The sequence below is a fragment of the Anolis sagrei genome, chromosome 5 (assembly GCF_037176765.1).
Source record: "Anolis sagrei isolate rAnoSag1 chromosome 5, rAnoSag1.mat, whole genome shotgun sequence".
NCBI classification, from domain to species: domain Eukaryota; kingdom Metazoa; phylum Chordata; class Lepidosauria; order Squamata; family Dactyloidae; genus Anolis; species Anolis sagrei.
In genome coordinates, this window is record NC_090025.1 from 151,459,826 (window position 1) to 152,613,258 (window position 1,153,433).

The 1,153,433-nt window shown below is 38.5% G+C and overlaps 8 protein-coding genes, 1 long non-coding RNA gene and 1 other non-coding gene across 26 annotated transcripts; 3 read left to right on the plus strand and 7 right to left on the minus strand.

The window, feature by feature from the left end:
- Positions 1 to 1,266: 1,266 nt before the first annotated feature.
- On the minus strand, positions 1,267 to 40,270 carry RASSF9 (Ras association domain family member 9). Of its 2 annotated transcripts, none has more exons than XM_060777368.2 (2): positions 40,083 to 40,270; positions 1,267 to 4,116 (listed from the first exon to the last, which is right to left on the minus strand). In XM_060777368.2, exons 1-2 carry the CDS (start codon positions 40,127 to 40,129, stop codon positions 2,850 to 2,852), a joined length of 1,314 nt encoding a protein of 437 aa, XP_060633351.2. In that variant the 5' UTR covers positions 40,130 to 40,270; the 3' UTR covers positions 1,267 to 2,849. The 2 variants fall into 2 exon arrangements, with proteins under 2 accessions (XP_060633351.2, XP_060633352.2); XM_060777369.2 differs by lacking the exon at positions 40,083 to 40,270 and adding an exon at positions 37,656 to 38,131.
- Positions 40,271 to 51,261: 10,991 nt separating this feature from the next.
- LOC132776120 (uncharacterized) lies at positions 51,262 to 78,100 on the minus strand. Of its 2 annotated transcripts, none has more exons than XR_009631589.2 (3): positions 78,034 to 78,100; positions 54,433 to 54,549; positions 51,262 to 51,649 (listed from the first exon to the last, which is right to left on the minus strand). It is a non-coding gene; the product is annotated as an uncharacterized lncRNA (long non-coding RNA). The 2 variants fall into 2 exon arrangements; XR_009631590.2 differs by lacking the exon at positions 78,034 to 78,100 and adding an exon at positions 61,612 to 61,672.
- Positions 72,257 to 92,483, plus strand: NTS (neurotensin). The gene is made up of 4 exons (XM_060777367.2): positions 72,257 to 72,586; positions 78,295 to 78,356; positions 91,201 to 91,413; positions 92,112 to 92,483. The coding sequence occupies exons 1-4, from the start codon at positions 72,316 to 72,318 to the stop codon at positions 92,256 to 92,258; spliced, it is 693 nt and encodes a 230-aa protein (XP_060633350.2). The 5' UTR covers positions 72,257 to 72,315; the 3' UTR covers positions 92,259 to 92,483.
- Positions 92,484 to 116,809: 24,326 nt separating this feature from the next.
- Positions 116,810 to 607,977, minus strand: MGAT4C (MGAT4 family member C). Of its 9 annotated transcripts, XM_067469123.1 has the most exons (11): positions 607,582 to 607,977; positions 515,607 to 515,699; positions 423,490 to 423,548; positions 233,775 to 233,909; positions 170,432 to 170,490; positions 148,648 to 148,740; positions 144,061 to 144,181; positions 139,263 to 139,343; positions 129,015 to 129,166; positions 121,505 to 121,652; positions 116,810 to 118,576 (listed from the first exon to the last, which is right to left on the minus strand). In XM_067469123.1, the coding sequence occupies exons 6-11, from the start codon at positions 148,705 to 148,707 to the stop codon at positions 117,420 to 117,422; spliced, it is 1,719 nt and encodes a 572-aa protein (XP_067325224.1). In that variant the 5' UTR covers positions 148,708 to 148,740; positions 170,432 to 170,490; positions 233,775 to 233,909; positions 423,490 to 423,548; positions 515,607 to 515,699; positions 607,582 to 607,977; the 3' UTR covers positions 116,810 to 117,419. The 9 variants fall into 9 exon arrangements, with proteins under 9 accessions (XP_067325224.1, XP_060633343.1, XP_060633345.1 ...); XM_060777360.2 differs by lacking the exons at positions 139,263 to 139,343; positions 144,061 to 144,181 and adding an exon at positions 480,348 to 480,451 and having other exon boundaries at positions 129,015 to 129,170; positions 607,582 to 607,976; XM_060777362.2 differs by lacking the exons at positions 139,263 to 139,343; positions 144,061 to 144,181 and having other exon boundaries at positions 129,015 to 129,170; positions 148,648 to 148,737; positions 607,582 to 607,976.
- A 349,995-nt stretch (positions 607,978 to 957,972) lies between these two features.
- On the minus strand, positions 957,973 to 983,432 carry C5H12orf50 (chromosome 5 C12orf50 homolog). The gene is made up of 12 exons (XM_060776129.2): positions 983,379 to 983,432; positions 978,861 to 978,980; positions 977,153 to 977,276; positions 974,062 to 974,220; positions 973,284 to 973,361; positions 973,074 to 973,187; positions 968,479 to 968,589; positions 965,847 to 965,954; positions 964,189 to 964,296; positions 963,192 to 963,395; positions 958,912 to 959,001; positions 957,973 to 957,998 (listed from the first exon to the last, which is right to left on the minus strand). The coding sequence occupies exons 1-12, from the start codon at positions 983,430 to 983,432 to the stop codon at positions 957,973 to 957,975; spliced, it is 1,296 nt and encodes a 431-aa protein (XP_060632112.2).
- Positions 983,433 to 990,523: 7,091 nt separating this feature from the next.
- On the plus strand, positions 990,524 to 1,004,959 carry RLIG1 (RNA 5'-phosphate and 3'-OH ligase 1). Its single transcript, XM_060777358.2, has 7 exons — positions 990,524 to 990,734; positions 993,663 to 993,780; positions 997,173 to 997,268; positions 998,574 to 998,690; positions 1,000,169 to 1,000,366; positions 1,002,455 to 1,002,624; positions 1,003,930 to 1,004,959. The coding sequence occupies exons 1-7, from the start codon at positions 990,642 to 990,644 to the stop codon at positions 1,004,116 to 1,004,118; spliced, it is 981 nt and encodes a 326-aa protein (XP_060633341.2). The 5' UTR covers positions 990,524 to 990,641; the 3' UTR covers positions 1,004,119 to 1,004,959.
- CEP290 (centrosomal protein 290) lies at positions 1,004,867 to 1,069,607 on the minus strand. 7 transcript variants are annotated; one of them, XM_060777350.2, is made up of 56 exons: positions 1,069,303 to 1,069,604; positions 1,066,800 to 1,066,920; positions 1,065,313 to 1,065,390; positions 1,063,984 to 1,064,053; positions 1,062,210 to 1,062,256; positions 1,061,701 to 1,061,844; positions 1,060,178 to 1,060,231; positions 1,058,481 to 1,058,501; positions 1,058,153 to 1,058,305; positions 1,056,876 to 1,057,058; positions 1,056,455 to 1,056,544; positions 1,056,251 to 1,056,373; positions 1,055,723 to 1,055,743; positions 1,055,491 to 1,055,614; positions 1,053,900 to 1,054,072; positions 1,053,619 to 1,053,781; positions 1,052,299 to 1,052,399; positions 1,052,132 to 1,052,219; positions 1,050,977 to 1,051,089; positions 1,048,944 to 1,049,028; positions 1,045,610 to 1,045,752; positions 1,044,530 to 1,044,694; positions 1,043,966 to 1,044,115; positions 1,043,006 to 1,043,121; positions 1,041,030 to 1,041,132; positions 1,039,804 to 1,040,034; positions 1,038,005 to 1,038,178; positions 1,037,253 to 1,037,364; positions 1,036,606 to 1,036,811; positions 1,034,924 to 1,035,075; positions 1,034,700 to 1,034,811; positions 1,034,136 to 1,034,591; positions 1,033,163 to 1,033,327; positions 1,032,872 to 1,032,979; positions 1,032,635 to 1,032,769; positions 1,031,326 to 1,031,595; positions 1,030,549 to 1,030,656; positions 1,026,095 to 1,026,294; positions 1,024,705 to 1,024,918; positions 1,022,286 to 1,022,423; positions 1,021,031 to 1,021,252; positions 1,020,436 to 1,020,552; positions 1,018,853 to 1,018,998; positions 1,017,689 to 1,017,844; positions 1,017,054 to 1,017,177; positions 1,015,173 to 1,015,778; positions 1,014,268 to 1,014,402; positions 1,013,266 to 1,013,352; positions 1,011,088 to 1,011,252; positions 1,010,767 to 1,010,889; positions 1,010,254 to 1,010,426; positions 1,007,987 to 1,008,119; positions 1,007,518 to 1,007,591; positions 1,007,319 to 1,007,422; positions 1,006,070 to 1,006,152; positions 1,004,867 to 1,005,549 (listed from the first exon to the last, which is right to left on the minus strand). In XM_060777350.2, the coding sequence occupies exons 2-56, from the start codon at positions 1,066,899 to 1,066,901 to the stop codon at positions 1,005,361 to 1,005,363; spliced, it is 8,028 nt and encodes a 2,675-aa protein (XP_060633333.2). In that variant the 5' UTR covers positions 1,066,902 to 1,066,920; positions 1,069,303 to 1,069,604; the 3' UTR covers positions 1,004,867 to 1,005,360. The 7 variants fall into 7 exon arrangements, with proteins under 7 accessions (XP_060633333.2, XP_060633335.2, XP_060633334.2 ...); XM_060777352.2 differs by lacking the exon at positions 1,058,481 to 1,058,501; XM_060777351.2 differs by lacking the exon at positions 1,055,723 to 1,055,743.
- LOC137097054 (uncharacterized) lies at positions 1,050,139 to 1,050,861 on the minus strand (the record flags this gene model as incomplete). Its single annotated transcript, XM_067468356.1, has 1 exon — positions 1,050,139 to 1,050,861. A coding segment is annotated over one exon (723 nt), but the record flags the coding sequence as incomplete, so codon positions are not given.
- Positions 1,069,608 to 1,069,778: 171 nt separating the features above from the next.
- Positions 1,069,779 to 1,115,361, plus strand: TMTC3 (transmembrane O-mannosyltransferase targeting cadherins 3). Its single transcript, XM_060777349.2, has 15 exons — positions 1,069,779 to 1,069,948; positions 1,074,947 to 1,075,065; positions 1,081,187 to 1,081,394; positions 1,082,810 to 1,083,028; positions 1,090,670 to 1,090,769; positions 1,093,426 to 1,093,541; positions 1,094,552 to 1,094,724; positions 1,096,113 to 1,096,365; positions 1,098,621 to 1,098,769; positions 1,105,841 to 1,105,961; positions 1,106,724 to 1,106,835; positions 1,107,597 to 1,107,700; positions 1,109,180 to 1,109,349; positions 1,110,922 to 1,111,148; positions 1,112,843 to 1,115,361. The coding sequence occupies exons 3-15, from the start codon at positions 1,081,206 to 1,081,208 to the stop codon at positions 1,113,661 to 1,113,663; spliced, it is 2,754 nt and encodes a 917-aa protein (XP_060633332.2). The 5' UTR covers positions 1,069,779 to 1,069,948; positions 1,074,947 to 1,075,065; positions 1,081,187 to 1,081,205; the 3' UTR covers positions 1,113,664 to 1,115,361.
- A 1,591-nt stretch (positions 1,115,362 to 1,116,952) lies between these two features.
- Positions 1,116,953 to 1,117,057, minus strand: LOC132777395 (U6 spliceosomal RNA). The gene has a single exon (XR_009631678.2). It is a non-coding gene; the product is annotated as a U6 spliceosomal RNA (small nuclear RNA).
- Between the last annotated feature and the right edge of the window lie 36,376 nt (positions 1,117,058 to 1,153,433).

A 1,153,433-nucleotide genomic window follows, 5' to 3' on the forward strand; every position in this document is an offset into this window, starting at 1 on the left:
TACTACTAAGAATAATACAATTCAGCATGATCAAGTTACATGCCAAGTCTTAAAACCCAAGAAGTGTTTAAAATTCAGTAGAACCCACTTTCTTATTAAAATGAGTGAGAACAGTGCGTGAGCACTTTTATTTGAGTCTGATTTGTTTCAATAGGGCACAAACTGGGGAAATGGCCTGCAGCTTGCATTCTACATCATTGTGATTAAGAAAGCATTAACCTTTACAATTGAAGAGGGGGAAATCAGGCCTAATGTGCACCTGAAATGTATTCAGCCTAAGAAACCCACAAATTTATTCTCTAATTTAATTCTCATTCACATTTCAACGATACTTAAGAGGTACTACCAATTTGCAATTTGTATAGTACTGAACACCTGAAAATGATCTTTTAAAATAATATGTAAACCATGGGGATACTTCAAATAACTAAATAATGATAGCCTATTTTTTTAACATAAGAGATTTGACAATTATACCACATGTCAGACAAAGTATAAAAATATGTTCAAAAGTATTAATAAATTATTACACATCTATGACAGCTTGTTTGCTATTCATCCAGGTTTCCACTAGGAACCAGTAGGTTAGAGAACTCAATAATTAGAAAAGCATTCAATATAATGTCAAATGATGCAACCACATTTTTTAAATGCAGCAGTCAATAGAAAATCTGTATGGAAAAATCTCTTCATAACATATAAAAGTAGTTTTAAAAATTCAGGAAAAAATGTATTTCTGTGTCATATTTAAAGATTTTTCTTTAAAAAACACGGCAGTCAATTTAACACAAGAGAGAGAGAGAGAAACCAAATCAAATGGTAAGGAAGAAGAAATCTCAAAAGCAAAAAAATATACTTCTATTTATGAAGTCTTAAATGCAGCCTTTTATTTGTTTTCTAAAAGCAACCTTTCTCAGTCTTATCCAAAGAGGGCAACCATGTTTCACAACCACATGCCTATGGGTTGAAGAGCTGTGACTTCCAATTTGATAGGCCAATCAAAAAGGAGTTAATTCAACTTTTCTTGTTTTGCTATTATATGTAAATATAGAACCTTTACATAAAAGTGACACTATTAGGTTATCATCCATTCCTATGGCACTGTAAAATAAAGTCCAATTTTCCTTTTACTCAAAAACAGAAAAGTTGTTCTTCTGCCAAATGTGCATCACACTTAGGAGCCTTCTACGATTACTTAAAACCCATAACTCCAGGGTTTACCTTGGGGAGTGCCATCCCTCAGCCCTACTTTCCCCCCCCCCCGCCCCCGCCCCCACCCCCCAGCTTTCCTGAGGGGACCTGCTGGCAGTGCAGGCCCCTTTGTTGAGGCTTTTGTAGAGACACATCAGGAAGTGAGAAGGAGGGAAATCCCTCATTTTCAAGTGTTAGGAGGACTGTGTAGAGGAAACTGCATTGCCTGCAGACCCTCCAGAAAGTTTTTTTTTTGGGGGGGGGACTGGGGAGGAGGTGTGTGCCCTCCCACTCCTTCAGGCTCCAGGAGTCCAAAGAACCAGGATGGCTGTGGAGATTGATCCCTGGGATCGCAAAATGCGGTTCCAGCAGTCAATCCCCACAGAGCCCACACTTAGAAAGATCCTGACATTAGCTTAAGGTCCAGATCTATCCAAGTGTTTAATTAATGTGCAGCAAACAGGGAAACCCCAGTTTTCTCTACCTTCACTAACTTTTACCTGAGGCGTCGTTTGGTTGCCTCAGGTAAAAGTGAGATAGGTCCCAAATTCTGGGCCTGTCTGGAAGGGCCCTTACAAAGAAATAAAATTTAATTTTATAGAAGCATATAATGTAACTAATGTTCTGGCAAAAAGAGTTCAGAAAGTGGCACTGTTTCTCAGAAGTGTTGCAATGCCTCAGAATTGTTTTGTATCTCCTGGTTACATAGGAAGTCATTGATTTTTTTTTTTAAAAAAAGGGGGGGGGGAGAGATTCCTCCATCCTGTTCCTATTACTAGTCATAGTCACGATCCAAGTTTTACAATAATGTGATAGTTAAAATATGTATCACTAAATATTCATAATGAACTGGTTATAAAATGCATAACAAAATGTCCTCAACTTTTTATATCCATATTGTTACTTTTTGTTAGCCACACTTTCAGATTATGGAATAAGAAAGGTTGTCATGTCCTTATCTATTAACATCCACTGCACTGGCAAGGGAATGGTGCACAAAAGAAAGAGGCGAAATACTGCTGACAGAACTGGTACTACTACAAAATACTTTGGGGGATGATTTTTACATAGGGAATTCAATTTCAAGACCACCATGGTCTGCCTAGTGTTTTCTTTATCAAATGCATTTCAAATGCTCCACATCTATACCAGGAATGGCCATGCAATGACCCTCCAGAAACTGTTCAACTTCAATTAATAGCAGTCCTGGCTGGCATAGTCAGTACTGATAAATAGTGAGTTTCACATGAACAGCAGCTGGAGGCCTGCACAGCATCCACCCCTGATCTACATAAGCTATTATTATACCAACATTAACATATTTATCCGAATCTAATGCTCACCTTTTTTTTTTTTTGACTAAATTATCTTCCCCAAATTAGGGTGCATATTAGATTTGTGTAATATGGTAAATACTTTTTTTGGGTTTCAGGGTTTTGAAAATGTAGATGTACATTGGATTAGATGGTGCACTAGACTCGAGCAAATATGGGTATATTATTTGCATCACCTCTATTTCGGATTTTATGATATATGTTTTCTATCTTGGAAGCTCTTACACTCTGACAATATGGCCCATAAAGAGATACCATTTATCTACATACATAACCATGTCTCTCCAGGGAATGGATATGTTTTGAGTAAAAGAAAGTCTATAGCTATGTGGACAGCAACAACATGTCTCCTATTGCCGTTTCTGAATCCTGACTATGAGTAGAACTGATCCCAGTGTCAGAGTCTGTATCGTTTATGTCTAAATTAGTCACTTTGTGAAGAAGGTCTGTTCCTGTAAAACTCTTGGTTGCTATTTCATTGTCCTTCACTTGTTCCTCACTGGGTGAGTACCTGCATTCAGTTTTATCTTTAACGTGAAAAGCATTAAGCTCATCCACAAGTTGTTCATACTCTCTTTCCTTCTTCTGAACCATCAAATCCCTGTACTTTATTTCCTGCTGGATGTAATTCATTTGTGAATGGATCCTTAATGCATCTTTCATACTTTTTTCCAGCTCATTCTTGACACTGCCAACATCATGATTCTCCATTTCATTATTACAGGCTTCCTCTGTCCACGTGTTTCCATTTTTTTCGAATTCTTTAACCTCTTTTTCAATTTCTGCAGAAAGCTTTTCAATCAACAGCTTGTGGTGTTTTAGCCCTTCCTCCACTTGTAAAATATTCTCACCTTTGCATGGGCTTTCCAGCATCTGTGGTTGAGTGATGGACATGTTCCTTTGATGTTCTACATCACCAGGAGTGGCCATTAGGTAAGAGTCTTGAACATAATTTTCCCCATCGCTTTCAAGCCGATTTAAGTGACACTTGGCTTCACACTGTTCAATTTCCAAATCAAGTTCCTTCAAGCGGTTGATTTGTTGGTGAATGGTGTGATCTTGAGAGAGAATCAAATGAATCAGGGTTTCTATGTTGTCCCTTTCTTGCAGAACTCCTTCCTGTTTCAGTTTTGCAAGCTTTCGAAAAGTTTTCCTAACAATTCTCTTTTGCTTGTCCACTGGCAGCATCTTCATGTAATTGGCTGGGCTGAGGTCCAAGTGTCTTTCTAGGTTTGGTACTATCTTAGCTTCAGCTGTCTTCCATAATGGGAATGGGGAGAAAGCATCTGCCTTGACCAAGACAAATTGCAGATTCGGCTGCTCTTCCCCCCAAGCTTTCCAAAGCCTCAGCATTTTGGTGAGAGGTGGAAGGACCCGTTCAGATCCCCTCCATTTTTCAACAATACAGTAATCCTTGGGCTGCCCAAAGAGAAACTTCTTTTCCACAAAGGTAGCCTGATGTTCTTCAAGCAAAGCTTCAATTACCTGAAGGCAAGTTGTGCGCTTGGTCAACCCACTTACAATTTTCTCATCCTGGCAAACCCACACTACTATTTCTCGCTCGCTGGAGCCCATCACTTTTTCAGGTGACCTGCAATTAAAGGGAAACAAATATTACACATACAGCAGAAATGTTCTGTAAAGGTGCTCAAAGAGTCCAAAAAGACAATAGACAAAAGAACTGAGTGGGGGGAATGGAACGGAATATCCAGGTAGAGGACATGGTTAGCTGGTCCTTTGTATTGGGACATTTCACACTACAATGTTTCCTTTCCAATGTTCTATGCTAATATTTGAACTTCTGTCAAAATACCTCAAAAATCATGACATGGTACCTCATGATTTTCACCCAAAGTTTCTATGAAAGGCTGCAAAACATTTGGTGGAAATTAAATGTCTCCCTCTCCAACTACACACAGTTTTTTAGAGTGTAACATGTCATCTTGACACAGAAGTTTAGAAATTAAAAGGGCTACTAAACATTTCTTTGTACTACCCACTCAGCCACCACAATGGGAATTCAAATAATGGGAACTCAAACATACTTCAATATATACTTGCAAGTCTCCTTCTACCCATTCTGTACAGTCACAAATGTCATGTTATTCTATGCTACCTAGGGTAAACTCCTCCTATTCCATTTCACTCCATTCCATTTGCACTTCAATATTAATACTGCCAGGTTCTCTCAAAATCTCAATTGTTCAAGTCTGTACTGATTGCTCCAAATCATTTGTAACAAAGGTTTCATAAGAGAGGAAAACTTTGGGGACTAGGGAGGATGTGTTATGATTGCATCTTTTCAAACATCTAAGAAAAATTCATAGTCAAAAACCTGGGGGGGGGGGGGGAGAGCTAGAAATATTTGCAGAAGAAAATAACAGAGTTGCAAGAGACCACAAGGACCATCAGTCCACCTCCTGCCATGTGAGAAAACACAATCAAGGCACTCCCATCAAATGGCCATGCAGCCTGTTAAAAAAAAAAAAAACCTCCAGAGAAGGAGACCCAGCCATATCATGTGGCAGCAATTTTCACTGTCAAAGAACTCTTACCAGCAGGAAAGTTTACCTAACGTTTAGGTGGAAACTCTTTCCCTGCAATTTGAATCTATTGTTCTATGTCCTTGATAGTACAGAAGCAGAAAGAAAGCTTACCCCCTCCTCAATATGACATTCTTTCAAATTTTAAAGATAGCTATCATGTCACCTCTTTACTTTTTCTGCTCAGGGTAAACATACTCAGCTCTCTAACCTGTTCCTTATAGAATCTATTTTAATATTCCTGAACATGGGATCACATTCAGTTTTCCCCTAAATCAACTGAAATCAGCTTGCTTAGTGTCTAGAACAGGCATCTTCAAACTGCCTCCAACTTCCAGAATTCCTGACCATTGAACAAGCTGGCTAGGACTTCTGGGAGTTAGAGATCCAAATAGCTGGAGGGCTGCAGTTTGAGGATGCCTGGTCTAGAATGTGTATCTTACTACTTTTGGCTTGCCTTTCTGATGTATAACAAACTGGGAGAACCTGCTCACTTCCACCTAAATAGTCTGTCACTATCACCTATTAACTAGGTCATCACTGTTGGTTAGGATCAGATCCACGTGTGTCATTCATAACTTATACAGGAACACAAATGTGTTTCTGTATTTATGTTTCATATGAAAAACTGCAACATTTTCTTTTTGTTTACCTTACATGGACTAAGTCAATAGGTCATCATTTTTCTAATCAGAATTAGCTAATTGTCTGGTGAATCTATATTTGGAAGGCATTTCCAATCAAATTTATCTAAATCGAATCCTTTAGCTAGATGTGTCTACCTAGTGGTCTATGAGATATTCAGCTTCATTATTCTTGATTTCTGGCTTAAAATAATTTAATCCTAGAAAGGATAGTCGTATGAACACTGTTATCCTTATCTCATGTCTGTCTGTTTCACTGCGCTAATCTTATGCCACATTTCAAGGGTTCAGAGTAGATAGAAGCTACACATTTTACTATTATAAAAGATATCAGCACTTTACCTGTGTAAGACTGAAAAGAGGGATTGAAAAAAGTACAGGTCTATGTAAGATTATTAATATAGAATATAAGTTCAAGAGTTCAGATTCATAACATGGAAAAAGGAGCCAGTAGCAGCAATATCAGGTCAAACCACATTTCTTCTGACTACGTCACTGAGTACAAAATAAATATTTGGCCCCTTTTGATATGTTTACAAAGGGAAAGATGCCATAGAAATTTTATCCCTCATGGAAAGATTGAGAGCTAAAAATTAAATGCATATATAAATAGAGGATTGCCAAAGAGGACTGTAATAAATGTCAACAAACTCTGAAAAGTGTGTTTACTTTAAATTTCAGCATTAAAGAGTAGAACCTACATTGCATGAGAATGGAGTAACTGGAGGTGCTTCAACAGTTCTTGGTGAAAATGCAAAACAACCTGTTCTTTATAACCACTGACAACTGTGAACTGTAGGGAATAGGGATTCCTATTGTAATTGTTGTTGTTGTTTTAATAATAATAAAAACAATAGAGAAACAATCTGCAAGGAACTGTCAAGAAACAGCATTGTTGAAGGGTATAGGTACCAAATGGGTTTGATTCGGGGGGGGGGGGGCTGAGTCTGGGTGAAAGAGGGTCTACCCTAGCAAACCTTTTGTATCATTACCCCAATACCCCCATGCATATGGGATATATTGAGAATGGTGATCAGATCATGATATTAATAAACAGTTTAAATAAGGCCTTCTCGCGTACCACCATGAGAATTTTGGGGGGGGGGGCTGAAGCCCCTATAGCCCCCCCCCCCCCCCCCCGCCCCCCGGGCTACATGCCTGGATCTGCATATGATCCTTATATTGTTTTAGCAGTAAGATAATAGCTTGAAATCCACAGGACTAGTATAAGAATTCTATAAAGCTAAAACAAGGAATTGCTGAACACAAAGTTTAAGATGTAAAATAACCCTTAAAATATTGAAAAATATGTTTCTTAGGTGATGAGAAATCTTAACCAAAAGAATTCTGAAACAATGAGAATATTCAATTTGGAAGATATTCTTTGCAAAATGAATGTGGCTTTTTAAATGAAGAAAACAGCATTTAATTTGCAGGAAACAGTTGTGTTTGTGTATGTGTGTGTATGCAGAAGTATGATTTTCAATGCTGTTTCCTGAAGATAAAATGCAATTTTCACTACAAAGCAATCACATGAATAGGTACGAAAAAGCATTGAAAGCAACAGATAACCCATGTAATAACAGAAAACAGTAAAGGAATAAGTATGGCTTTAAAATAACATATAAAGCATCGCAAGGAATAATAATATGGTAAAATCTTGTCTATCTGAAACTGGTCTGATCTACTCTATGTCATAATAACCTACATTTCATACTTTTATATATTTCAATACACATGCTTCGTGCAAACCAATTATTTACAATATGTATTTGTAAATAAAACACATATATAAACCTATCATTTACAATATGTGTTTGTAAATAAAGTATAAATATATATGGATATATTCAGAGATTAATGAGAAAACAAGAAAAAATGGAAGGACTGGTCAGGATAAGAAAAAATTATAAAGTCTTCAAATATGTTGTTTTACAGAAGTAGCAATTCTTATGGGAGGATGGGGGAAGGGTTTGGCAAGAAAAAAATACAAACAGACAAATATAATATAGGAAATTCTAACAGGGTTTCATCCCATGCCCAAAGGCCCCTAACAATAATTAATTTTAAAATGAAAATTTGGAAAGAAGAAGACAATCCACTCATTTGCCTCCAATTCTAATATAAAACTACATGGCTAATTATTTGCACATAATTTCCCAGTTTATTTCACAAACTATAATGGTTTTGAGCACTGGATTACGACTGGAGACCAAGGTTAAGATTCTCAAATTCAGGATTCAAAGAAAACCTCCTCTAAACAAATTTTGTCAAGAAAACCCTGTAATAATTTCATCAAATGTTTATCATACACTGAAACAAGAACAGCAACCTGAAAATTTGCAACCCTGCTATGCTATGAGACCACTACATTAGTGCTACTATCCACCGCCATATAATTGTGATTCTGCACTTCATCAGCATCCATCAAGAGCACAGAAATAGTTTTTGAAACTAGGGTTCAAATCCCTAACACAAGATCATATTTACTATAGGTTGTGAACATTCTCATCCCAAGGTCAAAGAAAAAAAGTATACCAAAAAAGCTACAAGAGAATTTTCACAGGATATAATACTAAGAGCTAGCTGGTACTTTAGTGTTAAATAAGCAAAAAGCAATACAAAAAGAGAGGTGTATATTGGTTTTCCCCAACCAGGAAATTCAAATGTATCCTTCAATAGTCGAAGACTAATAACTGAAGATTGATGGGCCTAATACAAACAATAACTGTTGTTATTTTGTATGCAAAAAGAGTCAACAAAGCATAAAATACATACAACGTTGTAGAGCATAGGCTGGTAGCTACAATTTTGCTTTCAGAATCAATTCTACATAATTTCTTCCCATGCAATAGGCCTCAAAATATCTATTGTAGAATTTCTTTGAACTACTTTTTTTTACTTGAAACAAGGCATGTACTTTGATTTAAAGAAAAAGCGTGTTTCTGAAATTTTAGAAGTATCATTATTTCCAATAAGGCTTGAACTTTCCATGTGCAATGTCAGTTTTTTAAAAAATAAAATAAAATAAAACACAGAACAGTTTAAAAGTGCTTACCCTTACACATTTTGCAATAGGGTTTGCCAAGGCATGGATTAACAGATAAGGACAAACTTCCTTCCCATTCTCACATAGATTTAGCACCTCTTCACATGGCCCTTTCGGGCCATATCATTATACCACCAAAGGGAAGGTGCGTGGAGAGGCTCGGGCAACCCTCATGCCCGCCCTCCTTCCCTCATCACATGGTGAGGACAGGACAGGGTGTGTTAGCACTCTTTCCCTCCCCCCCCCCCCATCAGATAGCAGAAAGGGCAGCAACACGCATTGCCCTGCCACCCTTCCTGCCATCACACAGCAAAAGAGGAAGGAAAGTGGGGGTAGCTCTGTTGGAGCTACCCAAACAACACTTTCCTTCCTGTAGTGGTGTATGGAAAAAGAGTCAACAAAGCCCTTTTCACATTTCCACCCACTTTGGGAAGAATGTGGGCAGGGCCTCCCATGCATTGTGTGATGGCGCATGGCATGTCCTGTCCAATTGGTGCATAAAAGCTTCTGCATGGAGGTATAATTCAGTGAAACAGCATAAACAAGATTTAGTAGTGTTCCTATTTATTTATTTACAGTATTTATATTCCGCCCTTCTCACCCTGAAGGGGACTCAGGGCAGATCACAATACACACATACATTGCAGACATTCAATGCCGTTTTTGACATGCAAGACATACAGACAGATAGAGGCCGTTCATTCAGCAGTTCTTCCACTGGGTCCTGCAGTTTTTTGACATACAAGACATACAGACAGATAGAGGCTGTATGTCTTGATCCAACCCACAATAGTCAGGATACCATTTTTCACTATGTATATCAATTGTCATTTATACTGATTTGGCTTGCTTTACTTTACTAAAGCAAGCAATTGATTTCAAAATTATCAAGCAGTTCCATGCAAATGTAAAATCTAAAGCATCTGTTCTTTGTCATCTCACAGTTCAGAAGATTAAGTCAATAAGGTCTAATATCATATGGTCCTTTCAGGCAAATTACATCATAATTCTTTAATTATAGCTAATCCCCACAATACGCAACAAAGATGCTCTGAGCTTGGCTTCTGCTTGTCAGTAGCAATTTAACTTCATCAACATTTTTGTTCCATTGGCCAAATAATCAAGTTTATATAATAATGATGATGAAGATCAAGGAACTGCTTGGTGATATATATTAAGATACACATTAAGACATAGTTCGCTTCCCATTACGATTAGAGGACAGATTGTGATCTACTTATATGCAAGGTTAGCTTATATCCAAGCTTAATATGCACAACCATATTCTCCTGTTCAAGCCTGTCCAGGCATTGAAATCTTCCTGGGAGGTCTTTCTTTTAGTGGTAATATTTTTTGAATTATATCCAATGAGGATGATGGAAGACTTTTCTTAGTTGCTGCTTCCAGCTCTGTTATTTTCCCAGAAAGAGGCCAAGTTGGTTTTCTTGTTGATTGCTATGGGCGGGCCAAGGAGACTTTTGTTCAGATAGGGTTTGGCAACTCACAAGTCACAAAAGATGGATATTGCATTTTTTCATATATTGTTAGCTAGCTACCTTCTGTCCTGCTGGCAGGGAAAAGACAGAATATAAATTGAATAACTTCCTAAATTGAATGAAGAATATAATGCAGTCCCCAAGTTATGAACAATATTGGTCCTGTAGGCTTCTTTTCAAGTGGAATTTGTTTGTAAGTTGGAACAGGTATACAATACATGGAACAGGTATATTTTAAGTGTACCTACAGCCAAAAAAATGTATTAGCTGTGGGTAGCATAGGGAAGGGTTAACACCCCTATGTTGTTTGTTTTGCTGTCTTTACCTCTGTTCAGAAGATTTCACCTTACTTTCTGTCCCTGTGATAATTGGTTTTGGAAAATCTGGCTTGTTTTGAAAACAAGGATTGGAGCTAAAGCTTCAGTGGAGACCCCTTTCCTCCATAATAATGCTTTCAGGGGTGAATTTCCCTTCCAAGAGGTAGATTGCTCTTACTTCCTGTTTTCTCAGCCCCATTCTTAACTAAGGGTCGTTTGCAAGTCTGATGTTTGCAACTCTTTGACTGCCTGTATACTATGAGTTCAGAATTTTAATATGGTACAGTTCCCCTAGGACTGCATCATTTCTGAATGCATATATGTACATTGAATATTATAGTCATCATCATCATTTTTATTTGTTTTCTGCTTCACATCTTGGGGCAGGATAAAACATAGTTAAAATACATATATAAAACAAAGGACAATAAAATGAATATATTTAAAAAACACAGAACCAAGATTACAACACCAATACTAACAAAAGTAAAATTAAAATTGACTAGCTGAGTCTGCTGGAAGAGATGGGTCTTAAGCTGGATTTTAAATTCTTACAGCAATTTTAGCAGGTCATTCCACAGACTTTGGGAAGCCAATGAAAAGGCACTCTAGGTAGCATATGTCACTTGGGTTCTGTCTGATTGGAATAAATGTCCCCCAGAGGACCTCAGTGTCTGGGGTGGATTGTACAGGAAAATGTGATCTTGTAGGTAATCTGGACCCAAACCATATTGAGAAAGGAAGGCTTTCAACTGATGGCTCCCTTATGTGTCACCTGGCACAATCAAAGCTACATGGGGTACTACATTTTAAATGAAAGAGGAAAGCCCACCAGAATATTCATACTCCGAGTCCAACTGGGACAGTATCCAAAATGCAGTCAGCGGGACGCAGGGAGCACACAATGCCCTTGTTGTCCCAGCTCCACTGGCTGCCGATCTGCTACCGGGCCCAATTCAAGGTGCTGGTGTTGGCCTACAAAGCCCTAAACAGTTCCGGCCCAAAATACCTGTCTGACCGCATCTCGGCCTATGAACCCACGAGGACTTTGAGATCGTCTGGGGAGGCCCTTCTCTTGATCCCGCCTGCCTCACAGGCACGCCTGGCGGGGACGAGGGATAGGGCCTTCTCGGTGGTGGCCCCCCGGCTGTGGAACACCCTCCCTGTAGACATCAGACAGGCGCCCTCCCTTATAACATTCCGCAAGAGACTAAAGACGTGGTTGTATGAGAAGGCGTTTGACTAAGTGCTACAACAATTGGCAATGATGACTCGAAAGGAATATGGATAACGAGATTGGATTGTGATTCTATGATGAGACGTCGCGATTGATTTAGTGTAATTGTATTATTAATAGGGATGTTGTTATTGTTGTTTGTGATATTGCCTTTATTGTAAATTGTTTTTTATATGTTGTACACCGCCGTGAGTCGCCCTAGGGCTGAGAACGGTGGTCTACAAGTGCAGTAATAAATAAAATAAATAAATATTGTGTTCTTAAACATGATTCCCCATTGGGAAGAGATAGCACCTCACATAGATGAGAATGACTGGCCACAGCAAGGAGTCGTTACTTGGAAATAGATTAACCACTTGTTTGCTCAGCTGTACCCTCATTTCATGAAAGAAACAGTGTGGAATGAAGGAAACGTAGTTGGATAAGATTTTAAAATTGCTATATTGGACTATAGGTCCCATCTGTAGAAGGCAAGCAGATAAAATTATAGTTTGGAAAAAGAACTATCACATTCTTTTTCACATCATTCTTTCTGTAACATATAACCAGAAGATAAGCCAGTGCCTGCCAAAGTCAGGGTCATTTGAAACAAGATATGAACTTTCCAGTTAATTCCTGCTTCTGTTGTTTTACTTGTTTAGAAATAGTCACCGAATCAGAAATTATTAGGTAAGCATAGAGTAATTGAATGGACCATGTATTAACACCTATCAAAATGTGCTTTTTGGATTTCTGTAAAACAATAAAAGATGTGCAGCCCCATTTTGTGGGCGCAGCAGTCTTTTCATGCCTTTAGTACAACTGCTGTCATTTGCTTTGGCTGGCAAATAAAGCTATTCTTCAGAGAGATTCAACTTGTTGATGTGCCCTTCCATGCCACCCTTCTGAACCAGAAGGGGACTTCTGAGAACGTGCAAAGCGCATGTTCCTTCAGTACAAATACTTTGCACTTAGCCCAGATACTAACTGGCAACCAGTGGAGTGATTCTACTAGAGGTGTAACATGCTCACTTAGATATACCTGCAAGCAATCCGGCTGCCATATTTTGTACTACCTGGAGTTTCTGAACTTAGTATAGGTAGTGTATAGCACATTGTATAGCACATTGTAGAAGTCCAACTTCGAAGTTACCAGAATAAAGTATTATTTATTTATTTATTTATTTGCTTCATTTTTATACCGCATTTTTCAGCCCTTAACAGGCGACTCAAAGTACACATTCATATCTGGGTAAAGTGTTCTTGCCTAGATTATATTTGAGCAGACAACCACACTATACATGTATTGGTACAGAAAGAGTAATTATTCTGTATCTGAGTGCACATTTGAATATCCTCAGTTCTGGAGCATATGAAATCACAAGAGAGGACAGCAGGATTCAGCATAATTGTTCTTGTTCCATAACTGCTGAGTAAACTCAAGCAACCCAAACAGATCTAGAATTTCAAGAATATAACAGTAAGTACAGAAGAGGAAACTTTCAGAAAGGATTCAGGAATCTTTTTCCTGACAATGCACTACAGGTTCAAGCAAAGTTTCAAACATGATTTCACTCTTACTTGTTGCCTACACAAATCAAAAGCATAATCAAGTCTGCTTTGCTTTTGGAATTTCCCCCCTTTTTGTACACTTCAAAGAGTAAATAAATATGGATTTATTAAAGAACCTAAGGCAGAACAGTTCAAGCTGTGACTGTGTTTCCTTTGAAACACAAAACTCATCAAGCTCCATGCTTACAGAATGGTTAAACCTAGGAATGCTAGTAATTGTTCTTCTATCTTTTAACTCTGTTTTATGCTGGAAATAAAACAGGAAACCTAAGAAATCTAATGGGAGGCAAGCAAACTCGTATTTACTGTACATCTACTGACTTTCTGCTTTCACTCTCCTGCATGGCAGAGGAGGACATGGCAAATTTGCCAGTCTCTCGTTGGATGCCTTAAGGTAAAGATTTCCATGTCCTGAACATCTTCTCCAGCTACCTAGAATGTACAACCAAGTAACACACCCAGCCATTTGTATTGTTTGACTAACCTGTAAAGAATTTCAAATCAGGCATGAAGTACAGCACTCAGAATATTTAAGCCACAATATTTAAATTGGTCTCAAATTGTATGAACATTCATTTATCTTCAGCTTACACTCAAAAATAATTAAATGGTGCTCTAAATGTATGCTAAGCTATTGTCTGACAGGAAATGGCCTTTGCTGTGGTCTGCTGAAACACTATATAGAAGATGCAATGAAGAAAAGAGTACAGTAATACATAACTGAATCAGGCTTCCATCACTTGAGTACACAAGATACAGTCCCAAATGCTTTACAGTAAAATTTGGATTAAAGCTTGAACAAATAGTTCACATAAAAAGAGCAAGTTGGAACAAAGCACTGACCTCTGATGAAATATGTTGTGCTTTAGGTTTGCTATCTGGGCAGCCACTGCAGGAATCTGGCATGTTTGCTCATTGAAATTTCAATATGACTTACCCAGCAAAATGCAGTAGCCCAACAAAACCTATTCTGAAGGCATCACACAAGCACAGCAATTAGTAGTGAAGTGGGTCACATGTATTTTTTCATCCTGATCCAGCATGCATAGAAACAAATCTTACCATTTTGAACACACTTCCAAATGTGTGTCTAGGCACGGATGGTAATGTTTCAGACAAAGAAACATGACTGAAACAGTTTGCTCTCAGTGAATCTTCTTGAAAACAAGGATGCAAATAAGCACTTGCTAAGAAATCACATCTTTAATCATAAGTAGGGTGTTAGGAAACGCGAAGTCATAAAATACATGTGGGTTAGCATTACCACATATCTTGCCATTGTCATTCCACATCCTCCAACATTTCAGAGAGGAAAACTGGGACGCGTGTGGCTAAGCAACATCAGAATGTAGTCAAGAAGCTTGAAAATGCAACTAATGTGGAATTTTCTTATTTTTGCAACAAACAGGCTTATGGTATAATAAGCCTGTTTGATAAAGACCATTGCTAAAAAAGAGAGTATTACATTTGTAATACTAAATGCAGATAAGCGGCAGTCATCAAATATTTTCTCCTGGAACAAAATGCCCAAGAGAAAAGTTGAGAATAGTGTTGGTATTATAACCAAAAAAAGAAAGCTAAATGAACTGTTTACTCTAAATATAGTTAAGATATATTTCACACCAATTCATAGCTTGAATATTGTAATAAGTGAGTAAATAGTAAGGCCTACATCCAAAAACTAGTCCCAACTAGACTAGAGTTATCATGTAAAGTGTTGATGAAGACCTCAGGAAGTGATCATGGTTGTATTCTAGTTATGGCTTGCAAGTGGATAAGGACACCTTAGTTGTTGCTAAAGAAAACTAACAATTAAATGTATGCTTCTGTCTAGGAATATCCTGCCAAGGAAAAAACATATTGTCTTTCATCTAAGACCGTAGTGAAGAAAAAAAGTGGTGGTTCACGCAGTGGTTCGTGAGGGATTGTACAACGAGGGATACTAGATATTCCCAAGATTCAGATAGCAGACAAAGAGCCACCTACATTTGTTTTCTTTATCAGTTGGGACATTTTAAGACATGTGCTTCAAGGATTATGAACAATAACCCTGTGTTTTAGACTTTTGCCATGTACAGTACCAGATTTAAAAACAATAGCCAAAAGGTAGCTAATAGAGTTAATAAAAAAATTAAGGAAGATTTTTAAAAATAGATTTCTAAAATTAGATTTCAGAATATTGTTAAAATAATGAGAAAAGCAATATAGGTCAAAGAATACTGCTGTTAAATATAATTATTTTGTATGAATATTTATAGAGAAAGGGGATAACATACTTAGCCCATGGAGAAATACTAAAACAATGCACAAAAGTGGGAGAGCAAGAAATATATGTTCACTAGATACTTTGAGGTAGAAAGGGAAGGTCTAGCTGCACACAACTATAGACAGTTCACAGCAGCAAAGGCAAAAAGAAAGATGAAAACCAAGAAACAATAGTTTAACCCTTTTGCTTGTATCTCATAAAAAGCAATTTTACCACATAACTTGTGAAACAAATAGAGAAACTTAACATGTATTCAAATCATGAACCAAAAAGAACCCTGGAAAGATGATATTGACAAAATATGGAAGGAACATTCTTTTCAATAAGAAAGAGAAAACAGCCCCATATGTTGTTCACATTTAAAGAGATTTTTGCTTTATTGTTTGTTTTTAAGTGCCTTCACATTGACCCTGAGTTATGACAAACTAGACTTTTCTTGGCAAGATTTATTCCAAGCTCCTCATCATGTTATTGCTGTGTACCTTTAATTCATTGCAATTTACAATTTACAGTGACCCTCCCAATTTTGGCAGGATTTGTCCAGAGGGCAATTGTCATTCCCTTCCTCTAATTCTGAGATAGCGAGACATTCCCAAGATGAGACACTGGCTGAATAAGATTTCACCTGATCTTCCAGAATCCTGGTCCTGTTCTAAAACCACTACACCAAGCTGGTTCTTCTGTTCTATTGTACTTTTTTTTTTCAAAATCAGTAGAATTATCTGATTTGTTAAAAAAAAATCTGGCTTGCTTTCAGTAGGTCAAGTAAATCAGAATCCAAATGAGAAAGTGACTAGGGAGATTGTCTGAAGAATCAAAAGGGAATAACCTGAATGAAAGAGGCATTGGAATGTTGTCCAGCAACAACAATGTCAAAGCAAATTAAGTGCTATGTGTCCTTTCCCAAACAGAGATCAAAAGATTACTTGATACAGTGTTCTCTTTTAGAAGTGGGAAATCTGACATTGTCTAAGGGTGGTGCTTGCAAACAGACTGTAACTGGCAAATGGGGAGGAGGTAGGTGGGCATGGAGAATATATGAGTTTGTTGAGCACTTTGGCACCCTTTTGGTGAGGGATGGGGCTCTGGAACTGCTTCTTTAGGTCCTGGGAGCCAAGGGTGGAGAAGAAGCCAATGCTAGAGGGGGAGGGTTGCTCTCATTTATGGAGTCCTGGGACTTGGGTGGCAGTCCTCTGCGTTTACTTTAATGGAAATAGAAAGCCTGGGTGCAACCCAATTGTTGCTTTTTATAGAGGTCTTATATGAGCCAAGTCCTCTTTTTCTTTTTCTTGTCAATCCCTGAGGAAAAACTCAGTGACCACTGAATGCGTGACTGGTCCCCTTTCCTTAACGTGGATGGATAGTCACAAAAAAGTTTGGACTTTGGAATATTTGTGATTGTTGGATAAGGGAGACTCAGGGCTTGTCCAGGCAAGCCTTTAATTCGAGACCTGTCTCGCTTTTACAGGAAGCGTCCAAACAATGCCTCTGGTAAAAGCGAACTAATGCTGAGTAAACTGGCTTTCCCTCATCTACTCCACATTAATTAAATGCCTCATTAGATGAAGATCTTAATGAAAATCTGGTTCTAATGAGATATTGGGCCTGTGTGGATTGATTCTCGGGATGTGTCACACGTTTCCCGGGAGTCAATCCACATAGCCCAAAGGTGTGAGAGGGTGCCCACCACTTCTGCCCCAAGCACCAAAATTCCCCCCAATTAAACTTACTGAAAAGGCAGCCATGTAGCATCTCAAGTCCTCCTGATAGAGAAAATGATGCATGAGGAGGGTGGGCGGTTAGAGGGATTTTCCTTCTCACCCCGCCTAGCTCCTCAGGTGTTATTTCCTCCATCAGGACGATGCAAGGAACAGATCCATAGCTGCCTGGGACCCCTTTCAGTAAGTTTTAGGGGAAAAATGTGAGGTTTCTGAGTGGCTTCATGCTATTCTGAATTCAATCGAGATGGAATGTAGCCACCCGCATAAGAAAAGTCCAGGTTTTGGGTTGGGGGTAGAAACTAGAGCACAAGTAGATGCAGGTTATTTTAACCAATTTCTGCTAACATTGTACAGGTTGTGGCAGCATAACTTCCTTTTTTAAAATGCACGTCATTCAGTCAGTTGAAGACGTAGCGGAGCGCTAGTGGTCTCGTTCGAGAGGCGGGAGTATAAAGTTTTGTCCTGACACAGTTCAGTCATCATCATGCATTGGAACAGTGAGGAGTGTGCATTTGTCATTGAGGCCTACTTTTTGAGTGGATGTTCTGTGATTGCAACCCAGCACGCCTTTCGGAATCGCTTTAATTTAGCCCCATTGGCCCCTGTCCTGGACCAGAAATCAATTGTGATGTAGGTCACTACATTCAGATAAACTGCAAGTGTGACAAGATGAAGAACTGGAGTCCCTCAGCCCATTAGATCACCTGAGAACATTGAGGCAGTGAGAGCTTCAATGTTGCGATCACCACGGTGTTCTGTGCGCAAACATGTGTCTGCCCTTGGACTATCCAATCGTTCTGTGAGGAGAATTCTTCATGATGATCTTCATTTCCATCCTTACAAGATGGCGATTGTGCAGGAACATTCTGAACATGACTTCAATTCTCAGAGGAACGTGTGTGAGGTTCTTCTTGAAGTCGTTCCTGAGGATGCTATTGTTTTTTTTAGCGATGAAGTCTATTTTCATTTGTGTGGATCCATCAACAAACAAAACATGCGCTACTGGGCTCACAACAATCCTCGAGAATTGCATCAAAGGCCTTTGCATTCACCTAAAATCACAGTATAGTATGCAATTTCCTCAGCTGGAATTATTGGTCCCTGGTTCTTTGAGGAAAATGAAGTCGCAGTGACAGTGAATTCGGAACGGTATGTAAACATGTTACAGGAATCTTTTTTCCCACAGCTAGACGGGTTGGACTTAGGGGACATTTGGTTCCAACAAGACGGTGCAACTGCACACAGTTCAAGAGCATCAATGGCTGTTGTGAGGGAACGGGGGGATTTGGAGTGACGGGACCGCACTCCAGATTTGCCCCCTTGTGATTTTTTTCTATGGCGTTTTTTGAAATCCCGTGTTTATGTGAACCGTCCAAGGACCCTACAAGATTTGAAGACCAACATCCAGGAAGAAATTGCCAACATAATGCCTGATATGCTGGCAAGAGTCATGACAAATGCCAGAAATTGGTTTATTCTGTATATGGAGAATGTGGGGCATCACCTACCTAATTTGATCTTCAAAGCTATGTAAAACAAAACTTTAGATATGTGCCTACATTAAAAAAAAATTCTGATTCATACAATGGGTTTTATTAAGTTTTGAAAAAAAGAAGTTATGCTGCTACACCCTGTAGTACAGTGTTGAAGGCCCCATTCTGCTCTATCTTTCTACTGCTTGAGGTCTTTGAACTATAACTGTAAAAGTATTTCTTTAAAGTAGCTTCCTGAACATTCAGGAAATGCAGGCAGTCCCTGAGTTACAAACATCTGACTTACAAATGACTCAAAGTTAAGAATGGGGGTGAGAAAACAGGAAGTGAGAGAAATCTATCTTTTGGAAGGAAATTCACCCCTTAAAAAATTATCATGGGGGAAAGGTGTCTCCACTGAAGTTTTATCACCAATCCTTGTTTACACACCAAGAAAGTTTTTCAAAATCCAATTACCACATTGGACAGAAAATGAGGTAAAATCTTCTGAACAGGGGGAAAGACAGCAAAAGAGACACCATAGGAGTGTTAACCCTTACCTATGCTAACCACCTCTCTCTCTCTCTCTCTCTCTCTCTCTCTCTCTATATATATATATATATAGATGGGTGGCAGGAGTGTTAAAAATGTACCTGTTTCTACTTAAAAACAAATTTAAGAACAAACCTACAGAACATATCTTGTTCGTATTTTGGGGACTGCCTGTAATGGCTAAGAAAAGGGAAAGCTAGCATTAGCAAGAGGAAAGCAGAAGCAAAGTGAAAGGATAAGATTTGAAAGCAGACAAAGGAACAAGAAACAATAACACAGGTAACAGAGAGCAGAGTCAATTAGTACAATGGAAGAAACATGAGAGCTACTTCTTGGCTACACATTCAACCACATTTCCAAAATGTTATACAATTACACCATTTGGTATCACCTCATTTGGGGAGGACAGAAAATATAATCTGAAAATTCCAGTTTTTGTTCCTGTACAAACTGAATTTATTTTGAATATTAATGGCTTATGTTTCTTTCCTTCTGAAGAATTTCCTGGGAACTCCCAGCATTATCCAGGACTCTTCATCTCTACCTTTCATACCAATTTAAATTAATCTTGTATTTTCTAAATGAAATATATCTCATCTGGAAAGTCTATTTCTATTATTCTGGAATAGCTAGGATGGCTGCCACCTCCAAAACATAGCTATATTTCCATAGCATGGATTCAACAGATATCAAGCAAAGGAAAGAGAATGTCAGCACTAAAGCAAAAAGGTTCTAATGCTTAATTAGTTTAATACTGCTAAAGTATTTTAGCACTTTGACTATGTGATTTGAAATATAATAAATAAGGTTATATAAGAACTGTTGAAAATAAATCCCTGAACCATTGTCTCAGTCTAGAGACAGCAAGTGATCAGAGAGAGGGGGTAGCAGGAAGAGTACAAGGGAAGGAGGGAGGATGGAAACAGGATATTTATTTATTTATTTATTTATTTACTATTCTTGTATACCGCCGTATCTCAAGCCCGAGGGCGACTCACGGCGGTTTCCAGACAGTAAACAACAAGACACTAAAAACAGCAGCAAGCAATATACCATGACAATTAAACTACACAATTCTATTACTAGCAATTTACAACATCAATACATAGTCATCACAGAAAAAACCCACCCCCGATCGCCTCATCATCCAAAACGTGATCCAAATTCGTCGTCCATTGTCCGTTCCTATGTTCAAATTACCTAAATTGCACTACAGTTACTCAAACGCCTGCACGAACATCCAGGTCTTCAACTTTTTACGAAATGTCAAGAGAGATGGGGCCAGCCTAACATCTGCAGGAAGGGCGTTCCACAGCCGAGGAGCCACCACCGAGAAGGCCCTGTCTCTCGTCCCCGCCAGCCGTGCTTGAGAGGCTGGCGGGATCGAGAGCAGGGCCTCCCCGGAAGATCTCAAAGTCCGGGAGGGTTCATAGGCCGAGATGCGGTCCGCTAGGTATCTTGGGCCGGAACCGTTTAGGGCTTTATAGGCCAGTACCAACACCTTGAATTGGGCCTGGTAGCAAATAGGCAGCCAGTGGAGCTGGTGCAACAGGGGAGTTGTGTGCTCCCTGCGCTCCGCTCCTGTTAGAATCATGGCTGCCGCGCGTTGGACTAATTGCAGCTTCTGGGCCGTCTTCAGGGGCAGCCCCATGTAGAGAGCGTTGCAGTAGTCTAGGCGGGATGTGACAAGAGCGTGTACCACCGTGGCCAAGTCAGACTTCCCAAGATACGGGCGCAGCTGGCGCACGAGCCTAAGCTGTGCAAATGCTCCCCTGGTCACCACCGAGACCTGGGGCTCCAGGCTCAGCGACGAATCCAGGGTCACACCCAAGCTGCGAACCTGTGTCTTCAGAGGGAGTGTGACCCCATCCAACACAGGATATTTCAAGATAGTGTTCAGATGCAAATCTGGAAATGTGCTAAAGAAATGGAAAGTTCTGAAAGTGTTTCACCAGTTTCTAGATAAGTCCATCATTATAAGATGATGTGTATTTTTCTTTCCCTATTTTTAAATTATTGAATTATTCTCACTTTCCCCTCAGTGTAGCAAACAAGGTAACAAAGAAAGCAGTATTGATAAATGCACCTGTATGGGCTCCAGCCTCATATCCACCCTAGTAAAATTTGGCTGCCCTCCAGTCACCCTTTAATCAATTAGATTATGTAGGAATGTCTTGTATCAAAAGTGAACAAAGAAAATGGATAGGCTTCTGCATAATTTAGCTTGAAATTGACCCAATGGTCTTTTAAACTGCTACTATGTATACAAATTGAACTAGTCTTTCCAACTAAATTCATTTGCTGGAAAAAAGGAAATGTACTTGATAATGCTTTGACTTATTGGTATATGATAAATTAAGGTTCAGACTAGAAGACATGGAAAAGTTATGTTGTTCACCCTGCCACTGGTTTCTTGTTTACATGGACCCTTCCTTTGCAGGCAGCTTGATATTTCCGAATAGGAGACAAATATTCTAACTGACCCTGTTTTACCATACATAGGTCATACTTTCTGGCCCTTGTCTAAACACCTTCCCTTACATTTCCTCTGTTTGTGAAATTCAGCCACAAGATAACCAGGTATGTAAGAGATAGAGGTATCAGAAGGATTAAGAGAAGAAAAAACAAGCTTTTCAGAAGTACCAAAATGTTAAAGAGGGAAACTGTTAAGGGGACTGAATATATTGTCAGCAGATATTGTCTGGAACAAAGGGCTCATCTACATTGGCCATTTAATGCAACTCCAAGCTGACTCAAAACTACCGCAGCCACAAAATGCATGCTGTCAATGCATGCTGCAGTATGGATTAAACTGCAGTTGTTCCCCCAGATGTTTTAGCCTACAACTCCCAGAAATCCCAGCCAATTTACCAGCTGTTAGTATTTCTGGGAGTTGAAGGCCAAAACACCTGAGGGTCCACAGGTTGAGAATCACTGGATTAAAAGATATAACTCTCGTCAAAGAAAATGGAAGGGAAATCCAAATTAAGATCTCCAATGTCCCATTATCTCCCAAATCCCAGGGCAAAATCAGCTCCACAGAAAGTGGAGAACATTGTAGATACCTGCCCTCGCCAAGTGCTTTGTTGGATTCAGAACGGGGGGTGAGGGGCTGCCAAAAAGGCCCCAAGATCATGGCTGGTTAGCAGAGAGCTAATTGACCCATTCGGAGGGGTAATTGTTTACCACTGCTGCTAAGTGAAATTTTCCTCTTTTTTACTCCTATGCCTTTGGAGCACTGGTATGCATCTTCCCCAGAAATAAGAGGGGATGGGACTGTAGAGTGCTTTGAAGACAAGTTTCATGGTTAACGTAACCCTCCCTGGCATCAAACCATTCCAGATCTGTTAAGCAAATAACCCATGGAGTGAAACCAGTTCCCTCCAAACTGGTTCCAAACTACATTACAGTGTCAGTGTAGATGTGCCCAAAGAAGCACTCATATTACTATCACAATTTTCATCACCATCATCAGCATTTTGTAAATCCGTCTGCTTTGTCCTCTTTTGAAAAACAGAGAAAAAGAGGGAATGATAAAGAGACACCTTTCCCAGAACAAAATTGGTGTTCATTAATGAATGCACATTCAACTTTTGAAATGTTCTCATAACTTTAGGGTGTACCAGTGAAGTCTAAGACATGAAAACTGACATTTCACCAGTCGGAATGATAAAAGTGCAAAACACATATGAATCAATTAGCTTTCCTTCTAACTGAATGATATCATCAAAAAGAGACAGGTTTGTCTGTCAAGCCCCTGGATCACATCAGACCTGTTGCAGATTTACAAATAATACAGTTTGTTGAGCTGCTGCTGGTAGTGGTTGCAGGTAGGGAGGTGGGTGGGTGGGGGGGAGGGTGAGTGGCGGATAGGGATCAACCAATACTCCCAGAACTTGGTCATAAAAGAGTAAAATTGAATTGATGTAATTACTAGAACAGGAGTTTACATCATTTTGTACATTTATTTACAGCCCACCCTTAGCATGAAAAAATCACATTTTACTTATGACATATTCAGCACTAATACTAACAGCTCAGAATGTTAGATTATTAACATAATAACAGCAAAATTGAGTCCTTCTTTTTATAAACATTATAAAAGCTTTTATTTGGTCAATATGCACATTTTAATATTACCTACCAAGTAATTGGAAAATGGAAAAATCCACTGTTTAAGCAATGCATTTCTCATGTTTATGCTGAACAGCATTGTATATTGTAGCTGGAGAATATACAGTAAAGCAATCTGAAACATCTGAGCAAAGAAACGTTCAGATTTTTCAGTGTGGAAGTCTTATGTTTGACAGTTTGATGCCAATAGAGCTAATCTCCTTACATATTTATTCAATAGATTAAAAGAATATCTGAATAAGCCTTTTAGTCCATTGCCTCAGTCAAAAGGCAATGATCTGGGAATAACATACTTCCATCCTTTATTGCCCAGTTATCCATACTACCAATGGTACTACATATCACTGCTTCTTAGAGTGCTTCCAGACAGCACCAAAATCCATGTTTTAAATCTAAGACAAAAAATCCCAGGACCTGACAGCAGGTCCACACAGAGATCAGACCCGGGATATAGACTCCACCATCTTCACAATCTTCATCTGTAGCAGATGGAGGGCAGATGGGGAACATACAGTGGAAGTTTTTTTAAAACAATTATCTCCGGTATACTCTGGACCATATATGTGCACATGTGAATATCTTACTATAAACACAAGCAGATTTGCATGTGTTCAAATGAGGTTCAGTGCATAATGGAGGGAATTTTTAAAAAGCTTCCGTTGGATCTTTTTCTTCTCCCAATTCTTAATTCAACCTCTGTTTAAGATCTTAGTGTTAAAGTTTCAGAGATTTCTAATTACTCTTCATTTGTGCTTCATTTAACAACTTGCATGCCCATTTGCCAGCCCGATCAGCTGTTTGGGGCTTTTTAAAAGCACACATGCACTGGAGCAGTTCACCCAGGGGAAAGGGAAGGAAAGCACATGTCTGCATGACTGCAGGGATATAGTCATGCAAAGGTGTGCTCTTTAAAGGTGGAACTGGGTTTTAAGCGCATCTTTTTAACATACTTTTTAGCTCTTAACCCGATCCCTCCTGCAGTTTAGCTAAATGTGATTTAGTCACACACACACCCTTTTTTTTAACCTGGTTACTTCTGAGTTTTACAGCATATGGAGAAGGGCACTTAAACTGCAGACATTGACCAAATGGTGTCCCCTTAGCGCAATGGTGGGGTACCCCAAAAGCTGACAATGCTAAAGGTTTTTTGAATGTCACCTGGTGGTTGATTTACACAAATCTGTTGTGCAGTGTTTACAGTGAACTCTGCAGAAAAATCTTCAGTGGTTCTTCTTAAAAACAGAAAATTGGCCTATTTAACAAGCCTTTCAAATGCTGATTTCTTATCAGAACATGTTTTATTTTTATAACCCTAACTCTAACCCTAACCCTTGTGCCATATGTAAGCTGCCCCAAGTCCCTTCAGGGAGATGGTGGTGAGATATAAAAATAAAGTAGTAGTAGTAGTAGTTGTTATGTGCTAACGCTTACTGGAAATGAATTTTGAAAGAGAGATCACACTCAACTAAAATTAGGCTTTCAAACACTGTTCTGTATCTTGTAGAGGAAATAAATCACACATGTTTCCCAGCAACATCATTGTGTGGTCAAAATGGCAAAAAGTATTAACGAGGAAGAATACATAGGCTGGAAGAGCATACAGCAGTTTATACTGTATTTGCCTGAGACTACAGAGAAGGATAAGATTATTCCATCTTTTTCTCTAGCTGAGTGCAAATCACTTCTATACTTTTAAAGTCAGTTTCCAGTAAGTAGAGTAGTCTTAGGACAAAAGCGGGATGTGGGAAAAGGCAAGAGAAACTGGAACATTTTAAAATCAGCTGAAAAAGTAGAACCGCATAAAGTTAATTGGTATTGTCCCTGTCAGTGGTCAGAAGTTCACATTTTGCTGACAGTAAGTGAAATAAACAGGAGTAATTTAAAACAAAGTGACAATTAGGTTAACAACTTCATGCAATTATGTGAAAAGTTCTTACAATGCAAGAATGTAGCTACAATGAAACAACATAAAACAAACTCTGCATATAACTGTATTCACTGTTACATTTTCTGAAATTTCGGAACAATACATTCATGCAATAGGAACATTTGGAAAAGTTGTTCTTAAGCATTCGGACACATGGAAAAGGAGCATGTTTCAAAAAAAGGTGAAACAGACCTCCTTATAATGAACAGGTTTTTAAATTGGAGCCTAAGCTTAGAATCTTGCAAACCAAATCATTACCTGAAATCATGTGTAATTTCTTTTGCAGTGTATCATTAAACATAGAGAGACAGCTTATTTCCATCTGTTCATTGCAGCACTTGACAATTTGGCCTAACTAATTATTACTCATAGGTTGCCAGACTAGACCCTGCTTGACTGCAGACAGACGCCCAAATTCTGCCTGATCACCAGGAAGTGTCTTACTGGAAAAGCTCCATCCCTTTAGAGACAGTGTGCTGCTCATTAGCCTGGCATCAAACTTTAGATAAAAATGTTCATACATTTTTTTCTGTTTCTATTTTCAGCAGACATTCCGACTGCTCCAGGTTTTGTTTTGTATATTGTCTTATGTTCACAACAGCCAAGTACTTTTTCTTTTTGGGAACTTGTTGATTGCTGATCTGTAAACTGCCTTTGGATTTTCTATGGATACAATAGGCTTTCCATATTGATGTACTCTGTAGCCATGATTCTGCTATCCACATCTTGAATATGTATTTTAAAAAACAAGTTCCAAAAATCAAACTTAGATTTTGTCAATTTATATAAAGGACGTATTTTACTATATCACTGTATACAATGGAAGTTGAGCATCCACGGATTTTGATTTTCCAGATGAGCGGGGATGGGAAAGTCTTGGAAACTAACCTTGGCAGATACTAAAGGCCAACTGTACTTCAGTACTTCCACAAGGAAGTCTTTCCTCAAACTAGAGGTTTAAATAGAAATAAATCTCACAGAGCTCAACAAGGTTCATTCCCAAGGCTTCTGTTGAAGACTAAGTTTGGGTTCCTGTGAGTTTTCTGGGCTGTATGGCCATGTTCCAGAAGCATTCTCTCCTGAGGTTTGCCCACATCTATGGCAGGCATCCTCAGAGGCAGTGGCTAAGGTTGTTTGCAGTAATATGGATGTTATCTTGGGAATAAACTCAAGATGCATTTTCTTCTGCAAGCCTTTTACCAGTTATTACTGTTCTCTTCTCTGTTGTCTGTTTAAAGAAAGGAAGCTACACTGTGCTTCCTTTCAGCCATAAAACTATATTCCATCCATCCATGTAGGAAACTGTAACTCATAATTATAATAAACACAGTGGAATCCAGATGTGAAGGTCACACCTATATTGCCATCCAGGAACATGAAAGTAAATAACAATTAAAGATCTATTTCTCTCTAGATACATTTCTCTCTAATGTTGCATGCATTGCTTTTATTTGATTTGTGTTAAAAGAAAACCACTATCATGGCTTAGGAGAATTCTCTGAAGTTTGCTTTATCCCTGCCTTACTATACCTGGTGCTTTTTAGATATTTTACATATGATTTCTAATTGTTGATTTATGGTGAATTTTGTCAGGTTTCCTTAGACATGTAGACATATTAATAGTCTAATCTAAGAAGCATGGAGGCCAACAATGCTTTCCCAAGTAACCACCAAGAAATCCCTTTCTGAAGTCACAATGCCACAAACCATGTCTGTGTCATAAACTGGTCATCTTCTGCCAATCTTAAAATATACTCACAATCCAACTGTTAATAAGCTTCTAGAGGAGACTCACTGAATCAATGGTAATTGGGTCAAGTCAATACTCAGACAAGTTCCAATGATGTAATGCAATTGCCCTCAATGGAATTAAAATTTGGTTAAGAACATTACTTGGTCAGTAACCACAGAAGTACTATCTTAAGTACTCAGCTCCTACTAAATGGTTCATCCATAAATACAAGAGCCTTGAAAGATGCCTGGTAGACTACTGATCACATTCAGGCAAAGTTAACACACAGGCCAGTACATCAAGGTTGTCACTATAAATTAGAGATGGGCCACAATTTGACATTCCAACAATTATTGGGCTGGAATTTCCCATAATCCTTACCATTAGCTATGCTGCTAAGACTGCTGGGATGTGTAGTCCAACAACATCTGAAGGGGTTACATCATTTCCATTCCAGCAACCTCCCTCATTGTTCACCAAACTGCATTAGAACATGGAGGTATTGTGCAATGACCTGTATGTGGATACTGGGTTTTCCACAGCTTGACAGTTCAATATAGATTGGAACAGGAGCCCAGCTCTATGGGGGAAAACCTCATAATCCACTAAAGTGAGTGGGATACCTATCAGGTCACAATAGTTGAACGATCTCACATATTCTGAAATCTTAAATTCAAGTCAGTCTGCCAAGCACAATTCACAGTTGCCTGATTTTAAACTCCAAATGATCTCTCTCAACAGCACAGGGGACAAAACTGATCTCTGGGGGATTCACAGGCCCACAGTCAGAGTGACAAACAAAAATGTCCCAACACTGCCTTCTGACTTCATTCCTCTAGAAATGAGGAGAACTACTGCAAAAAGGGGGTGGTTCTTCTCCTCCCTTCTCATTTTGACCTCTTCATCATCTGGGAAAAGACTCCCAAAATTTACAGCTCAATTCAAGAGGTCTCATGGTGGGCATGCCTGAAGTCTTCCATGCAGCAAAGCAGATAGGCAGATGGAAGAACCTTTAGTGCACCAGCCAGTGTGTAAAAGGAGAGAGTTCCTGAAGCAACTTAAAGTCTGGTTCATCTGGAGTTATTTCATTCTTTGCTCCCATAGTCAGATGGCTTAGCTTGATGACTAGGACAAACTCTTGGGGAGTCCTGCTTCCTTCCTTGGCCTACTCAGCAGCAATTTCAAGCCCTTCAGCAAAATATCTTTACATTGGATTTTAAAGTTAGTAACAGCATTGCATATCAAAACAGCCAGCAAATAATGATACTACTCTGATACACACATACAATATGGATAACAAAATTTATGGGATAGAATCAAAAGGAAAAATACATTAAAGGATTCTGTTCAGATTTATCTGTGTTATCAGTCCATAGGATATAATTTTGAATTTTAGTTCTCCCAGCTAAGCACAATCACTCGTTAAGAGATGACTATTTCTACAGTTAATATTTCTATCTTTTCCATTAGCTTTTAGCACAAAACCTTCCATTTTCAATTTCCCTAACAAGCTTTTATCAATCTCTGACTAATAAAAGAGGCGTTTCTTAATTTTAAAAAAAGTCATAGCAGACATTACATTATATTAAAGCTTTGTTAAATTGTTTAAAACTCCGAGTACAGTACAATCTTTTTATTTATTTATTTATTTATTTACTTTGCTTATATACCACTGTTCTCAGCCCGAGGGCGACTCACAGCGGTTTTTATCCATGCATTCACTATTATCCCTGTGGTTTAGAATGAATTCCCTACAGGTTCAAGCACTGGGCTGTGCCGAAATGCATTGATGTGGAGATAGGAGCTTCAATGTGAGTGTCTTTGAACCACAACTGTTAAGTAAAGAAATGTATGTGTTTCAAAATATCATGACAGCAAGAAAGAGGGGTAAAACAATAAAATATCTTAACCAGATATAGGCACTTGAACTCTGGAAACCCACATATCCCCCTCAACGGACCTTGGAAGACCACAGTTCCATAACCTCTCTCCCAGAATTTTTTTATTTTTCTATTTTTTTTAAAAAAAAACACACACACAACTAAAATGCTTCCCTGAATCCTCTAGAGTAGGAGACAACTATCTTGAGTCCAGGACAAAGGCTATCTTAGACCCAGAAGGGCTAGAGTTTACAAGACTGCTTAGAAGGAATCACTGATACTTATTTTTTTATCTCAACCAAACTAATCACATTTTTCAGATCAATTGAAACTGCTTTCAATTTGTTTGCATTTTCATATTGCCCAGTTTCAAGAAGCCAATCAACCTTTCCATAATAAACTGCTGTAAATTTATTATTGTTATTATTATCACCAATAAAAACATTTAATTGTAATTTAATCAAAACATTGGATATTTATGTATTGGGACTGTATGTTGCCGATACATTACTCCAGCTGAGAAAGTGCCATCTGCTCTATTGCAGTGGTATCCCAAAAATACATTATACAAATATATCTTAACCACAAATTTCCTAACTTTCCTTGACTGATTTGCATTTTCTTAACTCTACTGAAAATGGTAACCTTGCATGTAACCGAACTCTTGTTCTTTCTCCGGATTGTGTAGCATCATGTGTGAGTCATCTATCCTGTAATTTACTCTGCTGGAATGAAATTGTTGCCTAACTTCCTAAAGGAGTAAATAATTAACCATTAAAAGAAATGGATACAGGCTGAGTATCCCTTATCCAAAATGCGTGGGACCAGAAGTGGCTTTTTTGCACCCATAATGAAACCCAAATCTAAACATAAAATTTATTTATTCTTATATATACCATATACACTTAGCCCAAAAGTAATTTTATTCAGTATTTTAAATAATTTTGTGCATAAAACAAAGTTTGTTTACATTGAACCTTAAGAAAGAAAACCTGTTAGGACTGTATTGCGTGAAGCCACTATTCCACAACTGTCATGTGATCACCAATAGTGGCAACATACTGGGGTGAGCACCCTCACTATCACATTTCTCTGTATTTATGCAACTGTGCCAAGTTGCCAATCCATGGGCCTATGTTTATACTTACTACATTACGTAAGCCCATCCTCCTGCACTTTTTAAAAGCAAGTTCACAAATCCAGGTAAGTTTTTTTAATAAAATTAAATTAAATTAAAGCAGAAATACTGCTTTGGAAATAGTGAAGGGCATGTGGCAAGAGTGAGACAAGGGGGGAATCTTCTCCTTGACATCACTTTAGTGTCAGCATGCCAACACAGAAGTGGAAGAGGTTCATCCTATCAGGTAAGTGATGGAAAAGTAGCATGATCTGAGCTATTGGAGGATTCCCTCATCAACAACAGTACTAGGTTTATCATGGGAAGGAAGCAGATCAACAACAGGTGCACACAGCATCATGAGATAAGGACTGTTCTCCTTCAATGCTGTTTACCTCCTTCATGTGATAAATTCGAGTATCTCTGCCAACCACATGGATGATTTTAGAGTATCTCGGATTTCTAATTCCGGATAAGGGATGTTAAACCTGTATATTTGTGATCTGCCTCAGAGACTACTCTACCTGAGGATTACTTTAGCAAATATGCAGAGATTGAAAAATGTTTGTCAAAGTGCACCTTGATTGTGTGCATGCTTATTCAAAAGCATGAACATCATACTTAGGAAAGTACAAAACAGATGTGGCAGTACACTGGACTGCTATACTCATTCTTCAAACATGGAATGTACTTTTTGTAATACAGCAAGTCATTCGGGGCATGGTATAAGTGTGTTTCTGTTACACTGCAAATGGATGCTCTTGCTTGTTTCATCTTATCCAAACTGCATTTTCATGTTAACATGTAACCAAGACCATGTAATATGATACATGATCATTTCTTTGCAGATATTAAGAGGTAATTTCCTCTGCATCCAAGAACATTAGCAGAATAGTGTACTAGTGCCTCTTCTGATGAATAGTTAATTTAAACTTTATATTGAATGTGCAGAACCTGTACCAAAACTTTTTTTCCATGTCAGGAGTGACTTGAGAAACCGCAAGTTGCTTCTGGTGTGAGAGAATTGGTCGTCTGCAAGGACGTTGCCCAGGGCACGCCCGGATGTTTTGATGTTTTACCATCCTTGTGGGATGGTAAACTGACAGAGGGAGTTTACCAGAGAACTGACAGAGGGAGCTCATCCTCACTCTCCTCAGATTCGAACCTCTAACCTGTCAGTCTTCAGTCTTGCCAGCACAAGGGTTTAACCCATTGCATCACTGGGGGCTCCAAAATGTTGCAGTGGCCAGTCTATAAAACTCTCTTCTAGGAAACTTCATTATAGCTACTAGTCTTTAGATCCCTCACATTGGGAATTTGTAATTCCATGGCTATGGATTATCTAAGCTTTCAGCGCTGGATGTGTTTAACTTTTGAAAAATGTGGGTGGGGGTCCTGAGAATGTGAGCACTTTTTCCTTGTTTCTCAGTGCCTCCCCCTGCTTTAAAATATGTTTTCCTTCACTCTCAGGATCCTTGCTATTAGAGGGAAAGATGCATAGTGTCATACTGAAATCTCAGGTACATATTTTACCACATTCATTTCCAGCACATTTTACCTATACTGCACAAAGCCAGAATATTCATGTTGGAAAGGATTTAACCTCCTGCAGAGTTTTGACTGTTTGTATAAACAACATGTTAAGATTGGACAGAAAGACACACAATTCTTTAGCAAGACCCCTTTGAATATTGTATCATTCTCACAAACATTCCTAACAGATTAGCCCATATAAGAAGGGCGTGCAGTCTACAAATATCCAGATTTTAATCTGCTGTGTGAAAGCAGTGGTTCTCAACCTGTAGGACCCCAGGTGTCCCCAGAAATCCAAGCCAGTTTACCAGCTGTTAGGATTTCTGGGAGTTAAAGGTCAAAACATCTGGGGACCCACAGGTTGAGAACCACTGATAGAGAGGATAAGAAATAATGTTAGGCTAAGTCAGGGTGACAGGAATAGTCTTGTAGCAATTTTGAAGTGAACCTACTTATTTCAGCAGAACCATCCTAGAGTACAACTCACAGCTTCAGATGTATAGAATACAGCCTCGGTGTTCAGACAACACAGAAACATATTTCTGTGTGTATGTAGATGCACAAAATATGCTAGTTCGAGGAGTCACTTGAAATGTGGCATTGGGGAGAGTTATGGAAATACCAAGCACTGCCAAAATGACAAATAAGTAGATCCAAGAGCAAATCAACTTCAATTCTACCCAGAAGCCAAGATGACTAAACTGAGATAATCGTACTTTGGGCACATCATGAGAAGACAAAACTCACTAGAAAATACAATACAGTCAACCCTCTATATCCATGGATGTTACTCCCATGGATTTTTCCAACAATGGTTTGTAAATATGAAAAAAAAAATCAAAAAGCAAACTTTGATCTTGCCATTTTATATAAGTAACACCAAGTAAGAATGTTGGCATGCCCTCACACTCTCTTTTTGTGTATATTTGTCACTATTTGGCAAGATTTATTCCTAAGGGGTGTGTTTTTGACTTCCTCTGCAGTTGATGTGCTCAAGGTCACCCGGTTTTGGGGGGGGGGGGTGTACATGAATAAGCAGAGAGTTATAGCTCAACACACAAACCCACTGAATAACTCTAAGCAAGCATTCTATACTCAAAATGAAAAACTAGATGATCATTTTAATTCAAAGGACAAGATGGCCAATTTGCTGATCCACGAGACTGCTTTTACAGGTTTTGACCCCTCCAGACATCTTGGATCACCTCACGTCAGGCCAAAATAGGATGAATTGCCTTTGATGAAACCTCCAGCAACAGCAATTCACTTTTCAATTAGATTGCATGGCCTATTTTTTCAAAGCCAAAAGGCCACTTCTATCTATTTCCAGGTGATGGATGTGGTTTTGGTAGTCCATTTGGCTTCCAAAGTGTCCCAGGAACACTAGTTATCCAACCCTGCTTTGACATACAATCATTGCTATCTTAGGCGCCTTTCCGAAATCTTTCTTCAGTTCTAATTCCTGCTTTCATGTGTTTCCATGGTCCCTGTGGTGTAATGTGGATCACTTGCATGTGGTCGCTTACATAAACAAGTTGCCAGTATGCGACCAATTGTACTTCAAATTCTAAACAACTAATGTTCTTATGACTAAGCGTAAGAAGGACCCTCAATTCCATCTCAATGTATGGTCACAAACAACAAACTATTCAACTCATGATAAATACATGGAGCCTTTGGGAACACCAACAGGATCTTTCTGAACACCAGATGACCACAAATAAAGAAAAAAAATCTGATTTTCATATCCTGCTTATATGCTACCCAACAGTATCCAACTGTTTATTGTTGCCATCCAAATCCTTGGCTGAATGCACTTTTGGAGCTAGGTCCCTTCTATTCTGCACAGTTATAGTGCCAATATTCCACTTTAACTCCATGGTAACATCCTATGGAACCTTGGATCTGAAGTTTAGAAAAGGGTTCTTAGAATTCTCAGGCAGAGAGCCATAGACCCTCCCTAAGATACAAAACCCCAAATTCCACAAGATGTAGCCATGGCAATTAGAGTGGGATCCAGTGGTGTAGCTGCATAGCGTGAAAAGGCCTGTTTATGTTATGATTTTTTTTATTTTTAAAAATCCAACAAGTTTACATGAACCAATGCCCTATCAACACCGCCATATAATGCAGTGTGAAGCTGCATTATATGATCAGTGGAGACTCAAATAATGCAGTTTAACTCCATTGAACTGCATTTTATGAGTCTACGCTGGCAGTGTAGATGAGGCCTAAGTCTTACTGACTATACAAACACTTGTGAGTTTCCACTTTTACTTCAATGAAGTAATTCAACTGTTACCATAATAATATAGCAAGATTGTCTGCAACTAAGAGATAAAATACTGATGACATTCTCAATTCCACTTTGTGTATCTCATATATATATATATATATATATATATATATATATATATGGAAAGTGTACGGTATAAAGGTAGCTTTGGGGTATATGAGATGTTTTCATGTTGAGTATATGATTAGTGTAACCTGTTTCTATGTGATTATTTGTATCTTGTTTTTCATTTTGACATCCATTTTAATACAATACGTTCACTGCCATTATCATGTTTATTATATTGCATTATTGTAATTGAATTTTTTACATTTGTCTGGGCATTGAATGTTTGGTTTTTTGTGTTGTAAACCACTCTGAGTCTCCTCAGTGAGAAAGGGTGGTCTATAAATAAAGTTCTATTATTATTATTATTATTTGATACATAACAAGATTAGTACACAACAAACAAGATCACTATGCGGGCTTTTGTATTTGATCACACATCAGTCACTTCCCAAGTGTCTAGGACTGTGTGATGTATTGACAAATAATGCGTGAAGATCCGAGTAAGGTGGCCTTCTGCAGCTGGCAGATAGTAATTTTGTCAGTGCCTATTGTGTTTAAGTGCAGGCCAAGGTCTTTAGGCACTGCACCCAGTGTGCCGATCACCACTGGGACCACCTTGACTGGCTTGTGCCAGAGTCTTTACAGTTCTAACTTTAAATCCTTATATTGTGTAAGCTTTTCCAGTTGTTTCTGGTCAATCCTGCTGTCACATGGAATTGCAGCATCGAGGATCCATACTTATTTTTCCCCGCACGATCCTGAGGTCAGAAGTATTGTGCTTCAAAAAAACTCTGTCAGTCTGAATTCAGAAGTCCCAGAGTAGTCTGACATTTTCATTTTCGTGACTTTTTCAGCTTGTGATCCCCTCAGTTCTTTGTTGCAGGCAGATGGTATATGTGGCACAAGTTCCAATGAATCATCTGAGTAATGATGTTATGCCTCTGTTGTTGTTGTTATGATTATTTATTTCTATGAATTCTTCTTTAGTATTATGAGGCTAACTTAACTTCCCAACAGGCCTCACAACACTTCTGTTGATTTCAAATGAACATGTATGAGATTTTGTACACACCTAGCCATAACAACACACAAGCAGTGTTTATATTTAAGTCCAAAACTGGGAACAGGGAGTCAGAAATGTCTACTTCCTATCCAATAGCTCAAAGATACCAATTAAAAGTTTGACAGGCAGACCCTGCTCAGGGCAAGATTTCAATTAGATTGGCAAAGACAGAAAGTGCAAGACAATAAGCCCTATCTCATTGCATCATTTCAGATGCACAATATCCTCTTGCCGTCTCCATTGGCAGCCCTTGAATGATGAGACACAGATCTCTACCAGGAACAAACTTACACAATTGCCCCTCTGGTTCCAGTACTGTAATGCAATGAAGGGTGTCTTTGTCTGTGTTGCTGCCCTCTGTTATTGTGCCAGTACTTGCTCTCCACTATTCACCACAATGAGACAGCAAAAACAAAACAAACCCATTAGAAAGTTGAGGACTGATACTCCTTTCCCAGAAAAACAGGTGGTACATTTTGCCATCTTGCTTATTTCAAACTACACACATATATACATAACTCCAGAAAAAGTTCTTAAAACTGCTTTTCCAACTTCTCTGTTTTCTTTTCTCTCCAGCATTCGGTTCCAGAAAAGCAATCAGGAGTAAGCCTTTGAAACTTGATGTTTACGCATATTCACCCAGAAATAAATGTCATGGTGTCCCATGAGGCTTCATCCCAGGTAACTGTCATAAGATGATCAGAGCTCACTTTCTGCCTTTTGAATATCCACAGAAAAACATTTGAAATAATTATTTTGTCTTCAGCCACATTTCTGAACACACATTCTTATTGCTACGTGCCTCTACTACTGAAAAGAGTAACCAGCAATTCCATTATTTTACTTTCACCATTGACCTTATTCACTCATTATCACTTATAAATGTAAATGTAGCTCTGAAAGAACTCAAAACAGATTAATGTATTGACAAAGGCTTTCATGGCCAGAATCACTGGGTTGTTGTGAGTTTTCCAGACGATATGGCAATGTTCCAGAAGCATTCTCTCCTGACTTTTCACCCACATCTGTGGCAGGCATCCTCAGAGGTTGTAAAGTCTGATGTATTGTCAAAGGCTTATATATCTATGGAATGCTCAGGGTAGGATATATAAACCCAATTGTCCTAGTTCCAACAGACCTCGCAACCTCTGAGGATGCTTGCCACAGATGCAAGCGAAACGTCAGGAGAGAATGCTTCTACAACATGGCCATATAACCCGAAAAACCTACAACAACCCATTGAGAGGTCTGTTGGAAACGAGGTAAGAAACAATCAGGGACAGCTAATCACCTCCCAACAAAGGATTTCCCCAAGCAGTAATCAGCCAGGCCTTGAAGCTGCAAGGCCATTAAATGCTAATCAAGGTGGTCAGTTGAAATATTCACATCTAGCTCCAACAGAAAAGAGTTCTTTGTCCCACGCTGGTCATTCCAGATATATAAACCCAATTTTCCTAGTTCCAACAGACCTCACAACCTCTGAGGATGATTGCCATAGATGCAGGCGAAATGTCAGGAGAGAATGCTTCTATAACATGGCCATATAGCCCGAAAAACCTACAACAACCCGTTGTGAAGTTTGTTGGAAACTAGATAAGAAACAATCAGGGCCAGCTAATCACCTCCCAGCAAAGGATTCCCCAAGCAGTAATCAGCCAGACCTTGAAGCTGCAAGGCCATTAAATGCTAATCAAGGTGGTCGATTGCAACATTCACACCTGCCTCAAACAGACAAGAATTCTTTTTCCCACCCTGGATATTCCACAGATATATGAACCCCATTTTCTTAGTTTCCAACACACCTCACAATCTGTGTGAATGCCTGCCATAGATGCAGGCGAAACGTCAGGAGAGAATGCTTCTAGAACATGGCCATACAGCCCAGAAAACGCACAACAACCCTTAAAACAGATTTCCAGTACCCAAGTGTAGAGGGAGGGAAATAAGCAGAGCCACAAGAAAACAAACACAGATTCAGATTGGGAAGCGAAAGACTTCATAGTAAAAGTGCAGGAACCAAACACACCTCTAGTCAAAATGGCAACAGAAGAGTTTGTGAGACCACAAACCAAAGTACCCCAACTTTATCTGCCCATCCACTGTTAAGTCACTGCCATTTCCAAGGCAACATCTAAACTATCAGGTTACATCTCAGCTACTTCCACTTCAGACTGTAAAGCCACACCAGCAGTTGAAAATAATCACAGATCCCAAGCATGCATTTCCCTCCCCTGAGAATATTTGGCAAAGGAAGAGTAGGAGCAAGCCTGATTATCTGGGCGATGAGGGCAAAAGACCCCCTGGAAGTGAGTGGGAAGGAAAAGAAAGACCTTGCATTACAATCCTCTATTATCCGAAAGGGAAGTTACACTTTTGTTGTTGTTGTCCTGTCGGATAGGAACTTAGCGACAGAATTCAAAACAACAGAAGACTTCTCTCCCTCCAGGAGAACAGACCAGAATGCAAAGTAGCTTTCAACTTTTGCAGATGAACTCATTAAAATACACACACAAACATCCACGCGCCTTTCCCTCTGAGTTTAGCAAACTTACAGTGAAAAGTTGCCTGGGGAAAAAGCGAAGTTTGATCCTTGACAAGTTTCAGACAAACTTCAGGAAAGTTGAGACGGGAAGGGATTGATCCTGCCAGTGAAGTCCGCTCGGCTTCCCTTTCCCTTCGGAAAACACCCTCTTCCAATCCACTCTTCCAAACTGCCTCGCGCAGGAACTTGGCATGTATTTCCCTTTCGGAAGAGGGGCGCTGCAACACTGGTGGCTAGGGATCTCCCACTCGGGATGGTGTCATGGCATTATGGGATCATGAGAGATGTAGTTTGATGAGGCACCAGGCACTCCTTAGCAGAGAAGGCGGAGGAACTTGTAAAACTGCAACTCCCACGTTTCCACGGCACTTAAAAGTGGAGTCAAACTGCATTCATTCTACAGTGTAGCTGCTTCCCATGAACGCCCGGCTGAATCCAGTCTCCAGAATGTTTTGAAAAGCACAGTAGCATTGGGTTGTTGTGAGTTTTCTGGGCTGTATGGCAAAGTTCCAGAAGCATTCTCTCCTGACGTTTCGCCCACATCTATGGCAGGCATCCTCAGAGGCTGAGAGGTCTGTTGGATCTCAACACAGTAGAGAGAGAAAAATCCACCTAAAATCCGGTTTCTGCTTCCTGCAGAATTCTGGGGTTTGTAGTTTCGGGAGGAGCCTTCAATAGGAGGCAGAAATCGGATTTTAAGTGGACTTTTTTTTAGTGTGGTTTGTCCAGGGTAGGGGAAAAAAACTCTTGTCTGAACAAAATTGGGCTACCAGTATTAAAAAATTCTAAAACCAGAACAGTAAATAAAGAGTAAGACTCAAAAAGGGGGGGAATTCCAGACAAGAATCAATCAGGGCCAGCTAACACCTCTCAACAAAGGATTGCCCCAGGCAGCAACCAGCCAGGCCTTGAAACTGCAGGCCATTCAATGCTAATCAAGGTGGCCAATTCCAACACTCACATATACCTCAAGCAGACAAAGAGGTCTTTCCCGTATCCTGGACATTCCACTTACTTAGTTTCTTACAGACCCCTCAATCTCTGAGGATGCCTGCCAAAGTCCACTTAAAATCTGGTTTCTGCCTCCTGCAGAATTCTGGGGTTTGTAGTTTAGGGAGGAGTCTAAGTTTCCCACTGAAGCGTCAACCTCTGAGAATGCCTGCCATAGATGCTTGTCAATGTTGCAATTGGCTACCTTGATTAGCATTTAATGGCCTTGCAGCTTCAAGGTCTAGCTGCCTACTGCCTGGGGAATCCTTTGTTTTTCTTTTCTTTTCTTTTTCTTTTCTTTGTTTTATTTATTTTCTTTCATTTTTCATTATGTTATTTTGTACTGTTTATTTTACTTGATTGGTTTATTTATTTTTATTGTAATGTTATTTGGTTGTTTCTATTTTATGCTGCTGTAATGTATCGCTGGGCTTGGCCTCATGTAAGCTGGGGAGATGATGGTGGGGTATTAATAATAATAATAATAATAATAATAATAATAATTTGTTGGGAGGTGATTAGTTGGCCCTGATTGTTTCTTGCCTGGGTTTCCCCTGCTGTTTGCATGTTGCTGAGGATGCCTGCCATAGGTGCAAGCGAAACGTCAGGAGAGAATGCTTCTGGAGCATGGCTATAACAGCCTGGAAAACTCACAACAACTCAGTGATTCTAGCCATGAAAATCTGCACAACACAATAGCATTATTTGGCGGAGTGGAGTAGGAAGAAAGAAAAGGAAAGCTTTCTCCCTGGATGCATATTCATTAATGAAGTCTAACCCCACTTGAACTGCCATGGCTCAATGCTATGGAATCCTGGGAGTTGTAGTACTCTTTGGCAAGGAAGGTTAAAAACCTTGTACTACCAGGATCAGACAGCACTGAGCCATGGCAGTTCAAATGCTGCCAAACTGCATTCATTCTATAGTGTAGCTCAGGCATGGGGAAATTTTGGACCTCTAGGTGTTTTGGACTCCAACTCCCACCATTCCTAACAGCCTCAGGCCCTTTCCTTTTCCCCCTCAGCCGCTTAAGCGGCTGAGGGGGAAAAGGAAGGGGCCTGAGGCTGTTAGGAATGGTGGGAGTTGGAGTCCAAAACACCTAGAGGGTCCAAGTTTACCCTTGCCTGGTGCAAATGCACGCTTTCCTGAAGGAGCAGAGCCAGAAGAAAGAGAAGGAAAGTTCTCTCTTTCTGGAACAAGAGAGGGAAACGAGGCACCCCGGCTCTTGATCAGCTCCTAGGCATCTTCTTCAAGTTCAATGTCAATGTTGATCAATAATCTATTCGGCGTCTTGTTGGAACCAGGGAGGGACGGCCTCCTCTCTCCCTCTCCCTCTCTCTCTCTCTCTCTCTGCAGAGAACCGGAGTTCAGTGGATCACGTGAAAATGAAACCTACCCGCAGGTATCTCCCCAGTTCAGACCTCCCACGTCTCAGGCGCACCTTTACCTGTTTTTGTGGCGGGTCTTCAAGAGGTTCCTTCCGAAGGGAGCCATGGCCGGACCCGAAGAGAGGCGGACGGCATCCACCCGCGTCTCCCTGGGGCAGCCTCCTCCGCCCGCCGCACTTTCCGCCTGTTAATAGTCACCCAGCGTCGAAGTTGTGCAACCCGTTGCTAACTTTGAACTCCTGCCTCCTCGCTGGGGCTCTCTGTTTTGTTATTTTGGAGGCCTGCCCAGTTCCAGCCTTGGAGGAAGGAAGCCTTTAGGAACCGAGGGAGGGGGATTCCAAGGCAGTGCAGATACAATCATAGGGGAGAAGAAATGCTAGAACCATTACACTACCTAACAAACTTTGAAAAGTTTCCTGTTTCTAGTTTGAAAGAGTTATTTCCTGTTTAATTGGGCTGTACTCACTTTGAAAGCAGTTGTTATACTCCAGACATTTTGTGGCTGCCACAAACTAGGTTGAATTGATGTATTGTCTAAGGCTTTCATGACTGGAATCACTGGTTTTTTCTTGTAGGTTTTTTGGGCTATATATCCATGTTCTAGAAGCATTTTCTCCTGACATTTCGCCTGCATCTATGGCAAGCACCTCAGAGGTTGTGAGACTGAATTGGTTTAGACCACACATTGACAAACTTTGGCTCTCCTTTTAGGAATTGTGGGAGTTGAAGTCCAAAACACCCAATGCCTGGTTTAGACTCAACGACTGTGTTTCTCAACCTTCCTAATACCACGACCCCTTAATACAGTTCCTCTAGTTGTGGTGACCCCAACCATAAAATTAGTTTTGTTGCTACTTCCTAACTGTAATTTTCGTACTGTTATGATATGCAGGATGTATTTTCATAATGTAAATATCTCATATGCAGGATGCTTTATTTATGCATTGAATGTTTGCCATTGTTATGTTGGAATCCACCCTGAGTCCCCTCAGGAAGATAGGGTGGAATTATTATTATTATTATTATTATTATTATTATTATTATTATTTGAAACACAACAAGATGAGTCCACAGCAGACACTTTGCTGGCTGTTGTATTGGATCACAAGTTGGACACTTCCCAAGTGTCTAGGACTGTGTGATGTATTGGCGAATGATGCGTGCAGATCCAAGTAAGGTGGCCTTCTGCAGCTGGCAGATGGTAATCTTGTCAGCGCCAATTGTGTTTAAGTGCAGGCCAAGGTCTTTAAGCACTGCACCCAGTGTGCCGATCACTACTGGGACCACCTTGACTGGCTTGTGCCAGAGTCTTTGCAGTTCGATCTTTAAATCCTCATATCATGTCAGCTTTTCCAGTTGTTTCTCTTCAATCCGGCTGTCACCTGGGATTGCGACATCGACAATCCACACTTTGTACATGATTGTGAGGTCAGGAGTATTTTGCTCCAAAACTCTATCTGTCTGAATTCGGAAGTCCCAGAGTAGCTTGAGGTGTTCATTCTCTGTAACTTTTTCCGGTTTGTGATCCCACCAGTTCTTTGTTGCAGGCAGATGGTATTTCTGGCACGGGTTCCATTGAATCATCTGAGCAAAGGTGTTATGCCTCTGCTTGTAGTCTGTGCGATCTTCTTGCAGCAGCTGAGGATGTGATCTATTGTTTCATCTGCTTCCTTGCAGAGTCTATATTTGGGATCTGTCATCAACTTTTCAGTTCTGGCTTTGATGGCATTGGTTCTAATGGCTTGTTCTTGGGCTGCCAGAATCAGGCCCTCTGTCTCCTTTTTCAGAGTTCCATTTGTGAGCCACAGCCATGTTTTTTCTTTGTCAATTTGGTTCTCAATTTTTCCCAGGAACTGTCTATGCAGAGCCTTCTTTTGCCATTTTTGTCTTCTGCTCTGGATTGTGTTTTTACGGTATTCACTCTTTGTGTTTTACACTTGAAACAGTTTACTACTATTGACTTTCCTCAATGTTGGTTATTGATTGCCTTTCACATAATCTGCCAGTGCATGTTTCTCCATCATCATCATCATTATCATCATCATTGTTATTATTTTCGTTCACTGGGCCAAATTTGGCAAAAATACCCAATATGGCCAAATTTGAATATTGGTGGGGTTGGGGAAGGGGGGGAATTGATTTTGTCACTTAGGAGATGTAGTTGCTGGGATTTATAGTTAACCTTCAATCAAAGACCATTCTGAACTCCACCAATGATGGAATTGAACCAAAACTTGGCACACAGAACTCCCATGTCCAACAGAAAATACTGGAAGGGTTTGGTGGGCATTAACCTTGAGTTTTAGAGTTGTAGTTCACCTACCTCCAGAGAGCACTGTGGACTCAAACAATAATAGATCTGAACCAAACTTGGCACGAATACTCAATATGCCCAAATGTGAACACTGGTGGAGTTTGGAGAAAATAGACCTTGACATTTGGAGTTGTAGTTGCTGGGATTTATAGTTCACCTACATTCAAAGAGCATTCTGATACCCACCAATGATACAATTGGGCCAAACCTCCCACACACAATCTCCATGACCAACAGAAAATACTGTGTTTTCTGATAGTCTTTGGTGACCCCGTGACACCCCTTCACAACCCCCCAGGCCCAGGGTTTTTTGCCCCCCAGGTTGAGAAACACTGACTTACTTTGAAAGTAGTAGTTATACTCCAGAAACTTTTTTTTTGGTGACAGTCACAAACTACATTATGTTGAATGTATTGTCGAAGGCTTTCATGGCTGGAATCACTGGGTTCCCTCCTGGGCACACAGAAAACTGGGCAACTTGGAAGGCCCTGAACAGACTGCTCTCTGGCACTACAAGATGCAGAGCCATCCTTCAGAAGTGGGGCCACAAAGTGGAATCCATGACATGCGAGTGTGGAGAAGAGCAAACCATAGACCACATACTGCAATGCAATCTGAGCCCTGCCACATGCACCTTCTTATAGCAACACCAGAGGCACTCCAAGTGGTCAGCTACTGCTCAAAGGACATTTAACAGAATGCCAAGTTTGCAAATTTTGTGGGTTTTTTTTTTTTAAAAAATACAATACAACTGTTTGGTTCGCTCCTGACACAATAAATAAAATTCATCAAATTGCCATGGCTCAATGCTGTGCAATCCTGGGACTTGAAGTTTGGTGAGGCACCAGCATTCTTTGGCAAAGAAGACTCACGACCTTGTAAAAACTACAAATCCCATGATTCCATAGTATTGAACCAAGGCAATTGATGTGGATTCGTTCTACAACATAGATGAACCTCAAGGTTTTCCTTTCAATTGTTGGATGACTTGGTGTTCTAACACTTTTGTTTTAAGAAGGAATTCTTAACAATCAGCAAGTGTAGTGCAAATACTTGGGGGGCAGGGTTCAGAGTTTTGGAAATTGAAGTGCACATTAGATTTGTTGGCACATTAGACTCAAGTAAATATGGGTATTTTGGTGGGTAAATGGGATTTTTTTTTCCAGAATTAAAAACTGTAACAGGTGTGTACCTTTTGGAGGAGAACTCCCTGTATCAAACACATGTAAGTAGGTGAGGGAACAAGAATATCATTGTTCTAAACTGTTTCACTCAACTTTCTTACCTGTTCCCCTCCAATAATAGCAAAGTCAGCATGGTGTAGTCATTTGAATGTGGGACTATGGGCCTTTCCTTTATTTATTTATTTATTTATTTATTTATTTATTTATTTATCCATCCTATTTATACTCTGCCTTTCTCTACCCCAAGAGGGACTCAAGGTGGCTTACATATGGCAGTTATCCAATACCTTAAACACATTCAACATTAAGCTTAAAATCCATTGAATTAAAATTACGTAATACATATTAAAATTTAAAAAAATATATTCAATATTAAAATCACACCATCCAAAAATCTTAGTGTGTATCCCAGGATCTGATCCCAGGTTTTCTGCATTAAACTGGATTATATGAGTCCTTACCACCAGGTAATCTAGGATAAACAGAAAACCTGAGAGCAGATCCTGGGATATAGGGTCTGTTTGGAAGGGTCTTATAACTCTGCTGAACAGGTCTTGAATGGCTGCTCAGCCAGGAAAACCACTGGTTGGACCTTGGGCAAATCACACTCTCTCAGCCTGAGAGGAAGACCAAATCTTGTCAAGATAAGAAAACCCATGGTATAAGTTGGAAACAACATGAAGAGACACAACCACAATGAAATGACCAACAGAGAGGATGAACTAGAGAGCATTCATTGTGAGTTTAACAAGCAAGGTCATTCTTAATCTGCTCTTCAAGTTTATGGGTACCACTAGCAATCCTTGTTTTGTTTTCTAAGGCAGAGTTGTAAATATGAATCTATCTTCTTGGTGCAGCAATGTCAGCCAAGCCACAATGTTCATGTAGTATCAAAGTTGTAGGCCATAATGTATGGGTTGATCCAGGAGAAGGAAGGTGAGATAGATGCAAGCAAGTCACTACAGGGAAAAAACTATCCTTGGGGCAAATTGCAACACTACATTGTAGACAGCTAACTTTGGAGTTTAGCTGAGAAATTCACACAATGTGAGAATGTGAGAGGATTAGAATAAATGGTCCAAAGATTGGCAGTGTTCAAGGGACCACCTCCTTGTATCAATTTATTAATTATGACATTGAGTGTTTGGCTTTTTGTGTTGTAAACCACTCTGAGTCCCCTCGGTGAGAGAGGGTGGTCTATAAATAAAGTTCTATTAATATTATTATTATTATTATTATTATTATTATTATTAGATACATAACAAGATTAGTACACAACAAACAAGATTACTATGCTGGCTTTTGTATTTGATCACACATCAGACACTTCCCAAATTTCTAGGACTGTGTGATGTATCGACAAATAATGCGTGCAGATCTGAGTAAGGTGACTTTCTGCAGCTGGCAGATGGTAATTTTGTCAGTGCCGATTGTGTTTAAGTGCAGGCCAAGGTCTTAGGCATGGTACCCAGTGTGCTGATCACCACTGGGACCACCTTGACTGGCTTGTGCCAGAGTCTTTGCAGTTCAATCTTTAAATTTATTTATTTATTTACTGTATTTGTATACCGCCCCTCTCAGACCTCAGGTGATTCAAGGTGGCTTACAAGGCCAAATTCAGTGTGGCAAAGCATAAATACAATTTTAGAAACTAACATACATAAAATCATAACAACAGCAATAAAACATAAGTCATTGATAAATCCTTATTAAAACATTGTCCAGTCCCATCGTATAGTTGTTCCATTGTCCTATGTCCGCTATTTCGCATTTGGAAATGCTTCCTCAAAAAGCCATGTCTTGAGTTTTTTTCTGAAATATTAAAAGGGAAGAAGCTGATCTGATATCCCTAGGGAGGGTGTTCCACAGCCGAGGGGCCACCACCGAGAAGGCCCTGTCTCTTGTCCCCGCCAGACGTACTTGTGACAAAGTATCACAAGTACGTAAATCCTCGTATCGTGTTAGCTTTACCAGTTGTTTCTCTTCAGTACTGCTGTTGTCTTGGATTGCAACATCAACAATCCATACTTGGTTTTTTAACACGATTACTACTACTACTACTACTACTACTACTACTACAGTGAAGACATCTGCCCTTGCACTTTGCTATTCTGCTACTGAGTATGCATGCCCAGTGTGGAACACATCTCACCATGCTAAAACAGTAGATGTAGCTCTTAATGAGAATGCCATGTTATCACAGGATGTCTACCCCCTTCACCACTGGAGAAATTATACTGTTTAGTTGGTATTGCACCACCTGATATCTGCCAGGAAGTAGCAGCCAATAATGAAAGGACCAAAGCAGTGGCATCTACGGCCCATCCCCTGTTCGGATATCAGCCAGCATGCCAACACTTTAAATCAAGAAATAGCTTTCTAAGATCTACAGAGATACTTGCAGGAACACCTAAGCAAGTGGGAATCCAAAAGTGGCAGGCTAAAACTTGGAACTGCAAGCCATGGCTGATTCCAAATGAGAGACTCCCCCTGGGCACACAGAAGATTGGGTGACTTGGAAGGTGCTGAACAGACTGCGCTCTGGCACCACAAGATGCAGAGCCAACCTTAAGAAACGGGGCCACAAAGTGGAGTCCATGGCATGTGAGTGTGAAGAAGAGCAAAGCACAGACTGCTTACTACAATACAGTCTGAGCCCTGCCACATGTACAATGGAGGACCTTCTTTCAGCAACACCAAAGGCACTTCAAGGGGTCAGCTACTGGTCAAAGGACATTTAGCACAATGCCAAGGTTTTAAAGTTTGTGTTTTTTTTAAAACTGTACCCTCGGTTTGCTACTGATAAATATTATCATGATCATCATCATCAAGTACTAATATTAAGATAACAATGGTCTTGAAGTCCTCCAGGAGAAATTGGGGGAGGGGCTGCAAGAAGTCCTACAAACTTACTTGGAAGTAAGCATCACTTTTGTATGGACATTATGGTTGAAAGTCTTCACATTGAAAGTTTTTCAGTGTTAATGAATGAGACAAATAATTTGGTATGCCTTGCATGTTGATTAATGCCAATCAACCTGCCAATGTTAAAACCTCCCTTAAAAGTATTTCCATGGTCCCTACATGTTAATCCACATACTGAATACCTTAAAACAAAGTAATTTTATTTGTGAACTCTAACCCATTTTATCAGACACCCTTGATATGTTTAGACCAAACCAGGCTTCTTAGTACACATTTTAGCAGGCTTATATCTAAGTCCTTCTGAACTGAGTGGATCTGCTCTCTAGTAAGTATGTTAAAGATTGCAGTATAAAAGCTGCATAGAGATAGTAGTATCGGTATGGATAGTTAAATCTTATGTGTTTCTCCCTGGAAGCAATGCAGTGATATCTAGATTTAGGAAATAATACATGAGATTTCAAACTTAATTAAAATGCAGATTGCACCATAGGTTGGTGTGAGAAGACATGATTGAGCATTTTCTCTTTGAAATTATAAAAACCAACTTCAATACCATCTTAACTAGTGATGGCAACATTTCAGACAAAATATAGGGCTGTGGTTCTTAATATAATTACTGTTCTTCTCCTGTATGCTAGGTTGGTCAGACAGGGCTTGCTTAGTAGTGATGCCTGGATGGAGGAATGCCATCCCAAGGGTGGTGGGACTTATTCCATTCCATTAAAGTTTCTGGCAACCAGACAAGGTTGCACTGTTTATATGACCTTTTCATCTTTACAACCAGTGTTGGCTAAAGAGACAATTTGAATTGTGTGTGTGTTTTATGGAACGTTCTTATATGTTTGTCTCTATTTTGCAATGACTTGGGGTTTCTGGAGGGCCGAGAGGTGATAAACTAATATTTTAATAAATTATTGTAGGTGGTCAAGAACTATTTTTAAGGTTGCAGGACTCCATATTGGCAAACCAGTCATTATTAATTTTGATTTCTTGCAGGTGTGTTTTTATAAAACAATGACAACACAATTCATTACATTTTAAAGCAATTACAATTACCATCAGCATTAAAATTAAATGTGGTAACAATCTCAGTATCATTCATTAAAACCATTCCGATTGATAATCCATCTACACAGGAAGGGGGCAATTTGTTTCAGGGCAAAGGCTCAACTTAGGGCCCTTCTCCACAGCACCTAAAATGTGGAAGTTACTGAGTTAAAAGGTGGGGGGGGGGGGGAGGTGGCGGCTAAATGACACTAGTACTAAATTTGTGCTGATTTGCTGTAACAGGCAAAAAAAATGTGTTAAAAAGGGCCAGTCATATCCCGATTCAGGCCAGAAAATGTGCATATTCTTATCATTGTATATCCCTGGACTCACGAAAAACATGTGATTTTCTTCCTTCACCCTGTGGAGATTGCTCCAGCACACTTGTGCTTTTAAAAAAGCCCAAAACTGCTGATGAGCTGATTGGGCTGTGAAATGGACAAACAGCTGGTTTAAAGGAAGCACAAACAGAGAGCAATTAGAACTTTCTGAAACTATTTTAAACTTTATAATATTAAACAGAGCTTGAATTAACAATTGAGAAAGTGAGACAGATCTGGTGGAAGTTTATTTTTTTAAAAAAAGATACAGGGTGAGGCAGCATAACTTCCTTTTTTAAAATGTGCGCCATTCAGTCGGTTGAAGACGTAGCGGAACGCTAGTGGTCTCATTCGAGAGGCGGGAGGATAAAGTTTTGTCCTGACACAGTTCAGTCGCCATCATGCATTGGAACAGTGAGGAGTGTGCGTTTGCCGTTGAGGCCTACTTTTCGAGCAGATTTGGAGTGGCTGGCCCGCTCTCCAGATTTGGCCCCTTGTGATTTTTTAATATGGGGATTTTTGAAATTGCATGTTTATGTGAACCATCCAAGGAACCTACAAGATTTGAAGACCAACATCCAGGAAGAAATTGCCAACATAATGCCTGTTATGTTGGCAAGAGTCATGACAAATGCCAGAAATCAGTTTACTCAGTGAATGGAGAATGGGAGATGTCACCTACATAATTTGATCTTCAAAACTACGTAAAACAAAACTTTAGGTATGTGCCTACATTATAAAAAAAAAATATTCTGATTCATACAATGGGTTTTATTAAGTTTTGAAAAAAAGAAGTTATGCTGCCTCACCCTGTACCTGTTATGCCCTGGACCTCACATGTGCACATACAAATCTGCTTATATTTATATTAAGATATTTACATGTGTGCATATATTATCCAGCGCATAACAGAGTGAATTTTTTAAAACCACCTTCCACTAGATGTCACCCATCTGCCCTCCATCTTGTTCCAATACAGAGGAAGCCTGTGAGGATGGCAGGGAACCCAATCCCGGGACTGACAGTCTGTTTGGGGACCTGCAGTCAGGCCCCAGGATTTTTAACCCCACCCCACCCCCATTTAAAATACAGATTTTGGCACTGTCTGGAAGCACACTCAGCTAACTCTAGTCTTGGATAGAACTACATCTCACCATGTTCTGAGGTCCATGAATTATTACATAAGCTAAATAGGGCAATGTTATTTTATAATTAGGGTCCATTTCCCGTTGGGCGATGTCCACAGAAAATCTATTTTAGTTCTGGAAGAAACAAAGAAGACTCAAACTAGATGATACTACTGCATTTGGTTCAGGAACTGATATGCCATGGGCATGTGTTGGCTGGCATGACCTACTTGGACCTACCTATTTGAAGACATGCCTCTGGCTTTGTCTGGGTTGGCTTCATCTGGATGCTGGTCAGTTTTCTATATTTGCATCCAACTCTCCTACAGAATTCTCAGTCTGTCTCCCCCATAGGATATTGTAAGCAGCTGAATGACAGGAAGAGGGAGTAGTCAAACATTTATTGAGGAAACAGATGTATCTCCTGAAATATGAGACTAAATAAAGGAATGTGAACATAGTGCTCTGGTTAGGATCTCTAAGAGCATTTTCAGACATCAATGCAAATGCAGGAAGTTTGAGCATCAAAATGTTTATGGTTCTTAAGTTGTTAGAGGAGATGTTCGTCCCCCTGGGGAGGGTGTATAAGAAGAGTTTTGACTTTGGAAGTTAATAATATACATGAATACAGGAAGCCTGATTCTTTTGCCCTTCCTGTATTTATTTACACATATAATTAAAGCTCAGAGTTGCTCTTAGGGCTGTTCATGACACTACTAGAATGGTATGGAAGGTCTAGGCTTTGTCTTTCCCAAACTTTTCTGGTAACACAATAGGAACCTTTTTTGGATGGCAAACTGCTCCAGTCCCTCTACTCCTGAGTCTGCGTAGAAATCTGAGGAATTGTAGTCCCAGCATTAATATTTCCAAGAGTTGGAAAGATAAGTTTGTAGAATGATCCCTCCAAATGATCTTGTGCTTCCAAAGCATAAAATTTTCTTGAAGGGAAAGACACTCACTTCTACGGCACTAAAGCATTGTTCAAATGGCCTGAATTCTTTTGAGATTATTAATGTGGAATTCAGGGAATGATGGCATAATGCTGCAAGTGCATATATTTATATCACATAATGCTACCTTTTACAGCAGTTTGCTAGCTCTCCCAGCTCACACTGCATTATAAATCCTGAGTATCCCTGGATAAGGTAGATGCTTTCCTCAGTGACCAAAACAATGCTGTGTAAATAGGCAAATAGCTGTGCCAGTACACACTCTAAGTATGAGAGATGACATCCACTGAAATTACCCATTAGATCCATTATGGAAATTAGATATATTGGGATACAAAGAGCTGTGAAACCATTAAAATGAGAATGGTGTGTGTGACAGTTTAATGATTTCTGTACACTACAGGCATACAAAATTAAAAGGCAGGTGTTTGTTTTTATCCGTTGTTACTACGCTTACAATTTTACAAGGCATACATTGTTGATCGGATTATTTCAGTCACTATAATAGTCTAAAGCAGTGCATGAACTGTGCAAAGTACTTTAAGTAAGAACCCTGAGTCACGTTTCCCATTGTAGCCTCACAAATAGAAAAGAACATCATTAGGTACATTCTGTCTCTTTAGTTCTTAACTTCACATGTCAAGTATCCATGTACAGAAAAATCCAGTATGCATGAAGATAAGTATATTATTGTGGTTAGCTAACCAGAAAGTAGACTTTTTCCTTTTGTGTAGGAGGAAATGTTTCTGAACGATGGGAAAATGTGTACAACTCCAACCTTAAACTTCCCAGATAATGTTTATGGATTCCAAAGAAGTACATCTTGGGCACACTCCCTATTCACAGTCTGACAGTAACTATTTACAAATAAAGAATTGTGTTAAAATTAACTTGTAACCAATTTCCCTGACAATGAAGGTGCAACTGAATTGCATTACAATTGTTAACAAAGAGCAAACTATTTGTGGTTTAACTCTAACATGGTTGTTGATGTTTTCTTTTTCTTTTAATCCTGCCTTTACCTCTGTGACTGAGACACAAACAATTAAAAACAATTACACGCAAAAAAATTAAAAATACAAATTAAAATATCCAGAATATATAAATATAAAAATAGAAATAACTGCACAAATTTGCTAAAGCCACTTAAAACATTACAACAGTTAAAATACTTGAAAATATATTCTGTTGTAGGTGTTGAGCTGACAAGGGGAAGAATAGGGCAAGAATATGATCAGTACCACAGGTCAGCAGCTTTTCGCATTCAGGTGTGTTTTCAAGTAACCTAAAGTAACTATGATGATTTTACTTACATGAGACTATTATTTTCTTTTAAAAGTAATTTTGAAGACTTTGATCTCAGTTGTCAGAATAGTACACAATTTTAGCAACAATGCTACAGGTTTTGATTTTGTTTTTAATAAAGGCAGTCCATAGTCCACGTTGGTGGGATGTGTCTCATCCCAGTGATCATTGGCTAGTTCCATAAATAATAGTGAATCCCACCAGTTATTTACCAAACCAGGCATTCTTACATGTCTTCTTTTGTGCCCTTTTTTGTCCATATTACTGTCTGTTCTTTTCTGTTCTGTTCTGTTTTGTCTCTTTCTCGTTGCTGCTGCTGCTGCTGCTGCTGTTGTTGTTGTTGTGTGCCTTCAAGTTCTTTCTGTCTTATGGTGAATATGATTGGTATTTATTAATATTGTAATCTTGATTTCAGCTGTATTTTTCCCTTTTTAATTGCAAACAGCTTTTGATCCTGCAGGGGAGGAAAGCATGATATACTCTAAATTAATTAAAAATTATACCATACTATTTTTGAAGACATTATTTTTCCTATTAATTAGATTAAATTAAAAGATTACCTTATTCTTTTAATTTACAACATCCACATGATCAGGTGCCAGGGGCCACTTTTCATTAGCATTTACTTGGCATAATGCACACACTTCACTTACTCAAAGTGCTCTGCTGCATTATGAAATGAGTGTTATGTACACAACTGATGGAAGCAAATGGAACTTTTAGAGAAAACCCTGCCACAAACCCAAATGTCACCTCTATCCCTTTATCTATTCAATATTTCAGAGGCCAGTTATACCTGTAAAACATTAAAGGTAAAGGTTTCCCCTTGACATTAAGTCTAATCGTGTCCGACTCTGGGGGGCGATGCTCATCACAACATTACTGTTCATGTACTGCAGTGGTTCTCAACCTTCTTAATGCCGCGACCCCTTAGTACAGGTCCTCATGTTGTGGTGACCCCCAACCATAATGTTATCTTCATTGCTACTTCATTACTGTCATTTTGCTACTGTTATGAATCGTAATGTAAATATTTGATATGCAGGATGTATTTTCAGTCACTGGACCAAATTTGGCACAAATACCCGATACGCCCAAATCTGAATACTTCACTTCACTTCACTTTATTTCTTAATTAGTCGCTCTCCACCAAGGTGCTCTGAGTGACTTACAATTTAAAATAGCATTTCACAATATAAAAACATTCAACATAAAAACATTCAACAGTGACTATGTGGCAAATTAGATCTGATTACTTAAATGCACAACCAAACAGAATACTGGTGGGGTTGGGGGTGATTGATTTTGTCATTTGGAAATGGTGGAGTTGCTGGGATTTATAGTTCACCTACAATCAGAGAGCATTCTGAATTCCACCAATGATGGAATTGAATCAAACTTGGCACACAGAATTCCCATGACCAACAGAAAATACTGGGAAAGTCTGGTGGACATTGACCTTGAGTTTTTGGAGTTGTAGTTCACCTACATCCGGAGAACACTGTGCTCTCAAGAAATGATGGATCTGGATTAAACTTTGCACAAATACTCAATATGACCAAATGTGAACATTGGTAGAGTTTGGAGAAAATAGACTTTGCCATTTGGGAGTTGTAGTTGTTGGGATTTATAGTTCACCCACAATGAAATAGCATTCTGAACCCCACTGATAGAATTGGACAAAACTTTCCACACAGAACCCCATGACCAACAGAAAATACTATGTTTTCTGATGGTCTTTGGTGACCCCTCTGACACCCCCTCATGACCCCCACAGGGGTCCCGACCCCCAGGTTGAGAAACACTGATGTACTGTATTTGTTATTCCTCCAATTGGCAAATGAAACAATTTGCATCTTTCTGCATCCTGTTATATTTTATCCTATTTGCATAACTGGATAAATATTTGTTATATCTCAGACCTTAACTCAGTATTGCATCTGAACAGGCCCGTAGCCAGGATTTCAATTCGGGGGGGGGGGGGGGGGGAGGGCTGAGTCTGAGTGAAAGAGGGTCTATCCTAGCAAACCTTTTTTATCGTTGCCCCAATACCCCCATGCATATGGGATATATTGAGTATGGTGATCAGATCATGATATGAATAAACATAACAATTTAAATATTGCACCAGTAAGGCCTTTTCACGAACCACCATGAGAATTGGGGGGGGGGGGGGACTGAAGGTGGGGTGGAGTACTGCTGGGTGGTATGGACTTCTTCCTCTGCCAAGACAGCATTGTGCTAATAAGAATATGAACATATGAAGCTGATATATGCTTGAAAGGGCGGACTGTCTTTAACCCATCTGACCCCCACCAAAATTTAAAAGTGCATCCAGAACTGTAGTTGTATTTATCTGCACTGAATAAAGTTATTACCCATTCCATGGATTACCTATTAGTAGCAACCTTGGGAATACCCGACATACTTTCAGTTAATCCCATGCAACAAAACTCTCTGAGCTGTGACTACAAAAAAGTAAGGAGAGAGCTGGGTGATTAAAGTATACAAGAAAGAAAGAAAGAAAGAAAGAAAGAAAGAAAGAAAGAAAGAAGCAAATAAATTCTCTTAACCTGGCAATTACTTCAATTGGGCCTATTTCATATCTCCATAGAAAACTTTTTATTGATATCTCGGAACTGGGGCTTAGTTCAACAGAAGGGGAATTTTTTTTCACCATTCAATGGTGACAAATATTTCCCAACTACCTGAAATGCCTGCCAGTCTTTCTTGGCACAGAGACCTCATTCCACAGCTGGGAATTTCTCCAATACACATTAACTCCCCCCACCCCCGCATGCTAGTTCTCTCTTTCTTTATCTGGTTTATATTACAGATTGAGTGTTCAAACAGGCAGTTTTGCATTATGACATTTTATATCTCTTATTACAAAGATAAAATATGATGTTTCACAGTACCTATGTCATGCAATCATTTTTATCATTAGTCAAAAGCTACAGTAATATGCTAGTCAAAGAGGTAACTAAGGCACTGGAAGCTCATAGTTTGAATCTGAAGTACTGTAAAGACTCCCAATAGCATTAACCCTCATATTGTTTTTATACTTTTGCGTGATGCATTTGCACACCAATCAATGATCCAGAGTATTTGCAGAAAAGGACCATTTGTGTTTTTTGGGAACATGAGGACTGTGGCTGCTGTATCTGTTTTCATGCCTTGTAAACACTGAGGCAAGTTCCAACTCCATTAGGTAGCTCTAGAATCACAGTATCATACCTGATAATTCTGCTTGTATGTGTCCCATTCTTTCAAGTGTCTGCCTCTTGCGTTTGGGAGTTGTTTTTCTCTCTAAAGGTACAAACCATGTCTCACCTTTCCAGGACCCTTGAGTGCCTATATTGGAAGAATGATAGAATAAAAATAAAACAATTTTAAAAGATGCATCCTATTTGATAAATTGAAATGCCATATAAGGGCCACAAGCTATTCCAGCAGGTCAACCACCTTATAGTTGGTACAGGTACACCCTCCATCCCCCACAAGTATGTAAACATGAACAGATGTTGCCAATGAATGCGAATGCTGCATCCACACTTGCTGCCCTATATAAACAGTAGAACGGGACTCATGGCCTCCCTCAAAGAATTCCCCCATGAAACACTCCCATAAAGCAGCAGTTTTCATCTTCATGTTTGCCAGCAGGACAACTCAGAATTTTGGGGTTGCATTTATCCATTGAACCTTGAAAGACTGACTGATCACTTAGGCCCCATCCAGACAGGCCTTTGAAGCAAGACTTGTCCTGGTTTTACTGGAGACATTGAATCAGTAAAATCGGATTCATTTGGAACAAAACAGGATTTACTGGGATGGCATCTAGACCCCCGACACCCCCCCCCCCCCGGGAAAGACGGTTTTGGGGTGGGGATGGAAATCTGTGCCAAAATGGGTTTCTTAAACCTGCTTTGGCGCGGATGTTGGAGCTATCTGAAAGCACTCTTGCAGCTTCTAATAACATGGGGATGAAGTAACCCCAAATGCTCAGCTGCCCCCTCCCCATGGCAACTTTATGAATACTAGCATTTATATATTTTTTTAAAAAAATGCAAATCTATAAGCACAGGAACCTGGAGCATGACACAAAATCATCCTTCTGAGACTCTTGCAACCACAGGCAATAAAATGCCAACTCCTGGGGTAGTGCTTCTCCATTTGATTGAGAATCTTCATCAGTCATAACTCCTGATTAGATGAAAGAAATGTGTAATCGGACTTTTGTCTCACTACTCATCAAAGTGTGCCCACCACTGGTTATGCAGATATGGAGAAGCATGGCCTATGAGTGTATTCCCATGATTCCATCTTGTTTGCCTTGAATATATCAAAAGGTTTTTCATGAGTACTCCTTCTGGCAAACTATGATTATACCAAGATGCAATTTTTGTGATTGTGTTTTAATTCAATTATTTTAAAATAATGAGGCATGAATGCAACTTGCGGCACATTGATGTTAGTAAAATATAGTGCTCAAATATTGAACATGTGTGCATCACCCCTTTCTTTTTCTCATGTCAAATCCCATGTTTCATTTTAAGCTGGAATAAAACATTGAGGATGCTTCTTTAGGGCTCATTCTACAAACTCTGAAACACAGACTTCTTTAATTCGTGGTCTCTTTCTCTTGTACATATTTATTGTCAAAAATGGTCAGGAGAATCATAGCTTATTTAGTTTATTCTCTGTCAGGATAATTTTTGATGTCATTTTTTGAGTTACATCCACATGTTCCAGGTGATAGGCCTTGTAAAACACTGTGGTTGAGAAGTTTCTGCTCCTTCTCTTGAATTCATTTTTTGCTTTTTAAAAAATATGATAAGAGAACCATTCTAAACTAGCTCTGTACATTAAAATCTCATATTTTCACAATTTTTGATGTGGGAAGTAAGGGAATGTAGCTCTGCAAATGAATACATTTCCAACTGCTATTCAGAGGAACATTTCAGTTCCAGCCAATTAGAGGAATAATATCCATTTGGTGTAAAGAGGGGCAGAAGCATACTTCCAATTGTGTCTGGACAATTTTTGATTTCTTTAGAATAGATACTAATGAAGCTGGCATTATTGCAGAAGCTTGGAATTTTTCTATTCTGTCTATTCATCAGAGGTTTGATAGCACAAATATATGGGAGTTTAATGGATATGAAATTCATAAAGAATAAGCTCTTTTTATTTCTCAGCTTAAAGTGGAAAATTGTTAATGCTAATAACCATATTATCTTGGTCATGGCTTGATTTTCAGAAGTGGACAAACTCAGCATGACAATAGGGCAGAGATTGTAAGATGGAATCATGTTCCCATGAAACTAGATTGAAGCTGAATCCTCAGGACTGCTATATTCCATCCTAGTACATGTATCATGTCCTGGTTGGACCTTGTTAGCATTATTCTCAATCGTTTTAAGATGGACATAAATACTCATGGAAAGAACAGAGTTGCCCCATCGGACATCACTTTGGTCCAAAAAAACATTCCTACCATGTTCACAGTATCAGGTAATTTTTGGATCAGAAAAGTTTTTTTCTTCCTGGCATACATTTGAAATATACCTAGGTGCCTTTCTCATTCTCCTGCCATCTTTACTGTCCACCTGCATGCCTATTGGTTGGCTTGCATATGGTTCCCTTGCTGGGCTCTTTTGCCCCCATCCTTTTTTTTCTTTGCAGGCCAGGACCTCTCCATCCCAGGTGTATGTATGAATGTGTGTGTGCATGCATGTGTGCGTGCATGCATGCTTGCGCGCACGCACATCTGTTCTGAGACTTCTGAGATTTAAACATCTCCTCATTCAGTTTATGCCATGACATTTAAAGTTCTCCTCATTATATTTCCTCAAAATTAACAGGGTTTTTTTTTTCAAAAAATGAAATACTCTGAAACAGAATTTTACAAACATTTCATGTTGATGACCCACTTTTTAGACATGCATCATTTTGCAACACAGTAATTCAAAGTTACTAGCAAACCGGAAGTTAAACAAACCCCTTATAAGAGATATAGACACAAACATAATAACAAAATACGTGGGGATACACTATACCTCAGGAAAGCCCTATCTATCTATCTATCTATCTATCTATCTATCTATCTTATTCAACAACAACAGTTTTATTGATTAGCCAATTGGCCTTATCAAAAACAGACAGTGCAAACACAGCATATGTTGTATGCTGTGTTTGCACTGTCTGTTTTTGATAAGGCAATTGGCTAATCAATATTTTTTTGTTTTTGAAATAGATAGATAGATAGATAGATAGATAGGGCTTTCCTGAGGTATAGTGTGTCCCCACGTATTTTGTTATTATGTTTGTGTCTATATCTCTTATAAGGGGTTTGTTTAACTTCTGGTTTGAATTACTGTGTTGAATTAACTTTGAATTACTGTGTTGAAAAATGATGCATGTCTAAGAAGTGGGTCTGGTCCTCTTAAAATAGAATAGAAATATATAGGTACTTTATCTATCTTATTCAATAGACTCAGAGGTTTCTCGTATGACACACCTACACACTGCAGCCAACACAGTTTGGAAAGTTCTGTCCTTCAGAATGAAATAGCTAATTTGTAAACCTATTGTCCCCCTTCAAGTAGGAGAAGGGATCAATCTTAGTTTGTTCATGACTCAAAACTGGCAGGTGGGAGATGGGTAAGGCTTACTACAGGAAGGATCTCAAGAGGGTTACCTTGGCATCCACTTCCAGCAAGCATAGTGTACACATTTTTTTCTCTTCTGGTTCAGTCTATGCAGATATCAGCCTATTCAAAGATAAGGGATGCCTCCATTTCAGAAACTCTATATGTCTTAAGATATTTGAGGGCAGTCCATAACTCCCATCTCAGTTTGGGACAAAACTGGCTGAGAAGGGTAACAGAGCAGTGTTTAGCATTGTTGCTGGTCTTCAAAATCTGTTGTTTTGGAAAGTAGGAGAGCAGCCAGGTCACTTTTATAGGGTACCTTTACTGGAAGTTTTGAAGGGAAATATTTGTTCTTTTCTACTGAGCTACAATTATTTTTGAGTAAGCAGGAAAAGTTGTGGATTTTCATTCACATATTCTAAATACTTGTGTGCAATTTTTTTACAAAAAAGACACATTTGATTTGATGATGGTTATTACCTATGCTTATATATTTGCTTGTGGTTATGGAACTTGCTTTTAAAGTACAGTAGAGTCTCGCTTTCCCAACCTTCACTCATCCAGTGTTCTGTATTATCCAAGGCAGTCTGTCTCCTGCCCGGATCCACAGCTGGTTTCAATACATTGCGATATTTTGGTGATAAATTTGTAAATACAGTAATTACTGCATAACGTTATCATGTATTGAACTGCTTTTTCTGTTGATTTGTTTTGGTGCTTAATTTGTAAAACCATAATGGATTTTTGTGCTTAATCTGTAAAACCATAATGGATTTTGATGTTTAATGGGCTTTTTCTCAATCCCTTTTTATTAGCCAACATTTTTGCTTATCCAACGGTCTGCCGGCCCATTTATGTTGGATAAGCGAGACTCTACTGTAGATGCAAAATAGTGATACATCTATTTATCAAATTGTATCTGAAGGGAATCTGTGAAATATCATTAATTACCAGGCAAGGCTATTGAAGCAGGCTGTGGTTGCAGGTGGGAATGCATAATCCATCCAACTCATTGCTGTATTTCAAACATCACCCTATTCCATCTGATATTGTATAATGATTTAATGATTTAGTATGAAAAATGCAAATTTCCTTTTTGGCCTATGAGGATAATGAAAAATAGAGTACAAAGCAATGAGTTTATTAATAGTGCGACTCATTCCAAGGTTGCAATCCTATACATTCTTTCCAAGTAATGAAGCTTATGGCACATCTCTTACGCAGATTCACTTCTGAGAAATCACATATAGTAAGATATTGCACATTGCACTAAGCACAGTTAATGGGTCTAATCAAATAATCTCAAGAAATGGCATGTAGATTCTCTGACTAATCATCCCTCCTAATAAACCAGTAATGAAATAATAAATCACAATTTTGCAAATATGTTGTTTATCAAATAAGACTATGTTTTCAGCATCTCCCATGCAAATATTATCAATTATTCGGTGAGTCATGTAGGATTTACATGATCTGGTCCTGGAAAAAAAACCCCACAGTGAAACTGAGATACTGTTGTTCAAAATTTCCCACCAATGCAAGCCTTCCACGTTTTATCTGTGTCAAGTGTTTTGTGTTCTTAGGCAAAAGAATTTATGAATAATCCAGCCCCTTTCCTTTTCCATCAGGCATTTTCCGTGAATTCCACAATAAAACTTGAACTTCAATTCATAATCAACTTTTTTTTTCATGTCAGGAGTGACTTGGAAAACTGCAAGTCGTTTATGGTGTGAGAGAATTGGCCACCTACAACGACATTGCCCAGAGGACGTCCAGATGTTGCCATTCTGATGTTGCCATTCTGTGGGAGGCTTCTCTCATGTCCTGCATGAGAAGGTGGACCTAATTGTCTCACTGTTGAATATCATTTTATTAATACTCATTTTTACTGTTTGCCTAGATCTTTCCAATGCATTAGCTATTCCACTCCTGGCACCCCGCCCAAGTTTGTATCTTCTACAAACTTGATAAGGATTCCTATCCAAGTGATTACTGTCAACAGTAAAGAATACTGGCCCTAGGGCAGAACCCTCAGGAACTCTACTCAAGATTTCTTTCCAGTCTGAAGTGCAGCCATTTATGACAATACTTAGAGTATCTTTTTTGCAAGCAATTATAGATCTATCTGATGATATTTCTATCTATTCCAGTGTTTCTCAACCTGTGGGTCCCCAGGTGTTTTGGCCTACAACTCCCAGAAATCCCAGTCAGTTTACCAGCTGTTGGGATTTCTGGGAGTTGAAGGCCAAAGCATCTGGGGACCCACAGGTTGAGAACTACTGGTCTATTCTATATTTAATCAGTTTGCTATTCAAAATATTATGAGAAACCTGATCAGTTGCTTTGTTGAAATCCACTTAAATTACATCCATAATATTTCAACCATCGACTAATCTAGTGAACATACATAACATTTGGTATATCATCAATATAATTACAGCCAGACTTCTATATAACTTCTAACCTTTTCCTCTGATACTGAAGTCACATTGACTTGTTCACTATTATCTGTGGAAGTCTGTAAAATGTTCACCGTGGGTATTGGTGTCATACTGTATATATGATTATAGGCCTATGATCCCACGCTAACTGGGAATCTTGGGATTTGCAATTTGATGAAGCTTTTCCCAAAGCTGCCAATATTGTATAGGACAGAACCTTGACAGTTAAGGATGAATCATAGTGCTATACTTTTTTAGTGCAAAACTATCCAAAATATACATATAATTACAATGAATTCTACCATCTATTTATCTGTACATAGTACACATATCATTGATTTTGCGTCTGTAATATAATAATAGGGACTAAATACCCATCTGATTTTGGAAACTAATGAGGATTAGCCCTGGTTAGTATTTGGATGGGAGACCACCCTGAATATCTGGTGTTGTGTACACTTCATAGGAAAGAACTAGCAAAACTGTGTATCTTATATATTCCTTACATAAGAAAAGCATATAAAATTGATGAGGTCTCCATGAATCAGCAATGGTCTTGAGGGGACACACATGAAGGCAATATAATAATGCAGACTGTCAGATGAAAGCCCAGAGCATAACAATGTAAGAAAAGAAAATTTACTAGCAAAAAAACTCATTCCAAGTTCTCTTCAAACTAAAAAGTCAAGTTCGACAATAATCCTATGCAAAATACTTTGTAGTAGAATTCAGCTATATACTCAGAAGTGAATATTCTGTGCTCAAGTCAGTGTGGTTGTGTTCAGTAGGCTTAGTCCCAGAGAATTGTGTATAGCAATAAATGCTCAATATCTTTCTCATAAGTCTAAGTATGACATGGTTCCAGGGATTTTAGCATGATAACTGTTTTCGAGGTTCATTACACAAGGTTCTGGTAGCATGGGAGCCATATCTACAGGATTGCACATCCCAAAGCTGGAGAAACTCGTGTGTCAATAATGCAGCCGTGTCCAACAATTTTTCTCTACATGTAGAGTAAAAAGTGCTATTGAGTTGTATTATCACAAAACAGCAGCAACCTGTTGTCAGGGTGGGTTGTGAGATCAGTGTGGAATATTGTGCTCTCCTGTTCTATGTGCTACTGGTACCATACAGTGTACAGTATGTGTATAGGAACAACAGATAATATCAGAAAGATTTTAAGGAGGAAAGAACAAGACTATTAATGTGACCTTGGAGCCATCTATGGACAACGACAGCTCTTTGGCTTAAAAATGGAGATGAGCACCCCCCACCCCCCATAGCTGGACACGACTAGACTTAATGTTAGGGGAAACCTTTACCTTTACGTATTCTTTCTTACAATTTGTTCTCTGTGTTCCTTTCCATTTTAGAGATCATTCGGATGTATCTGGAAGAAACGGAAATTGTTGGATGGATCAACAGTGGCAAACCTTTTAGCTTTCTGAAAATACATCAAAGATATGCCACAGAGTCTTGAAGATATTGTGAAGGTGTGAAGAACTTTGGATGTATAAATGCCCTTGTCTACTAATGTGTCAAATGTTGGATAAAAATAGAGGGAAAAGTCACAAGGAAAGGAAATGTGTATTACATATTTATTCTGGGAGGCAGACTCAGGGCTGTGAGTGTTACTTTTAGATGTCCATTAGAAATTTCTATTTTTGGTTGGATCAAAACAAGCAAGAAAATAAGAAGGCCACATTATGCTTATTAAAAGTGTTATTGTGTTTGTTATTAAGTGCCATCAGGTTGCTATGACTTATGGTGACCTTATGAATGAGATTCCTCCAAGACATCCTGTTCACAGCCCTGTTAGGTTTTTGCAAACTCAGAGCAATGGCTACCTTGATTAATGTGGTTTTCCTCTTTTCCAGCTCCCTTTCACTTTACAGATCATGATTCTCTTTTCCAATGAATCACATTGTCTAAAGTACGTACAATAACCTCAGTTTAGTCATTTTGGCTTCTAATGGAGGTTCAGACTGAATTTGCTCTTAGCCCCATTTATTTCTCTTTGTGGCAGTCTGTGGTATCCATAGAACTCTCTATCAACCTCAATTTTCAAATGGGTTTATTATCTGCCTGTCAGTTCTTTTCACTGTCCAGCTTTCACAATCATACGTAAAAAACTATATACAGTCAAGTCTTCTAGAGCAGGACTTCTTAAACTTTTCCACTCATAACCTTTTGATCAGATAAATGTTTATGTGCTTAGGTATACAGATATATAAAATAGGCATAAAAATCAAACATTTACTGATAACAAATCAGCATTTGCAAAGCTTGCTAAACAGACTAATTTTTCTTTTTTCGAAGTAAAGCTGAAGCATTGTCTAGAGACTCCACTGCAAATACTACACAACGGATTTGTGTCCGAAACAGCCACTTTATTGTTACCAATGTTTTGCTAATTTGATGTTTATTTTTTAAAGTTACAACTTGCTATATAGGGAATGTCTGTCCTGTGTATGTAGTATATATTGGACACTGCCCTCTGCTCTTGTCTATTAGGTCCGCATCATGAGATGTGCTACTGATTTGTTATAATGATGTTATTTTGAGATGTCATTCCTGATTCATGTTGGCTCCTACTACCTTTTGGCAAATCGGGTTATCTTTTTTATTGCAAATCCACTTAATCCATCTTCATGGTTACAGAATTAATTTTTCTTTTCTCACTTTCAAATGTGATGGCAGCTGTAATGTTTTCACAGCTACATGTGTGTAGAGGCAATATTTGGACACGCAGAGATCAGGAGAGTGCCAGCAGATGTATAGTCAGTTGACCCTCAATATCCAGGAGTTTTATATCCACAGATGCAACCATTCACCACTTTGAACTACTGTGTTTCCCTGAAAATGAGACACTGTTTTATATTTATTTTTCCTCAAGAAGACACACTATGGCTTATTTTCAGGGGACATTTTATTTTATTAAGTGTTGTTTATGCATTCAGTCGCTTATGACTCTTTGTGACCTCATGGACCAGCCCACGCCAGAGCTCCCTGTTGGCTGTCACCATCCCCAGCTCCTTCAGAGTCAAGCCAGTCACTTCAAGGATACCATCCATCCATCTTGCCCTTGGTCGGCCCCTCTTCCTTTTTTCCTTACATTTCCCCCAGCATCATTGTCTTCTCTAAGTCTTCCTTTCTTCTCACGATGTGGCCAAAGTACTTCATCTTTCCTCTAATATCCAGTGAACAGCCGGGCTTCATTTCCTGATGTATGGACTCGTTGGATCTTCTTGAGGTCCAAGGCACTCTCAGAACTTTCCTCCAGCACCACAGTTCAAAAGCATCTATCTTCCTTCGCTCAGCCTTCCGTATGGTCCAGCTCTCACATCCATAGGTTACTACAAGGAATACCATTGCTTTGACTCACAAGAAGTAAAAATCTTCTGATTTCCTGGCTGCATTCTGTGTCTTAGTAATTTTTGCATTTAGAAATATTATGTATGGTACAACAATCTGCATTTATGTGATGATCTCACTGGGCTCAGTAGCAGGCTGCTTACGGAAGCTTTCCCCCTATCCCCTGGTGTTTGTGTGGTGTGAGAGAGATCCACAGACAATTGTTGGTCAGTGCTGGAGAGCATCAGCTTTACTGGTGTTTGTGGGGTGGGGGATGAGAGAAACCCTCAGACTGTTGCTGGTTGGTGCTGGGGAAGAGAGATCAACAGTGCTGAGTAAAATGGCAACCACAGCTTTACTTCTCCCCCCTGAGGAAACACAATACCTGAAGCAGAGCATCCTGCTTCTCACATCACCGAGGAGACTTTTATGTTGACTGTCTATGTCTCCCTCTATGCCTCAGCTTGCTGCACAAACAGAACGACTGGGACCTGATGGGAGTTGACCTTATATTATGTAAATGCTTAGAAATCCTGCTGTGGATTATTTTATGGGTATGTCTTATTTTAGGGAAAACAGAGTATATTTACATCCCCCCCTGCAACCCCCCCCCAAAAGAAACACCCTTGATTTTGCCATTTTACTATGTTATTGTATATAAGGGGACTTGAACATCCACAGATTTCGGCATTCATGGGGTGCCCTGGAGCCAAACCTCAGCAAATAGCAAGGGACCACTATTCGTCATATTCCTTGTTCCATCAGCTTTGAGGAGCAACCCCAAATAATCTTCTAACTGGAAGATTTTTATGGGGACCCCCTTTCACTTCCTTGGCCATTTTGGGGAAATATTCTTTTCAGGAGAAAGCAGAACTGTTATTTCTCTAAGAAAAAAGTGCAATTTTATTCAAAGTATATATTGTGCCAAATGTAAGAATGTTTAGACTCCTTTAAGCAAACTCCTATACATGTCAATCCAAACTCAGTATCCAGTGAGTTCAGTGCAGCTTGCTCCCCAGGCAATTGCTTATAGCATTGCTGCTTCGTAGTCTACTCCTATATTTGTCTAATCAGAATTCAGCTCCATGGAATTGAATCCCTTCCTCTCCCTAAAGGTACACACGATTGTAGCCTTTAGGAAGCTGAACTTTGTAGGAAGGGCAGTGGGAAGGCATATGCAGTCTAACAATTCTGTTCAAGCGTAAATCACTGTCTTGCTTAATCTGTGTCCAAGTTCTTTCTTACCATCAAAATAACGTATGTTTTACTACTTTGTTAAATGATTGTTTTCATCACAAGATGGATTCTAAAACAAGTAATTGGAAGAATACAAAGAAAAGTGAGAAACATAGCAGTGTCGGGTCAAACAGTCAGCAAATAAACCACAAAGTAATCAAACCTTGTTCGAAACAAGAAGCTCCACAGAGCAAGATCCATTATTTTTTCTAGCACAGGGACAATAGTTTTTCTCATACTTCCACTACGCCCCCTAATGGAAGAAAGGTAGATAGCTGGATATACTTTATTTCTACTTTAATATACTACTTTAGTATGCTAATGTACTATTATTTTTACCAAAAATGCATACATTCACCATTTTGGGTTATGTAAAAAAAAAAAAGAATTACTGTGCAATGTTAGTTTACTCATGACTAAACCATTCAGTATGTTGTCGAAAGCTTTCATGGTTGGAATCATTGGGTTGCTGTGAGTTTTCCAGGCTGTATGGCCATGTTCCAGAATTATTACTGAAAACTTTCATCTCATCCTCTTATGAAATGTGTTTATTCTTATCTGTATAAAGGAAATAAAATCAAAATGACTGTATAACACATTTTAAGAACCAAATGCAAGTTTTAATTAAAATATTATCATAGCAGCAACCCAATGCATGCAATTGCCTGAGAACAAATCCAGCTGAACTCTATGGGTCTTCCTTCCAAGCACATATATAATGGTTTACACTGTAAAATCAATGGCGAATAGTAACTTTTGTATTTCTGGATATCAAATAATGTAAAGAACAAGAGTTCCAATAGACTGTCACTTAGAGAAGCAGTTGGTCTGCCTTTGGAGAGCTGCATCCTGTAAGTGCTGTTATGCATTTTCTAGGACAGAGCTATTTGGGGAATGTTATTGCTCGGTACGAACATTTGTTGCTGTGTGCTTTCAAGTTATTTCTGACTTATGGCAACCTTACAGTGAGTTTATCACAGGGTTTTCTTAGCAAAATTTGATCAGAGGGGGGTTGCCTTTGCCTTTATCTGGGGCCAAGAGAGTGTAATATGCCCAAGATCATCCCTTGGCTCCAGGCAGGGCGGTAGCGAGAAAAAAATTTCAGGGAGGGTTGAAAATTTCGGGGGGGAGGGGTTGAAAATTTCAGGGGGGGGGAGTTGAAACCTGCCTCCTAGCTCACACAGAAGCAAAGAGCACAGCAGGGGGCAGAGCAGCCTTCAATAGCCTGCAGCTCCGCCCCTGTCAACCACCTCCACCAAGTCTGGCCTCCTTAATGAGAGCATTCAACACTCCCCCCCCCCCCAACTTGGTTGCTACGCTACATCAGCTATTGCTGCAAGTAATGACAGTGTGAATAAATTGTCAATATTTGCTTGAGATAGTGCTTGCAGTTCTGGAGGGACTCTTAATTTTTTTGCATCTCATAGACTTAGCATGGGGATTTGGTTAACCAGTTAAAAATCATAAGTAAACCAGGTTTATTTTTTTAACCTGAAAAATTTCAGGGGGGGGGGAGTTGAACCCCTACCCCCCCCCCTCGCTACAGGCCTGGTTCCAGGGTCATTGTTGAATACTAGTGTACCTTTATTTTATCTTGGGGAACTGGTGGTGCCCAGGTGATTTGAAAAAGTCATTGTTTGTTTTGGGAAGTATAGTAATATCTCTGGATGAAGGGTGAACTACAACTTCCATTCGGTTGGGCCATTCCCCCTCCCCATACCTCCAGTATGTTATGTTGGTCACCAGGGTTCTGTGTGCCAAATTTGGTCCAGATCAGTTCTCGGCTGTAATCAGTGCTCTCTGGACACCTGGTCATGGGGGTTCTGTGTGCCAAATGTGGTCCAGGGCCATTGTAAGTTGGGGTCACAGTGCTGTGTCTTGATGCAGGGTAAACTACAGCTTCCATCCTGTTGAGCCACTCTCCCATCACCCTCTAGTATGTTCAGTTGCTGATAATTCCTCTGTTTGATGTGTGCCATAGAAAAGGGTAGGAAAGGTTTAAGGGAGAGACAGTGCCGGGGTCATGCAAATTCCACACCAATGGAAAGGAACACTGGGGTGTTTGCCCTCACTATAACCTGCAATGTCATAGCAGGGAGTGCTTTTGGTGGCTCCTCAGCACTGTAGATTATAGGTGTTTGTGGAGGCGGGAGGCTATCTGTGTAAGTGGATACCTCCGCTACATATACACATATACATTTTCATTTTTATTATGTGTAGATAGATAGATAGATTAAAATACTTCTCTGTTTATATGTGCCTTCAAGTTGCCTACCAATATACAGCAACCCCATGAGTTTCACAGGATTTTCTTAGGCAGTTTTGCCAGTTTCTTCCATTGATATATAGCCTACAACATTTGGTATTCATTGACAGTCTCTCATCTAAGTACTAACCAGAGTTGACTCTCCTTAACTTCCAAGATCAGACAAGATCTGTATATTTAGGCCCTAATATCAAATGCCTTTATAGCAGCATGTAAATAAAATCAATGCAAATGAGTTGAACTATTTTGAAACAATAACATAAGTAATCTAAAACATAATAAATAAAATACAATTAATAAGATAACATAATTTCAAATCATGTATGTGCATTAACATTTTGAGGAAATTATTTGAGGCTCAAATGCTTTAATCATGATTCTACTTGGTACCTCAATGAAATCACAAATCAGCATTGATGCCAATCAGTCTTCCAATGGAAGGGTATGTCATAGTTGCAGTGTCACTGCTGAGAAAGCCCTCTCCCACATCCTCATACAATGTATTAAATTCATTGATGAAACACAGAAGAAAGCCCTCTAAATCCTCAGATAGGCACACAGCAAGATAATAGATATGTGAGGACAGTTGAGAAAAGGTAGGAAGATCTGCTTATCCACTAATTAGAACACATATCCACTAATTAGAACACACACATAGGCATTTGAGAACTGGCTTACAAGATATATTTTGTGCCAGCATGAACCTCATGCTTTTTACCTCCTTCCCTTTTCTTAAATACACCCCTCCCCAAAATAAGGTGACTTTCTATAAACGGACTGAAAATAACCTTATCTGAGAATGCACAGACCATGTGCCATTCTTACTGAATTAATGCAATGTTGTGTAGTGATGTGTGTGTCCATTCAAGATCCACAGTTAATTCCTTGCCTAGTCAATTTTTGTACCTGACACTTCTTCATTGTAATTCAATGGAAAGAGTGTTGTAATCTAACCAGTGAGAATGAAGATTTAAACCGAGCAGACCTGGGTTCAAATCATACTCAAAAAGGCGGCTTGGGTCAGTCAATGTAGCTCAGCCTAGCCCACATGATGTGCTGATAAAAAGAGAAGGGAAGGAGGCTGAGCTGAAACACCACAATGTTATTCAAAACCAGAAACAACTTCTCAAAATGCTTACATTATCTGTAAAATTGCCCTGGTGCATATGTAGTAATTTATTCATTTTTTGGGTTGCCCTTGCCATAAATCAGCCAATGAATTGACTCCATACAACAACATCTGATATCAGCCATCAAGCCAATGTCTTAAATCAAGAAATAGCTTCCCAAGATCTACAGAGATACAGGAACACCTCAGCAAGTGAGAGTCCAAAAGTGGCAGGTTAAAACTCGGAACCTCAATCAGTGGCTGATACCAGATGAGAAACTTCCTCCTGGGCACATGGAAGACTGGGCGACTTGGAAGGCACTGAACAGACTGTGCTCTTGTACCAAGAGACACAGAGCCAATCTTAAGGCATGGGACTATAAAGTAGAGTCCAGGACATGCAAGTGCACAGAAGAGCAAACCATGAACCACTTGCTACAGCGCAGTCTTAGCCCTGCCACATACACTATAGATGACCTTCTTATAGCAACACCAAAGGCATTCCAAGTGGTCAGCTACTGGTCAAAGTACATTTAGTATAATGCTATTTTTTTCTATAATGGTGGTTCTCAACCTGTGGGTCCCCAGATGTTTTGGCATTCAACTCTCAGAAATCCCAACAGCTGGTAAACTAACTAGGATTTCTGGGAGTTGTAGGCCAAAACACCTGGGGGACCCACAGGTTGAGAACCCCTGTTCTATACGTTATAACTGTATTCTCAATTCACTTCTGACATGATATATAAATAAACAACAGAAATAAACAGCTTCAAGCCACCTGTTAGGTCAAGGTGACCCCATTCATTTGGTAAAGTTTCCTCAGCTCAGTTCCTTTTTTAGAAATACAATGATGGAGTTTGGTTCCAGGACCCCATGGATGCTCAACTCCCATTATATTCAAGGGGTTAGAAAACAGTGCCCCTTACATAAAATAGTAAAATTTGAATTTGCTTTCTGGAACAATTTCAAGCCATGGATGGTTGAATTCCAGGATGCAGAACCCTTTGATACAGAGGGCCCATTGCATAATGTATGTCACTTGGTACCCAAATACTAACCAGGCTTGAGCATGGGTTGCTGTGAGTTTTCTGGGCTGTATGGCCATGTTCCAGAAGCATTCTCTCCTGATGTTTCACCCACATCTATGGCAGGCATCCACAGAGGTTGAGGCATCTGCTGGAAACAATGGCTATGTCTTTGTGTGATAATGTGATGTTATTTTATGTGATGTGTTTAATAATGTTTAATGTTTTATCAGGGGTGGTCAATTTTGATGTTTTATACTAATTTTTAATCAATGGCATTGAATTGCCCTGAATCCCCTTCAGGGTTGAGAAGGGCAGTATATAAATACCACAAATAATAAATAAATACATAAACTTGCCTAGTTTCCAACAGAACCCTCAACCTCTGAGAATGGCTGCAATAGATGTGGGTGAAATGTCAGGTGAATGCTTCTGGAACTTGGCCATACAACCTGGAAAACTCACAGCAACCTAGTGAATCCGGTCAGGAAAGCCTTTGACAACGCAGGGTTGACCCGGTTTAGGTTTAATATTGAAAGACACATAGAAATACATGCTCTCATATGTTAGCCCTCATGTTTGAACTTAACAACAACAACAACAACAACAATAAACTTTATTTATACTCTGCCATCTCCCCAAAGGAACTCAGGATGGCTAACATGAGGCCAAGCCCAAGGATTACAATACAGCAAAGTAAAATACATCAGCAAATAATAATAACAAAGAAAAATACAATCAATAGCAAATACACAATAAACAACACAAAATAAAATAGTAGAAGAATAAAAACACAGTGGGTGGGCCAAATGCACAAGATAAAATTGATAAAGCCCTGGGTGAGATTTATTTTATTTATTTATCGTGTCAGGAGCAAACCAAACTGCAAAAGCTTGCAAACTTGGCATTCTATTAAATGTCCTTTGAGGCAGGGCTCAGATTGCATTGTAGTAGGTGGTCTGTGGTTTGCTCTTCTCCACACTCGCATGTCGTGGATTCCACTTTGTAGCCCCATTTCTTAAGGTTGGTTCTGCATCTCGTGATGCCAGACAGAAGTCTGTTTAATGCCTTCCAAGTCGCTCAGTTTTCTGTGTGCCCAGAAGGGAGTCTCTCATTTGGTATCAGCTGTTGATTGAGGTTCTGGGTTTTAGCCTGCCACTTCTGGACTCTCGCTTGCTGAGGTGTTCCAGCGAGTGTCTCTGTAGATCTTAGAAAACTATTTCTTGATTCAAGTCGTTGGAATACTGGCTGATATCTAAACAAGTGAGATTAGATAAATGGAGTAATGTGTATCTGGGAGGAGAACTCAGAAGGGTGAACAGTGTGGTTAACCTTCACTAAGGGATGGGAGAAAGTGCATCAAGGGATGGATACACACACACACACACTTCTAATACACACGCAAGCACACCGGAAAACTATGGGCACATCTACACTATAGAATGAATGGGAGCCCCTGGTGGTGCAGTGGGTTAAACCCCTGTGCCGGCAGGACTGGAGACCAACAGGTTAGAGGTTTGAATCCGGGGAGTGCATGGATGAGCTCCCTCTATTAGCTCCAGCTCTCCATGTGGGGACATGAGAGAAGCCTCCCACAAGGATGGTAACACATCAAAAACATCTGGGCATCCAGAGATACATAAGATACCAGAAGAAGAAGCTTGGTTGGAAAAGATACTTGACATAAGAAATATGGACAGACTTTCCTACTTGATGTCTAAAAATAAAGGAAAGCCGATAAAAGAAACAGATTGGACAAAAGTTACAGAATACTTAAAACACAAAACTGTATGATATTAATATAACATAACATAAGAGAGAGAGAGAGAGACCAGACGAAAGGAAGGGAGAAGGATAAACAAGATGGAAAGGAAAGAAAGAAAAAGAAGATACCTCACAGAGGATACTCAGGAAGTTGGGACTGAAATCTATTTGGTTGATGGTTTCTTTTCATTATTTTTTCCCTTGTTTTATTTTATCGTTTCAATCTTCCCCATTCTCTTTCCTTGTTTGTTTCTTTTCTTTTCCCTTTTCTTTTAAATTATGATTGAAGCTTCTATATAATATGGAAGGTCAAGGGTAAAGGTTTTCCCCTGACATGAAGTACAGTTGTGTCCGACTCTGGGGTGTGGTGCTCATCTCCATTTCTAAGCTGAAGAGCTGGCGTTGTCTGTAGACACCTCCAAGGTCACGTGGCCGGCATGACTGCATGGAGTGCCATTACCTTTCCGCCGGAGCAGTACTTATTGATCTACTCACATTTGCATGTTTTCGAACTGCTAGGTTGGCAGAAGCTGGGGCTGACAGTGGACGCTCATACCGCTCCTCGGATTCGAACCTGCGGCCTTTCGGTCAACAAGCTCAGCAGCTCAGTGCTTTAACCCACTGCACTACCGGGGGCTCCATATAATATGTATTTTAATGAAAACTTTCAATAAAGATTATTTTTAAAAAATATCCGGGCGTCCCCTGGGCAACGTCTTTGCAGACAGCCAATCCTCTCACACCAGAAGCGACTTGCAGTTTCTCAGGTCACTCCTGACATGACCAAAAAAAGAATGAATGGGGTTTGACACCAATTCAACTCCTGTGGCTCAATGGTAAGGAATCCTTTGGGCTGCAATCTGTTGAAACACTAGCACTCTGGCAGGAAAGACTAATCATCCCATACCACTGAGCAATGGCAGTTTAAAGTGGTGCCAAACTGCATTCAGTTGGGGAGGGGAGAGGTTGCAGTGCGAACTTTCTGTTCCCTCTTTTCTCCCCCATTTTTTTTCCTGTTTTGTCCTTCTCTTTGTCTCTGACCCCTTTCCCCCCGCTTTCCTTCCTCGGTCTTTGCGTCAAGAAGCGCGAAATCACGCCTCGCAATTAGGGAACCGCGTCAGTTTCCCCCCGAAAGAGGCTCCCGGAGGGGAGGGGAGGGGAGGGGAGGGGAGGGGGGAGGAGGCGTTGCATCCAACGACAGTGGCTGCGGCGCCTCCGTGACATCAGTCGCCCGCTCCCTTATATACTCCGGGACTGGTCCAGGGCTGCCCTTATGGTCCAGACCTTCAGGAAGCAGCTCCAGGCGCTCGGAAAGGGAGAAGGCAAGAGCCCGATCTTGGCGCGCTCCTCCGCCCGCCTCTGCCTCCCTCTCTTCCTCTCTCCAAACTTCCTGGCCGATTGGCCTCCCTCTCTGCCGCTCGCACGCCCCTTCTTGCATGGACTTTGCCTTCTAGAAGGAGAGAGGAGGATGGCGACGAGGATGCTGAGGATGCAGCTGGCGTGCGCGATGCTGCTTGCCTTCGCCTCCTGGAGCGTGTGCGCAGGTAAGCAAGCGGCGCCTCCTCGGTTTAGGCAGCCTGGCTCTCTCAGGCGAAGCCCGTGAGAACCAAACTCCACCTAGGATGAGGCAGCCCTGGTAGTCCTTTCCAAAGGGAGGAGTTGGGACCTGGAGGGTCACTTTCAAAAGTTAGGAGTTCCTGCTTGGCTTTGGAGAAGGCTTCTAAGCAACTCAGATTTGACAGGTTCTAAGTTATATATGTTGTATGGGTATCGTTTGAAAAAACCCCCGCACCCATTGCCTGGCTGACTTTTTAAGATTCACCTTTAAGCTAATAGAAGAGTTCCCTTCACGTCCATCTTTTGGAAGGAGGCTTCTGCTTTGGCTGTGTCACCTTAAATGCCATGTGGGCTCCATTAAGAAAGAGCATTATAGGAATGAGTAAAGCCATGGAGTTGGAAGGGATTCCAGACCTCCTCACACTAGAGAATGAATCCACTTTAAATTCGGTTTCTGCCTCCTGCAGAATTCTGAGTTTGTAGCTCAGGGAGGAGCCTTTAACAGCCTCCCTAAACTACAAACCCCAGAATTCTGCTGCAGGCAGAAACCGGATTTAAAGTGGATTCATTCTCTAGTGTGATGTAGGAACAAGAGTCCAATCCACTGCCCAATGGACCGAACTGTCTGGAAAATTGTGGTATATTTTTCACTGTGCCAAAATATATGTGGGCTGTACTAATTTGGATCAAATTGGGTCATTTTAATGAATGAACAAAAGGCTTTTTTTCCATGTCAGGAGCAACTTGAGGAACTGCAAGTCGCTTCTGGTGTGAGAGAATTGGCTGTTTGCAAGGACATTGCCCAGTGGACACCCAGATGTTTTACCATTCTGTGGAAGGCTAATCTCATGTTCTTGTATGAGAAGCTGGAGCTAACAGAGGGAGCTCACCCCACTCACCAAATTCAAACCACCGACCTTTCGATCATCAGTCCCTGGTGGCACAGGGGTTTAACCCATTGAGCAACCAGGGACTCCAGCAAAATGCTCATGGAGTCATAAACTCAGGACCCAATGAACATGAGCTGCCAAAAGTTCTGGTCAGAGACAACCAATGTATAAGAAAAGCTGAAAAACCTTATAATAACCATGGCAAAATGGATAGCATGAACCATGGGAAAAACTATAGCTTTTTAGAGCTATCATTGCTTTTGTTAACTCATTGAGAACCAGAAAGGCTCCTGCAAATCACCCAATCCTGTACTCCTTTGTGGTCTAGCCCAGTGCTTCTTAAGCCGTCTGATGTGGGAGAGACACTTGTGTGCCAGGGATCAAAAAACCTGACAACAACCATGGCAAAAAGGTCAGCATTAACCATGGCAAAACTATAGCTTTTTAGAGCTATCATTGCTTTTGTTAACTCATTGAGAATAAGAAAGTTTCCTGCAAATCACCCAATACTGTACTCCTTTGTGGTCTAGACTGGCACTTCTTGTCTGGTGTGGGAGAAACACTTGTGTGCCAGGGATTAGTGCCATATTTATCTCCATTAACTATAGCTGTTTCCCCCCTCCTGAACACAGGGCATGGCAGTCACTAGCTTACTGGAGTCAGTTCACAGAACACTTTGAATATCACTGTTCCAGACCACACCTGACATATCATGAGATTAGCAATAGGTGACCGGAGCCCCCAGTGGTCCAATAGGGTTAAGCCAGCAGGACTGAAGACCGACAGGTCGGAAGTTTGAATCTGGGGAGAGGGTGGACAAGCTCCCTCTGTCAGCTCCAGCTCCCCATGCAGGAACATGAGATGAGCCTTCCACAAGAATGGTAAAACATCCGGCCATCCCCTGGGTAATGTCCTTGCAGACGGCCAATTCTCTCACAACAGAAGCGACTTGCAGATTCTCAAGTCACTCCTGGCATAAAAAAAAAGCAATAGGCGCATTTTTGAAACCTGCTTTGTGGCACAGCACTACAAGCTTGTTTTTATGACAGGTTTTTTTTCCCCATCAGTAGACTGGAGTAATGGTAGAGATCTTCTTTAGAGACTGTTTGGAGAAATAATTGTGAGAATATGTTGTTGATTCTTACTACTTCATGACACTAGAGAATGAATCCACTTTAAATCTGGTTTCTGCCTCCTGCAGAATTCTGGGGTTTGTAGTTTAGTGAGGCTGTTAAAGGCTCCTCTCTAAACTACAAACCCCAGAAGTCCACAGGAGACAACAACCAGATTTAAAATGGATTCATTCTCTAGTGTGATGTGGTCCTAAGATGGAGAAAGGTTCAAAATCTAGGAGAATTTCTTATCTCAAACTATATACAATATTTCTTAAAAGAGCAAAATGTTGATCTGTTCAGACTTAACATCCAACAGTGGTCTCTATTTCATATGAAAGTCAATGTTTACAGTTATTCTAAAAGTACATCCAAAATTCAAGGTGTGAATCAATATATAAGCAGATTATCTGAAAAAAGGAAAAAAGAAGTATTTCCTTAAATTTCATTTAATCCCTCCTCCTCAGGCCATGTTTCATAACTGAAACCAGTTTTACTTGTTATTGTTATTGTTATAAGCCTTCGTGTCAATTCTGGTTTACTGTCAATTGTATTCTCTTGGTCAGATTTATGTAGAGAAGTTTGCCATTGCCTTCTTCTAAGGATGAGAGAGTTTTACTTGATCCTGATTCTCCATTATACCTGAGGATTGCAGACTCTGGTCTTAAAATCATAGAATCCTAGAGTTGGAAGAGACCTCATGGGCCATCCAGTCCAACCCCCTGTCAAAAGGCAGGAGAATCACATTCAAATCACCCCTGACAGATGGCCATCCAGCCATCTTCCAGAGTCATTTCATCATGCTATGTTGAATCTCTTGGATTTTAAAGAATAAAAACATAATTATTTCAAAAAAAATCTGAATTTTATCTTATAAAATATTGTTTTATGGCATATTTTCCAACATGGTTTTTCAAAATATTAAAATAAGTGGTATGAGGAATTTACATGAGTTCCAGAGATACTTATTACTATTTCTGAAATAGTTCATGGAAGAATTTAGAGAAGGGGGAAAAAACCTCTATAGTTCTGATTCAGGATCCCTGTATCCAGGTAAAACTGTATAGTACATGATTCAAAATAAAAATGTGTGTGCAATGTAAAATCTAAGTATGTATGTATGTATGTGTTAAATACTAGAGAAAACTGATTCTCTAAAGTCAAAAGCCGTAATCCTGTACAGTTACACGACAAGTCCTTTTTAATCCAGTTGGATTTACAAATCCTGTGTGAACCCATATCTGATGTTTATTTCCAAATTATATTTTGGGTTATATCTAACTGAAAAAAAAGAATGCTCCTATCCAGGGCAAAAAAGGTTCTAAAAAGATATAAACATTTGTATAATTCCAATTATTCTCACATATTTGAATTATTGATCATATTTGATCATAATATTGTAATACAATAAAATAATAACAATATAATATAATATAATAATAATTATATTTTTATATTTCATGTAATATTACTAATAATATTGCAGTGTAGTGGTATAGTACAATATAGTAATATATAATACTAATATTGTGCTATGCCAATAATATAATATATTGTATGTGCATATAACTTGTAAGCTGCTTTCAATCCCCTTTGGGGTGAGAAGAGCAGGATAATTTGTAAATAAATAAATAAATGAACTACCCAATTCATGGGACTACCCAATTTGCGACATTGATGAAAATACTGACTGTTTAATGTTATTTTTTTTATAATTACCTATTACCAAGTGTAATGTTAAAAGTGTGGATGGTTTATACAAAATGGTCTTCAGCTTCAGTTAAAATGACATTTCTTTTCACTGGCATGGCCTTTCTCATTGGAAAAAGGAAAATCAATGATGTAAAATTGACGACGCACTTGTTGAAAGAAGCAAGGACACTGTTATTCCTTTATGCCTCATCATCTTGAATACAACCCAGAAATCATCAGCACTTTTAAACTCTAGTAATTCAAAAGGGAAGATTAAGTACATTTCAGTGGAACTTTAGAAGCGTTTAAATTCAATTCCACCATACCCGTTGCCTTCAATGGAAAGTCCATTCAATATGGAAATCTGCCATTTAATTCATTAAGCAATGAGTATCTATATCTCTGTAGGTGCATCTCTATAGGTAGAACTGAACAATAAGTGACTTGGAATACAAAATGGGAGAGGCAACCATTTTTTTCTGTAAATCCCAGGAAATTATCTACAAGCATGAGATCAAAGACCACAGAGCAACTCTCCTCCACGCACACGCGTGCACACACACCATTTTTATTATTTAGTACAGAATTCTTTGTGTAGCTTTGCTGAAAATAAGTTCCTATTTTCAGCAATCTCTTTTTACAAAAACAATTTCTCTTGCTATTTAGGTTATCACAGGATCAAGAGAATCGAGAATAAAACAATAGACACAATTTTCAGTGTAGAAAATTACACGTTTATGAAATAGACTACAAATAATTTACATTATTCCCAAAAATATTCATTAAGAGACAATATTGTTTCCATTGTGAATGATATAAGCTTCAAATAATTAACATATTGTTCATGTTGTAAATGTTTGTCATCCTAAGCCAACATTTTAGCTTTCAAATTATATATTTTATTTTTATGCATTTTTCTATATGTTTGCACAGTTCGGTCCCAACCCAACTGTAGACAGTTCTAATTTGACCCATTCAAACCAACAGAACAACTTAATTTCACTAAATTAATCCTACTGTTAGGGTCAAGAATGAATTATACTTACATTCATTGAAATTAATGGAGTCATAAACACATGACTCATTTGGCTCCTATTTGTATGAGGGAGTCTAATTTAAATATGCCTACATTCAAACATGGTTTTCAGTCAGACAAAGACATTTCTTCTGTGTATTTTTATTTGGAAGAGACAATAATTCCAGCAGAATTCACTCTCGGTAACACTGGACGGCAAGGATAGCCACAAATAACCTTAGCTCCGTGTGGTCACAGAGGTTCTATGTGGTGGGATGAATACATCAGAAAATTAAATATCTTCTGCAAGGAATAGTTTTATTTTAAAAATGAGGTCTATACTTCTCTTCCTTTGGGAAATAGACTTGAAAACTTGTTAATGTGTTAACAACCTGCGGTTGAAGAAAAACACTGGTCCCAGTGAAACTGTAAATTTCTTTCGATTTTATTCATAATTGGTAAAAAAGCAATTTGAGATACATGTATAAATCCTCTGGGTCTTTATTCAATAATTCCACATTTTTACTATTTAAATAATAAGCATTTTCACAGAGACCCCACTGAAACAATGCTTGAAACCTCAACTAGTAGCTCTTTTTGTGAGTTGGGGGTTGGCAAGACTGTCCTTTCACACTTTGTACCCTGAAAAATAATCCTTACAAGCTTAAAATAATTAAGGCATAAAACCTAATACCATTCCACAAAATCAGAGCTTGACTCCTTACCTTCTGTGTTCATTACTGAGCCTTAAAATGTTGCCTTTGACCAATAATCAGCATCTTTCATGGCCAAACTACCTTTTCCCAGAGAGACTGTATAAATCAAGGAGTATATATTAAAGAACAAAACACTTTCCAAGCATTTATTTTAGCCAGCACTTAACCCTAAAATCCCTTTAAAGGATAATCCTAAATCCAACATGTTGAAACTCAAATGCAAGTGATTTATAATGAAATAGTAAACATATGTTTCTGATTAACTTGCAGATTCAGAAGAGGAAATGAAAGCCTTAGAAGCTGATTTATTGACCAATATGTATACATCAAAGGTAATGCTTTTTCTACTTCTCCATTCCCTTTAGTCATAAAATGCATAAATTATCATTGGAAATATAAATTTTTAGTTTTCAATAAAAATTCATTTAGAAACTCATGCATTCATTACAAGGTGGGAAAGAATTGTCTTCCACTTCAAATAATGATGGGAAAATCCCTAAAATAATGAATTGGATGAGGACAATAATTTTTCTCTTGACATATTTATTTAACAGTAAGTGTAGAATTATGATGTGAACTCTTTACAGAAAGATACAGTTCTAGTCGGAATACACACGGAAACATCTAAATATCCTTATATCACTTAATAATATCAAAAGCTATTCTGAGGTAAAAATTAAAATGACAGCAGGAAAAGTTGGAACTGTTACCTTTAACCAAGATTAGTCTTGTGAGATCTAAACAACAGAAAAATTATTCTTACCAGTACAAATAGTAAAATATCATCACCATCATCATCATCATCATCATCATCATCACTTTATTTCTTAATTAGTCGCTCTCCACCAAGGTGCTCCGAGCGACTTACAATTTAAAACAGTTTATACACAATATAAAACATTCAATATAAAAACATTCAATATAAAAACATTCAACATAAAAACATTCAACATAAAACATTCAACATAAAAACATTCAGCAGTGACTATGGCAAAATTTGATCCGGTTACTTAAATATACAACCAAACAGCCAAGTCTTGACTCCAAAATTATGACTCCAAAATTGGGAAATGAGGTTTCCTAGATATCTGATTCAGATATGCATCGTGGCAATCCTATAAGTAACATATCAAAATGTAAAGCACATGCTTTGACAGGCATATTTATGGAAAAGTAATCTAAATATTTCCATCAGTTGTGACTTTGAAAATGTAAACATCTATTTAATGCTTTGTTGTCAAGCATTAATTTCATGGACAAAAAGTAGGATCATTGCTACACAAGTGACCATATGAAACAGGAAAGAACATAATGAATTTCTTTTAAATTTTGGCACGCTGTGGTGAATATTATTTTTTAGTCAGCATTTGAAATTCATACTGTATTACATTAAGACCAGTGGTATTGCTTACGTATTTATTATGCAGACATTGAGTTCATACTTTCTAGATGCTGTTCTCACTCATTAACTGTTCCCTAATTTCTCTGCACCACAACAATCAACTTGACAGATATTTATATGACAATACAGGGTTACCAAATATTATTCCTGCCTCCAGGAGTTACCACTGAACAGAGTCCCAGGGTTCATGTATACCAGTGGTTCCCAACCTGTGGTCCGTGAACCACCAGTGGTCTGCAAGAATTAAAACATGGTCTGCAGCCTACACCATTGCAATGAGAATGATTGGTCTCACAAAACCCTTCTATAATGCTGTGGCTTATTAAATATGGTTTTCTGTGGATGAGCAGATGGCAACTACTGGGTGGCATATGTTCTGTATCCAGAAACTAGAGCTGATGTGGTCTATCTAATGCAATTTTCTGAGTTAGCTCCCTAAATAACTGTCACATTGCCAGGGCTCTGCCATTATTCCAGCAGAAGTAAACCAAACAATCTCCCAGTTTGTGTTAAACAATTTAATTAAAGCAGCAGCACTGTCTACCTGTTTTAAAAGTCCAAAACATAAAACATAATGATGATAAAAGATAGCACTCAGCCACAGAATATAAAACAAAAACTGACAGCAAACAGTCTTGCATGTTCAAGATAACACTGTAGTCAAAAGGTCCAGTCCAGTGGTCAAATGCTGAGAGCTCAATGAACAAAGTCCAGCGATCAAGAGTCTATACCGTAGTCAAAAGCCAGTCCAAAGATTCAAGGTTCCAGGGTTCCAAGGGTTCAGGAGACAGGTCAGGATACCAAAAATGCACAAACCTGGGGGAAAACCAGCAGCATCTACCACCAAAATAAAACAAATACTTTTCTCCCGAAGATCAGTCCCAAGGCTAGTTCATTATATCCAGAAACACCCAGCTGCAATTTTTCTCTTGGATACCTTCACCCTTAATTGCTTTCACCCATGAACTCTTACTTACAGATTACTTCACCCTTTAGAACTAAAACTAGCATTAACCCTTCCATCACCAACTGCTAGGCCTGCCACCACCAACCATCATTAGCTGCAGGACATGATAGATGACAATAATCCAATCAAATCTAAATTTGACAAAAAACTGATTTGCAACACTTTTGGTACTAATGTTGGAGAATGGTCAAAGTGGTACCTAAAAAAAAGGTTGGAAACCACTAATGTACACTGTAGAACGAATGCCATTCAGTACCACTGTTATGGCCCAATCCTATGGAATCCTGGAAGCTGCAGTCTTACAGGGTCTTTAGCCCTGTCATGTCCCATGAAGATGTTCACTTCTTACCCCTAGTTAAGCCCTTTTTAGTTAGAGGGTTTAATATTTTATGTGCAGTTTCTGGAGGGTCAGTCTAGACATTCTCTTTGCATTTGAAGCCTCCATCGCCCTGCCCCTTTAAGAATTCCCTCAGGGGTAGAGCCTCAGGCAAGGCACTTCTGGTTCTTGGAAGAGTCAGCCTTTTTGTGACTGGATGGTGAGGAGAGAGGAAGGCAAGAAGGTCTACAAATTGCAAGTCCAGTCAGAGCTGTATTCAAGTCCAGTTGGAGTTAAATTTTGGAACCATCTTAGAAACAGCTGAACATTATACAAGAAAGAGACAATAAGAAGAAACAAAGATTTAAGAGCCTCAGTTTCAACCAGAACTGTGTCTATCTCTCAAAGACTTTACCACTCCTCATAAAGACTTTGAAGTGAGAGTTAGTTAAAAAATTCTTATTTGATTCAACTATATAGTCTCCAATATGTTTCCTGCACAGCCAGTTCACATTCCAAGTAGTTAAGATAGTGTGGGGGCAGAACAAGCCTTCTCTGCCAAAGTGTACTGTAGCCTCACCAAATTACAATTCCTAGGGCTCCATAGCATTGAGGCATGACAGTTAAAGTAGTGTCAAACTGCATTTATTCTACAGTATAAATGCACCCTTAGACTTCACGTCTATCCTGTTACAGCTAGTGCCCAATTTGTTTGGTGATTTGGAGGTCAGCTAACATAATACAAGGGTGGAAGTAAAACCTGTGGGACTAACATACAACACTAACAAACTCCTCTTGGCCTACATTTTTTTTTTGCTGTACAAGAAATCCAGTTCATCAAAAATAATGGAGTCTAATTAATTGCCAAAATATGACATAGCCTTGCTGTGACACTCTATGCATTTGGCTTTAAAAAATCTTAATTTTCATTTGAGTTATGCATATTTAAATATATGTAGAGGGGTTTTTTTTTTAAAAAAAGCATTATAATGAAATATAAAATTGCCATCTTAACAGGAACTTGTGAAGCCTGGGTTGTGAATAATGTGGTTCCAGATATAGGAAAACTCATAGCATAACTGAGGGACCATCAGTCTAACATTATGAAGTCTGTTGTTTTCTAGTTCATCTTAGGGTGGGAAAAGGCATAACAACCTGCTAAAATGGTTCTTATACTGAGCCGCTAAAGATGTAGAAACACTGTCTCTTTGTAATTTATTTAGCTAACTACCCCACCTCCCAAATATACATCAATGGATGAATTCATCTGAGCTCTAGTGCTAAGAACATTTATAAAGGAGTAAAATTCAGTGGTTCTGGTAGGGTTACTTCTGAATAACTCTACATTTTCCTACCTATCTCTTTCTGTTCAGGTTGGTCAAATGCAGAAAAGTAGATGATGTGTATGTGTAGAAGAAGAAATTGCAGCAGTTTCAGCTCATCATTAAACTCTTCTTCTGTACGAAATCTTCCATCTTTCACAGTTTTAACCCCTGCTCCCTACACACACACAAACACATGCATTTCCTGTCTGAGTCCCTTTATTAATATTCAGTCTTTACTTCAGTATTCCTAACTTCAAATTCAGTGGAATGTAGGTTTGAGAAGACAATCACAGAACAGTGGATCTCATCTTGTTCCACACCACTTTTGTGCACATACCCATACCCACATGTCCATGCACTCACTCAACTCTCATTACTTCAGCATAATAACAGGAAAGAACCTAAAAAGAAAAAGCAAAGAAGTGAGGGAGAAAGATCCAAAGCAAGAGACAAATAGGGAAGGGAAGAAGTAAGGAGAGTCTCAGAAGATATAAGCAGTAGCAAGAGGAATAACTATAAACGAAAAAGATATGGTATTGAAAACTAGGTAAATCTTAATTAAATTACTTGAATGTTAAACTACACATAAATCTCACTCTTGCATTAGGTTTAGATTAATCTCTTTAATGTATACATTTGCACAAAAACATTTGGAAAAAATGCTTCCTCCCCCAACGATCTAAAAGAGAAGGTCATTTACCTCTGAAATCTCCATCATTCCTTTTCTTCTTCATGAGCATATCGAGTAGAAAATATTTCAAAATACAATAGCGCTGCCATGTGATTAGGACTTTTGACATCAGTTGTAATGATACCAATTCTTGTATATAGAACTACCCTTGTATCTGTAGGGGATACTTTCAAAGACATACAAAACCTCCGATATTAACTGTGGTTAATACTGAACTCTATATTTTGACTCTACTTGAAGTGGAAGCATAACATAGAATAACATTGGAGGACCTGGAGAGGCCAACAAGCACTTACAAAAGGATTTCTTTTTGTGTGGGCAACTGAAACTATAGGTATTGACTCTGTGGATAAGGGGATAGTGTTATACTTTGTCTTGATGCAAAAAATTTCACCTTCCCAGGATGAAAAGAAGCAAGCTTCCCTATGGCACACACCACATCTCAGGGGCATATCTTTTGAGTCCAACTTTCACTCCAGATATTTGTTTAAATTACAAGTGCCATCCTCTCCATATATTGTAAAAGATTGTCTAGTCAATAAGTAGCTCTCCAGGCTATCAGGCAGGGATCTTTCAGTCCCATCCCTCAACCTTTTTGTAAAAAATAAATTGAAGTTTCCCAGAATCCATTTTTTTCTGCTGAAATATCTGGGTATTTTCTTTTTCTAACTATTACAAGAAAATTCAAGGAAATTATTTCTATTTGCACAGAACATTTATTTCAAGGATGAATACTGAGGATTAAACCTGCACAGTGCACACAATTCCATTATTAGGTTGTTTCGTAGAAGATTGATAATTTGGTTGAATATGTATCATGTTAGTTGCTTGGAGTGGATGTATTAGGGGGTATCCTTGAAGCAATACCCTATGGAGAAAATATTGAAAGTGACAGAAAATCAATTCACAGTTTCAGCACTGGCTAGGAAGATGTGTATCATAAGTGAAAAAATGAATTTTTACACCATTGCACCAATATTTTTAGCTGTAAAATGGAAAAAACATGTACAGGAAAGCAAAAAGTGTGACCATGTGCATCTCACAAGTAGAAATGAGAACAGAAGATCGAAAACTCTCATTGTCACTGTAAGTAGCATAATGCTTTAAAAAATAAAGATAACAACAGACAAAAATAGTCTTGTGGGTCCTTTGAAGTGCAACAACTTGATTGTGGCATAACCTTCTGTTGTCTCTGGTCTTTAAGGGGCTACAAAAACTTGTTTTTGTATTTTCTGCAGAAAAAATTAGTGTTCTCTACAGAAATGCTAAGACATGTCTCATAAGAGGTATTATAGTCCTAGGCATGACTACTCTGAAGGAAATAGAACTCTTTTCCAGCAACATGTTTATAGGATTATATGACATTGTGTGTATGTGTGTTGCATGTATATGTACCTTCAATTTGGCTATTGACTTATGGAGATTCTATGAAATTTTCATATGGTTTTATTAGTTAAGGATTTCCCAGAGATGGTTTTGTCAGTTTCTTCCTCTGAAATAGAGCCTATAGCATCTGATACTAATGGCAATTTCCTATCCCATTTAGCTTCCAAGATCAGATGAGATTTGTTGCTTTAGAGTATTTGGGAAATGAAAAACAACAAAACAAATTGAAAGTAGAATTTTCCCATATATTTAAAGAATATATGAAGATATTGTTAGATTGAGCCAAATACATATCTAGCCCAGTATTCTGTTCACTTGGTAGGCGAATTGATAAAGCTGACTTAAATAATAACCATTGCCAATCCCATGAATTTACCCTATTTCCTTTTCAAGATATCCAATTTATTGGTATTGTTTATCAACTAGGGAGAAAAGCAGTATCAAACTCGGTTAGATACCCCCGGATTCCATTTTCCCCTATATGAAACAGCTTCAAATGGTATAATATTTCCACATAGAATACTTGTTCCAGGTCCTGTGTCACCTTTTTTTATGCTTTCTGTACATTTTCCTGATTTATGATATCTGCATTTTGATATAATACGCAGAACTGGGGCATAACCCTAAAGGCACGAGATACTAACTGATCTTGGAAACTTGATATGGTTAATATTTGGATGGGAATGTGTCAATGAATGCAAGTTGTTGTAGGCTATATTTCAGAGGAAGGAACGGACAAAATCACTCTGAGTATTCCTTTTCGAAGAAAACACATTGAAAGTTGTGGGATCCCACATATATAGGTATATAAAATAGGAATGAAAACCAAACATTTACTGAAAAAGTAAGCATCTGCAAGACTTGCTAAATAATCTGATTTTTCTTTTTATGAGGTACAACTGAAGCATATTCTGTAGAGTTCAGTGTAAATATTGCACAGCAAACTTGAATAAATGAAAACAGCCACTAGGTGATGTTCGTGAAACTTTTACTGTTGCCAATTTTTGGGACTCTAGCATTGAGCTAAAGGGAAACCAACTGGTGTCAGTACCCACAGTTTAATAAGCAGTGGTCTGCACAGTATCATTTCTTTTCCAGCATTATTATTTTGTATACAAGCAGTATAATGATTGCAATTTTATTATCAATTGCCATTCTAATTCTTCCCATCTGGAATTTACCAATTTTTATAGCTGCTGTACACTAAAATGACATTTTAAAATGGGATATCCATAGTATCAAGTAATGGTCTGTCCAAAATAATTTGCTACTTGAGGCAGAGCCTTAAACTAGTCCCACTATTTTGGCAGAAAATATTTATTTATTTATGTACAGTATTTATATTCCGCCTTTCTCACCCCACAGGGGACTCAGGGCAGATTACAATGCACACACACACACATATGGCAAACATTCAATGCCATTAGACATACAACATATATAAACAGATGCAGAAGCAATTTAACATCCCAACTTTGTGGCTTCATGAGGGTATGCTCAATTCTGGACACAGGGGGAGCTGCTGCTTTACTGTCCACTTGTGACACCAAGTCCTTGATGGAGTACTTTCTCATTCTTTTGCATGCTTCTGGGAGGTTTTATGGTATCATAAATTAGTTAAATTAGCCTCCCTGCATAAAGTGGTACCTAAATTTCCTACTTGACAGATGCAACTGTCTTTCGGGCTGCATAGGTCATCAGCAAGCTAGACTATTAATGGTAAGGAGCTCACTTTGACCGGGGCTGGCTTTGAACTCATGACCTCATGGTCAGTATTGGTTTAATGCAGCTAGCTATGAACTAGCTGTGCCATAGCCTGGTCATGCACTACAAGCCTTCCTCCCAGTTAAACAACAACTGTCTACTTACTAAACCTAATAAACACAATTTGATGGATTTTCATGGAACTCTGTTTCTCCATCATAGTGAAGAAAGTAGTTTCATCACTATGCTAATATTAGTTCTTGGCCTGCAATCAATGAATGCATGCACTTGCTATTCATGAATCCACCCAACCATTGTTTCCTAGTCAAATAGGTTCTTCATGGTAATATCCTGAAGAGGTTAACTACCAAAACTAATCTTGGGCTGAATATACCTTTGGGCAGAAATTATACTCTGAAATAGCTGTAATGTTTCTTATAATCAAAACACAGTGGCTCACTTCACCATTTTCCAGTGTTCTCCTATTATAAGCTGATCTATTTCTCCATCCATTTCTCCTTTCATTTTCAGATGTGTAGATAGCCCATCATGAAATGTCCAGGAAGATAGTTTCAAAATGAGGCAAACATTGGAGTAAATTATATTCATTTTTCCATTTTTTTCTTCTATCAAACTATTACCATCATATGAGGAAAAATAGGAGAATGACAGAAAATAAGGCAGGGAATCAGAAACAATTCCATAAGGCATTCCAACTTTTTCAAATGGTTCTGATTTAAATCCGTTCCTATAACTTAAGAAAATTTATATTATTGATGGTGGAATATTTCCATCTTCATAAATGTATTATAAAAAGAGATATTTGACAGAAATATCAACTCCTGTACAAAAAATGTTCTTCTCTGGGCAGAAGATGCTATATTCTCTGCAAATCAACAATGATACTCTTCTATAGAATAAATCTCAAATCACAGGTTTTTTTCTACACAAAAAATAACATTTGCTTTAGGGGGATAAATATTTCTGCATTGAAATATTATTTTTCAAGAAGAAAAAGCTGCTTTCTGTGCAAAACAACCACATGTGATTTTTGTGTGCAATATACCCCTAGCTGCAAATATTCTTATCCAGTGAGAGTTCATCTCATCAGAGTTGCTCAACACTTGAAAAACATGTTTTTTCAAACATTATAAATATTTTTAATATTATTGCCATCCTTAGAGGTGTAGAATCAAATATTTTTATCTACATTGTTTACATCATGGGCTTTGAACCTTCCTATCTCTCACCTTGAGGTGATCTGTTTAGTGTTCTTACTTCTAATCATGCTTTAAATTTATTACATCCTTCCTTCATTAAAAATGAAGCTGTGTAATGTTAATTCTGTAGATGGTCTTAGCCAATTTCTGTCAATTTATGTGCCTTATATAAGAGATCAAACCACTAAAAATTAAAGTGAAAAATGTTTTGGCTAGTTAACACAGTCAGATTTTATCTGGAGAACATCTTAGCTGAGAGGAAGGTGTTCTTGCTTCAATCAACTGTCAGATTTTGCAGTTATAGTGTGACCATCTTTCCTACTTATAGCAGGAAACTCACACTTTGATGACTGATCTTCATCCTTTATGTGCCTGTTCAGTTTCACCTTCTCTGCTTACCTCAGCAATACTTGGTATTTTAGGATATGGAGGAGGTGAACTTGTTAACATCAAAGCAAAAAAACAAAACAAAAAACAAAAAACAAAAAAAAACTTCACTACCCAGTGAAGATTTTTGGATAACTAATGAACATTCCTTTGAGTACTGTTTGCCCTATTCCTTTGAAAAAGACTACAGTTTTCAATACATTTTTTAAAAAAAAATCATTTTATCTTGTGATTTTATGTTTTTACTCTTACCTCTATGATATTGGATAGAAACATTTCAAGAGAACCCTAGCTTCCTTTTTTAAAGCAGAAGGCTTAAATCTGCTCTCCAGTTTTAAAGCTGTATAATACAAATGTCTGATAGCGTCTCATATGGAGAGATTCCCCAACTATTTTTTAACAAACAAATGTTAAAAATTGTCTGACTTGGCCTATTTTACCAGAAATGGCCATCAAGCAATCATAACATAAAACCTCCAAATTAGATTTTACAGAGAAATTGAAAACAAATGAAAAATGTAACTTAATTTAATGCTTTTTTAAATAAAAATAATACAACAAATTTGAACTCCCATAGTTCACTGGTTTTATTTTCATCATTGGGAAGTGGTAAAACTGATTTTGGACAATACTAAAATGGTATATTAGAACCTAAGGTAAGTTAAGAACATTTATAAAGAAAGTTTTCTCCCCTCCCTCTTCCTAACACCTGCCTTTGCTTCTCAAACAAAACATGATGGGGTGTTTGGGGCTCCTGAAAGAGTGGTAAATTCCTCAGAATCAGGCTTGGATTCTAAGATAACTTAACAGAAAAAAATACAGAGATTTTCATGTCTCCCATTTAACGTTGTTCTGGTACCCTATCAATGTCTTGGGAGATGTATGTGAAAGGAGGTGTCTAGTGGTTACAAGAGGAGGAAGAAATAAGGAACTGCACAAATGGTAAAGCAACGCTTTTTAGAACCTTTTAAAATATCCCACCCAGCACAAGCAAAACTTTCCCAAGCTGTGGTCCACAGATGAATGTTGTCTGGGGAAAATCAATTTGGTCAATCTGTTCTCCATTTATGGTGGTACCAGTGGTGCAGATATGACAAAAATGTTCTTTTGTAGCATCACGTACCAGCATGACTATTTATCCTTCTATTGCCATTTCCAAAAGTAATGAGCTATGCAATAATCTTCATGGCTTCAATATAACCTTGGTATTTTACTCAGAACAGGGGACAAATGAATGAAGAAACAGGTAGAGTGGAAAAGAAGTTGTGAAGTCTGAAAAAAACCCCAACAACATTTATCTTATTTTTTGATTACTGAGCATTACAGCAGAAAGATGACCCCCCCCCCCCCCCCGTCTATCAACTTCCTAGTAGAGTAGTGACACTGGCTCTTGCAGGGTTGCAATGCCTGATCTTTTTAATTTTTATTAGCAGAAATGATGGTGTCATTTGCCATCCAGCTCGGGTTTGCACCTTCTTTCTGAGTATTGTCATTATCCCCACAGTAGCTGCAGAAGTATGGATTTTCTCAGCAACAGTATATTACGAGACAACTTTGTGGTAATCCAAGTTGTGGTTTTATCTTGAATAGTCAGTTAAGACCAATTAGTTTAACAAACTAGCCACTCCTAAAAAACTGCTGGGAATGATTAGTTGAAACTGAGCAAGACTATGAGGATTAACATGATCTGCAACTGCTCTTCCGAGTTTACCATTAAATAACTATAGTTCAATTTAGAGAGCTGTAGGAGAGTGGGCGGGAACAGTTTAAAAGCTTCTTGTTCCCATACAGAGAAAAATAAAACAACTCATATAAACAAGCAGGAATAAATGTAGGGGTAGGAAAAAAGGGAACAGGAAAAAGGGCTCATTAGACATTAAGGCAGTAATGTTTATTTTATATGCTCATGTATAAGTTTAGAATTTTAGTAAAAAAAAAAAATCTGCCCCAAAAGCCTGGACTGACATCCATCAGCTGCCTTCACTGAGCAGAGTGGTAGAAAGCAAGGAAGAGCCTAAAATAAGTAATGACTCCATCTAATATCTCACCATGGCATCATGTCTGGCCTTTTAACTGCCTAGGCAAGTAAATAGCACTGGTCATCCCTCTGAGTCAGCATTGATGCTTTCCCCTCCCTGTGGATTGACTCTTGACTTATCCACAGGTAATACGAAAATCCATGATTTTGGTCCCAAAATCTGCCCACGACTTATACACCAGGTAACTTATTTTCTCTCCCACAGTGCAATTTTCTGAGTTACAGTCTTTAGCAACTAAAGTTGCAAATTTAAGCTCCTGTTAATGTTCCAACACTTAAGGATTTAAGAATACTTACAAGTGTTCTTTTCTTTTGTGATAAAGCATGTGTCAACACTTCAACACTTCCCTTTCCCAACTGAACAAATAGTTAAGTGCACTACAATTTTTCACACATTATTATTTCTTACTAAACTTTTATTTGCATACATTTCTGCACATTTCCTCAGAGAACAATGCAATTTTTCTGAACTATACTTTTGGGATGCACATGCTCACATCTACATACCTTTCTGTGTGTGTTTGGAGACAATAAGTCATCAGCCAAGTAATAACCAGCAACACATTACTTTTGTGTTAAATTTCCATTCAGCATCTTCCAACCACCATATGGCAATTAGAGAAAGGCTACCCTTTGCTTATGAATTATTTACATTTTTGCTAGAACAATAAACCAAGCTCCAGTAATTGATTTCTATTAGCTACCAAATCTATAGAAAGTGCTGGTAAAAGCTATTCCAAAAACCACCAGTTTGAAATCCAGGATTATAGACTTATTGTTTCTGAATCATAATGTGAATTCTTTTTAGCTTTCACAATTGTCTGAAGAAGGAAAGAGTTGCAGGGACAACCTAATCCCAAATGGTCTTTTCAAGAATTCCCAGAGTTAATGGCAAGAAAGTTCTATAGTTCTTCAATTATCCTGTGACAGAGTAAAGTCTTGGTTAGATGCCTAAATGCTACCTGTCAACTTATGAAGACCCTGTGAACTTCATACAGCTTTCTTAGAAATTTTCAATAAGCAAGAGAAACAATTGAAAACCAGGTTGCTTTGATATTGAATGTGTCACAATCTCATAGATACTATGACAGCTTTTGTGTATTGCTGAATACAAGAAAAGTGTTGTGTCCAAAAAGCAAATCAAAGTCATAATAAAGGTCAACTGTCTGAAGAAAAATGTAGCATTTCGTAATGATCAGCAACAGATATTAGGTAATTCATTTGGTTGGAAGAAAGACCGCATGACTTTTTAATCTATCTATTTTCAACTTGTTGATATTTTTGTTTCCCTCCGATAAGCCATACCCTGTATATTTCAAGGTATTTTCACAAATAAATCCAGATGCAATCTAAATTATTGTAGAAGGCCTTAGTAAAATACAATCATTCTAGAAGTTGGCACCATAAATAATTTTCCTGAGAGAGAAACATTCGAATAGACATCTGAACAGGCACAGTTTAGTTGCATTGCATATAGTAAAATCAGTGTCTATATTGAATTTTTGAACTCATTGTTGCAAAGATACATAATCAAAATCATCTGTTTTTGTAAAATAAATTGTTCAAAATGGTTCAGTTTTATAAAATTTTGAAAATAAATATAGCTGTTAAAATGTGTGGGATAATCAATCACACCAGTTATTTTGTTCTATTATTTCAGTAGAACTATCTACTGAAACAATTTAAGATCTTACTACTGAAACAATTTAAGATACTAACTGTTCATTTTGGGTTTTTCAGGTAAACAAGGCAAAGCTTCCTCCATGGAAAATGACTCTTCTAAATATTTGTGACCTTATAAGTAACCTAAACAATCAAGAAGAGACAGCAGGTGACACAGAAGATGACCTCATGACAAGGAGACCTACACTTGATAGTTTCACTTTGGAAGCCATGTTGACATTGTACCAGCTTCAAAAAGTCTGCCATAGCAGAACTTTTCAACATTGGGAGGTAAAGTCAGCATTTCGGGGGGGGGGGGGGAGGGGGCTTTGATACAATTCAGGGCACTTCCAGATAGGCCCTGTATCCCAGGATCTGATCCTAGGTTTTCTGATTTAAACTGGATTATATGAGTCCCCACTGCCAGATAATCTGGAATAAACAGAAAACCTGGGATCAGATCCTGTGATATAGGACCTGTCTGTAAGGGGCCTCAGCGCTTTAAAATCCCACTTTACTCAATATGGTATTTAGAATTTTCAGACAGAGAATTTTGTACCTCAATGATTTACAAACCCCACGAATTCTTTGCAGTCAATACTGGTGAACCATATTGAAATGAATGCCTTCCACTGGAAGTTATCATAGAGTCTCATTGAAGGACCTAGAAAATTCCTAGAGATATGTCCTCTTTAGGAATTTGCAATGTCCTCCAGCAAAACACGAACTTCTAGTGGAAGCATAGGATTGAATCACCTGGAAGATCTAAAAAATTCCTGGAGAAAATGTATTTTGTTAGATAGATGTGGGTAGGTGAAACTGTGGGTATGGTTCCGCAGATTCAGGGGTTGCATTGCACTGTATATCTTTCGATTTTGTTCTTACTGCATAGTGTTAAAGTATTTCCCAGTCTTCTGTATGTAAGGTACTTACCAAAGTCATTCCGTATGAAAGTAGTGATTCCATATCCCTTTTTTCCTTCTCACCAGTTACTTCAACAAGATGTTTATGACCCAGAAAATTCAAGCCAAGATAAAGATCTGATGAAGAGAAAAACCCCTTACATTCTGAAACGGCAGTTACATGTTAACAAAGCCCGACGACCATACATACTGAAGAGGAGTTCATATTACTGACCCAGCAATTAAAGTAGTGTTAATTTAGTTTTGAGTAACTGTGCTTTATGGTTACTTAATTTCAACCTTAAATCTCATTTGTGTGGAAAATATATTATGGAACGTGATCAAGATGATAGCATAATTGTGTCTTTTTTTGCCACTGTTGTTTCCTGATTGTGATTTTTCCTACTTAAAATTAATTGGACTAATACATTTACAAATAAATCTAGTTTCTAAGCATTATGCATTGTACACCAATGAGAATATTAAAACATTGCAAGAGTACTCACTCTATCCTGCAGAGACATTTCAGGAAATATAAATCCATGGTTACGCAAAACACTCACAAATAATTCAAAGTGTGATGAATTATCTAGAGTTGGTAAGCAAGTAAATGGCAGTGTAAAGCCTTTCGTCATTCATGATGTTAAATTATTCACACCGATTACTATACAACCTGCATTTTAACATCTATATCATCCAAAGTCCTTTTATCTGTGGATTCAGCTCAATTGCTAAACTACATACTACTTTAAAATGTGTAGCATGCAGCTTGGAGTAATGGTAATTTTAATCAAGGTAAGCCGGCAGGACTGCTGACTGAAAGGTCAGCAGTTCAAATCCAGAGAGTGGGGTGAGCTCCTGTCTGTTAGCTCCAGCTTCTCATGATGGAAGACTCCCACAGGTGGTAAAACATCTGGTTGTTCATTAGGCATCATCCTTGTAAACGGCCAATTTTCTCACACCTGAAGTGACTTGCAGTTTCTCAAATTGCTCCTGACATGACAACAATCAAGGTAATATCTTGGGATCTGATCCAGATTTTGGCTCACTGTATATGCACATGTGTAGATCAATATTCCTGCCTGTTTGTTGTACTAAATTACTGGTAGGGCTAAAACAAACAATATCAATGAAGTCCCCCCCCCCCCCCCCTTTAGAGACACTATGCAGGATGGGCAGGTTGCTGGGAAAGTTCAGAGCCCTCCCACAAACACAGAGAATCTATACTTATATAATTCAAAAAGCAATAAATTAAGCTCAATTTTACTGATGCAAATTGAAGGGAAACCCCACATTTAAAAAATCCTAAAAGAGTGAAAAAAATCTCAATCGATTCTGACTTATTGTTTAGTCAGTTCATGGATTTGGAACCTTATTTTTATTGCTCATTATTTGAAGCAGAAGCTAGATTATTATCATTATCTCTGTTCAGACACAAAAAATCCAAAAAAACATTTTGCTACATTATACATTATACATTGTAAACATTTGATTTGACCATTTTCTTGGTCCCTTGGGAAATTGGCTCTGAAAGAAGAGTCCTCCAGAATCCAGCAGGAGATACCGCTCCCCCCCCCCCCCCAAAATACCCCTCCCTATTGCATTCTCTCTTGGTTTTTTTACACTCAAATCCAAACTTCTTGGAACATGTACAGTCTCTCCAAAGGCCAAACAGCATTTTAAAAAGCTTCTCAAAAGTGCTAATTATGTAATTTCTGAGAGCACAAGCACTCTAGAGAGCTATAACAGTAGGCAACTCTACTAAATGCAGAAAGGAAGAGGAGACACTGGAGAGCTTACATTTGTGGATAACTTCAGTTTCAGAATACTCACTGTCACATATCATCCCATGTAATAGGGGTCTTTGATCCTCTTTGTAGCATGGGTACTGGAAAGACTAGTATGAGGAAGGGTGGAAGTTTGTTTCTATTAAGCAAGGTGTATGTGCCTAAAACAGAATCTGACTCCAACTATTTTTCTGAGGCAGAAGCAAAATCAATAAGAAGAACAATATGAAACAATGCAGAATAATAACAGCAGCAAAGTTAAAAATTAATAATGCACTTTAGCATTAGCATTCTTTTTGACAATGCTGAATAATGCTGTTAACAAAGGGGAAATCCAAATGGAATGACATTTACACCAACTGCACTGATAGTAGCCTTGTGCAATTCAACTAAAAGGCATGTCATTTAGGGGTCCATTTTCGACTAACCCCTCATTCTGTTTACCGGGAAGTTACATGAATTGGGAGGAGTGTTGTTGTTGGCTACATTGGGAAACTTTAAAAGCTCAGTCCCCAATCATTTTAAGGCAGTGGTACTCAACCCGTGGGTCCCCAGTTATTTTGGCCTTCAACTCCCAGAAATCCTAACAGCTGCTAAACTGGCTGGGATTTCTGGGAGTAGACCAAAACATCTGGGGACTCACAGGTTGAGAGCCACTGTTTTAAGGCCTATCTTCATGAAACCTACCTCAGTTTTAAACTCCATTTGCAACTGCAGCCTGCCAAGTTTCATAACAATTCACTAATATACTGATTTTTTAAGAATTATTTTAAGTTTTTATCATATCATTTTTTAAAAACAAGACAAACTGCAAGAGAGGGTTCTGGGAATTGTAGCACTGGTTGTGCCATTCTCAGCCAAACAGAGCATGGTCACAACCAGGCTAAGAAACAGAAAGAGAAAAAAACTTCAACTCCCATCATGCTCCGAGATGAACTTAGAGACTTTTCAATGCCTGCCCCATGCAAGTGATGCTAGAAAAGTGAGTTCCCAGCAGGGCCCTCTCTGGAAGAGAAGCCTAGGAAACTTTTCCAAAAGAAATGTACACTTCACTGCCAGAGAGGGAGAAAAGATGCTGCAGGTAATCTCATATTCCCCGGGAGCCCCGTGGCAGACCCCTGCCTCAGGTATATTGCAGACTTAACTCCATCTTGTCCAGTACCTGATAAATCCAGCTCTCTTGATCTGTTTTGCCCGGCTTTTTGGTTCCTTCCTCCCTGTTCAGTTTTTGGGCGATTACACGAAATGGACCACTGAATATTACAAATCACTTTTGATCAAACTGATCTGGGCTCAGCCTACCTGTTAGTATAGCAGTATTCCCACATTAAATTCTCTGTTCACATAATGCACGCAAACATCAGACATTCTTAGTATCCATTTATGATGTCTTGTGCCATCGCAAGCACCTTTCCTTGTTGTGAAAAAATGTAACTTTCCACTAACCTTTTGTCTTGTCTGTTAACTCCAAATAGAAGACACTAGTCTCCTTCCAATTTGTTTTTCTTTCAATTTGAAATGAGACAGCATTAGTGGGCTGAGGAGCAGTTTAGATGCATTATGAGGAATTATTTTGATAATTTGTTCTTGCAAGCCTTGTATTTTTTGCATTCTTCTTTTTATTGTTCTCTTAAAAGTTTATAGAGACAAAAAGGGCCCTTTCTAATACCTGCCATCCAACATTTTTTTAGGTAAACAAACCAGACAATCACATGAAAGTGAAAATACCCACAGCACAGTACTTGTAAAATTCTTTACTTAAGTAATTCAGTGATTCTCTAGTAGAAACACGCTTGAGAGCATTTCTGACTCATCTTCCTTAAAGTTTTATGAAGACAAAAACATAAAACTTCAATCATGTTGTGAGAGAGTTGTTTGAACTTGGCATTATACATTTCTCAGTGGAGCTGCTAAAGGACACTTTAAGGTATAAAGTGAAGGAGGCCTGTATAAAAATCTGGAAAAGTATGGACTGTAAAAACCACATTTGTGACACTTGAGCCACTTTTGTAGTACCATATAATAAACTAGGTCTGAGAAGAAAGAAAAATAAAAAGGAATAAAACCATATATTTTTCTTCTTCATTGCCCACATGCTCTTGAAATTTCTGTTACTACTGTCATTTGTAAATTAAATGAAGACAATTCTGAACACAACAGATTTCACCTGATGTTGGAAGCTGGGTACAATTGGGCCATGATAAAAGATAACCAAGGAATAGCAGATATCTTTTGCAAGAGCTAGGAAAAAACTTTTCTCAAAACCAGGAAAATTATAGCAAATTAGAGTTGATACTAGGGGGATAGATATTAATACGAGGAATAGAGCTAATGGCCTGACTCAATATGATACTGCTTTCTATGGTCCTATGGGTCTGGGGGAGCTAGCACTTGGCTTCAAGGGGACAGACTCAAGCTTATGAATTTTCATTATGTTCAATGTGAGCCAGTGTATCTGGTCCTGGATTAGTTCCTACAGAACAATGTGCACTTAATGAATATCATAATTTACTGATACATTGTTTAAAGAATTTCCGTAGTCTAATTCAGGGGTGTCTAACTCAATTTCACCAAGGGTATAAATGTAACTATGTTGTCCTGGCATTGAAAGCCTTGTGGACCACATAAAATTATGTGCATGGCTGAATTCGGTCCATAGGCCTTGTGTTTGACACATGTGGCCTGACTAATCTTTTATTCATCAATTGTATGGTTCTGAATTCTAACATTACGAGAGAGAAAAGAGAATAATCTACAATCTACAAACAAAGCTGAAGGGATGTAATGTACCAGACTGGGGAAGAGAACTAAAGCAGGACAGAGTTAGTATAAGGCGAAACAAGGCAAAGTGAAAAACATGGTTTGCTGGCCATATAGCATTTTCCCGAAATCTAGATGCCGCTTTCGGGAGGTAGGGGAGAGAAAGAAGGAAAGGTGTAAAGCCCTCACCTTCATTGTCACAATCACCTGTGGGAGGAGGGGCAGCATTCTCTTTTGTGTGTCCTTGAAGCAGTAGAACTTTGAACAGAGACCAGAGGACGAATATTGGTGGTGAACGGAGTTGAGGTAGGATGTAAGCAAATTTAGAATTTACAGGATGCCTCTGTGGTTTTGTAAATAAACATTATCCCATTTTACTGGCAATTTCCAGTCTTAAACTCAGAGGCAGCCCTAGGAAATTTTCAATGGTAAGCAAACAGTATTTTGGCACCCCCCCCCCCCCAACCAATCATTGATATATATTTTCTGTTCGTCGTGGGAGTTTTGTGTGCCATATTTGGTTCAATTCCATCATTGGTGGAGTTCAGAATGCTCTTTGATTGTAGGTGAACTATACATCCCAGTAACTACAACTCGTATATGTCAAGGTCTATTTTCCCCCAAGAACGCCTCAAGAGCTCCCCATGGCAAAATCAACTATACTGCGTATAGGGTTGAGCCACCCCTGCTTAAACTGAAATGAGACTTTGGGAATGATGGTCCTGCTCTTCAACTTTGAAAAAATTCAAGGTTCTCAAGTAAGAAGTTATGGAAGTATCTGGTTTCAAAATGGTTCAGGTTCAAGAAAGTCATAAATCAGAGATAGGGTTCCAGGGAGTTGTGATTGTTGTTGCAAAGTCCAAGGGTCTTAAATCTGTTAAACACAGTTCCCAAGCAAAGCGGTTGAGAGAAAGACTGATGTGCTAAGCAAAGTGGCTAGTGAATGTAAATACCTTATATTGGCAGCATGATTGGCCAATGCCCTGATATTTATTGAAAACATTTTACATCTGAGCTTATCCTAATACTCTGATGACTGCTTTTTGCCCCATCTGTGGGGAATGGTTTAAGTCAGATGCTTGAGACACCATTTTTCTTGATATCAGGAGGGCTTTTCTCCCAGCTCCTCTTCCTGTTCTGAACCTAATCTGACCTTTTGAACCAAAGAAGCACTTTGCTGGCCGTAAGGCATCTGCTGCAGTTTCTCCAAAGGAAGATCTAATTCAAGGGGTGCATTTACACTGCAGAATTAATTCAGTTTGCCACCACTTTAACTGCCATGGTTCAATGGTATGGAATCATTGTATTTGTAGGTTGGCAAGGCACCAGCATTCTTTGGCAGAAAAGTCTAAAAACAGTGTAGAACTGCAACTCAAACGATTCCGCAGCATTGAGCTATGGCATTTAAATTGGTGTCAAACTGCATTCATTCAACAGTGTAGATCAAGTATGGGCAAACCCAGGCCTGGGGACCGAATGTGGCCCTTTGGGCTCTTTTCTCAGGCCCTCCTCTCTCTCACCATCCCTCCCTCTCTCCCTCCCTCCCTTCCTTCACTCTTTCCCTTCTCACTCTATACCCCTTCCTTCCCTTCCACCCTTTTGTTCTTCCCTCTTCCCTCCCTCCTTCTCCCAGTCTCTCTTTCTCCTTCTTACCTTCCTTCCTTCCTTTTTGTCTTCCCTTCCTTCTCTCTTTCCCCCCCTCCATTTCCTTCTACCTTTCCTTCCACCCATCTCTTTTTCCCTTTCTTCCTTCCTTCTCTCTCTCTCTCTCTCCCCCCCCCCCCCCCATTCCTTTCCTTCTGGGGAATGTTTAGCTGGGAGAAGAAAAACTATACAGGAAACATGAGAACCAAATGGTGTGCCACTGAAGAGGAGGAGGGGGAAAGCTGATTTTCTGCTGCTCTAGAGACCAGGGCACAAGGGTGCAATGGGTTCACATGGCAGAGATTTGACTGAAAAGATTAGGCAGAACTTCCTGAGAGTAAGAGCTGTTGGAGAGTGGCATAGGCTGCCTCAGAGTGTGGTCGACTCTTCTTCTCTGAAGGCTTTTCCACAGAGGCTGTCTATCAAAAGTGCTTTGATTGTGCTTTCTTGCATGGCAAGGGGTTGGACTGGATGGCCCTTGGGGGGTCTCTTCCAGGTCTAGGATTCTATATCAGGAGTAGGTAATACAGGGTCTAATGGATACACTTTTTCTCTCCCATCTACCATTTCACCCTGACCAAGGCCAAGTCAATGTTCCCTGTCTTTCCTTCACTTTCTGCCTCCAAAAGAGAACAGGAAAGGGAGGAAAGGGCAGGGAGGGGCTTGGTGAGAACCCCCTCCCTCCCACCTCGCCCACCCTCCTCTGGGCTGCCATGCGGCTCCTAAGTTAAAAAGTTTGCCTATGCCTGATGTATATGCACTCAAGGGGGAACATGACAATGGCCACCAAATGGCCCTCATACCCTCCTTGGACAGATGAGGGGGAGAATGTGGCAACATATCATGCAAGATCCAAATTTGAGGTCCTCACAAATAATCTTGGACATTTCATACAGCCTACACAGCTTGCATTTTCCTAAGTGTTGGCTTTGATCGAATGATATATTGGTAATAATTTGTTGTTTATCTGTTCAGTTGCTTCTGACTCTTCATGATCTCATGGACTAGCCCATGCCAGAGCTCCCTGTCTGCTGTTGCCACCTCCAGCTCCTTCAAGGTCAAGCCAGTCACTTCAAAGATAACAGCCATCCATCTTGCCCTTGGTTGGCTCTTCTTCCTTCCTTTTCCTCCAGCATCATCATCTTCTCCAAGCTTTCCAGTCTTCTCATTATGTGACCAAAGTACTTCATCTTTGCCTCTAATATCCTTCCCTCCAGTGAGCAGTCAGGCTTTATTTCTTGAATATTGGTAGTAATATGGAGACTATATCACATATTCAATTTAGCAACTATATTCAAAGGTGTATCAAGTTCATTCTTCAATATCTGATATCATGTGTCACTTGGTTCATTTTATGTTGAGGCCTGAATTTCTTTCCTGTGTGAGGTTTGAGCCAGTCACTTTACCAATTATATTGAGATAGCTTTGCAAATTTTCCATGACTAATACAGATTTATGCAGGTATCAAGTGCTAAAACCATTCTGAAAATGTAGCACTGACGTTTGTATTGTCGGCATTTCCAACATTATTAGCAACTCACTCACCACTTTAAAAAATGACAGATACCAGGAAATGTAACTCCATTGATCCAAGGGCAACAAATGATTTTGCACATGCAAAAGGATTTAAACAGCATTTAAGAGTACACTCGAAAGAGAAGCAAGATAAAAGATGATATATTAGATAATAAAGTTGATGTGCACTCTTGTTCCTATCAACAACATTAGGAGTTCCCTTTGGGGAAGAAGGGCAGGGTATGTTTTGGGAAGGACCCCCCCCCCCCAATAATTTCCAAGGTTTTGTGCAGAAATAGTGTGGGGCTTTTCATATATGTGTACAGAAATCTGTTTTTTCAATTTTCTTTTGTTTCCAGAAAAAAAATTCCTGCAAAGATAACAAGGTACAGAGTAGCTCCTGTACAATTCTTTGAGGAATTTGAATATGTGGAGAACACGCTGACAGGGTGATAGCCCATATATGTGTATGTCTTTTCTGTTGTGGTGTCACTACTGTCTCGATTCTTTTGCTGTTGACACAAACTGCCAGTACTACCATTGCAAGGCAGAACCATGCATCTGTAGTTCACCAGTGGCATGGACAGCCATGGGGTAGAAGAGTAGAAAACCACACATAGCCAGCACAACTGCCATTCAATTCCAGGAGCAGCAGCAACCATGGATAATCATCAGGTTTCATCAGTGGCCCACTTTTGGAAGATTGCCAGAGGATAGTTCTCTTTTTGATGGTGTCATCTCTTTGAGGAGCTGAGAAGTCACCAAGTCTTATTTAAAGATAAAAAAATAATAGGAAAGAAGACCAGGGGCCTAGAACTTGCCTATCCATAGATACCACTTGGACAGCAATATCAACAAACACACAGATGATCTGTTCACAATCTTTACCCAGGTGGGAAGCAATATAGTGCTACTAAAATATTTTTTGCAAAATAATTGCTCATTTTTGCATTGGCAAATAAAAATTAGCTCATGGAACCTATGCAAACAGGTATCCTCTTTTTCATTGCTATATAAATGAACATCGAGATAGCAAGTCAAGATTAAAATCAAGAGGCCAGACTAATCTGATCTCTTTTTTGGATGGAGTTACAAGCTGGGTAGATGCAGGGAATGCTGTGAATATAGCAAATCTGGATTCCAGTAAGGCCTTCAACAAGGTCCCCCAACGAGGTAAACAAGCTAGTCAAATGTGGGCCAGGCAAAACTATGGTTAGGTGGATCTGTAATTGGTTAAGCGAATGAACTCAGAGGGTGATCACCGTTGCTTCCTCTTCATCCTGGAAAGAAGTGACGAGTGGAGTGCTGCAGGGTTCCGTCCTGGTCCTGGTCCTGTTCACTATCTTTATTAATGACTTAGATGAAGGGTTAGAAGGCATGATCATCAAGTTTGCAGACAACACCAAATTGGAAGGGATAGCCAATACTCCAGAAGACAGGAGCAGAATTAGAGAGATGGGCCAAAACTAACAAAATGAAGTTCAACAGGGACAAATGCAAGATACTCCACTTAGGCAGAAAAAACAAAATGATACAGAATGGGGGATGCATGGCTCGAGAGTAGTATGTGTGAAAAAGATCTTGGAGTCCTCATGGACAACAAGTTAAACATGAGCCAACAATGTGATGTGGTTGCAACAAAAAGCCAATGGGATTTTGGCCTGCATCAATAGGAGTATAGTGTCTAGATCCAGGGAAGCCATGCTACCCCTCTATTCTGCCTTGGTTAGACCCCATCTGGAATACTGTGTCCAATTTTGGGCACCACAATTGAAGGGAGATGTTGACAAGCTGGAATGTGTCCAGAGGAGGGTAACTAAAATGTCTGGAAAACAAGCCCCATGAGAAGCGACTTAAAGAGCTGGGTATGTTTAACCTGCAGAAGAGAAGGCTGAAAGGAGACATGATAGCCATGTATAAATATGTGAGAGGAAGTCATAGGGAGAAGGGAGCAAGCTTGTTTTCTGCTTCTCTGGAGACTAGGATGTGGAACAATGGCTTCAAACTACAGGAAAGGAGATTCCACCTGAACATTAGGAAGAACTTTCTGACTGTGAGAGCTCTTCAGCCCCGGAGTGTGGTGGAGACTCCTTCTTTAGAGGCTTTTAAACAGAGGCTTGATGGCCGTCTGTTGGGGGTGCTTTGAATGTGATTTTCCTGCTTCTCGGCAGGGGGTTGGACTGAATGACCCACGAGGTTTCTTTCAAATCTATGATCCAATGCTGGCTTTGTGGAGCTAAGTGCAGTCCACTATCCTGAGACATTACCCACAGTCAAGAATTTTTGTCATAACAGTGATGAGTGCAGTGAGTGGCCATCTAATGATTAAGCAGCCAGAACAGAGCTTCTCTTTCATTGTTTTCTGATTAATGAAGAAAAACCCATTTGTATTCTAGAGCTGCTTCTGTACCATTAACATACAGGTGGCATCCAAAAAGAAGATGCACAACTTGATACTGTAAGCCCTTTCACACTACTCAATTATAATTCATTTTAACTGCCTTAGTATAACTATGCAATGGTTTCTATTATGCTTATCCTGTAATCTGAAGTTTAGGGAAGGGTATTTTGAGTGACAAGTCTGAAAGCTCTAGTGCATCCTCAAAACTAAAATACTTAGGATTCCATAGAATGCAGTCATGTTTGCTAAAGCGGTGTCATAACTGTATAACTCTGTAGTGTGACAGGGCTGATATAGGTTTGCCAGAATTAAAATCACCTCTTCCTTGGAAATGTCACAGTGATAATATGTAAATTGGGTTCCATTAGACAAAGAAAATCTAAAAAGTTCTAGGAACACTTCTGCATTCCTATCAGTTTTTGCCTATGTATTTTATTCAGAAATGTTGTGGCTGCTATTAAAAGTGTATATGATTGCACATTATACTTCATACTTTGAGAATAATAACAGCACTAAGGAAATGCATAGTTCATGTTAGAAAAGCAAATACTGGTATATTTTTCTCTTTGTTCAATAAATTTAAAAATATTATAATATGGTTTATTTTGCTTTTAGAAAAAGTTTGGTAGCATACAAAATGAATTGATATTTGCCTTTCGGCTCCATGTGAAAAGGTCTAGTGTATCATTTGTGAAGTTACACTACCATCTGGTGGAAACTGTAGGAATGTGTATTTAGAAAAGGAGATCTGGTTATGCATCAGAAAGAGGAGGGTACTCAAGAGTGCACATGACAAACGATCACTTTTATTCAGCAATGTAATCTACATATTGGGAAAACAGAAACCAATTGGGTGCATTAGTTACTAGAAACATTAATTGAAGTCACAATGCCCAAGACCTGACTCACATTCTTATGATATGTCAACCCTGCCAATAGATTAGAAACATATTTCTTGACCACGCAATATAAATGTGTGCTCTCAATGCTATGAAATCATGGGTGTTGTAGTTCTACATGTTCTTTAGCTTTCCCCACCAAAAGAGTGCTGGTGCCTCACCAAACTACAACTCCCAGGATTCCAAAACATTGAGCCATGGCAGTTAAACTGATGTCAAACTGCATTAATTCCACATTCACACTTAGAGAGGTCAGGATAGGTGGATGAGACATGAGGAGATATTTAGGCCACTAAAACATTCATTAATCCTATTACTGCTGCGCTCCCGAAGACAAATTTAGCTCTTTACATAATATATGCTGTTGCATTTACAATAGAATTACGCTAAAAAGAAATCCAATACATTTCCATGTTAATTACTTTTGACTATGGTTGGAAAAAAGAATGGAATTGCCCATTTTAAAAAGTGATATGGATTCTATATGTAGATTAAAATATAGAATCATAGAATCATTGAGTTGTAAGAGACCTCATGGTCCATCCAATCCAACTCCCTGCCAAGAAGCAGGAAAATCGCCTTCAAAGCACCCCCAACAGATGGCCATCCAGCCTCTGTTTAAAAGCCTCCAAGGAAGGAACCTCCACCACACTCCTGGGCAGAGAGTTCCACTGCTGAACAGCTCTCACAGTCAGAAAGTTCTTCCTAATGTTCAGGTGGCATCTCCTTTCCTATAGTCTGAAGCCATTGTTCTGCATCCTAGTCTTCAAGGCAGCAGAAAACAACCCTCCTCCCTCCTCCCTATGACTTCCCCTCATATATTTATACATGGCCATCATGTCTCCTTTCAGCCTTCTCTTCTGCAGGCAAAACATGCCCAGCTCTTTAAGTCACTCCTCATAGGGTTTGTTCTCCAGACCCTTGATCATTTTAGTCACCCTCCTCTGGACACATTCCAGCTTGTCAATATCTCCCTTCAATTGCGGTGTCCAGAGCTGGACACAGTATTTCAGGTGTAGTCTGACCGAGACAGAATAGAGGGGTAGCATGACTTTCCTGGATCTAGACACTACTGCTATTGACGCAGGCCAAAATCCCATTGCCTTTTTTTTTTTTTTTTTGCTGCTGCTGCATGACATTGTTGGCTCATGTTTAACTTGTTGCCCATGGGACTCCAAGATCTTTTTCACATGTACTGCTGTTGAACCAGTCATCCCCCATTCTGTATCTTTCTATTTCATTATTTCTGCTTAAGTGGAGGATGTCTCTGTTGAACTTCATTTTGTTAGATTTGGCCCATCTCTTTAATCTGTTATTATCATTTTGTATTTTCCTCCTATTCTTGACAACACACATGAAGTAATATTGAACATGTCCATTACATGTTCACCACTAACTTTATAAATTGTGTCTTTGAGATCTTAAAGTGTGAAGAGAAGACATTTGTGGTATGTGAATGTAGGGAGCTGAGGGCCTTTGAATATTATGACGAATAGTAATTGAACATTGTATCTGCAATACAAATGTCTGCATCATTTCTGAAGCCAGCAAGAATTCCAGCAACCGCTAGATGTTGCCCCTGTTCCAAATAGCAAACGGGGATATCAAAATGCAAACCACTAAATTTGGATTATTTGTCCTTTTGATAGCATGTTATTTATTCTCTAAGCCTTTTGGCTTCCAAAACGATAGAGGTGATGCTTGATAACCTATCAGACACTGATAGCAAGAAATGTGCTTCAATGAAATTCTCCTATAGCAAATGTCTCCACATAAAAAATAGTGTTTGATCTCTTTCGGGCCTGTTTCCATAATCTCTGGCATTCTATTTTCTTTCTAGGCTTCATGGGTTTGCATTCCTATACACTTGAGGCCCTGCAGCCACTGTGGGATGATTGATGGAGACTGATTCTTCATGCCAGATGCTGTAGTGATGTGATAGCAAGTGCTACTTGTTCTTTTCACCCAGGGGATAAGCCATCATGATGGATGTTCTTTCCAATGGGGCAATGCACATTCATTAGATAGGAACAAAATAATACAAAATGGTTTCATTTGCACTTAATGAAAATTCTACAACTATACATTAAAATTAATTAGAAAAGAATTGTTTCTGAATGGAATGGTCAGTTCCTTTGTCTTTGGTTTTTTTATTTAAGCAAAAAAAGTAATGTTCAAAAATAGCTGTGGGGACAATGGCATTTGTCATACGGAATAAAACTGGTCTTGCTCCTGTAATTTTCTACTTACATCTTTTTTCCCTCAATGCAACCCAAAACAGGGATGGAAAGAATATTTGTAATAGTGCATTTCCAGCTAAAAAGAATAACCCCCAAGAATAATAATAGAATGTTGTGCAGTTTTCTTCTGGTGTTGAAACATCCTAAAGTGTACAGTAGGAATTATTCTACAACTTCCTCTAATTTTCTGTATCATCTTACTGAGTTTTCGGTAGAATTGTTTATGTGAGAAATGGCCAGCAATAAATTTTGAAAATACTTGAGTTGTTTATATTCTGGAGTGTGCATTTTAGTTGTAGTAAACACTTATAACTTAGATATCCAGCATTCATAACTGAACTGGCTCTTAGTGCATCATTTCCAGTGAATGTGGTTTAAACCGTCACCATATATGCTTTTTGGACAGTAAAAGGTATTTTTAAAAAAAGAATTGTGTTCCAGCAACATAAATGGAAGTATGTGGTGGACCTGTCAAAAGGCAAAAGCCTATTGGAAAGAAAATCAGGGAATATTTTTTTAATTTGAAAATACAACTCAAACTAGATTTTTTTTTACTGGGAATGACAGACACAGATATAAACACAAACAAAGATATACTGTTGAACTATATGACAACGGCAGCCAGAATAGTTTATGTGGGAACTTGGAGAGCAAAAGAAATCCCCTCAATAGATCAATAGTTAATAAAAATATTAGGTATTATGAACATAGACAAATTGACCCATTTAGTAATAAAATTTCAAGGAAAATCTAAGAAAACAACAAACTACCTTTTAAAGAATATATGTCAAGGGAAAAATGGAACACTTTAATTTAGTTCCATCAATTTAGAAGAAGAATTGTGCAATGTAAAGCAGATTGAAAAGGAGGAGCATATTATTTGAAAAATGATTAAAAAATATAAACGAAACCAAACCACTATGAAGATGATTGGGAGTGCATAAACTTTTCCCTTTGGTTTTCCCAATCCTATACCCTCCCTCCCCCCCCCCCAACCTTTCCTACCCCTGTTTACCCATCTTTTAATCCTTCTTGATTTTTCTTTTCATTCTACTTTTAAACTTTTGGAAAATGTATATTTTAATAAAATATTTTTTAAAAATGGAGATATGCACAAAGTGATACCTAACGATCTTCAAATTCTATTTAAGCATATGAATTGTTAAGAAGATATGAATGTGTAATATGCAGAGTGTAATACGTTCATCTCTTTGCAGATGAATATAAAGATTTTGCAAATAATTTGATATGGTTGGAGATGGAATTAACTTAGTTAATTTAAGTGCCACAAGGTATAAAATTGGATCCAAATACACTAAAATGACAAAGGATGCAGAGAAGTACTATATGGAAAGCATGGTCTCTATTCACAAAGTGAAGCTCTGGAGATGTTTGTCACCTGTTGTGTCCCCACAACCAATTTTGATGGAAGAGCTTCAAGAAGGACAAAAGTCACATGATCACATTGCCACCACGTTGTATACAACCATGAAAGATCTGGAACTGCTTAAGTAGAGACTTTCAGCTTCTTTCCCCTAGATGTGGAACTGAACTTATCTGAAATCATGACCCATCAGGACCAGATTGAGAATGCTATCAATTAGAATTCTGGCAGCTTTTTATTCTTAAAAGACTTCAGTTTCACCAAGGATTGTTGTTCAAATTCACTGGTGTTCTGAAAGGGGTTATCCCTAGTGTACAATCTCTCTCCAGAAATAAATATTTCCAACTGGGGGGGAAAGGACTACGCTTTAATTCTTCTCCTTCTAAAAAGTAACTTGAAAAAGAAATGTGGTTCTGTTATATTTGCCTAGCTTTTCTTTTTTAATTTCAGAAATGTTTTTGGTCCAAGAGAAACTTCTTTACTGAAAAACAAACAGAACACAGGAATGTTTACAGAAGCAGAAGCAGTGATCTGAAATAACCGCACCTTGGCTCTTGGCTACACTTTTTTATGGGAAAAAAATCCTCTCTTTGAAAATGAACTGAACTTCTGAAGAGAACCATTTTAAAGGGTCTATTCAGAGAAGGAAGAAAAATCACTTCCCGTGCTTAACTTGCCAATGTAAAATTACCAATAGGGACACTTCTGCATGGCTGAGACTAACCATGGTACATTTTTAGGGCTGAGTTAAAATACAATTGCAGCCAACTCCAAATGCTGACAGAGCTGAAAGATAGGTCCTCATTTTAAAATATAAGCTGTATCTAATTTTGGCCCCCTTTTATGTATTTTCAGATAATCAGATCTGAATTTGAATTCTTTGTTCAAATTCACATCCATAGAACAGCGTGGCCTTCTTTCCTTTCACTCTCCTGTTTACCCTTTAAATCTATCCTGGAGGGTTTGGAAACCCTTTGAAGCATGGGCTTTCTTCCTTCTTTCCTTTCTCTCCCTCTCTCTCTTTGTCTCTCCTTTTTGGTGACACGTTAAGGTTGAAGCAGAGGGAAAGGAAAGGTTGAAAATCTGTCATGCTGGTAGCAATTCACAAGCAAAGGGTTGAATTTAAGTCGATATGAGAATTATCAAAGATGGGGAATATTTTCTGTAGCTACTTCACTTTTTGTGTCAGGAGTAACTTGAGAAACTGCAAGTTCCTTCTTTTGTGAGAGAATTGGATGTTGCTCAGGGGACACCTGGATGTTTTGATGTTTTAGCATCCTTGTGGGAGGGTTCTCTCATGTCTGCATGGGGAGCAGGAGCTGATAGAAGGAGCTCATCCATGCTCTCCCCAGATTCGAACCTTCAACCTCTCAGTCTTCAATCCTGACGGCACAAGGGTTTAACCCATTGCGCCAGCGAGGCTCTAGCCACTTGAATAATTCAAAACAAAAGAGATGGAGAAATTGCGTGGAACTCAAAACCTCATTGTGCTTTGGACAGTGACCTTAAGTATGAGCAAACTGTTGCCTAAATGTAATGATGGGATTGAACCTAACTACTCATGCAATATCTATCCCCCCCTTTTAAAAAATCCCTGAAGCTTCCTGTGCACTGACAGATCTTCAGGGGCATCTTTGTTTTCCCAGGGCATGTTTTGAGGGTGCATGAGATACTCCATGAGGAATGTAATTTCTCTTATTGTCTGCTGATGGAAGTAATGATGTGAAATAAAACCCCATTTTGGCTAACACTAGTTCAGATTTCTTAACTTTCCATGAGTGCTTCCATTTCCACCAAGAATCCATAAGATATGACAGCTAAAGTAAAGAAAGAGATTTTTGCATACTTTGGATAACTTGGAACTATGGTAATTGTTTTTCAAAGGAACTATTATATTGTGAAACTATCAACTAATTTTGTTTTGGGGAGAGCAGCCTATGGAGCATGATGCGCTGGGAATGGGAGGCACATTATTGTGCTTTTAGTCAAGGGTTGAAGGTAAAGGGGACTAATGCACTAGCAATAATAGGCTATGAAGCAGATTCACCTGCTAAAATAATGGGAAGAGCAAGTTTAATTTTTGCCGATTCACAAGGATAGATAGAAATCAGTAATTGGATGGTGGAGTTATAATCTTGGGAACTTTGTGTTTCTTTCTTCCTCCCCGTAATACTTACCCAAATGGAGATATGGGGATGCTAACATTATCAGAAGACACCACACAGAAAAGATAGACATCGTTGTGGCCTGCGGGCAAACAGCTATCAGTTGGATCTCATTTTCACAGAGGTACAAACTGTTTTTTCTTGGAAACAGAAAAAATGATGGGGAGAGGAAACCCTTACCTAAAGAAGAGCTTTACATGTATTTCAACTGCATGTTTAATAGACTAGGTTTCTAGTCTTGTCACAAACACACCAGGATTAATTCTGTTCTAGTGGTAAATTATCTTATTTGACCAGATAAATCTCTCAAATTCATTTTTATATCTCCAAAGTTTGGATCAAGTTTATGCTCATTTTGGAAAGCCATTATGAAGAACAAACCAAACAGATTCTCAATCATCAATTTACAAGAAGTTGAGAACCATGGTATACAATAAAGATAGTATCCCTTATATTTGGGCTATTAGATAATATTTGGAAAAAAATGTTTAGTTCCTATTGGTAGCAGGAACGAGTCTTGAGTGGTTTCCTACCATTTGAATAACTTTTTCAGTCTACTATTCTTTCTTAACACAGGATAAAGTGGGCATTTAGATCAATTCTGAGTCCATATGAGGCGTCCACGCTTTTTCACTGCCTCTGCCAACACTTTTTAAATGTAGAGAGCAAACACCTGAAAAGGAGGACCTCACATTTAGACAATCCACAATTTAGATCACATGAATTCATCAATATATTACTCATGAATCTTGTTAATTGGACATAGTACAGCTTGCAATATTGGGCACTTTTTTTGCTTAGATAGGTGCATTTGAACATATGCACTTCTTCACATCAGTTTCTCCTTATATTCAACATAAACTTTAAATATTTCATGCTCTCCCTTGGACTCCTTTCATACTAATGCATAACAGCCAAGAACTGTCTCTGTGTTTATGTTTATGCATTATGTCTAGCCATAAAATTGACCAGTGACCATAGAATTTCATTTTTAAAAATAAACAGTTAATTTTAATGTATATTTACATATTGACTAGTTTAAACATAGTGGGCATTTTTTATTTAAAAAATACAGTGGTGTTGGAAGCTGAGTGTCCAGAAAGTACTTTAAATATCTTATTTTCCCAGCGTTTAGAGACATGGATGGTTGTTAGGAAAGATGTAGGGCAGGGGGCGGGAGTAAAAAATGAATCAACTTTTGAAAAAGTTTAGTGAATTTTGCAGCACTACTCACCAGATCATTGATTTAGTGGAATATTGTACTTTAAATAGGGTTTGCCAAACCACCTTCTAAAGTAAGAAGGATTTATGAGTCAAGAAAGCTATTGAGTTGCTACTGCTTGAAGCCACATGGATAACTTGCCCTTATGAAATAGTCTTGTGGTACATACAGTACAATCGTTGACTTTTCTTCCCCTCTTGGCACATTTGGTCAGTACAGGCATCATTTCAATTTAACTTTCTACAGACTTTATGCAAATGGCACTTATGTTCGTAATTATGAATAACCACCAAATTCCTAAGAGTACCAGTAGAAGAATCTATTGTGCTTTCCTTAATGGGCTAAGCACTGCATAAAACTCCAAGGGAAACCTTTGAGATGAGAAGAACAAACCAACCAGGAAAAAAAAACCATATTTCTAGATCTGTCCATAAATCTTGAGATATGGACAGTTGCTTTTGTACGTAGGGTCTGTTCAGCAGTTATTTATCAAGCTCAAATCTGATCAGTACTCACAGCATCACTTAGGGAAAAACCACAAGTTTGTACATACTGTTTTCTGGCCAGAGGTGATGAGGCTATTCTAACCAATTACAACAATGTTACCGATGTGTTGTGAAGCAGTGGGGCTCTGCGAGTTACAAGGCAGGGATTGGCAAAGTATGTATGTTGGTTCCAGGGCCTCCCAGAGGCCAAAATATACTCCTTATATTTAAAAGATACCCATTTCATTGGGTCAAACATAGCTGGGGGGTAGTGGGGCAGGGGGGATGAGCTAAAATGCCCCCATGATGTTTTGGAGGGGTAATATTTTACAGTTCTTGTTGTTGCAGTTCTTCATCTTCATCTCCTCCTTGTATGAATTACACTAGAGACAACCAAAGGATTCATTGCAGTGGTGGTAGTGAATCCTCTCTTCATTTTATATGTGGTCCTTCCCCATGGCTCTCTTATGCATTAGTTGCTCCAGGATCACACACATAGCTACAGTCTATAACATCATGGAACATAATGGCATAGAACATAATGATAAATCAGATGCTTTACATGACATGCTCAATCCCTGGTAACTCTAAATAGGTCGATGAAAGATGAATGTATCAAATCCTAAAGGACTGCCATCAATAACTTCATCATGCACAATTAAGTAAGCATTTCTATACACTTAAGGAATTGCCACAGATGGTGCCTTTCACATGATGCAAGCTTCAAATGTGGGCAGAGGTATCTTGCCACTTCTAAAGTGTGGGTTTTTCCCACAATCCCTGAGTCAATTGACAAGTGACTTATTCCTCAGTTGCCTAGGTAGACACTTGTAAAAATGCCCAATTTACTATATGATGGGAATCCCCCTTGCCTGTTTGCAAATAAAATGATGTCATCAAGGAAGGAGGAGCCAAAATGGGCAGAATAAATTGTTTTCTGCCACCATTACCATTTTGGGATTGAGGAGATATAGCAAATAAGATATTCAAAGCATTCAAGAGAAAATAACAAGGATGCAAATCCTGTGCTTCATGTCTCTGTAACCTTTTGCAAGCTTTCTGCTTCCTCTTCCTGTGTCGGGTCATAAAAGTCCTTTTGAATTATTTCCGGAATCTCCTGCTGTGCTGCTTTTGTATATCAAAAGAACAGCAGAGAGAGATAAAGCTTCATTTTCCCCCTCCCTCCTGTATGAATGTAAGAATAACTCCTTTATATGTTGTTGTTTTTCGGGCTGTAAGTTGAACTCCAGAGATAGAAAGAAGTAAAAAAAGGAAACGAAAACGGAGGAGGGATGGTGAAGGAAACAAGTCTTTACTATGTGGTGACAAATCAAAATGATAAATCTTAAAGAAAGTGGACAGAATGATTAGGTGTGATGGAGGTAGGAAAATCTTCCATTTAATTTCAAAATGAAACCTACTCTCCCAAACACTTGACCTGTTCTGTGGGATGAAGTCCCAAGTAAATATTAATCTAGATCCATGATTATCAACGTTTGGTCCTCCAGATGTTCTGTACTTTCAATTCAATACAGTCAAAATGGTAAGTGGTGTGTGCTCCTTTAACTATCACGCTGTCTTTATGGGTTACAGAGTGTGATCTCCCACTTCTTGTATTGAAGACAGATGCAGTTGGTGTTTGGATAGGGGATGTCTCAGTTTGTTCTTCACCTTAGACAGAAAAATGTCTTTGGTCAGCCCTACCAGAGTCTCCAGACAAGGTGATAGGAGTCTATAATCCTGGAAGTGTACAGCACATAGGCACCTTGTACACTATCAGAATGTGAATAAGGCAGAGGATGCAATCTGCCACTACCTGGGGATATAAACCTATGCGTGTTTTTCTTTTAAAACAAAAAACAAAAAAACCCAGGGAAGTTCATTATATTCTCAAAAGAGGATTCCCTTTTGTTAAAATTGTCTCAGTCAAGGAAGTATAAATATAGCTCCTTCATAATGTTCAGGTAGAGCCTATGGGCCTTGCCACACAGTTTCACTTGTTGAAATACTGGACAACTTCTATTTTCACTCTAATATAAACAATAAAACCCTAACTTTCAAATAATGAAGACAGTCTTCCATTCTGTCAGTTAAATCAATATTGGAATGGAAGTTATTTATGGTTGTTTCCTTGGAGATTTATCACTGCCACTGTCACAATTGACATCACTTGTCATGATAAAGACCACCTCCAGCAGTAGGCCCCAAAATACCAATTTCACAGTTCATACACAATGACAACTGCTTCTAGTTCAATAAAATGAAATATCACTGCAGTTAGGATGGGAAAATATCTTGGATGGACTTATATACAACATATATTTCATAAACAGTTAAGAGAGAGATTTATGGCCTAATTTCAAAGGTATTTTCTATTCATACTATTCCATCAACATGTTATCTTCAACCAAAATTAGACTTCCATTTTGACACTATTGGGCTTTCCTTTGCAAACAGATCTTCTTTCCAAAATCAGAACTCCATTGTTTGCTTCAATAATGGTTATGCTTTCATTGGTACGAGATATGCAGAGCTGTTTAATATGCCAGGAGGAAAGCCGGGCAATGAGCAGCATAATTAATTCTTGAGAAAAAAACAAAAATGAAAAGCCTGAGGAATCAGGTAAGAAACCGACAAATAGATCAAGATAGAAACAGAAAGTTGGAATGTAAAGGTAACAGAAAACAAAAAAGGGCGTATAATATAACCTGAAAAACTGAAATGAATTTTAGATACAAACTTCCCCAAATTTAGTTTTAGTGAGACTGCTAAGAAATCAGACCAAGACCATATAAAGGAAATCTTGTGTGGCCTTTGGTTAACATTCCAAAAGTATTAAAAGATAATTAGACATAGCAGGCTAAAATTATATATGACTATATTCTGAGATATTTAAATCACAGTAAAACCATTTTTTGTTATTGGAATACATATGTCATTCTGTTGATCTGTTTGTGTGCAGCTTACCTGGGTAAGGGAATAAAGCAATAGCATTTATAAATTATTTGGACTAGTTTTGGAACATATACTTCTTCTAATTCATTTTTCCAATTTCAGCATCTATAGGATAACACTCCTCACATGTAAATTTGTGACTTATTCATCAAATGCATTATCAATCTATGCTATCATGGAATAATTTTATGATGCATGTAACTACTTTGGGAAGCTATCCTAGAATAAGCTATCCTAGAATAACACATTGTTATGGAGACAGAAAAAAACAGAAGCAGATTTTTTTATATAGAAGGGTACTATAGAACACAGTTGTAGAAGCAAGGCTTTTCTGCCATGTCATTCACCAGGCAGAATGATTTCATTTCTCAGTGAGTTCAGCCATAATTGTGGTTTAATCAGCCACAACAATAACAAAAAGCAAAAGAAAACCAGTTGCTGGCAAAACAAAGGACTGATTTCTAAATATATCCCAAAACAAAAGAAACACTAGCATGGATAGCTGAGCAAATGAAGGGAAATACTTGACACAGAAATATTACAAATACACTGTTGTCTGCTCTAAACTCTTTTGCTGATAGATAACTGGTGGAAAGTCAAGGGGCACAGATCAAGGAACAATTTCTTGTGTAAGTCCTACTAAAATAGAATGAGTATGTCCAAATGCACAACATCAGTAATACAAATCTCAGCATGGATCCCCTATAATATATAATTCATATATAATATATAATTCATATAGGGTCTATATGAATGGAAGTAAATGTGAAAAGGTAGGTCAGCTGAGATCATAGGTCTAAGCCATGATGGAATTGGCTCAAGTCTAGGTTCCCATCCGTACTGTTATTACCCCATTGCTCCACTTTTACTGCTATGACTCCATCCTATGGCACTGGTGGCCTGGTAAGGCATTTTCTTTGAGACTCCTAAATCACCTCCTGAACCTGCCAATCTCAGGAACCCACAATTAATATTTTTCTAAGATGTATATATGATTAATTTGGACCACACATGACACACAGAACCCCCACGACCAACAGAACATACTAAAGGTCTTTGTGGGGACTGACCCAGCATGGTGGGAGTTGTAGTTCACCGTGTATCTAGAGAGCAGTCTGAACCCCACCAATGATGGTTCTGGACCAAACCTGGCACACAGAACCCCCATGACTAACAGAAAATAATGGAGGCTTTTTGGAGGGGGGGGGGGTTGACTCTGGATTGTGGCAGTTATAGTTCATCCTGCGTTCAGAGAGCACTGTGGATCCAAATGGCAATTATCTGGACCAAATGGAGCACACATTGCCTCTATGACCAACTGGGGTTTGAGGACAATGACAGAGGATTATGGGAGTTACAGTTCACACTCCTGGCAACAACAGACCTGGACCAAACTTGGTATCGAGACCCCACATGGCCAACAGATAATATTGGAGGGAGTTGGGGAAAATAGTCCTTGATTTCTGTAGTTCATCCATATCCAGAGTCCTCTGAATCCAAATGATGATGGATCTGGACCAAACTTGGCACACATACCCAATTTGAATACTGATGGGGTTTTGAGGAAATGATCTTGAATTTTGGGAGTTGTAGTTCAACCGCATCCCAAGAGCACTGTCAACCCAGCCAAACCTGGCACAGATACCCAACACGTCGAATTCTGAATACTAGTGGGGTTTGGGGTGGTGGTAAAAGTTGTAGTTCACCCACATGCAGAGTGTACTGTGAACCCAGCTGATGACAGATCTGGACCAAACTTGGCACACATACACAATATGCCCAACTTTGAATATTAGTGGGACTAAGTTTTGGGAGATGGACCCTTGACAGTGGGAGTTGCAGTACCTTCATCCACATCCAGAGATCACTGGAAACCCTACCAATCATAAATTTGGCTGAAACTTGGCACGCTGACCCCCCCATGACCCATTTTAAATTCTGGTGGGGTTTGGGGGTGTGTGGACCCTGGACAGTGGGAGCTGCAGTACCTTCACCCACACCCAAAGACTACTGTGAACCCTACAGATGATGGATGTTGAACAAATTTGGCAACAGACCCCCATGGCTACTTTAAATACTTGTGGAGTTTGGGGAAAAATGACAGAGGTAATGGGACTTGCACCCCACTCATGTCCTTATGCATTTTTAATGGGAGCATTCATAAAATCCAAAAAAAAAAATATTGACATTTGTTTATTGTTATCAAATTACTTAACCCAGTCCTTGCCGGGTACCTAAACTAGTATGTAATAAAAGTACTATAATTGTAACTGAGCACCTGGTCATTGGGCAGAAAAACCGACTTGGAAGATCCAGAGTTTAGTAATATTGCTAAACTTATATTGCATGAATTGAACTGCATGATTATGGAAAATGTGAAAGCTTATGACATTATTGAATTCTACTACAGAGAAAATATAATAATTAATAAAATAATGAATGTAATAAATAAGAAAATAAAGTTATGTTGTTCTGTTTGTGAAGACAATGCCACTTAACATAATCATTTGTTAACTGCATTCCTTTCATCCAGATGTGTGGACATTTTCCAGTACTATGGAAAAGACCCCTCTTCTATGGAATTTCCAAGGTGAATTTCACAGGAGTAGATAAAACCATCACTTTCAGTTCTTTGCTTCCCATTATTTTTCTGCTCCGATTTCCATGTTAGTTTGCCACTTCTAAAAGAATCTGTACATGTATGCATGTGTGTGCATTTTTCCCTTATAACTTTTTTTGTTAGCAGTTTTTCTTGATATGATTCGTTTTTGTATTTTTTTTTTGTTTATTTTCTAGCGTTTTAAGCCTTGTTTTCCCCTAAAACACAGTTTTGTGTATATTTGTTGTCTTCAGAGGATAGTATTGCAGGATTCCAAAAAGTCTGAAAAGCAAAAACTATTTAAAATATTCCAGTTTGTGTATTGATCGGGGAGGTTTTATGTGTTCCTACTAAAAGGTATACCAGAGGAAATTATTCTCTTCTCTACCATTACAGTCCCAAAGAGCTGAGAACTGTAGCCCTTAGAATTAGAATTTCACATACAAAACAGTTTTCACCATATACTATGACAGAACTTTTTCATATTTTTGCAGATCACCTCTAAGAGCACTAATAATCTTCTATAAAATACATCAAGGCCACAAAAAATCCCCCGCTGTAATGCAAAACTGAAAGTCAACTGCCCTTGGAGCTAGCAGAAGTTACTTTGGGGAGTGAACCCAAAGATATATGAGATTGACCTTTTGCATCATTTTGAGAGGAATGAACCTCCATACTCCATATAAGATAATATGTTGGCTGAGAAACCAAGAATGGCGGATACACGTATTGAAGTTTACAGAACAATCATTACAGTTTTATAACATGTATTTTCAGCTGCAATGAGTATCAACACAGCTTTCTTACAGGGCTCACAGTAGAGAATACTGGCTGCATTAACAGGACTTCCAGATCAAAACTGCCTTTCAAACAAAACAAGCCATCGACCACTGTACAAACACAAACCACAGTCACATTTTTAATTTATATGTGATATGATGGAGTCAAATTCTTTTGACAATATACTGGCATGGGCCTATAAAAACTTTAAATTATGAAACAGCATTTGCTTTGTTTTGAGCATCTGTTCTTCCCAAAGGGGAAATGGTGAAAACAACAGAGAAGTGGATTTGGAACTTGAGAGATGGATGAGAACTGGTTTGCACGTCCTATAAAATTCAAACATTCCAGCAGACTCATCATTGTATATTGCCTGACTGAACAAGTAAAAACTAGATTGCTTTTGTTTGTTTTGTGATTCCCCAGACTGTCAATATCAGTAGCAAAGGAAAAAAAATCAGAAAATTCAGTCATTTTAGGGAATGGCACCATTTGGGATTCAAGCAACAGTGTTTCTTTCCCTAATAAAGAAAGGCAAACCTACTCCTGTAGATTTACCTTATTGACTTGGTGGCTGTAAAGTCCATATGCTAATGCTCCTAATGATCAACCATTCTTTTTGACTTTTGGTAACTAGTATTCTCATACAGTTGATATCAAAAAGAACTTTGTGCTCCACATCTGTAATTTCCAAGTTGCCATTTTTAAACTCCCCTAGTCGCAAATAAGTAGTACATTGTCTGCCTTTTTTGCCCCCGACAATTTTTTCCCCAACTTCCAGGGCCCCATGGTGAAGGATATCATTTTGTCGGTCTTCTGTCCCAGTGATAACTTTAATTCTATTTATTTTAATAGGCTTTTCAAAGACAATCACATAGAAATCCCCAGTTGAGGGTGCTTTGCCCCAAAAATATTCATCAACACTACTATATGCCTTGCTTGCTTCATAATTTTCAAAGACGTTCATGTTGGTATAAAGAATGGCAGGTGGGTTATCAGGAAGATCAAATGAATCCTCTTCAAAGTCATCATCTTTTAATTTATTCTCAGCTCCTTTGTAAGATGAATAATAACCCATATGCTGGAAAAGAGATGGTTTGAAACGTATCACATCCTTTTGAGCTAACAGCCCACGGAAATGTATAAGCAGCCAATCACAAGGCATTTCCTGGTAGAACATCAGCAAAAAATGGGCCAGTCGAGGAAGATCGTGTGAATGGTATAGCTTCCCAATGTAGCCCAGTTTGGAAAATTCTAATGTTACCCAGTAGGTTCCTTCCCTTGAATTTATTACTTTCTTAACAACAGTCAAGAAGTTTTTGGCACATCGAACATCATCTTCTAACATCATGTAGTAATCAGAGAGGTTAGCACAGAAATTAAGCAAGAATGCATAATCTACATTCTGCTTAGAACGAAATTTCACCCGGTCTTCGGGGTCATTATAATTTCTCTTAAGGCCATCTAGTACTGGATAGTACTCCTCTGGAGTGTGGATTACCATCAATCTCCCAGCAATTACATGATGGGCAAATTTCTGTGAAATGTCTTGAACCATTCCATCACACCAGGCTGAGTCAAACTCGGCCAGGTGTACCACCACAGCAATTTCCTTCAGCTCTTCATAACTTGACTGCTCAAATATGGACTTGATTGTCTCCAGCAAATAATTCCCCTTTTTCCGTTTGACTGAGGACAGTCCAATAGTTAGATATCCTAGAGAAATAAAGAGAATTAGGTCTTTAAAAAAACAGAGACCATAACCATGTGAAATAAAAACAAATTACAATGTAATTTAAAATGAATTATCTCAATGTTAAAAGACAAAACATAAAAATAAGACTTTTCCTCCCCCCTCCCCCTTTGGATGCAATTCCCATCCCAAATTTCACATCACAGATTGCTTTTGATTTTCTGTGTCCACTTGGGTGTTGTTTTTCTTATTGCTGTCTTAAATATCAGATCCCTCCAGAATGCATAGATATCAACCTAACACTTGTCATTCCTTCAATTAAAAAGGGGAGTGGTCTATATTTGCTAAATAAGCAAGCTTTATATCTTTTATTTTCATAAAGATATATTGGGAACATATTGAGGCTCTTGCATCAAACATCAGGTGTTAACTGCATGTAGTGTGGCATGGAGTAAAAACCAAGTGGTATGTGTGCAAAGATGTTGGCAGGAAAATATATTTAAAATATTAACACTCTACAATCTGTCAGAGAAATGGGAATTCAGAATCATTGTACTCAGACTGCTTATAACTTAGTACATTAGTAAAAATGAATGAAGTGATGTGTTGCTCTATTTTTAAAATAAATTTCAGCAAAAGGGAAGGGAAGGGAAAGAAAGAAATCAAGTTTTTTTTTTTAAAAAAAAATAGAGATGTGATTTCTCATTTTCTATTTATCTGCAAAGTGAATAGTTTTCTTGTCTTTCTTTGCCACAGGAGAAAATAACAATTTTGTATTGTTCTCAAGAGCTATTCATGTTACGAAGATTTTAAAGAAATGCTTCAAAGGGAAGGGAAGGAAATTTGTTTATTTATTTTGCACAAAACCCATTTTTTGGCCAGATATATTTTCTGTTTAAGAAACATTGCTTTCTATAAAAAACAAAACAAAACAAAAAACCCGTATCAACCCTCTCTCTGTTTAATGCATTTTCTGCAACAACAACAAAAAACAATGTAGAAAAGCCATGCAATTTTTATTGCTACATAAATAAGTTGCCCTCCAGACAATGCAGTGTGGAAATACTTCTCCACTGCTGCATTGTTCTTGATAGAGTTTCTCCAATCATTAGGAAGTCAATTATTCTTCTGGGAAATGCGTATTAACAGATATTATTTTCTAGGCTTGTGCACAGATTTGTTTTGGACATTTGCCTTCAACTTGTTCGGCTTGTTCAGAAGCCCGTAATGGCATGGGCTTCATCGCCATTTTTTTACCGGCCACAACAGAACAATAGTTGTTGAAAATTGGCTGCTTTCAGTTTCTTTTGGTTACACTTTGAATTTGGGGAGGGAGGCAGTTGCTAGGAGGTAAAGAATACCAGGAAGTGAGGTTTCTTAAGCCCTATAAACCCAGGTCTTTTCTAAAGACAGAAGGGAAAGGATCCCAGGAAGCAAGGTTTCATAAGCACTTTATTAACTCATGTCTCCTTTACAGACAGACAGAAGGCAAGGTTTCTTAAGCCCTTTATTAAACTCAGGTCTCCTCTACCGACAGAAGGGAAAGGATCCCAGGAAGCGAGACTTCTTAAGCCCTTTATTAAACTCAGGTCACATTTACAGACAGAAAGGAAAGGATTACAGAAAGAGTGGTATCTTTGATGCTTTTGATCCAGGTCTTAATGAAAGACATAAGGACAAACAATGCCTAAAATGATGGGAAGGGAACCTGGGATGTCCGTCCCCGTCCCCGTCCCGTTCCCCCCCCCCCAATAATGGGTCGGATAGAAAATGAAACTTTCAGCTTCCCAGATCAAAAACAGATTTCTGTCCTCCTGAATCTGGGAAGCTCCTGAAAAGCAGATTGGGACCCCCACCAAAAACTGGGGTATCAAAACACATCACAGTTTACCAAGATTGCACAAGTCTATTCTTTTTATTCTGAATCTGTTTAACTTTTTTCCATTATTTTTAAACATGAGAAACTTTATCTGGTTAATTTTTTTGCCACCTGGTCCCTGGGGCTTCTTCTTTCCAGGGATCATTGTGGCGGTGCCAGTAGGAGAGTGAGCGAATCAGCACTCCCCCATGGTGGGTGCTAATTGGCCGATTGGTCTGCACAGTTTGCCTAAAAGTAGAAATTCCCAGGTGACTCATCGAATAAAGAGAAGGCATCCCACCCACCCAACATTCAAGGAAACAAACAACAGTGCTATGTACATTTTACTGTTACAGCAGCCAAGGTGGGGGCAAGGGTCCAGGATTCAGGGTGGACATTTCCTGGTGGAAGAAGGACCTTTCTCAAAAGCAATTCTTGGGTTGTGTTTCTTTGAGTTTTGATTTAACTCTGGCTGACTTAAATTCAAATGCATGTAGTGCAGCTCCTAGATTGCTTGCAGTCAGGGTACTAATATTTTCAGATTCATGAACTATGGAAAATTAATGTTTTTAATTAGCCAAGACTCTTACTGTATATGCATAGGGAAAACCCTCTCGTTTATTCCTAATCTATCTGACAAGATTTTTTGAGATGGGGTGTGGTGGAATATCTTATTTCATGAACCTACAAAGCAATAGGTTTTGTCTTAAGACTTCATAAGGTATAGTAGCTTTGGAAATAAAAGTAGTGTATCTAAAACTGCTGTACATGCAACTTGGCTGATGTGCCATAAAAAAATCCCTAAATTGATGAACCAAATGTCATCACACATTGGTATTATGAAAATATTAAAAGAGTTATCCAACTCCTGGAGAGTATGAACATCTTTTTTTTCTATTCTAACTTTTTGTATATGTGACATACCATTTCTGTGACAACTAAAAGTTTATTAATGTAATAATGAATTAAAGCTTATTTCTCGAGCTCCATGAAAGAGCAAAATCCAACTTGGTGTTTTCTTCTATGTTTGCAGCAATTGGATGAGATAAAAATCTTGCTTTAGTTAATGAAATTGGAATGTTCAGATACTTACTTTTCCTTAGCAAAGGTGTGCCAGCCAGATAGCGATAGGAAACATTTATTGATCCTGAGAAATTGGATAGATCCTTAAAGGTGTGAGCATATCGTTCTGAATTTAATTGATGTGTTGCTGATTCTCTGATTAACTGCTTGTCTCCATCCTAGAAGATGAGAAAGAAAGAGGAGAGAGAAAGAGCACAGCTAACACAGTTGAAGGAATTTAGGTGCACAGGAACTGTTTTTCATTGTACATATGTGTTATTTTTAAACTCCAGCTACATATTAATTCCAATTGACCATACATTACAAAAATAAATGCCCCAAATAGAGAAGTTCCTGGAATGTATCATATAAACCAAGTTTTCAAATCATCTTGAGGTGGTGGAGGTGATAGTTTCCTCTCTCAACTATTGCTTAGAACCAGGGCTGTGATAACCATTTTGCTTTATAGAGCATTGCATTATTAATCCCTAGTCTACAATTTGTGAGAGAGACAGACTTTATTTGGAGTAAACTTTTTGTGCTTATTGTGGTTTCAGTTAATATAATAAAGATGTGGCCTGCATTCCATATTGCTGTTTTCAATTGTCATTCTGGTGTGTATGGGTGGGTGGGTAGGGAACTAAAGATATCCCTCCATTCAATATGCTTTTACTGGCAATTTTACATTTCGGCTACATTTAAATTCATATATCTGAATTTAAACAGGTATCACTTGATGAATTAATGCACATGACTCCATCTCTGAACCCTGAATATATACAGCTGCTCCCATCAGTATCTTTTCAAAACCCTATCAGTTATATTCCTGTTTCTTATTGCCACATAACTACTGCCCTATTTTCTGCAAATTACAGTGAGATCCAGAATAAATTATTTGAGTTTAGCTTCCATGTAAACTAAAGAGCTAACAGTCTGTAATTGAATTCCCATAGATTTCAATGAGAACTAAATTTAGTTAATACAGTCTGATTCTAAGTAATTCTCCTTTAGTGCCCTCCATACGGATAAAACCTAAACCTAAACCTAAAAGACGGCTTTACAACCTAAAAGACGGCTTTACAACCTAAAAGACAACCTAAAAGACGGCTTTACACATGGACTTCACCAGATGGTCAGCACCGAAATCAGATTGACTACATCCTTTGCAGCCAAAGGTGGCGGACATCCATCCAGTCGGTGAAAACAAGACCTGGGGCTGACTGTAGCTCAGATCACGAACTTCTTATTGCTCAATTTAAAATAAAACTAAAGAGATCAGGGAAAATACACAGACCAGTTAGATATGATCTCACTAACACTCCTAGCGAATATACAGTGGAAGTGAAGAACAGATTTGAAGGACTAGATTTAGTAAACAGAGTCCCAGAAGAACTATGGACAGAAGTCCGCAACATTGTTCAGGAGACGGCAACAAAGTACGTTCCAAAGAAAAAGAAAACCAAGAAGGCAAAATGGTTGTCTGCTGAGACACTGGAAGTAGCCCAAGAAAGGAGGAAAGCAAAAGGAAACAGTGATAGTAAGGGGAGATATGCCCAGTTAAATGCGCAATTCCAGAGGTTAGCCAGAAGAGATAAGGAACTATTTTTAAATAAGCAATGCATGGAAGTGGAAGAAGACAACAGAATAGGAAGGACAAGAGACCTCTTCCAGAAAATTAGAAACATTGGAGGTAAATTTCAGGCAAAAATTGGTATGATAAGAAACAAAGATGGCAGGGACCTAACAGAAGCTAAAGAGATCAAGAGAAGGTGGCGAGACTATACAGAAGATCTGTATAGGAAGGATAATAATATTGAGGATAGTTATGATGGTGCGGTGAATGAATTAGAACCAGACATCCTGAGGAGTGAGGTTGAATGGGCCTTAAGAAGCATTGCTAACAACAAAGCAGCAGGAGACGACGGGATCCCAGCTGAACTGTTTAAAATCTTAAAAGATGATGCTGTCAAGGTGATGCATGCCATTTGCCAGCAAATATGGAAAACACAAGAATGGCCATCAGACTGGAAAAAATCAACTTATATCCCCATACCAAAAAAGGGAAATGCGAAAGACTGCTCCAACTTCCGTACAGTGGCCCTTATTTCTCATGCCAGTAAGGTAATGCTCAAGATCCTGCAAGGAAGACTCCAGCAATACATGGAGCGAGAGTTACCAGATGTTCAAGCTGGGTTTAGAAAAGGCAGAGGAACGAGAGACCAGATTGCCAATATCCGCTGGATAATGGAGAAAGGCAGGGAGTTTCAGAAAAACATCTACTTCTGCTTCATTGACTATTCTAAAGCCTTTGACTGTGTGGATCATAATAAATTGTGGCAAGTTCTTAGTGGGATGGGCATCCCAAGCCACCTTGTCTCTCTCCTGAGGAATCTGTACAAGGACCAAGTAGCAACAGTCAGAACTGACCACGGAACAACAGACTGGTTCAAGATTGGGAAAGGCGTCCGGCAAGGCTGCATCCTCTCACCCAACCTTTTTAACTTGTATGCAGAACACATCATGCGATGTGCGGGGCTGGATGAATGCAAAGCTGGGGTGAAAATTGCTGGAAGAAACATTAACAACCTCAGATATGCAGATGACACCACTCTGATGGCCGAAAGCGAGGAGGAGCTGAGGAGCCTTCTAATCAAGGTGAAAGAAGAAAGCGCAAAAGCCGGGTTGCAGCTAAACGTCAAAAAAACCAAGATTATGGCAACAAGAATGATTGACAACTGGAAAATAGAGGGAGAAACCGTGGAGGCCGTGACAGACTTTGTATTTCTAGGTGCAAAGATTACTGCAGATGCAGACTGTGGCCAGGAAATCAGAAGACGCTTACTTCTTGGGAGGAGAGCAATGTCCAGTCTCGATAAAATAGTAAAGAGTAGAGACATCAGACTGGCAACAAAGATCCGCCTAGTCAAAGCCATGGTATTCCCTGTAGTAACCTACGGATGTGAGAGCTGGACCTTAGGGAAGGCTGAGCGAAGGAAGATCGATGCTTTTGAGCTATGGTGCTGGAGGAAAGTGCTGAGAGTGCCTTGGACTGCGAGAAGATCCAACCAGTCCATCCTCCAGGAAATAAAGCCCGACTGCTCACTGGAGGGAAAGATACTAGAGACAAAGTTGAAGTACTTTGGCCACATCATGAGGAGACAGGAAAGCCTAGAGAAGACAATTATGCTGGGGAAAGTGGAAGGCAAAAGGAAGAGGGGCCGACCAAGGGCAAGATGGATGGATGGCATCCTTGAAGTGACTGGACTGACCTTGAGGGAGCTGGGGGTGGTAACGGCCGACAGGGAGCTCTGGCGTGGGCTGGTCCATGAGGTCACGAAGAGTCGGAGACGACTGAACGAATGAACAACAACAACATACGGATAAAATTCTGTAGCTTTTTTTGCTGTTCCACATACATTTGATTTTTTTCTCAAAATGTTATCATGGTAGCTGTAACAGTAATATTTTGTAATAGGTGATAGGAAAGGGATAAACTTTAATCAAAATTATACTGAACTAAAACGGACAGATATATTGGTTCTTTCTGGAAATTTATTAAAGTCTGAAGTTGCTTAACCTATCTCTAGAGATTTATAATTTTTCTAGCCTTATTTGAATGTAATAAACTTATACAATCAAGAAATGTTTTCATGAAGTATGTTTCCCTGCTGTATTGCTATTTTTATTAGAGTAACTTTTGCAATAAAGATGAAAAATAGAACCATAGCTTCTTAGTTCTTTGAATCCAGTATATGCCACTATTTCCCTATTATAAACTTTGGCTGGCTAGAAGATGCCACAGTATGTTCCATATGTATCTTCCATGCTAGTGTCTTCTTCAATACATGTCAAAGCAATGTTTCATCTGGATGTATTGCAGTCTATCTCTCAAGGGAGATTAATGCAAAAGCAACTTTGATGTTGTTTTTCAAAAGAGGCTTTGCACTGAAATGATGATTGTAGTTCTTTTTTCCAACTTCAGTGGAGCAAACACCCTGAAGCAACTTTGATGATGTACACAACTAGACACATGGAAGAAATGGTGAATTAATCTTGAAAATCCCAAGAACCCAATGTCTCAACATGTCTTTGAAAAGTTTTCAGAATATTTCAGTAGTATATACTGACAGTCCACATTTTAGAAGTTCTTTTTGTACCAAGATTCTCCTCAACACAGTTATACCAATGACCATTTGTTTACTCCTTCTTCTCAGTCCTTTCCAATTTCCAGAAGAAGAGACCAACACACAAGAACTCTTTGATTCTTCTCTTTGCTATTCTCACTGTTTACCTCCTCAGAGAAGTTAGTAATGGAGCTGAGCATTGAACATAAGGAAATGAGAACCCAAAAGATGGTATCTTTCAACTATTATTTGCTTATTGCACCTCTGAAAGCCCAACATTTAGTGTATGTGCTTAACTATAGGTGGCACATGTATTTACTCAAGTATATCATATTTACTCAGGTATAGTGTGTCATCAATTGTAATGCACACCTCAATTTTGAAGGTGTGCATTGCAAAAAAAGATATGTTGTTGAATATAACACACAGCTTTCCCTTGTCTGTTGGCTGTTCTGCTGCCTACCTTGGATGGACGGGTGGCAGCTTCCCAACGAAGGCTTCATTCGTGAGACCTTCAAAACTGAGAGAGAGTTTGAAGACTTTGCGAATGTGGCCAGTTGGGAAACCATGCCCCTCCATTAAGCTGAAGCTGGTAAGTTTGCCAGACTTGGCCTGATGGAAGGACACAGATGGGTTTATGTGTGAATGTAATTTGTCATTCAATCTAATACATATCTCACTTTTGGCTATATAATTTAGCAAAAAAATATGAGCATTATATTTAAGTAAATATTGTATATCTTAACCTACTACTAGATGAGACATTAAAGTCCTAGGGGATTTGAACAAGAATGCTAAATTTGCTTTGAATAAAACAATGGAAAGCAAGCTCTTTTATTATGAAAAAGACAAAGTAGGCATAAGATATCTTGCCATCTGGGAACTTCACATAAAGATCTAAAAGCAAGAAAAACAGAAACAGCATAAACCTCAATAAATAAAATGCACAGAGATGTGTCTGGGGGATTTGAAGCAATTAGCAAACCAAAGGAAGCATCAGTGAGACTGACAGAAAATATGGTATAAGCCAGGTCAGATTCAATCACAAGCAAAGGCCTATGAATAAATAAAATCCCACACAAAATCTTAATGCAAAGCAGTGCCACCAGAGGAAATTGTATTTCAAAATCATAACAGAATAGAGGGGAAAATTACCAATCACTGAGTTCTCTTATTATAGAAGCCAGAAGAGCTGTAAAACAAATGCAAATCCTATAGTGTTATTGTTTAGATTTTTTTAAAAAAAAATATAATGAAACTATATATTGAACAAATGTCTCTGTTCCATAAATTTGAAATATTTGATACCCCTCATACATTAATTTCAAACCAGAAAGAAACTACCTCAGTTATTTTTGGTGAACAGATATGAACCACAACAACCTGTCAGTGTTGTACACTTTTTATAGCTTCCAAATAGATCTGGGAGGTAGCTGCTACAAAGGGACGCTTGGGCTTCAATTGATCTTGCTCCTAAGCTAGTGAGGTCAGGTAAGGTAAACACTGTCCATCTTTGTGATAATGAAACTGAGAGAAAATACAGCATAGAATTGGTAAAGTGGCAGTATAGGATCATTTGGCTACTCTAAATGAATTAAATTCTCCAAGGCCAGATGAATTACATTCAAGGGTATTAAAAGAACTAGAAGAAATAATTTCAGAATCAATTGCAATCATCTTTGAGAATTCCTGGAGAAGATCTGGCAGACAAGAGGAAGCCAAGCTGTATGAGGAGTTGCTTAGGGAGCTAGGCATGTTTAGCTAAGAGAAGAAAAGGCTGAGAAGGGACTGGATAGCCATGTTTAAATACTTGAAAGGATGCCTGTGACAATGTGTAATTTTGTTCCTATAGTTATGTGTTGTTTAAACAGTAGTTAATAAATGGTAAGTATGTAGAATTATATTTTGTTAGAGATGTTGGCTGGCTTGGCCTGAGTTGCCATAGCAACGGGGGTGGAGCCAACTGTCACCTAACTGCACATCTGTTTGAAATAGGCAGTCCATGACCATTAGAGTTGCAGAAAGGACTGATTTCTCTAGGGGGAGATTCAGGGAACTAGTCTGTGACCAAAGAGTTACAGGAGAAGGTAGTTGATCCTGTGGTGTGTGGAAAACCAGCAGGAATTCTATAGTTAGAGAACTATAGGGAAGACTGGTTCTTTAATATTAAGAATCAGGGTTTGGCTGTGAGTCAGGTGGCTTATTTGTAGTAAAAGAACATTTGTTGAAGAAAGATATATCATCTACTCAAAGAAATCTCTTAAAGTCTGTACCTAAAGTTACTCATGAAACCTTACTATTGTAACCAACTAAGCTTGTGCTTCTAGTGAAGAAACATTGAATCAGTTATATTCTAATAAAACTTGTTACTGTTCTTTTTACAAGCCTTGCCTCTGTTACTTTTACTTCTAAGCCAAACAGCCTACAAAAGAAGAAAGGTCAAATCAAGAACCAAATTAGAGCTACGCTATCAAATGAATAAATACTTCTGCAAATAATAGTCCCTTTATAAACCAGCTCCTAAGCTGATATTGATCATTGCCCGGCTTTCCTAACAAATTTGGTGGCAGTAATTTTACGCTCCTTCACAATGCCATATTCCATTTGTCTTCTATTGCTCTATGGCACAGAACAATGGATTGAAATTGCAGAAAAAGAAATTCCACCAAAACATTAGAATGGTCTTTGTGGTCTCTAATATGATTCTATGATTCTATGTGCATTCTTCCTTTAGTTCCCAATTGTGAACTGAAGAAAGGCCTCTGAATGACTGCAGTTTATGACAAAATTTGCAGTAGCCCGTAGCTGAAAATCTCTTTATTTACACATTGCTAGAGCTTCTGACAGATACCAACTTTTGCTGCACTGTGCACGTATGGTAAGGCTGATATTTCAGTGCTCTATATATGTTCAATAAATCATTCAGGAGGAAGAAAATGTTCCAGCAGGGAAAGTTATATTTGCTCTGTTTTCCACTACTTGGCAAGAAATAAGTGTCTATTTCTCTTCATAAACCATTGAGACTAAAGTGGTATCCACTACTGCCGACTCAAAATTTTGGGCAGGCTGTCAGATTGGAAAAAATCTCAAAACGCACAGGAGCAACTAACATGCCTCTTTGTTACTTTTTAAACAAGGATGTTTTTGTTGTCCTACACTTTTAAAGGACAGTCAGAATGAAGTTGTGTTTTCAATGCTGAAGTAGAATTTTGGAAGACCAGGATTCCTATTCCCATTCTATCAAGAAAACCTCTAAGCAAGACACACTTTTTCGACCTCAGAGGAAGGTAATGGGGAACCTCACATCATTAAATACTGCCTGAGAACCCTATGATAGGGTCACTTTAAGTTGCAGCCAACATGGATGTGACAACATTTCATTTTCATGCAGCACATAATTTCATGTATCTAACTTACCAAGACATAGCTATCTTCAATGTATAAGTTCATGAACAGCAAGCAGATGACAAGGACTCCAAGAAAGGATACGGCAGATCGCTTTCGTAAACACCTCATTTTGTCCAAATGCTTCAGTGTGAATCTCAGTGTAAAGAGAAAGGCATACAGCACTTCCTATGGGACAAAAATTGTTGTGAAATTTGATATGGTTTAGGAGTTATATTATACTTTTGAAACAGCTAATTTTACAGTTTTAGATTACTATTTTGAAAGAACTAGACCCCATCTTTCTCACTGGAATTTCTTACAATAAGTGTTGACATATTTTATCAGATGCTTCATATCAGTATAGAACTACCTCACAGAGATTAAGGATTACAAGATTAGAAACACACACACACACACATAGAGAGAGAGAATGAGGTGGGGTGGGGGGAGTGAGATAGATATTTTCCATCCATCCATCTCTGAATTATAGTTGTTTCGAACTGATATATGGCAAATTTAATGTTTGCTTAAAACCGTCTACTCAATTTATTGTTATTTTGTACATGCTAGACAATATAGTTGTATAGAATTGGATGCAATGCATTGGAAGACATTCTGTGAAAACCTCAATAAATTTAATGGAATTTAGCTGGTGGGTTGTTTTTTAAAAAAATAGTTGAATGTATTTAAGGGCCAAACTCATAGACTTCCATATTACTTTGTTTTGTGTGTTTTTGTTTGTTCCCCAAACAGATTTTACATGTTTGTGGATAGTTTAGATAGGGAAGAAGCAGTTTGACTCTTTCCTCTCTGCATTAAGCCACTCTCGTCAAACTGTTTTTCTCTGAATCAAAGAGGGTGGGGGAGGATGCAAAACCCTGAAATGCCCAATCCTCCCTTCTTCTCCCTGAGATGGGTTGTAGGACCATTGATCCTCATCCAACCCCTGCTTAGTTATGAATTTAGCATACCAATACATTCATTTTTCTGAAAGGTAATTTTCCAGCTTCTACCAGGAGTACAAGTGGCAATGAAAATAAAATGGGTTAATGCCAAGCTGATATGCCTCTTGGTTTCTCCAATCTTGGAGGTGGCATTTGTTTTAAGAAAAGATCAGTCAAAGCTCATTAAAAGTAATTACAATTGATGCTTCAGGCAAAATAGTACTTTTACATCTACCATATATGCTCATATTCAAATCAACATCGTGTATAGTCGAGGGCCTGTTTTGGGGACAAAATTATTGATTTTGATATGATCCGTGAATAACTCAAGGGTCATTCTGCAGAGAGGGGAAAGCACCAACGCTACCTTGGGCAGCCAGCTATGCTGGATGCCACAGCCATTTACTTGCCCAGGCATTAAAAAAGCAATTGAAAAAGCACTATGGCAGAGATAATAGAGGGGTGTGCAACTTCTTTTAGGTTCTCCCAGGACAGACTAATTTCTTGCCCTTTGCTAGTCTACTCAGAGAAAGTGATAGTTCCTTTTTTATATGAGTTACATTGATCCATGGATAAATGAACTCAGTTTTTTGTGGGTTTATTTTTTTTTGACTAAAATTTATAGACTTATACACAGGTATATAGCGCAAAATTGTCCAATGAAATGTTGGCAATTTCCTATAGATGCTTCCCTATGTCATTTGATGGGTGCATGTTCAGTAGTTACCCATTTTGTATGGTGGTGTAATGGATTGGCCTACCTTAAAGAGTTGGTGTAAAAGACAGAAACCAAGCCCAGTTTGCTAAAGCTAAGGAGAGCTGAGGGGAGGAGCAAACAGGCAGCCTCATAGCCAGGAGTGCAGTCTGATTGGCTGATGAAATTGGAGGGAAAAGCTCAGCAACTGGAGATGGGTGGAGCCAGAAGGAGAGAAGAAGCTGACGCAGCCATTTCAGAGCAGTTAGGAGTTTGGTAGGGAAGAATACAGTCAGAAGTTTTGATGGGGGAAGGAAGAGTTTGGGATTTTTTGTAGTTTAAAGATACCGCTTTGAGGATAATAGTTAATAGGCCTCTATAGTGATTAGAGTGCTGTGGGAGATTTTAAAAGTTTGAAAAGATCCTGTTTGGATTTCTGTGTAGGGAACTTTGTTTAAAGAAACTCAAGATATAAGTAACATCCTCTGTAAGAAATAAAGCCTGTCAAGGTATTTGAAACCATTATGCATATTGACTGTTCAAAATAAACAACATTTTTCTGTTTCATCTCAACTGAAGTCTTTGTGTGGCTTTTTAAACATTCTAGTGAAGGAGGTGGCCTATTAAAATAATAAACTGGTGGCAGCAATAGAAACCTTTAATAAATAATAGGAGGTAGCAAAGGCAAAATATAAAAATACAGTGGTAGCTTCCCACTGTCTGGCTTTGTGTGTGAGGGTGTGTGTGCTCTGATTCCCTCACGGCCTTGCCTTGGGGCAAACCTCCATCTTGTTTGTGGTTATTTCAATTGGTGGCAGTGTCTGGCCTGTCATCCATCCTGTTTGTTACAAGTGATATTGTAATCTTGCAGGCTAGGTTTTTGGGAAGATGACAGAGCTTTCTCTGTAGCAGCCCCTGATGGTGGAACTGTCTCTCTTGGGAAGTCAGGTTGGCTCCATCCTATTTATGTTTCTAGTAAGCAGCAAAGACTATTCCCTATCATATGATGTCTCATCTTTGAAATTGGTATGCCTGTCATGGCCATCTGATTTTAAATTATGTTTAAGGACACTTTGTAATCTGCTTTATTTGGGTTTTTTTTTTTTTAAAAAAAATGTTTTTTACTCCTTGCATATTACCTCTACTTCCCTAGTGGACTGAGAAGCAATACATAAATGTGTCATTTAATAAATTAACATACAATTTTGTATTGGAATAATCTTATGCCACTGAAGAAACAAAACCTTCTGAATAACATATCTGCAACATACGAGAATTTAATATATCTTGTGTCAAAAGTATTGCATAAAATAGTTTATCTAAAACTGATAAAATAAAGGTATCACAAGCTGCTAGATAGTTTTAGACCAAAAATGGGCAACAGCAACTGCATATTCTATACCTTTAAACAATTCTTTCTGTGTGCATGAGGCAGGGCATCTTGCGCAAGCATACAGATGCTGAACTGTTTGTTCTGCTCCACAATCACACAAGGTGGAGGATTCTTCTAGGTAGTGCCATTTTGCCAGGCTGACTTTTGATCTGCCAACTCTGCCTCCGAGTCTGTTCAGGGACTTCCAAGTTGCCAATTCTTGGTTTGCCCCTGAAGGAAGACCCGCTTGGGGGACCATCCAACTGGGATTTCCAGGTTTAGCTGTCCAGAGGGATATTCTTGTTGTTGCTGGGGGAAGTAATACGGTGGTTCTTGGGAAGCTTTGCCTTGCTTTGCATCTACTGGGAGGAGGCTGATAGCCATGCAGTGGATGGCTTTCACAGCGTTCAACCTTTTTTCTGTCACACTTGGCAGTAACCTCTCATCGCACCTGGGGGATGGGCAATGCCAGCTAGCTTTATAGAGTCTATCAACAGGTGTGGGTTTAAGACATCCTGTGACTATTCTACATTTAGTGCTATATTCACCTGCTTCAATGGGGCTGAGAAGCAATACATAAATGTGTCACTTAATAAATTAACATACAATTTTGTATTGGAATAATCTTATGCTGCTGAAGAAACAAATCCTTTTGAATAACTTATCTGCAACATATGAGAATTTAATGAATTAGATCCAGTATGCACTTATTCTTTTCAAAAGACACATATCCTAGTATTGGAAAGATAAACATTCACCATCCATTTTTCAATTGTCAGAAGGCCTCACTGCTCTAGCTATTCATAAGCATGTAGAACTTAAAGTTTTCCTTAACATTAAAGGAATGTTCATATTCATACCCTGTATATTCCTCCTTTTCTTCCCCCCTTTTCTTTCTACCACCTCTCTATACTTTTATTATACCATGATTTAAATAATAAAATTATTTTAAAGTTATTTTATTTTTTTTAAAATCAACAATAAAGCTTTGAATGTGGAGATGTACTACAATTGCGTAGCATTTGCCTCTTATAAACATGGGGATTTTGTACAACAAATGTTCAGCATCTGCCTCTTCAATGAAATAGTAGTTTTGTCTTGGAGTGGAAATATAGATGATTATAGTAGCTCACATGCTTTCCAAATCTTTTTAGTTTTAAAAGAAAGCAGCGCTGGGGCTAAATCAGTGCTGGGTATAATATGCATCATTTATACCCCAATTTCTACTTTCCTTTATAAACTATTCACTGTGCTTCCTGAAAACAAGTCATTTTGCCATTCTGACTACCTAGGTGGGCCCTGCAGCAAATTAGAAATGCCTTTCTGGGTTAGAGATCTGAAGCTGTGCGTTGGGTTGTCAATAATTCCAGCTTAATAACCCCAACAAGCCACTGTGACGATCTACATGAAGCAACTTTTACTGCATTGTGACATAAAATTTACTCTGATATTGCAAAACGTTACTGGTATAAAGTAAAAATGAACTACAAATATGCTGAAATGGGAGAAGTAGGACAGTTTTTACAGGGGCCTGGCTGAATATGCTACCTCCAGCTATACTGGAAGGAAGATCTAGGCATTAGATTTATATTGAATGCCATTGCTCAGTGAAAGATAGGTAAAAGTTTTGTTTTCAATGAATATTTACTGGTTGATTTATAATGTCCTGAGGGCAGAGTATCTTAACCATACTGAGATATGGGGAAAGAATTTCTTACGAGATATTGATTTTATTATTGTATAGGCAGGACAGCATGTAACTATTAAAGTTTTAGTTTTTAGCTGTTGCAATTCATGCCAGAAGAAAAGTTTAAATATGAATGCTATTTCCTGCCAAAGCACTTCTGAATTTCAAAAGACAGGTTTGTATAACCTGCAGCATTTTCCTTTAGGTATTGGCAGGTGATATGGGAAATCCGTTGTCTAGAGATTTTGTGCTTTGAAATATAAAATGTATTTCACTGAGTCATATCTGAGAAGGGAATTATCAGAAGGAGTAGAAAAGTTCAGGACTTGTCTTAAACAAGAACAAGATAGCATGCCGACAATATATCTAGACTATATTAAAATGGTAATGTCATTGGTAAAGTATGGCAAGATGCTACTTTATCCCTGGAAATATATATGTACATTTATAGTCACTAGAGGGCAGCATTGACACATAGCATACCTCTCTTAGCGCTATTCTATAGCTTTCCTTTTACCTAATAGTCAAGTCATTTTTTTTTGTCCTTAGCAAACTTATGACAAAAACTGACCCGACATCTTGAATAAATGATATGGAAAAGTTTATATCAAAATTCAAAAACCCTCAAATGAAGAACTGAGACAGAGTGTGTGACCATTTAACTAATATTTATATTCAATGTTCTGATCCATTTTCAAAATTGCAATTATATTCACAACTAGCGACAATGCAGAAAAAAACAGCAGAAAAAAAGAAGACAAATATGAGGCTTACAACACAAGTGATAATTTTTGCTCCACACATCTGAAAATAAAGACTGCAGTGGACATGATTAAGAAAATACTGGGAAATAAGTTCTCTTGTGCTCATGGGGTGGGGATTTCACACAAGGAATTTGTGAATTCTCTATATATGATCAAAACAGATGGAACATATAGAAGCCATGAAGCTAAAAAAAAGCTTGTGTACACTGTCTTCATGTGTGTTTACATTATTCAGATTTTTAAAAGCTGGAACAGACCTTTCGAACATTGGCCGAAATAGGAAAAACATGCAGCTGTGGACAAGCCTACATAGGGACCACCAAACGCAAATCAAGGAACATGAAAGGCACTGCAGACTTCTTCAACCAGAGAAGTCAGCCTTATCAGAGCACCTGATGAACCAACCAGGACACAGCATATTATATATATGAGAACACAGAACACAGAAATGCTGGACCACTCTAACAACAACCATGTCAAAGAACACAGAGAAGTCATTGAAATCCATAAGCATGTGGACAATTTCAACAGAAAGGAGGAAACCATGAAAATGAACAAAATCTGGCTACCAGTATTTTTTTAAAAAACAGTAAAACAACACTCAAATACAGAGGAACTCCAGAGAGGAAACAATCAGGGACAGCTAATAACCTATCAACAAAAGATTCTCCCAGGCACAAACAAGCCACACCTAAAAACTGCCAGGCCATCAAATGCTAATCAAGGTGGCCAACTGAAACATTCACACCTAGCTCCAAAAAACGAGAGTTCCTTCTCCCACCCTTGACATTCCACAGATATATAAACCCAATTTTCCTACTTTCCAACAGACCTCACAACTTCTGAGGATGCCTGCTATACATGCAGGCAAAATATCAGGAGAGAATGCTTCTAGAACATGGCCATATAGCCCGAAAAACCTACAACAACCCAGTGATTCCAGCCATGAAAGCCTTCGACAATACATAGGAAAAACATTTTTTGTTAATTCAGGAGATCATCAGTGGGGTAATTTGTTAACTAACTCTTGTCCTTCATCTTTGCCAGTGGGGTTTCCTGTTACCAAAGGCAAGAGCTACAGAAAATCAGCCAAAATTCTACATTACACTCCAAGAAGTGCTGCTGCTCCTGCTGCTGCTTACCAGTGGGGAAAGGCAGGAAAAGGCAATTCAGACAATGAAATGGCAACTAGAATTAGCCAGAGAAGAGGGAAATGAGGGTGTTCTCATGGATGGAGTGCACCTTACGTGTTTCCTTTCCCTGGGAGCCCAGATCAGCCATTTCTTCATGGATTGAATTGTCTTTCCCCACCTCCCCCTTTCACCAATAAGCCCTCTGGGAGGGGAATATTTTGGGGAAGACTGCAAAGGCAAAATAAAACTCCAAGAATTCCATCCAAAAAGTGACATCACACATATACTGCAATTACATTTGTCATTCTGTCAGTCATCGTATCCTGGAGATTTTCGTATTATACAATGGAGTGACATGAATCTACTGCATCTGCCATGGTTCCGTTTGTTAACCATCCTTTGGTTAACCAAATAGGGAGAGTTATTTAGAATTCTTCACCAGGGCTTGAATGGTGCAAACCCCAGTATTCTATAGGATGTAGCCATTGTAGTGAAAGTGGAATCATAGCACTATAACTAAGTACTATGGAAGAGCCCTGGGGCTTTCACACTGGTGGAATCATTTCCTAAAACCCACTAACCTAAAAAGTGCACCAGAAGTCCTAGCAAGAGCTGTTCTTTTCTGTAGACAATGTCTTCTAAACAAAGAAATCATCAGTGCCAAAGAATATCCATTCTAATTTCTGTGTTACCAAGACAGTTATATATACAGAAAAGGAGCAGAACATATGCAAAGAGGAAGGGCTTTGCTAGATTGGAATACTAGTATTTCTATTCCAGCATTTTCTTCTTACAGCTATTAGCCAGCTGTCACTTAGAAATCTGAAAGCAGGATATCAGCAGTTAAAAACAGCACACTCCCACTCATGTTCTCCAGAAAGTAGTGTCATATAGTCACCAAATAGCAAGAGAATATGATGTATAGTCATTGATAGCCTAATCTTTCCTGGATGTATCTCACTACTTTCCCTTTTCACATGGGCCCATTTTATTTAATCTATTAGATTTTACTCCTTGAGATGCAAAGTGGGCAGACCTAATGGAAGCAGCTGAAGCTGGAGGTATCTCCCAGACTTCCTCCCTATACATTTCAAGCCCAAGAATAAACCAGAATATGCATTGCTCCCCAGCCAACCAGCTACAGGAAGGCCAACCTGAGGCCCCTGCTTCAAGTCACATGACTTTAGATGGGAAATAACCCTCTTACTAGCCCTAAGAACAGTTTCCTTTCCCACCCATATGTTACTTCACATGTAGGGGAAGGTCCAGGGATGGTTTCTAAGGACATGTACCAAACAGTACAAAATTCTGAGGTGAAAACCTCATTAACTGAGTCCCCTTTACAATATGACAAATTGTGAATCAGGCTATATACTATATCACAGGCTATGCCAACATAAAGGCAGATCAGATAGCACACCAACTCTTGAAGAATGGGAAACCCAGCCTTGCCACCAAAGTAGGAAAGAAACCAATAGCCAGACAACAAGAGACTGAGAACAACAACCTTCATGAACCCTTTATATCTACTGAATTATACATGGCTCTCAATAACAAAGCAGCTGGCCTGGATGATCTACGGATGGAACAAATCAAGAACTTTGGCCCAAAAGCAAGGCGCTGGCTGCTGGAGCTGACGAACAACTGAACTGCATCCTGTCAGATCCCCAAAATCTGGAGGAAAGCAAGAGTCATAGCCATCTTGAAGCCAGGCAAAGACCGTAGTTACCCAAAAAGCTACAGACCAATCTCCCTGTTGTGCCACCTCTACAAAGTTCTGGAGAGACTTATTTTGCATAGAATTATGGAAAAAATAGACCCATGTCTGATTCCACAGCAAGCTGGCTTCAGGAAAGGCAAAAGTTGCACATCGCAAGTGCTGAACCTGACTCAGCACATAGAAGATGGCTTTGAAAGGCAGCAGATCACAGGAGCTGTCTTCATAGACCTGTCAGCAGCCTATGATACCGTAAACCACTGCCTCCTCCTGAGAAAAATGTATAATATCACAAAGGACTACCACTTCACCCGCCTCATAGGAAACCTGCTACAAAACAGGAGCTTTTTTGTTGAGTTCCAGGGCCAGAGAAGTAGATGGCGGAAACAGAAGAACGGCCTGCCTCAGGGGAGCGTGCTTGCTCCATCCATGTTCAACATCTACACAAATGACCAGCCACTGCCAGAAGGGACAGATAGTTTCATCTATGCTGATGATCGTGCTATTACTGCTCAAGCAGGGAGCTCTGAGATGGTAGAACAGAAGCTCTCCGAAGCTCTAGGTGCTCTTACTGCCTATTACAGGGAAAACCAGCTGATCCCCAACCCATCTAAAACACAGACATGTGCTTTTCATCTCAAGAACAGACAAGCATCCCAAGCTCTTAGGATTACCTGGGAAGGAATACCACTGGAGCATTGTAATACACCCAAATACATGGGAGTCACTCTGGACCTACAAGAAACACTGCCTGAACATTGAGCAAAAAGTGGGTGCTAGAAACAATATCATACGAAAGCTGACTGGCACAACCTGGGGATCACAACCAGACACAGTGAAGACATCTGCCCTTGCCCTATGCTACTCTGCTGCTGACTATGCATGCCCAATGTGGAACACATCTCACTACACTAAAACAGTTGATATGGCTCTTAATGAGACATGCCGCTTTATCACGGGGTGTCTGTGCCCTACACCACTGGAGAAATTACACTGCTTAGCCGGTATTGCACCACCTGACATCTGCCGGGAAGTAGCAGCCAATAGTGAAAGGACCAAGGCAGAGGCATCTCCAGCTCATCCCTTGTTTGGGTATCAGCCAGCACGTCAACAATTTAAATCTAGAAATAGTCTTCTAAGATCTACAGAGACACTCGCTGGAACACCTCAGCAAGCGAGAGTCCAAAGGTGGCAGGCTCAAACCCAGAACCTCAACCAATGGCTGATACCAAATGAGAGATTCCCCCCTGGGCACACAGAAGACTGGGTGACTTGGAAGGCGCTGAACAGACTGCGCTCTGGCACCATAAGATGCAGAGCCAACCTTAAGAAATGGGGCCACAAAGTGGAATCCATGACATGTGAGTGTGGAGAAGAGCAAGCCACTGACCACCTGCTGCAATGCACCCTGAAACCTGCCACATGCACAATGGAGAACCTTCTTGCAGCAGGTGCACTCCAAGTGGCCAGCTACTGGTCAAAGGACATTTAATCAACTACCAAACTCGCAAATGTTGTATTTCGTCTGTTTGTTTGTTTGTTTTGTTCTGTTAGAAATGTAATACAATTGTCTGGTTGCCCTGACACAACAAATAAATAGGCTATATTCACTGGGGACATTTTTAGAGACAACACATATCAGAGAGACTTTTAAATTAGGAACAGGGGGTAAAGGGTTTGTACCAACTACCCTACTGTCTATGCCCTTTTTATATATTTTATCTCTACAACCAATTCTAGGCCATCAACAGAATCAAATAATAAAAGAATGACTTTACCCTAATGGGTTATGGCCTGATCAGGACATAAAAGCATCCACGTTAGAAGCATATCTAAATTAATTGATTTGGGGCCCTTTTTGTTGTGATGGTGAAGTTATTTCAGCTCATTGATCGCTGTTTCCTGCTATTGCTCCTTTTCTTTTTTGACAGTTCAAACATTAGTGAGGCTTTCCGCATTTGGAACACTTATGTCTGAACTTGCAGGGTTGGTTTGCAGAAACACCATGAAATGTAAACTCCAAGCATAGCATCCTCTACTTGGAAATCCTGTTAATGCACAACCATGTCATTAAACAAGATGGTCACTAACTGATTGTTTCAATTTTCAGGATGTGGGCTTAGCAGGAATCACGACCTGCATCCACTGCTGAGAATGAATGTTTCTATCACATGGCAGGGTATTTGGTGGCCTTCTCTTTGAAAACTTTGTAATACGGTAGCCACGCCAGCCCTGATAAATCAACATATGTAGTAAATAATATCCATGTTGAGATTAACTTCACAATTCAGCAGCAGATCAGTTGCACAACTTCAGCGCTTTCCAGTAGCTTCTTCCTGCACAGTATTTTCAGTCAACTGCTCCCACAGCCTGTAGTCACTCTGGAACCTTTTACAGACACTTGAGCACATGCCCGGCCATTGTCAGTTTTACCATTGTCTTTCCCCCAGTCTAGATGATATTACAAACTTACCACAGCATACAGTTATATCTTGTCTTAGCAGACAGGTTCTTTTAATCAATTACATATAGCCTTCGACGAACAACATCACAGCACAAGGAGAGATATACACTGTACATGACTTCCTTATATACAATTCTATACAATTACACATAGCAATCTCTGATTGGTTCCCAACTCATTGACTTAACTCAGACCCAGGATTACATCATTCACAATCACCTGGACTAGGTCAGAACATATTCCCCAAATGAAGTTCTATATACAGTGAATGCATGACTCAGCATTTCCAATAGAAGCCCATTAGCAGTGCATGACTCAGCTATATTACATTACAATACATTGTAAAACCTGACAATCCATGTACTGAAACATGCACAACAAACTGAAACATGGATTATGTCATATTTTGCTAAATCCTGGTTATGATTCCAGTGTAGATAGAAACCAGATGACCTGGTTCATATCTATCTTAGCCTTTTTCAACTTTTCTTTTACCTTATCATTTAGTTCTTCCTTCTTTTTCTCCAGTTCCCTATTTAACAAGAAGAAAATACCAACATACTCTCCCTCAAGGACCTTTTCCATTGTAAATGAATCCAAAAATTGATTTAACAGGACCATCTCCTGTGCAGTGTCACCATAACTGCTAGGCTTGTGCATAATTTCAGATTAGATCAGAACTCATATCTGACTCATTAAATTTGGGCTTATGAAGATGAGTTCTGAGGCATGCAGGAAAGGTGGGGGGGATTTAGAATTTGAATCACCCATTTTTTCATAAATGTTCTGTAACATTCGGATGTCTCCCAAGGTCAGTTTAATTTTCACTATAACCATTCAGCAATATTGGTAAAGCTGCTTTTAAATCTTTTAAAATCTCATTCCTTTGGCTCCATTTTCATCAGCTCTGCCATAAGGGAGGCGCTGTGAGCGTGGCTAATCACAGTCATCCTAGCTATAGTCCAGGCCCCAATGGTAGCTATTGCAAAAGGCCTTGCCTTAAACTACATAGGATAGCTCAAAAATGAGGGAGAAGAACAAACAGGTTTTCTGCCAAATAGACATATGAAAGAAAATATACGCAACGTGCTAGATCTCTTGGAATACTATGAGATCAATCATCAGAAAGAATTTGCCCTTTTGTCAATAGATGCTGAGAAAGCATTTGACAATCTGAATTGGGACTTCTTTAAGATTTTAATACAAGAGTTGGACATGGGGGAGAATTTTAAAAATGCAATTGAAGCTATTTACGAATTTCAAACGGCTAAAGTGAAAGTGAATGGCCAAGTGACCCAAGAATTTGAAATTTCAAAAGGCACGCGACAAGGATGTCCACTCTCTCCATTGATTTTTGTTATGGCAGTAGAGGTTCTGATGAAGAAAATTAGAGAAGATGAAAAGATTAAAGGAGCAAAAATTGGTAAATTTGAATATAAAATACGAGCGTTTGCGGATGATTTAATAGGTACAATTGAAAACCCAGAGAAAAATCTACAAAGTTGGATAAACAAAATAGAGGATTTTGGAAAGGTGGCAGGTTTTAAAATTAACATGAAGAAAACCAAACTTTTATTTAAGAATGTGAATAAGGAGAAACAAACAAAGATTCAACAAGAGGTGGGAATAGAAGGTGTGAAAAAAATTAGATATCTAGGAGTCTGGATCACAGCCAGAAATGGACAACTTTTGAAGAATAATTATGAATCAGTATGGAAGACGGTCCAAAAGGATCTCCAGAACTGGGACCGGCTGAAACTATCTCTTCTGGGCAGAATAGCTTTGATAAAAATGAACGTCTTACCAAAACTTATATTTTTGTTCCAAAATATACCGGTGATAAGAAATCAAACTCTTTTTAAAAAGTGGAAGAAAGACCTATTGAAATTTGTATGGAAAGGGAAAAGACCGAGAATTAATTATACTAACTTAATAGATAAGAAAACGAGAGGGGGACTGGGATTCCCCGATCTGAATACTTATCATGAGGCCTGTGCACTATCTTGGATCAGGGATTGGATGACTTTGGATAAAGAAAAATGCCTAAATCTAGAAGGACATGACTTAAGAGTGGGATGGCACGCATATGTTTGGTATAATAGAGAGACGAAAGAGAAAAATTTTGGTAATCATTTTGTGCGAGCCTCCCTACTACGGACATGGATGAGATACAAAGATTTGTTTTACAAAGTAACACCACTATGGATTTCAGCAATGGAGGCACACCAAAGAAGATTATTAGGATGGAGGATTTGGCCAAGATATAAGGACATACTTGTGAAAGGGAAAATGGAGATCAAATCATTTGAACAATTAAAGATCCTATATGGTAATATAACTTGGTTAAATTACCTACAAATTAAAGAATATTTTAAACAAGACCAAAAAATCGGTTTTGATTGGAAGGAGAATATATGGGATAAAATATTAAAAACACAAAAGAAAACTGTTACAATATTATATAATAAATTGCTTCAGTGGTTGACAGAAACTGAACAGGTGAAAGCCTGCATGATTAAATGGGCTGAAAATATAAGAAGGCCCATTCACTTTGGGGAATGGGAAACGATATGGAATAAAAAATTAAAATATACATACGCCATGGATCTAAAAGAAAATTGGTATAAAATGTTTTATAGGTGGTACTTGACTCCGAGTAAACTTAGTCACATGTACCAAAATGTATCAGATAAATGTTGGAAATGTAGTGAGCAAGTAGGTACTTTTTACCACATGTGGTGGACATGTAAAGAGACATCTAGGTTCTGGTCTATTATTCATGAGGAGATACAAAAAATACTAAAGAAAAGATTTAAAAAGAAACCCGAATATTACCTCCTTGGATTTACAGACTCCGATCTTAAACTGGAAGAGAATGAAGATAAACTGTTCACTTATTGCACAACGGCGGCCAGGATGGTCTTTGCCAAATATTGGAAGAATGATGATGTTCCGAGTATTGAAGAATGGCGGAAGAAAATTAAAGAAATAAGAGATATGGATGAACTAACTTTTTTGTTGAGAAGGAACAATGGAAAATTTTTAAGGAGGACAGATTGGTCCCCTATTTATGACTATGAAAAGAAAGTAGAAAAAGTATAGGGATGAGAATAGATATTAAGGAGAAGAAATACTTCGAGAAGATCCTGAGGCTGGAGTGGAAGTCATTTTAGAATAGTTTAGGTATGTTTTCTTTTCTTGTTAGTATTAGGTGTTTGTTATGTATTGGATGTTTTTTCTTTCTTTTTTTGTATACCTTTCCCTTTCCTACTGTTCTATCCTCTTGTTTATTGTTCCCCCTCTTTCATTGTGTGGATTTGTGGAAACCTTAATAAAAATCATTTTAAAAAAATGAGGGAGAGAGGAACCTCTGAAGTTTCCCCAATAGTAGTTGCATTACATGGTTTGGGAAGTGGGAACTGTTATCTCGAAACAGTTCATTTTTCTGAAAACTAAAAAAACAACAACCTTAAATCAGTAGATGTATTAGTATTTCTGAAAGTTGAGGGGAATGATCCCCTGTTATTTTATATCATTGGATAAAAAAATTCAATGAGATAAATCTTGTAGTTTTTTTTTAAAAAAACACATTATTTTTAAAAACTTAAAAAAATTGCCATGGCCACCCTTGAGGATGTGAAGACCAAATCCCTCCATTAGTGCATGACATAGTGGGTGTTGCAGACTGCACAGGGACTTAGTGAGCGGGCATACTCCAAGGTCCTCATTGCCAGTTAAACGCTCTCATCTGAATAGTACTATCTAGGGCTGGGCGGTTTCGTTCGTTAATTTCGTAATTCGTTATTAATTCGTTATTTTTTGATAACGAAGAGATATTGAACCATTCAGGAGCAACTAAAAAATGAAACGAATTTTTTCAATTCGTTTCGTAATTGTTTCGTATTTGTTTCGAAATCGATTCATAATTGATTCGAAATCGTTTCATTATTATTTCCGCATGTCTGGTGCAAGTTTTATAGTCGTTGTTTGTTTTCTCAGTGAAAAAAAATTATCACACCAACAGTCAACAACAGAGGGAGAGGAAAGCTTCCTGTCCCATTTGGAGGTTTTTTTAGCGTATTGCACGATCGCGCCCGCCATTAACGAATCGATTCGTAATTGTTTCGAAATTGATTCATAATTGATTCGTAATTTACGAAATTTCGTAAATATCGAAATTTTTAAAGGAAAATTTCGGAATTAATTTAAAAATCGAAACGCAAAACCCCCCTAAAAACGAATCGAGTTTAGAAACAAATTTTTCCATGGTTGCCCAGCCCTAGTACTATCACTTCTCTCACCTGAAACAAGTACAAGAGTGCCAATGCCTTCTATTTGGGAGAGGCCAGTCACTGGTACACGGGATACCTCCAGATCCTCTTCCTGTTCAGCTACACTCGATGCCTCTTCTTTTTTCTTGTCCTGCTCAAGAGCATTGAGACAGGGAACAATTTCATTAACCATACTAGATGTAATAATAATCTTTTCTGAACCCTAAGCTACCTGCTTGCGAAATTTGAACTATCACTTTTTCTCTGGGGTTTAAAGTCTGAACAGAACATCACTGATCAGGTGGACCTCATCATCCATCAGATAAGGAGGATACTGCAGGTGGGGGTCTGTTAGAGGGAGAACTTTCTTGTTTAGCCCTTTCCCTTAGCACTGCCAGTGCCTTTCTTTAGTGCCATGGTATTGAAATTGTTTCTACAACAATGGCCAAAGAGAATTGCAAGCCATTGGGTAGGTTAATCACCTAGGATAAATTAATCCGTGAAGTCTATAAACCAGGGAATCCCCTCAAGCAATAGTAATGCAAGTAAAATATGAATAAAGTACAAAAAAAATAGAGGGCCACACAATCCACCGTAGACTAACCTAAAAATGAGGTCACAAAGGAGACGTACAAACTCCAAGACATTAAGTGGGACCACATGGGAATTAGAGATCTAGTATTCAGGAAACATAAGCAACCAAACAAGGTTAGACAGCTCATAGTGGAATGGGTCTATGACACTGTAAGTTAATCAGACCAATGGAGGCCGAAATAAGTGTGCAGAAAGTGAGCTACAAATTCCAGAGGACCTAGGATCATGAAGGAATTGGGGACCTACATACTAAGCTGTGACAGTGGCCACATGAAATTAGAGCCTTAGCAATAGATACTGGCTCTGAAAATGGGAGCCTATCAGGATCAATAATTAAAGCCAAAACAATCCATTAGTAAAAAAGGCAATAAAAACAAACAAACACCTGCCTCTAGTTAAGGGCCTACAATTTTGCCCTCAGCTTACTGTATATAATTATGGACATATAGACCTAGTAATGTTGGAAGCCACCAGAGAGCTGAAGGTGCAAGATAACACAAGACCGCCAATAAATGAAAAGATTTTCCCAGCACAAAGATACTCCCTAGGCATGATGACAACAATAAGGAAGAAATTAAACTGTAACTAAATCAGTAATGTTGTGTATTAGGCATGGGCAATCCATGGTTCCAAAGTACTTACAAAACTAGAATGCACCTGTGCTTTGCTTCTAAAGTGTTGCTAAAGTTCTTGTGGTGAAAATTTCAGAACTCTAACAAAACTTTGAAAATTTTATTATTATTTCATCATTGGCAATTTTTATGACAGAACCAATTTGGAACTGCCATTTATAACAAAATTTTGAAAGTTTTGTTAGAGTTCTGAAATTTTCACCACCAGAAATTTAGCAACACTCTAGAAGCAAAACACCAGTGCATCCTATTTTTATAAGTACTTTAGAACCATTTAGAACCATGAATTGCCCATGCCTAGGTATCTTTGTCATTTCCCCCTTATCTTTTTCTAAGTGGCAGACATTGTGAACTTCCTTCTAGCTCCTTCATTATTTAGTAGATGTTTTTAATGCTTCACTCTCCAATCACATTCTACTGTTTTGAGCTTTACTTTAACTGCCATGGCTACATTCTTAGGGCCCTGTTACTTCAGGAGGAATATTTAGAATAAATACCAGATGCTATTTGGCTTTGGAAACTAAGCAGGATTAGTGCTTTGATGGGAGAACACCAACAAATACCAGATGCTGTAGGCTATATTTCAGAGGAAAGAGCTGGCAAAATCACATCTGAATATTTCTTGATTAAAAAATGCTACAAAATTCATGGGGTGTCAAAAGTTGACAGACATCCTGAAGGCACTTTCTTCATCAAATTAATACATTTAGAATTCTCAGCCAGAGAAGTCTATGGTTTTACCAAAACTGCACACCCTAGAATTCCACAGGTATGTAAGTAGAATATTCTGCAACTGAATAGTGTGAAAGGCCACCACCAGAATGATACATTGTTTCTCCAATGTGATTTATACAAAGGCATCTTATGGTATTAGTGTTTTTATTGCTTCCTTCTTACTCCTTTCATAATTATCCTGATAATAGATCTCAACTTGCATACTCTGAGCCTCAGTCCTACACTAACTTATCTGTTCATAGCATGTTCCCAGGCGAACATAACTATAATAAATAATAATAATAATAAAACTTTATTTATATACCACTCTATCTCCCCGAGGGGACTCAGAGCGGTTCCCAGGTAAAAATCACAGAACATACAAAGTAAAAACAACATAACCGTAAGATTAAAAAAACAAAATATGCATAAAAATTGTTGCCATAACACATATATATTAAAAAGTAATCCTGCCTGTTCAAGGCAATTAAAAAAATTTAAAAGGCCGGGCCAAGATTCTAGGGGGCCTGGGGCCCCGGGAATTAAATACAATGCTATGGCAGGCAACAATAATATTAGGTACGGGTTTGTGGCTGTTCATTCCAGGGCCAACTATAGGAAATGATCTGGGTAACTGGTAGGCAGAATAAGGCTGTATTCAACAATGTATAGGGCTGAGTTAGAACTGGCCATTTTTAAAGGCTTGTTGAAACCACTAGGTCTTCAAGCTCTTATGAAAGGAGGGGAGGGACGGGGCCTGTCTTATTTCCCTTGGAAGGGCGTTCCAGAGGCGGGGGCCAGCACTGAGAAGGCCCTCTCTCTCTCGTCCCCACCAACCACGCTTGAGACGGTAGTGAGACCGAGAGGAGGGCCTCCCCAGAAGATCTTAGAGTTCATGCCAGTTCATAGAAGGAGATGCGATTGCGGAGATAGGCGGGGCCTGAACCATTTAGGGCTTTATAGGTCATGACCTGCACCTTGAATTTGGCTTGGCAACTTATCGGCAGCCAATGAAGCTGTTTTAATAGGGGTGTTGTATGCTCCCTATAGTTTGCTCCCGTAAGGAGCCAGGCTGCCGCCCGTTGTACCAGTTCAAACTTCTGGGCCGTCTTCAAGGGCAGCCCCATGTAGAGCACATTGCAATAGTCCAGTTTGGATGTAACCAAGGCATGGACCACCCTGGCCAAGTCAGACTTCACAAGGTATGGTCGTAGCTTGTGCACAAATTTGAGTTGTGCAAAGGCCTTCCTGGCCACCGCTGACACCTGAGCATCAAGCGACAGCGTTAATCATCCAAAACCTGCTCCTAATTTTTTTGAGTTTACAGAAAGGGAATCAAAAGATCTACAATGGACAGGCCTTAGACAGATGAAAAATCTGCCACTTTGGTTTTAAAGTGTGAAGTATATCTGAGTGTGTACATGTGTTTTGGGTTTCAAATGTGAAACTGGGGAAGTGTGTAGTTTTAAAACAGGGAATAGGTGATAGGAAAAATGGGGAAGAAACCAGGTACATGAATTGTTTATACTGCAATTAAATGGGAATGCTTATCAGGCAATCGTGATGGTAGTAGAAGACTGGGTTTGTAGAAATATTATTTTGAGCAATAAAATGTAATGAGGTAATAGGAATTGGTCTTGCACTGTAAGTGCCATTGCCTTGGGATTTATACCTGGTTCATGGACCAGTGTAGTGCCCTGTTTTTTTGTGAGTTGAGGCAGATTCATAAGCGAATTGTTGCTGTGTGATAGAGCTACTGTTTCCTGTGCAGAAACTGTTGTGAAAAGTATCGTCAAAGAGCAAAACATGGCTTATGTTTGTTTGGCTTCCCACCCCACCCCACCCCTCCACTTAGACCCCATCTACACTGACTAGCTAACACACTGAAGGAAGTGGTTTCACTTTATAGATGATTTTATAGGAAATCCTGAAACCAATTTGCGACCCAGATGATGATTACACAAACTACAGAGTACAAAAGCACATTAAGAGTTTTCTTCTGTGCACTTTTGTTGGAGTTTATTGTTTGGCTGCAGTAGTTTGAAGCTGCATATTTAGTGCTAATGTCAAACTGCATTAAATGATCAATGTAGATGAGGCCTTAGTGACACATATTTCTGCAGTTGAAATATATTGAGGCACAGGAGAAGGTGAGTTTATCTTAAAATAGATATCAGTGATTGCCTAACATTGGATGATTGGCATGGTTTATTGCTTGCCTAAGTCCCCATGAGCCAGTGTGGTACAGCAGTTTGAATGTTTTACTAGAATTCCAGAACACTAGGTGTTAACTTCTTGCTTATCCATGGAAACCCACAAGGTGACCGTGGGCATGGCACATTCTTTCAGCCTAAGAGGAAGTCAATGACAAAGTTCTTCTGAATCAATGTTGCCAAGAAGACCCTAGGAGAGGGTTACTATAAGTCAGAGTCAGAACTTCCTGACTGTGAGAGCCGTTCAGCAGTGGAACTCTCTGCCCCGGAGTGTGGTGGAGGCTCCTTCTTTGGAAGCTTTTAAGCAGAGGCTGGATGGCCATTTGTCAGGGGTGATTTGAATGCAATATTCCTGCTTCTTGGCAGGGGGTTGGACTGGATGGCCCATGAGGTCTCTTCCAACTCTTTGATTCTATGATTCTATGATTCTATGATGGCACATAATATCAAGAAGAAAAACCCACCATGCAGCCTTGTATTCCACTTGAGTGATGCAAGAAACTGCTAGCCCCAGTTCCCAGCATTCAGCAGTCTTGATATGCTTGTTTTTCAGTCTGCTAAACACAAAAGACAAATTAAGCACAATTCAGATCAGTTGAACAAAACAGTTGCAGAAAGCACAATTCAGATCAGTTGCATTAACAATTCTTCCTTCTGCTCTTGGTTTCACAGTCACATTTTCTTAAAGAAAGTTAATGATTGAAAACATGAATGGTAATGTGTACTGTTTGTCACTTGTTTCCCCTTCAAATTTTTAACAGATAATCATTGTCATAATGTTTCTCACAGATTACTATGGCAGGTCATCCATTTCAGTTCTCATTAGTAACTTTCAATTACAGTCCAGCAAGCAGGTTTTAATTACAATTCCTGGGTGTAATTCTTTCCCAGGCCTCAATATTCAGAATGGTGTTTCCAAAATTATTTGCTCTCATTCATTCATTCCTTTCATTCAATTCATTAATACCTACAAATATCAAATCTGCACGTTATATTTTAATGTGACACCCTGTAGTCCTTTGTCTTTTCTTTTTCTTCTATTTATTGCAGCTTTCTAATTTCTGGATCAGTCGTATAAACCATCTTAGTCAATCAAGGACCACAAAACAAAAGAGATGATGTCACAAATCATTTGTATGATGATAGCCCTACTCAGTGGAAATGAAATTGGATACTATACACAAGTCTCTATCCTCTTTCCACATTCTTGCCACTCTTCCTAGAGATTGACTTTATGAAGAGAAAGCCTTCTCTATGCATGGAGACTGTCCATCAGATTCAAATGCTAGAAAATTGATCTTTTAGGTTCATTGGAAAGCAACCATGAGTATGCACGAGGAAGCATTTGAATTAGTACATTCTTGTCTCTCTTTTTTCAGTGCCAGAGTGCACCTCTTCCTCAGGGGTGACTGAAGTGGGCAAAGGGCAAACCGGCAATATTCACCTGTAGTTCCAGATTTGAAAGAAGAGAGGGTCATTGTCTTGGATTCCCAGTGTACTCACGAATTGGATATTTGTGAAATATCTCTACTGTGGACCATGGAATAACAAGCATACACTGTGCTTCCCAGTCTCTCTTGACAACTAATTTGCTGTGGAGACACAGTTTGGTATTTAAAAGATCATTTGCATTTGCAATTTGAGGATCACTTTATTGAACACATAGTGCCATAATAGTACTGTAAGAATAGCTGTCCTTCAATATTTTAGTTTCATAAGTGATTTCTGCTAATCAAGAGTAATATAGTGAATGGAATGCCATCACAATTCTATACAGCCAATTGTAACTGGGTACATAATGATGTTAAAACCCTCACTTCAACTGAAACAAACAGAAAAAGAAAAGACAATATATAGATATTAAAAACCATTGGTCACCTAGACACAAATTAAAAATAAGCGAAAAGTAAAAGGAATTTTGATGCAGTTGAACAACTTCACAGTAGTTTTCTTAGTGATGTTTAATTACCAGCTGAAGAAACATTTATGGCTGCAATTTTAAGAATAATTATGTTTAAATAATCCTCTTGAACTCAATGAAGGTAAATTTGATGCAAGCATAGTTAGAACAAGGCTGCAAAATAGTATTGGACATTATTTAAATATCAAAACAATTAAAAACACATCAAAACCATATCATAAAATTGGCACTAATTTGTGTCCACCAACATCAATTGCCATCCTTCTTTTAAAATAAATACACCAAGAGAACTTTTAATTCCTTTTGAATTTGAGAATAGTACTCTACATTTTCTTCTTCCAGAAATAGCATTAACTTACTGCATGTTGCAGCTGATATGATTGCTTTTCTTCATGCTTGTCCAATTTATATTTCTTCTTTTGCTCTTAAAGGTCTGCACATTATGCCCTCAGGGTTATGTACTTTTGCCTTCATCAACAAAGAACTTCAGACAGAGGGAAGATGATTTTCGAAAACAGCCAGCAAAACAACAATCTTTTACAAGGATAGTGTTATGTTTTATATGAAGTTTTATAAAATATCCACCCCAATTGCATGTCCATTTACCACACTGGAAAGCAGTGGAAATGTGGGAGATTAATTTACTGGCATCCAGGGATGTTGCCAGAGCATATTTTTCCTTGACAGTTGGTCAGGCAAGGATGTGATGGGGCATGGCTTAGTTGGCCTATATATAAGATAGTGATGGCCCCTATCTGCATCTAGGAATCTTTTTGGCCCTTCATAGAATCATAGAATCATAGAATCAAAGAGTTGGAAGAGACCTCATGGGCCATCCAGTCCAACCCCCTGCCAAGAAGCAGGAATATTGCATTCAAATCACCCCTGACAAATGGCCATCCAGCCTCTGCTTAAAAGCTTCCAAAGAAGGAGCCTCCACCACACTCCGGGGCAGAGAGTTCCACTTCACTTCGTTTTGCAGCATAGTGGTCACTTGGGGTTGGATATGAATTCTCTCCCTCATTTTTATAGCCCCCCCCCCCCCATCTACCCTACACTGTCACAGAAATATGGACAATTTGCTTAGTGTGACGTCAACTTGAATAGGTTTCCCAAGCAGGTGTTGGGGAGCTACAATCAGATTCACCTACTGGAACATTTGGAGTTGGATGGGAATTTTGAACTTTCCTGAGTATCAGGTGATCTAGGGGTTAGGACAAATCTCCTGTCCTTGAGACTGTTGGGAGTCTTTGCTCTCATCAGGGGCCAAAGCGGCTTGAGGGCTTACGCCTTCCAGTTTTTGAGTGAGACCTTTGAGCAACAATATTGATCAAAGATTGCTCTCAGCGGCTTTTGCTGTTTGACCCCAGGGGAGGCTGGGGGCTTGAGTCAGGGGTGAGCAACTGCTTCAGCAACTTCCATATCAAATTTGCTTCCCCAAATTTGACTAAGCACCACAAAAAAATATCAAAGACAAAATTCTTGTTAGACAGACACTTTGGGTGGGGGGGGGGCATTCATTGAAATGTCTCCTGTGTGGGGAGAAGTGTTGCTTATCTTATGAGTGGGGCAATGCTAAGCATTATCTCAGATAATTATTTCTAATTTATTTCTGGCCCTTTTCCGTTTATGCTACAAAATAAAAGTGAAGGAGAGTTACATCCTTCAGGCCATTAAAAATGCTGAGAAACTAAATCAAGATCCAACTGTTTCAAAGGACTAATAGACCTAGCCTGTTCTATAATCCTGAATATTGGCATAAAATAAATTAATTTTATTCCATTTTAAACCATATGATAGAGTGGATAGAAAAGATGGGGCATTTGCATTCTACACAATTACACCAATGTGATTGATTCCACTTTAAATATCATGCATGCATCCCATGGAATCAGTTTGATGAGGTACTAGAGATCCTCTGGCTGACCATTCTAAATACTTCTTAAACTTAAAGATTTCATAAGATGGAACCATGGTAATTAAAAAATAACTGCACAGTATGAAAGGATCCCTGGAATACGTTCTGATATTTACTCTGATACAGAAAATAAGGATATGAAAAACACTGTATGAACACTGTACTGAAGTATTTTGCATGTAATAGAAGTGATTTAACTTTTGCTGTTTGCCTGAACATCTTCAGGTATGGGAAGCACCCACATAATCGAATGAAAGTCTCTGGTGCCTCCTTCAGACTAAAGAAGCCTGTAATCACATTTTTCTTGGTTGGACATTTATTCGTTCAAGGCTGATAAAGTACAGTCTTCCAGGGTGCATTGGATTCTTACTTGTATCCCAAGAACAATAGCCAAAATCCAACTGTTAGTTCCAACTAGGAGGCCCACTGAATCAATAGAACTTACACAAGCATTGCTTTATCAAGTCTCAATTGATTCAGTAGATCTACTCTAGTTCTTAGTTAGAATTGGATTAAGGTCAATGACTCAGATAGTGTTTTGTAAAATGTTACTATCATCTTCTTTTTCATTGACCTTTAATGAATACCCATTTTCTATGACCTCTGTTGGAAGTTTGGCAGAGTAGCATAAAAATATCTGCTCTCTGCCACAACTCAGCAGAGCGAAGCAAAGTGTTTCTGCCCATTTGTAGCAGTTTCTAAATCAGATTTACATAATGTAATCCATGATTTCCCCCTTCTTTAGTTGTACCAACTATGATAGATCAGTTCTATGAGTTCTTTAAACAAAATAGGCAAGGATTCTTTAGTCATTTGCAAACTAGCAAATATTGGAATGGATATTCAGAACAAGGATGCTCTAGGTCAAAGAGTGAATATTAGATGTGAAGCCTGTAACACTAAAAAACCGACTAACAAAGGGATGGAATAAATATCCATAGGATGATAATAATAATAATAATAATAATAATAATAATAATAGAATTTAAAGATTGAACTGCAAATACTTTGGCACAAGCCAATAAAGGTAGTCCCAGTGGTGATCAGCACACTGAGTGCAGTGCCCAAAGACCTTGGCTTGCACTTAAAAACAATTTGTACTGACAAAATTACCATCTATCAGCTACAAAAGACCACCCTACTCTGATTTGCATGTATTATTCTCCAATACACCACACAGTCCTAAACAGTTGGGAAGTGTGATTGAGTGCTGTGTACTATTTTTGTTGTGCATCAAATAATAATAACTTTATTTACATCGCGCCCCCTCGCCCCAAAAGGACTTGGGATGGCTATTTATAATTTAGCCTTTTAGTAATCAAGCATCTTTTTGCATACTACTTATTGAGGGTACAACATACTCAGAACTCAATATTTATAATGGTATAAGTAAAGTTTGAAAGTGTTCAGTATTATAGGCAGAGCAATATTAATAGAAAGTCAGTTGAATTAATTTACATGTGTTCATGCAGAACTTGGAAATGGTTTGTAGGAGAAGATACACTAGTGACTGGTGAAGAGTATGATTTGAAGTGAACACCATTTTTTCAAGCTATTTCCTCAGAAATAAGAAAATAACTCAAATATTCTGCTCAATCATTTAATGCTGTAGGCAATAGAAAGGTCTCTTGGGAAGTTCCCTATTCCTCCTTCTTTTACTAAGTGTTCAGCTGCCTAGGAGAAATGCATTTCCTGGGGACCTTGGTAATTGGGAGCGATATTTCGACATTCAAAATGTCAGGGAGGGAAAGATCTCCTGCATCATGATCACCATCATATTCACCATTTCAATTAGAAGACATTTTCCTCTTATTCTTTTAAAGACTCAATAATGTCTTACACTGTAAAAATACAGAACTTAAAAACAATATATCAATAGATGTTGAAGACAATATATCTGTAAAGTTAGGCCACATCTCCCTTCAAGAATTACACAATGAAAGGCAATAAATTCATATGTGCTATTTAAAAAAAAGAAAGATCAGGTGGTTTTCCCTGTTAAACAAGTGGCATAGTACTTCCAAATCACTCCTACCAGACTACTAAGTAATTGCAAAAGGAGGGGGATATTTTAGCTTTCATATGAGGCCACCAGTTATGTTGACACTCAATATTGGAAGCATAATTCAAGACATGATGCAGATTTACTTGAATTTATGGATGGAAATAATAAAAAGTATTAGGGGAAAATGTATTTCTTGAACATAGAAAAATTCTGACAAGAATAATCCTGAAATAATGGTACTTTTGCAATTTAAGTCTCATTTTGCACCAAATTTGTAGTATTTTTTTTATAGTCAACATGCATGTTTCAGCACAAGGAACATAATTTTTGCACCAAAATAAATTTCTGTGCACAATTATTTTTTGTGTAGAAAGTGGTGCTTCTTCCATAGAAGATGCGTTTTTGAAGAAAAAAATCCTAAATGAATTGTATGCAGAATCAATTTGAGACCGCAGCATTTTCTGTGAAAACCTCTGAGGATGCTTGCCATAGATGCAGGCGAAACATCAAGAGAGAATGCCTCTAGAACATGGCCATATAGCCTGAAAAAACCTACAACAACCCAATATGAGCACCATGTGGGGTTGCCTTTGAAGACTGTTCGGAAGCTTCAAATAGTCCAATGAGAGGCTGCCAGGTTAATAACTGGGGCAGTATACGGGGAGCATACAACTCCCATGTTACATCAGCTCTACTGGCTGCCTGTTTGATATTGATTTGGCAATATTAGATCAGCTCCCTCCCTCCTGTCCTTCAGAAGAACGGTGAAGACCTGGCTTATAAACCTCTAAACGGCCCCAGCACAGTTTACCTGTCTGAACGCATTTCCCTTTATGAACCACTGTGAAAACTAAGATCTTCTGAGGAAGCCCTGCTCTTGGTTTCGCCACCATTACAGGTGCGTGTGGTGGGGAAGAGAGACAGGGCCTTCTCAGTGATTGCCCCCGGTTATGGAACTCCCTTCTTGGCAATATTAGATAAGCTCCCTCCCTCCTGTACTTCAGAAGAATGGTGAAGACCTGGCTGTGAGACCAAGCCTTTGGGGCAGTGCAATGAGGCAAAATGGTGTCCTGAGGTGGTTTTTAAGCAACTTTTAATGTGAATATAAGTGATTTTAATGTTTGTATATATTTATGGTTTCATGTCCTGGCACTGAATGTTTGTCGTACATATGTTGTGCTCCACCCTGAATTCCCTGCGGGGTGAGAAGGGTGGAATATAAATGTTTTAAATAAATAAATAAATAAATTTTGCAGAGAGTAAGTCTAGATCTGTGAATAGTTTTTGGAGATGCATTGCTTTGTAGCAGCAAAGAAAGAAAGAAAATCATTCATTGCATAAGACAAAAATTAGGAAAGAAATACATGCTTTATTTTCAGGAGAAGTGTTGCCATTTTGGTCAAGTGTGAATGGGCTATCTATATTCCTCCTCCATTTTTGGTTTGGACACCATATGGGCATGCATTGTGTTTCTTGTATGATTCTTACTTCATTTTATTTTATGCATTTTAATTTACTGTACAACTTTACATCCAGCTTGCGATGTTTTGCTTTTTTTTCAGCCACAGCACCCCCAGTGTAGAGATAAAAATGTCCCATTGACTTTCCCTGTGTTGCTGATACTTCAAAGTCTATAAGTTTTTTGATTTCAAACCACTTTACACAGCTTGAAACTTTGTTGTTCTTTAGAAAAAAACACTCAACTTTGTATTTTTAAATTGTCTTTGCATACATGTTTTCATCTGACATTTTAATGGTCTTGCCTTTCATTGATCACAGTGTGCATGTGTCAGCTTGTATTCTATCTTTATTTCAGGGGTATGAAACATTTAAAGTATCATGCCTAAGAAATCAGTAATTCCAAGATGGCTCTTCAAACACCTTTTCAAGGTTTTTCAAATATTTACTTCAAAATTGTGCTACAACCTTTTAAAATGATAGCAGTTAGATTCTATGCTGTGTCATCTGGAATATGCCACTTAAATCTGTAGTATGTAATGGCTGCCTTCATTAGCACCAATGCTGAGAAGACAGATTACAATAGGTTCTGCAGAGAATAGTTTCTTTCAGCCTCTTGAGATGTGAACATACCAAATATATCTACCTTAAAATATGTTGCATGCAAAGTTATCATTTATTACAAGCACTACCTGATATCTAGCAGTTTCAGCCTCAGTTGACAATGCAATGAAAATCTATAAATGCATTTATCACCACAGAAAAGGAAGCATTTCTGATAAAGCTATCAAGTCAGCTTGAGATTTTAACTTGCACTCAATGTACCATCAATGGCTTTTGCCAACATTTTTGCTATGAACAGTATAATTATTAGAGCAGTGTAAAATAATCATTAGTCCTTGTGAGTCAAATTCATTACATTCATGTTTATGATGCAATATCTGGCATGTGGGCATGACCTGTGTCAAAAACTTAAGAATCAAAACCCAATACTTTTTCATTTGGATTTTGTAAACCTCAGAAACCTCCGAAAGTCAGTTTCATTTTCAGCAAAGTAAAGTAAAGTCAAAAAGAATGCCCCTCCTCTTTAAATTAATGCCCTCTTGCCATTAGGAGAGGGAAGCAGCAGGGAGAAAGCAGAATTCACTGGGAAAGAGACCAAGAAAGCACATAATTCTGGGAAATTTAGTTTTGGAAAGTGAGGAATCCTGTCCCAAAGAATCCAAAAGTCCCTGCCCTAATCTACATTTCCCAGAATTCTGCTCAGCATCAGAAAATCCCAATCATGAAGGGAGAGATTTGTCCCTCTGTAGCAGCAGCCAGCCAGAGTTCCAATAATTTTTTGAATCTACAAAGAGGAGGACTGGCAAATACTCCTAATAAATAAATCTCTGTGCTGGGCTGAGAAGAAATCCCTAAATGGAAGTTCTATTGGTTAGCAGGAGAGACATTCAATGAGATAGGTGCATTAAAATACTTTTGTCAAAGCTTTAAAAGATTTCCTAAAATCAGCAGATGTATGACTATTTCTGAAAGTGGGGGTAATGATCTCCTGTTATCTTGTGACATTGTACAGAAATTTCAAGGAGATAGCTCTGTTTTGTTTTAAACATGTTGTTTATATATATATATATATATATATATATATATATATATATATATATTCAGTATTTATATACCACCTTTCTCGCCCCTGGGGAGACTCAAAGTGATTTACACAGAAACAGTGCCAAAATTCGATTCCATAAACGTACACCAAATTACAATCAACACCATAACAAAGTATAAAAACAATGAGACAATTCATCATAAAATAAGAAGACATTTAAAACATGAAATATAAGAATTAAAACACCTAATAAAAAGATTAAAATCACGTGATCCAATAACATAGACCGGACCATTCCAAATGTCACCTGCACATATTCCATATTTGCTTTTTGTACTGTATTACTTCACTAGTAAAAACCTTAGTACCATAACCATGTCTTTGTTCTCTTTCTAAAGGCCAGGAGGGAGGCTGCTGATCTAATCTCACTGGGGAGGGAGTTCCAGAGCTGAGGAACTACCACTGAGAAGGTCTTGTCTCTTGCCCCCGCCAACTGAAACTGCAAAACAGGCGGGACCAAGAGCAGGGCCTCCCCAGAAGATCTTAACCTCCTTGATGGTTCATTGAGGGAGATACATTCAGACAGGTAAACTGGGCTGGAATCATTTAGGGCTTTATAGGCTAAAGCCAGCATGTTGGATTGTGCTCGATAGCAGACTGGCAGCCAGTGGAGCTGGCATAACAGAGGAGTTGTGTACTCCCTGTATGTCCGCTCCGGTGAGAAACCTGGCTGCTGCCCGTGGGACTAACTGAAGGTTCCAAACAGTCTTTAAAGGCAAACTCACATAGAGCACACTGCAGTAATCTATTCTTGATGTAACCATGGCCAAGTCTGGCTTCCCAAGGTATGAGTGCAACCAGTGCACAAGCTTTAATTATGCAAAAGCTGCCCTGGCCACTGCTGAAACCTGGGGTTCCAGGCTCAGTGGTGAGTCCAAAATCACTCCCAAGCTGTGAAACTGTGCATTCAGGAGGAGTGTAACCCCTCCCAGCACAGGCTGTTACCCTATACTCTGTTTGGCATTTTGACTGACCAGGAGAACCTCTGTCTTGTCTGGATTCAATTTTGATTTGTTCACCCTCATCCAGTCACACTGCCAAGCACTGGTTCAGAACCTGAACAACCTCCTTAGTAGCAGGTGGAAAGGAGTGATAGAGCTGTACATCATCTGTATACAAATGACAGCAAACTCCAAAACTCCGGACAATATCTCCAAACGGCTTCATGTAAATATTAAACAACTTTGAAAATGTCAAAAATTTGAAAATCCCCCCAAAATCTGTGCATAAATGAAATGTTCTGAAACTTGATGGGCTAACAGTAGTAAATGTGTTCTACCATTGTTGCAAGTCCCCCCCCCCCAATATCTGTAAAATTGAGGAAGAAGGAAGCCCCTAAAGCTTGAACAATTATTATAACAAAAAAGTAATGAAATTTCATTACTCTCGTTATAGTAATGAAATTTTCACTAATGATACTTTAGAAACATTTTAGAAACAAGACCCTGGCCCCTTAATTTTGTAATTAGTTTTGAATCTAATTATATTGGGAAAGAGATGATGGTTCTCTGGTATCTATCTCTTTCTTCAGAATTAACACTTTACTTCCAGTGTACAAGTTAAATACATCGAAAAAATAGAATGAAAATTCAAAATAGTTTGAAAAAAATCTTAAATATTAGGAAACATTAACATGCAAAAATTAGTGTCTTTGGAGAAATATTTTCTTTATAGAAAATGTTGTTTCCTCTGCAGAAAACCCCATGTATAAATTTTGCATAGTTAGACTTATTAAAACTGCAAAGTTCTCAAAGACTTTCTTGCAGTTGGAAGGTAAATGCCCAAACAATATGTACATTTCTTAAAATTATTGGTTACATCCATGTGCATCACAGAGAATTTTGATCTCCTCTTGGATAATTTTGAGTTGCACAAAGGTTTACAGTGGTGACTTTTAAATTATAACCAGAGAGATTGATCCTTTCAGCTACCCTAATCTCCACACTGTATGTAGCAAATAGGTTGTTGAGGGGTGAGAGCTTCTATTGATCACAGTGTAATATCTTTTCTGAGTCTAAATATTATCTAGAGAGAAAATGCTTAAATCTTTCCTCCCTGAACAAGAATGGAAGGAAAAGGGAGGTAAGGAGAGAGCAAGAAGACAAGAAAAAAAAGGAAAGGGAAAAAGAAATCAGAAAAATAAAAGGAAAAAAAATGAGTGACAAGGAGGAAGAGAAAAAATAATATAAGAGAGAAGATAAGACCTTCTCTCTTCAAATGTTTGTGCCATTGATCATTAACCACAGCTCAATTTCTAAGATCCGAGGGTGTGATTTTCAGCACAAACAGTGATTTTCACCCTGAGGAAGAGAGATAGAAAAGATGCCTGGTAGATTTTTTAATGGTTGTGATATATTTAAAACAGATTCACATTTTTGTTTCTCTACAGTAATGACAAATTTACCCAACATTTGGGACAGCTAAATGCATTTTACAATGATATTATTAAAAAACTTAAGAATTAAAAAAACCTTTAAAAACTGAGGCAATTGTATTATGCTCCCATTGATTGCATACTATCACGTGGTTTCTCTTTAATATATTTAATATTTATTCATTTAATAAGTCTAGTATATATAATCTAGCATTGTTAAAGAGATGCCACTGGAATATATTTGACAGATATTACATATACAGAGAATTGAATATATTCTACATTTAACATCTATGGAATATAGGAATCACTTGAAAGTGATTTATATTCTATTATGTGACTTGAAATTCATGAAAACTCATTGCCCAATTGCTTTTTATAGAAGAATAAACTAATTTTCAAGTCTCAATACTAACCTAGAGCCACTTGTCAGTTTTCATAGCCCCTCCCTTTTTTTTGGAGGTGGGGGTTTGGGTTCTTTTATTGATCAGGAAGCTTCTGTCAGGGCATTCAATGAGAGGTCTTAATGAAAAACTTATTTTCAAAAAAAAAATTAATAATATAGCTAGTGGAAACCAATTTTCTCATGCTGAATCTCTTAATCTATTTTACATTATTTCCCAAGAGAGCCCTGGACTTCATAGATATATAGTCCTGTGCAAAGAATCAATTATGCTGGAAGAAGCACATGAACAAAGTTATATTCTCTGGAATTCCGCCAAGTTTCTGTAAAAACATTTTCCCTCTAAAATGCTTCCATAAACTTTACCCAGGGGTTGTCTTCAATGTTCCATAAGTACTATGCTCAACCATATGGGCATTGTTTCTCCGCACCTTCACTGTGAGCTTATCAAGGCAATTATTGCATAACAGAGTCCCTTGCATCACAACGCACCACCTGTCTTAATAGTTTTAAAATTTTAAAGTTGGCCAGATTTATAGTTGGACCATGTATGATAAGAAACCGATGACCAATTGCTATCACACACTTGCATAGTGTCCAAATGAAAGCAATTAACTCTTGGTAGACTTGTAACATGATTCAAGATATGTTACAACACTTGCAGGCTTAATAAGAAAGAAATTTTCTCCCCAGCAGTAGACCATTTGTTCACACATATACACAAAATAATAGCCAGACAAACTCAGAACCCTTTTATCTCCACTGTTTATAAGTTTTCATGTGTTTGCAGGATCTCAGAATTTGGACAACTTCCTGGAACTTTAAAAACAGTCTGGGCACTGAGAGATGCTTGAGTCTAGTGTCCATTTCTGGATGAGTGACTATTAGAGCTGTGCAAAATTTCAGTTGTGAATCATAAGTATTTTAACAAATTCATATTTACAATGCAACTTACAAACCCAGACTCATCCCCCTACCCCTATCCAGCTGAATGCAAATGAATCAAATCATCTCTAAAATTTTCAGAAGAAGTTTGCTTATTTTCATGTTTCCATGAGTCAGCTTGTTTTTGAATATAAGCAAACTCTCCTGGGAGGCACAGCCAAACTGTTCTGTCACATGTTCCCCTCAGCCTATCAGGGCTGAGGGAGAGGGGAAAAGAGGAGGCAGAGCCCTGGCTGTTGTTGTTTCTCCTAAATCACAGCAGGAGCCAGCCAGTAAGCAGCCATGCTGCCTCCTCTCTGAAAGGGAGATCAATCGAGGTATCAGGAGCACATTTTTGTCTGTTCTCCAATGCTTTTGTGTGCCCCTGCCAGCTTTTTAGACTAGCAGTCACAGCCAGCCAGCAGCAAGACCAGCTAGCCATAGCTTAGGATCCCTATAGGATCATTTTGTTAGTCTAGCAGCCAGCCATCCAGCAGCCAGGCCCTGCAGACACAGCTTAAGAGCCCTTTAGAATAATTTTCTTGGCATGTGTGGGGATTTTCCATTTATAGGTTTCATTTTTTGTGGTTTTTCATTTACTAATGATTCATTTAGAGCAGTGCCTCTCAACCTGTGGGTTCCCAAATGTTTTGGCCTTCAACTCCCAGAAATCCTAACAGCTGGTAAACTGACTGGGATTTCTGTGAGTTGTAGGCCAAAGCACCTGGGGACCCACAGGTTGAGAAACACTGATTTAGAGTGTTGAAATTGAAAACAATTCCCTAAAAACCAGTGAATTGCAAATCTTTCTGAAACTTTAGAGGAACTACGATATATACTTGAGTATAAGCAGAGTTATTCAGCCCCTTTTTAAGGCTGAAAAGGCTCACCCTCAGCTTATACACGTGAGGGTTCTGGCTGGAAGGTTGTGGGGCTGAAAGAAGCCCTTCTTTAAGCCCCATGCCTTCCCATCAGGATCTTCACCTCAACATCAACTGGAGTTTAGAAACAACAGAAAATAAAACCAGGGTGTTGAATAGCACTGCTGTTTAACAAATAGAAATGCAACCGAAATCTTTGCCAGATGAACACACAAACCAGTGTATTGAAATCCTAAAAATCAGGAAATGACCCAAACATTATAACACTTGGTGGACTAACAGTGATCAATGTGTCCTTCAAGTGTAATCGTTTTGATCCTAATAGCCCTAAAAATGACGGGGAGAGCCTGGGAAGTCCCCCCATTGCTGCCAATTGGCCAGATCTAGTCGCAGTTTCAGCTGAGGACCCAAAATGGCTATTTGATTACCCACTCATTTTTGTGAGGCATGCAAAAATGGATCTGGGAGTCTCCTGAAATTCAATCAGCAGAAACAGATTATTGTTTAGCTGAAATGCACAAGCCTAGTCAATGGGTGTGTTCCCAGTCAATCAGACCAATTAGCTGGCTAGTCCAGCAGCATGTTACTCCCACCAGGGGAATGCCTTGTAGCCAACAAGATGGTTCTCGGTAGACCTCTCACTACTACCCAGTCCTTCAGCTGGGTCTCTCAGTACCAGCTGGTATAACAGTCCCAGAGTGATCACTATCCTCTCAGTGACCTGGTTTTCTACAAATAAAGTTACTATATGTTGTCACGGACAGATCATTTTCAGGCCAGCCTAGTATTACATCTACAGCCTACCCATGCAGTGGTGAAGGACATATTAAAATGATCTGCCCTTGAAGGCTAATAGATCCTTTGACATTCCAGGAGGCCTTCGAGCAGTGGTTCTCAACCTGTGGGTCCTCAGATGTTTTGGTCCTCAACTCTCAGAAATTCTAACAGCTGGTTAAGTGGCCAAGATTTCTGGGAGTTGTTGGCCTAAACCTAAGGATCCACAGATTGAGAACCACTGCCTATGGCTATTATCCCTGATGATCCCTGTTTAATTCCTAGTCAATAGATGGAATGAAAATCTATCTAGGGCTATTGACTCATTCACTCTCAAACGTTTTCTCTAACCCATTACAAATCAGGCTCCCTTCTATATAGAAATCAAACAGGAAAGATGACAACTAAAGCACAGATTGTGGAAAACTCAACTTTTGTGCCACAAGACATGGTATAGTGGGTACCCCTACTCCTATAAGGTCTGTCGCACACTCCAGAACTCGGTTTATAAAGACAACTGTTTATTAAAGAATAAATGTAGCTTCAGCAAAAAATGATTAAAATATCAAAGTCAGTACAAAATATAATCCATGTAAAACAAGGCACTTGAAGAAGCTTGAAGGCAATAATCTATAAGTCCAGGATACAGGCAAGACCTTTAAACTGGAATCTTTAACAAAACACAGCAACCCAGAAGATAAAATGTACACAGTAGCCATAACAAATCCAAAAATACAGGAGACCAGGAAACTGCTGGATACTTAGAGAAATACAGGAGACCAGGAAAGCATTTGATCTTTGGAACATTAGTCCATGAATAAACACATAGAAAAACCTAAAACTTGAGAACTTGAATCCTATACATATGAGAAAATTTGAGAGAGCAACTTGAAGCATGTAACTTGAATCCAGATGTTGACATCTCTAAGGCATAACCCAAACCAAACCTCCTTTATACCTAAGAAACTATGGCACTTCCCTTGGGAATTCACTGCAGGGCTCCATCTCATTAACAGGTGCTGAGAATGGTGTCTCCCTTCAACCGCTTGTCTTTGTTGACAAATTGCTCTTCTTCTATCCAACTCAGGAGAAACAGGGAGTCAGGAGGAGACCCATCTCCAATTAGTACATTCCAATCAGAAACTGATCCTGGTTTCATTGAAAAATCTAACTCAGGCTGTCAGCCTCTGAATCTGTCTTCAACTGCAAATCCATTGCTGGCCTAACATACCCAGAATTCCCAGCCCCATCAGGTACAGAACGAGACTCCTGTGAGTCCTAAGATGCTGGCACAATCTCCTCTGACATCTCAGACAGTGGTACAATCATAGGCTAAACCTCAACAAGGTGGCACATATTGCGCCTACAGATTCAGATCCAGCTACACAGTTCATAATAGTTAGAGGCTTAATCCAGGTGCCCTCCCTTCTGAATCCATTGCTAGAATTTTCTGTAGCTTGCTGTGATGTTACTGGAAAATTAATTTAACAGGATGACACTGATGATTATATGTTTTTAATGGTTTTTATATGGTTTTTATAATGTTATGCTAAATGTTTTTAATTGTATTTTATGACTGTGGTGGCAGCAAATTGCTGCCAACCTGTAAGCCACCTTGAGTCGCAGGTTGGAAATACCGTAAATAAATAAATAAAAACTAAATTTTAACAACCATTTTGCAGGTAAAATCTTTCACATAAGAGCTGACTTAGTCACTGTCATTGGAGTAGAGCCCAACAATGAGGGGTCCAGCAACTCTATGAGTGGAATTACTCTGGATCAGTTTCAATTGGTGAGCACTTTTGTGAGCCATTCTGAGTACCTTTGGGTAGATGGTGGTGGGGTATAAATAAAGTCTATTATTATTATTATTATTATTATTATTATTATTATTACTGTTGATATGGACAAGCTGCTGGGGCTAGTAAGGAAGACAACCTTCTTTCTTGATCCCTGTCCCTCTAGACTGATTGTCCAGGGAGGAGATGCAATTTATGGAGGTCTGGACACCCAAATATGGATATCCCACCACATACTACCAATTATAAACAAACTAATGATCACCTATTAGGGAGATCCCACCTCTTGGTATCAAAATGCAATGGGATCTGCCCACCAATGATCACACACAATGGATAACTGGGGGAAAAATCTGCCTCAGGCACACCCACAAGATGGAGGACAAAAGGCAAACAACAAAGCTCAGCCCAAGGCGAGGCCATGCAGGAAATCAGAGCACACGTACACCCTCACCTGTTGGGGTTCAGCCTCCGTGTGAACCTGAACCTGATTCTCTGATTGTATTTCCTGATGCAACTGAACATGCCACTGAACATGTATTTTTCCCTGATAGTTTGGAAACTGTTGATTCTGAAGGCAGTGGCTTGGAAAGTGAAACTACACATCCTGATGAGAATGTTTCAGAATCAAGCAGTAATAACTCTCCAGAGGAGCTAACACCTGCCTTTTTAAATGAGGATAGGAGAGGACAGATTTGGAAAAACAGGAGTGAATCACAGAGTCTGTGAAGGTCAAGTAGATTAAAGGAAAAGGAGGCTTCAAAGCCTGGAGGCATGTCCCGAAACAGTTTCTTTAGTTTTAAGTGTCTCCCCCCGGGCTGTCTCGTCAGATCAAGCATTATTTAGACTGAGGCATTACTTGGTAGATTTCCCGGTTCCCATGGCCTGCATTCCCAGAGTCTTCTAGTTTCCAAGTATGGTTAGTGAGATGCTAACAGGTTCCAGGTTTTTATAGTGTTGTTTTTGGAATTTTGATCTAGTTCATAGATATTCCTGACTGCTGAATTTTACTGTGGCTTTTGGACTTTGTATTTTCCTCTATTTTGTAACCATTTTTCATCAATAAGTATGTACTTTCCTTAATATATGACTGTTATGCATATTTATTTATCATATCAGAAGTGAACCAAGGATACAGTTGTAATATATGTTATGCATCTCTCTGACTGAAGGAGTGAAGATAGCCTACAACATGCTTTTGAATCTTGCTGTGTCTATTCTCTGGGCACTTCCAGGCAGTGGGTTTAAGAGGGAGGACCAAAAAACCAGAGACCCAAGAGCAGGTCCCCACACAGACCTGTGAGTCCCAGAATTTCTTCCCCCACTGTCCTTACAGGTCTCCTCTGTCTCGGAACAAGATAGAGGGTGGACAGGGGACATCCGAGAAAAGTTTTTTTTTTAAATCACTCTGTTATGTGCTGAACCATATATGCTCACATGCGAATATCTGAATATAAATATAAGCAGATTTGCATGTGCACATATGAGGTTCAGCACATAATAGTGATTTTTTAAAAACTCCTGCTGGATTTCTCCTTTTCCTTGTTTGTTCAAGCTCTGTTTAATATTATACAGTTTAAAATAAACAGTTTCAGAGAATTCTAATTGTTCTCAATTTCTACTTCCTTTAAATCAGCTGTGTATCCATTTCACAGCCCAATCAGCTGTTTTGGGCTTTTAAAAAGCGGGTATGTGTTGGAGCAGTTCACAGCGTGGAGGGAAGAAAATCACATGTTTTTGGTGAGTGCAGGAATATACAGTAATGTGAATATGCACATTCTTTGGCTGGAATTGGGATAAAAGGGGGCCTTTTATCCCATGTTTTTTGGCTGTTGCAGCAAATCAGCTTGCATTTAATGCTAAGGCCATGTAGCCACCCTCCTTTTTAATATGTGAAATTCAGTGTTTTAGATACTGTGTAGATGGGCCCTCTGTCTTACTCCATGCACTATGATGTGCGTTCTTTTCTGCTAGTGAAGTGGCATTTTGTTTGTATGATTTGAAATACAGCTAACATTTCCTGAATATGGTTGGTGTCTACTTTGGCATATCTTCTCAAACATGCTTTAGTTCCAGAAAATTCAAAACTAATAAAATCTAAAACTTATCCATGAAACTGATTTGTGTTTTAAGCAGATGAATTACACATAGTGAGACTTTGAGTTGCCATTGGAAGGATTTATTTCTATCTTCTCCAATTTTTTTTTAGAATCCAAAATATCATTTCCTAGACACTCTTCACTGCATAGGGCTTTCCATATATCATCAGTTCATAAGCTCTTCAGGGATAAATGGAAACCATGTTCACGATGTTTTAATTTGTACATAGCAGAAGAGATTGTGATTTCATTTGCAACAGTGTAATTGAGATAATGCCCTATTCCACAAGGACTCAATATTAGATTTTCCATATTGCTATCATTTTCAAAAATGATATCCTTCTGAAAGATATTGAAAAGTACCCTTTCTCAGTAACAATCGTTTCTGAGAGAGTTTCCTGTGAATAGAATTTAAACCTAGACCTTAAAAGCCGAAGACAAGGTACACCAATGTTTATGCTAACACACCACAATAAGGACGTTTTAGTAGCATTCTGACAAGTTCAAAAGTAGATATCATACTGTCTGTGGTACTGGTCCCAACTACACTTGTCAGTTTAATTTAGGCTGCGTGAAAATACAGTGTCTAGATTATGCATGCCATTGAAATACAACAGCATGTTTCAGTATAAACCACACTGCAAAATCAGATCCTCAGAAAGTGAATCGCTGTAAGGACACCTGAAGTGCTCCATGTGTGTGTGTTCCAGAGGAGGGAGTTGGGAAAAAAATCCCTAATATTTCAATGGCTATCAAGTCATAGCTACTGTGGATCCTAGAAAGAGTCTGAGGCTTGCTTTTGAGATTGGACTCATTCCAGGATTATTAATTATTAATCTGTACACTAAAACCATTTCCTCTATGCCTAGTTTTAACTGACCTAATTGATCAGTATATATGTGCCTTGAGTTTTAGGAATGACTATGAAATAAGAATGATACAAAAGAGAACTTTCTAGAATGCTGGATATTTTTAAATGGCAGAGAAAACATGTCAGGATGTATGACTGGGATGTTTATACCTGTGCTTCCTAATGGTTCAATATACACAAAGTTTGTTTCATGTACAAAATTATTATAAATAATGTGTATAAATTTATCTTGTGTATAAGGTATATATGAAATAGAAATACATTTTGGGTCCCATCTACAAGGTATTCAAATATTCTACAAGGCATGCAAATATTCCAAAATCCAATAAAATAAAATAAATCTGAAATTCAAAAAACTTCTGGTCCCACACATTGCAGATAAAATATACTTATCCTGTATATAACTCTCTCTCTCTCTCTCTCTCTATATATATATATATATTAGGGCTGGGCGGTTTCGTTTGTTAATTTCATAATTCGTTAATAATTCATTATTTTTCTTGATAACGAAACGATAACAAACCATTCAGGAGCAACTAAAAAACGAAACGAATTTTTAAAGCTATTTCGTAATTGTTTTGTAATTGTTTCGTTATTATTTCCGTATGTCTGGTGCAAGTTTTATAGTTGTTTCCCTCCCCTCTCCCTGGTTGCAAGCGGACGGCATTTCACCCCATTTCCGGGTCCCTGGCCTCTGCTTAAGTGGATCAAATTCTCCTCTCCTCCTGTCGTCACCTCACCTCGTTCCTCACTCTGGCCTGCGTGCATCGGGGAAAGAGACACAGCAATGCAGCACTCAGAGACCTGCCTGTTACCTGCCTAACCTCCTGCCTTCCTGGGCAGGGGTTAAAACTGTTATTATTATTATTATTATTATTATTATTATTAATATTGAGAAGCATTGTCAAACCAGAATAGAGATTTCACCCCTCCTCTCTCTCTCTTTCCCCCCTCTTTCCTTCTCCAGGTTAAAACTATTATATTTATTATATTTATTATTATTATTATTATTATTATTATTAAGAATGGATGGCCATCTTTCAGTAGTGCTTTCACTGTGCCTTACATGCACGAAGGCAGAAAGTGGTTTGTTATTATTATTATTATTATTATTGAGAAGCATTGTCAAACCAGAATAGAGATTTCACCCCTCCTCTCTCTCTCTTTCCCCCCTCTTTCCTTCTCCAGGTTAAAACTATTATATTTATTATATTTATTATTATTATTATTATTATTATTATTATTAAGAATGGATGGCCATCTTTCAGTAGTGCTTTCACTGTGCCTTACATGCACGAAGGCAGAAAGTGGTTTGTTATTATTATTATTATTATTATTATTATTATTATTATTGAGAAGCATTGTCAAACCAGAATAGAGATTTCACCCCTCCTCTCTCTCTCTTTCCCCCCTCTCCTTCTCCGAGGTTAAAACTATTATTTAAAACTATTATTTTCACGTTGCGCAACCGCGTCCGCCATTTTAACGAATTGATTTGTTAATATTAACGAAATTTCGTAAATATCAAACTTTTTAAAAGGAAAATTTCGGAATTCTTTTAAATATCGAAACGCAAAAAACCCCAAAAAACGAATCGATTTTAGAAACAAATTTTTCCGTTGTTACCCAGGCCTAATATATATATATATATATATATATATATATATATATATATACACACACACACGCGCACACGCACACACACACACTAACACATACATACACTGGGTGATCATACTTCAAGATAATTTTTTTAACCATACTAAGAACCAGTATAATTTAGTGTTTTGGGAGACCAAGGTTCGGATCTTTGCTCAGATGTGAAAAATAATTAGGGGATCTTGGGAAAATCACATTCTCTGAGTCCTGAGAGATGTCACTCCACCCACTTTGGGTTTGACCCACCACCTTCTGGTTTTGGGTTCCATGCACCAGCAACATATCAGTCCAAGACTGCTGAAGTCAGATTTATAGTAAATAAGAACCTCCACTAAAAAGGAGGTTTCTCTGTGGCATGTATTTCTCTCTTCTGTTGAAGGAAGGAAGAGGGGGCCAGTAACATGCAGCAAAACAGAATAGAGGAAACCAGATCCTTGTGATATAGTCCCTCTTCTTCTTCCTATGTGCTTCTGCTTTCCTGGTACTTTTTTTCTTTGCCCAGGAAGAACAAAGATTTGCAATACTAGAGAATAGCCCAATCCACTGGATAAATGGAATGGATTGGGATTAATTTCCCCTCTTTCTCATGTGCTGGGAATCTCTGTTTCACCTGGAAAAGGAAGGGAGATCATGGTTGCAAAAGAGACTCAGAAAACGGGTGAATCCAGTTCATCTTCCTATTCCTGTGTAGCATATGTTCCTGGTTTTTTTTTGCCCAGGTGAGCCAAATCTGCCAAGTAAGTGAAGCAGTACAGAATTACCTCTTGCTTTACCTGTGTGTCATGAGTCTCTGTTTTGCCTGGGAAAGGAAAGGAGATACCAAGTTGAACAGAGACTTGTGGCATGCCTCCCAAACAGCCCCCTCACTTCCCAATCTCAGGAGGCAGCAGGTTGAAAACTTACGAATAATCAAAATCACAAGTGTGAAACCTACAAAAGTGGAGGTCCGGCTGTAGAAAATATTATCCTCTCAATGCAGAACAATCCGTCCCAGTGTGTTGCTGAAAATTTACATTGTAGCTTCACATAAAACTTTCAGTAATAAATCATATTCTTCACCATAGACTCCAGTGAGGATGTTATGAATATTTGTTCTCATCCTGTGGATTATAAATCTAACCGTCTGGTGAATTTGCCCTCAAAGTTGAAAATTGTATGCCAATTCCAAAGGAGTAATTAAACCTTTAATCAAATAATAGCTTATGGATAAGAGGTAAATGTACTCTCTTCCAAATAGGTTTTATTCTGAATACCAGTAAACATTAACGTTTAGGAACAAAAAAACTGGCAAATCAGACATTATACCTCCTGCCCCCCCTTCCAAAAAAAACAAACATTGATGCAAATTATCATGCAATGCAATAGTCTACCAAGCACATTAATGATTTGGCACAGGAAGGGGAATGAATATATTGCAGATGGATCATAAAAAATGTTTGTCTTCATATGGTTAGTGTCATTTTGTAACACATTTCATCCAAATAATTACTTACTAATGAATTAAAATGCACCATCTGTCCATTTTGCTACAGGATCCATTTCTGCAGCTAGACTGGAAGGAAAAGACATAAATAGCTACATTAGAACAGTAAATGAGATCACACTCTGTGAAAGAAGGAAAATGCAAATAATCCTCACAAAAAGGTTGCAGATTTGAAGTTTTAGGAAGGACAGGAAATTTCTGTTCACCAATCTAGCTCTTCTCAGATGCTCAGGCAAGAACAGAGTTGGAAACCCACAGCAAAAGGTGTAATAGTATACAAAAAGGAATTTAATTGTATTGAAGATCAACACCCTAACTCCTCCAATGGTCTGACCAACAAACGATTATTTTAATGGAATAGATGGAAGCTTAGAACTTAACTGGATTTCTCTTGATTTATTTCAAAGAGATTCTCTTTCTAGCATCTTTTCTGTGTCCTTTGTCCAATTTGACTTTTGTAAAACACCTCCTGTTTAAGTCTCTTTTCTTCTTTAATCTGTAGACTTGGTTTCTCAATACTTCAAACTTGTTTCTCCAAGTGTGGACTTGGATACTCAATTCAAAGCAGACATTATAGATTATCTGCCTGGATATTCTGAGTTATATGGCTGCAGGGCCATAGCTGGGGGGGAGAGTGGTAATGGTTAAGCACATCCCTCCAAAATGTGTCAGGTAAAAAAAGCAAACCCCGGTTTACTCATGAAATTTAACTGGTTAACCAATTCATGATGAAATCACAGGTTTTTTTAACCTGATACTTTTTTTTGAGGGGGGGGGGGCTTCTAGAACATGGCCATTCAACCTGGAAAACCTACAACAACCCAATGATTCTGGCCATGAAAGCCTTTGACAATACAGTAAACGCTCTATGGGGGCATAACAGGAAATCTGGTGTTTAAATGTATTTTCAGGCATGCTGCAGAGAGAGTAAAAGCCGCACTCAAAACATATTCAGTAACTTGAAAGTGATGAAGCCAAGACTGAAATCCTTACTTTGTCTTTACAACAACTTCTAGACAGTAACAGCAATGAAGATATAACTCCCTTTTTTGTGTCTTCTTGTGAAAACTTTGAACTAGATCTGGTAATATCTGTTTCCTGTTGCTCTGGTGTGTTTTTCTGGTGAGGAGTAAGCATCAGTCTTTCTATTTATTTTTGTCTTCCATTTGTATTTGATTTTCTGCTGTGGAAATTATGGGTGCAAGTCTTTTGACTTTCAGTGTCTAAGTGCAGATCAAAAGGGGAAAAGCACGTACACACTCTGCAGGTGTTGCTTCCTGCTCTGGTTCACCAATTACTTTTACTGACTAGGATGTGCAGAACTGCCAATACGAAAGATAAAAGGCTTTGTTTTGTGAGTAGTATTAACTCCCCAACATATACAGTGTGTAATTATTGATTGCTAAGACTTCTGTATAGCCTTTTATCCTTGAACAAGGCACCTACAGGGGTTTCTGTCCTTTTTATGGAACTGCTCAGTATTTACCAGGGATGTGCCCCAAGCACAAGATTCAGATCAAAATTCCATTTGGAAATTTGTCAAACAATCAGATGTTATTCAAACCAATCTGCCGCTGTCCATTTCGATTTGGATACCCAGTCAAAGCTGAAGGTAAGAATCTGAAGATTACGAATTGAAACCATTTTTAAAGGGGGAGCAGAAGTTACATAGGGGAAAAGGGGTGTTGTGTTAAACATTTTGTCTCCACTGAAGCATTCTGTACAAGAAGAAATAGGAATATTCAAGCAAAACATATTGATGGGTACCAAGGATGAATGCATATGAACAACTGCGATAAAATAGTGGGAATTAAATTTACAATCATGGGAAAGGAAAAATAAACCGGAATAGTACAGTCTTAAGGAGAACAGGTAAACAATCAAAGAAATATGTTAAGAATAAGAATCCTGAGCTAGAGAAACACTGGTGTAAATACAGACCAATTTCATTCTCATATGCAATAACATGTGACATTGCAGGTTTTCTTACTACAGGAGAAGATTATGATGCACTTTCATTTTGTCTGTGTGTGTGTGTGTGTGTGTGTATGTATATGGACTGTCACCTTGTCATGGTGAAGGGGCTTGCATGTTCCAATGAACCTGCGGGCACAACGACTATTCTGCGGGCACAACGACTGATTCTAGTTATGAGATGCTAATGAGTTGTTTACTGATATGTAATTACTTAGTATATTATTGTGTTAATTGTTTTAAATGGTTTGTATGATGCTAGCATTGAATTTTTGCTCTTGCTGTTGTTAACCGCGTTGAGTCGCCTAAGGGCTTAGAAACTGCGATATACAAATAAAGTAAATAAATAAATAAATAAATGACTGGAGTCGTGCACTCCCAGGATTGGCCGCGGGGGAGGTTCCAGACCAACCACAGTCTGACGACCCAAAGATCTCAACGGTGGAGCAGGCGGAGGATAACATGGTACATGTTACAATGGCCGTGAAGGCGGAAGAAGGCTGCAACAGATTGTGAAGCCATGGTAATTGTGTTAAACTACACCACCAGTGGAACCTCACTCTGTGAAGTCTGTGTGTTGATCAGTTGTGCACTGACCTCCACACATTAAAAAAATTCACGCACAGGCATCTTCCAAAGAAAATACAAACAAACCAACAAAAGTCCCATGGCGATCAGCGAGTGGTGACGGGAGCAGGACTGTGAAATCTGGAAGCCCCTAGTCACAGACTGGCACATGGGTGGTGAATACGGACTTAGTCGTTCTACCTCAAGGTCCGAGGCAGTTGAATAGTTCAGCAGCTGTATCCATGACTGAGCAGCCCTTTTTAGGACCCACTCTACTCACCCCACACGAGGGAGGGGCTAGAAAAGTTGCCCTAAACATATTCTGCCTCTCTTATCCCTGACTGAACTGCAGCGTTCAGTGGGGTCACCACCTTGTGGCCAAAAAGAAAAATGAAGTTCAGTACATGGAACGTATGGACACTGATGGACGACACTGAAAGTGAACACCCCAAATGCAGAACTGCCATCATTGCAAGGGAGCTGAGACGCTTTAACATCAACATAGCAGCACTTCAGGAGACCTGGAGAGCAGGAGAGAGACAGCTGAAGGAAGAAAAAGGAGGCTACACCTTCTTCTGGAAGGGACTGCCCGAAGAAAACCAAAGAATGCATGGAGTTGGCTTTGCTATCAGAAATGATCTGGTGAAACATCTGACCAAAGCACCCACTGGCATCAACAAACGACTCTCAACCCTCCAAATTGTACTGGCCAAAAACCAACAGGCAACCATCATAAGTGCCTATGCACCAACACTAGATGCTGATGAAGACGTCAAGGAAAATTTTTACTGTCAGCTGGACATTGTCCTATCGGAGGTACCTAAGGAAGACAAAATCATCCTGCTGGGGGACTTTAATGCAAGAGTCGGGTGAGACTTCATCCTGTGGCCAACGACCATAAGAAAAGACAGGGTTGGAAACAGCAACTCAAATGGCAATCTACTTCTCACCAAATGTGCGGAACACAACCTTGTCATCACCTCTCTTCCACCAGAAAAACAAGCTCAAGACATCATGGAAGCAGCCCCAGTCAAAGCATTGGCACCTCTTAGACTACGTAATCACACGTGCCAGAGACTGCCATGACGTGCTCCTCACAGGAGCCATGACAGGTGCTGATGGCTGCTGGACAGACCACAGGCTAATCCAATCCACGATGGCTATCAAGATCGCTCCCAAGCACAGACTCCAAGGAAGAAAGAAAAGGCGCAAAATGAACACCCAAGCCCTTCAGGAGCCCTGCAGAGGAGCCCTTCTCCAAACAGCACTCAAGGACCATGTACCCACAGAACACCCCGAAAATGTTGAGGAACATTGGAACAAACTGAAGACCTCCATCATCCAAGCCTGCGAAGAAACTATTGGATATCAAACCAAGAAACATCAAGATTAGTTTGATGAAAATGATGAGATCCAACAGCTAATTGACAAAAAAAGGAAAGCCTTCCAAACATGGCAGAGAGACATCAACTGTACTGCTAAGAAAAAGATCTACGCCAGTGCAAAAGCTGGAGTCCAAAGAAGTACAAGAGAACTCAAGAACAACTGGTGGACAAAGAAGGCTGAAGAAATCCAACACCTGGCAGATACCCATGGTATGCCATGGTTTCTTGGTCATCTATGGACCAAGAAACCATGGCATACAGTCTCTCCACTCATCAGATGGAACCAAACTCCTGAAGGACCAAAACTCAATTGCACTATATTGGAAAGAACACTACCAAAGCCTCCAGAACCACAGCTCCAATGTGGCCGAAGAGATTCTCTCACAAATCCCGCAACAACAAACCAGGGATGAACTTGCAGCACTGCCTAGTTTGGAAGAAGTCCGCAATGCCATCAGCCAACAAAAAAATAACAAAGCCAGCAGACCTGATGGGATCCCTGCTGAAATCTTTAAAGAGGAAGGACCTGAGCTGACACAACAACTCCACCGGCTCATAGAAAAAGTGTGGGTGACCGAGAAAATCCCAGCAGATTTCAAGGATGCCACCATCATCACCCTTTTTTAAAAAGGGGAAAGAACAGACTATGGAAACTATCAAGGTATCTCCTTTCTAACCTCAGCTGGGAAAATTCTCACAAGAATCCTTGCAAATCCTTGCAAGAATCCTTCTACCCCTCTCAGAAGACACCCTCCCAGAATCCCAGAATGGCTTCCGCCCCTCCAGAGGAACAGTGGACATGATCTTCACTGCACGACAGCTCCAAGAAAAATGCAGGGAACAAAATCAACCTCTGTACATGGCATTCATTGACCTTGCAGAGGCAGTTGACACAGTGAATCGCAGCGCCCTCTGGACCATCCTCCAAATATCGGGTGCCCTAACAAATTTGTGAACATCCTGCGGCTCCTCCATGATGACATGATGGCAACAGTCTTGGACAGCAATGGCTCCCAAAGTGACCCATTTAAGATGGAATCAGGCGTCAAACAGGGATGTATTATTGCCCCAACTTTATTCTCCATCTTCATCGCTGTGATACTTCACCTTATTGATGGGAAGCTTCCCACCGGAGTGGAAATCATCTATCAGACAAATGGCAAGCTGTTTAACCTCAGCAGACTGAAAGCCAAAACCAAAGCTACAACAACATCTGTTATAGAACTCCAGTATGCTGATGACAATGTCATCTGTGCGCATTCAGAAGAAGATCTACAAGCCACTCTAAACATCTTCGCAGAGCATACGAGAAGCTCGGCCTGTCATTGAACATCGAGAAAACCAAAGTGCTCTTCCAGCAGTCACCAGCCAACCCCTCTCCAATCCCAGAGATACAGCTTAATTGGCAGCCACCTCTCCACCAAAGTCAACATCGACACCGAAATACAACATTGCCTGAGCTCTGCGAGTGCAGCATTTTTCTGAATGAAGCAGAGAGTGTTTGAGGACCGGGACATCTGTAGGGATACCAAGGTGCTTGTCTATAAAGCTATTGTCCTCCCAACCCTGCTATATGCCTGCGAAAAGTGGACTGTCTACAGACATCACATGCAACTCCTGGAACAATTCCATCAGTGCTGCCTCCGGAAAATCCTGCAAATCTCTTGGGAAGACAAGTGGACAAATGTCACTGTGCCGGAAGAAGCAAAGACCACCAGCATTGAAGCGATGGTCCTCCGCCATCAACTCCGCTGGACCGGCCACGTTGTCTGGATGCCCAGCCACCGTCTCCCAAAGCAGTTGCTCTACTCCGAACTCAAGAATGGAAAATGGAATGTTGGTGGGCAGGAAAAGAGATTTAAAGATACGCTCAAAGCCAACCTTAAAATCTCTGGCATAGACACTGAGAACTGTGAAGCCCTGGCCCTTGATCGCTCCAGTTGGAGGTCAGCTGTGACCAGCAGTGCTGCAGAATTTGAAGAGGTAAAAATAGAGGGTGAAAGAGAGAAATATGCCAGGAGGAAGGCGTGTCAAGCCAACCCCGACCGAGACTGCCTTCCACCTGGAAACCAATGCCCTCACTGTGGGAGAAGATGCAGGTCAAGAATAGGGCTCCACAGCCACCCACAGATCCACAAGAATACTGATCATGGAAGACTATCCTACCCGTCCAAAGAGGGATCGCCTAAGCGTGTATGTGAAACATTTGTTTCCACAAAGTCTTGGCTTTTCATATAAATTATGGAAAAGGGGGAATCTGACATTTTGCTACTATGAAAAATAAAAACATTTTCTCCCTTTTAAAATATATCAATTTCTCACAAAAACTTTCTCAACTATGAAAAATTATTTGGTAGACAACCATTTTTTTCAGTTGGGTGACTTGATGTGCCTTTTAAGAAAATCTAAGAAGAGAGCATTATTTACATTTTTAATAGGGAGTCCAAAGAAAGTAGAAGCAAAATAGTGTGAGATTCAAAATTACTTACCCTCAAAGTAATAAACTATATTAACACATATACAATAATATGCCTTAGACCATGCTGTTTAGAAGAGGGGGGCAAAGTACAGATTGGCAGAAATAAAAATAATACTTGCTTAATAGAATGATTAATATAACTCAACCAGTTGAAACCTGACTTGCACAGGAAATGAATTACTGGAAGAAAGTTGGAAGGTACTGCCAAAAATTTTACACAATGTAAACAAATACAATACTGAAATAATTTAAAAAGTTAAGATAAAATGTAATTTCTACTATTCATCATTAACAAAAGAAAAAATGCTACAAGGATAATATTATAATGACTGAATTAATTATTTGGTTGTGGAAAGAAGAAAGAATTTTGAAGCCATGAAAGAAGGGAAACAAACAGAACCTAAAGATCCAGGCAATGCAACAGCATCACTCCAGGCTTGCAGCTTGCTTGCTGCCATTCAGACAACAATTAGAAACTGCCAAAAGAGAACTCAGTGAAGTTAATGAGACACAAAACCTTCTCTCAAGGCACAGTGATAGGAAAGCTCCTGGTAAAATGTGCTCTATGATTAGAAGGTGCAGCTGTCAGAAACCAAACTCAATCCTTTGATTTCTCCTTCTCAACACACACCCTGAATGTTTTCAGAGAAAGGAACACAAAAACAACAAAAGATAATGTACAATCTATCCACATGTACTAATGAGGCAACTCTTTCAGATCTTTTTTAATCATGTCAAGCACTGTGTTACAATCTGCGTAATTTACTGCCTGAAGGCTTTAGCCTATTTTGACATGTTATATTTTGAATATGTCCTGTTTCAATAAGCAAAATATATGCTATTTCAATAAGCAACAAACTTTTCATTTGAATTGTTGAGAGAAATGAGACACAGAGAGAGTTAGAAAGATGTGTTGCCTACAGTGAATATCCCATGAATTTTTTAAGTGATTCAGTCACCATACTCTACTGAATCAAATTCATTACAGTCTTTACTAATTCACGGGGAGACATATAATTTATCTGTAGTCTATTGCATAGCTTCATCTAATTGTTTTGGGAAGGGGGTGAGGAAAAAATCTAGTATTATTTATTCTAAAAACTATGCCCTTTCCATTTGCTAGTGTTAAGCAAAGTTATGGTTATCATGATAAAGAATGGAGAAATTTATGATTGTCATGATGAAGGATGGAAAAATGATGAAGGTTTTAATCATATTTTGAATTGATTTCTGTGGTGTTTCAACTCATCAGTAAATACTTGTAGTACTGTCCTTGTCTGATCCCTTGAAGGGTCAAAATGGTAAGAGGATAATATTTTGTGCCAAACAGAAAAACTGATCATAAAAACCAATTTGTTAATTATTCTGGTTTATCTTTTTTTTCTTTTATAGAACAAAGGAAAATGGGGATATTTCTTAAATTTCCTTCTGGAAGTTGTTAGAGCTTTCAATAAAGTCTGCAAATGTGGCAATGACTGACTATCAATAGGAAAATCCTTGTAGACTTTACTATTGTCTGCTAGCCAATTGTCCAGTAGGGATGCAATTCTTTGTTCATTTTGTTACCAAGGAAAACAATAAATATTTTTAGCAATTTGTGTCCTTTTCTGTTAGATCACACTGCTAGCTCCTATTCATCTTGTGATCAATAGTAATACCAAGGTACTTTTCACATATAGTACTGCTAAGCCATGTATCCCCATCCTATAGCTGTGCATTTGTTTTTCCAGCCTGAATGTAAAATTTTGCATTGCAAAAGCCCTTACACAAGCCTTCAAAAATATATTTGATAGAAGAATGTGAGTTTTTAATGATTTTTTTAAAAGAATAAATGTGTGATAAAGGAAAATTGACAGATTTTGTCTATTTCTAGCAAAACATGACTTCAGACTTGGCCTTTCAGTGGAATGCTGTTCTCCGTTTCCCACAAGAGACAGATGATATAATTCTGTATTCAAAACAAATTAATATTATAATTCAGTTCAGCTATGCAAACTAGTCTTTATCATTTTTAAATGGAAGACACCTGTGCTGCAATAGATAAACACCTGCCCAGCAGAATACACTGAATAACAATGGAGTATTATGCATTTTCCTCCTTTTGCCAAGTTTGAGTTGACAAAATAGTGGCAGTCCAATAATCAAAGTAATATTATCATTCAGGAAAGAATACAAACTGGTGATGTATGAGCTTTTCCCAGTTTGATTTAGAAGGGTGGGGAAGCCAATGAAAATGAAAATTTTCTTTAGCCTGCTTTGAAAATTTAGTCTTTTTCATGATTTTGTAATATTAATGGGATAAAAGGTTTAAATGAATTCCCAATGAACCATCCTATCCTAGCAGCAGCATCTCAGTATATAGAGTCCAGAGACATGTCATCTTCATGATAACTGAGACTGGACTCCAACATCTAGGAAAAAAATGCCTACCTAGATGCACAACCCCTTTCAGAAGTTATAACACATGGACCAATACATTATCAGTTGATAGAGAAATAATGATGATTCTTGCACCTATATTACACAGTTGTTCCGTACTCTGCATGTATTCTCAGAAACACATCTGTGATGGACAAAGCAATGTACATAGAATCCTCCATGTGATCTGCTACACAGGTTTCTTGAATGTGTGAAAGTTTTTGTATGTGACCCTGTATATATTGCTTCCCATGAATAATCTGGAAATTGATCTATCTATCCATCCATCCGAAGAAGCAAGGTAGGTTGGCTTAAACTATCTTTGATGTTTTCCCCACTTTTCTCTCGTGTTTTTTTATGTGCTTCACTTCAACCTGGAAATTGTTGCTACGGTACTCAAGTTCCTATAGAAAGACAGATCTCTTCTAGTTTAGGGGTCATTTGCATTACACAATTCTAGCACTATGATTCCAAAACTACCACAATTCTATCCTATGAAGTCTTGAAACTTGTAGTTTAGAGAGGCATGTTTAGAACTCTCAGCCAAAGGCCTTAAGTACTTCAACAAAGACACTTAAAGTGGAATTATAGTGCTAGAATTACATATGAAAGTAACAATTCCAGCTGAAGAAATAGTTCCAAAGAAAATGTTGCTCGCTTTAAAATATCAGTGAGCAGTTTAAAGAAAAAATATTCATACATCTTTGAAGGCATTATCATTTTTGGCAACATCACTGCTGCAAATACACTATATTCTGCATCCTGCCACTACTTTATTTCATATTCCATTATGGATAGCAGAGCAGTTTCTGCCACATAACATTTACTCACAAAATGTTATACATTAATCACAGGTGTTGAAAGCAGCCAAACAGTGCTGTTTGCGGAAGGGATCACCTCTGTTTAAATGCTTGCAAGCAAGATTGAAGTGAGCACAGCCTCTGATTGCTTCAGTCTTCCCAGCCACTTGAGATGGAAAATAATTTCATTGGAATTGAGATTCTCAATAAAACTATCCATTTCCCACCTGAGACTTGCTGTGACATAAAGTATACCTTGCTTTGGAAACCTGCAAATTTGTGATGCTTGAATTTCCTGAGAAACAAAATTCACCCCCATATATATGCAGTCAATCTTTTGTACGCACAGATTCAACATTCAGCTGTCCATGGCTTGAAAATATTTTTGAAAAAAATCTACAAAGCAAGGCTTGTTTTTTTGCCATTTTATATAAAGTACACCATTTTACCTGACCTTCCTATCCAATGGGATAAGCATCCATAGATTTTGACATCCATGATGGGGTCCTTAAACCAAATCTTAACAGGACCCACTTTGTTTTAAAAAGTGAACAACTAAAATCCCATACAGAAAAGTGCATGAGTTTCAAAGTCACAAAAAGAAGAAAAAACATTTAAGTGTTAGTCCAATAAGGGAAGAATACCAGGGGGATTTAAAAAAGAAATCCAACAGGAATCGGAGCGTTTCACATCTCTACATTTTTGCACAAAAATCATGGCAAAACCCAAACTGCACAAAATTATCACATGTCATGGTGTTCCTAAGTTTTAGGAAACTTTCCCAAACCCTATCCTAGGAAATGAGTTACAGTGAATGATTTTTTTTTTGCATTTCTAGCCTGTCCTAAACCCGTGCCTCATCTTTTCCATCTGAAATATTACATACTGTCTTTCTCTCCCTTATTGAATCTGCAATACACTCATTTCAAAGAAACAACACTTTAGAATAAAAGGTCATATTGTATTGTAAGTTCTCTTCTGATTTCATTTCAATGGCCTTTCATGAAGCAATTGTATGTTTTCAAAAAGTTTAAACTGAAGGAAACTCGAATCTTGATGAAAGGAGCACAAAGCCAGAAATGCACATACTACTCAAAGCTTTCATCATTAATATTTTATGGGCCTCACTGATGTGCCCAAATGTAGAAGGAAAAATTGATCTTCCATTTAAGCTTGCACCTGCAAAGTAATAGGTTTCATCTCTTGATAGAGGAAGGTGAATTGTGAAGTCCACTGAGATGCCAGGAATAAGAAACATACCCATTTTCCTTCATCTTCCACGAGACAAGAAGATATCTTGGAAAAAGCTATTTTTGGGTTGCAAGTCCAAGAATCACATACCTAGCATGCCCAGTGGTCAAATATTTAATCCAAACATAATGACTAAGACCCAGCATTGGGAAAATATGAACATAGTATAGTTTTATTTTTGTAGTTACATTTTGAAGCTATGCTACCAAAGCTTACTTTCTAAGCAGTGCCCTCCATATGCACATTTCAATATTATTGATGAGTTCATGTGTTTGTGTGTGTGTGTGGGGTGGGTGTGTGTGTGTGGAAGGGGGTTAAGCACAGATGCATCCTATCGCTGGAAGCACTGAGACAGGGATCAGTAGAGGCTCCAAGATTCCTGCGAATTCCTCACAAATGTAGTACATTCAGCTACAAGAATAAGCATGCCCACACACACACTTGGGGAGTGGGATAATAGTCACAGAATAACATACATATTGCTCAAGTGACAGCTCCCTGCCATCAGATTTATAACCTAGATAAGACAGTGCACACCACAAAAGGGGGGAAGAGGGTGTAAGCACAGCAGATAGCTGCTCTTCTGTCTCTCAGAGGCCAGAGAAGTGGTTGTTGGAGTATGGAGGGAAGTCTCTAAGCAGCCAATGGATCCAAGGAATGATGGGCCTAGATTTGAATGCTCCTCTCTCCATCAGAGGTCAGAATAATGGAATCTGGAGGGAAAGTTATTGACCAGCAACTGGGGCCAAGGCATTAGGGATCTTTACCTAGTAGCTCTTCTCTCTCTAAAAGGCCAGCTGAATGGGTCCATGTTCATCCTTCAGCTCACTATAAACATAAAATAGATGTGTTGTGGTACTTGTGCTGCTTATGAGTTTATGGGAGATTTTGATCATTATATAGATGGGACAGAAATCTGTCTTACACAAGTACCATAAAAGTTAGTTATGATTGCTTAAATCCAACATATAATACCAAAATTCATTACCAGGATGCAAGCAAATGTTTCTAACCTCTGGACAGTACTCTAAACAACATTATTGGATTTTTTTAAAAAAAATGTTAAAATGGCCAATGGATGGAATCCTCACTAATGTAGTATCGACTGTTTATTAAATAAAAGTTTAACCTCCATTTTTCATTGTTCAAGAACCAAATTTCATCTCTTAGCTCAACAAGAAGAACACAACATATAGATCAAGCAATGTGTGACATGCTAGATTTATCTACATTGAAAAGAATATCAAAGGAACATGATTTTGTTCAAGCATTCACTGAGCTTTCTTAATAATGCATTAAGAACCATTTATATGAACACAGTGAAAGTCCTGCATTAATAAAACAGAGTTAAAATGGTTATCTGATTTCACAATGTCAACAGAAGAAAAACTGCATTGCACTGTTTAATCTGTCTATGCTTTATAAATGTGTTAAATCTGAAGATGATGCATCTGCAGCATGAAGGGAAAAGGAGGACAGCAGTATTGCTTGTGGAAAAAAGAATCCAATGCTATGTCACCATGTTAAGATGCATAGAGAACCAGTTGTGAACTGTTTGAATGATTATGGTACCACATCTCTGGCAGTGAAATATGTTTAGATTCTTTCAAACATCTAACAGGCTATCAATGGAGCAAGAATAGGACCCCAAACAACAGAAACAAATTACAGGAAAGGAAAGTGACTAAACAATTGGGAGATCTTTCCACTGTTAAGAACTGTTCAGTAGATGGGATAAATGCCTTCAAATGCGATGGACTCTCCTTTGTTCAAGTTTTTTTCAGACGTTTTATGGTCATCTGCCAGGGAATTTTTAGTTAGGAATTCCTAAGCTAGCAATGAGATGAAATGCATAGCCTCTGAGCACTCTTACAGTTTTACAGCTTTATGCTATCTCAATCTGCCCTCTACCATCCATAAAATTCACAAATGTTAGCGTTGCATTTCTGAACACACTTCTTCAAACATCTTTGAAGTTTGGTAGAGTGAACACTAACCACTAAGGATAATGTAATTTCCAATACAAGTTATTCTTCCTTCAAATACAGTGTTTCTTACAAAACAGCTGTTTGGAAATGGGAAGGCAAAATGAATACATCGAGGTAATGACCCACTGACCAAATTCCTCACTTTCTCCATTCTCCCTCTGTTTCTTCTTACTACTCATTTGTTCTTAAAAAACAAACAGACAGACATAGCTGACAATTTCAAAAGCGTCTTCATCCTGTATTTTTGCAAAGGAAAATGAAGCCATCCTCAAGGTTGGGTTATTTGCCTCTGAAAGCTTATTAGAAGAAATTAAAAGGAATTGAGAAAGCTTTGGAATTTTTGGATCCAAGGCATGCCTGACACACATTATCACAACATTTTGGTTAAAAGGATGGACAGCTGTCACCTCCCCTGTTATGTATTCATATTGATGTGCAGAGCGAACATTGAATTTTGTGAAAAAAAGGTCAGTGAGTGCATGAATGAAAGGTTATGACACTTCAATTGTGCAACAAAGTTATTATGTATTTTCCAATGCATTTTGGCTGTTGTAATTTGTCCTTGGATATAATTCTGAGTCAGTTCTTTAAAAACTATGCCAATATTTTCTTCTGCTTTCAACACCTGCATTTTCAATGTTTGAAGTAAATGGAATTTTAAAATGAAAAAATAGTATTTACTTGTTTATTCATGCAAGGTTTTAAACAAATTACAAGAGTAATCAAGAAATATTTTTCACACCAGACAACTTCTCAGTGTCATTTCACACTTGTATATTCCTATTTCATAGCGAAAAAAGATCAAATTGATTGAAAAATGCAGTATACCCCTGCACCCATTGGGGATATATTCCTGAACTTACAGTAAAAACAGGAAATCACTGAACCCCATTGAAATAACATATGTTCATCAGAAGCTATCACAGAATCACCATAGAGGGCTTAGAAAATGTGGAGAGAGAATATATTATGTCAGATGAAGATAGGTGAAATCATGGGTACTGCTCCTAATGGTATATTAAAAAATAACTACAAAGATAGATATAAATACAAGCAACGTCCTTTTCATTTTTAAGTATATTAGAAAGAGGAAATTATTTTACAATAAAATATCTTCCAAATTAGGAAGCAAAGGAAATGTATCCACAAATACTGTTATAATACTTAGTCTGAGTACTTAAGCAAAATTAATTTTGTTATTAGTTACATGGTAAGCAGGGCCTATTTTTGCTCCTGTTCTTCACAATTGGACTACAAGCATGCAAACTAGGTGACAGGAAAGGTAGTTATATCATTTCTACCTATTGAGAGGAAGGTCTGAGGTTGAACGCTTCTCTAGTATAATGGTGATAGTCCGTTACTGTATAATCATAGAATCATAAAATAATAGAGTTGGAAAAAACCTTATGGTCATCTAATCCAATCGCTTGTCATGCTGGAAAAGCACAATCAAAGCTAACCCACTGAAACTCCTCTATGAGGAGCAAGGAACTGGCCAAAGATCTCTACATTGATTGGATTGCAGATATTACCCACTCAGTTATGATTACACTTTTTTATATTTGCTATATTATATGTACTAGAGTTATTGGCACATAAAGGTTGTTTAAGTTCTGAAAGAGGCGGTTTTATACCTCTGATGTGAGGTTTTTGCAGTAATCTTTTGAAGTAAATTAGTGATGGAGGAGCTGTCCGGTGTTGGCTATACAATCAAATGTTAGCCAATATTCATATCTATTCTATTTCAAGAGAATAGTTATTGGCTACAGAACAATAATCCCCTCAAAATTAAATCAGACAAGCAGAAGCCTCTCTGTGATTTATCCATAAACACAGACACTATTTGGCTAGGAACAAAACAAATTAAAATAAAATTAGAAGGAACGGATATGGGGAGGGGGAGGCAAGGCTAAGCAGGTTGCATTTTCTCTGGTAGAAGCCATGAAAACTATGGGCACAAACATATGTGCTCAGACCTCAGGGATATTAACAAGGTTATAAAAGGAGAGGCTGCAACTGGCACTTTCAATAATAAATGATGATAATAAAAAGAGAACAGTGCCAAACTGCTGGGAAAGAGTGAGAGGGGCCTCACATCATTGCATACTTTGAAGATGAACTCATGTTTTCCACATGGTTAACATTCTAATGCTGAAAGACAGTGAGGTGAAAAGAGTTTGAACACAGTGAGGTGAAAAGAGTCTGTATTTCTGAGAGTTATACAATCTCTCCTGAGAATATTTTGGAGGTACTGTTTATTGTCCTGTAAGCATCTGATGTTTAGCCTATACATATTTTGTAGGAGTAGCTATCTTTAGAATGATGTAACCTGCTACTTTGTCATGCTTTTTTTTTTTTGGAGGAGAGGACTTGTTCCTTCCCTGATTTTCTACTTTACAAAGAGAGGCCTTTGTTATGTGTTAGTAATGAAACTTTTGTTAATGTCTCTTTCCCCCTTCCTCTGTACTTTTACTTTACTTTGTCTGATTTTCTGTCACTGCTGTTTAATCTGAAGAGAAGAACTTGGAAAGAGCTTATCTGAAGAATTTTTGGGGACGTAGAGTTAAAATTTCCAAAGACACCCAGGCAGCAAGGCCATTAGGAGATCCAAAAAGAAAGTTTTCCAAGCTCTGACCAGATCCATGTGTTTTTATCCCATGATTATTCTATCAATTTGATGAAGCACACAAAAACACAGGCCACATTTTGAAGTGTGGGTATTCATCCTGACAGTTTTCCCAGGTATCTAAAAGATGTTTCCAAAATATAGGCATCTGTGTACATTCATATCAACCATATTTAAGTAAATATCACTGGTTTGGGATTTGTCCATTGTATTTCTGGTAAAATCATAAATATTGTTTCTACATTTGCAGAAATTGGATATAAATGCATACACAAATATCATGGAGTTCTCTGTCCTCCTATGTTTTGGTTATTTTGGGTGATACATTTCCTTTTTTTTTTTTTGGCAATGCATAATTGGATGTCTACCTCATCAGATGAGGCAGCATATGCTAGTTCCTTTCCAGTTTAGCCATGGAGGTCACTGACTGTCATTCCATGATGTACAGCTACTTTCAATGGGGCTTCATGGCCAAATTAAAGCAGAATTTGCATATGCTGTTGTAGTGGCAACACAGGAGGCTTCCTGTGTTGCATTAGCAACAATGAGGGAAGCCGTGCAACAACTCTTTCCCCCATTGAATAAGGTAAGGGTGAAGCCGAGTGATGTGGGGCATGGGGAAATGGGTTCCCCCGCCCCCTGCTAGGCACTGCTGTATTGGTCATGATCCATAGCAATTCTGGTGGCCAATGTGATAAGGTCACTTGATAAACAAACTGCATCATGATGTGACTGAACTGCATTCATATGAGTGAATTATTTTATTATATATAAATTGGAAATTCAAAACACAGTTTTGTTTGAAATAAGGAGACCAATGTCATTCTGTCCACAAATTCAAGTATCAAAGTAAGTACCATGCAAGGTTTCAGGAAAGAGAAAATCTGTGAAATGAGAATATAATTCCACAATCTAACAGCAGTTCTTACACATCTTTTCTCAAATTCCTTAGAAATAAATTGGATTTATTATTAGGTGATAAAACTGTATATGATTTAAATGTAGTGAAAATAATATAGAATCATAGAGATACTTCTGAAATAATGATAATGTTCAAAAGAATTGTTAACCAAATGCTACAATTTTTAAAGAAATATATAGCTTTAAAATTCAGAAATTTTAAGTAAAATGTCTTTAAAAAGAGTGGACTGCAATAACAATATACCATAATTCAATTTGATAACTAAGTATGAATATTATCAGACATCTGAGCACATAATCCAAAATAAGAAGAACACTTACCTGAATGTATACTTTTGAGGTCCAAGAAAGGGCAATTACCAGAAACATCTGCCAGGAGGATAATTGCTAGAAATAATATTGTATTATTTCCCAATCATCCATCTATACAGTTGTTTCAAAACTGAGAAGTACATGATGTTCCATTTGAGGAATTCTACAAATCTTTGGATGCAGAAGAATTGTTTATGTTATTGCACTGAACTCCTGTTCTAAAGCAGGAGCTTAGAACAAAAAAAAATTGTATGTGTATTTTTCCTCATTACCTATTCTGAGGTTGTACTCTGTTCATTTTAACCTAAAAACCGATAGCTAAAAATGACAGGCTATAAAAAACAGATCTTAGTATAAAGTTACAGACTCTGCTGATACTGTTAGGGGATAACTTTTAATGTCAGTGGCAAATCGCTGAATAATGTGGTCCATCATTTTGCGTTAAAACTGGGCTTCAGATCCTATCTGTGTGACTTGCATGGTATGTGTAAAATACTATGTTTTGTGGAATGTATAGGGGTGAAAAAGAAAAATGTGTCTACACTGGATAATAAGACAGTCTGTAGAGAGTAAGCATGTAAAATTTTGTATTCTGGAAGTCTCATGTACTCAGTGGCTACATTCTCAGATATTCTGCACATATTCTTAACATTATTTTCTTATGTTGTAATCATACTTTGGGATCTATGCTATATACTTTGAGGAGAAGGTGAAATAAGATGTTTCAAGTTAATGTCACAATTGAACATTTTATGCACTTCACCAAATTGATTTCTTCAGTCCTGTACCCATAAAGTTTAGAAGTACAGGATGGATCATAGATTAAGGTCTTCCAAGGAGGCCCTGCTCTCAGTCCCACCAGCCTCACAGGTGTGGCTGATGGGGACAAGGGACAGGGCTTTCTTGGTGGTGGCCCCATGTGGAACTCCCTTCTGAGTGAGATCAGATTGGCCCCCTCCCTTCTGACCTTTAGGAAACAGCTAAAGACCTGGCTGTGGAACTAAGCTTTTGGCCCATCATAGGAATATTTAAAGTTAAAATGAAAGTTGAAAGTGCAATGGCCCAGGACTGTTTACAGACAATGGCTATGTCTCTGTGTGATATGTGATGCTATTTTATGTGATGTATTTCATAATGTTTAATGTTTTATTAGGGGAGGGTCAATTTTAATGTTTTATACTGTTTTTATCAAGGGCATTGAATTGTTACCAACACTGTGAACCATCCTGAGTCCTCTACAGGGTTGATAAGAGCAGTATACAAATATCGCAAATAAACTGATATTTTTATCATGTTCAACCATATTTGTAATACTGAATTGCCCCCATTTTTCCTAATAAGACTCTAATCATGCAAGTTCAATATGTTTTATCCAGAGAAGCAGGTATTATAGTGTATTGTCATAGAATTTCTCTATTACCAACAAAGCCAGAAAAAGAAAGGTGAGGTATTTTAAAGGATGGCCTTAAAATGTCGGAAAACTACTCCAGCCAGATTTATTTTGGTCTTGAAATAAAAATATTAACAATGCTTACTCCATTATAGATGTGCTTACATATATTCCATTTATTGCATATACTTTTGCAATCTATTTAATTTCAGCATTATAAATAAAATTACATATTTAATTCATTTTGGCAGAAATCCTGTAATACTAACACCATAAATATTTTGTAGATGTAACTATACTGCAATGTTTCCATGCAACTAGACCCCAGATTGTACTGTTCAGCCACTGCCAGCCACCCTGAGGAACATAGAGGTCTGTCCATGCTATCCAACAGGCTTTCAAGTTACCTATTGATTTATGGTGATCTCAAGAATTTCACATTTTTTTTCAGGCAAACACACACAGCTCTATTTCTTGGATGAGATTTAGGTAAGAGTTTGGTTTGTTTCTTTCCCCAATATGAAAGTTTATTCAGAACTCAGAGAGACAGTACATCCAACAAAACTAAGCTCTTGAAAAAGATGTCATTTCTAGGGGGTATGAAGAAAGAACCAAGGCCTTTGGCTCAAGTAGATAGATGTAGGTTATAACTACAAGCTGACTGGTACCGGAGCAGAGTTTGGGCATAATTTTTAATCCCATCACTCAAATGTTTTAAAGCCTGCCAACTCACTTGTGGCTATCAATAGAATGAGTTTAGGTTAGTTGGTCACAATAGCAAAATAGTAGAGTGAAAGGAACAGATACATATAAATCCATGAGTACCCAGAGACACCAAAAAGATAAAATGAATTTTTTAAACCTGTTTTTCTAGACTGAGGAACTCAGTGATGGTGAAAGGAACATTTGGGGGATTGTCAGAAACATACAAACGGAAGTCGGGAACTAACTGAAAAATGGACAGGGAGGCAGATTTCCAGACCTTTTAGTCTGTAGAGTGAGGCTCAAAATTGTCTCATAGTTTGCCAAATGTGTTCTCACAGATAGTATCTTTTGCAGATCTCTTTAATTAAATATTAATAAAATTGTGACTGTAGTTAACCCAAGAATAAGTACATTATTCTATTGGGATGGACTGTATTTCTTTTCTTGATCTGTGCTAAATAAACGTGTTTCAAGATTGTAGCTACTTTGAAAGTATTTGGGGTGCTGAATTTGAAGAATACAATACAAATGTCATATTACAGACTGTTCTTTCAGAAATTCAGTGTTGTTATCAAATCTGTTCTTATTCAGTTTTAATTAAGCATGGATGCTGATGTTCCAGTGCAATATTTTGAATGGATGTTTGTGTTTCATGTTAGTGAATTAAAGTGTTTTGGAAGTATGTTAGAATATTTAATCAATTTCTTACTGTTTACTCTTTATTCCCAAGGATATGTTATTTAGTCATATATTACAAAATAAAGACATAAGATCATGTTGTGGGAAAAAACTCTAGATGATGGAGAAAATCTAAAGTCATTTCTGGATTTAGAATGCCATATTACTACAAAATCAACATGCATTTTAAAAAAAGCTTTTATGATCCTGTGTCATGCCCTCCATGGGAAGAGCTAAATCAAACACTCCCACTTGCATTACTACTCAAATATACCCAGAGCACCTCATGTAGGGGGGAAAGACTTTATTTAAGTTCAGTAAATCCTTAGCCAAGTAAAAGGACTGTAACCCGGGTCCCAGTATCTGCAGGATACAGGCTTTGACAAGCTTTTGTTCTGTGGTTACCAGAGGAGGAAGCTGGTTCTTTAATAGGGCCTTCTCTCTAGGATTGGGATTGTGCCCACCCCAAGTCTTTCTCCATGTTCCCAACTCTCTCAAAAGACCTTAACAGTTGTTTGTTATTGTTTATTCATTCATTTACTTCTGACTCTTCATAACCTCATGGACCAGCCCACGCCAGAACTCTCTGTCAGCCATGGCCACCCCAAGTTCTTTCAAAGTAAAGCCAGTCACTTCAAAAATACCATCTATCCATCTTGCACTTGGTCTGCCCTCTTCCTTTTTTTCCTTCCATTTCCCCCAGCATCATTGTCTTCTCCAAGCTTTCCTGTCTTCTCATTATGTGGCTAAAGTACATCTTTGCCTCTAATGCCCAATTTAGAATTTGATGGGAATCCCCCATTGCCCATTTGTAAATAAAATGATGACATCATCATGGGGGGAGGAGATGAGATGGGTCATATAGAGTCCTTTCTTCTAGAGGCAAGGAGGCAATTAATATCTTTTATTGACAATGGCTAATGCTCCTTCAGGCAGTGTGGCTCCAACTAAAATATGTTTTAAAAGGGTGCCTTAACTCAGCTTCATTGGAAGGGTGTTGAGGGCAAACAACCCCAGAAAAAGTGATTCCTTAAGAGTGATGGCAAATAAAGAGATAAATCTTAAAGGAAGTGGAGAAAAGGATTAGGTGTAATGGGTGTAGGAAAATCCAGTGTAATTTCAAAATGGAGCATAGTGAAACTTAAGGGAAAATAAAATGTATTTCATTTTACTTATCCCATGGGATAAAGTCCTTGGCACTCACACCTTTCCTTGAGATTATTCACACCTCCAGTGCCTAGATCTGAAGAAGTCACTTGAAGTCCATTCCTTGTCATACAGCTTCTTCCTTTCAACCTCCTTCCAGAGTTTGCTGGGATTTTTTTTGTTTGACTCCTTGGAGATGATTTAATTGAGACCAGGGTGGTTCTCCATTCTTCCTAAGGCCAGGGAGCTGCAAACAACTAGAGCAGCACCATTAGTGTGTCCTCCTCTTCCACGGACTTTCAATTTTACAGCCCAGAGTTATTTACATAATGGCATCAGGCTAAATAATGTTTTCAGAGTAAAAAAAAGAAAACATGTTTCTGTTGAGAGGCGTTCATAATCTTACATTGCACATCAAGAATGAAGAGGAGGAAGATACACCAGAGTAATTGAGAAAGTAGAAGGAAGGAATACATGCTTGTTCAGTTCTACTTGTTGGTTTAGATTTACATTTAGCTTGATACGAGGACTAAAGAACTGTGCAAAGGTATCAAAGAAAGGGTGGTTTTAAGAAGGCATTTGGAGGAGTGAAAAATTACTTTGAGATCATTCTATATTAAGAAGTCCATTAACGCTGACCCAGGTGATGAATTGCAGTGGTAGGAACACTCAGCAGGTACAATGTGTACTCTAGTTTTCAAACTGTCATATAGTATATTTATAAATTTCATGTGTTGTTCTCTCTACAGAATAACACAACAGCATTAGAAAGCACTTCACGTATTTGCAAGTGGAATATGGCAATACATTGAAAACCCTTACAGAACAGAGGAGCTATTCACAAGTAATAGTGGTGCTATATTTAAGTGGTTTTGTGTTTGTGAAATACCATCCACATGCACTGGACATAACTGGTGGAGTTCATAGCAAGGGGAAGACAGATGAAATAACATGCTGGTGTAATTGGACTGCAGTGGAAAAATGTGTCAAAAACACTTCTACCAAGAGTGTAGTTCAGCAGGGACAAATGTTGGATGCTCCACTTGAGGTGAAATGCAGGGATACAGAGTGGGAGATGCCTGGCTTGACAGCAGTATGTTTGAAAAAGATCTTGGAGTTCTTGTGGACAACAAGTTAGACATGAGCCAACAATGTGATGTGGCATCTTAAAAAGCCAATGGGATTTTGGCCTGTATAAATAAGAGTATTGTGTCTAGATCCAGGAAAGTCATGCTACCCCTCTGTTCTGTCTTTGTCAGACCATACCTGGAATATTGTGTCCAATTCTGGGCACTGCAATTTAAGGGAGATGTTGACAAGCTGGAATGTGTCCAGAGGAAGGTGACTGAAATGATCAAGGGTCTAGAGAACAATTCCTTGAGGAGCAGCTTAAAGAGCTGGGCATGTTTATCCTGAAGAAGAGAGGGCTGAGAGGAGACATGATGGCCATGTATAAATATGTGAGAGGAAGTCCTAGGGAGGAGGGAACAGGCTTGTTTTCTGCTGGCCTGGAGACTAGGATGCAGTACAATGGCTTCAAACTACAGGAAAGTAAGGAAAGGAGATTCCATCTGAACATTAGGAAGAACTTCCTAACTGTGAGAGCTGTTCAGCATTGGACCTCTCTGCAGTGGAGCATGGTGGAGGTTCCTTCTTTGGATGATTTTAAGCAGAGGCTGAATGGCCATTTGTCAAGGCTGCTTTGAATGCAATTTTCCTGCTTCTTGGCAGGCAGTAGGACTGGATGGTCGATGAGGTCTCTTCCAACTCTATGATTCTAAGAAATATTGCAGAAGACTCTGTAGCCTGTTTTGTGGGCATTGTGGTTGAGGGAGAGACATCAACTGAGTTAACAACCATTGAAAGATAAGCAGTGAAATAATTCTAGATTGATTTGTAAATAAACCAGGAAAAAGTATTTCAAAAAGATTTCTTAAATTTCCTATAGACATCTAAGGTTATTATGTTTTATTGGTTTTGAAACCTATAACCTGTGTTTATGAATTAGTCTTCTGCAGCAGCAATTCATACGATGTTGGTTAGTAAGGGGGACATTTTTCTTGTATTGCTACACTGATTGAGCTACAGTAGTTGCACCCCCTCAAAGGCCCTGTGTGTTGTATTCCCACTGATCCCACAAATAATGTATGTGACAGATGGGATTAGCTAGATCTCCTTTCACTGGATTCAAAGGAACATGAAAACATAATATAGACAGTGTTGACCAGTGACATTTATTTCACCATCCCATCTCCTAGATAACAGGAAATCTGGCTGCAGCTCCAGAAACTCAAATTCCTGTTCTCATCTATCATGCTGCCTCTTCTCTATCCACATAAATACTTAGATTGAGACGCAATGTTATGGCCTTATTTTGAGTAGTTAAAATTTGTCATTTCTGCTTGTAACATTTTGGTATCCACTTTGCAACTGGAATGCATTAGATGGAACCTTATTCTTTGGAACGTGGTTGTTCCAGTGTGCCTTCCCAGAATAAGGAGAACTCTCAGCAATATGTCCTAACAATGCACTTTAATACTGACTTAGGATGGACTGTGCTCCCTCATTTCTCTCCGAAAAATCCTATCCTAGTTATATTTTACCTTGTTCATGTCAGCATATTTTCAATTTTAATCTATTACATTTGGCCCGACCATTTTTAAAATTGTTTATGTCACTATTGATTGTTTTTTGTTTATGTGATTTATATGATTTGTATTTTATTGATTGTTTATTGATGTTGTGTTTATTGATGTTTTGTTTGATGTACTTTGGGCTTGGCCTCATGTAAGCCACACCGAGTCCATTGTGGAGATGGTAGAGCTGGCACGCTGAATCAAAGGGATCTAACTATTTGTAAATTTACTATAGTATGTGACAATCCCTATGTTGTGACTATGCACCCTCACAGTTCATGGTACTAAAGCATGTCTGTCTGTCTCTGTGAGAATCGAATAGTGGCTGCTGCTAATGGATAGAAATTAGTGCAGTAATATGAAATCATGTCATGAGTGTTCCTAAACTTTGTTGGAGAGAAGGGAGAAGTCACCATGTGTGCTGTTTTACCAGGCATATTATCTGCTTCTGTTCTTAATTATAGCTAAAATGCACCTATTTAGGATTAGGCTTCAATGACATAACTCCTGGCACTTCCAAGGTATAAGCTTTGGTATCTCATAAATTCATACAAAAGATAGTATATATGACCAAAAAAAGAAGTTATCCCTGAAAAAGAGCCATTGTGAATTAATATCATTTCAAATTTCTTATGAAAGTGTAGGAGTGTGTGGTTTCCTTGCATGAAATATGAATCCTTTTGTTAAGTAAGAAATCACATTTCGCAATTTCTTAAGAAAACAGCCATATGTAACTCATTCAAAAATGATTATAAAGGAATAAAGGTTTGCTTTAAAAGCGTATGAACTTGGGATCATTCTAAATTTTGCTATTTTCATTGGTAAAGTTTTATAAGAGAAATACTATAAAAATGAACCTTAAAGAAGGCTCCTGGTGAAAAGCAGTCTTGTGTAACAAGCTACATCAGAAGAATGCAGCAAAAGCCCAGAACACAAAGCCTGAATGCAAATTGTCCAAACTTCTTCTCAAGAATATTGTGATAGGTAGTTAAACATGTTTTATTCACCATCCTTTTAAGTATTAGCATTACTGTGGGAATCCTCAGGACATTTCCCCTATCTTCTCTGCATTAACAGGATTAAAATAAAATTACTTCAGTTAGGGAAGAAAAGAGAAATGGTAGGAAACTGCCAGTTTGGCAGAGACAATTTACATTATTAGCTAGTCATAAGTTTCTCTTGTTGCAATGGACTGAACGGTCCAAATACAGAATGACCCCTGTTCCCAGACTTTGCATGGATACGATAAACTATAGTTAATAGTGAACCCTATTGACATCAAGAACTTCTACCCCAAGAATTCCATAGAGTCATATTGGAAGACCTAGAATATGCCTAGATATGACATATTTTCTCAGGTATTCTAATTCTAGTGGTGGAAGGTGCTCTGGGAACAATTCCATAAATAGAATCTTGGCTTTTAAAAATTACAAAAAATAATAAAACACTTCTAATGTCTTGAACCATGGCACATTAAACTCACGATAACCAACTGATTCAAAATTATTGACTAGAATCTGAATCATTGATAGTTAAAAACTCCAGTCAGCCATATCAGATAGACTTGCATCTGTTAATGGTCCTTTTTTGGTTATGACAGAGGTTTGTATTTTTACGCTGTCTTGTACCAATCAAAATATATTGAACTTATTGTATTGTTCCATGTTTCCTACCCCCATACCCCTTGTCTATTAATTTAGAAATGAAAAGCCTGATGACTTCAATAATCTAGACCAGAAGTTCTGAAACTGAGACCCATGGGCCAGATACATCCCTCCAAGGTCGGTTGCCCAGTCCCACCCTAAACTTTTGATTTGCGGTCATCCTAAGCCTGAAATAACTTGAAGGCACACAACAACAACAACAGCAACAATCCTAATTAACTTGACTAACTCATCAGCCAAAAGCAGGCCCACACTTTCCATTGAAATAGTAGTAAATTTATGTTGGTTAAAATTGTTCTTTATTTTAAATATTATAGTGTTCTTTCATGGTTTTTTTGCACTACAAATAAAATACATGCACAGTATGCATAGGACAGCAACAATACCCAAAATGACCCATTTAAGATGGAATCAGGTGTTAAACAGGGCTGTGTTATTGCCCCAACTTTATTCTCCATCTTCATTGCTATGATTCTACACCTTGTTGATGGGAAGCTCCCCACCAGTGTGGAAATCTCAAATCGGACAGATGGTAATTTTTTTAACCTCAGTGGGTTGAAAGCCAAAAGTAAGGTAACAACAACTTCTATTACAGAACTGCGATACAGTGATGATAACATAGTCTATGTTCATTCAGAGGAAGGCCTACAAGCCACCTTAAACACCTTTTGCAGAAGCATACAAAAAGCTTGGACTCCCACTGAATGTTGAGAAAACCAAAGTGTTTTGCCAATAGGCACAAACCAATCCCTTTACAATGCCATTAGAAAATGTAAACCATTTCCACTACCTAGGCAGTCACCTCTCCACAAAAAGTTGACATCAATGCCAAAATACATGGCCACCTGAGCTCTGAAAACATAGCATTTTTTCCGAATGAAGCAGTGTTTGAAAGTGTTTGAAAATTGAGACATTCATAAAGATACCAGGATGCTTCTTTATAAAGTTATTATCCTTGCAATTCTTTTGTATGCCCAAGAAACATGAATAGTCTACAAATGTCACTTTCAACTTCTGGAAACTTCTATCATTGTGGTCTTTGAATAAACTTGCAAATCTCTTGGGAAGACAAGTGGACAAACATCAGCATTCTGAAAAAAGCAAATATCATCAGCACTGAAGCAATGATTCTCCTGCATCAACTTTGCTGAACTGGCCACATTGTCCAAATGCCCATTACTGTCTCCCAAAGCAGTTACTTTATTCTTAGTTCAAGAAAGGAAACTGGAATGTCAGTGGACAGAAGAAAAGATTTAAAGATGGATTTAAAGCTAACTTTAAAAAATGTGGAGTAAACACCAACTGGGAAGCTCTGAACCCTGAGCATTCTAATTAGAGGTCAGTGGTTACCAGTAGTGTTATGGATTTTGAAGAGGCACAAATAGAGGGCAAAAGAAAGAAATGTGTCAAGAGGAAAGCATATCTAGCAATCCCTTAATTGGGATTGCCTTTCATCTGAAAATCAATGTCTTCTTTGTGAAAGACCATGCAAATCTAGAATGGATGTCTACAGTCACTTAAAACCCATTGCTAAGACTCTACTGGAAAACAATCATACTCAGTCATAGGTGGTAATAACCTATGATGATGAAAGTGATAAAAAGAGAAAAAATGTTGAAATGATTTCTATTTCATTTTCTTAAGATTAAGAGTGCCATCTCAGTGTAAAGAAAACAATTCAGTAGGAAATCCTAAAGAGCTCCTGAATACCTAAAAAGACAGAAAATCAATGCAGGCCATAACCATTGGCATAGACATGTAATGGAGTGTAAAACTTTGGTGTAACAACAAATTAAATCACCATTAATGTCCTGGCTAATGAAGGAATATACAATGAATTTTAAAAGTATGTTTTGCCTTTATCTTCTCTGTCTTTCTTTTTAAAAAATAAGTATGGGAAGGAAAAGAGAATATTCTTTCAGGAGCTTTAATGAGAAGGGTAAGACTTATCAGGATTCAGTGAAATCCGACCCTCCTTAATATTGTCAATACAGGGCCATATTTTAAATTAATAACAAGCTCTGCAGAAAGAATTTAAGAATTAATATGAAGAATGCCTAAAGTAGGTTAATTGGGTTCACATGTTGAAATGTGTCTTCCAAATTGGTTGCCCACCCATTTTTCCTTGTGGATAATACAGCAGGAGGTTTGAGGAAGTGGTAGAAAGCCTTTTCCATGCTGACTGACAGTAATGGGGCTGAGCTAAGTACTTCTGAAAACTAGAGTCAGGAGTTTATAAAGAGAAGAAAGAATGAGTGCTCCTTTTTAAATAGTAGTTTTCCATCATTGAAGAAAATTAGCCTGACATTTTCTCCCACTTTGCCTGTGAACTTAATATGCCTTATTCCATTTAGTATGCACATTTATGGGAGTACTTTTTTCATGTATTACTGTCATTTTTGGTTCACATGTAAATTGAGTCTGACTGTGCTCAAATTATTTGTTCTAGCAATGCTTCATAGCTATTTCCCTCATTCTTGACAGGGGAAAAAAACATTAGTTGTTTTGATGGATGTTGCCCAACTATATTACCAAAACGAATGATCCCACAAGTGGGGAATTCATGCTTACTCTGTGCATCTTATCCAAAGGCTCAAAAATGAGATAGGATGAAATGTACAGAAGATAAAGGCACATAGAATTGTGTCCTTCCTTTCATTTTAGACAGTGACTGACACTGAGGTACCTATCATGGGAAGATATTTTCCAGCCATATGAAAGATGACAATGAAAAAAATAGTTAGACTGTCTGGGTATTTACTCTTCTACAATGACATAGAACAAGAAAACCCAGAATTTATTGAGCATTCATCATGTTGCACTTCCGATTACATGCTTCTGACATATTTTGACATCAGAAGACTCTCTGCAGGGTCCTTGTTAGTCCAAACCTTTTAAGAAGAGAACCAGAAAAACAGAAGAATGGCTTAAAATGGCTCAAGAACCACATTTTTTCCTGAACATCATAACAGAGCCACAATAAACAGATCATATTTTAACACTGACCCTTTGCTAAAGTTTTAGCGAGGATATCTCACATCTTCCACACAAAAAAGCATAATGAATAATGTGGACCTAAAAATATTTGCTTTTCTTCTTTAGGATGATTTCAATTTGAGAGATATTTCATGCACTTTCATTCTGTTTAATTTTTTTTCTGGGGCAAAATATAATAAGTATACACTGCTAATATCCATTTGTTCAAGGTAAAACTCTCCTATAACTCTCTCTTCTGATCTCATCAGATGGGCTGATTTGCCCATTATAAGCTGCTTCACCTCCCATTTCAGTACGGAGCCCTTCACATGACATAAAGGGACTTCTGGCAGGGCTCCATGCTGAAAAGCCAGGTGAAGCCGTGCATGCTGCTGTCCCAGCACCATGAGAGCTTTTACCTGTTGCCTTCCCTTCAATGGGGGAAGCCAACTGGTGATGCAGGGCATGGAGTGGTGACTTATTCACATCATATGCCAGAAGCTCATGGATTCATATTGATGCAGGGCAAACCCATGGGCCTGTATGATAAGGTCCTGTCTCATGATCCCTGTTGTGGTGATAAACTCTTCTTGACTATAGAATTTGAAGAGGCATGAATGCAGGGCAAAAGAGGGGAAGGCGCATCAAGCCAATCCCAACTGGGACCGCCTTCCACCTCGAAACCAATGCCCTCACTGCGCGAGAAGATGCAGATCAAGAATAGGGCTCCACAGTCACCTACGAACCCACCACTAGTACATTGATCCTGGAAGACTATTCTACTCAAACAACAAGGGATCGCCTAAGCAAGCAAGCAAGCAAGCAAGCACTAACTGCTGAAATTAGGTAATACATTATGTTTCTGCTAAAAATATACAGTATACATTAATAAAGCTTTAGTCTTGCTTAATTTCAGATACTGCTGCATGGCTTAATTGTAATGTGTATATGAACAGCTTGTATCTATGCATTTAAAATCCATGGTTTTTGAGTGGTCTGCTAAGAACATTCCGTCTACAAACCTCTTCTAAATGAATAGTAGTTGTTTGGTTTATGTCCAGCATCACTAAAAAAATCCAATCACTTATACCTGCTCTTGCTCTTGTTTGATGCTTATTCTTCTATCATAAGCAGTAATATTTTATAACAGATTCAAGGAGACAAATGTATAGAGACTATTTTTGCATCCCACCCATTTATTGCATTTCAGATAGATACTGTATTTCAGTCAAAATTTAAATCATGGGCTGGATCTACATTGCCATATAATACAGTTTTAATTGCATTACATGGCCAGTGTAGACCCATAGAATATAGTTTAAACTGCACTGAACTGCATCATATGGGTCCACACTGACAATACCATGCAGTTCAAATTGCAGGATTTGACAGGATAGATCCAGTCCTGGAGAACAAATCTGTTTCTGTGGTAGCATTGTCATACAGAAATTTATATGCATATTTGATTTATGTGGGTATGAATGGAGTTGAATGGAAGAAATGCATGGATGGAGTTAATGATTTTGGAAACACCAGTAAAATATTAAAGTCTGCAATGACTAACTATCTGCTTGCTGAACTGTAATTAAAAGTTGCTAATGAGAACTGGAATAGTAAACTGCGATAAGAACTATGACAATGATAAGGAAATGTTTACCACATTCCTTATGTTAAGAAGGAAGTCAACACAAGGTTAACACCAATCAAGAAGAATCAACATCTATGCCACGAGGTGAAAATTCAAGATAATTTCAACAGGACAATTATTTACTCATCAGAAGAAATATTCCCATAAAAGATTCAATCTAATAATTCTCAAATTGTGACAGACAGAGACGTTGTTCCACCTGCTATGGTCTGCTCCATGGAAGGAGATATATAGTGTACATATGGATAGTGGCAGATTTGCACGGGAGCAGTCTGGTCACTTTGACCTTCTTTCTCAAGGGAAGAGGAAGGAATGCATTTTGGAGTCATAGATTTTGTGCAAGGAGTCCGTTTCTGCTGTATGGAAAACAGGGAGCTGGTCCCTGGCATTGTTCTTAGGGAAAGAACTTTTGGTGTTTTGGAGTTTTGGCATTATGGAAGTTTTGGAACTGTGCATTGGCAGACTGCAGGAAAACAGGGTCTGGCTTAACAGGTGTTCTTCTCCAGAAGACAGCAGGAGAAATGGTGATGTATGCATGAGGATGAATGCATGTACATGTGTGTGAATGCTGTGTAAAAATGTAACCCCTTTCTTTGTTGGTTTGTTAGCCATGTAATTGTGAATCCAATGTAGTTTCATAGAATCTGTATGTCCAATGTCATTTTTGCGAAAAAGTATAAAAGTTCTGATACACTCTCTCACACTGGAAATTGCAATAAAAAGAGCCTATGCTTTAAAGTTATTGAAAAGTTATTCATGACAGCATCCAAAAATGTAGCACTTATTTGTTGCTTACATTCTATATGTTTTCATCAGTGAGCTAACATATTTGAAAGTAAGACCTTCTGAAATTGATGAAACTTCATCCCAAGTACAAGCAATTATGGTGATGTATCTATTTTTTTTTCCTATCAAGATGCCTATCTGTATCTTTTCCCTCCATTACCACCACAATATTTCTTTCTGAAAATTGTTTGTTTTCTTGTTATTCTTTATCTAACACAGAATTGAACGTACTACTTATGTGTGTACGCTACAAGTAGCTTAAGAAAGATGTGCTCTTGTCAAATTAGCAATGGATGCTATTCAGCTCCTTTAAAATCAATTGGAGCTTTATACATGTATTTCCCCATGCACTCATGCACAAACATACCCCTATCAAAGCTTATTTTTGGTAAAACCATTTAATTTGAAGGCAGCAAGGAAACATGAGGTGTACAGGAGAAGAATCACAGAAAATATTTTGATGAAATGAAATGAAATACAGTTTTACTAAAAGACAACAAAGTAACCAGAATCTAAAGTACACTGAAATCAATAAATGTCTTCCAATTTAATTCACTGAACCTAGATCAGGCTAATTTCATACTAATTTCCTTCTGGGAGGCAGCAAAAGTACAGATAAGTAGTACACTTTGCTGTATTGTAGATCAATGGAGAAATTGTCTATAGGCCCCTTGGCTATAAGAGTAATCTACAAAAACTGAAACTCTGTCAGAACAAATGCAAGCTGGTACAATAGCTCAAAATATGAGAGTGTGTTTAAATGTAGACGTTATTGTTATATTTATTTTTATCCCCTCTTTCTCCCAAAGCTGGTTTTCAGATCACCTTACAATTTCAAAATGATAAATAAAGCTGAAAGCATACTAAAAGTGAAGATGAAAATGTAATTATGCACAGTATTAAAATCATTCAAACTGACACTTAAAAGATATTTATTTATTTATTTATTTAAAACTTTTATATCCTGATCTTCTCTACCTCCGCAGAGGGACTCAGACCGGCTAAAAGAATTCAATGCTAACAATAAAAACCTTTTAAAACATTATACATAAACAATCAATTTAAAATACATATACAATAAAATGCTATTTTAAAAAGTTCAGTTTTACAACCATTCAACACACTTAGCCCATTTTTTTTTAAAAAAAACCCTACTTTAAAAGCCTATTAAAATTTAAAAGGAAGAAGGAAGCCTTGTATCTTCAGAAGAATCACATCCAGTACAAACCAGATATTTAAGTTCTTATTCCCTTATGAGCTTTATATTTTAAACCAACTCTAATTTTAATTACTCAGAAGAGTAACCCATGTGGTAGCCTACTTTATTGTCAACATTTTTAAGAACGAATAACAAATGGAATGAAGTTTCAGACCAATCATCTTGGTCATACACACAAATCATACAATGGCATTTAATTTATAAACTAAATTATTCCAGTGAGTCTTTGGAAAAATGTTGCCTGCGGAGTCTAGTGAGAGGCATTTCATATTCCACAAACACTTTGCACCCATTTTTACATGCCTCCAAATATATGACTTGTCATTTGTCAGGCTGAAAGTACTGTCATACCATACCTGTGAACGTCCAAATCCCTAGAAAACTCCTATGGAAATTTTGACCTATAGCTCAGAATATCCACAAAGTTCCTTTCAATTAAATATATCCCCCTTTTCTTGTATTTCCTGAGAAAGTGTACCTTTAGTAACATTAGAACTGCCATGTCAATGATTGGCTTAGAAAATGGTGTCAGGAGGAACGCTTTGGCTTCCTCGACCATGGCCTGCTTTTCCAGGAGGATGGCCTACTGGCAAGGGATGGGGTGCATCTCACACAAGTAGGAAAACACCTTTTTACTCACAGACTCACAAACCTTATTAGACGCACTTTAAACTAGGTCCACCGGGGGAGGGGGTCCACCGGGGGAGGGGGACAAGCCTTGCGAACACTACTTTACCCATAATGTCTGGGAATCGCCAGAAGGCTAAACGGAGGGCTGCACAAACACAACAAGGACCAAGTTCCAAAAGCACAATAATCCCAATTAAACAGCTCAAGGGAAGATCTCAGGGGCTCACATGTCTTTACACTAATGAACAGAGCATGGGAAATAAACAAGACGAACTCCAACTTTTAGCACAACACCACAAATATGATATCATAGGGATCACTGAAACCTGGTGGGATGACTCCTATCGCTGGAATGTAGATATCGAGGGGTATAACCTCTTTCACAGAAACCGAACAAAGGGGAGAGGAGGCGGAGTAGCCTTATATGTCAAAAACTCTTATGCTGCAGAAGAGATTCAAGACAGCAATCTGGGAAACCAGCTTGAAATCATCTGGATAAGAATCAAGGGAACTGGGACTCAAAAAGATGTCATTGTAGGCATCTACTACAGACCCCCAAGCCAGGAGGAAGAACTTGATGAAGTCTTCTGCCAACAGTTGACCAAACAGGCACAGAGAAGAGATGTAGTAGTCATGGGCGATTTCAACTATCCCGATATTTGCTGGAAAACAAACTCGGCCAAGAGTACAAGGTCCAACAAATTCCTCGCTTGCCTTGCAGACAATTTCATGGTCCAGAAGGTAGAAGAGGCAACAAGGGGATTGGCTACTCTTGATCTCATCCTAACAAATGTGGAGGACCTGATCGATGCGGTCGAAGTGGTAGGATCCTTAGGGGCAAGTGACCATGTGCTCCTGCAATTTGAGGTACAAAGGAAGGCCGAAACTAAGACAAGTCAAACCCGCATTTTGGACTTTAGGAGAGCTGATTTCCAAAAAATGAAGGAAACGCTGAGCAGCATTCCGTGGACACAGATACTAAAAGACAAGGGAGTTACGGATGGATGGGAATTTCTCAAGAGTGAAATACTCAAGGCGCAATTGCAAACCGTGCCAACAAAGAGAAAAAATAGGACAAGTGCAAAGAAGCCAGAATGGATGTCCAAAGAACTTCTAACTGTGCTAAGACACAAAAGAGACATGCACAAGAAGTGGAAAAAGGGAGAAATCACCAAAGAAGAATTCAAACAAATGGCCAACACCTGTAAGGAAAAGGTCCGCAAGGCTAAAGCAAAAAATGAGCTCAGACTTGCCAGGGACATTAAAAACAATAAAAAGGGCTTCTATTCTTATGTCAGTAGAAAAAGGAAAAACAAGGAGGCGATAGGACCTCTTCGAGGAGAAGATGGGGCAATGCTGACAGGGGATAGGGAAAAGGCAGAACTACTTAATGCCTTCTTTGCCTCGGTCTTCTCACAAAAAGAGAGTCTTCAACCTCAGCAAGATGGAGTGGATGAGGGATTGGAGGACATCCAACCCCAAATTGGGAAAGAAGTCGTCCAGGAATACCTGGCCGCTCTTAATGAGTTCAAGTCCCCAGGGCCAGATCAACTACACCCCAGAGTATTGAAGGAACTAGCGGAAGTCATTTCATTGGCAACCATCTTTGAGAGTTCTTGGAGAACGGGAGAAGTTCCAGCAGATTGGAGGAGGGCCAATGTGGTCCCAATCTTCAAGAAGAGAAAAAAGGATGACCCAAACAACTACCGTCCGGTCAGCCTCACGTCGATACCGGGCAAGATTTTGGAAAAGATTGTTAAGGAAGCAGTCTGCAAACACTTAGAAACAAATGCAGTCATCGCTAATAGTCAACATGGATTTATCAAAAACAAGTCATGCCAGACTAATCTGATCTCTTTCTTCGATAGAGCTACAAGCTGGGTAGATGCGGGGAATGCCGTGGATGTAGCGTACCTGGATTTCAGTAAGGCTTTCGACAAGGTCCCCCATGACCTACTGGCAAGGAAACTAGTCCAATGTGGGCTAGGCAAAACTACGGTGAGGTGGATCTGTAATTGGTTAAGTGGACGAACACAGAGAGTGCTCACTAATGCTTCCTCTTCATCTTGGAAAGAAGTGACGAGTGGAGTGCCGCAGGGTTCCGTCCTGGGCCTGGTCCTGTTCAACATCTTTATTAATGACTTAGATGAAGGGCTAGAAGGCATGATCATCAAGTTTGCAGACGACACCAAATTGGGAGGGATAGCCAATAGTCCAGAGGACAGGAGCAGAATTCAAAACGATCTTGACAGATTAGAGAGATGGGCCAAAACTAAAAAAATGAAGTTCAACAGGGACAAATGCAAGATACTCCACTTAGGCAGAAAAAACAAAATGCAAAGATACAGAATGGGTGACGCCTGGCTCGAGAGTAGTATGTGTGAAAAAGATCTTGGAGTCCTCATGGACAACAAGTTAAACATGAGCCAACAATGTGATGTGGCGGCAAAAAAAGCCAATGGGATTTTGGCCTGCATCAATAGGAGCATAGTGTCTAGATCTAAGGAAGTAATGCTACCCCTCTATTCTGCTTTGGTTAGACCACATCTGGAATATTGTGTCCAATTCTGGGCACCACAATTCAAGAGAGATATTGACAAGCTTGAATGTGTCCAGAGGAGGGCGACTAAAATGATCAAGGGTCTGGAGAACAAGCCCTATGAGGAGTGGCTTAGGGAACTGGGCATGTTTAGCCTGAAGAAGAGAAGGCTGAGAGGAGATATGATAGCCATGTATAAATATGTGAGAGGAAGCCACAGGGAGGAGGGAGCAATCTTGTTTTCTGCTTCCTTGGAGACTAGGACGTGGAACAATGGCTTCAAACTACAAGAGAGGAGATTCCATCTGAACATTAGGAAGAACTTCCTGACTGTGAGAGCCGTTCAGCAGTGGAACCCTCTGCCCCGGAGTGTGGTGGAGGCTCCTTCTTTGGAAGCTTTTAAGCAGAGGCTGGATGGCCATTTGTCAGGGGTGATTTGAATGCAATATTCCTGCTTCTTGGCAGGGGGTTGGACTGGATGGCCCATGAGGTCTCTTCCAACTCTTTGATTCTATGATTCTATGATTCTATGTCAGTGAATTGCCTTTTAACTCAGCTTAAAATAATTCCTCCAACTGCCCATTGTCCCTAGAGGACAGAGTTCTTATTATTTTCAAGTGATATTGTATGAAGATCACTGATCCTTGTAATTTCACATTTCACAATTCATAATGGCAAACTGGAGTTTAAAAAACCAGATATTATTCTACTTACTCAGAAGTCTGTAACAATGCAGCATTTTTAATCCCTATACATACATATAGTTTGCATACATAGTGCCTTAGATTTAAAAGATGTCTCATGAAAAAGGGAAAAGAACAATCCCATCATTAAAATGGCTAGTGGGGGGTATCTTAGAATCGGGTGGACAATATCAGTGGGCATGTGAACCTATTTCAGGTCCCCAATGAGTAAAATTGCTTATATCATTAAATACTATGACTGGCCACTACTAAATTTAGGCACTAAATTTGGAGAGCATATGCCTGCTTTTAATACAGACCCACTTCTCCTCAGAGTTTCAAGAATGATTCTACACTAAAAGAAAGTACATGTTCAATATGCATATTAAAACAATAACTGCATCTGGTTTTGTTGTTGCTCCACTGCTCATTACATGATCATGAGTAATGGGGGCCACAATATGATCATGGAGTTGCATGTGGCCCGTGGTTATTATGAGTGTTATAGCTATGTTATGATTATGTGTTGATTACCCCCCTCTTAGATCATCCCTTGTCTACTGCTGCATTTTCATGTGGATTATGCAGAAGAGATAAATCCCAAATTCTATGAATGTTTACGGCTACTGATTATGACCAGGGCTTTCTCCCACTGAAATTCAGACAGTTTTTCTGCCTGAGACAGAGCAACAAAGAGTATACCGCTTCCTTGAAAGCTATTTATGATATTTTGTCTCTTGAAGCTGTGCACCATTCTGTTCTTTGCCACAATAATTAATTAAGCATTAATTTGTTGCCTTGCATGATGCCCAAACCGGGCTGCTTAGGCCCCAGAGTGGCTCTGCAGAATGGTAAGACCAACACTGGGTAACTAGGAAGCATTTATTTTCAGATGGATACTTTAGAGTGCCAGTAACAGGACACATATCATAAATCATGACCTTCCAACTCTAGAGACAGATTTGTGCAGAACTTTGGTGGGGGACTTTACTAATCTTATCTCTACCCTTCAGTCAAAAAAATTGCTGTGAAGGGAACTCACAATTGCACATGTAGATAAACTATTGGAAATCGTCTGTAAAAGAAGTAGAGAAGCCAGATCCATCTGTTTCCATTTCAAATGACAATAATTCATTTTATATTGACATCAAATCTATGGACTAAAAATGACTTTGCTTCCTTTTGACAACACTCAGATATTTTGCCTGAGGAGGCACCACGAACTTTACTTTGAAATTTCCCTGTAGGTGAAATAATTACTATTTCCAAGCTATCTTTCCTTCTAAACCTGATGTGATGGTAAGGGATTGAACACAGCTAATTTTGGCCACAACATATTCAGTTTTTAGCCAAGTCAATTCATGTCCCATCACCTGTTCCGTTTCCAGATATTTGGTTTTCAGAATTGCTGGAATTCCCAGATCCCATTTTTTAAAAAATGGTACAGTTCACACCTCTTTGAAAAAAAAATCAAATTTTAAAATATTTGAAATTTCAGTTATTCAAATGCTGAAATACTGCCAAAATTGAAATGTATACCTGTGTGTGAAAAAGAGGTTTAGGGTTTTTTTTTCTATAGTCACTTTTTGAAGTGCTGTTTTCCTTATAGTTGACAACAGGGTTTCCCTGTTCAGAATAGAGAACATTTGAATAGAGCCAAAATTCAAAGAAATTTATATTTCATAAAACATTTTTAGAGCATCATGGAATGGCTGAAACTGCATGAAAACATACTTGATTGGATCCAGACTTAATCATTCATACAAGAAATTAGTGGGATACATTAGTTACCATTCAGATTCATCTGATTCCAGTGGGACTTTTTCCCATCAACACTGCCATATCATGCAGTTTGAAACGGCATTATATGGTCAGTATAGATTCAAAAAAATGCAAATCAATGGAGTTAGACTGAATTATATGATTTTATATTGATCATATGCTGCAGTTTCAAATTGCATTTTATGGCAGTGTAGATGAAGTTTTATTTTTATAATGTTAAGGTGTGGATCCAACCCATTGATTTCAGTAGTTCATTTCATAAAGCAATTGGGTTGTCATTGTGTTAACAGTAAAGTCAAAAGTGACTTTACTGTTAACACAAAACTGGAGCCCTATTTCTATTAAAGAAATCTACTCAAGAGTTAAAGTATAGCAACAAAAACTTTCAGAACACTCTCTGTACCATTCAAAATTATTTAAGAATTCTGGAATAGGGCATTATTCTAGTAGAATAATACATAATTTCTTCTTGATAGCATGTAATAATAATTCAGATTGTTTGGTAAAGCCATGTATGTGGTTTTGGCAACTAAATAAGCAACCTTTGCTATGTACACAAACCTTGATTTCTTTTTTAAAAAATACCACTTTCTATATTGTTTATGTTTCTTGCTTCTGCAGTAGAATAGGCATGCATAAACACAGCAAATCTATTATAACTAATTCAATATTTTGTGGTATATTTGTATTCATAAATGTTCAATTAGGAAATTATATAAATAATGCATTGAAAGGCATGCAAAGAATCCAGCACAAATAGCAAATGATTTTGTTCAAAACCTTTATGAACTATTGTATTGGATCTGCATATTGAATATCTGAAAACAGAACAGAAAGAGCAATAATATTACATCTAGAGATGCTGTTATAATTATACATAGTGAAATACAAAATTATTTGGAACAGTTAAAAGAAAACAGTTAGCTAATTATACAAGGATTCTTTTCTTCATTAAAAAGGTTATATTGCTTCCTTTTAAAGTAACAAATTAAAAAAATGTGACGTTATTTGATATATTAAATATGGGACTTTATAAGGTTGACATTTCTGAGGGGACAAAAGTGTTGATTTATCCATGGGTCAATGTAAAATTAGTACTGTGGCTTAACTCTTATTTTTTTAAAAGAAGTAATCTCCGAGTAGTCTACCTTAGGGGAGCCTAAAGGAAACACTGAACCATCTTGTCCCTCCCCCATGTTACAGCTTTCAGTCTGTGAGGCAAAATTGTGGTGATGGCAGCCAAAGACTCCTGCTCTAATGAAGAAGCATTAGTACTTTCTTCATAATAATCCTGATTTATCCATGAGTCATATCAAAATCCATAATATAATCTAGGACTTTAAGATCGTCTGGGAGGGCCCTGCTCTCGATCCTGCCTTCGTCGCAGATGTGCCTGGCGGGGACGAGAGACAGGACCTTCTCAGTGGTGGCCCCTAAGCTGAACACCCCCCCCTAGGGATATCAGATTAGCCCCCTCCCTTTTAACTTTTTGTTAAAAGTCAAAACTTGGCTTTTTGAGCAAGCGTTTGCAAATGCAGTGTAACAGGCAAATATAGGACAATGGAATGACTGGACAATGTGAATGGACAATGTTTGTAACAAGGAGACACTGATGATATATGCTTTTATTGATCTTGTTATGGTTTTATATTATATGCTAATGTTTTTAATTGTATTTTATGGTATTGGGGCATTGAATTGTTGCCAACTGTAAACCGCCTTGAGCCACCTTCGGGCTGAGAAAGGTGGTATACAAATATGGTAAATAAATATTGGCCCCCAAACTGTCCTCAGTTTTATGATGACTCCAAAGAGCACAGAAGTAAAAAAAAAAAAACCACTCTGAAAACCATCCTGTTAAGAGACAATTGATTGTTAATATTTAATTGCTATTTTTATTATTACATGTGTTGACAGTTGAATGCAATGGTTTTGCTCATGTCTTTGTTAATTTGATTTATGCATCAATCATGGACATGATTCACAGAAAAATTGGATATAAATATTTAGAATAAATGTATAATAATTGCCAAATGTACTCCCTAAAGTATATTTGAAGCAGTGATCAAAAAAATGTAATATGTTTGTGAGTCACTTGTCTCTGTCACCTATCCTTGATCTAGAACAAAATATCAAATGCCTAATGAAAGCAACAGTGGCAGGCATATCATTAATTGTCAAACTCATACGGTGCTACAATTAACTGTGAATAATATTATTCATATATATCCATTTTAAATGATCAAGGAAATATTCAGTGTCATTTCCCTGCACAACCATTTATAACAGAATAGAACTCGGGAAGAGAAAATCTACTGCTTGGATAAGATGCTGTAAATTACACATTTAGTTACTGTATGCTTTATTTCAGGTGAGTAAAATTAAATGTCAAGGTTCAGCTTCCTGAAAGGTTTTAATTATAGCTGGTCAAATAATTCAGGGAAATTTATCTTGCTAATTCATTTTAGCCTTTTTTTGCCAAGTGTTTTGTGCAAACCAACACTTCTTTAATGGTTAGTCAACCTTTCATATTATTAATATGTAATTGTAACACTCTGTTTTTTTATTGATAATGTGTGTTCTGCTAAAAGAGTGAAACTATCTTCACTCAGTCACCAGACCAGTATTTACTACTTGGAGACAGAGCAAGTTAGTCCTCACATACAACTATACATACATATTAAAATAATTATGTGTATTTTATTTAAGAGTAATTAATATATTGTTGAAGGCTTTCATGGCCGGAATCATGGCCGGTTGTTGTAGTTTTTTTCGGGCTATATGGCCATGTTCTAGAGGCATTCTCTCCTGACATTTTGCCTGCATCTATGGCAAGCATCTTCAGAGGTAGTGAGGTCTGTTGGAACTAGGAAAATTGGGTTTATATATCTGTGGAATGACCAGGATGGGACAAAGAACTCTTGTCTGTTGGAGCTAGGTGTGAATGTTTCAACTGACCACCTTGATTAGCATTTGATGGCCTGGCAGTTTTTTGGTGTGGCTTGTTTGTGCCTGGGGGAATCTTTTGTTGAGAGGTGATTGGCTGTCCCTGATTGTTTCCTCTCTGTTGTTTTGCTGTTGTAATTTTAGAGGTTTTTTTTTAATGCTGGTAGCCAGATTTTGTTCATTTTCATGGTTTCCTCCTTTCTGCTGAAATTTTCCACATGCTTATGGATTTCAGTGGCTTCTCTGTGTAGTCTGACATGGTGGTTGTTCGAGTGGTCCAGCATTTCTGTGTTCTCAAATAATATGCTGTGTCCAGGTTGGTTCGCCAAAGGCTTTCATGGCTGGAATCAACCTGGACACAGTGAGGACAGCAACTTGATAAGAGATAGCTAAATGTGTGATGTGTGGAAGAGAACTATTATATGATTCAAGACATGGCTTGTGCATGTGCCTCTGCTATGCTGTATTTGCTGATGTGATGACAAAGTAAACAGGAGGATATGCAAACCATGTATCAATTTTACACAGGACAAATTCCCAAATACATCTTTTTTCCTGCAGAAAAACTCCCCAGTTTCTGTGTAGGAATGCATATCTCTACATTGAAATACTTTTTTCCATGCAAAAAAATGATAATTTTTTGGAAAAATAGCAACATTTGAATTTTTTGCAGAAAGAAATCCTAAACTGTGAAGATTCTCCAGGTTTCTTCTCACCAGTTTTTATCAACACTATAAAACATGTTTTGTTTTGGAGTTTTTTAACCATTTTCCTCAATATTTTTCAATATTATTTCAGGTCTATCACTATTGAAGATGTGCAAAGCAGAAACAGCTGAAATCAGATTAGTAATTTGTTTAGGAGATTAAGATAGCACCCACTAAGTTTTGTAAAGATTTGGAGGGGTCCCATTTAGTTCCATAATCCGAATATCCGAAGCTTCATAATTGTTTCATTAAAATTTGATCCATTAGCGGTAATGGGGAAATTTCAAGGCATGTTTCTCTATCATTTTTATGGCTATCTGTCATGACCTCTTTTCCTGGTGTGGGGAACCAAGAAAGTAGGTCATGTCTTGGCTGTTAGTCTACCTGAAGCAAGTGAAGGGAGAACTGGCCTGGGCTGACTGTATGCAGGCATGGTGATGAGGAGGGCCAGGGTGAGGAATATGAGAAGGTGTGAGGGGGAAAACTTTCAGATGAAACTTTGCAATGGCACTGTATGCTTTGAGAAATAAAAAGAAATTTAGCTTCCAAGCTTGTCTATGAGCTGATTTCATCTCTAGAAGACTGCAGGTCAGGACACTATCAGAATGAAACTTGGCACACTTGTAGGCAACATTTATGACTTTAAGCCAAGTTTCAGAACATTTTGATAATCCACTAATTTTTAATTTTGTAAAGAAAAGATTTACAAATATAACATTTTTTAAAAAAACTGCAAGAGATATTGCCTTGAATTTCTGTACAGTGAGACAACATGGAGGGCTCCCACTCTGTTAGTAATTCAGAGATTTGTATTAATGAATCATATAAATCTCCAAATTATGAAATGGACCTCCAAAGCTTTGCACAGCTCTAATCAGTATTACTTGGTTTCAATAAAAAATTATTTAATGAGAATACCAAGTCCCCTTGGGGACAGAAAAAGCTGTGTATAAATGATGATGATGGTGATGATGATGATGATGATGCCATTGAAAATAATAAACAAATTAATTTCTTCCAGCAAAGAAGATCTACAAAAAAATCAGTGAATGCCTGTTTCCAAACTACTATTTTCCAGTGCAATGATTAAAGCACCCACATTAACTTGGTACATGTTCTACCGGAAGTCTGCAAGAAAAGGAAACAGTACTCCTTTCTTTAGGTCTGCATGGGAGGTTTCTTTTTTTCTTTGTGCAATGTAGAGAATGCTTGCCTTCAAAACTTGTAAACTGCCTAATCAACAAATGTCATCCTGCTATCTTGTTGCCTTACCATTCATCTACCAAGGGATTAATTTTCCTGACATAAAGTTTAGCTCTAGTGGGTAAATATTGGAGTTTTGATCTACTGAAAAAAGAAACAGACAAACTGAGGCTGCAGTGAACAAAGAAATCGATGAATAGTGCTTTAGGAAGACTTCCATAATGAAACAGCTGTTTACTATGGCCTATCACACGAGGAAGACTTATTCTGTCCCCAGAACATAAAACTCAGCTCAATGAACCAAATTGTATCCATTTGGAATAGGGATTAGTTTGTAATTCCTCACAGAATTTCCTTTTCCTTCCTTCCTTTCTTTCTTTTCATTCTTTCTTTTTTAAAAAAATCATTAATGAAAAATGATTTGGAGGATATGATGAGCCAATACATATTGGATCCCTAACCAGGATAAAAATATATCTCTTAAGCTGAATGGCATTATCCAAAAGGATTGATGCTGGCAGGATGTGTACTTATAGGGGGATGACAACAACTAGAACAAAATGAAATTCTCCCTGGACCAGTTGTGGTTAAATCCACTTCCATAAACATTCTGCTCTAGGAAGATATTTTTGTGCTGTCTAAAGCTGAGCACACACAGCTTCCGATTAAATCCTGAAGCAATATAAATCACACCATCTTAACTCAGCAGCATAAATCAGGCCGACCAGACTTTCAAAATCTGCTCTCAAGGCTTTCAGGTTCCCTGCCTCCTTCCCCTTAACCTGTATCTGTTGTGTAGGTTATCATTGCTGTTGCCATATTGTCATCAATGCTGCTCTTGAATATACAGTTTGCAGACACAGGGATAACACTAGGGTCCCAATGTAAATATAGCGGAGAGTGATGTCTAGCTGCAGATGCTGAGTGATTTAAATCTAAAGACAAACACAACTTTTTTTGCCATTCTACAGAACAAGCAGCTTGCTATCATCAATACCTCCTACTTTAGAATAAATGCAGATATTTTCAACTTTCTATATGTAGAAGTCAAAGTATGTATGTATGCATGCTTGTTTGTCTGTTGGGTTGTACCACATAGGTTCCTACATGAGTTGATGGATCTTGACCAAACTTGAAAGAAAATTAAATAAAATTACTCAGGCCCTTCAGGAGAGAAACTATGCTGTGTACTCAGGCTCTTCAGGAGAGAAACTATACTGTTGATTGATTTTACTCAATTTTACTTGTTTTACGATGAGACAACATAAGCAGGGCAGCAGTACTGCCAAGTTTCAGAATGTTTCAGTCATCCACTGATTATTTTTTTTAGAAACATTTTCCATTTAAGCACATGTGATTAACCACTCTGAGTCCCTTTAGGTATATAAATAAAGTTTTTCTATATTATTAACCTAAATCTTTTTCATATCAATGAGACTTATAAACAATAAGCACAATGGTAAAGTGAAATGCTGGTATGGCCAGAGGAAGCAAGCAGGGAGGATCTTGCCGTTCTGACTTTCTGGCAAAAAGAATATAGTCACTGACTGGCATTTGCACTGGCAGACTGGCTGGCTTGTGGCTAGAGAGGTTGGCTGGAGAGGACGGAGTAAAGAGTCACCAGACACGTCTATGCTATAAGCTGACACCTTACCCATGGCCAAAGGGTACATATACACAGCCCAGCTGTCCCATTGTAGGAAGCTGGCTAGAGACTGGGTGGAGGTTGACTGGAGGCTGACTGGAGAAGCTGAAGCAGAGTCACCAGACACAAACATTTTATAAACTGGCACCTTACCCATGGCCAAAGAGTACAAGTACAAGTACACTGCCTGGTTGGCCCATCAGGAGACTAGTGGAGGAGGCTGGCTGGAGGCTGGCAGTGGCTAGAGGTTGGCTGGACAGGCTGGAGCAAAGAGTCACCAAACACAACCATGCTATAAGCTGACACCTCACCCATGGTCAAGTACAGTGATTTGTAGTTTGGTAAATTACCAGCATTTGATGGCAAAGAAGTCTAAAGATCTTGAAAAACGGCAGTTGTTGTGATGTCATATCATTGAGTCATGGCACTTAAAGTTTTGTCACACTGCATTAATCCTAGTACAGAATACACCCAAGGTGATTTCTCTATGGGTACAAACTTCACCTTAAGATCTCTCATCAGGCATGTAGCGGGGGGGGGGGGGCTTGAGGGGCTTCAGCCCCCCCCCCCCCCCGAAATTCTCATGGTGGTTCGCGAAAAGGCCTTACTGGTGCTTTATTTAAACTGTTATGTTTATTCATATCATGATCTGATCACCATACTCAATATATCCCATATGCATGGGGGTATTGGGGTAATGATCAAAAGGTTTGCTAGGGTAGACCCTCTTTCTCTCAGACTTTTTAGAACAACAACAGCAATACACATAACTCATTGCTGGATCAGTTTATCACACTATTTTGGAAAAAGCTCTATTTCACTGCATGTGATTTTCTAGACACAAAAAAGCCATAGAATACTTCACAAACAGTCTCCATGATCATTGTAGAATACATTTACCCAAAATGCATTATCTTATGTCCTATTTTCTCATTACATTCAGAATTCATATCTCATCTTGACTCACCTTGGCAACCCTGACATTAATCTAGATCCAAATCAGAACCATTTCACTTCCAGCTCTCCCATATTTACAGGCTGCATTTGAAATAAACACACACAATAAAATGCCGACGGCTCTAAAATAGCCATGGGGAAAGAACAGGGAAGGTTTTCCATATTTGGTTCCCCAATAAGAACACTACACAAATATGATTGCAATGTAAATCCCATTAGTTTTCAGTGCCTAAAGATGGATTCAGGCTGTGTACCTCTGAACCCCACTATGCTTAATAACTAACCCGATCCCTATTCTAAAATACCAATATTTTGCCTGCAGCAATTTAGTGTTTATAACTCTGCAGCTAAAGTAGCAAGTAGCATTTTACGTTGTGGGGTCAAGTTCTCTGAGTGGTTCAGAATAGGTTGAAAGGTGTCAGCAATATAATTCACCAAGGATTATATTTTAATCCCTTGCTTTCCACAAATTCAATGCTGAGGGCATCTGGCAACCAGAAAAATGATTAAATTCTTTGCTATCAACTGTTTGCATGAATTGAAATGTATATAGTTCTTGAAAAAACAGTATTGTTATGTAGATCCAAACTTAAAAACGAAAACACAGTGTCATATTCTTTTTTTGAAAAAAATCTCTTTTGTTTAAGTAAGGACCTCATCATATGTGCCACTGGAATTGCCATGGATCATATGCATATTTATTAGAGCTGGGCGGTTTCGTTTCGTTAATTCGTAATTCGTTAAAAATTCGTTATTTTTTTTATAACGAAGCGATAACGAACCATTCTGGAGCAACTTAAAAACGAAACGAATTTTTAAATTCATTTCGTAAATGCTTCGGATTCGTTATGTATTTGTTTTGTTATCGGTTTGAGGTCGTTTCGTTATTATTTCCGCATGTCTGGGGCAAGTTTTATAGTTGTTTTTTGTTTAATTAGTGAAAAAAAATATAATATCACACCAACAGTCAACAACAGAGGGAGAGGGAAGCTCCAGAAGTTCCCCCTGTCCCATTTGGAGGTTTTTTAGCGTATTGCGCGGTCTCGTCCACCATTAACGAATCGATTCGTTATTGTTTCGTATTTGTTTCGTTAATGTTTCGTAATTTTTTTTACATTTACGAAATTTCATAAATATCGAACTTTTTAAAAGAAAAATTTCGGAATTCTTTTAAATATCGAAACGCAAAACCCCCCAAAAAAGAATCGATTTAAGAAACAAATTTTTCCGTTGTTATCCAGGCCTAATATTTATGGTGAATCTGGAAGTGCCCAGCTGGGGGAACCCATCACCCCACGCTCTGCATAATTCAATTTACCCTAGACCCAATCCTACGAGCGGGGGAGGGGAAGCATCCTCCACCTGGCTTCCCCCTGTTGATCCCCATACAACACGAGAAGTCTCCTGTGTTTCTACCATGGTGGCATATGCCAGTTCCTCTTCGGTTATACATCGGATCCCCCCCCCTTCCAAAAAAAGTAGCTCAGTTGAGGCAGCAGCCCTGGTTCTTTAACCCCAGTCAAGATTTCTAATTTGTGGGTACTAATCATGTATTTGTGATTAGGAAGCTTATAATTACTTACTGTAATAGATGGGCATTCAGTTCATGAGGGACACATGTCCCCATAGGGCAGCCTTTGCATCATATTGATGTCCTCCCCAAATATTTATAAAAGGTAGCATAGGGCAAAACTGACGCTTTACTTGCTTATTTATATCCCTCCCTTTCCCTCAGAATAAACACATAGCAGTTTAGAAAAAATTAAAATAATGTACAGATTAAAAAATGTACTGGTTAAAAGATATTGTAAAACGTAGAAAGCTATCTACAGAATTAAAATAATTTAAAATATACAGAAAGTCCTTAAGTTATGAACAAGATAGATTCTTTAGGTTAGTTCTTAAGTACTTGTGTAAGTCAGTTACATTTTAACTGTAACTGCAGCCATATATATGTGTGTGTTTGTTTGAGTGTGCGTGTGTGTGTAAGCTTTGGATAGCATAGGGAAGGGTTTACACCCCTGTGATATTTGTTTTGCTGTCTGTGCCCCTGTTCAGAAGATTTCACCTCACTTTCCATCACTGTAATAATTGGATTTTGAAAAATTTGTCTTGTTGTGGAAACAAGGATTGGGAATAAAGCTTCAGCTAAGACATCTTTCCCCATGCTAACTCTTTCAGGAGTAAATTTCTTTTCCTAGAGGTAGATATTTCTCATTTCCTGTTTTCTCACCCCCATTCTAAACGATGAGTCATTTCTAACTTGTAACTCAGAGACTGCCTATATTCATCAAAAAGACAAAATATAAAAGACTACAGTGAACTATTAAAAATCATTGCTTTAGAAACAGTTCCCCAAAATGTATCATAATAAAAAAAAGGACAATGGAATGACAACAAAGACGGAGCCTTTAAGAAAATCCTGTCTTCTGTTCTCACCAGATAATGCATGCAAAGATGATGGAACGTATAGAAGGACCTTCTGTGAAGATACATTACATTAGATCACCTAAAATAAATGTGTACAGTGGGATTATTAGTCATAATTTGGGCTGAATTATGCCCAAAGCACACCAGTACCCAGCGTAGCTTTCTTATATGCCAGTCCTGGTCACTGTCTAGAAACTCTTTGGATCAAATGAAGTTTCAGAGCACCTTTCAAAGGCAGTGCCATGGAAAGCTCTTTGCAGTAATCCAAGTAGAATGTACATGAAAATTAATCACACGTGTGCTACTCTAGGCAAATCAGGTAACTCCAAGAACTGCAAATGCACTCCTGCCTAGTGGGCTTTTCAACTTTGTCTTGTCTCTATTAAGTTTCTAGTAAACCAGGCTAGTAAAATTTCTAGTAAAATTGGTATGATAAGATAAAATTGGTATGATAAAGTTTCTAGTAAAATTGGTATGATAAGAAACAAAGATGGCAGGGACCTAACAGAAGCTGAAGAGATCAAGAGAAGGTGGCGAGACTATACAGAAGATCTGTATAGGAAGGATAATAATATTGAGGATAGTTTTGACGGTGTGGTGAATGAATTAGAACCAGACATCCTGAGGAGTGAGGTGGAATGGGCCTTAAGAAGCATTGCTAACAACAAGGCAGCAGGAGACGACGGGATTCCAGCTGAACTGTTTAAAATCTTAAAAGATGATGCTGTCAAGGTGATGCATGCCATATGCCAGCAAATATGGAAAACACAAGAATGGCCATCAGACTGGAAAAAATCAACTTATATCCCCATACCAAAAAAGGGAAATGCAAAAGACTGCTCCAACTTCCGTACAGTGGCCCTTATTTCTCATGCCAGTAAGGTAATGCTCAAGATCCTGCAAGGAAGGCTCCAGCAATACATGGAGCGAGAGTTGCCAGATGTTCAGGCTGGGTTTAGAAAAGGTAGAGGAACGAGAGACCAAATTGCCAATATCCGCTGGATAATGGAGAAAAGCAGGGAGTTTCAGAAAAACATCTACTTCTGCTTCATTGACTATTCTAAAGCCTTTGACTGTGTGGATCATAATAAATTGTGGCAAGTTCTTGGTGGGATGGGCATCCCAAGCCACCTTGTCTCTCTCCTGAGGAATCTGTACAAGGACCAAGTAGCAACAGTCAGAACTGACCACGGAACAACAGACTGGTTCAAGATTGGGAAAGGCATACAGCAAGGCTGCATACTCTCACCCAACCTTTTTAACTTGTATGCAGAACACATCATGCAATGTGTGGGGCTGGATGAATGCAAAGCTGGGGTGAAAATTGCTGGAAGAAACATTAACTACCTCAGATATGCAGATGACACCACTCTGATGGCCGAAAGCGAGGAGGAGCTGAGGAGCCTTCTAATCAAGGTGAAAGAAGAAAGCGCAAAAGCCGGGTTGCAGCTAAACGTCAAAAAAACCAAGATTATGGCAACAAGAATGATTGACAACTGGAAAATAGAGGGAGAAACCGTGGAGGCCGTGACAGACTTTGTATTTCTAGGTGCAAAGATTACTGCAGATGCAGACTGTGGCCAGGAAATCAGAAGACGCTTACTTCTTGGGAGGAGAGCAATGTCCAATCTCGATAAAATAGTAAAGAGTAGAGACATCAGACTGGCAACAAAGATCCGCCTAGTCAAAGTCATGGTATTCCCTGTAGTCACCTACGGATGTGAGAGCTGGACCTTAGGGAAGGCTGAGCGAAGGAAGATCGATGCTTTTGAGCTGTGGTGATGGAGGAAAGTTCTGAGAGTGCCTTGGACTGCGAGAAGATCCAACCAGTCCATCCTCCAGGAAATAAAGCCCGACTGCTCACTGGAGGGAAAGATACTAGAGACAAAGTTGAAGTACTTTGGCCACATCATGAGGAGACAGGAAAGCCTAGAGAAGACAATTATGCTGGGGAAAGTGGAAGGTAAAAGGAAGAGGGGCCGACCAAGGGCAAGATGGATGGATGGCATCCTTGAAGTGACTGGACTGACCTTGAGGGAGCTGGGGGTGGTAACGGCCGACAGGGAGCTCTGGCGTGGGCTGGTCCATGAGGTCACGAAGAGTCGGAGACGACTGAATGAATGAACAACAACAAAACCAGGCTATTCAATCTGACAGTATTGTCTGATAAAAGATAATATAAATAAATATTTCTGGGCTTTTGATAATTTTAAAAGTGCTTTTAGAAAAGTGGTCTCAGTATCTTTTGTTATTGAAGTGTCTTCTAAATGCTTCTAAAATGTCATTTGAAGATTTTTTTCAAAATCTGGAGCTAATTTCTAATGTGTTCTTTCAAATTTCATTGAATTTTTTCAGCATAAAAATAATCATGATAACATTAAAATGTAATGCAACCACATATACATGTTTATGTGATAGAATCATAAAATCAGATATCGGATTTACAAAGGTAATCTGTGCATGCCATCTTCATTAACGGAATCAGTTTTAAAATGAATATAATTTCTCTCTCTCTCTCTCTCTCTCTCTATATATATATATATATATATATCCCTTGCTCTTGGGTATTTTTGGAACATTATGGTTTTTGAAGATCCGGGGAAAGGGTTTTTTAAAGCAGACATGCTAACCCTGCTGCAGCCTACCAAAAGCTCAGACATCCTATAAAGAGAGTATAGACTAAAAGTCTTGTCGGAATTTTCACTGGGCTTTAAGGCAGAAAAGAGGACAAATGCTCTAATTATGTAGCAACTGCCAGTGGGACTATCTATATGTTATATTAAATATTAAATTCAAAATTAATTAATCACATATTTTCCAACTGTATAACAGCAGGTAAATGCTGTGCCATATGTTTCAACTACCTTCTTGTATTCTGCTTTACACTCCCCTTATTTTTTTAGGAGAAGGTTACAAAATAAGAGTAAAATCAAGTCAATGCATCAACTGATCTGGTTACTCAGGCAATATCAGATATATGATAGAGTCACTGTGGTATTAACTCTTGCAGAAAATATTTCTATTTGACTTTGTGTGACTCCCCCCTGTGACTATGCTCAATCCACTCTCTTTAAATTGCATTTCATTTTTCAATGAACAATGTCTGTCAGGGTCTAAAATGTGTGCTACTCATTCCTGTGGGAAAAATGATACATAGAATAAAGTGAAATAAAGGAACTCATATAGCCAAACACAAAAACATGAGATCAAAAAAGCCAATTTACTTTTTCTTCTTTTTCATTACTTGGACCAATGCCACCTAACAAAGTGCTGTCTCCCTTTTGGGACCATTTGTGATGCTAACAGGTCCTTCTGATGGATTTACCAGTAGAAGCACAACCACTGTGACTATTTGGAATTATGGATGTGGTAGCTTTCCACCGTTAAAGAACACATACCAGTCCTTTCTCTTTTTTTTCAGCTCCTTTCTTCCTCACCTTGAGAAACACAGAAGGTAATCATATCCCCCTTTCCTCCTCCCCTACATCGTTCTCTAGGTTACCAGAAAATCCCATGCCCTTTCCCTACTGTAAAATGAACAAACACTCTATTCCATATTCTTCTATACAGATTTAAAAATTAGACTCTCACCCACTCCATGCTTCAATTTCTGATTCAGAATTTATAAAATATATTTAGAGCATAAGAGAAACCCATCTGGCTTGAAATATATTCCATTCTATACCTGTGCAAAGTGATAACTCTGTGGTTAGCTCTATTGTGCAAGTGTAATTACAACTGGTTTCAGGGAAGAGCAAAGCAAAAGAACCTCCTTTCTAACCTCCAGTGGGGATGACTGAAGCTTCTACTTTGCAAACTATAAGCATAATCATGCAAACATTGCCATACCAGATCCTCAGTTCCTTTGTGATATTCTAATTATGTTTTTCCACCCAGAACTTAATTTGAATTTAGGGCCTCAGCATGGACAAGTCTCACTTTGATATGCATTGTCTTCTTTTGTCCAAGTTTAGAACTTGGACAGGGGAAGAAAATGATATGGCAGTCATCATCGACTTTTCTACTTTAATTAGTGTTTATAAATTCAGCTGAAAGCCGATAACTGATTACAGGACAAAGCAGCAGCTTCCTCTATCTAGCATGAATGAAAGCTATTGTTCATTTCCTCCCATTTCACCTATGTTAATGAAACTGGTAATAGTTTTGGACCCCATGCCATTTTGTCATGTAGTTACAGCTTGTCCTTTCACAAAAGAAAATTAGAAAACTGCTGAGTATTATAGATATTAACGGTTGCTAGAAGAGTATAATAAAAGGCACCCTTTTTAAAGCATTGCCAAGCTTTCATGTCATTATTCATGAATGAGTAATGCATTCAAAAGGAGAAGAGTGCTGATCTCCAAGGATGTGGAGCAGCAAGAAGGAAGGGAGGAGAAAGAGAAAGAGCTTCATGTAAAACACAAACTCTGGGCTGATGCATATTGAATGGTTTTAGAATGAAGTGAAAATGAAGCCTATTTACATGAAATGAAGGTACCTTGCCAATCAGGGGATAAGATGCCTGACATCCACAAAATTGTGGAGGTAACTAGACAGTGACTGAAAATAAAATACTGAATCCTAGAGCATTTCCACAGAAATCAAAAAAGATTTCTATATAAATTGAAGCAAAATAATAATAATTACAAGATGGGGTTTGGACTGAAATAGGAATGTGTTTTATGTGACCCCTCAAATACAGTTGTTTTGTAGCTCCCAAGAAGACTAATAGAGAGGGATGTTGGGTACTACAAACCAAGAAATATCAAGGGAGCCACAAAGTATCCACACTTGATCTTGTATGCAAAGGTATCTTGCAGCACCTCAGGTGCTGGGAGAATACTCAATATTACAACTTTTCATAGATTAAGGATATGTCATTACAAGTCAGAAAGTTGGTACTGATCTGGAGTATGGGACTCTGAAACAGTATTACCAGAAGCTACACCGCATACACCCAGGCTGGCTTAGGTGAATGCTACACTCCATGCCCACAAGCCTCTCAATTGACTGTATGGCAGCTGCATGGCCAAGCAGAACTGGAACTGGTTCAGTGCTGCTCACCCACAACCCTTACCCTTGCCCACCTCAGTATGCTATTTCTGCTGCCTGCTGGGCAAGAAATTGGAGTTAGGATACTCAATGCATGGAGTAATAATATTCAGAGCAATGAGGCAACATGGGAGAGGGAAGCGGAGGAGGAAGAATGGCTCTCCCCTCTCCCCCCCTCACTTTTCCAATCAGCTTGGCACTCTGGATGTCAGCAGTCCAGGCACCTAGCAATGCACAGTGCCATATACATGTCCCAGAGACAGCTGATCAAACGGGCAAGGTAGATGCCATTCCTTGTCTTTGCTGCCTGAGCCCAGGAAAGCAGGAGGGTGTAACCAACCACTGCCACTTTCCAAATAGGAAGTAGTACATTATAGTCACATATGCCTGAAGTTACAATTTACACTGAAGTTTTGGGAAAGCTCCAGAATATCACAAGATTTCTATTAATGTGGTTCAAGGCAACATTAAGCAGCCTTGGCTCATCTATATATATAAATTTGTTAGGGGCATCCAACGAGGAAACAAAACTCAAAAACCCCCCAACGAAACTTAACCAAAATTCCCATGCCCATAACACAACCCACAAGGTACAAACATATCTACTCAAAATGAAAAACAACACAACAACACACTCACAAAACGGCAAAACAACAAAACTAAAAAAAACCCCAACGAAACTTAACCAAAATCCCCGTGCCCATAACACAACCCACAAGGTACAAACATATCTACTCAAAATGAAAAACAACACAACAACACACTCACAAAACGGCAAAACAACAAAACTCAAAAATCCCCCAACGAAACTTAACCAAAATCCCCGTGCCCATAACACAACCCACAAGGTACAAACATACCTACTCAAAATGAAAAACAACACAACAACACACTCACAAAACGGCAAAACAACAAAACTCAAAAATCCCCCAACGAAACTTAACTAAAATCCCCGTGCCCATAACACAACCCACAAGGTACAAACATATCTACTCAAAATGAAAAACAACACAACAACACACTCGCAAAACAACAAAACTCAAAAATCCCCCAACGAAACTTAACTAAAATCCCCGTGCCCATAACACAACCCACAAGGTACAAACATATCTACTCAAAATGAAAAACAACATAGCAACACACTCACAAAACGGCAAAACAACAAAACTCAAAAAAAACCAACGAAACTTAACCAAAATTCCCATACCCATAACACAACCCACAAGGTACAAACATATCTACTCAAAATGAAAAACAACACAACAACACACAAAACGGCAAAACAACTGAGCATGCGCATTGGCGCCCAGCCGCAAGTTCCCTGGCGTGCGCACATGGCCTTCTGGCCAACGTTCCGTCTGCGGAAACCATGCCCACTCCAAGCCCCGCCACGCCGCTTCCCGCACACACACACCCCCTGCCGCACACACACATGCAACCCCACGCTCCATCACTCCCCCCGCCGCCGCATACACACACGCAACCCCACTCCCCCCGCCGCCGCACACACACACGCAACCCCACTCCCCCCGCCGCCGCACACACACACGCAACCCCAGGCTCCATCACTCCCCCCGCCGCCGCACACACGCACGCAATCCCACGCTCCATCACTTCCCTGCCCCAATCTTACCTCCTTTTACTTCAGGCCACCTCCAAACCCCACCCCGCCCCTTCCCGCCCTGTCAAAATCTAGGAAAGACAGGAAGGAAGGAAAGAAGGAAGAAAGAGAAAGGGAGGTAAAGAAAAAGGGGGAAGGAAGGAAAGTTAGAGGAAGAAGAAAAGGAAGGAAAAGGAAAGATGGAAGGAAAGAAAAGAGAGACAGCAGAAGAGAAAGAAAAAGGGGGAAGGAAGGAAAGAGAGAAAGAAGAGGAGAAGGAAAGATGGGAAGGAAGGAAGGAAGGAAGGAAGGAAGGAAGGAAGGAAGGAAGGAAGGAGGGAGGGAGGGAGGGAGGGAAAGAAGGAGAGAAAGAGGGAAGATTGGCCACAGCAACACGTGGCGGGTAAAGGTTGTTATTTCTATTATTATTATTATGCTATTGTTCCTATGAGACCCTTTTAGGGGGAATGGGAGAGGTGTCAGGTCCCGGAGGCAATGCATTGCATTATTGTTATTGTTATGATGGTGGTGAAATAAAAGGAAATAAAAAGTGAAAGAAGGAAGCAAACAGGGAGGGAAGAAAGGCAAAGGAAGGAAGGGGGAGGGAATGAAGGAAAGAGAGAAGGATGAAACCAAGTAGTGAAAGAAGGAAAGAAAGAAAGAGGTAGAGAAGGAAGAAAGGAGAGAAAGGGGGAGGAAAAGGGGGAAGGAATAGGTAGGGACCTCTCTTTCATAATAGTCCAGATATCTACCTCAACTTTGATAAGTTTTACTATAGGCCACAGCAACGCGTGGCAGGGCACAGCTAGTGTTACACTAAATCAGCACTTGCAACATGCAACTGCTACAGCGCTCATTCTCCCCTCCCACTTCAGCCCAGGGTACATGTAATTGACCAGGGTGACTCTACACCAGGCATGGGCAAACTTCGGTTCGGTATTTTTGACTCACAATTTCTAACTTCAACTGTCATGGCTCAATTGCTATGAAATCCTGGAATTTGTAGCTTAGTGAAGCATCAACACACTTTGGCAGAGTTGGCTATAGACCTTGTAGAATGAAATATCCCATTATTCCATAGCATTGAGACATGGCAGTTGGTGTGTTAAGCTGCATGAATTCTGTAGTGTAGATGCAGCCCAAGTTTGCTTCCTCAGACGCACAGAATGAAATTTAATCTTGAAAGGTGATAGACAACAGAACTTGCTCTCCAGCCACTGACTCTGGAATAAGCTTTAACTTCTCCAGTTATCTTGTTTTCTTTGTGTTTCTTCTTCGAAAATGGGAATTAGAAGTCCTGATGCTTTTGTGAAAGAAATAAAGGGGGAAGGAGGCATTTGAGAAGGGATGGGAGGTTCTGAGTAGGGTTTGGAGGGAAGGGGTGATATTTTTTTTATTTGCATCCACATGAGAAGGCCTTGTGTTGTAGTAGAGTCTGTTGGCAACACTGCAACTGGTAGTAAGGGTGCTAGAAGAGGGAAAAGGAGTGCTCAGGAATTAGATGAAGAGCAACAGAGGAAGAGGATCCAGGAGATACTTATGTCACCCACAGATGAAGATTCCTTCGAAGGGTTTTCTGAGAGTGAAATGAGTGAGGAGGAGGAAGGAGATACAGTCGATAGGGGAACTAAGAGGGTTACAGGAATCAGATGAGGAGTGATAGAGAAAGAAGATTCGGGATATACTTACTGCTCCCACAGAAGAGGGGGATTTCATGGGTTTCTCTGGGAATGATGGGTCTGGGAATGATGGGGATGAGGATGAATCACTGGATTCGACTAAGGTGCAAGAGGTTCAGGATGTGTGTACTCAACCACGTCTAGTGACATGTTCGCAGGGTTTTCTGGTGGTGGGGATTGGCGATCGGGAGATACTGGGGATTCTTGGAGAGAACTAAGTCTTGACAAGAGGTGGAAGAGTTGGAGGGGTGGGCGTTGGCGTTCAGGTGAAGAAGCTAAGCCATCTGTAAATAATGATGATGGGGTGGAGGGCAGCTCATCATTGGATGATGAGTTGTAAGATAAAAGTAGGCACAGAAATGGAAGAACTTTGCAGTAGGCAAAGTGTTGGTTTCATGCCTTGGGTCTTGTCACTGCCACTTTCGTATTGGGCTTGGGTCCTGGATCTACAGGTTGCTGTTTACCTTCGTGTTACAACTCAGCTTGGATTCTCGTGAGTGCGGAATTACCCTTTACTTGACTTCAGACTGCTTTTGACGACGACGCTGCCTCCTGGACTTTGGAACCTCGCAACTTTGGACTCGGCTTCCTTCGACTTCGTACTTCATTTGACCATGGTTCTTTCTTCATGGCTCTTTGTTCAATTATCCTTCATTTGCTGTGTGATTTTGCGGGATTTTGGAAGTACTTCAGTTTAATCCGGATCTTTTTCCTGGATAATTCAGATTATTGCTTTACTTTGCTTTTAAGATAGAAACTGCTGCTACTTTTGAGTCTTGACCAGAAACACTGAAGCAAGTGTCTCTGAGTCCCTTTTGTTTTGTATTAATAAACGGTTCTTTTGGACATACTCCTGAGTCTGGCTCTTTAAGGCGTCTGGGTTCCAACACCTTGGCTGCAATTTTTACCTGTTTTTTGTCTGGAAAACATGGAGATAATTTCTTGAAATTGTTTTAAAATTAAATTTGGGAGGAGTCTTCAGCTTTGGGAAATGGTTAGGAGGATTCGGGGTCTCTCAAAGTAAAGTTCAGGGTCACACAAAGACCAGAAGTCACACTCTTGATCTAGAGAAAGGCAGGAGTAATTATTGAAAGTGTCACATTGCAATATCTAACAGTAACCATTGTCTCATTATTCTTTGTCCTAAAATTTGTCCTATGCTTTTATATGCAGCAGAAGTATGGGGTTTAAGTTCCATCTTAGTAATAGAACAAGCACAATCCCAGCACTTGAGAAGCATACTGGGTGTAGATAAAAGGACCTCTGCTGCTGCAGTGAGAGCAGAACTGGAAATCTACACAATCAATGCACAGTCTAAACTTAGAGCGTACAATTACTGGTGTAAAATCAATGTAATGGAGCCTGATAGACTCCCAAAATTGTGCCTACTAGAACAGATAAAATCCCAACTACCGACCTCCTGGATTACACAACTGACAAATTATATAAGAAGTTGTGGGCTTCCTGTCGCCTGCGCCTCAAATGACCAAGTAAGAAAGGCTGCTATACAAAGAATTTTGGATATAGAAGCACAAAAGGATATAGCCACCCTCAGTAAGACTGCTAACCTAAAATAGCTGAGTCAATATAAACGTACCTTTCAAACTGCTAACTACCTAAAAATGCAAATAACAAAACATCTCAGGGAAGTATTCACTCAAGCCAGATTTGATCAGCTCGAGACAATGGTTAGATATGGGAGATTTAACAGTATCCCTTATAATGAACGGAGTTGTATCTGCAGGGCACCTGAAATTGAGGATATAGCACACATATTGTTTGATTGCAAATTGTACCAAAAGGTGAGAGACTTCCACTTGGTCCATATATCAAATGGACAATGTATTGGGATTCTCACATCAGAACAACATATTTTATGTGTGTCCAAGACCCAAAAATAACATATAAAACAGCTCTGTACTTAAGCAAAACAATACGTCTGAGAACCACATATGTAGGGCTGATTGGGGTAAATTGTAGGGGTGATAATGAAATATGATGTATATACTCAGCTTGATCGGTTTATCAGTTTAATTGTGTCTTATCATATGTATTTACTGTATTATTATAAGTGTCTTATTTTAACTTTCTATGTGGAGTGTGATCAGGTCTTGTCAGGCCTTGTTGTTCTGTTTCTTATTGTGATATGGCCTAAGGGCTAATCAATAAAATTACTACTACCTAGTAAGAGTCTTACTCCATGAGTTAATCCATGGTATCATAAAAAAATTATATTTATGTCTGCAGATGCTTAATTCTCAATATTGAGATTAGGATTGTGGTTTAAAATCATCCAGTTAGCTCTGATTCACTTAAATAGGGATTTTGCAGACTGTTACTATGTTTGATTCTTCATAGCTCTCACTGAGTTCAATAGGGTTTACCCCCAGGTAAGTGATACACCTGTTAAATATTCTAAATAGACTTCACCTTCATTGGATTATGTCCTAAAGTTTTGTGGCACCATTATTACACTTAAGTATTGAGTGGGCCACCTTTTCCCTGATGTTTCCAATACAACCACATCATTCCCAGCTTTGGTAGGAAATATTCAAGTTATAAGAGGAAACAGGAACCAACATTATGCAAGAATCTTGATAGAAGTATGCTTTCTAGGGCTGGGCGGTTTCGTTTCGTTAATTCGTAATTCGTTAAAAATTCGTTATTTTTTTGTTAACAAAGCGATAACGAACCATTCTGGAGCAGCTTAAAAACGAAACGAATTTTTCAATTCGTTTCGTAAATGCTTCGTATTTCGTTATGTATTCGTTTTGTTATTGGTTTGAGGTCATTTCGTTATTATTTCCGCATGTCTGGGGCAAGTTTTATAGTTGTTTTTTGTTTAATTAGTGAAAAAAAATTATAATATCACACCAACAGTCAACAACAGAGGGAGAGGGAAGCTTCAGAAGTTCCCCCTGTCCCATTTGGAGGTTTTTTAGCGTATTGCGCGGTCGTGTCCGCCATTAACGAATCGATTCGTTATTGTTTCGTTATTGTTTTGTAATTTTTTAACCATTTACAAAATTTCGTAAATATCGAACTTTTTTTTAAAAAAAAATCGGAATTCTTTTAAATATCGAAACGCAAAAACCCCCCAAAAATGAATCGATTTTAGAAACAAATTTTTCCATTGTTACCTAGGCCTAATGCTTTCACTAAAATGCCGGAAACACATTATTGCTGGGTTTTAAAAGTTTTTAAAGGTTTGATTTTATTCAACAGCTTTTGGACATTTCAAAGAATGTCATCATTTATGTAATTTTTTGGTTACAAAGTCTTTCACATCTCTGCAATAATAACTACCCACTTTGTCCCCTACTTAAAAACTGTATATTCACAGTTCAGCTTTCACATACCTACATCTACCAGAATTTGTTTCCTTCTTCTCAGACTTTATATGGAAAAACATTGTAAACTTAGAAGAACTCTGGATTACCTATCTGCCACCATGATGCTCCCTATGATATATTTTTATAGGAATGTGGCAAACAGAAAAACACCCTAGAGCACTTTATTCAAAGAGTACTTTCAATATTGTATCCCAAGGGATAGATTTTCAAAATGTACTGAGAGTTATGATGAGCATAAATAACAGGCTTCCATTAGGAAAGTAGAGTGGGTGGATTATATATTATGTTTTCAAAAATGCAAGATATCAAAAGAAAGTTTTAGGCAGAAAAATCGCTATAAAATAACATGTATAGTATGCTCCACATATTGGATCACTAAACACAACTTGAATTTTCAATATTCTGGTTCTTTTGAAATGAAAAGAAACATTTTGTCTTTCAGACATTATAGCTATGGGTGCATCAGGTTTGTCTGTCTTATTGCATTTTTTCCATGTAAGGCAGAGGAAGAAAGTGCCAAAACCAGTGCTGAGTACTCTCTGCCTAAGAAAACCCTATGAAATGCAGGAGGTTTCCACTAATTGAGAGGTGATTGGAAGGCACACATGTGCATAAGGGATGAGCTATGCTTCTACTCTGCCCCATCAGGCAAATAGCATCAAGGAATATTTCTGATAATATTAGAATATCTGAAAGCAGCACCTTTGCTACTTCTTATTTCATGATATCTGCCATTTTAAGAAACAGAGACCTGCTTGAATTAATTTATTGTTATTTGGAGTTATTGCACACAGTACCAAATAATATTGCTTATCCAAATGCAGCAGACCCACTAATTCAATGGACTCCATGTAAGCATGTAAGATCTCATTGATGCAATGGTCTTCTCTGGGTAGGACTAATACTTGAATTTAGGTCACAGGACAGAAGTGTGGAGATATGTTGATCAGAAGGACAATTGTCATTATTTCCAATCTAGTCCTTCCCTGGCTTAGTTGTCTTTGAATTTAACTGACTCTCCAATTCAAGTGTTGAATTTTCCCAGAAAGAATGATCATGTGCATGTTACAATTTACCACTAAACTATACCTTATGGGGAGTATGTGGAGCCTTTCACATTATTTCTGTGATTCCTTTCTGCCTTGCATTGAACATAAAATATTATCTATACCTATTTAAAAGTAAGTAAGGGTTTATAGGAGTGCAATCTAAAATGTTATGGTACAGATTTGCAATTATCGATGTACACTGGAATTTCTTCCATGTGAAAGTGTATTTATGCATTATTTGTTTTTATGATGTACATTTTCTTATTTAAAAATGTAACAAAAATGGGGAGGGAGATTTTTTGGGGGTGGAACAGATTAATAGTATTTCAAGGAAAATTTGCTTTGAGATAAGAGCATTTTGAGTTCAGAGTTTGGCCATGGAACAAATTACTCCTTTAAGTCAAGGTATCACTTTACTGTTTCTCTGGGGGTAGACTATTCCATGTCTGCTCACAATATGCCTCACTGATTTTAGTGGCATTTATTTCCATTAGTCATAAACTCAACATTTATCAATTTACATGAAGGATGGTAACTCAAGTGGTCAAAAATCTGGAAAGCGTGCCCTATGAGGAGCAGCCTACAGAGCTGGCCATGTTTGGCCTGCAGAAGAAAAGGTTGAGAGGGGACATAATTTGAAAGAATGTCATAAGGAAGAGGGAACAGGCTTGTTTTCAGCTGCTCTGAAGACTAGGGCTCAGAGCAATGGGTTCAAATTACAAGAAGAAGATTCCACCTCAACATTAACAAGAACTTCCTGATCATAAGAGCTATTCAACAGTGGAACTTTCTGTCTTGGAGTGTGGTGAAAGCTCCCTCTTTGGAGGCTCTTAAACAGAGACTCAATGGCCATCTGCTGGGGGTGCTTTGATTGTAGTATTCTTATTTATTATTTATTTATTTATTTACCTTAATATACCGCTGTTCTCAGCCCGAAGGCAACTCACAGTGGTTCACAACAAATACGAACAGCAAAAATTCAGTGCTACAGTATAGAAACAGTTAACAACCTAACACATTACACAATTAATAAACAGTTACTACAATACCCATTCACTGTCGTCTCATCATCATGTTCCAGATTCGTCATCCATTGTTCCATTCCAGTGTTCATTAACCAATCATTGCACTAATTATTGGAATGCCTGCTCAAACAGCCAGGTCTTCACTTTTTTGCGGAATACCATTAGAGATGGTGCTAGTCTAATGTCCGTAGGAAGGGCGTTCCACAGACGAGGAGCCACCACCGAGAAGGCCCTATCTCTCGTCCCCGCCAGCCAAGCTTGAGAAGCAGGCGGGATCGAGAGCAGGGTCTCCCTGGAAGATCTCAAAGTCCTGGTGGGTTCATAGGCAGAGATGCGGTCGGATAGGTAGCTTGGGCCAGAACAGTTTAGGGCTTTAAAGGCCAACGCCAGCACTTTGAATTCAGCCCGGTAGCAGATCGGTGGCCAGTGGAGTTGGCGCAACAGGGGGGTTGTATGCTCCCTGCGCTCCGCTCCTGTTAAAATCATGGCTGCCGAGCGTTGGACTAGTTGGAGCTTCCGAGCTGTCTTCAAAGGCAACCCCACGTAGAGAGCGTTGCAGTAGTCTAAACGGGATGTAACCAGAGCATGGACTACCGTGGCCAAGTCAGACTTCCCAAGGTACGGGCGCAGCTGGCGCACAAGCTTTATTCTTGTTCATTTCTTCTTTCCATGCTGTCAAGCTCCAGTATTCTCCCCCTCCTCAATGTACTTCCTTACTAGGTTGTTATTTTGAAGGTCTCCACTTGAAACTAAGGTCTCTTATTTCCAACATCTTTGCTTTGGGAGTCATCAGAAGAATAAATCACTACAGTGGATCTGGCAGATGACATTGAACAATTTGTTATCTGGTAGTGTCCAAGATTATTTGATACTAGGCAAAGAAGCTAGGGATGTCATCATGCTGTAGACAGCTCCAAATACAGTAAATAACTGTTTCCTTTCTTCCAATCTTCGAATAAGGCATCTCATGCTAGAGAAAACTGGATGACAGCTGTAATCAATGGCAGGGAACGTGGCATGCAATATTCCTTTGGGCAGCAATAAATGGCATGCTACCTTAATCGTAAAGAAGTTTCAAACTCCTATAACAAGGGATACATAAAAATGAGATGTGAAACTGCGGAGATTTAAGGCCTTCCTAAAGGTTTTATTTGTCACCTAACTTCTGTCACATACTCTGGAAGAGATAATGATAACATGTATATTTAGAATATAGCATGTGAATTATTTTCATGATTCAAGAAATCCCAGGCAGAAATTCTAGCAGATGCTATTTACTCTGCTGTATACTAAACTATAGATGTGCTGTTACACCAAGAAGCATTACATTATTATTAATATCTGTAAGCACCACACATTTAAGACCAAAATGAAATTAGGGTGGTTATGTATTGCAGATGACTGGAAGGCTGTCATTTGGATGATGTATAGTGCGGTACTAAGAGCTGCTGTTCCAATGAAGTATTATACCGAATGCCATCACTCCAGTGATATATTTCATTGTAGTATAAGAACCAATGTGAAAATAGATCGTCAAAACAATTCCTAGGGGCAATATATCCCCTCAGCAAGGGCAATCCACTTAATGTTGGCTGATAGCTTACACAATGTGTTTGCGTGTAAATAAGAGGAATATATTTCTATATACCTGGCATAAACATTTTTGTGTGCTGTTTCTTATTGTTATTGCATGTGCTGATTGTGCAATGAATTGGAATGAATTACAGTGCAATGAAGATTTTATCCATAGCTAATTATAAGTCACTTTTTGGTTTCTTTCCATATTTATGAGAAAGGGGGGTATGTTATGAATACAGTATCTGTTGCACCCTTGTAACACCTAAAGATGGTCAAGTAGTTTTTAATGCACTCCTGATACAAGGAAAGTTACTCTAGTGATGGCCTCCATAGTCAGAGACCAAGGACCTCTTCACACACCGTTCTGTTTCACTGGCAGGTGTGCAGGGTGCCTCATGGTGTCCCATGTGCCTCCCTCCTTCCCCATCATATGGTGGGGACAGGAGAAGGTGTGTTGGCACCCTGTTCCCATCACATGGGCAAAAGAGTGGCAATGCACATTGCTCCATTGCCCTTTTCCCCATCATATCAGGAAAAGGAGAGGAAAATGCGGGTAGTTCCAATATTTGCCCCCTACTTCAGGAGGAATGTAGGCAGGGCAAGCCAGCATCATCTGATGACACTTGGCAGGCCCCATCCAAAAGAAGAAAAAGCACACAAAAATCCTGTGTAGAGGCCCCAGGAATGTTTTCATTTGCATTGTTGCCATGTGACCCACTAGATGTTGATGATTTGTGTTTCAGGTTCTGATCCCATCAGTCCTAAGAAGTATAGTCAATGGTGAGGAATCCACGAGGAATATTGTGAAAAGACATAAAATAGTCTACCATTAAAAACCCACTGTCATGTGCTTAACTCCGCCTGCCTTTAAATCAACAAGTTTGGATCCAGATCTAAATGAGCTGGGGAATTAGAAGTGGACTTACCTGATTTTCCTTCCAAGCCTCTGAAAATGTGATACACAGGGGATCAGAAGAGCTTGCTAAGTGCCATTTGATTAGTCATTTAATGATCATTGAAGGATGTACCATGGATGAATTTTCCAATCTTAAATTCAGTCTCTGTAAAATAAGGAGAATATGCAAGAATAAAATTCTTTTCCACATATTCTTTCATTTTTATTCCACAAATATAATCAGTGCACAGATCAGCTTGACTTTCGAGTATATATCTGCTGTGAAGCTCTCATTTCAGTTATAGTCTCCATACTTCAGCTCCAAATCAGAATTATTTTAGATGGCTTGTGTCATTTTGAGAGTTGAATAAAATGGTGTTTGACTCAAATTGTTAACTGTGCATTTCTAAAAAGCAATGAGATGCCAGAACCTCATATTTTGATGAAAAATGCATTAACAACTTTAATTATATTTTTAATCCAACAGTCCATTTAATGAAAAGGTTGTCCCATATGAGCAGTATTCTGCATATTTTTACACTTAGGAAAAAATGCATATGATAAAAGTGTCTCTGAAATGAGCCAATATGCAGACATTTGTTTTTTAAAGCTTTGCATAGCTTATCATATATATGGCAAGCAGCCATATATTATAGCTCATGATGAGCTTAGTATAATGCATAGCTGGTATCCTGTTCAGCCGTTACAAATTCATAAGATGGAAAATGAACTTTATCACATGAGGCAAAAGCTCTGGCACTGCAGCTGAACCATCACATTTGGTGATGGTCCCTATCCCATTATGCTGCCAGTTTGCCTCCTCATCCCATGGTTCTCCTCTCCCTAGCCACTGAAGGGTAAAACCCTTAAATAGCTTCTAATCTCACTAAATTCTCATTATTTACCTTGTTGAGATATATCCTTTCCATTTTGTTGCTGAGTGCCAACACTAAGGTGATGCCAAAGGTGGGATCCCCCCCCCCCGCCCATTCTCAAGTTGGCTGTTTCCTTTGATTTTATATATTTTACATTGTCTTTTTTGTTTTTAATGTTTACATTTTGCAGAAAATAAAATTAAAATAAAGGTAGGTGGAGTTACGATGAACCATGGGATGAATCAATACAATTTGGCTAATGAAAAGAGATGTGATATCAATGTGATCAACCCAGTATATATTCATTATCTATGGTAATGCAACTGTAGATGAATAGTCAATTGGTGTGATGAAGTATGTAGAATCTTGTAACTGTTAAGGATTTATGTTTATGAATGTTTATGTTTATGACCAAATGGGAGTCAAAATGCTGCTTTTCCATGCAATGCCCTGACCAAAGTGTTTCCAGGCTGCTTCATATTGGAGTGCTGGGGAGAGATGCCTGCAGCACTTTTGTGATCATGGGACACCATGAGAAAAGCAGCTGTGGCAGGACCCCTAAGATGTCTTTCCTGCAGCTTATTCTTAATGCACACTATGATTGTGGGCAGACAGCATTTCCCTGCACCTTGATCTCCAACACATTAGAATTGCTTTAGTCAGGATACTTCCTGCGAAGCTGAAATTGTAGTTTTTTTCAGTGCTAATATCATCAGACCATGACGACCAAGTTCCATTGTTAAAATAAAGACACTGGATCTCATGTTTTTACATCCTGTGTTATACTTCAAAAACACAATGGTTCCAAAGTGTTTGGTAAAGATAGTGTCCAGCTGGATACTAGAATTCTGTGACAACTATATTTAAATATCTGAAAGTATTTCATGAAGTACACTTGTTTTCTGCTCCATGAGAGACTAGAGTAAAAAGAAACAATCAAGAGTAAAAAACAACAACACAATTTTGACTGTAAGAGCTGTTTTAGAGTAGAACTGCCTGCCTTGAAAAGTGCTGGACTTTCCTTTATAGGAGGCTTTTAAACAGATGGATAGTCATCTCTCAGGAATACTTTAGTTGCATATTCCAGAAGTGTATTGAACTCAAAAAACTCCCATCTTCAAATTGTATTGTTTATTTTACCATGTTAGTCCAGAATTAGTATACAGTTTCATATGTCATCCCCTGTGTGAAAGCCAGCATGTTATAGTGGTTTGAGTTCTGGATAAATCTCAGGAAATTAGAGTTTGAATCCCCACTTCATCATGAAAACCCATTGGATGATATTAGTCAAGACACTCTCACTCAGCCTCAGAGGAAGGCAAAGGCAAAGCCCCTCTGAACAAATATTGCAAAGAAAACCTTATGATATGTCCACCTTAAGAAATTAATTAAAGGAAGCAATGTCAGATCAGGCACATAACAATAATTTTCCTTATAGCTATATAGCAAGAAAACATACCACAACTGTACTGAATGCATTTGCCCAGTGCAGATGGCTCTGAATTCAGCATGGTTTTTAAAATGAAGATTCTTTGAAATTTGAAATTGCTTGATAGTTTGAACTTTTAAAAAATTGAGTACTGAAAACAACACTGATGATTTCATATATCTCTATGAATAATTTTTTCCCTTATCCTTCTTTTTTGCTTCTAAAATTCAAAGATCTTTCTTCTACCTGAAACTTTAGGATATATCTGTATCTCTACTTTTATCATTAGCTATAGATATGGATGTATGCTGAATTAAATTGAAAGAAAAGAAAGAAAAGGAATCACCCATAAGGGAGTGATGCAGGGTAAACCAGGTCTCTTGAAAAGACTATGGACCTCATCACACAAGGAAATTTTAGCATCCTGGGACACTTAATAATAATAATAATAATAATAATAATAATAATTATTATTATTATTATTATTTATATCCCACACCATCTCCCCAAGGAGACTTGGAACGGCTCTAGTTGAGGGATGCATGGGCACACTGTCCATCACATGATGTCCCTCAACTTCCAGCATAGGCCTTGCCCCCAACTGGCATGGAAGTGTCCTAGGATGCTTCCTGGTTAACATGGAAAAGGTGCTGTGTTCTGTCCCAGTTGGGCGACATTTCCCCCTTGTGATGGGGGAAGTGTTACTATGCTGGAGCAGGATGCGGGGCAACAGAGTCACATGGTGCACCTGCCTTTTCACCACTCTTGCTGGCAAAATGGCATGGGGTGATAAGGCTGTATGTTCCATTTTTCCCTTATGCATATATCTGTTAGAATTTTTTCTCTACTATTACCCTGCTGTTATTACCCTTACCAGGAGAAAAACAGGCAAACTACAGGTATCAGGACTTCTTGCCAGAAAAAAAAAAACTAATTGCAATCTAGTGTTTGTGTATTTACTTTGAGAAACAATCAGAGGAAATAATTAAACACCACCAACCATCCTTGCACTGCTGTCTCCATCCAACACATGCAGCCATGTGGCTGTTTTTAATTAAACAAATTACTGGAAAAACTAATGACAAGTCTCCAGCATCACAGCTGGAGCATCATATCGGACATATAAATAAAACTAAATATTCATTATGTGTGTGTGTGTGTGTGTGAAGACTGATAGACAGGGTTCAAGCCAAAGCTCTCACACAACTCCCTTGTTGATTTTGTAAGCCAGATGGAGAAATACTGTGACTTTTAGTAAATTTTGAAACTCATTTTCTTAATACAAAATTTATCCATTTCACTTCCAAATCTGGAGAGGAAATGTCAAAATTTCTATATCTCAACATTTTGTTTAAAAGTGATCTCAATGTATATACAATATTGCAATTTAAATAAACCAAAATACATTGTTAAAAATTGTGATTTTATACATTCTATTAAATGCATGCTTATTACATTAAGATCAGCCAAAAGAAGCTAAAGGAAGAATAAGGAAAATGATGAATTATGTATTGGTTGGTTTAGAAAGCTTTAGAAAGCTTTCAACTAATGTTTCAAAGTACATAAATCAGTACACCACTATATAGCAATAACGAATCAGAATAAATAATGTGTCAAGAAAATGCAGAAAGGATGTGTTGATTTAGCTGTCTTAACTTTGCTGAGAGATCACTTTTACTGATCTCATGAGAGAGCTAGAGAACAGAGGACAGAAATTGCATACATTAACTAGGGATATGCATAGAAATGAAGATACCTGGGTTGTCAGCAGAAAATAACGTGTAAGGCAAATGCCAAATAAATAAATAAAAAGGTTACATGGTGGTGTTTCAAAATATTAGTTATTGATAGCAGAATGCTTTCATTCAATTCAAGAATTGCACATAATAGCCATGGATGTTGTTTACTTTTATAAGAATTATCACTAGAGTTCATAGCAAGGCCTTAACTCAGAGGAACAGTGTGGTCTAGAAGGAAAAATGTGCTTTGTTTTAAGTTGCTTTTTTTGCTGTTTTTTTTTTAATGGTGTGCTGCTGGTCTCTGCTGCTCTAGACCAGGTTTTGGCTAAATGTGGTCCATGCTTCATGCATGGCTCTTTGGCCCCTTCGACATAGCTGAATAAAATCCCACATTATGTTCTTTGAACTGGAATATATGGCAGTGTGGACTGAGATAACCCAGTTCATAGCAGATATTGTGGGATTTTCCGCCTTGATATTTTGGGTTATATGGCTATGTGGAAGAGCCCTAAGACTCTCACTCTCCAGGTATCATTTTTGGTTCTAAAATCTTTCTTTCCACAGTTTTGGTTAGGCACATGATTCCTTTCTCTTCTAATCTTTCATTTCCTTCCCTCATTGTTTCTTTCCCCCTTTTGATCCCATCATAACTAAACTTCTTTCCATTTATACCTTTTACCTTATTTTTCTTTTTTCATGCAACTTCTGCCTAAACCTCTCCCATGTTACTGAGGACCTTTCCACACAGCTGAATAAAATCCCACATTATCGGCTTTGAACTAGAACATATGACAGTGTGGACTCAGAATGGCCCCAAGTCTTTCTATTCTTGCTATCCCTTTCCATCTCTACAGTTTCCAGCTCTTTCTACCCCTTCCCATGTGTTTTAGTTGCATTGATGTTTTTCCTCTTTTCTTCCCCATTTCTTTTACGTTCCCTCCCAAACTATTCTGGTGGGATTAGCCTTCCCTTCCCTTCCCTATCTCTTTCTATTTCTCTCTCATCTCATTTCTTCTTCCACTCCCAAATCTTCTAGCTATACTCATAATTTTTCTTCTCTGCCTGTCTCACGTAGTATTTACCCACCCCCAAAACTAGAAACCGTGAGTACATATTTTAGATTCTAAGTTTTTGATATTGTAAGGATTGAGGGCCTATGGTCCCCCAGAATGTGCTGGATGATTCTTCCATCATTTTGGCAATTGACATTAATGGTTCAAATTGCTGGAATAGCACAGTTCCCCAAGACCACTGTATAAGATTGAAATAATGCTGTATAAATTAATCCCTGTTCATCCCATAACAATTTGAAATGTTACCCCCCCCCCCCCCCCCCATGTTGAAATTATGACTGGAGTGTGCTATATTTTCAGCATTTTGCAGGCACAATGTTCCCTCAAATATAATGGGTCTTGCAGAAATCATATTGCATAGAGTGGCTCAAAAAAGGTTGAGGGGAGTTTTATGGAGTATTTGATGTCACTTGGTGGGTATGTGTTGATTCAAAGTTTAACAATACACTGAACAGTAGCTACTTCTAAGCTTCATGATACATATTGCAATCCATATTGAGATAAGGCATCATTGAGAGTATGTTTCAGATCCTTCTCCATAATATTTTAACTGTTAGCTGTTTCACAGAATTCTATATGAACATTAAAATATATTGAAATAAATTGTATCCTGGCATGAACCATAGTACAGTATTAATTTGGCTCTCTCCCACTTCACATTTGATGCAATTGTTCTAAAAGTGTAATTACATTACACACGAAACTCAATTAAATAAACTTGTCTGTGTACACATCTATCACCACCAAATTGTTTGCAACGATCATCCAAATTTGAAAGGAATGGATCCAAATTATTAAATCCCAAATGAGTTTTCAGTTACTGAAAACATGTACGACAAAGTATAATGGTAAGTATAATGGTACTTGAGAGCCAGTGTGTTGCAGTAGTTTGAGTGTTTGGCTGCAATGCTGAGAGACAGGGTTTGCATCAATAAATAGATATCATTCATGGAAATCTATGTGTTGGCTTTTGGGGAGTTGCAGTGTTTTGGTCTCAAAGGAAGGCAATGACAAATCCTCTCATAACAAAACTTGCCAAAGATACCCTATGATAGTGGTTCTCAACCTGGGGTCCCCAGATGTTTTTGGCCTACAACTCCCAGAAATCCCATCCAGTTTACCAGCTGTTAGGATTTCTGGGAGTTGAAGGCCAAAAACATCTTGGGACCCCAGGTTGAGAACCACTGCCCTATGAGATTGTTGGTATAAATTGGAATTGACTTGAAGGCATGCTACTGCTTGTTCTTCTCAAGTGAAATTGATTAAAATTCTTCTTCCTTGAAGAAACCAGACTTTCCCCATTGCCTTTCTAATGAATTCCTTTCTCTGATTTTTGGAAATCTTGTCAGATGTTGATATGAAGTGATATAGCCTTCAGCATGAAGCATGCTTATTCATATACCTTTATTGTGTGATGAATAGTCATCTTTGCCCATTAGGGGAACTTGAGAATTGGTAAAGAATTCAACACCACCAACCAATATGTATTTAATTTATCGACTCTGCTTTTAATATTTGTACAAAATGCTTATTTGATTGTGTTTTATTGATGTGTTATTGTTTACCTGTTTACCTGTGTTATATTAATTATTTGGCTTATTTATTGTGTACTTTTGAATCAAATGGCTGCCATTTTTTGTTGTGAGCTGTCCCGAGTCCCCAGAGGGGAGATGCGACCAGATACAAATTATTATTATTATTATTATTATTATTATTATTATTATTATTCATAGAGATTCCAAACAGACAAATGCAATCAGCCTTCAGCCTATAAATATCTGGGCATACTACAGTTGGACAATATCAAGCATGCACATGTGAAAAATGTGATCAGCAAAGAATATATCCAAAGAGTCAGAAAGGTTTTGAAGAGCAAATTAAATGGTGGAAACACGTTCAAGGCTATCAACACCTGGGCCATCCCTGTCATTAGATACACTGCTGGAATTGTGAACTGTACACAAGCAGAGCTGGATTATCTGGACAGAAAAACAAGAAAACCGATGACAAAACACTACGCATTACACCCACGTAGTGATGTCGACAGACTTTACCTGCACAGAAAATCAGGAGGCAGGGGGCTTCTGCAAGTGAAACAAACAGTAGAAGAAGAGAAGCATGCACTGGCAGATTATGTGAAAAGCAGTCAAGAACCAACATTGAGGGAAGTTAATAGTAGTAAACTGCTTAAAATGCAAAGGACAAAGAGTAAATACTGTAAAAACACAATGCAGATCGGAAGAGAAAACTGGCAAAAGAAGACTCTCCATGGACAGTTCCTGGGGAAAACTGAAACCCAAATTGACAAAGAAAAAACATGGCTGTGGCTCACAAATGGAACTTTGAAAAAGGAGACGGAGGACCTGTTTCTGGCAGCCCAAGAACAAGCCATTAGAACAAATGCCATCAAAGCCAGAATTGAAAAGTCGACGACAGATCCCAAATGTAGACTCTGCAAGGAAGCAGATGAAACAACAGATCACATCCTCAGCTGCTGCAAGAAGATTGCGCGGACAGACTACAAGCAGAGGCATAACACCTCTCAGATGCTCAGATGATTCATTGGAACTTGTGCCACAAATACCATCTGCCTGTGACAAAGAACTGGTAGGATTGAAAGCCTGAAAAAGTTACAGAAAATGAACACATCAAACTACTGGGATTTCTGAATTCAGATAGACAGATTTTCAGAACACAATACTCCTGACCTCACAATCGTGTTAAAAAACAAAGTATGGATTGTCGATGTTGCAATCCCAGGTGACAGCAGGATTGAAGAGAAACAACTGCAAAAGCTGACACAATATGAGGATTTAAAGATTGAACTGCAAAGACTCTGGTACAAGCCGGTAAAGGTAGTCCCAGTGGTGATCAGCACACTGGGTACAGTGCCTAAAGACCTTGGCTTGCACTTAAACACAATTGGCAAAACCCAGTTCAGCTCTCTTGGATGGCTACTCTTACTTTGGTTATAGTGTCACTATTGTAGTTTGGTTACAGAGCTCCAAAGGACCTTTGGTTGCCTCCAGGCACTATTGCTGATGTTTGCAAGAGACTGTCTGCATGACTTGGAGAGGGGAAGAGGGAAAGGAGGAAAGAGATCCCCCTCTCCTCTCCAAGTCACACATTACTAAGTCACAGATCTTTAGAACATGGCCACATCGCCCGAAAAAAACCTACAACAACCCACTCATAGATCTTTGTTCGGCAGAATCCAGAGGAAATGGGATGGGTGTGTAAACAGCAGAATCAGTACTAATTGACAATTGGCCCAAATATTTACACTACCACAAAGTGTAGGGAACCTCTAGAGTATTCCCCAGTCTTGTCTTTCTTTGGACGTGAGGGCAAATGCATAATGCAGATTGAACTGGAAGTGTAAATATGCCCTAGATTGGCTTCAAAATCCAGTGCTAAACCCAGCATTATAAAAGAAAACCATTACAATATTGCTATTTAGAATGTTGTTGCGGAGCTGTAAAGTTATCTCAAGAAAGAATTTGCCTTTGCTATGACATTCAGAAAGAAAAAGAAGTTCACATATAATCTCCTCATCTTACAGTTCTTGGATAAATCTCAGTAATAAAATGAAGTAAACTAGGACATTGATTGAGAAAATAGGCAATATGTAACCATTTAAAAACTCATTGTATTCTGGAGGGAGAAATGTGGAAGAAATTGCACCTGATATTCAAAATTTTCAAAGGAAAAGGTCATTGTTTGTGCACGTATGTGCCTACCTATCTAAAAAGAAAATTTAACAAATTAAAACATGTGAAAAAGGGGGGGGGGGCAATATGTGCTGAACATCTTTTTAGCTTTAACTTTCTAAATATTTATAAACACTATATTCCAACACACAAAGAAGCCAGCTTGTGTTGTGGGAATCATTTGGCTTTTGATAACAATGTAACACATGCATTATGGACCCTGCTATATTGCTCTTAATGTAATAAAATATTCAGTCCTTATTCAGCTACTGTGGGAGGTGTAAAGTAAACATATATTTTTAAAGTAGCCCCTTTGTTGTTGGAAAATTGCATGTTACCAGCATTCAGATCACATATTTCATTTCTTGAAAAATTTTGTTTCTTCCCTCATTTAGGACTTTTATGGAAATTGTGAGTGCTGTGTAAATTTCACTTGTATGAGTTGGATTGTATAACATCAGGGGGGTGAAGGGATTCCAAGTTGTATTAACAAACTTGTTATCTCATATGAGAGAATATTAATGTGATGGTGAGACATGTAAAGAGCAAAAGCCACGAGCAGGAGGAGAGTACACTTGCATATTTTTGTGTGTCCATCCCATATATCTTCTATAGATAGGAACTGGTCCACGGCAAGGCCATTTTTGCACCATACCTTTTCAATGGGCCACAGCAATACTTTTCAGGGAACCAGAAATGTACTTCATATTTTGCTAGTTTTGGCTATTTTCCAGAGTTTGTGGGGAAGTTAGGGTTAGGAAGGATTATATTTTTAAAACTAACATATTTAAGCAAAATAGAATAATTCCATCCTGAGAATATTTTAGAGGATGGGTTCTGGCTTTTAGCCCTCTTTGGGAACCCACACGCATAGATTTAATCTATTTACATTCTAAGATCACCACCACCACCACCATCATCAATATGTACCTTACTCAATATTGAAATAAATTAAAGCTCACTAGAGGAGCATATGTAAGAAGGAAAAGCATAAAGAAAAGAGTTAACAGACAGAAATCATTGAATCAAGATGGCATTTATCCAATCATTCTAAATGAACAGATGCATGAAATTTTAAAAGAAAATACAATGTTAGTCTTATAGCATAAAAAAAAAAAGAAATAGGGAGGGGGAAGCATGGAAGCAACTTCATGTCTAATATGTTTTTATATTAGCATGCTTTCATACGTCCACTTCTTTAATACTGCATCTGAAGAAGTGGGTTGATATCCAGGAAACTAAATGCTAAACTAGCTAGTCTACAGGTCTAATATTTTAACAAATATTCCAAATACATGAGTAGAGAGTAAAACTTAAGATGAAATTATTCAAATATAAGAGAAGTTTCACAGAAGAAAATCAGCATGATTTCAAGTATCTTGAAAGATATGTTTTATATAACTAAAGTTTGGAAGATTAATACTGGAAAGAATATTTGCAAAGGCCCGTGTTTTTGTTCTATTGCGAAACTTTGATTAGCAGAATCCTTGATGGGCAAGATTCTTCACAGTTTAGGACTTATTCTCTGTAAAATTAAAAGTATATAAGATTTTAAGAGAAAATTGTATTTTCTGTCCAGAAAGCAAGTTTACAGTTTATCTTTTCTGCACAATCTTATTTGAAGAAATATTTCTGCATTGAATATGTATGTGCATAAAACATTTCTGCACTGAAACAAGATTTTTCACGTAAAATTCTATTCTATTCTAGTCCTGTTTTCTAATTTTACAATTAAAAATAAGCCCCAATGTGAAAAACTTTTGTAAATATTTGTATCACAGACTGTTTTTGAAAACTTTCTCATTTCAGGGGAAAAAATAGCTAAATTATTTTTTCTTGCCCACAAGAATAACATTTAAGAAAATGTAACTCTGTGTGTGTGTGTGTGTTTATTTGGATTTTAAAAAAGTTTTTCTTACCAAATTTCCAAGAAATTACAACTGGGCAATCATGGGATAGTAGCTATAGGCCCAGAGATGGACTCTTAGTGATCAACAATAACTTAAATAACAGAAAGTAGAAATAAATTTTCCGTTCTCACAACTCAGTGATGCGTACAGTGGCTCTCCATGGATCATTTTGGAGCTGGTGCTATGAATGACCTGTTCTCAATAATGAGTGGGGAGGTGATCAAATTTGCTGATAGCACCAAATGATAAAAAATAGGATTTTACAATTCCACTGGCAACGTTTAATTGGCTTCCCATAAGCATCTTCCTTGGCTAGTGCTGAAACAGAATAATTGATTAATTGATCTTTCATTTGATCTATTATTGCTGTTTTTGTTGAGTTAACCTTTACTTCGTGCTGGATATACCTTAATACATTTTATGTTATTTCAAATGGTTCCAGAATGAGTACAGTGGGCAGTTGTTTTAGCATTTAAATGACAGTTCCCACTCTTCAGATGTCAAAAAGAACAAGACTTCTTCCCTGCAACATTATACTCACTTTTCTATATTGTAGTGCACAATCCTTTGAGGTATTAAATATATAATTAATCACACACCCTTTGTCTCTTTATCAATTAACACCTATATATTGGAAACAAAATACAAAGTTCTCAGTAACAATACATTATTCTACCAAGGCTTCACATAGTTTGATGTATCTGCAATGTAGTAAAAAAATGACACAGATATAAATACCTTACATTTGCTAGTCCACATATCCAATGTTCATTTTCAACTGCTCCTTAGACTTTTTTTTTTTACAATTCTCTTATAGCATATTTGCTGCCAACCCAAGGAATAAAGAGACCAGACACAAAGGATTGGATAAAATAAGGACAACTTTATTAACTGTAAGCCTATTTAATTATTTTTTGTAATAAGCAAATCAAAATGGGGGGAGTTATTTGGTGTGGAGGTTTTGGGACTGCCAGCCTCCTTGAAACAGACTCTCTGTTGGGGGGAGATATGGACCAGTGATATACCTTCTGGCTCATTTGTGTAGGATGGGAACTTAAAGCTACCATTGGGTATCCTGAAATATGGAGCATTGGGAGAAACTCTTCTGTTTCTGAGCTGGTCTCTGTGTCTTTGGTCTCACCTGAGGCTGGAGACTTATTTAGGACACCATTCTCCATTTCTCCATGACAATGTAGGGAGGGGGGGGGGAATCAATAAAAACCACCACACTGTGTAAAGTTGTGGGAGAGTGGGTCAAAGAAATCCAAGAGGAAAGATGGAGGGCAAGGCTGCCTCTTAAGAGCAGGTTAGGTCCAGCTCCTCTTCCCATCTCCTGGCAAATGATGCCAGGATACATCTACAACTGGTTTCCATCCCCATGAAGACAGCAAAATGATTCCCCCTCTCTGTTGCTCTATGGTGTGGGGAATCTTGTTAATATTATATTCAGAGTTCTAATAATCAAGCTTCCTTATCCACCCAGTAACTTCACCATATTTGGTGTGCCTAAGAATATAACCACTGATTAATTGATTATATCATTAAGATAAATAAAGTAAATACTCAATTCAATTTGTAATGAAATCTTTATCCCCCCCCCCCCACATAAAGTTAAAATATATCATATCACAGGTAGACAAAACCCCAAGATTGCAATTTCTAGTTCAATATCTAGTCTAAAAACCTTTACACTCATAGCCATTCAAATCCTAAAGTCCAGTACCAATACAATCCATTGTCTTAATGACATTGGACACAATTGCCTGGTGCATTTTTGCAGTATATACAATGAACTGAAAATGCAGAAACCACACAGAAAAGTAAAACTCCAATCTTCTGGGATACAGAGAAAAACACATTTCTGCTGGGGTTTTTTTCCTGTGACCCTGGGTATATAGGTATATAAAATAGGTATGAAAACCAAACATTTACTGATGATAAATCAGCATTTACAAGGCTTGTTAAATAGGCAGATTTCCTTTTTGTGGAGTACAACTAAAGCATTTTTGCAGAGTCCACTGTAAACACTGCACATTGTTGCTAACAGATTTGTGTAAATGGGCGGTGTTCAGAAACCTTTTACTGTTGACAAACATTTTATGACCCCACAGTGGGCTAAGGGGAACCCATCTGGGGCCAAGACCTCTAACCCAAGGTTGGCTTTCCTTCTAAAGAAAATATTTGATGATGTTAGCTCTTTGCTATAATAGCACCAATTCTTTCCTTATAGCCTTACACACATAATCAGTTCAGTTATGCACAATGAAAGATGCTAATATGATCGCCTTTATGTGAATGCTCCTAGATATGAAGATCATTGTTAAAGTTTGACTGCAAAGGGAATACATTTCAAAATGGCCTTTATTATGGCTATATATTCTTAATTTGAGCAATTTAACACACTGATAGCATTTCAAACCTGTCTTTACTATAATCGTAGTTGCTAACATTTTTCCTTTAAGGCAGTGTTACATACAATTGATAAGAAACAAAAAGAAAAAGAGAAAAACTTTTGTCCCATTTGAATCCTTGCATTATTTTGATACAACTAGTTAACAAACCAAAACTTCTTTGGAGTATGAATCTGATAATCAGATGTTGTATGATTTCTTCAGATAATTGTTTGAGATGAAAGTCATCTTACGCTTACTGCTAGCTAGAGGTTGAATCTCCACTGTAAAATGAATACAGTTTGTCACCCATTTAACTGTCATGGCTCAATGCTATGGAATTACAAGAGTTGTGATATTACAAGGTCTTTCACCTCCTCTGTCAAAGAGTGCAGGTGTCTAACCAAACTACAACTCTCATGATTTCATATAATTGAGCCACGTCAGTTAAAGTGGTATCAAACTGCAATAATGTAGAATGTAGATGCACTCTAACCACTTCACCACACTGGGGCAAATTGTCCCTTTGCAACTCTTTGGGGATGGGGCCTGCAGAGCGCAATCACATAACACTCAGCAAGCCCTACCCCATTGATCCTTGAAATGCCAAGGAACCATTGGCCACGATGAAAGGTAAGGTGCTTTTTGGGCAGGTCCAATGGAGCTACCAGCATTTTTCTATCCTTTTCTCCATCTGACGGGGGGAAAGGCAATACCACAATGAGCACTGCCACCCTTTTCCCTGTCTGATGGGAACAGGACAGGGTGCCAATGTGCCTTGTCCCATTTCCCCAATGTGATGGGGGAAGGAGAGGGGTGCCTGCCATTTTGAACTGGCATAGTGGGAAAGGGACATGTGAAGAGGTCCTAAGTGAAGTTATACATGATAAATGAGATGAGAAGGAAACCAATCCATCAATTAATCCTATTCTAAAATTCCAAAGTCCATGACAACAGCAGAAACAGAATATATAGTGATTACATATTTCTAGTCATCCATTGATCTTTTTAGAAATTTATATAATGGAATCATGAAGGTGCAGGGAGATTTTTAGGCCATGGAACCAAACTTACTGCTTCATGTAGAGAGATCAAAGCTGGAGTATCCCCAACAAATGCCTGTTGTAATTTCTACTTGATGATCTCTCAGGTTTTTTTTTTTTTTGGCTGATTGCTCCCATTGTTCAATTGCCTTTGCTATGAAGATGTTTCTCAAAATGTTTAAACCATATCTACACTCCCTTAACTCCATAGTTTGAATCATGTCCTTTGAGACAATAGAAAATGTGTCTGATTTATGTGTAGGTTCTTGAAAGGTAATGGACTGCCCCCCTTCTGACCATATATACCCAGTTGTTTTAACAGAAATGTAAGATAAGATAAGCAGAGATTCAGAAATTCCAGATACCTGTATATTGCCTTGCTGATACAAATGGCAATACCAGGGAAACTCCCATATAACAAGAAATAGCAGCAGTTCCATATAATACCAGAAATTGCTTTGATTTTAACTTCTATTTATTAAGGTTAATTATTTCTTCCATTCTTCTATTAAGAAGCAACTGAGAAATAAGTAACACTGCATTTTCTATGTGTTGAATCTTGGTGAGTGCTTTTGACATTTTAAATCTTTTTAGATGTCAAGCGCCTGTTTGCCAATCCCTTCATGATGATGATGTTCCTTTGCAATGAAAGTTACTTTTCTAAAGCATTACTTTGTAAAGTGAGCAAAATGACATCTGTATAACAGATAGTCAGACTTACAACACTCTTCATATTTACCTCAGATATAAATAAAATAACTTTTTTGACTAAATATCCTTCTAACCTTTTAGAAAAGCACAAAGCGGAACATAAAGCTCAAGCAAAGTTATAAGAAGATAGCATCTTAGCAGAAAATTCCCACACTAGACACTTTTCTACTTCTTTATTTTCAAATAATGTGTAAAAGTAACACAATAAATGTTAGTAACACTGCACAGAATGTACATTAGTTTTGATGGGAAGATGCTGTTGACAGTTTATTTAGGAGTGGCTTTTGCATGAACCAACACATCAGCAACATAAAGATATTCAGGTCATTAAAATCTTTGTTTATGGAAAAGCAGATGCTATCCCCTGTAGATCACTGAACTCTGCAATGAAATATTCATGAAAGGAAAGGTGTTGTTTATTATTAATAATCCTGCTGCTTACTATGGAAATAAGAAATGCATTTCATTATAGCGCTGTAGAAGGCTTAGCAACTTTAGGGTGTGTTTTGCTTCCAACTTTGCTTCAGTTGAACATCAAACTGATAAGTCGTATTTGAGGTTCTGAATCTCAGTGTCTAAAAAGCATATTGGGTAATGTGATGCAGCACATTTTTTGCAGCAAAATAGACATTTCCTGCTGTAAACAAACAGCATAGCAATGTTAATATTTTAACATTAAAAAGGAAATTGCCAGAGGTATAAAAATGTAAAATATGAGACATCCTGGATACATGTAGCTATAACTGCTGCATCAAGATGCCTTTACCTGATTGCCATTTAAGTAAAATATTTGTCTTGAAAAGGAACTCAGTATTGCTATAGTTTGTGCTAATAGTGTTCCTTATACCATAGTTAAATAACTTGTCCACTCAGTAGCACCTGAAAATGCAGTCACATAATTTATTTAATCATATTTCAACACCACTAGGGATCTCATTGCATGGATGAAGTCCAGCATTGCCATTCGTCAGCCTTTGTGGTGAATTGGGGCAGCAGCGGCACAATCCTGGCATCCCAGTCAGCCGCTGATGCTTCCCCATCACACGTGGGGAAACATCACCATGCAGCTTAATCCTGCTGTAACCCTGATGTTCCTAATAGAACACAGAGAGTCTACCATGTTGGCAGCACAGCATCCTACCATGCTGACACCCCAGTTCACCCACAGAGCCACACCGGAAGTCAGTCTACATTGCCTGATTGATGGCATAGGGCTCTGTAAGTGAACTAGGCAGAAGCATCCTAGGACACTTATTTTCTCACATGTGATGAGGTTGTATATCTGTGGTCTGTGGTCTTCATCCATAATGCATTACTTTATCAGATCACATAAATGCATATACCACAAATACTGTGATAAAAATGTTGTTGGACTCAACAGCCTTGATGAAAGTAACATTTTACTGCTCCTGTAACTTGCAAGAAAATACAAGTCTTACTTTGAGGAAGTATTTCTGAGACATAAAGTTTGCATGAAGCAATGTCCATATTTAAACATGCAAATTGATAAAATGTGCATATTTGTGAAGGAACAGTGAACACACACACTTTAATCAACAGGGAAAAGTTGGCTGTATCATGCAAATCAATGTGGACATTAGAAGCAATGCAATAGTATGAACTTCAGTTGAGGAACAAAAGACACAGATGGAAAACAAGAATAAGAGGAAAATACACTTTCTACAGACATTCTAAGGTTCATAAAGTTAACAATGCAAAATAAAAATAATTTCTAAAGTGGGTAGGAAAAATTCTACAGCAATAATGAATGTGTAGTGACTGATCACAATTGCTTCGCTGATTCCTGTAAACTCTCCAGACCTAGCAGCGAATGGTTCAGGGACTCACACCAGTCAAGAGACCACTAATTTGAATAGAACTATTCTACACATTACTCCTTCAAATATTTAAAGATGGTTATCATGTATATCTCTGTCATCTCTACTCCAAGATAAAGTTACCATCCCCATAAACATTTTCTCATAAAGTTTTCAGACTTTTTTTTGCAGTCATGGTTATCTTCTTCTAGACATGTTGAAGCCTGACAATTAGGTCATTACGTCACATTGTTGACTAATGTTTCACATGTGGTGAAACATTATATTCTTATATTCTTATATTCTTATATTCTTCCTGTGTAAGCTGTTGCTTATATATGATATAAATATTAGGGCTGGGTAACCACGGAAAAATTTGTTTCTAAACTCGATTCGTTTCCAGGGCGCGCTTGCGTTTCTAAATTCTAAATACTTCCGAAATTTGAGATTTCAAAGTTTCGTTATTTACGAAATTTCGTTATTAATTACGAATCGATTCGTTAATGGCGGACGTGATTGCGCAATATGCTAAAAAAACCTCCAAATGGGACAGGGGGAACTTCTGAAGCTTCACTCTCCCTCTGTTGTTGACTGTTGGTGTGATAAAACAAACAACAACTATATTATATTATATTATATGTTATTATATAATATTATTATATTACATTATTGTATATTATATTAAATTATTATATATTATATTATATTATATTATATATTGTTATATAATATTATTATATTATATTATTGTATATTATATTATAATATTATTATATTATATTATTATTGTATATTATATTATATATTATAATATATTATACATATTATATTATATTATATATTATTATATTATTATTATAACAACAAAAGTAGCTAGAAGCACTTAATTCAGTGTATCTACTTCTAGTATCAGGAACTAAAGTCTGTAGCAAATTGCTGTGCCAAAAACATAATTTAGCAAATAATCCAGATTATCCTGGTATATAATCTGGGATAAGAGCAGTTCAAGCAAACTGCTTCAGAATCACAGGGTTAGAAAACATTGGGTGGAAGCAAGTAAAGTATTCTCAAAAAACTGTCCCAAGACCAAAAGCAGAAGATTAAGTCAGAATGAAATGTCCATCCAAACACAATCCGATGTAAGAATCCAGTCTTTAAACCGCTTTGAAATGGCTTGTCTCAACCCAGCTAAAACTCTTCCTTGGCCAGCAGCTTAAAACTATTCTAATATAATATAATATAATATAATATAATATAATATAATATAATATAATGTAATTATTAAGAATGGATGGACACCTGTCAGGGGTGCTTTAATATACAATTATATTAATATAATACAATATACAATAATAATATAATATAGTAATATAATATATAATAACATAACATAATATAATATACAATAATAATATATTATAATAATATAATATAATATTATTATAGTATATTATTATTGTATATAATATTATATTACATTATTATTATAATACATTATATTACATTAAACCGTTTCAAAGCGGTTTAAAGACTGGATTCTTACTTCGGATTGTTTTTGGATGTTTAAAGCACGTATTGGGAGATTTTCTGCTTTGATATTAGTTATATGGCTGTGTGGAAAGTTGGATTATGTGAGACCACACTGCCATATAATCCAGTTTAAAGCACGTATTGGGGGATTTTCTGCTTTGATATTAGTTATATGGCTGTGTGGAAAGTTGGGTTATGTGAGACCACACTGCCATATAATCCAGTTTAAAGCACGTATTGGGGGATTTTCTGCTTTGATATTAGTTATATGGCTGTGTGGAAAGTTGGGTTATGTGAGACCACATTCCTGATAGTTTGGCTGATCGGTTGATCAGTAAACATATTCATGAATTTCCTGCTGTTATATTAAGACTCTTACCCATGCTGTGACAGTAATCTCCCCCTCCCCCCCCCCCTTTTAAAAAGTTTGAGGACCCCTGATATATAATAATAATAGTTTGAAGCTGCTGGCCAGGAAGACAGCATGAGGAAAGAGGAGGGAAGCAGCAGAGCAAAGATGGCTGGCAGGAGGGGAGAGACTGGAAGTGGGGCAAATGCACCGCTTGCTAGCTTGCTACCGGGGAGGGAAGAGAAACGGAGAGATTGTAAAACTTGCACCAGACATACGAAATAATTACAAAATAATTACAAAAATTGGAAAAATTGTTTCAAATCTAAAAAACTCCTCACAATATTCCAGTATGGCTCAATATCGGATCGTAAGCTAATTTAAATACAAATTAATAACGAATTACAAAATTAACGAACGAAACCGCCCAGCCCTAATAAATATGAAAGCTCCCACTACTACTGCAGCTCTCCTTCAATTTGTGGCCATTTTATAAAGGAAGACATCATGTAAAGCTATCGTCTAGTAGTAATATCACAATTGTTTTCTTTCCCTTTAATTTTAATCTAAATACTCTTGGTTTGTTTTTCATACTTTAAGATGTATGCAAGGATGCATAAATCTTCTGGCAGTTCTATGCATACTTATTTATCTATTATTTATTTACAGTTTTTATATTCCGCCCTTCTCACCCCGCAGGGGACTCAGGGCGGATTACAGTGTACACATATATGGCAAACATTCAATGCCAATTTTGACGTACAACATATACAGACATACACAGAGGCTATTAACTTTTTCTGGCCGCCAGGGGAGCTGTCGCTTTCATCATCCATCTGCAATGCTGATGAAGTACCTCCGTATTCCTCACATGCTTCCCCGCTGGAGTGCTTCTTTATGGACTCATAAATTAGTTAATTTTAGCCTCCCCACACTTTTTAAGGTGGTACCTTATTTTCCTACTTGACAGATGCAACTGTCTTTCGGGTTGCAAAGGTCAACAACAGGCTACACAATGGTTGGAAACCCACTCCAACCCGGGCTGGCTTCGAACTCATGACCTTTTGGTCAGAGTGATCTTAATGCAGCGGACACTCAGCCAGCTGTGCCACAATCCTGTGGCTTGACATATAATAGTCTTCCTCCTTCCTTCCTGTTTGGTCTATATCTTTATAAGATTATATCCCTATACGACTACATTCTAGTTATGAAACTTATCCCATCAGGTTTCACTGATTCCTATTAAATCACATTTGCCTTTCTATATTTAAAATTAATTTATTTCCCATGCTTTGTGCATTAGTGTAGAGACATCTAAAACCATAGGTCATCTCTCTAGCTGCTGCCTCATTTTTCCACCGATGATTTGAGCTGCAACCCCTCTCTTGGCAAAAGCTATTTTTCAAGAAAGTGCAGACCATGGACCAAAGAGCTAAATCTTTCTTTTAAGCACCATCTGTGGACCCAACTGTTCAAATTCAGTATTCACTTCTTTCTTCCTGGGACATGCTCTTCAACAGGAAGGCATGATGAAATAACAACTTGTGCCCTAAAGTCCTTCAGCTTCCTACCCAGTTGCTCACAGTCCCTTAAAATAGGTAAGACTTTATCTTACAGTTCCCAACTGGATGAAAAAGAGTTTAACAGTTGGTGGCCTTGACAATGTCTTATTCTTTTCACTTTTACAACACACCTCTCCTTCTCTTCCTCTCAGCAGGGAATCACAAATTGTCACCACCATATGTCTCTTCTTCCTCTAGAAATTTGGAGGGACATTTTCATCCCAGGTCACCTGTATACTCTGAGACTATCATTTATGTTTCAATCTCTCATAATTTATGACAAAGGGGAAAGATTTGTATAGTTTGTTGCTTCAAACTCATAACATAAAAACACCATTTTACTATGTCATTGTATATCATGGAACTTGAATAGCCATGGGTTGCAGCAGCAGATATTTCATATTCTATTATATATGCAGATCTTCAGCTGATGCATAGTCTTTTCCAGCAAAGCAACAGCTTGTACAGCTCTTCTATACATATAGTTGCTAGTCCTACTCATAAGAAACTCACTGATTCACCTCCTGAGTACTCACTTCCTCTTAGTAGAAGGAACACAAGCACACCATGGGGTTAAAGAGGTTCAGTAGGACTAATGGGGTATGTTATCAAATGCAGGCAATAAGCAAAGACAAAAGGCAGATTGTTTGAACCCCAAGAAAAAACCCAGCAAACTTCTACAAACTTCTTTCTACAAACTTCTTTCTCCTTCTTTCTCCAACTTTTCTTCCTTCTCCCCCTTCTCCTCATCTCCAAACCTCCTGTGGTTGGGCTGCGATGTCTATTGCCTCCTCTTCCACCCAACCAGCAGCAGCAAAAACATCTAACCACCCTTGTCCCTTCATTGTCCTGCAATGAGCCAGACACTGATAACCTCTCCCCTTTTCAAAATGTAAGCCCTGATTGGTTGTGAAGCAAACACTTTAGGATGGACCTCCCAGCAGGCTTACTTTCATCAAAAAGGCTTTCTCATAGCTTCAAATCAACTTCTGGGTCATTGAAATCAATGGCCCGGGTCGCTTCAGAACTATAGGGGACTTCCGACTTGCAATTGTGCATCAAAACTCAGTTCAGAAGTGGGAAACTTCCGACTTTACTTCTGACTTCTGCAACTTCTGAATGGAGTCGCCTATGACTAGCACTCACATTTAGACCTCATGTACAGGGAGACAAAATGGTATCATTATCTTGACACCACTATAACATCTCGTCACATCTTTTCAAATAGAAGATACACAATGCTGGACTTAGCTAGTAATTGGATAGATGACCTCTAGAACTCTTCAAAGAAGGGAATATACCTTAAAGAAGGGAATACACCTATTTGTTCCTATGCATCCTATGTTGTTGCAGGTGTGAAGATCCTTATTTAAACTGTGATCACAGTCAAGGAAAAAGTGATTAACATCTCCTATATGTATGCGTGGATGTGCCTTAAAAGCGCTTATTGACTTATGGTAACCCCATTAACTTCTTAATGTTTTCTTAGGGAAGGGTTAGCCAGTTCTTTCCTCTACAATATTGCCTACAGCACCATTCAATGGCGGTCTCCTATCTAAGTATGAATACCAGGGCTCACCCTGCTTAGCTTCTATAGATCTGGCACCTTTTAGACTTTCAGGTATTTGTTCCTGATCCAGACTGGGTACACCACTTTTTCCTTTGAGCAAGGCAAATGTAAATGTTAATAAAGATGAGGTGAGCAGCCTCCAGGGTTCAAGGTCAATGGGCCAAACACATCAACACCTGCTATAGTTCCATGCTCATCTGACACCTCATTATTCTTTTATTCAAAAGAGACCTAGTGTTCTGCGATGTTTGTGTTTGGGGCAGTGTACTAAATCAATTTAGGAGCAACTCTTTCATTCAAAGTTCAGAGTGGCTGAAAGTCCCGATTTTGACAAAAAAAAAGGACCCCTGAATAATAATAATAATAATAATAATAATAATAATAAACAATACTCAGCTTTTAACTCTACATCACATGAACTCACAATAATTAAAAAAACAACAGTTTAGAGCAGTGTTTCTCAACCTGGGGGTCGGGACCACTGGGGGGTCACAAGAGGGTGTCAGAGGAGTTGCCAAAGGCCATCAGAAAACACAGTTTTTTCTGTTGTTCATGGGAGTTCTCTGTGGGAAGTTTGGCCAATTATATCATTGGTGAGGTTCAGAATGCTCTTTGATTGTAGGTGAACTATAAATTGCAGCAACTACAATTCCCAAATGTCAAGGTATATTTTCCCCAAACTCCACCAGTGTTCACATTTGGACATTTTGAGTATTCATGCTAAGTTTGGTCCAGATCCATCATTGTTTGAGTTCACAGTGCTCTCTGGATGTAGGTGAACTACAACTCCAAAACTCAAGGTCAAAACCCACCAAACCTTTCCAGTATTTTCTGTTGGTCATGGGAGTTCCCTGTGCTAAGATTGGTGCAATGCCATCATTGGTAGAGTTCAGCATGCTCTTTGATTGTATGTGAACTGTAAATCCCAACAACTACAACTCCCAAATGACAAAATCACACACACACACCCCAACCCCACCAGTATTCCAATTTGGTCGTATTGGATATTTGTGTCAAATTTGACCCATTGAATGATTCGTTATGATTCATAACAGTAGCAAAATTACAGTTATGAAGTATGATAGCAACGAAAATAATTTTATGGCTGGGGGTCACCACAACATGAAGAACTGTATTAAGTGGTCATGGCATTAGGAAGGTTGAGAACCACTGGTTTAGAGAGACATGTCTCCCTTTGTTCTTATGATGCATCATAGTCCCACTGGGAAACATTTTTCTGAGTTTCTGTATGCCTTGCTCACTTTGTTTTAAGTTACAGTATAATTTGATATTCAATGTACAATGTATCTGGGGACAAGTGAGAACTCTTGGTGAATGCCATTTTTTCACTGAAATTTCAGCATGTTCTGCCATTGGTATCAGGATATTTCTATAGCTTTGCTACTGAGTTTCTATCCAAACACAATGTGACTATTAAACTTGAAATCAGTATTCCTTACATGCAAGACCGGCTTAGAATTGGAGCAACTATTTATTTAATAATCAAATATAATAGCATAGCTGCTGCATAAGAAGTAGTTCTGAAGCAGAACTCCAGTATAAAAAAAATCAGCTGCCTCTATTGCTTTTCATGACTTGAAAATTAACAACTTGGGAAGCAATTTGAAGGAACGATCAGGTAAATTCAGTCTTAAGTGAAGTTAGCGCTTGATTTGTTCCAGCCCCAGAGGATATTAATTGTTTTGCAAAACCTTGTAAAGACATCATTAAAAGTTTGTTTGGGTCAAACCAAAAAAAAAGAAAAGAAAAAGATTGCATGACCTCACCTTTTGAAAATAGGTTTGTTGCTGAATACAAAAAAATTATAATCAGTGAATTTATGTGGTGAGTTTCTCTGCTTATATTTAAAGTTAGAGTAAAGAAAGAATCCTGTCTGGAAAGCTTTTGAATTGATTGCAGGACTTTCCAAAATATTACTCAAAACCATATGCCCAAGCAGACAGAAACCTGAAGTAACCCCAAAGGGCTACATAAAATTACTGTAATGTACAGGTTGAACATACTTTATAAAATGTTTGGGACCAAAAGTATTTTGGATTTTGATTTTTTTAAAATGAAATACTTATATTTGTATGTATGCACATAATGAGGTATCTTGGTGATGGGACCCAAGTCTAAACATAAAATTAATTGATGTTTCATGTATCCCTTATATACATAACCTGAAAGTAATTTTATATACAATGTTTGCAGTGATTTTGTTCATGAAACAATGCTTAAAGATCAGAGGGTATATTCAGGGTATATTATCCCAGCAATCAAAAACTTTTTTCTTCTGATATGTTTTGTGCAACTAATAGATAACTGAGGCTCTGGCTATACTGCCAGATAAAAAATGGATTGTCTGCTTTGAACTAGATTATAGGGCAGAGTAGACTAATATGACCCAGTTCAAAGTAAATAATCTGGATTTTATCTAGTAGTGTAGATGTGGCCTGAGAAAGGAGTTTTTAAGACCTCAGTGCCTTTACACTTTTACTCATACATTTCTAAACAGCTCTTAAAATCCATATCACTGTAACATTACCGTTTGTTTGACATTGTTTTTAACATAGTTGTCCAAATCCATAACTATCAAAGAATATTCAGGGGTGGCAAGGGGAAAAGATATTAGGAAAGGAAAGGAAAAGAAAGGAAAGGAAAGGAAAGGAAAGGAAAGGAAAGGAAAGGAAAAGATTACATGAAAGGGGAAAAAAGCATTGGAGAAAAAATGCTTCTAAGAATTATCAGTTTTTGTCTGCTTTTCCCTGTCATCACTGCATGACCCTGGATAACATGTAACAATAAGTATGCATAGTGCAAAAACACAGTTGTGCCCTGTAATTTTAATAAGATTTTATGTGGGTCTCTATTTAAATCTATCTTGTTTTAAATTTTGCTGTGAACCATCTTGAGTCCCAAAGAAGTGTGGGGTACAAGTCAAATAAAAAAGCAAATTAAGGTGTTTTACAACTGTAATTCATACAACGCATTAAAACTAGTAAATGTGGATAGCCCTCATGTGTAAAGATAACTTTTAATAAGAATATGTACCATCCTTTCAAGTGCATATCTTCTTGGATAGTGCTAATGTCAAACCTCTAAGGCAGTGGTTCCCAACCTGTGGTCCGTGGACCACCAGGAATGGAAATATGGTCCTGACTAAGCTTTACGCTTCTTTCAATATTGAATTTGATTTTTTCATGTTTAGTGAAAATAGATACATTGTTTTTAAAAGTAACTTCAATTATAGCATTATCACTTTTCCTAATAATCCATTCAGTGCTGAATTCCACCCCAATTATGAGAAATTCTTTCATTAAATATGGTTTTCTGTGGGCAAGCAGATGGCAACTACTGGATGGCATATGTTCTGTATCAGAAGCTAGAGCTGACGTGGTCTATCCAATGCCATTTTCCGAATCAGCACCACAAATAACCAAACCAAATCTAAAGTTGACCGAAAATTGATTCATAACCCTTTTGGTACTAATGTTGGAAAGTGGTTCCTGGTCAAATAAAAGATTGGGAACCACTGCCTTAGCAGGATAAGGGCTAACACTCTTATGTACTCTGCAAATCAAATCAAATCATACAGGTGTACTACTAACTGTGGTTTGACAAGAAGCCTGGCTGCCGCTCTTTGATCATACTGTAATTTCTGGACACTTTTCAAGGACAGACCTACATAGAGCGTGTTGCAATAGCCCAATATGGATGCAACCAGATACATAATTTACAATATATTTAAGTTAACGGTGCAAGAAAACATCAATGTAGCATTCCACAAACATGTACAACTGCGAGGTACAGTTAAAGCAGATCCCAGGCATATTAATGCTGGAAATGAAAAATATTTGAAATAACACATCAGGGATTTTCTTACTCATAAGTAAATCACATCTTTCCACCTTAGAGCTGAGGGAACACACTGCCATTCTTATAATGATTTAGTTTCCAAAGGAGGCTGTGAGGCATCCAGACAATGTCTGGTTGCAGTTCCACAGCAGGGAGAAGAGTACAGCCATCATTCTCCCAGATCTCCAGTGGATATGTGAGTATATATTTGACAACCAAAAGGCACAATCTGTTATCTTCCCCTGACTACAGAATTGCAGCCAGATGTTACCTAGGATCTCGCTGCTCTCTCAGAGCCACCAAATTGTTGTGGGGATGGGCTCCAGAAGTGGTAAGCTGCCTAGAAAAGCAAATCTCTGCATGGATAGTCAGTGAATAACTCCTTCCACAACAATTCCAAAATATAGTGCATATACTGCATCTCCAGGTTGTGCCAACATAGATCACCAACAGGATTTCACTAGAGTAACACTATAAAAAAATAAATTTGAATCCACGAAAGGGGGGGTCTTGTCCCTGCCATGTCATGGCCCCATCATACTGTTCACATGATGGGAGTTTGTTTGTTAAATTCAAATTAATGGGTATGTGGAGGTTCCCCTTATGAATTGGAGTTCTGCACATGGAAAAGATAGGAAGCAAGGAATGAAATCATGGGGGGGGGGGGGGGCTTTCCACACATACTCACTTTCTGTGGACTTTATCATTTATAGTGGCTATAAATTATGGTACATTACGTACCCTCGAAATCATGCCTCTCTTTATTACTTTTTTAACGTATCAGAAGCTACTTGAGAAACTGCAAGTTGCTTCTTGTGTGAGAGAATTGGCCAACTGCAGGGATGTTGCCCAGGGGACACCCAGATGTTTTTTCATCCTGTGGGAGGCATCTCTCATGTCCCTGCATGGAAAACTGGAGCTGACAGATGGGAGCTCACCCCCATCTTGCAGATTTGAAACACCAACCTTCAGGCCAGCAGTTCAGCCGGCACAAGGACTTAACCCATTGCGCCACCGCGGCTCATCCTTATTACTGAAACTCTTCTTTATTATTGAAACTATTACAATCACAGGACCACAGATTGACAAATCAGTGCCATTTCTTTATTACTGAAACTGCACTGATTTGCCAATCCATGGTCCTGCGATTATACCCCCACATACCATCATAACCCTGCTTTCTTGCATTTTGCTCTTTCTTTTTTGTTATTTTTAGCACAATTGTGTGACTCTAGCATTTGAAATAAAAAGGTAAAAATTAAAAATATCAAATACAAAATAAAAGAAAAACAGACATCTTGGGAATAGACTTATTGAAAACTGTAAGGAGGTAATAGCACCAATGTAAAATTATAAGGAATTAACACCTAAAGAGGGCTATAGTTGTCTAGCAATTAAAAATATTGGCCATGGGCAACCCTCAAGTGAGATTTTGATTCAGCAGTAGTATAACTATGGTCACATTAATTTCTACTTCAGAGAAGAAAAATGAAAGTGTCACAACTGAAAAGCTTTTTATGGATTACTGGAACAATCTCACTGACCCCAAAGTATAAAATCATATTTTGTCATAAACTCAATAGTTGCTTTAATGGTTATTTATACTGTAAAAAAGGCAATATGTGAGTCTATAAATTACCAGATAAACAACAAAAACAAAATTGTTTTACGTAAAGATTTTCTGTTTTATGGGTACATTGAAATGCCATACCATAGTTCAGATAGAATGAAATATTATGGCAATAAAGTAATCAGAAAATAGCTTATAAATTTAGAAATTGCGTTAAAACTGGTAGGTAGACTAAACAAAATTAGATGATGTCTGCTTCCTAAAGGAAAGTTCTCATTCACTCAAGGTTGGACTCAAATTTGAAGTATTCTCAAGCAAAGTATCCTGTGATATGGCTCCATCTATATTCTATGGGCTTACCAGGTGAGTGAGAAATTGCATCCTTATGAGCCAAGCGAAAGCATCTCCGGTTGACCAGAGGTGCATCTACACTGACCATTTTGGTTAGTGTGTGATGTAATCAACACCACACAGGGCTAATCCCAGTTAATCAAGAAGAAAGCTGTTTAACACTAGTTAGGTTAGCTAATGTGGAGAAAAAAATCAAATCCTGAAGCAGGAATTGGATTGTCCCTTGGATTAGGGACAGTTCTGACAGCTAGGCCTACTTCTAAGCAAAACTAGCTACAACCATCTTGATATCCATTCCATGCTCCGTGGTCTCAGGCAACCCAGGGAAGTTACACAATGGGGAATGTGTAGGTAGGACCTCTGCCCAGTGGTGTCTAACCACCCAGTGTTGTAGATTTACAATGTGTTTATGCTGAATAGTACTGGTGTCTCACCAAACTACAGCTCCCATGATTCCATGCCACTGAACCATGGAAGTTAAAATTGTGTTAAACTGCATTAGTTCTACAGTGTAGATGTACCCTGTGTGTCTATAAGAGACTGTTTGCATGTCTTCAGTTTTGTATATGTGTTTGTGTTTTAATTGTTTTCCACATATGTCATAAATAAATTCCAGAGTATCTATTGGAAACCCATAATTCCTGAACACCTAGTGAAAACCAATAATGGTTCTGAGATCCCTACCTAGGACAATGTAATAGGAGGTCATAGATTTACAGAACACCCTCCTCCCCAATGTATGCCTTCATGCCTATCCCCAGAATTTCAAGAGCAAAGCTGGCAACACATTTGACTCTCAGTTCCATAGTCATTTCAACAGTACTAATTTCAACAAAAGAAACTAATATCCCTCTGAGCCTTCAAAAGGACCCTGTGGCTTCTTTATCAGATTTCTAATGACAAAACAAGAAGGGATAGGCTAGCAACTCCAACTATAAAGTCAACTAATGTTGAAACAAAGTGTGTCTTTTAGTGTCTGTTGTGTTTGTTATTACATTTTGTAAAATACAAAATGTAATAAAAAAACATGTCTGCTTAAGTCTATTTCTCTGAAATTCTGAGCTGATATGTTAACCTTTTAACTGGGCTGCATACCACTCTCTTGAATGGCAAAATATGCAAGTGGCCAAATTTTCTTTCTTTCTTTCTTTCTTTCTTTCTTTCTTTCTTTCTTTAACAACATTTTTATTATTTCTAAGAAATTTGATGAATAGGCATATTCCCGAAGCTTTGGGTAAAATGTACATTCTTCTCTTCTAAACACCAAGTTTTGCTCATGGAAGTCTGCCTTGGATTAAGAAACTCAATACAGAGAACAATACTTTCAAATGAAGAGATGAGAGACTTAAAAAAGCAAGTGGCAATCACAAATCAGACATAATGAAATTGGACAGATGGAGCTAGTACGGACTGCAATTTGTAAATTATTAAGTGGGACTGGGAGGCTAATGGATAAGAAAGATGCTAGAAGCAATTTACATTAACTATTGTATTAAGCTGTTGCTTTTTGTAACACTTACCAAAATCTACTGGGTAGCATACCTTCAGTTACATTTTAATCAATAGAAGTGCTGCTATTCACTTTCCTGAAACTCATGATCCTGTTTTATACATTACTGGTGTGAAGGAGAGAGTGTATTCAGAAGATCAGTAGATCTTTTTCAAAAGAATCTACTCTTTGGACAACATGCAGACCTGCCCTGGAGCTATGGGAATTTCTCTCCCTAGCAACGATAGGGAGAGAGAGCAATTTGCCTTACCTCCCCCGAAGGAGAGAATGGATGGCCGCCACACCCGGCCATTATCATTGGTTGCCTTTTGGGACCGGGTAGGAATTTTTTCCCCTCTCATGTTCTGGGAGGGTTTTTTGCCTACCCTATACTGTTTAGGGGCTAGATAGTATGTTGGGTTTTTTCTATAAATAGGCCTTAGTGGAAAATAGCCAGGGAAACACAAAAGTTTCTGTTCACACAAGGCACCCCCTTTTAGGGGTGTGGGCCATTTGCTAAAACACTCAACTGAAAGTTAAGTTATTCGGTGAGATTAAATCAGACGGCCCAGAAATTGGAGAGTCTGGTCTCAACAAGTTTGAGAAAGACCCCTTTCACGTTTCCCTTAGAGGTTGCCCCGGGTATGGTTACCAGGGAACCTAGGTTTTTCGCCTCAGTTAGCTGAGGGGTATACCCGGTTGGGATACCTCTTCGGCTTTGTACCCAAGTTCATGACATCTGTTAGTTTAGGTTAAGGCAAAAATTAAATAGGTAACATTAAATAAAGTTGCCCATAATTTAACCCAAAAATTATTGTATGTTGTCTCATTATTTCGGGGATGGACAGGCAAATGCATGTTCATCTGAGGTACAGAAATCTTTGGTTCCAAATTCCTATAACCTTTTACAATAAACCCATTGATTCAATTGGATTTTTGTGAGTGTAGGCTTAGGATAGAACAATTGATCAATGATAAAATTGGTATTTTATTTATTTATCATGTCAGAAGTCAGAAGAAGAGGGTAGACTTGAAATGAATTTAAAACACAAACAAAGTTTAAAAGCTTGGCATTGTGCTAAATGCCCTTTGATCAGTAGCTGGCCACTTGGAGTGCCTCTGGTGTCGCTGTAAGAAGGTCCTCCATTGTGCATGTGACAGGGCTCAGGTTGCATTGTACTTTGTGGTCTGTGGTTTGCACTCCACCACACTCGCATGTTGTGGACTCCACTTTGTAGCCACATTTCTAAAGGTTGGCTTTGCATCTCATGGTGCTAGAGTGCAGTCTGTTCAGGACCTTCCAAGTTGCTTAGTCTTCTGTGTGCCCAGCAGGGAGCCTCTCATTCAGTATCAGCCATGGATTGAAGTTCTGGATTTTAGCCTGCCACTTTTGAACTCTCACTTACTGAGGTGTTCCTGCGAGTATCTCTGTAGATCGTAGGAAGTTTCTGATATCTGAACCAAGGATGGGCTAGAGATATCACTGCCTTGGTACTTTCATTATTCACTGCCAATTCCCCGCAGATGTCAGGTGGCACAGTACCATCTGAACAGTACAATTTTTCCAGTCGTGTGGACAGTACAATTTTTCCATGACTTGAGTTGTGTCTATCAGTTTGTGATTCTGGAAAAGTCAAAGGGGGAGAGAGATAGTTCAGTGGACAAACGCTCTGAATGTAGATCTAAGGTTCAATCCTTTAGATTTCTAAAAACCTGGAGAGCAACTGTCCATCAATGTTGATAAACTAGATTACAGTTTAATACAATGTATCCTGTGGTCACAGGTATTCCCAGAGGGCAATTTTGTGGTTCCTGGTGCTTTAAAGTGTAACAATTTTAGTGATTACTTTGTCTGAAAACTTATCAAAGAAGCTTAAAATTGACAGTGGCTGTTTAATTTACCCATACCAAACCTTTCCAACCCCTATAATTCACCCACACACCCTATCCAATTTTGAAAATTAGCCAAAATGATGGGCACAAGTGATGCAACATAACTTCCAGTACACTGAAAGAAAATAAATGCAGCCTACCCAAGAAAGGTGCAGAAGGAATTTGCTCTAGCCCTTTTGAAGCTGCCCACTTCTAGGCTAGATTGACAATATTCAAAATCAGTGTAAAGCAGTTTCATATTTTGTATGAAATTATTGCTCAGTCATTTCTGAAGATCATGTTTGCAATTCTAATATTCTTTTTTCTACATTATTTTCCAATACCCCAAATAATGTAAGCACTACAAAATATTTTTACACTGTCCCTGGTATAAAGATAAATTGTTAAAAGTCTAAAGGTTAGGTTTGCTGTCTAGGAGAATTACAGATTCAATGCTCCATGCATTAACTATTTATCTCAATACTACAGGTGTCATAACCTATATTATAATTTCACGTGTTTGTCTGTCTATCTGTTGTGCAAGACCAATCCCATGTTTGATTTAAGAATCACCTGCCTTGTGTGTAATGCAATGAAACCAAACCAAAAAGAGTCATAAGGTCATCTAGTTTGTCAGCTGCTCCTGGAGCATCTTCAAAATCAATCAACCAATCAATCAAGCCTACAAAAAGCCTGTGTCTAGGTATTTTCTTTTCCAGCACACTTATTTAAGAATTGATTCTGATCAAATTTGACATTTAGACTTATGTTGACAAGCGAAATATTTTTGTGCAAGTTGAGACTAATAGACAAATGTTATGTTTCTGATTCAAAAAACTGCTGTCTGGAAGTTTGTTTCATTTGAAATATGGTGTAAAATAATTTCTAATGCACGTAGATGCCATCATCCGAACTTTTGTTTTGTTCAAATCCAACAGCTTCCTGAACAATATTGCCTTGTTTACAATTTTTATTTATTTATCGTGTCAGGAGCAGACCAAACAGTTGCACTGAATGTTTTTTAACAAACAAACAAACAGACAAAATACAAAGTTTGCAAGCTTGGTAGTTGATTAAATGTCCTTTGACCAGTAGCTGGCCACTTGGAGTGCCTCTGGTGTTGCTGCAAGAAGGTACTCCATTGTGCATATGGCAGGGCTCAGGTTGCATTGCAGCAGGTGGGCTGTGGTTTGCTCTTCTCCACACTCGCATGTCGTGGATTCCACTTTGTAGCCCCATTTCTTAAGGTTGCCTCTGCATCTCGTGGCCAGAGCGCAGAGCGCAGTCTGTTCAGAGTGCAGTCTGTTCAGCGCCTTCCGAGTCGCTCAGTTTTCTGTGTGCCCAGGGAGGAGTCTCTGATTTGGTATCAGCCATTGATTGAGGTTCTGGGTTTGAGCCTGCCACTTTTGGACTCTCGCTTGCTGAGGTGTTCCAGCAAGTGTCTCTGTAGATCTTAGAAAACTATTTCTTGATTTAAGTCATTGACATGCAGACTGATATCCAAACAGGGGATGAGCTGGAGATGTCACTGCCTTGGTCCTTTCACTATTGGCTGCTACTTCCCGGCGGATATCAGGTGGTGCAATACCGGCTAAGCAGTGCAATTTCTCCAGTGGTGTAGGGCACAGACACCCCGTGAGAATGCGGCATGACTCATTAAGAGCCACATCCACTATTTTATCGTGGTGAGATGTGTTCCACACTGGGCATGCATACTCAGCAGCAGAGTAGCATAGCGCAAGGGAAGATGTCTTCACTGTGTCTGGTTGTGATCCCCAGGTTGTGCCAGTCAGCTTTCATATGATATTATTTCTAGTGCCCACTTTTTGCTTGATATTCAGGCAGTGCTTCTTGTAGGTCAGAGCACGGTCCAGAGTGACTCCCAGGTATTTGTGTGTGCTGCAATGCTCCAGTGAGATTCCTTCCCAGGTAATCCTCAGAGCTCGGGATGCTTGTCTCTTCTTAAGGTGAAAAGCACATGTCTGTGTTTTAGATGGATTAGAGATCAGCTGGTTTCCCCTGTAATAGGCAGTAAGAGCACCTAGAACTTCAGAGAGCTTCTGTTCTCTTCTCAAAGCTCCCTGCTTGGGCGGTGATGGCACGATCATCTGCATAGGTGAAACTCTCTGTCCCTTCTGGCAGTGGCTTGTCATTTGTGTAAATGTTGAACATTGATGGAGCAAGCACACTTCCCTGAGGCAGGCCATTCTTCTGTTTCCGCCATCTGCTTCTCTGGCCCTGGAACTCAACAAAAAAGCTCCTGTTTTGTAGCAGGTTTCCTATGAGGCAGGTGAGGTGGTAGTCCTTTCAAAATCTTCTATGTGCTGAGTCAGGTTCAGCACTTGTGATGTGCAGCTTTTGCCCTTCCGGAAGCCAGCTTGGTGTGGAATCAAACATGGGTCTATTTTTTCCATAATTCTATGCAAAATAAGTCTCTTCAGGACTTTGTAGAGGTGGCACAACAGGAAGATTGGTCTATAGCTTTTTGGATCATTATGGTCTTTGCCTGGTTTGAAGATGCCTATTACTCTTGCTTTCCTCCAGATTTTGGGGTTCTGACAGGATGCAGTACAGTTGTTCATCAGCTCCAACAGCCAGCGCCTTGCTTTTGGACCAAAGTTTTGGACCATCCATAGATCATCCAGGCCAGCTGCTTTGCAATTTTTGCATTTATTGAGAGCCATGTCCAATTCAGTAGATGTAAAAGGTTCATGAAGGTTGTTGTTCTCAATATCTGGTTGTCTGGTTATTGGTTTCTTTCCTACTTTGGTAGCAAGGTTGAGTTTCCCATTCTTCAAGAGTTGGTGTGTTATCTGATCTGCCTTTATGTTGGCATGGGTATTAGTTTGTGAGGGGTCATTGCTCAACTCTCTTAGCAGCCTCCATGCCTTCTGGCTGCTCCTGTCGACTTCTGTTATCAGCTTTATCCACTGTTCTGTCTTGGCTTCAGAGATGGAGGACACAATGCTCTGCGCTGCCTGTGTCAGGAGTCAATTTCTCATGGCATGAAGACATCACAAATTCCCTCCCTGACATACTGACTGAATCATGCTGGCTGCCTCAGTTTTCTCTCTTTGACATTTTGAAGCCAGCAGAGGGCTCTGGAAACCTTGTATTGGAACATGTGAAGCCACAAGCTCTAATAAGGAAACTGAGAAGAGGTGGGAGGTGGGCAGGAAAGGTGTATAAAAGGAAGTGGTGGTGGAAAAAAGTCAGTAGTGTCTTTCTTTGCTGCAGAGAAACAAGCAATATATTCATTTCTAAGCAAAACCGGCTTGTGAGTGATCATTTAATATTGAGTGAGGGTTTGCTCACTACATGAGTCTTCGTTGTGGAGCCTGTAAGTTTTCCAACAAGGCAGCTGTTTCGGGAGTAATGTCCTGAAGGTAGTTGGTTCTGCAGCCTCTCAGTATAGAGGCCCGTGAGCAGGTTTTCACTATTTCGATGAAGTGCATATTCCTCAGGGATTGGCGTGACCAATATGATCATGTTGTCTAACAAGTCTGAGAATTTAGTCCAATCTGCCTTTCTGAAGTTGAATCTTCACTTAAATTGAACTTCCTGGGGCCTTATAGTTGGAAACAGTTGGCATACTATTGGTCGGTGCTGTGTGTTTGGAATTGGTGGTCCCACTGATTTAGTGCAATGCTGTACAATGCTGTCGCTCACAAATAAGAGGTCTGGGTTATATTCTCGGTGCCATTTCCTGCTGTTGTAGGATGGTGGGAGCTTACTATCATGAATGAGTGATAGTTTGTACAGTTCAGACCAGGAGAGGACAGCCTCTCCATTTTTATCCTCTTGAGCATATCCCCATACACTATGGCTGTTAAAGTCACCAATTACTACCGCCCTTACAATTAGCAGGATAATATTAATGTGCTTTTGTGGGAAGGGGAGAGAAGTCCCCCTCCCCCCCCCCAAAAAGAAAGAAAGAAAAAGAAATGTGTCCATTTATAAGGTGACTTTAAATGTGGCTAGCATTACAATAAAAATGTCCTGAACCTATTTCTATATGATTTGACATGATTAATTGCCTCTCAAGGGAATACTATGTTCTCATAGCTCATACATTTTGTAGAAAACACAAAGAATGTAGTTATAGTCATTTTAAAATGGAATTAGAAAGACAGCTGACAAGAAATCTGCTAGACTGTGATTTTTCCTGATTCACTCCCCTACATGTTATGAAATTAGCTCTCTCTAAGGGGTCTACCACTTTTCTAAATGCCAAAAAAGTCATAACTTTGTTTTAATCTGTAACCCAATATGCTACCCAGATATTGAATTTCAGAATTTTCATACACATTTAGGTCTGAAATTGATTTTGACTAAGACCCAAATTGCTGAATTGTGCCCTGAACTGAATTAGGGAGCACTTGAAGTATATTTCTGGTTGTTGCTTATAATGCTTATCTTACTGTTGTTATAATATTGTTTTGATGTTGTTTTCATATTTTATATGCTATGTTTTTAACTATATGTGATTGGTCTTGGCCCCATGTAAGCCGTCCTGAGTCCCTTCAGGGAGATGAAGGCAGGGTATAAAAATAAAGTTGTTGTTGTTCAGCTATAGCTATGACTATACATACACCTTGGAAGACTGTGGAGCAGAGGGCTTAGAAAGTAACTATTAGGAATGTGTCAGCCATTTAAAATGATTCAAAAGTCATTACAAAACTGGGGGGCACTGGCATTTTATTACTAAGGTGTTTCTAAAGTATAGTTAGTGGAAAAAAGTTACTATAATGAGAGTAATGAAATTTAATTACTATTTCGTTACAATAATTGCACATAAATTACCATAATTGGTGAAACTTCAGGTGCTGCTTTTGCCCTCACTTTGAAAACTATTGGGGTGAAGCTTGCTACAATGGTAGCACACATTTATCACTGTTAGCCCACCAAATTTCAGAACATTTCACTTATCCACGGATTTTTGGGGAATTTTCAAATTTTTCATAAACAACATATTTGAAACAAAACTACAAAGGCTATCTCCTTGAATTTTGTATACAATGACAGGAGCTAACAGGGGATCATTCCCCCAGCTTTCAGAAATATTCATACATATACTGATGTTTTAAAAAGTTTTGACAAAAATGTTTTTTTAAAGTCACAACTATCTCATTGAATGTTTCTCCTAGTAACCAATAGAAACCAATATTAACCAATTCTACATTTTCATAGAATCCTAGAGTTGGAGGGGACCCCCAAGAGCCATCTAGTCCAGGCAGAAGGACACCAGCGAACTCCACTGACAGATGGCCGACCAACCACTAAACTAATTAATATGTCTCCCCTATAGTATAGGGACCATCCATTTAGGGATTTCTTCTGAGTCCAGCACAGAGATTTACTTACTGGAAGTATCTGTCAGTCCTCCTCTTTGCAGATTCAACCATTCATTGGAACTCTCACTGGCTGCTGTTAAGAAGGGACAAATCTCTCTCTCCACTACCTTAATTTGTGCTTTTTGATGCTGATGCATTCTGGGAGATGTAATTTAGGGCAGAGCCTTTTGAATTCTCTGGCATAGAGCTCCTCCCTTTGCAAACAGTGCTCTCTCTTTTTCCTGCTCCTAAAGCTGAGACTCAATTAATTTAGAGAAAAGTCAAGGCAAGGCACTAAGGCAGCCTTTTTGGCTTGGCTTTGCTTTGTTTCCTTGCACTGAAAAGGACACTGACTTTGGGAGCCTTTCAAGCTTAACAAAACTAAAATGAAAAGGTATGGGGTAAGTTTCATTTCTTAAAATTTTGGCACAAGCCATGCCCACATATTGGATATTGCCTCATAAGTACAAAATTTAACAAATTTGATATAAATTATGAGACAAATGGGAAAAATGCTCCTCTCTAATGCATGCCATTCTATTTATATAAGTTTTAGGCACCAAATATTCTATAAGTTATGCAGAAATAATGCAACTGTGGACATGGTGGGGCCAATTTTCAGCACTATCCCCAATGAATTGCACTGGTGGTCCCAAGCTCCCAAGCTCTCTATTTTAAAAAAGAGCAATATTGTCTCCCCCACAATTCAAAATTCCTTTAAAATGTAGTTATTTTGCACCCCACCCCTCAGGACTTCTGGGTGCATTTAGTGTGTTGGTTCTCCAACAAGAGAATGAAAGGAGTGTCAAGAAACTTCTCCCTGGCAGCAGTATTTTCTTCTAAATCTAAGTACCTTTTCTTTAAAATACATATCAAAAATAAGCTGTTTATGCCCATCCTTTTACTCTCAATTTCATGTGCTGAAAACTGGCAAAAGCTAAACTGGAACTGACCACTTTAAATTCCCTAGGTTGCATTGCTGTTATTTTGCTCCAACACGTTCACCAAAAATGCTGACCTATATTTCATTTTCTTTCCTCCACTAGCTTAGAGTAGACATCAACAAGCAGCCAATATATTTTCCCAATTAATATCCAGGTTTAGCATCAGGGATGAAATGGCATCTCTTGAATGCAAATAAGCAACTGTAAATTGTCAAAAATCCAAGAGCTGGATAAAGGCTTGAGTCTAGAGGGACTATCATATTTAAAGGGTTTTTAAAAAATAGATTCTCTGGGAACTGTGAAATAACAGGCTATCACCTAGCACATGTACAATTAAAATCCCTAAACATTTATTTCTTTGTTTCCAGGGCTTAAAAACATTCATTTCTATTTAACCAGATTCATGGTTGCAGTTCTGTCACATATCAAGGAATGGGAAAGAGGATTGCCCAAGAAGAAAAGCACATGTGATACATGTTGAAATCATTTACCAGAGTGATGATGTGAAGTGATTGCAAATTCCAGCTATTTAGGAGGAATAGAGTTTATTCAGCTCACTAAAGCATGGAGAACACTTTTGGAAGGGAGAAAAGCAGACATGAAAATAGAATATGCCATGTTGCTTTGGTGCCAGAATACATAAATAAATTGCTAACTAATGTGTTTAAAAATTCTCTTAGGAAAAAAATTAATTTATCATAGCCCTGCCTCCATTAAAGGGATAATTTTTACAATGGATACAAATACTATAGCTTCATCTTATAGATGTCACCTCAATCTTGCAAACACATGTCAAATAATGAATATAGCTTACACCCAGAGAGTTGTAAGAGCCTTCAAACCAGAAGATGATCTTCTATCCTAACTGTGTACCATTATTCTTAAAAATTGCACGTTGTCTAAGAAAATCAAGGGCAACAGAAGTGTGTATGTGCAGTTCATTTTCTTACCTTATCATAGCTCCATCACAAGAAATTTGGGAGTATCTTTAATGCAGACACTCAGGCACTGAAGTCTGAACTATGAGTCATGACTGGGTGCATTTTAGTCAATTATTTTCTCTTGGGATCTCATCATATTGGCCACAGGAATCACCACAGATCATGGTCAATCTGGCGGTGCCCGTCAGGGGGCATGGGGAACCCATTGCCCCACACCCAGCATTGCCCAACTTACCCAAAACCCCATCACATGGGGGAAACGTCCACCGTCCAATTTTCCCCATTGTTACTTGTGTGACATGGATAGCTTCCCGTGTTGCTGCCGTGGTGGCATATGCCGTTTCCACTGTAATTTAGCCACGAAGCCCCACTGGAAGTAGCTGTTCATTGTGTGATGAGAGCCAGTGGGCTCCATTGCTAAACTACAGTGGAACCAATGTATGCTTCTGACAGCAGCCCCATCTGATAAGGTCATTAGTCTGATGTACCTCATGGGGCTGCATGACAAAGAAGAGAGCTAGATAGGGCATTATCACATTTGTCTCTTAAAATGAGCCCTTCTGTGCTAAACTGATATCTGAGACAGGAGCATGTCTGCCTAGCCCCTCTTACCATATAAATCCTTTTTGAAGGCATGTTGAGCACGATGACTTTACCACACATGCATTGAAGTGACTCCTCCCTCTCCGTGGTGTCTCCATCTTTATATATGTTGAATTTTAATTTGTTTATAAAAGAAGATTGTCACACCTTTATTTAAACTGCATTGGCGGCTCCCTAGATGCAAATAAAAGCACAAGCTATGTCATGAAGTCATTCTAATATTTTCTCAAACCAAGCCACAAAACATCCCAAACCTGTTTTAAATGGAAATGCTTAGAAATCTTCATCCAGCTTTACTAAGCACATTTTACTGTTTGCTGAGCAAATCCTGTTCGGTTGAGGTGGTGAGATAGGGAGAGGACTGTGATGTTCTTATTGCCCATTTTAGGAGTCGTGTGTAATAATGTTCTAAGCATATTCATTAAATACAACTTTGAGATGACTTGGAACTTTGTTTGGGGTGAGATTAGAACAGCGTTGTGAGGTAGATAGTGCTTTTGTTCACATCTAGACAGCCCTCAACAGAACATAAAGAAAGCCATGATGATCTCTATGGAATACTTTCACCTCTTTGATGGAAAGGCAGGACACATATTTTTTAAAATAATGATGCATCACCTATGATTTATGTGCAGTATGACCCCTTTATTCATTAGTTCAATATCCACTATTTCACTTATCAATGTGTGCCCCCCCCCCAAAAAAATCCCCCTAGTATTTATGGGCCTCTTTAAGTCATCCAGTGTGATTCTATGACATGTTTCCAGCCCAAGTATAGCCAAAATATAAGGTTCATTATTATCCATGATTTTGGATATCCAAAAGGGGTCTTTGAACGTTTACCCACAAGACATGTGGGTTGTATTGTAATTTCTTTATGGCCATATTGATTTAATCTAGGCCATTTTATAGCTTTATATATATATAATGAACATGTCAACATAAACTGCAGGAAAATCAGTTCCTTCGCTGAATCTCATTTGTGATGCTATACATGGATTTTTCACAGAGATAAATGGACCTACATAATGCTCAGTCCTCCATTCTTGGCAGAAGTTTGCATTAATCCTATATAGGGTTGTTTTCTTTGTTTGAGTCAAGCTATATAGAGTACCTAGGATAATTATGCCAGTTTAAAAATTATGATAGAATTATCAAAAATGATGTAATTAAACTATCTTATTGGCACCCTTTTAACAACAACAGCAACAACAAATATTTAATGACTGATAATGAATGCATTGGAAGGATTTCTCCTTCTGTTATCAATAAAGATTAAATTATACAATCTCATGAGTCAATGGAGGTTACATGAGCCTTTCCTACATTTTCTATCTGTCTCATATGATTCTATTAAATGAATGTTACTAGTGGAAAATGGATCCTCTTTTAGAGGAGTTACCTATATCACACCTGTAATCTGTTATGCTACACAAAGCTTGAGAAAGTTGTTTTTCTTGCATTATAGTCATACCACCAAATTCTATGTGTTAAATAGTAACTAGGGACATTGTGAGTGTGAAGTGAAGGTTGGGAAAGGTTTACTTGATGATATCACCAGGAGCACCACATCTGAAACACTTCTGACCTAGCAACCTGCAGCAACAGACAGGTTGCTCAGTCATCTAGTCTCAAACTGGTCTGAATTTTAAAGGTCATAATCAAGTCAAATATTCATTCTCTAGTTTTCCATTTAACAGGCCTAGTGTGTATTGACAGAAACTTAGGATGCCCTGGATATTCCATTATATCTCACTATAGTAAGCAAGTGTAGCTTTCAAACTGAGAGACAAAAAGATACAAAATATGGTGGTGGGATATGCATTGCCAACTGCTTGCTGAGCTGGGAACTGAGTGAGATTCCGGTAGCATCAGAGAAAAATGAGCTATTCCCTTGAGCAGTTCTAACTCTGTAGTCACTCTTATGGATTCTGGATACAGTGAATAAACCTCTGTTATAATTTCACATTTTTACAAGCACCCGATAGTGATTTCCCCCTTCTCCCCACCCCCCTATAATAAATGCTAGTGTTTGTCACTGAAATGTTGTAAATGGTTCAAAAAGAAAGAGCCAGGCTTGTTTGTAATGGGAAAAGGACACATACACATGTATACAATAGATTAATGTATTCATTCCAAACCCACAAGACATTACCTCCCAACTGTAGTAAAACCAAGTGTTCACTGGCATTTGTAAACAAGTGTTAGAATAAGATCATATGAATGAGGGGAGAGGCAACAATACCATAAGGGCTTGCTGTAGAGAGAAAGAGAAGCATAAAAAGTCAAGATTTGAGATCTGTTAACATTTTTCACATTTTTTCTTGTTTCACATACTGAATATTAAACAATGGAGTCATAGATTGCAAAATCATTTCCCTTGGTAGTACTATTATATATATATATATATATATATATATATATATATACTCAAATTGTTGGACAGAGAGTAGATAAAATTGTATCTTTGGGGACCTATCATTGGTTTAAAGATGTTTGAAGTTATCTCTTATTAATCAAGAATTCGTATTTAGTGCAAACCATATTAAATTGGAATTTGTTATAGACATAGGTTTTCCTGCTCTGTGACTGAGCCAGTGGATCTTAGAACAAAGGACGTGATAATGTTAATTGGATTAAAGATAATTATACTTTGACCAGAGAAATGGCTGACATCTTAGATTACTTTGATACTTTTAGTGGGAAGCTAGCCAATAATAGTGTGTAGTAGGCTTGGTTGATCTAAAAACAATGGTTCAAAACCCATTTCGGATGTAGGGGGCGCTGGTGGTTCAGATCTAAAGTCAATTCCGATTTTCAATTTAAAAAAAGTTCAAAACTTTTCAAAACTTCTGAATCCTTCGTTAATGGTTTAACAGTATCATTTCCTGTTTCACTAGGTGGTCTTTACTTTGAAAGTAGTTGTTTTACTCCAGAAAGGGGGGGGGGGAGCAAAGGGAGGAAATTCATCCACTTTGGTTTAAAATGGTTTAAAATGGCTTCTCTGGCATAACCCAGCTATCCCAGGCAGAAGAAGGGGGAAGAGAGAGAGAGAGAGAGGAAATTCCCCACTCCATTTTAAAATGCTTGCCACTGATCCCAGGGAGAAGGAGGGGGAAAAGAGAGAGAGAGAGAGAGAGAGAGAGGAAATTCCCCACTCCATTTTATAATGCTTGCCCGGACTCCAGATGGTCACCCAACCTCAATAATAATAATAACAACAACAACAAACCCCCTTCTGCCATCATGCAGGGAACGCACAATCAAAGCACCCCTGACAAATGGTCATCCATTCTTACTACTACTACTACTAATAATAATAATAATAATAATAATAATAATATTTTTAACCTCCTGGCCCAGGAAGTTTAGGCAGGCAGGAAGGCAAGCAGATCTCTTTGAGTGCTGCACCCACTGTGTCCTCCTTGCCCAGTGCAGGCCAAAGTGAGGAACGAGGCCAAAGGCAACCTTCAAGAGCAGCGAGCCCCAGATGGGCCCAGAAAGGACAGAAGAAGCATGAGGAAGGAGGTGGGAAGCAGCAGAGGGCACACTCGCCAACCGCTTCACTCAGCCAGAGGCTTCCCAACGCTGGGAGAGAGGTTCCCGCAGGGGAAAGAGGGCTGAAAGCACACACCCAGGGGCCGGTGAGCGGCAGGAGGAGAGAGAGAGGAAATTCATCTGCTTGAGCTGAGGCCAGGGACCAGAAGTGGGTAAACGCCGACTCACTTACTGATTCGAAAAAGAAATGGCAGAAAAAGCTTCGGAAGGGCAAAGGGACTTCCGATTTGCTTTAAAACGTTGAAATCGCTTCAGAAAGCAAATCTTTCTGAAGATTCTGAAGATTCTGAGGATTCCAACGGAACCTAAGCATGTATTCTGTGTATGTGTAGTGTAAATCAAGATATAACTATTAGAAAAGGCATTTTTCCATCTCTAGTCCCATGTAGGACTTAATGGAACTTTGCAAAGTAAGTATTTCAAAAAAATCACAAAAATGTTGTTTTTGTTAGTGATGCTAGAGATTTATTTGGAAATTCGGAGGGTGCACAATGGAGAGCACGTGTCATTCAAAATGCTGACACTCTTAGAAAATGCTTCATTTGTAGCAAATTCTTTGTTTAAAAACTCAGATGCACTGTATTTATTGAAATGCATGTGTAAGCTGTAGTTTACTTTTAAGTGAAGAAAAACATGTAATTATTTTACTTCCTAGGGAATGCTTAATTGGCTCTTGTTGATGTGTGCGTCTGTATTTTTTAAAACCAGGCAAACAGAACACAGTGACAAAATTTGCACAAATTAGCATTTCTTTTCCATCAGAATTACACTTCATGTTAAACAAGAAATATCCCCTAAATCAAATGGGTACATGCTGTTTGAAACTAGCAAAACAGATGAACCAAGGACCAAAATGTCAAAGCTCCATTATGCTCATGCTTATCTTTTTGCTTCCTGAGTTCTCATGTATAACTTCTTTAATGGTCTATTAATTCCACTCCATAGATTTTTGAAGAACTATCTATCTACTTCCTTTGCTGGGAGTTGGAGACTTCATTATCAACAGGAGAACATGTACCACTAAAATGTCTTTTTAAACCCTTATGATCATCACAAGTGAGGATGAAATTTACAACTCTGAAAAGTGAGCCCTCTGCACTCTCAGATTCAACACTTAGTAAGGTAGGAACATCAAGACTCCCACATGTCAAAGAAGCAATTTCAAGACGGAATCAGAGAACAAAAATGTTCTAGAGATTAGCTAGGTACAGCCCTTACTATTTTTAAGACAACCACTAAACATAAGCCCCAATCAAATTGTTAGTCCTAAATAGAGAAAATCTATTAAATCTCTGGAATTTATACATATGCTGGCTTGCCAAGTTTCTATTGATTCAATAGCATACACTAATTGGTAATAACAATTAAATATAAAACATACAAGACATAGTTATTCACTAAATTATTTGTTACATTTTAAACTACTAAATTTAGGACTTTGTTATATGAAGCTGAATCAGTTTTGTCAATAACATCAGGACTTTCATCCTAGTAGTGTGTGAAGCCTCCTTAAGTGTGGTCTAGGATACCAGAGTGCATACATATATCCAATATACCAAGTACACAACACAAACATATGATCAACCTTTAACAATATCTATGTATTGCAAGGAACCTTTGGAAAACAAATGACTTTTTTTTGGAGGGCGGAGGTTTGCAGAATTGGGGAGGAGGGATTTCTAGGGACACTTTCCTATTCCTTGGGCTGCTATTTTCCTTCTAAAAAGCCTTCATTAGAATAAACTGGAATAGCCTATTTGGGAGAACTTTCAACAGATTATTCCAGGGTACAGTAGGTTGAGCCATTCCCTTCACAAAATGTTTCCCATTTGATCATATATTGTATTTTTTTCCTAGTATTCCCTAGATACAACATTTGCATTAATCCACACATTCATTAATTTCATGATTTCAGTAAGTGTCTCTTTGCACTAGATAGATAGCTTCTCATAGATTACATTGGCCTACACACATTTTGGTGCCCCAAATGTTAGCTCTGTTTCTGGCTTTATTTGACCTGCTGATTCCAAAAATGGCTCCGGTCATCAACTGCTCATCCATAGAAAATCGTGATAACCAACCATATCCAAGAAACTAGAGCAGATGTGGTCTATCCAATGCAATTTTCCAAATCATTGTTCCAAATAACCCCAAGGACAGGCCTAAAAACCAAGACATTAAAATTTTCTTTTTCTTTTTTTGGTTGGGCTGTGCTATAGGCCATAAGAATAAACTTTTACTTTTGTAATTCTATATCAGGAGACACACACCACTTCTCCTGTTGCTCTGGGGATCCAGAAAATCTGCTCAGGAGATTTTGAGAATAACTGGCCAGCTGGGAGGAATAATCATCAATCTCTTTGTTCCACTGATAGCAGTTATTTTATCCACAGGAAGGTCATTTATATCACTTATAGATTATATGATGCAATTATCCACAATCACAAGCAAATGGCTAATCTAACAGAAATCAAAGTAAACTCTGAGCAGGGAAAGATTCTTTGCTATATATATTTTTTTCTTGAAACAGATGGCACCTGGTTAGAAGGGTTAACAGCTGAGTCTGATGGACTCCAAATATTAGTTCACCTTGTAGTGAGACCCGCAAGCATTCATCTGTAGCACTGCTCAAACACTGCCTGACAGTATTGTAGATGTAGCTGCTGATTTGGATTTTTGTTACTTTGAGTGAGATGAGCAGAAGGAAATGAAGGGTGGATTTTTTTTTTTTTGAAATATAATCTGAGCCAGCTCTACAATCTACAGTACGCAGCAGGGGAGTTTAAACCTGTCAGCTGGAGTGGAGAATTTACCCTGAGTAAAAAATGCAGAAGGTCTGCATAAAATCAAGTAAATAATATGGTCTGAAACAAAAGGACAGGTATTTTTAATTGACTGACAAGAAGTGTCTAAGGATACGGAAATGAAAGGCAAACACCCTAGAAATGGACAGCTGTGTAATTGAAAATCAAAAAAGGTCACTGTATATGCCTCAATCTAATTTGTCTGAATTGAACCCTTATTTTACAGAATCTTTATTTGGAATCCAAGCGTATTTATGACAGAGTGGAATGAAATCAGGCTCACAGCTTGATTATTACTTCCAGCACAAATTGGCACAGCAAACTTAGCAAACTATTGCTTCTAAACTTAAGTATCAGAGCAATTGAATAGGGCTTTCTAAATGTAGCTGTCCAGCACACAAAGACATGGAAATCCACTCACACTCCCAGTTGGGGCTGCTCTTTGAGGTCAGCATGGTTGAGTGACTGCTGAGGACTACACACTAGCTAAGATCCCAGCATTAAGAGCTATCTGCACACGACAAGTTACTTCAAAAGCATTTCTCTGAGCTTGAGCAACTGAAAAAGTGACAGTGAAAAGGGGGAAAGGAAAGACTCACTCCTCCTTGGGCTGACTATTCATCTGGCAAAAAAGCAAGTGATAACAATGAAATGGAGGACAATTTGCTAGTGACAATGGTTGGTGAAGAAAAAGGAATCCCAAAAGTGATACCTTGGGGTGGCACCGAGAATTAAGGCCTCCCAAAACCTGGACGTTGAATTGATTGCAGCACACTTCCCATTCATCCTTGTTGCACCTCAGAGTAGAATCACCTTGCTGAAGAACACCAAACTGTACACAGCCAAAAGTCTTTATGGTTTATTAAAAATAAAAGGTAAAAAGTTCTTCAAAGCAAAGGTAATGTTTCAAAAGATCATAGCACTTGAAGCATAATCCAATAGGCATCAGCAAAGCAAGACCCAAGAGAACATGACAAGTCCTGGAACTAGGGTTGGTTAGGTTCAGTTGGAATCTTCGTTACTCGGAATGAATTCTGATAAAATTTCTTTTTGAAGTGATTTTGAAGCACTTTGGGAAACCTGGAAGTATCCTTGCTATTTTGAAGTCTTTTCTGCCATTTCTCTTATGATTCAGTAAGTGAGTCAGAAGGTTTCCTTTCCCTCCCTTTGCTTTTTCTCCCTCCGTTTTTATAAACTGCTTTGGAGGGCTCCCCCTCCGTTTCTCTCTTTCTCTGTCTTTCTCCTGCAGCTTTGAAACTGCTTTGGAAGGCCTCCTCTCCGTTTCTTTGGGGATAAATGTGGTTCAAAACTCCTTGTGTTGTTTTGCTTTGTTTTAGGATATCTCCAGAGTTTGGTTAAAAAAAAAAGAATTATTTGATTCTTGTCTCTAACAGATTTTGATAGAGTGAAATAGATAAACTTACTTATCCCTCTTTCTGTGTACATGTTTGGTAGGAAAAGAGTACATACAAGATATAAAATAGATATACCGCATAGTAATGACAGAATTTCAAAATATATGCAGTCCCCAAGTTACAAACAAGATAGATTCTGTAGGTTTGTTCTTAAGTTGAATTTGTTTGTAAGTTGGAACAGGTATATTTTAAGTGGAACTCCAGCTCTCTCTCTCTCTCTCTCTCTCTCTCTATATATATATATATATATATATATATATATCACAAAGAGAAAAATAATCATTATGCTAAAGTAATCTATACTTTAGCAACCTCTGCTCTAAAATGAATATCAAGCACTAGAGAATAAAACAAATTATCTAAAACCAAGAGCACCATGGGCAACATTCAGAAAGAGAGAAATATTATTGAAAACTCAAAGCCTCTTATTTTTCCTTGCAAACTGAGACTGGAATAGAAAGGAGAAAACTAATAAGGAAGATTGACATAAATGCATAAATATTTCAAGACTGTGAAATCCCTAACGTGGTAAAATTAATAGAACCAATAGCTTACTTGAATCTAAATGTAAAGGTGCAATGTTTTACTATAACCATAACAAGGACTGAAGTATAAAATCTGTTAATTTTCCATCTGCATCAGTTCCTATAGTACTATTGAGTAATAAGATATATTTAACACTGTGATAGACATATAAAGTGTTTTTCAGTACATAACTTTGTTAGATTTTAGCTATTCTTGTAAGCCGCTCCGAGCCCCAGGGGAGTGGCGGCATATAAGTTTAAATAAATAAATAAATAAATAATAAAAATAACATATAAAGGACAAACTTGATGTGCTTTTCTGCATAGTCTTATGTAGTATGTAACTCACTGGTTTCAATCAATACACAAAGAGAGGAACACCCATTTCCCTTTACCTTATTGGAAACATGACAACTATAAAAAGTAAAATATCTTGGCTTTAGAGAGAGTAAACAAGGCTTCTAGAATATCCGACATTCTCCTCATATAGAAACTTTCCACATTAATTGGCACTTCTCTCTTTAGAACTTCTTGCTCTCTATGTGAAAAAAAGTGGGGGCATAGGGCTGAACACCCCTCTTCACTTGTTTATTGAAATCACATAAATAACTCCTGAACAAGTCTCAGGGGAGCGTTGGTTAGGGGCCTCTTTGTTTCTTGAGTGTTGAGAAACTGGCAAGGAGAAACTTGAACTGACAAGCATCAAGACTTTTTCTTTGGAAAAAAATGCACTTTGTGGTGGATAAATAGCATTTTTTCTACATAAATACTGTTGAGCTTTTGTTGGATAAACTACACTTTCTGCACATGAAACAAGTTTCTACACAGAAATCAATATTTCTACCTTTGCATAAAATATCATTTTCATATTTTAAAAAGGTGAATTATGAGTAGAATACATTTTGGTACAGGAAACATCATTTTATATATAGAAAACAATTACATGCAGATTTTGTATAGGAAGTACTTTTTCTCTTAAAAAATACCACATGATTTTTTTTCACAGAATAATCCTCAAATGTGAGTAGTCTTTAAAAACTGATGGTTGCAAAGACTTTCTTGCTGCAGGAAGAATTGTTTTTGTTTGAGAAGGATATTTTAGGTAGAAGGAGGTGATTTAATCCCTTGCTTCACCATGGCTCATAATTGGCTCAGGCTCTGCAGAACATTTGATTGGACCAATGACAGCTTTCTTCAGGAGGCAAATAGTACTGCAGAGTGGGAGAACTAACCCATATTGGAACTTGGGGAAACAATAAACATTGACAAAATCATGATCAGTCAAGTGCAAAAAGCCACCTTACTTGGATCTGCAGACATCATTCAAAAATACATTACACAGACCTAAATGCTTGGGAAGTGTTCGACTTGTGTTTCTTTGATACAAAATCCAGGAGATATATCTTGTTTGCTGTGTCATACTGTGTTTTTTGTCAGTAAAATAATAATAATAATAATAATAATAATAATAATAATAATAATAATAATAAAAACTTTACTTGTACCCCAACATCTCCCTGAAGGGACTCAGGGCGGCTAACAAAGCACTCAAGGTGCCACACATAAAATGGAGTAACATATCATCAGAACAATATACAATTTGACCGAATACAAAGAATGGAAAACATCAATCGATAACAAAAATTTAAAAAATAAATTCTAAAACACAGTCATTCCTGTGGGTCACTGGGTTTTTTCAATCATGGACTAAAGTGCTGAACAACAATGGTCAACATCATCACATGACCATAGTAAATTACTCCAAGTAAAAGGCCCATATAAATAGCCATGTTTTTAGGTTTGAATTGAAGGTTTGGAGATTTGGGGCTAATCTAATCTCTCTAGGAAGGGCATTCCAGAGCCAGAAAGCTACCACCAAGAAGGCCCTTTCTCTCATCCCAACCAACTGTACTTGGGAAGGTGGTGAAACCAAGAGGAGGGCCTTGCCAACAGATCTCAGAGCCTGCACTGGTTCATAGAAGGAGATGCAATCTCTAAGATAGGTTGGACTCGAAGTGTATAGGGCTTTATAGGTGATAACCTGCACTTTGATTCGAGCCCAGAAACTTGTTGGAAGCCAGTGCAGCTGCTTTAACAGGGGCATAGTATGCTCTGTATAGCTAGCCCAAGTTAGTAATCTGCCAACCTTTGCACTAACTGCAGTTCTCAAGCCGTCTTCAAAGGCAGCCCCATGTAGAGTGCATTACAGTAGTCCATTCTGAATGTAACTAAAGCATGGACCACTGTGGCCACAGCTTGCACACAAGTTTTAACTGTGCAAAGGCCCTCCTGGCCACTGCCAACACCTGAGCTTCAAGTGTCAGCAATGAATCCAGAAGAACCCCCAGACTGCAAACCTTTGTCCTTAGGGGGACACAGGACAATGGCCAGGGATCTGAACAGGTGTCCCTCAGCACAACCATATGAGTCTGATCCTCAGGATTCCTCCTGAGATCTTGGATGGAGAAGTTCCCTCTACAGCCACTGTAATGGTCTCAGCGGTGGCCGGGAGAGCTTTTGCACAATTAAAACTTGTGCGCCAGCTGCGCCCGTACCTTGGTAAGTCGGATCTGGCCACGGTGGTCCACGCTCTTGTCACATCCCGGTTGGATTACTGCAACGCACTCTACGTGGGGTTGCCTTTGAAGACTGCTCGGAAACTTCAACTAGTCCAGCGAGAAGCAGCCAGATTGCTCACCGGAGCGGCGTACAGGGAGCACACCACCCCCCTGTTGCGTCAGCTCCACTGGCTGCCGATCCAATTCTGAGCACAATTCAAAGTGCTGGTTTTGACCTACAAAACCCTATACGGTTCTGACCCAGTGTATTTGTCCGAACGGATCTCCCTCTACATCCCACCTCAAAGTTTAAGATCTTCTGGGGAGGCCCTGCTCTCGACCCCGCCAGTGGCACAAGTGAGGCTGGCGGGGACGAGGAGCAGGGCCTTCTCAGTGGTGGCCCCCCACCTGTGGAACTCACTCCCCGGGGAGATCAGATCGGCGACTTCCCTTCTAGCGTTTAGGAAAAAACTAAAGACCTGGATGTGGGACCAAGCTTTTGGTCATGCTGACAACTAACTAAAGGACCTGTCGATACACAAGGACAATGGAATGGAATGGATATATGGACTCTGATATATGGACTCTGACATGAGATTGTTTTTATGATTTTATTAGGTATTGATGTTTTATTTTAATTGTTGAATTGTTATATTTTGTATTGTTTGTTGTGTGATTTGGGCATCTAATTGTGCCTTCCCTGTAAGCCGCCCTGAGTCCCCCCCGGGGTGAGAAGGGTGGGGTATAAGTAGATGAAATAAATAAATAAATAAATAATGCAATGCCCCCAAAACCCATTCCAGAGAGCTGACCCAGAAGAATACCATGGTTAATGGTTATCAAAACCTGCTGAGATATCCAAGAGAACCAGCAGGGATACACTCCCCCCATCTAGTTCTCTGTGGAGGTCAACCACCAAGGCAACCAAAGCTGTCTCTGTTCTGTGACCAGGCCTAAAACCAGACTTAGAGGGATCAAGATTATTGCTAAGAAGCCACCACACATTCCAGAATTTTGCCCCAAAAAGAGAGATCTGAAATGGACAGGTAGTCCAGGGAGACTTTCTTTAGAATTGGTCTTACAATTGCTTTTTTCAGGCTAGGTAGAATTTGTCCCTGCTCCAATGAGGCATTGATGATCCTCATAAACCACTCAGTCAGTCCCCCAGTGGCAAGTTTGATAAGCCAGGAGGGGCAATAATCTAAAGCACAGGTGGTTGCTCTCACTGCTCTAAGGATCTTGTCAATGTCATCAGGCCAAACAAGCTGAAATGAATCCAACAAACTAGGACAGACAGATGTCTCAGGTACTTACACAGTAACTATCCTAAAGCTGACATCCATTTGGGCAGACTTGCCACATCGAGTCGTCAAGTGGTAATGAGATTCCTCCTGAGATCTTGGATGGAGAAGTTCCCTGACCGCTCAGAACAACTCTACTGGTCTATTGTTGTAAATGTGGGCAACCGATAATGACTTCCTGGATGCCTTCATTGCTGCAGAGTAGGCCCTAAATGATGCTGTAGCCCATGTACGGTCAGATGCATCCTGAGACTTCCACCAGATGCACTCTAGTCTCCACCTTGCTTGCTTCATCAGCGCCAGCGATCGTGTCCACTGCCCTGGATGCTTCCAAGATCCAGAGATCGACCAGGGTTTCAACAGGAATAGCTGCCACCATGACAGGAAACTTCCCAAGGGATGTCAGGAATCTGTCTGGATCAATATGTCTCCTGGGGCGGACCAATGTAATGGGTCCTCCACCCCTGCAGAGGTTGGAAACCACGTTAAGTCTAAAACTGATCAGAGGATAGTCAGTCCATAAAAATGGAACAATTGACGGTTCCTCCATATGGATATTCTTATCCCCATCCTCAATAAGTATTAGATCAAGAGTGTGTCCAGCTACATGAGTGGGCCCAGATATCATTTGGGACAGCCCCATGATTTTCATGGAGGCCATGTAGTCCTGAGCCACCCCAGACAAGGAGAACTCAGCATGGATGTTGAATCCCCCAGCATGATGAGCCGCTGGGACTCCAGTGACAGGCTAGAGACCACCCATGCTAGCTCATGTGCAGGGAGGTGGGTGGTACACAAATAGAATTCCCAGCCTGTCCCAGTTACCCACTTTCAGGTAGACACACTCAAAGTTACGTGATTGCAGTATGGGGCACCTGTCCAGAGAGATGGACTCACCATAGACCACCATGACCACTCCTCTCCGCCCCCTGGGCCTAGCCTGCTAGTGCACCCCAAAATCCAGTGGACAAAGCTGGGTAAGCTTTCCCCCCTCTCCCTCAGCTTGTCTAATCAAGTCTCGGTGACACAGGCCAGATCCACTGTGTCTGAATGCTTCAATAACTCATCTCAACAATAAATAATCTTCTTTCTCTATCTTTTTAAAATAATGGATTGAGTAACTCAACAACTCACTCATAGAAACATTCTGGTGGATTGCTTAAGATGCGCCAGCACTTTATGAATCTGAATCTACAATCCATGAATGGAAAAGCAACTTTGGTTTGCTGTCATTCGCCTGTGGCAGCCTTACTCAGCCAGCTGTCTTGAGATGTGTTGTTTATCTATGGCTCCCATTATCCTCAAATCATAACAAAATAATGCCCAGTGCTGCCTGGGGTCATGAAGGTTCAATATATCTGGTGGTTGCTTTGTATTGGAAAGATGACCATGGGTGACAGAATATCTAAGGTGCAAAGCTTTATGATAAAAAAATAAGCTTCAGGAATGTTGGGTTTTTTTAAAGCCATTGGACCTCTCCACTAATACAGTAGTTAACTTCTGCATTACATCTAATTTAACTGTCAACTAATACATTTTCTTTCCCTTAAAAGATAAAGAAAAATCAATACTGTCTGTTCTCTCTAATAAAAAGAACGAAAGTTCCTAGAATGGTATGGTCATAGAAACACACAAGGAAAGAAAAGATAAAATACAATATCGATAGCCAGATAAATCTCTAGAGTTAGGTATCAGTTCAGGTTTTATTTAAACTGATGTCATACCTGTGCATTTAGCTTTCTTATTGCTAAAAAGCATCGTATTTCAAAGCATATTGGCCATAAACAATAGAGCAGTATAACATTAGTGACTCTGTTGCACTTCTACTGACACATTCATGGCCAAAATGTATGCAGTGCAATGCATGTATATATGTATGTATGTGTGTATGTATTTAATACATCATCTTTCTTTTGTAGTGGGACCCATTTTTTTTAAAAAAAAAACATTATCAATAAAATTTAAGAACATTTAAAATCAGAAAATGTCAAGAAGTGAAATCTAGAACACCATTGTAAATGAAATCTAAAAAAAAGTGGAAAAGATCCAATCAGACTAAATCCCAGTGGGCATGAATATTTAAAACAGTGTGATATTATATATAAACGTTAATCAAAAACTTATTAACTTGTCCTGATTTTACAGCTAGAAATGAACCAGCAAAAATGAGCCATTAAAGATATCCAGGAACTAGTCCACAAAATAAAAATTGATGTCTACACTATTTAAACATCATGCTTCCAGTTGCAGGATGTAAGGACATCTGTCTCTCCACCAGTGGATGAGAACTGCAGACAGCCAGACTGCAAAGTGAAGTTACTAGACTACCTTGGATCTTTTCACCTTCTCGCATTGAAAGGATATGGATAAATTTTGACACTATTTTCACAATCATAACTCCCACTGTCTCCTCTATCATGATATCAGTTGTGAGGGAGAAAGGTGAAGGAGAAAATGGTTAGCTGGATGTAGAGGAAAGTCTACAGTCGCTGTCCCAAAGCAAAGCTACATCTGTAGCTGGGAGAGCATACAGTAAAAATAAATTTTCTCAAGGCAATGCTTATGTTCTGAGATCTGTTACCTTACTCTGAAATATTAGTAATCATATTAGTAATCATTCATGGCCAAGAGTGACTGTCTTCCATGGTGGTGGGTCTGTAAGTGACTGTATAGATTTATACTGGACCTGCATGGTATTTTGCAGAGAGGACATATATTTCCCAATGGAGGGCAGTCGCAACAAGGGTTTGCTTGGCACACCTTCCTCTTGGCAAATTTCTCTCTTTTCATATCACTGTTAGTAACAATGGTAGAGTTAAAGCACTCAAGAGCCAGGGCTTCAGCAGAAAAAAATGAAATGCACCAATACAGAATGGGTGATGTCTGCCTGAAAAACAATACTTGTGGAAAAAAATATTAGAAGCTTAGTAGACAACAAGTTGAACATGAGCCTACAATGTGATGCAGTAGCTAAAAAAGCCAATGGGACTTGGGGCTGCATCAAAAGTAGTATAGTGTCTAGAGCAAAAGAAGTAATGGTGCTCCTCTATTCTGCTTTGGTCAAACCTCACCTGGATGCCCAATCCTGGGCATCACAATTTAAGAGAGATATTGTCAAACTAAAACGTGTCCAGAGGAGGTCAGCTAAAATGATAAAAAGTCTGGAAACCACTACTTCCAGTAGTGGCAAGATAGCAGATGCAGCAGGTTTCTGAGGCTCCTCAACACTGCTCAGACTCCTGCCTTTGCCGAAACATCTGGGTAGAGCTAAGGCTCCCCCCACCTGGGTGGACAGATGCTGAGTGGTGCAAACCTCTGGGCCAGGGTCACACATTCAGAAGAAATAGAACTTTAACAGACCTGAAAGGTACAGGACGGGTAAAGGGACACCTGGCTGAGACCAGGAGAGAATGCCAGCCACTATTTTAAATAAAAACAAGAAAGGATATAAAAAAGAGAAAGCCATTTAAGAAGAAAGGGAGCCTCAGACTGTGAAAGAATGCCGGCTGAAGTGTGCTGAAGAAAAATGGAAGCAGCCTGAGAGCGAAGAATGCGAGAGAAAGCCAAAGGCGAGAAGGAAGGAGGAGGTGAGATGGAGGAGGAAAGGGGAGGCAAACGGGCAAATGGGAGAAGAAAGTGGAGAGGGAGAGGAAAATTACAATACTACAACGACTATTTAACCTCCTAGCACCCTTAATCTCCAACCCTCCCACCTCAAATCCACCCCAACTTTCCACCCCCACAACTACAACCCTTTTACTGACCTCAGCTTACCTGTTGTAAATCCTCCAATTCCTCGTCCCCACTCTACCCTCACCGCCTGAACAGCTAGTAAGAAAATAGAAGGGCGAGGGCTTTGGCAGCCACCTCACTGCCCAAAAGAATGAAAAGAAGCTCCAAGAGCAGGAGGTAGGCACAAAGGGAGGGAGAAAGGAGATAGAAAGGAGAAGAAAGGCAGAGAGTGATGAGAAGGAGGAGGAATAAGCGGGCAAAAGTGAAAGCGAAAATAGGCACACAAGGCGCAGAAGACCAGGGAGGACAAGGAATGAAAGTAGTACAAGAAAGAAGTGTAAGAATAGAGGGGAATAAGAAGCAATAAGAGAACAACGCAGAAGAAGAAACATAGAAAGAAGAAAACGGGGCAGATAAAGTGAACAAGTAAGAAATAAGAAGGAAGGAGGAGGGAAGTGATGGGGAAATAGATGCCAAAAAAAGCAGCAAAAAATGAAAAGAAGAGAGAGGAAGAAAAGAAGAGATAGGAAGATACAGGAATATACAGGAATACAAATACACACACACACAAAGAACAAGGCAAGTAGGAACCAGGGAAAAAGACAGTAAAATAAGATAGTAAAAACAATAAATTACAACAAAACTAATAAAGTTAACAATCAATTATCAATAAGAAAGTACATCAATTATTCAACAAAAAGGGGTAGATGTATTTGAAGTTGTGTATATATAGAGAGAGACAAATATTGATAAATCCTGATTCATCCACTCTATACTAAACTACTGATAAATAAAATAAAATCAGGTTGAACTACCATAAACATTAGAATGACAACAATAAAAAACAAAGCAGAAAAAGAAAAGGCGAAAGACAGAAAAGGCCCTGGAAAGAATGACTCATTACCAGAGGAACTAAATATTAGAGATGTAATGAGATAAATACTAAAATTACAAACCAAGGAACAAAAGATACAAGACAACCAAGATAAACAAAATAATATAATAGAAGAGGAGATGAATGAAATGAAAAAGGAAATAAAGGCAGAATTACAAATGACACTGAAGAAAGAACTAGGAGTAATTAGAGAAGATATATAAAATCATTAAAACAAGAATATAAAAAAATAATAAAAGAAAATAACAAATCCAAAACACAGCAAGAAGGAATGAAGAAAAAGATAGAAAACCTGGAAGAACAAATCAACTCAGTGAAAATAAACCAAAAAATACTTGAAATTAGAGAAAAAGAAACCCAACTAAGATTTAGAAATATAATAGAAGAAGAGAATGAGAATATTAGGGAGGTGATAGTAGACATGGTGGCACATATAACTAATAAGATTAAAGAAGAGACAGATATAAATACAGACCGGGTCTTCAGGACCCAAACGAATTATGTGAAAAGACATAACACACCAAGAGACGTGGTTGCATGCCTAGGGAGAAAGTTGATAAGAGACAAAATATTAAGAGAAAATTCAAGAACATCTACTCACTACAAAGGAAATAGAATTGCAATTTTAAAAGAATTTCCAACAGCCACAATAGAAAGAAGACGCAAATACAATTTCTTGACTGAAGAACTAAAAAAAGGAATACAAGATTTAAATTGATATTAAGGGGAGAGTTGATGGTAACCTGGAAGGGTCTGAATCACTGGTTAACAACAGAAGCCAAAGCAAAATTTTACTGGGAAAAATATCTTAAATAATGAGATAAAGAGACTAAAGAAAAAGGGCAACAAGATAGAAAAAACAAGAAACCACACCACAGAGAGAAAATAGAGAAAAAGAAACAAGAAAAAAGACTTTATTAGAAAGCTTAGAGAAGCAAAAAGAAGAAGAAGAAGAAGAAGAAAGAAAGAAACAAAGAAGAAAGACACCAAGAAAGAAGTCCCCAGAAGATTACACATTTCACTCTGATACGGCAATAGATCAATCAGAAGCAGATAATGAAATGAAAATGCCTATGACTCAGAAAATTAAAATCTACTCAACCAATGTAAATGGAATAAAAGAAAAAATGGCACCATATTAAAAAAATGTCATTATGATATCATTTCATTACAAGAAACCCACATCACAGATAAACTTACAGCACACATAGTTCAAAAAACACTCGGGAAAACAGACTGTGCTTCTGGTCCAGAGGGGAAAAAAAGGTGGATAGTAACTTATATAAATGAGAAATTAACATCAACCTTTTAAAGATCAGGAGGGAAGACTACTAGGAATCAATATAGACATAAGAGGACATAAAGTCCTGCTGTGTAATATCTATGCCCCAAATAGCACAAAAAGTAAATTCATTGAGACATTAAGAAATAAAATTAGTGAGCAAGAATATGATGATCTTCTGCTAATGGGAGGCTTTAATGGCGTATTAAATTAAAAAACTCGATAAATCAATAAAAAGTGGAGTCAAAAACCACAAAACATCAGGAGAATTACCGATAAATTTCCTACAATTAAAAGAAAAATTAGCTTTACAAGATATCTGGCGACATTTACATGGGAATGAAAAGGACTATACTTTCTTTTCTAACCACCACCAGACATGGTCCCAAATCAACATAGTGTGGGGAACAAAAACAATAATAACACAAGTGTCTGAAGCTAAAATAATTTCCATTTTAAATTCCAATCATGTCCCTATGGAAATAGTACTTGAAGACATAGAGGGAAAAGACAAAATAAGAAAATGGAAACTCAACTACTCTTTAATTAAAGGACTGGAAAAAACAAGGGATAAACATGGGAATACATGAACACACTCTAACTAACTGAGATAGAGAGAAAACTTAAATATGTAAAACAACAACACTTTGAAAACAGAAATAAAATAGGTAAAGGGCTAGCGAGAAAAATTGCAATAAAAAACAGGAAAGACATATAACTAAGATAATAGAGGAAGGGAAAAGTTGCCATCATACTAAAGAAATTATGGAACAATTTGCTAACTTTTACCAAAAACTATATGCAAATGATAACATACCATGAGAGAAGGTATTGCAATTTATAGAGAAACAAGGTATCAAGAAGCTGTCAGAAGAACAAAGGGCAATATTAAATGGGAAGATCTCGGTGACTGAAATAAGAAAGGCAATCAAAAATTTAAAAACAAATAAAGCACCACGACCAGATGGATTTAACACAAGCTGTTATACAACATTTCAAGATATACTTTTAACACCACTTCAAAAAGTTATGAACAAGGCATTGGAAGTGAGAAAAATACCAGATTCCTGGAAAATGGCGACAATAACCTTAATCCCATAGGCAAATACAGATAACACACAAGTCAGAAATTACAGGCCCATTTCTCTACTTAATGTAGACTATAAAATCTTTTCTAGCATAATAGCAGAAAAGCTGAAAGAAATTCTAAAAGACAAGATAGAAGAGGATCAGACTGGCTTCTTGCCAAAGAGACATATAAGAAATAACATCAGAATTATATTAAATGTCATAGAATATTATGAAAAGAAACAACATAAAGAGGCAGCGTTACTATTCTTAGATGCCGAAAAGGCATTTAATAATGTCAATTGGAATTTCATAACTTCAGTCTTAAAAGAAATGGATGCTGGATATTATTTTATAAATGCAATAAAATCTATATATACATAACAATTAGCCAAAATAACAATAAATGGACAACAATCAATTAATATCCTGATACAGATGATATAGTATACATAATTGAAGTCCCGCTTGAACAAATAAACAAATGGTGGCAAGAGTTTGAGAACTTTGGTGAAGTGGCGGGTTTTAAAATACATAAAGACAAAACACAACTATTAACAAAAATATACCCAGAAAAAGACAAGATGAATTACAGCTGAGAACAGGCATCAGGATAACAAAAAAATCAAATACCTGGGAATAATAATCACTAATATTAATGCCCAATTATTGAAAAACAATTATGACAGATAGTGGTCGGAAACAAAAATGAAGTTAAAAAGATAGGAATCACTAAATCTGTCGCTATTAGGGCAATAAAAATGAATATTCTCCCAGAAGTACTTTACCTTTTCCAAACGCTACCCATAATAAGAACAAAAGAGACAATTAAAAAAATGGCATAAGGATATTAAGAATTTTTTATGGCTGGGAAAGAAACACAGAATAAACTTTAAAAATCTAACGGATGATAAAAAAAGAGGTGGTCTAGCCTTACCAGACCTCCAATTATACTATGAAGCCTCTGCACTAAGTTGGGTAAGGGACTGGGGTACACTAGAAAAAAAAGACTCTTGCCCTGGAGGACCATGATCTAATGCAGGGGTGGCACAGCTACCTATGGAGGGGAAAATCGGATAAGGAAAAGAATTTTAAGAACCATTTTATAAGATCTGCCTTAATTCAAACCTGGAATAAATACAAAGAAAGAATTCACAGGAAAACGCAACTTTGGTTCTCGCCAAACGAGGCAACACACTTGAGAGAGTTACCAAGAGAAAAGTGGTTGACCTATAGCCAGCTACTCAAAACAGACAGGCAAGAGGAATTAAAAATGATTGACCCGACACTATCCTGGTTTCAATATAGGCAGATAAAGGAAAATTTTATGATGGACAGGAAAGTAGATTTTGAAATCAAGGAGATGTTCTGGGACGCTACCCATAATATTAAAAATAGTTACAAAACTAACTAAAAAGATTTACCAACAATTACTTACTTGGTCAACGAAGAAGAACAAGTAAAAGAGGTAATGACAAACTGGGCAAGAAACTTAGGTAGAACAATAAGCATATCAGAATGGGAAGACATTTGGACTAAAAAATTAATACTAATATACTCCACAGAATTTAAAGAAAACTGGTATAAACTTTTCTACAGATGGTACTGAACACTGGAAAAACTAGCAAAGATTAATAAAGGTAGAATAAGTGCAAAATGTTGGAAATGCGGGGAAAAAGTAGGCACCCTTATACATTTATGGTGGAAGTGCACGAAAATCAAATCCTTCTGGCGGTTGATACACAAAATGACAGAATCAATTTTGCAAGTTAGCTTTGAGTTCAAACCAGAATATTTTTTATTAGGGCTAACGGATTTTGAAATGGACAACAACACAAACAGAATTTTAATTTATTTAATAATGGCAGCAAGAATCAAACTAGCTCAACTATGGAAAACAGAAGAAATACCGACAACTGAAAACTGGATATTGAAAGTTTGGGACATAATGAATATGGACTTACTTAAGCAAAAATTAACAGATAATAATATACAAACAGAATATACAGACAGAAAATGAACTGGAAAAAAATCATCGAATTTATTAGAAAAGACAGTGTAGAAATTCATATTCAGGAGATATAACAGTATCAAAGGCTAATGTCTAGAGACAAACCAGATGGCAATCCAGCAGAATATACAACAAAAGAAGAGTTGTTAACATAATCTGAAGTAACCTGGCAGTAACCTACAACTTCTAAACACTTGATTTTTTTTATCCTCACCCCTTCCCCCTTCCTACTTTTCTTTCACATATTGTTCCCACACTTTTGCTGTAAATCTATCGTCATTTTATTAGTTTTCTCACTCTCCAATCTTCTGGAGACAAATTACTTTCAATAAAAATAATGATTAAAAAATTTCTGGAAATTATACCTTATGAGGAGCTGTTTCAAGAGCTTTATTACATGAAAAGGAGCTTCCATCTGAACATTAGGAAGAACTTTCTGACCTTGAGTGCTGTTCCACAGTGGAATTTTCTGCCTCAGAGTGTGGTAGAAGCTCCTTTCTTGAAGGCTTTTAAACAGAGGCTGGATGACCATCTGTCAGGAGTGCTTTGATTGTGCTTTTCCTGCATGGCAGGGAGTTAGTCTAGATGGCCCATGTGGTTTCTTCCAACTATTATATTCTATTATTCTGTTATTCCCAGTTCTTTGTGTTTGTTACACATTTCTAAAGTTAGCTTTAAACCCATCTTTAAATCTTTTTTGCTCTCCACTGACATTCCATTTTCCATTCCCAAGCTGAGAGTAAAGTAACTGCTTTGGGAGACAGTGACTGAGCATTCAGACATGGTGGCTGGTTCAGCAAAGTTGATGGCTGAGGATCATCACTTCAGTGCAGGTGGTTTTTGCTTCTTTCAGAACACTGGCTTTTGTCTGTCTGTCTTGCCAAGAAATTTGTAGTTTTTGGAGGCAACACCGATGGAATCATTCCAGAAGTCAAGAGTAATGTTTGTAGATAGTCCATGTTTTACAGGCATACAATACAGTTGAAAGGACAATAGCTTTATAAACAAGCATCTTGAGATCTAGGGAAATTGTTAAAACTAGAAACTTTAGAGAGAATTCTTTTCAGTTCATACAATGCATTTTTTTTCAATCCAGTACTCAGATACATTGAGAGAAAGATACAGTTTCTCTCTGGGAACAAACCCTTACAAGGACTGGATGACATAATCTATTATTGTTAAAATGAAAAAAATGACAACAGCAATAAACTGGACTCATGTGTTTTGTTTTTTCTGAATGATAAATAAATAATGAGGCATATAGAAGTGCAAATTACTGCTGTTCAATTTCATTGAAAACTTCTTTATGTTTAGGAAGGGGGTTTGGTTCCTGAAGTATATTCCTGAATGAGCAAGAGGAAAGTAATTTAGGACCTCATTACAAAGGCCAGGTGAGGCATCATGGCAAAAAGAGGGGGACAGCAGGGCGAATCTGTTACCCTGCACACAGCTCCCTCACAGTGATGCTTTCCCCATCAGAAGTGGGAAATGTTGTCATTCTGCAGAGGACCTTTGCTGGCTCCATTGGAGCCAAAACAACATGGGCTGGTTCCCGTGTTGAGGGGGAAGCCTCCAATGATGCTTCCACACTGGTTGATGACAAGGCCTCTGCCAGAATTCACATGATATTGTGTGATGTTTGCCATGAGGCTCCATCCCCAAGACAAAGTGAAAGCATCTTAAGACTCTAAATTTACCCATCTGATGAGGCCCTTTATAACAGGTGGCTGTCTGTCCAATAAAAGTATACACTTAACATTTACATTGGTGAAGTTTGTCAGACAGTTGGGAAAGTTGTGTCTGCTCTGTTTTCAAAGAAGTCTTCTAGAAAATAAAAAGACATTCAATTTTATGTATTAGTAAACATGATTCTGCCCAGACAGAGATGTCTCTAGGGGCCATGTGCCATCTCTTTTTCCTACCTTGATAATAGCCGAGCTAGAGCTAGCTATTTGTGCCAAATACCAAGATAAATTGGTGGCTGGAGGTTATCTATCTAATTTACTAGAGATTTCCTGATAGCCTTGCCCTTCTAGTCTCTGGCATTACTGATCTAAATTGACAGATCAATCAGACTACAGCAACCTGCTCTACTACCTATTTGACCAGAAATGCAACTGAGCCTTTGGATGGCACCATGCTGCTAATTCTGTTCTTCCTGTTTAATGTCACCCACGCAAGGAATGTATTGAGCAAGCCTGGTCAATTCTTGCATGTTGAGTAAAGAGATTGCTTCATAGGAATCCATTATGCAGACATTCAGAACCAGATGGGCAAGTGAACTAATACATTTCTTCTATCCTTTTGTCAAATCCAATTAAATTAGAAGTGACATAGTAAACAGAAGAGAAATACTATCACACTGTGTTGTAATGGTTTTGTGTGTGTGTAATAGACATATCCTTGAGGACAGAGAAAAAAAGTAACACGAAACTCGACACAAACATCACTTTGACACTCCAGGTAGTGTAGTCAATGGCAAGCTGTCAAGAGGGCTTTGTACCTGCCAGAGTGATGTGGGTCTTTAAAAGAGATTTTTAAAAATGTATAATGTTACAATGATCATACACAGTTGAATAGCGTAAGTGGTAATCAAATGTATACCAGATCTATCTTGCTAAGGAGTATATCAGTTAGAAATTCCATTCTAATGATAAATGTTTTGTTGTTGTTCATTCGTTCAGTCGTCTCCGACTCCTCGTGACCTCATGGACCAGCCCACGCCAGAGTTCCCTGTCGGCCGTCACCACCCCCAGCTCCTTCAAGGTCAGTCCAGTCACTTCAAGGATGCCATCTATCCATCTTGCCCTTGGTTGGCCCCTCTTCCTTTTACCTTCCACTTTCCCCAGCATAATTGTCTTCTCTAGGCTTTGCTATCTCCTCATGATGTGGCCAAAATACTTCAACTTTGTCTCTAGTATCCTTCCCTCCAATGAGCAGTCGGGCTTTATTTCCTGGAGGATGGACTGGTTGGATCTTCTCGTAGTCCAAGGCACTCTCAGAACTTTCCTCCAACACCACAGTTCAAAAGCATCTATCTTCCTTTGCTCAGCCTTCCCTAAGGTCCAGCTCTCACATCCGTAGGTTACTACAGGGAATACCATGGCTTTGACTATGCGGATCTTTGTTGCCAGTGTGATGTCTCTGCTCTTTACTATTTTATCGAGATTGGACATTGCTCTCCTCCCAAGAAGTAAGCGTCTTCTGATTTCCTGGCCACAGTCTGCATCTGCAGTAATCTTTGCACCTAGAAATACAAAGTCTGTCACGACCTCCACATTTTCTCCCTCTATTTTCCAGTTGTCATTCATTCTTGTTGCCATAATCTTGGTTTTTTTATGTTTAGCTGCAACCCAGCTTTTGCGCTGTCTTCTTTCACCTTGATTGGAAGGCTCCTCAGCTCCTCTTCGCTTTCGGCCATGAGTGGTGTCATCTGCATATCTGCATATCAGAGTGGTGTTATCTGCATATCTGAGGTTGTTAATGTTTCTTCCAGCAATTTTCACCCCAGCTTTGCATGATAAATGTTAGGGGTGTGCAATTTGGTTAAACCCTGTTTAGTTTTTGATATCCAGATTTTGGTGGACCTCCAGATACATTTTTTGGGAGCTTCCCAAATGTGTTCAGAAAAAAAATCCAGTTTTCAATCCGGCAACTGAAAGATTTGGGAAGCTCCAGCCCATTGGCAGCAATGGGGAACTTACGAGGCTCCCCTTTCCATCATTTTTAGAGCATCAGACTTAAGAAACCACCCTTTCTGGAATTGTTCCTTTTTATATCCTTCTATAAAACCTGGATTAAAGGCATCAGACTTAAGAAACCATGGTTTCTGGGATCCTTTCTCTTTATATCCTTCCATAAAACCTGGATTAAAGGCATCAGACATAAGAAACTACCCTTTCTGGGATCACTTCTCCTTATAACTAAGCACAGAAGAATTCCTGTAATGTGTCTCGACTGGAATACCACATAGCTTGAAACCAATCACTGTTAAGAGTAGATCCAAGCATTAACTTCTCAAGTCATAGCTCCTTGCTACTCATTATCACCTCCTGCCCACAGCCAGCTGGCTAGCCGTAGCTCTGCACGTGGCTGTAGCTTCCCTTTCTTTCCCCCCCAAAGACTCCACTGGCTCTCCTCATGCTCCGAGTAGCTGAGGCTCCTTCTTTTACCTCAGAAAGCTCCTCACACCTGGTCCCCCAATGGCAGTGGCCTCTTTCTCCTCATATCCTTCATGGGCTAAAGGCATCAGGTTTAAGAAACCACTCTTTCTGGGATCCTTTCTCTTCATATCCTTCAATAAGACCTGGGTTAAAGGTATCAGGCTTAAGAAACCACAATTTCTGGGATCGTTTTGCCTTATATCCTTCAATAAAACCTGGATGAAAGATATCAGACTTAAGAAACCACCTTTTCTGAGTTCCTTTGTCCTTTTTTTAAAAAAGATTTTTTATTGTAATTGCAAAATAATGCCTTGTTACTATATACTAAAATTGGGGAATGAGGGGAAAAAAAGAAAAAGAAAAGTTGGATATAGTAATAAAAAAAGAAACACAGGTTAACTTCCAATCTTCTCTTTGTTGTATTTTCTAATGTTGTTTAAACGCTGTCCCCTCTTCATGTCACTTCCTTTAAGGAGCTGATTTTGCTTCAATACTTTTCTTCATCTAACCACGTCATTTTTCCAGTTTCATGAATTATATCATTGCTGACCAATCTGTTGTTATTCTTTTTTGTACATCTTGGGTAATTGCCTGTGTTAGTAGATCCATTTTCATTGTCTCTATCACTTTTAATAACCATTGTCCCATTGTTTGATTTCCATTTTTGGACATACATTATTCTCGCCATTGTGGTTAAATAATAAAATAATTTGTTTCTTTTTTTCTATTTCAAAGTCAATAATTCCAAGTAGAAAGTACTCAGGTTTAAATTGGATATTTATACCTAACATCGTTTGTATTTTTCTCATGTATTTTCTTCCTTCCTTCCTTCCTTCCTTTTTTTTTTTTTTTTTTACTTTTTTACATCTCCAACACACATAGTAGAAGGTCCCGGTATGCTCTTCATACTTTGTACTATTTTGGTAATATTTTGAAAGTTTTGGGGGTATTAAATACCATTGATATCATCTTGTACCAGTTTTCCTTCAAATCATATGAATATGGGTTTGGCTGGAGGAGGCTATGAGAGCTAGGAGTGATGGCTTAAGGTCGGGCCTAAGGAAGCTGGAGGCAAAAGGAGGAGGAGGTGGTGGCCTAGCGTACACACAGGTTGAGTGCTCCAGTTGGGCCTAAGGAAGCAGAGGAGGAGGAGGCAGCCTTGCTGGGCCCTACAGGGCCTGGGAAAAGTGAATGAGGCTCAAGAGCGAGGATGGTGGATGCCTGGGAAGGAGAGAACCGCATGCCCCAAGGTGCCCCAGGAGGCCTTGCTGTGAACCTTATACTTCAAAACTTTAAAAAGGAATTTAGAACCTCCAAAGGAAGTGAGTAGGGGTCCTTAAAGAAAAAAAGGGGGAGGGCACCCCAGTAGGAGGCTTCTATGAAGTTGCATGCTTTGAAGCCTTGGTTGGGAATTCCAAATTTGAATTTAAAGAAGGGCTGCCTGTCTACTTTACCGCTCCGTGACAGTATGCTGCATAGCCATGCCTATTATTTAGTATTATTTTGGGGGTATGGCTTATATCGTGCAAATGCTTAGAAACCCTGCTATGGCTTATTTTATGGCTATGTCTTATTTTCAGGGAAATACGGCATATTTCTAGTCTTTGTACAGTGTCGTAGATGGTTTTGTGTCTCTTTTCCACAGCATTAATGACAAGGGACTATCGGAAACTTGCAGCAATCAAGCAAGATTGTCAAGTCAGTATGTTTGTTTCAGGTTCATAATGTCAAAACACATGATAATCAGAATTGTAGGCAGTCCATTTAGGAAAGCATGTGACTTTTGTTGAATTATTACTTGTCTTAGCCTCCTTTTTTGCACACGTTTTGGTAAACGTTCACATTCTATGCTGTGCTTGGGGATGTTGCAAACAACATATTAAATAGGCTCATAATTTAAGTCCAACACTATAAACCATGACTTTCTAAAAACCATATGCTGTTTACCCAATTCAACCCAGTTATTGACCAGAGCAGATGTCAATGGATTTAGAGTGAAATGAAGAGAAGTTTATTGAATACACATGTAGAAGCAATATAGTAAAATCATGTTCCCCTTCTTCCATTATTTGCAGCTCTAAGCAATAAACAAACATTTAAATATACAAACCTCTTTTTTTAAAAATCAGCTTAAATGAAAACAAAACTCTTAATATTTTCAGAGATATCCAACTATTGACAGCTATTGAAAGCAATTCCTTTTATACATAAGCTAACCCGCATAAAATAAGGTTATTAAACATGTGAGTTATTCCAAAAAGCTTGATTTCTTTTAGAGTTAAATGAATGTGTATAACATGAAAACAGGGCCACTGCTTTTTGTCTTTAAGTAGAACTGCCATCATATTAGGAAACACATGGCTGGGGGAAAAATGCCTACAAAAATATTCTTGCCTTTCAGTATAAGCAAAAGGGATAGACCACAATGTACTATTATTCTTCCCAAGCCCCTCCAGATACCTGAATAAAATCCCACATTATCTTCTTTAAAATGGAGTATATGGCAGTATGGACTCAGATAACCCAATTCAAAACAGATATTGTGGGATTTTCCGCTTTGATATTCTAGGATATAGTGGTGTGTAGAAGGGACCCCAGTGGAGTTTCTGAAGTATCAGGAAACCCATTTTGCCTTGGTAATGAATAACTATGAATATTTTTTCCATCCCTAGTAGAACTACCATTCTGTAGGAAGAATGGACTATAACACAGTTAAAAGTTAAAAGTGTATTCTTATTTGAAGGAAAGGCTTAATTTAAACTTAATGAATGTGCATTTTGGAAGTAGCATAGAATCAAACCCAGTATAAATCCTTTTACATACCCAAACAATTAAGCCACAGATTTTATCAGATCCATTAGTAAAATGTCCTAATTATTATACAAATATTTTTCTTACTCACTAAGAACTAAGATCCCATAAGTACAATCTGCAAGTGAGATTAGGAAACAAAAGAACTACATCTGATGTATTCATGTACTTTGGAAAACAGAGCTTTGACATTATTTGTATTCATTTTTTTTTTCTATGACACACACATACACAAATATTTCTATGGTTGTGGCTATAACTATAGATATGTCCAGAAATCTTACATTTGAGGAATTATTCCTTGGTAACATATATGCATTAGCATATCAAATATTATGAAAGACATTGTCAAGAAACCATTAATTTGTGGTCTTTGCCTGGAGCAATCATGACCTGCCTATTGTACAATTAAGTGATAATTTCCTTTGTGCTGCTTCCAATGAACAAAGATTGCCATGCATTTATGTCATGGAGATTTCAATAAATTGCATTATAATAAGGAATGCCACTATCATATTAGTTATATATCATTATGTATTTAAAATTTAATTACAGGAAAAACTACATGTCTGCAGGTTATTCTTCTGCCACTTAATCAAGAAAACCTTCCATCTCTGAAACAGAATGCATTGTCTGTAGAAGGCTTTTTCACAAAACCCTCGAAAGAGCTACAGGAAAGCCAGAGAACACATCCATAAGAGTCAAGAAATAACTCCTTCTATGAGCATGCATTCTTCACCCAATGTAGTGGAGCCCCCGGTGGCGCAGTGGGTTAAAGCCCTGTGCCGGCAGGACTGAAGACCAACAGGTCACAAGTTCGAATCTGGGGAGAGGCGGATGAGCTCCCTCTATCAGCTCCAGCTCCTCATGCGGGGACATGAGAGAAGCCTCCCACAAGGATGATAAAACATCAAAATCATCCGGGCGTCCCCTGGGCAACGTCCTTGCAGACGGCCAATTCTCTCACAACAGGATGCTCCTGACACAACAAAAAAAAAACCCAATGTAGTTTTCAGTTGTATGAAATGCTTGGCAACTTTCAGAAGTGTCACAGAGGTTTCAGACAGAAAACACTGTTACTTGATGAAGGGCTTCTGAACCAGTGGAGATATGTACTAACAGAAGGTGTGAACACTGCTTTTCTTGAAATACCCTGTTTTCCTCTGAAGTCAAATCCACATCCAACTCCAAAAGGTACTTTAACTACCAGAGGATCCTTCAGAACAGCAAAGCAGTGACTCCTATTTACCAGAATCCTCTCTGCTAGAACAAAGACCATGCCATGAACATAATGAGTTACAACTGCCTGTGTATATGCATGTCCATGTTTTCAAGAAAGAATAATGAAGGGAAAGATGGAAGGAAGGATAGATGGATGGAGAGAAGGAAGGGAATAAAGTAATTGGCAATCCCAAAGCAATATTAAAAATTCATGTTCCATGGGTCACTCTTGCTAGTGCAACATTTTATTGCTTGTTACCACTTGTTAAATTATCATACTGGACAGCATGTGAAGAAAAAGTGGACAGCATGTGAAGAAAAAGACTATTGAAGGTGATCTGTATAGGATATGAGAGAACACACAATATAATGTATATACTAGTATATAACATCTGTGACTTGGGGAGGAAAGGGAGGCTGGGTTATTATATTATTATTATTATTATTATTATTATTATTATTATTATTATTATTTTATCCCACTTTTCTCCCATGGATGGGACTCAAAATGGATAGCAAAATAGAAAAAAGAAAACTACATAATACATAATACAGATAACCATCACCCCCCCCCCCAACCCAACATATAAAACAATACATCAACACATTGCATAGAACACAAATTACAGAAATATAAATAAGCATAAAATAAGCACATATATCATTATCATTAACCTTAACATTAAAATCCCTATACTTCAGGCCACTGAGGTTGTCCTAAATCATTAAAACATTAAACTAAACATCTCAGAGCTCTAAGTCTTTGGTCATGTAAGCCTTGTCTGATCGAGATAACCTGCTATTGTGTGTTGTCAGGGAAAGCCTGCTTCCATAAAAAGGTTTTCACCTGGGAGCAAAAGGCCAATAGCAAGGGGACCAAATGTGCCACCACTGAAAAGGCCCCCTCTCTCATTCCCACTTACAGTACTTGTGATGGTGGTGGGACTGAGAGGAGAGCCTCTCCTGACAAACTCAGGGCTCGTGTGAGCTGATAGGAGGAGATGTGGTCCCTCAAGTAGGCGGAGCCCAAATCATTTTGTACTTTATAGGCTAAAGCTAGCATCTTGAATTGTGCCCAGAAAAAAACTGGAAGCCAGTGTAGCAGCTTCAGGAGTGGGGTAGTTCTTTCCCTGTATCCCTCTCCTGTAAGCAGTCTTGCTGCTGACCTTTGTACCAGTTCCAGTTTCCAAATGCTCTTCTGGGGCAGCCCCATGTAGAGCACACTACAGTAGTCTAGTCTGAATGTGACTAAGGCATGGATGAGATAACACATAATTGTAAATAGGATTTGTAATTGTATTACGATATTGTATATATTCAATAGATAAAAAATAAAGAGAAAATGCACAATATCCATAAGATATTATTTCTTTAATTTTTGCAGGATATCATTATGTCTGTTACTCACAAGATGTGCTCAATGCCTTAAAGAGTGGTCCATGCTTTCTTTGTTATTCTCAATGTGCTGTCACCCTTTAACTTGCACAGGAGATGGATTGGTCTAGCAAAGAAAGTCAAACTATCCATCACTCTAGTATTTAAAATAAAAAGGTACATGGTAATTGCCTGCACCGGTTCTGTTGTAAAAAAATGTTTCTGAAAGTTTGACCTTTATCAGAGTCTTACTTGCTAGTGACACCTTTCCTTTTAGTTTCCACTTAATTTATGTGTGAAATGGAGCAAAGGCATAGCCACTGGATTATGAATAGGTCATCTCCTCTCTCCAGTGTTAACGGGTATATTTTTTCAGGGTCAAAACAATCAGTGTTGGTAAATGGATAACTGAACCACAGCTGAAGTGCTAGTCTGACTCACTAAAAATAATCATCTATCTCTCAAGATGGCCTGAAGTTGCTAGAGATCTTATGGATCCTTTAAAATGGATAACTTGCAGGGTAACTTAAAAAAAATTAAAGATTTTTTTTTTGTGACTTGAGAACCAGATGTGTAAGAGATGTTGAGCAGTTACCTCAATCCAGATCAGTCACAACAAGATTAATCTAGAAGCAAGAGAGTTGTCTTCAGCTGGTCTAGATGTTCAGCAAATCAATGGTCCAAATAAACAAACTGAGCAAGAAGTAAATTAGAGTAGTAAATTGTAGCCAATCCAAGGTCATAAAAACATGAATGCCTGAAAAGTATTGTTAGTTGCTGGGACCAGTTCTTCCAGGATCACCCATCTCAGCATATTCAAATTTCTGAGCCAGATTCAGGTGCTTTGAATGCCATGCAGGTTAGATAGGTAAAGGAGGGGCATCTATCTTTGGACAGCAAGATTATGACAATATTTATGTCAGGAGTTAGGAATTAAGTAAATTTAATTTATTCCATTTTATATTCTTTAACCTGAGCATTTAGAAAGTCCAGTCACAATTACGTTACATTTTTTAGGGCACTTTCAGACAGCACAAAAATGTGTGTTTTAAAGGGAGAACAAAAAATTCCAAGATCTGAAGATATGTCCACATACAGACCTGTCAGTCCTGGGATTTCTTCCCCCACTGTCTTCACAAGTTTTCTCTGTATCAGAACAAGATGGAGGGCAGACAAGGGACATCCAGTGGAAGGTTTATGCACTGGACCGTGTATGCGCACATGCAACTATCTTAATATAAATACAAGCAGATTTGCATGTGTGCATATGAGGTTCAGCACATAACAGAGGGAATTTTTTTAAAAAAACTTCTGCCAAATTTCTCTCTTCCCCAATTGTTTATTCAAGTATGTTTGTTAATATAAAGTTTAAAATAAAGAGTTTCAGAGATTTCTAATTGCTCTCCACCGTGCTTCCTTTAAATTAGCTGGATGTTTGTTTCTCAGCCCAATCAGCTGGTCAGCCATTTTGGGCTTTTAAAAAGCAGACGTGTGCTGGAACAGTGTCCAAAAGGGAGGAGGGAAGAAAATCATGTGTTTTTCACAAGTTCAGGGATATATAGTGAATTGACATTTTCTGGCCGAAATCGGGATAAAAGGGGACCTTTTTATCCCGTATTTTTCATTTGTCACAGAGAATCAGTTCAAATTTAGCACTAGTATTATGTAGCCACCCCCCTTTTAACTCTCATGTTTTAGTTGCTGTGTAAATGGGCCCTAAATTTTCAGGCTGTGGGCATTTACACAAGAATCACCTCCCTGTTTCCTTTCATTTTAAAAAAGGCCATACACAGAGATTTTTGAGAGATGAGGTGAAATTAATTGTGTAATTGATCAATTGAGTTACACGAGAACAATAAAAAATAAGTAATTGGACAGCACATCTTGTAATCTGTGCCTAGCTAGAATCTATCATGAAACATAAAGCCTATCCCTAAGTTTTTTGAAACAGCATTATTTTATGCCCTGGGGATTATGGACACAATATAAAAGCAGATTATGTAATGAAGGCAGTTGAAGTCAATAGTATAGTAATGTAAGGTACAGTTTAGATAGGCAATTATTTTTTGTCTAGTTTTGTCTGTGAAAATATATTTCTTATCAATAGAATAGCTGCAGTTATCATAATAAGCAAAGTTATTTTCAGTACCTTTCTAGGATAACTATGGCATTATCATGTGTTAATGTAAGATAACACTTTATCATTATCGTTGTCAGTCATGAGGATAGACAAGCCTATCTGAATGCAACATCCAACATTATTTTGTATTGGCTTGGGGGAAAATCAGATTCTCCATGCTTCATGATTAAGGGATAGAGTTTTCTTCTAATCATATCTAAGTTAATGCTTGGAATGAAAGATTGTATTGTAGAAGACAGTATAGAAGTGAAGAACATAAAGGAAAAAGAAACATTTTATACTACAATTTTCATGAAATAATAAGTCTCTGTATGAGTATTTGTAATATCTGACACAAAGATTAGTATATGAGGATTCAAATGTGTAAACAGGTTATCCAATAACATTTTGTCACGCTGGCATTATTTTAAAGGTCTGGGTGTGTAAGGAAGATTTGCAATATTTCTTATTCTTGATGAGACACCCTACTGAGAAATTAACAGCTCCTACAAGATTTCTTACTTTCTAGGTGAGTGGGGAAAGACCAATCCTTTTATTTTCATGAAGGTAAATTAATCCACTTTCAGTTTCATAATTTAATCTTCCATCATTTCTCCGGGTTGTATGGGAGCATTTGAAGTGCTAGGATCTGTTCCCACCAGGAAAGCTAAATGGGGAGTGATTAAGAAACCAAGACCGAGTTCACCATGCTTATGCAATGAGTCTAGTGATCATCCTTGAGTCTCCACAAAAATCATGAAGGACTTTATAGCATAATGCCATGTGCTTCCTGCTACCAGTCTGCCTCCCTGTCCCTCCCCTCCCCTGCTCCATGATCTTCCAATCCTAACTATTAACAGGTAAAACTAATCAATACCTCCCTATTCTGCAATGTTCCCATCTCTTTCTATTTCTGTGCCCACATGATGGCAGAAAAGTAGAAGGTGGAATTCTCCTCGTTTCTCCTCTCTTGTTCTATCACTATATCAAAGCCAGCTTTTATTTTATATTTTATAGTTATATTTGCCATTTTTGTTTTAAAATGTCAGAATTGCACAACTATAATAAAAATATATTAAGGAATACTAGTAGTAAGACAACATTATGGGGATGTGCAGAAATATTATCTTTGGATTACAAACTGAGAAATTGGCACAACTGTCATCATGAGAAGAGCTGTGATACTGAGGATGATCAATACCTTATGTGACCATTATCAAAAATGACACAGCTAATAGAACAGCAGGTTTGTGTGATGAAGTCCTATCTTTAAGAAGATTTGTACTATTATTTTTTTCTATTCTGTTAATAGTGTTAAGTAGCAACACACACAAAATCATGTGCTCATACTATCTAATAGGACTTTTGCCCCAAAATAAATGTATGTAGCTATTCAGGAAACAGTCAATTCTATTTCAGCATGCATTATATAAAATGAAAGGGATCTAATTTTTAGTACTCTTGAGGTGAAAAAGAAAAGAAAAAACCCACTTTGGGTCATGTTAAAGGCAGTGTGCTCAAATACAAAGTTTTATAGAAGCCCTCCTTTGGGCTGTATTTGAGCCCTGCCTTCAAATTCATATTTCATTTGCCTCTAAGACAGCTGGTTAAAGAGAATGTAGAATAGAGTTTTGTTGAAAAGTGCAGTTACTACAACCTCATCCACTAGTAATTCAAAAAGACTACAGTGCGTTTGAAAGAACTCAGTCCCCTAGCCTCTAAGAGAAGTACTCTTACTCTTATCATTGATTGAACTTTAGCTAACCTTGAAGAAAGGCTCACAAAGAGAGATTATGCTCACTTTATCCTATCCTTCAGTTGACATCTCCCCTGACAATTCAATCACAGAGAGGTAGAAGATGACAGTACAGCATTTCCGATCACCCTTGTAAATAAGAACACTCACATTCTCATTCTTCCTTTATATTGTGAACTATAAATTTAAAATAAATGCACCGTCTGAAAAGCAATAAGACATTGGGAACAACCCAGTATAAATTAACTACTTTGCTTTTCTGGGTACTTTCTGGTGGTTTCTGATTTAAGATATCCCTCAGGTGAACCTATCATGGCGTTTCCTGTGGCTGAGTGTGTGAGTCACCCAAGGCCACCTAGTGAAGAATTGAACCCTAGTCTACAGAGTCATAATCTAATGTTCAAAACACTACACCACTCTGGCTGTCAAATTAGCCACTAGTGAGGTCCAATGACTTTAATGGAAGAGTTACACACCTGGTTACTATTGTAACCATAAAGTAAGATAAATATCTATCACAGTTAATGGGGCATTCATTTGAGATATGTAGAGAATTGTACTCCATTGATACCAGTGACATTTGTCTACTTTCCAGCATACAACACGTTTATTTCCTATTAAAATAAATATTTTTGTGGGCATATTCAAGGATTTCTTTCCTTTCAAAATAAAATATTTTTGTGGGCATATTCAACAAAAAATCCTTTAACTATGGACAATTCATAGTAGGTTGAGAGTTTCCCCATAGAGCTGCTCACTATCACCACCATAAAATGCACCCCAGTCCCATCTGTCATCTCCACATGCTAAGTACTGTAGTTATTTTTAATTTTAGTGAAGATTTTGACATTAGAGAAAAGTAACGACAAAGCCTCCCAAAGGAACTGTCAAACTTCCATCCATCTTGTAGGACATTGTAGGTAAAATGAGTGCAGGGAATGCCTATATACTGTGAGAATACAGCAGTAGTTTACCAACATGTAAGGAATACTCTCCATGATAACAACCAACCTTTAGAAGGACAAGCAGAGTTAGGAATCCTACAAATAGTGATCTGCAAGTCACAGAATACTCCACCATTGTCAATGGGCTAACGGGAGCTGCAGTTCAGCAACAGCTAGAGGACTGCATGGTTCTTACCTATGATCCAAATTTATTTTATTGTGGCAGCCTAAGGAAACTCATGAAAGAGGTTTTATGACAATTCTCTTGATTGACTGAGTTTATTCAAACCGAATTCAGCCCAGGAAAGGGAATGACATGTGTCTTGCCCCCTTGACATCCCCATCCCTCTGTTGGCCTAGCACAGTCCCGATGCTAAATAGTGTCCACTACCATTTTTGTGTATGGTGGGAACAGTTAAGGTAAGATTGAGAGTGGCAAGATAAGGGTGGCGGGTGAGTGATGCCAAACTAGTTTCAGCACTGCTTGTCCATGCAGCTGCCAGACTGTTTCTAGGGTGTGGAGCAGGCATGGGCAAACTTCAGCTCTCCAGCTGTTTTGGACTTCAACTCCTACAGTTCCTAACAGCCAGTAGTCTTTTAGGAATTGTGGGAGTTAAAGTTCAAAACACCTGGAGGGCCGAAGTTTGCTCATGATTGGTGTGGAGTGTAGCCTTCATATAGCTGCTCAGCTGACTCAGAGATGGACAGTGTAGCCTCCAGTGATTATCTAAAATAGCCTTCTCTGGATCAACATTGACATATCTGTCCTGTTAAGATGCACCCTGTGTCTATAAAAGTTTATGCTACAGACTTCTTTCTCTCAGTTGACTCTCAAAGGTGCTACAAGATCCTTTTGTGTAGTCCTGTGTTTAATTTCTATAAATCAACAGCATGATTATCCATATTATCAAAATAATTCTGTTCAATTGTGTATGAATAAATCTTCATACACAAAAGATAACTGAATATTAAGGCACACTGCATTAATGTTTCTTATAAAGGCAAATTTTTAACTGCTATCACACCCAGATCTAGCATTTACATACTGTCCCATTTATCTTGCAAGTTGTTAAAATGCACTTAAGATTCAATTACGTTTCTGTGTTCAGTTGTATTATCAAACACAATTTTCAAAGCTTGAATCAATCCTTTTCCATTCAGGCTTCTGATTCAGCATTAATATTAATTGATTGCCTCTAGTTTTCAGAACCTCAAGCATAAATGATGAATTTTTTATTGTATCCCAAGTCATTAATCTATCTTTCATTTGCAATAACCAGCATCATGTGTAATCAAAAGACCAAAACTAGCATCTGAAATATTAATGTTCTGGCCCCTTTCACTGAAGTTATGGGATAAATTCCCTTTTTTGCTGATTATAGCAGAATGTTTTCAGGGCACCTTTCAATGGCCATGCTATCCCTTATGTCTTCACAATACTCTAAAATATTTCTCTCTAGGCATCTTTACTACTTCGATGTTATTCTATTCACAAGAGACAGTAGAAAACAGTGTGTTGGAAAAAAGAGTTATATGTGAAATTATTGTCATTCTGTGTTTTCATTTCTTTTTCTTTTTGTTTTGGAGACCCTAAAGCATTTTTTTCATGGGGTTTCCTGAGAGTATATGACTTGCCCAAGTTCACCTAGTAATTTTTCATGACTGAGTGGGCAATCAAACCCTGGTCTTCATAGTTATAATCCAGTGCTCAAACCATTATATTAAACTGGCTCCCAAGTTAATTTACAGCACCACATTGAGGACTTGGGACTGCTATGAAGAGGTGATACGTTTCTCCATTTCTTACTAACCCAGTGGCGTAGTAGGCTAACCCACTGAGCTGCTGAACTTACTGACCAAAAGGTTGGTGGTTCAGATCCAAGGAGTGGGATGAGTTCTTGCTGGTAGCCCCAGTTTCTGCCAATCTAGCAGTTCAAAAACTTGCAAATGTGAGTAGATCAGTAGGTACTGCTTTGGTGGAAAAGTAATTGCATTCTATGCAGTCATGCCAGCTACATGACCTTGGAGGTGTCTACGGACAATGCTGGCTCTTTGGCTTAGAAATGGAGATGAGTACCACCCCCCCAGAGTCAGACACAATTAGACTTAATTTCAGGAGAAAACATTTACCTTTATTTTAATTTCACCACCAGGACTAAATCCATTTTAAAGCACGCTATCAGTTTGAGTTCATGATGACAATCTTCTTATTCTTTTATTTATTTGCTGGATTCAGAGTGATAATCAATATTTACTCATTCAGATCTTCAATTTCTGTCATTAATGAACGTTTTGTGACTACTGTACATTTGCTAGCATTTTAGTGAAATGATCAGGAACTAATGTGAGTTAAACTGAGATTTTTTAAAAGCAACAAAATTATATTCTCCCAAATACTGTTGATTACTTAATGTGGGAGCTTATTTTCCCTGGTGGGATTGCTGGGTGTTTAGGATCTCTTAGTAACTACAGAAAACAATCAGCTCTGCCTCATGGTGCATTAGTGGTATTTGAGGACAGAATTATGGATATCTGATTTAAATGGGTTATCTGAGTCCATACTGCCATATAACCCAGTTCAAAGTAAACAATGTGGGATTTTCTACAGCTGTGTGGAAGGGGCATCAGTTCCAGCACAAACCTATGGATAACTGCACAAAGATAGGACTCACCGATAGGTATGTGCAAGATAAGATTAAAGTTTATATGTGTGTTGCAGCTCAACTCTGATTTGTGTTTTACTATACTAGTAAAGGTTAAACTATATCAAGCCAACAGACAGCCTAATAATTACATCTTTGTTCCCATGTAGAAAACACAGGAATAAAGTGTGAGTAGAGTTATTCAGCAGAAATAACATCTGAGATTAATTGACCAGAGTCTACCAGAAAATGAGAATCATTGGGGTTTGCTCCCATCAGTAGTCAATATGGCTTAGGGTCATGTGCAGCCCCAAAGCTAATTTCAAATGCTCTTCTCAGGCAATCTCTCCAGTGATCTGGAGAAAACAGTGTTTCTTCCAGTATCCAATGAAAAAAAGGGGGGGTTGAAAGAAAGATGTGGCAGAAAGAGGGCCAATATAGCTCAGATTCATTTTTAGATCTGATTTTTACCATGTCTGGCTTTACCTTATCCTTGGCATAGGATGATATAAAACAGGCAATAATTCTTCGAGAGATTATCTTCTTGGAACTGGTCTTCATAACTAAAAGGAGTTCCTTCCTTTAACCTATAAATAAACCCCAATATTGGGAAATAGTAGCTAGTTTAAAAAGTAGCTAATAGGGGTGTTCATTTTTTGTCATTAGTCCTCTTTGGTGGTTTCTACATTATGGTTTTTGTTCCTGGGTTATAAATGTCATTTCCTAATTGGTTCTATCATAAAACATGGTGAAAGTTTATTAAACTGCAAAAACTTTGTATTTGCACAAGGGACATCATATTACAGCACATTTTTCTATCGAGGACACCACTTTAATGTTGTCATCCACCAATTTAACAAAGTTTTTGATACAAAAGCAAAGTTGCTGGTGTTGTCCACTACTTTAAAAGTAAAGACTACACAATGAAACAGGAAATAATACTTTCAAACTAGGAACATATTTCCTTTATTATTAATAAAACATTGTTTATAAAAACTGAAATTTCCCCAAACATCCATGGATAAATGAAACATTCTGAAATTTGGTGGGATAACAATGATAAATGTGTACTACCACTGTAGTGAGTTTCACCCAAATAGCTGAGAGAGAAAGGAGCCCCTGAAGTTTCCCCAAATATAGTAATTATGTGCAACTACTGTAATGAAATAGTAATGACATTTCATTACTTTTGTTATAGTAATGAATTTTTCACTAACTATACTTTAGAAACACTTTAGAAATGAAACACCAGAACAAATGTTTTATAATGATTTTTGAACCATTTTTAATGGATCGCAAATCCCTAGTAGCTAGCTAGTTGTGTATATTTCTGTATAGCAGAACAATTTATATAAGGATTCCATTTTCACATGATGGCCAGAATTCTATCAGTGATATATGCAATTATAACTTACTACTATTGCAGTGTATCGACCACTATATAAACTGTGGAAAGAGGAAGTAATTATCTCTTTGTTCTACATCCTCTGCCCCAGGCACACTACGTACCCTTCTACAGATGCATTAAAATCTAAAAGGAAGTGTGTTAAAAGGGGGAGTGGCTAAACAATGTTTAGCCAAAGTGCAGGAGGAATAAGGAGGAATATGGTTAAGGGCTGGAAAACACGTGTTTAAAAGGTGTCCTTTAAACTCAATTCTTCTAGAGAAACACACACCTTTCCATGTCCATATATTCCACCAGTCATGGAAAAACATGCTTTCCTTCCCTTTGCTTTCCTCTTTGTGAACTCCTCTAGAGCACATGCATTTCTAAAAAGCTTGAAACAGCTGATCAGCTGTCAAAGAGACTCAAAGAAGCATTTGTGGAAAGCAAATACAACTCCCTCAAGTTCTGTCTTTTACTCTTTGTAATGTTAAACAGAGCTTGAATTAACAATTGTGGGAAGACAGAGATCCGAGGGAAGCTTTTTTTTTTTTTTAAATTACTCCATTATGCAATGGACCTTATATGTGCATATGTGCATTTCTGGAGTGAATTTTTTAAAGATTTCCACCAGATGTCCCCCAATTGCCCTCCATCTTAATCCACTTCAAAGAACAGCTTTGAGGACAGTGAGAGACTATGAGGTCCTGCAGCTTTAAAACCCACTTCTTTGTCTCACATTTTGGAGCTATCTGGAAGTGCTCTACATTAACCAGACACCACTCTATTCCCTCAGCCACAAGAAGGGTATGGCTGATTGCATTCTGGCTGTACTTATGAATATGAAGAAAAGTAATAAACTTATGCTGGGGACAGAGTCTATGCCTCCATCTCTGCATGGAGAGGTGTGCCTAAGAGCTGAAAAATATTCATAAAATTGTCAATTGAAGTTTTTCAAGTGTTAAGAAACCATGATGGAGAAGAATCACAGATTGCAATTTGAGACTTGTTCTGCACAAAATTAACATATGGTTGATTGGCATAGAAACCATTTTTTCTGCTCATAAAACAAACCTTTATGTGCAGGAATTAACATTTCTGTATTAAAACATGAAGAAAATGCTGTATTTGTGCAAAAAAACCATGTAATTTTTTTTGGGGGGGGGGAGGTGGTGAATTACAACTAGGCCTTTGAAAATGTAACTTTCAAGAACTTTCTCAGAGTGGTACAAAAATTGCTGAAAGGATTCAGAAGAAAGGATCAGCCTCTGAATCAATGGCTACCACAAATATGCTGGTAGAGATTTTTCTTTTTGGTCGTGGCCACTAATAGACTTCTGTAATATTTAAATCTAAAGGTCAAGGTCTTGGCTGTGTTAACTAAAATCAGTTCTGTGCATTGTGCAGCCACCACAGAGCTGACTCCCACCTCCTAATTCAAGATGAACATTCAGTGTAAATGTGTCCTGTTTCTCTAAAAGTCCTAGTCAAATACTCAAACTGCTACACCATGATGGCTCTATTGCGGAACTCCAATGGAACCACTAAGCCTAACAGATTGGTTCTCATATGAAGACCTTAATTGTAAATTAGGAGCAGTAAGGAAAGATTTTTACTCATAACTGAAGAAGAGGTTATTCTCTTCCTCTCCTGTATTCTAACCCAACAAGAGGTCTCAAGTGAAAAGGATCCAACTCTCTAGTATATGAAAAAGAGAGGCAGAGAAGGAAAATGATAACAACACAGAAAAAAAAAGGTTTTAAATCATTACTAGGTAGTAGGTACTTAAAATTTAAGGTAGTGGTAGCCTTTTGAGCATTTGAACAAGAAACTAAATCAGTCATAAAATGTATTTTTAATATGATATTGCAAGCTATAGATGGAAAATAATGGGCATTTCACAAGCAGGAATGAGATTCTATGGTGTGGATCCAATAAAAGTTATCAACCTCAGTCTAGTGATCCTAAAGAGCTATAACCATAATATAAACATTTAATTATTATATTCACTTTTTTCAGTTTAAATAAATTCCCTTCTGTTAGATTTAAGTTTTTATCTTTATATTTTTAAACAAAGGAATATGCTTTATGTTTTACAGTTTATGAATGACTTCTACTGTGAAAATGTATATCAGCAAACTCAAATGTTCCTAATAATTTCAAAAAGTAGGGCACAACAAAGTACAGGATGTCATTACTCTTCTGTCTTCTAAACACATTTATGGGTAATATAAAATATTTTGAAATGATAGTTGTGGAAACACCTGGTACAATACGATGTGATTCCAATATACTTGCTAAGATTTGTAGCAAACGAGAGGTACATATGTGTAAGAGTTTAATTTTCTACAGAATTATATGAAAGCATGTCAGGAAATAAATAATTTACAGATTTATCCATCTCCAGTTCTACCACTGTAGAACTGGAGATGGATAAATCTGTAAATTATTTGTTGTTGATTTTTTATTCATTTATACATATCTTTTCCCCAATAGGGTAGCTTTACAAATTATTAAAACCAATCTATCTATCTATCTAAAGATAAAAGTATGTATGCATGTATGGGTGGATGTTTATAACAAAGAGCTCCTACACAGCTTGATGGATCTGGACTAAATATGCCACACATGCCCTTCATTATCCAACTTAAAGTAATTTTAACTGTTGAGGAGGGAGCCCCCAAAATTAAAAATGGCAGTATATAGATAGAAAGAATTAGCTACTTGCCTATGCAGTTCTCAGATGCATCCACAAGAGGGAAGCATATAGATAGAAAGGATTAGCTACTGATAGCCAAAATGACCACAGCAGAAGGCCTACAGCACAATTCTAAAGGCCACATTTGGAACATCCACCTCATAAGGAAGGAAGAAATTGAATTAAGATTTATATTTTGGAAGGGATCTGTGCACGCACGCTTTGCTCTGAGACTGAGAGACTGTGACTTCCAAAAAAAAAAAAAAAAAAGCCCTGATGCCCAGGGTGGGCAGGGCGGGGGGAGCTGGGTGAAAAGTTATCAGGGAAGGGTGGAAAAGAAAAAGAAGGGGGAAATGACCAACAAAGGGGAAAGAAAGACAAAAAATGGAAGAGAAAAAAGCAGGGCAAAGCAAGGAAAGAAGAAAGAAGGAAGGAAGGAAGGAAGGAAGGAAGGAAGGAAGGAAGGAAGGGGAAAGAAATGCAAAAGAGAGAGTGGTACAAGGTGTATGAAGGAAAGGGAAGAAGAAAATAAAGACTCATAGAGAAAATGCAAACATGGGCAATGCCCATACATATTCAAATCAGAGAGCAAACAGAACTACAAGCAATGTAGTTTTCTTCAGACTGATGTACTGGGATCTAAACTAGCTAACCCAATTAACATTTTAACAGCTGCAATCTTCGCTCAAATGATTTTCACTTCATTATTTTTAACAGAAACAATAGGGAAACAAAGTTATTTGACGGTCTGGTAAGAGCTTCAAAGTCCATTTGGATGCAGTCAGGGTAATTCTGGCATGATTTTTAGACAGAATGTTCTTGCAAAACATGCTGGGGGAAAAGCAAAAACTTTTTAGAGGCTTCAGGATTCGTTTTGCAGCTTGCAGACTACTTGTGACCAGAGGCCACACCTTTCCACTTCTGGACCATATGGATTTTCTTATTCCTTCCAGCACTTTGATATTAAGATTCTGAGGTCCAAATTTAATTCTTCATCCCCATGTTGCTATTTGCATTAGAAAGGACAAGGTCTCCTATTGACATCAGAGGGAATGGGGTAATGCTATTTCCTGCAGAGAAAAAATTGTACATGAAAATTTTGCACAGATTAAGCCCTGAATTACAAATAGGCTTTGAAATTGCAAGATTTTTGAAGACGTGTTGCTTCCTTTGAGAAGAAATCTAGTAAAAATAATTAAAACAGGAGGACATTGACAACAATGACATTTTGGAATGGACTGAACTACAATTTTGGACAATGTAATTTTAATAAGTGTTTTTAAAGTTTGATATTTTTAATGATTATTTTAATATATTTATTTTTTTATGAATGTATGTTAACATGGCATTGAATCATTACCTATGTAAGTAAGCTGCCTTGAGTCCCCTATGAGGTTAAGAAAGGTGGGGTATTAATAGGATAAATAAATACACAACATGCACAACAAAAGAAAACACATTATCCCTTATTATAACTATGACATCACACACCTGTGGTTTAATTATTGCTCCAGGAAAGGTGTTCATTACACATAGTTTATTACCTGTTACAAATTTTCAAACACTACAAATGCACACCAGATAGCTGAACTTTAGGAACATCTTCCTAACTGTGAGAGCTGTTCAGCAGTGGAACTCTCTGCCCCATTGTGTGGTGGAGCCTCCTTCTTTGGAGGCTTTTAAACAAAGTCTGGATAACTATCGGTTGGGGGTGCTTGGAATGCGATTTTCCTGCTTCTTGGCAGGGGGTTGGACTAGATGGCCCATCAGATATCTTCCAACTCTATGATTCTATGATTCTATGTTGCATTACATTGCATTGCATTGCATTGCATTTTTTTAAAAAAATGACAAACAATCATGCATATCAGGGAAATAATTTATGCACTCTTCCTAATGTGTTGTGGTCAATGGTAAGGAATGTCAGCACTTTATAGAAGACCATATAGTTTCTAATGTAGGTAAAATAAAACTATTTTCCTTTATTTCAATATGGCACTAATTTGACACAAACATCTCTATTATGTCTTTCACAGAACTTAAGATTCTGGATATAAAATCCGTATTTGTGGAGATTTTTTGGATGATGACATACATGATAGCAAAGGTGATTAGGGAAGGCTGAAAGGCACAAATTATATTTCCTTTGCAAATAATTGTAACCAGCAGGTGGAATTTTCAATAGAGACCTGGAAGAAGAATCACAGTAGCAAATCCCTGAAAAGCTCAAACAGAAGGGCAGGAATAGGTAGCCATGTTTTTCTCCCCCATTTCCGTTTCTCCTCCTATTTCATAGAATCATAGAATCATAGAATCATAGAGTTGGAAGAGACCTCATGGGCCATCCAGTCCAACCCCCTGCCAAGAAGCAGGAATATTGCATTCAAATCACCCCTGACAAATGGCCATCCAGCCTCTGCTTAAAAGCTTCCAAAGAAGGAGCCTCCACCACACTCCGGGGCAGAGAGTTCCACTGCTGAACGGCTCTCACAGTCAGGAAGTTCTTCCTAATGTTCAGATGGAATCTCCTCTCTTGTAGTTTGAAGCCATTGTTCCGCGTCCTAGTCTCCAAGGAAGCAGAAAACAAGCTTGCTCCCTCCTCCCTGTGGCTTCCTCTCACATATTTATACATGGCTATCATATCTCCTCTCAGCCTTCTCTTCTTCAGGCTAAACATGCCCAGTTCCCTAAGCCGCTCCTCATAGGGCTTGTTCTCCAGACCCTTGATCATTTTAGTCGCCCTCCTCTGGACACTTTCCAGCTTGTCAACATCTCTCTTGAATTGTGGTGCCCAGAATTGGACACAATATTCCAGATGTGGTCTAACCAAAGCAGAATAGAGGGGCAGCATTACTTCCTTAGATCTAGACACTATGCTTCTATTGATGCAGGCCAAAATCCCATTGGCTTTTTTTGCCGCCACATCACATTGTTGGCTCATGTTTAACTTGTTGTCCACGAGGACTCCAAGATCTTTTTCACACGTACTGCTCTCGAGCCAGGCGTCCCCCATTCTGTATCTTTGCATTTCATTTTTTCTGCCAAAGTGGAGTATCTTGCATTTGTCACTGTTGAACTTCATTTTGTTAGTTTTGGCCCATCTCTCTAATCTGTCAAGATCGTTTTGAATTCTGCTCCTGTCCTCTGGAGTATTGGCTATCCCTCCCAATTTGGTGTCGTCTGCAAACTTGATGATCATGCCTTCTAGCCCTTCATCTAAGTCATTAATAAAGATGTTGAACAGGACCGGGCCCAGGACGGAACCCTGCGGCACTCCGCTTGTCACTTCTTTCCAAGATGAAGAGGAAGCATTAGTGAGCACTCTCTGTGTTCGTCCACTTAACCAATTACAGATCCACCTCACCGTAGTTTTGCCTAGCCCACATTGGACTAGTTTCCTTGCCAGAAGGTCATGGGGGACCTTGTCGAAGGCCTTACTGAAATCCAGGTACGCTACATCCACGGCATTCCCCGCATCTACCCAGCTTGTAGCTCTATCGAAGAAAGAGATCAGATTAGTCTGGCATGACTTGTTTTTGATAAATCCATGTTGACTATTAGCGATGACTGCATTTGTTTCTAAATGTTTGCAGACCGCTTCCTTAACAATCTTTTCCAGAATCTTGCCCGGTATCGACGTGAGGCTGACCGGACGGTAGTTGTTTGGGTCATCCTTTTTTCCCTTCTTGAAGATTGGGACCACATTGGCCCTCCTCCAATCTGCTGGAACTTCTCCCGTTCTCCAAGAACTCTCAAAGATGGTTGCCAGTGGTTCCGAAATGACTTCCGCTAGTTCCTTCAATACTCTGGGGTGTAGTTGATCTGGCCCTGGGGACTTGAACTCATTAAGAGCGGCCAGGTATTCCTGGACGACTTCTTTCCCAATTTGGGGTTGGATGTCCTCCAATCCCTCATCCACTCCATCTTGCTGAGGTTGAAGACTCTCTTTTTGTGAGAAGACCGAGGCAAAGAAGGCATTAAGTAGTTCTGCCTTTTCCCTATCGCCTGTCAGCATTGCCCCATCTTCTCCGCGAAGAGGTCCTATCGCCTCCTTGTTTTTCCTTTTTCTACTGACATAAGAATAGAAGCCCTTTTTATTGTTTTTAATGTCCCTGGCAAGCCTGAGCTCATTTTGTGCTTTAGCCTTGCGGACCTTTTCCCTACAGGTGTTGGCTAATTGTTTGAATTCTTCTTTGGTGATTTCTCCCTTTTTCCACTTCTTGTGCATGTCTCTTTTGTGTCTTAGCACAGTTAGAAGTTCTTTGGACATCCATTCTGGCTTCTTTGCACTTGTCCTATTTTTTCTCTTTGTTGGCACGGTTTGCAATTGCGCCTTGAGTATTTCACTCTTGAGAAATTCCCATCCATCCGTAGCTCCCTTGTCTTTTAGTATCTGTGTCCACGGAATGCTGCTCAGCGTTTCCTTCATTTTTTGGAAATCAGCTCTCCTAAAGTCCAAAATGCGGGTTTGACTTGTCTTAGTTTCGGCCTTCCTTTGTACCTCAAATTGCAGGAGCACATGGTCACTTGCCCCTAAGGATCCTACCACTTCGACCGCATCGATCAGGTCCTCCGCATTTGTTAGGATGAGATCAAGAGTAGCAAATCCCCTTGTTGCCTCTTCTACCTTCTGGACCATGAAATTGTCTGCAAGGCAAGCGAGGAATTTGTTGGACCTTGTACTCTTGGCCGAGTTTGTTTTCCAGCAAATATCGGGATAGTTGAAATCGCCCATGACTACTACATCTCTTTTCTGTGCCTGTTTGGTCAACTGTTGGCAGAAGACTTCATCACGATCTTCCTCCTGGCTTGGGGGTCTGTAGTAGACGCCTACAACAACATCTTTTTGAGTCCCAGTTCCCTTGATTCTTATCCAGATGATTTCAAGCTGGTTTCCCAGATTGCTGTCTTGAATTTCTTGTGCAGCATAAGAGTTTTTGACATATAAGGCTACTCCGCCTCCTCTCCCCTTTGTTCGGTTTCTGTGAAAGAGGTTATACCCCTCGATATCTACATTCCAGCGATAGGAGTCATCCCACCAGGTTTCAGTGATGGCTATGATATCATATTTGTGGTGTTGTGCTAGAAGTTGGAGTTCGTCTTGTTTATTTCCCATGCTCTGTGCATTAGTGTAAAGACATGTGAGCCCCTGGGATCTTCCCTTGAGCTGTTTAATTGGTATTATTGTGCTTTTGGTACGTGGTCCTTGTTGTGTTTGTGCAGCCCTCCGTTTAGCCTTCTGGCGATTCCCAGACATTATGGGTAAAGTAGTGTTCGCAAGGCTGTTGTCCCCCTCCCCCGGTGGACCTAGTTTAAAGTGCGTCTAATGAGGTTTGCGAGTCTGTGAGCAAAAAAGTGTTTTCCTACTTGTGTGAGATGCACCCCATCCCTTGCCAGTAGGCCATCCTCCTGGAATAGCAGGCCATGGTCGAGGAAGCCAAAGCGTTCCTCCTGACACCATTTTCTAAGCCAGTCATTGACCTGTACTATTTTTCTGGCTCTTGTGGGTCCGTGTCTTACAACAGGGAGGAGGGATGAAAAGACCACCTGTACATTACATTCTTTTAGCATTGCTCCTAGAGCTCGAAAATCATTTGTGATCTTTTGAAATGTATGCCTTGCAGTATCATTGGTTCCTACATGAATCAACATGAGGGGAGGACAGTGATAGGGCTTGAGGAGCCTGGTGAGCCTCTGAGTGATATGGTGTATTTTTGCCCCCGGTAGGCAGCATATTTCTCGAGCCATCCCATCTGGTCTGGAAATGACAGCTTCCGTTCCTCTAAGGAGGGAGTCGCCTACTACCAAGACCTGTTTACTTTCAGGAATGACAGCGCCCCTTTTGTGCAATGTAGTGTGTAGGTCTCCAGAAAAGTGATCCTGTTGGTGTGAATTGTGTAGGTGAAAAGTGTTGTCCTCCTCCTCGACATCCCCCGTGCATTTGTAGGAATGAAAGATAAATGTATCCTATATGTAAGTGCTCATTCCACAGTATAGGCCTCAAAGTGCTAATATCCTGTGTAACTGTTTATTTGTTGTATATATAAGATGGTGTAATCATTTTAGTTATACATTTAGATTTGCTTGCAGAATTAGTTATGATGGAACATAGAAAGATGGAATCATGGCAAAGGCTTGATTCACAAATTGAAAGTTTGGGTAGTAATTCAACTAATGTAACGTGGTATGACAGAATTGTTGTTTTAAGTAAAATGTTTATTTTTCATAAATTTTTGAGACTAGGCAGCATTTTAATATTGATGATCAGCAGTTTTTAGTCATTTGTATCATTTAACCGCAACCAGACACAGTGAAGACATCTGCCCTTGCGCTATGCTACTCTGCTGCTGAGTATGCATGCCCAGTGTGGAACACATCTCATCACACTAAAACAGTAGATGTGGCTCTTAATGAGACATGCCGCATTATCACAGGGTGTCTACGCCCCACACCACTGGAGAAATTACACTGCTTAGCCGGTATTGCACCACCTGACATCCGCCGGGAAGTAGCAGCCAATAGTGAAAGGACCAAGGCAGAGACATCTCCAGCCCATCCCCTGTTTGGGTATCAGCCAGCACGTCAACGACTTAAATCAAGACATAGTTTTCTTAGATCTACAGAGACACTCGCTGGAACACCCCAGCAAGCGAGAGTCCAAAAGTGGCAGGCCCAAACCCAGCACCTCAATTCATGGGTGATACCAGATGAGAGACTCCTCCCTGGGCACTCAGAAGACTGGGCGACTTGGAAGGCGCTGAACAGACTGCGCTCTGGCACCACGAGATGCAGAGCCAATCTTAAGAAATGGGGCTACAGGGTGGAATCCTCGGCATGCGAGTGTGGAGAAGAGCAAACCACTGACCACCTGCTGCAATGCACCCTGAGCCCTGCCACATGCACAATGGAGGACCTTCTTGCGGCAACACCAGGCACTCCAAGTGGCCAATTACTGGTCAAAAAACATTTAACCAAATACCAAATTTGCAAAATCTGTGGTTTTTTTTCCTTTTTCTTTTTAATCTCTGTGTTTGTTTTGCTCTGTTAGAATTGTAATTCAATGGTTGCTGATGACACAATAAATAAATAAAACCACAACCTATTCTGAAACTCTTTTGGAGTTGAATAGTGGTTTACACACGCACACATATCTATGCACACGCACACACACATATCTATGCAAGAAAATATTTGTGGTGGACAAAATCAGTTAATTTCAATGATTAAAACAATGTGGTTTAGTCACTGAGTGAAAGGTGAGCATTTAGTATGCTATGTTTGGATCTTCAATGACTCCTCTTAGAAGTGAAGTGGCTCTTGTCATCTTCCCATTGCTATATGTAGCCAACTGAGATTTCACACCTCCTTACTATCTCCAAGTGCTTGTTCAAATCAAATCAAAACATTTATTTCGGTCATTGACCAGCACAGGAAATAGTGTCATGTTTCCATACAAACCTGGCATGTTTGGTACATTAAAAATATAAATATAACTACTAAAAACACAATATGGGTGAGGGAGCAGAAGGGGAAACAGGGTAAAAACATACAATGCCCAGATCCATCCAAGTGCTTGTTGTTGATGGATGATGATGCTGTTAGGGAGGGTGGAGGTATCCATTCATACTAAAGCTAGGTATCTGGGAATGTAAGAAAACAATAATGTGCTTTCCTCTCCCCATACCTGAATTCAATCTACACATTTACCTTTCTGCCCATTTCATGGTTGTATGAATCTCCCTTGGTTAAATCATCTCTGGCAAGTCTCTTTGTTTGTTATTACTTTTTGTACTGGCACTTACTTGTTGCACTGGGATCATTACTCTGATTATTGCTGCTAAAAAGATAAAACTATCTAAAACTATCTGCAATAGTATACACCTACTGCTTCATTCACACATTGCACCGTTTGGACATGCAATGCACTAGAACAACAACATCATGCATGGTAAGTCGTACAACTTGCTTTTTTCTAAGATAGAAAAAGAAAACAGTATGACAGAACATGATTACTAACAAACTATATTTTTAGTAATGCCATTGAAGTAAAAACCCTAAGCAATCTTAGGCAGCTAGTCCAATGGCAGTGCAGTTGTTGAATGGCATGCGCTCATAAACTAACACATGTTTGGAAAAAAACTTTTTATTTTGCTATCACAGATTACTGGGGTTTGGACCAACTAGATACTAATTGCTGAATATTCAGTGGATTCCAGTCATTTTCATATACATAATTGTCAACATGCTTTTATACTGCTTACAGCTTGTTATTTAGTTTTCTTCATTATGAGCACTGCTTGACTACTTAAACAAGTTATTGGATTGTTCATATAGTAGCCTTTCAGCTACTGCAGTCAATTAAACCCTTTATTGTATCTGATTTGTCAGAGTCAGTGTCATTGTTAATCTCATAAATCCATAACAATTCAAGAGCTTTACATATGTTTACTCTCTTGCAAAAAAAGGATATCTAAGCCAGATCCCACAGAGAAAAACCACAGATGAATAATAGCTCTACTCTGCCCATGATAAATATGCTTAGGTGTTTTTCTACCAAGTAAAGTATTTATCCTCTTGAAAATACACACACATAGCACATCAACAATTTATTTCTAATATCAGGTTATACATGCTATATTTTACTTTGCTCTGTATTCCTTTACAAAAGAGCAACATGGATCCAACTTCTTCCAGTATTGTAACAATCAAAGCTTTAGTTTGTAATCACTAATTCAGCAGTAGATGATGATTCAAAACTACTCCAGAGCATTTTAAAAGTTTGATCTAATGCAAAATCCTCACTCTCGTCTCACAAGCACATAGTGGCTCAAACCATTTCATCCTGTTTTCCTTTCTTAAATGTTTAAAGTCTAGACAAAGAAGAAAGGGGAAAGTGCAGTAAATTATTGAACAGAGTTGCAGCTTTGTCACTATATTGTTAAATCTTCAGTGAAACATCCGTTAGGGTACAGATGCAAAGTAGAATTTTACCCAAGCAGACACACACAGAGACAGACACATGTGTGATTTTTTTCCTCTTTCTCATTTAAAATCAACCTTCTTTCTATTAAAAAAGACTACATCTTAAAATGCAAGATGCCCCTGGATTCTAAATACAGCTCCCTTCCCTATACAGTTTAGATATTTTTCACCTTCGGAGGGGAAAAGGAGATAAAGCAGACATTTCTCTTACCATGGGAGGAGAAAAAGCAATTCGTTCAGCTACATCCAACAGGCTTTGTGCATGCCGGCAGCGTGAGTAATATTTGGGCCTCACACAAAAGGAAAATAATTGGCTTTCAATGGAGAGATGTAAACATCCATCATAATGGCACTGGTACTGAACCTGAAAGCTACCTCAGCTGTTCTATGTACTCCGACTATAGGATGATGTCACAAACATCAACTCGGTGTACTCTCATTGGCTTCTGTTACCTGGAATTATATCTTAACCCTAAACTGTCAGCTACAAATTTGAATGTGGATTGCTGCTCATTTAGGGAAGGGGAAGAATTCTCAACAACGGAAAGCAGCAGGTGCATATTAATGAAAAGGGAGGGCAACAGGCACATGTGCGTGCACACAGAAGCTAACAAAAACACCCCACTAATTTGTTTACATTAAAAAATTAGAGCCTTGGGGAAATGCATTTTCATAATACGTTTACCAAATGATAGCAGTAATTAAAATAGTGTACTGAATGGATATTTTTAAAAGGTTAATGCATACAGCATCTGGAGGATCCAACTTTAATGCCTGCATATAGTCTCTAATTTTGCTACATGCTTTCTGAAAGATAAAGGCTCAAAATAAGGGGAGGAATTTGCTGATGCATGATGTAGTATTAAAGTAATTTTAAAGTTTAAAAACATCATGGACCCAAATAATTGGTATGTACTGAGCTCGGAATGTGAAGCAAAAAATGCAAACAGCTTGTAGTTAATGAATACTAGTGCAAAGCATATTGTAACAGGCATAGGGCATCTAAATATGTCACAACACTGACAACAGTGCCAACCAAAGCAAACTGCAAATGTTCATACCTTTTCAAGTTATTACAATAAATATTTCAAGGGAAGATGAAGATTATATGTTTAACAATTAAACATCCAATCTTCATCTTTCCTTAAAATGTCTATTGTAATAATTTGAAAAGTTATGAACAATACAATACTGTGCATCAAGAGTGATTCCCATTAAACTCACTGGGACTTGTTCTCCGAAGGCTGAATACAGTTTTGAAGAAGCAGTGGAGCACAGAATGAGATAGGGCTTCTAATGAAGCAATAAATGTATTAACTCATGTCAGTTAAGTTGTATGGTTGGGATGGACTTTCTCTTCTTTCCCCCTTGTGGAATCTGTTTGCTTATTCTTATTACATTAGCCTCCCATTGGTCAAAAAGGGAAAGAAGTTCCCTAAGACAGTAGGCTAGTTCAGCCTATCTTTGTGATCACATCTTCCCCAATGAACCTGCATGAGCTTTAAGATGTGCTGGGGAGGCCATCCTCTTGCTTCCACCTCCGTCACAAGTGTGGTTGGTGGGGATGAGGGAGAAGGCCTTCTTGGTGGTGGCCCCTCAGCTCTGGAACTCTCTCCCCAGGCTGATTAGATTAGTGCCCACCTTGTTCACTTTCCGGAAAGACCTAAAAACTTGGAAGTTCCAATGTGCCTTTGATTAATCTGTTCATTTTAGCCATAATTTAAAAATATGGCCCTTTTAGCCATAATTTAATATCTGACTCTTGCACTTTACTATTAGCCCTGCCCTTGCAGTTGTATTGTATGAACTGACTTGGCCCTTTTAGCCCTAACTTATCATCTGGCTCTTGCACTTTACTATTCAGCCTCGTCCTTATAGTTCTGTTGCATAAGCCCTTGCCTCCGACTTAAGTTCTGAACGTGTCCACTGTGCTCGGCAACTGGTTGTTGGTTGATAGTTCATGTTTTATGATATTTTGCATATGTATTTTATTGTGTTATATTTTAACTGTTTGACTGGGTTTGGTCCCCATGTAAGCCACCCTGAGTCCCTTTGGGGAGATGGTGGTGGGATACAAAAATAGAGTTGTTGTTGTTATTGGACCTATATGGAGGAACAGAATAACTTTGATCCAACAGGTTCAAATAAACAGCTCCTGCCCACAACACACCTAGTTTCTGGTTTTTCACCCCTGCTGCAGCAGTCTATCTTTATAAAGTAGATTTGTCCAATATCTAGTAGTTGCTCATCTTTCTACCAGCAGAGGGACACCAAAATGCCACCCTAAACTCCTCTTTCCATCAGCAGTTGGGTTGGGAAGTATGCCATTTGTTAGTTACTAAACAACAACAAGAAGAAAAAACAAAAAGATAAATAAATAAATAAACAAACAAACAAACAAGTTATCTTTATTTCTTTTTCTTTTACAATAATACTGTTCTATTCAATATGGATTGAATGGTGCTTGTGCTGAATAAAATACAGAGTTGACAACCTCCCTTTCTTTTCTTTTTTTTCAGAAGAACTGCCCTTATTCTCTGGGTAGAATAGTCTTGAATTTTACAAAACTGAGGTTGGAAAATATTATAGGAGTTTGGGAATAAACTTGATAAACAACTCTGCCTTGTGGTCCTTTCACAAAGTTGTACAGACTTGGGAGATTAAATTCTGGGGACTTAATAAACAGCAGCTCTGTGTGGAGATTTAGACATGAGCCTATTAGTCAAAATGTACTTTAGGCCAAAGTGAAAACCTCTCCTCATTTATTTCAGCCTCAAAACATGGGAGTTCAGATGGAAATGTATATAGAAAAAAAGATTCATTGCCATGCAAAGTGACATAAAACTGAATTACAGATCAGAAAGATGAATTTAGACAATGGGGATGCCAACTTTGGTTTTTTTTATGATTAATGGAAAAAGTAAGGCCCAGTAATTGCTAAGGAGATATGAGTCATGAGTAAAAGAATTATTTATGAAGTAAAATCTGCTTAGGCATATCACATGTATAAATTATATTGCTCTGAAAATTTAATGCTATAAATAGCCAAGATCAAGCAGAGAGGCACTCGTGATAGAAATCTTACTGTGTGGTTTGGTTCACTCAGCAACAGCTTCTGGTTTCCATAATTTAAGGACCTTTAAGTGTTTATGCCTTGTGTGTTGGCAATACTTCTACATGCTTCCGTTTGTACCTGTAATAGCAAAGAGAGAGTCTAGCTGTGGGTGAAACAGGCAATACTTTTTATTAACTGCAACTTATGTGATTTTGTTTTGGCATATGGCAATGATCCAGCCATTGGCCGGTTATCTCTTTGGCTGTGAGGCCAATAGGTCTTATTCTGAGTCTGGATGCCATTAGCTTGCCTACAATCATATGGGCCTTTTGAAAGGATGTCATAAGGAAGCAGAAGGATTGTTTTCTGCTGCCCTGGAGACTAAGGACCTCATCACATGGAGTTCCAGAAGCCTGTGGTCAGTGGGGAAAACTATAGGGTAGCACCCAGCCTTGACCCCATAACATTGTGGGTCATGGGCTGCCATACCATGATGTTTCGGTGCTATCCCTGGCTTCTTTGTGTGCTGTCCCTGGTTTCTACAATAAGGAGATGGGCAGTTACCAGACTCCTCAAGGCTACCTCTTAGCATGATGCTGGAATACTGCTGGCATGGAGCACAACAGAGTCCTGCCAGAAGTAGCCCTGTGTCATTTGATGGGCTCTGGCAGACTCCGTCTCAGCAGTATGCCAGCAGTGCACTAAGATGGGGAAAACCACCCATCTGATGAAGTAGTAGGATTCATAGCAATCAGTTCAAATTACAGCAAAGGAGATTCCACCCGAACATTACAAAAAACTTCCTAACTGTTCAACAGTGGAATTTTCTGTGTCAGAATGTGGTGGAAGCTACTTATTTGGAGGCTTTTAAATAGAGGGTGGCTGGCCATCTCTTGCAGTTATTTAATTGTGCTTTTCCTAAAAGGCATGGCAGGAGGTCAGCCCATGTGTTTTCTTCAAACTCTATGATGCTATGGAAATTTCCCCTGGCCCAGCGAAGCATTTATTATTGCAACAAATCATTCCAACAACCCCTCTCTGGCCAGTTTAACTAACCAGGAAGGGCAAGAGTCCAGAGCGCAAGTGGTCATCCCCACAGCCCCAAGGACCCCCTCCATGTCATCAGGATGAACAAGGTGGAAAGAATCCCATAAGGTCAAACAGACAGGTTCCTCGGTTACCTCATCAGGCACTGTATTTAAACTGGAGTCCAGCTCAAGGTGTATCTGAGCAACTTTGTCTGCAAAATGGCACGCAAAATCACTGCACCAAGCTGCCGAGTCATCAGGAAGCTCCTCAACCTCGGGAGGTCGAAGAAGCTCCCCAACAACCCAGAACAACTCCAATGGTCTATTTGCTCAGACACTAAGCGAGCAGTCGAGAATGTTTTCCTAGCTGCTCGCAAAGCTGTGGACTAAGCCCCAATAGCGGCTTTAGCCAGTGTTTGGTCAAACACACCCTGAGATTTCCTCCAGATGCCCTCTAGACCCCTCCTCCAGCGCTTCATCACAGCCAGCTCCTTGGTGAACCAGAGAGTTGGTGTGGTTTTGCACAATGAGAGGGGACGTTCGGGAGCGATCATGTCAATTGCCCTAGACATCTTGCTAGGGCGTCGACAGGATCACCACTCTCCAGGACAGGAAGATCCCCAAGAGACCTCAGGAATCCTTCTGGAATCCTTCAGCCTCCTGGGGCGGACCATAATAATGGGTCCACCAACCCTGCGGAGGTTAAAGGGTATGGTTAAGCTTAAACTGATCAGATGATGGCAGACCATGACAATGGAAGAATGTTTTGCTCTTCCATTCTGACTGTCTCACCATCCACAAGAAAAACAGCGTCCAACGTGTGTCCCGCTTGATGCATGGGACCAGATATTACTTGAGTCAGCCCCATGGTCGTCATGGCAACCATGAAATCCTGAGCTGCCCCTGACAATGTGGTCTCAGCATCAGTTAAAGTCTCCCAAAACTTGGGAGGTTAAGGCCAAATTTGAGACCAAGGCCAAATTTGCTAGCTCAGACAGGGAAACCGCCGGGTCACCAGGCTGTCTCGGGTTCCCACTTTCAAGTAGACAAATTCAAACCTTGATGATTGCGGAATGGTGCATCTGATCAGGGCGATGGACTGCTGGAAGACAACCTCTACCCCACCTCCCTGCCCCCGGACCTAGCCTACTGATGCACACCGAAACCTGGTGGGCTCAGCTGGGTAAGGTTAACCCTCCCCCCAACTCATCCAGCCATGTCTCGGTGATGCATGCCAGATCCGCTGCCTCATCCAGAATCAAGTCCTGAATGACAGAGGTCTTACCATTGACAGATCTGGCAGTCAAGAGCAGAATTTTAAGTCCAGGAGGTCTGTCAAGGAGAATACCACACCTAACCTTCTCCAAGGTCACAAGTACTCTGCTGCACTTCTCCCTGGGTAGAGAGTGACCGCTCTTCCTCCTTCCCCACACCACCTCAATGGTGTCCGACCCATTTGGAACCCCACCCCCCTGATGGATAGACTGGCTGGAGCTATACTCTGGGGGGATTACTCAGCTCTTCAAGACTGGAGAGCCACCTAACACATTTATTTTATCAGAGGAGGAGGAGGAGATCTCCAAAGGGGATAGGGAGAAAGAAACATATGAAATGGAGAAGGGGCTAAAGAGAGGGAGGGTGTGTGGGCGGGATTGAAAATTTGATGAGGCAGGGATGGGCACTAGGGAGGGAGTCTCAAAACAGAACTCTCATGAAGTAGGGGTCAAAGTGGGTGGATTTTCTACCCTAATACTGGGGCTGTGACCTCAGCCCAGTGGCCAAAGGGCAGATTGCTGGATCTACATACACTTTTCTAAAAGTGATGCCCCAGTGTTTTACTTGAGGCCCAAGAGATAACAGTTCCTCCGCTAGCAGCCTGTCTTACAATGAGATGAGGAGACACATAGAGCGGTCCCAGGATTGAAATTCTCTATAGAGCCAGTCAATGGATCTGATCTTCACTTCTGGCCGGCGTACTAATAAAATCTGGCATAGAGAATTCTGGACTGCTTTCTTTGATGTCCATTTGCCTCTATTCCATAATGAGTCTGAGACTTCCACAGCCAGGTTGTTAGTCCTCAGGAGATGTTGATAGTGAGGAATGGCCAAAGTCTGTTCAGCGGACTCAGTTTATTTATTATTATTTATTATCCATATTATGCAAGGCAAAATTTGCCATTTCTTGGCCCAACCTTCCCCCTTCCCCAAAAGCCTCGATTCCTGACCTATAATCTACCTTCTGCTCCTCAAACCTATTTCTCTCCTGGTGTTCCGTTGCAACTACATCCTCAACTAGATTCGTCAACACAGCAGATTCAGTTTTTAAAATGTCACCAGGAGTGAGATTTTTCACAATTAAAGAAATTCCTTTAAAAAGGTGGTCAATTTTCCTATTCAGGGTTTCAATCTGTTGCAGCATGAGGCTGAACAATTTCCCTAAGAGATCACATAGGTGAGAAAGATTGTTGTTCTCATGAGTTTCCGACATACTTATTTCTTATCACAACCAAAAAAACCTTCCTATAATACCATTCTAAACCTTCAAATTCCTACACAACACAACAATGTTCCTGTTTCCTATTTCCATCAAAACTTCCTGCTATACCTTCTACAATTCACCATACACAGCCAATAATCACATTCCAATACCCTACTCAATCCATCAAACACATTCCATATCCATCAAACCCCAAAACAATTAAACCCAATGATCTCTCAGGGGAGAAGGTGAAATTCATCCCCCACTTCAGATTCCTATGTGATCGCTGCCTATGACCTCAAAACCTCACATAACACCCCCTATCCTACCAACTCCAACGAGTCTCCATCATTCCTATAGAACTTAATCCCCAATTTAAAACAAAGTTAAAATTATCTCACACCCACAGTAAAATAAATAAATAAAAAACACACAGTTAAAACACAAATAACCAAATTAGATAACAGGGGGAAAAAAGATGGGCTAAAATAAAATAAAGTAACATAAAATAAAAATAAAAATAAAATAAAAATAAGTTCAGATGATGAGCTGCAACAGAAACTAAGATGGTGGTCGCCGTCTTCCGAGCAGTCGGGAAAATAAAATGACAAGGGGCTGATCCAGGACAAGCTAATCACAAGCAACACATATTCCAAAGGCCTGCTGGCAAGGCCTGCTGGTAAGGGCCCACTGGAGCTCTTCAGCTCACAGCCGAAGCTGCAGAGGGGGGGGGGGCAGATGAAAATCACCCCGAGGTCAGGAGGCCTACAGGAAGAGTCCACTGGAACTCTTTGGCCCCCACCTGGAGCGGCAGGGGGCAGATGGAAGGGGCCCCATGGGCCAGAGGCCTGTTGGTGAGGCTCTATGACCCACCACCCAATGTGGGGGGGGGCTGGTAGAAAAGACACCTCATGGGCGGGGGACCTGCCCCCCAGAGCTGCGGTGAAGTTCTGCTGACTCCTCGCCATCCAAGTCAAACTCTGTGCCTTGCAGAGAACATGGAATCCCCTCCCAGTGTGTCCTTTCGCTCACTGGGTGTCACGGCCCTTCCTCTCACATTAATGCTTTGATCTAGACTAGGGATATGAAATTTGTTGCCAACACCTCATTTATGTTTGAAATAGGCTGTCTCAAGGCAGTATGACAGTCTGCTGAGAACTCTGAAGTCCTGTAAGATATCTTACTTCCAATGTAAGCATATGTATTACAGACTGCTTTCTCCTCGTTGAGCTTTAGAACAGTTTGAGCAGCTTTTCCCCTTTGTGAAAGTAAACACAAATACAGAAAGAAAAGAACTGAACAGTCTGATGTTTCAGAACAATAGAAAGAACATAACAAATACCCTTCATAGTGCATGGTGGCCATTACTATATATGTAAATATGGAAAGTCTTGCAAGTACTGTATATAATTTTTTATTGAAATGAACAAAAAACAGCAATCACCATTTGGCCACAAGAAGAAACTTTTTTGTACATTACTGTTTAAAATACCTAACTCGTATTGCCTAAATTCATATCCAGATCTGAAGTATAGTGCAAAAGCCTCTTAAGCAACTCAGGGCTCTTCTATGTTGTGCTAATAACCGTAAGAAACTGGCTTATTTTAACCAGTTCCTCCTGGATTTCTACCCTCAAACCCAATTCCAGCCCCGAGCTTTCCCTTGGAGGATGGCTAGATGCATAAATATAACAATATAACAAATTTTCCATTACTTTTTTGTTAAGTAATTGCACAAGGGGGAAGATTTCGAGGCTCCTTTCGCCTTCATTTTTAAGGCTATCAAAATGAAACTTGCTACAGTGGTAGGACACATTTAACATTACCACTGTGTGACTGCCTCTCACATTGCTAAATATCATTTTGTATGTACAAATCTTAGAAAATAGATATGACAAATGAATTACAAAGTTTTGCACAGCCCTAGTAATCAATTAAGATGGTATTGAAGAATTTCAATGAGGACAGAGGCCACTCCTCTTATTGATCATGTGCAAACTAGAGACAAAGAACAATAAAATACAAATTATAATATTTCAACTTTATTAGCAATAGAATAGTAACTTTTTTAGTAACCGCTGTTGAAAAAACCATCACTGGACCCCACTCAATTCGTCAACTTCTGGCCAGTTTCCAATCTCCCCTATTTGGGCAAAGTCCTGGAACATGTGGTGGCCTCACAACTCCAGGAGTTCCTGGTAGACACGGATTATCTAGATCTGGCGCAGTCTGGCTTTAGGCCGGGGCATGGTACGGAGACAGCCTTGGTCACCTTAGTGGATGATCTTTGCCGGGAACTGGACAGGGGGAGTGTGTCCCTGTTGGTTCTGCTGGACCTCTCATCGGCCTTCGATATCATCAATCACGGTATCCTTCTGGGATGCCTTGCGGGAATGGGCCTTGGGGGTACTGCTTTGCAGTGGCTCCGGTCCTTCCTCGAGGGTCGATCCAGAAGGTGTTGCTAGGGGACTCCTGCTTGACCCCACGGCCATTGTACTGTGGAGTCCCGCAGGGTTCAATACTGTCCCCCATGTTGTTTAACATTTATTTATTTATTTATTATTTGAACTTATATGCCACCACTCCCCTGGGGCTCGGAGTGGCTTACAAGAATGACTAAAATCTAACAAAATTTAAAAGCAATTTAAAACAATTTAAAAACAACAATATCAAACATTAAAAGCCTGTCGAAACAGATATGTCTTACATGCTCTGCGGAAAGCTGGTAAGTCTCGCAAGGCACGGACTTCAGGTGGCAGAGTATTCCAGAGTGATGGTGCCACTGCTGTGAAGGCTCTGCGTCTGGTTGCTGTTAGACACAAGGTCTTGACACTGGAGACTTCCAATAGATCTTGGTCCTAAGAATGGAGGGATCTCTGGGGTTGGTAGGGGGTGAGGCGGTCCCTCAGATACATCGGCCCCAGACCATGCAAGGCCTTAAAGGTGAGTACAATCACTTTGAAAGTGATCCGGTGCTCAATTGGTAACCAATGCAGCTGTAGTAAGATTGGTGTTATGTGGCATCTCATTGGAATTCCCGCAAGAAACTGAGCAGCTGCATTTTGTACCAACTTGAGCTTCCGGATCACCGACAGAGGAAGGCCAATGTAGAGGACTTTACAGTAGTCCAGTCTTGAGATGACCGTGGCCTGGATCACCGTAGCTAGGTCGTCCCTGGACAGGTAGGGGGCCAGCCGTTGAGCCTGCCGCAGATGAAAGAAGGTGGTTCTGCTAATGGCGGAGACCTGGGCCTCCATTATCAGCAGAGGGTGCAAAAAGACTCCCAGACTCTTTACCAATGATGATGGGCGTAGCGCCTTGCCATCCAGGGTAGGCAACTGGATGTTCCCACTGCCCGGTTGACCCAGCCATAGGATCTCCGTCTTTGCTGGATTCACCTTCAACGTGCTGGCACGCAGCCATCCATTAATGGCCTCGAGGCACTGATGGAAACAATCGGGTACAGAGTCCGGTCGGCCTTCCATCTTCAGCACCAGCTGAGTGTCATTGGCATACTGATAACACTCAAGCCCAAAACCTCGAACCAGCTGAACCTCGAACCGTTGGGAGAGATCATCCAGAGTTTCGGGGTGCTGTGTCATCTGAACGCAGATGATGTCCAACTCTGTCACTCCTTTCCACCTGCTACTAAGGAGGCCGTTCAAGTCCTGAACCGGTGCTTGACCGCTGTAACAGACTGGATGAGGGACAACAGATTGAAACTTAATCCAGACAAGACAGAGGTACTCCTGGTCAGTCAAAAGGCCGAGCAGGGTTACAGCCTGTGCTGGACGGGGTTACACTCCCCCTGAAGGCGCAGGTTTGCAGTTTGGGAGTGATCCTGGACTCATCGCTGAGCCTGGAGCCCCAGGTTTCAGCGGTGGTCAGGGGAGCTTTTGCACAATTAAAAATTGTGTGCCAGCTGCGCCCGTACCTTGGGAAGTCTGACTTGGCCACGGTGGTCCACGCTTTGGTTACATCCCGTTTAGATTACTGCAATGCTCTCTACGTGGGGTTGCCTATGAAGACTGCCCAGAAGCTCCAACTAGTCCAACGTGTAGCCAGAATGCTAACACGAGCAGGGTACAGGGAGCATACTACTCCTCTGTTGCGCCAGCTCCATTGGCTGCCTATTAGCTTCCAAGCACAATTCAAAGTGCTGGTGTTAACCTATAAAGCCCTAAACGACTCCGGCCCAGTTTACCTGTCCGAACGTATTCTCCCCTATGAACCACCTAGGTTGTTAAGATCGTCTGGAGGGGCCCTGCTTTCGGTCCCACCGGCCTCTCAAGCGCGTCTGGTGGGGACGAGGGACAGGGCCTTCTCGGTGGTGGCCCCTCGACTCTGGAGCTCTCTCCCACTGGAGATCAGAACTGCTCCCTCCATTCTGTCATTCAGAAAACAGGTGAAAACCTGGCTATGGGGTTTGGCTTTGATGAGTGAATAAATATTTCTGTGATCGGATGGATGACGATGAATGACGGACAACGAATTCACTATGACGACTGACCATTGTTATTATGTGATTGCATTTTGCTGTTTTAATGTTTTAATTGAATACGTTATATGACGTTTTTAATGATTGTTTGTGATATTATTGTTGGAAACCGGCCCGAGTCCCTCGATTGAGGGGAGAAGATCAGTATACAAAATTGCTAAAAAAATAAAAAAATAAATCCAGATGATCCTGTCCTGTGTGACACTAACTGCTCCTTTCATCGGTAAAAAACATTTAATTTCTCAAGGAGTCTGTGGACTGTTATGTTTTTAAAAACTTTTATGTGTTGTATAGGTAAACTTGACCAACTGTAGCCCCAAATTATTTTCCGCTGAAAGATTTTTACCTTCGCTGGTAGTGGAAAATATCAAAATGTAAGTCACAGTTCTTTCCCTCCCTACAAAGTGGTATGCAGCCTTGCAAATGCAGCCTTCTCATATGCAGTCTTCTCAAAGGCGGCTGAGTTGTTATTATCAGTTCAAAGGGAAATTGGACCATTTATTTAGTGTTTTTCTTCCTAATTTCATTATGACCCATAAATGATATGGCCTCCTTAAACATCGCCATAAATAAATGACTCACAGAGAAAGGCCATTTGTGACCCTAAGACCACCACACTCCTTCCCCTGAGCATTCTTCACCAATTTTGCTTGAAGAAAAAGGTAATGTGGTTTGAAAGCTGGCATATTTTTTGATTAGTTGAGTAAAAGTATCATCACAATGTGTAATTAGGATTTTATGGTGTTCCACAGGATGGTCAACACTGCTATTGCAGTACTCCTAATCTAGTCACCAATTTAATTTCCCAGAATTCTGTCAATACATTGACACTCTGGAGTATTATTGTTGGAGGATAGAGGGTTTGTTTTTTTGTTTGTTTTATTAAAGAAAGATCAAGATAAGTTTTAGAAACCATTGCCGTTGACTTTGCCTTGACTTTCTACCAAAACTGTTAGGTTCCATGACCCAGAAAAATCTGATTGGCTCAATTCCCAGTTTGAACTTACTTTGTGGTCAAGAAATTTTTTTTCATTTTTAAATTGGTGATTCGCTTTCTGAACTCCTTGGACTATTTATAGAAATTTAAAGACCTGAGGACAGACCAGTGAAGGTGAAGTTACATTTAGCTATGAAAAAAAAAAATACTGAGCAAACAACCCAAACCTTCCATGCCATTCTCTTTGCTTACTAAACTAGAGAAGAGATTTTAACTGGCAAACAAACAACTAAAAAATCTCAGATAAACCTAATGCAAATCACAGTCGAAGAAAGCAACTTTTCCCTATTGCTAGTATCTTTTTAACTGTTGATCTAATATGTTCAAGTAAGGTCAATTCACTTAAAAATGTTAACTAAATGAAATCCTCCTGTCTCCCTAGCCTCATTTTAAAAACAGTGCATAGTGCCAAGGAAACCTAAAAAATGAAAAACAAATACTGCTCATTGCCTAAAACTGTTATGATACTGAATCACAAAACGATACAGCTCTTTGGCATTTAAACTGATGACAGTCTGTGTTCAACATGATGGAGATATTGATAGCTATAGAAAGAATTGGATAGCAGAAAACTAAATAAAGCAATCATCTCATGATTCTAATCAATGTACTGAGTAATCAACACTGAAACATTTCATAGCATACAGGGACCTGGCAACATTTCAGTTACCTGAACTGAGAGAAAAGAATAAAAATAATAATGGGCTGCTGAAGGTATCTGTCTTTCAGGTACCATAAATGCACAGTAAATTGCAGAAATAGCTGCCAGCTATTTTCTTCAATTGACCGCTTGAGTGAAAAGCAAATGCAGAAACACTTAAAATGACTGAGAAATGTTTTAGTCCTATTATACCAGTTTTTAATATGTTATAAAAGTGAACACACACTATTTGGGTTCCTTGTTTTAGAGTTTCTCAGTCAGCAGCATCTATGGGTTTGATATCCTAGCCTCATGAGATGAAACCTAGAGACAGTCCCTGATGATCCCACTCTTCCAAATGCTTTTTCCCGCTTTCTCCCACTTCTCTACCACCCGTGGGTTAACATCCTAAGTAGGATACCCTAAATGTAGTTGCTCAGACCAAGTAATTAAAAATGAAAAATCTAACAAAAATGTCAATATTTCTCTGAGACCCCATCAACACTAATCACTTAAGTCAGTGTGAAGTTGGTCTAAAAAAATGCATGACACTGATCTGGTTTAACTTGGGGAAAGCTGCTTAATGCTGCTTTTATCCCAGGTTAAGCTTTCCCTCCTCCCTCTACCCACTTTGCTCCATGAGTCACATAACAGGGAAAAGGGATGACCCCTGACCACACAGGTGGCAGTGTTGCTGCTGTAGTAAGCAGCAAAACAGGGGAGCGGCAGTTTGGTCCCTGACCTGTGCACCAAACCAAGTTTGGCATAACTGGGCAGTGGTAATTTCCTGCTGCTCAGAAAGTCTCTATTGGGCCACAGGGTAACTGGGCCTATCCAGACAATACCTTTATTCCGGGAGCTTCCACAGAAAACAGGAAGGTGGCCAGATGCTGTTTCCTGTAAGTACGGAAGCAATCTCTACAAAGGGCAAAAAACGTGAGATTTTAAGGTGCAGGAATATCTCATTCTGAGCTGAATTTCTACATCTTTGAATGTATGTATGTCCCTGCACTCGGAAATCATGGGGTTTTTAATCCAGATTTGTTCCAGGGTTTAGATGTTTGTTCCTGATTGTTTGGTTACTAGAAAAAAGGTGACAGTTGAGTAGAATGCAAAAACTTTGTTATTGTGCCAGAAAATTTATGAAATATGTGGAGGGCACATTTTCTCTGGCCAGGACAAAGTTGTGGTCCCCTAGTCAATGTTGTACATCTTTTCACAATAAGAGCAATCGGGAACAGACATGTATAACCCAGGAACAACACCCTATCTGCACAGATGACCCTTCATTCATTCATTAGGCGATCCCTCGTTTTCCGAGGAGGATTGTCTTCCAATATTCTTGTGGGTCCATATGTGGCTGTGGAGCCCTATTCTTGCTCTGCATCTTCTTCCGCAGTGAGGGTATTGGTTTCCAGGTGGAAGGTAGTCTCGGTCGGGGTTGGCTTGACACGCCTTCCTCTTGGCACGCTTCTCCCTTTTGCCCTCCATTCGTGCCTCTTCAAATTCTGCAGCACTGCTGGTCACAGCTGACCTCCAGCTGGAGCGGTCAAGGGCCAGGGCTTCCCAGTTCTCAGTGTCTATGCCAGAGTTTTCAAGGTTGGCTTTGAGCCCATCTTTAAATCTCTTTTCCTGTCCACCAACATTCTGTTTTCCGTTCTTGAGTTCGGGGGAGAGCAACTGCTTTGGGAGACGGTGGTCGGGCATCCGGACAATGTGGCCAGTCCAGTGGAGTTGATGGCGGAGGACCATCGCTTCAATGCTGGTGGTCTTTGCTTCTTCCAGCACACTGACGTTTGTCTGCCTGTCTTCCCAAGAGATTTGCAGGATTTTCCAGAGGCAGCGCTGATGGAATCGTTCCAGGAGTTGCATGTGACGTCTGTAGACAGTCCACGTCTCACAGGCATATAGCAGGGTTGGGAGGACAATAGCTCTATAAACAAGCACCTTGGTATCCCTATCGATGTCCCTGTCCTCAAACACTCTCTGCTTCATTCGGAAAAATGCTGCGCTCGCAGAGCTCAGGCGGTGTTGTATTTCGGTGTCGATGTTGACTTTGGTGGAGAGGTGGCTGCCAAGATAGCAGAAATGATCAACATTTTCTGATGTCACACAATTAAGCTGTATCACTGGCATTGGAAAGGGGTTGGCTAGTGTCTGCTGGAACAGCATCTTGGTTTTTTCAATGTTCAATGACAGGCCGAGCTTCTCGTACACTTCTGCAAAGGTGTTTAGAGTGGCTTGTAGATCTTCTGAATGCGCACAGACGACATTGTCATCAGCATACTGGAGTTCTATAACAGATGTTGTAACCTTGGTTTTGGCTTTCAGTCTTCTGAGGTTGAATAGCTTGCCATCTGTCTGATAGATGATTTCCACTCCGGGGGGAAGCTTCCCCTCAACAAGGTGAAGTATCATAGCGATGAAGACGGAGAATAAAGTTGGGGTAATAACACATCCCTGTTTGACACCGGATTCCACCTTAAATGGGTCACTTTGGGAGCCACTGCTGTCCAGGACTGTTGCCATCATGTTATCATGGAGGAGCCGCAGGATGTTCACAAATTTGTTAGGGCACCCGATTTTTTGGAGGATGGTCCAGAGAGCGCTGCGATTCACTGTGTCGAATGCCTTTGCAAGGTTGATGAATGCCATGTACAGAGGTTGATTTTGTTCTCTGCATTTTTCTTGGAGCTGTCATGCTCCAAGATGACCCTACAACTTAAATAAACAAGTAACAGAACTTATACAATTATTTGCATTTTCATATGTTTGCATCTTAAGTCTTTTTTTAAAAAAAAATCCCGTGGAAGTCCTGCAGTGGCCATTGTGGGAACCTCTAAATCTCAGAATGAAACAGCAAGCATGGATAAAAGAGGCAAAAATCTTGGAACTAACAGATCTGTATGTGGACTCTTCTAAAGTCTTGGGATTTTTTTTGTCCCCGATTAAAACCCACAATTTGCTGCTGTCTGGAAGTGCCCTCAGACACTGGTCTCATTTTACTTCATTTCTCTATGTAGAGCAGCCCTGAGTAAAGAACATGTTTTTGAGGCTTTGCATGTGGCAGGAAAAACCAAATAACAGAACTTTGTTATTTAACACCTTTGTAAGTCCTAATTTCAAGAACACAGAGAAGTTGTAGTCCAACCAAAGCAAGTTTTCTGGGTCTGAGAGGAGGTCTCTTTCTAACACCTTTTCAAGCACTTATAAACATGAATACTATTAGCCATTTAAATAAAAAACGTTTCACATAATAATCAAATTATTACTCCCAATATTAAAAATTAGTTAGGGTAGTAAGTGGTGATGATGACATATCAATAGGATAATATTACCTATTCAAGCCTATATAGCACAATGGCTTTCAACGTGTGGGGCCCCAGATGTTTTTGCCTACAACTACCAGAGATCCCAGCCAGTTTACCAGCTGTTAGGATTTCTGGGAGTTGAAGGCCAAAATATCTGGGAACCCACAGGTTGAGAACCACTGATATAGCAAGAAGGGAAGGCCTGTTGAGTTTAATGGGGAATTCAGCTGCAAGACATTAAAAATCTAATGAATGAGAGATAGGGAGCAATGGGGAAGAAAGAAGACATTAGTTAGAACAACATTGGACAAGAGTGTGGGTGGGAGACTAGGGGTGCAGGAATGATGTGAATGCAACTACTACATAGTAGGAGGAGAAGAAATAGACCATGAGACAAAAGAAGAAAACAATCAAAAATTTCGGGGAAGGAGGCAGGAACAGAAAAAAGGAATGAAGGAGAAGATAAGTACAAGTAATATGCAGCAGGATGTGCAAAAGAAGAGAATGGGTGAGATAGAGCAAACATGAAGAAAAGAAGGCATTTAGCCAGGAATTGTGGGGAAGAGAAAGAGGAAAAGACAGATAAAAAAAGACAAATTAAATCAAGAAGGAAAATAGAAAGGTCTAAGAAATAAGACATTTGCACCAGAGTGTACTAACCATGGTGCAATCCATATACACCTGAAAGCAAAAAAAAAAAAATGAAATTGCATGGCAGTGTCCATTATTTATTGTAGAATTGGAAATGTGAAAAACAAATAGGGAAATGTAATAACAAAATAGGAAAAGCTACAAAGCAGCAGCTGTATGGTCAGAAATCCCTTAATATTTGCTTTTTAGCTACTGTTTCTTTCTGAAAAAAAGATGTCTCACATTAAACAACTCATGCTCCACTTACTTTTCTTATATTATGCCTGTAAAATGGTAATCATTTTTCTTTCACACTTAGTCAGGAAAACCAAAAGGCTGGTTTGGTTCTGCTCCATGAGAGGGGATGTTCAGAAGTGATTGTGTAATAATAGTAGTGTTTTATAAATGTGTTTCTCATGTGCTGGAAAATGAAGTTGAAGAGAAATGTGGTTAGATTAGAATGGTTACAGCTTAGTTATCCTGAGCATAACACATGAAGTTTTTCTGCACAAAAAAATGCAGAAAATTTCTTTGCAGGATTTTTTATGCAGAAAAGGCTTTTTTTTGTGTATAAAAATATAACGTGTAAATTTTCTGTAGAATAGGTTCTGACAGCACAGCTTTTGAAGGATTTCTCATAGTAGGAAATAAATGACTAAAATTACTGATTTTTCCATTCTACAAAAAATTACATCACGCTTCCTCTTCCCTCTCTCATACATATTTGAATAATTAGTGTCTGCTCCCAGCTCCCAAGGAACATTATTATTTTAGAGCCTAGTTATCTAAAGTGTGTGTGTGTGAGAGAGAGAGAGAGAGAGAGAGAGAGCAAGAAAGATGATGAGACCTTAAAGTCTACTTTAACTCAAATACAAATGTAAGAAAGCCTCTTGTTTTTATGCTGACATGTTCAATATATACTGTGTATGACATATTTTGAAGAAAGTATCTTATTTTCTAAAGTAATATTCTTTTATTTCTCTTTCTTTCTTTCTTTCTTTCTTCTTTCTTGTTTTTACTTTAATGTTAAGAGCACACATTTGAAGGTCCACCTTGAACTATTGCCATAGTTACCTGCAACAGTTTTGTAAACCTTATCTACATATAGTGAGTCTTAACTCCCTTTTACAACTAAACCATTACAAAACAATTTCCACTACTAAAAATTTTCCTGGGAAAGTATATCCAACTTACTCCCCACTTCTGAATCCATCTCTGAATAGGGAATCAAACCCTTGCCTTCAAAGATCTAGGTCAAGCCACTATATCATATTGCCTATATTTATTGTTATTCTTGAAGGTATTTATTTATCACCCACCACAACTGATAGACACATTAAAAACTAAGAAAAAGGGGGAAATTATCCAAGCTCGTGTATAAAAACCAGAAAAAGGTTTAAAGACCACCCAAAAGAAATATCCCAAATTTTAAGAGCCAAATACCATGTGCAACATCAATGCCTTCCAGAAACTGAGAAACTTTTGAGCGAGACTAGTCACCCTCAGAAGGCCATTCCAGTCAGAGCACTGCTACAGAGGAAGTTCTGACAAGTGTACCCATTAGCCCAGTGGTTCTCTACCTGTGAGTCCCCAGGTGTTTTGGCCTACAATTCCCAGAAATCCCAATCAGTTTACCAACTGTAAGAATTTCTGGGAGTTGAAGGCCAAAACATCTGTGGACCCACAGGTTGAGAACCACTATATTAGACTATCTTCCAAGGTTAGTAGGATAGATAACAGGTTCTCTGTTGATATTAGATCATGTTGGAGAATAAGGTCTTTCCTGGCTCAAGCTTCCCCTTTTCACTGTGCAGTTAAAATGTTAGGCATTTGCAGCTGGCTCCTTTTTTAGTCCATTTCTTGAATCTATAATTTTGCGTATTCTTTTTGTTAATAACCGTGAATGAGATGACCAGAGAATTCAACTGGGCAGAGTCTTTTCTATTCAGGTCAGTTCATCTGGTTGTCTGGGCACACAGAAAACTGGGCGACTTAGAAGGTGCTGAACAGACTGCGCTCTGGCACCACGAGATGCAGAGCAAACCTTCAGAAATGGGGCTACAAAGTGGAATCCACAACATGCGAGTGTAGAGAAGAGCAAACTACAGACCACCTGCTGCAATGCACCCTGAGCCCTGCTACATGCACAATGGAGGACCTTCTTGCTGCAACACCAGAAGTACTCCAAGTGGTCAGATACTGGTCAAAGGACATTTAATCAACTACCAAGCTTGCAAACTCTGTGTCTTTTGTATGTTTGTTTGTTTGTTCTGTCAAAAATGTAATACAACTGTTCGGTTGCCTGACACAATAAATAAATAAATAAAAATCTGGTTGTCTCATGTAGACATATTAAAAATGTTGCCATCCTCACCCAAAACTAAAATGCTGTCTTATACCCAGGTTTCTATATTTTTGAGGAACAGCTGTATTTCCAAACGAGAACCCACTATTATTGCTTTTTGGAACTGAAGTTAAAAGTTTGCAGCAAGATAAAGCATATGTGTCAACATTATGATTTGGGGTCGATGAGTGCATGGCTTCAATGCATTATGACTTGGGAGAGCAAGCTTGTGAAACAGATTAATTTTTCCTCATCGCTAGCTGAGAAAACTCAAAATTACTGAGCCAATTCTGAATCCTGGCCAGTAGAACTTACCCATCTTAACTTGACATCAATTCTGAAATTCGTTGAAATGAAACTCTCCCTTAATTCTCCTGATCACTGAATTAGATCGAAAAAATACACAAGGTTGACCTAACATCACCTCACAGGTACTTATTTTAGATAAGAAACCATTGTGAATAGCATCATCAGCATAATCTCTCTCTCTCTCTCTCTCTCTCTCACACACACACACACACACACGGTTTATGTAATTTAAACTGGGAATATAAACAATTCAGTGACTTCCATTATTAGTATAGCACAGTCATCTCTTTTGGGGAGCTGCTTTGGACAGAAAGATAGTGAGGGCAAGTTGCCCTGTATGAGTGTGAATAGGAAAGAGTCCCCTTTAACAGGTCTTTAAAAAAACCTTGCCCTGCTGGGAGCAGAAAAACATCAACATAAAGTATTCAGAGAACATGGGCAGGGAACAATCACTGCAACATTAATAAGTAAAGGATATATGGAGTCAGGAGACAGCAATAACAGCAAGGGGAGAGGGAGTCAATGTTGGTTGCCCCTAAATTGTTCAGAGGCAAAAGGAGAAACAAGTCTATATGTGCGGCTTATTGATGGTTTTCAATCTTTAAATAGTTTTTAAAATCTTGTTTTATAAAAAAAGGTAAATGTATTTTGGTCCTTATATTTTTGCCTTCTTCAAGGCCATTCAATCTAATGACAGAGGGAAAATCTGAGATTGCTGAAAATCTTTTCCCATATACTGGACTGTTACACAATAAAATACCCTTTCATTAAAATTTCTGTAATGTGTTAGAGTGCTACATTCTACAGATCTACATCACTATGACCAACCATCATATCACACAGGGGCATTTTGGCCCCTTGCAACGTTTTGGGGATGGGGCCTGCCAAGTGCAATCACATGATGCTTGGCATGTCCTACCCCATTTATCCTCGAAGTGCTGAGGAAGAATCACAATACTTCCTCGGCCATGACGCCTTGGTAAGTGCTTTTTTGGGTAGCTCCAATCTCATTCCCCCTTCTGATGAGGAAAGGAGGGAGAGTGCGCAGGGAATCGCGAGGCAACTGCCAGTGAAATGGTACAGGGGGATTTTCCCTTGACGTTTTACCTGCATCTATGGCAGGCATCCTCAGAGATTGTGAGGTCTGTTGGAAATTAGGAAAATGGAGTTTATATATCTGTGGAATGTCCAGGGTCTGTTTGAAAAACTCTTGTCTGTTTGAGGTAGGTGTGAATGTTTCAATTGGCCACCTTGATTAGCATTTAATGGCCTAGCAGTTTTCAGGGTCTGGCTTCTTACTGCCTGGGGGATTCATTTGTTGGGAGGTGATTAGTTGGCCCTGATTGTTTTTTGTCTGGAATTCCCCTGTTTTTTGAGTGTTGTTCTTTACTTACTGTTATGATTTTATCTGTAAATAAAAAACAACACTCAAAAACAGGGGGATTCCAGACAAGAAACAATCAGGGCCAACTAATCACTTCCCAACAAAGTTTGTATCCTTATTAATCATTGGGAAGCACAAACCAACTGTTCTATTTAAAGAATTCTTATTCTAATGATCGAACTAGCAACAGTTAAGTATACCTAAATTCCTCCATATTTACCTGCTATGGAAAGGGGATGGAAAAGAAATGACAGCAACTACTATGTTGATAACTGCATAAAGCAAAGTACACGAAAAACAACTTCATTAAGGTTCAGTGTGCTTCACAAGGGGCACTGGAAGGAAAAATAATTATGAAATGCTTACAATACAAAATATGAAGTCAAGGGTTGATGCATTAGATTGTCAGATGGATTAATTCTAATTTCTATGCCACTAGCAGAGCATCTATTACAGAAAAAGATGTTACTAATGCAAAGTGCATACAACAAAAAAGGCAAAGTCTCCATGATTATATGCTGCACTGATTCTTTTCAAATCAATAGATTCTTTAAGCCATCATCTAATACTACTACTAATTATTTTTATAATAAAACTTTATTTATTTTCCGCCCTATCTCTCCTGGGAGACTCAGGGCGGATTCCAACAAATAAAAACACAAACATTTAATGCCTCAATAACAGTAAATACAAATATAATAACCCAAAATAATGCCACGTAAAGCATAACAACTATAATTTAAATAAAACATAATTAAAAATTATAACTAACATAGAACTTGAATATAAAAATATCCAAATTAATATATCCAAACAACACAAAGGTTCACAGATGTGTGCATAGATTGTATGGCCAATGTTGTTAAATGGGCTCATGTGATCTAACAAGGCCCGAGTGCATTTATACTATCCAATCAGCAATCAGCTAGTAGTTTCTCTTCATCTAATCCTTCTCCTCTCCAAATGCTTGTGAGCAAAGATAGGTTTTCAGATGTTTTTGAAGGAGAAAAGGGAGGGAACCAGCTTTATTTCTTTAGGGAGTGAGTGCCAGAGGAGGAGGGTGATCATCAGGCATGTAGCCAGGGGGGGGGGCTCGGGGGGCTTCAGCCCCCCCCGAAATTCTCATGGTGGTTCGCGAAAAGGCCTTACTGGTGCATTATTTAAACTGTTATGTTTATTCATATCATGATCTGATCACCATACTCAATATATCCCATATGCATGGGGGTATTCGGGTAATGATACAAAAGGTTTGCTAGGCTAGACCCTCTTTCACTCAGACTCAGCCCCCCCCCGAAACTCAGCCCCCCCCCCCGAACCCCTCCCTGAAAATTTTTTAGCCCCCCCCGAAACGAAATCCTGGCTACGGGCCTGGTGATCATGGAGAAGGCCCTCTCTCTTGTTCCCACTAGTCATGCTTGAGATGAGGGTGAGACCGAGAGCAGAGCTTCCTCCAATGACTGCAGTGCCTGTGTTTGTTTGTTGGTGAAGATGCACTTAGTCAAATAGCCTGGACTAGAGTTGTTAAGGACTTTAAAGGTAATAACCAGCACTTTGTATTTAGCCCAGAAGCAGACTAGCAGCCAGTGGAGCTGCCTTAGCATGGGAGTGGATCTCTCCCTGTACAGGGCTCCAGTTAGTAATCTGGCTGCCACTCTCTGAAGCAGTTGAAGCTTCCAAACTGTCTTCAAAGGCAGCCCCATGTGGAGAGCATTGCAGTAGTCTAGGTAGGATGTGACTAAAGCGTGGACTACCATGGCCAAGTCTGGTGTCTCAAGGTATGGGCACAACTGGCATGCCAGTTTTAGTTGTCAGATACATAATGCTGGGGTCTATTGGGGACCTCTGTCTAAATTTTCAAGGGGGTGGGCACTGTACCTTCAGTATTCTCCTTCTGCTTTTTGTATGGCAAAGACTAGAGAAAGATTCTGTGCAATCCACCTATATCTAGTTTTGAATGGAAGATTGACAGAATGTGCAGTTTCAGGTATCATAGGTTGTAAGTTAAAAGCAATATGGAGACTGGGTGAATTCTATTTATTTATTGTAATTATATACCACTTTTCTCACCCCTGGGGGGACTCAAAGCGGTTCACAACATAATGTGACAAAATTCAATGCGTTACACATATAAAACATCACATATCAAATTAACCACATATAGCAATGGATTAAAACCATTAAATCTATAAAACTATAAACAACAAACACATAATAAAACATGTAGGTCTTACATCGATCCCGAGGTTATCTTTATCTGCTTCATATTTTCATGCTCCTTTCATTCTATATAGATTATACGTCGCAAAAGTTGAACCTTGGTGTGTGCAGTTTTATACTCATTCATTTGAGTGTGGGGAGCGTGGAGAAGGCATTCTATAGTGCCTTCTCCAGTATGTGATACTACTAGGAACTAGTGGTATGTGTACTTAATTACTACACCCATCTAGTCTGAATAATTTAGGTGCAATGTGCTTTGCATGCTGTGTCTGCTCTAATTGGTCACAGACATTGCTTATAATCCCTGATGCTCTCATGCAGTCCTTTCCAGACCCCTGATGATTTTCTTCTGCATGCATAATTCAACATCTGGTGGCAATAGTTCAAAGTGGCTCATTACAAAAATAAAAACCTGAAAACATACTCAAAATTTAGAAGAATTATTCCAAAACATCTTCACCCTTTCTGTTCAAAATAATAAAATGACCCCTTAAATGGGTAAACTAGAAATAACAATCCCGATTCTCACTGACACCCACACACCAAAAACACACTTGGCTTCATTTGCTAAGAGAGCATAAATATTGCACTAACAGCAAACTTCTTTGCAGATTGTCATCTTTCATGTAGGCAAAACAGCACTATTCAGAAAAAAGAGGAAGGTATATCAACAGATTCTGAAGAACTCCCAGTGAATAGCCAGCATGGACAAGGACTTTTTCATTCCCTCTAAGGGTCAGTTTAAATTAAGCCAGTATTTCCCAAAGTGAAATATACCTCTCCATGGCACTGTGTTTCTGTTATTCTGGGGCTAGCTAAGATGTCTGTCACCAAGAAATACAGCAGCCATTCCCAAAGCAGTAGATTCAACAGAGATCAAGCAAGGAAAAGAAAAATGCTAGCAATAAATGAAAATTATCCATGTGCTTTATTTATACAATATTGCTAAAGCATGTTAACACTTTGGATATAATGCCTGAATGATTAAAAAGATAGCAGTAGAAATGGGTAAAAGACCATTTCTGAAACGTTGCCTGAGTCTATGTATGATATGAAATCAGTGGGAGCAAGAGGATAAATAACACAAGTAAGGTGGCTTATTTTGAGAATAGTTTGGATGCAAAACCATGAATATGCAGTCAAAATGAAAAGAACTGGAAGGTTTTTATGTATCCATAGTTATAACAGTTTGTTGCCATTTTCATTTTCATGGTATTGTTGTCAGAGATACGAGTATGTGTTTGGCCACTTCTAGAGAAAGCAGAGAACATTAGAGCCATCTAAAATAAAATTTTGAATATCTCATCAAATTACACTTCTCAAGACTGCAGAAGATGGAACCATAATGATTGAAGTGGTATCAAACTGCTATGTTTGGTGGAGATACATGTTCAGTCTTCATGAAGAACTAGCTGAGGGTTAGAGAAACATGAGAGTAGGATACATGAAGGATATCTGCTGAAAGAAGGCCTAGCTAGCTGGGTATAAGAGGGGCAGGGGAACTATCTGCTATTAATGTGTTGTCGAAGGCTTTCATGGCTGGAATCACTGGATTGTTGTAGGTTTTTCTGGCTGTATAGCCATGTTCTAGAAGCATTCTCTCCTGATGTTTCACCTGCATCTGTGGCATGCATCCTCAAAGGTTGTGAGGATGTTTGCCACAGATGCAGGTGAAACGTCAGGGGAGAATGCTTCCAGAACATGGCTCTACAGCCTGAAAAATCTATCTGCTATTATTTAGGAATAGTGAGATCATAGAATCATAGATCCGAGCCTTCTATTACTGAATATGATGGCCATATGATCTTCCCTTGTATCACCAATTCAAATCTTCATGCAGGTAAGACCTGGCTGCCTAAATCATGCTGGTGGAGCACAGACCTCTGTCAACATCCTTATATGCTAATAAATAATCTATATAAATAAAAATGGAATGTTAGTTCATGCTATCATCAGAACTCAAAAACCATTGGGGGAATTGACACCAAATTTGGACACAAGACACCTAACAGTCCAATTTATGTCCTCCACTCAAAAAAATTGATTTTGTCATTTGGGAATTGTCGTTGCTGGGATTTATAGTTTACCTACAATCAAAGAGCATTCTGAACTCCACCAATGATGGAATTGGGCCAAACTTTGCACACAGGGCTCCCATGACCAACAGAAAAAACTGGAAGGGTTTGGTGGACATTGACCTTGAGTTTGGGAATTATAGTTCACCCACATCCAGAGAGCACTGTGGACTCAAACAATGATGGATCTGGACCAAACTTGGCACGAATATTCCATATACCCAAATATGATCACAGATGGAGTTTAAGGGAAATAGACCTTGACATTTGGGAGTTGTAGTTGCTGGGATTTATAGTTCACCTACAATCAAAGAGCATTCTGAACTCCACCAATGATGGAATTGAACCAAACATGGCATACAGGACTTCCATGACCAACAGAACACACGGGAAGGGTTTGGTGGGCATTGACCTTGAGTTTGGGAGTTGTAGTTCACCTACATCTGGAGAGCACTGTGGACTCAAACAATGATGGATCTGGACCAAACTTGACACAAAAATTCCATATGCCTAAATATGAACACAGATGGAGTTTGGAGGAAATAGACCTTGACATTTGGGATTTGTAGTTACTGGGATTTATAGTTCACTACAATTAAAGAGCATTCTGAAACCCACAAATGACAGAAATGGGGCACACTTCCCACACAGAACCCCCATGACCAACAGAAAATACTTAAGGCCATCCAGTCCAACTCTCTTCACCAGGGCAAGAAAATGTAATGAGAGCCCTCCTGACAAAGAGCCATCCAGTCATAAATATAGATAGATAGATATGATTCTCTCTCACACAGAGAGATACAGTATCATAGATTTGAAAGAGACCCTTAAAGAAGGACTATGATATGCTGCATATTCCAGAGTAGGCAAACCAGACACTCTCCACATCAACACTTACAAAGAAACAACAAGAAATACTGTTTACTCACAAGCTTAAAGGAATTACATATATTAAAAACCAACACTTTCTCGTTACTTTATTTTCCAGATCACCAGACTGGGCCACAGCAATGTGTGGCAGGGGACAGCTAGTCAAAAATAAAGTGGAGAGGGAGTCATCGTAATCTAGTCCAGAAAAAAGAAAACCTCTTTGAATTCTACATCCTTACACATAAGAATGAAGTAGATGGAAATACATCCCTAAGATTCACACATAATTCCATCTTCTGGTTTTCATTTTACACTGTTTAAAGCAGCTTTTTGGTTGGTAGTGCACTCAGTCTTTTCCATTTTAATGGGGAAGACTGAGTGCAAAATGAGGGCTGTCATCCAAATCACGGCAGGAGTGACAATGCATAGGGCAGGACTGGGCAACTGCTGGGGGCAGGGGGCAAAGGCTATGGCCCTTCTCAACCTTTCCCTATCACCCACACTTATATGTTTTAGTGCATCAAAATATGTTGTGTAACTTTGGCTGCCATTTTTTGCCTTTTGATTTACTTGGTTTTGAGGAGGCTCTGGAGGGGGAACAAACTGCCAATTTGTCACTAGTATGGGACTAATTTGGCTGATGTGGAGGCAAAAGTGAAATTATCACAAAAAATAGTGTATGTGCTTTGAAGAGCTTTAGGGATGTCATATATATGTCAGTACAGTTAAGAGACACACCACAGTCAAGAGAGAAGAAAAACAGAACTTCCTGTTGTTTCTAGGAATAAAAGCCATACCATAGAAACCATAGTTCATCTTAGCTCTGCTGTTTTATTAGTTACCGGCCACATAGCTCAGAGAAAGTTTCCATAAGGACTGTTGTTTTAGAAAAGTGTGTACAACTTCACACTTGGCAAGGGTTAATTTTTCCTGGTAAATATAGGCCACCTGCCTCATGCTATTCAAAATGCATTGATGTGGATCAGAGCTGTTTTTGTTCTCTGCTGCAAATGAACAACAAAATGTTTCATTATTTCTGACTCTGGAAGTATATTCTGGACATAATTAATAATAATGCCTGTAGAAGCTGTCATATGTACATGCAATACCTTTGGATCCATTGTGGTTTTCATTGTCTATGTTCTTTTCCTCCCTTTGACAAAGGCTGCTGTTTCATTCTATTTGACCTTAATTAGTATAATTGATAATAGCTTCAGAACTGCATGCCATTTTAATCATGTAGTTACATCTTTTGTGACAGAAGAAAAATGAAGGAGCAGCTGGGAGTTATCTATTAATAGTTAGGCGACAGGAGCTTGGATCTTCTACAGGGAGCAATGAACGACAAAGGTATTTTTAAAAGGACTGCAGCAATCTCTCCAAGGATGTGAAGGACAACAGTAGTGGATATCAATTTACAGTGGGAATACAGTATCATTAGAGAGGTGTGTCATTAGAAGTGGCATACCTATAGTTGAAAATATATTAAAAGAACACTCAGTTCATAGTTTTTCTTACATTGATTAGGTTTTAGTGGTTTCTGCATACAATTATGAATACTAGGTCCCATAAAGCCACTAAGATCAACTAACATGTAATCTTCAGAGTCATATGATTTCTACTGTGATTTTATTTACACTTATGTTATAATTTATGCATATCAAAGGAATGTATTTAATCAAAGCTCTGCAATATATCAAAAGAGCTACCAACACATTTCAATATTTATTTGGAGGAAAGTTCTTTTTGTCTGAAATTCAGAAAAATCGTGGTGGGGAAAAGAAATTAGGGAGAGCAAATCATGTGTTGCATTTAAGTGTTCAGCATTTTCTTTAAACACACTCTTCTTGAAGGTTTCCTTATTTGCTGTAGATGTTGTTCTCTCTGGATTTCCAGAGCTGTAGATATTTTGTAAGAAAGGGAAACTCTTGCTCACCAGGTGGAGTTTATCCATTTCTTACTGATCTTGCAAAAAGAAAAGACTGCTCATGGCAGTTTCCCAATGCCTTACTAGAAGAAATAAAGATCCCTGTGTTCAATTCAGTTAATCTGCATTCTGAAACTAGATTACATGGCAGTATAGAAAGAGGTCTGAGAGATGTGAAAAAATCCTCTCAGTTTCTCAGAGTCTTTCTCTGAATGTTTTAAGCAGAAGCTGCATGCCCATCCTTTGGGAATGCTTTGATTGAATGTTTTTGCATGGCAACCAGTTGGACTGGATGACCCTTGTGGTCTCTTCCAACTCCTTGATTCTATGACTCCATTTCATTTTTTGTTTTCTCCAAGCTTGCCTTAATTTTCTTGCTGTATATCAGGTTGCATGGTGTTATTTTTATTCATGCAATGCATTTGCATGCATTTTAACACATGTATCCTAATCTGCATATTTATTTATTTATGCATTTTATCAAATGTATGCTGTTTCCTTATTGAAAGTATACATTTGTGCACATTTTATCTGGTTATATATATTTAAGCCATTCACGTCTGCATTGTTTTATCTGTGATTTATGTTTCTCTAAAATACAATGGCTCTTTCATATTGATGGATTCTGTTTCCATGGATTCAGTCATCCATGACTTGAAAACAGTAAAAAAAAAATCTAAAAGGCAAACATTTTGCCATTTCATATATGGGACCACCCCACTGTATATAATGGGACTTGAGCAGCTGAAGATTTTGGTATCTATGGGGTTCTCAAACAGATGCCAAAGGCCCACTATACCTCATAAATCATGCAAATCTACACCTTCTTTTGGTACACTCTTTTTCCTTTTACTAAGGAGGTTACTTTTCTCTTGGAATATAGAGATAATTCTGGCAGTTCACAGTAATGGTCCCAATCATGGTCTTCTTCCCTGCAGAACCTCTTCAGCTCCTCATATACTGAATCCCTGATGATAATAATAAAAAAGGGAGGAGGAAAGGAACAAAGGTGGTGTGAATATTGCTGCATGTGAGGGAATGGTAATAGGAACTCAATATGGAGGTTAATCTTGGGGCTAAGAGAACAGCCAGAGTAGAATTCTTCTCTGCTTCCATTACAGCCCACAAGTGAGCTATCTCATTTGTGATCTGGGAGTCCTGTCACTCTAAAAAATTATTGCACTATTGTTCCACTTAGGCTGCATTCTATGGACTCCTGGCGTCTAATGAGACACTACAGCTCTCTGCATTGGTATTCTAAATTGTTCCCACCAAAACCCCAGGATACCACAGAATGGAACCATGGCAGTTAAAGTGTGATCATTGAGCTATACCCACATAGTATGAAAGTACCTCAGTTGCGTCTTGAAATTAAGGATGTGAAAAACTCTCAGACACCACTTCATTGTGTTTTCCCCAGACCCAACTGCATGCCTTTTTTTACTTGTTTTGCATTAAGTTGAGTTAATTTATTTTTCTTCATGCAGTGAAATGTGAATTTATTGGAATACATTTTCTATAGTACGCATATTTATTTATCAATTTACTGACTGTACGTATTTTCCCTATTGACTTGCAGACATGGTTTGGGATCTATTTCAATCCAGCCCATCTGGAGATGTGAGGGAACTGCTGAAAGCATACAGTAATATGTTTATATTACAGGTCCATATCCTCTGTGACTAGATTACTGTTGATGGAAAGAAGTGAGATAAAACAGAACAGAGAATATTACCTCATCCCTCACAAGTTAAACTGCATAATATTGAATCCCAACATTCTACCCTTTAGGCAGAAAATTTTCAAAAATATCTCTCCCAGATGCTCATAGTAAAAATACAAGAATAAATTATTAGCTAACAATTTCCTTGTCTTTCCATGACAGCACACATCTGCTTCCTTCATCATCTGTTTTTTCCTAGATGCTGTTTTTAACATACCTAATATTTTAATGGCTTCAAATGTTGCATTTTAGATTATCTGGTGTATCCTATTGCTTATGCCTGGTGAATGACAGCATGACATACTGACTGAAAACCTGATCAAAACCAGTGGAAGATAAAGCTCTGTCAGTGTACACAGGTGACAGTGCCTTTACAGGAAACATTCCAATGGCTATTCCAGCCCTTCTGGAAGATATAAAAGGGAAAGTCATAGCAGACTTCCAGTAGATAATTTTTTTTTAAAAAGAAAATCCATTCTTATTATTACTCATTACAATCTTTGCAAAGTAACCTATTTCTCACTTTTTGATTCTTGTACCACTTGTTAATTTTCTACCATTTTTCGTTTCATTTCTTAGAAAAGATACTTTGGTGAGAGAAGGGCATAAAAGTTAATCAACTCATGTTAATATGTCTCCTTCAAATGCCCCTTTAAAAGGAATTTTTGAAAGTAACCAAAACCTGTTTCTCATTTATACCAATTCCTTACCGGTGGCGCAATGGGTTAAAGCCTTGTGCCGGCAGGACTGAAGACCAACAGGCCACAGATTCGAATCCAGAGAGAGTGCAGATGAGCTCCCTCTATCAGCTCCAGCTCCCCATGTGGGGACATGAGAGAAGCCTCCTACAAGGATGGTAAAACATTAAAAAAATGTCTGGGCATCCCCTGGGCAACATCCTTGTGGATGGCAAATTCTCTCACACCAGAAGCAACTTGCAGTTTCTCAAGTTGCCCCTGACACCAAAAAAAACCCTCTCATTTGTGACACATGGGTTCCTTGCATGCTCTAAGTCGTGACTTCATCAGATAGGCAGGGGGAAAGAAAAGGGAACTGCCTCATTTTGTTCCCTACTGTTTTTCCCTGTCTTCTTGGATGGCCAGCCATCTCACATCATTTCTTGTGGTTTCCCTGCTTCCTCCCTGTTTTCTGCAGTTAGCAGTAGGGTAGCACCTTACTCCTGGTAACAGAGTCTTCTCACACAGGCAAAACAGATTCCACTGGCAGCCACTGGAAGAGGCTGTGCATCATGGAGTGGCCTCTGTGGGACTCCATTTTGCCAGCACCTGAAAATACAGAGAAGATTGTGTTTGATGAGATCATCAGATGGTAACTGCTCACAGATAAAGATGTTACATGTAACAAATTACTTCCAAAAGCTGGTGTCTCGTGTAAGTCAAGACACACTGTTTTGTTTTAGAGCTTTGCTCTGAACATGCTGACACAAGGAGCTTACACTGAGAGTGACAAAGATCTTGCTGTTGGCATTAGGAACATTCAATCAGGGGCTGAGTTGGATGAAGAAGAGCCTTTTGAACTCTGTGAGAAGCTGTGTGCTCAGAAAGGCTGGATCATATATGTTCACAAACATGCAGCATTATTGTGTCCTATCCGTTTGCCTTCATTGAGCAGACTGGAGAGCAGGTGTGGTATTTATCAAGCATTAATATTGTTTGATATTATTTTAATATGACTGAAGGAACCAATCCTTCTAGTCTTCTTCTACAATTCCATTGCTTCCTTCATCTGTCACAGAAACTAGTAATGCCCTTTCATTAATTTTAATGAAATCAAAAGTTCTCAGAAGATACTTTTCTGAGAAATTTTCAAAATATTTTCTTTTTCATCCCACAATTATTGATCCCTAAGGCATCTTTTCAAAAAAACAAATAGACCCCATTAAATTTGACTAGCTCCTAATAGAGAATTTGGGGGGAGTGGGTCTTTTTCAGTTCCAACCAAATGCTTAGAAACAAACCAAACTTAAACCTTCCACAAAATCAATGGCACGTCCTATTTTTTACTTCTTCACTAGAACAATTCTACCTTCAATGGTTTTTCATATATTTATACAGTGTTAAATAAATTGTAGGAATGAAAAATGGTATCCAGAAAGGGTTGAGGAAATGAGTTGTATGTTTTATATCAGCTTAATGATTAAGGATATACAAATGTTCACCCTTTTAACAACGTTTCCTTGTGTATGTCACATTGGCTATATTTTAAGTCAACTCATCTCAAACATACACTTCAAATTTGGTGCAATTTTTCCAGCCACTTTTCTGGAAATCAATATTGTCTTACATGTACTCCACATAGCCAATCTGGCCATCCCAAGCATACCTGTCAAATTTGATTAATGTTTGTCAAGCTATTGTCATGTGATAAGAAATATATAAACAGACAAGCAATTATTTCATCTCCCATCTTTCTAACATGAATGGAATTCAAAAAATCAATCAACACAAATATAAAATTACATAATTCTGTGGTAAAGTCTATTTCTAAGGTAGCATAATTCCAAACCATTTTTAGAGGGAAAGTTAAATCTGAATCCACTTAATCTATCTTTAGAAAAACAACCTGTTTCTATTTTTTCAGTGGTAAGCACAATTACATTTCGATGTGTGAGCTTGAGCTTTTGACTTCTTCCAGTCACTCAGCACACGAACCTGCAATATTCTTCATGCTCCAGATCTCTCTCTGTCTCAATATATTAGGAATGAGTGGATGCTTTTAAACTTTTCCTTTCAATTTAACCAATTTGTGCCTTCTGGGTTTGGAAACATTCAACATTTGCAAACTACCCTTTTCCTTGCACTCTGCAAAGTGATGATAGAAAACAAATTAAGCAGAGTGCATTGGTAACCATACCATGAGCATTTTACATTGAGTTTGAGTACCACAGATTAGTTCAAAGATAAAGGTTTCATTGTACCAAGAAAGCAAAGAGGGTAGCAAAAATAATTGTGTCTTCTTACAAAAACTGTAATTTTTAACTCACAGGGGAAAAATGGGTACATGAAAAGGTTCATTTTGTCAATCTATCTATAGCATTTATTCTTAGCTCTCCCTTGAATTGACTCACTTTAGGGGAAATGGAACAGCTATCAACTGGTATTCTTGTGCCCAATGAAAACCCTCACTGTTTACACCTAGTTAAGCCCCTTTCACTTAGAGGGATTAATATTTTATCTAATATTTTATATAATATTTACAGTTTCTGGGGGGGGGGGGGTCAGTCTAGACAGCCTCTTTGCATTTGAAGCCTCCGTCACCCTGCTCCTTTAAGAATCCCCTCAGGGGTGGAGCCTCTGGCAAGGCACTTCTGGTTCTTGGAAAAATCAGCCTTTTCCTGACTGGAAGGTGAAGAAAGAAGGCCAGAAGGTCTACAAATAGTACATCCAGTAAAAGCTGTATTCAAGTCCACTCCGAATTAAATATTGTGACCATCTTAGAGACAATTGAACACCATACAAGAAAGAAACAATAAGAAATATAGATTCAAGAGCTTCATTTCTGCCAGAACTATTTCTATCCCTCAAGACTTTACCTCTCCTCATAAAGACTTTGTAGCGAGACTCAGGAGAAAGTCTAAAATTCTTGTCAGTTAATAAATTTTTGTTTTAACTATATAGTCTTCGATTTGTTCCCTGTGCAGCCAGTTCACCTTCCAAGTAGTTAAGATAGTATGAGGGCAGAACAGGTATTCAAGATCTGATTGGTTCAGAATGTTTAGGATCTTAAAGGAAAATGTTTAGTAAATTCTTTTAAATTAATATTTAGCCCACTTCTCTCTGACTTGTCTCCAGTTTTGTTGTCCATGGGCAATGCATGGCACTTGGAGAAAGTGCAGTCCTATTATGATTGTGCCTGCCTATTCCTTTAGTACATATCTTCCGTTGGCCCTTGATTCATTTGTTATATTGGGACTTTCATCCCAGTACTCCTGTTTCACCTACTAAAGATTATAATAGTGCAATTTTTCATGTTATGCAAAGTAATTAAAATGGCTCATTTGGAACAGACAAACAAGCAACTGGACTTGTTGCTTTTCAGACAGCACACCAATGAAAAGAATAACTTGTATATAGCACAGAGGAACTGTTGGTGCTAAAATATGTCTTTTAGAAAACTCTGAAAAGAGGAAGTATATGGATAGGAGGAGAAAATTCTGAGGCAGGTAATAAAGTGCAATATACACGAAAATGTAAAATGTTTCTTTGGAAGAGCAAGGACTCATCAGTCAGAATTTGTTTTGCATGACATCGACTTTCTTCCAGAACTACTAATACATCTTCCACCTAACAATGATTATAATTAGCAGCACTCATCTGGTGTTTGGTGTCTGGAACATATCCCAGAAAATAGGCCAAGTATGATAAAACTGCTTGACATCATGCACCATTACAGTCTAATTAATAACACCCTCCCAGATTTCAAATGACCATGTTGTAATGTATACAGAAGATCACTTTAGGAAATCGCATTTTTTGAGTTTTCTATTTTGTGATGCACTAGAGACTAGCTGACAATACTTAATTGTTGCCATGAGCTTGATCATAATTAATCTCAGTCAAATCTTAAGAAGTGATAATATTAGCATGATTTTCGAGTTTTTCTCCCACTGAATGGAAGCCTTAAGAACAGGCAATTCCATTTGGAAGAGAAAATAAGAATATGTTTAACATTCCAGGTACTTCCCTGGGCCCCGCCATTCAGATATGCTCTCCCAAGTTGTTTGTCTTCCATTATAGATATAGATATCTGGATAAGGATATATTTTCATAAATATGCATTATTTTGTAACCTTTATGGGAAAGATGCATTTGAAAGAGTAATAGGAAAAGGCTTAGTAGAAAGTTTGACATTCCACATTATCAATGGCCAGCTTACATAATTAAGTTGGTTTGCGCCTTTAATATATATATATATATATATATATATATATATATATATATAATTTATTTATTTCGAGGTTTTATATACCGACCCTCTTACCTTCAAAGAGGGATTTGGACCAGTTCACAACATGTGTTAACATACAAAGAATATACAATAACAACACATATGTTAAATTTTATGAGTTCATAAGAACATGGCTGGTTTCTTAGTGATCTTGCACAGCTATTTTACAGGTATATATACAGTATCATGTCCTGCTCTCAGAACTCAAGCAGTGAAGGAGAAGAGCAGGTAGAAGTGCCAGCTGCTGAGTCTGAGAGTTGCAGTTCTCAGCAGCCACTACACATAGGACTGGGAGTTCCAGGTGATAAACCTGAGAGTTGCATCTTCCATCAAACACCAGACAAAGGAACAAAGGTATCTACTAGGCATGGTTCGGTTCGGTCTGAATTGTCATAATTCAGAATAAATTCGGAAAGATTTCCTTTTTGAAATGATGTCGAAGTTTTTAAGGAAAACGGAAGTCCCTTTGCCCTTTCCAAAGCTTTTTCTGCCATTTCTCTTATGAATCAGTAAGTGAGTCTGAAATTATTCAACTCTTCATACCAGTGTGGATGGATTCCCTTCAGTTTCCTTTCCCTCTCGATCAGCCTTGGGTGAGATATGTAGTTTAACACAGTTTGCATGGATTCCCTTTGATTGCCTTTCCCTCCTGCTCAGCCTTGGATGAGAGATACAGTTTAACGCAGTTTGCATGAAATCCCTTCGGTTGCCTTTCCCTCCCAATCAGCTTTGGGTGAGAGATGTAGCCCTCCCCCCCCCCTTTCTGGAATAAAACAACTACTTTCAAAGTAAAGACTACCGAATGAAACAGGAAATAACACTTTGAAACCATTAACGAAGGATTCTGAAGACTCAGAAGTTTTGAAAAGTTTTGAACTGTGAAAATCAGAATTGACTTTAGATCTGAACCACCAGTTCCCCCTACATCCGAAACAAGTTTTGAACCATTTTTTTTATCAAACAAGCCTAGTATCTACATTGATGAAACACAGAAGAACCCCACACATTTATTTTTTTAAAAAATGCTTGGCAATTAGAAACAGTTGTGGGATAATACTGGGTTCTACATCTAGCAGCTGCAGCTCCAGGAGTTTGTTGCTGATAGCTGTCTTTCATGAAGGCCACAACTATGCTTTGTATCACTGGATTTTGTTCTCTGTGTGACCTGACCTTGGCTTCATCATAGTTTATTCTCTTGCAGTGCCCCAGAGGGACTTCTTGATTTATCATTCTAGTGTGGACCTTGGACTGCCTGACTTAACGAAAGCTCCGTTTCTCCTTGCCTTGACAGAACCTTTGCGGTTGAATTTTCCAGGAAAGGGGAATCAGGTTACTGAATCCCTTAGCTTGATTTTTTAAATAAAAAACCTTACTTTGACTTCCAGAACAGGATAAATGTGTATGTATTATTTCAAGTTTCTCTGCATTTGAAATATTAAATCTCACATTCTGAAAGACATTATAGTGATAATGGTGTTGTCTTGAGACCTTTGCTATTATTATCTAGCTTTCTTCACATGTTGTTAAAATTAATAAAATATACTCCATACATCCATCTATGTAGGATTCACACATAATCACAGTGAAACCCTTCAAGTGAATGGGCAATAGAACCCAATTAGGTGGCCACACCCTCATTTGAACCATATGCCTGATAATTTCATATATAACAAAAGCATTCATGGCTAAGGAATTTTATTGATATACTTGGACACATGAAAGTCTCTTCAAAATTTAGAATCCTTGTCAAAATTCTGGCCCCAAGAAGAATTGCAGTAAAAATTCAAATGTATTAAGTGCACTCTGTATTATGGCTGAAGCTACACTTATTTTCTGAACCTTGTAAGAATTACAGTGTTTCCCACCAAATGGGAAGACAAGAGTATGTAATCTGGGATTTTCTTCCCCAAACACATATCTCACTGTGCTAAAAGGTTTATATATATATATATATATATATATATATATATATATGACAAATCTTGACAAGTATATTATCAAGAAGGTCTATGTCACCTCTCTTAGCAGGTACAGCAGATGTCTTTTCATCTGTTTCCACTTAAATCATTTATTCACACATATAAATGCATGCATACCAGATGCTAGACATGCTTATATTCCCAATGAGTTTCCTTCCCTAAAGAATTTCTAAGGGTTTATCCTTTTGCCACATAGTCTACAACCAAGGTACTTCAGAACATTTTCTCCACCAGTCACAGCAGGAGAAGAGCTCTTGAATCTTTGCTAGTTAAACTGTAAGAGGAAAAAAGGGAAATGGTGTAGGGGCAACCTGAGTGACATCCTGCTATGCACCCAGAATGAGATTTAGCCTGGCTGACAACCAGAGACAAATATAGGAAGATGGTCTAAGAAGAAAGGTCAGGAATACAGAACAAAGAAAGAAAAGAGAGAGAATACAACTGCCTGGAATGACCGCATAAAATGGCACAGAAGCAAGCAGACTGTGAAATCGAAGGTATTACCCAGATTATTTCTTTTTTTATGAATAGCAACTCAAAAAATATACCACTTTTACTGTACAAAATGCTAGAAAGACATGGGAGAATCTGTGAATTCTGCTCACTGAAATATCACAAAATATAACATGGCTCGAAAACTAGGGGGGGGGGGAGTTTGTGCATAGTGTGTTCTTCCTTTTTTTTATAACTGTCTCTATGATAACCAGGTTGAATTCCTTTGTCCATTGTTTTTTAATTGGAAACAATACCTCCTCAACTGACCATAGACTCAGGGACAATTTGAAATGGAAAATACACTAACCTCTCTGTTCCCAATGCATTTCAAGAAATAAAGAAAACAATGCATTTTAGCAGTCTGAGTTTGATCAAAAAGTGCAAAATATACAGAAAAAAGACATACATTTCTACAATAGAAACATTAATGAGCCTACTTAAGATTTGTAGAGGGTGGGTTTTTTTTCTATCTCATCACCGTCCTAGGTACTCCTTGAAAGGACATAAGAGAAAGCCTTATTTTTTTTTGTTGCTCTGTAACTTGAGAGGTGCCATGGAGAAGGTTCTCACTTCAGTCCTCACCGCCTCTAGAAGGGCCAGTTAGTCCCCTCTGTGCTGTTTCTCCATCAACAGATTTTTTTTATTGAAAGAAGCATCTGTTTTCATTGTGTGGCAACAGGCAAAGCTTTCAATGAGGTGAGTGTGTTGAGTCTTTTTATTTTATTATATTTGAAACCTTATATGAAACAAACAAATACATGTATGGAGCATGCCTCCATTAAAAAGAACAAGCATGAGCACTCAAAATATGGGATGGAATACTCCTGGGTGTGGACAAAAAAAGGAAGTTGGTGGTGGAAGCAGATTTGACAGATCTCTAATGTTAAATATTATTTTACTTTAGAATCTCATTGCCTCTGCTTCTCTCTTAATTCTTTTACTCTACTTTGCACTGGGGAAATCTGAGATCTCCAGCCCCGCCTTGTTCATCCACTTTTTCTTTGAGCATTGCTTACCTTTGATTTAATAAATGGTAGGGTTATCAAATCATGCTTAAATTTGTTTTAAAGTTGTTTAGCTTTTTTTGTACTTGCCTGTAGCTCTGCCCTGACATCTTTGGTACAAGCCAAACAAAAATATTTCAATCATATATATATATATATATATATATATATATATACACACACACACACGCACACACACACACATACACATATACACACACACACACATATACACACATATACACACACACATATACACATACACACACCACACACACATATATATATATACACACACACACACACACACACATACACACACACACTACAATGCATTGATATGTCTTTTAACAAAGAGCATAGCCCTACTGGCTCCCACCTCCTCTTAACCAGAACACAGCATGAGAAAGTTACTTCTCCTTTAAAGAGCAACAAGCCATTATTCGGGTATCACATGCAATCATATAATTAACAGTAAATTGGGTAATTTGCATAAATGACTGTACCAGCTCAATAAATGAGCTCACAGTACTGAACAGTGGCACCAGCAGGTAATGTACCTAATAATTTCAAAGTTAGTATTTTACATAAAGCAAACAAAAAGGAACAGTTAATCAATGTTCTCAATTCTGATCTTATTATATGTAATCATGCCAAATATTAATTTAACACTGATAACAAATTATGCAATTTCTCTCTCTCAGGAGACCACCAAATATTTGCATTCATAATCATTTACCTATAGAAGAGAAATGTTTTAGTTCCTATTCCCTTGAACATATTCCTGTGAATCTGAAGTGTCTGAATGCATGTAATTTTAGTCCACAGAATGAGAGCCTGCTAACATTTCTTATACATGTGATAGGGATTCTTAAGCCTCTCAATCTTGATTATATTGTATTTCTTTTAGTCCTATATGAATTTTCTTCTTATCCCTTTTTTCACATTGGGTTGTAAGACTTCATGTTTTGTTTTCATCCTGAAATTTGTACAGTTTTTAAACTTATTTCTCTTAACTAGCATCTATTCATTTTCCCATTGGTGAAAACATGCTTCTCTGTACCATTGCAGTTAAATATCTTTTAGTCAGTAATATTTTAAAATATGTGCTAAAAATGCAAAAAAAAAAAAAGGGGGGGGGAGGGGCTGCATTTTTACAGTGGAGATGTCTATGGAACCAACCAGTTTAGAAGTTAACAGAAATTAATAACATGGGTTCTTTTACCCCCAGTAACTATGCACAAAATTATAGATTAACAAAAACTTTTGGTACATTCTGCACCGGGAACAATGCATTTTCTGATACAGATGTGAAAATCTGTGAATTTCATTTTTGTTGTATTTCTCAGAATTCCACATGCATTCTTGTCCTGCATTTTGGAGCAAAGGAAGTTATTTTATGAAGAACAAATTAGATATGTTGAAGTTAATAATATTCTCTGATGAGCATGATCCTGCAAGTTCCAAAGCATAATTCTACCAAGGAATCTTTGTCTGTTATAGATACTTTCAGCAAATCTTTAATTCCTTTTAAAAATACATGTACAAATTCTGCAAGGTATAGAACAGCATACACTAAGGAAAGAAAATATTCACCTTTATATCTTTTCTGACTTAAAGATGGAAAAATAATACACGAAGATCAATATACTGGCAAGAAGTTTAAGTATTGACACATCATGAAGTGTTTCAGGAAATAAGTCTGCATGGTACATTTTGGAAAACCAAACCAACAATGCACTTTTTTGCACAAGGTTACACTTTTCCATGCAAAAATTGTCAACTTGACCAACAAAAATTGCATATAAAAATTCTTGCACAAAAATTCAACAATCTTGTACACAAAAAAACCTGGTTGCGTTTACAAGATAGCTCTTTTTTGCACAATGTTTTTTTCTTGTGAAATTTTTTTTGTTCAAGTTATTTATTTATTTTCATTAAAAGCATGGCAATAATTGCAGAATAATTGCAGAATGATTTCTCAAAGCATTTTGGGATGTTTGTTTACATACCAAGCAAAAACTGTGCAGAAATATTCATAGTCTCCAAAGTGAAGAAAACAATGGAAATGGCTCATCCTCACTTAGAGGACAAGACAATCATATATTAGCACCCCTAACATCCCATCATGCATTTCTTTTCTTCAATAAACCATATTGCAAACACCAGAAAGGTTTGTACCATTGTCCACCTTGAGCAGTGTGAAATACTTTCATAAAGAAACCCTTTTCCAACCCTACTTCTGAATGTCTCTTTATAAACATAAGCAAGCTAGAAAGTGAGAGAAGCATGATTTACCTGCCTCCTCTCAAATGGGTGCAGTTATACAGCTAGTAAATAACCACACTTTTCTGCTGGAGCTTCTGGTTTGTAAAGCTGTCACCATACACACTTGGTTGATAACACTGGGGAAATGACCGCTCACAGCACAACAAGAATGCAGATGGAATTGCTTTGACTATAGGCACCTGGGGAGCTTGCTAAACATTTTATACAGCAGTCACATCCTGTCACTTTTCTCTACAGCCTGAAAAAGCATATACATCTCATACCACCCATTTTTCAAACTACTAATACTGGGTGTACTCACGCAAGATGATTCTTAAGGACAGACGGCTGCCTCCAAATCTTCTTTTATAGGTTTATATATATGTCACACACACACACACACACTTCTCTATATTGTGGATGGGCAGATGTTGAGCTGGCAGGATCTACTTTATTTCTTACTAGAACTCAAAATCCACCAAACAGAGACAATGGCAAAATAGTGGCTATGGAAGATAAACATTTAAGGTCAGCGGCTGAGATCCTAGACTGTCTACTTAGTTGAGAATACTAAGCAACCTTCACTAAACCAGACTGTTGCCAAATCAGGGCATAATTTCCACCAGAATCATTGTCAGATTTCATCCTTTCACCAGAGATGGCTGGTGAGAGAGGTTGAAAATGTCAGTCTGCTGTGCATTGATCAACAGGAGAAAAGACTTCTGTTGGATGCAGCAGCTGGTGGCTGTTAAAGCAAGACTGGGGGACATTTATTAGTATGGTAATATTGCCATGATCCTGAATATGTAGTCTTCATTAATACAAATCAGTTACAGATCTTTAACTCTAGGCCATGAATCTGTAACTGCAATAATCAATTCTAGCCAGAGTGCCTTTCAGTGTAAGCTCAGCTAAAGCAAAAATTCTTCCCTGGTTTCCCTGGGCTTGCTGTGTTAAAGGAGCATGATTGTTTTAGGGGAAGGTGCTTCAGATTGTTTTTAATTCTGACTAAAATTCAGCATCCCTCTCCCTGTTAAATATTGTTTAGGTAGAACAATGCTATGCAAAGCAATATACCAACAACAACAACAACAACAACAACAACAACAATAATAATAGTATAATAATAATAATAACAATAAAACTTTTTATTTATAATCCCCCCTATCTCCCCAGGGGGACTCAGGGTGGTTTCCAACAAAAGATGGCAAACATTCAATTCTAAAGAATAGAAACAAAACAAATCAAAACAGTAAACAAACACATCAATACAAACTTACAATAACCAACCCCCATCTTCCTGGAAAGCCCCTGAATCTGCCATGCATTGTCATTCTGGTTAGAAGGTAAAAGATATCTCCCATAGCAAATTAAGTAATAATACTAGCAACACTGAGCCCTCTGAAGGACCCTAAAGGATACCAGAACTGATAGCATTACTTTACATCTGGCTATGGAGACATTTCTGCAATCCTGCTTGCTAGTCCTAAAGTAGGGAATGTCCATGTCAGCTTATTTCAGAAGCTTTTCATTGGGTCATGGCAAGAATATTCAACTGTTGAGAAACTTCACAATTAAAAATGTACTCTGCTCAAAATATAACACATGGCTATTTTGCACAGAAAACACAATTGCCTGCCCACCCCCCGAAATAAGGAGACTGACAGCAATAACTTGGTTTCAAATTGGGCATTTTTTTTATTAAAATTGCCTATTTAACATTTACAATTCTAACTAGGGTGTGTCTTGAACTTGGTGAGGGGCAAAGCCAAGGTAGCATCCATACCTGGACTACTCCCCGGTGACTTGGCTGAAACACGTGGGTCCCCTGTAAATTTATAACCGGGCAACTTCTAAGGAAACCTGAAGAAGCCTCCCTCAAAGTTATTGAGGCCAGATTCTCACCAATTTAAGGCCAGTTGATTTCACCTCATCCCTTCCAAGTGAACAGCAGATGACTGTTTAAGCTACAGGCCTTCACCCCTGAAGGGGATGCCTTGGGGGTATGCCGAATATCCGATCTTCCCCTCTATTTACACTAACCTATTTGAATGCAACACCATCCCAGCTAGCCCCTAAAAACAGTATAGGGTAGGTGAAAAACCTTCCTAGAACATAGGAGAGGTAAAAATTCCTACCCAGTCCCAGAAGGCAACCGTGGATATACTGTGGGCAAGCATGGTGGGTCACCAAACAGGCTCAGAATGAGCCAAGGAGGCTGAGTTAAGGTCATAAGCCCAGCTCTGCCCCCTTTCTGGAAGGTCCCTAAGCACTAACCATTCTCCTGCGGCAGGAGAGGCAAATTTCTTTCCATCCCCACTGTGTGGGGATGAAAAGCTCCTTATCCATGCAGGAAATATTTTCTCTTAAATGAATAACTATTCGTCCTTTCCCTGAATTTTATTTTTACTGAACAGAAAATGCTATAATAGATTTATTTTGCAGAAACTGTGCACAAGTTTGATCTGTATAGAAAACAACACATTATACACAAAGCCAGCATTTCATGCACAAGAATTTACATTTCATCATAAAAATGTAAATATCATATAGAAAATGCTTACTTCTCTCCAAAATAAAAAGAAGCACAAATTTTTAGTCTGAACTGCATGATTTTCAAAGATTTCTTGCAGTAAGTAGAAATTATTGAAATTTTTTACTATTGCATTTGAGAAGAAACTTAGTGAAGAATTGCATCCTTTACTGTTTTTTTTTTAATATAATGTTTTATTGAGTTTAGCATATAAAAAGTTGAGACATAAAAGACACTACACTACTCAGACAATACATATAAATATAACGTACAAACACAGAGTGTGGATAACGATAGACCGGACAGACATGTTGTGTTTACACCTACATATAACGACCTCCACCGAACCCCCTTCTCCTCCCTCCCACCCTCTCCCCTCCCCCCCCCTAACATTAAAACCGACTTCCCCTCAATTCCATTCATTGTTATATCACTTCATAATACAGTATTTCGATTGCGTCTATATCATCCTCCTTTTTTCAGTCACTGATCATTTCCTATTGCTGTATTTCCTTTTCTATATAAGTCTTAAACAAGCTCCAATTAGTCATCTCAGATCCTCGTCCGTTGTTCTGTCTTAACCAGAACGTCAATTCGTCCATTTCCTGGATATCCAGGACTTTATCTCGCCATTGTCTAATGGTGGGTATCTTGTCCTGTTTCCACAGGCTGGCGAATGTCATCCTGGCTGCGGTTGCTAAAAAAGTAAACAACTTTTCTGAATTAGTGTCAGGAAAAACAGAATTTTTGTACATTCCTAATAAATACATTTCTGGACACATAGGATAATTTATCTTAAGGATTTTTCTACATTCATAGTGTATGGTTTTCCAGAACTCCCTCGTCCTCGGACATTTCCACCAAAGGTGGTAAAAAGACCCTTCATTAGCTTTACACTTCCAACACCTGTTGTCAGCCTTTTCATACATTTTCGCTATCTTTTGTGGGGTCAAATACCAACGGTGCAGCATTTTCAGCCAGTTCTCTTTAAGGTCTGAGGCGTAGGTATATCTAAGTCTTTTCCTCCAGATGGTCTCCCACTCCCTCAAGTGGATGGTTCTCCCTATATTTCTTGCCCAAAGGACCATTGAGTTTTTAATGATCTCCGTTTCTGTTGCCCACCCCAACAGAGTTTGGTATAAGAATGTTATAACTTTTTTGCCCTTTTTGTGGAGTTTGTCCCAGATATCTGTTTCCTCCCCGAAGCCTAGCTTCCTGTCCTCCTTATAGCTTTCCTTAATTTGGGCGTATTGTAGCCATGAGATGTTCTTGAAGTTTTGAGCTATTTCTTTTTGGGTTTTAAGCTCCCAGGAGCCATTCTTTTTACATAGGATATCTTTGTAAGTGGGCCAGGAGATCCAGCCCAGGAGTCTGCGATGTTTCGCCTCAAGAGGTGAGATCCACAGAGGGGTTTTCTGAAAAAAGTATTTTTTATGTCTTTCCCAAACCTTAATCAGGGCAGAGCCGTTTTGATCTTCTCCTATCCAGTTTGCTAAGAAGGTCTTAAATCTATTGGCCATGATGGTTGAAAAGATTTTATAATCGTTATTTAGCAAGGAAATAGGGCGGTAGTTTCTGATGTCTTCTTTATCTAAGCCCTCTTTGTGGATTAGAGTAATTTCGGCAGATCTCCATGACTCTGGAATATCTCCTTCTTGCAGTATTTTGTTCATCACCACCTTGAGCGTGTTCACAATTTCTTCCTCGAGTGTCTTATAAAAACCTGCGGAGAAGCCGTCAGGACCGGGAGCTTTGTTGTTCCGGAGGCCTCTAATTGCATTCTTGATTTCTTCTATCGATATTTCTTGGTTTAGTTCCCCTCTTTGTTCATCTGTTATTTTAGCTATCTTTTGTTTGTTTAGATATTCAACTATTTTTTCTAAGTTTATTTCTTCCTGATTATATAAATCCCGAAAAAAATTGTGAAATTCTTTTACTATTTCATCATCTTTTGTTAACGTTCTGTCTCCCACTTTTATTCTAGTTATTCGTTGTAGTTGGGTTTTCTTTCTTATTTTCCACGCCAACGCTCTTCCTATTTTGTTAGCATTTTCGAATTCTCTCTGGCGAATGAATTTTATTTGGTTTGCCATCTTTTCTAATTCGATTCTGTGCTTTTCTTTTTTTAATAATTCCAGTTTTTCGTTCAGTCCTGGTTTTTCCGGATTATCTTTCAGTTCTTTTTCTGTCATCTCAATCTTTTTTTCCATAAATATCTTTTGGTTGTTTTTAAGTCTGTTTTTAATTGAGGCATGCTGGATTAGATGTCCCCTTAATACTGCTTTGTAAGCGTCCCAAACAGTTTGGATCTTGGTTTCTTCCTTGGTGTTTAGTTCGAAATAGTCCCGTGTTTTCTCTTTGTATTTCTTGATGTCCCCTTCTGTTTTAAGTAGGTTCTCGTCCAGCCTCCATTTTCTTCTTCCTTGTCTGTGATTAATTGTCATGATGATTGGGTTGTGGTCTGAGTGTTCCCTCGGTAATATTTTAATTTCTGTTACTTTGGATGTAATTGTTCTCGTAGTCCAGACCATGTCGATCCTGGTCCAGACACGGTGTCTATTGGAGTAGTGTGTGTAGTCCTTTATTCCTATGTTGTGGGCCCTCCAGGTGTCGTCTAAATCATAGTCTTCCAAACAGCTCAGGAGATTTAATGGTAGGATATTGGTTTTTACCCCTTTTTTCTTTTGCTGAGTTGTGGTTCTGTCTAGTTTTGGGTTTATTATTCCGTTGAAGTCCCCTAATATAACCAAATGTGTATAACTTTCTGCCAGAATTTTTTCCCTCAGAGCCTTTACAAATTTTCCTTTGGGACCATTAGGGGCATATACATTACATATAAGAATGTTCTCTGTTCCGACCGCTATTCTAACTGCTAGAATTCTGCCCTCCGTATCCTTGAAAATGAGGTCCGATGGGATATTCTCATCTATATACAATGCTACCCCTCTTTTTTTTTCGGGGGCTGAGGAGTGATACATTTTGCCTAATTTTTTATGGGCTAAATGTGCTGAATAGCGTTGGTATATATGAGTTTCCTGCAGAGCGATTATATTGTATTTACCTCGCTTTAGGTGGTTAAATATCATACTCCTTTTACTAGGTGAGTTAAGCCCGTTTACGTTGTTAGAGTAAAACTTTACCTGCTGTGTGATGTCGTCCATTTTACTCCTTTGTATCGTCCTGGTCCATTTCATCGGGGTCCTCTTCATCGTCCTGTTCCTCGTTGTCTAATCTTGGGTCTAGGGTCGTTTTGCCGGTGTCAGGGGATTTACTTCTTTTCCTTTTGGATTTCTTCCTTTTTTCCTCTGTTCTTTGGGGGGATCTAATTTTAAACTCTTTCTCTAGTCTTTTAAGGAAATCTTTTGCTTTATCTTCCGAGGTAAGCCATATTCTTTCCCCTTTGTATGTGGTCATAATTCCCTCTTGTTTTTCCCAACGGAATCTGATGTTAAGTCTTTTGAGCTCGTCTGTTAGGAAAAAATACTTTTTCCTTTTACTTAGGGTGTCTGGTGGAAATTCTTTTAGTACTAGTACTTTAGTTTCCATGTAATAGATTGGTTTTAGATGGCTTGCTCTCAGGACTTCATCCCTAGTTTTTTTCCTTACAAATTTTGCCACTGTGTCTTTAGGGGTCTTATTTCTTTTTGCATAGTTAGTGTGTATCCTGTGCACCCTATCCAGCTTATTATCGATTTCTTGTATTGGCAGATCTAATAATTTGGCCAAGAGGCTGATCGTAATTTCCCTGATATTTTCTTTTTCTGTTTCTACTATATTTCTAAAGCGAAGTTGGTATTCTGTATCATTTTGTACTAGCTTCTCTTGCGCTTTGTCTATTTTGAGGTTTTGTTTTTCTATCCTCTCCAATCTTTTTTCCATGTCCATTTGGGTTTTTTCCATTTTAATATTGCTTAGTTTAGCTTCTTTAATCTCTTGTAATGCTTTGGTTAATTCTCCTTTCATTTGTTTCATGTCCTCTTTAAGTTCCTTTTGTATTTGTGAAACCTCAGTTTGAATAGCTTTCTGTTGAGCTTCCTGTTTCTCTGCCCTAGTTTGGAAGTCTGCTTGCAGTTTATCTTGTTTTCCCGACAGTCCTTGTATCTCTTTTTGTATTCCCATTAATAATTCTTTTAGCCCCGGCTCCTCAGTTGTTGGGGGGTCTGCCACTATTGGCGGCCCTGCCATCGAGTGCCTTCTAGATGAGCCTTTTAGTTCTTTTATCTCTTTCAAATCCTTGTCCAGTCTATTTTTGGTATTTGCCATTTCTATTTATCAGGTGTTTGGAAAGAGGAGCAAAAAAAAAAAGGAAGGGGGGGTGTGGATTGGATATATTATATAATATTATTTCACGTTTTTCGGCTCCTGGGAGGTTTTCCCCTTGAGCTTGTTTTATCAGTTGGGATCTGTATAGGGCGGTATATTAAGTCCCTATGCCCTCTATGATCTCCGTTCCCTTATTGGGTTGGGTTAATATCTGTTCGTAGTAGTTTATTTTTCTAAATGATTGCAGTCTTTTTATCGTGGCCCTTTATTTCCTTTCCTCACCTTTTGTGATTTTCCTTTTGAGCCCTCTATCTCCCTCTCTTTTTTTTCTTTCTTTCCTTCCTTTTTCCTTCCTTCCTTCTTCCCTCTTCTTCTTCTTCCTTCCTCGCATCCTTTACTGTTATGGAATGATTTCTGTCCCCCTATTGCCTTAATTACATATGGCAAGCAGGGACGTTTAAAGACAAAGTATGCATCTACACTGTATTATTATTATTATTATTATTATTATTATTATTATTATTACTATTATTATTATTACCCTGTTTTATATCTCCAAAGGGGACTCTAAGTGGCTTGACATAAAAGATTTAGCACAGAATTTAAAATACCCAAATATCCAAAAATTAAAACAGAATTAAACACAAATAGCACTAAAAAAAGTTAAAAATCATCAAAACATATTCAAAGTTTAAACAACAGCAGCCCCTGAGTATCTTAAATACCTTCTTCTTTACAAGTCTGCTTGAATATAAAGTTTTTAGCCTGATGCCGAAAGGAAAGCAAGGAGGGGGCCATTCTGGAGTTGAGAAGCAGCCACTGAAAAGACCCACTCTCTTGTTCCCACCAACTGTGCTTGAGATGGAGGTGGGACTAAGAGAAGGGGCTCTACTGAAGATCTCAGGGCCTGGGCAGGTTTGTACAAATAGCCTGGATCTGAACCCTCTAGGGATTTAAAGGTCATAACCAGCACTTTGAATTGTACCTGTTAACAGACTGGCACCCAATGGAATTGCTTCAACAGGGAGGTTGTCTGCTCCCTGTAGCCAGTCCCAGTTAGTACAGACTGGATGTTATAACAGACATCCAGTCTGGGTCAGGGCAGCTTCCTTGGCATCAGATAGACAGGAGTAGTAGAATTGGGTGTCATCTGTATATAGGTGGTACTGTACTCCAAAACTCCAGATGACTTCTCCCAACAATTTCATGTATATGTTGAAAAGCATGGGGGGGGGGGAATGGAACCCTGAGGAACCTCCTAGGACAACAGCCAGGGGTTTGAACAGGAGTCTCCCTGCACCACCTTCTGGGTACGACCTTCCAGGAAGGACAGTGCCTCCCAGTCCCATCCCAGTAAGATGGCCAAGAAGGATACCATGGTTAATGGTATCGAAACCACATAGAGGTCCAGGAGAACCAACAGGAACACACTCCCCCTGTCCAGCTCTCTGCACCACAAAGGTGACCCAAGCTGTCTCTGTTCCATAGCCTGGCCTGACACCCGATTGAAATGGATCTAGATAATCTGTTTCATCAGTATTCCCTGGACTTAGGAAGCCACCACATGCTCCAAGACCTTGCTCAGAAAGGAAAGATTGGAGATTGGCTGATTGCTGCCCATTCTAGAGGGTTTCAGGGATGGCTTTTTAACTATAGGTCTCACAACTGCTTCCTTTAAGCAAGTTGGAACTTTGCCTTCTTCCAAGGAGGCATTGACCATCACCTTCACCCACTCTGCCAGTCCCCCTCTGGCCTGTTTGATCAGCCAGAAAGGGCAAGGATCTAGAATACATATAGTTCTCACCTCTCCAAGGATCCTGTCCATGTCCTCAGGCTGCACAAATTGAAAGATATCCATCAACATTGGACAAGAAGCCGCCAGCATTACATCAATTGAAACTATATCAATAACAGCATCCAAGTTGGAACATATCTGAGCGACTTTATCTGCAAACTGCTGTGAAAATTATTCACAGAGGGTTGCCAAATGGTCAGGGATGTCTCCTTGAGGAGAAGTATGTAGTAGTCCTCTGACCACTCGAAACAGCTCTGCTGGATGGTTTCTTGCCGATTCAATGCTGGCAGCAAGGAACAATTTATCTGCTGACTCAATTGCTGTGGAATGGACTTTCATCCCTCGATTCTTGATCTCATCACCACCAACTCCTTTTAAAACTAAGGGCTGGTTTGGTTCTGCTCTGTGAGAGGAGATGATCAGAAGCGATTGTGTCCACCACCCTGGCCATTTCCACATTCCAGAGATCAGCCAGAGATTTCACAGAATTGCCTGCCAGGGTGACAGAAAAGTCCCCAAGAGTCATTAGGAATCCATCCGGATCCATAACCCTCCTGGGATGGACCATTTTAATGCAGAGATTTGGAGTCCCATCAACTCTAAACCTCACCAGGTAGTGATTGGTCCATGACAATGGAACTGTGACAAGTTCATCCACACCACAATCACCATCATCTCATCCTGCATAGAAAACAAAGTCCAAAGTGTGTTCGGAAGCATGGGTAGGGAATACACCACTTGGGACATACCCATGGTTATCATGGGGGCCATAAAGTTCTGAGCCACTCTCGACAGGGTAGTCTCAGTATAGATGTTGAAGTCTCCTAGCACTTTTATCCACTGAGACTCCAATGCCAACTCTGAGATGACCCCAGCTAGTTCAGGAAGAGAGACTGTTGAGCAGCGGGGTGGGTGGCATAACAAAAGAATCTCTATTCTATTCCCGTTACCTTCCTTTAGGTAAATGCACTTGAATGCTGTTGACTGTGGGATGGAGAACCTGGTCAGGAGATGGAATCATGATAGACCACTGGAAATCCACCTCCTTACCCCCCAGGCCTTGCCTGCTGCTGCACAGGAAATCCTGGTGGGCAAAATGGAGAAAGATTACGCCCCCTCCTGAGTCTCATCCCATCAGGTCTCTGTGACACAGAACAGGTAAGAACGCTCATCTAGAATCAACTCCTGGATGGCAGTTGTTTTTCCATTTACTGACCTGGCATTCAAGAGCAGCATTTTCAACCTGGGGGGGGGGGAGTTCTATGTGGGGAGGAACCAGAAGTCTAAGGCAGTCTCTCTTTGTATTAATACTTTCTTCCTTATACATAATATTCATCAGACTAAATGATACATATTGAGAAAGGGAATTTCCCTAAATGATGTTTGTCATTACATATGACTTCCTTTACCTTCTTATCTTCTATTTACCATACTTTTTATTATTAGACATTGGAAGGTTATCACAGGTTTAATTCACAAGTCTAATGAGGCAGTATAGCTGAAGATATCCTTTTGTGGAGATATTATATTAGGGAATATGTCTTCTTCATGTCAATTTGACTTTACATTTCCTATACTGATATGGTTGGGGTAGCCTGATTTGCCCTACATCAGCAGCTCCAAAAGAGAATCAAAGGGGTAGCAACTCCAACTACTCCTGTTTGAGTAGTGATAGCTCCCCTACTCCAACAAATAAGTCATTCCAATTTAGTCTATTACTGCATTTATGAGTTTCTTTAAAACCTTTTGTACATAAAATGTGCTTTGATTGTTCCCATTAGGATTATCAGTACTCCCCCTGACCTTTCTCTGTCATTGTTCAGGCTTGTATCCCATACTCGTGAAAGACTATGATGAGAGAGAGAACTTTGAAACTGGAAGTTTGTTGGAATTGAAGATCTGCTCCTTCTCTAAACACCAACCAAGAAACTGCCCTGAATTGATACACAATGAAATAACACATTCAGCAGGTGAACAGAAAAAAGAACTCAAATATCTTATGAAGTTTCAGATCTATGGCATTTTTGTCGCACGTCTATTTTGACAGAAAGGGAAAAGCATTCTGGGGGATTCTCCATATCTAAAGCTTAAATCAGTTGATCAATGTAGCATATTCTGAAGTCAGCAAAATGTATTGGGTCAGTTTTGCACTGACAATCTCATATCCAGTATCTTTAGGGCCTACTCCCAAGCAAGCATAAATAAGGACTACAGCCTTAACTGCAGAATAAATCCTATGCCATTATGCTCAGTGAAGCCTATTCCTTGCTTAAACGCATGGAACTGCAGTTTAAGAGATTACTGTGCTACAATACACAGCTGAAAAACAAATGGCATAATAGCCACATGAAGGCTCTGTTGGAGTCTTTGGTCAACCCCACATTCCATTTAGCCTTTTGTCAATCCCCTCCAGAATAAAGGTCTTACGGCAAATCATTTGTGTTACAGTAAAGATGGGAGTGCATCTATGTATGTGCGTGCATGCCTGAATTTTCTATCAAACTCCTGTTGTTGGTACAAACAAATATATTATTAGAACAGTACTAGGAAAAAACACATAAAACTCACCGGAGAAACAAAATTGGGAATGAAAAGAACTCTACATTTTACCATCTCATGCCTCTTGAGATACTGTTTTCTATTGCTTTCTTTTCCATTCTTGATGTGCTAGCTGCAAACTTTGGTTGAGATGAGATTTTTGGGATGTTTTAATGTTGGGTCCTTTAATTTCGTAACATCTTAGTAAGGTGGCATGGGGTTAGCTGCTCCGAGCCCCTCAATGAGGGAGAGAGGGCAGAATATAAACAAAATAAGTAAGTAAACAATATTTCAGATATCCTGGATTTTTTTGGTCAAAAACAATACTGTGAATAGTGTCTTGAAAGAGAATTGCAGCTAATGGAGCTGCTGCAGCAAGGGAGTTTTGTGCTCCCTGTAAAAGGAATCCATTAGCAACCTGAGTGCAACTCCAGCCTCCCAAGATAAACTTGGCCCCTTTTTTCTACATTGCCAAGGTCCCTCAAGGGGAGTCCTCAGTGATGAAATAAAAAGGATCTTAGGGCAACTGGCCCCCAAAATGAAGTGACTCTATCTATTTATATCTTCTTATATGGGTTTGTCCAAGTTTTTTTTTGTATACATTTTATTGTGATATATGAGGGGAAAAGAGACATACAATTGTTGAGATTCGACAATCAAAACACAAGTATTATTTCTCCTTTACTACCACCACCCCATTCCCACCTGTGAACCCATGACTTCGGGCACCACAACATATGGAACTAGTATCTAACAAAAATCAATCCTTATCATTACACTGATAAATCCCCATTTGGCTATTTCAATATCTATTTTTGTCTTCTCTTTTAAACAGGAAATAACACTTTCAAACTAAGAATATGTTTTCTTTATTATGTGAAACACAACAAGATTGGTACACAGCAAACAAGATCAGTATGCTGGTTGTTTTATTAGATCACACGTTGGACACTTCCCGTCGGACTATGCGATGCATTGGCAAATAATGAGTGCAGATCCCAATAGGGTGGGCTTTTGCAGCTGACAGATGGAAATTTTCTCAGTGCCGATTGTGTTTAAGCCAGGCCAAGGTCTTTAGACACTGCACCCACTGTGCCGATCACCACTGGGACCACCTTGACTGGATTGTGCCAGGGTCTCTGCAGTTCAATCTTTAAATCCTCGTATCGTGTCAGCTTTTCCAGTGGTTTCTCTGCAATCCTGCTGTCACCTAGGATTGCAACATTGACAACCACTACTTTATTTTCTGTTAACTTTTTCAGGTTTGTGATCCCTTTGTCACAGGCAGATGGTATTTGTGGCACAAGTTCCAGTGAATCATCTGAGCAATGGTGTTATGTCTCTGCTGGTAATTCTTCTTCTTCTTCTTCTTCTTCTTCTTCTTCTTCTTCTTCATAATAATAATAATAATAATAATAATAATAATAATATAATCAGAGGCTGGATGACCATCTTTCACCTCAGGCCTGGAACCACAAGAGTCCACAGTATAAGCAGTTTATTGTAAAAGTACATAAAAATATATGAAAAAGCAAGAATAAAGAAAGGAGAGAGATAATCCAAAAAGGTTTAACAATAGGTGATAGTCACACAGGAATTCATATGTCTCATAAGAATCCAAAGGTAACACAATTCAGTAATAGCCAAACTCACAAGTATGGAATAAATCCATAAACAAAAGATATACTTTAAAAACTTGAGCAAGAATCATAAAACCAGAATATAAAAACTTCTTGGATACTTGAATTCAAAACCCAGAACTTGACTTCACACAAGAACTCAAGCCTGACTTCTCACTCAAAAGCCAATGTCGCTTGAACTAACTATAACGTAAACAACTGCCTGTTAATAAGCAATCATAAAAACATGTCATTTCCTATTAATTTTCTCTCTCTCCTTCCCACACAGTCTCTTGGACCTATGGAGAAGATATTTGCTTATTTCCACAACACCAGGTGCTTTCCTTTGAGAGTTTTCTTTTTCATCCTCACTTGACCCCTTATCTAATGATGTTGTTTCTGGCTCCTGTGACTGACCTTGGAGCTTGGCATTGTCAGAGCCAGTTTCATTTCTGGTCTGAATCTTCAACACTTTGAACCTGTACTGAATCTGCATCACTTTGAACCCCAGGAAATTCCATAATCCTTTCTGAGTCATCAATGAACCCATCATCAGGCCCTGGCTGCTGAGCAACAATAGTGGCTTTGATGGTTTCTACACTGTAGTTTTTGTTCCTGGGTAATAAATGTCATTTCCTAACTGGTTCTATTATAAATACATGGTGAAAGCTTATCTTTGTCTTTGCATCAGTGACATTGTATTATAGTACATTTTGTTATCAAGTCCACCAATTTAACAGTATAATCCACCCATTTAATAAAGTTTTTGGCACAAAAAACATTCCCAGTGTAGAACCACTACCTTCAAAGTAAGGTCTACACCATTAAACAGAAAATAATACTTTCAAACTAGGAACATTTTTTTCATCTGCAGCAGGCTAGATGGCTGGCCCCCTACCTGTCCAGGGACGACCTAGCTACGGTGATCCAGGCTACGGTCATCTCAAGACTGGACTACTGTAATGTCCTCTACATTGGCCTTCTTCTGTCAGTGATCCGGAAGCTCAAGTTGGTACAAAATGCAGCTGCTCAGCTTCCGATGAGATGCCACATAACACCAATCTTACTACAGCTGCATTGGTTAGCAATTGAGCACCGGATCACTTTCAAAGTGATGGTACTCACCTTTAAGGCCTTGCATGGTCTGGGGCCGATGTACCTGAGGGACCGTCTCACCCCCTACCAACCCCAGAGATCCCTCCATTCTGAGGACCAAGATCTATTGGAAATTCCCAGTGTCAAGACCTTGCGTCTAACAGCAACCAGACGCAGAGCCTTTACAGCAGTGGCACCATCACTCTGGAATACTCTGCCACCTGAAGTCCATGCCTTGCGGGACTTATCAGCTTTCTGCAGGGCATGTAAGACATACCTGTTTTGACAGGCCTTTGATTTTTGATATTGCTGTTTTTAAATTGTTTTAAATTGTTTTTAAATTGTGTTAGATTTTAGTCATTCTTGTAAGCCGCTCCGAGCCCCAGGGGAGTGGCGGCATATAAGTTCGAATAATAAATAAATAAATAAATAAATAAATAAACATTTTTATTATTATTAAAAATACCTTGTTTGTAAAAAAAAATTGAAAATTCCCCAAAATTCTGTTGTTAAGAGAAGGATTCTGAAATTTGGTGGGCTATGACTGGTAAATATGTTCTACAATTGTAGTGAGTTTCACCCCAATAGCTGTAAAAATGAGAGAGAAATGAGCCCCTTAAGTTTCCCCAATTATAGTAATTATGCATAATTACTATAACGAAATAGTAATGAAATTTCATTACTCTTATAGTAACAATTTTTCACTAATTATACTGTAGAAACATTTTATGGATCCCTGTCATTTATCCATGGCTCACAATGGCAGTGACATAATCTCTAGCAGCCACATCCATAACCAATGTCCCTTTGTTGAAGAGAAAGAAAAGGTAGGATTGTTCCATGCTGCTGGGAATTTTCTGTAGAATAGATGTGATTAAAAGAAAGATGACTCCCTTGGTAAAAATAGCAAAAAAAAAAAAAAACTTGGCAGAGAATTTGCACAGGAACAAATATGCTTACGGTATGGTATCCTCTTATATTTCCCCTCTAATAAAGCAGAAGGTAGAACATTTAATAGTGCTAATGTAAATGCTTTCTATAGTTAGGAATTGTTAAGGTAGAAAAAAAACCTGGAAAGCCAAGAGGTTTACTATTACTTCCAAGAACAGGGCATTTGATGACTAAACCTAAGTGACGTTATAACTGCATATCTATTATTCATTGTTTGATGGCATTTCTAGCAATATTGTAGCCAAGTGCTATTAAAGCACTGGGTATAAGATCATACAATGAAAGTTTTTATTTATTAACTGTTTCCTTGTAGATTGAAATCCAACAGCTAGCATTAATTGATAAGAATATGAATTTCCCAATTTTATTCCTTTTTTGTTCCCATTCAAAATGACAAAATCAAATACGTTTAGCATATGTAGGAGGCACAGCTCCTTGTTACATCCATTGTTCTTACTTTACCAATTAGGAAAAGGGCAAGCCTCATTAATTAGTGGTGAATTTCATGGAAATTAGAAAACAATGCCCCACCATTTTGACCAGTCCATGTATTAGGGTAACAGTGACAAGGGCTTCTGGATGCAGCGTAGTTAATATATTCCTCTGTTCTTGTTCAATCCATCAACAAATAGTTAATATTTGTTGTTAATAAACAAATAGTTAATAATAACAACAACAACAACAACAACAACAACAATAAACAAGTAGATCTAAATGTAACAGCGAATGTTGTAGATAAATGGAGTAAGAGTATTGAATCTGGTGATAGCAGTCTGAAGTTCTGTGGAATTGTGTGTACTTAAACCTCCTCTAGCCCTTCCATGTGTTGTATTAGACAAAGGTTTTAGCGTATACATTAGGCCTGGGCGGTTTCGTTTCGTTAATTCGAAATTCGTTAATAATTCGTTAATTTTTCCAATTACAAAACAATAACGAACCATTCTGGAGCAATCATTAAAAAAACCCGAATTTTTAAACACGTTTTGTAAATGCTTCGTATTTCGTTATTGTATTCGTTTTGTTATTGTTCTGAGGTCGTTTCGTTATTATTTCCGCATGTCTGGGCCAGTTTTATGGTTTAATTAGTGAAAAAAAATTATAATATCACACCAACAGTCAAGAACAGAGGGAGAGGGAAGCTTCAGAAGTTTTTGGAGGTTTTTTAGCGTATTTCGCGGTCGCGTCCGCCATTAACGAATTGATTCGTTATTGTTTCGGAAATCGATTCATTAATTTTTTACCATTTACGAAATTTCATAAATATCGAACTTTTTAAAAGGAAAATTTTGTAATTATTTTAAATATCGAAACAAAAAAAAACCCCAAATACAAATCGATTTTAGAAACAAATTTTTGCGTTGTTACCCAGGCCTAGTATACATGGCAAAATAATTTAACTCTAATTTCCCACAGGCCCATATCTCTTGAACCAGTAATATATGAAATTTGGCAACATAATTGATGAAAGCAAGATCTGAATATTTGGTCCATCAACCATCAAATATTTCAACAAAGAAGAGTAAGCTGGTAGTTTTATCTCAGCAGAAAATGTTAACCAGACATTTGGGAAACATATGTAAATGTGGGATTTCCAGATTATATGTTTGCATCAGTTCAAATCATCGCCCCCAATCTACTCAGTTTACAGTGTTGTGTAGCAGGTTCAGGTTCCATGCATGCAGAAGTCATGGACTTATCTTCACACTGCATTTTGTTTGAAACAGTTTCTATTGGATCTGATGTGAGTAATATCCAGGGAGATTGATTGCCATTTAGTTATGGGAAGAAAAGGATCCTGGAGAGACTATTATTATCCTTGTAAAGCACTCATCTCCACAGCTACTTCAAATTTCACTTTGAAATCATCCAGCACCGAGTGTAAATCCTGACATTTGGGGAATTCTAATATGTTACATAGTTGCAGCTATAGGATCCATGCTAGATAATGATAGACTTATCAACTGATTACATGACCCAACAACAACAACAAAATATTGGTGTCTTGGTTTTTAGGCCTATTCTTGGAGTTATTTCGGGCAATGATTCAGAAAATTGCATTGAATAGATGACATGAAGTTTAGTTTCTTAGATATGGTTATCATGATTTTCTATGGGTGAGCAGATAGTGAGTGATATATGACCAGTCAACAACAACAACAAAACGTTATTTATATACCGCTGTATATCTCCGAGGAGACTCAGAGCAGTTTCCAAATAACATAATCCATATATGTAAGGAAAACAGCATAAACATAAAATTAACAAAGCAATATAAGCATTAAAAACCACAATAGCACATATATATTTAAAATAATCCTGCCTGTTCAAGGCAATTTAAAAGGCCGGGCTAGGGCTAGTGCAATTTTGGAGGGCCTGTGAAATTAGGTAGAGTCTATGGCTGTACATTTCCAGGGCCTAATAGAAGAAAGTAACTGGGGTAATTGGTAGAAAAAGATGTGGCCAATTTCAACTGTATCTGGGGTTCAGCTAGAACTAGTCATTCTCAAAGGTTTGTTTAATCCACCAGGTCTTAGGCTCTTACGAAAGGAGGGGAGGGATGGGGTCTGTCTTATTTCTCTAGGAAGAGCATTCCAGAAGCGGGGGAGGGGCACTATTGGCAAGGCCCTCTCTCTCATCCCCATCAGGCATGTAGCCGGGGGGGGGGGGGCTTGGGGAGCTTCAGCCCCCCCCCCAAATTCTCATGGTGATCTGTGAGAAGGCCTTACTAGTACATTATTTAAACTGTTATGCTTATTCATATCATGATCTGATCAACATGCTCAATATATCCCATATGCATGGGGGTATTGGGGTAACAATACAAAAGGTTTGCTAGGGTAGACCCTCTTTCACTCAGACTCAGCCCCCCCCCCCCCCCGAATCAAATGCAGCTCCGCCCGAAACAAAATCCTGGCTACGGTCCTGGTCCCCACCAACCGTGCTTACGATGGTGGTAGGAGCGAAAGAAGGCCCTCTCCAGTAGATCTCAAAGTCCGCGCCGGTTCATAGAGGGAGATGTGATCACAAAGATAGGCAGGGCCCAAACCATTTAGGGCTTTATAGGTCATAACCTGCACCTTGAATTTGGCTTGGCAACTTATCAGCAGCCAGTGAAGCTGTTTTAAAAGGGGTGACACTATAACTAGAGCTGATAAAGGACAACTGGTGCCATTTTTGGAATCAGCAGGCCAAATATACCCAGAAATTGGGCTAATGTTTCAGGCAACAAAAGGTGTGTTGGCCAACATATATGTTTTTTGAGTTTAGTAAGAATACTCCTTTCCTCTAATGCCAATTTAATTGAGGGATTTCTTTTTAGCATTCTTCAATATTAATCATGTTCTGAACTGGAGAGTTAATGTTCAAGTGCACAAAGTCATTTCTCTGTCATGTGGTATCAGGAAACCTCTTCCTTTCCTCTGTCAACATCAGGGAAACTGTGTACAGTGCTCTCTTCTGCAGCTTTCTCCTGGGAATTTATTGTTAGGATATATCAAGGTGAGTGGTGTAGTACAACCAATAGCTAACAACATTTCTATTGACTCATCCTATTTAGCAGCAAACCCGGTTTATTCTTTCTTAGAGAAGAAAGCAAGAGAGTCAAACATTTCTTTCTCCATTAGCTCTTCAGTAATATCACTTGCAAATTTCAGAAGGTATTTACAAGATGTTTATTTAAGAGAGAGTGATGAAAGGTTCTCTATCTGTCAAGATATGTGGTTAACATTTGCTATCCCAAGTGTTTTTTTTTAATGTGTTGGAAGCTCACAGAAAGCTCTTGCAGGGAATATTTGAAAAGCAGAAAGGAAATCCTGCATTTTAAAAAACATAAAACATAATGTGGATTTTTAAAATTTTATTAGAATTCTTTTTTAAACAAGTGGAGCCAATCATTTCTGTATACTCTCAAGAGCCTATTGAGAGAAGATTGTGCCTCTTTTTGTGAGTTCCAATTTGTTGTTGTTGTTTATTCGTTCAGTTGCTTCCGACGCTTCATGACCTCATGGACCAGCCCACACAAGAGCTCCCTGTCGGCCGTCACCACCCCCAGCTCCTTCAAGATCAAGCCAGTCATTTCAAGGATGCCATCCATCGATCTTGCCCTTGGTCAGCCCCTCTTCCTTTTTCCTTCCATTTTCTCTAAGCTTTCCTGTCTTCTCATTATGTGACCAAAATACTTCATCTTGGTCTCTAATATCCTTCCCTCCAATGAGCAGTTGGGCTTTATTTCCCGAAGTATGGACTGGTTGGATCTTCTCACAGTCCAAGGCACACTCGGAACTTTCCTCCAACACCACAATTCAAAAGCATCTATTTTCCTTCACTCAGCCTTCCCTATGGTCCAGCTCCCACATCCATAGGTGACTACGGGGAATACCATTTGTAAAGGCTTCCTTTTCATTGTCTGATATTCTATTCAATCTAGTATGCTGCCACCATCTGTGAGGTACTAGGCTATGCTGCCACCAATTATTAAGGGTTTCCTATTTAGTTTATTAATGGATTCCCCTATTTTCAAATAGATTCACTGCTACCACTCTGTAGTGCTTCTTTTGGTGTGCAGCGAGTATTTTTCTTGAAATAGTACACTGAGATTTGAGTTACTAAAACAAGAACAAGTTTATTTGGAGTGTGGAAGTGTCTTAATGGTTTCAGAGTTCTCTTCTCCTGAACTATAAAGCTTCGTGAGTTACAGTTTCAACAAATCTTAATATAACTTTAGGATGTCTTTTACTTCACCAACTAGTTCTTTAGTTGTTACACTTCTAAATATGTTTCCTCATTTAACAGATTAACTAAGGTCAGCTAATGCCCTTGTCTCCCTTCAGCTTTCTGCTGAAGTAAAGATTCCCAGTGGGATTTCTTCTCCTATTAGCACACAGCTAAACTACAAATCTAAATAAGTCCCCTTGACTTATTTAAATCATTCAGGCTAAAAGCTTTCCCTTAGTTTGGTTCACCAGATGTTTGAACCACCTTCCCCTTAGCTCGATGACCAAAGTACTGAAGCCTCAAAATGTCTGTTTCTGGTAAATGCAGTTGGCTCCACCACTTTCTCCATGGCAACCTAACTCAGAGTGCTGAGCTTGGTCCCATCCCCCTAGTTCTGCCATTTCTAAATGGTCAACCCTTTATGTACATCCATAACTGTCTTTTACCACCTGAACACATATATATAATAATCTTCAACCATCTAAGCATATATATACATACATACAATCATATTTAACTGTAGAGACACATATACATAACTACGCTCAACTTACAGTTAAAAATCAATGCTTCATCACACCATTGCTTTGACTATGGAGATCTTGGTTGCCAGTGTGATGTTCTTTACTCTTCACTATTTTATCGAGATTGGTCATTGCTCTCCTCCCAAGAAGTAAGTGTCTTCTGATTTCCTGGCTGAGGTCTGCATCTGCAGTAATCTTTGCACCTAGAATTACAAAGTCTGTCACAGCCTCCAGGTTTTCCCCCTGTATTTGCCAGTTATCAATCAGTTTGGTTGCCATAATCTTGTTTTTTTTTTTAATGTTTAGCTGCAACCCAGCTTTTGCGCTTTCTTCTTTCACCTTGATTAGAAGGCTCCTCAGTTCCTCCTCACTTTTGGCCATACAATTTGTTAGAAACAATATAACCTGATGTGTTTGTAATGTCTGAGTAGAGTTTTCATCACCTGCTCTTTGTAAATACTGGCCTTGACTCAGTCAGTTCCAACACCTGTGTGTCAGCCCACTCCCACACCACTCTATATCATTAAACTACATTTCCCTCTGCTGAATTTTTCCTCTGCTCTAAAGGAATTTGTTAAGCTTTGGAATTTTTCCAGGTGCTTCAGTGTAAAAGTTTGAAAAGATGGTTTAATGTAAGTAACTTGTTTATTTCTTTTAATTAACTGTTCAAAATAAATTTCACCTTTGAACAGTCTGAAGGCACTGGCTTATAACAAAGTCCAATGCAAGCTCTTCTTCTTGTTGTTGGATTGTTCAACAATAAAATCTCATTTGATCCCAGAGATAAAGTATTACTATGAACATCTGTGCAGGTTGGGTAGTAAGGACTCACACTGGCAGTGCCTCAGAATCTAACAGTAAAAATCTGCTTGAAGTATGAATGCAGTTCAATTTACTTACATGTTTAGTGGTATTTATCTATTTGAGCTGTTTTAGGAATCTGCTATGAAGCACTTGGGTTTATTCTGATGCATTTTCCCTATTTGAGATATTTAAGATTTGCTTTAACTTTTATTAAGTTTCTTTTCTTACATTTATTTACTATCTTTCCTTTTAAAGGTATTGTTTTTTGTGAGCAGAAAGAAAGCCACTTTTTCCCTGGAAAGGGTGAAATTCCAGTCCCCTCACTCAAATATATCAACAAACTCACTTAAAATTCTCCCAAAAGGAGCTAAGTTAAAAGAAAAGAAAAGGAGACAAGAACAGGAAAACCTAGGCAAAATAAAAACTTTAAAAAAATAGAAAAAACCCTTTTAGAAAGTAAAGTGGAATTCTTTAGATTACACATCAGTTTGAAGGAAAGGGTAACCATTGAAATAGCTATAACTCTTGTATCTTTCATATAGTAGTGGGTCAAATTTGTAGTTATAGCATCTGCTTCTGAGGGTCTTATTTCAAAGAAAAAAGGGTCATTGACTTTTGTGGAAGGAACATTTTAAACTGAGCAATAACTTTGATGTAAACATAAAAAGCACAGGGGGAAAAAGTCCGCAACCTTTCATGATCACCAGATCTCTCAATCTGCCTAGGTTGTTAAAAAATGCCATGAAGAGGGACACAAAAGACCCAAAATTTGACCGCATCACCTGGCTGAATTTTTGTACTTACTCTAAAGTGTTTGAATAGACTTGCTTTGTCCTGCCAAGTTTATCAAAAGCTTTTAATTTCTTTTTGAGAACTGTGTATAGAACACAGATATCATCTCAGGCCAGTGCAAATTCTAAAAAATGAGGTTAAGTGTCCACATGTATGAAAGATAAATTTAACAATTAGGTAAAACTTTCTGATGGCAAGAACTGTTCAACAGTGGAATATATTGTCAGACTCTGGTGGTGCCACCTTTTCAGGAGGTTTTAAAAGAGAAGATAGATGGCCATCTGTAAGAAGTGTTTTGATTGTGCATTCTGGCATGGTGGGTGTTGGAATGGATAGTCCTTGCAGTCTCTTCCAACTGCATGAACCTAGATTGTGGTCTATTTAACATACAGCGTTTATTTCTCTTCCTTTTGGCTTTATTCTGAAAAATGTATAGTAGCTTTAAAATGCATGTTTTTAAAGCATGAATTCTATGACTACAGAGAACCTCAGCTAAGTAACTATTTGTATGTTATTGTAAACAACATTGTGAGATTGATTTACAAATGCTTGAGGTTTTTATACCAATCACAACATGGAATTATGTTCCACTCTCTCTATGGATCAGTGCATAAGAAAACTCAAAAATCAATTTTAAATGACTCATGAATTTTCTCCTCTACTAAAGCTCACTTGAACAGTAAATTGAAACTGTAAATATACTGCAAGAGTCTCATTAACACCTCTGTCATTTGTTTTTAATCTGTTGAGGGCTAAAATTGGTTGACTCTTAAGTATTCCTAATTGATCTCATTTTCATTAGTAGTCTGTATAAATAAATCCAGTGCAGTGATCAATGACTAGATTCACTTTGACCAAGTATGATGATGTCTCAAACTTCTATAATCTCAGATGAGATAGAGAAACATTCTATATTGATTATAAACCATTATGTTATTTAATGTTTCAAACTAAATTTGGAAGGGATTAAAAATGTAATTATATTGTCTTACAGGTGAGGAAAATCTCCTTACCTGTTGTATTTCGCTTCTCAGGCTTAAAATAGATTTGGGAATGCGTGAAGAAGAATGTCTCTATTTTATACTTTCCCACCCTCTGATCAATGAATTAATTCAACAATATGTTTTATATACCGGGCTGCCATACTGCTATCAGATTCTTTTAGCTCCATAGCTGTTTTCAAAAACATTCCCTAAAGCTCTTTCTAAAATAGTGGTATCTTGAAACAGGGAGGGATAATTCTATCAGCTCTCTTTTTGAATGTGGTTATTGTGCATATCTCACCTTCTATCTTTTTCCTTTGCTGACTGGCTGCTCATCTTAAACAGTGACAGAGCAAGTGTGTAAATAATAGACATTTTCTTGCCTGGAATAGCTATACTTATCTACTGAACTTGGCCAGTGTATAATTTTTGTTCTTGTTTATATAATAATAATAATAATAATAATAATAATAATTTGCAAATTTCTTCATTAATAGGATAGAAAAGACTCTGTAAAACAAAGATATGCAACATGTTACTGTGAGTTTTGTGGGCTCTATGACCATGTTCCAGAAGCATTTTCTTCTGGAACATGGAAAACTTAAAGCAACCCAGTGATTTCAGCCATTAAAGCCTTCAACAAAGAGATGCAACATTGTTTTATTTGCATAATTTACAGCATTTATTTTTCTACTGCATCTGCAATGAATTTAATGGAACTAGGGTACCCCGCTAACCACTATAACCAGATCTCTTGATTAGTCCAGTGCTGGAATAAGAGATGTAAAGGTTTCTTTCTAGTCTAACATGTGCCTGCCTAACAAGTACATTGCATTGATGAGCAGCTGTCTGAAAGATGTAAGTGCTTGGTTCATCCATAAGTTCCAGTTGGTCCAGACAAGCAGATCTTCATTTGCCCAAAAACAGAACAAAAAATAATGGCTATGTGTTACAAGCCATTTTCCTTGTCTTTTATATATCCATCCTTTTCTTCCTGTGATAGGCTGTAAGAAATCAACTCCCGTTGATTGACTGTACCTGATAGGTTATTTTGTCTTTCACATAGCAATTCCTCTTGTTTTGTTAAACTCTAGTTTCGCTGTTGCACCCTATTGCTATGCTATGGCTTGGTTGTCTTAACTTACAATTATAAATTGACATTAGACAGGGCTGATTTGGGATGAATCAGATGTGGGTTACCCTACTGCTCGGTGGGGAGATCCCATGAAGAATTCTGCCATCTTCCCATCCAAAATATGGGTCAGTCCCTAATGAACTGTAGACACCTTAGTGGTCCAGTATGTATGGTCTGCCCCACAGTTGATAATTAGTCCTGTGTGATCAATGAAAAGAATGTTTCAATACTCATTACTAAATTAATTTTTTCTAAAGTATTTCTAAAATATTGTAAGGGGTACCTATAGGGTTATAGTGATATAATGAAGTTTTTGTTGCTTTTTTGTTATGTAATTGTGCAATGGAAGGAGCTTCCAGGGCTCCTATCTTCCCTCATTTTTAGAACAATTGGACTGGAACTTGCTATATTTACCACTGTTATCCCTCCCCCCCCCCCCCACTGATTTTGGGGAATTTAAGAGAGTTTTTATGAACAATTAAAAAACTAAAAGAGCTATCTTCTTTAATTTCTGTATTCAATGATACAACATAGCCAGGGCAACATTCCCATCAAGTTTCAGAAAGATTTGCACATCCACTGATTTTTAGAGAATTTTAACCAACACAAACTTTACACTACTATTTCACAGGAAGACCCCAGGGGCCATCCAATCCAACCCCCTTCTGCTAGGCAGGAAAAGCACAGTCAAATCTGCCCATTCACCCTTTGAAATCATAATAATACTACTAATAATAGGAAACCTACTAGGTAAGCTTTGGAGTTACTGCCTCTCAACTTTGCCGACCTCACAGGGTTGATTCAACTGCCAACAATCCCCTTTTTTCTTGAAATCCCTTTAGAGAATGAACATAGGTTTCCCCCCACCAAAATGTTCAGAGAGGAGGAGGCAGCAGCACAAAGTAGTAAGAAAATTCTGGGAAATGTAGCTTGGAAAGGCAAGGAGCTCTGTGGCAGAGAATTCAAAAGGCCCCACTCTTAACTACATTTAAGTACATTTCCCAGAATTCTGCTTGCTTCCCGTGTTAAATCCTCAATGTGAGTGTGGTCTCTGCCTGTTTCTCACTGTGCTGGCCATGTGCTGGAGGGGCTTCTTCCTTGCTCGTTCATCCAGCCAAGAATCCCTCCTTCCCACCCACCAAGCCCCCCCCCCACCAGCCCCTTTGGGGAAAGAGTTGGGCTCAGTCCTCCACTCCTGCCTCACCATTCTCCTCAGGGGTCTTTGGGGGAACCAAACCAAGCCATTTTTGGAGGACAAGCAGCCACTGTGACTGAGACCTGGATCCATTTACTTTAATTACACAACTCTTCTGAAAGTCATAGATCAGTGTCAGGACTCGGTTTCCTGGCCTTGGATGTTGGCGCAAAAAACCGGATTCCTGACATGGAGGACTGATAAGGATTTGCAGCTGGTGGCCTTGGGAGGGGCAGTTAGTGGTTTGGCGGGGAAAATTGAGCGGGATCTTTGGTCGGCGGGAAGAGGGGATTCGAATGTGGGGGAGGGTATATAAGGGCTGGCTTGCGTCTGTATGCCAATCCTGGCTTTCGTTGTGTATGCATTTTCCAGTAGTAAAAGTTCCTGATTGATTACGGATTGGCGTCCTGTGTCTTTTCTGGGAGCGGCTGCTGTGAGCTTACATTAAACCAGGATTCTCGGTGCCATCCCACGGCCGTGGTGAGGTACCCCTATGCAACAGGAGGAAGATCCAACGGGGGGGGGGGGGGGAGAACCAGCCTCCCCTTTTGAGAATGCAGAAGAGGAGCTGGAGAGAGTGAATGCCTTAGCTTCATCGACTGCATACGCCCAGCCCAACGGGGTCACACAGAGGCGAGTGAAGGGGGCAGAGGCAGCAGCGAGAGAAAGCAGCGGGCTAGATTTTCCCTCCCCGCAGAGGTTGGATTTCCTGGAGGAAAAGATGGCATCCATGGAGACCACCCTCGCGATGATGTCAAAGGTGATGGAGCGGCTAGCCTCCCTGTTAGAAGAACCACCACCCCGAGGGGAATCGATGTGGAGCGCGGAGGAGAGGAGTGACCGGGGACCCGGGGCACGTCCTAAAGCGCAGATGAGTTGGAGGGCCGCTGCGGAGAGCGATGAGGAGGAGGAACGACCCCGGGGACTGGCATCCCAGCAGACGTTCCTGGTGCCCCCGGCCGGAGCCGGGCGCGGCACAGGGCGTCAGGAATTGCCCCCGGAGCAGCAAGGGCTCCAGGGAGGGCCACCGCGAGCAGAGAACCGGGAGAGGCAGCCCCTTCTCTACCAACCTAGAAGGGAGGAGCTGAGGATCGAGTTCGGAGGAGAAGCCGGGAACCTCGCATACTTCCTGACTATGGTGAGGGGATATCTAGAAGATAACGCCCTTACCTTCGGATCGGAAGCAAGCAGGGTGCGGGCAGTGGGCGCCGCACTGAGAGGGGGAGCAGCGGAGTGGTACGTCCAGCTCCACGCCAGGCACGACCCATGTTTGGGATCTACGAGGCGATTCCTGGCTGCGATGGAGGCACGCTTCAGGGATCCGCTCGAGAGGATCCGGGCGAGGGAAAAGCTGCAGACGATAACCCAAGGCCATCGCTCCGTGTCCGAGTACGTGGAGGAATTCCGGTTGAGGGCGGAGAAAGTGCCAGAGTGGTCCAATACCACCAAGGTCCAGATATTCAAGGAGGGCATGCGGAAAGAAATTTTGACCTGGGCACTTCATCGTGACGATCCGGAGGAGATAGGCGGATGGATTGAGCTGGCCGGTCGCATCGAGACAACCTTGGCACAGGTCAAGAGACATCAAGGGGCAGCGCCGCAGCAGACGAGAGCAAAGGAGGAGAGTCGGAGGACGGAAAGAGGCACGGTCGGAAAAGTCCCAACCGGAGGACCCAAGGAGCAGAGGGGCGGATGTTTTGTATGCGGTCGCCTTGGCCATCGGGCTGCCGAATGTCGACAAAGGAAAGGGGGAGATTCCCACTTCCCAAAGTTCAAACCGGCTGCAGGGAAGAGAGCGGAGGAGAGCCCCCCTTCTAGGGCCCCAGTGGGAGATCTGGTGAGTCACAGCCCAGGAATGCTGGTGTTCCCGATCAGGCTAGAAGGGGAGGGGAAGTGGGCCAGCTGCAAAGCCCTCATGGATTGCGGCTGCTCAAGAAACATTATGACCCCAGAGTTAGCAGACGAACTGAAATGTGAGAAAACCCCCTTGCAGAGCCCCATAGCATTCTCACAGCTAGATGGATCAGTGGCGGCTGGAGCCCCGGCGCGATTTGAAGTGGGAGAAGTAAGATGCAAAGTGGGGAACTGGGAAGGCAGCGTAACCTTTGTAGTATCCCCTATGGCCACTTATAATGTAATACTGGGGATGCCATGGTTAAAGGAAGCTAACCCACAGATCAATTGGAGGGAAGGTAGCATAGCCTTCCCGAGCGAAGAAGGGGAGGAGTGTTGCAAGGGGGAAGAAGGTACGGCAGGCAGAGTGCAGGAAATTCCCCCTGAATACAGAGACTTCAAGGATGTATTTGACGAAAAGGAAGCAGATCAACTTCCCCCTCCTAGGAGGGTCGAAGTAAAAATTGAACTCAATGAGGATGCTAAGTTGCCCAGGAGTAAATTATACCCCATGTCGGTCAAGGAGATGGAGGAACTGAGGAAATATATTGAAAAAAACTTGGCCCGAGGGTTTATAAGGCCATCCGAATCACCCTTGGGAGCCCCAGTGCTGTTTAGGCACAAAAAGGACGGCTCATTAAGACTGTGCGTGGACTATAGGGGGCTGAATGCAGTGAGCACCACCAACAACTACCCTATGCCACTAACCAAGGACTTGCTATCAAGACTGTCAGAAGCAAGGGTGTTCACGAAAATTGACTTGATCGAGGCTTATCATAAATTACGCATAAGGCCTGAGGACAGGTGGAAAACGGCGTTTGCCTGCGCGCTCGGCCATTTTGAATATTTAATTTGTCCCTTCGGACTCAAAGGCTCTGGATCAGCATTTATGCAAATGATTAATGAGGTGTTACACCCATTATTGTATCGCGGGGTGTTCTGCTTTGTGGATGATGTAATTGTGTTTACCCGGGACAGACGATCCCATGTCAAATTGGTGAGAGAGGTGCTCCAGAAATTGAGGGAGGCAAAATTGTTTGCAAAGCTGTCAAAATGTGAGTTCAATAAGGAACAGATAGATTTCCTGGGATACCGAATCTCCAAGGGAGGGATAGCAATGGATCCGACAAAGGTGGAGGATGTCAGGGGGTGGAGCCCTCCCCAGACGCGCAAACAGTTACAATCATTCCTCGGATTTGCGAATTTCTACCGGGGTTTCATAGAGGACTTTGCTCAGATAACAGTGCCCCTAACTGAACTGCTAAAAACAAAGGGGAAGGGGGAAACGGTGAAGGTGCGATCCCCGGGAGCAAAGCTAAATTGGTCAACAGAGTGCCAAAGAGCTTTTGAAGAACTAAAACGCAGATTCACTGAGGAACCAGTATTAATCCACCCCGATTTGACCAAACCGTTCGTGATCCATTGTGATGCATCGGATTGGGCTTACGGGGCGGCTCTGATGCAAAGGGACCCAGAAGGGAGGTTGAAGCCCTGCGGGTTCATCTCAAAAAAGTTCAGCGAAACCGAACGGAACTGGCCAGTGTGGGAGAAGGAGGCTCTGTCAGTGGTGAGGGCTCTAGAAACGTGGAGGCACCTATTAGAGGGAAGCGGCATCCCCTTTGAAGTGTGGACCGACCATAAAAACTTACAATACCTCACCTCACCCAGGCAATTGTCAGCAAAACAGATAAGATGGGGACAATATTTCAGCAGATTTGATTTTAAGCTGCGGTTCCAAAAGGGAAAACAAAATGTAATCGCAGACACGTTGTCAAGAATGCCGGAGGATGGAGGGAGGGGGCGAAGCCCAAAGGGGAGCATATTTTCAGAACGGCAGTGGGGCATGGCAGTGCAAACCCGAGCACAAACGGAGCGCAGCCAAAGGCTGGTGGGGGTTGAGAGCAAGGACGGGGGATGGGAGGAGGAGATAAGGCAAGCATGCAGGGAGGATAAGTGGCTGGAAAGAAATAAGGAAAAGGTGGAATGGAAGGATGGATTGGGATTTGTGCACAGGAAGTTATAAATCCCAAGCAACCTGAGGGAAAAAATGATGATCAGATGCCATGGCAACAAGGGAGCGGGACACTGGGGAGTAACGAAAACCCTGAAAATGTTGGCACGTCAGTGTTGGTGGCCCGGGATGAGGGGTGACACCAAAATGTATGTATCCCGATGCAATGCGTGTGCACAAAATAAGGCAACCACACAAAAGCCAACTGGGTTATTGCAAAAGGTGGCAGAACCCTCAAAACCGTGGAGGGTGATTGCTATGGACTTTGTGGGCGAACTCCCAATTAGCCGAGGCCAACGTTACATATGGACGGTGATGGATCTGTTCTCAAAGCAAGCGCATTTCATAGCGCTGCCTAAGTTGCCATCTGCCGAGAAATTGGCCGAGTTGTTTATCAAACATATATACCGGTTGCACAGTTACCCAGACCAGGTGATTAGTGATCGAGGGGTGCAATTTACGGCCCGGTTTTGGGAAGGATTCATGCAGTTGATGGGGGTGGAAAGGACCCTGAGTTCAGCGTTCCATCCCATGACCAATGGGGGGGTCGAGCGCACACAACAGACCTTGGGACTGTTCCTAAGGACATACACAAATCAATGCCAAACCGATTGGGCCGATTTACTTCCGTTTGCAGAAATTGCATACAATGGAGCCTGTCACTCATCCACAGGGAAGTCCCCCTTTGAAGTAGTATACGGCATGGAAGTAACCCCTTTACCCAAACTGCCGAGTTGGGGGGAAGAACTGGGGGGAAAGGAAGGATGGCCGGACAAAATGAAAGCGAACTGGGAGGAGGTGGCAAAATCACTACGAGAGGCCCAACGAAAATATAAACTGTTTGCAGATCGGAAAAGGAGGGAAGGTGATAGGTTAGAAGAAGGGGATTTAGTGTGGCTGAGCACGAAAAACCTCAAGCTAAATACCCCCTCTCGGAAATTGTCTCCCAAATACATTGGTCCCTTCAGGATTTCTGACAAAATAAATGAAGTGACATATACTTTGAAACTGCCTAAGGTGTTGGGGAAAGTACATCCAACGTTCCATTGTAGTTTGTTGAAGAAATACCGAGGTCCGCTAGACAAAGAAGGGACATGACGGTGATGTATGTTTCCCTTCCAGGAAGAAGAGGAGGTGGAGGGGGACGTTATGTCAGGACTCGGTTTCCTGGCCTTGGATGTTGGCGCAAAAAACCGGATTCCTGACATGGAGGACTGATAAGGATTTGCAGCTGGTGGCCTTGGGAGGGGCAGTTAGTGGTTTGGCGGGGAAAATTGAGCGGGATCTTTGGTCGGCGGGAAGAGGGGATTCGAATGTGGGGGAGGGTATATAAGGGCTGGCTTGCGTCTGTATGCCAATCCTGGCTTTCGTTGTGTATGCATTTTCCAGTAGTAAAAGTTCCTGATTGATTACGGATTGGCGTCCTGTGTCTTTTCTGGGAGCGGCTGCTGTGAGCTTACAGATCAGTGTTTTGAATCTTACATTTTTTGTGTGGGTGCCGCCTATGTTATATTGAGTCATGTGTACGAATCTTATGAAATAGATACAACAAACAAAGCACAAACAAAATTTTGCACAGCCTTATTGATTATACAATCCAGTGGCTCAGAATGGATCAGAAACTATAACTGAATGGCAAAGTACATGCCTCATATCCAGATTCTTAATGCCTCTGGTTATAAAGAACAAACAGCAAATGATGTCTGAGTGAACTATGAAACTCCATTGACAAATAATTTGAACAGGTATGAGATAATATGCCATGGAACAATGTTATTTTGTATATTTATAGAATTTAATTTATTTTTAAATGCAGTCTTGTAAAAAAAAGGTGGTGAAGAGACATTGTTCTGGAAGGGTAGGAAGAATAAAACCTGTAACTGACTAATCTTGTCCCAGATATGCACCCACTGAAATTTAGACTAAGCAGATTTGCCAAGTCTTTTTAATGGTACTCCATCTTTTTCCTACTCCCACGTTCATTCTGTCCCAGTTACATGCAAATATTCTTTTCACCTCACCCCCACAGTTTTTAAACAGAGAATCTATGTATTTGCTTTGAAACATATTTTATGCATTTGTCTTCACATTAATAGATGCATGGATGGAAATTTGATGAAAATATACCTATGTAGAATTTAGAAATATTTTCTAGATGTACTTCAAAGACATCTTTTGGATGCTTTGCAAGCCTGGAAATGTGCAATTTATATCAGTAAATTATGTCAGGTTTTTTTGTTTTCTCTGGGAGGTGTTGACTGGCTAAATCCATTAAAAAGTTACTTGATGGAACCAATTTTTCACACCTGCATAATTAAGATCATACTTGATTAAGTGTTTTAGTCTGTCATGAACATTTGTCTCAAGCACACAAGAATTTGTGGGCTACAGATCATTACCATTCTTCTCAGTACTTATGGATCTGTAAGAAAAATAGTCTTGTCCATTCCTACATGATTGGTAATAAACTAGGTTAAGAAGCCAAAATCCATAAACACAGCTGTGGACACAACCAACACATCTATATCCAGCTATTCAACTGAAATCTCTACACAAGGATGGTGAATCCTGCTATAAATTGGAGATTTTATGCAATTCCAATCCATCTGTGCATGTTGAATTTGTCTGTTACCATGTGATAAGATTGTTTATCCAAGAATTTGTAAAGGACTGGCCTGAAAAAGACAGACAGCCATACACATTACAGGCCAAAGAGAAGCGAGGGAAGCCTCATAGGACTAAACAGTCAACACAATAAACTTCAATCTAGCAAACACAAATATACCCCTGCTAATGAGATTTGGCTTCAGTGCCCATTGCACTGAATTATACTCAGTATTACAGAACAAATCTCTTCTGCTATAACTCCATTTGTTTCACTATTTATACATAAAGATTTCATAAGCTTCTATTCAATGAATCTTCAGCCATCTGAATAAAAACTGTCTTCCAGCTGGATGAAAATCAGCAGATCTGTCTAGTGAAAAAGCTCTTATTTCAATGAATTTCTAACATGAAAGAGGATGACTAAATATGTATCCTATTTGATGAAGAGGATGTGGCATAGTGGATTTTAGGTACATTGCAAGAGTGACTGCCATGCATAATGGAACTTTGAGATCACACATGATCATATTTTCTGACAAATCGTCTGATAGGTTTGAAGTACCTTTCTTAAAACAGGAGAAAAGGAGGGTACTCAGTTTATCAATATGACTAATTGAAGTACTTTAAGCTGCCAGGGGTCAAACCATTGCATCTTTCAAGCACAGCTGTTACCTTTGTATGAAAACATCCATACTTTATTACTGGTTAATGGGAAGGCTAAACCTATGTTGGTCTCAGGTGAGCAATTTCAAGAACATCTAACAATGATCTTACAAGAATGGCACTGCTTTTCTATTTACTTCTCAGCAGAATTCAAGGTGATGGGTTTTTTCCCCAAAAAGGCCTGAGTGGGTTATATGCTGCATGTTTGAAAGACCATCTCCTCCCACATGAGTCCGTCCCCATATTCAGATCTTCAGTGAAGGCCCTGTTGAATGTGCCAGCACTTCATAACTGATGAGCACAAGCAATAAGACTTTCTAAGTAGTAGCAGTATTGCAACTGTGGAACTTTCTGCCAAAAGACAATAGGTTTGGTTTACCTGTTTGAGCTTCTGGTGGGCAACTAAATTTCCATTGGCTTTTGGTATTTGAAACAACTCTGCTTGTCTTAAATGATTATTTCAACATATTTTAAGAACTATTTAGGCTGTTTTTAAAAGTTCTTAAAGACTATTTTTTTAAAGAAATATATCTGCATTGTTATACAGTAGATGTTTTATCTGTTGTGTATTGCTTTCAAGATGCTAGTGTGTTGGGAGGCAATATATAAATAAAATAAATGAATCAATCAGTGATTTTACTAAAATGGTTTCTGCAGTTGACACCTTTCACATGAAACAATAGTAGATAATTATAATGGGACTGGGGGCCAAAACTTCCCACTTTCTGGTCTAGACATATATGGAGATCTGAAAATACATATGCAACACACACATAGTCTGAAAATCACATTTTGGCCATCTCTGCTATTTAAAAAAACATAAAATATTTCAATCTAGGAGTCCTGATCCAGTCAGGAATCTGTCCTGACTGAAATCTGGGGGAAAATAAAACTTCATTTGTTAAGAAAGACCACCACATTTATAGTACAGAAAATTGATGTAGTTTATATACAATAAGAGCAGACAAAAGCTTACAAATAACTTCAAAATTGTGTTCGTCTTTTTTTGTTACTCCTAAATGCTAATCCATGGGTGTCTCAAGGGCAGAAGTGAGCAACTACCATGGTCCCTGAAGGTGAAGAATACTGAAGAAGAATGTCTGGCGGCTAGAGCTTGCCACATCCAGTACTACTGTATGTCATTTTGTTAATAGTGATTCCATTATCTGTTTCTTTGTTTGCTTGGGTTTTTTGCTATTTGCATACCAAATCAACAAGGATACTGAGGGTCCATTATAATGGCCAGAAATTTATTTATTTATTTATTTATTTATTTATTTATTTTATTTATTTCTATCCTGCCTTTCTCGAACCTGAAGGTGACTCAAGGCAGCTTACAACCAGACAACAATTTGATGCCTATCAATATACAATTAAGAAAATTAAAAATACATTCAATAAAACATATATAAAAAATTACCGCCCAATATCGCTACTAAATACTGATTATAAAATATTTGCACTAATTATGGCGGAGAGATTTAAGAAATTCCTGAAGGACTGGGCAGCTGGAGAACAGGTAGGTTTTCTACCACAAAGGCAAATTAAGGACAACACGAGGATTATAATAAACACGATAGAGTATTACGAAAAACACAACGAGAAACAGGCAGCCTTACTATTTATCGACGCAGAAAAAGTGTTTGATAAAGTAAATTGGACATATCTCAAATTATTATTACAAGAAATTGATATTGGATACAAATTTCAAAATGCAGTAAACGCTATATATAACACGCAAAGTGCAAAGTTAATAATTAACGGCCAGGAGACAGACCCCCAAATAAACATCACACAAGGAACAAGACAGGGGTGTCCACTCTCCCCCCTTCTTTTCATTTTGGTATTAGATACATTAATTAGAGATATAAATTCGGACCCCAAATTAAAAGGGATACAAATAGCAAAGCAACATTACAAAATAAGAGCATATGTGGACGATGTGGTCTGCATAGTGGAGGATCCGTTAAAGAGTATTAAGGATTGGCTACAAAAAATTGAAATTTATGGAAAATTGGCAGGGTTTAAATTAAATATTCAAAAAACAAAATTATTAGTCAAAAACATAGATAAAAAATCAAAAGAAATTCTTCAAGAAATATCAGGAATAAAGGTTGAAAACAAAATAAAATATTTAGGGATATACATATCACAAAGTAATATTAACCTAATAAAACACAATTATATTCCAGTATGGAAAAAAATCCAATATGATTTAGATAGGTGGACATATCAAAATTTTTCCCTATTAGGAAGAATAAACATAATTAAAATGTCAATTTTACCCCGCCTATTATTCCTTTTTCAGACACTTCCAATCTTAAGGAATGACCACCTATTTAAAAAATGGAATACAGAAATTTCGAAATTCATATGGAAAAATAAAAAACCCAGGATCAGTTTCAAAATATTAACGGACGAAAAGAGGAGGGGAGGTCTAGGGCTCCCAAACCTAAAGCTATATTATGAGGCTTGTAACCTCGCCGCGATTAAAGAGTGGGCAACCCTAAAAAATGAGAGTTTATTGACAATTGAAGGCCACGACCTAAGGACAGGGTGGCACGGTTACCTTTGGTATAATAAAAGAAGAATAGAAAAGAACTTTAATAGCCATTTTATTAGGGCCGCGCTCATTAAGACTTGGGAGAAATATAAAGTCAGATGGTACACCAAAACACCAAAGTGGATATCACCAATTGAGGCGAGACACAAGAGAGATATGGGCAATAATTATTGGCTAACCTACTACCAGATACTAAGTTGCACAGGAGGACAGAAACCTAAGTTAAAATCACTAGAAGAACTTAGAATAGTAAATAAAAATATTACATGGTTCCAGTACTTTCAAATAAAACAAGGGTTTAAAGAAGATGAGAAAATTGGTTTTAATCAAGAGAAGGGAACATGGGATCTGATATTAGAAAAGGAGAAAAAATTAATAAAAATACTTTACCAACAATTACTAAAATGGTCAACAGAAGACGAACAAGTGAAAAATTGCCAAATTCAATGGGCACAATATACTAATAAGCCAATGGGAAAATATTTGGAATAATAAGATAAAATCCATGGTAGCAAGTGACATAAAGGAAAATTGGTATAAGATGTATTACAGATGGTATTTTACGCCGGATAAATTATCAAAATTCAATAAAGGAATCTCAAATACCTGCTGGAAATGCGGGAAGGAAAAAGGAACATTCATCCACGTATGGTGGGAATGTAAAAAAGTTAGAAAATATTGGAAAGAGATCCACAGCATCGTGAAAAAAATACTAAAGAAAAAATTCCCCAAATCCCCCGACACCTACTTATTAGGGTTAACAAACTCAGGTTTTAAAAAAAATCAGGAGAGAGTATTATTTTTATTAAGTACAGCCGCAAGAATGGTGCTGGCAAAAGAATGGAAATCAGAAATAATCCCTACCACAGATATATGGTTGACTAAAGTGCTAGAGATAGTAAAAATGGACTCTTTATCACAAAGATTAGAGAATACCAAAAAGAAGACGAATTGGTCAGGACTCCAGGACTACTGTAAAGGAGAAAATATACCACTGGTGATAGACCTGTCCGACGTGTAAATAAAGATCAATCGAGAAGAGACCTCGGAGAATCAGAACATATCGAAGAAGTGAAAAACTAAAAGATCAGATGAAGCTTGGGAAGTCAACTGTTTTTTAAAATCCCCCACCCTTCCCCGTTACCAAACCCCCCCCTTCCCTCCCCCTTCCCTGACTTACCCATGGCCCCCCCTCCTCACTCCCCATTCCTATCCCCTCTCCCCGTAAGGAACCCCTACCCTCTCTCCCATCCCCTACCCCCTATCCCCAATTTTTTACTTGCATTGTAAAATCTTTTGATAAATAAATAAATAAATAAAAATAAAAAATATAAAACCAATGCCTTGTTAGTCTCATTGTCCATAAATTGTTGTCTGAGTTGTTCCAGTGTTCACTTTCATCTAATATTGTGTTTGACTGTTCCATTAGATTCCAAAGGCTTGTTCAAATAGCCATGTTTTCACTTTTTTTCCAGAAGGTCAAGAGGGAGGTGGCTGATCTAATATCCCTGGGGATGGTGTTCCACAACCGAGGGGCCATCACTGAGAAGGCCCTGTCGTTCTTCCCCACTAGTCGCACCTATAAAAAAGGCAGGACTGAGAGCAGGGCATCCCTGGACGATCTTAAACTCTTAGATGGTTTGTAGAGAGATTTCCATAACTTTAGACAGTGAAGTCATTGAAATAGTTCAAGATTTTCAAGATATAGTTTGGCTCAGTCGTTAAACAGAATCAAGATTGCAGTCAAGAAATCAGGATTTGGAAAAACAGCTATTAAGGAAATAGACAGGGTTCTAAAGTATAAAAATATATTGTTGTATACAAAAGTTAATGCTATTTTATTTCCAGTTTCTATGTATGGTTGTGAAAGTTGGGTGTTGCACAAAGCTGACAGGAAGAAAAGGAACTCATTTGAAATGTTGTACTGGGAAAGAATTCTATAGATACTAAAAAGACAAATATATGGGTCCCTAGAACAAAGAATGTCTGAACTTTGCCTAGAATCCAAGATGACTAAACAGATACTGTCGTACTTTGGCCATATCTTGAGAAGACATGTTTCATTAGAAAATATAGCAAGATTGGAGGAGGGTGGGAGAGAACCATTTAAATGGCATCTTCCATTAGGTCAGTGGTTCCTAACTTTTGATCCTCCAGGTGTTTTGATCTTCAGATCCTGCAATTCCTAACAGTTATTAAGCTGGCTGGAATTTCTGGGAGCTGAAGTCGAAAACAGCTGGATGACCAATGGTTGGGAACCACTGCATTACGTAATAGGAAAAATGTGTTTGAGGGACAGTATCAGTAAAAGAAGACTCTGAAACAAAGCCAATGATAGAACCATAATCAAAGAGTAAGCATTGTGCTATATGAACTATTACATTTGTCCATATTTCAAACTGGAGATACAAGATAAACTAAGAACAGTTGTCAATATTCCTTTCTATGTCACTGCCTACCCAGTTATCTACTTCTTCAGAGATAAGGCATCTAAATTATGGGAAGATTTGTTTTACCATGGAGCCTCATACTCATCAGAACATCTGAAATGGCTTAGCAGAAGAGTCTGATCAAGCAAACAGCTATGTTTCCCACCATATATTCAGAACACTGTTGCTGTAAATTGATTTTGTGAATTGGTTTCAATTTAGCAGAACAAACAGCACATTCACCCATTATTGGGAAAGAGTGCTTTTTAAATTCCATTACAAATGGCTCCTTCATTACCCAAACAATTAATGTAGGGATTAAAATGTATTAGAAGTTCATATTATCCACACATTAGTGTAATGAGGGCTGTCTTCATTGTTTAGATTATTCCTTGTAGCATTTTGCATTGCTAAACAGTTTGTCTCATGTCAGCAACCTACTCACTAATTTTAGTAATCCAGATAGATAGTTACAGTACAAGGCTTGTAGTGTAAATGATTCCCTGGAGAAGAACACTGTGGAACATGCTATAATAACATAGGGGATACGCCTATACATTTTGATTGTAACATTATACCCAAAACAGGGCTTGCACAAAAATGAAGCAGATGGATTCACCAAAATATGTTTTAGTTATGCTGGTTTTGATTGTTGTTTTATTTTGCAAAACTTTTTTTTTTGCATTGGAATTGCTTCTTTGACTTTATCTGTTGATGCTTCTTTTCTTTATAAGACATGTGGATTGTGCAGAAAAATATTATATTCATAAGGAAATGTGTGGATAATTGAATGTAACTCATATGATATTAATAGTAATATTATTTGTTATTGATGTTAAACCAAAAGGAACTAATAATATTTACTATGATATGGACTATTCAATTGACCATAGTATCATTGATTCTGAATTAATTTTGAAGCTGAACATCACAAAAATGGTGGAATAGTGTTGGATTTAGGGAGCATGGCAACCAATATTTTCTGCCAATCTTTCCAAGCTGTAGGGTGCTCTCATGGAATTGACTGGTGATAAAGGTCAGAAAAATAATCTCTTTTTAATGGATGCAGAAAGATTTTCTCTCAGTTTTGTCACTGCCTTTTAGCGATTTGTATGGAAAACTCAATGCCTGTTTTCAGATCAGCTAACATTCCTATCTAAAATCCCAAGTGTCCAAAATGGAAGGCTGTGTAGTAATATTTCATATTGGCAATATCTAGCAACTACTGTTTGTTTATGGAAGCTAATTAGAAGAGCAGAACCAAGACCTGAGTGTTCAATATGAGATGAATAAGTAGCTTTTTCACCAATCCATGTCAGTTTCCAAGTTTTTGGAGTTATATATAAATAATAACATTCTCAAGCTCTGGGTATATTCTGTATATATTTTAATGAATGGATTGACAGGGGAACGGATGTGGACAAGAACATCCATGCAAAGTAGTTGAGAACAGCAGTTCTGAAAATGGATCCTTAACATTTGAACTGGATCTAAAGCAGAATAATGAAAGACATTCCATACAGTTTTCTTCACTTTAACCCAAGATGTTGCCGCAGTGAACAAATAGGAACATATACCCTCTGCAATCAGTCCCTTCTCGTGTGCTTGTGTTGTTGCCATAATATTACTAATTCTTGATAAGAAACTGATTATCACTTCTAAGAATATCCAAAGTTCATTTGCCCCAGAACAGAACTGGTGTCATTACAAACAATAACACAAAATAACACCAAAAAACCCAAGTGGCAATGAAGGAGATGGTGCAAGAGGTAGCAAAATGGTATTTGATGTTTTACAGCTGTGGCATGAAACTTACTCCACTGTGAATACTGCAGGTAAAACAGTATTCAAAAATGTCCATGGTGCACATATTTTATGCACAACAAGCTGTGTCTCTTTTGCATATGGAACTATATAATATGCTTGTAAAAGGCTTCAAAAGTTAGCATAAGTTTGGTGTGACTGCATGACAGGAACAGCTGGAATTTTTTGAACTTAGGCAGAAGAATCTGTTCACTTGTTTCAATAACAGAGTTCTAAAATGTCCTTCACTGTGTGACTGTCATTGCCTGCAGTGTACACAGTGGTTTGTGTTCAACACAGTATCTCGTTAGTTTAGCAGAAAGAAATTAGCATAATACAAAATTAACAAGGAACGTTAGCTGAAGATTAAAAACACAAAATGGAGGAGAAATTGACTTCATTAGAAGGGATATAATAGCAGAGCCAAAGTTTTTGTTTCTTCAAACAAACAACTTGCCTTTTGATAAAGCATAGAAGTGAAGACGGCTTAAGTTTCTTTGGCATTCTACCTTAGACTTCCAAAAAATAGTGTGTGAACAAAAAAAATTACAAACGGAAGTGAGAAAGAGATATGACTGAATTAATACATTGGCAGTGGGCTGAACATAGACCATGGTTTCTTGGCACACTTTTTTTGTTCCTGTGAACCTTCAAGTTGTTTCTTTTTTTTTTTAAATGATTTTTATTAAGTATTTTATAAAACAAGACAACAAAAGAGGGGGAACAATAAGAAGAAGATAGAAAAGTAGGAAAAAGGAAAAAAAAGAACAAAAAAAACTAAACTAAAAAAAAAGACTAAACTAACCTAAACTAATCTAAAATGACTTCCACTCCAACATCAGGATCTTTTCCGTCAACTTCTTCTACTCTTGTCTATTCTTATCCTCTATATTTATCTAAATTTCTTTTCATAATCATAAAAAGAAGTCCAATCTGTTCTCTTTAGCAGTTTCCCGGTATTTCTTCTCATTAAAAATGTCAATTCGTCCATGTCTCTAATTTCTTTGACTTTCTCCAACCATTCTTCAACAGTTGGTATCTGTTCATTTTTCCAAAATTTGGCAAAAATAATTCTTGCCGCAGTAGTAAAATACGTGAATAGTTTATCTTCATTGTCCTCTACTTTAAGATCAGAGTCCGTAAATCCTAGTAAATAATATTCAGGTTTCTTTTTAAACCTTCTCTTCAATATCTTTTGTATTTCTTCATGTATAGATGCCCAGAACTTAGTTGTTTCTTTGCACGTCCACCACATGTGGAAGAATGTGCCCGTTTGTTCTCCACATTTCCAACACTTATCTGAGACATTTGGGTACATATGGCTTAGTTTGTTCGGAGTCAAATACCATCTATAAAACATTTTGTACCAGTTTTCCTTCAAGTCCATGGCATAAGTATATTTCAACTTTTTATTCCACATTTGTTCCCATTCTCTAAATTGAATGGGCCGTCTTAAATTTTCGGCCCATTTAATCATACAGTTTTTAACCTGTTCCTTTTCCGTTTGCCATTGGATCAATTTATTGTAGAGAGTTGTGACTACTTTCTTCTCAGTTTTTAAAACTTTATCCCATGTGTTTTCTTCCCAGTCAAATCCAATTTTTTGATCTTGTTTGAAGTGCTCTTTAATTTGAAGATAATGTAACCAGGTTATATTTCCAAACGTATTCTTAAGTTGTTCAAACGATTTGATCTTCATTTCCCCTTTCAACAGAATATCCTTGTATCTTGGCCAAATCCTCCATCCTAAAAGTCTTCTTTGATGGGCCTCCATCGCCGAGACCCAAAGAGGTGTAGCTTTATAAAAGAGGGCTTTATATCTTAACCATGTCCTCAATAGGGAGGCTCGCACGAAATGATTTCCAATTTTTTTTTCCTTAGTTTCTCTATTATACCACACATAAGCGTGCCAGCCTACCCTCAGGTCATGGCCCTCTAAATTTAAGCACTTTTCCTTGTTCAAATTCATCCAATCTCTTATCCATGATAGAGCACATGCCTCATGATAAGTTTTCAAGTCTGGGAATCCCAGACCTCCTCTCGTTTTTTTATCAATTAAGTTTATGTAATTAATTCTTGGCCTTTTCCCTTTCCAAATGAATTTAAGTAGATCTTTCTTCCATTTTTTAAATAAGGTTTGATTTCTTATTACCGGTATATTTTGGAATAGGAATATGAGTCTTGGAAGAACATTCATCTTTATTAATGATATTCTGCCCAGGAGTGATAGATTTAAGTAGCTCCATTTTTGTAAGTCCTTTTGAATTTTGTTCCAAACTATTTCGTAGTTATTCTTCAGAAGTTGGCAATTTCTCGCGGTAATCCAGACTCCTAAGTATTTAATTTTCTTTACACTCTCTATCCCCAATTGTTGTTGAATCTTTATTTGTCTCTCCTTTTTCACATTTTTAAATAACAGTTTTGTCTTCTTCATATTCATTTTGAATCCAGCCACTTTTCCAAATTGCTCTAATTTCATTATCCAATGTTGTAGGTTTTTATCTGGATCTTCAATTGTTCCTAATAAATCATCTGCAAACGCCCGTATTTTATATTCGAATTTGCCGATTTTCGTTCCTTTTATATTTTCATCTTCTCTAATTTTCTTCATTAGGATTTCCATGGCCATTATAAAAATCAGTGGGGATAATGGGCATCCTTGTCTAGTGCCCTTCGCGATTTCAAATTCTTGTGTCAATTGTCCATTTATTTTCACTTTAGCTTTTTGATAGTTATAAATAGCATTAATTGCATTGTTAAATTTTTCTCCCATATCCAATTCTTGTATTAATATCTTGAAAAAATCCCAATTTAAATTGTCAAAAGCTTTCTCGGCATCTATTGCTAAAATGGCGAATTCTTTTTGGTGATTTGTCTCATAATATTCCAAAATATCAAGGACGTTGCGAATATTTTCTTTCATATGTCTATTTGGGAGAAAGCCCGTTTGTTCTTCTCCAATCCATTTATTAAGAAACACTTTTAGCCTTGTGGCCATAATATTTGCAAATATTTTGTAATCCGTATTTAAGAGAGAGATCGGCCTGTAATTTTTAATATCATTTTCCGGTAAACCTTCCTTATGAATCACTGTAATTTCCGCTTCTTTCCATGAGTCTGGAACTTTCCGATATTTCATCGCTTCATTTACGATAGTTTTGAATGTTGGGAGTAACTGTTGTTTAAAGGACTTATAAAATCCAGCCGTAAATCCATCCGGCCCTGGGGCTTTATCTCCATTCATTTTATTGATTGCTTTTTCTATTTCCTCCTCCGATATCTCTTTATTCAATTCTTCTCTATCCTCATCCGTTATTTTGTCTAATTTCATTTGGCCAATGTACTCCATAACTTCCTCTTTCTTTATTTTATCTTTTGTATATAATTGGATGTAAAATCTCCTGAATTCCTCTATAATTTCTTTATCAGTCCTCAAATCCTTATCCAATGTAGTTATTTTAGATATATGATTTATTTGTCTTTTTTTCCGGATTTGGTTCGCCAACCATTTACCAGGTTTATTTGCATTTTCAAAAGTCTGTTGTTTTAGGAAATTCAGTTGTATTGACTGAGATTCTAACTCTGCATGGGTTTTCTCTTGTTTTAACACCAAAAGTTGCCTCTCTATTTTTTTCTTTGGTCTCTTTTTTAATTCTGCTTCCTTAATTGCTATTTCGGCCACCAACTCATTTAACCTTTTATTTCTTTCCCTGTTTTTCCTTGCTCCTTGTTGTATAAAATGTCCTCTCAGAACTGCTTTGAAAGCATCCCACACCACACGTGGGTCCGTTTCCTCCACTTTATTTATTTGCAAATAGTCTTGAATTATTTTGTTATAATATTCTTTATCCTGTTCTGTTTTTATTAGATTCTCATTCAGTCTCCATCTCCTAGAATAGTTTTTATGGTTAATACAAATTTCTAAAGGGCAGTGATCTGACAGGTCTCGTGGTAAGATGTTAATTTCCTTTACTTTGGCGGAGAGTTTTCTAGTTATCCAGGCCATATCAATCCTGGACCAGGATTGGTGTCTATTCGAGAAGAATGTATAGTCTTTTTTATCTTTATTTCTAATTCTCCATATATCTTCTAAATCAAATTCTTTTTGCAGCTCTATAAATTTTTGAGGGAGTTTCCCTTCCTTTATTTTCTTTTTCTTCGCATTTTTGTCTATTTGAGGGTCCATCACTCCATTGAAATCTCCTAACAAAATCAAATCATCAAATTCTGCTTCTTTTAATTTAGAGTTCAAAAATTCAACAAATTTTGTTTTTGGACCATTTGGTGCATAAATATTACATATCAATATTTTTGAGTCTCCAATTGTTATCTTTACTGCAATGCATCTTCCTTCCAAGTCTCTGAAAGCTAATTCTGATTCTATTGCTTCTTTTACGTAGGTTACTACTCCTCTTTTCTTCTTCTCATATGAGGAATGATATTCTTTTCCTAATTTTTTGTTTGGGAGGTGTGCAATATATTTATCACTGATATGCGTTTCCTGTAACGCTATTATGTCATAATCCAATTTCTTCAAGCTATTCCATACTTTCTTACGTTTCTGGGGGGAGTTCAAACCATTAATGTTATTTGAGAAACATTTTATTTGTCGTTCCATCATCTATTCGTTCCCATCCAGTCCCAATCCTATATCGCCAAAAGCCATTTCCGCTGTTCCAGTTGCCTGTTGTTCCACACTCTGATCTTCTTTTTCTTTTTCTTCTTTCCGTGGTGTCATTCTTGGTGTCGTTCTCTGTGGTTTGGGATCTTTCAATAAGTAGCTATAATCCTTTGGTGACTTATATCTTGCCTTTTTCTCTTTGATACCCTTTCTTGGGGTAGATAGTCTTCTTTCTTCATCTCCTTCCGCTTCGTCTCCTTCTTCTTCTTCCTCCTCTCCCATTTCTTCTTCTTCTCCCTGTTCTTTCATTAATTTATCATAGAACACTTTAGCCTTATGCTCAGATGTTAGCCAATGTCTTTCTTCATTATATGTCACCATTATTCCTTCTTTTCTCTCCCACCTGAATCTTATCTCTCTCTTTTTCAACTCTTCTGTAAGGAAAAAGTATTTTCTTCTTCTCACTAGGGTCATCTGGGGAAATTCTTTCAAAACTACGATTTTCTTTTCTTTGTAAAAGATTGGGTTTCTGTTACTTTTGTACAAAATGTCATCCCTCACCTTCTTCCTTGTAAATTTTACAATCACATCCCGTGCGGTTTTATTCCTCCTTGCATAGAATGAAGAAATCCTATAAACTTGATCCACCTCTTGTTCAAATTCATCCTCCTCGCATTCCATACAACTTGCCAGCATTTTAATAACCAATGATCTTATGTCTTCTTTATCCTCCTCCACTATATTTCTGAATCTTAATTGGAAGTCCATTTGCATTTGCAGTAATCTCTCTTGTTCCCATTCCATTTTTTCCCTATGTTTATCCAGTCCTTTTATCTTCTGTGCCATTTCTAATTGTGTTCCCTCAATTTTCTCTTTAGAAACTTTTAATTCTTTCACCTCCCCATGTAGTTGCGATATGTCTTCTTTTATCTGGCCAAATTCTTGCTTTATTTCAGACTTCAAAACCTTGAATTCTTCTGTCATCTTTGTAATAATTCCCTCTTGTTTCTTATAATATTCTTCATGTTTAGCCTTAACCTCCTCTTTCAATTCCACTTTCAAAGCATCTTGTTTTTCCGAGATCTTTTTTATTTCTTTTAATAGATTGTCCATTTTTGGGTTTATATCCAGAGACCCCCTCCGGGATTCTGGTTTGCCTGGGGTTGCCATTTCTTTCAACTCGTCTGCTTCTCGTCCTCGAATTATCTGTTTTCGTCTGCTTCTCGTCCTGGTCCTTGGGGCCCTTCGTCTACTTCTCTTCCTCGCCTCGTCCGCGTCTCCTCACCTCAAGCGTCTGCTTCTCGTCCTCGGATCATCTACTTCTCGTCCTCGATCTGTCTCCTCCTGCCCTCTACTTCTCTATCGGATTTTCGGGCTTTTCCCAATTTAATTCCAATTTATTTCCAATTTATTTCCAATTTTTCTCTAGCCGCTCTGTATCGGACTTTCTCTATGGTTTTCAAAATGGCGTCTTCCCTCCTTCCGCCCCGTCACTTCCGCCCCTCTGTCCCTTCTATGCTTCTTCCGACCTTCTCGTCCGTCACTCTAATCTGCCTTCCGTTTCCGTTTCCGTCACTTCCGTCACTTCCTTCCCGCCAACTCGGCCTGCTTGTTTATAAAGAAGGCTGAAGATAGACACAACAATTATGGCGTCAAGGTCGGAGATATTATCAGTTTTCCACTTTCTTTTTAGATTTTCGGGGGGGGGGGATGCGAAAGGGGGCTATCACTCCATCTTCGTCTTCATTTTCATCTACTTTAGCAGAGCGGCTTTTCCTCTAATTTTGCCTCTAATTTTGTTGATTTAAATTCATCAATTTAGATTGCCAATTTAAATTAAATTTTATTATAATATATATATATGTTTTAATCAATCAGTCAGATATTACTACCGAGAGACCGGAGACCGAAAATGCGATCTCTTCCTCTTTAAATCCTGCGGCTTCTTTTCTTCTTATCTCCTTCTCTCTCTTTACTCCCCCAAGCCCTTACAGCTTGGCTACTTCTCCTTCTTTAAAAGTGTGGGACTAGTCCCGTTACCTGTTGCTGGGGTCTTTCTTGCTTCTCCACCCAATCTGGGCTTTCTTTGTTTCAACTTCTTCTAATTTGTGAATGGATCAGCGGCGGTTGAACGGACCTTGCGGTTCGATCCTCGTGGGGCGGCTCGCTTTCCCCTGTGTTGCTCGGACCCACTCGACCTCTCCTCCTTGAGGGGGGGAGATCTTTGGGGTCTCAAGCCCACACTGGGATTCGCGGCACCTTTGCAAACTCAATCCGGCAAAGGGGGGAGCATTCAGCTCAACCCAGCCGCCACAACACAGGTCCTCGCTGGGAGCTCACTCTCAGCGAGGCAGTCCCGTCGCCATGTCCACCGGAAGTCCAACCTTCAAGTTGTTTCTGAATTTGAATGATCGTTTTGATGAAGCTATCATGATATCATAATTCCCTCAGTAACTTTTGTTGAGTGGAGGTTGGCCTTTGTCTTCCTCTGAGGGTGAGATAATGTTACATGTCATAGGCTACCCAGTGGGTTTGTATAACCAAACAGGATTACAAACCCTGGTCTTTACAGTTATAGTTCAATTCTCAAACTATTTCAACACACTGGCTCTCTGTGTTTGCAGTTACAGCTAATAAGTAGATTTTCATGCCTCTTTACTGCAATATTTCACTGGTTTCGTATCTCTATTAATGCACCACACCAAGAAGATCCTCAACTATTCACATACGCACCTTGGTTTGTTTGAAACAACCCTCTCTTTTATTTGGTGTATATGTCTCCCCGCAGAGGCTTTGATCCATCATGAAGTGGACTGGAAATTTCTTTTTCTCAGTTTCAAAAGTGAAACTGAGTTGGGTTGTTGTAAGTTTTTTTGGGCTATATGGCCATGTTCTAGAGGCATTCTTTCCTGACGTTTTGCCTGCATTTATGGCAAGCATCCTCAGAAGTAGTGAGGTCTGTTGGAACTAGAAAAAAGGGTTTATATATCTGTAGAATGACTAGGGTGGGACAAAGGACTCTTGTCTGTTGGAGCTAGGTGTGAATGTTTCAACTGACCACCTTGATTAGCATTTGATGGCCTGGCTGTGTCTGGGGCAATCTTTTGTTGAGAGGTTCTGGAACATGGCCATACAACCCATACAACCCAGAAAACACACAACAACCCAGTGATTCCAGCCATGAAAGCCTTCAATAACAAATAAAACACTTGTTAAACCAAAAAAGTAACATTGGTCTCCGTTGTTATGGTGTTTTAGCAATATCAGGATTTCCCTTTGATTGGCACATTCAGGGCATGCCTTGGGGTCCCAGAGGAAAATGTTGCATCTGGACAATGGGACCAGTTTTCATGGGAATTATATAGGAATTTCTCTCCAGACCAGATCTATTTCTTTTCACTTACTTTATTTTTTTAAAAAAACTGTTAATAAAGGGATTACATTTTGTCCTATTTTAACTCAAGCTTTAATGTCTAACTTTATGTTTTCTTCATTTTATAGCTATATTCTGCAAGAGAGTAGAGAAGTCTCTTTCTTAGTACCTCTTGTGCTTCCTTCGCACATTCCAGAACAGTTCTTAGATCCCTTGGTATACATGAATAAGCCCACTTTTCAGATGGCAATTGCTAAAGGAAGCTTTTGAATGATTCACGTAACTTTGACCTCTTACCCTTTCCTGGAGTGAATATAAATTTCCTTGTTATATTTGAAGGGACACTTCGACATTTTCTAGGACAGGCTGATTGCAGTGTTGAAACTAGGGTGTCTTTTTTTTTTTTTACAACAGTCTCATACAAGATGGGCTAACTCTGATAAATAAAAAATAGCCTGAAACTGCTACAAATGACAACAATGAAAACATCCCATATCATTTGGTGTTTGAGAAAAAAAGAACATGTGTGATACTTCCATTACACTAAATCTACACCCACTCACACACTTTGATTTACTTGATTGGTTGAACCCATCCGCGGGCAGACTTAGGAAAATGTAAGACTTACCACCTTATCACACCGAGAAATTCCCCAATCACAGAACAATTTAGCCTCTATTCAAACATGTAGAGGCACTGAGCTCATCACATAATGAAACTACTTCTGGCAGTCATGCATAGCCCTCCATGGTGGAAAAGAGGGAAAGGAGGGAACTCTGGAAATCAACATCAGAACACTGAGAAATTCCCCCATCATCACATTGAGAAATTCCCCCTTTGTTGGACACTTCAACCTCATTTCTATAATGGAGAGGCACGGAGCTCATCACATGTTCCAGAGTTGAAAAGAGGCAGAAATGTCTTGAAAGGAGGGACTTCTGAACATCAGCCAGCAATCACGTTCAGAGCTCCTACCTCCTATTGCACTTTACTCACATCTTTACAATTGAAAAAGGATGTGATGGGAACCATCAAAGTTTCCCATCCTGCTTCATTGCTTCATCAGCAGTCTTTTGTGTCCTATGGGGTTTGATGCAGAACAATAGGATCCCATGGAAGCAATTGTTTCAACCTGGATCTCTGCCTCTTGTGTCTTCTGAGGTTTGATGCAGATCAAAAGGATCCCATAGAAAGCAATGGTTTTAACCTGGCTTACTGTCTGTTGTATCCTTTTTGAGCTAGAACAATTTTTCCCATGGGAAGATGAGGTTTTATATTGGTGTCAGTCTTCTTTAATGTAAGGGAGTTTGGGCAGGCAAGGGATTTCTTGGTTTTTGGATATTGTTGTTTTTCCTTTTAAAAACAAAAAAGTGATGAATGTAGGATGAATGTATTGCCAGCTCTTAGGTTTCCAAGTTTGAGTATGAGTGTGATGAGGAGGCAGAACAGGAAACAGGACTGCTGACGATGTAAGAGGGGTGATTCTCTACTCTTAAAGGGATAATAATAATAATAATAATAATAATAATAATAATCTTTATCTATACCCCACCACCATCTCCCCAAAGGGGACTTGAGGCAGCTTACATGAGGGCAAGCCCAGTAATCCATTACAGCAAAATAAATACAGAATGACAGAAATAACATCACAATAAAATAAGTAAAACAGAAAAGTACAGCAAAACAGTGCAAAGTAAGAAAATGAAAAATCAAATGCATTGGGCAGACCAAATGTATTACATAAAATGATAAAACACCGAATGAGATAAAAATAAAAAGGTATATTTCTAAGGAAGGAGCTCATCGGGGACACAACAGTGGAAACAGGCCTTCAGAAAGGTGGAGGGAAGTGCAATGTGAGGACAACATTATGGGAGCAACAACAAGAAAGAAGTATATGGTCACTTTCCAAAGGCACATTGGAAGACCCAAGTTTTTAGATCCTTCTTTCCCTCTCAATGTGATGAAGTTGCTACTTCAAAATAAGCATGCTTAGGCCTTTGTTACAGAATAGTGGTTAGGACCCAACACTGCATTACTTCTTGTAGAACTCCATAATCAAGTAGAAATTGAAAAGGACATCCATTCACCCTCCCCCCCCCCAAAAAAAACTGCTCAAGAAGACACAATGACTGGAAAACTCTGTCTTGCAATGGTTTTTAGGCAGCTTTGCAAAATGGAAGCAGGAGGAAGGAAATCATTATCTCCTGCTCAAATTAAACGTTTAGTAACACTTTCCAAACAAAAGATAACCATATTCATTAACTGAGATAATGAAGTTTGTAGCATAAGCTTTCATAGACTGATGCTGGCTCTACAGTGTACAATTAATGTAGTATGACACCACTTTAATTAACTGTCATGTCTCAATGTTATGAAATCCTGGGATTTGTAGTTTGGTGAGGCACCACCAGCATTCTTTAGCACAGAAGGTTAAAAACCTTGGAAAATTACAATAACCATGATTCCATAGCAATAGTCAAATTCTTTCACTCTGAGAATCCAATGGGAGCAGGTACATGTACATCAAAATTATGACAAGATAATACCACTTAAATCCAATCATCCAGATAACTCAGAAGAATAACTATAAATTATCTATATCTATATAATGAGATTGAAGAAAAATGTGTCCAACAATCCAAGGTTTTCAAACTTTCCTTCTTAACTTTCAAATATAATTAGAAATGCTCATGCTATGTATAACCAGGAGGGATGGGCAGCAAAAATGAAGAAACCCTAATACCAGCTGTGCTGGTTTAAATAACCCAATACAGTCTCACTCCTCACAGAAGTGTTAAGATGCAACCTAGTATCACCTCAGCCAAAGATGTGGGGTGGGCGATATCACTGTTGTCACATGGCTCGAAGAGTACACTTCCTATAATCCAAACAGATCTGTTGTTCCTTCAAACCATTAGTAGAATCTTGTGTCTATCCATTCATAATTAACTCACTTAATTGAGAGTCCCTGTCCCCCCAGGAAAATACTGATATATAGCTTTAACTATGATAGATATTTTCACTATGTTTTATTTAGGAATATACAAAAACACAAAAATAATACTGAAACTAGCTTTATGAACTGTGCCACATATCTCTACATTTAGCCCTGAAAAACAGAGAAAAATTAAAAAGTAAAAGACTACATTTTTTCATACCACTGACTCTCTTCAATGATGTATTTCTTTTAATCTATTCCTTGAAACTGCAGTTAACTAAACCAGTCATTGCTTGTAAATGAGTGCCATCAATTCCTTCAGTCCGGATACCATTATGTGTTCTGAGAAACATGACTATCAAAAATTAGAAGAGGAATGAGTTGAATCCAAGCACAGTAGACCCAATGAAATAAATGGGACAAATTAGCCGGGACTATTATAAGTAAGTATCACTAAATCTGGGTGCAATCTATATGTTTTGAGGAAAAGTTTTGCTATTTAGTAATGACCCCTTCTGCACAATCATTGCTTCTGATCACTTAAGGCCATATATCATCAATAAATGTCAGGATGACACTGGTAAGAGAACATAAAAACACATACTCTATGATGTATTAGGAATGGAATGAAAAGGCTCTTTCAGATATCTTTCACACAGTTATAAAATCTACATTTTTTAAAAACAAGCCTTTGAAGGAGAAGCAAAAGCAAAAGAAAAAGAAAAAGAAAAAGAAAAGAAACATAACAGTCAAGAGGTGTTGTCCATTACATTTAGACAATGAGAACCCTGTCATGGTTTCAAAAGAAATTGTATTACAATTTTCATGGTTTTATACAGAACATAAATCTAAACTATTCTGTGAAAACTTGGCGATAGTGTATGGGTTAGCTATTAATAATGAAAATGAGTAAAATACAAGCCTTGTGTTTAAGGTTTTCCTTCATTCTAGATTTTTTTCTGATACTACTAGAAAATGTCAAGATCCCTGATTTCTCAAAAGAGAGTTGTTGGTTATACAAGAAAGAAAGAAAGACAGACAGACAGGATTTCATATATGATTTAAGCTTAATATTGCTTCTGAATTTAATTTACATGCATTGCCATTGACAATGAACTCTAGAAATAATAGATCTCAGCTTTTGAAAGAAATAAAAACACCATACTATGTTCCTGATTTAGATCATAGTATCCATAGCTAAGAAATATCTATTACATGCCTCTAGAACATGACCATATAGCCCCCCCCCCAAAAAAACCCTACAACAACCCAATATCTATTACAATTGGAGAACTTTTAAGGCTTTGACCGTTTTCAGCTGACATGTTCATTTTTCCTTGATCTCCTGTATCATTTTCTTAAATCCAATTCCTCCAGTCCTAGCATGTGTATTCACATATAATTGCCACTTCGAAACATCTTAAAACTGTTTTCCCTCTCAGAATTGGCAGGTATTGGGTTCCATTTGATAATCACACGTTTCACATGCAGTAAATTTCAGATCATGTTGCTTCACTTGTCTCAGCACTCACATTGGAGCTTTGGCAAAAAAAGAGTAGCAGCTTGCTTTCTACAAATGAGCTCAATTTAAGTGGTTGCATGAATATGTATGACTAAGTACATCATCAGCATGGGCTATTTAAATAAGAATTAACACAAGTAGTGTTCTCTTATGAGGTCATGGTATCCAATTATATGGCAATCTCTGCATTACTGCATTTGCTATTCATTCACATCTACATTCTGTTAAAATGCTGTATGGTTAGCACATAGATTAAGCTCCCCTCCCCTGTCAGATTATTAGTTACCTAGATGAAATAATAACTACTTGAGGATTTTACTTACTGAGGACAGCTTAGAACATTAGCACTAGTTGCAGGAAATCTGCTGACTTGAGGGTTAGCAATTTAAAACTACAAGTCGGGTTGAGGTCCCAGCTGTCAGCCCTAATGTCTGCCTACCTAGCAGTTCATAAGCATGGAATACAAATAAATCAACAGGTACCACCTCGGCAGGGAGGTAAAAGGGCACCCCATGAAGAAATGCAGACTCGCCAGCAACAAGAATGGGGAAGTTTAGGGACAACAGGCACCTCGGCATTATTTATGTATTTATTTATTTATTTATTATTGGTTCTGGCCCAAGTTACCTATCCGAACGTATCTCCGCCTATGAACCCACCAGGACTTTAAGATCTTCTGGGGAGGCCCTGCTCTCGATCCTGCCTGCATCACAGGCACGTTTGGCGGGGACGAGGGACAGGGCCTTCTCAGTGGTGGCCCCTTGGCTATGGAATGTCCTTCCCATGGACATTAGATCAGCCCCCTCGTTAATGGGGTTTCGAAGAAAACTGAAAACCTGGTTATTTGAACAGGCGTTCGGATAAGCAGTGCGATGAATATAATGAATGTGTATGTTGTTAGCATTGAATTTTTGCTCTTGTTAACCGCGTTGAGTCGCCTACGGGCTGAGAAACTGCGGTATACAAATAAAGTAAATAAAGTAAATAAATAAATAAATAAAGACAATATAACATCTGAAATGACTTCCTGAAGAAGAAAATTACATCAAATGACAGAAGGACACTCTATCTTTCCTTCTGTTTTTTCCCCCCTGCAAAACTTCCAGCTGACTATATGAATGCAAAGTAAGTGGTGGGTAACATAGGTGGAGCTCTTATATTCTATAAAACAAATTTGAAAAAAAGTGCAAAGAAACTACCAACTCTGGTTGCCAGCCAGTTCACACCTGAAACTTATTACAAGACCATTTCCATCACCTTCCTATTATGGATTCATTTGAATTATTCCTGCCCATTAAAGATCCTCCTAACTGGGAGAAGGAAAGAAAAACTCACAATCCTACTAAACCTCCTTAATAGCTTGCAGATACGCATTCTAAATATTATAAAATATGCCACTTAGCTTCTAGGTCATATATATGCATAAAAATGTTAAATTCCATATATGGTATGGAATTATCATAAAATGCTTTACATTGGGAAATGACAACTTCAAAATATTTTTGATTCAATGTGAAGCAAGGGGGAACCTATTGCAGTTTTTTTTTTTTGCAAGATTGCCTACTTCTGTACCTTGCGATTGCCTTCTTTTAAGTCTGAAAGACTTCCACTTGACTAAGGTCAACTAGTTGATTTCCATAGCCAAGCAAGGATTTGGTACCCTGGTCTCCTAGCTCCTAGTGTACATGTCAAACTCTCAAATCTATAAACCACACTGGCTGTAAATTTCAGAGATCAATTATCAGGCTGTATTAACAACTCCCAAATTTAGAGAAGTATTCATGTTTAATCTTACCTTCCACACTTTTGAAGGGCAGAAACAAAGATCAGTGCGAGGAACACATGTGACTATGAAGTAAACTCAATACGGAAACTCCTGAGCACATGTTATACTTTTCTTTGTATAATTTTATGTGCAGTTCTTGAATTATTTCTGGATAAGCTGTATCTCATTTTTTCTTCCTTCTGAACAAATTTCCTAGATTATCTGTAAGTGACTAAATTCTGTATAGTCACTAGTGTTTGCAGTAGATCCTTGATAATTAGTTTAACAAACAAAAATATAACAAAAATTATTGTCAACAATAAATCTTATTATGGTCCAAAGACCCTTATTGCACCGTAGGTGTACAAGGTACACAGGTAATGAGATTAAGAACATCTGGTTCATTATGCACACACATTGATAAAATTTACAAAACTTGGCTAAAAACATAGGTAGAAGTTTACAAGAAACGCCAGCATGTTTCAGCCTGTGTCTAGAATTGAGAATTGTCTAATCCTGGCTGCCTCAGAAAAAAACTTGGCAACTGTCAAGGTCACGCAGGGAAGGCTGTCACTAAGTAGAAATTTCACATAAAGTTTCACTGAACTTGTTGGTAAGTTTCTCAGTAGGGGGTTGATTATGTGTGCTCAGGCCTGTTCATAGAAACTGCATAACAGTAGAATGTGGTAGATGCATTCTGCTTCCTGTTTGTAACATGGACAGAGTATTTCATTATATGGGATACCTGCAAATCTCCCACACAGCAATTCTCAGCCTTTTGGCTAAGATCAAGTGTGTGATAATTAGTTATTAATTGACATATGTTATTACAGTATCATGATTCACAAGAGTATATTTATTCTTAGTGTCAATGTAACCTATTGCAGGTTTATATGTTGATCATTGATTATAATACCATTGTTCTGACTTGCCTACTAATACTTTTTACAATTATTTTCCCCACATAGATAATTACAAAACAGTAATGGATGCATTTTAATAGCACAAAACAAAGTAAAGATCTCTGAGATATAGAAGTTTCTGAAAACATCCAATTAAGCTTTTTAAAAAGTCAGCTTTGATAGTGTTATCCTTGCAGCTTATTCCTTAAAAGGATTTTTTTCACACTATGTTGTGAGAAAGCGACACATATGAGCCACAGTGATGTTCTGTTGAAGTCAATGGCATATTGCTTGCAGGTTGAAATGCATATGGGTTACACCCACATACCATTTAGGTTGATATTCTAGAACCAGAAATTTACAGCCTATTTAAAATTGTTCTTTATGCTGGAATGCAGAGCTTCCATCACAAGTGAGTCGTACCATTTATTTCGATTGAGGGGACAGATAGGAATGCCCAGATGAAAGCATATTCACGTATCCTCTGCTTTCATGAAGTAAATAGAACAGCTGTTAAAATCAGTATGGAGTGTCCATGTCCATTATACAGAGTTAGATCAGAGTTACAACAGAGATTTGGAATAGTGTTTGATCATGTTTGCTATTAGTTTGGTTTAATTATATGGATACGATTTTTTTAAAAAAATCTTGCAATCCAACAAATCTAAAGGTATAAAGAAACCACTGAAACCTCCAGTTAATTTCATACTCTTGCATTTTCATGAAGTTCTATTTAAAGAAACATCTCTATGTGTCTTTCTCTCTGTCTCTCTCCACACGTGTTACCATTTCCAATTAAACACTGTGAAATCTACTTTCTGAACATGGTGTCATTGTTCATTAGATAGCTTCACAAGGTTTTAAGGTTGCTGTCTAATTTACTGATTAGAAACGACGAAGCATCTTTTATTTTAAATGCTGCAAATTCTGATCTAATCTTTCACCCCATTTTGTATTATTCACATGCTGGGGGAAATGGCATTTTGCTTTAGACATTGAGGATGCTTCTTACTGGCAATTTTCTATGAATGGCTCAGATCATCTATGATTTCCTCTCTTCTACTTTAACCTAGATTCTATCATCATATTTTCTTGTAGCATAGCTCATAGTTTTACTGTGAGAAGAAATGCTTTCTTTTATCTCCCACCACATTCTATACCAAGTCCAGACATATGAGACATTAGATCATCTCGCTTGCTTCATTAAACTCATCCCTTACTCAACAGAAATCTCGGCGTTGGGACACAATGGTAGAGACCACATGTATTTTCTGCTTACTGCCTGAAATATATGTGCATCAATTTGGTTGCTAGGTCCAACTGAAGTCTATTCCTTAAGTCAATGAGAGTTACATAAATATTGTCTTAGGTTTTGGTGATTTAGTTAATGGATCTATTCTAGGAGGAACTAGCAATAGGATTTAGGCCAGGGGCCAGCAAAGTTTTCATGAGCCCTTGCCAGTATCCCACCCATGTGGATTGCTGGCAATTCTGGACCAACAACATTGGAAGGGTGTAATATGTCCACCTCTGTTTCAGACCATGAGCTGGAAGATTAAGAGAATCGTATAGCTGAGAAAGACCACAAGGACCCTCCAATCTAACTCCCTATGATCCAGGAAAACAGAACTAGATCACTCCAGACAGATGGCCATCCAGCTTCTGCTTAAAAACCTCCAGAGTGGGAATCATTTGGGTCATCCTTTTCCCCTTTTAGATGATGGGGATGACACCTCCCTTTTTCCAGTCTTCTGGAACTTCTCTTCTCCAGGAATTGCCCATGGTTCCTAAATTATTTCTGTCAGATCTTTTAATACCCTCGGATTTAATTCATCTGGCCCTTCAGACTTGAATTCATTTAGATTAGTCAGATATTCATATACTGCCTCTTTACATATTCTGTACTGTGTTTCCCCTTACTGCATCATCTGCTCCATTATCCCCATGTTGATCACTGTTAACTTCTGGGAGAAGACTGAGACAAAAAGGTTTCTCTGAGTAGTTTCTCTGTTCCATGTTTTGCCATTCCTGCACACAGTGGCCCAATCATTTACTTACTCTTCCTTTTCTTATGGACATAACCATCATCACCCTCCCCCCACTTTAAATTATTTTAGTCTCTCTAACAAACCTGAACTTTTTCCATTTCTTGTACAGTACATATCCCTTATAAATCTTAGTTCAGTTCAAAATTCCTTAGACACTTATTCTTGTTTTTTTAGACACTCCTATTTTTCCCCATCATTGGAACTGTTTGAAATTGTGCTTTCAATATCTCACTTTTTAGAAACCCCCATCATCATGAACTCCTTTGTGTCTTAGTGGTCTTGACCATAGGGTCATATTTGGTTTTTCCCAAAGTTTACTGAAGTCATCTTTCTTAAAGTCTAGAATGCACGACTGACTATGCTTGACTTCCACTTTCTACTGTATAACAAACTGTAGAGGAACATGGTCATTCCTCCCTCAGGAACATGTTACTTCCATCTCATTTGCCACATCATTGCCCTTAATTAGGATCAGATTATTCCCTTGTTGCCTCTTCCATCTTCTAAACAATGAAATTGTCTGTGAGGCTATTGAGGAATGTATTGGACCTGATATTCTTGGCAGAGTCTGTCTTCCAAAAATATCAGGATACTTCAAATCTCCCATTATTACTACTTCTTTCTTTTTTTAAAATATGTGGTCATATGTTCTAGGAAGTTTGGCTTGGAGATCTGTAGTAGACCCCCCCAAAAAAATTCAAAGAATTTTTGTGGTGTGCTGCCACTTTTTAAAAGGCATTTTATTTGTAGAATCTTCCTTAAAATCAGTGGATGACACAAACATTCTGAAATGTAAGGAGCTTGCAGTCATGAAGTGCCCTCCAAGTGTGGCCATTTTTGTCCCCATTGCTATACAAATGAAGGAAAAGGGAAACTCGCCAGTTCCCCCTTTGTCGCCAATGTGCCGGATCTTCCCAGAGTGAAAATTGAGCTTTTGGTTGACAGATTACAAAGTGGTATTTTCCCCATCCCAATTTTAAGAATTTCCCAGTAAATAGATTGGGGGGCCAGCCAACATCAGGACTGAAAACAGGATGGGTTTTTGACGATTCACACAAATATATACTATTTCCTTTGTTGTAGTAAGAGTTCAAGTTCATCTTTCTTATTTCCTATGCTTTGTGCATTAATGCAGGGATAAGAAAGACCATGGGTCATCCCCCAGCTATTTATTTAAGTTTTGTTCTTCTAACTGTCTAGTTCTTTTACCTTTTGCCCATTTCTCTTTATAACAGTAGAGGTGTTCTCTCCTGATAAACTCCTGCCTATTCCAATACTGTCTCCCTGTTCCAGATAACAGTAAGAAAATGTTTACTTTTCCAGGTCATGTGTCTACAGTATGTATTATTAATTTTAAAAAAAATCTAGAATGTGTTTATCATTCAGCAGGAAACCATTGCAATTGGTTTTCACCTAGTTTTCATTTTACTATTTTAAAAGCTGCTATGGAATTTAAATTTTTACATCCTACCAGCCAGTGTCAGCTACAACTGTGGGAGGCAGACAGACCATTAATCATATTTTGGGAAATGCAAAGAGAAATCTTATTATCATTTGACAAAGGGTATAATCTGTTTTTAAATGCCACCACAAAAAGTGCACATAAAGGAGACTGAATCTAATTATTATTATTATTATTTGCCTTGCAAAAGAAAATGTCCTGACACATTCATATTCCCCAACCACACATTCTGTTTTGCTAGACATCACATAAATGCTGCATAGTATAAAAAGTGGTCTTAATGCTTATCTACACTATATTAAAAAGTTCCCCTCTTTTCCAGGAAAAGGGTGAGAGAAAAATCTCTTAATTAGACTGGGAATCAAGATGCTAACATTTCAACCAGAAACAGTTATTCTAAATCAGATATGCACCATCCAAGAGTATGGCTAGGCTGACCCCCAACTGTGACCTGTTCCCAGTGAAAAACAATTAATACTTTACTACTCAAAAAATGTGGCCACAACAGAATGCAAATGCAATCCCCATATAAATTAGTGATAGTACTGCTTATAGGCTGCTTATCTGTCCTCAGCCTAGCTGACTCCACCTCCATTTCCAAACATAATGCCAAATCACAGATTGCCTGGACAAGTTCTCATCAAGCTGACAGTCTCCATTGTCCATTAGCAGATAGTCTCCCGATTATTTAAGAAAATGTGACAGCAATAAAGGCATAGTGAAAGCTATCTGCCGGTAGGAAATTCATCAGTGCATTATGAATCTTTGTGCCCTCTGGACTTTTTGCAAGCTCTTTCTGTCTTCCACTCCTCCTGCCTGACAGTTCAGATACCCTAGGGTTGTAGTCATGGCAAAGTTCAAGAATGTAACAGCAGGGCTTTACAACAAGGCACATTTGAAAGGGGGAAAACTGTCAAACATTAGCAAATATACCAAGAGGCAAATAATGAAAGCCAGTGATTTCTTCAATCTTATCTCACTGGCACAGGGACTGCTGCTGTTTCCTGGATAGCACAGTAAAATGTTCCAAGTAGTTTGAATGTTGTTAGGTAAGTTGCCATCAGCATGCTTTGCTAAATAGTCAGGCAGTATTCTACACTTTTAAACTAAAAATAGGAATGGGAATTTGCCAGAATATACTGGAAATAAATATATCACCCCTTTTCTCCTTCTCAGTCCTCTCCACCCACCCACCGAGAGAGAGAGAGAGAGAGAGAGAGAGAGAGTTGACCCTTTTATTTTGCATTCATAGATTCAACTATTCATGGCTTAAAAACATTTTCCTCCCTCCCCACTAAAAAAAATCCAAGTATCAAGCCATAATTTTATCATTTTTATAAGGGACACCATGTTGCTATACCACTGTGTATAATAGAACTTTCACTTCCATATATTTTGGTATATATAGGGGGCCCTGGTACCACAGAGGGTACCAAGAACCGACTGTACACACATACACCACATACCCATATGACACTGGATATAAATGGGTGGCCCTGGTTGGAAAAATGGGCCTAACAACTACGGTTGAGTGATTTTTCAAATACTATTATGAGATATTCCTCTTTCTTGACAGATTACTCCAAACTATTGAAGATCCAGGATCTCTTCTAAATTATAGTAATTTGTACCAGATCATCCCCATTCACCAGCCCTGGATATTATCTATATGTAAAATCAACATATTAGATCAGAAAGAATTGTAATTGTAGTAGTATTCAAGTAGTTCCTTCAATGAATGACAGAAAGCTATGGAGTTTCCACAACCATTGAGACCATTAAATTTTCTTAATCATTTCATCCTAATATATAATGAGAAATTATGCTGAACATCATGTCACTTTCATAACCATATCTTTAGCACAGCAGTGTCAAGAGGTTCCAAGTGACCAAATTGCTTAACCGATCCACCATGCACACAGACAATACTAAAAACCAGTCACCAAGACCCTGTACCATTCCATTTACACAAAGATATGTCAATAAGTTTAATTTAAGTAGACATTGGAAGAGGGCTAAAGTCTAGTAAACAAAGTAGAATAATGTTGAACAATCCAGATACCATCAAAAGTAATGAGGATTATATTACCTTTCATACTCGCAGTGGTAACCCATCAAGTTAGAGCAATGTTGCAAATCTCTGTCAAACTAAAAATAAACAAACAAAAATAAAGATTAATAAATCAAATGAGGTCTCAAAATACTGGAAATCTGGTATCTTTCCACATATACTGAGCATTAAAAATATCTGAAAATAATTTCCTACAGTAGCATATCAATGGAAGAAAAAATTACTTTTTTCCTCTGTTTTTTCTTCCCCAGCATATTTTGCCCTTGTCCTTTCCTTTGCATCTCTGACTCCTTTCTCCTGGGCCTCGTGGAAATGATTTTCCCTCGACCTATGTAATTTTTCTGATTGCAGCGTTCCTTGACCCCAATATGCTACTACTTGAAGTGTGAAATTAACACAAATGGTGAATATTCTTCAAATATTTCTAGCACACTTTTGAGGTCCAAGAGCCTTGCAATGTCAACCGAGTACCTTGCAGTATTGCAGAATACACAGCATGTACAGGATTCATCAATTCACTTGACATGGAAGTCACCAGTTGTCACTGGCTCATATTCTAATTGTACACCTAGGGCAGTGGCGGATAGAGTTTTAAATTTAACAGCCTTACATCACTTTCCTGTTTAAATTACGATGTGTAGTTATTGGTAATTACTCTAGGGCAATGTCAATAAGCACTGCAACCTAGTTCATTTTTGTCTCCTTCCATGTTTTTAAAGATATTTATCTGGAAAAAAAAACAAGAACCTGCCAAAAATGAAGGTGGAGAGCAACTGGATGAACTTATTCTTTAACATATAGAATTGAAAATACAGAACAAGAAGAACAAAAGGAAGGGAGAGAAGGGAGGGAGGATTAATTTACATCCTAAGCAGGCCTACTGAGAAGGAAAAGCAATTGATTCAAATGCTGCCTAATTTGTAGTTAAGTGTTTCTAGAACTATAAAATGTCAATGGACAGCTGTCTAAGGACCTAATCACTGCCCATGGATTTGCTATGCATTGTGACAAATCCATGGGGTCCAGCTGTGGGTGTGGAGAACCTGTTGCTCCATGCCCTGCCTCACTTGACTTATCTTGACCCCTATCCCATGGGGGGGAAGCATTGCTGCCTGGCTTCTCCTCATTGTCCTGAAGGCTACACAGGAAGCCTCTTGTGTTGCCATGGTGGTGGCATATGCCACTTGCCCTCCCCTTTCACAATGGAGTCCGGTGCAGGCTCCATCCTGAAAGGGGAGAGCAAGTGACATATGATGGGGAAAGCAGCCTGCCTGATGAGGTGGTAGAAATGTATGTCATCTTCTATGTCATGTATTTTCTTTAGACAGACAGTCAGTCATACAGTATCATTTCAGGAAAATTTCAAACTCATGAAACATCAAAGAAAACGAGAATCAATTTTATTTCACAGATAAAGACAACATCTGCAGTTATCTGAAACTACACCAAGGATAAACTAGGAAGAAAATGTCAATGGTAATTTACCCTTAGATCAACATGTCATAGGTTTTCAACCTTCCTCTTTCTTTTCAACCATTTTAATGCAAAAGCAGTATTAAATGAAATTTCTTGCACATGAATATTTTCTTCTTGTTTTATCAAACTAGGTGCAATTATCATAATGCCAAAATAAATATTTTGCAGACATATAGCACACATTTGGAAATAAAATTGTGACTATATATTTAAACATCTACTTCTTGATACAGTAGTTGAAGAGTCAATATACAATCGACTTATTAAAACTATATGTTTTGCTTCATAATACACTCAAGGAAGTATAAACAATGGACTAGATTTTGTGTCATATAATCCTGCTAAGATTTTAGAATGTAATTTTCTGAATCTATAGAAATGGGTCATGTGAATCAATTGCTGAGATATAATCAGCACTTACTTATGTAAGTACCCTCATCAAATACATTTTGAGAACAGATACACATTTTATGTTTATACAAGTAGAGCCAAAAGTTACGAAGGAGTCCTATATATGATGCTGTGGTACTGGACACCATTTTAAAAATTTGATTTTTTACACTTAATGTCAACATATTTCCTATTGTATTGCAAATTAAAAACAAACAAAAAAAAGATTTATTAAATATTCAAACTTCTTTGTGAATTTAGACCCATCCTGTATTTTTGTAATTGGCTATGTCTGTATGGAAAAAGGTCTCAATTAAGCCAAATTTTGTTTAAGAAAATAGAAGAAGGTAGGTGCATATAGATTTATAATTTCATTGCATTTCTCATTCCTTTCATGTTTCCTTATAATTACTGGATAGTGCCCAGTTTATTCACTGGCAAGTTAAAAGGCTAAATTTATTATATATATATATTACCATATTTAAAATATATTTGAATCTATCACTTCATCGCAAAATTAATTTTAACATTGTATCTTATATCTGGCTATATTACACTGCACATGGTGATTTAATAATCTTCTGTTTGGTCTTCATTGTATGTTGGCAGAACAAATGCCCCAGGCTTGTTTGAAAACGGCCTCATTGTTAGCAATTGGACCTTGGCTATTTTCCGTTAACCCTAATGTTTTGAATGGGACATGGAGTTCTGTCCTAATGATACCTACTTGAAATAATTTTTATTACATTTAATAAAACCGGATCACGTGGAAATGTTAAGATTATATGCTTCTATGTTTATGTTTTTCAGCTGTGCTTTACTGAAATCATGGGACTTGTTTCTCAATAAACATGTTTAGGATTGCACAGTCAGCCACCACTAACTTTGCAAAAATAAGAACTATCTTGTTTTTTGGGATATTACACTTGTGAACTCTAAATATATTTGTTAGCAATAAATTTCTACTGAGTTCAAAAGGCATTGGCATAGAAATTCTTCGGATATTGATGATAATGGGATTAAAAAGTACTTTAATTTGGCTGGAGAATGCCTAATGCAATTGAAGAGTCCACATAATGAGTACACTATGGAATATTTCACTAAGGTGTGATTTGCCAGAAAGTGCCAGTGTATTTCCTAGATTGTTATACTTGCTAACTGTTTGGCTCTAGATGCACATTAATTTGTAACCTAAATCACTTTTTCTCATGTAGTCTATCATGAGTCATGGGAAGACATAAGACCTCTGAAGGCTACATGCCACATAAAGAATGAGGCAGACAGAGGAAAAAGAATGGGATAACACAAAAAGATTACAACCTTGTGCATCACACTATAGAATCCATCAGATTGTTCATAATTATTTTAGTAAATCAATCAATAGCTTGTTATCATCTCTGGCTATATTCCAGTGTCATAGATATATCACTTTATTGTTAGTCTTGCTTTCCCAAGGCAATGTGCCAAAAGCATGAGCATTCTGACCTCTCTCTAATTTTAGTGGATTAGCTTCAATATTTCAAGCTGCAACTATACATTTATTGAAAAGTATCATGAATAAGATCATGATATAAATTGTCCTTGTTACTCCAGCTCCACTGGCTGCCAGTCTGCTACCAAAGCACAATTCAAAGTGCTGGGTTTTGCCTATAAAGCCCTAAATGGTTCTGGCCCAGCTTACCTGTCCAAATGTATCTCCTTCTATCATCTACCTTCTAGATTAAGACCTTCTGGGGAGGCCCTGCTCTCGATCCCACCTTCCTCGTAAGCACGACTGGTGGGGATGAGAGACATGGCCTTCTCAGTGGTGGCCTCCAAGCTATGGAACTCCCTGCCTAGTGAAATTAGAGCAGCCCCCTCCCTCCTGACATTCAGGAAGAAAGTATAAACATTGTTATGTGATAATTCCCTTTAAAACATTAATTTAAAATAGTTAAAACACATTAAATGCTCTTAAATATTAAAACCTAGCACACTTGTTGAACTATTTCAACAAAGGGTGGAAATGCACTCTTGGCTATCACCAAACTTGGTCCTCCAGGTTCAAGGGCAAATTTAAGAGTACATCCAAGCTACAAACCTAAGATTTCAGGGTATGTTTATTTAACTCTGTCCAGAACAGATCTAATTCCTATTCCTTGATTGTCTTCCAGCTGACGTTGGACACTTCTGTCTTATCTGGATTTAGCAAGGTATTCATTTTGTTGCAAAACTCTTACCCAATTCAACCACTTTTCCTCTGGGTGCTTTAATGAGCCAGGAAGTGCAAGGTTACAATAAATAGATGACTCTCCTGGGATCTTTTCCATATTCTCAGATACAAACTGAACTGTATTCAATAATTCAGAATAAACAGGAACAAAGATTATATCCATTGGACCTGTATCAACTACATCATTCAAATCAGAGTAGATACAAACAATATCAATTACAAAGAATATTGCTAATTCATTGCAGCAAGCTGTTCAGTGATCTGGATTTTGTTCTTGTGGTGAAGCTTCACTGATTAAGTATTTGCAGATCTAATGGTGACAGAGAAATACAATTTCTTCATTGCCATGGAGTTGGCTTTCCAATTGTCTCTAGCCTGTGTTCAGTCAGACCTATCATGAGTTTTCAGCCATCAACAATGTAGCCTCTGTCCCATTCACATTGCTGCCAGTTCCCTAATAAATCAAGGAGCTTACTTAGCTCCACTATGGCAGGTCACGCCTCCCAGTACAGTCATGAGAGAACTTTCTCAGTGGCTGTCCCTTGATTTTGCACTTTCTTCCCAGAGAGGCTAACCTTCCTTGTTGTCTGTCATTAGGCTATGCACTAAAGAGATGATGATGATGATGATGATGATAGCAACAACAACAAAAACATAAGATGGAGGGGACACTCAAGGACATTCCATTTCCCCTTCCAGATATAAACCAAGGTTTTGACAGGATCAGTTATTAATGCCCAGTCCTCTCTAAACCACACAGCTTAGAATGGGGGAGGGAGGGATCTTTTTCACCACCAAGAGCTTAACTATCCTTAATATTATGACGCAGGCTAACCATAAGAGCCATCCATGTACAGCAAAAGGCCTTTTGAATGGTTCAAAGAAAACAGCTCACCAAAAAGCTTCTGAATTACCCATCTGTATGCATCCCTGACAAATGTGACCAAACAAGCATATCCAACCTTACTTTGCCAACAATTAAACCAAACTACAGATTAACCTGTACAGAGCAGGTGAAAAAAGCTCATTCATTAAACACAAATGAATCAAAATTCTTACTCATCTCCACAACTGTCACTTTGTGTATGGTCATAGAAGGTAGAAGGGAGATATTGGGAAGAAAAAGTGCCAGAGTGAAACAGAGCTGGCCTAAATATCTTTTTGATGCTGTGACTAACATAAAAAAGACACTCCCCATAACACATAGGAATAATTTCACTCTACTTGAGCAGATCATATAAGTTTGTGGATCTAATTAAATGGTAGAGTACTGTATTGTAAAGTGCTCATGTAAAAGAGAATAATTGGGTTTTTTTTATATTAACAATAATACATGGCAATTTGTATTAACAAATTAAGCCTTCAATGCAGTATTATTAATCATCATGATTTAGTTTGGTAGTCATACAAATGAAATATTGCATCCATGCCCCTTATTTTCAGTTATTGGATAAGGAGATTAATTTCAGTTTACCACAGCCAGGGAAATGATTTATATCTGTGTATAAACTCCAATGAAAGCATTGATGATGCTATGTGGGATATTTGGTGAGAACGTGTTTTTTAAAAACAGTTTGCCTTGGGGAATGCAGTTCTTTTTAAAATACCAATCAATGTATGTCTCTGTTTCATACCCCTTGTAATGTGTTGGACATGTGATCATGTGGCAGCAGAAGAACAGAATGCATGAAATACATGAACCTTGTCCCCACTGGAGGGACAACCACCCACCCCGGCAATATATCTGTATAAGCCATCAGAAGCCAGTTTTGGTGTGCCATGGGGTTGTGCCATGGAGGAGAAGAGGGAAAATGTTCAGGTTTTCCATTCATGTCTATCACAGGCATGAGCAAACTTCAGCCCTCCAGAAATCCAAGCCAGCTTACCGTCTGTTAGGCATTGTGGAAATTGAAGTCCAAGGGCCCATCCAGACAGCCCCTTTATTGCAGAAACTTCCACAACTTCTAGATGACGTTCTGGCCAACCTGCAATTAATTCACCACAAACCAGGAAAACCCTGGTGTGTGGTGAATTAATTAGATAGTGGATTTATTCCATGCCTTCTTGGAAGCTGCAGGATAAACCCACTACTTTCAGTGTCTGGACTGCAGCCCAGACACCATATCCAGTTTTCTGGAGTAAATTACCTGACCTCCATTACAGTCTTGCTGGAGCTCTCCTGATGCATACAAATGATTCGGCATGAGAGTGGGTGGGGGAGAGATTTTCCTCTCCCCCCCCCCCCCAACACCCCACTGTCCTGGCGCACGTCATTTCTATGTGCTGGGAGAGCTCTGACAAGACTGCAACGGAGGCCAAGTAAGTTTTCCTTCCTTTTAAAAGGGGCTTGGGGGCTTTGGGTGAGGAGGATAGGTTCTCCAGATGTTCTCTCAGGCCAGTCCCAGAAGAATATCTGGATACCCACCCTAGAAAGTGTGCGCTTTCTGGGGTGGGTGTGGATTGGGGCCCAGGAATATCTACATTTTTAAAACATGGTTGCTCCTGTGATAAAGGGCTGTCTGAAAGTGCCCCAAAACACCTTGAGGGTAAAAGTTTCCCCATGCCTAGTCTATCATATGTGTGTAGGATGTTGAGAGAAGTTATATACAAAAGATAGACAACAGAAAGATGATGGATAGATAAGTAGATGATAGACAGACAGACAGACAGATTGATTCCTAGGGGAAAAATAACCCCTAATCTTGCTTTTGCTATAAGAGAAAATTAGAACAACTCCAGGAGTGAGGAATATAACGGGCATAAAGAAGTACAAAATTGCAAATACTACAGAAGTTAACAATTTCCAAAGAATCATACATTTCCAATACCATCTTTTAGTCCGTGCTGCCCTCTCTTTCTCCTTAGAGTCACATATAATCAAGGAAGATTTTCCTCTACAAAAGCGTTCATTCTTTCTCCTGCATTCTTGATGGAAGGCTATGACCTTTAAAGAACCCTCTATCTTTTTGTGTATGTGCCTATGCCACTAATGAGGAGAAGAATGCAACTCTGGAATCTTTCAAGTGCTAACCTATTGAGGTTAGTAATCCACAATGTTTAAACTGATGAAAGGGAGACAAAGACATGCGTTTGTTAGCTTTATCTTTTGTTTTGTAAGCTTTTAAACCTGATCTTTACTGTTGCTGGGCAAAATGATTCAGTTGTGGGTTATTATAGAAGCTAAGGAGTCCCCTGAAACAGCAAGCAAACTTTATTTTGTGAAAGGTTTCTCCTTTCCATTTAGGTTAAGGTAGATCAGCTCTTTTAACTTTAAATACGTTTAATATTACCTTTATCCAATTTTTACTTCTTTCATTTCCTTTATTTTTCTCCTAACCAGTTTGTCAATCTGCAAAGATCCTGTATAATTTGTACACATTTCACTTCAAATATACATTTTACTATATATTTTGATAGTATGTTAATTCTTTTGCAACTTGCATGTTTCTCAAGATTGACTAAAAATGTAGTCATCTCATACAGTTTCCAATTCTGACACATGACACGTGATTTTCAATACTTTTTGGGCTTCAATCAATTTTTTAAAATCTCACTTTTTATCCCAAATTTATAGAAAATTATTATTTTAGGCATGTGCTTTGTTGTATACTTGATTGAAGGAGTTAGTAGTGAGCAGAACTGGCTGGTGGGAAGAGAACATTTCTGCCAAGAAATGGCTTTTTTTCCTGCATTTTGTGTGTACTGATATTTGTGTTTCAGTATGTAAGCATTACCACATTTCTGCTTAACATAAAGTATGTTTATAAGCATACATGATAGAAAAAAATGGTGTGTCCATGACCCTGTGTTCAAAAATAATGCGAACAATTAGAAATGCTAAAAATGCTAGAGGTGTGCAAAATGTATCAATTTGATTATTTCTATATATATAGAAATCCTTTCTATACTATGTACTGTGCTAATTCCTTATATGAAATGTATAAACTGTTTCTAACACATGTATCAAAATGCAACTTGAAGACCCCTCCAGCTACTTCTCAGGTCAGATAACTATCAGGACCATTGTGTGTATGTATAGATAGATTATCCTCTTTATCAACAAAATAAACCTCAGGATGTTGGTCCATTTAACCTGAGGCTGAGAGTCTTCCACCCCCGTGGAAGAGGGGGTTTAGTAGATGTGCATTCATTAACCAAGCTGGCAGTCAAGTCCTTGACTGTCTAAACTCAACATTTTTGAGCTTTACACCTTTGTCTCACACAGAACCAGACACTTGAGTTAATCAGAGGTTCATTAGCATATCCATGCCATGGAATGGATGTTTGGTTGAGTCCTGGAACTCTTGGTGGATAACCAGCATATGCTCTTGGACACTGGATTTAAAAAATACTATCAAGATATTGGTGCTTTATACTATAAACACAATAGATATGTAATTGTTAAACAGTATATATTTTGTGAAACAGTTGAGTGTTTTTCTTGTTTCTCCGAGACAAACTTAGGCAGGACACATTCCTCCCTGTGTTAGGAAGAGGTTGTGAATTATCCAGTGCAAACCAAAAGCTTGGCACAAAAAAAAAAAAAACACCTCTTAATTCAGCTACAAAGAGACACAGGGTTACCCAGCCACACAATTAAAAAATCAGACCTTAATTCCTTCTTTATACAAGAAGGAAATGGTAGAGATAATATTCTAGACCCCATTTAGTTGCTAGGCAATGCCATTCCATACACATATACAGGGCTAATAATTAGCTGTCTATCCTGGATAGCCTATGCTAATATATGAACTGACTTTTCTGATTTTTAAAGGAAAAATATAACCCCCTAAATTCACCTTTTCCATCACTATCATTATTCCAGCACCTCTTCTCAGTGGCATTTGCAAAGTTCACTCTTTTCATGATTGCTTGCTAAACAGTGGTTTGTTCACCATTTCTACATATAATTCCTTTAACACTAGTGCTTGATAATCATACAACGCTTTTAACAGACCATGCTTCACATCAATGTACTCTACTCAGTGTAAAGATTTATGCCTTCATTGGGTCACAAATTTTTGCAGAAGTTATTGTCCCACAGGAAAGGTTCATGGAAGGATAGATCTGGGTCTGGGCCTGCTAAAAAGGATCTTATAAGCTTAGCAGACCATGCATTTACATAAGTTAGTAGTATGAAGCAGTGATCAATGCAATTCTACTTTGTACAAAAGTATAATATCCAGATTGAAGAAAGCAATAGCCCCATTCTATTCTGTTTTGTTGAGACCTCATCTGGAATATTGTCCTGTTCTGGATAGCACAGTTCAGGAAGTGTAACTGAGTCACAATTCTTTGTATGAAGTCACATCATGGAACATTCCAATGTAGAAAATTGTGTGCATCCCACTGTCAGTCTGCCACCTCCCCATGATTTTCCCATCTCTTGCTATTAATGGGCAAAACATGTCAACACGTCAACACGTCCCAATCCCACAAATTTCTCAACACTTACTTTGGTGCAAAGGGTGTCTTCTGCTTCCTTGCCAACATACTGGCAGTAAAATGACATTAGGGGTTGGGATTCTCCTTCTTCCTTTACCCCCCACTAATTCCAAGATGGCCACGTTGCTTTTATTTTATATTATATAATAATTATATTTCCCTTTGCTATTGAAAAGAGGTGTGATATTGAAGGTGCCCAACCCAGTATGTATCACCAGCAGTGATAATACAACTCTAATTCAGTGGTACCATTCTTATGCCATTCTCTATTTGTTGATCAGTTTTCTCATTTTAAAAACTAGGGAACCAAACTCCCACATCATTTAACTAATTTATTTCTAGGTATAAATAAAATTAATGTATACGACAAGCTCAGAGGCATAAATAAATCAACGGGGGGGGGGGGGGTTAATCTTCACAAACCCTTTATCCTGGGGCCAATACAGAGTGGCAAATGCCATATTGGCTCCAGGAATGTTGAGATGCCAGTCTCTGGTCATTGTGGAGGCAGAAAGTCTGAGAAAAATGAAGATAATTTATAGTTTTCATTAAGGAAAGTCTGTCAGTTAAAATGAATTTCAGCTAAAATACACAAACATTTTAAAAATGATGTATCGGTTGTTTAGTGTATTAATTGCTTTTAATCTCATTTAGATTTTTAACTAAATGTTATTTAGTTGTTGAATTGTTTAAGGCATTGAATTTTGCCTCTACTGTAAGCTGCCTTGAGTCCCCTTCGGGGTCGAGAAGGGCGGGATATAAATATAGTAAATAAATAAATATAGTATTCCATTGAAACACCCTATATGTACAAGAAAATGTCTCACAAATGTTGGATACATTGTAATGCTTAAGTACATGGTTTCACATGTAGTGGTCTTTTTCCAAAAGTCCAAAAAATGTGGGATTGCAGGATTTTGATGAAATGGGAGAAATAAGAAATCAAAAAATTACACTTTCACCAGCATGGGATTTACATAATTTGCTTATAAAAGAAAACAAAAATATCATCTGTTAAAAAAAATCAGTATAATTTTTGCTCTAGTAAGTCCCGTGATAATTGCTCAAAAATGGAAAGATCCACATAATTTCTCTTTGGACTGTTAGTAAGAGAAGTATCTTGTTCTCATAGAAAAACTGACACAATATGTTTGCAACTCAAGGGATTCAAGACGTAGACCCCATTATGACTCCTGTATTACAGATTGCTTTTGTTTATTTCTTTTATTAACAGAAATAAAGGAAATCTAGATCCATCTGCTATCATGTCAGTCTTTGGGACCTCTTAACTTGAAAGTTATGAAAGGTGTGTGTGTGTGTGCACGCGTGTGTGGTGAACAATTTCAGACTTTGGAGTGTTTTAGATTTCAGATTTCCAGATTAGGGATAATCAACTTGTATCACGTTTGTCTGATAAAATGATACCTTTTTTTTCTTCAATAACGTAAGATAACTAAACTTCAGGGAAATTTGAAGAACAGGAGCTTTCATTCTCCATTTAATAGGGGTGTCTGTCCAGGTTAATGAATATATACCTTGAGAAAAAGGTGGAGATGCTTGCCAATGTTAATGATTCCACAAGTGCAAGGTTGACAAGTATTTTGTGGGGCATTTTTTTTCAGAACAGTGTAGTCAAGCATCAAATATATGGTAAGCAGATACCCAGTGGTCACAGGAGAGTTGACAGCTTGAATTACTTAGTTATAATGAAGATAAATAGTGTTCTAGACATGGACATTTATTGCACCCTGAAGAAAAATTGACAATGAGCTTGTTGCCAGGCAACCCCTATTCACCATATAAGACATAAACTTCCTGTGACTTGATTGCTATCAATACTTTGAATGGAAGGCGAGGGCATGTTATGTTATTTTTTATTTGCTTATGTTGCTGAATATAATCATTTGTATGCATCACTAACATAAGAGTAAGCTAGATTGTTTGCTTCAAGATCATACAGTAAATATAATATAAATCAAAATCCCTATAACTGTGTCTATATGGTATTGTCAAAGGCTTACGTGGCCGAAATCACTGGGTTGTTGTGAGTTTTCCGGGCTGTATGGCCATGTTCCAGAAGCATTCTTTCCTGATGTTTCACCTGCATCTATGGCAGGCATCCTCAAAGGTTGTGAGATCTGTTGGAAACTAGGGAAATGACGTAACTCTAAAATCATAACAGTAGATAAAGAACAACACTGAAAAACAGGGGAATTCCAGACAAGAAACAATCAGGGCCAGCTAATCACCTCTCAACAAAGAATTCCCCCAGGCAGTAAGAATCTGCTAGGCTATTAAATGTTAATCAAGGTGGCCAATTGAAACATTCACACTTACCTCAAACATACAAGAGTTCTTTCTCCCACCCTGGACATTCCGCAGATATATAAACCCCATTTTCCTCATTTCTAACAGACCTCACAACCTCTGAGAATGTTTGCCATAGATGCAGGTGAAACGTCAGGAGAGAATGCTTCTAGAACATGGTCATACAGCATGGAAAACTCACAACAATCCAGTGTATCTATATTTTTTCTATGTGCATTTGCAACAGGCTTGTTTCTCAGAAAAGTATTGAGCACAAAAATAGTTATACATTATACTCTATAAACTAACTACTGTAAGGACTAGAGGGATCTGGACTAGACGTTGATCCAAATGGATCCTTACAGACATGTCTAAAGTCTCACAACCTCTGCCATAGATGCAGGCAAAACATCAGGAGAGAATGCTTCTAGAACATGGCCATACAGCCTGAAAAACCTACAACAACCCAGTTTAAATCTGGCTTAACTGGGAGTTCAGCAACATTTATCATCATGCCACCTGTCCTGCCCTTCCTGTGAATAACAAGACCAGACACAAAGATTGGGTTGAAGCAAGATCCACTATATTTATCATATGCCGTATTTATTTATTTGGTACTGAAAGGAGCAAGGGGGTGCGAGTCCTGGATGCATGAGATTAGTTTGAGAAGTATTCAAAAATTTCATTTGATCCCAAATTAATGATTGAGCAGAGCCTGTTATAAGGAGCACATGATTCATTTCTTGTAATGTCTTCCCTGTTTGCTACTAAGCAAAAATCATTATGTTTTCTCTGAACTGCAAAGCCTCATACAACCCGCAACCTTTTCATTTGAAACACCATAATATTTTGGTTCTTTCTGGCCTCTGGAATCTCAACTAGACGAGTTGAAAGAGCTTATTGTTCCTGTTTTATTAAAGTGTTGGTTTTTTTAAAAAAACAATAGCCTGTTTGTATGCTTTTATTCTATTTATTTTAGTAGAATGCTCCTATTAGACAATGTGAGTTCAATTTTTCCAGCCAAAAAAATTCAGGAAATAATTAAACAAATAAATAGCTGTTCTATAAACCCAGGGGATGGCAAACAATTAAAAGCAAATGATTAAGTATGGCTCTGTGTGGGGAAAATCCATTCTATAGAAATTAATGACCTCAGAAAACTTGGCTTGTTTGTCAAAAGCTCTTTTGTCTCATTCTTCAGGTGTAAAAACCTGTCAGAGTGGTTTACGAAGATCAGTAATAAGACAGTCTCTGTCCTAAGGCTTATCATCTAAAAGGTTTGACACAAAAGCCAAAGAGACTGGGACATAAGAGGAAATTTAAAGTGAATTTTAAACCTGAAGTGGCGAAAGATGCATGAGTTCTTTCTCTCTAACATTTTTCCCTTTAAAATAAGCAATCCTTTCATGATATATTCTGTTTCTGTTTCCTGCACAACACTACACAACAAAATATTTATTTTTTCATATTTCTGTTCAACACCAAAAAACTTATATTAAAGTAATAGCCAAGTATCTCCCCCAAAGCAAAGTGGATCTTGTGCAAAACAAGCCAAAACAGTGGCCTTCTATTGTGACTTCTGATGATATCACATTAGTGTTACAAAGTGGAGATGCTCTTTTCCCTATCACCCAGTCTGATCCTGCAGAATTCTAGGAAATATAGTTTTGGGCAGGGCTTTTGAAATTTTCAGCTAGATAGGTTTTTGGCTTCCCTAAATTAGATTTCCCATAATACTGCAGGAGCAAACTGAGAGACAGGGAAACAAGCGCCTCCACTTTATAATGCTACTGTGATACCATCCATAAGTAATGTCTTTTTGTGTTCCTATATTTCACAAATAAAATACGGTCAGTGTAGACCCATATTATACAGTTCAAACTGAAATATTTTGCCTTTGCCTTCCTCTGAAACTGAAATAATGGTGACTTAACCGTGGTCACCCAGTGGGTATCCATGACTGAGCAAGGATTTGAACCCTGGCTGAGAAGAACTGAGCAAGTATTTGAATCCAGAGCTATAGTCTAACACTTCAACCATTACATGATGCTGGCTCCCAAGTAAATAAGAATGAGTATTTTAATAATTATTTCAAATTTTAAAATTTTCCCTACCTACTAAAAAGTATTTTTGGAGATAGCTATAAAAATGCATTAATTTTTAAAATGGCAGGGAAAAAATGCACCATGACATGAGAAAATGCTCAAACTATTAAAAGAAATGTGCTTATGTTATGTTATGACTAGTGGGGTGCCAAAGGGTTCTGTCCTAACCCTGGTGCTCTACAACATGAAGCTTTAGAGGCTGTGCTTATTAAGTTTGCAGATGACAGCAAATTGGGAGGGATAGCTAGTACTCCAGGAGACAGGATCAGAATTCAAAATGACCACAATAGATCAGAGAATTGGGCCAAAACTAACATAATGGATTTCAAAAAGGTGAAATGTAGGATACTTCACTTAGGCAGAAAAATGAAATGTACAGATACAGGATGGGTGACTGCTGGCGCAACAATAGTACATGTGAAAAAGATTTTGGAGTCTTAATAGACAACAAGCTGAACATGGGCCAACGGTGTGATGTAGCAGCTAAAAAAGCCAATGGGGTTTTAAGCTGCATCAAAGGACTGCATTTATTTACTTACTGTATTTTACTCTGCTCTATCTCAATACCAAAGGGGACTCAGAGAGGCTTCTAAAATGGCAATAATTTGATGCCACAATAAACATAAACATACAAATACAATATGCATTATACATTAAAATCAATCAAAAATAATAAAAACCATGACATATCAATACATTAAATAAACTGTTAAAAACATTGCACAAAGACCAGAAATCATAATCCAGTATAGTGTCTAGATCAAGGGAAGTAATGGTGCCTCTCTATTCTGCTTTGATTAGACCTCACCTGGAATAGCACAACGTGTCCAGAGATATTAACAAGCTGGGACGTGTCCAGAGGAGGGTTGGATTAGATGGCATATGTGGTCCCTTCCAACTCTATTATTCTATGTAACTAACTAAAATTCTGGAGTCCTCTTTGGTGCTGGTGCTTCACCAGACTGTACATTCCAGGATTAGAATAGTATTGAGCCAGAACAGTTAAAGTGGTGTCAAATAGCATTGTTTTTGCAGTGTAGATGCATCCAAAGATATTGGGAACAGGGCTAGTTTAAAAGGGCTATTATTAGGTTCGCACCCTCATAATGTGGTGGCTGTATGAAGAAAAATAATGATTATAATTTTGAAAATAATGAGAAGTGAGGGGTTACCTGTCTGAGAAGGAAAGCAGAGTCTTTGGTAGAAGGGAAACTTTACAGATGACTCAGAAACCTTTCAGGCTGGTTTTATCTTATCTGGAGCTAAATGTGTTACTAGGGTTAGTGCCAAGTACAAAGTTGATAATTATTAATCCAGGGAGAAGGAACATTTGAAGATATGGTATAACAGCGCCACCTCCTGTCTGGTTGATGTAAATAGCAGGCAATTAAATACACCTTTTAATTGACCAATTGAAAGAACTAATGTATTATGAATATATTGTGAATGTATTGTGGGGGAAATTAAGGAGAATTAATAAGGAAAATGCTTGTTTTGAATAAATTGAAGAGATATATATGAAGACATATGTATGAAGAGAAATATATGAAATGATGATTCATTCTAAAGATTATGTAAGTCCTCTGGGAATGTAGTCAGCTGATGGAAGGGAAAACAGTGGAAATAATAGTATCTTGCCAACAAATGTTCTTGGCTGCGATTCCTCGAGGACAAACGGATGTTGATTAGATTGTGTAAAGGTTAGGGCTTTTCTGCGCATGTGTAACCCTGAGAATTATGCTATAAATGCTGGAGCAAATCTGACTTCCAGTGTGCGTCAGATATTGTATTCTGAGCACCCGATCAAGCTTGATTGAATAAAGAGCCTGGAATCTGCTGCCGTCTCCTTTCTCTTCCTTCCTGATTGCACTCATCTGACCTCGGGTAACAGACATGCTGCGACAAATGGGGGCTCGTCCGGGATCTGAGTCAACAGTGAAGGAACAGAAACGAAGTCTTTTGAGGACTTGATTGCCACCACTCAGTGGGTCAGGTAAGACGACGATCAGAAGGGGCAATACGGGTACCCATTGAAAGAAATGACCCGGCTGATCCTCGCCTTCCCTGCCCTTCAGACTGGGGTATATTGAGACTGAGGGTATATTGATTCCACGGCACAGGTAAAGGAAAAAGGCTAGCCTTAAAGGAACAGGAAAAGGAGGTACATGGGAAGTACCTGGGGAATATTTCACTGTGTGATTACTGCAGAAATCAAGTGAAAACCCCTCGAGTGACGTTTTCGCACAGAAATCGCACTCACAGGTTAAAGGAACACACTTTCAAGGGAAAGTGATAAGGTTGTTTTGTGTGTGTATTTTGGTTTATGAAATATTGTGTTGTTGCTTCTTTGCTTCTGTATTTTCCATTCTTTATGCTTTCTGTGCTTAATACTTTGTTTTAAAAAGAAAAAAAAAAGAAGAGAAAAATATAGAAAATGGGTGGTACACCAAGTAAAAAGTCTTTAACTGCTCTTGAATGCATGGTGGAAAATTTCTCAAAATTTAAGGAATTAACTCAAACACCAGGATGTAATAGCCCCCAGAAATTGAGATCTCTTTGTGAACTAGACTGGGTGCAATTTAATACCGGGTGGCCAGGTGAAGGAAGTTATGATTTAAAAGATATCAGAACAGTTGTGAGAATAACAGCAGAGGTTCATCCGGATCAATTTCCATATGCAGAGGCATGGGAAAATGCTATCATTACACAGCCCGCATGGTTAAAGAAATGTCAAAATAAAGAATGTGCTGTTTTTGTAGCTTTAACTAATTTGAAAAAGCCTCAGGCAGATAAGAAGAAAAGAAGATTTGGAATTTTTCCTTGTCCTGAGGAAGAAGTGAGTAACCCTCCTCCTTATGTTCCTATGTACCCACAGTTAAAAGCCATTGACAATGAAAGGTCAACCTCTTCTGATACCTCTCCTGGGGAATCTAAAAAGTCACCTTTAATAGATCTAGCATCTGCAAGCAGATGGCTTCAGAATATAACAGAAGAATTTTTGCGAGATAGTCCCATAGCTGGAAGAACTAGAAGCCATAGTAATCCAAACCCAAAGATTACTTTTCAATTGCCTTTAAGATCAATGGTCCAATATGTACAAGAGATGGATGACAAAGGAGACTTAACTTTAACTCCAAAAACTACTTACCAACATGTGCCTTTTACCACTTCAGATTTGTTAAATTGGAAGTCTAATAACCCTCCTTATACTGAAAACCCTCAGCCACTTATAAATTTGTGTGAAACAATAATGGCTAGCCACCAGCCAGATTGGTCAGATTGCCAACAGCTATTACAGGCTCTCTTCACATCTGAAGAGCGAAGAAGAATCCTTAATCAAGGAACCCAACTAGCACAGACATATGCTGCTGAGAAGACAAGTTATAATCCCATTGAATGGGCTGCAGGGGCATTTCCTTTGACAAATCCAAACTGGGATCCTAATATAAGCCGAGACATGGACTATATAGTCAGATACAGGGAATTTTTAATGGAAGCTTTGAAGAAGGGACCCCAGAAGGTGATCAACCTCAAGAAGATACAGGAAGTAATGCAAGGGAAAGATGAAAGTCCAGGTGCTTATTTAGAGAGATTATTGGAAGCTTACCGAAAGTATAGTCCCTATGATCCTGAATCAAAAGATGGATCTGCATTATTAAATACTTCATTTGTTACTCAATCAGCCCCAGACATTCGTAGAAAATTGCAGAAGCAAGATGGGTTTGCAGGGATGAATCTGTCCCAGTTAATTGAAATAGCTACCAAGGTATTCATCCATAGGGATGAAGCAGAAAAAAGAGAAAGAAAGAAAATAAGAGAGGAAGATCATAAGATTTTTTTGAATCTTTTAGATGAAAGAGATAAATTGAAAGAATCTGAAAGTGGAAACAGAAGGAAAAGAGGAATGTGGCAGAAGGAAAGAAGAGGAGGACGAGGGATGCCCCTGGGAAGACACCAGTGTGCCATTTGTCGTCAAGAAGGTCATTGGAAGAATGAGTGCCCATCTGCTCAAGGAACGGTAGGAATACAAAGGGGAATGCCATCCCAGAGAGGACATTGGAGAGGAAGAGGCCGGGGAGGAGGCCACCAAGGGGGATATGCTAACCTGGTTCCTGGGGCTAGATATGGAGAAAAAAGAGAAGAAGAATTTGTTGGGATGGTTGGATTAGGAGAGGACTGGACGGAATAGGACAGACCGGCCCCCTTATGCCTAGGCCCGGGGGAGCCACTGGTCAAAATGAATGTTGAGGGCCAGGAAATGACTTTTCTAGTAGATACGGGAGCTGACCACTCTGTGGTAACAAAGCCAGTGGCCCCTGAAAATGGACTAGAACTTAACGTGGTTGGAGCCACTGGTCAAAGACAAAGTTATCCTATGTTACAAAGCAGAAAATGTGATTTAGCAAACCAACAAGTGATGCATGAATTCTTATATATACCTGAATGCCCAATCTCTTTATTAGGAAGAGATTTGCTTTGCAAAATGAGAGCAATATTAGCATTTGAAGACAATGGGACAATGGAAATGACTGTTAGAAAGGGACTTTATACTTTGATTTGTCCTATGTCAGAGGAATGGAGGATATTTACTGTTTGTGAGGAAAGTACTGAAGAATGGAAGAGATATGGAGTTCCAGGTGTATGGGCAGAAGACAATCCACCTGGCTTGGCCCGGTGTGTTCCACCTGTACAGATAGAAGTAAAACCAGGGATGGGACCTGTGGCTATTCGACAATATCCAATACCTCGAAAAGCTGTAGAAGGGATCAATTTGCATCTGAGCAAGTTACTTGAATATGGGATCCTAAGAGAATGTAGGTCTCCTTGGAACACCCCTCTTTTACCATTACAAAAGCCAGGAACACAAGACTTTCGTCCGGTGCAGGATTTAAGAGCTATAAATCAAGTTACAGTAACCATACATCCTGTAGTGCCCAATCCATATGTACTTTTAAGTTTAATACCAGCAGCTGCTACCCATTTTACAGTCCTGGATTTGAAAGATGCATTTTTTTGTATACGCCTTGAAATCAATAGTCAGCCCATTTTTGCTTTTCAATGGGAAAACCCTACAACCGGAGCAAAAGTCCAATATACTTGGACTCGTTTGCCTCAAGGTTTTAAGAACAGCCCGACGATATTTGGAACTGCATTGGCTCAGGATTTACAAGGGTTCCCATCTGACCCTAAAAATAGGGTGCTTTTACAATATGTGGATGATCTTCTTTTGGCAGCCACGTCACAAGAAGAGTGTTACAGGGCGACTAAGGAACTATTACATCTACTTTATGAAAAAGGATATAAGGTTTCTAAAAAGAAGGCCCAGCTGTGTAAAACTGATGTCAAATATTTGGGTTTTCGTGTGTCACAAGGAAAGAGACAATTAGAAATTGAAAGAAAACAAGCAGTTTGTGCCATCCCCACCCCCACCAGTAGGCGTCAAGTGCGAGAATTCTTGGGGAGTGCGGGGTTTTGCAGAATTTGGATACCGAACTTTGCTATCATGGCAAGACCTCTTTATGAAGCTACAAAGGGGGGTGAGAAGGAACCATTTAATTGGACCCCCGAATGTGCCCGAGCATTTGCCCAGTTAAAACAAGCTCTGGTGCAAGCACCTGCATTGGGCCTGCCAGATTTGGAGAAGCCATTTACCCTTTATGTTGGTGAACGAGATGGAATAGCAGTGGGGGTGCTTACCCAGCTACTAGGAACCTGGCCGAGACCAGTGGCCTACTTGTCCAAACAAATAGACAAGGTAGCAAAGGGTTGGCCATCTTGCCTACGTGCTGTAGCTGCTACGGCCTTGCTGACTCAAGAAGCTGATAAGTTGACTTTAGGACAAGAATTGGTAGTTATGGTTCCTCACTCAGTAACAGCTATTATGGAATATAGAGGACATTATTGGTTCACAAATAGCCGTATGTTGAAATATCAGACCTTGTTATGTGAGAACCCTCGAATCAAGTTACAGGTTTGCAGTACCTTAAATCCTGCTTCACTCCTGCCTATTGAAGGAGAATTACTTCAACATAATTGTTTGGAAACTATGGATGAGATATATTCCAGTAGGCCTGACCTAAAAGATCAACCTTGGCCTAAGGCGGATGCCACTCTTTTTACAGATGGAAGCAGTTTTGTTGAAAATGGACAAAGGTATGCTGGATATGCTGTAGTAACTGCAACCACTGTGTGGGAAGCAGAACCACTTCCTCTAGACACATCAGCTCAAAAGGCAGAACTGATAGCCCTAATTAGAGCTCTTGAATTGTCAGAAGGAAAAACAGTCAACATTTATACAGATTCAAAATATGCATTTACTACTCTGCATGCACATGGAGCTTTATATAAAGAAAAGGGACTATTAAATTCTGCTGGGAAAGAAATACGACATAGTGAGACCATTCTGAGATTGCTAGATGCTGTTTGGATTCCTGCTAAAGTAGCAGTGATGCATTGTAAAGGACATCAATATGGCGAGGATCCTGTGACCTTTGGAAACCGATATGCTGACACTACCGCAAAGGCCGCGGCCCGGAAGGGACGAGGACAAGAGCCGGTTATGGCCCCTTTGCAGGTAAGAGACTGGTTAAGGAAAGATGACTTGCTATATACTCCAGAGGAAGAACAATGGGCCCAGCGTGAGAAAGCTGTAAGGAAAAATGGATGGTTGGTGTTGCCTGACCAGAGGCTGTTTGTACCCAGACAGATAGCTTGGGAAATGATTAAGGAGGCACACCAAGAAACCCATTTGGGAAAAACAGCTTTGGCCTCACTAATGGGACGACAACTTTACATAAATGGGCTCACTGCCCTAACAGGAATAGCCTCAGCCAGATGTCATATTTGTGCTAAAAATAACCCCAGAACAGGACCAATGCCACCTCCAGGGGTTCAATATCAAGGAAATACACCTTTTGAATCTTTAGTAGTAGACTTCACTGAAATGCCAAAGTGTGGGCCTCATAAGTATTTGCTTGTGTTTGTATGTACTCATTCTGGATGGCCTGAAGCATATCCAACTAGAACTGAAAAGGCGGCTGAAGTGTCAAGGGCACTTCTTAGAGACATTATCCCAAGATATGGGATTCCTTTGCACATTGGTTCAGATAATGGACCGGCTTTTGTATCAGAAGTCTTACAGTCCTTGGTCCGACTATTGGGAACGAAATGGAAGTTGCATTGTGCATATCGACCTCAGAGCTCAGGAAAAGTAGAAAGGATGAATCAAACTCTAAAAGGAAAATTATCAAAAATGTGTCAAGAGACTCGCTTGCCATGGACTAGGTTACTGCCTATAGCCTTGCTCCATGTTAGATGTACTCCTACTAAGTTTTTGGGCCTGTCCCCGTTTGAACTTATGTATGGAAGACCTCCCCTTGGATTGAGGCATCTTCAAGGAGATATTAATCAATTGGGACAGCAAGCATTAAAAAGGGATGTTCAAGCATTAGGGCTGGCCATAGCCCAACTTCAACAATACACTGAAGAACTAAGACCACCTTGGCCAGCTACTCCTTTACACTCCTTCCGCCCGGGGGACTCAGTGCTGATTAAAGACTGGAGACTAGAACCGTTAAGACCAAAATGGAAAGGGCCTTTTACTGTCTTGCTTTCAACTCCCACAGCTGTCAAAGTGGAAGGAATCAAAGCCTGGATCCATTACACCAGAATAAAAAAGGCACCACCTGAATGGACTGCGACTCCTGAACAGAAAGATTTCCTGAGACTTCATACCGTCAAACCAACAGCGCCATGAGACCCAGAAAGAGGACTACGGCTCTGGTTTTGACCACATACCTGGAAGCTGGTCAAATAAATCAGACAGAAGATTGAGGAGCACTGTGGAAGTGCCAACGTGTATGGGACATTCTTCAATAATTGTGATAAATAATTTTGTTTGATTATGTTAAAATTGTTGTTGTTCTTTTCTTGCTTTAAAATAAGGATCTGACATCCTGAGTTTGCGATGCTACTGTGGAACATTCGCTCGCAAAAAGGGGGGAATGTGGTGGCTGTATGAAGAAAAATAATGATTATAATTTTGAAAATAATGAGAAGTGAGGGGTTACCTGTCTGAGAAGGAAAGCAGAGTCTTTGGTAGAAGGGAAACTTTACAGATGACTCAGAAACCTTTCAGGCTGGTTTTATCTTATGTCAATATTTGAATAAGCCAAGGCTGGAGCTAAATGTGTTACTAGGGTTAGTGCCAAGTACAAAGTTGATAATTATTAATCCAGGGAGAAGGAACATTTGAAGATATGGTATAACAGCGCCACCTCCTGTCTGGTTGATGTAAATAGCAGGCAATTAAATACACCTTTTAATTGACCAATTGAAAGAACTAATGTATTATGAATATATTGTGAATGTATTGTGGGGGAAATTAAGGAGAATTAATAAGGAAAATGCTTGTTTTGAATAAATTGAAGAGATATATATGAAGACATATGTATGAAGAGAAATATATGAAATGATGATTCATTCTAAAGATTATGTAAGTCCTCTGGGAATGTAGTCAGCTGATGGAAGGGAAAACAGTGGAAATAATAGTATCTTGCCAACAAATGTTCTTGGCTGCGATTCCTCGAGGACAAACGGATGTTGATTAGATTGTGTAAAGGTTAGGGCTTTTCTGCGCATGTGTAACCCTGAGAATTATGCTATAAATGCTGGAGCAAATCTGACTTCCAGTGTGCGTCAGATATTGTATTCTGAGCACCCGATCAAGCTTGATTGAATAAAGAGCCTGGAATCTGCTGCCGTCTCCTTTCTCTTCCTTCCTGATTGCACTCATCTGACCTCGGGTAACAGACATGCTGCGACAATTCCACCAATGGAATTGTGAAGAACAGTAATTAGGCATATCTGTCACTATATCTATAGCTATGTCCAACTACTAGTTTATAATAACTCCTTTTGGGTGCCTTGTAGTTAAGCTACAAGTTAAGACAGAAAAAATGAAGAATTCTTCGCAAAACTCTAATCAAGCCATTTTTCAATTCTAGCCCTTCCTAAATTCTCATCAGTTTTTATACAGCAACACACCATTTGGTGAAGTCAGCACAGGATGATCTCCACTAAAGTGAATCTTACAAAAAGTCTATTGGAGTGCAGAACCCTCCAACAGAGCTCTTTAAATATGAAGTACTAATTGCCTGGTAATGAAAAATTCAATCACAGGGCTATTAAAAGCTTAAGTGCTAAGCAAATGGATGGAATCCAAGCTATTCTAGCAGAGACAGATAATAACTTTAGCTGGAAAAACACATAAGGAACAATGAGAAACAAACTTTCCCATTTTACATCCAGGTTTTGACCAAAGGGAGAATTCTTTATTAATTCTGATTTAAAATTACAAGTAGCTAAAAATGCCTCTTTTAAGAGGGTAAACCGATCGTCTCAAAAGATGTTTCTCTTTCCTATCAGAGTTGCTTTACATCATTCCAAGAATTAAAGGGATGCCACGGGAAATGTTACACTCAGTTGTTCAGTTCAAAAACAGTTTTTATGGTAGTAGTCTATGTGAATAATATATGGTCACTGAGAACACCATGTTTTCCAAACTGAAAGCGGGTTGGAGAATCTCAGCAATAGGTTTTGCACTGCACAAGATGATACATTATGTAAATATTTAATCATCTTGTTGACTTCCTCCCAGAAACTGAATTACTTGCAATACAGTTCCATATTGCAGAAAATGTACAAGTTTCAAGAGAAAACCAGCATGGAATAGTGGTTTGGTTATTGGGATAGGGCTCTGGAGTCCAGGGTTTGAATACAACCATTGAGACCCATCTGATTCTGTTGACCAACTATGTTATCACAAGAGGGTTTTAAAGCAGGCAGCCTCACATTTCTGCCACCTGCAGAATTCTGGGAAATGTAGTTTAGGGTGGGGACTTTTTAATTATCAGCTACAGAGTTCCTAGCCTTCTCAAACTACATTTCCCAGAATTCTGCAGGCAGCAAGAATGTGGGGGTGCCTGCTTTAAAACCCTGTTGTGATAATGTGGCAAGTCATACTTTCTCAGTCTCAGAGGAATAACATGCTAGCAAAAACCTTTGGAACCAATCTTGTCAAAAATTTATCTTAGAATTGCCTTAAGTCAAAAATGACTTGAGGACAGTCAACAACAACATCAGAACTGTCAACCACAACATCAGAACTAATAGCCATTTTAAAAATTCACATTAATAAAAGTCTTTTTCCTATAATCAGCCAAATCCCACAGTCTAACCAAAACAAAATGTCTTCATCTTTTGTTCTATGTTATGTTGTTTATATTTTACGTTTGATGTTTTATAGTTTAGTGGTTTTATTCTATTATTATATGTATTTATATGCATTTTATACTCTCCGAGGCATTGAATTTTACTTCATAGGGAACCACTTTGAATGTCCCTAGGGGTTGAGAAAAGTGGTAAATCTATCTATCTATCTATCTATCTATCTATCTATCTATCTATCTATCTATAGAACAGGGGTGTCAAACTCATTTTCACCAAGGGCTGCATCAGTCATATGGTTACCTTTTGTTTATAGATGTATCTATGCTGCAGTGACATTGAAACCTTGTGGACCACAGAAAATGACATGGCAAAGTTGTGTTTGACATGCATGCTATAGCAGGAGCTAATCTAGCCTCTCTAGGGATCGAGTTCCAGAGCTTGGGAGCAGCTAATGAGAAAATTCTCTCCCATATTCCCATCAGATGTCCAAAAAGTGTAGTAGGATGGAGGGAGAAGCCTCATTTGAAGACCTCACAAGCCAGGCAGATTCATATTAGACATGTGCATGGATTCGTTTTGGCTGTTTTCCTTCGACTTGTTCGGCTTGTTGGATGCTTGTAATGGCAAGGGCTATGCCGCCATGTCTTTTTTGACAGAGCCAGGCCACTGTTGCTGCCAGTCATAGCTTCTTCCACTCTATTCAAAACCCCATTTGCCACATGCTCAAATGGGGTTTCCCTGTGAGACACTCACCATAGCACATCATGTCCTGCCACCTGCTGCTACCTTTCTCTTGTTTGGAGAGCTGTGGTTAAATTAAGGAGTGGATTTGGGCAACCAGCTAGCCACATCCAGCCACAGCTAGTAGCTCCAGTCCCCATCTTTTCTGGTTCTTGGCCACCTTCCTGCTTGCCTGACCTGAAGTCATCCATCTCTAATTGTCCATGAGCCACTCCATTGCCCTTTGTTTAAGGCTAACACTGCCTTGCCTTTCTGAATTAGTAAAACTGATGATGAACCACTAAGACTTAATATGCTCCCTCAAACATGGCTAGATTTCCCAGGATTGGGTTTTTTTTTCTAATAAGCGGACAATGTTTGCTGCACTTGTTGCTGGCCTCTTCCAGTAAATTTTGTGAGAACAAGAAATGCAGAAGCTTTTTTTATTAGTGAAAAAGAAAGTGTAATAGTGGGGCACTGGACTGTGTGATGTGGAAGTGCCCTGCTGCTGCTCCTGGAGAACTTACAGGATGGGGCCAGCAGGGGATAACTTTCTGGGAATTTTTTAAAAGGAGGTTTTATTTCTAGAAAGAAAAAAAAATTCCTAAAAATCAGGGATGACCCAGGTGTTATGAAACTTGATGGGCCAGCTAGATGTGTCCTCCAAATATTGCCTTTTTCATTCTGATAGCCCTAAAATTGTTGGGAAGGGGAGCCCATGAAGCCCCCATCCATTGCTGCCACTTGGCCAGATCTAGCTGCATTTTCCAGCTGTGGGTTGGAAATGCCCATATGGGCACACATCCATTTTCAGGACACATAAAGAATTTATACAAAATGGGTAAGGAAATGAAACTGTTTGGTGGTGGAATATGCTGTCTTGAAGCATGATGGAGGTTTTAAAGCACAGGCTGGATGGCCATCTGTTGGGGGGCAGGATGTGTTTCAGTTCTGTGATCCTATATCAAAGAAGGGTGTTGAACAGGATGACTCTTGTGGCCTCTTACAATTCTATGATTCTAAATTACGTTCAAGGTAAGGACAGACTTCCCTTCTAGAAGGAGTTGTAACTTTACATTACTTGGGTTCTGTGAAGGAGAAAGACAATATATAAATTAAAATAAATTAAAACGCAAAATATGCTACATATGTAGTCTTCAGTATTAACTGGGGGCAGATTGTGCTTCTTGCTGCTATTGAGATCACAGGGGAACCAGTTGATCACTGCAGTTGTTTCCTTTGCAGCAGATAGTAGCTTTTGCCAGTGGCCAGACTAACCTTTCCATTTATTCTGTTCCTACTTGAAGGAAGGGGAATAATTCCCCAGAAATCTATAGCCCATCTTTTCTTTTTTTAGCCAATAACCAGTCTTTTCATTCTTTCCATGTTCATAGGACATTGGATGTTGAGAACATTTTTATATTTCCTTCTTTTTCAGTACTGCATGGAGCACTGAGACCAATGGTGAGTTTCATGTTCACAACAATCTATTTTTTCACCTGTTTTGATAACAGAAAGTACATCAGTTCTGACTTCCAATATTCATGCTGGTAACTTAAATAGATTTCAATGTATCTTAGAATAAATAATTTGCATTCAGCTGGTCCAAGATTCAATCTCTAGCATTTCCAGTTTAAAAGATCAGATGATTCACATTATGACATGGGAGACTTTTGCTTGAGACCTCAGGAAATTGCTGCTAGTCAAAATAATTGAAATGTACTTGGCTGGCTAGACCTGGCATATGAGAACTTCCTATGTTCCTATCACTAAGCCATTCATCAATCATAAATGCATGCCTAATGTATTGTTTGGATTCCATCCAAGTACCAGGGTGTCCTAAAAATTTCCCTTTTTTCCAATTTGGATCTACATGAAATAGACTAGAGCAGGCATGGGCAAACTTCAGCGCATTGGGTTTTTTGGACCTCTGCTCCCACAATTCCTAACAGCCTACTGGAGTTGAAGTCCAAAACACACAGAGGGCCAAAGTTTGCCCACTCCTCAACTAGAACATACAGTTACTATTGTCATTTTACTACTAACACAGATTATGTTGGAAAGATATAATGTATGTGAAAAAGATGAATAGATTATGTTAATGAGGGTTGCTGCTTGAAAATTCCTGTATAGTTTGACATTTGAAAAGCTTGGACTACACATTGGTATCACAATGGGGTTCCGTGTGCTTTTCAAAATTATAATAGTTATTTATCTGAATTAACTCTGCTGAACCTTTTAAAACATTATGGCCGTCTATCTTAGCAGTGTGACAATTTAACAGAAAAGACATTAATTTGCTTTTCAGATTGGTGCCTCATGACAAAGTTTACTTTTTTTTCTTTTAAAATCCCACAACTGTTTAATTTGAACTGTAATTGTCAGCTTCAGTTTCTATTGCAACATGGGATTTATTCTGCACAAAATTAACACTAAGGAAAATTCTGTTTTCCATGCAAAACTACAGATTTAGGAAATTTTACTAATTGTTTCCTTTAAGAATGAAGTTAGTGAAAAATTATATCCCTATCTTGCATCACAAAAATCCATTCATTTTCCCACAGCTTTCCCAGACTTAAAAAAATGCCAGCACATTGTGCCAAAAGTTGCCAATTCTTAAGAATTGTACCTTATTGCTTCAAACAGGTTCTATAATACTATTATATCAAATATTAAGAAGAAAGGGCATTTCAAATGTGAACCATTCATCTCCCATTAAGTTCATACAGTCCTATATACAACTTTTTTGTGAGGTGACAAAGCAGTCCTGTGGGTGTCCTTGATGTGAAAAAAACACCTTCCCCACAAGAGTTCTCTTTGTGTTTATGTATGTGCTATCAAGTTGCTTCTAGTAAATTATTAATCACATAAAGTTGTGATTTAATTACAGCCATTTTCCCTGCTACAAGATTGCAGGATCAAATAATAGCTCCAGTTCCTAAGTCATTATTACAACTCAACTGGAAAAAACTTAACTCTCACATCACAATATAGCAATGAGGAGTCAGTGAGAAAAAACAAATAGATTTCAGACAGAGAAAAAGACAACAGATAACATTAACGAATACCTGCACACAAGAGAACCAAATTTTTATTGCTATAGTTTCCTGCACAATGGGATTATTACCCCCATGAAATGAAAAGACTGAATAAGGTATTTTGCAAATTTCAAATGTTAAAATACTCATATATTTCTGCTCTTTGTGGCCTTTTTTTTTCCTGGAATGCTCTTGAAAACAATAGCAGATTACTTTTCTCCAACTGCACATCTTCTTCTCTGCAGTGCTCCATGGAATGAATAGATGATAGCTTTCAAAGTTTGACACTGGCCAGAAAGATTAGCAGTAGTGTTGACATTGACGAATTAGATATATTAAACCTTTGCCACAGGGAGCCCACAACAGTGGATGAATCATCTTAAGGCAAGGGACCATTTATAAGTCTACTGGCGAGAAAAATACTGGCATCATATATATTACATTACTAGCCTCATCCTATAGATGTCTCTGTGTAGTGGTGGCAGGATGTGGAATGATTGGTCCTGGTATATCTTTAAAAACATTCTCCACTTGGTACATATAGGGAAGCCTTATTATATTCCCTAGTAGTTTTCTTAAATCAGAATAGAAATTCCTTATTTTATTATATCATCTTCACATAATCCAGTTTACAATATGTTGTATTCATACAAACTTTAAAAATGCTATATCCATAGAACATAGGTTGTAATAGGCTATAGCCATGTGATTGTATCTTGTTAAGCACTAACTCACCCCATGACAATATTAATTTGTTTGAATACTGGTGGATTTATTACTGTACTCCACCAGTGCACCTAGAGTAATGGGTTTAATCCAAAGAGGTTCTGTGGCATTACTTCTTTCCTCCTTCTTACTTTTCTTTCAAAAATTATGAATAAAATTCATATGTCATTTTCAAGAAGATGACAGTTAATAGATTTCCCAAAACTACTTGATTGTGACTTTTAACTGAATCTACAAGAGAAGAAGCACAAGTGATTTAAACATCTTCTGCCCTTGGATTTAGGGACCTGATCACACCAAGGTATCTTGTACTATTAGTGAGTTTCCCCCATTAATTAAAAGAGATTATCAAAGGACAAGTTGGGAACAATGCAACAAAGGGTAAGACATGATGTCAAGCCATAACCATCATCCAAATATACTACTAAAGTACTGTAAATGGATTGAAGAGATCATGAGATAAAACTCAAAGTCTCTTCTGAATGAGAAAAAAAGAGATGTGCTTTAAAATCATGTCCATTCATCTGCTATGGGATGGTAGCATGATAAAATGGATAAGGCAAGAAGAATCAGGGTGACACAGCACACATCCTGTCAAAGCGAAAGTTATAACAGATCCAGTCATCCAAAATACTAGGATTAATTCCACAACTGAAGGACTTGGTCTTTTTTAATTGGTCATGGAGGACTTTGTTTACCTGTCCTGTCTTATCTCCTTGTTTGCCTTCTATGAGTAGTTTCTAAACCAGGATTAATCACTGCACTGTCATTTGTAAGACTGCAATGATGTGCTTCTATATTAATCTGTATGCTTTTCATTAAAAAAAATTGGGCCCCAAATTTGCATTTAAATAAGTATTTTCAAATGTTATTCTCTCTCAAAGCATGCATTTCTAAACACATTTTCCTCTCAAAACATAATGTACACATTTTTTTCAAATACATGTTTTCATTGATCTTTTGTGAAACTTTCAAAAAGTGTGGAAGCTGGCATAAAATTAAATAACAATCTGTAAATGAATTTTAAGAATGCCTAATATCATATCACTTTGTACTGGGATTTGGAAAAAAACAAGTGAAATGCAAAAGTACACCAAATTTCTCCTTTGAAAGTTATAACTAACAAGTTTATTTGTTTATTTATTTTATACCGTCCTTTCTCACCCTGAAGGGGACTTGGAAATACCTTGCAAACTACAGCAAAAAAATTGATGCTGCATTGTGCACATAACAATAACATACATATAAAATTATAAAACAATTAAACATGTAAAACAGTAAAAGCAGGTTAAAAACAGTAAACCAGATTAAAAATCATTCATTTTCTCATAGTCTCAGCTCTCTACGTGGGGCTGCCCTTGAAGACGGCCCGGAAGCTTCAGCTAGTCCAGCGCGCGGCAGCCATGTTACTAACTGGAGCAGGACGCAGGGAGCATACAACGCCCTTGTTGTTCCAGCTCCACTGGCTGCCAATCTGCTACCGGGCCCAATTTAAGGTGCTGGTGTTATCCTACAAAGCCCTAAACGGTTCCGGCCCAAAATACCTTTCGGACCGCATCTCGGCCTATGAGCCCACGAGGACCTTGAGATCGTCTGGGGAGGCCCTTCTCTCGATCCCGCCTGCTTCACAGGCACGTCTGGCGGGGACGAGAGAGAGGGCCTTCTCGGTGGTGGCCCCCCGGCTGTGGAACACCCTCCCTGCTGACATCAGACAGGCGCCCTCCCTTATGTCCTTCCGTAAGAGCCTGAAAACATGGCTATTCGAGAAGGCATTTAACTGAGTGCTACAGTAACTGGAAATGACAACTGGAACGGTATATGGATTACAAGCTTGGTTATGATTCTACGATAAGACGGAGCGGATTATTTTTAGTATAATTAGATGATTGTGTATTAGTGATATGTTGGTTTTTTGTTGTCTTGGCTTTATTGTCTTTTATATGTTGTACACCGCCGTGAGTCGCCCTAGGGCTGAGAACGGCGGTTAACAAATGCAGCAAATAAATAAATAAAATAAATAGAATCAATTGGGGTAAACTGTGGAGGTGACACAGATCTTTGACCTGAACGGGATCTGCCAACAGTTTGTTTATTTCAACCTCTTTTATACCGAGTGTTGTATGTTGTATGACTATGTGTTAAATGTGTTATGTGCTAAATGTGTTATGTGTTAAATGTTTTGATACGGCCAATAGGCCAATCAATAAAACGTATCTGATCTGATCATAGTCATTATCTGCTAGGATTCTGTGTTCAATGCAGATAACACAGAATAACACAGTGTGACTTGAAAAGAGCAGTAAAATATGACTTTCTGCCCTTAGCCAGAAAAGCAAGCTTGCCAGTTCTCTCCTGCAATATTTTGGCAATGCAGCCACACCTCTAGATCAAGAACTCCTTCACAGTTCTTTCCAAAAACAAGTACATTCAATGAGTTAACCATTAGAGAACGATTATAGATTTTAAATTAGGAAGCTGCTGTCCCATGGGATTCCTATGGCCATGGAGAGCACCAACTTTCTGGTTTAGTTATCCTTTTTATCACACTGCTGCTGGTGTCATGCAGCTGCAATGTTTTGGCAGTGTGAGGGCCTGTAGACACATCTCTAGATCAATAGTATAACTCCACCCTCTATTGTGGTGCTTCGCCATTTTTATTTTATTTTTTAAAAGACTTCACAATTATGTGGGGTATAAATAAAAAGGGGCTTTTCCCCAGAAAAGTGAGAAAATATCAATATCAACAGAACGCTGCTAAAGAAGCGCCTGGAATTATTGCACCAGATATATTGCAGCACCGTAACATAATCCAGGGCATCGCACAACATCAAGCAATAGGGACAATAATTAAAGTTGGCAGCCCTGCTTTTATACCGGTTTGCCACGTCTTTGCAATAAAGTCCTAAGTCTCCATTTCCAATAATTGTCTCTTCCCTTGGGTATACCCCTCTAAAATGACAGCATAGGATTTCTACTTCCCAGATTTGATACTAAATTTGAATTTTGGTGGCTCACTGAAAAGGGGACTATTGTAAGTGTCGATGATATGCTGTGCTCGTGTGTTCACCTACCAGTTGCTGGGTGTACTAATTAGAGACAGGCTGCTATCAGCTTTGACAGAGTGATAGTGAAATAAACATTTTGGGTGTCCCATTCTGATTGCTTTTAGACAAAGGCCAACTTGTTCATTGTCCAGTTTTACCATCACACTAAGTAAAGTTGCACCCTCTCTGAACCTTTTTTGCAGGTTGAAGACAAAGGATGACCCAAGAATCATATTGCTTATCATCTAAGAGTCACTCCACCAGTCTTTACTGTTTATCGATCTCAAGGCTCACTAGGTCATGAAGTGACAACATAACAGAAAAGGTTGTCCTGGCAATTTTACAGCGTGTAGACACTAAAGAACAAATCCCATTCTTGCCATTTAGCTTGAAAACATAAAACAGGCAAAAGATTATTCTGTGGGCTCTTTTACACAACAGAAATATCATGACATGATTCTGCTTCAACTGTCACAGCTGCATCTTAAGGTTTGTCGTTTGGTGAGACACCAGGGCTCTCCAGGTTAGAATTTAAAATACGCCTCCTGAAACTGCAAATCTCACAATTGTACTGAATCGAATCATGACGGTTAAGATGGAATTATAGTATGATAGTAGAATTCTGTAGTGAGAAAAAGCCCTGGATGTTACCAACTACCATTTATCTCATGAAGGGAAGAGTAACCTCTGGGGTAAATTTCCAAGGCACATGATGGAGGGTTCATATGACATGTCTTCATTCAAGGTTGTGAGGAGCTATAAGGTAAGGACTGGTCCCTCTGCTATCAATGAGAGGGATAATATCTAAAAACCACATTTGCTGTGAAAATATACACATTCCATAGGAAACCAGATGGAGTATGTTTTTGACACACCAAAATATCAAAAGGGGAATGGTTTATAATGTAGTCTACAATGTTAATAACACAGTTATCCATACGACAATGGAAAATAAATATAAAAATGCACATTTCAAATGGTTACTGCTATGCCATGCTCTCAATTCTCTTCTTGACTTCACATCAAATTCATATTAAAAAAATTTCATTACAAAATTCACCACTCTATAATAAAAATATAATTTCATATAGAGTGGAACTGAGGGCTTTAAAATTAAGTTAAATGAGGCCGATCTGAGACCTCTTTGACTCATTTATCATACAACACAAAATGTGACCTTAAAAGCAACGAAGAAACATTGGGAGTGGTATGGAAAACAATGCCACAGCTTTAAAGTAAGTTCATACCTGTCAAGGTAAAAGAAACCTTGACCAGGGAAAATCTGCCACACCTTTTTGAATATGGGGAAAAGAAATAATTTAGGTCCTTCATTGTCCTTTTCTTCTGGCACTTAAACACTTGCAAATTTATTATAGCATATTATTTCATGGAGTCCGCTTCATAAGATGCTTCAAGGATTATCCTTAGGTACAAAGGTATCCAAACAATTTGGGATGGAATTATTGCCAGAGAGATTACCGAGAAATGAAATGTTTCAAAAAGGGTATGCCGTGTCCATTGAATTAATGCTTAAATTAGAGTTGTGTGGGAAATGTAACCCATGTAGGTTTAGATGGCCTTGTTTTAATCCATACTTACATGAATATTTACACAGCAGAAGCAGCATACTCTCTTAACTTTCCTGTAGACACTTGGCTATGGTTCTAAGCTGAAATTCCCTCCAGTTCCAGGACTCCCCCAAAACTTCATTTGGTATGGAACACTGACACATATCACCTCTCTAAGATAAGATTTATTGGAGGGAGTACCTTGGAAGAACTGGGAACATGTGATATGACATTGAACAAAGCCATACGAGTGTTTTGCTGACCACCATTGACTTGTGTTATTTTCTGAATGGACTGAAAGAAATGGGAGAACTTCTGGTCCACACCACCTCCACAATCCAATCTACCAGGGGCTACATTGTTTGTTGTTGACACATCACCCCAACTTCCTTAAAAGAAACATTTCCACAGTCAAGCAAATCTCTTGTTTTGTTCCTGTGCACATGCCTTTTTTAAAGGTAGAAATCCTTGTTTTAGTAGGAGGCAGTGCCATATTTCCACCAAAGCTTGCTGATGTGGTTTAAAATGTATAAAAAGCAGACAACAGAACAATTGATTATTTACATCACTATAGAATGCCACACAATCACTACAGGTCACCCAATCATGAACTAGAACAAACCTTGGCTAGTTTGACAGTGCTTTGAATCCAGAGGACAAAGCTTAAAGACTACTAGTACCCAGCTATGCTAATGGAAAATGACACATCTGTCAAGCAAACATAAATAATAGAGAGGTGCCATTTAGAAATACAAATGACCTGTCCCCCGTTACACCTCTTTCTTTTCAGCTCCAGTTACTATGTGACAGAGATGATGGCTGAAACCTAGGAAAGGAGGATATGTGTGCACACTTTGCAGATTCTGCTTATCATCTCAAGACCCAACTGAATACCTCAAGAAAGTTTATATTCTCAGTTGCACATCTAGTTTGTAGCAAGAGAACCCTAGAAATTAAAATTTAATGAAAAGGCAATGATAATATTAGCATAAACTAGACTATGACAAAGCATGGCAGATAAAAAGCAAACATCTCTTCTCAAGAGATATTATGCATTTTCACAGTATCTGATCAAAAATGACTAATTTATAAGCAATGTCATATGCTTTTCATCTTTTCATGGTTTATGTCCATTCTGCTTTAATAGCAGAAACATAGTTAGGATTAAGCTATTCTGTACACTATAGGATTGACTTTTGAAATAAACATGATATGATTGCATTCTTTTTACATATATCTTCTTTTTGAGTCTTTCATTATCTCAATAATAGCAGCCATTTTCCTTCTACTCAAGAATGCCGTTTCCTTTTTAACTGCCATGACTCTGTAGAATGGAATTTGGTGGGACTGTGCCATTTTTGTGATATACATGTTCTATTGTACTAGAGCACTCTGTCAGAAAATTCTTCAGTAAACCATAAACTGCAGGGTTATTTAGGAAGGATCCATGACTGAAAACATGGTACCAAAATGTAACAACTGTATTATAATGTTAACGATTTGTGTGTAAGTTGACACACCAGCATCATCCATCACAATTATATCTTGGATGGTTGTGCATTTCAGGAGAATCTTGATGTGTTTCTCCTGGCCAGATACCGGAAGCCCCCCATAACTGTTTTCAAGTGCCTCCTGTAAGCATACACAATGCTGAATGGGCATTTTCATTCTGCATCTCAAAAAACAGATATATTTTAGCCCATTGATGGCAAGGGGGTACTTATGAGACTCTCCTTTCCCCTGGGAGCCTTTCTTCTTTTCCCTTCAAGGGAGCCTGGGTATCCGCAACAGAGTTAAGAAAGCACCCTATCCAGCCCATTATGGGATAGGGGTGGGACTTCCCACAGGCTCCCCTTCTATATCTTTCATTAAGACCTGGATTTTAAAAATAATCAGAGTTAATAAGCTACTCTATCTGGACCCTTTACCTTCTGTTTATAGAGGAGACAGGGTTTAATGCTTCTTAAAGCTGTTTCTACTCTAGAGGAGAAGCAGGTGCACACACTTTCTCTCAACACCAAGACATTTTAGAGATGCCCAGGGAAGAAAGAGCAATGACCTGTAGCTCAGTGTAGCTATCTGCCCTGGACTGCTTTTAAAATCCCCTGTTTTCTCTACTGCCTGCCTGCAATCTCCTTTCTGCTTGCTGGTTTTGCTTCCTTAAAGCTGTTTTTTCTTTCTACTCTAGAGGAGAGGTAGGCTTCTCTTTTTGTTTGCTGGGATTACTATTAATAATTATTATTATCTTTTTAAAAGTATTTTCTGAAGGAGAGGAAGGAAAGGAGAAAAAGAAGCTAAAAGGGTGACTTTCCAAGCCCCCAAACACATGTGCACACTCCACCCACTGTCCCTCAGATTCCCAACTCCCAGTCAGCCTCACTAACTAATAAAAGAATCAGGTAAATAAATGAAAATCAAAACGATTAAACTGTGATAGCAAATAGGGGAGGAGGAGACGAGATCAGCTCCTGCTTGCTTTCGTGTCGGGTGGGGTTTTGTATCAGGAGGTCCCTCACCATTTTGAGCAACTGTAACAAAACAAATAAGCTGAATGGCTGAAGGACTGGCTAAAAACAGATCTGTGTATACTATCTTGTAAATCAAAGCACATGTGGTATTTTCTGCCATTACATATAAGTAGTATTTTAGACTAGCAGAGTGGTGTTGCGGTTTACCCTAGGTTGAAAACATCTTGCAGCAACAAAAAATATTTTAGGCTCCCTTTGTGTATACTGTGTATGCAACACTAAAACTGGCCCTAATAAATTAAGTTTGTCTTTCTCCACAATGTGACAATAAAACATCATTCATTACCTGTATTGCAACTATACATCTTTGTTGCAATTTCTATATATTTGTCAGTCATTATTTTATCTCACAACAATTTTATTTACACTACTGATCTAGGAACAAAGCAACCTTGACAATAAGATGGACATTCATTTTCTTTAAACTTAAATTGTATTGCTCCAATAGCAGCAGTGACAACAACCATGGGCCTTTGGTATGAGGAAACAATTATTTCCGCCTAATTGCTGTCCAAAAATTTTGGAATCATGTTTAGGAGTATATATCTGTCTACATATTTTGAACACTCCATTCCTTTCATAGTTAGCAAGACTTTTGCGTAGGCTTCAAAGGAAAAGAAAATAGTATGCTAATATATTCTATAACAGAGACTTCTGGACAGAGTTTTTGGGCTCCAGAGGCTATAACTGGCGATGAAGCTGTCAGAAATTTCTACACTTTCTGCATTCCCTCAAGGATATATGATGTCTCCAGTAAAATCAAAAACACATTGCTGCTATTAAACCTTGTTAAGAGTACAAAGAATTCACAGGTATACTTTCCCCTGTAGCAGTTAGTATGAAATTATATATATTTAAAATATTTATTAAGTTTAATAAGTCCCACTGCCAATGTAGCTTCAGAAACTCTGCATTTATTTCTTTAAATGTTATAAAACCCATCTCCTGTCTTTGATTAAAATCTCTAAAACTGTTTACAAAATTTATGGAAAGTAATGCTTTTTTAAAAAGGAAAACAAAAACAAAGATTAAAGTTGAAAAATATGCATGGATATTTAAAGATATAGCACTAATTTATTAAAAATAACAGTACTTGCATGTCAAAGCTTTCCAAAACAGAAAGTTTTTGACCTAAAAACTAGTACAAAGTACAGGAACTGAGGGGAGGGAGTCCCATATCATTACTACCATCACAGATAAAACCCTGTAATCTTAAAGAAGAAAATCAAATACATGACAGGTTGAAATTAGCTCAAAGAATACTTGTATATTGTTGCAGAGATTTACAACAATGCATAATTCTGGAGCTGTCTCCCATGCAAGCTATGAAGTTGAGCATCCCTTATTTGGAATTCCCAAATTTGAAATGCACCAAAACCCAAAATTCTCCACATCAGTGGTTGCAATAGTGACACCCTTGCTTTCTGATGGTACGCAAGCAATTTTATGTGTAACAGTATCAGAAATATTTTATAAAATTACCTTCAGAATATGTGTATAAGATGTATGTGAAATATAAATGAATTTTGTATTTACTTGGGTTGTATCTGTATATCTCATTGTGTATGCCCATGTAAATATATGGTAGCCCAAAATCCAAATGAATGAATGAATGAATGAATGAATGAATGAATGAAAATCTAAAACAGTTCTCATTCAAAGCATTTCAGATAAGAAATACTCGACCTCATACACTTCCAGTCTGTATATATTCACAAGTGAACGTTTGGTCTTCTAGTACTAGTTGTACTCTTAACTCCTAGCATCCCCAGCCAACATGAATAAAATTTATACATTACTAAATGTAATGCCATATATGCAGATAGGGACTATACAGATAGTCTGATGTAGGGTGTGAGAAAAGATGTTGCTGCCATATCATGTCTTTCCATAATTTCTTTGTATGCATGATATTAGTTGATATAAAGACTTAGAAGACTGCATTTTTAAGATCCCTGATGTGAACAATTCACTCCTGCTCCCAAGATTTTGTGCAATCAGTTGAATGCCAATACATTAATTGTTGAAACATATATCACAAGCAAATTAGTGAAAACTCTGAGATACCTTAGAAGAGGTATGTTATGTGAAGCCTAGGAGAGATGAAAATGTTCCCCGGGATTCAGTGTTGGCACATACCACTCTTTTTGGCAGAGGGATGGATGAATGTAAATCAAGAAATGAATGTCAGGAAATAGAATAAAGACACTTTGAGTCACTGAATGCAGAAATGACTACAGGAACCAAAAATATCTTTTTGGAATAAATAGATAATAAATTATATACATGTGGTAAGTAAGTATGCATAGTGAGTAAGGGCAGAAAGAATATAGGTTACATAGTCCTTATTTGAAATGCTTAGTAACAGAAGTGTTTTGGATTTTGGATCTTTTTTTGGGGGGGGGGGGAAGGCAAATTTTGGAATATGTGTGCAGTGGAACCTCTGCCTACAAGTGTCCCTACTAACAAGCTTTTCAACTTACAAGCCTTCGCTCATCCTGGGTTTCATTTTTACATACGATCAGGGTTTTAATGTACAAGCTAGTGCCAGGCATGCTTGCGGCAGAGGGAGTGCTTGTGCACAGTACAGGACTTGAAGGGAGCAGCCTCTGTGCCTCCTGCCTGCTTGCCTCTTGCCTTGTGGTTTTGTTTGCTTTGGGAGATCTCTGCCTGCTCTCCTCTTGTCTGCCTTGGGAGACTGCTGGGCAGATTGCTATCTCCTTTGAGGAACTTTGAGTTACAGGTACTGTACTGTAGTTGAATTTGTGTGGTTTTTATTCCAGCTTCATAAAGAGAGAGAGGGAGAGCAAGGGAAGGAGGGAGGGAGGCTAGAATGAGTACAGTATGATGAAAATGATGCCCCTGCCTCTTCACTTTGTGCCACAAATGTTGTTCCTTGCCACAACTTTGTGCTTCAACCATTTTAAAGTTGTATTTCTTTGTTTACTGTTGCGTGTCCATGTTCTGGTTTTACATTGGCCAGCACATATTTTGTTGCCTCAAATGTGCTTCTTTGCCATAGTGGTTGGATGAAACAAAGCAAGTTTATTTTTTGCATTCTCTTTTATTATGTGTCATTATTTTTATACATTATTTGTTATTTCAATGCATTTCAATTTATTATCTTGCTTTGCATTATCTCTCTTTGAGATAGTGTTTTGATTTAAGATCTTGGTAATAGAACAAATTAAACTCTTAAGTCAATGCATCGCTGTATTTGCATATATGTACATAATAAGATGTCTTAGAGATGGGACCCAAGTCTAAAAACAAAGCCCATTTACAAATATTTTAAAATAATTTTATGCATAAAATAAAATCTGTGTACATTGAACCAACAGAAAATTTGTTTCATTTTTCACATCTAGGAGTCTTTTGTGAATATTTAGGCTAAATCTACACTATAGAATGAATTCCGTTTGACTTATTTCTATGGATTCATAGGAACTGAGATTTGGTTAGGCAAAAATACTGGTAGAGAAGGCTAAAGATTACATAAAAATACAGCTCTTGTGCTTCTATATCATGGCAGTAAAAGTCATGTCAAACTGCATTCACTTTGTAGACTTACTCTTAGTTTGGAAAAAAATGCATTCTGTCTGAAACACAACAGTTTATGTGGGGGGAGGAATGTTGTACCTGTAAAAAGCTGTTTAAAAATAAATTATATTTGCAAAAGTTACATGATTTTTGTCCTGAAAAACTCACTACAAAATTCTGGTAATCTCACCAAGAAAAACCCAACTCTCTGGAAATTTGCTGTTTTGATGTGTACAAATGAAATATGTGAAGATTTATATCTTTAACATAAAAGGATTGTGTTAGCTGATTCTACCCCTTTATACCCATTTGGCATAATGTTTAAAAATATAATCTCCAAAAGCCCTACAAATGGTGTGACGTCAAAGATCCTGTGTGTGTAAGATTCTTAGTGCTGCTGATACAGATACAAATTACATCTACCAGAGTAATTGTGATTTCTAACTGATCCAAATTTCCTAAATGAATTTTGCACTTTTCCAGATGTTGTTGGTTCTTAGTTCAAAATATATTATAAAACTTGTTAAAAATGCAAACTTTGAATGAAGATTCACTTCTGCTGTGCATTTTAAGTGAAAGCAAATTTAGAAATGTCAAGCCAAGAGAAGTTTGCATAAAATAAATATTTAATATTACTCATATACAAATGTTTATGTGTTTTTTTAAATAAAATGCAGATTTCAAACAGAAATGTAATAGAGTTAATCTATGGTACAAAAATAGCCTCAGAAGAGCTTTTTTATTTTTCTTTCTTTCTTTCTTTCTTTCTTTCTTTTTTTTTTTTTTTTTTTGCAACACAATTCTCTAAATTTCTCAGTGGCCATGCTGACTTGCTGGCTGCAAATGTGGGTTGAGAAGCTAAACTCCAAAATAGGATTTTTTTTCCAACCAGATATAATGTTATAATAGATCAAAGTATTAATTGTGCAAGTAAATATCAGGTAGTGGGACAGAGAAAGCAAATATTCCAGTTAAGTGGTTGACCAAAAACCTTTCAGAGCCCTAGGCTTTTGAAAGATGGGTCCTTGAAGGTAGAAAGTTTGATAATCTCAGTCTGTATAAAACACATAAAGGCAGTCCCCAAGTTATGGAAAGATAGGTTCTGTAGGTTTTTGTCAGAGTTTTTTAAACATTCCATCATTTCTAAAGTGACAAGTAATTATAAGGATCAGGACCACCCTAGCAGCAAACATTAAGGATTTAATCACCTGGCTAGCATTGAGTAATTTACAGCTAGTGTGGGGTAGCTGAAAGAGCAATAAAAAAGTACAAGCTTCTCTATTACACTTGTTGTTGTCAGAGTGTTGAGTTGTTGGAGATGGAGATTCAAAGTTTGAAGGGTTAATGAAGAAGACCAGAGAAAGGCTAATATTATGGAGAAAGTATGAGTGTAAAGTGTTGGAAAGAAGGGCTAGAGAAGAGTCAAGAACATCTGCTAGATATATGTAAATAATGCTGCTGTATAAAGAAAGATTCACATTGTGCTTGTCTGCTCCTTAACTGGAGAGGAAGTGCTTCTGCTAAAGAAGGAGGTTGGTTTGCAGCTGAACAAAGAACCCCAACAACTTGCCACAACAGTTTGTTTTAAAGTTTAATTTGTATGTAAGTCAAATCAGGTACATTTTAAAATGTAACCCAAGAGAAGAGAGAGTACTTTGGATAGTGTAGGAAGGATGAACATCCCTGTAGTCAGGCATGTAGCCCGGGGGGGGGGGGGGCTTGAGGGGCTTCAGCCCCCCCCCCCCCCCCCGAATTTTTCATGGTGGTTCGCGAAAAGGCCTTCCTGGTGCATTATTTAAACTGTTATGTTTATTCATATCATGATCTGATCACCATACTCAATATATCCCATATGCATGGGGGTATTGGGGTAACGATACAAAAGGTTTGCTAGGCTAGACCCTCTTTCACTCAGACTCAGCCCCCCCCCCAAAACTCAGCCCCCCCTGAAACCCCCCCCCTGAAAAAAATTCCCCCCCCCCCCCTGAAACAAAATCCTGGCTACGGGCCTGCCTGTAGTGTGTGTTTTGCTGTCTGTGCTGCTGTTCAGAAGATTTCATCTCCTTTTCTGTTCCCGAAATAATAGGATTTTGAAATTTTGGCTGGTTATGGAAACGAGGATTGGTGATAAAGCTTCAGTGGAAACACCATTTTCCCATTTTAAGTCTTAGAAGAATGAATTTCCCTTCCGAAGGGTAGATTTATCTAACTTTCTATTATCTCACCCCCATTCTTAACTATGAGTAATTTGTAAGTCATATGTTTGTAACCCAGGGACTATCTGTATATCAGTGTTGAAGGCAGTTTTGCACCCTCACATATAGCTGTATTTAAATCATATATATCTTTCTTTTATGGCAGTAATAGAGAAATCTGTTCTATTGCATTCAGAATTAGAGATCAGAACAGATGGCAAAAAACTTCATTTGAACAAATCTGGGCTTTAAAATATAACAATATTGTCTGCATTATCCCATGGAACAGACGTTTATTCCAGTATAAAAGCAGTTTATGTTTTAAAGAAGCACATTAGCATATGCATGTTTGCGACATCACAAAATTTCTCTACTTTTCTCTCAAACCTATTCACGCACATCAAATGGTTGAATCCCAAGGACAGTGGTTATGAGCATTTAGAATGTCTTGTCAATACTTTAAGATATAAAACATCTGCAAACTGGAGGAAACTATTTAAGACTTTGCCTGTGCACACTGAAAGCTCCAATAACAAGCCATTCATTTTCACTAATTGTTGATAATGTAATGAAGAACTGAAAGAAAGTGTAGATGCTGCAGATTTAAGGCAATGTGTGCATCAAAGAGAATTTAAAAAATGACAACCAGCACCTTACAGCTAGGCCAATGCAGTTCCACTGCTTCTTCTTTACAAAGAAGGAAATGTATGCAGAGCAGTAGATGCAAACTACTAAATGAATTCCCATGTAACCTCAACATCATTGACACCTATGAGTTCTTTAGATATATAAGGAATAATAACTGAGAAAGAATTAGAATACTATAGTTTGGTGACAATGTTCACTTTTTTCTTTATGTTGACATACTTTTATAAACACTAATTGCTGCATACACGGGGGCATTTGATGGGTGCATTTGACTCTAATGGCTGGTGCAAAATGAATTGAAGCAGGGATGTCTATTCTTGAAACTACCTGTGACCGATTGAAAGCGCAAAGTCAGAATATGTGATCCAGTATACATGGGGCCTATCAATAGTAAAATTAAGAGGGTATGATCAGCAAGGGCTAACAGGATGATTTTAATAGGACAATGGGGGGTTATTCCCCCTAATACTGTAGCTTCTAGTATAAATAATGAAATTGTCTCAGGTAGTTGTTATCTGTCGTGACCCACAGAACACAGAATGTCTTAAACAGCAGTTGAGGTGCAAAATAGTAGTATTTTAATGCAAAACAAACTAAATGAGGCACTTTAAGAATCAGTGCAAACAGTTCAAATGATGTTTTCAAACAGGAACACAAAATGCTAGATAAGCAGGCTTGAATTGCAGCCAAGAAATAACAAGAGATACAATGGACTAGGAGTAGAATACAAAACAAAACAGTCTTTAAGGGTTTCAAGGCATGGAGCAAAATCCAGTAGGCAAACGCGTAGTCAGTCAGTTCCAAGGGTCAAGAAGCCAGATGTACACTCACGAGCAAAGGTTCCAAGGTCCGGAGCACGGCAGGGAAAACAGGATACTGGGAATCCAAAACAAGATTAGGCATGAAACAACACTTTGTCGTCTGCAAAGGAATAGGTCCCAGAGTGCTCATTTTATTCACTATCAGAAGAATGAGATTCATTGCTTGCATCTGATTCTGCTCCCACAGCTGAAGCATCTACACCACGCCAAGCCTGCCACCTTTGCTCTAGTGCCTGATCCTGCCAATCAGTACTCTCATTCCCATTATCCCTAAAACCTTCAAAATCATCACTTGATGTTGCTTGATTGCAAATGTCTCTAATGTTCTGAACCAGAGTCCAGTCTACAGCCTCCTACAACTCATCCTCACTATCACTGGAGTTATCTGCTGTGTCTCTAAGCCTCTTAGACATAGTGTCACTCTCACTGCCAGAATCACTAGCCACTCTCTTCACTTCCCTGTAATCTGCTTCCATAGCCTCCTCTGGCCTGAATCCTGCAAAGTCTTCTTCATCACTGGGAGTCAGAAAGATGTCACGAATATGTTTCAGCTGGCGCTGATTCTCCTCTGTTTCTGCATCACTCCTTCTTCTCCTACTACTACTAGTAGTAGGTATGGTGTCAGAATGCTGACTCACAACATTATCTGACTAGTTCTTCTCTAATATGAACTGATACATGATACTTCTTTCCTTATATTGATCTACTTTTCAAGAATAACTACAACATAAAATCACAAAGAAAGGTGTAATCATATATACACCCAAACCTGCAGTATTGTGGAGCTAGTGGGCTCAATTTGATTGTGTGGATTGTAAGTTGTGAAGTCCTGTTATAGGAAAACCCTCTTTAGAACAGCATAACATGTAACACAAGTATTACATCTTTAACTCATTAAATCTTTTTAGCCCAAGCTATCATGTTTTCCCTTCTTATTCTCTTTTCATATTCTAGCATAAATCTTATACTCTCACATTCCCTCCCCTTCCCACCCATCCAATTATTTCCCAATTCACTGGTGAGTAGATGGCAATAATTAAATCTGTTTCTTTGGTAAATGAAAATAGGGTAGGGAAAAGGAGCCATCTCCCTATTGGCTAGAATTAATTAAGTACCTAAGTTTACAGAGATACACACATTTATCCAGGGAGATTAAATTGATTTCCTACTTGCATAAAAGACAAAGGATGGCCCGGAGAATGAATCTACTGATTGCATAGATTAGCTCATGTTGAAAGATTTATTGTTATATATTTATGAGCGTTTCGGGGGGGTCACAGATGTTAAGAAAAGGGCAGACTGAAGTAAGTCCTTGGGATTTGCATACTTGTGAGTATTATACTCTAGATGACAAAAATAAACTTTCTGGGTAACTGGTACCAATAGCATGCATAGCTACATTCTTTCAAATACTAATTAATAGTTTTGTGTATTTCCAATTGCAAGGCTGAGACCAGAATATGCAACCTGCAGATCAAATATGTTGCTTGGCATTCAACTGCATACAGAATTGTAAGGCATTTTGTAGCTACAATACTTCAATCTCTAAAGTAATAAAAACAAAATTCTACAAAGCTAAATAGCAGTTCAGATCATTTTGTCATTATCTTTGCTATTTTGTGTTGGTTGTATAAAGGTATAAATAAAGGAAAATTTCATCTAACTGGAAAAGAAATCGGGGTGAGGAAGGAAGCTTGTTGAATGCAAATTTGCAAAAGGGAAAAGATTTCGTAGCCTTGCTGCAGAGAAGAAATGGAAGACAGCAAGATGAAAAACTCAGAACAGGTATATGAAACCTGAAGGTGTTTCGATTCAGAATCAGTGACTGAGCCAACCCAAAACAATGTGTTCCTTGAGATGAAAGACAAGATGGTGCCCCATTGTCCTTCCCACTTAAAGAAAATGACTACTTTGCCCACTGAACACTGACAGTAAATATCATTCTCCATGACACCTGAGGGAAGTAAGCTATTTTTGGTTGAATAAGTGAAACAGCAGCTTTGTTCTTCAGCAGAGGAGAATGACCCCTTCTCAGCAATTGTGCAACAAGGAGCGGCTCACCAAATCAGACTATCCATGAATGGATTATTTATTGTGAGCTCCACCTTTGTTTTCCTAAGCTAAGTCACAGTCATGACTCTTTATTATTTTTATTGGTGAGGGGAGGGGAGGTTTATGACTTGATCATAATAACCTACTTTCAATCTGTGTAATTGTTGTCAACATAACAGCCAAAACAGCACATGAATAATTGTTGAGGCTGTCTTCTTGGGGAAAAGGTGCAACAGTTGTACTTGCCCTAGCTCATAACCTCTGGAATCAATCCTGACAAAAAATACATAATACAATGTCCAAGATAGATGTGACCTATTTCCATTTGGTAAGTGCCAGACATGTTATCAGATAGCCTCCATTGGACCAGGAGTTCTGCAGAAGGAGAGGAAAACAGAACTGGGTGTATCCAAGCCAAGGCTCACACTGAGTCAACAAATAAAGTAGTTCAGAATACAAGAAAGAGAAGATAATCTACAACCTCATCATAAAGCCCTGTTAAATCGTCCCACCTTGCTGGGCTTCTGGGGAGGAAACAGCAGCAGGATGAATCTGTCACCCTGCGTGCAGCTCCCTCTCAGTGAAGCTTTCCCCATCACATACCTCTCATGTTGCCATGAAGCTCCTGGTGACACTTTCACCCTGGTTGGGGGCGGGGCTTCCACAGGAAGTTCCCTTGCATCATCTGGTGGGCAGCAAACACATCAGTCCTCCAAATGGGGTGGAATCATTCTAGGATCCTAAAATCACCCCATCTTATGAGGTGGCTAGTTGATCAGGTCCTACCAGATAGTAAATCAAGCATAGATAACCCAGAGATTATGTTTGTCATCAAGCCAATGTAAAATAGCTAAAAGCTCCAGGAATCGGTATGTTACCTTCAGCAATCTTTACCACAGAAGTCAGTGTTCTTATACACATGTTCTAGATCAAGTGGTTTTGGTCAGGTGTCTGTCACACAAGAAGATCTTATGTCCAGTAGAAGGCATCTGCTATAATGTCTTAGTTCTTCAAGATAGCTGGTCCTTTTAAATGCTGCTATTACCTGGGTCTTGGAGAGGATTGCTCTACATTAGATTCTGCAGCAGAATGGCATCTCTCTGGTGTGACTTATCTGAAGTCAACCATCCTGAGAACATAGGATCTGCTTCAATCTCCTGTGATTTAAGAAGAGGTCTGCCAGCTGCAGGCTCTTGTTTTTCACTTAGTGAGGAATTCATCAATTGGCATTGCTTGCATTCCAATAAATAGTACCTCTCCAAATGGGCATGGAGGTGAGCTTTTCTCAATATTGCTGTTGAAACTCATAGAGCTTACTTACTTAGGTGATCCTTCATAGTCCAAGGATGATGGTCCTCCAAGGTCAGTGTTCTGTTGGTGAGTCCGTAGGTAACTGTGGAGCCCAATTCTTGATCTGCATCTTATCCCGCAGTGAGGGCATTAATTTCCAGGGGGAAGGTGGTCCTGGTCGGGGTTGGCTTGACGCGCCTTCCTCTTGGCACGTTTCTCTCTTTCACCCTCCATTCGTGCCTCTTCAAACTCCACAGCACTGCTGGTCACAGCTGACCTCCAGCTGGAGCACTCAAGGGCCAGGGCTTCCCAGTTCTCTGTGTCTATGCCACAGTTTTTAAGGTTGGCTTTGAGCCCATCTTTAAATCTCTTTTCCTGTCCATTAACATTCCATTTTCCATTCTTGAGTTTGGAGTAGAGCAACTGCTTTGGGAGACGGTGGTCGGGCATCCGGACAACATGGCCAGTCCAGCAGAGTTGATGGTGGAGGATCTTCGCTCCAATACTGGTGGTCTTTGCTTCTTCTAGCATGCTGATATTTGTCCACTTGTCTTCCCAAGAGATTTGCAGGATTTTCTGGAGGCAGCGCTGATGGAATAGTTCCAGGAGTTGCATGTGACGTCTGTAGACTGTCCATGTCTCGCAAGCGTATAACAGGGGTGGGAGGACAATAGCTTTATAAACAAGTACCTTAGTATCCCTATGGATGTCCCAGTCCTCAAACACTCTCTGCATCATTTGGAAAAAGGCTGCACTCATAGCCTTTTTGAATTTCCATGTCACAGAGCAACTTGGGTGTGAACAAGGCCTTGGAGATGTACTTCAGATGATTTAGTGCATGCAGAAGGGAGTAGATTGGTCACATTTTCATCCTTCTCCTCATCCTATATTACTGATGGAGCAGTCCACTCAGTCGGGGAGTGCTGCTAGTGAAATCAGCAAGAACAAGTAAAAGGCATGGTGGACATAGAGATAAGTGATGGTTGATAGGGTTGGTCTGAGCCAAGAAAGGGAAAGGATCCAGAAACTAGGCATCAAGCCAGATATATGCTCTGTAAAATGATTTGCATTGAGCATAGAGCTGCAGTCCTATTTATTTTGTTTTTCACAACACCCACAAATTTACTCAAAAATTATCTTTGGATGAAATACTTTCTTTCAGATCCTACTCCCTCCAGTCAGATATTCTCCATTTCTGAGCCTCTATTTTTGTCTTGAAAAATCATTTCAATAGACAACAGTCAACTTGGTGAGCCAAATAAAACATCAAACACTGATTCTGTAATACTGATTCCCTAGAGAAAAGGAGAACAGAAGAAGAATACTTTCCTGAGTTTTATCAAAAAAAAATTAAAAAATCTTAGTAGTGAAAGAGAGAATTCCAGCAAAGTAGCTGAAGAGATACTGACATCTGTACAATAAATATTAATTGGAAGGGTTAGACATGGTGGCAAGATAATGTCATTTGTAAAATGCTGCAGTCTGTCAGTCTTATTTCACAAACTTATAGCAAGCAGTGACACTGTTTAATTGATGGCATAATTCATTGGTCATATAAATCAGTCTTTTTGATTAGGTCACAAATGTGCTCCTCTCTTTGTTTTAAATTTTGTTATGCAACAGTGTTTGGATCACAATGTAAGCTTGTTTTAGTAATATTCTTGTATTTGTTGATAAAGTTATTGCCAATCTGTGAATTATGTAATGTTTTTCTGCTAGTTATTTTGGGGTTTATTAGTATTTTAATGGGAAGTATGGGCCTGCTTTTGGCTGATGAGATAGGATTGTTGTTGTTGTTGTTGTTGTTGTTGTTGTGTGCTTTCAAGTTGTTTCAGACTTAGGTTGACCCTGAGCGGGGCTGGGTAAATGACCTTGGAGGGCCGTATCTGGCCCCCGAGCCTTAGTTTGAGGACCCCTGGTCTAGAGTGATGATTTTTTCACTCCTCTGCTGAAAAAATCCACATGCTACCAAATGTCAATTTATTTGTTGAATATATAAATATCTGATTGCTATCAGCTTTCAGAGATCTCCAATTAACCCGGTTGGTCACTCAAGTAAAATTCAAGTAAAAACATTCATCCGTTCCCTGCTTGAACTGTATATAGAAAAAGTAAGAATAATGCAGTCTTCGTGATCTCATTGGATAGCACATCTGAGCAGTTCCCACCATTGAGTCTTCTGACCTGGTCTCATGGGACTTGCAGTCAAATGATATCTGGAGGACCACATTATTTTCACCCATATGGCATAACTCGCCTGGCTGGAAATCTTAATTGTCTTTACAAATTGTGCTCCAAAGATATATTCATGTTTACACAATTTACTGGCAGAATGTAACCAATGGAGACTTCCTCATGCCTGCACTATCAGTATCATCACTGTCATCATAACAACAACAAAAGAGAGGAGAGTACTGTATAAATAGATTAAAGGGAAAACCTTCCTTGGATATATAAAAATAGTGTCTGTATTTAAATAAACATTATATAACATTGATGTGGAACAGTCCAGCATAAAACAATGTCATTGGTTAGTTGCATTTAAAGTAGGCCAGTGCATGTAAGGTATTGCAGTATTTAAAGATTTTCCTGAAAGGTGTGAATCTTAGTGACAATGAGTAGGAGAGACAGGTCTTCATTCTTAAATGACAGCTGTTAATTACAGATATTTCATGCCTACAGCAATTGTAGAATGATAAAACTTTCAAAGACTTGGAAGACAGTAGTCTAAAAGCAGCAGATCCCATCTGAAGTTGGACAATAAGCAAGGTCAACCCAGGTTAGTATTTGAATGGGAGACTTCCAATGAAAAACAGGCATTGTAGGCTATGTTTTAGAGAAAGGAACTGGTAAAACCATATCTGAGTTCCTTTCCCAGGAAGTCAATAGGTGACAGCATATTCATTCACACACACAAAACCCTGCAGCTCTTTACGCTAGCTGTGTGCTTGCTTCTAAATGAAGTAGCAAATGAACTGTATCCATTTAAACTTCAGGTGAAGAATATCATGCTTGAATGTTCACTCAGATACTTTCTCTCAAACATGTGCACACACATCCACATATAGGAAAATTCACTGTTACAAAAACCCAGGTGCAACAATGTATTTCTTTTTCCCTTGCAGTGATATTTTTCAATAGAGAAATATTTTCTTAACATGATCTTTCTAGAGCTTGAAGAAAATTGCTTTTTTTGGAATTACAGCTCTAATCAATGTTATTCCAAAAAGTAACTTTTCAAGATTCAGATCTTTTGTCTGAAATAATTAAGTTTGTTTTAATTTACCCCAGATACTCATGTCTTATTTGCAGGGCATCCATTAATACTATTTATGTAAACTGCCTCCCACATATCAGATTTGTATCTTCTGGAAAATTCATAAGGATGGATAATACCAGAGTTCCAAATCTAGCTATTACAAGAATTGAATAAATTTGCTGCGAAGAGTCACTTTAAATATCTCTCTGATGTAAATTTTCATTTCAGGTCACTCCGAGGAGGATTGGGCTTTAAGCCTGTCAAGCAATTTCATACCATTAGTGCTCTTTACATGTTTGCAAGAGCATCATAAATGGGAAATTATTAATATTCTGGGGATATGCCATTTAAAATACCATGCCTTCAAATTATAAGGACTAAAACAGTTTGGTGGCAATTAGGCATTCTTTTCTTCAAAGTAGAAATTATGAACTAGAGATCTAAACTGCAGCACTCCACAATGTGATTATATAATTTAATACTCACTTACTGAATCTGCAATGATTTCTTTAGTCTGTTAATGGCTAGGAAGCAATAATCAGCTCCTTCATTTCAATGGAAATGCAGCAGTAAAGGAACTAGATTTTTTAAAAAATCATATAATTAGAATTCCTAATAATAATAATAATAATAATAATAATAATAATGTCGCAATCCCAGGTGACAGCAGGATTGCAGAGAAACAACTGGAAAAGATAACATGATATGAGGATTTAAAGATTGAACTGCAAAGACTCTGGCACAAGCCAGTAAAAGTGGTCCCAGTGGTGAGCGGCACACCTTGTGCAGTGCCTAAAGTCCTTGTCCTGCACTTAAACACAATTGGCGCTGACAAAATTACAATCTGCCAGCTGCAGAAGGCCACCTTATTGGGATCTGCACGCATTATTCGCTGATACATCACACAATCCTAGACACTTGGGAACAACCAGCAGAGTGTCTGCTGTGGACTCATCTTGTTATGTTTCAAATAATAATTTTATTTTTTTACCCGCCTTTCCTCATGGTTCACGTTGAGTTACAACATTGCTAAAAGCACATAATCATCTAAAACATTTTATAAAGTGCACAAATTAAAACATATTTCTACAAAATAGTTATTAAAACACAAGGTGAAAGTTTAAAATTAGTAATTAAAACTGACTGGGAAAAGGGTCTTTGAATGTGTTTTAAATTCCAACAGCTTATGTTATTTTCTACTGTGGGTGATTGGTGAGGTAGATTCACAAATTGATAACAATGTTCTAATTTTCTTCTGATCCATTATTGGAAGTAATGCATGGAGAAAGATTTCAAAAACTTTATTATCAACAGTTTAGAGAGCCAGTGACAAGGGATGATCCATCCATTAGGCATGGAGAAATATTCAGGTCATGCAGTTTTTAATTGACATTCCTTTTCATACTACTCATACACCAACTCTCTGTTTTGTTCTGTAATGGAGGCAGACTTTGGGTAGTAATGAAGATGGCAGTGTAGCATCGACAATGGCTTGGACAACATTTGTCCTTGGCTAACAATAATACATCTATATATATTGATTATGACCTTTTAATTTTTGGAATAATCCAAAAATCCTTTATTCATACCATGCGCTACCACATATAGTAATAATTACCATACACAAGTTGTTTATATATCATTGTCCATATTCAGTTACACATTGGGATTTGACAGCAGAGTGGACCCTATGCACACATGTGCTTTTGCATGTATGCAAAGATACTCATTCCTTTTCTCTGAAATACAGAGAACAGCTCCTGGTATTTTTGGTGGTCCCTCATACAATTAGTAAACAAGCCTCATCCTGATTTGCTCCTAAGATCACAGTTATACTTATTTTTATAGAAAAAAAAGTAGAAAAGGAGGAGGAAAATGAACAGCTGATATAGTTAGAGAGTAGACATATACATTAATTTAATGTAATCTGGTCAATGTTTAAACCTGTAAGAGTCATATTCCTGTATGTGTAAAGCAATGAACCTTCAAGCATTAAATAATAGATGGCTGAAATGTGGTAAGGTCAACAGAGTCATTTCAATTGAAATGTAGCAGTAAAGGAACTAAATTTGCATACATATGCATACATCATTGTAATACAATTGTCTGGTTGCTACTGACACGATAAATAAAATAAATCATTGTAAGAAAGTTTTTGCTGTAATGTACTTCTGCTTTTAATCTTTCCCATTTTGTCCTGAATGCCTGTGCCGGTGACTTCAAGGCTCTGTAGGACTTTTTGACCTATTTGATTAGCCTGTGATACAGAGATTTTGCTATCTCTGAACTGACCTGACTTGATGAGATATGTGTTTATTACAAAGAGGCCTCTATACATTAGGAAGTCCCAACGCTTAGACAAAACATCTTAGATATTAAAATACAGTATTGCGAAATATGTTTAAACTGATATTTAAAGAAAAAATTTTGTTCAACTCTTACAAAATTCCAAAAACTCATGGTGAATGAATAATCAATGTACATTGTGAAACAGTAACATTTTGATACTATGTTTTAAACAGCAGGAAAAAAAACCCTAATTAACAAGTGTTATTCTCAGAAGTATAGTTGTACCATTAATGTTGATGCACAAAGTACTAAATGATACAGAAAGCTATTGATTGGTGGTATGTAAGTCAATGTAAGAAATCTTTATATTTACTAGAGCTATTTGTATTGCTCAGCAGCTACCTTACTTCATTAAGTGTTTGATTAGAATGTTGCATGGCAACATTGTTCTTTTCCAGAAAGAAAGGTGACTTGATTAATTTATTTGAAACAGAGGAGAGAAGATTGTAAAGAAATTACAACCCTTCTCAGAGTTGTAGTAATATTTATTTATTTACCATATTTATATCCTGCCCTTCTCATCCCAAGGGGGTCTCGGGGTAGCTTAATATTTGGTATCTATAGCAGAATAGAATGCAGCATAGCTAGTGCTCTATTTGAGCTTATGGTAGAAAACAGGACAGAAAATATGCAGGATGCTTTGGTAAAGTTTTTTAAAAGGTAAAAACATATTGCTGCCCAACCCAAGGAATAAAGGGATCCAACACAAAAGATTGGATAAAATCAGTGCAACTTCATTCACTGTTACTTATTTAGTTGCTTTTGTGATAAACAAATCAAATGGGGAGCAAATTGGTGTGGAAGCAGCTGGGACTATCAGTTTCCCCAAACCAGTCCCCTCCCCCCCCCCCCCCGCCTCTGCTGGGTGAAAACACCATAGCTAGCCCCATCCCAGGCCAACTAATTAACAGGAAGGCTAGCCAGAGTGTGTATGTGCCAGACTGCTTTGGCCCAGAAGGTGTATCATTGGTTCATATTTCCCCCTGCCATGGAGACATATTTAGGAAACCATCCTAAGCCACTTGTCCAATTAAGGGGGGGGGTCAATTAAGGGGGGGAAACAATCCTACCCAGCCCCATAATGACCACAATTATTTTACTGTCTAAGGCGGTGGGTTGAAGAATTCCAAAAGGAAAAGATGGAGGGTGAATCTGCCTCTTAAGAGCAGGCTAGACACCCCTATCCCCACCTCCTGGCAAATCATGCCAGAATACATTTAAAGCAGGTCTTCATCCTCATGAGGACAGCAAAATGATCTCCCAACCTCTGTTGTTCTATGGCAGGGGTCCTCAAACTATGGCCCGGGGGCCAGATACGGCCCTCCAAGGTCATTTACCTGGCCCTCGCTCAGGGTCAACATAAGTCTGAAATTACTTGAAAGCACACAACAACAACAACAACAACAACAACAACAACAACAACAATCCTATCATCAGCCAAAAGCAGGCCCATACATCCTATTGAAATACTAATAAGTTTATATTGGTTAAAATTGTTCTTCATTTTAGTTATTGTATTGTTTTTAAGTGTTTTTTGCACTACAGATAAGATATGTGCAGTGTGCATAGGAATTCATTCATGCTTTTTTCAAATGATAATCCAGCCCTCCAACAGTTTGAGGGACTGTGACCTGGCCTTCTGTGTAAAAAGTTTGTGGATCCCTGTTTTACGGTGTGGGAAATCCTGTTACTGTTGCATGTGAAACATCTCATATAAAAGACATCGACTAAAGAAAGTTGCATAACTTTGGTAGAAAAGTCCCTCATGTGTTTGTAAAGCATCTTGAGGAAGAGGAAAGCCTCATGGTGCTCCCTCCTTCAACATAGGGATAGGGATAAGAAAGTGAAGAAAAGGAAAGTCACTTCTACATGCAGGCAGGATGCAAAACACTTTGAGTTACACAGATTTACATAGAGCCCCTGGTGACACAGTGGGTTAAACAACTGAGCTGCTGAACTTGCTGACTGAAAGATTGTCAGTTCAAATCTGGGGAGCAGGGTGAGCTCCCATGGTTAGCCCCTGCTTCTGCCAACCTCGCAGTTAGAAAACATGCAAATGTGAGTAGATCAATAGGTACCGCTCTGAAAGGAAGGCAATAGTGCTCCTTGCAGTCATGCCGGCCAAATGATCTTGGGGGAATCTACGGACAACGCCAGCTCTTCTGCTAAAAAATGGAGATGAGCACCAACCCCCAGAATTGGACACAACTGAACATAATGTCAGGGGAATACCTTTACCTTTTACATAGATCTAGAAAACAGGTGAAAACAAGAAAGTGGGCATGGACCACGGAGTTTCCTCTTTCCTTATTTGCTCTCTATACAAGTGTTGATGCTTCTTCACTTCCAACAGGATTAGAGTTGCAAATGGTGAGAGCTTAGTTCAAGCCAGGAGAACCTCAAAGAGACATATCACTACTATGCTACAGTAGAATGGGGAGCAAACATCTGCTTATAATTTATGTGATCCAGTAGTCTTGAAGTCATGTCCTGTGGAGATTTGAAGATTTATTATTTCTATTTTATTCTATCAAACTGTGCCAACAAAGAGAAAAAACAGGACAAGTGCAAAGAAGCCAGAATGGATGTCCAAAGAACTTCTAACTGTGCTAAGACACAAAAGAGACATGCACAAGAAGTGGAAAAAGGGAGAAATAACCAAAGAAGATTCAAACAAATAGCCAACACCTGTAGGGAAAAGGTCCGCAAGGCTAAAGCACAAAACGAGCTCAGGCTTACCAGGGACATTAAAAACAATAAAAAGGGCTTCTTTTCTTATGTCAGTAGAAAAAGGAAAAACAAGGAGGCAAAGGGCCTCTTCGAGGAGAAGATGGGGCAATGCTGACATGGGGTAGGGAAAAGGCAGAACTACTTAATGCCTTCTTCGCCTCAGTCTTCTCACAAAAAGGAGGTCATCTTCAACCTCAGCAAGATGGAGTGGATGAGGGATTAGAGGACATCCAACCCCAAATTGGGAAACAAGTTGTCCAGGAATACCTGGCTGCTCTAAATGAGTTCAAGTCCCCAGGGCCACATCAACTACACCCAAGAGTATTGAAGGAACTAGCGGAAGTCATTTCGGAACCATTGGCCATCATCTTTGAGAGTTCTTGGAGAACGGGAGACGTTCCAGCAGATTGGAGGAGAGCCAATGTGGTCCCAATCTTCAAGAAGGGAAAAAAGGATGACCCAAACAATTACCGTCCGGTCAGCTTCACATCGATACCAAGCAAGATTCTGGAAAAGATTGTTAAGGAAGTGGTCTGCAAACACTTAGAAACAAATGCAGTCATCGCTAATAGTCAACATGGATTTATCAAAAACAAGTCATGCCAGACTAATCTGATCTCTTTTTTCGATAGAGTTACAAGCTGGATAGATGCAGGGAATGCCGTGGATGTGGCGTACCTGGATTTCAGTAAGGCCTTCGACAAGGTCCTCCATGAACTTCTAGCAAACAAACTAGTCCAATGTGGGCTAGGCAAAACTACTGTGAGGTGGATCTGTAATTGGTTAAATGGATGAACCCAGAGGGTGCTCACCAATGCTTCCTCTTCATCTTGGAAAGAAGTGACAAGTGGAGTGCCGCAGGGTTCTGTCCTGGGCCCGGTCCTGTTCAACATCTTTATTAATGACTTAGATGAAGGGCTAGAAGGCATGATCATCAAGTTTGCAGACAACACCAAATTGGGAGGGATAGCCAATACTCCAGAGGACAGGAGCAGGATTCAAAACGATCTTGACAGATTAGAGAGATGGGCCGAAACTAACAAAATGAAGTTCAACAGTGACAAATGCAAGATACTCCACTTTGGCAGAAAAAACGAAATGCAAAGAAACAAAATGGGGGACGCCTGGCTCGAGAGCAGTACGTGTGAAAAAGATTTTGGAGTCTTTGTGAACAACAAGTTAAACATGAGCCAACAATGTGATGTGGCGGCAAAAAAAGCCAATGGGATTTTGGCCTGCATCAAAAGGAGCATAGTGTCTAGATCGAGGGAAGTAATGCTACCCCTCTATTCTGCTTTGGTTAGACCACACCTGGAATATTGTGTCCAATTCTGTGCACCACGATTCAAGAGAGATATTGACAAGCTGGAATGTGTAAAGAGGAGGGCGACTAAAATGATCAAGGGTCTGAAGAACAAGCCCTATGAGGAGCGGCTTAAGGAGCTGGGCATGTTTAGCCTGAAGAAGAGAAGGCTGAGAGGAGATATGATAGCCATGTATAAATATGTGAGAGGAAGCCACAGGGAGGAGGGAGCAAGCTTGTTTTCTGCTTCCTTGGAGACTAGGACACGGAACAATGGCTTCAAATTACAGGAGAGGAGATTCCATCTGAACACGAGGAAGAACTTCCTGACTGTGAGAGCCATTCAGCAGTGGAACTCCCTGCCCTGGAGTGTGGTGGAGGCTCCTTCTTTGGAAGTTTTTAAACAGAGGCTGGATGGCCATCTGTCAGGGGTGATTTGAATGCAACATTCCTGCTTCTTGGCAGGGGGTTGGACTGGATGGCCCATGAGGTCTCTTCCAACTCTTTGATTCTATGATTCTATGATTCCTTGTACCACCACATAAAATTGTTATTTTGTTTTTTTATGAATGCTCTTGATGAACTCAATTATAGTAAATACTTGATTCTCACTCAGCCACAAAATGATGATTCTGCAATCAGTTCTGTGTAAAGCAGCTTAAGAAGAAAGCTACTTGATTATCTTACCAAGATGTTATTTGTTATGTGCCTTGGATTTGTGTTGGTTTTATATACCAGTATAAAACTTGAATGAACTAATGCTAAGAAAAAGATCAAACCACTAAATTATTTTGATTCTAAGGAAGTTTAAACACACATCTGTACACGATACTTCAGGTCATAAGGAGGGGGAGTATATAAGCTCTAGTGTAAGTAATGAAGTAGATTTAAACATCTCACTGTTTTGAAATGGCAGCCAGATCACACGAACACCTTTGCAGGAAGATACTGTTTGAGAGATAAAGCCCCGAGGGAGACATCACTATTGGCAGCTCCAAAAATATCTGGAACAAAGTAAAAAAAATAATTTGAGAGAAAATAACATGTTGGTCGCTAAGGAGGGCATCCTGTTGTGAGCAATGAAATATGAGGCTGTGTAGAGGAATTGCACTGCAGAAAGCGCACAGCTGGTCTTTGTGTGCAGCCAAAAAGAAAGAAATGGGGGAAGGGGACATTTACAACTTTTTTTCATTCTTTGCTCTGAGTTCTGACTTAAAAGAACTCCCAGAATTATTACCAATCTTATGAGTGAATGCAGTAGCACTGTCCTCTCCACGTATGTGAGTGTAATATAAGACCACCATTGGACAAAATAAGGGTCTTTTCAAGCAGACAAAGAAAGCAACTCATGAGTGTACTTTGAAACCTCACCCCAAATGCCAAAATAAATTAAGGCATTGACAACCTCTGCCTGCCAAAATTGTTATGTACCCATGAAGTCAATACTTTCAGTATCCAATAAAAACTTGGAAAGGTGTGAAATCAAGGAAAGATTCAGTTGTAGAGTTCTAGATGAAGGTTGTGATAATGTTTTAAAATAAAAGAAATTCTGATACATGTCAGGGAATAAAAGTTACAGAAGTAGGTATTGTGAAGGCTTTGTACTATGATACTAGAGACCAGGGTTTGAATCCTGAAAACAAAGGCAAATTTTGCCAGGAATATCTTGTGAAGGCACACTAAAATACAACAACAGTGAGATTAAAACACAACTGAACCTTTTTAGATATAGGTATTCCATTGTCAAACATTCAACAGAAAGTAAATTGGATGACTTGGAATCATAGAAATCAGATATAAGCTTGGGAGCATGAACATACTTTCAGACTGACAACAACATCTAGCACACCTCTCTAGAGACAACATTCTAAAATTGGAAGGCACACACTTAGACAGCTTACTGCCACTATCTCAGGTTTCAGATCAGGTCAGCATACTAACTGGCCAAAATGCAAGTGGAATGAGCATTTAAAATGTCAATTCCACTCACATTTCTCAGTGACACAAGGGACTAAAACTCCACCTTTTTGCTGGGGGAGGGCCAGATACCCACCTGTGTCAATTTGTGATCAGGTCAGATGGACATGGGGATAGTCCCACTCCACTCCCTGCCGCCTGTTTATCCCTTAAAAAGAGAGGGAAAGCCTCTGTACAGAAGTACAAGGTTTGTCTTATTTCCTGATGCTTGAAAATGAAACTATAGAGATTAGCAGTGGGGATTTCCCTTCCCCTCTCTAAGGATATTAGAGGCAAAGATGAAGTACTTTGGACACATAATGAGAAGACAAGAAAGCTTAGAGAAGACAATGATACTGGGAAGATGGAAAGAAAAAGGAAGAGGAGCCGACCATGGGCAAGATGGATGCATAGAATCATAGAATCATAGAATCATAGAATCAAAGAGTTGGAAGAGACCTCATGGGCCATCCAGTCCAACCCCCTGCCAAGAAGCAGGAATATTGCATGGGATCCTTGAAGTGACTGGCTTGACCTTAAAGGAGCTGGGAGTGGTGATGGCCGATAGGGAGCTCTGGCGTGGGCTGGCCCATGAGGTCATGAAGAGTGGGAAGAGACTGAACGAATATACAACAAACTCTAAGGCTCCATAGTAGTTACATTTTCAAGCCTCAGAAAGCTAAGGCAAGCCTCATACTTCTGTATAGAGGCTTTTTCTATTTGCAAAGGTCTGGATCTTCCAGTAAGATCCAAACTTTTGCAAGTATTTTTTAAAAAAAATCTGGAATAAATCTGGATGATCAGATTTATTCTAGTTTGAAAGAGATTAACCTACAGCATCAATTGGACATCCCATGCTAATTAGTTTCCTATGCCATGGCTGTGTACATGGGGCCTGAGGAAGCCTTCTTTGATCATATTAAAGCAAGAGCAGGAAATTGCATGCATGGGGAGTCAGGAACACTTTGTCTGCAATGGAAACATTCTTTTGCATTTTCAGACAGATTTAGGCATTCACGGTAATATTGTGGTTAAATCACGTGCATGTGCATGCACACACACACACACACAGTCTAAACACATGAGGTTTTCTTTAGGAGTGTGTACAATGAAGTCTCTGTGAGCTTTGGAAATATTCTTGGGATCTTATGGATACAAAAATGGGGTTAGGAATCAGATGTGGCTCAAAGACTACACTTTATCCACCCCTTCTTTACAAGATAGGTACATTTCGATGATGTACCTTACATCACAAACTATCAGATGCTTACATCACAAACTATGCAGTGCTTTGCAAGACAAAACCATAATTTGTACTCATCTCTGGAAATAAGGATGAATCCATGAAGATTAACTATGCCTAGAATCTACATTTTAGTAAATGCTATGCATAAATCAGAGTTCTTTCTGTACTGGAAAAAAAACTAATGCAAAACCTAAAACATGATACATGGACAACTTTGAAGAATTTTGATTCCCTTTTATTAGCTATGTTACTATGTTAATCCCCATGGGACACATGGAAGCGAAGTAAATTTTTAGATAAACGAAATGAAATACCTTCTACTATCTATATCTTTGTTGTATGTGTGATTCTAACTTCTTATTTGTTGTTTATGTTTTGTCTTTGTAGTTCTTGCTTGTTTATTCTTTTCAAGAATATGTGTAATATGTTGCTGTCCCACTCCCATATTCTACAGAGACAGTGCCATGTGTGACATAATATAGCCTCCAAAAAGAAGTTTACAAGAGTATGGATAAGCACAGACTGTTTGTTTAAAGGATTTTCCCTTATACTTCAACTGGAAAACCTCCCAGAGTGACTCCCATATGATCAATAAAAACAAAAAAGACTTTGCTTAAAGGCTCAAAATAAGGAAGACGGGGGTGGGGGCAGTGCCACCATATCCTTTAAGCACTTTAGGCACAGTGCCTAGTACCTACAAAAAGATAGAACTTTCTAAAATACTACAGTAGAGTCTTGCTTATCTAACCTTCACTCATCCAACGTTCTGTATTATCCAACACAATCTGTCTCCCACCTGGATCCACAGCTGTTTCAATACATTGCAATGTTTTTGTGCTTAATTCATAAATTCAGTAATTCTTACATAAAGTTGTCGTGTATTGATCTGCTTTTTTTGTCAATTTTTCATAAAACGTGATGTTTCGGTACTTAATTTGTAAAATCATGACATAATTTGGGGTTTAATGGGCTTTTCCTTAACCCCCCTTATTATCCAACATTTCACTTATCCAACATTCTGCTGGCCCGTTTGTGTTGGACTCTACTACATTAAGAAAAGATGTATAAACATTTGCAGAAAATAAAAATAAAAATACTGATATTTTCGACTTCCATTTTTTAATGAATATGCATGCTTTGAGGTTGATAGAACAGTTTTTGGAATAATGTTTCTCTGTTCTCAGTAGTATATCAAGGCAAGGTGGTGAACTGAATACAAGAGTGCTTAGAGTTTATGAAAACCTTAATGCAGCCCTTGGTAGGGGAATGTTATATACCTTCAGAAAACAAGGTAATATGAATGCCAGTCTAAGCCAATGTAAAGAACTTCATGCCACAGTAGCCACTAACATCTACAATAACATTGACATATCCCAGACTCACCTTGTAATTCAGTTGGAGTGCAACTCTCCTTCAGAACAAGTGAAATCCAAATCCCTTAAATGGGAAACCATTACTAACAGCCACTGCATTCGTTGAGAGACTACTAATTGATCTTAGTTTTTGTTGTTCAAACACACTGGACATGGAAACTGGTCTAATGTTCTGTGATGCAAATTAAACATCGTTACTACATCAAGGTCTTTCTCCTTAGCCATCTTCAAAAATTCATATTTCCCATTTAGCACAATAGTTTGGTGAAGTCCCCAGTCTGGGGGAACAAACTTAGGCATATCTAAAAGTGTATGGGCACCATTTTTATGAAACAAGGACAGAACTAACTGTTCTGAAACACTCGAAGCAATTAATTACTAACATTCAGGACTGTAAATGCATGCTACTTTGTAATTGCCTTTAAATTATTTAATTCATGTCATACATTATTTATGAGGCATTACTAACTAGGAAGAAAAGCTTCAAGGGAAAAAAATCAAATGTCTAAAGAGCCTATGAAATCAATTTTATAAATACACAGTATGTTTGTAGGCATAGACAACACAAGCTTTGTTCACATTACATATTAAAACATCCAACAAAACAACAGCAATAAAAAGCGGCATCAATTTCTAAATGTATTAAAATTATAGTTTTGCATAATCAGTGCTTTTAATCTGCATTTAACATTGAGACTTTGGGGAGGAAAAACTCACCATGAACTAGAAAGGGTCAGAGAAAGACTGGATAGAGAAAACATGAATTTTGATAAAATTCTTTATACAATGTTCGTATTTTAAACCTGTTTGAGGGGATGGTCAGTGAAACTCTTTTTGCACTTTTTTTCTTTTGACTTTTTGTACAGTAACTTCAACGTGCCACGTCTGGTTTTGGAATCTTTAAAATCACTCTTTGCTTTCCTTTCTTTTATCTGGGATTTATTCCATTGCTATGACAAAATTTGACTTCAGCTAACTCATTCAGTGTATGTGTTGACTCTTGTCTTACATTTCTAGCTGACAGACAACTTATCAAAACACATATAAACATTGCACCTACACAAATCTGTATTTAATTGACTCTTTTGCTAGCATCACCGGAAGCAAATGGATAGAAAATAATTCATAATCCTTAACAGTATCTTTGTAACTGGATAGGAAATTCATTTCACTTCTATTTTATATTAAACGTTATTTTAAAAAAACAGATTTGTTTTCATATTTTTTTTTAAAAAAAGAAAACTTTACACTAAGAAAAAATGGGGCGAAACAGGAACAGATTTTTTTTTCACTCAGGAAGAGAGCTTTGAGTGCTTTAAGTATTGATTAAAATTCACGTGTATTAAGCTATGTTATGACTGAATTGGTTTGAGAATTTGTGTTGTTGTTTTTTGTGATAGGGTTCTCATTTTATGTGTGGCAGGTGGGTACATCAGTTAGTCTTCCTGCTGAGCACAGCTGTGCCTATTGAATTTGGTGGAGGTCCATTAAAGATGTTTTTCCAATTTACTTTGAAAAGTTTAACTAAATCCACAAGTTTCTTTATAAGCTGTTCTTCTGGACACAAAAAAATGATTTTAAAAAACTTTTATACATGGGAGAAAGGACCTCTGAAGTGTTTATCATTTATAATTTCAATAGAGGCCCCTTTCACACAGCTGTATAAAATCCATATTGAACTGGATTATATGGCAATGTGGATTCAGATAATCCAGTTCAAAGCGGATATTGTGGATTATCTGCCTTCATATTCTAGGTTATATGGCTATATGGAAGGGTTTTAAGGTCACTTCTATACTGCCATATACAATCCAGATTATCTGCTTTGAACTGGATTATATGGCATTGTAGAATCATATAAACCAGTTACAAACAATTTATCTGGATTCAGAAACTGGGTTATATGGCAGTGTAGATCCAGTCCAAGAGGGATATGGAAAGGAGTAATGTCAGTCTTGCTGAAAAAGTAAGTTTTATACAATAGAATAGTAAATATGAATTGAAGTTATCAAACATATTAGATCATTACATTCTGATATGAAATAAAAGGGTTTTCAAGTGTGGAAGGGGTTAAACATTCCTGCAAATGGCTACAAAGCACCAGGATGGTCCAAAGTGTTCTGCAAACTCATCAGTATCCCCCAAAATTGCTTAGTATAGAGCAAATTTGATTTAAGATTGACTGCTCTTCCTGGAACAGTTCGGAGGATGGGGACAGTGTGAGATATCAAGGAGGCTGCTACATACACAGTCTAGCCTCCTCCTTCCCAGCTGAGATGCACCAAGGAGTAGTAGTCAACCAGTTCAAAGAGCTTGCTTTGAACTGATTGGTTGACCAGAGAATGACCTAGTGTCTCTGGGCATCCCTTGGTGATGGGAAAGAGATGGTCCATGGGAGTATAACGTCCACCAAGACAGCTATCCCTCTTGTTTTTCCATAAATATGCAGCCATGGACTGGATTGGCTGACTCCTCAGTTGGGTCGGTTGATTCCTGGATTTGTGCCAACCGCCTCTGCAGCTGTAATCAACCAGATGTGGGCATATATTTCCCACAATCGTAATTCAATTTATATGGCATCAAATTCAAACTCATTCAGTATTTTGCTTTATTGTGTAATTATCCATTTGTCTTCTATGTCTACTGTCATTTTGTATCAATATAGTCATTACTTTACAAGTGTCTTGTAGTCTTTTGTCTATGTGCATTCTGTCTGCCCATACGATGAAAAGTTTATAGAACTCCATGAAAAAAATGTGTGGTATTTTCTATCATTACACTGGTATTACTGATGCTGATCTTTTTTGGATTGTCTGCTAAAAATGCTCAAATTTCCCTCAAACCTTTTCTTTACCAACAATTCAACACCAATTATGCTTTGCAACACTTTTAGCTTAGACAGAATGCTTAAAATCTGTCCATTTCATGTAAAAATGATAGTATGCAGCAAACCTATGTTTCAAGCTATTTCATCCTTCATGGAGAACTGTTAGAAAAAAACGTAAAGACCTGATCTACAATAGATTGTCTTTGTGTCCTTCTGTGTCTTGAGACTAACAAATTGGAAACGATTGCTAGAATCAAGGCATGTAATTAGACAACATAACATCTAATATACTCCTTTTGTCAGACTGCCAGAACAAAAATTTCTGTAAATGACACATTAAACCATAAAAACAACCACTTGCAGCAGGCCTGTTAATGATGATAAAGAACTTGTGGAAAATCAAGTAATTAATCCACTGGAAGCTTTCCACAGAAGGCACAGGAAATGCAAATACACATATAATCAAACATTTTGTGAATGTACGGCTTTGAGTTGCTGCATGTTTTGGGAATAAGGATCCCTAACCTATTTACTAGGCATGGGTAATCAAAAAATAAATGGTTATAAACTGTGTTCAAAAGTAGGGGCACTGGTAATTCTATTCTAAAGTCATTTCTGAATTTTTCCAATTTTTTTTTATCTTTCAGAAATTTCTGAAAGTTCCTAATCAATTCACTAATGGCAGACGTGCACGCGCAATAGGGGAAAACAGTACTGTCACTGGGGAAACTTCAGAGGCTTTTCTCTCCCTTCAAACAGAAGGGAGGCAGTTTAACCACCCCAAAAATAAGTTTGGTGCCTTTCCTCTGACTTAGGGAAGACACCTGGGTGTTGGTGTCCAGGAGATTTAGGAAGTATTATAGAGCAATAGTGTTATAATGTTGAGAACACAACCCAAAACAGAAGGGAGGCAGTTGAACCCCAAGAAAAAAAAGATAACTGTGCTGCCTTTCCCCTGACTTAGAAAAGGCAGCTGGGCACTGAGGTTCGGGACTGCCATTTTTGGAGAAAATACATAAAAGTGACAAAACAACCCAGCACTGAAAGCTAAAGGCTTTCTCTCGGGTTTATTAATTTCTCTCTCTTTCCCTCGCAAACTTTTCTTTCTTCTTTCTCTCTCTTTCTCTTCTCTCTATCTCCCTCCCTCTCCAAAAATATTTTCTTCTTTCTCCCTTCCTCCCTTCTCCAAACCTCCTTTGGCTCCAGTGCCTTTGCTTGCCTACCCTTCCACCCACTCAGCAGCAGTAAAAAAAAAGATCCCAACCCCCTTCCTTAGCTGGAATGAGCTTTCCAGCCATGTGCTTGGGTTTATATGCAGCAATGGCTGCCGAATGCTGGATAACCCCTCTCCTTTACAAAATGTATGCCCTGATTGGCTAGGAGGCAAGCACTTTAGGCTGCGCCTCCCAGCAGCCTTACCTTAATCAAAAAGGCTTTCTCCTACTTCTGAATTGACTTCCAAGCCATTGAAATCAATGGCCCGGGGCGATCTGCAACTACAGGCAACTTCCTACTCACAAGTATGCTTCAGAACCCAGTTTGGAAATGTGAAACTTCTGACTTTAGTTCTGACATCTACAACTTCTGAAAGAACTTGCCCATGCCTACTATTTGCAGTCTTTTATAAGAAAGCATGTTTTTAAAAAATGTATTAGACATACAGAAAATTGTTGTTTCATTTTGGAAAAATCCGAAAAAATACATATGTTTTGTGTTCATGTCTGTGCCTTCAAGTCATCTAACAACTTTTGACAACCATGTACTTTTCATATGTTTATTTTTAGGTAATAAATACTCAAACATAGTTTAGCCAGTTTCTTTTTTGAAACACCTTGTGTTTGTCTCCTGTTCATCACTAACTAGGACTGACCCTGCTTAGCTTGCAATATCAGATGGGACCTGTTGCCTTTAAGATATTATTATTCCGGCTACGAGATAATTGGTTGTTCAAACCATAATATATTACATTGGAGTTTTCCAATGCAAAGCTAGTAATACATGTTGAAATTTAGAATGTAATATTAAATTACTGAGTAATTTAAACTGAGGCTATATTAAGAAGGACACTGTGAAATAAAGAACAGAAGGTCCTGGCATGGTAACAGGCATAATATTGGATCCATTAACAGTGTAAATGTCCTTTGGAGGCTTGGCAGTCTATCTTTTGGCAAATATAATCATTGCTTAACATATCTCTTACATTACCCAGATATCTGTATTGTGCTTTCACCCACTTTTTACAAAGCAGTCTTAGTAAAATGGAAAGTACTACCAAAATATAGGATTCTATCCTAATGCTGATATTGCTTTGCTTGTAGTTATTATTACTATCAGCCCTCTATGGATTCGGCATCCATGGATTTAACCATGCACAACCTGAAATATCCCAATAATAAGAAAAAATCCAAAAAACAAACTGTGATTTTGCAATTTTATGTAAGAGAACCCATTTTACAATTCCATTGTATATAATGGGATTTAAACATCCACAGATTTGTGTATTTACTGGGGATACTCATCCTTGAACCAAATTATTTTGGATGAATGCTAATGTGACTACTATGAATTAATAGCCACTCTTCTAGGATATATGGGGCTAAGCTTGTTGAAGATGATTGAAGATGAGCCAGAAACAAGGGTAGGCATGAACTACTGAGAGAGATGGATATATACCTTTGATATATAAAAATGTATAATAAATAATAATTATAAATGTAAAATGTATCTCACATATATAGTGTCATTTTGTTTCCTAATTAAAGATAAATAGTTTAACTATGGTAAAATGAAAGTAGATGGTTTCACAAACTATTTTTTACACCAGAAGACAAAAAAAGTCAAGAGCACACAAACAGAAAAAAATAATGTCACAGTTGCCTATTTCATGTTTTAAGACTTTTGTGAAGGGGGGTTATTAGAGGCAAAATACCTTAGAAATGAAGCATTTTCAAAAGAGCCTACATCAATTTTGGGTAGATATGTGAGTGACAAAGATAAAGACAAATAGGGTAAGATTGTAATACTGCTTTAGTCATTTAAAAGAGTACACCAGTGAAAAAGTACAGCCATTGAAATCAATGGGACTCAAATCACTCATGACTAATTCATGTCATATTGATTTTACCAACTCTATATATGATTAAGTGTGAATCTATTTTTTATTTAATTCATGTCTTAGCCACCTTTCAAAGTAAGAGTTTCCCCAAGGCAGACTACAACATTAAGCTGATGGAAATGTATTAGTCAAATAATATTTAATCAAGCAACCAAAACTGTAACAATTTAAAATGGAAAGTATAAATATGCTTGAGTTAAAATCAATTTAAAATATAATTTTAGATAATTTACAATGAAAATAAAAATGTTCAGGTAAAAAGTAGTGATGATGAAAGGAATGCATTCTAAAAAAAATTGAAAATGACCTTAGATATGGGTCTTACTATGTATCTTTTCTGAAGAAATTGAATAGTATAGGGCCCTCAACTGAGAAAACTCTACTTCTAGTGCTTGTTAGTGCCAGTCAATGAATCTGAAGATGATTCACAGGTTTTAAAATACATTTCTTTCTTTCAAAAAAGAGAAAGAAATCCATAGCCTCAAACTATTTCGTGATTTCAAGATCAAAAATAAAAGTCTGATTGGAATCAACTGGCATCAACTACAAGTTCTACAGCCATGGTAGAATGTAGTAACTATCCAGCCATAAGAATTTCAGTAGACACATTCTGAACCAGCTGAACTTTCTGAATTGTATTCAAAGCCATCCCATGTAATCCAGTCTGGAGACAACTAAGCTATTAATAATGGATTTCAGGGCTATTTTTCTTAGATTGAATGGCATCTGATGCACCAAATAAAAGTGATATGGGAAATATATGGCTGTTGTTCCCTCTTATATTTCTATGCATAACAAAGGGTTCCAAAAATTGACAAGTGATAAACTTGGCTATTCAGAGGAAGTAGATTTCTATCCAACACCAATATTTTGATAGATTTCTTCACCCAAAGAACTTCCATCTTATTTGGATTAAACTGCAGTTTTTGCTGTCTTTCATCCTCAAATTTCAGAAGTGTTTCTAACATATTTGTAAAACTCACCAATGCTGAATAGTCATTTCCCTTTTATACTACCTAGTAAAAGGGATGAAAGCTGTAATTCTATGCCCATTTATGGAGCAAGATATGTTTAGTTCAACTGGATTTTCATCTGAGTAGATATGTAAAGAATTGCATTGTAAATGTCTAACCTGTCTTGTTATAAAGTCAAGAGCATTAACTGTTCCAGTTAGCAAGCTTTGCATGCCTATTCGAATGGCTAGTTAAGGGATTTCCTGACTATTTGCTTTACAGTGCTGATTCTCTTCCAGCTTCACTCTAATAGACAGGCATTATCTTTTCTTTTGTCAATTAAGCAATATTATTTGATTATGCCCAAGAAATGTAAATAAAATTATGTGCATATATTTTGCGAAGGAGTCTAAGCTTATTTCATTTATCTGCAAGAGAAATGTGGGGGTGACCATGGATTTGGTTGTTTAGCTTCTGCTTTGGCAAAGTGATTACTCTGTCAAAGCATTGCTATCTCTTATCCTTCAAAACATTAAAATGATCCTTTGTTATAGTTATTATATAAGTTATAGTTATTATATAAGTTTCATATGTTTTAATTTAATAAAGTAAAATACTTCCATTACTTTTCAATGTACCATAGTATATTTATTTTAGAATCTGGTTTAATGGAATGAACAGTTTTCAAACTGGACTCTTGTCTCTTGATTTATATGCAAAAAGATTTCTAGAAGGAAAGGTGAGATCGCTTTGACATTTTTAGGTACTGGATCTAAAAGTGAAAGGAAGTATTCTTGCATTCTGCAGCTAAAGCTGATTGGTCTGCTGAATCAGAATCAATACTTTAGTTAGATGTATCATGTAATACTGAAGTCAATGAAATTGACCTCCATGTAGAAAGTGTTACCATTTTCAAAAGGCCACACCTATTTCCCTCTCAAATTTCTGTCAATATTCCATCTGAAAATTCAAGACATATTTCACAAAGACATCCTCCACACGGGCATATATTACTTTCTGAATTGAAGTAGGGTTTTTCTGAACATTTTAAGTAGACAGAAAGAAATATTTCTAGAAAATGAATAAGTGAACTGACAGGAAACCCAGAAAATAATGAATTATCAAAAGTATAGATTTGTCACTGCAGTAAAGAGTAATGTGTGCTGCACACAAAATTATAAGAATGTATAATAGGGTAAAAACAGCTAGCCTCTTATTAATCTCAAATTTGCAGATTTATTAGAGTTGTATAAATTTATTAAACTAAATCCTTTTCATGACAGAAGACACTAGGCATAAAAATACACTTGAGAGATGAGGCACGAGAGTTGCAAAGAAAAACATAGAAGCTTTGTGAAATGGGACAAAACAGAAAGAAAAAACATATATCATGCATTACTCATGGAGAAATTCACAAATGGCATGCCTTTAGGAAGATTCAATTTACATGTTGAAAAATAAATTTGTCCCTGAATTATTATAGTTCAGTAAAAAGGAAGAATACTTTGAAATATAATTCATTCCATTTCACATGCAAGTTTCTTCACATGCTGTAGTGGCAGTATGGAGCAAACCTGAATAGATGAAATGCTGGACATAATTCTCCACCAAGTTCATTCTTTTTTCAGCAAGGATAATGGAAGTCCCTACACAACTTTTGTGATTCAGGGACAACCCAAATGGGTTCAAATGATTAGTTCTGCTTTATTCCAATCTCTATTTTTTATTCCTACAGCTTCATTCCATTTCATGAGCTTCTATCATATTTTCCTTCCAGACTACCTTCTCTGTACACTCTTCTTCTGTCATGTATCTCTATGAACCATCTATGACCTCCATTCATTAATGGCTTTTAATGTTGTTTAGCTGCCCCTTACAACCTTTTCGTAATCTTTTCAGACAAGTCCACACTCTCATCATCACCTCACATCTCTGGAAACAATTTTCATGTCCTGGTCATTGTTGAGGGGGGAAATAAAAAAAATCTATACATGAGAAAACATCAGTAGGTGTTCCTGTACAGAGCAACAAAAATGCTGCAGGAAAGACACTAATTTGACACCAAGGCATAGAGACCAGGAGGTTGTGTGATCCTGGTGGTTTGCACCAAAAATGTTGTGCATAAGAATGGCAAGCTGTGCATGCTATTTAAGATCTGACTACATCTCACGTGCCTCTTCAGAACTAAATGAAATTCTACCCGAATGATGGAAAAGAAACAAGTAAAATATATGTGTATTTTAAGTGAAGTCCTGATCCAAGAGACCTTATGAAGGACTGTGATATGAAAAAAAGTCTAGGTTGGAATACAGGGATAGAAATATTTATTTATATCTTGCCAAATGGAGGAGCCAGAAGGCAACCACTGATGGCTCTGCAAGCTCCTTGTTCCTTTATTTGTTTTCCTTCTGCTGCTTTTAACCTGACCTGCTGCAGAGAGGCAGGTCTTGTGACTTTCTAGCAGAAAATTGCCTTAAGCAAGCCTCAAGGAAGTTACTCTATATATTCACAGAAGTATAAAGTGACTGGGGGATAAAGCTACCATTCTGTATGCTGTCACAGCAAGAAAAGAAAGAAAAAAAGGAAATGTATTGCCGCACCTTTTCACAGTGTTTCATGCTAGTTTGGAGTAATATTTTTACAAACCCAATGTGAATAATTATCATAATACTTTAGAAAATACATTGTGTCTACTCAATGATGGTGCCAGTCAGATATCTTTCTAGTAAAAACCAAGGAAGTTGGAGACAAAGAGGAAGGATGAGAGGTTTTCATTTATATCACAATACCAGATTTTTCAGATTTAGATTTCCAAGATGAAGTGCCATCTTCTGTCTCAGGAGAATATAGGGAAATACCTCAAGCCTTGTGTAAATAAGATGCAGGAGGTATGGGTTCTACTGCAGGTCTGAAAAATGTAGCAATGTGGATCTCCAAGAATGTGGCAGCAATAGAGGTACTAGCTCTAATCCCTTCAGTCAATTTGAATAAAAGACTGCTTAATATTCTCATTCCAGCCTCATTGAAACAGCTAACAAAGAAGGAAAAGCAGTAGTATTCAGACTGGGAATGTGTCTATCACAGTTATATAAACTGTCTATGGCAGTGGCTCTCAACTTGTGAGTCCTCAGATGATTTGGCCTTCAACTCCCAGAAATCATAACAGCTGGTAAACCTGCTGGGATTTCTGGAAGTTGTAGGCCAAAACACCTGGGGACCTACAGGTTGAGAACCACTGGTTTATGGTATAGTGAAGAGCTTATTGAAAATACAAGCACTGATGTTAGCTATTAGCAAATGTTAGAAGCTCTTCCAAATGACTGAACCAGAGAAAAATAGTTTGAGATTGTTCTGGTAAAAGGATAAGATGTCTTAGGCTTCTATCCCTTTGGGGAGGACCCATAGATTAGAGATGAAGAAGAAATAGAGGAGACTAGAACTCAAAGAATTGAAAATCAAGGTTGTATTAAGTGACCTATTCCAGATCATAGGGTACAAAAAGCCCCACTAAATTTAGTGAGGTCTCTATAAAAGTGAAAATATTCAGTTGTTTGCAACTGAAATCTATATAGGATGCATTGCTGCTGAAGTCTTGGAGAAAAGAAGTAAAAGGATAGTTACATACTGAGAGCAGCAGCAACAAGCTTACACTGTTAGTTCTGTATCAAAAAGTTTGTCAAAAAATATGTAGGGAAGACTAAGTTTCTAAGCCAAATATTATTTATCTTTTAAAAATGAGGTTTTAAGTAAAGTGAAAACCTTCTGTTTTTGAAAAAGGGTCTCTGGCAAAAGATGGCATGCCTCCTGCTACCTCTGCTACCTCTGGTGACATGGCAGAGGGAGAATACAAAAGAGTTATATTGTACTGAAACAAGCCGTTAGTACTCAGTAGACACACAAATGAGACTACATTAAATGGTCAGTGTAGATGTCCCCCATCCAAACAGTAAGATTTCTCAAAGTTGGCACCCATAACCTCTCAACAATCACACCTGTTGATTTTATTGAATATATGACTTTACCATATTTTTACCTTTTTATCTATATTTTAATGTTTGGATTGTGGTTTACATGTTGTAAGCCACCTTGGGTCCACTGGCAGAGAAAGGAGGATACAAATATCTTAAATAAATAAATATTGATTACCAAAAAATAAAATTCCATTTCCCTACAGTCCTATGGAATTAGAGACTTTCAAAATTCTTTAATCAAAAGAATAATTTCTATCAGGGGTGCACAGCTTGTAACATTCAAGTTGTTGTTGAACTATAACTCAATCATTTTCCAGCACTAGATCTGCAAGTATGGCCTATAGGGAGTTTATCTGGAAGGCTACAACTTTTTTCATTCTACTCTATATTTGTGTCAAGTTGTCAACTCTTGACTCCAGTTACAGAATGAGGTATATAAAGAAAATGTGCATGGAATAAAGTGTATGATTCACTTTGCATTACTATCCAAAGCAAACAGAATGATTACAATGACAAATATCTCTCGAACAAATACCATAATGTTATGAGTAGCCATGTGATGATAATGGAAAACATGATTGTGAATGACTTTTTGGAAAAAGAGGTTTTCCTATGTTGGAGGATATTAATCATTTATTGTGGGTGAACCTTGAGCTTAAGAAAAGCTCCCCTGCATGTTGAAAGAAAAGAGGGCATTATTCTCCTTTCATCTAGATGTGTACAATTCACCTGACAGCAATAGATTTACTATAGATATAGACCTTGGAATGCATCATTTTAATTTGACCTTAAAATAGTTATTGTACTTCAAACACAAAAGAGGGCTTAGTATTCTGAAAGTCAAAATGTATACATAGCAGATCTTTTTATTCTCATAACTGCTTCTGTTGTCATATCTACTTCCTACAGTCTCCCATTTCTCAGGAAAATGTATTCAATTTACTCCTAAATACAAATTACTTCTATTCCATACAATGTTATGCTTTTGAATTGCTAAACAATATTCTAGATGCTGGGAAAGTGTTAGGAAACTGTAAGGATCTGGAAACACAAACACTGCCATGGCATTTCTTCCAGCTGCTTGCATTCATCTATCAAACTGGGAACTGGGTATAATTATGGTTCCTTGTCTCACTGAAATATTAACTGCTCTCAGCCAGATGTAGTTACAGCCTCATATTTTTCTGTAAATTCATTACAGAAAATTAAGAATGGAAACAATAAACACCATTCTTAATACTCAATTATGCTATGACAGTCCAACAGATCCGAGGGTTTCTACTTAATCCTTCTAATTAAATTACTGAATGGGCTTCAAAAGTCACCATGTTCAACCCACAGCCCAGCAAATATCTGTGACTATCTATGGAAAATGGCTATTCAACCTTGTAACGATGGCCACCAATTTGTGAAGAAGCCACCAGTTTATAACGATTTTGTAAAGATGCCACTACTTTGTAAGTTTATGAAATTGATAGCATAGCGAATAGCTAGTGATAGTGATTTGGTCCTTCTTCAATGTATAGCGTGACTGAACTTGGAAAGGATTTGTAACAGAGACTGGGCTTTAGAAGAAACTGTAACAGGTTTATTGAAATGTAGCAGAAGCTTGATGGTTTCAATGTTTCTTGACTCTTAGAGGCACATATCTTCAGAGGTTACATTTATGACATTCTTTAAAACAACTCTGGAAAGGACTCTTCCTTCCACAAACAGGTTTCAAACTTTTTTTTTCAAACTATGTTTCTTTCCTTAGTAGATTACTTCAGATACAAGCTTGTTCCTTCTTTGTGGTATTTCTGTTGCAATAAAGATTCTCACTGGCTTTCACTCACCCTTTCTACTCATACACTAACTACTAATATAAATAAGTCAACTCGACTTATCTAAACTACCTAGGCTAAAAGCCGAAACCTTCCTGATTCTCACCACAGTAGAATCAGCCTTTCCCTGTAGTTTTTAAACTACAGATTACCTTCCTGGTTCTCACTACCACAGAACCAGCCACTCCTGTAGTTCATAGACTACAGACTGCCTTACTGGTTCTCAATACACAACAGAACCAGCCCTCCTGCAGTTCACTGACTACAGACTGACCGTTTTAAAATGGCTGCCCTGCCAAATGGCAGTTGGCTCTGCCCCTATTTCCATAGCAACCCAGCTCGAAGTGGGTTGTTATGCAACTTTAAATACTTACCCTTTCAAATGCCTATCTATAACTATACATAACAGTAGATTAAAATTTACACTTCACCACAAACCTCCATAAAACCCACCAATGAGAAAGAAACCAAAGCATGCCCAGGTGGTCTCCCATTCAAAGGATTATCATGAGTCAAAGCTAACTGGATGGCAATTAGCACAACAATATTCCACAATCTAACAGACTTTGTCATCCAGAAGTTCTCCCTAATGTTTAGTCAGAATCTTCTTTCATATAATTTAAATTCTTTGATTTAGGAACTACTTTTTGAAAAAGCAGAACATAAGTTTTTTCCATGTTCCATGTGGCAGCCCTTCGAATATATAAAGATAAAGCATATCATTACATAGAATAATCCCTCGTGTGGTGTCTCTTAGAATGAAAAAGATTAATAGAAGGTTTATTTTTCTTTAATAAAATTATTTCATAACCAAATCAAACAATGTTTGGAACACCACAAGAAGCAATTTACTATCATAATTTTGCACTCTGATTTTTGACATCTATTTCTATGACCTCTATTTTCTCTGTTAACAATTATAAATTATTTCTTACTTACCTTTTTTTTTTCAGGTAAAAAGATTGACTTAACCTTGTTACTGTGGGACTGCCATGTCTGGTGAGTGACACCATCATTCTCTAGGGGAAAAGTATATTTTGCCTAGGAAGTATCAAATGATATTGAATGCTTTATTTCATATAAACTTTTAAAAATCACAAGATGGAGACCTGAATCAATCAAAGATATAAACTCCTAATAAAACATGCAAAAGTAGGATGCAAATTCCTCTAGGTATTTATCAAATCCATCCAAAGTTTAAGTATTTTTGAATGCCATGAATACTAGTGAGAGAAACTGAAGTCTGTATTTAACTATTTTATCAAAAGTATATGAATAGTCCGACCGAATTTCAGCATTTGAAATTTGAAATTCCAGTCTTACACAACTTTAACTTCTCAGATGTATTTGTTGTTTTGCTCAGGTTGGCAAACATGAATGAGATATTACAAACACAGAGGCTAAAGCTTATGATTTCAAATATATTCTAACCATTCAAATATGAATGTTGACCTTTAATTCAGAAAATCCAATGTTCAGATTCTCAGGATGTCCTAAGCTGGGATACTGAGAAGATGATCACATTAAAAGATATTGCGTTTCTGCACTTGATTGCATACACATCTCGATGGGTCCTATCAACTGACATTTGTCCCCTGTCATTGTCAACCCATTAAAAAGAGTGTGCAAAAGGTGGCAGAAATGGAGTATTTTGGACACAAGATTAATATTATGGTTTTAAATATAAATTGCATGAAATTCACTGCTTATATCTGTGATCGGCGATGTCTCCTTTGAGGGTGTGTCTGCAGACCCTGGAATTTGTCATGAAGGGAGCCATCACCATTTATCTCTAGTTACATGAAGAGATAAGACCTCCATGACAGCTACTTCCTTGTCCCCCTCCCTCCTGTCTGTCCTGACTTTCTGAAGAGGTAAAAACTTGGCTCTTTGAGCAAGCTTTTGAGAATGCAGTGGAATAGGTAACATGAAACTATGATGTTACTGGAAAACTATTTTAACAAGATGACATCAATGACTACATGTTTTAATGGTTTTTAATATATGTTTTTATATTGTTATGTTGACTGTTTTTAATCGCAATTTAATGAATGCATGGCATCGAATCGTGCCAATCTGTAACCCGCTTTGAGTCATCATATGGTTGAGAAAGGCGGGCTATAAATGTCATAAATAAATACATAAATACATAAATAAATACTTTGAAATTTTCAGTACTTTCTTAAAATGTGTTTTCAAAAGACTTTGACAGGAAAATACATCAGAATAACTTTGTACAGCACAATAGCAATTGCTATTTGCCAGTCTGCACCAAATGATAGCTATAGCAGCTCTCTACTGTGCATGTGTGAGAATTGCAAATCTTGTGATGCCACATCTCTGAGACTTCTCCCTAGCAGCATCAGGACAAATTGGGAGGAGCAAAACTTTTGGGTCTGATGAGTTAAACTGAATTACTTTAAACAGCAAGAAATCTATGTGATAGTAGAGTATGCATCCTGTCAGGTTCCTGTATGCAACCTGTAGTGAAAAAATGTAGAATGCATACTGATTTAGCATTTTAAACTTGAAATGAGACAAGTTCCTTACAAAATTTGCTCAGTCCAAATTCAAAAGGGAACTCTTATGATCTACACTTCCTGGATTACTGTAAATGTAATTATTAGCCATGTGCAAAAAAGTGTAGGAAATCATAAGAAAATTTGAACTTTTGTAAGTTAGAAGCCATATCGAAAGCATTTGCATGGCCCACACCAAATATTTTAGAATTGAAACTTACCCCATACTTTTTTGTTTTAGTTTTATAAATCTCAGAAATCTCTCAAAGTCAGTTTCATATTCAGTGTAAGGAAGCAAAGCCATTAAGCCAAAAAGGCTGGCTGCCTGGAATTAATGCGTGATTTTAAATAATTGATTTTAAAGTTTTTCTTATTGTTTTAATGCTTATTTTTCTACTCCATTTTTACCAGAGCTAGGTTTTGTGTTCACTTGAAGTATCCAAATTCTATTAATGTAAAATATTGAAAGATACCCTCAAGACTACCCTCAGTACATATGTATGTGTGTGTGTGTGTATACACACTTTTACTTACTTATTTTACTTAGGTGATCCCTCGTTGGATGAGTAGGATAGTCTTTCATGATCAGTATTCTTGGGGATCCGTAGGTGGCTGTGGAGCCCTATTCTTGACCTGCATCTTCTCCCACAGTGAGGGCATTGGTTTCCAGGTGGAAGGGGGTCTCAGTCGGGGTTGGCTTGATGCACCTTCCTCCTGGCGTGTTTCTCTCTTTCACCCTCCATTTGTGCCTCTTCAAATTCTGCAGCACTGCTGGTCACAGCTGACCTCCACCTGGAGTGCTCAAGGGCCAGGGCTTCCCAGTTCTCAGTGTCTATGCCAGAGTTTTTAAGGTTGGCTTTGAGCCCATCTTTAAATCTCTTTTCCTCTCTAACAACATTTCGTTTTCCATTCTTGAGTTCGGAGTAGAGCAACTGCTTTGGGAGATGGTTGTCGGAATTTAGGGTAAGTACAGTGTGCAGACAATCTTAAAACTGATAAAGTGCTTCTGGGACATATTGCTGGAGTTCCTATTCTGGAAAGGCACATCGGAACAGCCAGGTCTTCAAGCTCTTTCTAAAGACTGCATAAAGGGGGCTTGTCTGATGTCTTTGGGGAGGGTGTTCCAAAGTGGGGGGGGGGGGGCTACTTGGTCTTTGCTTCTTCCAGCACTCTGACATTTGTCCGCTTGTTTTCCCAGGAGATTTGCAGAATTTTCCGGAGGCAGCGCTGATGGAATTGTTCCAGGAGTTGCATGTGATGTCTGTAGATAGTTCACGTTTTGCAGTCATATAGCATGGTTGGGAGGACAATAGCTTTATAGACAAGCACATTGGTATCCCTACGGATGTCCCGGCCCTCAAACACTCTCTGCTTCATTTGGAAAAATGCTGCACTCGCAGAGCTCAGGTGGTGTTGTATTTTGGTGTCGATGTTGACTTTGGTGGAGAGGTGGCTGCCAAGGTAGCTGAAATGATCAACATTTTCTAATGTTACGCCATTAAGCTGTAGAGGGGCATTGGAGAGGGGTTGGTTGGTGAATGCTGGAACAGCACTTTAGTTTTCTCAATGTTCAGTGACAGGCCGAGCTTCTCGTATGCTTCTGCGAAGGTGTTTAGAGTGGCTTATAGATCTTTTTCTGAATGCTCACAGATGGCATTGTCATCAGCATACTGGAGTTCTATAACAGATGTTGTTGTAACCTTGGTTTTGGCTGAGGTTAAACAGCTTGCCATCTGTCCGATAGAGGATTTCCACTCCGGTGGGAAGCTTCCCATCAACAAGGTGAAGTATAGCGATGAAGATGGAGAATAAAGTTGGGGCAATAACACATCTCTGTTTGACACCTGATTCCACCTTAAATGGGTCACTTTGGGGGCCATTGCTGTCCAAGACTGTTGCCATCATGTCATCATGGAGGAGCCGCAGGATGTTCACAAATTTGTCAGGGCACCCGATTTTTTGGAGGATGGTCCAGAGAGCGCTGCGATTCACTGTGTCGAATGCCTTTGCAAGGTTGATGAATGCCATGTACAGAGGTTGATTTTGTTCTCTGCATTTTTCTTGGAGCTGTCGTGCTCCAAGATGACCCTACAACTTAAATAACCAAGTAACAGAACTTATACAATTATTTGCATTTTCATATGTTTGCATCTTAAGTCCTTGCAAAAGCATTCACTGTGTCGAATGCTTTTGCAAGGTCGATGAATGCCATATACAGAGGTTGATTTTGTTCTCTGCATTTTTCTTGGAGTAGTCGTGCAGTGAAGATCATGTCCACGGTTCCTCTGGAGTGGCGGAAGCCATTCTAGGATTCTGGGAGGGTGTCTTCTGAGAGGGGTAGAAGGCGGTTTGCAAGAATTCTTGCGAGGATTTTCCCAGATGAGGTTAGAACGGAGATACATCGATAGTTTCCACAGTCTGTTCTTTCCCCTTTTTTGAAGAGGGTGATGATGGTGGCATCCTTGAAATCTGCTGGAATTTTCTCGGTCACCCACACTTTTTCTATGAGCTGGTGGAGTTGTTGTGTCAGCTCAGGTACTCCCTCTTTAAAGATTTCAGCAGAGATCCCATCTGGTCCGCTGGCTTTGTTGTTTTTTTGTTGGCTGATGGCATTGCTGACTTCTTCCAAACTAGGCAGTACTGCAAGCTCATCCCTGGTTTGTTGTTGTGGGATTTGTGAGAGAACTTCTTTGACCACATTGGAGCTGTTGTTCAGGAGGCTTTGGTAGTGTTCTTTCCAACGTAGTTCAATTGAGTTTTGGTCCTTCAGGAGTTTGGTTTCATCTGATGAGCATAGATGCTGTATGCCATGGTTTCTTGGTCCATAGATGACCTTTGTGGCTTTGAAAAATCCCTGAGCATCATGGGTATCTGCCAGGTGTTGGATTTCTTCAGCCTTCTTTGTTCACCAGTTCTTCTTGAGTTCTCTTGTCCTTCTTTGGACCTCAGCTTTTGCACTGGCGTAGATCTCTTTCTTAGCAGCACAGTTGATGTCTCTCTGCCATGTTTGAAGGCTTTCCTTTTCTTGTCAATTAGCTGTTGGATCTCGTTGTCATTTTCGTCAAACCAATCTTGATGTTTCTTGGTTTGATATCCAATAGTTTCTTTGCAGGCTGTGATGATGGAGGTCTTTAGTTTGTTCCAATGTTCCTCAATATTTTCAGGGTGTTCTGTGGGTAGATGGTCCTTGAGTGCTATTTGGAGAAGGGCTCATCTGGAGGGCTCCTGAAGGGCTTGGGTGTTCATTTTGCGCCTTGTCTTTCTTCCTTGGAGTCTGCACTTGGGGGCAATCTTGATAGCCATCATGGATCGGATTAGCCTGTGGTCTGTCCAGTAGTCATCAGCACCTGTCATGGCTCTTGTGAGGAGCACGTCACAGCAGTCTCTGCCATGTGTGATTACGTAGTCTAAGAGTTGCCAATGCTTTGACTGGGGGTGCTTCCATGATGTCTTGAGCTTGTTTTTCTTGCAGAAGAGCATGTTGGTGATGACAAGGTTGTGTTCCGCACATTTGGTAAGAAGCAGGATGCCATTCGAGTTGCTGTTTCCAACCTCGTCTTTTCCTATGGTCCCTGACCACAGGTCAAAGTGTCGCCCGACTCTTGCATTAAAGTCCCCCAGGAGGAGGATGTCCTCCTTGGGTAGATCCAATAGGACGGTGTCCAGCTGACAGTAAACATTTTTCCTTGATGTGTTCATCAGCATCTAATGTTGGTGCATAGGCACTTATGATGGTTGTCTGTTGATTTTTGGCAAGATCATTTCGGAGGGTTGAGAGTCGTTAGTTGATGCCAGTGAGTGCTTTGGTCAGATGTTTCACCAGATCATTTCTGATAGCAAAACCAACTCCGTATATTCTTTGGTTTTCTTTGGGCAGTCCCTTCCAGAAGAAGGTGTAGCCTCCTTTTTCTTCCTTCAGCTGTCCCTCTCCTGTTCTCCGGGTCTCCTGAAGGGCTGCTATGTCAATGTTAAAGCCTCCCAGCTCCCTTGCAATGATGGCAGTTCTGTGTTCGGGGCATTCACTGTAAGAGTTGTCCATCAGTATCCGTACATTCCATGTACTGAAGTTCATTTTTCTTTTTTGGCCGCAGGGTGGTGACCCCACTGGACACGGCAGTCCAGTCAGGGATAAGAGAGGCAGACTATGTTTAGGGCACCTTTTCTAGCACCCTCTCCATGTGGGGTGAGCAGAGTGGATCCTCAAAAGGGTTGCTCAGTCATGCATACAGCTGCCGCACTACTCAACTGCCTCGGACCTTGAGGTAGAACGACTGAGTCCGTATCCACCACCCATGTGCCAGTCTGTGACTAGGGGCTTCCAGATTTCACAGTCCTGCCCCGTCACCACTCGCTGATCGCCAGGGGTTTTTTGTTGGTTTGTTTTTATTTTCTTTGGAAGATGCCTGTGTGTGAGATTTTTTAATGTGTGGAGGTCAGTGCACAACTGATTAACACACAGTCTTCACAGAGTGAGGTTCCACTGATGGTGTAGTTTAACACAATGACCGTGGCTTCTCGGTCTGTTGCAGCCTTCTTTCGCCTTCACAGCCATTGTAACATGTACCATGTTATCCTCCGCCTGCTCCACCATTGAAGTCTTTGGGTCTTCGGACTGTGCTTGGTCTGGAACCTCCCCCGTGGCCACTCCTGGGAGTGCACAACTCCAGTCGTTGTGCCCGCAGGTTCATTGGAACACGCACATCCCCTCCCCACGACAAGGTGACAGTCAAGGGGGATACACACATACATGCATACATACATATATAAATATATAGAAAGAAACAAAAACAAAGATTTTTCAGATACATTTTTTTTAAAAAAAAAATTACATAGCTAAAGAAAGAAAGGAAAAAGAAAGAAAGGAAAAGAGAAATTGAACATAATTATAAATATAAACAAAAAGACAATTAGAGACATGATTTACGACTTTTCTTTCACTGGTTTTATATATTTATTGAGCAGCAATACTTCTCTGAAACAAAAAATAAATAAAACATGTCTTCCAATAACCAAACCTCTTTAATTGTCAAAACCAAAAGTTATCAGATAATTATCTCTTTTCACAGAAAGACCAATGTTTTAAAAATGTCACTAATTTTTTTTCTAATCAAACCAGATTGTTTATCCACTTCAATCAGATGCAACATCCATTCCTCCATAGTAGGTAGGTAATATTGGAATCTTTCATTTTGTGCATGCAGCAGTCTTGCTCTCATGCTCCTATGTTGAAATAGTCTTCCATGACTATTTTCCAGTTGTTCTGTCATAAATCCCAAATATAAAAGTTCTGCATTTGATCTTTAGGGTCCTCTGTTTAAAAGTGTTTATTTGAATCCAGAACTTTTCGCATGTCCACCACATTTGATAAAATATCCCTTCATATTGACCACATGTACATATTGATCCTGTGCATATTTTAATTTAAAATAAAATCCAGATAGTTAATGTGGGATTATAAACACAAGCAAAAGTAAACACATATTTACTGATACATCCATCCTTAGTCCCACATTTTGTATTTGTGAACTGCATTTTATCACCCTGCCTGACATATTGTAAGAAACTTTCCTATTTTTTCTACATATAAACAAAAGAAATATGGGTAGTGTTGTTCAATTAAAACAATATCTTTACTTGCTGACATTGTTTTTTGTTCTTTTACATTTAAATTTACTGCACAATAAATTTAATCCTTCCTATATCACTTTGTTTAAAGGTCTACATGTCAACAAGATTTATTTCGCAATGCACATTTAGACCACAGGAATTCTTTTGATTAATCATGCTGTTAATTACACTGAATGTACAGCTGCAAATTCCCTGCAATTATTTTCTCAAGGATAATAACTAAATATACAATGCTTACAGATAACATTTATTAAATAATGTCTTGGTTTAAGATTTTGAATAATTTTTGCTATGCTAATGGAGTTGGGAATCTACAGTATTGACACACAGTTATTCTCACTGAGAAGAGAACCCTGTGGCTGTGGTTGTTCGTGGTGTTCTCCTAACTTTCTGGTTGTGTCAAAATGTGGCATCAAAGATATGGGGCAGAAAACCTCTTTGATCTCTAGAGGAAGCAGAGGGGGCTTTTCCAATTTAAAATAGGAACTTGATGTGCGGTAATCTTGGAATGGCAATAAGCTGGATATGGGATACATCTCTTTGAGCTACTTAGGACAAAAGAGTAAAGTTGAGATGTCATTGAAAAGAACTGAAAAGAACTTCTAAATGGCACTGATAAATGCAGGTAAACATTAATATATACTCACGTATAAGTCAATAACTTTAATCCAAAAATTAGCCCAGAAAACCTAGGTCAAGAACAATTTAAGTACTTTACCTTAACTCTTATAAAAAAGGAACTTAATCTGTCCAGGAAAAAAACTAAAAGAAGCACATGTGTCATTTACCCTCTGTGTTGTGGTGTTGCTATTTGAATGCCTGGATGGAGAAATGGCAGTAGTGACCAGAGGTTACTGATCCCTGGGGCAACATAGAAGCTTTCTTCCTTATGTGGAATGACCCTCAACTTATCCACCGGTCAAAATCCACAATTTTGGGCCCAAAATCTGTCCTTGGACTACATGTGAGGATGACTTATAAATAAGTATATATAGTAAAACCGCTTTCATATTAGAAGGAAATTTGCAAAATGTTGGAAGATAGATTTCAAGCATAGCACTATTTTTAAAAATACATATAAACTTCACTCCTAAAATTAGCTAATTTGAGGAAATTCATCAAAGTAAGTTTTTCATTCGACTCCCTTCTTTATGTCTGGGTGAGGAATTCCTCCAGAAGAATATGATAGGGTATGGGTAGAGATGTGCAGAGATGGAAAACTTCCCCTTTCTTGGTATTTTTTTTATGGATATCAAACCAGATGCGTGGAATTTCTTTCACCCCACATAGCAGCCTCTGAATCCCATTTCACAGGGTTGAAATCAGCTCATTAACTGTTCACAAAGGGAAAAGGAGTAGAGAGAATGAAGGTAAATATTTGCATAAACTTCTTTAAGAATCCATTCATATAGATGTCATTTAATCTCTTGCTTAATGCTTATCCATTTTCATGTTCATCAGGCAAGGCAACAAGAGTTGTTTTGTGAGTTTCACAAACTATTGTAACATGATTCCCTTTAAACAAATGACATTAACAGTTTTAGATAAAATTGCCATAGTTATTGACAATTGAAACATACAACTTGTATAGGATATTTAGATTCTTGAATCCATAAGCCTTCTTGTATTCTTTCTCTCTCTACATGCATATGTATATGTATGCAGGGAAGAAAGGAGAGAGAAAGTGAAAAAATGTTTTAATCAACAAAGGAGGAGGATTTTGTGTGTTCAGACATTTCATTCACAAATTGAGAGGAAATTGATGGGTGAGGAAGTGATGGATGGAATGCAGGAGATGAAAAACCTTTTAGTCATTGCCATTTTTAAATTTTTGAGTAAAAATTCCATACTGAATAAAGAAACTGTTTTTATACCGTTTGAGTCAATGTATCTGAAGGACTTAAAGCTCTAAGATAGTCTGGAAAGGCCCTTCCACTTGTTCCATCCTCTTCCCAGGGTTGTTTGATAGGAACAACAGATATTGCTCTCTCAGTTCTGCTCCCAGACTTTGGAACTCTCTCCTTAGTTTGGCTAGGATGACCTTGATCTCTTTCTATCTGCAAGTTATACCTTTCTATTTCATCAGGCTTATTTACGTATTTATCTATTTATATATGCAGTGCTGTGTGATGCTGTTATTTATTTATTTAGTATTGTATTATGCTGTTTTAAGGTTTGTATGTTTTTAATAAATTTCAATGTTTTCAATTTTTTATCTTTTAAACATGTTTATATTTATATTTATATGGAAGATAAATATGTTATTAACCACTTTGAATTGCACAATTGTGGGGAAAAGAGGGTATAAATCAAATTATTATTGTTGTTGTTGTATTTATTCATTAATTTATTTAAAGCATTTATATTCCACCCTTCTCATCCCAGAGGGGACTCAGGGTGGAGCACAACATACAAATGGCAAACATTCAATGCCAGGACCTAAATAAATTATATGCATGCATAAAACGCTAAAAACATTTGTCTCAACATTAAAATCCACTGCTTAACATTTATTATTATTATTATTATTATTATTATTATTATCATTATTTACTAATAAATATATTATTATTTATTATTATACGGCAAAATATTGTTTTATACCTTTACCTAAGTAAAAGTCTCACTGAACTCAGTTGGACTTCATTTTGTGGGGAGGGGGGCCTTTGTATTTCATGAATTAATTTATCTGAAAATCCAAACAACTCCTATGAAGAAATACAAGAAGAGACAGCATACAAAGGGAATTTGCTCTTTAATACAATATTCAGTATTACCTGAAATGTTAGGCTTTATTATTTTGCTATTAGAGGGAATAAGATTTCTATTATATAAAAGAATATACATTGCTGTTCTGTTAAGGATCGAAGATTACTATATTCCTGTTTTATTTTCACTTTAATTATGTCACAGAACATGTATTATGTTGGAAGTTTTATTATGTTTTTGGAAGGTAATAAACATTTATTATTACTTGAACTATTGTGGCAGAAAAAGCCATCAGTTTACTTATTAATATAATATCAGTCCCTTCATGTTCACTTTATTTCTACCCTTCCCTCCATGAATTGGTCATTCTATTCTCTGTTACCTTCACTTTAACAAAACAAACAAAAAAGGAAAATGCCAGCAACAAAACTCTTATACAGTCCTAAGTGGTATATGTGTAAGAAAAAGCTACTTATCATAAATCCTGCTGTATTCTTGAGCTCAAGTGATAACCTTAAACAAAGCAATAAGAAATTCTATGGAGAAACAAATGAAGAGCCCAGTGGATTATGTACCTATCAGACCTTTGTTACAAATATACATTTCCAGGAATTGAGTTCACCATATGGCGGCATTCAGGCTATCAAAACATCAACAGAAAAGAGAGTGAATGAAATATTCAATGACTTTTCTCAATAAGAAAGGTAATAAAGAAAACTATTGCTGGCAGCCAACCATTTGAAAAAGGTAATAATGGCTGTTTGCAAGCTGAGCAATGTATTTTTTTATCCCATCATTGAGCAAAGTTTCCTGCCATTGAGTTACTGAACTTAATTACTCAATGTCAATATGTCTGCTAATCCCCCCCCCCCACACACACACACACCGTTTACTTTTAAATGGAGTGAGCTTCATGTTTTACCTTTAAAACAATAAGAGAAATGGGAAGATTTTTCTTACACTTTTCTGCCATTTCATTACTTATTTCAGCGATTAGTTTTTTACACACATACACCTTATAGAACACAGCAGCAATATAAAGAAAGACATGATGATCTGTCCCCTGCCATTATGATTTAGAAACAATTGTTGCAAGAAATATCTTGGTTTTCTTCCCCTTCTGTCTTTTAAAGGAATTTATTTTCAGTCCCATTGTTTTCACATAAACTAGATTGTGGAGCTATCATGATACACATCCAAATCTACTTAGTAGCTCTCATTTAAAATACATATCATAACTTCAGTAATTGTATAATCTCTATTATACATGAATATGAAATCTTGAATGTAGGCTCTCACACCTCCACATCATGTCTGTGCCCTTTTGGAATTTTCTGTAGCAATTCTTTGGTCTATTCTCATACTTTTACTGACTTTTCAACTCTGAACACTCAGCACATTTCCTGAATTTCTGATTTATCTGCTTAACCCTTTTTTCAGTAGAAATCAATCAAATTACTTCATTTCAAATGCTCCTCTGTGATACACTTATTTTGTGTGTCACCCTTCCATGTCTCTAATTCATGAAAATATTGTCAGATAAATTAAAAAGAATGTTAAAAAAAACAAGTGAAATGGTAGTGGTGGGTACTGGCTTATGTGTGTGGTGTGTGGAGCATCTTTGACATTTGGAAGGAAGAATTGGTGCCTCCCTGCCATACCTCCCTTCTGCTGCTGCTCCTGGAGAAGTTAGAGGGTGGGGCCAGCAGGGGAAAGAGGGAATGTTTTTAAGGAGGTTTTATTTACAGAAAGAAAAAAATCCCTAAAAACCAGGGGATGACCCAAACATTATAAAACTTGGTGGGCTAAGAGTGGTAGATGTGCCCTCCATGTGTGGTGATTTTCACCCCTAAAACTCAGGGAAAGGGGAGTCTGGGAAGCCTGCCCATGTTGACCAATGGTCCAAAATTGTTGTTCTTTCAGACCCAAAACAACAAAGCTCATTCAGAAAGGAGCCTGTTTTTGGGAGATGCAATGAAAAATGAAAATGGGGCCTTATGAATGAAACAAACAGAAATGGATAGCAATTCTATACAAATGCACAAGACTACTCACTACTGTATATACTTGTTAGCATTACTGAAAGTCATGGTGTAACAACAAAGAAGAAATACCATTGCACTACCTTTTGCTGCAAATCAAGTCTGTATTGTTTTATCCCACACTGAAACTGGGATTAATGGGAGGTGGCTTACCTCAGGCTACTTAATTAGCTAATGTGGAAGTGAGATTCAAACTGGGAACTTTTTGGTATATAGCTGAGACACTTGGCCCCCATGCTATATCAGCTTAAGATTTTTAAAAATGCATGTGATTAGGCCAGCAATAGGAAGAATATTCACAAATATTTTAAAAGTGATCAAAATGGTTCCTCAAGCATCATGAAGCTTTGATGAGGATTTCTAGAGTCACTGCAATACAGAATATATTCTGTGCAAAAATCCTTTTTGGGCAGAAAAGATTTTTAATGGGTTTTCGACTTAGATACATTCCATTCTGTTCATAAAATTCTGTGTTCTGTGAAAATGAATTCTCATATCCATGTTTTTCACACAATCCCATGAATAGTTTTGAATAATGCACAATTGTGATGCTGTTGGGAGGGGGCATTATTAATTAATTAATTAATTAATTTTTCATTCTTGCTTATGATTTAAGATATATAATGATTTGCCTGCCCACCCCTGAAATAAGGAGACTGACAACAATAACTTGGGTTCAAATTGGGCAGTTAAAATTACCTATGTAATGTTTGCTATCCTACCTAGGGTGTGTCATGAACTTGGTGAGGGGCAAAGCCGAGGTAGCATCCATACCTGGACTACTCCTCAGCGACTTGGGCAAAACACCTGGATCCCCTGTAAAGTTACAACCGGGCAACCTCTAGGGAAACCTGGAGAAGCTTCCCTTGAAGTTATTGAGGCCAGATTCTCACCGATTTAAGGCCAGCCGATTCCACCTCACCCCATTCAAGTGATCAGCAGGTGAGTGTTTTAGCTACAGACCTTCACCCCTGAAGGGGGTTCCTTGGGTGTATCTGAGCTTCCTGTCTATTTATGCTAACCTATTTAAATGCCACACCATCCCAGATAGCCCCTAAAAAACAGTATAGGGCAGGCAAAAATCCTTCCTAGAACATAGGAGAGGTAAGAATTCCTACCTGGTCCCAGAAGGCAGCCATGGATATACTGTCAAATGGGTGGGCATGGTGGGTTGCCAAACAGGCTAAGCTGAGCTAAGGGGGCTGAGCTAAGGCCATATCTCAACTCCGCCCCCTATTCTAGTTGGTTCCTCAGAACCAACCATTCTCCCTCGGGAGGGGGGGAGGCAAATTCCTCTCCATCCCCACTATGCGGGGAAAGCTCTTTAAATCCCTACCCCAGACCCAAATTGAATATCATGCAGACAATAAAGATTGCCTCTTCAAACATTTCCTTTCACCCTGGAGATATAAAGTCTTGAGTTGCAAATAAATTGAGTTTGAAGCTTGGGTTATATTCATTTCTTGTCTACATAGCAACAGCTTGAATTTGTTGAAGACAGTGTTTCTCAGACTGACATGAGGGTCTGACAACTATTTTCTTAAGGTACCAAGGAATAGCAGTGTATATATGTCTCTTGGGTACAATTGTTCATTTTCTTTCCTGGAAACTTGCGACCAACAGCATTTCAAGATGCAACACTTAACCAGCTCTGTACTCTGTACTATTCACTAACCTTATGCTATACATGTTCCAATGACAAATACATTAATATATTATGCAAATCCACACCACTTCCCTGCTCCCTCAATCTTATAAGTTCTTATTAGATCAAATTAAATATGAAATACCTTCCATGATGGAGATTCATTCTGTTACAAACACACCCAAAATTTAACTGGACACTTAATTGAAGCAGACGTGAAATTAGATATAGAATCTTAAGTTTAGTGTATTATTTAGTGCAAAATGTTCCTCATAAAAATGTGAATTCTGAACCCAAATTAAATTTACTTTTATCATAACGAAATACTTTCCAGCTTCACACCTGAAGCAGATGGAAGAAGACTGCATCAGTAAATCAGCCCTTTCAAATTACAGCGGTTTATGAAGCTCATCTGCATTTTAATCAGACATAAAGAGTTTATTCCTAGAAAACCTCAAGAATGCCAATTTTTGCCACCTGGAAATACATGGGAGAGTTCAGAGTAAATCAAATAAAATATGTTACACATTTTCGTTTTTCATATATTTCTCTCTTGAGTATACAGTATTGCACAGTTACAGGTATGAGTAGTTTTTACTAGCAATGATATATAATTCTAAGAAAACTAGAATAAGAAGCTGATTTTACACTCCAAGGCCATTTAATTGGGAGTTAATGCTTTTTCAAGAGGGAAACAAGTATGCTGTTACCTTCATATAGTACCATTAAAAATTGAAACACCTTCACATAACCTCTATTATTGTAGAAAGCAGATCAAGTGATTTACACCAAAAGAGAAAAATAATCAGTTTACCATTACTGTGGCATTCTTCATTTTGAGAAATTTGATTTGTTAAAACTGAATAGAAATGTAATTATTTTATGTTCACAACAGTCTGGTAAATAGGATTACTATTTTAACAAGCTCAAACAAATGGAACTAACAACTCAGCATTCGTGGATGTGATTCAAAACCTATTGGAAGTATTTAGGGTTCTCCTTGACTTGTTGCTTTTTTTTTTTTGAATGCTGAAAATCAGATTATTCTGTGAAACCTATAGTTTGGAAATATTACTTTTTAAAATAACAGAGATCCTGGGTTAGATAGATAGATGATAGATAGCCCTTTCCCAATGCATGATAGAAAAAAATCCTATCAATGAACTAAATCTAACAAAGAAAAAAAATAAGAATCATTTTATAAGATGGTACCGAGACGGTCTTGGTCGCTTTAGTGGATGATCTGCGCCGGGAGCTAGACAGGGGGAGTGTGTCCCTGTTGGTGCTCCTGGACCTCTCAGCGGCCTTCGATACCGTCGACCACGGTATCCTTCTGGGGCGCCTTGCAGAAATGGGCCTTGGGGGCATTGCTTTGCAATGGCTCCAGTCATTCTTGGAGGGCCGCACCCAGAAGGTGTTATTGGGGGACTCCTGTTCTACACCACAACCTTTGACTTGTGGGGTTCCACAGGGTTCCATACTGTCCCCCATGCTGTTTAATATCTACATGAAGCCGCTGGGTGAGATCATCCGGAGTTTTGGGGTGCGGTGTCATCTGTACGCAGATGATGTCCAACTCTGTCACTCCTTCCCACCTGCTACTAAGGAGGCTGTCGAGGTCCTGAACCGGTGCCTGGCCGCTGTGACGGTCTGGATGAGGGCGAACAAACTGAAATTAAATCCAGACAAGACAGAGGTACTCCTGGTCAGTCGCAAGGCCGAACGGGGTATAGGGTTACAGCCTGTGCTGGATGGGGTCGCACTCCCCTTGAAGGCGCAGGTTCGCAGCTTGGGTGTGACCCTGGACTCATCGTTGAGCCTGGATCCCCAGGTATCAGCGGTGACCAGGGGAGCATTTGCACAGCTCAGGCTCGTGCGCCAGCTGCGCCCGTATCTCGGGAAGTCTGACTTGGCCACGGTGGTACACGCTCTGATCACATCCCGCCTTGACTACTGCAACGCTCTCTACGTGGGGCTGCCCTTGAAGACGGCCCGGAAGCTTCAGCTGGTTCAGCGCGCGGCAGCCATGTTACTAACTGGAGTGGGGGGCAGGGAGCACACAACGCCCTTGTTGTCCCAGCTCCATTGGCTGCCGATTTGCTACCGGACCCAATTTAAGGTGCTGGTTTTGGCCTACAAAGCCCTAAACGGTTCCGGCCCAAAATACCTTTCGGACCGCATCTTGGCCTACGAGCCCACGAGGACCTTGAGATCGTCTGGGGAGGCCCTTCTCTCGATCCCACCTGCCTCACAGGCACGTCTGGAGGGGACGAGGGAGAGGGCCTTCTCAGTGGTGGCCCCCCGGCTGTGGAACACTCTCCCTGCAGACATCAGACAGGCGCCCTCCCTCATGTCCTTCCGAAAAAGCCTCAAGACATGGCTGTTCGAGAAGGCATTTAATTAAGTGCTATAACAATGTGGTAAAGATGACTGGAATGGAACAAGGAATATGAGATTGGTTATGATTCCACTATGAGACGAAGCGGATTTTTAGTATAGTTTTGTAATTGTTTGTGTAGTTTATATGTGTTGTAATTGCCATTTTGTAAATTGTCTTTTATATGTGTGTACACCGCCATGAGTCGCCCTAAAGGGCTGAGAATGGCGGTTAATAAATGCATCAAATAAATAAATAAATAAATAAATAAGATCAGCTTTGATACTAACATGGAATAAATATAACTAAAGACTATACAAAAACCCTGTTATGGTTCTCTCCAAATGAGGCAACTCACCTGAGATATTTACCCAGAGAAAAATGGTTGACCTATAAACAGTTACTCAAAATAGACAGACAAGAATCCCCATCGAAGTCACAAGTGGAACAAAAGATGATCGACCCGACACTATCCTGGTTCCAATATTGACAGATAAAAGAAAACTTTGGAATAGACAATAAAGTAGGTTTTGAAACAAAGGAGAGGTTCTGGGATAAAATACTAAAAACATATACAAAATTAACTAAAAAGATTTACCAACAATTATTAATGTGGTCAACAGAAGAAGAACAGGTAAAAGGTTATGACAAATTGGGCAAGAGACATAGGTAGAACGATAAGCATGACAGAGTGGGAGGAGATGTGGATGAAGAAACTAAATTAACATACTCCACGGAATGTAAAGAAAACTGGTATAAACTATTTTACAGATGGTACATATCATCAGAAAAATTAGCAAAAATCAATAGAGGTAGAATTAGCAACAAATTTTGGAAATGCGGGGAAAAGGTAGGTACCTTCATATATCTATGGTGGAAGTGTAAAAAAATCAAACCCTTCTGGCAGTCGATACACAAGAAGATAGAGTCAATTTTGCAAATAAGTTTCGAGTTCAAACCAGAATATTTTTTACTAGGTTTAACGGACTTTGAAATGGAAAAGAACACAAACAGAATCTTCATTTATCTAATAACGACAGCCAGGATTAAGTTGGCACAGCTATGGAAAACTAAAGAAATACTGGCAATTGAAAACTGGCTATTGAAGGTTTGGGATATAATGAATATGGACCTGCTAACACAAAAATTAACAGACAATAATATACAAAGACAAAAAAAATTGGGAGAAATTTGTTGAATTTATCAGAAAACACAACGTAGAGATTCATATTCAAGAAATAAAAAAAAGTATTAAAGGCTAAAGTACAAAGAGAAATTAGATGGCAGTCATATGGGAAATTTAACAATAAGAGTTATCACAACCTAAAGCAACCTGGAAGTTATATGTAACTTTTTTCCCCTTCCCCCCCCCCTTCCCATTCCCTTGGGTATTACCCCCTTTATTCAACTTCCCACTCCCCAACCCCCATCTCTCTACTTTCCTACTTTTCTTTCTCATATTGTTCCCACAATTTTTATGTAAACCTATCATGATTTTATAAGCTTTTCTCATGCTCCAGTCTCTCAGAGTCAATTTATTCTCAATAAAAATAGGTTTTAAAAAATGAACTATCTTAATTTTATTGATTGCTTCAAGGATTTTCTTATAGCCATTTGTCATGTGCAGAGTAGACAATATGCACTTCAATTCTATATTTTAAGTCAGTACCCATTGTGCCCTTCTTATCCCCCTCTTCCTGATCTACTCATCTTTTTTGTACTCTTATTTTGGGCTCAGGCGTCATTCTCCTTTCCACTTTTCTGACAAAATTACTCACAACTGGGATTTTTTTTGCTCTTTCCTGTTCTTTTTATAGCTGCCACATGCTTTATTTACACACATTTCAAGTGAAGAAAATTTTCATTTTACTTAACAGGATACTTGCACCTGCAATTATTTTAGCATGCTTACTAGGTTTTAGCATGCTTACTAAAATGTAGGTGTCATTCATGTGACTGGTATTTAGCTTCTTACTTTGTTGCTTTTGCTGTTTTCAGTTCATGGTGGAAGAGTTGACATGTCATCCCCATGCTGCACTGACAAGTCCCAACCACAAGTAGTCATAACCTGGGGGAGAAAAAGAAATCACATCTCAATCTTATAGAATTTTAGAAATGAGTACAGGTAGAGTACAAAGATGTCCTTCAAATTTAAGGAATCTCAGTTTAGTAAAGGCTTCCCTGCAGGCTCGTAGCCAGGATTTTGATTCGGGGGGGGGGGGGGGGGCTGAGGATCTCCTAGCAAACCTTTTGTATCATTATCCCAATACCCCCGTGCATATGGGATATATTGAGCAGGGTGATCAGATCATGATATGAATAAACATGACAGTTTATATAATGTACCAGTAACGCCTTCTCGCGGACCACACTGAGAATTTCAGGGGGGCCTGAAGCACGTCACCCCCCCCCCCCCCGGCTACATGCCTGCTTCACTGAAGGTAAAGTGGCCATTTTCCATTTCAAATCCTTCTACACTGTTTCGAGAACCTTCTGTGTTCAATGTGAAGAAATCACCTCACTAAGCTTCCTATGGACTAATGGAAGAAGCTCTCTTTAGAACAATCTAGCACCATTATAAAACTTTTGGAAATAAGATGTGCAAAGCCTAAAATGGGATACAATAATAACCAACTATTGAATAGTAGTTAGAACCGCTATCTTCTCCACCTGTGCAATAAAAAAATAAACATCAGTTTCAGGTAAAACATGCAGGAATGAAAGTTGCAAGGAACTTTCCTTGCTCAATAACGGTTGTTTGTCCTAATACTACATTATGGAACCTTTTAGAGCTCACTTATTCAGGTACTTAGTTGAGAATGCATCTAATCTAAATAATCATAGAAAATTAGAGCTCTTTCAGGAAGTAGGAACAAAGCCTACTTTTACAGTTGCATAAAATAGCAATAATTTCATTGTGAACTTTATAGCTTTTAGCCTCATAGAATTTGATGTTTATATAATGCCAAATGCATTCAGGCTAGGGATGTGGGAATCCCTCCACCTATATTTTATTGTTTTTCTCCAAGCCTACCTGTAGATTCTTCTGTTCCTTGTTTCATATCATGTTATAAGACTTTGATTTTTCACCACATGAAAGATTGTGTGTATTTTAATGTATTTTATATATGTATTTGTTTCAACATTTACCCTAATTGGCATAGTTCTTTCATTAGCTAAAATGTGCTTTTTAGCAATTGTATTATAAACTGCGTATTCTACTTTGTGTAAACTCAATGCAACAAAAATACCCTATAAGCTTGTGGCAAGTTGTTTTGGTGAGGTACTTTTCTTCTCAAATTGATAAGTTATTAGAATAATTAAGACTGTCAAACCAAACAAAATTAGTTTTTATTCTTACATGTCACAGACTTTAGGCATATCATCAACAATACCCTATTGTTAATTCCATAGACAGTAATATCTAGATGTAGTGTTAAGTGATCAGTAATCTAAATCCTGTGGGTTAATTCCACTGAATAAATTTTTGTATAGTGAATTTACAACTAGGGATCTAAAACTTCATTAATATTATTTTTGCCTGAAAATAATTTAATACATTTGGTTGTAAGAAAGCCATTAAAATGCAGCTTTCAATACTACTTGTTTGTATCTTTTTATATTTTGATTGCTATGAACATCAGAGTGTTGCTGAATGGCCATTTCTCCCTGCATCATTTTACTGGGGCAACAAAAAGGGCATGTAATTTTCCTCTTTTGAACATCTGAAGGATCTTGACTGTCAAGACTGTCCATCTACTTGTGCAGATTTTAGGTCACACCTGGATTATTATGATAGATTGCTGATGGATTTGCCTTTTTGCTTTCTTCTTTCTTTGGTTTTATTTCAGTAAAATGTCTGGATTATTTTCAATCACATTTAATAGTCACATGTTTATTTCCTGGTAGATCCTTCCAACAGCAAGGATCCATTTCAGGGTTTAGGGTTTTGTACTCTAATCTTCCCAGTACGTAGCAGCTTGGCAAGCATGGTACGCACCAAGGACTTTAATATCCACAAGGGAAGGATTTATTTTTATTATGAAAATTTGGTTAATTTACAAAACATTTTGTATTTATTAAGTCTTCAAAAAAACCCAGACAAACCGACAACCAAATTTTAATTTACAAAATGCATACATTCTAGCTGTACTGCATTTTTAATTTGCATGGGGAAGAAAGGCCAATACTTTTCCCTCCCATTTCACTCATATTGGTTGCACAAGAAAATTACTAAATTTCATGTTCATTGTTTCTCTTCATTATTTAAACTTATATATGATTTATAGTTATTATTATTAACATTACATCTGATTAGTTAACTTACACCTATAGTTTCTCCATAGCAATAATATTATTAAGATCAACTTTAAAATGGTACTAACACAAAGTAGTGGCACAATAGTAGAAGCACAAAGTTGCCGCAAGAAAACATAAAGCGCAAAGTGAGGAGACAGAAGCATACCCTATATTGTACTCATTTCAGCCTCTCTTGCTCCCTCTCTCACTCTCTTCACAAAGCCAAACATACCAGAAATAAAAACCACACAAAATCAACTAACCCAAAGTTCCTCAAAGTGGACAAGAACATAGTGGATATCAATCTCCTAAAGTGGACAAGAGCACAAGGTACGAGGCATGGAGGCTGCTCCCTTGAGGTCCTAAAGCACTGTAATCTGGTGCTAGCAGTCCCTCTGGCACTGACATTCTCTCTGGTGGTAGCTCTTAACTAAAAATGCTGCTCTTACATCAAAGCAAATCCCAGGCTCTTAATTCAAAATGCCCCTAAGTTGGGACACATAGGTTCCATTGTACTTGCATCCTTGTTGGCCAAACTGAATAAACCTCTGTAGCTTTGTCTTCAACCCGTGTGCTTGTTCTCTGTCCTGGCTGATCTAGTTTAGTGAAAGCTCATTAGGCACAGACCTTTTCCGTGGCCCTAGCTGAAATACAACAATACAAACACATATTGTGTTTCTAGCACCAGAATGAGGCATGATTCCCTTAAAATGGTGTGTATGTATTTGTATACATCTACCAACACAGATGGAAGTTTTGGTTGGACTAGACTATTTCCTTGGCGCTCTGCTCTCCTTGTTAACCTGCCAACTTGCTGACCTCTTCCAGCCATTGCAGCCACTGTGTTTGAAAACTGTCAACTAAACTGCTTTTTGTGAATGTTTCAACTTCTGTCATCATCTGTGTACTTAACAGCACTTTAACTTGAGCCTTTGAGATATTCTATGGAATTTTAGGCTGACATATAAACAACAAAAATGATTTAAAAAAAAAAAGCTTATTGATTTTCTGCCTCATAGCTTGCCAACCCCTTCTGATTGTCCTCCCAAATTTATTTATTTTGCCAAATTGGAATCCACAATGAGGAAATCCTTCTTCAATATACTTGACATTATAGTGGGTGCAGTATCTTGCCACCAACATATTTTTTTAAACAAAAAGTTTAACTTTTTTTTACATGTATGATCAGTAAGAAAAAAATATATTCATCTTCAAGGTACCTACTCATGAGAGCTTCATATAATCTGAGATGTTTTATAAAATAGTAAAATGTCTTTATAAAATAGTAAAATACCCAACTCTGTCATGAATATCTTCTTCAGAGCTAGAAGAAAACAGTCTTGCTGGTAATAAACTATAGAGATCCTGCCTTACTTGGAGAACTGATTTTATTTTAAAACCTAAAGAAGGTCATCACAGAAACACCTTGGGCATTTTACTATTTTATGAAATTTATATCTTTTTTAGTACCCCTTGGAGGTTTTGCTTCTTAGCACATGTCTGTAAAGATATCTATTTAACTGAATTGGGAGAAACAGTGATATTTTTTTTTTAAAAAAAATGTAGGCGCAATGATGATTATATGCTACTTGGATGTGTTGGAACAATCGCTGTACATACATTTTTACAGAATAATTTCCTGAAGTCTGAAGCATTTTGTACCTCAGCCACCCTCACCATGAATTTATCTATCGATGCACATTGTCTTTAGCTCATAGGACCAAGAACTCTCTTGTTCAACGTATTACATGAGGACCTTTCTCAAAATGTCATCCTTTGTCCCTTGACAGTGGTTGTGGGTCATTCAGTAGCTCCTCTTCCTGCCTATTTTTTCACAGAAAGTGAAAGGGGGAAATGAACTTGAGTGTTTTTCTGTACACTATATGTATGTGTGGAAGATGGTGGAAGAGGGGATTATGGATGAATCTGTGTGTGCTTCTAAACAGTATAAAAAGGAGGTGCTCACCAATGCTTCCTCTTCATCCTGGAAATAAGTGACGAGTGGAGTGCCACAGGGTTCTGTCCTGGGCCCGGTCCTGTTCAACATCTTTATTAATGACTTAGATGAAGGGCTAGAAGGCATGATCATCAAGTTTGCAGACAACACCAAATTGGGAGGGATAGCCAATACTCCAGAGGACAGGAGCAGGATTCAAAACGATCTTGACAGATTACAGAGATGGGCCAAGACTAACAAAATGAAGTTCAATGGGGACAAATGCAAGATACTCCACTTAGGCAGGAAAAACAAAATGCAAAGATACCGAATGGGGGTCAATGCCTGGCTCGAGAGCAGTATGTGTGAAAAAGATTTTGGAGTCCCTGTGGACAACAAGTTAACCATGAGCCAACAATGGGATGTGGTGGCAAAAAAAGCCAATGGGATTTTGGCCTGCATCAATAGGAGCATAGTGTCTAGATCTAGGGAAGTAATGCTACCCCTTTATTCTGCTTTGGTTAGACCACACCTGGAATATTGTGTCCAATTCTGTGCACCACAATTGAAGAGAGATATTGACAAGCTGGAATGTGTCCAGAGGAGGGCGACTAAAATGATCAAGGGTCTGGAGAACAAGCCCTATGAGGAGCAGCTAAAGGAGCTGGGCATGTTTAGCCTGAGGAAGAGAAGGCTGAGGGGAGATATGATAGCCATGTATAAATATGTGAGAGGAAGCCACAGGGAGGAGGGAGCAAGCTTGCTTTCTGCTTCCCTGGAGACTAGGATGCGGAACAATGGCTTTAAACTACAAGAAAGGAGATTCCATCTGAGCATGAGGAAGAACTTCCTGACTGTGAGAACCGTTCAGCAGTGGAACTCTCTGCCCCGGAGTGTGGTGGAGGCTTCTTCTTTGGAAGCTTTTAAACAGAGGCTGGATGGCCATCTGTCAGGGTGATTTAAATGCAATATTCCCAGCTGGAGGGATAGTCTCAATAGCAATGGTGTTGAGGTGGGGAGTCATAATGGCCATACAGTCCTGGGCTCTGGCCACAAGATGACCAAGACTCCTGAACTGGTGAGCTGCTCCTCGACCTGGAATGTCAACTGCTTCTAGATGCTGAAGAATGCCAGGAGGGCGACCTGGGGGACCGATACAAGTTGCGTTGCAAAGGTGCAGCCAGGAGGAGCAGCAGCTGTTCAATGCTCGGCCCCGTGACAGAGAGGCTAAACACCAGCTCTTCTGCCCGAGTAGGCATAGCTAACAAGGCTGAAGCCTGCCATGTGGGCTGCAGTGTCAACTCCAGGGGAGAGAGGGAAGCCCTGCCTCCCCTTCCAGGCGATGCCAGAAGTCCTCATTGCACCTGTGCCAACTGCTCTCATAGAGGAGTTTGGGGTGGTGCTGAGGAAGGTGGTGGCAATTGTAAAGCCTGCTCCAAGAGAGGAGGCTGTAGTGAATGCCGTGAAGCCGACTGCCGAGGTGGCAAAGAATGAGGCCAATGCCAGACACCCAAGATGCTTTGTGTCTTTTCCTCTGACAGCATACCTTCTGGGGAAGGAGGGCGAGGCCGTAGCCATAAGCCTTTACAGCTTTCCAGAGGTTTCCACTAATTGCTGCAAGGTGCATCAACTATCATATGTGCTTTTTTCACCAGACACCACAAAGGAGAAAATACATTTTTGTTATTCACAGTTCTTCAGTTTTGTGAGGATCCTTTGTCCCTAACTTGAGTAAATGTGAAGGGTGGACTATAGATTTGTTGCCATACATTTATGGTTACTTCTCTTCCACAACAAAGCAGAAGCTAGAACATATTTGGTAATAATATTGCCCATCAGATGTTGCCAGATCACAAATCCCAGGATTCTTCATAATTGGCTATGCTGACTGGGCTAATGAGAATGAAATGTTGATATCATGAAGAATGCTGCATCATTCTCACCCTTGGATAGAGGAAGTATATATAGCAGACATATAGATAATCTGTCAAAATTGCAACTCTGTCTGGGTTTAAATACCTATTCTATGCATTTCTGGACACATATTTTATATCCTTTGTAAAGGATGTTAAATGTATACAAAGTAAGTTTGCTACATGCTTTGAGGTTTTCATATTGCTAACATATATCTCTGAGGAGAATTGATAATAAGATATGCTGATCGACCACACAGGGGTCATACAATTTAATGTATGTCTCTGGATGCAGTATCTTGCTACAGTTTTACTCATTTAGGATGGGGAGAGGAGCCTGGGTATTTATTCCCCTATGTGCCAAAATATATTGACTGGGTTTGTTTTCTATTCATGTTAGGATTTTCAGGGTGTTAGTAGTGTGATGGTAAATTTATTGCTTTGCCTCAGGTAGAAAAATGTGTTGGGATGGTCTTGCAAAGCAAGCTGGAACAGATCACATTCATAAATCTTGCAGGGAACAGATGATAAATCTGTCCTCTAAATTACTGACCATTTGGAGACCAATTGCCAACCACCTGCTTAGAAATACTTTGGACATATTGCCCAATTATCAACACAGCCACTTCAATATTTTCACAATTTAAGAAAAAGCTATCGTAAAAGATATGTAATTATATATTCAACAAATAAATACATTCAACTCGGGTTTTTTTAAAAAAATCACTAATTAAAGATGTACATCTGTGCCAGAGGAAAAAACAACACTTCAGACAGCCCTCAAATTCTTTATGAATTTGGGTTTCTCCATAGACTTGCCCTGTTAAAGTTAATTTCTTCTTCTTTCAAAGAGAAGAATAACCAGAAAATTGATCTTAATATAAAGTATTGCTGTGCTATATAATAGGGCTGGGCGGTTTCGTTTCGTAATTTCGTAATTCGTTAAAAATTCGTTATTTTTTTTTATAACGAAGCGATATTGAACCATTCAGGAGCATCTTAAAAACGAAACGAATTTTTCAATTCGTTTCGTAATTGCTTTGTATTCGTTTCGTATTCGTTTTGTATTCATTTCGAAATCGTTTCGAAATCGTTTCGTTATTATTTCCGCATGTCTGGGGCAAGTTTTATAGCTGTTGTTTGTTTAATCAGTGAAAAAAATTTATAAATATCACACCAACAGTCAACAACAGAGGGAGAGGGAAGCTTCAAAAGTTCCCCCTGTCCCATATGGAGGTTTTTTAGTGTATTGCGCAGTCGCGTCCGCCATTAACGAATCGATTCGTATTCGTTTCGTATTCGTTTCGTATTGTTTCGTAATTTAACGAAATTTTGTAAATATCGAAATTTTTTAAAGAAAAATTTCGGAATTCTTTTAAATATCGAAACGCAAAAAACCCCAAAAAACGAATCGAGTTTAGAAACAAATTTTTCCGTGGTTGCCCAGCCCTACTATATAACTCTTTGCTGTACAACTAATTATATTAAACATTTAACATTTATATATTTTTGTGATTTTTTTGCCATTGCTTTTTCTCCCATCTATTTTGATGACAACAACTGATTCTTTAAACTTTAAATTTAAAAACCCCGTAAATCAGTGCACCCAAATATGCCAGTCTTCATATCTTCTCCATGAAGTAAAATTTTCAAGTTGTGCAATTTCTGAATTTCATCATTTGCTGGGAATTATGTTGGCAACTCAAGATATACAACTGTCTGAAGTGGGCAAGCAATCTCTGTGATTCCCACCCATGAATAGTTAGGTAAAGCATCAGAAATTGTTGAGAATTCAAAATTTCCCTTCATCTGAAAATCTCAGAATTTCAGGGAGGGAACTATGGCAGATAAAGTGGCTAAATAACTATGATAAATGTCTTATCATAACACTATAATTGTGTAGTATGAAAGAACCTCTGGTTCAGGCAGTGAGGGCCTTAATAGCAGAATATTTTAAAATGTGTGAAGTGAGTTGTGCAAGATATAGTTAACGCCTCCTCCTCTGAGAATTATATGTACAATTCTTGTATTTTCCAGCTCTCATTAAAATCTGTTGACTTCCTCACAACACACACAAAATGGAGCCAGTCAACCAACAATCAGAACAGATGTAGTCAAATAACTAAAAGGCTATAGAGAGCAATGCCTAGTTTACTTCTCTGCTGTCCAAGAGGGTAGAATAAGGTTTTAAGCCATACAGAGGGTATATTTTGATTTCACATTAGAATAAATAAATACTTTTTTTTATCTGGAGCGGTGGAGGGATCTTCTTTTTCTCATTTTTAAAATGAGGCTGGGTATCCTTACTATGAGAACCTGGCCAATTTTTCCAATGTACAGAATTCTGTTTTATTCTATACTGGGCTATTATAATCTATCCTAATAGTTGAAAATAGTCTATTTTATTACCTTATATACATTGAGTCTACATTTATTCTTATGTGTGTCTGTGAGATATCTCCACAGGAATAGGAAAAGTCCCATTCTGCATGGTCAATGGCTATGGTAGTTGGAAAATTTTAAAAGGATAACATCAATCTGAGTTTTAACACCATCCTTTTAACAGCAAAAATGTGTTTTTTTTAAACTAAAGTTATATTGTTGGTGAAGGACTCAGTAAATTTGACACAGGGGTGTTATACTAAAAATTAGGTACTCATTGGCAGATAAAGGAGGGAGAATTGGAATTGGTGTGCAACTTGGCATCCCCTCTGAGGAGGATTATTTTGTCCTCCTTAGATATCTCCAATAGAGCAGTGTCCAGCTGACAGTAAAATGTTTCTTTGATGTCTTCATCAGCTTCCAGTGCATAGGCACTTATGATGGTTGCCTGTTGGTTTTTGGCAAGGTTAATTTGGAGGATTGAGAGTCATTCATTAATGCCAATGTGTACTTCGGTCAGGTGCTTCACCAGGTTATTTCTGATAGCAAAGCCAACACCGTGCATCCATTATTCTTCTTCAGGCAGTCCCTTCCAGAAGAAGGTGTGAAGGGTGGGTTTCTTTAATTACCTATTTGGGCTTGGGGACTTGAGGGTTAGTGAAGGGGGATATTCCTGGGGACTAGACTGGGAGGATTGTGTAGTTCTGAGGCTTGGGAGAAAGGAAATAAATAAATAAAATAGATGAATAAATCACCATGTTTATTCAAGCTATTGTACTGGCCTCTTTATTTTATGGTTGTGGTTCAATTGTGCCAGAAGATTAGTTTTTTCCTGTTCAAGTAAGGTTTTTTATTTGTTCAAGTAAGTGAATAGTTAATACAAGTTAATAACATAATTACATGTAATTTTTTTCTGAATGAAACCTTGTTTGAAGAATTTTGTGAAGTTCAAAAACATCTCAATCCAATTAAAAAGGTATAATTTTACTTGTTATGTGCCTGCATTCTGAGGGAACTGACACAACAACAAAGACTTTGACCTATTTTTTCCTTGCAGCAGTATGTAAATTTTATAATTCATATGGATGAGCTTGGGGAAAATAAAGTCAATATTAATAACTTGAGAGGGAGACACACAGATGGGCCCATGGACATGTTTATACTTTGAATATGTGATTTTCACTTTAGACTAATACTGCCCTTCATTGCCTTCAGATGGGTTAGGTACAATGATTTTTTAAAAAAAGGATACAGCCATGTGAATTCAATTCTTTCTCTCATTCCTTCACTATCATTTGTTAATTATTTTAAATTTAAATTTAATTGGGAAATTCTAATCTGATTAAAACTTACTTACTAAAAGTGTCTTCTCCAACATCTGATTCCAGGAACCTAATTGAATTAAAGAAGTATGTACCAATGAAATTTTTAGGGAAGACTCCAATGTTACCCCTTTCTTTGGATGGAGGAGCGGGGGAAGAAATATGCTTTGGGCCAAAGAGATCAATTGAGATTTTAATTAAGACAAAATGTAATTTAGCACATTACTTACCAGTAGTGTGTCTGTGTTATTGTGCTTCAAATCACCTGCCAACTTATGACTATCTGATTAATTTCTTAGGGTTTTCTTAAGCAAGGTAGTTTTGCCAGAAGTAGTTTTGTCCATTTCTTCCTCTGAAATTAGCCAACAGCACCAGGTATTCATTGGCAGCTTCCCATCCAAGTACTAACTACAAGCAGTATATATAAAAAGTTCATTCATGATATATCACTCTGTTCCAGTCATTTTGGAAAACCCCTCTACATTCTAAATGTTGCAAGTAGATTTATGATTGATGTTATTTGTGTTGTGTTCACAATATTCCTGCTTTGCTCTTTTTTCTTTTTCTTGGGATATCTTAGTGATCTGCAGTATAACCTTCTCAAGTTGATATCAAAATAGAAAATATTATAGAAAAATGGTATGCTATCTCCCAAATTTCTCTTTTGCATCCAAAATACTAATTCCAACAATAAATATGTTTCTAGGACCCATGTAATGTTAACCTGAAAAGCTGCAACAATAGTGAACTACTTGAATATATAACTATGGCCCCTTCTACACTGCCATATAAAATTCAGATCTCTACTTTGAACTGGATTATATGGCAGTGTAGACTCATATAATCCAGTTCAAACCAGATAATGTGGATTATATGCTTTGATAATCTGGATTATATGGTAGTGTGGAAGGGGCCTAAGACATCCCAAACAGTAGTGTTTGGGCCCAGTCTACTTAGCTGACCACATCTCCTCCTATGAACCCACATGAGCCCTGAGGTCCTCAGGAGAGGACCTACTCTCAGTCCCACCATTGACTCAAGTGCGATTGGCAGGAATGAGTGAAAGGGCCTTTTCAGTGGTGGCTCTGTGGCTCTGGAAGTCCCTTCCTAAAGAAGTTAGAAACCAAGTTAAAACCTTCTTATAAAAGCAGGCCTTCCCTTAAGAAGACCATTAGCATGAAAAACACCAGATCTTTGTATGCAATGTGCTAAGTATATAGTCGACCTTTGGCAATGGACTTGATAATGAATCCAGCCAGAAACAGCATGATTTCAAAAACTCACCAAAATTATCAATTTATGCCATACAATCCACTGCATTCCTCCTGTGTATAAACAAAACACAGGAAAGAGCTGAATACACAATACAAATGTAAACGCGGGGTTGAAATTAAAGAATAAAAACCAGCTGTACTGCCCAGTGTCATGAGCTTAGCCATGATATCAGGAGCTTAGTTTGATCAAACAACAGTCAGCCAAAGTCAAGAATCTGATATCAGAAAAGCCAAATTCAGGCGTCCCTGGGAGTCAAGCTGGAATAACTAGAAGGACAAACCATAAACAGAGATATATGATGCAGTGTTGAGATCCAAAGCCTGAGTAACTGAAGTCAAGATTCCTTGAAGTCAAGCCAATGAAGCAACAGGAACAAACAAATCCAGTAACCATGAGGAAGTCAAGGTCCAGTGTCAGTAATACCATTTGTTAGAGTCCTGAAGTCTGAAAGCTAGAAGTCATTGAAGTCAAACCTATTGTAGCAGATCAGGTTGTGAAACAAGAATACAATGACAATAGCCAAGATGACAGCCCAGAGTCAGAAACGCCACTTATCAGAAGAGCAAAAGAGTCAGGTTTCAAGATAAGGGTAACAACAATCCAATGTCAGAGTTCAGAAGTTAAAAGCCTGCCTTGTTATGAAGCTTGCACTGTTTACCAGAAGGTAACTTAAAAGGCAATTATTCTGGATCAGAATGAGGATTATAGTGAACTGGTGGCTCTGTATAGGATCCTTTGCAGCTTGTAGCCTGTTTGTGTGGTGCCTGTATAGGCAAGCTGCAGTGAACTGAATATCTAAAACCCATAGTCTGATCTGGAGTACTTGCTTGTGCAGGAGCCGCCTTCCTTTAAAAATATTTCACTTTGTGACAGAATTTTTCAGTTCAAACATTAGAGGTTTTAACTGGACAGTAAACATGCAGTCTACTTGACATATCTCATTAAGCGGCTTGAGAAAGTTCATGCCATGATAAATGTCTCACTTCTAAAGACCTTGGCCTGCACTTAAACACAATCGGCATTGACAAAATTACCATCTGTCAGCTTCAAAAGGCCACGCTACTGGGATATGCACATATTATTCGCCAATACATTACACAGTCCTAGACACTTGGGAAGTGTCTGACTTGTGATCCAATACAACAGCCAGCATGAGTACTAATCTTGTTGTGTTTCAAATACAACAGCCAGCATGAGTACTAATCTTGTTGTGTTTCAAATACAACAGCCAGCATGAGTACTAATCTTGTTGTGTTTCAATAATTTTTGTACCCATCTCCCAGAAGGGAATCGGGGAAGCTTACATATGGCACAATGTGCCTAAACAATGCATAAAACAAACACACAATACAATACAAGATAAAACCAAAAGCAAATAAAAAAAAGTTTAAGCTCAAAACAGCATCCCATGACCTATTATGAGAACTGTCATAAAACATAGCCAACTGTAAACAGGAGCATGGACTACGATAGTGCAAATTTTATCTAATGCATGAGGGCATGGTGTGGAAGTGCAGTGCTGTGGCATTAAATTGCAGACCATTGGGAGACCGTTTTGGAGATCACATGGGGGAGGGAAACTCTTCTTGACCTCAAGTAGAATTTTAGTGGTGTCTATGTGGGACCTAAGATAAGCATTTCATATTTAAATTGAGACTTGGGGAGTTATGTGTGAAAGATTCCTCAAAATGGATCTCAGCTCATCTATTTTTAATAGTTGTTGACACTTGTTTTTGCAATTTCAGCTGTGACACTTTGTTTTCCAACAGCTATTGGATCTATCCCTTGTCCTCGTGTGATTCTTGCTTAGAATGAGGGCAGGAAACACTGACTTAAAATGAACAAAACATAAAAATAGTACATCATGCAATAGTTTTCTGAAACTAAGAGGAACAATTACTATCATTAGTCATGGGCAGGACTGAAGAACATGTGGTTTTCCAGATGCAGTTATTTCTCAATTCCCATCATTCCTTTCCACCATGTATTCTGGCCAGTGATTATTGAAGTTGCAATCCTGATATTTTCTGCAGGCAGCAAAATACCTTATTCCAGCTCTGATTGTCCCAGCAAGAACAGACTGCTTCGTTTCAGACTGGAAGTGTAAGAGTGAATTGTCATGTCCTTGCTTCCCAGTGGTTAGACACCTTGTATAGGATTTTAATAATATTAATCCCAGCTGTTTGTATTTCTCCCTTTTGTAAAAGCTGTCAAGAAGTTCCCATAAGAGTTCATCTGAAGAAAAGTTCAAATGCCAGAAAGCCTTCAGACTTTAATGACACTTAGAGAAGAGAGCCTGATTTAATACCACTGTAGTGTCTAGTATGCACTAGGGAACTCTCAGAAGTCTTTCATGTGGATTGCCAATGTGATTCCAGAGGATTTAGAGACAGCCTACAGGCCTCAGAGGATTGTACAATGCACAAATCTTTTTTTTACTATTCATTAAAAGATTCTAAAAGAAAAGCCCATTCGTTTAGAGCTTGCACACCAAGCCAAAACATAGAGGACAAGATAAAGGAGGTATGGCAAATTCAGATAGCATTTTGTCATTGCAGCAGTGATTCCCAATGGAATAAAAAGAGGCTGGGGCATGCAGGAATATGCTGTGGTTAGATGGGACCTTGAAAGTTCCTAGTTTTGCCTATATCTACATTAATTTATTGATCTCCAACTGCTTTCTAAAATGACAAGAACTACACAACCCTTGCTTTTTACCTTTATTTAAGTCTAATTCTTCATCTACTATTTTTAATTTCTCTTTAGTCATATACTAAGTAATTCACCATGCCCTCCCCCATCGGCCCTGAGCTTTTCCTGAGCACTTTTCCTATAATATATCTAAAGTAAATAATGGGAGTTGTATTAATAGAGTGGTGTTCCTTCTAATATATGTTCATTCAGTAGGCTATGTGGTACACATATTTTGTTAATACTATATGTAACTTTTTCCATCACGTAGCGATTCATGCACATAACTTGTTGAATCAATGCAGGTTAGGGGAGAGGTTACTGCAATTTTTCTATCTTCCCATATAAACATCTACAGGCCTAGTTGTTAATGGAAGTAATTAGCTCTTTTCTCTAACTTCGTCCATTTTTTTAAAATGCTTAAACTCACACATTATTTTGCAATACTATTTTTTCCAAATGGCTTAAATTATCTTCTTTCCATTCTGCAGCTAATTTTTTTAAGACCTATGGGATACAATTCAGTAATACTGAGAAGGTCATTTTCAGGATTATCTCCATAATCTTAGGAAAAAAAATGTTTGGGGACGAGAGAGAGAGAGAGAAAGATCTCATATATGGTGATGCTTCATTTTTGGAATTCTCTAAGGTGAAAGTGTTGTTCTTCAGCTAATGGAGCTTAAAAATTGTGACTTTTGTGGATGTCCTTACTGGATGTTTAATGCATTTTTATCTCTCTCTTTACATGTTGTCATACATGTTTATTTCATTGTGTCTTGTAAATCACTCTGCATGTTTTTTGTATTTGCTTTGTTTTAAATTAATCAAATTGAGTGACTGTTAGCTCCCTGGAGTCCCCACGGGAAGGAAGGTGGGTACAAACAAAGTAAATATAAACAATAAATAAATATATCTTTTAAATAAAACGAAATGATGATTTTTATATTAAAACATAAGTGGAAACCTGTAAAAGCTTGTATAGTTAGCAGTAGAGATGTGCATTTTTTCATTTACCTCGTAATTCAGATCAAATTTGTTAAATTTTGTTCTTACAAGGCAGTATCTGATAAATAGGAGTAGCCCATGCCAAAATTTTACTGTAAAAATCTAAACTTATCTCATACTTTTTCATTTTAGTTTTGTTAATCTTGGAAGGCCCCGAAAGTCAGTTTCCTTTTTAGCAAAAGGAAGCAAAGCAAAGCCAAAAGACTGCCTTGGTGCCTCGCCTTTTCTCTCATTTTTTATATTTTATTATCATACACCTACAATACACATATACAAACATGTACAGATACACATACACACATACATAGCCCACCACCCACAATGTAGTTACCCCTAGTCTCACCTCCAGTGTGTAATCCCACATTTTGTCCCTCCAGTTTTTAATGCTTAGCATTTTTTCACCTTTCCAGTCTTTGGCAATCATTATACCTGCAGCTGCAAAGCTGTAATGACAAATATTTCTTTTCGACTGCTCTAGATTGTCTCTGAATAGGCCTAATAGGCACATCCCTAGATTTTTTTCTTTGTTATTGATCATTTTATTTGTTTCCTTAATACTTTTTTCCAATAAACCTGCACCAATTCGCAAGACCACGGCACATGGAAGCAGGTCCTTTTCTTTATTTTACACTTCCAACAGAATCCTGATTGCGAATTGTGTATTTTAACTAGGCGAACTGGGATTTTATAGCACTTATAGAACATTTTATAAATTGTTTCTAATTGAAACCACCACTGTAAATTTGAAACCTTTGTTCCACAGGTATTCCCGTTTATCAAGATCTATATTTCTCCCTAGATCTTTTGTCCATGAAATAAAGGAGGTTTTTACTCAGTTGTCTTCTAGGTTATAGCATAAGATATATTTGTACAACCTGGCTATTAAACCTCCCCCCCCCCCACTTTTTTTCTAATATAGTTTCAAGTTTAGATTTTTAAAGGCAAATCTAAACTGGTATCTACCAGTCTCAGCCACTGGGGTGTTTTCAGTTCCATGTCTAACTTGTATCTGTTCCAGATATCTATGAGGCTTCCTCTAATTATGTGTCTGTTAAAATCCTTAGTCTTTCACCTTCATACCATAGGTATGTGTGCCACCCAAATCTTAGTCTGTATCCTTCCAGATTAAGTAAATTTACATTATTGAGTTTTATCCAATCTCTAAGCCAGCACATGCATGCAGCTTCATAATAAGTTTTTAAGTCTGGGAAATTTAGCGCCCTCCCCTCTTTGGCATCAAATAAGTTCTTGTAAACAATTCTAGTTTTGTTTTCCCCTGTCCAAATGAATTCCATGATGTCCCTTTTCCATAGATTAAAGACTATGGTCTCTTTAATGATGGGTATATTCTGAAATAAAAAATCATTTTAGGGAGTATCAATATTTTAATTATAGCTATCCTGCCCAGCCATGTTAATGATAGCTTCTGCCTGTTATCCAAGCTTCTTTTGATTCCAACCCATGTCTTTTCATAGTTATCTTGAAATAAGTTGATGTTTTTGCTCATAATCACTATCCCTAGATATTTTATCTTTGGGACTACCTTACCTTACATTCAGTAGCATCTTCTAGTTTCCCAGTCCTTTTGGTGTCTATATTTTTTGTAATCAAATTGGATTTGTCTTTATTTTAAATTCCGATACCTCACCATATGATCTGATTACCTTTAATAATTTTGGAATGCTCTGTGTTGGGTTAGAGAGAATACAAACCATGTCATACACATATTTCCTGGCCCCTTACTTTGAACCCTTCGATTTGCTTGTACTCTCTGATTCTTATGCTTAGAATTTCCAATCCCAAAATAAACAGCAATGGTGAAAGTGGGCAACCTTATCTGGTCCCTTTCTATAACTTCGGATTCAGTGTTTGTGAACAGGCCTCCTTCTTGTAGAAATTCGTCATGCATTCATCAAGTACAGCCCATTCAGTTGTATCCAAGAACCTCTCATCCTTTCCAAAATGTTCTAATTCCTCATCATCTGTGGCTGGGCAGAGAACTTCAAATTGATTCTGTAACTCCCGATTCCTAGAAAAATGTTTGGTCTTCTCCTTCTATTTGTTCCATTTCTCCAAGCATCAATTTCCTCCACATTTGAAGTGGCCTCCTCATACCCATTCTCTATAGGTTTATCTCATGTGGATGGTCTGCTGTGCTGTATCCAAGTAAAACTCAGGCACCCTGATGTCATTAAGCATAGCAATTTGGGCTTCCAGTTGCTGGATCTTCTCTTCCAGCAAAGCAACCCATTTGCATTTGCACCAAATAGTTTGCTGGGTGCTCTGGCAAAAAGACAAACATTCCACAGGTCCTACAGGTGATCACAGTGCCTGCTTCCTGTTCCATAATCAGGTGAATTAGGTGAAAAGCAGGATCTTTTCCCAGAACATCTGTTCTTTTCCTCAAAACACCTCACTTTTCTTATTCTTTACTTTAGTAAGAGTTGAATGTTATTTAAACGGCATGCTGCATGGTGCTTGCCCCTCACACTCTGATACTAGTTCTGTCCCCAGAAAGGTCTGGTGATCTATCTGAAGCTCCACCCCTCAAGAACATGGCCAAAATTCCACCCCTTCAAGCATACAACCTCAAGCTTGCAATAATCACAGCAGTATGCAGAGCTTATCTTTTTGCATAAGTGGAATTTGAGCTGACTCTATATGACAAACTATCTCAAACTGAATGTTTGCCTTTATTAACTGTCATTACATTGGAACACTATAATGCATGTTTTATTATGGTAATTCAAGTCCTACTTTTCTTTGATCATTTAAATGCTTATTATTGACTTCAGTATCACTCTCTTCAAATTCCATTAGAAATCTGAAAGGCCTTTTTTAATTTTTGAAACTTCAAAGCATATTAGTTGCAGGTGCAACTTTAAATTATATACAATACAAAATGATTTGTAGTATCTTCATCATGTTCCGTGATGGTTTGATCTATGTCCTGTCTTTTGGTATACTATCAGTATTTAATATTGTTATGAAGGACAGGCTCTGTCCTTTAAGGCTTCCTTGTTTGCCTCTTTCCTTCCATGACAGCAAAGTCAGGAAAATACCCAGGATAGAATCCCATAGTGTCAGGGAAATTTATCTTGTGGGCTACAGGGAGTTCTAACCCCTTTTTTATTACCCCAACCCCCATACCAAAAGCCCCCATACCATAGCATTTTTAAATGTATTTTTGTAAAAAAAAATCCAAAAAAGTATTTCTAAAATGTTTCTCATCTTATCCATAGCACTCGCTCCATTGAAACCCACAGCATCAAAAACTGACCTCAAAGCAAACAAGTTTATTTATTTAAAACATTTATATTCCACCCTTCTCAACCCTAAGGGGACTCAGGGCAGAGCACAGCATATATATGGCAAACATTCAATGCTGGGTCATGATATCATTAGCTGCACACATAAACATTAAAAACATTTGTCTCAATATTAAAATACACAGTTCAAAAACTGTCTTGATCATCTGCGTCTAATCTAATTGGCCTGGTAAGGTATCACTGCTTTATTGCACTGTCCCGAAAGCAAGTGCCAATGCCATAGTAAATTTAGTATATTCACTGATGCTGCAGGCCTCCAAAGTGGGCATAAGACAAAAATTGGTTCTTGGCCCTAGCATGGTTCATGCTCACACAATGATCTATTAAATTAATGGCACTGTTCTTGGTATCTCTGTCTCTAAACTGTGTAAAGTCAGTGACAGTGAGAGAAGAAAGCTACAGCACCAACTGTATTTCTGAAATTCCTACTTTCTGTATATGTATGGAAGAGAGAGTGTATTACAAAGAACTGCAGCACAATGGGAGAAGTGGCTTAGCTGGTCACTAGGGCTGGGCGGTTTCGTTTCGTTAATTCGTAATTCGTTAAAAATTTGTTATTTTTTTTAATAACGAAGCGATAACGAACCATTCTGGAGCAACTTAAAAACGAAACGAATTTTTAAATTCGTTTCGTAAATGCTTCGGATTCGTTATGTATTCGTTTCGTTATCGGTTTGAGGTCATTTCGTTATTATTTCCGCATGTCTGGGGCAAGTTTTATAGTTGTTTTTTGTTTAATTAGTGAAAAAAAATTATAATATCACACCAACAGTCAACAACAGAGGGAGAGGGAAGCTTCAGAAGTTCCCCCTGTCCCATTTGGAGGTTTTTTAGCGTATTGCGCGGTCGCGTCCGCCATTAACGAATCGATTCGTTATTGTTTCGTATTTGTTTCGTTAATGTTTCGTAATTTTTTTTACATTTACGAAATTTCGTAAATATCGAACTTTTTAAAAGAAAAATTTCAGAATTCTTTTAAATATCGAAATGCAAAAACCCCCAAAAAACGAATCGATTTTAGAAACAAATTTTTCCATTGTTACCCAGGCCTACTGGTCACCTATGCCATGGAATAGGAGATTGTGCAATCAACTACTACTGTAATCCTTTAGATCCATGGACATCCATTTCATTTATGGAAGTCAGGCATGTGAGAAATAAACAACAGAGGCAACAGCTTACTCCCATTTCATCACCTCCCATTTCTTCTTCCTTTTGTTCAGGATGACAGTTGTGGTGGTGAGTATTTGTCATGGAAAATGAAAAGTATTTTCATTGGTTATCTTTTCTGATAGCCATGTTATGTATGGACTTAATAACTACCCCCCACCTGAGTTAGGGGGTTTCAAGTTCATAGGATTTTCCATGGTAGTTAAAAAAGAATTTAGAAAGTGAGGTGTGATACAAAGTTTAAATGTTTACTTCACATGTACTGAAATAGCCACTGAAAATAATCAAATAGCCTTTGTAAATTCTGTGGAAAAATTATCAGTTTTGGAAATGAAAATATACCAGAATTGCCCTCTTATTGACAGAAATAATTCAAAGCATGGGCATTTATGTTAAAATAACTATGTGAGAATGAAGAGATGATGCACTCAACGAGGCTTCACTAATTAATTTTAGAGCCTATACTCTGAAAATCTAAAGGTTCTAATGAGCTCCTTCAATTAAGCACTTTAATTACATGGGTTAATTAATATTGCTCCAGTGCTCTAAAATACAGAACACTTCACGAGGTTTAAGAAACTCAGCTAATTAGCCACAGAAATCATTCAATTCTGAAACACAGAACAAAAGTTGTTTATATTTAAGGTTCCCTTTATCTTTGACAGAACACAAGATATTTTCATCAGCAGAATATTTAATCTAAGTCACCAATAGAAAATATAGTTTATTTCTGGGCAATATGACAACAGCTATTTAATTGTGTTCACTTGTATGTGGGGAAAACAAAATTTTTCATATGTAAGAATAACTGTTGCTTTATATTTTGTTCCATGCCTGGCTGCCATGCTTTTCTGGATAGAAGTAATGGCTTAACTTGTCTTGCAGTAATTTATCAGAGATAGCAAATGGATGCCAATTGATTATGTGCATTTCAACCCATACTCCATATTTCCCTAATGTTTTGTATTTTAAAAAAATCTGGGAAAGCCCTCTGCATTTTCCAAGATATATAGGAAGCATTTCATCACATTTTGCCCCTCTGAGCAGTTTCAGACCAAGAAAAGGGCTTTTCCCAAATCTGTATAATGAGTGCTGGTACCTCCTCATTGGGAAAGCTATCACTTTTAATACCCAAAATCCAGAAATCATAGCAAAACTGTTTCCATTCACAAAATGTTTTAAAAAGAATATATCACCCAGACACAAACACAAAATTGTGTAAAAACTAGCATAAGACACACACCTTCAATTTCCAAAAGGATCTGTATGGCTCTTGAGTCCAATGTATTTGATCTGCTTTTGCATTGCTTATTCATGATAATTTCTTCTTTACATTCTTTCTAGAGTTACAAAAGTATGGTTATATCCGGTGCCATTTTGAAGGTGGGATATTCATTCTTAAAAAAAATGAGGCTAATAGCTAATTCAATGACTTGCCTCCCCTGCATGAGGTCAAGGAAATTCTGTGTTCTCATTATATTCAGTAGAGATAAGCCACATTCACATTTTATACAGAATACTGTTATTTCAAAAACTTCCAAGAAAGTAGCTGTCACCTCTGTGTTATAATATAAAACAAGATGGCAACTTGGACTGTACACTAAAATTTCTAATGGGTGCATAGTCCTCTCAATGCCTCCTGTTGTCAAGTCCATTTATATCAACAACTCTAGGAGAAAAGTTTGCATAATGTGAAGACCAAGGTTTTCTGTTTGGCTCTATATTCTACATAATCTCAACAGATTTTTTTTGAGGAGGAACCAATGAAGACAGTATTTTAAATCATCTTTTTAATTCAAACAGAGAATAAGGGGGTGTTACTAAAATGTACCCATATTTTAATTGAAAAGAGAAGAAACAATGCTTTGCAGAAGAAAGAGTGGGAGCTGCTAAGCAGTCATCAATCACAAGCAACCCCTCTTGGAATACTAGTAACACTTCAAGGACAAAAATGGTGCATTACAAAATGCACCTACTAAAACTGGCTCCCTGAACCATAACTGCTATACAATAAATATTTCATGCACCAAAAACACATTATCCTCTAGGAAGAAATTAGGGTGAGCATCTTCATTCTGCTCCATGAAGTAAATGGTTCTCTGAAGACAATAAATACTGTCCTAACTCTGGGTTGCAGTCGACAACAAAGATGTGTTTGTAAAGGGGGACTTGTCATTATAGTCACAAAACGGTAAAGTACAAAAGAATCAAAAACTAATTGAGCCCAATTCCCTTTCCGACGCACAAGTTCATTCATCCATCATTGATCTGCCCATGCCTTTCAGATCATGATATGCCATCAAGCAGAGAGAAAGACTGAGAGGAGGAAATAATTCTCACCAAAATGAAGCAATCAATCCAAAATAAAGTGAACCATTTGATGGATAGAGTTTTTGACTTTGAAGGCCAGAATTCAAGCCTAATGATTTCTTTGGACTCAGAGTGACTGTGAGCTTTAGTGAAACCACACTATAATGCTTCTTTGCTATCTCTATTATATAGAAATATTTGATGTCTATATTAAAAAGAGTGAAATGGACTAGTGCAATATGCTTGTAGTAGAAACAGTAGAAATAATTCTGGATGCTTTTATAAGGCACAGAAGAACAGTTATGTTTATTGTCTTAGGAAATCCATCTTAGTGTAAGAAAGGTGATAAGCAAAAGAAATTTATCTGAGCTTGGTTTGTAGAATCCTTAAAAGCTCGCTGTCAGAAGCGAGTGTATGTTAGCATCTATTATTGGGGCTGGAGCCACATGGATGTGCCTTCCCAAACAAAAGGAGTGAAGAGGCTAACCAACTTCTTAAGAAAAGGAGAACATGATGTCTGCAGGAAAAAAGGAAGCAAATAGCTTGATGACATAGCCCAACAAAAGATACAGAGAGGTAAAAACAAAAGGGTTGACATTATCTAGACTCACTAATATCTTTCTAGAAGTGTTAATCCCTCTTTTCTCCCAACATATTGTTAGTTTAATGTGTGGTCTTTGCACTTTAAAATAAAATAAAAGATAAAATAACACAAGACAATAATCATTAATTCTCACAACATATTTATGGGGATTGAGAAGAGTCTTGGCTCACCTTATGAAGAATGTACATTGCATTTAAAAAAAGAGAAAAGGTACAGATGCAGTTTCAGGCTTCTGCACAACTCTGTTCAGAAATAATAATAAAAAGGGTTTTGATCTGAATGCATCATCTGTCCACTGTCAAAGTTTTTAGGCATGCCATATCAGAAGATAGGCAGGATATAAATTAAATATTTAAATATAATGAGTGATATTCTGAAGAGGAAAATCCCTGCTGTGCAGAGTTTTTCATTTAACAAAATTAAAAAAACAGGGTTCCTGATCATATGAAGGGGGTTCATACAAAGAGAGGACTATCCATTTCAAATTGCTACTCTTTTTATGTGCAGTGGGGGGGGGGGGGTTAGGGCTCTCCGTCAACCCCTACTCCCCCCCTACTTTTCTTTTTTCTTTTTTGAAAAAAATTGTATTTAGAAAAAGTTACTTATTAAAGATTACATTTTTATTCTTGAATCCAACTATTTCCCCCTTAGTAGTACAAAATGTCCAGTATTCACTGCTGCATGATACTACGGGACAACCATTTTTATGACCACCGATTGTGGAAGACAACCATACCATGGTCTGGATGTATAAATTTCTTTTGAATATGAAATATTTTCAATTTAAAACAATCAAATGTGAAACCAAAAGACAGGATAATCTCTAAACAAGGCATCAATAATTTCCATTTTATTCAACTTCTTCGGGGACTTTTGCACATGTGTCAAGAGTAATTCGATGCTCCAAATACTCCTCTCCCCTAAAAAAGGATTTACAGCTCACCCAAAGGGTAAGAAAACAAAATAAAAAGCCATTTTGTTATTCTTAAGTGCAGGGCACCCTAAGGTTAAGAAAACTTTTGAGAGAGACTGACCCTGATTTTGTAAGAGATGATTCTCTGCCCTGAAAAGATAGAAAGATGGCGTGTAACCTCCGAGAACTGAGTAAGGAGATTAATGATTCTTTGGCCTCAGAGAGGAATATCAGAAGTGATATCCGATCACTTCAGAAAGAAATTAAAGAGATAAAAGAAGAAACTCAGGTGGTAAAAAAAACCTGCCATTGAAGCTCAAATGAAATCAGAAGAAAATGAAAGTAAAATCAATCAACTTACTCATTGGCTAAGTCAACAAGAGGACAGACTGAGAAGACGTAATCTGAAGCTGTTAGGAATTCCTGAGAATGTGGATGCAAAGGACATTGAAATAAAATCTGGTGAGCTGGTTTCCAAGCTTAAATATATCAATTTAAGAGTCAGACATTGAGCGTGCTCACAGGATTTATAGACCGGGGGCGAGTGCTGGATATCCAAAAGAAATAATTGTTGCATTTTCTACAGAAAAGATGAAAGAACAGATTTATAGGGAGCTTAAAAAGATAATGGACTTGAAATATAAAGACAATGTGGTTATAGTGAAACAAGACTTTTCTGCAGAGACTGTCCAAGAAAGGAAAAAAATGGCTCTCTTTACCAAGAGACTGTTTGAAAAAGGTATTTGATTCTCCTGGGGCTACCATGCAACAATTATAATCTTCAAGGACAGGAGGAGATACAAAGCAAGGAAGCCAGAAGAAGGCAAAAGACTGATGGCACATATGGGAATTGCCGAAAGATCAGCCCCTGAAGAGCAAAGAAGTGTGGAGGTGGAGGAGGATCCAGAAGAAGGCTCTTCTCAGAGTCTCAAAGGACTTGCTTTGCAAAAAAAAAAAAAAAGGAAAAGGAAGCCGGCCATATGAAACATGGGAGTTACTCTATGAGTAAAAAAAAAAGTTAATTGTGATATAAATATCATAATCTATGTTAATTGGTATAGTTTCACAGAAGTTTTGTTGGATGAGCTGAAAATGTATGGATTATTATATAATGTTTAAGAATGTAGGGGAGAGGAGGGGAATTTTGGAAACCCAAATGTACAAGGAGAAAACACAAAGGTCTCTACCTTATGGAGGAGGGAGGAACCGCAAAAACTTAAATAAAATTAATTTCCACGTACACAAAATGAAACTTACTTTGAATGATTAGGGGAACTTTTAGAATTATTTGTGTAAATGTAAATGGGCTGGCAGGAAAGGCAGGGAAGGTAAAAATTTAGACTACAAAGTTTGGCTAGGTCAGAAGGAGCTCACTTTCTTTGTTTACAAGAAGTTCATTGAGATAACAATAAACAACTACTTCTGAGTTCCAATTTGTGGGAAACAGCTGCTATAGCTAAAGGGACTAAAAGATCGAGGGAAACAGCGATTCTAATGAGAAAAAAAAATACAAATCTTCAGATTCTGGACCAATTAGGAGATAGACAAGGGAGGTACATATCTTTAAAAGCCAAAATAGAGGATAAAAAAATCACAATAGTAAATATATATTGCCCAAACCAGGGTCAAAGACAATTTTTTGGAAAAACTATGAAGAACTCCAAAATGTTTATGAAGGAGAAACTATTTTAACAGGGGACTTAGATATAACTCAACATAACAATTAAATTAAGTAAATGGGGATTAAGAGATACCTTCAAGATAGCTAACAAAAAGGCTCAAGCTACGTATTACTCTCACAGACATAAAAAAATACACACATATAGAGTTTATTTTGATGAGGGAATCTAACGAATTAAAGATAAAAAACATACAAACACATGAGATTTGGAACCAAGAAATAAAGCTTGGAAATACAATAGCTCAATGCTATGGAGGAAAGAGGATAAGGAATACATAACAAAACGAATTCAAATTTATTTTAATGAAAACAGGGGTTCAGCTCCAGAAAGTATAATATGGGATGCAGGTAAAGCTGTAATAAGATGCCACCTCATCTTGTTAGAAAGATTAAGAAAAGGGGAATATCTTAGGAAGAGAAAAGAAAAGATTGAAGAATTGGAAGTCCTTCAGAGACAACAACAGGTTAAATACAAGGTGCAAACCCAAGATCAAATAAGGAAGTTGAAGGAAGATCAAGATGAATTAGATCTCTTTACAGTGTGGAAAAGAGAGAAATTAGTAAAAAATGAATTCCAAAGACCTAACATAAATTTATTGAAAAGGTTAGCAAAATATCTGAGAGACAGAAAAGAAAAACAGAGGATTAAGGCCATAAAGATGCAAAATAATAAACTAACACACAATTCAGTTCAAATAAGAGAAGGTTTTGCTACATTTTACCAAGAGCTGTATAGTGAAACTAATAAGGGCCAACTAGAGGAAGCAATAAATTTAAAATTAGATGAAGAAGAGAAACAATTATTAAATTCGAAGATTTCAATTGAGGGAATAAAAGGAGTAATAAAAATTAAAGAAAGCTAAATCCCTGGGAATAGATGGATATACAGCTGAGTTTTACAAGGAATTCATAGAAATTTTGAGCCCTGAATTGTATATATTATTCAATAGTATTCTGAAAGGAGGGAAAGCACCTGATACCTGGAGGAAAGCTGAAATTATAGTTATTCTGAAACCACTATAACGAGTCATGGAAAAAGGTTCTTAAGACCATGAAAAGATGGAAGGAAAAAAATTGAATATCTTTAGTAAAATAAAAGCAGCAAAAATGTTCTTAATTCCAACATTAATGTATTTATTTCAGGTTCTCCCACTAGAAATTAATCCAAGGAAATAAAAACTTGGGACAGGACTATTAGAAAATGGATTTTGAGCGAAAAGAAACCTAGAATCTCAAACAAAGTATACCAGGAAGAATTAGGGTGGGGGTTACCAAACTTGGAATTATACTACAGAGCATTTCAACTAAAGTCACTGATAGAAAACAGTGTAGGGAGAGAAGAAAAATGGTGCAGAATAGAAGATGCAGTAAACAATGGAGAGGGAAAATTTGGGATTTTTACAGAAAACCTAGAGGCTTCCATTAAAAAAACAAAAGGTCCTAGAAGATTAGCATTAAAAAATTATTCAACTTCTTCATGCATTTTTGTTTTGCTTTCAAAAATGTTGAATAACCAATTAATTTTCCTGTTTCAATGAAGAAGTCATGTGTTTCTAAGGCCTGGATTCTTGGAAGGTAAGTTGAGCTAATGTCTACTCTCAACATTTTCCCTTTTAGCTTATGATGAAGCCCTATCCTTAGAAAGAAAAGTGTTGTGAGTCAGGTTAGTCCACAAATGGCTGTTCTCAATAGTGCCAAAATTGCATCTTCTATGGATTAAAAAAAGGCTGCTTATTAGTCTCTGTTTTTTTCCTGGATTCGAAAAATATTTTGGATTGCCTTAGTCACTCCATTGATGTCATTGTATTCCACAATGCAAAGCTTAATAATTTCATGCTTTTGTGTTTTAAACATTGAGCCACTGGGTGCCTGCCAAGCAAATGTTAAGTCTGTGCTGTGTAATAATTATTTTTAATCTAAGCTTTCATTTGTGCAGCTGTCATTAATCAGCATTGTCTTGTTGCCTATTTGCTTTGGCATTTGAGCCCTGGTAACCATATTCGTTCAACTAGCTTAAATGCTGTAGAAACCCTGGGGTAGGTTGTATTGTTTATCTGTTAACTGTGCTCAATATAGATTTAAATTCTGAGCTTCAAAGAAATGCCTTATACTTCCCCATAAAATAATTCCTTCATGCTCTTTGTGTCTGCCATTTACATTAAGATTAGGATGGAAAAGCTCAGAGAAAGGTTGGTTGTTAAAGCTCAGTAAGAGTATACAAAAGGGATTTGTTGAGAAAGCGAGCTCATTATTTCATCTCAAAATGAACGTAGCCAGTTTAAAGTGAAACCGAGAAAAAGCAATTCAGCTAACATGCTAATCAATAAAAAGCATTAGTTTCACAACAGAAGTTTTTAATTTATTTCCAAGCAAACAAATGAATGTGATCTAGTACTCCCATAAATGCTAGAATCTTGCGGAAAAAGGAGAGGGAGGCTGGTCTTTGAAAACTCATCTATTTAATTTTGAAACATTTGTATTTCTGAAGCATATACTTAATAAGAATACTATTCTATAGATATATTGTTAGCGATTTGAAAAATGAAAAATTTAACAGAAATTCATGCAGCCATAGAGTAATTTCTGGCCAGCAATGGCTGCAAATGTGACTTATGACCTTATCCCGCCCTAAATTTCCCACTGAGATCTTCCCACAATACACAGTCACTTCTGGTGGCTGTGCGTTGAATTCCATCTCACCAGAAGAGTCTGTTTTCAGTGTGTTCCCCTGACTTCTGATTGAAGATAGTGGCAGGAAGCAGAGGAAAGCCAGAAGAGGATGAGAGAACATCTTGGGATGGCTAACCATTCCCGAAGATGGATCTTGCTGAGGCAGGTCGCATCCCCAGATTGCAACTCATTTTATATAATAATAAGAGAACACTTATTAAGATAGCCATAGTGGAAATGATGGTGATGAATAATAATAATAATAATAATAATAATAATAATAATAATAATTTTATTAAAGGTTTTTTTACATTGTAAAGATCTCACTCTAGGTGAGTTGTGGCAAGTGAGGAGGTGGCTAGGGGGAGGGGTATGAAAATGGTCGGGGGGGGGGAAGAATGGGGGTTGTACTTCCATTCTCTATAATGTTTTAAATTGTCTTTTAATGTCCTTTTTATTTTCTTCTTTTCTCTCCTTTTTCTGCGATGGTGCTATTATCTTCTATGTTTCTTACTTCAGATTAATATTTTTATTTTATCTTATCCATTCTTTAAGTGATGTCCAGTCTCTCATCTTGATGTGTTCATTCTGTCACTTTGATATCAGAAAAGTCAGTCTGTCTATATTCATAATATCTATGATTTTCTTTATCCATTCCTCTTTAAGTGGTATTAACTTTTGTCCCCAAACTCTGGTGAACACAATTCTTGCTACTGTTGTTAAGTAAATAGTTTGTCTTTATTGTCTTTATTGATATTGATCCCCACTCTAAAGTGTCTCTAAAGGACACTTTCCCATGTTTTTCTCTGCCCCTCCAGTAGAGATCAGAAACTCCAAAAAGATTCATACCTGGCAAAAACTTCAGATTGCAATTCTTTTTTTCTTAATAAAAACATAGAGCATGGATAGGCAACTTGTGTTTTCAAATGATGTTAGACTTCACCTCCCATCATTCCCTAGCATGAAATGAACACACACGACAGGAATTGAGGTTCAGCAACATTTGGAAAGTTCTTTTATCCCTATCTGTCCCTTTTAAAAATGCACACAAAACTATTGGAATGGCATTCATGCCATCAAAGAAATGATGTTTTGGATCATATATGATCTTATATTTATATTTTATATTGAATCTTAAATGAACAAAGGAAGTTTATAATGTTTAATGTCTTAAATTGTTAATTTCTTATTTGTTGGGGTTCATATTCATATTTTTGTTTGTAATTGTCTTTATTTTACATGCTGTATGCTGCTTTGAGTCCCACTGTGGGAGAAAAGTGGGAAATAAATAAATAAATAAATAAATGTATTTCAAACACTGTATCCTGCACAGATGCCACTAGAATAATATCTTAGATGAAGTATTTGGCACTGACCTATTTTTAAAAAAGGGTCAGAGAAGGATATGTATGTGCCTTTCTGGAGAGATGCCATGTAAATTAGATATACACTTACTTTTCTAAGAAATGATGTTGTTGTGTGTCTTCAAGTCATTTCCAATTTATGATAAGCCTATCATGGTGTTTTCTGTGGTTGAAATTGTGGGTTTCCATGACCAAGCAGGAAACTGAATCCTCCTTGGTCATGGAAACCCACAATCACCAGAGTCACAGTGAAATAGTCAAAGCACAACCTCAGGCTTAGTTTTTCTCTAAGAAATTGTTTCCCCTATATTTCTGTTCCTGATATAACTGTACCTAATAGACATCTGGAAAATGTGGTTTAGGGCAGGGCCATTTGAAATCTCTGGCATATGGCTCCTCGCCTTCTCAAACTACATTTCCCAGATTTCTGTGCTTTCTTTCCCACTAAACCCTGCTTTCGCCCTGCTGCATCCCTCTCCTAATGGCAGGTGGCCATTAATCTAAAGAGGGAGGTTAGCCTTTTTGGTTAGCCTTTTTGGCTTGCTTTGTTTCTCCTTGCTGAAAATGAAACTGACTTTGGGAGGCTTCTGAGACTTACAAAATGCAAATGAAAAAGTATTCGGTAAGTTTTGCTTCTTAAATGTTTGGCAAGGGCCATGACCGTGCGTCAAATATCATGTCATAAGTATGAATTTTATGAATTTTATACAACTTATGAAGACTAACAAAAAAATTGCACACCCCAAGTACCTACCAGCCTTGTATACTCCTTTAGAATAACATCAAAGGGAAATGGAATTGATGTCTGAAGTGAGAAGCTGAGCAAGCCTGTGTAAAAGTAGCCAATCACTGATCATGGAATTTTGCAAAGTGCAGTCTATGGAGAAAAGATAAACCCCAAAGGTTTGTCTATAAAAGAGAAATATGTGACAGGATGAAATAGCATTAGACAGAAATAGAGTGTAAAGGTGATGGAAAAGATCTGAACTGGGTCTTTGGAAGTTGAGAATGTGGAGACATTTCAAGGAAAAGTGTTATTTGGTTTGAAACAGAAAAATTGTCATGCAATTGGTTTGAAACAAAAGAATTGCCATGTGTAAGGAATCAGCACAAAACTGCATGTTTATTTTATTGATTTCCTTTTTATTTATTTTTTCAACAAATGTGAGTGATTGTTTTTATTTAAGAAGTGAAAAGGTGACGTGGTCACAATGAATACCGAATCCATTCCTCTTCTCCAACGTCGGCTTCATTGTGCAAGATGGCTTGAGCTACTGAGTTTCATCAAAATAAAATCAATATTGCTTGAATTATGAAATATATTCTAACAGTGAATTGATTTAAAGACCTAAATGTAAAGTGAATTATTTCCCATGTGCAGGCATGATGTCCAACAAGTCTCAACATTATATTCCCTAAAATATATATTGCATGTTTTAATAAGATATGAATATTCTCATTTCTTTTTCTAATTTAATTAATAACAGGTATTTCTAAAATTAAATTAGATGATACATTTGAAAATTTTATATTTGGCTTTGACTGGAATAACTAGTTTCCTGCTACCCACATAGTTCCCCACAACCGAAAAATCTATTAATGCAGAGACTTAGAGTTTAATGAATGAGCTTAGAAGCCCATTAGAGAAAATCATTACCCAGGATGTCTGTTTAAATATTCATTCAAAACACATTACTTATTGCATCTTTTCTTCATATTTAACAATTACTTTTTAAGCAGCAGAAAAGTTATTTAAAAGAATTTTAAATGTCCAGAATAGGTCCAGTATGATGAATGTATACATAAATTTAACAAGATAATTTTCAGGCATTTCAGAAGCTCTTAACTTACCATTAAACATTTGGAAGGGCAAACCAATATTTTTAGTCATTTGAATGAATGATTGTGGCCTGCTGGATTGATGGAGATATGTTTATGAATTCAAATTAAAATCATTTTCTTTTTCTTGTCTGATATGAAGTTCACTATAGCAAATGCAATTGATGGAGAGTACTGGGTATGGCAGGCAACCTCTTTCTTCCTGATCTCCTAATTCACCAAAAGAAAAGGCCTGATGGACAGAGGCAAGAGGATGAGACCAAAAAATCAGCAAAGTCTTAGGAGAAGCAACTTTCTAGAAAGTGCAGGTGGGGTGAAAAGCCTCTACAAAATTTGCAAAACAACCAGATGGTGTCATTATGGCAAAGAGAGCATCACCAGTTGGGAAGCCTGGCTTGATAGAATCTATGGGAACTAAATTTGATCCCATCCCTAAACAGACTTCCATTTCAATTTGTATCATATCTCTTTGCCAGTAGACAGAACTATTAGTTTAAGATATGCAGATGATAACTCCTGCATGTGGACAGAAGAAAAGCTGACTCAGAAGTCTGAAATCAAATGGAGTTTCATTCTCTCATCTAAATTTCCTGGTTCCTCAGCTTGAGCAAAACATCTCTACAGCACCCGAACCCTTGCATGTCTCCTTATGACTCTGAAATACCTACTTTACAACCAGCTTCTGCCAGCCTTCCAGATCATGTCTTGACTGCACATTCAGATTGACATCCATGACAGCTACCCATGCTTTTTGCATCTTTTTAAATATATTTCATTCTGTATTCAAAGCATAGTACTGGAACATTTATTACTGAAAGAAATGGGGCTTTACACAAGCACAGCAGTTGAAAATAAGGAAGTGTATGATTAAAAGATTTTCAGTTCCATCCAGCATGGAGTTATACCCAGACAATCCCCAGCAGTATCCAGCTCAGTAAAAATAGGTAATGTTTTATGACACTTTAAAAGCATCAACTTCATATCACACTACATGAACATCTCACTGGTTAAAAAAAATCAAGCTATTGAATCAATGAGTAAGTACTGCCTCTATATTTTATAAATAATCCAATACAGGGCTTTCTGACATTTATAGACATTTACAAATTAAGCATGTACTTTACTTCGAAGATTGAAAATCTAATCCTCAGAGTGCTTAGCCAAGACTGAGCTGCTTATTTTGCATGCTCAAGAAGGTTTCATTTACTTGGATACTTCATATTTTCATGCATTTTTATTTAAAAAATCTAACCTATCCTATTTTGGCATATCTTAGCATGAAGCAATCTAAACTAACACACACACACACACACAAATGCTCTGGTTGCATCCCGTATAGATTACTGCAATGTGCTCTACATGTGGTTGCCTTTGAAGACTGTTCAGAAGCTTCAACTGGTCCAACGGGCAGCAGCCTGGTTGCTCACTGGAGTGGCGTACAGGGAGCATACTACCCCCCTGTTGCATCAGCTCCACTGGCTGCCAGTCTGCTACCGAGCACAAATCAAAGTTCTGGCTTTAGCCTATAAAGCCCTAAATATATCTCCCCTTATGAACCATCTTGAAGATTAATATTGTCTAGGGAGGTCCTTCTCTCAGTCCCACTTTTTTTGCAAGCGAGACTGGTGGGGACAAGAGTCAGGGCCTCCTCAGTGGTGGCACCACAGTTGTGGAATTCCCTCCCTAGCAATATCAGGGCAGCCCCTTCCCTCCTAGGGCTCAAAAGGAGAGTCAAAACCTGGCTCTGGGAGCAGGCTTTTGAAAAATAGAGCAGTGCAGAAATGTTAATATGGAAAAAGGTGTAATATGACTATGGGATGGCCTTGGACTCTGTCTCTGGATGACATGATTCATTGAAATGTATCTTAGTTATGATGATTATGTTTAAAATTTTAACCATGTTTTTACTTAGCTATTGTATGTTGTAAGCCACTTTGAGTCTCCCTCAAGGTAGAGAAAGGTGAGAAATAAATAAGGTAAATAAATAAATACACATACATACACAGTTCAGTAATTTAAATACAATAGCCACTATGGTAAGTGGTTTGAGCACTATGACTCTGGAGACTGGGGTTTGAATCCCTGGTTGGCCATGGAAATCACTGTGTGACCCTGGGCCAATCACAATCTCTGAGCTTCAGAAAATCTTGTGATTGGGTCACCTTAGGGTCACCATAAATGAGAAATAGTATGAAGATATGCAGTGCAAAAAAAAAACAATTCAAATGCATGAAGTATATGGAAGTACTACTGACTTCTAAATGCTTCTGCAATCTCAGAAAATGAGAAACTGCAATCATTTCATTGCACTGGTGCATGTATGTACGTGTGTGTGTAATAATAATAACTTTATTTTTATACCCTGTCTCTATCTCCCCAAAGGGACTCAGGGCGGCTTACAAAGGTTCAAAACCAAGAAGTACAGGTTAAAATAAGCACAGAAAATATAATCATCAACAACAAAACATACACAAACACATATCTTGTGACAGAGATGCATGCTTGATATCTTCTTGAGATGTCATTGGTGCGCAAACAGAATACACAAATCATCCTCTACTTTACATGCAAAACATCACAGTTACAGGAAACAGCCAAAATGTGAGGAACTATTCATTATAGTTCAAGACAGAGGAAAATGAAGATTGGCCAGTGTTCTCTATTGATAAAGACACCTTCGTTGATTGTGAATTCAAATGTGAAAGGTTATGGTACTCTTGCAGCTTTCCACTTATAATTAACCTGTAATTTCACCTATCATTCAGAATGTTTCTGTATCGGGACAGTAGGGAGATGATGTTTCTGTCATAAAGAAAGTAAGACTTCTGAGATATAGTTAGTGAAGAAGCTCATTTTGTTCTGTTTTACATTTCTTCTCGCCAATAACATGTAGTGTTGTGACTTCAAAAGGCATTGTTACCTCTTTACACCCATCATCACATAGACATAAACTTTAGTTCAGTCAAGGTTTATTATCACAACTATTGATGACTCTCTAGCAACCTCTCATTTGAGACTTCTTATATAGTCAAATATGTCTAATCTATTACATTATATAAAGCAGATTGCTGTATCCACAGCTATTGGAGGGAGATAGACTGCTAGGTCAAAATCCTTCATTTTTATCTGTCCTTCAAGTTTTCTTCCTCAGAAAACTTGTGTTTTTTGTCTTAGGCTCAGGAAGCTTTTGATATATATTTTTTCAGTGTTTCTGAATTTAGTACACTGCTGTGAGCTGGTATTTTTTCTATCATATCCTGTCATTTTTCTGTAGTCACCTTGGCAGTCTGTGCCTGCCAATTTGGAAAAAAAATCCTCCCCCCTGGGCATTAATTGCACTACTAACACAATGGACCTTTGCCTAGCCCAATAGCATATTTGGCTATGGGTCTTGGAATAGTCAGGACTGACTTAAGTTCTATAGAGGTCAATGACTTTATCCCAAGTATGACACAGGACCCATCTACATGGGTCAGACTGGAGCCAGTCTGAATTGGAGTACTCTGGATCAACACTGTGGGAATCCACTGGATGTGATGAGCAATGACCAACAGCAATTTTGTGCCCAGTGGTCACTTCTTAGCCACAGACCACAGGGAAATGACAAGTACCATTCCCTATCTCAGCTGAAGCTGGGGGAAAATAAGGTAGCTATGTGAATGCTGAACTGGCCAAATTGTTTACAATGCCACAAAGTGTAGATGAGTTCTGGAGCTTCGGGAAAGCTTCAGAGCATCCCATGATTTTTTTAAATGAAGGACAAGGCAGCATTAATCAGCCTTGATGGGCATTAGAGTGAATGGGCCCCATTTTTCATGTGTATACCATGGAGTCAATTCTCTCCTATCCATTTCATTTGGCTCATGCAGATGGACCTGCATCTGAATCCCACCCTAGTTTTCCTTCCATTAATTCCCTGTGGACAATATACAATGAATAAGCTCACAGGCTCAACTAATATTCAACTTAAATTTATTTTTCCTTTTTTTTAAATCATAGATCCTAAAATGCAGAGGTGACAAATACATAAATTAACAGGAAAAAGGCCTCTCATAAATCTTTCTAGCTTGTTCTTTAGCCAATGAATACTCTAGCACATCCAATCTTTGCCAGCTTCTAAACTTATATCTGATTACTGATAAGCTAGCAATATGTTCAGCTGAATGAACACATTTTGGAGGAGGAAAAAAAGTGTTCTTACTTCATTTGAAGAACTCCAACTTTTTGTAAATGGGGTATTCATTGTATGTGCCAGCGTATATGAGGAGGGAAAGAAGTCTACTGATTTATTTATGAGTGGCACCTAAGTTCATTTCAATCACATTTAGTTTATTCACTGAGTTCCATTCTGAAGGAATGAATTCATTCTGATCATTTCGTCTGTGGCTGAGAAAATTGAACTCTAACAGATTGCAGTCCCAGAAGAAATTGCTTGGCGTTAAAGAGTTTCAAGTAATTGTTAAACCCCCATATGCCTCAGGGGAAATGTATGTCCCTGATTAAAAAAGCAAGCTGGAAAAAGTCAACAGCAGACTTGTAGTTAAAGGACAGGAAACCATCCTAGCATTGAGCGAATTGGTCCAATAAGGTATGCCCATTCTGAAAAACTAGCCTTTTAATTAACATTAATGCTGTTGATAACAATCACTGAACATCTAGATATGGGATATAAACTTACTGAATTCCAGATAAGTAAAGACTTTTTGTATATATTTCAGATTTCAATATTAATGTCAAAAATACAAAGTATGATTTTGCATAGGAGTTGTGTTACATTAGAACAGTAAAGACAAATATCACTTAAGTAAAATAAACATTAAATATTAAATAACAAAAATAAAATAAGGTGTAAACCCTAAACTAATCTGGGAATCTGCTTTTGCAACACATTCAATGCAGAGGGAACTTATTCATCATTTCTCTCTGAATTATGCACTTCAGACAAGTCAACAGCAAATTAAATAGGATGGTTCACTGACAGATCCTATAGAAGAAAATTAATATGCGACAACTAACAGGACATTTTGATGGCTTTGGTTCAGCAGGGAGATTTATGACAGAATCAAAGGAGAGCAAATAAACTTCTCAGTTATGGATATATTTTGACTGTGTACTAGGCACTCATAAAACCCACTATAAATTTAAAAAGAAACTATAGATGTTACTCTTACAAGACAAGATTTACAATTAAAGAAGAACAGATTAGTCGGTTTCGAGTTCATCTTCATTTTGCATATTCTTTGTTTATATGTCAGGTATATCCTAGTTCCACATCAATGATATTTTTAAAATCATGCAAACTTGTATTCTTTTTGCAAAAATGCATTTTAACTGAAAACATGTTACTTTTCACACTTTTGAGTACATTTTTGAGCCAAGAAATGTATTGATCTGATTCAGCGATGAGCAAAAACCAAAGGATGACTGGACTACAACTCATTAATCTCATAAATATGAATCAAGTTGCTAGGCTTAAAATGCAGAACAAACAAAAATGGCTGTATCAATCTATGCTTTCATAGCAGGAAGAGATTTTTAACACCCATTCTTCCACAGCATTGAGACCGTAACCATAATATGTACAACATATTGAACTTTTCTTTAATTAGTTGGCAAAGTTATGAATAAAGATTGATGAATTTGTTTAGTGTTCTTTCATTTTCTCAAGTATTCGATCCACAAAGGAGTTGAAATCATCAGAAGATGCTAGACATTGTCATTAGTACAGATTCAGTGAATGTGTCTATTCTGACCATATAGTTCTGTATCAATGCTAGTAACTAGAGCAGTGGTTCTCAACCTGTGTCTTCCCAGTTGTTTTGACCTACAACTCCCAGTAATCCCAGCCAGTTTACCAGCTGTTAGATTTATGGGAGTTGAAGACCAAAACATCTGGTTGAGAACCCACAGGTTGAGAACCACTGAACTAGATGAAGTCCTCCTTATTCTTGTTCTTTTTGTTTTGATTTTGTCTGTTTATATAGAATCATTTTTCTTCTCCTCGTTACACCCTACACATTCTTTACTATCACACATAAATAAACAAAGAAATAATAAAACTGGGTTGTTGTAGGTTATTTCGGGCTATATGGCCATGGTCTAGAGCAGGGGTCCTCAAACTAAGGCCCGGGGCCCGGATGCGGCCCTCCAACGTCATTTACCCAGCCCTCGCTCAGGGTCAACCTAAGTCTGAAACGACTTGAAAGCACACAACAACAACAACAACAACAACAACAATCCTATCTCATCAGCCAAAAGCAGGCCCACACTTCCCATTGAAATACTAATAAGATTATATTTGTTAAAATTGTTCTTCATTTTAATTATTGTATTGTTTTTAAGTGTTTTTTGCACTACAAATAAGGTATGTGCAGTGTGCATAGGAATTCATTCATGCTTTTTTCAAATTATAATCCGGCCCTCCAACAGTTTGAGGGACTGTGAACTAGCCCTCTCTTTAAAAAGTTTGTGGAACCCTGGTCTAGAGGCATTTTCTCCTGACGTTTCGCCTGCATCTATGGCAAGCATCCTCAGAGGTAGTGAGATCTGTTGGAACTAGGAAAAAGGGTTTATATATCTGTGGAATGACCAGGGTGAGACAAAGGACTCTTGTCTGCTGGAGCTAGGTGTGAATGTTTCAACTGACCACCTTGATTAGCATATAATGGCCTGACAGTACCTAGAGCGAACTTTTGTTGAGAGGTGATTAGTAGGGCTGGGCGGTTTCGTTCGTTAATTTCATAATTCGTTATTGATTCGTATTTAAATTAGCTTACGATCCGATATTGAGCCATGCAGGAGCAACTAAAAATCGAAACGAATTTTTCAATTTATTTCGTAATTGTTTCGTAATTGGTTCGAAATCGTTTCAAAATCGTTTCGAAATTGTTTCGAAATCATTTCGAAATCGTTTTGTTATTATTTCCGTATGTCTGGTGCAAGTTTTATAGTTGTTGTTTGTTTTATCAGTGATAAAAAAATAAATTATCACACCAACAGTCAACAACAGAGGGAGAGGGAAGCTTCAGAAGTTCCCCCTGTCCCATTTAGAGGGTTTTTTAGCGTATTGCGCAATCGCGTCCGCCATTAACGAATCAATTCAAAATTTACAAAATTTCATAAATAACGAAAAAAATTTAAAGAAAAAATTGGAATTCTTTTAAAAAATGAAACGCAATGGACCCCCTAAAAACGAAACGAGTTTAGAAACAATTTTTTCCTTTGTTACCCAGCCCTAGTGATTAGATGTCCTTGTTTGTTTCCTCTCTGTTGTTGTGCTGTTGTAATTTTAGAGTTTTTTAATACTGGTAGGGTAAATAATAAAACTTTATTATCTGAAGGGACTCAGGGAAGTTTCCAACATATAAGGCAAAACATTCAATTGCCAAGAAGAAAATCATACATTGGTGAGATACGGGTGGAATTACTTATCATTAGTAAGATTTTAAAGAAATTAAATGTATTCTGGTTTCTTAATGATATCATTCTCTTGATTTCTTTACCTTGTTTTATTTTGTGCCCCCTTTATCTTTTCTTTCATTGCTATAAGCAAGTGAGGTTATTTCATTCCCCTTGAACTAGAAATCCAATTTCTGTAATGGTGTGGCCATGCATCATGGCTTCTGAATTTGTAATCCTGTAACCCAAAGTTTGAAGAAAATCGCCTACCTAGGATGCTGCTCATTTAGAGGTGCTTTCATGCCACAGATACAGTTTATAAGTATTCCACTGTGACATGGTTCCACCCATTGGAATGCTAGGGTATTCAGCTTTTTGATGAATATTTAATTTGTTTTTAATATTTTTCTGTTTGAATTATATTTTCTTTCTTTGAATGTTATTACATTTGGCTAACTTGAACTGTATTTTGAGCAGAAAATGAAATACATAAAATTAATGAAGATTAGCATAATTCCCGCTTACATGACCAGGTATTAACAGGCACCTTTAGTTTTCTGATAATAATTTCAATTAAAAGGGACATGATTCTTGGAAGTTAATTTTATTGAATATAAGAGGTCTTTTTCCAGTGTAAACATTTATGGGATCACCAGGAAGAAATATGACTCATCTTTAGCAAACCAAACCATGAATTGATTTATTCAGTGCTTAACCTTTGCTTTGTAAAATTCCAGTAACACTTCTATTATAATCCTCACAAAACCCTCGTTACACAGGACTACTAACAATACAGAATGCCTTTCTACCTGCCAGTCATCCTTTTCATACACAATCAGAGATCAGCACTGGAAAGGTTATAATCTTGAAACTATTTTCCTCTGCCATTTAAGCTAATACAGGTATATTGGCTTCAACATATCTTTGGAGACTTCAATTAAAATAGCCTTATAGAATTTTGGCATTCCACTTCTGGCCCCATCATTGCTGAGTGCTATATTCAACTAGCCTTAAAGGGATGTGCAAGTTATTTAAATTGATAGGACATATTGATATTGCGATCTCTGGGGAAAAGATAACAATTGTCAAAGCTGTTCTTGTACCAAGACAAAATGTCAAAAACTATTGAATGCTGACATGTAAATGCCACAATGAGTATACATACAATTCAAATTGGTTGCATAAACAAAAGATGATAGGAAGAATACATGGAAACTGTTATGCAAGAAAGGGTTTTTTTTTTTTTTTTTTTGCTATTTATGGAAATCACTCATAAATACTGATGTTTTCTATGGAGTCAGTGTGTGTCTTTCTTTAGAGTATACCACAAAGATATAGAAGGCAATGATAACAACTTGGTGTTACTGATGGTTTAGACCATCGGTCATTCAGGTTCTCTCCAAAAGTCAAGAAATTGGTGTGGTAACATGAGACAATGTGCCACATTCCATGCAGTGTTACATTTTGTAATTGCAATCCTTTATATGCTGATTTCATTCAGGTGCTTTGTCAGTCTATTTGGAATTGCTCACAGAGCACCTATCACTATGGGAACCACTGTCATTTTCTTTTCCCAGAGGTGCTGAATCTCAATTTGTAGGTCTCTATAGTTCATCATCTTTTCCGTCTCGTTGCCATCAATCCTGCTTCCCCCTGGGATTGCCAGCTTTCTTTTCCTCAACTGCAGTTATATCTGGCATATTGTGTTCTCATTGTTTGCCAGTTTGAATCTAAAAACCCTGTGGGATTTTTATGTCACCATTTTCAACAACTTTTTCAGGCTCATTCTCTGCTGATGGTAACTCATACTTTTGACATAGATACTAATGTATTATTGCAGGTGTTTTAGCATGGTGTTGCAATCTATACAATCCTAGTGTATGAAGTTATAAGATAGCCATAGTGGAAATGATGGTGAATAATAATAATAATAATAATAATAATAATAATAATAATAATTTAAAAACTGAACCAGCACTGGGCAGTTTTAAAAGCCCTTTATTTAAAAACTTTCATTTTTCAAAAATCCTGTGAGAATAAGGAAGTTTTTGCCTAGCAATGGAAATATAGCAAGAACGAGGCCTTCCTAGAAAGGGCGTTATAGTGTAGGTTGTTTGTTAACTGGATTGTCCAGATTGTTAACTGGAGCAAGTTATAGGGAGCAGTCAACCCCCTGTTTAAACAGCTCCACTGGCTGCCGATAAGTTTCCAGTTCCAATTCAAGGTGCAGTTTATCACCTATAAAGCTCTAAACAGTTCAGGACCTGCCTATCTGCTCGACTGCCTCCTCCCCTACAAGCCCACATGGTCCTTAAGATCTTCCGGGGATGCCCTTCTCTTGCTCCTGCCCCTGTCTCAGGCATGGTTGGTGGGGACGAGGGAGAGGGCATTCTCGGTGGTGGCCCCCAATCTCTGGAACTCCCTCCCTAGGGTGATTAGCAGGCACCCTCCCTAGCCGCATTCCGAAAGGAACTAAAGATGTGAATGTTTCGTTGTGCCTTCGGCTGATGACCCCTATGACAAACGATTGTACCATGATCTGTTTTTACCATTTAATCTGAATTCCTATATTACATCATTATTCATATATGTAAGTTAAACTGGGATGGTCCTGATCCTGTATAATTGCTCTGTTCTCATGATATCTCCTGTGCCATTTATGTTCCTATCCACCTTATAGAACTATTTACCCCTTTAATCAATTTGTATGTTGGCCTCCCCCCCCCCTCCAAAATTGGTTTGCTGTTGCTTAATACTTGTTTATTACTGTTATGCTGTTTGTGCTATTTTAATTTGTAATTTGCTGTTGTCTTTGCTTTTAATCTGTATGTTGCTTGGGCTTGGCCCCGAGTCCCCTCGGGAGATGGAGTCAAGGTAGAAAAATAAAGTTCTTCTTCTTCTTCTAGGTGCAGCTATTGAAAAAATCTCTATCACACACACACACACACACACACACACACACACACACGGCTGTAGCCAAGGGGGGGGGGAGGGGGTTAGAAGTTTAACCCCCACCCCCAGAATTTTTTCAGGTTAAAAAAACTGATTTACTCATGAATTTTAACTGGTTTACCAAATCCCCATGCTAAGTCTATGAGAAGCAAAAATTAAATGAGTCCCTCCAGAACTGCAAGCACTATCTCAACCAAATTTTAACAATTTATTCACACTGTCATTACTTGCAGCAATAGCCAATATAGTGGAAGCAACCAAGTTGGCCCACCCATAACTGGATGTTAAATTCCCATTATATTCAATGTAATAGTAAAATGGTGCCCCTTATATAAAATGGCCAAATTAAAGTGTGTGTTTTGAGACACACACACAAACATATATATATATATATATATATATATATATATTTATATATACACGCATACCATTGGATGATTGAATCTGTAGGTGTAGAATCCATACATATAGATGGTCAACTGCAATGCACCATTTAAATGACTCCAAACTAGTTCAAAGGCTTTTAAAGGGGATAAGATACATTTAAGAGAGGCCAATTAATGGAAAATAATTATTCGGTGAAACTTCTATGTTCAGAAGCAACATATCTCTGAACAGCACCTGGTAAGGAACAAAGAACAATAATAGATTTTCTCCTAAGAAAAGTTAAGATTGTCATCAGTTTGGCTTCGACCCCTTCTACATTGTCCTATATTCCAGGATCTGATCCCAGATTATCTGTTGTAAACTGCATTATATGTATCTCCACTGCGAGATAATCTGGGATAAAAAGATAATCTGGGATCCGTTCCTGGGATATAAGAGGTGTGTGTGTGAAAGGGGCCTTAGAAACCAAGATCATTTCAAATCCATTCTAGTCCAGAGTCTCCCCGCCTAACACATTGTTTTCCTACTTTCTCCAGTTCTGGGCAGGCCTGTGAGAACAGTCATGTCCTTCACAACTCTTTTAATTTCTAATTCATTTCATTGTACAGAGGAAAAGAATGAACATTCCCAAGCTAATACTAGTAACAGAGAATGCTTGGCCATTTTATTTATTTAAAAAAAAACATTTACAGAATCTATGGTGGTCATACTGAGGACAGAAGGTAGAGGCTGGGAAAGAAGGGTGTATGAACTTATAGCATTAGACCATAAACTCGAAGCCGTGTGCCTCTACTCCCTCTTCTGAAAACAGCTCTCTTCTGTTCTGTCTGCCTCCCTATTCTAAGGTAAAGGGAAAGTAGCATATAACAGTTGCATAGTGAAAGTTGTATATAAAAATAAAAGTGATTTGATGGTGTATATTTTGAAAGAAAAATTGAACAAAATATTGCACTGTTGACTGTTCTTAATCAGAATTTTAGCCAGCCATGTTTTCTTCTATACTTCATTCCTGATTCCAATCTGTTTTTCTGTCTCTGATTTTCTGTCTATCAGCCATCCTCTTATAATTGTGTGTGTGCAAACTTTGAGGTTTACCTGAATCTGCTGAATACCTTATAATGCACCATTCTGTTCAATCAAAATGAAGATTTTATTCTTATGCCTAACTACTTGGGAGTCTGAATGCTTCCATATCTGGGTTTTACTCTTTCAAAGAGATATCTAAGGTGTTGCTCTTATTGGAGGGGAGGGGGGAGACTATGAATTCTTTAAAGTTGAAAAGTCACTGACTATTGTGTGGCTTATTTTTATGACCCATGTGTAGCTTTAGAGTGTTAACTCTTTTTTAAATAGGGACTTTACAGAAGTAGAACTGCTAACCAGGCATGCTTTTATTCTCTTGTTTAGCTGCAGTAGAAAGGATACAAATTTTGTCTTTGGGGGCTCATCCACAGTTTTTCTTATTCATTTTATGTTATCATAACATGGAAGCTAGGGGAGCATAGTGGCTTGAACATCGGGCAACTCTGGAAAACCAAAGTTCAAATCCCTGCTCAGTCATGAAAAGCCAATCACACATTCTCAACCTCAGAAAACTCTGTGATGTTAAGGTTGTCAAAAGTCAGAAAGGTACACAAGAACATAGCATACACATGCATCACACAACAGTGAATGATGTTCTTGTAATATAGTTTTGTGATGTGTGTTTAACCTCCATATAAAACGACCCTTCTTAGCATGATAGTGACAGATCTCCTTCCTCTAGAAGGCTTCTCCCAAGGTATATTGAACTTGTAGACACTGTACAAATATATCAACTAATTCAGAGGAAAGTATGAGCCTATTCTCTTCAGTCAATTGACATGTATAAACTTTTTTTTTCTTTCTGAACAGACAACAGCAATTTAGCTCTAATTTATTCTTTATGTTAGTACTGGGGAAAAAATAGATTATTATTCACAAGATACTACACAAAATTTATTAGTGCAGCTGTTGCTATTTCCACAGAGAATTGCAAATGAACAAGATGGGTGATAAATGTCAACCAAAAATTATTGGTAATGCAAAATTTCATGTCTGCCAATACAGGACTGTATAAAGTCATGAGATTGTTTCTAGGTGCTTACTTTGAGGTGGTACTGATATTGCTTCTTGCATGAAGTCAGCTTTGACCATTTTCATCAAAAGTCATGGTGAGGTCTTGCAAACTAAGAGTTGTAACTTCCTCATTTGAATCATGTGGTCTCCCCTTGTTCCTACTGCTTTACACCACACCAAAGTTTATCATCTTTTTGGAGGTCTCACCCATCTGAAGTAATATCATTTTATCCCTCAATCCCACATTCTCTGACTTCTCACATCCCAGGTCTTAGAGGGAAAGAACAACCATCGGTATCTGATGGACTTAATCCCATCCCAGAGTATCTTAATTAGTGGTATATTGTAAACCTGTCATCGGGTAACTGTTTTGTTGGTTTGTTTACTTGCAAAGCACTATGTACAGTGATGGTGCTGCATAAATAAATGATAGTAACAACAAAATACCAACAACAACAATTTTCCACTTATTGGCAAGTGATAGTGATCCCCTCCAAATGCACGGTTACCTAAATTGGTTGGTATGCTTCCTTTCTTTCCTAATATTTTTAATGTAAGTCTTTTCTGAGATGAATCTAATAATTGTCTTGAACTTTCCTTCCCCTATAAAAAAGAGAGAGGATTTAAACATTGTAAAATTAGCTGGAATGGGGTGGAGTGGAAATTGTATAATTGTCAGTCTAGCTAGAAGATTGACCTTGCACACATGGCAATTTGTCTCCTTAAAGCTTTTAAGGAGGTATTAGAGCAGTGGTCCCCAAACTAAGGCCCACGAGCCAGATATATCCTCCTAGGTCAATTACCTGGACCTCGCCCTAAACTTTAGGCTTGCCCTAAGGCTGAAACAATTTGAAGGCACGCAACAACAACCCTAATTAAATTGACTATCTCATCAGCCAAAAACAGGCCAACACTTCCCACTGAAATACTGGTAAGTTTATGTTGGTTAAAATTCTTCAGTCTTAATATTGTATTGTTCTTTCAATTTTTTTTGCAGTACAAATAAAATATGTGCAGTGTACATAGAAATTCATTCATATTGTTTTCAAACAATAATTCAGTCCTCCAACAGTCTGAGGGACCATAAAATGACCCTCTGCTTTAAGAAATTGAGGACCTCTGTGTTAGAGAAAAGATATGGGTTGAGTCTTTGTCTAGGCAGATCAAAATTAAGGCACATCCTTCACCCAGGTCAAATCCCCTAGACACAGCTGCTTGAAAGGAAAGGAAAATAAATGAGATATCAGTGTCTTGTTGCTGTTGTTGTTAATGAAAGCTCTGCTCAGGTCTTGTAATCTCCCTGATCAAATGTGGTCTTCCTCTTTTTCTACTGCTCTCTACTTTACCAAGCATTATCATCTTTTCTAGTAAGTCCTCTTATGACATGGCCAAAAGACAATAGCCTCATTTTAGTCATTTTGGCTTCTAGGGGGAATTCAGGCCTAGGATCCATTTATTTGTCTTTTTTTAGCAATCCACAGAATCTGCAAAATTCTTATCTAGCACCACATCTCAAATGACTTTATTTTTTTTTTTCACTACCCAGCTTTCACAACAATACATAGCAAAAGGGTATATGTGGCATGGAGAATTCTAACTTTTATAATCAGTTATATTTCTTTGCACTATAGGATCTTGTCTGGCTCCTTCATAGCTACTCTTCCAAGTCCTAGTCTTGTCTGCAGTCTCCATTCCAATTACTGGTGGAACTAAGGCATGAAAAATCTTAAACTATTTCAAAATCTTCATCATCTGTTTTATAGTTAAGTAAATTGACTGTGTCTGCAGTCATGAAAATGTATACTCCTTTTTCATATTCCTACATAGCACCTGCTTCTGATAATGAAACACAAGGGAGCTAACATCACAAAATACTAACAATCATCACAGCTGTGCCTTCCATGACAGTGCGACTTGAATTTTCTTTGAGTTTTATGCTGACTATACAGTTTGAAACCACTCTGTTATGGCTCAATGCTATGGAATTCTGGGATTTTTAGTTGTGAAGCAATATAACTCTGACAGAAAAGACTACAATGTCTGGGACTTGATTTCAGTGGGCCATGGTACTTAAAATTGTATCAATCTGCATTAATGCTACAGTGTAAATGCATTCTAAATCTCACTCTCTAAAGAGCTATCCAATGTTTTGAATCTCTTTTGGTGGTTTCTACTTAAAAATCTGAACTAATAGATTCACTCCTTCACTGACACAGAAGCCATGACTGCCCAAAAGCATAAAAGTGTGTATTTGTGTAAAGCAGAAAGTGAAAACCCTTAAAATGATGAAGAAAAAAAGAACACTTGTAGCATCTTTAATACTAGACTATTTATTTCAGTATAATTTCCAGTAGACTACAGCCTACTTCTTCACATCCTTAAATGAGAGTGCTTAAAAAGCAATAAAACAGCAGTAATAAAATTACCCGGGATGGCACCAAGTCCCAAGTCTGAATAAATACAAACTTCTTAATAGCATAACGTGTGCCTCCTAGTCTGCTTTTCCTTGAAAGAAAGGTGGGAGTGTGTGCCTATTTATTACAATATCTCTTCTCTCACCTTCTAAAAAGGCAAATCTATGGTATGTAGGATTCCTGGGATAATTCAGATGGGCTAGATGGAAGAAGCATGCTAGAAAGGGCAGGGGAAAAGTAAGGAATTGAGACAGGCTGAATTTTGGCTGTTTCTGACCTATCCAGTATCTCCCCCTACAAATGCTATATTATCTCATCTCCATTGCTTTCTGAATTTCTCTCTGAGGTGAAGTGCTAGATGCTATCTTAAAAATGTAGATGCATGTAATTTCAGAGAGAAGTAACTATGTCAGAAGTGTTTAAAAGTCCTCAAAAGCTACCAAGCCTCTCTGAAATAGACCAAGAATGATTGAATGGATCAATTACAATACAATAAATTGATGAGGCTATTAGGAATTTAAAAATATCTTTTTTATCTTCAGGCCCAGATAGCTGCATGGCGACATACAACAAGATGATGAAAGACAAAAAAAAATTCATGAATTCCATAATGGAAACAAATCAAATGCTGGATATGGAAAGAGGCCAGCATGATCTTAATCCCCAAAGAATAAGACAAATAATTGTTTCAAAATAACAGACCTATGTCATTGTTAAATATAGATTATAAAATATTTACATCAGTATTGGCAAAGAGATTAAAAACAACATTGAACCATTGAATTAAATCTGATCAAGCAGGCTTCCTACCTAGAAGGCAAATTAAAGAGAATACAAAGATCAAATGTAAAACTATACCGAGAAACAGCTATACTAAATTGATTAAAAATGGATCCATTTTGATAATCAAAGCCTCATAATTCTTAAAGGAGCAGATTTAAGAATTGGCTTGCATGCATATCCAATTTATAGGAAACTGGCAGAAGATCCAAACTTTCACTAACAACCAATTAGGAAAATTCTGATGAGAACTTGGAACAAGCACAAAATAAAATTTTATTCCAAAATACCACAATAGATTTAGATTCCTGAAACCTTTTTGTAAGGTGGAAATCCCAAGGGTAACAGAAGATGGTTAACCTACGTGTAATTACTCAAGAAGACACAGGGCAACCTCTAACTAAAAACAAGGACAGAAATAAACCAACAAGGCTACAACCTGAACTGGTTTGAATTTACACAAATACACCATCAATATCAAAAGGATTTTGAAGAAGAAAAGACAATTTTCAACAAACTATTACAAGCAGAAATAAATAAATAACTATCTAAAATGCCCTGCTGCCATAACAAGACATGGAAGATGAATATATCAAAGAATTTATAGAAAAATGGGACAAAAATATTGGTCTAAATTAGTTTAAATGAGTGGGAATGCCTCTGAAAAGTAAAAATAAAGATATTCAGAAATTACTCACTGTTGGATATTACTTGACACCTGTAAAAGTAGACAAAATGCAGCCACCATTGAAAACACCTGTTAGAAATGTAAACAAGCAACAGGATCATTTTTTTTTCATATGTAGTGATCCTGTAATAAGGCAAAAATTAGATTGAGATAAATGAAACTATAGAAAAAGTATTAAAACTAAAAAAATACCCATGGATTCAGAGGCATTCTTACTAGGCATAACAGATGGGTCACCTATGAAGACATATGATGGACCTTTCATTATGATTACAGTGGCAGAAAGAATTGTATATGCACAGATGTGAAAACTAGAAGAAATACCAAAAATAAAGAATGGATACTAAAATTAGCTGAAATAGTGAAAATGGACATTTTGACAAAATAGCTTCAGATTTTTTTTTTCTGTGTCAGAAGCAACTTGATAAACTGCAAGTCGCTTCTGGTATGAGAGAATTGGCCATCTGCAAGGGCGTTGCCCAGTGGACGCCCAGATGATAGATGTGTTACCATCTTGTGGGAAGTTTCTCTCATGTCCCTGCATGACAAGCTAGAGCTCAACAGTTGGGAGTTTACCCCGCTCCTTGGATTCGAACCGCCAACCTTTCAGTTGATCCGTCCTGCTGGCACAAAGGTTTAAGCCATTGTGCTACCGGGGGCTCCTTATATTTTATCTTCAGATAAAAGTCTCGTCAATATTCAAGAAAGAATGGGAATCCTTCAGAAATTTCCTGGAAGAAAATAAAATTCAGTACTGTTCCAATATTTAGGTGGAGGCCAAAAGGGGACACTAGACAGAGAAGGATAGTCCATTTTACGGAGACGGAGGGGGGGGGGGTGAAGAAGTAAAACAATTTCCCTCAGTGTTCCTGTTATTTCCCCACCACCACCACCAATGTCGCCATCATGTAAACAATCCTCATTTATGAACTGGGAAATGGGGAGGTGGCATAACCAGTGAAAAGGGAAGAAATGGCTTTCCTCCATCAATTCCCCCACCCCATGAAATGGACTATCCTTTTCCATCTAGCACCCCCTTTTGGCCTCCACCTGGATAATGGAACATTACCAAAAAATCTAACATGGGGATTTCATGTCTCTCCTTCTACCATCATCGGAGGTCGCCATGACATCCCAACACAATTTGCTCTATATGCCGGGTCCTAGGGAAGTGCACTTGGAAAGCACCAGACGCAGGGCCTTCTCTATTTCTGCCCCTGCCTTATGGAATTCCTTGCCACCCTATTTGAGAGCCATGCGTGACTCAGGGCATTTTATCCTAGCACATAAGACCTGGCTTTTTACTAGAGCATTTAACCCATGTTAATTTTTAATATTTGTATGTATGTGTTTTATCCTGTATAATTTCTGCTATGTAAATCGCCTGGAGCATCTCGGATGGAGGGCAATTAATAAGTAATTAAAGATGATGATGATGATGTTTGAAATGTTAATCTATTACATTTTTACATAATGAACTAAATAATATGAAAACAACAAAAATTCTTATGTATATGAAATGATACATGAAAATTGGTGATATATTTCAATTAAAAATAATGATTTTCAAAAAAGACATAGAAAATGAAAGCAAAGAGAATAGAGATACACAAATTCTCTAACCAAAATGGTTGATTCGAAGTCACTCTTTTGCACCCATCTTTAAGTGTGAACTATGTAATATTGTATATTTATTCAGAGAAATTGGAAGAAAAATAATTGTTTTAGTTGGTATGGAAGTAAAGAAAGGAAGGGTTGCTCATAACAAACACCACATAGACCAATCTAATCATGAAAAAGCAGAGTAAACATTGCCACATTTTTGTATGTAAAAACACATTTGTTTTCTTGTATTTGGCAGTGGGGTGATTGCTTTTTTATCCTCTGGGAAAAAACTTTGATATAGCCAGTTTCACCTTGTTTGTGGGGACTTGTAAAACACTGGGCTTTTCATGAGACTGCCATTTACATGTAACCAGAACATGAGGAGAATATAGTCAAGTCTCTGTATTAAATGAAAAGCCTTTGATCAACTGCTTCCTAATTTTTGTTTTTCACCTGGCAATATGTTCCACCAGCTGTCTGACATTTCTTCTTAAAAGAGCTCAGCCAAATTCATTATCATAAAGAAGCCTTTAAGAATTTGCACCCCCCATCCTGCCAGCACCTCCCTCTGAATTACAATTTGGTGTCAGGGATTTCACAGAGTTGCTTTTCTGCCCTAAGGTGTTTATTTCTATTACTGCTTGACTAATATAATGAAAAAAATGGATTTTTTTTGGGGGGGGGGAGTGGACATACTGCAATGAGATGACATACTATTCCATATCAAATAGAACTCATAAAAGCTGCCTTTTGGATTACAACTTCTCACTAGGGTGTGCTGGGAGTTGTAGTCCAACTTTTTCCAGTATCTCAAACGGGGTAGAAGCACTCAACCACTATTTTGGGATTGCAATCTTTCTTTTTTTTTAAAAAAAATATATTCTTTATTAAGATTTTCTTAAAATACACAAATATAATAAAATCATCATAGATGATGATAAAAAGTGGGGAAAGAATGAGGAAAAATAAGAAAAAGAAAAAAATACAGAGAAAGGAAAAGAGAGAGAAAAAAGAGACAATTTGACTTCCTGGTATTAGGGCTGTCCAACAACGGAAAATTTGTTTCTAAACTCGATTCGTTTTTAGGGGTTTTTTGCGTTTCGTTCTTTAAAAGAATTCCGAAATTTTTCTTTTAAAAAGTTTGATATTTACGAAATTTCGGAAATTACAAAACAATTTCGAAACAATAACGAATCGATTAGTTAATGGAGGACGCGATTGCGCAATACGCTAAAAAACCCTCCAAATGGGACAGGGGGAATTTCTGAAGCTTCCCTCTCCCTCTGTTGTTGACTGTTGGTGTGATAATTTATTTTTTTATCACTGATAAAACAAACGACTATAAAACTTGCACCAGACATACGGAAATAATAACGAAATAATAACGAAACAATTTCAAAACAATTACGAAACAATTTTGAAACAACTGCAAAATGAATTGGAAAAATTCGTTTCGTTTTTTAGTTGCTCCTGAATGGTTCAATATCGCTTCGTTATAAAAAAAATAACGAATTAATAACGAATTACGAAATTAACGAACGAAACCGCCCAGCCCTACCTGGTATCTTCCGAAAGTTTTCTGTATATTCTTATTTTTGCATTTCCTCATTTCTTTGGTTCATTTCCTTCTTTCCCTCTTTTTATTGCATTGCAGTCTTTATTTGTCATTTTCAAATCACAATTTCTATTTTCTTCTCTCTTAAATATTCAGTGACCTCTCTCTAGTCCGTTTCTTTTCTTTTAATTTCTTTATTTTTCAACAGTAGGAAGGTAAGCTTGTCTAAGTTTCTAATATCTAACATTTTTATTATCCAGTCGTCTTCTTTTGGTGTCTCTTCTTGCCTCCATTTTCTGGCATAACACATTCTCGTAGCCGTTAGTGCTAAAAATAAGATTTTATCTTTATCTTTTTCCAAATTCTTATCATAAATTCCTAACAGGAACAGATCTGGTTTCAGTGGTAAGTGTATTTTTAACATGGTTTGGATTTCTTTATGTATTTTTCTCCAGGGATTGCAATCCTTCTTTACAGTTTGGATCATGCAAGGACAAGTGTACCAAATCATCTGCTTCCATTGGTTGAATCCACCATATTCTTAGCATTACACAACTGAGAATGCACTTACCCTGTTTCCACACTTCATCTTCTGTTACAGTCTTTGTCAGTCTTTACCCATATTGAGGGAGTTTGGAAAGATCTTTTATAATAGCTATTTTATGCAGCCTTCCTTCATGGCTCAGAAAGGCTGGATTTTTCATTCCAAAATCTACACATTGCTTGATGGCTGAGATATTTCTGCTATAAGATATGAAGAGCTGAAAACTATGATTGGGGAAATCTACACAATTTGGGCAGGAACACAGCACTGAAATGCTTTACTTAGTGGAGAAGAAGGATTGCAGATAATATGCATATGATACATACCTGAGCCACTTGGTGAAGATGCTGCTGGGAGGCTATTTCTTTGATGACCTCTGTGGGAAGAGATAAGAAGGCTTGCAGGAGGGAGTAGGTGTCAGAATACTGCATGTGTTGAGAGCGAAGTATACAGGCTATTTTATGCCCCATCATATAACTCTTAAAATCATACAATGTGAAGAGCAACCTGATCGTCGATCCATCTATTTTTATTGTGTTTCCCTGCCTCTATTTTGATTTTTTTTCTGCGTCTTTCATGTTGATCTTGTGCTTTGAATGCTGGCGTTTTTGCATTAATTGATAACACTTTATTTGTTTTTCATCCTACATCCTTGAGGATATAGGGTGAATTCTAGCATATACAGACACAAGGCAAACATTCAATACCTAGAAACATTGTAAGTTTTATTTCATTGATTTTGCAGGTGGTACTGGGCCAGGCTGCATTGCCATTTTTTGTGAAGTCATTGTGGTATGCTCTGGTTTGTCCCATCACTTCCTGGCAGGTGAGCAATTCAAATATTGTGTCTTGGGGTAGACAACTATCTTTAGCTGGACCAGTATTAAGCTGCTATCCTTGAGCCCTTGAACTACGGAAAAGGTGAGGGGGAAGGAGAAATGTTGTGTTGTGAAGACATGTTGGCACATTGATTCTAAGCATATGAATTCCCAAAACGCAGGGAATTAAAAACTGACTACCATATTTCTTCTATTCTAAGATGCCATTAATTCTATGACACACACACATTTCAGTACGACTGACAGAAAAAAAGCTTTAGTTATACTTACAAAAAGCACACCTGATTTTAAGATGTACCCCATTTTTAGAGATGTTTATATAGGGCGGGGGAGTGGATCTTAGAACTGAAGAAATACAGCATATCTATTCTAAACATGCATGGCATTTTGTTATAAATTTATTTCTATTGTTCTGTCTGATGGAGTTTTTGGACTGTAATTTGGTGAGATCCTTAGATGTCTCTATTAGGGACTCTATGAATGCATTATAGTTCTCTGGCAGTGATTTATACTGCATAGGGTTAAAACCTGATGACGTACAAACCTCATTGACCCATTCCCACTGTCCTTGAACATTGCAAAGCAAATTTTACTATAAACTTTGAGTACCTAGTACAGTATATATAGTTGGAGATGGAATATTGACAGGGATGTCAGTGTAAATGTAGATGCAAAAAATGACAAATACATTGTAAATTAGCGGAGTTATTGATTATTAATAAAACAGGTCCCGAGCAATAGGAAAGCTCAGCAGGAGGTTGATTGTGCCATTTTGGCCCGTTAAAGCCTGGTACTTTGAGAATAGCAATCTCAATTCTCCAAGATAATTTTAAAGATACACAATTAGTTTTCAGGGGCAGTGCTAGGATGTCAAAGTATAATTTAGATATCATTTTCTTTATCATTTTCCATGCTAAGATTACTATAAAGAAGATTACAGGACTTTGATGTGCTTTTGATAATGCTGAATAACATTCAAGTGGTTCATAACTTAATAAAAACTGCAAGACGTTTGGGGTCGGTTTCTGTCCTGAAAACCATCGTATTGTTGAAATGAGTATTATGAAGAAACAAAAAGAAAAGTCTTTGCCAATCATGTATGCCAGCTGTAATTTATAGTGATATATGTGAGCATTAAGGAAGTAAATTTTGGGGAGTAAGGAAGCATAACTTTTACTCAGCAGAAGACAATTTGAACAATTTGGGCCTATCAAATATTACAACTACTGAAAAGTACTGTTGGGTGGTTAACTTTTAAGCAGATTTTCCTAAGATTGCATTTTATGACATTTAGCTGCATATGAAGTTGAACAGAAAATCTGAGGTCACTGAATTTTCAAATGTAAGGTCAGATTTTTTAGCCGTCTTGAGATCAAGATTGTTATTAAAACTCAAGGTTTTTTTCCTCTGCTCAACCTCAAAACTGATGCACAGTCTATAGTTGCAATATGTCCCTATGCCACCACCAAAGGAAGTATTGAAATACATTTGTAAGCAGTGAGCACCAATAAATAATTGTACGTCTACTAACAGGAGCATCATTCATCTAAGACATTTCTTAACAGATCATAAATGTATAAATATGTGAGAGGAAGCCACAGGGAGGAGGGAGCAAGCTTGATTTCTGCTTCCCTGGAGACTAGGACGCGGAACAATGGCTTCAAACTACAAGAAAGGAGATTCCTGACTGTGAGAGCCGTTCAGCAGTGGAACTCTCTGTGTGGTGGAGGCTCCTTCTTTGGAAGCTTTTAAACAGAGGCTGGATGGCCATATGTCAGGGGTGATTTGAATGCAATATTCCTGCTTCTTGGCAGGGGGTTGGACTGGATGGCCCATGAGGTCTCTTCCAACTCTTTGATTCTATGATTCTATGATTCTATATCAACCATTATTCAAGCCACAAGGAGGGGTAGGTAAGAAATAAAATTATTGTTATTGTTGTTGTTATTCTATATTAAGAACTAGAATACAACTACAAAAACATTTTATTATGGTCCAAAGATCCTTTTACAGAAAACAGATATGAATAGTTGATTTCAGTCTTACACTTACAGTTCTGATATACCAATATAAGCACCAATTTAGAAACACTGGGTTTTCACTAACAAACAAAATTTTATAAAATTGTATGGAACCTTTGGACCTACAGATATTTTGACCTGCAACTTTCATCAGGCTCATGCAGGATGGCTCATAGCAGGCATGTAGCTGGGGGGGGGGGGGGCTTGAGGGGCTTCAGCCCCCCCGAAATTCTCATGGTGGTGCATTATTTAAACTGTTATGTTTATTGATATCATGATCTGATAACCATACTCAATATATCCCATATGCATGGGAGTATTGGGGTAATGATACAAAAGGTTTGCTAGGGTAGACCCTCTTTCACTCAGACTCAGCCCCCCCCCCCAAAACTCAGCCCCCCCAAACCTCCCCTGAAAAAAATCCCCCCCCCCCCGAAACGAAATCCTGGCTACGGGCCTGGCTCATAGGATAGTATTCCCATGAGGGATTATGAGGAAATGGTGGCTGGTTGAACTGCTGTCACAAGACTAATAGATTCATTCTGTTCTAGGGTGAATGGGAGGCATTCGGATATTGGGCCCAATTTCCAAAAGTGGTGCTAGGAAAGATCCTGCATAACCTGGAACATCCATAGGAGGAGTAGCCATAAAACTGCTGCCCAAGAGTGATGGATGTACTATGGACAGCTGGAATAACTGAAAGAATGGCCTCTAGTCCAGTGGTTCTCAACCTGGGGTCCCCAGATGTTTTTAGCTTACAACTCCCAGAAATCCCAGCCAGTTTACCAGCTCTTAGGATTTCTGGGAGTTGAAGGCCAAAAACATCTGGGGACCCCGGGTTGAGAACCACTGCTCTAGTCATAATATCAGATAGTGGGATTTCCCCCTTTTCACTCAATACAAGCTTCAGGCATTCTGCTTTTTAGTTTTCAACCAATCAAAAGGAAATTATTGCAATACAGGACATGGTCCTTTTCATTCCCTTTCAGAATCACTTACCTAGGACATAACATGAACAGACAGTTCTACACATAGAATTTCTCAGCACAAAACTGGAATAATGTAGCAAGGCTGACTCCTGAACCAAGCCTTCCATCTTTCCATGGGACAACAGTCAGTATCTTTGTTTCTAATTTTGGTCCTCACCTTTCAAAATGCATGACACATAATTGATATTACAGTGAAATGCCTACATTGAAACTTATAAATACAATTGTGAAAGATGTCAAGCTGACTTGCAATCCATCTCTTAGCTGCATGATAGAGGCAATTGCCCTATGTTGTGTTTTCCTGGAATTATAGAAAACCCGTGAGACATAAATACTTTTCAGATTGCTAGTACTAACAGGAAAATGGCAACATACCATTGATTTTTCATTTTCAAAGGTTAGTACAACCTCAGATTCTTCCTGAAGCCAAGAGCGAAATGAAGCTATTCAAGCATCCAGTGTAAAACAAAATACTTATTTACTGGCACAGTGACTTAACAAGCTGAGGGAACTGTTTTCTGTTCAGATTTCAAATGAGATTAATTCATTGTGCGACAGTGTAGATTGAAAAATGCAACAATAATTAACACCAATTTTGTTCTTGACTAACACTCAGAGAACAGAGAAAGTTACTTTATGAACCAATTATTCTTGGAGAAGAGAGAGAGAAAATCTATTGACTGTGGGATATGGATTTTTTTTCATATTGTTCATTTATGTGTTTGTTTTTCTGTAGACAGCAGAACAAAGTGAATTCATAGTATACAATTATTTAATTCTACAATAAATTTTATAAAATTGTTTATATAATAAACTTATAAGGAAGATCTTATATGCCCAGAAATGCAATAAGAATCATACCTACTGCTCCCATTTCAGACTGGCATGGGCTCAGTGAAAATGTTTGATTAGATCCTAACTACATAGATTATCTCTATACCATTGTAAATTCTTTTGAAAAAGGGTCCTTAATTAACAGTCAGTCTACATTCTATATTAGAGTAGATACACCTATATATTCACTCACCAGTAATTGATTCAACAAATCTTCTAAATGGTATCAGCCAACAGGGTATCAACCAACACGGTGCTAGCAATTGAGTCTCCATAACTCCTATAATTGTACAAGGCAGGGAAGTGCACTAGTCCCATTCCCTGTGTTGTTATTCCCATTGACTTCCAGTATTTTGGATACAGTTGCATTTGCTTCAGCAAAGTTAACTCCGCAATAAAAAATCTCTGTCATGCACAAAAGTATTCTCTATTCTAATAAATTGATATGCACTTCCTTATGCATGAAGGATGGAGAGAAGCAGATAATACAACACAATAAATTATCATAACAAAGAGTGAGGCAAGAACTGCAGGGAGAAAAATCTACTGACTAGAAATCTTACTGAGAAAAATAATACATGACTGAAAATTATAATATTAGACTCAAATGTAACATTTCATCAGATGATTTTTATTCACTCATTCCTTTTCATATGCTGAACGATCAGCCAAAGCAGAAATTATATGCTAGTCACCTACAAATACTTCTATGCATTTTCCTACCTCTATCATCACTAAAATGCAATAAAGAAAATGCACTTCTCTGTTCTGCATATGATAACGTCATAAAATCATAGAGTAGGAAGAGACCTCAAGGCCCATCTAGTATGACCCCCTGTCATTCAGAAAATGGAGTTCTATAGGAGCTTAACATAAGTGTTTTACCGTTAAACCTCAGTAGCCTGAGGTTTACTGATTTTTTTAAAAAAATGTTTTACATTTTAATTCATTAATTTGTTTAAATTTGGTTTATATGGAATGTTATTTGTTCATCTGGTTTATGTGTTTTTGTAGAATTTCATGTTCATTTTTGCTGTTTTTAACTTTGTATGCCACTTTGAATCTCACCCATGGGAAAAAATGGGATATAAATAAATAAATATAATAATAATAATAATAATAATAATAATAATAATAATAATAATAATTTAGAAACACCCAATGCTCTCCTCAGATACAGGAGATTCCACTGTAAAATATTTGGTGTCTAGCAGAGTAGAATGCAGAATAGGGAAAGGAGAGAAGAGGAAGAAAGGAAGAGAGGGGCGTAAGAGAGAGAAAGGGGGAGAGGAAGAAGAGAAGGAATAAAATAAGAAAAGGAAGGGAGAAGGGCACAAGAGAGAGAGAGAGAAGGGAAGGAGAGGAAGAAAGATAAAAAGCAAGAGGGGAGAGGGGAGAGGGAGAGAGAAAAAGAAAACAAAAGAAAGAGATGGAAAGGAGGAGAGAGAGAGAGAAAGGGGCACAAGAAAGAAAAAAAGGAGGGGAGGGAGGGAGAGAGAAAGAAAATGAGGAATGGATAGAAAAAAAAGGAAAAACAGAATTAAAGGAGGAAAGGGAAGGTGAGAAGGAAAGGGGAGAAAGAGAGGGTGGCATCTCCTCACCTTCTCCTGCCGTATGTACCTCTATCTCCAAGTGCCTCCCAGTGACTCCTCTCTGCCCTTTGCCACTGGAGGAGGAGGAGGAGGAGGAGGAGGAGGAGGAGGAGGAGGAGGAGGAGGAGGAGGAACCCGTTTTCAGACCCGAAGCTGTGACCTCCTGTGAATTGTCATTCAACCCTCATAGGGGTCGTGAGTGTGACCCACAGTTTGAGAACCGCTGGTCTGAGCTTCAAGTGAATCCAAGCTGCAGCAACTAGAAAATGCAAATTGCCAGAATATGCAACAGCATGAATTAAAGGGTTTAAAGCACATTAGACAAAGTTAGGGCAAAGTCTAAGTTAAGCCCCTTAACTCACATTAGTAAGCCCAAAATGTAAACCACACAATTGGCTCAATAGATTGTGAAGCACATTGTAGACACCTGCCCATGTTGGAGTGCATTTAAAATTTTGAAATAAGGGGTAGGAAGCTGCAACCCCCCCCCCCCCCGAGGCATAGTTGGGCAGAAGAGGTCTAATTGACTCCTTGGAAAAGGTAATAGATTACCATCATTTTAAACTATTTTTTTTCTTTTTTCCCCACCCTGTATGATTATGGTGGACTGATTGAACAGTGTAAAACTGTACAATACAATTAATACCACCACTGGAAAATCCCTTACAGTTTAGGACAATGTTTTAGACTTCGATCATTGTAACAGTAGCTTTCAATTTTTCACTACAATTCCACCATATATAAACCCAATTTTCCTAGTTTCCAACAAACCTCACAACCTCTGAGGATGCTTGCCACAGATGCAGATGAAATGTCAGGAGAGAATGTTTCTAGAACATGGCCATACAGCCCGAAAAACCTACAACTCAGTGATTCCAGCCATGAAAGCCTTTGACAATATACTGTGTTATTCTTCCCATCTGTGTTTAATTTTGGAAACACATATTTGGGGGCAGGAAATGATTAGTGGTGAATATTATTTCCATTCCTACTTAATATAAGCATACATTTCATGCATAAATCACCCTAAAGCACATGTCATCTCAAGGCATCAGATCAATACATACACATGCCAACTGGTTACATAGTTACACCTCTGTACTGTAGAGGTGACACCATCATGACAAAGAAGTAATACATGATTGCTAACACTGTATTAAAAGTAATAATGAATCGCAGGGGTGGTTCCTGCTAGTTTGGTGCAGCAAAAAATAAAACCCAAAGAGTCCTATGCTATTTTAAAGGCTAATGAGTAATTTGGCTTAAGATTTCATGAACTGCTGTTCACTTCAGAATAGAACTGACTCAAAATTTTAAGGATCCCGAGATAATCCTTACTTAATTTTTAAAGAAGGGATGAGGTGCCAGAAGCCCATCTGGCAGAGCAGATCCATATGAAATATAGTCTGAAAGTGAGCTCAAGATTAATATTGCAGGTCAGCAAAGATATTAATGGCCAACATTAATGTAAACCATGGCTGACATGTAAGATAGGAAGCAGCTCTCAACTGATGGGTGGATGCAGAATTTGTATTCATAAGATAATTGCAGGTAATTTATGACATCTTATTTTTTTTATCATAAATTTAGTTTTAGTAGTTCACTTCAGTCTATCTAGAGCAATAACAATTATGCAAGCTAGAAATAGGAGCAGAATACAAACCCAAAATCTCTGTAGAAAGCTAGTTCTGCTTTTCAAGTCTATTTTAGGATAGATACTCTTTCTGTATAATAAGATGAAGCAGAGAATGTGATTCAAGATTTGGTTTTAGAATTTTAGAAATGTTTAAGTCATCTCAGATTTGTTTTCTTATGGGTTGTTGTAGGTGTTTCGGTCTGTATGTTCATGTTTCTAGAACATGGCCATACAGCCCAAAAAACCTACAACACCCCAGTGATTCCAGCCATTAAAGCCTTCGACAATACATTGTTTTCTTATCTTATCGATTTTGATTACATTCCCAAAATAGGCTTGTTCAAATAAAACCCTTTCTCCACTAACACATACAATTTTGATTTTTTTTAAAAAAAGAAACACAAAATTACTGCTCATGCTCATATTGTTATATTATTATGCAACATGTAATTTAACTAACAGTTTTTAAATGAATGCATTTAGACTGTCCTTAAGTATCCTTTGAAGGTAATTAAATACCTAGATGAAACACATTTATTTATTATGTATTGCAATATAAGAACAAACAAAAATCAAGTGCTAATATAGCAATAGGAGTGTTAGATTCAAAAACCCAGTAGCATTTTGACACTGGGTAAAGATGAAATTTCAATAAAGGTGAATAGGAATTGGAACAATTTTTCAGACAGGGTTCAGCACATTTGGATAGCTCCATTAGTCTCAAACAAAGCACAGAAAGATTTACTGAACCCCTGACATGAAAATTAATTGTCATTTCTGGTAGGATCTTTTCATGTTAAGCAAATAAATACTATAAGTACCCAAAGAAGTCTCTGGAAATTCTTTTTCCTGGATTTGTAGCAGGACTCCCCAAATCCAGCATTTTTCTGGATTTGTACCAGGACTCCCCAGATACAACTAAGAAGTGAAAATAATGGTTATTTTTTCTGTCCAATTTGAAATCCTTTTCAGATGCAATTGATTGTAATAATGTCCTCATGAGCAAATTTCTTCTTCTAGTCTCCTGCCAATCTGTAGCCTCTTCTCTCTCATGGTAGCAATCCTGTGATTAGAAATAGAGGCCTTGGGTATGCTTTAATACTATTGAGGGACTTAAAATCATTTCCAATATGGTAATTCTGTGATAGTTTTTCAATTATCAACTGTGGAATGATGTAACCTAATACAAAAACAATGAGTTATATTGACCTATATACTATTTGAATAAGGTGTGCAAGGGAATGAACAACAAAAGGGGAACACAACTTGTGCTGGTCCAGCTGAGGTGAGATGCCAACCTCTAACAAGCTCTTCAGCTTTCCCTTGGGTGAAACATGTGATCCTGAGAACAATCCAATGTTACAGGTTACTCACTCTGGCTGGCCATTTGATGGAAGCCACTCGCTCCCAACTCACAGGACATTAGAAGAGACAGAGAGAGAAAACACAGATCACCCCCAAGGAGAGGCTCCTTCACCACCACACTGGTTCCAGGACCTCAAGAGAGCATTCCAGAGCTCCACCTTTATCCAAAAGGGTGCCAAGGTATACATAAAATTCATATTTTCCTAGTGCTATTTGCCAGTAACTTCCTGAATAAAGACACTAGCCTAGCCAATAATAAAAGTCCTCCAGATTACAGTAGTGTGTAGGCAAAAAACTTCAGAAAAGGGGGGAAATTCCTACCCAGTGTCTTAGTGTACAGCTAGCTCACACTGCACTGAGGGCAAGAGGATAAGTTGCAAAGTAAAGCTCCATGAGTCTTCATGAGATAGTTGAAACCTGTAAAAAATATGGAAGACAACCAAAAAGCAACCATATTAGAACAGAAAGCAAAAAGATGCATAAGCTGGTTGAAAAGGGAATAATATGACCAACTCTTGACATGATGGGTTGATTAAACTTGCTTTATTACTTCATCACTCTTACAGCCATTTTGTTCTTCTCTCTTTTTCCTTCATTAGGCCATGTATCTGATCATGAGCCAGCTTTTCTATGTAAGGATAATTTTATATATTTCGCAAAGAAGACAAATGTGTTTATTTACTTATCCTACGGAGTAGGGTGGAGGGTAGGAGTGGTTGTTCAACATTCACCTTCTCAATGTTGTTACTCTGCTTAAAAGATCCAACATTATCCCTCTGATTTCCCAGTAAACATTGTTGTGTTGTGTTCTTATATATAGGTGGCCCCCAAGTTATGAACAAGATAGGTTATATGGGTTTGCTCTTAAGTTGTATTTGTTTGTAAGTTGGAAAAAGTACATTTTAAGTGTAGCTCCATATGTGTGTGTGTGTGCATGCATATGTATGTATTAGGGGTGTGCAAAATTCAGAATTTGGCCAAATTCAGCTATTTGTAGATACAAACCATCAAAATAGAATGCTATAAGGCTATCTTAAAACTCAATCAGAACAAAACAGCCCCTCCCCCCACAGAATTTGTTATATCCTGTTATTTTTCAAGTTGAAACAAGAATTAAATCTCTGTCAGGGCTATAGGGCAGAGCACAGCCATATTTGCTGCATCACATTGCCTTTCTCAGCCAGTCACAAGCTAGTTTTCCTCTCCATTGTCCTGGACTTCAAGTCCCAGAATTCCTGTTTTTTCCTGCAAGTTTTCTCCTCCTCTCAGTAGGATAGAGAGAAAATTTTTAAAATTACAAAAAAAAATCACGTTTTTTCCTGATAGTTAAAAAAGTCAATAAACTAAGGCTGAGAGAGTGTGAATTTCCCAAGGTGCTTAAATTTTAAAAATTAGTGGATGACTGGATCTTTCTGAATCTTTGCAAGAATGAGGCCCTTCTCATGTTCATTTGCTTTGGGGAAATTTAAAAAAACCTCATTTGGGTTTTTTTTAAGTTATTTGAAAAAAAACAATTAAAATTCCAGAAAATCAGTGAATGAGCAAAATGTTCTGAAACTTGACAGGCTTATGGTTGAAGTAGTGTGCCAAGTTTCATCCTGGTATCCATAAAAAATAACAGAGAAACAAGCCTCTAAATTTTCCCCACTGCCACCAAGAGAAACAAGCTAAACAAAAATTCTGAAATTCAAAACACACCCCCCCAACCTGTATTTTCTGAAATATTTTTGAAATTTGAAATGGTTATCTGCCGTTTTACACACTATATGTGTGTGTGTGTGTGCACGTGCTTTGGTTCACATTGGGAAGAGTTAACACCCCCGTGATGTATGTCTTGTTGTCTATGCCTCTGTTCAGAAGATTTCACCTCACTTTCTGTCCCTGTGATAATTGGATTTTGAAAAAAAAATGGCTTGTTGTGGAAAAGGGGATTGGAGATAAAGCTTCAGTGGAGACACCTTTTCCCCATTACAACCATTTCTGGAGTCAATTTCCCTTCCTAGGGGTAGATTTCTCTCACTTCCTGTTATCTCAGCCCCATTCTTAACTATGAGTAATTTTTAAGTTGGATTTTTGTAACTTGGGGACTGCTGTTGGGAAACCCAAACTTTACTTCCAATCTGTTAGACTCCCACATTTTGTAACCAATGCTACATTCACAATGCCAGCAAAAATCCAGAATGCATATGTTAACATTCAGTTTATATTGCATGCTAATATAATTTTCACTGCACGTTGGCTTTTTGACAATCCATGTCATGCAAGGAAAAAGTGGCAATGCTAAGACTGGGTACATACAGGTCATGTAGATTTGCCACTAGACCTACAAATATGGCTTTGAAAGTCTCCAATTAACATTCGTTCTTTTAATCAGTTATGACTTGTGGACAGATTAGTCAGTGTATTAATTTAAAGGATAAAACTGCCTGGCATTTGGATAATTCAACCACTTAATGAGGCTAATACTTTTTACGGAAAACTGCTTCTTAACTTCCGAACTGGAAAGGTTGATGAGTCTATGATTCAAATTGTTGCTACGTTTTACACTCATTAGAGAAGTAGATATTAATTATATAAAAACATAAGGAGGAATAAGAAGCCAAACCAGTAAGGAACAGTGGTTCATAGACAACTCGGCATTAATAAAGATTTAGAAGAGTATTCTCTTCTGTGTAAATCTATTGCTTTTTTCTATTAATTAACATAAATGATAACAATTATAAAGATATCTGGCATTTTAATCATGCAGATATCTCTTCTACTGTCAGAGTAGAAAATTAAAAACAGCCAGGAGTCTTTTATTTTCAGTGCAAGCTGGAGAGGAAATTAAAATAGCATGGGTAACAAATGAGTGATATATTCCAATTTAAAAGAAATCACAAATATAGATCATAATGCTAAGGACAGGACAACAGGAATCTTTGTAATGAACATGAAACATTGCTTATCCTCCTGCACTAACAATACTAGAAGGAATGGGAGCGAAGGGTGATTGAAGAGTTCTTTCACACTGTTTGGATGTTCTAAGTACATATATACTATTCATCATGTTATCATTCATTGCTGAGGATAGGAAGAAGATAACTTTGAGACATTTAAAGCTAATACAGTTTAAAAAGCCTTTAAACTTATATATATATATATATATATATATATATATATATATATATATATATATTTGTGGATGTATATTTTCCTATATTTGTGGATGTATATTTTTCTTAAAATTTCTCACCAAATTTGAAAAGTGGATTCCTATGTATGCTGTGCATGTTCAAACCCATTGAGTTCAATTGTTATTCCTGGCCATTCTCTCAGAGTTCAAGGTAACTAGGTTATGCTTTCAAAGCTGACCTTGAGGCTTCCAACTGATGCTAATTTAAATATTAATCAATAAATTTAGTGAATTGGGCCATGTGAAGAGAAAATTCTTAAAAGCTGATATTAACCAGGCATTTCTGAATTCTTCCAAATTCTTCTCTGAAAGTTTCTTCAACACAGTTTTGGGGCCCATTCTTTTCCTCAAGAGTCATCCAGATTGCTATATATAGGACAAAAGGAAGGAATTCCTTAAGGACAACAAGATAATTCAACATTTTTCTTGGCTTCATATTTTCCTTTTGAAAATATAGTCAACCAGATGATTGGGATTGGGGACCTTCCCCCTCTTCCTCTCTCAGTGGTAAGTTTTTTTAAAAAGACTAAAATGCCACAAATCTAAGACACCATCAATCTTCAATTGCACCCCATTTTTGCAGCCCATAAAATTGGGAAAAAGTGTACCTTAGAATCAATGAAATATGGTATTTCAATTACTGTTAGTGGCAGTGAGCTAAGCCTTCCATGTCCAATGCAAAACCTTTTACAATTGATTTTCAAGCCTAATGTTTCAAGTTCTGCTGTGAGATAAGCAATGTGAAGTCCAGAGCCTGGATACAATCAATCCAAGAGATGAGAAAGATGATGTTAATAGTTCCAACAATATATCAAATTCGTACAAGTATGGACTGAAACCATTCAGTCACTGAGCATGAGAACAGAGCAAGTAAAAGCTGTTTTCAAAAAGAAGTAGCAAACAGATATTTGGAGAAGAGTTATTTTAGTGAGTTAGTGGAAGCGGGATGAGAGCAGATGCAGCAATAAAATAAATGATAAAGTTCTTAAGGAAAATGTTTGATCAAAGAAAGCACCTAAGTTGTAAGCTACACTGTGGATGAGGTGCTCAAAAATACACTCAGGTGGTTATAGGCACAGTAAAATGTGACCGTGTTGCATTATTATGCAACCACATGAATAGGAAACAACACTCTTGGGATGAACTAAAGGACCAAATAATCTAGAATCTCTTCTATGACCTCATCACAAAGATGTTTCCCCATTTTATCTCCATTTTCACACTTTGACAAAGCAAGTTCCACAGAGGCTGTCCCATGACGCATGTCCACTTCTGCTGGCCACCTGTGGAATCCATCTTGCCAGTATGCTACAACAGAAAGAAGACTCCATTCTCAGGAGTCCAGTGTTACCCAACTTCCAATTCCAGAAAGCAGGAGGAAGTGAAGGAAAGTGGAATTAAGATGGAAAAAGGTTATGAGATGGTCAGCCATCCCTAAAGATAGACCTTGCTGAGAGAGAATCGGTAAGACAATTTCTCTACTTTCCCCAAAGCTTTCCCCCACTTCCTGCCTGATTGATGAAGTCTTAAATATTCCCAAAACCTTTGAGAATTTTTAAAGGATACTTCAATGTGATAAAGCTTTCTTAATGATCTTCATTATCTCTCGTTTACTGCACTATTAGGATTTTTGAAAAAATATCTATGAGATTAGTCACAAACTATATACTTTGTTCTGATTTTTCTCATGGTTACCTTCAGAAAGGAATTATATATCTAAAGTGAAAAATTTCAACTCTAGTCATTAAAATAGAAATTACAAGTTAAATGGTAGGTTGCTGTGTGGCCCAAGATGTCTTGCTACTCAAAAAGTACAGTTTTATTCCAGGAACATGGAACCCCTAAACACACACTAAGATGGTTTTATTTCAGACTGGAAAGTAGAACAAGCACAATGCCATGTTGAGCTGTCCTCCCCATCCTGCCAATTACTGAGGTAGAGCCAAGCATACAGTCCATGGATGCTGTCTATGTTATAGAAAGGTCTAGGGATATAATTATGGATTCGTTCGTTTCTTAACCTTGCCCAAACAAATGGGGGTGGGTGGGTTGGTGGAATTGGGTAGACTACAATGTTTGGAGTTGTGGGATGGGTTGGACTATACCTTTTGTGGAAAGATGGGAACTGCTGTCCAAAAATACATTGCAAATTATACCCTATTCTTACATTCAAAATTTTATCTCAACAATTTTCAAAGAAATGAGGTAGCTCTTGCCTGCTGGCCATACAGAGGTAGCCAGACAGATTGCAATGATAACTAGTACTGGGCCAACTAAAAAGTAGCAAAGAGTTTCATATGCTAGCCTTTGAAAGTTTCCTCATCAGACAAATGTGTTTTTAAAAGCATTCAGAGGAAGACTATATGTTGGATTGTGGGTGACAATATTGAAGTCACAGAGTCTGTATGTTCTGAAGAATCTATTCATGTGAGAAAGGGACTGCAGTCATGGCTAGTAGCCATGCTGCATGATGAATTTTGAAGTGGTAATCCAAAATCTAATGTTTCCAACTACTGTTGAGTAACACATTGTCATTGAGTTATCTGTGTTTCTCTCAACCTACCCTCCAACACAACTGTCAGCTGTGCTCCTTGTACACCCCAAGCACATATAAATGTATCTTTTCAGGGCACAACTGTGAGGTGAATGCAACTGGAGAGGGAATAATTCCACCGAAGTCGGCAAAATTTTGTTTTGAATAAACATGACTAGGATAAGGCCAAGTTCTACATTTAAGGAGCAAAAAGTTTAAATATACAAACCTGCAACATTAGCACATGTCATATTTCATCTTGCCCTGAACATTGTGATTTAAGGAGAGAGAGAAATCATGAACACATTGCCAGAGAGCAAATTGAGCTTTCCCCTTAGGCGGCAATAAATTATGCATCACACCCTTTTGGATAAATTTGCGGGACATTATTTATTGAACTAAACTATTTGTATGTATTTTAAAGTTATGCATGAAGTATTTCAGTACAAATCTTTGGGGTACTTCGAATATTCCAACTGTAGGTTCTCCAGTAAGAAGAGGTAATGGATCCATTCTAGAAGGAAATGAAAATATTCCTTCAGAACTTTGCTCAAACTCTTTAGTGAGCAATCCTATGTATGCATATTGAGAAGCAAGTGCCACAGCAATTTAAATTGTGCATACTATTGAAGCATTCCTTGGATTATACAAATGAATGGTCCTAAACCTTGAAGGTTCATAACTCTTTCATCTATATAAATAAAAATGTAATGTTCATTTGTGGGATTAACAGAACTCAAAAACAACTGGGTGAATTGACACCAAATTTGGGCACAAGACACGAACCAAAGCAATCTATGTCCTTCACTCAACCCCTCACCCCAAACAAACAGCAGAAAGGACTACAAACCCCAAAAAATCACACAAGGGAAGATCGGCCGTTATAGCATTTAGAGCAAAGGTGGGTCTGTCCCTGTCACGGAGGGAGGACAGTTGGGCAGGTAGTGGAGGATATCTATATTCCCACAATTTGTCCACACTCTTTGTGTGTTTGTTTGTGTGTATGTGTGGGTTATGCATGCGTATAGGTTAAAGGTAAAGGTTTTCCCCTGACATTAAATCCAGTCATGTCTGACTCTGGGACTCTGGTTCTCATCTCCATTTCTTAGCTGAAGAGCTGATGTCCGTAGACACCTCTAAGGTCATGTGGCCCCTGGCAAGACTGCATGGAGTGCCCTTACCTTCCCACCAGAGTGGTACCTATTGCTCTACTCACATTTGCATGCTTTTGAACTGCTATATGAATTGAAAATCATATACTATTATCTTTTACAACTTACCAACATACACATATTGACAGAGCAACAGTGAGTGCGTATGGGTGTGTAGAGTTGTGAAAATATAGTGGAATCAATGCACATGCAATATCATCCCCACAATAACCCCTCAAGACATGCACTCCAGCAGAGCCACTTATTTCCCACATGACTGTGTGTATTTGAGGGGAGAGTTGAGGAAATATGTAAAATTAACACACATGTAGGTGCTCTCCACAACTTCCTTTCAACACACACCCATGTGTGTGTGTGTGCATACACTACATCTCCCCCCCAAAGAAAGAAGGAGATAGGGAGGGAAGCCTGGCCACAGCAATGCTTGGCAGGTACAGCTAGTCATATTACTAAAATATATTCTGCAGCCTAAGTATTTCAGTATCAAACTTCATCTGAGCTTTTATGTATCACCAAAAATAGATAGATAGATAGATAGATAGATAGATAGATAGATAGATAGATAGGAGAGGAAGCAGACTTGGATTAAATATGCATTTAATAGTTTAGAAAGACACTAAGATAGAATTATTACTATCATTGAACAAAACATATCATGGCGGTTGGACTAAATGACCCATGTGGTGTCTTCCAACTATATTATTATTCTATGATTGTAATCCTCTTGATCAGTCCTAACTAGACTAGACCCATTGAATCAATTCTGACTGGGGAGTCAATCTTTATATATAAATCTCAGACTGCGTATGTTTGTGCTCACAAAACTCAAAAAGTAGTCGGTTGATTGACTTGATATTTTGACACAACGTTGCATTCCAATACTTGAGTGTTTCAATAATAAAAGGAAAAAGAAACAACATTACATTTGAATACACTCGTGTTTTTAGAGTAAAACTAGCAGTCTGGGAACAGACAAAGTGGAATCTGTGATACCCAAAGCAACCACTCACAGTCTACCTTTCATTTTACTTCAGCAGTATAAGAAATGAAAACTGAGCGCTGAAATTTGGACACAACACTGCATTCAAATACATGCATGTGTTTAGAGTAAAACTAGCACAATACTTTCATTTACTATCTCTTTCATTTCATATCAGACTGAGAAATATCAACCAATCACAGCGCAGCTTTTCTTTTACCTCAGCCGTATTAGAAATACCAATGAATCACAGAGCAGCTAACATTACACCTCAGCAGTATAAGAAAGGAAATTTGAGTTATGAATGGTTGCTATTGGCATACCACTCATTCCAACCAATATGGCTTTCGAGTACTAAGAACTTCAATTTCCCATATGCCTTGCATTCACAAGGACTGTCAATAAAGCACCCGGTTAATCTTTGCAAGCATATGGTTTGAATTTAGAAAATAATTGCTTCTTTCATAGGCATTTATACGTTGCATGCTCAGGAGTCGGTAAACCGTCGAATCTTTGAGTTTATGCAGAAACCGGACAAACCAAAAATGTAGTCAATCCACTAGCTTTACAATAAAAAATGATTTCTGTAGAAAACCTCTTTTTTTTCCCTATCATTTCATTATACATAGACACATCAATGCAAGGCAAGGTATTGGATTGAATGATGTGTTTTCATGGAGAATCTATTATTCTCCAAGAAAACTGAGCCACAGCGAAACGTGGTTGGGTTTAGCTAGTAAACACATAAATGTCATTGATTCAGTGGCTCTATTGTAGTTGAGGGGAAAAACTAGACTTATGAGTTGAAATAAGTTTTGCCTACAGGACTAAGAGATCGCAAAATCTGATAGCAAATACTAGGCCTGTGCGGTTTCGTTCGTTAATTTCGTAATTCGTAAAACATTCGTTAATTTTTGCATTTACGGTACGATAACAAAACATATTTTCAAACCCGGAAGGGTTTTTAAATATCGAAACGGCAACTCCCACAGTATTTACGAGCTTTCGCCCGTTTTGTAAATGGGGCGGGCGGGGCGAAGGGGCGGCGCGAGCGCACACCCAGTGAGCCAAGCACTGCCCCTGCCTGTTGGGCGCCCGGCCCGCGCGCGCTCACCCTTACAACCGGCCTCCGCGCGCCATCCAATCGGCTCCGGCTCCTGCGCCCTCCTCCTCCTCCTCCTGGCACTTCCTGCAACACAGCTGGGAGGAGGAGGAGGAGGAGGAGGGCGCAGGAGCCGGAGCCGATTGGATGGCGCGCGCGCGCTCACCCTTACAACCGGCCTCCGCGCGCCATCCAATCGGCTCCGGCTCCTGCGCCCTCCTCCTCCTCCTCCTCCTCCTGGCACTTCCTGCAACACAGCTGGGAGGAGGAGGAGGAGGAGGAGGAGGGCGCAGGAGCCGGAGCCGATTGGATGGCGTGCGCGCGCTCACCCTTACAACCGGCCTCCGCGCGCCATCCAATCGGCTCCGGCTCCTGCGCCCTCCTCCTCCTCCTCCTCCTCCTCCTCCTGGCACTTCCTGCAACACAGCTGGGAGGAGGAGGAGGAGGAGGAGGAGGGCGCAGGAGCCGGAGCCGGAGCGCACATCTATGGCAGGCATCCTCAGAGGTCTGTTGGAAACTAGGCAAATGGAGTTTATCTATGGAATGTCCAGGGTGGGAGAAATGAAAGCCATTCAATGCTAATCAAGGTGACCATTACTGCAACATTCACACTTACAAAATGTTTTGTAAATATTTACGAAATTTCGTAAATAACAAAACATTTTTTTGGAAAGTTTTGTAAATATTTTAAATATCGAAACAAAAAAACACCCCAATTACAAATCGATTTTAGAAACAAATTTTTTCTTGATCAAACAGGCCTAGCAAATACTGTTATTAACTAGATAACTAATAGTTCTCTACTGTTTTTAAAAACAGTAAAAATATGGGTTTCCCAATTATCAGGAACACACAATGAGAAGAATTTTATTAGGCAAGTGAGAATCTTCACAACTTCAGACTTTTTCTGTGCAAAAATAAATGCATTTTTTGTGAAAAGAACAGCATTGTCTACAAACAAAATAACATATCTGCCCAGTAAATAGGATTCATGTGAAGACAATAATTTTTGTGCAGAAAGCTTGTTTTATCACAGGAAATGCTTTGTGTGTGTGTGTGTGTGTGTGTGAAAAACAAGGGTTAAAACGTTCTTTCACAAAATACTTTCCAAACAGCAAATAGTAGTCATTTTAGCTTGTAGGGAGAGTTCTGTGATAACTTCCAGTAGAATTCATACATCTCAATAAGCTTCACTATTATCTCTGATTTCCTGTTTCTATGGTAAGTTCAGGGAGCTATTCTAGCGGATATGGGGCAATATTGTACTTGGGTCCTGGTTAACAAGCCACAGAAAACAAATTGGATAAGTCTTTACCTGCTTAGCAATAGCCTTGTCAAACTTGACTAGGTGTGAAGAGAAATAAATTGGGTTTTAAAAAAATCTTGCTGCAACACCTTCAATGGTCTTGCTATTTTAAACTTGCATGCTACAACATTTATGAAGTACAATTATTTCTGATCAGAACCTGTAATTAAGGGAGGGAAAAAGTGTCAGTTTCTGAATTCAATTTTTTTATATACCTCAGTTTTTTCCCTCCCACATACAATTTCAATCTTAGGACATTTTTGTTGTAAAAATCAATACACTCATAAGGTAACAGTGGACAGTCTGGTGATTTGACTCTGAAAGGGCTGAATTTCATTGTGGGTATTTTTGTGGGGAGGGGTCATCCCCAAGTCAAATAATTTCCAGAGATGAGTACAAATCATGCTTAGATTTTGCTTATTTGTTATGTACATGTTATATCTGTCTATCAATTCATCTATCTGTATCTCTTTCTGTCTCTTTATGGTCTAGCTACCATAAATATAAGAAACTACTCCCTAAATCTATATTAGCCAGAGGCCTAAAATTCTGTTTTGAAATGAACCAAAACTGGAGATTAGCAGACTCCAAATACAATTGCATATTTTTAGAGATTTCCTATTGTTAATTGGAATGGTATGATGTAACACACATAGTCTGTCATATATAGACTTATTCCAAACTGCAACATTGCTAAAACCATGCTAATGAGACAATTTTTCATTTCCAGTTTATAGGGCTGTTTTTCAGGTAAAGTGCCAGGATGTCCATTTAGTAAAATGGAGATTACAGAAACTGTTGTAAACATTTAATGAGATACTAAAGGTAGCTTAAGAAAGACGTTATTGGCTACAAATAATAGTCTTAATGTCTTAGTATCTATTAAAAACTTAATGACGGATTTAAAATGATAAACAGGCAATTAATGGCATGAAATGTGATTATACGTACTATTGTATTAAAGATGACACTGTTTATAAAAAATATATTACCATTAAAGAATGGTAATGTATTTCCATTCTTCAATGATCATTAATAAAAGAGAGAGTTGCATATACTTTACAGAATGACAAGTTTTTGGCAAGATTCTGGTGTGATTTTAAATGGTGTGGTGGAAACATGGCCAAAAATAAACCTATCTATTTAAAAGGATGTTGGAAATATAGTGGTATGCATAGGAATATTGATTATTCATCATTATTACATATCCGCACTATCAACTAGCACCATGTAACACTTTCCACAGTATGGTTAATGTGCTCCCAAGTTGAAAAATTGCCATTTTAGCCAATCATTAAAGTAGGCTGAAAGTTTTAAATGAGCCTAGATTTTTTTTCCTGGAGTAGACACCCCTGAGGCTCTTTTGACTTTTGCTAGACAGCAATTATCCACCTGGCTATGAAAGGAATAGATTGCAATCTATAACAAATGGTTTTGCATCAGTGTTCATGATTTTAATTGGATCACTTTGGAGCAAATGGGTAATGTGCTGTAGGCTAAACATTCTTTCTTTTAGCCAGCACCTGATGAGTAAAACTGATCTTCTTAATTCATAGATTATAAATTCCTAACCCTCCAGAGTCCAAATAGAATTTCAGAATTCTTCAGTCACTTAAATGTTTAGGTTTGGGGAAGACAGAACACAGCATGTTCACCTCCATTCAATTCAGTGCAAAGTTATGGGCCCCCAGCTATCTTTAAACAGATAGAATTTAATCAATATGTTTCTTTATACGTTTATGTACTTTCCTTCTGGTTGTGATGCTTACTGGGAAACTCAACCATAGTGTGTTGTACTCCCTGCTTCCTGAAATGGTGGGAAGCTTCAGAAGAGTATTAGAGGATCAATTTCCTTTGTAGCAGAGGGAACACTGGAGATGTACAGCATTTTTGGAAAACAGGGGGTTGGCTTTTTTTTAAAGAAAAGATACATAACATAAGGAGTGACATGATAGCAATTCTTAAATATTTGAAAGGATGTTATACTGAGGCAGGAGCAAGCTTGTTTCCTGTTCTAGAGACTGGAGCCACATCTACACTTAATGCAACTTAAAGGGCATACAGTGCATTCAAGAGAGTTGCAGGAAAGGCTGAGTTAAGCCCTTTTATGTGCTTCCCAAATATATCCCAGATCCCAGAGTGAAACTGATCCTTCATAACCCAGAGCATATTGTAGACACCTGTCCTTACTGATGCACTTTGTAGAATCCAAAACATAAGGCAAGGTAGTGCCAAAATGCCTCAGGGGCATGGCTGGCTAGCAGAGGGCTAACTGGCCTTTAGAAGGGGTAATTAATTACCTCTACCCATATCAATTTCCCTTTTCTTTGTTTCATTCTTCTATGCCTCTGGAGCACAGGTATACATATTTGCCAAAAATGGGGAGGTGGGAGGAGGAGGAACATTTTGAGGCCAGGTTCCTGGTTAATATAATCACCATCCTGACCTCAAACTAGTTTCAGATAGGTCAATCCAATCAGCCATGCAGCAAAACCAGTTCCTCCCAAACCAGTTCCAAGTTGCATTATAGTATCAGTGTAGAGGCACCTAAAGATACAGAACAGTGGATTTAAATTACAGGAAAGGAGATTCCAACTAAACATTAGGAAGAACCTCCTGGCAGTAAGATCTGTTAGGCAATGCAATATGTTGCCTCGGAGCATGGTGGAGTCTCCTTATCTGGAGAGTTTTAAACAGAGACTGGATGGTCATCTCTTGGAAGTACTTTGGTCGTGGCCCCATGTTTCTATTATTATATAAATCCAATAATTCATTGTTGTCCTATTTCAGCAGAAGTCCCAAAAATTACAGAAGTGATTAAAAACAACATCTCAACATCATGAAAATAATTACATAGCACATTTAAGAGTTTCATAGCAGCACAAACTATAGGTAAGTTGACAATAAGACAACCAAGAACTTGCAGAGGAATCATGAAGCAAAGAGAGTTGCTAAACAAATTGTGGCAATAACGAAAGCTGCTTACTATGATGAGATGAACAGAAAGCTTGACACTTGAGATGGCAAATGCCTTATCCGCTGACTTACAAAATCCTGTAAACATCAAGCTGAAGACTTGAAGAAATTCCATGGCATTAACTACGAGAGTGATCAGCTTCTGATGGATTGAAAGAGAGTGATGAACCAGTAGCACAATTACTTTGAGAAAATATCCACTAAGGAATCTGACCATCCACTTATGCCTCAAGCTGAACCAACCCACGGTCCCCTACAGTTGATCACTGTGGTAGAAGTTGAGGCAGTACTGAAGTTCATGAAGCCAAATAAAGTGACCAGACCTGATGATTTAGTGGCCAAGCTGTGGAAATCGAGACACTGGAATCCTGCTGGCTGTCTGACACAATTGTTTAATCAGATTGCTGCCAAGAAAAAAAACACCCATGGATTGGCAACAAAGCACTACTATACCAATTTGGAAGAATTTGGAAGAAGAAAGGCAGCCCTGCAGATTGTACAAATTACCGGCCAATCTATCTGCTATCCCATAAGATCTTTGAACATGTCACTGACCACAACATTCGTGAAATTATCCATCTTACTACCAACCAATGCGGTTTCATCTCCAGCTGCAGCACCATCGATGCAATTCATGCCACTCAATTCTTGGTCGAGCAATACTGTGAGAAACAAAAACCACTTCATGTTGCATTTCTTAATTGGGAGAAAACATTTGCTTGTATCCCTCATGAAGTCATTTGGTATGCACTATGACAACATACTCTTCCCAAACAACTGGTCAACTGGGTCCAGATTTTGTACAGTGATCCAAAAATCAGGATGCAGGCTGCTGCCAGCACATCATTGTAGTTCCCCATCCCCATTGGTGTGCATCAGGGCTCAGTCCTCTCACCCTTCCTTTTTGTTGATGTAATGGATGCAGTTACTAGAGATCTGCAGAAACCAGCACATTGGACTTTGCTGTATGATGATGACGACGTAATCCTTGCTTCTGATGACAAGGAAGAACTTGAATGCCAAGTGTAAGCATGGTGTGATCAGCTGGAGCTAAGACGGAGTACCTGATGACCAATGAGGAGGGGACTGGTACCATCCAGGTGGATGGGGTGTATATATCAAAAACCAACACCTTCAGGTATCTCTGATTAATGATAACTTCAGATGGGAACCCCTTTTTGACAAAGTTACTGCATGGACTAATGCGGCTTGGATGAAATGGCACTTGGTAGCCATTAGTACTTTGTGACAAGAAGATGCCCGATCACCAACAATTAAAATAATATATTGGACTGGCATAAGGCCTGCTACAATATAAGGAGCTGAATGTTGGTCGGTAACAAAGGAAGCAGAATGCTGCCTCAGTGTTATGGAGTTCAGGATGCTGCAATTTATAGCTGATGTCACATCTGCAATGTTGACATTCAGCAACACTTTGACATTGCTCCAGTTGCTGACAAACTACAAGAATCATACCTCAGATGGTGAAGACACTTCTATCCGCAAGATTGCTCTTGATTTAGAAATGCCTGACAAGAGACCAAAGGGACAACTGAAGCAATGCAGGCTATACTTTGCACAATATCCTGAAGACTGCTTGCATACACCATGACCAGGCACATAACCAGGTGAAATGGCGCCAACAAACCAGTAAAGTGGATCCTACCATCAAATGAGAAAAATGCTGAAGAAAAAGAAGAAGAAGAGGAGGAGGAGGAGGAGGAAGACAAACTATATGCAATTCTAAGACCTCTTTTACACTGTTACATAATCTAGATTATCAAAGCAGATAATCCACTTTAACTGCCTTGAACTGGATTACTTGAGTCTACATGGCCATATAATCCAGTTCAAAGCAGATAATCTGGATTTTATATGGCAGTGTAGATGGGGTCTAACTGTGAATACGTTTGAGCTTTACTTAGACATATTATGAATGGCACCCCTTCCATTTCATGGTCTTTTAAAACTTTAGATTTTTCTACTCTTGGACATGTTGCTGTTTATGGACACGATGGATTGAGGCTGGATCTACACTGCCCTATAGGGCAGGATCTGTTCCAAGGTGAACTGCATTGAACTTGATTATATAAGTCAACACTGCCAGATAATCTGGGGTAAGCAGATAATCTGGGATCAGCTCCTGGGATATAGGGCATTGTAGAGTCAGGATCCTACAATTCAATGACATAGTCCATGAGCTGCTAATAGCAAGGGATATGAAAATATCAATTTCATTTCATTTCACATCAGAATCACATAGTCTTGTCCTGTATAAGAGCCCTTTAAGTAAAAAGTGACAAAAATAGAAATTACCTAAATACAGAAGGGTCCCCCTACATTATGCAATTGCAATGTTATGAATCTACTTTGACTACCATGGCCACATCGTATGGAATCTTGGGATTTACAGTTCAGGAAAAAGGTATTTCAAATTCTTAGCTAGAGAGTTGTAGTGCCTTGCTAAACTGCAAACCTCAGGATTTCATGAGGTGTAGCCAGGGCAGTTATTGGGATAATGATGCATATTGCATAATCATACTGTGGGACTATTGTGATTTTGAAAGACTCCCTGGTTTTGTTATTGGGTTGGAAGATGTTTTTCTTCCTTCTTGCTCAGAAATTTATGTTGGTACAGTCTTCCAGAAATACTTATATATAGATTTTATTATCATTGAATAAGACTTGCTTGCACACGTTTTTGAATACTCACATTTTAAATCATGCACATTTACTTGTGTAGAATTCCAAAACAGGGAAAATTGTCACTCACAGGAAACTGCAAAATAGAATGCTTCTAAACCCATTTCTTCACTTTATCTGGTTTATCTACAAATGCATGAAAGTATAAGATCTCAAAACCAGTAGATTTCCCATCTTTAAGCAAGAGAACATAATAAACAAACTGTTATCACACTCTCTTTTCACCAAAAGTCAGTGTTTCAAATGTAGATCTCAGCTCCAGACAGTAGAACTGAGGCCCCTTCCACACAGCTGAATAAAATCCCACATTATTTGCTTTGAACTGGAATATATGGCAGTGTGGACTCAGATAACCTAGTTCAAAGCAGATACTGTGGAATTTTCTGCCCTGATATTCTGGGTTATATGACTGTGTGGAAGGGTCCTGTATTGTAATGATTGGGCTACAAATGAGAACATATGTTTATGTTGGTGAAGAAGTAGCTTTCAATAACATAGCTTTCCAACAGTACTATTTCCTAGGGATGCAGAATTTGATTGTACGTTGTTTAGGTCTTGGGGCTACAAATATTACTGTAGCAAAAAGCTCAGTGTGATGCTTTGTATTATTCCATATAACAGTGGCTCAGTAAAGTGATTTTTGTAGGTGATTTTTGCTTGAAATAACATGGAACACAATTTTCTATGACTGGGTGATATTTTCTCAGTCTATATAGACCACATACAAATGCAGTAAAGTTCTCATATTGTCTTTCATGCTTTGACTCACTTCTCAGTACACTATGCAAAACTTCTCTATTTCTTTTTCAAGCATCATACATAGAATCATAGAATCAAAGAGTTGGAAGAGACCTCATGGGCCATCCAGTCCAACCCCCTGCCAAGAAGCAGGAATATTGCATTCAAATCACCCCTGACAAATGGCCATCCAGCCTCTGCTTAAAAGCTTCCAAAGAAGGAGCCTCCACCACACTCCGGGGCAGAGAGTTCCACTGCTGAACGGCTCTCACAGTCAGGAAGTTCTTCCTAACGTTCAGATGGAATCTCCTCTCTTGTAGTTTGAAGCCATTGTTCCGCGTCCTAGTCTCCAAGGAAGCAGAAAACAAGCTTGCTCCCTCCTCCCTGTGGCTTCCTCTCACATATTTATACATGGCTATCATATCTCCTCTCAGCCTTCTCTTCTTCAGGCTAAACATGCCCAGTTCCCCAAGCCGCTCCTCATAGGGCTTGTTCTCCAGACCCTTGATCATTTTAGTTGCCCTCCTCTGGACACATTCCAGCTTGTCAATATCTCTCTTGAATTGTGGTGCCCAGAATTGGACACAGTATTCCAGATGTGGTCTAACCAAAGCAGAATAGAGGGGTAGCATTACTTCCTTAAATCTAGACACTATGCTCCTATTGATGCAAGCCAAAATCCCATTGGCTTTTTTTGCTGCCACATCACATTGTTGGCTCATGTTTTGGCCCATCTCTCTAATCTGACAAGATCGTTTTGAATTCTGCTCCTGTCCTCTGGACTATTGGCTATCCCTCCCAATTTGGTGTCATCTGCAAACTTGATGTTCATGCCTTCTAGCCCTTCATCTAAGTCATTAATAAAGATGTTGAACAGGACCGGGCCCAGGATGGAACCCTGCGGCACTCCGCTCGTCACTTCTTTCCAAGATGAAGAGGAAGCATTAGTGAGCACTCCCTGTGTTCGTCCACTTAACCAATTACAGATCCACCTCACCGTAGTTTTGCCTAGCCCACATTGGACTAGTTTCCTTGCCAGAAGATCATGGGGGACCTTGTCGAAGGCCTTACTGAAATCCAGGTACGCTACATCCACGGCATTCCCCGCATCTACCCAGCTTGTAGCTCTATCGAAGAAAGAGATCAGATTAGTCTGGCATGACTTGTTTTTGATAAATCCATGTTGACTATTAGCGATGACTGCATTTGTTTCTAAATGTTTGCAGACCGCTTCCTTAACAATCTTTTCCAGAATCTTGCCCGGTATCGACGTGAGGCTGACCGGACGGTAGTTGTTTGGGTCATCCTTTTTTCCCTTCTTGAAGATTGGGACCACATTGGCCCTCCTCCAATCTGCTGGAACTTCTCCCGTTCTCCAAGAACTCTCAAAGATGGTTGCCAGTGGTTCCGAAATGACTTCCGCTAGTTCCTTCAATACTCTGGGGTGTAGTTGATCTGGCCCTGGGGACTTGAACTCATTAAGAGCGGCCAGGTATTCCTGGACGACTTCTTTCCCAATTTGGGGTTGGATGTCCTCCAATCCCTCATCCACTCCATCTTGCTGAGGTTGAAGACTCTCTTTTTGTGAGAAGACCGAGGCAAAGAAGGCATTAAGTAGTTCTGCCTTTTCCCTATCGCCTGTCAGCATTGCCCCATCTTCTCCGCGAAGAGGTCCTATCGCCTCCTTGTTTTTCCTTTTTCTACTGACATAAGAATAGAAGCCCTTTTTATTGTTTTTAATGTCCCTGGCAAGCCTGAGCTCATTTTGTGCTTTAGCCTTGCGGACCTTTTCCCTACAGGTGTTGGCTAATTGTTTGAATTCTTCTTTGGTGATTTCTCCCTTTTTCCACTTCTTGTGCATGTCTCTTTTGTGTCTTAGCACAGTTAGAAGTTCTTTGGACATCCATTCTGGCTTCTTTGCACTTGTCCTATTTTTTCTCTTTGTTGGCACGGTTTGCAATTGCGCCTTGAGTATTTCACTCTTGAGAAATTCCCATCCATCCGTAGCTCCCTTGTCTTTTAGTATCTGTGTCCACGGAATGCTGCTCAGCGTTTCCTTCATTTTTTGGAAATCAGCTCTCCTAAAGTCCAAAATGCGGGTTTGACTTGTCTTAGTTTCGGCCTTCCTTTGTACCTCAAATTGCAGGAGCACATGGTCACTTGCCCCTAAGGATCCTACCACTTCGACCGCATCGATCAGGTCCTCCGCATTTGTTAGGATGAGATCAAGAGTAGCAAATCCCCTTGTTGCCTCTTCTACCTTCTGGACCATGAAATTGTCTGCAAGGCAAGCGAGGAATTTGTTGGACCTTGTACTCTTGGCCGAGTTTGTTTTCCAGCAAATATCGGGATAGTTGAAATCGCCCATGACTACTACATCTCTTTTCTGTGCCTGTTTGGTCAACTGTTGGCAGAAGACTTCATCAAGATCCTCCTCCTGGCTTGGGGGTCTGTAGTAGATGCCTACAACGACATCTTTTTGAGTCCCAGTTCCCAAAGTATATTTCTTTGTAAATGTGCATCTGCTTATGTATGTGTACAAGAGTACATGCATGTGCTTGTGTGTCACAGAACCTCCTGTCAAAGTTTATTTGCCAAAATCTATGGCTAGCATTAATTTGTAAACTTGTGTTGTTATTTATTTATTTACAGTATTTATATCCTGCCCTTCTCACCCCGAAGGGGATTCAGAGTGGCTTTACAGAACATACATACAGCAAACTTTCAATGCCGATTATACAATTAACAAGGACAGACAAACACAAGCAGAGGTAATGGCAGATTTTTCCCATTTTATTTCTGGCATCTTTGGAGGCTGTGCTTGACTCAGGCCATGAGAGGATGCTATCACTCCATCTTCCATGCCAAGAAGCTTTTTTCCTCTGATCAAGTTCCTTTTAATGGCACACCTATTATTACCTCCTTGCTTAAAAGAAGTATTTATTTTATCTACTTGCATTTCTGCTTATGATCTGCTAAGTTGACAGCTGAGTTGGGGCTAACAGCGAGTGCTCACTCCATCCAGGCTTTAAACCACTGACCTTCCAATCAGCAGGATTTTTTTTTTTGCAGCCTGCTGTGCTGTGTTATTGTTGTTGTTTACTTTTCCTAGGTGCCCAAAATGTATGATCTATAAATGGGATGCGAGATGCTATTACATCTTAACATTACTACTTGATTCTGTGTCAAATCAATGTAGAATATAGCTATATCAGTTTTCTTCCTGTTTTGACCATTAATGCATATCACTCTATGGGTTCACAAACTCATTCAACAATTTCAGTTGAAACTTTTCCTATAGATTTCTCTGGATTATGTTGAGCAATGAGGCTGATACTCTCACGGGAACCCTAATCAAGAACAATATTCAGTGGTAGCCATGTTGGCCATGTCTCAAATACAACAAAATTCAAAATCCAAAAACAGTGTTGACTTTCTTTGGGGGGGGGGGCATCCCATAGCATAAAATCCATTATGTAATGAAGAAGCCAGAGAAAATTTGAAGGTTTGTATAATACTACTGCTTCTCAACAGGTTTTGTTTTTATTTTGTACATATAAGTGTTACTGCACCTGCTCATAAATCCCACTGTGTCCTACAATGAAATGTAATTCTAACTTTTTCATTGTTGTACAATACATCTTCCAAAACTACAGAGGATACATTACTAAACACTTTCTGGATACCCGAAATTGTGGCTAATAGTAAACCCATAGTGTGACTATACTTTGGCCAAAAGAATGCCAAACACTTCAAGAAAAAAAAATGGTTAGTCAGCCTGTGAATATTGAATCTTTGGATAAGGGCATTATATTGTATCTCTTGAATTCTTCTTTACATGGGCCCCTTCTACGCTGGCATATAATCCAGATTATCAAATCGGATAAACCACATTTTCTGCTTTCAACTGGGTTATATGAGTCTTAAAAAAGGTAAAGGTTGTCCCCTGACATTAAATCCAGTCATGTCTGACTCTGGGGTGTGGTGCTCATCTCCATTTCTAAGCCAAAGAGCCGGCATTGTCCATAGACACCTTCAAGGTCATGTGGCCAGCATGACTACATGGAGTGCCGTTACCTTCCCACCGGAGTGGTACCTATTGATCTACTCACATTTTGTATGTTTTCAAACTGCTAGGTTGGAAGAAGCTAGGGCTGACAGCGGAAGCTCACACCGCTCCCTGGAATCGAACCTGCGACCTTTCAGTCAACAAGCTCAGCAGCTCAGCGCTTTAACCCACTGGGCCACCAGGGGCTCTGAGTCTACTCTGTCATATATTCCAGATAATCTAGATTTTATTTGGCAGTGTAGAGGGTCCTCAGTTTACATTAAAATAGGATATCTATTGGGTTGCACAGTATGGCCCTTGTGATCTCTTCCAACTCTATGATTTTATGGTCTTCTGATTTTTTCCATTACTAAGCAAATCACCATGTTTTTCTGCTTTCCTTCAGGCTCTTTTTAACTTTGAAGCTATCTGGAACCTCTCAAATATGTTCTTTCTGTCACCGAGGATTGAAAACAGAAAGGAGTCTGTTAAACCTGTGGGTGTGGGATCAAGCATTCAGTTAGTAACCCACTAGATAATTATGGAATAGTGCAATGACAATTTTGGAATGGCCATGGACTATGATTTTGGATTTTTACAAGTGTTTTTAAGGTTTGATATGTTTTTAATGATTGTATTAATATATACGTTTATTTTATTATCTATGTATGATTTACATAGCATCGAATGTATATGCGCCTTGAGTCCCCTATGGGGTTGAGAAAGGTGGAGTATAAATAGGTAAAATAAGGTAAATAAATAAATAATTTTTCACCATGAAGATCTTCTATTAATCCACATTGTATTTGGAAACTAGTGTATCCCTTTGTGTTCCTTTTCTTCTCCCCCTTTTCTCATTGTGTTTGAAGAGTGTGTCAGTTTGTGAATCTGTGTACTGCAACACTATTTTTTTTACTTAAACCCTTGCTCCTGCTTAAAGGCTGTCTTTGTGAGTGTTTAAATTGTCATTGTTTGTTGTCAATGAAACCTTTCCAATCTTTCACTAAGAACTCAGCTGCTAAGGTGAAAAATGTATTTGTTAACTGCCTCCATGAAGCAACTATCAAGTGTTTTCTGTAATCTTCTCCCATTTGACCTTTCCCCAGAAATATATTTTTTTCTTATTCTACTCCAACAAAAATATATCTGCATAATTAAAAGATACCAACACCTCCCCTCTGTAACTATGTTTCAACAATGTTCTCCAGAGAAACATTAACATGCTGATGTCTTATTGGTATTTTTCTTGTTTTATTAATGCAGATAACCTTTCTTCACCTCTAAATTTTAATTAAAAAGTCATACTATTTAGCAGATTGCAAACATCAAAGTGCTTTCAATATATCAGAATAGTTGCCTCTAATTGTTCTCTTATCAGATACTTGTGAATGTTTTCTTGCATAGGACAGATAGAATCCTTATTCCACAATAAGCATTTTATCTAAGGGCACTTCCAGACAGTGCCAAAATGCACGTTTTAAATCAAGGGGGAAAAGATGCTTGGACTTGACAAAAGGTACACACACAAACTTGCCAGTTCAAGGAAATGCTCCTCTGCTGCCCTCGCATCTTCCTTTGAGGTGGAACAAGATGGAGGGTGGACAGGGGACATCTGACAGAAGGTTTCTTGGGGGGAATCATTCCGTTATGCACTGGACAGCATATGTGCACATGTGAATATCTTAATGCAAACACAAGCAGATTATTTCTCTCTTCACCCAACTGTTAAGTCATGCTCTCTTTAATATTATAAATTTCAAAAGAAAGAGTTTCAGAGACTTCTAATAGCTTTCCACTTGTGCTTCCCTTAAGCTACCTGTATGTTCCTGGTTCCATGTTTTGCCAGGCTGATCAGCTGTTTGGGGCTTTTAAGAAGTACACGTGCACTGGTGTAGCCCATACAGGGGAAGGAAAGGAAAGCACATGTTTTTCATGACTACAGAGATATACAATAATGCAATGGTGCACAATTTTCAGGTAGAATTGGGTTTTAAGCACACCTTTTTAACATGTGCTTTTCAGCTGTTAACTCGATTCCACCTTCACTTTGGCTACATGTTGTTCAGCCATCACTCTTTTTAACAGTGTCAGTGTAAACTCATATAACCCAGTTGGAAGTAGATAATGTGGATTATCTGTTCTGATAATCTGGATTATATGGCAGTGCAGAAGGGGCCTGAATAAACAAAGCTACCCTGCACATTTACAGTCTATTTTCAGATCACATCTTTTGACAGCATTTCATTGAAATATGATTTTGCTTTGATTTCCTTTCATAAAGATTTTTTTAAAAAATCAGATTGAATGACAGTAGAGCATTATGCGGTTTCCTGATCCCCTCTAAACATTTTTCTATCAGCTTGTTCTGTTCTTCAAACATTCATTTAATGAAATCTGGACCTGTCAAGTTCTCAGTCCTTTAACTGATATTTTTCCAGAAACCATTAGAAAAATATTGAGCTCACCATCTACACAATAAATTAAACTCGCCACTATAAGACATTCATCTACTTGCTTACCTCCCATTTCCCTTGGCCAGCTCAGTAGTCTGGTTATGGTATGCTCCATGGTCCATGTGAAGAATTCTGATGAACTGCAAGAGCTGCATTATTGCACTATACCCATGCTAAGCACATACTGTTTGCATACATTCTAAAATGATATTTGCAGGTTTGCTTACTATTAATGTATTCGGAGCATTATTGTCTTCATCTCTAGAGTATACAGTAAGCTTTGTTATGATATTTGGAGGGCTGTAACGGTTGTGTCATTTCCTTGTAATTTTTGATTATTCAATTATATATACACCATAAAGCCACCATCATACCCTCAACCCTTATATGTGCAGCAGCCTTTGTGGTTCTAGTTCTGATGGATTTAACAAATTGTATTCTTACCATGTGAGTACTGAAGAAGCAGAAGAGATTATGTTCAGAGTGAAAATGGAGCTTGAAAAAGATACATTTTTGGATGGCAATGCCCAGAATCTACCTGCCACCACAATCAATGGCCTGCTGACTAATGGATTCTAGCAGATATGCAACACCCCCCCCCCCCCTCAAAATAAGAATTTTTGGAAGTGGTAGCTCTGAGAATTACTGATGAATGTCCCAGCTATGGCCACTACACTCTGTACATTTGAAAACCTCCATAAATCACCAGTACGAAAATCAGTACTTTCCTTAAAAGGGAAATAACGTTATACAATAACTTCTCTGATTTTTCTTCTATTCAAGGAAACAGGAAGTGTGAAATATAAAAAAAAAACCATCAACACTGCTTCTCCAAATTGCAGGACAGTCTCAGAAACATCAAATCACTCAAACCTGATTGAATAGTTTCCCCTTCTTTTTGAACTCTTTCATTGAAAACCTTTCTTTCACAGCTCTTCTTGACATGTGCCATATCACAAAATGAACAGCAGTTACTGGACATCAAAGAAAATGGGAGTTTCATTTATTCCTGCAAAGGATTGTTTTGGCTCATAAAATACCAGACCATCTGGCTGTTTCACTGATTCCTGCAGTGATGCAATTTGATATGTTACAAGTTGTATTTTGAAAGTCTGATTTACAAAAAAAAAAATTATACCCTTGTAATTATTTAATGTATTTAATATTTTATGTATATTATAACATTTTGAACGGAGGAGGCTCACTCACAGTATTGCCTGAGCCAATTTTGGTCATCTAGGTGTGAGTGTATGGTGTGAATGTTGACTGCTTGATAGTCATTCCTTAAGTGCTTGAATAATTCCTTAAGGTTGATTGATGGTTATCGAAACACAGCCTGGATATCTATCTGAAATTATACTCAGTTTGACAGTTTTGAAAAAATTATGTAATTGTTAGTGAGTGGTGGAAAAAAGTAAAAACACACACTACAACACTGCTTGGTAGGTATGTAAATTCAATATTATTATAGCCTCCCCTTGCTGCTCAGTGGGACACACTGTCTCATAGACAAGCAGTTAATTCCAATCCCAAAAACACTGGAGAGCCCAGGCCATAGTGTAACAACCTCTGGCCTTGTATAGTAGCTCACCAGTTTGAATAAACACTCTTAAGTTCTGACTTTTATCCAAGTGCATTCTTAACTTAGTTGCTACTTACAACTATTTACAGGTCTTCCTTTAGTATACAAAAATACAACCACAATAAGACCTTCACACAACAAGGATGGTGATAGATTACACAAGCAGACAATCATGGCAAGGCCTCTAAAAATGGCAAAAAGAAAGGCACATGGCAAAGAAGGAAGTGCACATACAGACAACTTCCATTCTTCTCTCCAGATGACAGGAAATGAGCCAGTTTTTCCTCTGTGATCACATCTCTACTCTCCTAACCCTTTCAATGGACTGTACTGTGAACACATGTCTAATAAGTACTGTTTTTCCCCCACATACTGGAAGTACATACAATGCATTCCTTTCTAATACAGCTTTTTTATTCTTGGCGGTAACTGGCTTCCATACTAGGGATGTTAATGTTTATCTATTTGCTTCTCACATTTGAAAAAAAGAAAAAAAAACAGTTTTCTCCCTTCTGTGTTAAAATAATGTGCAATTCATATTTTTTTACATTTTTAAAAATTAAAAGTCAGTGTGTAAAAGCTACTGAAAATAGGACCCATAGGAACAAAATCAGTTGAAGACCCTCTTTTCCATGGAGATAAAACTTTATGAGGATTCAAATGTTGTGGCTCAGATTTTTTTTGTCATTGTTGGTGTTCAGACTCTGGTTTTGTGAAAGAGCAAATGTTTTCATGTAGAAGAACCAAAGGGCAAAACACACCTGACCATGTAGTACTGGGATGCTGAAGGAAGGAATAAACAGTTTTATGAACTTAATGAATTTGTGATATGTGGAACAACTAATTATGTGGATTCTCTCTTCCTGTAGAGTTTATTTACTACTGTGAATCCTGATTTGCTGTTTCTGAGATTATATTAGTTACAATTAGACCCAATTACAGAGGAAGACTTGCCTCACCAGATGAAAAGCATACAGTGATCAGGTTGGTCTAGCAGTTCGGACAGAAAGAAGACAATTCAGATGGAGAAAAAGGGGGAAAAGACAAGAAGGAGTGAAAAAAATGAATCAAGTAAATTTAGACATTTGCAACAAAAAAAATGAAGAAGGGAGAATTAAATAAGTTAGGCAAGAGGAAAGAAGACAAATGTCAATATTCCCTCTCTGTTCCCAATAGGTTTTGACCATCTGCCATGAATAATTTACAGGAAATTAAAAGAATGTGTTGAATACTTAGGCCTTCTTCTTCTTTTTCTTTCTAAGCTATTTTCCCGATGGAGGGGTTAGCATTGTGACTTGTTTCTACAGGACTTTTTTTTTTGGACATCCTCTGGTCTCAGGTTCGCTGCATGCATGTCTTTGTTGATAGTGTCCATCCATCTTTTCTTTGGCCGTCCACATGGTCATCATCCTGCAATCTCCCAATGTAGTGCTGTTTGTGCTACTGATGTTGGCTATCTTCTCATGACATGGCCATACCACTGTAGTCTTGATTCCTGCATTTTCTTGCTGATTGCTTTTATTCCTGGTCTTTGATGCATGTTATCATTTGGCACATGGTGTCACGCCAAGTGTCCATCTCAGCATTTTCATTTCTATTGTGTTAAGAGCTTGTACATGTTTCTTTGTTGCTGGCCAACATTCCACCCCGTAAAGGGCTACTGGTGAATAACTGTAGTGCAGATCTTAACCTTGAGTTGTTCAGGCATTTTTGAGTCACACAGAATGTCAGTAGTTTGCCACCATTTCAACCAGGCTGCAAGTATTTGTGACAGTACATCTGGCATTGTTTGCAATCTATGGAGACCAGTGACCCTAGGTATTTAAATTTTCTTGGCAAGGAGAGAAGGCAAAATAATGTCATAGTAAGAGGACCTGTACTATGGGCTGGAGAAGTTGGAGTCCATATTAATTCATCACTCTGCAACCCCTCTGGAATTAGAAGGATACCATGGTGGATGGTATCTAAAACTACTAAGAGTTTCAGCATAATCAACAGAGATGCATTACCCTTTCCAGTTCATTTTGCCAAGACAACTAAAAAGTGTCTGTATTATAGTCATGCCTGAAACGTGATTGAAATGGAGCTAGATAATCTGTCCCAACCAGGAGCACCTAGAGTTAGGAACCCCACCAATAGAATGTTGGAAACTAAATGATATTTTTCCAATAGCATGAATTACAGGAAGGTCGTTTTCAACAATCTGCCTTATTCAGCCATGACATAACTCTGCTTCATTATAGTAAGGAAGTTATAACTCCCTCTTTATTCAAACAAATAAAGGATAAGAACTAAACACACATATGCTGCCAAAAATCCTGCAGACATATTTAGAATATAAAACTGAAAAGTATCCATTATGACTGGACAAGTAAGGACCAGAGTGACATACAGTAGGTATGTATTAAGTATAAAATATAAGTCAGAGAAGATCCGACTGATTTTATCTGCAAAGTGCAAAGCAAGCTGTTCACAGTAGGATGTCAAGTAGGCTACATTATATGCATTAGCAATTCTATGCAAGTAGAGAATTCATAACCATATGAATTACAGAAATAGACTGGAATTTAACATGAAATCTAGAAGACAGAAACAGATCTATCCCTGAAATTCTCCAGATGTGTTCGGTTATGGTTACAACAGCAATTCATCAAACCAATATGATTGATACTGATGAAGAACTCAGACAGACTACACTGAACTAAGTAGACTAATAGCGTGATACAGTATGTGGCAGCTTTATATATTACAAAATAACAAGGATGTTGCTTTTTAAAAAAAAATCTCTAACATGTGTGTCTACAAAATGAAGTGGTTGAGTCCTGTCCCAAGTTTGGAACCTGTTTAAAGATAACATTGGGACCTTCAAGAAAGATTAAGCTCCTTGTAATATTTTTCCACTATTTTCCTAATTACATTTAGCCAAAATAAAAAAACTTTCTATTTTGTTTAGATAAAGAAAACATTATTTATGAAGAGTTCTATTCAATACTTCACATGGTCAGGGAGAAACTGCACTTCTTATTCTACAATTTAAATGGAATCACAACCATTGCTCAGTTTATGTTTACTTTAATCTTCATTGCAAGCAACATTTGTCACTTGAGCTATAAACATTTAATATTAAAGAGATGAAATGTTAAATGTGATGTATTTTTTGCTACAGAAAATAAATAATTAAAAAACCCAAAATTAGCAGGCTGTGTATTTAAAACAATTACACTGTGTCTTTATATCTTTTATTTATCCTTATTTATCTTTATATCTTTTATTTATCCTATGGCTTATGGTTTAAAAGGCAAAATAATAGAGTAGCATCCCACTACAACAGTTAATTGACAACAACAGAAGATCAATACACAATGAGCATTTTCACTCAGATTGTCTGAAGCAATGAATCTAAAGTCTTGATATTCAAAGGCATTAATCTTTTGAGAATCTTGGCTAGTTCATATTGCAAAAAATAATGATTCCCCTGTTTCTTAAGAAGTTAACAGAAGAGAGACTTTTTATGCAAAATCCTCAAACAGGGACTTATTTGCTTAAAAGTTGACATTTTACAACCATTAATGAAGCCAGAGGTCAAGGTGACAGAAGCGAAAATGCTTGCTCTGTGAGAACTTTCATTGACCTGTTACCTTTTACTGGAGAATGGTTGTCACTAGGCAAAATGGCTCATAAGACCATAAAACAGATGACAACATTTTTATATTGACTGCCAGTGGCTTGCCAAGGGTTCACAGAGGGGTCTTTCTTGTCTGCACATTTCAGGAAATAAAACTTGGACTAATAAGCAGTAGTCTTTTCCAAAGTGTAACTCAGTCCATAGTGTAAAATAAATCATAGTATGGTCGAAGGAGCAAGAATGATCTGAAAAGCAACATAAACATTATTTTCCAAATAAACTAGACGTCTAAGAGGCTAACTTGTGTTAACAGCAGTGCTTAGATTTCATGCAGTTGAAATCACCAAACATGAATAAGCATGTATATCTTTCATCCTAAAACCATAAGCAGAAATAAGACATGAATCAAACACTTGGTAGGGCATATGCTACATTCTTCTCACAATTGTATCACCTCAAGATGCATGTGGTGGTTCTTGTCTGACAGTAGAAACAGTTTAAACATTTCATTAGAGCTGAAAAACATACTCCTCAAATAAAAATATCTGCAATGTACATATGGGCATAGGAATCTGTTTATACTATGTCAGATTATTTGTCTATGTAGTCCAGCACTTTCAATTCTAACTGATAGCAGAATCACCTGCTACTTTTAACTGAGAATGCCAATGAGTCATTCACATAGCAGAACAGATAAAGTAGCCATAGAGAACATTTGAAAAACCAATTTGCTATTAAAATGTTTAGTGCATCTGAGTCATATGTGTGTATGAGGCAGAGCTTGAAATTGTCCTTTTAAGAAAAATGAACAGAATGACATGCTGAAACCATTTCAAGACAAACAGTTGAAGGATCATGTATAGTCTAGAACAGGCATCCTCAAACTGCCACCTCCAACTCCCAGAAGCCCTAACAAGCTTGTTCAATTGTCAGGAATTCTGGGAGTTGAAGGCCCAAACAGCTGGAAGGCCACAGTTTGAGGATGCCTGGTCTAGAACTTACCATCCCAGTTATGGATGAATTCCAGATGACATTATTTCTTGCCAAAAGTAATAGTCCATGGCACTGTTTTTGCTACAATAAACAATAAATATATATTTTGTGTATTGGTTGAGCATGTCTGTTTTCCTTTTAAGAGATGAGACTAACAGCATTATCAGCAACCATAGATTTTCCTTAGCCTTGATGTGGTATATTGAAGGTATTTACTGTCTGATGTTATAAAGAGAATTTAATTTATATGTATTATACACTTCATTATTTTCCCTCTCAACTCTTTCATTTCCACACAAAAAAGTAATACTCTTTTTCTAGTATGTGATATGTGGCAAGAAGCTATGGTTGCCACAGGTTGGTTTTTTTTTTTTTGAAAAATAAAAGAAATAGTTTAGCCTAGCATACTTAGGATGCAAATAGACAGAGATCTTCCTTGTCTAGCCTGCAACTCCAACTGAGAATATATAAGTTTACAGTCAGATAAATCTAATGCAACTAATGGGATTTTGTGGAATATCCCAAATACAAAAGCTTAAGATCAATCTTTTATCAATCAACATGTACTTTACCATTTTCTAAAAGTAGAACTAGAGAAGGAGAAAGAAGAGAAAAAGAAATGAAAAAGATACAAAAAAAGTGGAAGACTAGAACATCTCAAACAACTTTGGTCAAAATTAGGTACTTCATTACTAGTTCCCCAAATCTCAATGGAAAATAGAGATGCCTTATAAGAAATCATTGAGGAACATCAGCCCCCTTCCACACAACTAAATAAAATCCCACATTATCTGCCTTGAACTGGAATATACTGCAGTGTGGACTCAGATAACCCAATTCAAAGCAGATATTGTAGGATTTTCTGCCTTGATATTCTGGGTTATATAGCTGTGTGGAAGAGCCCCATGTCTATATTATTCTTTCAGTTTGCTTCTCTTCTTTACAAGCTCTAGTAATAAAATAAATGTAAGAGTTCTATATATAGGGGTCCAGTATATTACTTCCTCTTTTTTCCTAATTACTTTCAAATGTCAGGAGGAGTCGCTTAATTAGTCAAGTTTTTCATTCTTTAGTCTTAAACCTACCAGGCACAATTTTCCATGATCCTTCCATTCACCCACAGTTGCAATGCAAGAAGCAAATGGAACAACAACACAGCATCTTCAACTTGCAGGTAGTTGACTGCTCCCAACACAGTGTCAAAAACTCTAGAAAGGGCATATTTAGCCTTGCATTTAAGAAGGATGGCAGAAGTATAGTGTATAAATAGGAATGTCAGTATGATCTAAACAATAAAATACAGTATTGTAAACTGAAAAGAACATAAATGGATCATTCTAATTGTATGGTTTTCCTCTCCTGTTCTGGGTCCATGTAGCTCCTTGGAAATCACAGTATAGATACAGACATCAACAATGATTGTAGGATACACTGATTTCAACATGTCTATCATCTCAACTCTCATAATCATTAGGTTATTTGAATACAGACTTCTTAGTCACACAATAGCATTTAGATGATTAGTATCCTCCTAAAAGGAATCGGCCATAAGCTTATGAGCCATCTTCCAGTAGTACTTTTAGTACTTTAAATGGTTTTCATTAGTTCCATGGGTGCTCAATCTGCTCATTTCCTTGATGTAGATAACACTTTTATTTTGTCAGGACACTTCCAAAATCAAGTCAACATTACATTACATGACTAATAATTGGGCACAAAATAGCCACCAGTGAAAGTTTGGCAGCTGCTGAGCATGATTTTTGAAATCATTTTGAGAGTAGTATCAACTATCATGGATATATGACTATTTTCAGTTTCCACAAATATCAGTTATTATTCCATGCAGTCTCAGAAGAAAAATAACCAGAGCAGCCAATGTGAACTTATATTAATGCATTCCCTAGACATCTCTCTCTCTCTGTGTGTGTATGTATGAGACAGAAAGAGTGATTGCTGACAGAGCACTTTGCAACAGTGTAAGAGCTACAGACCAGTAGTAAGCTCAGACTATTTTTACCTGCAACCATGCTGCAATAAAGTAGCATCTTCATTCAATCGATAAAAGGTTACTTACTTAACATTTTCTCTAGCATATTTGGATGGCTAGCAATTAGATCATTTTCTGAAAAATAGCATGGTTAATGAATGGAGAGAACAGTTACATACCTTCAGGGAGAATCTGCCCAATAACAATAATCCATTAGGAAATGACAATATCCTCTGATCTATTGTCGGAAAAGCAGGGACTTGATGGGGAGTTTTATTCCTTCTCTTCAGTACTCCAGAAGAAAATGAGCACCATTTGGATATTTCTCAAGCTGTGACACCTCTCGAGATCCCTGGTTGCATTCTGTTTTCCAGAGGACAGCAATCTGATGTTCCAGTGAGCATACACAGTGAAGGCAAATTGAAAAAGCTTGAGATAAATTAGGGATGTCTAAGTTAAAATTGTCTCTGCTCCTGACTCTCTCTCTTTCTCTCTCTCTCTCTCATCTGCAGTCTGAAAGTCTGTTTTGCTGTGGAAAAGCTAGATGGCAGGCTGCCTCAGTGAGTTTTTCTTAAGGCACAGACAGCATTTTCGATGAAGAATTTCTCCCATTATCTATGCTAAAGTAACTGAAGTCTTGTTTTGAAAGTCTCTGGTCGAATGTTATTCATTTAATTGTTGCTTTTTTTCAAAACTGCAGGTCAAAAAATACACTAGTTGGCTAGACATTTCTATCTGAATGAAGTAATCCATGTTTTTGAGGTAACAAATGATAGCTAGAATCTTGAAACATCCTTATACAAGAATTTTCACTCTTATACCCAATGGCACAGCCAGCCCTATGGATTTTGCATTCATGGATTCAATAATTAAGCCTTGATTTTGTCATTTTGTATGAAGGACATCATTTTACTATGTCAATGTATGTAATGGGACTTGAGCATCCACAGATTTGGCTATTCATGGGGAGACCTGGTGGAAACCTAGTGGAAAACAAGATCCATGGTATATTTCATGCTTTTTGATCTCTGCTTCTAAAGTTTATATACACACAACTTGCTCATATTTCCAACTCATTTTTCCCAGAGATTTTAGGAATTTTACAAAGCAGAACTCAGATATTCATTAGTTATATCAAAACTGCTGAAGTGTCCCTCACCATGCTTTGTGATAAAGTGATTATAGCAATCTAACTTATTGAAGTATAGAGCCATCAGTGTGAGCTACATAGAGAACACACATACAGTTTCTGAGTTGTACACTGTTATTTTATTTAAAGTGAAATGCATGTTGTGTTAGGGCAAATATACAATTCCCTGTTGATCAACTGATTTCTGCTCTGGGACTTGGAGAAACTATAAAATGTGAGAAATGAAGCAGTGATATTGCAGAGTAGGATGGAAATTCAAGGAAGAAGATGGAGGAAATGATCCATGGTTTAAGAAGTCTCATTCTTTATAGCTAATAAATAAGATGAACTTGAACTCTTACAAAAATGGCAAATAAGATTTACCATGCTCTACTGAAAGCTGATGGAATGGGACCCATGGCTAGAATATAATAGTTGAGAGATATAACATCTTTACAAAGGAATGTAGAGTAGTGTAGTAAATAAGAGACAATTAATTATGAGGCTGGACAGTAGCATTTTAAGTAAGGAGTAATAAGTCAGTGAACTGGAAAACTGGAAATAAAGATAAGAAAAAAACTGGTAGATACTATAAAAGAGGAAAACAGCAATGAAGCAATCACTGTAAGAATCTGGTATAGACTTCAAGATTAGATTGAAGAATTGTATAATGCCTTCAGTTGAAGCTTCTCCAATTCTAGGCACCAAATTTAATTTTACAGTTCTACAGTAATTATGCATTTGCAAGAAAAAGATCTTTCCCTGGAAATTGAACAGAACAATTAAAAGGAACAATAAAAAACTGAGTTGTAAAGCAATTTATACTATTGTACTTAAGCAGTGCAAGTTCACATTTTACAGAGCTCAAAAGAGGTTTCATATCATTCAGAATTCTGGATTCATAACGGGGACATGGATTCTTGGCATTTTACAATCTTAATAAAGACAGAGAAGCTAACTTCAGAATAGGATTCAAGCTCTGATTCTTTATCTAGTGAGCCAGAGTATCATGTTTAGCACAAACATTTCACTACCTAGTTCATGTGTCACTGTTAATGTATCAGGATGTGAATTACAATTACGGATGGAGGTGAGTGTTGGGATCAATAACCCTGATACAAAAATGCACTTTGGTATGCACTGAAGCAGTAAGCCACTTCTATTAAAACTTCTTACTAGTTACAATCTAGTAATATGTTGAAACATGATTTGGGTCCAAAAAGAAGAAACGAAATGGCTAAAATTGGTCATGGTTTTTTCCTATGTCTCACTGGAAACTCATAATTAATACACAGTTTGCAATCTTGCATATCGCAAGCTCTTGCACAGTGTGGGCACACCTGGGAAAGGTTACTCATGTAGACCATGAAAGGCATATAAATAATGGGTTGTTGTAGGTTTTTTGGGCTGTATGGCCATGTTCTAGAAGCATTCTCTCCTGACGTTTTGCCTGCATCTGTGGCAGGTATCCTCAGAGGTTGTGAGGTCTGTTGGAAACTAGTAAAAGTTGAAAACACCTGGAGAGAGGGTTGAAGTTGGCCCATGCCTGTTGTAAAGTATATTGATTGTTCATGAGGGGAGGCACCCTGTGTCCCAAGCCCTTTCCTCACATCTGTTCTGGTTGGCAAAGGATGTGACCTCCCAACTGGCCCTTCTGCTCCACTTGCTGTGGGCCTTTGGCTAGAATATAAAGCTTGACACATGTAGGGAACAGAACCTAGGTTATTTAAGATCAATTCATCACCTTACAATCCCTCCTTGCCTCCAACCCACCCTTCCATCCTCAGTATAGTGTGAGCTGCGCTGGTTGCTTCATAGCTGAGCAGAAATTTTCTCCCTTTTACATTGGTTTTTTTTGGGGGGTGGGGATCTTTCCCATAAGTATCTCTGTGATTTGGAAATTTGGTGATGTTGTTAAATAAGGAGAAACAAAGAAACATTGGTGGGGCGGGGGGAGAGAGAGAGATCAACATTCGGTGTTTACCTTGGCACCCCTTTGTGGTGAACAGTAGGACTCTGGGACAACTTCTTTTTTTATTTTGACATTGCTCTTTCTTAATATGACTGACATAGACACCAGCTTTGCAGGAGGGACTGTGAAACAGGGCACTCATAGCAGGATGCAGTGGCGTTTCTTCTTTGGCTCCGGAGGCTCCAGGGCGGCCAGAATTGCCTCGTCAAATACATTCTTGAGGCCTTTCTGCGTGAGGGCGGAGCATTCCACGTAATCTGGGACAACTTCTTGAAGTCTTGGAATCAGTGAGGTTATGTAAAAGTTCTTAGGACTAACCTGGGGGGCTTGCTCCCCCCCCCTTCTTGTAAAGTCCAATACCCCAACAATAACATATACTGATTTGAAATTAGCACAATAATGATAAATTGTGAGTTAATGATTTCTAAATATAGCCTTATTTTACACTATATTTGACTTAATTAGATCAACAGATGAATATGACTAACTCTCAAAAGACCATATTATAGTCATTTTCACCTCTTTATCATATTTATTTTGATGCTATCTTGTTTTTAGTTCTGTTTTCAAAGATATAGGATGGAAGTTATCCTTGCTTTACTGTTGTTTTACTGTGGCTGCTTTGCATTTTTAGATTTTCACTTTTTTTTTTCATTAGACAAAAAAGACAATAAAAGAAAAAGAAATAAATATTCCACGTTCCATCAAAAGGCTTGCCAATAGATACAAAGACAAATACTTCAAAACACATTGCAGGAAAAAAATGATATTAAAGATTCCTTGAAATATTTTATAAGTCTACATTAGAGATTGAGAGAAAATGTCATGGATTAACTGAAGAGCTCAGTTTTTGCTGTTGTTATTACAAATAGCTCTTTAATTTGTTATACTGAGCAAAACTTGTGAACCAAAAAGTTTTGCTTCATTATTTTTTATTATACAGTCATAAATATTGAGAGACATTCACCAACCTTTGTTACAAAGTAAAATAGGGCTGAGATTCATGGTAGAATCATACAAACAGGTTTTGACTCAAGCAGTTTTATATTATATCTCATCTATGGGCCCTTTTACACAAGCCTAAAAACCCGGATCATGTAACCACCATTTGTCCCTGCAGCAATACAGTTTGGGTAGCAGAAAGTGCTGATTTCCATGTATGGTGCTACTGTCCCATAAGCTAAGGCTACTGCTAATGCTGCCTCGGAGTCCATACAGACTCATTCTCTGGGGGGGGGGGGTGGTTAAGCAGAGGTTGGATGGCTATCTGTTAGGGCTGGGCGGTTTCATTTCATTAATTCGTAATTCGTTAAAAATTCGTTATTTTTTTATAACGAAGCGATAACGAACCATTCTGGAGCAACTTAAAAACGAAACGAATTTTTAAATTCATTTCGTAAATGCTTTGGATTCGTTATGTATTTGTTTCGTTATCGGTTTGAGGTCATTTAGTTATTATTTCCGCATGTCTGGGGCAAGTTTTATAGTTGTTTTTTGTTTAATTAGTGAAAAAAAATTATAATATCACACCAACAGTCAACAACAGAGGGAGAGGGAAGCTTCAGAAGTTCCCCCTGTCCCATTTGGAGTTTTTTTAGCATATTGCGCGGTCGCGTCCGCCATTAACGAATCGATTTGTTATTGTTTCGTAATTGTTTTGTTAATGTTTCGTAATTTTTTTTACATTTACGAAATTTCGTAAATATCGAACTTTTTAAAAGAAAAATTTCGGAATTCTTTTAAATATCGAAACGCAAAACCCCCCCAAAAAAGAATCGATTTTAGAAACAAATTTTTCCGTTGTTACCCAGGCCTACTATCTGTCAGGGTGTTTTCTGTGTTACTGAATGACAGGGGGTTGGACTGGATGGCCCTTAAGATCTCTTCCAAATCTATAATTCTATGATAACTGGCCCATTGCAGTAAGGTGGACATTCCTAGTTGACTATGTGTATAGCAGATAGCAGAATAGACCAGTGTCACAGCTTTAATTGAAATCCTTCCTTTTTCACTCCAGCATAACTGTATTATTTGGACTTGCACTCTGCTGTTGTTATAATAGATCTTGACTAATATTTTTACATTATACAGAATTAGATACACATATCTCAGGATTTGAAAAAAATGATAACATGGGAATTATTCTGTGGCTATTTCATTTGAAAAATGGGAAAAAGGGATGGCATCAGTTAATTCTATGGTCTTGATACAAATAGCACATCACTGCTGTTGAAAGTATGCTCATGTTTTAAAAAAGTATGCCAAAAAAAGTCCTCATGATGATCCAGTGCACAAAATGTTGTGCAGTGAAGCCAACAGTGTTGCAGTGATTCATAATGGCTTCAGGTTACTGCTTGTGAATGAAGAACAATAGCCTGGAAAGATGGAACAATGCATTATCAAGCATTCACTGCAGAACAATTATGTTCACTGGTTATTAAGGAAGAAAAATCATTTCGGTGTGGCAATCACATACCCATATTTAGGGGATAACTGGAAGCCACTGTAGTGTAGTGTTTTCAGCAATGAACGGTGCCTCTAGAATCTAGGGTTTGAATCTTCACCTGACTGACTATGAAACCCATTGGTTGACCTTCGAAATATAACAGCCTCACAAAATGTCAATGACAAACATTTTCTGAACAAATCTTGTGATAAAAACTATAGAATCACTTGACTTGAAAGCAAACAACAACAGCAAAAGAATATATAGTGACAATGCATATGAAGGTACAAGTGTTTGTAAAAGAAAATATTTTTGCTTAACATTCAGCAAATAAATTCAAATATAATGAGGAGAAACAAGAAATAAGACTGGAATAAATGGGAACATATTTGAGAAAAGAAACACCTGAACTGAATGCATAAATGTGCAGAATAAACTCTGACCCTCCAATATAACACTAAAATTGAAATACAACTTAGAACAAGTCATTTCCCCGTTACAGCACAGGCTGCTATAGGAAGATGCTAGCATTAGCTAGAAAGTAGGCTAAAGGGAAATATTATTCCTCCAACAGTCACAGGATTGCTGCTAGCTATATCCTCTTGAATGTGAAATTAAATGCAGTCAGATAAATTATGTTCAAAAGTGAATAAACGGCAACACATGACAAGGTGTTTCCTATTATTTCCCACAGGAAAGAATTAGAGAGCATAAAAGAAGATAAGGACACTAATGCTGGGAAGCTGCCTATTTTAGCATGGCCTTCTTCAAAAAATAAAAAGTGAATAATCGGAAGCTTCTCTCTCTGTGATCAAAGAAGTAATGTAGAAAAGAGTCACCACCAAGACACATAGGGGACAAAAAGAAAGTGTGGTGAAAATGACATATACCCACATGGGTATCCAAGCTCTAGCATACCAAAGCCACATCATAAACCAGATGCCAGGTGTTCAAGGCATATATCATAAAAATCTGAACACTTTGTAAGTCAATCAATATCAGATGCATAGTCAAACAAAAGCCATCTGCCAGGTGGGTTCTGCTATATGAACACCGAATCATACTAGTCACTGCATATGTTCCTAACCCCACTATCTAAAACCAAGCCCACAGAACAAAACACAATTAGAAATCCTTTGCCCCAAAGACACACCTTCCCACTGATTGATCCCTAGAAGCAGGAGCGATAGCTCACCTCTGTAATGCTATGAGATGGGGTGCATTGCACTTTGGCCACACAAACACAAATAATGGTACATATCAGAGTCACCTGAATCACACTCAGGCTACACACATATGCCATAATCATCATCATCATCATCATCATCATCATCGGAATCTCTCATGACCAAGTATGATTGTCTTCCAAAGGTAATGTCTTGGTAGTGAGTCCATAAGGGACTGTGAAGACCTATTTTGGATCCACATGATCTTGGAGGGGGCTATCCCCCCCCCCAAGAGGAATTCAGGCTAGAAGGTAAAAGAAAGTAGTTCATGCCAGGACTAGCTGCTGGGGTGGAGAGCAGTAATCAAGGCTGCTTCCACCTTTAGCTCTAGGATTGGAGCCCAGAACATTGGCCCAACCTTCCCACCCTAAAACAGTGTACCAAGGGGTCACCTCGGAGCCCTTTAAGAGGGTTTTTTTCACAAACCCTAGACTGTTGGGGTTCTGGGTAATTGGCATCTAGTGAAGCCATAAATAGGTTGCCATTAGGGAAACAAGGATGCAATTTAACATCTTGCTGTTCACCCAAGGCACCCATTTTGGTGAACACCTGGAATGAAAACCTCCACCTGTGTGTTCAGTCAACGAGGGTGGGAGAGAACCAAAATGGCCTTAGAGCTGTGGGGGAATTCTAATTCCACTGAAGTTTCAAGACTTGGAATACTCTATGCAACTTCCCTGTGCAGTTGACCTGAATATGACTCAGGGAACTCAGGTGTCTCACTCAATTTAGCACAGGAGTGTCTAGGGTGGCCACTGCCTCCATTTATTCAACATTAAGTTCAATTCCCACTTAGAGTTTGTTGTAATTCATGAAGAAAGTTAAATATGTGACAATTAATAAAAGTTGCCTATAGTGGGTGGGCAATGAGAACATCGATTTCCAAGGTGGAAGGTGGTCACAACAAGAGTTTTCACTTACACTGAACAGTGTGAAAAGAGAAATACTTAGGTTCGTCATAACTGGGGGTGTTAAGATGCACTGAGTCTTCTCCCTCCCCAATATTAAAAAAGAACATCTTGCATTACACTCAGTCCCCACGTTATGAACAAGATTGGTTCTGTAGATTTGTTCTTAAGCTGAATTTGTATGTAAATCAGAACAGGTACATTTTCTAGTGTAACTCCAGCCAAAAAAAAAAACTTACTAGCTTTGCGTAGCATAGGGATGGGTTAACACTATTGTGGTATTTTGCTGTCTGTGTCCCTGTTCAGAAGATTTCACCTTGCTTTCTGTCCCTGTGACAATTCAAATTTGAAAAGATTGGCTTGTTGTGGAAACAAGAATTGGTGATAGAGCTTCAGTGGTGACAATCGTTCCCCCATGATCTCTTTCGGGTGTGAATTTCCCTTCCTAGGGATTGATGTTTTTCACTTTCTGTTGTCTCGTTCCTATTCTTAACTGTGAGTCATTTGTAAGTTGGATGTTTGTAACTCTGATACTGCCTATATTCAGCTTTACTTCTCTGAAACTTTGCAACTCATTGGGAGTTCTGCTATATTTCCTCAACAGTGCATCATAACGTAATCAGAAAAGGTAAATGAATGGCAATCTTTACCAAAGAAACAACACCCCTATTTTGAGATAATCATTCTTCAGAGAACCATCCATAGGCCATGAAAATAAAATATTTCAGTGTACATTTAGCCATTCAAATAAATGCACAGTCCTAGATATTCCAAATAGAAAAAAGTCAATCTTAATGGTCTTTACACTTGAAATATTGTCATTCAAATGTACTAGGCAACTCCATCTATCATCTTCATGAATAGATAAGCCACTCTAGTTCTTTGCATTGTGTTACTGAATTATTGAGTGAAAACCAAGGTCAGCTGGGAAAGTATCACACTATTAACATTTCTGAATATTTCTTTCTTATGCCTGAGGGACTCTTCCATTTCCAGCAGTCAACAAAGACAGATTGCACAATCCATGAGGAACTGTTATTGTTGTTGTTACACAACTCTTTAGTTCAGCCAGCCCACATACAGGACAGGTTAATGACGCTTTCCTATGAAATTGCTTGTTTATTGCCTTCATAATGTTGTAGTATCTGTTCACTTACAGCCTCGAAAATACCAGGTTTGGGGCAGTATCATGCTAGTAATATACAAAAACCACCATCCCAGAGGCAAGTATTCTCTCCACAATGTAATTAGGATTAATTTTGTTGCTGAAACAGCCTTCCTCAATGACCATTGTAGTACTGGTGCAGACCAGAGGGATAAGTGTCACTAGTTAGGTACAGACTGTTGATATCATCTGCTGAGCTTTCAAGAAGATTCTAGTGGATCATAGAATCATAGAGTAGAAAGAGACTATCCAGCCTCCTCTTGAACATTAGGGAGAACTTCCAGACTGTAAAAGCTGTTCAGCAGTAGAACTCTCTGCCTCAGAATGGAAGTTTCTTCCTTGGAAACCTTAAAACAGAGGCTGGATGACCATCTGTCATGAGTAATTTGATTGTGCTTTTCCTGTGTGGCAAGGGGTTGGACTAGATCAGTGGTTCTCAACCTGAAGCCCCCAGATGTTTTTGGCCTTCAACACCCAGAAATCCTAAAAGCTGGTAAACTGGCTGAGATTTCTGGGAGTTGTAGACCAAAAACATCTGGGGACCCCAGGTTGAGAACCACCGGACTAGAGGGTCCATGTAGTCTCTTCCAACTCTATTATTCTTTGATTTTATTCTATGATTCTAAGTTTAAAAGGTGCAATACAAAAGTAAAAAAAAAACAATTAAATAGTAACAGTGCACTGAAACACAATAAATACACTTAAAATAGCATTTAGAACTCACTGCCCCATCCTAGTTTAACACTACTTTAACTGCCATGGCTCAGTACCATGGAATCATGGGTGTTGTAGTTTGGTGAGGTGCCAGGACTATTTGGCTAAAAACTACAACTGTCATGATTCAATAGCATTAAGACATGTGAGTTAATGTGGTATCAAACTGCATTGATTTTATAGTATATGTATCCCAAGTTTTTGAAGAAGCAGAAAGCAAGCTTGTTCCCTCCTCAATATGTCATCTTATTAAATATTTAAACATGGCTATCATGGCACCTTCTAACATTCTCTTCTCTGGGCTGAATATAACCAGTAGGCCTGGGTAACAACGCAAAAATTTGTTTCTAAAATCGATTTGTTTTTGGGGTTTTTTTGTGTTTTGTTATTTAAAAGAATTACAAAATTTCCCTTTAAAAAAGTTCGGTATTTACGAAATTTCGTTATTATTAACGAATCGATTCTTAAGATGGCGGACGCGATTTGTGCATGCGCAAAAACGACTTCCAAAACTTCGTTATTAAATACTACACAAATAATGAGCGAGCACTGTATTATAGCACTTTGTGTTGGCCAAAGGACCGCACTGGAACTACACAAATAATGAGCGAGCACTGTATTATAGCACTTTTGTGTTGGCAAAAGGACCGCACTGGAACTACACAAATGAAATGCTTGCCCTGTTGCACAGGACAGGGACAAACACACACACAGGCACACAAGGTTTTTTTTTCTTTTTTTAGAATATTTTTTGAATTTTTTTAAGAATAAAAGAAATATATTTATCAGAAATATTTAAAAATGGAAAATTAACAAAATGCTTGCCCTGTTGTGGCGCGAACACAGCCACAGGACAGGGACAAACACACACACAGGCACACAAGGTTTTTTTTCTTTTTTAGAATATTTTTGAATTTTTTTAAGAATAAAAGAAATATATTTATCAGAAATATTTAAAAATGGAAAATTAACAAAATGCTTGCCCTGCCCTGTTGTGGGGTGAAAACAGGGCAAAGCCTCCCCGCTGCTCCCAGCAATGAATGAATGAATGAATGCAAGCAAGCAATGAATGAATGAATGAATGAATGAATGCAAGCAAGCAGCCAAGAGCCAACCAAGCCTCCCTCCCGCACCTCCCGTCTCCTTCGCAATGAGCAATGCGGCCACGCGGAGCCGCTTTTAAAGGGCAGCCTGCCCAATCACAATGAGCCACGGTGCTTGGGCACGCCGAATTGGCTCCCGGCGCACCCAGCATCCTCCATCCCTAAAACGTCATTTCCAAAACGGGCGGAAGCTCGTAAAAAAGATGGAGGATGCCATTTCGATATTTAAAAACACTTCCGGGTTTGAAAATAAGTTTTGTAATCGTTTTGTAATTGTTAAAAATAACAAATATTTAACGAATTACAAAATTAACGAATGAAACCGCCCAGGCCTAATAACCAGCTATAACCAGCTTAGGGAGCTGGTTATATTCAGCCCAGAGAAGAGAATGTTAGAAGGTGCCATGATATAACATGGTTTGCAGATCCTTTACCAGTTTTGTCACCCTTGCCTGGACGTGTTTTAGCTTGGTAATATCCTCCTGCATTTGATGTCCAGAACTGGACATGGTATTTTAGGTGAGTTCTGATTAAAGTGGAATCTTAAGGGAAGATGTTTCTGATGTGTATCCAGAACATAGTAAAAAACTTATCTGATCTGTCTCTGCTCCTCTGCTGTCCATCAGTCACAGAATGATCTTTAGGTATTGCTATCACAAGTAGATGAAAGGAAAGCCATAGCACTGGTAAGCATGTAGGTTTTTTATGCTACATGTGACTATGTAGAAATTTAGCCTTCATGTGTCAGATTACAATTCTGGAAGAAAGGAAGAGTATAATAAATAAATAAATAAATAAATAAAAATGGGAATTCAAGGACCTTATCACATTGGGGCTTTTTGCCCCTTTGAAGAACTTTGGGGATGGGACCTGCTGAGCGCTATCACATGAAGCTTGGCAGGCCTTGCCCCATTTACCCTCTAAGTGCTGAGGAAGTGTTGCTAGACACTTGCTTGGTAACTACGGAAAGGTAAGTGTGTTTTGCGTACTGGCCTTGAGAGAGCTACCTGCAATTTTTTTGCCCTTTCCTCCATCTGATGGAGGAAAGGACAATGTGTGCCCTTTCTCCCATTTGATGGGGCCAGGGTCAGGGCACCAATGCATCTTGTTCTATCCCTTCCATGTGACGGGGAAGGAAAGAGGACACATGGGGCACCACAAGGTGCCCAGCGCACCTGCAATTTCACCAACAACTGCTGGTGAAACAGAGCAGGGCCAGGGACTATGTGAAAAAGTCTCAATTCAGACTGGATTGAATATATAAGGAACACAATTTTTCTATGCCATTGTATATAGTGGAATAAGAGCATCCATGGACTTTGGTAGCCACATGGGGTATTGGAACCAAACTCTAGCAGGTATCAAAGGCCCACTGTAACCCATCAAAATCTGAATAAATTAGTAGAAAAATCATCCAGAGAAAGCTAATCTTTTTCTCTTTTTTGTAAAACAAACTAGAGAGAGAATGCAAGCAAGAATAGGCGGGCAGTTTTATTGATTGAGAATAACAAATACCCCATTCATTATTTCTATCATTCAACAAGGCAGAAGCAATCATGTTTTATCTAAACATTATTTGTACAAATAGGAATCATGTGAAAATGTAGTTTGGGTAAGCACTAGAGCTCTCTTGCAGAGAATTCTAAAGACTTCATGAAACCACAATTCCCAGAATTCCATAGATGAAATCATGACAGTTGAAGTGAAATCAAATTGCTATAATCGAGTAGGGCCCAATGAATTAAATGTCAGTTTCATCAATCAGTTTCCATTCCCTTTTCCCTTTGGCAATGAAAGCACATTATGTTGAATGAGCCAGTGGAGTGTTAAGCTTAATCTGCTCTCTTATGGGTCATGCCTTATCCCAATGGAGCAATCAGCTGAAATGTGAAATCTCCAAAATGCATGTTAGCATGATTTTCTGAGGCAGCATATTCACACGTGCATTTCTTTCTGCACAGAGATAATCTATTTTCATTGACACAACCATTCATACACATAGACAACAACACACACAAACTTTGTATATGCAAAATGTACAGAGAGCTCTGTGTTAGGATGACAAAGTGATCAAACAAGAAGCAGAATTGTTCCCCTCTGTTCTCTTACCTGTTTGTGTTACTAAATGAGCACTTCTTTCTCTCAGACTTAGAGGTTTTACATCCAGTACTATCATTTTATCTAAACGACTAATGGGAACCTTCACTAGACATCAGCAATTTTTCTCAATAGTAAATACCAACTTTGCTTGGATATTTCCATAATATAAAATAACAATCACATAAAACTTACATCATAGCCTTTTATATTTGTCTTGAACTCTTCTCACAATGCACCTGGAAATGTTCCAACAATATATCTGTATATTTAGAGAACAGGCATAATGGGGCTATAGATGTACCACACTCAGTACAGATAAAGTAGCCACAGTATAGCAAGAAACTATTTTAGTGGGAGAATTAAATGATGGTATTTTGAGATACCAAAATAAAAGGCTTTTTCCCCTTTATACTAAATTTTCAATCTCATTCTATCCCCCCTCCCCATTTCTCTCTCTCTCTCACACACACACACACAATCTCTGAGCACATCTACACCGTAGAATTAAGGCAGTTTGACACCACTTTCACATTATCAATGCTATGGAATCCTGGGAGTTGAAATTTTACAAGTTTTTAAGCCTTCGCTGCCCAAGTGTTTCACCAAACCACAACTCCCAGGATTCCACAGCATTGAACCATGGCTCTTAGTGGTTTCAAACTGTATCAATTCTGCATGTAGATGCACCCTTATATAACAGCCTTAAGTAGATATTATAGTTTGAGAAATGCCTATCATAAATCCAAGAGTTTTGAGATTTTATAGGCAATAGATAAATAGTGAGTTCTTGGTGGAAAATTGAGCCATCTATGTATGTAGTTGGAAGACTTTGTGGAAAAGAAGTTTCATTCTTAGAAGCTTTGGAAACTGAAACATACTCCTTGTCCTGGTTGATGTGGGGCATTGACAACGTCTGACTCGAGACCTAGTTCATAATCTGTGCTGTATTGCAACTGTACATTTGAGTAGCAGCTCTTACATATTGCTGTCCTTCTTACTGTTTCTCAAAAATAATGTCCTGAACATATTGTCATGTTTTTCCAATGAAAATCACACACTTTCAACTTCGGAAAACTGCATGAGTTGTCATAGGGTATCTATAGGTTGGAAATAACTTGAAGGTCAACAACAACAACAACAACAACAACAACTATATTACATGATACAACTGTATGCTGTTTATGGACATCCTATATATAAATTGGATTAATTGAGTACTAGTATATCACATTTATCATTGTCTTCAAAGTTGCTAATTTTCTATAAGGCAAGTTACAGAATTCTTCTCACTCATAATCAATTTCTGTTATGATTTCAGACAATATTCTGAGAATGTTCCATGACTTTTTAAAAATGCAAGGAGATTAAAAGATTTCCATTTAAATAATTAATAGTTAGAACTACATAATATATTTGTACTAAGAAAAAAAGTACTTACTAAAATCTTACTTATTTATATTTCTTGGTAACATAAAATCATTGCAATTGAAGGTTCAAAATGCAAATGCTTTATGCTGATACAAGCTTAGGATAGTCAGTTCTTGAATCCTGGGATATTAGACATGTTTTCAGTTAGAAGAAACTGGCTTTAACACAGCATGAATTACATTCCGTGCAACAAAAATGAGAAATGGCAGTTAAAGAAATTCATGTTTTAATTTCATTTCTTGCAATTTGGAATGCAATTAAATGCAAACCTGTTGTGCATTTTACATTATCAATTCTTCAGCCACATCTGCATGATGATCACGCATCTTGAAGTATATAAATGGAGCTATGTAACCACATGATACTTTCCTTTCTCACATATTTTTGCAGTTCCAGATTGCAAATAGATCAGTCTGCATTTGGGTTGAGATTTTTAATGTGTGAAGGAGGAAACATTATTTATTTATAATCCCACTTTTTAACTGTTGTCTTACTTTTTATTCTCACAGGTACAGGATAAGGAACCCTGTGAGATAGGCTGGATTGAGGAAGGTAGATAGCCCAACATCAGACAGCAATTTTTATATCTGACTGGGGTGAGACAAGTTTATAAGAGTTTATAGCAAGAGGGGATGCATTAAAACTAAGTATATTTTTATCTGCTTTTTTATATAAACATTGTTATTTGCATTTCCCTATCAACTAAAATGAATAAGTATTTTTATAACTGTGTATATTTTGGCCATTCACATTTTAAAAGTATATGGGTGGTTTATTTCTTTATTTCTCCAAAACACTCTGTGAGTCTTGCAAATGTTGTGCATTTTGGAAGCATGGAGGTGTGCTTTGTTTTTCAATGAATCTTGAAATGTATGAACTGGATATATCGTTGAAGGCTTTCATGGCTGGAATTGCTGGGTTATTGTAGGTTTTTTTCGGGCTATATGGTCATGTTCTCTAGAACATGGCCATAAAGCCCCCCAAAAAAACCTACAACAACTCTATGAACTGGATATGTTTTCTCTTGAATTTTACATCTAGTAAACAATGTTATAATGAATGTTAACATTATTATTATTTTATTATCAGAGTACAGAAGGATTTTTAAAAGAACTTTCAGAGCCTGACATATAAGGTCTTATTTGGCCAAGTAGGGAAAATTCAGTGTATAATGTTAACTGGCATTTAGTAATTTTTGTCTCCCAAAAAACACACTTATCCAGCTTCCATTGTTTTCAGAGGAAAGGGAGGCAGATCCACTATATGACTGGTTACCACTTTTTGTCCCCAAAAAAATCAGAGGTATGATAAGGAAGCCAGTTCACACATACGACTAAATCTAAATCTAACTTTGTAAACACAATTCTTTGAAAACCTAAGCACAATGAATGACTCTAACATTTTCTTACCTTTCTCCTCTGTCATCATGGTTGGGAGAAGGATTGAACAAGGATTGGCTTAGTAACAAGTGTTGGTTTAGTATTAGAGGTGAGCTGACCCAGGATAGGGGGGAAATACATAAAGGAGAAGCGGAAGGAGAAAAAGCTATTGTTGCAAGTGAGTATTTTTATCAAAGTGGGAAGGTCCTGCAATCAGTGTTTTCACTAGCACAACTGTTGTGCCTTCACCAACAGTTGTAAATTGAGATAAGCATGTTTTTAGCATAAATATGTTGACAATTCATACAACATATTTATTTATTTATTTATTTCATATTCTTCTATCCCGCTCTTCTCCCCACAAGGCGGACTCAGGGCAGCCTCACATAGGCATCAACGATGCTTGCAATGAATACATCATAAAAATACTATTATAACAGTAAAACAGTAAAAACATCTTAAAAACATCATGCAAATCAGCCAATAAATTCATTTAACAATAACAGAGTGCCAGTAAAACCAAAAACCTAGCCGGGAAATCCAATGTCACAAACCCACATTCCTTTCCTGTCACTTCATATAATAAAATGCCTGGCCACAGAGCCAGGTCTTCAGTTTTCTTCTAAAGGACAGGAGGGAGGTAGCCAGCCTGATGTCCTTAGGGTGGGAGTTCCACAGATGGGGGTGCCACTGCCGAGAAGGCTCTGTCTCTTGTCCCCACCAATCGCGTTTGCGAGAGTGGTGGGATGGAGAGCAGAGCCTCTTCTGACAATCTTAAGCTTCATGATGTTTCATAGTAGGAGATATGTTCGCACAAGTAATCTGGTCCAGAACCATTTAGGGCTTTAAAGTTTAAAACCAGCACTTTGAATTACAACATAGTCAGTCTAGTGAGCTCTTCTCTGCACATTCCATATATATCCTAAAGTCAGATGTTGATATTGAGTAATCTCTTCTTCTTTAAGTGAAACCAGAGTTTGAGAAAGTTACCGTGGTATAAAACTCTACAATCCTTCAGCTATTTGGGGAGGTTTCTCAGATAGTGGCAGTGCTGAAGGGTAATTTTCCAGGTGAAACTATTGTTAGTTAAAAATGAAATAATTAATAGAGAGTAAAAAATATACCCATATACTTAGGAATGAGAATTAATTAAATTGGCTTTTGTTTTCAGTAGAAATGTGAGTAGGATTGTATCATAGGAGAGGACTGGACCACACATTCCCACTTACAGGCCTTGTGCTCTCTTTAAAATTCCTAGTCACCTTTCTTATATCTAGTGAACTTAAATTACAATGTTTCAACAGAAATAATATTGATTGGGCTGTCAGGTGTTGCAAGAATGGCTCCACCTGCTGACCTTTCAAGAAGCTTTCTATTTACTACTGTACAGAGATTTGAAGACTACCCATAAGATATAAATTTCCCAGATTGCTTATCTTGGTAAGGGAAAACACATGCAAATAACTTTTTAATAATTTTATTCACTCTCAGAGTAGCAACAGCAGCATAATATGCAAGCTCTATATAATGAATTTGCAAATATTTCTCCTTATTTTAAAAATGAAAAATGAAAATAATGGTTGAATTTAGTGGGACAGGAAAAATAGTAGTCAAATTAGTGACCAAAATTGTGAACCCACTCTTGCTGCTTTCTACCGTTCTTTTTTTAAAGGAAACCTTCACGCTGAGTAAATTCTACAGCAATCTGTCAATATAAAACAAACAGGAGGATTTTGAAGTCCCCTATTCGAAGAATATGTATTCTTGTCTGTGAGCTTCCAAATGCTCTGCATGGGGTTTTCTGCTTATTTACCTGGCTCAGTGCCCTTGGGTTACTGTGGTTAATTAGAATGTAAGAATTCACACAGCAAACTATTGCCAGATTCCACACACTCCATGACTGAGCATAAACTCCTAATGAGTCTGCACAGTAATACATGCTTTGGAGAGAGAGAAAAAACAGAAAGGAAAACAGTAATGCTGCCTAGCAATGGGCATATCAGAAATGAGACAAGCAGCAAAGGAGAACCCACTAAAATGGAATACCGCAGCACAAGGGAGCATTTTTATACCAGAGCAGATAATGAGCAAGGCAGCACAAAGCAGCATTTTATCACCAAATGCAGACAGTATGGCAGCCCAAGATAGGGCTTCAATGCCAGATAGTGACTTTAGCAGCACATGAAGCATTTTTTGTAACAATGCAAACAAGTAATGTGGCTGTCCACAAGTTACTATTGGGAACTGATTAAATAGCTCTGGCCTTTATTATTCCTTTACTTTTTTAAAAAAAGTAAAATATGAGTGCATAGAAAGGTTAACCATTGTTTCACTTGCACTTTACAAATTTCATCTCTGTGTGACTAATCAGCAATACAGTCAAAGCAGAAATCACCTGCATTTATTAAAACAGATACATGGAAATTTAGCATGTTTGGAGAAATGACAAATTTTCCAAATATAAGCTAAGAATAATAATAGGAATATTTTATGTATACTAACTGGAAGTAGGGAACTTCCATTTTAGAAGCAAGATACCATTTTATTAAGGAAAAGTACAAGCTCTGCAACATTTCTGCTCTTAGCTTGATTTGTGTGTATATGTGACTGTATGTGTTGATTTCATGAGGTTGAAAATGCAAGCAAATCAAGCAAGTGTATACATCCTCTATTACAAGGTCCAGTTTAATTTTCTGCAACCATAGTGTTCCATAATTGTCCATTTGATTATCTTGCACTTTCTTCACAAAAAGGCAGAGGGGGAAGATGATTATTTACAAATGTTGGGGAAAATATATTGTTTTACTGCTAGCCTAGTTTAGAGTATTATTTTATGACTCCCATCAGTAACCATTTTAGCAGAGGCATACACTGATTTTGTTCTTCTTTCATTCTTATTCTCATTTTCACCTTTTCAGTCTCAAAAATGGAAAGAAATAAGCACCTGATTTGTCTTTCACATTTTTATATGTTTTTAAGCAATGATTAAAACAAGGGTTGGCATCCTGCTCAGCAGTTATAAGATTGTAGGCAGAAATTTACAATCTTGTAATTACTGAGGATTACCATTTATAGTCATGAAGGATGAAACATTTACTCTCCTCCAGGATTACCAATACCTACATTTGCAGCCTGCTTCTCACCTGACCAAAGTTGTTCATAGAATCATAGAGTTGGAATAGACCTCATGAGTTGTCCAGTCCAACTCCCTGTCAAGAAACAGGAAAATAGCATTCAAAGCACCCCTGAACATATGACCATCCAGCCTCTGCTTTAAAGCCTCCAAAGAAAAAGCCTCTACCACACTCTGGGGCAGAAAGTTCAACTGCTGAATGGCTCTCACAGTCAGGAACTTCTTTCTAATGTTCAGGTGGAATCGTCATTCCTGTGGTTTCAAGCCATTGTTCCACATCCTAGTTTCCAGGGTAGCAGAAAACAAGCCTCCTCCCCCCTCCCTATAATTTCCCCTCACATATTTATACATGGTCTTCATCATGTCTCCTTTCAACCTTCTCTTCTGCAGGCTAAACTTGCCCAGCTCTTTAAGCAACTCCTCATAGGGCTTGTTCTCCAGACCCTTGATCATTTTAATCGCCCTCCTCTGAACATATTCCAGCTTGTCAACATCTCCTTTCAATTGCAGTGCCCAGAATTGGACACAGTATTCCAGGTGTGGTCTGACCAAGGCAGAATGGAGGGATAACATGATTTCCCTGGATCTAGACACTGTACTCCTATTTATACAGGCCAAAATCTCATTGGCTTTTTAAAGCTGCCACATCACATTGTTGGCTCATGTTTAACTTGCTATCCATGAGGACTCCAAGATCTTTTTCACACATACTGCTATCAAGCCAGGCATTCCCCATTCTGTATCATTGCATTTTATTTTTTCTGCCTAAGTGAAGTATCTTGTATTTGTCACTGTTAAACTTCGTTTTGCTAGTTTTGGCCCATCTCTCTAATCTGTTAAGATAGTTTTGAATTCTGCTCCTGTCTTCTGGAATATTAGGTATCTCTCCCAATTTGGTGTCTGCAAACTTGATGACAATGCCTTCTAACCCTTCATCTAAGTCATTAGGCCTGGGTAACAACGGAAAAAATTGTTTCTAAAATCGATTCGTTTTTTGGAGGGTTTTGTGTTTCGTTATTTAAAATAATTACAAAATTTTCCTTTTAAAAAGTTCGATATTTACGAAATTTCGTAAATGTGAAAAAAATTACAAAACATTAACGAATCAATTTCCGAAACAATAACGAATCGATTTGTTAATGGCGGACGCGACCGCGAAATACGCTAAAAAACCTCCAAAAACTTCTGAAGCTTCCCTCTCCCTCTGTTGTTGACTGTTGGTGTGATATTATAATTTTTTTTCACTAATTAAACAAAAAACAAGCATAAAACTTGCCCCAGACATGCGGAAATAATAACGAAACGACCTCAAAACAATAACGAAACGAATACAATAACGAAATACGAAGCATTTACAAAACTATTTAAAAATTCGGTTTTTTAAAAAAATGCTCCAGAATGGTTCGTTATCGTTTTGTAATTAAAAAAATTAACGAATTATTAATGAATTACGAATTAACGAAACGAAACCGCCCAGCCCTATAAGTCATTAATAAAGATGTTGAACAGGCCCAGGCGGGAATCCTGCTTATGGCACACCACTCATCACTTCTTTCCAGGATGAAGAAGCATTGGTGAGCAACCTTTTGGTTTGTTCACTTAACCAATTACAGATCCACCTAATCATAGTTTTGCCTAGCGCACATTTGACTAGTTTGTTTGCCAGAAGATCAGGGGGGACCTTGTCAAAGGCCTTACAGAAATCCAGATGTGCTACATTCATGGCATTCCCTGCATCTATCCAGCTTGTAACTCATTGCCCCTGTTCTTAATTATGAGTCATTGGTAGGTTGGCTGTTTGTAACTCAGGGACTGCCTGTAGATAGAATGAAAGTTTACAAGTGATTGTTAGAGAAGTTGTAGATAAATAAAATATCAAAATATTATAACTTGGTTTTTCTCCATTTAGCCTAGTTGCTTCACTGCAATTAAGACATATTCTCTTACACATGCCCCATTACAAATGATACATGCAACAGTCCTCATGTAAATAAAGAGTTATGGTTTGTAAAAGCATCATTCTAACCTGGAGAGAGCATGGAGTTGTTGCTATGATGACACATCTACATTGACACTATAATGCAACTTGGAACTGGTTTGGGAGGATCTGGTTACACTGTGAGGGAGATTACATTGCCTTGCCTGGAACTGGTCTGAAGCCAGGACAGTGATTACATTGAACATGGAACGTAACCTCAAACATGCAGGTTTCTCCCCCCCCCCCCCCCCCCATTTCTTGTAGAGATGTGCAACATTGCACTGGAAGCATTCAGAATATTTTAAAACTGAAAAGTGACAATTAGAGTAGATGTACTTGGTAACTGTTACCATGGGGCCAGTTAGCTCTCTGCTGCCTCACCATGGCCTTGGGGCATTTCCTTATAGCCACAATTCTGGATCAATTACTGCTCTTCAGCGGGAGTGGGTGTTTGCAATGCACTTCATATTTTGTGGAGTCGATTTCACCCTGGATCAGGGATCTACTGCAGCACATTTCATGGCCTAAATCAGACTTTTATGCCACTGTTTAATGTGCTGTATTCCCTTTTCTGTACACTTCAGCAAGGATTGAAAGCATGCATTTTGTGACCATGGCAGTTTCAAGTCATCTTGAAGTCACATTATAGTGTCAGTGGATTGTTGCCATTAGAGATTCTTAATATCATCCATGCTTTATGTTAAAATAAACCAGTTTAAGTTAGCTCGCAAGAAGGTGTGTCTGGTCTTAGGGGCACATGAGGGAACTTTAGTGAATCTCTGTTGCAAAAGATAGTTTTCAACTTTTCATGAATAAGTACAGAACACAGAAGCCTTTTACAAACAAATAATCCTAGTGGATACAGTACTTTAGTCCAGACATTAAAATGGGAACATTAGCTGACAACGGGGTTCCTATCCAATTTGTGCACTAGACATTTTGTTAGTCAATGTAATATTAATGTGAGAACACTAACCAATAAGATGGTCAATACCAGTAAAGACACAGCTGCTGTAGCACATTAAGCTAATTTAATTGTATTTCAATGTAGTCTAGCTGCAGAATCTTTTCTCTTGATTGTCTTCATATGAAGAAAGAAATAGTTCAGGGGTCCCCAAACCTTTTGAACAGAGGGCCGGATCACAGTCCTGCAAACTGTTGGGGGGCCGGTTATAATTTGAAAAAAAATGAATGAATTCCTATGCACTCTGCACATATATTATTTGCAGTGCAAACCCACCCACCCCCCAAATCAAAAAACAAAGACCCACACTTCTATATAAATAAAAATGTAATGTTTGTTTGTGAGATTAACAGAACTCAAAAACCACTGGACGAATTGACACCAATTTTAGACACAAGACACCTAACAACCCAATGTATATCCTTCACTCAAAAAAAATGATTTTGTCATTTGGGAGTTGTAGTTGCTGGGCTTTATAATTCACCTACAATCAAAGAGCATTCTGAACCCCATCAATGGTGGAATTGAACCAAACTTGGCACACAGTTCTCCCATGACCAGCAGAAAACACTGGAAGGGTTTGGTGGGCAGTGTCCTTTGGTTTTGGAGTTGTAATTCACCTGCCTCCATCAATCACTGTGGACTCAATGATAGATCTGGACCAAACTTGGCACTGATATTCCATATGCCCCAATGTGAACACTTGTGGAGTATGGGGGAAATAGAATCTTGACGTTTGAGAATTGTAGTTGCTGGGATTTATAGTTCACCTACAATCAAAGAGCATTCTGAACCCCATCAACGGTGGAATTGAACCAAACTTGGCACACAGTTCTCCCATGAACAACGGAAAATACTGGAAGGGTTTGGTGGGCAGTGTCCTTTGGTTTTGAAGTTGTAGTTTACCTGCCTCCTTGGAGACCAGAGCGGCTGTAGCAGCGGGTTCCAGCGATGGTTGGAGCGGCGCCGGGTGGGTGTGGCCAGAGAACGCCAGCGTTCCCTGGCCACGCCCACCCGGCACCGCTGGCCATGTCCACCCGGCGCCGCTGGCCACGTCCACCCGGCGCTGCTGGCCACGCCCACCCGGTGCTGCTCCGGCCTTCGCAGGAACCCTCTGCTCCGGCCGCTCTGGTTTCCAAGGAGGCAGGTAAACTACAAAAGGCTTTGGAGTTGTAGTTTACCTGCCTCCTTGAAGACCAGAGCGGCCGGAACGGAGGGTTCCCGCGATGGGCGGAGCGGCACCTCTGGCCACGCCCACCCGGCGCCGCTCCGGCCTTCGCAGGAACCCTCTGCTCCGGCCGCTCTGGTCTCCAAGGAGGCAGGTAAACTACAAAAGGCTTCTCCCTCCCACACGAGCATAAGGGCCGGAGCAGAGGGTTCCTGCAATGGGCAGAGCGGCGCCGGGTGGGCGTGGCCAGGCCAGGCCGCGCGGGCCGGAGAAATGCTTTCGGCGGGCCGTAGTTTGGGGACCCCATCTCCAACTTGATAAGATTTGTGGAAATTTACAAATGTATATATTAAATGGTAGCTATTTAAAAACTTAACAGTAATTGAGATTTCATTCCTGAAAGGCCCACTACGTGAATAACAGTGAGTGAATTGGGGAGTAACCTTGTGTCACAATGCATACAACAAAAAGGGATGAGTACACTTCCAATGTGCCCAACTCATTGTTAGGCCTGTGACCTATAAAACATGATCTTCCCTTTTACTATCTTTCATCTCCACATTGCTAATACTATCAAATCACCCAAGAAGAAGAGAACAACCTAATGGGAAATTTTGTTTCATCCTATACTCACTTGTCCAAGTTAGCATAATCAAAGTATTGGACAAATATCAATAGCAAAGATAGGGAACAGTGTGGGAATTAATATTAGGGTTCTGAGGTGTTCCATAGCATAGGTGATAACTTCACAGTTTTGACTATCACTCATTTGACAACTCAGCATCTAAAAGCAGAATTCAAACTCTAAAAGCTGTTGGCCTGAGCTAGTCACCAAATCTTAGAATCAAGATCATGTTTATAAACCCTACATTCCTATGGATATATCTGTAGTTACATTTATTTATAAAATATGAATGGTTGTTACATATACACAATTTCAATTAGTGTCAATTATACTTGCATAACAAGTTTAGTATTCCTTGATTGAAATACTTTGGTAGTGTTTTTGTCGGAACATGTCCAAAAGTAGAGTTTATTAACACAAAGCAAAATGGACTCAGAGACACTTACTTCAGTGTCCCTGGTCAAAACTTAAAGTAGCAGCAAGTTCCAGTTCAAAAAGCAAAGTAAGGCAATAATCTAGATTATCCGGAGAAAAGATCCGGATTAAACTAAACTGCTTCAAAAGTCATGCAAAGTAACACAGCAAGTAAAGGATGAACAAACAAAGAGCCGCAAAACAGGAAATGTAGTCAAATGAAGTCCGAGGTCGAAGTAAGCCAAGTCCAAAGTTGCGAGGTTCCAAAGTCCAAAGTCCACGTAGGCAGCGTTGTAGTCAAAAACCAGTCCAAAGTCAAAGAAGGGAAAATCCGCACTCACGAGAATCCAAGCCAAGTTGTAACACGAATGGAAGCAGCAACCTGCAGATCCAGGACCCAATCCCAACACGAAAGCGGCAGCGACAAAACCCAAGGCACAAAACCAACACTTTCCCTTCTGCAAAGATACTCCAATTCAGTGCCTACTTTTATCTTACACTTCATCATCCGATGATGAGCTGACCTCCACCCTGCCATCATCCCTGTTCTTGCCTCCACACCTGAACGCCAACGCCCATCCCTCCAACTCTTCCACCTTTTGTCAAGACTTAGATCTCCCCAAGACTCAGCAGTATCTCCCAATTGCCAATCCCCACCAGCAGAAAACCCCACAAATGTATCACTAGAAGTTGGCTGAGTACATACATCTCGAACCTCTTGAACCTTCATCCAATCCAGTGTGTCATCCCCACCCCCATCACTCCCAGACCCATCACTCCCAGATAAACCCATGAAAGACTCTTCATCTGTGGAGCAGTAAGTATAACCCGGATCTTCTTCATTTGTTGCTCGTCATCTGATTCCTGCTCCAGAGTAACCCTCTTAGTTACCCTATTCACATCCACTGTATCTCCTTCCTCCTCCTCACTCATTGACCCTTCGCTCTCAGAAAACCCTTCGAAGGAGTCCTCGTCAGTAGGTGATATAAGTATATCCCAGATCCTTTTCCTTTGCTGTTCTTAATCTAGCTCTTGCTCACCAGCACTTCTTTTCCCCCTTCTGACACCCATACTACCACTTGCAGTGTTAGCAACAGGCTCTACTACAAAAATTTAGGATTACAGATCCCTCCCCTGTCCACACACACTCATTTTAGAATCTGTATTTGTATATATATATATTATGTGATACCTTGAAGATGGGACCAAGAAGAGATATATATATTTATGTTTCATATACAGTTTATACTCATAGCCTAAATGTAATTTTACAGAACTTATTACATAATTTTGTGCATGAAACAAAGCTTGTGACATTGGACCATCAGAAAGCAAAGGCATCACTATATCAGTCACCCGTGGGGAGTATTTCAGATTCGGGAATTCCAGGTAAGGGAGATTAACTGTATTGACATTTTTCGTTATGCTCATTACTGATGAGGTAATATAATGTAAGTAATTACAGAATTACTGTCACAAGTTCTCCTCTTTCTTCCCCTGCCATTCTTGCAAAAAGCAAAATTTAGCTGGAAGAACATTTCTTCAATCCCTTGCAAATAAATTAGCAGGATTAATGTGCAACATAATGCCACTGGACATATCTACTATCACACCACATGACCTTGTAGTTTCTAAGTAATTACCAGCTGAATGCTAATGCAATGATTATTGTATTGGTGGAATGATGACACAGGGTGAAGTGAAAGGCAGCACATTCAGATTTCAATTAATTTTGAAGCTCCTAAGAAAAATACTGTTTTATATCATCACAACATCTTTATACTTGGGCTTAACAGAACGTCAGATAATGCTTTTTAATATTCCCACAAGTGAACAAAGGAGAAAGGTGTTCTATTAAGAAGACAAAGCAAGGATGTCAAAGAAGGTAGAAAATAGCCATGGATACATGCACAGTCCTATCATGTGAAAATAGCATCACTTTTACTAAGCTGAACTATATTCAGCATCCTTTCCTCAAAGTCAATGTATTAGTCTAAATAGAGAAGATATCCTGGCACAGAACTTATCAATTGTGATTTATAATAATTGATCGACTGAGACTAAACAATCCAACACTGGGTTGGACTGGATGAAAAGCTGTTGATGCATCTTCTTGTTAAAACTGGTAGTCTTCAAAAGAAAACTGATGAACAGATATTGCTAGCTAATGAATATAATGTTAACACCTCTGCTTACATATAAACTAGGATATAACAATATATTCCTGTTCACAGTCACTTTGAAAAAATCCTACTGAATTAAGAGGACACTGCTTCTCAGCAGGCAGGTATAGGATTGTTTGAACTTATTCAGCTTTATTCCCCAATACATATTCTCATTAAACTAGATTGAAATAGGGCTTGTGGGATGCACGTTGGTCAACAATACAATGAATATACTCTGTTTTATTCTGGCCTCCAAAGGAGCTATATAAAGTGCTGAAACATTACATGAGACAGAGTATAGCATCATGGATAACCCTTTTTAAAGCTCAGACTAAGGCTCCTTCTACACTGCCATATCATCCAAATTATCTGCATTGAAACTGGATTATATAAGTTTACAATGCCATATAATCCAGTCCAAAGCAGATAATTTGCATTTTATATAGCAGTGTAGAAGGGGGCTAAAACACAGGGAGGAGTCACTGTCCCCCTGACATGGAGGTTTCAAGCAGCTGCTAATTTACATCCTTCCCTAAGGAGTTCAGAATAGCTTTACTCTTTTCACTAATTTATACTGATGGATGATATCATCTGGGCTGAACAGGGATGAAGACATTTGTCAAGATTGGTTTCCCCAAATTTCTTAGTCTTCCTGTCTTAAGGTTTCTTTAGTTCCATTTCCACGTGTTGGCAAACTATGTGGTTCTTTTCATATTTTTGACATAATTTCATATATTTTAATGTATCTTTCTGTAATTTTCACTAATATTACATGTCTACAATTTTTAGTGGAGCTCTGTATCACAAGATTTCGAGAATACTAGAGTTGTGTAATAGATTAAGATGAAGAAACCTCAGCTGGAAACTAAGCCAGATCTTTCAGACCATTTCTGTTGATTCTGAAGAGGTAATAAACTTTTCAGTGGAGACTCGGGGCTTTTTTTCCATTTCATAGTTATAGCACAATGATTCCATTTGAACATCCATAATCCCACCCTATTGCAGTATTTTCAGTTAAGAATTTTCAGCCAATAGCACTTCATCAAAATACAAACTAAAACGCATCCGTGGCAGTTCATGAGGAAACATTATGCTTGAATTGTTCAGTTTGAAAGAGTGCCAGTAATGCAGTCTCAGAAATGCACCATGTCTTTTGATAGGTAGAAATTTAATTTCCAAAAATAGGATGATTTTAAATAATAAATAATAAACTTTATTTATATCCCACCATCATCTCCCCAAAGGGAGTTGGGTCAGCTTACAAGGCACTCCAGGGTGTACATATAACATACAACAGGTAAAAACAGTACAAAAGTATAAAACAAGTCACATAAAATTATAACAACAATCCCTGTCAACACATATAAAATCAAATCAAAATAATACAATTTTAAAATAACAATAGACAAAACTAACTGTCGTCAATTCACAAGATGAATTTTAAGTTTTATTTTTGTGAAAACTCTGAAAGCAAAGGATTTGGAGGGAGGGAGAATGGATCTAAATAAATGAGAGCTCTACCTTTTAATCATTCATATTTTTCCAGATGGTCTCTAACTATTGTACTTTGAAGGAGTTAATGCGGGAATGTTTCTACCTTTGTTTGCTCAATTGTTCAGCTACTCTGTCTCAATGTCAATACAGTATTGTAATATAGGACAATCCATTTTTCTTAGTCAAATAATTTTAAGCAATCTTCCATAGATTTTTCTTGCTGTGAAACATTTCTTAAATTCATAATGATTAAGTTTAGTATATTATTATTATTATTATTATTATTATTATTATTATTTCTTTTACTTGTGCTGTTGTCTTGTTGCTTTGTACATGCATTCATGTTATTTGGTGTTTGCCCTTGTTATTTATAACTTGCTTTTTCTGAGACACTTTATACAGTTTTCCTCCTTATTTACAATCCATGGTGGTTCTGTGGTCCAGAAGAGTTCTAGTAAAGAATAGTTATTTCTCTCTCCATTTGTTTGTAAAGGGGAGGCATGAAACATTAGATTTCTTAATCAAGTTTCAGATGTAATTCTGTTTGAAATATAGAATAACCAAAATCCCTTTCAAACCAATCTTGTTAGCAAAGCATTCCTCCCCCACTCCTGTTGCCCATTTCTTTGTTGCCAGATAATGAGAGGATCCTGTAGTTGAAGATAGTGCATATTGATCATCTGATGGAACAAAGGATGTTTAGAGGTCATTGACAATACCTGTTAAGACGTATCAACACACAGGAATATAGTGGGACACATTCCTGTTGATCCTCTCAATCCCTAGCTACACAGGAATAGCAATTCATTTCTGTGGAGGGGGGAACCAGGTTATGGATCAGAAGGTTATGGAAATGTAGCTTTGAGATATGTACATACATCCTTATGCAGAATTTCAGTCAATATTTTTCAACCTTACACCTTTGTTTGAGTCGAAAATTTTACATAAGTAGAAAACTGGAAAAGTATCAGTACTTCCATAAGCACTTCAGGTGAGAATAAAAACGTTGCTAGGGGAAGGGGAGGCTTTGTAATTCAATAGAATATTTAATACCTGGGATTTCAAAATCATTATTGGACCATGGTGCGTAAACAGCTTTTCTTTAGAAAATCACATCTGAATGTCATTTTCATGTTGTACACTTTAATATGTGCCAGTTTTGAGCAGAATTGCTCATTTCACTTTAATGCATAGCCCTTTTCATAAAACCCTGAGCAATGTTAGCCTGTCATATTTGAATATGTCACTAATCAGTGATGCTACATCTAACTGTACATACCAATTTTCTTCACTGAATGCCTACAGTTCAATTTTGATCCAGCCTAATAGCATAAATCTTAGTCATAAGACTTCAGAATGTTTTTTTTGGCAGTGAGTGTATTGTTTTCTGAGCATGCTGAAAGATTTGAGATAATCAAATTCTATACAGATTAGGGCAAAACAGAACAATGCAAAGAAAAATCACACTGTTAAATGTGTTTGTGTAAAAAGAGAAAGATTTTCTATGAAATAATATTTTAATATTATTTTGATGTGTGTCTCCTTCATTATGTCCAAAGCAATACTAACATGCGTGATTCCTCTATGCCCAAATTTCATGCACAAAAAATTGTGTGCATTTTGCACAGAATAAGCACACATTGTGCAGTCTACGTATTTAGTAGGGCTGGGCGGTTTCGTTTCGTTAATTCGTAATTCGTTAATAATTCGTAATTTTTTTCAATTACAAAACGATAACGAACCATTCTGGAGCAATTATTTAAAAAAAACGAATTTTCAAAAACGTTTTGTAAATGCTTCATATTTTGATATTGTATTCGTTTTGTTATTGGTTTGAGGTCGTTTCGTTATTATTTCCGCATGTCTGGGCCAGTTTTATGGTTTAATTAGTGGAAAAAAATTATAATATCACACCAACAGTCAACAACAGAGGGAGAGGGAAGCTTCAGAAGGTTTTGGAGGTTTTTTAGCGTATTTTGCGGTCGCGTCCGCCATTAACGAATCGATTCGTTATTGTTTCGGAAATCGATTCGTTAATTTTTTACCATTTACGAAATTTCGTAAATATCGAACTTTTTAAAAGGAAAATTTTGTAATTATTTTAAATATCGAAACAAAAAAAAACCCAAATACAAATCGATTTTAGAAACAAATTTTTCCTTTGTTACCCAGGCCTAGTATTTAGTACTAACCTTTTTTTATACTGGTTTTTAACCACTTTATCGGATGTGTTGCAATAGCAGATTCCCAGATTAATTTATTGTTTACACCTTATTTTATTTTTCTGGTTATTTAATATTTAATGTTTATTTTACTTAAATTATATCTGTCTTGCCTGTTCTAATGTAGCACAAATCCTATGTAAAATCATACTACGTATTTTTGACAATAATATTGAAATCTGAAATATATTCAGAAAGTTTTTGAAGAATGCCTTGCAATGAGAACATAGATGAAATGACTCATCATTAACTTCAAGAATCCCCAATTCTCACTTACCTGGCAGCAGAAACTGTTCTCCGATCACTTGGGAAGCAGATAACTGAGAGTTCCATCTCCTCCTGTGAGTTCAACATGCAGAAACAAGGTTTCTGATGCAATCCCTTCTGCACACCCTAGAGATCACTTTCACAAGGGGATGGGAGAATCACCAAGATGGTAAGACAAAGGAATAGATTCTATTATATTGCAATAGCTTCTGCCCTTATGTAGGGATTGGAATACTTTCACAGATATATTTACAATGTTTTTTTGTTATTGTTATCCTGATGTTACCACCTTGAGTCCCCTTGGGGAAATAGGGCAGGATATAAATAAAGTTTTATTGTTATGTTCTTATAAGTTATGCCTACATTGAGGTGGGAAAAGTGTTGCCTGTGGGTTGAAAATGGTTGATTCCTTCATTCAGACCACATTTGCTCTGAACTGCCTCCTTACCAGGAGGCTTCATGTCTTTAACAATGATGACAGGTAGGCACAACATGGCATAACTGAAGATAGTATTCTTATGTGTATTGATTTTGACTAATGCAAATGGAGAAGCATTTCATTTCAATTTATTTTTAAATAATATAGCAAAACTTGCAAACTTCTCCAAGCCCACAATATGGGAAACCTGAAACTTAAAATGATAAATGTGAAAGAAAGTAAAACTGACAGATTTTCATTTCAAAAATTAAATAGCCACTCCCCCCCCCCCCCCCACACACACACACACAAAACTCATCTGCAGGAGTAGTCATTGAACATCTGAGATTTGCTTATATGTTTTTTTACAATAGTGTAGATGAGGCAAACAAGTAAAATTCAGGCCAAAATAATGAGAGAAAATACATCAATGTTATCTCTACATATTTCTGACCTATGGATCTGGTGTTTGTTTGATATAAAAATGCCTAAACCAGCCAAGAATCCACAAAATGGTAATTCAAAATACTCTAAATAGGAAAAAAAACCCTATTCATAGTTATAGAAGTCAACTCAAAAGTAAGTTGCACTGACCTCAGTAAAACATGCACATGGGTAAGTTGGTGTAAGATGGCAACCTTAATGGAAGTGCTTCCTGTTACAAAAGTTGCTTTCGTTTTACATTATATGTTCCAGATTTATGGATTGGGAAGTATTTTGTGTTCATAGTTAGAAAAAATGGTAAACGTGTATGTATTATCTAGAAGTATTGGCTGAGATCCTACATCATCAGGCTAACTACAACAATGGAATAATTACATCTGATACCTCTTCTTCCTCCCTCCCCCCTCTCCCAAATTGCAACCTGGCAGAAATATTTGCGAGGGACTGTAGGCTGACATGCATGGAAATGATTTCTGCAGCACTCCCTCAGTCATGAGGTGCATCAATAAGACGATGCTAAAGAGAACTTTTGATGTTCTATCATAACAACCGGGACAGTTGTTCCACAACTGGGACAGCACCATCAACATCACCCAGACAACAGGAAGTGAGATAAATCTACTCCTCGAAAGAGAAATTCACTCCTGAATCAGTTATCATGGGGGGAAAGGAGTCTCCACTGAAACTTTCTCGCCAATCATTGTTTCCACAACAAGCCATTTTTTTCAACATCTAATTATGACAAGGACAAAAACTGTGGTGAAATATTCTGAAACAGGAACACAGACAGTAAAACAAACACCACACTTTTAACCCTTCCCTATGCTATCCAAAGCTTGTGTGTGTTTGTGTGTGGCTGAAGTTACACTGAAAAAAATGTACCTGTTCCAACTTACAAAACAAATTCAACTTAAGAACAAATCTACATAATCTATCTTGTTCATAACATAGGCATTGCCTCTATAAAGCCATTATAAAGCAAAAGATAGCTTTCTTTGTGTTTCAATCAAATTACATGAGGATTTCCAATGTGGGTGGACTAGTGATGAGTATTGCCATTTTTCAATTTTTAAAAGTTATTTCTGTAGTTGTACCACTCAATAAGGCCAAATATGTTGAATTTAAATTATGCATGGGTCCAAGTGCTTGGTTGCATATAATTAGTTTTGAATTATTTCTGACATGTTATAACTGAGTTTTTTTCTTTGTGCCTATATATATTTATGCATATATCAAGCAAAATGTATAAGTAATGCCTTCTGTTTAAAAAAATAGAGAATATTTAAAAGAAATAATATCAGCATGTGAAATACATTCAATATTCAACGTTAAATTTGCAAGTTAAAGGCTAGAATAATAACAATTGTTTTTTAATAAAGTAAAATAAAATAAAATGATCTCAGCACATAACATTTGGGATTCTATGCCTCCCATGTTATTCTATAGAAGCTTGGAAAGTATTCAATGTACTTCCATACTGACATGCTCCTGTTACATTTATCTGCAGAAACTGACATTTGACAGTACTTTATGTTAAATAACAATCAAACTGATTCTAATAGCAATTTTATTTTATTTAAAATGCAGAGCAGTAAACTGAATATATAAAGTCTACCAGCAATAGTACAGGGTGAGGCAGCATAACTTCCTTTTTTCAAAACTTAATAAAACCCATTGTATGAATCAGAAATTTTTATTTTTTTTATAATGTAGGCACACACATAAACATGGGATTTCAAAGACCCCCTTGGTAAAAAATCACAAGGGGCCATATCTGGAGAGCGGGCCGGCCACTCCAAATCTGCTCGAAAAGTAGGCCTCAATGGCAAAAGCATGCTCCTCACTGTTCCAATGCATGATGGCGACTGAACTGTGTCAGGACAAAAAATTATACTCCCGCCTCTCGAACGAGACCACTAGCGCTCTGCTACGTCTTCAACCGACTGAATGGCGAGCATTTAAAAAATGTCAAAGTGAATCCTGGTACAGATTATACTGTATTATATGCACTGTATAGACTGTCTATTTGCATTTTAAAGCAACTTGTATAACAGCTGGCTATTGTATTTGGCCAGAGCAAATGGCAGAGATTTCCATTTGGTTCATTTTCAACAAGAACCTTCCCAAATTCCCAAATATCTTCATAAATTCTGTGGGGGAAAAACCCTCCAAAAACCCCTGAAGTAGTAAGGTTGATTTAACCACCCTTCTTTTTCCTTTTAAAGACTCTGAATGACTACACAGATGCTTAGACTATTTATATTTATGATTGCTACAGGACTGGCAAAAGCATAGTTAAGCAAGAGATGTATTTCTTATATAACCTGCTGCAGCATTATGGTTGGCATCTAGTAATTTATTCATATCTGACTGTGAGGAGCCTGCTGGCTTCCTGTTTATATGTGCATATAAATTCTTAATAGTGGGCCTTGTAAAAATAAATATTTTAATATAACTAGCTCTCCCCCCTTAAATGTGAGTATTTTGGATACATTTTAGTGTTAAAATACCAGAGTGATTTAAGCAACATAAGAACAGAACAAGATACACATTGATGTATATTCTATACATCCTGTCCTCTGAAAACCATCCTTCTTGCCTAACATATCAAATTTTATTTTCCCGCTTGTCTGCAGATAAAGGACTTTTGTGGGATCTATCAGTCTAAGGCTCATTCCATTTCAATGTAGTATAAAACGTAGCCTTCTTTATTTCTGAGCAAAGGCTGTTTTGGCATTTTGTAATCATGAATATGCCCAAGCATAATGGAATATCGAAATGAGGAAAAATGTATTCATACCTCCTGATATGTACGCCTTCCTGACATTATGCACGAAGAATTGCTCTATCCATTTTGTTGAGAATACCTCACTAGTTCCTTGGCCTAATTAAGTGAGATGAATCATTTATCATCATTGATTGTATCAACAGGACCTGAGAAATGATGGAATACTAGGACAAAAACAGCTTGGGGATCATGCATCATCATCACACTATTTTGATTGAACATTTTAAGAAAATAAATTGAAGAACAGGAGCAATTAACTATCCTATTGCTATATTTTGCTTTGTTTTTATTCAAGGTCAACCATTTTTTAAAAAATCTAAAATGTCCTTAAAATGTATGTGCTTTTTTAAATCACTTTTATGAATCAATGGCTTGAAGAAATTGAAAGGGGACATCAAGTCTAGTGTCTAAGCACTCTACAAGAAGAACAAACATTTTGAAAATGACTGAAGTAGTTCAAAGAAATTAGTTGAGGTGACATAGTACATGATTCAGGGCTAGCTTCCAATGACAGAATTTGAGAGTTTCTCATGAGATGCCTTGTGTGTCAACAACCATAGATAATAAAAACATTACTAATAGAACCATTTTACAAGCTTATTTTTGTAGAGTATCAACAATATTATTTTACTCTTGGTTGTTAAGTGATCATTTATTTACTTGTTATTAATTTATTTGAATATTTTTCTCTCTTTTCCAATCAGCTTACAAATAGGGATGTGCATACTTGTCCACTGTCTTGCTCAAAGTCCTATTATGATTATGTGTTTTAGCTATGTTGTAGCTGCCATCCTGTCCAAGTTCTGGTTCAGTTGCAGGATCTTTTCTCCTCCTGCATAGTGATTCCTGCTCATTCTCATATATATATATATTACTAATATAAAGACTAGCAGTTGCATATTTTCCTTCATACAAACATTTTAGATTGACCAAAGTATGTGTGTGTGTGCATACACATACACACAAATATACATGGCTGGCATCCTGTTCAATAGTTATGATATTGGAAGCCACACTTGTAAAAATTCAAATAAACATTTATAGTTGTTTCATAATTGCAATGGTCAAAAGTGCCACTAAAATCATAGGTGTGGGTTTCCAACACATACATTTATATGGTGCTTACGAGTGGGGCAGTAAGTAATGGCATGTCAAGCCTCTCCTGATTGTTAAGAAAAAATGTACATACATCTCCATAACTATATATGAATTTACAATGACCTGTTATCTTGGGACCAATGTGGCATGGTATATTGGATTGGCTCCAGGAGGGGTTTCACAGTCATTCCCTTAGCCATTGCAAAGGCAGAAGCGAGTCCTGATCACCCAGCAGTGATAAAACCAGTTGGCACTATCAGACAGCAACCCTTGCTGTCTCCTATAGAATCATAGAATCAAAGAGTTGGAAGAGACCTCATGGGCCATCCAGTCCAACCCCCTGCCAAGAAGCAGAAATATTGCATTCAAATCACCCCTGACAGATGGCCATCCAGCCTCTGCTTAAAAGCCTCCAAAGAAGGAGCCTCCACCACACTCTGGGGCAGAGAGTTCCACTGCTGAACGGCTCTCACAGTCAGGAAGTTCTTCCTCATGTTCAGATGGAATCTCCTCTCTTGTAGTTTGAAACCATTGTTCCGCGTCCTAGTCTCCAGGGAAGCAGAAAACAAGCTTGCTCCCTCCTCCCTGTGGCTTCCTCTCACATATTTATACATGGCTTTCATATCCCCTCTCAGCCTTCTCTTCTTCAGGCTAAACATGCCCAGCTCCTTAAGCCACTCCTCATAGGGCTTGTTCCCCAGACCTTCTATCATTTTAGTCGCTCTCCTCTGGACATACTCCAGCTTGTCAATATCTCTCTTGAATTGTGGTGCCCAGAACTGGACACAATATTCCAGATGTGGTCTAACCAAAACAGAATAGAGGGGTAGCATTACTTCCCTAGATCTAGACACTATGCTCCTATTGATGCAGGCCAAAATCCCATTGGCTTTTTTTGCCGCCACATCACATTGTTGGCTCATGTTTAACTTGTTGTCCACGAGGACTCCAAAATCTTTTTCACACGTACTGCTCTCGAGCCAGGCATCCCCCATTCTGTATCTTTGCATTTCGTTTTTCCTGCCAAAGTGGAGTATCTTGCATTTGTCACTGTTGAACTTCATTTTGTTAGTTTTGGCCCATCTCTCTAATCTGTCAAAGATCGTTTTGAATCCTGCTCCTGTCCTCTGGACTATTGGCTATCCCTCCCAATTTGGTGTCGTCTGCAAACTTGATGATCCTGCCTTCTAACACTTCATCTAAGTCATTAATAAAGATGTTGAACAGGACCGGGCCCAGGACAGAACCCTGCGGCACTCCGCTCGTCACTTCTTTCCAGGATGAAGAGGAAGCATTGGTGAGCACCCTCTGGGTTCGTCCATTTAACCAATTACAGATCCACCTCACCATAGTTTTGCCTAGACCACATTGGACTAGTTTCCTTGCCAGAAGGTCATGGGGGACCTTGTCGAAGGCCTTACTGAAATCCAGGTACGCTATATCCACGGCATTTCCCGCATCTACCCAGCTTGTAACTCTATCGAAAAAAGAGATCAGATTAGTCTGGCATGACTTGTTTTTGATAAATCCATGTTGACTATTAGCAATGACCGCATTTGTTTCTAAGTGTTTGCAGACCACTTCCTTAACAATCTTTTCCAGAATCTTGCCTGGTATTGACGTGAGGCTGACCGGACGGTAGTTGTTTGGGTCGTCCTTTTTTCCCTTCTTGAAGATTGGGACCACATTGGCCCTCCTCCAATCTGCTGGAACTTCTCCTGTTCTTCAAGAACTCTCAAAGATGGTTGCCAATGGTTCCGAAATGACTTCCGCTAGTTCCTTCAATACTCTTGGGTGTAGTTGATCTGGCCCTGGGGACTTGAACTCATTTAGAGCGGCCAGGTATTCCTGTACGACTTGTTTCCCAATTTGGAGTTGGATGTCCTCAAATCCCTCATCCACTCCGTCTTGCTGAGGTTGAAGATGACTTTCTTTTTGTGAGAAGACCGAGGCAAAGAAGGTATTTAGTAGTTCTGCTTTTTCCCTATCCCCTGTCAGCATTGCCCCATCTTCTCCTCGAAGAGGCCCTATCGCCTCCTTGTTTTTCCTTTTTCTACTGACATAAGAAAAGAATCCCTTTTTATTGTTTTCAATGTCCCTGGCAAGCCTGAGCTCGTTTTGTGCTTTAGCCTTGCGGACCTTTTCCCTACAGCTGTTGGCTATTTGTTTGAATTCTTCTTTGGTGATTTCTCCCTTTTTCCAGTTCTTGTGCATGTCTCTTTTGTGTCTCAGCACAGTTAGAAGTTCTTTGGACATCCATTCTGGCTTCTTTGCACTTGTCCTATTTTTTCTTTTTGTTGGCACGGTTTGCAACTGCGCCTTGAGTATTTCACTCTTGAGAAACTCCCATCCATCCGTAACTCCCTTGTCTTTTAGTATCTGTGTCCACGGAATGCTGCTCAGCGTTTCCTTCATTTTTTGGAAATCAGCTCTCCTAAAGTCCAAAATGCGGGTTTGACTTGTCTTAGTTTTGGCCTTTCTTTGTACCTCAAATTGCAGGAGCACATGGTCACTTGCCCCTAAGGATCCTACCACTTCAACCAAATTGATCAGGTCTTCCACATTTGTTAGGATGAGATCAAGAGTAGCCAATCCCCTTGTTGCCTCTTCTACCTTCTGGACCATGAAATTGTCTGCAAGGCAAGCGAGGAATTTGTTGGACTTTGTCCTCTTGGCCGAGTTTGTTTCCCAGCAAATATCGGGATAGTTGAAATTGCCCATGACTACTACATTTCTTCTCTGTGCCTGTTTGGTCAACTGTTGGCAGAAGACTTCATTAAGTTCTTCCTCTTGGCTTGGAGGTCTGTAGTAGACTCCTACAACAAGATCTTTTTGAGTCCCAGTTCCCTTGATTCTTATCCAGATGCTTTCAAGCTGGTTTCCCGGATTGCTGTCATGCATTTCTTCTGCAGCATAAGGGTTTTTGACATATACGGCTACTCCGCCTCCTCTCCCCTTTGTTCGGTTTCTGTGAAAGAGGTTATAGCCCTCGATGTCTACATTCCAGCGATAGGAGTCATCCCACCAGGTTTCAGTGATGCCTATGATATCATATTTGTGGTGTTGTGCTAAAAGTTGGAGTTCGTCATGTTTATTTCCCATGCTCTGTGAATTAGTGTAAAGACATGTGAGCCCCTGAGATCTTCCCCTGAGCTGTTTAATTGGGATTATTGTGCTTTCGGTACTTGGTCCTTTTTGTGTTTGTGCAGCCCTCCGTTTAGCCTTCTGGCGGTTCCCTGACATTGTGGGTAAAGTAGTGTTCGCAAGGCTGTTGTCTCCCTCCCCCAGTGGGCCTAGTTTAAAGTGCGTCTAATGAGGTTTGTGAGTCTGTGAGCAAAAAGGTGTTTTCCTACTTGTGTGAGATGCACCCCATCCCTTGCCAGTAGGCCATCCTCCTGGAAAAGCAGGCCATGGTCAAGGAAGCCAAAGCGTTCCTCCTGACACCATTTTCTAAGCCAGTCATTGACCTGTACTATTTTTCTGGCCCTTGTAGGACCGTGTTTTATGACTGGGAGGAGGGATGAAAAGACCACCTGTACATTACATTGCTTTAGCTTTGTTCCTAGATCTCAAAAATCATTTGTGATCTTTTGAACAGTATGCCTAGCAGTATCATTGGTTCCTACATGAATCAACATGAGGGGAGGAAGGTGATGGGGCTTGAGGAGCCTGGTGAGCCTCTGAGTGATATGGTGTATTTTTGCCCCCGGTAGGCAGCATATTTCTCGAGCCATCCCATTCTCTCATTCTTCTTTTGTCATGTATTCTGGCATGACATCAATCCTGCTAGTTAACCATTCCCTGCAGTGACATTGGCTAGGGCAACAGGATGATAAGATATGGAGGAGAAGAAGAATCATCCCCCTTTTTTCCTTTCCTGATTGTCTCATCACAACCAGCAGGAAAATCCAAAGTTGACTTAGTAGCAACAAACAACAAATGGAGTATGTGTACTAGAAACTAAACCTTTCTCACATTTCATAAATACAAAGACATTCTTGACTGCACAAAATCCAAGTGCCATGGTACTTTATCTGGATACACCAGGCTTTCATATCACAGTATGTTTCCCTCTGAAGAGATCTCCCCGTAATGGCAGTTCTTGAAAGGTTAATGGCATTTATTGCTCTTCTAATCTATCCTTTGAACCACTGATTAGCATTAAAATTGACTTGGAGGGACTTGTGGTTGAAATGACATTAATCTGGTCTTTGCAGTTTAAAAAACATGTTACCAGGTGATGACATGTTGTTAATGTTTTCTTTCTATTATTGTCTTTTGTGACAAAATATCAGAAACCTCATTTGCACCTTTAAAGTTTATCAATTTGTCAATTACTTCATCAGAAAAGTGGAAACAGGGTTATATACGAAGGGTCAATGAATAAACCTCTCTTTTTTAATGATGGTGAACAGTTAAATGATTATAAGCTTATGTTTACCAAAGACTGGTGATCTCCTGAGACATCTCCAGCTCATCCCCTGTTTGGGTATAAGCCAGAACGTCAATGACTTAAATCTAGAAATAGTTTTCTAAGGTCTACAGAGACATTCGCTGGAACACCTCAGCAAGCAAGAGTCCAAAAGTGGCAGGCTCAAAACCAGAACCTCAACCAATGGCTGATACCAAATGAGAGACTCCCCCCTGGGCACACAGAGGATTGGGTGACTTGGAAGGTGCTGAACAGACTGCGCTCTGGCACCACAAGATGCAGAGCCAACCTTCAGAAATGGGGCTACAAAGTGGAATCCTCAACATGCGAGTGTGGAGAGGAGCAAACACCTGCTGCAATGCAACCTGAGCCCTGCCACATGCACAATGGAGGACCTTCTTGCAGCAATATCAGAAGCACTCCAAGTGGCCAGATACTGGTCAAAGGACATTTAATCAACTACCAAACTCACAAATTTTGTATTTTGTCTGTTTGTTTGCTTTGTTCTGTTAGAAATGTAATATAATTGACTGTTTGCCCTGACACGACAAATAAATAAATAAAACCAAAGACTGGCAATGCTTTTAATTACAGCTCACCATGCTTATTCCAGTCAACATCATAGAGAAGAATATCCTAAATAGCAAGTAATATTAGATTATTATAGCAAGCAAAATATTGTCAAATCCATCTAAGAACAAGTACTAGAAGTAAGATTTACCCACTAGGAATGGATCCAGTAGGGGTCTCTAAAATGATCTTTGGATAAACATCTTTAGAAAGTTATTTATTTATTTATTTATAAATTATTTATTTATAAATTTATTTATAAAGCCCGAGGACTTTTCTCAGCCCTCGGGCGACTCAAAGCAGTTAATTTTGTTCTGATAAAATTAGTTCAACAATTAATAACAATGAAATTCCTTTCACTTCATAGTTTTTGATCCTTATTGATTTTGATCCCTGTTTAAAAAGCCTCCTTTGGAGGCTTTTAAATAGAGGTTGGATGGCCATCTTTTGGATGTGATTTGAATGCAATTTTCCTGCTTCTTGGCAGGTTGGACTGGATGACCCACAGGTATCTTCCAACTCTATGATTCTATGATTCCATGATTCTACTTCAATAATAGTACTATTGTGGTTAGAGATAATGTTTATATTGCTCCAGAAAAATAAAGTTGCGTGTAGGTAATCCACCTCCATTCCAAATGGTATCTACTGAAGTCTCACTACTGTCTTATCTGAAACAAAATTGTATCTTGAAGAAAAACAAAACTTTATAGCCAAAATCCTGCATCACTTACTTGGTTAAGAATATTATTGAGTATGCTTAACTTAGTAATTTCTACTGGCCTGATCCACACCCCACCACCAGCACCAATCTGATAAAAATGCAATTCACTTGTGCTCTAATTATTAGTTTATAAAAATCTTTAATTTTGGTCCCAATACCTCCCCTTAATTTTTTACAGGGAGTTGACTCATGCATGAATATATACTTATTGGGAACCTCCTCTCCTCTCAACAAATCTTTGGAAAGAGGGATATTGATTATTATTTTTTTAGAAAATCTAAGTTTTTGTAGAACAAAGTTTGAAACATAATATACTACAGTAACAACATTTCATTAATCAGAAAATCTAGAGAGTGATCATAGGCTGATATGGAAAGAATGTTCATTAAATTGATAGTGAAGAAAGCAGTATCTTAATACATAGAAAACTTACAAAAAGAAAGTATTATTCTTGCCTTAAGCCGTCGTGAAGCTTCACAAAGTAATTCCAAGAAATAATGGAAAGACAAAACATTGCAGGCATTTTATACAAGTAAAATGAAAATAAGAAAGTTCAATCAAGTTTGCAAGCAGATGTTCATCATAGAAAAATACATTAAAATTTTTAAAACTTCACTATAGAAAATAGAAAACACAAAATTTTGCAACCTAGAACATAATAAAGATAGCAAGAAAGTTTAAGATATTCAACAAAAAACAAGACTACAGGATTTTATATAACTAATAAAAGACAGGCAAAGCATAAAAATATTTTCAGCCAATTCCATAGAAGGAATGTAAGTTCAACTTAAAATACGAAATCATTAGATTAGTATTAGATTATTTGAGTGCTTTCCACACTTTAATGAATACAAAAGGTTGAAGTAGTGATGTCTTCTTTTTACTAAAATCTTTAAGTAAATGCAAGTCTTAGATATAGTAAACAATCCCACACTTATTCACATTCTATAAAACAAAGAGTTACTAAAACAAAGTTACTAAAACAAAGAGTTACTAAAAAGAGTTGAGCATTGAGGGAATCTACTCAAAGAGTCAAGCATATGTATTCTGGGCATGATTTCTGTAAAATACAAATTTGAATATAAGTCCAAAAAACCACTGTGCATATGGAAAGGAACAAAAATGACAGGAATTAAAAGCAATATGCTATGAAATGAGGGTGGGGATGGATTTTTGTATAATGTGGCAAGGGTAGGGAAAGAAAAATACGCAATCTACTGCACGATACCTACGTGTGAATGTAGCAAAATGGATAATAATCTTAAAAGAACAAACCAAATGGATAATGTAAAAGTCTGTGCAGCAGAGTGCTACACTTTAAAACTCACTCCAAAATCACTTCAGTGCCCATTTTACCAGCAGAGTTGAGCTCCCTCACTTTCTCCCTCCCTCACTTTCCTTCTTATATCTCTCCCTTCATTTTTCCTTCTGTGTTGATTCATCATGAAATGAAAACACTTGGGGGTTATTCCAGCACAGCAGAAGTTTAAGAAGTTCTGAAAAGTTCTACACAGTGACAGTCACAAAAGGAGACTACAATATTAATCCAGTTGCTAGCCCCAATGAAAGTACACCTAATGAATCAGGCCCAATCTACACTGCCATAAAATGCAATTTGTTCAATTGCTGAACAATAACTCCTTACTAATGCAAATCCCATTAACTCACTGGATCTACTTTAACAGGAGCTAGCAATTGGATTTATGCCTGTGTGACAATGAACCAACCCAACTAAATGCAGGTGCTTCCAGACAGGCATTTATCCCGGGGATTCATCCACACACACTCTAACCTCCTTCCAAAAAGCCCTCATAAGCCCTTTAAAGAAGTTATCCCACCTCCATTAGAGGGGTGCCAGAGCTCTCCTGGTGAATAGAAATGATGAGGAGCGATTTTCTACATGCCAGGAGAGCTCCAGCATCACTCTAATGGAGGCCGGTAAGTTCTTTTTTTTTTTTTAAAAAAAAAGGGCTTTTGGAGGCTTTTATGGAGGAGGTTTGTGTTCTCACAGTTTTATTATTTATTTATTTACATCATTTTTATCCCACCCTTTTCAGCCCAAAGGCGACTCAGGGCAGCATGCAGACCAAAAATCATAGAAACTATAAAAACTATAAAAATCTATACTGGGACTACTGTCTGAACTGCCTCCTGAAAAGTTCAGAACTTTTGAGGGAGCAGTCCAGACAGTGGAAGTAGTGGGTTTATCCCACACCTTCCAAAAAAGGTACAGAATAGCCCCACCAACAAATTAATTTGCCACAAACCAGGGTTTGTGGTGAACCCCCGTGTTAAAGGGGCTGATTGGGCCTGTCAAAAGGGGCTGGATGGGCCAACACGTGACATATTAGCCATCTTTTGGGAGTGCTTTGATTGAGCATGGCAGAAGGTTGGACTGCAAGGTTCTTGGGGTCTTTTCCAATTCTATGATTCTTTCTTGAACACAATGATTGTATACAATAGTTTGAAACTATCAGTGACAGGACTATGTGAATGAAATAAAGACTCTTCAGTTAACTTAATGGGAGGGAATTAATCTATAATTTGGGATAAGAATACCTCTGGAACCAGTGTGGGTTAGTTTGTTGGGCTATGACTCTGGAGACCAGGGTTTGAATCCCCATTCAGCTATTGAAACGCACTGGGTGATCTTGACCTTGTCATATACACTCCACTCCAGAAAATACCACAATTGAGTCACCTTATGGACACTGTAAGTCGGAAATGACTTTAAGGCATGCAACAACAAGACAAAATTTTGCTCTTGCTTATGTTTTTAGGGAGGGCATCCAGGAACTAGAAATGTTATCGATTTTACATGTAGATTCTTAACACTTCTTTTCTGTCCTTTCTATCTCAAGCAATCAGAACTTTAACAAAGAAGACACATTGACCGTGAAAGTGTCTTTGAAATCTGGGGGTAGGAGTAGAAAAATATTTCACATTAACCAAGTTTTTTTTTCTTTTAAAATATCTATCTAATTCAAGCCCCAGCAAGGCTCTTCATAAAAGCACAAACAGATTTATTGATTTTGCACAACTGAGAGAAACTGTGAGGGGAAAATTCTATTTATCCATCCCTAAATCATACACAAGTAATTGTGTTTGCCACAATGTAGCAAAATTAAAGTGTATATCTATGAAAACACATAAACAATGAATAATGCATTAGAAATGTGTGCATTATGAAAAGGGATTATCAAAATACATAAGAATGTCCTTGCAATCTTGCAATCTAATATAGAACAAGAATGGAATGAGAATAGTGGTAGGATTTGAAAAAGCAAAATGCCAAGGAACCAATAGATTTCCACGTCCTAAACTGAGAGGTTTTTTTTAATGTTAGCTATATCATTATTAATATAGACCTCAAACGAGAAGAGGGAGTAAGACCATAGGATCACAACCTTCATGTTTCTATAAAAAAATTCTACTACTGAAGGTTCTTCCCATTCACAAACCATATCATTATTAACTGAATTTAAATCAAAACATTTTTGTTGAACTTCAGCAGTCTGAAACCCCAGTAAGTATGGTCTTTTGGATTCCAACATGTGGAGATTCAAAAGTCAGTCCACATAACACAATTATAACACTGCATTCCACTTTAACTGCCATCCCTGCAACCAATGGAATTCTGGGATTTGTACTTTAGGAAGGAGGCTTTAGAATTCTCTCTCACTTAATGTTTTTGCTTTACCAGCCTCAAATCCCAGGACTCCTTATGCTATTTTCATGGTATTTAAAATGGAATATAGCACTACAAATGTGCAAAACAAAAGGGCCTAAAACTAGAGAACCCCTGATGTAAATGTATTCCCTTATACCAGTGTTTCTCAAACTGTGCTCCTCCAGGTGTTTTGGACTTCAGTTCCCAGAAATCCCAGTCAGCTTACCAGCTGTTAGGAATTGTGGAAACTGAAGTCCAAAACATCTGGAGGAGCACAGTTTGAGAAACTCTACCTTGCACAATAGGATTACATATCACCTGCTGTTATTATTCTCCATAGTTGTGATGGACAACTGAGGTGGACAGAGTGCATTGTCTAAAGAAACTTATTCATTATTCAAGTAGTTGGAAAGTATATGCACTCCAGACATAAGAAGTAGTTTTCACCATCACTTTGCTCTCACAAAAATGACATGTCTAAGAGGAGAGCTTTTTATATGTACGAAAGTTTTTCATGTGATCATTTTTTTCTTCCTTTTGTCTCATGAGAATGTTTGTTTGTTTTTTAGATACAATGAGTTTTTTTTCTCCAGGAACACAATTCGTGTGTGAGGACAGCTATGATGGGAGGACATAGTTGCAATGCACACAACTTATAGAATGTTTCAATAAGGTTCTAGTGAAGTCAGATCCCAGGTAAGATCCAAATTAGGAACTCTCTGGTACATTGTCCAGTCTCTGTCATGAAACACAGAAAGTGCTCACATACCACATCTGTATTATTTCAGCTGTCTCTAGTTTTGAAACACAAAAAATGCCCTGATATGCCTTTTTTCTCTAGCTACAGGGCTGAACCACTATGTTTTGCTACTAGAGAATGAACAAGATGGTGACCTCACTCTGATTACTTCAGTTTGCTTATGAAGCTGGTTGGTTCAATGACAACTGAAGGTGACTGATGGTCTCATCCTGAGGTAAAAATTAGGCGAGAGAACAATTATACCCAATGTCTTGTCATGTCAGCTAATAGAACACCTGTTTTCTGAAATGTGAAGAAAAAACTATCATCCTTGAGGTGAAAAGACAGAAAAGATCACAGCATGAAAATGTTTTCTGCAGTTCCAACAACACATTTTAATTGCCTTTAGTTCTTGTTAAGTTGTAGTGTTTCAGATGCTTTACAATTAAGCATCAAGTACATTACCACAAACTATATTTTGACATTACTGTGCCCCTATTGTTGGGTTTTCAGATATCTCAAAAGGGCTTTGTTGCTGCTATTTCCTTCTCCTTCAAAATATATATTTCTTTTCAGCAGATGTCACATCAAAATTTGATACCAAAATAATGATCTGGTTCAAAATGCTAAGAGGTGATATCCTGGGATGTTATAGCAAAGGGAACGAAAATTAGACAGATGTTTTCCATTATCACCCACAGTTGAGGTGCAGCAAGAGAATTACTTTATCACCAGTCAATAGTTGAAGCAGTAATTAGGCACTGCTTGCTTCTGATTATAAAGAAGATGAAATCCGCCTTTGTTGGCAATATTAATTTTAGCTATTACAGCCACCAAGTAGTCACTGAAAAACAGTATTGATGTGTGTGAGAGCATCTTAGGCTGGATCTGCATTGCCCTATATCCCAGGATCTGATCCTAGATCATCTGCATTGAACAAATATGAGTCTACACTGCCATATAATCTGGGATAACAAGATAATCTGGAATCAGATCCTGGGATATAGGGCAGTGTAGATCCAGCTATAGTAACACACACAATGTAAGCACTGAGTTAAGTGCCTTATAGATATGAGAACCAGCGTTTATAATCTCTTGGCTCCATGTACATGAGTACAATAGGCTCAATGACTACGGATAACAAAGATGGTGGTGGCAACCACTTTCTCTGGTCTGTAGTGAACCATGAGTCCTTCCTTTAAAAAAGTGGGGAGATGATGGCTTGAGCCCCACAGCCTATTGATCTGGGTGTGTGGTCTACCATTCCATCTGATGACACTGGGGTTGCTGCAGGGGTACAAATATAATGGGAGAAAGATAGTGCAGCTATTTGAAACAAATTGGGCGTCTTCCAGGGAATGAAAGTAGCAACAAAGTAGCAGCTGTAGGACTAAATGTTCCCCACCCATGGCTAGAATGTCTGGCTGACTAGAATGTCTACTAAAGACAAGAAAACCTTGGTTCAAATCATCAGTTATCTATGAGACTCACTCCTTGACCAAGCATTGTGTTTCTAAATCTTACTTATTTTACACTTTAATCATGAATATGTAAAATGGTAGTGGGTGTAATCATGTAATGCCCTGAAGAAAGAACAAATTAAAATGTAGCAATAAATATGTAGCAGGCGGGAATGAGAGTGAAAGAAGGGGAACATAGGGGAGGGTTTTTTAAATGTATGTGTTTGCAAAATAACAACTTTCAATACTTGTTATTAATATGTTGAATTAAATAAAAGGGCATATTACTGTAAGCATCTTCAGTAATGCAAACCAAATTGTTTAACTATCTTATTGATCAACTGCATTGTATTTCTAAAATGTAAGATATGTAACTGCACTTCCTTTCTTCGATAAAATAAATAAGCCTTTTGTGTAGTGGGCTGTGTCAGAGGTCTGGCTGGTGAGAAAGTTTGGCTGGTGAGAAAGAAATAAAATAGATTTTCCCCGCTTAGGGCTGTTTCATTATTCTAGACAACACTCCGTATTGATCCACCTCTATTTATTTCTAATTTTGTTGCCTCTGATTGAGTTGAGCTTTAAATCTTCTGATGGCTGACATGCTGTAAGGATGCAGCATTGCTTTAAGAAGTGCAAGGTAGCAATGTTCTCATTTTAAGCCCTAATTTAGTCTGATTTGCAACAATTGTGGATGTCTGGAGGAGCATTTTAGAAAAGAGGCCATAGCTTTATTATATGACTTCGATTACCTGAATAGCAAATTTCATACTAATTACTCTATGTGTGTTTGTAATAATCACATCTAGATGTCCTAGAAATGGACCAGAGAAGGCTAGGCTAAATCTTTTTTTTTTTCAGGAGGGAGAGATTATAGTAATTAGTTGGGGTTATCCCATGCCTGAATTCTTTTTACATTTACATTTTTAGAAATCATCTCTTTGCCTTCCTGTTTCTCAGTAGAACTGGCTACTTTTGGATTGCTTTAAAAATCTGAATGTTTTCAGGTCTGTAGTACCAGCCATAGTATGATCCAACATATGAACCATGTGATGTTCCTCCTCCCAAATGTAGTGAGAGTTATATCCTATAACTACAAATGTACCTAAAAGTTACAACTGCACAATGCAGGGAATTATATGACCCCTTGTTAAGTTATAAGCAAAATGCAATGAAAATATATGTATGTGGAAATGAGTAATTGTTCAATATTGGAAAGATAATAAGAGCAATCTGAGGTTTGACATTTCTACAATGGGGGCAACCATCTTCCTGTTAATCACACACATATCATATTTCTTCTTGCATCACTTTAATCTGTGACTACTTTCTTTTCTCTTTCCTCCATAATGACTAAAACTTCATGATTTTTATAATTGCCTGAATGCTCCAACACTGAAAAGGGGTGGACAGAGGAAAATAACCCCTGACTGCTAAGATCTAAGTTGCACAGATTAACTCAACTGGTTAATTTGCACATCTAGCACTTTGGACTCTATGGGCAGAATTTGCAGTCCTCTTCTTTCTTGACTTGCCCATCTATTCCAATTTTCCATATTTTTATTCTTATCCCTTTTCCCCAAGTGGTCATGAACACCAAATTTCAATCACATTTTAGAAATTGTTAAGTGCTCATCCCACCTCAAAAAAGTATACACGTCTATATTTATTCAGTGTAGAATTGTACCACTTTCACAGTGCCATTCTTAGACTGGCTAACAAGTGAGAATTTGGGTGCAATTCTCTAGAATCAGGAGAAATCCTTTAAATCTTCAGCCTGCAAAAAGGACTTGTCTTAACAAACTAAGAAGTAGTTTTTGTGCTTGTTCTTTTTGTAGCTAATTGGTTCACTGCAGTGACAAGACTCAAAGTTGTCACATTGATAGGCTGACATGTCCTCTCACAAGGCCTCAGTAATTGTGCTTTGTCAAAATATTGCATAATTTCATTGGCAAAAATACAATAGAACTACAAATCAAAAGATGCCTTGGTTTTAAATTAGATATTTGCTATGAAAAGCTTCCTAGATTTGAAGGACCTTAAGATGGTAGTGCATGCACTGGTAAGCTCAAGGTTGAACTTCTGCAACATGCTTTACATTGGACTGCCTTTGTACCAAGTTCGGAAACTCCAGTTGTTTCAAAATATGGCAGCCAGATTGGTTACAGGAATAAATATAAATATATAAAACTTTATTTTTAATCCACCCTCTCTCTCCAAGGGGACTCAGGGCACCTCCCAAAGTAAAAAAATGCAAACATTCAATGCTAGTACACATCACAACAGACAATTTACATACAATTAAATGTAGATAAATCAAAATATCATATAAAACATAGAATATAAAACATATCATAAAAGTCAAAATTACACAGATTAAAATACATATCACAATATAGGTCACCATAATTTAAAATTAATTGTTGTCAGTCTCAAAGTAAAATCAGTAGTAGTCTATGTTCCTTCTTCTCCATAAGCTAGTTCACACAAATGGGTTTTCACATGATTTTTAAAAGAAAGTTGTGATGTAGCTGTTCTAATTTCTTTAGAGAGGGAGGTCCAGAGGGATGGGGTGACCACGGAGAAGACCCCTTCTCTTATTCGCCTTCTTTAGAACCTTGCCCAGGAAGGGGAAGTTCTAAAGAACTCTACCTCAGGTTTCTTTTTCTAAAAAAATCTTTTTCCAAAAAAAAATGTGTCTCCTCGTGGACCAAAGTCCAATATTTCAAGGTTTCCTTACAGGTCCACCACATATGAAAAAAATGTGCCTACCTTTTCACAACCTTTCCAACATTTATCGGAAATATTTTTGTACATGCGGCTTAATTTTTTGTGGTGGTATACCACCTGTGGAACATTTTAATCCAGTTTTCTTTTACGTCCGTTGCATAGGTATATTTTAGTTTTCTGTTCCACATTTGTTCCCACTCCCGAAATTGAATTGGCCTTCTTAACTTTTCTGCCCATTTAATCATGCAAGGTTTAACCTGTTCTTTTTCAGTTAGCCATGTTAACAAATTATTATAAATCCTTGTTATTGTTTTCTTTTCCATCTTTAATATCTTATCCAAAATGAAACTGTTGAAATACCTACAACAAGCCATACAGTGCACGGATATGAAGTTCCTAGCACAAGCACAGGATTAAAAAGAGAACACCCTAGTAGTAGCAGTAGTGATGAAGAGAAGAAAACCGTAGAATTAATTCAAATCCCAAGGTGGTTATAAAGAGCAAACATGGGAGTACCTCCAGAAAGGTTTATGTTACCAAGTAGATTAAAAAAATTAATAATGTAATGTTTCTGAGATGTAAAGAAAAATGTAACTGTATCTTTGTATTCTCAACTTTATCTTTGTGTTCAAATGATTGTATGTAAATCTGTATGCTGGTGTTATGTTTTGCTGTATCATTGTTTGTTTGGGGCTTGTTACTTAAGAAATGAAAGGGATGTTAGAGGTCATTTCTGACGTAACAAATACTAAGTGATGAAAGGATCAATGCTGCAGGGAATGAACCAAGCCACCTGGCCAACATTGTGTAGTTACAGCCAGGGTGGGGCAGCTGCAGGGGGAATAAAGGAACCAAGGTACAACTCCTTTGCTGTGGGTCGTTGGAGGTAGTTGCTAGAGCAGGATTGTTGGAGAGGTGAATTTGGAGGAGTTTGCTGGAAGGAGTTTGGAGTTCTATAAGACTTGTGTCTCAAACAGAACATTTGGATTCTGTATGTATATATGTTCTTTTATGAACTCTGCAAAAGACAATAACTGAGTTTGTTCCTTGGTCAAAGGCAAAAGGCTTCCACGTTTGTGAGTGTCTACATTCATCTTCATCACAACATTAATTTGCCAGAATGGCCAAGGGTCCAGAGAACAGGTGGACACTTTCATGTCTCCCAAGATGTAACATTCTCTCACGATCCCTGGGTCACCTCCTCCTATCATTCCTATCCTAATGTCACTCCAATTAATTTCCAGGCAATGTATAAGGTGTTGGTATTAACCTTTAAAGCCCTACATGGTTTGGGTCCAGGTTACCTACAGAATTCTCTTATCCCATATAAACCACCCTGAACACTGGAGTCCTTTGGGAGGCATCTGCTCCAACCTGCCAGTCCCCGATTGGCAACCACCACCTAGAAGACCTTTTCATCAGCTGCCCCATGACTGTGGAATGATCTGCGGATAGAGCTCTGCCAGCCCACATAGTTTTAATGACGAATTTTAAACTTCAATTCTATGTCTAACTTTTGTATATTTCAACATGTATTTTATGGGAATAAGTTTTGTATGTGTATTCTACAGAGTGCTTTTAAATGATTATGTGTTTTGATTATGTGTTTTAGCAATGTTGTAACTCACCTCAAGCCATGAGAAGGGGGGGGGGAGAAATAATAATAATAATAATAATAATAATAATAATAATAATAATAACAACAACAACAACACAATATTCAAGTTATTATATTTGTATTAGTACTTTCATTTTTTTATCAGATGACACACAAATTTCATAGGGGGCCTTAATAGCTGCTCAGAGGCTCTGGAACTTAACTATGTTGTGATCCTCCTCAAACTACAAGGAGAGGAGGGTAAGAATTATAATTATTATTATTATTATTATTATTATTATTATTATTATCATCATCATCTTTAAGGAAAGTCTAACAAACACCTCCTTGGAGAATCTTCCACCATGTCAGGTGTCTTGACATGGTAGAAAAACACGAAATACGGAACATGAAGATGCTCTGTTTCTCAGACTGCAATTCCCTGAATCTCTGCTTGGTGAAAAACATAGTGTGAAAAAGTTAACTTGGGGAAACTATAAAATTCCCCACCCAGTATGACCAATTGCTCATAATGATCATAATAACTAGACAATTCTGGAAGTTGTAATCCTAAAAGTAACTTTTCCAAGCTCTGTTGAAAAGGTAAAATATGAATTTAACAAGGAAATGAACCACACAATATATTCTTGTTATCCATTGTAATTTAAAGAAACAGAGTTAGCATTAAGACTAGAAAAAGCTGCAGTGTTTTCCATTTGTTTACTGTGTATTTTCTATGTTTCCAAAGTAAGGCAAAATACTTTGGGACAGAAATACTATAAATTTTAGAGTCTAAAACATGCCCATTATTCAGTATGACAAACACTAAGGAACAGTCCAGCACAGAGTTACATATGCCTAGGCCCCACTGAAATCAATTATTTTAATGTATAGCCATAGTAGTTTGTTTTGTTTTTTACCTTGTTCCCACCTAACAATGTGCTTAGCTAAGAGTATTTTAAACTGCTGCTAAGTGTTTATGCTTATTCCCTGAAACAATTCCTGCATTTTGCAGAAACAGATGGGATTTGCTTTTCCTGCCACTATTTTTTACCTGAAAACAATATTTAAAAAGACTCTCGGGAGCTAGAAATACTAAAAGGCTGTACAAACATTCTAACAGGGTGAACCCAAAACAGTTCACATCCAGCCTCAAGTGCTGAAAAATCACAGCTGTGAGGCTTTTCCTTCATAACACGATGGTTTCTCTTCAGTCAATCAAAAGAGTAGTCAGCTACCTTTGGTACTCTAATAATAATAATAATAGTCAGCCCATTGTATGCTAATCAAGGTGGTCAGTTGAAAGATTCACACCTAGCCCAACTTACAAAAGCCCTTTGTCTCACCCTGGTCATTCCAAAGATATATAAACCCCTTTTTTCCCAGTTCCAGCAGACCTCACCTCTGAGGATGCTTGCCATAGATGCAGGCAAAACGTCAGGAGAAATGCCTCTAGAACACGGCCATATAGCCCGAAAAAACCCACAAGAACTGAGAAAAGAAATTTCTGTTCCCAAATACAGTATGTACCATACACTGTGATTATATTGTGTGGACCATCCCTTGATTGTGTGGACCATCCCTTGTTTATTGCTAATTGCTAATTAATTTAACTCCATGACCAGCTGGTTACCTTGTGCACTTTACTAATTGTTGATCTTGCACTTTATGCCATTAGCACTTTAAACGACTTTTTCGTGCATTTAGCCAACTACAGCACTTTAACCTTGACTGTATAGCTAGTACTGATGCAGGCCTCCATGACGCATTTTAGTTAACACCTTGGGTTATTAAGCCATCGCATTCATATTGTTGTTCTATTGTATTGTGTTAAAACACCATCCGTAATTTAACAGCGTAATCCCTGCTCTAACTGTGTGTAACTTCTACCACCCATGCTTCCATCTGCTCCTTGGCAGCTGTTGACTTGGCTGCTAATTGTATATGTGGGTAAGGATAAATGGAATAGTGCGAGGGATCTTGAATATAGCTTAACGGGACTGAAGAACACTTGGAAGGATAAGCTATGGCAAAATGCAATTATAACATGGTATGCAAACCATAACGATCCCTGGCTTATTAATATAAGCACCAAAAGCGTCATGGAGGAGGGAGAGGCTTCCGTTAACCGAGGAGCCCCCATAGAAGTCGTGGTGGGGAAGGGGAGATACGGGAAAAGGAGACCTTTAATTCGGCCTAGGGAACGCGGAACAACTTTAGTAATCCCAAATCGGTCTCCTGATACGGTAAGTAGGTGTAACCAGGATGGCGGTCCCTCGGGATTGAAAGTGGTGCTGTTGAACGCCAGATCTGTCAACGGCAAAACAGCTGTCATCCAGGATTTAATCTTGGATGAGCGGGCAGATCTGGCGTGCATCACGGAGACCTGGCTGGACGAAGCTGGAGGTGTAAATCTGACCCAGCTTTGTCCACCCGGGTTCTCTGTGCAGCATCAACCGAGATCCGGAGGGCGGGGAGGCGGGGTTGCAGTAGTCTATAGAGATTCTATTCCTCTGACCAGGACCCCCATCCCGCAGTCAACAAATTTTGAATGCGTCCACCTGAGGGTGGGTGACCGGGACAGATTAGGGATTCTGTTAGTGTACCGTCCACCTCGCTGCACTACAGTCTCCCTACCTGAGCTAGCGGGGGTAGTCTCGGACCTGGCATTGGAGTCCCAGCGGCTGCTTGTGCTGGGGGACTTCAATGTCCATGCTGAGGCTGCCCTAACGGGAGCGGCTCAGGACTTCATGTCTACCATGGCGACCATGGGTCTGTCCCAACAAGTATCTGGCCCCACCCACAGTGCTGGACATACATTGGACTTGGTTTTCTGTCAGGGATGGGAGGAAGGTGGCGGTGTTGAGGAGTTATCCATCTCTCCGTTGCCATGGACCGACCACTTCCTGGTCAGCTTTAGACTTACTGCACCCCCTAACCTCCGCAGAGGTGGAGGACCTATTAAATTGGTCCGCCCCAGGAGGCTTATGGATCCGGAAGGATTCCTGACGGCTCTTGGGGATTTTCCCGCCACCGCGGTTGGTGATCCTGTTGATGCCCTGGTCGCTCTCTGGAATGGGGAGATGACTAGGGCAATAGACACGATCGCTCCAGAACGTCCCCTCTCAAGTAGCCGATCTAAACCGGCCCCTTGGTTTACTGAGGAGCTGGCGGTGTTGAAGCGAAAGAAGAGGGAACTAGAGAGCGTGTGGCGTTCGGATCCGAGCGAGTCAAACCGAACACGGTTTGTGGCCTTTTTAAGGTCATATGCCGCGGCAATAAGAGCCGCTAAGAAAACTTTCTTCGCGGCCACTATTGCGTCTGCAAAGAACCGTCCGGCTGAACTGTTCCGAGTTGTCAGAGGCCTTTTAAAACCCACCACTCAGGATGGGTGCCCTGATGACTCGGCTGCTCGCTGTGAAGCTTTTGCTCGGTTCTTTGCAGACAAAGTCGCCTTGATCCGCTCTGGACTGGACGCCGCATTAACGGCAGTCTCTGAGGATGTAACACGAGCATCTGCTTGTCCGATTTTGATGGATTCATTTCAATTGGTTCAATCCGAGGATGTGGACAAGGTGCTTGGAGGAATGAGAGCTACCACATGCATCCTAGACCCCTGCCCATCCTGGCTTCTAAAGGAGGCCAGAGGGGGATTGGCCGAGTGGGTTAAGGTGGTGGTTAATGCCTCCCTTCGGGAAGGCATTTTTCCAGCCAGCTTAAAGCAAGCTGTAATAAAACCGCTGTTGAAGAAGCCATCACTGGACCCCACTCAATTGGTAAACTATCGGCCTGTTTCCAATCTTCCCTTTTTGGGCAAAGTCATGGAACGTGTGGTGGCCTCACAACTCCAGGCATTCTTGGTAGACACGGATTATCTAGATCCGGCACAGTCTGGCTTTAGGCCGGGACATGGTACCGAGACAGCCTTGGTCGCCTTAGTGGATGATCTCCGTCGGGAGCTCGACAGGGGGAGTGTGTCCCTGTTGGTGCTACTCGACCTCTCAGCGGCCTTCGATACCGTCGACCACGGTATCCTTCTGGGACGCCTCGCGGGAATGGGTCTCGGAGGTACTGCTCTGCAGTGGCTCCGGTCATTCCTCGAGGGTCGGTCTCAGAAGGTGTCACTGGGGGACTCCTGCTCTACCCCACAACCTTTGTTTTGTGGGGTTCCTCAGGGTTCAATACTGTCCCCCATGTTGTTCAACATCTACATGAAGCCGCTGGGCGAGATCATCCGGAGTTTCGGGGTGCGGTGTCATCTGTACGCAGATGATGTCCAGCTCTGTCACTCCTTCCCACCCGCTACTAAGGAGGCTGTCGAGGTCCTGAACCGGTGCTTGGCCGCTGTGACGGTCTGGATGGGGGCGAACAAATTGAAATTGAATCCAGACAAGACAGAGGTGCTCCTGGTCAGTCGCAAGGCCGAACAGGGTATAGGGTTACAGCCTGTGTTAGACGGGGTCGCACTCCCCCTGAAGACACAGGTTCGCAGTTTGGGTGTGATCCTGGACTCATCGCTGAGCCTGGAGCCCCAGGTTTCGGCGGTGACCAGGGGAGCATTCGCACAGTTAAGACTCGTGCGCCAACTGCGACCGTACCTTGGGAAGTCTGACTTGGCCACGGTAGTCCACGCTCTGGTTACATCCCGTCTTGATTACTGCAACGCTCTCTACGTGGGGTTGCCTTTGAAGACGGCCCGGAAGCTCCAACTAGTCCAACGGGCGGCAGCCATGGTATTAACAGGGGCTGGGCGCAGGGAGCACACAACTCCTCTGCTATACCAGCTTCACTGGCTACCGATTAGCTACCGAGCCCAATTCAAAGTGCTGGTTTTGACCTTTAAAGCCCTAAACGGTTCTGGCCCTACATACCTATCCGAACGTATCTCGGCCTATCAGCCCACCAGGACCCTTAGATCTTCAGGAGAAGCCCTTCTCTCTATCCCACCTGCTTCACAGGTGCGGCTCGTGGGAACGAGAGATAGGGCCTTTTCTGCGGTGGCCCCCCGGCTTTGGAATGCCCTCCCTACTGAATTAAGATCAGCGACCTCGCTAATGGCATTTAGGAAAAAACTAAAAACCTGGATGTTTGAGCAAGTCTTCAATTGACCTTCGTCGTGATGTTCTATCTGACCATGGATTAGCAATCAAGACAACGAATTGGATGACGATTTTAACTATGAGATGTCCCGATCTGTATTGGTGGCCCAATACTGCGTATGTTTTTTGTATGTATTCTTAATTTTAATTTTTATATGCTCAAGTGAATTGTATTTTTTAACATTGTATATTTTAACATGTTGTAAACCGCAATGAGTCGCCGCACAGGCTGAGATATTAGCGGTATACAAGCATACCAAATAAATAAATAAAAATAAATAAATAAATTATATTAGTCCTAGCATAAGTGACAATCACAACAGATGAAATGAAATAGATGTTGCAGTAAGTTTGACTGTGATAAATGTTGAGCATCTGCTTTAGGGTATGCAGATTTCTGTGTTAAACCTGGGAATACTAACCAAACCATGTACACTATTGCATAAATAAACATTCTGTATTAGAAGTTTCAATAGAAAGGAAAATTCCTTTTAAAGTGTATATAGGCTGATAACTAACAGGATTTTCCATTTCTGACCTGAGATATATATTTTGCTGCTGGACTTCATGTTTTTTCCCCAGTCAATTCAAGTTTTCACACTTGTTTGGTGAAGCACAGGACTGCTCATGAGAATTAAGCTTTCTAGCTTCAGGCTCTGTTTACCAGAGCAATCATTCATTTGTACAGCGAAAAAGCAGTTCCTGATACAGTGGAGTGACAGCTGAAAATTCTGGCTGATTGCTCTTTGCCCTCTGTCTAAGTACAGAAGAGTACATCAGTGGAATGTAACTAGCATTAAGCTCCATTCCCATCACAAATTCTCAGCAGACATATCCTATTACTCTATGCATTGGTCTTAATGAAAGAAGCAGTTCCTATTTTATAGAAATGAGATAAGATAACAGTATCATAGATGAAAAACAATTCTACCAAGAGGCTTTTCATTCTAATATTTCACAAGAGCAAAAATTTAGAAAACGCCGGTACTATTAGAATTTAGCTCCCCCATCAGCCATATTAAAATTAATATCATAACACACACAACAGTTAACACATTCCTGTCCTTTCCCTTCTTTTCTGGTTGTGGATGGGAAATAATGTAGGAACTGTGCCCTAGCCTCCTTTAAGCTGTAAAATTTGGGAAATCAGGCTGCAAAACCAATGCATATTTTAAACAGGTTAAGTTATTGTCATTATTTAAAATTATTTTCAAATACATCTTAACCCGTTTTACTTGTACACTACCCTTATTTATTTATTTATTTATTTATTTATTTATTTATTTATTTATTTTTATCATGTCAGGAGTGAACCAAAACAGTTGTATTGTATTAAAAAAACAAATAAACAAATAAAACACAAAGTTTGCAGACTTGGTATTCTATTAAATGTCCTTTGACCAGTAGCTGGCCACTTGGAGTGACTCTGGTGTTGCTGCAAGAAGGCCCTCCAGTGTGCCTGTCACAGGGTTCAGGTTGCATTGCAGTAGGTGGTCTGTGGTTTGCTCTTCTCTACACTCGCATGACATGGATTCCACTTTATAGCCCCATTTCTTAAGGTTGGCTCTGCATCTCGTGGTGCCAGAGCGCAATCTGTTCAGCGCCTTCCAAATCACCCAGTTTTCTGTGTGCCCAGGAGGGAGTCTCTCATTTGGTATCAACCATTGATCAAGGTTCTGGGTTTGAGTCTGCCACTTTTAGACTCTTGCTTGCTGAGGTGTTCCAGCGAGTGTCTCTGTAGATCTTAGAAAACGATTTCTTGATTTAAGTTGTGGGCATGCTGGCTGATACCCAAACAGGATGGGCCGGAGATGTCACTGCCTTGGTCCTTTCACTATTGTTTGCTACTCCCGGCAGATGTCAGGTGGTGTAATACCAGCTAAACAGTGAAATCTTTCCAGTAGTGTATGGTGCAGACACTCCGTAATAATGCGGCATGTCTCATTAAGAGCCACGTCCACTGTTTTAGGGTGGTGAGATGTGTTCCACACCAGGCATGCATACTCAGCAGAGTAGCATAGCGCAAGGGCAGATGTTTTCACTGTATCTGGTTGTGATCCCCAGGTTGTGCCAGTCAGCTTTCGTATGATATTGTTTCTAGTACCCACTTTTTGCTTGATATTCAGGCAATGCTTCTTGTAGGTCAGAGCACGGTCCAGAATAACTCCCAGGTATTTGGTATGCTGCAATTCTCCAGTGGGATTCATTCCCAGGTAATCCTCAGAGCTCGGGATGCTTGTCTCTTCTACCTAAGAGATCTCATGATAAAGAGTGGGATATAAATATATTAATAAATGCATAATAAAAGAATATGTTCTACTGCCAGATGCACAATACAAGATAAAACTTAAAGTACATTCAGTAAGCGCCATAACAACCTTTTGTGGGTGAAGAGTGGGCTTTTAGAATGGCCTCTCTGAATTTTGTGGCTTGGGTGGCTGGGAATGGGACTCATCTCAGAGCTAATATTGAAGTTTTTTGCTCTTGTAAATCCTGGTGGTTTGTGAGAGAGTGCCCTCAAGAAACCCTCCCAATTAACAATGGCCAGGGTGAGCAACCAAGATATTTTGGATTCCCCTTTGGGTTCTTGTGCTGGTTCAAAGGTGGTTTATGAAGGTGACCAGAAAATTGAAACCTTTCCCATGAGTAGACCCATTAAGTGGATTGACCCCCTTTTATCCCTGCAGGTTTGTAGAAGTTAAATAACTAAATCATTAGTATGTGGCCCTTTATTATCATATCTGTTGTCTGGCCTCTTTATTCAATAATATGTTCTGCCTAGAAGCAACATTTGCTGCCCAGAAATATCATCTTCTGCAAGTAAAAAGCTGTTTCCAGCACAGAAAATGCTGCTTCATGTTCCCCCTCCCCAAATTAAATTAAAATTCCATGTTCAAATATTGTGCAGAATAAGTCTAGGCCTGTAAATAATCTTTGAAAACTGAAGACTTTGAAGATAGCAGAAGAAAATTGCCAAAATTATAATTTGCCATCACTTTGAATAAAATGAGCAAAACATGGCATACCTAGTACTAAGATGGTTCAGCCAGATGGGAAAGACAAACCATAAACATGATATGCAAAGAGCATGTATTTAGTTAAATATTGATCATGACACTAGTCTCAAAACTAGTAGCAATCCTGAATACAAAACAGTTACAGATAAGTAAGTACATATAGAAAACTGTACCTTATTCCCATCTAGAAACGCGTTCCCAATTGCCTAAGATGAGGTTCCCAGTGAAGTATACCAAGGCCAGCTCAGTTTAAACCGAAGAAGAACACCACTTTAACTGCCATGGCTCAATAGCATGGACTCATGTGAATTGCAATTTAGTGAATTATTATTATTATTATTATTATTATTATTATTATTATTATTTGAAACACAACAAGATGAGTCCACAGCAGACACTCTGCTGGCTGTTGAATTGGATCACACGTCGGACACTTCCCAAGTGTCTAGGACTGTGTGATGTATCAGCGAATAATGTGTGCAGATCCCAGTAAGGTGGCCTTCAGCAGCTGGCAGATGGTAATTTTGTCACCGCCGATTGTGTTTAAGTGCAGGCCAAGGTCTTTAGGCACTGCCCCCAGTGTGCCGATCACAACTCGGACCATCTTTACTGGTTTGTGCCAGAGTCTTTGCAATTCGATTTTTAAATCCTCATATTGTGTCAGCTTTTCCAGTTGTTCCTCTGCAATCCTGCTGTCACCTGAGATTGCTACATCAATGATCCATACTTTGTTTTTTAACATGATTGTGAGGTCAGGAGTATTATGCTCCAAAACTCTCTCTGTCTGAATCCGGAAGTCCCAGAGGAGTTTGGCGTGTTCATTCTCTGTAACTTTTTCCGGCTTGTGATCCCACCAGTTCTTTGTCGCAGGCACAAGTTCTAATGAATCATATGAGCAACGGTGTTGTGCCTCTGCTTGTAGTCTGTCTGTGTGATCTTCTTGCAGCAGCTCAGGATGTGATAAATTATTTTATCTGCTTCCTTGAAGAGTCTACATTTGGGATCTGTTGTCGACTTTTCAATTCTGGCTTTGATGGCATTGGTTCTAAAGGCTTGTTCTTGGGCTGCCAGAATCAGGCAATCCATCTCCTTTTTCAGAGTTCCATTTGTGAGCCACATCCATTTTTTTCTTTGTCAATTTGGCTCTCAATTTTTCCCAAGAACTGTCCATGGAGAGCCTTCTTTTGCTAGTTTTCTCTTCTGCTCTGGATTTTTTTTATGGTATTCCCTCTTTGTGTTTTGCACTTTAAGCAGTTTACTACTATTGACAGTTTTTGACTGCCTTTCACATAATCTGCCAGTGCATGTTTCTCTTCTTCTACCGTTTGATTCACTTGCAGAAGCCCTCTGCCTCCTGATTTTTTGGGCAGGTAAAGTCTGTTGACATCACTACGCGGGTGTAATGCATAGTGGATTGTCATCAGTTTTCTTGTTTTTCTGTCCAGATCATCCAGCTCTGCTTGTGTCCAGTTCACAAATGACGGGGATGGCCCAGGTATTGAGAGCCTTGATCGTATTTCCACCATTTAATTTGCTCTTCAAAACCTTTCTGACTCTTTGGATATATTCTTTGCTGACCACATTTTTCACTTGACCATGCTTGATATTGCCCAATTGTAGTATGCCCAGATATTTATAGGCTTCAGGCTGATTGCACTTTATGGTTTGTCCGTTTGGCATCTCTATGCCCTCACTTTGTGTAATTTTCCCTTTCTTTAATGCCACTGTGGCACATTTGTCTAGGCCAAACTCCATACTGAGGTCAATGCTGAAAATTCTAACTGTGTTGGTCAGTGACTCAATTTCAGTTTCTGATTTTCCATAAAGCTTTAAATCATCCATGTACAGCAAGTGAGGGATTTTTGGTGAATTTCTTGCTGTTTGGAAGTCTAGGTTTGTTTTTTGTAGAATTAATGACAGTGGGATCAGTGCAATAATGAACAGTTGTGGTGACAGTGAGTCACCCTGGAAAATTCCTCTCTTGATGTTAACAGTTCCATAGCTTTTGTTGCCCACAAACAACTTAATTTTCTATTGTTTCATCGCATTTTCGGTGAACTTTCTAATAGTTTCACAAACTCCAATGACATCTAGACATTTGATAATCCAACAATGTGGCAGTGAGTCAAATGCTTTTTTGTAATCAATCCAAGTTATTATTAATAATAATAATAATAATAATAATATCCTGCCTTTCTCCTCATGTGGACCCAAGGTGGCTAACATCCACACTAAACAGTTTAAAAAGAGCAATACAAAAGTGAAGCACCAGCAGAGTGAAGCAGAGAAGGCTAAAAGTCCTGTAAAACAACAATTCCTCTGAATTGTTGTTTTACAAGAGCAATGGCCAATTAAATGATGTTAAACTTTATTAACTCTACAGTGTAGATTCACCCTTGTAAAACAGAATTCTGGCCAATATTTTACTATAAAATTATGAATGAAACAAATAATTGTTTAGTTTTATAAAATCAGAGGATACAGAATTCACACTGTGTGAACTGTCTACAGATAACTCTCCAATGACCTGAGAAACTGTTTGCTTCAGGTGGTTTTTGCAGATTTTTAACTCAAATTGCACTTCCTAGAACTGCCAAAAAAAAAGGAACTATGTTCCTTCCAGTGATCCTATGTTCCTTCCAGTGATCCTCAAATATCACATCAACAAAAACAGTTCAGTCCAGAAACATAGAAGAGTTTCCCAAGCTGGGAAACCCTTGCTTTTTATCATAATTTTACTTTGATCAGATTATAAAAGAAATTAGCGAACTAATTCAAGAATATAATGTGTCCTTTGAAACTCCCTTTTGCTATTAAAAGAGAAGATGCTATTGAAAATTTCATTGGAAAAAAATTGTCTCTGAGGTCTTCTTCATTTTAAAATTAATTAGTTAGTGTACTTTGAAAGACATTTTCAATCCTTTATGTGTCTCACTGGCTTGTAGATTAAACCTTAATTCTGCAATGCGAGTCATGTGCAAATATACTGTTGCTTTCGGGCCAAGTAGGGATTTTTCTCCTTTTTAATTTTTTTTAATCTGGCCTGCACTGTCACAGGGGACAAGGACAATTGGCTAAGTGTGGTGTCTTAAATAAGTCTTCATTGGCATGTTTTTGAAGGATAAGAATTGATTTTGATAAGCACCCCTGGCACCCTTTGGTGAAGGATAGGAATCTGGGGCTGCTTTGGCTGGGGGTGGGGAAAGTTACTGTCCTTCCAGCTGGTCTCCGGGTTTTCACCTTCTCTAAGGGGCCACACAGTTTCTGCTCAGTCTTCCAGTTGAATAGCTTACTTGGGAGCAACCCCTTTTTCAAAGCTGGGTTCCTTTCAGAGACTTTGGTGATCTCGTCCAGGGCAGTTGAAGAAAAGGACTAGGGGAGATCACTGCCCCAACTGCTTGTGCAACATGTTGCCCCTCTCCTGCAAATCTGATTTTTCATATTACTGAGAAACAATTAAATAGGTTAAAATTAATAAAGTTGCCCTTATTTCCATCCATATTTTTGTGTGGTATCATTATTCAAGTCAGCAAATTCTCTTAGATTACAGTGGGCCCTTGGCACCTGCAGGACCAATTCCAGGATGCACACACATACACACCAATACCAAAAAAATGTAAATGCTTAATTACATATTAAAATGAAGTAAGGAAGCAGTAAGGCCAGGGAGCCCACCAGAAGCCACACTTCTGCCTTTGAACAGCTTTTGTGTTGCCACTGCTCACAATATCCCTGAAGAAGCTGCTCACTGTCCTGTAATTAGTGGTAGTGTTCTTGTTCATTCATTCATGAATCACAGTGAAGTGAACAGCTCCCACATGGACATGGAGAATGACAGTGATAGCTATGTTCCATTGTGAGTTGAAATTGTGAATCATGAACCCAAGGATATGGCACAGCCACTGTTTTGTTCATCTCATCTTGTCAATTAGAGCTCTCTGGGCAAATAGAAGTACTTCACATAAGTTTTAAAAAGACAGGGGATGCAGAATGAAGAAACACGTTAACATTAGGGCTGGGCGGTTTCGTTTCGTAATTTCGTAATTCGTTAAAAATTCGTTATTTTTTTTTATAACGAAGCGATATTGAACCATTCAGGAGCAACTAAAAAACGAAATGAATTTTTCCAATTCATTTCGTAATTGTTTCGGAATTGATTCGTTATTGATTCGTTATTATTTCCGCATGTCTGGTGCAAGTTTTAGGGTTGCTGTTTGTTTTCTCAGTGAAAAAAAATATAATTATCACACCAACAGTCAACAACAGAGGGAGAGGGAAGCTTCAGAAGTTTTTTTAGCGTATTGCGTGATCGCAGCCGCCATTAACGAATCGATTCGTAATCAATTCGTAATTGTTTCGAAATTGTTTCGTAATTTCCGAAATTTCATAAATATCGAACTTTTTTAAAGGAAAATTTCGGAATTCTTTTAAATAACGAAACGCAAAAACCTCCTAAAAACGAATCGAGTTTAGAAACAATTTTTTCCGTTGTTGCCCAGCCCTAGATAACATGTTTTTCAAGTTCTGTTGCATGGCATACTCCCAACGATTTCATCATGTGCATGAATATTTCTATTACCAAACCTCAAGACTGTATTGATTCTTGTATAAATATATCTCTTTACTTAAAAATTCATAACCAGAAAAAAGCTCTTATAAATGTGTACAGTTAAGCAGTGTTTTCTTCCTGAGTGTTGCGCACACATTAACGGTAAATCAAACCATTAAATTCTACACACAATCTTGAAACTTTAGTATAGGAATATGGTGGAAATTTGTAGATTTCCTGAATCACATCAAAATTGGAGTTTCTGAAACCTTTAGAAAGCACTGACCACTTTATGAGTAGGTTGAATATGATTTATCAGGGCACTTGAAACATCTGCTAATAGAGTATCCTTCTTGTCTCGATTGTGTCTTAATTTATTAGCCTACATCAAAGCCTAGGCATTGACAGAAGAGCCATTGCTGGCATAATTTAGATCTGATGAAAACAAAATATAGTGGCATCTCTAGCAAGCATTAAGACATCCAAGAATAAGCAGCAGAGAGTGATGACTTAATCAGGTGACAATTCAAGGGTCAACATTAGCATTTGATTATGAACTGCATTGTAATCAATTTGAATTAAAGGTTGCAGTTCCTACTAGTTCATATTCTTTTCATCCCTGTACGCAGGGATGAAAGCTCTATACCAAGCAGAATCTGAGAATAAGCCCTCCAAACTAATGAGATCTTGAAGCTTACATATTGCTAACAACAATAAAGAAGCAGAAATAGTTCTAGATTGATGCAATAAACTATTTGTTTTTTACATTGCAACGGGTTTTCATCATCTATCATCTGTGACACTTTGTAGAGAAAAGGAGCTGTTAAAATAATGATATTTTAAAAGGTATACTATGCAAGGCCCTTGTTTATTTTTTCAAAGACACATCAGCATACAAGAGCCTCTGTATTATTCACATGCACACACAAACATGAATCCTTGAGTGCAGGGTTTTACTGGCCAAATTTCATTTCTTTCCCTGTGAAGTCTCTTTTCTGTCCTCAAACATTTATTCATTTTATATCCTGCTTTTCTCAGGAGTGGGATTCAAAGCAGCCTCCTCTTTACAGTTTAAGTAAGATGTGCATCCAAAGTTGCCAGTGAAGCAAACCTCAAACATATCTTCACACATGTTTACAAACCTTAAACATTTAAACTGCTGCTGTAAAAGGGCCTTGTTGTTATTATTTGGCCTTTGAACAGAAATGTCAGAGTCTTCTTTCTTTCTTTTTTTTTTTTGCACAACAAATGTTATGTATACAACAAATGTATACAACATTTTAGACTTTATTGCAGGAAGAAGGCAAACTGATACTGAAGCATGCTATTCCATGACTGTTGACATTTGATTTGCCTCCACCCCACAATTAACTCTTTTCCCACTATTAATGGGGGGATGTGGCTCGATAGAGTTACAAGCTGGGTAGATGCGGGGAATGCCGTGGATGTAGCATACCTGGATTTCAGTTAGGCCTTTGACAAGGTCCCCCATGACCTTCAGGCAAACAAACTAATCTAATGTGGGCTAGGCAAATCTACAGTGAGGTGGATCTGTAATTGATTAAATGGACAAACCCAGAGGGTGCTCACCATTGCTTCCTCTTCATCCTGGAAAGAAGTGCTGAGCGGAGAGCTGCAGGGTTCCGTCCTGGGCCCGGTCCTGTTCAACATCTTTATTAATGACTTAGATGAAGGGTTAGAAGGCATGATCATCAAGTTTGCAGATGACACCAAATTGGGAGGAATAGCCAATACTCCAGAGGACAGGAGCAGAATTCAAAATGATCGTGACAGTTTACAGAGATGGGCCAAAACTAACAAAATGAAGTTCAACAGTGACAAATCAAGATACTCCACTTTGGCAGGAAAAATGAAATGCAAAGATAAAGAATGGGGGACAATGCCTGGCTCAAGAGCAGTACGTGTGAAAAAGATATTGGAGTTCTCATGGACAGCAAGTTAAACATGAGCCAACAATGTCATGTGGTGGCAAAAAAGCCAATGGGATTTTGGCCTGCATCAATAGGAGCATAGTGTCTAGATCTAGGGAAGTAATGCTACCCCTCTATTTCGCTTTGGTTAGACCACACCTGGAATATTGTGTCCAATTTTGGGCACCACAATTGAAGAGAGATATTGACAAACTGGAATGTATCCAGAGGAGGGCGACTAAAATGATCAAGGGTCTGGAGAACAAGCCCTATGAAGAGCGGCTTAAAGAGCTGGGCATGTTTAGTCTGAAGAAGAGAAGGCTGAGAGGAGACATGACAGCAATGTATAAATATGTGAGAGGAAGTCACAGGGATGAGGGAGCAAGCTTGTTTTCTGCTTCCCTGGAGACTAGGAAATGGAACAATGGCTTCAAACTACAAGAAAGGAGATTCCGTCTGAACATTAGGAAGAACTTCCTGACTGTGAGAGCCATTCAGCAGTGGAACTCTCTGCCCCGGAGTGTGGTGGAAGCTCCTTCTTTGGAGGCTTTTAAACAGAGGCTGGATGGCCATCTGTCAGGGGTGCTTTGAATGCAATATTCCTGCTTCTTGGCAGGGGGTTGGACTGGATGGCCCATGAGGTCTCTTCTAACTCTATGATTCTATGAAATGTCAATAGCTTTCAGTCCTACAATATTTCCATCTCCCACCTTGTGTGATGGAACCATTCTGCAGAACTGATATCAAGGGGCAGGAATCTCCTCTGCTTCCACTTTCCCTCTCAGTATTTCTGAACTGTTTATTTTTAAATTTACTAAAATAGCTTCCTTTTAAAAAACCCCTAACAATTCCAAGAACTGTGATATTGCTTTAAAAGTAACAATAACAAAATTATAAAGCAGCACAACTCCAGGAAGACAGGATTACAGAGGCATATAGGAAAGTGTGGGAGTATGGATTGGCGGATTGGTGTAGTTGCGCGAATAGAGAAAGGTACAAGAATAAGTGTCTTCATGCGGGTGGATTTTCACTATCAGTGACTGTACAACTACTGTGTAATAGTGGCTTCACACATTTTGTGAATTTGACAAAGTAGATTCTACACTAAGCGTCCTCTATTAAAAGTCATGAGGACTACAGAATGAAAACAAGTCCTCAACACATACCTTTCAGAATATAAAAAAAAATTGCATATACAAAGGGATACTTTCAAATACAAAATTTCTCATGTAGAATTCACCTTTAGTGCACTGCTACTTTGTTCTGGTTTATATCTATTGAAAAATGCTAAGTTTCTTAAACAAAGCATGGGGTCATCTATGATACTTTTTGCACATAAGTTTTGAAATATATGTATATTTTATTTTAGTAAAACCTAATTTGCTGTGCAAATATACACTGCCCAAAGAGTTTTAAATCAGTCAGTGAACACAAAGTAATCCAAAGCTTTCCAGAAATTGTAGATTTTTTTTTCAAATTTAGCCTTAGGACTGTAATTGATTTAAAACTACCTAATGTGGGGAAAGTCCTGAGTAAGCAGGACAAAATATACGGGTTTTAATCTCCGAGACACTTTTAAGGCTATGAAAAAGGATCAAGGATTTTAACGGTTCTTTTAATATCACATATTAATAATGATCATTTTATAAAATTAAATAAGATTCTTCAGCCAGCAACTAGGGTGGGATTGCCATTGCAATTTCATAGTATGCCTGATTTTTCTTTCTTTGCCTTAACAATATAACAATAGTAAATGGAAAAGCATACTTCGTTGTTGTCACCCTCTCCCCCCCCCCCCCCACCCCGCTAAGTGCAGAGTTTTTCAGCCTGCAAGCCATAGGCACAAAGAAATACAGCTTATATTTCTGAGTGTGGACTAAAGACCACGAATGATAATAAAACACTCTCTTTATGTTTTCCCACAATGTATCTATAAGTGTTTAAAAGATAAAGGTAGAAAAGAACATATTTCTATTTTGGATTTGTGAAATTATGCCATACAGGATGAGAGAATTTAATATCAAAATTGCATTTTATTTCTAAGCAGATATACCTATCTCTTTATGTTTTCCCACAATGTATCTATAAGTGTTTAAAAGATAAAGGTAGAAAAGAACATATTTCTATTTTGGATTTGTGAAATTATGCCATACAGGATGAGAGAATTTAATATCAAAATTGCATTTTATTTCTAAGCAGATATACCTATTAAGCAAATATATAGAAAATCACCTTCAGTTTCATGACATCAAATACTCACTGCAATCATTTAAAAATATAGAAAAGGGTCCATTGTACCACATAGGGATTATAGAGGGCAATTTTGTCATATTTTTGAGAGGGGAGAGCACACAGCAATGCCTTTGGGAAACACTGATATTGCAACTACTCAAAGCAATCAAGAATTAATGGTGAGATAAAATGCATGTTTCACAACCCACAAGAGATGTTCATTATTATATTTACATCCCATTGAAAAGGGTGTGTGAAATCAGAAGAGCAATCATAAGATTATAGTGTTGTAAGAAACCATAAGGACAATCCAGGCTGGATCTACACTGCCCTAAATCCCAGGATCTGATCCCAGTTTATCTGCTTTGAACTGGATTATATGAATCTACACTGCCAGATAATCTGAGATAAGAACATAATCTGGTATCATATCCTGGGATATAGGGTAATGTAAAACCAGCCCCAGTCTTAGTTTAAAATCCTTCTGACTTCACCACACTCCAAAGCAGTGCATTGCACTCTCACAGGGTCCTATCTACACTGCCATATAAAATCCAGATTATTTTATTTGAACTTGATTATATGGCAATGTAGCCTCATATAATCCAGTTCAAATCAGATAATCTGGACTATCTACTTGATAAACTGGAATCATATGGCAGTGTATATTCAGCTGGAGCAGAAGAAAACAAGGTTGCTCCACCTTCAATATGACACCTTTAGAAATATTTGAAAATGGTTGTCATGACCCCTCTTAATCTTTCATCTCTAAACTAAAATATACACAGCTCCCTAAGCCACTTCTCACAGTGCATAGTTTACAGACCATTCTCAGGACCATCTACACTGCCATGTAATATCCAGATTATCTGCTTTGAACTGGATTATCTGACAGTGTAGATTCAAATAATAATAATAATAATAATAATAATAATAATAATAATAATCTTTATTTATACTCCACCACCATCTCACCAATGGGGACTCAGAGCAGCTTACATAAGGCCAAGCCCAAATAACAATTACAATAAAGAAAATCCAAAACACAAATTGAAAACGCGAACAATAAACAATAACATCATAGTTACATAAAACATATGAATGCATAACAATATAAAAATTACAGTAAACACAGGCACAATAACAATGGGTGGGTTACATGTCATGATTGAAAGACAAACTAATTAAAACTAATTAAAAACTCGGGTGAGATAAAAGAGAGAAGCAGGTAATTTGCAGAGGAGGGCTAATTATAGCGGGAGTTGTGGAATCAAGCTTTCCCACAAGGGCGGAGGACACGTATACTCCAATGACAGAACTTTGATGCTGAGCGATTATGTGTGAAATTATATACCTACTCATCAAAGGTGCAATGGAAGAGCCAGGTTTTGAGGTTCTTTTTAAACATTTCTAGGGAAGGGGCTTTCCTAATTTCTCCAGGCAGTGAATTCCAGAGTCAGGGGGCCACAGCGGAAAAGGCTCTCTCCCTTGTACTCACCAGACGAGCTTGTGAAACTGGCAGGGGCGAGAGAAGGGCCTCCCTGGAAGATCGGAGGGCCCGAGATGGTTCATGGAGGGAGATACGGTCACAAAGGTAGGCGGGTCCCGAACCATTTAGAGCTTTATAGGTGATAACCTGCACCTTGAATTGGGACCGGAAAATAAATGGCAGCCAGTTGAGCTCCTTAAACAAGGGGGCTGACCGCTCCCTGTAGGTCGCCTCAGTTATTAATCTGGCTGCCGAATGTTGGACAAGTTGTAGTTTCCGGGCCGTCTTCAAGGGTAGCCCCATGTAGAGAGCATTGCAGTAATCCAGTCTAGAGATAACTAAGGCCTGGATCACCATGGTCAGACTTCACAAGGTAAGGTTGCAGTTGGCGCACAAGTTTTAATTGCGCGAAGGCCCTCCTAGCCACTGCCGACACCTGTGCATCAAGCATCAGAGCTGAGTCCAGGATAATCCAGTTGAAAGTAGATAATCTGGATTTTATGCCAGTGTAGATGGGGCATCAATGACTGCAAACAGCTTGTTTAATGATCTGCTCTAGAATCTTTCCAGGCATAGATGTCAGGACAACTGGAAAATAATTATTTGAATCCTCTCACCTCCCCCATTTTTGAAGATGGGGGCAACATTTGCTCTCCTCCTGTCTGTTGGGACTTCTGTCCTTCAGAAATTATCAAAGATAATTGCAAGTGGTTCTGAGATCACTTCTGCCTTGCTTTTTTAATATCCTTGGTTATAATTCATCTGGCCCTGGAGACTTAAATTCATTTAGAGTAGCCACGTATTCCCAAATTACCTATTTAATTATTTTCCCTACTGCACCATTTGTGCTGTTTCCCCCAAGTTAAATAATGTTTTCCTTTTGGGGGAAAACTGAGACAAAGAGGGCATTGAGTCTTTTCTCTGTCCCCTATTAGTATTTCACCATCTTTTCCACACAGTGGCCCTACCATTTTCTTGTCATTTCTTTTCTGGTGGGTACGATCAACAAGCTGTTTTATTGATTTTTAGCAAGCCTAGGCTTAATAATTTGTACTTTAGCTTTTTTGACTTTTTCCTTACACATGTTGACTATTTGTTTGCCTTCGTCTTTGGTGATTTCTCCCTTTTTCCATTTCTTGTTCAAGTCCTTTTAAAATCTTAACTCAGTTCAGTTTCTTAAGCCAATCATCCTGATTTCTTTAAACACCTCCCTTTTTTTCTTCTCAGTGGAACTGAAGCAAATGTGCATTAATATCCCATTTTTAAGAAACTCAAATTCATTGTGCTTTTTCTGAACACTTTTTCACACATAGGTGGAAAAAAGAAGTTTGGGAGAATGCATTTTAGAGACCCTCTATAGGAGCTTATAGTGCCCCTTTCTAAATTATTTGAATCAAGTGTGTTTGGAGTCCTACATATCACATATTCACCAGGATAGAAATATGTCAGATGCTCTAGTAAAGTGGTTCCCAACCTCTGGTCCTCTGAGTGTTTTGGAGTTCAACTCCCAGAAATCCCATCCAGCTTAAGTGCTGAAGTCTAAAACACCTGGAGGATCAAAGGTTGAGAATCAGTGCACTAGTAGGTTAAAAAGCATACTTTTTCTTGTTTCAGGTAATTCATATTGGATACACCTTGTCCCTAAAGCATGTGTGAGTGAAAGCCACCCTCAAGCTGAGAGCCTCATTGATATTTTGCTCTCAGACAACGGTCATAAAAGGGATAAATGATGTATGTGGGTAGACATGAAGCAGAAAGAATTTTGAGCACATAGATCAACAAAGAAGTGAAAACAAAAGGACAGGCATTTCTCGGTCCTTAAGTACTATATCCAAATACTGATGCTCCTTCACTTCCAACAGTGGTACCCTATGGAGTTCTTTTCCCCTTGGAAAAATGACTGACCCTAAATGTGTTTTAATCAACAATTTTAAAAATCCTCTATCCTTTTCCCCTGCTTTTCAACTGAAACTTTTTATATCCTTTCCTATTGATTGATATTTTGACAGAATATTTTATTAAAACTTCCTGTATTTAACATTGATTATGTTGAATTTTATTTTTATGGAAGTATTTGTGTAGTTTTTATGCCCTAAGTTACCTTAGATAAAGCATAGGCTTGAAAAGGCAATTAAGGAATTGATCAAATAATTATATAAAATCACCCGAGGAGCTGCTGAATTGGGAGAATCTTGTTGCTTTAGCTAGCAAAAGATGCCTCTGCAGCATCTACCAATACGGACTCTTCTCTAAGGTCTATTGATATACTTATTAATTAAGACATTTTACAATAGGAATATTTTTACAAAATGCTCGCAGCAACACCTTAACAAGTAAGTGTCCAAAAGTGGCAGATAAAAACCTGGAAACTCATACCAGATGAGAAACTCCCTCCTGCACACACAGAAGACTAGGTTACTTGGTTCCACGAGATGCAGAGCCAATCTTAAGAAATGGGACTATAAAGTGGAGTCCACAACATGCGAGTGAGGAGAGGAGCAAACCACAGACCACTTACTACAATGCAGTTTGAGCCCTGCCACAGGCACAATGGAGGACCTTCTTACAGTGACACCAGAGGTACTTGAAGTGGCCAGCTTCTGGTCAAAAGAAATTTAGTATAATGCCTACTTTTAAACTTTCTTTGAGGTTTTTAAAATATATTTTAACTGTATTCTCAAGTTGCTTCTGACACTATAAATAAATCTTACATTTGCAGAAGTGATTAAAATATTATTTTTTCTCAGCCTCCCACTTTCCTACTTGGTCCAAAGCTTACCTCACTTGCTACAAACTGAACTCAAAGTAGAAATATAGTTTGCATTCAATTAACTCCTCAGTGGAAAGCATGAAATAGAGCAAAATTTCACCCATCCCAGTAGGCTTAGTGAACTGGTACAGCCTCTCCTAGCTTGTGTGTTCTTTTTCAAAAGGCGCATCTACAGAAATGCCACATAATCCAGGGCTGATTCAGAGTGTGGTACTACTGATCAGTCCTGGGGGCTCAGAGATAGGATGGGGAAAAGGAATGATTGTCCCTTCTTTCTCCCTTCCCCTTTCCAATTGCTCTCGTACTTCGGCCAGTGTCAACACTTGCAACAAGTGATGGCCACCAGCAATTTTGTGTCCCATGATCACTGCAGTGACCAGGACAGGATTATTATGGCAGGTGTCATCCCTTGTCCCTGGGACATCTAAGCCTACATGGGCATCCTTGTGTAAACTGACCCAAAATGTGGGGATACCACAGAGCTTTGGGAAAGCTCCAGGGCATCCCCTGACTTTTGTTAACATGGGGCAAAGCTGTGATGTGGCCTTGCCAGGTAGATAGGGTAATTGGTGCCCTACAATCCCCCCCCCCCCCCCGCTACCTCCCTGCCACAGTCAACTCATGTAGATTACATTTACCACCTTGATCATATTCTGATGTTACTTTGTCATATATGTCCTGATTTTCATTTGAGAAATATTTCATAAAATACAGTTAGAAATCATTACATATTACATATTTTGATTGTCTGTCCTCTGGTGTGCTGCAAATTAATGTGTCAAGAGAACAGACAGAAGATAAGAAGGAACAATACTAGTGATTCAGATAAGAAAAGAGAAATATGTTTTTGGAATAGAGGCTAGCATTGGATTCATAGTTCAGACTGTTGGAGAAAGGATCTAGAGAGTTATGGTGGTGGAATATGTTGCTAAAATAGAAAATACTTCTGTTAAAATACAATTTCTGTTGAAAGACTTGCACAGTGGAATAAATAATAGTTTTGCAAGTATCCTTGAGCTTCCCTGAGTGGCAAACTGCATCAGAAAGTATTATGATAATTCAAATAGAAATTGATATTTCTAATAACAGTGTTTTACACATACACACACGCGCGCTCATACACAAGAGGAACTAGTAACACAATATAAAATGGTTACATTTTTCAGTTTCACTAGATTGTCAGTAACCTCATAAACTATTAATTGATTGTGCTATATTGTATTTTTTTAGTCATCCTACAATACAAATTCTCTGCTCGCTTCATAAAGCAAGTGTAATATTAATATATAATATAAACACAATTAAAGCAGAGATTTGAAGTATCTGTTTTTAGTTCAAAGTAGTGTAATATGGTACAACCCAGCCTCTTCGTACTACTGCTAAATAGTGGGTTGTTAGTTTCATCTCTTGGGACCTCATTACATTAAGCAACTCAAGCTGGGGGAAAGTGGGGGCATCTGTGGAGCAGCAGGGAAAAACCAGCAGACAGTGGGGAAAACCATCACTCACACCCCACATCACCTGCATTGACCCCTTCCCCATTCCATGGGGAGGAAACATGTCATTTCATAGTCATGGGATAGCCGATGAAAAGGTTCTCTGGGTAGTGATTGTCAATTGAGTTCTGGCAAGCTGGAGCAGAAGCCCTCCTGGGGTCTTCAGTGTTCAGGGAGGATGATATGTGAGAAGGCGATCCTTAAGGTAACATGTACCCAAACCATGTAGGGCTTTAAAGGTCAATACCAACATCTTATATTCTGCCCAGAAACTAACTGGTAGACAGGGGAGTGATTTTAGGATAGCTGCAATCTGCTCATTCCTAGATGTTTCTGTAACCAATCTGACTGCCATATTTTGAACCAGCTGGAATTTCCAAACTTTGTACAAAGGTAGCCTAATGTAAAGTGCATTGCAGAAGTCCAACCTTGAGATTAAAAACCCATGCACTATCATCTTTGGGTCTTCCAAATCTAGGAAGGGGTGCAGTTGGCATATCAGCTGAAGCTGATAGTAAGCACTCCTGACCGTTGCATCTACTGAGCTGACATTTGGAGAGACTCCCAAGCTGAGAATACAGTCTTTTAGGGGGAGTGTAACCTTATCCAGAACCGGTTGACACACCGCCATGCCCAGATTAGGACCCTTGATGGCAAGCCCCTCTGTTTTATCTGGATTCATTTTCAATTTATTTTTCCTCATTCAACTCATTACCTCCTGGCTCAAAAGATATTGTTGGTAGGGAAGAAAGTGACATCACTTATAAATATTACAGTCTCTGCTAACTAATCTTTTAGGGATGCAGCTTCTTTAAAAAATAGTGTCTATTGTTGGAATATATGAGAAATGATTTGGAGCTCCATGGCAATCAATACAACCAAAAAATGATTGAACCAGTACGAACCAGGAATGGCTCTACTGAATTGGTGGGACTTTGTTCTGCCACCACAGCAGAATGGAGGCAGGCACTGTAGCTGCCTCCAAGGCCAATTCAAAGTACTCCCCAGGCCAGTAAGTTGCCTGGGCAATTGGGTCATGTAGTAAGTGAGCAGGCAGGAATTTTTTTACATTCTGTGTTGTGTAAATCTCTGTCCTCGTTTTGGTGAGTTTATCTGAATACTACCAATAGTTTCCTACATTAGCCATGTACATCATTTTGTGTGTTCGACCTTTCTCAAAAATGCTCTGCAAATGTGAAAATACTTAAGGGAAAGTGCACAATTTCCACATGGGGCCTTGGGAGATTCAGAGATGCTATTTTTGTTAAGACTGATTCTAACAAAAATTCTTTCTGTCCCTCTCTATATAAAAGTTATATAAGGAAAGTTATAAAAGTTGTATAAATACTGGACAAGCTCTGCTGCCAATATAATTCAAACACTTCCCATTTTGTACAAAATGTTCTTTTGTGTCCAGTCTACTATTTCTTCACCCAAGGTCAAATGATACCTTCTCTGATCCAACCTTGAAAAATATAAACTGCAGATGAAGCAATTTTCCTGGCTTATCTCTGCTAATATTGGAGGGAATGTAGGAGTTTCTTTATACACAGCAGTGCTACTGAGCTTTTATTGGCACTGACCTGTGTTGCTTTGTTCAGACACATAAAGTTTCTACTCAAAAAGGAGGTTAAAGGTAAGCTATGAATATAGGATGGTCCAGTTCAATGTGAATCCTAGAGAGATTTTGTTTTGAACCAACAGAAGATTTAGCCATGTGCTTGCTGCAGTTATTACCAGCAAATCCAGGTCTTCTACGGACAGTGAACCAGAATCCTTTCATCACAGCCTTGAAATTATATTAAAAAGGCCTAATGCAGAAATATTTATATTTGTTTTCTTGAGAAAGTAGGTAGTTGCTAATCAATAGCAAAAAGTGTGGCATTACTTTATTCATTAGTAATGCACTTTATAATTTGAAAAGCAATTTTCAAATTATTACTAATGAATAATGAACATGTTGCTAATGAATCCATTTGAAAAGCAATAAATTAACAGTGCATTATGAATAAATAAGCACACAGAAATGCAAATGGCTGCAAATTCTACAAAATGACCACCCCTTGAAGTTTGATAACAAATAAACAAGTAGAGAATGTTGCTGCATTCTTACTTTCAACATATTAGAATTAAATATTCCCACATGCTGATTTTAACTATTAAAATATTTCAATAGAATATCAGTGAAATGTCTATGGATGTCCAAGCAAGAGAAAATAAATGAACATTATCTGCAGGTGGTATTATATATGAACATCACTGAATAAAATGATTTCAGGATAACATGCAATGTGTTGGTTCTATAGAAGTGTGACTGGTTCTTTTATACATGGTGGAAATGTGGAATCATAGGGTATTTCTGGGGAAAATACAAACCATAATAGTCTTTAAAACTTTGTGATATAAGTTAAATTGCTAAACTTTCTTGTTGCATTCATTAGATATTTATGTTCTCCCAAAATACTAAATAGCAGTACTTAATTGATATTGGAGGGGAAAAGATGGCAAAATATTGGGCAACTAAAACAATTGCCTCCTATGGATTTCTGGTTAAATAGCTGTTGGTTTTTTTTAAAAACGTATAAACTAACTTGTGTAATACATACCTGGACCTGTGTGATTAATGCTTTTGCAGTGAAGGATACCCTTTTAATGGCCTCATTAGTCAGGGCCTTTTGGAGGTATAGAAGGACTCACTAGACCCTTCATATCAGAATAATCATTTGATCCACTCTCTCACCTCTCTTCCAGGCAATACTGAAAGGAATGTGATTCATGTTTCAATTTGAGGCATACACGTGGGGGGGGAGATAGACTTAAAAGCCACTGACTCTGGGCCCTTCCAGACAGGCCCAAAACGCCGGGCCTGTTTCACTTTTACCTGAGGGATCCAAATGACAACTCAGGTAAAAGCTAATTATTGCAGACAAAACTGGGTTTTCCCAGTTTACTCTGCATTAATTAAACACCTGTGATGATACGGACCTTAAGCTAAGGTGTGGATCCTGTGGGGATTGACTCTTTGGAATGCTTTTGATGGAGAGTGGGACTATCAAATGACTTCTTCAGGTCCTAAGAACCAGAAGTAATTCTCTGAAGCTGAGCTAAGGGTTTTGCTTTCACTTATAAGGTTCTAAGACTTGAGTGGGAATGCTGTAGGTTTACCTCTAGAAAGTGGCTGTCTGAGGAGTAATCCATCTTTTGGATTGCCATCAGGGAATCAGCTGTTTTGCCCAAGGGAAGTTTAGAACTGCATTATAAAGTCAGTATAGACAAGGTCTGCGCAATCTTCAGCCCTCCAGGTTTTCATCTTCAGTTCCCAGAATTTCTAGCCATTGGACAAGCTGGCTAGGGCTTTTGGAGTAGAAGATCCAAATATCTAAAGGGCCGCAGATTGTGGAAGCCTGGTGTAGACTCATATACAGGCAGTCCACAAGTTACAAACATCTGACTTACAAATGACTCATAGTTAAGAATGGGGTGAAACAACAGGAAGTGAGAGAAATCTACCCCTTGGAAGGAAAATTCATTCCTGAAAGAGTTATCATGGGGGAAAACTGTCTCAATTGCCTCACCAACCCTTGTTTCCACAACAAGAAAAGCTTTTCAAAATTCAATTAACACAGAGACAGAAAATGAGGTGAAACCTTCTGAACCAGGGCATAGGCAACAAAACAAATAGCACAGGGTATATTAACAATTTCCTATGCCATCCAAAGCTTGTGTGTGTGTGTGTGTATGGCTGGAGTTAGACTTTTAGAAGTACCTGTTCTAACCTACATACAAATTCAACTTAAGAAAAAACCTATAGAACCTATCTTGTTCATAACTGCATGTTATGTGATTCAATGCAGTTTAACTGCATTATATGCATGTAAATGGGGCCATAGACATCTTGTCTCAGCTGAACCCACATCAGGTTGACACACACACAATTCATATAACAAATGAGATACAATACAACAATAATTTATTTGCTCTGAGGCTGGATCTACACTGCCCTTTATCCCAGGATCTGATTACAGATTATATGCATTGAACTGGATTTTATGAGTTCACACTGCCAGATTATCTAAGATAAGCAGACAATTTGGGTTCAGATTCTGGGATATAGGACAGTGTAGCTCCAATATGAGTTCAGGAATGTGATTATACAATAGTGTTTTTGCTTTACTTCCTAATAGAAAGATAAAACATGGATTAGTAGTAGTACTTCTTTTCAATAAAGTTTTCTGGCTTTAAAGGATTGTACTAAATGGATGTGTATAAATAATTGCACAAATATGGGTATGATAAATAGATTTTTAAAATGCAATAATGAGCAATTGTTACTAATTATACAAGGAACCAAATGTTTCCTCGTTGTTCTAATGCCTGAATAGGATATCATTGTTCATTGTTACTGTTTTAAAAACATGAATAATGAACAACAATTTTACTTTGAACATCTTTACTTCCAATCTCTTTTCTAAATCAGTGCCATCTGTCATTCTGCTTAGATTTTTTTCCTCCTTTCCCACAGTGGAATGTTGCGTATATGTGTTTCTGTGTGTTATATGCATGTTTGTTGGAATTGATTTACTATTTGGGGTTTATTTCTTTATTTCTGTTGCTAAGAAAATGCTCTCCTTGAAAATCTTAAGCTACTGCATGTGTGTGTGTGTGTGTGTGTGTGAGAGAGAGAGAGAGAGAGAGAGAGAGAGAGAGAGAGAGACTGAGATGATTAAAAACCATAATCACACCAGATTTTGGAAGCAGGGTCAGGCCTGGTTTATTACTTGGATGAAAGACCACCAGGGGATAGCAGTTACTGTAGGATATATGTGGAGGAAGGCAATAAAAAGCCATCTTTCAGCATTTGTTGTCTTAAGAAAATCCTATGAAATTCATGACGTCGCCTCAAGTTGACAGAGGACTTGAAATCATCTACATTACATTCCAATACTTGAGAGAAAGAGAGGCACAGTTATGACTCAACACATCTGTTTACATTTAGAGACTCTCTTTAGGACATGGCTATGGAGATTGCACTATTAGTTATCATTGCACTACATGGCACAAGAGAGGGACTGGGAACAAAAAAAATTGCACATAAAAATAATGTCTGAGAGAAGATTTCACAAAGCATCTAATACTATGGTAGTCTTTTGGATTTTGGATTAGGAAGCATGACTGCTAGAAGTCTTAAGAGAGATCTATCAGTATTCACACACACACAGAGAGAGAGAGAGAGAGAGAGAGAGAATATAACCTTGGCCACCTCACAATTTTAAAAAGTCACTAAAGGAAATATAAAGAGAATGAGAGAGAATTTTTGTTAAAAATTCAATACATGCATACTTGGAATCACAGTTATAATGCTCATTTTGTAAAAGAGTATGAGACACCAGTATGCTAAATACTTTAAAGAGCAAAATGTGAGTGAGGGGAAAGAGCAGTTTTCATATCCCATTAAATCCACTAAATGTTATTTTCCTTATGTAGGGCTCAGTGTGGGAGTAGAATGCTGTGTTTAATGAGCTCCATCTCATTTGCACTTGACAATTCAGTTCCTAGATGACTAAGTCCCTTAGTCGCTGCACAGAAATGACCATCCTGTAGTATATCTTTTTTATTTATTTAAACATTGCATCCTTATCTCTGTTAATTTCTGTCCAAATATTTTATTGTATGTGGAGAGTTGGCAACACTCTTACTCATCAACTAACTTAATTGCAGTCTATGGAACTGACGTTTGAATTTCCTTAAGAATTCCAACTGGCATTGCAATGATTTGAGCAAGAAGATCCCCATTCCTGATAAAAACAATTATATTTGTGCATTAAGACAGTGTGGTCCCTTTCAGACAGCTCCCAAAATGCTGTAAACCCTGCTTTTTATAAAATCCAGATTATTTGCTCTGAACTGAATTATATGGTAGTGTAGATTCAGATAATCCATTTCAGAGCAGATAATGTGGGTTATTTGATTTGATAATATGGATTATATGGCAGTGTAGAAGGGGCCTGCTCATATCATGAAACGCTTCATAGAAAAGACCTTGTTAAGACAGAAGGCAAAAGAGAAAAACCACATTCCAGGTGGACAGATTCAATTGAAAAGCCACAGCCTTGAATCTTCAATACCTGAGCAGGACTGAGCATGACTTGAAGGTCTGTCATGGTGGCACCATAAATTGATGTTGACTGGATAGAAGTGAACAATTGATTTAGGGATTCTGGGAGCTTTTGTGTAAGGTTGTGAGGGGTTTTTTATGGGCGAAAACATTTCAGGAATAATGCATGACATCACATTGAAAATATGCGAAAATTACAAAATGGTACAATGTGGGGTTAGGAAAGTTCAGTGATCACAAAGGTGAAGTTCAGTAGTACATTTAGTTCATAAGCCATATTTTGTCCAGTCTTGGTGTGGGTAGCAGAAAGAAAAAGACCAGTTATGAAGAAGTCATATGTGAAATAACACTGGTCTGCTTTCCTGCACTCTGGAAAAACTGCAACCACAAGGAGTTTGCAGTCTTATGGCCAATAAATAAAACAGCAGAGATTGGAAAGAAACCACAGCAAATTTTCTGACTCTTTAAGGTGTCCTATATCAGGAAGACATTTCCAGGGTTTGGATTTTTATTCTTGTGAAATTATTTGTAAGTCATTAAAACAACAAGCATACTTACTCACTTAGCTACATAGACAGTCACACTAGTTACTTGGTAGCTAGCTACACTGCCCAAATTAATAACTACAAGGCCAAAATGGCTATGGGTTGTAAAAACAGCATGCAACATGTAACTTTGCTTTATATTCAGCTGGGCTCTGTTTTGATTTGACTTTGAGCAGATGAGGAAATGAATGTAAACACATTCATTCTGCTTTCTTAATGCTGAAATTACATACAAGCTGTCCATTAGTATTTCACCAATCCTCTTGCAGCTCTTTGTAATGTCACCCAATGGGTTTATTTAACATTAAGCAATAATAAATAGAAAGGTGCATTTATTTCAGTTAACAAATGCAAAATACAATTAAGTCAAACATAAAATAATTGTCCTTTCCAAATGCTCCAGCTCATAATTGATTTTCAAAGCCCACTCCCATTATTGTTTTAATGTACAACACCAGAGAAGCATTTTAGATTTCATTATTCAAGTTAGAAAACTCAAAATACAATTTAGTTGCCAGTATGCTTGCATGCATTTTAGTGGAAATGGAATGGCTTCGTTACTGAACAAATGGACGTCTACTTAACCAGCTATTAGAGCTCTGCAAAGAGATCCACTCATCTGAGAGTAGAAGTAGAAAAGACATCTGGAAACATATCTTACTTATGGTCTACAAAGAACATAAGCATGATTTTTTTTAAAAAAAATTATCATTGGGAAGACACTGTGATGCGCCTGAAATTCTTTTTTCTTAAAAAAAAACATTACACACATGCAAATGTGAATGAACAAAAATGTCTACACTTGAAAAATATGCACAAACAGGATTAAATCAAAAGGAGAAATACATAGACAAACATACATTAGAAAAATCAATATAATGTTTCAGTAAGGTGTACCAAAGTGGCATGAATTTCCGTAAGAAAAAAGTGGAAGGGAAATCTCACCACACAATGAAGATTCTGAACAGAAGTTTACAGGTGAGTGCAATTTTTACAGCCTTTGTTGAACATTACAAGCAGTCCTAAGTTACAAACAAGATAGGTTATGTAGGTTTGTTCTTAAGTTGAATTTGTTTGTAAGTTGGAATAGGTATATTCCAGAAATGTAACTCTGGAAATAGAAATAGAAATAGAAATGTGTGTGTGTGTATGCTTTGGATAACACAGGAGACGATTAAAAGCCTGTGGGTTTTTTTTGTTTTTTTGTTTTTTTTTGTTTTTTTTTTTTTTTGCAGTCTGTGCTCCTGTTCAGAAGATTTCACCTCACTTTTCGTCCCTGCAATAATTGGATTTTGAAAGATTTGGCTTGTTGTAGAAACAAGATTGTGGGATAAACCTTTGGTTGAGACACTTTCCCCTATGATCACTCTTTCAGGATTGAATTTCCCTTCCTGGGGGTAGATTTCTCTCACTTCCTGTTGTCTTGCCCTCATATTTAACTATGAGTTGCTTATAAGTTGGATGTTTGTAACCTGGAATTCTGCATTATCATGAGGAGTTGTTTAGATGCCTTATAATAATGTGCCCTCTACAGCACAGCAGTGTAGATGGGACTTCCGTGAAATAATAGCTCTGTCACAAGGCTCCCACAAAGGAGTCTGGCAATGCAATCAACTGAGCTGAGAAAAACAGTATTGGGCTGGACCATGGGGTGACTGTTGGACTTATCTGGACAGGGAAAGGGACAATTGACTATTGCATTCATCCACAGAATAGCAGGCCTGCAAACAGGTAAGTCTTGGGACCTCTTCACTTGGACTATTCTTTAGTGGTGGTCGGTTTTCTTTAGTGTTTTTGTCACAGAGCCCACCACCTCTCATCACACCTGGAGAAGTATTTCCAGAGCTGCTCTGTGGTGAAGCTGCCAAAAAAACCCCCTCTACTCCTGCTGAAAAATAGCTGATGGCTATGATGTTTCCCCCATGTGATGAGGTAGAGGGGAATCCAGGTCAGTGTGGAGGATGGGGCAACAGGTCCCCACATCCCCAGGGTGGGTGCCGCTGCAGTTGTCACAATTCACAGTGATCCTTGGAGGTTCTGGTGGCATGTGTGAGGAGGTCCTTGCTCAGCAAGTGCCTTTTAATAGCTCTATAGGATATGAAAGAAAAATTGGGAGAAGGGAGGCTTAATAATTAGAAAGGGAAAATCCTAGGATAGAGTGGGTGGAGCAGATACAAGCCAAGACCTGGCTTCCAGGTTTTCTTATTTAGTATGTGGTCATAGTTATAGTGCATAGTTGGCATGCTTTAGCACTAAGTTAGCATGATGATATCTTTTCCCATCCAATGTAGATTTCATGTGATTTGCATGAGATTTTACGATGGATCATTTAGTATTATGACCTCATCACATTGGGCTAAAATCAGCGACATGCACCGATTTTAGCCCAGGTCACCCACGGAGCCAGTCAGCTCCCATCACATGATGCTGTGCCAGCTCTGTGGGTGAAGGAGAGTGGAGTTGGTGCATGCTGCCAGCAGGGCAACATGGGAGAGCTCCCATGTCGCCATACAGTCCATGGATGGAAGCCATGTACACCACACATGTTGACACATCCCCCCATGGGATTGCTCTCCCTTGGATCTGGGTGATGAGGGTTGTGGGACACCGGATTCCTCACACCCCATGGCGAAGCGGACCACTGCCACCCCCAGCTGTCTGAGCTATGAAAAGGTCAAAAGACTGTAATCAATCCATCCCTTTACTAGAATCTGTTGCAATAATAATAATAACAATAACAACAACAATAACAACAATAATAATAATAATAATAATAATAATAATAATAATAAATGTATATCCCACTCTATCTCTCTGAGGAGACTCAGGGCGGTTCAATCCCAAATCCAGTTATGTATGCAAAATATTACCCAGCCAGGTGCATGTAAAATGATGCATTTCACAGCAGTCATATAGTTAAAAGGATTCCAACAGCAAGAGGCCATACTGGGAAGCCTATGCAGAGTTCTCATTCTGTGTTGGCAATTTAGTTCACATCACCAACATACATTAGAGCACAGATGCTCTAATCCTCTTGGAACTGCCAGCAAAAAAAAAAAAGACACAGTGAACTAACTGTGTCAAAATACATAAGAGTATTTTGGGTGCAAGGGACAGAACTTGATACCCATTTGCTAAAGTAGTCCCATCAATTTGCTTCAACATGCTAGACTTCACCAGGGAAGAAGTTACCAAATATTGTGGTTTAGGTATGGAACTTCCAAAAGATGACACCAAGGTGGCATATTGTTTTCTTCTACTTCATACCAACTATTTAAAACTATTGGGCTTCTCACTGGATGGCTGCTTCTACATGGACAGAAAGCCCTAGGGGAGCATATGGCCTCATGTTCTGCTTCTGGAAAGTTCAGTACACAATCTAAGTTCATCTATCTTACGTCTTTAGATAAACAAACTGTAAGAATGAAGGATAGTCATTCTACGGGAGTTGTAGGACTTAGCTGGTCATCTTGTATACCCTTGATAGTGCCTTTCTGCACTGTTTTTGTGATGTAAGGCTGGGGTTGAACAAATCTTTCCATAAAGTTAGAGTTACAGTTGAGGCAAGAGCCATCATGAAGGTTTCGAGTGAGTTCCTACTTCAGATGACTTTACATGTCAAGATTTCTTTGTTTTGATGTCAGGTACATAAGATAAATATAATGACTTTTCATCAAGCTAAATTCTGGTTTCAAATTAACATGTGTAGGATCATGGTTTTTAATACAGAAAACAAATACTTCATCAGCTTTACTAGTAGAAAGGAAATGGCCTGTTCACGCATTCAGTGTGTGACAGTTTCATATGTGACTAAGGAGGAGTAATTATTCAAAAGAGGCCACATTTCAATATTGTTAGGGGGATGCTTCTGATTCTAGAAAAGAGACTATCAACCTCATCAGTTGGCTGGCGATAGCCAGAGGTAACTGGCGGTGCAGCTGCTCTTAAGGGTGAGGCATGGGCAATTATCAGTCTATTAGTTTATCAGGAATGATTCAACCTGTCTGATTGCCTTCCCCATTAGAATGTGGCAAAAGTCATCTAGTTTAGGGGCTTTGTTTTCACTCTTCTATTCTCTCCTTTATTCAGCTGCTCAGTTATCCAGTCAAATGATAACTGAGCCCATCCTGTAACGCTGGCCAGCCAGCAATCACATGGATGGAAAGGGGGTGTGTGCACAGTTCCCTCCACCTCCCAGGCTTGGAGCTGGCAACACGGGAAGCCTCCCCTGTTGCCCGATCCATAGGGGAAAACCGCATGCAATATGCATGTTCCTCTCTTTCCCTCATCACTGGCTGGCTGGCAATGTGACACGAGGTGATATGAAGCAAGGTGAGGGCCTCCAGACCTCACCCATAAGAGCAGCAGCATCAGTGGCTGCCATTGGCAGCTGCTGGCCATCTGATGAGGTCCATACCATAGGTTCCAGCCATCCCTCACTTCAGATCTCCCAGGCAGGTGTGGACAATAAGCGTTCGACAAACTTGTATGAAGAGGTTTAAATTTGAAGAAAAACAATATTTTAATGAAATAGTGCAAGGAAGTGAAATAATTACTACACATCTCCTAAATCTCTGGCCTCTAATTATAACATTTCTAGTCTCTTTTCATGGCTCTTTGTTTTGTTAGGATACTCAAGGCAGCTGAAAAACAAGCCAGGCATTCTCTTCTGTTAAAAGATAGTTTATTGTTAATAAGCACTCATTTTCCTGTCATTTTACTAGGCAAGACTTGGCAATTAAAACAGCTGTTATTTATGAATATTTTTATGAATATTTTCTCTACAAGTCATTTGGGAGTTCATTATGGACCTTTTTATAAGCTCTAGTGACATGCTTGATGTTGTCTGTAGCAGTAAGGAATTGGAAAACAGCTCATAATTAAAAACTTATGCTATGACCCTAGGATTGGTTAATCTCAAGAATGACTACTAACAGCATTAACTCTTTTAATCTGAGCTGTGACCTTTATCTTGTATGAGAGCTTATGGTATTTTGATACTCCTCCTTCATATTTTGTAAAGAGTAGCAGTCCAAGCATTTCTTATCTGAAAGAGAATAGAAAACAGTCGATTTTTACTTACTATACATAAGTAATCTTGGAATAAAGATGAGGACTTTTTAAAGTTCTGTGTTGCTCACATTGTAAGCAAAACTAGAAAGCCAGACAAGTTTAGCCAATAGAATAAGAAATTGGAAGCAGCATAAGATGTTGCAGAAAAAAAATAGCATTTACAGTAAGTCAAGACATATAGTCCTTAACACCTCAAACAAGTAAAGAATGCATGTATCCACAGGTAAACGTGGCCTATATTTTATTTTTTTAAGACTTTATGATTATCCTATTTTGTAAAAAGCCCAACAAATTTTGGGCTTTCTTTTACACTTAACGGACCTCCTCAGGGATTACTGTATACTAGAAGCAAACATAATATGAATAATACATTAAAATTTAGAAAACCCATATTTTGAGGTACATAACATACCCTAATTGTTCACCTTAATCATATATATATATATAAAAAGATTAAGGTATAAAAAACTTATTAAAATTCCAATTGTGAGCTGAATGCTACTAATGTGCACTCCTTGCCAGGTTTTTTTTTTCACCACAGTTATTATTGCTTCTAATGTTAGAAACCTTTGCATACCTATATTCACCCAAGTCATTTGCACACTTACTCTTGTTCTCCCACACCATCTCTCTATCACAGTGGTTCCCAAACCACTGTGACCAGGGACTCAACCAGGGACTACTTTGACCAGGGATCACTCTCCAAAATTAGTACCAAAAGGGTTACAACTCAGTTTTTGGTCAACTTTAGATTCAGTTTGGGGTGCTGATTCAGAAAATTGCATTTGAAAGACCACATCAACTCTAGTTTCTGATACAGAACATGGTCAGCGACAGGGAAGAATTGTCAGGCGGTGTGAAAAGAGCAGAAATAAAATAAATAAATAAAAAGTAAGGAGGCTTGCAGACCAGATTTTCATCCTTGTGGCCCTCTGGTGGTCTACGACCCACAGGTTAAGAACCACTGCTCATCTGAAGCACTCTAACCTGAACCATTCCCTCTCTCCTCCATAATGCTGTGCATTAGATCATGCACAAGTGTTTGCAAGTAAAGCTACCCTTATATATTCTAAAGAAAACTTGGCTTTATTGTTCTGCTAGACCCTTTGGGAAGCCATGGGACTGACTGTTCTTCTATGTATGTGAAAGTAGAGGAAAGCGAGCACAAGCAGAGGAAAGTGGGGGGAACTATCTTCTTTTATTCTGTATCATTGAGGTCCAGTGCCTTTCCATCTTCAGGGATGGTAGCCATCTCTTCTTGTTTTCTCTGCCTTTCCCTATTTTACTGTCTTCTGTCAGTTGGAGTCAGGTAGCACTGACTCCTTGAAATGGAGTTCTCCCTCTGTTTCCCTGTACTGCTGAAATGGAGTCTCACGGGCAACCACCAGAAGTAGCCTTGCACCATGAGATGGCCTCCATGGGACTCTATTTCAGCAGCATAGAGGAATGGAGAGAAGACAGAGAAAGAACTTAATGGGATAAAGTCCTACTTCTACAGTACCAGCTTTTTATTCTGTTTCAGAGATCTTTCATATTCCCTAATGCCTAAATCTTTAACAACTGCTTTACCTACAGAACCTAATGGGTGCTTCATGAAATATAAAGTTTAACATACTCATTTCTGTATAAAATTGCTGTTTGAAGTTACATAAACAGAGTGGCCTTTTTTTAAGAAAAGGAAAACTGACACCAATAGGAGTGCATAGCAGGAGAGTATTTTTTGACAAAAGAATGTCATTTGGTAGTTCTAGGGGCCCTTCCACACAGCTATGTAACCCAGAATACCAAAGAAGAAAATCCCACAATATCTACTTTGAACTGGGTTATCTGAGTCCACACTGCCATATATTCCAGTTCAAAGCAGAAAATGTGGGTTTTTATTCAGCTGTGTGAAAGGGCCATAGGAAACCCCCTATTTCCCATGTTATGTGTCCAGTTAGCATAACTAGCCTGATATAATGAACAAGGCTGGTCTTTGCAGACATATTACACCACATGCTATTACAGTTGCCCCCTCCATTTGGACTAATCTGAAAGAAATACTCAGTGTGCTTCGATTATGATTAATTTGAAGTAATATAGCCTTCCACAAAGAAAAAATGAGCCAAGGTATTTAGATAGCCTATTTGCTTAAATGTAAGGATTACAGTGAAAGCAGAGAGGCAGGGAGAGAAATCCAGTCTTAAGAGTCATTAAATACACTGTGAGTCTAATCTTAACTTCAATGAGCTTTCAATAGATCCATCAATAGGTCCATTGTGTTAGATATTAAGTGGCCAAGATTATAGTCTTGGATAAATTGACTTTTCTCGTGCCTAAAGTAAGCAAATGTTTGGCAACTACTGTGCAGAGTTTGTGTCACAGTTGGGACCAAACTTAACCATATGAAGGCACAAATGTTTCATTTGCAAAGACCTGCAGCTCTCCTCCTTATGATACATAAACCTCTGATTCAGAAAAGTGGCTCATTTTTAGCTGCAGTTGTTTATTAATTGTTTTATGGTTGTAACTAATAGTAAAATTATTGCTGCTATAAAAGCCATTATTTTAAAATACTGACAAATAGGCCACAGAATTATTACTCCATTAAAATATTAATTTCATAATCCAGAGCTTTGAATTCAAACAAGAATGTGGAGTTTCCTTATACATACAATGGAACACAATCAGTAAATGAAAATCATCTAGCTTTCCTCAAAACACAACATGCTGGATCTAGTACTGAACATACACCTAAAAAAAGAGTAGAATTAGGACTTCATCCATTGTCTTCAGGCTCTGTTTCCAGGCGCTTGGATAACGGCGCTCGACAGAAATCCCCCAGAGGCCTTCAGATGACGCAAGGTCACTTCCAATAGGACTTTATGGTGCTCTGTTTCCCAAGAGCATGGAAACAGAGCCCGAATACCTTTATCAGGAGATAAGTGTCAAGTGACTTCTTATAGAGAAAGAAAGAGTACAGTGGAGCAAAGATGGAATAAGGCACGATAAGTATGTGGAATGGTTGGCCATCCTTGAAGACTGGGAAAGATGGAAGGTGATTTATTTTGCTTCCCCCTGCTTTCCCATGCCTGTTTGATGAGGTTCTTGTATAAATGATGGAGGAACCAATTCCTCTCTGTTGAAGCTTCTGAACAACCTTTAAAAAGCCTGTTTGGAATGCTCGTAAACTTCACCTTCCAGTTTTGAGAAAAGGGAGCAATTTTGTTTCTTTTGCTTTTTTTAAGGAAGTGATCTGTACAAGTACAAATGAGGGTGGGTTTAAAATCCTGATATTTCTATAAGTATCCTGTTGAATTTAGGCCAGAATATATATAATCCAGCGATCTAATATAGGGTGGTGAAGTCATAGTGTCAAAATATTCTAAAAATAAAATTGTGAAATGCTTTGACTTTGCTCTGACAGCCATATGAATATTCATTCAAAAAGCTAAATCAGTTCAGGTATGTGTGTGTGTGACCCAGTTGGCTCATGGTATATGAACATTTTTCATAGAGTAGCTACAAAATAAATAAATCAAAATAAGAAATCTAGGCTTTAGGCATTCCTAGCCACTGAGAGGCCATCCAGACAGACCCTAAAATGTGCTATCTCCTGCTTCTTCAAATGGGGCATCCAGATGATGCCCCACGAAAACATGAATGCTTTTGACACAAAGCAGGAAAACTCTGCTTTGTGCCAAGGTAGTTTGACTGCTGGAAAGGCACTGGTCTTTTAGAAGGTCCATGTCTTCCCAGCTGCAGGGGCTGTGTAAATGGGATGGGGGATCATGCAGCGTGACTTCTGATGCCCATTTACACAATTTGTCTCAGGTTTCTTGGGCTTCTGGAGACCAAGAAACCCGAGACAGCCCCCACCCCCTCACAAAACCCCTTTAAAACAGACTTAACAAAAAAGAAAATTACTCAGCATCCATTTTCCCTTTTCTGCAGTTCTCCTGGGTCATTCCAACGATATGACAGGAAAAGGGGGGGGGGGAATTGCTCCTGCCCCTCCTTCTCTTGGCGTCTCATTGGTGTGACCCAGGAGAACTGTGGAAAAGGGAAAATGGCTGCCAAGTAAGTTATTATCCTTTTTAAAAGGCTTTTCTAGGGGGGTTTCTAGGGAGGATGGATTAGAATTTCCTACCTAAGTGTATGTAGCTTATGGAAAGTGTGATATAAATGACTGTTTGAAAAAAAACATTTCTTCTGTCATTGCTTTCTAATAATAGCTGCTGGGTTTAGTTTAGTAAACAAATAACAAATAAAACAAAAGTAGGGCATAACAGAGGCAATAAATAACATCAACAGATAGCAGAGAAAACTCATGCTATCCCTACTAGACACAGGAATTCGCAGAGGCACAAGTAGCAAGAGATTATGTTCTGATACCAGCAAGGAAATACTGGTGCTGAATGCCATGAGACACTATAGCTTCCATTACTTCCATTTAATAATATTTAGCATGTGAAAGCAATGTTATCTAGAGAGTAATGGAATGCAGAAGTCAGTCATTCTATCCCATTTACTTTGAAACATTTATACTTTTTTTAAAAAAACAACTGAGAACATTTTATTTGAAAAATAATAAAATCTGTTGTAATGTTTTCATTTTTTTGTTTTTTTGGATAGTATCTACAGTTTCAAAAATCTAAAGAAAAACTCAAATAACCCAGCTTTACCAATTGCTTTTAATAACTTTGTGCCCTTCCTTTTGGCTATACTTTTCTTCTAAGCACCTTTGAAAACCCATTTGATATCTTCCCTGGGCCCTACAGCCTCTATTTTAACTGGCTTCTTTCTACCAAAAGCTCTCACATTCTCCATCTGGTTCCATTGCTTCCTCCCAAATCCTTTCTCACAGACTTTTATCAGCAGCAAAACTGATAAGGCTTAAATGGAATTTAGTCGCTGGATTCAAATGAGGGTCAATCTATGAAAAAAAGATTCTGCTAGAGCTTGAAAAGACTATAACTGGACTATAACTCCCAGAATTCCCACTCTTTTGAGTGATATTTTCTTGCTGGGAAGGTTTTAAGAGTAGTAGTCCAACAAATAAATATAAGCTTGGTAATGACTAATGTGATTATGTGCCTGTGATTAGATCATCTTGGAAAAATGTATTCAGAGAACATTTGTCATTATCTTTCTCAAAGGCCAAGAAAGCATGACTTTCCCAAGGTCAGAAGGTAAAATACCATTGCTGATCAGATATTTGATGGTTCTGGTGTCCCAGAACTATTGGGCAGGGACAGAATTCTTATTGGTGGGGGATTATCTCATTTGCCCTCCATCCAATAACTACACCACTGCCTTTCCTCCAGGCAGCAAAATGTTTTGGGTTGCCCCTGATCTTTATTCTTCACCGTCCTCAATCCAACTAAACTGAGAGATTAATATTACTGCAATACTGGAAATTGGATAGCATGCTGAATCTCATAGTTCTGGAAAAAAAAGGCTGTGAATAGGTGACATTACCCTGTCCTAACCATCCAGCATCTACTACCTGAAGTGATCAGATGTCTTTGCCTAACCTTGCACTTTGCAAAGAATCTTTTCTACTCAAAGCATGTTTAAAAGCAGCTACACATCAAAAAAGACACATTACTTGGCTGAGACGGGCTTCTTGCTCATGTAAGGACGGCTGAGCAAGAAAGCAAGATTTGTGACCTTTTTGCCACTTTCACACCATGGATAATTTCTGCTGAATAGGATGGAAAGTAAATTAGGATCTGAAAGTCTACAGCAGAGGCATCTGATCTCATTTTATCATTACAGCACAAGGAGTGAATCATACAAAGATGATTCTTTGATTTTAATTTAAATGGATTTTAGTGGTAAATTGGATTTTGTTATGCTTCATAAAAATATATTTCATGAAGCAGGCTGAATTGCCCACCTTTACAAATAGATATGGATCAGAGGAGAAACTTCATTTCATGCAACCTTTGAAATATCCATACAAAAAAGGAAAAATTCGCTCTTGCAATTCATCTGTGGTTTAAATGCCTTAAAAGTTATTAATAATCTAAGGAAAATGTAAGATTTTCCTATTTAGTATTCCATTTTTCAAGATGCCCACTGTGCCAAACATCAAGCAATATACAATCAATATACAATGTATATAATCTCATATTCATCAGAGACATTAAAAAGTTATTTTAAACCTTCATCACCTTACTCAAACAGAATTAGTTATACTGTATTTCCATTTAGTTATTGTATTTCATGCTGTTTATATCACACACTCTTTCAACATGTCACTTTCAAAAGTAGAAAATATAAGAGATAACAATTGGATCCATTAAATAACACATTGTGTTCTATAGGTACAGAATTGTATAGTTGGAATAAACATCAGAGATCATCTATTTCTGATCAACCATGGAAATAAAGAGTCCAAAGAGAAAGCTTGAGTTGAATAAGGGCCACTTTATTTAACTATTAACCTATTTAACTTTAAAGAATGGGGGAGCAATTTAGTGGAGGAGTATCTGTTTCAAATTGTTTCCCCTAAACCTTTTCCCCAGCTTTGCTTGGGGAAAATTCTTCAACCCCAGCAGAAATGCAAAATCTTTGTTGCTTCTCAACCAACCCAGTATTGGAAAGATGGAGGATTTGAGGTCAGCCACAAGGGATTTCTCCTTCCCAACCCATGAAGTTTATGCTTCAATGAGGCAGAGGCAGAGACCATCTCTTCACCTTCACCTAATGGGTGCCAGATGTGCTCATCAAAGTTTGTTTTTTTTTCCTCTCATTATCTGCCACAACCAATCTCCCCAAAGGGCCCTCGCTTCCTGTTGCAGATCTCCCAAAAAATACCTTCGTCTGATAGAAGAAGGTAATCTGCTCTTTAGAGCTCAAGCCTCTGAAAAACTGAGTGTGTGTTAAAATATGGCCTAACCTTATACACAGAAGAAGAATTAATACCATTAGTATTTATATATTTACATATGTATTACTAATGCCGAGATGATAGACAACAATATGGAAACCTGTGATGAATGGTTTGGATAAGTAGGGTCCCGCCCTTCAATAAACCTAGATCACAAAGTAAATGACCCAAATGTGCAGTGGATTCCCCTTTCACTCCTCAAACAATATGGGCTGAATGGCATGTCACCAAAGCCCCCTCTTCCTTGGTCATCAACTTTGGCAACATTTATCAATCCCAGGTAAGATCTGAAATGGAAGCTGTACATCTGGTAGACAACACAATGTGATGGGTACCCATGCCCATCTCTGAAAGCAGGTCCAGCTTCAGATGGGTGGGGATCAAATTTGATTCCTTCCAAACCCAATAGAGATGGAACCCTGGAGTTGATGATACTTAGAAAAGGGGGAGAAATCAGCATGACAAAACAATGGGCCAGGCTCATGGACCCACACATATTCCTGGAAAGTACCAGTTCACTTAGGACATTATCACACAGAGCTCATAGCACAGGTTTGAAGATCCCCAGTCATAAACCAAAGGATTTATCAACACACAACATCATTGTGGAGTTATTTCAAAGGAGTCTTCAACTCATGTCAAAGCAATACTTGTTCAACCCCCCCCCCCCCCGAACTCAATTTTTCAAGGTTCAAAGTATTTTCAGGTAATGTGGGAGTCCAAAAGCACTTATGCAGTGCTGAGTCATTATGGGCATGCTGGGAGAGTCATTTTGAATGGCTTCAATTCCCCATGTTAATCCTGCTAGCCATTTAATTTCTTATGAGCAGACATAGGGCCTTTCCAGACAAGCCCCGTGTCCCAGGATCTGATCCCAGGCTTTTTGCTTAAAACCGGATTATATGAGTCTGCATTGCAGATAATCTGGATAAACAGAAAACCTGGTATCAGACCCTGGGATATAGGGCCTGTATGGGAGGGCCCTGAGAAGACCTCTGACTACAATGCCATAACTTTTCTCTTTTGCCTTATGTGTTTTCTTTTTTTTAAAAAAATGTATGGAATTGTATAGTTTTGCTGCTAATTCCAGGCACTGGTCGTGATTTCGCTTCTTGATTAAGTCTTTCCATACTGTTTGCTATTTTTCCTTTGTTCTTTTGTAAATTCCAGCCTGAGCAGGTGTCGCAATGAGAAAAAGACTTGCAGAATACATAAAACAAGGAAAGGCTAATAATTGCAAAACAAAATTCCTTTTTTATTCATATTTAAAGTGTTTAAAGGGGCAGTGCTTGTGAACTTGCAAAAGTAAATGTGAAGCCCCAGTCTCATGAGATTTTTAACTCATGGAGCTACACAATTCTTCTACAACAGCAACTCTCAAAGTGGGCTCCGTGGAACCCTTGGGGTTTTAAAAGATATTTTAACATATGATGTGAACATTTTTGATTTTCCTAGCTCAAGAATATGACCACACCCATATAACTTTTTCTATTAAACTTAGTATCACTTCTATTTATCATCTGGCTCCTGCACTTTTTCCAACTGCCCTGCTCCTTACAAATTTATTGTGCAAGCCTCTACCCTCCTATGTTTTAGTATTTGATTATTTTCTCAAGCTATCGGCTGTTTTTGATGTTATTTTATGTTATTTATGATGCTGCTTTTATTAATTTTATTTGTGTTATGTTTTTATGTTTTAATCTATGTTTCACTGGGCTAGTCCCCATGTAAGCGGGATACAAAAATAAAGATGTTGTTGTTGTTGTTATTGTTATTATTATTATTATTATTATTATTATTATTATTTCAAACCAGGTCTCTGGGTAATATTCAGGATTATATTCAGGATCAAGTCACATGAAAACACAGGTTTAGCTTGTTCTTTCATTGTGATCAGGAAAACACATATCCACAGCTAAAATCACAATTTATTGCAGCTCTTCTCCTAGGCCCTTAGGCTGTCTCTCTTGATTCCTTTCTCCATCTTAAAATTGCCCTTTGCATTCTGGTACATCTCACAATATGGTCACAGCTATTATGCTGGTAATTTTTGTGTCTGAAGTGACACTTTATCAAGTTGCTTTGATTGTAAAAAATAACTGCTGGGAACCTACAAGGACATATAAAATCACAAGTTGCATTTTTAAGCAACTGCATTCTGGGGATCATTGACTTTGATTATTCAGGAAAATATTTGGCCTCTCTGTATGTGTGATGTGTATGTGGGGGTGGGGTATTGCAGTCAGTCTTATGTTCACAAAAAGAGTAAGTCCTGGAACTTGATGAGACTTGTTTCTGAGTAGACAAAATATAATATTGTGTCACAAATTACCAGAATAACCAAACTGTCCAGAATTTACAAGGGAATAAGAAGAACCTATCTCTTTCTCCATGCCACACAATATTGTAGCTGAGGAGGCAACATTCTTGGCCTCTGTAGAAAAAAGGACAGTATTGGGGTTGTGTAGATTTTTCAGAACCTGCATGTCTCCTTTATGATGAGACATTCGCCTTTGGAACTCCCTCCCACTAGAAGTCAGATCTGCCCCCTCCCTCCTGACGTTCAGGAAATCACTAAAAACCTGGCTCTGGAATGTGGCATTCAAGGACTGAACCCAGAACCTTTCCCTGTGATGAATTATGATGAACTGTGACGACAAGCATGACTATGACTATGACTGGATTGACGATTTGGCTTAGGAAACTGTTATGATGATGTTTTTACTGTACTGTATTGTACTATTTTAATATGTAATGATTTGCACTTGTTGTTCCTTTATAAGATTGTACTTTATATATGCTGTAAACCAACCTGAGTCCCTCGTCGAGGTTGAGAAGGCCGGTATAGAAAACCTCTAAATAAATAAATAATAAATATGAGGGCGGCAATCAACCTTTTCCTAAGATGAATCTAATGCAACTTAAGATATCTGCCTTATGGTGGACCTAAATTATTTTGGAATTTTTATTGATTCTGTTCACTGTCCAGATATGAATTCATAAGTTAACTAACTATTCCTTTCTTTTCTGGTGTGACAACATGGCCACAGTAGAAATCAATAATTTCTTGTTAAGAAGAAGAAGAAGAAGTTGTTATTAATCAAAAAGGGTATTTAAAAGAAGAAACAATGCATTCTATCCAAAATGGGTATTTGTTGTTGACAGATGTCAAGTTGACTTAAGCTTAGTTGACCCTATGAATAAGAGATCTCCAAGACACTTTATCTTCAACATCCAATACTACATAATATATACCACATAGTAGGTGAGAGTTCAAAATATTTTAAATGGGTGCCAATATGGCTAATAACCAATATGGCTAATAGTCAAGGTAGCTATGAAAGGCAAAAGGATCATGGAAAATGTGCTTGAATAAGGAATAAAAACACACAAAACACTCTTGTCAAAACAAATACAAGTCACCATGAAATTAAGCAACAATTATGTTACCATAGAAATATCTTGTTAGAAATCATTATGGCCTAATTCCAACTTCTAGTTCTAGCTAGAACAGACACTAACTATTCTAGTTAGAGATACGTTGTCTGGCTTTTTCCTGTATATTGTTAATGTCTGAAATCTTCAGCACTGGAAGCATTTCAGTCTATGTTTTTCTGCACCAGAACTGAATCAGAAACTAAACTAATTTGAAGCTCACATCAAATTGGTAAAAATCAACCCAGTTCAGGTTATTATTCAGGATTTGGTTGAATCAGTTGCACTACCCTAATTGTATTTCTTTTTTTGCATCCTGGATATAAAAGGTGTTACTGTAATTTCAAATATTTTTGATAATACATGAGTAGCAAATAGCATCTCTTTATACTGTATTTTTAATATATACATCCTGGTCTCCTCCCTAGACTCCAGGGGTAATGGTGTCCCCTACAAGTTTGTATGCCTTCTGCAATGTCTGAGTAAAGCTAACTAAGTTATCCGCTTGCTTAGCGTGCATAGTTATATATAGTATACTCTCTAAGGTTAGGTCTATGCTGCCATATAATCCAATTTCAGAATGAAAATTACCTGCATTGAACTGAATTATATGGCAGTGTGGAATAATCCAATTAAATGCAGTTAGTCTGCATTCTGGAACTGAATTTCATGGCAGTGTAGAACCAGCCTATGAGTGCATCTCAACTGTAGAATTAATGCACTTTGACATGATGTCAACATCATGTCAAATTGAACCTCATTACATTGAGGTCCAATTTGCAGGCAAAAGTGGAGGGATTTGTCAAGCAGTGTGGCAAATCTGGTGGGCAGCAGGGAAAACCATCATTCAGCACCCCACATCACCCACATCAGCGCTTTCCCCATCCTATGGGGGAAAGCGTCACCACCTGGCTTACCTCTATTCTACTCAGTGAGAACATGGGAAGACTCCCTTGTTCTCTGGGCAGCATCCTAGTATGCTTGGAGGATGCTGGGAAGACAAAACCTCACTGGAAGTAGCTATCCATCATGTGATGAGATCTGGCAGGCTGCATTCTCCCAGCATTCTCCAAGCATCCTAGAATGCTAAAATTCTGTAATGTGATGAGGTCCTTATTCTCAAATAAGTACTAACAGTCCTAGTACTAGTACTCAAATAAGTACTAGCAGTATGAACAAGATTCATATTCATTAATATGGAGAACATCTTTCTTTTTCCAGTAAGCATATTCATTCTCACTATTGTCATTTTTATAGAAAGACCAGTAAATGAAGAGGCTGACAAGCTTCTTCTCACCCCACATTATTATTTCTATTTGAGAGAAAGATTGGATCCAAATAAATATTTGTGTACTGTCAATACGGAGAATGCATTTTCTTTTTCCTCTTTTTTCCTGCGACCACATAGATGTATATTTGTGGTCAACACAAAGTGTTTTGAACTCTTGTTTCCTAGCAACTGCAAGAGAGGAAAATTATATTCCTGCAATACGGTTAGCCGAATATCAGTTTCCCAAATGTCTCTAAAATGAAGAAACCTAACTACAGTATTATTTACACTGACTCCCCTGAATTCAAACTGACAAAAAAGAATAGCTTTATGACTAATTAATTAGAGATGTAAGTTGGAATTTAATTTTTTGCATGAAGGTTCAGGAGATAAAGTAAATCCTTCAAATGCAAACAGCCATGTCATTAAACCTTAAGGGAAATAATCTGAAATCATTATTTCTCATAGATGGTGGTTCATCCTCCTTGCCTCAGCTGTAATTAATAAATAAATTTTGTTGTCTTTCAGAAACGCCTTTTCCTAAGTTCAATGAGTGAAATCTTTATTCACTTAAAAACAATCTTCATGATCCAACAGCTTTTGCATAGTATAGTTTTCTAATATACTTGCTGAGTTCCTGGGACAGACATGAATCAATACACCCAGTGGGACAAGTTAACTTAAGTTCCCTGGCTTTCAACAGAACTAAGCTGTCACTCATTCTAGCACAAAGCTGGAGAACTAGTTTGAGGGATGGGCAAGACATGTTTTTAATTTAAATATAAATTAGTTCATATTGGTGTCCTACTATTAAGGTAGGAGATTCACCCCATACACCTGATTCATTCCTTTTGAAACAGACTAATGAATTCTTTGGCATTATAAATTACAAACCAATCTGAGATAGGAAGACAGCAAGGAACAAAGGATCAAAATCCAAAAAGTAAAGCAGATGTAGCTCTAAGCTACAGTATATCATTAAATATGTAGTTTATTGCACAATTTCTCATGAGGCATGCTTGTATCTATATTGTACAAAGAATAGATGCAAGCATTCCATTGGCATAAATCTAGATTAACAAAGATTATAGTAAATATTGCTACATATTTTCCTGCCTTGTAAAATCACTCTAATTTATTATATGTGATCATTTAGTCAAGTTGTATAAACATTGACTGGAACCCTATTGGAGTCTTTTATGATGATAATAATAATAATAATAATAATAATAATAATAATAATAATAATAACAACAACTTTATTTATACCCCGTCACCTTCTCCCCAAGGGGACTCGGGGCAGCTTACATAAGGACAAGCTCAACAGTACAGCAATGCAAATAAAACATACAATGACAATAAAATATAAAATAAAAATAAAATACAAGAAACAATATAAATAAGGATATCAAACAATGTAAAATCGCAATAATTAAACATTGAAAATAAATCACAGTGGACAGGACCAGTAGCAAGGATTAAAAGTTTAAAACACTGGGTGAGAAGGCAATGTAATGTATCTGGACAGGTGATCAGAGGGATGAAAGTAGAGTTTAATTGCACGAGTAGGTAGAAAATATAGTGCTTCCAAGGGCATTTTATGTAGGATTTGGTCAGGTCAGGGGTTATAGTTCAGTTAAACATTCCTTGAAGGCACGTTGGAACAGCCAAGTTTTAAAGCTCTTCTTAAAGACTGCCAGGGTGGGGGCTTGTCTAATTTCTCTGGGGAGCGAATTCCAGAGCCAAGGGGCCACCACAGAGAAGGCCCTGTCCCTCGTCCCCACAAGTTACATTTGCAATGGAGGCGGGAGCGCGAGAAGGGCCTCTCAGGAAGATCGAAGGGATTGTATATGTTCATAAAAGGAAATGCAGTCATGAAGGTATGTGGGTCCCAAACTGTTCAGGGCTTTATAGGTAAGTACCTGCACCTTGAAAGGGACCAGAAAATAAACAGCAGCCTATGGAGCTCCTTAAACAGGGAGGTAGACTGCTTTTGTCTTTACAAGTGGACTTACATCTGCAGGAATTAGAATTGGGCAGTTCTATAATGTCTATATCCAGTAAAGGGCTGATATTATGTTACCAACAAAAGTCCCATGGCAATCAGTGAGTGACAACGGGGACAGGATGGAAGCCCCTAGTCACAGACTGGCACATGGGCGGTGGATATGGATTCAGTCAAGGCAGTTGAGTAGTCCCGCAGCTATATCCCCCCATATGGGGAGGGGGCTAGCAAATGTGCCCTAAACATAGTCTGCGTCTCTTATCCCTGACTGCCGCATCCAAAGGGGTAACCACCATGCGGTCAAAAAAGAAAACAAACTTTGGAACATACGGACATTGTATGACAACACAGACAGCGAAAGCCCTGAATGCAGAACTGCTATTATTGCAAGAAAGCGGAGATGCTTTAACAGTGATATAGCAGCACTTCAAAAGACTCAGAGAACAGGGGGAGAGAGCTGAAGGAAGGAAAAGGAGGTTATACCACCTTCTGGAAGGGTCTGCCTGAAGAAAAACAAAAATATATGAAGTCAACTTTGTTATCAGAAATGACCTGGTGAAGTATCTGTTTGAAGCACCGAAGCACTCATTGGGATTAACGAATGACTCTCCAGCATGCAAATTGTGTTGTTCATTCATTCAGTCATTTCCGACTGTTTGTAACCTCATGGAACAGCCCACGCCAGAGCTCCCTGTCGGCCGTCACCACCCCCAGCTCCTTCAAGGTCAATCCAGTCACTTCAAGGATGCCATCTTTAATATACTCAATCAGGAAGATTAAATACCTCCTAATAAATCAATCCCGCTGCTGCCACCACTTTAACAAATCCTATTATATCTTGACACCACTCTAAAGGATCTTAATTACTAATCCCCCAGCTGGACACTATTATCATGGGATATGATTCTTGGCACGGAGCGTTTATATGTGCATGAGGTAACGTGTCTGTACTTGGGTAGATTCGCTGCAACCACCTAAATTACTTTAGGATATGAAAGATGATTTCCCTGAGGTAAACTTCTTCCTGCCCACCAGCTCTCTCTTGACTCCCAGCATTGAGTGTGATGTTAAGATGTTAAAACAGATGGAAATATTCTCACAGGAATGAATCACTACTGAGGCTTCTTTAAAGTTGAACTAGAGAAAATGTTTATTGATAATATTGAACAAACAACTGTCTTCTTTAATGAGGCACACAAGCTTGAATGGTTACTGAGGTACAATAATCTTGATGGTTACTTGAACAGGTTATTTGACTTAGATATGAGTAAATCTCCTCACTCCACAGTAACTCAGTAGCAGTGAGATCCCCAGACTAACCTAACCAGGTTGTCCTTAGAGCAATTCGCTACACTGTAAGCAGATTCCTCTAAAAGCTAATCTACTCTAACCCCAGAGAGCAAACCACTTGTGTAAAAACCCACACAAGCACCCTGGTGACTACTTTGACCTCCCTGGCCAATAATGCAGCCTTGCCTATCACAAATGCTCTCTGACAGAAAAATCTAAGCTCAAAAATCTACCTCTCTCCTCTTCTGTTCCCAAAATCAATCCTTCTTCTTCAAACCCAAAAATCAATCTCCCTGCTCTCTCTCAAGCTGACACTTTTCCCTCTCAGGGCTAAACTCCTCCCATTTGTCCTAACCAATCAAAAGAGAGCTTCAGCTCCTCCCCTCTTCTCCTTTTACACTCCCAAGATGTCTGCTTCCTTTGCTTCCACTCCCAAAATGGAGTCCTGCCTACTGATATTCCAGGCTTCTCTTTCAGCCTACAAGGTAAGAATCATTACACCATCCATCCATCTTGCCCTTGGTTGGCCCCTCATCCTTTTTCCTTCCATTTTTCCCAGCATAATTGTCTTCTCTAAGCTTTCCTTTCTTTTTTTCCTTTCCTTTCTTCATCTTTGCCTCTACTATCATTCCTTCAGCATGCAAATTAATCTTATAAAAAACCAACAGGCTTATGCACCAACACTAGATGCTGACGAAGACATCAAGGAAAACCCACTGCCAAGACTCTGCACTTGGAAGGTAATCATATACGAGGGATCGCCAATGATATTATTTGCTATATAGCAGAGCCAGCAAATTAACTTATGCAAAGTGGGACCACTAAAGAGTTTTCTTAGCACATCTTATATGTAACTAGGTATATGAAAACTTATGTAACATAGTGGGTCATATAATATTCTAGCAATCAATAATGTATTTTTAAACTTTATAATTTCCACATATTTTATTATCATGAATTAAATAATTGGACTACAAATGTATTTCCCCTTTGACATTGTACTTCTTAAACATGTGATGCTCTGTGCGTTCAAATTTTAACCATCCCATCATGAGGTTTATTTAGCAAAAAATTGTTGGAGGGGGTTTGTCATTGTTTTCTTCTGAGGCTGAGAGAATGGCTCTTGACTAGAATTAAAAGGAAATCAGCTCATGGAAAAGATGATGTTGGTGCAACTATTCTAATTTTTTCTTCAAAAAAGCAATACAGTGAAGTGCTGAATGCCTCAATTCGGTTAATCAACATTTCTGATGGGGAAGAATAAAGAGCATTCTCTACAATGGGAAAATTTTATTAGAAGTTTTTTGTTCTCAACCAGATTAAGATGGGATGAAAAGCAAAATGACCATTTTCACTTCACTTCCACTGTGATTTTTAAAATACATTAGTACAGATCAATCAGCTCTTTGATTCACATGTAGACTCAGCGAGCATGTTCTGTCCCATTTTCAAAGCTGTGATCTTAAATCAGAAATCCTTTCAAATCCTTTATAAATGCACTGCAATTGCTTTTAATTATAGTACCTGATCTCCTTCTTCCAACTGAATTGTACACTAATTAAAAGACATTTGACCAGATTTTGCAAAGACCTGAGCTTTTTACAAAGCATTCTGAATGGACGCTCAGCTTTTACTATTAATATCATTGTCAACAGCCCTGTTGAAGCAACAAAAGCTAAGAGGTCAAAAAAATCCTGATCCAGAGCCTGCTTGACCATGTTAAAGATAATTGTCTTAATTCCATTTATTTGGATTCTTTTTGTATATTCAACTGGAATGAGAGGATGTTGTGCATAATAATGTCAATCTAGTGCCCCACAAAGTGGAGTTATCAAATCTAAATATATGAAACATAGTCTCCACATCAGGACTATCCCAAACCGAAATTTTGGGTGACCCCCTGAGATATCACAATGATTGGGCCTTGTTGAGGTTACACAAGTGATACTACATACATAGGGTAGCCCCCATGGTATTATTAAGCATGGCACATTAGGCATTGATCACAGTTACACACACTCGCACCCCATTCCAATCTGAGGACTGTAGTAAAGAAACTAGGACCTGATATCTGAGAGCCCCAAATAACCAACATCTTTTTTTAAAAAAAATCTGTAAACAAAATGGTCACATGTGAAAAATGTAACATATTATACTACACTGAATGTACTGATGTTTGATTTTGATGGTTAAGAAGGATTAGATCTGCTTAATATTGGGCGCAGGGTCATCAGGTAGTTCTAGAGATATCTGGGGACAGTAAGGAAAAATATCATAATTGAAACTCTACGCAGCTGTTGCTAGTTGCTACCCATCAGAATAAAAAATAAAGAGCTAGGTCAGTGATGGGCAACCTTTTGAGCTTGGTGTATCAAAATTCCCCAAAAACCTGAGCATAACTTGGGTGGGGTGTCACTTCAAGAGAAAAAACACACACCATAATTTTGCAATATTTATAGTTTAAATGAGAAAAATGTATAATCCATGCTGAGTTATGGAGTGAACAATGCTTAAATGTGCAGATGTTAAATTTGTAGAGCCTTTTACAAATTTAAGGATGGAATTAGATTGGCTCTTACAAGGTGTACTTCTCTGTATGCGGCTGCATGTGTCTGCGTGTCATCAAAAATAGCCATGTGTGGCAGTGCTGACACGCATGTCATAGGTTCACCATCACGGAGCTAGGTGAACCTCTTATAGACTCAGCATAAGCCAATTTCTTCTGTTGCTAACTGAAATGTGGTTTATTAATTCCTTCTGAATAGCTTGTTACAAGGAAATTGGTATTTGACTCATAAAAACCATAACAGAAAATGAAGTAAGCAAATATATTTACTACTGTCTACGTTTTGATACAAGATTCACATATTGAAAAAAAAACACTATCCATTCTTCTGTGCATAGCAGAAGTAGCTTTCCGAATCTTTTCATATGCTCAATATTATTCATACTGAATGCAAATAAACCTTTGCTCCTAGCATTTGTTCTGCACCGTAAATATTTTCAGAAGACAGAGCCCTTATTGCATTCATAGTGCAAACTCAAATGTAAGAGGTTCATTGTGGACAGTGCATTTCGGTAGATGTTGAGTCTTACATGTTGGGAATAAAGTTCAAACCAACTTCTATGAAATTGAGGCAGCTGCCCTTTGAAAGTATTATCTGCTGAAATTGGTGGCCCTTTCACACCTGTGACAGTACAGATGCATTACCACTTTCACCGCAATCTTGCTTTTCCTCTAATAGCCTGTTTTTGTGGGTTTATAGCCCAGGAAAGCTTTGCTGGAGGACTTAAAAAGAAAAGTTGAGGAAAATATACTTGAAATGTGATTTTACAAGCTTTTCAACACCTAGGCCTAAATCAACGAAACATGGATAAGTGTTGATATGTCAAGTTCCAATAAATTCAATGTAACTACTTGAGTTGAATGGATTTAGGCCCTATAACACACAAATGAGTATCTATGTGTCATGTTCTTGAAATCATGTGCTGCAATACTCTTAAGCAATTTGGTTCTGGTATTTCTATGAATAATAGACAAAATTGCCTTCAGATATTAATTAGTATTCATGAACTTCTTATACACAGTATGAGCCTCTTCTGCATTGTTTCGCTGCTCAGATAAGCAGGCAAACATTTCACCAGCTTGGTCTGTCAAAAAAGATTTATTTGGTGAATTGTACACAAAATGGCTCAACTGAGTTCCACACATAAATGTACCTTTGTCGATTTCCCACCATCTTTGCATAGGAATTGGAGAGATATTTTGCTTTAATGAAAAGAAGTTATAATTCAGTTCATGAAAATACAACAGCAGGACATCAATTGAGATTCAAGAGGATTTTCCCCATACAAATCAAAAAATGTTGAACTTATACGACATTCTGTCAAGTTATCATTAAGAGTTCTATTCATCTCAGATTCCTAGCTCCCTGGGTGTCTATTCTTGAAGTTTCTCAATTTAGCACACCAGTACTGTATCAAATCTAAACTTTGAGAGGTCTCTGTGGTCACAGAGAGCTGCTCTTAGGCATTGTGAATAATGGATAAAGGTACCGGTTTATAGACAATACTGTATTGCTTTTATGTTGATGTTAAAGCTCATTGCTCAGACTGGACATTCATGAACCCATGATGGATGCCCTATCATTTTGTAAATGGATCGTATATTAACAGTATCATTCCTTGTCAGGACTGAGCCATTAACAGCATTCTGACCTGAATTGAGGCCCCTTCTCTCCTGCCATATAAAATCCAGATTAATTGCTTTGAACTGGATTATATGGCAGTGTAGATTCATATAATCCAATTCAAGGCAGATAATGTGGATTTTATATAGCAGTATAGAAGGAGCCTGAGACCCAGGAATTAGGAGCCATAGGTCCAAACCAGAAATTGAGATTAAAAGAGTCAGAAGCCAGAACCAAAGCGCAACAATGTGGGTCCATCTAGTTGTCCCATTGCTACAGCACAATAAGTGAAGACACCAAATTGTCCCACCAAAGCCAATGTGGGTCCCACCATATGGCAACTTGTACATGCTCCATGACTAGGCACTAAACTAGCCATCATATTTGAACAACTGTTTCCACCACAACCACAATACGTCTCAATTGAACCACTCATATAGTGCTATTGTAAGCATTCTTAGAGGCACATTTGTATAAGACAAAAGTAATTTGTTTAGAAGAAGTTCAGAATATAGTTAAAGATTGGTTATTTAATTTATCTAAATCCTAACTGACTCTAACATGTATCACTAACTCTTTCCCCCATAATCTTAGCTAAATCTAACCAACTGCCCTGAGTCTAACTAATCTTTATGTCTCACCTGTCATTCACGCTATCCTTTTTTTAAAAAAAAATCTTCAATTATTTATCCAATCATGAATCACTCCCAACATTCTATATTCTTATCTACTCTCAGAAAACCTACCTTATTACATATATTGTAAACCATATACATGATAATAGTTTCCTTTAATTTTCCTAATAAACACAGCAACTTTTTTCCTTAAAAAAAAATCCATAACATGGGAATGGGCAACTCAGGATGACACCACTGGGTTATCAAGACATTTCACAATCCTTTCTGTTCAGAAGGATCTAACACCAGACTAAAGTCTGAAAATACTAGGGGCCTCACCATATAGAAGTTTTCCTTTTTGTTTCTACTCATTTCTACACCTGTCAAAGTTGGATTCCCAGAGACCCCAACAAATGATGCAGGATTGCTTCTGGTGGTTGCTTATCGGACTCCATCTCCACAGCAAGTAGAAATGGGAGGATTTCAAAGACAGGCAGAAATCAACTCCCCAATAACAGGCTTCAGACAAACTATCCCATGGGCAATTTAGACCAGGCATGGGCAAATGTCAGCCATCCAGGTGTTTTTTCTTCAACTCCCACAATTCCTAACAGCCAGTAAGCTGGATGGGATTTCTGGGAGTTGACATCCAAAACACCTGGAGGGCCGAAGTTTGCTTATGCTTGATCTCAACCCATGTTGACAGCCCTCCCATCTTGCCTGAAGTTTCCCAGAGTGCACTAGATATATAGTTCTTTTAATAGATGTAGATGTGAGGACAATCTGGCTGCGACATTCATCACCTCATTGATTGCCAGGGTTCATTTGGCTGACTTGGCTGGCTAGTTGGATGTCCCCTTCCTCCCTCACCACTCCACATGCGTCCTTCCTAAATCTCTGTGTTCAGTGGAATAGGATGACATCCCAGGTATAAAGGAGTGTACTGAGGCTTTTAAATAAGGTGTTCTATAAATGTTTAAAGATGGACTCTTGACTTGTATTTCTGAAGCTCATTTACTCTACTGCTACACTATAAACTTCTGCTCAACTACTACTGCTGCTTTACTATTTTAAATGCTTTTTCCTCTTTTTTTGGAAATGAATCGCAATACATCCTATACTTTTTTTTTACCTTCCTGGCCTTCTCTGCTATATGAAGTGATAAACCAGTCCAATGAAGGGGCTCAAAATGTCTGAATCATGAATTCTCCCACAGGGAAAAAAGAAGCTTTGCCACAGATCTCTTTGGGAACCTGCCACTGGGTTACTATGGCTGGGATGACACCACAGAAGTTACAGTCTCAAACAGTAACTTTTCACAGCATCCCTAGTTCTCTCAAAGCAGGATTCTAAAAGCAAAATGTTTCAATTCACTAACAAATTACTTCAATTAATGTGATAAAAATGAAGCTAAACTGTAGTAAGGGACATCAAGAAAGAAAATGTACTGCATTTCCCACTGATGTGGTTCCCACAAACTCATTCTGTGGTAGATCCAGGGAACTATGTTCATTCATTCTTCTGTACAGTAAAGAAATGAATCTCACAGAAAAATAAGTAATTTATGCTTAATATAGCAGTGGAAACATCTATCAACATGGCAGTCTTTAGTATGCACGGCAAAATTGCATAACTTGTGTGCTTCGTTTTTCAAACCTAGAGGCCATCACCACAAAATTGAATTAACTTCTAATTTCCACTTGTCAATAAGACTAGCGAAGCATAAGCATAATTAAAATACAGACTTCCCATTATCACAAGCAAGTCAACTTCCTTTCAAACAAATAAAAATGTCAGGATTTCTTTCTTAAATTATATGAGGGGGGTTGTCTCTGAGGGAAATTGTGAGGGAGGGGATCTACCTAACAGATAGTAATATTCATTGTTTCACTCCTGAGGAATAACATGACATTTGAAATTTAATTTCTTTCTGTGGTGTCCAAAACTCCTTGTTGCAAAATATTTGCCAAAATATTGGTGTTTAGAATTTGTAATCTTCTTTTTATGTCCCCTGATTCTTTGATGGCCAAAGTGAAGTGTAAAATAGCACTCCTCGCCATTAGAAATGCAAATAATTTTTTAAAAATAATCAGAATGAATGGTTAAAAAACACATTTCTCAAAATTTGAGAAATTCAAATTAGAAGAATTCTGGACTAATGAGAATCTTTGTGATTCAGGACTCATTCTTTGTAACAAAATGTGCATGGCTGTTTTGCACAGGAAATGCTGAGTTTTTCATATATACATTTTGTGCAAAATAAGTTCCAAGCTGTGAATAGTTGTTGAAAACACCAGTTTTCCCAGAATAAGAACGTTGCTAAATATAGGCATTGCTTCCTTTGCAAAGCTAATTAGAAAACATTTATATCTCTCCTAACCATTCCATGCAGAGAAGCTGACAGGATTGACAGCTGAATATTAGTTCCACACAGAATCCTTCACTGTGCCTGAAATCAGTAACATAGGCATGAGCCAGGCAGGTTATGTGGCATACACAATTTTGTCATTTAAAAAACTTGCAATTACTTCACAATGCTTGATTGAGGCAAACACTTCATGCCACACAATGATAAGTCCAGACCTACTTAGTTCTTTTTTTCAGGTTTTCTCGTACACCCTTTCTGAAGAGCAGGGCTTCTGAAACTTTTCCCACTCACTGGCCCCTTCTCTCCGAGAAACGTTTACATATATAAGTACTCGAAATAGGTAGAAAAATCAAACATTTACTGTTGATAAATCAGTATTTGCAAAGCTTGCTAAATAGGCCGATTTTCCTTTGTGTGGAGTACAGCTAAAGCATTTTTTGCAGAGTCAATTGCAAACACTGCATGTTGTTGCTAATGGATTGGTATAAATGGGTGGCATTCAGAAGTTATTACTCTTGCTAAATTTTTCATGATCCCAACATTGAGCTAAGAGGACCCACAGTTTAAGAAGCAGTGCTGAAGAGAATTTATTACAGTACCACGACTCAAAGTTATGCATCATCAAGGGCCCAGAATTATTTAATTTATTAATTACCAATTCCAAAAATATGCATTCTGTGATGTTAAATTGCACAAAATGCCAATCACAAGCAAAGGACTCTATTGTGAGCCCAATAGTAACAAAATATGTGCATGCTTAAGAAGAATGCAACATAGAGCAAAATATTTCAAAGTATTTCCAAATTTTTAAAAGTAATTGATTGGATTCTGCAGATTGGGCTCTTCTGACACATAAATGGTGGCAGTCATATAAGTGCATTTAAAGGAGACATATACTAGAAGCAGCTATAGGTTTCCATTACAGTGGTGTGGTGAAAACTCCAACCTTTAATTCCTACTAGGGATGTGCAAGTTGGCTAAACCTCATGCCATTTTCTGTGGCCAGATTTCAGTGGCGCCTCAATCCATTTTTCGGGAGCCTCCCAAATAGTGGGCAAAATTCCATTTTTGATGCAGCAACCAAAAGATCTGTTTTTGCTCTGGGAAAATCTGCTACATTGATGGCAATGGGAACTTCCCAGTCTCCCCTTTTTGTCATTTTAGGGCATCAGTCTTAAGAAATAACTTTTTCTGCGATATTTTCTCCTCATATCCTTCAACTAGACCTGGGCTAAGCCATCAGAGTTAAGAAAGCTTGCCTCGTGTGAAGGGCACCAACTGTGGCAATTTCTTAAGTATGTATAAAGTAAGTGCTTATTTATTGCTATTTGAGTAAAAAATCAAGACAAGCAATATGGACTGCGATCAACACTGAGAATTTAGATAACCAGCAAACTGGAGCATGATCTGTCTCTCTCAGAAGCCTACTCACAACGGAAAAATGGAAGCCCAGTTTGACTAAAAGACATATTATGACTTTCTTCTGTTCTGATAGGCTCAACAGGCAGGGCTCACACTGAAATCCCTGTGCAGGCATGTAGCTGCCTCTCTCTGCTCCACGTGTAGTCAAATGACACCAAAAGTAGCTGTGGTCAGCAGCCACATGGTCTGTAGCAGCCAAGAAAAAAAATGGTGTTAGCACTTGAGCCTTTACGGCTGGTCAAAAGAGCCAAACCAGCCAGAGCCCATTTTGAAAAACAGATCTGCGCACTGCACAGCCCTAGTCCCTACTATTTAAATATCACAGTTTTGCCCTCGGATTTGCCAGTTTAAAAACCTAAGTCCTTCTCTGTGACATTCCAGGACCTCTCTGAGAAAATTAGATGGGAGGACTAAATATTCTGACTCTTCCAAATTGGTGACCTTAGTGAAGTTCTAGAGAACATGTGCACATTAGCCGTACATGAACAAAGAATCCTCGTATAAAAGAAATTATTACACAATCTTTCCAAAGACTTTCATCTAAGCATTTCAAATACTCTGCAGGTTTCTATGGCTGAGAATAATGAGCTGCTTCCCTTTGTTATTTTTGATCTCTTCACATCCAGTTCTGAATAATTTGCTTTCATACAGTAAAACATATTATGCACTGATTGTGCTATATGTTTTACTTCAAACTGCACTGAAAACATCCATACAGTTAAACCGCACAAAAAATATACATAGTTTTCTTCAGTTAAAGAAGTAGATGGTTCCTGGGTATTACTTCTTTAACAAAAATAAAATTGATACCAGAGACAGGTATACATTCCAGATAATATGAAGAAAATATGGATAGATTCCTATGGCACAAAAGGAAAAGCAATTCAACATGCTTTTCAGACTTTTTAAAATCAAAACTAACAATATGCAAACAACTAGGTCAAGAAAAATGTGCATAAGTTAACAAAGAAAGATCTTTCCAGAGAGCACTTTAAAGTTTCTTCCAAAATATATGCAGCAATTACTTTTTCTTTCACAAGCCCAACCTTTCTTATAATTTACAATTTTGTGGCCACATTTACAGATGCCCCATCTACACTGCAGTATTTCAAACTGCATTGTATGGCAGTGTAAATGGAGTAAATGATCTGATCCTCCTTTTTTCTATGTTTTACTGTTCATGCATGTTTTTTAAGGGATTCCTTTGTCATTCCTAATGTAGTAAGGTGCATATTATTGGACAAATATCAATATGGTTTTTCCAACCTTACTTTGCCATCTTCTTAATGCTAATGATGCTAAAAACTTTTCACAGAATGACAGGTAATAGCTGGACAGTAAAACATACATGTGAAAAGGAACTGCACTTTCAGAGACTTTGTTAATTGAGATATGCCATTGGATAAGGGATATTTAACCTGTATATATTCAGGCTAAATATCCCTTATCCAAAATGCTTTGGATCAGAAGGGTTTGGGTTTTTTGTTTGTTTTAAGATTTTGGATTACCTGTATTTATATAATGGGATATCTTACAAATAGGACCGAAGACTAAAAGCAAAATTATAGATAGATAGATAGATAGATAGATAGATAGATAGATAGATCGATAGATGGGGGGGGGGGGGGGGCATGAAGGTAATTTTATGCAATATTTTTATTCTTCTTCTAGTATACACTGTACCAGAAGAAAGCAAAAGTGGAACTATTTCAGCCATCCATAGAAACAATTTCAGATTTTAGAGGATTTCACATTTTGAAATTTCAGAGAAGAGATTCTCATCCTGTACAACATATTAACTGGTTTTACACTAAATGGAATTTTATGATACCCCCTAAACTCAACAGTACTTAAAAGGCTATAAAATACAGAGGAAAAAGTTCATGACAGGTCTATCATTATAATTCTAGATTGACACATTGCATAAATAAGAGTCAATCTTTTTGTAGACAAATTATTGAAGACAAATTATTGCCTGCATAAACCCATTTCCTAGATTAAGTCTGTGTATATATATTTAATAATAACAGATGATTTGCTCATTCTCCCATAAAGAACCTGTGATTCCAAAACTTAAGAATGAAGTGTTTATACCAACACTGAAATCCATTGTTGACTATATATATATATATATATATATATATATATATATATATATATATATATATATAAAAAGCCATGGGACCTAGTGATTAGTTACATAAAATGTTTTTAATAACAACTCAAGACAAAGAGATGAGCAAAATGGTCTGAAGTAAGGAAATGCCTCAATTTTGGATGAAACCCATCTTCAGAGCCTAATCAACTAATTCAAATGATTTAACAGAGACTAGATTGAATTAGAACTTTTCTGAAGGAGAGAAAATCAGAATATGAACACTGACATGATATAATTTAAATATGTTTAGAGCATTTAATCCTTGTCATAATCAATCTACTCTTTTGAAATCCATTGTTGACTATCTCAATAAAAAGAATAAAGTCACCAAAAAAAAAAAGACATCTAAAATTACAAAATTCCATCCCTGCTCCCAATCTATTATGATGAGAAACAATTGTTTCTAACCAACCATGATAAATAGATCATGGAAAATATTAAAGGAAGAACTTTCAATTTCCTTTGGAAATAATCAGTGAAGATATATTACAAGAATGAGTAGTCTTTACTTAAGCAACTTTCTGGTTGGGGAGAAAGTGGAAGGATATGGAGAGAGAGAAAAGAGAAATGGTAACAAGAGAAAAAAAGACTAAATATGCAGTAAATAACAGATGATTTGCTCATTCTCCCATAAAGAACCTGTGATTCCAAAACTTAAGAATGAAGTGTTTATACCAACACTGACCTTTTTTTCTTATTATCGTATATGAGTTGGAAGCTAAAATAACTGGAAACATATACAGATTACTTAACTATTAGCAAAGAAATTTCAATCTCATTGTATAAAATTGGGAAGGAATCCTGTTTTATCAACAAATTACACTTGGAGAATGAGAAAGAAAGAGAGAAATAGAAGAAAATGCCCTATTCTTTATTTGGAGAATCCACCACTCCAGCCCTTTATGGTGAATATTTATTTGTCTAGTGCAAGCAATTGCTGAAATCCAAAAGAGCTCAACAATTGCATTTTCTTACTTTGCATTTTGAAAAATAGCTCTATGTGATGGAGTATTCATATTACTCCATTCTGTTATTTACTATCTTGTAGCCTACATAAATAAGGCATATTGCAAAAGATATATCAGAGTGATCCGAATAACAGAAGATAAAAATGTGATATAATATAGCTTATCACCTGACACATTATTATAAGAACACTCTAACAAATATTGCTGATATGGATAATTCCATCTGTTAGAACCAGTTTTAATTTTCTGTTGTGGAATTGATTTAAGGCTAGAAATATTTGATTTCAGAAGACAAGCTATCTTTTTGATATAATTATTTGTCTTTTTCTAAAAGTCTGTGGGTGTTTTGCTTGGCACCACTAGAGCCTTGAATTATATTTTATTCTCAATAAAGGTACTCTACAGCCATGCTAACAAGCATAAAAGGTCAAGGATAAAACATAGGTAATTGCGGCATTTACAGGTAAGAGTAAGTGAAAGTACAGTTATACTTCCTCATCATCATGCACAGCTAACAGTCTATTCCGTATATTTAGAATGAAGATTCACAGAATAATTTACATTATAAGGTCTTGCACTACTGGCAAAGTTATTAAAGAACCTCATAAACCACCCTGCTGAAAGATATATGGAGCAGTCTATCTTTGATAAAGCATTGCTGGGATTGAATTATCCTCATGCATTCTAGATCCTTGATCTTTGGACAACTGTGAGTTGTAATGTGCAGCTAATATTTCTTCTAACTCATTCCACAATGCCAGTCATTAAAAAGGAGACATATTGCCTACTGACAGGTTTTGAATAGCTTGTAAAAATTATACAAATCTTTAAGAAATTATGCCACCGGAAAGCCAAAAGTATTGACTATGCCAGTCCACTAGGTTCATATTATCGTTGATTTGATTTTTAGATTCTTAATCAAAGCATGGGGAGGTGTCCTTTAATCATTTAGTTTTACATTTCAAATGTAGCCCTTTACACTTTTAAAAGGAGAAGGAAAGGCTTCTGGTTGTGGCATATTAATTGCTTCTTTGCAGATTTTCAGCTCTCTAAATCATTTGTATAATAAAATGCATAATAATTTTGAATTTTCTCTGGGATGGATTACAAAAATGTAAATTAAGCACAGTACAGAAAGGGAAGAAAAACGGCAGCTCTAGACTTATACATTTAAAATTGATGATAATTTTTATGTTTATGTTAAATACATAATCATATACATTTGGCAAGTTGTGAAAGTATGCATCATTGCAAAGAGAAATGTAAAACATGACAAATGTGTAGCATATTGTGCTGGTTTGTTTATGGAAGAAACCAGGGAAAATACTAATTGAAATCTGGCATTTAAAATATGATGTTGCACATTAGCTTCAATTATTTTTAAAGATCTGGGGGGAGGGGGTTGGATTTGAAATAAACTGAAGTCTTAACAGAGTTGGTTGTGTTGTTTCAGATCATACAGTATTAGGATTAGCTGTTGCTAATGGTGGGTAATATTCATAAAGTTTTTTTTTAAAAAAGTCATAAATAAGTAGCCTAGAAATTCAGAAATATAGAAATGGTAATAATCCATTATCATACATTGTACCGAATCAAGGCAAATTGGGGCAATATAGATTAGTGGACTCCAGCATATCCCAAGTCTTGCCAGCGAAATACCTATCAAAAGACTTGGGGTGGTCTTTATATAGTTCTGATTCATATTAACAAGCCAGTCGTTAATTGGTCTTCAATTGAACATACCCAAAACAGAGCATCTGTAATGTGACCTTCAAACTGGAAAAACAATTCAAATTCATGAACAAACACTAAAGAAGGCCATCCAATTTAAATACACAGGATCACTCCAGCAAAGGATTGTTGCCTTGTCACAGTGCTGGAGCTTCAGCACCTCAACTACACCACGAGTAAAATCATGAAGGGACACCCAAGACAGGAAGGCCATGGCAGAGAGGTCAGAGCAAATACAATCCCTGGGGAGGGTAATGGCAACCCAACCCAGTATTTTTGCCATAAAAACTAAATTGATCAGTACAACCAGAGATATGTTGGTATACCGTCAGAAGATGGGACTCCCAGGTCAGAAGACAGTCAAAATTCGAAAGAGGAGGAGCAGAGGATAATTTCAACTAACTCCAGATGTGATGATGCTGCTAGCTCAAAGCCGAAAGGAAGGCTAGTGGTCGACGGTGCTGGAGGTGAGCGATGAATCTGATGTTCTAAAGATCAACACAGTATACGAACCTGGAATGTAAGCTTTATGGGCCATGGCAAACTGGATGTTGTTATTTGTGAGATGTCAAGACTGGCTTGACTTTGAAGGAACGGAGGGTGGCCATGAGATCATGCAGAGTCGGAAGTGACTAAACGAATAAACAACAACAGAGTCACTGGTCTCCATAGATGGCAACACAATGCCAGATGTATAGTCACAAATAAATGCACCTGGTTGAAATGGTGGCAAGCTACTGGCATTCTGTGTGAGTCAAAAATGTCTGAACAACTCAAGGTTAAGATCTACACTACAGTTATTTGCCCAGTAACCCTCTATGAGGTAGAGTACTAGCCAGCAACAAAGTAACATGAACAAGCCCTTAACACAATGGAAATGAAAATGCTGAGATGGACACTTGGTTTGACACTTCTTGACCATGTGCCAAGGAATAAAAGGACTATGAATAAAGGCAATCGGCAAGAAAGTGCAGGAAGCAAGACTACAATGGTACGGCCATGTCATGAGAAGAGAACAAGCATCAGTAGTACAAACAACACTACATTTGGGGATTACAGGATGATGATCATGTAGACAGCCAAAGAAAACTTGAAGAGACACCATCAACAAAGACATGCGTGCTGACAGCCTTAGACCTGAGGATGCCCAAAACTAAGCCCCGTGGAAATGATAGTCACAATGCTAACCCCTGCATTGGAAAAAATGGCTTAGAAAGAAATTTTAACTAACCTAACAACATAGAGAGCTGTTATGTCCTGTTTGTAAATTCTGAGCCCTCCCCTCCCTCGCCCATTTTTTAAAAGATGATAAAATATACTCTAGGAGTTCCTGATTAAAATACATTATTCTTTCCTGAATTGACACACAAATCAGTAGTAAAATATTAAATCTATAATCTCCTTTCCCTTTTTCTCTTATGCACTCCTTTCATTGTTCTATATCTGATTGGCTCCTATTGAATAATCCTTTCCCACTATATGAAACCTTAGCGATAGAAGGCAATGGCAATCCACCCATGAGTATTTGACGCCTAAGAAAACCCTATGACTTTCATGAGGTCATTATAAGCAAACAGGCAATGTGATGGTACAAACTCATAAAGAGAAGGGATAGGAATGGAAGAAGTACAAAGAGCATATACCTTTTACCCCATAACTAACACATATGATTTGGAGAACGTGAAAGTAGCACATGTCAAAGCTCTCATCTGGGGAAAAAGGTAAGCTATAAATACAAGGAATAAATATAAAAGGAACAAATTCCTAACACTTTCAGTAATATTGTTAACACTTTCAGCAAATGGCTGACTATTCTGTTACTGGGCAGATTGCTGGTTAATAGCCCAGAATGGTTTGCCTAATGGAAACTAATGGTTAGAATAAGATAGCTGAGATACTCTCTGTGTTCAAATGAGATACTTATCGGAGCTATGTGTATAATGTGTAACCAAAGAGATGGCAGTTTTGCAGTTTAGAAGATAAAAACAATGCAAAAGCTGTGGTTCAACTAAACGTACCTTGAGGGCACAGGATTTCTCATTTTGCATCTTTTGAAAAATATAGGCCTTGTAGTAGTGGCTATTCCTACTAATAGTCTCTATTTACTTAAAAGAACAAGCAAGCATATCAAGGGGTACTCAATTATGCAATGTACTTTCATGCAATGGAAATAGAACTCAATATCAACTCATATTGATACCATTTGTTGGGAGGATATTTATGAGGGATCCATCATTAACATCTTCTGGGGGCTCCAAAGGGATACTTTAACACTACATACATAATTTGTACTTAGGTTGACTGTGTACAGAAGAGATAAATTTGCTTATAGAAATAGGGTAGAGTGGGAATCATTTTAACTCCCTACTCAGATGAAAATAAGACCTGTGCTGGAACTGTATAAGTCCAGTTCCTTTTGTCATGCTACCTTATCCTCAGTTTTACAGTAGTCACTTTTATGTTAGTTTTATGAGAGTGGAGTTTAAGAAAACCCTTCCTGGTTTATACCAGTAAGTTTGCCCAGCCATTTGCCTGAAGAAACAGAGTCATTTTAGATCAGAGTTATTACCACCAGGGAATCTTGGGTGCAAGATGTGCCTGCGGTTGGTCCCAGCAAGATCTAGGCTTGGACAAGCAATTTCAAGTCAATTTCAACCAATAATTAGTTAACCAATAATGAATTAACACCTGGGGCATTGGGCGCCCAAGAGGCCCCTATACCAGAGACAGCAAGCAAGGAAAATGTTCATCAATTCTTCTCAGAAATCATCAACTACTGGCAGCTTTAGGAACAATCAGTTACCCTTCAAATTTTAAGTGTGGACTTCATTGTGGGGAAATCAAGTTAGTGCCTGGGTGGAGATAGGCCCAAGACCAGTTAATAAATTATTACCATTTCATGAAAGCATTGACTTTGATTCTGTGGGGTTCCTTGCTCACACAGGAAGGCAATCCAGCACCCCAAGCTGATAGAAAGTCAAGACACGTTAGTTCTAAAGACATTTGGAGCAGCTTGGGTGCAACTGCACAAACCCTTGGTTCTGTTGACTGAAGAGCACCAATCTCTATGTGAATTCTGTTTCTGTTTGGTTTTGATAAGAATCTATCAAAAATTTCTATTTGTATACAGATGCAGATGCATTCAATCATCTTTTTGGCTCATGGAAGAAAAAGTAGATTCAAAAGAGGCATTCCATTTGGTTTAAGCCACTGGACCCTATTGACAAGCTGGAGAAATAGATCATGTGTTGGAAATAACTTCTTACCTTATTAAAACGGCATTACAATAATGATAGTTTTCTTCGCAATCTTATTAATTTGACTGAGATTGACTTTGGGAAGATTATGGTCCTGTCTTTATTCCACCGGGCCTGTTGGGGCTTGAAAGCCTTTGTTCTTGTGCCCCAGGTTTGGCCAAACTTTGTTCTGAGAGGAAACACCAGATAATGTGGCAATGCATTATTTTGACCAACGAAATAGGATGAGGCATGCTGGCGCAGTAATTACAAAGATAAAAAAAAATGGTTTCCATTGAGATTGATGCTGTTTGTAGTGCATACCTCATTTGGAGGAGTAGTTGTGTTGTCTGTGCCCCCCCCCCCCAAATAAAATCCAAAATCATAAGCAGAGATGTATTTTCATACAGGAGAGAAGTTGTGATAGTGTTAGAGTCATAGACTTAGATTCTGACAGAGATGCTGTCAGTTAAGATGGTGTCCTGATGACATTGCTTAATTAATTTAAGTAACATTTTAAGCTCATTCACATTTTGTCCTACTTTCCATCTGAGAGTGTATATGGGCCCATTGAATCAATGGAACTGAGCCAAGTGTTGACTAAACAACTTTCCGTATATTTAATTTTTCTACACTAGTTGGGACTAGAAAACTGTATTTTGACAATGGTTATTACTGATCAGAATTGTTCACTTACAACAAAGCCAAAGGTGGAGTTTGAGTCAGGAGGACCTCCTTGTCATTTTTTAAAAAAGATGAATGGTATTAGGTTAGGTGAGTGGACCTTAACTTCAGCAAATTCTGTCCTAGAGGGGAAAAACTTGCAGGAGAAGTAAGATTAGTAGAATCCTAAACATACTGAAAGCAAAATATCATGTTTGATTTTGTCTAAGCAGGATCAAGCCTTTCTAGTACTTGGAAGACAAACTACCAAGGGATAGCAGGTGCTATAGGTTATATCCAGAGGAAAGTAATAGCCCCCCACCCACACAAATAAATCCTGTGAAGAAAATCCTATGATAAAGTAGACTGAATAACAACTTTTCATCTATCCTCTTTGAGTGACAGTGATGTTGATCTAAGTCTTTAACATTTTAGGCGGGCCATATGACTGGCCTCATGCCAGCCATATGGGCCACATATATTCCTTGCTTCACCCTTTCAGTGGGCATTTGCCTGGAGTCCTGGTCAAACAAGCCTGCTACATCACATGGGCACATAGATCTCCTCAAATGCTCCAACACTGAACAGATGGACACTAGGACACTATAGTTTCTGCTAAGTTTAACAGCAAAAGTGGAAAGGAGGTGCCAGAGTCCTCCTGACTTTACTAACCTCAATATATAAATTCCAGGATCTTATGCTTATTAGTTTTTTGTTCTTGTTCACTGATGACATTTGCCCTCCTTTTGTTTGGGCTCACTCTTTTGACTACACTCTGATGTGGTTTGGACACAAACTATTTTTGTGCTTTGAACTCAGTTTGCACCAACTGAAGTAAGATAAGGGCAGAAGAAGAAAGTGAAAGGAAGGACTGATACATTCTAAAAGAAGTTGAAAATGTGATACAACCAAGGATTAACCACAGAGGGCTATCTGTCCCTGGAACAGTTGGAAGTTATATTAATACGATTAACACACAAAGGAGATATTTTTATTTTATTTCTATTTTATTTTGTCTCTAGAGGAAGCATAGAAGGAAAAGTACAGAAAAGTAAAGAGAAGGCAATGGCATTACTCATTTCTTTCCAGAATTGTTTTTGCACATTATGATTCATAGTCTCCACTACATCTTATCTGAATGAAGTATATTAATTTGCAGAGGTTGGAGATTGAATTTAGATAATTGAATCACACAGTAATTAAATCAGTTTAATAACATTAATTATGGAACAAGCATATCATTTTTTACAGTTTGTTTTTAAAAAAATCTGGAAAGTTTAATTGGGAAAAACGATGCAATTATTGCAATACTGGATGTTTTACTTGTATTCCCAGTAATAATTATAACATATTAGCAGTGAGTTTGGAAGTGGGGAACAATAAGTTCTCTATGAAACTGTGAGTCAAATGTTTTGTTTCTCTCTGTTACATATTATTTAAGAAGTCCAACAGAGAAACATTATGGATTTCTCCTAAACTCCCAACTCAGGATAAGCTCCCCTAAATCTTGAAAGTCATTACATAAATTTATAAATCTCCCTGCTTAAGATAATCATCACAAATGTCATTTCAGTACTTACACTGCTCTTTTTAAAACATCCCTTTTATCCCCGTTCCCCTGGTATTGTTAATTACACACTATAATTGCCAAGTATAATCACAACTGAAACATTTAATCCATGTTAATTAAATTTAATTAATTTTGTAACTTTTAGAAAAAAGACAAACTGTCAAATAAGTTATAAAGCCATTGTCTAATCTATTTTGACCCATCCAAAACTGTATTTAAAATAAAACAAAAACATTATTTAGGCGAATATGGAAGTAAAAGGATTGTAGAAATGCATGAATAAGTTTGCAGATATAATTAACAATTAAAAGATTTAAAAAGTTCTGAAATTCTACAGTGAATTTCTGGAGATTATTCTGGAAAGCCATACACTGGACTATGACTTGCACCAATAGAGTAAATCAGCAGTTCAATGGGCACATACTATCCAAGGTTTCACCATGTGGACAAGCTTCAACAGAGTGTGGTCAAAGATGGCAAATGGTGCTAATGAGAGAGAACACACAAACTAGAAAAGGCTGCATAATATATATTTTTTCTGAGCCTACTGGGATGTCCAAGATTCCACCACCTTCATCACTACTTTTCCACTTTGAACTCAGCTTGCAGTAATTGAATTAAACTTGGAAAATTTTAACCCATGGAGGAAAGTGGGAGAAGAGAGGAACCTGGGCATTTTACAAACTAAGGAAAAAGGTGGGATGACAAAGATAAATTGGAACCATCCCTGCCAATTTAGGGCAGTTGGTTAAGAAAGAAATGCCTAAGAAATTTGAACTCTGTAGAGTGTATTTGTCATGCCCCATGAAGACCCTCACTGTTTACCCCTAGTTAAGCCCTTTTCAGTCAGAGGGATTAATATTTTATGTACAGTTTATAGGGATAAGTCTAGACGGCCTCTTTGCATTCGAAGCCTCCATCAACTTGCTACTTTAAGAATCCTGTCAGGGATGGATCCTCAGGCAAGGCACTTCTGGTTCTTGGAAGAGTCAGCCTTTTTGTGACTGGAAAGTGAAGAGAGAGAAAGACCGCAAGGTCTACAAAATAGCACATCCAGTCGGAGCTATATTCAAGTCCAATCAGAGTTAAATATTGAGACCATTTTAGAAACAGTTGAACACCATACAAGAAAGAGACAATAAGAAAAAACAAAGATTCAGGAGCCTCCGTTCTGCCAGACTTTACCTCTCCTAATAAAGACTTTGAAGTGAGACTCAGGAGTAAAGAAAGTCTAAAATTCTTGTCAGTTAATAAATTCTTGTTTGATTCAAGTATATAGTCTTCAGTATGTTCTCTGTGCAGCCAATTCATCTTCCAAGTAGTTAAGATAGCACGGAGGCAGAACAGTATTTGTGTGGTAGTGGTAGGGACTCAACCAAGATTCAACCAAGAGCAGATAATACAACAAATTTCTTCTACCTGGCAAGCACCAGGTGTGTTGGACTGCATGTATTACAACTCCCATTACTCCATGCCTCATATCCTACCCCTTCCTCTTAACAGCTGATTTGAACAAAAGAAAAATACTTGTTGGGGTTCAAGCATGGATCACCAATGTCATATCTGATTTGACCCCCAAAGTATTTTGTTATTTGATTCGCAGACATTAATGAGGAATTGTGCTTATTATTAGGTTATGGCAAGAGTTAAATACTGATCTTATAAAGTGATTTCCAAAATTTCTTTCTATTTTTACTTTCCCATAAAAAGGTATGCAAGCCAGCCTAGTCTTAAATCAAATCTTCCAATGTTAGCATGATCAGGCAGGGCCATTCTTTTGCCCATGATAACGCACTTGTTTCATAATAAAGTTGGAGATAGAGGAGGCCACAGCCTCCTCTACTGTTCACATCTGTCATATTAACAAACTTTATTCTGGGTGTCTTTGCTTACCACACACATTTTTGTATATCTTTGTTCCATTCTTTAAAGAATTTAAATTTCTAATTATAGGAAGATTTTGAAATAGATGCAACATTTTTGTTAATATATTCATTTTGATGGCAGCAATTCTGCCCATTAATGATAGATTCAGGTTTTTCCATTTTGTTAAGTCTTTCTTTATTTCTTTCTATTTTGTTAAGTCTTTATTTCTTTCCATTTTCTTTCATAGTTATTTTTTAGCAGTTGTTAATTTTTTGCAGTTATTGTCAAGCCCAAATATTTTATTTTCAATAAAGACATGGGGAAAAAATATTCAAAAACTCCAATGCGGGTATCCCCATTAGAAGCAAATCAAAGAAGACTAATAGGTTGGACGAAGTGGCCTACATACAAAGAAGTACTGTGCAAAAAGAAAGATACCTTCCAGCTGAAAACACAAGAAGAGATAACCCAAAAAATTCAAAACTTCTCCTGGTTCCAATATATGCAATTGAAAGAATATTATAATTCCAATAAGAAGATAGGGTTCAGCGACACAGTACATTTTTGGGACAAATTCATTCTAACAGAAAAAAGAATATAACGAAGATATATAACAGACTACTGGAATGGTCTACAGGAACAGAATTTATGCCGTCGCACCTGGGGGCTATAGATCTTAGTGAAAGAAACATGGACGTGACATCTTTTCCCCAGGAGATTGCTTCTTGCCTTCCTTTAGAGAACTGGAACTCTCAAGGATCAAGACACTATAGATAACTCGAAATAGACTTTATTGTTCACAAAGATTTATCTTCCTTAGGCATAAACTTGAAGTTCCAAAAGGGGTAAAGAAAATATACATTACAGTCTCTATAGTCTTGGGTCCAAGGAGTTATCCAGCTGAGAAGCTTTCCCAGTTCCCTCTTTCTCAATGGCTGTGAGGTTGAAACATTCACAACCCCAGTCCAATGACCTATATTGAAGGCACAAAGTCTTCCTCTTGGTGCCAAAGGACTGGTTTGAAGGCACTTAAGATTCCTCAACATTGTCCAGGGGAGCTGGGCATGAAGTATGAATCTTAAGAGTACAAACTTAAAAACTGGTGATAAGAGATGACTTGACTAAGGGATTAGAGTCAAGCCTTTCTCACGTCCATCTGTTGAGTTGTTTGGTGGAAGAATGAAAAAGAAATATTTTCCCTCCTCCCTGGGAAGGGGCAGAGTCAAGCAATTGAGCTGGGGGAGCAATTCAACCGATGCAAAACAACATTGATAGAAAGCTGTAGATAACCAAACAATTCAACTATATGTATACATACAACTGGGGCCAGACGCGCCGTCAGAGAATTGATTAAAATTGTATGATAAAATGGGCAATGAACTTTAGCAGATCTATAAAATTGTGTGAATGGGAACATATATGGAATAAAAAAATGAAATGCACATATGCAATGGACCTAAAGGAGAACTGGTACAAAATTATGTGACGATTGTACGTGACTCCACAAAAATTAGGTAGTATGCACAAAAATACTCAAAATAAGTGCTGGAAACGTGGTTTACAAGAAGGCACATATTATCATATGTGGTGGACTTGTAAAAAAGCTACTAACTATTGAGAAAAAAAATACAGGATGCCTGTCAAAAGATACTAAAGACAAAAATACAAATGAAGCCAGAATATTTCTTACTGAGCATGACCGATACAGAAATACAATTGGACAAAATTAAAGATATTTGTTTCGTATACCTGACTACAGCAGCAAGAATAGTCTATGTAAGACTTTGGAAAACAGATGAAATTCCAACAATAGAACAATGGTTAGATAAAGTGATGGAAATTATTGACATGGACAGATTAACATTCTTAATGGAAAGACATTTGGAGAGACCAATAATACCCACCGACTGGCGACTCTTCAAGGAATACATGGAAAGAAATGAAGAAAGAGACAATTTACCCAAACAGAATTAAAAACTCAACAAAAGATTGGTCCTGAAAACAGAAAGATGAAGATGAAGAGGACATGATATGAAAGACTGGTTGAAAGAAGAAGAACAATACACAATGCAAAAATGAAGAATGGAAGCCGAATTTTCCCCCTTTCCTCCATCTCCCTCTTCCTTACTTTTTATTTTATTTTATTTCTATTTCTCCCTTTTTCCCCACACCACCCTATTCTATACAACTTTTTTCCCTTATTTAACTATTTATTTTATTCATTTATGAAAAAAATCAATTTTTTTTAATACTCATTGTGTGGGAAACGTTGACCATACTCAGTCTCACACAAGATGTTGGGATAACTAAAGACCATAACTTGTTTATTGGTTACAACTGAAAACAGGGTTGGCAGCCATACATGGGTCTTGGATCAAGATATCAGATAGCCCACTGTGAATGGTACACCACAGAAGATGATAGGGGATGCAGTGCAAGTTCCCATTTGGTCTGGCCCGGAACACCCTCAGCACATACCTCCTAGCAGCCACACAGAAGACATCCCCCTCTCCCTAGGAAATGGGGGGGGGGAGAGAGACCAGTGTACCAGATCCAGGGCCCATGCCAACCACCCCCAAGTTGTGATGAAAATACAACCAATAAGCAACTCCACAATAACATAACAAAGCAACAAAATAGAGGGTAGGATGTGAGGAGAGCCAGAAATGCTTGAATATTCAACAGGCAGATCAAAGGGATCAAAGGGAAAAGGTCTTCCTTCTGGTCTGCCTGCTGCAGCCAATCAGAACATAGGATGGGGCCTGCCCCTGATTGGCTGGAAGGTGAAATGCATGCCAGGATCACACAGAGCTCCTCGGGAAGAAGGATTCCTGCCTAAGATGGGGCCAGGGGAATGCCCACCATCACAACTTCTCTGCCTGGTAAGTAAGGCAGGGTAGCTTCTTCAAATAAAGGGGCAGCTAAAAGACATAGGGGGGAAAAAAGAGACTGTTTGGGATTATTGGGGTTTTGCCCTTCTCCTGCTTCTTATGAGTAGGCACCCAAACTAGATTGAGAAGTCCTATCCTGGGCTAGGCAGTTCTTTATAAGTTTTGATAATCTGCATTTCAGGTTTTCTTTAGTGTGTTTGGCATTGTCCTAATATCCAGAGATTCTTTTTATATAATCCATTTTGTTGTTAACTTATCCGACAAAATAGAATTATAAATAAAATAAATGTTTCCCAATCATTTTTCAGGCAATTGCTTAGCCTGTAGTTCAGTACTAAGTCTAGAAGGGTATATCAAATTTCCACAAGGCACTTTAAATGAATTTTGATTAAATACAAGAACAAAACAAAGTCTAATTACAGGCAGTTTTAAAAAAAATAAAAAAGGGGGGGGTAATGGTGGTATCATCCAAGAATCCAAAGCTTGCTACATTTAATTGCCTTTAAATTATTTGTGCTACTCTATTGCTATAGGGATTTATATGCCTGGTTCTAAATTAAAAAGTAATTAAAACAGTTATCTAGTAGCAGCATGTCACATTGTGTTGCAAAGAATGCAAAATAAAAGAGATAGGGCATTCTTCCAAACCAGGAGAATGAGCAGGCAAAAGCATCAGTGTTTATCTTGAACAAATTAGAATGGAATTAGACAGATTCAAGAACTGCCTCCAAGGATGGAAGATTCCTAAAAACTCATTTCTTTTTCACATATTGCTTTCTGTATATGAAGAATAACATGGTTATCTTTAACACTGTACACATCATCAAATCTTGAGTGGGTGGTCTGTAAAGTGCAAGCTCATATAGGTTTGCATGAACAGCTGTTGTCAAAAATCAGGCCGCTTACACAAGGAGATTAGGTCAGGCAAAATATTTGGTTTCTGCATTCAAATATTTTAACCAGCAATATCTTTTTGTTTCAAATATGAATGTCAAATCTTCAAAAACCAAGGGAAACACAAATCTGCATTCACAGAAGCCTAATTTAATAATTGCGACCATTCTCTGTCTGGAGAAGAATAAGTGGGATTGTCCTTCTCTATATATGTGTTGAAAAATGAAAAGCTTCTCAGGGTGGAAAAAGGAGGAAGAAACCTAAGTTTCTACCCAGAAGTAATATAATAATGACGATAACTTTATCCCGCCACCTTACTTCCTTTGCCGATCCCTCGTAGCCCAAGGATGATGGTCCTCCAAGTGTAGTGTCTTGGTGGTGGGTCTGCAGGTGGCTGTGCAGCCCTATCCTTGATCTGCATGTTCTCCCACAGTGAGGACATCAGTTTCCAGGTGGTCAGGGTTGGTTTGATGTGCCTGCCTTTTGCCACGTTTCTCCTTTTTGCCCTCCATTCGTGCCTCTTCGAATTCTGCAGCACTGCAGAATCCAAAGCTGATCTCTAGTTAGAGCACTCAAGGGCCAGGGCTTCCCAGTTCTTGGTGTCTATTTGACAGTTTTTAAGGTTAGCTTTAAACCCATTTCCTGTTCTTGAGTTCCGCATGAGGAGCTGGAGCTGATAGAGGGAGCTCATCCACGTCTCCCCGGATTCGAACCTGCGACCTGTCGGTCTTCAGTCCTGCCGGCACAGGGATTTAACCCACTGCGCCACCGGGGGCTCCAGGGAGACAGTGATTGGGCATTCTGACAATGTGATCCGTTCAGTGGAGCTGATGGTGTAAGAGTATCACTTCAATGCTGGTGGTCTTTGCATCTTCCAGCACTCTGACATTTGTCTGCCTGTCTTCCCAAGAGATTTTCAAGACTTTTCAGAGGCAACGCTGATGGAATCATTCCAAGAGTTGAATGTGACATCTACAGACAGTCCACGTTTCACAGAAGTATAGCAGCGTTGGGAGGACAACAGCTTTATAAACAAGCACCTTAGTCTTCCTACAGATATCCCATTCCTCAAACACTCTCTGCTTCATTTGGAAAAATGTTGCACTCACAGAGCTCAGGCAGTGTTGTATTTCCGTGTCATTGTTGACTTTTGTGGAGAGATGGCTGCCAAAGTAGTAGAAATGGTCAACATTTTCTAATGTTACACCATTAAGCTGTATTTCTGGCATTGGAGATGGATTGGCTGGTGACTGCTGGAAGAGCACTTTAGTTTTTTCTTGATGTTCAATGAGAGGCCAAGCTTCTTCTGCAAAGGTGTTTAGAGTGGCTTGTAGGTCTTCTTCTGAATGTGCACAGACTGCATTGTCACAAGCATATTGGAGTTCTGTAACAGATGTTCTTGTGATCTTGGTTTTGTCTTTCAGTCTGTAGAGGTTAAATAGCTTCCCACCTGTCTGATTTCCACTCCAATGGGAAGTTTCCCATCAATAAGATTAAGTACCATAGCGATGAAGATAAAAAAATAAGGTTGGGGCAATAAGACAGCTAATTCCACCTTAAATGGGTCCCTTTGGGAGCCAGTGCTGTCCAAGACTGTTACTATCATGTCATCTTGGAGGAGCCACAGGATGTTTATGAATTTGTCAGGGCACCCGATTATTTGGAGGGTGGCCCAGAGAGTACTTTTATTCACTGTGTTGAATGCCTTTGCAAGGTCAATGAATGCCATGTACAGAGGTTGATTTTGTCCCTGCATCCCACCACCATCTCCCCAAAGGAATTCGGGGTGGTTTACATGGAGACCAATCCCAGCATAGACAGAGGTTACAAGGTAACACAATAAAACTTATAACAATAAGCTTATAATTAAAACAAATAAAACCAGAACAATAAAAATAATTTAAAAATACATCAACCAACATCAACAACCAGTAGCTAGGACAGGCGGGGATTTATCCATTTTGAACAAGTTGGCTTAGAGCTTTGAATTCTTAATACCGAATTGTGTTCATAAGAAGATATGACCAGGGTCAGGAAGTACAATCCCATTAATTCTCACCATGCATTTGTTGAACCAGAATTTGGACTCTTGCTCATCCATTTAAAGCAGAGATGGCTGACTTACTTCATGGAGAGAATGGGGCCTTTTCCCTTTGCCTACCCAACAGATGGACTGGAAGTGACGTGATTTGGCTAATTTAGAGTCTTTATTGGGCCGGGGGGGGGGGGGGTGTTATGGAGCTCTAGGAATTAGAGATGTTTACAGGGATGTTGATAGATGTTTACAGGGAAATCAACTGCACTTTTGGAAGCATGGTTTGGATTTAAAATAAGTGTTGTTCACCCTATGTGTTTTGTATTACTGTGGACATATAGATGTATTATCTATGCAGCAGGAATCTCGGACAAAGTGTAAAGCTATGGAAAGTCCATAGCAGCACATGAGCAAAAGAGCATCTCCCCCAGGCATATTTGTTTTTGATAATGTATACACTGTGTTTTAAACCAATGGTATAGGTTGTATTTATCCTGTTGTAAGGCTGTTTTGCCTCAGAAACAGCCTTACAACAAGGATTAAAGCAACTCAAAAAGCCTTACTTCAGCAAAATGATAATAATGTCACACACAGTAACAAAGGAACAGAAGGAAAATCCCAAAAGCAAAGCAAAAGTCTGACATCAGACATGAAACAAGAGTCTTTGGTAAAAAGTCTTTGCAAGGCACTTCACAGAAGCTGGAGCTGCAAGCAAGGAATCCAGAGCAAAGAAGCACTAATTATAATGGTTGCTACCAGCATTGACCACTTGCTTTACTGCTTATTTATAGTCCACAAGTCCCAGCACAGGTGTTCCTAGGGCAAGGTCAGATTGCTCAGTGTCCTTGCAGCAATTCTAGCTGACCTGCTTTTTTCTTCTTTCACCCTTTAGGGTTCCTAAAACGTAGCAACTGCCAGTATGTTTTCCTCTCCCTTTTCTTTCTCCTCCACACTTGGCCCCAAATCCCCAACTCCTAGAACTTCGGCCTCCTATCTCCACCTCAGAAGAAGACGACTACACAACAGTATTCTAATGTATTATAATTCCCCAGCTCTATCAATGCAAAAAAAAAAAAAGGATGGGCAATTATTGGACTTAGTATGAGGATGCTTCCTTCATCTGGCCTAAGTTCATCCAATTATTCGACTGGACTTTAAATGACACATTTTCTTTTATAATAATACACACAAACAAAAAAATGGGTCATGCATTTTTTTTCAAGGCTCTCTTTTGTTTACTAAATTTCCTGGTGAATAACTCGAGCTCTTCTCTGATTAGGATTCAGTGGATCTGATACCGCATGATTACCCTTGAACAATGTCTACAGTGTGGCAATAAAAGCAAAAAAAAATATCTCTGTAGTTCTTACAGTATAATTCCAATGAAATGAAAAAAGAACACATTTTCTAATATGACCTTGCCTTTTGTTAGCTGTAAAACAATTATATCAAAGCAGCCCAGTTTTGTGAGAATAATAAAATAAAATAATTGCACTTAAAGGCAATTCGTTTTCTTAATATTCCAAATTTTACTCTTTATTAGAGAAAAGGTCACTGGTACATCACATTCCAATCACGGCTAAACTCACTTTTGTTAGCAGATTCCACTAAATGGAAAACAGGAAGCTACATTTGGGCTTTGGATGAAGCCTCTTAGCATTCCACTCAAAATATGGAGTGTTTTTCTATGTATGTTGAAGTGATTGGAAGAAGCCCTTACTTAGATTTCTACCTGGCATACAATTTATAAAGTCCTCTTCAGTCATACACAGCATAGCCAGTGACAAGGAATGATGGAGTCATCTTACTGAAATCCATAAATATTGAAATTTTGAGGGCCACACATTACCTCATCCAGTTAGAGAAGTATAGGGAATCAATCAAAAATCAGGGATGTAAAACCTTGTCTTGTTATTCTCCCCATGTCGGCAGAGATGTCTGCATTTTTCTTTTGTTTTTCTGAATAAAAACTGCCAAACTTCTGGCAGAAGAAACTGTTTAAGAGAGTTGAAAAAGTTACACTGCTCATGCTGCTTAGAGCACTTGCATAGAAATATTTCAGTAATGTCAGGGTGTACATTTTTACTTTTCGAAGGGAGTCCCTCCTGAATTCTCCTTGGATCTGTCCAGACATTACCTTTATCCCAGGAGCTTCCACAGCATTCAGGAGGGTGGCCAAACCCCATTCCCTGTAAATGCAGAAGCAATAGCTACAAACAGCAAAAGAACTCAAGGTTTTCAGGTGGGGGGGATATCCTGGTTCTGAGCCGAAAATCCACATCTTTGAATGTCTGTATGTCCCTGCACTCATAAATCATGGGATTTTTAATCTGGGTTTCTTCCTGGGTTTTAGATGTCTGCTCCTGATTGGTCAGTTCCTAAAAAGAAAGTGATTATTGAGTAGAATGCAAAAACTTCATTTATGTGACAGAAACTTCATGAAACGCGTGGAAGCAAATTTGCTCTGGCCAGGACAAAGTTGTGGCCCCCTAGTCAATGCTGTATATCTTTTCACAATAAGATCAATCAGGTACAGACATGTATAACTCAGGAACAACAACCTGTCTGCACAGATTGTATATATACATACACACACACACACACACCGCTTTTCTCAGCCCTTGGGTGACTCAAAGCGGTTAACAATAGCAAAATTCTATGCTCAACATCATAAAAAAGAGTTAGTTGTGCAGGTACAACTGCACTAGGAGCTCCAATTTTGTTTGCTTTGCATTTAATGTTTGTTATAGTCCCAAGTTTCAGGGACTCTGCAGATAGGTGGCTTCTTTTGGCTGCAATCATAGGGCAAGCCACCTGTCAATTATAGTTAGGTTCCCTGGTCCCGCCTCTTTTTGGGTTTTTGGAGGGAATAGGAGCCTTTTTGAGTTCAGTCCACACAGAGAAGCTTTCATGCAGGACATAATACCAAGAGCTCCTGTAGAAAGCTTCGTCTTCTACAGCTTGGCCGGGGTTATACAGCTCACAGCTTGGTCGAGGATCATATAGCCTTACAGCTCCTTTGCTGAGGGACTTCAACCAGCCATCACAGAAACCTGAACTCCTTTTCCCCTGGAAGTCTACAAAGCTCTGCTTGGTAAGGGTCTCTCGCGGAAGCCAGAAGCAGTTGGTACCAGGTGTAGGGGCTCCATGGCAACAGAGGCAAAGACAGACTGCCCAGATTAGAAGTTAAGGATTGCCCCATTAGTTACAGTTAAAAAGATAGTGCCTGTTCCCTGTGGACAAGATTGAAAGAGCCAATAGACTGTTAAGAAAGCCTTAAAGTACCTGTTTGTTTTCATTAATAAAGAACTTTGTTGAACCTTTAAGTATTCTAGAGACTGTGTTTTAAGGAAATCCAAAGGCCTTAAAACTGAGGCAGCCCCGGCATCCCGTTGGGCACACAGAATTTATGTCCTGTCTACAGTCTGATGCACAGGCCCAGCGTGCGACAGCACAACAGTTAAAAACAATGATATAATAAACAATCAGTTAAACATAACTATAACATCTCATTAGCGTCTCATAGGTAGAATCAAGATCCAATCTCATAATCCGTTGTTCCATGTTCCTATATTCAATGCACTAGTATTGTCATTCTAGTCCATGTCCTTTAAACTCTACAAAGATCTACTGTCCGAAGGTCTGGTCCCAAAGCCATGATTTTAATTTCTTTCTGACCCAGGAATGGAACTTATACAACGATTCGGATCTTTGCATGTTCGCATCTTAAGATTTTTTTTAAAAAAAACACTGAAATTTCTGGTGGAAGTCCTACAATGGCTATCTTGGGGGCTACAAAATCCTGCAACAAAACAGCAAGTGTGGACACTGGAGGCAGAAATCCTAGAACCAATAGGTCTGTATCTAGACATTTTCTCAGGTCCTGACTAAAGCACGCAATATAGTGCTGTCTGGAACTGCCCCTAGATACATTAATCTTCTCCCGCTTTCCTCCTACCCTTCCTCTTTCTTATATGTTTAAATCCCTTATATGTTTAAATCTGATTAAGCACAACTGAGCTTGTTTGTCTTTTTTCCTTTTGCTCCTTTCTCCCCCTCTAGAAAATTGTGAAAGGATTCATGGGAAGAAAATAATTTAGTGAGTTGATCTGAATGTTTTGCTATGTTAGGAGAATGGTAGAAGGTCAGAAAGACCTGGGATGCTGCCCTTCTAAAAGCATCACTTGCTTGGCATGCACAATATACGTAACACACATATATACACACATGTCATATACACATATGAGAATTTAAACATGGAAAGAGTATTCTTTCTCTGCAGTAGAAGTCCATATTCCATCTCTGCTAGTGTTAACGTCCAGTCCCAAGGCACAATCAATTGGCTTTGGGTTGGTGCAGAGGTTAAGTGCTCTATTCAAAGACTTGAATATATTTGGGGGACAAAGTTGGGCACCTTAGAAACCTTTGGTTGTGTGGAAGGACCCATAGAGATATGGGAAGATCTAGGGCAACAGGAATGCCCTCTTATGTATTTTATGATATATGAAATTATTGCTTCAGCATAAGAATAGTTGTGAGAGGAGATTTAAAAAAAACCAAAACCCTGATACAGTTGTATTGGAAAATGGACTTTGCTGTATAGAGAGGAAGTTGACAAAGAGGCTTCTTATGTGCTCCATTATGGGTACTGACATTAGAAAGGTGGAAAATGAAGAAGGAATAGCCTTGTCCCTATCCTTGGAACATTATTTCCTAGAAAGTTTTGTTTTGGTTTTTTTTGCATTAGGATAAATATTGTATACTTTCGTGAGGCCTTTTAAGACCTCATCTAGCCAACTTCCATTCTAATTCTTTGTGATATTCTCATTTTATTTCATCTTTTAATTTGTACAGAGTTGTTTTTTTTACTGTAGTATATTTAAATTATTATTATTATTACAACCCCTGGTAGTATACTATAGACAGGTACAAGATTTTTCATTCAACTGTTTTAAAAATTGTAATGTAGAATACTCTTGTATTCCAAATCTTTTTTAATACATTCCTTGTTGGAAATGGGGATTTCTTTTGCTCTGCTATGACTGTTCCTTAATTTGTGTTTGGGCACTGCAGAGCACTTGATGAACCAACCTGGGTACTGCATGTTATTTGAGAACACAGAAATGCTGAACCACTCTAACAACCACAATGTTAGACTACACAAAGAAGCAATTGAAATCCATAGCATGTGGACAATTTCAACAGAAAGGAGTAAATCATGAAAATAAACAAAATCTGGCTACTAGTATAAAAAAAACCCCTCTAAAATCAGTACAGTAAATAAAGAGCAACACTCAAAAAATTGGGGAATTCCAGACAGGAAACAATCAGGGCCAGACAACACCTCCCAACAAAGAATTTCCCTAGGCAGGAAGCAGCCAGGCTTTGAGGCTGCAGGGCCATTTGATGCTAATCAAGGTGGCCAATTGCAACATTCACACTTGCCTCAAACAAACAAGAGTTCTTTCTCTCATCCTGGACATTCCACAGCTATATAAACCTCAACTGCCTAGTTTCCAACAGACCTCACAACCTCTGAGGATGCCTGTCATAGCTGTGGGCGAAACGTCAGGAGAGAATGCTTCTAGAACATGGACCATACAGCCCAGAAAACTTACAGCAACCCAAAAGAATGTATTGCCGAAGAATATTGGTCTGTAGATTATTGACACTAAGTTTTCCTGTCAGAATTGTTACTTTTGGATTTTTGCATTCTTTATGTGTATTGAGATTATCCAATATCTCATTGTGAACAGATTAAATTAACAATCTTCCAAATGCAGTTTTAACGGAGTAGCCCATAGGCAGCACACCCATATACTTGCCTAAAGTTTTAAGTTACTATTTTACATTTATATTAAATTTAAGTTGATTATATTTCTCAAACATATGAAATTTTCTAGTTTGCAATTTCCTCCCTTAAAATATTGAAGAAAAGAAGGGAATGTCTGATAAAGTAGTTTAATCCACTAAAGCTTACTTAATATGAAATTCTGACTTTCCAATTATCCATGTGCACTAATTAAATCTACCTTTATAAAAATGTAATAATGCCTAAAGCACAGCCAGAATTTTCAGTGTTTAGCTTTGCCATCACCCAGGTGGCATGGTAGCAAAATAAGAATTACTAAAATGAAGGAACAAAATATGATGTAATTAACTTTGCTTTATTAAGATGCTTTAATTGCTGGTATAGCTATGATATACAGTATGGCATATTATCAATGTTCCAGCTGTGAGAAATTTGGTAATCCTAACAGAAGGAAAAGTAACTTTCGAGTAGTTGCATATTGTTAAGAAGAGTACAAGAGTCTAGAAAAGAAAATATGGTGGTAAACCATTTCCCCATATGCATAAGGTGAACAACACATGCCTTATATAGATAGTGTGGTGTAGTGTTTTGAATGCTGGACTATGACTCGAGACCAAGCTTTGAATTCCTTGGCCAGTCATGAAAACCCACTGAGCTATCCTGGACAAGTTGCAAGCTCTCAACCTCATAAAATCCTGTGATAGGTTGGCCGTAAGGTCGACATAAGTCAGAAATGGCTTGAAGGCCAACAACAAAAATAACTAGTAGTAATGGGTACAATTGGAATGAATGATCTCTGGTGGAAAAGTGGTTGTTATAAGATCTCTTCAGAGAAATATGACAAATGTGCTACAGAAGGACTCATTATTTTATGCACCATCTCTTGTGCAAAACCTTGTGGTAGAAGAAAATATATTTGTTTTCACTAGAAAACAATATAAGGTGTGAAATATTCGTAAACTCAGCTGTGCACGAGAATATCTTCAATTTCATTCTTGTTTGCAAGAACAAAGTGAAGATTTACATGCCTACTCCATACTGTTCCATAAAGAGGTATTTCAGTAATGGGAAGAGAGTGGTACCTGGAAAGTTCAGAAATGATTTCAGCAGCAGATATAAAAGAGTTCAAAAGTAGATAATATATTCAGGGATCATACTCTTTTCCAATTTCATTGTGAGTTCTGCCAACCTGTTTCTTTTCAATGTTTTCTTTCTATTTAACAGGTACTGATCCATAGGAGCCCCTATCCTCTTATTCCATTACTGTTGTGTTTCCTTTCTCCAAAACCTTAGAAATCCAAGGAAACAACCTCTAGCAGATCACTTCTATCAATAAGACTTGTTTTGCTCTCTCAGAAAAAAGAAAAGATTAGTGACACAGTCTTTTGAAGAAGAGATGTTTCTTTTCCAGCACTATACACATCATGCTTAATTATTTTATCTTCAATCAAGTTTTCTCCCAATTCATACTGAACAGATATTAACCTAACCGGCCTCCCAAAGCACATTCTGGCTTTCAGCCTTCATCACTTTGTTTTTGCCTGGAAATCTAAGTTGTCAGTTGGTGGGTTGTCAATTATTCTGGTCCCTGTTGCTAAACCCATATGGATGCTGAGCTCCCACCATGACCACTTGATTTTTGGGGACCCAGCAAGATTAGGGGATTGTCTTTAACCTAAAACAAAACACACACATAGAGTCAATTGCTATGTGTGTTGCTCTTTGTCCTCTTTTCTGACAGCACTTTTATATGGCAGTCATTAACAATGTGATCCGTGCATTTGCTTACTGTCACTACGACTTTTGAAAGTATTAAAAGCTATTAATAAAGTGACAGTAATACTACATTTTGGCTGAAAATAACAGTTCAGTCCGCTGAGCTGAAAAAAAATCAATTTAAGCTATCATATAGTCTTCTTTCTTCTCTAATTATAATTCTCTGTAGGTATAAAATTTAATAGATTCAAGCATTCAAATTGTTCTCTATTCAGCTACAGGCAATGGACAACAGCAGCAAGAATGATTTTTCCCTCAAAAATATACTCTACAGAGAAACTTGATATAGCAGACTACATAATTGGGATTGATTTTTGGAAGCTATTTTAGACTCCAAGGTACCCATATAATTGTTCCATCTGTTGAAAGGTGGTGGGATGGAAATCCTAAATACTAAAGTAGTCACATGAGGAGTGAGTCTGATATGAAATCAAATAGTGTACTATGTTATTAGTACCATAAATTCTCCTTCAGCGCACAGGTAATACAAAAGCTTCATTTTCAATACTACAATACTAGAAAAGAATAAAAGTTGTTTGCTAGCTGAGTAATATTACTTCTGCTTAATAAAGCCAAAGCACAATATTATATGGTTCTGAAATATCCTGGAAAAAATTCTATCAATTTTAAATATAATTTATGTTTCAAACTTACTCATTTATTAATAAATATAAGAGGATAATGGTAATGTCTCAAAACATCGGCCAGAAGATTTGAATGTGAAGCCAGTGTGCTGTAATGGTTTGAGTGTTGGATTCTGGAGACTATTGTTGTGAATCCTCACTTGACCATTACCCAATTACTTTGGGCAGTATTACCCTCTCTCAGGCCTCATCTACACTGGCTGACTAATCCAGGGTCAGTCTGGAGGGTCAGTCCAGAGGGTCAGTCCAGAGCAGCAGACTTTGCTGGAAATGCCCTGAGATGGCTTAGACAGCCATCCCCCGCCACCCACTCTGGAGGTGGAAGGGAGTCCTGATCATCCAGTAGTGTTGAATCTGGTTTAATACTATCAGACAACTACCTTTACCATACAGTTGTCTTTGTTGCAACAGCCATAGGCATGGTATGGTCCATGCCATCGGCTCTCACCCGGAGTGATGTTGGCTGGGAACCAGAGTGACAATGGAGGGAGGAGCAGGAGAGGACGAATTGACGCATGCTGTGCCCGCAAGTTGCCGTAATGATAAGAGGAGGAGATGGTGAATGCCATCCTTTGTTTCTGGGTCACTCAAGGCTGTGGGATATGGAATGTTCATGTAAATAGTTGTGGCCAGTTCCATCTTGGACATGGCTCTGAAGTCATGGTTTGCTATAGTTCTGGGAGAGAATTCAGAGGAATCCACTACTTTGGTTAACACTGTTCAAAGCTGTGTTAAGCAGCTTTGACCTGGAACAGCTCTATGTGCAATTTAGCCACCACAGAGCTGATTCACTAGACCTTCATACTAGATATCCCAGAGACATTTTAAAAGCACACAAAACAAATGAATTATAAAGTATTGTCTCTGGCCCCATCTACAGTTCTATATAATCCAATATCTGAATGCAGATAATCTTCTTTGAAGTGGATTGTATGGCAGTGTAGACTCATATAATCCAGTTCAAAGCAGATAATCTGGATTCAAAAACTGGATTATATGTCATTGTCGACCCAGCTTCTACCAGATCAGAATAGGTAGAAGATATGTTACTAAGGGCACATACAAGATTTTATTTCAAGAGGAAATTTAGAGTACATTACATCTATTTCTTTCTTAATTAGATTGCATTCTTAATTTGAATTGTAGAGTCCAAAACCCTGGAGACCATGCATGATTCAGCTAATAGGTAATTGATAACACAGACTTTCTGGTTGTCATTGTACATTTTACTGTTGGATTTTTACATTTTCCAACATTGGCTCAGAGGCCATATTACAATTCCTTGTCCATCCCAAGGTAAGATTAGAGGTGTACATCTGCTAATAATAATAATAATAATAATAATAATAATAATAATAATAATAATAATAATAATTGACAAGTCCATAGTTTTCATTTCCAACAAAAAAAACTATGGACTTGTCAATTATTATTATTATTATTATTATTATTATTGTCATAAGATATACTGCTGGCATCATAAACTGGACACAGGCAGAACTGGACAATTTGGACAAAAAACCCAAGAAAACTCATGACCATTCATAATTCATTACATTCTCGCAGTGATGTTGATCGGTTCTATCTGCCTAGAAAGTCTGGGGGCAGAGGACTTTTACAAGTCAAACAAGCAGTTGAAGAAGAAAAACATGCCCTGGCAGAATATGTCAAGGAAAGCCAAGAACCTGCTTTAATTGAAGTCAATAATCGGAAACTTCTCAAAGCACAGCAGACAAAGAGTCAGTACAAGAAAACTGCACTCCAAACCAGAGCTGACAGCTGGCACAACAAAGCTTTACATGGGCAGTTCCTTGAGAAGATTGGAGGAAAAGTTGACAAGGAGAAGACCTGGTTATGGCTCATGAATGGAACCCTGAAGAAGAAGACAGAAGGCCTGATTCTTGCAGCCTAGGAGCAAACCATCAGAACCAAAGTAATTTAAGACAAGGATTGAAAAATCAGCGGATGACCCAAAATGCAGACTGTGCAAGGAAGCTGATGAAACCATGGATCATATCCCCAGCTGTTGCAAGAAAATTGCACAGACGGACTACAAACAAAGACACAACTCTGTGGCCCAGATGATTCACTGGAACTTATGTCACAAGTACCACCTGCCAGCAGTAAAGAATTGGTGGGATCATAAACCCACAAAAGTCGTGAAAAATGAACATGCAAAAATACTGTGGGACTTTCGAATCCAGACTGACAAAGTTTTGGAACACAATACACCAGACATCACGATTGTGGAAAAGAAAAAAGTCTGGATTATTGATGTCGCCATACCGGGTGACAGTCACATTGAGGAAAAACAACAGGAAAAACTCAGCCGCTATCAAGACCTCAAAATCGAACTGAAAAGGCTCTGGCATAAACCAGTACAAGTGGTCCCAGTGGTCATTGGTGCCAAAAGATCTCAGCTGGCATTTGGAAACAATAAATATCGACAAAATCACGATCTGTCAACTGCAAAAGGCTACCTTATTTGGATCTGCACGCATCATTCAAAAATACATCACACAGTCCTAGACACTTGGGGAGTGTTCGACTTGTGATTTTGTGATACGAAATCCAGCATATACATCTCGTTTGCTGTGACATACTGTGTTTTTGTGTCAACAACAACAACAGCAACAACAATAATAATAATAAACATTTTAGCCTCACTTGTAAGAATAGCTAATTTGTCTCTTAGCTGGGAAAAATCCTTGAAAACTGCTGAGTTTTTGAAGACCTTTTGCAGTTTGAGGCTTATTGCACATTTTTGATCCAAAGGGACTTTTTTTTTTTGCACACAAAACATTGTATATGTGCAAGTAGTTTCCTGTGCAGGAAATATCTTTTCTGTAATAGAAAAGATATTCTCAGTGGGGAAAATACTTTTTTGAATGATGAATGCAAGTATTACTATGAGAATTTCCCAGTACCATTTTTCTGCCATATTATAAAAAAATATTGTTCTGTCGCCACTGGGTCCGAACAAAATGTCTTTATTCTACAGGACGCACACTTTAAACCCAGTGGGAAGTCGGGGTGCCCGAAGAGAAATTGTTAGAGACTTCCAGAAGTAATGGGCTTTAGAGTCTTTAAAAGTACAACAAAGTCTTTATTAAGGAACAAAACTTCAACAATACTTCAAGGCTTTACTATTCTAATCTTTAAGAGACTGGCACTAACTTGGTTTAACTGTACTATCTCAGCATAAGGAAGAACTCTTTATAATCCCTCCCAGGCCGCTTTCACCTAGGCCTCGCTGGTCTGGGTAATACTGCCGATCCCCAAATGCGTCTGGAAACCGAGTAACCTACCAGACGAAGCTAGAAGATGTTTAGCAGCTGGAGTTCTGTGGTTCTATGATGCTGTCTAGTGGGAACTTCAGGTCTGTTTTCCCCTCTGGTGCTGTGAGGCTGAGAGGCTATGAGCTCTCAGCCAGAGCCTTTGGGACCTTTTCCTTCCGTATCCCTGGAACTGGATGGTTACTGGATGACCCCTGGATGGTCGCTGGATGGACCCCGGATGGCTGTTTCTGTTTCCCCGGAAGGTTTTGAGGAATGAAGCCTTTCCTACTTGACTAGCTGATCTGCGTCCTATAGACTGGCTTCCTTGTGTGACTGACTGAAAAATGGCCCCTTCCCTCCAAAAACTCAAGAAGGGGCGGGACAGGGAACCTAACTATAATTGGCAGGTGGCTTACCCTATGATTGCAGCCTATAATAGGAAGCCACCCTGCCGCAAAATCCCAACCCTGGGATTGCAAACAAACATTAAACACAGCAAATAAATCTGGAGCTCCTGGAACAGCTGTTCCAGAACACTCCTGGCCTAGATTTCTCAATGATGAGAAATCTACACTATAATAAACGGCAAATCTAATTTGGAATAAACAATTACCCATTCGATAACATCACAATATCACAAATTGGTCTGTGTAACACAGAAACATTGCCATTTTGGCACACTCTTAGCTTTTACTTCCTTACCAATCTGTCCGGACTTGGCAAGGTCTCTGTAACTTTGGCCAAAGGCCACATGAAACGAGGTAGGGAGTCTTTGAGCAAAACAATGTCCCCAACTTGGAGGTTGGGCTTGGAGTCTTTCCACTTCCTGCAACTCTGGAGTTGAGCCAGGTACTCTGCCTTCCAGCGTCTCCAAAACTGGTTGGCAAGAGTTTGAGTTTGTTTTCAGAGTACCTTGTAAGACCCTTCAGGAACAGGGTACATAATTTCCTGCCATTCAGAAGGCTTTGAGTCAAAATGGACGCAGGAGTGACAAGCTGCGGAATGACTGAGTCTGTGGTGATGGACACCAATGGGCGGCTATTTACAATGGCTGTCACTTCCGCCATCAAGGTAACCAAAACATCATGAGTCAAATTTTTACACTCTAAAAACATAGCATTTAAAATCTTTCTACACAAACCAATCATACGTTCCCACACCCCCCCCCCCCCATGTGAGACGCATGCGGTACATTAAACAACCATGAAACCTTTTCTGTACTCAAATACCTATTGACACTGGGGTCCTATCTGGGGGCACTTTTAACTTAGGGATGGTGGCATCAGATGGAGCAATCTCGGCCCTGGCCATAACAAAACCTAAAGTGCAAGAACTAGAGCCCTTTTGTCTGGCATAAGCTACAGCTGCAATAGCTTTCTCCGAGGCGTCGCAAAAGACATGGAGTTCGGTGTGTGAGCCTTGCAAAGGGCTCCTGGCCGTGAATTGGCGTGGGATGCTCAGCTGGTGTAAATCTTGAGCCTGAACGATTTGCTGTCTGGTCTTGGGATCACGCTGCATCTTGCGTCTCAAAGACTGCAGTCTTTTATCTGCTACCTGTCTGTTGGGAGGCAGGGTAGGCCAGTCTGCTTTGAAGGGCAAAGGGGCGATCCAATTCCCTTCCTCACTGAGGGTGACCTCGGAGTTCATGATGTTCAGGAACGCTTGCTCATCTTGGGAGAGCGCTGTGTTCTCGTCGTCCCGGGACACGTTGAAGATGGAAGAGAACTCAGATGAAACTCCTTGGCAGCAAACAGAAATGTGGCTAAGGCAACTTTGCATGAGGATGACTCTGCCACAGCTGAGGGTGTTGGGCTGATCTGGACACAGAGAAGACGGAGGATGCATTCTGTCGACACATACAGGTCCCTGTATGGTCCATCCTAAAGGAGTCTTCTGTGCCAAAGGTGCACCAGGAGGACCTCTCTTCTCAGCTCGGATGCTCATCAAGCTGGGGCAGTTGGATCCAATGAGCAGGACTATGTCAATGCCCGGCTTAAAGGGTGGAATGAGGTCCTGTAGTCCTTTCAGGTGAGGATGCGCTTGCATCTTCTCTCTGGTAGCAATCTGGTCCTTATTGCGTGGGATGGACGCACACTCAATAAGGTCAGGCAACTCAAAACGAATGTCTTTGCCGCATGGCGAAATGATAAATCCAGATGCAACGCGGCCCTGTCTTTGTTGTTTGCCTGTACAAGTGGAAATACAATAGTCAATAGTCTTTGCCTGCCCCTTAAAGATTTTGAAGAAGTCAGGGGTGGCTAGGGAACCGTCGCTTTGGTTGTCAAGGGCCACGTACATTTTCTTCTTCATCCAAGGCTTGCTGGCAGGAAAAACCTCTGCCAAACAAATGGGGTGGCAAATCCTAGTTTTCTTTGGGCTGCTGCACAGCTGCATGCAGGCCACAGAGGGTGCCTCAGTGCCCGATGAAGGTCCAGCTGAATCTTCTGGGGAGCGTTGACTGGTGGCCCCGCTCTTGACCTTGGAGGGCACGAAATCCTTGTCATGCATGGCTGAGCAATGCTTTTCGGATTGGCACACCATGCACTTCACCGTTTCTTTGCATGACTTTGACTGGAGGGGGGTAAAAATGAAGTTCTTCTGAAATGTAGAAGGTCCATTCCAAGGAACACCTGTGGCCTCAGGAATGGGCGAAACTCTGATTTCTGGGCTAGGCTTTGGTGCCTGAGTTGGCGGCTGTGGGCTCCTGGCCCTGAATTGCTCGACCAGCCTTGGCGTGATGTCGCTGTCCGCATGCACCAGGTTGCCGTCTTGGAAACCAACGTGGGCTGGCAGAAGAGGTGTGGTTGGAGGCGTTGGCAAACGGTTGACATTTTCTTGAGACAGTTCTCCTTGCAGTGCCTTTGCCAAGATGTTGGCACGGACCCTCTTCTGTGCTGCCTCCTGCTGGATGCGCGACAACTTAAGCTTCGCCTCTAACTCGGCTTGTGCCTGCTTCTGCTTTGTCTCTAACTCTAGTTGAGCCCGCTCAAAGTTCAGGCCTAGATCTGCCGCTGCTGCCTCAGCTTCCGCCTCAAGAATTTTTTCTTGCAGTTTGAGACGCCTTGTTTCCCTCTTGTAAAGGGCCACCATAGATGAGGAGCTGCTTCTGGAGACAGACGATCCTGACGCGGAGCCATGTCTGCTGCTATGCCTCCTGCTGGTGTGGCTGTGCTTGCTTTGGCCAGAAGCACCTCCCTGACTGCTCTGCACACTTAAAGCCTTTGGGGAACCTGAGATGTGAGCCATCACAGCAAATTGCCCAAACAGTATAGCAATACAATCACAATAACAAATAATATCAGTATATCAATAACCAACAGTCAGTGGAACACACAATATGGAAATGCAGTCATAAGCACAAAGAGCAGGCGATAGAGCATGCAGTAATAAAGCAGTCAGTGTAATAATGCAGGTATTACAGATAGGGCAAGCAATATAACAATGCAATTTCAATAGGATGCAGCAAACAGCATAAACATGCAATTGCAACAACAAATAGAGCAGACAAATATCAAGACAGCTATTAGCACACTCAAACTTATCATTTTAAGGCAGAGAATAAACATAGCAGACACAATAATTCAAATGAACATCAAACTCTTGCTGAAAGGCTGTAAGAAGCCAAAGGAGACTGCAAAAAAACCCTTTCCAGAAATCTGAAAGGCAAAGCAGAAACAAGGCTTATTTCAAAAGAGCGGGAAAGCTTGCTTCTGCTGGAAACTGTAGCAGGACCTAGCAGACCTTGCTATGTAGATACTTTAGAAAGGACTGGAAGAATGTTGCAATTCCATGCAGACCTGCTGTGCAAAAGCTGGAGGAGAAATGTAGCAACTTGCAAACTGAGTAGATCTTCAAAATGGTGGGAAGAGAGCTGAAGCAAAGAAGGAGGCTGCCAGCCCCTCCCCTCTGGTCTTCCAAAATGGCCGAAAATGAAGAAGCACGAACAGATGGGCTCCTCTTCAAGATGGCCGAAACTCCTCAGACACACAGATGGATGGATCCAGGTAATGAAGACTTAAAATGGCTCTGTGCAGGCTCCCTGTTCTATACTGTACTGTAGCATTTTAAAGTCCTTTTTCTTTTAATCCCGGGTGACAAAGGTCACCAGCAGCATTCCTCAATGTTCTGTTGCCACTGGGTCCGAACAAAATGTCTTTATTCTACAGGACGCACACTTTAAACCCAATGGGAAGCCGGGGTGCCCGAAGAGAGATTGTTAGAGACTTCCAGAAGTAATGGGCTTTAGAGTCTTTAAAAGTACAACAAAGTCTTTATTAAGGAACAAAACTTCAACAATACTTCAAGGCTTTACTATTCTAATCTTTAAGAGACTGGCACTAACTTGGTTTAACTGTACTATCTCAGCATAAGGAAGAACTCTTTATAATCCCTCCCAGGCCGCTTTCACCTAGGCCTCGCTGGTCTGGGTAATACTGCCGATCCCCAAATGCGTCTGGAAACCGAGTAACCTACCAGACGAAGCTAGAAGATGTTTAGCAGCTGGAGTTCTGTGGTTCTATGATGCTGTCTAGTGGGAACTTCAGGTCTGTTTTCCCCTCTGGTGCTGTGAGGCTGAGAGGCTATGAGCTCTCAGCCAGAGCCTTTGGGACCTTTTCCTTCCGTATCCCTGGAACTGGATGGTCACTGGATGACCCCTGGATGGTCGCTGGATGGACCCCGGATGGCTGTTTCTGTTTCCCCGGAAGGTTTTGAGGAATGAAGCCTTTCCTACGGGACTAGCTGATCTGCGTCCTATAGACTGGCTTCCTTGTGTGACTGACTGAAAAATGGCCCCTTCCCTCCAAAAACTCAAGAAGGGGCGGGACCAGGGAACCTAACTATAATTGGCAGGTGGCTTACCCTATGATTGCAGCCTATAACAGGAAGCCACCCTGCCGCAAAATCCCAACCCTGGGATTGCAAACAAACATTAAACACAGCAAATAAATCTGGAGCTCCTGGAACAGCTGTTCCAGAACAAATATAATATTCTTTTTATCTCTTGGCAGGAGAAGGCAAAAGGTATGCAAGGACAGAAATGGGAGCAAAATAATGAATTGTAAACATTCTCAAAGCATTATCTTTTTTCTAGCTGCTGCTAACATTCAAGAGTATACCCATGTACAGTCACTACAAATATATCCACCTAGTTGGGAGCTCAGTGTGAAAGATGGCATGTGTCAAGAGCTAACCCCAGATCTAAGTCAATTCTATAAGTGACAGTACTACCTGAAACATTAGATACACTAGAAAGGTAAACTGCTATCATCTATCCATCGCACCATGGACCTGGAGAATTCCATATCTTACTGGATATCTCTAGACTCTAAGGCAACAAAGAGCAAATTTGTTTTCAGAATCTCAGGCCAGAAACTAAACAAACAATAACAATCAGCAAAGTAGTTAGGGAGCCAGTTCAATAGAGATGCTCTTGGGAAAAAACACATCTGAAATTATATTGAGGGGGAAAAAGAACATAAGGATATTAAGAAATATAAACCAATAATATTAGCAATTAGAAATACAGTGAGTGCATCCTCCACAGCTACAGGATTGGTATTATGTATCCATATCTCAAAAAATATGTCCTCTTTAAGTTTTTTCTGTGTCCTCCACAGTGAATTTTTGGTCTTCTTGGGCCAAAAGTTTTTCTTTTCAATAGGAGTAGCTATTACCCACAGTTTTGTATATCCACACGAAGTCCGGGAACGTATTGACTATGGATATGGGAGGATCTCACAGAATGTTGTAATTTAGGGCCACAGCAAGTAAAATAAAACTATGACATGAAGTGTAGGACATAGAGCCCAACCTCTGTGTAGGTTTTAACTAGAATGTTACAGTTAATCAATCACAAACTCAACAAGCCAGAAGAGCCTGACGTTCTGACTTGTCTGTTATATGTAGTAACCTGAAGCAACCAGAATTAGCTACTCTACTTAATTCATTGCTTTTGAATTTCCTAAGTTAAAAAAATTACATGAAATGATCTTATAAGGAAAATAAGCTGTAAGAAAGGCCTAGAATGAAAAAGGCAGAAGGAAAAGAAATCTGAAATTCTTCACACCCAGAATTTTTCCACCTAGATGTGCTGCTGTTGATATAAATAGATTTGTCATAACTATGGACAAATGAAAGTGAATTGTTGGTGAGCACATAGAGGCATACTTATCAGGAAGTGAATTGTTGGTGAACACATAGAGGCATACTTATAATGAAAGTTGATGCCTTAAATTAGGACTTTTGGGGCCAAGGACAGACAAGGAATGCCTTTGAGATTTACCTGGAATACCCAGTCTTAAATTCTGGGGTTTTTTTAAAAAAGCAAGTTCAAGGAGAGGTTCTCTCAACTTAAAGGTGGTGTGCTGTCACACCCAGACCCTATAAAATTAAAACTAAGATGTGCTTCTCTCTTTGTATGGGTGGACCGTGGGGGTCTTTCTTTAGACGCTCAAAATTTCTCAGCAACTGAGGCCACTTCAGGTTTGGAATATCAAACAGAATATTTATTTTCAAAGTCCTTGGTAGATTTGGCACAGCTTGAAGAATTTACAACACAAACAGTCAATTTGGTAAACCATAGAGGTGATCTTTCTTTCTTTTTCCTTCAGTTACTGAGGTAGAATCATAGAATCAAAGAGTTGGAAGAGACCTCATGGGCCATTCAGTCCAACCCCCTGCCAAGAAGCAGGAATATTGCATTCAAATTACCCCTGACAGATGGCCATCAAGCCTCTGTTTAAAAGCTTCCAAAGAAGGAGCCTCCACCACACTCCGGGGCAGAGAGTTCCACTGCGGAACGGCTCTCACAGTCAGGAAGTTCTTCCTCATGTTCAGATGGAATCTCCTCTCTTGTAGTTTGAAGCCATTGTTTCGCGTCCTAGTCTCCAGGGAAGCAGAAAACAAGCTTGCTCCCTCCTCCCTGTGGCTTCCTCTCACATATTTATACATAGCTATCATATCCCCTCTCAGCCTTCTCAGCTAAACATGCCCAGCTCATTAAGCTGCTCCTCATAGGACTTGTTCTCCAGACCCTTTATCATTTTAGTCGCTCTCCTCTGGACACATTCCAACTTGTCAATATCTCTCTTGAATTGTGGTGCCCAGAATTGGACACAATATTCCAGGTGTAGTCTAACCAAAGCAAAATAGAGGGGTAGCATTACTTCCCCAGATCTAGACACTATGCTCCTATTGATGTAGGCCAAAATCCCATTGGCTTTTTTTGCCGCCACATCATATTGTTGGCTCATGTTTAACTTGTTGTCCACGAGGACTCCAAGATCTTTTTCACACGTACTGCTCTCAAGCCAGGCACCCCCCATTCTGTATCTTTGCATTTTGTTTTTCCTGCCAAAGTGGAGTATCTTGCATTTTCACTGTTGAACTTCATTTTGTTAGCTTTGGCCCATCTCTCTAATCTGTCAAGATCGTTTTGAATCCTGCTCCTGTCCTCTGGAGTATTGGCTATCCCTCCCAATTCGGTGTCGTCCCCAAATGGTAGAAAATATCCTGGGATCCTTTCACCCTAACCCTGAGCTGCTATGGTTAGAAAAAACAGGCTTTTCCCTATCTATAGCTCAAGGTTAGCTTTGGAGATGAAGTAATGCTCAATAATATTCAATAACTTTTCTATATCTCAATTGCTATCTATAACTCAATTGCTCAATTACTCAATTGCTAATCTATCTATCTATCTATCTATCTATCTATCTATCTATCTATCTATCTCAATTAGCTTCTTTATCTATATAACTCAATCATACTTACAATGATTTTTTCAGAGCTATCTGCCGGATCAACAGCACATCTGAAGCTTTCTTTCTCTACTGAAGGAGGCAGGGGAGATTCCAAAATGGAGATCTCAACCCGGGGGGAAAGGCAGTCCCTAGACCCAAAGAGATACTTTTCTAAACCAATAACTGCAGAGGGCCTGCAGTCTGGCTTTGCAGTCTTTGATACTGTTTAACTTCCAAGGTGCTGCTGGTTCTGTAGCAACCCTGGGGAAATGCAAAATAATGCTATCCCATGCAGCTAAAAGGTAATGCAAACTATGCTCCTGGAAGATGGAACAGGTGGACAGCCAGACATAAGCAGTTCAGAGATTGCTTTTACTTGAGGGAAAATAAATTATCATATTGCTGGGATAATCAGGATATTGCAGAATATCTTCCACCTTGTTTGCTCATTGGTGTAAAAAGTTAATAACTGTGTAATTCTTGTTTATCTAGTATGCCTCTATCGTCTGGCTTTGGGTGCAATGTTTCATAATTTCTCCTTAAAATCTGCATTAAAGCTTCCTATGCATTTTTTCCTTAACAGTATTCTTTATAATTTATTTATTTCCAGTTCACATTTAATTATTTTTTTATTCTTAAAAGCATTGTTTATTTAACCTAGATCCTGGTAAATCCCTTTCATTTCATTCAAAAACATTGCTACTCACTTGGTCCTAACTTTCATGTAGTTTAAAGTCCCTGCTCCTTTTCCAGTGGAGTATTTCAATTTAAACAATGGATTATGTTTTATTAAAATCGCCAGAAATGAATACACTGCATACAGCCTCATGGCACTAAAATATTTTTGTTATACTCACTGTGGTCTGAAATATGTCAACTTGTACTGTAAACTACTGTATAAAATCACATTATGGCAAGAGTTTCTATTTCAATAAAATCGATGGGTTTGGAAACCCTGGTTATCTGTAGTCTGCTTATAATTTTGCAACCTCTCTACCCTTTGACATTTGATTTTATTGGAAAAAAGCGATGTACATTCATAGTCGGATTTCAGATGGAATAATTTACTAGGCAGCATTAGGAATAATTTACTAGTCTCCTAATTAAGAGGACATCCAAGTACCCTACAAACCTGCGGGATAAATTTCTACTCCAACCAATTGGTTTATTTGTCTACTAAAACTAATTAGAAAATGATAAATAACACCAATTATGCTGATAATAAATGCCTTACACTGGTCAATAGAAAGAGCATTGAAACCTTAAATATGATACTGCTATTGACATACCTATATTAGCCTGTTTTGGAACAAGTAACAAGATGACTGTTTTTAGCAGCAAAATTCTATAGCAGGGACTGAAATTTGTGGATTTCCACATATAACTTAACTGCAGTTATCAGTATAAGTCATTATAATGAATGGTGAGGGTTGATGGACGATACCCCAGTGAAGAAAATGTAACTGTCTCCTTCTTCTCCTTCTTTCTTGGTTTATTTAGACTTTCACCTCACCTTTCCACATCCTTTGTCTTTTGGGTTCACTTTTCCTAATACTGTCAGACTTCTATATTTGCAAATTTAATTTTCACAAATTTGATTTTTTCTAGGATGAATATGGTTTCTCTACGAATCTCAAGATCCTCCAGCACAGCTCTTTGGTCTTCCTACACCAGAGGTTGAGTATACAGTTCTGCTGGAGGACCTAGAGATTCCTAGAGAGATGTCCTCTCAGGTACAAGGGTTGGGTGTGTGTGTGTGTTAATTCATGCATTTTTCATTTTCACTGCACCCCTAACCTCAGTGAATGTGATGGGCTTATTGTATATCCATCTGATTCTATATTTTTTGGCCATAGACTAAAGCATTGCATATTTTTGCCAGTGAGTATATTTTTTAAATGCACATTGGTAGTCATGTAAAACTGCTAAAGAAGAAAAATAATAGTATCTTGCCCATGGTTTTCTTCCAACATTAGAAAATGAATATATATTTGTCAATAATATCATGGGTCAGAAATCAGAAAAATTGATTGAGGGAAAAAAACATTTCTTTTCCATTCCAGTTCCAGCAACATACAGAGGGCCACACATTCCCAATCTTCAGGGTGACTCCAAGTTATGGTGACCTATCATAGAATTTTCTTAGCATGATGTATTAAGAAGAACTTTGAAATGGAATATCTTTTCTCTTAGGCTGAGAGAAAGAGAATGGCTCATGATCCATGGCTGAGTAAGAGTTTGAATACTGGTCCCCCAAAGACCTTGTGCAACATTTAAACCACTATATCATCTGGGTCTTCCTGTGGTAGTGTTCTGTCTTTTCAGTGCTGTTTAAAATGCATATCACACTATTTCACCACTGCTGCATAGCTTCAAATGACACATTTTCATCTTTTCCCTGGTGAGTTTATTTGTAGTATGTGTTTTTTTAAAAAATTGCAAGAAATAAGACCTTATAAATAATGAAGTCCAGTGAGTTGAAATATCCACCTGGCTGGCAGCCTTATCAGGGAAAGGAGTCATGGCCTTAGTTCAAGACTGGAAAGAATATTCTCCTCTCCATAATTAGCTGAAGGACCAGGGAGCTCCTCTCCATGACTTTCAGTTCCAGCTTTACAACAAGCTGCCTTACCTACTCTATCTCAACCTGTACATTAATTAACTTAAAGCCACTCTGACAACCTTGTCATTTTAGATTTTCAGGATTTCTTTTTCAGGGAGACATATTTTTCAGAACATTATATCTAATCACCCCATAGCTATAAAGCAATTCCCTGCAACAAATCGGAATGCCATCTGTAATGAAGGAAAAAATATGTTGGAAAAGGGATGGCAGAGTTTAGAGATAGCTCCCAGCCTTTGGATTTTTCCAACATAAAGAATCCATTGTGAATGAGGATTCAGTTGTGTCCCACAAGCCCCCCCCCTTTTCTTTTTCTTTACATTTTTACTGATCATATAAAAAGACTACCATAACCTACATCTACCTGTTAAATGAACCATTTGAGCAATGGTAATGCCAGGTGAACATGAATGTTATCATTTCAAGAAGAACCTCTATTTCAAAGTTCCAACAGTTGAGATACTAATTTTTGGTCTGTTTTTGTTGTTCCTTTAAAAAATGGTCACAAGTTAAGTTCCACCAAAAAAATCATATGGGAGATTATACTGGTCTTTTTGCCAGATTCTAGGAATTGTGAGTCCTTGGGTTATCTCCTCAAGAGGTAAGCAAATAAGGTCTTGGGGTTGGGGGGTGATAAAGCATGTTTGAGGCAGGTATATAAATGAAGTAAATAAATAATATTGAAGGGAACGGTTTGAGGCTATATCACCTCTTTAGTGGCAAGAATAATCCTGAGCCTTTGTTTTTAAATAAAAGATACCAAAAACACTAATGTGTGCTAGATTTGCCAAAAACCTGAAATTAAGGAATTAGTTCTTGTGATATCATAAGAGGTGGGCCCTAGTGATGTTATTATTGTGATATGAAATAAAATGTCCCCAGCTAATGTTATTAAGCATGGTAGCATTAAATATCAACTAACTTCATGGGGTTCTCTTTCAAATAAAATTATAAAAAGTGAAATCTACATAATTTTCAAGACAGTGCTCTCTCCCTGAGATTCTTCTTCACCTGAGAACCAGATAAGGTTCAGGTCTTGAGACTCAGGATGAGACTCTGAGATATAAGGACATTAATGTAAGTGTAGTATTGTTCTTGCACTAAAACTTCTTTTTTTTTTTTTGAGCCTGTGCAGTGATGCAGTGGGTCTTCCAACATGGCTTTGGTAGAGAGGCAAAGATAATTTCCTGGAGTTGTCTAGCACAGAGTTTTGATTTCCACAGCAAAAATCCTTATAAAACCATTTTCCTGTTATATATACTCCATTTGCCTCATTGCCGAAAGAACTTCTCAAGATGCCACCCACAGATGCAGGCAAAATTGTAGGAGAGAATGCTACAGGAATATGATCATACAGGCCAAAAAACTCACAGCAACCCAGTGGTTCCGGCTATGAAAGCCTTCGACAATCCTTGTAAAAGTTTATTCTAGGCTAGGTGTTGACAGTACACATTTGTTTTAAACATTTGAAATGATGCACATATCATAATTTTATCTTTGCATGACCATTTAATATACTGAATCTAAACCCAGGAAAAAACACAGGCTAGACATTTAAAGAAATACATGAGCAGAATTATGAATAAGAGCACAATGGGGGGATAGGGCGAGGAGAAAAATACTCCCTTCTCTTGGCTGTTTTTCCTGTTAAGCAGCTACTTCTAACCCAGGTTCTCAAAAACTGGCTTCTTGCTGTGCTAGCTATACATAATAAACCCAGGGCTGAAATCTGTAATAACCACAAAATGTGCTCAAGCATGCCAAGAAAGAAATATTCCAGTGACTGCAGCCACCAGCAGCAATATTTATATTTAATAAGCAAATAATAAACATGACATTAAATTGCAAAGATTACAAAGAACAGAAGCCATCCATGAAATTGTCAATTAACTAGATAGCCCCTTGGAGCTGATGAGATAAAGGGGGGAGGGATGAAATGACACTTCATGCGGTAATCGTCTGATTCATCCAGTGCTTTCGATTAAGATTTCTTGCTGTAACCTTCATCTTCTGGAGCATTTTAACAAAATGGCCCATTCACTTTCTACAATACTCTAAAATTGGAACTAGAACCCTCACAATGTATTCTGACTGCATTTTTAATGGCTAATATTCATTTGGAGAAAAAAAATCCTCTAGTCCAAATCAAATGCAAATTCACCTAGTTATTCTATGCTTTCAGATCTCCAAGGAGGTGTCTTCTAGGATATTTTCCGCCTGTCATCGTCTTTAGATATTAACAAAACTCTATTTAAAGTTATTAATGGATTGCTTTTTATTACATTTTTATTGTAATCGTATTTCACTTAACCCCTATGTACCAGGATAAAACAACAGAGCTCATCACTTCTATTTTGTTGCATCACAGTTCACCAACAACATAATGGGATTTTTTTGTCCCATTATCTTACATTGTGTGGGACAAGAAGAAATCCAATGGCATACCTCCACAATTTTCACAGCTGTAAACCAAGTTATGTGCAACCAAGATTAATCAGAGTCAAAGTGGAAAGGTTATGAATGGGCAAAAACACACAAACTAGAAGAGACTGAAGCAATTTGCTTTTGCCTTACCAATTGAGAAGGGGAAAATGCTGCCCCCTCCTCTGGTTCTTATTTCTCTTCCATTACACTGACCAACACACATTTTGATGCCTCAAACCAAGATCCTAATATTTTATTGTTGTTGTTCCTCTTGTTATCATCGTTGGCTGTGTTATCATTGACTGATGCCTGTACAGGCAGTCGCTAAGTTACAAACGAGGCAGGTTCTGTAGATTTGTTCTTAAGATGAATTTGTATGTAAGTCAGAGCGTGTACATTTTTAAGTGTAACTCCAACTATATATATATATATATCTTTGGGCAGCATGAGGAAGGGTTAAGACCCCAGTGATGTTTGTTTTGTTGTCTATGCCCCTGTTCAGAAGATTTCACCTCACTTTCTGTCCCTGTGACAATTGTGTCCAATTCTGGCCACCACAATTGAAGAGAGATATTGACAAGCTAGAATGTATCCAGAGGACACATGTTTAGCCTGAAGAAGAGAAGGCTGAGAGGAGATATGATAGCCATGTATAAATATGTGAGAGGAAGTCACAGTGAGGAGGGAGCAAGCTTGTTTTCTGCTTCCCTGGAGACTAGAACACGCAGAATGGCTTCAAACTACAAGAAAGGAGATTCCATCTGAACATGAGGAAGAACTTCCTGACTGTGAGAGCCATTCAGCAGTGGAACTCTCTGCCCCAGAGTGTGGTGGAGGCTCCTTCTTTGGAAGCTTTTAAACAGAGACTGCAGACTGGAGGAGAGCCAATGTGGTCCCAATCTTCAAGAAGGGAAAAAAGGATGACACAAACAATTACCGTCCGGTCACGTCAATACCAGGCAAGATTCTAGAAAAGATTGTTAAGGAAGTGGTCTGCAAACACTTAGAAACAAATGCAGTCATCACTAATAGTCAACATGGATTTATCAGAAACAAGTCATGCCAGACTAATCTGATCTCTTTTTTCGATAGAGTTACAAGCTGGGTAGATGCGGGGAATGCCGTGGATGTAGCATACCTGGATTTCAGGAAGGCCTTCAACAAGGTCCCCCATGACCTTCTGGCAAGGAAACTAGTCCAATGTGGGCTAGGCAAAACTACGATGAGGTGGATCTGTAATTGGTTAAATAGACGAACCCAGAGGGTGCTCACCAATGCTTCCTCTTAATCCTGGAAATAAGTGACAAGCGGAGTGCTGCAAGGTTCCATCCTGGGCCCGGTCCTGTTCAACATCTTTATTAATGGCTTAGATGAAGGGCCAGAAGGCATGATCATCAAGTTTGCAGATGACACCAAATTGGGAGGGATAGCCAATACTCCAGAGGACAGGAGCAGAATTCAAAACGATCTTGACAGATTAGAGAGATGGGCCAAAACTAACAAAATGAAGTTCAACAGTGACAAATGCAAGATACTCCACTTTGGCAGGAAAAATGAAATGCAAAGATACAGAATGGGGGATGCCTGGCTCAAGAGCAGTACATGTGAAAAAGATCTTGGAGTCCTCGTGGACAACAAGTTAAACATGAGCCAACAATGTGATGTGGCGGCAAAAAAAGCCAATGGGATTTTGGCCTACATCAATAGGAGCATAGTGTCTAGATCTAGGGAAGTAATGCTACCCCTCTATTCTGCTTTGGTTAGACCACACCTGGAATATTGTGTCCAATTCTGGGCACCACAATTCAAGAGAGATATTGACAAACTGGAATGTGTCCAGAGGAGGGTGACTAAAATGATCAAGGGTCTGGAGAACAAGCCCTATGAGGAGCGGCTTAAGGAGCTTGGCAAGCTTAGCCTGAAGAAGAGAAGGCTGAGAGGAGATATGATAGCCATGTATAAATATGTGAGAGGAAGCCACAGGGAGGAGGGAGCAAGCTTGTTTTCTGCTTCCCTGGAGACTAGGACATGAAACAATGGCTTCAAACTACAAGAAAGGAGATTCCATCTGAACATGAGGAAGAACTTCCTGACTGTGAGAGCCATTCAGCAGTGGAACTCTCTGCCCTGGAGTGTGGTGGAGGCTCCTTCTTTGGAAGCTTTTAAACAGAGGCTTGATGGCCATCTGTCAGGGGTGTTTTGAATGCAGTATTCCTTCTTCTAGGCAGGGGGTTGGACTGGATGAGGTCTCTTCCAACTCTATGATTCTATGATTCTAGATTATGAAAAAATTGATTTGTTGTGGAAGCAAGGATGAGTGAGAAAGCTACTCTTTTCTGCATGATAACTCTTTCAGGTGTGAATTTCCCTTATAAGGGGTAGATTTCTCTCACTTCCTATTGTCTCATCCCTGTTCTTAACAATGAATCAATTGTAAATCAGATGTTTGTAACTTGGGGACTAACTGTACTTATTCTAATTCATGGCAATTCTTGGCTGTTAGGAAGCATTGGATTTGAAGTTCCAAACACCTGGAGGGCCAAAGATTGCCCATGTATGCCGTAAAGTGAAAACAACGTCACTTATTCACATCTGTGTTGTTGTTGCTTGAAATATGCAAGAAATCAATGGTTCTTCCTTTGCATAGCTAAAGATAGTTTCTGAACAATCACAGAAACCAAACCCAAAAGGACTAAACACTACTCATGTAAGAAACTCATTTAGGGGTTAGAGGTAGTCATTTGATGCTGATAATGTGTTGCTTATACATGGTAATGCTTGTTCCACAGCTTGCTCATCAGTCAAAACTGACAACAAGATCCTATCAGTGCCATTATGCGAGACACCTAAATGCATAATATATCATGGAAGACTTGTAGTGATAGAACACATTTTTCAATACACTTTTCTCAGTCCCATCTTTATTTGACATAAACAATCTTGTTGAAGCTTTTCAACAACTATACATATGAATGCAGTATGAAGTGATGGGATGCTATATTTAGACAGTTTGTTATTTCTCGTGCCATTCTGTTATCAACTTTTGTAATGAGATCTGAATGAATATCAGGTTTGGATGGGTCTAACATTCGATCCTACACAACAAACCTGTCTTTGTCTCAATAAATCCCATTCCAGATGAGAAGTTCACATTATACATTCATGGGTTTAATCACAACTACCTAACTTACATATCTCAAAGAGAATTTTCTTCCATCGGATCCATCTGTCTTTGTTTTATTCACAACTACTTCACAAATATTCTACTCCTAAGGAATGTATCCCAAGAATAGCCTCCTATACTACCTTATATAATGTAGTATGAGACATTTCCTGGTGATGATAATGATTTGTTTTAACTTTAACATATTGTGTTTAATTGTGCATTAATTTGGTAAGTAAATGGATTTCAGCGACCTTGAAATAAATTTTAGATTTCTATATAAAAACTGTCTGAATAGCAATAAACCTTTTAAAAAAGCCAGAGTCATTTTTTAAAAAATAAATATCATGCTTCAGTTAATTTTAATAACTGTAATTCATAATAGATGCAATTCAGTATGAGATTCTTTAATAATGTAGATTCATGCTTTCCTGCCTGGGAATATTAATAATATGCAACAGAGGCATGCGATCACATATTTTAAAGGCATTGCTTTTCACCCAGAAATACACATAATTTCTAATGAAGGTTCATTAGAAAACAATAATCTAAGCATTAACATTGTATCAGAGTTACAGAAGAGGGATGTAAATACTAAATCCATCTGAGTTCTTAATTTAGTTTTATGAAGATAAGTTGTTGAATTACATTGTTGTTGATTAAAATTGCAAATGCATCTTTCCTGTATTATTGCTAATCACACTTTAGTGACATGTTCGCTAAAATGTGTTCTAGAACATAAAAACCATTACTTATGGGGAAAATATCCATCACTTCAAATTCTGTGCAGATCTATGAAGATCTCCATATTTTGAGTCCATATTATTTGAAAGTCTGTGCCCCCTCATATAACCCACTGTATCCAAGGAAAGGCTTTCTCTAAGTGTTACCACCTTTACCTAAGAAAAGGCCTTTTCTGTAGCCACCCTAGGCTATGGAACCATTTTTCAATGGGAGGTTCAATTCACCCTCCTCTTGTTCCATATCCACTAGTCAGTGAAAGTATTTTTATATAAGTAGGCAGTGGGGATGACAGCATTTTTTTAAAATGGCAAAGGCATAGAGAGTTTGGACGGTGGTTGTCTAAATAACTTTTACGGCTGTTTAACTTGTGTCTTTACTCAAACTTGGTCTAAGTTTATTTTAATCAGTTGATTCACATACATATTTCATCACATAATACTGGCCATCACATAATAGTTGCACCCCCCTGGTTTTTTATAAGATTCCTTGTATTACAATAGTTCACTTAGTTCACGGATATGACTATTATGTGAAGGGGGCGGGCTTGGCCCCTTGGACCATAGTGTGCCTTGGTTTCCAGTCAAGGAAAACCTCATAGCTGCAAAAGAGAGAGGCTGTTTGGAAGGTGACTTCACCCACCTGATCTCCTCTCAGTCCTGAGCCACAGAGGGTTACCTTGGCCAAGACAACCCTACTTAGCTCAAAGGTGAGAGGGAAGTGGGCAGGCAAGGTCACCTGCCCAATCACCTCTCCCCTCTGAGCTATGGAGGCTTGCCTTGGCCAAGGTAACCCTCTGTGGCTCAGAAGGGAGATTTTTTTTCCTTGCATATTAGTTCTTAGTTCATGGGTGTGACTATTATGCAAATGGGGCAGGTGCTGGTGGGTGAAATAGTGGAATAGAGAGGCAGCATGATTTCCCTTGATCTAGACACTATGCTCCTTTTGATGCAGCCCAAAATCCCATTGGCTTTTTAATGCTGCTGCATCACACTGTTGGCTCTCAACTTCTTGTCCACCAAATCTGCAAGATCTTTTTCATATGTATTGTTGCTAGGCCAGATGTCACCCATCCTGTATCTGTGCATTTCATTTTTCTGCCTAAGTGACGTATCCTACACTTCTCCTTGTTGAAATTCCTTTTTTTTAAATTTTGGCCAAGGTCTTTATTCTGTTGAGATCCTTTTGAATTCTCAGCCTGTCTTCTGGAGTACTATCTATTCCTCTCAATTTTGTGTCACTTGCAAACTTGATAAGCACATCCTCTAAACCTTCACCCGAGTCATTAGTAAAGATGTTGAACAGCACAGGGACTAGGACAGAGCCACTTCTACTAGTCACTTCTTTTCAGGAAGAAGATGAACCATTGGTGAGGACCCTTTGGGTTCAGTCACTTAACCAAGTAAAATTCAAACTCCCTGATGTCCTTAAGTGTAGAGATTCAGGCCTCCAGTTGCTGGATCTTCTTTTCCAACAAAGCAACCCATTTGCATTTGTTGCAGATGTAGTTTGCCAGCTGTTCTGGCAATAATAATAAAAATGAAACTTTATTTATATACCGCTCTATCTCCCCGAGGGGACTGAGCGGTTCCCAGGTAAAAATCACAAAAACATACAAAGTAAAAACAACATAACCATAAGATTAACACAACAAAACATGCATAAAAATTGTCGCCATAACACACATATATTAAAAGTAATCCTGCCTGTTCAAGGCAATTAAAAAATTTAAAAGGCCGGGCCAAGATTTGTGCAAGCCCAAAAATTCTAGGGGGCCCGGGAATTAATGCTATGGCAGGCAACAATAATATTAGGTATGGGTCTGTGGCTGTTCATTCCAGAGCCTAGAGGAAATGATCTGGGTAATTGGTAGGAAGAATAAGGCCGTATTTGACCATGTATAGGACTGAGGTAGAACTGCTCATTTTCAAAGGCTTATTGAAACCACCTGGTCTTCGAGCTCTTACGAAAGGAGGGAGGATGGGGCCTGTCTTATTTCCCTTGGAAGGGTGTTCCAGAGGTGGGGGGGGGGCATCACTGAGAAGGCCCTCTCTCTTCTCCCCACCAACCGCGCTTGAGACGGTAGTGGGACCGAGAGGAGGGCCTCCCCAGAAGATCTTAGAGCTTGCGCCGGTTCATAAAAGGAGATGCGATAGCGCAGATAGGCGGGGCCCAAACCGTTTAGGGCTTTATAGGTCATGACCTGCACCTTAAATTTGGCTTGGCAACTTATCGGCAGCCAACGAAGCTGTTTTAATAGGGGTATTGTATGCTCCCTATAGTTTGCTCCAGTAAGGAGCCTGGCTGCTGCCCGTTGTACCAGTTCAAACTTCTGGGGTGTCTTCAAGGGCAGCCCCACATAGAGCACATTGCAATAGTCCAGCTTGGATGTAACCAAGGCATGGACCACCCTGGCCAAATCAGACTTCATGAGGTATGGTCATAGCTGGCGCACAAGTTTGAGTTGTGCAAAGCCCCTCCCGGCCACCACTGACACCTGAGCATCAAGCGACAGCATTGAATCCAGGAGGACCCCCAAGCTACGGACCTGCGCCTTTAGGGGGAGTGTAACCCCGTCGAGCACAGGTTGCCACCCAATACCCCGGTCAGCCCCATGACTGACCAGGAGGACCTCTGTCTTGTCTGGATTAAGCTTCAACCTGTTAGCCCTCATCCAGTCCACCACAGCTGTCAGACACTGGTTCAAGGTCTGGGAGGCTTCCTTGGAATTCGGTGGAAATGAGTGCAGATGGCACCCAACTCCAAAACTCTGGATAACCTCACCCAGTGGTTTAATGTAGATATTGAAAAGCATGGGGGATAGAATGGAACCTTGCGGGACCCCACAGGTCAAAGGCCATGAGTCCGAGCAGGTATTCCCCAACTTCATCAACTGGGAGTGACCCTCCAGGAAGGAGCGGAGCCACTGCAGTGCAATGCCCCTGAGACCCATTCCGGAGAGCCGCCCCAGAAGCATACCATGGTCGATGGTATCAAACGCCGCTGAGATATCTAGGCGAACCAACAGGGACACACTCCCCCGTCAAGCTCTCTTTGGAGGTCATCCACCAAGGCGACCAAAGCTGTCTCAGTACCATGGCCAGGTCTAAAACCAGACTGCGATTGGTCTAGATAGTCGGTGTCATCCAGGAGTCCCTGGAGTTGGGAGGCAACCACCCGCTCTAGAACCTTTTCCAAGAAAGGGAGATTAGAAATTGGCCAGTAGTTATTTAGGACCAAGGAATCTAGGGATGCCTTTTTGAGTACTGGTCTCACAATTGCACTTTTCAGGCTAGATGGAATATGTACCTGTTCCAATGAGGCATTTATAATCTTTGAGATCCACTCGGTCAACCCCCCACTGGCAAGCTTGATTAGCCAGGAAGGGCAAGGGTCCAGGGCACATGTGGTTGCTCTCACTGCTCCAAGAATCCTGTCCATGTCATCAGGCTGAACAGGTTGACACAAATCCATCAAAACCGGACAGACAGGTACCTCGGTTACATCCGTGAACACTACATCAAAACCGGTGTCTAATTCGGAACGCAGTTGAGCAATTTTATCTGCATAATCAAGTTGCCAGGTGGTCAAGGTTCTCCCCACCCTGGTGGGGTGAAGGAGCTCCCTAACCACCCGAAACAACTCCGCAGATCTATTAGATGCAGATGCAATACGAGCAGTCGAGAAGGTTTTTCTGACTGCCTCTATTGCCACGGAGTAGGCCTTAAGAGAGGCTCTAGCCCATGTTCAGTCAGCTGCCTTTCGAGTTTTCCGCCAGTGGTGCTCTAGCCTCCGTTTCTCCTGCTTCATCGCTGCCAGCTCCCCAGTAAACCAGGGGGCTGGATTGACTCTGCGTAGTGAGAGATGATGTTCGGGGGTGATTATGTCCACCGCCCTGTCCACCTTCTGGTTATAGAGGTCAACCAGGGCTTCGACAGAACCATCAGCCACCATGGCAGGAAAATCCCCAAGAGACATCAGGAATCCTTCTGGATCCATAAGCCTCCTGGGGCAGGCCATCTTAATGGGACCACCACCCCTGCAGAGGTTCGAGATTGCAGTAAGCCTAAGGCTGATCAGGTAATGGTCGGTCCATGACAATGGAAGAATTTTTAGCTCTTCCACACCAACGTTACCCCCATCCGCAATAAAGACCAGATCCAGAGTGTGACCACCTACATGAGTGCGACCTGATACCACTTGGGACAGCCCCATGGTTGTCATGGCAACCATGAAGTCCTGAGCTGCACCGGACAGGGTGGACTCCATGTGGACATTGATGTCCCCCAGCACTATTAGCCTCTGGGACTCCAATACCAAGTCAGAGACCACCCCCGTGAGCTCAGGTAGGGAGACTGCTGTGCAGCGGGGTGGACAGTACACCAGCAAAATCCCCAAGCTTTCCTGGTTATCCACTTTCAGGTGAACATTCTCAAACCCAGAACATTGTGTCAAGGCAAAAAGACAAACATTCCATAAGTCCTGCAGGTGATCGCAGTTCCTTCTTCATGTCCCATAATCAGATGATTTAGGTTTAAAACAGGAACTTTTCCCAGTGGTCCTATCCCTTTCTTCAAAACACCTCACTGCTTTCCTCCTTTACTGCAGTCAGATTATCTGCCCCTCAATCCTCTGTAGCTGAAATATTAGTCCTCAAGCAGAAGTATCAGCACATAGCGACCAAAACAACTGCAAAGCCTTAAAAACAAACACACCACTTTGCAAACAAAGACCCAACCTTTAAACAAACAAGAAACAAACAGCTCTCTAGCACACTCCAAAATATATGTTTTTCCTCAAGCACAGCACTTCCCGCTTCCTCTTCAGCCTTTGCTACTGGCTCTGCCTGCAGAAAGGTTGGATGACCTATCTACTGGCTCGCCCCCCCCCCCCAGAAAGATCAGATGGCCTAGCTGAAGTTTTGCCCCTCAAGCTCATGGTCATGGCTCCACCCCATAATCACATGGCCTCAATCACTAGTAGCAGTGAAGACCAAAGAAGAACAGCCAAGACCAAAATTGAGATTAGTGACACTATTCAGAGAAAACTTTCTTCTTTTTCCAATAAGGCAGCTATATCTTTTTCCTTGTCCAGTTTCTCTCTTTTTTTTCTCTCCCTCTCTCTTTGTCTAGCTCTCTGAGTCAGTAAGCAGTTATTCTCAGGAAACAGGCAAGTTTCCAATAGCACAAAGGATTTTATTTGTTTGTATGAAATCCATGTTGCTGTTTTTAATTTGCACCTGTTGTTTTGTGACATTTTGAATAGCATTTGAAAAGGACTATTTGAGAATGTAGCTCTTTGAGTTTTATGACAGACAGGGAAAATACTAGAGGGAAAATGTTTGTTAAAGTTAAAGAATTTTCAGAGTACCACCGAGTCACAATTGACTTGCTTGAATAAATATCCCTAATGAGTGCTGTATGAAAAACGTGAAAAAATATTGCATTTGCTACAATAAATACATGTTCCAATGAGCATAGCTAGCTACAGATGGCTTTAGTGCTTAGCAAAATAGAGTTAAGATCAATAGAAATGTAAAACATTGAAAGAAGCACACAAGTGTTTTAGAGAACAAGCTAAAATGAAAAGTGCACCATTTAAACCTGATTGACAGGTAATGAACTATAAAATCAATATTGAAATGGGAATGCCAGGAAAAGACCAGCACATCATTGTAGCAGTACAGTGGAAAGATGGGGAATTTTCTAAGACAACAGTTCACAGAAATTAAGTAAATTAAAGACTGATGAAAAATCCATGTGCACTGATTGCATTAGAGAGCTGCTGAGAGACCGAATACCATGGCAGTTTAATGTGATTATTAAGCAGATGCTTTTGACTCTGTCTGCCTGCACAGATATGAGGCATCAGTAAGGCAAAATGAGCAGTAAGACAAAACACACTTGTGCTTAATTATAATAACTCATGTTACTATCTCAGCTTAATGCACAAGTTTTTAATTAGTTCAAAAACATCCAAGTTCATGAAAATTAATATGGAGCATTTTGACTTCAAAAACAGATCTCAGGAGGTGTGATCAAAGTGTAGGAAATGGCAGATAGAATCATGTATTTTGCAGAGAAAGTAGACAGACTAAAAGGTATGGGAATATCCATACCAGATGGGAGGGAAAACATCCAGGGCATATACAAAATGACTTATTGATTGATTGGATTTGGACCCAGTCTTCTTTTCAGACTGGAATTCAGGGTATCTACAATGATAGCTGACCTTATCCATGACTATATATTGCAGAACAGATCATGCGAACTGTGAATCCAAGGCTGGAGTTAAAATTGCTGGAAGAAATTGTTAAGAAACATTAACAATATTAGATATGCAGATGATACAAGTTTAGTGGCTGAAAGTGAGGAGGAGCTGAGGAGCCTTATAACCAAGGTGAAAGAAGAAAGTGCAAAAGCTGGATTTCAGTTAAACATTACCAAAAAACCCCAAGATTATGGCAACTGGACTGATTTATAACTGGGAAATAGAGGGATAAAACATGGAGACATTGACAGACTTTGTATTTCCAGGCGATAAAATTACTGCAGACTCAGAAATCAACCAGGAAATCAGAAGACGTTTACTTCTTGGGAGGAAAGCAATGACCAATCTTGATAAAATAACTAAGAGTAGAAACATCACACTGGCAATAGTATTCCCTGTAGTAACTTATGGATGTGAGAGTTGGACCATAAGGAAGATTGAGTGAAGGAAAATATATGCTTTTGAACTGTGGTGTTGAAGGAAAATTCTGAGAGTGCCTTGGACCACAAGAAAATCAAACCAGTCTATACTCCAGGAAATAAAGCTTGACTGCTCACTGGAGGGAAGGATATTAGAGGTAAAGATGAAGTACATTGACCACATAATGAGAAGACAGGAAGGTTTGGAGAAGATAATGATGCTGGGGAAAATTGAAGGAAAAAGGAAGAGGGGCTGACCAAGGGCAAGATGGATGGATGTTATCCTTGAAGTGACTGGCTTGACCTTGAAGGAGCAGGGGGTGGTGACGGCTGAAAGGGAGCTCTGGTCACAAAGAGTTGGAAGCGACAGAACAAATAAACAACAAATATATTGCCTAGCAGAAGGCCCCTTTACACTACACTATTATGGCATTATACTTCCACTTTAAGATTATTATTATTATTATTCCACTTTAAGTGTCCAGGCAATATCCTTTTGCATCTAGAATTTGCAATTTAGGGAGTTATTTATAATTCTCAATTAGAGAACTCTAGTTTCTCATCAACTAAGAAATCCATGGTATCCAAAAGATGAACCTACCATAGATAAAGTAGAATCATCATGCTAAGTATGTACTGTGAAAGGCTCTTGGTAGACTACAGGTGAAAGAATGCTGCAGAGAAGCAGCCAGTGATGGCTTTTTTTTTTTAAGGTGGGTAAATCCACTTCAGTCTTGGTGTCTGTTGATATTGGATCCACCCAGATGCCAGGTCCTATTACTTAAGTTTTGCATCAGGGTGGTTCCTCTAAGGCCTGGAGCAGCTGTGGGATGAGTGGCTATAAAACCAAGAGTGGATTTGCAGGTTACACACACACACACACACACACACACAATTACATATGATTATCACAATATGGATTTGGATTTTAACTTACAGTAAACATGGATTCTCTTTCTTTGTATATATTTAGGGCTCTTTATGAAAGCTGTAAGCCTGTACTGTTGAATGTGTGGGGACTGGGAGAGTAGAAATTATATGTAAGTCAGCATTTTCTATTATATAATGAATAGATTCAATTACACTTAGTAAATAGTCAATGCTGAGCCAAATTTTCTATTTGAAATAAAAGACAGTGATCTAATTGGAAGATGCCCTGATCTAGACTCACTGAAATGATTTACTATATAAGTTGTACAAGTTGTATACAACCCAAGACTACAAACTGTTACAAACTGTATAAACACCTTTAGCAGCTTTTTGTTGAAGTGAAATATACTTTTTAATATATATAAAAAGATGTTGGCATGCATCAGTTCCTTTGAACTGTTCTGTTATACTTACAAATGTATTTATTTTTTGTATTTCTTTAAACTTCCTGCTGCTTAACTGTGACTATAATGCCCTGTGGTGTCACCATTTCCAAACAAAATCAACATCTGAGTGAACTTACCTTGCTTTCCATTCTGAGCCTGAGGAAAAAGCAGAGCAAATCTTAATCTGTATATTGCAGGCCTGCTGTTCTTAAGGAAGTAGAGCTCAATAGACTTTTTCAAGGGTTCCCCCCCCCCCCCCCCCCCTGCGTGACAGGATAAGGAGACACCATCTGACCCTAGAAAATTACAGGTTAACAACTCAGGCTTACACAAATACTTCAGGCTGGGGGCATAGCAGCAGTAGTTTTACGAACAGGAGGAAGCAACTCACTTTTTAAAAGGCTAGGTTCTGAACCCAAGGCACTGAATTTGAAAAGCTAAATTAGGGGACATGGGGGTTACCTTCCCTGATGTTTTTCCTGTCCCTTGTTCTTTTACATGGTGAAGGCTATTTTTTCCAGGCGACTCAGCTGAAAGAATGGAAGGTTGTGCCTCTTTACAGGTTACTTACACTATTTTTAAAGCTAAAGCTGACTTCAATCGGATTTAAGTAGCCAAACTGTGACCAACACTGCAGCCTGAGTGAAAATATTGCATTTCCAAACAAAAAAAGCCTTAAGAAATAAAACTAAAATAAAACCATACTGGCAGCATGCTGAGAAGCTCAACTTTATTCAGTAACAGAAGAGAAAGCCACTACATCTGTATTCTGACAAATTTATCATGTGTCATAATACAGTGAAACATTTGGATAATAAAGAAAAGTCCTTGCTGAAAAAGGACATGTGATTTTATGTATTTCCATTTTCAGATAATGAATGTTACACCTTAACCATACTTTCCTGGAAATGAGTTTGAATCAGTAGACATTACTCAAAAGAATTTTTATGCCAACATCCTAGATGAAGCTGAGAGAGAATAACATTCCACCAATGAATTTATGTGAAGATAGCTGGCTTAGAAGTACCACAAGGAAAAATTAATGGTGTGCCTTTTTGGCCAGTCAGAATCATTTAGGTTGGGCAAGCCAAGTTCTCCCAAGCACTATACCGGACATGTTGGTCTACAGAATAGTATAGAATATTATTGAGGATTTTCCAACACAGGCCTGTACAACCTGTGGCCCTCGAGGTGTTTTGGATTTCAGCTCATAAAATTCCTTACCAACCCGATAATTGGACAAGCTGGGAGTTGGAGTTTCAAACACCTAGGAAAACACAGGTTATGCAGGATTGTCCTAACATTTATACCTCACCTTTCTCAACCCCCGTAAGGGACTCAAGTTGGCTTATATATATAGCCATCACTTCAGTGCCATATAAACATACATACATACATACATACATAGTAAAATAAACATGTACATTAAAACAGTCATTAAAAACATATCAAACATAAATTTGTAGATTGTGCTATATAACCAAGAGTAGCTAATAGGGGTGTGGAATTAGGAGAAAAGCCCATACCATCTTCTGTTCCAAGTGGAGTATAAATAAAAAGAAGAAGAAGAAGAAGAAGAAGAAGAAGAAGAAGAAGAAGAAGAAGAAATTCAATTTTCATTCCAGGAAGATCTGGCCCATTGGTGGCAATGGAGGAAACTTCTGAGGCTCCTCTTTCCATCATTTTTAGTATTATCAGGATGAAAATGATCAGACTTGGAGGACATATTTACACTGCAAACCACCAAGTTTCAGAACATTTGGGTCATTCACTGAGTTTTAGAAAATTCTTAACGTTTCTCAAAATAAAATTTCCTTAAAAATAAAAATATCCCCTGGAATTTTTCCAGTTATAGTATAGGAGCAGTAGCAGGGTACCATTCCTACCAACTTTCATAAAATCCACACACCCCACAATTTGTAGGAGTTTTAAAACATTTTTACTAATAAAAACAAATACTGTTCCTAAGTTTTTGCATTTCTACATGGTTCTCAAGCCAGGTGAACTGGTGAAGGAGAACCGTAGGGCAGGGGAATAAATAGTCAGTGAAAGAAGTGAATGAGAAGAAGAAAGGGTTTTTTGTAAAAGAAAATGAAAATAAAAAGAGGGGAGAAGGAAGGTGCAGAGCACAGTAGAGAAGAAAGAGGTTGGGGAGGGATTGAAATTGAAATACATATTACTAGTATTTTCTCCATGTGGACTCAATGGTGTCAGACTATACCCTTCCTTCCCTAACACGCCCCCCCCCCAAACCAAGGGTAAAAAGTATTTAAACAAACACCCCTCAAAATGCCCTTTCACAGCCTGCCCAAACGTACACCCACCCTCACCACCCTAGCAAAATAGTAAAGCAAAGGACTGAAAGATATTAAACTAAGAAAATTTAATAAAATTGCCATAGAAAAAGATTGGAATTGAGTCAAACACGTCATCCACTTTTTTGCTCTGATTGGCTCAGGCAAGGCTAAGAGTGAGAAAAAGCCAGTGCAGTGCAGTTGCTGCCATGGCAGTCAATTTTGGCTACCACATGGTCCAGTTTAGCCAAATCAATTCAAACCCCTTAGCCTGTTCCATTTTCAGAGGTTCAGTTTCGGACACCCCTGGAATTCCCAGAGCCCATTTTGAAGACACTGTGCACACCCCTAGTAACAAATACTCCAGGGGACAGAATCAGGTATTCAGTTAGGCTCCTTCCACACTACCCTATATCCCAGGATCTGATCCCAGATTGTCTACTTTAAACTGGATTATATGAGTCTCCACTGCCAGATAATCTGGGATAAGCAGATAATCTGGTATCAGATCCTGGGATATAGGGCAATGCGGAAGGGGCCTATAAGATGTGATTCTTCACTTAAAGTTATTCTTAAAAACCTTTCACATGTCAAGACCTATTCTGTAAAAAAAAAAACAGGTGTAGGTTTTTTGCACAGAAAAAACAGTATTTTCTGTGTGAAAAACAATATTTCAATGTAGAAATATTGATTCCTGCACATAAATTATCTGTTTTCATGAATCTGTAGTTACAGTATTTTCTGTGCAAACAACAGTATTTTTGCATGTGAAATCATATTTCAATACAGTAATATTAAATCCTGTACAGAAAATGCTGTTTCCTGTCCCAAAAATACTGTTTTTATACAAATAGACATATATGGACATAATAACATGTTACAAACACATCATGAAATGTAATAACCAATATACACCTTCATCTGCTGCTGACATGAGCTATTTTCTAAAACAAATGCCTGAAAGTTTGAACAATCTACTCACTTTAGCACAAAACGCCACATTTAACTTTGCTTTTGAAAAATACAAAACTATGTGTTCTCAAAAGCAACATGCAACAAACAAATTAGCAAAATGAACTGAAATGCCATTCTTACTTTTTCTCCTAGGTTAAAGTAATCAAGATATGAAATATCTGGCTCTTGACTGAACTATTTAAATGAAGATATTATCAACATGTGAAGGAATATATCCTGAAACTTATATTTTCTGGGGCACTGTGTGGGTTCTGGGCTTATATTTTCTGTCAATTTAACATTTAAAAGAATGTTATATCTGTCCCCATGATTGTGAACCTTTCTCAGAAGAAACGAGGGAAACAAGAGAGGCTTTTACAAATTCTTAATTTCTACAGATCAACTTTCCATCCTTATAAAATTTTAAATTTAAGATATAATACCTAGTTTCTTATCAGGAAAGAAGGAAGGAAAAGATTGCATGCAATGTTACATTCCAAAATGTGATTAAAGCTTGAAACTGAGATACAATTAAATTTGGTTTCCTTGGTTGCAGCAAGTAGAGAAGAAATATCAAAAACAACAAACTGAATTGCTGGGTAGTGGGGAAACAAAGACAGTATAAAAACAGTATGTTACACCACATGGATTTCAATAAATCCTTAAATTTTTAGTGGGAATCGACATTTCCCTCTTTTTAAAATATTTACCAATCTACTTTCACATTTGTTCCTCAGAAAAAAAGAGTTTGGATTATGTAAACGTGTCCCTATATCCACCCATACTAGTCATCACAGGTACTTCGGAATCAAATAGAGATTTTAAAATACAGAAATACTCTCCCTTTCAATTCCCCTATACCACACTAAGAATGAAAATTGTAATGTACCCTTTCTTCATGTGTCTATACCAAATGGCTCAGTACAAAGAAATGAAAAGACTACTCCTATTGTCCTTCACTGTTGTGTCCTTCTGAGCAATACAGAAATTCAGAGCGAGAGTATATTTTCTTAGCTGGGTTCAGGACAAGAAGAAAGCATTATGGCTTGCTACTTCTACTTTAAAAAGTATTTACAAAATTGACTGTGATCTACTGTGTACACATAGCCATGATTGCTTCCTGAAACAGAAACAAAATCAGTGTGTGCACAATAAATAAGCTGTCTGACTGGCAGTCCAGCATTCAATTACCCAGTCTTGAAAAAAAACTTTTGGAAGAAGGGAAATGATGCTCTCTAGCTTGAAGCTCTCCAGCTTTAAAGGGACACACTTGAATGCATACATATTTTTAAATGCAAAAGGAGAAATGGTAAGATTACAAATGCATTGCTTTAGTTAAAAGAAAGAATAGAAGGCAAATGCCATGTAATCAAATATATTGCTTTCCTGTGGATTATAACATTTTTATTGGTTTCATGTATATCTTCATTACTCTATAGAGCTCAACGTGATATACATTAGGTATGTGTGATCAAATAAAAAAAGGTTCAAAAGTCATTACAAAATTAGGGAGCACATGTTTAGTTTCTAAGGTGTTCCTAAAATATAGGTAGTAAAACTTTTGTTACTATAATGAGAGTAATGAAATTACTTTTTCATTATAGTAATTGCACAAGTGGGGAATCTCCTTGCTCCCTTATTTTGACAGCTATTGGGGTGAAACTAGTTACAACAGTAGAACCCATTTATAACTTTTAGTCCCTCAAGTTTCAGAATATTTCACTTATCCCCATTTTTTGAGAAATTTTCAAAGTTTTTATAAACATTTTTTAAAAACTACATGAGCTGTCTACTTGAATTTTCTATTTTTATTGACACAAGATAACAGGGGATCATTACCCCAACTTTCAGAAATATGAATACATCTACAGATTTTATGGATTTTTTTTTAAGTTTTGGCAAAAATGTATTTTAAAGAAAACCCCATATCTCATTGAATGTCTCTCATATTAACCAATAGAATGTCCATTTAGGGATTTCTTTTCAGTCCAGCACAGAGATTTGTTTACTAGCAGTATCAATCAGTCCTCCTCATTGCGGATTAAACAATTTATTGGAACTCCTGCTGGCTGCTACTACACAGAGAGAAAAAGCTCTCCCTTATCCTTATTGGGGCTTTCTGATGCTCCAGTCTGATGCCATTGGAGAGGGAAGCAGCAGGATGAAAGTACAGTTCACTGGTAGTAAACAAATCTCAGAAGCATCCCAAAGTCATTTTCAACAAAAAGAAGCAAAACAAAGCCAAAAAGGCTGTCTTTCCTCTTAAATTAATTGCCTCTTTCCATTAGGAGAAGGAAGCAGCAGGGTGAAAGCAGAGTTTGCTGGGAAAGAAAGCACAGAATTCTGGGAAAGGCAGTTTAGCGCAGGGCCTTTTGAATTCTCTGGCATAGAACTCTTCACCTTCCCAAACTACATTTCCCAGAATTCTGTGCTTTCTTTCCCAGCAAACTCTGCTTTCACCCTGCTGCTTCCTTCTCCTAATGGAAAGAGGCAATTAATTTAAGAGGAAAGACAGCCTTTTTGGCTTTGTTTTGCTTCTTTTTGTTGAAAATGACTTTGGGATGCTTCTGAGATTTACAAAATGCAAAGAAAAAAGTATTGGATAAGTTTTGACTCTTAAGTTTTTGGTGAATTTAATGAATTCGACACAACTTATGACGAATAATGAAAAATTGCACACCCTTATAACATATGGGTCTTCTTCCCATCACACACACAATATTTATCTGTGAGGTTGGTCATACCTCTATTTTTATTTCAATTTCTTCTATCACTCTTTCTATACTATTATAAGCTTCATGTTATAAGCTTCATGCATATCTCTCCATATTAAGCTGCTAATCAGGCTTCTAAAATCCAGTCATCATAATAGGGAACACCAGGTGTAGTCATTCAAGCGGTAACTGCTGATGAGCACCTTCATGTCCTCTGTATTAATTTTTTGTGGTCCTTTTTCCTTAAATCAGACTTGGACTGTACCATTCTTCAAATAAGAGAGCACCTTCAAACAGAATAGGGTCATTAGTATATAAGAGACCAAAAGTAGATCTTCGCTTATTTCATTTTTATGACAGAGCTTGAAAAAGTTTCTTTTTAAGGACTACAGAACCCAGAATCTGGTAGCCAGAATAAATTGCATGAATTAATGTCATTATCTGTTACATATTGCATTTGGGGCTCATGTCAGAAATCTATTAGTTTCTTGCTAACTAGTTTGTTCTTCCTGCATATTCTATTACATTAATAGACTGTAATACATTCAGACTTGTATATCTATTACTTTCATTCTAAATGGTATAGGTAATGAACACTTTGGGGCCGATACTCAATACATACATTAATCTGTAGGTGTTTGATATGGCAAGGGGGGAAAGCATAACTGTCAAATAAGCTGTATGTGATGGCTATGACATTAGGAGCATTATTTTTCCATTTCATGTAGCCAATCTCTTTTAAAAAATAAATAAGCATCTTCACTAAGATGTTTGAGATGAAGCATGCAAGTACATAAGTTGCATCTTTATCATTTTATTTAGATCACCTTTTAATAGTGGTTACCTTATTTTTGCACCTAGCTTTTTGTTGCTTGTAATTACTGAATGTTTTTTAAAACAAATATAACAATGCTGCTAGAAATTTGATTAAAGTTTGGAAGAGTTCTTAGAAGCACAGGGAAGAAATGTATAATTATTTGGAATTCATTATTATCTGTACAAATCCCCATGGTCAATTGGAAGTTCTGTTGCAAGTAAAACCACATTTCACCCTCATGTAGACAAATAAAGATGACCTTCCTAACTTCCCATTAGAGATTTCAAAGCAATCCTTGCTACTAATAAGGTTTTTATCTGAGGGTAAATACGTCCCTTGGGAAGTCTGGAGAAATAGTTCTGAATATACTTTCTCTGCCAAAATGGAAAAACAACACCACAGATACTGGCTGTAAACATGTAAAAGCTTACCTGGCATAGGTCTTTCTTTTGAGAAGGCATGGATAGGTTTTCACCATAAATGCTAGAACAGCACATTTGAAAGCATAGATGCTGGAACAGAGAAATAGGAAAGGTTCAAATCCCTCCAAGATGAAGCTGGGGGTTCACTGAGAGGGGTATGCTGTTGAGCCACAGAACTCGCCTCTCAAAGATTTATGAACTCCAATAAGCCTTCAAAGAAGACTAATAATTTTTCTTTATTCTTTAAATATTTTCCATTCTCTAAAAGCTTTTCAACTGTACCCTGAGCTAAATCAAAGCTAAACCCTTTAATAAACCTATTGAAATGATATTTCTTGTGCAACTTGTATTGCTTGTTGTTATTGTTCATTCGTTCAGTTGTTTCTGATTCTTCGTGACCTCATGGACCATCCCATGCCAGAGCTTCCTGTTGGCCGTCACCATCCCCAGTTCCTTCAAGGTCAATCCAGTCACTTCAAGGATGCCATCCATCCATCTTGCCCTTGGTCAGCCCCTCTTCCTTTTTCCTTCCTTTTCCCTCAGCATAATTGTCTTTTCTAAGCTTTTCTTTCTTCTCATGATATAGCCAATGTACTTCCTCTTTGCATTGCTCATATACTATATTAATTTCTAAATGTATAAACTTGTATCAAATGTATCCTGAAGGCAGTTGCTTCCCAGTGCCCCTTGTTTGCATAAGCCCCTGAGAATAGAAATCACTGTACAATTAAAGAAAGGTCCCTTCAGTGATCTCCCAAGCTTTTGTTTATGCATGTGAGACAGAGGATACTTTTGTCACCAACATGAACATCTTTGACTAAGACTGGAGGCTTGCTATTCCCATGGAAGAGAATGCTAAACAAATACATTACTTTTCTGAATAGGCATCCAAGACCCTGGTTATTTGGGAGTGCTACCTGTTGTCTTTTGAGTATTGTGTTGTGGTTCAGCCAGACAAAGATGAGGGGTTTGGGGGTTCAGGGCCTGATGGTTCTCTAGGTGAGCAAAGAGAGCAGGATGGTTCTCCAGCTGAGGCAATGGAGGGGGTTTTGGAACAAGATGCTGTTGAGAATGTGACAGTGAAACTGTTTTGGAAGCCAACAGGCAGGGAGGGGAGGATAGCATTAGGTCATCCAAGGAAGCAGCTGGCTTAGACAGAGATACCAGATTGCTTCTGAGAAGACAGAGATTCAGGTGCAAGAAAACCCATGAGAAAGAGAGGCTTCTCGAGGTCAAAGCAATGCGTCTGTGTTTTTGGTGTCCTTAAATTAGGGAGAGAGCTGTTAGAATTTTAGATCAAGCAGCATTGCTACTGGAGTGTGAAATTCCTGTCTTGTTCTTGATTCATGCCTTAGTTCAAGACCCAAGATTCATGGTCAAGTTTTGCTCCTTGTTTTATGGATTTACCTTTGGATTCGTGGTCATTTATTGCTCTTTGTTTCCTGGACTAATGTTCATGTTTTAACCATTGTTTTCTGGATTTACCTATTGCTTTGGGGGAATTGCTTCCTTTATTAACTCTTGAATTTTTACTCCTCTAATTGCTTAAGGTGCCTTTGGCCCTTTTTATATATGTTTCATCAATAAAATGTTCATTATCACGTTACGTTTGTTGTGAGTGCAGTGAGCAAGGTGAACTCCTGATGAGGTGCAACATCTTGTACCTTTGTCTTTAAGGAACTCAATCAAGTGTTTGTAAGCATCTTCATTTTAAAGATGCCGGAATGATAATGGATGGGAAAGTAATTTGCCTCCCTACTGCAAGAAACTGCAGTTACACAGCAACCTGCCTGCCAATGTTCTCTACCATCATCTATATATGTTGAGATCATAAGCCCTACATTGCACCTAGTTTATCTTACACAGGTTCCATGAAGTTTCTCCAATCTGCAGTTATTGGGAAACAGCCAGTGCAACCAGTGGGGGTTTGTGACTCTTTCAGTTGGAAAGCAACTGGCTGTCACCCGCTCCCTCATGCAAACAATCTCCACCATGAGGAGGAATTGCAACAGGGTCCTGTTGTTTCCTGTTGCACCAGATATTGCCGAGAGGAAGGGGTGGAACCATTAGCCAGCTTCCTGATCAATAGGTGAACAAACCAACATGGAGTCTAAATATGCCTCTATCTTTTTTCTGTCTTTTCGTTGTACAATCAGCATTTAATGTTTGTCGTAAATGTATATCTGTGATCCATCCTGAGTTCACTTTGGGGTGAGAAGGGTGGAATATAAGTACTGTAAATAAATAATAAGTAAATGGATTGGAAGCAGTTGCTTCCCGGTAAACGTAGATTGGAGGTATTTAGGATGGAATTCATTCCTTAGCACTTTAGCTATGGTTTTTATGTATATGCAAATCCCCAGTGGGACTCCAAATCATAGCATCGGACTTATGGCTTCCTTTTTGTGAGCTAAAGTCTATATGGCAGACATACATGAAAGCAGACATTAGATAGTTCACAGCAATTTTACTAAACTAAAATGTAATTCAATTGCATATGCATTACAATGTGAAAAATTTATTGTATTTATATTTAAATTTATACTTAAATTTATTTTAAATTATTCTACTAAATGCCTTATCAGAAAAAAGCAATCAGATTTAGCCCAAGAAGGGAAAGAAGAAAAATGTAACAAATTGTGTTTTTTGAGAATTTGTAGTGTGTTGTTAGTCTTTACTTCATGTGGATTTCAAGCATTTCTACAACTTGATGAATTCCACCAGGTTGCATAGATATACTATAAAAGAAATGTCTGCTATTAACAATACATATTCTTTATTACTTTACTCTTGTTGTTTTTAGATGGAGTAGGGATGAGGGAATCATGAACTGAGAAAAGAAACATAAAAAGCCCTTAACACAGTTAATCCCACTGGAATTACTATTGAGAAAATAATTTGGTTCCAAGCATTGTAACTCTCCAATCTTGAGAAATAAATCCAAAACTAGGCTTTGGATAAGAAATTAAATCCATGTTTAGAAAGACATATAATTAAGTTACTATGTCCCATTGGAAGGAAAATCCAATAATCCAACTTAATGGGTAATATATATATATATATATATATATATATATATATATATATCTCAAAGAAAAACAGAGTGAAGCAACGCTCCCCATCCCAGGAGACAGGACTGACTACAGATCTAAATTAGAAGTGCTGCTGCTTCCAAGCTGAATAGTATGCAATTAGGAACAGACAATAATGATGTTTTTATTGGTGTACCACTTTGAAAACCTTTCTAATGGAAAGGAGATGAATAAAATGAGTGCATTAAATTAGAGGCAACAGATGTGGGGCTAAAGTTTACGGTTAAGGAATGTGCTTTTAGGTAAGAATTATTTTGGCAATTAACAACAAAATAATGAAGATAGGCATAAGTGGTTAATTTAACGCCATGCTATAACATGTGGAACCCCATTTCATATCTGCTCCCAGGTGGTTGCAGAAAAGCAATATTACAGCACCACTGAATGGGCCTAGTGTGGATACTGTCCCCATTGACGTACTGCTTTTTTCTTCTGGAGACATATATTGGATAAACAGAGACCAGAATCCTGTGTTAGCTGCTTAGCTATGTATCCAGTAGTTTGAATGATATTTTTACATGATCTTTAGACTTCTCTACCAAATATCCACAGTATTTATATTTACTGTAGTTTTGTTTTGTAGTTTTGTTCAAACTGTAATGACCTTCAGTGACAATGTCTTCCAATTAGCTAGTTGACAATATAGATAGCTGGCCATGAGCTGAACAACATTTTTCTCCTGTGGACATATAAATGTTTGCACATTCTCTCTTTTCCTCTCCCTCTCCCTCCCCCCCCCTCTCTGTGTGTGTACACACACACACATATCATATATAATTTTTATTGCAAATATATGAGGAATGGGAGGTACAAGAATGGATATAAAAAGGGAGCATTTTAATATCTTACATTTTCATATTCTTCCATTGCTGTCTAATACTAATAAGGTTTCAATGATGTTAAAAAAGAAAATAAATACATAAAATAAAAATGTTTTTTTAAAATCTAAAACAGCAGGATAGAAACATGGGTATAGAATGTTGCAACATTTTGCAATGCTGCAACATGCTCTATGTGAGGTTGCCTTTGAATATTGTTCTGAAGCTTCAAATGGTACAACAGGAGGCAGCCAGACTGCTCATCGGAGCAACATACAGGGAATATAAAACCTCCCATTATATTAGCTCCACTGGCTGCCAGTCTGCTACTGAGCACAATTCAAAGTACTAGTTTTAAGTCCCAAATGGTTCTAGCCCATCTTTCCTATCCAAACATATCTACCTCTGTGATCCACCTCAGAGTTTAAGGATGTCGTGGGAGGCCCTGCTCTCGGTCCCACCTCCTTCACAGGTACAGTTGGTGGGGATGAGCGGCAGGGTCTTCTCAGTGGTGGCCCCTCATCTATGGAACTCCCTCCCCAGTGAAATTAGATCAGCCCCCTTCCTTCTGACCTTCAGGAAAAAATGAAAAACATAGCTATAGAACCAAGCTTTGGGTCAGTAACTTTGAGCAGTGCGATAAGTGATTACAAAATAATGCAATGACAATTGGAAGGGCCCTGGATTGTGATTTAGATTGTGTGAATTTAATGTTGTTTTAATGTTTGATGTTTTTTTAATTGCTTGAATTTTAATGTATTTGTTTATTTTATTGAAATATATTTCTGAGGCATTGAATTGTTGTCTTTTGTAAGGCTGCTCTGAGTCCTCTTCAGGGTGAGAAGGGCAGGATACAAATGTGGTAAATAAATAAATGTGTAAATATAGAATTTGAAAAAGTGAATCGGAGCTATTTTTGTCTGTGTCTGCTTGCATGACAATGTTGCTGAAGTGTGAGATGTCTCTCCCTCCTCTCTTCCCTTCTCTTGTTTCAATGGGGAAGGTGAGATCCTTTGAGTCTTGAAGGGTTTGTGTCTGTCCTTTTTCTTTCTGAAAAAGTATTTCTCAAAAATATTTGGCATGAAACACGCAAAGGAATAGTGCTCAGACTTTAGTGATGCATCTACACTGTAGAATTAATGCCCTTGACACCACATTAACTGACCTAGTTGAATGCTATGAAATCCTGGGAGTTCTAGTTTGGTTAGGCCCTAGCAGTCTTTGGCAGGGAAGGCTAAAAACCTTGTAGAACTACAGCTTCCATGATTCCATAACTTCAAACCATGGCATTTAACATCCTGTCCACCTGTGTTTATTCTACAGTGTATGTGCCTCCTAGGTGACAGGGGAAATCTCTCTACACTAAAATCCCCATATGCTATTAAATTTTTAAAAATCATCCAGTGACAAGCTATCCTGTAAATGGTCCAAAAGTGTTTGAGTCTATAATTATAGCATATAAAGACTATTTTACAGTCATAGGCAAGACTAAAAAAGTTTTAAAGTCATGAGCATAACACCCATAGTCCAAGCGGGAGTAGGGACTCACCATGTCATAATGGAATGAAGCCTTTGTCCCTTGCATGAACCTGGAAGCACTGGTATTTATATCATAATAGTCATTAATAGACTATTCCTATTCAATACATTTTGCTCTATCCACATGACATTTGGTATACATAATTTCTGTGAGGAGATCTGCAAATTGTCCAAAATTTCAAAGGCATGCACAGCAGTATAATTGAAGGAGTGATCGTTACTATTGCTTACACACCACCATCACCCTACTCCCAAAAGCAAATCCAAGGTTGAAAGTCCTCTATTAACAAGCACAAGACTGATGCAATGTGCTATTCTGACCAATTCTAGGTTTTTTAAGGGACTAGGTTTTTTCATCATTAGGCAGATCTTTTCCTGTTGTATATCTGCCCATATTGATGACTCAGATGTATCCATTCCATTTACTTATGAAGAAAATGGAAATCTCACTGACACCACCAAAATCCAGTTTTGGAATATGAACACCCAGATCAACATTTATTAAGTGATGCAATACAGTTTTGTCTTAGTCCTCCTTCTTATTAAGATGCTTACATGCTCTTCCACTTTCACAAGTATTTAAGATTTAGCAAGAACTAATCACTTCCCACAAATGAATAAATATGTCTTCAGACATATTCGTCTCCCTGATTTCTGTCCCCAGCATAGCACATTCTGCCAATTTTTCTTCTTAATTGTTACCAGTTATTATAGAAAACCTATCTGTGCGCCTATTATGTTTATTTAAATGAGTAGAATGGACCTTGCTAATTTAATTATGTGGTCATTATTCTTTAAACAGTACCTTAGACTGTATCACTACCATTATCACTGAATGCTAAACCAAATGCATTACAATATTAAATAGTTTTCATATGAAAAGTCCATAAACATTGGCACCGATCCAAGATATGAGATCAAATCTTAAGTAAGTTCTATCTCAACAATTCCAGTAAGCACTATCTCAACAATTAATGAGGTTTGGATAATCAACTTTGCATCTATATACCCCTTTTAAAAATGGATTTCTTTGGGTGAAACACAGAGAAAACAGTAATAAATATTTTAAGGCCAATTCAAACTGCCTCAAACAGATTTTAATAAATTACTTTATATGCAGCAGCTCAAACATTAAGCTGCCACATTTATGATTAATAGAGGTGGAATGTAATTAAAAGAACACATCTCTGAGAAAAGAGAGTTGTGTTCTGACAGTGGAATAATGGCGGCACTATAAATGGTACAAGGGTTTCACACAAAAAGATAAGGGAAATGGTTTTATGAAAACACAATTCCTTTTGCATTCTTCAATATTTGGGCAATCATATCTGTAAAACTGAATTCCAATAACCATGAGAGGACTAGGTGAACATTATTACTACTAGATAAGGATAATAGATAGCTTGTATGAGAATGAGAATGATTTTGTATTGCAAGACAGGAGATTGCCAAAGGATGAATGTGTGGAAATGAGGAAATTGATAGAATTTGATAATTTGATTTCTTTTAAAACCCATTATAGTATATAATTATTTTGGGACCAAGCCAAAGAGTTACTGTACCACCAAACATTTTTGGATATATTTATTTATTAAATATATAATCCCCTCCACCCTATCACAAAAGTACTTTTTTAAAATCCTCTGTCTCAAAACCTCTTTGGCATGTAATGCAATTCTATATATGTTTAAGTAAAAGAACCTCACATTGAGATCGATTAGTCTTATCTTCAGGTATATTTCTATAGGATTGTATCTTTTTTTTTTTCAGTGAAGATACTAGTGCAAGCAAAACAGTAACAGACATTTGTATACCTTTCTTTAGAATGTGTTATGTTAAACATAACAAAATGCCCAATAAAAATCTAAATTCAGATTACACTTTGTGTCCAGTAGCCAGCTAAACACTCAATTTATGGAGAAAAAGTGAAATTATATAAAGTATAAAATAGCATGAGTTGTTAAGTTTTAATATTGAGTGGAGAAAATTTGATTGCTTATTCCACTTCAGTTATCACATTTTTCTTCATAATACTGAATTAACAATCCATATCCTAAACATTTCTATGTTCTTCTCTCAGCAACAAAACAATCTTATTTGTTTTATGAATCGTTATATTTCATGACACAGTAGTAATCAGTATCAATATATATTTTGTAGACTTATTGGCCAAGTCACAGGACTGAGTCTCTACATGTGCCACTCAAATTTTAAATTGTGTACAGTTTAATCATATTTTCATCACCCCAAAAAGATACTAGAAAGTAAAGATTAAGAATGTTATTGATTCACTAGGAGCACTTGATTTGTGGCAAAATTGGGGATGGATAGGTGTCTGTGTGGCTGAATTTCCCACTTATTCCCAGAACCCTATCTGGTTCTGTGGATTCTGACAATGATCAAGAAGTCCAGGCAATGAAGCATAGCCTAGTTGTAAATCAATCTTTCACTCCAATACACCCTTTCTGTTCGTTTAAAGATCTCCCTTTCATACTTTCAGTCATCTTACGTTATGAGCTCCCCCAGTTATGGTATTGTAGAACTGGATGATGTTTCCATACATTACATTGCTTATTATTGGGACACAACGTTTTGGTAGTGTTATCATGACCACTACATCAAATTGGAGAGAAAAGATGGGTCTAACATAGTACCCATCATACTTGGTATCTAGGCAACAAGAGTCACAACCAGCTTGCACTATCACATGAGTTTGCCTCATTTACGATTGGTCAAGTGACATCCTGCAGCCATCATTGCAGATCTACTCAGCAGATGAGTGGGGTTTTTTTTCATGTTAGGAGCAACTTCAGAAACTGCAAGTTGCTTCTGGTGTGAGATAATTGGCTGTCTGCAAGAACATTGCCCAGGGGATGCCCGGATGTTTTTTTGATGTTTTTACTATCCCTGTAGGAGGTTTCTCTTATGTCTCCACATGGAGCTGGAGCTGATAGAGGGAGCTCATCCACACTCTCCCTGAGTTGGATTTGAAATGGAAACCTTCAGGTCAACAACCCAACCTTCAAGTCGTCAGTACTGCCGGCACAAGGGTTTAATTCACTGCATCAACGGGAGCTCCAATTAGATTTTATTTTTATGTGTTTATTTATTAATTTGGATAAAGATTGAGCTGTCACAACTGGGAGTAGAAGTTTTTTAGATCAAGAGTTTTCATTCCAAATTTCAGACAAATAGGTGCAAAGATTTTTGGCAAAAGCATTATTTCCATTTAGAATACCCCCCCCCCCCCCCAAAAAAAAAAGGAATGACTTAATTTATTGACTAATGCTATGTAGCATTGGGACAAACCTGTATAACAAACATACACCTTTCAGAAGAATACACACAATAGTTCAATTTGAAGAGATTTATTTTTTCAGAAGGTCAACCTATCAAACCTATCAGTCCATTCATTCCCTCCCCCTCCCACTTGCTACTTTGCCATAGTCTAAACTAAAAAAAAGTCTATAGTATTTTTGATCCCAAATATGAGGCCTGAACAAATTCTGTACTTGTCCCAGGTTCATTTCTGCTAGAGTACTTGACTCATTCAATTCAGGATGAAGAGACTCATTTCTATTCAGTTGAATGTAGTACATATTTCCACCATCTGCAGGCTAACTTTCATTTTAGTATTTCATGCTGAATTGTTCAAAAATGCATAAAATCTTGCATATAGAAAGTTTCTACCCTAGAATTTTCCTTGACACACACATTTTCTGTGATCAGCAAGTTTTTGAAAAGAGGAATGATTCAATCTTAGTTCCTAACTATAGCTTGTCAATGTGATCAATGACAAATAGTGGTGGGGATTTCGCAGGGAGGGAAGGAAGGGTAAAAAAACCAAAATCTATTTATTAAGATGCAAACCCTTGAATAAAAATAGCTTGATTTTAATGAAGTAAGGGATATTGCAATCCTTAAAATAATTCTGTTTGACACAGAATATATTATAAGAGATGTCTATTTTGCTTTTTTAAAGAAAAAGATCACGCGTAAATTCATCCACATATTCAAGTAAAATGATCTGATAGTGTTTTCCTGACATTGCAGAGAAAGGGAATAAGCATGCATAGTGGGTCACCAATTGCAATTTAGATCGGTAGAAAATCTGAGCTTTTCCTCTGGGTTGCTGTTCAAGTACTGAAGCATGTTAATTATGACACAACCTCAAAGAAATTCAGATAGTAATGAATATAATTCTGTCTTTTAAAACTCTGCTCATCTGAGTTGCATAGAGTATAAGATAATGCATCAGACACCACTTTGAATTCCCTGGAGTAAAGACCAGGCACAACTGATTTTTTATTTTAAAAATGCATAATCTAGCTGATTAAAATGCACTGTTCTACATGTCAAAAAAGAAGGATATACTTCTGAATTCAGTGCTATGTATTTCTTGGTGAATCTATACCACATGAGTGATGTTCTTGCTTGATTTCTCTGTTGAGAATTGAGTGAGGGAAAACATTGGCTAGATATAATCATAGTCTAAAGAAGTCTACTAATAGAACCAAAAGGACATGAAATATTAAAGCCATCATGACAATTTCAGCTTTTCTGTAAAACCATTTTTGCTTAAATTTTAAAAAGCAATTGATTGTGAAAATAATTTTGTACTTTTTCATAATTACAATACTTTGCTAAGTTAAAATAATTCTTTTTCTCTCTCTCTCCTTTGTTTTAAAGGATACATTTTCTGTATATTCTGCAAACAGTGGTACTTTAAGACTGACAGAGAATTGATGTATTAGACATAGTCCTCCCCTGACAGAATTTCATAGTACTAAAAAATGTAAAGAGCTACAGTTGTTGGCTTTCAAATAGCCATTCTAACAACAATTAGTTTTAGTATGCAATACTAATTAATTAAAAAGTTTGCATATAAAAACTACATTTTATTGATGCCTACTGTGCTGAACAATTCCATGTATAGCTCAAAGAAAGAGCAAGAGGTTATACTTTATCCAAAGGATATCATTTTCTTTCATTTTATGATTATCTAAATGTCAGTAATTAGTTTTTAAAAACTTGAAGCAGTCAAAACAATGGGCAGTTCTTACTGTGCAAGGATGTAAATAGTGCTATGTTCTAAGAACATATGTCAGGACATCTCTTTTTTATTTACTGTATATACTCTAGTCAAAAAATGGAGGTAAATTTATCCACAAGTCAACGTAAGTACTACGTCTTAGCTTTTATTTTAAAAAGGAACCATCATCTTCTCTGAGTAGAATGGCAAAAAGTCAGAGCTTAGTCCTTCCCAGGAGAATATGCACTGATATCCTCTCCTTTCTTGGTTGTGGCACTGCTTCTGGCCTTTTAAAATGCCTGGGTAGGAAAACTGTGTGGTGCAGCCAGGAGGAGTTGGCTCCCTATAGATATGCTAGTGCTTTTCATTCTCCACAGAATGACCTTCAACTTATCAATGCATCATATCATAATGCATAATTTTTGCCCCAAACCTGCCCATGATTTATACATGAGGTTGACTTATGCATGTGTATATGTGGTAGCTCCTAAAGCAAAGTGGCCAAACTTTCAGTCGCAACCATGTTAACCAGGGTAATAAAGCTAAATGAAGATGTGACATGCTTCAAAATAGTTTTTTCCATAATGGACAAATAACTTAGGAAATGGCAAAAATGATTCAAGGTAAAAAAAAATGTATAAAGTTGAGTTTACTGAGAAACTACTACTCCTACTACTACTATTACTATTACTACTAATAATAATAGTAGTAGTAATTATAATAAATATTAATAAATATTAACCATTTACAGATTAAACATTACTATAGATCTGAGTTGCTAGTGGTTAGCTGAAGAGGATCTCTGGATTGTTGTACATAGCTTAATGAGAATTCTGGCTATTTGTGCTAATTTAGGTGAAAATATAAAAAAGAAAAGCAATAAGAAAGTGAATGAAAATGAAAATGAAGATGCCAATATAAATAAATAAATAAATAAATAAATAAATTGTTGTTATTGTGGTGTACCTTCAAGTTATTTGTTCAGAAGAGGGTTGCCTTTACCTTTCTCAGAAGTTGAGAGATTTTGAATTGCCCAAGATCACCTGTTAACTGCGAGAGAAATAAGGTTGAACACCATGAAAGCCATCCACTGCATGGCTATCAGCCTCCTCCCAGTAGACTTAAATCAAGGGAAAGCTTCATGAGAACAACAGCTCCTCTTAATGTTCCCCCAGCAAGAGAAAGTGTATCCCTCTGGGCAGCTGAACCAGGAAAACCAACTGGGTGGCCTCCCATGAGGGTCTTCCTCCAGGGGCAAACCAAGAATAGGCAACTTGGAAGCCCCTGAACAGAATCAGAAGTGGAGTGGGCCACTAAGAAGACAACCGGGCAAAATGGCACTACATAAATGAATCCTCCACCTTGTGTGACTGTGGAGCAGAACAAACAACTCAGCATCTGTATGCTTGCCCACAATGCCCTGCCTCATGCACAGAGGAAGAATTATTCAAGGCTACAGACAATATGGTCGCTGCTGCCCATTTTTGGTCTAAAATGATTTAGCCACTTGTGCTCCCTGTATTTTATCAGCTTTATACTTATTTATGCAATGCTTTTGACACAAAATAAATAAATAAATAAAGCTTTCATTAAATTATATGTTTTAACAACACCTGGAATATTGAACATGGTAGATTACATGGCACAGACTATGGAGGATAAAATCAGACATGTGTGATTGCTGTCATGCATATTCAACTTTTCCTGTCTCTATCTAGCTTTGTCTTGCTCTGTTTAGTTTATGTATGTGAGAAGTTGTTATTAAGTAAGAAAAAAACCTATCCACTATGCAGTTATATGATATGGGATCACTGTTTGATGAAATATGCAGATGTGTTCAGACGAAGGTTAGTACCTTCTCTGCTAAATATACTGTTTGACTGTATGAAGAAAAATTGGGGTATAAAACCCTTGCATTCTTTCCCTGTGATCAGTGTTGTCAGAGCTGATCATGCAGACCATCTGTTCAGTGAGTGGTCACACATATATTCTTGTATGTAGCACCGTGAGAGCGGCTATTGTTGCATGCTGGCATCTTGAGAGTGGTGCTCATATTGTCTAATTTATTCACTGAGTAGAAAACGTCAATGCTAAGTGCTATTTATATTAACAGGGAGTTATTCAAGGGTACACAACAAGTCTGTATCACAAAGAATTCCAAGCGAAATCTCATTTGTCTTGGTTTCTTCTTCACGAGGCCTGTTAAATGTGCATCATTTTGGTCTTCCAATGCTAAGACCAGATTGCTAAATGGAGACAAGTATCTGTTAAGAAAGAAAATACATGTTACAGAAGCCAATTGAGTTAACAATATGTTTTAGAATTTCTTCCCTACTTCATAGATATAGATTATTCTTCTTGATGGTGGCCCCTCGACTTTGGAACTCCCTGCCATTAGAGATCAGAACTGCCCCCTCCCTCATGACGTTCAGGAAACTAACAAAGACCTGGTTGTGGAACGCGGCATTTGACAACTGATTTAATTCTTTGCCCACATGAAAGGAGGATGATGAATGGGATTGTGATGGTGTCGGACAATTTGGCTCTTTTAACTGGGATGATAATGTTTTAATGTGTATGGTGCTGATATTTTAATCGTGTAATGAAGTGGCATTGTGTTGTTATTGTATATTCTTTGTATGTTAACACATGTTGTGAACCGGTCCGAATCCCTCTTTGAAGGTGAGAGGGTCGGTATATAAAACCTCGAAATAAATAAATAAATAAATAAATATTCATTAAGATCCTATAGGAAAGTGGTGTATTCTGAACATAGCACTGTGCAGAAGACTTTACTGTAGGGTGAATTTCAGCTGTCAGATATACAACAAGCTAACACAATCAGAGAGAAGCAATACTTATGTGGAAGATATTTAATTTGTAGCTAAGTTACAATGACCCGGAGAGTCATTTCAGACTTTGTTTGAGCCATGCATAAAGAAAGAGATGTCTTCAAACAAGAATTACCATCTGTTGTATTTAAAATTTCTTATTTGTCCCCAAACAATTTCATGGAAAGCTGTTCTCAAACATCTCTCCACCTAATTCACATCCATTCACAGTAAGTGAAGGATTTCTGCCAAAAGATTACCATATACCAATTAACAGGTTTCTCTTCAATTATTTATGATTTAGAATAATCATAAAAGCATCCCTTATGGTACTTGACAGTAGAAAAATATGGTAACAAATAAAAATTCAAATGGAAGGAGAGGATAGGAGAGAGTGATATACAGAGCAGGAGAGCATACATAGCCATTTAAAATACTACTACCTAGCTCGTGGAAGTCACTTTTTATTGTTAAGGTAAAAAGATGGCCCTAAAAAATCACTACAACAAGGCTAAATAGAAATTGCCACACTATACTATAGTCTATGATCCTTGCAGATGTAATCAATCTAAGTCTATAAAATTATCTCTATGAATTCCAATCAAAGAAAGACAAAAATAGAGCAAGGGAGATTTATTAATATAGGATATAGGTTTTTGAGATATTAATTTTACACTGGGCTGTGTTGGAAGTTATGGGCTGTGGTTCATGGGTGGGGAAAAGGTGGGGATTTGAGGCTATGGAATACCTGTATTATGCATATTTGATTATCCCTAGATGTTTTCTTTTTTATATTCTGTATGCCATTAATACACTCAATAAAACTTTTTTAAAATAAAAAAATGATTTAGTTAGGTGCATATGCATGAAGAAAGCTACACCTCCCTAACAGTTTGTGTCTAGTGAACTGAACACTAGGTTGGGCAATTACACTTGGAATTATGGTCATTTCAAGGAATTTCTTCATTAATACAGAATAATTTCCATTTTTAGGTAACATTCCGGTGGCCAGTAGACAAAAGATATCAAAACAGACAAAAATCCAAAGCAACATCTCTTGATTCAGCAACAAATGGTGCCAATACTTTCAAGTGCTGATTCTTTCCATGCAGAATTACAAAGACATTGATAGCCTAAATAAATAAAGGTTTTCTCTTATTTATCTGCCATGGTTCATCCAATGATATAAGAGAATGAAATACAATTATAACCTTTTCCTAATCTAGTTTCCTTAAAGATATATTGAATAAAGTGGTGTATGGAGTTGAAGTCCTGCGCACATGGAAATAATCACATTGTAGAAAGCTGATCTACATCCTTGGTTGTTACAGCTTCTTACAGCCAGCTACCTTCATAAATCTCCGTCAGCCTGTCCAAAATATCAGAGAAAATGTACTCATTTGTTTTCTAAAGCAGAATATTCATGCAAATTTACTTTTTGTACAAAATGTTAAAGGCACATAGGCAAGGATATGTTCTTGGGGATTTCTGAACACACATATGTCCTTCAAATAAAACTAACACTGTAATGAGTAATGGGGATAGAAATAATATTTTAAAATATACCAAATTGGCCAATAGTATTTTTTAAAATGTTGGAAAACTCTGAAGAAGAGAATGTGCAACTGATGAAAATTTTTCTAGTTCTAGATTTAATCAGTCAACAAGTACTGCACAATTTTCAAAAATTATGCAGTGTGTGTTAGGGGGCTGGGACTTATTTGTTGCTTTGAGAGTGAAGTTAGCAAACTTGTATATCCCTACTAGGGGAATAGTAGCACCAATGCTATTGTGGATACTCTTTGATCTCATAGAGACTTTCATAGATGGACCTGGATTTCAGCCAGTTACTAAACTTTAATAGATTTAAGATGGAAGGATCAGTGATATCAGTTCTTGAATCTCTTAACTGAAAAGGATAAAATGTAGGACCATCATTTCCAGAGAAAGGAGCTGGACATTTCTAGAATTTATCTTAGAACGCAAAATGGATTGTGCCACTAACATGTAGTTCATTGTCACATTTGTATCATAAACATGGCAATGCACTACTTCTAAATGTTCAGGTGCAATATTGACTAGTCCTGATAAAATAGTGGCATTTAAAGCATTCAGCTGACACCAGATTTGTATGTCCTAAGAAAGAAAAAAAATGGTAAGTGTCAGCATATGAATTTGGAAAGGTGGGCTCCTGGTCTTTAATCATCAGACTGCCTCAATTGGCATAATCCAGTTTGAGGGAAGTGAATCTGCCCAAGCACTAAGTGCCTTGAGCATAGAGAGGGAAAAATTAATATAGCAGTCATCGCCAAAAGGAAGGAGGCAGTAAATCAAACGAATTTAAAAGCAGGAGTGTTTTACCACCTTTCCATTAAGATAAAAAGAGAACTCTGCATCATAGAATTCCAAGAACTAATCTGCATAATTCAAAGCCTCCCCTTGAAGTTCAGGGACTTTCAACCAATTAGGGTAGTTCATAAAGTTTGTTTACCATCTTCCTCCCCTGCTATCAAAAAAAAATCTTCTGATACCCTCTTCCAGTAGCTATATGTGCAAATTCCCAATTCTCATTAGTTATCAAGTTCATTCTCTGTACTCAGAAGTAATTTGTTCTGCTTTAATTAAGGTGGTAAACATGCCCTTAAAGCTCAAGGAGGAATTCTTCAGGTCATTTCTTTTCCTCATTTCTTTATAGAATATGGTGAAGTTCCCCATCAATTCCCTTCTCTGCCCCCAATTCTCAGAATAACACACTGCACCCATTGCTAACTTTGGCTTTGCAACTTCTAGCTTGTACAGAAAAATTCATCCCCTTAGGCATAAAATATCATTTTGAACACAAAATGCAGCTGAAGAGGCTGCTTGGGTTTCCTTTTTTTCTTTTTAGAAAAAAAGTTTCTATCAATTGCATCCTGTGTGACCTCTGAGCAGGGGAGATGAGAACATACTGCGACAACTTGAAGCTACTGGGAAATACATTGTAGCTTAACACCTCTAATAATTTGCCCACGACTCTACAACACTATTAGTAATACTTCTCCTACAATCTGGAGGTAACTTTTTTCAAGATGGTCAACAAAGGCACCATGAATTAAAGCATGACCTATAATGTTTCCAACCTCTAATGTAGAACTACTAGTAACCAAATAAGAGGAAGAAAAGGTGAAGGTGACCATTGTCTTCATAGTCCAGCATTGCATTGTTCTAGAATGGTGAACAATGAAGGTTTTTTAAAAAACGGTTGCAAATCAAGACTACATTGTGTAAAGCAGACCTGAGGGTGAGAACAGTATCATACACTCCTGCACGTTCCCTATGATGGTTGATGGATTCTATGTTAGGAAAATAGCCCACGCCAGACCTCCCTGTCGGCCATCATCTCCCCAGCTCCTTCAGTGTCAAACCAGTCACTTCAAGGATACCCTCCATCCATCTTGCCCTAATACTAATTTTATTAGTTTTAATCCTAACTTTAAAGACATTATTTGAGAGTCTGAACCTATTTAGGGGACTGCAAACTGGAACATGCAATAGTCACTGTTCCATCATATCATTCTCCAGACTTTTGACTACCTTTTACCTATCAACCTTCTGGATTGCCTGTCTGGACTGCACATTGGGTACACTGTTATTCCGATTCTTCATACCAGGCTGCATCCAGAAAGTAGCACTATTTGACATATGGCTTCTCACTGGGCACTGTTCTATGTTCCATTTTGTTTAAAATCTATACTGAAAATCATATGATAATCTCAATGTTATTGAATTACAAATCCCACCAGTTGTAGTTAGTATAGCCAATGCTGGGAACTGCAGTTTTATGAAGATGAGATCATTAAGAGAGGACAGTCAAAGTATTTCCTGTGCAGTGTCGCCAGTATGTTGAAGAACACTCTGCCAAGTCTATTTCTCCCTCTCATCTAACATCAAAGAAGCAATCAATACCATTTAATCATGCCTAAATGCAATAATGGGTTGATGAAGATGAACAAGCTGAATTTAAACCCTGACAAGAAAGAGGTACTACTGGTCAGTTCCAGGCTGCTTTAGAAATTAGTATTTAAATTGTTTTGGAAGTGGAAGAACTCACCCCTGAAAGGTCAGATTTATAGTTTTGGAGCACTCCATGCCTACTGTGATGACATATGCTTTTTCATGACTCCATTTAATGTGCCAGTTTAACATTTCTTCAGTTAACCTGATTTAACTACAATAATCTGTGTTTCAGTTAGATCACACCTTTGCTACTCCAATGCTCTCTATGTTCTTGAAAAGTGTACAGGAGGGAGTTCATTTGGTATGTTGTTGTTTATTCAGTGATTTGCTTCTGACTCTTCGTAAACTCATGGACCAGCCCACGCCAGACCTCCCTGTCGGCCATCATCTCCCCAGCTCCTTCAGTGTCAAACCAGTCATTTCAAGGATACCCTCCATCCATCTTGCCCTTAGTCAGCCCCTTTTCTTTTTCCCTTCCATTTTCCCCAGCATCGTTGTCTTCTCTAAGCTTTTGGACACAAGATACCTATCAGGCCAGTGGGTGACTGTCACTCATAAAAACACTGAAAAACACAACAGAAGGGACTTTAAAAGCCAAAAAAGCAAAAAGACATTACAGCACATGTGCAAAAACAACTCCCCTGGCAAACAACACACACAATAGAATATCCACACTCTCTTCTGGACTAAAGCTCCCAGCATCCTCTAGACCAGGCCCTTTAGGAGAGGAGAATGATCCAAATGCACTGCTTCTTCTCCTTGAGCTCTCTTCTCTTTGAGAGCATCCCAATCCCTTCATATTTCCAATTTCTTATTCTTGGACTGCAACTCCAAGCAATCCTCCAGATAGATTAGGTAGGGAGGCAGATTGGTCAGGAGGACTGCTGGGAGTTGCAGTCCAAGAACAAGTAGAGAGGGAAGAATGGTGAGAAAGAGGAAGGGAAAGAAAAGGGGGGGAAGGAAGGGAAGAGGAAGAGAAGGAAGGAAGGAGAGAGGGGGGAAAGGAAGGAAGGAAAGAGGAAAGGAAGAAAGGAGAGAAAGAAAGGAGGAGAGAAAGAGAGAGGGAAGGTTGGCCACAGCAACACATGGTGGATATAGCTAGTATGCTATAATATCTTGACCTTTAGTGAGTCCACTGAAAGGAGTTCTTCTCTTCAGATTACAAAGCGCTAATTGCATTTTTCCCCTTTTCATGATTTAGCAAAAGTTAGCAATACAATAATTTAAATGAAAGTATTAGAACCAGCAAAATCCTGCCTATAGACTATGCCCAAAATTTCAGACATCTTAGTTTCTATATACACAATTAAATGTTCAAGGAAATAACTGGAGCATTATAATTAAAGAAAAGACATTCAAGTATCGGCATTATATTTGGGCCAGCAGGCGTTTCAGACAAGAACTACAACCATGACCATTTTTGATGTGCATAAAGCTATAAGTCTGAAAGCGTCCTACTGTTTCAATCATTTACTTTTAAATTCATTCAACATGTTTGAAATACCATTCATGCATAAAAATGAATAAAAGATATTTTCTCAAAGTTTATGATAGACAACAGATAATCACTCAACATAAAGCCTTTCAACAACCTGGTGAGATATATGCTTGACACAAGATGCCAGTAATTCATCCTTCCATTGGCATCTTGAGAACATCTTGAGGGACATGAGAGAAGCCTGATGGTAATACATCCAGGCATCTACTGGGCAATGTCTTTGTAGACAGCTGATTCTGTCACACCAAAAGCAACTTGCAATATCCAACCAGCCATACAAACAAACAAACCTTTTCAGGAACAACTATGACAATAATCTCCTTTGTTTGTGGTTTTTTTTAATACATTATAAATGTATTCTCAATTCACTTCTGACATGATAAATAAAAATGAAATCCTTCCATTTATCATGATAAAGATTACCCCTGCTGCCTCTGAACTTCTTTCTGTTTTAGCAGGTATGAGAAACTTCTCTATAATGTTTCATGGAAGCATTCATAATTGAAATATGAATCTATTTCGTGTATCTAGAAACATGTTTGCACTGGCCCCAAAACCCGTCCTTAATACAAATGGTCAGATGTCTGTCTTCACAACACTTATCCCAGAGATTTTTAGGGTTGTTTTACTTTAAAGTTGCTTAGCATCACTTTTGGCAAAGTTGTGAGATATTCCAGAGTTCGCATTAAACTCCAAAGTATTCCAGAACTTCAGGGAAGTTTGGACAGTTAGATCATGTCTGGTTCAGACATGTTTTGTTCAGATTAATGCTGCCAGCATTACCCTTTCCCTGGGCTCATTAGTGCAAGGGAAGGAAATGGATCATGCCCATCTTGCTGCTACTACTGTTCCCAGTCAGCCAAAGAACTCCGTCTAAATGACTGGCCACCTCATTCACCTCTGCTGATGTTGGAGCATGGCACTTACATGACCAGCTAGGAGGTGGGGAGATTGACCAGTTCTCCTTGTTGGTTGCACTGACACTCCATTCTAACATCAGCAGAGATGATTGCAGCAATCAAGTGCTCTGATGAAGCTCCATGGACATCTTGGCATGTTTAAGACCATAACACAGAGAAGGTGAGAGCTCAGTGGAGTGAATGTGCTAATGTAAATGATGAATGTGAGGCTGCTCTGAAGTAGATTTACATTGGGCTAACCTTCTCAGTGTAGACATACTCCAAGTTACCCATGTGTACCAAACATTTTCCTTTGGATGCCTCTGTCAACATTCTTCCCAAGGCTACCATCACAGGCACATTTGGTAAGAACACAATAGGTGTTCCCAAGTTGTGGAACTCCATCCCATGGAGACCTGGTTGGTCTTCTTATTGGCATCCTTTCACTAATAAACAAAAATCATTTCCTTTGGATATGCATTTGGTTTTTAATATATTGTGGCAGGTGGAGCTTTTAGTAGGGTGCAGATTATTTCTAAGTTGTTATGTTTTAAATTGGATTTTAACTATTTTAATCATAATCACCTAGGGAGATTCATCTCAAGCTGGACACCACTAGGTTTTGCAGGTTTTCCCAATGAAGCATTTTAAAAGCTGATTTTGGATGGTATGAGCAAGAAGTCTGGTTCTGTTCTTTTTCAAATGGAATTCTCCCCTGTTGTACAGACCCATTTATTTTCAAAATATCCTTCAGTGCCTAACAAATAAAATCCCTTAACCTGTACATTATAAAATTAGCCTTGTATTGAGATATCTCAAGCTTTGCTTGGCTAGCTGGATATGCAAAGCTGCATAAACAAGGTACTAGTTTATAAAAAAGTTATCTAGATAATCTTGGCTTTTACATCTATATTCCAGGTACACATATATTTTCCTCATGTCACTGCTGTCAACATTTTCCTCACATCACTGTTGGCAGCATACATTGTGAGTGTATCTCCATCTCAAGCTATGTAGATGGTGTGAAAATTCCACAGTATATGTAAAATGAAAGCATCACCATGGGCCTCATCACAAAGGCCACGTGAAGTGTCTAGCTTCACTTGGCTTTACTAAGAAAGGAGAGGGGCTGTGAGGTGAATCCGTTGTGCCATACGCAGCTCCCTCTCAGCGATCTTTTCCATATCACATGGGGGAAGTACCAGCTTTTTTGTGGGAAGCCTCTCATTTTGTGGGGAAAGCATCTGGCAACGCTTTCACCCTAGTTGGGAGCAGGGCCTCCACTGGAAGTCACACGATGTGCGATGGCCGGAATGGGACTCAATCCATTAAACAAGCTGAAAGCATTCTAGGATGCTAAATTTCCCCATCTGATGAGGTCATACATGTCCCACAAACTTCTCAGCTATCAACAGTCTTCTCTATTGGCATCAGAAATAAGCAAAAATCATACTTATTCACATATTGTGTTTTCTGGACTCCCATCCTCCACATTGGAAATGTTCTTTACTCCTCATATTTCAAATTTTGTGATGGAGCATCAGGTTCAACCATGTGGACAATCTCCTAATATGAAAAGAAACTGAAATGAAATGAAAATAGTTCAGCAATGCTTCATAAATCTGTTCCACAAAATCCGCATTTTGGGAAATTTAAATATAAATGGCTCCTCAGTCAGTCATCCCCAAACTGAAGAAATGCTACACCAGTAAATTCAACTTAAAATTATGGCCATGGGTTTTTAATCTTTGGCATCAATTTCACAAAGCAGAGTTAAACTACAATGGATTAATCCAGCCTATCATATGGTATTATGCTCAGAGAGAAACCAATTACTCTTTCCTTGATAGAATATGAATTCCTGTGATAGAACAGCAGTTCAAGTTCAATTTGCAGTTAGTGCTTTCCTATTCCTGAGTAGTACTAGAAAATTCAGAAGCACTTTAAAGTCTTATGAAAGTCACAGAATCAGCAAAGAATATCTCTTGAGTTCAAGGACCCAACATTCTTTTTCAGATTGTTGTTTTTAAAATCTTCATCACTATCATCATATTTAACTGATGCAATTGTATTTTCTCATAAATCTTTTAAAACATAATGTCAAGGGCCTAAACTCACCTGTTAGTCAGCAACGAAATTAATCCCATTGAATCAATACTTATGTATCAATTTAGCAAAGCTTATTTGTGTTTGCCAATTGGATCTGGATAATAGGCCCATTTGAACAGATTTTTCCTTCCATAGTAACCTTGATGAGTTTCCCACCCACTCATACCTTTCCAACGAATGCTTACAGATAGAGAGATACACACCACATACTACACAAACCTGGTTTTAATCACTTTACAATATATATTTCAACAGAAATATATAGTATCCTTCTTTGATTTAGATTCTACTTGAAAATAGTACAAGTTGACCCACTATGTAAGTTTTCAGCCCTTAGTTTATTTTAGAAAAACATAAGGTGCTTGAGTTTATGACCAACAGCATCAAACCAGATGAGTGCTGCATTCATTCTGCTAGTGACAGAAGTTTGTAAAGATGCTCAAATCCTTTCCATATGCTTTATGAACTAGGAGAATTCTTATTTTAAAAATTGAACAAAATTGTCAATCATCTGCAATGATCACATTCAAAGGAACAAGTATTACCACTAAGTTAAAAAGGATAAAGCAGCATTATAAGTGAGCATATGTGAAACTGAAATAGTTCCGCTGAATCTTACACATCTGATGTATTGTCATCTTGAGATAAAGCTGTCTCTGCCAATGTGGCACTGATTCTTTTGCAGCGAAAATCAAATCACCCTACAATGCGGCAAACAGATCAAGAGGATGGAGGTGCCCAAAACATATTAAATATAGATCAGTAACAAAACTGGGCATCAAATATTAACCCAATATACAAAAATCACTCTCATAAATCACTCTCATATTCCAGTTTCTTGGATGACTGGCTTTACTTTATAAGAACATCACCCTTTAAATGTTTGCACAACTATGCCTCTGATGTTGTGATCTCTAACCCAAGAAAACATCTGCCATAACATGTGTTGATAGTTAAGAACTATCCTATTTTTGCTGTCAAAAAAAGTTTGGTGTCACATACCTGCATCACATTTATTTATTTATTTATTGCATTTTTATCCTGCCTTTCACTATATAACCCACTTATTCTGGATTCGGATTAAGCACATGTTAGGATTAAGCACAGGTCTCTTCTCCCAACAGAAATGTTATTGTGTAAGAAGAAAACTCTTTTACCAGCTTGTATCAGAATCACCTGACAGAGCCTGTTAGCAGAACTGCTTTGATGACAACATCTGGAAGAAGAAGGTCTACAAAAGGGAAAGAAAAATGTAAGGGGAGGAAAAAAGTGAAATATACACTTTCAGCCCATGGACAAAACCAAAATGCCAAAACAAGTCAAGCCGGGTTGAGAGTTGTTCATTCCAGGACTGATCAGTTTTGGACTTCAGGTGATTTAGCAACAGCTCAGCTGGCATTCAGCCATCTTGCTCAGTTAGGATTGTTCAAGAAAGCTAACAAATTACTAAAACAATTTAGCAATAAAAACTATAAAAATCATGGCTGAATTCAGCATTACAGTTATGGACTCATAACCCAGAGTTACAGACTCATAGCAGAAACCTTCTGTTTCATGGCAGTCATGCAATCAGTAATAGCAGCTACATATTATCCTCATTGCACTAATTCATCGATCCATCATTCCACACCTACAATTCTATGTGATGTAGTAACCCCATTCTCCCACATTTTTTCTGCTCCATAATTTAAAAAAATAAAAAAGGAATTTTGTAATTGCAGATATGGTTAATTAAAAAATCAAATACAAGTAAAATAAAAGAATGCTGTCTCAGGAACAGTGGGAGAGGGAAAACAGGAGAAAAGTAAAATCCAACCTCCTGATGCACTTCAGTGCTGGCATGCCAGCACAGAAGGAGAACAGCCCCATCACATCAGATTGATGGGGTTTGCTCATCAATAGTGGAGGGTGGATTAGTCAGGTGGAAGGGGCAAACATTTCCATGAGATAAAATTCTACATAGGCTAACCATATATCCAAATGAATGCTAGCTCTGACCACCTTAAGAGCTAGCCACTGGACCAAGCCAGTCACGGGACCATTTCCAATCATGGTACAAGGAAAAGGATGTTTCTAGCCCATCCCATCAGCAAGCAAGGCTGCAACAGACCCATCTTGCAACTCTTTATCACAGTCTCTCATCTTGACTGGGAAGATAGGGCAGATTACAAGTAAAGTACAGGGTTAGTCAAAATGAATAGGCCAATAAGAAAATTAATTGTACCCGAATGTATGTTTACTGTCACCAAACCACAGCTACGTAGCGACAGATAAACTATCAAAGTTTTTTTTGAGCAACACACATGTACGTTAATGCCGCTAGGCATCGCTAGGAGTCGCTGTTTTCAAAATGGCGGAATCAGGCAAAGAGAAGGCGTTTTGTGTGATGACATTTGCTAAAACAATGTCAGTAATTACGGTCCAGCGAGAATTTCGAGCCAAGTATGGCAAGGAACCACCTCATCGACATTCCATTGCGAGGTGGGTAAAGCAATTTGAGGAGACGGGCTGCTTATGCAAGGGTAAAACCACAGGACGACTGCGTGTCTCCGAAGACACAGTGGAATCCATTCGTGCATCCTTTCAACGAAGTCCCCAGAAGTCGACAAATCGTGTTTCCATGGAATTGAACGTTCCGCAAAAACCTGTGTGGCGCGTGTTATGCAAACGTTTGCAGTTCAAGCCGTATAAATTGCAAATGGTGCAGGCTTTGAAAAAAGGTGACTATTCGAAACGACACGATTTTTGTGAATCAATGCAGCGAAGACTAGAGGAGGAAGGCTTTGCCAACAGACTGGTCTTCAGTGACGAGGCAACGTTTCACCTGTGCGGGAAGGTCAATAGGCATAATCTCCGCTTTTGGGGATCTGAAAATCCTCATGCCGTATTGGAACATGTAAGGGATTCGCCGAAGGTAAACGTTTTCTATGCAATAACCAACCGTCACGTGTTTGGCCCATTCTTTTTCGCGGAGAAAACCGTAACAGGCATAGTGTACGCTGACATGTTGTCTGAATGGTTGATGCCACAGTTAGAAGAGAAAGTGCCCGATTTCGTATTCCAACAGGACGGTGCCCCTCCGCATTGGCACAACAGTGTACGCGAGTACCTCAACGAACACCTTCCCAGACGTTGGATTGGCCGTGCTGGAGTGACTGATCTTCCATTCCTCCTGTGGCCCCCCAGGTCCCCCGACCTCACACCATGCGACTTTTCTCTCTGGGGGTATGTGAAAGACACTGTGTTCCGACCTCCATTACCGCTGACCTTGGACGACTTAAAACAGCGCATATGTGCTGCATTCGATGCCATTACGTCGGATGTGCTGCAACGGATGTGGAATGAACTGGACTATCGCTTGGACGTCTGCCGTGTCACACGGGGCGCCCATATCGAACATCTCTGAAGGTGAGACAAAACTTTGATAATTTATCTGTCGATACGTAGCTGTAGTTTGGTTACAATAAACATACATTCATCTAAAATTAATTTTCTTATTGGCCTATTCATTTTGACTAACCCTGATAATGATTTGAAGTATTCCTCCTTCACCCAATCTTATGGGTTGGGTTGGGCTGGAGTGGGGGTGATAGTCAGGAGACATTACATACAGACAAAATTAACTACCCAATAAGATACTAACATTTATTATTAATTAAAATAGTTTAAAATGCCAAATTTGCAAGACACGTTGTCCTGCTCTTTGTAAAACCAGTGATGATGGAAATATTTCACAGCCCCAAGAGCATCACAATTACATTCTGGAATTACAGCTGTTTAATCTAGCTATGCAACTTAGAACGTGTGCTTTCTATTGATACTGGATATTTTGTATATTCCATTTTCAGAAACTAGATTTTGCTCATATGTAAATTGATTTTTGTTTATAAAACATGTTTAGTTTTAATAATCATCTTCTGGAAAGTTTACAATATCTATTGAGATTATGCTATGATTTGTTAAGGAAGAAAAGTTTGACTGATAAAAAATATCTTGAAAAGAGTTTACATTTCTTTAAATTATAGTTAAATATATTTGGTGGCAAAGGCAAAGCAAGAACTTCAAATATAAATAAAGGCAGTCCCTGAATTACAAACATCCAATTTACAAATATCTCAGTTACAAATGAGGAGGAGACAAATGAGACAAATGAGGAGGAGTGAAATAAATCTACCCCTAGGAAGGGAAATTCACTCCTGAAAGAGTTATCATGGGGAAAAGTGTCTCCACTGAAGCTTTCTCACCAATGACTGTTTCCACAACAAACCATTTTTAAAAAAAATCTAATTATCACAGGGACAGAAAGTGAGGTGAGCACAGGCAGCAAAACAAACACCACAGCGGTGCTATCCAAATGTTAAAAGGTCTATTTTTGGCTGGAGTTACATGGAAAAATGTACCTGTCTGACTTACAAACAAATTCAACTTAAAAACAAACCTACGGAGCCTATCTTGTTCATAACTTGGGGGCTGCCTATAGATCTTTCAAATCACTATTGCTTTCATCGTGTGGCCAGACTGGACAGTAGTATATATTACTGATAACATCAGGATTAACTTGTCTAATTCTGGTTGGTTTTTGCCAACAGCTATCACTTTTACATTGTGTTGCCTAATGGGGAAAAAGTCTGGTCACTAATCTGTTGGGGATCAGAAAGTCGAGGAAGGAAATTGAATTCAACATAAAAATAGATCTTCTGTGAAATTTAATTTTCCCCTCTAGGGGTTCCTTTGAAGCTTTGAGATTCTTTCTCCTCCTCCTTATTTCTAAGTCTCACACTGGGATGATGGCTTTTGGATGTGGAAAGCTGGTTGTCTCAGATGAAGTATATTTCCAGCTCTGAAAGAAAAATGACCCCTTTCTGCTCAGCTACATAAATACTACTGAAGACTGAAAAATTCAAAGCTTCCTGAATTTGGAGCTTTTGTTTCTCAGTTAATATACCTGATGCATCAAGAACATAAACCTGAACAAAAATGGTATTTTTTTTATTTTAAAAAATCCCCAATTGTCTCAGACAAATAATCAATTACAGGGTTTTTTCTCTTCCTAAGAATAAACATACACTCCATAGTTAACAGCAGTTTGATACAATAGCCATGGATACATCCTATGATGTCCTGGGATTTGTTTTTGGTAAATGTAGAATCAGTTTAAAATTTTCTGCTCATGATTTCCAACTCAGGGGCGTGAACTAGATTCTTCTAGCAGACAATTCAAAGTAGCTTACCAAGCTACAAATCCCAAGATTCCATAGGATGGTGCCAGATCAGCAAACGTGATCTCAAAATGAAATAACAATGTGGTGTGCACACACACACAAAGATGGTACCCAGTTCTGATCCATCTTTTTTCTATTAGTTGACAAGAACAGATTTTAAAAGAACAGTAAAAAATACTATGACACTTATAAGCTGCTGCCCATTACTAGTTGTTCAGATTTAGAGAGCTGAGATATAAGAATCATATATATCTAGAATTGCTTAGAATCCGCCCCGCCCCCCCCCCCCCCGAAACAATCACTGCCTTCTCCCACTTCCTGTCATCCATTTCCCCAACAGTTTCACAATGTGTCATTTCAATGTATATTCTCTTAGATTTTTAAAATCTTTTTTCCTCTTTCCTAGTTTTTTAGGAAATAAGAAGTGTACTAGATGACAGAGCTCAAGCATGCCTGACAACTTCTGTTAAAAGAAAAAAAATCCAGGGAGCGAAAACTGAAGCCCACTTTATTTTTCCTTCTGCTGCCTATTTATAGAGGGAGATAGAAGAAGGTTTGTTTATTTATCATATCAGAAGTGAACAGAGGGTACAGTCGTAATGTATTTAAAAACACAAACAAAGTTTATTAAATGCCCTTTGACCAGTAGCTGGCCACTTTGAGTGCCTCTGCTGTTGCTATAAGAAGGTCCTCCATTGTGCATGTGGTAGGGCTCAGACTGCATTGTAATAGGTGGTCTGTGGTTTGCTCTTCTCCACTCATATGTCATAGACTCCACTTTGTGGCCCCACTTCTTAAGGTTGACTCTGCATCTCATGGTGCCACAGCGCAGTCTGATCAGTGTCTTCCAAATTGCCCAGTCTTCTGTGTGCCTGGGGGGGGGGGGGGGGCGGTTCTCATCTGGAATCAGCCATGGGTTGTGGTTCCAGGTTTTAGCCTGCCACTTTTGGATTCTCGCGTGCTGAGGTGTTCTTGCAAGTATCTCTGTAGATCTTAGAAAACTATTTCTTGATTTAAGGCATTGGCATGCTGGTGGATAGCCAAACAGAAGCTGAATGATAGGGATGTAATTGATCAGTAATTTTCTCTTCAAAAGAAGCAATAAGTAATTTTAGCCAGTTCTTCTCACTGTGAGAAATAATTCTAAAACCATTCCGTTTTTTTAAACTACTTGCAATTTGGGACTTTGCATAAAATTTGCACATAGTTCTTTTCTACAGAGAGCAGCATTTGTAAAAAAATTTCACAGAATAAACCCAAGGCTGTGAATATTATTTTCACTGCATGGAATTTCCACATTGCAACTGTTTCCTGCACAAATAATGCTATTTCGTGCATATAAAATGCTGTTTTCTGTGCAATGCAATCACGTGTAATATTTGTGCAGTAAACATCCTGGACAGTAAAGGTTTTCGTCAATCCAGGATTCTTCTTCATATTCTCAATACTTGAAAACATGTTTTTAATCATTAAAAAAATCAAGCAGTCTTTCTATTTCTAGTGTGTGAACAGAAAAGTACTGTGAAAAGGGGAGAAAAATCTATAGCAATGTCAGGAGAAGGACAATATAAGGAGCCCTCTGTTTTAGTCGGGCCTCACCTGGAATACTGTGTCCAGTTCTGAACACCACAATTCATCAAGAATATTGAGAAACTCAAACATGTCCAGAGGAGAATGGCAAAAAATTTAAAAGGTTTACAAAGAATACCTAGATAGGAGCTAGATATGTTCATCCTGGAGAAAAGAAAGGGGAGTGGGGAAGGTGAGCCAAACAAACAAAGCTTCAGAGAGGCAGCTCTTCCCATCTCCTCTCCCACCTGGCACAACACACCAGGAAATTGCTCTTTGTCCTATCTTTGAAGCAGCAGAAGGCAAATTGACTCTATTTTTAATGTCATCCTATCAAATATTTAAGCATGACTATCATGTTACCTCTCAACCTTCTTTTCCCCAGGGTAAACATATCTGGATTCCTAAGCATGTTGGTCACCTCAGCTTCAAGAATGAATCTTTTCCTTTTCATTATTTTGTTTGTTTTCTTTTTTTTCTTCCTTCCTTTCTTCCTTCCTTCATGCTACCTCATCAAATGGGCAAAATTTCCCATTGTAAAATATTCCCTCTTCACTTGTGGCACAGAGCCCGCCAGCTCCCTTCCCAGAATGTAGATTATTTTAATGGTTTATTTTATATTGTATGTTTTAACTGTTGTTGTAAATTGCTTTGAGTCCTCAAGAAAGGTATTAATGTGATGAGGTCCTTTGCCTGCCCTGCACTGTCACAGGGGACTTGACAATTGACTAAAAATGATGTCTAAATTAAGGCCTTACCAGAAGGTCTGAGGGAAGATATGATTTCATTGAGCACCTTTGGCTCTTCCTTTTAGTGATGGATGGAAATCTGGAGCTTCCCTTGAGTATTAAACAGCCAGGAGATTGGGAAAGTTGTTGTACTTTGGGCTGGTCTCTCGGTTTTTGCCTTCTCCAAGAGGCCATGCAACTTGAGGATTGACAGCCTCTAGTCCAATGGTTCTCAACCTGGGGTCCCCAGATGTTTTTGGCCTTCAACTCCCAGAAATCCTAACATCTGGTAAACTGGCTGGGATTTCTGGGAGTTGCAGGCCAAAAACATCTGGGGACCCCAGGTTGAGAACCACTGCTCTAGTCAGTCTTCCATTTGGTTACTCCTTTGTGAGTAACCTGATTTTAAAGTGGGTTCCTCTCAGGCTCTATGGGTGTTCTCACCCAGGGAAACTGGGGAGGAGGTCTAACTGGGAACTACTATCCCAGTTACTCCAATGCCAGATTGCTGCCTCTACTTATGTTTTTGCATATCACTTAGAAGCAATTAAATAACATTAATAAAGTGTCTTATTTCATCCCATATGATTGGGATGGTTTCATTATTCCATCTATTATTCAGCTAAGCAAAAGATATTCCACCTGAACATTAGGAACAACTTCCTGACAGAGCTGTTAAACAGTAGAATACACTGTCGTGGAACCTTCTTCTTTGGAGGTTATTGAACAAAGGCTGGATGACCATCTGTCAGGAATGTTTTGATTGATAGCAGAGGGTTTGACTGGATGACTCTTGTGGTCTGTATTGGCTCTATGAGCATCTCACACAATGTTTCTCATATGTAGAAAGAACACTGACAGTATTGGGAGTAAACGGGTTAATTCAACATCCCTTGTTCTGCATAGAGTTTATTTTCAATTTGAGCTATAATAACATTTTTATTTACATTTCAGATAGTGAGAGAGGGATTCATGTATCCAGAAAATTTTCACAAGGTAAATTGTAACTACTGAGAAAGCCATGCAACATTTATCTAAACTTTTTGTTCTGAAAGTGAGCATGCAACAAGCATTTTAAACAGCATAGCCGGAGGCATAGCATATAATCGGCTGAGCTAGCAGCTTCAAGGAACAACTGGAACTGCCTCAGTATCTAATCTAATTGTATTCAAAAGATAATATTCAAGGGGCAGAGCAAGTAAAGATTCAATAAAAGCTCTGTCCTTTTTTTGTACATCAAAAATCCTTGTGCATGTCTGAAATTGATTATTCAATCGAGCAGTATCTGCAAGACTGAATAGTCTTTCTATAGTGTCAGCCAACCTTGAATCCTTTCTCTTTTTCAATTTGACTATTAAGCAACTCCTGCAAGTTATATTTTAAAATGCCGCATTTCATTTCAGAAAGTATGCCCAAATAATTGAGTTAGGTAAGTGTGAGCCATACAATTCTCTGATGAGCAGGAATGGCTCTGCCAGTAGGAAGGTTGAGGTGGACAATTTAGATGGTGGATGTTGACAAGTAGAGGCACATTGTTGAGACTCTTAAGTCCCATCTACACTGCCATATGATCCAATTTGAACAGCATTATAATGGTCAGTGTAGACTCATATAATGCAAACTGAACTGCATTGAACTGGATTATATGAGTTTATGTTGCCATATAATCCAGTACAATGCAATTAATCTGTATTCCAAAATTGGATTATATAGCAATGTAGATCCAGCCACAGAGAAAGAAAGAGAACTGTTGTTATTAGTCTCCTGAGTTACCTTCAAGTGTGGTGAAGGATGCTTTTCTATGGCCAAAAGAAATAATCAGTTGCCACTCCCATAGCTTTCAATATGGATAAGATTTTCTATTAAGTTCTTGATCTTAGGCAGCCAATATCTAGCTTTACATTGCATCATTGTCCACTTCCATTACTTACTGAACATGCTACCTGAAATTCTTATTTTTGGCTCCTCTTGATGAATATTATAGAATCATAGAATCATAGAGTTGGAAGAGACCTCGTGGGCCATCCAGTCCAACCCCCTGCCAAAAAACAAAACAAAACAGGAACATAGCATTCAAAGCACCCCAAACAGATGGCTATCCAGCAACCACTTTTATCCAACCAGTAGTTCACAATTAGTTCACAATTGCTGCATGGATCTGCTCAATATTTAGGTCAAACAGCTTACACAGGTAGGGCTACTGCCATCCTATAAGCCTTCTCCTTCAGTACATAGCTATGGGAGAGCTTGAGGCTACTATGTTTTGAGTAGCATCTGTTATTGGTTACTTTTTGTTAACGAGGATGCAACAAAGTCATGTTTGAAAAATAATATAACACAGGCACATTTTATTCATTGGTGTAATGGGTCATAATTTTTACAGGATGAGTATTTCTTATCTGGAATCCTTAGGACCAACAGCATTTCATATTTTAGATTCCCCCCCCCCCCCCGAAGCTTTTAGAGCATTTGCTAAGAAAATGGGAGCAACATGGGGGTGTGATGATAGCCCAGAAGGGCCAAAATGGACTCGGCTTGGCTGGATCTTTTGGATGCCAACCCAGTGCTGCAGCGGGTTTGGTTGGGTGTGTTTGACCCTGGTTTATCAGCCAACGTAGGCTCACCCTGACCAAACCTCTCTTTCAGCAGCATGAAGTGATCTGATTCAGCCAGCACTAAGAGGAAGGGATAACTGAGACAGGAAGTGGTGGCAAAATCATAAAGCAAATTTTAAAATATTATCCATTAGAGTGATGTTTCAGACAGCATAACAGGTTAACTGTTTTCTGAACTGCATATTATTTCAGAAAATATGTAGGCATGTTTGCTTAAAATGCAGAACAAACCAAACCCTCAAGAATGTGTCCTGAGCTCCTTTCACACTACACAGTTGTGATGTGTGATTTTTTTTCATGTCAGGAGCAAGTTGAGAAACTGCAAGTCGCTTCTGGTGTGAGAGAATTGGTCATCTGCAAGGACATTGCCCAGGGGACACCCAGATGTTTGATGTTTTACCATCCTTATGGGAGGCTTCTCTCATGTTCCCACATGTAAAGCTGGAGCTGACAGAGAGAGCTCAACCCGCTCTCCCCGGATTTGAATTGCTGACCTGTCAGTTAGCAGTCCTGTCAGCTCAAAGGTTTAACCCATTGCACCACTGCAATGCAACAGAGCTTTCCTTCTGTAGCTCTTTGTGTAATCACCATCATTGAGGTTCCAGGGATGGAAGCAATTATGGCATTGGCCACTGGATGTAGGTATAGTGGCAGATAAAGAATGAGGGTGTTGTCCTCCAATAAGAATTTTGACATGTAAATTAAATTTTCCTTCTGTCATCTATTTTCTAATATTGAACAGAGTGAAGCACTGACAGTAATGCACACCCAGAACATTTTCCATGCCTACAGTCCCTTGGTAATTTCATTGATGGCAGAATTTCTTGTTATGGGAAGGTAATGTCCCCATTTTGCACACACTTGCATAGCCGTAGCCTAGCCTGTTCCATGTAAAAGCATGACTGAACAAGCACAGAGACTCATGCACCATTAAAGTATTCTTTAGGAGAGTGATTATTATTTCAAAGCGGTTTTGTTTGAGTAAGAGCAAAAGCAAATACACAATTAGTCTTTATAAAACTTGGTGCCTTTTGCTATTTATTTACATTCCAAAAAAGAAAGAAAGAAAATTAAAACCACAAAAAAGAGCTTAGCCACAGAAAACAGAGAAATGCACAAACTGCCTTAGGACCTTATCCCAACCCTCACCCCCGCTTTAAAATAGTTCTAAGCCACGGAGGCAATGAAAAGTGACAGTGTCCATCCCATGATGCAGGGGGACCGTCTGTCTGCGCCCATCACAATTCAGGAGTCAAACATTATAAACAGTAAAAAAAAAAAGTCTGAGATCATCTTCTGGACTCAGGAACCAGGATATTTCATTTCAAAAGCACCAAAACAAATAGGATAACAGCTGTCAGAATTGCCTGTATTAAACTGACTCTATGACCTGGGCAAATGAACTGTCCTGTGGACAATCTCCTAACCAGCAGCCATTCCCTGGTACTCTATCATAATACAGCCACACAATCCTATTCAGTATTTTTTTACATTAGACTACTTTAGTTAATTGCTATTCTTCTTTGCCTTTTAAAATGCAAAATCTGAATAACACAGGACTTCAATTCCTTGTGATGTTAAAGTAAGGCCCTTTTTTCAAAAGTTGGGTGGGTGGCAAATCCACTTGCCTGTGGGATAAGAATGAAAATGGTTAGTAATGGAGAAACAAGAAAATTCAGACAACATGTGATAAGTAACGAGTAACAGAATATAGGGATTTGTAATGCTACAAGACTAAACAGCATGATTACATGATGCTAGTGCCCCATCCCCCTTACCACACACACACACACACAAGATAAGGACCAGCTCATGCCAGAGATCCTTGTTGGCCATGGCCACCCCCAGCTCCTGGAGCCCCCGGTGGCACAGTGGGTTAAACCCCTGTGCCGGCAGGACTGAAGGTTGCAGGTTCAAATCCGGGGAGAGGCGGATAAGCCTCTATCTGCTCCAGCTCCTCATGCAGGGACATGAAGCCTCCCACAAAGATAATAAAACATCAAATCATCCGGGCATCCCCTGGGCAATGTCCTTGCAGACGGCCAATTCTCTCACAGCAGAAGTGACTTGCAATTTCTCAGGTCACTCCTGACACGACAAAAAAAAAACCAACCCAGCTCCTTCAAGGTCAAGCCAGTCACTTCAAGGATACCATCCATCCATCATGTCCTTGGTTGCCCCTGTTCCTTTTTTTCTTCCATTTTCCCCAGCATCATTATCTTCTCCAAGCTTTCCTGACTTCTTATTATGTGGCCAGGTCCTTAGTAGATCTTACTAAATATTTGGATGATACAGTTTAATAAATCAGTTAGAATAATGTCAGCTCTAACTGAACATACATAATACAAAGTTGCATTGTACAAAGAAAAAGAATCCAGATGTATTTCTGCCATACTGAATAAGCACTGAAACTCAGAAATGAGCATAATATCTGCTTTGTTGCTTCTATGTGAGGCTGATTATTACATGGCAATAGTTTAGCCCAGGATTAAACATGAAATCAAAATGATTACATATAATTAGAGACAAACAAGCAGTCTTATATAAAACTTTAACCTCATGCTAGCATTGTCTGTTCAGATAAGTGGAGCTCAAACAGAGTCTTCCATTTATAAACATAAATTGAATTTGGAAAGCTAAAAATTGTTCCATCTCTTGTCTCTTGGTGATGCAATTCAACATAGTTTCTGTCCTTGTGTGTTGACATTTGGGGTACTGAAAGCCAATATATGTTATGACAAGGCTATTTTTGCCATAGTCTTCCAGTCCAAGGTATACTCAGTCTGTTGAAATTTACATTAATAGTTGAAGTTAAAAACTCTCATATATACTTACAATAAGGAAAAGCCTCATGGCTTAAAAGTGTGACCTTTTTCTTCTTCTAATTCTAAGAATGTCACTGGGCAATAGGATACCTCAGTGGGCAAAGAAAATACAAAATTTCAGGCAATCGACAGCTGGTATTCACTCAGTTTTACAGATCGATCAATCCTCACAATAAAATTAACATTGAACTTTTAAACCCCTCTCCTCCAGTTTTTAGAATTTAGGGGCAAAACTGCCCAATTCTGGCTTTGAATACCTCCCCCCCCCCCCCCATATATTGCCTATTGGAAAGAGTTTTCTCCTGTCATGAAAAGTGGGACAGTTTGATCCTCACTTCCTGCTGTGCTACTAAGTTAAAATAATCCAACACTGATTAAAATTGTTTTCATTCCTCCCGCTTGACAACAGGATTATTTCATTTTAAGAAAGCATAACGACAGAGCACAGTTTTAGACCATATAACCCAGGGGATCAAAGTAACTACCTATAAATAGCTAGAATGTATGAAAAAAGGTCTGCCTTCAAGTTGCTTGTCAATATATGCTGATTTCATGAAGATCATCAGGAAAAGAATATAATGGTGCTTTCACCTTCCTCTGAAATATAGCCTTCAACACTGGTGGTCCCCCATTCAGGTTCCCAAGAGTTGACAGGATCTCATACTTTCAGGTATTTAAACCATGTTAAATAGCTACTTACATTTAATTAATGTTTGTAAATGAAGGTATAGCTAAATTATTTTTCCAATAGTAAAGGATGAAAAATCTTGTGAGTTACTGCACAGTTCAGATACAAAGTCATATTAGTCTGGAATATCAACATGCAAAGGGATCTTGTAGTATTTTAGAGATTAACTGAAAGAATGAAGTTGGTAACATACATTTTTATAGAAGCTGGGTGCATCTACACTGTAGAATCAATGCAGTTTGATGCCAGTTTAACTGTCATATCTCAATGCTATGAAATCCTGGGATTTGTAGTTTGCACTCTTTGGCAGAGAAGGCAAAAGTCTTTGTAAAATGAGAATTCCCATGATTCCAGATATTGAGTGATGGGGGTTAAAGTGGTGTCAAGTTGCATTAATTCAGCAGTGTAGATACACCCTAGTTCTATAAAAATTATGCTAAACAACTTCATCCTTTTAGTGTAAATATAGGGCTCATTCCACAGGTGCATAAAGTGCTTACGAACAGATCTGTCCATGTGTGAAGAGCCATAGAAATGCAAAACTTATGAGTATGATGATGAGGTGACAAGTTCAGTTTTAACAACAGACATTGGGAAACAAAGGGTAATAGGAATCAGCGAGGAGATGTGATAAATTGGTCAAAAAGGCCCTCATGGGACTGAGGTGTTAACTGGTGTTATAAGATGTGTAATGTGCCAGGAAATCATTGTCTCAATGGATTCCTGGCACACTACACTTAATATGAATTATGTGTAGAGGTGGTGATAATAAAGTATGTGTTTCTTGGACCCAGGCAAAAATGCAGAGCCTTTGGCTGTGTTTAGTAGACATCCAAAACCAACTAGCTTATTTTCTTTTGATAATTGGGAAAGTAAAAAAGTTACTTCTTTAAACACTCTAATTATGTTCAGGACCCCTTGAATTGCAACTGCAACTAATTTTATACCTTTTTATGTTTATTATCGTTTTTTAAAGTAGTGGTAGTTTAATATGATAGGTTAATAGGTGGTTTTAATCATCAATTCATTAGCTCTGCCTTGTTTCAATTTTATTGAAAGCCATTTTGTCAGAGAAAGAAAGGTAGGATAAAAATTAAACAAATATAAACAAAGTGACAACTACATATCAATAACTTGTAAAGCTCTGATCATGTATTCACTCTATATTGCGCTAATTCCTGACAATACTGAACATAAGTGGCATTGGTCATTCTGCTCTTCAGCAACATAGGGGGCATAAGTAAATTATAGCTGCCCTGTTTAGGAGAAAGTACTGTGAAAATGACTGACTATGAAGCTTCATAATGGACTAAGGATTCCTGGTTTCATCATCACTTGCCATGGATGAGAGGAAGTAGAAAGTCTAATAGAAAAAGAAGCACAGTAAACTCCTACTGTGCAACAATGGATTACTGCTCTTAATGTTTTTAATTCATTGGCAAAGAAAGTTCTTAATGCACAAGCAAGTCATCTAGATGGGGGTGTTTAAAAGGAATTAATTTCTGATGCACAAGTAAGCTATCTATACTGAATAGTTTAAAGGGAATTCATTTCCGGCGCATTTCTGGAACATAGCAGCGCACCCAAATACCTGGGAGTAACTCTGGACCGTGCTCTTACCTGCAAGAAGCACTGCCTGAACATCAAGCAAAAAGTGGGTGCTAGAAACAATATCATACGAAAGCTGACTGGCACAACCTGGGGATCACAACCAGATACAGTGAAGACATCTGCCCTTGCGCTGTGCTACTCTGCTGCTGAGTATGCATGCCCAGTGTGGAACACATCTCACCACACTAAAACAGTGGATGTGGCTCTTAATGAGACATGCCGCATTATCACGGGGTGCCTGCGCCCTACACCACTGGAGAAATTACACTGCTTAGCCAGTATTGCACCACCTGACATCCGCCGGGAAGTAGCAGCCAATAGTGAAAGGACCAAGGCAGAGACATCTCCAGCTCATCCCTTGTTTGGGTATCAGCCAGCACGCCAATGACTTAAATCTAGACATAGTTTTCTAAGATCTACAGAGACACTCGCTGGAACACCTCAGCAAGCGAGAGTCCAAAAGTGACAGGCCCAAACCCAGCACCTCAACCAATGGCTGATATCCAATGAGAGACTCCCTCCTGGGCACACAGAAGACTGGGCGACTTGGAAGGCACTGAACAGACTGCGCTCTGACACCATGAGATGCAGAGCCAACCTTCAGAAATGGGGCTACAAAGTGGAATCCTCGGCATGCGAGTGTGGAGAAAAGCAAACCACTGACCACCTGCTGCAATGCAACCTGAGCCCTGCCACATGCACCATGGAGGACCTTCTTGCAGCAACACCGGAAGCACTCCAAGTGGCCAGATACTGGTCAAAGGACATTTAACCAACTACCAAACTCACAAGATGTGTATTTTTCTGTCTGTTTGCTTTGTTCTGTTAGAAATGTAATATATAATGAACTGGTTGCTCTGACACAACAAATAAATTTACGGCGCACAAGAAGGCTACCTAGAGCAGAGAGTCTAAGAAGAATTCATTTCCTACATGTTTGTAGGAATTTTGTTGTGCATAAAAGAGAATAATCACATTTAATTAACACTTCCTCAAAATGAGAAATACAACTTAAGAAATGGACAACAGGAAATGTTGAATGAGTTCCATTTTTTTTTTAAAAAATGAAGAGATATACAGTATATATGTAGAGAGAGAGAGAGAGAGAGAGAGAGAGAGAGAGAGAGAGACTCAGTCAAATTCATTTTTTATGTAATGTACATACTTCTTTAAAGTAACTGAGTGGGTTATATTAATATTGCAATTCTATTCAGGAAAGGCCCTTAATCTAAAGGAATTTCAGATAGTTGTTTAATATGATAATAGAAAACTTTGCATGAAAGTATAGTGCAGTGGGTCGGAGCTAATTTCTCCTAATCCACCCATGGTATAAATGTTGCCCCATCATGCCTGAACAATTCTCCTCCATTAGCTGAATCCTGGCCAAAATGACTAGGCATTGTTCTAAATGGTTCTAAAATACTTACAAAACTAGAGGGCACTGGTGCTTTGCTACTATGATGTTGTTAAAGTTCTGGTGGTGAAAATTTCAGAACTCTAACAAAACTTTCAAAATTTCATTATTATTTTGTTATTGGTGATTTTTATGACAGAACCAATTAGGAACTGCCATTTATGATGAAATTTTGAAAGTTTTGTTAGAGTTCTGAAATTTTCACCACCAGACTATAGAAGCACAGCACCAGTGCCCTCTAGCTTTGTATGTACTTTAGAACCATTTAGAACCATGGATTGCCCATATTCTGACCAGTCGCTTTGGTCAGCATATTTCCAAATAAGTGTTGGTATGGAGAATCATGACAGGCACATGTTTTGGGGACAATTTTCAGGTGAAAACTTTCTGGGAGATTAGGGGACTGCCCATGGGTCATTCTTGTCCCTTCCCTCATTTAAATACTACATCAGCACCTGCTTTTGTTCACCTGCCGTGCTCTAGTGGCATCACTTTTTCAAGTATTTCATTAAACACAGAAAATAATCTCCTGAGTAACACATTTCTCCAGTAGCATGGTTTCTTCACCCATAGCCTTTTCCCTCTTGCCACCGCTGTTTGTACCAATGTAAGTCCTGTAGAATAATACACAAAAAGTGAGTCCATGTGGTGTTTCATGTGTTGGACTAAGGTGTTTCCACACTGCATAACTAAAGCAGTTTGGCACCATTTTAACTGCTAAGACTTAATTCTATAGAATTCTGAAATGTGTACTTTTTTTGAGATAGTTAGCTTTCCCTATCAGACTGCTCTGGTGTCACAATAAACTACAAATCTCAGAATTACATACCATTGAGCCATGGCAGTTAAAAAAATTCTTTAGTGAAGTTGTACCCAGTTCGGCAGTGTTCTGTTCCCCACTCAGCTTTGGAAATCTAATAGGGCGACATTAGGAAATCCAAACTGTCTCAGCCTTAGAGGGAAACAGCGGTTAACATTAATAAGTGTTGCAAGGAAATCCCAGTGGCATGTTAATCATGAGTCATGGGCATATAGAATAGAACAGAATGCTTTATTGTCATTGTGCTATATGCATATGAAATTAAATGTCTTCCCCAGCACACACCACAAAACAACGCACCCATCCCTCCACACCCCAACCACCACCACAAAGCCCCCATATAGCAATGATAGGGCATTAAAAGGAATTTCACTTTAATTTAAAAACACAAAACCTTATTTTAAAAAGACAATTATGTTGCTAATGATGTCCATGTGAGTTTTGCAGATAATAACAACAGGAGATACCAACTCTAGTGAAAACAGGGTAATAAGAATTCATTATTGCAGCTATACTGTGGGTGAGATTTCTGGCTCTTATTTTCCCCACTTCAATGAAAGAAGTAACAGAATATTAACTTTAACATGTTTTACTATTAACATTTTGATTTACATCAATGAAGACAAACATAATCTACAAACATATTGTACAGATACACACTCTAATACAACTTTGTTTATATTTTTTTTAAACTACACAATCACTTTGGCAATTCAATATGCAACAATACAGATCACATTGCATGAGGAGGGAGCTCACCCGTTGCTATGGCTGGATTTACACTACCAAATAATGTCATTTGAACTGCACTATATGGCCATTATAGACCAATATAATGCAGCCTGAACTGCATTGAACTGTATTATATGGGTCTACACTGGCCATGAAATGCAATTCAGACTGTATTATTTGGCAGAGTAGATTTAGCCCATATCGTCTAAAGAAGTCATGAGTTTTACCTAACTTACCATCACATATGAAATTTTCACAATATAAGAAACTTACATTACAAAAGATACAATATCCTAATCATTTCTTTACTCTCTCACACATCCCATTATAACATGTATCAATAGTATGCTGATCTTTTCCCACTTTTCCACTGAATCTTTCAAGATAATTTTCCATCAGAAAGTTTCATAGCAGGACAAATAGACTAGAATATCCTGTTTCTGAGAAGGGAAAACTTTAAATGCCATAACATTGACCCAAAATGGGAGTGACGTCTCCCCTCAAGTCATTTGTTGCATTATACCCAACTGAGATATAAGACCGCCTTTCTTAAAGCCAGGATACCAGATATCGCTCAGCATATATCATCACATATTTCATAGAATCAATTTTCAAGGAGTGCTGACTTGCACCTTGTAATGACTTAAATGGTCATGATGAAAAGGAAGCCCAAGATAACTGTCATTTTCTAAAATGATGCTAAAGTCAAACCATTTATCACCAGACACACAGCAGACTTTATGCTGAAACCAGCTGCGATGTCAGCAAAACTTGCCACTTATCTAGTCACTCATAATTGCTTCTATTCTTTTTTGAAATAAAACTAACAGATTCTTGTTTTTAATAAAACTCATTTTTTTATTTACAAGTGGCTAAATATTAATAGAATCTTCTTCTGGTTCCTTCTCTAAAAAATTAAATACATTATGGAACATCTAGGTACTGGTTTCTTCATTCACATCACCTACTTCATGCATAAAAATAAGACATGCATGAACATTAGGAAGCAGCCAGATTCAATGGTTGAATCACCTCACTGGTGCAAACTGAATGCCTCAAGGTAGAATCATTCAGAATTCAGAAACTATATTCAGAAAAGCCTAGTGTACCAGTTAGTTCTTTGTTTCTAAAACAGCATAAGGCATTTTTAACAAATTTGACTTAATATCATTATTTTTTAGCAAAACACTTAAACACATTGAGCCCCCAGTAGCACAATGGGTTAGACCCTTGGGCTGGCAGGACTGAAAACCAACAGGTCAGAGGTTCAAATCCAGGGAGAGCATGGATGAGTTCCCTCTGTCAGCTCCAGCTTCCCACGTGGAGACATGAGAGAAGTTTCCCACAAGGATGGTAAAACATCAAAAACATCCGGGCATCCTCTGGTCAATGTCCTCGCAGATGGCCAATTCTCTCACACCAGAAGCAACTTGCAGTTTCTCAAATTGTTCCTGGCACACACGCACAAAAAGATTGATCCTTAAATTGGGAAGGAATGCACACATATTTGTCCATTTTATACCTATTATTGATGAGACAGTTTACTAATACGTTAAATATATTAGAGAATATTAATATGAATTGTTTATTCATTATAATTGCAAATCACATCTCTGTGCATCAGGCTGCCAACATAATGGTATACTATGAACCTTAAAATCATTTAAAATATTTAAAGTATTTATAAAAGCCAATTTAAAAGCTGGTTTTAAAAATCAAATGCCATTCAAACCAATTGTACAAAAAACTAATATTAACAATGGAGTATAAAATATATTTGCAATTGTTGGGAGTGGCGACAGAGGGCTTTTTCTTAGTCGTGGTCTAAATATTTATGCCCATTGTTTTGCACACAGATAGAAGAGGCCAATATAGCCAGGAAAATAACGATTGAATTTAACAGCTCCACATTGTAAAATTTAGCTTACCTACATTTAATTTCAAAGGCAGCCATTAGTTTAAATGTGATGCAGCAAATTCAACAAATGGAAATGCACCAAATGTTCATTGATGGTGTTGGCAGTGCTTCTCTTGCCTCTAGCAATCTTTGTGGCAACAAGGAAATTGAAGGCTAGTTGCAGAACATATTTCACATCTTCATGTAATTTTGCTGGTCTGCTTTAATCAAGATTATGTATTAGTCAAATACCTTTATGAAAATGGGAAGCCTATATTCATTTTTCACTATTACGAATATTTCCTTTGCATTCTCTGTTATGAAGATATTTTTAACATGGAAAAAAGTAAGAAAATTTCATTCTGTGAAGTTAGGGTAGAGAACTACATAGTTATTTTTGAAGTTTTCCAACTTAAGATTCTTTACGCTATTAAAGCACTACTTCAGACATTCAATGTGATTGTGAACATACACTTAGCCTTCTCGACTTGTGTGTTCTAGATCCATAATTCCCACTGATTGAATTGTTATGCCCCATATTATTAAGTGGTAGTGATGTAGATGTACTGAAGTGTGTGCATTCACATCTCTGTCATGAAACAATATAGGACATGATCATCCTCATTTTTATGTCCTTGTAGGATCCTGGAAATGAATCCCCATGTATAGTGAGCTCACTTGATTTCTAAATTGTTGGGATTGTAATTTTTACTGTGTCCTGCCTACATTGTGACAAAGTGAAAAATAGTGTCTGAAAATTATTACAGAATAGGTAAATATTTATTTAGACTTATACACTGGACTGATGCAATGCAGTAGCTATTGGAAAGCTGAATTGCATATCATGTCATCCTTGGTTTGAAATTCACTTCATGCATGAAATTGCTAGGTAGCGATGGTATGCAATGTCTTCCCTTTGGGCACATTTGCACTGTAGAATTAATGCCATTTGACATCGCTTAAACTGTGATGGCTCAATGGTATGCACCATAGGAATAGTAGTTTCACAACATCTTTACCCTTTTCTACCCAAACAGCGCTAATGCTGTTTTGGTAGAAACTACAATTCCTCTGAGTCAAAAGCATTGAGACATGGCAGTTAAAGTGGTGCTAAACTGCATTATTTCTACAGTGTCTATGCCCCCTTACACAGTTGATTTAGGGATTATAATTAGACAGTTTATGTGGAACACTTTCAACTAGTGAAAACACTATGTAGACATTAAGTATTATTATTACTTTAAAGAACATTCCTCCTTTAAAATCCTCCATGCATCAATGCATTTGTTTTCCCCTGTTCTTTTGAATAAGGATGAATAAATCTAATAGTTTTATAACCAGGGTGAAGGAGGGGGAGTCTCTAATTTGGCTTTAAGAAGAAGTTTGCTGATGTTTATAAAATTCTGACCAAAATCAAGCCAAACTCTCAAAATTCTATCACATGTAATAAGTACATCTATTTCAAAAATAGGAAGAGGCATTTTCTACCTCCTTATGAGAGCAGAAACCATCAAAGAAACAACAACAAAAAGAAGAAAAGACTGGTACATTTATTTTATGTATTTACAGTATTTATATTCTTCCCTTCTCGCCTTGCAGGGGACTCAGGGCAGATCACAATGCACATATACATGGCAAACATTCAATGCCATAGACACACAATATAGACAGACACATAGAGGCTATTTAACTTTCCAGTTTCATGAGGATATGTTCGAATTCTGGCTACCTAGGGAGCTGTCGCTTCACCGTCCACTTGTGACGCTGATAGAGTACTTCCTCATTCTTTTGCTTGCTGCTGGAGATTTTTACGGCATTGTAAATTAGTTAAATTAGCTTCCCGCATAAGTGGTACCTAAATTTCCTACTTGACAGATGAAACTGTCTTTCTGGCTACAAAGGCCGACAGCAAGCTAGACAAATGGTCGGGAGCTTACCCCGACCCGGGCTGGTTTCAAACTCATGACCTTTTGGTCAGTAGTGATTTAATGCAGCTGACTCCCAAACAGCTGTGCCACAACCTATAGCACAATGATGCTGATCCTTTTAAGATATGGAGGCAATAAAACGTGTTCATGGGTGAAAATTTAAGAAGTTGATAAAATGACAAACCAAGATTACAGATGATAAAATCTCTTAACCAAAGCAAGCACCCAAAACAACTCGCATCTACAATCAACTTTAGGGAGCCTATAAAAGCAACAGTACAGATCCCATATCTTGATGATGTGCTCAGTGATCTGGTGAAAATTCTGTTCATTAAATTCAGAACTTTTCTACAGTTTTATAAGAACTCAGTCCTAACTGATAAAGATGACCAAGGGCCAGCTGAAACTACAGAAGCCAAATAACTCCCATAGAGGCATTGGAAATTAATTTGGATTATTTAACCCTACAATCCCATTCTTCAGGATGATTTTTTTTCTCATCCAGCAACTTCCAAAAAGTCTCTATTACTGGCATTAAAAGAACCCGTGTGTCACCAATTGCTTGTTCTTGGCACAAATATTTTAAAAGGCATTAAGCTATTAGGGGAAAAATGGGACCTGGGTGAAACTTCATTGCTAATAAAATAAAAATAGAAAATGGGAAATGGGAAAGTCAGAAGAATCCTAGCCTCATTACCTCTTTACTGTGTGGACCTGTTGTTACCTGGCACTCTTGGCTGCCAAGCTAAAGGCTGACCAGCCGCTTCACAGACTTTCTGCTCATCTAACAGATGGCATGAATGTAGTCCATCTATTGGCAATGTATGCAATCAACTTTGCTTAGGAGAAGACAAGACTCCCCAGACACCAAATTTTAAGTGGTCACACATGCTGAAAATACACAACTGTGAAATCAACATTTTTATGAGCTGCTCTACCTTTTTTATGGAAAGGAGACAAACAAACAAAAGGCCTACACCTCAGCAAAATGTGTTCAGGATCCTCCATGGAAGTCTTATTATATACAGGGAAATAGTAAAATTGCATCCCTTGTGCCAGAGAATACTTGGAGTACTGTAAATTTTATGTTATGCTAAACATTACTGTAGTGCTTAAATGGGGCAGCATCAAGGTTAGGTTTTTGGATAGTTTGTTGTATTTTATTGAATATGTGGGTGCAAAACCTGTTAATATGGAGGGCCAACTGTATATTAATACATACTTACGTCTAACAAGAATTCTATAAATGTAAATCTACAGGAAACAGATATGTGCAACTCTATGTTACGCACTTATTCGAAAACATCTCCCAAAGTATGTTATGGCAGTGGGTGCACTTTTGACAGAAATTGGAATTGAAAGGACAAACATACTTGAATTCATATGTGTGGAAGATTAATTATCCAGAATAGATTGAAAGGACTGTAGGTTAACGAAGTCACTCATGAGCTGAATGGCTGGGTGATGGCCAATGTTTAAATATCCAAAAGGACTTAATTTAAATGATACCACACTGAATATAATGTTAGTTTTCAGTGCAAGAGAGAAAGAGGAAGATTGTGCACACAATACAGAACTGTAAGCCAATGTAGAGAAAGAAAGGGTATTTGGTAGATATTTTTGTCTTATACATACTAAGGGACCAGACATGAAGTGTAAAGCTGAAATGTACTACAGCCCAGAGATAACAGTCCAGTCCAAAATAAATCACACACAATACTAGAAGATATTTATGAAATTTTATTTATTTGCATCTATGCACCTATTTATCAAAATAGTTCTTCTGCAGCCAGTCAGAAACAACCTTAGAGTGAAATGTACATTTATATTGGGTAATTGGTCCAGTTGCTATTGAAGAACAAAGTATGTGTTTGTTTGTTTGTTCAGTTACACTAGAACTTGTAAATTGAAAAATATCTGTCATTTTCCATCTGCTATACTTTTTTCCAGAACCAACAGTCCCAGAGTTCCTTGTAGAGAGGCGGGATAAAGGAACATCTTGTGGACAGGCAAAATCATATTAAATGAATATGACCACAAGGACACTGAATATCAGTCCTGCTAATGTGTTTTGATCATCTCCTCCCTCACATCAAATCTGAAGTTGCAAACTCTTATGGTAGGGACTTGTTTTCATATGAATGTTAGTGATAATGGTTGTGAGGTTGGAGAATTATAACATCAAAAATGTGAAGGGAAGAGAAGTTCTAGCAATAAAAGTGAACAGATCCAAATACAGATAAGAGATCTTTTCCAAAGAAGCTTGTACCATTAGGTTATAAAGTTGGGAAAACACTTTTCTCCCTGCCCTTTTGAGGCCCTTTGTAGGTTTCCTGGGGTGACTGTTGCCAGAAAACAAGGACCCAATGGTTGTACTTTCTGTATTCTAGGTGTTGATAAACATGGTCTAGGATTTAAAGATATGGCTGTGTTTGCAGAAGATTTCAACATGTAATACCATGTGTTTAAGTGGGGGCTCTTCCAGACAGGCCATTATCCCATGAGTTTCTATGTTTTAAAAACATGGATGTTTCCTGGGGCCCATCTACACACACTTTCTGTGGTGAGTGTCCAGATGTTCTTCGATGACTTCCTGGGAGAACACTAGGACACTGTAACCCCCTCCCCAAAAGCCCCCCAAAACAGCGTAAAAAACAAAACAAAAGCACTTACCCAGCCTCCATGAGATGGCTGCCACAGCTCTCCTGGCATGTACAAATGATGCCCCAGGAGAAGGGGGAGGGCAGGAACAATTTTTCTCCTCCCCCTCCCCCTTTTTCTTGGCATGTCATTTCTATGTGCCAGGAGAACTCCAGCAACCATCTCATGGAGGCCGGGTAAGTACTTTTATTTTTTTAAAGGATATTTTGTGGAGGGGGTTGGGAATACTGTCTGGACTTCAGCCAAGACACCAGAAGTAGTAGGTTTATCCCTCACCTTCCAAGAAGGTGCAGAATAAACCCACTATCAAATTAATTCACCACAAACCAGGGTTTTCCTGGTTTGTGGCAGTTTAATTCAGGTTTGTCCAGGATGTTATCTAGACAGCCCCCTTTTTATTGCAGAAGTTTCCACAATAAAGTGGCTGTCTGGATGCATACCCTTAGAGTTGTTGGGTGAAATACGGGACAGGTCTCCCAGTTCTTCAATGGTTGTGAGGTTGGAGAATTGTACCTGATAAAATCCTCTCTTCTGCACAATCATTAAAGGAAGGGGAATCTTGTTCCTTATTTTGCCTGGCAGCATTAGTTCAAGCACACATTGAGAAAACAAAACACAACACAACACTTTGGAACTAGGAAACTTTCATAAGCCATTTGTGAAGTAACATATTCTACTGGGTGAATAGAAGCCTTTGGTCATGCCTGCAGTAATACATTGGCTTCCAGCCAACATCATTGTGTAAAGGAACAATTTAAATTGGCAAAGCTTTGGAAAACAGTAGATGTGACATTAAGTGCATCTTTATATTCACATAAAAGGGAATTTTAAAAATTCAAACAGCATCAACTCTGGTGAGGACAAGGGTTCTTGACTCTATTGAGAGATTTCCTTCAAATGGAAATTCTGTTTTCAGATAAATAATGGACCTTCCTCAGGACTACTTGAGTAGATAAAAGATGCCATGCCTGCTCTGACCTTGATAATTATCCCCTAAGTAGCCGATGCTATTTCCATTTTTTTAAAGGAAGATTTTCTCAGCTAATATCACATCTATTTAAAGTCACTTTGAAAAAGCTTTTTAGGAGCACAAAATATTTTGGGAGAATTAGTCAAATGTTCCATTCCCTTTTAGCTAACTCTACTGGAATGGAACACATACTTCTTCTAGCAATTACCTGTGCCTTCTCAGGGGAACCAGAATCCCTTTTGGAGAATTTTAAAAGGTAGGTAAAAAGCTAATTCATTTTCAAGAGCAGGTTCTGAGGTATTTTTTTTTAAAGAAAAAATCATTCCATCTTTAAGTGCTGAGTCAAGGCATGTCTATAAAATTTAATGTGCAAGCAATAACACAGACTTACATTTTTAATGCATAAGCAAGTACATTCATAATTGAGCATCCCCTGATCTTGGTGGCAGTCTCAAGTGCCTCAACATTTTGCTTCTATCTTTGTGTATCCCAGCATTTGGCAATGTCCCATTCATGAGATCTCTTTCTAACAACGATACTTGTGTCACAGAAAACATGAATTAGCATTCTTCCAACACAGAAAATTTCCATGGCATTTTGTATATTTATTTGTTTGTTCTTCAGTTAGAAATAACTGAAACACACAATAATTTGAAAGTTATTTTAGACTGTGTTTTTAAACATAGAAACATGGAGCAAAATGATAAGGATCTAACCCATTTATGTTTTATACTTTGAAGAATTAAATGGGGCATAGTCCATCTCCACAATCTACTCAGTATTGGCATCATATCAGTGCCCAACGTAAGGCATTGAATCTTGCCATTATTTATGTGAAAACCACTTTGAGTCCCCCCAGGGGTGAGAAAGGAGATATATAAATACTGTAAATAAATAATAAATAATATTCAGTTATAATGCGGTTTCAGAATCTTCAAAACCTTGAAGAAAGTATGAAGTTGAAGAGCAGGGTGAGCACAAGAAACTTTTTTTCCTGAGATGAAGGACAAGATGGCATCCAGTCTATTCTATATATAGCAGAGGATTGGAATGGCAGTTGGATCTTTATTCAACCTTGGTAACATGATAGTGGGTTAAACCCCTGTGCCGGCAGAACAGGTCGCAGGTTCAAATCCGGGGAGAGTGCGGATGAGCTCCCTCTGTCAGCTCCAGCTCCTCATGCGGGGACACAAGAGAAGCCACCCAAAAGAATGATAAAACATCAAAACATCTGGGCGTCTCCTGGGCAACGTCCTTGCAGACAGCCAATTCTCTCACACCAGAAGTGACTTGCAGTTTCTCAAGTCGCTCCTGACACAACCAATCAATCAAAACAACATGATAGCACCACCCAACATGCACAAGAAAAGCAAAATAATGTAGAGGGTTCAAGGTACAAAAAACAATGTTCACTGAAAACAAGAAATGCGTAGAGGTCTTTGGCTGTGCAGCTGCTGGCTGCCACGGCTTGCCTAATGGGAAGAACAAATCCTACTGCAAAGTATACTTGCTGTTGCATTACGGATGTATTCATCTTTTTACATTTTAAGCCACTAAATCCTGGTACATGTATAATCCACAATATTTAAATTCATTTTACCTAGATAATTAAGTTCAGTCAAGAACATACTCCCCTTCCCAAGCAAGCACTTTTCTAGAGTTCCCGCGCACCAATATTATTCAGCATATTCTTCTTATACTATCCAAGAAAAATATATGCCTGTCAAATCTATATTCTAACCTTGGGGTGACTTTGATACTGTTAGATCATCATAGAATACAATCATATTGTCTTCTTCTCAGCAATAAGAAGAGTAAAGCTTCTATTAGAACAGCAGGCATCATGGTGCTAAATTAAAGGGAAGGGTGTTTGTGTTGGAAACACTCAAAATGGAATAGGAGATTTAGCCATCTGTACATTGAAATTGTCTCAGAAATCTCTGATGATTAGTTCAAGCTAGTCCAAACCATAGTCCAAGTGTAAAAATTGTGTTTAAAAACCATTTATTTGAATTTTCTTGTACACAACTGGCGATTTTTAAACTTTTCCAAACTAAAACCATCATTAAGCACTACACAACAAATTGGTTTGCTACAAAAAGTATCAATACATCACAACAAAGGACAAGGAAGAAATGTGTTGAGTTTGAATTGACGTATAGTGGATCCCATTTTACACCTCTCAAAACAGACAATGGAATAAAATTTTCCTTAGACTTGAAAATCAATGCATTTCCAAGGCTTCAAAAATATATTGATTTAAGAAAAAATGTGTACAGACTCATAAACACATTACAAATATGTGTGCATACCAGAAAATGGATTTATTTGAAAAACCGCACACAAAACATAATAATAATAATCATCATCATCATCTTTATTTATACCCTGCCACCATCTCCTCGAAGGGGACTCGGGGTGGCTAACATGAGGCCAAGCCCAGAATTACAGTACAACAAAATAGAATAAAATACAAATAGCAGCTAATAACATCAAAATAAAATACATAAAATAACAGAAAATGAAATAAACAGATGCAAAATAACATCATGAAGAAATAAAATAAAAGCACGGTGGGTGGGCCAAATGCACAGAATAAGATTGATAAAACCCTGGGTGAGATAAGTAAATGAAGTATGTGTCTGTGCGGGAGCTCAGAAGGGATGAACAATGGGATTGAGCCATCATTAAAAGACAAGGAAAAGTGTCATTTGGGGGTAACAAAGTTTTCAAATTATGTGGATTGTAAAAATGTGAAACACATAAAATTTCTATGTTCTAAGAAAAAGAAAATTTTCAAAACTAGGAGGGGACAAGAACAATATTGCGATTCTAAGACACATTACATAAATTAAAATAAAATTATCATGATTTCTACTGTCACATTTGCATTCCTTCTTTCACTTTCCTGTTATAGGAGTGTTTCATAACATAAATCTGTTAAAGCTTTATTCTCAAGTTCTTTGTTTTCCCACAAAATTTGAATGTGTTCTATAGCAACAATATCAATTGACCTAAGTGATTACATAAAGCATCTGCTAAAATAGAACCCACAAGAGAGGTGAAATCCAGCTAGAAATCTGAGTTGCCTCCTGTTTTCTTTAGGCTTGTCTACATTGATAAGAAAAATGTGCTCACCTTGTAGCCACTATGAACTAGATACCCCAGATTATTGACACTTCCTTTGAAATGTGGTTCCTTTTTATGCCTAAGGTCTTAAATCCAATGCAAAGAAACTTGCCCTTTACCCTGCAAGTTCTCTGGAAAATCTGGGGTGTTGGCAATTCACTGGATACGTAGGCTGTCCTCTTACATTAAAGTGAGCATCAGGGTGAAATATGTGACCAGATATGCTGAACTTACTAGAAAGTATTTGGCATTAACAAGGTCACCGCAGAGTGTACACAAGCCCCGCATCGCCTAAATACAGCCTGACAAACTAGATATAAGATTTCTCATGCATTTTGTCTGATTTAAAAAAATAAACAGCCTGCACTAGGTTAACATGGCATTGTGGTTTTGTGAAAAAGAAAGCTAACTATTTTCTCCCACCCACAGTCAAAACTGGTATTCTCCATGTACCCTAAAGATGATATCCATGTTGGGAGGGAAATTTTTTATTATTATTATTATTATATTTTTATTTAATGCAACAAAATAATTGTATGAATCAATCAATCAATGAAGGAGACTTCATTTCTATCCCACCCTATCTCCCCAGTGGGGACTGAGGGCAACTTACAACATATAGAGAGGCAAACATTCAATGTGGTATAAAAGTACAAAATAATGTAATTCAAAAGATAAAACTCAATTTACATTCACACAAGCAACAAAGACAATCAGACAATTAAATAAAGACCAAGAAATTCACATTATATCCATTTCATATTTAACAGATGTTTAAAATTTAGAGTTTAAAAAATTTAATTAAAAACATTTAAAAGCCTAATCCATATTCCGTCTTTCTTTACAGTTATGATTATTTTCCTCCCTCTGTCCTCCCATTCCACCATCCCCTTCCCAATTCATAAAGACACAGATCCTATCATTGGGTGAGAATGAAGGGAGAGTCACTCACTATATCAGTAATTCCCAAACTGCGGGTTTCAGGTTCAAATCTGGGGAGTAGCATGAGCTCCTGCTGTTAGCCCCAGCTTCTGCCAACCTAGCAATTCAAAAACATACAAATATGAGTAGATCAATAGGTACAGCTCTGACGGGAAGGTAACGGCACGCCATACAGTCATGCCAGCCACATGACCTTGGAGGTGCCTACGGATAATGCTGGCGCTTCAGCTTAGAAATAGAGATGAGCACCTACCTCCAGAGTCGGACATGACTGGACTTAATGTAAGGGGAAAGCCTTTACCTTTACCTTTACCTAGAAGGTTAAGAAACACTGTAGTATAGGAACCTGTTGCATTCATGTCCTTTATATGGACTTCCTATATGCATCTGAGGGGCAGAAAGGTGAAGCGATAGGACCTTTGGTCTGACCCAGCATGGCTCTTATGCTCTTAAAGAGAACAGCATGCTTAATTAAGCCTAGAAGAATTTAACACAATATGTCCTAGCTGTGCACATCCAGCAGAACTTTGAAAGGCCAGAATGTTCCTAAAGCATTCTTAAAATGTCTCATATTGCCAGAGAACTACAAGAATGAGGAAGAGCTCACAAACGCTGTCTCATGGATCAGGAGATAGAATCTCCCTGTGATTCCATGCAAAGCCTACTCATGTAGGATTGCAGTTGCTACTACAGAAGCACAGTGAGGTCTGCTGTCTACACAGATCCAGGCTCACTTATAATCAAGGACAGCAAATAATTAACATCAACTAAATTATAGGAACATTGCTAATAAAATCCAACACAGAGGGACTGAAAAAAAACATTGATTTAAACTGGAATGTCAGCATACATGCTGCTACAGAATGTAGCTATTACATTATTAATTAAATGAACCACTGTGATAAATAGGCAGCATACATTACATTTTCTGATATTCCTTTTCTGCAAAATCACTTCTAACTTTTTTAGTCCTATGTTAAAAACATGGTGAGGTTTTCTCTGTGTTCAGATTGCCTTTTCATTTTCTATTTGAGACATCTCAAAGTTCAGTTTCATCGTCTGTCCCAAGAAATTTGACTTATTTCTGTAAAACTTCAGTTATGACTTTCTTTAACAGTGATTTAGACAAAGGGCTGTTGATCCCGATGTTTTAGATCAGACTTAGAAAAAGAGGGAGCAAATCTTGTTTGCCCTCTAATAGTTCCAAAGAAACTCTGTATCCAGAACAAAGACATGTCTACTATTAAAATCAATTTATCATTTTCCCAATGTCAGCTAATGAAGAAAAATGAAGAAGGAACACTAAATCCACAAAATGGCTATCATCCACTTACAAACTCATCACACGTGGTCTGGGCTCCATCACAGGACATTTTCTACACAGAGCCCATCACATGGAAATATCCTATGATGGAGCCCTGAGAACACTGGAGGCTTCCCACGTTCTCATGAGGTAGAATGAGGAAAGTTCAAGGGGAAACCAGATAGCAACGCTTCCCCTGTGGGATGGAGAAGGGAGTGATGTGGAGCAAAGAGTGACGGGTTCCTACACTGCCTGTCAGATTTGCCCCACTGCTCATCAAATGCCCCCACTGTTCCCCAACTTCAGGACCTCAGTGTGATAACGACCTTAATGATATATGCATGCAGACATCAGGCTCCATGTTATTTGCAATAGATATATTCTGCTGACAGCAATGAATGTAGAGAGCAAGACTGTTTGCATTGCACATTTGGAATGGCATTCAGTCCTTGGCATGTGATATGTAATAATATTCTGAATGGAAGTGCAATAGTGGTGGTATAGCATATTTTCCACCTGGACGTTTACACTCAATTTGATTATTTACAGGAGATCTTTGATTGCAACCAGTATCTTTTACCCTTCTTTTCTCATTCCATCCCTGCCACTTGTCAAGGTAAATATTAAATGTATGTTCATGGATAAATCTTGAGGTAATAGTCATTATGTAGCTATACTCACCTTAGGAAAGTTTAAATGGGATTCCAAGTTATTTATCAAGTTATTCTTTCAAGCTGGACACTTGCTATTGATTTTTTAAAAAGGTGATTTTGCTCAAAAGACACTGAACTCTACTGTAGAGAATGGACAAAAGACTATGTGCTGTAATGTGAAATTACATATCATTGCATTGAACAATAAGACTGAGGCTGCATTACACTGCAGAATTGATGTGGTTTTGACACTTTAATTGCTACAGCTGTAGTTTTATAAGATCTTCTCTGCCTTCTCTGCCAAAGAGTGCTTGTGCCTCACCAAACCACAGCTCTCACAATTCTATAGCATTTATCTGTGGCGTCTAACTGAACTAATTCTGCACCATAAGATAAGTCCTTTATGAGTTTCATACAAAGAAGTTCAATGTGAAATGTAAACTCCTGCTACACAAACATTCTGATGAACAAAACAACACTGTCTTTTCTTTAGCTTGGTTTCCTGAAGCAACATAGCTGAAGTTTTCTTGAGGCTGATGACTTTTTCCAATGCAATCTAAACCAATTGCTTGAAGCAATAAAAGCTTTAAAACAATTCAAAGCTTTGAAGGCTTTAATACTAATGCATATTTTGCGGGACAAATCTACCATGAACAAATTCCAGAATAGAATCGGGACTCTATGCTCATGCTTTACCTAGCTCACATGCTTATGAACAGTGTAATAATAAGAAGGAAGCATCAGTCATTTTTGACGGCTCTGCTTGCAGTGTAGAACAAATAATAGGATAATTCTGTAAGCAGAACTGCAAAACACTGAACAGTCTTTTTCTTTTTTGGCTGAGCAAATTTTCCGTAGAAACAAAAAAGATGGCAGTAGCAGTAAGAAAACACAAGAGGATTACAAATTGAGGGTTGGAATGACTGGATTTTTAAAGTCTCAAGTTCTTTTTAGACTATTTCCTCATTCATCTTTTCTCTCCTTCTGCTCACAGAAAAATAAACTGCATCAAATACAAGGCTAAAGTAATTCCCCTCCACAGCAATTTTAAATGCAAGTCGGGAAAACTGGAGGAATCTAAATCTTCCCCTCAGATGCTTTCACAGTCCCAACAGAACACTGCATTGAATTGACCACCAAGAGCAGATTTCCCTTGCTGTTTACTGGTCTCCATCCTTGAAGAATTATATCAACAAAATCTATGACCCTTTGGATGCTCTACCAGGAATTAAATGATTGTGGCCTACATAAATGACTGTTTCAGACATATGGATTTGGGACATCACAGTAAGTTGATACTGGGATTCTCAAGTATGAAATGAAACTTCCAGAAGTTTTATTAAAACAGCCTCAGGGAACACCTGCACAAATTGCTTCAGTGTAGCAGCCATAAAGTATGAATGCCATCGTAGTAGTTTCAGGTTCCCTTGTTCTATGCTTGGACAGGAAGAAAAGCTGACATCTACAGCCAGCCTACAGCTGTTAACTGACACATCAGCTAAGTGCAGGTCTGCTGTGTAACAAACTATCCATCAAACCATATTAGACTGTACATCAGATTATAAAATAGTATGCCTTTTCTTGTTTATGTCAGGACACATGTGTACACATTTTTTTAACAAAAAAGGAATCATAAAATACATTCTTTTGCAGAAAAGAGAAAGAAATCCCCACGAGAACGACTAATAAAAAACAATCTTTTAAAGGTTTTAGAAATGTTTGTATGTCCATCCCACCAACTGCCACAGGATTAAAGGATAGATTTGATTTATTGCCTGGCTTGACTGACATCCCAACTCTGTTTCCATTTCTCGGAGAATTTTCAGGCAAGAAGTAACTAACAAGATACCAAGCAGAGCCTCATTAATGAAATACGTTCTGTCACCAACGTCAGTTACTGCCTATTATAATCTTTGAGATGTCTGATCATTTTGACTGTCTTTAATTTAATAACATGCTGTTTGTCAGTTTGATGGGACCCTCAATTACCAAACAGGTCCACTCAATTCCACTGGCTTAAAAAATGATGATTTCTTAATTAGAAAGTAACTTTGTCATTTATTAATGTCAAAGAAATTTAAAAGGCTTGGCACTATCTGGCTCCAAGGACTCAAATTAACCAGCAAATAGATAATTAAAGTGAAACATCCCTTCCCCCGATCGCTCCTTCAAGCTGTCTTAGATTATAAAACTATTTTTTTCCTTGTCAACGGATGTCAAAGTGCTGTAGAATACGGTTTGCAAATTAAAATAAAATGCATCACACTTGTGAACTTAGATAGTCTGGCTCATCAATAGCATTGCCTTTGGCAGTGACTCAACTAGGATCCAGTAGGGTACTTCCATGGCAGAACTGTTTCTATCGATAAAAACAAAATAGTGACAGTGAAGCCTTAAAATCCTACATACTTCCCTAGACTTCCATTTTTATGTCCCTGAATATTTCATTTTATTTCTCTCTCATCATTCTCCTGGTATGGGACTCATTGGTTCCAATAAGTAGAAATAATGTATTGATTAAGACTATTTGATACATTTAAAATTGTTGAGTAAGCACTATAAAACATTGTACTGTTTCATTATCCAGGCAGAGGCCACAAGGGTGCACTAGACAGATAAGGATAGTCCATTTTATTGGGGGGGGGGGGTTAAACCCTTTCCCCAGTTTTCCTGTTCCCATGTTGCCACTGTTAAAACAACAATCATTTAGCATGGGCGGGGGGTGGGGGGATAAGCAGCAAAATTGTTTTTCTCGTTCAACTCTCCCCTCATAAAATGAACTATCCTTCTCTGTCTAGGTCCCCTTTTGGAGTCCACCCGGATAATGTAACAGGACCTAAAACACTAAGTTAAACTAGTTTAAGAACACATTAGAACATAGTAAAAAGTATAAAGGCATAAAAATCTATTAGAAGACCCTTCTGCCAAATAGGTTAATAACCAAGGTCCTGCCTAAATAAAAGGATCTCCACCTGCCAGCAGAAGAGGGTAGTTGGGGGAATCAACCAACTACGTTATCACACCAGGACTTTAACGTGGGCAGCCCCACATTTCTACCACCTGCAGACTTCTGGAAAATGTAGTTTAGGAAGGTGAGAACCTCTGTAGCTGAGAATCCAAAGGTCCCACTCTAAACTATATTTCCCAGAATTCAGCAGGTGACAGAAATGTGCTGCTGCCCACTTTAAAGCCCTGGTGTGATAATGTGTTAAGTCTCCTGTGAAATAGAAATCTGAGCAGTCTCTCTAGTTACATCTTTCAAGAGAAAAAATTGTTTTTAAAGTTGAAGACAAGATCATAGTAACGGTGAAAATGTTGGAAATGTGGCATCATCACCTATCAGACCAAAACTAGGAGACATTTCCAAACCTCACAACTTTTCTTGGTTCCATCAACAAAGAGTTGTCTGAGGAAAACAGCATTTATCGCACATTTTTAAAATTTGCAGGATAGTTTCCAAGAATCCTTTTTTTTTTTTACTTATGAAAGCAAAACCTGATATAGAGAACCATTTTCAATTGATGTTTAGGAATTAGTGGGCTCATAGCAGTTGAGGAAGACAAGCTTGTAGAAATATCCACAGATCATGCTCTGAAGCAACAGTTCAAGTAACTAAATACCTCTTCCAAATGTCTGGGCTCATTTTTGGACTATGACAGTAGTGGTGCCTTTCATATTGTCATACTTCTTTGTAAATCATTATCTGCTTTTGCGTATTTTAAAAATAAGTGTCGAAACTGTTTGATATCAGAATTCAGAATGAAGGTTTCATCAATTAAGCCTGATATAACAAGCCTCATAAGTGAACTGTACCATGTCCACTAGCATTTTAATTAATTAATTAATTAATTAGATTGATAATAATATTTAATAATAATGTTAGCCTATAGTTTGGTATTCAGGTATTTCTGCTATTGATCTTATTGTTATTATTGAAAGGTTTTATGAGATCATGCCAATAAAAATATTAATAATAGTAGCATGTGCATTTATTTATTTCTCCATTCTCTCCAGCATTGAGTACCAGTGATAAGCAACTTTAAATAAATATTTGATGTAGCTACTTGCCTTATACTAGGGAGAAGTAGAATCATTTTTTGGCCTCACTGGAGGAAGGTGGGTTATAAATCTAGCCAATATTTTTTTCACTGTGAGCCACTTTGAGTCCTATTATTGTGAGAGAAGTGAGATATAAATCCAATAAATAAATCATTTTCCAAACAAATAAATAATCCCCATGAGATAAAAGAGCTTGTCGAATATCCTCCAGCATCAGGGCCATTGTAAAATCACTGGTGGTTTTTCAACAGTCAGAAACAGAACACTAGAGCTCCACTGATCTCAGTTGTAAATTTTTCCACTGAGAAAATACTGATGACATACATTGCAAGCAGGGCTATATACTTTGGAGAGGAGGAGGAATCCCCAGCAGAGACATCAGTCTTGTCCAATGGCACTCAAATCGCACACAGGAGAACAGCTATACCTCCATACCATATAATGAATAGCTTTACTTTCACATTGCAATGCACAGATTTGTGTAATAACTCTAACACTGGGAGGTTGTTGCTGCCTGTGCAAAGAGAAGATAAATAATGGTTACGTGCACTTCCAGCTCTCAGACAGACATTGCAAACGGAGACTAAATTCAACAAATCTGACACATTTTCTCACACTTTATATCCTCTACCATCTGATAAAGAAAAATAGACATTTTAGTAATCTGGAGCAATGACTGCTGTGCCTCTGTAATACCATCAGTCATATAAACCAGCAACACAATTGCATCCCATCAGAGTTTCAGGCAGACGGATCTGTACAAGTGTTTAGCATCAGGGTGCAGATAAAATTAAAATGAGAAAGAGCACAAACTCACAGCCAACCAGTTGGAATGCTGAAAAGATGCCAGCATGACGAAAAAGCAATTTTTTTGTCTTGGTGCAGAACTGCAACTGACAGTTAGTGTACAGAATGGAAATACTTAGAGAACATTTTCGATTAAAGCAACAGTTACAGAACAATTCTGGGTGTTCTTTATTTTTTCCCTCTATGCCTCTTTAGGCCACCTTACATCCCACACAATTTTCTTGTTCCATCATAACTTATTTCAATGGAAGATATTTGCCTCTACTTTTCCCTGAACTTCCAGTCTCCATTCATTTCTTTAATATGGATCTCAATGTAACTAAAACCTTATATTATGGGGGGTTTACTTTGAAGCTCACGGTAGCTGCTCCCAAATGAAGACACAGGACCACGCTCTGGTATCACTGGAAACTTTACTACAGGAAACATAGACATGCAATAAGCCGAGAGTGGCGCCGGTTGGCACTCCCTTATATACCCTCCCCCACATTCAAAGATGTAATTCCCACCAAGACAAAAACCCACGGAATTCACCCGCCCAAACTGCTAGCCGTTTCCTCTCAGGGTCAACCATCGCAGGTGCATTATCAGTGTTCTACGTCAGGGGCCCTGATTTCTGGCGCCAGAATCCAGGCCCTGAAAACTGTGTCTTGACACTATAGTATGCTTCTGACCCAATTATGGTGACAATATAAGGATCACTACTATCCACAGTTTTATAGACCCACAGGAGGTCTAGGAATGGATGCCCTGAGTACATGGGAGTTGTACTCTTCCATCAAAACCATCCTGGTTAAAGAAAAGGGGGGGGGGGTTATTACCTAAAAAAGATTGTGCGAAAGTAATACTGGAACCAGACAGGAAGCTAACTCGTTTGAGGGATCCCAATGAACTAAAACAACACTGACTGACAATAACAAGTCCATGGCAGATGCAGAAAGATATAATTAAACTTGCTCTTTTTTATTTTCCCATGTCCATTATAGTTTGCATCAGAATCATTTTCTTGAAGCAGTCAATAATTTTCCCCCAGGCCACTGTCATAAAGACAGAGCAGCAGCTGAACTGACAATGTTATTAAGGGTGATGTTGTTTTGGTACCTTTAAGTAAAATATTGTGACAAGATATAGCCATTAGTGTGTCTAGTAGGCATGCCTCCTAAAGCATTAGTCTATATTTTAAATCAACAAGGAATATACCCATGATTATCTCAGCCACTGCAAACAGAAGTAAATTGGTTCTATTTTGTCTCAGTTACAGTTCAGTCTACTCAAAAGTAATCCTTATCATTTCAGTGGGGATAAATGACAGGTAAGCAGGACTGGGATTTCAAACATGGTCCCAAATTGCTGCCTATTACTAGTAAACAGACAAATTACTAGCTATTATTAGGAAATTGTAAATTGTGTCCAGTTTGCCATAGGTTTTCATGTGTGAAGCAATTCTGGTATACATATTATCCTTTCTTGGTGCCCAGGCATGTAGCTGGAGGGGGGGGGAGTTTAGGGGCTTCAGCCCCCCTCCCCCCCCCCCCGAAATTCTCAGGGTGGTCTGTGAGAAGGCCTTACTGGTACATTATTTCAACTATTATGTTTCTTCATATCATGATCTGTTCACCGTGCTCAATATATCCCATATGCATGGGGATATTGGGATAACGATACAAAAAGTTTGCTAGGGTAGATCCTCAGCCCCCCCCCCCCCCCGAATCAAAATCCTGGCTACAGGCCTTTTGGTGCCCATTCATCTCTGTAGCTAATTTCAAGTATAGTTTCACTGTTACAGAATAGCAGTACATGCAACTGAAACAGATTATACTATCCATAATACGGGATAAAATCGTTGATTATTGAGCAACCCCCTTTCTCCAAAACAACATAGCATTTCAAAATGGGGCTTGCTTTCTTGGTTATGCCAATATGCAAAACTGCACGCTAAGGCTTGCTTCCTCCTGGTACATTTTACTGTGATTAAGGGTAAATCATTAGCCTGCTTGGGGAAAAATGAAGTTTGTTTCTTATACTCTACCTGTCTAATCTGCAATCTTGTTTTTACTCTTCCATATTTTATATGTTCTCTTTCATATGCTTATGTTGTGGGCACTAGAAACTTGGAAGCACTTTGTTGTCTCCCTAGAAGTTTATATAACCATTAGGCATTTCAAGTATACACAATGTTTCTAGATCTCAGCTCCAGAGAAGAACAAACAAGGCTAAGAATAAAAAGGGAGAAGAATTCAAGCCTGGATAAAAACATATAAGTGCATCAGCATCAGTGATTCTTCATGTATTGTCGAAGGCTTTCATGGCCGGAATCACTGGGTTGTTGTAGGTTTTTCCGGGCTATATGGCCATGTTGTGGAGGCAATTTTTCTCCTGACGTTTCGCCTGCATCTATGGCAAGCATCCTCAGAGGTAGTGAGATCTGTTGGAAGTAGGATATATAAACCCATTTTCCTACTTCCAACAGACCTCACTACCTCTGAGGATGCTTGCCATAGAGGCAGGCAAAACGTCAGGAGAAAAATTGCCTTCAGAACATGGCCATATAGCCCGGAAAAACCTACAACAACCCAGTGATTCTTCATGTTTAAACATTAGGCCTACATCAAGACAAGAGCCCTATTCACGTATGCAAGAAAGATTTAGAACATTTCTCAAACTTTGATCCTCCAGCTGTTTGGATTTCATTTCCCAGAAGATACAGTCAGTTTTGCAAACAGTCAGACATTCTAGAAGCTAAAGCCCAAAACATCTTGAAGACCAACGACTCCGAAGCAGTAGCATAGAATGACATGCAAGGAAAGACATGCTCTAGCCTCAGCCTCCTCAATAACTCCCTTGAATATATATTAAAAATGGAAGTTCCAAAGAGGAGGATCTTCTATGCATGAAAAACCACAGCAGTAGCAGCACTTTTAAATTTGGATGTGAACAAAGGGCAAGATACTCAACATCAACTGTAATGTTCAAAAACCACTAAGAACCTCATCACACTAGAGAAAGCAGAACCTTTTTTTTAACCAGGAACCACTTTGATTATTTGTTGTTAGCAGGGACCACAAGGTTCAAGAATAATAAACTGCATTAATCTAAAAATATACTTTAATCAAAACTTTAACATATTTGTTAAACTAAATAGTAACATGAATTAAGAGTACTGTTATAATATAAAAAGAACATTTTAATAAAAATTAAATTTGGTATGCATCAATGTGATTTTTGAGCATGCATCTTCTTTACAAGTTGGGTAATCCTGGGGCTAATATTATTGCTCAAAGCTACACACATATCATCACTTAATTTCAATCGATTCCTGGACTTGTTTTTAATAACCAGCAAAGTAGAAAACCCCCATTCGCATAAATAAGTTGTGGAGAGGATCATAAGATAGTGAAAAGAAATTCCTTGAATTTTAGTATAAAAATGCCTTTTTACACCAAAACTCCTCAAGAGAATCATATTCAACTGCATGCTTGCAGTTTCTATAATTTTGAAATTCAGTGAGCTCTTCCTGGATGCAATTGGATGCAGTATAAGTGTAACAAACAAAAGCTATATTGTCTTTTTGAATAATCATTAAATGAGACAAAAATTCATATGAATATTGAGGACTCGCGGTCAGTAAAACTATTGGAGACATCAAATCGCTAAACAGCAACACAGAATCACTGACACAGCCAAGCAAGACAAAAGAATGTGTGCAGCTGACACGCTGGGTGGCGTGAGTACGGGACACGTGACATCAAGTGCTTGCCCTCTCCCTGGCTTCCCGTGCTCATTCAATAACTTTATTAAAATGAATAAAGGTTTAAAATTTTAAATGTTTTGCAAACCATATTTTAGTTCTTACGGACCACCACTGCACTAGAGTATGGATATACTTTATATCCAATTTCTGCCTCCTGCAGAATTCTGGAGCTTGTATTTTAGAGATTGGCTTTTAAACTGCTGCACCAAATAGGACCTGAGCCTCACTAAACTACAAGCCCCAGAACTGTGCAGGAGGCAGAAACCAGATTTAAAGTGGATCCGAGTGTGATGAGGCTGTAGGTCAAATCTGAGAGTCAGGATCTCTCAACCAAAATGTGCTAGCTCATATTGCAACTGATGTAGCTGAAGCAAAACATCACTGACACAGGGAGCCTTCTTATAGTTCTTTTGATTCCAGAAAGTAAAATGGCCTAGCTGGGTTGGCAGGACCAATCTAAGAAATGGGAATTCTTAAGGTGTCTCGGTCAGTGCAGTAACATGCAGTTTCATTTGTGCTCACAAGCTGCCAAAGCTTGTGAGCTACAGATACTACCCACGTTAATGAGAGGTTGTTTTGCACTTTATTTTATTAAATGCCTCCAAAGAGATCCCAGCTATATAACTCTTATGCTCCACTGTGCATAATTGTATGTTGGACTGTAGCCTTTTATCCAGTGTGTCTTTTAGATTATTTCTTTAACAGTTGTTTTAGACTATAATTTGAATGGATAGTACTTATTATTTATATTCACATAAGCTAATTACAGGATATTATTTCTGATGTAAAAAATCAGCATTCTAAACTTATTTATTTAGATGGCAGAATCTCCTATCAGCATTCTTCTTTACCCTATTTAATGTCAACTTGCCTTTCTGTGTTTTCCAAGCAAGATTTTTTTTTTGATATGCTGATGATTTAAGCTCTGTGATTATTCTCCATTAAACTGCTACAGAAATGCCAGCCAGGCATTATGATTTTTTTTCACTCCAGCTGTGCTGAAACACAAGTAGATATGAAGTAATTGACCTTGTTGTTCATTGAATTGTATAATGCTTTGCTACCTACTGTTTTGTGCCACTCACGTCTCTTCACGCTTCTTCTAAAGCCGTGACCTCTATGGTGGATATTACTCTCCAACACAATCCAGAACAAGAGAAAATGGAGAGGAGGAGCTTTTATGAAAAGCAAAATATTCAATGCAAGAAGTCCATGATGTTTGAAACACCATGTCCAAGTCAACATTGCAAATTGAAAGGCTAAAATGAGATATTATCATCTGAACAGGAAATAAACATTGATCATCATAGGCTGAGTATGATTGCCTTCCAAGTATAGAGGTTTGACAGTGGGTCAATAGGTGACTGCAGAGAGCTATTCTGGATATACATGTTCTTTCACAGTGAGGTCATCGATTTCCAGATGGAAGGTGGTCTCAAGAAGGGTTGTCTTTGTATGGGAGAACTGTGTTAGAAAAGAACTTTGGAAACCATTGTATTAGGTCATCTTTAATAAGGGTCTGGGAAAGATCTAAAAGAAATTATATACTAAGACCCTGTGGCAGCAGCTAAATAGAAAAATAATTATAACTTAATGAAATTAATGAAGTCTTACCTTAGAAGAGATTCCTAATAGTGTGGAGAAGGAATTCTGGCAGTGATTCTGGTGGAAGGGAAGAATGGCAGATGGTATGGAGGCCAGGAAGGCAAGAAACCTATCTTATGTCAATATTTGAATAAGCCGAGGTCGGAGCGGAGCTAAATGTGGAAGGTTACAAGAGTTGGTGCCAAGAACAAATTTGATAATTATTAATCTAAGGAGAAGCAAACATCTGAAGATATGGTATAACAGCGCCACCTCCTGTCTGGTTGAAGTAAATAGCAGACAAAATGTAATACACCTTTTTAATGGATCAATTGAAAGAACTAATGTATTGTGAATGTATTGGGAAGGTAATTAAGGAGGATTAATAAGGGAAATGCTTGCTTTTAATAAGTTAAAGATACAGATATGAAGATGTGTGGAATCATATAATATGATGTGTGAAGAAATATATGAAGTTATGATTCATTTTAATGATTCATTTTAATGTAAATCATCTAGGAGCGTGGTCAGATGATGTAAGGGGAAGTTGTGGAAAACATAGTATTTTGCCAACAAGTGTTCTTGCCAACAAATGTTCTTGGCCACGATTCGAGGACAAACTGATTAGATTGTGTAAATGTCAAGCGAATGTACGCATGTGCGAACTGGATAATTTTGCCTATAAATACTGGGTGTTTTGGGTTAGTGCTTTGTACCTCATCAGCCAGATTGAAGCTGAGGTGCCCTTACCCGGGTAAGCATTAAATTCTGTGAACTTGCAAAGCTGTCTCTGTCTCTTCCTTCTTCCTCGATCTCCTGGATTATTTGGAATTTGGGGACCACCCTCCCCGCTACAACCCCAATGTGGGTGTCGCCTTTGGAAGCAAACCAAATACGATTATTAGGATGGATCAAATGCCTGATTTACAAAGATATATTAATCATGAAAAATGATACATTCCAAATAACAATACAAGAGGAAATTAGCCAACAATTTAAAAATGTCTCATTGTTTAAATACATGCAAATTAAGGAATATTTTAATTTGGATTAAAAATAGATTTTAAAGAGAGGAACATCAAAAACTCTATGATTAAATTGGCAAGAAACGTTGGCAGAACAATTAGCTTAAAGGAATGGGAACTAGCCTGGACAAAACATCTAAAATATACTTATGCCTCTGATTTAATAGAAAATTGTTTACAAATGTTACATCGTTGGTACGTAACACCAAAACAATTAGGGATAATATATAAATATTCAGACAATAAATGTTGGAAATGTAAAACACAAGAGGGATCGTACTATCACATGTGGTAGGCATGTGAAAAAAAATCAGAATATTGGAAAATGGTACACAATGTATGTAGAATGATATTGAATATTGACTTTCCAATGAGACCCGAATATTACCTTTTAGGAATATATGATTCGGAGTTATTTAAAGATCTAGATGTTGATAAATTGTTCACTTTTTTGTGACTTTTTTTGCTAAATTTTGCTAAATTTGAGAAAATGGAGTTAATTCCCTCTAAGACCCAATGGCTGGATAAAATAATGGAAATTAAGGACATCGATAAATTGACATTTCTATTTTTAACTTCTTATAATACATTGGCCCTTATTTCTCATGCCAGTAAGGTAATGCTCAAGATCCTGCAAGGAAGACTCCAGCAATACATGGAGAGAGAGTTGCCAGATGTACAAGATGGATTTAGAAAAGGAAGAGGAACGAGAGACCAAATTGCCAATATCCACTGGATAATGGAGAAAGGCAGGGAGTTTCAGAAAAACATCTATTTCTGTTTTATTGACTATTCTAAAGCCTTTGACTGTGTGGATCATAATAAATTGTGGCAAGTTCTTGGTGGTATGGGCATACCAAAACACCTTGTCTCTCTCCTGAGGAATCTGTATAAGGACCAAGTAGCAACAGTAAGAACTGACCATGGAACAACAGACTCGTTCAAGATTGGGAAAGGCATATGGCAGGGTTGTATATTCTCACCCAACCTTTTCAACTTGTATGCAGAACACATCATGCGATGTGTGGGGCTTGATGAATGCAAGGCTGGGGTAAAAATTGCTGTAAGAAAGATTAACAACTTTAGATATGCAGATGATACCACTTTGATGGCCGAAAGCGAGGAGGAGCTGAGAAGCCTTCTTTGCCTCGGTCTTCTCACAAAAAGAGATGCCTTCTTTGCCTCGGTCTTCTCACAAAAAGAGAGTCTTCAACCTCAGCAAGATGGAGTGGATGAGGGATTGGAGGACATTTAACCCCAAATTGGGAAAGAAGTCGTCCAAGAATACCTGGCCGCTCTTAATGAGTTCAAGTCCCCAGGGCCAGCTCAACTACACCCCAGACTATTGAAGGAACTAGCGGAAGTCATTTCGGAACCATTGGCAACCATCTTTGAGAGTTCTTGGAGAACGGGAGAAGTTCCAGCAGATTGGAGGAGGGCCAATGTGGTCCCAATCTTCAAGAAGGGAAAAAAGGATGACCCAAACAACTACCGTCCGGTCAGCCTCACGTCGATACCGGGCAAGATTTTGGAAAAGATTGTTAAGGAAGCGGTCTGCAAACACTTAGAAACAAATGCAGTCATCGCTAATAGTCAACATGGATTTATCAAAAACAAGTCATGCCAGACTAATCTGATCTCTTTCTTCGATAGAGTTACAAGCTGGGTAGATGCGGGGAATGCTGTGGATGTAGCGTACCTGGATTTCAGTAAGGCCTTCGACAAGGTCCCCCATGACCTTCTGGCAAGGAAACTAGTCCAATGTGGGCTAGGCAAAACTACGGTGAGGTGGATCTGTAATTGGTTAAGTGGACGAACACAGAGAGTGCTCACTAATGCTTCCTCTTCATCTTGGAAAGAAGTGACAAGTGGAGTGCCGCAGGGTTCCGTCCTGGGCCCGGTCCTGTTCAACATCTTTATTAATGACTTAGATGAAGGGCTAGAAGGCATGATCATCAAGTTTGCAGATGACACCAAATTGGGAGGGATAGCCAATAGTCCAGAGGACAGGAGCAGAATTCAAAACGATCTTGACAGATTAGAGAGATGGGCCAAAACTAACAAAATGAAGTTCAACAGTGACAAATGCAAGATACTCCAGTTTGGCAGAAAAAATGAAATGCAAAGATACAGAATGGGGGACGCCTGGCTCGAGAGCAGTACGTGTGAAAAAGATCTTGGAGTCCTCGTGGACAACAAGTTAAACATGAGCCAACAATGTGATGTGGCGGCAAAAAAAGCCAATGGGATTTTGGCCTGCATCAAGAGGAGCATAGTGTCTAGATCTAAGGAAGTAATGCTACCCCTCTATTCTGCTTTAGTTAGACCACATCTGGAATATTGTGTCCAATTCTGGGCACCACAGTTCAAGAGAGATATTGACAAGCTGGAATGTGTCCAGAGGAGGGTGACTAAAATGATCAAGGGTCTGGAGAACAAGCCCTATGAGGAGCGGCTTGGGGAACTGGGCATGTTTAGCCTGAAGAAGAGAAGGCTGAGAGGATATATGATAGCCATGTATCAATATGTGAGAGGAAGCCACAGGGAGGAGGGAGCAAGCTTGTTTTCTGCTTCCTTGGAGACTAGGACACGGAACAATGGCTTCAAACTACAAGAGAGGAGATTCCATCTGAACATTAGGAAGAACTTCCTGACTGTGAGAGCCGTTCAGCAGTGGAACTCTCTGCCCCGGAGTGTGGTGGAGGCTCCCTCTTTGGAAGCTTTTAAGCAGAGGCTGGATGGCCATCTGTCAGGGGTGATTTGAATGCAATATTCCTGCTTCTTGGCAGGGGGTTGGACTGGATGGCCCATGAGGTCTCTTCCAACTCTTTGATTCTATGATTCTATGATTCTATGATTCTATAATCAAGGTGAAAGAAAGAAGTGCAAAATCTGGGTTGCAGTTTAACACCAAAAAACCCAAGATTATGGCAACAAGAATGATTGACAACTGGGAAATAGAGGAAGAAAACATGGAGGCAGTGGCAGACTTTGTATTTCTAGGTGCAAAGATTACTGTAGATGCAGACTGCAGCCAGGAAATCAGGAGACGCTTACTTCTTGGGAGGAGAGCAATGACCAATCTTGATAAAATAGTGAAGAGTAGAGACATCACACTGGCAATGAAGATCCGCATAGTTCAAGCAATGGTATTCCCGATAGTCACCTATGGATGTGAGAGCTGGACCATAGGGAAAGCTGAGCGAAGGAAGCTAGATGCTTTTGAACTGTGGTGTTGGAGGAAAGTTCTGAGAGTGCCTTGGACCACCAGAAGATCCAACCAGTTCATACTTCAGGAAATAAAGCTCAACTGCTCATTGGAGGGAAGGATAGTAGAGGCAAAGATGAAGTACTTTGGCCACATCATGAGAAGAAAGGAAAGCTTAGAGAAGACAATTATGCTGGGGAAAATGGAAGGAAAAAGGAAGAGGGGAAGACCAAGGGCAGGATGGATGGATGGCATCCTTGAAGTGACTGGATTGACCTTGAAGGAGCTGGGGGCAGTGACAGTCAACAGGGAGCTCTGGCATGGACTGGTCCATGAGGTCACGAAGAGTCAGAAACGACTGAACGAATGAACAACAACAGAATACATTATTAGCTTCATCTGTGTTTCCACTTGCTCTCAAATATCAGCAGTTTATCCCAGCAGGCATTTCAGCCATAAAGTGCAACTCAGGCTGGATCTACACTTTCCTATATCCCAGGATCTGATCCCAGATTATCTGCTTTGAGTTGTATTATATGAGTCTACACTGCCAGATAATCTGGGATAAGATGATAATCTGGGATCAGATTCTAGATATAGTTCAGTGTACAGGCCCAAAACACGGGACCTGTTTTGGTTTGATTTGATCCAGAGAAATCTGAGATTCCCAGTTTGCTCTGGATTAAATATCTGGAAAAATCCAGAACTTAAACTAAGATCGAGATCTTTCCAGGTGAGGGCCCTGTGGGGCTTGACTCCGGGGATAGCTTTCATAATCCCGGGGGTGGGGATGGACTCCTGGAATAGCTTTCATAATCCCGGGGGTCAATCCCTACAGTGATCCCAGTTCTTCAGGATCTAGGACCTAGAGGAGTTTGATGGTGTCCCTTCTCCCATGATCATGTAGCTCTCAGCAAAGCAAGGCAAAGAAACACATCTTCCAGAGTCTCTTCAATCTAACAGCTAATTTATTAAACACAATATTTATATTAGAAGCTAAGCACATAAAACAAGCTTCCATCTCAAGCGGTGGCTACATTGTTCCACTCAAACACGTTGTAATCTACAATTAGTCCACACCTCCTTATATTCCACAGTGACGTATGATGCACGACGCAGCGTACACTGCTCTCCTCAATAAGCTCCAGTTAACTCTTTTCACACAGGAAATTCACATCGGCACATTGCATTACAAAGCATTACATTCTAAAAACACAAACACTAACTTTGAAAACTACAGTACACTATTTCAAAACACATGTTAACATCCCGGTCCCCCATTCCTCCCAAAAATCTTACATGAGGGGCCCGGCTGCAGCCTCAGGCTCCTCCAGGGAGAACTTCTGTTGTTTAAAAATGATGTCAGGAGGTGAGGGGGAGGAGGGAAATTCCACCCCCATCTCCTGGTGCATCATTTTTGCACATTAGGAGCTCTCTTCAAATGGGTCTGCAGCTGCAGCCAGACCCCTCAAGTTGGGGAGATGAGGGGCTGGGGGGTGGCTGAATGCACTCCTGATTCAACCTCTGGTTGGACCAGGAGGGCATGCAACCATCCCCCAAGAGAAAGCCCAGGGTTGGGAGGTGGGTGGCTTTAATTCCAGTTCCTCCCAGAATTAATGCCTGTCTGAAAGGGCTCCAAGTGGCATGTTTCATAGCTTTTTTCACTGAATCCTGGTTTTTGTGTGTACTTTTTTATACAGCAAGAAAGATTATCTCAAGAGGACATGAAAAGCATATATTATTTACACTAGAGGATACACCAGAAATCTCTACTGATAAAGGTTAAAGGCAAAGCTGCAGTAAATATTGGTCCCCTTCTTGATGAACTGATGCACACCTATCTAGAACAGAAACAATTCATTAATGTAGGGTTCCATATGGGAATAGAGCCCTGCAGAATTTCGAACCATGTATACATTATTTTTTAATTTATTTTCTCTTGTCATAGGAAATAATGCAAATATTATGTTGAGTTCACATTTTTTCACAATTTGCATATTCCATTTGCACTTCAAAAGACAAGGAAGGAAGCCAGACAGTTAGGTCTAATCAGTTACATAGTCTAAATGTAAGCAAAATATGCAAGGATTTCTAATTTACACATTGCAGCAGTATGATAGCGATTTTGCTAACTTCTTAAGAGTAAAACCGTAAGTGCCATTTAAAAGATGGCTAACTATATTTTAAAATAATTATTACCCACCCAGCAATTTGAACTAGCAAAGATAAGTTGATGACTGAAGGAAGAGGGAGAAGGGGTGTAGAGTTTATTGAGAGAGACATGAAAGATAGATAGATAGATAGATAGATAGATAGATAGATAGATAGATAGATAGATAGATGATAGATAGATAGATAGATAGATAGATAGATAGATAGATAGATAGATAGATAGATAGATAGAGATGATAGAGATAAAGGTAGGTAGGTGGCTTTTGGATGGGTTTGCATGTCAGCTCATATGCTCAATATGCATCTAACTATACATTCTGGCATCCATTTAGGAGAATTCATAAACTGGACCATGTGTTCATTCAATCCAACATTAATAACATTTTGAAGCATCCTTTTGGGGAAAAATATCCTGAGCAAGACCAATATAGAATTTCCTTTTCTCAAAAATTGTGATTAATATTAGATACCACAGAAGAAAACAGGTAAAAAACTAAAACTGCAAAGAGAATTAATGAAAGTTATAACACTTATTCCCAGATTTAGGTAGTAAACAGTTTAAGGACAAACCATCAGCTCAGCCGGCTTTATTGGGGATCTCAGGATTTCATTTGAATGCCAAAAGCAGTGGCTCATTTGTAGCCTTTTCTCATTTACATTTAAGGGTATTATGAGAATACTTTGTCTTGTACTGTGTGTTATAAAAAGAGATTTTGAAATATGTCATTTCCCAGAAGGCTGCCTAGAGACAAAAGGCATAGAAAGACTAGCTCAGCTTTATCTTGCAGTTCCTCAAGGATGATTCAAGAACAACTCTGTTAAAGGGGAGAATGCCAATGTTGTTGTGTTGGTAATAAATTGAGAAGTTTTGAGCTCAGCAAATAATATGTGTTCAGCTAATCCCATGTGACTATGAAGGTTAAAATGAAGACTCGGAGTAGGATATAATGACGCAAAATAATAATTAGAGTCTTATTTATCATAAATCCTTGATTTTCATTTCCTTTAAAGAGAATAAGTAATAAATCACAAGGCATGAAGAACCTAATGCATGTTGATCCTGCTCATTTAATGCTGCAGAAGGAATTGACTAGTAAGGATAAAATGAATTGAGAAGCAGCTATATTATTATTTACTTGTCTCTGAGAGCCACTCATTTCATACATGTTGCCTTCCATGCACATGTTTAGAGAAAACCAACTGCATGAATCATGAGTAAGGCTCATAGGGGCAAACAGCAGAGAGTATCTTCATGGCATCAAGAGCTTTTTATACCACATCACTATGATTCCATTTTCACTGCCATGTCTACATCTTATGAAATGTTTGGGTTTGTAATTTAGTGAAGCACTGAAGTTCTCTGGTTGGGTAGTCTATATCTCTCTCTGTAAAGTGCAAATTCCAGGATTCTAATAGATGGAACCAAGACAGTTATAGTGGAATCATAGTGGTATAATTGCATAGTGTGAAAATACTCCTTGTTTCCATCATCTACAACAAATACATTGTTGTTTAGCATATTTTTTTCTAATTTAAACTTTGTTTATTCCTTCTGAGTTAGTGTTCTGAAAAGATAGACATGAGTTTGAAAGCAATCAAGTCCAGGTTTTAGTCTTTATACTGAAATATATTTAGATTCAAAGGGGAATTTTAGCCTCTCCTATACATGAAAATAAACAAATAAACAAACAATAACATGTTACACATTTATGGCACATAGTTTGGGCCTCTTTCCCCATGATGGACTTGATTTACATTCTGTTGTGCTTTTCTTATACAGACACATGAATGGCTTCATTCTTTGTGTGTTCATTTGTGTATTGAATGGTTCGCAGTTTGGGTGTGATCCTGGACTCATCGCTGAGCCTGGAACCCCAGGTTTCGGTGGTGACCAGGGGAGCATTCACACAGTTAAAACTCGTGCGCCAACTGCGCCCGTACCTTGGGAAGTCTGACTTGGCCACGGTAGTCCACGCTCTGGTTACATCCCGTTTAGACTACTGCAACACTCTCTACGTGGGGTTGCCTTTGAAGACGGCTTGGAAGCTCCAATTAGTCCAACGGTCGGCAGCCATGATACTAACTGGAGCGGAGCGCAGGGAGCACACAACTCCTCTGCTGCACCAGCTCCACTGGCTGCCGATTTGCTACCGGGCTCAATTCAAAGTGCTGGAGTTGGCCTTTAAAGCCCTAAACGGTTCTGGCCCAACCTACCTATCCGAACGTATCTCGGCCTATCAGCCCACCAGGACCCTAAGATCTTCTGGGGAGGCCTTGCTCTCTATCCCGCCTGCTTCACAGGTGCGGCTGGCGGGGACGAGAGACAGGGCCTTTTCTGTGGTGGCCCCTCGGCTATGGAACGCCCTTCCCATGGAGGTAAGATCAGCCTCCTCGCTGATGGTATTCCGAAGAAGACTAAAAACATGGATGTTCAAGCAGGCATTTGGTTAATTCTGTGCAATGAATGTGTCGACTACGGATTGGTAATATGGATGATGCAATTGGACCACGATTTTAGTTAAGAGATGTATTGGATTGTGATTTACGTGTAATATTGTGTATTATGTTTTTATGGTTTTAATTGTATACTGTGTACTGCATATCCTGTTGTAAACCTCGTTGAGTCGCCAGTTAGGCTAAGAAACGGCGGTATACAAGGACAGTAAATAAATAAATAAATAAATATCGAATGATATTGTTTTGTTTTCCTGCACTAAGGCAGGTCCCAGGGCACCTTCAATATACTAAAAACTAATGTAAAAAAAGTAACAAAAGACAAATAAACATCAAAAATAGCACTGATCTCTGTCTAGGAAAAAGGGAAGTTCTATTTTTTTTTTCATATGAGTTTTGTCTCAACCTACTCTGAAAAATCATTTGGATGATTATATACTTCTAACATAATTATATCATCTGCAAGAACCTTCTTTAAAAAAAACAGTGTGGCTGGTCAAATCTGCCCATCTAGGCTGACTAACTTGAGCAACCCTTCCGACCCACCACTTTTTATCTCATGCAATCCCCCAGGCTGATGGCACTATTACTGTATGCTTTTTACACTCCTTAATAGTGGATTCAAGGGGCAATACAAGTTATGTTTATCTTCCTTTAGAAGAAAGGGCAACTTGTAATATATTCTGTAGCATATGATTTAGAAATATTAAAGTAAAGATTAAAGAAGATGAGTTCAAGTGTGGACATGGCTTCACTTTTGTTGTTCTTGTTAGATTCATTATCTCCCATAAGACTCTGCACTCTTGCTTAAACATTTCATTTCTGCTATCCTATACTTCCTTGACTCTTATAAGTTCTCTGCTGTCTAAACAGCTTATCTAACAAGCTTTATCTTATCGCTAAATATATTTTCTTGTCTATATCTCTTTGTAATATGAGAAGACAGGACACATTTATTCTCACTGTAACTGATTGAATCTTTCGGCTCTTAGTCTCTGCACTTTTTCTCTGTCAAATCAATATTTTAAACTCACAAACCAAATGAGACCTTTGCCTAGACACAGATATATCCCATTGATAAATGTAGGATAAAAATAACATATGGTTTGGATAAGGGGTTCAGGGGTTAGATAATGCTGTTAGCATTTCCCATTTATGAAACACAAAAAAATCACATGAAATGTTTGGGGAAATGAATAGAAGGGTAGAGGGAAGGAAGGAGGGAGGGGTTCTCTTGTATAACTCAGTTCTGCTGGTGAAGGTTTGAGAGCAAACCCTGGATTCTTCATAGTGGTCAACAAGATGGGTCCATACTCTGCCCAGTTCACACTATTCATTAAAACAATCATTGAAGAGTTGCAAATCATAATGGGGGTAATGGTAGTCCACCAGAACTTTCAGCTTCTTAATTGTCGGCTGCTGAGACTTGCAAACCCATGACACCTGTAGGTTGTAGATTACAACGTGTTTGAGTGGAACAATGTAGCCACCGCTTGAGATGGAAGCTTGTTTTATGTGTTCATAACTCATGTTCACCAAATCACTTCAATCTTATGAAGTTCAAACCTGGTATACACAAGATATTGGAATGCAAGAGATATATTAGGATGGTAACATTTCTGTTCAAATCTTAAATTTATTCTCCACTAACCTTGTCACAATGGGCACAGCATACATATAATAAATGGGTTCTGATGTGTATTTTAATTATGTTTAAAACATGATTTATTAATTGTGGCATGTTTAGTTGGGCTGTGCAATCAATAAAAATGTTTCAAAAGTCATTACAAAATTAGGGGTGTTTTGTTTTTAAAGTGTTTCTAAAGTATTGTTAGAAAAAAATTCAGAACATTTTATTCATCAATTGATTTTGGGGGATTTTTTAATTTAAAAAAAAAAACTATGAAAGCTATGTCCTGGATTTTTTCTACAATTGCACAACATAACCAGACCATAATTCCCACCAAGTTCCAGAAAGATTAGCATATTTCCTGATTTGGGGGGAATTTTGTCAAGAAAAATCTTTTTTAGGTGCTATGGCTGGCTGGAGTAGGGTATGGTAGGGTGGTGTAACAGAGATCACAAAAACTCTAGAAAAAAAAGCTAAGAAAACTTGTGCCTGAGTTAATCAAGTTGTTGTGTTTTTTGTTTGTTTTTCCTGGATTATACACACAGAGACCACACTAGCTGTAGAAAAAGCAGCTAAGGCAACTTGTGCCATAGTTAAACAACAGGTTTTGTGCTTTTTGCTGGATTATGAACACAGAGATCACACTAGTGATACAAAATGCTGCCAAGGCAAGTTGTGGCTAGGTGAAAAAATGGTTGTGTGCCTTTTGGCTCTATGTACACACAGCACACAAAGAGCAATGTAACCCAGGCAGTAACCCTCAAAGATAGAAAACACTCATAAGTCAAAAGCTGCCCACCCACCCTAAAAAAGAGAAAGAAAGAAAGCCCCTGTCTGCTAGTGCCTGTCTCAGTGTCTCTATAGCATGTAAAGCTTTTCTCTCCTTCTCTTTCCTCAGTGCAAAGAGTCAGCCTCAGCTACAGTAAGCTATAAATTAAGCAGCAGCTAACGGAGTCTCTTTCTTCCTCTTCTCCAGTGCAACTGTGTTCCCTATGCCTGCTGCATGCTTGGAGCTCCTCTCTCTTTCCCTTCCCAAGTGCATGATGGGTGCAGCAAGGCACTTGGAAATTTAAAGAGCAATGGCTGTGACTTTGCCTCCACCTTCTCTTCCTAACCCTTCCTCAGCTTTGATTGGCTGAGAGGCATGGCAACACGTTTGCCCTTGCCTCCCTGTAGTGCTTGGTTGCTCTGTGAATTAAAACTGTGTCACAGAGAGTTACGACATTTACGCAACGTATGAAAAAATATTAAGCTAAAGTTTTGATTGTTAGACAATGCCCGCATGTCAGATATTGGATCTTAAGTATGAATCTAACAAATTTGATCCGACCTATCAGTTATGAATTTTTTGCACAGCCCTTTTTAGTTCTATTTTAATATTTACCTTTTATATGTTTTCAATTTATAAGGTTTTTAAAAGTTTTGAGCCGCTTTGTATCTCTCTCCAGAGAAAAAAGTGGGATACAAATAAAAAGAAGAAGGAAGTGAAAAGTAGGAATAAGAGGAGAAAAGAGGAGGAAGAGGAAGGAAGAAAAGTGGGAGAGAAGACTTTCTGGTGTTATTTCTTGTATTAACAAACTTGCGCCTAATTATTAGTCAAAACAAAAGCAGATCTACTCAGATAATGACATTTGCTTTAGTGTTGATTGACCATTCATCAGTTGGTTCAATGAGTCTATTCTATGTGATTGTCATTAGACCATAATTATCACTTTGGGGGTGATGAAAGTTATATTCTTTTTTGAAAACACCGTCTTTCTTGAAAGCATCCCTAAAACTTCTCAAGGAACAAACCAAAATGGGTCTTAGGGTCCTTCCAAATAGCCATATAACCCAGAATATAAAGGCAGAAAATCCTACAATATCTGAGTTCAACTGGATTATCTGAGTCCACACTGCCATACATTCCAGTTCAAAGCAGATAATGTGGTATTTTATTCAGCTGTGTGGAAGGGGCCCTAATCAGCTTCTATTATGTGTTCCATGCAGAGTGCCAACACAATAGATGCTTATCTAGGGCCCATTAACATTATGTACTGTAAGTCCATTTTATCTGCAATGCCAAAATCCTATGGAATGCAATAATTTAGAATTTAGTTAGGTACTACACATTTTCAGCAGACTTCTCTATAAATGTCAAATGGCCAATGCAATCAAAATAAGAGATCAGGTTCATCTTCCATCTGTTTTGATATATTATATAATGCTCAAGACTCAAGATATTCTTAAATTGTATTCTATATCCCTTGTTGTCAGGACACAGCTTTTTAACAGAAAGATTAGAGAAACAGGGTCATATTATATTATGTTGTCTCTGTAATCTCTTTCTGTAAACACAGTCTCCTTATCCCAGCACTAATCTCATTCTGGTTCCCAGAAAAAAAATATCAAAGTTTAGAGTTGACTAAATTTTTAGCACCAGAAGAATAAAGAAGCTGCTTCATCCATATACAACTTCTCCCCCTTGGGAATTGAAGAAAAGCCTTAGAACTTCATTTCAAATCTGGTATTGGTGCATGAAATCATTGGAAGTGGGAGAGAGGAAAGCAATAAAGAATGTTTGCCTGCTCAGAATGTCTGGCTGATGGACAAAATGTGTCTGTAGGGGGAAAGTAAGAAGACACATATTTCTTTAAAGTGGTGATGTGTCGAGCAGGAGAATATATTTGTATATTTGTCTCACCCTCCCCTTTTAATCATGTGTATCCATATATCCTCAATTTCTTCAGTGTAGTTTTTGCTTCAGGGCTAGATAGGAATTAGCCTTCCTCAAATATTGTGCAAGAGGCCTCATCTATACTAGCAAAAACAATCCATGCCTACTTCTATTCCATTGCTGTAGGAATACACAATATATGACAATTTTATTGGAAAATTACTTCTTTTAGGCATTGATGGGATTTTAAAAAACTCACTTCTTTTCCCACAGTTCACAAGAAAACTATTTTTCTCTACATGTGTCCTGTCTGAATCATGGTGATATTGGGGACTGGGTATGTCGGGGGAATGGGACAGATTGGTGAGTATTGTGCCACATCCGAAAAATAGCTCATTTTTTTAAAAAAAAATGTTCAGTGTATATCTGGAATTCTCTGTTTGCTGAGAATAAAGAGCTCAATTACTTTCATTTATTATTTAATTAACAAAGAACTGTTGATATCACACCTGGGCTCAGCTGGAGAAAGGATAATAAACCCAAGGAGACAAAGAAAAAAAGATATTAAGTATTTTCTTCTCAAGGTTCGGGATTTCTTTCTCCTCGGGTTGCCACTTTTTTTTCTCCTTGTCCTTGGATCTACTGCCAACCCCCACTGGTGAAGTATGTGTGCTCTAAAGTCAAGCAAGCAAAGACTTTAGCCAGAATGAGGTTCCCAAACATGGCATCAACAATGAGGTGGCAGATGGGAAGGTAACCAAATCTTCCAGTCTCCAAAGTTCTTCTTCTGTTCAGACAAAACAAAACAGAAAAACAAGGATGGAAGGAGGTGGTAGCCTCAACTGAGCTTCTCGCCATTAATCTCATGGCTAGATTTGCTGATTGAAGGAGCAACAGTCCCAAGAAGGAGAAGGAAAAAGAGGAAAAGAGATGCTGACTTGAATTTTGTCAAGGAATATGGGGGGGGGGGGGGGGGGCTATCAATATAATTTGAGTCCAGTATATTTCAAGCCAATTTGGCACTAACAAGGTGAATCTTGGTCATGTTCAGGAGCAGAATACTACACATTGGCATGGATAATTTTGCTGGTTTGCATTCAACCTTATATTATTATTGATTGCTAATACTAGATGCAGTGGAATTTAGATTATATTCTTACATTACTGCTAATTGTTAATATTGTTAATTGTGGCCAGAGTAGAGGCATTTGAGACCTTATCCATTTGGAGATAGGAGGGAATGCATGCAGCCTGAAATTATGGGGAACCCTTTACATCCCCATAATTTTACATACTTAATCTATGGAATCCTCCTTTTTGTATTAATAACTTCCCATACATTCAAAATCGGGCTTCAAGGCAGATTCAGTGGTTTAAAATAAGCACATTAGTACTATGATGGAATTATCTCTTTATTTTTTTTTCCTTTTACTATAAACCCATTATCTACAGATATGTTTTTGGTCAATTTTTTGAAATTCTAGTGAAGGTACAAATTAAAATGATTCAAAGGTTGCCATATAAAAGCATATTTTACTCTGAATATTTTACCATGCAATACATAAATCATTAGACTAAAGCCCATATTGCAAGTCAACTCAGAGACTGGTAGAAAGGTTAATGCTTTGATAAGTAATGAATGAGAGGAAGAAATTCCAATTTGCTTTGAGGAGAGATACTGCATCAAGGCAGAGATTTGTCACATAACAGATTTATTAGTGCCTTTGAGCTATTTTTTTCTAAGAATCTAAGTCACTAAGTGAGAAAAACAGTCCTGGTGTTGGTTCAATTTATTCTTCAATATGAATCACCATGCATGCACCCAATTGGTCAAGCCCAAATTTCATATTCCTCTTTGATAATGATAAAATTACACAAAAGGGCTAGATTTAGTTGTTATTCATGCCTAAATGAAACCCATTCCATCAAAAGGAATTCAGTAAATCCACACCTAGCTGAGTTATCCTGATTCAATGGCTCTACTCAAGTTGATGCCAATAATTGGCTTTAGGCCTAAGTTATTTTTAGCACCTGGTTTCCATTATTTCCTTGTAGTAGGCATTTCTTCTGAATTTGTTTGTCCCACATCAATTCCATAATGGAGAAATGTAGTCCTGAACATTATTGGTTAGTGCCAACTAAAAGACACTAAAAGACATCAAGCATTCAAAGGCAAAGAAAGCTAAAGCAAAGAGGAATAAAAATTGGCTCAGCACCGCTTCTCGTGTTTCTCTATTAGTGCTTTCCATGGTAAATATCCACATGTCTACTGCATATTCAATCATTCATATGCCTCCACAAATACGTTATTTTTCATTTGTGAAGAAAAATATTATGGATTACTGTGGGGTCCAAGAAGCTCAGCAAATGACTAAGGAGCTCATAGAAGAAAAAGTCATATACCTAGAATCCTAGAAACGTTTTTACCACATTGCTAACTTTTTGAAATAGTGTCCATGATTCTATTATTAATCTAGGAGATTCCAAGCTGGGTGGATAACTGCTTAATATTTCCTTACAGAGGTCTGCATTTGTTTTTGGGTGGATGGTAAAAACAGTGGTCTAAACCGAGAATGCACAGGACCTACAATTTTATCATTGTAGAAATGTGAAATTTTCCCATCTCATAACCAGCAGAAAGTCCTGGATGGCCTCAAATATTCTTCCTTTTTTTGGATGAGGGGGCTTTTTCCATCCTTTTGATGATGCAAATCTGCCAACAGATGTACATTGCACAGCAACATGAGAACTAGGCGCATTCATTTTGAATGAAATCTTTCAGTGTATAGCAGAATACAAAGTCCTGTTGAGAACATTTCTGTGCTGGCAGACATTTACACAGAGAAGTGGATTGCACTGCCTAATTTGACAGAACTGGCTCTGCTATTAGGCAGAATGAAGTAACCAACTCAGGCACCAGATACTGAAACAGGGAAGCAAAGTATTGGAAGATGGAGCTGGATAATGCAGCCCCTCAGGTCAGCCTAGTCCTTTCAATTTCTAAGTTTCATTTAAAGGATACTGCAGCAAATGCAGCAATAAGCAGAGACTTAGTGAATCAAGGGTGAATAATTATTTGAGAGCCTCAGTATGCAGTAAATTTTTCAGCACAGCTCAATTAATGCATCTTTTCTATGTCTCTGATTTGCAAAGATCAGTGGTAAAACACATGTTTTACATGCAAGAGCCAGGGATTCCAAATTCAATCTGATTTATTTATTTATCTCTTTATTTATATCCTTTATTTCTCCCAGCACAGCTTCCAAGCATATAATGTTTAAAAAACTCGGTACAATTATTAAATTAAAAACCCTTGATACAAAAGTTAAAATGCAATGAAAAGTAAAAAATTAAAAACAACATTTAAAAAGATGCCTAAAATATCATAAAATGAATAACACTACACTCCTCATTAAACATGCTAATTGCCAAAACATACTAAAAACAAGGGCCTAATGAAATAAAAAAGGTATTTACCTGCCAGCAGAAATGAAGCAAGAAGGCTAACATGACCTTTCATGGTGGGATCAAGATAGTCTGTTCCAAGATATGTATGGCTTTAAAGGTCATAGTCCATACTTTGAATTCTTCCTGGAAAAGACTGGCAGTTGTTTCAGCAATGGGGTTATAAATGCTCTATAGTCAGCTTCACTCAACATTTTGGCTGCAGCAATTTGGACCCACCGAAGTTCTGAACAGTTTTCAAAGGCAATCTGGGTTAGACTGCATTACAGTAAACCAGAAGGGATGTCATCAAGGCATGTGTCACCATAACCATAGATTCTGTATGAGCACAGCTGAAGCAGCAGTTTTATTTGTGCAATTGCACTCCTGGCAACCATTGAAACCTAGCCATTTAGGCTCAGATCTGGGTTCAGGGTGCCGCCTAAGTTGTGGGCCTGAGATTTGAGGAAGAGTATAAACTCATCCAACACAGGATGAATCCCTACTCCCTTTCTGAAGTGAGGTCTTCACTACTTTCTTTACCCACTCAGCCAGATCCCCTCTGGCTGCTTTTATAGGATTCCAGCACCAATGCCAAAAGTAGCTCAACCATTTCAGGAGGGCAGACTGTTGAGCAGCAGACTCTCTCCTCTGTTACATAATGGGAGCATCAGTATCTAGTTGTTGCAATGCTAAAAACATTCCAGGAGATGCCAGAGACTACTCTTTTTTTTTTATAAGACACCACTCTATATCCTAATAGCATTTCCAGTTTTCATATGTTTCTTTTTAGAAAAAATATGTCTGAAGATTGTAATGTTTGCTTTGTAGAAAGTGAATATAAATGAGGTAGTCAAAGATGGATGAAAAACCCTTAAAAGTAGAATTCAAATTGATCCCTGAGTAATAAATAAATAAATAAATCATTTCTAAAGAAGCATCCTGATGAACAGCTAACAGTCGTTATACTTTATGTCTCCTTAATAGTCTGCTTGATGAAGAAAAAGGCTTAATTAAAACTCATCCATATATGCATATGCAATGCCAATTCAGCTTTTTCATTGAATGCTTTTGGAATGCAGATACATTGTAGCCCTTTCCAAGGATTCAGTAAGCATGTGTACTTCACATGGGAGGAGGGGATTGTGTTAGCAGTATCCTCAGTTTCTTGCACATTACAATGTCTCTGTAGAGGAGAGAGTAGTCCATATTTGGAAGTTCCCTGGACAGACATAACACTGATCTGGGTTTTTATGTTCTTGGAGTAACTTTTAGATTTAAGCCAGAATGAGTAAATACATTTTGTCAGATTCAATCTTTGACATCTCTAGTTAAAAAATATGTAACAAATGAAGAAAATATGTTAAATATAAAAAGCCTGAAATCTGTCTGTCGCAGAACTGGCCTTATCACTATATAGAATCAACGATCTCAGGTAGCCAATGCTAGAAGTCAACAGCTGCCAAGTATAATATTCTGACTAATAATATAACTTGTGCTCCATATAATCCATCTGCACTAGAAATGTAAGCCTTTGGGGGGGGGGGGGGAATTCAGGAAAGAGCAAATAATTTCAGAATGTTTCTCTTCAGTGACAGAAGGTTTAAAAACTACATTTTTTTTGTATTTTGTTCAGTTTCCTAGACTATTTCTTAGTACTTTTCTGTGAAAAAAAAAGGATTTCTCTGAAGGGAACTTATTTTTTCCAAAAAAATATATCCCATTTTCTGTACAAACCCAAATTAACTCACATGCATGTTTTGCTCAGAGTAACCCATGAACAATGAAGATTCTCAACTGTCTGTGATACCGTTTTTCAACAGTTTGCTGAAACTTGACGAACTGGTTTTGGCCATTTTATATATATATATATATATATATATATATATATATATATATATATCTATTCACATTTCTATCTGTAGTTTACATCCCATTGAAACACATTCTGCTTTACTGTTGATTGGTGTAGTATCATTAGTCAACTGCCAGTCCAGTTTGTTGGAGGAGGCATCTTGCTTCAGGCAGCCATACATTTCTAGCAATTCTAAGCTGCAGGACAAAGAAACAAATACAAAAATAGACACCCCTCCCCCCCCAAAAAAAAGCCAAAACCTATATGGGACCCTAGCTATGGACATCATTTCTACTGTGCCAGTTGTGGATTAACTGATTTAAGACAGAAAGATAAACAAAGAGTGGAAAGAGTGAACAGTACTTCTGGAGAAGAGTCCTCAGAATACATTGAAATGGCTCTGTTTATATTTTCCCAAGCTACATGGTTCCAGATTCTATACACTAGGCTCAGTAGATAGCTAATGGCTTCCACATTAGTGGGAAGATGAATTTGAATTCCATCCCTATGATAGTTCCAGCATCTTGGATAGTTTCCCAATAATATGGATTCACCATCCCACTGACATGGAAACCATTGGTCATTAATAGCAAGTTCTCTGCATGTAAAGGGTAAGCTCAATGAGCACTGATCAAGGAGAATTTAGCAACTACGATTTTATTTCTTTTTCATTTGGGACATAGACTGATAGATTGATGTATAGTTGTAGGGTTAGAATAAAAAAATCTTTCTATGGAATGATTCCTTCTGTTACTGAAATACTCCATGCACAGAATGGAGAAAAGCCTAGGTTACCCAATCTCTATTATGCAGAGTACAATAGCAACCTCAAGTTGCTAAAAGCATTGGGATGCAGTTTTGTATTCAAGATCCACCACCATCTCAACCACATAAAATCAGAATTGCACTGTGGGGGAATGTAGAGAATCAGCTACATCTGAAACAACCACTTTTATGTCAAGGTACTATAGAAAAAGGAGTACATTTTCACAAGAAGTGCAATTATCCTGAAAGTTAGAATCATTTTACTCTTTGTCTTTTCTGATGAACACCTTTACATTTCATCAAAGCAGTTTTATGACCAAAAATGGGGATGTCTTCTAGATGAAAAGATCAAGCATAAAAGTAAAGAACGAGGATGCTGACATTTTTCATGCATTAAAATTTAGAGTGTTTATACATCTCTTCAGCATTAATATAGATTTTGCCAGCTTCAACTCTGAGATCCAGTAGCATATTCATTAATAGTGGCAAGATGCTGGCAAGCTAGCAAGTGCAAAATAAATGGATGAGGCTGGCATAAAATAAATTAGCAACAAAAGATAGGTAAAGCTTGGTTCTTCCCCTGAAGTCTTATTTCCTGCTACATAAAAATTGTACACATCAAATTTAGAGCATCCTCAAAGAGAGGAATATATAAGCTAGGAACTAATAGCAATGAATGTGAACTGCTTCTTTGAGCAAATACGTCCAGTAAATGCTGCAGTGTTGTTTTTGTTTTAAAAGCAAAGTAAACTAAGTTTTTCAAGATAAAATGTAGTACATTACTCTCTTAATAAATAGTAAATAAGCAAATGTTTACTGTGAGTGCCTCCCTATGGTATAGTTGGGGCAGGACATCAGGGCCAAGGTCGCAGGGAGTCCCCCTAAATCCAACCAGGGCAGGGCAAATGAGGAAGACAAAAGCAAACATATCTAGTCAAGCTTTATTCTTATACCTGTAGTCATAATGGTGCAAGTCAAATGTTAACTATGCCCCACATGTGGGATGAAGGCATGATCCAGTTTTTCCCCTATTTGGGCAATTAGATTCTCAAGGCCCTTCTGAAACAAACAACAATCTTTATTTGCCTGCTGAAAGGAGGGTGCCCTCTAGGAAGAGAGTTCCAGGGCCTAGTAGCAGCCACCAAGAAGCCCTTCTTCTGTTTTCCCATCAGATGTACCTGGGAGGGTGGTGGAATGGACAGAAGGGCCTCTATAGAAGATCTGACAATGTGATCTTAGAACCCTTCAACAGATCATAAAGAAAGATACAGTTTTTAAACAATCTGGACACAAACCAAATATAGCTTTATAGGTCATCACCAGTACTTTGAAGTATGTCTAGAAATGGTCCAGCAGTCAGTTGAGCAGTTGCAACAAGGGAATTGTATGCTCCCTGTAGCCAGCCCCAGTCAGAGGTCTGGCTGCAACTCTTTATGTCTAGCTGATGTTTCCCGGTAGTCTCCAGTGTACAACCCTGTGTACAGCACATTATAGGAATCCAAATGGAATGTAATTAAGGCACATGTCACAATAGTCAGATCTGGTTACAAAATCCAGATCAAGTAAGGTGTATTATATGTGTGTTTTATTATGAACTGAGGACTAGAAAATATTTGGTGATCCACTCTCACACACACTCATTTGTCCTCAGTATGTTAGTATGTCACTGCTGATCATTATAAGCTGAAAACAGAGTAAAAATGGCTTCAAGCCTTATCTACATCAGTGGCAGCCGATAGCTGCCATATCATTGGGACAGTGAATCCACTCTGGGATTCAGTCTGAAAACTAGTTTAAATCCCACAGTTGATTTGCTGCCTCACGATACAAGAGGCATTTAAAGGAACTCTCCAAGGTGATGAACCCTACTCCTTTGAAGATAGCAAAAACTTGCAAAGTATTCACTGTCTCACTATTCACACAAGTTATATTAATTCTCTAGTTGAAGAAGGTTAATGTGAAAGTGGAAGGCTTGAGTTCAATAAGAGACACATGCTGGCTCAACTACTCTTCAGATTAATGCCATGCCTGAACTGTGCAACTGTTAAAAGTACAGAAGCTTCTTTGATATGCAAGATCCAATGGGGGCATTGAGGAAACACAGCTGAAATGGTTCTGATTGTAAGTTATGTTCTGTACAGGTGTGAAATACAATCTAATGGCTTCCCAGCTGAATTTCATTAATATTGCAATGAAACTGCTTGTGACATTTAGTGTAACATGTATAATGCAGGATTTGAAAAGATACTTGTCTCTCTTAGGAATGCAACTTTCTAATGTAATCTTGAAACCTAGTGGGAGGGAGCTGAAATAATTATAGCTCATTTCCATAACAAATGCTGCCTCAAAGATAATTAAAAGCAAAAACATTTAGACCACAGCCTACCAAATTAATTGCTGTGACTCAAACAGACATAAGAAAGAAATGGTCAATAATATCTCACTTTCCTTTCACCTCATTAACACAGCTTTACAGAGAAAAGAACGAGCAGATAAATACTGAATAGTATATAATCGTGTTACTCACAATTATATGGAGTTACATGAATGGAAACAGCTGAAATTATTTCTCATTTATGATTACTCTAAGGCAAACCAATCACAAGGTTTTATTTGCAGCGGGGGCGGAGAGTCATTGCCTTCCTCTGAGGATATTAAGGTGTGGTTTGCCCAAGTCTGGAGTGTTGTGTGGTTTCTGGGCTGTATGGCTGTGCTCTAGTGGCATTTTCTCCTGACATTTCACCTGCATCTGAGGCTAGCATCTCTCGCTTCCTCCCTGGCTTCTTCTATGAGGAGTCAGGTGTACACCCGTCTCTTCTGAGTACTGTTTCTCTGTGCTGCCTGCATACTGCCAACACAGAGCCTGATGAAAGTAGCCCGGCATCATTTTATGAGCTCCAGGAGACTCCATGCCAGCAGCATGCCAGCAGCACACAGAAGCACAGAGAAGGTGCTTCTCAACTTCAATGTCATAAGGTCCATAATCCAAGCTATTCCATTATAACATTGTGCGAACACTGTGCGAACACCAAGCACAAAGTAGCTGCACGCAATAACATGCTGTGGAAACTTAGTGATTGCCCATGGGGTGCAGACCCAAAATTAATATCACCTCTAGCCTTGTCTTACTCAATGGCTGAATATGCTGTCTCATCTGGCATAAATCTGCCCATGCAAAGCAGGTGAATATAGCACTGAATGAAACATGTTAAATAATCACAGGATGTCTTAAATGTACACCTGCTGATAAACTTTATAAACTAGCTGGCATCCCCCCTCCCTCAATGTGTGATGGGAAGTTGCTGCCAATTGCAAGAGAAATAAAGCCACCCACTGTATGGCTATCAGCCTCCTCCCAGTAGGCTTGAATCAAAGAAAAGTTTCATGAGAACCACCCTCCTCCTAATGTTCCTTCAGCAACAGCAAGAATATCCCTGTGGGCAGAAAAATCAGGCAATCACAACTGGATGGCTCCCCACAAGGGTCTTCCTCCAGGGGCAAACCATATATATATTTGAGCCCAGACTCTTCAAACTAGGTCCCTTCATGGAACTACAAGTGTGTTAGAGACAGTTCTGCTTTCCTAACAAGATAATCTAACTGTGGATGATTTTGTTCAAACAATGAGCTTGATACTGTCCATTGCTCCATAATAACACATTCAGTTATAGCTGGATATTTGTCACCCTGAAAGTTAACCATAGTCCAGGTAGTAATTCAAACAAAAGTACTTGGGTGTCTTGCTGTGTGGAGGTTAAATAAAGGATAGACATCCACAACTAAAATGGATAGTAGCAGCGGCGGCGGGTGGGGGGCAGGGACTACTACATGTCTTTTGTGCATACAAAAACTTGTCTATTAATAGGTAAGGTCTCAAATGCACCAAGGACAGTAAAAGAATTTGGGATTGTTGTTAATTTCCATTTCAAAAAAATAAAGGGTGTGCTGGAGGAGTAGTAAAAGTTGCTTCTGCTCAGAGCCAACATAAAACATTTTGTTAGATGTGGAAAAGGACAAAAATATGTCTCACTACCTTCTGCATTCTGGTAACTGAATCTCACTTCAGAAGAGAAGATTCAATAGACCTAAAGCATGTGGCTAACTTAGGAAGTGTGAAACAGGCTGCATGATGAACATAGCATTTTCTTTCATCATCATGTACTCATTTTTCATTTGATTGCTGTTCCCAAGAACTGCATCTATACCAGGTGAAATAACCAGGAATAGTCTGTTCTAGAGCTCCATCTGATATACCACAGACATTCCAGATGTACTGGCATGGAAGCTCCCCAAAGCCACTTTGCAGTTCAGAGAGTTGGCCAGGCAGATAACACATCAGCACCAATGCCATCTCCTGCCATCACTTATGTTTCACCAGCCAGAAGTAGCTCCCCAACAGAACTTTGCTGGTGACCTCAGAGCAGGGCACTCATCCTGTGATCACAGAAGTAACATCATCAGCAAGGATTTGCTGGGAAGCTGCATTAGAATGGCAAAACAGCCATGGGTATTTTGGACGTATGCACACTTGCTTGTCCCAGATACAGCTATCCACCATTCAAAAAAATTTGGAGTAATTGCAGAGTTTCCTGGAAACTTGGGCGTAATATCTGGTTCTTCTTGTAATTAATAAAAGGCTTATTTATTTCGTATCATTAAAGGCTGGAAGCATTGCTTCTGCTGCAGAGCTAGTAGCTATACATCATGTGGACTGCTCACAGCAGATTCAAGGTGAGTACATTTTATTTGTCCCACATGCAAACAGGTAGAGGTAGTGGTTTCACCCTGTATATGGGTAAGGCTGTCCCTGTTACAGATTATTTACTTTGTATCCTAATTAAGAGAGGACTCAATTAGTTCTCAATATTTCATGATGACAATAGAATAGGTAAAGGTAAAGGTTTTCCCTCCCCAAGGGCAAGATGGATGGATCCTTGAAGTGACTGGATTGACTCCGAAGGAGCTGCGGGAGGTGACGGCCAACAGGGAGCTCTGGCGTGGGCTGGTCCATGAGGTCACAAAGAGTCGGAAATGATGGAATGAATGAACAACAACAAAGGTTTTCCTCTGACATTAAGTCCAGTCATGTCTGACTCTGGGGGTTGGTGCTCATCTCCATTTCTAAATCAAAGAGCCGGTGTTGTCCGTAGACATCTCCAAGGTCATGTGGCTGGCATTACTGCATGGAGTGCTGTTACCTTCTCACTGGAGTGGTACCTATTGATCTACTCACATTTGCATGTTTTTGAACTGCTAGGTTGTCAGAAGCTGGGGCTGATAGCGGGAGCTCACACCACTCCCCGATTCGAACCTGTAACCTTTTGGTCAACGGGTTCAGCTGCTCAGTGCTTTAACCCACTGTGCCACCGGGGCATCTTACAATAGAATACAGTGGCATATTTTTCACATTTCAGAAAGCTGGTGGGAGTACCCACGACAGAAGCAGGTGCAATTGAAGCTAGACCTTCTTGCCTTTAAAAAGTCCCAAAGTTTCAACTTAAGGCTACTAATGGATGTAAGATGAGATATCATTCCTCTTATCTTCAGTTGAGATCAGATATACCAGAAGGTAACATCTGGCTTATGTGTGAATTTTCTATTAATAGAAATTTTATAAAAAGCAGCAAAGCCTCAGGTTGCTCATACATACTCTAGAAGCAGAAAACATGGTAACAAGAAGGATATGCTATGATACAGTAAACATAGATCAATATCTAAATTTAATATAACAATTAAAAGCTTCAAACTACTCTATATTTTTAAAGTTTAAATAAAAAATAACCAATCTGAAACAAATAAGTTGTTAAGACACTCTAACGAATAAGTAAAACAAGAAAGAACTTGTTAGGAGATCTTCATTACTTTTTGCTACTTTTCTGTCATGCTATAGAACATCTATAGGAGAATTGCCCTAATCCATACCAATGAGGGCATAGTTATTCTGCAGCAGCTCCAACACCATTAAAAACTACTGGAGCTGCACTAGGTTTAACAAGGTCAATGGAAAAGTTCATCCTAACTCCAAAGTACTTTGGAACCAAGCTAGAATTGTATCTAATTTGAATTCATTCATTTCAGGACTCAATACTTGTGAACATATAATGGCAGAAGTGCCCTGAAGTTCAGATCTTAACCAGTAGTTTGATCTTAACTGTCTAATAATTGATATAAATTAAATTCATAGTTTGTTCTGCATGATTTTTTTCTTTCTTTTCTGTCACCTGTTTTTCTTTTCTTGAATTAAGTTCTGCTTTGACGCTGAATACATTTAATCTTGAAAAAAATAAAGATACTCTGGCTAAAAACAGATTAGTATAAGCTCTGCACACTGCTTCAGTGCTTCTGCAAATGAGCTACAAGGGTGGTGATTAATCTGGCGCACTTTAACTTTCAAATTTCTTTTTAAAATTCAGCACCTCTAACAGAAAGTTTTTTTCTCTGACACTTTAGGCACTTGAGAAAAGTTTTTTAAAAACAAATTAATTAAACAGAGATTACCTGTTCCTCAGAATTGTTAAGATAGCAGCATCTCTGTTTCTTTATTCATAGCTTTTATGCCTTGGCACTGCCAGACTGATGCATCTATTAGGTATGACCTAGAAATCAGAATAGCTCAATTATAATGGTCTAATTCTGGACTTACCTCAGTCACATTTATCCCAGCAAACTGCCAGACAGCATTTTTTCTCATTTGGCTGCAGAAGAATCAGTATTGTTATATTGCTTTGTAAGTGACCCAGAACCCCAACAAGCCACTAACAAGCTCTCTTTCCACACATACACACACATGCTGCAATAAAGAGGGACATGAGATATCGCTATGACTGATTTATCTAACATGTCTTAACTTTTTTTCCCCCTCAGCCATATGAGGTTAAACAGGAACAGATAGTTCTGCACAAACAATTTGACCTCTAGGGTCAAACTCTAAAGAGGGACCATTCTTTCAGTTTCTCTTTCCTTTGAATTCTTAAAAATATTACAATCCTCCTATCTTGAAATGTCACAAAAGGAAAATTCTCATTGAAGCAGAACTAAAATGAATTTTCTTTCCCATGTTTACTCATCAAATTAATTAGGTAAAGGTATTCCCACCATAAAAGGCTCAATTTTGTTCCTGTCTTCCATCTAGCCAATAAAGATGGTAAAGCTCAGGCCAAAAAGAAAAAGAGAGAGAAAAGGTAATAACCCTCATTAAAAACATTACCATTTGAAGCCAGACTGATAAGCTAAGCACTCCAAGCCCTGCACCAGTTGGACAGTATTGTTTTCTTTTACAATTTACAAATGCACATGCTTTTTATACTAAATACCTAAATCCTAAGCATTATTACAGACCCAGGTAGCTCTTGTTCTTGAGGGCCCTCTTTCAGTTCCCTTGGTGTCTTGCTGTTAGAATCTAGTGGCTGGGAACTGCAGAGCATTTTCTAGAGAGGGGCAGAGGCCATAATGGTGAATATTCTGTAATTAGTGTTCTGTTCCAAGGTTGTGGGGTGGAGAAGAACAAGGTAAGTCCAATATTTAGGAGAGAGAAAAACCAGCAATTCCATTGGAGTCTGAGTCAAAAACTATTAGGAAAAGAAGCAACAAAGCAAAAAGTAGCAAAATGCAAAGCAAGGTACAGACAGACGTGAGGTTCCTAGCTGAAGCCAGTGGCAGAAAAAAGGAACTGAGTCTCATCCCCAGTGGATGGAGCTACCACCAAAATGTTTCATTGTAGAGATCTGGAAGTTTCCAAATTTCACTGCACATACACGGACAACCTATATGTGCAATTTCCCCAGCACCACAAAGAAGAATCTGGAGAAATCCCCCTGCCTACAAAAACTTGGTGGTTGGCTCTTAAATACTAGCTCAAGGTCAGTGTTTTTAGTTTGGGTCTATGTCTCATTTACCAACTATCCCAGGTCAAGTACACAGGTAACTGGTCAAGACTTGATGTGTTGTCAAAGGCTTTCATGGCCATAATCACTGATGCCACAGATGCAGGTAAAGCATCAGGAGAGAATGCTACTGGAACATGGTCATACAGTCTGAAAAACTCACAGCAACCTTAATCTAGGATTTTTTAAAAGTCTCCTCTATTGGCCTTTCTGCATCTCTTTTAACTCACATGTATTTGACTTGTCACTTAAATCTATCAAACAAAGACTGGGATGTTGCCTCCTGTGAGATGCACTACTGCTCATAGGTTTCTTGTTCCCCTAGCACATTCTGTATACACTACACTTGGCTGCTCCATGGAGCCAATTAGCTAAAGAATGTGACAATTGTCAAATACCGCTGCCTGTTTTCCAAGGCAAGATGTGATGTTTTCCCCTCAGAAATGCTTTGAGGCAGGTTTGTGGGTGTGCGATATAATGCAAGACTTTGCCCATGCAGTAACCTGGACATGAACTGAATAAAACACATTTTCTTGTCCTGCAACTTTTAAAAGTGGTCATATTATTAACCCACTACTAAACAACTACCTGGTAGATCATCTAAATTTTATGTCACATTTTTACTGGAAGATAATCTTCCCCAATTGACTTTGGCCATTGCCAAGTTTAACTCAGAGGTAGTCAGGATAAGAAACCTTCATGCTCTAGACTCAGGCTGAAACTAGTCTTTTATCAATCTGTATGTACTTATCCTAGTGCAATTTCTTGTGTTATACTAAATACATTTTGAAAAACTCTGATCAAAACTGATCTCTACTGAAATTCTTACCCATCCTAAATTCTATTGCCTTGATAGAATAATGGGCATAACCATGAGTGAATCTACTCTTCTATGTAGATTTTTTTTTCCTTGCAGAAAAAAGAATTGTGCATAGAAAATGCTCCAGTTGGGAATATTCCATGAAAAAATGCATGTGTGATCTGTATTGATAATTGGTTTTACTGCAAGGAAAATCATATTTCTGGAGAGTAATATTATTTCCTGCATGAAAAAATGCATTTTTCTGTTCAGAAAATATTGTTTTCTTGAAAAAATACCATGTGCAAATTTTGTACAGAGTAAGTTTGAATTGTGGATAAACTTTGAAAATTATGTTTTGTAGTCTTTCATACAATAGGAAATAGGAAGGAGCCCCCGGTGGCACAAATGGTTAAACTCTTGTGCTGGCAGGACTGCTATTCAATAGGTCTGTGGTTTGAATCCAGGAAGAGCAGATTGAGCTCCCTCTATCAGCCCCAGCTCCTCATGTGGGGACATGAAAGAAGCCTCCCACAAAGATGGTAAAACATCAAACATCCAGGGATACCCTGTGCAACATACTTGCAGATGGCCAATTCTCTCACACCAGAAGTGACTTGCAGTTTCTCAAGTCTTCCTTGACGCACAAAAAATGCAATAGGAAGAAAACTGCTAAAATTACTTGTTGCTTCCTTTAAGAATAAAGTTAGTAAATTGTACATCTCTAAATAAAACAGATTCCCTGTCATTTGGAAAACCCTGTTGAGAAGAACTTTGTACAATCTTCTTCTGTTACTAGGATGTTGTGAAATGATGCAGAGGAATTATATTAGGCAGGCAAAAGACTTCTGCAAATGTACTATGTTCTGCACAGAAAACACTATTTCTTTTCCATAAAAAACCACCTTTGTCCATAAAAACACCAACAGAATAATTATGCTAAAATACTTCAGGACATTGACATAGAAGAATAGTTGTTTCCTCCTCCCATGGGACAAATTGCTGCCATTATTCATCTTTGCAAACAAAGTTGAAATAGTCAAGTATTTACATCCTTAACATAGAGGCACATGATTGACTGTTTTGCTTATTTAAATAGGTTTGCATTAACGGTCACACAATGTAATTACAGCACTCTGGTAGCACTGTAGCTTGTGTTGACTCACTACTACTGAAGTATTGGATAGAAAGTCTCAATAGTGCTGTAGTTCAGGGGAATGTTACTGACCTGTCTTGCAGAATATTATGAATACCTTACCAAATTACAAATCCCAAATTACAAAAGATATAAAATAAATATTTTCACCAAGAAATGCAAACCAGTAATTCCCTTGAATGTACTTTAGTAATACAAATTTGTAACTCTAGTAGTTTGTCAGTACATTCACCATTTCGTAGAATAGAACCTGTTTTCCCATATGGGTCAATATGATGAGGATTTCATTGCAGTTAGAAAGGTATTCCATTGGTCTGGGTTTTCTATTATTTTTTTATGCCTGGGTCAAGGTGAAATTTTCTGTATAGGTTTGATTTAATGCAGAGGGAGAATTCAAATTTGAGCTTAGGCTAAGAAAATAAATCAAGTAAAGATTTCTTTGTTCTTTTTATAAAGCGAAAATAAACCTACAGAGAAACAAAGTATTTTCTTTAAAGGTGAATTACAGTGGCAGAAATGGATTTTACATTAAATTGTGCCTACATATACTATGCAATATCTCATTTGTGATCACTGCAAAACCTATTATACCAGCCATTACACAGCACCAATTTATTTTATAGGATCTATTTCTGAATATAAGAGAATTTTTCTTGCTCATAAAGAACAAACACTCCAGTGTGGAGAACAGTGCCCTGAAATAAATGTCTGTAACACAGAAAAACTACAGCGTCATTCTCAGATCTCCTTTTCAAGTCTCTATAGCACACAATGAATTATGGTAATCCCTCATTATCATTTATTGCTGTCAACAGGAAAGCAAAACCTTAAAAGTCCACACTGGTATTACCATTTCCACTAGATACTCCATTTGTTTTTGTTTTTTTCTTTTTTAAGAACACCACTTAACAGGCCATTGTGCTATGCTATCTGCCACAAGAAATGTGAAATTAAAACATGCCTGCACATGGGGAAGTTTCTCAGGCAAGTAAAAAAGCCCAGATCCATGAACATGCTCACTGAACATGTAAGGGAGGCCACACCCACAAAGAGGACATGTGTGATGACCACTTCTCAATGCTGACCAGTATTCCAATATCTAGAATGGGGCTTTGAGGTAGTTCCAATCAGATATTTTGAATGCTTTTAAGTTTCAAGGCAGATTGTGAATATCGGTGGCCTTCCCATTGACACTCAAGGCAGATACAGACCAGAATCCACATTCTGGGGCAGTACATCCAGTGTGACTTAGCTGACCACCCATCTTTCATCTGTCATAGAATCATAGAGTTGGAAGAGATCTCATGGGCCATCCAGTCCAACCCCCTGCCAAGAAGCAGGAATATTGCATTCAAAGCATCCCTGACAGGTGGCCATCTAGCCTCTGTTTAAAAACCTCCAAAGAAGGCGCCTCCACCACACTCTGGGACAGAGAGTTCCATTACTGAACATCTCTCACAGTCAGGAAGTTCTTCTTCATGTTCAGATGGAATCTCTTTTCTTGTATTTTGAAGCCATTGTTCCACATCCTAGTCTCCAGGGAAGCAGAAAACAAGCTTGCTCCCTCCTCCTTGGGACTTCTTCTCACATATTTATACATGGTTATCATATATCCACTCAGCCTTCTCTTCTTCAGGCTCATAGAGCTTGTTCTCCAGACCCTTGATCATTTTAGTCGCCCTCCTCTGGACAGCTTGTTAACATCTCTCTTGAACTGTGGTGCCCAGAATTGGACACAATATTCCAGGTGTGGTCTAACCAAGGCAGAATAGAGGGGTAGCATTACTTCCCTGGATCTAGACACTATGCTCCTATTGATGCAGGCCAAAATCCCATTGGCTTTTTTTGCCATCCCATCACATTGTTGACTCATGTTTAACTTGTTGTCCATGAGGACTCCAAGATCTTTTTCACACATGCTGCTCTCGATCCAGGTGTTCCCCATTCTGTATCTTTGCATTTCATTTTTCCTGCCAAAGTGGAGTATCTTGCATTTGTCACTGTTGAACTTCATTTTGTTAGTTTTGGCCCATCTCTCGAATCTGTCAAGATCGTTTTGAATCCTGCTCCTGTCCTCTGGAGTATTGGCTATCCCTCCCAATTTGGTATTGTCTGCAAACTTGATGATCATGCCTTCTAACCCTTCATCTAACTCATTAATAAAGATGTTGAACAGGACCAGGACCAGGACAGAACCCTGTGGCACTCCGCTCATCACTTCTTTCCAGGATGAAGATGAAGCATTGGTGAGCACCCTCTGGGTTCGTCTATTTAACCAATTGCAGATCCATCTAACCATAGTTTTGCCTAGCCCACATTGGACTAGTTTGTTAGCCAGAAGGTCAGGGGGACCTTGTCGAAGGTATGCTACATCTGTGGCATTCCCCACATCTACCCAGCTTGTAACTCTATCGAAAAAAGAGATCAGTCTGGTATGACTTGTTTTTGATAAATCCATGTTGACTATTAGCGATGACTGCATTTGTTTCTAAGTGTTTGCAGACCACTTCCTTAATAATTTTTTCCAGAATCTTGCCTGGTATCGACGTGAGGCTGACCGGGCAGTAATTGTTTGGGTCATCCTTTTTTCCCTTCTTGAAGATTGGGACCACATTGTCCCTCCTCCAATCTGCTGGAACTTCTCCCGTTCTCCAAGAACTCTCAAAGATTATTGCCAATGGTTCCGAAATGACAAGAGAAGATTTCAAATCCATTCAACATGCATTTTGGATATATCACCAGTTTCAATGGAATTGAATGCATAAATAAGTAGAATCTTTTAATTTCACCCCTCATCTGCCTCTATAGTTGGAACATAAACTTAGATTATAATTGTGTGTGTGTGTGTGTGTGTGTGTGTGTCTGTGTTATCAGTAGAGACAGTGTTATTCATACTTGCCCTGTGCTTTTCCCTAGTAACTGGGGAAAAATAGTGAAAGAGACTTTTCCCATCTCTGTTATGAAATAATATTAATCCTAATACTGATACTAACACTAACACTAACATTAATACACTGCTACATCTGTCCACAACCCTGCAGCTTTGGAAGATGAGGTGACTAAGGGCATAGCAGTATCTATATCCAGATTTTTTAAAAAGCAAACCCATGAATCAGCACTTGATGTTTAGGCAATTATTTTACAACTCCTTTGGTTGTCTCATTCTGTAGCTTGTGCACTATTCCAGGACCCCTGGAGATCACTGAAATAGAAGCTATAATGAAATTTTGGTTTCCTTAAAAGAAATTTTTCATTCCTTCATCTCATTTGAAGATATGAAATCCTTCACTTATTTTTTTCATAAAGAACTGGAAGCATTGTGCTAGCAAATCAATACTTTCCTTTGAGCATCTTGCGAATAGTGCATGCCACCTTTTATGAAACAAGTGAACGAATATGAACCTGCAACTGATACAAAATTCAAGAAGCCATCATGAAGATTTCTTTCAGGTATTAAGTTCAGTCGTTTAATAGTCAACACTGCCAGTTGCAGTACTTTTTTAAATCAAAGAATTCTAAGAAGCCATGGTGAGACTACTTTAATTTGCTATTCTCTTCCAACACTTTTAGATAATGGATAATGACAATTAAAATGATGAAGGATTAAGAAAATTGAGGATGTGCTTTGTAAAACTTTAATGGATTAAAACACAATGGATTAAATAAATGTATGCTTTTCACCATCACAAAGAGCTTACACAATATATTGTTCTTGACTGTTGACAGGTAGACTTTATTTCTAAAATGACTGATATTTTAATTATGGCACATAACAACAAATAGGTAGTCTTTAAATATGTTTTATTAATATGCTTTCGCTTGTTAAAATGCTGTGGCATGCTACTTTAGGACATTACATATATTTTTTTTCAAAGTTTAGAAAGCTTTTTTGGATTTTTTGAATAGCTGACTCCAGCTACTGATGTTGTTATCTTTATTTTATTCCCCATCTTTTCCACAAGATTGAGACTTAACATGACTTACAAATTAAAATTATTACAGTTTAGTTAAAATGTACAAAATTCAACCTTTATTTATTTATTTGAAACGTTTATATTCTACCCTTCTCACCCCGAAGGGGACTCAGAGCGGAGCACAACATACAAACAGCAAACATTCCATGCCGGGACATAAAATAACTATAAATATACACAAACATTAAAATCAGTCATATCTACTTTAAAATCAGATGTTTAAAACCATCTCAATACACCATGCTGGCTCCAGTCAGCAGAGTAAGTTCCCTGTTATTGCATTATTACACTGCCTCAATGGCTTGGTCCCACAGCCAGGCCTTTACCATTTTTCTGAAGGACAGAAGGGAGGGGTTTGATCTAATCTCACCAGGAAGGGAATTCCATAGCCAGAGGGCAATCACTGAGAAGGCCCTCTCTCTTGTCCCCACCAAACATGCCTGTGCCAGTGGCGGGACTGAGAGCAGGACCTCTCCAGAAGATCTTAGTCTTCATGGTAGTTTGTAAAGGCAGATGCGTTCAGACAGGTAAACATTAAAATAAAATGAAACTATGAACAATATTTAATTTAAAACATGAACTAGAAAAATGATAAAACATTTTTAAAATGCTACAATTTAAACAGTACAGTGCTTACCTACAAGCCTTCAGTTCTGAAATAGTGTTTGCCTGATAGAAACACAGCAAGGAATAGTCAAATCTTTCTAGCAGTGAGCTCCAATGTCCAGCAACAGACATCATAAAGGTGATATGTCATGTTCCTACGCACTGTGCAGGATATTTCAAAAATATGGATCCAGTTTGAAATCTGCAGCCATGAAACACCCATGAATGAACCTCTTAGCACTTGAAAGGGTGGGCCAGTGCACAAACAGCCCCTTGCCTAAGTCATTTGCTAGGTGGCGACCCCACAGCATAAGGTGCTCTGTGTTCAACTATCATTGTGAAGCTGTCTGGACAGCAGGTGGAGGGCAGATAGATCATTTATAAAATAGTTTGTAAAAACTTGATAACTTGATAACTCATTAACTGATTTGTAAACTTTTTATGTAATTGCAACATGTTTCCATCATGAAATATACTGCTTTGAAATTGAGTCCGTCATTTTGAAATACTCTGCAGTTTGGAAAATGGTGAGACTGAAAGAAGGCCATCTTCTGCAGATCTCAGGACTTGACCAGACTCATAACAATATATGGTCTATCAGATGACCAGGATCTAAGCCGAGTTCCACTTTAATTTTCCAAGCTCTGTCTCCAACACAGAAGATCTCAGAATTAAATGAATTAATTGGGATGTTGAGGTATTTCAGTGCAATGTTTCAGAGTAGATTCCTTCCCTCTGTATTTCTAAAGCATTCATAAGACTACGTATTATTGAAGGCTTTCATGGTCCGAATCACTGGGTTGTTGTGAGTTTTTGTTTTTTGTTCATTTTCATGGTTTCTTCCTTTCTGCTATGACTGACTTCTCTGGTTGAAGTAGACTGCAGTGCCTTTCATGTTTCTTTATTTGTGTTTGGGCACCAAACCAGAGCACTTAATAAACCAACCTGGACATCATATTATTTGAAAACATAGAAATGCTGGATCACTCCAACAACTACCATGTTGGACTACACAAAGAAGCCACTGAACTTCACAAGCATGTGGACAATTTCAACAGAAAGGAAAAAATCATGAAAATAAACAAAATCTGGCTGCCAGTATTTAAAAAAAATGGCAGCCAGAAAACAGGGAAATTCCAGACAAGAAACAATCAGGGCCAGCTAATCACATCCCAACAAAACATTTCTCCAGGCAGTAAGAAGTCATACCTTGAAACTGCTTGGCCATGAAATGCTAATCAAGGTGGCCAATTGAAACATTCACACCCACCTCCAACAGACAAGACTTATTTCTCCCATCCTGGATATTCCATAGATATATAAATCCCATTTTCCTGGTTTCCAACAGACCTCACAACCTCTGAGGATGCCTGCCATAGATGCAGGTGAAACATCAGGAGATAATACTTCTGAAACATGGTCATACAGCCCAGAAAGCTCACAACAGCCCATTCAAAAGACTGTCCATAAAAACTGCCAGATCATATGGATTTTCTGCACAAAATAACCACATAAGAATTTTGCCCAGAATAAGTCCATTAATTGAGAATAAGCTTTAAAAATGCTTTTAAAAGGCTTTCTCACAGTGGGAAGAAAATTGCTAAAATTGCTTGTTAGTTTCCTCAAGAAGAAAATTAGTGAAGAATTACATCCCCACTCTGTTACAATCGCACCACCAACATCACCCCAACATGATAAGGAAGTGTTTAAAAAATGGGCTGAGAGTGCTGTATTGTTTTAAATTGGACTGTTTTTAAAAGCTTTTTGTCTTTTTTTAAATTGCATGTTCTTTTAACTGGAGGTTTGAGTTTTGTATTACTGTGGCTAGTTTAATTCTATTTTAATGTTCTCTTTTCTATGTTTTTGTAGCATTTTTTAAAAAATTGTAAGGCTCTCTGAGTCTCAATTTTGATAGAAAAGCAGGATACCAATAACAACAACAACAACAACAACAACAACCACTACAATATCAACATGATCCCAATGCAAGGGAAAACATATGTTGACGAAAGAAGGTTATGTAGGTATTACAGTTCCTTGTTTCTTTCTTTCTTGAGGAGAGGTAGCTAGGCTGCCTCACTAGTTTCAAACATATTTTTATGAAGATAAATAATTACATTTCCCAAATTTGCTACTGCCAACCATGAAAATTCTAGGGAAACATGGAATGCACCTTCCTTGAGTCATGTCAGACATGTTCATAGACACCCTTCATTGAAAAATCTGTATGTTTATAGTTTGTTGCACCCTTCCTAACTGGAAACAGACTCATGTCAACAATCCCTTTTTTAAATTATTGTAGCATGGGAGTTGTAAGTTAAAAGCTGTCTACAAGCCCCAGAGTTCAGTTGCAAAATGGGTCAGATCCCCTGGAATGGAACTAAGTGCCTATAATCCTTAGGTTCAGTTCAATCCATTGAGATAAACCTCATTAGTACTAATCCCTTTTACTAATTACAAAAGTTCCTTTAAGCTGTAAGATTGCATTACAGATAGGAGGACATATTAATTATACTCGTGTGTCTCAGCTTGCCCACATGAGAACCACAAAATTACTATTTGGACTAAAGCAAAAGAAAAAAATGGGCAAAATTTAATATGTGTCAAAAGCCAATTAATCCAGCTAATCTTAAATTAATTTTCCAGTTGTGCTGGCATTGTCTTCAGTACAAATAGAGAGTGAGATTGTTCTTGGAATTTCACAACCTTCTGAATTTAGTAGATCCAAATGTAATTAAGCTTAAATACAAGTTTGTTATGTTTAACATTTTGTCAGTGAGTCATATTTCTCAAATGTAACTGATTTTAGAGTTTAGCTTTTACTGATGCCTTAAGGGTCATCTAAATTAGGCTTAAAATCTGCCCAAGAGGAGCCCTGGATGTAGGCCATTCTGCTATCAACAGAGGTGCCTGTGGTGTCCAGGCACTCAGACAGAGCTCTGTAGTCAGCTAGCAGTGGTGAAAGATATGCCATGGGCCTGGTTCCTGCCCCTTTTCTGCTCTGATAAGCATAGATAAAGGGTGGTACTGACTGCGTCAAGTCTAGATAATAGATTTGTCCAAACCAGACCCAATCCCATTGTCCAGACTTCCTCAAAGCCCCGGAATGCTCCAGTGTTTTCAACAAACTATGTAGTATCTGACTTGGCCAAAATAGTACAAGGTTGTTCTAAACAACAACACAATGGCATTCACCAGAAGCCTTTGTAATTCATATGGACAGCCAGTGGTCCATTTGCAGTGACTATGGTGTTTGGGCTCATATAGGCAAGACCTTAGACTGGATGTAATAGTAAATTTACCGGAGGTGAAGTAATAAGTTTTGGAAGCAAGGCCAGTCCTAGGGAAAGAGGTGAGTTTGAGTGTTACCTTCCATTTTAGGATGAAGATGTTGCTTAATAATCTTTGTTAATTATATTATTTACAGTAAACCAGATGAATACAAATGTCAAGTGTTGTTACTATTTCAATCCCCAGTTCTACAGGTTATTTGAGAACTGACTACAAAACAATATCTTTGGCCTTTCATTCCTCAGCATGGCAGCAATCTCTCAGGAGCCTACTAGCGGATGCTCTTACATGGCCTTTTCAGCTTCCCAAAGATAAGCCAGCTAGGTTAGGGGTGGACTTTGTGGGTTTATTCTCTCTAATATGTGGTCATATAAAAATTGCATGCAGCTTTGCCATATACTGTCCCATTGCTCTTTGAAATGAATAAGGAAGATCATATAGCATGGAAATGGGCAGAAGTTAGATATGGAATTACTGACAGATCTCTGGTCAATTTAAAGTAGTTTTGCAAGAGATTGTGGTTTCAATATTTTAAACAATGCAGACAACAAAATAATTCACTCCAATATAACATGTTGGGTTGTTATTATACTAGAGTAGCTTAGATCCCTGATGATTCCCTGGTTAGGTCTTTTTGTATTGATAAACATTATAAAAAGTCCTCATTTGTTTTTGGATTTAAATGATGGTTTTATTTAAAAATACATAATTATGTGGGTAAACTACAACTCCCAACATCAACTGCCATTGCCCCCTCCTGCAAGCCCTGGCAGTATGCAAAATTGGTCCTGATGACTACGTGTGTCAAGTTTGGTCCACATCCTTCATTGGTGAAGTTCACAGTGGTCTTGGATTATGAGTAATTTTCCCCCAAGCTCACCAATATTCACAGTTGGTTATCTTGGCTATCTCTGCCATGTTTGGTCCAGACACATCATCGGTTGGGTTCACAGTGATCTCTGGATGCAGGTGAACTATAACTTCCAACATTCTGAGTCAATTTCCGCCAAACTCTACCATTTCTTAAAGTTTGTCATGATGGGTCTGTGTGTCACATTTGGTCCATCATTGGTAGGGTTTACTGTACTCTCTGGATGTGGGGTGAACTATAACTCCCATAATTTAGTGTCAATCCCCCATTCACCCCTCCAGTATTTTCCATTGGTCATTGGGGGGTGGGGTGTCTATGTGCCAAATTTGATCCAGAGCAGGTATTGGTGGGAATCACAGTGCTCTCTGGAAGTAGGAGCTGTCTTGCAAATTGCCCACATGCATACATACATATTTTCACTTTTATTATATACTAGCTTAGGTACCTGGTGATGCCCATGTTAGGGCTTTGTAGGGATAAGAATAATAATTATTCATTGTTAGGTTTTGGATTTTAAGAATGGACCCATTATGTATTAGGATGAGGGTAAACTACTACTTCCAATGTTCTGGGTCAATCCCCGTACCCAACCCTTCCAGTCTTTAAAGTTGGTCATGTTGGGTTTTGTGCCAAGTGTGATCCAGATCCTGGGGTTCACAGGATTCTTTGGATGTTGCCAACTGCAATTCTCTTCATTCTCTGTCATTGCTCTCCCAAATGCCACCAGTATTTAAAGCTGGCCATAGTGGGTCTACATGCCAAATTTGTTCCATATCTGTCATTGGTGGGGTTCACAGGGTACTCTTGATGTGGGTGTACTACAACTCCCCTCATCTTGGGTCCATCCCTTTGAAAACCTACCAGTATTTTCTGCTGCTCATGGCAGGTTTGTGTCCTCAGGTTGTTCAGATCTATAATCGGTGGGCGTATTTGGATGTGGGTGGCCTACAACTCCCATCATCTGATGGATTCATTTCAATTAGTTCAAACCGAGGATGTGGACAAGGTGCTTGGAGGAATGAGAGCTACCACATGCATCCTAGACCCCTGCCCATCCTGGCTTCTAAAGGAGGCCAGAGGGGGATTGGCCGAGTGGGTTAAGGTGGTGGTTAATGCCTCCCTTCGGGAAGGCATATTTCCAGCCAGCTTAAAGCAAGCTGTGATAAAACCGCTGTTGAAGAAACCATCACTGGACCCCACTCAATTCGTCAACTATCGGCCTGTTTCCAATCTCCCCTTTTTGGGCAAAGTCATGGAACGTGTGGTGGCCTCACAACTCCAGGCATTCTTGGTAGACACGGATTATCTGGATCCGGCACAGTCTGGCTTTAGGCCGGGGCATGGTACCGAGACAGCCTTGGTCGCCTTAGTGGATGATCTCCGTCGGGAGCTCGACAGGGGGAGTGTGTCCCTGTTGGTGCTACTCGACCTCTCAGCGGCCTTCGATACCGTCGACCACGGTATCCTTCTGGGACGCCTCACGGGAATGGGTCTCGGAGGTACTGCTTTGCAGTGGTTCCGGTCATTCCTCGAGGGTCGGTCTCAGAAGGTGTTACTGGGGGACTCCTGTTCTACCCCACAACCTTTGTTTTGTGGGGTTCCTCAGGGTTCAATACTGTCCCCCATGTTGTTTAACATCTACATGAAGCCGCTGGGCGAGATCAACCGGAGTTTCGGGGTGCAGTGTCATCTGTACGCAGATGATGTCCAACTCTGTCACTCCTTCCCACCTGCTACTAAGGAGGCTGTCGAGGTCCTGAACCGGTGCTTGGCCGCTGTGACGGTCTGGATGGGGGAGAACAAATTGAAATTGAATCCAGACAAGACAGAGGTACTCCTGGTCAGTCGCAGGGCCGAACAGGGTATAGGGTTACAGCCTGTGTTAGACGGGGTCGCACTCCCCCTGAAGACACAGGTTCGCAGTTTGGGTGTGATCCTGGACTCATCGCTGAGCCTGGATCCCCAGGTTTCGGCGGTGACCAGGGGAGCATTCGCACAGTTAAGACTCGTGCGCCAACTGCGACCGTACCTTGGGAAGTCTGACTTGGCCACGGTAGTCCACACTCTGGTTACATCCCGCCTTGATTACTGCAACGCTCTCTACGTGGGGTTGCCTTTGAAGACGGCTCGGAAGCTCCAACTAGTCCAACGGGCGGCAGCCATGGTACTAACAGGAGCAGGGCGCAGGGAGCATACAACTCCTCTGCTGTACCAGCTCCACTGGCTGCCAATTAGCTACCGGGCCCAATTCAAAGTGCTGGCATTGGCCTTTAAAGCCCTAAACGGTTCTGGCCCAACATATCTATCCGAACGTATCTCGGCCTATCAGCCCACCAGGACCCTAAGATCTTCGGGAGAGGCCCTTCTCTCCATCCCGCCTGCTTCACAGGTGCGGCTGGCGGGAACGAGAGACAGGGCCTTTTCTGTGGCGGCCCCGCGGCTTTGGAATGCCCTCCCTATAGAGATAAGATCAGCCTCCTCGCTGATAGTATTTCGGAAAAAACTCAAGACATGGATGTTTGAGCAAGCATTCGGCTAATCCGATGCGATGAAATCTCTGATCAAGGACTGGCAATCACAGACAACGAAATTGGATTATGATTTTAATTTAAGAGATGCATTGGTCTGTATTGGTGGCCCAATACTGTGTATTGTATATGTATGTGTTTTATATTTTTAATTGGAATATTGTTGTTTTTAAATGTTGTAAACCGCAATGAGTCGCCGTTTTAGGCTGAGATATTAGCGGTATACAAGTGTACTAAATAAATCATCTCAGGTTTATCTTCCCAAACCTCACCAGTATTTTCTGCTGGCAATGGAGTGTCTGTGTATCAAGTTTAATCCAGATCTGTCATTAGTGAGGTTCACAGTGATCTCTAGATATGGGACTGCAGTTCCTACCATGCTGAGTCAATCACCCCAAATCCCTCCACTATTTTCTACTGGTCATGATGGGTCTGTGTGCCAGATTTGATTCATATCTGTTGTCGGTGGGGGTCACACAGTGATCTATGGAATTGGGAGCCATCACGGAAATTGCCCACAAACATAGAAACCCACAAATATACATACATACAAACATTATATAGATATAGAAAATATACAGAAGTGGGTTCTTGACTAGGGAACTCTAACTTTAAATTTATTTCTGCTGCTCAAAACAAATGTGAGCTTTTTTAATTATAAGATTTCACTTTTGCACCAGACTTTTTTTTATAGATCTTTAGTTTTTCATTAAAACAAAAACATAAATACAGTACTATTAACTTGAAATCTGTCTAGCCCTGCTATAGAGGTTATTCTCATAATTAGCTAGAATGAGAGACAGGGAGAACAAAGTGAGATTTTGTAAGAAATTATGTTACCAAAAGTAAGTTGCAGATTGTGTGGTTGATCAACAACGAAATGCCTTATGGTTCATTCATGTCTCGAGGAAAACTACATCACATATTTCTAATTTAGGTTCTATTTATTGTTCAGTCATTACAGTTATTTCATATCATAAATGTTAGAGTGCCTCTTCAGGGGGAAGAAGAAGCACAACTCTGTCCTGCAAAAAATAAAGAATGATTTGTGTTCATTTATCTTCATAATTTATGATGGCAATTGGGGGAGTTGTTCTTTATTCTGTTTTTTCACAGTATGAGAACAAATGCTTCATTAATTTTAAGCTCATCCATCTAAAAGTGCTATCCATGTCAAATAGAATAATGACTGACATTATATGGAACACAAAGGACTGAATACACAAATATAATCATCATGAATTCATCCATGTTTGCACCAGGAAAACTTTTATGATGAATCAACTGATGGGAGCCATATAACTTACATTAAATACACAGCCAACAGCTGTACAATATTTTTCCTTACAGAAAAAAATGAGCATAAGGAATGCTATTTAGATTAGGGTCCTAGAATGGAGTTGTAAAAGCCTTAGGATCAAGCCTTCATGCCTGAAATTTCCACTGGAAAAATTGAGATTTATTAAGCAAGACATGGAGTTTCAGGTATTCAGTCAAAAGGTGTGATATTTATAAGACAATTCTGTGGCCTTAGCTTCTGATTATCTGTTTTTCTGATGCTTAAGCCAGCACGAGAAAGCATTAATTAATTGCTGCAAACTACTAGGGCTTTTTAATCTTTGAAATTCCAGGTTACTTTGTAGATATTGTGCATATTTGTGTCCTCTGAGTATTCAAAAATAATTTTGCTAATTCTTTCCAGCAACAACGTTTAGTTCTAGACTTTGTTTACACTGGCTTAATAGTCCATACCAAGAGTTTGTTTCTGGATGTCTACTAGATGTTCAAGGACTTTTTATCCTTATTGCAGGGTAAACTAGGTTAAATCAGGTTACCCCCAAACTAAGTAAGGTCAGGGAATGCTACAGAGTTTTGGTTAAACTCTGGAGCAGTCCCACAGTTTTGGCACAGTGTGGACAGCACAACTGGACCCAATGGAGACCACTCCAACGTTTATATGGGCCACCAATGCCATCACTATTTTCCTGCAATAATCAGTGCAAAGAAAAGGGAATGGATTGGGCCCATGTCATGGTCACTGTTGCAGACTGCCACAAAGCTCCAAGACAGCTTCTGGCCATCCTAGGCAACCCACACTCACATTAACAGAAGCTTCCATGTCATTCCCCCTTCTCCTTGGGCACACAGGCACCTCTAGTGATGTTAGCATGAACAACCCATGTTGACCAGGAGCTCTATCAGAGCTCTACAGCCATCTAGTAGCAGGGACAGTGACAAATATGCTAAGGTGACAGATGGACCAAAGCAGTCTTGTCCTGGCGGACCCATGTAAACTCCACCCTGCTTCATTTGCTCCAGTTCTGGACAGTACAGATAACCCCTAGACCAGAGTTTTCCAAACATTTCATGTTTTTGTGTTTGTGTGTGTGTGTGAAATTGCAAGTCCCTTCTGGTGTGAGAGAATTGGCCGTCTGCAAGGAAGTTGCCCATGGGTCACCCGGATGTTTTGATGTTTTACCATCCTTCTGGGAGGCTTCTCTCATGTTCTCATGTTCATGTTGGTGACACACATTGTTAGACAAGCGTCATTTCAGCAGACAGTCATTCAGTTTTATTCACAAGTCAGAGGATTCACTTCTAAGAGATACGAATCCATGTATAAATGGTAATAATGAAATGTATGGAAACACAGTGTATATCATGAAATCCTCAACCTACAGAGGGCTTTTGTTATGTTTGCATGACACACCTACACACTGCAGGTGAAACACTAATGTGTTGTGACACAGTTTGGAAAGCTTTTCCCTAGACTAAGCACAAGGAAAAATCGAAATATAATTATTGCATAAAAGCATATGGCTAACAAATAATAAATGCACAATACAAACAAACTATTTCAATTGAACATAACTCTTCTGACATAATCCATCCCTGTTATCATATATAGTGTAATGGTTTCAGTTTCAGACTAGGACTCTATGCAGCCAGGTTCAGATCCTTGCTCAACCATGGAAATCTATTAGGTGATCTTCAGCAGTCACCTCTATCAGCCTAAGAGGAAAAGAATGACAAATCTCCTCTGAACAAATCTTGCCAAGAAACCTCTTATGATAAGGTCATTGTAAGTCATAGTCAACTTGAAAGCACACAATATCAAGAACCAATGCTTCATTTTTACCAAATGTGCTTAGCAACTATTATTGGACAAATACCTCCTGCTATTGCTTAATTGAAAATTATATGCTTTTGAAAAGTTTCACCCAATGGTGTCAAGATATATTGATAGAGTGTGGAGATGTGGATGTGGCAGAATGATCTTGTGTTTCATCAGGGATGAAATTGAAACTCACTACATGAGAGAAAATCTTTAAAAACAATGAGACAAGATAAAAAGTATTATGAACTCAGTGGTCTTTTCATGAACTTTGCAGAACATTTTCATTGCAAATTGGTTATGCAGGAGACACATTCATCATCATTTAACTATTTTATAGAATAATGAGGTTTGTATTATTTGTAAGGTGCATAATGCTAAATTGACCCAGAGGGAATAATTCTGTCATACAGGATGAATGGATATTAAATGTTATGTTTCATATAAATGAGATATTTTAATATTGTTTGATCATCCATATTTTCTGCCCAACTGAAGAATGAAACAGAAGGAAGTATATAAGACAGAAAGTAAATAAGAACATTGCATGCATGCAGACCAGTATTATCCATGATAGCTTTGCTTCGTTAGCAAAACTATGTCAGCTTCCTGCATAAAAATGGCATTCAAAAGCAATAAAGGCAGATGTTTGTAGGAAACTGCATCTTTATAGTCCCAGACTGGAGATACTCTTGCATATCCCAGCATTAATCATCCTTTTTTAAAAAAAAAACAAAACAATTTGGCACAAGCAACAACATAATGTAGTGTGACTAATGCATCCTGACAGTAAAATATCACCCCCCCTCCAAAAACTCCATTACCTGGAAAATGTGAAAATCAAAGCAGTTTTTTGAAAAAACAAAGGTTAAACCACAAGGAATCACGGAAACACCAGGACAGATTTTGATTTAAAAACATTTAACTTCCAGACTGTCCTTCTGTTGCATCATTGTTGTCATTGGCTAATCAGACAGAGATTCTAAAATAATAGCATCTCAAAAGGACTATATTTTGGATTTAAAGCATGCTTTCTTGTACAAAGTTCTTTCCCAATTGTTATTGCCTTACATTACCCAAGGACTTCCTGAGATGGTGTAAAAGACCAGTTTTGGGCTGGATAAGTCATGACAATCTTGGCTACTATAGGCCTGCCACACAAAACAGCCAGCTGTTTCCCTTCTTTATTTTCAACATGAGTATAATGCTAACCAGTCTTCAAAAAGTTGATTTATTCGACTAAAACTTTCACAATCACCGATTGTCATGACAAGTTGGTTGAGATTTATGACCTCATCAGATGGCCAGCGGCAGAAGGAGATGGCAGTCCGTTTTACCGCGAGACATGGGGAATCTGGCGCCCCACGCATCACATCAATTGTATTGCCTGCCTCACCAGGAGGGTGATCACATGAGGGGAAGCATGGAGCACCTGTGGTTACAGTCTAACAAGTAGCTTTTCCAAACCTGAGACCACTAAATTCTATGAATAGCCATTGATCTGCATCTAGATAGCAATGTTTTCACTTAAAAAGTTAACATCATGAAAACATTTAAATTAATAAAATGGAAAATATAGTCTTTATTAAAAAGAAGAGCAAGAAATATGAACTATGCATCTAATTGGGAAAGGTCCCTTCCCTTTCAAGTCCTTCAGAAACAAAAAAGGTTTTCATCTGCTGACAGAAGGATAGAAGAAAGGAAGGCTGTCTACTTCTCTAGATTTTGAACTGGAGGTAATATTTTGGAAAAATGAAACCCGATTCTTTACCTATACTAATCTAAACGATGCACAACACATTCGTCTACATTAGGAAATCTTTCTAATGTGGCTCTGTGTAACAGCAAACATCTAGGTTTTTAGCAATGCATCCTCCAAGGCAGTATAACACATAGTGTGATGCTCCAGGGAGTACAGCATAACTCTAAAACATTTTGTACATATAATCATATAAATATAGATTATAGTGCATTTTCCCATGCAACATTAAGAAAGAGAGGCAACAGTATATGTTTTAGTAGGTTTTCTTTCATTTCTCGATATGGTAAAATAAAGTGATTCTTTTAAGAAATCTTCATTTCCCAAAACAAAATTCAATATATATTCCCAGTGAGGGGAAAACATGCTTATTATATTAAGTTATTGACTTATTTAAGACTTACGGTGAAATATTCATTGTACATTGTGAAATATTGCTTAAAGAGTCAATCATATATCAGAATGACTAAAATATTAGTAATGCTAATACTAATGCAAATGCCCTTTTAGATTTATTATGACTGATACTAGAAACTAGGAATGAAAATAGTCAAATGTTTTATCCTGTCATGCAAAGATGAGTATTTTCTAGTTTTCTGCCTCGATTTCATCAAGATGTGCATTTTTTCAGCAAAATTGGCAGGTATTTTTTAAAAAAATGCACAAAAAATCCTGTATGTTTCTAGAAAGAGGAGAAGTGTATGGAAAACACCATTTTCAAAAACCTACATTTCTTCTGGAAAGTTGTTAGGGTTAGCATAACTGTATTAAATATTTTATTTACTTCTCTAGGGACTAGGAAAACCTCACCTCATTTGCTTGTTTGTAATTTTCCAGTGCACAACCAGATAAACAAAAAGTCAGCTTTTTTTATTATTACAATATCTGACTAGAGATGTAGAAATCTGGCCCTCTTCACAGTGACTCTCTCAGTATCTGATTATTTCTCTCATTCCTTATCGTTTTCCATCTGATTGCAAACGATTTCTCCACAAAGCATATTGTATAGGTCTTGGTGTGCATTTTATCAAAATATATGCATTCTTGCAAACATTTTTTTTTTATAAAATAAGCATTCTAAGAATCCTGTACACATCACAAAACTTGTAAATATATAACCTTCCCATTCCACTATCATGTTCAAGAGACATGGCATGGCAAAATCAACACATTTCTTTTCCATCACTATTTCTGCCTTTCCAGATTTTTGTTAGCTGGATAACTGATTAATAGCCTACTATGTGATTGACTGTTGGGAGTTACTAATTCTAAAACAGTTAAACAATTTCACTGTGTATTTATATCACAACATAAGAAATGAAAGGAGTAAGATTCCACTGTGACAGCTCTTGTAGCATAGATTAAGATGGACAAGTTGGAAAAAAGCAAACTCTTATGTTAATATGAAGATACACATGTGGAGGCATCAGGACAGCAACAAGCAGGGTTTTATATTTAAGTTCGGGGCATCCTATCTCTCTCCTCCTTTCTGCCCACCAAGGTCTAAATCTGATTCTGATTGCTTGGAGAAGTTAGAAATTGTGTCATGTTGGAGAAGCAAAATCTCAGTAGCTGACTGAAACCTTTCTGCTATCTTGAAATAATTTTGCTAAAGGGCCCTAAATAAGCAGGACAATGGTCTTTTGTTTGAAACATGTTTATGATGAACACGACCTGTAACCATGTCCCCAGATTTTCTCAGTGTGGCCTCGCTGCAGTTTTCTGAACTGTGTGGGCCCAAAGTAGAGTTGGAAGAGATCACAAGGGCCATCTAGTCCAACCCTCTGCCATGCAGGAAATACAATCAAAGCACTTCCAACAGATAGACATTCAACCTCTTCTTAAAAACTTCCAGAGAAGGAGAGTCCACAACACTCCAAGGCAGCATATTCTACTACCAAACAGATCGTACTGTCAGGAAATAATTCCTAATGTTCAGGTGGAATCTATTTTCCTGCCATTTGAATTCATTGCTCTGTGTCCTAGTCTTCAGAGCATCAGAAAATAAACTTCTCCTCCTCAGTGTGACATCATTTCAAATATTTAAACATTGCTCTCATGTCCCCTCTCAGCCTTCTTTTTTCCAAGCTCAACATATCCAGCTCCCCAACCACTAATCATAGAGCTAGGATTCTAAACCTGTGGTCATTTTGGCCATTTTTCACTGGACACATTCCAGCTTGTCAATATACTTCTTGAATCATGGTGCCCAGAGTTGGACACAGTGTTCCCTACTTGGGAATACAGTTGCTAAAGTTCTTGCAACATTTCAGAATCTTCCATGGTATTAAAATCTTCATATTGCTCTCCTGTCCCTTTAACCTACAATACAGTAGGCATACATATTACATGAGGGATCCATTCCAGGACCTTTAGTGTAATGCAATTTTCATGTAATCTGGAATCTTATTTTTCTTACCTGAAATAGTTTCTTGGATTTCCAGCCAAGGCATACCTTAAAATCACTGTGGAGGACTTATCTCTCTCTAAGTCTCCAAGACAATTAAATGGCCAATTTCGGGTGGAACTTCTGGTATAAGTTGACCAAAAAAAGAACACAAACCTAGGCATTGTTAGGTATCCAGAGTGATTTGATGGTATTCAAAGCTCTTCGTGCATAAATGAAACCATGTTCATTGAGTTCATATAACAAGCCGGCCCTCTAGATAATTTCTTTGGCCATGTGATGACATCAAGACATCTCCTATGGTCTGGAATGATGGACAAGGTTTTCATTTGTATCAGGGGGAACAACTGCACATTCTGTAAACAACTTTTCCAGACCTTTGGAAAAGTCCTGGATACAATCAGTGGTTGCATCCTTCTAGCAATCATGTAATTTAGATTAGCTAGTTGTACAGGACAAGTGATGCTTATTACATTGCTATACTTAGTATTATTAGTCCTCCTTCCCACTCAAAAGTGTTTCAGATGCTCCTCTCTTACAATGTAAAATCCTCAATCAATGGACCTTCCTTGTTCACCTTCAAAGATCAAACTGCAGAGAAAACAAGCCACTTGCAGCTAGTCTTTACACTTTGTCTTTCACTGTGTTTTTTATCCAGGTTTATAATCCTCAGATAATCATAGACTCACAGAATAAAAAGGAAGCACTTACATTCACATACATGGCATTCTGAAAATAATTCCATGTTTTCCTCCTTAAGCCATTCCCCTAAAGGTCAAAGGGGAATGATTGCCTCAGTGCAGTATTGCCGGTTCCCTAAACTTAAGCCAATAATTTCAATAGCTTCCAAAGCAAATCAAACCAGATAGTACATCTCGAGAACTCCTTACCACTTAGGGAAATGGGAAGTGTGCCACAATACTGTTTAGAAAATAGGTAAGTGAAGCCAGAATGTGACCTTGCCATTGAGGCAATTAAAATTTTACATCCTCAGCATCTAAATATATTTCAGGTATAGTGCAATACATACTGAAACTATAAAAATTCCACAGGGGGTCATCATAAAATTGCAAAGTGTCCCTTGGGTCATTAAGCTGAAAATCCTGCCAAAGTGCTTTCTAAAAGGTTATTTATATCTAAAGAGGATGTGCTGCCTGGGTTGTTGTTTTTAAAAAAAAACAAAAACATCACAATTTATTTAATAATTTCACAAACTAAGTTTGCAAAGGCATACATAATCCTAACATACAAGAAAGGGAAATATCCACAATAAGAATATAAGTAGAAGTATATTTGCATGCAAATATATGCATATAAGTATATACATGTACAGTATGATCCCCATACCTGTAGGATGCCTACCTGCAGTTATATCTAACCACACCTGGTGAAATATGTCCTCTCTAGGAATTTTCTTAATCCTCCATGTTGTTATATGCTAGGTCCTCCAGTGTAACCGTAGAGTCAGACTGGAGGACCTAGCAAATTGCCTGGCAGAATATATCTCTCTAGGAATTTTCTAAATTTTCCAAGGAGATTTCTGACAGAAGTCATTTATTTCAACAGGTTCACTACTATCTTTGGTTTCCTGTTTCCATTGTAAGTTCAGGAATGTATCCACTAAGGATACAGGGTTATATTGTATATATGTAGCAAACAGTTTTTGTTAGTTGTATATACACACAGAGAGAAAACACCTCATACTGCTTGCTAATAAACCTAATGAGAATTCACTACCCACTCTAATTTATATTTCTTAATATTGTTTCATATTTTTCTTAATTTTTAATTAATTAAATTAATTAATAACATATACAGTGTTCCATCACTTATCGCAGAGGTTCCATTCCAGGACCACCCACAAGAAGTGAAAATCCACGAAGTAGGGATGCCATATTAATTTTAATATTTATACATATATTTTCTACATTATTTTCTTACCCGTACTTCCTTACCCGCCTCCTGGCCCATCCCAAGGGTGCCTGCCTCCCTCCCTGGCCTCTGCAGAAACTCCAGAGCCATACAGGCGGCAGCAGGCCAGGGAGACAGGCCTTCTCCGCAGCGCCTCAGGCCGCTACACTTCTAGGGTCCCTGGCCTCTCTGGCCTCCACTAAACATAAATATTTAATATTTTATATTTTTATTAATATTTTCAAAAACGCACGAAAGAGCGAGTCCACTAAAAGCGACCCATGAAGTAGCGAGGAAAGACTGTACATTGATACATTTACATATTAAAATATTATTCTATATTTGGACACAATCTATATATACACATATGTAAATTCAATAAAAAGAATTACAGTAAAAATCATTCCAAGCCTTTCTCTTTTCTTTCATATTCATATAATGAGTTAATTCACTTGTGGGAACACATTTTGTCCACTCATTTTCCAAAAAGTATGTTGGAAACTCCCATTTTCTTGAAGAAAATGATGGAAATGTAGATGGGAATTTTACAGAGCCTGTGGAAAAAAACAGTCATAGTAAACAGCATAAGGAAAGTAAATCCTGCCTTGTACACAGTAGTTCCAAAGCAGATTTTTTCTTCTTCTCAATTTAAGGGGAGACGGAGATGAACCACAAGCAAAGAATGAAGTGATATGAAGTAGCACCCTCAGTGTGCTCTGCTTTGTCTGTTGCTAAAACGTGTTAATCTTATGCTTCCTAAAAATATGGAAATGAGTTTTCTAAATGACATTGTTGCCTCTGCCAGAACTAGAGTGGGTAATTACTCTTTGGAGCATTCAGGTATTGTGCAAGAAATGCTAACACCTCTCTTGTGTAATATGATAAATCCATACACTTCAGACTCTCTCCCTTAAGTCAAGTACCTGACACATGGCCTCTGATATTGCAAACCTCAGCCAGGTCATTATTCCCATTAAACACCTTTAATGCCACCTGTCTTACCCAGGAGAAAAACAAGTGAGAGGAAATTATTGAGAGTTATGTTTGTTCCGTGCAAATATATGCCATGGCAAGCTATGAAAAAAAGAGATAATCTTTTACAAGATGCTTGAGCATGAGTTCTTATTTATTTGATGCTATCTTAGATCTTCACTGTAAAGTATCCTAAGCACCAGAAGATCCAATAAAGATAGAGAACTGCTACACTGAGTTCTTGAGACACATAAAACACCTTGAGGTGATAAATTTCATTGACTTAGCTGGTGTATGCCTTGGCTTAGTGCTAGCTGGTGACAAAGAGAGAAGAGTTAGTAGAAAAAGCTTAATGGGTTTAGTTAATCGTTAATAAGCTTAAAATGTTAATGCAATGGCTTCTCTCTTAGAATGGGGAAGTTAATGCTTACATTTTTGTTAAGTTGCACTTTATATTTAAATTAAATACCTACACTAAATACCTTACAAGAATAAAACTGGAAAATGCCATCCATGATTTTAGTCTTGCCTCCTTCCATTCCCCATTCTGATATTTGGAGAGGAGCAAATAGTTGCAAAATGTTTTGAAAACTCAGTTTCCACCACCCTACATTTTCATTTCTTCTATCCTTTATCGCATCATCTCCTTATTTCCTTCTCCTACAATTTACTGGTTTTCATATTCATCTCATTAACAATGTCAGGGTTCAAAGTTTCAGAATTGAGTTTCTTGGCCTGATGATGAGACTTTAAATTGTATCTGGTGCAGAATTAGAAAGATCATTTCACAAGTTCCCTGAATACTTGGTTTAAAATAATTTAACCTTGTTGTTAAATAAACTATAACACTTTAATCATAATAATCATTTAAATTTTTAAAGAAATCTAATTAAATCGTATCTTTCTTTCAACAGGTTTTTCTATTATTCTCCTTTTTTGCTAACTACAGTAAGTTTGGGAACGTATATCCCTATGGATATGGAGCTCATACTATAAACACTTTGAGTATATACTACAGAGATCTATGAAAGTGGTCTCTCATAAGGTGTTTGTATCTGATAGAATGAGATATAATTCACAAAATTTGTACCATAATATCAGAGGGTCATATACAGTTGGTAATACCCATGATGTAAGACAGAGCCTTTGAAGCACTATTTCCCATAAGATGCTTTCCTGGCATCTTCTTGATTTTTGCTTTGTATATAATAACATAAGAAGAGGAATACTGGGTCCAATCCAACATATGATCTAGTTCAGCAAGTATGGAGATATTTCTCTATGGGAAACCCATAACGAGAGCAAGCAATAACCATTTGAATTTAGGGCAGAATAGTTAGAGGGTTAAGTTTGCTAATGGCATACAAAATTGCAATGATCAGAGAATTTTAAATAGATCTGCAAATAGAGGGAAATGACAAAAAAGATTTGGTATATCCAAGTGGAAAGGGATGCATACTTAGGGAGAAAACCCAGTTTCACCCATATACTGACAGGCTCTGAACTGGAAGGAACCAGTCAAGGCAGAGATCATGGCAATTTGGTGGGCAGCTCAATTTGAAATGTCAACTAGTTGTTTTACAAAATGTAAATTCTATTCTGGGCATAATCAGAAAAGGAATGAAAAACAAAAGTGCCAATATCATACTGCTCTTATACAACTCAGCTGCATCTTCTTGGCATCATAGAAACATACCTTTAGGTTCTTGTAGGGGTTTTTTGGGCTATAGGGCCATGTTCCAGAGGCATTTCTCCTGATGTTTCGCCTGCATCTATGGCAAACATCCTCAGAGGTATTATTATTATTGCTTGTATTGAGGATGCTTGCCATAGATGCAGGCAAAACGTCAGGAGAAATGCCTCTAGAACATGGCCCTATAGCCCGAAAAAAACCACAAGAACCTAGTGATTCCAGCCATGAAAGTCTTTGACAATACAAACATACCTTTCCTTTTCCTTGGCTGAAAAAAAAGGTAAAGTACTCTCCATTATGGTAAGCTTGAACAGGCAGAATAAATTCAAATGCACTTGCATAGTAATCCTCTATTTATCATCTTAGAAGTAGGTCCCAAAGGGTGTTTCTCAAGAATTAGATGGGACTTACAGAAAAGAATTGCAGCCTTAAGCACGGTGGGGAAGCGGGGAGCATATGAAGCTGGCATTCTTGAGAGTACTGAAAGTCTCTTAAATTCTCCATAAAGGTCAAGGTGACAAATGATGGGCAATTGACATTATAACTATTTCATATCAAATAAATAAGAACTTTCTTCAAAGTCTTAATTTCTAGCAATAATACCTTTGAAATAAATTTTTCACAGTCTTTTGCATTGCCCTCACCCATGATTGGAATGTGAGCTCCAAGAAGTTCTCTAAAACTGAATTTGGTCTTCAAATCAAAACAGCTTCAGAATGAACGTAGTCCTTCAGATGTTATTGGATTGCAACTTCAAGACAATCAATATTGAGGAATTTTAGGAGTTGCAGTCCAACAAGTTCTGAGGACTGCATGATTCTTGCTGCTTTTCTAGAATAATATCACATTACCTAGCAAGAATGACTCTTTAAAATGTATATGTATACTACTGAACTTTGTATCAACAACATTACACTAAAATCTCAGTTCACTGGAACTCTCAAACAACTGGCAGAAAAACCTGAAGAAATAATACTTTTGTCAGAGTGTATTTTAATTTGCTTTTACTCTATTTTTATCCCACTGTTTTTAATTATGTGTTGTTTTATTGATAATGTTGTGTATCTTATTGTCTATGTGTTTTTAATTGCTTGTATTGTTGTTATTATTGCTTATATTGTTGTTATTATTGCTTGTATTGTTGTGTTTGGGCTCGGCCTCATGTAAGCCGCACCAAGTCTCTTGGGGAGATGGTAGCGGGGTACAAATAAAGTGTTATTATTATTATTATTATTTCAATATTAATATCAAGTCAATACAGAGTTTGTGATATGGTATGGTATGGTATGGTATATAGTATTGTATATAGTTGGCCTGTTGTAAGGTCCTCTTGAGTCCCCTCTGGGGTAAGAAAGGCGGGATATAAATATGGTAAATAAATAAAAAAATAAATAAATATAGTATTCATTAGACCTATTTTTAAATAAATAGTAACTCACAAGCAATCAGAAACTACATTTATCCGGAATCCACCAATCCCCATGGTGCCAATTAACTGAAAGTCTAATATAGTTCTGATTTTATTTAGTAACAATAATTTGAATTAGTTACATTTGTGTACTGATAAATCCAGAGGTTTGCCTAGCTGGCTGTAACCTCCAGTGATACTTGACAAATGATCACATATATTTGGGGCCAAAGGGAGTTGTACTTTAACAACACCTGGAGGGCCATAGGTTCCCCTCCACACACCTCAAGCAATGCCAAGAAAATTGATCTTCCTCTTATGGATAGAGTGAAAGAAAAAAAACCCTGAGCAAACAAAGATGCAAAAATATTGTTATGTCAGTTCCATTGCCATAACAACTGATTTTGGAGAAGTTGTTAATTACCAAGTATCAGCAGGGAAATGCTGACCCCAGCTCACAGTTGGAGTAGAATACAACATTAACATGATTTAAGATGTTGCCATAGAAATGTGTCACAAACCCCAACTGATAAATAAAGAAGATGCAGATGTCAGCAATCATCAGAATGCCTATCAACCAACACAATTTAACAAGTAGCATCTTCCCTACAAATGTTGTTTTAATCAAGTGGGGATTTGCAGAAGGGTACTATCCTGGGAGAAAATGTCTCAGGTTTTACTATCCATCTCTGTCTAACATTCTCCGCTACTCAACTTCATCTGTGCTGATCTAATGATGATCTGCATAAATCCCTGAGGTCTATAAGCAATTAAAAGAGAATTTAGTAGTTTTAGAGTTTTGGCTTTAGAAAACACTTGTCACATCCAAACCTTTCAAATGCTTTAGAGAATGAGGGAGCAATACTGACCTAGGGAAGATCTTGATGGAGCTGGATCAGCAAGATCCAGGCATTGTGCAGCTAGGTTGTTGTTGTTGTTAACAGCTATAGGTACAACCTGAACATGAAAACTCTACATGGCCCCAACAGGAAGGTCTGATACTATTCCTCTCTGAACTTAGATCCAAGATATCTCCAACCATCAAAGGACTAGAACCCAAGGCAGACTCATGGCTCCACTGACAACAGAGTTACTAACAACATCACTGGTTGATTGGGATGAAAAGTTTGCACTAGAAATTGTCCTAAAGTCCTATCTGCCTGACCCAGTTTCTTTGCTTGGAGTCTAACCCCTGCTTTCTTAATTTCTGCTCAGGACTTAAATCATAGGCCAATCTTCTCAGCAGTCCCGTAGAAGCTTTTCAGAACAAGATTATCAAGATACCATATAAAATGACAAAGCAAACCACAATGGGGCAAACAAAAGACAATAAAGGGCACAGAAAGAATGTGATGTCATTTCAGTCCCACAATAAAGTAGAGGCAAAAATAGAAGCACATCACATTCTGGAGACAGGGATGTATGGCACATGGTTGAATTCATTCCTAAGGTTGTCAGAATGTTTATCAATAGAATATGTCTGAATTTGGAGAAAATAATGTCATACTATTTTTGCTAGATGGGGAGCTTTATCCTATTTTTTCTAGCTACACTGGTGTTTACTCCTGGAAGGATGAAAAAGAATGCAAAGACTGTAATTGGCCCAGAAGCAAACCCATCTGGCAAAGTCATGAATGGCTGAATTGAACAGCAGGGATACCTACTGTTAATTAGTTTTGCAGCCAATTGAAAATCTGGAGAGAATTCATTAATGGGATAAAGACCTAAGCTTTTTGCAGAATGTTGGGGCATTTAAAATAAGTATCAAGCATGTTTCATCTTATGGAATTACAGGGCCACAGTTAAAGCCTTGTATTAAGGCTGAGTTGGCAAAGTCTCATTATACTATCATAACCAGTAATTGAGGCGTGGGGAAAAGTAGGTTTTATGCCTTATTTCCAGAGAATACCTCAACAGATTATCTGAAATTTGGCAGAGTAGGAGAGTTTTGTTGCTGGTTAAGGAAGAAACAGGAAGGAATGTCTTATCTATAAAAGTGTAAAGTTTGATAACTGATCTATCTATGGCAATGGTTCTCAACTTGTGGGTCCCAAGTGTTTTGGCCTAGAACTCCCAGAAATCCCAGCCAGTTTACCAGCTGTTAGGATTTCTGGAAGTTGGAGGCCAAAACATCTGGGGACCCACAGGTTGAGAACCACTGATCTATGGTATGTTTGTGTGTTTTTGCATGGCAAGGAATTGGACTAGATAGCTCTTGTGGTTTCTTTGAACTCTATGATTCAATGATTCTATGAACATGAGTTAAATTCAAATCACTATCACCAGATAAGCAAACACTAGGGCTGGAGAATTAATTTTTGATTCATTTCCAATTATTTCACCTAAAATAGAGAAGTCATGAAAAGGTTACTGTTTCATCTGCAATCAAGCTAAAAGAAAAGATAATGCTGAATATTCTTTATATGCCTGAAAATACTTGTGATAGTTATGTTTACTAGCCATTGCAGATATCCCAGAATCATCTGTCTTGTATCCATTATAGGAACCTTGTGTTCATTGCAAACTTTTCAGCTATTCATGGAAGGGTTATAGAAGCATAAAGGGAGTCTACAGTTTTGGATCTTGAAATTTTGTGCCACACCCGACTATTCAACAGACTTCTGCAGTCAGATAGGAACTATACCAAGTGGAAATCCTTCATGTAAAGTCGAATTAATACATCAAATACTGCATTTGGCATCTCATGAATATAGAAACCTAAAGATGCTGGTGTTCTAATGCATTCCTAGCAAGTAAGAGATGAAAGACATGCTGATGATGTTGTTAGGCATTTTATTCTAAGGTATATTTACATTCTTGCGCTGAAATGAATTCGTTTCCAAAAAACTGAAAATATTTTAACTAACAAAATACTACCAACCAGGAAACCTAAGAATCATTTTAGCATTAAGAAGATTAACCTATTTTAGAAACTAGATGCCTGATGAAAAGTTTAATGGGGATTTAAACTAGTATTAAATAAGGAAAGACCCCCACTGTTCCATACTCTATAGTTCATGTACCACCAATTGTGGTAGCAGTAGGAATCATCACAGCAATAACAGCTGTCTGAATTACATGGATGAAGAGAAACACTCAGTGTAATGATGAAACATAAAAGGAAACTGTAAAGGAAGGTACTCAGCAATGTCTACTGTAGCCACTGCTCTAACTGGATGCAACTTTCTACCTATCTTGATGACATCTATCAAATGTTTCATAAAGTACATCCTGAGGACATGTGTCTCTTCTGTAAATGCCACTGAAGCTGTACCCCATTGTTCAAGAATTGTTCTGATTATCTCTCAGATCATAAGAGTAATGATCTCAAATGTTTCAGTGCTTGCAAATGAATATGATCTCTATCTCACTTACCTTGGGACAAACTGGCCCAGAATTTAACACAGGACTGGGCATTTTTTAAATGAAGCATAGTAGTCAGTGAGGGCCACACAAGGGGGAAGAATGTGCCCCGGCCTTTATTCACTAAAGATTTGAATATGGACATGGACTCCTACATGACTATGAATAGTCTTGAAGGTGTAGGAAACCTTTTTTCCATGCTTATCCCTTCAGTTATTTTGAGGGCTAAAAGAGAGTTTTTTACAATACGAAGTGAAGTGGAAGTCAATACCATTGCTGCTGTTATGTATCCAAGTCACTTCCCATTTATGGCAGCCCAAGATGAACATATCACATGGGTTTCTTTGTAAGATTAATTATACAGAGGAGATTTGCCATTTCCTTTTTCCGAAGTGTGACTTGCCCAAGGTCACCCAGTGAATTTCCATGGGGTCAGGATTTACTCTGGACATGTGTGTAGGGGGTGGGGACAAGACAAGATTTTTCATCTTTGAGTGAGACTGTAAAGACCAAACCTTCTTGTGTTTACCCCATTTTTTCTATTTTTGGTGGATTTTGTTCAGTAAGTTGTTTTTCCATTAAAAATGCTGACAGAAAACCTTGTGCTTACTGTGCAAAATTGCAGTTTTATGTACACAAATAGAAATTTTCCCTTAAAAAGACGCCTAACATGAAAGAAATCATGGAGAAAACACACACAAAATCTCACCTAGCAAAAATGCTTTTGACATTTTCTGTTCTAGCTTGGAAATTTGAAATAGCTGAAGATTTACTTCTCTGGGGACATGAGTAGATATTACATAGTTTTGTCTTATGGGTCTTGTCTTATTCACCATTGCCAACTAAAAGAATGTGATTTTTCAAAAAAAAGGGGGGGGGGAATCTTTGTTCTTCCATATCTCTCAACAACTGTTGGTACGTTACAGCAGTTATTCATGCTGTTATAGCAGCTTTCCAATTGCTTATGGTGATAATTGCAATGGAATAGGCTCAGCTTTCAAATTTATATATCCCTCATGCACAGCTATGTGAGATCAGCCAGCCTCCTGTGACGTGGGTCCCATTAAGCTCTCCATATATAATTAGAGGTAGCAGAATGTCGTCATGGCTGAGTGACAGGAAAAAGCTCTCAAGCTCTCAACACGTCCGTGCTAACAATGAACATTGTGTGCATCATGTTAAATGTAATGTGATCTGATGGACTCTTTTGTAGCTGAACAGCCCATTATATTGTTCCATTTACATGGTATTGATTGAGGCTGCCAGATTGCTTCTAAAATGGCATGGTTTGGGTTCCCCTGGTAGGCTTTGGTGTTATTGAAAATAAGAGTTGGAAAAATAGAATTAAGTTGGACAAATGTTGTAAGATCAATGTCCTTCAAGTTAAATTACACTTTTGACCTACATTTCTTTAAAATCAACACATGAGAATGTCAGTCCAAAGAAAAAAAAAGGAATATAATCAGCTCTCCACATTTGCTGGGCTTAGAGATGCAAGATTTCTAGTGAAATGAAAAAACTTCAAATAAATACTTTTTTTTACCTGTAGAGAACACTTATCTAGAAATCTCAGGGTCCGCACAATTGTATGATAAATATCTACCAGAATTTGACCATAGTATCATGTTGGATGACCTACAAATATCTAGGGAAGTATTATCTCCAGGAATCTATGAATTTTCCAGTTTACCTCTTATGGCAGAAATTCACCTTAGACTCAATAGTAATCAAATCTATAAATAAAATCTGCAAAAGTTAAACCTGCTAATATAGAGGGTCAAATGTATTAGGAAAAAAGTTAAAATCGTACAAAATGTACATACAATGGAAAATAAAGAAAAATTACCTGAATATACTATTTATTTAGAGTTATTTTATTCTCCCAAAGGCTATATATTGTTACTTTAAGTTAAATTGTGTACAAGTAGTAAAGTTCTGCTACCAAACATATATATTAAGGTTAAAGTTACACTTATAGCTTTTCCTGGAATGTTTAATCTGTAGACAATCTCACCCGATACTCCACCAATAGTCAGCCATCATATGTACATCTGATGTGCTTTGATACCATGCCTCCATGACCTTCTATTTTTGTTGGAATCATGCACCTTGCTCATCACTGACTGCACCAACGTTTTCTAGGAAGTCATGCAGAAAGTGCACCTTGATGCTAATTTTGTAACCAAGCATTTTGAAGCTCTCCAAGAGTTTCTGGACAATTTTGGTGTAATTCTTTTTATTTCCAAGAAAGTTCTTGGTGGGGTTTTTTGAATGACAACCAAGCATTCTTTTGGAGTTCTGACATTGTCCCAATGAAATTTTCATCTTTAATGAGTTGCCGAATCTGTGGGCCATCAAGCACACTGGCCTTTATGTTTTCAAATGACAGGTTAGGAAATGCCAAAATGAGATACCTGAAACAATCTCCTTCAGTTGGCAAAGCTTTAACAAATTGCTTCATGAGACCCAGTTTTATGTGCAAAAGTGGGAATATAATGTTCCTCCTTTCAGCTAGTAGCTCATGTAGCATATTTGGATCACCAGGTTTGAGGTTGGATCTTGGAGGCCAATTCAACTCCACCTCTCACATGAAATAGGGATACTTGGTGTATCTGCATTGCTTACCAAGAATGAAGCAGACTATTTTAAAGTTAACAAAGATGATCCAATTGTGTTGTGACCTTGTAACAGATGAATTACTCTTTATGTCTTCATATTCTTCACAAAAAAAACCTGAAAATCCCCTTTCACTGGTTTTCAAGGTCATCCCCCTCCCTTCCCACTTGGGGGAGGTTTGTTGTCAGCTAATAAGAGAGCACTAGTATTTCTCTCGATCCAGCCTAGAGTGGCCACATTAAGATAACCTGTAGAGAAAAAACTTGATATGATAGAAGAAAATTTACTGCAGTTTTGAAATCAGCATGTCTATTTAATAGAGATGGATAGAGCCGTGTCGGATTACTCGTTACTCGTAATAATTTCATTAAGGTTACCTTTTTGAAGTGATTTCAAAGCATTTTAAAAACCCAGAAGTCCCTTTACCCTTCCGAAGTTTTCTCCACCATTTCTGTTATGACTCAGGAAGTGAATCGGAAATTATTCAGTGTATTTTCAGCCCTCTAGCCTGCTGGGAGGCTGAGGGCTCCTTGCCTCCCCTCCCAGCCAATCAGGGCAGAAGTTTTGGTGAGGGGAGGGGTTTCGACACTGGCCACCATTGCTGTATATAAAGGGGAGCACATGGCTCAGAGGCTCATTCGGAGCCGGGAAGGGAAGGGAAGGAAGAAGGGCTGGGAGAAGGGTTGTTGCCAGCCGTGCTTGGCTGTCTGCCTGTTTCTTTTTTTTCTTTGTTTGTTTGCTGTGAGTTGCCTAAGAAGACACTAGCAATCCCATAGTTTCTTTCCTGCCTATACTTCCCTAGCTGGTGAAATCTGTTCAAAAGGTCCATAAAGTACTTGGGGCTGATTGTTTTTTTCTTTGTTTGCTCTGCGTTGCCTAAAAAGACACTGTCGCGCAATCGCATCCGCCATTAACAAAGCAATTTGGAAATTTCAGAAAGTTCTGAAAAAAGTTTTGGAAAAATTCAGAATTCAATTGCGAATTGAATCACCAGCACCCCCTACATCCAAAATGGGTTTTGAACCATTTTTTTAATCAACCAAGCCTACTATTTAAGTCTAAAACAACTGAAAAATTGAACTCAACAGGAATTAGGTTAAAAATTGTTCTCTAGTTTAATGACTGAAATATTGCGTAGGATAAGAATTTACATACAGAAATCTGCTGCTGCTCCCCTGTTACCAGTCCCAGGATACACTGATTCACTATGATAATTCTCCATTTCTGGTGGAGAACTAAGGGATTGAAGAATCACCATAGCTAGACATAACCGAAGACATCTCCTTCCCAGATGGACTAATGTTCTCTAAAGATCTTTGCAGATCACTCATCTGATTCTACCTATGGAAACATACTAAGAACTTTCTTGATCCCTTCCTCTCTCCATCAGCAATATTTACTTACTTTACTTAGGTGATCCCTCGTCATCTGAATAAGATTGTCCTCCAAGTGTGGTGTCCTGGCAGTGGGTACATAGGTAACTGTGGAGACCTATTCTTGACCTGCATGTTCTCCTGCAGTGAGAGCATCAGTTTCCAGGTGGAAGGCAGTCCCGGTCAGGGTTGGCATGATGCACCCTCGTCTTGGCACGTTTCTCCCTTTCACCCTCCATTTGTACCTCTTCAAATTCCACAGCACTACTGGTTACAGCTGACCTCCAGCTAGAGTGCTCAAGGACCAAGGCTTCCCAGTTCTCGGTGTCTGTTGGCTTTAAGCCCATCTTTAAATCTCTTTTCCTGTCCCTTAACATTCCATTTTCTGTTCTTGAGTTGGGAGTAGAGTAACTGCTTCGGGAGACATTGATCGGGCATTCAGACATCTTGGCCAGTCCAGCGGAGTTGATGGCATAGGAGCATCGCTTCAGTGCTAGTGGTCTTTGCTTCCTCCAGTATGCTGACATTTGTCTGCCTATCTTCCCAAGAGATTTGCAGGATTTTTCAGAGGCAATGCTGATGGAATCATTCCAGGAGTTGAATGTGACATCTGTAGACAGTCCACATTTCACAGGCATATAACAGGTTTGGGAGAACAATAGCTTTATAAACAAGTACCTTGGTATCCCTACAGATGACCTAATCCTCAAACAATCTCTGCTTCATTCAGAAAAATGCTGCACTCACAGAGCTCAGGCGGTGTTGTATTTCAATGTCAATGTTGACTTTTGTGGAGAGGTGACTGCCAATGTAGCAGAAATGGTCAACATTTTCTAATGTTGCACCATTAAGATATATATTCATGGCATTGCAGAAGGATTGGCTGGTGACTGCTGGAAGAGCACTTTGGTTTTCTCAATGTTCAAGGAGAGGCCAAGCTTCTTGTATGCTTCTGCAAAGATGTTTAGAGTAGATCGTCTTCTGAATGTGCACAGACTACATTATCATCAGCATATTGGAGTTCTACAACAGATGTTGTTGTGACCTTGGTTTTGGCTTTCAGTCTGCTGAAGTTAAATAGCTTACCATCTGTCCGATAGATGATTTCCACTCTGGTGGGAAGCTTCCCATCAACAAGATGAAGTATTACAGCAATGAAGATGGAAAATAAGGTTGGGGCAATAACACATCCCTGTTTAACACATCAGGAATAGAACAAACATAGTGATGTTAGGGATACTGCAGCACAGTGATCTCTACAGCCTGAGAACCTCATATCCACAAAGAGTTCTGATCTGAAGTAGCTTTCACATGCAGTGTTTAGTCTCTCATACTCTCTGACATGATAAGAATTCACAGTGAAACTAAACATAGTTCTTCTTAGTGGCATGTTTTGAAACTTCAATCAGATCCCTAGAAAGTTGTTCTCCACCTCTCCATCAGTCCCTCCAAGCAATTTGTCAAATGATTCTGTTCTCTATAGAGTGCTTTCCTGCAGCGTTCCTGCAGGGCTTAAAAAAACATTTTGGGAAATAGTTTCCTACATTGCAAAGAAGTGGTACTAGAAAAAAGACCTGTTCATTAGTGTTGTGGCCACACGCTATTTTTCTTCCTCTCAAAGAAAAAATAGCAAATAATGGTTGTGCATCCACAATAATTTTACTTTAATAACAAGGTAGATCACACTTTCATATAAAGAAATTTCCCTAACTCCCTTAACTTATATTTTTGAGGTAGCCAGACAATGTAAGATAGAATTATATCCCGAGATGAAATACAAACCATTTGGCCTTGGTTGGTCCTTCTCTTCTTCCTACATGATTTGCAATCTTTAAACATGGAAGTCTCCAGTAAACTGCAGTTTTTCATTTTAGCAGAGGCCATATGGCATCATGTTGAAATACACACATCTACCTCTCCTTCAGAGCCCCCCGTGGGGTAGTGTGTTAAACCGCTGAGCTGCTGACCTTGCTCACCAAAAGGTCAGTGGTTCCAATCAAGGGAGCTTCTGCCAACCTAGCAGTTTGAAAACTTGCAAATGTGAGCAGACCAATAGGTACTGCTTCGGCAGGAAGATAATGGCGCTCCATGCAGTCATGCTGGCCACATAACCTTGGAGGCGTGTACGAACAATGCTGGCTCTTCGGCTTAGAAATGGAGATAAACATCACCCCCCAGAGTCGGACACGAGTAGACTTAATATCAAGAGGAAACCTTTACCTTACCTCTCCTTCAGGTTCGAGTGCCTATTTTAATTAGGTTATTCCATTGTTATTTCATAAGGTGTCCTGAGAACAAAATAAAATGAGATAAATGTGTTGTAATTGTTGCTATTGTTATGGTTATATCTAGAAATTATTTTTACAACTTCCACAGACACATTACATTTCAGTTTGAAAATTAAAGTAGTGTACTTGGTAGCATAGCTTCAGATTCTTTTAAAAAATGGAAATGTGCAGTTCTGAAAGGGAAAAATGCTGTTTTCTTGTCTTCTAGTAAGCTCCCTGATTTCAAGGTGGATTGAGTCCAATGTCTTATCATTGATTTGGCACATTTATGTTGGGCTGCTTCTGTTTTACCTAAGCTGTCAGCTATAAGGAATACTTTGTAGTATTGATTACCCATTTTTTAAAACAAAAACAAAAACACAACACTAATCTAAAATATTCTGCAATTGCTAATAAATGAAAAGACTGTTCAATTAATCTTAGACCAGGGGTCTTCTAAACTTGCAACATCACACATCCATAAAACATATAACAAAAATGTTCATAGTTCTCAAACAGGCATAACACAAAGCTAGCAGTGTGAATTATAAGCCTTGGGGCAGGAAAGAAATGACAGTTAGTGTTGCAAAGATTTGCTGGGATATGCAAGTTCCTGTCTAAATCTACCACATTTCCCTGACATTTTTTGCTTCGATTGCAGCCCATATGTCTAAGAATTGTGGACTTAAATATACCAAGCAGACGGCTCACATATGACTGTTTCTTTTCATAAACAACTTAGAAGTCTAAAAATACTCAATCAAGTTTCCAAATAAAAGCATTAAAATGCTTTTCTTAACTGTTATCAACTGGTACATGGCTCTTGCCAGAAAAGTTGGCAAGATGAATAGCAGGGCACAGAATGTGGAGATCAGTTGGAATTGAAAGGCACCATGGTGCTAGTGTCACCAGTTACAGAATCCTAAATGCAATTGTTAATTAGAGTAGATTTATTAACTCATTCATTGAACAATAAGTATGTGTACTTTAATTGGAACTTTGCTGTATTATGCGTTTGATTCATTTTTGATTTATGGAGACCTTAGACAAACCTATCATGGGATTTTCTTGACAGAATTTGTTCAGTGCCTTCCTCTGTGGCCGAGAGTTTGTGACTTGTCCGGTGGGTTTCCATGCCCAAACCTGACATTGTGCTAGTTCAACACTTAAAAACACTATACCACTTTGACTCTTTCAACTGGAACTACCAATTAGATTTAGACCATGGTCTTTACTCAGTATATTACAACGTTCTAACTGCATCTACAACCATTAATTTACTAATCTTTGGGTTCTCCTGTTCTTCAGTTTATTATATTCAATATATACCAAAGTAATAACTGCTTCATTACATATATATCTTCAGAATAAAAAGAACTATGAAAATTGCTGAGATAGATCTAAATCCAGTGTCACACTGCAATTTAATTGGGAACAATATGTGTAAAAATACAGAAAACAAACTAACTGTAACTGTAGGTAGGTAAATGGGGGAGGAGAAGAAGGAAAGCAGTTTAGCTAAATTTTGTTAATGTTTTACATTCTTTGTTCCTTTTAATTCTGAATTTTGTCATTGTTGTTTTTAATTCTAGTCTATCTGTTTCAGAGCTGTTTTTTATGTACACTAGGGTAGGGAAAAATAACCATTTTATTGCCTATGAATTCTATTGGATTTCACTCGATTGCCTACAGAAGTTTAGTATCAGAAAGGAGTTTTACAGATAGATAAATGAGAGAGAGAGAGAGAGAGATCTTGTGGCACTTGGAAGGCTGTAAAATGCTAGAAATAAGTCCAAGTTGGTATAGAATTTGTACAAGGAACTGCTATGTACCAGGTTGTCTCAGCCATATCCCCATTCCCTGGCAGTGGCTTTCCAGGATTTCTAGACTTTATTTTTCAAACCTACCTCAAGATGCCAGGGATTGAACATGGAACTTCATGCATACAAAGTATGTGCTCTATCACTGAGTTACGATCCTTCTCCCAAAGTATCACAGGATATCAGGTGCTCTCTCCAGTTCGGTACAAGATGTGTAAAAATACAGAAAACGGTAATGTGTAGGTAGGTAAATAGGGGTGAGGGGAGGAAAACAGTTTAGCTAAATTCAAAATGCCTGATATTTTAGCCGTTTGAAATCTTATGATTGATGGGGTGACTTTGAGATTCTAGCACAGTATCCTGGGACATTGAATTGTTCTTCTGCACATTTAAATGACAAATTTATAGCCATTTATAGAGTTGGTTCTCTGTAGACATAAGGTCATTAGTCTCAGGTGAGGACATATATCATGTTATTTCTGGAATGTATGAATTTGTAAGATTTGCTTTCTCCTACAATTAATTCCTTTAAAAAGAATATCCAAGTTTTTAAAATCTCAGTTATAAGGGGTAAATGCAAATGTTGATAAATTCCTATCAATGATTATCAAACCAACTGCACTACAAATACTATTGCCAAAATTGAAAGATCATTTTGTACTGTGCCCCCATCATCTGTTAAATATGAGACCCCATTGAGAAAAGGAAAATGAAAGGAAAAAACATGTAACCACCATAAACTTGTCTGAATGCAAGGGGATTTAACATGGTTGAATACACAGAAATGAAAGGCCAAACTTTTAAAGTGCTGGTTGCTCAGATATTTTAATTTCACTTTCTTGTACAATGGAACGTTTTAATCTCAAGTTTTTCAACATTTTTTTTTTTTGCATTTTAGGAAGTTCTTGTCCAAAAACAAACTGAACAGAAATTTCACTCTTTCCTTGTTCTACACAAATATAGAGAAAACATTTGGGTTTTCTGCATGTAATGCCTAGAGTAGTTTTATGTATATGCCTGTATTTGAAATGTGTCCAAGTTGATTATTTTGCTTACAATATGAATGAAATCAATTTTGGACTAATAATGACAGCAATCCTTTATCTATTTTTTCCACAGCATGTCCTATTTATAACTGACAAAACACACCCAACATTTGTCAGCTGGTTCTAAATTTTAACTAAAATCAACCTAATGTCAGGTTTGGTAAAATCAATTCATAAATGTGAACTGCAAAATTTTTAAAAGCATAAATACGACATACCCAGAATAGTTGATGGATCAGGTCCGAAACCTTATGATAATCTATTCTTAGCCCACCAGCTGAGAAATATTTTTGGTGACACTGACCAAGTAAGTAGATTTATGTAGCACCATCATACAGAGATACACGTTATAGTATAAATCTAGCAGCACACCAATGATATCAAGTTGTTTTTGAAAAAATTCCAACCTATAATTAAATATCAGTGAAATAACTGGTCTGTTGATCATGATGATATACTGAAGATTTTTTAATCTAGGTTGCAAATAACAAATGAGATCCTGTTATTTTCTCTCGTGGGCCATTTCTGTAGAAGGCTCAGCTGTATTGCTCTGCCATCCAATTACAATCTAAAATATGACTTGGCACATCCCGTCTTAAACAAAAAAGTACAATTATTGGTATAATCAGATTATACATTTCTCTTATTTAAAAAATCGGGTTGTGATAATCCTATACACAGTGAACCTGCCTGAATACCTTTGACAGTAATAAGATTTAGAGTCTAATCTTATATGGGATTTTAGCTTTGATCAGTGAAAATGAATGATTTGCAAGTTAACAAAGCAAAATGCATAGTCTTGGGCAAATCACCAGGAGTGTGCCTCCATATGACCCTGTTGTTCAGTTTTGGTTTAACAGGTGCTTTGGGTTTTATCTAGTAGGCAGGGCCAAATGATGGGAGATTTTGCTAGTAAACATCTGTGCGTTGTAAATGTAATAGAGAGAAAAGTTAAGATTAAACCCTTAAGCAGCACCATTCTCTCTTTCACAATAATTTATTAAATAACCAGATTCAAAATCACAGGAATATGAACCAATAACCAACATTCAAAAAAATTCTGAATTATCACAAATCTATATTGCTGGAGTAGCATTATTAAAACATTACTTGAAGGGCCACATTACCCTTGCTTTAGTGTTGTGAACATAGGTGCCTTTTACATGTATGGAGCTTAAGGCAGTATAGGCATTCTAGCTCCATGCTTTCTGTCATTTTTCCCATTGTTCTATATGTATGGACTACATCTATGTGAAACAGAAGGCTTGCCCTTTCTTTTTGGTGGTTCCCTCTAGAATCTATATTGAACCTGAAGCACAGATTGCTGTGAGCAGTTTTAGAAACAACATACAGAGTATACTAGAAAGTAGGCTTTTGTATTTCAGCAGAACCTCAATTCATTTCCACTGGCCAGTAGATGCCAGTATCCATTTTCATGTGCCTCCCAAAAAAGGACAGGTGGCTGGTAGGTCCATAGCCGATACATGCAACTAGATCTGGTCCATTGGTGGCAATGGGGAACTTACAAGGCTCCCCTTTTCATACCTGCATTTTCTTTTTTCCCTTCAAGGAAGACTGGGTTTCAGCAATGGGGTTAAAAATAATAATAGTTTATTTTTAACCCATCCTGTCTCCCTGAAGGGACTCAGGGCAGCTTCCAGACATCAAATTTAAAACTGACAAACATTCAATTCCACCAGAAACATTAATACATTTATACATATAATTAAAACCAAATAAAAGACATTGCCTAATACCATAAGTCAAACAGTCAAGCATCAAGGAACATACAGACAGACAGTTAAAACTGTATAAGATGTAAAAATATAGTTCTTCAATAAATTACAATAAAATCGTCATTGTCAGCTTCATCCATTAAAAAAGTCAATGATGTTAAGCTGGATTAAAATCATAAGAGATAAATTAAGATACCACTCTGTCTGCGATTCTTTCCATTCTGCAGCAGGTGTGTGCACCACACAGCTTTCCAAGGCATTTTAAGTAGGTCCAGAGGAGGAAGAGTGATGACCTGGAGCTCAGTGGAGCTATGTTCCCTGGACTAACTTTAAAATCCCTTCCCTTTTCTCTACTGCCTGCAATCTCCTTTCTGCTTTGGGTTCCTTAAAGCTGTTTCTACTTTCTACTGTAGAGGAGAGGTAGGCTTCTTTTTTGTTTGTTGGGATTACTATTATTAATAATAATTTTAGAAGTATTTTTTGAAGAAGAGGAAGGGAAGGAGAAAAAAGAAGCTAAAAGGGTAATTCTCCATTGAGCCCCCAAATGTGTTCACGCACATCCCCAATACCCAGTTAGTCCTACTAAATAAAAATAATCAAGAAAATAAAGGAGAAACAGATTCAACTGTGATGGCGAATAGGGGAGGAAAAGCCATGATCAATTGCCATGTGGTCCCGTTTCAGATTGGAATCTCTGATGGCTGGGCCCTTGCCGTTATAGGCACCCAAACAAACTGAAGAACCTGGATCGGCCAAAGGGAATGGCTAAAAACAGATCTAGTAGGCTCAAGCCTACTAGAAAGCTAGAGTGCTCTTGTAATCAGAGCTTTAAATAGTACCTTGCAGAAGAATGAATTTAATCTTTATTCCGAATAAGAATCCCTCCCCCATGAAATTTTCCTTTGGTCCTGAAATGTCTCGCATTGTGCAACTTAACAATTCAGTTAAGAATTTAGAAATATAGTTAAGGCATCCAAAAAAAAAAGAAAGGTAATGTTATCAAGAAAATGAGAACACAGCAGGGTTAAGAATTGTAGGTCTAAATTAAGTGCAGGGTTAGAAATTGGGGAAGGGGGCACTGAAAGAAAATTTCATTGGAGGAAAAGAAATTATTTGGGAGAGCAATGACCTAATTTGTCTTCTTCCCCCACAGCTGCACCTTTGGCTTCAGCAGGTCATTATATTCATTCTTCTTTACAGCGATTTTTCAAATTTTGTTTATGAATGGATGAGTACTCTTGTCAGCACTGGGTGAAGTTTCAATACTCCAGTGTTGTTGTTACATGATTAAATTATGACTATGATATGAGAAACCTACTTTTTATTCTCCCACATAGATTTAGACACTGAACATGGTTCAATGTTCTTTCTTGTATAAGTTCTGAGAGCAGAGCCATTGTAATATGCTACATCCCACTGAATCAAAAGCTATAACAGTAAGTCTTTTGTAATATGAAAACCTATGAGGTATAGCAGCTTAAGTGTTGGACTAAGTCTGTGGGAGCAATGGATTTCCCATGTTTAGTCAAGGAAACCCTTTGTTTGATCTTGTGCACATCACTCCCACTCATCTTAAGAGGAAGGCAATGGCACATCTCCCCTTACCAAGAAACGGGGTCAATAAACGTTGGCCTGAAGACACATAAAAATAATAAATAGTATAATGTAATGCTATCATCAATGCCATCTCAAGACATGAGCATGGTGGGCAGTTGCCTCTGGGATCAACAAGCATAGGGGCCCCATGCCAATCTATGCACAGACAAGAATTTAACACCAATTATCCGATCACCTGCCTCATTCTTCAAATCGTCAGCTAACTCAGTAGAAGGGAAAAAATGCAACTTGTAGCAGAGAGTTGGCATGTCTGCATTCATGAGTGTTGTTTTTATTATTTGCAATGTTATGGAAGCAGAATGTTGTAATGGATTCGTGGGAGGTAATTAATGCCTGGGAATGACAATCCATGGCAGTGTGAATTTCTGTTATCAGAAGCAGAGTCTCCACTGTTTGTGTTCCAAGAATTCTATTTGTATGGTCAAGGGTTAGAGGAAGTGTAAGGACTAAAGTTAGAGTTATTACATGGTACCAACATAAGTTCTGATAATTTACATTTTTATTCTTGTGATTGATTGTTTCGGCAGGGCATTGCATTGCCTGGAGGCTTATAATGTTGTGAAGATGGCCCTGGCTAGCATTTTCCTTAGACAGAGTAAGGGCTCATCTACAGTGTAAAATTGATTTAGTTTGCCATCACTTTAATTGCTATGGCTCAATACTATGGAATCACAAGGGTTGTAGTTTGGTGAGGCACCAGCACTCTTTAGCAGAGAAAGCTAAAGACATTGCAGTAATACTTGTACAACTCCTATGACTGCATATCACTGAGCCATGCAGTTGAAGTGGTGTCAAATGGCTTTAATTCTACACTATAGATGAACCCTAGGTTCACTCTGCTACTAGATGCTGTGAGGTGATGGCAAAGCATTGGAACAGAAAGCTAAGTATCAATGCAGTTTGTCTTAAAGGAGCTTGCTGCATTTTGGTGCAATGCAAGATACTGCCTCCTTGCCAGTGCAAGGGAAATTCAGCTGCCAACCTAAGGACATTTGCACTCACCAGGAAGGAAAAGGAGCAACATCTTGTCCCTTGCCTTGGGCTATAGAATGGTTCCACACAGTCATTTAATCTGAGTGCAATCATGTTTTTAAAATGTGATTCTACCAGGGTTCTAGTATACACACACCACACAAAATTACATGCTTTCTGGGGCAGGTGTCCAGATGCCCTCCTGGAAGTGCCCTCCTGGAGGGCATGTACTTTAGTTGCTGTCTGGGTGTGCCCTCCAGTGGCTCAAGAAGCCCATGGTCTTATCTACTGCATGTGAGCTGGTCAATAATGTTTTTTACTCACTGGAAACTCTTTTCAATCTTTTGAAAAATAATATCATGCAAAATTTGAAAAGTGTTACTCTCCAACTATGAGGAAAGATAGGAGAAGCAGTGATGCTGAAACCTATTATTTGAATTAAGAGAGATAGAGCCAATATCTACGTTAAGACTGAAGCTTTGGCCTTGGCTGAGATCACTGTCATCTATGAAACTACAATAGAATCAGTATTTTCATTGACTGTTCTGAGAAGCCAACTCACTTCCACTATTCTCTACTTGTAAATCTGTAAGTAAAGCACATACTGTAAAGCTTATGAGTTTACTGATAGTGGGAGGTAGAGGAGGTATGAGAATGAGAATTGTGCATACAAGTGAAATGTGCCTTTATACCAGTGGTTCCCAACCTTTTTTTTAACCAGGGACCACTTGACCAGAGACCACTTTGACCAAGGACCACTTTGACCAGGGACCACTCTCCAAGATTAGTACCAAAAGGTTATGAATCAGTTTTTGGTCAACTTTAGATTTAGTTTGGTTATTTGGGGTGCTTATTCAGAAAATTGTATTGGGTAGACCACATCAACTCTATTTCTGATATAGAACATATACCATTCACTAGTCGCCATCTCCTTGCCCACAGAAAACCATATTTAATCATCTAGCACTGATGTGGCCTATACAATTCGCTTTTCTAAATCAGCTCCCAAAATAACCTCAGCAACAGGCCTAAAAACAAAGACACCAAGCCCCCCCCCCCCTCGCTTTCAGGCACCATGTGGAATGGCTGCATTCAGGGGGAGGGAGGAGGAAAAGCAGCAGTCAGGAGGCTTGTTGCTGCACCTTTTGTGGGTAGTCAGCCTCTCCCCTCCTGATATCCCCATTGTCTCAGCACTATAAGAGGATTTTGTGAGACCAGTCACTCTCATTGTAACAGTGTAGTGAGGCCACAGACTATATTTTAGTTCTTGGAGACCACTGGTAGTCCATGGACCAACAGTTAGAAACCACTGCTTTTAGACCCCAAATGTCCAGCATTGCAATAGCATAAAACTTTGGCAAAAGGAGTGTGAATACAATAAACATAAAGGTTCTAGTTCTGAACAATATTTAGTGTTGCACTCTCTACGGTACTATAAATGTGAGAGGGCAATGTCCCCTTACTTACATGCCAGTCCTATAAGGAATTGCTCAGATGGACCTACTATTCCACTACAGTGTTGATTCTGGATCTATACTTTCTACATTGCACCTATCTTCAGTAGCACAACTGGGACAATTTATTTACCTGCAGTTCTGCCATCGTACTTCAGTATGTCCATCTTTCTTCATTACTGCTGTTCCTTTATTATTTATTATTGTTGTTTGCAAAATTACAGAATTAAAAAACAAAGAAGGCAAATGTAAGATAAACAATAAAAGGAAAACAACCAGCTTGGTAATAGAAAGAGGAGGGGGGAGAGGAGAAGAAAAGAATAATTCCCCCCATGGCAACACACCAAAGAAAGTGAGGGGAATGTTGCAGGATTGGAAGCTATTGAAGGGTTTTACCCATTAATAGTTAGGAATATGGGCATCACAGGGAGGAGACAAACTGGCAGCGGGATGCACACAGCCGCAGTGCTAGTTTGCCTACTCATGTGATAAAGCCCTATATCTCTAGTATTTTGCTATCCAAAGAAAACTAAGCTCTATCTCTAGTCTTTTCACCAACATAGGTATGGAATTGATTATTCTGTTCTTTAAGTTTCCTTCCACCCAGGCCCGTAGCCAGGATTTCGATTGGGGGGGGGGGGGGCTGAGTCTGAGTGAAAGAGGGTCTACCCTAGCAAACCTTTTGTATTATTACCCCAATACCCCCATGCATATGGGATATATTGAGTATGGTGATCAGATCATGATATGAATAATCATAACAGTTTAAATAATGCACCAGTAAGGCCTTTTCGCGAACCACCATGAGAATTTCGGGGGGGGGGGCTGAAGCCCCTCAAGCCCCCCTCCCCCCCCCCCCCCCCCGGATACATGCCTGCATCCAAGACAGTATAAAAATGTCACTTGATTTTGTCTATAACAAGCTTTCCAGTTTGCTGCTTTATTATCATTTCACTTGTTCAGGCTGCATCCTTTTCATTATTCATACAGATTGCAGGAAAAAAATCAATTCAGGGATGGAAGGCAATTCCCTCACAATAGTGTTTAATCACAGCCTATCTCTGACACTGTGCTGTGAAATTTGTCTGTTCCTCCATCCATGGGGATGGGGAGAAAATGTAATCCCCACTCCTCAGTCCTATTTTGAGCCTAAAAGTTGAGATCTGAACAGAGATGACCAGTAGGCACTGCAATTCTGACATCTTTAATAATTTAGTTCATGTTTGCCATGCATACACAGAAGGAACATTGCCACAGGGCAGATTTTTTTAAGAGGGTCGGGGGACTGTTGTATTTTAGAGTAACAGGTATGAATAGGAGATCCTTGCTGAAACAGAAAATGGAAGTCAGCCTTAATTATTGAGTCACAACTGGCACTCTAAAACTCTTTGGAGATACAAATAAACCCTGCAGAGGCCTTGCCTTGTGGAGTTTGTGAAAGAAGATTAATGATCTCCTGTGTTCTACAGTTTGGGAGCAAGTCTGTCCATAGAAAATGTCAATAATTTTACTTGTTTTATCATGCGCTATACAGTTCAGTGATTTAAAAAACTAAACAACAAAACTAGGTGAGATTTCTGGAAAATAAATTACAAACTGTAGAAGGAAGAGTATTTTTCCAAGGTTATATAAACAACAATAATAACCTGGAAAATGTACCAGTTACTTCAGATGTTTTTTCTTGCCTTCATACCACAAATATAAGGTTTTCTTTGCTCAGTTTCTGCATCCAGCAAACAAAGTCTCACACACACATCCACTATTTTTTGTCTATAGAATCATAGAGTTGGAAGGAACCATATGGAATGTTCAGCCCCCACACAAGCTGCTTATATGGAAAGTGTCTGGCTTCGTAGAGAACAGATCATAAAATATACAGACAAACAGTAAACAAGGATTTAATAACTAACAAGAGGTTCAAACCCTCTCTCCTCCCGGGTCTCACTAACAGTCCTTTAGAAGAGAGTAAAGTCCTGACCAAACCGGGACTTTTAATTACTTAACTTCTCTTGTTTGTCTTTTTTCTTGTAGATGTCAATCTGACTCTGAAATAACTCTGCTGCTTGACTTGAAATGACTCCAACTTAGACATGCTATTTGTGATCCTGTCCAGTCTTCCTCTCTTTTCACCTTCAACTGTAAAATGGCCAATTACAAAAGGAACAAAAGGGGTCTAGTATAAGGTTCTGCCCTTGGAAGGACTCTGAGGGGCAAGGAAGGGGTGGGAAAGAGGCTATCTATATTGTGCCCCCCCCCCTCCACAATAACTGTATATAAAATATTAATCCCTCCTAACTAACAAGGGAACTCAAATAGGGGAAAGCAGTGAGGGTATTTGTGGAGGTCCGATATGAACCATCTAGTCCAACCCACTGCCATGTAAGAAAAGCACAATCAAAGTACCCCTGCAAGATGGCCATCAAGCTTCTGTTTCTACCACACTCTAGGGCAGAGGGTCCCACAGTTTAACATCTCGTATGGTCAGGAAATCCTTCCTAATGTTCAGGTGGAATCTCTTTTCCTGGTCCTAATGTCCAGAGTAGCAGAAAACAAGCCTACTCCCTCTCCCTTATGATAGCCTTTCAGATCTTTAAACATGGTGATCATGTTTCCTTTCAACCTTCTCTTCTGCAGGCTAAATATATCCAGTTCAAAATATAGGGCATGATCTCTAGACCTTAGATCATTTTAGTCGCCCTTCTCTGGACACATTCCAGCTTGTCAATTTCCCTCTTCAATTGTGGTGCTCAGAATTGGACACAGTATTACAGGTGAAGTCTAATCAAAGCAGAATACAAGGGCACCATGATTTCCCTCATAGACACTATACTCCCTTTGATGCAGCCCAAAATCCCATTGACCTTTGTAGCTTCTGCATCTGACTGTTGGCTCATGTTCAGCTTGTCCACTAAGACTCAGAGATGTTTTTCACAGGGACTCTTGTTGAGCAAGGAGTCACCCATCTTGCATCTGTGTATTTCATTTTTTTCTGCCTAAGTGTAATATCTCACATTTCTCCTTGTTGAAATTCATTTTCTCAGTTCTGGCCCAGCTCTCTAATCTGTTAAGGCCATTTTGAATTCTGATCCTGTCTTCTGGAGTATTAGCTATCCCTCCTAATTTGGTGTCATCTGAAAACTTGATAAGCATACCCTGTAAACCTTCATCCAAGTCATTAATAAAGATATTAAACAGCACAGGACCTAGGACAGAACCCTGTCGCACCCCACTAGTCGCTTCTTTCCAGGATGAAGAGGAATCATTGGTGAGAACCATCTGGATTTGATCACTTAACCAATTACAAATCCACTTAATAGTAATATTATCTAATCCACATTTTACTAGGCTTTTTGCAAGAAGAATAGTTTGTACACAGTTCAGATAAAACATCTGAAGTTATAAATAGCAATGCTGTGGCTATTCTCAAATCAAAATGATTGTCCATTTATTGCCTCTAGATGTGAGCAGAACCCTACATAAATCCTGAGGTCTGAGACTGTTCATTTTTGTCCTCTCTTCCATTTAACTAATAGCTACTGTAATAGCATCTACCTCCAAATGTGAAGTAGCAATTAAATCTTATTGCCACGAAACTACACACATTTAAAGAAATTGTAAAAATAACCAGTGGCCATTATAATATATCCTTCCATTGCATGGTGCAGGTTAGTACCTCTTTGCTGTCTACAAAGAAGTCACAGTACAAATTATGGCTATTCAAAAGCAAATCCCATTGAATACCATAGGACCTGCTTCCAGGTAAATGGATCTATTATTAAAGTTCAGTTCATGCATTCTTCTACCATCAATATGCCAATGCTTGTGGTGACATCTAGTGGCAAGTACTGAAATATTTAAATAATGTTTTATGGTATGCCTGAGAATTACGGTTATCTGTTTATGAGATTCAAGAACCAGTGAGCTGTAGTGGTTTAAGCATTGGACTATGGAGACAAGGGTTAATATTCCTGCTCAGCCATGGAAAACCCTTCGTATATCCACCTTCTCAGAGGAAGGCAAAGAAAGGAAACCCTCTGATAGGTTAAACACAGGACCACCATAGGTCAGAAATGATGTGAAAGAACACAAAAATCATTTATACACTCCATCCCAATGTATAGGTTTAAAACACTCTCCATTGTAGTGTTTCTATAAGCCGCTCCGAGTTCCTTTGGGGAGATGGTGGCAGGGTACAAATAAACAACTTCTTCTTCTTCTTCTTCTTCTTCTTCTTCTTCTTCTTCTTCCTCTCCTCCTCCTCCTCCTTCTTCTTGACATATGTGCAGTAGACCTGGATCCATAGAAGGTGAAACGCTAAAACAATAGCAACTTTTACCCAAAAGTTTCTTGTATTTCTGCTTTCTTGTATAGTCATTGAATTGCTCCAGTGTACAGACTAAGCTTGTCAATATAGCCAGACCTTCACCATCCTACCACTATCCCACTATTGAAAGCTTTTCTTAATCTGAGTTTGAGGCTAGTGTTGTCAATGTTTTTGTTAAATCATGTTTCAGTATAATTATTCTTGTTTACTCCAATCCCTACCAAAATTATTCCACTGTCTCCAGTCCTTACCAAAATAATTCCATCTAGGAAAATAAAAACTACAATGATTTCCACTCCCTTATTCTGTGGAACCAACACAGTAGTGATTTATTTATATATTTTCTGATTTTAATTTACCCAAGAACTATCTCTGCTACTAAATTGAACTCTGGAATTGTGGCCACAGTTGAAATTCAATAGTGGTCCCACATGGGTATTTGTATGCAGAGCTGGAAGCAAGAGCTTAAACTGAAAAATACAAATCCTTTCTTTCTTTTCTTTCTTTAAGCATCCCTAAAGTCAAAGCAAGAAATAATTAATTCCTGACTGTAGTAATTGTCACTTAAAACATTTTAGCACTGCCATTTTGCAAGTAACGCTAATGTTGATTTGCAGTTAGCAAGGCAATAATTAAGGCAAAACATTGCCAATGCCAACCAAGCTCAGATATTTTAAAATCACTTGTAAGATACACTGGCTGTGCTCATTCAGTCAGGAGGAAAAAAAATCTATTCCTGGGGAAAACTATTAGGTGCAGATAAACATTCTGCACTCAGATATGCTCTGGCCTTTTTAAGATAAAGATTCTCTTCTTTGGAGACATGCACCACAGGAGCCTTCCCTGTTTCTTTTTAACCTTGTCCTCCTTTCAGTGATTCCTTACTGCTGAGGGTCTGCTTTCATTTTGTCCATAACAGTTCAGTCTGGTGTGCCCTTTGCTTTTCTGATTCTGCCTGACCACAGGCAAGGTGATGAGATTTCTCCATCATAGTGAAAAGGAAATAAAAGTAAACTGGATCATTCAAATGTCTGTCACCAGGGCATACTTGTATCTTACATGGTATGTCAGACCCAACGAAAGCAAAGGCAAGCAATCAGTTGGGCGGAGGAAGTGAGAGAGGAGAAAACATCTTGAAATGCGAATTGCAATTTTCTTGAGTTATTTGTGGAAGAAAGCAGTAAGGTTAGAGAGGATCTCCAGATAGGTCAATACTTGACAGTGAGAAGAAAGATTGCACCTGCGGAAAGCAAAGAGAGAGAAGAAAGGGGTGAATGAAGGTGCTTCAGAAAGCGACAAGCAGTTACAGTGAATGTGAGGGAGATGAGGAGTCGAAAGTCAAAGCAAGAATGTGTGTAGCTGAGTGAGTATGAAAGGCTTCTCTTAAAAACCAGACAGCAGCATTGTAGAGAAAAAGCATGTTTAAACATGGAGAAATTGAAGGGAGTGAACAAGAACCTGTCAGAATTCACCAAGCTCTTTGTGTTCAGAGAAATTGTGAGAACCCTTTTGCTTAATGTTTCCAAAAAGACTGTTTTGTCAGGCAAACCTCAGCATTAACAGTGACAGTAACACAGCACCTTTGCCTGAAGTACCTCTGTCTTTTCTTTGAAAAAGCAGGTGGGTGTGATGTCTCTCATTTCTGTTTATTAGTTAAGGGATTAAAGTTCATTATCTTCTGCTTGCCAACCCGGATTGAGCTAGATTTCTCTACAGTTTACAATATGAATCACCTGAGCTATCAAGGTTGAAAACAACAATATTGTCTGATGGATAGGTCAACATCAACACTCACCTTAAGTATCTCATAAACTTTTGAATTCCAAGAAATGTATATGCTAGATGAATAAATGCACACCTGTATGTTTATGTTTATTTATACCCCACATTTTCTCCCCACAAGGAGTCTCGAAGAGGCTCCTTTATGTATTGTCAGGAGAGAATGCTTCTAGAATATGGCCATACAGCCCAAAAAACCTACAACAACCCAGGCTCCTTTATATTTGTATTAAACTAAAAAATTAGTCTACGCATACATTTGTTAGGGAGCTTCATCATGTCACATACTGTCTAGTATAGATATATTTGCTGGCATGAACCTTGCTAAATCTAAGCTTGGAACTCTTACTGTTGACATTACTTACAATCTTGTCACACAGCCACAGAAAATGTCCCACATCGCTCCGCTTTGCCAGGGGCACGGGGAAGCTGCAATTGCATGCCCCACATTGCCTGGCTCCTCCGGCAGCTGATCCCATGAGGGGAAAAAAGGCTCGAGTTGTTTCCCCCCATTAGTCAATGTTGCCATGGTAGTAACACAGGCCAGTCAATGTTGCCATGGTAGTAACATAGGCCAGCTCTGCTCTTTTTCACCCATGGAGCTGGCGTGGCATTGTCTGATGGGAGCCAGCCGGCTCCATGAGTAAGTGGGACTAAATTGGTGCATGCAACCAATTTTAGTCCCATGTGATGAAGTCCTGAGTCTAGGTGCATTGCTTTTTATAGACATGAGATAATACAGGCATCATATGTACATTAATTTTTATAATTAATTTCAGAATTGAAAGGAAAATTGTTCTGGTAGTGGTAGTAGTAGTAGTAGTAGTAGTAGTAGAAGTAACTTTATACCCCACCACTATCTTCCATAGGGACTCAGGATAGCTTACACAAAGCACACAACTAGTGCTATACAACATATAACGTGCAATACATCAACATTAAATCGATAACATGTTCACATAAGACCAAACATACACAATTAATATAAGCAATACAATCAGTAAAATAGGGTAGTACATTGAGCATGCTACTTGGGAGTTCATTGCAGTGTTAAGGAAAATGATCACATGTAACACTGAGGCATCATAACTCATATTTCATTGGGTGGAGGCATTGATAAGCAATGACAAATCTCATACAGGCATTTGCCTACCTTTGCAGTATTTGGTAGCACTACCACACTTGAGTTTATAACATCAATTTAGTATCCTAGAACATTGTCACATACAAGGTGTTAATTCAGCAATCAGAGAGTGAATTATATCTGTGAGAAAAAATAGATAACTCTTATTTGTTATACTGGAATTTTGTGGTTCTCACCTGCAGTGGATTGCAATCAGTCACAAAATTTTTGTTGACTGACTGCAAACAGTAGCAATGAGTCTATTTAGGTGGAACTTGCAAACTACTGCTTACAATATATCACCCAGATAGTTGACTGGGTGATATAACAGCCACATTCAAGAAACTAAAACTGCTGGGGTTTCCTGCCACTTATTTCTGAATCTTGAAGCTACTTAATTCTGAGCCATCTTTCAATGATCTTGAATTTCCACTCTTCAGGATAGTTTTCACATGGACAGGATCTCCCATCTCTGCTTTAGATTTATGCAACTCCTTCAGAGTTACCAGAAACCTCTTGTTTGCTTCTCAGAGTAACATCATGAGAGCTTTGGTCAATGGCTTTCTCTAGGCAGAGTTGTGGTTGAGCCATAATTCATTTCCAGTTTGCAGTAACAGATTTAATAGTTCTCTAGGCGAAATTCATAATCTGTGGGAGGAGGGAGTTAATAATCTAACCTTTATGGTGCTTCTGCATAACATTAGCCCAGACTTGTTTGCATAGCTTTTTGATTTTCTGTTTGTTTAGATATGCTCAATGAACTCCAGAGCCTTTCAGAAATAGGTGACTTTAATATGACATCATGTGGCACTTGAGTTGATTGCAGGTGGACTCCATTCATCCATTTAGGTTACTTCTGGAGGCAGTGAGTTGCACCCAAGTTTATTGAGGCACACCACAGTGAATACTTATGCAACTAACAAGGGCCAGATTGTTTTTGTTTACTTGAATTTCATGCTTCAATACAAATAGTTTGCACCTTGTCAAACTGTTACAATACTAATTAGAGTCATTTGAATACAAGGCTGTTAACACAAAAAATGTGAAAAAGTTAGATGGAAGTGAATATTCTCTCTCTCTCTCTCTCTTTTCACAAACACACATACACTGGTCTTAAAATTAAATTGAAAAGCTAGAATAACAAAAAAGTCTAAAACTTGTTAAATAATTTTAACAATTTAAAGGAAACTAAAGAAAGGTAAAATGATGTGCTTATATAAAGCCATCAGCTTCAAAGAGCTTTCATAAACTGGCGTGTTTTAATTTAGTATTAGAATGAAGCCAATGCCAATACCAAATGGTTCTCCAAGTGAGAGGACAAAAGCTACATCAACACAGGATACATTGCTTCCACTGGGGGCCCCTTCACACATCTCAGTTCTCAGATAGGCACATAAAGGAAGAGATGTTCCTTCCATATTGGTGTCCCAGGCCATTTAGAACATTAAATGTTATTCTCAGCTCCTTAAATCAGACCAGAAGGATATTGGCTAGTGAAATTCTTTGTTATATTATTCTCATGAGATGTTCTTGTCAACAGTCTGGCTGTTGTATGTTTCACTAGCTGTAAATTCTGAGTCATTTTCAAGGGCTGTCCATGTAGAGTGCATATCAGTAATCAAATTCCCAATAACATCCCTCTAGCTTCTAGAAAAGAGATAATACTCCAGATTATGAGAATTAGGAATGCACAAAGAACTGTGAGCAAGTTATCTTTGACCAGGAACGGCTATAGGGAGACTTAGAGCCCATCTACACTTATCTAAAGCCTGAGAGGAACAGGTTAAAAAACCCACTTCCTCCTGGGTTTCAGTCCCCACCTCCTCCCACAACTCTTGCCTTGCATTCAGGGGGTGCCTAGATGCCATCCTGGTTAACCAAAGGTTGACCTGGGATTTTATCCACCCCACCCCCCATTCCCCATCACCACAACCACCACCAAACTTACCCTAGGGGACTGGCCGAAGCACAGGCCCCTCTACACAGTCCTTCTGACATGAGAAAATGATGCATTAGGGGGATTTGTTGCCCGCTAGCTGGCCTCTCAGGTAAGTTTTGGGGGAAATGGCAGCTAGGGGGTGGAGGCAGCCTCCTGCCCCCTCAGGTTCCAGATCTGTCAACGGAAAAACAACTTTCATCCAGGAATTAATTCTGGATGAGCAGGCAGATCTGGCGTGCATAATGGAAACCTGGTTGGACGAGGCTGGAGGTGTCAATCTAACCCAGCTTTGCCCACCAGGTTTCTACATGCAGCACCAGCTGAGATCCACAGGGGAGGGAGGAGGGGTTGCAGTGGTCTATAGGGATTCCATCTCCCTGAACAGGTGCCCCATCCTGCAGTCAACCAATTTTGAATGTGTTCACCTGCAAGTAGGTGACCGGGACAGAATAGGGATTCTGTTAGTGTACCGTACACCTCGCTGCACTTCAGTCTCCCTACCTGAGCTAGTTGGGGTGGTCTCGAGCCTGGTGTTGGAGTCCCAAAAGTTCATTGTGCTGGGGGACTTCAACATCCACATCTAGGCCGCCTTATCAGGAGCGGCTCAGGACTTCATGTCTTCCATGGCGACTATGGGGCTGTCCCGATTAGTAACTGGCCCTACTCACAGTGCTGGACACACATTAGATTTGGTTTTCTGCCAGGGATGGGGGATGGTGGCTGTATAGAGGACCTGACTATCACTCCGTTGCCATGGACTGACCACTACCTTATCAGGTTTAGGCTCACTGCACCCACTAACCTCTGCAGGGGTGGAGGACCCATTAAGATGGTCCACCCCAAGAGGCTTATGCATCCAGAGGGTTTCCTGACGGCTCTTGGGGAGTTTCCCACAACCTCGGTAGGTGATTCTGTTGATGTTCTGGTCACTCTCTGGAATGGGGAGATGGCCAGGGCAATAGATATGATCGCTCCAGAACGTCCCCTCTCAAGTAGCCGAGCTAAACCATCTCCTAGGTTCAACGAGGAGTTGGCAGCGATGAAGCGAAGGAAGAGGGAACTAGAGTGTGTGTGGTGTTCGGATCCGAGCGAGCCAAATTGAACACGGTTTTTAGCCTTTCTAAGGGCATATGCCGCTGCAATAAAGGCCACAAAGAAATCTTTCTTTGCAGCCAATATTGTGTCCGCTAAGAACCATCCTGCGGAGCTGTTTCGAGTTGTCAGAGGCGTATTAAATCCCACCACTCAGGATGGGAGCACTGACAACTCAGCAGCCCGCTGTGAAGCATTTGCTTGGTTCTTCACGGACAAAGTGCTCTCTACATGGGGTTGCCTTTGAAGATGGTCCGGAAGCTTCAACTAGTCCAACGAACAGCAGCCAGGTTGTTAACAGGAACGTCGCTCAGGAAGCATACAACCCCCTTGTTGCGCCAGCTCCACTCGCTGCCAATTTGCTACCGGGCCCAATACAAAGTGCTGGCTTTGGCCTATAAAGCCCTAAACAGCCTTGGCCCAACTTACCTGTCCGGATGTATCTCCCCTTACGAACCACTGAGGACTTTAGGATCATCTGGGGAGGCCCTGCTCTCGGTCCCGCCTTCGTCACAAGCACGTTTGGTGGGGACGAGAGACAGGGCCTTCTCAGTGGTTGCCCCTCGGCTATGGAACATGCTCCCTAGGGAGATCAGATCTTCTCCCTCCCTCTTGACGTTTTGGAGGCAAGTTAAAATGTGGCTATTTGAGCAAGCATTTACAAATACAGAGTAGCTAATATAGGAAATTGAATGACCTGACAATGGAACTATACAATGCTTGAGAATAATGAGACACTGATGATGTTGTTTTTACTGCTTTTGTGATGTCTTATACTGTTTAATGTTTTTTATCTATATTATGTTTTATGTATACTGATTTGTTGAAAACTGCCTTGAGTCACCGATTGGCTGAGAAAGGCGGTATACAAATACAGTAAATAAATAAATAAATAAAATAACTGGGATGGCTGTGGATATTGACTCCCGAGACTGCAGATGCATTCCTGGGCATCATTCCCCACAGGACCAGAAACATAGATTTAATGTTATATAACCAGATTTAGAAGATAAAAATGTCTCTATTATTTACCTATAAAGCCACAAATGGCAAAGCAACATATGGGTTTTGGGATTACCATTCCAGGTCTGGCACTGAAGGTGTGTTCTTTATTCTGCTTCCGGTAAGATGGCAGGGAGCTAACAGCTGACTTCAGAGCGGTCCGGTGAGAAATACCTAATCGAAGCCTAATCTCCCTCATCCAACCCTCCCTCTAACACCAATCGTCACCTTGGCACCCGGGGGTTTGAAGGAACCCTCTGGAGGCCGTAGTTGGCGGATATATAACGAGGAAAGGAGTTAGAAGGAAGAGGCGGAGAGGTAGAACGCCGAGGGCTCCACCATCTAGGCCCAAACGGAGCATTCCCTCTCAACCAGGCCAAGCTGTGGCTGCCAGACTGCCTGAAAACCCCCTCCCCAAACAGACTCACATTTGAAATCGAAGTGTGCTGGCTTTTGGCCGTCGCCCGTCCCCCTCGCGCCTCCCGGGAAGAGAGTTTTGATCTGCCCGGGCCGACATCGTGGGCGCCATTGCCGCTTTGGCGGCCTGATCCGGCGGGTGGCGCGGCGCTCTGCGGTGGCGCCCAACTGTTTGGCTGCCTCGCTGCTCCTCCACGGCGCTTGCTGCCTGGCGCTGGGGCTGGCGTCCTGTGGCTGGTTGGCGTCCCGCGACGCTGGCTGCCCGTGGTTTCGGCGTTCCTGCTGCCGCGCTGCGTTCCTGCTGCCGCGCTGCCGCGCTGCGTTCCTGCTGCCGCGCTGCCGCGCCTGGGCCCTCAAGAGGAAGTGGGCCGCGATCTTTCCACTCATTGCCGTCGCAGCCTGGGCCTGGTGCGCTGCTCAGCCTGCCCCGCGGCCTGTCTCTGGCAGGCACCCGCCGCCCATGGCTCCGGTATGTTCTGGGGTCCTTCGGCGTCTTCTAGGGTCCAGTGGCGTTGCGTAGCTCGGAAGAGGGGCTGGCCCTCCATCGTGCCGGCCTCCTGCTGTTCGGTTCGGCCCTCATCGGCTTCCAGCTCGAGTCGGCTTGCCGGTGGTCGTCGGCGTGCCTTGTGGCCGTCAGGACGTCCCTTTGGCGTCCTTTGCTACTCTTGGACGTTTCCCCACCGGAGCCTTGGTGCTGACCAAGTGCGTTACACTGTGTTGACCGAGTTGTGTTGGTACCATCTGACTGACTGACTGTGTTGACCGAGTTGTGTTGTTATCATCTGGCTGACTGACTGTGTTGACCGAGTTGTGTTATTACCATCTGGCCGACTGACTGCATTTTCCAGCTTCCTGTGCCGGCAGGTTGCCATTGGAGGATTACTTACAGCATATCTTGTACAGACTGATTATTGAGACTCTTATATCCTTGTGTCGAGTATTAAGACTCTCCATTTGAACTAGGCCGAGCATTGTCATTCCTTTGAGGGGGGAGGGGTGGGCTGTCTGCTATCGCGCATGAGCCACCCGCCATCGCGGCCATCAAATTCGAGCCCGGAGGATTAACATCAACCACCCATTGACGCACATCCAACGTCCATTGTTCCTTATCGTCTCATATAGTACGTGTTAACAATGCCATTAATTAACAATTGTGTTATTTTTGCACTACTCGCTGCACTTTAACAGTCTATAAGTTTGCTTAGAGTAGCACTTTGTCAACCTCCCTATCCCTTTTGCTGCTAATCCATAGACCTGTATGCTGCTATTGATCCTTCTTAGCACTTTACCTCCATGCTGCACTTTAACAAGTACTGGTTGGATACCAACAGCACATTGCACATCGCACTTTAAGATCTTATAAAGAGTACCCGCTTCACACTGAGACCGTGAAGCGCTAATAAGTGTGCTGACAATTGTTACTCATGTGTTCTACCATCCCCTGGTATTTACTATCTGTACTGTTGATTATCTGTGGAGGGGACAGGGGACGTAGCGGGCTGGAGATCGTGGGAAACAATGGGGCGGGGGGGGGGAAACAAACAGAGTGGAAATGCAAACCAACTTAAGACCCTAACAAATCAAACAACTAACAATGAAACACAAACGGAGATTACAGGGGTGGAATGTGGCATGGAGGGGGGAGGGTGTTCCATCAGCCGAGGGGCCCCCATAGAAGTGGTGGTGGGGAAGGGGAGATGCGGAACAAGGAGACCAACAATTCGGCCTAGGGATCGTGCACCAACATTAGTAATTCCAAACCGGTCTCCTTATACGGTAAATTGGTGTAATCAGGTTGGCGGTCCCTCTGGATTGAAGGTGGTGTTGTTGAACGCCAGATCTGTCAACGGAAAAACCACCTTCATCCAAGACCTAATTTTGGATGAGCGGGCAGATCTGGCGTGCATCATGGAGACCTGGTTGGACGAGTCTGGGGGGGTGAATCTCACCCAGCTCTGCCCGCCAGGCTTCTCCGTGCAGCACCAACCAAGATCCGGAGGGCGGGGAGGCGGGGTTGCAGTGGTCTATAGAGATTCCATCCCTCTGACCAGGGGCCCCATCCCGCAGTCTACAAATTTTGAAGGCGTCTACCTGAGAGTGGGTGACCGGGACAGAATAGGGATTCTGGTAGTGTACCGTCCACCTCGCTGCACTACAGTCTCCCTACCTGAGCTAGCGGGGGTGGTCTCGAGCCTGGCGTTGGAGTCCCGGCAGCTCCTTGTGCTGGGGGACTTCAATGTCCACGCCGAGACGGCCCTTTGTGGAGCAGCTCAGGACTTCATGTCTGCCATGGCAACCATGGGGCTGTCCCAACAAGTAACTGGCCCCACTCACAGTATAGGACATACATTGGACTTAGTTTTCTGCCAGGGATGGGAGGAAGGTGGCGGTGTTGAGGAGCTGACCATCTCTCCGTTGCCATGGACCGACCACTACCTGGTCAGATTTAGGCTCACTGCACCCCCTAACCTCTGCAGAGGTGGAGGACCTATTAGGATGGTCCACCCCAGGCTTATGGATCCGGATGGATTCCTGACGGCTCTTGGGGAATTTCCCGCTGCCTCGGTAGGTGACCATGTCGATACCCTGGTTGCTCTCTGGAATGGGGAGATGACTAGGGCGATTGACACGATCGCTCCGGAACGTCCCCTCTCAAGTAGCCGAGCTAAACCAGCGCCTTGGTTCACTGAGGAGCTGGCAGTGATGAAGCGAAGGAAGAGGGAACTAGAGAGTGTGTGGCGTTCGGACCCGTGCGAGCCAAATCAAACACGGTTTGTGTCCTTTCTGAGGACATACGCCACGGCAATAAAAGCCGCAAAGAAGGCGTTCTTTGCGGCCACTATTGCGTCTGCAAAGAATTGTCCGGCTGAGTTGTTTCGAATTGTCAGAGGCCTTTTGAATCCCACCACCCAAGGTGGGATCCCTGACAACTCGACCTCTCGCTGTGAAGCTTTTGCTCGGTTCTTCGCAGACAAAGTCGCTTTGATCCGTTCTGGTCTGGATACCATGTTAAATGCAGTCTCTGTGGATGTAACAAAAGCACCTGCTTGTCCTATTTTGATGGATTCATTTCAATTGGTGAAGCCCGAGGATGTGGACAAGATACTTGGAGGAATGAGGCCGACCACGTCCATCCTAGACCCCTGCCCATCCTGGCTTCTAAAAGAGGCCAGAGGGGGATTGGCTAAGTGGGTGGAGGTGGTGGTTAATGCCTCCCTTCGGGAAGGCAAAATTCCAGCGAGCTTAAAACAAGCTATAATAAAACCGCTGTTGAAGAAACCATCACTGGACCCCACTAAATTTGACAACTTTCGGCCAGTTTCCAATCTCCCCTTTTTGGGCAAAGTCCTGGAAAGCGTGGTGGCCTCACAACTCCAGGTATTCTTGAGAGACACGGATTATCTAGACTCGGCACAGTCTGGTTTCAGACCGGGACATGGAACCGAGACAGTCTTGGTCGCCTTAGTGGATGATCTGCGCCGGGAGCTCGACAGGGGGAGTGTGTCCCTGTTGGTGCTTCTGGACCTCTCAGCGGCCTTCGATACCATCAACCACGGTATCCTTCTGGGGCGCCTTGCGGAAATGGGTCTCGGAGGCACTGTTCTGCAGTGGCTCCGGTCATTTCTGGAGGGTCGCTCCCAGAAGGTGTTATTGGGGGACACCTGTTCATCCCCACAACCATTGTCTTGTGGGGTTCCTCAGGGTTCTATTCTGTCTCCCATGCTGTTTAACATCTACATGAAGCCGCTGGGTGAGATCATCCGGAGTTTCGGGGTACGGTGTCATCTGTACGCAGATGATGTCCAACTCTGTCACTCCTTTCCACCTGCTACTAAGGAGGCTGTCGAAGTCCTGAACCGGTGCCTGGCTGCTGTGACGGTCTGGATGAGGGCGAACAAATTGAAGTTGAATCCAGACAAGACAGAGGTACTCCTGGTCAGTCGCAAGGCCGAACAGGGTATAGGGTTACAGCCTGTGTTGGATGGGGTTGCACTCCCTCTGAAGACACAGGTTCGCAGCTTGGGTGTGACCCTGGACTCGTCGCTGAGCCTGGAGCCCCAGGTCTCGGCGGTGGCCACGGTGGTACACGCTCTTGTCACATCCCGCCTAGACTACTGCAACACTCTCTACGTGGGGCTGCCCCTGAAGACGGCCCGGAAGCTGCAACTAGTCCAACGCGCGGCAGCCATGATTCTAACAGGAGCGGAGCGCAGGGAGCACACAACCCCCCTGTTGCACCAGCTCCACTGGCTGCCGATCTTCTACCGGGCCCAATTCAAGGTGTTGGTACTGGCCTATAAAGCCCTAAACGGTTCCGGCCCAAGATACCTAGCTGACCGCATCTCGGCCTATGAACCCACCCGAACTTTGAGATCTTCCGGGGAGGCCCTGCTCTCAATCCCGCCAGCCTCTCAAGCACGGTTGGCGGGGACGAGAGATAGGGCCTTCTCGGTGGTGGCTCCTCGGCTGTGGAACGCCCTTCCTGTAGATGTTAGGCTGGCACCATCTCTCATGACATTCCGTAGAAAGTTGAAGACCTGGATGTTTGTGCAGGTGTTTGAGTAATTCAGTGCAATTCTGGTAATTTGAACATAGGAACGGAACAATGACGTCGAATCTGGATCACGCTTGGATGATGAGGCGATCGGGGGTGGGTTTTGTGATTATGGTATATTGATGTTTGTCGATTAGCTAGTAATGGAAATGTGTAATTTAACTGTTGTGGTATATTAATTATTGCTGTTTTAATTGTCTTTGTTGTTTGCTGTCTGGAAACCGCTGTGAGTCGCCCTTGGGCTTGAGATACAGCGGTATACAAGAATAGTAAATAAATAAATAAATAAATAAATAAATTTTAGATTCTTGTTAGCCCCAGTTATTAAGATCCATTTAATCAGTCAGAACAGGAAATAAGAGCTAAGCATTCAATCCATTAGCATTCCTCTAGCTTCTAGAAAAGAGATGATATTCCAGAAATATCATATCTATCACTCTTTAATGCACTTTTGGCAAAGTTCCTCAACTTTTCAAAAATTACACTTAGTATGAAGTACTCCAGCCAAACTTGTCACTCGTACTAAAAATTACAGACACATTAGAGCAGTTCACCCACTATTATTCCAACTTATCCATTAGTGGCATGATTAATAACCTAGATATTTTAAATGTCACATAAAGTCTTTTGCTGTAACATTTTCATACAGTTTGGACTTATAGATAGGTAGCTGCTGAGTTCTTTCTATAGGTTTACATTTTAGCTTAAAACATGGAACTGTTTCTGAATGTCTTGATGTTTCAAGTTTGATAAATATAAAATAACTTGTACTTCATTAGCTGACTGTACTTCATGTATTTGACCATTTTCCACCTCTCGTTTTTTATATATTGCTACATTTATGTTTCATATGTCCTTCAAGAAATTCAAGGTATTGTCTATACTCTCCCCAATTTTATCTCCACAAGATCCCTATGAAGTGGTGAGGCTGAGAGGTAGTGACTATGTCAAGGTCACCAAGGGAGTTGAATAGAGGAGTGGAGGAAAGTAGGAACAGAACACTTCAGTTCACATTCTAACCATACTATACAAACTATCTAACAAACATACTTCCTTCTGAGGATCAAACAGCATATTTGGATCAATTTGCTTTTTGTGCAGCATCTTCACTCTTGCAGTTTGAAGGAAAAATAGCACCTAGGGTCAATATTGGGAGAAAGGTGGGAGAAAAATAAAGTAAATAAATACAAATAAAATAAATGTAGCATATGTTCCCATTCTAGAACTCTGCCCACAGTGCATCATGCTGCGTGCTGCTGTTTACTCTCAAAACTACTATATGCAGTGAGTGACATGGGGAAATAGTAGGTGAAACAGCATTAGATAGAGGGTTTCTACCATAAAAGTCAGTTTAAGCAGTTTTAAAATATCTGTTTACAGAAATGTATGATTTAGCTGATCTGGTGCATTCACAGCATTAGGAAGAACTATTTCAGATACCCAAAGGTTCCTAGATGAGACAGATTGTCTAGAACTAATTCATACTGGCTTCCAGACAGGTTGTGGATGGAGACCTTTGGTTACTTAGATAGATGGCCTACACTGGGAATTGGACAAGTGTGTCTCTGTTGGTTCTGCTGAACCTCTTGGTGACTTTTGATACCACTGACTAGGTTGTCAGTGGTATCTGGACCATCTCACTGAGGTAGAACTTGCAGTCCACAGTTTACAGTGGGTTTGTCCTTCTTGGAGGAACACACTCAGATGGTGTCGCTTGAGAGAGATTTGTCTGAGATCCTGAACACTGATTTGTTAACTGCCTCAATATTGTTCTCCATGTTATCTTATATATATGAATGACAGAAACCAGTGGTAGAGATTATGCAGAGTCATAACACCAATATGTTAATGACATTCAATCTTATCTGTCCTTTCCACCTAATTCCAAGGATGTCAGTGTATTCCAAATCTAGGGCAAAATTGGCTCCACAAAATGTAGAGTGCATTGTAGACACCCATCTCTTCTGAAACACAGTAAAGGACTCTGAATGAGGATTGCTGAAACACCTCGAGGATATTACTGTTGACCTCTGCTTTTAACTATTACTTTCCCTTTTTTCTCACCTCGTATGTCTCTAGTGCACTATGTGCATCTCTGCAGGAAATGGGGGAAAAAACTTGCACAGCATTTTGAGGCCAGGTTCCATTGTAAGGATAATCACATTACTGGTCTCAAACTGGTTCCAGGCATAGCAATCTGATCACCCATGAAAGGAAACTGCTTCCTCCCAAAAATGGTTCCAAATTTGATTATAATGCTAGTGTATAAACACCCCTACTTAGATTTTTGTAACACACATTGTGTGAGGTTGCCTTTGGAAACTATTCAGAAGCTTCATTGGGTTCAAAATATTGTGGCCACTGTACTGACTTGGGCTGATTATAGGAAATATGTATATAAGTCCCATGTTGCAATTTTGGAGGGAACATTAAAAGATCTGGTTATGACTTATAAAATCATATTAAACTTATGTCTAGGCTATCTGAAAGATCGTATCTCTTTATACAATGTATGAGCCTGCCCAAGTTCATCGTCCTCTCAGGACAGCTTTTTCCCAGTCCCATTTCTGTCATACGGTCATTTAATGAGGACACATGATAAATCCTTTCTTGTAGCAGTGCCCAGGTTTGTGAAATTCTCTTCCATAGGAAGCTTGATTATTCCCCTATCTTTGGTCAACTTTATTTACACAGGCCTTTGGCTGTTAACTCGTTGTGGCAGAAGATTATTTTAATAGTGTGTGCTCTACTTTTTTATGCTCCACTATGCTATAAACATTTTTAAATTAGTATTTCTGCTGTTACGTTTTAGCTTTACTTGGTTTTTATGAATTTTGCAAGCCAGCTTGGATCACAAGTTGGAGAATAGACAGGATATAAATGAAATATCTTAATTTAATTTACAGACCGCAGCCACCCCAGAATAGCCAATAAACATGTGCTTAAGCCATCCAACCATGTAACAGTCCTATAGCATGATTGGCTTATGATATAATACTCAGAATAATGACTCCTTTACAAAGAACATGATTATGCCCTAGAATTCATAAAAGAAACCTTTCTGAACAGATGGGCAACTCACTGAAGTAGTAGACTGAGATCTACAAATGGTTTTTCTTAATTTTGATCGCATTTCTATGAATTGGGTAAGGTTGGTAATGACGAAGATTCACCTGTTTGCAGCAAAAGAGAAATTAAAGCAGTTTGAATTAAAGCAGTTTGATACCACTTTAACTGCCATAACTCAATGCTATGGAATCCTGAAATTTGTAGAGTTTGGTGAGGCACCACCTTCCAAAATTCCATTGAGTCATGTCAGTTAAAACTGTGTCAAACTGCATTAATTCTGCAGTATCTGCAGTCAGATAGGCCAACCTCTACATAACAGTGATTTGGGAATGAATCAGATATGTTGTTGCTTGATTTTTGAACTGTCTTTTATTTTTGTATTGATCGGAGACTTTCATCTGATAACAATAGAAACATCAGATATAATTTTTTTTATTCTAACTTCTTTGTATTTCTTAGCCTTTAATGCAGTGTCTTACATTGCTTTTGCTGCAAGGATAACCTGATCATATCAGTGCAGTGCAGAACATGACATCAAGAATTTTAGGGTTTTTATACTTCCTTGTCTCATTTAATAATGGTACATCAATGGCACAACAAAATATTTGGGGAATAGGCCAAGGAAGTGGCTATCCTTGTGGGTTTGGTTATGTGGTACTTCTGAACACTGACATCTTTTCCTTAGCTAGGCAAAACTATCAGAACCCTTTGTTTCTCTCAACCAACCTTCTTCACAAAAGAAATCCTGTTAATAGCATTGTTATTTCATGTGGGAAATGGACTTTGGTTAGGATGAATATAATGCCAACCATGACAAAGCTTATTCTAGTTGCTTTACATTTGTCTGGTTTTCTGTTTCAGTTTTACAGACTGCATTTTTTTGAAATAATTAAGTTTTTGAAAGAAGCTAAAAATTAAGTCATGAGAAATGTCCACATCATAGGCTGACAAATTACCTCATCAGATGAGGTTCACTTCCTCCTTTGCAATGTGCTGGTTTGCCTCCTCTTCTACAAGGGAACGCTGACTCCCATCCCAAGTTGCACTGTAACGTCCGGTGGGGCTCCATTGTAAAGGCGAACTGATGCATGCTGTTGCAGAGGCAACACGAGGCTTCCCGTGTTGCCTTGGATCGACAGGAGAAGCCATGTGGCAGATGCTTCTCCCTGTGGAATGGGGGCATGGGTGAGTTTGGCAATGTGCAGAAGGGGTTCCCTATGACCCTGGACAGACATTGTCAGAATCTCCATGATCTGTGCAGATTTTGGTGGCATGTGTGAGGAGGTCAATAGACAAAAGTTTGAAAGTGATGCACTGGTCTTTGTTTGTGTGTATTCACACACACACAAAAACACCCTGAGGAAAGTGATGTGATTCACATTTTCTAGCCAAGAATTACACCGCTTGTATATCTTTTCAGAGAAAAGCCATGATCTTTCCAAGAAAATTCCCATTTAGAATCAGCATAAACTTGAAATGACTTGAAGGCACAATTGTTATTGCAAATCTTTTTATTTCAATTGCAATAAACTGTTATCTTAATAAAATTCAAAATATGTGTCCAATTCTTGGGAACTATTAGCCAGAAATGTGCAAATACCTTCCTTACCAAATTATTACTAGAAGATGGCAATAATAAGCAACTGTTCTAAAAGTTACCTTGTTCATATGGTAAACTATCAGATTCCATCTGAACATTAGGAAGAACTTCCTGACTGTGAGAGCCGTTCAGCAGTGGAACTCTCTGCCCCGGAGTGTGGTGGAGGCTCCTTCTTTGGAAGCTTTTAAGCAGAGGCTGGATGGCCATCTGTCAGGGGTGATTTGAATGCAATATTCCTGCTTCTTGGCAGGGGGTTGGACTGGATGGCCCATGAGGTCTCTTCCAACTCTTTGATTCTATGATTCTATGATTCTATGATTCTAATTACAAAATAAAGGCCATATTATTACAATGAAATTCAAGATAAGATAGCAAACAACTGGAAGAATCTTCAAAGTTTATCCATTCACCAATGGTGTGACAGAATTTAGACCCTTATGATATTGGAGAAAGTGACATTTTAAATTTGCTTTGCTAGAGGCAAAACGGTTGAAGATACTTCTGAGACCACATGACATCAATTTCCAACACATATGTCTACAATATATGTGCTATGTGTAAATTCTGAATATGGCACACCATTGAAATGAACAATGTTCTGGAAACTTTTGTAGTGAGTATTTTGTATATAGGCTTTTACAGAAGATGCTCTTAATTTGGGGGGTGGGGAAGACTAGTCTAAACTGACAAGACTATTTTTCATCAGCTTCAACTGAAGAGACAAAATGAACAACATTGGAAATTCAGAGCCTTTGGGATCTATATGAATACTCTCACCACCTCAATTTTCTGGGCTTGTGCTATCATGAGATATTGATCACCCTGCCCTATGAAAGCACAGAGCTCTTTGCATGTGTGCAAATGGAGCTTCTTTCCAGTTCACTGAGAAAATTAAATCCAATCTTTTTTCTTTCTGACTCCAATTCCAGGAATGACAGGAAACTTGTGCCTTTTTTAGGAACACATTTTTGTTTGTATGTTAAGCTGTTCTCTCATATTTCCTTGATGTGTGGCTGTATGATGATGGACACGTAAGTCAGAAAATAGATATGGTGAGTCATGCTTGTCTTCAATGTGCATAATAGGAGCCCCTGGTGACGCAATGTGTTATACCCTTGTGCCGGCAGGGAGAGCAAGTTGAGCTTCCTCTGACAGCTTCAGCTCCCCATTTGGGGACATGAGAGAAGCCTCCCACAACCTGGGCATCCCCTGGGCAACGTCCTTGCAGATGGCCAATTCTCTCACATCAGAAGTGGCTTGCAGTTTCTCAAGTCATTCCTGGCATGAAAAAGTGGTGTTCTTCCATGAAACTTGTACCTATCTACCTTTAAATCAAGCTTCATCATGCTTCATCTTTCTTCCTATCTCTTTGCACTATGTCCCTATCCACAAAGCTTTCTTTCTCTGCAAAACTCTGGTGCTGACCTGTCATTTACAAACTGCTTTTTGATGACCTATTGGTGATTCCTCTTGCTTTCTAACCTATCCTGCTTCATTTTTGTGTACAGTCTCCTTCTGATACTACCTGAAAATGCCTCCCATGGGGACTGCAAAGCCCCCAAGCACTCAAAGAATCCAGAAGTTCAAAGTGGCCTTGTGGGATGTTCACTAGAAAAGAAGAAATCATGCCAGACACAAACAACCCTCCATTTGTATCAATATGGTCTGATGTTGATTATCAAAAATTCCTTCTAAAGCCATTTGCCTTTGAGAAACATCATCAAGCTTTTCTGATTTTCTTTTTGAAAGTCGGCCAGGTGTAAAGGTGGTCAGTATGATGTGCTTTTCTTTAGAATAACTTCCCAACAATTAGGGCAGTTTTCTTTGCTAGTTTACTGACCGTGTCAAGAGAGCTTGCCAACAACTTAATTTGTAATTTTTAAAAATGTAGGGTTTGAAGTTTTAACATGAGCAATTTTTGTAGAGTTCCTGCTTTGATTTCATTTTGTTTAGAGTTTGGCAGCAAAAGTATATGGAAGGGGAGGGGAAAACCCCTATTCTTGACGTGCTCTCTGTCTATCCTGGCCACAGTGGAGACTAATTATGTTTGAAGACAATACCTGCATGACTAGGTTATTGTATATTTTATTACAGAATTTTCTGATTGCATGTTTTCCTACCTTTGTTTCTACACGGTTTCAGAAAAATAAACTTTTATTTATAAGCAGTAATATTTTAAAAATAAACCACAGAAGCATTCTTGGATAACAGTGTTCTTTTTAGCTATAGCCCGGAATCCAGTAGAGTGATACTTCAAAAAGAAGTTCTTCCATCTCTGTTCACCTGCAGACCCCAGGCTCTAATATGTTTCCCAGATTGGCTCTAAGGGATTTATGAAAATCTTAATGCCTGCAGGCAGGTGGTTAATTGATGTGGGCTACATGGAGTAAACAACTCCCTTGTTACAACTATTTATTGTTTACTATTCCGTTCCTGAGCAGTTTGAAGTGCTGACAAGGTAAAGGTTTTCCCTGACATTAAGTCTAGTCATGTCTGACTTTGGGGGGTGGTGTTCAGCTCCATTTCTAAGCCAAAGAGTCGGCATTGCCCATAGACACCTCCAAGGTCATGTGGCCAGCATGACTGCATGGAGCACCGTTACCTTCCCACAGAAGCGGTACCTATTGATCTACTCACATTTGCATGTTTCGAACTGCTAGGTTGGCAAAAGCTGGGACTAACAGCGGGAGCTCACTTCACTCTCCAGATTCCAACCAACAACCTTTCAGTCAGCAAGTTCAGCAGCTCAGTGGCTTAAGCCGCTGCACCGCCAGAGGACCCTGAAGGACTGATAGTGACCTATACAACCCTATGTGGCTCATGTTCAAATTGGTTTAGGGACCTTGTGAATGTGTCCATCATTCTCTAAGGTCTTTGAGAGATGTCCTTATCTTTGTTGCACTACCTTCCCAGACTCCTGTAGTGCGAACAAGGGAAAGGGCATTCCTGGTGGGATTTCTAGTTTTTGGAACTCCATCCCAAGGGAGGCTCCCTCTTAGCTTTCCTTTAGCAGGCAAATGGTAACTTACAGATCCTGTCAGTCTTTTGTGAACTGACTGTAATGGGCTTCTCATGGAGAAATATTGATTTTTTTAAAAAAAGAATCTGCTTAAATGGTTTTAACTCTATGGATTCTTCATTGTTTTTTATAAACATATATTTTAATCTCTACTGCCGTGTTTCTCAACCTGGGGGTCGGGACCCCTGGGGGGGTTGCGAGGGGGTGTCAGAGGGGTCGCCAAAGACCATCAGAAAACACTGCATTTCCTGTTGGTGAAGGGGATTCTTTGTGGGAAATGTGGCCCAATTCTATCATTGGTGGGGTTCAGAATGCGCTACACTACACACACACACACACACACACACACACACACACACCAGTATTTAAATTTGGGCGTATCAGGTATTTGTGCCAAATTTGGTCCAGGGAATGAAAATACATTCTGGATATCAGATATTTACATTACGATTCATAACAGTAGCAAAATTACAGTTATGAAGTAGCAACAGAAATAATGTTATGGTTGGGGGTCACCACAACATGAGGAACTGTATTAAGGGGTCGCAGCATCAGGAAGGTTGAGAACCACTGCTCTACTGGTTTGAATAATTTGCAAGCTACCTTGAATCAGTCACAATGGTAAAGGACCTTGGGCACTTGACTATGATTAAAAGGGCTCAAATCCTTGCTCAGACATTGAAAACCATTGAGTAATTTGGACAAGTCATGCTCTCTTAGGACTTCATCAAATGAAAGTGTCCCCTGCCTGCCTGCCCCATTTCCACATACTTCTTAAAAGTACCGCTGAGCCCCTCAAATGATGCAGAGACTTCCAGTTGCTATCCGTGGTGTTTCACCTGTGAAGTGTTTCCTAAGTATGGCGAAATGGGGGAAACTGAAACTGGGAATACATATTTTGAGCTCCTAACAGATCTGGAAATAAGAGAAAGCACTTAAAAACATATGAGATGGAAAAGTTAGATTTGCCCATGTTTAGTCGTTTTAGTGATTTGGAAGAATGGGTGTTCCTATGGGTTTCAGGCTCCAGTCTCATGCAGAAGGATTTTATAATAGAAATGAAGCATAGGAGACCTCCTATGCTCCACTCCTATTGCAAAATCCTTCTGCATGAGCCTGGAACCGTAATATAATAATAATAATAATAATAATAATAATAATAATAATGATGATGATGATGATGATGATGATGATGATGATGTAATCCTAAGGAATAGCGCAATTGTAAGATATCACCACTTCGCATTTTCTCCTTCACAATAATACAGGCTTTCAAAATTACACTATAACTAGGTTTTTACTTTTTTTGTTCCTTTTTTAAACAAATATAGGAAGTTTGAACAGGATTGAGAGGAAAACTTAAGTATTCCAGAAGTCGTGTCTTTTTTAAGAATAGTGCCTTGGGGCTTCTCTAGAGTAATGGGATTGAGAGGGAAAGTAAAGAAGCTCATAGAAGTGGTGTCTCTCTTGAGAACAGTGCTTTGGGTCTCCTCTAAATGGATAGTTGAAGCAGGAAGAGGCGGTCCTGTGTGATGGGGGTAAGTAAATTCTTAGTCTTCTTTCAAGATGGAATCCCACACAAGGAATATGATTCTACATGCAAGAAGACACTTTCCCCAGATCTGTCTGATTAAGTCTTTAGCCTCAGAAGAAAGCAAACCCCTCTGAATATATCTTGCAAATACGTTCTAGTTGTTAGCTTAGCCTTAGCATGACCATAAATCAGACATGACTTGAAGACAAAGAGTATCTGCAAGTCACTTGAGGTCTCATTATTGCAGGGGAAGAACTGTACAAATCAGTGGTTCTCAACCTGTGGGTTCCCAGATGTTTTGGCTTTCAACTTCCAGAAATCCTAACAGCTGGTAAACTAGCTGAGATTTCTGGGAGTTGTAGGCCAAAACACCTGGGGACCCACAGGTTGAGAACCAATGATATAAATGAATTTAGTAGTACTAAAAAAAATCCTGCTATCAGATAGGTGAATTGAGATCCAAGTATTCACTGGAAGTCCCCAAGTTACAAAAATTATATCCAACTCCTTGTTGCAAATGGGGGTGAGACAACAGGAAGTGAGAGGAAATCTACCCCTGGGAAAAGAAATTCATTCATCTAAGACAGTGGTTCTCAACCTGGGGTCCCCAGATGTTTTTGGCCTACAATTCCCAGAAATCCTAACAGCTGGTAAACTGGCTGGGATTTCTGGGAGTTGTAGGCCAAAAACATCTGGGGACCCAAGGTTGAGAAGCACTGCTCTAAGAGTTATCACAGAAAAAGGATGTCTCCACTGAAGCTTCCACAACAACCTTAAATTTTCAAAATCCAATTATCACAGGGACAGAAAGGGAAGTGAAATATTCAGAATAGGGGCATAAACAGCAAAAAAAAAACAAAACCCCAAACCACAAACAAACATTACAACACACGCACGTGCACACGCATATGGCTGTTCTGACTTATATGCAAATTCAACTTAAGAACAAATATACAGAACCTGGTGTTCATAATCAGGGGCAGACTGCCTGTATTGTAAATAATTTGCATTTCTATATCTACAACTTTAGTCTCAGTTGCCGTCGTAAAGCATACTTACTTGAGAACAAAAATCTCTGCCTTATGATTTATGAATTGATACATTATTGATAAGTGACACGTTTAATGGAGATATAAGAGAACCCTGAACTAGAGTAACATATTGTCTATTTAGTTTCTGTTTTTATAGAGATTCTGTCATCATATAAAACAACTAGACCTGTCATCAAATGATGGAGAAACTCTTGCAATTCATGCCAAGGGTCCACAGTCTAGGTAGCTGCATTTTATTTTATTCTTGCTTTGAAGAATCCATGTGGTAATTTGAGCACCATTTCTTTTGGCAAAGATTTGCAGTGGCAAGACCTGTTGTATTCATTGATGTTTACTCGTAAGTATGGATAGAATTGCAAGCTCAGCCGCAGAAGACTAGAGTAGAACATCTTAGATGCTCCATGCAATATTGTTCTCAGTTCATTCCCCAAAAAGCCCTATATCACCCTCCTTACACAGGATGTCAATTTGTTACACAATGCAAGCTTTGTCATCTCAATATGTTCTATACAGAAGCATATTTCTTTTGTACTCTGAAGCCATGAGGTGTAATATTGTGGGCAGAAGCTAAAACAGAACCATTAGCTTCATTAGTTTCAGTGAGAATCAAATTTCATAGATACTTGTTCACAGAGTGCACTTCTGGGGAATCCACATCTACTGCTGATATCAGTGCTATTATTGATACTGCCAAACCAACCATTGGTGACGGAATATATTTTAACGCATTTGGACAAAAAGGACAAAGGAAATATGGTGCCAGTTCAAGTTCTGATAACATGAATCTTACTAAGAACAAATACAGTGTAATAATAAGTTAAAAGAAATGCTTTTATTTGCATGCAGAAAATATTAAATATTTATTGCCAACTATTGGGGCTGGCTCATTTGGGAAAATCAATAATTAATTGCTAGGAAAGCTATGGCTCATTTATAAATATCAAAGACTTGTAATAATTACTTTACAAATCCAAATTAGCACACACCACACAGCACTGTTTTTGGTACAGGCACAAATTAAGAAATTGTATTAGTCCATGTTCATGGGAACTGTCCTGTTTATAATTATAATTATTAAAACTGGTTCACCATGCAAAGTGCTACAGATTATATGTATCTTAAATATCTGCAAGTCCACTTTTTGAAATTCTATATGAAACATTTAAATATATTTAATCTACCATATATATTCAAATATAAGCCAACCCAATTATAAGCCGACACACTGAAGTTTACCACAAAAAACTGGGAAAACTTATTGACTTGAGTATAAGTCGAGGGTGGGAAATGCAGCAGCTACTGGTAAATTTCAAAAATAAATATTGATACCAATAAAATTACATTAATTGGGGAATCAGTAGGTTAAATGTTTTTGAATATTTACATAAAACTGTAATTTAAGATAAGACTAGCCAATTCTGATTAAATCATTGTTCAAACCTCTTCAGTGTCAATGTGCTTACGTATCCTTCCAATAATCAACATAGTTTATTTTAACTATACATTTTGGGGAAAATGCTGTGTGTATATGAATAAGAAAAAGTGGGAAAGACTGGTGCTGAGACAGTAGGAGAGGAAAGCATGTGCTACACAAAGGAGGAGAGGAAGGTGCACACTGCAGGAGAGAGGAGGACAGGAAGGAGATCTGGAGTGCTGTGCGGAGAGGTGAGGGTCCTGGCAGGGCAGCATAGGGCTGAAAGAAGCCCTCCTTTCAGCCCCATGCCTTCCTGCCAGGTTCCTCACCCAAGTATAAGCCGAGGAGGGCTTTTTCAGCCTAAAAAAGGGGCTGAAAAACTAGGCTTATACTTGAGCATGTACAGTAATACAAAATGCTAAAATTGTTTTCTTAAATGCAACTCTGGAATGGACTACAAAAAATATTCAAATTTCTTAGTACCAATCTCATATTTTTTTCAGGGGCCAAGGCTAGGAAATGTGGGGGGAGGGGTTTACTAAAGTTGCATATTTCTTAACATTTTACAGTCAAAAAGGGGGACATGTAAGGCTAAGCAAATTGGTCAAGATGACAGAAGTTATTCGTGAAGAAGAACTGGCAAGCTAGGAAATGCTTGAATTTACTGGGAAGAGCAACATTCCAATTCTCCCTCCCTGCTGAATTGAGTACAAACTAGTTTTGCACTTTGAACTCGGTCTATAGCAACCTGAGGACAAAGTGTGAAAGTGGGGGGGGGGGGGGGGGAGAGAGAGATTTTTGAGGTGACTGAAAAATGGATTGACGAGATTAATTGGGAATGTGCCTGCCAAGTCAGGACAATCAGGGGGTATGGAACAAGGATTCTCAAAATCTCCCAATTAGCATAGTCCTAAAAACAATAATGTTTTTCCAGTTTTTATCATGGTGGCTAAGTGAAGTTGCATCACATTGTAGCTTTTTAGTGAAATCTATTCATACCCAGAGACAAAATACACAAATTCTGCATGCAGCCTATTGCATTCTGCTGGTTAAGAAAGAACATAAAAGACGTTTTCATTGCTGAGCTTTAGCCTGAGCTTAGTACTTTCCTATATCTGTTTATTTTTGGCCCTAATTTTTGAATTATACATTGTTGCTTCCTGCTGGTTTATCCTTCTGTCCTGACTTATACCTTTATAACATTGTTTCTTGTTCAACTCACACTGCTGGCCATGACCTAGCTTTAACATACATTTAAGTTTCTGAACAACTTGGATTTTCTTTCCTTATTTTAGACAAAATTTGATGAAATGAGAACTGGATATCAATTGAGGGTAATAATTGTGATTATGGTGATGATGCTTCAAAATATGGATTTTATCAAATGTGGGATCCCAAATCATAAGCATGTTTACTTGGAATGTAATGGAGTCTCCTTCACTGGTGCTTTTTAAGCAGAACAACATTAGGAAACTTGACCAATATTCTTGACAGTTAAAGCTGTGGAATATGCTGCCTTGGATTGTGGTGGAGTCTTCTTCTCTTGGGTTTTTTAAACAGAAGCTGGATGGCCATCTTTCAGAAGTGCCTTGTGTGTTCCTGTTTGGCAAGAGTCAGACTTCATGGCTACTGTGGTCTCTTCCAGCTCTATGATTCTATCAGTATTCATGATATCTATTCTGAATCATTTTCAAATTCAGAAATACATTATAAATGGCTAAGTAGTGTTTACCCTTGAAGCTACTGAATATTTTAGAGGGGTTATTATAAAAGTTATCTTGAGTTTGTGAATCAAAACACTTTCATGACATTACTTTAGCCTAATTTTACAGTATCTTTTCAGATGAAAGTTAATTTAATATTCATTTTTCATATCATTAGTCCAGCAAAACAGTCCAGCAATCAATGTGCGTGTGTGTGTGTGGAGGGACGGGGGACGGGACTTATGTCAAATCACAGGATTTCCATGGTGTGATACTGAGACATCACAGCAACTTTCTCCAACTGCCTGTTCTTCATCTTGTGCTTCATGATATGCAACTTTCTGTGTGCCAATTCCCATGTGTTCTTTCTATGTTGTTTACACTTTTCTCTCTGCTTTTCATCTCTCAGCGGTGTATCTCAGAGGGAATTAATGTCACTAATACGGCAGCGGGGAGTTCTCACTTGCAAGATGTTGTTGACAAGATGCTTAGAACTTTGGAACTTCAAAGTACATCTTTCCCTCCCACCCTGCCCTCGAAAATATGTTCAAGATATACCAGAAAAATAAGTTTTCTTTACCCCTGTGAGCAATTTCACAATTATGCAAGGCAAGGAGGATGCAGCTCATAATTAGGTTGAGGCATACTGCAGATGGAAGATTCACCTTTGGTTTTTCATCTGTCTAATCTACTAAGGAGATTTTGGCGAGGGAGAGTTATTTAGCTATTGCCACAACCCTTCACCCTTTTGATTATATATCCCTGTACCAGATCTTTGATTAAAGATCATGGTTGTGTCATTTCTGTCACTCTTGCTCTCATGCTCCTTCTAATTCAGACCACACGGATGTTATTTGAAGCACCAGGTGATAGTTGCAGCAGAGGTAAGAGCTCATTTGTTCCATTTTCTGGATTTATCTTAGATTAATTATCTTGATTCATCTTTTGTGGTTTCTTGAATGCTCCCAATAGGCAATTAAATAAATGCATCATAAAATAACATTACTTAATCATAGATCTGAGGATCTCATCTTCTGTTGTGAAGCAGTGTCCACCTCATCCAAGTCATTCTAAATGGGCTAGCAGCCCAATCTTTCCTAACACATGTTGACTTCAAAGTAACTTCTACTTAGTCAACAAGGATTAGTTCCAGGAGATTGTGCATAGGGCTCCTGACTTATTTGTGGAATAGAAGTATATCAAAGGTGTTTAAGGGATGAATAACTGCCAGAATACTCCTACCAGTGTGTTAGTGTGTATAGTGGAAATGCTTGTGGTGGCAAGGTAAAAAGGAAAGGAATGCAGATAATATTCTTTTTCTCCCTGACCTCTACCCCTATCTACTTCTAATCATTTTCCTTGTTTTTGTTTTGATTATTTTATTTGCATTAGTTCCAATTGGTTATAAATGCTAGCTCCAGGCATTCTCTCAATGTTGGACCATGGCCATACATTTCCCTTCATTTATGGGTGTAGCTACAATCTAGGGTGCATCTACATGATAGAATTAATGCAGTTTGGCACCATTTTAAGTGTCATGGCTCAATGCTATGGAATCATGGGAGTTGTTATTTTACAAGGTCTTTAGCTTTCTTTGTTAAACAGTGCTAGCGCCTCACCAAACTACAGGTCAAGGAGACCTAAGGCACTTAGACATCAATGCCTTAGCTTTCAATGCTATCAAACAGAATAATCTAGTCTGTGCACTCAAGGCACTTAACATAACCTATCTTCAAGCAAAACCTAGCAACTGCAGCTGCATACATTCCCTGAAAAAGAACAGCTATCCTTCTTCATCTATCCTGTAAATCAAGATACAAACACCTCTCTTTCCATAATGATGCTCACTACAGACCTGATCAGATGGCCCTTATAAAGCTGGGGGCCACTGGGGGAAATTGTGGGGCAGTGTCACACTGTGTTCCCTACTATCGGGGGACATGGTATCCTTTCCCACAACATTTCTCTGCTGTCCCCTTCTTCCTCTTTGCCTCCTCTATCTTTCTTGTATGGAGCCTTGCCAAAAGTAACCCTGCATATGATGGGCTCCGGGGGAATCCATGACAGAAGGATGCCAGCAGCACAGAGAAGCATGGAGAATACGCTTCTGTGCCTCAATGCGATGAGGTCCTTGCTGATAAGCTGCAATTGGTAGGAACAATTTTAATGCAGCCCAGAAAACCGGATCATGGTAAAAGTTTCATTAAGAACTTCCATTCACCAGTTCCTGAGCCAATAGCTTTAGTGCTTAATAGGTCTATCCATCATTGGTTATTTTTAAAATTTAAAAATAACTGGAAATTGTCCATTTTGTGAAAAAAAAGCAAATAAGCTAGAAAGAAAAACAACTATGAGCAAGAAATGCTCATTCCCTAAGATGAAGTAACTCTTTGTTTCTAAAGAAAATTCAGATACTTTAATACTGTTGTGCAAATAAATAGAAGTTGTATTTTTACCTCCTTCTGGGATAGACAATGATGTTGACTGCTCTAAAAAATTGTGAATTGTGAGATGTATTAGTAGGAGGGAATTGCAATGAGAGGGAAAGGCAGAAGCAGTGCTTGCAGGAAAACAGATATGTAACTGCCAGTTCCTGGAATTTCAGGCTATTAGCATTAATTCTCAAGATCATTTTCTGAATAGAATATAAGGAAATAATTCATATCCAACTACAAAATAAAACTACTCGCACTTACCAAGTTCTATGTAAGTCTTACCGATCTCAAGAGACATAACTTTAATCCCTTTTTGGTGCTGAAATGCATCATACCTAAAAAGCAAGTACAATGCAGAATGGAATTAATATTAGTCCTCTATGTCTCCTAAGTATTTCTCTTTATCCAGGAGGAGGTGGTGGTGGTCATGGTAAGGGACTTTGAAGATACATTTTGGTCATTCTGAATTGTCACAGCATTTTGTGTAGGATGGTGATGCCAAGTGGCTAATTAATAGAAATATAAAGAGCCACCCTATGCTTCTGTTTTACTTCTATTACAAAGGATGAGGATCATCATGTACATTAGCCAAAAACTACTTAAACTGAAATTATAAATTTCATTCATGCACATTTTTGTTTGCATTTTCTCCAAAAACATACATTTGTCTACATATTTAATTGAAGTGCTCAATAACAAAATTCACAGAAATACAGAGTTTGGATTACTGGTTGAAATTAAGAAACTTAAGTAAATTTTATTTAAAATGTGAACGAAGCAATGTTTTATGTTATTAATGCCAATATTAAATAGCTTTGGCTAATATACATGGTGATCCTCATTCTTTGTATTGAATTTATTTTGTGCAATTTTTTCATGTGTAGAGCATATTTCTGCATCAAAATATTATTAATGCTGTTTTCTGTGCAAAATAACCATACGAAAATTCTGCACTGAATAAATCCAGAACTAAAAATAGGATTTGAAAATGGTGAGTCTCTCTTCTTGTGGCATGAAGAATATTGCTAAAATGACTCTTTCTTTCTTTCTTTCAAGAAGAAAAATGAAGTATTATATCCCTTAAACATAAAGGGAAAAATTCACTGCTTACCTGTACTTGGTTCCTGGAAGTTTCAAAACAGCATGGCACTGTGTAATAGGCTTGTGCATTTTGGCTGAACCTCAATCCATTTTTGCTGGTCAGATTCCAGTAGACCTCCGTATTCATTTTTTAGTGCCTCCTGAAAATGGGCAGGTAGCCGGATAGCCTTTTTTGGTCCGCAGCCGAAAAATATGACTAGACCCAGAACATTGCCAGCAATGGGGAATTTACAAGGTTCCTCTTTCCATTCCTGGGACCTCCTTTTTTTTTTCAAGGGAGCCTGGGTTTCAGCAACAGGGTTAAAAAAACACCCTTCCTGGGATCTCTTCCTTTTTTTTCCCCTTCAAGGGAGCCTGGGTTTCAGCACTCTAGAGGAGACAGGTGCTGCGGGTGTGAGCATTCTCTCCCTGTACACAGCTTTTCAAAGGATTTTAAGGAAGCTTCCCACTTCTCAGGGAAGACAGAGTGACTGACCTGGAACTATTCTACCCTGGCCTTCCTTTAAGAAGTCCTCTTTTTTCTCTTGATTTGCACTCCAGGCCCTGCGTGAAGTGATGCCTTTTCCCCCTCTTGCCTTTATGGTTTGGTTTTAATTCTTCCTTAAAACTGTTTCTACTCTAGAGGAGAGGCAACTAGGTGGTAGTAGTTTTCAGAGAATAAGGCTTTTCTTTTTGTCTGCTGGGATTACTATTATCAATAATAATAATTCTATTTTAGAAGTACTTTTCAAAGAGGGGGGGGGGGAGAAAAAGAAGCTAAAGGGGTGAGTCTCCAAGCCCCTAAACATTCATGCACCCCACCCACCCATCCCACACATTCCCAACTCCCAGTCAGTCCCACTAAATAAAAAGAATCAAGAAAATAAAGGAAAATCAAAAATATTCCAGAGAGAGACCAAGTTAGAAGCCAAGCAAAAATTACACTGAAGCCAGGATGTAATTGTGATGCTGAATAGGGGAAGAGCTGTGATTGGCTGCCACATGGCCCTGTTACGGATGGAAAAACCTGATGGCTGGGCCCTTGCCATTATGACCATCTGGCCAAGCCATACAAGCCAGATTGGCCGAAGTGAACTGACCACTCTGAATCCATGCACAAGCCTACTGTGTAATGGAATAGGATGTAAAAGAAAAATTGGAGAACAACTTCCTATCATACAAAGATCCCATATTCAAGTTCCAGCATCTCCAGGTAGGGTTGGGAAAAATCCCAAGTTTGAAGTCCTGAAGAACTGCTGCCAATCAGCATGGAGAATGGTGAAACAAATGGACTATAGCTCTGATTTGAATGTTCCATGGTCATTGAGTTTTATTGCTTGACAGCATCCTCTATTTGATGTGGAAAAATCACACAATGAAACCATCTTTAAATGAGATTTTATAATATGGAAAACCTGAACAACAATAGCTGTAGATCTGCCTTGAGGAAACAGGTTTTTAATTTCAAACATTTTCCACCCACCTTTCTGAATTCTTAGATCAGGTTCAATTCTTAATGCCTTTGGCAATCTTAAAAAATTTATGGTTTTGTTGATAACAGTTTCTGGAGTCTAGTTGAAAAGAAGGTCACTGGAAAGGTTAAGAATGTTTTGTAAAACCTGCCTGCTGTTAGGCAAGGTGACTTATCTCTGAGAAATAAGTCTATAGGCCTAAACTACAAACCCATCACCAATAAATCACTTTGTCCTCCATTTCTATTTGTACGTGGATATGTTTGTAAAAAATCCTCTTTGTATACATAAGTGTATGTTGTCATCACTGCACATACTTAAAGCAAACTGTTACAGAGTTATATCTGTCCCTGATAAAGAGAACATTTAGTGCTCCAGGCTTACCACATAGCTATACAGTGGAGAGTGAGAAAGATAATATTTTCCTCTTTTAAAACATTCATATACAAAGATGAAGCATCTCAACTTCATCACACAGTCTCCTGGTATGTTAGGGCATGAGCACTGCTTCCAGATTTGACCTGCCAAGTTTGACATCAGAGAACGTAATTGTTTCTCAGATTGTCTACAAAGAGTTAAAACATATTGATATGCAACTCTGTACTGGAAATTCTGAACTAATTCTGAATCTATCTTTTTGTTTCAATTACTACCTCTTTGTATATGACTGCCACAAAATTAGAAAGAACTACATGAATGGCATCTGAGTTAATATTCTAACCCATCATGAAGGTCCTAAGTAAATTAATAACCCAAATGATTTTTATGTGTAAAAAATACCTGTTTTCCAATATGTCCCAGATGTCAAAAGTTTTTACCTAAAAAAGTAAGTCTTTATTTTTTCATTGTGTATCAAAAGCATTGCACCAATTAGTATAAAACTGATACAAATAGAAAGAGCACAAGCGGCTAAATATCTTTTGACTAAAAATGGGCAACAGCAACCGCATTGTCTGTAGCCTCTAAAAATTCTTCCTCTGTACATGAGGCAGGACATTACAGATAAGCATAAAGATGCAGAGTTTTCTGTTCTGCCCCACAGTCACACAAGGTGGAGGATTCTTTTAGGTACTGCCATTTTGCCAGGTTGTCTTTTGATCTGCCCACTCCTCTTCTTAGTCTGTTCAGGGACTTCCAAGTTGCTCATTCTTGGTTTGCCCCTGGAGGTAGACCCTCGGGGGGCGGGGGGGGGGGGATCCAATTGGGATTTTCTGAATTAGCTGCCCAGAGGGATATTCTTGCTGTTGCTAGGGGAACATTAAGAGGAGTGGTGGTTCTCATTAAGCTTTTCCTTGATTTGAGTCTACTTGGGGGAGGCTGATAGCCATGCAATGGGTGGCTTTCACAGTATCCAACCTTATTTCTCTCACAGCAACTTACCATCGCACCTAAGGGGGGGGGGGGCAATGCCAGCTAGTTTGTAGAGTTTATCAACAGGTGTAGGTTAAGTCTTAAGACAAGTCTGACTAGTAGTCTGCTGGAATTTCTCTGAAGTGTGGATAAATCCAATGACATGTTATGTTTTCAATAACTGTCAGTCTCTGGGATTTGATAGGATAATTTAAATACCTCAAGAAAAATGAATCTTCTATTTAAATAACCTATACTATACCCCAGGCTGAAATCACAGCTATCCATAATAAGGCTCATTTAGCACAGTGAGGCCTTTTTTCACATGGCTTTTACAATGGAATTGGGGTGGGTTAACATCAGAATCATACATTGAATGGTGGCCCTATGCATAAGAAGTCACAAGCATCCAGAACAGGGTTGGAAAACCTGTGGTCCTTAGGATGTTGGGGAAATAGTACTCTATTTTTCCCCGGAACTAGAATCAGTTTAAGTGGGACTAGTAAGAATGGAAGGCCATTCTTATCTAAAGGGTAATAAAGTACCCAGCCATAATCTAGTTTCTGTCCACATTAGATTTTGTCCACATTTTAGATTTTGTTCACAAAAATAACAAGAAGCTAGTCTTTTCAGAAAGTGAGCATAAACTCTCTTTGGTATTAAGTATTCAGAACTTGTTACTGCTTCATAATCAGGTCATTTTCAAGGATTTAAATTATATTTTCAAAACCTATTAAACACATCACTTTATGCATTTGGGGAAATACTTTTTATTAGCATCGCGCTGAAAGGTGGATACAAGTCAATATACAAAGTGGTGGCAATATTAATAAAGAATAATGTCAGTTTTCAGGATTGATTTCAAAAATGGGAAACTAGCCTTGTAGTAGGAACAGAGACTACCAACATAAAATAATCCCAATTAAGAAATATATATGCAGTCTCATATATAGAAAGAGCTTTGCAATGGGAAAAACATTCTTTATTTTATCAGGATACCTAGATATGCTAATTATTTCTCTCATCAGTGTATTTATATTTATCCAGGATGGTAGTTCTTAAAGCCAGTTCTAGAGTAGATACATCTTAGATATAATGTATCCACCCATCCATCTATCCAAGAATGCTGGACTCTTCATCGTGTTCATATATTTTTTTATAAATCTGAAATGTTATACCTGCTTTTTTTTTCTCCACTCAAAATCTAGCCCAAAATTTATTTATTTATTTATTTGCTATACTTGTATACCGCCGTTTCTCAGCCTAGCCGGCGACTCAACACGGTTTACAACAACTTATAACAAACAACAGTATACAGTTTAAAAGCATAAAAACATGATCCACAATACATATATCAATAAACAATCCAATTCATCTCTTGACTAAAATCGCGATCCAGTTTCGTCGTCCAAATTGCCAGTCCTTCAATCATTACACTTATTGCACTGAGTTAGCACTGAGTATTGCACTGAGACAGCACTTCTGGGATGGAAAATGATGGACTTCTCCCAAGTGTTTGATAATGAGGAGAGCTTTGATAATGAGGAGTAATAGTAATAATTTTATTTCTTATACGCCTCTCCTCATGGCTTGAGGCAGGTTAAACCATGATTAACACACATAAACATTGTAAAAATGCTATATACATATTTGTATAATAAACGTATACATATTTATATATATCCAATATACATATACTTATTTCACAGTAAAAATACCAGCCAGAGGGACTTCTGACTGGTTAAACTCTCCCAGAATTAAAGAGGAAGTGAGGGGATCATGCATTAGGATTCAGAATTCTTGTTACTCGTGTTTTTACTCATGAGTACATGTGGAATAAATAAGAAAGTAATAAGGGAGCTTTGTTTTTGCCCAGTCCATGAAATGCTGCTGTTCTGAATGGCGTTACATTGGCATCTGCTTTCCTAAAATCCTTACATAAAATTTTACAATTACATAACTGAAAAATTCTTTGATTAAAATGGTTGAATTGAAACCTCATCAAGTCAGCTCTTTTTGCAATTAAGAACTGAAAGTGCGTTTGCTCTATAAGATCAAGAGTTAAACAAAAGGTTGATATGTCTAAAGGGATTTAATAAAAGATTTAAGTGCACGTACTTCATCTATATCATGTGTGTGTGTGTGTATACACACACACACACACACATACACCAATATATATCTGAATTTTCCAAATATGATTAAGGGACTGCAAGAAAATATAATAGAAGACCTGCCACAGGAGACTGCTGCATTCAAGCTAGAACTGTTGGGAGATGCAATGCAAGGGAAAGGGAGAAACATCATGTTAATCTAGGAATGAGGGATAGAGAGAATTGTATGGATAAATATATTCAAGTCAATACAATGCAGGGATTAGTCTTTAAAACTGAGAAGAGGGTCTAAGAAGCACTGAATTGTAAAATGTGAATAGAGCAAGCCGAAGAAGAAGGGAAGGTGAATCTGGAGTTGATGGGTAAGGAACCTACACATAGTGAAAACTAATTCAAGAACAGTTAATGAAAGAGTTAGCTTGTAAAATGGGGTAAGCGAAAAATGAAAAAGGACTCTAATTCAGTGGTTCCCAGCCTTTTTTTGACCAGGGACCACTTGACTTGGGACCACTTTGACCAGGGACCACTCTCCAGCATTAGTACCAAAAGGGTTATGAATCAGTTTTTGGTCAACTTTAGATTCGGTTTGGGGTTCTGATTCAGAAAATTGCATTTGATAGACCACATCAGCTCTAGTTTCTGATACAGAACATATGCCATGCTCAACAATTGGGAAAGAGTGGCAGGTAGTGTGAAAGGAGCAAAAATAAAATAAAGAGGAAGGAGGCTCACGAACCAGATTTTTGTCCTTGCAGCTCACTGGTGGTCCGCGGCCCACTGGTGGTCCGCCACCCACAGGTTAAGAACCACTGCTCTAATTACTTTAAGGAGATGGAAATAATAAAATGATGTAAAAAGGGAATCTGAAAAGATGTATAGACATCATTGTTAGAACAGAAGAAATGGAAAGCAAGTTAAATTTAAAATGAGATAGAAGACACAATGTCTGGTTAAAATAAGGCAAAGAGATTTCATTAAAGACACCAGACAATAAGAATTGGATACAGGTATGATTTTGAAAAGGATTTTATAAAATGAAATTTGATTGAAATACTGGAGTTCAAACACAAAGGACACTTAAGAACAATATAATAGATTTAGTAATGTTATATAATATGTAAGGTATTTGCAATTTTACTTAGCAAAGATTAGAACGATGTAATTATGTTAGTAAACTGCTGTTAGTAGTAAAGTAAAGGTAAAAAATTAAATATTTCTTATTATAATGTAACATGATGTAATGGCTTATATATCCCACAGGAATATAGAAAGATGATTAAGATTTCAACACTATCTACGCCAAACTTGGGAAGAATGAAAATATTTTGGGTTGCTGAGAAACAATGTAATGGGATGGAAATAAGAGAACTGTTGGATTTTTATTCAAACAAGTTTGAAATTATTTGAGTGTTATATACAACTGAAAGAAAGAATGGGAGCAATCTTTATCTATTGTGCTTTATCTTTTCATGTATTTTCCCTTTCCTTTCTTCTTCTCTTTTCTTTCCTTTTCATATTTGAAAACTTTCAATAAAAATAATTGTAAAAACCCTACCCGATAAGATACACCTAGGACACTCTATCCTTGAATCATCCACCTAATGTATGGGATTGCGGAAATTTCATATCCCATGTTATATTATTTGTCTGAAACTCAGAATGAATTTCCATTTGCTGTTAAATGCTTTCTGGGTAATAAATATCTAATCTGCACCTTGTTATTTCAGCTCTGGTTCCCTCTGCAACAGGTTATAATACTCTTGCTGTTTGTCCTGCAAACCTCTGTGCTGTCATCTGCTGTCTCATTTGTTGCAAACAGAGTGGCCCAGGCTTCTACCAGAAAGAGTGAATTGTCAAATGAGTGGCTGACAGAAGGCAGTGACCTTGTGCTGTATTGGTATTGGGCCCAGCTCCAGATCAGAATGCTGAATAGTTGTCATGTGACTGAAGAAACCACACATTTTTTATCAGTGTTAGAAAATGCTTCTACATTATGGAAATTTAGGGAAGCAATATCACACAACTCTTTGCTCCTAGGTAGATTGGATCAATCCCTTATGTCCCATAATTCTCTTGTGTAGTAAAGGTGAAAAATATCTACTTGATCTTGAAAAAACTAATTTTTCAGTTGTTGCTGCATAAATAGAATTAGATAACTCACTGCCCTGACTCTGTGACTTCACTAAGATTACAGAATTGATAATACTGATATCTTACACTAAGTCGGGTATTGTTAGAAGAGGAGCACTCGAGTTTTCGAGAGCCAAAGCATGCTATATCAGATAGAATAAGGACACTAATTGAAATGTTACTTTAGCACCCAGACAAAATGTGAAATGGGTGATTGCATTTCACATATCTACATGTGTTTAACTTTTAACTCTAGCCATGGTGGGTTAAGAGAAACAAGACTGTAGCCCACAGAAGTGATTTTAATGCTTTCCTTCTGCCATGGTCTGACTCCCCCCAAAATGCCCTGCTGTGAGATGCTATTTACCCCAGATGTCATACTTTTATTAAACAAAGGATGATGCAGATGTTTAATAATGAGTGGTTGTAAAATTATAGGATGTTTCCTAGCTTTTATTTTTCTCTCAGCCACAAACAGTGATAAAAGAAAGACAGGAGAAACTACTGAGATGCATTGGGAAGCATAGCTTCTAATAAATGCAACACAACCAAGGGCAAAGGAGGCACAAGAACAAAGATGAATTCCACTTTTGAGGATGCATGCTCTGCCACAGCTTCAGCACAGGCCATGCTGAGAGCTTTTCTAACATGCTAAATCAAAACAGCAGGGTATCTGTGGTCTCAAGGTAAGAAATATTAAACATCTGCTAGCTTTTGGTCTTGAAACATTGCCATAACCTTATCGGAGGGGGGTTTCTAACTCCTCCTCCATGGAATGTGTTCTTGCTGCAATGTCGAGATAAAGGTGTTGGCATTTGACACAAGCAGTCACTGCCCAATAGTTAATGATCACATCACTTGGAAATCAATTCCAGCAACTGTGACTGATTCTGTTTCAATGCATTTCTCAAAATCCCACCTGTATTCTCATCCAAAATTTAAAACTGGGTTGTGACATATTTTTCTTCTTTCCACACTGGGATTTGTGCATATTTTAGTAAGTGTTTTTCCTTAATGTATTCCTTGTTATACAGTGTCCCACTAGCTAAAACATGGTGCATCCCTATTTCAAATATATGCATGTTTGACATGGGAATTCGCTTGTGTTGTACTCAAAAGAGAAAGAAAACCATATTATAGTTTTGTCATGCTTTCATTAATAGCTTTGCAGTCATTACAAAAACACAGTTAATGTTGTTATCTGCTCTCTCTCTAGTTCAGATTCATAGTTACTACCAATTGTTTGTTTTTCATAAAATAAAGAGTTCATATTACATGATCTAGTCCAAACCTGCACAACCTCTGACCTTCCAGGTATTTTGGAGTTTACCTCTCAGAATTTCTGACCATTGGACAAGCTGGCTAGGGCTTCTGGGAATTGGAGGCACACACATCTGAAGGGCCACAGGATGTGCAAAGCTGCTCTAATCAATACAGTAGAGGATTGTGTCTAGTAGCTTACACAGATGTTCTAATCTCCCTGACTTTGCAAGCACATTGTGACAGAACAAGAGAGCTTCTGCACAATGAAAATACTTGGAGGGAGCTGCTCTCATTGAGTGCATCCTGCTTATTAATGACAAATTGCTTTGTCCAAAGTTGTGAATAAAAATGTTCCAAAATTCCTAGTGAAAATATAGGTAACATTAACAGCCTTTGTTTAAAATTATTTTGGTAGTGTTCCATTAGCCGGGCAGAGGCCACAAGGGAGCTCTAGAGAACAGATAGTCCATTTTATGGGGGCGGAGGGTGGGTTGAAGGAGTAAAACTATTTCTCCATTTTCCTGTTTTCCTGTTATCCCTCCACCCATATCCCCACTGTGGAAACAACCCTCGTTCATGATATGGGAAAGGTGAGTGGGGAATAATCAGTGAAAACAGGGGAAATGGTTTTCCTCCTTCAACTTCCCCCCATAAAATGGACTACCCTTCTCTCTCTAGCACTCCCTAGTGGCATCCACCCAGATAATGAAACTGTATCATTATTTTAAACTGCAGGCCTCTAATACTAGTCAGACTGGGGAAAAACACAACACTTTTGCTCAGCTAGAGCTTATAAACAGCAAAACAGAACTAGAGATTCAATGATATGAAACCACCATAAAGATCACAATGCATTAATTTTTGAACAAGCATATAGAATGTAGTTTACAATCTCTCATAAAACAGGATACTGAACAAGCCTACAAAGTAATGATCGTTTGCACTCTATAGAAATCCAAAATTTACTTGTGCTATTCTAATTTTAGTACAGCAAGTTAATGCCATCTCTCTCAAATCAGCTTTAAATTACATTTTAAAAGATTAACACCCCAGTCTGTCAAAGGAGGTCTGTATGCAAGTTCATTGGTGAACTCATTTGGTACTCAGTGTTGTCAAGATATCACCATTAGGAAGATTTCAGCATCCAAGTTCCATATATGTGCTCATATTGCCCTCTAGTGGTTGTTCTTCTGCTATAAAAATATTTGTTTTGTTTTTTTTGTCTTTGAGCAATGAAACTGTTCTTAGCATTGCCATTTGAATTTAACTAACCATTGTCTGCCACATATCATCCCTTTAAAAAGTCAAATAATTCTGAAACTGACAGGTAACATATTCCTTAAACAGAAATGGTTGTGCCATGTGTGACATACAGATACTTTACCATGTAACTTGAAGGGCAGCCTTGATCATCAGTTCCTCTTTCCAAAATGAAATGTCATTAAAATGCACAATAAGCAATAAAACAGATATCACAATAAGGTTAATCACTTGGATCCATTTGCAAAATTTCATAATTATAAGTCAGTACAGCAGGAACATTTCAATTGTTTAATGATTAGTACTGGAAGTCACTTGTCAAAACCAGAACTAACTTCCCAGGGTTTCATATGTGACAGAAATTCTCATTACAACCAGGGTGCACATTACTTAGTGGCATATTCACATTTGAAGGGATAGAAGGAGGGAGGGAACATATATCATCCATACGATTCTGATCCTGCTAGAAACAGAGTTTTCTCTGTAGATCTGAGTAGAATTTTAAATCTGTTCATTTCTGCAAATTGAGCTACAATTGGAACTCAGAGCAGGCTAGGTTGGTTTCTCTTGTCATTTGACAGTCCTAGACACATGCTCTTATTTAGCAAAAGCCAAATATTTCCCCGTTTCTCTCCCAAAAGCTGGCTTGATAAATTCCTGGTTTAGTTTGGAAATAAGACTTAAAAGCAAAGGTTTTCCCCTGACATTAAGTCCAGTCATGTCTGACTCTGGGAGTTGGTGCTCTTCTCCATTTCTAAGCTGAAGAGCCGGCATTGTCCGTAGACACCTCCAAGGTCATGTGGCTGGCAGGACTGCATGGAGTGCCGTTACCTTTCTGCTAGAGCTGTATCTATTGATCTACTCGCATTTGCATGTTTTCGAACTGCTAGGTTGGCAGAAGCTGGGGCTAACAGCGGGAGCTCACCCCGCTCCCCGGATTTGAACCTGCAATCCTTTGGTAAGCAAGTTTAGCAGCTTAGTGCTTTAACCCACTGCACCACCAGGGGCACCCAGTCTGGAAATACTTACAGAAAAGTAGACAACTTGGGACAGCCCTAAAGATTGATTTCTTTCTCCTTTTCATCACTCCATTGATTATAGTTCTTTGGCTTCAAGAAACTAACTCCTGTCTGCTATTAACAGTACTTAACCTTCACAGTGATTAATAGGTCCCAGCTAACAAGTCAACATTTTTATACATGAAGTTGTACTGTTCGTGTTATCATCATAATATTTCTTACACTAAACTACAAAGATGCTGAGCAGTCGGTAATTGGAGAACTCCACATTTCTCCCTGAAAAGGCCCTAACAGTAGTTTCCCCTTTAACAAAAATTACACATGAAGCCTTTTTGAATTAAAAATTTAAATTGCTTCAGGCTGTCAAGATGTGAAATATGGCTATAGAGTTATATGGCCTAGAAATTCAAATTGCATAGCATCCAATTAGAGAAGGAGGGAAAACTGCTTCAACAATCTATTGCAACATTTGAATGTTAAAATATGCCCCTTTCCATTTTTCATTTTTTCTTGGGTTTTTTTCTCAACAAGTTCAGAGCAAGTTAGAATTTTTTTAAAAATCAAGATCTCCAAAATACTGTAGAAGGTGGCAGAAGGCCTCTACAAACAAGCACTTTTAACTTCAAGTAAGGGAATGCATGTACATTTCCAATCAGTTACATTTCCAATGTTTAGAAAAGCCCAAAGTAAGCACTGTGAGAATTTGACATGCTGAATCAGACACTGGTGTCCTAAACATAGAGAAGCAGCAAACTGTGATTTGTTCTTGTATTATAGTGTTGCCAGTACATTATCGGGGATGTATCTGGTGGTCATTATGTTAAGGTGCCCGGCTGAAGCATTTTCTGCAGAACCTACTGTAAACACTGCACCTCGTTGCTTACACATTTGTGTAAATTGATGGAGTTCGGAAACATTCTACTGTTGCCAAATGTTTCTTGACCCCAACATTAAATTAAGGGACCCAATTTGGGGTCAAGACCTATACGTTAAAAATAAGTGTTCTAGAGGGTATGAGAAAGAGTATTTTAAATTCTTGTCTTTAACAATTCTCCTTTAAAGGCATTTAGACCATCACAATATAGTACCCACTAAGTATCTGAAATTTTCAAACTATATTAAATATCAACAATAAAAGAACTCATTCAGAACTGCATGCCTCATTTACATAGTTTAATGCATATGTTTTACCAGCTCTGTACTTCTGCACTTAGGAGTGTTAATATTTGTCACCTTGCATCTCCAGTTTAATTTCTTGATGAGCATGTCATTTGAATTTGCAGCTTGTTTTACGCTTTTGAGGGTAAACCATAAGAGCAGCAGTATATAACTTCCGTATATCAATTCCTTTTCCCCCCTCGTCTGTCAAATTTGCTTCCATTTTATCTGCTTCCATTTCTTCGAGGTTCTGAAATGATGACAGGAGCAAGACTGAAAACACTGATACATGGCATGTGAGATATAAAGCATCAAAGTGTTCCATAACCAATGGCCTAAATAATATCTTGATATGGAACATGAATTACGGGTAAACCACACATCTGATATGTGGCTCTTAGTCTCAAAGGAAAGCAAAAGCAATCTCTTTCTGAACAAATCTTGCCAAGAAAACTCTGAGATAGGTTCACCATAGAGTTTTCATGAATCAGAAATGTTTTGAAGACACATTACAACAATATTAGCTAAAAACAACAGGAACACTAGACAGAAAGAATCAGTGTGTACTTTCACAGCAATAAAATCATTATCTCGTATTGCTGTTTTCTGAGTTTCATATTATTTCACTAAGGAGAAAACCAAAAGAGAAAGCTTCTAATGCAAACAGGTTAGTCAGAAGAAAAATGATATGTCTGCCCCCCAAGCTCATCATGATGACCTAAAATGGCAATTGATCCCTTGACTTCTAAACAGTTTGTTCAAGAAAGAAAAAGCTGTGATCTACTTGCTATTTGGCCTTGGATCTTGATATTTGTTTTCCTTATCCAGGACAATTTGGGCAAATGCACAGGTTCTAAATTTAACATAGTTTGGGAGTTCTGCCTTCTTAACCAGAAGCTATAAAAATTAAATAAACAATCTGTGCAATTAAAAAAACCTTCTAAAATCTTTTTAAACAATCATATAATGCTTTCACTTTTAACAAGTTAGGAAACATTTGAAGGGTGAATTCAATGAAAGGAGCTATGATTGATGTGAATTTGCCAGACCTGAACAGAGGAGTTGATGACTAGAGCTCTTGGAAATCCCTCATTCATAATACTGTCATAAACTGAAGTCAACCTGATGGCAAGTAACAACAGAAATGCCAGCACTAAAAATACCTGAATGGGTTTTTTCAACTTTGGTATATACTTTAATATGTGGGCTTCTTTTTCTCCAAGATGGTAAATTACACGCTGAAGTGCATCTTTCTGTAAAGGAAAATACAGCTTGTTAAACAACTTTGTTTACAGTCTTTATTCTGCCAATCTAGTTGAATGCATATACACTAAGTTGGCATGCTGTCAGCACCCCATACAGGATAACATGCATCTAATATCTCCATGTTGCTTTTTTGGTTGTCGAAGTAGGGATTCTCTTCTCTCTTCTACAGCAACCAAAAATCAAAATGGCCTTTAACCTATAAAAGAAGTCATGGTATAACCACTGTTCTACATTAACCAGATTAAAAGAAGCTTTTTGCCTGCTAAAAAAAGAGAAGTGGGCCAACCAAGCTTCCTTCAGATAAGCCTGTGATCAATAGAATTTGCCTGATATGCAGTACCCTGAAACCATAATGCCATTATTTATTTATTTATTTATTTATTTATTTGCCATATTTGTATCCCACGTTTCTCACCCCGAAGGGGACGCAGAGCAACTCACTTATATATAGACAACAGTTCAATGCCATACAAACATACATCTAACAAAATAAACGTATACATTAAAAACCAAACACTAAAAGCACAGCAAACATTAAAACCAATTTTAAAACCACACAATCAACATCATAGTCCAAGGCTGTTCCAATTGTCATTGCACTATTCCTTATTCACTTATTGCACAGAAAAAATTATTATCTGAATGCTTGGTCTCACATCCACATTTTAATCTTTTTTGAAGGTCGGGGGGGGGGGGGGCTGACCTGATTTTACTAGGGAGGGAATTCCAAAGCTAAGGGGCCAACACTGAGAAGGCCCTGTCTCTTGTTCCCATCAACCGCACCTACAAAGGAGGCAGGACCAAGAGCAAGGCCTCCCCAGATGATCTTCACCTTCAAGATGGGTCATAAAGGGAGATATGTTCAGATAGGTAAGTTGGGCTGGAATCATTTAGGGCTTTATAGGCTAAAGCCAGTACTTTGAATTGTGCTTGATAGCAGACTGGCAGCCAGTGGAGCTGATGTAACAGAGAGGTTGTTTGCTCCCTGTACATTGCTCCAGTTAGAAATCTGGCTGCTGCCCGTTGGACTATTTGCAGCTTCTGAACAGTCTTCAAAGGCAACCCCACATAGAGCGTGTTGTAGTACTCTATTCGGGATGTAACCAGACTTCCCAGGGACATCAGACATGCCCCAACGTTGGCAGTCTTTAGGAGGAGCCTGAAAACGTGGTTGTTCCAGTGTGCCTTCCCAGAATAAGGAGATCTCTGAGCAATATGCCCTCATAATGCACTTTAATACTGACTTAGGATTGACTGCGTTCCCTCAGTTCTCTCTGAAAATCCTATCTCAGTTATATTTTACTCTGTTCACGTCAGCATATTTTCAATTTTAATCTATTACATTTGGCCGTCCATTTTTAAAATGTTTATATGTCACTATTGAATGTTTATTATTTTTGTTCATCTGAGTTATATGATTTGTATTTTATTGATTGTTTTATTGATCTTGTGTTTATTGATGTTATGGTTGATGTATTTTGGGCTTGGCCTCATGTAAGCCGCACTGAGTCCCTTGGGGAGATGGTAAAGGTAGGTAAAGGTAGTCCAGTCATGCCTGACTCTGGGGTGTGGTGCTCATCTCCATTTCTAAGCCGAAGAGCCAGTGTTGTCCGTAGACACCTCCAAGGTCATGTGGCCGGCATGACTGCATGGAGCACCGTTACCTTCCCGCCGGAGCGGTACCTATTGATCTACTCACATTTGCATATTTTCGAACTGCTAGGTTGGCAGAAGCTAGGGCTGACAGCGGAAGCTCACGCCGCTGGTAGTGGGGTACAAATAAAGTTTATTATTATTATTTATTATTTATTATTATGCTCTTATCCCATCTGATTTTAGAAATCTGCTAAAAGAACAAACTGACAGCAGAATTGCTATGCTGGTTATAATGTGCTGACACAGTGGTTGTCAACCTGTGGATCCCCAGATGTTTTGGCCTTCAACTCCCAGAAGTCCTAACAGCTGGCAAACTGGCTGGGGTTTCTGGGAGTTGTAGGCCAAAAAACCTGTGGACCCACAAGTTGAGAACCCCTGTGCTAACAGAAGAGTCACAAAACAGACAGAGGGTTGGGATTTGGAGAAGTTGAGTTACACCATACCAAAACCTATTCTACTCCAGGGACACTAGCACAAAGTTAGACCAGGATGGGAGAGGATGGGACTTTAGATACATCATAGGCTTGGTTAGCCTTGTGTATATCAGCTGGCTTTTGGATTTCTTGAATATTTTAAGCTCTAGCCTTGTGATTTTCTCCCTGCCACTATGGGATGTTACAATTTGCATTAAAGTTAGCCATATTTTTGAATTCCTAAGCCTTTGCAATGTTTATTTATTTTTCGCCTAACTTTGCAATAATAAATCTTCCTTCACAAATGACTGCAGGAGTATTTTTCATCCAAATAAATAGTCTCTGCTCCACTCACAAGCAATGAGCTGGATAGCCCTCACTGCTGCTCTCTATATCACTGCCAGTTTCTCAAATGAGTCCTGAAAACAAGCCTGAGATTTATGGTCCTTTCACTGTTTGTGGTTCTAATCTGGGCTCACTATACCTGCATCCAGCCTTGCTTCAACTTCAGCTCAGGCATTTCTAAACCATAAACATCCACTTAAACACTCTTGCAACTCCCTCTGGATTTGAAATCTGACGTGTACTTTAAATTCTGAGTTTCTTCTGCACCATTTGATATATTTCATCAGTCTTGCCCAATTCTCCACTACTACATTCTGGTATGTCTTGATTATAAGGTCAGCCTGCCTTTTTAATGTTAGCCCTATGATGTTCTCAAATATATTTCTATCCAGATAGTTCTTATACTTTGGACAGTTGTTGGTGGTTAACTGCCATCAAGTCAATTTCAACTCATAGAGACTGTATGAATGAGAGATCTCCAAGCTCCTCTGTCATCAAGAGCCCCGGCCAGGTCTTGAAGTATGCTTCCTTGATTAAGTCCATCTTTCCCTTTACCTAATGACTTCTAGACCATCAAGCATTATTGTCTTTTGTAGCGAGTCATGATACGGCCAAAGTACAACAGTTTCAGTTTGGTCATCTTGGCTTCTACAGAGCCAAGCTATCCAAAATAAGGTTAATTGTAATTCATTTCAATGTGTATTGCTTCATTGTAGGGCTTCTGTGGTAAAAATATATTCTAAAGGAGGTTTACTGTGGCTTGTTCTGTACAGTACTAACAAACATCAGTTTTGGTCCGACTACCGTTATCACTGAGAAATATCTTACCAGTGATATGTGCTTTACTACTGCTGCTACCTAGGAGCTGTTTCGCCCATTCAGTATGGCTCCTCAGCAACATGGGAGACCATACCAACAGGATTGCTGCCATCAGCCTAGACTCTTGTCTCACAGAAGCACATGACTTCTCCAATGTGCTATTGATGGCAGTTACTAAAATATCCCCATGAAGTTCAAAAAAAGGCAAAAAGACCCTCACTGGTGGTTGTTCATCTTAAACAAGTAGGGATGCTTCACTATAACCAGAACTGGCCTCAAGAGACAATTCATTATCATCTAAATAAGAATCCAATAAAATGTTTATTCTAGTGAGTCTGTGTGAAGAGAACCACTAACACCTCGAATATGTTTTAAAATAAATTGCAACTGTTTGATTTTTCAATTCCAATCTTTAGACATGTTCATATACATTACATAAACAAGTCAGGTTACAACTCTGAATAAAAGATATATATATATATATATATATATATATATATATATATATTGCATAAATTATCATTTTCCCTTAACTCTATGTATCATTATAGACATTTAACTACAGACAGTGGGATTGGAAAGAACATTTCCAATCGTTATTTAAAACACTTTTATACTTCTTTTAATTTATTCCAAGTCAGTTTACTTGACTGAAAATCACAATTAAAGGTTAATTACATAGAAAAAGCAACCAATAATACTTAAAAGTACAGAAAAATAGTTTAAAGCCTGAAGCTCTGAATAAGGTGTCCTGATGTCATTTTTTAAAAGGAAAAATATGCACCCAGAAACTAGCAATGGCATTTTATAATGGGTGCATCAACTGAAAATACTTTAGGAAGGCAAACTTACTGTGTTATTTATTTTTAATTGAGCTAACACAATCTGGTTAACAAAAAAGAGCCCCAATATCAGCAAATGATTCTATGAAATTAGGTTCTTACCTGTAGCTAAATTTGTCTTGGATTCTTTGCCTACACCAACTTTACCATAGTTCAGATTTGGTGACCTTCCAGCCATGGCAGAACTCAAGGATATGCTTCTCCCATTGGCTCTCTGAGAAGGAACATAAGAAGCATTCTCAGCATTCTTGCTTTGATCATTTTGTTGAGAATTCCCTTTACTTTTAGGATTTGAAGTATGCATTGCTGCAAGAAATAATACAAGAATCAATATTTTCCCCAAACGTACAAAAAGCTACTTAGTGTTGTTAATTTTATAGCAAAGGACTGGGGAACATGTGCCCCCTTGATAGTTTTGGATTACAACTACAACTGCCCCTGTACATCAATATTGCTAGGTGGATTTGATGGGTTTTTCAGAATTAGTGGAATATAAAAACATGAAATCTATGGGCTGCATATGGACCCAAAGAATGCTTTTCTATTATTTTAACATTCTATCAGTTTTTTTCTCTCAAAAGTGAGAACCACTAGTTCTGGAAGCTACCAGTAACCATCCTTTTGGACTTCAACTCCTACAATTCTTAACAGCCAGTAGGCAGTTAGGAATTGTGGGAAATGAAGTCCTAAACACCTGGAGGGCCGAAGTTTGCCAATGCCTGATCTAGTGCAATGTTTCTTTTTCTAGAACAAGGTGTGTTCCCTCGATATGTTCCTCTAGAGCAGGGTTTTCATACTTTACTGTTCCGGATGTATTGAAGGACCACAACCCATGATCACTAACCAAGATGGCTGGGGCAACTGGGAGTTAAAGTCAAAAACTCCTGGAGGACCAAAGTTTTAGAACCACTTCTTAAGAGTATTGAGGTTTGAAACTGAGTCAGTGCAATCCAAGAGGATCTTGGGAGCAACCCAATAGTCAGATCATTGGAGTTTTCCCACTTCTGAAAACAGAGACAAATTCTTTTAACCGTTAGTCTCATTTAATAAACCATGACCAGTTACATTTATTGGCTATTAAAATGATTGCTCAAAATACCTTTTGTCGTCAAAGGAATAGGTATGTTTTTGGATTCATCAGGTATCCATTTCTTTTTCTTGACTCCTTTAAAATGATGCTTCTTTATACTTTCCACGTGGTTTGTAGCTAAAGAGAAGAAAACTGACATCATTCTGTTGTTTGGTTTGACACCAATGAGAAGGAAAGTAAATGCATAAAATCACAAAATCACAGAACACATATGCACACAGTAAGGAATACATATGTCTAGCAAGGCAAGGCGAGCCCTGCTTTGCTGCATCAGTGAATTAGAATGTGGTCCAAGAACTATGTTCAGAAGTACAGCTTTGAAAATCACTTTCTCTATAAACATTCTTTAAAATATAATTAAATAAATAATACTATTAAATGAGGGAATATTTTGTGGTGATTTGAGTGTTGGACTAGGACACTGGGAGACTGGGTTCAGCATTCAACCTGGTCTCTCTTGGAAAGGAGTTCCACAATCCAGGAAGAGCCATAAAGAAGGAAGGCCTTCCGTCAGCTATGCCCACATCAAACATTACTCAAAGGATGATAGATCTGAGAAAAGCCTCACTACCATCCCACTCAAGAAAATCTCAGGGGCCAGGCAAGTTCATGTAGGAGAAAATAGGTCCTTTAAACAAAATAGGCAGAAGATGCACAGGGATTTTAAAGTTATGGCTTGTGTTCCAAAACAAACAACATCCAGTAAATATGGTATAACAAGACAATCCTGTGTTTTCTTTAACCGGCCCTGTTCAACAGCATGGCCATAGCAAGTTGGACCAGCTAAAGCTTCTTAATGTTTTTGAAGGCCATCCTGCACTGAGTGCATTACAGAATCCAAATGGGTTGTAAGTAAGGCATGGGTTGTAAGTAAGGCATGCATCATTATGCTTACACTAGGAATATTTAAGGATAAGTGCAGCTGGTGCACACTCCTGGCCAATGTGAACATCTGGACACCTATGAGATATCTCAACTTGCTACCCAAATGTGATAGACATGGCAAAAACAAAGAGAAGACAAAATAAACCCTGCTCACCCAGTTCTCTCTGGCCACTGATTGCTTCAGAAGGACAAGCAGGCAAATGGACAGTGGCAACAGTGAAGAAGCAGTGGTGTCAATCATAAAAGGTTCCCCTGCCCTAGAGCTGACACTATTTAGAGACATTAATATTTTTGCTCCCAATGAAATATCCATGTGACTATTTGGGTTAACAGTGATGTCTTTGTGGTATTACTTATTGTGAAAAATGACATAATAATCCAGCAGATTACTACACGAATTCAAATATGCTATGAAAGTCAGCCAGCTATGCAATATAGAGCTCAAGCTCATCTGATGTGTTGCCCAACACAATCTTTTCCTAATGTCTTGGAAAGTTGAAACAGTCTATAGGACAGTAGAAGATGAGCATAGTAATTAACTCACTGATCCTTCCGAACCCAAGAGCTTAATTTGGCACCAAAGAGAATGGAATGTGCCATAGCTGGAAAGAACAAACTAAGTGTTAAGTGTGAATGAAATTAACCACCAGTGCAGTCGAAGTCTCTGAAAACGTATTAGATAAATCAAATAGATGACGTGCCAAATTGTATTTTGAAATTGCATAGGAAAAAAGTGCTTTTTAAAAGGAAATTTCCACAATTGAGACACAATTTCTAAATACCTTTAATATCGGAACACTTCAGCACAGTAAATGCTTTCTTTCCACTGAACATTTTGCTTTGTATCTCACCAACAAATATACTTCTGTGTGGAAAATAACAATCACCTCCTGTGGGACAGGGAACATCAGAGATTTAACAAACAAACAAAAATATAAAATCACAAAAGAAATAAATAAACTGTAGTCTTCTACACACCTAAATTAACATATGTATTAGCCAGCAAAAAGGGGAATGGATAACCAAACAGAGAAAACTTGCAAATGAAGTTATTCAAAATAGGAAACCTTTTCTTTAAAAGCATGACACCCCCACCCAAGGTTTAACTTTGTATTTTTCTAATTTTGGAGGCTTGGAGGAAGAGGGTGGCACCGTGTTAATGACACACTGCACGAAGTTTGGCTTATGCAAATCTATGTCTCTTTTGGATTGGACAGAGAATTTTTCTGGCACCTTGCACTCCATCAAAAACAGCAAGTCCCGGGGAAGGAGAGGAGGAGGAGGAGGAGGGGGGGGGGGAGGAGGAGGAGGAGGAGGAGATAGTCCCGCCACCAGCTCAAGCACAGTTGGTGGAGATGAGAGAGAGCACCTTCATGGTGATGGCCCCCCAGCTATGGAACGTCCTCCCCAGGGAGATTAGGCAGGCCCCCACACTGTCTTTCAGGTCCTTCCATAGGGACCTGAAGACCTGGCTATTCAAACAAGCTTTGGAGAATGCCTAGCACCTAGTTGATCTATGAATTCGTCATGCATTCTTGCACTTTATGCCATGCCCATGTCCTATGGTTACAGCTCTGTACTTTTTCCCATTCCCTAGTCCTATTGTTTACAGCCTGGCTATGTTTGCATTAGCTATTGCCACTGATGTATGTGCGCTGTTTTTTTCTGAGTTTTATCTTGTTGTTATATGTTCATATGCTTTATTCCATTGTATTTTATAATGTGTTTTATGTCATGTCTTTTTTTAGGCACTCTGTGCTTTGTGTAAGCCGCCCTGAGTCCCTTTGGAGAGATGGGTGCGAGATGTAAGAATATCATTATTATTATTATCATCATCATCATCATCATGGCAAAATAACAATAACAACAACAACAACAGCAATGTTATTCTTATAGCCCTCATCCATCTCCCCGAAGGGACTCAGGGCGGATTCCAGCATACACAAACACAAAGGCAAACATTCAATACCCAGAAACAACAAACACAGATAAAGGTAAAGGCTTCCCTTTCTGGCTCTGAGGTGTGGTGCTCATCTTCAGCTCTGGGGGGGGGGGGGGGGGGTTCTCTTTCTTTTCCTTGGTGGTGAGGGGAGGGTAGTCAAAGACAATTCTGAGCTCCCAATGGAAAAACAACTGGGGTGCATTCCCTATTATACTATTGATTGTTGGTTGAACTTTTCTATTGGTTTTTGTTTCTGATGCTTGTTTTATTGTTGTTATAATGTTGCTACTGTTGTTTTATATTGATTATTGCGTTTTGTACATGTTATGTTTTAACTGTCAACTGGGCCTGGCCCCATGTAAGCCACCCCGAGTCCCTTCGGGGAGATGGAGGCGAGGTATAAAAATAAAGTTAATTACTTACTTACTTACCCTCATTTTCCAGCCCACCCCAGCAAGCCCAAGGGTTTCTTCGTACTCAGAATGGCCTCCCCCTCCCCTTTCCTCTACAGCAGCAGGAAAAACTAGTCTAAGGGTCTGACAAATGGTGAAACAGTATGTGGAACTGTAAAAGGGGAACATTACATTCTGCCAATTCAATGTGCAATCTCAACCATAGTGTGTTCTGTTATCCCCTACAGCTGATACAATTGATATTTTTGGTTTATTTAGAAAAAAATAAAAAGGTTGGTAACATTTAAAAAAAGAAGTTGGTGAGTTATTGATTCTGGCACAAATACATGGTTTGGTTTGGCTCTGTTTCTTCATTCCAAAATAAAATGCTGAAGTAGTTCCACAGTCCGATATATTATTGAACTGTAATGTCTTCCAATAGGAAAAAAATAACGGCAAGCCATTTTTTCAGAAATAGAAGGGAGAGGAAAAGGCAATTTCATTTTTGTATTAATAAATTAAAAATAAACAAGTGCCTTATATATTTTGATTGGTCACTCTCTTACTTGATCTATAAAAGGCTACACAAGTTTCAGTTTTGTATTGGAAGAGTTCTCTAACATCACTTAAAGAACTTATTACATAAAATCCTGTGACTTCTTTGCTGCTGCCCAGAGACATTTTTTTGTTTGCATTTCTCCCCAAAAATGCCAATACTGTCCTCCTCCTGCTCTATTGCATCTTTGGAGTATTTTCTGCTGTGTAAGGATGGAACTGGATATTGGGAACAGCATTCTGACATCCGAAAAATCCCAATTCTCACTCTCTTTATTAAAAGAAGTTATTGAAGTAAAGGCAAATATGCAATATTCAGTGTAATATGAGAAGCCTGAAAAACCTGGACAGGATTACCATGCGTGAGAGCAAAAAAGTAAAGAATAGACTTAATATAGGCACATTAGCTTATCTCTATAATGGTGGATGGGCTATTTAAGTAACTTTGGTGCAAAATGTTGTACTTTTCCATTCAAATCCCCTTTCTATAATAAGAAAACCTGAATATATCTTCTAAATACTTACCTCCATTTTCAAAAGCACTGAAATCAGGTATATAGTTACTCTCAAGAGATGATGCTATCTCTGATTGGCGCTCAATAATGTTAAACTTTGATGGAACTGTAACACCATCACCTGGAAGGGCAAATAAGGTAATCAGTGAACTCGTTAAACTTTATTTAATAGACAGTTTTCCATTGCACATGTATTGCAAAATTATTAGTTAGCAAGCCATTGCTTCATCCCTGATCTGCAAATTGTTCATTCGTTCAGTCGTCTCCGACTCTTCGTGACCTCATGGACCAGCCTACGCCAGAGCTCCCTGTCGGCCGTTACCACCCCCAGCTCCCTCAAGGTCAGTCCAGTCACTTCAAGGATGCCATCCATCCATCTTGCCCTTGGTCGGCCCCTCTTCCTTTTGCCTTCCACTTTCCCCAGCATTATTGTCTTCTCTAGGCTTTCCTGTCTCCTCATGATGTGGCCAAAGTACTTCAACTTTGTCTCTAGTATCTTTCCCTCCAGTGAGAAGTCCGGCTTTATTTCCTGGAGGATGGACTGGTTGGATCTTCTCGCAGTCCAAGGCACTCTCAGCACTTTCCTCCAACACCACAGCTCAAAAGCATCGATCTTCCTTCGCTCAGCCTTCCCTAAGGTCCAGCTCTCACATCCGTAGGTTACTACAGGGAATACCATGGCTTTGACTAGGCGGATCTTTGTTGCCAGTCTGATGTCTCTACTCTTCACTATTTTATCGAGACTGGACATTGCTCTCCTCCCAAGAAGTAAGCGTCTTCTGATTTCCTGGCTACAGTCTGCATCTGCAGTAATCTTTGCACCTAGAAATACAAAGTCTGTCACGGCCTCCACGGTTTCTCCCTCTATTTTCCAGTTGTCAATCATTCTTGTTGCCATAATCTTGGTTTTTTTGACGTTTAGCTGCAACCCAGCTTTTGCGCTTTCTTCTTTCACCTTGATTAGAAGGCTCCTCAGCTCCTCCTCGCTTTCGGCCATCAGAGTGGTGTCATCTGCATATCTGAGGTTGTTAATGTTTCTTCCAGCAATTTTCACCCCAGCTTTGCATTCATCCAGCCCCGCACATCGCATGATGTGTTCTGCATACAAGTTAAAAAGGTTGGGTGAGAGTATGCAGCCTTGCCGTACGCCTTTCCCAATCTTGAACCAGTCTGTTGTTCCGTGGTCAGTTCTGACTGTTGCTACTTGGTCCTTGTACAGATTCCTCAGGAGAGAGACAAGGTGGCTTGGGATGCCCATCCCACCAAGAACTTGCCACAATTTATTATGATCCACACAGTCAAAGGCTTTAGAGTAGTCAATGAAGCAGAAGTAGATGTTTTTCTGAAACTCCCTGCCTTTCTCCATTATCCAGCGGATATTGGCAATCTGGTCTCTGGTTCCTCTGCCTTTTCTAAACCCAGCTTGAACATCTGGCAACTCTCGCTCCATGTATTGCTGGAGTCTTCCTTGCAGGATCTTGAGCATTACCTTACTGGCATGAGAAATAAGGGCCACTGTACGGAAGTTTGAGCAGTCTTTCGCATTTCCCTTTTTTGGTATGGGGATATAAGTTGATTTTTTCCAGTCTGATGGCCATTCTTGTGTTTTCCATATTTGCTGGCAAATGGCATGCATCACCTTGACAGCATCATCTTTTTAGATTTTAAACAGTTCAGCTGGGATCCCATCATCTCCTGCTGCCTTGTTGTTAGCAATGCTTCTTAAGGCCCATTCAACCTCACTCCTCAGGATGTCTGGTTCTAATTCATTCACCACACCGTCAAAGCTATCCTCGATATTGTTATCCTTCCTATACAGATCTTCTGTATAGTCTCGCCACCTTCTCTTGATTTCTTCAGCTTCTGTTAGGTCCCTGCCATCTTTGTTTCTTATCATACCAATTTTTGCCTGAAATTTACCTCCAATGTTTCTAATTTTCTGGAAGAGGTCTCTTGTCCTTCCTATTCTGTTGTCTTCTTCCACTTCCATGCATTGCTTATTTAAAAATAGTTCCTTATCTCTTCTGGCTAGCCTCTGGAATTGCGCATTTAACTGGGCATATCTCCCCTTTTCACTGTTTCCTTTTGCTTTCCTCCTTTCTTGGGCTACTTCCAGTGTCTCAGCAGACAACCATTTTGCCTTCTTGGTTTTCTTTTTCTTTGGAACGTACTTTGTTGCCGCCTCCTGAACAATGTCTCGGACTTCTGTCCATAGTTCTTCTGGGACTCTGTTTACTAAATCTAGTCCTTCAAATCTGTTCTTCACTTCCACTGTATATTCGCTAGGAATGTTAGTGAGATCATATCTAACTGGTCTGTGTATTTTCCCTGATCTCTTTAGTTTTATTCTAAATTGGGCAATAAGAAGTTCGTGATCTGAGCTACAGTCAGCCCCAGGTCTTGTTTTCACCGACTGGATGGATGTCCGCCACCTTTGGCTGCAAAGGATGTAGTCAATCTGATTTCGGTGCTGACCATCTGGTGAGGTCCATGTATAAAGCCGTCTTTTAGGCATCACAAAATGAGTTTAGAAAACAATCCTAACCCAGCAAGATGGTTGAGAAAAAGCTTTGCTGAAGGGCCAGCTGAATTTATTTGAATTCAAACTTGTCTCATGCTGGGGATGTTGGAAATGATTATCCTAGTAAATTTTGTTCTGATATTGTGCCTGGGAAGATTTTACTCTGGCATAACTCAGATCCTCCCACTATACAACACCATACTCTTTTTTATCTCTTCTGATGGATCTCAGCTATCAGAGAAGTTGTGCCAACAGAGATCATGCAGCAGAATATGTTTGTGCAGACAAATGCCAGGTAAAGCAGCAGAAGGGTAGCTCAGCTGGCACAAGGTAGTTTTGTCTCTTCCAAAATACCTACAGACAAAGCACCTTTTACTTAGGACTGTCCTTATAATAATGTAATACCATAAGTAAACAAGACTTGAACAAGGTAGTAAAAAAAACACAGAAGACAAATATTAGTCCTGCAATTCAAATCATGACAGTATAATAAAGTATAATGGAGATGTGGGTGTCAAGGAAGTCCAATCCTCTTAGCTTTTGCAGTGTTTCTAATTCTTTCTTTTTCAAAGGCTGTGGGACATGAATGGGCCAAATGTGACTAGGGTCAGATGTTGATTTTATTTTATCCCCAAAATTTCAAAATCTTAACCTCTGATGAGGCGATGACAGAACTGTAGTTAATGATATAATAAGAGAGCTGGGTGGAACAAAAGGTCTAAAAATGGGCTGTCCACAACAGGAACATCACTTTTTCACATCATTACTCCTATTTGAGACTACAAGCCAATCTTTTTTTCCGAATTATATTTAATACAAGCCTTTTTATTTTACAGTTTAAAGACACATTTGTTTCAGTTGTGCAGTGTCAATATCCCTGCATGCCAACACATTTTGCTCCAGTCTGATCATGAACAACTTACTGCTCCTCCTGGGAATAGTAGTTGGAGTTCCCAGAGATACTATACTGAAAGTTCCTTCATCAGTTGAGAGATGAGCCAAATGAGTTGTTAAAGGTAGATAGAGTGATGTGGCTTTTCTGTTTCCCACCCAAGCTGTACAAATCCTTAACAACACACTTCTTGAAATAGCCCAGGATAAAACGCAGCAGCACAATTCTATACACGTTTATTCAGATCTAAGGTGCATTGTGTTGAATTGACTTGACTCATTCGTAATTATTTGTAGCAAGAAGAATATATCAGTAATGCTGTCAGTTTTAAATAATTAGAAAGAAGGAAAGCTAGTTGTTTATTTATTTATTTATTTGAAGCTTTTATATCCCGACCTTCTCTACCTCCGCAGAGGGACTCAGACCAGCTGCAGAGGTTCTCAGACCGGCTTCTAGTTTTAGTGTTATTTATTCTGACTTGGCTCTCAAACTGTCAGTAGATCTCATATTACCTGATCCCTGTTTTTTTTTTTTTCACTGGAAATGCCAAAGATTGGACCAAGGAACCTTACTAGTCACAAAGAAACGTGATATCCAACATTTTCAATATATGTATGCATGCATTTATGTTTGTGTGTGTAGATATATTTAAAAACCTTGTTATTATATATGCACACACACATATAAGGTAAAGGTAAAAGTTTCCCCTGACATTAAGTCTAGTCATGTCTGACTCTGGGGGATGGTGCTTATCTACATTTCTAAGCCAAAGAGGCAGCGTTGTCCTTAGACACCTCCAAGGTCACGTGACCGGCATGACTGCATGGAACACCGTTACCTTCCCGCAGAAGTGGTACCTATTGATCTACTCACATTTGCATGTTTTTGAACTGCTAAGCTGGCAGAAACTGGGCCTAACAATGAGAGCTCACCCCATTCCCCAGATTTGAACTGCCAACCTTTCAGTCCGCAAGTTGAGCAGCTCAGCGGCTGCTCAGCAACTAAGCAGTGCCATCAGGGGGTCCTACACACACATACACACACACATATACACCTTTTAAATGTGTTTAAAATTGTTATATTATAATAATAATAATAATAATAATAATAATAATAATAATAATAATAATTCTACGTATCCTTTTTTTAAAAAACCATTCTCTGTTCAAAGTTCTATTTCTCCAGTAGTTACCTTCCTGTAAATCTCTGCCAGTTTCCATGTGTTTGAAGAATTCATTCTCTAGCCCCGGTGTTTTGTTTTTTGTTAAGTGATTTTCCTGAGATGTCTGAATTCTGTAATATTCTCCTGAAACAGCCCCAAGAAGTCAAAGAAGAGAAATTACCAGTGATATCAACAAAGAAAAGAAAGGGGAATGGTGGAAATCTTTAATAAGATTCTTACCAGATTTATAACACATCTCCTTTATTGCCCTTTCTTCTTCTATGTCTTCTGGTGTCTTTGATAGTAAATAAGATGCATCTGTAAGAAAGATTTTTTTTTTTTAAAAAAAACCCATCTGAATGAAAGTGTATCAGATTTCTTCCAGCACTATACAAAACAATCACATTTACAATATGTTGTAACCGAACTTTCACCGCTGAAATACTACATGAGGCTTTAAAAGAGAAGATTTCATTTTTCATCTGTGGAATTCCAAATGTCAGGGTTTTTACAAGCAAGATAAACAAATATATCATAGAATCATAGAGTTGGAAGAGACGTCGTGGGCATTCCAGTCTGCATTCAAAGCACTCCTGACAGATGTAATATATAATGTAAATATATTTTTACATTAGGCTGTTTCATTATCAGAAGTCTAGATCCACAACCCAGATATAGCTCAAGCAGCCATTTTAGTCCAATTTACTGATTTCCAATTTATTTTAAAAATAGCATTAAACTGAAAAGTGCAGTTTTACCAACGTCAAAATTTTTCCTTAACTCCATTTTGGAATGCAAATGAGAAGGTGTGGACCAACATATATTTTATTTTTAATAAAATTGTGCCCTGGAAAGACCTTGTAAATACAATTTAACTGATCTCAGAAAGGCCTACTGTTAGCATAGGAATTATTTAGTGTTTCAAGAAACCCTTGTTTTTAGGGCAGTTGTTTCTAGGACGATTTGGTTGTCTAGAAACACTGAAAAGGCAGACACAGAAATCTGATAAAGTATTTACATTTTTCTTCTTGTTCTTCTTCGTCATCTTCCTCAAGACTGATGGTAATAATCAATGGTGGGTGAATAGGTCTTAATGTATTTTCTTGACCCTTTGTGGAATCTTGTTTTTGGTCAAGATGTAAAATCCCTTCCTCAACTTCCTTTTGTAACGTAGCATCTACAGGAAGGAACTTTAAAGTTCAGTATAAAACTGTTGAGTAAAATGCCAAAATCATAAAACACAATTACACTAAATATCTTTCAAAAATATTTCACTTGTTTTGTAAATACAGTCATACTATTTGCATGCTACATCCATTACCTTGATGACCCTAAGCACGATGTCATCCTTGCATTCTGACAGTTTTTAACCACATTTCCCACCACTTTTCTCCCAAGTTACAGTTGAGAAAAAGTGTCTTTATCTCTTTTAAAGTAAAAATACAAATGGAGCCTGTTATAAAGGGATAAAATGCACAAGCATTTTCCAGGAAAAATATATGACAGTAATCCATATGTAGATCTTTCCTGAAATACTCAAGATTATTTCTTTCCAATTTCAACTCCATATTTTCTACACGCATTTTTTTTCATACAGCATTTTTTTTCTATATTAGAACAATACTCTCATAATTAAATATAAAATTAAATATCCATCTTTTGGCTACATGTAAATAGGAGCTCCTTAAGTTACATAATACATGGTTTATTCTTGTTGTTTTTCATTTTCTCATCAATCCAGCTTTCACGTGGTACATTTGGTAATAAGGAAAAGATACTGGATGTTTACATGCTCCTATAATAGTCAGTCTAAGAAAATTATAGGTTATAGAAGGAAGCTGGCAAGATATTCAAGGTGTTGGTACTGGCCTATAAAGCCCTAAAGGGTTCCGGCCCAAGATACCTAGCTGACCGCATCTCGGCCTATGAACCCACCCGGACTTTGAGATCTTCCGGGGAGGCCCTGCTCTCGATCCCGCCGGCCTCTCAAGCACGGCTGGCGGGGACGAGGGATAGGGCCTTCTCGGTGGTGGCTCCTCGGCTGTGGAACGCCCTTCCTGTAGACGTTAGGCTGGCACCATCGCTCATGACATTCCGTAGAAAGCTCAAGACCTGGATGTTTGTGCAGGCGTTTGAGTAATTCAGTGCAAGTGTGGTAATGTGAACATAGGAACGGAACAATGACGACGAATTTGGATCACATTTGGATGATGAGGCGATCGGGGGGATGGGATTTATGATAATTGTGTAGTGTTGATTGCTTATTGGTTATTAATGGAACTGTGTAATTTAACTGTCTTGTATATTGATTATTGTTGTTTTTATTGTCCTTGCTGTTTGGAAACCGCTGTGAGTCGCCCTCGGGCTTGAGATACAGCGGTATACAAGAATAGTAAATAAATAAATAAATATTATTTTACTTTCAGGATAACAACTGTATATTGGAATCCCCCAAAATGATTTCCATAGAAACTTTCGATGGCTGCTGATGCATGCGAGTCAAGGAATATATCAAGGTCTGAAACTAATTGATAAATTGATCATGTGGCCATTAATATTTATTATCACTAAAAAAAAAATAGGCAAATCATATCACGGTCCCCTAAAATAGCTATTTTGCATTTAAAGAGAGTGTAGGTCATCCAATATGCTCACAAAAAGCACAAAAGTTAATGCAAGCAGCAGAATATGCATTCTTAACATCTAATAATAAAAACATCAATGTGGAAGCTTTAGGATGCATCTAGACAGTACGACTAATGCAGTTTGATACCACTTTAACTGCCTTGGTCTAATGCTATGGTAGCATGAAAACTGCAGTTTTACAAGGTCTTTCACCTTCTCTGCCAAAGAGTGCTGGTGCTTCATTAAATTACAACTCCCATGATTCCATGACCTTGCGCCATAACAGTTAGTGTTGTCAAGATGCATTAATTCTACACTGTAGATTCATCCTTAGACCTCAGTGGAATTTAATGCCATGTTAACATACTCAGATTACGGTGCACTGTGCAGGAGTTTGCAATCCAGTAGGGTGATGATAATGTATAATTATAAGTAATGAAACAAAATCAAGGGGACTAAAGTTATGGATTAAAAATTTCTGCCATATCAGCTTACATAGTAGAAAAAGAAAAACAAAAAATCCAATGACATGTGAAAATACAATCCTGGCCCCACTTGCAATAATGATTGCCTAAAGAGAAGACATGAGGAAAAAGAATGTTTTATGAGTAGTTTACAACTGTAGTAATGTTTAAATAACTCATACATAATCCTTTAATGTACAAATTGTTTGGCTCATTGATAGAGGGGTGAAGAATACTTTACATTTCTGTCACTCATCATGAGATAAGGCATTTCATTTCCTCATCGTATGGAGCTAGTATCGACGGCTTACGCTGATCTAGCCCCAGTCACCCATGGAGTCAACTGGCTCCCATAAAACAATGTTGTGTCAGCTCTGTGGGTGAAGGAGGGTGGAATCGGTATGCCACCGCCATTGTGGCAACATGGGAGGCTTCCCGTGTTGCCTGTATCTATGGGGGGGAAGCTGCGCACTCACACTTTCCCCCATGTGATCACCCTCCTGGTGGGCAATGCTGGTGAGGTGAGGTGCAATGTGAGGCACTGGATTCCCCACGCCTCCTGCCACTGGCCATCTGATGAAGTCGTACGAATGATGTATGTGTCTAAAAGTCTTCAATAGTCTTTATACTACCTTAAGATTTTCTAAACACATCGTGAGGTGCGTTTAGATATCCTCTTTGTTTGGGAAAGGAACATTTATGCAGCTCCAAACCCAATGATAAATAGTAGCTTATCGCAACATGAGACCCTGTATTTATAGGTTCATGTAACAAAATATAGGACAATATTCCTTGTATATTTCCTTTCCTAAGATGGATTTCCTCGGTTAATAAATATACATTTTCTTTTCTTTTTTTTAACCTTACAAGAGCATCTTGAGTAATTACTCCTGTCTCTACCACAGGCTCATATTGCAGTAGTTTTGCTGCACTTTGTTTAATACAGAGATACCAAATATTCCTACACATTTAAGTGTTCGATTTCAGTTCATAGAATAGGGAGAAAATATGTGTACTCACCACTACTGGGTGGCAAAAAAAGTCCATTTATATTACGAGGTTTCTTGTGATGGAAGACACAACTGATTCTCACGCAGCCCAAAGGCTGTGTTTCCCAGAAACATGAGATCTTGTTGTATTTTTGCTGTGGAAAAAGACAGAAATGATTCCCAATTAAATGGTTTCCAGATACCACACAAAATCATGGATGGGGTTCATGAAACAAAACTATGCAAATGGGAAGTTAACCCCCCCCCCCCCCAATAATTCTATTGAATCCTTCACAGACAAAAACAGAGATCTACAGATGTGTGGTCTACAAGCATGATCTAAATTGTTCTGGCCAGCTTTCCGATTGTTTTCAACATAAGTTTAGCCAGTAGGTCTTAAAAATGATATCAACAAAGAAATGGACACACACACTTTTCCCAAGTAGGCCAGATTCAAAAGTGTCTTCCCACTAATAAAAAAACCTCCATAGAAAAGATGTTTTAATCTTTGCACTATAACATTATATAACAAAAATTCAATCAAACCCAAATGCATTCTGCTTGTGATATAGTTTGCAGCCAGGCTTGAGGACAATGGTAGAATCTACCAACTATACCTCTGTGTGAGAGTTTGGTCATTTGCAAGACAATTCTTGAGGCTATTCTCCCTCCCTCCCTCCCTCCCTCCCTCCCTCCCTCCCTCCCTCCCTCCCTCCCTCCCTCCCTCCCTCCCATTAATGGCTGTTTTGACTATATGTCTTATTTATTTTATGTATTTATTTATTTAATATCCCACCTTTTCTCTACCCTGAGGGAGACTCAAGGTGGCTTACAGCTGGCACCTAACAGTGCCTCAAAACATACAAAATACACTTAAAATGATTTAGATTGAAATTACTAACACAATAACATGATTAAAATACATTCAATGTTAAAACATGCCATCCAGGGATCAAGGTCTAAGGCCATTCCATAGTCAATTGCACATATTTCACATTGAAAATTACTGCACTGCCCTATTTTTCGAAAGCCTGCACCAGATCTTTTCTTCTGAAGGATAGGAGAGAGGGGGCTGATCTGATGTCACTAGGGAGGGAGTTCCAACCAAGGGGTCACCACTGAGAAGGCCCTGTCTCTCATCCCCACCAGCCACACTTGTGAAAAAGGTGGGACCAAGAGCAGGGCCTCCCCAGACAGTTTTAGTTCCCAAGCTGGTTCATAACGGGAGATATGTTCGGACAGGTAGACTGGGCTGGAACCATCCTATAGTGAAACATTTTCCTCAGTTCCCTTTAAATGCCTTTGACAGTAATCATGGCTTCTTTGTAGCCAAAAACTACTCTTGCCACAAAATTTTAATAAGATTCAGGATTTTATTGCACATTACACGTTTCCTCTCTGTGTCCTCTGATATAAAATGTTCCATTACCATAGCTCAAAGAAAAGGGTTATAAGAGCAGAAAGATGAATTAAAGTACACATAGAGAGATCCTTAAAATACAATGAATTCATTCATCTTTTCAAGCTTGGTAAAGGTGTAAACTAGTGCTATCTTAGTCAATAAAAAGATGTCTGATTATTCCCAAAGGTGGTACCTCAGTGTCACAAGGAACATTGTGCTTCACAGATGTGACGCTAAGATGTCACATTTGCAGTAGCAGAGGTGGAAGACAGCCTATAAATGCTTATAATAGCTCTGCTTCAAGAGAAGGCCACTTCAAAGAGCTTGTCGTGTCTACCTGTATTTCCATATGTCTAAATTTGCAAAGGTGATGGGAACATCTTCCCTCTCTCCATAATGAGCACACAGTGTCACTGCCAACAGCTTTTTCACAATGACGGAATCGACACTTTGATCCCTGAAAAGGGAAGAGAGAGAAAGGGGGTTGAAAACTCAGCCATGCAGCACACTTTGTTCAAAATGTGTTTTTAGCCTGTCATTAGTTAGGTTCCACAACTGACAGAATATGCCATGTAAAAGCAATTAGACAGCTAGGAAAACTCAATCAAAATCAGCAAAACAATAAAACAATAAATAAAATATCAAATCACTTCAATTACCTGTTGGAAAGGGTGAACAAATAAAAGATGCTTGTCTAGCACTACAAATCCATCAAGCTTGGTGTGAAGCAAGCTTACTTTGAGAGAGAATCCCACAAACATGGCACAACCAGGAACAATTTCTCCCTCATCATACTCACCTAAATTTGGGAAGCATCGGAATATCACTGATCATTGTAAAGCAGCAATTCTCACAGTGTGCTGCACGGAGCTGTGTCCAATACAGCCCCTGTATCCAAAGGCTCTACTCATGCCTGATCTATACACACACACACACACACAATATATAAACATTTCTTGGGGCTCCCAGAGAAACCTTTCCTTCAAAAAGGGCTCCACAGCTGAAAAAGTTTGAGAACCCCTGTTGCAGAGCATGAGCTGGATCATAATGAAGAATACAGACCTACCTAATTCCCACTTGCTAAAATTATTTTTTGTAAGAAAGTATGGCTACATTTGTCCCAAAAGAACAACACTATTACAGTGCTATATTCCAAGAATAAAGCTTGGGATCATTTTCTCATTATTCTTAGTAAAATGTATCATGGGACTTTCCTTGCAAGAGTTGTGCAGGGGTGATTTCCCTTTGCCTTCCTCTGAGGATGAGAGAATATGACTTGATCAAGTCAGCCGGTGGGCTTCAATAAATAATAATAATAATAATAATAATAATAATAATAATAATAATAATATCAGCTGGTGACCCAAAATGCAGACTGTGCAAGGAAGCTGATGAAAACATTGATCATATCCTCAGCTGCTACAAGAAAAATGCACAAACGGACTACAAACAGAGGCACAATTCTGTGGCCCAAATGATTCACTAGAACTTATGTCACAAGTACCAACTACCAGCAGTAAATAATTGGTGGGATCATAAACCTGCAAAGGTAGTGGAAAATGAACACACAAAAATACTGTGGGACTTTCGAATCCATACTGACAAAGTTTTGGAACACAATACACCAGACATCACGATTGTGGAAAAGAAAAAAAGTTTGCATTATTGATGTTGCCATACCAGGTGACAGTCACATTGAGGAAAAACAACAAGAAAAACTCAGCTGTTATCAGGACCTCAAAATCGAATTGCAAAGGCTCTGGCATAAACCACTACAAGTGGTCCCAGTGGTCATTTGATCTCAGAAGTGATTTGATCTCAGCCGACATTTGGAAACAATAAACATTGACAAAATCACGATCGGTCAACTGTAAAAGGCCACCTTACTTGGATCTGCAGGCATCATTCGAAAATACATCACACGCTTGGGAAGTGTTCGACTTGTGATTTTATGATACGAAATCCAGCATATATATCTCATTTGTTGTGACATACTGTGTTTTGTGTCAGAATAATAATAATAATAATAATAATAATAATAATAATAATAATAATTTATTTGTACCCCACCCCATCTTCCCAAAGGGACTGAGAGCAGCTTACATCAAGGGTTAAAGAACAATACAAAATACGTAGCAGACAGTAGTGAAAGCTATCTCCATTATAAAATTAAATACGCAGTAGACAGCTGAGCAGGGGTTTGGATCTTGGTTCCTCCAAGTTCCACTTCAACATTCAAACCTGTATATTGCCAGAATTTTGATCAAAACATACCATATTTATAGTCTCATTCTTTAGCCACCAACTAAGGAGAATATGTTCCATCCATTTGTGGAGTACTGTCACAGGTGAAGGTTTGTAGTTTAGTGAGGTCCAGGTCCTCTCTGGCTGAGCATTTTAAAGGTCCCTCCCTAAACTACAATCCACCAAATTCTACATGAGGCAGTCATAGGATTTCAAATGGGATACATACTGTCGAAGGCTTTCATGGCCGGAATCACTCAGTTCTTGTGGGTTTTTTCGGGCTATATGGCCATGTTCTAGAGGCATTTCTCCTGACGTTTCGCCTGCATCTATGGCAAGCATCCTCAGAGGTGAGGATGCTTGCCATAGATGACCTCACCTCAGGTCATCTATGACCTCACCTCAGGTCATCAGGTCTGACCTCAGACCTCACCTCTGAGGATGCTTGCCATAGATGCAGGCGAAACGTCAGGAGAAATGCCTCTAGAACATGGCCATATAGCCCGAAAAAACCCACAAGAACTGAGGGATACATACTCTTTGTCTACTCTTTAGGCTCTAATGCAGAACTTTCCAAACTGTGTGTCAGGAAACACTAGTGTGCCGCCTGTTGTCCATAGATATATGGCATGAAAAATGTTCCCCTGCCCCACAAACAAAGGCTGCCTGGCAGCTGCTTGGAAAGAGAGTGTTGGGGGGGAGGAGGAGACTCTCAAGGACATCTAGTCCCACTCCCTTCAACCAGATAGGAAGACATCAAAAAGCCTCACAGGATGGCTATCTAGCCTCTGTTTAAAAATCTCCAGAGAAATTTAATCCCTACAGAAGTGTAGTGCCGGTGCTGTTGAAGTGTAGGTACTTTTATAATTTGCACAATTGTTGATTAAGCTGCAGTAATTACTACTAAAATTGATAAATTTCTAATTAAGAAAAGAAAATCTGCTAACAACACAAGAATCAACTGTGGAACATAAGGAGTCTAAAGAAAAAAAAACTCCAAACTGCATTTATACATTAAAGATTATATGAAACACACACACACACATATATCATATAGATTTTGTATGAAACTCTTATAAGGGGCTAGTTTAATCTCAAGTTTGCAAGCAAAACTGAATCACTGTGTCACAAAAGGATGCATGTCCAAAAAGTGTGTTACCAACATGAAAAGTTTGGAAAGTACTGCTCTAGTGTGATAAGATCCATAGGGTTGTCTTTCTAGCTGTCTTCCACCAGCAATCCTGCAGCAGGGCAGGGCTATCTTCCTCCCACAATGCATCTGAGTTTGTAGGGAAGGAGTGAGCAATTGTGGCCCTCTAAAAAATAATATCAGCCCTAGTCAATCATTAGAAACCACAAAGAATATGAAAACTGCAGTCTAAAAATATCTATAGGGCATAATAGTCCAACCTTGATATAGCAACTGTCTTTTGACAGTTAACAAATATAATAATGTTATGTCTTCCCCTCTCTTTTCATTTTTTTCTTAGAACCCTCACAATTAATTGGTTTAAAAATTGTCCCAATAATATTTGACATTTGCACTTGAAGTCTGTTAGCTGCAAAGGCAGCACATGCAACTTATACCCATAAATCCACAGATTCTTTAACTACATCCTATGAAGGTCTTACTGGATGGGTTTAGTCATCTACATTTGATGGGCTCAAAAGCAGAATCTAACAATGTGAATAATAGAAGAATCCCTTTGTCTTGGTTGGACATTTTGCTCAATAAAAAAAACAACAACGGGGAAATGGACAGAAAGGAAAAACTACTGGCAACTGACACAACAACATCTTCCCCAGCATATAAACTAGAGATTAGACGTTTAGACCAAAAATTATCTCCAAGCCAGAACTAAGTGCAAGACCAGCCAAGATAAAAGGAAAAAAAGATATCTGTTCAAAAACTTGCAAAAAATTCAAGGAACTTTGTGAAATGTACGTATAGTACAGGTGGTCCACACAAATCGTCGTTTTAATTCACGGAGAATATCTGACTGGAAATGTACCTAGTTGGAATCACATAGACACGAATTTCTGCTCAGTTACAAGGCAAAGAGAAGGACAGCTCATCAGAGGAAATGTATTCAGTAGCTGTTTTCCAAACGAAAAGATCAAGATGCTTATGGCAGACTAGAGTTCTTTTTCCACAGTGGCATTCTGATTGCACGGTGAAGCAACACGGGTTTCCTTGCTCTCTTTAAGAGCAGTCCAGAGCATTCTGCTTCTTGAGGCAATGCAAAAATAGCACACATATTTATTTCATATATAGAAGTCAGCCACAGTAATAGCTGAATGTGCTTTGTACCCTAGTGATGGAAGAGTGTCCTCCATCATACCGGAAGACAACTTGCTTAGGCTTTGCAGAACAGGCTGTGTTGAAGCCATCATTTTGTCTCCTACTCAGATCAATGAAACTGGTTTTCCTCAGTAAGAGATTAAGTACAGGGATTGCAAGTGGCTAAAGGGATACTTGTGTTGGCTACGAGACTTCAGGATTGTATTCTAATCTCTGTGGCACTCTCCATTGATTTACTCCTGATTTAGAAAGTTGGGAGTGCATAACGATATATCAGATGCAAGCCATCATAAACTCTGTAATATTTACCTTTATACAGGTGGAATGAAAATAGAAAGAGCAGTCATCCCCAGCTTCTGCCATTGATACCTCTTGTGCTTCTACTTCACTGCCTTAGAAAAGTCTCAATATAAATGTAAAGAATTATCAACGTGTAAGGGAAGAACACTCCCTTTTGTTCTAAATACAGCTGTATTCAGGATCTACGTTCTATTTCCTCTTAAAGGGAGACTTCCAGTTGATAGTTCTACTCAAAAGACTACTTAATATAATTGTAAAACAGATGGTACCTTCTCCAGGTCTGTTGAAGTGCTCATCAATTGGAAGTGGTTGCTAGATAGTGTGCAACCTCAAACTTCCAGAATTTCTTTCATTGTTACCTTAGTTCTTATGACATCATCACAAAGGACCTCATAAAACTTCTCCAAGCTCATTTCTATCACTTCTATTTCTTTCAAAACTGGAAGTGGGTAGCAATTTCCGTACAGTCTGTTCATTTTATCGCTTTAATGCATGTATACACTTCTCAATTAAGAGGTAACTCATAAAATTGACAGATGCACACACACAGAAGTGGGGCAAGTCACACATTCCTTCTGTCCATCCCCAATGTTTTTGCCTCCTGGGCTTGCTTCTTGTCACTGCTACTGACAGATCTATCTTTGCACCAACTGTGTCTGGGGGCCAGCAACATTATATATGGGAATCCAATGTTGTTGTCAGTGGGGACCAGCAAAAATTCTCAACTTTGTTGAAGACGCTTGATCATATGAGGGGAAGAAGGACAACTTATCCCCTTTCACCTGTTCAGGATGTTATATTAAATATTCCTGAATGGCAGAAAAGTTGGAAAAGGAAAGGCTCTTGCTATCTTCTCCCAAATAGCTATTCAGATTTTATGCACAAAGCCAGTAGTAACAGGGCCATAGCCTCCCCCCACCTTGGTCTCTCTTTCTCTCTTGGTCTTAAAGCCAAAGTGTCACAAATGGATGGTGAAGCGACAGCTCCCCTGGTGGCTGAAATTCAAAAAGCATACCCTCATGAAGCTGGAAAGTTAAATAGCCTCTGTGTCTCTGTCTATATATGGTGTGCGTCTATGGCATTGAATGTTTGCCATGTCTGTGTGGATTGTGACTTTCTGACTTAGTAAACCTAGGTTTTAGCTGGGCTTTAGAAAAAGACATTAGGATGTTATTTGACTAGCAAATATATACCTGTGGGAGTAGGGATAGGTTTCCACTCAGGTATGGCTACACATTTGAATTGGAATTTGGATTGCAAAAGGTGCTCAAAATGCAATCCTATATATCCACTTACTTAGGAATAAGCCTTGCTTTTGTAAAATAAAAAAAATCAGGCAAGCAAGTTCTCAATTGTCATTATTCCCGTTGCTCTGGAACCAACTCTTCCTGAAATGTACCTGTTCTTTCTTTTGGATTATTTATTGTGCCTATGCAATGAATGTAATTTTTTAAAAGTATTTGAAAGAAATTGCCTATTTTAAAGGCAGACAAATCCTCATTGTCAGAAGAGAGGGAAACAAGGAATACTACCAATTACAATAATTATTATTGCTTCTGCAACCTCTTCAAGCATGTTTACCTTAACAGTTCTGGTAGATCAATGACACCAGATGTTACTTCCATAAATGAAACCATGAAGATGTCATCTGAAAAAGGAAAAGGTTAATTTTATTAAATTGAAACTGCACATTGTGGATATATTTTAGACAACACTAACTGTACACATGTCTGGCACAGGTGAAGAAGTACATTTATTTTATGATACATGTACAAGAAGTGCTTAGTAACAGAAAATGAGAAAACCGATTCTGTTGTATAAATAGTATAACCCTTTCAATATTATTTTATAAGGCAAACATTTCTCTAAAACACTTGCACTCTGATTTCAAGCACAAGAACAGTGTTTCTGAGCTTTGCTTCAGTTACTGAAGATAACAAATAACATAAACACATGCTGTATATAAGATGAATTACACAGTCAATCCAAAAGTAACTAGCTAAAATACAATGCAACACATTAAAATATAAATACACTCTGCAAAATAATATGAACACATCTCTGAAGTATCTGAAACTGGGAAAAGGCTGGTTTTTCAAAATTATTGCAGGGCAATATAGAAAGGAATATGTCAATGCACAGATAAATATTTGGGGACTTACATTTGTTTATACATCAGTTGATGATTAGCTGCTTGATGCTATTATAGAAATCATAGAGAAGCCAGGAAAATATGCTTCTGTAGGTTCAGAATTTGGTATAAGTGGACAGGCTGACATTTCTATTGAAAGAACATACAGAAACGAACAGACTGGAAATTGTTTAAAACTATATGAGTATGCAATAGAGGGAGATAAAGTATGAAATTAAAAGGAGGAAACAACGAAAAAAGGACTTGATGATAGACTAAGAGAAAGAGGGAAGTATAAAATAAATACATATATATATATACCTGATGCTAGAAAAGAGGATGACATAAAGAAGAAGATTGGGAAACCAAGATAGTTCCAGGTCCCCACAACCCCGTATTTCCATTTCCTTGTCCTGCCCCCCTTTCCCTTCCCCAATATACCTAATAGTCCATATTTTTATTATATGTTAATTATAAAAACTTTCTATATATATATAAGAATTTGGTATAAGTGATGTGTGTAGCCGGCTAACTATGTAGTTTAATAAATTTGTTTAATGGTTTTATTGATTTTAACTATGTATTTTTTAATATGCTATTTATTTATTTTATTTATTTATTGTGTCTGAAGCGAATTGGGAACACAGTTATAATGTATAGAAAAACCACAAGCACAGTCAGAAACTTGGCATTGTACTAAATTTCTCACTGACCAGAAGCTGGCCACTTGGAGTGCCTCTGGTGTGGCTGTAAGAAGGTCCTCATTGTGCATTTGGCAGGGCTCAGACTGCATTGTAGCAAGTGGTCTGTGGTTTGCTCTTTGCACTTGCATGTCGTGGACCCCATTTCTTAAGGTTAGCTTTGCATCTTGTGATACCAGATTGCAGTCTGTTCAGCGCCTTCCAAGTCGTCCAGTCTTCTGTGTGCCCAAGAGGGAGTTTCTCATCCGTTCTCAGCCACTGATTGTGGTTCCAGGTTATAACCTGCCACTTTTGGACTCTCACTTGCTGAGGTGTTCCTGCGAGTATCTTTGTGGATCTTAGGAAGCTGTTTCTTGATTTAAGGTATTGGCTTGCTGGCTGATATCCAAAGAGAATGGGCCGGAGATGTCAATGCCTTGGTTTTTTCATTACAAGCTGCTACTTCCCGGCAGATGTTAGGTGGTGCAATTTCGGCTAAACAATACAATTTCTCCAGTGGTGTTGGGCATAGACATCCTGTGATAATGTGGCATGTCCCATTAAGAGCCAAATCCACTGTTTTAACATGGTGAGATGAATTCCACACTGGGCATCATATTCAGCAGCAGAGTAGCAAAGCACAAAGGCAGATGTCTTCACTGTGTGTGGTTGTGATCCCCAGGTTGTACCAGTCAACTTTTGTACGATATTGTTTCTAGCACCCACTTTTTGCAATATGCAATGTGACAACTTGACACCATCCATAGTTTTGAATTCCACCCGAGAGGCCTACCCAGTTTTTAAACTATGAATTTTAAATTCACATTCTATGTCTATTGTATTTTCTAGGCCTGGGTAACAACGGAAAAATTTGTTTCTAAAATCAATTTGTATTTGGGGGGTTTTTTTGTTTCGATATTTAAAATAATTACAAAATTTTCCCTTAAAAAAGTTCGATATTTACGAAATTTCGTAAATGCGAAAAAAATTACAAAACATTAACGAATCGATTTCCGAAACAATAACGAATCGATTCGTTAATGGCGGACGCGACCGCGAAATACGCTAAAAAACCTCCAAAAACTTCTGAAGCTTCCCTCTCCCTCTGTTGTTGACTGTTGGTGTGATATTATAATTTTTTTTCACTAATTAAACAAAAAACTTGCCCCAGACATGCGGAAATAATAACGAAACGACCTCAGAACAATAACGAAACGAATACAATAATGAAATACGAAGCATTTACAAAACTTTTTAAAAATTCGTTTTTAAAAAAAATTGCTCCAGAATGGTTCGTTATCGTTTTGTAATTGAAAAAATTAACGAATTATTAACGAATTACGAATTAACGAAACGAAACCGCCCAGCCCTAGTATTTTCATATTTGTTCCATGTACTGGCCCCTTCCCTGATGATATTCCGCAGGAAATTAAAGACTTGGTTGTTCAAGAAGGCGTTCGAACAAGAAGTGCAATGATTGGTAATGACTATAGGAATGGAACAACGGAAAATGATACTGGATTGTGGTTTGGACGATGAGACGACACTGAATGGTTTTCATAGTAATGATGATGTTTTTTGTATAATGCTGGATTGTGAATTATTTTATACTGTGTCTTGAATTCTGTTCTTCCTATGTTGTACACCGCTGTGAGTCACCCCTGGGCTGAGAACAGCGGTATATAAACAAAGTAAATAAATAAACAAACAAACAAATAAATAAATAAATGTATTTAAATATGTGTATATTATAAAGTATGTTTTAATAATATATATACACTTTATGATGATAATATATTTTAACTAGGTTGTGCCCTTTCTGAAGCCCTGAGGCGAGGCAGATAATAAATAAATAAATAAATAAATAATAATAATAATTATTATTATTATTATTATTATTTATAGCCAAAATCTCAAGGGGGATTGTTGGAGATTACAACCTTCTTCAAAACTCTAGTAATTTGTTTATATATCATACTGTTGCTTACTGATTGTATGTATGTTCTATTTGCTGCTTTCTTTCCTTGATCTATTTTTTCCTGATAACTTTTGGGAGGGGCTGCAGACCACATGATCATCTCTGAGATGAGCACAGAGCTCAGATTTCATTAGACTTTCATAGAATCATATAATTCTAGAGCTGGAAGAGACCTCATGGACCATTCAGTCCAACCCCCCGCCAAGAAGCATTCAAAGCACCCCTGACAGATGGCCATCCAGCCTCTGATTTTTGTGTTTGTGTGTCAGGAGTGACTTGAGTTGGCTCTGGTCTGTGGCTGTGGCTCCGGTCTTTCCTGGAGGGTGTTCCCAGTTGGTGAAGCTGGGGGACTCCTGCTTGGACCTCTGGCCATTGACCTGTGGGGTCCCGCAAGGTTCTCTTCTGTCCCCCATGCTATTCAATATCTACATGAAACCGCTGGGAGAGGTCATCCGGAGTTTTGGAGTACGGTGCCATCACTACGCAGATGACACCCAACTCCACTACTCATTTTCACCAGATTCCAAGGAAACCCCTCAGATACTGGGCCAGTGCCTGGCCGCTGTGACGTTCTGGATGAGGACAAACAAGCTGCGGGTCAATCCTGACAAGACAGATGTCCTATAGATCAATCGCACTCCCCTTGAAGTCAAAGGTCCATAGTTTGGGGGTTCTCCTGGACTCAACGCTGACGCTAGATGCACAGGTGTTGGCGTTGGCTGGGAGAGCCTTCACAGAATTAAAACTTGTGCGCCAACTACTACCATATCTAGTGAAGTCTGACTTGACCATTGTGGTCCACACCTTAGTTACCTCTAGACTGGATGACTGCAATGCACTCTACGTAGGGCTACTCTTGAAGACAGCCGGGAAATTACAACTCGTTCAACGTGCAGCAGCCAGATTAATAACTGGGGCGAATTACAGGGAAAGGTCAACTCCCCTGTTTAAGGAGTTTGTATTGTGGTCCCAATTCAAGGTGCAGGTTATCACCTATCAAGCCCTAAATGGTTTGGGACCCGCCTACCTTTGTGACTGGATCTCTCTCCATGAACCAGCCCGAGCTCTTAGATCAGGGGTCCTCAAACTTTTTCAACAGAGGGCCAGGTCACACTCCCTCAAACTGTTGGGAGGGCCAGATTATAATTTGAAAAAAAAGAAGAATGAATTCCTATGCACACTGCGTATATTTAATTTGTAGTGCAAAAAACACTTAAAAACAATACAGTAATTAAAATGAAGAACAATTTTAACAAATATAAGCTTATTAGTATTTCAATGGGAAGTGTGGGCCTGCCAAAAAGCTGATGAGATATTATTGTTGTTGCTGCTGTTGTTGTTGTCTACTTTCATGTTGTTTCAGCCTTAGGTTTACCCTGAGCGAGGGCCAGGTAAATGACCTTGGAGGGCCATATCCGGCCCCCGGGCTTTACTTTGATGACCCCTGTCTTAGATCCTCGGGGGAGGCTCTCCTTTCGCCCTTGCCATTATCACAGGCTCATATTGTAAACACAAGGGAGAGAGCCTTCTCCTCTGTGGCCCCCTGACTTTGGAACTCATTACCCGGTGAGATTAGGAAGGTCCTCACCTTAGAAATTTTCAAGAGGGATCTCAAAACCTGGTTTTCAGATGCGCTTTTGGAGATTAGCCATATTATCATACACAGTTGCTCCTCTCAACAGTTTTTGTTGTTTCCCCACTTGTATGAAGGCCTATATTTATGACCCCGTTCCATTTCCCAAATGGGACCTCCATTTCCCAAATGGGACCTTGAGTTCCTCCCTCACAAACAATCTGCTCCATCCCTATCTCATCCTGATTTTAGTATTTTTAGTGTTTTAGTTTTTATCTTGCACGTGCGGCCTGCTCATTGTTACGTTGTTTTATCTTATTGTGAATGATTTTGCCTCATCGTTTTTGTACTCATATGTTGTATGTATTTTACTGTGTTGTTATTGTTTTGGTTTTACTTTTATTGTATTATGCTGTTGGGCTTGGCCTCATGTAAGCCGCCCCGAGGTCCCATTTGGGAAATGGTGGCGGGGTATTAAATAAAGTTTATTATTATTATTATTATTATTATTATTGGAGGCCCAAACAGGTGGAGGGACGCAGTTTGAGGCTGCTTGATCTACGTTGTACAATTAATGAGGGTTGACAACGCTTGAACTTCCATGGCTCAATACTATGGAGCTCTGGGAGTCCTAGTTTAATGAGGGGCAAGCAGGGATAGCTGAAGAACTCGTAAAACTAGCACTCCACAGCCAGTGCAATTCACAAGTGGCCTGATTACGCAATGAGCGGCTTCAAAGCCTTCCGAGCCGCACTCTTTTCTCTCAGGTGTCTCTTCGCTGCCGAACTACATTTCCCAGCAGGCCTTTCGCCCAGGCCTCGCATGGCTGCCGCTTGGTGAGGCCGCAGGGCTGTCGCTATCGAACGTCTGGAGCGGGGCGCTGAATTGTGGGGCGGCGAGGCGCGGGGCCATGAGCCTCCCGCTGGGCTCCGTGCAGCAGAAGGTGCCCTGCCTGTTTGTGACGGAGGTGAGGGAGGAGCCCTCGGCCAAGAGGGAGCACCAGGTGAGGCAGGGAAGGAAGGAGCCAACACGCGCCCCTTTCAGCAGCCACTAAAGGAAATGAGGCCTTAAAGTGCATCTAGGCCAGGCCTGGGCAAATTTGGGCCTTCCAGGTGTTTTGGACTTCAACTCCCACAATTCCTAACAGCCGGTAGGCTGTTAGGAATTGTGGGAGTTGAAGTCCAAAACACCTGGAAGGCCCAAATTTGCCCAGGCCTGGTCTAGATTGAAGGAAGTCATGGTGCCCTTGTATTCTGCTTTGGTTAGACCTCACATAATTGGAAAACAGTCCAAATCTTGGCACCACAGTTTCAAAGAGACATTGACAAGCTGGAAGGTGTCCAGAGGAGGGTGACTAAAATGATCAAAGGCCTGGACACCATGCCCTATGAGGAGCGGCTTAAAGAGCTGGGTATGTTTAGCCTGCAGATGAGAAGGTTGAGAGGAGACATGATAGCCATGTATAAATACGTGAAGGAATAGGGAGTGGGCTTGTTTTCTGCTCGCCTTTAAACTTGAACTGAATGGGTTCTGTTTACAGGAAAGGAACATTAGGATGAACTTCTTGACCATAGGTGCTGTTCAACAATGGAACTCTCTGCCTCGGAGGGTGGTGGGAGCTCCTTCCTTGGAAACTTTTAAGCAGAGGCGGGGTGGCCATCTGTTGGAGGTACTTTGATTGTGCTTTCCCTGCATGGCAGGGGGTTGGACTAGTTAGCCCTTGTGGTCTATTCCAACTCTGTTACTCTATGATTCTAAGGTTGAATATCTGTTCTCCAAAATGCTTGGGACCAGAAGCTTTTTTTATTTCTCCTTCCCCACCCCCTGGATCAGTGGTTCTCAACCTGTGGATCTCCAGGTGTTTTGGCCTACAACTCCCAGAAATCCCAGCCAGTTTACCAGCTGTTAGGATTACTGGGAGTTGAAGGCCAAAACATCTGGGAACCCACAGGTTGAGAACCACTGCCCTAGATGATGATGATGATGATGATGATGATGATGATTAGGTACACAACAAGATTAGTACACAGCAAACAAGATCACTATCCTGGTTTTTGTATTGGATCACACGTCAAGACACTTCCCAGGTATCTAGGACTATGTGATGTATCGGCGAATAATGAGTGCAGATCTGAATAGGGTGGCCTTTTGCAGCGGGCAGCTGGTAATTTTGTCTGCATGAATTGTTTTCAAGTGCTGGCCAAGGTCTTTAGGCATCATCATTATTATTATTATTATTATTATTATTATTATTATTATTATTGGTCCAGACAGCCATCAATCAAGTGCCAGTTAACCCCCCCCCCAAAAAAAAACCAAGGGATCTCCAGGCGGCAGCAGCCAGGCTTTGAAGCTGCAAGGCTATTCAATGCTAATCAAGCTAGCCAGTTGAAACATTCACACCTTCCTCAAACAGACAAGAGTTCTTTCTCCCACCATAGACATTCCACCAATATATAAACCCCACTGCCTCATTTTCAACAGACCTCACAACTTCTGAGGATGCCTGCCATAGATGCAGGCAAAACAGGAGAAAGTGTTACTGGAACATGGCCATACAGCCAAAAAAACTGACAGCAACCCAATTGTTGGTACTGTTTCATTATCTGGATGGAGGCCACTAGGGGGCGTTAGCTAGAGAGGGAAGGATAGTCCATTTTATGGGAGTGGAGGATGGGTTGATGGAGTAAAACTATTTCCCCCGTTTTCCTGTTATTCCCTCCACCCATGTCTCCGCCATGGAGACAGCCCTTGTTTATGACATAGGAAGGGAGGAATAATCAACGAAAATGGGGGAAATGGTTTTCCTCCTTTGACTCCCCTCCTGTAAAATATACGCTTCTCTCTCTAGCACCCCCTAGTGGCCTCCGCCTGGATAATGGAACAGTACCTTATTATTATTTGTAACGAGCCACTCCAGGCTTGAGGCAAGTTAAAATATATAGTTATAGACATATTACTTTTAAAACACAGACACAAAACAATAAAATGGTTAAAACTGGCATTTACAGAATAGATCCATGTCTAAACATGAATTTTCATTTTTCTTTTTCATATATGGCTTGTACACATAGCCTGGAGGTCCTTTTGTATGCCATGTGTTTAAGAATTTTAGGCATATGCTGAACCATCAGAAAGTGGAGGCGTCATGGTCTCATCCACCACTGTGGAGGATTTTGGAGCATTTCGGATTTGTCAAAAGTTGGTTCATGTGTAAAAATAATTATGCTGGAGACGCAATGTGTTTGTCATACTCATTTGGATGGCTTTTATCCCTATTATTCTACTCCCATTCAATGATATTGTTTAACCAAACTTCTACATTTGGTAAAACTCTTCTAATTCATAAATCCTATAATGGACACTTGACACCATCATTGTTGTGACAAGGTATTAAGTTGCAATCTTTCGTAAAGTTGGTCAAAGATTTCTAAGAAACATAAAAGTACTGTAGCTGTCATTGGCACCCTCTTTTTTTCCTATGCTTAGTCTTATTGAATCAAGACAGGTTTAATTTGGGCTGTAGTGTTCATTGTTGCCGTTATCCTCACAATGTTAAAGGGATACATCCAACTACTTACCATTAGTTTGCTGACAGTGTGGTTTCTCATTTCAAACTGAAGCTTGAGAGCAACTGCTGCTCCCTTCATACATGATGCATGGAATCCTTGTTGCCATGGATATAGTACCTTTTAGGATTCTGTAACACATCAAAAAGCATATTGCTTTCCTGTTATGCCACCTTTGGGAGGGGGGGGGTGGGATTCATGTGGAATTTGATTTTACTTCTTTGGCAAATTGGTATTGAGAGTTGTACTCTGTCATCACAAGGTTGGGAGTTGTTTTCTTACTTTGGCTCCATGTTACCTGCTATGTTCCTTGAAGAAAAAAATGTGTTTTTAAAACAATAATTATTTCCCCTGACTCTCAGCCTTTTAAAGTGTTGGCCACTGAAACGATTAATCAAAAGGCGTTGGATGCAGATATATACAATGCCATGCCAACGGAAAAAGTGGATGGAACTTGCTGTTACATAACAACATACAAAGGTAATGTGTTAAGAAACTTTCAATCAAAAGTAGCAATGTGTTATATTTTGTTCAAGGTTTGGTTATTATGAGCAGCAAAGGGAGTATCAAAGGGACAGTGCTAGGCCTCTGTTTGTGATCAGGAATGAAGGCTAGCTGTGGGCACATCTCCACTGATCACTTAATGTGGGCAGAAGATGAAGTAATTCAAACATGCAACCGATCATACCTCAAGCACAGGAACCAGATTGTGATCTAGGCAGTGCTTTTATGTGCCAGAGAAGTACATTCTGATCCGGTTCCAGAATCTGCAGTATCTGCGGCCTGTTCATTCATGTTCCTCTTTGCATTCTTCCTGTGTGTCAATCAAGCATTGCCCTCAATCCACATTAAATGGTCCATATAGATGTGCCCCGAGAGGGGTTGAGCATGTACAGTGGAGAGCAACTAAAATGATTAAAGGTTGAAACCATGCCCTTTGGGGAATGGCTATGTTTAACCTGCAAAAGAGAAGATTGAGAGGAGACATGATCAGCATGTTTAAATATTTGAAAACATGTCATAAATCAGAGTGAACAGGCTTGTTTTCCTTTGCTTTGGAGACTGGGACTCAGACCTATTGGTTCAAATTACAAGAAAGGATATTCCTGACAATGACAGCTGTACAACAGTGGAACTCACTGCCTCAGTGTGGTAATGGGTCCATGTTTGGGCGCTTTCAAACAGAGGCTGGCTGGCCATCTGTTGCGGGTGCTTTGATTGTGTTTTTCCTGAATCGTAGGGGGTTCGACTGGATGGCCCATGTGGTCTCTTTCAATTGTTATTCTATTTATGTGAGCAACAACCATAAGTAGTTCTCTCCAAAACGTCCTAAGTTTGTGGGTGATTGTGTTGCCACTTTCTTGCATTGATACTTAAGGCTGTGATCAACACAACCTTAAAAGAACTGCACTATGTTGTTATAGAATTGAATACAGTTTGTCCTCTGCGTCCCTAAGTTCTACATCCATCAATTCAACCAACCCCAGCTCATTTTTTAGATGGAGGATTTTCTGCTTCTCTTTTGCCAGTTTCTCTATAGTTTACATTCTCTTTTTAAACTAAATAATGTATATATACTTGTGTATTTTATTTATATTTAATTGGAGTAGAGATATATGTTGGTTACAGAAATTGTGTGGTTATGTGATTGTTGTTCAAGTATATTGTTCTCTTTTATTTGTGTTTTTCCTGTTAAAATTTTGAATTAAACATGGAAAAATATTTTTAATAGCAAACCTTGATTTTGCCATGCATTAAGCACTATGCTGATGTGTCCTGCTATAGCCTTCCACCATTTTATATTCTCAGATTTTATCTAACATTTGAGGGTTTAGCCATTTATATAAAGGACAACATTTTCCTATGCCATTGCATATGATTAAACTTGAATGTCCATGGATTGTGGTTTCCAAGGGAAGGGGCTCTTGGAGCAAGACCTCAGTGGACAGAGGGCTCCCTGTACTGAAAACACACACACACAAACATACACACACAAACACATTTCATGGATTATTGTGTCAGTCTTTCGTTGTTTTAATTTCAAGCTGTTCATGCTACAGAATTCTAGCAGTTTTATTCCACTTTAACTGCCATGTTTCTGCCCTGTGGAATCCTGGGGTTTGTACTTTGATGAAACACAGAAATCTATGCTTGACAATTTTAAATGATCCCCCCTTAACTAGAAATCTCAGGATTGCATGGATAGAACTATGACAGTTATAGTGGAAGTATATTGCTATTATTGGATAATGTGAATAGTGCACAGGATTTAGCTGTCCTTTTAACTACCACAAATAAAAAGAGAAGAACATTCTGTAGTATTATCTATTTGTGCTTCATAGAATTTTATGTTTGTACTGATTATTAAAAACAATGGAAGAATAGTGTGTGAGAGAGGTTCAGCTCAAGTTCAAACCCCATCAGATCAATTTCCACCAGAAATTTTATTTTGAGTATTACTGCTCACCACATTGAAATCGTTTTTAAAATGAAACTTGTGTGATGTGGCAGGGGACTTCTCATTGCAGACTCTGCCATTCTTTGCAATCTTAATTGTGTAATGCTTGATCAAGAGGCATTGTAGCAATCATTAATCCTGTGACCTTTTCCTCCAAATTGCCTCTATTAAGCCACAGGTATTTCAGTGGTACAGCACCGGTCTTACAGAGATGGAACACATTTTAGAATTGTCCATTCTGAGTAAATCTATAAGATATAGCAATAAGTAATGTGGAGATGAAATAATACTGCCAAACTGATAAATATTTGCCCTTGAACAATTGAGATTATACAAAAATAAAAACCACAGTTTAGCTGAAGTCATACATTGTTACAAGGTATACTTAAAGGTAAAGGTTTCCCCTTGACATTAAGTCTAGTCGAGTCCGGCTCTGGGGGGGTGGTGTTCATCTCCATTTTTAAGCCGAAGAGCTTCCACCTCCAAGATCATGTGGCCGACATGACTGCATGGAACGCCGTTACCTTCCCACTGAAGCAGTACCTATTGATCTACTCACATTTGCATGTTTTATAACTGCTAGGTTGGCCGAAGCTGGGGATAACAACAGAAGCTCACCCCCATCCTGGTCAGCAAGTTCTGCAGCTTAGTGGTTTAACTCACTGTGCCACCACGGCCCCAAATGTATACTTACTTGGGAGTAAATCCCATGGAAGTCAGTGAGTGTATTGTGCATAGAACTAGACTTCAAGCAAATACGTAGTAGTACTTCCACTGAAATCTCTAGGACTCATTTGTTTAACTTTGGTGAAGTTTTACTCTAGGATCACTTACTCAACTATTTTACAAAATATCTACAACTTTATGTGACATTATATAATGACCCATCAAAATACTCTTCTTGATTTCATAACCAAAAATGGAAAAAAATATTTGAGCCACTTTTTGTTTAGTTGAAGCATTTACTTCTAGAACAATGTGTGTATTGGATTGCTGTGAGTTTTCAGGGCTGTATGGCCATGTTCCAGAAGCATTCTCTCCTGACGTTTCATCCACATCTATGGCAGTCACCCTCAAAGGTTGTGAGGTCAGACCTCACAATCTTTGAGGATGCCTGCCATAGATGTGGGCGAAACATCAGGAGAGAATGCTTCTGGAACATGGCCATAGAGCCCAGAAAATGCACAGCAACCTAGTGATTCTGGCCATAAAACCCTTCAACAACAAATGTGTGTATTGTGCTTTGTGCATTTGTGTATGATTTATCATGGTATTATTTTTAAAAAGACAGTACATATATAAATATTTAAAATGAATAATAAGATCAGTATACATAGAATTTTTTAGAAGGATATGTCTTGCAGTTTAAGTAAGAAAGCCTGATGTAAATTTTGTTCTGATTTCAAAACTGCAGGACAGCCATACCTTTGGGCCCGGATGGATAGAAAACCTAACAAGCATGCTGAAAAAAGATTTAAACGTTTTTTGTACTCAGCAGACAACTCACGAGGTTGGTAGATTTTTAAAATTATTTTTCAGCATTTAACAGCTTTTGAAAGCAGGAGAACTGCAAAGAGATGATGAAACCCATTGCCCATATTCTACCTTATTTGCAGTTATCATTTCCACCAAATTGCTTGAAGTTGTTACATGTATTCATTTTTTTTCTTGTTACCACAACTGGAAACACATATTGATTGGGATTTCTGCATTTTAAAGAGGCAGATGGAAAGAATAAAAATGAGTGCTTTTGTTTGTATGTACATTTACAGGGTTTGGGCTACAGGCCTTTAAAATAAACTACAGGCTTTCAAGTGGTGAAGAAAATAATGGATGGGTTGGAGAAGGAAATAAAATGCCACCTGTTGTTTTTGTGTTGTTTTGGTTTCGTGAAGGTGATAGTACTCTTTGGAGAGCATAATCAAGAATGTCAATATGGTGGAGATTCAGTTGGCATAATGCAAATGAAGTGCCCTTAAATATCATAGGTTCAGGGAGAACAAAAAGTGATGTGATTGATTTAAAAATGCTGGGGTTGAGAGAGCACCTGCAAACCAATTTAAATAGTGACTCATTTTAGATCTTTGACTTCATTTGATTTTAACAGAAATTTCTAAAGCACCGGTTGTTGCTGATTAGCAAAACATCTTTCCCAGGCTCTGACTGTTCTTTTTAGTATGAACCTTGAATGGAGCTGCCTCTGTAGACTAAGTAATGGAATGGCAAAAAAAAAAAAAAAAAAAAACCCCACACAAAAAAACTAACAAAAAACAGATTTCCAATACTGTCGGAATTAGCGACCTGTTGATACTTGGCCTTGTATTTAAATACTATATTGGGTATTTATTGTGGTGCATCTTTGGTTTAACCCATCACCACCCAGAGGCAGGCAGGAAAAACAACATAGTGTCACAATAGTTGAAGACAGACTTTGATGGAATGTACCTTTATGATGAATATTTAGTGTGTCATTCTGTGGTTGATGAGAAAAGGAAATCCACAGAAATTGAGAAATAACCAACTAACACCTGGGAAGTATAAAGAAGTTACTGCATGCTAGTCCTTAACTCCCTCCTGTACTACCCTTCTTCTATTTGAATGGGACAGACAAAACTGGCATGATCTTCCGTTTCAGAATTTTTTGTGAAAGGATATACATACTTATATGCACCGCAGAGCAGACAATACAGTCCTAAATTAAGAAAAGTGATATAATCACTGGATAATATTTTAGTAGTAGATAATACTCTTGTTCAGAAGTAATTGATCGTCAAAATGTTACTGGTATCAAAAAGTGCATTTCATGTGCCTTTAGGATTTACTTGGAACGTTGAAGAAGATTTCAGGACTGTTCCTGAATGCTGGATTCCAGCAAAGGAAATAGAGCACTGCAATGGGAAACCTCTTCCTGACGAAAATGGACATATTCCAGGTAAAAAGCAGTTTAATGCCATAAACAACTATTTTAAATGTTAGTATTTCAGCACTTGGTGAATATGCATTCATACTTTACATCTTCAGTTGCAATCACAGAGCAACAGGTTACCCAGGGAAATGCACAGGGCAGCCAAAACATAAAGCTGAGTTAACAGGAATAAGAGATCTAATATGCAAGCCATCCATTGTACAATGTATTTCTTTCTTACAAATGTTCACAATATATTGTTTCTCTTTGTGATATTACTGAAGCACTGAAATTTTGAGATCATGGTTCTCTAGTTTATACCAGTTGGTTTTTTTTCCGTGTCAGGAGTGACTTGAGAAACTGCAAGTCGCTTCTGGGGTGACAGAATTGGCCATCTGCAAGGACGTTGCCCAAGCAACACCTAGATGTTTTACCATCCTGTAGGAGGCTTCTCTCATGTCCCCACATGAGGAGCTGGAGCTGACAGACGATAGCTCATTCTGCTCCCCAGATTCAAACTGCCAAGCTTTCAGTCAGCAGTCCTGCTGGCACAAGAGTTTAACCCATTGCGCCACCGGGGGCTCCTTTGTTTATACCAGTATATAATAGATACATAATTAATTCTGTATTATTTGTTCTCCAAATATCAGAAGCTATTTTTCAGGCATTTACAATCCTACTTTGAAAAAAAAACTTAATAAAGAAGAAAAACGTAGATTGGTGAGACAGGACTTTTTTTAAGAATCCCTTCTATGCCAGGTGTCATCTTTGCTGGCCTTTAAAAAGGCCCTAAAAATTATCTTCCACAGATTTCCTTTAAAATGGTTACGCTGGGCTTCTAGTTATATGTTTTCTGATTTTTTGCTGTAATTATTTAAAACTGGCTAATTGCAATATTCACACTTGCTTCAAACAGACAAGAGTTCTTTCTCCCACCCTGGACATTCCACAGATATACACCTCACTTGCCTTATTTCCAACAGACCTCTGAACAAATCTCTGAGGATGCCTGCCATAGATGCAGGCAAAATGTCAGGAGAGAATGCTACTGGAACATGGCCATACAGCCTGAAAAACTCAAGCAACCCAGTGATTCTGCCCATGAAAGCCTTTGACAACGTATTTTAATATTTTCTAGGATGCATATTTTCGGGCTTTTATTGTTTTTCGCATAATTTTTGTAACTTCTGAAAATGATTTAACAGAATTCTATTATTATTGTTGTTATTATTATTTATTGTGTCAGAAGCAAGTTGAAAATACAGTTATAATGTATAAAAAACCACAAACAAAGTTAAAAAATTGGTATTATGCTAAACCTCTTTTGACCAGAAGGTCGTCGCTTTGAGCGCCTCTGATGTCACTGTAAAAAGGTCCTCCATTGTGTCTGAGGCAGGGCTCAGACTGCATTGTATACAACTAATATATATATTTACATTACTTTAAACTCTTTTGCATATAAATCAGTCTTGAAAGTGGAAAAAGGGCTTTCTTTCTTTCCGTAGGCTGGGTACCTGTGGAGAAAAACAGCAGACAATATTGTTGGCACACTTCTGTTGTTGACTATGAATTTGAACTAGCTCTCATTCTGAAGCCTCACACTGAAGAACCTGGTTTTCTAGAAATCTGCCCGATGCCTCTATCCACATTTTCAGAGCACACGCTGGAGCTCATTGGAACAAACATTAATGCCAATCCATATGGTAAATATATCCTTCATGCACCAATATTAGATTTTTTTTATCAAATCCACTATACTAAAATTACAAATTTAATCTTTCAGAAATAAGAAACAGCAAAACAGCTTAGAAAATAAATATACATGCAGTCCCTGAGTTACCAATATCTGACTTACAAACAACTAATAGTTAAGAATGGGGGTGAAACAACAGGAAGTCAGAGAAATCTATCCCTGGGAAGGGCAATTTGCCCTTGAAAGAGTTGTCATGGGGAAAAAGTGTCACAAATGAAGCTTTATTCCCAGTCCTTGTTTCCACAATAAGCCATTTTTTTTTCAAAATCCAGTTTTCACAGGGGCAAAGTGAGGTGAAATCTTCTGAACAGGAGCAGAGAGCAAAACAAACACCACAGGGGTGTTAACCCTTCCCTATGCCATCCAAAGCTACACACGCGCGCACACACTGTGGCTGCAGTTACACTTTAAAAATGTTCCTGTTCTGACTTACATACAAATTCAACTTAAGAACAAACCTACAAAACCTATCTTGATCATAACTTGGGGACTGCCTGTATTAGGTTACAGATTACAGAAGGTTTTTTGTTGTTGAATTCATCATACTAAGATTTTATGAAAAGCTTGGGCAGGGAATGCCTGATCTGCATCAAGGCCACAGAGGGAAGGAGGTGGAAATTCTACCGTATATACTCAAAGATAAGCCGAGTTTTTCAGACCTTTTTATCGTCTAAAAAATCCTTCCTCGGTTTATAATGGGTTTAAGTCAGGCAGAAGGCCATTGCTTGCACTATATGATATATTTCTCTTTCATCTTTCCCTCCCTAAACAGTGTGTTTTCTTTTCTGCTTCTGCTCTGCTTCTCCCAGTTGGAATGTTTTGCAAAGGGAAAGTTCTTGTTGATACCATATTATTTTTGTTGACTCTACTTTTCCACTTGCAGAGCTAGTTTACTGTTTTTCTTTGAAATACGGTAAATATTCTAAAACATTTAACCTACTGATTCCTCAATTAATGTAATTGTATTGCTATCTTCTTTTAAAAAAATTACCAGTAGCTGATGCATTTCCCACCCCCGGCTTACACTCAAATCATTAAGTTTTCTGTTTTTTGGTAAAATTAGGTGTCTTGGCCTATATCCAGGTCGGTGTATACTCGAATATATATGGTACTTATATACTAGATCACTACTTCTTAAAATCTAGGTCCCTACCCCAAATGGGTACCCTTAGCTCAATTTTGGGATAATGAAAAATTTGGCAGAATTTAAAAGTTTTTGAACTTTATCTAGTGACGGTCGTAGACATTTTTATGAATCTGTTGTGCAGTGTGTACAGTGAACTCTGCAGAAGATGCTTCAGCTGTACATAAATAGGGCAATTGGACTGTTTAGCAAATTCTACAAGTGCTGCTTTATTATCAATTACCTGCTTTATTGTCTATTACCTATATAACCGGGGTCACATAAACCTTTCTCAGGCCAAAAGAGGTCGTGAGTGTAAAGGTTTAAGAAGCCTTGGCCTTGAGCAGCAGTTTCCAAACCTTTTTGGTTATGGAATACTTCAGAAGACATTTATTTTCCACGGAATCCTAATTCTATCCCTGATTTCTTTAATAAAAAAATATTCTGGATCATTTTACACTAATTTAAATATATCTCCCATATCCTATATGGCTAGTCTTTGAATAAAATTTACTGTGTTTTATGAATAATCTCCAAAATGATACAAGAAAGAAAACATCCCCCCCCCCCAAATGTGAAATCAACATAAATAATTGACTTAGACTTGTTATAAAATGTTGAAATGTTTAGCCAGTAACTGCATACTCAATAGCAATAGTTAAGTAACTATTACAGAGACTGTGTGTCAAGTGGTTGGCATCAGTTTGAGGACTGCTGTTCTCAAGAAAAGATAATGTGGAATAAGCCTAGTAAAGGTAGGTTTAAAACATAAAAGAAGGTCTGAAAAGGTGATAAAGAAGTTGAAGAAGGGTTTATGAAATAATACATGGGAATTTAAAATAAGAGAAATTTGAGAACATTGAATGAAAACAGTATTTTATACTTTACTATTTAATATTTTAATCTTTTAAATAGGTTTAGGAAGCAAGAAACATCCGGTACATCTCCTTGTCCCTCATGGAATATTTCAAATAAAAAATGCACCTGCACTGAATCACAATGATATATTGACATGGCTTGATGGATGCAAAGAGGGGAAAATTGAAGGGATTGTATGGCATTGTGCTGATGGGAATTTAATCAAGGTAATACTGAAAACATTATTAAATGTTTCACAAGGTTTTGCTTCCATGATCTCTGTTATTTCAGTTTGGGAGTATTTACTTATGCTTGTTTGCTTGTTCTATGCACCTGTAAGGATAGGATCTGGTGGTGTACTTCCACCGGAATTGACAATCTTTATCCCTAGTAAACGTCTGTTGAGAAAACATACAAAACAGGCTTGTGACACTCCAGAGCATGAGAAGAAATTCCCGATTTTGCTGGTGGGTTGTATGTTCATTTGTTGACAGGTATTAGACTTGGGCCCGAATCACTGTTAACGGAAAAAAAATGTAGTTTTCGGAGGGCAATTTTCGTTAAATTTTTTAAAACAGAAAGGGAAAGAGAAATATGAAAAGTCCAGTGAAACGGATTCAAAGAGATGATTATTTTCAGAAAGAGTTAAGACCCCAAAATATCTGAGGCAGGGGGATCTGCGACGTCTTTTTCTCTCGCCGGCAGAAGTCTCCTCCATTTTCTCTTGGAAAGTTACCTCCTCTTCCGGAGGGGGCCCTGGAAACTCTCTTTTCCAATGGCACTAGCATAGGGTGGACATAGGGAGCATGATGGGAGTTGAAGTTTCTCTGTGTGTGTTTCTCAGCCAGTAAAAAGTCTGGTGGTGTCCATGGTCTGATTGGCTGAGAATGAACACAAGCAGTGACTACAATTCTTGTAGTATGTAATAATTCTAAAAATTCAGTAGATTGAATTGTTTTGAAACTTGGCAGGCCTACAGTTGTAAATGGGGTCTACAACTGAGGTCTACAACCAAAGATTGAGCATTTAAAGTTTCCCATTGTAGCCAATGGGCCGAATCTCTGCCGAATAAAAACAGAAACACCTCTCCCCTTTCGAGTAACTTTCTGGTAAACAAAATGAAGGGTTAGACAAAAACGGACCCAAAAACAGCATGCCTTTTGGCCTGACTGCACATGCTTAATAGGTATCTCCCACCGCTCCTCCAGTGATCTCAATGCAACATTTACAGTCTTACCTTCTTTATCTTCAGAACAACCTGAGCAACTGATCAGGCTAAAAAAGAGGGACTGGCTCAAGTCATTCAGTGATTATAAATGGTTCATTTGGAACTAGAACATACAGATCTCAAGTTCTAGTTAACATTGTATCCATTACAATAAATGTGAACATGCACCCTTTGGATCATGGTCTCTTTTTTTCCAACAGTTAGGTTGGAAATTTTCTATATGTAAATAGGATGTGGCTGTTTTTAACATACACAAGCTACCTGATAATGTCAATATGTTTATTTGTTCTTTGTTTCTTTACAGCTTCATCGACACCATCTTGGTTTGTCCTGGCCAATTGCAGACCCTCACTTGATTTCTCAGCCAGTTGTTGTAAACTTCAGTGGGATCAAATATGACTTTAACTTTGAACCAAAGACGCTTTTTGATTATTTTTCAAAGTTGGATGGACAAAGATTCAGTAGCCTCAGGAATATAACAAGTGATCTATGACCAGATTTCTCAAAAAGATAGACATATGTATCATTCCTTTTGGCTCAGTCTTACATATAGTATATATGTCACCAAAATTGTATTTTCTTATTGAAATACAAATCAAATAGTATTTAGGTTACATATGGCTTAACAGAAACATCTATGTAGCAGGAAAACCTGAATTTGAACCTCATTATTTTCCCCCTCCAATCCCCAAAGTTTGTGTGAAATGTACCTTAAATGTTTTTAAAAGTTAAGAGTCTAAATCCTGAAGGTGATCCATTTTTATGCTTAAATCACTATAGTTGCATTATTTGCAGTTTTTATGATGAGTGCGTGCATGCAAACGTATCACAGCTCCTACCTTAAAATACACAGAAGCAGTTATATGGAAGAGCTCTGATTCTTTGTATTTTAAAAGTTGTTATCCATACGTGGTGCCTGTGTTTAATACAAAGTATAGCCTGGAAGCCACACCCAATTTTAACATTTGTTTTTAAATGTTGAGATTCATTAGATTCTGTACTTCTTTTGAAGTGTATCTAATAATACTGCAGTACTGTACTACTGCTTTAAATAGTTTTGTAATTTCACTTTACCGTAAGATTATGAACTTGAATGTTATATAACAATACTTCTTGCTCTCTGCCCCTTTTTCAAATCTGCTGTAGAGTTGTAAGGGGCATGTGGTGATCTGTTCCACTGAGCCAGACAACACTGTTTACAAGCCTACAGAATTAAAATAATGTGCAGTAAAGCTATTGAGGGGTTTTTATATTTTCTTTATTATAAAAAGACCAAGTATGTGTACGTCTTTAAGTTTAATAAAACATTTAAAACAGGGTAAACAAATGTTAAACTGCTGTTTCTTCATCATTTATAATACTCAAATGTAGAAAAATAAAGAATAATTGATGGAAAAATCTACAAAACTGCGTACTCTAAAAACGTAATAAATTAACATAACAAAATACATACATATATATATACAAATCCCCAGTTTACAGTTCTGTAATGTTTTTATTTCAAATTGTTGGCTCCATGCTAGCAGAAATGGAAAGAAGCAGTGGCTCAAATGAATAAGAAAGATCCTTTCTTTAGGGAGAGCCAACAAAAGCTGTGCAGTGTAGCTGCACACCAGTATTTTTTTTGCAGCATGGAAAGCAGTTTGCTTGACTCCTGATATAAGAATGTTTTTTTCCCAGGCTATATGATTCATCTCCAAATGGGACATCTTTGAAAAGTTGCATGCCTTTCCATTTAATCAATAGAAACTCGGGCTGGAATATCTACTTGAACACCAAATTGTTCGGAAAGTGTTTTCAGCCTCTCTTCTAAGATAATATTTTTTTTAACTTCTTCATTGTAGTTGTACTTCAGGTCTTCAATTTCTTCAAAAAAGGACGGGTCAAAATTATCCAGTTCATTTTTTAGCTTTCTGACTTCTTCCTAATAAGGAACAGAAATTACTGATATAAAATAAATACATAAATATATTTACGTCCCCTCTTGATTTACTGTGCATTGGCTATATGTAAAATCAATCCCGAGCTGTATACTTTAAAATCCCATGGATTTCTGCAGGAATATTAGAATGTGCTTAAACAACAACATGGGAGAAACCTGGCTTTTTATTTCAGGTCACACAAACAATTCAAGTATTGCATAGTCATATTTTTAAGAGGCAAAAGCTTTGTAATTTATAAAATTTCACCAAAAACTTAACCATCTGTACTGAATTAACCTTTACAGTGGCAAATGTAAGCCAGGCCATCCCACTTTTAAAAGGAACAATCTTAAGTGAAAAATTGCTTATATTTAAAAGCTCTTTGTACACTGTACAATGCAAACTAAGTAAGTAGCAGAGTATCTAGCAAGGGACAAATGAGAAAAACAGTGTACTGTATTTAATCTGAGACTTCAATTTTTCCAAATGAAAAAAAAAATGACTGAAATATCTATAACAAACCTGAAGTCGCTGCTGTTCCAAATCTGAGGTTTTCAACTGTTTCTTCAGGTCTTCTGCTAGTACCATATAGCTTCCAGGATTCTCTAAATGTTCAAATTAAATATTTTATTTATATAAAATTATACATGAAGATAAATTAAACACATTATTTATATTTAGATAGAGCAATCTATGATGCATTTGCATTTTTTCTCCAAGGCTAGAAATGAATTGTGAGTTAACATAAACTGATAATTTAAAGGAAATATTTATAAATAGAGATTTTTAAAAAAAACACTAAATTTTTGTCAATTTTGTCATGATCTACACAGATCAAATTGGGTAGGGAAATGCAGGGAGCCTTTAGGAACCTATTTACTGCCAAAAAGGTCTCACAAAACCACAGGTCACCAGATGTAAAAAACCTGGAGGTTTAACAAGGGGATATCTACAGCTTATTTAAAAGGTTTATTGGCCTCGAGGTTTCTAAAAAGGCTATTAGTCATTTTTGGTTACACAAAGAAGTTGAACACTGAAGTTCAACTTCGGAATCATGAAAAAAATCTGAAGGCTGCATGTGGTCCCAGTGCCAAGCTTGATCTACTGCTGAATTAAAGGATGAGGCTTGTATAATACAATTTCAAACATCCATGCCAATATCAACTGGATTTTAACAGTTATCCATTATAATGGATTTGAAGTCCAGCTGAGCTACTTGCAACATTATTTACTGTTGCTTATGCGGGCCAGGGTCGTTGGATACTGAAGACTATATAGTGAGCTACTAAATCCCAATCTCTGTTTTAACCCACTGCTATTTCACCTTTTGGTTAAAACACATCTTTATGACTGAAAGGTTCTTGATTTTGATTCAAACCTCCTGCTTGAGTGGAAAGTTTCTATACTTGCACAAAGGGTTTTAAGATATTTCTTCCACATTCAAGAATTCTCTTCAACTAGTTTTGCTTCCCACATATTCTAATTACTTGATCTTCAAAAGCAGAATAGTTGGTGATGACCAAGGCATCTGGAGAGAAATGCTGCGTGAATAGTGTTTTTTTAAGGTCTGTAGTCTAAACTTATTAACTAGTATATCGATGCCTTTTACTAAGTCAAGGCTTAGCAAAGCACCATTGATTGAATGGGTCTATTCCTCCTGGCCCTGACAACTCGATTTAGCCCTATGCTTATGAAAACCTGACACAACATAATTTTATAGTATAACTTTTGAAAGGTTTCACAATTTACTGAAAATATTTTGAAATGTTACCAGATACAAAGCTATGTCCCCTCTTTACTTCAGTTAGACTTCGAAATGCCTCCAACTGATTGATTAATTCTGCCTTTTCATTTTCCAAACGAGCATTGGTTAACCTAAAGAAACACAGAATTAGGTGGAGGCATTTGGGTAGCTCTTAATATTTTTCTAGATCTCTTCTGCTGAAAAAATATGCTTCTCTGAGTTTTACCTGAGAAGCTGGAGTTCTCTGAGACGGTCCTGCTCTGTTTGGGTACCCTCAGGATAGTCTTGGAGAAGCTCAATCTTTACATTGAGGAAAGAAAAACACTTAGATGTTAAAATTATTTCTTTAACTTCTGCAACCCCGCATCCCAAAAAGCAGTTCCTCCAGCCTCTAGAGCAGTGGTTCTCAACCTGTGGGTCCCCAGGTGTTTTGGCCTACAACTCCCATAAATCCCAGCCAGTTTACCAGCTGTTAGGATTTCTGGGAGTTGAAGGCCAAAACATCTGGGGACCCACGGGTTGAGAACCACTGCTCTAGAGCTTGATCTGAGGATTCACAGGTTAGCCCTCAATATTGCTGACTGACGTTCTGTTCCTGGATCCTAGCAAAACTCTAGGTCCTAGGACATTAAGGGTTCAAATAAATTATCAATGTTGGAAGATTAGCAAAATTAATTTGCAGTCATTTTACTCACCTGTTCTTTTAAGTTTTTGGCATATTTTTCTTCGTTCCCTGTGGCGTTCTCCAATTGTTGTTTAAGATCAGTAATAGTCTGGGCTTTTTTGGCAATGTCAGCTTCCATTTCTTTCATTTTATTTCCATACATTCTAAAAGTAGGAAAAGTCAATGTCCATTAAAAATATTGTTTGCAGTGTTTCTTTCACACTATTGTATTCCACCACCATTGCCCCAAATTTAAGTAGACACAGAAACAAGTACAGTGAGCTCTTGGTAGCTGTTGGAGTTTGGTTCCAGGACTCCCCGATACCGAAATCCATGGATGTTCACGTCCCATTATATACAATAGCATAGCAATATGGTGTCTTTTATTATTATTATTATTATTATTATTATTATTATTATTAAACTTTATTTGTACCCCGCTAGCATCTCCCGAAGGATTCGATGCGGCTTACAAAGGCCAAGGCCTCAACACACAATATACAATACAAAACCCAAAGCAAATTAAAACAATTAAAGCAATATAAACAACAAGCACTAAACAATACACTAAGACACAATAAAACTGGGCCGGGCCAGAGTAATGGGTACAGGATTAAAAGTGCTGATGTGACAGGAGGTATATAAGGCATTATAGGGCAAGTGCAGTGTGCGGCGTACAGCAATCTTAATACTAGTAAAGGGTTTATGGGACTTGGTATTGGAGATTTCCTAATCTGGGAAGGCACATCGGAACAGCACAGGTCTTCAAGTTCTTTCTGAAGACTGCCAATGTAGGGGCCTGTCTAAGATCTTTGGGGAGGGTGTTCCAGAGTCGGGGGCCCACCACGGAAAAGGCCCTGTCTCATGTCCCCACCAAGTGTGCTTGCGATGCAGGCGGGATCATGAGCAAGGCCTCTCCAGATGACCGAAGTGAACGCGTGGGTTCGTAGATGGAGATGTGGTCACGCAGGTAGGCTGGTCCCAAACTGTTCAGGGCTTTGTAGGTAAGCACCTGCACCTTAAATTGGGTTCAGAAAATAAACGGCAGCCAGTGGAGCTCCTTAAACAGGAGGGTTGACCTCTCTCTGTAAGGGGCCCCAGTTAACATCCTGGCTGCTGATCGTTGGACCAGTTGGAACTTCCGAGCCGTTTTCAAGGGCAGCCCCACGTAGAGTGCATTGCAGTAGTCCAATCTGGAGGTGACCAAGGCATGGACCACCCCGGCCCGATCAGCCTTCGCGAGGTACAGTCGCAGTTGGCGCATGAGTCTCAATTGTGCAAAAGCCCTCCCAGACACCTCCGACGCCTGAGCCTCAAGCGTAAGCGATGAATCCAAGAGGACTCCCAAACTGCGGACCTGTGGCTTCAGGGGGAGTGTAACCCCATCCAGCACAGGTTGCCACCCTATACCCCGGTCAGGTTTACGATCAACCAGAAGGACCTCTGTCTTGTCGGGATTGATCTTCAGCTTGTTCCTCCTCATCCAGAAAGACATAAAATGGCAAAATTAAAGATTCCTTCTGGAATTAAAAAAAATATTTTGAAATCATGGATGGTTGAATCTGTGGGTACAGAGGACCAAGTATATATTGGCGCTAGGCAACAATACACTGATCCAGCAATGGGCCACTTCTATTTGTTGGAAAGCAGATTGGTTGGCTGATAAATCAAACCACTCCTTATTTTTCTTTAGGAGAACACCATGATCAGGAATATTTACCCACAAAATGTATTTAGCTGAAATGACCTTCAATACCTACCCTTTGGCCAGTATCCAATGTTGGTATTCCATGGATGGAAAAAGTTCCATGAAAGGAATCGGGAGAGGATACCCCTTCTATAGCCTCCCCACAAAGCAGAGATTGGAGTGGCAAGTAAAGGAAGTCCCTGTTTCATTTCCAGAAATATGACAGAACAGTGGTAGATCCTGATCTTTCTTATAAATGTGCAACTTACCAGTAAACAGAGAGAGGGAGAGAGAGAGGGAGAGAGAGAGAGAGAGAAGACAACCTGCAAGACTAACAACCTCATTCTTGTTGCATATAATACCATGCACAGTACTCTATAGAATACTTAATGGCTGCCTCAAACAAGATACTTTTCCACAGTTTCCAAGATCAATATTATGCCTGATGATTATCTAAAAAGGGAATCTGTATAGTAGTGTGTACGCTCGGAATCAGCTTTTCTAGAATATGTTTTTCCAAACAAGTATAGAAATGTGAATAAATTTGAAAATGGATCTTTTATTCATTTGAAATCTTGTAGGAAAAGGACATGCATGACTATTCTATCTACCTTGTTATGACCATAGATTTCCAATGCTTGCTGTCAGTGCCTTCAAGCTGTGGGATTCTGCTTTCTGCCACTTTTAATTTCTTAATTGTTTCTTCCAGTTCCTCAGTCAATTTTTTATTTGTTATCTCAAGATTGTTCTTGGCTATTCGTAACTTTTCAGCATTCTCTGCTTCCTGTTGACCATAAAAAAATTGAATCCAATTTTTTGCTTTTAGATAGAAGATTTATTACTGTTGAAGCTAGAATGTAGTAAACCAATAATAAGCACCAGGCCCTTGTGTCCCTTGCATACACCATCCTTGATCTGCACCTTCATGATCCAGTTTTGTATTTCAGTCCTATTAATAAAGATGTAAAAATCTCAGCTAAAAGAGTCCATTTTAATATGATGATAATAAACATAATGAAGCTAGATTTACTCTTAGCCAAAATGCATTTGGTCTTTCAGGAAAAGCAAATTATAATAGTTTCTGTAAAATACATGCAACATATCTGTTCATTTAATAGCTTTACCTTTTTCAGCTCCTTTCGTATTCTCTCATTTTCAGCAATTATTTTTTCGGTGCCTTTAGTTTTCAGTTCATACCGTGTACTCAGTTCACCTCCAAGGTGAAGCTTCAGTTTTTCCAGTTCAGACTTAAAGATTTCATAAATAAAGAACAAAAAGAAATATTTAAAGAGGTTTTTTTTTGAAAAAAAAACACTGAATGGTACAATAAACTTTTTTTCTCATGTGTGCTGAAATTATTGACATTATTTCAACCAGCATAATCATTCTGGACATATAATTTTAACATTAATAAAGTAAAATGTCTTTTAAGAGAGAACAACTACCTTTAAGCATTCATTTTCTTCTTGGAGGCTGGTCATTTTTTCGCTGGAGACTATTCCAGGTGCTTTCTTAAGCTCTTCATTTTCTCTTTGGACTCTTTCAATAACCTTTTTCATTAATCCAATTGTTTTCTCTAATTCTGGAATAGTCTTACCACTTCTTCCAGACTACAAGACAAAGGAATGGAGAATAATAACATTGTGGTTCTCATGTCACAATAACAATTCTATTACTCACAAAATAAAATTAAGAATGCAAATATGTTAATTTCTTTCTAATTGTTGGATTGATTTTCAAAACCAGCTAGTGACAGATTTTTATGTCAACATCATATCCCATTCCCTAGGTGCAAAGCTTGTGCATATCTTTATATATTATTTTCTTGCTTTGCCTTTGCCTTAGTTGTGGATTAATCTCCCCTGACATTTCATTAATTAATTACAACTGCAAGTCGCTTTCTGATATCTGCCGGGAAGTAGCAGCCAACAATGAAAGGACAAGGCATGGACATCTGTGGCCCATCCTCTGTTCGGGTATCAGCCAGCAAGCAAATGACTTAAATCAAGAAACAGCTTCTGGAGGTCTACAGAGATACTCACAGGAACACCTCAGCAAGTGAGAGTCCAAAAGTGGCAGGCTAAAACCCAGAACTTCAATCAGTGTCTGACACTGGATGAGAAATTCATCCAGTATCAGACAAAAGAGTGATGTTATTAATTGTTAATTGTTGTATTTCATCGTTCTACTTTCACTTGACTTAGCCGATGGTTTGTTGATTGAAATAAAGGCTACTGACTGACTGACAAAAGAGTGGACGACCTGGAAGGTGCTGAACAGGCTGCACTCTGGCACCATGAGATGCAGAGCTAACAATAAATGGGTCTACAAAGTGGAGTCCACGACATGTAAGTGTGGAGAAGAGCAAACCACAGACCACTTAGTACAATGCAGTCTGAGCCCTGCCACATGCATAATGGAGGACATTCTTACAGCCACACCAGAGGCCCTCCAAGTGGCCAGCTTCTGGTCAAAGGAAATCTAGCATAATGCCAAATTTTTAACTTTGTGGTTTTTTATACATTATAGCTGTATTCTCAATTTGCCTCTGACACAATAAATAAATAAATAAATAACAAGAAAACAACATGAAATCCATGGAGTAATGTAAAGTGTGTTGGTGATACAGTTAAACATCTCTTTCATAAGTGTGCACACACCCTTGACCCACATCATGCTCTACTGAGGGTATACTGTCCATATTTGCCTTGAATTAGATAGCCTGAGAAGATGAAGAGTCAAAAGTCCTTGTATGTTAATGTAACCAAGATAATCCCTTATAGATCAATTAGTTATTGATATGCCAAGAATCACCTACTAGTGCCAAAGAACAACTTACTCATAGTTAAGTCCCCATCTATTTTTTTTAAAAAAAAATCACAAGTAAATGCTTTTTAAAAGCCCTTTTCATGGTGTCTCCCCACACTTGTTTCTTCAAGTCAATAATTAGTCCTGAACACTAAGGCTCATCATTGAATGACAATTTCCACTATTTAGGAGTTAAAATATTGGGGTGTTGTGTGGTTTCTGGGCTGTATGGCTGTGTTATAGTAGCATTTTCTCCTGACGTTTCTTCTATGTGGTGCCTGTGAAATCGCACATATGGGTTTATCCATGCATGTGCGGTGCAGTTCAGAACCTTTTGATATCTAAATGAAACATTTTGGCAGTCGCCCCATCCCCTCTCCCCATGAAGTATAAGTAGCTGTGGGTGGAGCTGAGCCTCAGTTGCTTTTCTCCACCGCTGACTGCAGCTAGGAACCTTTTCTCTCCATGCTGTTTCTGTGCTCTAGTGCTGCACTTTGCAACTTGTCTTTTCTAACAGTATTTTTACTCTGACTCCAATGGACTTGCTACCTTTTCCCCTCCCTTTGCCTTGAACTGGTTTTTTTTAACTTACCTCACTCTTCTCCATTCTACGACCTGGCCTGGACACAAACTACAGGCTCGTCATCATTATAGCCTCTGACCCTCTTTTTAGAAAATGCTCCACTTGTGGGACCAAGCTCCCAGAGGCAGATGGCCATGCAAACTGCTTACTTTGCTTCATGATAGCAAATGGCTACATCACAAAGATTTTATTTTGCCTTTTTAAAACACAAGTTCCAAAATGTAATTCTTACCCCTCTGACATTGCCCAGCTTCCGCTCAGCTTCTGTCTTTTCTCGCTTCAGAAGTTCACACATTTCTTTTAAATCGGCTACTTGATTCTGAAAGAATAAAACAACAATCTTATTCCACTTTAAAGTATTTTTCTACAAATGACTTCTTCAAACAAAAATTGAATATAAGGGACATGAAGACAAAGGGAAAAGAAAATAATCATCATTGCCATATTGGACCTCACAGAATTCTGATGCATGAGATAGCTGCATGACCATTGCTATGCAATAATTTCTCTCCAAATACACAATGCCACCAGTAATACTTGTACAGTAATACTTTTGTTGATTCACACTTCTTAAGTCATACTATCACTTATAACAGATACACAACATTACAAGGAGACATGCTTTCCTTCTCAAGGTGCCACCCCATTTCTAACAACCATTTAGTGATCACAAGTTGATAGAAATCCAGTTCGAGTCCATTCAAAAGCCAGCCAAAAAGACAAACACAATGGAGAATACAAAACTCAAAGTAAGATAAACCAGAAGTCACACCAGACAAAAAAAAAATTAGAATGCTCCAGAGAATGTTTCTCTCAATATTGCCACTGCAGTGCATGAAAAGGAACTGAGGGTTTAGGTGGGAATCACTCTGGTATGGTATGAGAAGAGTAGGCAATGCACTGTGTCGACACAGGTAGCCCATTTCTGTGACTCATAACTGATAGGAAGCCAGGCATTGAACGTGACAATTTTTTCTAGTTCAGTAATTATTACAAGCCTTAGGGAGGAAACTCATACTCTATCTTATGATTGCAAATGCACTATTGTTGTGTGTGTCTCAGCAGTTGTGTGGCCAAGTGGGGATTTCAACCATGGTTTCCAGGGTTATACACACATAACAGAAATCATTAACAACAAGCAAGATATATGAATACATTAAAAAAACATTACTTATACATTGTAATGACTCCACTATACAGTGCATACACAGACAAACAGCATGCAAAAAATTACCTTTAATCTTGGTAGGTCTTTATTGGCCTGTTCTAGCTGAAATCGTAATTCCATATTTTCAGATGACAATATTAGGTTCTCCTTTTGAAGCTCTTGTTCTTTTTGATACTGATCATCTGACCCTAATCCTGATGTCTTCAAAAGCAGAAAGAAGAATACATGTCAATATGCTAGCAGTCAGTCCTAGTTCACATTCATGTGCCAATCTGACCAGTGCAGTCTCATTGATTTAAGCCAAAGTCTAATATAATATTTTGCAGAAATTGATACTTAGTAAGCCAGTTTAACTGTAACTTAAAGCAGTATATCCTATACACACTGGTCATAACTATTTTTAATATTGGATGGATATAAAGAAATTGCTTACCTTTGTTTCCTAAGAAGCAACATCAAGAAAGCAGACTTAAACTGGTCAGTGGCATGTAATACAACTATGTGTTATCTCTGTTTAAAGATACAATCTAAGATTTAGCAAGAACACAATGCCACTACTATTTCTGTTTTGTATTTCACTTGATGCAATATCTCTGAAATGCTAAAGAAATGAATGATTGCATATTTACTATAAATGCTATAAACATCCTGTTTCAAAGGCGATATTAAGAAATACTATATTTCTTCAATTCTAAGACAAACCTTTTTTTGCTATAGAAACATATTTAAAATGGGGTGTGTCTTAGAATCGCAGCTGTATGTTATGTATTTTTATTGGTGGTTATGGTAGTAAAATTAGGCTGCATCTTACAATTGATGGGGTCTTTCAATTGAAGAAATATGGTAGCAGGTCTGTGAAGCAGCTAGGTAATCACTAGTTATCTGGAACACAAGCAACGTATGTAAAACAGATTCGCTACACAAAGGAACCGTGATGGGAATAGCAAGGGAATATAGTTGCAAGGGCAAACCTGAGGAACTTCACATAATTCACTCCTCTCTTGTCCAGTTTGGTGGCTCTCACTTGCATCTTCTCCTACTACCTCATTATTATTTTCCACTTTTGTCTCAACATTTTTGGATTGATCAGTAACTTCCTCTGCGTCAGACTGAATGCAGTTCTTGTCAGGATTAGAGTCATGTTTGCTTTCCTTTTCTTTCCCACTGCTAGAACGCTTGCAGATTTCTTCTGTTTCTTTGTTAGGCATTTCACATTGTTTCTCAATGCTATCCTCTTCAGGAGAAATAATTTCCTGTTCCATATTGTCCTCAGAGTTGCCCTTTTCAGCTTCTGAACTTGCCTTTAAATCCTCTTTCTTTTTCCCATTTTCAAACTGGTCTTCATCAATATCATTGAGAGCAACATTTTCAGCAACCTGATGGGATTTTTCTATGTTGAGTGTTTCATAATTTACTCCATTGTCATTTGCATTAGTCATATTAGGAAAACCTTGAAGCCTCAACTTGGTTTTATCCATGAGAATTTTCTTAGATGAATATTTCAAACGATTGTGCTTAGAGAAGGCGTTAATGGTAACATGCGTATTACCCAATGCAGTTGCTTCACATGCGACATTCTGACATGGACGATGTAATGTAGGCACAGAAAGAAAAAGTGGCAGATTGTAAAAGAGTGACTAGATTTTTTTTAGAAGTCTTTATGCATAATATAATTTAATTTGCATAAATTCTATTATAAATTCTTATCCTTTTGGTGAAACAATGAATTTCTCCTAGCCTCAATTACATTCCTCCCCTAAAATCTAAGAACAGGTTGAGAAAGATTGAGGGAATCCAACATTATGTTTTCAACGTTTGTAAATCAGATGCTTCTAGCTAGCCAGGACTCTCTGAATCAAATACTCAAGAGCTATACTGCTTCACACCATAGAGTTTATATTTAGTTCTCACGGCTAATTTATTGTGTGCCTTGATGTTATTTCCGACATATACTAACCCCAAGATAAACATATCATGCGTTTTCTTGGTAGAAGTTGTTCAGAGGAAGTTTGCCCTTGCCATCTTCTGAGGGTTAGAGAATGGGACTTGCCCAAAATCATCCAGTGGATTTCTATGGCCAAATGAGGATTCGAACCCTGGTCTTCAAGTGTCTTAGGCCAAGATTCAAATCAATATATCATGCTAGCTCTGTATCAAAATTAATGATCTTAGAATATGGCCAAACGGCCCTTTGAACATGTTTCATCATTTTCATTTATACATTATTTTCAATGTTTTCATGACAGTTTTCAAGGTAGAAAAACTACCTTGAAAACACACAACAAAAAGCACACAACAAACACACAACAAAAAGTATTTTAAAAACATATTTTACAAACACAACACCAGAAATTACGAAGGAGCAGCATTAAAGTCACCTTAACTATAGTCACTGACACACCTTGTGGCAGTGACATTCATTTAAGTTAATAAAGTATTGTGTGAAAAAGTTCAGATATTAATTTACCAAATTCAGGTGCTACCCCTTCTGCATCCAGGATGAAACTAAAATATTAATCCCAATATTAATTCAGACAGTAAGTATCTTACTCCTTACACAATTCAGATTTGTCTGGTTTTTCCTCACTTCTCAAACAATCAATAATCTCATTATCAGACAATGCTGCTTCCTGCAGCGTACAATCTGAAGGCCTCTCTGTTGACCACTACATTGCTAACATTCCAAAGCAAGTAATTATAGAAATGAATTTAAGCCACACAGCTCTTAAATACAGATAACTGAAATACTATAACTGATAATAAAAAGATGTTTTGTAAAATTAAGAAAAAAACAGAAACAACAAAAATATGCAACTATAAACATTTGGTTGAAATAAAGTAGTTTAACGTACCGAAGGTCTTGAAAAAGGATCTTTAGAAAGTTGCTTCTCTAGTACAACAAGTTTTTCTTGCAAGTATTTGTTTTTTAAGTGCAAGTCTTCCACAACAGAATCTCGAGGAACAGCATACTGTGTCCTGCATAGAAGAGTTCATGAGTGCTGCAGAGGTCCACCAGCTGATACTTTCTTTATATTCTATACGAGCCTATGTTCTATATAAGAATTTTGTTGAAGAACAACACTTTACTTAGTTGGGTAAAAGTATTACGAGCATTTTAAATATCCCTTATCCAAAAAGCTTCAATTGATTCTATGAAACATTGAAATCACAGAGTTAGAAGATATTACAAGGCCTTCCACATACATGTATTAACTCACTGCTATCTTGGTGAAGACCAAGCAAGTTATCTAAATGTATCTTTGTGCACTCAGCTACCTAACAAGAAAGTGCCATAAAAATATATTCCTATTATGTAACATGTTTGCTAAACAGAAGAATTCGCCTTTTTGTATCACTTATTATCAGCTCCTACAAAGGTCTCAATCTGTACAATTATCTAATGCATTTCTAATAACATGCTGATATGTTTAAGAAAAATAAAAAGAACATTCTTAGGCCCAACAGAGCTTTTTGAAATGTCTCATACTTCAAGTGAACCATCTCATCCTCCAAATCCATGTTCCGTTTTCGAAGCTCTTCAAGCTCTCGCTCCGACTCAGAGACCCGTACTCCTACCACCTGATCGACAGTAACACCACAGCTCTTCAGCTTCTTCTGCAAAGCAAGTTTTTCTTTATCTGTCCTGTAATATTTAAGTGATCTTCATTAATATAACTGTACATTCATTTGTATAAATAAATTATATCAAAAGATAAGTATTCTTCCTTAAATGCACAATCCTGTATACATATATTGAGAAACAGACTCCATGGATATCAATGGGACAATTGCCATGAGGTAAGGTGTGTGTGTGTGAGTGAGTGTGTGTGTGTATGAGGGAAACCCTGATCCGTAGTCATCTTTATAACGAAACGCTTACCATGACTCCATCTGAATACATGATTTAGAAAATTATGCCAGTAGACATACATTTGATAAAGTGGAGGCTGCAGCCTCATAGTCTTTGTTTGTCACTGCAACATTGTGTACCCTGGTAAAAAAACAGGGACGTTATTTGACCTATCCAATATTTTATGTCATCCTTTGTCTAACATATAGACGGGACCTAGGTTATTCTCCCTTATTGAACCAGTCTGTGCTTTGAGATCTGCTGGGAAGGCCCTTCTCTCTGTCCTACCCCAGGGTAATCTGGTGGGAACATCAGAGAAGACCTTCTCAGTGGTTGTCCCCAAGTTTTTTTATTCCTAAAAAACATAGATTAGCATCCTCCATACTTTCTTTTCACAGACAAGTAAAAACTTTTCTATTCCAACAAGAACTGAACTGTATAAGGCTTGTGTCACCTACTAAGTACACTAGATCTTGCTAATTATGCTGATGTATGCATCCAAGTTTAATTATGTGTGTGTGTATTTTAATTATTTTTTCTTTGTTTAATCTCATTTTAATTTTTTTATCTTGTAAATTTTAATGGTGTTTTTAATTTGTTGTAAGCCAGTATGTGTTCAGAACTGGAAAAAGGCATCATAGAAATTATAAATATAAATATTATAATCTGCTTTGCTATTACTTTTTTGATGTGATGATGAGGAATTATCCTTCAAGTGAACAAGTTACTATAAATTAGCACTTATTTTTCTATTTACTGAAACAGCTCTTATTATAAATTTTGCTATCAAAACAAACTTACTTGGAAAAAAGTTCCTTTACTGTGGTTAACTGTTTAGTTAAGGATTCCACTTCCTTTTCCTTTTCTTTCAGTTTGTTCTTCATTCCTTCTGTTTTACTCTGCCATTTTTTACTTTCTTCCCATCTAATTAATTCTTCCCTTTGGCTCTGTAAATAGATAAAAAAGCAACATTCATTGTCTTAAGAATCTATTTGTTAAAAATGAAATAACGATCTTGATTCAAGTCCAATTTTTTTTTATTTGTAAAAGGGCGTATACAGAGATTTATAGTGGGCTCTCCTCATTTGTGTGGTTTGGCTCTGTGTTTTCAACTAACTGCAGATTAATAATAATAATAATAATAATAATAATAATAAACCTGAAATATTCTGTTCTGCAAAGCTCCCTTGCTGAGGGTGATGAAGCTGCTGAAGTAGGGGATGGGCACGGGGGGGGGGGGGGAGAGTAAGACACAGGAAGAGTAGGAAGCAGTTGTTGAGGAGTCTGGTGCTTTGAAGGAGAAGGGAGAGAAAGAAAGAACAATTTGGTTGTCAAGATGAGAAGAGGAAGTTGTGGCTCACACTGGTTTGGGGGTGGGAGGGCGGAGAGCTGTTGTCAGGGAACCTGGTGGGCACATGGGATGGGAGAGGTAGGTAGCATTTGAGTTCCGGTTCTTGTCCCTTTATATGAGGGACTTGAGCATCCAAGATTTTTGGTATCCATGAGTGTGGGTTGAAGGCAGTCTTCGAAGCAAACCCTCAGCGATGTGGTCCCTCTGCATTATCAATGTGTAGAATATAGAGAGAATATTACCATCAGACAAAGAATGTAAAGCCCTTAGATTAGATAATGTAGACTGCATGTAGTTAATATTTTTGACGCTTTGACTGTAATAGTAATATATTTTATTTTATTCTAGAAAAAAATATTAACTTTATTTTGCTTTGTTAGTTAGTTTGCTTATTTGCACATTGGTATGTACATTGTGTACATACCTGCTGTGCCCCCTGGTGGCGCAGTGGGTTAAACCACTGAGCTGATGAACTTGCTAACAGAAAGGTTGGTGGTTTGAATCTGGGGAGCGGAGTAAGCTCCCGCTGTTAGGCCCAGTTTCTGCCAACCTAGCAGTTCGAAAACATGAAAATGTAAATAGATCAATAGGTACCACTTCTACAAGAAGGTAACGGCGCTCCATGAAGTCATGCTGGCCACATGACTTCGGAGGTGTCTACAGACAATGCAGACTCTTTGGCTTAGAAATAATAATAAACACCACACCCCAGAGTTGGACACGACTAGACTTAATGTCAAGGGAAACCTTTACCTTTACCTATGTATGTTTTGTATTAATTTGTTTAAATAAACATTAATTTAAAAAATAAATGTATGTTTCCCCGTTAAATTCATATATTAGACTGGATTTCCTATTTGCATGTTTTATCTTTAACCTGCACCTTTATGAAACAAGGAGCCCATCTGTTTCTAACAAGGTGAATGCTTCACACAAAAAAGGATATAATTTCAATATGAATAAGAGAGACAAGAGAACTGAGAGAGGAAAAGATATATTGCCAAGGTGCATCTTTGCAGTGTGCTTCCCACACCTTCTCTTCTCTTGGAGTTTTCTTTTCTGATTCATCATTCTTCTTTCCCAGCTCAATTTCCATCTTCTTTATTTTTCTTTGAAGCTCATCTATCATAGTTTGGTCTTCAGCTTTGCCCTGAAAAATCAACAGTTTACACAAATTATGATTGGTTTAAATCATGGTCCATACCAGCATGAAGACTACAGCATTCTAGCGACATCTCAAGGACATAAATAGTTTTGCAACTGCCACTGTAATAACTGCCTGCAGGAAAGAACCAACGCAGATGGCTAGGTCCCTATTACACTGCTAGAAAAGGATGCCATTAATATAATTGACTTACTCAAGTACATAAACTGCTGTGAAAATTGCTGAAACTATGTATTACAGAAATTTGAAAAAATGTGATTTTTCCCAGATAATGTAATTTTATGTATTAACTAAATTAAATACATTTACTTTAAGATGTCCATGGTTATTTAAATAAACTGTTTACTAACTGTATATAACTAAGCCATGTGGCATGTGTGCAGACATGTAAAAGATTTCCACAATGAAAAATCTCAGCCAAATGAATCCCAAACAAATGTTCCATAACACATACTCTCCTTACCTGAACTGAAGTAGTTAGTCTCTTAATTCGCTTTTTCAGTTCTTCATTTTCTTTTTCTATGTCATCTTTTTCCCTTAGAACCTTTGTGTGGGCTTTGATTTTTTTCTGAAGTTCCTGATTTAAATCGTCTAAATCATCTAATAATGAATTCTCTTTATTTTTGCTTGATTTTAGAGCATCTTTAAGTTTGGAAAGCTGTTCATTTAAATCTTCTATCTGAATCTGCAAAAATGAACATTTTTTATAAGGCATGGTATTGAGAATTACCAGTGAAAAGAATGAGTGTGGTCTACGCTTAGATGTTTCTATAGCATAGTGGTTCTCAATTATTGCTCTGCCAGAAGTTCTGGTCTTCAGTTCTAGAATCCTAAGGCAATGTGGGCAATGTCATGGAATTCTAAGATCTGAAATCTAAAACATCTGAAAAAATCAATGGTTGTGGATTACTGCTATGGAAGAAAACAGCCACAATGGATGCACTATATTGACCAGAGATCAGAAAACTATGACTGAATGCATTTTAGACAAGAATTCCAATGAGCCACTACTCAGTATGGGGCCCTCGGTGGCGCAATATGTTAAACCCTTATGCCAGCAGGATTGCTGACTGAAAGGTCAGCAGTTTGAATCCAGGGAATGGGGTGAGCTCCCATCTGTCAGCTCCAGCTTCCTATGTGGGGACACGAGAGAAGCCTCCCACAGGATGGTAAAACATCTGGATGTCCCCTGAGCAATGCCCTTGCAGATGGCCAATTCTCTCACACCAGAAGCGACCTGCAGTTTCTCAAGTCGCTCTTGACACGCACACACACAAAACTACCCAGTATGACCAATGGATTATAGAGACCTTCATCAAAAATATTGGCTGGGCAGCATGTTGCCTATTCTTGTTCTAGATGCTGCTAAATGTTTTAAGGCACAAAATGTTATTTTTTTCTAGAAGACTATTGAGGATAATGATCTTCTCTGATAAATCCATGAAAACAAGCTTTGGCTTATAGGATCTCATGCAACACAATGCATGTGCTGCCATCAGGTTGGCAAAATACTGTTGTAATACAGATAATCTTCTAGACTGGATTTTAAAAAATGATTCTGCATGAAAAGTTAAAATGAAGTGCAAATATGTTGGTTTAATAATATACTTGTACTGAGTCTTAAACTGAGTCTGAATACTTTGTTCTTGATGACATCTATTCTTTGTTGATCAGAACACAGTACACAACATCATATAAACACGCTACTTCCTCCTCACCTTCAGTTCCTTTGTGTGTTTGTCAACAATCTGCTGAACATTCATATGTGCCTCCTTTTGTGATGCTATAGAAATAATCTGTTGTTCAGCCGCAGCTGTCATTTCTGCTCTCAGCTCCAAAAGTGCTTTACTCAAAGCCTGCAAATATTTACAATTATGAAAAATAAAGGATTTACAAAAAAAAAACCTCAATACAAATAAATATTTACACTCTCTTTGCTACAATTAGACAGTTATATGCCTAACTCACAGGATAGCAGAAGAAAGCAAGTATTTTTTCATTAAATTTCAATATGCAATGAAAAAGCAGTGTTGATATTCATGCCTAAAATACAAAGTGGCCAGAAATATTTACTTAAATCTTGGTTTATAAATAAAATAATATATGTGTGAGTATAAGCCGAGTTTTTCAGGACATTTTTAGGCTGAAAAAGCCCCCCTCAGCTTATACGTACCTTAAGTTATTTATTATTTTACTCTGTTGTTGTTGTTGTTATTATTATTATTATTACATTTATTATTTTACTCTATTATTTATTTATTTATTTATTTCACAGTTTTGTATACCGAGCTTCTCAACCTCGTTGAGGGACTCAGCCAGGTTTACAGCCATAAAAGCATATACATTAATTAAAATATCATATATCACAATTACAAAAACTTTAAAATAACACTATGTCTAAAACTACTGTGGTCAGTCGTCCTATTAAGATGGATCTACATCAACTTCCATCCAGGGTCCTATGGTGTTCTCTCATTCCTCGAAGGCCTGACTCCACAGCCACGTCTTCACCCGTTTCCTAAATGTTAGGATGGATGGGGCGGTTCTGGCCTCCAGAGGGAGAGAGTTCCAGAGTCGCGGGGCCACCACCGAGAAGGCCCTGTCCCTCGTCCCCACCAGGCGCGCTTGCGAGGCCAGTGGGACCGAGAGCAGGGCCTCTCCAGATGATCTTAGTAATCTTGATGGTTCGTAGGGGAGAATACGTTCGGAGAGGTAAACAGGGCCGGAGTCGTTTAGGGCTTTATAGGTCAACACCATATAAATGTATTACATTTATATGTATTATTTTACACTATTTTTATTATTACATTTATTATTTTACTCTATTATTATTGTTGTTATTACATTTACATTATTATTTTACTCTATTATTATTTTGATTACATTTATTATATTACTTTATTGTTATTATTACATGTATTATTTTATTCTATTATTATGGGAAGGATACAAAAGCACATTTACATTGAAGAAGGTTAGAATAATGGTTTAATCAGAGTTGGACAGTCTTATATTAAATTACAGTTTTATGTAAATATTCAAAAATGTTGAATCTACTGATGCCTCAATTAATCTAATTTTACTGGATTCTATTTCTGTTTTGAAATTTACCAGTAGCTGCTGCATTTCCCACCCTCAGCTTATATTTGGGTCAGCTTATACTTGGATGTATATGGTAATTCAGTAAACGAATTCTAGGTGCTACTGCTTTTTTGGCAATTCAATGTTTTTGGCAGCCGTGAGTTAACTTGTAATTTGTAAACTACATGAAATATTGCAGGCATCTTTGTAATCCTAAATTCCTTCCCATCATTACTTCTGAAACCCACAGCACAGCAGTGTAAACAAACTGGGCACATTTTTCATAATGCTAGCCATGTCCACATTAAATCAGGATACAAGTGGAGCATAAGCATGGAACGTGAGCTTGCTAAGAATGTGTGTGACTCCTGCATGCTTTCTTTTAATGTCGAATGGTTAATTTCAAGGAAACAACTTTTGGGGGTTTACACCACATTCTGCTGCTAAATTTGAGGGTGCTAGTGGACTAGACAGCAAGCCTCCATTATGTTAGAAGCATGGTTCCATGGGCTGGCAATACATCCTCTCCACACTGCTACAAACCCTAGGAGTTGCCCATCCTAGATTTAACGTAAGACACACTAATGCTTCCAGAAAAAGGTTGTGCACATGGCATTTGACAATGGATAACATCCATCACTATTTAATTAATTCACTATTACATTCAAACAAAAACTTGAATAATCAGAGGCAAAAGAATTCTGTATGACTGGCTGAGGAGAGTGGAGCAGAGAAATTTATAGAAACCAAATGGGCTTCTAAAGTTCTCTCCTTTACACCTTGCAACAAGATACATCTTTTCATCCCTCCTCTGCCAGCCTCCAGCTGATCAGTTTTGTTTTGTTTGTTTTTTTCTGCAGAAGTTTTGGGTAGTTATAATCACTTCTATTATTTTATAAAGTACCAGATACACAAAGCACTACAGTTAAATACAGTGAACAGGCCCAATCTTTCAGAATCAAGTAATTTTTAGAAATAAATGAATCCAAGTGTCCTGGCTAAAACAAATGAACTAGTTTATACTCTAACTACTTTTAAAGACTTTTTATAACATACTTTCTGTTGTTTCTCTTTCAAGGCTAGCTGATTCTTCAATCGTTCCACTAGATTTTTCATTGTAGTCGTCGGAGCTCTATTATTTGCTTCTCTTTGGGCCTCCAGCTCTGTTTTTACATTCATTAATTCTTTCTCCATCTGTGACAACACACTCCTTAATTCATCCACTTCATCTTTCAATTCTTTCACTTCAGCTGCATGCTTCTGCTCAAGTCTAGGAAAGCGAAATAATAAATAATACTGACATCTACCAGCTAAGTTGAGGAAGTTCCAGATGGACTAACAGGACTGAAATATTGCACTAGTTTGATCATAATTCTAAAGATTTCTACAGGAGGAAACAATGACAAAATTATATTTGTGTTAAGACAAATCTGCTCCATTACATTATGAAAATGTATATTAACCCTTATATTAATCCTCAGTTTATTTTTACCTATGGCTCAACATTTTCATAATATACACTTGGAGAAAGACTATTAAACTACCCCCAACAAATCCACTCTGCATGGAAACTGCTCAGCAGATATAGTAAAGTTAGTAGAAAGGAGTTACTGTTTTTAGACAATCATGAATACATGTTGTCAAAGATTTTCATGGCTGGAATCACTGGGTTGCTGTTTTTCCAGGCTGTATGGCCATGGTCCAGAAGCATTCTCTCCTGAAGTTTCTGCCACATCTATGGCAGGTATCCTCAGAAGTTGTGAGGTTGGAAACTAGGGAAGTTTTCAACAGATCTCACAACCCTTGAGGATGCCTGCCATAGATGTGGATGAAACATCAGGAAAGAATGCTTCTGGAACATGGCCATAGAGCCCGGAAAATTCACAGCAACCCAATCATGAATGCTTTTTAAAAATCCAATCAGTTGTATTTACATGAAAAAGGCAAACAACTATTAGGCCCATGCCAAACTTAAAGTAAACATAAGCAAGAAAGGCTTTACCAGAATGAAGTTGAAAAATACCACCCATAAATTTAATTCCACTTGAGCCCACCCTCTGCTTGTCCCTAATTTGAGCATGAAAGAGAAGGAAATGTCTACATTAATTACAGCTCTATCATCTCCCCTAATAAAAAGCAACACAAAACAAATGTTTCTCTTGTTTTCATTTTTACCCTACAGAGCTTTAGAAGGATGCATTTTTGGAGAAGTAAATTTAATAGAATAAGGCTGTGGATGACAACCAACAGATTTTGTTCAACAAAAATAAATTCATAAAAACAGTGCTTTCCTTGTCAAAATATTTTAAGGCATATCCCTAAAAAGAAGAACGTCATTTCATTTAAAGATACTGAAGGAAGGTTTAAATGAAATTATCTTCTTCATATGAAAGTTAACTGTCAGCAGACACTTGTACGACAAAGTGCAACTCTGGTTCAGACTTACTGTGCCCTGATGTTATCAAAATCCTTGATTTTTGCCACTGTCATTTGCTTTTGCCTCTGTAACTCAAAGGATGTTTTCTTTAATTTGTTTAAAAGGGAAGCAAGGGAACTGTCTTGTTCTGCTACTGTTTGTTCCATCTCTGCCAGACGAATTAAGTGTTTATTTGCTGGGACAGCTAAAGAGGGTTTTTTCATCAATTCCTGTGGAACAAAATGAATCTTTAAGGAATAAATTCTGCACTGCTTGATTATTTAATATCATTCAGCATACATCTTAACACTCTAAATTCATTTAACTGCTCATACCCTCCATTTTGAATACACACTCTAGTAAAAAAAATAACAAAGACCTAATGATTTCTGTATGATTTAAGTGTATTGACACTTTGCCAATAGAAAATTTAGCACAACAGCTCTATGATTTAAGATAGCTGTTATGGAAGCAAATACTTTATTGCACTATTATGCTAAACAAGTTTTGTTATACAGTATGTGTAGAATAGATGGACCTACAGATAGGATCAAAATGCAACTCCCAAAAGCCCTAGCTAGTTCAGTCAATGGTGAGAACTGTTGGGTGTTGCTGTTCCACATCTGGAAGGCTGAACAAATTTAACCTCTCTTTTTGCATACTTCATAACTAAAAATGATAGATGACATTGTGAATCAATATAATATATTGTTTAATGCATTAGCATTATTATTCACATACATGGCATAGTACCAGCTTACTGATTCCTATTTAAAATTACAATTATTCAAGAATAAATGTTTTAACAGACAAGTGTTTTCAATAGTTTCCAAGTGTTTTCAATAGCACAACCTAGACACTCCCTGGGTTTAGACTCTGATGATTTTGCAGAGTTTGCATAAATTTACCATATTTATACCCTACCCTTATCAATCCTGTAGAGGTCTCAACGCCGCTAACATATATAGGCAGCAATTTGATGCCATAAAAATACACATAATAAAAAACATATCCATTAAAACAATGATTAAAACATATAAAAACCTTAAAACCACTTATTTAAAATCAAGCTATCCAATATCATAGTCTGCAGCTGTTCCGATTTGTCATTGTACTATTTTATATTTTCTTATTGCGCTGTCAGATTACTCACTGAATGCTTTGTCACACATCCACGTTTTTAGCCTTTTCCTAAAGGTCAGAAGGGAGGGGGGTAATCTAATTTCACTCAGGAGTTCCATAGCCAAGAGGCCATCACTCAGAATGTCCTGTCTTTCGTCCCCACCAACTGCACCTGCGAAGGAGGCAGGATCAAGAGCAGGGTCTCTCCAGAAGATCTTAACCTCCTAGCTGGCTCATAGAGGGAGATACATTGGGACAAGTAAACTGGGCTGGAAACATTCAGGGCAGTGGTTCTCAACCTGTGGGTCCCCAGATATTTTGGCCTTCAACTATCAGAAATCCTAACAGCTGGTAAACTGGCTTGGATTTCTGAGAGCTATAGGCCAAAACACTTGGGACCCACGGGTTGAGAACTACTGATTCAATTTCAATTTGCCCACCCTCATCCAGACAGTCACAGCTCCCAAGCACTGGTTCATGACCTGAACAGTCTCATTAGCAGCAGGTGGAAAAGAGTAGTAGAGTTGTATGTCATCTGTGTACAGATGGCAATGAACTCCAAAACTCCGGATGATCTCTCCCAGTGGCTTCATGTAGTTGTTAAATAACATGGGGGACAATACTGAACCCTGCGTCACTCCATGGTACAATAGTTGTGGGGCCAAGCAGGTGTCCCCCAACAACACCTTCTTTTTTTATATATATAATAATTTTTATTGAGTTTTCACCATAATAAACATAGACATAAAAACAGAGAAACAGAAAGTGACATAATCACACATTAATAACCCACCACCACAGATATAGGACCCCAAAGCACCCAAGAGAAGAAAAAGAAGAAAAATTAAAAAACAATACACGTCCTATTCTACACCCTAGTGCGACTTCCTTTCGTCTTACTTTCCTCTAATACATTTTCCAGAACCTCCTTTCCTTCTTTTCTTTACTTCCAGTGTCACAAGTTAATATATACAAGGAGGGTTTTGTACGTTTCTTTCCCACTCTCTTATTTAGATTACTTTTAACCATTCTCTCTTTCCGATATATTCTTCCAGAGGGTTCCAATCTGTTTGTTTCATCCCTTGACCGTTACAATGTCTTAACCAAAATGTTAATTCGTCCATATCCTTAATATCAATAATTTTTCTTATCCAGTCCATTTTTTGAGGGATTTTCTCCTGTTTCCACACTTTGGCTAGTACCATTCTCGCTGCTGTGGTTAAAAAGGTAAATAACTTCTCAGTATTTTTATCTTTAAATGTTTCCGGATCAAACATGCCCAGTAGGTACATTTCTGGCCTAAACGGAAATTCCTTTTTTAATATTATTTTGCATTCTTTATGAATCATTTTCCAATATTCATTAATTTTTCCACACGACCACCAAAGATGGTAGAAAGTGCCCTCTTGACTTTTACATTTCCAACACTTATTGTCAATCTGTTTATTCATAATGTTCAATTTTTGGGGGGTCATGTACCACCTATGCAGCATCTTCAACCAGTTTTCCTGGAGGTCCGATGCATAGGTGTATTTCAGCCTCTTTGTCCATATAGCTTCCCATTCTTCTAGTCGAATTACCCTTCCAATATTTTTGGCCCATCGTATCATGGAGTCTTTTATGACTTCCCTTTCTGTTGCCCATTCTAGCAATTTTTTATATATTTTTGTAATTATCTTTTTCCCCCCTTTCTGTAATTTATCCCAAAAATCTTCTTTGGTTCCAAAACCCTTTTCTTTGTCTCGTTTGAATATTTCCTGCACTTGCCTGTAATGCAACCATGAAACATTGTTAAATTTACTTCTAATTTCTTCCTGTGATTTCAACATATACATGTCTCCACTCTTAATTAACAAATCACTATAAGTCGGCCAATGCGTCCAGCCTAGAAGTCGTCTTTGATTTGCTTCTAGGGGCGAGACCCACTGAGGAGTTTTCTCAAAAAGGTAACTTTTATAATGCTCCCAAATTTTCAATAATGCTGACCGAATGAAATGGTTTCCGAAATTTTTTTCTTTATGTTTTCCTTCATACCAAATGTATGAATGCCATCCTTTTCTTAGGTCGAAACCTTCCAACGTTAAAATTTTCACATTAGCTAATTTACTCCATTCTAGGATCCACATTAAAGCTGCTGCTTCATAATATAATTTCAAATTAGGTAAACCAAATCCTCCCTTTTCCTTCGCCGTGTTCATAATTGTTACATTAATCCTGGGTTTTTTGTTTTTCCAAACAAATTTCGTAATATCACTATTCCATTCTTTGAAGTAGTTATTATTCCTTATGATTGGCAAATTTTGAAAAAGATATAACATTCTAGGCAGAATATTCATTTTAACCGCTGCAATTCTCCCCAACAACACCTTCTGAAACCAGCCCTCCAGGAAACCATTGCAAAACAGTGTCACCAAGCCCCATTCTCACTAGGTGTACCAGAAGGAGACTGTGGTCTACAGTATTGAAGGCCGCTGAGATGTCCAAGAGAACCAACAGGGACACACTCCTCCATTCCAGTTCCCTATGTAGATCATCCATTAAGGCAACCAAGGCTATTTCAGTTCCATGTCCTGGACTAAAGTCAGACTGCACCAGATCCAGATAATCAGTTTCCTCCAACAACACTTGGAGTTGCAAGAATGTGTATCCAAATCATTATGAGAAAAGCAATGCAAGTCATGAAAATGCGATTACATTTAATGGGTGTGGTCCAAAGTGATCCTAGTTAAGTTAGTTCTGCTCATGCAAGGGACATCTCTGTCCTCTATTTCAGACTCTCCACCAAATGCATTCCCGCCTTCCATACTCAGCATCCAAGGGATTGCACCCCACATAAAAACAAACAAATGACCAATTTCTAAAAGTCAGCTTTGGGTAGGCTGGAGAGTTATAAGATGTAGTTTACCAAGAAAAGTTCCACGTGCCGTTTCCTGGATCCACACCATAGCAACACAAAGCAACAACTTCAATCAACCATCAATTCAAAAGATCTGCTGTTGTAAAAAGACTTTCCTTCTGCCCTGCATCCCTCATTTTGCTTGGAAAATCTGCTCCAGAAGCACTGGGAACTCTCCATAGGAGGTCAAAAGACCATACAAAGGCTACAAGAGGGCCAGGGAAATTGCCCTTTTTACATTTCTGTTGTGAGAGTCCATAAAAATAACAATAAGTACTCAAGCACATTATTTATTTATTTATTTATTTGCCTTACTTATATATCGCTGTTCTCAGCCCGAAGGCGACTCACAGCAGTTCACAACAAATATGAACAACAAAAAATGCTACAGTATAAAAACATTTATCTTAAGTCCCAAATAATCACTTACAAAAAAAAGAAAAAAAGAAAAAGGATGCATACTTACCAATGCAGTCTGCTTAAATTTATGAAAAGAATTATCAGTATGTAAATCTAACTTTTGATGTAGTATTCTGAGGTCTTCTTCATGTTTTTTTGCAATTTCCTCTTGTTCCTAAATAGCATACAACATACATTTCTTAACACTGCAGCTCAGTGAAAAGGAACATAACAATTTTTTAAACTTGCCTGAAAAGTTCCACTGAATATGTAGTCATTTGCTTTTTAGATTTAAACTAGAAAGAATCAAATAGCAGACAATTCAAGTTCTGTTCTCTTGCTAACAAATACATAGATAGCTGGGATCATTCTATTTTAGAGTTATTTCAGTGATAATAACATTTTGAACCAGGATGTCACTGCATTCTGTCCCAAAGGAAACAGAATAATTGTGCAAAATATAGAAAAGACTGAAAACTGTTCTTATCAATGAGGGTTTCAGTTTTCAAATATTCCAAAAATGAATTCCGGGATCCATTTTTGAATCTGCAGTTCAACATGGGACTTCCTTATATATTTTCCTGCCTCCCTTCACTATCCCCTACTTCTTTATCCAGTCTGAGATGTTTTTTCATGCGTAGCACTTGAAATGTTGCAGGCATGACCACTAAAATCAGAGTGACTGCCACATAGAAACATGACATCTCTTAAGTAAACATTGCCTAGCTATGAACACCACTGTCAATTCCAAAAGTTCCAGGTAAATATTAACTGTTTCTGCCTTCAACTCAAAATTTCAAGAGTGCTTCATAATAAAATTTGACTTTTATATGCACTTAAATACCTCTCTTGCTTTGGCTAAAAGATGTTGGTATTTTTTCAGCACTTCCTCTTTCTGATTTAATCTTGCTTGCATATTTGCAATAGTCTGATGTGCAATTTTCAGACCATGAGGATGGGCGGCAGACTCATCAGCTTTTTGGTCAAGCTCTGCTATTATCTTCTCTCTCTCCAATGATGCTGGTAATCGAAGTCGTAGCTCATTTATTACCTTGTCTCTTGACAAGATATTTTGCTCTGCTTTCCACAAAGCAGCTTCTTTTTCTTTCAACTTCTATAATAAAAATATATTTTAATGAAAAGTATCAATACATTTTTATTTTGTGTTAGTTTTTTTAAAAATCTACAACTGCACCAGTCACTTATCAAACGTATTACATTTAAACATTCACATTCTATAACCCAATGGTTCCCATCCTGTGGGTCGTGGCCCACTGGTGGGCTGCAAGACCTTAAATAAGGCCCGAAGCTCTAGATGTTTAAATATGGTTTTCTGTAGGCGAGCAGATTGTGACTACTGGACAGCATATGCTGTATCAAAAACTAGAGCTGATGTGGTCTCTCCAATGCAATTTTAGGAATCATTGCCCTAAATAACAAACATCTGCAGCAGGGTGGTGAGACAAAATTAATAGTAACAACAAGGGCATCGTGGATATTCCCACAACTGTTGGCCAAAAAAGGTGGACATGAAGAAGTCCACACATTGGTGGCAGAAGTGGGGTAAGTAAAGCCCTCCCATTTGGCAGCAATGGAAGAATTAGTGAAGATTATTCCATTTGGCAGCCATAGCAGAGGGATTGCTGGAAAACCTGACAGTAATCATAACTCTAATGGATTAGCAACATCCGTTTATAAATGAAAAAATAAAACTGGAATACTATGGACAAATAAATGGATGAAACCACTTTAAATCAAACCACAAATCACCTTAGATGAAAGTAAATTCACAAGAGAGTTAAGCCTGACTTAACAATGTAACTGGTTAAAATTGAACACAGTGCTTATACAAGTGCTTGAATCAATCTAACTACAAACCACAGACATTTCACAAGCGAAATCTTCTGCTTCCATGTGTAAACCACTTCACTTAGGAAAACCTGAGAAATAGGTTTGTTAAATAGTTTCAGTCATACAATCACTCAAATCTTCATGGATATCATACTAGAAAGGTATGTTTTACAGAAGATAGAAATATGTTAAAATTTGTATGTTAATATACATAGATATCCAAACACTGTAGCTAATGAAATACTCTTTGTCATCTTAAAATATTATCCAGAATCTCTAAAGATTATGAGCAATTCAATTACCTCTTCTAAGGATTTGCAGGTGGCCTGCATTTCTACGATTGTTCGAACATGTTCTCTATTTTTTCTGACAGCTTGCTGAAGCTGATGTGGAAGTGACAAACCAGGATCTGGAACTGACCCTGTAGTTTCATCCAACTGCAAAGGGGAAAACAACAACAACAGAAAGGCCGTTTCTCTTTGTGATTGCTACTATGAGTACAAAGACTAATCCAATTCAGACTAGACAGACATAAGTACCTTGTGAGCTGTACTTAATAAGTCTCTTTGCTGACGGTCATGCATGTCTAGCTGACGTTCTAATTCTACTTCTCTTTGATCCCAAGCCATCTGTCGTTCCTCATGAAACTAAAAAATTGGACAAATTAAATGAAAATTTCACATAAAAGCACTTGAGACCAATAATAAATAAATCACAGGTGATAGCACTTTAATCTTACCATTAAAAATGTAGTATGACCTGAACTATTTCTAAAATTACATTTAAAAAACTTTAAACCTGGTAGTGCAACGTAATCTGCTTTTTTGTACCTTGTTCTGCTGTACAATTTCTTCTTCCAGGTTATTGATGGTGCGCTCGTATTCAGAAAGAATATTGTTCAAATATTTGATCTCTTCCTTTTTCGTGGCTAGTTCCCGGTTCAGTTTGAGTTCTTGAAGACGAAGTTCTTCAATTTTCATATGCCACTCAATGACCTGTCAATAAACCATGACTTAAATATCCGCAGTAATTTATAGGTAAAAATAAACTAATTTCACCAAAGCGGTCAAGCACAAAAACATGCCATGTATGTAAAAAAGTGTGTGACTTAAAGAGATTAACTGGGTCTTATATGAAGAACCTTGGTAGAAGAAAACTTGATTATCAGATAAAAAGGCAGATTCCAGTTGCCCATTGGGGGTTGAGTTAATGACAAGGAAATTCAACTGTCTTGAGGTGTTATCAACTTTACTGGCGCTCCCAATGGCGTAATGGGCTAAATCCTTGTGACAGCAGGACTGCTGACCGAAAGATCGGTGGTTTGAATCTGGGGAGCGAGGTGAACTCCTGTCTGACAGCTCCAGCTTCTCATGCAAGAACATGAGAGAAGCTTCCTATAAGATGATAAAACATCTGGGCATCTCCTGGGCAATTCTCTCGCACCAGAAGCGATTTGCTGTTTCTCAAGTCGCTCCTGACACGGGAAAAAAAAATCAACTTTATTCTCACAATTCATACTGACCTAAAATAATAGTGTTAAACAAATCTCCAGTGTTGTTTTCCTCCAAGGTTGAGTGTTTGTGTTGAGTGCATTATAGCATCTCTTAACTGTAGAATGTTAATATTACAGGCCAAAGATCAGCTAAGCTTGTTTGGATTCCAAGTCAGAAATCGCCTATGCCACTCAGATTACAAGAACATTAACAAACCAACGCAAACAGCAAACTTAGTTTAATATAAGGGCTATGCAGGACTAAACAGTGCTCAAAGCTGTACATCAATGAAGTTGTTAGTATCTCACACCTTTTGTGCTCCTCTTGTATCTTTTAATGTAGCGATTAGTTCTTCTAATCCTTTTAATTTCCGTTCCAGCTCCAGAGTTCTAGTCTCTGCATTTCGACGTTCTTGCTGAGAATGCTGGATATCATCGAACATTTTCAATTTGTCATTCTGAAGCTGAATCATAGTCTTGGAGAACTTCTCCTGCTGGGCCAGGGGCAAAGCACCACTAAATTGTCTCCGCAATGACTGCACAGTCTGGCGAAGGTGCTTGGCTCTGTTTCTTCCTTCAAGCCGTGCATAATATAAGGCTTGTTCCTTGTCATCCAATTTCTGTTCCAGGCGCATATTGGCAATCTCCATCTTCTGAAATTTGGATATGGCAGCCTCTAGCTTGGACACTGCAGCAGCCTCACTAATCTGGAGGGCAACAACATGCTGATGCAATTTTGCAATAAGAGCTTTTTCATCTGATTGTGCCTAAATGCCAAACAATATAAAGCAAAAAATACATTGTCAGTTGTGTTCTAATGCACCTGTAAGGGAGTGGGCTTCTAACCTTTTCAGTGAAATCATTTGGCTCCATACCTGATAGTCCAAAACCTGCATTCTAAGTGATTCTACTTCTTTCTCTCTGGATTGCTGGCGATTCTCCAAAGCAGCAACTTGCATCTTGGCAATATCAGAAAGCTCCCTTAACCTTGGCAATAAATAGATTAAAACAAAAACAAGAGTAAACTGGGGAAGTGGGGAAAAGGCAGAAAGCCTCATTTGAGGACTTATCCAGTGGGACTCAACACTTTAAAACTTACTTTGAGACTTCAATCTTGAGTTCTGTTTCATTTTTCTCCAAATCCATTATACGGCATCTGTCTGCTTCACTGACTGCTTTACTCACACTGCTTGACAGTTCATCTCGCAAGGACTGTTCCACTTTCTGTGCCTCAAGGTTGATCTTTGTAAGCTAGGATACAGTGAATTTGATCCAATATATTTGAAAAATGTCAATGCAATGAAAGCGATTTCAGTACATGAATGATCATGTTGTGAAAGCATTGTTGTCTTTTCCTTGAAATGTGGCTAGCAGGGATATTAACTTATTCTGTGCTCATTTTTACTGACAGGTACTACCAAGCAATTTCAGTTCACATGCAGCCTTCATATTGTTGTTGTTGTTGTTGCTTCTGCTGCTGTTGTTGTTGTTGTTTCCATTATACTGTGTATTTTATCTTGTTGTCTTATATTGATTGGTTATGTTATTAATTGGGTTGCTGTGAGTTTTCTGGGCTATTCCAGAAGCATTCTCTCCTGATGTTTCACCTGCATCTATGGCAGTCATCCCCAGAGGTTGTGAGGTCTGTTTATATATATGTGAGGCCCACAGATATATAAACCCCACTTGCCTAGTTTCCAACAGACATCACAACCTCTGAGGATGCCTGCCATAGATCAGGTGAAACATCAGGAGAGAATGCTTCTGGAACATGGCCATACAGCCCAGAAAGCTCACAGCAACCAAGTGATTCCAGCAATGAAAGCCTTCGAGACTATGTTATTAATTGTTTATCCTACCTTATGTAGTTTATTGAATAGTATTTCATTGCATTACTTATGTTGTGAGCCACCCCAAGTCCCTTTGGAAGATGGGACAGGATATAAATAAAAGTTTAATTTTTTTATTTTCTATTTTGTTAATTATAACCACAAAAACAAGTATCACAACAAGCAACTCTCGGAAGACATAAAACAAGAGTTAACATTGAGAAAGTCAGCTCATAATTTTAATTAAAGAAATACGTTTCTAAATTAAAGTTGGACAACTACTGAGAGGAGTAGTTTTTCACTGCCAAAACACCCCTTTCCCTAGGACAGCTGCTCTTTAATTTTCAACTAATTTTCAACTAATTTGTGAAAAATATAGGGGAAAGGAATTGGGGTGGCTAGGTTCTGGTGAAAAACTGTCATATTTTGCTACTAAAACCATTATTGCTTGTGGATGAAAAACTGTCTTTTTAAAATTACACCTAAAAATGGGTTTGGTGCAGTTAGGGGGTCTCACTTTCCATGCTCCTACATTATGTACTATGAACAGGTACAAATATAAAGAAAGAGATCACTGGAAATGAAACAGTTTTTTTCACGGAATAGAAATGGCACAGTCTTCCAGGCCCAAAATGACAATATGGATGGGGATTGCCAGAGGTAGGGGATATCGTACTAGCAACTTGCAGCACATAAAGACTGGGCCCTAGAGGAAAAAAGACTCAGTGAGAACAGAGTCCTGTTGCAAGTTACATTCAATTAAATGGGGCTTATTCCCAAGGAGTTGTACAAAAACAGCACAGCCTTATAGAATTAGAAGTGTAGCATTTTACATACTCTGTTTTTCTCAGCATTCTCTTTTAAAACTGGATTATATAAGAATCCTGTTCCACTAATGGATACCAATTAAAGGGAACATAAGACACAAAGCATTATCTGATTAGTAGCTAACCTCAGCAAATTTGGTTTCCAGTTCAAAATTACGTTCCTCTACTTGCTTCATTGTGTTCCGTATGTGTTCATACATTCGCTGTGAGTGCTCTGCCCTTTGCCTTTCATTTAGCTCTTTCATTTCCAGCATGGTAATTTTTTTGGAAATAGAAACGATCTCAGTGTTGGTTATGGCTTTTGTGGCCTTGTCTGTAGCGCTGTCTCCTCCTATGACAACATAATGTACCATTTTATTATAAATCTATTCAGATTATAAAATCTATGCTGTTTAGTAAAGAAGCAAATTTATTAAATTTTTCCAAAATACTTAAAATACTATCCATTTGTAGGTCCTCCAGAGCAGTGGAACACCTGGATTCCTAGAGAGTTGTTCTGTCAGGTAAAAAAACCTTTTTTGATTCATGATTTTTCCACTTCCACAGAAGTCTTGCACCTTTAACCACAACAAATGTGGAGGATGGATTGTATTTGAACACCATTTAAGATTCAAACTACATTCTGAACATCATGTGAAAGTACGTAGCCTTGTTAAAAATATGAAGGAAAGAAAACAGATAAAAAGTCTTGAGATTTAGATCAGATCAAATTTAAATAGTTGAACAAATATCTCCTCATTATCAGAAAAAAGAATTGCACAATTATTTTTACCCAGTTTTACTGTTTGTTCCCAAGCCTGTTCAATTGTATGAAGTTTCTCTTTTGTAATTTCCAGTTGCTTATTTAAAGATTCCATTTGTTCTTTCATGGACATATTCTCATGCTATAAACAAAGAAATGAAAATACATTTTAAAATAATTTAAATTTACCTTTCATGCATTTCAGTGATTCTCACAAAGCATGATTAAACATATGACAAAGAATCTTTACATTGAAATGCATTAAATTCAATTAATCTATTCTAGCCTCCCAAAAACTAATGCAATTTCCCCCCTTTAAGAGCTCTGCCACAGAACAAATTATCATAAAATGAACAATTTTAGTTTTCCCCTTCTCCCCTATAGGAGGCCTCGTCAGCAATGCTACCTGCTGTGCCTGGCATAGGAGGCCTGGCATAGGAGGAGGCCCCACGGGGCTTGGAGCGGTTCTTCTCAATCCGCTATCCCAAGTCTCATGAGAGGTAGTGCTAACCCAAGAGTACCCACCAACTTAAGCAGGGCACAGAGTCTCCACCGCCACAGGATGCGCAGCTTGAAAGACCGATCGCTGTTCGTATCTCAAAGTGAGAAATAGGCTGAGCAACAACTTGTATCTCGTAGGTCAAGATATCACTGTACTGCTTATAATACTAGGAAGCTGAACCTCCAGATGGAGTTGCATTGCCAATTTGGAAATTTAAATAGAGTAATTCAGGAAAATAATCTGAAATTTTATCAAAGAAACACAAAATGTGTAATATTACCTCCAAACATTCCAAATTAGTTGTTCTTTGAACAAGCAAGTTATCCTTTTGTAGCATATCTCTATATTTAGCAGTTAGTTCATTATATTGTTTATTTGCCACTTCTAGGTCATGCAAAGGTACACTGTCATCCAATGCTTTTTGTAATGCTGCTATTTTGAAAGTTGCCATTTCCTAAACAAAAAAGGGCAGGAAAGGGGGTTAATTCCAAAAGTCTAAATACCAAAATACAATAGGTAGCAATAAGAATTTTACTCTGCTGATTTGAGATAGCTTAAACAATTGATTTTAAAAGTGGAAATGACTGGTTTAAATGTTTATGTATGTTTATAGTTTATTGTATGTTCTGGCACTGAATGTTTGCTGTATATATGTTGCACTCTGCCCTGAGTCCCCTTCAGGGTGAGAAAGATGAAATATAAATGTTTTAAATAAATAAATAAATAAATAAATAAAATACATTCAAATGCATAGCTGCTGTAGTATGCACTGAAGTAATGAAATTATAGTCTGGATTCTGCAATAAAAATGCAATAAAGGATTAAATTAATTTGAAACACTACAAGGTTTAAGTGGCTTGTGTCCAGGCAAAATCCAAGATCCATTCTTTCTTTCCTGTGTTCAGTCAAAAAAAAATAAGCAAGGAACACAGACTAGGGATCCAAATAATTTGTTTAAACCAACCTTCTGCAAAAGAACAGCATAATAAGGGCATTGCACTAACTCCTCTAAATGCTAAACAGGGTCAAAACAGTTGCTGGAATTGTTAAGTTGGCGGAACCAGGATAACTCCCTTCCAACTATGAGGAAAAGCACCTTCCTTTTCCTTTTCCAGAAAGAGATAAAAAGTATGATCACTACAACAAGGAAATACATTTTCTTACTGCTGGATGTTAGTGTATATGTCTGTTTTCAAGTCACTCATCAACTTATGGTGACTCTATGAATATAATATGGTTTTCTTTTCTCAGGCTTAGAAGCATAGCATTTCCATTTCTAGATGTTCAACTTCAGGGGGACAGAGCATGCCAATCTGTGCACAGGAAGCACACAACTCCCCTGTTGCGCCAGCTCCATTGGCTGCCGATCTGCTACCGAGCTCAATTCAAGGTGCTGGCGCTGGCCTATAAAGCCCTAAACGGTTCTGGCCCAAGATACCTATCTGACTGCATCTCGGCCTATGAACCCACCAGGACTTTGAGATCTTCCGGGGAGGCCCTGCTCTCGATCCCGCCGGTTTCTCAAGCACGGCTGGCGGGGACGAGAGATAGGGCCTCGGTGGTGGCCCCTCGGCTGTGGAACGCCCTTCCTGCGGACATTAGGCACCATCTCTCATGGCATTCTGAAAAAAGTTGAAGACCTGGATGTTTGTGCAGGCGTTTGAGTAATCTAGTGCAACATTGGTAATTGAACATAGGAATGGAACAATGGACGACGAACCTGGACTACGCTTGGATTGGGCTGGTTATTGTAACAATTGTTAGTGTAATTGCTTGTTGTTTATTAATTGGATAATGTGTTAAGTGGTCAATTGTTATATGTGCATTGAATTATTGCTGTTTTTACTGTGTGTAAACCACTGTGAGTCGCCTTCGGGCTGAGAACAGCGGTATATAAGCAAAGTAAATAAATAATAAATAAATAATAAATAAATTCTTAGACAAAGGCCATTCAGAGGTTTCTTTGCCAATAATGTTGTCTACAGCACTTGGTATTTGCTGGATAACCAGCACAAAATCCTATGATCTACGTATAAATAGAACTAGTAGAACTACAATTATTACAAATTCCAAACACACCTTGAATCTTTGTAAACATCCAATCTTTTCTTGAACTGCTGCTTCCACTGATGTTAACTCAGACCTCATCTTCTCATTCTCTTTCCGAAGATGCTTTTCCATTTCAAGCAAGGTTGTGTACTGCCTCGTCAATGATCGTTCATTTACTCGTAGAACAGTCATTTTTCTACTGTAGTCCGCAAACTGTTGTTTTGAGTCATCACTATCCTTTTCAAGCACATCTAGCAAATTCTATAAAAAGTTTTCAAAAGTTACTGATACTGTGATGCAACTCTTAGTATGTACTCTATTCACATGCACTGGCTTGAATTCAGGTATAATCACAGAGGCAACTCGTATCAACACCTTTCCCAACTTTTCTCAGAATCAAGAACTCTCTGAAAAATTGGCCTGATAGTTGAGTGTTCCTGCAGAACAGCATGAGATGTGTACAGATATGAGAGACTGAAGTGGGAAGGAGGAATGTCTGGGGAGAAACATGTCTCCAGAATGTCAGAAAAGGAAAACTAATTGCAAATAAAAGGGTTGTTCAACCTCCTGAAATAGTTGACACATATCACATCATTCTTAAATAGTTCACAACTCTCCAAACCAGCTTTTTAGGCAGTGAGCTGACTGCAACAAAGAAGAAATGGAAAAGACATTTTGAACAAGAAGAATGTTTTTTTTTTTTTTAGAAAAACCACAAGTCTTCACTCATATATAATTTAACAATGAACAAGCCAGGGACTCATGTAGTCTTCTTTCCTGTTTGCTTTTGGACCCCACAGAATGCGGTAAATGGTGGAGGCTTTCACCATGTCCAAACACGAAAAGCTATTATTCTGCTTAAAACAAGAGTAGGCAACATGGTGTCATCGAGATATTCACCTAAGCATTCTAAAATTGAGATTTCAGAATGTGGAGCATCTTTACATTCTGACTCTGTGTTTAATAACAACAACAACAACAACAACAACAACAACAACAACAACAACTTTATTCTTCTAACCCGCCACCGTCTCCCCTAAGGAACTTGGGGCAGCTTACAGGGGACCAAGCCCAAGATAGGTAAAATTACAAAGTAAATGCAATTAAAAACCTATAACAGATAAACAACATAATTAAAACAATTAAAACCTGAAAAATAAAAAAAACATCATAGAAATCAACAAGCAGTAGCTGGAAAAAGTGGGCATGTTCAGACTTCAGACTTGGGGGGGGGTAGGGCAGGGGCTTGTACTTACATAATATTCCTTTAGCTTTATATCATCTTGCTCTTTTTGATACTCTAACTTTCTCTTTTCTTCTTGTATTTTTTCATCAACAGTTTGCCAATGTTCTCTCTCACTAGAAAAATAGTTTCAAAAACACAACAATATTAAACATACATTTCTGAATAATATGCAAAACTCATTATTGTAATAACCATGACATAGTATGCCAGTTGGATACGTGAAACTGCAGACCAAGAAATACATAACCTTGTGTGCAGTAGGGTGGCAATGCATGGCAATACGAGTTTGTGTAATAAAGAACTTGCAGTTTTGTCAGAGAATATTAGAATATGTGCATTACCTGCTATTACTAAACCCAAAGAAATTGGGTGATCTTTAGAACCAGTAACATTTCTTTGGTTTTTTCTTCTTCAAGGAACAGAAACATACATGCTCTTTACTACTTAGCTTTAAATATGTATTAGAATATAAGAGAATGCAGCAGACACTAGCTTTCACATATTCTTCATATAAACCTGCTGAAGAAAAACAAGTACTTGATGCACTGCATGTGCTTGACAGAAAGAACTGCACTATTTTACCTGGTAGCTATGAACATCTACTTTGAGTATAAAAGTGTTTAAGCTTAGAGCTGGGATCTAAAGTCATATTTTTCAGACATGAAAATGCTGAGTAATATCATTCTGAGGCACTGCTTGCAGCATCACCAACATGTAGAAGGCAGAGACCTGTAATTCTCTTTCAGTTCCATGAGCCAGAAGACATGATGGGCAACAGTAACTGGGGGGGAGGGGGGTTGATTGATTGTGGTTCTGAGCCAATAAAACTTACTCCTGCAGGGTATTGTGTTGTTGATAATGATGATGATGATATATTTTATTTGTTGCCTACCTCTCCTTGTGGCTCAGAGTAGGGTACAAAATTGTTAAAATACATAGATAAAATGAAAGACCATAAAATCCATATGAAAAATATAGATTAAAAAATTAATACACCAATACTAATAACATTTAAATTTAAAATTCATAGTTTAAAATTGATTGGGCAGGCCTGCTGGAAGACAGGTCTTTAATTTTTGTTTAAAAGTTTGACAGCTCATTTAGCTGTTGGATTTCTTCAGACAGGGCATTCCACAGTTCACTTAAAGGTCACCATAAGACACAGTTCTGATTGATGGTGACCCTAACTTTAACTTCTCATGGGATTCTCTTGGCAAAATTTGTTCAGGGGGGTTGCCATTTTACTTCTCTCAGGCTTAGAGATTATGACTTGCCTAAAGATACTAGAACTGAGCAGGGATTTGAACCTTGCTCTCTGTAGTCATTGTATAATGTTCAACAACTAAAACTGCTGGCCCAATCCTGTATCTGCAGATTACAGGATACAGGGGTGTTAAAGTACTTCTGACACAGAGTTAGCTGAATGACTCTTCCTCTGAACTAAGCTTCCACTTGTTAAAGCCCATCTATCCTGAATGTCTGTCTTGTCAACCAAGGAAAAGATCCTCTCAGCTGCTGTGCCTAGCTGTTGGGGAAGACTTGGCTAACACGCTCTTCAATGGCAAAGAGTTAATTCTTTTAGATAGTAGGAAACCATGTTTTAATTTAACTAATTTTAATATCTTAATTAATTAGGGCTGTAATGGTATTTTAATTGCTCTTTCACATACTTTAACTGAATACTTTTTCTCATTCTTATACTAATTTAAACTGAGTTTCTAGTACTAATCTGAAATGTTATTATATGATAAAAGTTAATTGAACTATTTCCTTTAAGGAAAGATGGGTCAGAAAGACAGACAGTCCCAGATAGCCCAAAACTCTACAAGTGAAAGGTAGAGTCCAAATACAGAGGGGAAAACACTGTCTTTCCTCAAACTCAAACTGCAACAGAACACACTTATAAGTAAGATTCTTAAAAAGTCTTCTTTTTATCCTACATATCCTCTTAAAGAATCAAAAGATCCTTAGAAACAATAATTTTACCTTTGATATTCTTTATACAGCAAACCTTGCTGATGGCGGATAACTGCAAACTTTCTTTTGTATTCTTCAACTGCTCCTTCTAATTTTTTTAGTAGTTGTTCTTTATTTTCCAGATCCTAATGATAAAAGTCAAATTGAATATAGGAGATACTTCAGTTTGAAATTTAACTGTACAAAACAAAGTGTGCCTTTTTAAAATTCCAGGTTTTCTCATTTCTTTAAATATGTAAATCAGTGATTCCCAACCTTTTTTTTCATCAGGAACTACTCTCCAAAATTAGTACCAAAAGGGTTAGGAATCAGTTTTTGGTCAACTTTAGATTCAGTTTGGTTATTTGGGGTGCTGATTCAGAAAACTGCATTGGATAGAGAACATCAGCTCTAGTTTCTGATTCAGAACATATGCCATCCAGTAGTCACCATCTGCTCACCTACAGAAAATCATATTTAATAATCTAAAACTGCAGACCTTATTTTAGGTTTCGTAGCTCACCAGTGGTTTTGCGAGACCAGTCGCTCTCGTAGTAACAGTGATGTTGCAGACCATTTTTAGTTCTTGGGCACCACTAGTGGTCCATGGACGACAGGTTGGGAATCACAGATGTAAACGGAAGTGTCACATACTTGTTTCCATTTACATTCACATATGTAAATGGAAGTATCATAATCTTTTACACAGATGGATGTACTCAACAAACTTATATATAAAGTGTAATATCCTTTTTTCTTCAAGTTCTTTATATGACAGGATATTAAAACATTTGCTATTTGCAATTACATTTCAGAAATTATATTATTCAACAGGCACTGAACTGCTATGAATAAGGAATAATATGCATAGAATCTTTTCCTTCCAATTAAAATATAGTATAGTTTTTAACAGTCATCCTTTATCCAGGAATAGTGTGATCAGAGCCAGTCATAATCAGATACTTTACTACGCAGATTAAAATCAAGTACCTGCAAAAGGTGTATTAAATATTCATTCTGTGAATTAATTATGTTCATACTAGAAGGAGCCATTCCCTCAGGAAGATTTACTGCTTTGAATGATATATTGGTACCATCTGATTGTCGCAGCAACTCAATCTCTTTTTCTTGATTGGCAATCTGAAGAATAAAAACATAAGGGAACAGAAAAACATTTTATCACTGATACTTTTTCCAAATGTTACTGAACTCATATAACTGAATCCATTGAAAAACTTTATGATCATAATACAGAAAGATTTCAGATCATTCAATAATCAAAGCTGGCTACCTTGGAAGCTTCACAATGTTAAAAGAGGCTTGCAGATAAGAGGAATAGATGTTTGGGGGTTGTGTTTACAACATCATTATTGGGGTCATAGTGTACAAATGGAATCCAATGATGCTGTCCTCACATATGAGAAATACTTTCAAATAGTTTAGTTTTCCATGTAGAACTGAATTGATCATAGCTTGCAATTCAAGTACCAAATGCACAGAGAACCATGAACAGATGCCCGTGTAAGATTTGAAAAATCAAATTAGTCCACAAACCTTTGCATTTGCTTTGGCCAACTGATTAGAAAAATTCACAGCTTCTTTCCGAGCTTCTTGCAGTTCTTTTCTTAATTCTTCATTTCGTCCAGTAAGTTGATCAACTTGAGTCTTCAAATGAAAATTGGGATCAAAGGTTCCTTCTGCATTCTTCAATTCAATTGCCTGTCATTTATTAGGAAGGGAGAAGAAAAAAGAAAACCTTTCACAAAGCCTGAAAACTAAACAGATATGCAAATTACTCAGATTTATCTATTACTCTCATCATGGAATATTCTACAAATTCAATTGACACAAAATAGTTGTATAGATTTTTTTTTGTAAAGTAGCATCCATGGGAGTAAAATGAATAATTTGCATGCTCAGGAGAACTGGCTTTAGTATTGCAGAAGTATGACTGTTGTAGGCTGTTTATTGTGGTCAGTGCACATATTTTTTTTTATACACACACATATACACACACATATACATACACATATTGTATATACAGACAAACACACAGATGGGAGGGAAAAAAATAGAAAACTTGTTTTTAAAATATGAATCAGCACTAACCAATCAAGAAAGTGTTAATTAGACTCTCCACTCTTGCAACACAAAATAACCTTTCATCAATTCAAGACACACTGAACACATTATCTCTACCAGGAAGTTTAGCTAATAAGAGATTAATTCATTTCCTAATGTCATAGTAAGAATTATATGACGATACAATAATTTCAGCCACAAGCTTATCATGCCCATATTATTTTTTAAGGCAGACAAAAGGCTGGTTCTGGACGAGAAAAGGGGAAATACTTCCCACTCTAACTCAATTTCAAATATACTTGCCTCCTAGTTGGAGACAAGAACTATAGTATTTAGGTAGGAAGTATGATTGTGACAAGAGTGGCATTGGTGGTTGGCTTGGTATTAAAATCACCTCTTTCAAAAATATTCACTATAGCTATATCTGCAAGAAACATTGCAGATATAGCTATAGTGAATCATCCTTTGCCCTTTTCATGGAATACTAAAACTCTTCAGTATGAAATACATTAGCAAAAAAGGGTTTTTTTTTTTTAGTAAAAGCAAACTTACATTTACCAATCGTTCCAGACTGGGAATCATTAGAGCTGTTTCTCCTCCCTTTGTACCTGGCTCTTTCTGCATGTCTTTGATAGCTTGAAGAATTTCTTTCATGCCTTGCTCAAGGTGCTTGTTTTCTTGTACTAATTCCTTTACTGAAATTGTACATATTTTTATTAGATATTACACACACACATATACTAGCAACTGTTGTTGAGGTTAATTCCAGTATTAAAATGTGACAGTACTAGAGCAAGCAAAATAATAACTGGTTTGTGTTTTAATTCTGGAACAGAGAAAACATGCTCACTCCTATATAACATTCCTATAAAACATCCATTCAGCTATTTAAAGTTGGCTATCATGTCACTTCTCAGTTTTCTCTTCTCCAGGTTAAACATAACTGGTCCCCTAAATTGTTCATCATAAGGCTTAGTTTCCACACCTTTGAACATTTTAGTCAGCCCTTTCCACCTGTCTCTAGAGATATTACTGTTTGTCAATATCCTTTTTGAATTGTGGTGCACAGAAATTGAGATAATATTCCAGATAACATCTAACCAAAGCAGAATAGTGTGGCACTAAAATGGTCCTTGATCTAGACACTAAGATTCTGTTGATGTAACCTAGAAATGCATTTTTTTTCCATTTTACATCATATTGTTGAGTCATGTCTAGCTTATGAACTACTAAGACCCTCTAGATCAGGGTATCAAACTGTGACCATCCAGATGTTTGGGCCTCCAACTCCCAGAAGCCATGGGCAACTTATCCAATGGAATTGAGAGTAACCATACGAAACTTTTTTGGTATAACATGTTTATTTAAAGCCCTCAGATCCAAGATAGGCCGCAAGCCACCACTGCGTTTCTTGATAAGGAAGTAACGAGAGAAAAAACACCATGACAAAACATCATCGGCTAGGGGAGAGATAGCACCTTTACTTAGTAACATTTGAACTTCCTCCCATAACGGTTGGGAGAATGGTGTATAACGAATATGACCCACCCTTGGAAGGTCTAAAAACACAATAAAATAACCCTGGGCTACTATGGATAACACCCACTTATCAGTGGTGATATGAGCCCACATATCATAAAAAGGTGATAGCCTATCACCAAACAACGGTGCTTGTGAAACAGACTCAACAAGAACAGTAGAAAACATATTAACCCCAGCTACACTGATATCTTGAAAACTAACATCTGCTAGATTGGGAATTCTGATATGGCTGTCCTAGATGCTTATCACATGTACTGCTTTCAAGCCAGGTGTCACCTATCCTATAATGCATTTCCTTTTTCTGCCTAGACACAGTATCTTTCAAGGTCTTCTAGTATTCTGATGCTGTCTTCTGCAGTATTCACTACCCTTCTCCCAACTTGAAGTCATCTGCAGATTTTACAAGTATGCCTTCTATTCCATCATTTTACTCATCTCTCTTATTAGGGACATTCCTCAAACAGGGTAATGCAACCAAAGAGGCTCTTTTCCTGTTAGCTAGCCAGTGTACTCCTTAATGTGAGAGCTAATAAAGAAGTGCCCCTAAAGATTATCTTACACACACACACACATGCTGTTGGGAGTGGAAACATTATAACAGTGCTTCCAGACACATCCTGAAGACTAACTGTATTAAAAGATGCCAAGAGATCCAGGAAGATTAACAAGGCAGCAATCCCCATATTTTTCTATCATCAGTCAGAGCAACAAAGTCTGTTTTGGTACCATGCTTTCACCAGACTGAAATTAGGGCACATAGAAATCTGTCTTCAAGTACACATGAAATTGCTCGATCACAATATTATCATGCACCTTTCATCAAAAAGAGTGATATGACAGTAGTTTTCACATAACTGAGTCAACAGGGAATCTCTTCAAGAGAGGGCTTGCTACAGCCACCTTCAAAGTATTAACATTTCACTCACCTAAACAATCTACCTGTGCTAATCTTATCAACTAAGATAGGCAACAGGAAACTACATACGGTGGGATGGTTTGTTCAAACATCTTTTTCATATCAATCTGTGACAACAGCTGAAACTGATCCCAAGGAATATGACAGAAAATCAGACACATTATTAAATACTGGAATGCCTATGTTGTCAACTATGAAAGACTTTGGCCTAGTAAGGTAACTTTTCTGAATATGATCATGATAGATTTTTGAACCCTTGAAATAATTCCATTGGATGACAGGATGAAGACAAGACACTAAAGGAAAGTAAGACTTTGTTTTGTTTCCCACACTGCAGCATAATGGGAACAATGAAGATTCCCTGTTAATCCTCACTCGTATTTTTTCCATAACCCTTTCTACCCATACTGTAGCCACTGTCTAAACTTTTTCTTTGATACAGATTTTTTTGGTAAATCAAGATCACTGCACTGAATTGCCATATGGGAGCTATCCTACTGCTAGTCTTTTCCATCTCACCTTTTTATATTGAATGGAAGTCCTGATTCATCAGCTTTGTTAACCAGAAAACCCCCCAGAGCATTCAGAAAGATGTCAGATTTGATAAAGCAGACCATCTTAATATCTATGCACACACATACACATCACAGGAAATCTAAACATGGGGCAATGGGGTCACTGTACTCTCTCCTCCAAACCAAATTACCCTCTGTCTGCCTAATAACAAAATCCATGTCAAGGATATGTCCTACAACATGCATTAGGCCAGAAATGGAATTAACTAGCCTATTGCTTGTCATAATATAACAATTATAACTTTATTTATATCCTGCCCTATGTCCCCTAGGGGATGAAGCCCTGAGCCAATCCCATGAAGGCAACAGTTTTAACATGTTGTTTCTGAAAAACCACATTCCTGGGGTTCTCTGTTTCTTCCGAGACAATCTTGCAGTTCTGAGATCATCTGAGTTAGTGAGACTACTGAACTATGGCACTATAACATTGCAATATTCTTGTATTGTTTCTTTGGCCCAGCACAAGGTAGAAAACTTCAGGACCTGCACTAAACCATATGGGGTTCCTTGTAAGGGAGTTCTGAGGCTCTGATGAGCTATGAAACAAGACCGGGCCAGTAGTCAAAAGTATGCAAAGGAGCTGAATCGCTGGCCCAAGCAAGGGTTCCTCAACCCCATTCTTAAGAGGCTACTGAAACTGCTAGCAACATGACCAATGACTATATGGAGTGATGTCTGAATCTAACCTACTGATCATACATTTGAAAATTAATAGAATATCCATTAGTAAGTTCAAATTCAAAGACCTTATTTCAAATCTTGACTCTTACAAGATGGAGAAGGAAATTCAGCGGTTGATTCAGGATTACCAAAATTTAAAAGCTAAGATAATTAAATAGAAATTTTTGCTTACATTTGGATTGAAATTTTGCTATCACAGTCCTGTTTTGTTCCATGTCTCTCTCTCGTTCACTTAATTCTTTGGTAAGATAGTCGTTCTAGCAAAACAAAACAAAAACATAAAGATTATTTACAACTTTAAAAATGCAAAACCCTTGAACAGAACATGAATTCTGAAGAAATTAATAAAATATTGGTAAATTATATGACAAATGTATTTCCAACTATTCATATGAAATACATGTTGCATCTCATATTCTATAAATGAAACATACAGATTATACATAAGAAGAGAAGTGACAGGTCTTGAAAATTCAAATCAATCCAGTTGGAGAATATTAAATTCTTAAAAAAGTACTTATCAGGGCACTTAATGAGGACTTCCAAAATATTATCTTTCCAACACCCTTCCACTACCTCCAATTTCTGGCTTCTGAACTTGTCAACCTCTACTTCTGCACTTTTATTCAGTGTATTCTTGGTGAATAAGTCCCTCAATATATGTTCATTCTGAAGAATGAAGAGTGATAATTAGCTTATCATTCATATTTCCAATATCTAAAGTCATAAATTTTATATCTTCCTTATCTTAGATCTAATTAAAGCTATATATAAAATTCATTGTAATATATACAAAATAGTATCAGTGCAATTCTGCTGTAACTACCTATCTCACAAAGATGCACTGATATAACTGCTAGCACACTAGTTTCTAAACAGTTATGAGTCAGCACAACTAAATATACGCTAATGATTGTTATATTGATGTTTAATTGTTGATGATGCTATTGTTTTAACTGTCCCATAATCGTTTTATGATGTTTTGCATTGAATTTTGCTGTTGTTAACCGCTTTGAGTCGCCTGAGGGCTGAGAAAAGCGGTATATAAATGAAATAAATAAATAAATAAATAAATAAATAATATATATATATATATATATATATATATATATGTGTGTGTGTGTGTGTGTGTGTATGTATATACACACACATACATATTACATTTCTTGTAGTTTCTAAAAGTTGATATATGTAAGTGGTCTCAATTTTTATATTTTCATTGAAAAAACTATCAGTATTTGCTCATAAATGTGGCATTCTAAGGACATATTATTATTATTATTATTGACTTTATTTATACCCCGCTAACATCTCCCGAAGGACTCAGTGCGGCTTACAAAGGCCAAGGCCCACACATATGTGATAATTTACAAGTTTTGGTCTTCAATATGATTCATGGGATTTACATGATTATTCTCAGGCACCTTTCGTTTTCTAGTGTAAAGTTCGATGTAATGTAATAAAAACAAAAACAAATGAATAGTATGATGAAGATGCCTCACCTCTGATCTAAGGAAAATTAATTCACTCTTCAGCTGTCTTATGAGACTCTCAACTCGATCTATCTGATGTGATTTCACTGGCTGAGCACAATCAATTTCTCCTTCTAAGTGTTCTACAGGCCATGATTCTGGAAAATACATTTGATCTTTGCCTGTACCTTGCAAATCAGTTCTCAAATCCAACAGTTTTATCTCAGAATTGTCCTCCTCATCTTTCAACAGAACTTCCTGTACTACATAGGATGATACTGGCTTTCCAAGCAGAGTAAGGGGCAATCCCTCTTGAAAATCCAGGGAAAGTGTCCGTGCTGGGGATCCTGAGATATGAACTTGAGAATGCGTTTCGGCTCTCTTCATCTGCCTTTCCTGCCTTTTTTCTGCACTAGCTCTTTGTTTTCTTTGCACAGCAGAACTGGAAACTGGAAAGTCTATTCTCAGTTTGCTCAATTCCTTATTGTAGACTGGACATAAAGCGGTCCCTAGCATTTCGGTTGATTCTTGCCCTAGGGAACTGTAAAGCTCATCTATTGTTAAAGCCTTGGAGTCATCACTATTATCCTGTGAAACAAACTGACAACACCTCTGAAAAAAGGGAAAAAGTAAAGAATGATTTAATGTATATAAAATATTTTATGCAAATAATTCAACAATATTCAAATTGAATAAATATGTTTGTAACAGTAGCCTCCATCTGTGTCTTTACCTTGGCTTTAATCTCTTCAGTGTTCCCGATACTCATGAATTCAGACTTCACCCTTCTCATTTTCAGATCTTCAGTAAAAGTATCAATCAGATGTAGGTCATCTGTATCCAGTCCTACTCAGAACAAAATTAAGAAGCAGGGTATTATTAATTTGACCTGGCCTGAGAAATCATGATGACAAAAAAGTCTAGAAGGTAACTGCAATTAAAAATGCTGTGCTTAATCTACAAAGGAGTCTCTCATTAACAACTAGGAGGTGCTTGATCAAGATGAGCTAGCAAGCTTCTGTGTCTTTGCTGGAGCACAACTGAATAGAGAAAACGAAAACTATACAAAAATTAAGATGAAGAACATGACGATACATATTTATTTACTTCTTTTATACCCCTCCTTTCTCATCCATCAGGAGACTTAAGGAGGCTAACAGACTGGTAAAAATTCAATGCTGCATGTAAACATAGCAATTAAAATATACCCATCAAACTATAAAACAAGTAAAACAGACAAGCAGGTAAAACAACACAGAACAATAAAACAGATTAAAAACATAAAGTGCCAAGTTTTGACTCCATACTTATTGATTGATACATGGTTATTATTCAGACTGTATCGAAATCCATAATATCTTATTCTCCTAACGCCTGCATACAGAGCCAGGTCTTTAGCTTTTTTTTCTGAAGACCAGAAGGGATGGGGCCTGCCTGATGTCACTGGCGAGGGAGTTTCACAACTAAGGGGCCACCACTGAGAAGGCCCTGTCTCTCGTTCCCACCAATTGCACTTGCGAAAGGGGTAGGATCGAGAGAAGGGTCTCCTCAACAGATCTTAAAACTGCAGTTGGCTCATAAGGGGAGATGCGCTCAGACAGGTAAGTTGGATATTGCACAAAGGCAGCAGAAAAGGTCACCTAATTAAATGCAACTCTCTCTGATTTTATTTCAAAAGGAAAATCTGCACGAATCTCTCCAGAAACATTATTGAAAACAAAACTCCACAATCAGTTCACAAAAAAGGTTCAATGGCTTAGAAAACCGTTCTTCTCAATCTGGTGTCTAAATATTATCAAGAAGTTTTGAAATGGTCTACAAAGATTAACAACAATCTTCTATTTCTTGCTACAAGACATGAAGAAACATCAGAAGAAACACTGCCTACCTAAAGTGGCAGCCCTTCTTCCCTTCTCCTGAGCCAGTTTGCGAATGTGCTGCTTCAGAGAAACTCTTTCTTCTTCCAGTCTTTCAATCTAGAATGCATTTGAACATTCATTATGCCTCAACAAAATTAATTTTCCTTAAATACCTGAAATAAAGTTTATCACTTGCCTCTTTCAGTAGGATCTGGTTTTCAGCCTTGTACTGCTGCTGTTTTAATGCTTTGCTGTTTTTAAATTCTGTTAAATCAATCATCGTCTTTGGATCAAGGCCTGAAACATGATAAGTGCTCTATATTAGAGTATACAGATAATTAGGGAAAATGATGCTGAATGGGTGGAGAACCTTTTTCCTCACTTATCATCCTAAGCAAGCTTTTTTGCTATACTCATGGCTGAGATATCATAACTGAAATATCCTTCAGCCAGCTAGCATTCAACTTGCTTGCTTCTGCAAATATCACAGTAAGTGATGAAATCTAAGTCCATCCCCTTACTTTTCTGAGCACACGCAAGTTCACTGGTTGCAAGAACCTTGTGAAATACCTTGTGATATACCTGCACTGGCTGTAAGCAATTAGGGCATTTCTACTAAGATATTATTTATTTATTTCGTATACTTCTACCCCGCCCTTCTCAACCCCCAAGGGGGGACTCAGGGCGGCTTACAAAATGGCACAATTCGATGCCTACACAATAATACAATAAACGTATAAAAACAGTAAACGGTTAAACAATTAAAACAACAATATATATCACAGTCAATAGCCAATCTCAAACACAGCGTTCGCCAACTCAGAGTCCATACTTCGTTCCACATTGTCTATTCCTATCCGTCGTTGCAGTCCTTTATTTATCTGCCAGATTGCCCAAACGCCTGGTTCCACATCCATGTTTTTAATTTCTTTCTGAAGGAAAGGAGGGATGTCGCTGATCTAATTTCCCCGGGGAGTGAATTCCATAGGTGAGGGGCCACCACTGAGAAGGCCCTGCTCCTCGTCCCCGCCAATCTCACTTGTGACAGAGGCAGGGCCGAGAGCAGAGCCTCCCCAGAGGATCTTAAACTTCTTATAACCTTCTTATACAGGACAGAAACAAAATCTCTCTCTTGATCTCATATGAATCTAAATGCTTCACACACTAGGATTCAAGCTTTTATTTCTGAGACAAAATAATATAGATGGACTAGATTGATTATACTTTTAATTAGAAGTACTCTGTGCTGTTTTGGTCACAACTTGTTTACTTATTGGATTTTCTTAGGGACATAGTTCCAGATGATGCCTGTACATTAAAATATTTTATTATTCAGTGCTGTTGGGTTGAAGTCAAATATAATTTGATGACCTCATCAATTTAGGAAGAAATGATTCCATCTATATTTCAAGTCAACATTTTCAGAAAAAAGCAAGAGTCCATTACTGAAGAGTAAGAAAGTTAATTCAATACCAATGTACAATTAAATATGTACAAATGCTGATGTGGCCCATACCTAGTCGTTCCCGAAGATCTTCATTTTCATCAAGGAAATCATTGATTTTAAGTTCAAGTTTGTTAATTTCTTTAATTAGTGTTTCAATCTCATGGTCCCTTATTTTAAGTTGGGTCTTTAAATCATTGATTTCCGCGACAGCATCTTCCAGACCATATATTCCCTTAAAAAACAGAGAAGTTCTATATAGATAATGTACTATTAAAAATACATATAACTGAAATTATCTTAAGATTAAAATCATGAAAGCTACCACTGTACTGTGAAACTAAGTTACATACTGTTTCATAATTTTTCATTCGCTTCAGAGTATCGATAAGTTCTTTGTCCTTTTCCCTTGCATCAGCTTCTGCAGCTTCTGCCATCCGTTCGGCTTCTTTTGTTTTATGTTCTAGCAGATCCAACTTGACTTTTATTTCCTCAACACAATCTTGTTGTGTAAAAGATGGCACAACTGGAAAAAGCAGAACAAGTGCCCATAAGGTGTTTATTATTCAATCAGCCCTGATTTATCATTAAAGAATATAAAATATTCAACTTTAATAAATTTTTGAATGAACATTAAATTGCAAAACAATAATCACTGCACAAATCATGAAAAGATTGGGCTCCTTTCCCCCCACAATTAATTCAATGAATAGTAAACACACTTCTGCCTAAAAAGCAAAGAAGCAGGAAATCCCAAATACCTGCTCAACTATGCAATCCTGGGCTATGCCCAGTCAGTCTCTGGATTATTAAAAGGATAGATTATGTAGGTTTGTTTTTACAATGAATTTGCATAGAACAGGCACATTCTTTGAGTGTAAAACCAGCCTTTTTTTTTTTTAGTTTTGGTTAACACAGGGAGAAATGAACACACCTGTTACATTTCTTTTTCTGTCTGTACCCCTGTTCAGAGGATTTTACCTCACTCTCTGTCCCTGTGAGAATTAGATTTTTTTTAAAAAAATTGTTGCAGAAACAAGGATTGGTGATAATACATCAGTGGAGATACTTTTTTTCTCCATGATAACTATTTCAGGAGTGAATTTCCCTTCCCAGGGGTAGATTTCGTCACACTTCCTGTTGCCTCGGCCCCATTTACAATTATTTCATTATTTATTTATTTATTTTATTTATATCCCACCCTTCTCACCAAAGGGGAGTCAGGGCGGCTCACAACAAAGGCACAATTCAATGCCTTGAACACATATCAACATAAACACAATATATATACATTAAAATCACATAATTAAAACATATAAATGAAAATAACTAATTAAAATCACAGAATCTGAAAACTAGAAATCAAATGTGAGTGGGATGTTTGTAACTTGGGGACTACCTATATCTAAAAATAACAATTAGAAAAGTAACTGATGTGGCTGCTGATTTGCACTTGGATGTTCAGTTTCATGCATTGTTGTTATTGTTGTCTTTATTTGTATCTTGCCCTTTTCCCAAGACAACTTACACATTAAAAAGATAACAATTAAAAACATACAAAAAGGCAAATTAAAACTAATGAACACACTGAAGAATATACAATTCAATTTAAAATAATACTGCACTTGTATCCTTTAGATGAAAGTCTGTCTGAAAAATGAAGTTTTTGGCTGCCAGCAGCAGGATGGCATTTTAGCTTTCCTAAAGATAATTTCAAAGTATAGGGGCAGCTACCAAGAAGGCCCTCTTTTGTGTTTCCACCAACCTGTGAAGGTGATAAACTAAGACTCACAGGTTGCTCCTGTGCCTCTCAAGAGCCAGGCAGGCTCATATTGGGAAATAAGACCTGTCAGCCTGGATCTAAGCCATAGAATGGCTTGGGGAGAAGAAATTTTGAAGTAACTGCAGAGTAATAATATTTCATAAAGTATAACACAGAGTTACCTTTTTCTTTCTGGAGTTCTCGTTTGAGATCCTCAATAAGCAATGCATTCTTTTCCATTTCTTTTGTATACTGTTCAACCTGTTCAGTAAGAAGTTTGATCTGACTGTCTCTCTCTTGTACACCCTGAAAAAGTTTAATTTTTTTCTCAATAAACAGCATGGCTAGCATACCAGAAAGTATAAAAACTAACAAAAAAGTGTATGATGTAACAGAAAAAGCAGAAGTACTTACAATATAGAGTTCAGATATTATCTAGAAGGATAAGCAAAGAATATGCAGCAAAAAAAAGCAGAGAAGGGAAAATAAAATATACCACTTACATCAAGAGAATAACAGTTCTTTCAAAATTGAATTCTGTAGTTTAGCTTCACTTGAACTTTTTTGTTAACAGACCTTAACCATAATATATGCTTGTCCAAGCAGTATGAAGTATTCTTAAATCTAATTTTAAATGGAACTGATTATAATGATTTATTTATGTATGTAGCCTTCAAATTGATCGAAACATTTGTGTACAAGAGGTGGGACTGGTAATAGGAGAATCTATGTGCAGAGAACATCAAAATATGTGAAGTGGCAAAAATAGTGAGGAATAGTGCTAGGAAACATATGTCCTTATGTTCTAATTTGGGTACAGAGAGCAAATATCTTCAATACCTGGATTGTGCCTTACAAGTATTAGGAGATATCTAATGTTCATGTGTTAAATATTTTGTGTACTGTTGATTAGTTTTTTTCCTACTGTAGAAGAAATGGTACCTGTTGGAGTGCCATAACACTGCTCTTGTCAGCGTCAAGCTGAGCCATTTTCAATTTCTCTCTCAAGTTCAACAACATCTGCTGATATTCAACAATTTCTTCATCTTTGGAAGCCAAAATTCCCTGTAAAGGAGAATAAAGTTAAGGATTAAAGATGGTGGTTGCAAATTTCTAAATGTTAACTATGATTTAGATACAAGATACCTTCCATTCTTCCACTTTTTCATTTACAGCAACCATGACAGGATCATCCTCTTCATTTTTTGCTCTAAGTTGCTCTGTTAATTCATGCACCTGTAATATCCATGAAATACTTGATCAAATACTATACACAGACAGCAAGTATTAGGTCAGATCTATTTATGATACAAATCTAATGCTTCAGCTAACATTATTAAATGCTCCCTCTGAAAAATGCCCCCTTTCTTTTAAAACTTATTTATATTCAAACATACTAACAAAGAAAAAACATACTTAGAAATAGCACAACAAAAATGAAATTAAAACTACTATTAAAAACACCTCTCTAACTTAGTCCTTGGTAAATTCTGAGTTTTTTTATATTTGCATAATAGTGTTACTGGACTGATGCTGAAAACAGAGTAGACTACAAGTTACTTTGTACCTGTAACCTATATTGCTCCTTTTCCTTTCTGAGTTGATCCATAACAATATCAGATTGCTGAACAATAACTTTCATTTTATTGTATTCATCTGTCATTTTTTCCATCTCTTGCACAGATTCTTCTAAGTTCTTCCTCATTTCCTGGTTCTGTGCATCTAATTTTTCATTAGCTTCAGTTAAACCCTAGAAATTTAAACACAAAATAAAATATGAGATTTAGGTGTAACTAAACTATTATTAAAAATAAAGCAACCTAAATGTACTAAAACTTTGCAAATTACTAAATGCATCCTCTATTATTGCTGTGATTACAACTGGTGTCTAAAATATTTGTGACTATGCTATATGACAAGAGGAGTTTATTTATTTATTTATAGTATTTATATTCTGCCCTTCTCACCCTGAATGGGACTCAGGGCAGATGACAGAACAAATACATGGCAAACATTAAATGCAGTTAGATATACAGGACAGACAGAGGTATGTGTCTCAGCGGTTTTCCAACTTCGGCGTCCTGGAGGTTATGCTCGATTCTGGCCACAGGGAAGTGCTGTCACTCCATCCTCTATGACGATGAGCTTTTTTTAATCACAGACTTTCCTCCTGTTCTTTGATTGGCGACTTTTTTATGGTGCCGTAAAATACCTCCCCGCTTAAGCAGTGCCTAATTTCTCTATTCACAGCTACAGTTGTTTTCGAACTGCTTAGGTGGAGAGTAAGCTGGGTTGAACATTGGGTGCTCACTCCAACTCGAGCTCAAATTCCTAACCTGTCAGTTGGGAAAGATCTATTCCTACTGGTGATTAACCAGCTGTGATTTTAGATAATGCCTGCTCATCATGCTGGTTCTTAATATGAATCTCGTTACATCAGCAGAGAAATAAGGTAGACTTTTTCTCACCTCTAAGAGTCGAACAAAATTACTATAGCCATGCCTTGAAAAGTACAATTGTGCAAAACACACAGCGATATGAACAAACAAATGAAGTTGCAAACGTATATATGCTTAATTAGGAGTAAGTCCCACTAAATTCAAGGGAACTTAATTATAAGTTGACATGCAAAGCAGTGCACTGTGCAAAGTAGTAAACTAAGCATCCTTGGGACATGTATTCCAAGATGTTGATCCTCAGAACCTATCTTTAAACAAAAACAGTCACTGACCAAAATGCACCAGGCAACCCCACACGTGTTCAAACTAAGTTCTATCAGATCCTGATCTGAAAATAAAGGCAATGGTACTATTTTCCTCTTCTGAATAGTCTTTAGGGGTTTACCTGAATTTCATCTAGATACTGGACAAGTTCAAAGTTCTTTTTTGATAACTGTGACCTGTAATCCGATTCTTCTCCTCTTCGTGAAAGAAGTGTTTCTTTTTGGTTATCAATTTGTCTCTGATAGTCAATTACATCCTGTCGCAGTTGTTCATTCTGACCAAAACAGAAAGAATTGGAGTCGGAGAAGCCTTCAGCGTAACATATTGACTAAAAAAAACTTAAGGAACAATTAATCTAACTAAACCAGTATTTCACCTAGATTCTTCAAAACAACCTATCACATAACACAAAGCTATTATAAATACTCAACAACCTACTGAGTACTCACCTTTTTCTTCATTCGTTTTTTCTTATAAGAAAATAGAGCAAAATAGGGAGAAAATCAGGCATTTTTTAAAAGTAACTTATTGGACAAAAGATAAAGGAAAACTAGAAGCATTTTATGTATGGGGAAAAGTAATAAAATCATGGTACTGAACAAAGCATGTGAATGCCTCAATAAGAAAAGGTATTAATACTTATAGCCATTCAGAAACTAGAGTGAATTATGATTCAGTAATAACAACACCCCTTTGTATCATTCTTTATCATCAGTCAGGCAAATAAATGACAGCAAATTAATGAGACATGAAAGACAAAGGCTAATATTGTATTAAGTATTTGTATGAGATAAATGGGCAACTGATTCCAATCGGTGGGATAATGTAAAAAGTGGGAAATAAAAATTGGATAAAAGTATTATGTCTATATACTAAAACTTAAACAGGGGAAATATGGGGAATGTCTAGACAAAGAAAGCAAGTTGGAAAGTATATTTACAAAAGGATAGAAAATAGAGAAAGGAATAGTAGAGAATTATATAAAATGATGATAAAAGATGAATATATAGTAAGAACACTAGAAAAAAATGGAAGAAGGAACGGCCACTCACAAAACAAACTATAGAGGAAATAAAGAAGGGGTTAAGAAAATAAAATTGGAAAGTACAAAGAATTAGAAAGAAAATTTATCTGGAAATGGTATAGGACACGAGCCCAACTAGCAAATATGGTAATAGGAATAAGTCCAATGTGTTGGCATTGCAAAGTAGAGAAAGGCTGGTATGCACATATGTGGTGGGATTGTTTAAATGCAACATTTTTGGGGGTAAGATAATTTTAAAAAATGGAAACTATTTCAAATAATAATTCAGGTTAATGTGAAACTTATGTTAATGATAATTATAAGGAACAAAAAGATTGCTGTAAAGAACCAAGATCAATGTAAAGCAATGATTCTAGCAGGAAAGGTGGTAATACCTAAGGATAGAGAGATGGAAAATGGAATTTGGAAAATTGGAATAAGTATTTATTTGAGCAAGTCCAATTGGACATTATTACATGTATAACCCGAGAAGATTCACAGAAGGACAAAAGAGAGGTAATTAAAGATAAATGGGTAATTTATATAAAATGGGTAGAAGGAGAAGCCAGCATAGATACTGCACAAAGATTAAAAAGATAGTGTTAATGGTTAAACAAAAAGATATAGAGGAAAATGTGGTGGGTGGGGTGGGGAAGGGAGGTGGGAGGAGGTGGGAGAAAAAATAAAAAAGGTAATGAGAATGAACTTGTAAAGAAGGTGAATAGATAATATAGAAATACTTTACCACAATGTAAGCTCACAATAGACATTTATTACCTGTTCAAATATTATGTTATCTTGTATTCAATAAAAATATTTATTTAAAAAATGAAGGCAAATTAACGGAATGTTTCAAAAATGTTTCTCAAGGTAAAAAGTATGCAAAGTTGGAAACACAGCACTTATAAAAACAGTAATACATGCAAAAGACAAACAGATCAAGTATGCTATGAATACATAAAAGAGTTCAAACTTGTAGCAACACTGAAAGAGAAGCAATTAACAGCAGTTTTCTAGGAATATAAATAAGAAGCCTGAACTATTTAATGCTAAGGTTTTTCCCAGTCCACAAAGGACTCAACAGCACTAAATTGGTACTGACACCCAAATTCTTTTACTAACCTCTCTTCTCAATCTGCTGTTCTCATTTTCTGCATCCTCATTTCGAAGAGCAAGCTGAAATGACAGGTTTTGTTATAAAGGAAAATGATGCAGGTTGACATTTTTCCTTTCTTTTCAAAAGGAATTAGAAAACACTGTGCAGTTATTCCATCTATTTTTCATTAATAGATTTTTTACAGCAAACAAGTGGTGGAAGAAGTAAAAGAACAAGAGGAAGGGGAGGTTATGACTTGTGGAGGAAGCACAGTAAATAAGAAGGGAGATGGTTTGTCAAATGCTTAATTGTAAACAATTTGTTCTGCCATATAAAAAAACATACCATAAAACATTTATACATTTAGATATTTTCCTAGTGAGAGCAGAGGAGAGATGCAACCAAACAACTTAGTGTTGTCATCTACAGTGAATTAGGGACAAGAGTAACAAGTGCCAAATAATTCAGCAACAGCAAAACACACTTGAGAACTAAGGCTGCAATTCTGTACAAACTTAGCTTGGAAACAAATTAAATTAGGCTTATTATTGAATTGATACACATAGGATTATATGGTAAATGTACTATATAATGAAATCAACACATTGCTATAGAAAGTTGAAAAAATAAAGAATATTAAGTTTATTACATTCAGAGCACATACACACCAAATCGTAGTTTTAATTTGCTTTTCATATAACTTTAAAATATTTGACAAAACCTCATTTTCATGGGACCTTATAAACACTAGTGTAATTGTCTAACAGAGACAGAATTCCTCTGTAGCTTGTCAACAAATGAACAAAAAGCTATGGTAATTTCAATGTCACTTTTAAGAAAACATATTTTTGAAAACAGTATGGTCAATTTATATTGATACATATGCCTAGTCCATGTTCATATCCAATGTACTCCCTCTCTTCCATTTCTATCCCCCCCCCCCCCCACACCCACACACATATTTTAAAATCATATTTGGTAAAAAAAAGAATTTTAAAAAAGTAAGCTATTATCATATTCAACCTGAAATTCCATAATCACTTATAGAATCATAGAATAATAGAGTTGGATGAGACCACATGGGCCATCTAGACCAATTCCCTGCCATGCAGGAAAAGCACAATCAAAGCAATCCAGCCTGTTGAAAAGCTTCCGAGGAAGCCTCCACCACACTCCAAGGCAGAGAGTTCTACTGTTAAACAGCTCTTACTGTCAGGAAGTTCTTCCAAATGTTCAGGTAGAACTGAAGCCTCCACCACACTCCAAGGCAGAGAGTTCCACTGTTGAACAGATCTTACAGTCAGGAAGTTCTTCCTAATGTTCAGGTAGAACCAAAGCTCCTTTCCTTTAATTTGAACCCACTGCTCCGAGCCCTTGTATGTTCTATGAAAAATATTTCTGAAAAGACGTATACAACATGGCTCTCTAGAAGAACCTTGGCTACCGTTGCATTTTATTATAAATTAGAATAAACTAGTTAATTAACTCTCTTTTTTAATCTTCATAATAATAATAATAATGAACAGATCTGTGTTAAAATAATACTTACCTGTTCATTGACCTTTTTCTCTTTCTCTAACTCCTTTTCCATATCTGTCAGTTCTCTGTCTTTTTGTTCCAGCTGTCTTTCCAATTGCCGGATCTCATCACGCAGAAAGCGAGTATCCCGGCCACCGGTAGAACGCTGTGCTGCCTTATTGAAACATAAAAAGTCATCAACAAGCAGGACACACAGTCAACTGCTCCAGTCAGAATAAACACAAAAGACAAGGACCCCCAGATGAGGAACAAACATGTCCCACTCTCTCTCCAACTATTAAATATTTTTAACTTTTGGAATATCAACTGCTGTTGAAAATTGTAGGGCTTAAAGGACCTAACCACTGTTGGCTACACAATAACCTGCTTTTACATTTAAGTAGTTTCCTTAAAGAGTCATAAAAAGTTTGACACCGCTGCCACAAATTAACTAACATCCAAAAAGTACTTTTAATCTAGGCATTTTTTATTTTTTTAAAAAAACAATAAATAATAGAGACAATTTGAACTTCAACATACCTCTAACTCTTTTTCCAGTTTCATCACCCTAGTTTTTAACTGATTTTCTGTTTGAAAAATACAAGATAATTAAAATATAAATAAAATCCTCAGCTAAAAGCTAGAATAAAAATAAACAATATTAGAAAATACGTTTGCTGATAGTTTCACAAAGACTGTCATGTTCAAACATAGCAGAAAACTATTACAGAAATAATGTACAGGCAATCCCCAAGTTATGAACAAGATAGGTTCTGTTGGTTTGTTATTAAGTTGTATTTGTAGGAAAGTCAGAATAGGAACATTTTAAGTGTAACTCCAGCCAAATACATATTAGCTTTGGATAGCATAGGGAAGGGTTAACACTTCTGTGGTGTTTGTTTAAGCTGTCTGTGCCCCTGTTCAGAAAATTTCAGTTCACTTTCTGTCCGCGTGCTAATTGGTTTATTAAGATTTTGGCTTGTTGTGGAAACAAAGATTGGTCAAAACGTTCCAGTGGAGATAACTTTTCCCAATGATAATAACTTTTCTAGGAGTAGATTTCTCTTCTGAGGGACACATTTCCTCTCACTTCCAGTTGTTTCACCTTAGGATAATCCATGGTAATGCACTTGTGAGTTCTAATTATTTTAATGGAAAAGTCCAGGATTTGATTAAGTTCATACTATTATGATTATGATTATTATACAATAGTAACTGAAATTTAAAAATTGCTGAATTTTAACCGACAGCTAATGCCAGATATCCTCTACACCAGTGTGGGTCCCCAGGTGTTTGTCTACAACTCCCAGAAATCCCACTCAGTTCACCAGCTATTAGGGTTTCTGGTAGGCCAAACCTTCTGGAGACCCACAGGTTAAGAACCACTGCTCAACGCCAAGGTTTGGAAAGGCTAGTGGGCTGCATGAGCACCGTATGGAATCATTTCTACAAACAAAAACAATATATATATAAAGCATTATTTTGCCCCCAATTGTCTCAACGGGATATGGAGGCATTTTCACTATGTTAGGGGTTTCAAAAAAGCCCTCTTCCAGCCTTAAACTGGTTCAGATGGCCTGCAAAACATGGTAGAAAAGCTTTATAACAACTGTGACAACCACCTCCCCTTTTTTCTTTTAAATTTCACATACAAAAACATAACTTGAGGGGCTTCAAAATGTTACGAAAATTGCTTTCACACCCCCTAGAGCAGTGGTTCTCAACCTGTGGGCCCCAGAACACTGGTGGGCTGTGAGACTTAAAATAAGGTCTGTGGCTCTGGATGATGAAATATGGTTTTCTGTGGGTGAGCAGATGGCAATTGTTCTGTATCAGAAACTAGAGCTGATGTGGTCTATCAAATGCAATTTTCTGAATCAGTACCCCAAATAACCAAACCAAATCTAAAGTTGGCCAATAACTGATTCGTAACCCTTTTGGTACTATTGTTGGAGAGTGGTCCCTGGTCAAAGTGGTCCCTGGGCAAAAAAAGGTTGGGAACCACTGCCCTTGAATGTATATGAACGCACTGTAGTGGGGTTAGGGAAATGTAAACAAGCACAACTTTTTTTCTGACCCTGGATGTCCCAAGAGGTACAAAAATGGCTCTACACAAATCTTTATTTTCATTTATTACTTTGAAACTGAGGTTTAGATATTTACTGAAAATATGAAGTCAGTAAATCTCAATTTCTCTATGGTACAAATGTTCTAATTTTCAAGGGAGCATGTCACAAAATATTATCTGGCAGGTAATATTTCCCTGAGTGTTTCCCACACAAGAGTGTGTGTTACTTATGAACAGAAATGATACCAAATTTGGCTTGCTCCTCCCCAGCTTTCTCAACTTCTTCCAATGCCAGCTCGACTTCTTGATTTTTCATCTAAAATACAATAAGATGAACTACTTTATGGACCAAAAACATTTTGCATTTACAAGATGATATATTCTGAAATAAGATGTTAAAAGTTATGTCCACATAAATTCCTAACATGTCATACAACTAAGAAGAGATTGGTAATGTGGGAATAAATGTTTCACAGGGCATTTATCCACAAATCATAATAAATATTAACAACCTATTGGGTTATTCAGAACACCACAAAGCAATATAAACAACATGAATTCTTGAATCTACAAGGCAAACTAATACTATGAAAGGCAAACTAAGACAAAGGAAGCTTATTTTTCTGGCACTAAATACAGAAAATCAGAAAATAATATTGAGAGATAAGTCTCTCAATGTTTACCCAGCTAAGTGAGCATAAGATTTCATTGTAAAGGGATTTCAAACCTCCTCAAAAAACAAAACAAAACAAAAACAGCCTTCAACACTGTTCCTATTCAATGTTTAGTCTCTTAGATTATTCAGGCTGAGAACCAGGAATAATCTTGGCTAAGCAGGGGGGGTTTTATGTGAAAGCGATTACATTACTCTGTGCCATTTTATTAATTCAAAAAGGCCAGACTACTGCATTTAATATAGGAAAATGCTACTGTCATATATTCAACACAATTGCGATTATCATACGAATCAGTTATGTTCAAGTAGATCAGGCAGATAAACATTGTTTCACCGTAAATCAGTCCTATGAGTTAAAGTGGAGTTGTTAAACTTCTCACAAGACAATTGGTTTCTGCTGGGCCCCTGAGAGTAGTTTTGATATTATGGTAGCCACTTGGCATTTTTGGTATGAGATACTACAGCTATGGGGTAGTGTGATAAATAGCAGGGGGGAAACGAAGTCAGAGAATCTTCCCTGAATAAGGGACAAATGCTCTGGATGGGAAGTTCACTGCCACACTTAGCTGGTTTGCCAGAATATATGTCTTTCATTGTCTGTGAACATGTATTTTCTTAGGACAGTGCCCACCTCTCCTCAAGTCATCCCAGAACTTGTGCCCTCTGCTGTGCAACAAAACTTTCAAATCATTTCAATATCTGCCTTTCAATTAACTGGTTCATTCTGACTTGATATTTTGTAAAGTGCTTTACTGATCTGTATTCAAGACAATCATCATGTTTCCAGTGCTCATGTGTGCTATTTCCATCAGAACTTCCATATGAAAACACACAGCTCCTCTTTTACAATAGTTGTAGACTAGCTTACAGAATAGTAATTCAAACATATCAACACAGACCTTCATTAGTGACTGAGAAATTTTAAAAAGCTGAATTAAACGTTCAGGTTTCTCATCCTTCAGGTCATTTCCATCAACCTAAACATACAGAAAAGATTATTTAACATTAAGTGAGCTGTACAATGTAGATATAATATTTCAGTTTAATACATTGGTCCTCAATATTCAGGGGTTTGGTATTTATGGATTCAACCAACGACACCATATATATATATATATATATATATATATATATATATATATATATATACACACACACACACACACACATATATATATATTCAAAAAAGCAAATCCTGATATTGCTGTGGGGTGAGTACTGTGCTGATGTGTAGACATAGCCTGCTTAACCCCCCACCTTTTTTTACAAATCCTCAGGCTCCCTTCAGCACTTATTTGAGTTGTTCACTTTTTTGTATAAGGGATGCCATTTCCTAGATCAGTGGTTCTCAACCTGTGAGTCCTCAGATGTTTTGGCCTTCAACTCCCAGAAATCCTAACAGCTGGTAAACTGGTTGGGATTTCTGGGAGTTGTAGGCCAAAACGCCTGGGGACCCACAGGTTGAGAACCATTGTCCTAGACCATTCTCTCTATATATATTTTAAAAATATTTTTTACATTTTATTAAAAAGGTTTATTCATTAATTTCAAAACATTTCACATAATACAGCTGCCTTGTTACATCATCTATTCCCAGATCTATACTCCCTCCCACTCCTAACCCATCATCCACATAGTGTGATATATAATCCAGCTCTGTCATACTGCTTGTTCACTAGTTTCATCTATTACATATAATTGTTGTAACATATTTTCTAATTGCTCATCCATGGTCTTTCTTGATCATTTGGTGATTTGAATTTACACATGAAGCTAATAAATAACTTCCATGTACTGGCAGTCCCCTAGTTATGAACAAGATAGGTTCTGTAGGTTTGTTCTTAAGTTGAATATGTATGCAAGTTGGAACAGGTACATTTTAAAGTGTAACACCAGCTATATATAAGCCTAGCATAGCATAGAGAAGGATTAACACCCCCGTGGTGTTTGTTTTGCAGTCTGTGTCCCGTTCAGAAGATTTCAGCTCACTTTTTTCCTGTGATAATTAGATTTTGAAAAATTTAGAAGCAAGGATTGGTGATAAAGCTTCAGTAGAGACACACTTCCCCATGATAAATCTTTAAGGATTCAATTCCCCTTCCGAGGGGCAGATTTCTCTCACTTCCTGTTGTCTCATCCCCATTCTTAACTTTGAGTCGTTTGTAAGTCAGATGTCTGTAACTCAAGGACAGCCTGGATTATCAAAAAGATCTTCTATTTCTCCTTTTGCTAATCTTTGCTTATACATTAGCTTTTCTGATAGCTAATGAGACTCAAGTATTCACAGATTTTGGTATCCACCTACAGAGTCCTGGAACCAAACCCTAGCATATACCAAAGATCCACTGCATATTTATACAACACATTGAATCCATTATGAGAATACCTTGGCTACTGCCTCCAGCAAATTATCTGCAAGTTCCTCTTGACGGGGCAAAGCATCAGGATCTACTCTCATAAGCTTTTTCCATTCTAAAATAGGTGCCATCTTGAGTGTTCATTTATCTCTGTAGATTAGAAGAAGAAAAGCTGTATGAACAGAAACATATGCACAGCTTATTGATCTACTTTTAAAGCGGAAATCTTCAAACAATGAGTCAGGGTGGGGGTGGGGGGTGTGAATGTTGCAACTGATCACCTTGATTAGCACTGAATAGCGTTGCAGCTTCAAAGCTTGCCTCCTTCCTACCTGGGGGAATTTTTTGTTGGGTAGTGATTAGCTAACCCTGACTGTTTCTTGTCTGGAATTCCCATTTTTGAGTGTTGTGTGGCCCAATCAACAATTGGGCCACAGAGTTTACAGAAAACCTACACACATGGATAGATACCTACATAAAAACTCCAAACATCACCCAAGTAAAAAAGAAGAAGAAGAAGAAGCACAATTAAAGCTCTGGCAGACCATGCAAAAAGAATCTGCGAACCCCACCTTCTCCAAGATGAACTGAACCACCTAAACCGGGCTCTACAGGCCAATGGATACTCCACCACAGACATCAGAAGAGCTGCAAGACCGAGAACAAGCCACGAGAGTAAAGACAAAGATCCACCCAGAGGAAAAGTGTTCTTGCCATACATCAAGGGAACCACTGACCACATAGGAAAGCTGATAAAGAAACACAACCTACAAACTATCTACAGGCCCATTCAGAAAATCAAATAAATGCTATTTCCAGCAAAGGACAAGAGGGATCCTCTCACTTCTGCAGGAGTCTACTGTATACCATGCAGCTGTGGATAAGTCTACATAGGGACCACCAAAAGCAGCGCCCAAACACGAATAAAGGAACATGAAAGGCACTGCAGACTGATTCAGCCACAGATGTCAGCCATAGCAGAGCACCTGATGAACCAACCTGGACACAGCATATTATTTGGGAATACAGAAATGCTGGGCCACTCTCACAACCACCATGTCAGGATACACAGAGAAGCCATTGAAATCCACAAGCATGTGGACAATTTCAACAGAAAGGAAGAAACCACAAAAATGAACAAAATCTGGCTACCAGTATTTAAAAACTCTATAATCAGGATGGTAAATAGAGAGCAACACTCAAAAAACAAAGGAATTCCAGAAAAGAAACAATCAGGGCCAGCTTTTCTTTTCTTTTTGGTTGTGTCAGGAGCAAGTCGCTTCTGGTGTGAGAGAATTGGCAGTCTGCAAGGACGTTGCCCAGGGGATGCCTGGATGATTTGATGTTTTTATCATCCTTGTGGGAGGCTTCTCTCATGTCCCCGCATGAAGAGCTGGAGCTGATAGAGGGAGCTCATCTGCCTCTCCCCAGTTTCGAACCTGCGACCTGTCGGTCTTCAGTCCTGCCGGCACAGGGGTTTAACCCACTGCACCACCGGGGGCTCCAGGGCCAGCTAACACCTCCCATCAAAGGAGCCCCCCAGGCAGGAAGCAGCCAGGCTTTGAAGCTGCAAGGCTACTCAATGCTAATCAAGGTGGCTAATTGTAACATTCACACCTGCCTCAAGCAGACAAAAAGTTCTTTCTCCCACCTTGGACATTCCACAGAAATATAAACTACACTTGCTTAGTTTCCAACAGATTTCACAACCTCTGAAGATGCCTGCCATGGATGTAGGCGAAACGTCAGAAGAGAATGCTTCTGGAACATGGCCATTGTTGTTGTTCATTCGTTCAGTCATCTCCGACTCTTCGTGACCTCATGGACCAGCCCACGCCAGAGCTCCCTGTCGGCCGTCACCACCCCCAGCTCCTTCAAGGTCAGTCCAGTCACTTGAAGGATGCCATCCATCCATCTTGCCCTTGGTCGGCCCCTCTTCCTTTTGCCTTCCACTTTCCCCAGCATAATTGTCTTCTCTAGGCTTTGCTGTCTCCTAATGATGTGGCCAAAGTACTTCAACTTTGTCTCTAGTATCCTTCCCTCCAGTGAGCAGTCAGGCTTTATTTCCTGGAGGATGGACTGGTTGGTTCTTCTCGCAGTCCAAGGCACTCTCAGAACTTTCCTCCAGCACCACAGTTCAAAAGCATCGATCTTCCTTCACTCAGCCTTCTCTAAGATCCAGCTCTCACATCCGTAGGTTACTACAGGGAATACCATGGCTTTGACTAGGCGGATCTTTGTTGCCAGTGTGATGTCTCTACTCTTTACTATTTTATCGAGATTGGACATTGCTCTCCTCCCAAGAAGGAAGCGTCTCCTGATTTCCTGGCCACAGTCTTCATCTGTAGTAATCTTTGCACCTAGAAATACAAAGTCTGTCACGGCCTCCACGATTTCTCCCTCTATCTTCCAGTTGTCAATCATTCTTGTTGCCATAATCTTGGTTTTTTTGATGTTTAGCTGCATCATACATACATGGCCATACAGCCCAGAAAACTCACAGCAACCCGATAATAATAATACGAATAGTACCTCGATAGTTTGCGCAGGGCCCGGTACTTTCTCTTAAACTGTCAGTAGGTTTACTTCACAGAGAATGGCTGAAGGGCGGCAGGGCCTTCACCCTAAGCCTTCCTTGGGCGACCACAAGGCCTCGCGGCTGTAAAACCGACACCTTCAAAGGCAGCGCTGATCCTGCTCAAGCGTCTCCCGCCCTTCCCGCTCACTCCCCTTTCCCCTGGCTTCCGTTGACAAAGAGGAGGAAGGAGGAGGAGAGATGGCCGTTGCTGGGCGACGCCATCAAACACTTCTCTTCCGGGCTCAAAAGAACCCGGATATTCTTTAACCTCCCACAAAATGTCCTGCCGAAGACTACGCTACCCACAGTGCTCTACGCACTACCGAGAGGCGGACTTTCACAACATCGGCCGCTTAGCATGCTGGGACGTGGAGTTTTTTCCCCCCAGAGCGGCTTCTCAGCATGCTCTGTCGTCACGCCGTAGGGGGAGACAGAGTCAGCGCCTGCGCAGTGCGAGAGGGGAGTCTCCAGTTGCTTTTTCATGTTCAGGGGCTGGAGAGAGACATGGTGGAAGAGATGCTCCAGCAGAGCCTCCGAGTTAATGTGGGAAGCAGGGCTGCTTGTGCCGGCTTCTTGCCAAGGGCGGTAATGTGCTAAAAGGTAAGGAGAGGGTTCCTGGCATCTTTAGAGGGAGGAAGAGGGTTTAGAAAGACTCAGGGCGGTGTAGTAGGGCTGCCCCTGTTTTCTGCATCTCACAAGGCTTACCTGTATGTTAAGTGAGAGGAATGCTTCCATCTATTGCTAGAGGTGGCCATCGCAGAAAAAAAGTGGGTGGTTTCCCATGAAAGTGTTCACACGTGACGCTGGTGAAGACCCGTGTTCAGACCCTACAGTTTGAGTATCCTTCATCTGAAATGCTTGGGACCAGATATTTTTGGATTTTGGAATATTTTCATATTCATAACTAGCTGTACCCGCCACGCGTTGCTGTGACCAACCTTCCCTCCCTCTTTCTCTCCTTCTTTCCTTTTCTTCTTTCCTTCTCCCCTTCCTTCCTTCTCTGCCTCTTTCCTTCCTCCCTTTTTCTTTTCCTTCCCTTTCTCACCTTCCTTCCTTCCTTCCTTCCTTCCTTCCTTCCTTCCTTTGCTTTTTGCTTCCATCCATCCTTCTCTCTTTCCTTCCCTCCCTCTTTCCTTCGCTCCCTCTTTCCTTCCTTTCCTTTTTTCTTTCCTTCTCTCCTTCCTTCTTTCTATCCCCCCTTTTCTTTTCCTCTTTCTTTCCTTTCTTCCTTCTCTACCTCTTTCCTTCCTTCGCTCTTTGCTTTCATTCTTCCTTCTCTCTTTCCTTCCCTCCCCTTTTCACTCTTTCTCTTCTTCCTTCGCTCCCTCTTCCCTTCCTTTTCTTTTTTTCTTTCCTTCTCTGCTTCCTTCATTCTCTACCCCTTTCTTTCTACACCCTTTTCTTTTCCTCTTTCTCTCCTTTCTTCTTTCTCTACCTCTTTCCTTCCTTCCTTCGCTCTTTTCTTCCATGCTTCCTTTGCTCTTTCCTTCCTTCCTTCTTTCTATCTTTCTTTCTTTCTTTTTCCCCTTCCTTCCTTTCCTCCCTCCTTCTCCTTTTTCTGTATGTCATTTAGCTTTTTGTCATTTTGCTTTGGGGGGGGGGTTTAAATCCTTTCCACTGGTTTTTTTTTGGGGGGGGGGGAGGGGGTATGAGTGATGGTCATTCATTGGTTTGTTAGGGGTTCATGTAACGGCATCGAATTGCTGCCTATGTAAGCCATCCTGAGTCCCCGTTTTGGGATAGAGAAGAGACAGGATATAAATACCAGAAATAAATAAATAGTGTCCAAATTTTGTGTCATTTCATCTAGTGGTTTTTGAGTTACGTTAATCCCACAAACGAGCATTACATTTTTGTTTATATAGACTAGCCATCCCATGCCACGCGTTGCTGTGGCCCACGTGGGGAGTCTGTGTGGGAGGTTTGGCCCAATTCTATTGTTGGTGGGGTTCAGAATGCTCTGTGATTGTAGGTGAACTATAAATCCCAGCAACTACAACTGCCAAATGTCAAGATTCTGTTTTCCCCAAGCTCCACCAGTGTTCACATTTGGGCATATTGAGTATTCACGTAGAGTTTGGTCCAGAACCATCATTGTTTGAGTCCACAGTGATCTCTGGATGTAGATGAACTAAGCTCCAAAACCAAAGGACAGTACCCACCAAACCCTTCTGTTGGTCATGGGAGAACTGTGTGCCAAGTTTGGTTCAATTCCATCATTGGTGGGGTTCAGAATGCTCTTTGATTGTAGGTGAACTATAAATTCCATCATTTTTTTTGAGTGAAGGACATACATTGGGTTGTTAGGTGTCTTGTGTCCCAATTTGGTGTCAATTCGTCCAGTGGTTTTTGAGTTCTGTTAATCCCACAAACGAACATTACATTTTTATTTATATATATGAGAGATCTTGGAGGTGAGGCTTAAGTCTACACCAGGCATGGGCAAACTTGGGCCCTCCATGTGTTTTGGACTTCAACTTCCACAATTCCGGCTGTTAGGAATTGTGGGAGTTGAAGTCCAAAATGCCTGGAGGGCTGAAGTGTGCCCATAGAATCATTGAGTTGAAAGAGACCTTGTGGGCCATCCAGTCCAACCCTGATGCCCATGCCTGATCTAGACACAAAAACCATATATATTTCATATACCTCTTTGACACATAGCTTTAAAGTATATGATGTGATATATTTTTAAATAATTTTGTTCATGAAAGAAAGTTTGTGCACATTGATCCAATAGAAAGCAAAGGTTTCACCCAAGTGGGCAGTTTCAGATTGTGGAGCATTCAGGACAAGGATCCTCAACCCGTATCACTAATTATCCAGTTATCGATTGCTTTGAGAGCTCACATCCAAAGGGATATAATCTGATGGATGCTCTCTTGGAAATGAGCACCAGTGTGCACAGTTGGGATTCCTTGTAAATTAGTGGAAGTCTCCACTGCTGCCTACCGTTCATCTGAGGCTAAAGGGGTCTGAATTAATTGTTTGTACCTGAAGTAGCCTTCAGAAGAAAAGTAAAAATTTGGCTGTGGGATCAGGCTAACCGAGAATAGTGCAGTGCAATATTAGCAATGGCCATGGAACGGCTTTGGACTATGATTTCTGGATGGTGTGATTTTAATATTGAATGTAATGCTTTTAAATGCTTAATATATATATTAATTTTAATTTAATTTATTTTAGGCTTAATGTTTGTATGAATAAGTGCCCTTGAGTCCCCTTCGGGATAGAGAAACGCGAGGTATAAATAGAACATAGACATAAGATTAAAAGGTATTAAAATCATTCATAAATGTCACTTTAAAATTCATAGTTTAAAATTGATTGGGTAGGCCTGTTTTGAATTCTAACAGCTTTACCTGTCTTCTAGCAGATCATTCAACAGTCTATATAAGGAAGAACACAATTCCTTGTATGTGGTTCTATGTAGATTCATGAAGACTTGGTGATTGTCAGTCATTCAGTTTGACTCTTATCTTTATGAGTATTTGAAGAGACATGTTTCATACATTTATGCAAAAGTTGTTCTGATCGATGGCTCCCTTCTCCCACAAGTGTCATTGAAATGAAGAATCTTAGCTTGACAGTCAAAAATACTCTGTTGTTTTGCTTGATCTGTTATCATAAGCAGCCTTGAGTAAATTGCCTCAGAAGCGGCATCGTAATTGAGCTTCTCAATAATGCTGAACTAGCAGGCTCTTTCTAATGGTCTGCTTTCATTATTTATGTGATTGTTAGCTGTGTGCAATCATAGGCCTGGAAAATAACAATCTGCTACATATAAATATTTGTGATTTCATCCTGTCACTTCTCAGATAGTTTTTAAGTACTTTTGAATTGTTTTCCTTTTCGTATCACAGACTCTTGTACCATATTATTAATGTGCCTTGAAGCCCATCTGAATTCAAAACATAAAAGCACAGGAACAGTTTTATGTATGGCCCATGGACGTGGTCAGTACATGCATTATTGAGAATACAGCATACTTCAAATGTACATTTTATCTTCCCATATGTCATATGTACTACTCCAGCATTCGACACTTTTTTGTTTCCTTAATTAGTAACCTGTAGTCTTCCAGGCAGCACGACTAGTAGTCTGGGATGAAGGAAACTGGTCCAACAACAGCTGGTCACAGATTTCCCAGTTCAGTTCTATATTCTGTGCTAATTTTTCTTTTTCTTTTACCTTTGTAAAAGGTAAAAGCATTTTGTAATACTTCTAAGGAGGATTTTAAGCAGGCTGGATGGTCATCTGTCACGAGTGTTTTGATTGTGTATTCCTGCATATCAGGTGGTTGAACTGGATGGCCCTTGTGGTCTCTTCCAACTCTATGATTCTAAGATTGTATGTTGTTTTATCATCTTGGCATGTGAAAAAAATCACCCTATACATTGTATTTCGAAACAGATGCTGTCTCCTAAAGTTTTTGATGTATTTTTGATCATTTTCACCCCACTTTCCTTTTTGTAAATTCCCAGAGCAGCATAACTGAAACGAGCCATATAACTAAAAAGCTGTTTAGGATTAGAAGTTACACAACAACAGTCAAATAAACAAAAGTTTTTAAAGTTTTTATTTTAAAAGACCATAAGTGGGATCATCCAGTGAGGGTAGTACTGAGCCATAGCACTACTATTTAAATGGCTGTCCTGTCCTCACTTGCATAATGGTTTGGCACTGTGACATAAATAGAATCAAACATCCTTCTTCACTGAACTTACAGCCTAGAAACATACACTCCTTGAGATTATCAGAATCAAAGGTGTGTCTTAAAGGTGTGTTGCTGCTGCTGGTAGTCTTGCTGTTGTGTGCCTTCAGGTTTTTTCTGACTTTTGGTGACCCTAAACGGAATATCAGGGATTTTCTTGGCAAAATTTGGCCAGAGGGTGTTCACCTTTTTTGAGACAGAGAGTGTGACTTATCCAAAGTCACCCAGTGGGTTTCCATAACTGAAGAGGGATTCAGGCCCTTGTCTCCAGAGCCATTGTCCAACACTGGATTTCCTGTACCATACCGGAAACCTTCAGCATGTTAGGACCATTTTAAGTTTGCTGTCTTTCAAAGTTGGATGTGAATTTTTAGTCACTTCCATATTTTTAATGAAGTGTTTAAAACACATATTTCTTGAAGGTATGTGTCCTACATGTCCATCAGAGTTAACTTCTCCAGTCTTTTCTGGTGGGCTTTGCAGCTTTACTACTGGAGATTCTTTTAACCATGTTGGAGTGGAAGGAAGCAGGGAGTCTACGCTAACTTATCCAACATAGATGATCTCTTTGTGAGACCCTAGTACTAATAGACTTCTGCTCCAATCTGAATGTATACTTTGGCTTGTACGTCTTTTAAATTGATCAAGTAGTCAGATCATAGTGTGTGGCAAGTATTGTGAGAAATGGCGTCAAGTAGGACTATTTCAAATAAACAATTTTCAAGGGAGAAGCTTACCTGTGTTGTGTTACATTATTTTGTTAATATAAAGAGCTTTTCTCTTGGGCTTTTTCAAGCATTTGAGTTTTAGAAAGCTTGTATGACACAGTATGACTGATGACAATAAAAATGATCTCTTTACAACTAGTCTTTCCTCTTTTTTTCTAGTAAGGATCCATAAGCATTCAACAACAGTCACAGTTATTGACAACAGTACAGACGCAAGCATGATTAAAATGATTTCTGCTGAAGGGAATGTATAAATGAAGAACTATTGTGCTTGAGTGGTAAGTTTTATTTAAAAAAAAAATCTTCGAAATGTGGATACAAAGTTTGAATTGCTTTTAAATTGCTTGCCCCACCTACATTTTGTTTGGTTTATATTTGTTTTATTCAGACATGAAGAATGTTACTAAATACTTTTATTGAGGAACAAAATCTCCATATGCATCTGATCAGAACATGAAACCATCATTTTTGATAGAAAGTTAGTGTCTGCAGGTTGTCTGCAGTACATTTTAACAGTTAGTGAGATATTTCTGTAACCTTAGTATTGCTTCATGAGTCCAAAATAGGTGTGTTCAACATTCATGCTACATATCTTTCCTAAAATACAAGAACTGCATTAGTTTGAGTCCTGAATAAGTGCTAACTGCTTCCAGTTTAATGATAGGAAGTTAAGGTGTTTACAAAAAGATGCTTTCAATTCCTCCTATATAGTAATGTAAAAATTACTGTATCATGAAAAAATAGATCATGGAATTAATGTTTTTAAAACCATATTTCAAAATAATTGGTCTTCCTAAGGTAAGAGGTCCTATTGCTTATATTCTTTCTGATCTCTCATTAAAACAATTTCAATTTAAATCTTAAAATATGTCTTTCCAGAATTTTCCACATTGCTCTTATGTCTTTTAAGTCCTACCCATTTTTAGCTATTTGATATTCAATAGTTTTTTAGTGACTGGAGTGAATATCAATATCCAGGATTCAAACTGAAACAACAACAGTAATAAATTTTATTTGTTACTCACTACTGCAACAAGGTCAGGGGTTTTATTTGGCGTTGGGGGGGGGGGGGGAGTTCATAATCTGTACCCATTGAGTCTTTTTCTAATCCAGTTAAAGAAACTATAACTAGTGAGTTCCCCTGGGTTTTAGTGCCCCAATAAAGGGGGAAAAAGATATTAACCTTACAAGAAAAAGAGTGAGATTTTAATTATCCTGCCCTCTGTCAATTACTCTCCCATAACTACATTTTTTTACTTATCACATGAGGCTTTTCTGAATGTGAAACCAGTGATCCTTCATTCTCCTTGAAGAATTGATTTTCTTGTTTTACAGAATCTGCCTAACAGTGCAAACCTAAGCATTTTCCCCCAGAAATAATAATCATTGGGTTATATATAGGCTTAGTCTAGATACACTTGTAGCCTGAGGGTAGTTCTTTCCAGATCCCATTATCCAGAGTAATGGCAAAAGAAGAAAAAAAAATTGGTATGAACATTCAGAAATATTCAGGTTCACCTCAATACTCCTATTTCCTTTTGTTACACCACAACACCGGTAAAAGACCAAGTCATTGGGCATGTTCATCAGCTGATATTTCTTTGCTTTAAGTATTCTTTGCTTAAAGTATTCTTCCTATCTTAGAGAGATATTCCTCATCTCTCTAAGTCTTATCAGTTGCTGTTATGTGCCAGGGCTCTTCTGATATCAAGAGCTGGGGTTTATTAAATAAACCAAGGTGAGCCAAGACCTTATTTACTTATAAAGAAAGTTAAAACCTTGAGTCTTTCAAAGGTATGATCAAAATAACAGAATTACAGCACATGCCTGGAGTACTGATGAACACAACCAAGGTCAACAGTTCAGTTAATGCAGACAAGCCAAGTACTATCTAGCTAGTTCAGGAGCAAGAATAAAGAATAAATAAAAATAAATAAACTTTATTTGTACTGCATCACCATCTCCCAGAGGGACTCAGGCGACTCACAAAGCACTCAAAGGACCATACAAAATACAGAAAGTCTAAAAACAATAACATAAAACAATAATCAACTTAAACATCACAACTTCACAATGCCCCCTGGTTAAAATCAATAAAATTATTAAAATCATTAAAAGGAGTCTTAATGTATATTGTCGAAGGCTTTCATGGCTGGAATCACTGGGCTGTTGTAGGTTTTTTGGGCTATATGGCCATGTTCTAGAGGCATTTTCTCCTGACGTTTCGCCTGCATCTATGGCAAGCATCCCCAGAGGTTGTGAGGTCAGACCTCACAACCTCTGGGGATGCCTGCCATAGATGCAGGCGAAACGTCAGGAGAGAATGCCTCTAGAACATGGCCATATAACCTGAAAAACCTACAACAACCCAGTGTTAATGTGGTCAAAGAATAGCCAAAGTTACAGTTCATTAGTCAAATACTAAGAGTTCACTTATCAGAGTTCTTGGAGTAATGTTCAAGAACTCAGGAGTACAAACCGAAGTCAGAGTTTTGAAGTCAAGCCATATAGTCAGGGGTCAAATTGAAGTCAGAGTCCATAAATCAAAGTCAGAAAGTTAGTCCAGAATTCAGAGTCAAGGTTTCAGGATACAACAGGATCCAGAACAGGATTGCAGGAGCAAGGTCATTGTCCAGAATGCTAACATAAGGGCAGCAGAGCCAAGATCCAGAATAAGAGTACCAAGGTTGTTGTTGTTGTTCATTCGTTCAGTCGTCTCCGACTCTTCGTGACCTCATGGACCAGCCCACGCCAGAGCTCCCTGTCGGCCGTTACCACCCCCAGCTCCCTCAAGGTCAGTCCAGTCACTTCAAGGATGCCATCCATCCATCTTGCCCTTGGTCGGCCCCTCTTCCTTTTGCCTTCCACTTTCCCCAGCATATTTGTCTTCTCTAGGCTTTCCTGTCACCTCATGATGTGGCCAAAGTACTTCAACTTTGTCTCTAGTATCTTTCCCTCCAGTGAGCAGTCGGGCTTTATTTCCTGGAGGATGGACTGGTTGGATCTTCTCGCAGTCCAAGGCACTCTCAGAACTTTCCTCCAACACCACAGCTCAAAAGCATCGATCTTCCTTCGCTCAGCCTTCCCTAAGGTCCAGCTCTCACATCCGTAGGTTACTACAGGGAATACCATGGCTTTGACTAGGCGGATCTTTGTTGCCAGTTTGATGTCTCTACTCTTTACTATTTTATCGAGATTGGACATTGCTCTCCTCCCAAGAAGTAAGCGTCTTCTGATTTCCTGGCCACAGTCTGCATCTGCAGTAATCTTTGCACCTAGAAATACAAAGTCTGTCATGGCCTCCACGGTTTCTCCCTCTATTTTCCAGTTGTCAATCATTCTTGTTGCCATAATCTTGGTTTTTTTGACGTTTAGCTGCAACCCAGCTTTTGCGCTTTCTTCTTTCACCTTGATTAAAAGGCTCCTCAGCTCCTCCTCGCTTTCGGCCATCAGAGTGGTGTCATCTGCATATCTGAGGTTGTTAATGTTTCTTCCAGCAATTTTCACCCCAGCTTTGCATTCATCCAGCCCCGCACATCGCATGATGTGTTCTGCATACAAGTTAAAAAGGTTGGGTGAGAGGATGCAGCCTTGCCGTACGCCTTTCCCAATCTTGAACCAGTCTGTTGTTCCGTGGTCAGTTCTTACTGTTGCTACTTGGTCCTTGTACAGATTCCTCAGGAGAGAGACAAGGTGGCTTGGGATGCCCATCCCACTAAGAACTTGCCACAATTTATTATGATCCACACAGTCAAAGGCTTTAGAATAGTCAATGAAGCAGAAGTAGATGTTTTTCTGAAACTCCCTGCCTTTCTCCATTATCCAGCGGATATTGGCAATTTGGTCTCTCGTTCCTCTACCTTTTCTAAACCCAGCTTGAACATCTGGCAACTCTCGCTCCATGTATTGCTGGAGTCTTCCTTGCAGGATCTTGAGCATTACCTTACTGGCATGAGAAATAAGGGCCACTGTACGGAAGTTGGAGCAGTCTTTCGCATTTCCCTTTTTTGGTATGGGGATATAAGTTGATTTTTTCCAGTCTGATGGCCATTCTTGTGTTTTCCATATTTGCTGGCAAATGGCATGCATCACCTTGACAGCATCATCTTTTAAGATTTTAAACAGTTCAGCTGGGATCCCGTCGTCTCCTGCTGCCTTGTTGTTAGCAATGCTTCTTAAGGCCCATTCAACCTCACTCCTCAGGATGTCTGGTTCTAATTCATTCCCCACACCATCAAAACTATCCTCAATATTATTATCCTTCCTATACAGATCTTCTGTATAGTCTCGCCACCTTCTCTTGATCTCTTCAGCTTCTGTTAGGTCCCTGCCATCTTTGTTTCTTGTCATACCAATTTTTGCCTGAAATTTACCTCCAATGTTTCTAATTTTCTGGAAGAGGTCTCTTGTCCTTCCTATTCTGTTGTCTTCTTCCACTTCCATGCATTGCTTATTTAAAAATAGTTCCTTATCTCTTCTGGCTAACCTCTGGAATTGCGCATTTAACTGGGCATATCTCCCCTTATCCCTGTTTCCTTTTGCTTTCCTCCTTTCTTGGGCTACTTCCAGTGTCTCAGCAGACAACCATTTTGCCTTCTTGGTTTTCTTTTTCTTTGGGACGTACTTTGTTGCTGCCTCCTGAACAATGTCTCGGACTTCTGTCCATAGTTCTTCTGGGACTCTGTTTACTAAATCTAGTCCTTCAAATCTGTTCTTCACTTCCACTGTATATTCTCTAGGAATGTTAGTGAGGTCATATCTAACTGGTCTGTGTATTTTCCCTGATCTCTTTAGTTTTATTCTAAATTGGGCAATAAGAAGTTCGTGATCTGAGCTACAGTCAGCACCAGGTCTTGTTTTCACCGACTGGATGGATGTCCGCCACCTTTGGCTGCAAAGGATGTAGTCAATCTGATTTCGGTGTTGACTGTCTGGTGAGGTCCATGTGTAAAGCCGTCTTTTAGGTTGTTGGAAGAGAGTATTCGTTATACACAGCGAGTTTTCCTGGCAAAATTCTATCAGCCTGCGTCCCGCTTCATTTTGTTCTCCCAGACCATGCTTGCCTGTGATCCCTGTTGTCATTTGACTTCCCACCTTGGCATTCCAGTCTCCTGTAATGAAAATAATGTCTCTTTTTGGTGTATTATCCAGTAGTTCCTTCAGATCCTCATAGAACTGATCTACTTCTGCTTCTTCAGCAGCTGTGGTTGGGGCGTATATTTGGATCACTGTAATGTTGAAAGGCTTTCCTTGCACTCGAATTGAGATCATTCTGTCATTTTTTGGGTTGTATCCAAGCACCGCTTTAGCGAATTTCTTATTAATTATGAAGGCTACTCCATTTCTTCGATGTTCCTCTTGTCCGCAGTAGTAGATCTGGTGGTCATCTGATGTGAAGTGGCCCATTCCAGTCCATTTCAGTTCGCTGACCCCCAGAATGTCTATCTTTAGTCTTGACATCTCACCAATAACAACATCCAATTTGCCCTGGCTCATAGATCTTACATTCCAGGTTCCTATGGTGTGTTGATCTTTAGAGCATCGGATTCGTCGTTCACCTCCAGTACCGTCGGCCGCTAGCCTTCCTTTCGGCTTTGAGCTAGCTGCGTCATCACATCTGGGGCTAGTTGAACTTATCGTCTGCTCCTCCCCAGTAGCATTTTGGCCATCTTCCGACCTGGGAGTCCCATCTTCCAATGGCATACCGACATATCTCTGGTTGTACTGGTCCATTTAGTTTTCTTGGCAAGGATACTGGAGTGGTTTGCCATTGCCTTCCCCAGGGATCACGCTTGGTCTGACCTCTCTGCCACAACCGTCCCGTCATGGGTGTCCCTTCACGGTTTCGCTCATGACATCATTGAGGTGCTCAAGCTCCAGCGCCCCGACAAGGCGGTGATCCTTTGCTGGAGGTACCAAGGTTATCTGCTACCAAAAAGCTATCTCTTCCAGATCTCTTTTTAGCAAGAGATCTTAGCTGCTGCTCATTTCAGCAAGCCTTTACAGATGATCCCAGAAGCCTGTAATGCTTTCCTTAAGGGGAAGATCAGATTAACCTTTTCCGATCTTGCTGCAACACAGGACCCTTCCAGACAGGCCCTATATCCCAGAATGTAATCTCGGGTTTTCTGCTTTAAACTGAATTATCTGAGTACGCACTGCCAGACTTATCTGGGATAAACAGAAAACCTGGGATCAGATCCTGGGATATAGGGCCTGTCTGAAAGGGTACACTGAGAAGAGCCCTCCTCTGCTGGAGACCTGCCTCCAGCAAGAACCCAGCCAGGCCAGACAAACTGCTGACAATGACAGTTATGCTGTTCTGAATTAATGTTGACTTTAGATACTTATTTTAATGATAACTGATTTTTGAAGAACACGCTTGGATCTTTTTTATAGGTACAATTCATAAAAGAAGATGGCTTTTGTTAGTTCAAAGGAAATTGCACTAATTGTTGGAGTAGTTGCGGCATGTTACTGGAATAGTCTCTTTTGTGGCTTTGTCTTTGATGACGTATCGGCCATTTTGGACAACAAAGACTTGCATCCTTCTACACCTTTAAAAAATCTTTTTCTGAATGATTTCTGGGGCACTCCTATGTCTGAGGTAACAGATTTCTCTCTTATGTACAAAATAATGTTTTAAGAATATTGCTAAACCACTGCATAAGATGAGCATGCTTGTTTGAATATATACTACCAAATCATGTTATCTTTAAAAAAAAACTAATGCATGAATATTGTGCTTTGCATCAATTTGATTTGATAGTATTTCTTTTTTCCTGTTACAAACCTCAAACTAGAGTACAGGAATATAGGATGTCATTCAAGCAAGGAATTAGGAAACATTGGCTGTGTTTCTGGTTTCTATGCACCATAGCTGAATTTTGCATATTAGAAAATCTGACAGTGAAGAGATAGTCAGATTACAGAGTTTAGAATACTCTCATAACATAGAGGGAGATTTTATAGATTTTAATGAACTTTTGGGGAAAAAGAATTATAATGAATACATCTAAACCTCAGAAAGACACAAAGGAGCCCTTCAGTTGCGTCAGAAACAGAGGAGGAAAGTCTCATTGTGTTCAACTTGAAGGTAAAGTAAACATTTTTAACTTAAGGGGCCCCTGCAACACCTAGTGGACACCAGTGTCTGTCATAGCTTTCTGAATAGGGCTCAGTCCATCATCTAAAGCAGTGGTGGCAAACCTGTGGCACGCCACAATAAAACAGTCTTTAGCCATAATAACTGCACAGTACCCATTGAATTGATAGATTAATCACCTTCCTGTCTCCCACTCACCATCTCATCATCCTGTATGCTCACCCTCCCATTCGCCCCCTCACTCACCACCCCCTAAATGGCGCCTCCCTCCAGTTTGGGCACTTGGTCTTTAAAAGGTTCGCCATAACTGATGTAGAGGGCTTCAAGTATTTTGCAGTGCATATAGATTTCAGGACAGGAGGTTTATGTTGCCTAGGAGAGGAGCTTAGCAAAGGATGAAAGCCCTTCCATTGGTTAAGTGGTTGGCAAATCTGTGGAGTTGTTGGATCTCCTGGCTGACTGAGGTTTGGAGCTTTTCACTAGTGATTTGATGAAGAGGTCAAATCTTCCAGATGTCTGAAGTATCTTTTTTCACCTAAAGAAGAAAATAAAAATTTGAGGATTGATTATCCATTATTCCAAATTTCTCCAGAAGCCAAAATTGTCCATATGGATGAATGAGATGGTGACATATTTGCTTTCTGATGATTCAGTGTAAATAAACAGTGTAAAATATTTTATATAACATTTCCTTCCAGTATGGGTATATGAAATATAAATAAAACATGTGTTTATGCTTGGGTCCCAAGCATTTCATATAGGGTGATCAACCTGTATTTGTAAACTGATGAGAATTACTTTCTGGTTTTTATTATTTTTGAATTAGTTTTTGGTGTTTGTTTTTGTTTGTTTTTTTAAAAAAGCAGTGATAAATTCATTCAGTGTCTGCAATCAGGTCTCTGTGCTCTGTCTTTCAGGAGAGAAGTCATAAGTCCTATCGACCGCTCACAGTCCTCACATTCCGTTTGAACTACTTGTTCAGTGAACTGAATGCTGTTTCTTACCACTTCTTGAATGTTATATTCCATGCCATTGTTTGCATAGTTTTCCTCAAGGTCTGTAAGCTGTTCTTGGACAATAGGAGCAGTTTGGTTGCATCTTTATTATTTGCTGTACATCCAATACATACGGAAGCAGTAAGTAAGCTTGAAATGAGTCTGAGCTTTTGCTAAGGGGAAAAAACATATTTTTAGACTTCACTGAAACAAAACAATCTGGAATTTATGGAAGGTTGGAAGTAGACTAAAATGTATGTTTTATTCTGTTAGAAGTAGCACTGAAGAAATTGTGGGAATAAAAGAGTATGCATGATCATTCTTGAACCATATTTCGAGTATAAATCCATCCTTTAGCCATCAGTATGTCACATATATAGTATACAACTTAATAGAATGTGTAACTGTTCCGATGTTGTGAGACTGCATCCCCTATCGTTCTTAATTAGAGTAGCCATTGGATATAAGTGATAGTTGTTGCAATCCAATAACAGTCGGGGAGCCATATGTTCTTTATTTCTGACCTGCATGAAATTTTCTTTACAATTTTTGCTCTTTCGATCCTAGAGAATTCAAATCAGTAAAAACAAATGAATGTGGAAACATCAAAACAACAAATATGACAGCAAAACACTGAACAGGATAATAAAATCAGAACTGACAAATCCAATCAGAAACATTTAAACTCAAAAGTTCTTTTTAAAATTTGTAATTGCTTTGTTTCTAAATTTTCAAGGTTTAGAAGCTTGAAAAGCAGCCCTAGTACCTTGTAGATAGCTAACAAATGTCCAGTAGAGGCACAAGGAAAATCACTTCCAAATGTTAAACAGATAATTTGAGAGAGTGTAATAGTATTAAATATCTTGTATTAAAAGCCTTAGTTAATGATTTAAAACTATTGGTTTGATGTGTGCATAAAAACAATTACTTATGTATTCAGAAAATCTACTCTAAAATCCTGGATCAACTATCATGAGACAATTACATACTATACCATGACTCTTATCAAAAAGGCACCATCATCTTCTCGGAGTACAGTGGGAAAATGTAAGAGCTTAATCCATCCCAGGAGAATCTAAAAGAAGCACCAGCCCCTTCTACTTTCTGCTGCACCACCACTTTTGGCCTTTTTGAATGCTTGGGTAAAAAAGTACAGCAGCAGAGAAAGCCTGAGAGTGTAGGGATAGCCAGTGCTTCTTACAGGTTGTCTTGGAATTCACTACGTTCATGCCTTACACCACTCTACTCAAAGAAAGGGCTGGTTCCTTTTTTCCACTAATGAGTTAATGCTGTACCTTATCAGAAAAAGGAACTATTCTTAGAGTGAGGAGGCAAAAGACCTTTTGGATGTTTGTCCCCTGATGTGGTGCTGATTGTTTCCCTTCTGTGTGAAATGACCTTTGATTTGTTCACCTGCCTAGGACATCTACCTGAAGTTGACTTATACATAAGTATATACGTTAAGTAAGCAGACAGTACGATTGTAATACTTTGCCAGCAGACAATTTCTCTAGCCAGTAGCCTGGTTGTATCCATTTGGCATGAGCTGATGTTTCTAAAGACATCTGAAAGATCGTTATGTGTAAAGGTTGCTATTTGAATTGTTGTTCCAGGAAAAATGCATAATAATAATAATATCTTTATTTATAACTCTCTCTCCCCAAAGGGACTCAGGGCAGCTTAGAAAGAAAAAACAAAATAGAGATAAACAGCAGTAAAAAGAAAACTAAATAAAACAAGCAATTAAAAATTTACAAATAACAGTAATGGTTAAAACAAATAATAAGTTCCATAAATAACATAATGAAATAATAGGATCCACTTGAAAAATGAATAATCAAACCATGGCTGTGCTATGAGTTAGGCCAATATGTCCTCAGTCAGCCTCATCAGGTAGAATAGAAGCACAAGAAGTTAATAAAAATAACCATCCTCCTCTTTGAAGGCTAGTGTACAGAAGTATGTTTCTAATTGCTTCTTGAAGGAGAGAAGTGAGGAAGTTCTTACTTCCAAAGGAAGGGAGTTCCAGAAGGAGTGCGTAGTCACGGAGAGGACTCCCCTCTCGTTCCCACCAACCACATTTGAGTTGGGGGTGGGACCGAGAGCAGGGCCCCCTCCAATGACTGCAGTGTCCGTTTAGGTTTATATGAAGATATGCAGTTATATGTGACTCCATACATCCTTTTTTTTTGTTTTTTTGTTGTTTTTTTTTTGCAACTGTATGAATTTGGTATAACTTGGTTTAAAGCAGTAGCTTATTTACTTATTTAAATTCATGGTACTGAATTTTAGCATTTAGTGCTGTGTGGTCTGTGCTAACCTCAGCAGACAGAATTGCCCCCATCCTTGTCCAGATTGCATATCTCTGCTTTAAATAACACTTCTCCTGCATTACCCCATGATTTGGCTTTTTTATTAGGCTACTTAGCATCTAACATCAGAAGTTTTCTGGAATTTTCTGAAGCACATTTACTTCTTGAGCTTCTCAAAGATGTGTTTTTTGCCTATTTCAGTACTATGCTGATTCTAGATTTCACGTTATGCGTTGTGTCATATGTAAAATTGGTAGATTGCAACAAAAATTTAATTCATACCTCCCCTGCGAGTGGAATGTCACATACACAGAATGAGATTATGTCTTCAAATTACACAAATGTGTATATCATAGACCCACAATAAAACAATATTTATCCATAATACTTACTTTACTTAGGCGATCCCTCGTTGGACGAGTAAGATGGTCTTCCATTATGGATTTCCCTGTGGGTCCGTATGTGGCTGTGGAGCCCTATTCTTGCTCTGCATCTTCTTCCGCAGTGAGGGCATTGGTTTCCAGGTGGAAGGCGTTCCCGGTCGGGGTTGGCTTGACGCGCCTTCCTCCTGGCACGTTTCTCTCTTTCACCCTCCACTCGTGCCTCCTCGAATTCTGCAGCACTGCTGGTCACAGCTGTCCTCCAGCTGGAGCGCTCAAGGGCCAGGGCTTCCCAGTTCTCAGTGTCTATGCCAGAGTTTTTAAGGTTGGCTTTCAGCCCATCTTTAAATCTCTTTTCCTGTCCACCAACGTTCCGTTTTCCGTTCTTAAGTTCGGAGTAAAGCAACTGCTTTGGGAGACGGTGGTCAGGCATCCGGACAACGTGGCCGGCCCAGCGGAGTTGATGTTGGAGGACCATCGCTTCAATGCTGGTGGTCTTTGCTTCTTCCAGCACACTGACGTTTGTCCGCTTGTCTTCCCAGGAGATTTGCAGGATTTTCCGGAGGCAGCGCTGATGGAATCGTTCCAGGAGTTGCATATGACGTCTGTAGATTGTCCACGTCTCACAGGCATAGAGCAGGGTTGGGAGGACAATGGCTTTATAGACAAACACCTTGGTCTCCCTACGGATGTCCCGGTCCTCAAACACTCTCTGCTTCATTCTGGAAAATGCTGCACTTGCAGAGCTCAGGCGGTGTTGTATTTCAGCGTCGATGTTGACTTTGGTGGAGAGGTGGCTGCCAAGGTAGCGGAAATGGTCGACATTTTCTAATGTTACACCATTAAGCTGTATTACTGGCATTGGAGAGGGATTGGCTTGTGACTGCTGGAACAGCACCTTGGTTTTCTCAGTGTTCAGTGACAGGCCGAGCTTCTCGTATGCTTCTGCGAAGGTGTTTAGAGTGGCTTGTAGATCTTCTTCTGAATGCGCACAGATGACATTGTCATCAGCATACTGGAGTTCTATAACAGATGTTGTTGTAACCTTGGTTTTGGCTTTCAGTCTGCTGAGGTTGAATAGCTTGCCATCTGTCCGATAGATTATTTCCACTCCGGTGGGAAGCTTCCCATCAACAAGGTGAAGTATCATAGCGATAAAGATGGAGAATAGAGTTGGGGCGATAACACATCCCTGTTTGACACCGGATTCCACCTTAAATGGGTCACTTTGGGAGCCACTGCTGTCCAAAACTGTTGCCATCATGTCATCATGGAGGAGCCGCAGGATGTTCACAAATTTGTTAGGGCACCCGATTTTGTGGAGGATGGTCCAGAGAGCGCTGCGATTCACTGTGTCAAATGCCTTTGCAAGGTCGATGAATGCCATGTACAGGGGTTGGTTTTGTTCCCTGCATTTTTCTTGGAGTTGTCGTGCAGTGAAGATCATGTCCACGGTTCCTCTGGAGGTGCGGAAGCCGTTCTGGGATTCTGGGAGGGTGTCTTCTGAGAGGGGCAGAAGGCGGTTTGCAAGGATTCTTGCGAGGATTTTCCCAGCGGAGGTTAGAAGGGAGATACCTCGATAGTTTCCGCAGTCTGTTCTTTCCCCTTTTTTGAAGAGGGTGATGATGGTGGCGTCCTTGAAATCTGCTGGTATTTTCTCGGTCACCCACACTTTTTCTATGAGCTGGTGGAGTTGGTGTGTTAGCTCAGGTCCTCCCTCTTTAAAGATTTCAGCAGGGATCCCATCTGGTCCACTGGCTTTGTTATTCTTCTGTTGGCTGATGGCATTGCTGACTTCTTCCAAACTAGGCAGTGCTGCAAGCTCATCCCTGGTTTGTTGTTGTGGGATTTGTGAGAGGACCTCTTCGGCCACATTGGAGCTGCGGTTCAGGAGCCTTTGGTAGTGTTCTTTCCAACGTAGTGCAATTGAGTTTTGGTCCTTCAGGAGTTTGGTTCCATCTGATGAGCGTAGAGGCTGTATGCCATGGTTTCTTGGTCCATAGATTACCTTTGTGGCTTTGAAGAATCCCTGAGCATTATGGGTATCTGCCAGGTGTTGGATTTCTTCGGCCTTCTTTGTCCACCAGATGTTCTTGAGTTCTCTTGTCCTTCTTTGGACCTCAGCTTTTGCACTAGCATAGATCTTTTTCTTAGCAGCACAGTTGATGTCTCTCTGCCATGCTTGGAAGGCTTTCCTTTTCTTGTCAATTAGCTGTTGGATCTCGATGTCATTTTCATCAAACCAGTCTTGATGTTTCTTGGCTTGGTATCCAATAGTTTCTTCGCAGGCTTGGATGATGGAGGTCTTCAGTTTGTTCCAATGTTCCTCAACATTTTCGGGGTGTTCTGTGGGTAGATGGTCCTTGAGTGCTGTTTGGAGATGGGCTCGTCTGGAGGGCTCCTGAAGGGCTTGGGTGTTCATTTTGCGCCTTGTCTTCCTTCCTTGGAGTCTGCGCTTGGGGGCGATCTTGATAGCCATCGAGGATCGAATTAGCCTGTGGTCAGTCCAGCAGTCGTCAGCACCTATCATGGCTCTTGTGAGGAGCACGTCACGGCGGTCTCTGGCGCGTGTGATTACATAGTCTAAGAGGTGCCAATGCTTTGACCGGGGGTGCTTCCATGATGTCTTGAACTTGTTTTTCTGGCGGAAGAGCGTGTTGGTGATGACAAGGTTGTGCTCCGCACATTTGGTGAGAAGCAGGATGCCATTTGAGTTGCTGTTTCCAACCCCGTCTTTTCCAATGGTCCCTGGCCACAGGTCGAAGTCTCGCCCGACTCTTGCATTGAAGTCCCCCAGGAGGATGATTTTGTCCTCCTTAGGTATCCCCGATAGGACGGTGTCCAGCTGACAGTAGAATTTCTCCTTGATGTCTTCGTCAGCATCTAGTGTTGGTGCATAGGCACTTATGATGGTTGCCCGTTGGTTTTTGGCAAGATCGATTCGGAGGGTTGAGAGTCGTTCGTTGATGCCAGTGGGTGCTTCGGACAGATGTTTCATCAGATCATTTCTGATGGCGAAGCCAACTCCGTGCATTCTTTGGTCTTTTTCGGGCAGTCCCTTCCAGAAGAAGGTGTAGCCTCCTTTTTCTTCCTTCAGCTGTCCCTCTCCTGCTCTCCGGGTCTCCTGAAGGGCTGCTATGTCGATGTTGAAGCGTCCCAGCTCCCTTGCAATGATGGCAGTTCTGCGTTCGGGGCGTTCACTGCCACTGTTGTCCATCAGAGTCCGTACGTTCCACGTACCGAAGTTCATTTTTCTTTTTTGGCCGCAGGGTGGTGACCCCACTGGACGCGGCAGTCCAGTCAGGGATGAGTGAGGCAGACTATGTTTGGGGCACCTTTTCTAGCCCCCTCCCCATGTGGGGTGAGCAGAGTGGGTCCTCAATAGGGCTGCTCAGTCGCGGATACAGCTGCCGAACTACTCAACTGCCTCGGACCTTGAGGTAGAACGACTGAGTCCGTACCCACCGCCCATGTGCCAGTCTGTGACTAGGGGCTTCCAGATTTCACAGTCCTGCCCCCGTCGCCACTCGCTGATCGCCATGGGACTTTGGTTGCTTGGTTTTTATTTTCTTTGGAAGACGCCTGTGCGTGGATTTTTTTAATGTGTGGAGGTCAGTGCACAGCTGATCAACACACAGACTTCACAGAGTGAGGTTCCACTGGTGATGTAGTTTAACACAATGACCGTGGCTTCTCAGTCTGTTGCAGCCTTCTTCCGCCTTCGCAGCCGTTGTAACATGTACCATGTTATCCTCCGCCTGCTCCGCCGTTGAGGTCTTTGGGTCTTCAGACTGTGCTTGGTCTGGAACCTCCCCCGCGGCCACTCCTGGGAGTGCACGACTCCAGTTGTTGTGCCTACAGGTTCATCGGAACACGCAAGCCCCCTCACCACGACAAGGTGACAGTCCATCGAGGGGGTATCCATAATAACTGCACTGTACTCATTGAATTGATAGAATGTACATAGGCATTGATTTAGAATTTTACATTGGTTCAGTCAGTTTTTAGTTGGGACAAACGGTTGGATTTAGTCCAAAAAATTATCTATGAATTTAAAGGAAAAGGTTCAGATATAGTTGCTTGGTGATGGAAATAAAGTTTTCCACTGTCTGTCTCCAGCCACTTAACTGTTTCACCACAAGTCAGTTGAGTGAAAATGTCCTAGAAGAGAATCATGTTGCCCTCCAAAAGTTGTCAGGCTGTCTCAGCAACCCTTTTATGAATCTGCAATAGCTGTTGTCCCACATGATTTGCATCTTTGTTCTAGTTTATCCTCTGACATATACATGCGTATTGGAAGAGCTATGGCTTGTTAAGAGAGCACTTATTTTGCATTTAGAAGGTCCATTCAGGGCTTTAAAAGGATTCAGCCTGAAATCCTGGAGATCCCCTGAAGCCTGCTGACATTACTGCTGGACTAGATAGTCTGATTTTGTATAATCTTTCCACCTTTTTGAGGCAACTATTTTCCCTTCCTTCCATTTTTCCATTGTATTATATACACTATGTGTTTTTCTCAAAAACATGAGTACAGTGATCTGTCAGTATGCTTGTTTTCCCTTTGGTTTTCTTAAATACAAGGCTGTAACAATAAATTCATAATCAGTGTATGGGTACTTCTTGGTATTAGCCACACGAGGGCAGTGGAACACAGTCTTTGGCATATTTATCAAAGCAGTGGAAAGATTTTATTCACCTTGACTTTACTTTTGGTTGTTGGTTGTTTATAGGGAGTGGATATATATATATGCCATTATGATTTTCAAAGCTAGCCTTCTTGCCTAGTGGTTTGCCTCTGGAGACCAGAGTCTGAATTCCCACTTGGCTGTAGATACCCACCTTGAGCAAGCCGCACACTATCAGAAGAAGGCAAAGGCAACCCCCCCCCCCCCCCCGAACAAATCCTGCCAAGAAAACTTCACAATAGCTTCTCCTTAGGGTGTTATAGGTCAGAAATGACTTGGAAGGCACACAAAAACAACCATTCATTAGTATACCTATCCAGAAGAAATGCGCTGGTTTGTGTTATTCTCATGCATCATTATCTCTTATTGAAATAATTAACTCTCATTTTCTCCCCTTTTTTGTAGGTAACTGGTGTGGTGGGCAGAGCTGAGCTTCTCTCTTCCATTTTCTTTCTTGCTGCATTTTTGTCCTATACCAGATCTCGTGGGCCAGAAAACACTATAGGTAAATGCTTCCTAATAGTTTTGAGAGTGTGTTCCACCATACTTGTTTTAAAGATCAACAGCTTGTATTTACAGTTTACAATGTATGTATTTAAGAAACCAAGGGCGGTTAATCTGTAAAAGTATTACATTAAAGCCTCAACAATTTTTATGTTGACATATACTGAACTTCCCTCTCATTATATATCTTGGTGGTAGTTTGCCTGTTGTGGAAAGCATTCCTATTTATATTTATTATTTCATGCTTGTGATGAGGAAAGGTCATATCCCAAAGTGGCTTGGACTTTCAGTCTCAATTTCATTTTACCAACTTTGTTTCTTTCCTTCTCTTCTTCTTTCCCATGCACTGGATTGCCAAAGAGTAGATAGCATACTCTTGCCAGAGATCTGATATGATCTACAGATAAACTTTGAAATTAGCAATTAGGTTGAGGGCCACCTAAGTTCTACAGCTGCAGGTTTCCTCCCCTTGCAGATTCCTTTGAAATGCAATCTTCCACTTATGTTCATTTATTTATTGAACACCTAAACTCCATTAGCAAAAGTTAAAAGTATTAAATATACAACAACAAACTACAACACCTTGGAAACATGTAGTAATATATCAGAATTTTATACACCTCTTAAACTGATAGGTTCACTTTAGGTTCCATAGACCAGAGACAACTTGAAGGCAGAACAACAAGAAATGATTGTTAAGAAATGTAAATAAGAAGTATTTGATTCTGTGCTAGATGAAAATTTTACTCTGTCCCATGATAAACACTAGTGCTTGACATGTGAGCTACCCACAGAATAACTGAGTTTGCACAGATACAATGTTCTGCCTGAATAAACCAAAGTGTATGTTCAATATTCGTTTTTAACAAACAATTTAAATCATAGAGGAGCCTACTAGGGAAATGCCTGTTGTTCATTAAACATTGCCTTACCAAAGAGTAGGTCCTAGGATGTTTTTGTCAAGTGTGTAGTTGTTGGCATGTCATCTTTGAGGTTCTTTTAAAAATCTATTTCTAAAAACCTTTTGTAACTGAGTGACACATAAGAAGATATCTTCGTTTGCTTTAAAATTCCACAGTTTTATCTTTGTGTCATTGACTGCATTTGGATATCACAACAATCCATAGTTTATTGCAATAAACATGAACCTAGAAACATGGAAGTTTTAATACCCTGCCCTGGTGTAGTCACAAAGAAGTGTTCAAATATTCTCACTTCCAGAGAAAGGGCTGGTTGGAGTAATATACAAAGGGATGATCAAACATGAGGAATATATCATAAGAACATTACAAGATAAATGACAAAAAGGGAGTATTAACAAATCAAATAATAGAGGACTTAAAAAGAGAGGCTAGGAAAATCAAAATAGAGAAGTACAAAGAAATGGAAAGGATTTTTTTTATGGAAATGGTATTGTACCCCAGCACAACTATCAAATATGATTAGTGATAGAAGTTCAATATGTTGGCACTGTGGATTAAGCAAAAGATGGTATGCTCACATGTGGTGGGAATGTCCAAAGGCAAAAAAAAAATGGGAACAAATAATGGAAAAAATTGAGAAAATATTTAAAATATCACTTCAAGTAAATATTGAGTTGATGTTTATGGGAATATTAGGAAACAATAAGATCAATGTAAAATATCAAGATTTATTCAAAGCGACGATTCTTGCGGAGAAGGCTGTAATAGCTTGGGGTTGGAAAGATGGGGAAAATGGAATATGGTAAATTGGAACAATTACTTGTTTGATCAGATCCAAACAGAAATTATTGCAACTGTAACTGTGAGGATAAGAAAGAAGATAAAATGAGGAAAATTAAAGAGAAATGGTCAATATATTTGAAATGGATAAAAAGAGGCAAAGCTAATGTAAATATTGTACAGAGATGGGAAAAGCTGAGCTCATAGATGGAGTTAAAGTTGTAATGGAAATTGTGGTATGGGTTTGGGGTGGGAGGAAGGTGGGAGGGAGGGGAAAAAACAAAATAGTGAATGAACAAAACTACGATATTAGATAAGTGAGGGACAATATAGAATGGAGGAAGTGGGAGACAATGGAAGATGGTTATAGAATGACATGTGTGCATGAAATGTACAAATCTACTCACAAAACAAAATATAATATCAATAAAAATATATTTTTAAAAACTTGCATTTTTATTCATGCTATCCAAACCCAATAAAAGGTGTTTAATCCTAACTGCAGCATGTTTGAAATGTGTGAACATCAATCTGTAGAGTATGACCTTACTTATTTCAGCTAATAGTTAACACTAACCATAAGTTTAGGCGTCAGATGCCCTAGTAGACTGTCAGTCAAAAAAGGAGCCAGAAAAACTTGGTCTTTTGGAAAAGGAAAAGGGAAAATATGAATCTTGATGTTAGCAAAGATCATTCCCATCATGACACCCAGATTCATTGTGATGTACAAATGTAGCCATCCAAGGGTTGTACTATTCTGAATGCATACTTGCAACTACAAATACAATTGAGCTAACTAGCAAGACAGGGCTATCATCCGTGTACTGTTTATGGGATACTAGGATACTAGCTGTAATTCCCAGTTCATAAACTATTTTAATTGTGGACCTTGGCATTTAAATTATGTATCTGTTTTTATGCAGACTAACCATTTGTCTCTCTTTTATGTTGTAGTGTGGATTCCTATTGCACTGACTGTGTTTTTAGTTGCTGTTGCTACATTATGTAAGGAGCAAGGAATAACAGTGGTGGGAATATGTTGTGTCTATGAAGTATTTATAGCACAAGGGGTAAGGAACTTGAGTAATCCAGTTCTAAGTTTAAGATTTTACCATGAATTGTAAGGCATATTTTGCTGTGTCATTCAGTCATTGTTTTCCCCTTGGGAACATTTGATTATGTTGGTGATAGCACACTAGATTCATGTATGCTCTTTTATGTTGACCTAGAAGAGTGGCTAACCAACCATTCATTCCATGTTCATAGCAGTATAGGACTGAAAATGACCTCTCAGTCAATTTGTCTACTTCTCTATGCCAAAACCGACTAGACAAACATTCTTCATTGTTTGGATCTCATTGTGCAATGCCACAAATGCCGGGGCATATACCAGATACAACATGCCAATATTACCCATAGGACAGTGATTTCCTGGCCAGGAACCACAGTGATACATTGCCAGATGGCCATTGAAACCACCCCAAGGATAATAAAAGAGAAACTGAAGGTCTTTTCCAGGTCAAAGACCAGCCTGTGTGGCAACCTAAAAATTCAGTTCCTAGTTTTGTCTTAACTAACAAATGTTTTGATGACATACAGTACTCCCATTTCTGAACTGCAAACCCTATTTCCCTTTCTCCCATGCTAGTTCTTGTATTACTGCATCTGAGCGCAGAAGCAATTTGGATGTGTCTTGCCCAATAGCTAAGCCTGTTAAGCTGATGAAGCTGTTAACAATGAACAAGCAAATTGCAATAATGTTCCACAGTACATTTTATGGATCACTTGGTTGCCAAAGATTATTGTTATAAGGTTTTAGCTCAGATGGACATTTTTGAGGCTTTTACTCTTTCAAGACTACATATTTTATGCTGCTTCTTGTTTGTTTCATGTGATGTTACCTTTTACTGTAAATTAGTAAAAGGCAGCTTCTGTATTTTGGACACTGCAAAACTAAAAAGTGGTCAATAAGTTTTTATTAGAGAGAGAGAGAGTCTTTTAGTGCCTAGTAGTTGCTGGTATATGTGTCAGATGATATGCTTTGCTTAAAAATTATAAATTTGTTGTTTCTTTTTTTCAGTATACTTTGCCCATTCTTTGGGACACAGTGTTACAAATTCTACGAGGCAAAGGCAGCATTCCCTATTGTATGCTCCAGATGCTTTTGAAACTAATAGTTCTAATGTTCAGTACACTACTGCTTGTTGTGATCAGAGTCCAGGTCATTCAGTCACAACTGCCAGTGTTTACAAGGTAAAATCCAATACTCATTATATTCTTCTCAAATGGTAAACTTTGGTTGTAAGTTATGATTTTTAAAAGATAATATATTTATTATAAGGCAGATATTCTGGCTATTTGTATTTTAAAATAATTTTCTAAAATCACACACACACACACACATATATATGTGTGTGCGTGTGTGTGCGTGTTAAAAGAATTTAACTTTCTTTTAAAATTGCATATGCTATAATATCTGTTCAGTTAGCACAAAACAAAGCAACCAAGAACTAAGGCATATTTAAGCAGCAATTTATGGCAAATGTGATGTTGAAAAAAATAAAATGTATTGCATTAAGGGAGTGTTTTCATATGCTAGGATTTTTTCCCCAAAAAAACACAATACCATATGATTCTGATGTTCTTGATGGCAGACTAATATAATTAAAATGTCCTGCTCGACACATACTTAAAACTAGATTTTCTGATTCATGCATACTGTTGACACAGTTGACTGTTCCAGACTTGCCCTTTTATGAAAGATCTACTGCTGTACATGAAAGGGAGGAAGATCAAACAGAAGATACTGCTGGAGAAATGGGAGGAAGTGATTTTCCCCAATTCCCCCATCCCCTTAATGACCTACATAATTTCTGACATTGTTATAGATTGTCTCATGACTTTCTGGAACAGCTTTTCCATGAGGAGGAGATGGACTTTTTGCTCAAGACAATAAAAAAGAAAGCAGAAGGCAAATTCTGCTTGGATCTCCTAGTCTAAATGCATTCCTCTAGCATGATAGAGGAAACCCCTGTTCAGTCTTTTCTATTTATTCTAATCTTTATGTGGCAAATTACTGTGCAATAAAATAAAGAAATATTCCATTGAAAGAAAGAAATATTTCCATTGACGGGAACATTTTGCTGGACAAAAGGGAAAGACTGGCAATTTCTTATAAGTTTGTGTGTAAGGGAGAGGTGAATATTATCCCCGCTCTTTCTATCTGTGGAGTCTTTTTTTTAAAAAGGCTACTGTCCACATAGATCTGAATGTAACACAAAGAGTTAGGAAATATATTTTTGTTGTCGAAGGTTTTCATGGCTGGAATCACTGAGTTGCTGTGAGTTTTCCGGGCTGTATGGCCATGTTCCAGAAGCATTCTCTCCTGGCCTTTTGCCCACATCTGTTGGCAGGCATCCTCAGAAGTTGAGGGGTCTGTTGGAAACTAGGCAAGTTAGGTTTATATATCTGTGGAATGTCCAGGGTAGACAAAAGAACTCTTGTCAGCTTGAGGCAAGTGTGAATATTGTAAATGGCTGCCTTGATTAGCATTTAATTCATATATTTTTGTCTGTACATCAGTATAGAAATGTCTATTAGCCATGTATGTTTTAAATTAAAATTGTCCTTTTTCAATTAAGGTTTGATAATCCAGCTGCTGTGAGTTCATTTCCTACAAGACAGCTCACTTTCAACTACCTCCTCCCTGTAAATGCATGGTTGCTTCTAAATCCCTCTGAACTGTGTTGCGATTGGACAATGGGCACCATTCCATTGGTGGAGTCCCTTCTAGATATGAGAAATCTTGCCACCATGACTTTCTTCTGCTTTTTGGGAACTTTGGTTATCTTCAGCCTTCGATATCCTGGGGATTCTTCAAAGACTGTTTTGATGGTGAGTGATACTTTACTGTTAGTGCTAAACTATTAGAACAAAATCCATGAGAACATTTCAGATCAGAAAATCATCTTTATCACCCCTTGTAAACAAATATGTATGGTGCCATCATCTTTTACTGAATCTGGTCTTCTCTCACTCGGCTTCATGCGGCCACTTTGGTGGGGGAGGGGGACCATTCCATTTATAACAGAATTCATTTTGTAAGCCCTTTTACATTTGTAAGAATCAGATTTTAAAATGCTCTTTAGATATTTTACCAGACATATCAAAGTGCCTTGGGTGCCAGAAAATGGAGATGAATATATTGAAAAAGGATTTCTTGAAGTGCTGCTTAAACTGATTAAAAGAGGGAAATGCAATTCTCTCCTTTTTATATCATTTGTGAATGGGCTCCATACATGTATGCCTTCACTCACTGCTTTCACTTTTGTATCATAATTGATCTGAGCTACGCATATGCCCTTGTACTTCAGCACCTTTGCTTCCTTGAAAACCTTTACTAGGGAACAGAAAATATTCCCTTCTGCCAAATCAGATCTTCCTAGATGATGTTTGTTCCCACAAACAATGTTCTCTAAAGTCTCAGACAGAAGTGCCATTCATATCACTTGCTTCTTGAGTCTTAAACTAACAGAAGATTGTGGGAATTGCATCTGGAGTGTTCTGTAACAAAGCACTGGCGGTCTCTCAGCTGATTGTATTTGGAAGATAAGTCACTGAGTTGGCTTCGATGTATGCAAAACTTGGGTCCCCATTCAGCATCTACTTTGACTTCATTAGTTCTGAGCAAAGCTTGGAAACATTTCTTTTCGAACTACTACCCCCATAATTCAACAATCAGAAAACCCCCAGTACAGAGGCTGAAGGATTCCAAAAGTTGTCCAAAAAAAGAGTAATCTTTCCAAATGCTAACTCTGATACTCATAGCTGTCCAGTATTATCTCTCTGTAGGGAAGCATGTAACTTTCTTCGGCATTTGTAAAATCACCACTTCAATTGCAGTGTTCAAGGACACAACTTTGCTTTGTGTCCTTGAACACTGCAACATGCTGAGCACTCAAAAAATGTTGTGGGTAGCCATGAAGTGGTAACATTGTATCTCTGTCTTTAAGAATGTGTGCGGTACATTGCATTTATCAAGAAGAAATCTTATTTGCCATTGCCCAGTTTTACAGCATGTCTAACTTCATGGTGTCTGCTTTTCAGTTTTCAATTTTCACTAGACAGGTTTTTCCTTAACGCTTATCAGTTGCACAGTGTGGGCTGGCAGCAAGGATTTTCTTCCTCCCTACCCATTTTTTTTTAAAAAAAACATGCTTATCCCAGAGAGTGAATAAACATTTACAGTCTGAGAATGCTATAAGACACTTCATTTTCTAGCAGTTATACAAAAATAGTGTGAAAATGTAAGCAGCATTCAATATAAGCAGAATCCTTGGGGTGAAGTGGATCTCTGGGTAGGTATGTCTAGTAGTCTTATTCATTTGAATTTTTGCCCATCTTCCCCCCCCCCCTTTTTTTTTGTTTTTGTTTTTGTTCACTTGTTTTACGCTAATCACAGTTTCAGTAGAATTTGAGCAGTGTAGTTTGCTGCTTCAAATTGATTCATTATGTGGAGCGATCTCATGGGACACTAACCACTTCATCACACAAGTCTTTGGGAAGCATCCTAGGATGCTTCCAGGGTGCCGCCTCAGTGGAGCCCTCCAGATGCCGACTTCCAGCGGGGCTCCATAGAGGAAATGTCCTAGCAGCATGCCAGGATGCTTCCCAGAGAACATGGCAGGCTTCCCGTTCTCTCATTCAGAAGAACGGGGGAAAGCCAGGTGGCAATGCTTCCCCCCATAGAATAAGGTAAGGGGCGATGTCGGGCATGTGGAAACGCTTTCCCCCCACTGCCTGCTGGGTTCGCCACACCACCTCCACTGCACGCATCATTCCTTGCTGCCACTAGGCTTATTGATAAGGATGGGGAAAGTTAATGTTGATATAAGAACTAAAATTGTCTGAAGGGAGCTAAAGCCCCATATAAGCTGAAACTATTCAGATTCAAATGTGGTCACTGCTTGAATCATGTACTATGAACACTACGAGAAACTCAATGGGATACAAGTGTTATTTTAAAACATCTTGGCCATACATCCAAGCAGGCATACACAGAGGATCTTTTTAAATTATTGTATAAGCATTTTCTACTTTGGGTTACTAGTTAGTGTATGTTTGTCTTTTTCTTTTTGTATTGTCTTTAGGCACTTTGCTTAATAGTGTTGCCATTCATCCCAGCATCAAATCTTTTTTTTCCTGTTGGCTTCGTAGTAGCAGAACGAGTGTTATATGTTCCCAGCATGGGATTCTGCATGCTAGTAGCCCATGGGTGGAAAAAACTCTCAAACAACAGGTAGGTTAAAAGTTACTGCTTAAGGGGTGACATGGAGAATTGGGGTTCAGATAGCAATTAAATGTTGTGTGAGTTGTGTGCATGGCACAATTTAATCATGCTAAATCTCTTAACTTGCTGCCATCTTTTCCATGAATAAGGTATAATTTTCCACATATAATTCCATTTGCAATAAGAAAGCAAAATGCATTCTGAAACCTGTTGTCTTTTTATAAAAGTAGTTACCAGTAACATAACAGACAGACCTAGATATGTCTACTCAGAAGAAAGTCCTATTTTAACAGAAATTTCAGACTTGAACACATTTAACTACCCTTTGGAAAGTAAACATAGCCTGAATGTACACTGCTCCAAAATCTTTCAGAGTTTGAAGTCCTTCATATCTATTATATTATCTTCCAGTGTCCATTAATGAGATTAATTCCATAATAATTTGTAGTAAGCATTACAGTATCTAATCATACCTGCTTAAGAAGGATCTTCTCAGTTTATGTAAAAGAATATTATTTCTTCTCAGCATTTATTGCTATTACATGCAGAAGCTGATTATTTGAAAAATTGATTCTTTAAGGAGGGGAATTGGGGTTTTGTATGACTACTTGCAATCTACTATAGCTAAAAGATTGCATAGTCTTTTATGAATTGGTTTGATTTTGTTGTGTTTTGAAATTGGAACCTTTTTCTTTCCTGAACTATACATAATTTGAAGCATTTGTCAGAATTAGAAAGCAAAAGCAGATTGGGAGCTGTCACAATAATCAGTTTACCTTATAACTTTATAAGGCAGTATTGCGCTTTTCTGAAAAGAGTAGTTCATTATAAATAGTTGGGATAACTAAATTTCAGTGTTTGCATCTGTTTTAATTCACTGATTTCAAGCACTGCACCTCTTACATCTTTTTTTGCAGTTTAATGACATACATACAGGGTGCAGTGTTCATATTCTCAAAGACTCCGTTAAAATGAGCCTGTAGAACAGGGGTAGCAAACCTATGGCACATATGCAAGAAGGGGTATGCAGTGCCCTCTTCCCTGACATGCATGCCATCACCCGTCCTCCTTGCCTACCATCACGCCACCCACTCGCTCTTCCATCCTGCTGCTCACCCCTTGCCCAACAAGTGCTCGACCCCTCCCCCACTTCCACTGTCTCTGCTCACTTGCCCACATTCCTGACCCTGTTCTTCATCCAGCCCAGCTCACCATCCCCTTGCCTGCCCTGCTCATTTGCTTTGCCTGAATTCCCCAACCATGTCCTCCCCCTTGCCCCCCCCCCCCCCCCCCCGCTCACTAGCCACCCTTTGACCCACCAGGCTTACCACCCCCGCTCACTACAGGCATCTTGTCTCCCTCCATGCTCACAGCAAAAAGAACAAAAGGAGAAGAACTTGACGTGTGCTCAGAATTATTAATCCTAAAAAGTATTTGTCTAACAAGCACAAGATAGGGGGAGAGAATAGAGTGATAAGCAGACAAGTAGGACAATGAATGAAGGATTTTTCCCTGCCAGCTAACTCATCTGCCTACCTAAGTCCTTGTTGAGGACAATAAGCATGGGTAGGATGTGGTTGACTTCCCATACAAGCAATGTAAAAAAATGTGGTGTTTTCAACTATTTTTATGACATGTCTCGAAACTCCACTGACATTCCATGACAAGATTTTTTTCTTCTGCACCCAATTTTATGCCTATACTCTTGTGCATTTTTCCAATAAGTAGCTAATACTAAAAATTATATTATGTGGTTTTTTACAGTTAGCTAAAAATTACATTTTTCAAATTTATTCTTCTTTGGTCATGCATACTTGATGAATGGAGTTGTGGTTTGGGGCACATATCTTCTTTGCTGAATTACATATGGTATGCCTTAGAAACGTTCAGATTTCTGAGGCAAGACGCTTTTCAAAATGGACTCCTAATAAAGTTGTTTTCCTCCCATCTGTTCTTCCTACTTTTCTGGAAGCTTTTCCATCCTCATGTATACCAGTGGAAAGGCTTAGTCATCCTATCCAAACTATTGCATGTGGAGACAAAGAGTTTCTGCTTTGACACAAATGAGAAAAGTATGAGCGGAAGATATGTATCTGGATCAGGGTGTGTGTCTGTTTTCTGAAACGAAGAGTCAGATTTGTTTTCAACACCTGCCTTTCAAACAGCCACAATTATTTTCCAACAATGTATTTGGTGTGAAGATACTTGTTAGAGCATACTAATTACACTTTTAGCTGCACTAATCTTAATAATTATTCACATCTCCTTTTATATCAAAGGATCAAATGATTATTTTTTTCATTTTGTATTTCTTGTAAGAAAGAACAAAGAAATGCAAAGTATATACCAGTATGTGTCTAGAAAGCAGTGGTTCCCAACCTTTGCGCCTCCAGGTGTTTTGGACTTCAGCTCCCACAGTTCCTAACAGCTGGTAAGCTGGCTGGGATTTCTGGGAGCTGAAAGCCAAAACACCTGGAAGCACAAATGTTGGGAACCACTACTCCAGTGGTTCTCAACCTGTGGGTCCCCAGGTGTTTTGGCCTACAACTCCCAGAAATCCCAGCCAGTTTACCAGCTGTTAGGATTTCTGGGAGTTGAAGGCCAAAACATCTGGGGACCCACAGGTTGAGAACCACTGCACTACTCTAAAGGGAATCTATTCCAATATGATTATGGTTTTCTAGAGGGGGTAATACTTGCAATTGCTAGTTCTTTTCAACAAATGTACTTCTTGGTAAATATAAATAACAGGTTCTTTAAACAAGATGGTTCCTATGATGTCAGGAATGATAAAAGAAAAATAAAATGTGTGAATCTACCAAATACCCTCTACTTCAATGTTTCCATGAGCATAAGCTATAAGATATAAATTGACCCATTAATTTTGATAGGGTGTTCATTACCGAGTGCACTGCACACCATGTATGCATGCTCATAGACCTTTTAAATCATTGTGACACAAATACTTGCCAGAATTCAATATCCGTGGTGACTTTTTGCAAAGTGTATACTATTCCTGCTAGCAGTTAATAGGTAGCAGAGTATGGTGCTTGACTAGCAGTTGCCTACAAACATAAACTCTCTCATGGATGGAAGATGTGGATTTTGTCTGTGGAATGAAAACAGCACTTTGATCTGTTGTTATACGTTGTAGTTAAGGAATAAGTACACTGTGTAAACACTACTCAGGCCGTCCCTTTTTGACATTAAAAACAAATCGAATGCTATAATATGTGTCCCATTTTATGTATTGTTAACTGCCCCTTTCCTTATAACGATGACAGTGTGTAAGAGTTCAATAATGCTTTCATAAGTAGGGAAATTGCTGGAGGAGAATGTCAGAAGATCAAAACTTTGATTAGATTTCATAATGCTTATTGTGTAACCTGGAATTGTGGGCTTATTTTATCTACCAAATATTATCCAGCTTACATGTTGCTTGTTTTGAGACAGAAAGCTACCTAAACATTTTTTAAACCCATAAATCACTCAAATAAAATGCTAAAATAAAGGGAGGGTTTCAACATTAGGAATGGAACAGCAATAACCTTTCAAAATCTTGAACTGGCATCATATTGTCAATTAAAAGAAAATGCAAGCAGTAAGATGTTACGATGCCATTAAAATCAAGATGTACTTACTGTCTGCAGAGAGACTCTTTTTGTGTGATGAGGTCACTACTGAAAAGATGCTGTCTCCTGTCATCAGGAGAAAAATTGATCTTACTAGCAGGCCACAAGGTCTGTTTTATACGTGAGCTGTACTTTCCCGTTTTCATGTTCTCCAATTCAGTTCAGTCTATTTCCATTTATTTATTTATATTTATTTCAAAAATGTATATCCCGTCCTTCTCTCTCTCTCTCTCTCTCTCTCTCACACACACACACACGGTGGCTCACAACCAGCAACCATTAGAAGCCAAACAAACAGTAGCAATAAAATTACAATTAAAACCTTATTTAAAATCAACAAATTATAAACATTCATTTAAAAGTTAAACAAATCCATATGCAGGGTCATAATCCAAGGTCTGTCCATTGTCAATTTATTGCTTCCTTGCTCTGCTGGCTTTTCCTTGTCCCGCAAAGAAGGAATACCTGTGGCCCACCTGCTTTTATTTGACTCCAACTCTTTCCAACTCTCAGCCACTATAACCAGTGCCAAGATGATAGGAGCTGTTAACTGACAAAATCTAGACGACAGTAGGTGCCTGTTCCTCAGCCTGAAATATCTCATTTTTTTTACTTATCAGGTTTAGTGCTATTTCTATAATCCCATTTCTTTTCTTCTTCATGTTGTTTCCCCAATCCATCATATTTCAGTAGCAGTGAAAATGTCTTATAGGTATTAATGTCAAACTGTGATGACTATTAATGTAAGCAATAAATAGGGCAGAGTGTTTCACTTTTCTGTCACATATTTGGGTATATTGTAGCATTTTGGTAATTAAGATTACATCTGAAAACCTTTCTTTGGCACTTGACAGATTCAGGTCATACTGTTTAGTGTCAGTTTAAATTATAACTATAGTTGATAAATTTCAGCATTTTGCAATGCCTTTGACAGAGCCTTTTAACAAAATATACAGAAATTAAATGAAACAGTCATAGCTCTGACTATGGAAAAAAAAGTTTTTATCAGGCACTCCCAGTGAGGATAAAATTGGGTTTGGTTTGAGATCACAGCATGAGTAAATTAAAATTTTGGACTTCGGCTCCCAAGTCTTCCAGATAGCATACCTGTGTCCATGTTGACTGGAGGATTTAGCAACTTACAGATTAAAAACTGAAAGTAAATTTTCCAATCACATGCAGGTAAAGCAGAAACAAGTGTTAGTAATGTCTAGTTCCCAAAATAAGATAATAATTTTGGATAAAAATTACAAAGAAAGATTTGGAAAATAAATATGAACTACAGATGTTTCAAAAATTTGAAATCACTGTGTTTTTGCAACCACAAACCACCCATGAATGAATGACACTCTTACCACTTGAAAGGGTGGGGCATTGAGTTTCAAAAGGTTGATGCTATAGATGCTTCTCTCAGCACACAAAAAGTCTCTAGCCTCAGCCATTCAAAAGATGGCAACCCTGCAACATATTGTTTCCAGCTCAAAATGATTAGTGAACCTCATAACTTAGATAACTCATTCAGCCATTTGTAACTTTTTGTATAATTGTAGAATATCACTTTGAAATTGTGTCCATTTTGAAATACCATGTATACTTCTTCAAAATATGGTAACAGCAGCAAGAATTTCATTTGATCAAACTTGGAAAAGACATGAGACACCAGTGTTGGGAGAATGGATTGTTAAAGTTACTAAATTAGCCCAAATTTCTTTTAGGTTACTACACCAAGTGAATTTTATATCTTTGGTCCACATTATTCCCATACGTGGGAACCTTTTTTTAGGTTCATGTTTTGTTTCTAGTTTTAACGGATATTAGTATACATTTTAATTATATGGTTTTCTTCTTTACATAATTCTAAACAGAACTCATTTTCTCCAATCTCTGTGGCTAAATCTTAATTACATCTATCCTTAAATCACATATAAGCCTATCAGTTAAGATCTTTGCCCCCAGTACCTCTTTTAATGAGGAGCACCATTTATCCTCTTGACAGCAAGCCTTGTTGAATTATGTTGTGTAAAGGTATTATAGCAGTATTGCATGGACTGGAGTCTCATAACATTGAGATTTTCCAGAGAACTGTCCTCCATTGGGAGTCCCAACTAGGTAATTTGTGTTACAAGAAGGCCTACTATCTAAAGATAGTATCCATAAGCATTCAGCTGAAATGCCATATACATCCAGCTGCAGTGCTATATAAAATAAAGGTTTCCCCCTGATATTAAGTCTTGTCAAGTCTGACTCTAGGGGGTGGTGCTCATCTCCATTTCTAAGCCGAAGAGCCAGTATTGTCCATAGACACCTCCAAGGACATACGGCCAACATGACTACATGGAGCACCATTACCTTCCTGCTGGAGCGGTACCTTTTGATCTACTCACATTTGCATGTTTTCAAAGTGTTAGATTGGCAGGAGCTGGGCTAACAGCAAAAGTTCACCCTGCTCCCTGGATTCAAACTGCCAACCTTTTGGCCAGCAAGTTCAGCAGCTCAGCAATTTAATCTGCTGCACCACTAGGGGGCCCAACTCTTAATTCAAACAAAGACTTTGGATCCTTTAGCTGTAGGACCATAGAGAAGCAATGTGTAAACAACTTATCAGACACACACTTAGATCACACTGATTTAAATTAAAAAGCAAAATTAATGTTAATATTAACCTTATTTAACTTATTTAACCTTTATTTAATAAAGTCATAGCATGAAAACCAAAAGGTTTCAACTCGCAAGCCTTTTTTAAAAAAAATAAAGCATTTGTTCACTATTACGGTCTTTTATATTTAATAGTCATATAAACTTTCACTTTTCAAAAATATTTTCATGGGACTTTTGTGTCTAAATGTTGTCATATCTTCACACATCTTTCATTAGTCTGTCAGCAAATGAGTTACTCATCCTTCAATTGTTGTTTTCCAACCCTGTGTCCCAGATTTCATCTTTGAGGACACATCGACATCACTACTGTAGGTTCACATTGCTTTAAAATACCATCATGTTGCCTGTGAACTAAAGTTTTCCTGAACCAGAGTCTTTGTTCTCTATAGAGGGACAGACTTTACATCTCAGACAACTTCTGTTTGTTTCTAGAACTCCAAAACAAGCAATGGGCATACATCCTCTTCATATTATTCTAACAAGTGACTGACAGATCACAATGCAGGCCGAAAATTTAACTAAAGACAATTTCAGTCAGCTCTAGTATTGCTTTTTATATGTCGTTTGTTTGTTGTTCTTTAAAAAAAAAAAAAAGCAATCCAACTCAACATGTTTTAGCATGTTTCTTCCACTCATTAAAACTATGTGATGGTAAATATTCTGTTTGAAAGGTTCTAACATTCTAATTATGGAACATTAAATAGATAAAGCAGGGACTGAAAAGTAAATCGAGTTCATATTAAAAGTGGTATGTGCTGTGGGGTAATCCTATCTTTCTCTTTTGTAACAGTGTGCTAAGAAAGCTCTCCTGGATTTGTCTGTCTCTGGTGTTGTTAATTCATGCCTTAAAGACATTGCACAGGAATTGGGACTGGGAGTCAGAATACACATTGTTTATGTCTGCTTTGAAGGTACAGCGTTACGATTCAAACTTTCTATATACGTCTACCATGCTGCATTCTTTAGAAAATAGGATGTACTGCAAAGTGACAGGAGCACAGTCCACTAATACTTTTCTGTCAAAACTGAAAAAAATGAGTTTCAATATTTTAAAGCAAGACATACAGCTGTTTTGTAGCTTTTCATACACACTTCATTTAGCACCTCTGTATATAATGTTGAATTGAAACTGCACTTTTAAATGGACTTGTGTTGGCTGCAGCTTATTAAAAAGGAAGGAATAAAATTTTCATCTTAGTACCCAAGTATTTTTTTAGAAGGAAAATAAACAAAAAATACACATTTTCAGGCATACTCCACAAAATAGCTTTCCTGGTAATGTTCTATCTTTATGGTTTTAATAATTTAGTATGGGATTATATGCTGACATAAAGCAATTTCATACTAGTCCCTAGGGCAGGTGTGATTTTGCCACAGCCTTTTACCCTTGGCCATTCTTGGTGGGGCTGTTGGGAGTTATAAACCAAAAGATCTACTTCTAGAGAATAAACACTGCCCAATGTAAGATAAGTAAGTGATTCTGGAACTGATAAATTCAGTTTTAAAATAATCTGAATATTTACATGAGCTACATATGTGTATCCCTAATTCCTTACATCTTCCAAATTCAAGATATTTGAATGTAGGGTTTAGTTTATACTTCAATACAAAGTTAAGTAAACAAATTTGTGTTTAAAATATTTTATGATTTTATATTTGTTTACTTTGCCCAGGTGAATAAAAACAATGCAAAATTGTGGAATAATGTGGGTCATGCTTTAGAAAATGAAAAAAACTTTGAAAGTGCATTGCATTTCTTCATACAAGCTACCCAGGTACAGCCAGGTGAGTTTTAAAAAATGGTCTGCAGTTTTGAAAATTGTGTCCTAACCTGTGCTAGATACCTGTCCTTGTATAACCATCTTGTATAATATTGTGAAATCATAGGGGAGTTGTGTGTGTGTGTGTGGTTAGTTTGCATTTTTGCATCCTTAATCCAATATTAGAAACAAGTTGATGAGTTTTTATGATTCATCAAGCTATTACTATTTTTTTTTAATTTTTGAACGTAACTCTTCAGAGGAGGAAGCAGCTTGGACACATGACTTTTTGAGACTACAGCCCTTCAGATCCCTCAAGATAGCATTTTGTAGCTGCTGTTGAATGCTTAAGAAAGTTTTTTTCATCATAGTTGTCCTCAATATAATCTTTTTTTCTCTTAACTTTTCCCCAGAACTGAGACTTAGAGCAGTTTACAAAATTAAAACAAATGTGTGTGAAATGTAGAGGAAAACATGTGGAAAGTTATTCATAAAATGTAACTAACTCTCTATAAACTACAAAATTGGTAATAATAAATTTACAGTTGAATATTTGGCTAATTATCCTGAAGAATTTATGTGGTTATATTCTGAGCAACCAAATTTTCTGAACTAATTTATACATTCACATAATAGTATTACATTTGTTACTGTGGGTTTATATGGTTAACTAGATATAAATAATGTCTTTTTAGTATTATTTTGAATACTAAGATAGTCACTACTATTTAGTATGAGGCAAATATTTCTGGAGTGAAAATGTTTCATTTATCTGTACATTCAAAGATGACATTGGTGCTCACATGAACGTAGGAAGAACATACAAAAATTTAAACAGAACCAAGGAAGCAGAAGAATCTTATTTGTTGGCAAAGTCATTGATGCCACAGGTGAGTAGAAAGACAGTTCTTTGAAAGCCATTTCTTAAAGAACTTTCAGTAGAATTTTTAACTTAAAGCAACAGGACTTGAGATTTGTATTCCTTATAAATTATATGGTTTTATATATATAGAAGGCCTGCACAACCTGTGGCCCTCCAGGTGTTTGAGCCTCCAACTCCCAGAAGCTTTAGCCAGCTGTTCCAATGACCAAGAATTCTGGGAGCTGATGCCCAAAACACCTGGAGGGCCGCAGGTTGTACAGGCCTGATAAATAAGATTGAAATTGTTATGACTAAGAAGAGTAGTGATGTATAAAACCATGGGCCATCTAGTGGAACCTTCTGTTCCCACAGTGGCCAGTTGAATGCCTCTTGAAAACCCTTCAGTGTACAGACAGTACCTAAGTTACAAACAAGATAGCTTCTGTAGGTTTGTTCTTAAGTTGAATTTGTATGTGAGTCAGAACAGGTACATTTTTCAAGTGTAACTCCAGCCAAAATACATCTTTTTAGGTTTGGATAGCACGAGGAAGGGTTAACATTCCTGTGGTGTTTCTGTTGCTATTGGTGCCCCTGTTCAGAAGATTTCACCTCACCTTCTGTCCCTGTGATAATTGTATTTTGGAAAATGTGATTTGTTGTGAAAACAAGGATTGGTGGGAAGCTTCACTTCAGATACCTTTTCCCCATGATATCTCTTCCAGGAGTGAATTTCCCTTCCTAGAGGTAGATTTCTCTCATTTCCTGTTTCACCCCCATTCTTAACTATGAGTGGTTTGTAAGTCAGATGTTTGTAACTTGGGGACTGTCTGTATAGAGATATAAAAACTATCTTCCTGCTTGGATTCTCTAGAAATTAAATATTTTAAGTATATTACCTGTAATACAAGCCTTTCAGTTCTTTTGGAAAGATATACAAAATTATAAACATGGTCTGAGAGATGATAATTTCATTTATGTATATGTTTTAATCTGTATGGTATATTTTATATTTTTAATCTATTGTATTTTAATTATGTTGTAACCTGCCTCAAACCTTGGGAAGAGGCAGGTAATATCATTATTATGATTATGATAAAACTTCCCTGTTTTACCATCACCCTGTTCTTCTGGTTAATTTTTTTATAAGACTGGGATCACCAAAATAAAAAGCACAGATCCAAGACAGCAGTGTTTACTCTCACCATTCTTTTCAAAAATGTTCTCCATTATTTAAAACAATATCAAATCCAGAACCCACTAGCATTGAAAAGCCATGGCTGACCTCTTATTTCTCATTATATGTCTCTGAAAAGCATGTACTGTTTCTATTCCAAAAACTTCTGTGTTCTATAAAACAACTTCATATTATGAATGTGTATTTTTTTTAAAAAAAACCTACTACTTATGGAAAAATACACTATACCTTTTTATTTCACTGTGTTGCTTGTTGGATAAGTAAGATTTAGTGGATGTCTTCTGCATCTGATAAAATGTCTTATGCTGTCAGATTATCCCAGGTAAAAAGTACGCTGCACGAGTTGCTCCTAACCATCTGAATGTTTATATAAACCTTGCAAACTTGATTCGGGCAAATGACTCTCGCCTTGAAGAAGCAGACCAGTTGTATCGTCAAGCCATCAGCATGAGACCGGATTTCAAACAAGCATACATTAGCAGGTATACCCTTTCAAATCTTTCAGTACATTCATTACCATTATGTTTGTTATGTGCCTTTAAGTCATTTCTAACTTACAGTAACCCTAAAGTAAACCTGTTCTTGCCCACCTTTTTTCAAAGTGTAATGTGACATAGGCAAGGGTGACCAAGTGGGTTTCCATGGCCAAATGTGAATTCAAACCCTGGTCTCCAGAATCATAGTCCAGTGCTCAAACCGATGCACCATGCTGGCGCTCATTCATAAATATAACTGCAGTTAAAAGAGGGAGGCAAAGGATATTTCTTAAGACAGGAAATGGATTTCCTGTCCTTATATTAGGTCTTGACTACTAATTATTTTAAATATTCATAGGACACATATATGAATACAGCTTTTTTAGGGCAGTTGACATAGCACAAAGCAAGAGAATATACACTGGAAACACTGTCTTGTGTTCAATGGTTAACAACAATGCCCTCTAGACAACAATTACTTGTTTTAACTTGTATCAAGAAAGTTTTCCAATCTTGTTTCTTTTATAGATGACGTCTCCTAAAACAAGTGACAGTCATAGGCATGAAAGTCGCCAGCATGTCACTGCTCAAACATGTTCTGCATTGGAAGGAAAAGGGGTAGATCAGAGTTTTTTACAGAAGTATATAAAAACAGAAGTTTAAGTGTGTGATCTTGTAACTGAAAAAATGTGCATAGTTAAATTCCCAGCATCCATTTCACTTTATCTTCAGGAAATGCATTTGCACACATTTGGAACAATATACCATGATTTATTTGTAACCAGAGGTAGACGTTTGACAGAGAAGCATTATGATCCAGGCAAAGACAAACCTTAACACCACAAGATCACAGATATGTTTAAAGAATAGATGGATTTGGAGTAAACTATTATAAAGGCTAGACATTTGTTCTTCTAAGAAACTGTAAGAAATAAAAACAAGAATCCTGCGTTTCTTAAACTTCAAATGCAATGAACAAAAATTACTTTCTAGTGCAGTGATTCTCAACCTGTTGGTCCCCAGGTGTTTTGGCCTACAACTCCCAGTCAGTTTACCAGCAGTTAGGATTTCTGGGTGTTGAAGGCCAAAACATCTGGGGACCCATAGGTTGAGAATCACTGCTCTAGTGGAATTGGTCAACAGTAATGGTTAAGTTCATAGATCAGGGTGGGGAACACCCAGAATCCGAGCTAGTTAGCAGCTGTTATGATTTCTGGGAGTTGAAGGCCAAAACATCTGGGGACCCACAGGTTAACCACTGCACTAGAGAGTTGTAGCTCATAAAAGTGAGCTATAACTAACAGAGGCCTCAGCAAGCTACAAATCCCAGGATTCCACTTAAAGTGGTATCAAAGCTGATACAATTGTTTACTATAAAATATCATGCTAATATCATGTTAAGAGCAATCAGTAATCAATTAAATTAAATAAGACTGGAACCAATTTGGAGAGTCCACACCTCCTAGATAGCTTTATACAACCCACAGTAGGCAGGGTTGATAAGGAATGGGATTATATATCCTTGACCCGGAATAAATTGTTAATGGCAAAAAAGAACTAACTTTATTTTTTTCACAGGGGGGAATTGCTTTTAAAAATGAACAAACCCCTTCAAGCTAAGGAAGCTTACCTCAGAGCACTTGAACTGGATAGGACTAATGCAGACCTGTGGTATAACTTGGCAATTGTTTATATTGAACTGAAAGATCCCACGGAAGCTCTGAAGAATTTCAACAGGGCATTAGAACTCAATCCCAATCATAAATTAGCTCTGTTCAATTCTGCACTCCTAATGCAAGAATCTGGTATGTATGTTTATTTTTACAACATCCCCAACATTGTCAAATCAAGCTGTTGCTTGCATTTTTTGTATATTTCAAAGGCACACAAAAGGTATTGGTCCTAATGGACCCATCTTATACAAATTAACACTAAGGGACTTTCTAAAATATATACAAACAGGAAATGTATACCCGTTTATTTAGCTACAAATGATGCATTTCATCCAGTGATATAATTGCATAGCAAATTAAATCTCAGCTTTTTCCAGTCTGAGTTAATGGTAAAATTATGTAATGATGACTTGAAACATATTAATGCATGGTGTATTGTCATATCTGTACAATTGAGGAAATAGCCCCATGGGATGAATGAATGGATGCCTGGAGGAGGTAATGGACTGGATGAAGAAAAACAAATTGAAACTGATTCCAGATTAGACAGAAGTGCCTGCCATCAAGGGTCCTAACCTGGGGTTGAAGGTGTATCAACCAGTTCTGGATGGGGTTGCTGTCCTCTTGAAAGTCTGTGTTCGCAGCTTAGGAGTGTTCCTTTACCCATCTCTTCAAATATCCATCCAGATAAATGGAGTGCTTATTACCAGCTTTTTGCTGATACACCAGTTGCACCCCTTTTTAGAATCAGAAGACCTTAAGATGGTAGTGCATGTGCTGGTAAACTCAAAGTTGGGTTTTTGCAATGTATTGTACATTGGGCTACCTCTATAACAAGTTTGGAAACTCCTATTTAAGCCAGATGGGTCACGGAAACATCTAGGAACTAGCATATTACACCTATGCTACAAATCCCACCACTGGCTGCCAATTTGTTTCCAGGCAGAATGCAAAGTGCTGATTATGACGTTTAAAGCTCTACATGGTTTGGGTCCAGATAACCTACAGAATCACTTTCTCCCGCATAATCCACCCCGAACACAGGCCCTCCAGGGGAAGTTTACTTCAACCAGCCAGAACACACCTGGCAACTGGCATCCAGAGGACTTTTTCATCTGCCACAACAGACAGTGGAATGACTTGTTGGAAGAGCTAAATGAGCTGTCAGAACTTAAGATACAGTTAAAGACTTAGTTCTTCCAGCAGGCCAACCTAGTCAATTTTAAACTACCAATTTTAAACTTACATTCTATTGCAATTATATTTTAATTTTGTACTATGTATTTTAATATGTTTTACGGTAATGTGTTTTATGTGAATGTTTTAATTTGTTGCACCCTACCTCAAACCGTGAGGAGAGGTGGCGAACAAATTACTATTATTATTATTATTATTATTATTATTATTATTGTTATTGGGTTGCTGTGAGTTTTCTGAGCTCCATGGCCATGTTACAGAAGCATTCTCTCGTGACGTTTCACCCACAGCTATGGCAGGCATCCTCAGAGGTTGTGAGGTCTGTTGGAAACTAGGCAAGTGAGGTTTGTATATCTGTGTAATGTCCAGGGTGGGAGAAAGAACTCTTGTCTGCTTGTGGCAAGTGTGAATGTTGCAAATGGCCATACTGATTAGCATTTAATGATCCCTTAAGCTCTGAGGATGCCTGCCATAGATGTGGGCAAAACATCAGGAGAGAATGCTTCTGGAACATAGCCATAGAGCCCGGAATACTCACAGCAACCTAGTGATTCCAACCATGAAAGCCTTCAACGACACATTATTATTGTTGTTATTGTTATTCATAAATATTTTTTCCATTGCTTTAGGAGATGCTAGACTTAGGCCTGAAGCTAGGAAGAGGCTTCTAGATTATGTAAAAGAAGAACCGCAGGATGCAAATGGCTATTTTAACTTGGGTATGCTTGCCATGGATGACAAAAAAGATGCTGAGGCAGAAACCTGGATGAAAAAAGCCATAAAGCTACAGGCCGGCTTCCGAAGTGCTTTGTTCAATTTGGCACTGCTTTATTCACAGACTGCAAAGGAGTTGAAGGCTCTGCCAGTTCTAGAGGAATTATTGAGATATTACCCTGATCATGCCAAAGGTTTGATTCTGAAGGGAGACATTTTGATGAACCAAAAGAAAGATATACAGGGAGCTAAACAATGTTTTGAGAAAATCTTGAAAATGGATCCCAACAATGTACAAGGAAAACACAACCTTTGTGTTGTATATTTTGAAGAAAAAGACTTACTAAAAGCTGAGAAATGTTTAGTGGAGACGTTGGCTTTAGCCCCACATGAGGAATACATCCAACGACATTTAAGCATTGTCCGAAGTAAAATTATTTCACTTGGCCCAGGAGAGGTTCCTGTAATTCCAACAGAAAAGGCTGGGGCTGTGGAAGGGAAAAAAATCCCATTGGAAAACACAAAAGGGGAAAAAAATGAACAGAAAAGCACTCGGACTACAAATAGTAATCATAACAATAAAGGGCAGACAAAGCCCAAGAAAAATGTGGAGAAAAACACCACAGACAAAGAGACGAAAAAGAAATCTACAAAAGAAATTAAAGACATTGAGAAAAAACGGGTTGCTGCTCTGAAAAGATTGGAAGAAATTGAACGTATATTAAATGGTGACTAATTTTTTGGAAGACCTCCAATGTAGGAGGTTGATGTCTTCTTCCATGTTTGGGTGCATATGTGAGTTCGGTCTGAAATGACCCTTGGTGCTGTTTGAATTTGGGGAAAATGCTGAAAACATATCATGAGAAGCAGGAGGTGAAAACAGAAAAGTTGTTTCTGTTACAAAAAAATCAGGAAAATCATGGTTTTTGATGCATGGTAAAAGGGATTGAGCTTTAACTGACACACAGATTTTCCAGCAATAGATGCTGTAATACTAATACTGCTACGACCTGTTTCTTGGGAAGCAACTTTTGTGGTACTTCAAATTGAACTTGTTTAGAATCAAGCTTCAAAATTCTAAGGACTAGAAAATGCTTGAAGGCAAATTTTGAAAAGGTACCTCAGGTATGATGATGTGTACACTAAATTTAAGGGGAAATACACTGATTCAGTGCACATTTGGGGCTAAGGAATGCACATTTGGGGCTAAGACTAGTATTGGTCCTACTTAGGTCCTTTAAAATGAATGGGATTTGTTAGTCATAACTAAATGAAGTGCCATTGATTTTAATGGGTTGGGTAAAACTAATGTTAGATTGAGCCCTTAGTCTAGATAACTTTTTTCCTGAATTAGCTCATTGAGTTTTCACATATTTTTCTACCTATTCATTGTACATCCCATCTCTATTCCCCCATTTCTCTAGAATTATGAGTGCTCCTGAATGTGTTGCGGGTTAACTAGCAAATACCACTCCCTATTATGTGTCTGCATGCATGCATTTGATGCTTTAAAAAACAACAACACTTGTCTATATAACACTAAAAGTGCAATGATTCTCTAAATCATTGGGGAGGATCTCATCCCAAAATAGTGCTAAATTAAACTTCTTCAACTATTATGTGGTTAAGATCCTGTTGTGTTCTTACTACATTTCTGCAAACAGTAGGTCCATTTCCCAGCAGTCACCTCCACCAATGTGAGAAATCGCTTGATGCAAAATGTATGGGTTTATTTCTAACCCATTGGAACATGGGTACTGGAGTTTGTTGTCTTTCTTTCCCTTCTTTACTTTGTTTTTAAGTTAAGAAATAGATGTGAGGCATTCCTGGGTTTCAAGTTTTTCGTCAATGAATAGATTCCCTGATACAGTAAAATATAAGCCAATGCTCTCCATCTCTCTCTCTCTCTCTCTCTCTCTTGCAATTACTTTAAATTCTGTTTTATTTTTTAGAGTTTACACATATGCTATGGGGATATTGTTAACAATTGAGGATTCCAGGTAGCTCTATAATTATTAAGGTTTGCTCTGCAGTATAGCACGTACTTTGCATTCAGGAAGGTCCTGGATTCAATTCTTGTATCTCCATGTATGACTCTGAAAAACCCTTTTAGAGCTCCTGTCAATCAGTGTAAACGAGCCAGCTGGAACAATGATCTGACTCAGCTTCCTGTGGAGTCAGTCAAAACGACATTTATAGAATAGAACTGTTAAGTCACGTCATTCTTTGTGGCTTAAGAAAAACCTGGGGGTTGCATGGAAAGTACAGCCAATTGGACATGACATGCAAGTAAACCATGGAATTATTCCTTTTAAAAAAAACACAGCAGTTCTGAAAGTTTCCCAGCCTCGGTGTCCAATGGAGCAGTTGTGTAAAAGAAGGAACGTTCCCATGCCCTACTTGCAACATGTGTAGATCATCATGTGTACACAAAGACATGCTGATCATACTTAAACAGTCTATACCCAGATCATGTTATTCCCAACATACGTAGAGATTTTGCACTAATTCACGTCTAAAAGGTTGACTTCATTTCCAAACATGAAATGATTTACCTTTTTAATCACAGAATTTGTGGGGAAATGTTAATTAAGTATTTATTCTGTCTACTAAATTCCAAATTGTTTATTTCCACTAACATCTGTATTAAAATGTGTTAATTTAATTTCTAATGAGAAACATGGATTGATATTTTCTGTGTTTATATATCTGTGGCTATGCATTTTTTTCTTTTAAATATACTGTTGGATTGTCTAAAAAACTTCTTTTTAATTTTTTTGAATGTTAGCGCTTCCTGAGAACTAAAAAGACATTTACATTGGCAGAAATGTTTAATGTTGCATTCTTTTCATTTTTAACATAAAAGTTAATATGACCTGTGCTTTAATACAAACTCCAAAACTATCAGGTTTTTAAAAGTTTTTTTAATCCACAAAAGGCCAGAATCCCAACAAGATAAGACAGTTTCTGAGTGCCAAATAAGGATTTCAACTGTTACTAAATTACAAACTGCTTTTGAAGTGTCTGCAAGTTCAACAAGAAACTTGTGATATGCTTTGGCGGAATGGCTGTGGGAGAAATATGAAGTGCAAAGGCCCAGTAGGCATGTGGAGTTAAACTTGTGAGTCTTCTGGAGTGTGGCCATAAAACATCACAATAATGCATCTTACATGCTGGTTAAGAATACAGTTGGTCCTCCATATCCATGAGCGCCTGCATCCATGGATTCAGGCAAACAAGGCTTGGCAATACTTAACAAATGCACAAAAACAAACTTTGCCCAAAATAAGTTATGCTGGTGTACAGGCATACCTTGATGCAGCTTCCCTGTATTTCACAGATCCTCTAGTTCTCTCTGGTACTTGTTTTAATTGTTCACCATTTTATATAAGGTACATCTTTTTACTACAGCATTGTATATAATAGGGCTTGAGCCTCCATGTATTTTGGTATCTGTGGGGGATCCAGGAACCAAACCCCAGTGGATACAAAGGGCTCACTGTATCAAGATTCCATGGCAAAGTATCTAAAAACAGGAGAATAACATACCCACTCGCTCTGCACACATGGAAATAATATGTGAAGGGGAGTAAAACAAACTACGCTTGCCAGCAAGTACATTTGTTGTAGCAAAAAGCTTTTTGCTGGTCCTAATTAATGTCTGTATAACTCCTTTCCAAAACAGGAGATCTTGTCAAAATGGGACTCTACTCACATGAAGACACTGCATGCTTGCAGATAAATGTGTGTAGATAGTTGTAGAATTCCTATCCTGTACAGTGGTAAGTTGGGAACACAATGTAAAACAACGTACACATCTAGAGCAATTGCTGCTTTCATGTTTATATTTCCATGAGAGAATGTCATAGAAAACATTGACTTGTTTAAACTACACCATAATTTAAATTACACCATTACATATATTCAAAATAGATTTCTGGTGTATTTTCTGAAAGTTACAGTTAACACTATTTGTATTCCATACTGTGCGTGATACATCCTCGTCACAAAAAGTGTCTTGCCTTTAAAATAATAGTAATTTCTAACTTCTGGGGCTATGTGCAGGGGCCATGCTAATCTTCTTTGTATCGTTCCAATTTTAGTATATGTGCTGTGTTTATAATAAACACAGCAAATGTACTTAACTGTTCCTGGCCGGTGGGGGGGGGGGGGGGTTGTGGTGGTGGTGGGATTGGGGAAAATACTGGTATTTTGAATGTTAATTTCAAAGATGAAAAAAAAACTTCTGGGGCTATGTACAGTAGCCTAAAAGAATTGGACAATTCTTAAGTATCATATATCACTGCAGGTAACTGCTGAGTAGATGACATGTCACCATCAGTTCTTATATATTATAATAAGAACTTCTGTCCCTGCAGGTATTTGGAGTCCTAATTATTTTCTAATTTGGGATGATGAGAGTTGCAGTCTAGCAGCATCTGAAGAACTGCACATTTATATTCCCAGATACCCTAGTCAGCACAGCCACTTATCCAAAAAGTTCCTCTTCCAAGCTCTGTTCTTTGCATCCACCCAAATATAGAATTATGTGCTATGTGTTCCTAGGCAGTTCTGAGCCAAAACACTTCCCATATTAGATACTGTATTGTTGGATCAAAGGGAGCTATCAAAAGTGAGACATAGCAAAAGAAATGCTGTATCTTGGATCTACCTTGAAACACATTGCTTTTGTGTTCATCACTCTGGAGAGCTGTGAAGGCCAGGGTAGCCTCTATTTTTGTGTTTATTCATGTACACAATAGGGGAGATCTAGGGAGGAAAGGACTACAATTCTAGGAAGGAGCATATTGTATATGCAACTTTTGGTTTCCAAATATTTTAAGAGGCTTCTCACCTTTGTTTGATGTGAATTATTTGTAACTGCATTGTAATTTTGGAACCAACTGTGTTGCAAACAATAACTTTTTGTTAACACTGCAAGTGAACCATTCATGACGTCTATAGAGAGAGGAACCTAGTATAAAAGCAAGTTGTATTGTATGGGATCTTTTGATGCCAAGGGGCAGTGTTGTTTTGGCGAAGGGGAATTTTTGGACCTCTCATGAATTGTGGCCAGAATCCTGGACATAAGGCTGATGTTCAGCATAAGCACTAGGCATGGGAGGGAGCGAACATTATTTAAGGTGGCCTTCTCCATCCTAAGCACCCTTTTGGTTTTTGAAGTGACTTACCCTTCTGCCCTCAGTATAATATGAGGAAACACTGGTTGCCTTCGAGAGCAGATAAGATTTTTTCCCCAAATGAGTTTTTTCTTGTCTACCTCGTTTTGTATTTAAGGGGAGAAAGGATTTTGCAGAAAGCAGTGTCTTTATTAATAGGTTTTCACGGGCAGGCATTGGGGTATAATATAAATTGGTGTTCCCCTTGGCACTCCCTGGTGTCTGGAAGTCCTCTCTAAGTTCTGTGGCTTAGGGGGGACTGTGAAGGAGACTATTCTTGGGACTAGGCTAAGAGTTGGCTCTCTCTTGTAAAGTTATAATGCTAGGGAAGAAGTGCCCCTGGGATGCCATCTCAGCAAAATGACCAGATGGGGTGGGCAACCCATGGAGATGGATTGCCCTTGGGATCAGGTGTTTCACCCAGAGGTAAGTTGAGGTGGTCATGGGTTGATACCTGTCCCTCAGCCTTAATAAAGAGAAAGCAACGAGCATTCAAAAATAATCTGTTACAGTTTGAAGCTAATTACTTTGCTTGCAACATTGCAGCTTCTTGTGTGCATCACTGTGTATTAGCTAAGGAAAAGCAAATGTTCTTCTGGAAGTGATTAGTGACTTCTTTACAATTGTTAAAAATCTGTACCCTGTCATAAGCAGCGGTCTCAATATAGTTTGTGCAAAAGTGCAGGGAGGGGTGTGATTGAAAGAATCAGGAACATATAAAATATACTGCCAAGCAATATCTGTTTAAAAGGAAAATCAGAAATAATTGTAACAGAACAATAGATATGGAATTCTTAAATAACTATTGGATTAAAAAAAAAAGATTCAGAGTTGTTTTCATAACCACTGCAACAATGAAACATTAACTTTATCTGAATCTCGAGAAGGGCTGCGGCAGTTCTAGACATATTTTTATAGCCTAAATGAAGGGTTATGTCTCATCCTAGGCATGAATCATGAGATTTGAGGTCAGGATTTGAGCTCATTATAGTTAGAATCATTTATAGCAGTACTCAACCTGTGAGTCCCCAGGTGTTTTGACCTAAAACTCCCAAAAACCCCAGCCAGTTTACCGGCTGTTAGGATTTCTAGGAGTTTTAGACTGAACAAATGGAGACCCACAGGTTGAGAATCATTGATTCATAGCACAGTATTTCTGATTTCCATGTATGGTTGTGAAATCTACACAGTGAATAATGCTAATAACTAACAAAAATCAATACGTTTGAAATGGGGGGGGGGGGAGTTCTTATGTTGCAATGGAGAGTTCAAAAGGCAATTGAATGGATCCAGAGCAGATGGAGATCTAAACTGCTATTGAAATGGATACCCATGGAGGAAGCATGGAACATTCAGAACTTTAAGACTTTGTTGTTGGCAACCAAAAGACATGGGAGCAAAAAACTGGAAATATTCTGCAGGACATAATAATTTTCTGTCTTACTAGCCTCTCCTTGTAGCTTGAGGCAGGTCAGTGTCAGTCAAAATACACAAACATTGCAAAAATTCTATAAACACACATAAGCAAAGGTAAAGTTTTCCCCTGACATTAAGTCTAGTCGGGTCTGACTAAGGCGTTGTGCTCGCTCCATTTCTAAGCTGAAGAGACTGCATTGTCCGTAGACAACGCAGGTCACGTGGCCAGCATGAATGCATGGAGTGCTGTTACCTTCCCGCAGAAGCAGTTCCTATTGATCTACTCATATTTCCATGTTTTCAAACTATTAGGTTAACAGAAGCTGGATCTTACAGCGGGAACTCACCCCACTTCCCAGATTCAAACCCCCAACCTTTCGATCAGCAAATTCAGCAGCTCAGCAGTTTAACCCACTGCACCACCAGAGGCCCCCAAAAACACACATTAAAATGTAATTCTATAAAAGATACATATTAAAAATATTTCTATAAAATACATATTAAATACACAGGACAGAGATTAAAACACATGGTGCAAATTTAAAATGTATGCTTAATATTGGCTGGGTGGGTAGGCCTGCTGGAAGAAATAGTTCTTTTTTCAATTGTTTTTATTGAGAGTAAAAGTTACTCCAAAGAAAAGGGAGCAAATTAAAGAAGAGAAATTATGTAATATAGATTGAAAAATATCTTGTTTACATAAAAAGTGTGAGAACAATGTGGTTGAGAAAAGTAGGAAAAGGGAAATTACTAGACACGAAGAAACAAGGAAGAGAAAAGAAAAAGTGGGGGAAGGGGGGATGAAGTGCTTGTATTTCCAGGTCTCTCCAGGTTGTGAGTTCATCTCTTTTGGAAGTCGCTGTATCCTTTTGTCATCAGTTTCCTGGTACTTGATCCTTAGAGTTTCGTTAATATCTTGTGAATATAAATTTCTATGTTTTCTTTTTAGGAATTCCAGAATTTTTCCCCATTCTGTTCTATGTCTTTTTACATTAGTATGTGTCATTTTATGTGTGAGCATGTCCATGTTCATAATGTCCATTACTTTCGAGATCCACTGTTCTAAGGTGGGTGTTTCATGAGATTTCCATAATTGGGCCAGGGTGATTCTTGCCGCTGTTATCGGGTCAAAAAAATCTTGTTCATGTTTTTATCCATTTCTAAATTCGTAATCCCTGATAGAAAGTATTCTGGTCTGAACTCAAATTTTATCTGTGAAATTAATTATATCCTCTTGTATATCTGGTGCCAAAAGTTTTTAACTTTCTTACATTTCCACCACATATGTATAAAGTTTCCCGTGTGTTTCCCACACTTCCAGCATTTCTCATTAGTTCTTCCTTTATTGATCTTGGTTAGTTTTTCTGGTGTTAAGTACCACCTATGGAACATCTTATACTAGTTTTCTTTGAACTCGGTTGAATTTCTTACAGCAGGTTTGATGACTGTGGGTCTCCAGATGTTTTTAGACAGATGATCCAAAATGTATCTGGGATTTACTTGAGTTTAATAGATTTACATTTGGGTAGACCTGTGTAGGATTTATGTGTTAATGCAATAATCCTGTTTAACAGCCTTGGAAGAGATGTCAAGATTATCTCAAATGGATACACTCCTTTTTTGAGCTATTCTTGTCAGATTGCCCAGAGCCTGTCAATTAATTTCAGCTTTCCTCTATAACCTGGACCGTCTCCATGCTGCTAACCTGTTTCTGGGCAGATTCCATTTTTACTAAGACAATGGGCTAATGTAATAGGATTGTACCAGCATCAGTATCATTGTAACACTTCTATGTAATAAACCCTCTTTACTGCCTCAGAAGAAGTCTCAATTTTTGTATTTCAACAAGAGTGAGCAAATGGCCTATAAAATCCTATGTTATACTAAGTCTTTTTCTACAATTATCATAATTATCAATCATAGATTAAACAGATTGGTTTTGTACCAGTTATTGTTGATTTTTTAAAATCAATCTTCATAAGATAAATCTTCAATTGAACATATGGAAAAATCTAGAAAGACAACACACAAAATTGAATTACAAAGCTCTGACTAACATGCTAAAACATCAAAATAGAACATAAAATGAAAAATTACAAAAGAGAAAAAATACTTCCAACTATTTGTCCAACTCATACTAATTTGCAAAACCAATGTTCATCAAAATACCATTATTTTTCAAAAAGCCAATTAGTGGTTTCTTGTCTTCCAAAAATATTCCTAATTATTTTTCTTTAGCTGAAATAAAAAAAAGTTTTACTTTTAAAGTCCAAAGGTTCCAAGTGGACTTGCTGCAGAAAGCAAGATACTTCAGGAGAAAATATAGAAAGGAGTGATCTCAAGAAGAGCCCAAGAATAAAAAAAATATAACACCAAAAGTACAAGGAGAAAGTCAAGATCAAGAGGATCCTTTATCCTTCTGTGGATAAGGAAACCCAATCTGAGGAAGATTAACTACGATACCATTTACCAACTGGAGACACCTATTATATAAAAAGGGGCATTAAATATTTGATATAAAGAAACTAGGTCAAGAATGTAAATTTCCAGACAGAAGAAGACATTTTAGGGACAGTTAGATATGCCATAAAATGTTCGGTGCCATTTGAAAAAGACAGAACTTATGAAAACATTAAGATGTCCCAATGTAAATGGGCAACCTCGCTGATTTATGAAATAATAAAAAGGATAGGGGCAGCATTGTACTTATTTCTATCAGAAGACATAGATATTATTCAAGAATTGAAGCGTTTGGTAACATATCAAAACTTTGATCTCAAGAGCAACAATATTTTGAGATATTTTCAAAGAATTTTTCAGACTAGAAGTCTGTGTTGATGGTTCTTAAAAGATTTTAAATGAAGACTAAAATACATTTTTATAAAATGAAAAGATGGTGGAGAAATAGAAGAAAAAATTAGACATTTTTAGAGGATTGTTTTGATAAAGGAGGTGATGGTGTTACAATGGTGTGAGATGTAGATAAAGGGAATGAGGAATGCCTTATTTAATGTATTAGTGATGTTTAAAAATAGGGGGAAATGGAAAAGATTCAAATAATTTAAAAGGTCACAGTTACATAGTTCTCGGTTTCATACCTGTTTGCTTTCCATGGCAATTATTTACCTTTTAAATGAGAGAAGGGAAATTTGAGTTCAAGCACAGACAACATCTAGCCTCTCCACTCAACTCCACCCTTCCAAATATAGAAAATCCATCTTATCTCCTATTAGAGATCACTTGGGAATTCCCCATCACACCTGGAAAGGCAAGTGTGGTGCCAGGTGCATGTCTGTGAAATTACTCTTATTGTGTAGGAAAGATGAAAGGACACACTTCATCTGGTTGAGTCTTGATCTTGGGACACATCCAACTCTCAAAGTTTCAGTGGACAGTGCCCAGGTCAGACTTCTTGTCTCAATGCCACATGTTGAGGGAAAAGGGGAAATTGCACCATCTTCCTATCCCAAGTTCTAGTAGAAAAACACATAGGTTGCCCCTTCAACCTGAAATGGCTGATGGCATCCATATTCGTGGACAGGGAACTTACCCTGTGTTTTAGTCTGAATTTAAGAGGATCTGTCAAAAGTGCTGAAGCCAGTCTCCACATGCTTCAGTGCCTTGGATTGCTCTTCAGCTCTCATTAGGTTTAGCCATGAAATCAATAACAGTAAGTATTGTCTTCTCCTGTTTTAGAAGCATAATATTAAAAGGATTCATTTGCTCTATATGGCTCACTTAAGTAGTCCTTCATGTAGCACCTGCTTTTTATGTTGCCACTGCCAGAGTTTTAATTGAAGAGGATAATCTCTGTTGAGGAACTGATTTTTACGTGTTCGAGATGTTTGATTTTTCTTCATGAAACCTAGCTAGTCTATATATTGATGGTATCATCATCTTATCAACATTATTCATTAAAGTTCATTGTGGTTTTAACCTAAAAATATCAGCCAACGATTGCTTCATATTCTTGTTCCATCTTTTGAATAAAGATTAATCAATGGTAGAGATGAAACACCACTTTTCCAGCAAAACAATATTGTGGTTCACTCTGAAATGTTTCCTTGTGATAAATGGGTGACCTGTATGAAACCTAATCCAACAATGGAACATTGCAACAATATTTTATTTACTTATTTATTATCTGTACATTCTGTTTGAGCAACAGAACCTTGGACAACTAACAATAAAGCAGAGACATGCACACAAATTAAATACTACAATGAAATACACTAAAATGATGTAAACACAGCCTATCAAATAACAATACCAAGGAGCACAAACAAAACTCAGGTCTCTTTGGGGAAGAAACTCAAGCAAAATGTACATGCATCCATAGAAACCCTGTTTTAGAGGCTGCTGAAGCTGAGAGTGCATATCTGGAAAATATCTTTATGAATATACCAGCCAGGGCTCCTAATTCAGCTGAGCCATTGCTTTAAAATCTATCAGTCATATATGTTCCTGGTTTATTTCAGCCTTTGCAAAGAAAATTGAGTTTGCTCAGACTGCTCAATGTCATGTCCACCTGATATTAAAAGATGAAATGGGTTCAATGTAATTTATATATTACTGGTCTGAATAAAATAATGTTAGCTCATTTCAGAGGGAGAAAGCCGGCAATTTCCAAATATATTTAAATGGATACACTTTGCCTTCAACTGATGTAGTATTATTGATTTCCCTTGGATGAGTCTCAAAAGTATTGTGGTTTAAAGTTGGCCTAGCAATGAAATGCAACAGGAGGGTGCTTCTAGATGTATTAGTTAAGAAAAAGATGGAATTTAGGAAAGGCTTGAAATCAATAATACAAACTGTAATCCATAATATTTATCTAATACTAAGAGTGTTTCCAGGCAAGAGCTTCGTTTGTCTCATTCATCGACATTCACAGTATATCCATTTTCTATTTGTTAACACACCTTTGTTTTACCATTATTACTTTCATCATTTTTATTATACACTGAGTATCCCTTGGCCAAAGTGCTTGGGACTAAAAGTGTTTTGGAATTTGGAATTTTTGGGAGCAATATTTTTTTTTTGAATACTTGTATTTGCAGATACATACATAATGAGATCAATTGAAGATAGACCCAAGTTTAAAATAAAAATTCCTTTATGTTTCATATACATCTTTAGCTGAAGGCAATTTTATACAATATTTTGTATGAATTTTGTGAATGAAACAAAATAGGTGTACACTGAACCGTTAGAAAACAAAGGTGTCCCTCTCTTAGCCACCCCTTTGGACAATTTTGGATTTTGGAGAATTTCAGATTTCTGGGCAAGGGATATTTACCTAGTACCATTGAAAAGGCGCTCCGTGCAATCACGCCGGCCACATGACCTAGGAGGCGTCTACGGACAACGTTGGCTCTTCAGCTTAGAAATGGAGATGAGCACCAGCCCCCAGAGTCGGACTTGACTAGACTTAATGTCAAGGGAAAACCTTTAACTTACCACTGAAAATCTATTAAATAAAGAAAGATTTAAAGGAGATAGATTGTCTTTTGAATGGTAATATTATGCACCCTCTATTAGCAAGTAGTCTTAACACAATGTTTTAGTAGAACCCCACCTCCTCCAAGATGAACTGAACCACCTCAACTGGGCTCTCCAGGCCAATGGATACTCCACCCCAGACATCAGAAGAGCTGCAAGACCAAGAACAAGCCACGAGAGTAAAGATGAAGATCCACCCAGAGGAAAAGTGTTCCTGCCTTACATCAAGGGAACCACTGACCGCATAGGGAAGCTGATGAGGAAACACAACATACAAACAATCTACAAACCCACCAAGAAAATCCAGCAAATGCTATGTTCAGCAAAGGACAAGAGGGATCCTCTCACCTCTGCAGGAGTCTACCGTATACCATGCAGCTGTGGACAAGTCTACATAGGGACCACCAAACGCAGCGCCCAAACAAGAATCCAGGAACATGAAAGGCACTGCAGACTACTCCAACCAGAGAAATCAGTCATAGCAGAGCACCTGATGAACCAACCTGGACACAGCATTTTATTTGAGAACACAAAAATGCTGGACCACTCTCATAACCACCATGTCAGGCTACACAGAGAAGCCATTGAAATCCACAAACATGTGGACAATTTCAACAGAAAGGAAGAAACCATGAAAATGAACAAAATCTGGCTACCAATATTAAAAACCTCTAAAATTGCAACAGCAAAAACAGCAGAGAGAAAAACAGGCAGGGACATCTAATCACCTTTCAAGAAGAGTTTGCCCCAGGCACAGTCAGCCCATTGTATGCTAATCAAGGTGGGCAGTTGAAAGATCCACACATAGCCCAACTTACAAAAGCCCTTTGTCTCACCCTGGTCATTCCACAGATATATAAACCCCTTTTTTTCCCAGCTCCAGCAGACCTCACCTCTGAGGATGCCTGCCATAGATGCAGGCGAAACGTCAGGAGAAATGCCTCTAGAACATGGCCATATAGCCCGAAAAAACCCACAAGAACTGAGTGTTTTAGTAGACATGGATAGGATTGCATATTAATATTTATTCTACATAGATTGAAAACTTTGAAACCCTGAAAACTTCAGTTCAGAGTCAAGTAGTGGATTCTAGACAATATTTCATCTGCTTCTATTAAGAAAAAAACTCTATAAAGATTTCTGATCTATTAAATAGAACTTGCTCTTGTACATTTTAGTTCTGACCTATCCTGTGAAAACTCTTAAGAATCTGGCAAATAGCACTCTGGAAGACTACAACTTCCCTTCCTTAAAGTGTCATGAAATAAATTCTGATTAGATTGTCCTTTAGCACATATTGAATATTTGCATAAATACTTCGCCAATTTTTTGCATAATTTTATGTATTGTTCTGAGGAAAGGCTATCTACTCAAGAGACCTGTAAAAAAACATATAAAGAAATGTTTGCCAAGAACTTTTGACCTCTTAGATGGGGAACAAGTATTTTTTAGAACACAATGATTATTTTTGGAACATCCTTCAGTTATTGATTTCTTTGGTTTGACATCAACAACAACAGTATTTTCCCTCAAATAGTGTAAATTATGTGCCTTAAACACATGTTTATTAGGAATGTCAAGCCTGTAGTTATTTATTTCACATATATCTGTATAACATTCAGAGAAATGCTGGTGTTATTGTAAGGTCTTTCTTGCTAAGGTTTTTTTTTTTTTTTGCCATGACATTTGCTGTTAAATCAAAGCTTTTCGCATAATTTATCTTTGCAACCACAGAAAATGGCAAAGATAATAGGACACATGACTTATGGGGTCATAAATGTTGCCATGAACCATTTGGGAGTGGTTTTCTTTCCTGAAGCACAATTACAGTAAAGTTCATGCTCAGAATAACTCAATTAGTCCAGGAAAATATATGGTTACTACCTTTGTTCAGCTCAATTGCCTCTTAAAACTAGTAGCCACCATAGTCATTATGTTCTGATGCCATTAACCCTCTAAGCATTTATGCAGACAAACATTTCCCTCCACATCTAAAACAAACAATAAGAGCCATTTGCAGTAAGTGAGAATTATATGAGAATGGAATGTGTGAAAGTGTTCAATGAGCAAAAGGCTCCACAGGCTTTGAGTCACTGGATGAATGAAATCTTTCAATCTTTTCAAGAAGCTAGGCAGGAAGATATGTAACAAGAGGATTCATACCAAAGGCTAATCTAGTCCAGCTCTCAGGAGCCTTTGATGCTATACTGTTTATGATACTGAAGGAAATAAATACAGAACTATCACAACTTGTATACATTTACAGCATTCAGTGCATGATATACATACATGTTATGTATATCTCTTTTGGAAGAAGTGAAAGGGGCTGTTATCTAGTTGTTTGTGTCCTGTGCAATTCTTCCCATACCCTTGCATATGTCAGAATATGGGACACTATTCAAGGAAAAGAAGGCTGCTCTGGCTCTAAGGGAAAGTAAAAGAATGTGAACCCCATCTGTGAGAACACCCACATTTCACTCTCCTTCTGAGCTGAGATAAGCTGCTTCTGCACCACCTGAATTCCTTTCTTCCCTCCCTCTCTACTAGTAGACAGCAGCAGAAGCTCCAACTAGGAATTGACAGCTGCTGATATAGTAGAATAACATGGAATTGTGTTAACGCAGTATAATGCTTTACCTGCTCAATATAGGATCTCAGCCTGAAAGCATACATCAGCCTGGCAACACATGATGCTATGTTGGTTTTGCCTCTGATTCCCCCCTCAAGTAGATACTGAATATCTCCTTGATCTAAACAATCACATACACAGGTGTTGCATATGTGATTCCAGACCATAATAGATTTACTTATTCTTCAGGAGTTAAGATAATCCCTAGGTTTTGGGCCATTTGTACATGTTGTGATAGTATATTCTAGAGCACGCCTGCACAACCTGTGGCCTTCCAGATGTTTGGGCCTCCAACTCCCAAAAGCCATAGCCTGCTTGTCTAATGGACAGGGATGCTGAGAGTGGAAGTCCAAAACATCTGGAGAACCACAAGTTGTACGGGCCTGTTCTATAGTTTATGTGTCACATAGAGCCATTTCTGTAGCCAAAACATTCACTACATTGAATCTTTCTATGATGAAAAGAGTCAGAAATTGACAGGTTCAGATTCCTGTAGTCTTATCAAAGGTATTGCTTGTTTTAAACCAAAGTACAGTATGTGCCAATTTTATTAATGCACAGTTCATAATAATATACTGCTAGAGCTCTGTAAGGAAGGCCCAGTTATTACACAAATGCAGCACATAACTGAGGATGTGAGTGAAGATTCCTAAATGTTAATGGCAACGTCTTTACTTTATGGCTTAAGCAGACATTAAGATATAATGTAATTCAGATGCTTGTTATGACACCGAAGTCCAAATTAAATCAAGAGAATGGATGAACTTAAATATAACATCCTAGATTCCCAAAGGAAAAAAAGATTATAGCTGGGGTGCTGAAATAACCAAAAGGTCAGGAAGGGACCAGGAAACTGTTACCCCCTTTTCTCCCAAAACTGGATCATACACTGTTAATATTTCATTATTAAAGTGCCTGTTTACAAATCTATATTAAACGTTAGGTCATTATGCATTGCTGCAACAGGAATAGTTTTATTCTCTTGATCAGCAGTTCCCTAACTTTTTCAGCCATGGAACCCTTCAGAAGACAACCCCCCCCCCCCCCAGAACGCTAACTCTGTCCCGGATTTTCCTACAGAACCCTAATTTTGTTTCTAGCTGGTCTGAGTCCCTCTGCAGAGGTAGAGAAGATCGGGATCTAAAATAAATAAATAAATACTTATAATGAACTCACAAAGTTCTTTCATCTACTCCAGTTGCCTGAGCGTTGTAGGCTTGGAAATAAAGAGAAAACATATTAAATATAACCATAGACTTACATTTTGGTACAAGAAAATATTGAATATAACCACAAATCTTTATTTTGATACAAGAACATCCTGGCTTCACACCTAATATGCTGAATGAAATTTGTTTCATTTTGAAATTGGACTTTATGTTGGAAAATCCAGAATGGCATGCTATTTACATCTATATTTCTTTTTGGTATAAGCCTAAGCTGAGAAGTCTGATTTGCATCAATAGGTGGACACAAAGGAGAACATTGCTCAGATATGTTGTCAAAGGCTTTCATGGCCGGAATCACTGGGTAGTTGTTTGTGGATTTTTCTAGTCCTATTGAAGAAGTTTTCCTTCACTAGGTAGTTGAGCGTTTTCCTTCACTGGGTAGTTGAGTGTTTTCTGTGCTGTATGGCCATGTTCCAGTAGCATTCTCTCCTAATGTTTCACCTGCACCAATAGCTAGCATCTTCTGAGGTTCTGTTGGCAGTGAAGCAAGTGGAGTGTGTGCGTATTCTTGTTGCTGTTATATTGCCAATAGGGTTATCATTTGAAGGAAACGTAAAAGTAATAAAGTCTCCTACCTGAAAGGACTTCCTTGTATTACTTCTTGTTGTCTGTTTAGTTTCTTCTCTGGAAATCTGGCTTTGATCAAAGCTTTGTTCCCAAGTGGCAGTCTTGTTAAAGTTTAAACACAGTGTAGCTTGTCGTCCTCCAGGGTTCCCCTCTGACTATCCATGTACCACTCAAATTAGTACATTAAAGCCATTTATAGGGACTCAAGCTGTGGCCGTAGAACTCCCTTATACCAGGGGAAGATTTCTCACTATTCAACATTGCTTTACAATGACCACTGTGTTTTGCTTCTCCTCCTCAGAGAGCTGGAAGGACAGCACCTCACCTTCACAGCTGAACTGAAAGTCTCACAATAGTGTTATCTGATGGACAGAAATATGCTGCCAGTCATAAAAATAAATGTCTTTCCCCACCCCCTGTCTAATAGGCTCATATACCGATTGGAAAAGAGAGGTAGCAAAACCCAGTAGGGGAAGCTGAGGTCCTAAACATCTGCTCATTATGATTGAAGCCTTTCTTGCCTTCCTCTGACTCTTTGAATTATTAAAGAAACAATATTTCACAGAAAAGAAATCACTTGAACCATCTGGCTTCTGTATTCATGTTGTTTAAACACGTGCATACAATATGACAAATAAAGAGAGGGAAAATCAGAGAATAATGCCACAAACTCTTTAAAAGGACTGGAAAAAAAAAAGCATGCTCACAAAGGCAAATCTTTGGATACAGCTTTATTTCCATCTTACCATAAATGATAGGAAGACAGTACTGGAGAATTCCCCCCCAAACCCTTGTATATATCATTCTACTGTCCCATCCCGCTCTACAGGCTCCATTCCATTCCCAAGGCTAACCTACAGTTTCTATTCTCCCCAGTCCAGATGTCCCTTATCTCAGATGTGCTTCTCTCATTCTTTCCTCCTCTCCCCTTAACCTCCATGTTACGGGGTGGATGGAGCAGCTCATTCTAAGCTGGTACAGACACCATCCTGACATATGTTTTCTTTTAAATAACTCCATTATATCTAACCACTAATCAGAAATAAGTCCCTTTCCCACTATATAGTTATAGCACTATGATTCCACTTCAATAGCCATGGGTGCATCCTATGGAATCTTGAGATATGTAATTTGGTGAGGCTTTAGAACTTTTGACTGAGAATTCAAAATACCTCTCCCTAAGCTGCAAATCCTAGTATTTTATTGGATGGAAACACGGCTTTTAAAGTGAAATCATCACACTATTATTGTGCAGTGTGAAAGGGCCTAAGGATGGAAGAAACTCGGCCGGCCAAACTTAGTCAATGCTGAAAGTTTGTCCTTATATTCTAACCAACTTGACCATAGAGACTGTTCAGTCTCCTGTTAATCATCTCATTTCTGATGGCTATTATTGTTTGTCACTGTTCAGAGATCAATGGGCTCCCATTGTCTCTATGTTAAGGTTTCCTCTGTATACATTTGGATTTGGATTTTTCTAGTTCTATTGAAGAAGTTTTCCTTCACTAGGAGGAGGAGGAAGGACCTGCTTAATTCCATTACAGTGCTAATGTTAACGCAGAAGAAAGGCAGTCCTAATTAATTTCCACCACAGCTAGAATGGAAGAGGATGTTTTGTCTCTAGTTCAGCTTCAACTGTCTTGCTCAGTTGCATTTTACTGTTTTTCTGAAGTCAGATTGTGCTCTAATGAAAGAAAGAGCTGAGGTTGACAAAGAGGAATAAACATCACATATTAATTCTTTTCCATATGGGCTGTTACAATAATTGTGTGCAAATTACATTTTCACTCAGAATTCAGTTTACAGAAATTAAAGTCATCTGGGGGAAAAGCTGTCTGAAGGCCTGGGGCATTCTAAAAGGAGCTGGAAAAGTTAGGTGACACGATTAATTGGGATTTTCCCAAAAGACTTGAGGAGTGGAGGATTTATGAAAGCAGAAAGGGAGAACATAAACAAGCATGTTTCATTGGCTCTGCCAGGAGGTCATTTCTACCAAGCTCCAAGTTTCTTACAGAACAGTGATTCTCAGCCTGTGGGTCCCCAAGGTGTTTTGACCTACAACTCCCAGAAATCCCAGCCAGTTTACCAGCTATTAGGATTTCTCGGAAGGCCAAAATACCTGGGGACCCATAGGTTGAGAACCATTGTTATAGAAGCTTTGTAGTTATAGGAGCGCCTGGTGGCAGAATGGGTTAAACCCTTGTGCTGGCAGGACTGAAGACCGACAGGTCAGATTTTTGAATCCGGGGAGAGCACAGATGAGCGCCCTCTGTCAGCTCCAGCTCCCCATGTGGATGGTAAAACATCAAAACATCCGGGCATCCCCTGGGCAACATCCTTGCAGATGGCCAATTCTCTGACACCAGAGGCAACTTGCAGTTTCTGAAATCGCTCCTGGCACAAAAAAGAAGCTTTGTAACTTTAAGAATATGCAGCTTTCATTTTCTCCTCTGTCTTTTTCCTCTGATATCATCACTTTAGATATAAGGCTGAAGAAGACTACCTTCTTTTTAAAAAATGAAGTACCCTGATATGCAAGCTCTTTTAGCTGAGGAATGAAAAATAAGTATAAAAAGCACATTTTAGAACTATATATTTTGTTTGTAAGAGCAATTAATCATTGAAAAAATCCATCTATGGCACAGAAGCAGAATTGATTTCCAAAATAAACTGATTTATAATCTGAAGGTTCTCTTCAAGATCCTGGCAGACATTTTACTAATGACAGCTAGGCCTTTTACTAGCTGTTGCATTAACGTATGAAAATGGATTAGATGAAAGTTCCTAAAACTGTATGAAGTGTCTTTAAAATCATTACTCATTTACATAGACATAATTTTTATAAAATAGAGAGTTGCTTTCCAACTTCAATGTCTTTGTAATGTCCACATTCTTCATGTTAATTCACATTGAATGACTAGAACTAATCTGAGCAGGTCATTGGCATGACTAGGGAACTGGGTGTGGTGTGAACCACACTGGGTGACACCATCGGGAGATGTGTCACTAAAATAACTGTCTACAAAACTTTTTGTAAAGTGTTTCAAGAGATATTTATTTTTATATAATAAAAATATCAATGCAGTTAGTTGTAATCAACTAACTTAAACTTTCTAATGTGCATGTGTTCTGGTCAGAGCTGTCATTGTTACCTCATTAAAAGGTTCAAATCGCATGGTTTCATCTGCACATGCTACAAGCACACACTATTGTTTTCATTGCTACCTAGATTTTTGTAAACAGTTGCTGATATTATCATGTTTTTTGGTATTTTAGCTACAATATGGTGATCTGCTCTGTCCTATACCAGAGCAGGTCTTTGGAGGTAATACCATAAGCTACTGTTCTGTCGCCACTGGGTCCGAACAAAATATCTTTATTCTACAGGACGCACACTTTAAACCCAGTGGGAAGCCGGGGTGCCCGAAGAGAGATTGTTAGAGACTTCCAGAAGTAATGGGCTTTAGAGTCTTTAAAAGTACAACAAAGTCTTTATTAAGGAACAAATCTTCAACAATACTTCAAGGCTTTACTATTCTAGTCTTTAAGAGACTGGCACTAACTTGGTTTAACTGTACTATCTCAGCATAAGGAAGAACTCTTTATAATCCCTCCCAGGCCGTCCATCACCTAGGCCTCGCTGGTCTGGGTAATACTGCCGATCCCCAAATGCGTCTGGAAACCGAGTAATCTACCAGACGAAGCTAGAAGATGTTTAGCTGGAATTCTGTGGTTCTGCAGTGATGTCCTGTGGAAACTTCAGGGCTGTTTTCCCCTCTGGTGCTGTGAGGCTGAGAGGCTGTGAGCTCTCAGCCAGAGCCTTTGGGACCTTTTCCTTCTGTTTCCTTTGAATGATCCCCGGATGGCTATTTCTATTTCCCCGGAAGGTTTGAGGAATGAAGCCTTTCTACGGGACTAGCTGATCTGCGTCCTATAGACTGGCTTCCTTGTGTGACTGAAAATAGGCCCCTTCCCTCCAAAAGGCAAAAAGGGGGCGGGACCAGGGATCCTAACTATAACTGGCAGGTGGCTTACCCTATAAATGCATATTATAACAGGAAACCCCCTGCTGCAAAATCCCAAGCATGGGTTTGCACACAAACATATAAACACAGCAAATAAATCCGTAGCTCCTGGAACAGCTGTTCCAGAACACTCCTGGCCTAGATTTCTCAATGATGAGAAATCTACACTATAATAAACGGTAAATCTAATTTGGCAATGAACAATTACCCATTCAATAACAACACAACATCACAAATTGGTCTGTGTAAGACAGAAACATTGCCATTTTGGCACACTCTTAGTTTCACCTTCCTTACTAATCCATCCGGACTTGGCAAGGTCTCTGTAACTTTGGCCAAAGGCCACATGAAACGAGGTACGGAGTCTTTGAGCAAAACAATGTTCCCAACTTGGAGGTTGGGCTTGGAGTCTTTCCATTTCCTGCGATTCTGGAGTTGAGCCAAGTACTCTGCCTTCCAGCGTCTCCAAAACTGGTTGGCAAGAGTTTGAGTTTGTTTCCAGAGTACCTTGTAAGACTTTTCAGGAACAGGGTGCGTAATTTCCTGCCAATCACAAGTCTTTGAGTCAAAATGGATGCAGGAGTGAGAAGCTGTGGAGTATCAGAGTCTGAGGTGATGGGCACCAATAGGCGACTATTTACAATTGCTGTCACCTCCGCCATCAAAGTAATCAAAACATCGTGAGTCAAATTCTTACACTCGATCACCTTGACATGAATGGCTCGGATAACTAAACAAATGAAGATGACTGAAAGGAAATGCCTAATCTCTCTCCTAAATGTCTGAGCTAATTGGATAGCTAGCACAATAGCACAGAGTCCTAGCCTAAGGACAGTGGTGTGAGGTGGAGCAATCTTAGCCTTGGCCTTAGCAAAACCTAAAGTGCAAGAACTAGAGTCTTTGCGTCTGGCATAAGCCACAGCTGTGATAGCTTTCTCAGAAGCGTCGCAAAAGACATAGAGCTTGGTGTGCCAGCTCTGTAAAGGGCTCCTGGCCGTGAATTGGCGTGGGATGCTCAGCTGGTGTAAAACTTGAGCCTGACCGATTTGCTGTTTGGTCTTGTGATCACGCTGTAACTTGCGTCTCAAAGACTGCAGTCTCGTCTTGGCTACCTGTCTGTTAGGAGGCAAGGTAGGCCGGTCTGTTTTGAAGGGCAAAGGGGCGATCCAGTTCCCTTCCTCGCTGAGAGTCACCTCGGAGTTCATGATGTTCAGGAACTCTTGTTCATCTCGGGAGAGTGCTGTGTTCTCGTCGTCCTGGGATACATCGCAGATGGATGAAAACTCAGATGAAACTCCTTGGCAGCAAACAGAGATGTGGCTGAGGCAACTCTGCATGAGGGTGACTCTGCCACAGCTGAGGGTGTTGGGCTGACCTGGACACAGAGAAGATGGAGGATGCATTCTGTCGACACATACAGGTCCCTGTATGGTCCATCCTAATGGAGTCTTCTGTGCCAAAGGTGCACCAGGAGGACCTCTCTTTTCAGCTCGGATGCTCATCAAGCTGGGGCAGTTGGATCCAATGAGCAGGACTATGTCGATATTCGGCTCAAAGGGTGGAATGAGGTCCTGTAGTCCTTTCAGGTGAGGATGCGCTTGCATCATCTCTCTGGTAGCAATCTGGTCCTTATTGCGTGGGATGGATGCACACTCAATAAGGTCAGGTAACTCAAAACGAATGTCTTTGCCACATGGCGAAATGATAAATCCAGATGCAACGCAGCCCTGTCTATGTTGTTTGCCTGTACAAGTAGAAATACAATAGTCAATAGTCTTTGCCTGCCCCTTAAAGATTTTGAAGAAGTCAGGGGTGGCCAGGGAACCGTCACTTTGGTTGTCAAGGGCCACGTACATTTTCTTTTTCATCCATGGCTTGCTGGCAGGAAAGACCTCTGCCAAACAAATGGGGTGGCAAATCCTAGTTTTCTTTGGGCTGCCGCACAGCTGTGTGCAGGCCACAGAGGGTGCCTCAGTGCCCGATGAAGGTCCAGCTGTATCTTCTGGGGAGAGTTGACTGGTGGCCCCGCTCTTGACCTTGGAGGGCACGAAATCCTTGTCATGCATGGCTGAACAATGCCTTTCGGATTGGCACACCTCGCACTTCACCTTTTCTTTGCATGACTTTGACTGGTAGGGAGTTGCACCGCAGCACCTGAAGCAGATCCTGGATTTCTTGAGGATCTCGACCTTGTCTGCGTGAGGCTTCTTGGCAAACTCCCTGCAGTCGGCCAAACTGTGGGGCTTTGCATGCAGTGGGCACAAAACATCCTTGGGGTCAGCTGGAGATGAGTTGGTCTCCGTGGACTTAACGGCGATGTTTCTTTTGGTGCCACTATCTGCAGGTTTCTTAGGGTCTTTAATGGGCCTCTCCGTCCTTGGAGTCCCATAAAGAGTTGGAAATCCCGTCTGTGGGTCGTTGAGTTGCATGGCTGCATTTGTAACAAAGTCCACAAGATGGGTGAACGGTGGGTAGACCTGATGGTTGGCCTGTTTGAATCTGAAGACTTCTTTGCCCCACTCTTCTTGTAAGGAGAATGGCAGCTTCTGGATGATGGCAGTTTGGGACAGGTGTAGGTCCAGGCAGGCAAACCCTGGAAACTGTGGGTTTCCCTTGGCAGACTGAAGCTCAATCAATAAGTCTGACAAGTCCCAAAGCTGTTCAAAGTCTTTTGGTTTGAGCACTGGGAAATGATGAAGTCTGTCCATCAGCGAGGCTTCAATTTGGGTGCTGGACCCGTAGCGCTGGTCAAGCCTTGTCCATGCAGTGTCCAAAGCTCTATCTGGTTGGTCGATGAGAGCCGAGAAAATCCTTCTCACCTGCTGAGCTGATACTGGACCAAGCCAGGTGATCAAAAGAGTCAATTGTTCCTCAGAGGAGAGTCTTAAACTCTGAATGGCTCACTGAAAGGCAAAGCAGAAACAAGGCTTGTTTCAAAAGAGCGGGAAAGCTTGCTTCTGCTGGAAACTGTAGCAGGACCTAGCAGACCTTGCTATGTAGATACTTTAGAAAGGACTGGAAGAATGTTGCAATTCCATGCAGACCTGCTGTGCAAAAGTTGGAGGAGAAATGTAGCAACTTGCAAACTGAGTAGATCTTCAAAATGGTGGGAAGAGAGCTGAAGCAAAGAAGGAGGCTGCCAGCCCCTCCCTTCTGGTCTTCCAAAATGGCCGAAAATGAAGAAGCACGAACAGATGGGCTCCTCTTCAAGATGGCCGAAACTCCTCAGACACACACAGATGGATGCTGGTAATAAAGGCTTAAAATGTCTGGTACAGGCTTCTGTATACACTGTTTGTAACTCTAAAAGTCCTTTTTCTTTTAATCCTAGTGATGTCACTGGAGTATTTAACTTTTGTGTTCCATTCCTGGTTCATTGTACTACTCTCTATTAAAAAATACATTTTAAGAGTGAGACTAAAGCAGGACTAGAAAACATGTAGGACTCTAGAAACTGCTGAATTGTAACTCCTATTCATCTTAGGCAGCACAACCAATAGTGAAGGATGATGAACTTCACATGATGAACTTCATGTGTTGTTCCACAAGAAGGACTGTACTTTACCCATTCCTAAAGCTATACAAATTTTACATAAAACACCAAAGAGAGTGCATTGTTCTGCACGAGAGATTTTTGACTCTGACATGGAGATGTGACTCTGGTCTGGATTTTAATCTGAACAGTATTTATTTATTTATGTATTCATATTGATACTTTGATGAACAAAATGAAATACATCCATCACCTTGGATAATGCCTTTAAAGTTCAGACCGACAACTAGATTCATTGATCTGTTGACCTTGGAGTTTCCAGTTATTGATCAATAACATATTGATACAGAACCATACAGAACTATGTAGTGATGTTGCACCCAACAGATAGTGAACTTTAAAGAAGATGAGGAGATATAAGGAAAAGTAGAACAATTGAGGAGAGAAGCCACTTTTTAAAAATCATTTATGTGAATTCAATGGCAGAGGATCAAATCTGCTGCAATTCAGGCACAGAGCAAATATTACATTTCTCACAGAGATAGAAAGCAAAATCTGATTCTTATTTTTTTCAAATGCCAGTCGTGATAAAAATGACATGTGCTGTAGTTTACAAAATAGCTTTACTTTGACATGGATATCATCTCCTGAAAAAATAATTTGACGTGTATATATATGTACTTAGACCGGGAGGCTTTGTGGTGTGAAAAAGTGAAAGTAAACATTTGAGTAAATGTTTTTATAGATAATCCTCACTGTATTATCTATTATAAATAATCCCCAAGGTTACACCTCTTACAAAAGTTACATATAAAATGTCAATAGTGCATTCTTAACCTATCTTCTCAATACCAGTATTAAAGGAGCTGCCGCATGATAATCCTTCTCAACATGTAATTACTTGCTTGCATTCACATTAAAGAAAAATTCCAGGGCCAGCCTTACCACTAGGAAGACTGAGGTATCCACTTCAGGTGGCAGGTACAAGGAGGGAGCAGTGGAACATCTGACCATTCTCTGTTTTTGGAAGCTAGAGACCATTGCATCATAGGGCTCCTCATATATCACTAAATTAATCTGCTGTGCACTTTGATGCAGTGGAGAACCATGTCCCATTGTGAGGGTTGCCATGAATGTCTAATACCAACAAAGTTCTCTTTAGCATGTGCAATTGGAGGTGCAGGGAAAGGAACTTTGAACTCCCCCCCCCCACCCCAAAAGAGATCCACTTGCAAAAGATTTATTTCCCTGGTTTTTAGTAACTCCCCCAGCCATATTCCACAGACCACCACATATATGAGCATACTTCATGAGAGAGAGATTTTGGAGGAGTCTGTAAAGCAGTGTTTCTCAACCTGGGGGTCGGGACCCCTGGGGGGTTCATGAGAGGGTATCAGAGTCCAAAGACCATCAGAAAGCACAGTATTTTCTGTTGATCATAGGGGTTCTCTGTGGGAAGTTTGGCTCAATTCTATCATTGGTGGGGTTCAGAATGTTCTTTGATTGTAGGGGGACTATAAATCCCAACAACTATAAATCCCAAATGTCAGTCTGTTATCCCCAAACTCCACCAGTGTTCACATTTGGGCATATTGAGTATTCATGCCAAGTTTGGTCCAGATCTATGATTGCTTGGGTCCACAATGCTTTCTGGATGTAGGTGAACTACAACTTCAAAACTCAAGGTCAATGCCCACCAAACCCTTCCAGTGTTTTCTGTTGGTCATGGGAGCTCTGTGTACCAAGTTTCATTCAATTCAATTGTTCGTGGAGTTCACAATGATCTTTGATTGCAGGTGAACTATAAATCCCAGCAACTACAACTCCCAAATGACAAAATCAAACCCTCCCCAACCCCCACCTGTATTCACATCTGGGTGTATCGGCCAAATTTGATCCAGTGAATGAAAATACATCCTGCATATCAGATATTTACATTACAATTCATAACAGTAGCAACATTACAGTTATGAAGTAGCAACAAAATAATTTTATGGTTGGGGGTCACCATAACTTGAGAAACTGTATTAAGGAGTCATGACATTAGGAAGGTTGAGAACCACTGCTGTAGAGAAAAGTGGAAGAGTGGAAGGTAGCTGGTGCTTCTCTGGATCCAAGGCATCTTATCAGCATTAAATGAGATCATAAGCCATAAATCAAAGATGGCATAGCTCCAGGATGTTATTAATAGAAGATGGCTGATTACAGTGTTATCAAAAAAGCAAGAGCAATTGTTACTTTTGCTAACCAACAGGATAAAAGAGCAAGCAAACCAATATATAGCAAAGTACTAAAGATTATTAATTACTTGGTTGCACTGCATTAATTTAGCATTCATAACCTTACATGGTCTCTGGGGTATGTGTGTGTGTTAAAGAACGACAACTACATATGACAAAGAATTCCCCATAGCTGTCTTTCCTCAAACTTTTTTGTAATATAAAGCTGCCATCAGAGCAAAAGAAGGACTTTCTACCTGCAAGAATAAAATTGGCTTGAAGATGAATTTAAAGGGAAAAACAACCAACGAGAAAAGAACTGGGCACTCCCTCCTCACCTATGATACTTTTGTGTGCAGCCTCTAGTTACTGCTTTTCAGTGGAAACAATTGTGGGAAAGTAGCATGGAACTCTGTATAATGTGTAGCTTGGCCCAAGTTCAGAAAGCTGATCACAGTGGGGTTATAAAGGCATTCAGACTATATGTACCCTGCTGCTTGAATAACTTTAAATGCAATAGTTTCCATGCCCAAACCTGTTGTATTGAAGCTTATTTCTGAATAGACATTGATGGAACCAAGTTACAATTTGTATGCTTGGTGGGGAAAATGTCAAAATTGGCCAAAACTACATATGGCCCCACCAACATTGCTTTATCCCCTTCTACTCTGCTATTGATTCATCCTGTGCCCTTAGTCTTGTCACTTGGTAGAATGTCCCCCATAATTGAGAAAGTTTCCTCTCCCCTGCTGTAGACTGACACATCTGTCTCCTCTTAATATGTGCTTCCTATAAGTTAGGTATGGAATCTATGACCTAGATATCATCATATCCCAATAGTTCTTAGCTCCAGCCAACATATCCAATGATTACAGCTTTATAACATATGGAGGACCATAGCTTCTCTATTCCTCCTTTACCTTCTCAACATACACTAGAGAATAGACAAACCACAAGTACACCATCTACCTGTAGGGCAATGCAAGATCTAACACTGGAGATTTTTGAAACCCCATCATGCCTTGAGCATACTAAAATCTCACCAAGCCAGGAAATCTGGCACCCACATAACTCTGCCCTGCGGTAAAACTATAGAGACAGTTCTATAGCTTTTAACAGACCATGAAGCATTCTTAAAGGTCAAATCTTTGGCAAACGCTTTATTTTATGTCACGTTAAAGTAAGTAAACATTGTCAATTATTCATTTCCTTTGTAAAAAGAACAGATGAATAATGAAGGAAGAAGTGTGTGGAAATCTTTTATTTACTATACTCTAATTTCATAATAGGCCTTTTATCAGGGAAAGGTTGAAAAGCTATCTTTTTACAGTAGTTATCCAGAGGGAGAATAATGCCAAAAAGTATTACATGTCATGACAATTTTTCTCATATCAAACTTTTCAAAAACAATGTTTTAATTCTGTTTCCTGCAAGGAGCTTAATGTGGCATACATGACCTTCCCCATTTTTATCACAGCAACCGTATGAGATAGATTGGCATGAGAGAACTGCAGTTATCTAGTTAGCTTTATGACTGGATAGAGAATTTGATCCCCAACCTATCTTAACTCTGTAAACTACCAGGGAAGAACATTTGACCTTCTAGATGTTTAGGACTGCAGTTCCCATAATTTGTTGCCATTGGCCATACTGACTGATATTGACGAGAGTTGAAATCCCAAACACAGAGAAGAACATTGGTGTTGTTATTGTCCTGCCCGCCTCCCCCCCCCCCCCCCCCCGCCCCTCTGAGCACTAGATCACACTGGCTCCATGTTTTTGTCCTTTGAATTCATTCTTGTCTGCGAGGAGTCAATCTAAATAAAACATCTTGAATTACGTCAGTACCACAATTCTCTATTGTGAGCAGCACCTTAAGTGTGAACAGCTATGAATTTAAAAAAAACAACCAGAAAAACAATCACAATGAGAAATAAATAGAGACTGAATTTTGGACTTCGAAACAAAGACTGGTCAGTCAAATGAGAATAGTAAACTAGTAGCAATTAACGAAAACTATGATTTCATATTATGTCAGTTGATCAAAAATGCCCTTCAAAACAACCAAGTTGTCAAGGGCCTGCAAAAAGATAAAGTAGTTTCTGTTCTGAATCCTGCCCTGAAGCCAGATTTGTATGAGTCTTGAAAAACCTTATTCTCCCAGAAAATCTGGATCTCATCCAAAACTGCCCACTCAATCATGTGGTCTCAAAAAGGCAAGTTAAGTTACCAGTCTATAATTGTTGAGATCAGAAAGGAAAGATATCTAATACAGAAACCAAATTACACCATCTTTTAATCCAGGAAAAGAACCTCTTTCTAAGGAATCACTTTATCTTTCCTCCACCTATTCATTTGGGCAGATTTTGAGTTTGTGCAGAAGGGTCTTTAATGTGATTTGGGATTGCATGATTTTTCTGTTTAAAATACACAAATATGCAAACATTAAAATAGAATTAAATATAGCAGTATTAAAATTCACAGTTAAAATCCATCAAAATATATTCAAAGCTAAAATCATGGCACCCTTTGACTTGCTCTTTAAAACCTTCTTCTTTAAAAGCCTGTCTGAATAAGAAGATTTTAGCCTACAGCTGAAAAGACAGCAGGGAAGGAGCCATTCTGGCTTCCTGGGCAGGGTGTTCCAGAATTGAGTGGCAGCCACCAAGAAGGCCCATTCCCTTGTTTCCGCCAACTGACCTTGAGATGGAGGTGGGACTAAGAGAAGGGCCTCTCCTGAAAATCTCAGTGCCTGAGAAGGTTCATACATGGGGATGTGGTCAGCCAAGTAGCCCAGACCTGAACCATTTAGAGCTTTTAAGGTTATAACCAGCACTTTGAATTATGCCTGGAAACAGACTAGCAGCCTGGGTATGGTCCTCCAGGAAAGACCAGAGCCACTGTAAGACAGGGCCTCCTGGTCCCATCCCAGTGAGACAACCCAGAAGGATATCAAAATGATATCAAAAATGATATCAAAAACGGCTGAGAGGTTGAAGAGAACCAACAGTGATACACTCCCCTGTCTAGCTCTCTGCATAGATCATCCCACAAGGTGACCACAGCTGTCTCTATTTCATAGCCAGGTCTGAAACCAGATTGAAATGGCTCTAAATAATCTGTTTCACCCAGAAATCCATGGAGTTGGGAGGTCATCACATGCTCCAAAACCTTGCTCAAAAGAGGGAGGTTTGACATTGGCCAATAGTTGTCCATTATGGAGGGGTTCGGGGATGGGTTTTTAAAATATGGGTCTCACAAGTGCCTCCTTTAGGCAAGTTTGAATTCCGCTTTGTTCCAAGGAGGCATTTACCATCACCTTCACCCACTCTGCCACAATTTGAATGGTCTCCATCAACACTGAAAAAGCAGCATTACATCTATTGGAACTGTATTAATAACCGCATCCAAGTCAGAACAGATTTCAGCAACTGTGCTGTGCAAAGTGCTGTGCAAATTCTTCAGGCTGTTGAATGGTCAGGGATTTTTCCTTGAGGGCCAGTATGTAATAGTGCTCTGACCACTTTATGACCACTCGAAAGAGTTAGCTGGAGGGTTTCTTGCAGGTGCAATGGTGGCAGCATTGTACCTCCCATTGCTGCAGAGTAGGCTTTCAAATATGCTCTAGCCCATTCTCAGTCAGATTTGCTTTGAGTTCTCCACCAATGTCACTCTAGTTTCTGTCTCACTTGTTTAATCACTGCCAACTCCTTGGAGAACCATGGGGATGGTTTGGCTCTGCTCCATGAGAGGGGGCATTCAGGAGCAATTGTGTCCACCACCCTGACCATTTTTCAATTCCAGAGGTCAGTCAGGGCTTTGCCAAGGTGACAGGAAAATCCCCAAGAGCAGTCAGGAGTCCATTCGGATCCATAAGCTTCCTGGGCAGACCTTCTTAATTAGTCCCCCACCCCTGCAAAGGTTTGAAGTCCCAGAGAGTCTAACCCTGACCAGGTAGTGATCGGTCCAAGACAACATAACTGTGACAAGTTCCTCCACACCACAAGCATCATTATCCCATCTCATCCTGCACAGAAAAGAGAATTCACAGTGTGTCCAGCAGCATGAGCAGGACCAGATACCATTTGGGGCAAACCCATGGAAGTCTTCAGCTACTCCCAACAGGGCAGTCTCAGCAAGGATGCTGAAGTCTCCCAGCACTATTAGCCACTGAGACTCCAACACCAACCCCTAGACTAACCTGGCTAGCTCGGGAAGGGACACTGCTGAGCAGTGAAGTGGGTGGTACACCAACACAATCCCTATTCTATCCATTACCCACCTTTAGATAAATTCACTCAAACACTGTTGACTGTGGGATGGGGAACTTGGTCAGGTGGGTAGAATCACAATAGACCACTGCAACTCCACTCCCCATTCCTCAGACTTTGACTGTAGCTGCCCAGAGAATCCTGGTGGGCAGAGAGATTAAACCCCTCAGTCTCAGCCAGCCAGGTCTCTGTGATACAAACCAGGTCAGCACTCATCCAGAATCAAGTCCTGGACAGCAGTTGTTTTTCCATTTACTGACCTGGCCTTCAATAGCAGCATTTTCAAACTGGGGGGATTGTCACTGGTTATAAAGGAGACGGTTTGGAAGCACTCTATTATGCTTCCCATGTTGTTGGTTCTGAAACTGTCTCCCCCTTCTGCATGTCCTTCTGCCGCATATGACTCCAATGGCTGTCCCACAATTCTGGAGAAACCTTCCCGCCTTAGAAAAACACATTGTATGGGGCAGGCTACCAGATGACAAACAAAAACCTTATATAAAATCAGACAGGCAGGTATTAAAAGCAAGGTAATAGACTTGAGGTCTGCCAAGCAAAAGGACTGGCCCTAGCCCTTGTGCCACCCCCAAAGTAGTTTCACCTCTTTGGTGGTTTCACCACCCTCTCAGGCATCCTCCTTTTATCCCCAGTCAGGCAGCCGAAGAGCTGGATGGAACTGCTCTGGTTTTTGGCTTCTTCCTCCACAGCAGAATCAAGTTCTCCCAGGCCTGGTGGACTCAGCTTTATACTGCTGAGTCACACAATTAGATGGAATGGGCCAGGAGATGCAGTCTACTCACAAGAAGACCAGCCAGGCAGCAGAAGAGCTGGAGGGAACGGCTCTGGTTTCTGGCCTCTTCTGGCCATGAGGTACAAGCATTATGAGGAATATTAATAAATAGGAGGAATTAAGCCCTCCCCATACTTCTAAACCATCAAAAAGTAATTCAATACAACCTATGCTGGCAAAAGAAAGCCAACCAGAACATTAAAAAGTTCCAAAGGAAAAAAAACCAAAATACAAACAATGCATCTAAGCGGCACTATCTAAGCCCCCAATGGTGCTTAGATACACTTTCATTGTGCAGCTAGGACTGCTGACCAATAAGTCAGTGTTTTGAATCTGGGGAAAGCAAGTTGAGCTCCCTCTGTCAGTTCCAGCTCCCCTTGTGGGGGGCATGAGAGAAGCCTCCCGCAAGGATGGTAAAACATCAAATATCCGAGCATTCCCTGGGCAACATCCTTGCAGACGGCCAATTCTCTCACACCAGAAGCAACTTGCAGTTTCTCAAGTGACTCCTGACATGGAAAAAATCTAAGAATGTATCAAACCATGCTGGGCAAAGGGAAGCTTCACTAGTAACCCAAAGTGAAGGCAAGATGACAGTTGAGAGAAATCTGATCAAATATATCTATAAAAAGTCTAGGAAATTGACCACAGTGCTTTCTTGGGAATTCATTGTTGTTGTTGTGTGTATCTTCAAGTCATTTTCATCTTATGATGACCCTATGGCATTCATGGGGATTTTTTTTTGGGGGGGGGGGGGGAGATTTGTTCAGAGGAGGCTTGCCATGGCCTGAGAGAATGTGACTTGCCCAAAGTCACCCAGTGAGTTTTATGGTTGTGCAAGAATTTGAATTCTGGTCCAGAGTTGCAGTCCTAGACTCAAACTACTACTCTATGCTGGTTCTCTGGGAATTCATTATCTTCTGCATTTTCACCTAGCACACCTAGTACTTTAACTTTGAAAAATTAAGCTATAAAAACCAATAAAACAAACACTATCTGCAACTTGAAAGATACACCAGTTCAAGTTTGCAGATGACAGCAAACAGGGATGGATAACAACTAAGCTCAAAAAACCAAATCTGGATTAAGGCTGTCACAGCAGATTGAAGAACTGGACGAAAACTAACAATATGATTTTCTGCAGAGTTAATTTAAAATTAAACATTTAGCCAAAAAAGAAAAACCTCAAACAGATGCAAGAGTTTAGAAAGGATGAAACCTGGTTTGACAGTAGCACATACGAAAATAATCCAGTGGTATTAGTTTACCACAATGTAAGCAGTAGGATGCAGTGTTTAGAAGAAACTAATGCCATTATTGACAATATCAAAAAAGTAAAAAGGTTATTTTGGTTGTTCATGTGCATAAGGTCTCAAATTAAAAGGAAGAGGTTCTGAATAAAGAAAAAGATTTTTGGTAAGATGTGTTTGATGGTAGAACAGGCTGCCTGGGAAAGTGGTGGTTATACCTTTATTAGAGATTTTTAAATAGGTTGGAAGGAATCCTTATGATATATATTAGGGCTGGGCGGTTTCGTTCGTTAATTTCGTAATTCGTTATTGATTCGTATTTAAATTAGCTTACAATCCGATATTGAGCCATGCAGGAGCAACTAAAAATCGAAATGAATTTTTCAATTTATTTCGTAATTGTTTCGTAATTGGTTCGAAATGGTTTCGAAATCGTTTCGAAATTGTTTCGTTATTATTTCCGTATGTCTGGTGCAAGCTTTAGGGTTGTTGTTTGTTTTATCAGTGATAAAAAATAAATTATCACACCAACAGTCAACAACAGAGGGAGAGGGAAGCTTCAGAAGTTCCCCCTGTCCCATTTGGAGGATTTTTTTGCATATTGCGCAATCGCGTCCGCCATTAACGAATCGATTCGTAATTGTTTTGTAATTTATGAAATTTCGTATATTTCGAACTTTTTTAAAGAAAAATTTCTGAATTCTTTTAAAAAACGAAACGCAAAAACCCCCTAAAAACGAATCGAGTTTAGAAACAAATTTTTCCGTGGTTACCCAGCCCTAATATATATGCTTGCATTGGAAGGAACTGCCTTCCTCCACACCTGTGTGGGGCCAGTTTTACTATTAGCTGAATATGATAAAATGGCAGCAACTTATTAATTGTTTACTTTGAAATATAGACACAACACGTTTTCTGCCTTTCATACAAATGTAGATATGTACATTAAAATTAAATATGATGGCTTGGGGGCTGTAAAAAATGATGGGAGCTGGATCCAGGCCACAACTGCCCTTTGCTCAGCTCTGTGTTGTTTTAAAAGGAATTGCATGCAAAAACATGTAAATACATCTATTAGGTGAAATGTACATAAAATGTATGGGCATTTTATGGGTAAAAACAAAGTGATGAGAACAAAAAAAATGGGTTGCTGTGAGTTTTTTTGGGCTGTATGGCCATGTTTCAGCAGCATTCTCTCCTGATCTGTGGCTGGCATCTTTAGAGTTTCTGCTGGCAGTGAATCAAGTGGAATGTATATACCTTACTTGTGGAATATCCAGGGTGGGAGAAAGAACCCTTATCTGTTTGAAGCAAGTATGAATGTTACGATGAGCAAGCTTGAATTAGAATTGGAGTAGCCATGAAGCTGCAAAGTCGATCAGTGAGAGTATCTGCATAGAGGTAGCCTGGCCTTTGTTGCCTGGAGGTGTTTGGGAGGTGTTTTCTGTCCCCTGATTGCTTGCTGTCTGGAGTTCTGTTTCTGAATGGTGTTCATTATTTACTGACTTGATTCAGGGTTTTTTTTAATACTGGTAACCAGATTTTCTTCATTTTTATGGTTTCCTCTTTTCTGTTGAAATTGTTCATTTTCTTGTGGATTTCAAAGGCTTCTCTGTGTAGTTTGACATAATGGTTGTCAGAGTGACCCAGAATCTCAGTGTTCTCAAACAATATTTTGTGTCCAGGTTGGTTCATCAAGTGATCTGCCATAGCTGACTTCTCTGGTTGAATTAGTCTGCAGTTTTTTCCAAGTTCTTTGATTTGTGTCTGGGCACTGCATTTGGTGATCCCTCTGAAGATGCCAGCCACAGATGCAGGTGAAACTTCAGGAGAGAATGCTGCTGGAACATGGCCATACAGTTAAAAAACCCCACAGCAACCTAGTGATTCCAGCAATTAAAGCCTTTGACAATACATAGGGGAAAAAGTTCTGATAAAAATGAGAACACAAGTGAAATACAGCTTGAGAAATCCATTTATCTCTTTTTCTCACATATGAAGAACAGTCATCAGGCATGCAGCTGCTCATAAATCTACATATTTTTTGATGTGGTGTTGATCCACAGACACCTCCCGACTAAATGTGGAAGTGAATACAGAAAAATATTTCAAGTTATTTTCTGTGGATCTACTGGAATGCACATGATGTTTTGATCAGAGCTCATGAATGCAAGCTAAGGCAGTAACACATTGTATAAATATTGTCACATACCAAAATGGCTCCCATAAGGCTGATTGTATATGCAAAGGTGTTTTCCTGGCAGGGCTTAGAAAAGGTTTCTTTTTTATTCCCGTTCCAAAAACTCTTGGCATGGTGTGCTGTCATTTCAAAAAGTAACTTCTTCAAGCTTCACACAAAGAGTTTCCCTTCCAAAGAATGTTGCTTCAGGACCCTGCTCGTACTCCGCCTCCCCCTCATGTTCTGCTTGAAAAAATATTAAGCAAGAGATCCCAATACTCCTTTCAATCTAGTCCAAAATATAATAGATTTCATTCTGGAATCTTTTCAATATTCCATGCTTCATAAAAGAGAACACACAGAATTGAGATTTATATCATTGTTCGTTTACATTCTGATTTATGTGGTTGTAATTAATTCAAACCAGGCACTTCTTCACTAGTGAAATTTGTAATGGGGGATTTCATCTCACAGAATCCAAGGACAGAAGTACTTTGGAAGTACTTTCTCTACAGCAGTGTTTCTCAACCTTCCTAATATCATGACCCCTTAATACACTTCCTCATGTTGTGGTGACCCTCAGCCATAAAATTATTTTTGTTGCTACTTCATAGCTGTAATTTTGCTATTGTTATGAATTGTAATGCAAATATCTGATATGCAGGAAGTATTTCCATTTACTGAACCAAATTTGGCAAAAATACCCGATACGCCCAAATTTGAATATTGGTGGGGTTGTGGGGGATTGATTTGGTCATTTGGGAATTGTAGTTGCTGGGATTTATAGTTAATTAACAATCAAAGAGCATTCTGAACTCCAGCAATGATGGAATTGAACCAAACTTGGCACACAGAATTTCCATGACCAACAGAAAATAATGGATGGGTTTGGCAGGCATTGACCTTGAGTTTTGGAGTTTTAGTTCACCTACATACAGAGAGCACTGTGGACTCAAACAATGATAGATCTGGACCAAACTTGACACAAATAGTCAATATGCCCAGATGTGAATGCTGGTGGAGTTTGGGGATAATAGACTTTATCATTTGGGAGTTGTAGTTGCTGGGATTTATAGTACACCTACAAAAGAGCATTCTGAACCCCACCAACGATAGAATTGGATTGAAAATTCCCACACAGAACCCCCATGATTTGAAGGGACTCGCTGATACAAACCTCCCTCCATCCTCGCACACTCTCCCTCACCCGCATGTGCGCACCTTGCTGCCATGCACCGAGCACTCCTGCTTTCCCCTCCCTGCTCACAGGGAGGAGGGCTTTTGGTGGGAGGATTCACCATCTGTTTCCAGAAAGGAAGAGAAAGATAGGTGGACAGATCTTCTGCCTTCTCTACCAAAGGGGTTCCTAAGACCATCAGAAATATATGTTGATGGTCTCTGGTGATCCCTCTGAAACCGCCTTGCAACCCCCCCCCCCCCCCAGGGGTCCCAACCCCCAGGCTGAGAAACATTGAACTATACCATACATTGGCTTCTGCTTAAATATCGCTAGTAAAATAAATCTCAAGGAGGACAGTTTGACAGTTAACTGTTCTCAGCATTAAGAGATTAATACTTCATATCTAAAATCTCGATCTATTGCCTCTAGTCCTGTGACAGTGAACAATATTTCTTTTGCATATTGTCTGGACATTGCAATCACATTTCTCCTTTATCTTCTTTTCCCCATATTACACATATCTAGTCTTCTAGGCATTCCTCATAAGATGTAATTTCTAGAGCGGTCACTATTCTGGCTACTCAACTCTGGATACACTACATTTTTCCATCTTAAAATGTCATAGCTACAACTATACACCATTACTTAGGATGAAATGTGATAGTTAGAATTATACACAATTTCTTGGAAGCAGAATTATTGTTTCTTGAATCTATATCCTAAGCTTCTGTTCATACAACCTAAAATTATATTAGCTACTTTAAGGCACCCCAGTTGAACTGCTAGCTCATGTCCCACTTATCAATAACCCTAAACCTAAACCAAATTGCTAGTTCAAACCAGAATCGTTCCTTTGAAAGAATGGCAGTATTGAGTTATCAACTAAGCATTGCTTTAATAAGTCTACTATAGATGGGACTAACAAATTCAGGATTTTTTTCCTTCTCTGTTGAATTTCTTTGATCTTTGCTGGATTTTTCCCAGTTGGTTTCAGCTCAAAGCTACAGCCTATCATAGGGTCATAGAATCATAGAATCATTGAGTTGAAAGAGACCTCGTGGGCCATCCAGTCCATCCTCCTGCCAAGAAGCATTTTGAATTTTTCTATTGTCTTTTTTGGCAATGGTTCTGTAGATTACCAGCTATGATAGGATGATGATGATGATGACAATAGCTTCCAGATCTCTCAGCACTAGTGATGCTGGCTACAGAGGGTGAGGTGAAGCTTAAGAAAATCTGGGAACTAGAGATGCAAACTTTTGTAAATTTCAATATTGTGGCCAACAATTACATCATTTTTCTCCCAGCTGCAAGTCCTCAAACAATGTCCAATTTTTGTGGACTATTCGTATGGCAGGATCTATTTTGTAAAAAATCTGCATGTTTTATTTATTTATTGCTGTGTAAGAATTGCTGTTTTCTGCCCTAGAACTTGGGCAGAAAATGCCAATTTTAAAGCAAAACACAGGACATGTTTTTAAAATCAGCATATGTCCTGAACTGAAAAGATACTTAATGGGCCCATCTATACTGCCATTATAATGCAAATTGAACTGCATTATATGATCAGTGTTGATTCATGTAATCCAGTTTTGAAAGTAATATATTTTTAAAATTGTCAAGTAGACAGTTTGCCCACTGGTTAACAGAGAAACCATGGCATGTTAGACCATGTTAGACCATCTTCCTCTGCTCCTCCAACAAATACATTTTACCAAATATCCTGCTTACAAAACCCGAAAACAAATAGGAGGCAAACTCTTTTCTAAAGAAATTATTGGTGTTATTCTAAAACATAGACATATTTGCCATTCGTTAAATTTTTATATACCCATACCATGCACCAAAGTGGAGTAACAGCAAAATGTTAATGGGTGAGAGGACTAGTGGAAAGATTCATACTCTCTTGTGGTCCCAAAAACAGATTATTCTTTGTTCTTTGATAAAGCATTAGTTCTATATTCCCAACAGCCATTATTATTTCTAGGCAGAATGATAGAAGAATTGATTTTCTATCAATTTACTATTGTTTCTGAGGCAGCAGGAAAGTGGTTTTCTTCTTACAAGGAAGAAGTAAGTAAAGACTAAGTAACCCAGAACAGAAAAGGTTAGAAAAGATAATGGAAATAGATTTGTTTCAGTAATGAGGAAGCAAACACAGGAACTGGTGCAGCAGCCTGTTATCGCAAGCAGCTGAAACATCAATATGTCTGAAAATTAGTTGTAGAAAGTCTTTGCATCTCATTAGAAGCAAAATCAATATTCAGGGTTGTAATCAACTTCCTATCAGGACCTGAATTCTAGTCAAATCAATAGTGAAGTCAAAATAATTTTTGTTTCTTTAAGTATGTCATCAAATTACAATTATAAATAAAATGTATGAGATGAGAGATTATTTATTTTTTCAGTAATTAAAACTACTTTCAAATTATTGCCTATGATTGACTCACAGATGCCAGTATCATGACTCTTTCAAATAAAGTTTTTACTGTGAAATTGCCCTGCCTCAGACATAGATTTTTATTTGAGGAAAGATATATTATTCTACTTTTAACCTTCATATATTTTCTGCTATTTTTTCTGTTTTACCTCTTCCACATCACAGAAAGTTTCAAATGTTGAAAAGGGAGACAACCTTGACATGGGTGCTTCAAATAACTACCTTCCAACGGAATACTCTCATTGTTTTCTAAAAAAAAAAGTAACACTTCTTCTTGAACTGAACTCTCCACATTCTTAGCTCCTAAAACCCTATACAGATTTTCATTATTCCTGTCTTCTTATCTAACTCTTTAATTGACAGGCTTTTGAGCAATATCCTTTGCTCTGTGAACAGCTATGCACAGGCATCCCAGTTACTTATTTCTCATTTTCTTTTGAGAAGAACAGCATAATGTACTTGTTTAATAGAATAATAGAGTTGAAAGAAACCACATGGGCCATTTAGTCCAACTCCCTGCCATGCAGGAAAAGCACCATCAAAGTACCCTCAACAGATGGTCATCCAGCCTCTGTTTAAAAGTTTCAAAAGAAGGAGCTTCCATCACACATCGAGGCAGAAAGTTCAACTTTTGAACAGCTCTTATGATCAGGAAGTTATTCCTAATGTTCATGCGGAATCTTCTTTCGTGTAATTTGAACCCATTGCTCCTAGTCCTAGTTTCAAGAGCATCAGAAAACAAGTCTGTTCCCTCTTCCTTATGACACCCTTTCACATATTTATACATGGTTATCATGTCTCCTCTCAACCTTCTCTTCTGCCCTAATGTCCTTTCATCATTGCTGATGCTGGTGTCATGAGCCATGGTGGCAGACTTCAAGCCTGCAGAGAACCTTGCAGCTCTCCTTGCTGAAGAGCAGCCTTAGGAGGCACAAAGCCAGAATCTAGGGACCAGGCAAGTAGAGAAAATAGCAAAAGAGATGCTCCTTGACAGAGCTCCTTGACAGAGCTCCTTGACAGAGAGCATGACAAATGTTCCTGATACAGCGCCTAGTTGCAGATCATGTACCAACCAAGCCTGGGTGGTTCTAGTTGCTGGAAACAACCAGAAGTCCACTTTCTGGCTGGCATTCTTATTTTGTGACTTCTGTGACTTTTACCCCCTGACTGTTGACCTTGATAGATCCCCAGACCCTGGATTGCTGACATTTCTGTTTGTTTTCCGGAAAGTGGACTGGCTTTAATTATGTTTCTGCCAAATAGACTCCCAGAGGCAAAGATGCTTTCTGAGCTGTTTTGATATATTGCCCTTGCCAGAGCTTTCTCCAAACTCTGATTGAATTGTTGTTTTTTTAATTTTAAATTTTAAAATTGTAATGCACCCACAATACACATTATAAACATATACACATACACATATATAGACAACCCGTCACACACATACAATTATCCCTCAGCTCATCCCCTGTGCAACCCACCACCTTTGCTCCAGACACTGATCTATGCAGAGTTTATGCATATTTTTATTTAACCCTCTGTACTTCTAGATCAATAAATTCTGCTTGTTTTTATTTCTTAAATTCTCCTGTTAGGTATGCTAACGCCAACTTCCAATTTCTTTCAAAAACTTAATGACTTTCATATTTCAGATTGCTAGAAATCTTGGCCATCTGTGCATAATCCCACAATTTCTCCTGATTGAATTGCTTCCTCCCTCCCTTACAACCTCATCAGATGGCTGGTGGCATGGGGAATCCAGCGCCCCACATTGCCTGAATCCAAGTGAGGGCAATCACATGGGGGGGGGGGGTTGAACACATGGGATGTGCAAGGCTTCCCCCCATAGATTGTATGGCAGCATGGGAGCTCTCCCATGTTGTCCTGCCAGAGGCATGTGCTGGTTTTACCCTCCTTCACCCACGGAGCCAGCACATATGTGTTATGTGATGAGAGCTGGCACAGGGTCATGTTATGGGTTATGAACTGGGCTAAAATCAGTGCATGCTGCCAATTTTAGCCCTTTGTGATGAGGTGGGAAGTGTGTGCTAGCCAAGCCTGGACAGCTGCCTAAGGTTGATGGAAGCTACAGTCCAACAATATCTGGAGATTCAGACATTCCCTGTTCTTAGACTAGAT

Bases quoted from the DNA above. Each gene is read 5' to 3' on its own strand.
- NTS (XM_060777367.2), top strand. From the start codon at position 72,316: ATGGTCCAGACCTTCAGGAAGCAGCTCCAGGCGCTCGGAAAGGGAGAA. The intron at 72,587-78,294 runs GTAAGCAAGCGG...ATTAACTTGCAG, and splicing joins CTCCTGGAGCGTGTGCGCAG to ATTCAGAAGAGGAAATGAAA. The intron at 78,357-91,200 runs GTAATGCTTTTT...TGGGTTTTTCAG, and splicing joins CCAATATGTATACATCAAAG to GTAAACAAGGCAAAGCTTCC.
- CEP290 (XM_060777350.2), bottom strand. From the start codon at position 1,066,901: ATGGCACCTATTTTAGAATGGAAAAAGCTTATGAGAGTAGATCCTGAT. The intron at 1,031,596-1,032,634 runs GTAATTGAATTG...TTTTTATTATAG, and splicing joins CCTGCAAATCCTTAGAAGAG to AAGTTGAAAGAAAAAGAAGC. The intron at 1,007,592-1,007,986 runs GTGAGTAAAATG...CTCAATGTAAAG, and splicing joins CCAAAAACTTAAAAGAACAG to ATTGAGCTTCTCCAAGACTA.
- RLIG1 (XM_060777358.2), top strand. From the start codon at position 990,642: ATGAGCCTCCCGCTGGGCTCCGTGCAGCAGAAGGTGCCCTGCCTGTTT. The intron at 993,781-997,172 runs GTAATGTGTTAA...TCAAAACTGCAG, and splicing joins TTACATAACAACATACAAAG to GACAGCCATACCTTTGGGCC. The intron at 1,000,367-1,002,454 runs GTAAATATATCC...TCTTTTAAATAG, and splicing joins CATTAATGCCAATCCATATG to GTTTAGGAAGCAAGAAACAT.
- C5H12orf50 (XM_060776129.2), bottom strand. From the start codon at position 983,432: ATGGCAGAAGCTGGGGATGACTGCTCTTTCTATTTTCATTCCACCTGT. The intron at 973,362-974,061 runs GTAAATACTTTA...TCTTTCTTACAG, and splicing joins AGAAGAACAAGAAGAAAAAT to ATGCATCTTATTTACTATCA. The intron at 963,396-964,188 runs GTATTTTGAGCA...TATTTCTTGCAG, and splicing joins TATTCCTTTGACGACAAAAG to CAATGCATACTTCAAATCCT.
- RASSF9 (XM_060777368.2), bottom strand. From the start codon at position 40,129: ATGGCTCCCTTCGGAAGGAACCTCTTGAAGACCCGCCACAAAAACAG. The intron at 4,117-40,082 runs GTAAAGGTGCGC...CTTTAATTGCAG, and splicing joins AAGACCCGCCACAAAAACAG to GTCACCTGAAAAAGTGATGG.
- TMTC3 (XM_060777349.2), top strand. From the start codon at position 1,081,206: ATGGCTTTTGTTAGTTCAAAGGAAATTGCACTAATTGTTGGAGTAGTT. The intron at 1,093,542-1,094,551 runs GTAAGGAACTTG...TCTTTTTTTCAG, and splicing joins AAGTATTTATAGCACAAGGG to TATACTTTGCCCATTCTTTG. The intron at 1,098,770-1,105,840 runs GTAGGTTAAAAG...CTTTTGTAACAG, and splicing joins AAAAAACTCTCAAACAACAG to TGTGCTAAGAAAGCTCTCCT.
- MGAT4C (XM_067469123.1), bottom strand. From the start codon at position 148,707: ATGCTGGGAACTGGGGCTAGCAGTTTCTTGCATCACTCAAGTGGAATA. The intron at 144,182-148,647 runs GTGGGTTTTTCT...GCTCTTGAGCAG, and splicing joins GTGGAATACAAGGCTGCATG to GACAAGAAAAAAGAAGAGGC. The intron at 118,577-121,504 runs GTAAGTATCTGA...TTATTTCTCTAG, and splicing joins CACACCTTTGCTAAGGAAAA to GATATCTAACTATTGGACTG.